At 33.3% G+C, this 1,015,999-nt stretch overlaps 53 protein-coding genes and 5 long non-coding RNA genes across 108 annotated transcripts; 32 read left to right on the top strand and 26 right to left on the bottom strand.

Moving 5' to 3' along the window:
- Positions 1-13,491: 13,491 nt before the first annotated feature.
- On the bottom strand, positions 13,492-14,244 carry LOC130446614 (uncharacterized). Its single transcript, XR_008910169.1, has 2 exons — positions 14,073-14,244; positions 13,492-13,956 (listed from the first exon to the last, which is right to left on the bottom strand). It is a non-coding gene; the product is annotated as an uncharacterized LOC130446614 (long non-coding RNA).
- A 1,029-nt stretch (positions 14,245-15,273) lies between these two features.
- Positions 15,274-25,675, top strand: LOC130446613 (peroxisomal membrane protein PMP34). Its single transcript, XM_056782979.1, has 6 exons — positions 15,274-15,641; positions 15,837-15,897; positions 18,095-18,164; positions 19,067-19,215; positions 22,074-22,328; positions 23,738-25,675. Exons 1-6 carry the CDS (start codon positions 15,573-15,575, stop codon positions 24,016-24,018), a joined length of 885 nt encoding a protein of 294 aa, XP_056638957.1. The 5' UTR covers positions 15,274-15,572; the 3' UTR covers positions 24,019-25,675.
- Positions 25,676-25,854: 179 nt separating this feature from the next.
- LOC130446445 (uncharacterized) lies at positions 25,855-27,542 on the bottom strand. Its single transcript, XM_056782715.1, has 4 exons — positions 27,106-27,542; positions 26,753-27,002; positions 26,280-26,693; positions 25,855-26,126 (listed from the first exon to the last, which is right to left on the bottom strand). Exons 1-4 carry the CDS (start codon positions 27,390-27,392, stop codon positions 25,968-25,970), a joined length of 1,110 nt encoding a protein of 369 aa, XP_056638693.1. The 5' UTR covers positions 27,393-27,542; the 3' UTR covers positions 25,855-25,967.
- A 168-nt stretch (positions 27,543-27,710) lies between these two features.
- Positions 27,711-33,303, top strand: LOC130446393 (probable nuclear transport factor 2). Its single transcript, XM_056782628.1, has 4 exons — positions 27,711-27,944; positions 28,413-28,484; positions 30,220-30,318; positions 30,601-33,303. The coding sequence occupies exons 1-4, from the start codon at positions 27,837-27,839 to the stop codon at positions 30,712-30,714; spliced, it is 393 nt and encodes a 130-aa protein (XP_056638606.1). The 5' UTR covers positions 27,711-27,836; the 3' UTR covers positions 30,715-33,303.
- On the bottom strand, positions 31,669-34,566 carry LOC130446392 (tRNA methyltransferase 10 homolog A). Its single transcript, XM_056782627.1, has 3 exons — positions 33,829-34,566; positions 33,583-33,688; positions 31,669-32,019 (listed from the first exon to the last, which is right to left on the bottom strand). Exons 1-3 carry the CDS (start codon positions 34,456-34,458, stop codon positions 31,874-31,876), a joined length of 882 nt encoding a protein of 293 aa, XP_056638605.1. The 5' UTR covers positions 34,459-34,566; the 3' UTR covers positions 31,669-31,873.
- Positions 34,567-34,673: 107 nt separating this feature from the next.
- Positions 34,674-39,119, top strand: LOC130446390 (reticulophagy regulator 1-like). 2 transcript variants are annotated; one of them, XM_056782624.1, is made up of 5 exons: positions 34,674-35,123; positions 36,262-36,463; positions 37,597-37,780; positions 38,246-38,344; positions 38,529-39,119. In XM_056782624.1, exons 1-5 carry the CDS (start codon positions 34,939-34,941, stop codon positions 38,951-38,953), a joined length of 1,095 nt encoding a protein of 364 aa, XP_056638602.1. In that variant the 5' UTR covers positions 34,674-34,938; the 3' UTR covers positions 38,954-39,119. The 2 variants fall into 2 exon arrangements, with proteins under 2 accessions (XP_056638602.1, XP_056638603.1); XM_056782625.1 differs by having other exon boundaries at positions 34,769-35,123; positions 38,583-39,119.
- Positions 36,387-39,817, bottom strand: LOC130446391 (NADH dehydrogenase [ubiquinone] 1 beta subcomplex subunit 11, mitochondrial). The gene has a single exon (XM_056782626.1). The coding sequence runs from the start codon at positions 39,732-39,734 to the stop codon at positions 39,297-39,299; it is 438 nt and encodes a 145-aa protein (XP_056638604.1). The 5' UTR covers positions 39,735-39,817; the 3' UTR covers positions 36,387-39,296.
- A 970-nt stretch (positions 39,818-40,787) lies between these two features.
- Positions 40,788-41,963, top strand: LOC130446544 (josephin-like protein). 2 transcript variants are annotated; one of them, XM_056782865.1, is made up of 3 exons: positions 40,788-41,120; positions 41,188-41,363; positions 41,488-41,963. In XM_056782865.1, the coding sequence occupies exons 1-3, from the start codon at positions 40,870-40,872 to the stop codon at positions 41,607-41,609; spliced, it is 549 nt and encodes a 182-aa protein (XP_056638843.1). In that variant the 5' UTR covers positions 40,788-40,869; the 3' UTR covers positions 41,610-41,963. The 2 variants fall into 2 exon arrangements, with proteins under 2 accessions (XP_056638843.1, XP_056638842.1); XM_056782864.1 differs by having other exon boundaries at positions 40,796-41,120; positions 41,188-41,368; positions 41,424-41,955.
- A 458-nt stretch (positions 41,964-42,421) lies between these two features.
- LOC130446407 (neuropeptide-like 1) lies at positions 42,422-68,945 on the bottom strand. Of its 3 annotated transcripts, XR_008910146.1 has the most exons (8): positions 68,796-68,945; positions 55,742-55,920; positions 51,891-52,051; positions 51,596-51,787; positions 49,710-49,949; positions 45,381-45,573; positions 43,054-45,208; positions 42,422-42,995 (listed from the first exon to the last, which is right to left on the bottom strand). XR_008910146.1 is itself a non-coding variant. In XM_056782653.1 (7 exons), the coding sequence occupies exons 1-7, from the start codon at positions 68,859-68,861 to the stop codon at positions 45,058-45,060; spliced, it is 1,182 nt and encodes a 393-aa protein (XP_056638631.1). In that variant the 5' UTR covers positions 68,862-68,945; the 3' UTR covers positions 42,422-45,057. The 3 variants fall into 3 exon arrangements, 2 of the variants coding, with proteins under 2 accessions (XP_056638631.1, XP_056638632.1); XM_056782653.1 differs by having other exon boundaries at positions 42,422-45,208; XM_056782654.1 differs by lacking the exon at positions 45,381-45,573 and having other exon boundaries at positions 42,422-45,208.
- Positions 68,946-73,844: 4,899 nt separating this feature from the next.
- On the bottom strand, positions 73,845-75,285 carry LOC130446654 (dolichol-phosphate mannosyltransferase subunit 1). The gene is made up of 3 exons (XM_056783024.1): positions 74,692-75,285; positions 74,424-74,634; positions 73,845-74,367 (listed from the first exon to the last, which is right to left on the bottom strand). Exons 1-3 carry the CDS (start codon positions 74,901-74,903, stop codon positions 73,957-73,959), a joined length of 834 nt encoding a protein of 277 aa, XP_056639002.1. The 5' UTR covers positions 74,904-75,285; the 3' UTR covers positions 73,845-73,956.
- Positions 75,249-83,231, top strand: LOC130446653 (claspin). The gene is made up of 15 exons (XM_056783023.1): positions 75,249-75,678; positions 75,734-76,218; positions 77,047-77,211; positions 77,266-77,489; positions 77,585-78,546; positions 78,603-79,241; positions 79,303-79,445; positions 79,523-79,624; positions 80,055-80,279; positions 80,337-80,625; positions 80,716-80,832; positions 81,339-81,544; positions 81,597-81,977; positions 82,791-82,961; positions 83,022-83,231. Exons 1-15 carry the CDS (start codon positions 75,366-75,368, stop codon positions 83,151-83,153), a joined length of 4,554 nt encoding a protein of 1,517 aa, XP_056639001.1. The 5' UTR covers positions 75,249-75,365; the 3' UTR covers positions 83,154-83,231.
- A 52,955-nt stretch (positions 83,232-136,186) lies between these two features.
- Positions 136,187-142,863, bottom strand: LOC130446566 (uncharacterized). Its single transcript, XR_008910164.1, has 2 exons — positions 142,679-142,863; positions 136,187-138,420 (listed from the first exon to the last, which is right to left on the bottom strand). It is a non-coding gene; the product is annotated as an uncharacterized LOC130446566 (long non-coding RNA).
- A 26,523-nt stretch (positions 142,864-169,386) lies between these two features.
- LOC130446836 (calmodulin-like) lies at positions 169,387-169,816 on the top strand. Its single transcript, XM_056783323.1, has 2 exons — positions 169,387-169,447; positions 169,506-169,816. Exons 1-2 carry the CDS (start codon positions 169,387-169,389, stop codon positions 169,814-169,816), a joined length of 372 nt encoding a protein of 123 aa, XP_056639301.1.
- A 19,586-nt stretch (positions 169,817-189,402) lies between these two features.
- On the top strand, positions 189,403-194,137 carry LOC130446691 (insulinoma-associated protein 1-like). The gene is made up of 2 exons (XM_056783077.1): positions 189,403-190,102; positions 194,049-194,137. Exons 1-2 carry the CDS (start codon positions 189,403-189,405, stop codon positions 194,135-194,137), a joined length of 789 nt encoding a protein of 262 aa, XP_056639055.1.
- An 8,000-nt stretch (positions 194,138-202,137) lies between these two features.
- Positions 202,138-203,034, bottom strand: LOC130446835 (craniofacial development protein 2-like). Its single transcript, XM_056783322.1, has one exon. The coding sequence runs from the start codon at positions 203,032-203,034 to the stop codon at positions 202,138-202,140; it is 897 nt and encodes a 298-aa protein (XP_056639300.1).
- Positions 203,035-217,844: 14,810 nt separating this feature from the next.
- LOC130446302 (papilin) lies at positions 217,845-364,931 on the top strand. Of its 7 annotated transcripts, none has more exons than XM_056782470.1 (35): positions 217,845-218,089; positions 305,977-306,037; positions 318,353-318,586; positions 322,402-322,481; positions 322,539-322,689; positions 325,853-325,976; positions 329,558-329,638; positions 330,256-330,428; positions 330,492-330,624; positions 330,687-331,027; positions 336,669-336,857; positions 337,040-337,207; positions 337,275-337,460; positions 337,601-337,742; positions 337,807-338,024; positions 338,080-341,143; positions 341,211-341,390; positions 342,037-342,213; positions 342,305-342,481; positions 342,538-342,717; positions 346,016-346,186; positions 346,630-346,872; positions 348,270-348,440; positions 348,543-348,746; positions 348,969-349,160; positions 349,506-349,703; positions 353,323-353,511; positions 355,997-356,233; positions 356,294-356,485; positions 356,553-356,686; positions 356,748-356,898; positions 361,303-361,851; positions 362,223-362,378; positions 362,992-363,114; positions 363,168-364,925. In XM_056782470.1, the coding sequence occupies exons 1-35, from the start codon at positions 218,061-218,063 to the stop codon at positions 363,365-363,367; spliced, it is 9,198 nt and encodes a 3,065-aa protein (XP_056638448.1). In that variant the 5' UTR covers positions 217,845-218,060; the 3' UTR covers positions 363,368-364,925. The 7 variants fall into 7 exon arrangements, with proteins under 7 accessions (XP_056638448.1, XP_056638446.1, XP_056638450.1 ...); XM_056782468.1 differs by lacking the exon at positions 217,845-218,089 and adding an exon at positions 304,985-305,258 and having other exon boundaries at positions 363,168-364,931; XM_056782472.1 differs by lacking the exons at positions 217,845-218,089; positions 361,303-361,851 and adding an exon at positions 304,985-305,258 and having other exon boundaries at positions 363,168-364,931.
- On the bottom strand, positions 307,166-309,720 carry LOC130446303 (uncharacterized). Its single transcript, XR_008910133.1, has 2 exons — positions 309,556-309,720; positions 307,166-309,444 (listed from the first exon to the last, which is right to left on the bottom strand). It is a non-coding gene; the product is annotated as an uncharacterized LOC130446303 (long non-coding RNA).
- Positions 364,932-365,506: 575 nt separating the features above from the next.
- On the bottom strand, positions 365,507-472,278 carry LOC130446975 (sodium/potassium-transporting ATPase subunit alpha). Of its 14 annotated transcripts, XM_056783544.1 has the most exons (11): positions 472,252-472,276; positions 471,975-472,088; positions 440,275-440,355; positions 432,159-432,287; positions 431,847-432,093; positions 425,131-426,846; positions 418,451-418,752; positions 412,846-412,940; positions 381,687-381,861; positions 369,292-369,524; positions 365,507-367,921 (listed from the first exon to the last, which is right to left on the bottom strand). In XM_056783544.1, exons 2-11 carry the CDS (start codon positions 472,002-472,004, stop codon positions 367,801-367,803), a joined length of 3,129 nt encoding a protein of 1,042 aa, XP_056639522.1. In that variant the 5' UTR covers positions 472,005-472,088; positions 472,252-472,276; the 3' UTR covers positions 365,507-367,800. The 14 variants fall into 14 exon arrangements, with proteins under 14 accessions (XP_056639522.1, XP_056639524.1, XP_056639523.1 ...); XM_056783546.1 differs by having other exon boundaries at positions 471,975-472,278; XM_056783545.1 differs by lacking the exons at positions 412,846-412,940; positions 472,252-472,276 and adding an exon at positions 418,050-418,144 and having other exon boundaries at positions 471,975-472,219.
- Positions 472,279-472,741: 463 nt separating this feature from the next.
- Positions 472,742-477,647, top strand: LOC130446959 (serine/threonine-protein kinase VRK1-like). Its single transcript, XM_056783523.1, has 10 exons — positions 472,742-473,069; positions 473,149-473,218; positions 473,283-473,479; positions 473,537-473,759; positions 473,844-474,023; positions 474,821-475,063; positions 475,122-475,286; positions 475,340-475,480; positions 476,936-477,097; positions 477,163-477,647. The coding sequence occupies exons 1-10, from the start codon at positions 472,797-472,799 to the stop codon at positions 477,465-477,467; spliced, it is 1,959 nt and encodes a 652-aa protein (XP_056639501.1). The 5' UTR covers positions 472,742-472,796; the 3' UTR covers positions 477,468-477,647.
- A 3,495-nt stretch (positions 477,648-481,142) lies between these two features.
- On the top strand, positions 481,143-542,002 carry LOC130446958 (uncharacterized). 4 transcript variants are annotated; one of them, XM_056783520.1, is made up of 17 exons: positions 481,166-481,408; positions 516,653-516,723; positions 518,525-518,622; positions 519,067-519,200; positions 519,260-519,481; positions 519,753-520,340; positions 520,481-520,504; positions 520,659-521,183; positions 526,259-526,455; positions 526,546-526,789; positions 526,878-527,110; positions 528,866-529,202; positions 531,620-531,833; positions 534,681-534,871; positions 534,933-535,108; positions 536,442-536,540; positions 536,745-536,850. In XM_056783520.1, exons 1-16 carry the CDS (start codon positions 481,240-481,242, stop codon positions 536,508-536,510), a joined length of 3,492 nt encoding a protein of 1,163 aa, XP_056639498.1. In that variant the 5' UTR covers positions 481,166-481,239; the 3' UTR covers positions 536,511-536,540; positions 536,745-536,850. The 4 variants fall into 4 exon arrangements, with proteins under 4 accessions (XP_056639497.1, XP_056639498.1, XP_056639499.1 ...); XM_056783519.1 differs by lacking the exon at positions 536,442-536,540 and having other exon boundaries at positions 481,143-481,408; positions 536,745-542,002; XM_056783521.1 differs by lacking the exons at positions 481,166-481,408; positions 536,442-536,540 and adding an exon at positions 516,028-516,108 and having other exon boundaries at positions 536,745-542,002.
- Positions 499,914-501,397, bottom strand: LOC130446961 (uncharacterized). The gene is made up of 3 exons (XR_008910195.1): positions 501,065-501,397; positions 500,709-500,892; positions 499,914-500,196 (listed from the first exon to the last, which is right to left on the bottom strand). It is a non-coding gene; the product is annotated as an uncharacterized LOC130446961 (long non-coding RNA).
- Positions 542,003-544,903: 2,901 nt separating the features above from the next.
- LOC130446957 (store-operated calcium entry regulator STIMATE-like) lies at positions 544,904-552,913 on the bottom strand. The gene is made up of 6 exons (XM_056783518.1): positions 552,509-552,913; positions 552,311-552,455; positions 552,130-552,251; positions 550,695-550,891; positions 548,952-549,178; positions 544,904-547,538 (listed from the first exon to the last, which is right to left on the bottom strand). Exons 1-5 carry the CDS (start codon positions 552,645-552,647, stop codon positions 548,963-548,965), a joined length of 819 nt encoding a protein of 272 aa, XP_056639496.1. The 5' UTR covers positions 552,648-552,913; the 3' UTR covers positions 544,904-547,538; positions 548,952-548,962.
- On the top strand, positions 552,818-561,040 carry LOC130446956 (DNA-directed RNA polymerase I subunit RPA49-like). 2 transcript variants are annotated; one of them, XM_056783517.1, is made up of 6 exons: positions 552,818-553,206; positions 553,258-553,442; positions 553,522-553,729; positions 556,662-556,848; positions 556,910-557,137; positions 557,202-561,040. In XM_056783517.1, exons 1-6 carry the CDS (start codon positions 553,152-553,154, stop codon positions 557,443-557,445), a joined length of 1,107 nt encoding a protein of 368 aa, XP_056639495.1. In that variant the 5' UTR covers positions 552,818-553,151; the 3' UTR covers positions 557,446-561,040. The 2 variants fall into 2 exon arrangements, with proteins under 2 accessions (XP_056639495.1, XP_056639494.1); XM_056783516.1 differs by lacking the exons at positions 552,818-553,206; positions 553,258-553,442; positions 553,522-553,729 and adding an exon at positions 555,187-556,028 and having other exon boundaries at positions 557,202-557,853.
- Positions 561,041-563,775: 2,735 nt separating this feature from the next.
- Positions 563,776-641,445, top strand: LOC130446490 (cGMP-specific 3',5'-cyclic phosphodiesterase). Its single transcript, XM_056782786.1, has 14 exons — positions 563,776-564,033; positions 576,325-576,520; positions 582,299-582,607; positions 602,410-602,658; positions 607,174-607,317; positions 619,986-620,170; positions 625,128-625,315; positions 625,878-626,236; positions 629,164-629,288; positions 629,927-630,125; positions 637,480-637,633; positions 637,739-637,884; positions 638,558-638,792; positions 638,954-641,445. Exons 1-14 carry the CDS (start codon positions 563,942-563,944, stop codon positions 639,067-639,069), a joined length of 2,697 nt encoding a protein of 898 aa, XP_056638764.1. The 5' UTR covers positions 563,776-563,941; the 3' UTR covers positions 639,070-641,445.
- Positions 641,446-641,900: 455 nt separating this feature from the next.
- On the bottom strand, positions 641,901-643,109 carry LOC130446489 (replication factor C subunit 3). Its single transcript, XM_056782785.1, has one exon. The coding sequence runs from the start codon at positions 643,005-643,007 to the stop codon at positions 641,940-641,942; it is 1,068 nt and encodes a 355-aa protein (XP_056638763.1). The 5' UTR covers positions 643,008-643,109; the 3' UTR covers positions 641,901-641,939.
- A 722-nt stretch (positions 643,110-643,831) lies between these two features.
- LOC130446482 (baculoviral IAP repeat-containing protein 6) lies at positions 643,832-667,325 on the top strand. 2 transcript variants are annotated; one of them, XM_056782773.1, is made up of 35 exons: positions 643,832-644,253; positions 644,317-644,498; positions 645,906-646,031; positions 646,463-646,698; positions 646,887-647,335; positions 647,445-648,010; positions 648,074-648,530; positions 649,420-650,659; positions 651,333-652,105; positions 652,480-652,883; positions 652,942-653,988; positions 654,047-654,334; positions 654,392-654,614; positions 654,792-655,699; positions 656,747-657,011; positions 657,085-657,305; positions 657,435-657,644; positions 657,705-657,918; positions 657,977-658,245; positions 659,071-659,250; positions 659,532-659,781; positions 659,839-660,188; positions 660,248-661,179; positions 661,242-661,631; positions 662,001-662,182; positions 662,292-662,498; positions 662,555-662,770; positions 662,879-663,136; positions 663,273-663,512; positions 664,383-664,566; positions 664,622-664,860; positions 665,125-665,355; positions 665,797-666,081; positions 666,178-666,377; positions 666,503-667,325. In XM_056782773.1, the coding sequence occupies exons 1-35, from the start codon at positions 644,055-644,057 to the stop codon at positions 666,758-666,760; spliced, it is 12,879 nt and encodes a 4,292-aa protein (XP_056638751.1). In that variant the 5' UTR covers positions 643,832-644,054; the 3' UTR covers positions 666,761-667,325. The 2 variants fall into 2 exon arrangements, with proteins under 2 accessions (XP_056638751.1, XP_056638752.1); XM_056782774.1 differs by having other exon boundaries at positions 643,948-644,253; positions 652,519-652,883.
- Positions 667,326-668,180: 855 nt separating this feature from the next.
- On the bottom strand, positions 668,181-669,076 carry LOC130446488 (NADH dehydrogenase [ubiquinone] iron-sulfur protein 4, mitochondrial). Its single transcript, XM_056782784.1, has 4 exons — positions 668,898-669,076; positions 668,706-668,838; positions 668,477-668,652; positions 668,181-668,420 (listed from the first exon to the last, which is right to left on the bottom strand). The coding sequence occupies exons 1-4, from the start codon at positions 668,942-668,944 to the stop codon at positions 668,240-668,242; spliced, it is 537 nt and encodes a 178-aa protein (XP_056638762.1). The 5' UTR covers positions 668,945-669,076; the 3' UTR covers positions 668,181-668,239.
- Positions 669,036-671,830, top strand: LOC130446487 (28S ribosomal protein S5, mitochondrial). Its single transcript, XM_056782783.1, has 4 exons — positions 669,036-669,286; positions 669,340-669,693; positions 669,903-670,133; positions 670,196-671,830. The coding sequence occupies exons 1-4, from the start codon at positions 669,130-669,132 to the stop codon at positions 670,783-670,785; spliced, it is 1,332 nt and encodes a 443-aa protein (XP_056638761.1). The 5' UTR covers positions 669,036-669,129; the 3' UTR covers positions 670,786-671,830.
- LOC130446486 (zinc finger protein OZF-like) lies at positions 671,801-676,118 on the top strand. Of its 2 annotated transcripts, XM_056782782.1 has the most exons (3): positions 671,801-672,299; positions 674,395-674,717; positions 674,835-676,118. In XM_056782782.1, the coding sequence occupies exons 1-3, from the start codon at positions 671,956-671,958 to the stop codon at positions 675,434-675,436; spliced, it is 1,269 nt and encodes a 422-aa protein (XP_056638760.1). In that variant the 5' UTR covers positions 671,801-671,955; the 3' UTR covers positions 675,437-676,118. The 2 variants fall into 2 exon arrangements, with proteins under 2 accessions (XP_056638760.1, XP_056638759.1); XM_056782781.1 differs by lacking the exons at positions 674,395-674,717; positions 674,835-676,118 and adding an exon at positions 672,802-674,339.
- Positions 676,119-677,248: 1,130 nt separating this feature from the next.
- LOC130446483 (uncharacterized) lies at positions 677,249-688,282 on the bottom strand. The gene is made up of 4 exons (XM_056782775.1): positions 687,947-688,282; positions 687,087-687,521; positions 685,503-686,327; positions 677,249-679,827 (listed from the first exon to the last, which is right to left on the bottom strand). Exons 2-4 carry the CDS (start codon positions 687,518-687,520, stop codon positions 677,556-677,558), a joined length of 3,531 nt encoding a protein of 1,176 aa, XP_056638753.1. The 5' UTR covers position 687,521; positions 687,947-688,282; the 3' UTR covers positions 677,249-677,555.
- Positions 688,283-688,335: 53 nt separating this feature from the next.
- Positions 688,336-697,321, top strand: LOC130446485 (adipocyte plasma membrane-associated protein Hemomucin-like). The gene is made up of 7 exons (XM_056782780.1): positions 688,336-688,447; positions 688,830-688,953; positions 689,073-689,395; positions 689,889-690,057; positions 693,281-693,474; positions 693,531-693,745; positions 694,019-697,321. The coding sequence occupies exons 2-7, from the start codon at positions 688,832-688,834 to the stop codon at positions 694,844-694,846; spliced, it is 1,851 nt and encodes a 616-aa protein (XP_056638758.1). The 5' UTR covers positions 688,336-688,447; positions 688,830-688,831; the 3' UTR covers positions 694,847-697,321.
- LOC130446484 (uncharacterized) lies at positions 696,228-705,755 on the bottom strand. Of its 2 annotated transcripts, XM_056782777.1 has the most exons (10): positions 705,479-705,714; positions 705,337-705,425; positions 704,883-705,084; positions 704,505-704,825; positions 704,297-704,449; positions 700,978-701,266; positions 700,064-700,929; positions 699,729-699,824; positions 698,932-699,033; positions 696,228-697,612 (listed from the first exon to the last, which is right to left on the bottom strand). In XM_056782777.1, the coding sequence occupies exons 1-10, from the start codon at positions 705,500-705,502 to the stop codon at positions 697,586-697,588; spliced, it is 2,169 nt and encodes a 722-aa protein (XP_056638755.1). In that variant the 5' UTR covers positions 705,503-705,714; the 3' UTR covers positions 696,228-697,585. The 2 variants fall into 2 exon arrangements, with proteins under 2 accessions (XP_056638755.1, XP_056638754.1); XM_056782776.1 differs by having other exon boundaries at positions 700,064-701,266; positions 705,479-705,755.
- Positions 705,756-707,422: 1,667 nt separating this feature from the next.
- Positions 707,423-766,035, top strand: LOC130446481 (transcription factor kayak). 6 transcript variants are annotated; one of them, XM_056782766.1, is made up of 5 exons: positions 707,423-707,808; positions 757,731-757,896; positions 760,246-760,550; positions 761,158-761,634; positions 765,211-766,035. In XM_056782766.1, the coding sequence occupies exons 1-5, from the start codon at positions 707,683-707,685 to the stop codon at positions 765,280-765,282; spliced, it is 1,146 nt and encodes a 381-aa protein (XP_056638744.1). In that variant the 5' UTR covers positions 707,423-707,682; the 3' UTR covers positions 765,283-766,035. The 6 variants fall into 6 exon arrangements, with proteins under 6 accessions (XP_056638744.1, XP_056638748.1, XP_056638745.1 ...); XM_056782770.1 differs by lacking the exon at positions 765,211-766,035 and adding an exon at positions 763,432-763,460 and having other exon boundaries at positions 707,446-707,808; XM_056782767.1 differs by lacking the exon at positions 707,423-707,808 and adding an exon at positions 723,868-724,180.
- A 1,891-nt stretch (positions 766,036-767,926) lies between these two features.
- On the top strand, positions 767,927-769,023 carry LOC130446306 (ATP synthase mitochondrial F1 complex assembly factor 2). The gene has a single exon (XM_056782478.1). The coding sequence runs from the start codon at positions 768,139-768,141 to the stop codon at positions 768,994-768,996; it is 858 nt and encodes a 285-aa protein (XP_056638456.1). The 5' UTR covers positions 767,927-768,138; the 3' UTR covers positions 768,997-769,023.
- A 168-nt stretch (positions 769,024-769,191) lies between these two features.
- On the top strand, positions 769,192-776,069 carry LOC130446304 (peroxisomal membrane protein PEX13). The gene is made up of 4 exons (XM_056782476.1): positions 769,192-769,712; positions 771,102-771,674; positions 775,004-775,329; positions 775,641-776,069. Exons 1-4 carry the CDS (start codon positions 769,529-769,531, stop codon positions 775,755-775,757), a joined length of 1,200 nt encoding a protein of 399 aa, XP_056638454.1. The 5' UTR covers positions 769,192-769,528; the 3' UTR covers positions 775,758-776,069.
- A 1,285-nt stretch (positions 776,070-777,354) lies between these two features.
- LOC130446305 (cytochrome c oxidase subunit 5B, mitochondrial-like) lies at positions 777,355-778,431 on the bottom strand. Its single transcript, XM_056782477.1, has 2 exons — positions 778,252-778,431; positions 777,355-778,036 (listed from the first exon to the last, which is right to left on the bottom strand). Exons 1-2 carry the CDS (start codon positions 778,331-778,333, stop codon positions 777,753-777,755), a joined length of 366 nt encoding a protein of 121 aa, XP_056638455.1. The 5' UTR covers positions 778,334-778,431; the 3' UTR covers positions 777,355-777,752.
- A 429-nt stretch (positions 778,432-778,860) lies between these two features.
- Positions 778,861-814,761, bottom strand: LOC130446608 (40S ribosomal protein S7). 5 transcript variants are annotated; one of them, XM_056782974.1, is made up of 4 exons: positions 814,467-814,761; positions 780,465-780,626; positions 780,071-780,403; positions 778,861-778,968 (listed from the first exon to the last, which is right to left on the bottom strand). In XM_056782974.1, the coding sequence occupies exons 2-4, from the start codon at positions 780,624-780,626 to the stop codon at positions 778,891-778,893; spliced, it is 573 nt and encodes a 190-aa protein (XP_056638952.1). In that variant the 5' UTR covers positions 814,467-814,761; the 3' UTR covers positions 778,861-778,890. The 5 variants fall into 5 exon arrangements, with proteins under 5 accessions (XP_056638952.1, XP_056638949.1, XP_056638951.1 ...); XM_056782971.1 differs by lacking the exon at positions 814,467-814,761 and adding an exon at positions 780,930-781,051; XM_056782973.1 differs by lacking the exon at positions 814,467-814,761 and adding an exon at positions 780,847-780,992.
- Positions 781,090-781,965, top strand: LOC130446609 (guanine nucleotide exchange factor MSS4 homolog). The gene is made up of 2 exons (XM_056782976.1): positions 781,090-781,299; positions 781,355-781,965. Exons 1-2 carry the CDS (start codon positions 781,174-781,176, stop codon positions 781,589-781,591), a joined length of 363 nt encoding a protein of 120 aa, XP_056638954.1. The 5' UTR covers positions 781,090-781,173; the 3' UTR covers positions 781,592-781,965.
- LOC130446607 (uncharacterized) lies at positions 807,953-836,316 on the top strand. The gene is made up of 14 exons (XM_056782970.1): positions 807,953-807,977; positions 820,210-820,313; positions 820,596-820,697; positions 824,121-824,363; positions 826,033-826,140; positions 826,379-826,486; positions 830,062-830,115; positions 830,173-830,358; positions 830,410-830,757; positions 830,811-831,026; positions 831,086-831,328; positions 833,224-833,445; positions 833,504-833,711; positions 833,772-836,316. The coding sequence occupies exons 2-14, from the start codon at positions 820,211-820,213 to the stop codon at positions 833,950-833,952; spliced, it is 2,322 nt and encodes a 773-aa protein (XP_056638948.1). The 5' UTR covers positions 807,953-807,977; position 820,210; the 3' UTR covers positions 833,953-836,316.
- A 2,152-nt stretch (positions 836,317-838,468) lies between these two features.
- Positions 838,469-847,886, top strand: LOC130446657 (XK-related protein 6-like). The gene is made up of 4 exons (XM_056783029.1): positions 838,469-838,932; positions 841,881-842,206; positions 842,863-843,024; positions 846,939-847,886. The coding sequence occupies exons 1-4, from the start codon at positions 838,646-838,648 to the stop codon at positions 847,439-847,441; spliced, it is 1,278 nt and encodes a 425-aa protein (XP_056639007.1). The 5' UTR covers positions 838,469-838,645; the 3' UTR covers positions 847,442-847,886.
- A 6,932-nt stretch (positions 847,887-854,818) lies between these two features.
- LOC130446656 (nuclear transcription factor Y subunit gamma) lies at positions 854,819-856,938 on the bottom strand. Its single transcript, XM_056783027.1, has 7 exons — positions 856,786-856,938; positions 856,609-856,735; positions 856,356-856,541; positions 856,179-856,307; positions 855,965-856,123; positions 855,753-855,899; positions 854,819-855,176 (listed from the first exon to the last, which is right to left on the bottom strand). The coding sequence occupies exons 1-7, from the start codon at positions 856,812-856,814 to the stop codon at positions 854,988-854,990; spliced, it is 966 nt and encodes a 321-aa protein (XP_056639005.1). The 5' UTR covers positions 856,815-856,938; the 3' UTR covers positions 854,819-854,987.
- Positions 856,939-857,238: 300 nt separating this feature from the next.
- On the bottom strand, positions 857,239-858,293 carry LOC130446366 (uncharacterized). Its single transcript, XR_008910139.1, has 2 exons — positions 857,507-858,293; positions 857,239-857,363 (listed from the first exon to the last, which is right to left on the bottom strand). It is a non-coding gene; the product is annotated as an uncharacterized LOC130446366 (long non-coding RNA).
- A 3,546-nt stretch (positions 858,294-861,839) lies between these two features.
- LOC130446526 (CCAAT/enhancer-binding protein gamma) lies at positions 861,840-862,790 on the top strand. Its single transcript, XM_056782839.1, has 2 exons — positions 861,840-862,093; positions 862,160-862,790. Exons 1-2 carry the CDS (start codon positions 862,004-862,006, stop codon positions 862,415-862,417), a joined length of 348 nt encoding a protein of 115 aa, XP_056638817.1. The 5' UTR covers positions 861,840-862,003; the 3' UTR covers positions 862,418-862,790.
- A 916-nt stretch (positions 862,791-863,706) lies between these two features.
- LOC130446300 (U6 small nuclear RNA (adenine-(43)-N(6))-methyltransferase) lies at positions 863,707-866,055 on the bottom strand. The gene is made up of 2 exons (XM_056782460.1): positions 865,154-866,055; positions 863,707-864,415 (listed from the first exon to the last, which is right to left on the bottom strand). Exons 1-2 carry the CDS (start codon positions 865,981-865,983, stop codon positions 863,815-863,817), a joined length of 1,431 nt encoding a protein of 476 aa, XP_056638438.1. The 5' UTR covers positions 865,984-866,055; the 3' UTR covers positions 863,707-863,814.
- Positions 866,056-866,213: 158 nt separating this feature from the next.
- On the bottom strand, positions 866,214-866,807 carry LOC130446834 (cytochrome c oxidase subunit 4 isoform 1, mitochondrial-like). Its single transcript, XM_056783321.1, has 2 exons — positions 866,558-866,807; positions 866,214-866,500 (listed from the first exon to the last, which is right to left on the bottom strand). The coding sequence occupies exons 1-2, from the start codon at positions 866,805-866,807 to the stop codon at positions 866,214-866,216; spliced, it is 537 nt and encodes a 178-aa protein (XP_056639299.1).
- Positions 866,808-867,949: 1,142 nt separating this feature from the next.
- On the bottom strand, positions 867,950-869,302 carry LOC130446422 (trafficking protein particle complex subunit 2-like protein). Its single transcript, XM_056782677.1, has 5 exons — positions 869,179-869,302; positions 868,394-868,566; positions 868,251-868,338; positions 868,116-868,195; positions 867,950-868,062 (listed from the first exon to the last, which is right to left on the bottom strand). Exons 1-5 carry the CDS (start codon positions 869,209-869,211, stop codon positions 868,017-868,019), a joined length of 420 nt encoding a protein of 139 aa, XP_056638655.1. The 5' UTR covers positions 869,212-869,302; the 3' UTR covers positions 867,950-868,016.
- On the top strand, positions 869,283-869,961 carry LOC130446421 (protein Vhl). The gene has a single exon (XM_056782676.1). The coding sequence runs from the start codon at positions 869,283-869,285 to the stop codon at positions 869,802-869,804; it is 522 nt and encodes a 173-aa protein (XP_056638654.1). The 3' UTR covers positions 869,805-869,961.
- Positions 869,962-871,628: 1,667 nt separating this feature from the next.
- On the bottom strand, positions 871,629-878,025 carry LOC130446496 (UDP-glucose 4-epimerase). The gene is made up of 6 exons (XM_056782797.1): positions 877,631-878,025; positions 877,064-877,328; positions 876,001-876,114; positions 875,766-875,945; positions 875,021-875,134; positions 871,629-874,034 (listed from the first exon to the last, which is right to left on the bottom strand). The coding sequence occupies exons 1-6, from the start codon at positions 877,708-877,710 to the stop codon at positions 873,624-873,626; spliced, it is 1,164 nt and encodes a 387-aa protein (XP_056638775.1). The 5' UTR covers positions 877,711-878,025; the 3' UTR covers positions 871,629-873,623.
- On the top strand, positions 877,809-880,175 carry LOC130446498 (uncharacterized). Its single transcript, XM_056782799.1, has one exon. The coding sequence runs from the start codon at positions 878,065-878,067 to the stop codon at positions 878,647-878,649; it is 585 nt and encodes a 194-aa protein (XP_056638777.1). The 5' UTR covers positions 877,809-878,064; the 3' UTR covers positions 878,650-880,175.
- Positions 879,936-882,871, bottom strand: LOC130446497 (ATP synthase subunit gamma, mitochondrial). The gene is made up of 4 exons (XM_056782798.1): positions 882,579-882,871; positions 882,084-882,398; positions 881,707-882,026; positions 879,936-880,710 (listed from the first exon to the last, which is right to left on the bottom strand). Exons 2-4 carry the CDS (start codon positions 882,388-882,390, stop codon positions 880,447-880,449), a joined length of 891 nt encoding a protein of 296 aa, XP_056638776.1. The 5' UTR covers positions 882,391-882,398; positions 882,579-882,871; the 3' UTR covers positions 879,936-880,446.
- An 83-nt stretch (positions 882,872-882,954) lies between these two features.
- Positions 882,955-902,215, top strand: LOC130446495 (cilia- and flagella-associated protein 410). Of its 4 annotated transcripts, XM_056782793.1 has the most exons (9): positions 882,956-883,207; positions 883,275-883,340; positions 894,105-894,272; positions 894,340-894,586; positions 895,548-895,655; positions 896,103-896,228; positions 897,891-897,998; positions 899,262-899,417; positions 899,485-902,207. In XM_056782793.1, exons 1-9 carry the CDS (start codon positions 883,125-883,127, stop codon positions 899,593-899,595), a joined length of 1,173 nt encoding a protein of 390 aa, XP_056638771.1. In that variant the 5' UTR covers positions 882,956-883,124; the 3' UTR covers positions 899,596-902,207. The 4 variants fall into 4 exon arrangements, with proteins under 4 accessions (XP_056638773.1, XP_056638771.1, XP_056638774.1 ...); XM_056782795.1 differs by lacking the exon at positions 895,548-895,655 and having other exon boundaries at positions 882,955-883,207; XM_056782794.1 differs by lacking the exon at positions 897,891-897,998 and having other exon boundaries at positions 882,958-883,207; positions 899,485-902,213.
- A 1,956-nt stretch (positions 902,216-904,171) lies between these two features.
- On the top strand, positions 904,172-905,430 carry LOC130446833 (isoaspartyl peptidase/L-asparaginase-like). The gene is made up of 4 exons (XM_056783320.1): positions 904,172-904,349; positions 904,418-904,535; positions 904,957-905,110; positions 905,245-905,430. The coding sequence occupies exons 1-4, from the start codon at positions 904,172-904,174 to the stop codon at positions 905,428-905,430; spliced, it is 636 nt and encodes a 211-aa protein (XP_056639298.1).
- Positions 905,431-906,799: 1,369 nt separating this feature from the next.
- LOC130446494 (probable isoaspartyl peptidase/L-asparaginase CG7860) lies at positions 906,800-909,642 on the top strand. Of its 3 annotated transcripts, none has more exons than XM_056782790.1 (7): positions 906,800-907,219; positions 907,475-907,672; positions 908,349-908,466; positions 908,588-908,771; positions 908,944-909,118; positions 909,282-909,413; positions 909,471-909,642. In XM_056782790.1, exons 1-7 carry the CDS (start codon positions 907,153-907,155, stop codon positions 909,611-909,613), a joined length of 1,017 nt encoding a protein of 338 aa, XP_056638768.1. In that variant the 5' UTR covers positions 906,800-907,152; the 3' UTR covers positions 909,614-909,642. The 3 variants fall into 3 exon arrangements, with proteins under 3 accessions (XP_056638768.1, XP_056638767.1, XP_056638770.1); XM_056782789.1 differs by having other exon boundaries at positions 906,826-906,938; positions 909,471-909,620; XM_056782792.1 differs by having other exon boundaries at positions 907,096-907,219; positions 907,435-907,672; positions 909,471-909,620.
- A 1,407-nt stretch (positions 909,643-911,049) lies between these two features.
- Positions 911,050-949,001, bottom strand: LOC130446769 (uncharacterized). 3 transcript variants are annotated; one of them, XM_056783210.1, is made up of 8 exons: positions 948,831-949,001; positions 934,855-935,037; positions 923,097-923,159; positions 918,260-918,627; positions 917,850-918,002; positions 917,288-917,440; positions 913,116-913,386; positions 911,050-913,058 (listed from the first exon to the last, which is right to left on the bottom strand). In XM_056783210.1, the coding sequence occupies exons 2-8, from the start codon at positions 935,020-935,022 to the stop codon at positions 911,931-911,933; spliced, it is 2,304 nt and encodes a 767-aa protein (XP_056639188.1). In that variant the 5' UTR covers positions 935,023-935,037; positions 948,831-949,001; the 3' UTR covers positions 911,050-911,930. The 3 variants fall into 3 exon arrangements, with proteins under 3 accessions (XP_056639188.1, XP_056639191.1, XP_056639190.1); XM_056783213.1 differs by lacking the exon at positions 934,855-935,037 and having other exon boundaries at positions 948,831-948,975; XM_056783212.1 differs by lacking the exons at positions 934,855-935,037; positions 948,831-949,001 and adding an exon at positions 927,435-927,572.
- LOC130446832 (facilitated trehalose transporter Tret1-like) lies at positions 935,231-940,827 on the top strand. The gene is made up of 2 exons (XM_056783318.1): positions 935,231-935,405; positions 938,611-940,827. Exons 1-2 carry the CDS (start codon positions 935,231-935,233, stop codon positions 939,948-939,950), a joined length of 1,515 nt encoding a protein of 504 aa, XP_056639296.1. The 3' UTR covers positions 939,951-940,827.
- Positions 945,752-957,019, top strand: LOC130446831 (uncharacterized). Its single transcript, XM_056783317.1, has 5 exons — positions 945,752-945,902; positions 950,207-950,410; positions 952,077-952,543; positions 955,959-956,165; positions 956,861-957,019. Exons 2-5 carry the CDS (start codon positions 950,272-950,274, stop codon positions 957,017-957,019), a joined length of 972 nt encoding a protein of 323 aa, XP_056639295.1. The 5' UTR covers positions 945,752-945,902; positions 950,207-950,271.
- A 22,146-nt stretch (positions 957,020-979,165) lies between these two features.
- On the top strand, positions 979,166-994,662 carry LOC130446761 (GDNF-inducible zinc finger protein 1-like). Of its 4 annotated transcripts, none has more exons than XM_056783191.1 (9): positions 979,166-979,189; positions 979,608-979,819; positions 979,878-980,199; positions 981,000-981,239; positions 981,548-981,619; positions 988,808-988,947; positions 991,668-991,884; positions 991,951-992,065; positions 993,389-994,662. In XM_056783191.1, the coding sequence occupies exons 2-9, from the start codon at positions 979,628-979,630 to the stop codon at positions 993,405-993,407; spliced, it is 1,317 nt and encodes a 438-aa protein (XP_056639169.1). In that variant the 5' UTR covers positions 979,166-979,189; positions 979,608-979,627; the 3' UTR covers positions 993,408-994,662. The 4 variants fall into 4 exon arrangements, with proteins under 4 accessions (XP_056639169.1, XP_056639170.1, XP_056639167.1 ...); XM_056783190.1 differs by lacking the exon at positions 979,166-979,189 and adding an exon at positions 979,342-979,513 and having other exon boundaries at positions 979,602-979,819; XM_056783189.1 differs by lacking the exon at positions 979,166-979,189 and having other exon boundaries at positions 979,331-979,819.
- Positions 994,663-995,086: 424 nt separating this feature from the next.
- Positions 995,087-1,009,992, top strand: LOC130447025 (uncharacterized). Of its 2 annotated transcripts, none has more exons than XM_056783629.1 (12): positions 995,087-995,386; positions 996,246-996,640; positions 996,788-996,978; positions 997,041-997,265; positions 997,742-997,906; positions 1,002,712-1,002,856; positions 1,002,935-1,003,356; positions 1,004,997-1,005,282; positions 1,005,333-1,005,447; positions 1,006,341-1,006,628; positions 1,006,719-1,006,985; positions 1,008,745-1,009,992. In XM_056783629.1, exons 2-12 carry the CDS (start codon positions 996,257-996,259, stop codon positions 1,008,939-1,008,941), a joined length of 2,685 nt encoding a protein of 894 aa, XP_056639607.1. In that variant the 5' UTR covers positions 995,087-995,386; positions 996,246-996,256; the 3' UTR covers positions 1,008,942-1,009,992. The 2 variants fall into 2 exon arrangements, with proteins under 2 accessions (XP_056639607.1, XP_056639606.1); XM_056783628.1 differs by lacking the exon at positions 995,087-995,386 and adding an exon at positions 995,636-995,795.
- Positions 1,009,993-1,015,999: the final 6,007 nt, after the last annotated feature.

The following is a 1,015,999-nucleotide window of genomic DNA, read 5'->3' as shown; positions in this document are numbered from 1 at the left end:
AAGATTGTATGAATTATCTACTGATAAATTTATTGAAAATTTTGATCAACTAACCGCTAATAGGACCTATGTAGGTAAGAAAACCTCGAGGTATTCCCTACAATTCAATATTCAGACACTATCTTATTCGGTTAACCTCGATTAACTTCGCAACTAATGTAGTAAAATTGGGTAATTATTTAGTTTAGGTTACACCCCTTCTATTTCGTTAAAATTTTATTATATTATAAAGAAAATTGCGCTGTTCTATAATATGTATATATAGGGCGCGGAAATCATCCCTTCAGGTACTTTTTTCCTTTCAAAGAATCAAATAATTGTAACCTAACCTATAAAATGAAATCCAATCACAAGCGGGGGTTTCTGTTATCGAAAACTCTTCCATGGTATAGATATACAAACTGTATGTAGAATCATCGCTTATTTTATTTATTGTCGACCACCTCATCAAGAAAAAACCATAGAAGAGTTTTCGTTAACAGCAACCCCTGCTTGTTATGGGATTTCATTTTGTAGGTTAGGTTAGGTTAGGTTACAATTATTTGATTTTTTAAACGGAAAACAGTACCCGAAGGGATAATTTCCGCGCCCTATATTTATACATATTCTTGTTCAGCGTAAAATTTCGTGAGTACCAGTAAAAGCATCAAATTTCGGAGGGTAATATGTAACCTGGCAAGTTTATGTCGCCGAAGAAAGACATGCACAATTTCTCCTTCAGTTCTTGGGAAAATTCTTATTTTGTAGGCACTTTTTCTGTTTATTTTCTTAAATCAATCAAAGAACTCCTCGAAATCCATTTATTCATAAAGCGATCCCGTTTCGGCTCAACAATTCATCTTCTTCTATCTAAAATGAAGACATTTGACACTACGACTGTTTCAGATGTTGTTGCAGCTTAATTCGTCTACATTAGACATTCGTATGTCATTTACAAATTGTCATCATATTGTCATATGTCAATTGTCTGGCAATTTTAATTCCGTATATAAAAATTGACACGGACTTTTTGCATCACACTATATAAAAATCATTTTGTAGCACTTGGAGCTTACGGTACGGTGAAAAAAACACCTGGACGTTACACATTATCCGATAAAAGAGAAGTTTTCAAACCGAGAGAAAGAACGCAGTTGTATTTGGGCGAGACAGATCCTAAAATGCAAGATTTTCTTGACGAAACCGAAAGAAAAGGTTTAACTGTTATTTACGTTATGACCAATGGTGTAACTTTACAGGTACCACAAAAAGTGGTATTCAGAAAACATGAACTACAAAGTTGGGATCCCATAATAAGGTAAACAGAAATATCATTTATTAAAGTTTATGAACAAAAGTAATGTCGATTTTCGTATATAATTTGTATATTGACGACGTTTTGGTATAGAAGATAGAAAAAAAAAGAAACACTCTATGTATATGATAAGTATAGGACGAAATACGTTAAATAATTTTCTCTAGTAGGAAGTGCGTAAATATGAAATTGTCGCCTTAGAGTGTAAATACCGAAACCAACTAACAATACGCCACGCCACCCCACGCCACGTGTCGAAAATGTGTGTATAGGTTTCTCCAATTAATTTAATGGTTTGCGTACATACTCAGACCATCACTCGTCACCCCACACCACGCCACGCCATCGCACGAGGGACGAATCAAAATTCTCAGATTTATCAGACTCCTGTTAAGACGTGTGAATGCCTCTTGCCTTTGTATGCCAGTCTATGGGAAAATTTTATCGTATTGGGTTTATTTTGGATCACTAGTGCTCATCAATTCTGTTTAAAATTACAGAACAAAATGAGCTACAAATGTGTACACAACAATTTACTACGCGAACCGACGTCGCTTGGCGTGGGGTGGCGTGGCGTATTGCTAACTCATTTCAAGGTGTTTATACAGGAAAGAGAAAAAACTTTTCAATTGTTACTTTGGTCAAAAATTGAAAAGTAGTTGGTCTAATAAACAAATTTTTGAATAAAAACCTACAGATCAAGGAATACAACTGATTTTCTGTTTTACAAGCTATTTTATGACATTTTTGACGTATATTGTATCTACCAATGGAATTTTGGGGAATCAAGGCGAGTTAGTTTTCAAGTAAACAATTCACATAAAAGACCTCTAAGTTACAACAACAAAGACTAAGTTACAAAATGACGGCGACGCTGGATTTAGCCGCGAATTTTTGAATCGTATGGATTTAGCTGTTTTACTCATTACTTTTACTCAATAAATTATTGTTTTTGGATATTTAAAAAGTGATTCCATCTAAAAATTCTGCGATCATTTATATTTTTCGATAAAAAATTTATTTCAGATTTCTGGATAAAAAGCTGGATATACCTGAAGGTGTCGAACGTATTGCGACGATATTCGGCGACATTTTGTTGGAACCCAGAGAATTACAACACGGTTTCGTTTACGTAGCCCTTCAACCGTTGAAGCCTTTCGTCGAACTGGACTACTTGGAATTGTTCAAATATTTATGTTCGAATTACAGGTGAAAATCAATCAAAACATTTTTCTATTATTCGACATTAGATTATTCACTCAGAAAATATTTTTTTTATTCCGTGAAATCAAGTAGTTTCCATCGAAAAATGTTTAGTTAAGAGAAATTAATTTTTTTGAGGTTATCTTTGTACTAACATGTACATTTAAAGCTATCGCTATCGAAAGAAACAATTTTTGTCGGATCGAAAAACTGGATAGAAAGGAATTTTGGCTTCTTGTGTGTGAAGAACCGATTCCAAAGCGTGGAATGAGGCAAAAGTCAGTTGGCAAGATTATGGCAACAGTATTTTGAAAAAAAAAACATAAACGACTATTAGGTAGTGTTATTGGGGCGTTTAAAGGACGAAATCGTGGAAACAAAACCCTATTTGAGGAAGGAGAAAGTAATGTTTTATTAAGACAAAGCACCTGGTCGCAAATTAATGAAAACGATTGCATGAATTGCAGATTTTCCAGATCTGGCACCCAGCCACTTTTCCAGTTTTTCTAGGCACAAATATGGCGCCGAAGAGGAGTTCATTACCGAAACTGATATGTTGCTATCACCTACAATTCCACCCCAAACATTTAACGACATTTTCCGTTGGGAACGGTTATATTAAAAGAATTATTATCCATGCCCTCAACAGTATCTTTTTGGTTTTTCGAAATTGTGGTCCCTGCTATAAGTCCCTTTAACTGCACAGTGATACAACTTTGTTACACCATGTATAATTTAAACAAATTTACGATATTTCATTTTTCAATTTCAGAGGTAACTACATTTTATCGATCGAACCGGCTCCCATACAAACATCGGAAGTCGTAAGAAGAAGAACGATGAGTACCGTCGAACCGCTGACTAGTTTTGCTGGAACAACTTCTCGATTGTCTGAATTTGATATCGAACCAAGAAAGAGCAGGACGTCCGAACGAAAAATGAGTATGCCCTTCAGCCGATCTAGAGAACCCAGCACCACCTCGAAACGTTCTTTTAACCCAAATTCAACGGCAGGGGCTAGCAGAACGGCTGCATCAAATAGAAAAACAAGCACCGTTTCAGTTGAACCGCGTAAATCTAATGTCAGTCATATTGATGATGATAATGTTGATCAACAAAGAAAATCAGTAATGTCTTATCGTCGAAAATCTTCTGTTAAAGGTGCTACGGACCAAAATAAAATTATTCCGACAAGACCTTCAATAATGTCAGAAAAACGAAAAAGTAGGACTAGTGTAGCTCCCAGAGTATCTTATATGAATAACGAAGGATACAACGATACAGTACAACAACAAGAATCCAATAACAGGGTACCAGACGATGATGAAGTAGAAGAGGAGTTAGCGCAACTCATTCCGACAGAATCAACTGCAGAACAAACAATGAGCAAGTCGAGGGCTTCGCAAACATACAAACAGAGTAAGTCTCCAGAAATGATTAATGAAGACAGTGAATTAATAACAGAATCTCGAATCAATAATAGATATAATGGAAAAAGTGTCCAAAGTGTAATCGATCCCGAATTCAAAGAGAAAAAATCAGTAACTAAGCCGCCAACATCCTGTCCCAATTTTAGGGAATGCGATTGTCCTGAAATTGAATCAGATATTAGCGTTACCAACATACAAAAACGCACGAGTAAATCAACAACTGTTAACGTACCAGGGAGCAAAAGGGCGTCAAGACCGACTATCATGAACCAATTGCCGGAAATCGAATCTGTTGTTTCTGCTAGGGGTAACGAAGAATTCGAAGACGATTCTCCAACGTATTGTCCAGTTTACAAAGATTGCAACTGCGCGGAAATTTCGAACGAAATAGCAAGACGTAATACCAATCGACCTACAGCTATTGATATATCCGCTTTAGATTGTAAGTGCCAAGACGAAACCACTCAAAATTATTTAGAAAATTCGATGGATGAACTTCCGGTGAAACAAAGCGCGCCAAAAATACCATCGATACCAGAAAAAAAACGTACCAGTACTATAGCTGATAATAAACGTGGAGAAAAACGAAAAAGCCGTACACAGGATCAGGAAAACAGACAATCTGGAAAAAGTCCTAGTCGTGAATCTCTAAATAACGAAAATATATTTGACGAATTCCAAGATTCCCGTTCTTATATTGCATATTGCGAATGTGACAATGTTTCAGGACAAATATCCGAAAGATGCAAAAGAAACAAATTACCTGATGTTAGAAGTGAGTTTCTCGAAGGGGGTGGTTACACAGCTGAGCAAAGATATAGCACAATCAAATTCAAAAGTCAATCCCAAATGTCCCAAGCTCAAAGGCGTAGTGTCTCTAAACGTTCAATCAATCCATTGGATACAGAAGACTCTGAATATGAAGCAAATATCATACAAACAGGAAACGTTGGACGTAGTACAGTTAAAACTGCACCGAGCAGTAGTCGAAGGTCTTTAGGTAAAGACGAATTCGATGGAGATGAAACCTTTAGATCTAGACATCAAACCCAAATGTCCCAAGCTCAAAGACGAAGTGTAGCTAAACGATCAATCAATCCATTGGATACAGAAGACTCTGAATATGAAGCAAATATCATACAAACAGGAAACGTTGGACGTAGTACAGTTAAAACTGCACCGAGCAGTAGTCGAAGGTCTTTAGGTAAAGACGAATTCGATGGAGATGAAACCTTTAGATCTAGACATCAAACCCAAATGTCCCAAGCTCAAAGACGAAGTGTAGCTAAACGATCAATCAATCCATTGGATACAGAAGACTCTGAATATGAAGCAAATATCATACAAACAGGAAACGTTGGATGTAGTACAGTTAAAGCTGCACCAAGTAGTAGTCGAAGGTCTTTAGGTAAAGACGAATTCGATGGAGATGAAACCTTTAGATCTAGACATCAAACCCAAATGTCCCAAGCTCAAAGACGAAGTGTAGCTAAACGATCAATCAATCCATTGGATACAGAAGACTCTGAATATGAAGGAAATATTATACCAACAGATGTTGCTAGATATAGTACCACTAGTAGCCGGAAATCACTAAGTAAGCGTCAATCGCAATTATCTCAAGCTCAAAGACGGAGTACATTGAAACAATCAGTTATTTCATTACCTACTGGAGAATACGAACCTGAACAAAGCGACGGTACTAGATGTGGTACTCTCAACACTGAAGCACGCAATATTAGCAAATATCCAGTTGCAAGCGGATTTCTAAAAGAAACTGAGTCTACTAAAGACGTACCTGACAGACGTCAATCTAGTCGACAATCACGAATATCTCAAATGAGCAGTACTTTTAAAGTCCCAGCTATGGGAAACTGTGAATGTGAAGAGAGTATTGAGCCCACAGGCGATACTGGATATAATACTTTTAAGCCTGATACGCCTTGTACATTTTCAGTTTCCGTACATCCTGTTGACTCAGAGTTAAATAAATCCGGAGATTGTACGATAAAAGTTAGACGGCAATCACAAATAGCTCAAGCGAAAAGACGCAGTACTTTTAAATCACCGGTGTCAATACTGCCTTCAGAAAATAGAGGATTCAATAAAAATATTGATCCAAGTAGACCTGATAATAGTTTGATTGGGGGGAGCAAACAATCAGTTAACCCAAGATGTATCACAATCAAATTCAAAAGTCAATCCCAAATGTCCCAAGCTCAAAGGCGTAGATCAATCACTCCATTGGATACAGAAGACTCTGAATATGAAGCAAATATCATACAAACAGGAAACGTTGGACGTAGTACAGTTAAAGCTGCACCGAGCAGTAGTCGAAGGTCTTTGGGTAAAGACGAATTCGATGGAGATGAAGCCTTTAGATCTAGACATCAAACCCAAATGTCCCAAGCTCAAAGGCGAAGTGTAGCTAAACGATCAATCACTCCATTGGATACAGAAGACTCTGAATATGAAGCAAATATCATACAAACAGGAAACGTTGGACGTAGTACAGTTAAAGCTGCACCGAGCAGTAGTCGAAGGTCTTTGGGTAAAGACGAATTCGATGGAGATGAAGCCTTTAGATCTAGACATCAAACCCAAATGTCGCAAGCTCAAAGACGAAGTGTAGCTAAACGATCAATCAATCCATTGGATACAGAAGACTCTGAATATGAAGCAAATATCATACAAACAGGAAACGTTGGACGTAGTACAGTTAAAGCTGCACCGAGCAGTAGTCGAAGGTCTTTGGGTAAAGACGAATTCGATGGAGATGAAGCCTTTAGATCTAGACATCAAACCCAAATGTCCCAAGCTCAAAGGCGAAGTGTAGCTAAACGATCAATCAATCCATTGGATACAGAAGACTCTGAATATGAAGCAAATATCATACAAACAGGAAACGTTGGACGTAGTACAGTTAAAGCTGCACCGAGCAGTAGTCGAAGGTCTTTAGGTAAAGGCGAATTCGATGGAGATGATGTACAAAGGTCTCAAACCTTTAAATCTAGACATCCAATGCCTATAGACGATTTTGAACCCGCGGAAAAAATTTTACCAATAGTCAGATCTAGACGTAATACTTTCAAATCCGAAACAAGTATTAGTAGAAAATCTTTCACAACTAGTCTCTCTGCCGAAAGTGCTAACGAAGATACCGCCAGAGGACGTAGTACAATTAAAGCTAGATTAGAATCGAAAATATCCCAAGCTCAAAGGAACACTACGTTCAAAGCTCCCGTCTCATTATTACCTGATCCAAATTGTGATTGCGAAGAAGTTATTCTATCAACCACTCCTAATAGACGCACTACCACAAAACAAATAAAGCGCATTAGCGAATTTCCTGGTACTGACCGATCTCCGGAAGAATGGGGTCCTGCTCGCTCAAGATATGACACAATTAAATGTGAACTAAAAAGAAGCGTCGATACAAATTGTGAATGTGAAGACATCGACCAAACGCCTAGAAATGCCAATAGCACGTTTCCATCTACTGATCCGTACCCAGATAACTTGGAGCTCGGAGAATATACTGAAAAAACAGGTGACACCAGACTCTATTATTTAGATTAATCATGAAAGTCGACGAAATCTATCACGTCTATAGAATTAGGACTTGAATAAACAGGTGGTATTAGAAGCAGCACTTCCAAATCTAGATTTTGGGAAATATCCCAAGCTCTAGGGCGTGATACAGTTAATGATTATATCTAATGATTGTGAGTCTAATGTGGATGATTTAACAAGTATTCTTAAATCTCTAGATTTTATTCAGGTTTTTGAAGAGTATATTTGTTTATTAATCTTAGATATATAAGACAGACAAGTAGATAATTTCAGGAAAGATTCAATCAGCATAATACAAAATAAATCACATGAACTATAAATATTATTCTAACGTTGAGCGAAATACTGGTTGGCCTGCATAAAAATGTTCCTATCCCTCTCCAATAAAAGCCAGACAGTCTCTCTCAATGATAAAATCAATTTTCTTGTTTATATATGTGATTTGTTCCGTATCGTGCTAGTTGAATCTTTTTCAGAATTGTCTACTTGTCTGTATCATATATTTGAATTAATAAATTAATATATGATACAGACAAGCAGATAACCTTGAAAAAGATTCAACCAGCATAATACGGAAAAAATCTCATTATTTTATTGTTAAGACATAGACTCGTTGGTTTATTTTAAGTAATATTTTTATGAAGGCCATTCCAGAAACCTTCATGACTATTCCTCAACGATAAAATAATGTTTCTAGATTATAGATGAGATTTTTTCTATGCTGGTTAAGTCCCTTTTGAAATTATCAATTTGTCTGACCAATTGACGGCGAAATTGAAAAATAGTTAAGTTATGAAATGGAAAAAAAAAAAACATAACCACACATTTTATCGTTGGCTAGCCCATTTGTCGAGGACTGTTATAGGTTCGAACCATAGGTTCATTCCATCTTTTAAGGTTGTGTAATATCTTCTAAGAAAATTCATTATTTGCAAGGGTCTGAATTAATCTAAAGCAAGATGAGGATAAATCAACAACAAAGAGAATAACCCCCTGTCGTTACAAGAGGTCTTCATCCTCGTTCGCGTCGCAGCTTCGCGCATAGACTTCTTACTCTTCCCTGAGTTCTATGGGAGTTTCTGGAGGTCTTTTATTTTTGTTAAGAGCTAGAATGCTGGCTATACACTGTTGTGTTCTTGTTTGTCTGGACTTCTTAACTTCTGTGTGTGTTTTCCCTGCCTCCGTTCGCTTTTTTGCTTGCTTATGAACTGCGGTTTCCTCTCTGGAAGGTACTGGTAAGGAGAAATATCTTTTATAGTGCTTAACTCAAAACGAATAATGGTAATTCAATAGTGTTTCACGTTTTATGGCCAATTTTACAACAACCTGATAAAACTTCAGCTTAAACAGACATTTTTCTGCCAGTTGTCACAAATATAACCAAAATTTTTCCGATATTTGTTTTAAAGTTAAATTGTTGAAAAAACAAAAATTTAGAAAGTACAAAAATCGTGCAATTTTTATGAAGTAGTGCTTTAGGTTAACCTCGAGAAGAAATACGAAAAAACAGTCGAATCCAAAAAAAGTCATACGGCAACTTGGAAGGAAAAAGACAAACATTGGGACGGAGCTGGCAAAGGAATTTAATGATGGAAATAACAAAAACGAATTTAGAGATAGAGATTAGTTCTGGAACGAATAATTTTTTGTTTTCTCGGTGCGTTAACAATGGGAATAATTTCTTCGTCATCATCCTCGTTTTTATCAAATCTAAAGTCCAAATCTTCAATCATTCTACCAAAACCCTTTATAATATTGTAAAAATGTAAACAATTGGAGAAGGTTAGATTCGGATCGTCCGTTTCATGTTAAACTGGAGTTTATACTACCCCTATACCGCCGATAACGTTTAAACCGAAGTTTTTCAGTAAACGCCATCTATAAAACGTGAAGAAAACGATATCAGTAGATTAAGCTTACGTCTTATAAAAGGCTGTTACCTGCGGGCTGGAGGTAATTTAAACTTCAGTCTAATATTTATGAAACTGAGAATTCTAACCTAGCTTTTTCAAATTAATTGTTAATTTTCTTACGATATTACCTCGAGCTGAAAAGATTTTGATTTTGCTGAAATGACTTAATATATGCACTCAATATTCAATATACTCCACGATTATGAAGAAATTTTAAAAACGAGAGTGACAACTAACAAAAAACGGTAGTTCAACTTTGTTCATTTTTGGTTTAAATCACAGAACATACCCAATAAGAAAGTCAACTTGCATCTAAATTCCAGCAACACTTATCAATCGTGGCGCTGGTGTAATAAAAATGTGTCATTACTGTCAATGTCAATTGTCAAAATAAATAATCATTTGTTCAAATTTCCCGAACGTTTCCCAATCAAATATTTTTTTTTAGATTTTGTTGAAGAAGACCGAACGTATTGTACTCAAACAAAAAAAGTGATAGTGGACAAGTCAGCAAGTTGTCCTTTAGTTTCTGTCACGATATTATGTAAAGAGGAATGTCGTTCTAAATCGAGCGAAGTGGGAACTAGTGAAACTGATACATCATATATCAATGAAAACGAACCGACCAAAAAAGACGACTCGCTTTGCTGTTGCATGACAAACGAAAATCAATCGGAAAATACCGGAATCGTCGCGAAATATGTTAACGAAACTTGTGGAACCGCAAATCAAAACTGCAGAAACCCAAATTCCCAACAATCTCCCGGAACACATAACGATTCTGAACCATACGAAGACTTCAAATGTAACAAAAATGTGAAGTTTTGTCAATTACAAAATCAAAACGCATTGCCGTGTGGTCAAAACAGCGTATGTCCAAAAAACGTCAGAGCCAGGAACGAAACTTTATCTTATCCGTGTTCCAAATGTCAAGATGAACAGGAACCACCTGCCTTAGAAGGAGTCTGCGGCCGTAGACGTATTTGTGACACCAACAAAGATATTGTTTTGAAACTTCAAATCTTGTGCAACAAACACGAAGAGGTACGTCAAGTATTCCAAAGTACGAGGTGTACAAACACAGAGTAATCATGAATGAATTTCTTTCAAACTATTGCCCTTGGCTAGTAATTCATTTCTCTCAACGTTGAATCCATCTATGGAAGGAAGTCTATTTCTAGATCCTTCATAATACTTGTTTTCAAATTATCGCCACTCGAACATTTGGTGATCTTCTTCGCCACCTTTTATCAATGGGTGTGACTCTTTTATCATAAACAAACTTCCACCACTGTTTTTTATTATTGCCTTTTTTCTATGCCCATATTATTATTTTTTCTTCTAAAATTTGGGCAATTGTATTTTCCCAAGATTTCTTGGGGCGTATTCGTTTCCTTCTTCCATTTCTGGTGATACCCCTACTTATTTCTTCTGCTTTAATTTTGGTTTTGAGTGAATTTGTGAATACCCAGAAATTTCTAACGACCTTCAATTGTGTGTATCTCCAATTTATTGTTGCTTTTTCACTAATTTTACTAATATCAAATTGTCTAATCCATTTTTCGGCTTGATGTCTAGCTCATTGCTAAACTAACTCATCGCTTTGATAGCAACATGATAAATCGGAACCAGTTTAAACTAGTGACTGCATTAAACGTTTTTCTTGATATAATGAATCGAATAAATGAAGAAAAAACGAAAAAAAAGCACATATTTTTTAGGAATCCAAACTTGTATCGTGTAGCTGTAAAGACCAGGAAGCCGAGTTAGAACCAGAACCAGAAGAATTGCCAGAATTTGAAGAGGAACCGGAACCGGACGAATACCCGGAACCTGAAGAAGAATTAGAAGCGGAGCCCGAAGAACGCTACGAAGAAGAACCCGAAGATGATTTAGATCTTGAAGAACAGCCGGAACAAGAACCCGAAGAACAATATGAATGGGAACCAGACGGAATGGAACCAGAGCCCGAAGAACCAATATTAGATCAGGAGTATGACGAAGATTTGAATATTGAACCGAATGAAAAAGAAAGGCGTAAAACGCAGAGAATATCTAACAAAGGTCCCATGCCTATGATGACAACCTCGCGTGCATTTATGAAAACTGAAACGAGATTGAATTGTACTCGTTGTAGGCGGTTCTGTTGCGGTTGTAGCGTACAATATTTCAAATATGGTTCCTGAAAATAGGCAGGTACGTTTATATTAAATTGTTATAAAATGTAGGACGTACCAAAATATTATCGAAAACATTTGTAGTATTGGAAAAACTCAATTAAAATCTATATTGTAACTTGATGATAATGAAATTATAATGAATTTAACTGTTCCTCTGAATTCCCATTTCAACAGAATTACTCAAATCAAATTGAAATTTATTTAATGAAGACAAATAGTGAACCAAAACAATGATCAGTACATGATCATCACGTGAACATCCCGGGCGAAACGGGATATTTATTGATCCACATCAGAGGCACCATAATACACCACAAAAGACCTTAGATCCGGTATAGTATAGGGAAGGCACAGAAGCTACAAAATTCCTGACAGCTATACTGATATTGATAAGCTCTCCTTACATTATCTTGGTTTTTATCAATTATTTTTCAATTTCAAACATCCCAAACCTCTTTGTAAAATTCTTATCGAATATTAAGAATATTATAAATTAAAGAACTTGATTGTTGTGGGACTGTGGCAACCAAACACCAAAGTGTAACTTTTTTCAATGTATATTCAAAGCTTTCGAATAACTATGTATTCATCATAAGGGATTGAAATTATGGTCATAAAAATATAAGCGTTGTATAAATAATTATGGAGATTTATACGGAAGCTTTGAATATATATTAAAAAAAGTGTTTGATTGCCACAGTCCCACAACAATCGAGTTCATTCATTTACGTCTGTTTTTTAACATTTTTCTCCTTTTCCCTTATATTTTTATTATTAATTATTTTCATGAAAGCGTATTCTACCTCGTCGGTTCAGGTAATTCGCTTTTATTTCGTATTTAAAATCTTTATTTTTCATACAATCCGACAACGCTGCAATTATTGAGTAAAGGTGGAATCTGATATCATTGTTAGTTTTTAAGTACGTTCCAACCCATCAAAAAACCGTCATTGGTATGGTGAGATTACGTCTTTCAACCGAACAGTTACTGTTATACGAACGATTCTGTTTTGTGTTTCAACCGACTTTCCAGAACATTTCCGGAAAGGACTTTTCGATACTTAGTAATAGCAAAAACTGTTACAAGAACTGTGCATAGCAGAAAATTGCGCAGAAAATATCATATAAACGCTTCCAATAACCGTTCCAAGAACGGTCCTGATTAGCAGGTTGGAACACACCATTTATTTTTATCAACTAACCTTGTTTTATGTCAATTGTCACTCAAAATTATTATTTTTGATGAAAAACTGTAGTTTTTGTCTTCACTGTACAGAGATGAAGACATAATACATATTTATCACTTTGACACTACTTTCCCATGCAATTTAATATCAAATTCGAAGTATATAGTTGTTCCCATTAAAATAAATACTGAATTTTTGCCACGCGTTCATAGCCATAGACCCAAATTTCATTTTCACTAACAATTATTGCAATGAAATCCGGATCTGCATGAGGACAAATGTTAGGTTAGGTTAGTGTTAATGCATTGTTAAACTAAAGTGGCTTGAATAGCAAACGGATAAATCGGAATCAAGCTAGTGTTTGAAGTAACCATACAAAATATGATGTAAAAATATAAAACATTATGTGAATAAATATGAAGATATTAGAAACTTGAAAACCTGCAATATTATTATACAATGTTAATTATTTTCAAAGTAATTCGAAAGCTTTGGATATATAACAAGAATAGTACCATACAATTCTCCAACAATCCAGCTGCCGAAGACTTTGTATGAAAATTAATTCAAATATTTCTCAAAAATCCACAGTGATATAGATATTCTCAATTCATTCTTTAGTTTTATAAAATACAAACTTACCTTATCTCTTATTGATTTTTTTGTAGGGTATAATTCTTTGTACTCAAAAAAAAACATCATACTCAAAAATTAAGTGAATAAAACCTCTGGTTATTGTTTCTATTAATTCTTGTGGACATTATTATATCATAATCTAAACTTGTAACAATAAAGTATCATCATTACTTAGCATAATTGTATTTAATATGTTTAAATAAATAAAGGAATAATATTATGATAATATATAATACCAATTAATGTCTTTAAAACATGTCACAGAGCGAAACATAACAATAATGTTGCAAATCCTAGTCGTTCATAATGATTCATTATTAAAGCAGCAATGCCAAATCGAATCGCTGCTTTCATAACTTTAACATTCCAAAACATAAGAATGATCCTTAACCATGTTGGTCTGTCTTGAGTTTTATACTGGTCTGTCTTCAGAATTGTTTTAGATCTATAAACATTTTGTCGTTCCTGTAAGATTCTATGAAAAATCCCAAATTTATCTATAAAGCAACTTACACCAGACTCAGTGTACATGATGATAATCTGAAAGTAAAATTTATTCCACATTTGACACTTTTATTAATATCAGATTTTATTATTGATTTATTTAGAATAAACGCCTTTTATATTTTGTATTCAAAGGTTCAATTAAAACTTACTGAAAATATTGAAGGTAGCAAAAATTTTAATTTTACATAATCTACATTTTAAAATATATTTTATTTAGTAAACAAACTCATAGACTGATCAATTTGCTTCTGACTTAATAGCACAGAAATTAGGAATATGACATATTCTCGCCATAGAAAAAGGTAAAATATATATCTTTACAACGGCATTGAACAATAGTTATTTTTCCAAAATTTACCCAGTTACAAAAAAATTCTAGTTAGACAAATGCAATGTAGAACATAAAAACTCCAATATACAATTATTTTTTTTGTACAAAAGAAATGATTGGATCATAAAAAATGCAAATAAATAGAATGTTTGCAATGACATTCTATATCTTCGGGTGCGTTACATTATGCTTTCACATTGCCCGAAAGACTCTTTTTGCCTTTTTACATGTAGACTATCGTTATGGTCACGATGAAAACGTTCCTAATAACGTTCATATATGTACTAGTGCTATAAGGAAAGTTTCTATAAGTGAAACCTGTTCCCGACTAAGGAAGGCGGAATGTTAACGATTTCTCTATCCTTCGAGGTTTCAGCTCAGTTCTGCGCATTCTCAAGCATGCGCAGTATAGATAAAGTGTCTCGAACGAGAGAAAAAAATGAATATTGTCGGCACCGTAACGCCCACGCAAAGATCACTACAACCATCCATATCAAGAGGTTAGTCGAAGTGAGTGTTGAGAAAATTAGCAAAAGTGTTAATTCTCAAAGCAATAAAAACGACAACTATAAAATTTCATTATTTGGTACGTTAGAAGATATTCTAGTAGAAATGGATGTTTCTGAAATAAATTCGCAAAAATAAATATTAATTGATAATTGTGACATGCAATTCATAACGGAACTCCTTAAAGATTTTACTTTATTTTTTCTGTCTCGCCAATTGTTAATATTTACCTCAATACTCAGGGCGCTTCAAATTTTGAATATTAAATCAAAAGACGGCCCAATTAAATTTAATCTTAAAAAAACAAAAAAGTGGTGCAAATGCGCGAATGCAAGCACTATTCGCAAAGTTGTTGGCAAAGTTCATTAGAAATAAACCAATTTTACTTTGAAGTGCGTGCCACTTCGCCCGTCATTTACACTTGAAATTTACCTTTAGTACGAAATAAGACGGGAAAAATCGTAGTCGGGAGTGCCAATGGAACGTACTATTGATTACTTACTGTCAGTATTAGTATTAATTCTGTGCTGTCAGCTGTTTTAAAGTCACCTGTCAATAATATAAACATAACCAATTGATAACGTTATCTAAAAAGTAATTAAAAATATTATGTAAAATATGATATTGATATGAAAAACCTGACCTTTATGGACTTGGTTATTATGTTGAATATCACGCAGTGATACTTTTGCTGAGAAAGGATGCAGAAGCACCAAGTTTCGAACACAGCATGACCTTTGATTCAAGTAATTTAAATTGAATCTATTAATTTTTTTTCGGTAAACGTAAGAAATATTCATTCAGTATAATAATGTCTAAAATACCTCAAAAAACGATTTTTAACTATGAAACTCTGGTGCATGCAACTGCAGGAGCCGCTGTAAGTATAACTGATTTTTTTTAAAACATTAGTTTAAACCATTCACTGGATTAATTAAGCAAAATCTTATTGTACAATAAGTTATGAAATTAATGGAAAATATTTCAATGTGTAGCATCAAATAGATATTATATAGATTTTATTTCAAAAATATCAAATTTGTATAAAAATTCTAGCAATTGCTATTTTTTACAGGCAAGTATTTTTGCAATGAGTAGTGTATACCCTTTGGATATGATAAAATTTCGTAAACAACGTAAGTTTTCATTATTTAATAGATTAGTTACATGTTAGGGTTATTCATTCTAAATTTTACATTCCTTCTAATTGTTATTATTGGGTCATCAGGGTTGAATTATAAGGTTTGTTTGTAAAGAATGAATAGAATATGTCAGAAATGTAATGTATCATTCATATTGTTTGGTAGGAGACTAATTGAAATTATAATTATTTCTTGAAAATTTCTGAATGTAGTATAAATAGATAAATTAGAAAAAAATTGTTTTAAATATAAAAAATAAATACAAAGCACATAAAAATATACTAATACAAGGGGTCTCAAAGGAAAGATCACATTTAAAAAAACAATTTTAAGAAAAGTAGAGTAGAGACACCTTGTATAAGACTTTACAGATACAGATACGGATTTGTCAAAAGTTGTTTTTAATTAAAAAAATTGGTGATAGTGACAAAGCAAGCATAAAAAAATTGATAAGAAAGAAAAACTTTTGAGCTTTGTGAGAAATTTTTAGAAAGAAATAGTTTGTTCTTACTTTGTATAAAGTATAAGCAGCATATGTTATATTTGGAAAAAATGAAAGAATTAATGTTCAGGGGTGGGAAATTTATTAAGTATTGAAATTCAGTTCAAAACTGTTATAACGATATCAAATGAATTACTCATTATTGGTTATAAAAACCATGGTCGAGTTACATCTAGAAAAATCCGGACTACTTTAAAAATTAAAACTTAAAAAGAGATTTCATAAAAACTTAATCAGCATGTATTTCAATATAAATAGAAACTGTTGAAAACACTTTTGAATGAGTTCCATTAATTCAATCATTTGAAATTAATGTAATGTTTTTTGTTAATAAAGTCTTTTAATAATAAAATTTCGAAAGTAACAGTTATAATTGTCGTTACAAACTGTGATGTTTATTTTATAACCTTTTTATGATGTAATATAATTGAATGTGTAGGTACATATAAATCTATGTAAATATACAAGAAAAATATATCTAAACTTTGTTTATTTCACATAAAACACCATTTTTTGCACTAATAAAAAATTTTTATTTCAGTTCGTGTGACGTACCTACATACACATTTCGTAGTTCACCTTGAATTTTAATCTACATATTAAGATAATATGTTAACAGCATTAAGAATATCATTCAAAGTTGACACTGTAAATTGCTCTTCCTATTAGTCATTTTGTTCTTGATTTTATAACAATATAACCTTCCATAACCGGTGTACAAATTCCAATGGAGTTATCTACATCAACAAACCCCTCTATAGTAGATAAAACAGGTTGTGATTAAATTGAACCAAAGAAATATTAGCTGCTTTCCATTTACATCAAACTCAGATTATTCTCACTTCCAGTCACAACTCAATTCAAAGCACATTTCTTTTCAGTCTCACAAGTGAGACCTAACTGAGCTGCACAAGCTCGAGACCACAAACATACCCTAAATATATTCTGTGCTTGAAAACGTGTGCTTTAGTGAATTTTGTGAACTCAGATTGAAGTGAGGTTGAGGACATCATGTTGTCTATATCATAAATGTAATACTCCTATAAGGACAGTTGGTTTGGGAAAAACGTCCCTACGTTACGGTGCCGACAATATTCATTTTCTCTCTCATTGTAGACACTTCATGTGCGCAAAAGATGCGCAGAACTATCTGAAGCACTCGGAGGAGAGAGAGAACGATACACTATTTGTTTCACTTAGTCGGAACACCGTCTACTTATAGGAACTGTCCGTATAGAAGTTTTACATATATGACTTTGTCAAATCTTATCATCATACATACATTTCCTTTGCAAATGATGTGATTTCTTTCAAATAGAGCTGATGATATCAGCTCACCTTTTCTCCCTTTGATATGATGGGTCAAATGGAATAATAAACTGAGACATTCATTCAGTTCATTGTATTCTAACCTAAAATGCACTTGTCAATATAAAAATTAAATGAAAATAAAACTGAACTGAGTTACAAAACTTTGCTAAGCCGTTTTGTTAATTGTTGGTCAATATATCTAGTATATTGTTCTAAACGATGTCGTGATAAAAGGTTTCAACTGTACTTTATACTGAATAATTCAACTTTGTTTACTGATACCTGAACTTATAATACCAAAATGTTTTTCATTATTTGATATCAGTATGTCGTATTCAAGATGAAGGCATATTTAAGCTACCAGATTATATTTTTTAGTTGAAGATAAAGAATTATCAGAAAAGTCTACTTTTCGGGGTATACTACACCTCTTAAAGATGGAAGGAGTGTAAGTATCTTTTTTCACTATCTTCCAGATTTTTTAAAGTACACATATTTTTAAAAATACTATTTATGTATGTAGTTTAACTTAGAACATATAGATAATAATAAATTGTATAGTATAAGCAACGAGAGGCTTAAAGTGTGCTCTTCAATTTTTTACTAGAAATGATCTTTAGAAGTAGTGGCATCCGAATCCAGGGGATGATTTATAACAAAAAACATAAATCCTTTCCTATGCAGTTGATGTGGTACTTATAAGTAGAATGAATATTAATCTAGAAAAATCAAAAGAATATGGATTACACATAAATGAACAATGGACCCAATATATGGAGCTGGAAAGGGATTTGAATAACAGATCAAAACAGGGAGTATCGATTTGATAAAATCCAGGAGTTCCAATACCTGAGAGTGACAGTGACAAAGGAAATCGATAAAAGACTGGCAAGAGGGAACAAATCGTTTGGAACCCTAGGAAGGCTATTGAAATCAAATTATATTTCAAGTTATGTATTTACAAGACAGTTATACAATCAACGGTGCTGTATGGCAGCAAATTTTTGACCATTAACAAAAAGGAAGGAAACAAAATAAACATATGGTAGGAGTGGAGGAGAAGAAGGAACACAGAGATCAAAGCAACATATACACAGACAAATAACCAGAATGGACAAAGATACTTGGGCAAAAAGATACTTATTAAGGGAAGAAGGGGAAAAATGGATAGAAACATATAGAGAAAGAATAGGAAAAGAGAATTGGCGTGAAGTGAACAAAAATAAGTAGAAGAGTAGAGCTACTTCCCAACAAACTTATATTCAAAACTTTATAAGAAAATCCAAGAGAATATGATGGAGTAAAAAATTTTTTATACCAATAGCTTTGTTTATCATGTTATATTTTTAGAGAATCTTTATATCAAGGAATCAGTCCGGTCGTGATAACATTAGGAGTCTCAACATTTGTGTATTTCTATACGTTTCATGGATTTAAATCTCGTATACCCAAAGAATTCATAAATTCTAAAACGGATTTATTTCTGAGTATTTTTGCTGGTAAGTAAAATTTTATTATTAAAAATAAACTGAATCATAAATTTCTAAAAATTACTGGATCTGTTGAGAGAGGTAGAAAGATTTTAAAATTTATTGATTAAAAAGAAAACAATATATCAAAGTTCATTGTTGTTAAGAATTTTTCAAAAAATATATAGGGTGTTTCAATATAAATGGAATAGTCTAATTTTGCTTGTACACGATAGTGGATCTTGAAAACTATTAATCGTAGCGGCTTGTAGGGAAAAAATTTATACTAAAGAAGCCAAAAAATAATTGTGGAAAATATTTTTTCATATATCCAAGAGGGTTGGGGGATGTTGAACAAAAAGAGAATAACGTCACCTACTGTGAAGTACATGTAATAGTACTGAATATACTATAATGAAAAGTGACTAACAAATAATAAAAAGTTGACAATGGGGATCATCCACTAAAAAATAGTATTTTAAAGCACCGAAACTTTTTCGATATTCACTTTCAGGAATGTCACAATAATCAATTCCCAACATTTCTTTTATGATAACTAATAGAATGAATATCATTGAAAAGAAATATATGATCAATAATTTTGAAATTCATAAAACTTTAAATTAAATTTATAGTGACATTAACGTATTTTTTATCTATTATGATAACCTCTCTTAATAGACTTAATTAATTTAATCGAACTATTTTTAGTAATATTACAAAACTAAAAAAATCCAAATTTGATCATTTTAAAAATTATTGCTACTGATAAAAACTATTTCTGTTGATAAAAATTAGATGTGGAGGGTAAATGAATTGGATAGTATACAGAAAAGTTTTTAGATAAAATTTTAGAAGTATGTATATCAAGGATGATTTTTTTTTTCAAAAAAAAACCGTTAAAACCGTGGAATGGCTTATTTGTTGTGGAAGGCAAGGGGATGTACTATCCAATTTGTTATTCAAACTTGAATGTATTCGAGAGTGAATTCTATCAAAAACTATCAATACTTGTTTCGCAGATGAGATCGAAATGAAAAAAGAGGATAGTTGATTTGGAAATAAAGGAAGTTAGTACATTAAAATGAAAAAGAAATAAACAGAATTTCTTCGAATGAGAAAAATAGACATTAATAGAATGAACAATCATATGTATCAGGGTTGATGGGGTGATGAGGAAGTGGATATAGACCTTAGGTACTGGCAGAGGAAGACATTTGACTGAAGGGTGTGCTGGATGATTGCATAATAGTTTGAAATTGAATTGATTCTCAAGAAAAGAAAAAAAATTCTACAAAACCCCTTCTTACTATATGTATGCAAGAATAAAATGTGGTTTATTTATTTTTACTGAATATTGAAATGCAGACATGCACTATCAAATTTGTTTTATAATATATCTTCAGAAACCCATCAAAGCTTGTTGTGCAGATAATATAATATTATGGGAAAGGAATAAAGAAGACAGTAAAACAAAATGGAGAAAGAATAAACAAGATGTCTACAAATGGGATGAATATTTATTTAAAAAAATGAACAAGGTTGATAGGGGTGATTAAGGAGTGAATATATATCTGGCAAAGAGCAACAGATGTGCTGAATGACTGAATAATGTTTTTAAATTAACTTAAATCTCAAGAGAAGTAAAGAAAATATTCTACAAAACACCTAACCTACTGTACGGACACTAAATCTTGATTATATGCAAGAAACAACAGTCTAAACACTAAAGTTGTGATATATGGAATCTATAGTGGTGGAAATTAGATTAATAATGGGTGTAGAAATCAATAAATGTAGTATAAGGAAATAACTATAAAAAAGAGAAATAATTGCAGTGTAGCAAAAGGAGAAAATAGTGGAAGGCTACAGGATGTCTCGAAAACAACTCGAGAAAACCTAGATGAGTGGGAAACATGCTATAGGACTGTCATAATAGCTTATATTATATAAAATTTAATGGAACTATTTCTAGGAATGAAAAAAAATTATTTAAAAATTTTATCGTTACTGATAATAATTGTTTCTGTCTGGATGATAAAAATTGGGTATACGTGGAAGGTCAATGTTTTTCAAAATATGCAATTAAAGTTTTTAAACGTTAAAAAGTCGTAGTGTCAAGGTTGATAGATGGTTTTTATATTTCCAAATGTAGTAAATACTCCATAAATTTACATTAATCACCTTTGATTTGATATGGGTACACTAAATTACTATATCTGAACTAAGTTCAATAAAACACAGATTAAAATTTTAAGTGTTTGATTCAAAGATTGGATAGTAAAAAAGAGGAAACGATAGATGGCCCCAACATCTAGGATGCTAATATATTATTAAATTTTTAAATTAGTTTGTTATTTAGATGTAGTAGTTTTCGGCAGCGTTATCTTTCTATCTATTTTTTTAAAAGCAAATGACAATTTTTTAAAATTAATTAGTTTAAACTGTTTTCGTTACGTTCATAAAATAATTTGACAAAGCAAGCGAAAGATTCCTTATCATTGAATATATTTATTTTATTTATTTATTAATACATATTTTGAAAAGAAGCTTCCTGTCATAGTCTTTCTAAAGTAATTTTAAATGAATAATTTAACCAAGAACCATCTAATAATTGTCATCCAAGCATAAATATTTGAAAAAGTTAATATTGCTATGGACTTTCTAAAGTCATTGTAAATAAATAATTCAGTTATAGCCTTTCTATAGCCATTGTAAATATTTAATGTTACCAGAAGCACCCGACAGTTGGTTTCCAAGCCCTTAAGGTATAAACATTTCTGTAAGCTACAATAGCACAAATTTTCGATGTTAAATAAAAATTTATGGATACCATAGACTTTAAACTATGTATTAAGAACAATATTTGAAGTCTCTATAATTTCTAGGCGTTGTAAATGTTCTGACGACGAATCCTCTTTGGGTTGTTAATAATAGACTGAAAAAACGTGACAAAGATATCAAATTCACTGGTCTCCTCGACGGATTATATCACATAGCAACGACAGAAGGTATTTCTACGCTATGGAATGGTGTTGCTCCTTCTTTAATGCTGGTATCGAATCCTGCCATTCATTTTACAATATACGAAGCTTTAAAAAGGAAAGTTAAAGTTCAAAACGCCACCGCTTTTTTCCTCCTCGGTAAGTTTTGTTGTATATTCATAAAATTTTATATTTTTTCTTCTATCATTTCGAATCTACTCTAATTTTAGGTGCATTTCTGATAAAATACTTTCGTGTCCTCCCCTTTTTCATATTTCTTATATACTACAATATGTTTTATTTTAATTAGGTTATGTTTATCTGAATTTGAGGTTATAAATAACGTGATGGTGACAAACAATTGTGAAATGATGTATATGGGCAAAAAGGAATACTGCCCTTTATGATTTATGTTATTTATCATTTCATTTTCTTGGCCCTATAGGTAAAATACTGATTAAACAATAATTTGGGCAAATCAGATAAAGAAGTCACAAAGAAACACACATATTGGCACTTGGTCTTGAAATAGGGGGGTTGAGATTTGCCAGAAGATCATTATTTTCAACTAAACAAGAATTTTTGACAGTGGTATAAGTTTTAATACTGTCAAATGTATTCGTAAAGAAAAAAACGACGTGCCTTCCATCCATATCCCGATTTTCCTACTTTAATGTCTTTAAATATTCATTTTGTATCTCGAAAAATATTTTGTAACAAATTTAACTCTCGAAAACATCAAAAACGCCCAAAATCTTAATGTACATCTTGAAATTGTTCGCCATATTGGATCACATGATTTGAAGAGTGATTCAATATGGCGTTTGTGGACAAACAGTTTCAAGATTTTGGACGTTTTTGATAGTTGAATTTGTTATAAAATACTTTCCAAAGTATTGAGTAAATGTTTAAAAAAAATTCTGAGCCGAAATTTCTTCACAATTCTTATATTTCTTTTACAACTAAATTTGAAAGTATGTACTTATGTAAAAATTTTTGTTTGGTTGTAAATAATGACAAAGTAATTTTAAACAAATCTTATCCCTATTAATTCCAAATCAAAATACAAAAAAGTGTGATTAACCCGTTTTTATTGTGACCCAACTTTGCTTATTCAGCACACATTTTCACCTATAGAGAAATAAAAACAAAATATTTAAAATATTTAGAGTTTAATAACAAAACGTCCTTGAAAAAGCTTGAAATACTACACTCTTAAACGAGATAATAATCCTGTTTGCCCTAGGTTGCCATAATGAAAATATTTGACAAACCGTTTGAATGCTTGATTGCCAGTTGAGTAGGTTCCACCAGAAAATAGTTAGGTTAGGTTAGAAATGGCCTCTGCTGCACCTCAATTATATATAACTTACTATTTCTTTGTCTTTCTCAATCTTTATCAAATAATATTCTTTCTAAAAACGTTGACAGGAAAGAACTAATAAGTTAATCCAACAGATGTCACAACTATCTTAAAACAATTGTATTAAACCAGAGGTGTTACACACAAATGATTATATAAGTTTTTTTGAGGTTAAGTTGATGATTTTATACACTTTTCTTTTCAGGTGCCTTATCAAAAACTATAGCAACAATCATCACTTACCCTCTTCAAGTGGCTCAAACTAGACAACGATTGATAAAAGGACCAAGAATGAGTACGGCTGCACTACTTTATATGTTAGTCAAAGAAGGTGGTTTCGGTGCCTTATTCAAAGGACTCGAATCGAAAATGTGGCAAACAGTATTTGCTACTGCTTTGATGTTTACCACTTATGAAAAAATCACCCAGTTAGTATTTAAATTGTTATTGGGAACTGCCAGAAGAGAACATCAAATGGTAGCTTGAATTTTTTATAAAAATAATTTTTTTCTCTTCAAATCACAACCGGAAATAATAGTTTTTGAAAATATTCCATAGTGGACAAGTTCATATTTCAAAATATTATTCAAAGTCAATTCCGTTATATTTAAATATTTTTTAAAATGAAAAATGTTATGTTCGATATCGATAACCACTACACTGATATTGATATCGAATCTCGTTTCGATAAACAAGTTATCCTTTTCAGTGACTGAAACTTAATAACTTCAGTCTCTGAAGAGGATAACTTCTTAAATGAAACGTAGAAAATGTGTGTGTTAGTGTAGTAGTATCAGATATTGTGTTCATTATGATTTCAAATCAATTTTTTTTCTATAATCACAGATTTGATTATACTGTTTTAGGAATTTATAGACCTAAAAGTGCCAAATGTCAAGTATTTTATTAAAAACTGTTTTTAGAAATTCTTATTAGCGTGTGCTGACAAAAAAATATCCCAACCGTTCATTCCATCTCAACAATTACTTGTAAACATTTTATTTGATAAATTATTAAATTTTCAGCTTCTTTAGACAACTAACTGACTCAATAAGGTGGTAAATATCTTTTTGTGTTATTTCATTCCAACTTCTGCAATCACTTGTGTCCAAAACATGCTCAATTGGAAATAGATCAGGCGATCTTGTTGGCGAACATAAACGGTCGATGTGGTGTTAGTCAATAAAAGCTATAGAATCTCCGTTAACTTGTAATCTAATGAAAATCGAGGATGGATGATTCCACTACTTACGTTACCTTGCACCAAGATGACACCATAAAAACAAACATACATAATATACAAAGTGTTACTGGATTAAATTCATCTAAAATACCAAAAATGTCTCCCGAGTATTGCAATTTATTAATTATGAATTTTTTACCAATCGATCAATATAGTGTATAAAGACTGGGCATGGTATTCTGAAACCAATACCACAAATTTGTAATACAATATGCATATCAATACCATCGAATGGGTATTAGAACATGAAATAGGTTAGGTTAAGGAATCATGTATACACATTGTAATATCACAAAATGTAGAACGTAAGTTTCAGTTTCATTCGGTCTTAGTTGGGTTAATATATTAAATATTCATTTTCGGGGTAACAACGTATGGTTTAATCAATTAAAATTGGAAACAACTTCGAACCCCTAGCTGCATCAGATCCGCCTCAATGGCCAAGGAGCGGTCTTCCTCTCAATCCTTAAACGCGTCCCCCGGTTGAACGCCACAAAATCTGTCTCAGCTCAGTTTTCCTTCAGGACCTTAGCAATTCACAATCTGCTCACTTGTCGTCACCATAGCCCATGTCTTGCATCTGACTATGTGACTACAGGGCGGATTATTGTCTTGTAAATTGTGAGTGCTCTCTGGTCTGCCCAAAAGCATCTGTTCCATGAAGAGTGGTTTTTAGTTACATGAAATGTTATGAATATAATAGAGATTGTTTGCTATGAATATTAATTCAACCTTATCAAATATACAAAGTAAACTACATCAAATATTCCAAAACAGAATTGTTGAACGTATAGTAGATGACAAATTTGAATATTGTACACAACTTTTTGTTAATGTATTTTTATACTATTGAATTATTTAATAAATATACTGTTACCTAAATCTATTTGTTTTAATAACATATTGAATCGATTTAGTAGAAGTTGTTCCAGTTAAAAATCAGATCACGTTCAAATTTCATGTATACAAAAAGAGTTTAAGTGATGCAAACCTTTTGAACAAACTCTATTTTTTTTAGTCATAGAGTATAAAGACACCTACTGATAAGTAATGTGTATTATATAAAATAAAAAAAACAATCGTCAAAAATAATTTAATAAGTAACTAAAACATATAAAACAATACAGGACAGGTACTGCGAATATTTGAAAAGTCAGAGTCAAAATACAAATTCGTCCCATTAGTTTTAATGCTAAATGGACGGTCGTTTACACCTTTTTGCTGTCATAGATATACCCCTCAATGATCTCATTGCCATGGCTTTGTTAAAGTGTCTCTGAGGTTTGATATCTTCCGTATATTCCACCAGGTTATCTACAGATGATAATATAACTAAAAGTACCCCCAGTACCTGAAAAATCGCAATCTAAGTAATTGTTTGCAATAATTTCATTAATGAGAATTTTTAGAGTATTTTAACACAATGGGGTTCAATTACTTAATATAGATATGAGGCCCTAAAATATTCTGATAATTATATAGAACAATTAAGGTCAATACTTACTAGGCACACAATAATTACTAAAGTATATATATGAATTGTAGCTGCTGGCATTGTTTCCATCTCTTTTAATGCCAATTGGGCAGGTTCAAACTCCGGATTAAGTTCCAATGTATGTCTAAGATGTATTGATGCTTCTTGATAATGTCCATAAGCTTTAAATATTTCTCCCAACGTGAAATATTGTTGCCAAGCACCTTTCTCTTGTGATTGGACTTCTAAAGATCTCCTTGTTAAATAAATAGCGTCATCTAAGTACTGCAATGAGAATAATATTCTTGCGAGATTAAGAAGAACTTCCGCATTATGTGGAGATGCTGCTAATGCCCTACGAAAACATTCAATAGCTTTACTGGCATCTCCTTTTATTCTCCAAAAATTCCCAATTTGGTTATACAGTTGGATAGATTTTGGCTTCTACAAAATTTAGAAAATTGTTTTTTCTATTTTACTATTTGGCAAGAATATATAAATACCTCTCTTTTAGCTTTTTTAAGTTTTCTTTCTAGGGCATCAATATCAAAATCTTCAATTTCACTTTTATATTTTCCGTAATTTTTTGTAAAACAAAAAATTGCTTGTGGTTCTGGAACTATTGGATGACGATTTCTATTCACTACACCCACTAAATTATCGAAATAAGTAAAATTAACTGGCTTCCCACAGTCTAAAATCTCATCAGACAGTCCAGTATTTTCCGAGGAATTTGAAGCACTAGTAGCATTACTAGAATAAAAAAAGTTTTGGGTAAGGTATTAAGACAGTAGCACGTAATAATATTAATTAGAAATATTATATCGTTACTTAAAATAATTAAAATATATCTTACCGTTTGTTTTTTTGACAATCTCTACAGTAATACTGAACTGGTTGTTTAACCCATGATTCTCCATAATGCTCGGTGGATGTAATTATATCAAATAGTGGATCTTCTGCAACGAAATCTGTTTTCGAAATATCGTTAGCTGAATAGACTGATTGAAATTTGGTAACTTTTATTATCTTTGTTTTATCGAGGTTTAATTTCCACAATGTTGTCGTTTTAGATTGTATAAGAAATGCTTTAAAACTCAAAATACACAAGAAAACTTTAACATTTTGAAAGTCCGGAAACATTTTCACAACAATTTGTATAATTCAAAATTCTTATTTTAATAAAGCGCCAGTTTTGCATGAAAACAGTGATGGCCAATGGCCTAATTCCAAAATAATACTTGGTTCGTTGGAACTACTCGCAGTGCTTTAGAACTATCTGGCAGAAAAGACATTGACGCAAATACGTTCAATTTTTTAATAATATAACCCTATTCTACACTATAGTATTTGTTTTCTCTTTTTAATGTATACTTAAGGACGAAGCACAAACTAGTCACAACCCTTGACATAATGACATATGATTCTACGAAAACGAATGAAATAAAATATGACCTCACAGCGGAAACAGTTTTGGCATCAAACGAACGAGGGTTTCATTTCTGCTTGGCTGTGGTCTCGCAACAAAAAATTGGCTTATACTATTTTATATATATATATCGACTTAGTTATTAAGAAAAAATTAAAATGGCTTTAAATTTGCAATATGATGCTATAGGTAAAAGTTTTGTACAACAATATTATATGCTCTTTGACGATCCAAATCAGAGGCCTAATTTGGTAAACATGTATAACGTGAGTGATACTTTTGATATTATATCTATTTTTCTTCCATAACATATATTTTGAAGTATATATGACAAAAAAAAACTTTAATAAGGCTTTATTAACCCTAAAATATTCGTTGAACAATCCTCTTGGTCGTTTATTATCTTAATTTTGTTTATATATTTAAATGTTGTTTTGTGTAGGATATAATTTATAGTTATCGTTTGTGTAATCATTGAAAGTGCCATTAGCAGTTAAAATATTTAAAACTAAATGAAATTTTACTTCAGTTTACAATTAAAATTTTTTTTAAATACATTTTAAACTTGAAATTATGCTTTTTTATAAAGTTACAATTTGTTCAAACCATTGAATTAATTACGATTTCAACCTATTATCATATAAGATAAGTATCATTATCTTAAGACTTAAAGAATATAATCAACAATTTTATAGTTTTTTTAATAATTTACTAATAATGTTGAATTATTGTAGGTAGAGCATTCATTTATGACCTTTGAAGGAAAACAATTACAAGGTTCAGTAAAAATAATGGAAAAATTAACTGTAAGTATATGAATATTCAATACTTGATGAAGAATAAAATACTCTGGCTTTATCTATATATAAATACATATAATTTATAAATAACCAAAAAACATATAATTTTTGAAAAAACACCATTAAGAAATAATTTTATCTTTTCCGTATAGTTTATAATAGATTTAATGATGCTTGATTTTTATCTATATTTTTTATTCTATATTAAATGGCATTAAAAGATTTTTTAACATACTATTAACTCTAGAAATTAATAATTTTTCTTCAACTTTTCACTTCTTAGACCTTTTTATGTTTTTTGTGATGATTTGTCTTGATTTCCATAAAGAAGTTAAAATTGACCCAAGTAAATCAAAATGTCAATGTTTTTGTAAATTGATTAATTTTTTATGAAAAGAAACTTACAATCAAGACAAATCATCATGAAAAAAAGGAATTAATAATGTTGGACAGATCTTCATGATAATTTTTTTTATTAAAAAAAACCTCAATATTTTTCTGTAATTACAATGTGATCCTAAATATTTTTAAGACCAGTTTGTATTTTGACTTAACTTGATTAGGGAAGATTTTATTTAAATGTCAAGACTTAGTACATTGACTTGTGGTTTTCTAATACCAAACTTTTAAAATGGCAACTTTCATCTACTCCAAAGTTGCGTTGCTACTGGAGCAACTTTGTTTGGATATGTCTTGTTGCAAAAAACAGAAACCTCCAGAAACACATCTAAACTTATTGTGTTCAATTAAAAAAACGTAAATCAAGATTTCTCAATAGATCTGGGCCTATTAATAAAAATAAATAGCCATAACTAAACATCACATACTGTATAGAGCTGTTGTGGGTCAAATTGTTTTGCTGGTTCCAACAAACGTGAGCTCACTATTTAATACATAAAATTGCTAAAAGTGTTGCAAGATTGTATTTTGTTAAGCCAGAACCAAGTAAATTTCTTGGAAAAACTCCCAATGAAAAAATTGCCTCATGGAGTGAAAAGAAGAGTACAAATTTTGGGTCCTCAAGAATGAAATAAAATTTCCTAAAGAGAGATAATGTGCTCTGCCTCAAAATTACTTGCCTCCTCCCAAATAAAGCATTTTTTGGGGTTTTGTCTCCCTTTCAAAGTTAGCACTACTCCTTCGAGATACCTAAGCCTTTTGCTGAAATGAACGAGACATTCCCAGAGTATATAATCTGTTGTCATCTGCCATGCCACCGATTCAATGACGTTTCTGGACATCTCCAAAAGTTCCTCAGACTTATTAACTGATGGACTTGTATGAATCTTATTTATTAATTGTCTTAGGTGTGCTCATTTCGTTGTTGATGTGCCATTTCATGAGACTACAGTAGGGCTCTGGTCTAAAATATAAAGACGCTGCCTTTTTTTTAACAAGGTTGTTTGCTTCTTCATTGCCTGGTATACACTAATGACCTAGTACCCACATTAACGTTACTAAGTGGAAGTGTCTAAAATTTGTATCCTCTAGAATCTCCCCTACAGGGTTGACCCAGTTACTTATTCGTTTCGGCTATGATGGCGACTTTTAGTTGTTGTCTTTAGCCGATTTTTAGTGTATTGTTCAAATTAGAAACTGGCAACATTTGTTTCTGAAACAAAAGAAACATTTAGCAACTTTATGGAACATTTTTTTAAACAAACAAGAATTACAAAAGTTGCTGAATGTTTTTCCAGTGGAAACGTTCTTATTTACTGTCAACGATGATGTTTTTTTTCAGTCTTTAGGTTTTACAAATATTTCTAGACAAATTACAGAAGTAGACTCGCAACCTATGTTTGATGGTGGAGTACTAATAAATGTTTTAGGAAGATTACAAGTAAGTATATATATATAAAAAAAAAGTTAAATCGAATAATAAATTTGATTTCAATTTCCTCTTCTCATAAATAAAGTAAAGTAAAAACGAAAGAAATATAAATATAAAATCTGTATTTTCTTGAAAACCATGTTTTGAGAAATGCTTATTTTATTTATATAAAGATAAAAATTCTTTATTGTTGAAATTTTTCAATTTAACATTCATTTTGGATAAAAAAATTAGATCACAAGTTTGTATATTTAAGATTAAGTTATATAATTTATTTTTGATTTGTTTCAGGTTGATTCAGATCCTCCTCATGCGTACACCCAAGTTTTCGTATTAAAACCATTAAACGGATCATTTTTTGTTCAACACGACATATTTAGGTTGAACATACATAACAGTGCCTAATTTAATTATAACTCATTATTCAACTCCAATATGCAGTCTCAAACTTCACTTGTACATCTTTATTTTCGCTTGTAATGTCTTCACACTAATAAAATTATTTTCTAAAAAAAATTCCATATATTTCTTCTTCAATTTTTGTGATAATGTTACTTGAGTTTTACATTATTCCAAAGATTTAATAAAAAATCAAGTTTTTGAATTTTGTACTTAAATTTTTTCTAAATTCATCTGTTTAGTTTCTGTTATGTACTGCTTCTATAACCAATAAAAGGATATTTTTGTTCTTCAGAGTAATTCCAAAACATTTTAAAACATTCCTAAAGTTTCAATAAATGTGAAACAATATTTGTAAAGGTCAAGTTGATGTGGACAAGAAAAAATGGGGTTATTTTATTATCAAAACATGCGTTCCATAGTGTTTGTGGTATTCATACTGAACATACTATTCACTACCATTTATGCTTGTTGAACTATATATATACAAGATGATGAAACACGCCATAAAACACCCAAATTACAAATTCTATTGGACTATCTATATACAGGGTGATAAAACATGTCATAAAACACTCAAAATACAGTTTCTATTGGACTATCTATATACAGGGTGATAAAACATGTCATAAAACACTCAAAATACAGTTTCTATTGGACTAAATATGTACAAGATGATTAAACATGCCATAAAACACTCAATATAAGGCCGCTATTGGACCAAATATTTACAGGATGATGTGACACGCCATAAAACAACCATAATAAGGCTTATATTGGACTAAATATATACAGGATGTTGTTATTACAAATTTTCATACAAAAAACCCACAATGACTAACAGAAATGTACTTAATCATGTTAAGACTTCTTTTGAGACACAATTCTTGGAAAAGTGATTAAAAAGCAGTTTTCTTTTGGTCTCTGAAAAAGATAATTTAGTAATCATAAGAATTAGAATGCATTAGTGAAAATAGCTTTATTTTTCTTTAAAATTCGTATTGACATGTTTTTGCATTTCTTCACTTTGAATTTTCAAAAAATTCTTGTCTTGATATATTTATTTCAAGTGTCGCATCCATTTTTTTTTAAATATATTTTCTGATCTTTTATATAGCCCCAAATTTAATCAAAATATATTAATAAATTAAATAGTATAATTATATTAACTGTTATCACTCTCTACATTTATATCATGGTTTTCTATGTCCTTAGCATCAGTTGGTATTTTCTCAATTCTTTTAGGAAGGACTTTATCAATTGCTTCTTTGAAACTGCATCCTTCACTTACATACAGAAGAATTTCGTAAACTGGAAAAAAAAAATTAAAGTCACAAATATAATATAGTTTTGTTGATAAATTATTTTTTAGTTGTTACCAGTTAACGTCTTCCGACACTTTACTTACAGTGTCTGAAGATGATAACTTGGTTATCGAAACACGCGTCAAACAGTGTAATTGTGAGTGTTAGTGTAAACAGTGTGTTCATATGAATATCACCAACAGTTCCAGAAATTCCAAATTAGTTTAAAAAAAAATGAAAAGGAGTTTTGTATGTTAATAAAGCATTGCTTTCCGACAAAAAGTACTATTAAAGCCAAACATTGGTTTAGTAAACATTATTTGGACTTTGCTCCAAGAAAATCAACTGTTGACAAGTGGTGTGCAAAATGTACAAAAGACTAAATAAGCACGTCTCAAAGAGGTTGTTACCAAGTAGTTTTACAAATATTCATTTAATTAGTCCGAATTAATTTTTTCAATGATATATATGACTTGTTCAAGTAAATCACCATAAAAGTACCTGTGGATTGAAGAGTCTTAGTTACTATTCTTTTTGTCATATTTAGAAATAAAGACAAAAAAGTGACACCTTAATATTTAAAATTTCTCACTACCTCCAAAGGTTCGCTATTATATTTGAAATTAAGTTTATATCCACTCAAGCAAATTCGAAAATAAATAAATTGAATTGAAAATTATATTAATAAATTTTTTCGATCTACTTTGAAGACTTTTATTGCAATTTGATCTGATAAAAAGTTATGTAAAAACAAATTACTATGGAACCTAGAGAAAAATGAGCAAAACAATGGAGGCAAATGAAAATCTTGATGGATTAATTTTAACACAACTAGGATAATAAGGATTTGCTTCGTATTATGCAACCAGTGAGGAAAATAATGAGTATACTTTTCCGATGACATAGGAACACAAAATATTTAAAAGCTTTATAAACTACCACAAAAAAATATGCATTCCATTTTCTATATACAGCAACTATTTGAGAAACAGCGATCTCCTTAGGGATCTAGGAATGGGAATGCAATCAAGGAAAGATATTTTGCAAGAAAACATTATAAACATAATAACATAGAAGGGATGCAGCTGCTGGGATAATGAGAACACAGATTTTAATACAAAAATATTGCTTGTGAATTTCTAGATTAGTTATAATGGAATTTAATAAATAAAAAACTTTGTACTCTATTTTTTAATAATTAACTGTATTATTTGATCATACCTAATAGAAAATTATTAATTTTAAAAAATAGTGTATAAAAAAATCATAAAATATATTATTACCAGAAAAATCTTTCGTATAAGTTAATAAAAAATGCCTATTTAATTAATCATTTCTATATTTTCAAGATCTTTGTCTTTTTAAGTTAAAACCAACCATATAGTGCCCCTTTTTTGTTAAATTGTGTTCTCGTGTGTTAAATACTGAATTTTCTATTAAGAATCACTCAAATGCTACATTATTGTTTTTTTTAACATTATTTAATCCTAAACTAACAATTTTGATAAATATTCACAAGGAAAGATGACAGAAATAATTCCATTTGAATTAATAATAAATACATACATACCATGGTTAATTGTTAATACTTTTCTATGTTTCATCCAAAAAAATTCTTCAATTGGTAATTTCGCGTGTGCTATACCTTGTTCAATGGCTTTATTATAGCAAATCCCCTAAAAACACGCAAAAGTCTTATGCCACATAAATTTTGTTGAGATAAACGCAACTGTAACAATGTTTAGGAAATTTTAACACTTATTGCACTTTGAAGTAAATAATAGTTTTAAATCAATTAGAATTTGTGAAATGTTACCTTTTGTGAATTGTGATCCACCAGACCTCCAATTATATAAACTTTGTCTTCATCTAAAGACATAATGGTGTTATCACTTTCACTAGTTAGATATAAGATTTTTTCTTTAGGAAATATATTTATATAGTCTTCGATGTGGAAGTTAATGTCCCAATGTTCAAATCCATGATGTCGTGCAAACTCTTTCTCACTTCTACCATTAAAACTACTTAAATGAAGTTGTAATGGCGATTTGGCTCTTCGATTCATTGTGTATACTCGTAATACTTGTTTTATAGTTTTCGCCATATCTTTGTCGATCATAAGATCGTCAAAACTCAAATCTATACAAACGCTAATCTTACAAGGACTATTGGCCATTTTAACTCGTTTTAATTGTTTGCGACTAGGGCCTAAATCTATATTATGTATTTTAGCATGTATTCGTTTTTCTTTTAATTTCAATCTCTCTTTTGCACGCTTTTCTTTTTTTATTGCATTCCATTTTACCGTCCTAAGGTATTTTTTCTTTTGTTTTTTACTTAGTTTAGAAATTTCTACCCCATTAAAATATTCAATGGGTTTATCACTATTTTGTGTGCCTTCGTTAGTGGTCGGCAAAATTTCCTGTTTATCCTTTTCTGTTTTCATTTTTTTTCTTATTTGCAATTTTTTGCTTAATAATTTCGCTAAAGTAAGAGGTCACTGAGGATAAACTTGACAGATACTTACACGTGGTTTTAATTACCACATGCCCTGCGTCGAATCAACCTTCAGGGCCACCAAAATAGAGGTGGGAACTAAAAATAATTTTGTCATGATAGATAATATACATTACTTTTGTGTATAGAAATTGTATACCTATCAGTGTTTGTAGTACTAGATGATAAGTAAAAAAAAATAAAAGCCTTCTCTTACGGAACCAAATAATTATAAATTCTTCATCGTACTGCATAAATTTATTATAACAGTTCATAATTACAAATGATTTCAATAATAAAATAATATGTAAAAAAATCATTTCAAGATTTATCACATTATGTTACATATTACTCATCTCTAGAAAATTGTTTATTTTGGATTGAGAATGTGAAACACGCCATAAATTGCGACTATTTATAAATACGAAAAATGAATTTTTTGAAGCAAAAATTTTATGATATAGTGGTTCCATATTTTTCCAACCGATTAGAAACAAATAATCAACAAAGAGTAACAAAATGCGGGATATATTTTGAGAAAGTATATCAAGTTTTAAGCTGGGAAGACACTCGATTTAGTTTGGTGGTTTTTGTTATCTTCAATTATTTATTTTGGTAAGTACGTAAATAATCAAGTAACATTCTCACGTGTTTTTACATCTGATTAGTAATTAAACATTCAAATATTCAAAAATTAGTCTTATGATAATTGTTAAAATTTCTGAAATTATTAGTTATAAAACATAAATATTTTATCGTTTTACAATTATTTATAGTTTTAATGTAACAATTTAAAAATTTTTCTTTTACATACATTGAAAATACTATTTTTTCGACCTTTTTGACTCACATGGACGTCAATGCAAACAATGTCATTCCTTTGTCTAAATTTTTAGACTATATATAATAAGGGGCTAACAATGGGATTATAAAGTATGTGCTAATTAAATTAGCTTTTAAGGAAAATGAATTGGGAATTTCTATATAAAATAAGGATGATACTATATAATAATTATCAAAAATGGAAATTACATTATATTTCTAAGTATACATGAGCAGTTTGAATGCATTTTCAATTATTAGTTTTAACCACGTAGATCTTTTTATAGAAATATAGAGTAATACATAGTTAGCAGCATAGAGTAAAATAAGTATTATAAGATGGTCAGTAGGTTAAATTTTCATGATTTTATTATATTTAAAAGGTATTCTTAGTTAATAGTGAAATTATCTATTTATTATTCAAACAGTCAAATATAATATTTTGTTTATTCAACTAATTATTTAATCTTTTTTACTTTCAAATGTGTCTCAATCTAAAAATAATTTCGTATACTTTTTGTTTTTGTTTTTAAATCCTTTTAATTTTAGGTCTCTTCTGATTTAAAATTAGTTTTTTTTGTAATTATTGAAAATTTATTTATCCGTCTTTCAAAAATAAATTATAAAAAAAATTAATTTTAAAACAGAACAGACCTAAAATCAACATGATTTAGAAACATAAAATAATTACATTTATTACTTGCCAAATACATATTTAGATCTCACAGCTGTTTAAGATAATTTTGAAAATTTTAGTCAGTTATTGTTTTTGCTCTTTTATAGTAATTTTAAGCTATGGAGTACCAGTAAAATTTATTTATTTTTTTTTCGAATTATTATTAGATAAATATTTATATACAAATTAAGATAAGAATTTAAATTCCTCACTTTTCGAATTGCTATACCTATTATTATTTTACAAATATTTTAGGTTACTGGTGCATTGGCAGATAAGAATTTTCGGACTTTTATTTTTAATTATATTAATTTTATTTATATGGGACTCATTTTTTTTTAATGACAATCAAACGGATGAGCAGAAAAAATATACAGATATGACTGATAGAATGTCGTCTTTTATTATGGATATGATTTACAATTTAAAAGCATTTAGAAAAGAAAATTCACTAATGGTAAGGTATCTTTATATAACTATAAGAAAAGTGAAGTAGTTTATAACTAAAAAAATTTCAGTTTAGTAAAATAGTGCAAAAGATAGATGCATTTTCATATAATATGAAATCCCTGTTTTCTTTTAATATACCTATAATATAGAATCCAATGATTCAAATTTATATTGACCAATATTCTGGACTCATTCCTTGAAGGACTAGTTCAAAGTTGAGTTTTGATTGGCTTGGTCTGTACATAGGTCTTCTTATAAACCTGTTGCGTCTCTCTTAAAACTATCAAAATAAGTATTTTGACTTTGCTGAGTGTTTGAACCTCGTAAGTATGAGTGCTGGGCACTTATCAATGACGTAGTTTGCAGTTTCTTTCTCCTCCATTCACCAGTGGTATTCTGGATCGTCCATAATACCTATAGTGTCGAGATGGGGATTTAAATGACCATGTCTGGTTAAAAGTCGAAATTTGTGGCTGTGTGTACTATAGCTTATATCAGATGTTTATTTTGAATGGCCCAAGGGACTGTATTTAAATGTTTTTCAGTTTGGTTGAACTGTCCTAGGTCTTTGAAACGTCCATTTGTTTTTTTTTATTATCTCCAATCCATTGTAAAACAAAAATCCTTACTTTATATTTGGTAAATTTTGTTTTTAAGGGTATAGAAAAATCACAAATTTTAAATCAAACTATCTTACCAACCCTCGAGAAAAAGTTCAGGACATGAATTACAGTGGCCTTTAAAATAACCTCAATCCAATCCACATCTGTTACAGTGGCCTTTATAATAACCTCAATCCAATCCAAATGTACTTCTTTTTCAAAACATACTTTACATTGATCTTTAAACTCCAATTCAATCCGCATGTTCTTCTTTTTCAGGACACGCATTCTAGTGATCTTAAAAATTTCCTTAATTTTCAGTTTCAATGCAAATATTTAGCAAAAACCAACTTATTATACTCATTGTGACTTATAGCAATAATGCCCATCAAAAAATTGCTCTTACATATTTAACAATAGAAAATATTAATTGAATTTGAAAAGTACTTGCAATAATAAATTGATGATAAAGTATGAAATATTTTTTAAATGAATTTAGCTGAATTAGTATCAGTAAACATAGTAATTCTATTTTTAGTTCTGTATTGGTATGTCGCTGGTATTTTTCATTTTAAATGTGATTGCAAGAAATGTATCAGGTTATTTATTTTGCTATATATTATTACTGCTAAGTTTTTTCATACCATTAGCAATCAAATTACTACCAGAAGAAACTAAAACATCCATGAGGAACATTATAAAGTCTACTTTTAATATCAAAGGTATGTTATAGACATTTCTATTTAAAAAATCCCCATTGAATTATATAGAAAGTAAATAATGAATAATTAGGTTATTTATGCTCGGTTTAGATAATATTAGAGAAAAATTTGTTCATTTAAATTTCCAAACAATTTATGAAAAAAATGCAATTTTGCTATGGATCCAAAATCGCTTTTAAAATAAATGATCAAATTAGTAATTTTGCGTTGTCCCTCCCTAAATCCGACGCTGTATATTGGGTCAAAGAACCCATTGTTGAAATTGCAAATGTATTTTCATTTTTTATATTGCGATCATTACTGATTTTTTTTTGTATTTCCATAATGAAATTGAACTATAATTAGCATAAAATTGAATGATTGTTGAAGTAAATCCAATTAGAATTAGCATTAAATTTAAAAGACTTTGCAAATATACTATTTGAAACCTTTATGTAAATTTTGAATCTTAATTGAATATTCAAGGGTCTGTGGCTGAAGAAGAACTGGTTCCTTCTTTATATGATTCTCATGTAGAAAATAGGGATGCTGATTTAGAAAGTTTATTAACTGATCGAACTGCAGGTTGGTATAATTAATATTTTTAATAACATTTATTTTCAGTATTTCTGTACATACTTTGTTTTTGTAACATTTATATTGAACACACTGTTTATTACCACAGTAAACATTGTCTTCTATAGACATTATCTTTTATTATTTCAAGTTTAGTAATATATTTCTACTTGTTATTTCGATTTGTCTATAGATTCAGCATCAAATTCCTTAGCTAGTGGTATTACTACAATGCCATCGTTTCTAGACATGGCTGAAGTCGAGAAAGATATCGAAGAAGAAGACCTACTCCCACCTTATTCTCACAGTGATATATCCAGTGATTCTGATATTGAACACAAAGAATTAAATATCGATTCTCTACATTTTAATGAAGATAGTAGTTCCTCAGAAGAAGACAAATTTTTAGAAAAAAATACAAGTTTCCCTAAAGACTATGTGGATGATTCAAATAGTTCAACATTTGCTAATGTACAAACAAATATTGATAAAATAGGTAATTTAGTATCGAATGTATTGAGTTACGCCCAGTCCATAAGAAAGACCGACATTAAAAGAGAAAATAGTAGCAGTGATAGTGAATTTGAATTCGTAAATTCATCAGATATCAAAGATTAATTATAGAATTAGTTATGTAAATGTGATGAACCCTGTATCAAGTCTTTGTAGCAGCTTATGAGGAACGCTTTCTATTAGTATTAAAAAATAGTAACATTTCGTTGCTATTTAAAACAATAATAATTATTTCGTTTGAGCTCTGTCTTTATTAAAACTAATTTTTGAATATGAGTATTTCATTTACCTCCTACTTCAATTTTCTCTTACCTCAATATGCATACATTAAAATGATGATATATTATTTTTAAATTTTATTATCTGTATACAAGTTCACATACCTATAAGTAGCATCTGTTATTACACTCGAAATAGTTTTATAAACAATAATTTGCAAATTTAATATTTAAATTATGATTTCTACACCTTCCAATTCTTCATCAGAGGGTAATGTGATTTTGTTAACATCTATAAAGTTGGGATCAATCAAAGGCAAACCTTGTTCTTCTCTTCTACGCAATTCCAAATAAGCTTCTCGTTGCGACCAGTCTCTCAATGTATAATCGGGTATATACGACCAAAAAAATCCACCAACAACTAAACATAAAGTAACGGAAACAAAGAATATAGAGTGCATAGCGTTCCTGTCTGCTTCTTTTGATGTACAATCGTATCCATAACTGATCCAATTTTGGTCAGAAGCGACAGTTTTACTTTTGGTTTTCGTACTTTCGATTACCTCTGCTGTAACATTATTCTTCTTTGATGTGGATACAAGTCTTCGACCTGCTATAGGAACTACTCTTCGTAACAGTTTAATTGTCGAATATAACTGCCCCGACATTTTTAATTCCTTGGGGAAACCAACTGTTTTAAGGTTATGAACTAATTATGTCATAACATTCTCGGTTTAATTGCAATCGTGTAGCTTCGCCATTGTTCGATAAAACCATAGAAAAACTGTACATGATGAAACCAACAAAAATAATATGGAATATATACTGAGTGTAATAAGTTCCAATCATTTATTATGTTATTGATTACAACTTTATAGAAAATTTATTCAATTTAACTATCGATATTTTCCAGGATTAAGATCATAATCTGAACGTTTAGAGAGTAATGTAAATCACGTTCATTGTCGGTCAGAACCATAAACAAAACAATTCTATACTGCGCTTTCATTAAAACTCATGTTCACATATTATAATGAGATACAAAGAAAGTTACATTATCTCAAATGTTCCTTTTAATTTTTTGTATCGTTCTTCTCCCGCCGTTATATTTTTTGAAACAAAGATAGCTCTACCTTCTCTCTAAATTTGCACAACAATTCAATACAGAAATTATATATTTTGAGCAGTCTATGATCAGAAATTAACCAAGTAATCAGGTCATAGCTATAATCATGATATACTCTCTACCTCCGTTCTATTTCAGAGCGCTTTTAATGTGTGCTAGGCAGCGGTAGCGAATCTAAATCGCGAAAAAAATGAATAAAAACTGAGCTAGAGCCACACCAGAAATTTGTTTGTGTTCTGTGATCAAACGTTAAGTTGTAGCATTTCTTAAAAGAAAAATAACAACCATGATAGCTTCTATGTAAAGAATACACTTATCAAAAAGTAACGATTGACAGAAATAAAAAAAAATGCCAACGAACGATTAACATTTTTCCGTTATGAATCAACAAAAGGAGCCAAAGTCATAAAAAGTTTGTGAGTTGAGTTTTAAATTTGAAATTGCGACGGAAAACGGAACGCGGTGTTCCAAAAATCTCAAACTGGGCTAGAATCCAAAATCAGTTCCTAAGTGATCTATCTGATCATTTTCAGATCTGATATGATCATAGTTCCCGAAAAAATATATGATTTTTAATACACGCACCGTATTAAATAAGCCATAAGAAATTTTTCATATGTCTTACGTATTATACGAATGTTACGTACTTTGAAGTTTCTATTTACATTTAAAAGACTATGACGGCCAGTGGCATTTATCATGAAAAACAAATAAGGGAATTATGTGCATTACATGCTTTGAACAATTTATTTCAGTCAAAAGGGGCTTTTCTGAAATCCGAACTAGATTCAATATGTGTTTCATTATCTCCTAATCATTGGATAAATCCTCACAAATCAATGTTAGGACTAGGGAATTATGATATAAATGTTATTATGAAAGCTTTACAAGATAGAGGATATGAAGTTGTTTGGTTTGATAAAAGAAGGTATTCGAATTTTATTTTTTTTGTATTCATATGTTTATAAATAAGGTATTCCATGGACGTTTTCTAGGGATCCTACTTGCTTAATTTTAGATAATATATCTGGATTTATATTGAATATACCTAGCGAGTATAAAATTGGTTTTTTCACGTTACCAATTTGGAGACGTCATTGGGTAACTGTAAGACAAATAAATGGTTGCTACTATAATCTGGATTCAAAGCTAGAATCACCACAAAAAATTGGTGAGGTGAGTAACTTCTTCTAATACATTTATCATTCTTTGCTCTTTTGATGTTTTTTAGGATCAAGATGTTTTAAATTATCTGAAAGATGAAATAGAGTGTAAAGATAAAGAAATTTTTTTAGTTGTTACAAGTGAAGTGTCACAAAAACAAAGTTGGATTAAAGATTTTAGTATTCCACCAGCGGTTAATGGTAGAGATGCAGATATTATCCAGTTAGGGGATATAGAGGATAATAAATCATAAGATTGTGATAGGAGCTACATATTTATTGTTAACAAATTTATATTAAATGTTTTTATTGATATTTCTTTTATAAAAAGTTTTTTTCACAATATATTTTTATTGTATTTTGTACTCCAAACCATGGTAGTTCAATAGAAGTTCAGGATGAGAAACATGAATTTTTCTGACATATTTAAAAGGTTTTTAATAAGAAATGAGAATCTCGTGATAGACAGCTTTAAAAAAACAGTTGAAAGTCTACGTGTTAATAGGATTGTCAAATCTAACAGAAGGACAGACCAATCAGTTTGGCTGGACATTGGGGAAAAAAGAAACCCTACAATATTGACTATTTTGTGGCTCGATATTATTCACTTAATATTTTTAAATTGTATTTGAAAGCAATTGCACAAGTGAGTCCCATTTCACAGCAATTATGAATGGAATCAATGGATGATACACTCAGTTCTAACAACATACAAATGGGGGTATTTGTTTATGGTTGAGGACAGAACGATCTAAATAATGTGATATGTCTATGAATGGAATCAATGGATGATACACTCAGTTCTAGCAACATACAAATGGGGGTATTTGTTTATGGTTGAGGACAGAACGATCTAAATAATGTGATATGTCTATGAATGGAATCAATGGATGATACACTCAGTTCTAGCAACATACAAATGGGGGTATTTGTTTATGGTTGAGGACAGAACGATCTAAATAATGTGATATGTCTATGAATGGAATCAATGGATGATACACTCAGTTCTAACAACATACAAATGTGGGTATTTGTTTATGGTTGAGGACAGGAAAACATTACAAAATGGTTTTTTAAAGTTTTTATTGACATTTAATTTACATCGACAAATATATATAGTACTAAATAAAATTTAGCAAGATTGCTCAAATTTGTAAACATATATTTTCATATATAATAATATTATTTAATTTTATTGTCTACGAATTATACATTTATTGTCTTAGTTTATATGTCGAAAAAGTTAATATTGTCCCACACAGCTCTTTTTTTCGTAAATATTTCCAGCCCAAAATGTTCAAAGCTACATTTCTACATCTTAAATACGAATAAAATATATAAATTGGCCTTAAACTAGATTAATAAAAGTCAGTGGTAACTGTTAGGGATAACTAACCCCAAACTTTTTGAAAAAACGTTTTCATTACAAAAATAAAATTGATAATGTATGAAAAAAAAAGTTAGAAATATCGATTTGTAAATTTTTTGATAGTCTTGTAACTATTTCTTAATTTATCATCCTCAACGAGTTACCACTGGAAATATATGTATGATGATGATATTCTTGATTGGAGTAATTGTACTCAGTAAATATAACAGTTTAGTGAAACAGAAAAATAACATCTCTTACACTGATGTACCTTAAAAAGGTAAATAACTTGTCAAATATAATAATTATTGTGATTATATGTTATTTACCTATTAAAACATGGGCAATATATGGTACTTTTCATATTCCAGCATACTGTTTTATAGTTGATAGATAGATTTTCGATATGGTAACATCCAAGGAAATCGTCCTCTAAATTCCAAGTAACTCGAAAAAATATTATGAACTGTGTAAATAAAAGCATATCTTTTATTTCACGCTTCGAACTACACGCAACCAGCTAACGAAGTAAACTGAGTCATAACCTAAATGAACTTTCGAGATTGATGATTTTATCGAATATTCCCGATTGATGTAAATGATGTGGTTGATTTATGATGTAAATCATTAGATTTAGGTATGCTATTGAAGCAAATAAAATCATAATTATATAAAATCCAAAATTAGGTAAAACGTTACAACATACGTCAATATTAAAACTATAATTTTTTATATGCATTTGAAATCACTTAGAATTCAGATGTTGACAAATACTGTACTATTTCCATGTAGGATATGTTATTAGAACACATGATGGAAATTAATTTATTACAAATATTTTGATTTGAACTAATAACAGTCTCTAAAAAATAATATCGAGATGGACCAGTAACAAACAATAAAATAGTTTGTGTTCAAATCAAATTTCAGTCTCAGATAAAGGAACCACGATTAATAAGTTCAAATGTATTTCTTATTATTTTTAACAACTACGAAAAAATCATATTCAAGTTTTTATTGGAAATAATGATCGTAATAATTTTTTTGGTATCGTTAATCAAATCAAAATAGTTTATTAATAATGTAATATATAAACATGGTCATTAATTATACTGAGTACAAAATAATAAAACTACTCACCAATACAATACAAGATCAAGGTCAATAAACTCAAGATTTCATTATGTTGTCAATACAACAGAATTTTTATATTAAATATAGTCTTCTATCACCGGCAAGTTAAAAAAGGATCCAACCGTGTATATAACCGTTAAAAGATATCTTTTGAAGATATAGACGTTGTGAACAGATTGACGAATGTAGTCGTCATAAATTTTACATCTCTACTTTATTGAAAGCTTCGCGGTATTGAGGACGATTATTTAAAACGTAATTCTACACAGTAAATAAATATGAAAATAAAGAAACAAAAACTTTAGGTTTGAGGTAACAAAATAATTTTTGCGCATGCCAATTAGGTAACGTAAGCGCATGTCAATCCTTATCAAGGTTGTTAGAGGATAGGTTACCCAATAACGTCCGATCTATGCGAGACGTCATCTGTAGAAAGCCGACAGACGAGAACATAGAAATGGCCTGGTTCTTGTCGATTTGTATGGCCGTTTTTGAGGATAAATATAACACTAAATATATTTAAAATCATGAAGAAAAATTCTTCTAAAATACCCAATAGTATAACGAGGATACATGCTCATAATCATTCAAGAAATATATCTTTTTAATATATATTAATATATATAATATATATATACACAAAAAAGTTTTCTTAATCTAGATTTAGTTTTCTAAAATAATTTATACATGAATTATTTATGAAAAATATAACTTTACTATAAAAAATCAACCAAAAAAGCGGATATAAAGCTAACTATAAATGGCAAAAATCAAACGTAAGCATTGCTTATACTTCGGATTGCTTCCAGCAAGTGACGTAATAGCTTCTCCTTTTCAACAGTCATTATCTCTTTATGGGGCAACCTATTCTTTACCAACCTTGGATCGCTATGACATGAATATACCAATAGACAAATTCTAAAACGAGAGGGTGATTGTTTTTTATGAGTAGTTTTATAGTTTGGTTTCGATTTGCTTAATTTAATATTTTAGTAACAACAAGTTAAACTATTTTTGAAAAATATCGAAACGTAAAGAAAACCAGAATAATTAATTTTCGAAAGGGAGAATCCTACGAAGGAATAAGAAAGAAATATTTGGAGGTACAACAGTTTTTCAAAATAATTTTTATAATATCTTATCACGTGATTCGTATTAACCAAATGCAGTCTATCAACTATTACTGTTATTTAACATTATTAATATTTGGTCGTAAGGGGATGGTAGAAAACTCTTCTGATAAAACCGTTTTCTTCTGGTAATCGATGTAGTCTTCTAAGGGGCCTTAATAATACCGATGCGTCGTCGGAGTGGCCGTCGACTTCGGTTTCCCCATCTGGGGAAGTCTCCCTATAAAGAAACCAGGAACTACTTAATGTCAATTAAATACGTAAATGTTAGGTTAGATCGACCTAACCTAAATTAAACATTCATTCTATCTACCGTGCACTACACTACCGCTACACTGATTCTACTCCGAACATCTCTACTCTAAGTTTAATAGTTTTTGTCGGAAAATAACCTGCAAGTGTTGATTTCGCTTGCGGATCGACCGGATCTATTAAATCTCCTAATATGGCGGAAAGATGGCAACCAGCCTAATCGTGCTAATGACCCTATATGACGTTTATCCGGATTCAAATATTTTGAGCTCATTGAGGACGACGACGACGACGATGATGATGGTCGAAACCATCCGCTTTTTGCTACCGATCCTAATAAAGAATTATTCAAATCAGTGTTTCCAGGAGACGTTCCATATTTTCAATACGTAATTAAAAAATATATTGTTACGAAACCGTCCACTGACATAGACCGTGAAGCCTGTATCTAAAGTTTGGCGGACGCGCCGACTATAATTCTCATTTAAATTATGTTTTTTTTTCATATATACGGCGGTATATTGTTTTTATAACCTGTTTACAGTATGTTGTAGCCGTTTTTATAGAGTCAACTGTTACGAAAATGTTTTTATTTATTTACGGCAAATTAGAGATTTCGAACATTCTAGAAATTATTATAGAGTATATAAACGAGTATCTAACAGACGTGGTAATCAGTAAATAATCCGATGTTGTAGTGAATACATCGAAATAATAAAAAGTGAATGATGTATTTAAATAAATTAGTATGTTAAGAATTATATATAGTTAGTTAGTGATTAGTTCAGTGATTAGTCACCGGTTTAGTGTAATTAGTGTTAGTGTATAAATAAAGTAAGTGGGTAAGATACACCGTAGGTATTAATTTTTCCCTCCCCGTCGTTAAAAAACTATTTAAATAAAGGACGGATTCACCACTTCAAATCGCAGTGTAAGGGAAACTTTTTTATTATTAAAACTACGAAAAAAAGTTATTCTGCATAAAAAATTTTGTATAGTGTAAAACATCGTCAAGAAATTGCCGTTTTTTAACAATATAAGACATATTTTGTGATTGAATTTAGATCTAGGGAACAGGCCCATGCCGTATATAAAGACAAAGTTGTGTACTGTACGATGGCGCCAAGGCGCCGGAAAACCTCAAGACTCAAAAGTAAATCTTCAAAATCATTGTTATATTTTTAACTTACACATTCAATAACAACAATATCTAACATGTCAGTACTGACCTCCGACAACCATACAACTATCTCTCGTCGTTTATTATGCTGAATAAGATATTTATACAAAATATTAAGTACCTCGACATTACTTAATCGAATCGTTATAGTTACAAAGTTTGTTATATTTTATACCCTCGTGTTTGTTAATCACCTCGAATTACACGTTTTTGATTTATCGTGTCCTACAAGTAATCTTATTAACAACTTCTGGTTCAATAATCGTCACAGAAATATAGCAAAAAATGAAATACGGAGAGTTATAATCAAAATAAGAACGGTTTACATTGTACATATTGAAGATATTTGTATAAATTAGATATTTATACAAAATATTAAGTACCTCGACATTACTTAATCGAATCGTTATAGTTACAAAGTTTGTTATATTTTATACCCTCGTGTTTGTTAATCAGCTCGAATTACACGTTTTTGATTTATCGTGTCCTACAAGTAATCTTACTATATATTAACAACTTCTGGTTCAATAATCGTCACAGAAATATAGCAAAAAATGAAATACGGAGAGTTATAATCAAAATAAGAACGGTTTACATTGTACATATTGAAGATATTTGTATAAATAAGATATTTATACAAAATATTAAGTACCTCGACATTACTTAATCGAATCGTTATAGTTACAAAGTTTGTTATATTTTATACCCTCGTGTTTGTTAATCAGCTCGAATTACACGTTTTTGATTTATCGTGTCCTACAAGTAATCTTACTATATATTAACAACTTCTGGTTCAATAATCGTCACAGAAATATAGCAAAAAATGAAATACGGAGAGTTATAATCAAAATAAGAACGGTTTACATTGTACATATTGAAGATATTTGTATAAATAAGATATTTATATAAAATATTAAGTACCTCGACATTACTTAATCGAATCGTTATAGTTACAAAGTTTGTTATATTTTATACCCTCGTGTTTGTTAATCAGCTCGAATTACACGTTTTTGATTTATCGTGTCCTACAAGTAATCTTACTATATATTAACAACTTCTGGTTCAATAATCGTCACAGAAATATAGCAAAAAATGAAATACGGAGAGTTATAATCAAAATAAGAACGGTTTACATTGTACATATTGAAGATATTTGTATAAATAAGATATTTATACAAAATATTAAGTACCTTGACATTACTTAATCGAATCGTTATAGTTACAAAGTTTGTTATATTTTATACCCTCGTGTTTGTTAATCAGCTCGAATTACACGTTTTTGATTTATCGTGTCCTACAAGTAATCTTACTATATATTAACAACTTCTGGCTCAATAATCGTCACAGAAATATAGCAAAAAATGAAATACGGAGAGTTATAATCAAAATAAAAACGGTTTACATTGTACATATTGAAGATATTTGTATAAATAAGATATTTATACAAAATATTAAGTACCTTGACATTACTTAATCGAATCGTTATAGTTACAAAGTTTGTTATATTTTATACCCTCGTGTTTGTTAATCACCTCGAATTACACGTTTTTGATTTATCGTGTCCTACAAGTAATCTTACTATATATTAACAACTTCTGGTTCAATAATCGTCACAGAAATATAGCAAAAAATGAAATACGGAGAGTTATAATCAAAATAAGAACGGTTTACATTGTACATATTGAAGATATTTGTATAAATAAGATATTTATATAAAATATTAAGTACCTCGACATTACTTAATCGAATCGTTATAGTTACAAAGTTTGTTATATTTTATACCCTCGTGTTTGTTAATCAGCTCGAATTACACGTTTTTGATTTATCGTGTCCTACAAGTAATCTTACTATATATTAACAACTTCTGGTTCAATAATCGTCACAGAAATATAGCAAAAAATGAAATACGGAGAGTTATAATCAAAATAAGAACGGTTTACATTGTACATATTGAAGATATTTGTATAAATAAGATATTTATATAAAATATTAAGTACCTCGACATTACTTAATCGAATCGTTATAGTTACAAAGTTTGTTATATTTTATACCCTCGTGTTTGTTAATCAGCTCGAATTACACGTTTTTGATTTATCGTGTCCTACAAGTAATCTTACTATATATTAACAACTTCTGGTTCAATAATCGTCACAGAAATATAGCAAAAAATGAAATACGGAGAGTTATAATCAAAATATGAATGGTTTACATTGTACATATTTAGGGCTAAGTTTGAAACATTGAAATACCGGACTATCAACCGCAACCAATTAAATAATTAAGTAATATTGAGCCAAGCTACAAAATCTTTAATATATTTACTAAAAGTCGAGTTTATGCAAGTACGAACGAGTCGGAACTGGCAGTACCTTCGGGATCGCTGCCCCGCGCTGATGTGCGTGTCACGTTTAAATATTTTAAAATGTCAAAGCGTGTTATCAGTGTAGGTACATCCACGATAAGTGATGATTAGGAAGAATACCGATTCAATTTTGTCGTACACCTGCAAATTAGATAGAGAAGATCGGAAAATGACGAAAAAATCGAAAAACGAACTTTTAGAAGACGCTTTGTATTGTTGGTTTTTACAAAAACTATCAACTGGGCAACCGATTTCCGGCTCTTTACTCTGTGAAAAAGTATTACAGTTCAAACATATTGCAGAACAGCAGGAAATGCGAGAAGATGAAACAGAAGAAAATCTAGACGCGGAAAATGATGTAGGACCATCTCAAGATGAAGCAAATCAGGCTCTGGAAACAGCTCTCGAAAAACAAACAGAGTTTACTTCAGCTGAAACAAAACCCGCTTTTCGTCATACATTCGATTATCCGGACTTTCGATTATCCGACAACAATTAATCCGATTAATCGAGTTTCCACTGTACCAACGAGTTTAACGAATTTTAAGCTTCGTTTTTAATGGAGATATCGCTATTCAATGAGGACTGGAATGATTTCAAAATGTAGAAAGAAATCGAAACAAATTTGACGTCTACTTCCGGTATAACCGTATGTGCCACATTCGAGACAACATCTTGAACAAACAGCTTCGTGGTTTCAGATTTTTAACGTAACTGTACACGCCATTATCCAACTTTTCGCGCCTCACCCTGTATTGAGCTCAACATTCAATAATTGACCTTTTATCCTATTATTTTTTTTCCTATGATTAATTTCCAATATAATTATTCAAATAGCTCGTCGATTCAATTTAAACGCGTGCGTTCATCGAATTCTCATCACGTTAAATCAATAAATACGTATATGAACAATGCGTAAACACGTACCTAAAAATCTTTTAGAAACATCCGGATCCGCGTCGTGCACATCCTGCATCAAATCATCATAATCGTAAGCGTTTTGATACACGGGTAAATAATTCTCGTTGCCATTGTCGTAATAATAATCCACTTGTCTTTTGCTTCTTTTAGAATCGTCCGAAATTTTTTTATTTTCCGACAATGGTTCTTTGTAACCGATTGGATTGTTCGAAGATTGTTTACTGCCTGTATTAGGGATTGATGTTTCTGAAATCCAAACGAACAAAAGATGTTTGCAAACTAGATTAAGTTACTCGCAACTTTTACAAGAATATTCCAATAATGAAAGTAGAAAGTTGTTTGAAAGGCATTATGTTTGCGTTTGAAAGATATCTCGAGGTTAGGGAACAGGAAGTAGTCGCTTGGTGCCAAATCTGGTGTATAGGAGCTGAAGTAGAACGGCTACTAGAAGAAAACCAATACGGCTTTCGGAAAGTTCGTTCCAATCTTGTTGATTGATCTCGTCATCAGTACTGCAAAGAAAGCGATCTCAAACGACAGATGTACTGTCTAGTGGTGACGCTTGACATAAAGAACGCCTTCAACATAGCCAGATGTCGTTACGGAGGATCTTCGTAATATAACCTTGACAAGACACTTACAGAAGATGGTAGCCGCCTACTTCACAAACAAAATTCTCAAAAACAACACTTAGAACGGTCCCAAGTGGTACAAAGTCAATAGAGGGGTACTTCAAGACTCAGTGCTAGGTCTTGTGGAATATCATGGGTTATTTAAACTGATATAGGGGAGGCAAACCTCGTAGCATTCGTGGACGATGTGGCCATAGTAATTGTGGCGGAGCAATAAGAAGAGATTGCTAGGGTTCTCGTGAAGATCTCTAGACGGATACACTCAGTAGGCTTACAACTAGTAGAGCAGAGGCTAGAAAAAAGTGGATACAATAAAGGTGAAAGTCAGAAATCCGGCGAGTCAATCATCGGATATCTGGAAGTGATGAACAACATGAGGTCCAAAATAGAGGAGAAGAGCTCTCTGGGGCAACGTATTACAGAGGTACTAACGAGAAAGGAGGATGACTTCGGTCTGTTGGTTGAGCGCCCTGAGACTACCGGAGATCTACCGAACAGATAACCGAACAAATAGAATAGGTCGTTGTTGGGATGATTCGCCTAAGGAGGAATGAATTTACCGACTTATTCAGTGGGTGGACAACTGCCTCAGTCGCTACTACGGAGGTATGAATTACTATTTGATCCAGATGCTTTTTGGAGAATACCTTCGCATATTCAAGCATGAGGATTCTTCGGAGTGCCCAGCATGTACAGGAAACCTGGATAACAGCAAGCAAGTTGCGATGCTGAAAAAACTTCGTTCTGAAGATGGAAAAGCCGAACGGCTAGATCCTCCACCTGTGAAGTAAAGTCTGATAACAAATTCTGGACGATTCCCGTTGCACAAGCACCAGGAATTCCTGTGCTCAAAATCGACTCCAATTATTCTTAACTAAATAGTAGTGTATCCTTCGGTGGATGAATTAAGTAGGCCGATTTTAATTAGAGCGCTTCCGGGAGCAATGGCTTGAGGCTACCACAGCATAAACAACAATTAAATACACTATTGGAGGCGGCGGAAACTAATCTTTCGATGACCATGAGCGTACGGATTGTTTTTCATCAAACTTTCGAGTTTAGATTTTTAGAAGGCATTTTGTGTCTGCCAATGAATTTTGGATTCAATTTGGGATAGTGTAACAGCAAAACGGAATGATTCAACGAACCGAACAGTTTATGGTTCAATTGGCTAGATAAAGAATAGCATCTAATGATATTTACTTTCTGCGGAACCCAAAAACAGTTTTTGAAAAAAATAAAAGGAGATTTCAAACTTACCAGCGTTTCTTTTATATTGTGAATGTTTATAAAGGTCTCCAGATTTTGCTAGGCTACTCAAAGATCGTTTTCCCGATTGCGGCAGTTCGAAATTCCTAGCCAAACTACTGATATGCCTTTTATTTGAAAAGTTATTCAGTTCTTGTTCTTTCCTGTAGCGTAAATCACCATTTCTTGCTAAAGACTCTAAACCTGAAAATGATAATCTCGGATTTTAATATGTGGTTAACTTCATTTGCGTGAGTTATAATCTATCGTCGAATAATGCACTATTGTGAATAAAACATGTACTAACCACGCTTCTGCTCTTCCAATTGTTGCGTAAGCTGTTCATTTATTGTCATTTTAGCTAAACTTCTCTTATATTGATCAGGCTCTTCGTCCGGTATCGTCCTGATGTAGCCGTTCTTCGCCAAAGACTGCAAGTTTCTTTTTTGTTCGGGAAGACTGTTCCACCTAGTGAAATTAAGTTTGTGGTTTATCGTTAAAGTTGGACACACTTAATCCATTAGCGACCAACCGTATCCTTTACAATGTACCGGAACCGATTGTATTTATTCATAAAAGAAAACCATCAGTATGTAACTGTAAGATCTGAGGTTATGATTTATAAATGAGTCAAAAGCGAAGATATATATATACACAGAACGAAAGTACAGCCCGTTGTATTTTATGGTTTTAACCCAATGCTCAGTAAGTTCTTTGAGACCTTGGTAAAACCGTTAGAAGCAAAATATTATCGCGCTACATTCACAACACCTCTTTTGGATCCAAATGTTTTATTTAAATCTGGTCATTTCTCTTACAAAATCTCATACATTTCGAAGTACACCAAATCTTCATAATTCCACCAGACTCACAACCAGATTTCCCGCTCGAATGGACGACTTTTTGCGACGAGTTCTGGTGATTATCAAAGGGGACAAAGAACCGATTTTACACCTCTACTCGACTTATAAAGGAAAATACAAAGTTTCCTTCACTTTCCAGTTGAATTTTCGTTTTTTAAGATGCCAGAAATTAGACGCACAAATTTAAGTCGCAGAACTCGCTGGGCTGCGAGTTGAAAATATACAAGAGCAAGTAAAACTGACAAGGAATGCATGAATTTGAACGGAACCGATGGAATCGAAATCAACAACGTAGAATTGTTATACGTAACCCCTATTGGCGTTGATAATGTTACCAGGGCCACTACGTTCATTGGTTTTATAGAAAATGGGACAGATTCTTAACAGTTTTTAACTAATATTCAGCAATACAACTTATCGAGAAGGTTTTTCCCAAACATCAAAATTACAAAGAGCTTGTATGGTTGAACGGAGGACTTGTATTGACTGCAAAAACGTTGTTGTCTATAGTAATAACCCAACGCCATTCATTATAATTCAAAAAAGACTTCGAAGGCTCGTTGCAGTCCTTCGGTACTATATTTTCTTCTCATGTTGACATCCCAGTTCTTTGGCCGTCCCATTTCCATCTAATTGATACTTTCTAAAATTGGATAAGTCTGTAAATGATTTCCTGTTGATAATTGATCAAATTGACAGCTGATCCCGTATCTCGCACTATTTTTTTTTATATATAGTTGGTAGCCATGTTTATATTAATTTTTAATTTAGTTAAGTTGGCAGGGGACAAGCACTCTTAGATATACTTAAGTGACAGTGTAGTTGTGACAGGCAAACGTGCCAAAATTTGTAATTTTTAAGAACCTTTAAGTATTGAGCAACAATCCTAAGATTGTTCAGCAAGAGTTTTTGTAAATCAAAACAATTATCATTTATTCATCATTCAACAACAAAGAATCCAAACCCAATGAAAATAACAACATTTCCAGACATTTTTTTTACTGTAAACGGTATTTTTTTTGATACGTTTGATTCTTTAATTTCATTAGTATTTTCGTTGTACTGATTCGTTGTCTTCAATCAGATGACTTGAGTTCTCAGAATCAAAATGATATAGTCGACGAATTAATGACATTCAAATCCATCGTTTCCTTTACTGACCAAGACGATGTTGTCAACTATCCAACGTTAACACCTCATAATCGGATCGGTAATCATTATGTCGCGGAATATAAACCAGCCACGTCTTCGTAAAGGCACCCAACTTGTGATGAAATTAATGAAGCCACAATTTTGAAAGGGGAAGACGTTCACGGATTCCTTTGATTCCGAACGACATGCCATTCGACTTGAAACGTTTGCAATATCCATGTACACATGGACATATCCAGTCGCTGAGTGTTTGTGAATATATAAAATCCATGTTTTACGCATGGACAGTTTTATGTCGGTTGTTTCCGACTCGAAATACAAATAAAACTATTCATATACGCGCAAAACAAAAACTTATATGTTGAATATCGTAAAGCATTAGAATAATGAAGAAAAATTCCGGTATGTTCCAGAAAAATTCAGACGACGTAAATTTATCGAAATATATTTTGTGAATATGTTATCAGCGTTAATTTTAATATAAATAGGAATGTTGCGGACGAGGTTTGGTTATTAAATAACGAGACTGCAAACCTAGAGGGCGCCCTAAACGGTCGGGGTATTTGTGTAGTAGCAAATTTCTCGTTAAATTGAAAAAAACTCCGACTGAGTGCTATAAATTGTTACAATAAGCCTATGGGGACAATTATCTATCTCGTGCGCGCGTTTTTGAGTTGTGTAAGCGTTTTAGTGAAGGCCGAGAAAGCACTGAAGATGACCAAGCGCCCAGGTCGCCCTGTGACTGTTTCAACTCCGGATACAGTGACTAAAATCAATCAAATAGTGCGTGCAGATCGTCGAATGAGCATCCGGATGATTGCCGAGGCTGTAAACGGCAACAAAAAACGGTTAGAAAAGTTGGTGCCAAAAGATCTGACTCCTTGAAAGGTTAGAAAAGGATTTGCTTTGAAAGGGACCCTATTTGAGTCGATGGAAGCGGTAAAGCAAAAAAAGGCAGAGCTCCTAAAGACCCTCACCAAAGAAGACTTCCTGAACTGCTTCGATCGATGGAAAAAACGTATGGAAAGGTGTGTGGCGGGGAAAGGAGTGTATATTGAAAGGGAGCATTCGAATGTATAATAATTTTTATAATAGAAACCCTTTTTCGTAACCATTCTCGTTATTTAATAACCAGACCTCGTAGGTATTAATCCAATTAATTAAAATGAATTCGATTCATTAAATTTGTAGTAAAGTTGTAAAATTTGTTGCGAATGTATCAAATAGTGGAAATATATAATTTACGTCATCAATAAACTGTCAAATTTCGACATGTTTAAATTCACATATGAAAACCGACATTACTTATGAGATACCCCCTGTATGTATAAGTTATTAAACATAATTTTGAAGTGACCCAATCTACGATTATAAATAAATAAAAATAGATAATTAATTGTTTGATAACGCAATTCTAATTTCTTTTAAATAATATTAAAGTATTTTCTAGATACGATTCATTATGTACTATCATTTTTAATAATAAATCTTATATAGAACTCGATTCAATGGACATTTAATTTCAATCTCTCATTTCTATTGACCTATTTCTTTATTTGACAGTGTAAACTCGTCTATAGACTTTCGAATGCGGCAAATTTCAGGCTAAAAGCTACCCTCTTTACTGAAACTGAATTAACCACAAGAGTGACGCATCCCATTTAATCCAACTAGATTGCGTCGGCGGTCTTTGTATATACCAAAGAGAAATTGTTTCACAGATAATATTGACCATTAACTTTTACTCAAATTGTTCTTGTATGTGAATTTCCATTCAAATAACCGCAGGCTATTATATATTTTTTAAATGTTTTAAAACATAAAACCATCAATCAAGCTAAAAATTTTTGTTGCGTTTGTACGTGGTTTGCTACTTAAATTTTAAGATATGGCAGCACTGATGTGATTATGTCAACTGTCATTGCCATCATAAAGTTTGACATTTCTAATAGTGAACGTACTCAGAACGTGTTGTCATACGAGTGAAGTTTGACGTAAAATTATGAAAATAATTTCTACGTGTGTATAATGTGTGTGTAATAAAATAAAAAGTTTTTATACGGAAAACTAATTTTTAATTAAATTTTATGTCATATTCAAATAAATGATAGCAATAACAAAATAAGTGATCTAAATCTCCTACCTGGCTAACGCCTCACGGGCTTTCTGATAATCTTCTTCATCGTCGAGTTTCTCCAGAGCCTCTTGTACTTTTTTCAATAATTCTCTTCGTAAAGCTTGAACATGAATAGAAGGATTTTCTTGTGGGCTTAATAGTTCTAAGAGAACTTGGTTTTGATCGATAATATCATACGATAATACCTGAAACAAACCAAACTCCTTATAAATTAATAAATTTGCTTTATAAAAAACTTTGGTCGTTTAAATTTTTATCTTAGTGGGTGTAACGAAACTTTGTGTTAAAAGAAACCCAACGATGTGATCGTTCTGTCGGATGGAAGTTGTGTTTATGAAATAATCGGTAACATATTAGCCTTTTCTCAATTGCTAGCCCACTGAATGTCTCGTAGTTTGACTCCAACGGACCTCATTTACATAATCGCGATATTACATTTTCCTAAGTTTATTACTCTATTAATTCCCTTTCTACTGTCACTTCTTTTTGGTTTGTAACTTTTTATCTTTATTATTTCCAGAGGAATATTTCAGTTTTCCGTTATTTTTGTTGCGTTTGTAGCATTCGAGGTTTTCTATTTACTTTTCCGAACAAATCAAAACGAAGAAACAAGTATTCTTCATTTGAGCTAGTTTTCCAAAACATTTTCCAATCAAATTATACATTTTTTTCCACGAAATATGCGTTTTGAACGCGTAATAGGTTTCTTCTGGTGTTATTTACGTTTTTTTGTAAGATCAAAAGGAAATTATTAAGTGCTAAATCATGGATTTATGGTAAAGACAACCTTTCGGTTGCCATGGAACTCCAGAACACCATGGAAGTCCAGAGCGTTCCTCGGAAGCGAACCGTGCGTTGTACGAGCGTGGGTGTTACAAAAACTGTAATTCGGCGACTGGAACGTGGAAAAAATATTCGTCTCTTGAATGATTGAAGTTTCAGGATACTGGTTAACGGCTTGATTTTGTTTACCAACATCTTGTTTTTAAATGAAATTCATTTTTATCTTAATGGATAAGTTAAGAAGCAAAATTACCGCTACTGGAGTGCAGCCAATCCAATCCAATAAAAATATAATGCAGTGATGATTTACTTTACGTACTAAAAATGATTTCTCAAAGTTTGAACGATTTAGAATGCATAATTTCGATATAAATTATGTTGAAAGTCGAAAAATCTTCTATGGAATTTGTAAATATTTCTCCTTTTTTTCTATACGACGCAAAACTTTTTCACTTTCACTGACGAAAGAAAATAAATATATCATTCATTGTTATTCATTAATTTAGATAAAACTTCGGACAAAACCAATAATTTCAGAAAATTAAAAATTTAAGGTTATGCAAAATCATGGAAGTGAAACTGTCAACATTGAAGTGGCTAGAATCACTCCAGAGTCATTCCAGAGCGTCCCGAAAGTGTTTTGCAGTTCGGAACTGTCAACTGTCACTCTATGGAACACTCGAAACGCAACTTACTGTATGTAAATGAATACAGAACGAACAACTTTTAGATGGCGTCGTCTAAAAAAGTTGTTAGACTGTTGTTAGATCATTGTGATTAAAGAGAGAAGTTCCAAATGATTATATGAAAATGAGTGGCGTTAAACAGTTGTTTTCGAAGGCTATAAATAATGAAAAACCTGAAAATTGGGAATAGGCAGTTAATCATACGATTAAGAGAAAAAAAGAAAATGTGGAAATTACAAAAAAATAAACTCATTATTAACATTGGTCGTGACAGTTCTTCTGATTCCGATTCTGTTATGGATTTGTAGCTTCACTTATACTGAAAAGCTTTATACAGGTCCGGATTAGGATTTATAAGGCCCGGGTTAAAAATAATGACGGAGTCCCTTTAAGGAATTCGGAAATTTGGAAAAATTCACAAAATAATGTCAATACGTTAGATTTGTGGTATCAACACATCAAAAAATACAGAAAGATTTCCAAATGATGTGGCCCTCTTGTACCTGGGGCCCCCCCAAGCCATTAGCTTAATCCGGCCCTGGTTTTATATTAAAATTACTATTTATGAACGTAGGGTTGTTTAAAAATCATAATTAAAAAAAGTTTGTCATCAATCACGTGGTCGTTTTATCAGTTACGCCGGTAAATAACATATCAGCGATCTAGTACTATAAATGGCTTTAGAATAGCACCCTATTGAATTGATTATCTACCTGTAGATAGACAGAGATTCATTCAGTAGTATTGGAAGGAAAATACGACACCTCATACTAGTTGAAAAGATAGTTTATATTATTATATATGTAGTTGAAAATAATCTAGAATATTGATTTAATGAGTGAATTGACGTTCAATTTAAGCCTCAATTTTCAGCTGATTTTGTTTGTTTAACGAGAAAGCTCAAATATTTCTTCCTTTCACAAAAAAAATTAAGTTTGTATCATCATTATGAATATTTCTAGCTTTTTCTTGCTACTGTTGAAATGTAGATAATTCAACCAACATCCTGCTGGCCGTGAACATGCAAATTATTTAAATTATAAAAACTAGAGTTCATTCCACTAGCATACATTCAAGACGTCTATAAGATCGTGACTGTATGGGTCTTTCAAGATGAACCAAATCCGACAAAAGTTGTCGCGCACGAAGCACTACGTAGCAAATGGTTGCCTGCTTTTCGGAATAACTGGACATATCATAACCGTTCTATCGGAGCGGTTAATTCTGAATGGTACAGCAGCATTTGTTTGCCTGAAATCTTGGAATAAATCAGGGAAACTAATCGCGGAACACGAATCATTTTCAGCTTGAATAATGCGACCTCACAGATAACAGATCAAAGAAAAACGTTTTTGAACAGTCAAAATATCGAATTGGTGGGTCATCCGACATACAGTTTTTGTTTGCAACACCAATAATTCCTTTATATTTCTACAGATCAAGAATATATTGCGGAGTCAACGTTTTTCTACACCTGAAGAAGCGGTTGATGCGTTCGAATCGTATCTCAATCGGAATTGTTTCAAACGTATGTAAAAACGTATTGTAATCTTAATATTTTGGAAAACGATAAAGTCATATCAAATTATAAATATTTTTTTTCGTTTATCCTACATTAAAACTTTCAAGTTTTATTTAATCATATCAATGGACCGCCAATCTATGAACCGATAATGTGCTTGAATAGATTTTACGTTTCATAAGATTTGATAAGCAGAAAACTAGTTCTGAACTTCGGTAAATTGACAAGCTAGCACCAATTGGTGACTTATTAATAAACAATTTGCTTACTTACTTAATACAACTTGTGTAATATTTGGCGAAGGTGTTGTAACCGTCGCCAATTATACAAATTTATTTATATCAATTAGCTTTGTTCGCGGTAAATATCCTGAACTTGTTCTGTCACCAGATTCATGCGCAGTTTGAAATTTTCCATTCGCGGTAATAATAAAACATGTCGTGGATTTAAAATCCTATGTTCGTGGAGTACAGATTTATGATTCCGAACGTGTTCTGAATACGTCCAATATAACATCGGACATGGATAAGAATTTTTAATCTGGCGCATGTGCATTCATCCTTTTTGTGATATTTACCACGAAATATCCTCCAATCTATGTGCTTTTCGACGTAATTGTATTTCAAAAACGTGGTAGTTGACAAATATGAAGAATGAACCTTCGGCCAGTTAATTATATACATTGTTTTCTCCTAGATAGTTTTGAATTACAAATTACAAGTTCTTAAATCGTTCGTGAAGGAATGTATTCAGAATATATTCTGAACAATCTGAACAAAGCATGCGCATTCAGATTACATTCGCGATGTGTCTAAATTATCATCAACACCCTGTTGACCGTGGTGAGCATGCAAATTATTAAAATTATAAAAATACCTAAACGTGTAGGGCTCAATTCGCACTTATGTGATATCTATTTTAGAAAATTTGCAACTTGATTATTTTTTACGGGAAAAAATCACAAAATTCGTTGTTTTTCAAAATGCGATAACATCAAAAATAACGAACTTTGCACTACCGAAAATTTTCAGTTTTATTGTTTGAATTTGCACCGTCGAAAAAATGCGATAATTTATAACAGTTTTTTCATAATTATTGATAAACACGGCGGATTAAATTATCTGATTTATAGAAAAATAAACTTTTATCTATTATTTTACTTAATTCTACCATAAATATTCATTTTTTAACAAGACTTTTATACGGAAAATCAAAAATTCATCGTACTTACTTTATAAGTACTTGCAAGATAAATTATGAGGCCCAATTATAATGACGTGCGTTAAATATTTATTTATTTAAATTAAATAAAATCGCAATGAATCCGCATTTTTAACACAATGCTTTACATAAAATATTAAATGCATTTCTACATCTGGACAAGTTTTCTTGACTGCGTTTTTGGATCCATTCGATACCATCCACGTGTCTTTCAAACTTCGCGAATAAGTTACATAATGAGCTACCCCAGATGGATCGTAGGGTGGAATCCTTTCTATTACATCGCATAATACAAAAACTTCATTTTTTATACGTAGCTAAATCTCTAAGATTACTTTTAAACTTGCAAATACCATTTTCTGTTGCAGTTTCTCCGAAGTCACTTTTAATGCATAAAAAATTTCCGGTCGTCATACTTTTGGTTTTATTGTTGTTGCACAACTAAAACTGTAAATATTAAAAGCATAATCGAAATTGTTTCAATGTACCTTGCAGCATAGTTCAGAAAGGTTCTTTCATTAAATGAAAATAAAAAATTGTGTGTGTGTGTGTGTCAGCTCCGACGCACGACTGGAGTTTACTCCTTAAGTTCGATAGTCTAACTAATTCAGAATATATTCTGAATACATTCCTTCACGAACGATTTAAGAACTTGTAATTTGTAATTCAAAACTATCTAGGAGAAAACAATGTATGTAATTAACTGGCCGAAGGTTCATTCTTCATATTTGTCAACTACCACGTTTTTGAAATACAATTACGTCGAAAAGCACATAGATTGGAGGATATTTCGTGGTAAATATCACAAAAAGGATGAATGCACATGCGCCAGATTAAAAATTCTTATCCATGTCCGATGTTATATTGGACGTATTCAGAACACGTTCGGAATCATAAATCTGTACTCCACGAACATAGGATTTTAAATCCACGACATGTTTAATTAGTACCGCGAATGGAAAATTTCAAACTGCGCATGAATCTGGTGACAGAACAAGTTCAGGATATTTACCGCGAACAAAGCTAATTGATATAAATAAATTTGTATAATTGGCGACGGTTACAACACCTTCGCCAAATATTACACAAGTTGTATTAAGTAAGTAAGCAAATTGTTTATTAATAAGTCACCAATTGGTGCTAGCTTGTCAATTTACCGAAGTTCAGAACTAGTTTTCTGATTATCAAATCTTATGAAACGTAAAATCTATTCAAGCACATTATCGGTCCATAGATTGGCGGTCCATTGATATGATTAAATAAAACTTGAAAGTTTTAATGTAGGATAAACGAAAAAAAATATTTATAATTTGATATGACTTTATCGTTTTCCAAAATATTAAGATTACAATACGTTTTTACATACGTTTGAAACAATTCCGATTGAGATACGATTCGAACGCATCAACCGCTTCTTCAGGTGTAGAAAAACGTTGACTCCGCAATATATTCTTGATCTGTAGAAATATAAAGGAATTATTGGTGTTGCAAACAAAAACTGTATGTCGGATGACCCACCAATTCGATATTTTGACTGTTCAAAAACGTTTTTCTTTGATCTGTTATCTGTGAGGTCGCATTATTCAAGCTGAAAATGATTCGTGTTCCGCGATTAGTTTCCCTGATTTATTCCAAGATTTCAGGCAAACAAATGCTGCTGTACCATTCAGAATTAACCGCTCCGATAGAACGGTTATGATATGTCCAGTTGTTCCGAAAAAGCGGGCAACCATTTGCTTCGTGCGCGACAACTTTTGTCGGATTTGGCTCATCTTGAAAGACCCATACAGTCACGATCTTATAGACTTCTTGAATGTATGCTAGTGGAATGAACTCTCGGGTATGCTTTAATCTCACGGTATGTCCCATGAGGAGCTTGCAACATCAGTTTACGCCCAGCATCGATCTTTTTTGGCATAACGACCAACAGTGAGCAAAAACAAAGGATACATTATCTTATCACATTTCTTCGATTAATTGTCCGATAAGACGTGAATTTCTTCAACGTTTGTAAAGTCGTCTATTTATTCACCAATTTCATTTGTCATATATGAATGGAAACAATCCACTGACTCAACTGACTCACGTAACGTCGATGAACTCGAAAGATATTTCCGCTTGCTGCTAAAAGATGGCGATTACCCTTGAAATTACTCAAAAACATCCGTAGACTTGAGAGTATTTAAAACATCCGTAAAGGAAACGAATAAAGTCTAAAAGCTATAAAATTCTTCTTTCCGTGACACATTGCGATCGCGGGCCTACTGATACTGCCAAGGGGCCGGAAACGGCCCGCGGGCCGTGTCTTTGACATGACTGATCTACACGGAAGCTAGGGATTTGTATAATTGTTTAAAATAACACCTCAAAACTCATAATAATGTATATACTAAGATTAGTTTTAAAAGAAAAAAATATTTAAGACCATAGTTATTGGATATAGAAAAAATTTAAAATTGCAGAAACTTTTTTAATACCTTCTAGCTTCTATTCTCTTTATTAAGATACTTACTTTATGTTATAAAATTATAATTACATGGAAGTCGTCTACGTAGAGAAATTCAGTTACAACAACAGTTTGCGAGATATTTTAATTACGGAAATATCCGGGTGACGCCATCTTGTTTTAATTTACTAGCTCATTAAGCGCAAACTTGGATGAGTTTTTCGTGTAAATTCAAAAGCATTATGAATCATTTCCCATAATCAATACGCAATACGAAAAGTTTCCGTAGTATTTACAAACATTTCTTCTTTTTTTTTATCTGTCAAAAGTCGACGTAAATGTGACAAATAATTATTCAACTACTGTTTATTACTACATTCTTCTTCTCTAAATTTTGCTTCGTTGTTTGTTTGTTTGTGAATGAATCGATATCCAGTAACAAAAAATCGAAATCATATAATACGAAATATCGATTCCCGCAACTATTAATTGCGAGCATGATCGAAGGTCCGAGAGGGATCGAAAGTCGTAAATACACGCCGCAAGAAATAGAGAAATAATGGAAAATGTTACCGCCAACATCCATTAAAGAATAGAAGAAGAATATCCACAATCTCGCGAATAATTCGTTTGAGTTTGAGTCAAATTATTTTCAAACTTAAAACACTCAAAATGGATGAAATTTTTGTTTTCTATATACTGTTTATACTGTTTTGTAACACCTGATATGCTACAAACTGTTAGAAATAGATTTGAACAAAATCTGTATTATTGTATGAAATCAATTTTCAACATTTGTTAATTTAAGGTTTTAATAAATGGATTTAAAGGCTGATTTACTTTTTGGAGTTTACTCCTTAAGAATCGATTTGCATATATAAGGGAGGAGTAAAATCTATCGATGAATGACCTCGTTACGTTTTTGATGCGCACCCTATGATGCGCAACTTTCTAATTTGTCAGTGTCAACATACTTATATTGTTGTCATTGTGAAGTTTTATTATCATTGTGTTCCGCTAAAGTGAACTGAAAGTATTTTCAAATAAATATGGCAGAAAGAGGTGTAGATGATATTGCCAGAACATCTAACAAACACGTGGTTGCAAGGTACGTTATAATTCATGTATTATATGTATATGCATGTGCAATTCGTAGTTATTAAATATTTTAATAATTATCGATGTAGTTCATATAAATATATATTTGAAAACGACACATAAAATTAGATAATCAACCCAAAATGAATTATCGAGCGCATCCGCATAAAATAGAAAATTTCTAACCTAACCAAAAATTAATTTTTTTGTCGATGTCTATAAATTCTTCCACGTTATTATGATTTATTTTATAAATAATTTTTAAATATTAACAACTGTAGTCAATAATTCGATAATATTATCAGAAAAATCGACAATATTTTTTCATTATAATAATGTTTTTATATAATTTTCTTTCGAAAAGTTATTTTTTAGCTTATTTAAATAATTTTCCTGTACTATTTATTATTGTATGTAAAAGATTTAGTGACATAATTATCTTTTTATAACCGTTTTTGTTAATTATTAAGATAATATTATATTTTAAATAAAAAATTAATTATAATAATTTAAAAAAAATGTTTATAAAAACATTTTTTTTATCAATTTTCTTAAAGTTTAAAATTTTTATAAGGGGCCATCCATAAAGTACGTCACACGTTAATGGGGAGGGAGGGTATCACCGAAGTGTGACAAGGGGCATGGGGGGGTCAATAGTTTTGTGACGTCACATGTTAAAATTTAAAATACGAAAACGCAAAGCTTGGATGTGAATTGGAAATTTAAAAAATTTTATGAAATGTTGGACTTTATGTTGATTTTATTAGATTATTATTTAATAAAAATAAGTAAAAAATGAAAATAACTGTTTTCTCTCGTTTAGTTTTAAATACATACATAAATTTAAAAAATGTGTGACGTCACATCAGGAGGGAGGGTGTTATAAAAATGTGACAACCTGTGACAAGGACGGGGGGAGGGGTTCAAAAGTCCTAAAATTCGTGTGACGTACTTTATGGATGGCCCCTAATTATGCATTTATAAATATTCTGGCAATCAACCAATCTTTTTTAAGTTAAATAAACTCTTTTTGCGTCTGGTTAGACTATCGAACTTAAGGAGTAAACTACGATTGTAGTTGTTTCCACTCGTAATAATTTGTATTTTTCGTTAATACCCAAATTATCGACTTAATGTCTTTAAAGCCGTTTTCGCATTAACTGTTTCAGTAAAATTCAACAAATAGGGTATCATTAGAAAGACAATTTTGTGCCCTTTCAAATAATATATCAATCGACCCCTCTTTCTATTTAAAATTTTAGGGTTCTTATTCACATTTATCCCCCTCAAAAGCAAAATCGACGTGTCCGAGCATTTTAGGTGCAAACTTTTCGTTAGACGACCCTGTATATATGTTTAAATTGACAAACGTACGTTTGCAAAGCTAAATCGAACAGACACATAGTTTTTACTGTGCAATAAAAATCAAATTGAAACGCTATTATTATTGCTTTTGAACTTGCCAATTCGCGCCTGACTGAATTCCTATACGAATCGTTAAAATTGCTTTTTCATTTATTGAATTTCTGATATTGAATTAATAAATCCCGCAGGTTTAACCTCGATTCCACGAATTCAATTAATTATACCGCCTGTATGGTGCATTTATTATTAAAATATAGTTTTATTACGTCGTAAAATTTCTATAATTTATGTCAAATCCTCTGTGTAATCAATTTTATGTATATGTAATGAAATTCCTGGAATATCGATTCCTTGGCGCTGTCACTAAGTTTACCAGGGTGATTTATGATAAATCAAAACAGAAAACTTACTTAGGGTGCTGGTCTGAGATAACGGACAGTATATTTGAATTCTGTTAATTAAAATTAGGTAATTGAATACCAGCAATACCTAAAAACTTGAATTATAAACGATAACATTCTTAATAGAGTCGGTAAGATTACAATCCTCGATTCAGCCAGGTATAAGGTACAAGTCATTTGTCATTTGTCATTTGTCAAGTGTCAAGTGAGTTTGGAAACGCCACCCCTCAAGCCAATGCTCAGTTTAGGTAAAAGATGGAAATTTCTAGACGTTAGGTCGGGACTGTAAGGTGGGTGTTTGAAAATGTCACACTGAAAATGCTGAAGGAAGTATTGGGTTAAGCGAACGCTGTGGCGACGGGACATCTGCATTGTTTTCCCTGGCTACACAAGCAACAAAACTTTTTGGTCTTCCAAAACATTTGCCACAATCTTCCGCCTGTTGAAGGTTCGTTTTAATTTTGTGGGCCTCGTTGGAAAATTTGTGTGCATCAATTGTCGTGTCGTTTCAGGCGTGTCATGACTCATCATCTATAACAATAGATTTAACAACATCTTCTTCATCAGTATCGTGAAGGTCAAGAAACTTCAAAGCAGCATTCGGCGAGTTTTTTCTTTCAGTCAGTGAACATAGTTGGGACCCAGCGAGTACAAAGTTTCCGTAATTAACGTGCGTTCCGTATTAAATCCAATCGTAATCCTCTAAGTGATAATAACATCCGTAGATAGTAACATCAGTTTGAAGACATTTGTGAAGGAAAGAGCACGGGGATGATCCAGAGTTGGTGAAGAGATTCGTGTGTTAGTTCAGAAGGCTAGTCGTCAATTATGTCGACTGTTTGGATGGTTTTAACTTTCTTGCCGTCTACAGTTATTACTGGCTGTAAATGGCTTTTTTGTACCATAGCCCGGCGGAAAGATAATGGGTCTTTCTTTTTTGGTGAGGCAATATTAACCGGGACTGCTTAGGTACCTTCTAACTCTACAGCAACGGTTCGTCTTCAGTTTGAAGAACATGAACCTTAGAACTTCATAATCTAACAATGCTTACATGCTTAATGATGGACGCGATTGGTTTAACGTCGCTGTACCCGACCCCGTTGCAAACCAGATTTGACGCCAGGTGATTTCGACCTTTTGGCGTGTCATTAAGGATCGTTTGTATGTTTTTCTACTACCAGCTGACATTTCAAAAGTAAAAAAGAGGGATGACATAACTATAGCAGCAATTATTGAAGAACCTTTGGAAAAACCTCGACTTTAGACTTGAAGAATGTCGTGTGACGAATGGTCATCATATTGGACACTATTGGAAACCCCGTACCTTCTATCATTTGTTTCAGTTTTTGCCAAATAAAAATATCAGAATAGTATAATGTGACGTATACAGGGTGTTCCGGAGCTTAATGCGAAAAATTAGGGTATTTTCAATAAATAATTATGTTAATTTTCTTCAGAATGTCTCTTTATGGCGAACGGTTTACTTGTTACGCAGAAATCTACATATCTCCTAAACCAGCGGTCTTCAACCCGCGGCCCGCGGGCCACTTGCGGCCCGCGCTCGGTTTTTTTGGCGGCCCGACAATATCTACAAGTTTGCGTACAGCTGGTCAATTTCTGACCATAATATCACATCATAAAATGCATATTGACCCAAATTTACATAAACAGTAAGATTTGTTTAATTGGTTGGCTCGAGTTCGGTTATTTATTACGTCACCAAACCGGTTTCTCGAAGTGGACCATTCTACTGTTTGTTTCCCGTCCTTGAGGCGCGCCTACCTACGCAGCAACGACTCACATATGCGCGTGGGGCGTGCGTTTGAAGACGCCGACGGTTTGATTAGTTTCATTTCGCTACTGAGAGTCAGCGTGTACGGAAGTGTTTGTGTACTGCGCTGATAGTTGAAGTGAATTATCATTTGCATTGTCTCGTTTGTAATGAATCAGTTTCTGTGTTAAAAGAACACAATATCAAACGACATTATGATTCAAAACATTCCGATAAGTTTGCACATCTTCAAGGACAATTCGCTGACGGCGAATTCATAAAAGAATGCATGGGAGCAGCAGCAGAAGTTTTGTGCCCCTCACAAAAGCAACTTTTCTCCAAAGTGAGTTTGTCTGGTGTTACCGGCTGGTGTTACGTCAAATTTGATTGGAATCACCACCGGCAATGACTGGCTAAAACGAAGGACTTTTTGCTTTGATATAGAAAAACAATCCCGATATCTCTTTCGTACAATATCACTGCATTATTCATCAGGAAAGGAATTTATGTGCAAAATCGATTAATTTTCAATATTTTATGTGGTGAAAATTGTCACCTTTATCAAATCTCGGGGCTTAAATCAGGGGTTTTTAAAAGAAACGAATGCTGAATATGTGGCTGAATATTTTTGCGATGTTCGTTGGCAAAATGTTGAAACTTGTGTTAGATTTGCGGAAGGAAATTGCTGCATTTATGGAAAGTAAAGACGAAGTCGTCCCGCAATTCATTGATGAAGCTTGGATAGGCGATTAGGCTTTTTTTACCGACCTTACAATGCATTTCAATGACTTAAATGAATTGTTTGATAATTTTAAAACGTTTGAAGCGAAGCTGGACTTGTCAGATTTCAGACATGGATAAATATATTTCTGCGCGCTTCAAGATCTGAAAACAGAAATCGAATCACGTTTAATCGATTTTCGAAAAAAAAAATTATTCGCACGACCGTTCAGTGTTTCTGGGGAAGATGTACCTGAAGAAATGCAGATGGAATTTATAGAGTTGCAGTGTAACTCTGTTTCAACGGGATAAATTCTCTCAAATGAAGATGGTGAAATCCAAAACAAGGACCAGAATTACCGAAGTTCATCTTGAAAATAGTTTGAGAATTGCAACAACGGCTATTGGGCCGGATATTGATGAATTAGTTAAGAATAAACAAGGTCAAATACCCCACTGATTAAATTTGAATGTTTTTGTAAATAAATAAATGTATATATGTATGTTTTTATTATACTGCGGCCCTTAAGTTCAAAAATCGATTAAAAAATGTTTTTGTGCTTTCTTTAGATTGTACAGGTTGTCCCTGTAAAACTTACGGATTGTTTACCATTGGTTGTGAACTGCTCCTGACTTTCAAAAAGTAGTTTAGAATTATTTATTCCGTCAAACGTACTACATAGACATACGTAATAATCTATTAAAAATTCATAATGTTCGAATGTATAATTTAGAAAATATACTTGAAGTTTAGATGTCGCAACTTTAAAAGCCTATAATTCAGAAACGCGGGGTCGTATGTTGTTTTAACATACTTTAAAGTAGCGAAACACTCTGTACATTTTAATAACATAACATTGATTTTTAAATAATAAAAATTGTATTCGAAAATTAGATTTTTGTGTTTGTTAGAAACTGCGTTAGTTTGAGTACGCCCTATATATCCAAAGATTTTAATTACACATCGAATATAAAGTATAATAATTTGATAATACTAGCACGTGTTCTTATTCACTTGATTGGGAATATTGATTGAAAATTACTCACCCTGGATGATTTGATGAAAAAAACAATAATTCCAAAAACAAAATTCAACTCTAAAAATTTACTCATGCTCTTCGAAATAAAGAAAAACTACAAAATAATTTCCTTTCAACTGTTGATTCAGATATCAACACGTACGACTTCACATCTCGTTTGCACGGCCTCTATTTTATATAAGCTCGAAGCGGGGGAGGTATACCGATAGAGCGCAGACTCTAAATGAAAACTCTGGGGCTGGCACAGCTATATTATTCTGTCATCTGCCTACAGGCTAGTTTGAAATATGTTTCCAGAAATTTGCTGGATTTAAGGGATAAATACATGGAATGAAAAACGACGCTTTCGTACCACGTTGACGTATACAGTGTAGGATTAGCTCAAACGGTTATGATTCCTATTCGCAAATCAATAGGATTTGTACACAAAAAAATTTCTTTAAGAATATTTTTTACAAAAGGACATTTAGTAGTATAGAGATCAAACTTTTTTGTAACTTTTTATATAACATTGTTGTAAACATGTTTTTGGTTATACGACATCGAATTTTTATGAAAAGTTACGAGAATGAAAAAATTTTAGAATCGAATTATTCATGGTAGGAAATTAAAATGTTTTAAATCATCTGGGTGAGACTGCACATCCCAGTACAAAATTGGGTAGCAAAGTTTGAACGAGACCGTACGACCTGCAAGGACCAGCATCGCAGTTGTTGTGACGACTCCAGAAATGTTGAAGAAAATCCACTGGAGGAGCTTCGACTTAAAATGCGCGAGCTAGCATACATAGTAGACGTTTCATAAAGTGAGAAAGCTGTTTAAATCAAATTCTAATATCAATTGCAGAAGGGACAAACGATATTTCATAAATACGCACTTATACCAACCTAAGAAATGAAAAATAATGTCTATTCCCCGTATAAAATTCGGTGCACGTCTAACAAATCTCCATTGTTTACCAATAAAAACATCGAATCGTAAACATAAACGCATTTCTATTGGTCGAAACTGTCGGAAGACGTATGTACACAATTTCTTTGAAATATTCCTGCTAGATAGTCTGAATAAGCAGTGTAGTGGTTAAGTGAGATTTATTTAATCGATAAATTTCTGTAAATAAAAGAAATATGGCGTTCTTTACACCATGGGGGAATGAAGACGATGAAATTTAGATAAACAAACACAACAAGTTATTTTAAATATATTCGAATGTTTAAAAATTATACCAGTTTAGAAACATTGCGTCAAGTTTTGTCAGCACGTGGTTTTAAACACAAAAAACTGAATAAACTGATGGCAAAAACCGAGTCGTCAAGGATAATTCGGCGACGACAAGATTATTTGCGTCAGATAAAATACTACCGAAGTTCTAATAGACGAATTGGGTAAAAAAGGGCTCAGTTCACGCCTGGTACCCTGTTTAAGCCAAACTCCCTTACAGGTCGGTACATTTTACTCGTCTATTTACGTTTTATAATTCAATAATCAGTTGTAGCAAGTTAAAGAGGTATAATAATGATTTTTTTTTCTAATTTCTAATAACACCGTATAATACCGTCCAATTTGTAATGATTCGATTGCGTTTGAACGAATACTTTCTCGCATAAAATAATAAATTTATAAAATGAGGTATCTACGCCTATGGTAGATCAAACAAAATGGTCGGCAAGAGTTTTTATACTCTGCAATTGATATTGGAAGAACTACGGGCCTAGATGCCCCGGTTCGGCATTAATAGAAAACATAGAAACCCCTTCAATTTTACAACCGTTCATTTTATTTCTTTTTTTAATTCAATTTTTAGTTCGTTACGTTACACGATAGACAACTTAACCTCAAAAACATAAAGTTCGACCCTCAATATAAATTTCTGAACATTGTGAGCTTAGGTTAGATTAATTTCATGACATTCACGTATAAATGGTTTTTCAACAAATAGGTGTTGGTTGATTTCAATTCATTCACGAAAACATACATAGTACAAACTAATGAGCGTTATTGAAACCATCGTTAGTCTGGAATATATAAATTATTAGTCATATTTTTCCTGCATTCTCACGTTCGCATCTCAAACCAGGAATTTACTTTACCCCTGGGAAACCTTATTAGTTTTAATGCGATTCGAGATAGTGAACGAATCATGAACGTATTTTTATAATAAACAGAAACTGGATTAGTTGTCTGAAAGAATCAATTAAATCTGTAGATAATTAACCAAAGATTATATTTTACTAATAACAGCTTGTTATATAGAACTACAGCAAAAATCCTTCATTTGCAAGGATCGTTGCAGTTCAGCTGATAGTTTCATTCGGTAGAATTATTTTTGCGTGCAAGTTGAAATTCTAGGGAGGAGTCTAGTAGCTGTCAAAAAAAAGTTAAGCAAAGTTTGAGGTTAGGGATTTGTGAGAGACTGACATAACGTCAAACGACGTGAAATATTAATTTTGACTTTTGGAAAAATTGCATGCAATTTCTTTCTCAAGTTTTCTTGCACTATGTCAATCTGCCTTTATTCTATAACCATTGCTATAAAAAGCATCTCATAATTAAAAACCTGTAGCAATTTCTAGTAACATTGTTACGAAAATGAATATAGAGGGAATTCTTCTTGAGGTATTAAAATTCATGAATGGCATTAGGAAGCCATTATAAAGATGTGATTCACTGGAAAGTGGTTTTTAACACCAAAAGATTCTTTTGGTGAGAAAACTGGCAACAACGTTCCTCAGACTGAAAGTAGAATGTAGGTCAGAATGTTTATTTCAAATAAATGAGCTTTAGTATATATGAAAAAGATTTATAATATAAAAGAATAATTATTATGGAGTCATGTAGAATATCGTTCTATAGGTATCAATTAATAATTTCATATGTTAGAATTTAAAATAATTTAACCTCAAAATATTTCTTATATGCGATTTCCACTTATAACCATGAGCACCACGAGAATATATTTAGAAATAAAATCTTCTTCTTTCATACATAAAAAGTCTAACGCCTGTTTCTTCTTCAATATATTTCCTTATACATTCGACGCCTTCTATCGATACTTACTTACTCTTTTTTCCGGGCTTGGGACTAGACACGGTTTTATATTTATGATCTGGTTACGAAGGTAACGGAGTGGGTTAATAAATAATGGGAATAAGAACAAATCATAATAGTTATGAAAATAGTAAGTATAAAAATTTTCATCTCTGCCGTGCCCCACGGTCTTACACAGTTTTAATAAGCTAGATAAGTAATTACGTAAAAAGTGACGTCCTAGGTGTTCAAAATGTCGTTCATCGTTATCTATACATTAAATAAGTCGCCGACGTGTTAATAGAGACCGATCACGATAATTTTGGTACAATGACGTAATTTTCGATGCGCGAAGGCGTGAACAATACGCCAGTGGCGTGCCAATATTAATTAAAAACCAAAAACCTGTATTCAAAATTGCCTACCTGAATCATTATAATTTGAAAACGAAGATTGTACAACCTGTATTGATAATTAAATTTTTAGCGAGAAATATTTTATTTACAGAAGCAAATATGAACTGGATACAAAAATTCAAGAGTTTCTAATTACAAAGTGTACAATAATCTAGGACCACAAACTACTTATTTTATGAACGTTTCACACAGATGGCCCAAGGTTGAATCATTTTTGTAATTCAAGTTTTGAGTCCTAGATGGATCTGCTAAGCTGGATAATTTAATGTTGGTAGACATTCTAATTTAATTGTGCTCGTGTTTTTGTGTACTTTTGATTATGTATTGTGTTAGCCTGGACGAATAAATAGAGTATTTATTTGTCCAAGGTGTTAGCTGTGGTTAATTTTTAAAAATGACTTTCAATAAATGTTGTGTATAAAAATGAGAATCTATTAATGTGATCCATTTGTTTCGAAATCCTCATAAGGACTTAAAATGTTTTAATAGATGGCTGCAGGTTAAAAACAATATTAAGTTAACTGCAAGGGATGTATTATGAAGTTCAAGTTACGAATTTTATTAAAATTGGGTATAATTACTTGAAATATAACATTTTAATTGGCTAGTTTTGTATGCAAAAAAGTTTAATTTTCATGTTTGTTTAGATTATTATTATAATTGAAGGATTATCAAATTATCATTTCAAAAGCCTTTCTGTCTACATTTTATACTTGAATATCGAAATAAGTTTTTACAATATTTTTGTCCTAACAAGATTATAACTAATAAATTTCCAAATTTTTTTCATAATAGTTCTCAAAATTTCATCTTTTGTGATATTAGATCTTGAAAATATGCCTTTTTTAGAAATATTATAAACAAAAATATATTTGAAAATTTATGAGTTCTGAACTACCTTCGAATAATATAGGTGAAAATACCCAGACAGGTTTTCTGTTAGTAGTAGATTGTTTCTACTTAGGCTGATACATTCAGATTATTATCCCACTTAGAGCAGTATCTGCAATACCTACTCGACCTAACTTTTTTTCCAATGATTTTTCTATTGTTCTGTAGCTGATACCACAAAAGGTTTCAGGCCCTATGAAGGGTTTGTCTATCGCTACTTTTGCGAGACAATCTATTAGTTCATTTCCCTTCACTCTGGTGTGTCTCAGAATCCATTGTAAGGTGAATTCATTTTTCTTGTCTAGCTTGTTTTGTCCAGGAATTCCCAAACTAGTTTGGATTTTGTGATATTGGAGCTCTAATGGCTGCTTTGATACCAGACAGGATGATGATTTTCTGTTTGCTATAGTTCCTATCTAGATTGAACCGGATACATATATTCCCGCTTAAAAATCCTTGGCGTGTTGCCCAGGTTTTTAAAGTGTTCGGATCTGGGTTCATACACTCCTATTCCAATTCTGCCTGCTGTTTTAGAATCTGCTAATGATGTATAAAGTAAAAATTTATATCTTTATGAAAATGACAGTTTTATTTCCAATTGTTGGGAAAAGTGTCCAACGCTCCCCTACATCACAAAGTGTAATCCATTTGCAAATGCTTACTTATCAATATAAAGTAGAATACAATAAAATAAGGAATTATTTATTAGAAAATCTCGGTACTATCATAAAAAATATTTATTCAAAACATTCAAATGATTTGACAAGAAAATATTGATACAGATATTAAGAAGACAATTCAACTTAAACTATAATTGAAATAATTTTCAATCATTTATGTTGTAGCAAAGAGGTAAAACAAAGCTCTAGCAAACTGAATTATTTCAGATCCTCCCAATTTTGATTCTCCATAAACTCTATCAACAAAAGTGATTGGTACTTCCCCAATGGTGTAATTCAATTGTCTCGCTCTAATTATCATCTCCATTTGAAATACATAACCCTTAGAAACACAACTTTTAATGAGCTTTTCTAGTACATCTTTTTTGTAGAGTCTGAAAGATCCTGTGAGATCTGAGGCCCCGGGTCGAAGTAAAAGTTGAGTTAAAAAGTTTGCCCCCCGTGAAACTAGTTTTCTTTTGAAATCCCAGCCGTATACACCTCCATTTCCTACATAACGGGTACCAGATACTACATCATAATATCCTGATTGTTGTTTTTCTATAAATTTGGGAATAAACTTTGGCTGTAACGAATAAAATGAAAAATAAGTTGAATTTTAACTTGTTTCAATCAACTCACGTGATGACTTAGATCAGCATCCATAATGATAATAAAATTGCCAGTAGCATGTTTAATTCCATGTATGTAGGCTGTTCCTAAACCTAATTTTTTTTCTCGTGGCCTTAGCACAATTTTGTCTTCACCATAAATTCCCTGGAGTTGTTTTGCTGCTTCTAATGTACCATCTGGACTACCATCATCTATAACTATGATCTCATAATCATAGTTCCTAAATTGATAATTGTAAATGTGTACTTAAAATAAAGATCAAATAAATATGTCTTACCCTCTACTCATATATTTTACTATAAGATAAATGATGATGGGAAGATTTTTCACTTCATTATACGTAGGTAAGAGAATTGAGTATTTGCTTTTGTTATCTAAATGTTTTTCTTCAGACATATTGTATTCAAAATTATTTTCTGTAAACTTATATAAAAATGATACTAATAATACAATAATTACTGGCAAAATCTGTTTATAGAAATTCCGCATAAATTTGATAAGATTAAAGCATTTTTTGAAGAACTGTAAAAACACAACCCCGGTGACGTTTCACGTATTTAAATTAAAAATAATAACATAACCTCAACTAAAAAACATGAACTTATGGAGATTTGATAAATCTTTAGGCAACCCAAAATACATATATGAATAAGTTATCTAGCCCTAGATTAACAAAATATTAATTATACTAAAAAATTTCAGAGTTAAGTTAAAAATACGTATTTGTATAATTATGAAAATTACATTATATCTTCGTTAATTGACTTCAGACACTCTTATAATTGTGCTATTACGGTTAAACATAAAAGAGAAGAGACATGTCTGTTGTCATTTATTGACAAAGCGGGAATATTTGGAATTGTTAGGTTAAATTATTATTGTTCATCATGTCAACAACAAAGTTCTCATTATAAATAAGTATACTTAATGCTACCCAGCTGATATTTAGCCATGGAAAGTTCATTAGCTATTGATAATAAGTGCGACAACTTTCAAGTTGAAAGTGATAATGTTAACGAAACTATCGATGCAAATAAGTTAGTAAATTGTGAAAATTATTCGCAGTATCTCAATCAGAAAAAAGTGGTGAGTAAGGAATCAGAAAATACAGAGCATCTAGAAGTAGTAGAGGATGGCAATTCTAAAAGCTCTACATTAAATGGACTTGAAAAACATAAACCAAGAAAACGTATTGCAATTGTGGAAAGTGATTCGGATAGTGAAGGGAAACTATATATTTGTAATGACGATACTGAATTGAAAAGTGAGTTCATATAAATGTTTTTTGTTGTAGATTTCAATTTGCTTGTAATTTCTAGGCATTACAGATAATCTTGATCCATCTGACACAAATAAAATCAAAATTAAGAAACTGGGCGATACGTTTCAAAGTGATTCTGAAGATGAACTATGTGAATCTTCATCCCGTTACGAAAAAGAAGCAAATAGCAGTTACAGTATTAGAAATAATTTGGATGGTGAAGATTTGAATATGAATTCTAGTAAAAACGATTTACTAGAAACCAATTCAGATAATAAACATTCAGGTTCAGATAGTGAATTAGAAGACAACACATCAACTTCAAAGTTAAATGCTACTAAAAGTACCAATTTTAAAAAGAAAGCTTGCATTTCAAGTAGTGAGTCAGATGATGAAGAAGAGAAAAATTCTGATAAAATCGGTACTAGTAGTAAGCCAAAGAGTAATAGAAAAGGAATTATAGATAGTGACACAGATGATGAAGACATTCCAACACATGGAAGTAATAATGAATCAGAAGTTCTAGAAAGTACAGTATTTAAGGTGATTAACTGGTTAATTATCTAAATTTAATCAAAATTTCTCTGCTGCTTAATATAGTGGTATTTCGTTTTTTAGTGATAGTTTTGTGTATAATTACAGATTTTTATTTGTAATTATGTGTCAGCTTCTTCCTCATGTGTGAAAACATCCAATTCCAGATATTTTATATTATCTAATGTGGCTAGTATTTGTCACTTTAGAATTACCTAAATTTTTGTACCCGTAATTACCCACAATTATCCTGTCCAAAGTTTTGATAGCTATAAATGGATGATAAAATGTTTGCCTTCAGGCACTGAACACCGTAATTGTTGGTGTAGTGGCAATAACAGGGGTGAATCCAAGGGGAGGGCCAGAATATTTCAAATATTAAAATTTGAATCATGAATTTTTTCAAAGGTTCTGTTTCTGCCTAATTTTATAAGTGATGAAATCTTTCTGTAAACATGATATTACTTAAATGAAACAAGATTTCAGTCTCTGAGTATTTTGCATTTTTTCTGTGAAAGTTGTCCAAAACATTTTTTCAATATTGTCTAAGGTAAAGGTGATAGTAAAGATTCTTCTCTATAAGCTATTTGCATAGACACTCAACAACAAAATCATCAAACATTTCCAATTTTCTTCCGAGTGGTCTGCTTCTGGAACCCCCTTAAATTGTTAAGAAGGACGGTACCTCTCTCCATGTCCCCCCTCTGAAAATAAATACTGGAGCTGCTCCTAGGTAATAAAGAGTGTATTCAATATGAATACCACCAACACTTCCAGAAATTCCAACTTAGTAAGGAAAATATTTGTACTAATATTTTTTTTTGATTTTTCATTCAGTCATCCCGATGGGCAGCTCTTTGTGATTCAGAAAGTTCTGCTGATGAAATTAATGAAAATGATCATAATGAAAGTAATTTGGAACGTGGTATGTCGGATGAAGATCATAAACCTATTCCCTACAAGAAAAAACCTAAATCGAAAGAAGAAAATGGGCCAAAGAAGGTATTTTTATTTTTTTATGTATTTCAGTTCATTTTTATAATTTTTTAATTTTAGATGACTGGGAAAGAAGCACTAGAACAAAGGAGAGAAATTTTTTCAGAATCGCAGAGAATGACCAGACAATCAAATGTATCCTTGCCTTATCATAGACCAAAATCCCATTCATTGAAAGAATTTTTAGCAAAGAGACCAAAACTTGCCACAACAGTACCATTGGCATCTAAAATACCACCATCTGTTGCAATTAAAATGACAATGGAGCAATTGGAAGTTGTATCGTAAGTAACATAAATTGGTTTGTTAATAGACCCTTCATTGTCGATAAAATAATTGTCCGGTGACATTTTATTGAACCATTGATTTTCTTTCTCAGAAAGAAATTTGAAGAAAGACACAAAGAAGTACAAGAATTTTACAAATCTGACAGTGATGAAGACAAGGATGATGTAGATTATGTTCCTGAATCAGAAACTCAACCAATTGCAAATGATGATGTACATGAGACACTTCAGAAGGAAGATTCAGTTGTGATAAGCAAAGATGAAGAATTAAAGAATACATATAGTAAATCTTTGGATGAAAATGAAAGTATTACAAACAATGAGGGAATTGATGATAAAGAAGATAATAATAACTTTAAAATGAAGGAAATTATTGATACAGAGGTTAATACTCAAGAAGTGGTGATATCAGTCAATACTTTTGCTGAGGTGGAGCAAGTAGATGAGGAAGTAACTGTTAATATGAATGAACCTGATAACAAAAACAACAGTGGATCGGAAATAAACAAAGAAGTAGGAGAAAATAATCAATCTGACAATAGAAATGATCAGGAATCAATGGAATATGAATTCAATCTTGATGATATGGACGAACACTCGGAAAGAATAACAAAATTAGACAATCAGCCAAAATCAGTTGATAAAGGACATGAAAATTTAGGTCAGTTAGAAGAACAATCAATTGAAAAACAACAACAAACTATAGATTTGTTAGAATTAGATATAGAAATTGAAAATTTCACCAGGAACAACTCTCCTTACCAAGAAAAACCAAAACGTTCAAAAATGGAACTACTGAAAGAAAGATTATCAAACATCAAGCCACGTTTGAGCAGTAGTGCTAACAATATCATTGATTTAGATAATATTGCTAAACCGACTCAAGTTGTTCAACTTATGGAAAGATTCGCTAAACACACTGCCAAAAAGCAATATCACAAAGATAAAGTCAAAGTAAATATAGTGAATGTGGAAATTGGTGGTGAAATAAATAAAGAAACAGTTGCTGTTCATGTTGATGATGAAGATGATACAGTCATTGAGGAAAAACCAGGTACCTTCCAATCTCATTTATATTGTATAAATAATACGAAGTATATAAATTTTCAGGTGTTCGTTTACAAAGACTCAGAAATGAGCTACAAAATCAGATAGCCCAACAAAAGCAACAGCTTTGGGAAAATAAGACTAAGAAAGAAGTAAAAAACGTTCTTGAGGATGATGATCCTTACCAGGACGAAAGGTCTGAATGCGGTATTGACGATCCTATACTTGATAATGATGAGGAAGAAGAAATGACAGAATCAAGCGAAAATGAAGACGAAGAAGACAAAATAACAGAAGAACCGAAAAGAAAAACATCCGAATTTATCGATGATGAAGTAGAAGAAACTGATATTGAAGATGAAGAACAAATTGAATCCAAAGATGAAGACGAAGAAGCGGTTGATGCAGATGCAGATAATGAAGAGGAAATGGAAGAAAATGAGGAGAGAACATGCGAAATGGTTAAAGATAATTCTGATAAAGAGAATGGCATTGAAGATTTCAATAAAAGTAGTGAAAATAAAGGAAATGGAAACAATTGTTATAAGGGAGAAAGTACAACTTTTAAAAAACCCCTAAGGCGTATAATTAAAGGTTTTACAGAAGATTCCGACGATGATGAGGATACCGAAACAACATCTGTTGTTAGTAAAATTGTTGATAAGTTGAATAAAAGCAATGAGGAGAAAAATTTAACAAAGCGTAAGTGTTTATATGAATAATCACAGTTTTTATTGGAGAAATATTTTTTGTTTATTTTTAGAGGAAGATTATATTCCATCATATCAACTGGAAAACCATAAAACTCCCGTAAGGGAGACTTTTCAAGAAAAATCTGATTTGAAATTTTTAACGCCAGTTTCTTATATTACGGGTCTCCAAAATTTGACAAATTCGGCCTCTAAGGTTGGTTTTAATGATATTTTTATGTTTGAATAATCAGATGAATGAATTATTAAATTTGTTCCGATTTATAATTTTAGGTGCAGTCACCAACAAACGTACCTTCACCTCTGAGGGAAGCGAACTGGCATGATAGACTTCAGAAGAAGTTATTCGCCGATTCAGTTATAACAAATTCACAGGTGAATAACAATTTTCTTTCCAATTTGATTAAAAATCAAATCTGGACAGCAGTACGTCTCGGTAATAAAAAAATTGTACTCTTGAAACCACCGACATCAGCCAACTATCAACATAGTCGGAGTAGTTGAATTGATGATTGGACAACCACAAAATGAGTGATAATCAAATAAGTTGCAAATAAAATGATTGATTTTTGAATGTTTTAAATTCAGTTTTATTGAATAGAAAGAATCTGAGGTGTCAGTTGAGTGGATTAAAAACTTCAGTTTACAAAATTTCCAACGAATGCATGAAACATAATTGAAATTGAGACATCAGTTTTGAAGTGTGTTTCCAATTTTATATACTACAAAAATTTTAAACAAAAAATATCAGAAGCAGTTTTCGGGAAGAAAAAAGCTTTATTATAGTATTACTTGTATGTTTTAGGCTGAGGCTATGGCACAGTTATGTTCTGAAAGTTTTTCCAACTCCCAAGTGTTCGTGCCAGATAATTCAACTTCAACTACGGAACATGATACAGCACAGGGAGTCAGTCAAATTGTTCCACTCAACTCGCAAAACCATAGTACTTGTACAGAACATTCACAAGAAGCTCCATCTACTCAAGATCTTCTCGATGTTTGTTCAGGAGAGTTCACTGGAATTACTCAGGTATTTCAAAGTATTAACTGAAAATCTGCAATTAAGTGCTGGCGGAATTACTTTTAGATATCTTCCAATGGTTTTCCTAAAACTTGTGTTAGTCATCTACTCAATCCTGTTGAAGAAGTGAAGACTTTGGATGAGGACCAAGACATCGTAATATCTCAGTTGTTAAATGAAGAAGAGATGGAAGCTTTTAAGAAGAAATTCGATTCTCCAATTTTGAATCATTCGCCAAAGGCTATCAGAGAACCTGAAGAAGTGGCAGGAACTGGAGGGGTAATAGATTCTGATGATGATGAAAATGTATTAGAAGTAAAGAAGAAGAAAAACCAAAAAAAATTGACTTTTTCAGGTATATCACTTGGATTTATTATGAAAGGCATTATTTTCAGTCAAAATTGCAAAATTTATTGAAAATTATATTTGGTTGCATTTATTTTAGATGATGATAGTTCTGAAGAAGAAAGAGAAGATGAGGAGGAGATCAATTTATGTGATGATGTAGATATAGCTGATATCAATTATGACTCAGAGGAAAATGAAATAGAATATGAAAAAGGTAACATTTTTTGTGAGATAAACTATTTTTTGTACAATTTGTTTTCGTAGAAGAGAAAAATAGCATTAGGTACCTTCACAGGTCATGGGGATGGCTTATAGAATAGTAGAACAGTTTTTTATGCCTTGAGAGGCGTGGGGATGTTATAGAAGACGAAAATAATGTTGTATGCCTGCAAGAGCATGGGGATGGAGTATAGAGGAGGTAAACAGTGTTATGTACCTCCATAGGCAGCTGATAGAAAAGAAAAACAATGATATATGTCTCCAAAGGTGTGGGGATGGTTTATAGAGGAGTGTTACATACCTCTAGAGGCATGGGGCTGACTTATAGAAGAGAAAAATATTATTATTTACCTCCAGGGGCGGTTTATAGAAAAGAAAAACAATGTTATATTCCTAGAGAGGCGTGGAGTTGGTTAGGTTAGATTATAAAAGAGGAAAACAGTGTTTTGCACCTCCAGATAGGCGGGTTTAGCATAACTATTATTTTCCATTTTATTTTAGAGACTGAAAACATAAAATTGACCGATTTTTTCGAGGACGAGGCCGAATTATCCGAATCGGAATGGGGCAGTGCGGACGAAGACGAAAAAGATTTGGACAGATTAGAATTTGAACAAGGCGATACTGAAAAATTCGATGAAAAGCAAATGAGAACTGACTTAGAAAGGATACATATGAGAAGAATGTTAGATGATGATACTCGAGAAGTATGTTATAACTATTATTCCTAGTAAATATGACTAAAACAAAATGTTTCAGGTGAAATTATTGCAAGAAATGTTGTTGGATGATGGAGAATTACATGGTAGCGGTAGAGAGAGACAATTTAAATGGAAGAACATAGATTCTCAAAACATTGACGATGATACTAAGAAAAACAGCGACGACGAAATTGGTTTTGATGAAGATGAAAGCGAAGAACAATGGCGTAGAAAAAGACACGAAAGAGAAATGTTTTTAAAGGAAAAACAATCTCAAGAATTTAACGATGATATTGATTTGTTAAGTAAAAGTGAAATATTGAAGTTGGGGCACAAAGTTATACAAAAAAGTTTGAGTAACCCACAAGGATATACATTATTAGAGAAAACTAAAGATGAAAATGACAGTTCTAGTACGAAAACACAATTCAGTTTATTGGTAAGTTCTTTTTAACGGAAATTTTTTATTTTGCTATATCCTTATTTATATTTTCTTCTTGCCTTTTCATTTCATATCGTAACTATTCAACCTTTATCGACAGTAATGTGGAATAACCGAGTTGTTAATTGGTCTAAAACTGTTTATAAATTTTCTAACCTCTAATTTTGTAAGGATATTAATTAGGTGGTTCTTTTCCTGGCGTAGGACAAGTATCATTCATTATTTTGACAGTATTGTAGTCTCATAATCTCTTTAATTATGAAAATTGGTATTATGAACACTTTATGGTAGTTCTTTCAGCATTTTGGGTGTTGTCGAGTCAATATTTGTAGCTTTTTTGATTTGAGATAGTCAAAGTAAGAAGGGATCCAAAACTCATCTGAAACAAAGGAAAGAAAACAGAAATATTCTATCTTTGCTTTGTTATAATCTTACAATCAGCTGCATCCTTCAAGAAATCGTTGATGAGGGCGTCTAATGGGTATGCCTACGTGGACATGAGAAGGGGCACCGATGCAAAGGACTGCTCATTTTTCAGGGCTTAATCCAAGGCGGAAGCAATCGTAAGACACCTGATCTTTAATCAGGTGTCTTAAACAATGCTTTCGGAAAATCTGGCGAAATTCCAAGTGCCCTGCAGGAGCAGGGACCATGAGAAATCATTATTTCAGTATAAAAATGTTGGAAACAATGATAATCAATAGCAATCTGCACATTCTTAAATAATAAAATAAATTTCGATAATGTTACTGTATAAAAGTTGCAGGTGGGCAGAAATGTTGGAATTTTTTAAAAAATATTTGATTTTAGCATAAAAGAGGATCATTCCTTAATAGAGGTGATCAGGTGTTACAAAAATTGGCCGAGTATAACAAATTATCTACTACCACCACAACAGTTGTCCAGAAGGTGAAAAATTCGAAAAGTTTCCTCTTTCAAACAGTAGAAGTTCAAGCAACAGATGAAAAATTGTCAATTTTAGTGAGTTTTATTGGATTCCATAATAAAGATGAAATTTTCATTTCTATTTTTATGTTGTAGAGTAAAAAGAGAAAGGCTGTAGATGGTACACCAAAGATTATAAAGAAGTTACGTTTAACTGATAATCTAAGTCCAGCAGTGAAGAAAAAGAACAAATTTAGCTCAAAATCAAAACTCTTCGCAATTTCTTAGACTGAATTTAGAAAATTTTAGTATTTATTTGTATATTTTATTGAATTATTTTATAAATAAAATATAACGAGGCTAAAACTTTCTTATTTCCCTAGTAACTCTTCCTTTGCCTTTACATTTATCAAAAATTAACTAGTGTTTTTGCGATCTGAATATTTCTGACTGTATTTGAAGAACCTACAAGAGTATCACATAGAGTATAAAGGATGGAGAGGAAAAGAAGAAGTTAAAGACATTTTAGAAAAATTTTATGTAAAAAGGTACTCATAGATTATATCTACTCTATCCAAAAGATCCATTTGTTATTGGTTTGCTGAATTTAAACTTGGTCTAACAGTGAACATTCTGGTCGTCCAATTGAGGTGGTTGCGACAGAAATCATCAAAAAAATCCACAAATCGGTTATACCTAATCGTAAATTGAAATTGTGTGAGATAGCTGAGGCCGTAAAGATACAGTGTGTTTACAATTATGCATGAACATTTGATCACGAGAAAGCTTTTTACAAAGTCGTTGCCCTGTTTCATTCCGGAATCAAAACGATCATCATCTGAGTGGACTGCAGCCGGTGAACCACGTTCACGAAGCGTCCAAAGGCACAACAGTCAGCTGGGAAGGTTATGGATTCAGTATTTAGGGATGTGCATGAAATATTGTTCACATACTACATGCAATTGTTGGATCGTTTGAATGCAAAGGGGCAGGATGGTTGAATTGAATGAATTACACTTCAAATGCTTCCTCATCCACCGTATAGTCCATATCTAATCCCCAGTAACTGCTAATCTCAAAAAAATTCTTGCTTGCCGGCATTAAATTCAGCTCAAATGAAGAAGCAATTGCTGAAACTGAAGACTATTTTGAGACAAATGACAAATCCTTCTACAAGCATGGTATCGAGAAGTTAGAGAAGCGTTGGAATGATTGTAGTGCCCTTGAAGGAAATTACATTAATGAATAAAATCGACTTTTGGCAAAAAAATGTGTTTTTCTTAGTTAGTTACACGACTTATTGAGTAATGTGTTATAAAAACGTCACTTTTGATAGTCAACTTAAGCTTAGATTATCTTTAAATAAAAGTTCAAACTCTATATTTTTCAACGATTTATACACACGATGTATCTTACTCTTTTTTACTTACACTAAGCACTCTATACTATTTACTATTAACTAAACTATGTCCTAATAACAAACCGTTCAATTGTATATCCCGATGTGTTTGAGATTACATTAAATTATCTACTGACTTACTCGCTGATAAACAAGCGCCTATTTATATCAAACGATTTTTCGATAATTGTGATTTGTATGTATACACATATTTACAAAATAAATAAGATAATTAATAATTGTTATGATGATTTGTTGTAGAATAAAAAAATTAGACACTATTAATTATTTGGACTTTAATTATTTAATTTAATATACAGTAATAAAAATTAAACAAGACCTCACATCATGACCACCAGATGACAATTGATCAATTTCTTAGTCCTCTCTACACAACACTAATACAAATAAAATAGCCAGGTTTACACTGCTGCAAGAAAGTATTACTAGTTGCCTATTACTGAGAAGCCGGAGATAATATCTTACAAAAATATTAATAATGAATAAATCTACAAGTATTGTTAGTGAATAACTCATAAAATATGTTGCGTCATAAGGTTTATTAATTTTTTCTTGATGCTGATAGTAATACCTACCAGGTAGGCAACTAGCATATCACGTCTGTTAAATATCTGTCTGATAAATTATATTTTTAAGTATTAGCAAGCGAGATTTCATTTAAAATGTTTTAAACACTCGCTTTCAGTTTTCCTTCTGCTTTTAACGTTTGTAATTTACATTTACCAATATTTCATATTATCTTAGTCTATCCTTGGTTTTCGTTCACGTTTTGAAAATATGGCATTTAATTTATCTATAACCATAGAACATATTTTTATTTATTTGATTGCCAGATTCACCATACTTTTTATGCCCCCTTGTATTTTCGAGTATTTCCGTAATTAAGGCGGAAATAATTGATGTTTTATCTCTATATCTATATATAGAATATTATGGTGTACTTAATGAATTAACTATTAGTTAAAATGAACATAAAAATAGTTTTTTTAGTTTTGATTTTATTTAATGTAAAATGTAAAGTGTGTGCAAAACAAAAATGTTTCAAAAAAGTGTATACAGTTAATGCTGCTTGGGCTACAAACTCAACAATATATTCTGTTTGTTATTACGATATAAATGAATGTAAACGTCGAATAAGAAATTTCAATGCAGTTTCTGTAATTAAACAGGCTGCACTGAAAACAACATTCAATTCTATAATTTGGGAATATTTACCTCTTGACAAAGATTTTTATATTCTACGTAGTACCGGGACCCTGTATTTTATAAAGGATCTTATACAGGTACCAAATGGAAAATTTTGTATCTATTCCCAATTAAAATGTTTCGATGTAACAGAGGACACTTTTTATTACTGGTACTATCAAGAAAATCCCAAAAATTCTTTTGTGTCTTTGTATAATGGTATAGTGGAAGAGTGCACTCTAAGATCCTATCCTATGATCAAATTTATCAAATTTCAAGTAAAGGAGAACAAATATATTATAAAATTAGTGCGGGAAGAAAGTTTTAATGACAGAATTATATGGAAAACGAATTTTGATGACATTTTCGTTCAAGAAAATGATTATTACTCGGAAAAGTATACAAGTGGATCTATTTCCACTCATTTGAAGCCTGTAATTGATTTTGAAGACCTGTATCAGGAGCAGAGCGATAATGTTGATATAAATTTGACATTATTATTGCTTTTAGTGGTTTTTATTATAGTGAAATTTCTAGGAGGTGTCATCGTTCGGTATTATGTATTGAAAACTATACATTTTTCTAATCGAATCGAATGTTTATCACAACAGTCAACGAATCGTTTATTGTTTCTAAAACGTCCAAAATCATTGCAAAATACATTAAGTAACAGTTAAGTACATCAAACTTTTCATACCGGGAATTCATAAACACTAGGTAGATCAAAAAGTTTAGCTGAAGAAATAAATGGTTACTGACCCTGTAAGAATTTTTTATTTACTAGAGTGTATTATTAGAATCATATAAACATCATTTTGCGTAAGAAAAGTGTATAAAAGTAAAATATATATCACACGAGTCTAATAAAATTACCGTTAATATTTAGTACTGCTACCTTTGAAAAAATTTCAGCTTCTAGGCGTCAGGACATGCTTTCAATGCAGACTCTTACTTGTTGTGATGACATTATCTTGTAGTTTTCAGTTAATTCAGAGATATGGATGCTTCTATTTTGATCTTTGCATGAGTTACAGCGTTGTCAAGGGTTTGTCAAGAAATTATGGCACAATTGTGGCAATATTATAAGATTTTCTCAAAAATTCTGTACAAAGTAGTACTGAAATAAATGATATTCATATTTAGTGTAGTATCCAGTTATTTTCAAGTGTTGATTTTAATAGTGTTTCAAAATATCACAATTTTTATCACATCACAATTTTATGCTTGTTCAGAAGTACTTACGGCATAATTTTTGACATTTCACACTGACTGTCAGTGATGCCATTTGTCAAAAACAATAACCCCATGAGAGTCGATTTAATGATTTAAATTAAAAAATACAAAAATTAAAAAACCGTAATCATTTGGAAACCTAGTGTAAATACCATATTCATACATAGTGTTTTAAAAAATAGTTGTATCATTTACAATTATTTATTAACTATGGAACTATGAAAATTGATGGACATCGTAATCGGTAATGTTTCAAATAACTAAATATATTAATAAGAGTTGATATATTTGACATATGATTGGATTTACTTCGAAAAAATACCGATAAGTTTGGTTTGAACTACTTATAAGAATCAACTAACATATGGAGAAGTTTCTAATGTTGAGGTTATGTTGTTAACTTAACTTAGGTACTTTTCCACAAAGAATAGGACGGTCTACCTAACCAAATCTACCAGACTGTATTCTGACGTTACAAAGTACTTAATATTACCCCACTTTATAGTACAATTCAAACATAATAATATATAATGATGTTTTTTGTAAAATTTATAAAGTGAATAAAATTTGAATAGCTTCTTAAGAGCAATAAGTATATCGACACCCAAGATTGAAGAAATATGGACTTAATATAACCATTATTCTTTGTCAATGTCTCCAAGATGAAAATTTTCACGCTTACTGCAATTTATGACGCCACAAAATCGAATTAAGTGGGGTTAATGTAAGTACACTTCGCTCTTCCTTGTGGAAGAGTTCTTGGACTTAAATTAGTGTTTCTTGTTTGTCCTAAATATATTTTCGAAAACCCTCAATTTAGTTAGATTTTGGTTAGTGGTTAGTGTAATTTATTTCAGTTAAGCTTCTCATTTAATTAACGATTTAGACAAATTATAATCTGACATAACCTCAAATTCTGAGTACATTATTATTATTTGCAATTTGAAATTCTTCAAATCATTTTTTTTTCAATACACAGTTTTCTAAAAATAATTGTACAATGTCTAAAAATTATATTGTACGGCCTTTAAAAAATTTTAAACAATAAAAAAGTGGAATTTAATAACCTAGAGGACAACAGTCTGCAATTCGTTTCAATTATACCTCCCCCGGTATTTTAATTAAATTTACAATTAATACATAAAAGATGTTTATGATGCTTATATAAAATTTCGTTGTTTGTTTCGCTAAAACCGAATCAAAGACAACTTGAACGTACAAAACAAACATATTGACGGACATGTGTATTATTAAAACCTGGTGTGTCCTAACCACCGAGCAAACAAAAGACAATCTCCGGTTGTCGGCGGTCGGTCGACATCATTGCTGCCCCATATCGCGCACTTCACCTTTTTCGTTTTAGTTAGAAGCTTGACGAAACAATGGTAATTTTTCATTTGGAATAACAGTGCAGGGAGAGTTTCTTTATTTTTCGTGGTAATACATTTTATCATTTGAGAACTTATTTCCTATATTAAATACTTTTTATGAACAAGAATTCAAAACCCAAAAGTCTATCAAGAACTATCACTTCTTTTTATTTCGTTTTTTTTGTCTGATAACCAAGAATCACAACCAAATGTCAAGAGTGGTTTGAATAGATTAGTTTCGAGTTTCGAGATTGAACAAATAAAAACAAATATTTATGATTGGATGTATCTGAATGCATCTACCGCTTCTTCAGGTGTTGAAAAACGTTGAGCTCGAAAATTATTTTTGATTTGCAGAAATAAGAGGCCAATAAAGGACTGTAGGGTGTACACTCATTTGCACCAATCGACACGAGCTTTATTTGAGCGATTGTCAAATTATGGGGTATCCAACGCGAACAAATCTTTTTGACAAATAAATGTCAACACATCAGTGTTGCCATATCTTAAAACTTAAGTAACAACTGTCAAATATAATAAAGTTTTATCGTTTTTTTTTTAGTATATTTTAGTTATTCACTTTTTTGATCTTATTCCATTTAAATTGAGCCTTGGACATATTTTTCTGTCAAATCCATCAATCTCAACAAAAATTAATGCAGTTTTCCAATTTGTTAAAATATCCTTTGAATAATTTCATCTTGTTCCGACTCTGCACCAGTTTTCTTTCCATGCAGACTCTAACTTCGTGTGACATTGTTAGAAATTGTCTTTTTAACGACTGTGGTTTCCTTTGATGTCCAAGGGCGGTCATCTAAGAGAAAATTGTACGTAAATTGGTCGTTTATTTCTAAAATTTGTAGTCTCTGTCGCTTTAGCTTTATAATTTTCCAAACAAGAAATGTTTTTTTTTTTATAGTATGTTATTGATATTCAACTTCACATCAGTTTAAATGAATATAAAAAATACAAGGAATTATATAAACTAATTGAAACTGTTAATTAAATAGCTCCATATATGTAATACTCCTATATGAACAGTTGGTATGGGAAAAAACGTCTCTACATTACGGTGTCGACAATATTCATTTTCTCTCTCGTTCGAGACACTTTCTCTATACTGCGCATGCTTGAGAATGCGCATAACCGAGCTGGATCCTCGGAGGATAGAGAAATCGTGGCCATTCTGTCTTCCTTAATCGGAACAGCTTCCACTTATACAAACTGTCCATATTGTATTACATTTATATGAAATAGCTCTAGTATTTACTTTCTCCATAGTTTTCTCAAGACTTCGAATGAAGTTTTTCGTCCATTCACAATGCAAACAGGCCGAATAGCCCTGGCAGCTGAGGCCTTTCTAATCTCAAGAAGAAGAAGAAGAAAAACAGCACTAGAATGGTTTTTAAACTTTTTTTAAACGAGCTGTTTAAAAAAGGAAGAAGAAAAAGTACTATAGAACTAGAGGCTCTTCGTCGATCATATTCTATAATTGTCATATCTTTGTTTAACACGTCGACGGTGGTGATCCTTTCCAAATGGCGGCCATCGACGACACTTCGACATCTGTTTTAATTAATTCTGTATCGGTTTAGCTATCAATAAATAATAATAATATATATATATATATATATATATATATATATATATATATATATATATATATATATATATATATATATATATATATATAAACTTTAAACTTTCTTTTCACCTTAAATCTACTTTATACCATGTACTACCTGTCACCGAATTTTTTTATTTTTCTCTGAAGATTCATCTCTAAAGGTAAGTCTCACAATTTATATTTTTTTCTTATTTATACAGCATCGAATAATAGACTAATTGACAAAATGTGGAAATACTTATCATCTAAGCCACCCTAATAACACATTATTTAAAAAAAATAGGGTTTTTACGTTAGTATTTTGAGTTTTGAGAAATAAATTTGAAATTGACCGCGAAAAAGGCCAAGAGTGTCATGGCGTCTTGAATGACGTCACTATTCGCGAAACAGCCATGTTTGTTTATGACAGTTAATTGTGTTTGTTGATAAATAATGAATAAATACTGTATAGTGTCCTAATGTGAAAGTATAACGATAAATACAGCTAACAAATTATTCATATACGTTCCAAACAATAAACAAATACGAAGAAAGTGGTTTAAAATGACAAGGAGTCAAGACACTCTTACTTTATCAACTGATACCACAAATTATTTCTGTGAAGTTCATTTTGTTCTTAGTCATAAGCAGAATAATCTATTTATAAATGTATAGTAAAAGAAATAAATTTTTTTAATTAATTTAAGCATAATTGCTGAAAAGTCGAAATAACCTTTTCAATTTATATAACATGGCGTTTCGCGAGGTGTGACGTCACGCTTCCATACGCTTCTCTGATTAATGTTTAATGTCACGTGATTAAACGCGTCATTTTATCGATTTTATTTTCCAAAAATGGATTTTATGAATGTAGTTATACAGATTGATTTGATTCTCAGACATCCATTGCAAACTAACTTTTTGAAAGCAATGAATAATTTTATAGATTTAAATATTAAACGTCTCTCTCAATTTTGACCCGATTTGAATGAGACTTTAATCAATTTCTCGATCAAAAAAAAAAAAAACAGAAAATGACTCCTGGCGCGTTTTTGATGTTATTCCGATTTGAACGGGGTTAATAATTGATTATGCCTTGATATAGTAAAAGTAAGTAAAAATAATGTTTCAAATATTATCCGTGTTTTGTTTCCGGTGCAGGAATGTGTTAAGACACCCTGTATTATAATTCTCCGAAGCTATAAATCATTTAAAATATGATGCGACATTTCTCGGCTAAAAATTGTTTATTTGTCGAATCGAACTAATCGAGTTTCTTCTGGAAATGTCACATATCTTTAATATTTCAAACTTGATTTTTCTGTCACACGATTTCAGGTATATTTGATAACGCCATTAATAGTTTCATGTCATTATTTTTTTTAGTTGATCCACATTCGTAGTTTTTGTATTAAAGTTATACCACACAATTTTTCTCCTTATTTTTCTTTTCATTATTTATTACCCTTCTTTATGTATCTAACGTCTTTCCTAATAGGGCTTTGCTGGTCGAATGATTTCATCCCTATCAAAATTAGTAAGTAGGTTTTCTCTGAAATTTGCTTTGGGATGTTTCTCACAAACAACGTGCAATTTAAGAGCGTTTCTTATAGTTTTACTCATAAAAATTGCGAAGAAGAGAAGCCATTACTTCAAATACTTTCAACTAACGCATGGAAAATTTTTTTTATTATCCAAAAAAAGTTCTTCACTGTAAACATATTATAATGACTTAAGGAAATTGAATCAATATTTAGCAGTAAAGTTTACATATTAAGAAATTCAATAGAAATGCGTTTTCGTAGTGGGATTGTGGCAAAATTTAACACCAAAGTGTACTAAATCTTCGTATTAATCGTCCGGGATTGAATTTTGGTAAAGTACAATATAAAAATAAGTATGAAAGTTTAACAATAATGAAAATTACTTACATAAATTAGTTGAGAATTGCGGCGTTGTATCTTTTAAATGACATTAAAATCAAAAATCAATATTCAAATTGACGCTTGATAGAAGTATAAAGGTTATGATTGTTATAGGAATCGTTGTTAATTTTCGTTGGTTAGGTTATGAGAGACATTAAATTTTTATAGGTTAGATTAGGCTAGGTTGATGTGAATGATGATGAAGATTGATTAATTAGTTATTATTAAATTATAATAGGCTAGGTCGTTATGGATAGAGCTGAATATTTATTGGTTTGAATACAAATGACATTAAATTTTATAGGCTAAGTTTTTATAAGTGAAATTGCAATTCATAGGTTAGGTGAGGTTAGTTGGTTGTCGATGGCGTTGAATTTGACATTTGACAATATATATTATTTCTAAAAATAGACGTTTTGTGCAGTTTTATTCAGTTGTCAAAACATTGGCAGATTCATAATTCATATTTTGCCACAATCCCACTACGAAAACGTTCATACTCTACCTGGCAAAGACTTCCAATTCATATAATACTAGCTTTCACCCGCGGCTTCGCACGCATCGAATTCATTAAAATAAGTATCAGAAATCATTATAATAGAAAAGAACGAACTCTGTAGCTATATTAGAATCTGAGATATAGATCTTTGAATGTAGAAAAATTGTGCCAAAAACCTACAAAAATCCATAACTCCACATTGAATGTCCGCGCCTAGCTCCTCTCCAACTCAACCGATTTGAGTGTTCAAAAACTCAAAAGAAAGAAGGTTTTTCAGCGAGTGTTCTTCAACCAAAACAAACTCTGTAGCTATATTAGAACCTGAGATATAGATCTTTGAATGTAGAAAAATTGCCAAAAACCTACAAAAATCCATAACTCCACATTGGATGTCCGCACCTAGCTCCTCGCCAACTAAACCGATTTGAGTGTTCAAAAACTCAAAAGAAAGAAGGTGTTTCAGCGAGTGTTCTTGAACAAAAACGAACTCTGTAGCTATTTTAGAACCTGAGATATAGATCTTTGAATGTAGAAAAATTGCCAAAAACCTACAAAAATCCATAACTCCACATTGAATGTCCGCACCTAGCTCCTGTCCAACTCAACCGATTTAAATGGTCAAAAGTTCAAAAGAAAGAAGTTGTTTCAGCGAGTGTTCTTGAACCAAAACGAACTCTGTAGCTATTTTAGAACCTGAGATATAGATCTTTGAATGTAGAAAAATTGTGCCAAAAACCTACAAAAATCCATAACTCCACATTGAATGTCCGCACCTAGCTCCTGTCCAACTCAACCGATTTAAATGGTCAAAAGTTCAAAAGAAAGAAGTTGTTTCAGCGAGTGTTCTTGAACCAAAACGAACTCTGTAGCTATTTTAGAACCTGAGATATAGATCTTTGAATGTAGAAAAATTGTGCCAAAAACCTACAAAAATCCATAACTCCACATTGAATGTCCGCACCTAGCTCCTGTCCAACTCAACCGATTTAAATGGTCAAAAGTTCAAAAGAAAGAAGTTGTTTCAGCGAGTGTTCTTGAACCAAAACGAACTCTGTAGCTATTTTAGAACCTGAGATATAGATCTTTGAATGTAGAAAAATTGTGCCAAAAACCTACAAAAATCCATAACTCCACATTGAATGTCCGCACCTAGCTCCTGTCCAACTCAACCGATTTAAATGGTCAAAAGTTCAAAAGAAAGAAGTTGTTTCAGCGAGTGTTCTTGAACCAAAACGAACTCTGTAGCTATTTTAGAACCTGAGATATAGATCTTTGAATGTAGAAAAATTGTGCCAAAAACCTACAAAAATCCATAACTCCACATTGAATGTCCGCGCCTAGCTCCTCTCCAACTCAACCGATTCAAGTGTTCAAAAACTCAAAAGAAAGAAGGTTTTTCAGCGAGTGTTCTTCAACCAAAACGAACTCTGTAGCTATATTAGAACCTGAGATATAGATCTTTGAATGTAGAAAAATTGCCAAAAACCTACAAAAATCCATAACTCCACATTGAATGTCCGCGCCTAGATCCTGTCCAACTCAACCGATTTAAATGGTCAAAAGTTCAAAAGAAAGAAGTTGTTTCAGCGAGTGTTCTTGAACCAAAACGAACTCTGTAGCTATTTTAGAACCTGAGATATAGATCTTTGAATGTAGAAAAATTGTGCCAAAAACCTACAAAAATCCATAACTCCACATTGAATGTCCGCGCCTAGATCCTGTCCAACTCAACCGATTTAAATGGTCAAAAGTTCAAAAGAAAGAAGTTGTTTCAGCGAGTGTTCTTGAACCAAAACGAACTCTGTAGCTATTTTAGAACCTGAGATATAGATCTTTGAATGTAGAAAAATTGTGCCAAAAACCTACAAAAATCCATAACTCCACATTGAATGTCCGCACCTAGCTCCTCGCCAACTCAACCGATTTGAGTGTTCAAAAACTCAAAAGAAAGAAGGTGTTTCAGCGAGTGTTCTTAAACCAAAACGAACTCTGTAGCTATATTGGAACCTGAGATATTGAGGATAGAACGTGTGTATGTGAAAAACTCCAATAAGTAATGTACAGGGGGAAATCGCATTTGAGTATAACTTGAGAATGGTGAAAATTAGATGAAATCCGATGGTTGATGGCTGATCTGTGCATCAATATCTTTCATTGAAAAAAAAATTAAGCAAATCGGTTGGGTAGAACGCCTGAACGGACTCGGAATGGAAATCATCAATTTTTTTAATATTTATAGGTATATATGATTAGTGAACAATTTGTGGATTTTTCTATCAAATAAAATTAATATCTGCTAGAGATAGGGATGACGGTAATCCTCCGTTTACAGAGAAAAACCTTCTGTCGACTTCTACTTGCCAATTAATGGAAATCCTTTACCGAACATCCTGCCGAGAATCGACACGGGACAAGGGAAACCCTCTTTGACTGATTGTGTTATATTGTAAGAATTCCCAACGTTAATTGTCTCTTACCTATTTTACCATCTTATTATGTTTATCTGTACATAACATTTTTCAGTTATTATCCTTTAATGGGGACAAAACCGTAAATAAATATTTGAAAACTTTATTTAATTTGTTAGCTTACTATTTTTTATAAGTATGTCATCTGTACGCGTGAAAAATTATTATTATCCAATTTTTTTGTTTTTCAGTGAGCATTTATAGGATGAATTATTAAAAATAATGGCGTAGGCATCCCTTATAAAATATTATATCATAAAATGTTTATTAAATAATGATTGAATAAATAGTGGCCGACCAAAATAACAACGGAAGATTTCTCGCTCCTTTAACTGATTCGAAATCGGAAAGTTAACGTCTAAGCATCAATCTTAAATAAAAAGCGCCTCGTTTGACAACAAAGATATAGTTAAGTAATCCAAAAAAACAACCCTTACAACCCTACAACAATTACTTATTTATTATTATGAACTCTAACCTCATTAAGTTATAGTGGCTATAAATTTGTCTGTGTTTAGTCTTTCTGTCAGTTTTATAGATTCCACTTCAATCCCATTAAGGTATCGTCTTCAATTATTTATTATTTAATTATGAATATAATGAACCATAAATATATTTATCTAATTTTATAATTATTATTGTATTAGATAAGAACAAATTGTTTTTAAAAAGCAAATTGGTGAATTGAGTTATTTAATTTTTGAAACCCAATAAATACGATTGACAATAAATTTATTTACCGAATAATCAAAACATACTTTAAATTTTGCATTATAGTTCGTAGTATTACACTTAGCTATTGGTTCGCCTTGTATATACCGGGTGATTCATTGAGAATGTCCAATCTCCGGACTGTAGTTTTTGCTCAACATGCCTCATGCAGATATTGCTAGTTTCTGAGATACGGGGTGTGTTCGAAGTTTAAATTTAAATTTCGATTTTGGCAATAATTTTTTATGTTTTCACAATTTCTCTTTGAAAATTGGCAGTTTTAAGTTTTTTGGCATGAGGAATCATAATTTGCACTCTAATTTAACATTGCTAATAGAGGGCGCTAGTTACACTTGTTTGTGTTAATTAAATCAAAGGAAACCTTTTTTGGACTAAACTTACAACTAAAATAATAAAAAAAAAATATAAAAAAGCGTTAAATTCTACATAAAAAAGTTACTCTTCTTTGATTCGTGTAACTCAATCGGTTATCGAGTTATTTGCTGCTAAAAAGTTGTTCTCATAGCATGTGGATTTTCAAAATCCCACACCCTCGAGATAGGGTTGTTTACCTTCAAAAATTTAAATACAGTTTCCTGTAATTCTTTCATTTTGAATGAATGAACACACAAATGAATCTAAATAACAACAATTATATTTTAACAATGTTTTTTGTGTTTACTTTAACAATAAATTGGTGGAATTAACAAAATTGAAACGGAACTTTTTATTTATTTAATTGGTAGATCTGTGCACTGAAACTATTTGTCATTTTTATGATATTAATGATTTGTTAATTGTTAAATGAAATCAATCTATTAATATTTGAGTAAACATGGTATTAAAAAATCTTTCAGCAAAAAGATTCGTGTTAGCAAATTATGTGGCATCAGCAAGATTGATCGGAAGATTTTTTGGAAAATTATAACTCAACTCCTTTGTTTAAGGCAAGCAAATTCTTAATTTGAATGCACATTTTCACGTTTTTCATCAGTTTTCTTGCAATTTATTTTCCGAAATCTCCCGTACGTCTACCAAAAATTCCTTACTCATCTATTTTTTCTTTTCTCTCATAACTATCTTTCATTGTCTACAAAATACGTATTTCAATATTCAAGTCCTTAATTTGTAGCTACTTTTTTTATGAGAATAGTCCCAGAAGTACTTTGACTGACCTAGAGATGGCGGTAGTTGCTTGAAAAGTTTACAATCTATACAGTATATGTTTCAAGTTTGAAGACGCCGCTTTGTTTAGTATTTGTTTGGCAGCCATCGATAGTGAATTTATAAACATAGAAAAAATTGGTCATCGTTAGCTCAACCAATCCAAAAGCTGAACTAGATTCTTGTCTGGGTGAGTCTTCTCCTTATCAATAGTAAAATATTGGGTAGCAGAGTTTAAACGAGGCCGGTACGACCTGCCAGGACCAGCATCGCAGTGGTCGACCAAATGAGGTGACGACTTCAGAAATGTTGAAGAAAATCCACTGGATGATCGTTGACTGAAAGTGTGCAGGCTAGTAGACATAGTACGCATTCTAAAAGTACTACGGTACATATTACTTGAAAATTTGGATATGAGAAAGCTGTGCTCAAGATGGGTGCAGCTCACAACGGAGCAAAAACAGCGTCTTGAAGATGTTTCCATAGAGTTTTTGGCAATGTTTCGTAGAAATAAAACCGTTTCATAACCACGAACGAAACGCGGGTCCATTACTTTACACCCGAAGCAAAAGAATAATCAACACAATGGACTGAAAAAGGAAGAATCGACTCCAAATAAGGTGAAGACCATTCCATCTGCAAACAAGGTCATAGCTTTGTTTTTTTGAGATACGCGTGGGATGATTTTTATTGACTATCTTTAAAAAGAAAAACTATCCACGACGAGTTTTTGACCGAACCTGTTGAAACGTTTTGGCGAAGAAATCAAGCAAAAACGACCAAATTTGACTAAGAAAAAAGTGTTGTTTCATGAAGACAAAGCACCAGCTCACTCAATCGATAAAGTAATGCCAAAATCGAGGCATTAAAGTTCAAATTGCTACCTTATTCGAAGATTTTCCAGCAATGAAGAGATGATGCTGGCAGTTAATAACTATTTTGAGGAGCTTGACGGTTCTTACTATAAAAAGGGTATCGAACTTATTAAATATCGCTGAGAAAAGTGTTTGGAGCTAAAGGGACTCTCCTGGTGCTTGAGAGGAACAGGAACTTAAGTCATATATAACTAACTTTGCAGAAAACTGTAAAACACCTAATTTTCTTTTCACCTTTTCTCACCACTTGTGTTTTTTAGGTCATTGAACATGAATTTCAATGAAATTACGTCGAAAAATTTTCTTTTTCGGGACAGAACACTATCATTGCTTATATTTTGAGTGTCTTGTTCACAAATTATAAATTAATTACTGATGATTCAATAGTACAATTAGTATTTAATCTCAATCATTTGTGTGTTTTTATATTAAACATTTTACTCCTATCAAATTTATCCACTGCACTACCCTATTAATTGTGATATTGCACTTGAACTATCGTATTTTATATTTATTGAAATTATTCCAAAAGATAATAATTTACGAGTGGTATAGACAATCAATTATGTGTATGGTAATAATAAACATTAAAATTGAACTAAAAAACAACAATGTGATTGAGAGTTTATTAGTTTTATTGTTAACTAAACTTCTTAACATCATTCTATCTCCTGCCGTTCTCCCTTTTTTATGTAAATCGAGATGAGCCGATTTATATTCAATATTGCTCTCTCAAATCCATTACACAACACTTACAAACTCAATCTTATAGAAATTTGTCACGCCGTTGGTTAACCTATTTGCCCCTTACATATAAAACTGAAATTGCCTATTTACATAATTTACGCAAGATTTTTAAATGTTAAATTTGAGCTGTGTCATATTCGATTATCATGAAATAGCCAGAGGAAACTAAAAAATAGAAAATTTTACGAGATAATCAAGAATATTGATTACAAAACACAATATTTACTCTAATAGAAAGGGTCTATTGCAATCTGGTGATTTTCTCTTAGACTATGCTATTTTTTTCATGACATATTAACAAAAAAGTAAGGTAGGAATAGGGTGACGCTGTTTATGTTCAAAATAATCACCTTCGATAGCTTGAAGCCAGTCATCTTTCGGAATTCTCTCAAGAAATTAATGCACTTGGGATTAACATTAGAAAATAAGCTTCTCATTTACAAAAGCGTACTGAGACCAATATGAACGTACGACATTGAGATCGGGGGCATAGCTAGCGACATAGATCAAAACTATAATAAATTTGCAACGCCCGAAGAAACCATCACCTCTATAAGTACTGTGTAGGTAGATAAACCACAGTTCCACCCAAACGAACTAACCGATAATCTTCTTCTGCAGAAATGGAACAGAAAAGAGGAGAGACTGGATCTTCTCAGGTTTGGGCAGCTCCATGAGCTCTTAGTCTATCATAGGAAGTTCATACATAAAGAAACTTATTTCCGCACACTCTTCGGAACGTCTGACTAAATCTTTTAGACCGTTATAACAATAAGATGTATCTTTAGAGTCAAAATTTTCGTACACCGTTTGTTTAATTTTCTTCGCTGTTAAATTTTTTACTCCTCAACTCGATATGGTGTGTGTTCAATCTCTGTGAAGCCACATTCGTGCATAGTTGCCTTGGAAACCGAAGAAGTGTGGACTGGAGCATTGTCATGGAGTAAGCGCACTTTTGCTTTTGCTTTTTTTGTATCTTCAAAGATCAAAGTTTTATCAGCCGTTAGACTTTCTATTCAACTCGACGCTGCTTCTGATGAGAATTCGAAGCAACCTCCTTACATAATTTTTGTCATATTTAAATGCTCATACGGGATCCTTAGAATGCTTGTTTCGAAATTGCTGGTCTGTACTACAATCGTTTTTGTTTTTAGGCGACAGTTACAATTTTTTCCACTAATTTAATATTCCACGGAACCTCCAGCAGCGATATTTCCATTGCTACAATTGCAAACTACGTTATTGCAGATGAAATTGATTCAATTCATGCTTTAAACGAAAATGTTTCCGTTGAAAATATTTTTCAATTTTCACATTTTATTGTAGTTCGTCTCTGTTGTCCGATTCCATCGTTTGCGAATGTGACAGCGGCTAGACTGGAAGAGAAAAAACACTTTTCGTGGATTTAATGAACTCTAGGAAAACTAAAATTCCCATCGGAGACGACAGTAAAAGAAATAATCCGATAAGGCTCTGATCTCTCGACAAAGCCACCAAAGAAATACTGAAATCCCTTTTGTACCTTCCACGTTATAGGAGTTTTAGATTATTTTTGGATCAGCGCATATAAAAGAGTGAAAGCTTATGCAGGAAAGAACCAAAATTTCTAAATAGAAAATCTTGCGGTGCGTAATACCGAAAGGATCATTTACGTGAAGATCGATTTGAGTTTTTTTAGATGCTTAAGCAAAAAAATATGGAATATTTTTACATAAACCATTTTTTAAATTAATCAGGTTCGATATATTAAACATTCAAAGGAAACTTTAAAGTGTTACTGAGTTAAATTGTCAGTGAGTTTGGTTAAAACAGACAACCAGCGCAGCGTGAACTGGTGTAGGTACTGAAGCTGAAGATGATAGTATGGAAAATGTAGATCATAATTATAGAGAAACCGCTAATAATATAGAAACTTTAGAACATCTGGTCAATATTTTAAAGGACGTATTGGTACCTAATTGACTTATAGAATAGTCAGTGTCTATCATGGATGGACCTTTGATGGACTTCCTTCGAATTTTTCTGCAGAATCTGATGAACCACCGGCAAGTATAATGTGAAAATCAAGCAAAAAAGATTCATTTAATTCAAATTGCCCTAGCAGCTGAAAATACTTAACACAGGTACACGTTTCTACGAAAAGACTTACTCAACAAAACGATGAGACGCAGTGAAAGAGAAAATTCCAGAGATTGATTGAGGAAAAGGCGATTTCACAAACATTCTCATGGCAGTTAACTAGAAAACCGACGACAAAATGTTTTCCAGGAACCAGTTTTCTGTGTGCAATGAGAAACTTATAGATCTATAAAGGGCATCACGAAGACAACCTATTTTAGGGAGGTCAGGGCTATAAATTATGTAACTGGGAAAATAAATACAAACAGCAAATGTAAATACCAATCTTTTCCATGTAGGAGCCCCCAGACTTGAACGACGGGGCTTAGCTTGGGCCAACGGTGGGAAACTCGGCCTTGGCAAACCAATAATGGCCCAAGCCTGGTTGAAGTCTGGGTAACCCGACCTTGGCCATCCTATAGTCAGCCAGTGTTAACAGAACTATGAATAACTATTTATAAAGTTTTAATCTAAAATCTTGTCCATAATAGATATCTTAACATTAAAAGTATTTATGCTTGAAAGACAATAAAAAATAGTATCACTTCTTTATATGTTTAATTATTTAATTAATATTTTTATTTACATTAATTAGTAGAGTGCATTAATAGAAATTTTTGTCATAAAATTATAATTTTATTCACAATACATTATAAATTCGTTTTTACAAGCAACCAGTCTGGCCCAGGGTTGCAGACCAGTCTTGGGTTTATCTAGGCAACCAGGCCTGGTCCAGGCTTGCAAACCAAGCGAGGTACATTGTTATCATAGCAGAGTCCCTCCAAGTCTGGGCCAAGAACAGCTTCCAAGCTATAGCCAGAGTTGTATATACTTGGTCAAAGTCTTGGCCTATACTGGACCTATCGTAAAAACCTATATGGGTTGGCAATTTAAATCTCACAGTAGCTTGTTTTATATGAACAAATAGAATTTATTTTTCATGACATTCTCTATGCAGGATGCGATTTACCCAGGTAAAGTCTGAAACATATACAATTTCAATTATAATTGTTTCCATGTTTCTTGGGTATTCTGTAGTTTACCCGAATAAACCTAGGTTTGACCGTTACACTGAGTTTATCCATACACATAAACACGTTTAGTATTGCCTTATCCATTTAGGTTAAACAAAAATTATTCAATCTATCTATACCATCTTCTTCATCGTATTAGGTCTGTAGTTTACAACTTGTCATCGTTGATATGTTGATGTCCATGAATCCATCCATCTTTGGAGGTCTTCGTAAAAGTTTACCGTCTCGTGCAATCTTTGCTAATCTTTCTCTGGTCATCCTGTCCACGTGTCTTCTAAGTTCACTTCCCCATCTGACTATATCTTCCAACTCACATTCGTGACTGACGAGTGTGTATCCGCATATGTTTCTGAGTATTTTCATATCTGTTGTTCGAATGATGTTTTTAGTTCTTTTGTTGTCCGCCCCGCAGAGAAAACCGCGACAACTACAGGGGACTTGCGGTGCTGTGTACAATATCCAGAATTAATGGAAAAATCATAAGAAATAAAATCGAACAGGAAGAACAGGCTATCGACTATTGATCATTGAGCCGTCAAAAGAACTCCACCTTTTTTATGCTGACCGTCAAAAAGCATATGACAGCGTACCACGAACAAAACTATCGGATGCCTTGGAAAGAACAAATATAAATGCGGTCCTAATAAAAGCAGTACAAAAGCTTTATGAAAACAATAGGTCCCAAGTTTGTCGCCCACACTTTTCAAGATATACCCAGAACACGCACTGGCACAACGAAAAAGAAAATGTAACGACATGGGCATTCCAGTAATTGATTCCACACTATATACCCTGTGTTTTGCAGACGTCAATACAGGAAACCCCAGAGTTGACAAAGGGACCAAGCCTAGGCGTACCTGTATTGGTCCATGCATGGGCCAGGCTACTTAACTCAGCTTCGGCCATACCAATAATTAGTCAAGCTCGGGTTAAGGGTGGAATACCCAGCCTTGACCATTTATTGACAATTGAGGTTTGGACCAAGGTTTGGCCCAATCCTGGTTAACCCAGCCTTGGTCATTCATTGAAGACCCAAAGCAGCCATATTTTTTTAATTATGGGTCTGATCAATCCGATTTCTAGTTTATTCAGTGTGTTTGTTTCTTATCATACATTTTTTATTATTTATTACTACTAAAAGTAACCATGTCTGATGCGTATCTTCGAGTTCAAAGATGGCGTGCTTTGAATAGAAAAAAAACTAACTCAATTGTGAATGGGCAAAGATTAAATAATTTAAGTGTGAACATCACCAGCTCAGTCCTGGCATTTAAGCATGGCCCCCAGTCTTGGCGACCAAGCTGGGCCCATCGTTATCACTCCAGAGTTTTACCAAGACTGGGCCAAGCCTGGCTTACAAGCTTGGCCCAGAGTTCTACATAGTTGGGCCAAGCTTGGGCCCTTGGAACTTTCCTCTATGGGCGAACAAATTATCTTGGCACAGGACTACGAAGACTTAAAATATATGACAAGAAAGCTAGTAGAGAAATACAGGAAATGGGGTCTGGAAGTAAATTTGAGTAAAACGGAGTAACGATGGAATATTAGATGAAGCAATCGCACAAAGAAATAACCAATGAAGACAAGCAAAAAGACAGCTAAATAGTATATTGTGGGACAAACAAATATCCAAGGAAAACAAACATCGAATATACATAATAAAAAGCATAACAACACATATAGTAGCGAAGTCTGGCTTCTAAAAGAAAAAACAGTCAAAATGCTTGGAGCTACAGAAATGGATTATTAGAGACGCGCGGCAGGCATATCAAGACGTGAAAAAATAAGAAACGAGAGAATCGGGGAGATCATGAAAGTGCAGCAACGATTACGGAAGACATTAGAGCGAATCAGTTTAGATGGTACTGACATGTCCAAAGAATGCCTGAAGACCGGATACCTAAACAAATTTTGAATTGGACACCACGAGGAAGAAGAAACAGAGGAAGACCAAGATTAAGTTGGAGGGAGGGTATCTAGAAGGATATTCGAGAAAGATGATTGGAAGAAGATCTTTGGGAAGATCGAGAAAGATGGAAACTGGGAATCGGAAGACGGCGAAGAACGTTTTAACCCGATTAATATATATATATGTCTTGTTTCTATACTTTTGCCCTTCTGTTCATACTGGTATTGTTCCAGATAACGTCCCGGAGTGCGCTTGACATTCAGCTGGCTTTGTTTGCTTGTCCTTTTACTTCATTTATTCTGTTCTGGTCTGTAAGTGAATATCATCATGTTGTATTCTTGAAAAAATTTATCATTTCGTCCGTTATCAGGCCGAGCAGTTGCGGGCTTAAGGAGTCTCCCTGTGGGATACCCGTTGGTGTTTGTATTTCCTCTGTCAGGTTTTGTTCAACCAATATGTGAGTGGATGTGTTATGGTTTAAATGTCTTATGGTGTCTATTATGGTTTCCGGAACGTATTTCTCGCTTAGCCTTACCCTGTCGAATGCTTGGGTGAGATCTATGAAACACACATACGCGGGCTTGCCGTATTCTCTAGCTTTTCCAACTACTTGTCTGATGGTGAAGATGGTTGATCCTGAATCCTTGTTGCGTTTTGGAGATTTATATCTCTATAGTCCTCTGGAGATTTTCTTGAATATAGGAATGGTTATGCTGTTTTTCCATTCGTTAGGAACTTTTTTTGATTGATAGTATTCTGTCTTAAAGCTTTGTAAGTTCTACCATTAGTTGTTGTCCTCCGTATATCAAAAGTGTGTATAAAAAATAAATAATAATATCGAATGCGCGTCCCTTATTTTTCGTTTTCTTCGTACGCTACTGATATCAATTATAATAGTGATACACTAGACCCCATCCCCGAATAGTTAGTTCATTGCGACCAAATAAAATTTCGATTCCCATGAAGAAATTTTTCATCGCCTGGGAATTATTTGCGTTTCCCATATAGAGCATGGGAAATTCAATTACTTTGCAGCAGGAAATGCCATTATGTACGTCGACACTTTTGTGCTACGCGCTCTTTTGTTTACGAAGAGACCGATGGGCGAAGTGATCGACACAAATTTTTTTATTGAAGAGGGCGCAACATCTATAATTAGCAAGAATACCAATCGACATTCGTAGATAATGGAAAACATTTTTGAAAAAAAGGTATTGACGTAATTGTTCAATGAATCTTTTGCCTAACGAACAAAAATCAAGTTTTTTTGTCAAATGTCTTCTTAATCATGAAGATAATTGCATTTGAGAGTGATTCCATCAACCCAACGTTTCTATGCCTTTTTTGTAGCATTATTTTCTGCCTATTGACTCGATAGTTTAGACCAAAAGCTCTGAACCTTTATTTGTTCATTAACTTTGATGGACTGCTACTACATTTCAACCAAATTCCGAAAATTTGTCAACAAATGTGTAGGTCTTGCTATGATCATTTACTTAAATTCGAATTTCCCGCTTTATCATTGATCTAACGAGGAAAATTTGGTTAACCCCTTGCGTGCACTTGCGGGAATCACCGATTTAAACTTTGTAATGCGTTTTTTAACTTTTTATAATAGCCTCAAAAAATGTATTTGTGCAAAAAGTATATATAAATTATAGTGCTTATTTTAATTAATTTTAATGGTGAACTTTTTTATTGAAAATAGAAAAAAATTGAGGTGCTTTAGTACCTAAGAATCCAAAGCAAATTTGTGATGCAAGATTTCGGATTTACACACAAACAAACACATAACAAAAAAATAAAGAAAAGAATGTAATAAACTATGGATTCAGAAATTATAATCTTTTTTCAGGTAGTTGATATTACTAAAGATGGTTGTATACTTGACTTGGAACTATTATCAAAAATATCTCAGTATTTAAATTAAATTCTTCAATAACTTTGTTAATTCGTTCTGTTCATTACAACTATTTATTATGAACTGAACTAAACTGCACTAGAAAAACTACTTATATATATTCAAAAAATAATTCTCCATAGATCTAGAAAAATAAAAAAACAAATAAACCTTCGTAGAAGTTATTTAAAGGAAACAATGTAAATAAACCGCTTGCTATAAAAATTATATCAAAAAACAAAGGTCAAACGAATTGCTGGTATTTCATCAAAAGTAGAATTTTAGATTTCTACTATATTCAAGCAGGACCGGTTCCAGGACGGAGATGAGTTCGTAACTATATGTTATGATCAAGCAAGCTCCATATTTTTTTAATTTGTTCAACGATAAACAAATTTTCTACCTCGACAACAGTAAAGTTTAAAATTCGGTGGTGTGAAAATCTTGTTTTGCAAACCTTTTGGTGTATTTTATAGTAATTTGAAATAATTTTGAAAATATTTATTCATAAATTTAAATACACTTTTATTAATTTCACATTCATGTTTTCTAACTAACTTTTTAGCTTCGATTTTGGCCTATTTTGAGCGAACAAATTTTATTTAAACTTTGCACGCATATCAAACAATGACGAAAATTCAATAGTTTAATCAAAATATTTGATTATCTATATTATGTTATCACCATGTTCAGCGTGGTAAATGGGTAAATGGAGAATAAGAAGAAGAAGGAATAGGAATCGAAACCAGATCTATTTGATATGATCTAGCAGCTCATAATAACACTACTGATATTAATTTTCCCATTAGTAATTTTATTTTTAAGCCAAGAATTATTTTTGGAGTTTACTCCTTAAGAATCGATTTGCATATATAAGGGGCCCGGTATGAGAAAAATGTGAGTAGTAAAATCTATCGATGAATGACCTCGTTACGTTTTTGGTGCGCACCCTATGATGCGCAACTTTCTAATTTGTCAGTGTCAACATACTTATATTGCTGTCATTGTAAAGTTTTATTATCATTGCGTTCCGCTAAAGTGAACTGAAAGTATTTTCAAATAACTATGGCAGAAAGAGGTGTAGATGATATTGCCGGAACATCTAACAAACGAGTGGTTGCAAGGAACGTTATAATTCATGTATTATATGTATGAGCATGTGAAATTCGTATTTATTAAATATTTTAATAATTATCGATGTAGTTCATATAAATATATATTTGAAAACAACACATAAAATTAGATAATCAACCCAAAATGAATTATCGAGCGCATCCGCATAAAATAGAAAATTTCTAACCTAACCAAAAATTAATTTTTTTGTCGATGTCTATAAATTCTTCCACGTTATTATGATTTATTTTATAAATAATTTTTAAATATTAACAACTGTAGTCAATAATTCGATAATATTATCAGAAAAATCGACAATATTTTTTCATTATAATAATGTTTTTATATAATTTTCTTTCGAAAAGTTATTTTTTAGCTTATTTAAATAATTTTCATGTACTATTTATTATTGTATGTAAAAGATTTAGTGACATAATTATCTTTTTATAACCGTTTTTGTTAATTATTAAGATAATATTATATTTTAAATAAAAAATTAATTATAATAATTTAAAAAAAATGTTTATAAAAACCTTTTTTTATCAATTTTCTTTTTATAATTATGCATTTATAAATTTTCTAATTTTTTTTTATATTTCTTGAATAGGAAAAAATCTAAATCTCCAAAAACTCCAGCCGAGAGACAGCGAGCTTACAGATTAAAAAAAATTAATGAAGGAAGCCCAAAATATTCTGGCAATCAACTAATATTTTTTAAGTTAAATAATCTCTTTTTGCGTCTGGTAGACTATCGAACTTAAGGAGTAAACTCCAGTCGTGCGTCGGAGCAGACACACACAATTTTTTTTATTTCGATTATAGCTAAACACTTTCGTTGTTTGTTTGTAATTTTCTGGGTGTCCCATGAATGTTCGCATCTTTAACAGAAAATTTCGTCTCAAACATTTCGAGAAAGCTCTAATTTGACACACTCTTTTCTACTGGTCATTAAAAACTTTTCTAATTAGATTTATTTCTTTCTTCAAGTCTTAGTAAAACTTTCTCTGTTACAGTTTTGTAACTTCGTGTTGAACGTGCATTTTTTCAGTATATCTGCTCAAAATTTCGTAAATTTCTGTACTTTTCTGATATTTTCTGTGCTTAATGCTCAACACGCAAAATTCACGGTTTCGTTTGTTTATTTAAATACGAGTTATACAGTGTGTTGCGAAGATAACGCAATTTATTAGTCTTACAAATATTTTAATGAATTAATTGATAAACTATTTATGTTACGTCAATGATAGACGGAGACCGCTTTGTAAAAATCACATTGTGCGTCGTCAACAAGAAAATAAGCCGGAACGCGTGTTGGTCGTCGTAACGACGCACGTGCGTTAGCGTCCCTCCGTAATCTTCGTGAACGGCGGTTGCCAGCGCCGTTCCCACACTTTGTTGGGATCGGTGCCGTCAACGAATGGATTGTTTGGCTGTTTGACTACCTACTTCATTACGCATTACTGCCACTGACGCAAGTGTTTGGTGGCTAATGAATTTTTATGAGGACGAATTTATTTGGTTAAATACCCATCAACCACTGAGAGCTCCAAAGCACTAAAGATTATCGTTTGCGTTTATATTGAGCTATAATGTTTATTTTATAAGTTTATTCAAGTTGTGGGACTAGAAAATTTGTTTTACTATATTATTTATTTAATTTTCAAACGATATGTGTATACAAACTAAAAAACAATCCACCCTTACTCTTTTTCTCTGTTTTAGATACTAGACGAGTCAGGATCATCATGGGATTGATTGAAAAACCTGCACGATCCTACCCTCTTACTCTACTTCATAGTTATGAAACATACATACATCCCATGATCGTTAATAACACCATTAATCGTTAGTAACACCGTTCATGACAAAACACCAATTACGATTCCGGTACACGATTCGCATAATTGAATTGAACAAATAGATCGTCGGCGTTGCAGATTTTCTGCCACCCGGTGAAACCGTTCACCAGTCAAATGACCGATGATAGGCAACAATACAGTCGCAGCTGTACCAGAACTTATTTAAAATAGAGAACCATCTATGTAATCTCTAAAAAAGTACCATTGCCCAAAAGCCATCACAAACAGAACCCCGTAGAACTTTCCTATATTCCAGAAATGAACCAACTCTATATCAAATAAAAGCACCACAACGGGACTCTCTCAACTATGATAAGTTCTATATTTTGATGTTTTTCTTATTTATTTAAACAATTTTCCCACGATAAGCGTATCTTACTTACGTAATTTATTTATACACCACCACTAAGTTTACTAAACTATTCACTAATACTTAACACACTAATTTATTTAACTACACCGTTTATTTTTATTAAAGCGATTCGTTCATTATGAAATCAAATTATTTACTTACTTCGGCTGGTAAAGTATTCAACGGCTTTCTAGATAATTCGGATTCTTATAATCTCAGGAATACCATAAACAAAGAGGTCTTAAGGAAATTGTCCGCATAAAACAGCTTACCAAAAACGCAACCGCCAAAATTTAGATTGTATTGAATCAATCGTTTCCCCCAAAATTTTGAGTGAATTTACTATGTATTAATACTATTACAATAAATAATTTTGTATTCAGTTTATAGTACGAGGTGTGGCTATTAAATAATGAGACTAGCGATACTAAGGAAAAGTACGCATGTGTCTGTAGACAAACCGGTGTAGCCGTTGTATTCTTTGTATCGATGCTTTTATTTTCGTTTTGTTTCAAAAATGATCGCGACGGATTGTTGTGTCATATGAAACTCGGAAAAACTGCAACAGAAATTCATAATTTATTGAAAGAAGTGTATGGCGATGAATATTCGTCACGTCCAGGGGTTTTTCGAATGTTTAAGCGTTTTCAAGATGGCCAAGATGTAGGTGTCTGTAGACAAACCGGTGTAGCCGTTGTATTCCTTTGTATCGACGCTTTTATTTACGTTTTTTCGTAAAAATTATTGACTCAAAAATGATCGCGACTGATTGTTGTGTAATATCATATGAAACTCGGAAAAACTGCAACAGAAATTCATAATTTATTGAAAGAAGTGTATGGCGATGAATATTCGTCACGTCCAGGGGTTTTTCGAATGTTTAAGCGTTTTCAAGATGGCCGAGATGTAGGTGTCTGTAGACAAACCGGTGTAGCCGTTGTATTCCTTTGTATCGACGCTTTTATTTACGTTTTTTCGTCAAAATTATTGACTCAAAAATGATCGCGACTGATTGTTGTGTAATATCATATGAAACTTGGAAAAACTGCAACAGAAATTCAGAATTTATTGAAAGAAGTGTATGGCGATGAATATTTGTCACGTCCAGGGGTTTTTCGAATGTTTAAGCGTTTTCAATATGGCCGAGATGTAGGTGTCTGTAGACAAACCGGTGTAGCCGTTGTATTCCTTTGTATCGACGCTTTTATTTTCGTTTTTTCGTATAAATTATTGACTCAAAAATGATCGCGACTGATTGTTGTGTAATATCATATGAAACTCGGAAAAACTGCAACAGAAATTCATAATTTATTGAAAGAAGTGTATGGCGATGAATATTCGTCACTTCCAGGGGTTTTTCGAATGTTTAAGCGTTTTCAAGATGGCCGAGATGTAGGTGTCTGTAGACAAACCGGTGTAGCCGTTGTATTCTTTGTATCGACTCTTTTATTTTCGTTTTTTCGTAAAAATTATTGACTCAAAAATGATCGCGACTGATTGTTGTGTAATATCATATGAAACTCGAAAAAACTGCAACAGAAATTCATAATTTATTGAAAGAAGTGTATGGCGATGAATATTCGTCACGTCCAGGGGTTTTTCGAATGTTTAAGCGTTTTCAAGTTGGCCGAGATGTAGGTGTCTGTAGACAAACCGGTGTAGCCGTTGTATTCTTTGTATCGACTCTTTTATTTTCGTTTTTTCGTAAAAATTATTGACTCAAAAATGATCGCGACTGATTGTTGTGTAATATCATATGAAACTTGGAAAAACTGCAACAGAAATTCAGAATTTATTGAAAGAAGTGTATGGCGATGAATATTTGTCACGTCCAGGGGTTTTTCGAATGTTTAAGCGTTTTCAATATGGCCGAGATGTAGGTGTCTGTAGACAAACCGGTGTAGCCGTTGTATTCCTTTGTATCGACGCTTTTATTTTCATTTTGTCGTGAAAATTATTGACTCAAAAATGATCGCGACGGATTGTTGTGTAATATCATATGAAACTCGGAAAAACTGCAACAGAAATTCAGAATTTATTGAAAGAAGTGTATGGCGATGAATATTTGTCACGTCCACGGGTTTTTCGAGTGTTTAAGCGTTTTCAAGTTGGCCGAGATGTAGGTGTCTGTAGACAAACCGGTGTAGCCGTTGTATTCTTTGTATTGACGCTTTTATTTTCATTTTGTCGTGAAAATTATTGACTCAAAAATGATCGCGACTGATTGTTGTGTAATATCATATGAAACTCGGAAAAACTGCAACAGAAATTCATAATTTATTGAAAGAAGTGTATGGCGATGAATATTCGTCACGTCCAGGGGTTTTTCGAATGTTTAAGCGTTTTCAAGATGGCCGAGATGTAGGTGTCTGTAGACAAACCGGTGTAGTCGTTGTATTCCTTTGTATCGACGCTTTTATTTTCGTTTTTTCGTAAAAATTATTGACTCAAAATTGATCGCGACGGATTGTTGTGTAATATCATATGAAACTCGGAAAAACTGTAACAGAAATTCATAATTTATTGAAAGAAGTGTATGGCGATGAATATTTGTCACGTCCAGGGGTTTTTCGAATGTTTAAGCGTTTTCAAGATGGCTGAGAAGTAGATGAAGGCGATTAACGTTCCGGTCGCCCTTCTACGTCAAAACAGAAGAAAATATGGAAAAAGTCGGAGCTTTGACACTTGACACTTGACACTTTGAATGCGATTGAATCTTAGATCTTGCACCTTGAACTTCTATCTCTTTCCTAATGTCAAATCTGCTTAAGAAAAAGAAGACTAGAGCCTGTTTAGGCTGTGAAAGAAAAAGCGGCCCGCGTCCTAAAAGAACTTCTTGTACTGTTCCGAAAAATCGTATGGAACGATCTAGAGATAGAAGGGGTGATAAAAAATAAATATACATAACGTCAAGATAAAATATTTCTTCTTCTTCGCGTTGTTTAATATGAAATTTGTATCGTCCACTAATTTTTCCATTTCTTCAAAAATAAATTAGATATTAGTTTAATGGACCTCGGGGAATTCGACATCGTTTATTGATGTGCGGGCAATTTTAAGAGAAATGAAATTATGAAGAAACAAGGGGAAATAACTGTGGTCATTTCAACGGTAAAACAATGTCGATGCTTCGATAAGGGTGGTCTCGACGTAAAATATCGCGGCACCGTTGAATGACGCCACACGCAATTTGGATGCGTTCCCTTGACTGTTAGACGACGTCTCGGCGGCGGAATGTCTACAACTGTAATTTATTTTTAATGATCAAAATTTTAGTTATAATTCAATGCTTCATTAAAACAATTTCTAAGGAATATCGTCTTTCGTTATCAATATAATTAATCATCAGTACTAAATAGTTGAAAGCTACTTATTTCGGGGTTACATACATAAAATTTTTCTTTCGTTAAACATCAGGTGGTGTTCAATTTAATATCCTAAACTATCCCAAAGTTTGATACAAGTTACCGTACCACATAGGTAGGAGAAAATTTGAGAAACTACGAAATTGAAATTGAAAGCATCACTGTATTCAAGAGCCAGTAGTTACTAGGGGATAGATCTGGACTATACGGTGGATGATTAATGATTAATCATCGTTGCCATTGACTAGTGAATCGGTGCATTGTATTGGTGAAAAAGTGGTTTTTGTCTTCGACATATGAAACCGTTTTTCCTTGATTTTTACATTCAAACGATCCAATACTTCTATGTAGTATTCTCTATTGTTTATTTCTTCCTTTTGGGCAACAATATTCCGTGCATATCCCAAAATACTGAAGCCAGAGCCTTCCCAGCTGTCTATTCTGCCTTTGGACGTGGTTCCCCGATTGAAGTTCACTCAGATGATGATTTGATTGATTCCGGATCGAAGTGATGGATCCATTTGTCACGTATCGACGCAAAAACTCTTATTTATTACGTGTAAACATGGCCAAACACTGATCTGAATTATAAACACGTTGATTTTAATCGACTGTGAGTGAATGTGGCACCCACTTTGAAAAAAGCTTTATTCATGCATAATTTTAAACAAACTGCCTTCTGATATCTTTACAGCCTTAAGTATCTCACGCGATATGAATTTACGATTAGGTTGAAACAATTTGTACCCTTTTCTGGACAACCAGTACGTTCACCATCATCGGTGTCTGTACGACTATGTTTAAATTCAGCAAACCAACAACAAATGGTTATTTTCGATGGAGCATAGTTTGGATAAAACTTCTGAGGTTGTATTCTGAGGTTGTAGAGTATTTTTTTCAACAAGAAGCTATGTTAAATTAACAAACGAAATGTTTTGAATCTATTGTTTTGAAAATAACAAAAGTGGCTTCACTTAAATGGCTGTCACTTTCTTCTGACTAATCGAAACGTCATGAAATTTTACACACAGTTGGTACTCCATAAACGTCATACGGATTTGACAATGGCAACGCCATCTGTGTGTCAGTCACACGACTTATTGAGTGATGTTATATATTATACTTTTTTTATTATTTTTTTCAATATTATATAGATATTTTTTATTGTTCCATCCTTTATTAAAATGTATTAAAGTACAACGTTGGAAAACAAAAAACGTTTTCGATAGAATCCGTTAAAATTTTTAAAGCATTCAAAGCAAAGATTTCAAAGGATTCAGGTGAAATAGGTGATGAATAAATAGAAAAAATGTTTGAGAAAAAACCAGCGGCTACAAAACTCTCGAGAAAATTCACGAAATTTCGAAAGGAAACTTAGAAATTTCCGGTTAGATATTTTGGAAAAACACCTTGTCACAAATTTTGATTGAAGATTTTTTAAGTTTTGTCTGTAGCTTTCACATAAATGTACATTAATTGTATTTGAATATCAAATGTGCATTTTTCGACTTTTTGGAGTCATTTTGAGTAAACAGAAAAACTTTATAAAAGTAATTTTTTGTGTGTCGCGATGTATATCTGGATATAACCGGTCACGCAACAAAAGAAACGTTGAATAAGGGCAGTAAAGGATCCCAATTGAAATTTTTACACCGACGTACGGTTCGCAGGAATGAGGGTGAGTGGTCGTGGTGATTCACCCGTTTTCCTGCTACTATATACCTTCACGCACGTAACTCCTTGTGATTGAGGGTGAAGTTCATTATATAGGGGAACGTCGATACTATTTAAAATTGTTGTGTTTTGTAGCACGGCAAAAAAACTCTAATTTTTGATGATTTTGCCATCGAAAACTATATAAAAAGTAGACAGCTAATTATATGGATTAAAATATGTGGATTTTCGGTTTAATGATAACAATTTTTATAATGCAACACGATTCGGTTTAATTCAATAGCCATGTCAAAGCTGGTTATAGATTTTCTGTGGATATGTTTAACTAAAACGATGTAATTAAGGTTAAATGTATCGTATTGGCGTATCCTCTATAGCGCCTATGTACAAAACTAAATGTTTAGTTCTGTTATGAATATAAAACTTTTTTCGACTATGGGAAAATGTATAAAATAACTTGAAGACTAATAAAAGGAGTCCAGCTTCTTAAATGCCATCTGTCAACTGTCATCTTTAAAATAATACGTTCTATGGTGTTATGACAGGGCACCTGTCATATACGTCAAACATCTTGAGTGCTGTGACGTCTATCATCGTATTGTGGGTAATTTCTGAATGAAGAATCAATCCCATTATCCTCAATGCACAAACAAAGAATTATTTTTATGTATAATATTGAGTTTGCTCTTATCATTAGATAAAAATTGAGCTATAAGTTGAAAAATACTCTGTTTTCGTGGAATTTGAGAGTATTTATAACAATTCACTTGAAGATATCACTTAAATAATTTTTGCGATTACTTTTACCAATTAGTTCTTTTCACTACGACAGTTTATTTAAAACTGAACAAACTGCGATGACACAGCTCCTTATATATCCTAAATAGAATTCTATAAACGAAATAAAAACACAACAAACAAATAAATAGACTTTCCTAGTAATTATTTAAAAGAAATACTGTAAATAAACTACCTGCTACAAGTTTTAAAAGGACACATCAAAAGCGCGTCCGCCATTTATAAAAAGCAGATTGAAGGCGCCGCGCGTATTCCCTCAATTTTAAAATTCCATTCTAGCTGAACAGGGCAGGCCTGTAAATATTATCTCAAATATTCTCAATAGGTTTTAAGTCCGGGCTGCGTGCAGGCTAGTCAATACTTGAAGGTATTGATATAACCAAAAAAAATTAGTCTAATGCTGATTTTGTGAGCGATACGAGACTTTCTTGACAGGGTAATTGACCTTGTTTTCTGAAATCTCACATACCTTCTTGAAATATATTTTAACTTGTTCTAAATATATTTTGTTCATTTAGGGTTTGAGTAACGACTTTAAGAAACCGAAGGGTCAATATTTAAAATGGTGTCGATGTTAGCAACTTCAAATGTCAACATATGGAATTTTCTCTGAGAAATGTGTCCATATTGGGTGCAAAAAAACTATTTTGGCAAACTGTTCACAAGGAATTCACAATTCATAATAACTACCTAAAAGTTTTATTTTCTTGAACACTTTTGTAGAACGCGGAATTGAATGATTTTTCTTTCTTATAGAGTTAAAAATTAGTGGCGCTCCTACCTTATATAAAATTCAAATAAGATTTACAGGTTACAGGGTAGAGGTAAAGTTTAAATACGAGGTGACTATGGACTCAGTCTGTCCTATGATTTACTATTCTTTCAATTCCAAATTCTAGAGACACAAAACCTTTCAATCGGGTAATTATACACTTTCAAGGTCACTTGGTTTTTTGGTTAGGTTAGGTGAGGTTAGGTTGGCTCTAGAAAATCGAAAAATGGATGGATTTTAATGATCTTGGTCTCAAAATGATCCATTTTACGGCGGATTTATAAAAAAAATTAGTAGAAATAGCTGGAATGAAAATTTCCCATAGTTTTACTGTTTTAAATCGTAAAAAAAACGGTTTTGCAAAATAACCCTTTACAAAAAATTATGGTAATTATATACTTTCGCGGTCACCTGGTTTTTTGGTTAGGTTAGGTTAGGTTAGGTTAGGAGAGGTTAGGTTGGCTCTAGAAAATCGAAAAATGGATGGATTTTAATGATCTTGGTCTCAAAATGATCCATTTTACGGCGGATTTATAAAAAAAATACGAAAATTAAAAAAAAATAAATATTTTTTACAGTTTCATGACTTTAAATGCAAAAAAATGACTTTTTACATATAATCCTTCGTAACTGTTTCTGACGTCGTGGAATCAAGTTCGTATATTTTTTTCGCAATTTACATAAAAAAATGAATATTTTGAAAAAAAAAGTTTTTCTACTATTTAAGGTTTAAAACTATTAAAAACCGCTAAATCAGCCACTACCCCCGTGTTTTTCATAAATTCGTCGTAAAATGAAACATTTTGAGACCAAAATTATAAAATTTATCTATTTTTCGATTTTTAATGGTCCAAAAACTATAAACATTGAAGAATATAGTACGAAACTATGTACGAAAATTGATTGTTTTCCATCAATTTCATTTTAAGCTATAAAAACTGAAAAAATCATTCTTTTTGGATTTTTTTTTAAATTGTTTATTAATTTATGTAGAATACAAAAAAATTTAAGAACTTTATCTGATAATGAGATAATTTTTTGTAAAGGATTATTTTGCAAAACCGTTTTTTTTTACGATTTAAAACAGTAAAACTATGAGAAATTTTCATTCCAGCTATTTCTACTAATTTTTTTTATAAATCCGCCGTAAAATGGATCATTTTGAGACCAAGATCATTAAAATCCATCCATTTTTCGATTTTCTAGAGCCAACCTAACCTAACCTAACCTAACCTAACTTAACCTAACCTAACCAAAAATCTAGGTGACCGCGAAAGTGTATAATTACCTTCAATCGAATTAATATTTCTTTAAATATTTTTTCTGAAAATTAAACTGATCGATATTACTCTCGCTTTTTTGTTGCGATTTTTATGGGTGATGTGACACTTTTTTAGCCGAAGTGTATATTTGAAACTGAGGTCTCATTAGAATTCACAATATATACCGGTTTAGATTAATTCATGTACAGTTAATTTGTAAATTTTTGAGATGCTTTGTTAATAACTAAAATTTTGGAATTAAATTCCAGCTTAGCGAAGCATACAAATATCTCGTGATTGTTCAAAGGACCTACTAATTATTCGATTATTTGCAACATTCTGTTGACGCACAATATTTCACTTTTTATTAATTTCACTTCAAACTTCATGCATAGTTATACTAAAATAATAATGTACGTGTTATTTCGATAATATTAAGAGGAATTCGAATACAATTTTCACCAAAATTCATTTGAAAATATTGTTTAAAATTATATCAGTTTAATTGTGTAATTAATTTTTTTTCTGGAAAATGAATCATGAAATAGAATGCAGCTCGTTGTAAAAATCATAAATATTACTTAAAAAATAAAAAGAAATAATAATTATTTATGCAACAAGTGCAAAAAGTAAGTGTTTATTGCACGCGACGTGCAAGACCGTTAGGTCGAGTTTGACAACACGTCGAGTGCAATAAACACTTTTTAGGCGAGTTGCATACAATATTTTTTCTACGTTCATGAAAAAAATGTTTTATATCTACCCCTAAATAAAATGAGAGGCGTAATTTAAGAGCAAAGTATTTAATAATTAATTAACACTATCGGTTAACATTGAGATTGCTAGGAACTAGTAATTAGGAATAATTTAATTTAAACATTATTTCTACCACTAATATTAAAAGTGAACGTACAATTTTGCAATTTTCAATATTAATTTTCATTAGTAAATTATTTTTTCATTCTATTTCTTCTGTAAATCAGCTTTATTTATATATTTATTTTGCAACATTGCTCAGAATTCTCCAAATTCAGAAATTTCACGTTTATCTGGAATATGACTGGTACGTAATTTCGTGTATTTACGGTATGTATCGATCAAATTTAATCCTTCTTCAACCTCACCTCTAATGACAAAACTTCGTTACTTGTCAGTTTTTGAACGCGGCACTTTAACAATTAATATTGAACCTACTTCTTCTATGTCTTCAATAGTCAATGCCTCGCGATCCCAAATATAGCATCGATCTCAACAAGTAATTTTAAAATGTCTTACAAAAGCTAAACAATGACTTCTTTCATCAAATACTGGGAAATCGAAGCTTCTTTTAGAAATTAATAAATTTGTCCACCATTAAATACTTTTGACTTAATGACAGATGTCACAGCACACAAGATGGTTGACGTATGTGACAAGTGACTTAGATGAGGTAGAGAATATAAATGTCGTACGCTCTGTGCTCGTATTTGTCTATGATTGTAAAGTCTATGATCACATCCATCTGGTGTCATCGTAGATGATGATGTACTGTTTTTACATAGGGCAAATAACAGCATAGAATATATTATATTAAAGGTGTATATACGTTATAGATGCCGTTGGTGACAGTTGACGGATGACATTTGAGAAGTTGTACACCTTTCATTACTCTTTAAACTGTTGTAGTAATTGAAAGTGTCAATAATATTGACTAAAATAATAAAAAATATCGTCTAGCTCGTTTGATAACTGTTTGAAGTTCACTACATGGTAAATTCACTATTTTGTGTAATTTCCCATGTTTTGTACATAATATTTATTATTATTAATAATCGAGATGATGTTAAACAAAACATTTATTCGAATTAGCACTATTTTTGTATGATTCACGGCATCATCAAAACTAGAATTGTTGTTGATGTTTTAGATACATGATATTTTAATGCATTTTAACTGGCAGGCATAATTGCTATCAAATTTCAACAACAAATTCCTCTGAATATCTATCATATTTCCGTGTATTGTGGTTATTTAAATAACCCTTTATATATGGAATTATACGTTATATAAATACAGGATGTCCCGGAAAACAAATTTTGATCGCATGATTTTATTTTCCGTATTTAATTTCTTCCTTACTCGTTTGGAAACAAGAAAGAGTCACTTGAAGGTAAATCTGGACAATTTTGCGGATAAGAAAGAATGAGTCATTAATCTTTGCCATGGAAACTGTACATGTAGCTTCTGTTGGCTTGTTCTGGTACAAATAAATATTTTTCTTTGTTAAATGACGTTGTTTGTTATCTTTACTCAATCAACTCAATCCTCATGTGCTACAACCCATCAGTGAAGCCTCGATTTTCTATAGTCTCGAGCAGTATCCTTTCCCGTTCTCTTGCAAAGACCATTCAGTTTGCTGCACCAATCTTTGTAGCATCTTCAGACACCCCGTCGTTCTTTATCACTCTCTATCTTAGCCTCTATCTCTATGATTCTACTACAAGTTGGTATCAATCCAATACGTTAACATAATTAACCTCTGGCTTAAACTTATATAATTATTTGTATACAAATGTTAAATCTCAACAGTTCCCGATTTTGACCGCAAGAAGAGGGCCAAACGAACAGGATTGAACAGGTCCTGGTTCTATTGAAAGAGGAAGAAGGAAAACTTTGATGTTGATTGCATCCACTGGATCGGAAAATCCAACGTGGATGCATCAGCTTGAAAGACTATGAACTTCGGAACCTTGATAAAGTTTAAGCAAAATAAACTTGGATCCACACTATACTCTTAACATAAAAAGGTAGTTTTATCGAACGTAAGAGTGAAAGTATCTTCAAAAACTGAACACAAAAAAAGACAAAGTAGCCCATTGTATAGACGCCGTGGAAATGGGCTGCTTGAGAAGATCGTGCAGGATATCCAGATGCAGAGCTTATACGAAATGATGATATACGACGATTACTCTGGTATGGATGAGGATGAAGATGAATAGGAGGCCGAAAAAAGTGTTGATGTATCAACCGCAGAATAGAAGAAGACTAGGAAGACCGTCAAAGACCTGGAAAGAAGGGATTGAACAGACCATCCAGATATCCGGACAAATTAGTGGATAGATGGAAATGTGTAGCATTTGAGAGTATTATGCATCAGAATTTGATGATCGCCATGGCTTAAAATCGACGAATTGTACTTGGAATTGGTTGGTAACACGCCGTATCAATCAGATCTGTCCTAACCTTAAAGTTTCACATTCGGAAGAGATATTTTCGTCAGAAATGCTTATTTTGAGGAGAAAGACGGCAACTATAAGATCAAAAACTTTCTGTGTTTCGTACCTTGATACCCAGAATCCGTTTTATTTACTTATCGATTGAAATCTTTCTTATTTTTCCTCATATTTCTCATTTATTAAAACAAATTGTTGTTACTATCTATCCGAATAAAAAAACAAATATTCTTTTTTCAAACTATTAACAAATAATAAAAAAAGGATAATCCTGTAAGTCTTTGTGAGCTTATATGAGTTTTGGGTTGTTAAATCAATAGTGAATCACCCACCCCTTGAGTATGTTATGATTCAGAATATTCACCCTACCGTAACGTATCTAAAAATACCTTCATGTATCATGTAAATAGAATTCCCTCTAATAGGTATGATTAACAAACTTACCTGTTGTTTGTAATCTAGCGACTGAAATAAAAACGATAATTTTAAAAGGAAAAATGTATTCGTATTGTGGTGAATTGTTGTCCAAAAATTTTACTATTTCCAAAAAACCGATTATTTTTCCATTTCATCGTCGCTTTCAAATGTTTCACCCCTTATATAAAAATAGTCTGACGATGGCAGATCAGGGCTATATGGTTGGTGTTTAATGTGTGTAAAGCAACATTCGTATGCAGTAGCAGAGTGGACTGGAGCGTCACTTTTTGACGCAGCTACCTTAGTAAGTTTAAGTAATATGACGCGTCCACGGTTGTGTTTAATTTCTTAAAGTCAATCAAAAGGATACACTCTTTTACCCAAAATATTATAGTCATTGTTTTGGTACTTTTTGCGACCTTGACTTTTTTTGACACGGAACTCCTTTCCGATCCCTTTCATGGAATCTCTTTTGGGTGTCGGAATAATAGTTTCATCACCAATTACAATTAAACGGCTTACGCTTTCTTGGTCCTCGTAGCAAAGCTCCAAAAATCGCTCACAACATTTCACTGGATACTGCTTTTTCACCGCGCTGTTTTGGAAACGCCGGTCTGTGCACCAATTTGTTTTTTGAGCGCCGGTCACTTAGAACAATTGCTTCGTCACAGGACTTGTTGAGATTTTGTCTAAAGCTTGTTGAGACTTGTCACTGTTGCACGCATAAAGATTTTTGCCGTCACACTCTATTTGCTAAATGAAACCGTACCGAAATCACCATATTATAAGGTTTTGTATGAGCCATTGGACTCTTTTTTTCTTTGCCAAGTAATTTCTATTTGGAGCCTAATTGTAAAGTCATCTCTGAAGCAGTTATTTTGCATTTCTTGGATCCCTTTCTATTTCTGTCAACCACTTGGATATGAATCTTCTATACCTTTTAGCTTCCAATGAATTGGTCGAATATTTTCCCACCACTTTGTATAAATTGGGCTTTAATGACATGTTTTTCTAATTTAATCGACATTCGAACTATAGGCTGAATTTATACACACTGTATTCAACTTATTATCTTCACACCTTTACACTAGACACTATTTATAATAGATACTCACCTTTTACAATAATAAGCTGTTCGCTATTTGTATAATTTATCTAAATTTACCGGTGACTATTTAAGAATTTCGTTCACTACGACATTTAATTATATACTGACTTCTCGCTGCTTAACAAGCACGTTTTTATACCAGAAAGGAATTTCTCAATAATTCTAGAAAGTAAACAAACTAGATTCTTCCATTATAGCCCAACAGGACCAGCTTTACGGCCCATGTAGTGGGCGAGTTCCTAGCATTAACATATACGAACTAAATATTTTTATCAGTAATGTTTATTTGATATGTTTAGAATTATTTTTGAGGTACATCATAAGATTGTGAAACTTCTAAATATTATTTTTTCAATGTATTGATTAGAATCTATATTACAGTTATTATAAATAAGAATGAGAGTGGAGATTTGAGATTTTTTCAATCACTCAATTACAATAGACTGGGAAGTTGCTAAAATAAAAATGTTACAATAAAAAGAGCAAATCCGAGGCAAATCCTCTTGTCGTTTGGGTAAATATTCCCCTTGTATTCGCTTTAAAAATTCTCAGGTAAATGCAGCCAGCCTAGTATCTGCATATTTGATATGATTTTAATGTGTCTAGAGTCGTAAGCCTCTTATGTGGAACATTACAGCTGCATTCGCTCAATGAATAAATTATATGAAATATCTATCAGGAGTATGCGGCAGCAAAGCTTCTTTGATGTGTGGAACTTCTTTATAATTTTTGGGATTCTCATAACTTTATTCACTAAATGGAGTTCTAATTTAGAAGTTATTGAGCATACACTGTTTTTTTTTTGTTATTTGTTAATAAAAAAAATTATTGAACCACAATATTTTGGGAAAATAAAAATATATTTTCCAATGGAACACACAACATTTAGAAGAAATGGAAAAAATACGAGAAAACTAGAATTTAGAAAAATACCACAACCGAAGATTGGACATATATTTAAAAGTTAAAACAATATAAAAATAAAATAAGTACAGAAGAGATATAATATTAATATCATTTCTCTTTTACTATCTCCATACTTTCTATTGCCAAATAATGAAAAAGAATTATAAAAATTATTATATTTTTACTCGGTTGTAAACGAGAAGAATCCCGATTGAACTGATGAGGATAAAGTCGTTGAAACTTATGAATTTCCAATAATAAACTAAAATTGATTTATTTGGAATTTTACTAAACGATTTAGCTTGATATAGGTATGTAGAAAATATCATAAAAGGTTTGTTTCCCTATATAATTTGTACTTTTTTTTATTTCAGAGACACCTTTCAATGAAAATGGTGTGAAAAATGTTTCAATGAAAGCAATTATTTATTAAAAACATCGATTTTGTTGGATTTTATTGTACAATTTAGTGAAACGTTGTCTCAGTATTTTTAATAAACATTTTATTAAGAAAAGTTATTAAAAATTACTCAAGCGTTCTTGAAAATTTTAATAAACTCCCACGTTTTAATATATAAGAAAATATTACATTGAAGTACGTTCGTAATTATTAAATTATTTTCTAATTTTTGAACTTTACTAAACTTGCAATAAGTGGTAAAACTTCGAGAGAAAAACTTATTTAAAACTGTTTTTGAATAAATAATTTTCTTAATAGTTACATTACAAGTGAATTTTCAAAATTTGATTTCACGTGAAATGAAAATTGACTAAAAGAAAACTGTAAAACAATATTCTTGATGTGGTAGTGGGTATAACAAATGTAGAGATGAGATAATTCTTACATCCAGTTTAAAAATAACGATTTGTTAATAATAAAGGGTTTTCCAATAAGAGGTGTTATTTTGAACAGACCGCTATTTCGGTAAATGTCACTTTTGAAGCTGTGAATTTTTGACATTTGACAAGTAGAAACTACGCCATTAATGAAAATGGATCAATACGCGCTTCAACGACGCATTTAAATTATTAAAATTCACTATAAAAATGGTGAAAGTTTGGCAGAGACGGTTCGTAAAACTAAAACATTTTTGGGTCGACGTGAAGCGCCTTCTCGGACCGCAATACAGAAATTGGTGGAAAAATTTGAGCTGTCGGGACAAGTTAGTGATGTGACTAATAAAACCCGTGCACGTCGCTCAAGAACAACTGAGAATATTGCTGCTGTAGCCCAAAGTGTTGAAGAAAACCCAGGTTTGTCCATTCCTCGTCGTTCTTTGGAATTAGCCATTCCACAAACGTAATTACACCGTATTTTGCATAAAGACTTGGGTCTTAAGGCCTATAAAGTTCAGTTAACACAAGAACTCAAGCCGGCCGATCATCAACAACGTCGTGTCTTTGCTGATTGGGTCCTTAACTGATGAGGCCCATTTCCACCTGGGTGGTTACGTCAATAAACAAAATTGTCGAATCTGGGGCTCGGAAAAACCAAGAGTTATTGTTGAAAATCCTCTCCATCCTCAACGCGTGACTGTTTGGTGCGGTTTATGGTCTGGCGGTGTCTTTTTTCGACAATGAGGCTGGAGCAACAGTTACGGTGAATGGATTGCGCTATCGAGAGATAATTAATGATTTTTTATGGCCGGAATTGGATGATATTGATTTGGACAGCGGTTACTTTCAACAAGACGGCGGCGCTACGTGCCACACAAGCAACGAAACCATCGATCTTTTACGGGAAAAATTTCCGGACCGTGTTATCTCAATTGGCCACCGAGATCTTGTGATTTAACACCTTGCGACTTTTTACTTTGGGGCCAACAAAGAAAGATAAGGTCTACGCCAATAGTTCAGCATCGATTCAAGACCTCAAAGATGGAATTCGTGAGTTTATCGAGGACATAGGGCAGCCGCTTTGCAATTTGTTTACGGAAAATTTCATGAAAAGGATATGGTCCTGTAAGCGCAGTCGTGGCGGCCATTTGGCTGATGTTGTGTTCCATTATTAACGGCATATACCTTCCTCTTTATAATGAAATAAACATCCGATCATTTATCTAATAAAATGGCATTTTTCTTTGAATATCAAAATAACACCTCTTATTGGAAAGCCCCTTACATTAACATTTGTTTCGTTTTCTTATATAACAGCAATTCTATGTATTATTTACTACAATATTATTTTTATTCATGTATGATAACAACGAACCAATCGACATTCATACACGAGAATTATTTGAAAAGGCTCTGACCTAATAAACAAAAATATTTTTCCTTATAATCAATTCTATTTTTCGTTATAGTCTCATCGTAATTTTTTTAAGCGAAGCCTAAACCTTTGTAACACTTCGAAATAACATTGGTTGCCTTTTTCCTGAAATTTTGCGACAACATCTTCGTATGCAAATGAAAATTTAAGGTTAGGAAACTGGTAAGAATCATCTCGAGCCAAATCTGGTGATTATTTTGAGTAGTCAATCAATTCGAAGTCATTTTATTCATGGATATTACTGAACTGCGTTATCCTAACAGAAAAGCACTTTATTTTTCTTTATAGTTAAAGAAACCTTCACAACCACTCATTTAAACGATTGTCAAAGAGAATCTAAGCCGTCCAAATTTTCGTGACTTATGCGCAAATATATTTCCCAAATTATATTAATAAGTGCTGACATGTTCAGGTTGAGACAACTTTTCAAACAACCCTCGTATTTTTAACCAACAACATACGCTGTTTATATAAAGATATGTGTATCCAGCATATGCCAATATGCCAATTTTCGAATAAATACTGAGGAATTGCATTTTTTACTTAATATCCTTTTTTAATTTTTCAAAAAGTGCAAAAATTTAACGGTTTGTACTAATAAATATGAATATATGGAATATATACGGTGTGCCGCAAAAATTATAAAGGGTAAACTGTATAGTAATGTTACAAACTCGACATGGATCGTGGAGCTGGTCCTGTCCGGATATTATTATGGAATTATTGCTTTATTTTGGTTTGTTTACTTTTTATAGTTGTAGTGTATAGTTGTAGAAATTAGTTACTTAACTACAAGTGGTAAGTTAATCATTATATGAGTTAGTTAGGTCGATTTGTCCAGTTCTTATTACTAGATGTCATTACTACGGTTTTTTCTGCGATCTGTCAAATGCTCATGGCCCAGCTGCTTACAAACAACCTCTAAAATCAAGAAGGGATTAATTTGTAGCTGTCTCCCAACTAAACCAAACATTTCAATGAAACATCGACCCAAGATCGCTTCATCTACAACGCATACCAAAGAAAAGAAACCATTTTTATAGCGGGAAGTTATTCTTTGCATTTCATCCCCAGCAAAAATGGCTACCGCGATTCTGCAAACACGATCCATGAATTTCTTCATTCCTTCACCACAGATTCATGTTATATTCTTCATTATCCCGTTCTTTCTATTATTGACGTACTTTTAAACTAGATGTTTGGTATATTTCTAGGATTTCGAAGGTCCTGGTTTGTATCCCACATTTTGTTTTTTTTTTGAATAGATTTTATCCAATTTCTATTGATTAATCCACTACCAACAGAATTGAGTGCTTATTTGGGTATATCCAAGATCGTACATCGTAACTCTGAACTTAATAATTGGCCTTAACTTAAAAGCTCTTTATGAAGTAGATAAATGTCCAATTTTTGAAATCTCAAAGCTTTACTAAAGCTGGTCTTAGGGGTTATTGCTCCTGTAGAAATCTAATGAAATGAATTTAGTTATTTTTATGTTTGTTTCTTAATTTTTACAAACTTCAGTCTACAAATTGTAGCAATTTAAACTAGATGTTTGGTATATTTCTATGATTTACAAGGCCCTGGTTTGTATCCCACATTTTGGCCATTTTTTTGAATAGATTTTATCCAATTTTTATTGATTAATCCACTACCAACAGAATTGACTTATTAAACATATTTCAATACAATGAATTGAGTGCTTATTTGGGTACATCTAAGATAGTACATCGTAACTCTGAACTTAATAATTGGCCTTAACTTAAAAGCTCTTTATGAAGTAGATAAATGTCCAATTTTTGAAATCTCAAAGCTTTACTAAAGCTTGTCTTAGGGGTTATTGCCCCTGTAGAAATCCAATGAAATGAATGAAAATGAATTTAGTTATTTTTATGTTTGTTTCTTAGTTTTTACAAACTTCAGTCTACAGATTGTAGCAATTTAAACTAGATTTTTAGTATATTTCTATGATTTACAAGGTCCTGGTTTGTATCCCACATTTTGGCCATTTTGTTTTTGTGTTTGATTAGATTTTCTCCATTTTTTATTGATTAATCCACTACCAACAGAATTAACTTATTAAACATATTTCAATACAATGAATTGAGTGCTTATTTGGGTATATCTAAGATCGTACATCGCATCTCTGAACTTAATAATTGGCCTTAACTTAAAAGCTCTTTATGAAGTAGATAAATGTCCAATTTTTGAAATCTCAAAGCTTTACTAAAGCTGATCTTAGGGGTTATTGCTCCTGTAGAAATCCAATGAAATGAATGAAAATGAATTTAGTTATTTTTATGTTTGTTTCTTAGTTTTTACAAACTTCAGTCTACAGATTGTAGCAATTTAAACTAGATTTTTAGTATATTTCTATGATTTACAAGGTCCTGGTTTGTATCCCACATTTTGGCCATTTTGTTTTTGTGTTTGATTAGATTTTCTCCATTTTTTATTGATTAATCCACTACCAACAGAATTAACTTATTAAAGATATTTCAATACAATGAATTGAGTGCTTATTTGGGTATATCTAAGATCGTACATCGCATCTCTGAACTTAATAATTGGCCTTAACTTAAAAGCTCTTTATGAAGTAGATAAATGTCCAATTTTTGAAATCTCAAAGCTTTACTAAAGCTGATCTTAGGGGTTATTGCTCCTGTAGAAATCCAATGAAATGAATGAAAATAAATTTAGTTATTTTTATGTTTGTTTCTTAGTTTTTACAAACTTCTGTCTACAAATTGTAGCAATTTAAACTAGATTTTTAGTATATTTCTATGATTTACAAGGTCCTGGTTTGTATCCCACATTTTGGCCATTTTGTTTTTGTGTTTGATTAGATTTTCTCCATTTTTTATTGATTAATCCACTACCAACAGAATTAACTTATTAAAGATATTTCAATACAATGAATTGAGTGCTTATTTGGGTACATCTAAGATAGTACATCGTAACTCTGAACTTAATAATTGGCCTTAACTTAAAAGCTCTTTATGAAGTAGATAAATGTCCAGTTTTTGAAATCTCAAAGCTTTACTAAAGCTGGTCTTAGGGGTTATTGCTCCTGTAGAAATCCAATGAAATGTATGAAAATGAATTTAGTTATTTTTATGTTTGTTTCTTAGTTTTTACAAACTTCAGTCTACAGATTGTAGCAATTTAAACTAGATTTTTAGTATATTTCTATGATTTACAAGGCCCTGGTTTGTATCCCACATTTTGGCCATTTTTTGAATAGATTTTCTCCATTTTTTATTGATTAATCCACTACCAACAGAATTGACTTATTAAACATATTTCAATACAATGAATTGAGTGCTTATTTGGGTATATCTAAGATCGTTAATCGCATCTCTGAACTTAATAATTGGCCTTAACTTAAAAGCTCTTTATGAAGTAGATAAATGTCCAATTTTTGAAATCTCAAAGCTTTACTAAAGCTGATCTTAGGGGTTATTGCTCCTGTAGAAATCCAATGAAATGAATGAAAATAAATTTAGTTATTTTTATGTTTGTTTCTTAGTTTTTACAAACTTCTGTCTACAAATTGTAACAATTTTTTGACTATAAAGCATTTCTCTCAATCTCTCTCTCAAACAATTATCAAATAATTATTTTCCTGGTAAGTTTGAAATTCAGAAAGCGTGTTTCTACAACTATTATTATCTTTTACAATGAAACTTTTGAAATAAAACTATTTAGTCTTTACAACGAATTATTTACTGTCGTAACGAGAAAATATGAATATAAATAGTTACCTACAATGAAAATCTTTTCGGAAAAACCCATTTACCCTCAATTTCTATTAATGATTGAATGTAAGGGAGCAACTTGCGAAGGTCTTTTTATATATCAAAATTGAATCATTTCAGTGTATTGTAGAAGTATAAATCTCGAAATTGGACGTGAACTCAATTTTTCAATATAAGAGATGCGAAAAGTGAAGAATCTTCTTATCCAAGAGGATTCTATTCATATGGGACCGTCACGTAACTTTCACAAGTGAGAATGCTTATAACCTTTTTCTCTGAAAGCGTACTTATCTTTAAAATTGATTTATTTTCCGATAAAAGTACGAATTCGCGATGAAAAAATCTTGTTACGGTTTCTCTTTTCCGCTTTTCTCAAATTATTTTTTGGGGTAACCAGTACTTGATGGTACAGGAGAATGATCATTTTTTAAATTACCTCCGATTTCTTTTACGAAAAACGGTTTTAATTTCATGAAAATCAATCGGTCTATTTAACAAAAAATATGGAAATTCGAGGCTATATTGAAAAATTATTTACTATAGAACCAAACAAAATTTCAATGTCAAAATATTTTACTACTCAACATATTCTCCTATTAATTGGATACATTTATTACAGCCAACCTGCAGCGTCTCAAAACCTTTAAAAAAAAATGTTTCTTCTGGCTGAACAAACCAGATTTCCACAGCTTTTATTACTTCCTCCTTGGAAGAAAATTTACGACTTTTTAAACTTTTTTTTAGGTGAGGAATGAAATGATAGTCGAACGAAGCCAAATCTGGTGAATAAAAGGGGTGATCTAGGAATTCAAACCATAAATCACGAATTTTTTGCGTGGTAACATAAAATTTGTGTGCAGAGATGTAGTCCTGCAAAAACAAAACACTTTTGGACTTTTGGATAGCTTTCCGCGTCTTTTCTCTTTAATTTTTTTTTCGTAGTAATGTTGAATAGTAATCCTCAGTTATTATTCCACCCTTATCCAAAAAATGATCATTATTACTCCATGGCAATCCCAAAAAACTGAAGCAACAACTTTTCCAGCAGATTTTTGGTCACGGTACTTCTTAGGTTTTGGAGAACCAGAGTGTCGCCATTCCATCGATTGTTGCTTTGTTTCTGGATCGTAGAAATGTACCCGGAGTCTCATCCACAGTAACAATTCGGTTTAAAAAGTCTACATCGTTTTCAAATCGGTGCTTCTACCCTTGCACGCTTTTGGTCAACATTCAAACATTTAGGGATCCATTTTTTAGCAATTTTTGTCATGTACAAATTGACTCGAACTATATAATGAACGCATTCGTATGAAATATTCGACGGCCTGATAAAATCATGTCCTGAACTGCGTCGATATTTTCCGAGACTGACACAGAAACTGGCCTTCCGGATCGATCATCATCTTCAATGGAAAATTTACCTCTTTTGGAGCTTGAAGTCCAATTTTTCACGGAAGACATTGATCACCAAGGGTATTAAGCATATCTTCGTAAATCTTTTTACCTCTTAATCCTTTTAAATACAGGTGGTGGACATGTTTTTTCTCTTAATTTATTGCGTAACTCTGGTTTACTTTTTTGACGTCAAACATTACACTTACACTTCTAATAATTTATTATTCGTTGCTATGGTAACGCAATATTTTGTTTATGCATGGTCTGGCTAACTAGATATGAATACATTCTCGTAGTACAAACATTCTAGCACAACAAACAATAGAGAATAAATTTTGAAATGAAAATTTAGACTACCAAAACTGCATAATTTGTTGATATCGCTTTTCAAATATCTGCTGCAGTTCAGAGCTTAGCACAAATAATCTTATGTCACCCCCTCATGCCCTATCTCATACAAGGAATTGGTGGTTGCCTGTTTTTAGGGGCAACAGCCATCAAAGCATAATTGTTAATGTTGGTGATATTGTTTACGTGGTATATTTTATAATTTTGTTAATTCCAATAAATCATTGTGGTTATAATGAACTCTCTTAATTAAAATAGAGTATTACATAAACCTGAGTAGTTAAATAAAAATTGTTTAAAGAAATAGTGGATCTAATCACAAATAGACAAAGAAGCGAAGTGACGAAAAAAATATAACAATATTAGTAACTTTCTCATCGGTATGGAATAATTTATAGTGGAATGTTTTTTGCGAAACAGAACCCACAAATCACTCAACTTCCAATCTCAACTCTTAAAAATCAAAATAACACCGAAGCATCCAAGCATGTAAACAAAGTTTTCACGGTGTTATATGACCACAACCTACATTCATACGATGGGGGGTGCCCCCATCATCAATTTAAAATAGTAAAGAATGGACATCTGCCGTCGTGACGTACCGATCCATGTGACCAGGTGGTCCCTGCCGATACACCCTATCGAATTTTTGATAAGCTCATATAATACCTACTCGCGTTTTTTTTTCTACTTCTATTAGGATATAACTTAATTTTATGAAACTAAAAAAGTTTATTCTTCATTCTTTTACTGTTCTCTCAACAATTACATCATTTTCAATAATAATTTTATCACATTCTTCGTTAGTATATGATTTTAATTCAATTCAATAACGGATTCATTATTTTTGTAATTTTTATTCATTTTTTTGAGTCTCATTATTGGGGATTGAAAATATGGTGAAAATACCATGGGGGCAACTAAGAACGGCCATCTTTTTTTAGTTCCCTATATGTAAATGGCGACAATTTCACTTCAAACATCTATTTGTCCAAACAAAAATTTATTCTGATTGAAACTGTTAAATTCATAATAATTTTAAACAAACCATGTAACAAATCTAACAATTAACAAGCTAGATGAGTAATTAGGTAATAATTGACGCCCTAGGTATTCAAAATGTCATCCATCATTTTCTATAAATCGAATCAGTTGCTGAGTGGTGGATAAGACAAAAAAAATTCCTATTCCCTATCGTATTATTTCAATATCATCTCCTGACGTGGATCTATTGGTATAAATGAGATTTTTTATTCGGCCCCACAAAATTTAAGCCAACTAGGTGTGGAACCCTGGGTGGTCAAACAAATCTTTATCATCATTTATTAGTTCGTCTAAAATCTCAAACTCTAATGTTGGATCTCCTTGGATCTATATTTTCTGCCTTAAAGAGTCAACTGGAAATCCTTACACCAGTTTTTTGGAAAATCTACTTGAAGACAACGCACTGCTAGGCAACATTTAGATGGCACTTATCCCAGTATTGGCCTCCTAGCTTTCCGGAGTTAAATCCTTGTAGTTTATGTTGGTGGGGCTACCTTGAATCATTAGTCTACACGACACCCAAAGTTGATATCCACGATTTGATGAATCGTATTCAAATAGCGTGATTCACCTACCAGGACATGTTTGATCTAAAAAATGCTGAATAGGTATATATGGACAAGAAGTGACAATTTGTTTCTTAAAAAGTCTAAGTATCTTCATCATCAATTATTGGTTTGCGTAGAATCTCACACTCTAATGCTGTATCTCCTTGGGTCTACATTTTCTGCCTTAAAGAATCAAATGGAAATTCCCTCATCAGTTTTTTTGGAAAATCTATCGAAGACAACGCACTTCAGTCGGACTGCTAGGCAACAATCAGATGCAGCATATCCCTACCATTGAATTGGTAGAGGAGGGCCCCAGTATTGGCCTCCTAGCTTTCCGGAGTTAAATCCTTGTAGTTTATGTTGGTGGGGCTACCTTGAATCATTAGTCTAGACGACACCCAAAGTTGATATCAACGATTTGATGAATCGTATTCAAATAGCGTGATTCACCTACCAGGACATGTTTGATCTCAAAAGACTGACGGTATCTCTTTCAAAAGATGTGGCAGTTTGTTTCTTAAAAAGTCTAAATACCTTCATCATCAATTATTGGTTCACCAGTGGCAATAATCCAGCCTCATATCAAAATCTCGAACATTCAGACTTTGGTGTAGGACCATATGATATGAGTGCGATCTTAAATAGTATAATTAGTACATTCAAGTCCTTAATTGTTACTAAACGCATAAGAACTTCAAATGCTTTAGCCCTCGTGGTGTTTGTGCTTGACCACTTAATCAATTCCCTATGATGAATACATGAGTATTAGAAAGCTCGGAATATATATTAAAAACAGTACACTTTAGTGTTTGATTTCCACAGTGCATAAATTTCTTTAATTTTTTATTTCTTGGACCTTTTGATATGTTTATGCTTCTAAATGCTCTTGATTTTAGGTCTCTTCTGTTTTAAAATTAGTTTTTTTGGATAATTTTTGAAAGACGGATGGAAATTTGAAGTCTACAAGAAGTCCAAACGTCAAATTTTCATCTGTCTTTAAAAAATTATAGAAGAAACTTATTTTAATTCAGAAAAAACCTAAAATCAAGAACATTTGGAAGCATTAATATATATGTATTTTGATGATAACCGAAATAGGTCGAAACGTCGATATTTACCAACTATTTTTAATTGATTTTCAACTAAAGAGACCTGAAATCAATATAATTTAGTAAAATATATTTCTAATTATGAATAAAACACCCAGTATTTCATTTCTTCGTCGTAATTTGTTCCCTATGAATGAAAACAAATTCGAGATCGTTATCGAAGTGCTGTGGGTAGATATATTGCTTTTAAAAGCGACAAGAAGTACGTCTGGTGTGGACGTATTCAAAGGAAACCACCTGTTTTTACTAGTCAAAGGATAACAATGCTTTACTTTAATCGGTGTAGTTCAAGGATCCCGCTTTTCTGTAATAGGGGTCTTACCAAAAAATCTAATTGTTATTTAAGTGTGCTCTCGTCGTAGCACGGAAACTTAGATGACAATAATGAAAATTGTATAGATATAGATATTGAAAAAAAGTGTGAAAAATAGTGATTATTTAATGGGTATTTTTGGTAAATTATTCAAACAAAAGTGGAAAAGAATACAAAATGAATAGTCCATCAATAAATGTAGGAGAGATCATTATTAATTAGTTATATGCAATATAATCAACAAATTGCAGTATTACGATTTCAGGGGAACACCTCTCGCATGGTTTAAGTCGTAAAACGATGTCTTCTTGCAAGCCAAAAGAATATGGAGTGCCACAAGGTTCAGTACTCAATATTTTGTTTCTCCTGTTTCTCTTGGAGCAACTCTGATCTCACGGTACTAATCACCCTTAAATCATGGTGCTATTCTAATCTTCTTTGTCTCAACGTTTCCAAAACCAAAGTTTGATCGTATAAAAATACATAAATAATTAAATAACACCACCACGTCGTTGAATCTGTAAAATATTTAGGGCTTGTTGTGGACAAAAACAATGAACAAATTTATATAAAAAAATTATGAACAAAAACGGACGCCATCTGCCTTGAGACTCAACTTTACATATTCTTCTTGATATCGATCATACAATAAAACGTACATCTGCATTATAATGTCTTTCATTCGTTGTTGAAATAAGCAAGATGTTCTTTTCTATATTGCGATCAACTCAAATACTCTATTCATTTGGATATATTTTTATTTTTAACACGTTAACTGCCATGTGTGTCATACATAGACGGATTTGATAAAATACAACCGCCATTTGTACTGCTTAAAACATTGTCTGATTGTGTAGGAAATAATTTTCAATTTTGGTTTTTACCACATGACAAACACTTTTTTTTTTTAAAAAAAAATACAAGTTAAAATATTATAGATAATAAGTGGAGGTTCGATTACTGAAATATTTTTGGTTCAAGGAGGAAAAGATGGCAGAGAATAGAATTTATATTTGCTTGTGAGTTAGTAGGGAAAAAAGTGCTAAGAAGCAGGTTAACAGGATTGGAAGATGGAGTAGTAGCAAATGAAAAGTATAAAACAACTATAGTCAAGCTTGCAACAAATTAGAGCTCTATAAACTTTCAATAGTATAATCTCGTCCAAATACCAAAACAGGTATACTAAATATTTGATTAGACAATTTTAATTACCCCTAGAAACGAGTTTAAATACTGATGATCACTAAATGTATGTAAAGAAATAGTATTTCTTTAGTTTTAATGTGATTTACTTTATTTATCTATGGGTTATGATGTCTATGATATATCTGTCATGGATGTCACAAATGTCAATGTCACAAGTGACAATTTGGATTGATTAGAACAAGATAATAGAGGTTAATTAATGTAGGGCATTTGTCATAAAAATAAAATCATCTCATAAAACGGGATTTAATGTTTATTTCTTCAACTCTTTCTTAAATAAGCAATATTTCTTGATCTTTGACATTAATTAACCTCTATTATCTCATCCTAATCAATCAAAATTGACACTTGTGACATTGACATCCATGACAGATCTATCATAGACATCATAATCCATAGATAAATAAAGTAAACCACATTAAAACTAAAGAAATACTATTTCTTTACATGTATGCACAAACTGTTAAGAAAACTAACGAAAAAAATAATAAATCTTATTTTAAACTCATTTACTAATTAGTTTGCTCAATTTCTTAGTAATTATTCCTCCGCCGAAAAATACCTGGAAGTCAATAAGGTACAGTGACATTACAAGAAAATTTCAAATTTTTTTGACATTAGGTCATTAGTTCACGAAATGAGGATGATGCTCAGTAGTTACAAAGTATTTATTTATTGTGAAACTGGAAAAAAATTGACCCATGAAATGACTGAGGGTTTGTTTGGACGAACGCATATATTTTTAATAAGTTTTGAGATATGGCAACACTGATGTAAACAAATCTGACATTGCCATCATGAAGTTTGACATTTTTAACGGTGAACGTACTCGGAAGCTGTCATACGGGTGCTATTTGAGTTGTTTACGGATACTTGGAATATTCAACCGCGGTTGATGCGTCCAAATCACATTTTTTGTAGGTACGGAATGCAAAAAATGTTTATCCAATTGATTCGGAGAATTGTTTCATGACAGAGACGTTTTTAAAAACGTGGTCGCCAACCTTCAATGAAAAGTCGACGAAAAAGAAGAAGAATTGGTTCAAATGAATGCGAAAACGTATTGATCGTAATGGAAAATATTTGCAAATGAGTTTTGATACCGATCATCCTGATAATATTATTCCAATTCCACTTCACTGAACAAAAAAGACGATACATACGTATGTGTAAAAATTCAGGAGCTATCGAAATTGTATTTAAAGAAACATGCGGGTAATGAGAAAAATTACTAATCATACAAAACGATTAGGGTACATTGTACTGCGTTTATACAGATAATCGTCTTGTTAACAATATTAACAAAGGAAATGAATTGATACGGAACAGATGTTTTTTTTTTTGAATTATGGTTATTGTTTAGTGTCTGAGCTCTCGGTATCACAACAATTTTTGAAGTATACGAAATTACAGGGTGTCCCAAGACAATAATATCTTGAATTTCAGTACTGGGGGCTTCACTATGTTTCTCTTAGCTCTGTAAGGTTACAAATCAACGACATTAAAAGTGTTGTAACGATCTAATTCTGTTGATTTTTGAACATTATAATCCAAACATTTGATGTACAAAAGAATTTTATAAATAAATGCTGGAAAGTCCGCCTAGATTAGACAAAAATTGTAGATCATATAATTATCTATGTAAAATGTTGTAATTTTCATAATATGGATACGTTTCCAATATACCTGGTGGTATATTAAAAATTATACTTTACCGATTGTTCTTCCCCTTCTTGCTCTTCACTTTCGTGTCCTTTTACCGGATACTAGTAACCTCAACATCAATTTCTTCTCAAATGAATTCTCTTTTGTCAATAATTCAACATTTGATCACGACTGGCCTTGATATCTACCATCTGCATCAAGGACTCTTCCCGATGCAGATGAGAATAAAGTCTGAACCAGTTTCAATTCCTACGTTAGTTTGCTGAGTCTAATTGGCAATCCAAAGACGAAGGAAAATAATAATAGAACTGTTTGAAGATTCACTCACACAAAAAATGGCAAGACCCTAGGGCCAGATGGCCATCCCCGGAAAGCCACTCGAGAAGGTGATATTTTTGGTACCGAAATACCCCCTAGTTATAGAACGAGAGAAAGAGACTGTAAGAAAGGATGTAGGTTGATAGACTAGGGACATTAATGGAGGTGAAGCAAATGTTTTTCACAAATCCACAGGGCTTTAGAAAGCAGCATTTAACACAAAAATCGAGAATCAGATAAAGCAGAAGGGAAATCCTCATTAGTCCTTAATCACAAAATAATTTGATTTAAACATTTAGCCAATAGATCCACTACAATATGGTTAACGAAATAAAAAATATTTTATCTTTAGTTGTTATATTTCGAAAATATGTAGTAGCCTCAATTAAATTATTTACATTTGCATTGAATTTGAATCAAAATTGTTTAGCTGGTTTACCATTGACATATTTGTCGTTTCTTTGTACGTGAAACGTTTCTAAAACGACATTAGAAGTAGAAAGCGAAAACTTTCCAAAAAAAAAACTAGTTATAGTATATATGTTGAGAATTGATCAAATTGACAGCTGACACGACCTATCACTATCTCACACTATTTTGTTTTATATAGAGTCAAAGTTGGTAACCCTGTTCATGTTAATTTTAATTTGGTTAAGTTGGCAGGCGATAAGCACTTTTTGATATGTCAAGTGACAGTACAAAGTGAAATAAAATGGTGACAGGAAAACGTGCAATAACCCGACGATTGTTTAGCAAGAGTTTCGTTAATCAAAACGAATATTGTCAAACGTTTCAATATGTAGATTTTGAAACACTGTTCAATAAACTGTCAATTTTGAACTTAATCATTTCTCAACAAAGAACCCAAACCCACTGAAAATAACAACAATATGCAAATGAATTCAAACTTTTCGATGAATATATTTTATTGAGCTTTTCCAGCATAGATTTTTGCTAAAGGACTAATTCAATTGGGACAGATGGACACTGGTGTTTAATATGAGGGTCTGGGTTTCTTTCATTCGACATTCTTATAAATAAAATAGTATGTGAAGTAAAAGTAAACAAATTCCTAACCTCAAAAAGTGTAGAGAAAAAAGTGGTCAGTGGAACACACCTAATAGAAATATTTTCAGTTGCCTTTGAGCTCGATAAACAGGTTGGTTGCTAAGCCGAAAGTAATTAGATTTCTCCCTAGTATTTCAGCTTGAACGTAATAAAAATGGGCACAAAACCGATGCGAGGTTTTACATGAAACAATCAGCTGACTACTATTTTCATTTTGTTTGCTTATTGAGTATTTTTGATAAAACATTCCACAATTTATGATATTCCATACATGGATACCTGATTTCTATTGTACACTTTTTTCAAATGAATAAAATAAGACAAAAAAGTTGTTATGTCTAGTAAAACATCTTCTTAAAAAATATTCAATTGAATAACACCGAAGAATACGAATGGATGGTTTTATATAAGGTTATTATAGAAGGACGGCGTAGTTTTTAAATTTTTTTCTGTAGACACATTGTATTTAAACAACAGGAAGTATAATCAATAAATTTCTCGACCCTTCAAAATAGAAACCACTGCTCGTCCTTATTTCTCTCAAAATGCTACAAGTTTCCCCCGGTGCAAGTCTGCAGTAGATGCAGCTGGCGGTCTCTTTGTTACCAGCATTGAGTGAAAGGTAAAGGGTGTAGGGCACGCGTTTCTGGTCCTACCTCACCCCTCCGGACCCCTCAAGACTCGTGCTACGCTTATTTCATACCTGTTGTTAAAGACGAGTATTTTGGTGTTTTGAAATCAGAGGCGGGTTTGTCGGTATACCGTTAAGAAGTCATTTCCGAAGGGCGTTAAGATTTACATGACGATTTACTAAGAAATTATTCATCATTCAAAGAAATATGAATAATTATTTTGGAATTGCTACAGAGATATAACAATCCAAATATTTGAGGAATTAATAGTTATTATTGATAGAGGAAGCAGATGAAATCGTCATCAGAGTGATCTAGATATTGTATAGAATAATTCCACATTTAATACTTCTCGAATTAGTTTTAAGATGCCGCGTTGGTTAGTATTTGTTTGGCAGCCATCAATAGTGAACGTTCTCATGGAGAAAATTGGTCGTCGTTATGTGATACAATACTTTTATTTGTAAGGTTGTAGCCCAACCCAATATAAAAGCTGAACTAGATTCTGTTCTGAGTAAGACTTCTCCTTCGTTATCAACAGTAAAATATTGGCTGGAAGAGTTTAAACGAGGCCGGTACGACCTGCCAGGACCAGCATCGCAGTGGTGGACCAAATGAGTTGACGACTCCAGAAATGCCGAAGAAAATCAACAAAGCGGTACTGGATGATCGTCTACTGAAAGCTCATGAGCTAGTAGACATGATGGGTATTTCAAAAAATGTGATGCAACGCATATTCATTGAAAATTTAGATGTTGGTTGCTGCGTTTGTTCACAATGGAACAAAAACGGCGTCGAGAAGATGTTTCTATCGAGTATTTGGCAATGTTTCACAGAATTTTTGCGCCAATTCGTGAGTGCATCGCTTCTCGCCCTGAAACAAAGGAACAATCAAAACAATGGACTGAAAACTGAGAACCTGCTCTAAAGAAGGCAAATACCGTTCCATCTACAGGAAAGGTTATTGCGTCGATTTTTTGGGATTCAACGTTTAAGCTAATCAATGGCAATGGTCAAAATTAATGAATTAAAATTTGAATTGCTACCTCATCCACCCTGTTCGCCAGATTTAGCTTCTTTGGATTATTTTCTGTTCTCAGACTCGGTGGCCAGCAAAAAGAGATGATGTCGACAGTTAATTTTTTTACCAAATTCTCGAACTTTTTCCAGTTTTTGGTCTACATCTCAGAATGGAAGTATCTTTTCGACAATCCTTTTTATACATACAATAAAAGTAGATAAAATTTCCTACAATTATCTTCGGTAACGATTTTTATAAGACCAAAAGTTTCGTCTTTATAGCGCGTTGAGTAATAGCCATATTTCCATATCTAGTGAAATTTACGTGAAAATCACAATTCCTGTAATACTAAACTGTTTTAACAGCAATTCTAAGCAAATATGTAGATTTCTTTTCCCAAAGATGAAACTCACGCACTCGAAGTATAAATTCCTGAATTACTTAATATGCATGTACAAGCTAACCTATACATCTTATTCATTACGGATCCTCTAGAACTTTAGTTCAGATCTTAAATTGTCCTTGAAAACGACCATCTCGCTAGGGAGGAATTGAGCGGTCGACAAAAACGGTGGAAAAATAGTTATTTGTAAGCTTAGGCCGTGAGGAACCTTCTTAACGTACCGAAAGAATAGTTGGATAATCTTAAAAAGTTTCGCCGCCATGGCATACACACTATTTTGATTTGTTTCAATATATACAAAATATTTTGACAGTCTTGACAAAACGCGAAATGTCTGATACTGATGGCGATATTTCCTGAACTCAAAAGCGTTATCTCAGATTACCAAATCCTGAAACATACAGGGGTCACCGTTTTCGGAGAAGTTCTGCCGCTCTGTTTGCCAATACCGGGGCTGATGTGTCAATTCTTAAACGTCACGGTGGATGGAAGTCCACGACAGTAGCGGAATGATATATAGAAGATTCTATCGAAAATTTCCAATTCAATTTCTGTCGATATAGTGTTTGGTTTGAATGTATTCAAAAACACTAGATGACTACAAACTGTCAAATGTCAAATTTGGAAGTGACATTTGGTTTCGCGGCCGTTGCTATGGGTAACGGCCGCGAAATTAAATTTCGCGGACTGTGCTGAGAACGCGAAATACCGAATAGGAAAAGAGAAGTTTTTTATGTCTGAAACTGAATTCGACGGTTCGCTGGAAGACGATGATGACGAAGAATTTTGTTGTGCACTTGAAACGTAGAATAAATGAAATGTTTTAGTTGTAAGATTACTGTTCAAGTTCACCATTTGACACTCCGTTGTTTTTATGTTTTTATTTTGATCAAATAAAAAATTTCATTGTATTTTATGAGGATGGATATTTTTCGTTAACATATTATTCTGATTTACTATCTAGCTACTTGATTTTTCATTAAATCTTCCTCGTACACATTTGCATCGTCAACATAACACTAACTATGAAACAAGAGGGAATTGAGTTTACAAATAATTCAAAAATTACAAAATAGTCCGGTCAAATTAGTATCTACAAAAATTCCCATTTAGCTTAAAATCAATAAAATTGCTTAAAATACAATTAAAAATAAAATTTAAACGTTTCTCATTATTTCCGTGTATGGAAAAAATTTTATTCAAGGTCAAAGGTCAAAAAAATGATTTTTCGTGATTATCAGAAAAACGGTGAGTTTTATCATGAAAATACTTCAGACAAAAATTGTAGATCATAAAATTATCTACAAAAAACGTATCAATACTTTTTTTTCTACGAGCCACCGTTTCTGAGATATAACGATTCAAAAAGTTGTAAACCTTATAATGTTTCACATTTACCGTTGTATTCAACGGCTATAATAATTGCACGAGAAATACCAAAGCTGCAAAACAGCATCGTCGAACTTTAGCAACATCTTCGTCAACAGAAATTTCATACAAATACTCACCGTTTTGCTGAAAATCGCGAAAAACTCATTTTTTTACCTTTGACCTTGAATAAATTTTTTTCCATACACGGAAATAATGGGGAACGTTCAAAGTTTATTTTCAATTGTATTAAGCAATTTTACTGATTTTCAGCTTGATGGCAATTTATGTAACTTTGAATGTCTAAATTGACCGGATTATAAGTTTTACAACTTTTTGAATCGGTATATCTCGGAAACAGTGGCTTGTAGGAAAAAAAGTTTTGACACGTTTTTTGTAGACAATTTTGTGATCTACAATTTTTAACTGAGGTATTTTTCTGAGAAAACTTATCGTTTTGCTGAAAATCGCGAAAAACTCATTTTTTTGACCTTTGACTTTGAATAATTTTTTTTTCCATACACGGATATAATGGGGAACATTCAAATTTTATTTTCAATTGTATTTTAAGCAATTTTACTGATTTTCAGTTTGATGGTAATTTATGTAACTTTGTATGTCTAAATTGACCGGATTATAAGTTTTACAACTTTTTGAATCGTTATACCTCAGAAACGATGACTAATAGGAAAAAAAGTAATAATACGGTTTTTGTAGATAATTTTGTGATCTACAATTTTTAACTGAGGTATTTTTTTGAGAAAACTTACCGTTTTGCTGAAAATCGCGAAAAACTCATTTTTTTGACCTTTGACCTTGAATAAATTTTTTTTCCATACACGGAAATAATGGGGAACATTCAAATTTTATTTTCAATTGTATTTTAAGCAATTTTACTGATTTTCAGTTTGATGGTAATTTATGTAACTTTGTATGTCTAAATTGACCGGATTATAAGTTTTACAACTTTTTGAATCGTTATACCTCAGAAACGATGACTCATAGGAAAAAAAGTAATAATACGTTTTTTGTAGATAACTTTATGATCTACAGTTTTTAACTGAGGTATTTTTTTGAGAAAACTTACCGTTTTGCTGAAAATCGCGAAAAACTCATTTTTTTACCTTTGACCTTGAATAAATTTTTTTTCCATACACGGAAATAATGGGGAACATTCAAATTTTATTTTCAATTGTATTTTAAGCAATTTTACTCCTTTTCAGCTTGATGGCAATTTATGTAACTTTGAATGTCTAAATTGACCGGATTATAAGTTTTACAACTTTTTGAATCGTTATACCTCAGAAACGATGACTCATAGGAAAAAAAGTAATAATACGTTTTTTGTAGATAACTTTATGATCTACAGTTTTTAACTGAGGTATTTTTTTGAGAAAACTTACCGTTTTGCTGAAAATCGCGAAAAACTCATTTTTTTACCTTTGACCTTGAATAAATTTTTTTTCCATACACGGAAATAATGGGGAACATTCAAATTTTATTTTCAATTGTATTTTAAGCAATTTTACTCCTTTTCAGTTTGATGGTAATTTATGTAACTTTGTATGTCTAAATTGACCGGATTATAAGTTTTACAACTTTTTGAATCGTTATATCTCAGAAACGGTGGCTCGTAGGAAAAAAAGTAATAATACAATTTTTGTAGATAATTTCATGTTCTACAATTTTTGTCTAAAGTATTTTTTGATAAAATTCACCGTTTTGCTAATAATCGCGAAAAACTCATTTTTTTACCTTTAACTTTAAATAAATTTTTTTCCATACACGGAAATGATATGGAACATTCAAATTCTATGTTCAATCATATTTTAAGCAATATTAAATTAAAATCTTTTCACATTTCCCCAATAGTTTACCATAATGTAGTAAAATAATGTTGTAAAATGCGATGCCCCAAACTAAAGCGATCTACGTTAAGAAAAATTTATTATGACATTTCTTTAATAACCAGTTGTAATTATGCGAGTTAAAAGCTTGTAGTCAATTAATAATCCAGTCACCCTCTCCAACAACCCCAACGCTACCTATGGGCATTCAACCTTCGTATTTAATTAGGTCTTATATGTATTGTGATCAACCAGATGGAAAACGGAATGTTTAAGATACATCATATTAAAAAAGGGTCCCCGTAACTACGACCAATAATTAAATGATATTACACGTCTTTATATTAGATAATTGATAGCAAAACGAACAAAAATCTACTAAAGTACCTACTAATAAGGTATTTGTGACTTATATTCTCGCTGCAATTGAACTTCTTATCAAAATTATATCCCAAATGAATCGTTTTATTGTATAATAAACTCAAATACGTACCTTCTAGCTTCTGTAATTGAATTTTTCAATTAATATTCGATGTGAATGTGTCGCAATTAGTACCATTCATGAAACTTCGTCTTCGTTTCAACCCGTTCAATTGGATTATTTAACAGTTTAATAAACAGTTAATACAATTTTAAAAGGTCTGACGGTCGGTATTACATCTAAATAATACTGTAAATATTGAAAAGGTTATCATGAAACGATATATATATATATATATATAAAAATAGAAATTTAGACAAATTCTTAGAACTACGCGCAATATTTTATACGTAGATCTAACTATATATAATTTATAAAAGAATAAACCAGTCAATTGCAGCTGATTGTCATGCAGACTTGTTCAATATCTATGAAACTAGTTTTCTTCCACCAGATTGGTTGAAGTCTTTCCAAGACACCTCGAAAACTTTCTTACCACGAGGCTAAACAATGCAATGTTTACTGCCAGACCATTAAGAAATTGAGCCGAGCAATACACTACGGGTCGATAATGCCCCAGCTCAAACTGCGTGATAAACAAACTCCTGCAGGAATTTGGCTTGCACGTGTTTGATCATCCTCCGCAGAGCCTCTTCGTTTCAAGCGACTTCCATATCTTTGTGGATATACCTGTGTGGATTAATTATTATTTCGAATGAAATCTGTTATAATAATTTGCTTCAAAGCAAAGAGCTGCTCGGATTGCTCAATAACTTTTTTTGAGAGAAACTGTTTCTGGAATGCTTTTTCATTTCTTGTAGACAGAAGAGTGTCGACTATGACTCTTGCTTCCTCAAATAGCACTTTTGATTTATTGTCTTCATCTTCATCGTTTATTTTTTCATTTGTATCTATTGCAGATGAAATTTCGCCTTCGGTGAGTTGACCTGAGACAGCAACATCTTCCACTAGAAAATGATGATGTCAACTATTAACTATTGCTGGTTCTTCATTTTCTGTAATTACTGGAAGATTTTCCTGATTTTCTTTTATTAAACAAGATTTTTTGAAACAGTTGTTTGTGGTGTTACAGCTCTCCAAAATAGCTGCCAGAACTCAACAATTTCTTTACGATAGAAAGTTTCAAAATTATGAATAATCCCTTGGTCCAATGGTTCAAATTTGGAAGTAGAATTCTTCATTAGACCGTTGTGGACAGGACGTGTCTTCATTGACTGTTAAAAGCTAATTGTTGAAAAGTGCTGTCTTCAACCAAGCTTTTTTATTAGCTCGATGATTAGTTGGAAAGGATTTTATTTGTTTGAAACATTGCGGTTTCATTGCTTTTCCTATCAGTAAGTTTTTTTGATTACTCCATATTCACTGCAAGTAAAACTTTCAACTTCTCTTTACTATGTTTTCCCCCATGACATTCTTCGTCTTTAAAAGCAAGAGTATTGGCCGGTAAACATTTGAAAATTGAGTCAGTTTAATTAGTATTAAAAATGGCATCATAATTTTTAATCAAAGTCTTCAATTTACCGCGCCAATTTGAGCAAACTTCTTCATTAACACTTTCACTTTCGCCACAAACTTTTTTAAGCACAACTCCTTATTGAAATTTGTAAGCCAGCCGGAGAGTTTTTGATATTTAGAGTAGACGCGAATTGTATTGCTTTTGTTTAAACAGATTTCCGCTAATAGAGACTTTTCCCCCTCTAAATTGTCTTAGACAAATGATCAGGCTTTCTTCCAGACGAGGAAATTTACTTACAGCACTCCAACTGTGTATTGTCGAAAACTGCACCTTCCCCAAAACGCCTCTAGTTTTTCATCGATTTTGAAATGGCGTGTATGCAGACTTACACTTTTCAGCAAAAGAATCGAAGATCTGACCCTGATCAGAGCCAATTCGTCCGAAATAGTGACATTGTAAGACGGAATTGTTCAGCACCATTGTTGTTCCACAACTCTTTGACTTGAGAACTCCTCCCAAATAGAGTAAGCTAATCGATGCCCGAATTTCTGCCGCATCCGTTCCTTTCACGGGCATAATTTTCTTGATTTCTCTCGATATGTCGGTTTGTACATTCAACAATTTTCGCTAGCATCGTATCATCAAAAAAATATTTCCAAATGTCAACAGCGGTTTTCAAAGTCTTTACAAGTGATTTAGAGCCTGGTAAACGTGTAATCAGATTCTCTGAACGAGTTTTGGTGGAAGCAGGAACTTGTTTAAACCATTTAGTTCCATATTTTCCAGTGGAAAAAGGTTATTACCATTGTTTCCATTTCATCATCTGAAAGTTCTTGTTCAGTGTCGGAATCTTCCTCATTATCGTCATCATCCAAATCATTATTTATTTCGTTTGCATCATCTTCGTTCCAGCATTAATTTGCGGAGTGAGAGTCCGCGCGCCAGTGCCAGAAGGTTTAGGAAATTAGCGATAACTTTGAATAATACAAATGTTCGAATTATCGACTGTATCTAAGTACCTACAAACAAATAAACGTCCATTTTGATAAATCTGTTAATACGAGTATCAAAATTAGTGTTGTATTTGATTTCAGAACGTTTTTGTATACACAAATAGATAAGAAGTAAATCAACGTAATTTATCACGCGACACAAAGTAGTTATCAGTATGAAGGTACGAACAATACGAATTCCAAATAATTTTAATCAACGTTACCTAAATATTTATATATAATTAATCAACCGTAGAATTCTTTGATCATCCGAACGAGCTCCATTGATTGCCAGAGATAACTTTCATTATACGTTCAAAAATATTTATCTTTAACCTTGACAAAGATACGTAGCAATGAAGATGATTATTGTCGAATCAAAAAACAAAATACAAACTTGGAAATGATTTTTTCAAATTGGAAACCCGAATCATTGATACAACTATCAATTTATTTTACTACAACTTACTAAAGTGAAATTAGTCAAGTCGCGCGTGCCGAAATATCAAGGAGCAGCGTTCGAGAACTGCTTGCTTCGCTGCCCCGAGGTATGGAACAATGAGAAGATAGAGGGATACAGTTATAGTGGTTTTTCCTAAACCGTGTACCAGCTATATCGGAAACGATTAATTTAATTGTATACTATGGAGGACATTAAGAAGGTTATAAGAAAAAGAAGACTGGGTGTTCCTTAAAGAAGGTAATTTGGAATTCCCGGAAATTTACTAATGACACCACTCTTAGAATACTACTAATTGTAACAAATTATTGAGAAAAAAGTTAACAAAAAACAAATTGACAAGGCAACTGAAGAGAAATTTACTATTTACCAAAAATTCATAAGCCTTGATCAAATGTAGCAACAATATACGGTCCAATTGAAACTTGTGGGTATTAACAAGACTTGCACTGCTACAAAAAAAAGTAGACAAGTGCAAAACGTTAGCAGCTGTTAACTGTTTAGCCTGATACCTTCTCTTTCGAATGCCATGTCTACCGGGTCTCTAGAAACCAATGTAGCCGTGCCCTTTGTTTGTATGGGGGTTGTTTTTTCTTGTATTGTAGTAAAAATTATGGAAATAAAAATTGACCAAAGGATTGTTGTGACATATCTAACGAAACTTGGATATCTGCAACTGAAGCTTATAATTTATCAAAACAAATGTAAGGCAATAAATGTTTGGTTTAAACGTTTCCAATATTGCTGAGAAGATGTTCCAAGTCAAAAAGGGATGAAAATATCGGGCTTTTTAACACGCAAAAAGTGTAACTCATTCCACACTGTACGTTAAGAGGTTTGTAACAAAATCAAACATCCCAGTGATAGGACACCCTTTATAGTTAACAAATAGTTAACAAAACTTTTAATGATATGGTATTACCATAAAATTTCCATCATGGAAGCATGGAATAAGGAAATGAGTGTACGAAATCTGAAGGAAACGAATTGCAGCGACTGGAAATAGTGGCAACGTTGCAGGACGTTTTGGAGCCGAATTTATTCATAGCTTTAACGCAGTTATTCGACAACGAAAAATACCAGGCTGGTAATTTACAAAATTTCAAATCCAATTGTGAAGTAGAGGAAATTTTTTGAAAATTATCCGATGAGTGGGAAAGTGAAGCGTTACGTAAAATCTTCCTGCCTTCCAAGGAAGAGATTCAAAAATGGATTGTCCAGTAACTTTTTCGATGATATGCCTGGTTGTGGCAGTTTTTGGCCTTCCCAAACGGTCGTTGTCAGTCAAGTTAATACGGTGAAGTTTGAGCGTAAATATATTAGCAAGTGCTGACATCCTGAGGTCGAAATCGGAAACATCCCTCATATTAGTTGAGGCTAAGACATGTTGTGGATGTGAAGGTCTTTGCAACAAAAGGTGACATGAAACGGAGACTATTGGCCACAGCAATTGACTATCTATGGCGGAGAGGGACGGTTTCAAAAAGAAAACGAGTAAAAAATGATGATATTGAAGTCCAAATCGAAACAGATGATACTGTAGTAGATAGAATTGAAAGAAAATGGTTCGGGTATCCAATGCATGAAAACATTTTTCATTTTGATCATTATTCTTATTACCGAAATTGCTTTTGTTTTTACAATTCAACAATTTTGTGTTTAGAAGTAACAAAGTGAAAATTCAAGAGCTTCAAAAAGTACGTTAGTACTTTATTCTGTCAACCTCACAATAATCATCGATGTGAATCTATAATTTGACTGTACTATAACTTAGATTCTAGTATTTTGGCCATATGGCCACTCGGCATTCACTTAATTACGCCACCATCGACGATTTGATTTATTAACTGTGTGTGTGTACTCCTGGCTGTATTTTTTTTCGGAATGAATACCTACTTAAACAGCGAACACGAGATTGTGAACAGATGGTCATTACAAACCTTCAACATAAGTTCATCAAGATCAGTTTCATGAGTCTATCGTATTCAAGAATCAAAGTTTTATTATTTTATTGATTTGATTGAAGAAGATAATAATCACGGTACCTTTCGGAGCTTCTGAATATCTGGCTTTCTGCTCTAAATGTTCTAAAAAGCACAGGGACGTATTTAGTTTTCTAAACTCGTAACAGTGATTTGTTGAAAGTTATGAAAATTTTGAAATACTGTACTTGAAAATGAATATAACAGGAAAAGTTTCACAGTGGAGCAAACCTATGTATTTGGTGGAATTTTCCCATATTTTTGTTTGTTTAGTTTGTCCATAGTCAGTTTATACAGAATGAGATTTTATAGACTCCTAAAGTTTCTTCTAATTAAAAAAAAAATGGTAGTTATTTAGTTTAGGTTGCAATTTTAGTACGTTATACAGTTTAACAAACTGTATAACGTACTAAAATATATGAATTGTAAAGAAGTCTTTGCCGACTATATTATGAGTGGTTTCTTATTGGGAACGTGGCAACAAAACACCCACCAAAATGGACTAACTTTAATATATTTTCCGAGCTTTCGAATACTTATGTATTCATCGTCTGGTTATATGTATAACAATAATAAAATTTTACTTACAATAAATAATTGCCGGTGGTTTTTGATATTATTAAAGCTTGTAAAAATTTTTAAATTGACAGGAATATTGATTAATTGAAATATTGATTCTGGTTACTATGAATGACGTTTATAGGTTAGATAAGGATAAGTATTAGTGAATGATGCTTGATATTGATTGGTAAATTTAAAGATAACATTAAATTTGATCACTTAAATCGGTTGAGTTGGAGAGGAGCTAGGCGCGGACATTCAATGTGGAGTTATGGATTTTTGTAGGTTTTTGGCAATTTTTCTATATTCAAAGATCTATATCTCAGGTTCTAATACAGCTACAAAGTTCGTTTTGGTTTAAGAACACTCGCTGAAACACCTTCTTTCTTTTGAGTTTTCGAACACTCAAATCGGTTAAGTTGGAGAGGAGCTAAGCGCGAACATCAATGTGGAGTTATGGATTTTTGTAGGTTTTTGGCACAATTTTTCTACATTCAAAGATCTATATCTCAGGTTCTGATACAGCTACAAAGTTCGTTTTGGTTTAAGAACACTCGCTGAAACACCTTCTTTCTTTTGAGTTTTCGAACACTCAATTCGGTTGAGTTGGAGAGGAGCTAAGCGCGAACATCAATGTGGAGTTATGGATTTTTGTAGGTTTTTGGCAATTTTTCTTCATTCAGAGATCTATATCTCAGGTTCTAATATAGCTACAGAATTCGTTTTGGCTTAAGAACACTCGCTGAAACACCTTCTTTCTTTTGAGTCTTTGAACACTTGAATCGGTTGAGTTGGAGAGCAGCTAGGCGCGGACATCAATGTGGAGTTATGGATTTTTGTAGGTTTTTGGCAATTTTTCTATATTCAAAGATCTATATCTCAGGTTCTAATACAGCTACAAAGTTCGTTTTGGTTTAAGAACACTCGCTGAAACACCTTCTTTCTTTTGAGTTTTCGAACACTCAAATCGGTTGAGTTGGAGAGGAGCTAAGCGCGAACATCAATGTGGAGTTATGGATTTTTGTAGGTTTTTGGCACAATTTTTCTACATTCAAAGATCTATATCTCAGGTTCTAATATAGCTACAGAATTCGTTTTGGCTTAAGAACACTCGCTGAAACACCTTCTTTCTTTTGAGTCTTTGAACACTTGAATCGGTTGAGTTGGAGAGCAGCTAGGCGCGGACATCAATGTGGAGTTATGGATTTTTGTAGGTTTTTGGCAATTTTTCTATATTCAAAGATCTATATCTCAGGTTCTAATACAGCTACAAAGTTCGTTTTGGTTTAAGAACACTCGCTGAAACACCTTCTTTCTTTTGAGTTTTCGAACACTCAAATCGGTTGAGTTGGAGAGGAGCTAAGCGCGAACATCAATGTGGAGTTATGGATTTTTGTAGGTTTTTGGCACAATTTTTCTACATTCAAAGATCTATATCTCAGGTTCTAATACAGCTACAAAGTTCGTTTTAGTTTAAGAACACTCGCTGAAACACCTTCTTTCTTTTGAGTTTTCGAACACTTGAATCGGTTGAGTTGGAGAGCAGCTAGGCGCGGACATCAATGTGGAGTTATGGATTTTTGTAGGTTTTTGGCAATTTTTCTATATTCAAAGATGTATATCTCAGGTTCTAATACAGCTACAAAGTTCGTTTTGGTTTAAGAACACTCGCTGAAACATCTTCTTTCTTTTGAGTCTTTGAACACTTGAATCGGTTGAGTTGGAGAGCAGCTAGGCGCGAACATCAATGTGGAGTTATGGATTTTTGTAGGTTTTTGGCAATTTTTCTATATTCAAAGATCTATATCTCAGGTTCTAATACAGCTACAAAGTTCGTTTTGGTTTAAGAACACTCGCTGAAACACCTTCTTTCTTTTGAGTCTTTGAACACTTGAATCGGTTGAGTTGGAGAGCAGCTAGGCGCGGACATCAATGTGGAGTTATGGATTTTTGTAGGTTTTTGGCAATTTTTCTATATTCAAAGATCTATATCTCAGGTTCTAATACAGCTACAAAGTTCGTTTTGGTTTAAGAACACTCGCTGAAACACCTTCTTTCTTTTGAGTCTTTGAACACTTGAATCGGTTGAGTTGGAGAGCAGCTAGGCGCGGGCATCAATGTGGAGTTATGGATTTTTGTAGGTTTTTGGCAATTTTTCTATATTCAAAGATGTATATCTCAGGTTCTAATACAGCTACAAAGTTCGTTTTGGTTTAAGAACACTCGCTGAAACATCTTCTTTCTTTTGAGTTTTCGAACACTCAAATCGGTTGAGTTGGAGAGGAGCTAAGCGCGAACATCAATGTGGAGTTATGGATTTTTGTAGGTTTTTGGCACAATTTTTCTACATTCAAAGATCTATATCTCAGGTTCTAATACAGCTACAAAGTTCGTTTTAGTTTAAGAACACTCGCTGAAACACCTTCTTTCTTTTGAGTTTTCGAACACTTGAATCGGTTGAGTTGGAGAGCAGCTAGGCGCGGACATCAATGTGGAGTTATGGATTTTTGTAGGTTTTTGGCAATTTTTCTATATTCAAAGATGTATATCTCAGGTTCTAATACAGCTACAAAGTTCGTTTTGGTTTAAGAACACTCGCTGAAACATCTTCTTTCTTTTGAGTCTTTGAACACTTGAATCGGTTGAGTTGGAGAGCAGCTAGGCGCGAACATCAATGTGGAGTTATGGATTTTTGTAGGTTTTTGGCAATTTTTCTATATTCAAAGATCTATATCTCAGGTTCTAATACAGCTACAAAGTTCGTTTTGGTTTAAGAACACTCGCTGAAACACCTTCTTTCTTTTGAGTCTTTGAACACTTGAATCGGTTGAGTTGGAGAGCAGCTAGGCGCGGACATCAATGTGGAGTTATGGATTTTTGTAGGTTTTTGGCAATTTTTCTATATTCAAAGATCTATATCTCAGGTTCTAATACAGCTACAAAGTTCGTTTTGGTTTAAGAACACTCGCTGAAACACCTTCTTTCTTTTGAGTCTTTGAACACTTGAATCGGTTGAGTTGGAGAGCAGCTAGGCGCGGGCATCAATGTGGAGTTATGGATTTTTGTAGGTTTTTGGCAATTTTTCTATATTCAAAGATGTATATCTCAGGTTCTAATACAGCTACAAAGTTCGTTTTGGTATAAGAACACTCGCTGAAACATCTTCTTTCTTTTGAGTCTTTGAACACTTGAATCGGTTGAGTTGGAGAGCAGCTAGGCGCGGACATCAATGTGGAGTTATGGATTTTTGTAGGTTTTTGGCACAATTTTTCTACATTCAAAGATCTATATCTCAGGTTCTAATATAGCTACAGAATTCGTTTTGGTTTAAGAACACTCGCTGAAACACCTTCTTTCTTTTGAGTCTTTGAACACTTGAATCGGTTGAGTTGGAGAGCAGCTAGGCGCGGGCATCAATGTGGAGTTATGGATTTTTGTAGGTTTTTGGCAATTTTTCTACATTTAAAGATCTATATCTCAGGTTCTAATACAGCTACAAAGTTCGTTTTGGTTTAAGAACACTCGCTGAAACACCTTCTTTCTTTTGAGTTTTTGAATACTTGAATCGGTTGAGTTGGAGAGGAGCTAAGCGCGGACATCAATGTGGAGTTATGGATTTTTGTAGGTTTTTGGCAATTTTTCTATATTCAAAGATCTATATCTCAGGTTCTAATACAGCTACAAAGTTCGTTTTGGTTTAAGAACACTCGCTGAAACACCTTCTTTCTTTTGAGTCTTTGAACACTTGAATCGGTTGAGTTGGAGAGCAGCTAGGCGCGGACATCAATGTGGAGTTATGGATTTTTGTAGGTTTTTGGCAATTTTTCTATATTCAAAGATCTATATCTCAGGTTCTAATACAGCTACAAAGTTCGTTTTGGTTCAAGAACACTCGCTGAAACACCTTCTTTCTTTTGAGTTTTTGAACACTCAAATCGGTTAAGTTGGAGAGGAGCTAAGCGCGAACATCAATGTGGAGTTATGGATTTTTGTAGGTTTTTGGCACAATTTTTCTACATTCAAAGATCTATATCTCAGGTTCTGATACAGCTACAAAGTTCGTTTTGGTTTAAGAACACTCGCTGAAACACCTTCTTTCTTTTGAGTTTTCGAACACTCAATTCGGTTGAGTTGGAGAGGAGCTAAGCGCGAACATCAATGTGGAGTTATGGATTTTTGTAGGTTTTTGGCAATTTTTCTTCATTCAGAGATCTATATCTCAGGTTCTAATATAGCTACAGAATTCGTTTTGGCTTAAGAACACTCGCTGAAACACCTTCTTTCTTTTGAGTCTTTGAACACTTGAATCGGTTGAGTTGGAGAGCAGCTAGGCGCGGACATCAATGTGGAGTTATGGATTTTTGTAGGTTTTTGGCAATTTTTCTATATTCAAAGATCTATATCTCAGGTTCTAATACAGCTACAAAGTTCGTTTTGGTTTAAGAACACTCGCTGAAACACCTTCTTTCTTTTGAGTTTTCGAACACTCAAATCGGTTAAGTTGGAGAGGAGCTAAGCGCGAACATCAATGTGGAGTTATGGATTTTTGTAGGTTTTTGGCACAATTTTTCTACATTCAAAGATCTATATCTCAGGTTCTAATACAGCTACAAAGTTCGTTTTAGTTTAAGAACACTCGCTGAAACACCTTCTTTCTTTTGAGTTTTCGAACACTTGAATCGGTTGAGTTGGAGAGCAGCTAGGCGCGGACATCAATGTGGAGTTATGGATTTTTGTAGGTTTTTGGCAATTTTTCTATATTCAAAGATGTATATCTCAGGTTCTAATACAGCTACAAAGTTCGTTTTGGTTTAAGAACACTCGCTGAAACATCTTCTTTCTTTTGAGTCTTTGAACACTTGAATCGGTTGAGTTGGAGAGCAGCTAGGCGCGAACATCAATGTGGAGTTATGGATTTTTGTAGGTTTTTGGCAATTTTTCTATATTCAAAGATCTATATCTCAGGTTCTAATACAGCTACAAAGTTCGTTTTGGTTTAAGAACACTCGCTGAAACACCTTCTTTCTTTTGAGTCTTTGAACACTTGAATCGGTTGAGTTGGAGAGCAGCTAGGCGCGGACATCAATGTGGAGTTATGGATTTTTGTAGGTTTTTGGCAATTTTTCTACATTTAAAGATCTATATCTCAGGTTCTAATACAGCTACAAAGTTCGTTTTGGTTTAAGAACACTCGCTGAAACACCTTCTTTCTTTTGAGTTTTTGAATACTTGAATCGGTTGAGTTGGAGAGGAGCTAAGCGCGGACATCAATGTGGAGTTATGGATTTTTGTAGGTTTTTGGCAATTTTTCTATATTCAAAGATCTATATCTCAGGTTCTAATACAGCTACAAAGTTCGTTTTGGTTTAAGAACACTCGCTGAAACACCTTCTTTCTTTTGAGTCTTTGAACACTTGAATCGGTTGAGTTGGAGAGCAGCTAGGCGCGGACATCAATGTGGAGTTATGGATTTTTGTAGGTTTTTGGCACAATTTTTCTACATTCAAAGATCTATATCTCAGGTTCTAATATAGCTACAGAATTCGTTTTGGTTTAAGAACACTCGCTGAAACATCTTCTTTCTTTTGAGTCTTTGAACACTTGAATCGGTTGAGTTGGAGAGCAGCTAGGCGCGAACATCAATGTGGAGTTATGGATTTTTGTAGGTTTTTGGCAATTTTTCTATATTCAAAGATCTATATCTCAGGTTCTAATACAGCTACAAAGTTCGTTTTGGTTTAAGAACACTCGCTGAAACACCTTCTTTCTTTTGAGTCTTTGAACACTTGAATCGGTTGAGTTGGAGAGCAGCTAGGCGCGGACATCAATGTGGAGTTATGGATTTTTGTAGGTTTTTGGCACAATTTTTCTACATTCAAAGATCTATATCTCAGGTTCTAATATAGCTACAGAATTCGTTTTGGTTTAAGAACACTCGCTGAAACACCTTCTTTCTTTTGAGTCTTTGAACACTTGAATCGGTTGAGTTGGAGAGCAGCTAGGCGCGGGCATCAATGTGGAGTTATGGATTTTTGTAGGTTTTTGGCAATTTTTCTACATTCAAAGATCTATATCTCAGGTTCTAATACAGCTACAAAGTTCGTTTTGGTTTAAGAACACTCGCTGAAACACCTTCTTTCTTTTGAGTTTTTGAATACTTGAATCGGTTGAGTTGGAGAGGAGCTAAGCGCGGACATCAATGTGGAGTTATGGATTTTTGTAGGTTTTTGGCAATTTTTCTATATTCAAAGATGTATATCTCAGGTTCTAATACAGCTACAAAGTTCGTTTTGGTTTAAGAACACTCGCTGAAACATCTTCTTTCTTTTGAGTCTTTGAACACTTGAATCGGTTGAGTTGGAGAGCAGCTAGGCGCGAACATCAATGTGGAGTTATGGATTTTTGTAGGTTTTTGGCAATTTTTCTATATTCAAAGATCTATATCTCAGGTTCTAATACAGCTACAAAGTTCGTTTTGGTTTAAGAACACTCGCTGAAACACCTTCTTTCTTTTGAGTCTTTGAACACTTGAATCGGTTGAGTTGGAGAGCAGCTAGGCGCGGACATCAATGTGGAGTTATGGATTTTTGTAGGTTTTTGGCAATTTTTCTACATTTAAAGATCTATATCTCAGGTTCTAATACAGCTACAAAGTTCGTTTTGGTTTAAGAACACTCGCTGAAACACCTTCTTTCTTTTGAGTTTTTGAATACTTGAATCGGTTGAGTTGGAGAGGAGCTAAGCGCGGACATCAATGTGGAGTTATGGATTTTTGTAGGTTTTTGGCAATTTTTCTATATTCAAAGATCTATATCTCAGGTTCTAATACAGCTACAAAGTTCGTTTTGGTTTAAGAACACTCGCTGAAACACCTTCTTTCTTTTGAGTCTTTGAACACTTGAATCGGTTGAGTTGGAGAGCAGCTAGGCGCGGACATCAATGTGGAGTTATGGATTTTTGTAGGTTTTTGGCACAATTTTTCTACATTCAAAGATCTATATCTCAGGTTCTAATATAGCTACAGAATTCGTTTTGGTTTAAGAACACTCGCTGAAACATCTTCTTTCTTTTGAGTCTTTGAACACTTGAATCGGTTGAGTTGGAGAGCAGCTAGGCGCGAACATCAATGTGGAGTTATGGATTTTTGTAGGTTTTTGGCAATTTTTCTATATTCAAAGATCTATATCTCAGGTTCTAATACAGCTACAAAGTTCGTTTTGGTTTAAGAACACTCGCTGAAACACCTTCTTTCTTTTGAGTCTTTGAACACTTGAATCGGTTGAGTTGGAGAGCAGCTAGGCGCGGACATCAATGTGGAGTTATGGATTTTTGTAGGTTTTTGGCACAATTTTTCTACATTCAAAGATCTATATCTCAGGTTCTAATATAGCTACAGAATTCGTTTTGGTTTAAGAACACTCGCTGAAACACCTTCTTTCTTTTGAGTCTTTGAACACTTGAATCGGTTGAGTTGGAGAGCAGCTAGGCGCGGGCATCAATGTGGAGTTATGGATTTTTGTAGGTTTTTGGCAATTTTTCTACATTCAAAGATCTATATCTCAGGTTCTAATACAGCTACAAAGTTCGTTTTGGTTTAAGAACACTCGCTGAAACACCTTCTTTCTTTTGAGTTTTTGAATACTTGAATCGGTTGAGTTGGAGAGGAGCTAAGCGCGGACATCAATGTGGAGTTATGGATTTTTGTAGGTTTTTGGCAATTTTTCTATATTCAAAGATCTATATCTCAGGTTCTAATACAGCTACAAAGTTCGTTTTGGTTTAAGAACACTCGCTGAAACACCTTCTTTCTTTTGAGTCTTTGAACACTTGAATCGGTTGAGTTGGAGAGCAGCTAGGCGCGGACATCAATGTGGAGTTATGGATTTTTGTAGGTTTTTGGCAATTTTTCTATATTCAAAGATCTATATCTCAGGTTCTAATACAGCTACAAAGTTCGTTTTGGTTTAAGAACACTCGCTGAAACACCTTCTTTCTTTTGAGTCTTTGAACACTTGAATCGGTTGAGTTGGAGAGCAGCTAGGCGCGGACATCAATGTGGAGTTATGGATTTTTGTAGGTTTTTGGCAATTTTTCTATATTCAAAGATCTATATCTCAGGTTCTAATACAGCTACAAAGTTCGTTTTGGTTCAAGAACACTCGCTGAAACACCTTCTTTCTTTTGAGTTTTTGAACACTCAAATCGGTTAAGTTGGAGAGGAGCTAAGCGCGAACATCAATGTGGAGTTATGGATTTTTGTAGGTTTTTGGCACAATTTTTCTACATTCAAAGATCTATATCTCAGGTTCTGATACAGCTACAAAGTTCGTTTTGGTTTAAGAACACTCGCTGAAACACCTTCTTTCTTTTGAGTTTTCGAACACTCAATTCGGTTGAGTTGGAGAGGAGCTAAGCGCGAACATCAATGTGGAGTTATGGATTTTTGTAGGTTTTTGGCAATTTTTCTTCATTCAGAGATCTATATCTCAGGTTCTAATATAGCTACAGAATTCGTTTTGGCTTAAGAACACTCGCTGAAACACCTTCTTTCTTTTGAGTCTTTGAACACTTGAATCGGTTGAGTTGGAGAGCAGCTAGGCGCGGACATCAATGTGGAGTTATGGATTTTTGTAGGTTTTTGGCAATTTTTCTATATTCAAAGATCTATATCTCAGGTTCTAATACAGCTACAAAGTTCGTTTTGGTTTAAGAACACTCGCTGAAACACCTTCTTTCTTTTGAGTTTTCGAACACTCAAATCGGTTAAGTTGGAGAGGAGCTAAGCGCGAACATCAATGTGGAGTTATGGATTTTTGTAGGTTTTTGGCACAATTTTTCTACATTCAAAGATCTATATCTCAGGTTCTAATACAGCTACAAAGTTCGTTTTAGTTTAAGAACACTCGCTGAAACACCTTCTTTCTTTTGAGTTTTCGAACACTTGAATCGGTTGAGTTGGAGAGCAGCTAGGCGCGGACATCAATGTGGAGTTATGGATTTTTGTAGGTTTTTGGCAATTTTTCTATATTCAAAGATGTATATCTCAGGTTCTAATACAGCTACAAAGTTCGTTTTGGTTTAAGAACACTCGCTGAAACATCTTCTTTCTTTTGAGTCTTTGAACACTTGAATCGGTTGAGTTGGAGAGCAGCTAGGCGCGAACATCAATGTGGAGTTATGGATTTTTGTAGGTTTTTGGCAATTTTTCTATATTCAAAGATCTATATCTCAGGTTCTAATACAGCTACAAAGTTCGTTTTGGTTTAAGAACACTCGCTGAAACACCTTCTTTCTTTTGAGTCTTTGAACACTTGAATCGGTTGAGTTGGAGAGCAGCTAGGCGCGGACATCAATGTGGAGTTATGGATTTTTGTAGGTTTTTGGCAATTTTTCTATATTCAAAGATCTATATCTCAGGTTCTAATACAGCTACAAAGTTCGTTTTGGTTTAAGAACACTCGCTGAAACACCTTCTTTCTTTTGAGTTTTTGAATACTTGAATCGGTTGAGTTGGAGAGGAGCTAAGCGCGGACATCAATGTGGAGTTATGGATTTTTGTAGGTTTTTGGCAATTTTTCTATATTCAAAGATCTATATCTCAGGTTCTAATACAGCTACAAAGTTCGTTTTGGTTTAAGAACACTCGCTGAAACACCTTCTTTCTTTTGAGTCTTTGAACACTTGAATCGGTTGAGTTGGAGAGCAGCTAGGCGCGGACATCAATGTGGAGTTATGGATTTTTGTAGGTTTTTGGCAATTTTTCTATATTCAAAGATCTATATCTCAGGTTCTAATACAGCTACAAAGTTCGTTTTGGTTTAAGAACACTCGCTGAAACACCTTCTTTCTTTTGAGTCTTTGAACACTTGAATCGGTTGAGTTGGAGAGCAGCTAGGCGCGGACATCAATGTGGAGTTATGGATTTTTGTAGGTTTTTGGCAATTTTTCTATATTCAAAGATCTATATCTCAGGTTCTAATACAGCTACAAAGTTCGTTTTGGTTCAAGAACACTCGCTGAAACACCTTCTTTCTTTTGAGTTTTTGAACACTCAAATCGGTTAAGTTGGAGAGGAGCTAAGCGCGAACATCAATGTGGAGTTATGGATTTTTGTAGGTTTTTGGCACAATTTTTCTACATTCAAAGATCTATATCTCAGGTTCTAATATAGCTACAGAATTCGTTTTGGCTTAAGAACACTCGCTGAAATACCTTCTTTCTTTTGAGTCTTTGAACACTTGAATCGGTTGAGTTGGAGAGCAGCTAGGCGCGGACATCAATGTGGAGTTATGGATTTTTGTAGGTTTTTGGCAATTTTTCTATATTCAAAGATCTATATCTCAGGTTCTAATACAGCTACAAAGTTCGTTTTGGTTTAAGAACACTCGCTGAAACACCTTCTTTCTTTTGAGTCTTTGAACACTTGAATCGGTTGAGTTGGAGAGGAGCTAGGCGCGGACATCAATGTGGAGTTATGGATTTTTGTAGGTTTTTGGCAATTTTTCTATATTCAAAGATCTATATCTCAGGTTCTAATACAGCTACAAAGTTCGTTTTGGTTTAAGAACACTCGCTGAAACACCTTCTTTCTTTTGAGTTTTTGAATACTTGAATCGGTTGAGTTGGAGAGGAGCTAAGCGCGGACATTCAATGTGGAGTTATGGATTTTTGTATGTTTCTGGTAATTTTTCTACATTCAAAGATCTATATCTCAGGTTTTAATATAGCTAGAATTCGTTCTTTTCTATTATAATTCGATGGATTCGATGCGAGCGAAGCCGCGGGTAAAAGCTAGTAAGAGATTATTTTGATCGGGTCTACCAGTTGATTTAAAACGGGATTCTAATCGCGCTCTGCCCTCTATCTCAGAAACTATTTATCGTATGAAAAAAAATTTCAAACAAAAGTTGTAGAGAATTTAATGTTCTACAATATTGAGTTTTGAAACAAGTTTTAGGATATCAAAGGAACAAGTTAAAACGACTTTGTAGCTGGGTATCTCGATTTTCCTAGGTGAACTACCTTAAATGACTGGACTAAAACACAATTAATAATGAATTAACTTAAAATAAGTGTCCCATTCATTTTCCTTTATGATGTTGATTGAATTTTTACTATCCAAAAAAAAAATAAAATTAAGAATATAGATAAAAAAAGTCGTATTTTGATAAAGACTGAACTAGGTTAAAAACGTCCAATTTTTGAGTTTAATTTCTACGTAAAATTATTGTTTATTCATTACTTGATGGACGCACTGTATATTTTTTTTTTCGAAAACGTGCTAACAAACGTAATTATCACTTCATGAATATACATTAAAGCACATTACCAAGATATATATCAAGCATGACTCATTTCGATTATCAGCAACATTATATTTTTAAATTTCGTTCTTCCCCTACTTCGGCCACGTGCTAAAGGAATTTCCAAGCGTGCATACGCGCACACCTTTTCTATCAGGCTTTATTTGTTCTTTGTTAGGTCCCTATATTTAAAAAAAAAAAAATATAATTCAAGTAATAGGGAAAGTCTTACATCTGCTCCGAAGGGTTGTTTTTGACCTTTTCGTAAGTGGTAACCAAACTTTATTTTTGTATCATATCACAATAAGAGGATTCAGATGCTTTATTGAATTCCATCATATAAACAAAGGATTTTAAACTAGACAATCAAGATCTTTTTTACATCATGATGACGGTTTTAGCTTAGGTTTTAATCCCTATTTCTTTAGATTGAACTTCGGAGGTTTTTCCATGATTCTATGGGCTCAGCTAGGTCATAATTTTTAGAAAGCGGGATCTACCTTCTGAATTTGATTCCTCTAGAACTTCTGAACACTTTCGGTTTAAGATATGAGCCTCTCTTTTTCGGCCGGTTCACGGATTCGGCTGTTTCTATCTTGGATAGAGAATGTGTTGTTTATTTTTGGCCCTAGCACTTTCCCGTTCTTTCATATCAGCAGCTGTGAGGTTCAAGTTGTTTTACTACAGTTCCACTGCCACAAGCGCATTGGTCGTTAAGAGTTCAGCAGCTTTTTGCTAGGTTATAATTTTTAGAAAGCTTGGATATTCCAGATTATCTCAAGTTCATGGTGACTTGAATAAGAAAGGTCGACGAGATATGGTTCCTATTTGTTTTTATGTGAAATCTGGTGGTAGGCGTTGTTTAGATTGGATTTCGGAGGTTTTTCCATGATTCTATGGGTCATAATTTTTAGAAAGCGGGATCTACCTTCTCAATTTGATTCCTCTAGAACTTCTGAACACTTTCGGTTTAAGATATGAGCCTCTCTTTTTCGGCCGGTTCACGGATTCGGCTGTTTCTATCTTGGATAGAGAATGTGTTGTTTATTTTTGGCCCTAGCACTTTCCCGTTCTTTCATGTCAGAAGCTGTGAGGTTCAAGTTGTGTTTCTACAGTTCCACTGTGATTTAATGCGGAGAATCCGCCTTTACAAGAATTAGTCCACAAGTTCAGCAGCTTTTTGTCAGAATACACATTGTAAAGCTTCCAAATCCACCGTATAACCCAGATCTGTCTCCGGTTGTTCCTGAAAACGAAAGTGCCAATAGAAAAGTGTCGATTGAGTTTATTTACCAGGGGTTTTGAAGACTTTAACATCGATAGATTACAAAGTGTACCAATTTCCATAAATACAACGTTTATAAACTAAGACACAAGTCGTATTTTAAAAACTACGCGTCGTTATATCTTTTATGTCATCAAATATGTCGTTAAACTGTGAGTTAATCGTTCAATTGATTTTACATTTATTAACATCCGAATAAATTGTATTGTATATCGATTAAGAATTTTTTTCCTATAATTTGAAACTCTTATGGTATTGCTTTTAATCAAATACTATCCTATCTATAAATAAATCAAGTTTTCCTCTGTAATTTTCTCCCGTAATAGTCGGAATGAAAGGTGTAATTTCGAAGGTGGAAAATTGAAAAAAATGTGATATAATTGAATGCTTGCGGTTTCATGAAAACAGTAATTGAAAAGGGAAATGCAATTTTTTTTCTCCTTTCAACTCAATTAAATTACAAATATTTGATGTTTTTTAAGAAATTATACGATGAAAACTTGAAATTTTTTATACAGTCGATCAAATTAATCTTCATTCTGATATCATTACATCATACAATCGTTATATATGATTTTAGAGAATCACAACTTTGAGTTGGCAACACTGTTTTATTTGATAAACCATTTACCAACTGATAGTTGCTTTTTGTGTGGCTTGCTTCGATATTTCATTCAAATTCAAATTTTTCATCAACATAATGGTTCTGTTCAAACTTCGAACAGAATTGAATCGTCGCTGTTCTCAGCAAATTAGACGTAAAGTTCTTAAGCTTGAAGCTTCCAAGATTCAATTTGTACAGACGTTAAATCCAAGCTCAAACTCAAATGAGCGCAGAAACTGCTGATGTAGTCAGAAACCATAATGATCAGAATGTTCCTGTTAATGATAAAACGCTACATCTTCAGGTAGTTCCAACAGAACTTGGCTAAATGCCACAAAGCACTGATGGATTCACTCAAAGACAGACAAAATACAATGTCGTAGGATTTATAATGATTTCTTGACTGTTTAGTGCTGAAAAAGCTTATGTAGTAGCACGCGTACGTTCATAAATTGAATTGATTAAACTAACAAGCAGAAATCTCATGGTACATTGTTATATATTCCGTTAATGCTGTTATTGTACCTACTTTGTTTTTTATAGTCGATAATGCTTGACTATATCGTGCAAGAGCAATCATATTTGCTCGGAGTTTCATTGTATCTTGTCCACGTTAATGCTTTGGAGATACAAATGGCCTTCGTCTTGAGTACCCCAAGTTTTGATGATTGGATATGTTGAAAATACAATTTTTGTGTGGAATTTTATTTTTACTTCATTGTTAATATGTACCAATTTATATCGATAGAAAAAGAATCGTCCTGTTCCATTCAACTTTCAGTCCCTTTATCCGACATCGACCTACTTGAGCATTCTCATGAATGAACGTGTGACGTACAGGAATAGGAAACGTGGGGTCTCGCTATCTCAAGACCTGTAAAGTATTGTAACTTAAGGAGGTCGAAGGACAGGTGTTATTGTACTGATAGTAAATTTATACGAGGTATTTACATTCACCTAAATAATTGAAAAAGGAAGAGAAACGCTAATATAATCACAAATATTGGATATTCAGATCAGATCAGATCAGATGGAGATTTATTCTCCAAAGCAAAGATATTTGAAAATAGAAGAAGAAGAATAGTAAAATATGAAGATATTAGACGTGTAATGAAAGTAAATCGTACCGTAAAAGGTAAGGCAAGGTATCTCCTAAGAATTGGAAGGAAAACGGATCCATTCCAGTGGATATCAACTTTATATGCATTTGATATAGTACAAATTAATGGAAATATTGAAGAGCAAAGGTATTGATGACGAAGATATACTAATTAAACTGGAATTAGACCAAAAATGATCTTATGAGTAAAAAACCTGAACAAGAAGGAGCAAGACAAAGTTTAAAATTGTTTCCAACTCAATTCAATACACAAAACTGAATTTTTAGTCACACAACGTTGCCAAAACAAACACACTTCTATCTGGGATCCATAATAACGAATTAGCTGGTTCTAGAAGATTAAATGGGGAGTAGCAAACATTTCTTCATATCGATCAACTTAATTTATGGTTAAAACTTGAATTTGATAGCAACAAACCATATCGAAACATGTACATAGATGAAAACAGACAAAACTAACAAAGAATCCGAAACGTCTAGGTCATGTGATGAGGGAAAGCCTTCAAGTCTTACAGCTCTCGAAGAGCTTTATATAGTTTTGCAGCAGGTAAAAACGTGTGAAATTGGATGAGAAGCTATCGATTATTCCAGTAATCGTAGGTAGAAGACAGGCTTTTATAGAGCAGCAGATAAAGAAGTGTAAAATTGGAAGAGAAGATTTCTGGCTTGTGAACATCAGAGATTGAATCTGATGCTTCAGTATTAGACTAAGAATCAAGGAGCCTGCTCAAAGGCGGAAAAACCGATAAGGCACAAATGATTCCATCTAGCATTAGAGAAAGAAGAGGGCCACGAAGATCGAGGATAGAGGACATTCAGCTTGCAGGTTTTGAACATAGAGATTGAGTAAACAGAAACAAGTTGTAGTTTTTTCATATCGACGTACACCCGTAACGAAAAGTTTCGATGAAAATCACTACATAAAAGTACAAATACTTTTCTATATAAGTTGCAATAACGAAGTTGCTGTTAATAAAGTGATTTTCATGTTAAGGGAAGAAGGCTATAAAATAAATAGTGTGGAAATATCTGATCGAATTGAGTCATCTCAATAAAAATTCCTTTCCATATTGGACGAATAGTTTCGATGGCGTTGAATAGGTACATAAAATACATTTTATATAGGATATTGTAGCAAGTGGGCACTTGTAAAAGAGAATTTTCCATTTATTATGACACAAAAATTTGTTTGGCGGTCATCAATAACGAAAGTTTGTAAACATGGAAAAATTGGTAATCGTTATGTGATTCAATACTTTTATTTGAAAGGTTGTAGCCCAACCCAATATAAAAGCTGAACTAGATTCTGTTCTGAGTAAGACTTCTCCTTCGTTATCAACAGTAAAATATTGGCTGGAAGAGTTTAAACGAGGCCGTACGACCTGCGAAGACCAGCATCGAAGTGGTTGACCAAATGAGGTGACGACTCCAGAAATGCCGAAGAAAATCAACAAAGCGGTACTGGATGATCGTCTACTGAAAGTTCATGAGCTAGTAGACATGATGGGCATTCCAAAAATTGTGATACATCACATATTAACTGAAAATTTGGACATGAGAAAGGTGTGCGTAAAATGGTTGTCGGGTTTGTTCACAATGGAACAAAAACTATGTTTCACAGAAGTAAAGCTGAATTTTTGCGTCGTTTTATAACCATGGATGAAACGGGGGTCCATCACTTACCACCCACAACAAAAGAACAATCAAAATAATTGGAGAACCGGCTTCAAAAAAGGCAAAGACTGTTCTATCTGTAGGCAGGGTCATGGCGTCGATTTTTTGAGATGCGCTTGAGATTATTTCCTTTGGCTATCTTGAAAAAAGAAGACTATCAACGGCGAGTGTTATGTGAACTTATTGGAATAATTGAGCGAAGAAATCGAGCAAAAACGGCTGCATTTGACCAAAAAGAAAGTGTTGTTTCATCAAGAAAACGCAACAACTCAAACATCGGACCGAAATTAATGAATTGAAGTTTGAATTGATACCTCACGCACCCTATTTGCCAGATTTAGCCCACTCGGATTATCTTCTGTTTCCAGATTTGAAAAAAGGGCTCGGTGGTCAGAGATTTTCCAACAATGAAGAAGTGATGTCGGCAGTTCATAGCTATTTTGAGGTGCTTGACGATTCGTATTTTATTGATTATATTGATAAAAAAAATGTGTAAATTCAAATCGAGTAGGATTCCTATGAAATTTGTTGTGCTAAATGCGAATCTGAAATACATTTTTCCCATTAACCCCTCAAAATTACAAAAAACTGAAAACATTTAGAATAAAAATTATTATTAGATATGTTTCTGGTATTTTTTTGCATAAAATATCAGTTTTAATTCTAAAAAAGTGAAAAATTGTGATATTTAATGCCACTTTTTAGTATTCAGCAAAAATCTACCATCATTGATAGCTAGTGTATAAACCCTGCAGGAAATTAAGAAACTAATTTGACATTTTCTATTACTTATCCATCCACAGTCGCCTTGTAATACCTAAATAATATAATGATAATAATTCATCATTATTATATATTCCAGATACACGAACGTATTCTGCGCGCTCTTTCTATAACCTAAGATGACTCCAAATTGTCTGAATTCAACTAGAGAAGTTCGCTGCATTTAAACCAGCGCAACGCAAAAGGTTCCGTGTAAATATATTTTCCGAACTGTTTGCTTCTTTAGAATGATTTAAAAATTATACTGTAATAGTGTGTATGATTTTGTAAAGTATGAAAGTTCTTTCTTAACTTAACGAATACGAGATTTTGTAAATATTGATACGAAGAAAAGAATGAAATATAAAATGGTGGGTATAACTAAATATCTTTATAGAAAAAACTGTTGTGAGTGAAAAGAAACTTTTACATACAATATATATGCCATAAATTATTGGATTTTTGGGCGGATGTAATTTGGGCGCTAAAGGATTAATGTACTTTTTACAACATGTAAACTAGGCGCCAAGACCGAAGGGTCATTTTAATCCTATGTGTATTTTGGGCGCTAACCGCCTGAAGTACACGATTTATGAAATACAGTTATTTATTAAATCACCGACATTTATAATAAGATATATTTTTGTATTTTTAGATTTTTTGCCTATTATCACTTAAGATCTGAAAAAAATTACCGTTTTTAAATGAAAAATCTGCCCTTAATAAAGTTTCCTCACAACATTTTTGTAATACTCTACAGAATAAAGTAAATTTTATATTTCTTTATATTTTTATTTAGTACTTAAGTACATATTACATATAAAATAAGAGATTTACATAACCTAACCTAACCTAACCTAACCTAACTTAACCTAACCTAACCTAACCTACTTAAAAATCAATCAACTTTCCCTCTATTGGGTTGTTTCATGACTCGACCAACCTGCACTTCTTAGCTTCGAAAATACATGTCGGATTATCTACCCTTCTTGGTCAGACAGGTAAAGAAGGATGCTTAGCGACCAAATTACACCCGCCGGGATTTTTTGATTGTGACCAAACTTTATGGTGGTGATACTCCTGGAATATTTCTCGATTGGATTATATATAACCCTTAGTAAACCCCTAGTTTAATAAACAATCTTTTAAGATGGTTTAACCTGTTTGAGTTTCGAATACATTTTTAAAAACTGCGAAGTTTAAAGATGCTAAAAGTAAAGTAGTAGAATGTAGTAAAATCTCAGTAAAAACTTTGAGTAGTGCATGGTGGTTGAAATTTGACGAAACCGACAAAATTTCTACAATTGGTGGAAAATCAACATAAACGATGTAGATTACGTATTTAATGAGCAGAAACACGAGGAATAAGCAATAAAACCTGCGTTCTACCACTGATATATGCAGGTACCAAGTGGTCGCGTTTATTTTATCGAAGGCAAAATATGTAATCACAGAGCGATTGTTATATTCAGATCCCTTCGGCCAGGTGTATCTTCGTCTGAGATGGGGGGGACCACGCGACCTACTACTAGAGCAGCTGTCCTAGGGTGGCACCCCATCAAAAACCGGCTATTAAAGCACACATGCCATGACGTATGCATGCGTATGTGTCGCGTAGGTACGTGCACATTGTTACGGCTCTGCAAATATGTAAATGCATACCAATTACACTGAAAATAATAATATATAAAGAAAAATCATTATAAATATCACGTATTAATAGTATTTATATTATTCAACAAGCGTATAATGATGACTAGTAACCACGAGGATGTTAGTGCGACACTAACCTAACCTAACCTAACTTAACCTAACATAACCTTACTTGGTGGACGCTAATAGGCTCAAATCGAAAATTCTGTTTATTCGAATAACCATTACACCAAAAATATGGTTCAACAATGAACATAATTTGGAATAAAACAGTTTTTTAAATCAATTTTCCGGATGAAGATTATCGACATAATTGTGTACCTAATGCTCGATATGTTTTCCAACTAAGGCCTTGTGAGAATCCACCATAAAATTAATTAACTACGACAAATCGGAAAACAGAATGATAGAAACGAAACAGACAGATCTGTATAAAAATTTATGATGTGCACGTCATGTTGACATATTTTGGATAGTTGCTCACTTTTTTATTAACCCCACGAAGGTGGCGCTAGAGCATCTGGTTCCCAAGATCTTTATTTCAAAAATTTTGAACAATATAAAAACGTAATTCTCTTCATGAGGAATTGCTGGACCAACTTATGGCTTGAAACTGTCATTCTGGTTATTTTAATAATCAGTGCACCCATTATTATTCTGATACCAAATAGCTAAATTGAAAATAAGTACTTTTAACTGACAATATATTTTCTAAACATTTTATAACTATATTTTAGGATAATTTTCCTCTTGGTTTCCAATAAGAATAAAATATCTGGAGATTTACTTGATATATTCCCTGAAAAATATGATTTCTAACTAACTAAAAAATGGTTAGGTTAGGTTCTGTTTGGGTTAGGTTAAGTTAGATTAGGTTAGGTTAGGTTAGGTTAGGTTATGTTCTGTTTGGGTTAGGTTATGTTCTGTTTGGGTTAGGTTAAGTTAGATTAGGTTAGGTTAGGTTAGGTTAGGTTATGTTCTGTTTGGGTTAGGTTAAGTTAGATTAGGTTAGGTTAGGTTAGGTTCTGTTTGGGTTAGGTTAAGTTAGATTAGGTTAGGTTAGGTTAGGTTCTCTTTGGGTTATGTTAAGTTAGATCAGGTTAGGTTAGGTTAGGTTCTGTTTGGGTTAGGTTAAGTTAGATTAGGTTAGGTTATGAGGTGAAATATTTCTATAAGAAGTAACTACAGTATTTCAGCATTAAAGTTTATTAGAGCTAATGATAATTTCTAACTTATGAGTAACAGTACAGAAAAACATCTTGTCCACATTTACATCGCTCACCAGATTTAGTCGCTGGTGACTTCCAGCTCGTTTCGAAACTAGTTGGCGAAACGTCAAGGAGAAATAGTTATTTTCGTCGAAACCACAAGAAATATTCAAGCAAACGATAATTTTTCTGTTAAATCCAATTAAGAAAATCGTTAATGAGAAGTCGACTCATTTGTTGATACTGAGAAAAAATGGTTAGGTTATGCTCTGTTTGGGTTAGGTTAAGTTAGATTAGGTTAGGTTAGGTTAGGTTCTGTTTGGGTTAGGTTAAGTTAGATTAGGTTAGGTTAGGTTCTGTTTGGGTTAGGTTAAGTTAGATTAGGTTAGGTTAGGTTCTGTTTGGGTTAGGTTAAGTTAGATTAGGTTAGGTTAGGTTAGGTTAGGTTCTGTTTGGGTTAGGTTAAGTTAGATTAGGTTAGGTTAGGTTAGGTTCTGTTTGGGTTAGGTTAAGTTAGATTAGGTTAGGTTAGGTTAGGTTCTGTTTGGGTTAGGTTAAGTTAGATTAGGTTAGGTTAGGTTAGGTTAGGTTCTGTTTGGGTTAGGTTAAGTTAGATTAGGGAAGGTTCGGTCAGGTTCTGTTTGGGTTAGGTTAAGGTAGATTAGGTTAGGTTAGGTTAGGTTCTGTTTGGGTTAGGTTAAGTTAGATTAGGTTAGGTTCTGTTTGGGTTAGGTTAAGGTAGATTAGGTTAGGTTAGGTTCTGTTTGGGTTATGTTAAGGTAGATTAGGTTAGGTTAGGTTGGGTTCTGTTTGGGTTAGGTTAAGTTAGATTAGTTTAGGTTAGGTTAGGTTCTGTTTGGGTTAGGTTATGAGGTGAAGTATTTCTATAAGAAGTAACTACAGTATTTCAGTATTGAAGTTTATTAGAGCCAATGATAATAGTAAAAAGATTATTAATTATGATGTCAGGACACTACTACTGATTCGATCGGTAGAATCCTAAATGTTTTCACGTTAGATCTAGCAAATCTATTCATAGATTCAATTTTAGAATAAGAATGAGAATAATTATTCAAATTTCGTATTTTTTGACATCTCGTAACGCCATAACTAAATGCTTATTTTTTACTTTTCACATTTTCTTATGAAGTAATAAAATTTCATTTTTTCTTAGTGTATATTGTGTGTGTATTGTTACGGGGTTATGTGCATATAAATGAACTCCTATTAAGTCTTTCCATTCATCCCTGACAACCCCAGATATTGCACCAGCTATTATTCTTTAAGGGGAGATACAGAAGAGATTTGTAAAATTTGGCACCGTTCTGGCTTTAACTGCAGGCATTTTTATTTGGGACGATGCCAGGCATTAACAAGTAGGTAATTCATCGAGCTCATACTATTTTCTAGGGCGTAACGAAAATATTAGAGATGTAACACAAGTTTATAAGGTTAATTAACTGTTATTTCAATGTATATTGTGTCAACTTCGTTATTGTCAAACATCGATTGACATTTTTCGTTCGCGTAAATTTTTTGTTTGTGTATGAGTTGATGATTTCATAAAAAAAATTCATGTTGCCAATTGAAAATGGCCGATCAATTTACGGAACAATTCGTAGCCGATATTAAAAAGGTATTCAATTTTTTTGACCGAGAAGGTAGAGGCTTCATCAAATCTCATCAATTAGGGACATTAATGAGAGCGTTAGGTGTTAATCCAACGGAAGCGGAGCTCTTGGTGTTTATAAAAGAAATCGGTGAGACTATTTTTTTTTTCATTCCACCGAAATATATATTAATTTTTGATTACCGTAGTTCCCGAGCAGGATGGAACGATAAACATCGACTTTCCAGAATTTTTAACCTTCATGGGAAGACAAATGAAAAATATAAAAGATGAAGAAGAATTAAGGGAAGCTTTTAGAATTTTTGATAAAGATGGTACAGGGTACATATCGGCGAAAGAACTACACCATATAATAACCCATCTGGGAGAACCTTTGAGCAGAACCCAAGTTAACAGAATGATGATAGATGCGGATACTGACGAAGATGGACAAATTAATTATGAGGATTTTGTAACATTGATCACTAGTAGTTATAAAATGAAAAGTAATTATTCGTAATATGCATCAGTTTTGGTTTTATTATAATTACCTAAGCGACGTAGCGACGAGACAAATTTCTTGGATAAATATCAATCTAATTCACATAAAGTATTAGAATCATTCATAATTCAGAGATTTATTATTGATTTAATGGATTTGTTCAAGAAAAACATCAATAATTGATCATATATTAAAATATACGTAACTATTATTATAAGTGAGGTTATGTGTAGTTATAAAAATGTGTTGTACTGAATACCTAATATGATTAAGACTACTATGAGATCTTATTAAGTCTTTTATAAAATATTTTTTAATTATGCACCTGGTTAAAAGAGTGTAACAGCGTTAACAGCGTTCTCTTCTTCTTACCTAGTAAAACTACAACATGACAGAAATTATTATTGATTCTGGTAAACTCAATTCATTAATAAAGCGTTTTATAGTTGATTATTCATTCACTCAATGGTTCCAATGAATAATTAGTTGTTTTGGTTACTTTGAGGTTAAAAAGAACTGCTACGAAAATATTTTCACCGAGGTCGATTCCTTATTAGGCGGATAACCCCCAAAAAACTCTTTCTAGTCGCTAAAAAATATTAATCTTTATATTTTCGAGGGTGCTGAATACCAATATGACATTTATTTTTTTCAAAAGTTGGGGGAATATGGTCAAAATCGAGTCTTAACTCGAAAATCTGGAATTAGTGATTTTTGCTGTTCTACTCGCTGTATTTTGGCGAATAATAAATATTTTTTCATGAAATGTTTTTGGCATACCCTTGAACCAATCCAAAAAGGAAATAAATACATCCGAATCCCCCCACAAATTTTCCGGCTGTATAGAAAATTCCCGATCTTGTAGACAAAAGTTTGTAAAAACTAAAAAAAAAACAAACATAAAAATAACTAAATAAAGATACAAATAGAATAAAATTTCAATATGCAGAAGAAAACTTAAATGAGTAACAAAATTATGCTGCCGGAATTAAATGTTTATTATTAGAAAAATAGTTTATAGAGTAGAAAGGACCTTCCAGTAAATATGCTCTCAAATTATTACGGAATGCGGGAAAAGATTATATCGAATTGATTTCAATTGGCAAGTGATTGTGCATTTTTTCGCATTGTAAAATATTGAGTCCTCAACTAATTCTGAACGTGGACTAGGTAGGTAAAGGTCGTGCTTCGCGTTCCTAACCGGATAGCCTTGCAACGATCTTTCTGAAATTGGAGAACCGAGCTTACGAATTAGTCAAACGGATTCAGAGATGAATAGGGAAGGAAAAATAAGATTTTTTAATTTTTTAAAGAAGTCTCTGCAGTGAGCCCTGCTGTTTAGTCTGTGAGCCAAACAAAATAAAAGTTTTGTTGATGAATATATCCCAGTCCTTCAATAGTAGTAAAATCACAATATCAATTTATCACAGTTGAAATAAAAGGTTGCAGTGCGTTCATAGAAAGAGCAACAGAATCTGAACATTCTCCCCACTTAGAACACACAATAGGAAAACGTTTGTGAAATTGAAAAAAAAAACGCTCATTCATCTTGACAATTGACATTGACAGTTATGACACATTTTTATTACACCAATTGTTTTGCCGAAATGTACATGCAAGTTGACCTTTTTATTGGGTAATTTTTTTTACTGATACTCCCACAAAGAGAGATTTTGAAGTGAAAGTTAAGGAAAATTGAAAAACTCCGTGAGAGAATCGAAGAAAAAGAAAATAGATGAGCGACAGTCGTCTAAATTGAAAAGGAAAATAGTTTCCAAAAATCTATGAACGTAGTCTCACGAAAATAATAGGAAATAGACGTTTTAAATATCATTTTATAAATGAGAGGATTTTAAAATAATAAAGCATTTGTAATCCAAAGACAACTCACTTTTTTAATGGATTGTTAAAATATTTTGTAGAGTTATACCTCGAGTATGAAGTAACGTTTGTATGAATATAATGAATATATCAGATGTATACTCTAATTTAAGTTTGAACTTTGACTTTTTAACAGCATTAGGTTTTTAAATAATAATCGGAATCAGGTGATGAACTCTTTGAAGACATGTCCTTGTGGTAGTCACAGGAACGGGTCAATAAACTACGTCTAACGAAACAGTTTGAAATGCTTATTGTATTATTGAAATCTAGACTGTTTTCCTGATGGTTAGGTTAAAACTCCCCACATTTCTTTTCTTTAATAATTTTGTAAATCGTATATTTCCCAACACTACTTATTCCACTGTACCATCAACACTTTTACATAAATGTTTGTAAATTATTTGATACACTTGAAAATTAATGTTTATGAAACGGTTTTTATTAATACACTCGGCTTTTGGCCTGTCCAAACCTTTTTCTATTGTTCGTGACACGTCGTCGTCATCGTCGTGTGCTATTGGAGGATTTTATAGGATTTTTATAGGATTCACGATGCGAAAATAGTCTTTTGGTTGTCACCAGTTCGTTGGTATTGCATTTTACAAAAAACCTTTATAAAATTCATCACATTAAGCTAATTGAAACAAGATTACTATCAAAGAATGTTTTTTTTTTATTATATCGGGACATTTAAAATAAAAAGTTTAGAAACCAAAGTTTCAACATTGTTTTGATTGTAAAGTAAGATCATTCTAATAGCGGGTCCACACGATGCAGACGGTAAAATTTTATAGAATTTTGTTTGTGCAAACTAGGCAGTACAGACGAACCAAAAGTCTGCATGTAGGTCTGCGTATTTATCGTAGCTAAGAAATTTAAATCCGCAACACTTTGATTGGATTTTTGCGACTGCAAAATTTTCAAGACGCAGATAACTGTTTGATAAATCAATAGATTAATTGAATAAAAATATTTTATTTTACTATTGTCCAAGATTTTATCATCAAATAAAGATCCATAACTCTGTGATTTAATTTAATATACATAATATCCACATAGATCTATTGGAATTGGAGTATCTTTCTGCAACTGTGATTTTTATTAGACTCAAATAATTAATTAATAATCATGCAGAATGCTGCATGGTTTAGCACTAGGGACATTCTTTCTTGGATTGAATTGCGTGTGTAGTTTCTTCCAAGTGTCCGAAGAAACAAGTGGGGAGGCAATTTGTACCTCATTATCTGAACTAATATTCCTCAGCAGAAGAACCAAGACTCCCCATTATCTTCTGACTCGTCAGGTTCAAATTCTGAACCGCTATCTTCATAAGGGTCCTCAATATCAGACAAATGTTCAACCATATACTGTAATTCAGTCCGACTCAGCTTTTTCTGCAAAAATTACCAATGGGACATAGAGATCCCAAAAAAAACATAACCAATGGGACGTATATGTCCCGAAACAAAATTATCATTTCCTTGTGACCAACTGAATGGAGTTGTTGTTAATTTTTTGGTATTTTCACAACAAATATGCAAAATATCGTCAATGCAGAGCAAATGTTATGGAATTTTATGCAATATATGATAAGTCCTTAACCACTGCATAATTCTTTCAACGTGAATCCTTGCAACACTGTATGTCTGTCTATTTTTTCACTGTAATTCGTTTTTTATTGCATTTAATGCTAAACAAACATTGACCTACTGTCCAAGTACGGAGCCATTAAATGATGTTCAAAACGATTTTTTATGCTATAGATTAGAAAATATTAACAAACAAAAATTTAAATATTTCTTAAAGGAATATTCACCCTCACCACTACAACCTATCGTACAAAAGTTTAATTTTTATGAAAATTCTCGTCAGTCACCTGTGACAATTCATATCTTTCTCTTCTTCTTCAACAATAATGCAAGCTGACGTCTTCTTTGCAATAAAATTTAGGCACAACTGTTTCCACACACTTCTGATACCGGAAACTTCCAGAAGACTGAAGAAATATTGAAAAGTCTGTACAGACATTCTATCCAAATGTTTAGATAACATTTTTTACTCCAACTTCAGTACAGATATCTGTCCGAACAAAAATCTGTATCGTGTGGACCCACCATAATCCGTATTATTCATTTTATTAACAAGAAACAAATTTTTATGATTGTGAAATTCACGCAAGGTTAAAAAGAAAGCATGGAGCGTGAAGAATAGGAATCCTAACCTAACCTATTTTTAATAATTTCATTGCAGTTTCCGGAAATGAATCTGTATTAATTCACTTGAAAACGTTGACCAAAGATTCTTTCAGTAATTATGGATTGTTCCTTTGGGAAAACTAGACGGAACTGAAGCTTAATCTCCATTAATTTGCTTTAAAATTCCAACCAAAGGCTCTTCCAGTACTTGTTGATTGTGTCATTGGAAAAACTAGAAGCTGAATCTATATTAATTCACTTGAAAACGTTGACCAAAGATTCTTTCAGTAATTATAGATAGTTCCTTTGGGAAAACTAGACGGAGCTGGAGCTTAATCTCCATTAATTTGCTTCAAAATTCCAACCAAAGGCTCTTCCAGTACTTGTGGATTGTGTCATTGGAAAAACTAGAAGCTGAATCTATATTAATTCACTTGAAAACGTTGACCAAAGATTCTTTCAGTAATTATAGATAGTTCCTTTGGGAAAACTAGACGGAGCTGGAGCTTAATCTCCATTAATTTGCTTCAAAATTCCAACCAAAGGCTCTTCCAGTACTTGTGGATTGTGTCATTGGAAAAACTAGAAGCTGAATCTATATTAATTCACTTGAAAACGTTGACCAAAGATTCTTTCAGTAATTATAGATAGTTCCTTTGTGAAAACTAGACGGAACTGGAGCTTAATCTCCATTAATTTGCTTCAAAATTCCAACCAAAGGCTCTTCCAGTACTTGTGGATTGTGTCATTGGAAAAACTAGAAGCTGAATCTATATTAATTCACTTGAAAACGTTGACCAAAGATTCTTTCAGTAATTATAGATAGTTCCTTTGGGAAAACTAGACGGAACTGAAGCTTAATCTCCATTAATTTGCTTTAAAATTCCAACCAAAGGCTCTTCCAGTACTTGTGGATTGTGTCATTGGAAAAACTAGAAGCTGAATCTATATTAATTCACTTGAAAACGTTGACCAAAGATTCTTTCAGTAATTATAGATAGTTCCTTTGGGAAAACTAGACGGAGCTGGAGCTTAATCTCCATTAATTTGCTTTAAAATTCCAACCAAAGGCTCTTCCAGTACTTGTGGATTGTGTCATTGGAAAAACTAGAAGCTGAATCTATATTAATTCACTTGAAAACGTTGACCAAAGATTCTTTCAGTAATTATAGATAGTTCCTTTGGGAAAACTAGACGGAGCTGGAGCTTAATCTCCATTAATTTGTTTTAAAATTCCAACCAAAGGCTCTTCCAGTACTTGTGGGTTGTGTCATTGGAAAAACTAGAAGCTGAATCTATATTAATTCACTTGAAAACGTTGACCAAAGATTCTTTCAGTAATTATAGATAGTTCCTTTGGAAAAACTAGACGGAGCTGGAGCTTAATCTCCATTAATTTGCTTTAAAATTCCAACCAAAGGCTCTTCCAGTACTTGTGGATTGTGTCATTGGAAAAACTAGAAGCTGAATCTATATTAATTCACTTGAAAACGTTGACCAAAGATTCTTTCAGTAATTATAGATAGTTCCTTTGGGAAAACTAGACGGAGCTGGAGCTTAATCTCCATTAATTTGTTTTAAAATTCCAACCAAAGGCTCTTCCAGTACTTGTGGGTTGTGTCATTGGAAAAACTAGAAGCTGAATCTATATTAATTCACTTGAAAACGTTGACCAAAGATTCTTTCAGTAATTATAGATAGTTCCTTTGGGAAAACTAGACGGAACTGAAGCTTAATCTCCATTAATTTGCTTTAAAATTCCAACCAAAGGCTCTTCCAGTACTTGTGGATTGTGTCATTGGAAAAACTAGAAGCTGAATCTATATTAATTCACTTGAAAACGTTGACCAAAGATTCTTTCAGTAATTATAGATAGTTCCTTTGTGAAAACTAGACGGAACTGGAGCTTAATCTCCATTAATTTGCTTCAAAATTCCAACCAAAGGCTCTTCCAGTACTTGTGGATTGTGTCATTGGAAAAACTAGAAGCTGAATCTATATTAATTCACTTGAAAACGTTGACCAAAGATTCTTTCAGTAATTATAGATAGTTCCTTTGGGAAAACTAGACGGAACTGAAGCTTAATCTCCATTAATTTGCTTTAAAATTCCAACCAAAGGCTCTTCCAGTACTTGTGGATTGTGTCATTGGAAAAACTAGAAGCTGAATCTATATTAATTCACTTGAAAACGTTGACCAAAGATTCTTTCAGTAATTATAGATAGTTCCTTTGGGAAAACTAGACGGAGCTGGAGCTTAATCTCCATTAATTTGCTTTAAAATTCCAACCAAAGGCTCTTCCAGTACTTGTGGATTGTGTCATTGGAAAAACTAGAAGCTGAATCTATATTAATTCACTTGAAAACGTTGACCAAAGATTCTTTCAGTAATTATAGATAGTTCCTTTGGGAAAACTAGACGGAGCTGGAGCTTAATCTCCATTAATTTGTTTTAAAATTCCAACCAAAGGCTCTTCCAGTACTTGTGGGTTGTGTCATTGGAAAAACTAGAAGCTGAATCTATATTAATTCACTTGAAAACGTTGACCAAAGATTCTTTCAGTAATTATAGATAGTTCCTTTGGGAAAACTAGACGGAGCTGGAGCTTAATCTCCATTAATTTGCTTTAAAATTCCAACCAAAGGCTCTTCCAGTACTTGTGGATTGTGTCATTGGAAAAACTAGAAGCTGAATCTATATTAATTCACTTGAAAACGTTGACCAAAGATTCTTTCAGTAATTATAGATAGTTCCTTTGGGAAAACTAGACGGAGCTGGAGCTTAATCTCCATTAATTTGTTTTAAAAATCCAACCAAAGGCTCTTCCAGTACTTGTGGGTTGTGTCATTGGAAAAACTAGAAGCTGAATCTATATTAATTCACTTGAAAACGTTGACCAAAGATTCTTTCAGTAATTATAGATAGTTCCTTTGTGAAAACTAGACGGAACTGGAGCTTAATCTCCATTAATTTGCTTCAAAATTCCAACCAAAGGCTCTTCCAGTACTTGTGGATTGTGTCATTGGAAAAACTAGAAGCTGAATCTATATTAATTCACTTGAAAACGTTGACCAAAGATTCTTTCAGTAATTATAGATAGTTCCTTTGGGAAAACTAGACGGAACTGAAGCTTAATCTCCATTAATTTGCTTTAAAATTCCAACCAAAGGCTCTTCCAGTACTTGTGGATTGTGTCATTGGAAAAACTAGAAGCTGAATCTATATTAATTCACTTGAAAACGTTGACCAAAGATTCTTTCAGTAATTATAGATAGTTCCTTTGGGAAAACTAGACGGAGCTGGAGCTTAATCTCCATTAATTTGCTTTAAAATTCCAACCAAAGGCTCTTCCAGTACTTGTGGATTGTGTCATTGGAAAAACTAGAAGCTGAATCTATATTAATTCACTTGAAAACGTTGACCAAAGATTCTTTCAGTAATTATAGATAGTTCCTTTGGGAAAACTAGACGGAGCTGGAGCTTAATCTCCATTAATTTGTTTTAAAATTCCAACCAAAGGCTCTTCCAGTACTTGTGGGTTGTGTCATTGGAAAAACTAGAAGCTGAATCTATATTAATTCACTTGAAAACGTTGACCAAAGATTCTTTCAGTAATTATAGATAGTTCCTTTGGGAAAACTAGACGGAGCTGGAGCTTAATCTCCATTAATTTGCTTTAAAATTCCAACCAAAGGCTCTTCCAGTACTTGTGGATTGTGTCATTGGAAAAACTAGAAGCTGAATCTATATTAATTCACTTGAAAACGTTGACCAAAGATTCTTTCAGTAATTATAGATAGTTCCTTTGGGAAAACTAGACGGAGCTGGAGCTTAATCTCCATTAATTTGCTTTAAAATTCCAACCAAAGGCTCTTCCAGTACTTGTGGATTGTGTCATTGGAAAAACTAGAAGCTGAATCTATATTAATTCACTTGAAAACGTTGACCAAAGATTCTTTCAGTAATTATAGATAGTTCCTTTGGGAAAACTAGACGGAGCTGGAGCTTAATCTCCATTAATTTGTTTTAAAATTCCAACCAAAGGCTCTTCCAGTACTTGTGGGTTGTGTCATTGGAAAAACTAGAAGCTGAATCTATATTAATTCACTTGAAAACGTTGACCAAAGATTCTTTCAGTAATTATAGATAGTTCCTTTGGGAAAACTAGACGGAGCTGGAGCTTAATCTCCATTAATTTGTTTTAAAATTCCAACCAAAGGCTCTTCCAGTACTTGTGGGTTGTGTCATTGGAAAAACTAGAAGCTGAATCTATATTAATTCACTTGAAAACGTTGACCAAAGATTCTTTCAGTAATTATAGATAGTTCCTTTGTGAAAACTAGACGGAACTGGAGCTTAATCTCCATTAATTTGCTTCAAAATTCCAACCAAAGGCTCTTCCAGTACTTGTGGATTGTGTCATTGGAAAAACTAGAAGCTGAATCTATATTAATTCACTTGAAAACGTTGACCAAAGATTCTTTCAGTAATTATAGATAGTTCCTTTGGGAAAACTAGACGGAGCTGGAGCTTAATCTCCATTAATTTGCTTTAAAATTCCAACCAAAGGCTCTTCCAGTACTTGTGGATTGTGTCATTGGAAAAACTAGAAGCTGAATCTATATTAATTCACTTGAAAACGTTGACCAAAGATTCTTTCAGTAATTATAGATAGTTCCTTTGGGAAAACTAGACGGAGCTGGAGCTTAATCTCCATTAATTTGTTTTAAAATTCCAACCAAAGGCTCTTCCAGTACTTGTGGGTTGTGTCATTGGAAAAACTAGAAGCTGAATCTATATTAATTCACTTGAAAACGTTGACCAAAGATTCTTTCAGTAATTATAGATAGTTCCTTTGGGAAAACTAGACGGAGCTGGAGCTTAATCTCCATTAATTTGCTTTAAAATTCCAACCAAAGGCTCTTCCAGTACTTGTGGATTGTGTCATTGGAAAAACTAGAAGCTGAATCTATATTAATTCACTTGAAAACGTTGACCAAAGATTCTTTCAGTAATTATAGATAGTTCCTTTGGGAAAACTAGACGGAGCTGGAGCTTAATCTCCATCAATTTGCTTTAAAATTCCAACCAAAGGCTCTTCCAGTACTTGTGGATTGTGTCATTGGAAAAACTAGAAGCTGAATCTATATTAATTCACTTGAAAACGTTGACCAAAGATTCTTTCAGTAATTATAGATAGTTCCTTTGGGAAAACTAGACGGAACTGAAGCTTAATCTCCATTAATTTGCTTTAAAATTCCAACCAAAGGCTCTTCCAGTACTTGTGGATTGTGTCATTGGAAAAACTAGAAGCTGAATCTATATTAATTCACTTGAAAACGTTGACCAAAGATTCTTTCAGTAATTATAGATAGTTCCTTTGGGAAAACTAGACGGAGCTGGAGCTTAATCTCCATTAATTTGCTTTAAAATTCCAACCAAAGGCTCTTCCAGTACTTGTGGATTGTGTCATTGGAAAAACTAGAAGCTGAATCTATATTAATTCACTTGAAAACGTTGACCAAAGATTCTTTCAGTAATTATAGATAGTTCCTTTGGGAAAACTAGACGGAGCTGGAGCTTAATCTCCATTAATTTGTTTTAAAATTCCAACCAAAGGCTCTTCCAGTACTTGTGGGTTGTGTCATTGGAAAAACTAGAAGCTGAATCTATATTAATTCACTTGAAAACGTTGACCAAAGATTCTTTCAGTAATTATAGATAGTTCCTTTGGGAAAACTAGACGGAGCTGGAGCTTAATCTCCATTAATTTGCTTTAAAATTCCAACCAAAGGCTCTTCCAGTACTTGTGGATTGTGTCATTGGAAAAACTAGAAGCTGAATCTATATTAATTCACTTGAAAACGTTGACCAAAGATTCTTTCAGTAATTATAGATAGTTCCTTTGGGAAAACTAGACGGAGCTGGAGCTTAATCTCCATTAATTTGTTTTAAAATTCCAACCAAAGGCTCTTCCAGTACTTGTGGGTTGTGTCATTGGAAAAACTAGAAGCTGAATCTATATTAATTCACTTGAAAACGTTGACCAAAGATTCTTTCAGTAATTATAGATAGTTCCTTTGTGAAAACTAGACGGAACTGGAGCTTAATCTCCATTAATTTGCTTCAAAATTCCAACCAAAGGCTCTTCCAGTACTTGTGGATTGTGTCATTGGAAAAACTAGAAGCTGAATCTATATTAATTCACTTGAAAACGTTGACCAAAGATTCTTTCAGTAATTATAGATAGTTCCTTTGGGAAAACTAGACGGAACTGAAGCTTAATCTCCATTAATTTGCTTTAAAATTCCAACCAAAGGCTCTTCCAGTACTTGTGGATTGTGTCATTGGAAAAACTAGAAGCTGAATCTATATTAATTCACTTGAAAACGTTGACCAAAGATTCTTTCAGTAATTATAGATAGTTCCTTTGGGAAAACTAGACGGAGCTGGAGCTTAATCTCCATTAATTTGCTTTAAAATTCCAACCAAAGGCTCTTCCAGTACTTGTGGATTGTGTCATTGGAAAAACTAGAAGCTGAATCTATATTAATTCACTCGAAAACGTTGACCAAAGATTCTTTCAGTAATTATAGATAGTTCCTTTGGGAAAACTAGACGGAGCTGGAGCTTAATCTCCATTAATTTGCTTTAAAATTCCAACCAAAGGCTCTTCCAGTACTTGTGGATTGTGTCATTGGAAAAACTAGAAGCTGAATCTATATTAATTCACTTGAAAACGTTGACCAAAGATTCTTTCAGTAATTATAGATAGTTCCTTTGGGAAAACTAGACGGAGCTGGAGCTTAATCTCCATTAATTTGTTTTAAAATTCCAACCAAAGGCTCTTCCAGTACTTGTGGGTTGTGTCATTGGAAAAACTAGAAGCTGAATCTATATTAATTCACTTGAAAACGTTGACCAAAGATTCTTTCAGTAATTATAGATAGTTCCTTTGGGAAAACTAGACGGAGCTGGAGCTTAATCTCCATTAATTTGCTTTAAAATTCCAACCAAAGGCTCTTCCAGTACTTGTGGATTGTGTCATTGGAAAAACTAGAAGCTGAATCTATATTAATTCACTTGAAAACGTTGACCAAAGATTCTTTCAGTAATTATAGATAGTTCCTTTGGGAAAACTAGACGGAGCTGGAGCTTAATTTCCATTAATTTGCTTCAAAATTCCAACCAAAGGCTCTTCCAGTACTTGTGGGTTGTGTCATTGGAAAAACTAGAAGCTGAATCTATATTAATTCACTTGAAAACGTTGACCAAAGATTCTTTCAGTAATTATAGATAGTTCCTTTGGGAAAACTAGACGGAACTGAAGCTTAATCTCCATTAATTTGCTTTAAAATTCCAACCAAAGGCTCTTCCAGTACTTGTGGATTGTGTCATTGGAAAAACTAGAAGCTGAATCTATATTAATTCACTTGAAAACGTTGACCAAAGATTCTTTCAGTAATTATAGATAGTTCCTTTGGGAAAACTAGACGGAGCTGGAGCTTAATCTCCATTAATTTGCTTTAAAATTCCAACCAAAGGCTCTTCCAGTACTTGTGGATTGTGTCATTGGAAAAACTAGAAGCTGAATCTATATTAATTCACTTGAAAAAGTTGACCAAAGATTCTTTCAGTAATTATAGATAGTTCCTTTGGGAAAACTAGACGGAGCTGGAGCTTAATCTCCATTAATTTGCTTTAAAATTCCAACCAAAGGCTCTTCCAGTACTTGTGGATTGTGTCATTGGAAAAACTAGAAGCTGAATCTATATTAATTCACTTGAAAACGTTGACCAAAGATTCTTTCAGTAATTATAGATAGTTCCTTTGGGAAAACTAGACGGAGCTGGAGCTTAATTTCCATTAATTTGCTTCAAAATTCCAACCAAAGGCTCTTCCAGTACTTGTGGGTTGTGTCATTGGAAAAACTAGAAGCTGAATCTATATTAATTCACTTGAAAAAGTTGACCAAAGATTCTTTCAGTAATTATAGATTGTTCCCTTGGGTAAAATAGACGAAACTGAAGCTTAAACTGCATTAATTTATTTGAAAATATCAACCAAAGGCTCTTCCAATATTTGTGGATTGTGTCATTGGAAAAACTAGAAGCTGAATCTGTATTAATTCGGCTTTAGAATCTTTTATTGAAAAGAAATTATTAATAAAATGACTTTTACCAAAAATATATTAAATTATTGTTAATTTAGTCAATAATATTTGACAGTCAATAAAGAATCATAACAATATAATCTGTTTGAAATCAGTGCTGCCAACTTATGTTTAAATTATAAATCCTTTATTTGTTGTAACAGAATTTATCAGGATTTTTTTTTAAATTTTGATTTAAAATATTCGAATAAAAATTGGTTTGATTCTATTGAGCTGTTATTTAAAAACAACGTGTCAAACGTCCTTGACTTATATCAACCTGTTACTTGAAGGCGGAAATGATTACTGTATACCTGGTATAAAGTAACAGGTGTTGCGTTCACTATTCACTGTATGCTAAATTCAACATACAATAAGAACACCCCTAAGGTGAACTTCTTTGAAATATGCCCTTTAGATTAACGATATAATTTTAAAGGTCTTTCACTATAAAGCACCTGAGTCCTGATTTTTGAGAAGGAACGGAATGAATAGTATATAAGATGGTTTCTACTATTATAATTTTAGTCCTTGAATCCTCGTTACGTGATTAAAGTAGTTAAAAGTAGAAATCGTATTCAATGGAAGTCAAAACCACTAGAATTTCGAGGTTAATAAACGTAAATATAATTTCATGACTCTCTGGTGGTTTCTAATTTGACATTTGTTTTTGGTTTATTAATCACGTGATGTTTCTCTGATATTACTAGAGCAAATGTAATTGGATTTGTTTCTTGTGATGTAGTCAAGATTAAAATTGATTTATGCTACGCTAAATTTTCTTTTCTTAAATTTTTCTATGCTTTGTTATCCCTTGCAAGTACTTTAATTATTCAAATTTTCTAAATCTGGTTTATCCATTGACGTCTTGGTTTTTCTTTATACTTTTTTAAATATTTGTGAGAATTTTAAAAACTGAGACAATTGACCAAACCTTCTTCCAGTGGTTATAGATTGATTCTTCGAGCAAACTTGATAAGACTGAAGCTCAATCAGTATTCATTTACTACAAAACGTTAACCAAAGCTTCTTTCAGTACTTATGGATTGTTTCTTTGGAAAAACTAGATGCAAATGAAGCTAAATCGGTATTGATTCACTTGAAAACGTTGACCAAAGATTCTTTCAGTAATTATAGACAGTTCCATTTGGGAAAACTAGACGGAACTGGAGCTTAATCTCCATTAATTTGCTTGAAAACTCCAACTAAAGGCTTTTCCATGACTTATGGATTGGTTCATTGGAAAAACTAGAAGCTAAAACGGTAATAATTCACTTGAAAACGTTGACCAAAGATTCTTTCTGTAATTATAGATAGTTCCTTTGTGAAAACTAGACGGAACTGGAGCTCAAACTCCATTAATTTGCTTGAAAATTCCAACTAAAGGCTTTTCCATGACCTATGGATTGTTTCATTGGAAAAACTAGAAGTTAAATCGGTAATAATTCATTTGAAAACGTTGACCAAAGATTCTTTCTGTAATTATAGATAGTTCCTTTGTGAAAACTAGACGGAACTGGAGCTCAATCTCCATTAATTTGCTTGAAAATTCCAACTAAAGGCTTTTCCATGACTTATGGATTGTTTTATTGGAAAAACTAGAAGCTAAATCGAGAATAATTCACTTGAAAACGTTGACCAAAGAATCTTTCAGTAAAACTAGACGGAAATGAAGCTTAATCTCCATTAATTTGCTTGAAAATTCCAACTAAAGGCTTTTCCATGACCTATGGATTGTTTCATTGGAAAAACTAGAAGCTAAATCGGTAATAATTCATTTGAAAACGTTGACCAAAAATTCTTTCAGTAAAACTAGACGGAACTGGAGCTTAATCTCCATTAATTTGCTTGAAAACTCCAACTAAAGGCTTTTCCATGACTTATGGATTGTTTCATTGAAAAAATTAGAAGCTAAAACGGTAATAATTCACTTGAAAACGTTGACCAAAGATTCTTTCTGTAATTATAGATAGTTCCTTTGTGAAAACTAGACGGAACTGGAGCTTAATCTCCATTAATTTGCTTGAAAATTCCAACTAAAGGATTTTCCATGACTTATGGATTGTTTTATTGGAAAAACTAGAAGCTAAATCGAGAATAATTCACTTGAAAACGTTGACCAAAGAATCTTTCAGTAAAACTAGACGGAAATGAAGCTTAATCTCCATTAATTTGCTTGAAAATTCCAACTAAAGGCTTTTCCATGACCTATGGATTGTTTCATTGGAAAAACTAGAAGCTAAATCGGTAATAATTCATTTGAAAACGTTGACCAAAAATTCTTTCAGTAAAACTAGACGGAACTGGAGCTTAATCTCCATTAATTTGCTTGAAAACTCCAACTAAAGGCTTTTCCATGACTTATGGATTGTTTCATTGAAAAAATTAGAAGCTAAAACGGTAATAATTCACTTGAAAACGTTGACCAAAGATTCTTTCTGTAATTATAGATAGTTCCTTTGTGAAAACTAGACGGAACTGGAGCTTAATCTCCATTAATTTGCTTGAAAATTCCAACTAAAGGCTTTTCCATGACCTATGGATTGTTTCATTGGAAAAACTAGAAGCTAAATCGGTAATAATTCATTTGAAAACGTTGATCAAAGATTCTTTCAGTAAAACTAGACGGAACTGAAACTTAATCTCCATTAATTTGCTTTAAAATTCCAACCAAAGGCTCTTCCAGTACTTGTGGGTTGTGTCATTGGAAAAACTAGAAGCTGAATCTATATTAATTCACTTGAAAACGTTGACCAAAGATTCTTTCAGTAAAACTAGACGGAACTGAAGCTTAATCTCCATTAATTTGCTTGAAAACTCCAACTAAAGGCTTTTCCATGACTAATGGATTGGTTCATTGGAAAAACTAGAAGCTAAATCGAGAATAATTCACTTGAAAACGTTGACCAAAGATTCTTTCAGTAATTATAGATAGTTCCTTTGTGAAAACTAGACGGAACTGGAACTCAATCTCCATTAATTTGCTTGAAAATTCCAACTAAAGGCTTTTCCATGACCTATGGATTGTTTCATTGGAAAAACTAGAAGTTAAATCGGTAATAATTCATTTGAAAACGTTGACCAAAGATTCTTTCTGTAATTATAGATAGTTCCTTTGTGAAAACTAGACGGAACTGGAGCTTAATCTCCATTAATTTGCTTGAAAATTCCAACTAAAGGCTTTTCCATGACCTATGGATTGTTTCATTGGAAAAACTAGAAGTTAAATCGGTAATAATTCATTTGAAAACGTTGACCAAAGATTCTTTCAGTAAAACTAGACGGAACTGAAACTTAATCTCCATTAATTTGCTTTAAAATTCCAACCAAAGGCTCTTCCAGTACTTGTGGGTTGTGTCATTGGAAAAACTAGAAGCTGAATCTATATTAATTCACTTGAAAACGTTGACCAAAGATTCTTTCAGTAATTATAGATAGTTCCTTTGGGAAAACTAGACGGAGCTGGAGCTTAATCTCCATTAATTTGCTTTAAAATTCCAACCAAAGGCTCTTCCAGTACTTGTGGGTTGTGTCATTGGAAAAACTAGAAGCTGAATCTATATTAATTCACTTGAAAACGTTGACCAAAGATTCTTTCAGTAATTATAGATAGTTCCTTTGGGAAAACTAGACGGAACTGGAGCTTAATCTCCATTAATTTGCTTGAAAACTCCAACTAAAGGCTTTTCCGGTACTTGTGGATTGGGAAAACTAAAAAACTTTGTCCAGTAGTAAAGTTTTTACGGTAGTTATAGATTTATTCTTAGGAAAAAGTAAATGAAACTGAACTAGAGAAAGCCGACCAAACCTTTTTTCGTTATAGATTGCTAATTAGCTAGAGGTAGTTGGTTAATCCTTCTTTTAGTTGTTATAAATTAGTTCTTCGAAGAAAATTAAAGGAAATACAATGTGAAAAAGAAATAGGTATATTTTTTCAATCTTTGCGCTTCCTTTTTCGGGCCAAATACTCCTAGAACCATCCTCGAATATCTTATAAATTACAACAGTTGACAACGTTGTCGAAAGAACGCCGCATTTTTTAGGTTCCAAAGTAAATCTTTGTTCTAAACGTGGATAACATTTTTTGGAGTGTATTGGTGAAATTTAAAAAAAAAAACGTACCCCGTTTTGAAAATTCGATCGTTGAAAATGACAGTGACAAGATATTTAAAAATGAATATGTAATACTAACGCATCCCATTGTCAGTATGAAATTATGAGTTTTCAAAGTTTTGTTCCATTCAAATTTCCACAAACTTATCAGACAACAAATTACTAAACGCGAAACGCATTTTTGTAGAAATAAAATAATTAAAATGTTCCTTAACAAAGCTTTAATAACAAAATATTAAAATGACATTTTGTTTCAAAGAAAATATAGTTACGTTGATTATCCTACGAACGAAATTCCTTACAATTTATAAATATTTTTATCGGAATTTAAAATCTCATACCTGTTTGTATTTAAAATTTGATTATAACAATTTTATCAACACTTATCAATCAAATAACTTAAAAACTAATCTTTTCAGTCTATCTTTTTCCTTCCCTCATCTTCCTTAACGACAGAATCACTTTTCATACTTAACCGCTTAAAGCTCCTTCTAAATTCTCTCCCAATGTATTCTTCACCATCTTGATATTCGTTTACTTCCGTATCAAATTTCCTACCCAGAATAGGTCTTGGCAACTTCGTTCCTAAAATAGGTCTGGGACTGTTAGGACTGGCGACGGATCTAATCGGTTTTCTTGAATACCGGGAACATTGGGATTCTTTGCTATTTGGACTGGGCGTGGATTTTATAGAATCAAGCGAACATCTTGTAGCCCCATTTCTCAAATGCGGAGGAATATAAACCGGTGCTTCTGGTCTCAATTCGGATTCCATGAGGGCGTTTATTTTTATTACTTAGATACAAAAGCTTCAATAATTTTTGATGTTTAAATGACGTTTCTTAAATTCAAAGTGAATTTGTTTGTTAACCATGGAAACCAATTTGTTTTAACGATGAAATCTAGTAGGTTACGCCATGACACTTACCACTATTTTCATCACCAATCAAACTTTGGGTAATAAGCAAACTTTTCATATAAGAATTGTACATCAATAAAAGCGTCTTTTCATACAATACTCCGGATAATTCAGGAACAAAAAACAATAAAAAACTAGAAAAAGAAATGGTGCTTGTCGATACAATTTTAATAGAAATAGATGCACTATGAACATATAAACTAAGACTATATTATACATAAAAAAGAAGAATACTCTATGTCATTGTTATGTAATTGACATTGACATTGACGTTTTGTATTGAAAAATTTCTAAATTTATTGTAATTTACAATCTTCATACTTATTTATATACTATACTAGGGTTATTAGTAACAACAGTACCGAGCTTGACAAATTCATATATTTCAGTAGTTTGACTGTATAATGAAACCGTTTATGTAAAAAAAAACAATTATTTGAGAAGTACGAAACCCTAAAAAGTATAAACATTCTCCCGGAAATGATTCAACACAAATCGCTAATGAATTAACGGACGAAATCGAAAATCAAACAGGAAGCACGACAAATAAATTTACGGAAAATGTGTGTCAGATAAAAGCAACTAACCACCCTGCGATCTCGATAAAACACACACACATAAAAGTGATTTCTGTGGTTTAATTTTCTTTAACATTATCTGCTCTTCTTCTCTTTTATATAAATGTCAAGATTACAATCTTAACCTATCTTCTTCTTGTCCTTTCTTTGACAGTTAGCTCAAATATTTATTAAGTTTCAACTAATATCAGTTTAGAAAACCATACAAGAGTGGGAAATGCAATAAAAACCATCTGCATGTCATAATTGGGAGATGAAATGGTCTCACAAACATTTTTTTGAGTTTTTTTGCTTGATAACAAAAAATTTTTAAATAAAAAACAACTTGAATTATTTTTTGCGTGATTTTAATGATTTCATCTTGGCGAATCAATTTTTGACACTCACTAAGCCGTACTTGGTTCCAGTTATCATTTTTCAGAGTTGTTTCTTTAGAAAAACTAGATGGATTTGAAGCTTGATATCCATTAAATGTGACTGAAAAAGTTGTTAAAACTTTCTTTCAATGGTTATAGATGGTTTCTTCATAAAAATCACCTGAAACCTGATCTAAATCTTTGTTAATTTGCTTGAAAAAGTTTTTTCCAATAGTTATTAATTGTTTCTTTGTGAAAACTGATAGTATCGAAGCTTAATCTGTATTAATTTTGTTGAAGACATTAAACAAAGTTTCTACTAAATAGAACTGAAACTAAATCTCTAACAAGCTACTGTTAAGCTTCTTTAAATAATTATGGATTGTTTCTCTGGAAAAACTAGATGGTATTGATGCCAAATCCTTCTTAATTTGCTTGTAAAACTTAAAAATTAGATGGAATTGATCCTTGATATCCATTAAATGTGACTGAAAAAGTTGTTAAAACTTTCTTTCAGTGGTTATAGATAGTTTCTTCATAAAAACCACCTGAAATCTGATCTAAATCGTTGTTAATTTGCTTGAAAAAGTTTTTTCCAATAGTTACTAATCGTTTCTTAGTAAAAATTGATACTAACGAAGCTTAATCTCTATTAATTTTGTTGAAAACATTAAACAAAGTTTCTACTAAATAGAACTGAAACTAAATCTCTAACAAGCTACTGTTAAGCTTCTTTAAATAATTATGGATTGTTTCTCTGGAAAAACTAGATGGTATTGATGCCAAATCCTTCTTAATTTGCTTGTAAAACTTAAAAATTAGATGGAATTGAAGCTTGATATCTCGCAATTTGCTTCAAACAGTTGTCCAAAGTAACTCCTGAAACATTTATCAACACTAAAGAAAATGAAAATAAATTCACGTACTTCTTGTTGTTCATATTTTGTGCTAAGCAATAATATAAATAAATTGTATAAAATTATTTAAAATAATGAAACCAAAATCGAAAACTGACGTTTTCTGTTTTATTAGTGTATATATCCATCGCAGAAAGCATAATTAAAAACATTAAAAAATCCGCCGTAGGGCTTCTATCACAACTCCTATCTATTTACAGCGAGGGTGTAAAATCGACATCTGCAAGGGAATCCCTCTAATGATTCCATACACAGCAATAATTGCCTAAAAACCGTTACGAGAAATCCGTTATGATCAACTGAACACCCGAACATACTAAAATGTGATTTACCAATAAGCATTAGGTTGCCGTTCTCCACCAATGAGGGTTGTATCTTCGCCCCACCTAGCGCACGCTTCGTTCACCTACGAGGCGGGGTGAACAGGCTATTGGGGCCCATATACAAGAACAGAAACGTGCTTTAGTTGGCCGTGACATTTCACGAGGGATGCCTCGCGTGTCATACCACCATGAAATGGAATTCGAAACGTTCAGAAATTATCATTCGAGTCTTCAGAGGTTAGCGTTGGAACCGCAATTTTTTCATCTACAGCAACATTTTCTCAAATTCTCCGAACCTTTGGAACTGACTACAACTGTACCGTTAGATTTAAGTTTGAAGAGTCATCATAATCAACCGATTACCCCGCCTTGTACACCGTCTCCTGGAAGCAAAAAAAGCCGACATTCACCTACACCCGAACTACCTGTGAAGAAGCCGAAAGTATCTGCAAGTGCCAACAAGAAAACCAAAGCTACCAGAAAACTAAACTTCGAAGAAGACAACACGTCTCCCGTTTCTGGAACGATCATAAGAGAACTTAGGCCCGATGAAAACTTAGTTGTGAGGAAAGGCGACATAGATCCAGCCTTCAACGTCGTAGAAATAACCGAAGAAGCCAAAGCCGAACTAGCCAAGATTGAAAATTTGATTGGAGATTATGTTTGTCGTTTATGTAGAGAACTGTATGAAGACGCTTTCGGATTAGCGCAGCATAGATGTTCGAGGATTGTTAATATCGAGTATCGATGTCCTGAGTGTGATAAAGTTTTTAATTGTCCGGCTAATTTGGCGTCGCATAGAAGGTGGCATCGGCCGCGGCAGCCCAAGGATACCAAACAGGACGAGCACATTGAAGGAGATTCAGGTTAGATATTTGTTTTTCTAAAACTATGTACCTCGATACATATTGAATTGTATTGTATATACCAGGGCTTCTTAAACTTTTTTATATAGCGACCCCCTTCAAGCTTAGGAAATTTTAAACGACCCCCTCCTCCATATAAACGTTCAGTTGAAAATCGAGGAGCGCGTTGTATTTATTATTTTAAATGCTACTTCCATATTTTCATTTATAGGCCCTACACAACAGTTTTGCATTGCCACTTTTTTCAAAAAATAGTTATAGTAAAACTACAATAGTATTTTGTATGATTTTTATTTGTATTTATATTTGTACGTAGTGTGTATACTAATTTTAAAATTTTATTTATAATGATTGAAAAGTATCAGATCTTTGCGATCCTTTTTCAGTAGTCTCGCGACCCCCCTGGGGGGTCGCGACTCACAGTTTAAGAAGCCCTGGTATATACGAAGTGATTTTTATAAATTAAATGAAAATAGTAACAATTTTTTGCTTAGAGAAGTTTGAAAATTGTTTTACTCACTTTACTTTTTATTCAATAAAAAATTCATTTTTGGAAAACCCGAAATCAAATTATAGTCTACTTTTATTGCCGAGAAAGTATTAAAATAATAAAGCATTGGTAATCTATATTTAAACCTAAAATCGTTTTTTTGGGCGAAATTTGTTGGGAAGAGATTCTGATTTAAAATAAAACAAAATTTCAAGCCTTCGTTGTACTTATTAAAAATCTGTAGCTGCCCAACTTACCTGTTTATAAAAAACTAATAACAGACCGAAAACTTGTATTATCTATATTTAAAATGGTTGTAGTTTTGCATTAGAAATTAGGTTTTATTACTCTCTCTAAAGTATATATAAATAGACTATAACTTTGTATCTACTATTGAAATTACATTTCATTCCTGTCTATTCAAAATAGAACAAAATCTGTTTTTCTGTTATTATCTATAATTATAAATAAGTTCCGAAACATGTTAGATATAAACTAGAAATAGTTTTTTTTCTAAATTTGTATCCTTATCCAAAAATAATCAATACTCAAAATACTGTTGTACGAGGATTGTCTCAAATGTTTCCGACTAAACATATCATATATATGTCAGGTAATTATATACTTTCGCGGTCACCTGGTTTTTTGGCTCTAAAAAATCGAAAAATGGATGGATTTTAATGATCTTGGTCTTAAAATGTTCCATTTTACGGCGGATTTATAAAAAAAATTAGTAGAAATAGCTGGAATGAAAATTTCTCATAGTTTTACTGTTTTAAACCGTAAAAAAACGGTTTTGCAAAATAATCCTTTACAAAAAATTATGGTAATTATATACTTTCGCGGTCACCTGGTTTTTTGGTTAGGTTAGGTTAGGTTAGGTTAGGTTAGGAGAGGTTAGGTTGGCTCTAGAATATCAAAAAATGGATGGATTTTAATGATCTTGGTCTCAAAATGTTCCATTTTACGGCGGATTTATGAAAAAAAATACGAAAATTGAAAAAAAAAAAATTTTTTACAGTTTCATGACTTTAAATGCAAAAAAAATGACCTCGTAACTGTTTCTGACGTCGTGGAATCAAGTTCGTATATTTTTTTTCACAATTTACATAAAAAAATGAATATTTGCATAAAAAAATTTCAAAAAAGTTAATTTTTTTGAATAATTGTGAGTTGTGGGATTTTGTTAATAATAAATTGAAATATATTGACAATGAGTTGCAACAATTGTGAATTGAATACATTTGAAGCACTTAAAATATTCAGTGATACAAAACAACCTAACCTAACCAAAATTATAAAATTTATCTATTTTTCGATTTTTAATGGTCCAAAAACTATTAACATTGAAGAATATGGTACGAAACTATTCAAGAAAATTGATTGTTTTTCATCGATTCCATTTTAAGCTATAAAAACTGAAAAAATCATTCTTTTTGGATTTTTTCTTTTTAAATTGTTTATTAATTTATGTAGAATACAAAAAATATATAAGAACTTTATCTGATAATGAGATAATTTTTTGTAAAGGATTATTTTGCAAAACCGTTTTTTTTTACAATTTAAAACAGTAAAACTATGAGAAATGTTCATTCCAGCTATTTCTACTAATTTTTTTTATAAATCCGCCGTAAAATGGAACATTTTGAGACCAAGATCATTAAAATCCATCCATTTTTTGATATTCTAGAGCCAACCTAACCTCTCCTAACCTAACCTAACCTAACCTAACCTAACCTAACCTAACCTAACCTAACCAAAAATCCAGGTGACCGCGAAAGTATATAATTACCATAATTTTTTGTAAAGGATTATTTTGCAAAACCGTTTTTTTTACGATTTAAAACAGTAAAACTATGAGAAATTTTCATTCCAACTATTTCTACTAATTTTTTTTATAAATCCGCCGTAAAATGGAACATTTTGAGACCAAGATCATTAAAATCCATCCATTTTTTGATATTCTAGAGCCAACCTAACCTCTCCTAACCTAACCTAACCTAACCTAACCTAACCTAACCTAACCAAAAAACCAGGTTACCGCGAAAGTATATAATTACCATAATTTTTTGTAAAGGATTATTTTGCAAAACCGTTTTTTTTACGATTTAAAACAGTAAAACTATGAGAAATGTTCATTCCAGCTATTTCTACTAATTTTTTTTATAAATCCGCCGTAAAATGGAACATTTTGAGACCAAGATCATTAAAATCCATCCATTTTTCGATTTTCTAGAGCCAAAAAACCAGGTGACAGGTTTGACAATCGAATCGGTAGTTGTGAAGATTTTTATGAAAATTAAACTTGATCGCGCGTGCTTAATCTCGAAGCGCAGCGTAGCTCCGTTAGAGAACTAGCCGTTCGAGATTCTGCTCGCACCGCTGTCCCGAGGGAAGAGGACTAAGGAATAGTTGTGAGTGTCATGAAACCGTCCGGATGGTAAAGGGAAGCAGTTGATTGTTCCTGGAAGGATTAGGACACTAAGAAGGTTATAAAAGAAAGAAACTTTGAATTCCTTAGTTCAAGAATTGTATAATCAGGGATTAGTGTTTTATGACGTGGTCGCCACAGGAGTTAGTCAGTCTGCACCAGCCATATCATCGATTCAGCTCACCAAATGGTATTGGAAGCAGGCGCGGATCCACGTGGTGGGTTTGATGAACTTTCTAGCCCCTTTTCCCCTCCCTAAATTCCCAAGAGTTTGGTTCTAAACAATAAAACTTGAGCATGGAGACATGTTATTCTGGAGTTAAAATTAATTACGCCTTCGTAAAGTTTCACTTTAACATTTGGGGTGGAAATAATTTTAAGAATGCTCTATAAACACCATTTCCATTCACATTAATCTATATAGTTCTGTTATGTTCTTGATATGGTAAATTTTCTATGAAATATAAATTAATTTGACAAAAATGTTTGTCAATTTTTATCTTTTAACGTAGATTGGAAATCTACTTGAAATTACTGAAATTGTTGGTGATATTCACTCTTTATAATACCTGACATTGTCTGACGCGCGTTTCTACAACAAAGCTATCATCTTCAGAGATAAACTTTGATTTTGTTAATAAAATAGGGGTTTTTATAGGAAAAAAATCAAGGAAAAGGTTAAAAAGCTGGAAATACTTTAATTAATTAATAATTTAACTGTCTATGTCCTAAAACCATCTAAATCTAATACCAAAAATCTTCATCAAGGGCATAGACCCTCAAATGCTTTATAATTAATTTGACCCCCCGTGAAACTCATGCCATTCTTTGTAGGTTGCTACTGATTAACATTCCAGTTGTCACCATGTATTTTTTTAGTTAAAAATTAAAAGTTTTCGCTTGAGTATTTGAGAATATGGATGTCGATTTAATAAGCATTATTATGAGTAGCCAAATCAGGCGAGTTTGGGTCAGACGTGTCGTCGCTTTTAATTTCAAATAAAAACTGTTTTTTCCAGAATTAGAAGATCAATTCCAATGTCCCGAATGCGGAAAACGTTTTCGTCGCATCGCTTATCTAAAGAAACACCAATCTATGCATCAACTTGAATGACAACGGCTTGTTCCCGTTATCAGACCCATCCCGAGAATGCCGCCACGCCTTTGGAGGCCGCCGCCTCTGCCGCCTCCTGGGCCGATCTGTAACAATTCCGAACAGGCGACTGCTTCTCCTTCATTTGATACAATATGCGGTGTCGAAAGGTATTTGCAAAACGTTTCTTGGATCAACGGCTTCTGACGACAGCAAACACCGGATTATTTGTATATGTTTTTGTAAAAATAGGTAAGAATTTTGTTTAATGTGCCAGAAATGTTCGTTTAAGAGGAATATGTTATACAGGGTGTCTCTAAAAACGTTAAACATGATTCAACTGAGTATACTGAGTTGATTTTAAGCAAATTAGATTCTAAAATGATGTGGCGCTTTGATTTTTATCTTCAACCGAACTACATCGTGTGTATCAAGCCAGGTTTCGTCTCAATTCACTGCCTTTCTGTCTTAATACTTTGTGATTTTCTTAGTAGTTAGTTGATTAACATCTTTAGTCGCTTTCAATGAATTTAAATAGTTAATAATATTGATAGATACCAGATGTGTACGGAAAGTTAATGAATTGTTTGAAAAACGTGTAAATTATAAACTTTTAGGAACACTCTGTATAAACATCACTTAATTTCGTTGCTAATCATTATGAACTGTTATTATTCAAAGTATGTTGATTATGAGTATCAATATAAATTTTACTGTCTATTAAATAGATCAAAATTTATTAGAACATTGCTTGGTTGAATGAACAAAATCATTATTGTGTAAATAATTATTTATAATATGAAAGTAATTATTGTACATACATTTTTTTAGAATCAGATTTCAAATGATCTCTATTTATAGTATTTAAGTTTTAAAACGGAACGCACAACGTGTGTTTTTCCTTTCAACAACTGTTAAGTGAGGAAAAGGATTTGAAAAGCATATTTTCAAAGTTCAAAGCTTGAGATAGCTAATCATAAACAATTTTAAATGCCAAATTTGACATTAGTTTCAGTACTTTCAGTATGAGCATCGATTTCCGCATCCATGCAGCTAAAATACTTAATTTTAGAATATCCAACTCTTTCTTCTTCTGTGTCTTCTTGATTTGTTCTTTTTGATCTTACCTTCTAATAAAGGTGGACAAATTTTTGTGGAGAATTGAATAGCTACTGCCAAATAAATTGGTTTTTCAATTTAAATAGCGAAAATTATCATCTAATATTGATATAATAGTATTATTTGACAACTACTTTTGACGGGTGTCACGTCAATATATTAGGTTAGGTTGTCATTTCATAAACAAGATGGACGACTGCGGAAACGTTTCTGACCCGGAAAACGACAGGTAAATGTATAATGCTGTTTCTGATGTTTATTTTGGTAACTAGATTCATCGGTCCCTACTATTTTCCCACACAATCCTTGACGGATATCAATACATCAATTAGAGAAAACAGGCATCATTAGAATTTTCATCATGGAGCAGTCGATTTCCGCGAAGTAGTTGCACAGCCAGTTTCACACCCCTCTGAGCATTCACAGCGAATTATCTTGAGAAGACACTGAGGACTAGATGGGTATAGTGATAGCACAGGGATAAAGCAACCGCCTTTCTCCTCCCAGCCGAATTTGGAGGCTGGAAATCCATTCCCAAGCCAATACTGAACCTGGAAAGATATGAAACGCTTGTATATATAATTGAATGATGATTACACATACACGTAGCAATAGGTGATTGAAGATGAGATCAAACTGACGATGAAGGTTTCCCCATCTCGTGGCAGTGAACATATAACAACATCAACATAACTTCAAGTAATTTATGTTTGGCATCATGTCAATTTAATGTTTTTAGTTGTTATTCTTGAAAATACGACGTACTCTTATGATGTTAGATGTTGCATACGACGTCAACTACACAAGACCAAAGAGAAAAATGAGCCCGTTTGGCCAGGGCGATTTGCAAAAATTTGGGAAGCGCTATACACGCACCTGTCACTTTTTGAATCGGGAAGACCCGTGATAACCGACCAAAAGTAGTTGTCAAAATAAATTGACTTAAAATTAAGTTTTGTCGGTCTAGAAAAAAAATTCTGTCGTCTATACAATTTTTTTCCACCTAGTTGTGGTTTTTTAGATAAAATTCCTGGGCTATAATGGTATCTATACAACGTAGTCATGTATATTATAGAGAATATTACTTTGGTACATTTCAGAATGGGTTTTTTTCAGAAATTACAAGGATATTTGTAAATAATCACACGATTTACAATTTTGGTTTAGTTATTCATATTATCTTTTATGAAAAAACTCGTTGATTCGGAACTTTTTTTTTTTTTGAAAAAAAGTTATTGCTAACATAATACCATCTAGAATTAATAATAAATTCGATCTAATCACATTTCTCATGTTCATATTAAACTTCTTGTGGATATATTCCTAATTTAACTGCGCTATAATACTTAATCAATATATTTCTGGTCATTTCTAGTCATATTAACCTACCTAGTCAACCTCATAGTCGCATAATTTTAGTTTAGTTAAGAGAATAAAAGTGTACTTTTATTTTTAGGAATTATACATAATAAACAATAACAAAAATAAAAGAAAAATTAAGAAAATAATATATTTTTAGTTTGTAGAATGTTGATCAAAACGGAAACTATTCTAGTCAATAAATAACTAGTCATATTTTGTAGATATAATCACATGTAAAAAATTTCTAGTCATAAATGTTTCTAGTCAAGCTATCGTTTAATTCAGTCTAGTCACATCTAATTTCATAAGTTTTTGTAGATATTATTCAAAGTTATTGATAAATTAGAGTCATTATTACTTATAATCTAAAGTTGGGTGTATATATATAGCAAATTAGAGCCCGTATAACTTTTATATGAAATAAAATACTTGTCGAACTGAGAATCGATACACATAACCTTACTTTTAACACGTATTCGAATTTATATATTTTCTTCATCTTCTTCTTATTAGTACGTTAGATTTTAGTCCTGTGTTTGCGTCAATGGTTGTATAGCTGTAGCTGGGATGATGAAGACCAGCTTTCATACCATCTTGTAGGTGGTCGTCCTGGTATTCGGTTTTTCTTCGCAACCTTTGATAACCTGTCATCTCACATTCTGTCCACGTGGTGTCTCTATTTCTTTCGCCGATTTCTCGTCCATCTCACTACATCCTGGATGTCACATATCTTCCTTATTTCATCATTTCTCTTGTGGTCATTCTCTGTTCTGGTCTCTATCGCGTATGTCATTACTGGTCTTGTATATTCTGACTTTGTTCCTGGTAGTCATATTTTCATTCCGTCAAATTACGTCTTTCAGATGACCCAGTATTAATGACGCCTTTTTTGTTTGAGCTTTCACTTCATTCTTTAGATTTCTATTATTGGTTATGTTCCTTAAAATATTAAGCTTTTACCTATTTTGTTAATATTATTATTTTTTATTTATCTTTGTACTAAATTCTTAGTTCTAGTTACTTGTAGAGTATTATTTAAGAATCGATCTCCATTTAACTTCAACTAGTCATTCCAAAAACATTTGTAAAACCTAGTCATACATTTTAGATTATATTTCAAAATACTGTATTAATTTATTAGTACTTAATGCTTTTTTTTCTTACAATAATTTGTGAATATGAGCACTTGGGTACTGCGGCATCGTCTGATTTCATCACTTCAAACACAAAGTATCTAATCAATGATTTTTGAAGAGGTATAGGATTTTATTTTGAAAGAAACCACAAAAAATTTGAAAAAATTGATGAAATCTTTATTGGAATCGATAGAACTATCAGTATTTCACGAATAAATGCTTCAATATTGGCTTCCAATGCTTCAATAGTTGTTGGTTTATCCCTGTAGACTTAGCCCACAAGAAATAGTCCAAAGGCGTTAAATCCCACGATCTAAGCGGCCACTTAACCGCCCCCAAACTGTTCACCGAATACGGCTCTCAATTTGGCGATTGTGTGGCACGTGGCATCGTTTTATTGACCCCACATATCAGGCATGTCCAATTCTTCCATTTTGGGCACAAAAATCGTCAATCATCACACGGTAGCTCTCGCTATTCTCAGTAACGTACCGTCCATCTTCGCTTTTGAAGACGTACGGCCCGATGATACCACCAGCCCATAATAATCCACACCAAACAGTGACTTTTTCGGGAGGTATCGGTAGCTCTTCCAATGCTTCTGACTGGTCTTCAACCAGAAATGAGTATCGTCGCTGAACACAATTTTTCGGTCTCCATCCAACTTTTCCAGCGCCCATTCACCAAATGCTAGACGTTGCGGGAGATCGTGTGGCATCAATTCTTGCACCTGCTGTATCTTATAATGTTTTACACCAAAATCCTTTCGTAAAATTTCCACGTAGTGGAGTAACAGAGGCCCAATTGCGGCGAATCGACATTTCACGGTCATGGAGGATTCATGATTAAATTGTAGATTAAACTGAACGAGTTTGGAAATAACACAAGATACGATTCAAGCGGGATCTGTCAAAAACAGAGTTGCCGAAAAGATACCGGCAAAAAAATCACTTTTTATAATACAGTTCACTAAAATAGAATTAGAATATAATTTATTGGTATATAGTCGTGATTCCACCATCCAAATCGTACAATTTTACCATGGTCTGCCAGCTGGATTGATATTCACCCGAAATTTATACAACAAGAGACTATGTAAAAATATACAAAATGTTGTTTTAGTTAAAAAATTTTGAGTAGTTAACAATGTAGGTAATTTCCATAATTATAATTGTATACAATCGTGTTGTATGGTGCGGTAGCATGTGTATCCTGAAATCTTGTCGTACGTCCTTGCATAACGACGCTGCAGTATCATAAGTAGTCATCTCAACTATAAAAATTAATCAATTAATATTAAAACTTATCATTTACAATACTTTATTTATATTGAACCTAAACAGGGTAAATTGTAAGATAAAATCATAGTGTCAAATACGTTAGTACTACATTTTTTGTAAATATTTTCGTATCTGCCCGGCTTAGAATCATAATTTAGCATTTTCGATGTCTCCAGATCCATTTATTTAGATGTCGGAAGTTAATACTTCCGGTTTTACTTATAATTAGATTGGTTCGGCTTTTTGCATTTGATTTACTAATTAAACCTAACAGTTTATTATAAAAACAAATCGCATTTCACAAAAAAATATATTTTTTCAAAAACCTAACCGAAAAGTAAACCTAACCTATTCGAAACTGAAGTAAACCTAACCTAACTTGACCAGAAAATGTATCCGTTTCTCGAGATGGTTAACAACATCAAGAAACAGTCCTAATTGGAATTTAAATGAAAGTTGAAGAATAAAAAACGTGAACAACAATTATTCATAACTCTGCATCTTTATCCTTTTCAGGCAAGCCCTAATTTCCCACTTAAAATGAAACCTTTTAATCATTTAATTCATATATTGAACCGAATGTCAAACAATTTAATTATTTGTCTAACCGTAAGTGATAATTTTCTAAATCTGGCAGATTTGGTATCATTTTTTTCTTTTAGATTCATAGAATTTGATAAAAAAAAATAGTGTTTAGTATTATTAGTAATAATTTAAAAGTGATATTAAATTTAAACGTAATTGTGTATTCACTGCAACTGGAAATGATTTAGTTTTAATTTTACGTCGGCTCTTACTTTTCACTTTACTGAATAACTTTCTTTAAGATATTGTTTGAAGAAAAATGTTATTAAAAACTTCAATTAAAACTTTCTAAGTGTATAACGCCATAAATAATTTCATTATCAAGAATCACATCAGTATAACGCTCTAAAATAGAATATATAAGTTACTACTGCCCCGTAAGTTTGTCCTCACTTCTTTAGAGCATTTAACATAACGAGTACTTCCTTCTGAAGTCGATTTTTCTTAATCAACTTTGAAAAACATTGAAGGTCAGGTTGTTTTCCATAAAAATCATATATATATATATATCCCCTTTTATAGCGTTATACGCCTTTGGGTTCCTAATCTCCAGGCCTGTCTATCTTGCCAGTCGTCGACTGCTAGGTTCCTTTCGGACATTGCTCTAGTGATTCCTTGTAGCCATGTTCTAGGTGGTCTTCCCCTCTTTCTTTTTTCTTTGGGGGTCCATTCTAATATTATTCTTGGTAGTCGTTCTCTTCCCATTCTCTTAACGTGTCCGTACCAAATCAACTGTTTCTTTTCTATATCTTCTACTAAAGTTCTTTCTACTTTCAATTGTCTTCTTATTTCCTCGTTTCTTATATGTTCCGTTCTAGATATTCTTGCTGCTCTCCTCCAGAAATCCATTTCCACTGCATTTAAGTTATTTTTTTGCTTTTCTGTAAGTTGCCAAACCTCGGAGCTATATGTAATTATTGGTTGTAAAATGGCGTTGTATATTCTCTTTTTTGTTTCTGGTCTAATATTCTTTTGCCACAGCACTGAGTTCAGGGCTCTTATTACTTTTCTTCCTTTGGTTATTCTGTCCCTAATTGTTTCCTCGTTTCGTCCTGTTGTTGTTAGTTTTACACCTAGGTATATGCATTCCTTACAGTTTTTAATTATTTTTCCCTCTAGATCTAAATTCCCAGGTGAATCTTCTGATCCTATACATATGTATTGTGTCTTCTCCGTGCTAACCTGTAGACCCCACTTTTGGTATTCTTCTATAAGTTTTCTAGACATGTACTCCAGATCTTCTTTTTCCTGTGCTACCACTACCTGGTCATCGGCATAGTGCAGTGTATACAAGGTGCTCTCCCCAATAGTTAGTCCTATTCCTTTACATTTTTTTTTCCAAACTCTTAGGGCTTCATCTATGTATATGTTGAACAGAGTTGGGGATAAACAACACCCTTGTCGCAAGCCTTTGGTTGTTTTGAAGCCGTCTGTCACCTTGTTACCTATTTTTATTTTTGCTGTTGTGTCTCTGTATAGTTCTTTTATAGCCTTTATTAGAGTGGTATTTATGCTCGTTCTTTCCAGAACCTCCCATAATTTTGAGACAGGTACTGTGTCATACGCTTTCTTCAAGTCTACCAATAGTAGGTGCACTTCTTGTGATCTTACGGTTGGTTCTCTTTTCGATTATTTGTGATAGACAGAAAATACTATCTATCGTCGATCGACCTGCTCTGAAGCCGTTTTGTTCCTCGGATTCGTATGGGTGATATTCTTCACAAATGATCTCCTTTATTATTTTTCCGTATAACCTACTGAGCGTACTAGTCACTGTAATGCCCCTATAATTATTGCAGTCTTCCTTATTTCCTTTCTTGTATATGGACGTGATCCATCCTTCTTTCCACGTTTGCGGTATTGGTTCTCCATTTAGATGTCTATTGATAATTTCTGTTAGGATATTAAACAGCCTATTTGTTCCTGCTTTTATTAATTCTGCAGGTATTCCCTCTGGACCAGGAGCGCGCCCATTTTTAAGTAGTGTTATAGCTTTCTTTGTTTTTTCTACGTTGATTTTTATTGGTTCACCTGTAATCCGTATGTCTTCAGCCGGCATGTTACTATATTCAGATCTCTGTTCTCTGAGTAATGAGCGGTAATAGTCTTGCCATTTATTTGGTGATATGGTGCCTATTGGGATATTTTCTTTTCTGCCAGATCTAACATTATCTATAAATCTCCACGATTCCCTGGATTGGCGTCCTCCTAAATAGGTATCCAATTCCTTGCATTTATTTTCCCAGCTGAGGTTTTTGGCCTCTATCGCAGCGGTTTTAAATTTTGATACAGCTTCACTATATTGTTCCTTATATTCTGCTTTTTTAGTGCTTAGCCAGGTATGATACAATCGTTGTTTTTGTTCTTTTAAATTTTGCAGTTGTTCAGTCCACCAATAATTTCGTGTTCTCTTTTTCATTTCTTTATATCCTAAGGCTTCTTTGGCTGCTTTGTGTATGCTGTCAATTACTACTTTGGTAAGATTGTCTGTTGGTTCTTGTTCGTACTCCTGTGGGAGGTTTTGGTCCAGTCTTTGTTGTTATAATAATTTTGTGCTCTCGTTCATAAGGCTTTCTATATTATAGTTTGGTATATCTATATCTGTTAAATCTTTACTGTTTTGCAGTTGATTCTTTTGTTTGTTGTCTTTGATTATTGGCATTATTAACTTAGCTTTTATCAGATGATGGTCACTTCCACATTCTGCGGATCGATATACTCTGACATTGTGCACTTTTATCTTCGTTTTTTGTTTCATTATAAGATAGTCGATTATTGATCTTAGATTTCTAGTTATTTGCGTCCATGTATATGTGTGTATTTCCTTATGTTTAAAATACCCATTCATTATTCTTAGTAAGTTATGTTGACAGACATCTATCAACCTGGAGCCATTATCATTCCTGGTATTTTCACCGTAGGGCCCTATTATCTCATGCTTCGTTTCTTTGCCAGTTCTAGCATTTAGGTCTCCCAGTATTATGATTTCTCGATCGTTACCTGTCTGAGATATTAGCTCATTTAGCGTTTCATAATACTTTTCTTTTTCATCTACCCGTGCGTCTTCATTAGGTCCATAAGTAGCAATTATTGTTACTTTGCAGCCTTTTAAATTGACATTAACTTTTATTGTTCTATCGCTTATTGCTTCCCAGCTGGAGACGTTCTTCTTATACTTCTCATGTATAAGGAGCGATATACCCCTTTTTGCATGTTCTTCTTTGTTAACGCCGCTGTATATGTGGATATATTCCCCGAGTGTTTGTGTACCTTGTCCTTTTTTCTTTGTTTCAGAGAGAGCAATAAAGTCCAGTTTATGTTTTTTAATTTCTTGTAAAATGTCATCTACCTTCGTTCTAATTCCCTGTATATTCCATGTTCCACAAATCATAGTCCGTTTTCGTTGCCATTGTCGTTTTCCATTTTGATCATCCATATTCCGAGGCCTAGTTTTCGGATTTTTAGCCAAAAGAAGTTTTTTCCAAGTGATAGGGGGCTGGCCTATCGACTTGACCCTCCTCCTTTACCCGGGCTTGGGACCGGCAGTTGTGTCCAGCGGGCTACTCAATCCACCACACCGAAACACACCAGGCGGAGTAAAAAATCATACTAGTTGTAATTCTGGAGTACTTGGTGACTATTATCATCGCTAAAACATAATACAGTGAAAAATGACTGGTTCTAATTCATTCTCTAACCGAATTATCACGCAAATTGTCAAAATTACAATTTTTTCTTATGTTTTAATTTCAGTTCATAAGTGGTCAAACTGTTTTCTTTTGTATTTGATTCATATATGTTGTAAGAATCAACCCTTAATGTTTTTCAAATTTTTCTTCTGAACATAAGTTATGAACCCTTCTAAACACAGGATGCCGTACAACAACCATCTTCTAAGTATGTCTTAAGACAATGTTTAGCATTTGGAAAAATCGCTCCCACATGAAACAGTGATCTTTGTCTTAAAACTTTCATTTTTACTACAAAATGAATGAAACGTTCTGTTTTAAATTGATAAAGTCTACAGATAAACATTATTCCCATCATTCTGGACATACTGTTAACTGTAGACATAAAATATTTGACGATATTGTGGATTTCATATAAAACTAAAGCCATAATACAAATGTCCTTAAAACCGTGGGTAATGGGAAGCAATTCTGTCCTGATAAATGAGAGCTAAGAGAAACATAAATCATTTCTATAGTTACAATACACATGCGCTCAATAAATTTATGTTAAGCACGATATAAATATTATTGTACTATATGTGTGTGATTTCTTCATATCCCAGAAGTTCCTAAGTAAAATTCGGTGAAGCAATTTGTATAAAAGTGCTCGCACACTTCATTCTGAATTATATTTGTTAGATTTAAGATAATTTACAAAGTGCGGGCAAGGGAAAAAGTTTGCAATACGCTCCAAGCAGCAACTTACCACACTCTAAACCAAATCGGAAAAAAATTTACCAAAATGTGAATCACTGCCATGTATTAATGAATATAAGGGATGTCGCGCCAGTTATTGTCAGGTTCCGTCTAGTCTAGTCGTAATTATTAGTTTAGATAATAGATATTTATGGAAAGAAAATTTGATATGTTCATTAGAACACTCATGTACCAAATGACTATTTTCTAAAAATTATCCGATTTTTAGTAAGATATCTTTATAATACCCACTGTATATTAATCAAGAGAAGTTTATTCGCATGTACTGAGTGTTTCAAATCAAGCCTGCATTCAATTTTTTTCACTATAGATATCAAGTCAATATGAATATTCTGTCATTTGGTTCCTTACGGTAATATATAAGCTAGTCGAAAAAGAATTATTTTTTTGTGAACAATTTTAGATTTTCTCAAGAAACAAATGTATATAATAGATTATTGATCTATAAAATCGAGTGTTTCTAGTCAGAACGTACCTATATAGATTGTCTATATTCTAGTCAATGTAATAAATATAGAATAGATATATTTATGTATAGATTGTAGTCATAAAATAATTTTCAAACTACTTTTAGTGATTAATATTAATTACTACCTAGTATGTAGTTGTAGATTTTTATATTGTAATAGATTTGGCCTAAAAGTTTGTTTGCTGTTGAAAAAAATGCTGAAAATAATTTTCTCATTAATATAATTGGTACATAATCTACAATAATTCATTATAGCTGTTACATAAGTTATTTCCAAATGCCACCTGTATCTTTTCACTGGGAAAAGTGAACTATAAAGTATTTAACCCATTGAACCGCATAATTTTAGACAATAAAATCTAATACAATTAATTATATAATTTAAAACTGTGAAACACTACATTCTTATTTTTTTTTCAAATCATTTTCTCTAAAGTAGTATCTTCTACAATTTTTGCTCATTAATGAGTTCAAATACTTTTCTTTATAATCAGATATTAATTTAACAAAACTATTACAATATAATTGACAGTTCTTTCCATTAAAAATATTTTTTGTAATATATTGTATAGATAGTTTAAATTATATTTTTGTAAATAATCTGTAAAGATTTTTATTTTAAATTTGTGTGTTATATTAATAAAATTTCTGTTCGCCAAGCACAACTGTGTTTTTTTTTTATAATTAAATGGAATATCCTTAACTTTTACTTTTTTACCTCACAAAAATAAACAAAATTGTTTTAGATGCAACTCACATTACTGCTACGTTTCTCATGTAACATAATATTCTTTAAATCATTTATTTTATACCCACATGAGCCACTGATGCACAATGATAACTTGTATATAACCTTGAATACTACCCGCTGAATATAGTGTTGCCTAACTAATAGAATATTCTTATTCCTATAAAATCATGGCAATAAAATGTCGGAATATATTATAAATTATCATTTTTAGAATATATCAACTGCAACATCAAATATTACATTATACAGGGTGCTCAGTATATAACCCTGAATACTACCCGCTGAATATAGTGTTGCCTAACTAATAGAATATTCTTATTCCTATAAAATCATGGCAATAAAATGTCGGAATATATTATAAATTATCATTTTTAGAATATATCAACTGCAACATCAAATATTACATTATACAGGGTGCTCAGTATATAACCCTGAATACTACCCGCTGAATATAGTGTTGCCTAACTAATAGAATATTCTTATTCCTATAAAATCATGGCAATAAAATGTCGGAATATATTGTATACTATAATTTTTAGAATATATCAACTGTAACATCAAGTATTACATTATACAGTGTGCTCAGTATATAACCTTGAATACTACCCGCTGAATATAGTGTTGCCTAACTAATAGAATATTCTTATTCCTATAAAATCATGGCAATAAAATGTCGGAATATATTGTATACTATAATTTTTAGAATATATCAACTGTAACATCAAGTATTACATTATACAGGGTGCTCAGTATATAACCTTGAATACTACCCGCTGAATATAGTGTTGCCTAACTAATAGAATATTCTTATTCCTATAAAATCATGGCAATAAAATGTCGGAATATATTGTATATTATAATTTTTAGAATATATCAACTGTAACATCAAGTATTACATTATACAGGGTGCTCAGTATATAACCTTGAATACTACCCGCTGAATATAGTGTTGCCTAACTAATAGAATATTCTTATTCCTATAAAATCATGGCAATAAAATGTCGGAATATATTGTATATTATAATTTTTAGAATATATCAACTGTAACATCAAATATTACACTATACAGGGTGCTCAGTATATAACCTTGAATACTATCCGCTGAATATAGTGTTGCCTAACTAATAGAATATTCTTATTCCTATAAAATCATGGCAATAAAATGTCGGAATATATTATAAATTATCATTTTTAGAATATATCAACTGCAACATCAAATATTACATTATACAGGGTGCTCAGTATATAACCCTGAATACTACCCGCTGAATATAGTGTTGCCTAACTAATAGAATATTCTTATTCCTATAAAATCATGGCAATAAAATGTCGGAATATATTATAAATTATCATTTTTAGAATATATCAACTGCAACATCAAATATTACATTATACAGGGTGCTCAGTATATAACCCTGAATACTACCCGCTGAATATAGTGTTGCCTAACTAATAGAATATTCTTATTCCTATAAAATCATGGCAATAAAATGTCGGAATATATTGTATATTATAATTTTTAGAATATATCAACTGTAACATCAAATATTACACTATACAGGGTGCTCAGTATATAACCTTGAATACTACCCGCTGAATATAGTGTTGCCTAACTAATAGAATATTCTTATTCCTATAAAATCATGGCAATAAAATGTCGGAATATATTGTATATTATAATTTTTAGAATATATCAACTGTAACATCAAATATTACACTATACAGGGTGCTCAGTATATAACCTTGAATACTACCCGCTGAATATAGTGTTGCCTAACTAATAGAATATTCTTATTCCTATAAAATCATGGCAATAAAATGTCGGAATATATTGTATATTATAATTTTTAGAATATATCAACTGTAACATCAAATATTACACTATACAGGGTGCTCAGTATATAACCTTGAATACTACCCGCTGAATATAGTGTTGCCTAACTAATAGAATATTCTTATTCCTATAAAATCATGGCAATAAAATGTCGGAATATATTGTATATTATAATTTTTAGAATATATCAACTGTAACATCAAATATTACACTATACAGGGTGCTCAGTATATAACCTTGAATACTACCCGCTGAATATAGTGTTGCCTAACTAATAGAATATTCTTATTCCTATAAAATCATGGCAATAAAATGTCGGAATATATTATAAATTATCATTTTTAGAATATATCAATTTAACATCAAATATTACATTATACAGGGTGCTGTTTACCTTCATTTGGTTATTGGTAATTCTTTTAAATTTGAATTACGAAAACTAGAAAAATCCATTTATCTAAAATAGCACTAATCAATTTACAAATAAGTATTTTGTCCAACATATATAATTGAAACACCAAACAAAGGAATTACGCCAAATTGTACTATTTAATTATAGCACCGTTGCCAGGTCTAATGAATTTTAAGTTGATCTACTGAAATTATTTACTTACAAATTATAATGTGATTTCTCAAAAAAAAACTCATTATTTAACAAACTTTATCTAAATCATAAGTTGTTTAATATGACATTTAGAAAAGGGATTCATTTTGGGAAATGTTTTAAACGGTTTGTGATTGGTGGCTTATCTATATTAAAACGTAAAACATCGAATATATTTGCAAATAAAGTGTAGGCCACCGATGAAATTTATCATCAAGGATATATATTGTATAAAAATGTGTGCCATTTTATAAATGATACTACGTCTTTCACAGATAGTGAAAATCAGTCAGATATTTTTACACGGGTCCGTGGGCGTGGAGGATGTGTTTCTATTGATAAAATGGCTTCCTCTCTCTTCTATTTCCGGCGTTTTTTATATTCATAAATATATTGAATTGCTGTTAATTTAATTCATAAAAATATCATGTGAAAAAATGAATATTTTATTCAAATAACTAAATAAGCACATACATCAGATAAAAGAAGCCGTACTACAAGTAATAATGATATCGAAGGGCATAGAAGTAATTTCATATGAATCAATCTAATTGAAGATACACCCGTGGTCTAAATGGCGTAGGTATATTATATATCTTCGTTCCGTTAAAAAATTTCGACATCGACACATTTTGCGTCGTAGGAAATCCGATGAACGTCATTCCATTACCATTTGGCATCCGGATCGAGCTGGTAGCATGTGATGATAGTTTGCAGAAAAGATGGATCTCGATCAAACGTGGCGTTCTAATCGTCGGACATAATCATATTTTGTACTAGCCCATAGCTTCTCGAACTGTGTCCTTGCTAATGCCTCCGTCATCATCGGTAGAATCAATCGCTGATATCTTGCCAGTATGTTTCATCCTCCCTCAATCATATCTGGTAATCTGATTGCAATCCGACTGTGGTTCATTCTCCGTAGTCGTTTATCCCAATTATAATTTGACGTTGACGTTTCATTTGACGTTGACACTACTCCTCACGCCGACTATCCGTAGCAGGTTTTCCAATGACAGCCGCGAGAGTTCCTTAGTTGACATGTATATGAAATGTCATGTCCGCGCATACGTTGTTCAGATATCAGATCGATCAACACATATTAAACACACACGTATAAAATTGTTACATTTGCAACTACTACTTCGGGATCTAATCAGTTCTATAGATTTATGTCTTCAATTATCTTTGACTAACTTGATAGGCGTCAAACAGGGAGACCCAATGTCACCAATGCTAATTAGAAGAAGAAGCAAGCAATTACGGACTGGAAATAATTGCAGAAGAAGCAAAATACATTTTTGAAACAGTTTAACTATCTGAAAATAACGTTGGAACAAACAGCCAGAGACAGGATAAAGGAAAGGATACGTCAAGCCTATGGAAGAAACAAAAACATAACCAAACAAAACCATATAAAAATGTACAAAGAAAAATGAAGAAATAGAGAAAGAAGGAAAATAAAGTGAGATACATAAAAGCACAAAAACCAACTGACATGATCAAAAAAATAACGCAATGGACCCGATTATGGCCAAGGAGAAGACGCAAGCCGAGGAAGACTTGGAGGAACCAAATAGAGGAGGACTTAATATAGAGAGCTGGAGGGCAAAAAGCCAGAACCGAACGGAATGGAAAATAAGAACAAAAGCAGCCAAGACAAACCATAAACTATAAAGAAAACAAGGAGCAATAGACAACAACAAAACAACAATAGAAAACGAGGAGTAATCCACGACAAAAAAGAATTGAAAGGCTTGATAATGATGATGATGATGATGAACTTGATAGTCATATTTCAACCTAATCTCTGTTTGGTAGATATGGAAAACTAGTTATTATGATAAGAAAATAATTTCGAAATTGATTAAAACCATAAACAACTAATGGGAATTCACCAGAATGTATTCGTTAATTAAAGAAATAATTCAGAGCTTACATACGTTGTTGAAACAGAAACTAAAACTATCGGTAATAACGTTTGATATATTATAGTGAGTAGTACATTTTTTCCAAGTAAAATGCCATATTTTAAAATAATAAGATCAGATAACACTAAATGTCTTTGTAAAAACGGCATTTTAATAAAGTCATCTGGTAAAAACATCGTCAATGGTTGTTTCTTCGAACTACAACGTCTTATTTTGACAACATCCGAAACTAATGGGATGACCCACTGGGATTCTTTGTAATTATTCGTTCGATTGTGACATCTGTCAGCAATACTATAGAAAGATGAATATTTATAATATGCAGTAGTGTTGAAAATATTACCTCGAAGAATTGTTAGAAACTTTTAGAAACAAAATAAAGTAAAATAGTTAAACTAAATGAAGAGAAGACGTTTGAATAGTATAAATAAAGCGAAAAGAAGATATAAAATTGTATTAGAAGGAATAAAATTCTTTGTACGAGGCACATATAAAAAGTAAATTGTCATATCGTGGGATAAACTTTTGTTTCCCTATTGTAGAACTCAGACTGTATAAATCCGTGATCGTGAAGCAACGGTTCTCCATCTTGGGCTGTTGTATAAACTTGACAACATCTAGTTACTCATTATGTTTGATCTATAGACCTGACAGAGCCGACGATGAAATTCCATCAGGGCTCCATCAGGCTTTGTGCATTTAAGAACTGAACTTCGCAAGAGGCGAAAGAAGGATTAAGAGCTTCATTTCGGTCCATCGGCACGAAGTAGGACTAATTACGTTTTCGAAAACGAAATCTTCAAGCAATGAGAATATCTGAGGAAGCATATGCCAACGATATAGTATTTGTTATAGAAAACAATCAGATCTACGTAATAACTGAAATAATACACTTGAGCAGTTCGGGATCAGATCAGATCAGAATACCTTAGAACAGAAATAGAAAACGCACAACTGCCTGATGAATAAAAAAGTAGTTTCAAGAAAGACCAGGTTATGTTTATGAAGCAATTTGTAGACTAATATTGAGTAATGACTGTGAAGCATAGATTGTCAAAAATAGACAAAAAAGTGCTTTATAGAATTCATTGAGCAAAGATAATTAAATTGGTGGCGTCATTTACAAAGAATTGAAGATTGAAGAACGGTAAAGACAGTTTGGGAAGCAAAAATATGTAAAAATAAAAAAAGAAGAAAACCTAATACAACATAGGATAAAGTACTTAGTACTATACTTGTAAAATATGTAAAAAGTACGTAAATGTGAACTAACAGATGAAAACATCATCAAATTTACTTTCCGGTTGTCCATGGTAGATAAAAAAAGTGATATTAGAAGTTTTTCTAGTAATCATCATCATAAAGTGTAACACACACAATATTTCTTTGATTAGATTTATTTGTAGGTGTTCTGTTATATATTTTTTGCATATTACTATAAACATATAAGTAAAAAAGTAAACTGAGAATCATTATTCATGAAAAGCATCGTCACAAGTTAAAAATATTTTCTGATGTAACAACGATCTATATTATCGAGATGGTAACCAGTAGCTGTTCGGTAAGGGATATTCAAATCACTTTGTTGTTGATCTGGATCGGGCAATTGACAAACACTTCTTCGAACCAGTTGCGTCAAAAACTTTGCACATTATGTCGCTTTAATTTGTCCACATGTTGTTTCGATGTTTAAAAGTAGTCAATAATTTATGAAAATTATTATACACGAATGAATAATAGAAAAAATAGATGTCAACTTCTTTTGGCCCAGTCAGGGTTGTTGAAATTCCATTCTCTACGGTTGATATTGAAGTATAGAGCCAAAGAGTCTCAAATTGGCGTTGGTTGAATTGGAGGATGATCAACGAATCAATTACATACCAGAAAACGCAATTTTCCTACAAAAATTGCTGACATGTTGTAGTTTTATGCAAAAACCAACGACTAATGCTTCTGAATCCATTCTTAGCAGTATTAATAATAAACAGAGACATAAATATTTTACTTATTCAATTATCGTATAAATCTCCTTAAAACAATCCATTTAAAATAGAATGTGGATTATAGAGACCCACGGTAGCCTCCTCTACATAACATTTTTCCAAAGAATCATACTTGCTTCAAAAATTATATTATAAAGTTAAAGCTTTTAATTCTGCCATTTAAAGAAAATGTTAGCCTGACCGCTGACGGCAGACAAATAGTTTTTTTAGACGACGCCATCTGACAGTTGTTCGTTCTGTATTCATTTACATACCGAAAGTTGCGTTTTGAGTGTTCCATGTAGTGACAGTTGACAGTTCCGTACTGCAAAACACTTTCGGAACGCTCTGGAGTAGACAACTTCTTGACTTTAATTCAATTTTGACAGTTGACAGTTTCACTTCGATGACACAAACACATCTAGAGAGATTGTCAAAGCCTCTTCTCCATTATTGTCCACTGTAAGTTTATCAGACGAATGTATTTTTGTAATTTTCTCCCAATTCAATAAACTTATTAAAGGATAGTCTTGATCTCGTGGATTGTACCAACACAAAATAACAATTTCTAGCTAAAAATAGACTAAATAAATTCGTATACTGACGTATAGATGTCGCTACTGGTATTGAACCCATGTAATTTACAGCTAACTAGCCAGCTAAACACGTGTTGACAGTTGTCGTATATATATAGAGTGAAGCAACTTTTGTTAGTGTGAAAGAAATGTTGAAACGAGATTAATTATTTCCGTTTTTAGCAAAAGCTAAAGTTTGGCTCGATAAATATTATTCGTAGTTTGCCCTGAGAAAATTAACCGTTGAGAAGGTTGATGCACGCAATGAAGACGCTGATTCCTACAGGATAATTTCGGATAACGTGAAGCTGATTGAGATAACTGAGTCCGTAAGGAACGTGTTTGACATATGGTGAATGAATACTTGGGTTTAAGTTCACAGTGGAATGATTCTGGGCAGTATGTGGAGCTGATCAAACGTGATAAACCCAAATTTTTTCGTCGATGTATGATGATATGGCTCTATCATTTCATATCGGATATCACTTCAGTGGATTGCATGTGATGGAACTGACTTATGGCATCATTAGTTTGAGATGCGCATGGTATAATAGTCATCGACTATCTAAAAAGGAAAAAACCACAGACAGCGACTGTTACGTAGCGTTCCTGGAGCGTTGGGAATACGAAATCGCGGAAAATGGACCCATTTTATGGGCTGTCGATATAGAAGATTGGACCAAACAATATTTAAACTTGTGGAAAGATATTTGTGAGACTGGAACATTGTAGATGAATCATCTACTACAACTAATACATTCGATAAATCTATTTTTTTATAAAATGCGCTACTACTGACTTTGCAAAATTGATTTAGTCAATAAATTTCGCATTTTCGCCGAATTATAATTAGTTTTATGTGAATTCATTTCGTTTTCGATAACAATTTGCAGATGGCCTACTAAAGTTTAAAAATATTCGCGAAGCAAACATTTCACAGATATATTAGTTATACATTGTATGTTGGAAAAAATTGTTAAAGTAAACGATCGTGTTTATTATGTTGATTACATTTTGTAATATTGATCAGTGCCAAATATCCGAAAGTAATTTTATATCTAGGAACACTTAAAATAAATCGATTATGTGCAGGATGCTTTTTGAAATTTCCTGACATTTGATAGAAACAAGAAAATAACAGTGTTGATAATTTTTTTATTTCTTTTTACTGATACTTAATCTACTCTGATTTCAATATTTAAATTTTATGTGTATTGTTAACATAAAATTAGCACCAAAAGTATTTAAGTAAAAAACCAAACAGTAACGTATACATCCAACTCAATAACTTTTTTAATAAATGATTAATATACAGTAGGGAAAATAATAAAAAACCCACGGTCTTATATAGGTTGTCCTAAAGCTTGTTGCTGATAAATTTGACTGATAGATCTGTCCAACTATCGGATCCTGGATTTAGATGCTTAGTTATTCAAAAAGCACAAACTGTATTAAAATAAAATATAATAAATAACACATTTAGAAAAGGTTGGATAAATAATATAATCAATTAAAAAATATGGACATTCGCAACAAAATTTAAACATTATAATGATTTTGACACTGTTTACATTGGACAGACATCTCAGTGTTTGAAAAATAGATTAAAATATCATTAATACGATGAAAAAAAAAAATAAATTTGTAGCTACACGATGATGAGATTTTGATAACCAGCTTTGTAAAACAGGCAGGCTAACATCCATTACTAGTATTCATTCTAAATACACTTGCCGAGTAAAATTTGGAAGTTTCATAACTTTTAAGTAGAGGAAACTAGGATAAATTGGAAAATAGATGATATTTGAAAATCGTGTAGCATTTTCGAGAGCAATACAATCACTCCAAGGCTTCTTTAACTTCTCGATGCCGACCTTGTAGAAGGATTTGTCTGTGATAGTTTTTTGAGATAACCAGTAGTCACTGGGGGGCCAGAACTGGACTATACGATGGATGATGAAGCAATTCGAAGTTCAATTCGTTCAATTTAACCATCGTTGCCATCGATTTGTGAATCGGTGCATTGTCTTGGTGAAACAGTGGTTTTTTCTTCGAAATATGAAACCATAGCCTTGTCAGCTGACTGTTGTTGGTTTGGACGCTTTGGAAGTAGTGATTCGCCAGCTGCAGTTTCATCCATTGTCACATATCAACGCAAAAAATCTGTTTTATTACGTGTAACTGCTCTAATACATCAACACGTTGTTGTTTTTGATCGTCTGTGAATAAACGCGGCACCCACTATGGAAAAAATTTTCTCACACTGCCCTCTGATATCTTTAGGGCCTCAACTATCCCGCACAATTTCAATTTACGATTAGATATAAACAATTTCGAGTCCAATGAATCTATTGTTTTGGAAATAACAGAAGTAGCTTCACTTAAACGGCTGTCACTTTTTTTGACCAATCAAATTGTCATGAAATGTTACACGTAGTTTTTCGAAAGTTGGTAATCCATGAATTTGACAATGACAGCGTCATCTGTGTGTCAGTCACACGACTTGATTGATGACAGCGAAATATAAGTTATTCTGGTAATATAAAAATCAATTTGCATATTATATTATATATAAACAAATATTTTATTTTATTCCTCTGATTTGAATCGTCGTATTTTATGAATATTAACAATAATTATTTGGTACTCCATAAACGTCATATGGATTTGATAATGACAGCGCCATCTGTGTGTCAGTCACACGACTTGATTGATGACAGCGAAATATAAGTTATTCTGGTAATATAAAAATCAATTTGCATATTATATTATATATAAACAAATATTTTATTTTATTCCTCTGATTTGAATCGTCGTATTTTATGAATATTAACAATAATTATTTGGTACTCCATAAACGTCATATGGATTTGACAATGACAGCGCCATCTGTGTGTCAGTCACACGACTTGATTGATGACAGCGAAATATAAGTTATTCTGGTAATATAAAAATCAATTTGCATATTATATTATATATAAACAAATATTTTATTTTATTCCTCTGATTTGAATCGTCGTATTTTATGAATAATAACAATAATTATTTGGTACTCCATAAACGTCATATGGATTTGACAATGACAGCGCCATCTGTGTGTCAGTCACACGACTTGATTGATGACAGCGAATTATAAGTTATTCTGGTAATATAAAAATCAATTTGCATATTATATTATATATAAACAAATATTTTATTTTATTCCTCTGATTTGAATCGTCGTATTTTATGAATATTAACAATAATTATTTGGTACTCCATAAACGTCATATGGATTTGACAATGACAGCGCCATCTGTGTGTCAGTCACACGACTTGATTGATGACAGCGAAATATAAGTTATTCTGGTAATATAAAAATCAATTTGCATATTATATTATATATAAACAAATATTTTATTTTATTCCTCTGATTTGAATCGTCGTATTTTATGAATATTAACAATAATTATTTGGTACTCCATAAACGTCATATGGATTTGACAATGACAGCGCCATCTGTGTGTCAGTCACACGACTTGATTGATGACAGCGAATTATAAGTTATTCTGGTAATATAAAAATCAATTTGCATATTATATTATATATAAACAAATATTTTATTTTATTCCTCTGATTTGAATCGTCGTATTTTATGAATATTAACAATAGTTATTTGGTACTCCATAAACGTCATATGGATTTGACAATGACAGCGCCATCTGTGTGTCAGTCACACGACTTGATTGATGACAGCGAAATATAAGTTATTCTGGTAGTATAAAAATCAATTTGCATATTATATTATATATAAACAAATATTTTATTTTATTCCTCTGATTTGAATCGTCGTATTTTATGAATATTAACAATAATTATCGTGTTTAATAACCTGAATTGGAATTGAAGAAAAAATTTTTAATTATATTGATATGTAACTTAATTAAACCTCATTATTCAAAATTTCTCGAATTCCTACACTTTCCAAGTCTAATTATTTTTCAAAATTTTTATAGTGTAATACTCATATATTCCAATAACTTGTTAAAAATATTTATTTGATTTAACCGTCAGCAGATAGATGTTGAATTATTTCCGACAAAACTGATATTATATATTAGCTATTAAACAATTCAAATTAGGTCATTTTTACGATAGTTTCAGATAGTTTTATATTAACATAATTAACATATTTTTTATTTAAAACAGTTTATTTTGTTTCGCGGAGCGAATATTAATTTTTTCGGGGCTTCGGGTGTGCCGTGACTGAATGCAAAAGGGATTCTTTCGAGCCCAGTAGCGAAAGATTCGCCCTTAAGGTCTGTACATTTCTGCATACGTTTAAACTAATTAAACATCTTTTTCTACTTTGTTAGAAGATGGCTTTGAAAGACTTTAAAAGCTACTTGAGATGATGAAAGTCATTAGGTAACTCATTAATACCACCTATTATTCGATTGAAAGGCAATTCTCGTAATACATCACTTGAAAAAAACGTTGCCTTGTCCAAACGTACGTCTCTATCATCTCCTGCGAGGGCATGAACAAGTTAAACTTAGTATGCGTGTAGTTTTTCTTTCCTTAAAAACTTTACTATAAACGATTGACTAACATTTGGTTAAGATAAGCTCCAACAACGTCCTTTGGATAAAGAGCTGTTTACATATCTGGCCAAAACACCAAATTTCCTTGTTGGTGCTTTTTCTTCGTGAACTGAATTAATCCAGATCTAGCACACTCTTGACATATTCTCAGAATTTCTAGCTGAAGAACGACCACGAGAAGATATCGCACAACACTTTGGAGTTGAAGTTTTTGGGTCTCTTCAAGTACACTTCCAATAATAAGTGTTGCAATTCGTTGTTAATGTTTTCCGAACCTTTAACGGGCGAAAACTCATCAGTGAGACTTCTAAGTTTTAGTTTTTGTTCCAATTGTTGATTTTCAGAATATTTGAGTGTGGATTCTCTTTATATTCGAACTACATTCTCTTCCTTTAGAATTTTGCTCAAATATTACTAGAATTTTTCGTCCAAATTTCGGCAAACTGATTCCCAGGTTCCCAGGCGTTTTTCTGTTTAATCCTGATTATATTTCAATCCAAATACCTGTTTCAACACGCCAACAGATATCGTGAATGTAAACAAGTTCTTCAGATCTTGATTTTGTTCATAAAACTAAATATTTTACGTCGTCGTTTTCTTTCAGATTTTCCATACTTGAAACTAAACTTCTAACAAGTATGTTTATATTCGGGACTTTTGACATGTGTCAAATTACGAATTAATATCTAAGTCAACGTTCACTTTACTTGCTAATCTATCTAAAAATGTTTTTATTAATTACTTAATTTTTTCTTTAGTAACGTGCATTTCATTCAAAAACGTAACACGTATTGTAAATGCCGTATGAGATAATTTGATACCTCCCTCGTACCCCAATAAATATATATTTCCAGTAAATTAAATTAGAAAGACGCAGACCACTAATATTTTGATATATTTTTTTAAAAATAGGTCATTACACCCACAAAATCCTTACCTACTCCTTATAAGTAGGTAGACCGTCTCTGCACACAAACTGAGTGGAAGTCTAGTGTGGAAGCCCACCAGCATTGGCCCTTAAATATTTTTAGTCGGCCGTTGCGGAGGCGTTCTCATCGCATGACTCTCTGGATGTGAGAAGAGATCTTTTGCTGCTTCTGGTGGTTCGGGTTTCGTGATTTCGATTCATTCTAATCATTCCTCTCGGTGGAACCGGCGCGACTTCGTCTGTATGGTCCCTCGAAACGGGCCGCACTATTTTCTTCCAAAATTTTTTTTCAATTTTTAACGAGTTGGTATTGTTCTTGTGGTTTATTGGTGAGTGCATTTTGAGGAATTCTTCGAGATGGAATTATTCAGAAAGCGATATAATATGTGAGTATTCATTTTTCAAAATATTTTCGAGAAGAAACTAGATTGAAATTTAATTTACTTGTTACAAAAATATTTTTCTCTTATTAATACTTTTCTGTGTCTCTTATCAACTTACATTTAATAAATTAACAATATTTTTTCAATTTAACACCGTACAATCTGTCTTAATAGGACAATCAGTTGTTGGTATATTAATTAAGGACGATAATCGAAAAATATCGTCCAAAAATCTTATTTTTGTACAACAGCCATTAATAGTGTTAATTTTAACGACAACCTGCAGTATTAATTGTTATTTAAGGTAACAAGTACTGTTTTTTCGGTCGAGGAAACAAGATACTTGGGGGAGTCGTCGACGGGTCGGAAAAAACACTTTCCTGTCGTGTTAGATACATTATTTTTTCAATTTAACACCGTACAATCTGTCTTAATAGGACAATCAGTTGTTGATATATTAATTAAGGACGATAATCGAAAAATATCGTCCAAAAATCTTATTTTTGTACAACAGCCATTAATAGTGTTAATTTTAACGACAACCTGCAGTATTAATTGTTATTTAAGGTAACAAGTACTGTTTTTTCGGTCGAGGAAACAAGATACTTGGGGGAGCCGTCGACGGGTCGGAAAAAACACTTTCCTGTCGTGTTAGATACATTATTTTTTCGATAACCGTAATTAACATTAATATAAATATAAATAAAGCAAATTTCTTCAGATTTTTTAGTTATATAACGAAATTAGGAACATTCTACTTGATTCAATTTATTTGAATCGTTCGGTATATTTAAATGCTGATTGTAATCACGAGGAAAATTTTGTATATCGCATATTTTGTATAGTAGACTTCCAGCCACCATGTCTCTTTGAATTTGTGATATTTCCAGCAAATAACGTCGCTGATTTTTTATTAAATTACCTTTAGCACAAGGTGGGTTTAATTGTCGGATTCCTTAATGAATTTGTTGATTCGATTTCTGCTAAGAAATGCGATAACCTTCGAAAACGTGGTTTAGATCATAACTAAAATGTTTGGTATTGAATTCGGGCATTGTATAGGTTTCGGAGGTTGCGATTACGAGTTTGGGTACGTCAAAATTTAGGATTGGGGGTCTTAATATTGATTGAGGAGTATGTGTCTAAGATGTATCGGTCATATAGATAAAAAAAAAGAGATATTTGGAGAGTTATGTTTGCTTACAGGCTAACGATGATGCTGAAGTGGATTCCGATTATAACTATAACTATTTTATCTTTCTTATCCTTATAGATCAAAATTAACAATGTAATTCTTTGATATATTTAAATGCTTGTTGTTGACAGAGCATGAAGATGTGGTATCCGAATCATGTTGATTGTTTCCACGAAAGAAATCTTTCAGCATCGAGTAGATGCTCTACAAAGTAGAAGGTTCAACAATTTCTGATTTTCGTGCTAAATAAGCCATCATTAAGATCCATCTACGTCGTGAATAAACTATAAATACTTTCGTACCTTAACTTTCATTTTTTTGGTAGTAATTGTATTGTAGCAGCATCTGCTGCATTAGTAATTTCGTCAGGAATATTTAGAAATTCGCTAAATCTATTGATTTTCATTATTTATTGCTTCATTAACGAAAAAGCTTGTGGAAAATAGGTATTTTTCGAACGGTTGCCGAAAAAAAGTGATTGTTTACGTTGCGGCGTGTTAAAAATAATTTTAACACACCTCATGGTTATTTGAATATTAAAATGCATGTTGAGGTTTAATGTCTTACCAAATTCGCCCAGCTATACAAAAAAAAAAACATTGCATGACATCAATTTGAACACTCACATCATAAAGTATCATGAAACATCCACGTTACAACTCCCGTGACTATAGGAAGTTGCCTACCCTCTAATATTGTTAAAACAATTTGCGACCACATTTAAGACACGAAGTTTTAGGAATGAGTTCAACCAAAACTGACTCCGATCTTTCAGCATCTCACTGTTGATATTCTAGACAATCGCATACCAAATCGACAGTCTTAACGACTCGGTTTATCATCGTGAACTTCACACAACACAAGTCCTGCATCATTTGTGGACATTTCAGTCAGTCCTCTATGAGAAAAAACTTCCTTGCTTAGAGAAATCGGTTTATTGAACTACAGCGCTCGATACTTCCGTTTCTAACGGAAGTATCAAGCACTTTGCGAAGGATTTGAGGGTGGAGGGGCCGTTGTGCACGGGATTCTTGTCGGATTTAACCTAGCACCTTCCCTAGCACCCTAGGTTATAATTGAAAGTTTTAATATTTTAATTTCGTTTGTTTTGATTCCCTCAAGACGACGTACGTTTCTTCAGTGTACCAGTACTTTAGTGTGAGCACTTATTCCGGCTCAATAACTTTTGTTTTTGGCTTCATCTCTAGCTGAAGGCCTCTTAACACGTTCATATTAATTCTAAGGGCTTTATTCTGAAACATTTCTGGAGGATTTCAATGCTACATGAATTTAATATACAATTGTTTGCTAGATTAGATATTTTGACACATTTAGTGTTTCAATTCAATATTGTTTAGTGTGACTGGTAGGTGTGTCTTTGGCGTAAAGTATGAAACAAGTTCAATACCGTTTATTTCGGATTACGCTGTAAAAGCGTCGTGTCTTGTCGTGACTATTTTTTAACTTGAAAGAATGTTCAAGATATCAGCCGGAGTAATGTACCGAATTATCATATTCTCGAATAATTTCTGAATGAGTTTCGTGTGTTACGAAATCGGTCAAGTTCAATGAAAGCTGCTAACCTTATTCAGACAGACACTAAAAATAGTTGTAGACTCACTGTAATGGTATAGATTGAAAATTAACGTGAAGAAAAACGTTGAATATTTAGTTTGGGAAACTATTTATTACGTATAGGATGTTTATTTACATTAGATCCGAGTTTTGAGATCGACTAAAGAATGTAGATATTTATAATTGGATATTGCTTTATTCTTTCTCAAAATATTCTCTATTAGATCCGATTTTTACGCTTCTTCCGAACTAATAATAATATTCTGCGGTAATAAGAAGAAATCATTGGGTGCCAAATAAGTGCGGATGGTCTATCAATTCGATGTTCTGACTGTTGACTTTGTTTGAGGTGTTGGATAATAATTCAACTTCTGCGATTGGTTTCCCTGATTTTTTCGAAAACAGGCGGCCATACAATTCGTCCACGAACAACTTTTGTTAGATTTAGCTCAAGCACAAGCCTACAAGTAATCTTTGAGGCCACCCCGTATGTTAAAATGGCCGCGGATAGAGGATAGAGGTGAAATCTGTTTTTCTGAAAGCTCGTGTGACATATTGGTGAGTTTTTGCTGGTAAAGTGTCTCAGTAAATCAGTATATTCGTTCCCGGTATCTGTAGTCGTTTCAGTTGCGAAGAAGATCCTCATTGCGTTAAGTTCTCCAGATCTTCGTTCATCTGCGAAGCCGCTAGCTCGGCTTAATCGATCGATACTTCGTGTATCGGCAACAAGGTTTTGATTTCTTTAGATATTTGAATCAGTTTCGTACTCTTGAAAGTCTACTTCAACAGTCATGTCTCCTTCGATTTTTTCTTCTTCCTCTTCCACTTGCTGCATGTTCAAAAATTGTTCAAATGTGGCTGAGTCATCGGTCTCTTTGTTGAAATAACAGGAATCTTCCTCTATTATACTCAACTGGACGTTTGAACAAGACTGACCTTGGCAATTGGTACACGCTGGAGAACACAGCAACCTGCAATTGCAAAAAATAGTGTTGATGCATTTTTCTGGAGCATATAGGAGTAAAGTTTTAATCCAGAGTATTATCAATCAATTTCCAGCCCCCTACTGAGTCCAGTTGTTTGCCTAGAACTTGATTAGAAGTTAAGTATCGTTTTTATAAATGCAAGTAATTTTTTTAGAGCTCCATAAACCACAAGAAAAAAGCGAAATTCCTCCGTAATTATTGTTTGAGGTGTGGAATCAATTTCTGTAAATATTTCAACGTAGTCAGTCATATATTTTGTCCCTTATGCCCTTGTCCCATTGCTGACGAAGTGGCGCAGTCGGTTATGTGAGCAGATAAAATTTTTGAAAAAATATATTTCTGCTCGCCCTTCCAGGCTCCAGACAATAAATAATTGAGTCCTTGTAAAAAGTAGTACTAACAAATCAACATTTTCATAAACTACAATTGTTGTCTTTGTTGAATTAAATTCGTCGATTGCTGTTTCTATTATGAGGACATTATATTAAAGATAGAGACATTAAATTTTGAGGGTATGTTTGTATCGGTGTTTACAGGTGCGTTAAGAAAGGATTTTGCGAAATTTCCATTTAAAAAAGGGGTAAAACGGGGTATGTTAATTGAGATATCGACTTCGTTTTTGCACCAAAACATTCTCCCTACAAACACATAAAAAACAATTTCTGCGATTTTCAAAATTCGACTTGGAAAGGGTTCAAAGAGCTGAACAAAAATTTTTATAACGGAACCATATATTTAGCAATTCTTCATGACGAAATGAGATATCAAAGCGATTCTTTTTTAGAAATGGGTCCCGTGTGAATATATTTTGCAAATTTCTTTTTGATTTCTTTGAAAAGGGTTGAATTAATTTGATGGAGAGTTTCGATCTATAGATTCTGTGTTACAAATTGTGGAAAACCCATCAGAGTTCCTAAACAGGCTCAATCCTCCAGGTTTTCCGGCACATAGACTTATTCTAAAGGCTGGAACACCGATAATGTTGTTAAGAAATCTCAATCCTCCTAATCTGTGTGAACGCTCTTCAAAGAAACGTAATCGAGGCTACAATTACAACCGGATGTGCCAGAGGGGAATCAGTCTTTATGCAATTCCCTATTAGAGTCTGTTTTGCTATGACAATCAATAAATTACAAGGTCAATCTTTGAAAGCGGCAGGAATCGATTTGATCGAAGCGAAGCCGCTATTGGTATTGCTAGTCATGTACAATGTGACTCTTGGAATCGCGATATCTCAGAAATGGTAACTTTTGGGAAAAAAATTATACGTATATCATTTTTGTATAGAATCTTAAGATCTACAACTTTGGTTTGGGGTTTGTAGCACACAAAGGGTCGATGAGAATTATTAAAACTTTATTTGTAACGGTGAACACCAGCTCTTCACCAATATTTGACTTTTCGGGAATTTTTGTTATGTCTAAATTGACCGGACTAAAAAACAATCACGTAATCTACGAATTGATAAGAGAATAATGGAAATTTGTTAAAACAATTACATAATCAATCACCATATCAAGTTCTCGACAATTTTAAATCGTAGTAATGATGAAGACGAATTTTTTATCCAATCTACCACCAAATTTACATGCACTGTATCTAAAACTAATTCCTAGGAAAATTAATTTGTGTATTGTCGTTATAAATCACGGCGTACGTTCCGTAAATTGAGTAGACTTATTATTATGATGATTTAACGCCGTTCCCTTGAGACAATTTTCAGACGGACAGAACGAACTTTATCTGTTGAGATCTGATTTATGGTAATCGCGTTGTTGTGTTACTGAAGACGTGTCACAATCCAAGCACACTGACTGAAGCAATTTAATACACTGCAAATTGAAATATTTTATAGGATTTTTAGTTGGGCAGTATATAATTTATGTATTGTTTAAACTTTTATATGTAATATTCAACATTCGAATATTTTAAATTCGTAGCTTTCGATATAGTGAAATAATAACAATAACAGGGGGAAGTTTATTTACTTTAGTGAAGCCAAACAAATAATTTTGAAAAGGGTGGATAGACATCAAATAAGGTTATTTTACGACCACGTCTTGTATATACTTTCTAATTGATTTGAAGAAGCGCGTTCAAAAGAATCTCAAGTGAGGAATAAGAAATTGACGAAACGTGGATCCTTTAGGGTAGAAAACCAATATTCGTTTAATCATAAACAAGCTCACACTTTTAATAAAGGAACTCATGGGCTTGGAAGAATGTATTCTATTATTTAATAGAATTTAATTTAATAACATATCTTTAGAACAGTAGAGTTAAATAAAGAAATTGAAGAAGAAATTGACAGGAACTCCTTAGGAATTCCTTAGCTCACCATGGAAAAGATTAAAACCTCCTAAAGATGTAGTGCATTCTTCTATAGCCACCTGGACAGCTTTCTGGAAAATTTCGACGATATGAGCGACAACCAAGAAGAGTTTATCCATCATGGAAGTCATAGAAGAGCGCTACTACGATTTCTGGGAATCAGCATTAAAGGGAAGGTTTTCATAGATCGAAAATTAAGTTTTTTTGTTTTATACCTACATAGCTAAAGCTCTGAAACTAGAGCTTATAAAAATATGTAGTCTGTATTCGAATGAACATGTCTCAGACGGTTTAAGCAAAATGAGTCTGATTATTTGCTTCAAATCCAAACTGTAGATGTAACCCTGATCCTTAAATGGAAAAACAATAAAGACAGTGGATTGCAAATGGCACACCTGCTACGAAAAACGCAAAGACGATTTCATCGACCGGAAATATGATGTCGACAGGGAATTATATTCATTTTCTTGAAGGTAAATCAATACCGGTAGAGTATTAATAAATTATTCTTTAATAAAGTAAAGAGACAACGCACATTTTGGTAATCGCCGTGGCTATAACTCACGAATTGCACCAGATCTGGATCTCAGTGACTTTTTCCTGGATTTCGTCAACTGCGCCAATTGTTCCTAAATTCGTTCTTCGTGCTTTACGAGTATAGAAATTTATAATTTATTTATAATATATATACTATAATATACTATATATAATATTAGATTAATTAAATTTAATTGAGAATAAATTTTTAACCATATCTTGGTATGGAAAGATCAAGCAGTGCTGATATAGATTTTACCGACGTAAAGATACAGATGCCACAGAAGTAATTAGTAGCAGAAATTCATCCAGTCGGCTTCTGTATCGTCCTTTATGCCCTTTTCTTCTACCTGTTACATGTTTTTTTGAGGTTTTGGAAACAGTGGTGTAGATTCATATCGTTAATTCAAGTAATATCACAATTACAATGGAAATATGGAAAGTATCAAGTTTTTCTACACCCAATTTGCTGCTTTTTAATTGTCTTTCCATTGAAATATTTCCTTCACAGAAAACTACAGAATTACTGAAGCCAAAAATACGAAATCACAGCTATATAAAAAACTATTGATAGGCCAATAAGATTTTGGTACCAAACATGTTGATAAAGGAGAAAATTTATTAAATTTGAGTAAATTGATAAATGGGTTACAAGATAATCGGTAAATAATTTCTCATTTACTTGAAAAACATCCGGTATTAATTAAGTTTTAACTGCAATCTTCTATTTTTTATTTCATCGACCAAATTAAGAATGTTTCATTTTTAAAAATGGTCGAAAGTTCAGGATACTTTTTCAGCATGGAATATTCAAACCATGAGCTCGAATTAGACTTTATACAAAATATTTTTCGTAAAATTACATTAGAAGCACTACAGTAGCAGTCTTTATTTGACGCAACGTCTTGAATCTTGTTACCTCGATTTTTATGGAAGCTACAACAGACAACATTTGGCTGTTTTGATATAGTTGTTGATAAGAAACAATGTCTATTATGTTCGGTCAAAGCTGTCCTAACATTCACAGGAAAATTATAAAATTGCATTATTAAAAATCCGAGAATCTCGAACTTTAAAGCCAGTCCGTATCGCTCGAATGAAATATCATTCACGACTAGTGAATATTTCTTACATCCCACGTAAGATTCATCTCAATTGAGAAAAAAACTAACAACTAAGACAATTAATCCAACAAAAAACGTGAAACTTTCCAAAAACTAAACGTTATCTTTGTTATCTCAATAAATTTAGTAAAAGCTCTACGTTATACCATGTATGGCTATATTTAATAAGAAATATTGTAAAAATTTATAACAATCTGACATAATTTCCCGAGTAGAGTCCAGTTTGAAGCATTGGATTCGCCATTTCATAGTCTTTGTACCAATTGTATACATTTGAAATCGAATAAAATCGTTCATATACTGAAAAAATACAGTTCTAAGAATAGCTTCGATCTGCAGTACTTAAAAATAAAATAGTATGGAGGTCCACAAATATTCATACGCACTCGTGTGCCTCGAAAAGAATCAACTCGAGAAGTTTACGTTTAATTTAACCAAAAACACTTCCTCTTGAAGCAAAGCAGCAACCTATATATCTCCGGGGATTCCCAGGGAAAAAACCTCAAAGATGGAAACATATTTCAATGGTATTTTTCAATGTAATTGCGGTGTCAAATAAGCTACAATTTAATATGACTGAAATACACGACAGGCTCAAAATATATGGTGTATTGAAATCAATGAAACGAAATCACTTCACTTGACTTTCACAATATTTATATAAGATACATGTTCCTTCAGGAAGAGTTGATAACTACTAACTTCCACAAGTGGAGGATGCTGAATACCTTGGGATACATTTAGACAGATGCCGTAGAAGTTTGCCGTCAAGTGATTGTCCAAAGACTCTAGTCCGGATAGTCGTAGATTAGCGTTTATTTTGACTCAGATTTATAATGACAGAGGTCACTCTTAGATCAAACCAAATAATTTTTGCCTCGCTAAGCAGATTGCAGCTGCACTGTACTTTATACAAACTGTTTCACGATTGATACAAGGTGTCCAGAACGGGTATCGGATATTTGTAGGTTCAAGTAAACAAAATAAAAACTTTTATGGCTTTTGGATATCATATGAATTGGAAAATTATTTGGATGTTATAAATGAATATGTTATAAAAATGAAGACCTTGCTGGTCCTCTTCTAAACGGGAAGGAAGATTGACGATAACACGTTTTGATATTGCTGCCATTTTTGACCTGATGTTTTCCTTCAATTGGGTTAGGTTCGTTGGATTATTTTGATAAACCTTACTTTTAAGGTATCCCCATAGAAAATAGTCAAGCGGGCTAAGGTCGGGGCTTCTGGGAGACCAGTTGATATTACTCCTTCGCGAAATGACTTTATTAAGGAATAATTCATTCACAACTTCCATCGAGGTATGGCAAGTGGCTCGATCTTGCCGGAACCACGTTCTTGAGTTGAAACCTGCAACTCTGGTACCAAAAAATTTCGCAAAATATCGCAGTAACGGTCACTATTCACATTGATTGCTCGGCCTCGTTGATCTTCATGAAAATAAGGACTAATAATTGCTTTAGCAGACATAGCGATCCAAACAACGACCTTTGGGCTGTGCAGGGGTCGTTCATGCCTTCGTCTCGGATTCTCGACTGCCAACTACCGACAATTCTTCTTATTAACTTGACCATTCAGGTGAAAATTTGCTTCGTCGCTGAACAGTAAGTTGTTAAATCGCTGTATCATTTCGTTCGCAAAATTCAGTCGATTAGCATAGTCCGTATCCTTCAATACTCGAACCAATTGAATTTTATAGGCTTCTAAATGCAAATCTTCCTTTCAAATCAAATGTAAGGACGATTTTTTGATGTTTAACGCTTTCGGATGGATAAAGATGGATTTCGACGAACCGACGCCTCAACTTCTGAACGAGGGCGACTAGAGTTTTGAATTTTAACTGTCGCACCCGTATTCTCGAACATCCTGATACATTTCCTAATGCTATCGTCACTTGGCGTGGCGTGGCGTGTACGATATTCCGCACGATATAGACGTCGAGCAGTCACTATTAAATCACTCGTACGCAAAATGCGCTATACGTCTCCGAGTACTGTTCCATCGTGACTAAAACTTTACAAAATGGCGGACACGACGCTCCCTTTCGTCGCTCCGTTTCGAATGTGGCGCGAAAACAAATATCCGATAATCTTCTTGGACACCTCGTATTTAGTTCTTGTATTTTGATCAATTTTTTGATTTTGTTCATGAGTGTAAAGTAGTAAATAGTATTTAATATCCTTTTAACTGCACCGCTTATGTCTTAAAAATAAAGTTAGGGGTTGTTTAAAGTCTGTGAAAACCCTTTACAATTGATAGATACCTTTTAGATGTAATCTCGCACTCTAGTGAAAATAAAAGTATTTGTCTTATCTAAGTGATAAAAGGCTAACAGGACTTGAAAAAATTAACAACGTTTTTCAATAACCGTAAGGATAAACGATGTTTGAAACTATTAATCTGTAATGTAGCGACCACTTAAAATGTTTAGATATGTCAGTAGATTTTTTGGTAATCATTCACAGCAACAAAAAATGTTTAAAACTCGCAAGAAACATTAAACTGGCATGGTCTTGTCCGAAGGATTGAAGCTGTTCAAAAGAGTATTAAAATAAGTACCTAGGGGGAAACATCATTTGAAATCGAGTAAAGCTATGACGCAGAATACAATTTTACGTTCGAGAAAAAATCCTAGTACCCATTTTAACAACTTAAAGTACTTTTATTTCATTCACACTATCGTTCACGTACGGCCGCAATAATTTTTAATGCTTTTTGAGTGATAAATGTTTTAAATTCTGTTTTTAAATGAAATTATCATGAAATTTTGAATCTACTGCTCCTCGGCAGTAACAAACAATCCCATGGTACCATAAAACGGACATTTTCAGGTCTCAAGGTCATAGCTCAAGACGTTTTCCACTACCTCTACAAAACAAGGTTAGGAAAGAAAGATCTCAGGGAGAGAGATTAGAATGAATGAAAATGATGAAGAAAACGTTGCTAATCATTATAATGTCAACTCAGGTCCGTAATCATGTTCTATAAAAAATTAATTCACAGTGTTTTGGTTACCTTCGTAGAACAAAGCCGTAGAAGAGGTTATTTGTTGAACATGTGTAGTTATCTGCGCCAACGATGGACGATGCTAGTTTGGTTCGCTTTCATCAATATAAATGCAAAAGAAAACTACGATAAAAGCATAAATATCAGTGTCGATAGTTACGATATCGATTTGAATTCATAGAAGCAGAAAACGCAGCTAGTTGCATCGCAGTATCAGAAATAGAAACATCAACAACCTAAACACAAAATAGTGATTTTACCATGTTGGTAATCAATAACCATATATTCAGATTCAGATAAACAAGCATCAAAAAATTACCATCAAAGTCGTCTTTACCATCTAATATTTAACCCACAGGAGAAATATCTCGGATATATAGTTTCGTTAATGTTTTCTACAGCATTTTCATACATCCACTTGGTCATATTTTTTGTAGCATAAGTCTAGGAATTTAATCGGTGAAGCAATTTCGTCATGAAGATGTTTCTAGTTTCTTCTTCTTCTTCTACCTTTTCTATAGGCAATTTTGCCTGTTTATTTCTTTCGTTGTGCGTCTAAGTATTATAGCTTCATCTTTTTCGTCTGTCATTCTACTTATTTGGTTGTTCCATTCTTTTTTTCTATTCAATAACCACTGGTTATTCTTCTCCACATCACATGTTGTTCTAATGTAGTAGCTACTTACTCGATCTCTAAGTGTGTTCCCCGTGATTCTCCTCAGTATTCTCTATCATCTCAGTTGTTTCCAGCATTCTTTGCGGTTTTGACTACTCCGGCCGCTATTGGTCTTATAACTTTATAAATTCTAGTCTTAGTTTTCCTTCTTATATGTTTGTTTCTCCATATTGTATTATTGAAGCATCCTGCTGCTCTATTGGCTTTCTGTATTTGTTTTTTTACTTCTTATTCTGCATCTCCATAACTTGATACTGTGATGCCTGAGCAGTTATTTTCCATAATCTGTTCAATGCTGATACTGTCAATTTCTATCTTAAATCTAATCGGTTCTTTGCTAATGACCAGTGTTTTTGTTTGTTTTTTTGGGATGAACTTACCATGTTTAGCTTCTTTGATACTATGTTAAATTTGTGGACCAATCTTTGTAGGTCGTCTTCACCTTCTGCTATCATCATCTGCATAGCAAAGAATCTTTATTTCTCCATTTCCCATCTTATCACCTTTCCTCCTTTTCACTGTCTTTATTATATCATCCATTATGAGATTAAGGAGTCTCCCTGATGTCAAACGGTGTTTGTCTATTGTATAAAACGTTAACCACGTCTTTTAATCTAACTCTGTCGAAAGCTTTTGTCAAGTCAATTAAGCAAATGAACGCTGGTGGATTATACTCTAGAGCTTTCTCTGTGATTTGTCTAGTTGCAAATACTGCTTCTGTACATGGTCTCCCACTTCTAAAACCTTGTTGTACGTCCTCAAAAGATTTTCTTTGATTTATTAGTGGGGTTAAAATTTTGGTTGTCGTTTTTAGACTAGTGTTTAAAAGATTGATTTCTCTATAGTTTTCCGTTTCTGTTTCTAGTTTCAAGAGACTAAATTCAGGAGGTGATTGCACGAATGAAATTAAGATGGATCTTACCAGCTCACCAGGTTCCCCGGTCCAAGAACAATAAAGTGGGGAGGGCACTATCCAAATGATGTAAAAAATCATCTTTTTCTTAATAGGTGGATTGGTCTGGGAGGTCCATTTACATGGCCACCACGTTCCCTTGAATTAAATCAAAGGGATTAATTTTTTTTGGGGACACAAGTAACGAAATGATCAATAGAATAAACATTTATTTAGTTAGATTTTTTTTTTTGGTTTATTTGTAAAATAATTTCTCCTTATATAAGTAACATGATTTTCGACAGTATGCTGTTCAATTAGAAATGTTTGATTGTGTTTTAATACCTTTTGTAGGTTGTTTCGATAAATAATTACGATTTATGATAATTTTCTTCGGAATGTCTCTTTATGGCGAACGGTTTTCTTGGCATATAAAAATAGACGAAAATACGAAAATAGAAACTAGATATTGAAGTTTGATTGATCTGTCACTATAGTCCGGTCAAATAAGACCAAAAAATAAGAGTAAAATAGTTTTTCGCGATTATGAGCAAAACGATAAGTTTTATCACGAAAATACTTCAGACAAAAATTGTAGAACATAAAATTATCTACAAAAAACGTATTACTACTTTTTTCCTAGGAGCCACCGTTTCTGAGATATAACGTTTCAAAAAGTTGTAAAAGTTGTAATGTTTCAAATTTACTGTTGTATTTAATGGCTATAATGATTGCACGAGAAATACCAAAGCTGCATAACATCGTCAAACTTTAGCAACATCTTCGTCAATTGATAAATTATTTGATAAACTTATGACAGTCTCAATCAATCAACAGAAATTTCTTACAAATACTCACAACAACAAATATATTGGTGAAACCATTGAATACAACTTTTTGAATCATTATATCTCAGAAACAGTGGCTTGGAGGAAAAAAAGTATTTATACGTTTTTTGTAGATAATTTTAGGATCTACAATTTTTGTCTGAAGTATTTTTATGATAAAACTCACCGTTTTGCAGGAAATTGAGAAAAACTATTTTTTTTACCTTTGACCTTGAATAAAATTTTACTGATGTAATTTATGTAACTTCGAATGTCTAAATTTACTGTATTACGTACGAACTTGGGTTGTACAGACAAAAAAATATTCTTACACTAAGAAAACAATTTTTTTAATGAATTTAGTGAAGTTATAGGTACCCCAGCTCATTGCATGGCCACCACGTTCCCTTGAATTAAATCAAAGGGATTAATTTTTTTGGGGGACACAAGTAACGAAATGATCAATAGAATAAACATTTATTTAGTTAGATTTTTTTTTTGGTTTTATTTGTAAAATAATTTCTCCTTATATAAGTAACATGATTTTCGACAGTATGCTGTTCAATTAGAAATGTTTGATTGTGTTTTAATACCTTTTGTAGGTTGTTTCGATAAATAATTACGATTTATGATAATTTTCTTCGGAATGTCTCTTTATGGCGAACGGTTTTCTTGGCTTGTAAAAATCTACACATCTGCTAAACCGTAAATGTTATCGAGTTAAATCGAGTACATTTTTGTTAAAAAATCGATCAAAAAGTTCTTTATTACTTTCTTTAGATTGTACAGGCTGTCCCTGTAAATTATGTATTCCGTCAAACATACTTATGTGTAATTCAGAAAATATACTTGAATGAGGGGTCGTATGAGAATTTTTTTGAAGTCACAGCATTATTTTAAAAACAATATCTGATATTTTCACATTCAATATTGCTTTCAAGTTAAAATTGGAATACCTGCAATATTTCTAAAATTAACGACTACACTATTTTTACTTGGAATAAATTATAATGTTTATATTAAATTGAATATCCTACGGAATGCAATAAATACAATTATGAACTGAATTTGTTTATCTGTCAGGAAATAAATTTAGTTTATGTTAATTTGATTAATTTATGTGTGTTTTTACCACACTTTATTTAACTTAGTTTGTCTTTTTAGATAAACTTTTGTAATCAATTCTCACTTTTAATCAACTTATCGATTTGAAATTTGAAAAAGTACGTTGATTGTCGCGTTGCGTGGTGATGAAAATCTAAATGGAATGAATTTGTTTATCAATAGATTTATCAATAGTTATGTCGCTGATTTTCTGGATTTAGGTAGTTCTGAGGATGCTTTATGGATACAGTGAAAGTTAATATCGAAATTTTGACCGCCAAGTGATATATTTTTGTTTAAATTTTCAAAATTTCGAATTTGTTGTTTTCCAAGAAAATTTCACAAGTTTGAATTTGTTTGCGGATACAGTTGAAAAGTAGAGACTCTAACGACTGAAATTCACTTTTTTTCTTACCGAAATGTTGAGTTTTCGAGGAGATACAGCAGTTTCTTCTTCAGCCGGGGACGTAATTTCCCGTGGCGCGGAAAACTTTTTAGTAAGATGCGACCCTGAAGTTTAAGCGCATTTTACAAAGAAATGACATCTTTTAGGGAAAAATCACAAGGAACCGTTTTTGGAAAAAAATTTTTAAGCTATATTTTTGATCCCTTTACTTTTTCCGAAATTTGGCATAGATTTCGAGTTATTTGCAAAATTCTTTCATTAGCATGTAACTTAATAATATGTGAAAGACATTTGATGAAAAAAATCATCAATTCTGGATCTACGTAATTTTCTCTATAACATACTAAAATTTTCACGAAATTGGAGGGGTCTAGCCTAATCTAGATAATTACCCAAATTATTATTTACGACGTAAATAATCGACAAAACCTTTGGTAGATTTTTTTAAACATTTTAACCTTCTGAGCATTAGTTTTTTTGCAAAAAATCATATTTGGAATTTCTAAACACCAATATTAACAATTCCACCAAAAGGTATGACCTTTATTTTTCACAATAGCTCCGTATTTGCGTAGTGAACAAGTAAAAACATGTGGCATCCACATTAATTGACTGTACTATAGAAAAATCTGATTAATACATAAAAGTTGTAAACGATTCAATTTATGACAATTTAATTTTTTTTATTTTATCGATGATTATATCCAATTATTATAACAGACCTTTATATGGCAAGGTTACTCAACTTTTAACAGAAATTTATGGGGATCTATAACCAATAATTTTGATGAAGTTATGAGATCAAATTGAACCTAAAAAAACATCGGTACAAAAAAAAATAAGTTATTAAAAACATAGAGGTAGCAATTAGACATAAATTTCGCCTGCAAAACATTCCTGTTCTATTTTTTTCAATGTAGTTCATACAATAAATTTGACTAGACAAAAAAAAACCAATTTAGACAACGTGAAAATTAACGGAGATGTATCGGGTCAAAAACCCCGTTTATAGGTAATTATTATGGTTTTTACCCATAGTATATTTAAATATATTCGAAGGATATAGGAAAATAGACGAAAATACGAAAATAGAAACTAGATATTGATCTGTCACTATAGTCCGGTCAAATAAGACCAAAAAATAAGAGTAAAATAGTTTTTCGCGATTATGAGCAGAACGGTAAGTTTTATCACGAAAATACTTCAGACAAAAATTGTAGATCATAAAATTATCTACAAAAAACGTATTACTACTTTTTTCTTAGGAGCCACCGTTTCTGAGATATAACGTTTCAAAAAGTTGTAAAAGTTGTAATGTTTCAAATTTACTGTTGTATTTAATGACTATAATGATTGCACGAGAAATACCAAAGCTGCATAACATCGTCAAACTTTAGCAACATCTTCGTCAATTGATAAATTATTTGATAAACTTATGATAGTCTCAATCAATCAACAGAAATTTCTTACAAATACTCACAACAACAAATATATTGGTGAAACCATTGAATACAACTTTTTGAATCATTATATCTCAGAAACAGTGGCTTGTAGGAAAAAAATATCTATACGTTTTTTGTAGATAATTTTAGGATCTACAATTTTTGTCTGAAGTATTTTTATGATAAAACTCACCGTTTTGCAGGAAGTTGAGAAAAACTATTTTTTTTACCTTTGACCTTGAATAAAATTTTACTGATGTAATTTATGTAACTTCGAATGTCTAAATTGACTGTATTACGTACGAACTTGGGTTGTACAGACAAAAAAATATTCTTACACTAAGAAAACAATTTTTTTAATGAATTTAGTGAAGTTATAGGTCTCCCAGCTCATCCTAATTACAGTGAGCGGCGATAAAAATGCCTTTTATATAAATTACAGTCTGGTAATTTAGGAATATGTCTATTGATTATTTTTGTTTATATTATGTTTTGGATTCTTCGGGTAATAAATTTGATATGGCAAAATTCACAATAATTTAGTATGAACTTTGTAAATTTCACTTTTTTCAAAATAACTTGAATATTATCATGAGAAGGCCAATCAAACAGTCTGGGAATCACGAATGGAAGTGATAATATATGTCTATGTCACTGTAATTCAAGAAATAGTGGCAGTAGGTCGCAGGTGTAGAAGAATTTAGGCCATTCAAATGCATAAGTACATATATACATTCAGTTTTAAATACATGACTTTAGTCGCTAATTAAAAGTGTACACAATCAATTGCGGCATAACAGGACATCAAATATTAATATTGACATAGAATTGGCCCTAAAAAAATTTTTGTTTTAGTGCGGCTTGTGCTAAACTGATTGGAATGAGGAGTTTCTTTATTAGAAAATATTTAATAGTTATAACTGTCGTATATTCACTGACGGTCCAAAAGTTTTTGCTTATCCCATAATCCATTCATTAAATATCGAAAAAAAAAATTTGTTTTATATTATCAAGCGAAGGTCGAAGCGATGTCTTACAATCCAAAAATATTTGAGTACTTAAACGAGCGCATGTTTATATTCTATCCGTGAATGTTGAAAACTTTGTTTATTATTCTTCAACTGTTAACTACTTCTTCGGTGTTCATTATTGTAGTTTAGTCCCAATTAGCCTTTTCTTTTGTTTCGTTCTCGCAAATTGAGACTTGTAAATTATAAAATGGGTAAAACCAAGGGTTGAAACTCTCGAATCAATCGAAAAAGTATTCACAGTCTAGGCAGAAATTAACCGTACCATTTCCTCCGAAATTAATAATACCTTGACGTACTGTGAGGATAACACCAGGAGGTTTGGCGATAGAAAACATCCAATGAATCTATTGATCTGCCTTTCAATACTCCTACAGTGGATGGAAGAAGCGTTCCTCAAAGCTGTGCAAGGAAAAAATTGAAAGAAATAATGTTCTGAATGTAACGATTTGATCGTTATAGTCACCCGACTTCAAAGCGATTGAGTTATGAGACAAATTGAGCAGGGAAGTTCGAAAGCAATGTTCTATGTCTACTGGACATTTTTAGAATATCCTCAACAACGAATGGAACCAAATAGATTTGTTACCTAAATAATAGAAGGCAAAAGGGGGTTAAATCGATAAATCAAAAATTTAGATATGTGACTATTACGGACTGTAGTTTAATTATGACTTATTCTTGTCTATATGTGTCATTTAAATTATAAATATCGATTGTATTGTTTACATTTGTTGTATAGACCCACCGCTTCGTCCCCGCTCCTGGTCGTTCTCAATTTGGCTAGTTTGTCTCCCTTTTGATTCCCTTCTACATTATGTGTCCAGGTCTCCAATAGGGTCTAACCTTTCGGTCACGAATCCATGACAGAGCGACAGCTCGCCACTGACCTAGATCTCACTGCCGTAGTGATCTCAGAGCCGCTTGGCTATCCGTGTAGATTGTGATGTAACGCACCGTTTCATCTCTGCATGCCGCCTCAAGGATTCCCTTATTCCCAAAAATTCATAGTATACTCCCGCTTCCGTCCGTTCGTCCTTTACGGACCCGTCCGTGAAGATCGAATCACTTACTGTTCCTAGGTTCTCTTCCCACTCCTCTCTCGTTGGTATCAGGATGTTCAGGTCTATATCAAAAGTCAAACTGGCGGTAGGGTAGTCGGTGCGTTGTTTCAACACACCTTTGTCTACTGTATCCGCCATATTCTCTATCTCCCTTAGTATCCTGGTGTGCCCATAGCTGGATTGATTCCACAGCCCAGTTTTCCACATACAGTGCGGCCTGGGGTGTGATTCTTTGTTATGCCTATGGCTGCTAGCCATGGCACCTTGGCGATGTCTTCTTATTCATGGCCTCCCACCACACTACGGCTCCGTAAGTTCCCATCCAAATATCTTCCTACAAATGTAGAGAGCGTTGATTCCCTTTTAAATCCTATCCTCCAGTGAGAGGATCAGAGTTCGCCCTTTCAATTTTGGTAGCTGAAAATTAGGTATCTTGTATCTCCTAGTGAACGAAATCAGTACGGTCTTTTCGGGGTTGACCCCAAGTCGATTGTAGTCTGCCCAATCGATGATTTCCTTGAGAAATGCCTCAATCAAATCGTTTAGCGTCTGTGACGAGTGACGAGTAGCAGTAGATATTAATGACATTTCTCGTTTTCTTCCACTTATTCTACGGTTCGCTCTGTATTCTCCAGTTTCCTCAGTCTCGATCTTGGGATGTTGATATCCATAATTCGTTTCATCTCTTTGGAGATCTGCCTACTGACATTCTGGTTGTTGGCTTCTCCTTGGTCCTTTCTAATTCAATCGAAATATGCCTTCGACTCTCGTCATCTCCTCCGTACCTTTCTGACTTTTTTGATCTTTTTTCTGGTCGCAGTCCTGTCTATTGATCCGGAGATTCTGGCAGCCTCGTTGGCTTGTAAGCATACCTTTACATCGTACTGGTTCTTGGGGATAGGTGTCGTGTCATATTGAACTGTTTTGCCATTTGGTTGAATCTGAGAAGCATTCGTTGTAGATTGTCTTCGTCTTCTGCTATGGAAGCAGCATTATCTGCGTAGCATACAATTCGGAATTCGCTCTTCCTGCAGTTTTGATTTCGTTTATTATGAAAGAATTGGACTTGAACTGTTATTATTGAGAAATGCCTCCATCAAATCGTTTAGCATCTGTGACGAGTGACGAGTAGCAGTAGATATTAATGACATTTCTCGTTTTCTTCCACTTATTCTACGGTTCGCTCTGTATTCTCCAGTTTCCTCAGTCTCGATCTTGGGATGTTGATATCCATAATTCGTTTCATCTCTTTGGAGATCTGCCTACTGACATTCTGGTTGTTGGCTTCTCCTTGGTCCTTCCTCATTCAATCGAAATATGCCTTCGACTCTCGTCATCTCCTCCGTACCTTTCTGACTTTTTTTACATTTTTTCTGGTCGCAGTCCTGTCTATTGATCCGGAGATTCTGGCAGCCTCGTTGGCTTGTAAGCATACCTTTACATCGTACTGGTTCTTGGGGATAGGTGTCGTGTCATATTGAACTGTTTTGCCATTTGGTTGAATCTGAGAAGCATTCGTTGTAGATTGTCTTCGTCTTCTGCTATGGAAGCAGCATTATCTGCGTAGCATACAATTCGGAATTCGCTCTTCCTGCAGTTTTGATTTCGTTTATTATGAAAGAATTGGACTTGAACTGTTATTATTGAGAAATGCCTCCATCAAATCGTTTAGCATCTGTGACGAGTGACGAGTAGCAGTAGATATTAATGACATTTCTCGTTTTCTTCCACTTATTCTACGGTTCGCTCTGTATTCTCCAGTTTCCTCAGTCTCGATCTTGGGATGTTGATATCCATAATTCGTTTCATCTCTTTGGAGATCTGCCTACTGACATTCTGGTTGTTGGCTTCTCCTTGGTCCTTCCTCATTCAATCGAAATATGCCTTCGACTCTCGTCATCTCCTCCGTACCTTTCTGACTTTTTTTACATTTTTTCTGGTCGCAGTCCTGTCTATTGATCCGGAGATTCTGGCAGCCTCGTTGGCTTGTAAGCATACCTTTACATCGTACTGGTTCTTGGGGATAGGTGACGTGTCATATTGAACTGTTTTGCCATTTGGTTGAATCTGAGAAGCATTCGTTGTAGATTGTCTTCGTCTTCTGCTATGGAAGCAGCATTATCTGCGTAGCATACAATTCGGAATTCGCTCTTCCTGCAGTTTTGATTTCGTTTATTATGAAAGAATTGGACTTGAACTGTTATTATTGAGAAATGCCTCCATCAAATCGTTTAGCATCTGTGACGAGTGACGAGAAGCAGTAGATATTAATGACATTTCTCGTTTTCTTCCACTTATTCTACGGTTCGCTCTGTATTCTCCAGTTTCCTCAGTCTCGATCTTGGGATGTTGATATCCATAATTCGTTTCATCTCTTTGGAGATCTGCCTACTGACATTCTGGTTGTTGGCTTCTCCTTGGTCCTTCCTAATTCAATCGAAATATGCCTTCGACTCTCGTCATCTCCTCCGTACCTTTCTGACTTTTTTGATCTTTTTTCTGGTCGCAGTCCTGTCTATTGATCCGGAGATTCTGGCAGCCTCGTTGGCTTGTAAGCATACTTTTGCATCGTACTGGTTCTTGGGGATAGGTGACGTGTCATATTGAACTGTTTTGCCATTTGGTTGAATCTGAGAAGCATTCGTTGTAGATTGTCTTCGTCTTCTGCTATGGAAGCAGCATTATCTGCGTAGCATACAATTCGGAATTCGCTCTTCCTGCAGTTCTGATTTCGTTTATTATGAAAGAATTGGACTTGAACTGTTATTATTGAGAAATGCCTCCATCAAATCGTTTAGCATCTGTGACGAGTGACGAGAAGCAGTAGATATTAATGACATTTCTCGTTTTCTTCCACTTATTCTACGGTTCGCTCTGTATTCTCCAGTTTCCTCAGTCTCGATCTTGGGATGTTGATATCCATAATTCGTTTCATCTCTTTGGAGATCTGCCTACTGACATTCTGGTTGTTGGCTTCTCCTTGGTCCTTCCTAATTCAATCGAAATATGCCTTCGACTCTCGTCATCTCCTCCGTACCTTTCTGACTTTTTTGATCTTTTTTCTGGTCGCAGTCCTGTCTATTGATCCGGAGATTCTGGCAGCCTCGTTGGCTTGTAAGCATACTTTTGCATCGTACTGGTTCTTGGGGATAGGTGACGTGTCATATTGAACTGTTTTGCCATTTGGTTGAATCTGAGAAGCATTCGTTGTAGATTGTCTTCGTCTTCTGCTATGGAAGCAGCATTATCTGCGTAGCATACAATTCGGAATTCGCTCTTCCTGCAGTTTTGATTTCGTTTATTATGAAAGAATTGGACTTGAACTGTTATTATTGGAAAGTTATCTGTGAGTGTGTTGTCTTGTTGTATTCTTTAACGAGTTTAGCTCCTTGACTGTTTGTATCACTTTTTTCTCGACTGAGTATAACAAAATTGATTTATAATACCTACAATTCAACTTAATAGACATGTTTCATGACACGGTGTTAACTTATCTAACCGGCCATGTTATTTTTTCTAATTTCTCGAGCGAGGGTAGTGTATCGTTGAAATGATGTTTTAATGGCTGGACCACACAGATGGGCCGATGATCTATCGGTTTCGACAGGAAGATCCACTAATTAAAATTTTGTCCGTAGAAAGATTTGTATCGGTGTGTGAGATTCGGTTTTAACAAAATGAATCGATAAAAAGAAAGAAAGTAAAAACGGATTTTCGTCAACATGTGTTATTGTCTCACGATTTTAGCGACCAGATAAATTCGCGTTGTCTTATTTTATGACAGAAAACAACATGATACATCGTCCGAAAGATCCCGCATTAAGATTTCGCTATGTAAATAAGTTGGGAAACGTGGCTGCGATCATATTAGATACCGTGAACGTAATCATAGTCCGGGAAATTTGGAAAAATCACATTTTTTTCGACTTCCAATGAATCCTATAATAAATTAGTTAAAGCTTGAAATCACAGCTTAAAGTACTTGAAATTTGAGTTAGTTATAATAATAACGAACCGGAAGCAATAATACAGGAAGTGAAAGAAATAATAACGAAATCGATATATCGAAAACACCCGGTATGAGTAATATAAATTAATGAGTTATTAAGTACGGATGAGTGAAACTAAATATGGAAATCGTCACCTATACAAATTCAAGCGATGAAAGCAACAAAAGACAGTGGATATTTGGGAGAAATAATATGGAAAAACCATAAGATGGATACACAAAGCAAAATTAGAATCTACAAAACGTGCATATTCAATAAAAACAAGATATTAACAACAAAAAGAATATTGAGGATGACTGATATCTCTTAAAATTGAAGGAGTAAGCCTCAGAAATAGAATGAGTCAGGATATAAAAGAATTTAGGATATTTTAAGGTGGTTTGAGGATTGTGAACGAGAGTGGAGAGCAACAAACTGAGACCACTACGCATACTAGCAAAAGATGGTAAAAAAACTGGGGGGAATTGTTCAGGAGGAGGCTAACATTCGGAATTAAACGGAACGAGGTTTTATTGAAAGGTAAATAAGAAGAAGTAGAAGAAGCGAGGCTGATATCCCGTTCAATTTTGCTTGTAAAAATATTGCGTTACTATAGCAACGAACAATAAATTATTAGAAGTGTAAGTGTAAAGTTTGACGTCAAAAAAGTAATCCACAGTTACGCAATAAATTAAGAGAAAAAACATGTCCACCACCTGTATTTAAAAGGATTAAAAGTTAAGAAGATTTACGAAGATATGTTTAATACCCTTGGTGATCGATGTCCTGCTTGAAAAATTGGACTGCAAACTTCAAAAGAGGTAAATTTTCCATTGAAGATGATGACCGATCGGGAAGGCCAGTCGGAAGACCGTCGAAATGGGCTAAAACAGATGTAATCTGAAGCACTGAATATTTCATAAGAACGCGTTCATTATATAGTTCACGTCAATTTGGACATGAGAGAAATTACCGCAAAACGGATCCCCAAATGTTTGAATGTTGACCAAAAATGTGTAGAAGCATCGAGTTCGATCTGTGATCGATTTGAAAACGATGTGGACTTCTTAAACCGAATTGTTACTATGAATGGGACTCGGGTACATTCCTACGATCCAGAAACAAAGCAAGAATCGATGAAATGGCGACACTCTGGTTATCCAAGATCTAAGAAGTTTCGTGTCCAAAAATCTGCTGGAAAAGTTCTTGCTTCAGTTTCTTGGGATTGCCAGGGAGTAATCGTGACTGATTTTTTGGATAAGGGTAGAACAATAACTGCAGATTACTATTCGACATTATTACGGGAAAAAAATTGAAGAGAAAAGACGCGGAAAGGTATCCAAAAGTGGTTTGTTTTCGCAGGACAACGCCACTGCACAAAAACCTCAAGTTAGGGTTTGAATTACTAGAACACCCCCCTTATTCACCAGATTTGGCTCCGTTCCGCTATCATCTCTTTCCTCAACTGAAAAAAAATTTAAAAAGTCGTCAATTTTCTTCCAACTAGTGCCTATCTTGCTTGCTTGCCTATCCTGTGCAATTTTTTCGGCAAGATGCAGTCTCATATTTATTAAGGGTTTTGTTTGGCCTACCCATCTAGTTGGAGATCTACTTCTTGGACGTTTGCCTTCTACTTTCTCCTCTATGATTTTTTTTTAACTTGGTTGTCGCTGATCTTGCCATAGTCAGACGTATTTCGATTTCGGATTTCCCAGTGTTGGTAATTGTAATGTATGCTGCAAACTATAATTGATATTTCGTCAAAATTTAAAGGAAATATTGGGGTTTTCAAATTTTTATAACCGCCCCTTTAATACATATCAAAGGGTGCAAACAATAATCAATCGGGAACTCAAAATTCATTATATTATTCTGACATTACTTAGCGGGCTTTGACTCTCCGTTCCTCGGCTTCTGATTATCAAGATCTATAATATTTTTTCAAAATGTTGGGTTTTTGGAAGAGTATATCTTATTATTTGAAACGGGGGAGAAAATTAATTTTTTAAAAGTCGATAAAACTTACTAATTTTGTGTCAATTTTATCGTTAAGAAAATATGTTGATAAAATTTTGAAAATTGTCTATAAAACCACAATTATTGATCTGTTGGTTACTGCAGATTGCATCTCGTAATAAATGTAGATGACGTAGCCTCCATTTTGTATTTTCGAAACCGAAAACACCACATTTTTCAAATTATTTCCTGTAAATTTCAAAATATTATTCAATTTTTTCATTTTTATTATTATCGCCGTACCAATAAACAAACTTTAAAATTTTCGTAAAAGTAAAAGTTTGTTTTCGTCGAAAATCTATTTTCATAAGAATAAGGATTAAAAAAAATAATCGGGGCTCAATATATTTTCGATTAGGGACGTGATATACCATCTGCGAATCAATTTGTTCGGTTTATTTTCCCGGACTATCATTGGAGTTTTGTTCCGTTTTATTCTTATTTAATAAGTTTTTCCGTATCCTTTATTAAATTTATTAACATAAGCTCACGTAAAAACACCGTTAGGATGAATATTGTTGCGAGGTAACATCTCGAAAGACCCGTAAGAATCATGATAAATCTCCAAATGACTGTCCAAGTATACATTCCGTTTCAGAATTTAAATAATTAGGACTTTCTGTCGTTTATCAAAAAAATTCTAAATATTCGTTTATTTAATCTCATAATATATGAAAGGGATGATGTTGCCATCACTATTTTACAAGAAGATTGAATATAAGAGAGAAAAAAACCAACAAAACACCAACCAAACAGAATACACACGGGTATTTAAACAATCTGAGCGGCCATAAGTCCATTTTGCAAAATGCGATACCAAACTACCTAAACCGCTGGTTGAAGTAGATGACTAGTCTATGAATTATACCTGACCCCTTTCATCACTCTACCATGCAGGGAGCATCGCCAAGGCCATTTTGATTTCGACCGTCTTGGGGGATACATGTGATTGTTTTAAGCGTTACTGTGAATTTGTCAACTTTAGCTGTAAATATTTTTGTTTGGACTTTTAATATTGAAAAAGTAATGATGGTTTTGGATATTGCAGGTAAATAGTTACAAGTTTTGATAAAAATCAAATATTTTTATTTTAGTTTTATGGTAAGAGTTCGATTTTTAAGAAGTTATGAATATTACAACATTTTTTTGTTTTTATTTTTGTTTAATATTATACATGTTATGGTATTAAGTTAGATCACGCTATATTTTTCCATTCAGTAAAAAGTTTAGAGCAAATCAAAAAATTTGCCGCGGAATAGCGCGGATAAGTACTATTAATATTATTTTTTATAAGATCTTCATTACTTTCTTGCAATAATTTTGAGTTTATATGCTCGATGTGTTTAGGAAGAATTTACTTTTTTAAAAGCTTAAAACTAATATTTAGGATATTTATTATATAGACTAAGTTTTTGAAGACATTTTTACGTGTTTTTAGTAAAAATTAAACAAATATAAAATCCTTAGGGATGTTTTCATACATTTGTTGTTAAAAAATTGGTTTTCTAAGCCGTGTGAAAATATCTGTAAAAAACACTATTAAGTTGTTGGTGCAGTTTTAAATTATATGTTTTTGTTTAAGTTTCACCTAGTTCTTCGGGGGTAAGGCTTTAGCTATGTTTCTCGATGCAGACTTAACTCGTCGACAATACGAAAGCATTAGAGTCGCCAACAAAAAGTTTTTTCCATGTTATTCCCTTTTACAAAAGGCAAAACCTTCGGAAGAAATTAGAGTAACAGCTACATGTGTCGAGTGTAGTTTACAGCCTTTAATTGATCTGACCATTAAGAAGAGAAGAGAGGGACAAACTAAAAATTATTTGTAAATGGGATTGTGACGGCTCCCAACAATCCCAATACAAACAAAAATTTGAAAATGATTCCGATTCGGATTCAAATGTGTTTCAAAGCTGTTTTGTACCTCCGAAATTGATTGGTGGAAAAAACGATGAAAATGTACTCTGGGAAAATCCAACACCTTCATCCCCAAGATACTGCAGACCTATAAGATTCCGATTTCAGAAAGAAAGTGTCGATGTTACGCTAGAAGAAATTGAGTACGTAAAAAAATCTGCGCAGTCACTAAACCCAACAGAAGTTGACTTAAATGGACAAAAGTTTTTGGTTAAGCACGTCTTTATCATGACAGTGTTAGACGGCAAAGTTTGCAACGCGGCCACTGGCACTAAATCTACAAGCAAATGCTATTTATGTGGAGCGACATCCAAGGAATTTAATAACTTGGATGTTCGAAAAGAAGTTAGTCCTGAGACTACAGAGTTTGGGTTGTCAGTTTTACATGCAAGGATTCGTTTTTTTGAAAGCATTCTTCACTTAGCATATAAATTGCCAGTTAAAAAGTACCGCGAAAGAAAATCTGAAGCTGAAAAATGTCTAGAAAAGGAAAAGAAACTAGAAATCCAAGCTAGATTTCGCAGGGAAACAGGTTTACTGGTTGATATGCCAAAATCAAATTTTGGCAACACAAATGATTGCAACACGAGCAGAAAATTTTTTGATGACCCAAAGCTAGCCTCTGAAATGACTGGAATTAGTTATGATCTGATCTATAGGTTAAAAGTTATTTTAGAGAATATTTCAAGTGGGTATAAAATCGACACAGACAAATATGACCATTACGCAATGGATACTGCTCGATTGTATGTAAGTTTATACCCTTGGCACCCAATGACGCCAACCATGCACAAAATACTTATTCTTGGTGCAAAAATGCCCATTGGACAGCTTTCTGAAGAGGCTGCGGAAGCGCGAAACAAACATTTTAGAACATACCATCAAGATTTCGCTCAAAAATTTTCCAGGGAAAACTGCAATAGGGATATTTATAATCGGTTGCTTCTAAGGTCAGATCCCCTTCTTACCAGCATGAGAAAAATTAAAAAAAGAAAATTGGGTTCCTTTTTACCCGAAACCGTTAGTTTAATTGTAGCCGAGAAGCCAAATTAAAATGAAGATTCTTCAAGCAGCGAAGAAGAAAATATTTTCGATGACTAAAAATGTCATTTAAGAGTTTTTTTTATATACTAATATCATTTAGAATCAATAGAATCAAAAATATATTTTTGACCGTGTAGATCGTTCAAATACCCGTATGTGCGCCGCTGTGTTTAGCTGAAGTTTAACTGAAGTTTTCAACGCGCTACCAATACACTGCGTTTAACCTTACTACGTATCATTGTAATTGGTTGAACACCATTTTGACGTCAATCGAGTTGTTTTATTTGAATATTTACCGGCAGTAGTGAACTGAATTTTTGATTGATCCTTATATCGTTGAAATTAGAACTTCGCCACCAAATGTTGGCGTTTACATTTTGTGTAGAGCCGAATGTACCGCACACAGATGTCGGTAGTATAAGAAATAATAAAATACGAGTGTGAAATATTTCATAATAGCGTAGAATTTATGGTGTTTATCCACATTTGAAAATACACGAAACGCAAGACATGGTGTTGGTGGCTACTGCGGCTACACAAAGCGAAATAAGATAATCAGCATTAAAATTTAACCCAAATTAATACCAATAAAACTAATATTTCAACCCACACGTTGATTTTAGGTTAATATAATTATTAATTTAACATTTTGATAACACATAACTTCGAGCTTGTTATTTATGTTATCGATTTTAATAAAAATGATTTGACGAAGCCTAAATTGTAACTTGTAACGTTACAAAATGAAAATTTCTTAAATTAGTCTCATTTTCTGCTACGAAAGAATGTAATTTGCTAAAATCAACGTGTAAATGTGAGTCGGAATAGACAAAAAATTATTTATTTCATTGGCATTTGTTAGACAAATCCTTTTTTGTCTTATAAGCAATTTTAATTTGAATAGATAGATCCCAAAGCTACTATAGGCGAATAAAAAGAAAGAATACCATGTCTGAGCCTTTCCAAACATGGAAAATCAAGAATTTTCACCCGAAGAAGTGAAAAAGACAATCGGGGTTGCCGCCTGGTGTACAATTTCGATGATCCCAATTATCCCCATTCGTTATTTGGATCGAATAAAGGTTATGATGTTTTGGTCGAAGTTAGCGCCATGCCAAAATGCAACAATTCAAAATTAGCTACATGAAAATAACATACCTTTTGTTTTAAAACAAAAGAACCTTCTAATCTACCTCAGGCCCGATCAACTGAAGATTTTTGGCCGCTTTTATCTCGCGCAGTGTATAATTGATGGTGATAAGTTAAAAATGATATAGATGTTGACCTAGTTAAGTTAGACGGGCACTATTTATGAAAAATTTCAATAAAGGTACTTTGAGTGGACAGCATTGCTTCATTTGACAACCCATTTGGCAACATTGTAAATTTTATTAAGGAAAAACTTACACCAGAACAACGCTTGCAAATTTGTTATAATCGTCCTTCAAATAACTCTGGGTTTTCACGCCCGCTCCAGACTCTAGTGAGGCGTCTCCTAGAGGTTTTCGATGAGTATTTGTGAAAGGAAGCGGCAGCTACAGAAGCGGACCAAGCAAGGGGACCTTCCACGCTGTCGCATTAGTAGATTAAAGCAACAGACGTCGAAGTTATGAAGAACCATATGTTTTATTCAAGTGAATACATTTTGGAATACCCCCAATTGCTAGAACCAACCTGAATTGCTGCAACAGGAATTGTCTTACAGCAAAATTTGAGTCAGTTGTTTCTAGTAAAGTTTTAAGAGAAAGGAAAATCAACTTGTTCAAGAACTCTCGCCAGCCGGATATACGTTTGGAATTTTGTAGAATCATCGTGATGAAAATCCAAATTTTCCTTATAGAAGAGTTATTTCAGATGAGGCAACGTTTTTCTCAAGTGAAACAGTAAATCGACACAATTTTCGCTACTGGAAATTCCCACAATTAAGAGCGATATTTGAAACATCTTCGTATGGAAGTGCTTCCGGGCTTGAGTACGATATTTCCGGAATCAAATCATGGGGAAACCTCATTTCCACTACTTATAACAAGATGGAGCACCACCAAATTATGGTTTTAATGTTCGAAGGTTTCTGGATAACAAGTTAGACCGGAGATGTATTGGAAGATGTGGATCGATGAAGTTACCAACTAGGTCAACTAAATTTTATCTCCCTTGATTTTTACGTTAGATTTCCAACCATTGGAACGAATGAGACACGAAATGACTCTTACAGCTCCGTTGTAAATCAGATCTCCCATCGTCTTGGCCTGTCAAATAGTGAACAGGGGATACCCCCTAACCCCCATTCGTTTGGACTATTTGTACACGACATAAACTGCGTTAGAGCGAACATATTCCGAATAAATTATGAATATTTTCTAAACGTTTCAAAGTAAGTAGTGGTAAACATCACAAAAGAAGCGATTAGGACGAATGCGCATCCATGACCTGCGATTACAGAATGTTTAATTCCGATCGATTTTCGAAAATAAACATTGTGAATTTCGTAAATTCTTTATGGTAACCCTATATACAACGTATGATTATCAAATAAAGAATTCCAATATCGTATGGGATGTGATTACGACAAAATAAATAAAATCGAGACGTGCAGTCTAGTGGATATTAAGCTTGTCGGAATTACTGATAATATAGTATCTAGATTCTTGTTTTTAAGCTGTAACAGGTTCCTGAACTTTTACTTACTGATCTGTTGAAACGTTCTTAGAGATAACCTGAATGCAAATTGGTTATATTGTGTGGTATATCACGATTTTTGATTCAAATTGATTAATTAAAATGTTAATTTTGATTGGTTTAATGAATCGTTTATTGTTCCAACTTATCCACTGATATTTTATGACAAAAATAGTGTTGACGATTGCAATTGAGAAATGATTAATTCATATGTGTTTAAGGACAAGGATATTATCGATTTCAATATTAATCCATGTATAAAAACATGTAGAAATCGGACCACTGTAAACTTTTGACTTTTAAGCATCCATCCTTGGACAAAACCTAATAGGACGTCAAGTTCTCTCTCATCATCAACTTCTTCTTCATCATCTGGGTACTACTGGCGTACTGACGTACCTTAATGCACTTTATACGAGCAGTTCGTCAGTAATTTCTTCTGCAGTAGGCTCGTCACGATGAATATAAATCTGTTCCAAGTCTTTTTTCTATGACAATTATTTCATTTTGATACGTAGTTGTGTTGACTATGATTTTATCCTCAAAATGACGGACGTAGAATGCCGGATTAACTGTATATAATCAACTTTATTGAGGATTTTCATATTATGGGGGTTTTTATTCAAACTCTAGTTAGAGAATTAGATATGAAGTTTTTATTATTTGAGTTAGGGAAATAATAATCATTTAATTTCCGACTTACTAACATCTGCTACTTATTATAGAGTGTTGCTCATCAAATAATATCATATCAAGTGAATTCCTTTGTTACTATAAAAGTTTCGGCTGCTTTATACAGTTTGTGGTATTATTAATTTAAGAAAATGAATTTGTTTTCTCACAGTCTGATGATCTTGTGGAGTCAAGTTATAATAATTTTTAATTAAAGTTGATATCTATATATATAAAAGAAAGTTGTGTTAGTTACACTATTTATAACTCGAAAACGGCTGTACCGATTTGGCTGAAAATTAGTGAGGAGGTAGTTTAGAGCCAGGAGACGGACATAGGATACTTTTTATTCCGTTCGATAGCGTTTCCATGTGACCTAATGATGGAGCCATATAGATCTTTGAATGTAGAAAAATTGCCAAAAACCCACGAAAATCCATAACTCGACATTGAATGTCCGCGCCTAGCTCCTCTCCAACTTAACAGATTTAAGTGTTCAAAATTCAAAAGAAAGAGGATGTTTCAGCGAGTGGTCTTAAACCAAAACGAACTCTGTAGCTTTATTAGAACCTGAGATATAGATCTTTGAATGTAGAAAAATTGCCAAAAACCTACAAGAATCCATAACTCCGCATTGAATGTCCGCGCCTAGCTCCTCTCCAACTTAGCAGATTTAAGTGTTCAAAATTCAAAAGAAAGAGGATGTTTCAGCGAGTGGTCTTAAACCAAAACGAACTCTGTAGCTTTATTAGAACCTGAGATATAGATCTTTGAATGTAGAAAAATTGCCAAAAACCTACAAGAATCCATAACTCCGCATTGAATGTCCGCGCCTAGCTCCTCTCCAACTCAACCGATTTAAGTGTTCAAAAACTCAAAAGAAAGAAGGTATTTCAGCGAGTGTTCTTAAACCAAAACGAACTCAGTAGCTATATTAAAACCTGAGATATAGATCTTTGAATGTAGAAAAATTGCCAAAAACCTACAAGAATCCATAACTCCGCATTGAATGTCCGCGCCTAGCTTCTCTCCAACTCAACCGATTTGAGTGTTCAAAAACTCAAAAGAAAGAAGGTATTTCAGCGAGTGCTCTTAAACCAAAACGAAGTCTCTAACTTGAATAGAACCTGAGATATTGAGGATAGAACGTGTGTACGTGAAAAACTCCCATAAGTAATGTACAGGGGGAAATCGCATTTGAGTATAACTTAAGAATGGTGAAAATTAGATGAAATCCGATGGTTGATGGCTGATCTGTGCATCAATACCTTTCATTGAAAGAAAAAATCAAGCAAATCGGTTGGGTAGAACGCCTGAACGGACTCGGAATGGAAATCATCAATTTTTTTAATATATAAGATGGTTTGATAAATTTAATTAGATCCAGAAATGAACTTTTCCAATACAATTTGTTCAAAAGAGGCTTTTCCAAGTTTTATATAATCAAGAAATGACTTTTCCAAATTCAATTTGGTCAAGAAATATATTTTTCATTATAAATTTTGCTGAAAACTTTAATATGATCAAGAACGGCTTTTCAATTTCCTCAAAAGTAGCTTTTCCGAATTTTATATGATCAAGATATGAATTTCCAAATTCAATTTGGTGAAGAAATGTCTTTTACATTATAAAATTTGCCGGAAACTCCTTTTCAAATTTAATATGATCAAGAACGACTTTTCAATTTCCTCAAAGGTAGCTTTTCCAAGTTTTATATGATCAAGATATGAATTGTTGTCTTCCAAATCGACTTCTCATCAAAAATTGAGTTCCAAAGTTTTCTTTCTTTCAAAAACGTTTGTTCCATATTCAATTTTATCGCGCTTTTCCGGGCACAATTTGGACAACAATTGAGATAATAATAGTGTCAAGAAATATTTTTTTTTTTCATTTAAATTTACACCTAAATTGCTTGTCAAAATTTACTTTGATATCGAAATGGTTTTTTCAATTTTAATTTAATTATGATATGGCTTTCCCAAAGTTACTTCATTATGTCAAAAAATCGCTTCTCCTAATTTAATTCGACAGAAATATTATTCCCGCATCTAATTTTATTAAGAAAAAAGCTTTTCCGGTACAATTAAGACAATAATCGTTTTTCCAAACTTAATTTTGTCAAAAAATTACTTTTTCAGATTTAATATAAACCAAACTGCCATTCTAAATCGAATTTTCACATAAAATGGAGTTTTCAAGATGTATCCTGTCATAAATCACACAATGGATTTTCCATATTTAATTTTGTATCTTTTCCAAATTCAAATTTACACATAATGGCTTTTTCAATTTTAATTTGGTCAAGCAATGGCTTTTTCAGATTTTATTTTGACCAAAAATGAGTTTCACACATTTTTTGACAAAAAGTAAAATCAGTTTAGTCAAAAATTGGCTCTAGATTTTATTTTGTTTGAACAAAAATGACTTTCGCCTATTTTACTTTGTCATGATATCACTTGTATTTGGATAAAAATTGAATTTCTAAATTCAATACGTTTATTTTTCACAAACAATTCTGTTTCCAAATATTTTCCAATCAAAAAATAATTTTCTACATCTAAGTCGTTAAAATATAGCTTTTCCATAATAAATTTTGTCAACAAATGACTTTTTCTTATTGTATTTGGAGAAAACCTGGATTTCCAAAATAAAATTTGTAAAAAAATCGCTTCTCCTAATTTAATTCGACAAAAATATTATTCCCGCATCTAATTTTATTAAGAAAAAAGCTTTTCCGGTACAATTAAGACAATAATCGTTTTTCCAAACTTAATTTTGACAAAAAATTACTTTTTCAGATTTAATATAAACCAAACTGCTATTCTAAATCGAATTTTCACATAAAATGGAGTTTTCAAGATGTATCCTGTCATAAATCACACAATGGATTTTCCATATTTAATTTTGTATCTTTTCCAAATTCAAATTTACACATAATGGCTTTTTCAATTTTAATTTGGTCAAGCAATGGCTTTTTCAGATTTTATTTTGACCAAAAATGAGTTTCACACATCTTTGTGACAAAAAGTAAAATCAGTTTAGTCAAAAATTGGCTCTAGATTTTATTTTGTTTGAACAAAAATGACTTTCGCCTATTTTACTTTGTCATGATATCACTTGTATTTGGATAAAAATTGAATTTCTAAATTCAATACGTTTATTTTTCACAAACAATTCTGTTTCCAAATATTTTTCAATCAAAAAATAATTTTCTACATCTAAGTCGTTAAAATATAGCTTTTCCATAATAAATTTTGTCAACAAATGACTTTTTCTTATTGTATTTGGAGAAAACCTGGATTTCCAAAATAAAATTTGTCAATAAATCGCTTTTCCAAACCCAAGTTAACTAAAAATTGAGTTTTCCCATCCAATCCGGTTAAAAAATTACTTTTCCTAGCTTTGTAAAAATTTACATAATTTTGACTTTACCAAATTCAATTTCAAAAGAATTAGACTATCCAAATCTGGTTTGGTGGAAACGAGATATTCCAAAAAAAGTTTTTTTCTAAATGCAACAAAAATCGTTGTCCCCAATTCAATCAGTACTTTACTAGAATGTACTACACAGACTGCCGCGGTATTCATACAAGGATTAGACATACAAAATATCCATCGTTGTACTTTCATATAATTTTTAGTTGTTATGCACTTATTATGCAGTGTGCAATTTACAAGAAAATTACACGTGATCGTACAAAATTTGATGTTATATTACTAACAAGATTGAATAACACACATATTGTGAAGAGGGTATTATTTTTGAAAGGATGTACTATTATTACGACCGCCTTGATAAAGTTAACCTATAGACGGCAATGATCGCCGTTCTAAATATAAAATAAGACGTTGTTAACATGGTTCGCACGTTACTTTATGACAACATTAACCATTTAACATCTAGTATGAATATTTCGATTTCCCTGGAATCGCTATTTGAGAGGTTATTAACATCTACTGCATCAAATATCACGAGACAATTATGCAACCAACCATTCGAATTACATTCATTTGAGAATGAATTGCAAACTAGCTGGAGTAGATTAGATGTTATGTTGAAAAAACAAAATATTTATTATATAGAAAAGATTATAGTCTACGCCAGTGCGTTTTATTTTAAATGTTGGATTTGACCCCTTAGGCAATGGACGCTGGTTTCTCTTTGTAAAGTTTCGCGCGGGCCGACAAAAAATTATAGGGTTTCTTGGACATTTACTTGCTAATTCACGAACTCTCTTCTTTTGTTTTCAACGGGATCAACAGCCGATGACATGACAGATTCGTGGTATTTTAACGAACATTATTTAATAAAAAAGAAGAATAAAAATAAAATAGACAACGAGGTCAGGACCGGATTAACAAAAAATATAATTTCGTCTCGTATATTATATATATAATCTACTCAGAAAAAAAGTACATCTCTTAATTCTCTGAACGATTTCAAATTACTTCATTTTTGTTTCATTGGATTTACAAGGACGATACTTTAAACAATAAGTCACCATTTTGATAAATATAGTAAGTCCTAGTACTCTTACTTAAAATTTCGTAAAATTGTATCGGTTATTCATTCTGAAAAAGCATCTACTTGACGAGCACGTTTTATCATGATACAGACCCAAATGTCTGAAGCAGGAACATGCTTCGTTTCAATCTTTTTCGACAACGTTGCCAGACTTATGACTGTTGCCGGAATCATGCCTATTTTTTGAGAGAGTCCTCTGACTAATATCGACCTCTGTATTACCAATGACATGTTAAAATATTTGCTTCAATGATTTTTGGTTTTCTTTAGGCCTAATAAAAACTTTTATTAACCTCAAATTAAAATAGGACAGAAATAAAACAATTTTTGGTAAAATGTTTAATGAAAACTAAAATATATTTATTAACAAGATTTATTCTCTACTAACTTTAAGGGTGTGCCAATGCTATTTCAAAATATTCGAAATCCCGAACATCACTTGTTTATATTTCTACCTTAATGGACACTAAATTTTAACTTTACTATGCGTAGGCTAGTTCGACACTGGTATCGTCCTGTTGAGAAGAAAGCAAAACTGATTTAGAAACCGATAAGTTGGGTGGCCTCGTTATTATTTTTTAATAGCCCGAACAAAGTATAATTAGAGTAGTTATATGGAGAATTATCATCGTTACATGTAGTATTTAGAAGAAACTATACACGTGGTATAATATCTTGTTATCGATAACTAGATTTTACATTATTTCAATGAAATAGTTTTATTTTCAATTTATTAGCTATGAATTTTATATTCACAACCGAGTTCTATGATCTCAGTTAAAACAGAAGAAGTTAAATATCATTTGAAACATAAGAGGTACGATTCTGCTGGTGTTATTCTTGAATTTTATTTATTTTGCTAATGTGAAACTGATTACGAGTATAATACTTTAGGAAGTAAATAAATTATATACCTAGAGTGTTTTTTATTCTCATTAAATTTTTTTTCGTGTGTTAAGAGTTATTAAAGTGTACAGTGCATTGCATATGAAATCTAACGTATGATATATAAATATATCAAACAGTGTCTTTGGATTGAAGTCCGTGATATAGAAAAATTAAAAGACATTTAAACTTGTAATAACTAAAACTTACAAATTTATTATGGGTAAGTGCATGTTGCAAACAACTTAGATTTGATCTGATCTCTGATGTATTTCTGACGGTGTTATGATCAAACATCCAACTATTATGTATCTAAAATTCAATTATAAATTTAAAAATTCTTCCGACAAAAAAAGGCGCTTCTTAGAAGAAGTCTCAAGGTTACGATCGCTGAAAATAAATTGCAACAAGAATGAGGCGGCGGTTTTTGATGAGTATTTTTAATAAGTACTGCAGTACTACAGTACAATAATACCGGCGTTGGATATAAGAGGCGATTTTTTTCACTTTACAATTTGACTTAAGTATCTTATATTTTTCTCGCTAATGGAAATCATAATTGTTAAGGATCTTTCTCTATCTTTGTATAATGTGACCTTCTCCAGAATTTGCGAATTAAAATATTAATGTATTTCAATTCTGGTGTTAAATTGTTTAGGCATGTTAATGAACAAAATTGAGGTATGTAATTTTCATAGGGAAAAAATTCAACATAGAATTAAGGAGCCTTCCAAAGTGTTATGTAGGCACTGCATTATTTTAGTTTAGATTTATGCTTTTTTATAAACAGTATCTCAAACATACAGCATTGTTAGTTCCGTAATGTTAGGTATAAAACTGCTAAGTATACTCTCATGTGAAATTATACATAAAAATTTCAATAGTAGTTTTTCCAATATGATTTCTAAAAGTTCAAACATGACCAGAGCTTAAGAATCATTTATAGACTTAGCACAACAAACAAAACGAAACTTTTCCAAGCATTGAGAGGTACAAATCTTGAAAAAATTTACAAGAATCACATTATAATGGAGAGAACAGAAGTAAACATTTGAGGAAGATTAGAAAATTCAGGAGAGAAGATAAAAATATTTAGATAAAACATAGAAAAATAAAGATTGGCAAGATAAACTGGTTAAATATGCTCATCAGGTGTTTGTAGAAGGTATACTAACTCAATTATTATTAATTATTAAATTTCAATGACCTAAACTAATATCTACCATAATATGTTTCGTGTATTTAGGCACTGTATACATAATAAATTGTGCTGCAAACTATTGGCAAAGTATTGTATAATAATTCTCATCAATATTTAAAAATCGTTTTGTGAAAGGGTGTTCCGAAATAAACACAAAGTTTAATTTGTCGCCATTTTTGGAGTGAAGTGTTGACAACCCTAAAAAAACAAATTGACAGCTGACAGTTTAGGGTTAGTGAAAAGGAAACGAAAGTTTCATATAAAATATTGTCGAAATAATGTTTTACTTTCGTCAATTGTGTAGAGATTAATTAAAAAACTCCGGGAGATACACTTTATACATAATAAATTGTGCTGCACGCTATTGACAAAGTCATGTATAATAATTCTTATAAATATTCGAAATTTGTTTGGTAAAGATCGTCCCGAAATTATCGCGAAGTTTAATTTTGCCGCCATTTATGGAGTAAAGTGTTGACAACCCTAAAAAAACAAATTGACAGCTGACAGTTTAGCGAAAAGGAAGCGGTGTTTCATACAAAATAAGGTCGGAATAATGTTTTACTTACTTATATCAACTGTGTAGAGATTAATTAAAAAATTCCGGGAGATAAAATCTGCACGAGATACCAATATATAGGCACTTTATACATAATAAATTGTGCTGCACGCTATTGACAAAGTCATGTATAATAATTCTTATAAATATTCGAAATTTGTTTGGTAAAGATCGTCCCGAAATTATCGCGAAGTTTAATTTTGCCGCCATTTATGGAGTAAAGTGTTGACAACCCTAAAAAAACAAATTGACAGCTGACAGTTTAGCGAAAAGGAAGCGGTGTTTCATACAAAATAAGGTCGGAATAATGTTTTACTTACTTATATCAACTGTGTAGAGATTAATTAAAAAATTCCGGGAGATAAAATCTGCACGAGATACCAATATATAGGCACTTTATACATAATAAATTGTGCTGCACGCTATTGACAAAGTCATGTATAATAATTCTTATAAATATTCGAAATTTGTTTGGTAAAGATCGTCCCGAAGTTATCGCGAAGTTTAATGTTGCCGCCATTTATGGAGTAAAGTGTTGACAACCCTAAAAAAACAAATTGACAGCTGACAGTTTAGCGAAAAGGAAGCGGTGTTTCATACAAAATAAGGTCGGAATAATGTTTTACTTACTTATATCAACTGTGTAGAGATTAATTAAAAAATTTCGGGAGACAGGATCTGTCGGAAATAACAAACACACTGGTCATCCAAAAATTTCAAAAAGTACTGTATACAGGGTATACTTACTAAAGATCCGCGTCTGTATGCTTACAAAATTCAATAAACTCAACAACTGATCTAATGACCATGCACAACGAAGAAATAGATTATCGATAATCAACAAATGAATGCTGATTTTTATAGCGAAATCATTCTAATCTACAAAGCTCATTTTAAATTTGATGCGTTTGTTCATAGCCAAAACTGCCAGTTTTGCGATTCTGAGAACCCACATGTGATTGTCCAGAAACTAATGCATCCACAGCGTGTCACTGTGTGCATTTTGGGCTCAATTGGTTATCACTTTCATGAAAATGTGTGATTAAACACCATTAGATTTCTTATTATGGGGGTCTCCGTCAACAAGCCCAAAACCACGCGTAAATCAAAAGAGGAGGTTAAACATTGTATCAAAGAAATTCAACCGGGTGCGTATGTGTACGCAAAGCCGAATCAAAAAACAAAAACTGTGTTTTCTATTTCATTCGAATCTTACGTTAATTTTGAGACACCCATTATATCTGTATAATAGAGAGAATGGATTAATTCGATACTAGCACATTATTCGAGACCACAAACTTCGGCGTTAATGGGAGACATTATAACTTAATAAATTTTTTTATCATTTTATCTGTGGTATTAAATTCAGAAAAAAAACCGTTATGATTATGACTTACATCATAAAAACGGTGGGAAATAGATAAAGTTTCTTGATTCCATTGATAGCTTGAGTGGAGACCGCGATGAAGTGGCCACTCAAACCGCTTAATTTTCTATAAAAACTATATAATTTATAGATTTCTGAGCTGACGTTTATACGCAACACCAATGAACTGAGCTAATATTTTAATTTAACGTTAAAAACTACCACTTCTATACAATCATGTTTCTTGATTTCATTTATTAATTACCCGTATTTATCAATATGTTTCTCCATTTTGTTATTCTCTTTGTTTATACATTTCTCGTATCCAATTTAGATTTTGATTACACAAATATCACATGTTATCTTTATAAGATGTATTTTGATTTTTTCAAAATATTCTACTTTCCAATTCCCAAAATCGCTAAACTCTTCATGTCAGACTTGGAAACCTACTTTCGAAATCATGATTTTATAGGAGTAACTCTAATAATGAAAACATCAATATGCCAATGATAAGATCCTATTTCCAGAGTCTCAAATAGAGCTGCAAAGATTTCAAAATCCTACTGTAACAAAATAAAACTGTAAACATGCGAACAAAACGTCGCTGATGTAGCATTTCTGCGATTCTCCGGTTCACTAGCCAAATGGCCATCGCTGCAGCATTCTGCGAAAAACAATTTGTTTGTCAGGGGTGTCTTCATCACACTACCTTCCACCAGACATCCAACCCTTGAGGAATCTTTCCTAAATCAGGGCAAAACGTTACCCCACATAAATAACGTCCTCATCTAAACAATAAAGTGCCCAACGAACTTCGTTCTCTAAGTTAACATAACAATTTTTTTTTCGAGCTAAAATTGATTATAAACTTACAGTCGCACGTACTCAACAGCATCGTTATAAAGTCGTACCATATGTAAGTAGTCACATTCCACATTGAATGACTGGTGTACCATCCTCGCCTAGACCATGACATTCGACCTCGATTGGTTATGCATTATACAAGGAGAATATTGAATGTATCTGCGAATTTAACGATTTATTATTATTTATAAAACTTATATGATCTAAGTGTATGAGGTGAATATTTTATAATATATTTGGTTCGTCCTAAAAGTATCGATCTTACCATTATGGTGTATGGAACGTCATCAGACCGTTTTTAAATCTTGTATACTTTGAAATTGATTCGATTCATGTTTTTCCGAAACGAAACCCATTTTTTTACAACAAAATACAAATTTATAATCACCAAAGATTCAAAATACTGAATTAAACAAATACGATATAAAAATTATGAAGATTTACAATAATACAAAGATTCTGATTTTTTTTATGTGACTAAACGTCGCCGTTCCCAACTTCTCCATCCTACTGACTGCGCCAGTTATGGTTTTCAAATTAAAAATAAAGTACGAACTAAAGAAATTGAAATAAAATAGGAATACAAAGTATGAAAATAAATAATACAGAAGTCCTGGTCTTCAAAAAGGCATATATTATAAAATTATCGCTGATTTTGAGGATTCTCATCTGACTAATCGTTGCGGTAACACTCATAAGTCTAGCAAAGTTGCTAATAAAGATTAAAACGAAGCATGTTCGTACTACTGTGTCTGTGTCATGCTAATACGTAGACCAATTTTCAAAATAACCGATACAAGTTCACTTTACAAGAAAGAGTTTTCTTTGTTACGTCGTATCTGCGTACGAACTTTGATTACGAAACAATGTTTACCGAATTTCAACAACAATTTCCGAACTCGCCGCTACCAAATCGCTCAACAATATGTTGGGCGTATCAGACATTCTTACGGGCTCTGTTGCCGACGCGCCGCGTACTGGACGACCGGTAACTGTAACAACTAACGAAAATATGGAAATAGTGGCGTTACTGAAGCAACTGAACCAATCTCTAGTGCCACAAATATACATCGTTATTTACGACGACTGCTGAAACGCATGCACTATCGAGTTTACCGTCTGCGTCGCCTTTACACTCTTCACGAGGATTGTTTTGGTCGTAGATTGGAATTTTGCGAGTTGTACTTTGGATGTACTCAGAATGATCCGCAGTTCCAGCATACCATTTTGTGGTCAGATGAAGCAACCTTCAAGCTGAACGGTGCGGTAATTTGGTATAACTGCGTGTACTGGAACGAACAGAATTAAAAGATTGAGTGGTCCGCACGATCATAAGACCTGACATCCTGTGATTTCTTCCTGATGGCCATTCTCAAGAACTGTGTTTTTGCATCCGACTTCCGAACTGCAGTTGAAGGAAAATTTGAAACTTTTCGTGGACAGCTTAACATTGATCAAGAAGGGCATCAATTTGCACACCCTTAAAACAAAATTGTGGCCTGACTTTTGCCGATCTTTATACGTATTGGATTCTCGTTTCGATATAAGTAATTGATTCCCCTGTTTATTACAATATTATAATCGATATTTCACTTCACACGAATACATCGTTAGCCGTAGATTTCTTTCGCCATCATACATTCCAAACTTGAAATTTAAAACGCATTTACTCGATACCCATTAGACTCGAGATTACACTTTTTATTTCATTCAACAGTTGAGAAAGATGAATTGAGTTTGAACACCAATGTGACTTAACTTGAAGTTCAAAGCTATCGTTATTTGGTATTATTAATGGTAATGGAACCCAGTATTACATAATGATAAGACAAGTATCTACACATGAACGAAAAAGTCGTCGTACTCGAGATAATCTCTCGTAACTTTTAAATTAACAAAATTATTTTGATACCAACTTCAAAGGAAGAAACTTAGTCATGACACAACTTGTTTTATATCGTAATATTGTATAGAAACAATGGTATTCAAATATCCCAATCTTCAATTCGGAACGAATAAAATTGAAATCACGCGATCAAATCATATATAATATGGACTGTGCCTCTCTCTGGGTTCAGCTCTGTAGAGGAGCTATATCAGGGCCAATTCCAATAAACCTTTCTTCTATAACAAATTTCCCTTATGCTTTTTAACAATTTTGGAATGATTCTAAACCTTCCACCAAACTCACTCCAAGACTTTCCGCTTGAATCGACATTTGATTGCGACGGGTTCTGGTAATTGTTCTTTGTCTAACCGCCGATTTTCCATCATTCCATCTTTTAGCGACATTCTTGAACTTGCAGAAAAATTAAAACGAATTTTAACCGGAAGGAATGATTCATCGACATCGGGGTCAGAGGTAGCCAGTGTATAGATTCAGATCTTCTTTTGAAATTGTGCTCTATCAAGTTTTCTGCGTCCTTCTTTTCCATGTCCCTAACTTGCTAAAAGAGGAAGATTGAATGATTTTAGTGTTGGAGTTGTAAGTTGAAAAGAGAATGGACCCTTCTTTAGGTAGGTAGATCGACTCCAGTCACATGATTTCAGAATAGCCTTTATAGAAAAGGAAAACCTTTGGTAGGCTACAGCACAGACAGATCCAGATCCAGATACAGAAAGAAATACTTTTGTACAAGTCAAGGTATTACGACCACAGGAATAAAAATACTCAGAGATTTGACCTATTAGAAAAACCTTTCTTTGAAGCTAGTAATATCCAGTTTTCTTATAGACTACAAGGATTAGACCAAGGGAGATCAAAAGGCCTGCGAAGTGGTTACCAATACAATTAAAACCGACAAGGGGTACCAATTCTTGGTAATAGCAACCCCTAAGTTTCCATCGGGCACTAAGGTGATTGTTCATAAAAGTAAGAGAGTGGAAAATAATGACAGTGCTTGTGGTTCCATTACATTCTTGTTTCTTTATAAAAAATTATGTAATTTCATAGTTAATTTATTAAATTTTCATCGTCTACTTTATTCGAGGATATTTAGGAAGTGAAAAATATATAGAAAGCCTAAATTATAAAGAAAATATTGTCTACGTACCCTATAGAAAAGTACAAACAGTTTGGTTTTTAAAAAAAAATATTTTCTAGTCGTTAATAAGATAAAAAAAATAGTAGAAGGGTCTGTTAAAATTAATTGAAATGCTCTAAGGAAAATAATTTATCAAATATTAAGTGGTAGACAAGGTGGGTAACAGTGAAGGGACTTATTTAATAACTTATTTGTCGGAACTTTTTTACTATATTCGTCAGTCATCGTGATCATTTAGGAATCTGACAAGGTGTGGGTATGAGCACCAACACTTTTCATTGTTAATTGACAGGATACCGATACGGACAATTTGACACGTTCTTTTCTGTATATTGTGAGTTAAAGCGGCCCTTTCTTATATATTTATAAAACGTTAGTTTGAGAATGTGATGTAGGAATGTTATGTGTAAAAAAAATGTCTGAATATCATCAACAAATTCAATGTTCAAATCTTAAAAGTACTTAACAACCAACGAATTATATTACAAAACAAATCGACATCTGAAACGAATACACAATGGCAAAGAAACTCGAAAATTCCATCTAGTAATTTCTGCCGAACACTGCCAATCATTGCGAGATCGATTGCTGCCGATGCCTGAAATCTTCAAGTGTGTCGTCCTACGTAAAGATTTTGTTGGTTGAAAATTCTTCGAATATATTAGCAATAAACTTATCGGTTAATTGTGAACAAACTAGTAGTTTAAAACTCAATAGACCTCAAGACTTATCATGTATCCTAAGCCAAAAAACAAACACTTCTGGGGAACTGTCTGTGTCTGTAATCTTTGCTGGTCCGTTGATGGACCTAAAGCAAGCAGTAGGTTAGGATTCTTATGAATAATGAGGCGTCGGTTCAATGTAAATCAACGTCCAATTGACCGGCCCGAAATTGCAAATAAGTGCTGAATTTCAATTACCCGAGTTTTCCAAATCAATTTGTCCAAATCTTGTCATTATACAGGGTGCGGCAGCATAACTTCCTTTTTTAAAAAGTTCGCCATTTAGTCGGTAGATGTCGTAACGGAGTGCTAGTGGTCTCGTTCGAGAGGGGGGACTATAAAGTTTTGTCCCGGCACAGTTCAGTCGCCATCATGCGTTGGAACAGTGAGGAGCGTGCGTTTGCCGTTGAGGTTTACTTTTCGAGCGGATGTTATGTGATCGCAACCCAGCGCGCCTTTCGGAATCGCTTTAATTTAGCCCCCTTGGCCCCTGTCCCGGACCGGAAATCAATTGTTACGTGGGTCACTACGTTCAGACAAACTGCAAGTGTGACAAGACGAAGAACTGGAGTCCCTCGGCCCATTAGATCACCGGAGAACATTGAGTTAGTTAGAACTTCAGTGTTGCGATCACCACGGCGTTCTGCGCGCAAACATGCGTCTGCCCTTGGACTTTCCGATCGTTCTGTGAGGAGAATACTTCATGATGATCTTCATTTTCATCCATACAAGATGGCAATTGTGCAGGAACTTTCTGAACGTGACTTCAATTCTCGGAGGAACCGTGTGAGGTTTTTCTGGAAGTCGTTCCTGAGGACGCTATTGTTTTTTTTAGTGATGAAGCCCATTTTCATTTGTGTGGATCCGTAAACAAACAAAACATGCGCTACTGGGCTGATACCAATCCTCGACAATTGCATCAACGGCCTTTGCATTCACCTAAAGTCACAGTGTGGTGTGCAATTTACTCACGTGGAATTATTGGTCCCTGGTTCTTTGAGGAAAATGAAGTCACAGTGACAGTGAATTCGCACCGGTATGTAAACATGTTACAGGAATTTTTTTTCCCACGGCTAGATGAGTTGGACTTAGGGGACACTTGGTTCCAACAAGACGGAGCAACGGCACACACTTCAAGAACATCGATGGCTGTTTTGAGGGAACACTTCCCAGAGCGCCTTATCTCAATTAGGGGCGATTTGGAGTGGCCAGCCCGCTCTCCCGATTTGACCCCTTGTGATTATTTCCTATGGGGTTTTTTGAAATCCCGTGTGTATGTGAACCGTCCAAGGACCCTACAAGATTTGAAGACGAACATCCAGGAAGAAATTGCCAACATAACGCCTGCTATGCTGGCAAGAGTCATGACAAACGCCAGAAATCGGTTTACTCAGTGTATGGAGAATGGGGGACGTCACCTAACTGATTTGATCTTCAAAACTCAGTAAAACAAAACTTTATGTATGTGCCTGTATTATAAAAAACGAATAAAAATTTTCTGATTCATACAATAAGTTTTATTAACTTTTGAAAAAAGGAAGTTATGCTGCCGCACCCTGTATTACGAAGAGGAAGAAGTGACGGTTCCCACACATTTTTAACTAATGATGGTTTTGTGCTAAGCTGCCCAATATACCTTCCTAAGGTAGGGGTACGGTAAGAAAATTGTGGGTTGTAATTCACCAACTCGTAATCATAGCCTTCGCTGGTTCACCACAATATTTAAATTTTAGAATAACGAATTTTCAGTACAGCATACGGGGATATATTGAAAAATTCTTGACCTACTGTAGAACCAAACAAAATTTCAATGTCAAAATATTTTATTACTTAATATATTCTCCTCTCAATTGGATACATTTATTACAGCGAACCTGCAACGTCTCAAGACCTTTCAAAAAAAATGTTTCTTCTTGTTTTGCAAACCAGACCATCACAGTTTTTATTACCTCCTCGTTGGAAGAAAATTTACGACCTTTTAAACCTTTTTTCAGTTGAGGAAAGAGATCATAGTCAGAAGGAGCTAAATCTGGTGAATAAGGGTGATTTTTTAGTAATTCAAACCCTAAATCACAAATTTTTTGTATGGCAACATGAGATTTGTGTGCAGGGATGTAGTCCTGCAAAAATAAAACACTTTTGTATAGCTTTCCGCGTCTTTTCTCTCCAACTTTTTCCCGTAGTAATGTCGAATAGTAATCTGCAGTTATTGTTCTACACTTATCCAAAAAATAAATCATGGTTAGTCCATGGTAATCCCAAAAAACTGAAGCAAGAACTTTTCCAGCAGATTTTTGGACACGAAACTTCTTAGGTCTTGGAGAACCAGAGTGTCGCCATTCCATCGATTGTTGCTTTGTTTCTGGATCGTAGAAATGTACCCGAGTCTCATCCATAGTAACAATTCGGTTTAAGAAGTCTACATCGTTTTCAAATCGAGCACAGATCGAACGCTTTTGGTCAACATTCAAACATTTGGGGATCCGTTTTGTAGCAATTTTTCTCATGTCCAAATTGACTTGAACTATATAATGAACGCATTCGTATGAAATATTCAACAGTCTGATACAATCTAGTCATGAACTGTATCGATATTTTCCAGAACTGATACAGAAACTGGCCTTCCCGATCGGTCATCATATTCAATGGAAAATTTACCTCTTTTGAAGCTTGCAATCCAATTTTTCACGGAAGACATTGATCACCAAGGATATTAAGCATATCTTAGTAAATCTGCTTACCTCTTAACCCTTTTAAATACTTTCCTAACTCTGGTTTACTTTTTTGTTGTCAAACTTTACACTGAAGTTTAACGCAATATTTTGTGGGCCATTTCTTATCTGATATTTTTCAACTCCGTTGAAACACCAATTAGTCCGTAATACGTTGATGATTTCAATGGTTCGTTTATCAATTTTACAGAAAATTACTAACCATACGATACGGTATTAAATTTTCATTACAAAACATAATTATTTTTATCTAAAGCAATAAATCTGTTTTATTATTCCTTATTGGTATAGTAATTGCATTCCAAATAAAGTAACTCGAATATAAAATCATGATTTCAGGAAATAGAAACTCTAAGTGTCGAAAACCACCATTTACCATTTTCATAAAATATTTCAATCACGAAGCAAATTTAGTTATTATGTTATTAACACCCTATTGGCGGATACGAGAACTATTTTTTTGGTTTTAAGATGTCAAGAAACCAAAGGAGTTTGTTGCAATTTTTTTTGGCTGTTGGCAACCTTAAGCTCCGGCTATAGTAGAATACGTTGGATAAGAAAATGTATAGAGTGACTCAATTTTTTTAACATACTACAGCAACCATAATTATCGAATTTGCGTGCGTATAAATCGGCCCACCGTAAATTTTTAACTTTAACTGTATATGCTATTCGGAAAACAATTTATTAGCAAGCTTATCCTTTATATGCGTAAAAAACTGTAACCAAATGAAACGTGTTTATGTGGTGGTTGTAACGAAAATATCAAATACTAAAATTATTAAATTTGTAATAGAAATTTGTACATTTTTCATTTTTTATGATCTCAATATTGTTCGAGAGTGTTAGTTTAATGCAAACTACACCACAAAAAACCGCCCAAGTTATTTCTTTAGTCGAAAATTGACTTAGTCGACGTGCTGTTGCTAGACAATTGGATATGACCCGCGCAGCGGTTCGAAAAGTGTGTTATGAGGACACTGGATCCTTTCTCAGGCGACCTGGAACAAGCAGAAGGCTCCGTAAGATTAATCAGTGGACTGTAAGTCGAAAGCTGCAGGAAAATAACATTGGTGCAAAACTTACTCTAGCTTATCGACAAATATGTCTACGTTTTACATATGATCAACTGAATTGGACGTTGGAAGATTCGGGATCTGTTCTTTGGAAGAAGGAAACTTTACTGAATACCAAGAGGGCGATTTGCAAATTGCTGTTTTGAAGAGCGGAGTGCTTTTAGATTTATGGGGTTTAACGGTTAATGGATATATCGAATGGATTTTAGCATGTTATGAGGACACTGGATCCTTTCTCAGGCGACCAGGAACAAGCAGAAGGCTCCGTAAGATTAATCAGTGGACTGTAAGTCGAAAGCTGCAGGAAAATAACATTGGTGCAAAACTTACTCTAGCTTATCGACAAACATGTCTACGTTTTACATAGGATCAACTGAATTGGACGTTGGAAGATTCGGGATCTGTTCTTTGGAAGAAGGAAACTTTACTGAAGACCAAGAGGGCGATTTGCAAATTGCTGTTTTAAAGAGCGGAGTGCTTTTAGATTTATGGGGTTTAACGGTTAATGGATATATCGAAGGGATTTTAGCATGTTATGAGGACACTGTATCCTTTCTCAGGCGACCTGGAACAAGCAGAAGGCGATTTACAACGGCTCCGTAAGATTAATCAGTGGACTGTAAGTCGAAAGCTGCAGGAAAATAACATTGGTGCAAAACTTACTCTAGCTTATCGACAAATATGTCTGAGTTTTACATAGGATCAACTGAATTGGACGTTGGAAGATTGGGGATCTGTTCTTTGGAAGAAGGAAAGTTTACTGAAGACCAAGAGGGCGATTCGCAAATTGCTGTTTTGAAGAGCGGAGTGCTTTTAGGCAAGGCTGTACACCGTCAGAATCGTACATTGCAAAAGGTTTTCGGGTTATGGAATGGCAAGCATACAATCTTGATTTAAATCCGATAGAATATTTATGGAGAGAGCTAGAAAGAAGAATTTGAGCTAAACTTCCTTTTCCAAACTCGTTCCCAGAGCTCTTTGTTGCAGTAGAAGAAGATTGGTTTAACATCCCACAAGAAGCAACACCTAACATGATTAGATCTATGCCTAATCGTATAAGAGATGTTAATAGGGCAAGAGGAGGTCATACCTATTATTAAAAAATTGAGTATTAATAGTTAAAGTGAAAAGTTTACAGTGTGCCGATTTCTATGCGCGCAAATATATTAAAATTGTTCTAAGAACGGTTTTTGAGGTAGAACAATTCTCACAGTACATCATACTAATGTAGAATTTCCATGAACGGTATGGATAAGTTATTATTTGCAATAGCAAACAGTTGTTATTACTTTTAAAACAGGTTTATAGCTAATATATTAGTTAAAACAAATACTCGCTACCCAACTGAATTTTACGGTGAAACTATTTTCGTTATTTATTTAAACGACTTCCCATTTCTCTTTGATATCTTTGTAAGTTGGATTGTAATATATTTAGAACACCAGGAACACCTATGTACATAAATATCATTATTTTTAGAATATAGGGCTTCGTATTTCTTCAAATCTCATTTATGGAAAGATCTGATACTATACAGAATGCCACAATGAATATATATATATATATATATATATATATATATATATATATATATATATATATATATATATATATATATATATATATATGTTTTAACGATAAAATTAGTTAGAATTTCTTTTCGGATGTTTATTAAGTTATCAATATTACAACATCTAGAGTACCAAGGTACCTCGACAGCATAAAATGGGTAAAAACTCTAAGAATTAGACTGATAGGTTTGCTAAAAGTGAAACTAGGGTAGAAGATTTCGAAGAGACAGTTAAACATCAAGATGTTTGGTCAAACAGAAGTGATTCCACGATATCCAGAGTGTAACGAAGAACAAGAAACAATCGAGTCCTGCTTGGACAGAAATTACGATGGTGGACGACATAATCGATTGTCTCGACATAATAAAAGACTTGGGAACAGAAAAAGGAGAAAAGTTTATTCTGGTTTGGGAATGGTTAAAAATAAGCTATAAGAGGGAAAACTATAAAAAGAAGGTTCCGAATTTGGCGGGTTTGTAATGTTAATCAATGACTAATATTGTTTGGCGCCGCTACTGGTCATAGTTTTCCCACTTTAGTCTATTTTTATGAATGATTGAATGGAAAAATTATGAAACTTTCATAACCTCAATCGGTTTCAATTCGCGATGATTTGGTGAATATATAACCCCCGTCATTCCACGATTTTTTGCAATATAATAAATTTACTGATTTTCTCTTTACGAAGAGCACAAAGAAAACAGTTCTTTTCACTTAGAATCGGGGTGGAATTTAATGTTTTTTGAATCTTATATATTAAAAAAATTGACGATTTCCATTTCGAGTCCGTTCAGGCGTTCTACCCAACCGATTTGTTTCATTTTTTTTTTTCAATGAAAGGTATTGATGCACAGATCAGCCATCAACCATCGGATTTCATATAATTTTCACCATTCTCAAGTTATACTCAAATGCGATTTCCCCCTGTACATTACTTATGGGAGTTTTTTACATACACACGTTCTATCCTCAATATCTCAGGTTCTATTCAAGATAGAGACTTCGTTTTGATTTAAGAACACTCGCTGAAACACCTTTTTTCTTTTGAGTTTTTGAACACTTAAATCGGTTGAGTTGGAGAGGAGCTAGGTGCGGATATTAAATGTGGAGTTATGGATTTTAGTAGGTTTTTGTCAATTTTTCTACATTCAAAGATCTATATCTCAGGTTCTAATATAACTACAGATTTCGTTTTGGTTAAAGAACATTCGCTGAAACACCTTCTTTCTTTTGAGTTTTTGAACACTTAAATCGGTTGAGTTGGAGAGGAGCTAGGCGCGGTCATTCAATGTGGAGTTATGGATTTTTGTAGGTTTTTGGCAATTTTTCTACATTCAAAGATCTATATCTCAGGTTCTAATATAGCTACAGAGTTCGTTTTGGTTAAAGAACATTCGCTGAAACACCTTCTTTCTTTTGAGTTTTTGAACACTTAAATCGGTTGAGTTGGAGAGAAGCTAGGCGCGGACATTCAATGTGGAGTTTAAAAACATCAACATTCATGTCCTCATGGTGGTCACGGAAACGAATAGATTCAAAAATTAATAAAAACAAAACCGTTTGTACTGCCGATGTGCACTTTTATCAGTCAGCGCCCCTTTCCTAAAATCTCATTTTCAGTGAAATTGGTCGGGAAGAGATTCAGAGATTCAATTAAACAAAGTGTCTTACTTTTATTGATAAATAGATGTCCAAAACTTTTTCCATTCTTCTGTACAACAATAAAATTCCCAAAACTCAGGTACATTTATGGAAATTTGAGGAAATATTCAGATTATTTTGTAATAATAATTAGAATGACCCCACTAAGTTTTGGATTAGTAAGTAGGTTTAGTTACATGTGATATTTTTTTGATAATGTCCCGATAAAATTCAAACCTACAATATATGTGATAGCACTTAATAGTTTAAGAGTTCATTGGTTCTATGACTGCAGGTGTCTTTTATTGCCGACAATGCTGTTAAACCCTGTAAATGTAATGAAGATGGGCCGTAAATAGAGTTTTATTTAAATGCTTTGTTGGAGCCAACAACTACCTTTTGTGTCTGTGAAATTTATTTCGTCAAAATTTAGACCCGACTAGAATTATTTGAAATACAAAACTCGTAATTAACGAACCATCATTTAATTTTATTGTACTAAGAAAAACGTTGATCCTCATTATTTCAAATAGTTGTGCAGTCGAAATTAATTGGAATAATCACAATTTTTGAATTAAATTATAGCCAAAAACGAATTGTCCAATAAATTTCGTGCGATTTCTGCCCAAAGTTTTGAAAGAAGATTTTTAAACTTGTGTATGGTTTCTGACCAGGAGTTGTAGTCATCGATGGCTCGTTTGAAGTGACCTAAGGCTACCACAGCTCGATGTGGTATCGCATTATCATCAATAAAATTGAATTGGAGTCCTATAACGTTCTGAAATTGTTGCAGATGTTTAATTTATCTGTCCTGTTATGTTTACATCCAATAAATCAACTCAGTACGGATACTTGAGCAAATTTTTGCTCATATACTCCCGAAATCATTCGACTTTACCAGAAGCAAATCGGTTGAGTTGGAGAGGAGCTAGGCGCGGACATTCAATGCGGAGTTATGGATTTTTGTAGGTTTTTGGCAATTTTTCTACATTCAAAGTTCTATATCTCAGGTTCTATTCAAGATAGAGACTTCGTTTTGGTTTAGGAACTCTCGCTGAAACATCCTCTTTCTTTTGAGCTTTTGAGCACTTAAATCGGTTGAGTTGGAGAGGAGCTAGGCGCGGACATTCAATGTGGAGTTATGGATTTTTGTAGGTTTTTGGCAATTTTTCTACATTCAAAGTTCTATATCTCAGGTTCTATTCAAGATAGAGACTTCGTTTTGGTTTAGGAACTCTCGCTGAAACATCCTCTTTCTTTTGAGCTTTTGAGCACTTAAATCGGTTGAGTTGGAGAGGAGCTAGGCGCGGACATTCAATGCGGAGTTATGGATTTTTGTAGGTTTTTGGCAATTTTTCTACATTCAAAGATCTATATCTCAGGTTCTAATATAGCTACAGAGTTCGTTTTGGTTTAAGAACACTCGCTGAAATACCTTCTTTCTTTTGAATTTTTGAACACTTAAATCGGTTGAGTTGGAGAGGAGCTAGGCGCGGACATTCAATGTGGAGTTTTGGATTTTTGTAGGTTTTTGGCACAATTTTTCTGCATTCAAAGTTCTATATCTCAGGTTCTATTCAAGATAGAGACTTCGTTTTGGTTTAGGAACTCTCGCTGAAACATCCTCTTTCTTTTGAATTTTTGAACACTTAAATCGGTTGAGTTGGAGAGGAGCTAGGCGCGGACATTCAATGTGGAGTTTTGGATTTTTGTAGGTTTTTGGCACAATTTTTCTGCATTCAAAGTTCTATATCTCAGGTTCTATTCAAGATAGAGACTTCGTTTTGGTTTAGGAACTCTCGCTGAAACATCCTCTTTCTTTTGAATTTTTGAACACTTAAATCGGTTGAGTTGGAGAGGAGCTAGGCGCGGACATTCAATGTGGAGTTTTGGATTTTTGTAGGTTTTTGGCACAATTTTTCTGCATTCAAAGTTCTATATCTCAGGTTCTATTCAAGATAGAGACTTCGTTTTGGTTTAGGAACTCTCGCTGAAACATCCTCTTTCTTTTGAATTTTTGAACACTTAAATCGGTTGAGTTGGAGAGGAGCTAGGCGCGGACATTCAATGTGGAGTTTTGGATTTTTGTAGGTTTTTGGCACAATTTTTCTGCATTCAAAGTTCTATATCTCAGGTTCTATTCAAGATAGAGACTTCGTTTTGGTTTAGGAACTCTCGCTGAAACATCCTCTTTCTTTTGAATTTTTGAACACTTAAATCGGTTGAGTTGGAGAGGAGCTAGGCGCGGACATTCAATGTGGAGTTTTGGATTTTTGTAGGTTTTTGGCACAATTTTTCTGCATTCAAAGTTCTATATCTCAGGTTCTATTCAAGATAGAGACTTCGTTTTGGTTTAGGAACTCTCGCTGAAACATCCTCTTTCTTTTGAATTTTTGAACACTTAAATCGGTTGAGTTGGAGAGGAGCTAGGCGCGGACATTCAATGTGGAGTTTTGGATTTTTGTAGGTTTTTGGCACAATTTTTCTGCATTCAAAGTTCTATATCTCAGGTTCTATTCAAGATAGAGACTTCGTTTTGGTTTAGGAACTCTCGCTGAAACATCCTCTTTCTTTTGAATTTTTGAACACTTAAATCGGTTGAGTTGGAGAGGAGCTAGGCGCGGACATTCAATGTGGAGTTTTGGATTTTTGTAGGTTTTTGGCACAATTTTTCTGCATTCAAAGTTCTATATCTCAGGTTCTATTCAAGATAGAGACTTCGTTTTGGTTTAGGAACTCTCGCTGAAACATCCTCTTTCTTTTGAATTTTTGAACACTTAAATCGGTTGAGTTGGAGAGGAGCTAGGCGCGGACATTCAATGTGGAGTTTTGGATTTTTGTAGGTTTTTGGCACAATTTTTCTGCATTCAAAGTTCTATATCTCAGGTTCTATTCAAGATAGAGACTTCGTTTTGGTTTAGGAACTCTCGCTGAAACATCCTCTTTCTTTTGAATTTTTGAACACTTAAATCGGTTGAGTTGGAGAGGAGCTAGGCGCGGACATTCAATGTGGAGTTTTGGATTTTTGTAGGTTTTTGGCACAATTTTTCTGCATTCAAAGTTCTATATCTCAGGTTCTATTCAAGATAGAGACTTCGTTTTGGTTTAGGAACTCTCGCTGAAACATCCTCTTTCTTTTGAATTTTTGAACACTTAAATCGGTTGAGTTGGAGAGGAGCTAGGCGCGGACATTCAATGTGGAGTTTTGGATTTTTGTAGGTTTTTGGCACAATTTTTCAGCATTCAAAGTTCTATATCTCAGGTTCTATTCAAGACAGAGACTTCGTTTTGGTTTAGGAACTCTCGCTGAAACATCCTCTTTCTTTTGAGCTTTTGAGCACTTAAATCGGTTGAGTTGGAGAGGAGCTAGGCGCGGACATTCAATGTGGAGTTATGGATTTTTGTAGGTTTTTGGCAATTTTTCTACATTCAAAGTTCTATATCTCAGGTTCTATTCAAGATAGAGACTTCGTTTTGGTTTAGGAACTCTCGCTGAAACATCCTCTTTCTTTTGAGCTTTTGAGCACTTAAATCGGTTGAGTTGGAGAGGAGCTAGGCGCGGACATTCAATGCGGAGTTATGGATTTTTGTAGGTTTTTGGCAATTTTTCTACATTCAAAGATCTATATCTCAGGTTCTAATATAGCTACAGAGTTCGTTTTGGTTTAAGAACACTCGCTGAAATACCTTCTTTTTTTTGAGTTTTTGAGCACTTAAATCGGTTGAGTTGGAGAGGAGCTAGGCGCGGACATTCAATGTGGAGTTTTGGATTTTTGTAGGTTTTTGGCACAATTTTTCTACATTCAAAATTCTATATCTCACGTTCTATTCAAGACAGAGACTTCGTTTTGGCTTAGGAACTCTCGCTGAAACATCCTCTTTCTTTTGAGCTTTTGAGCACTTAAATCGGTTGAGTTGGAGAGGAGCTAGGCGCGGACATTCAATGTGGAGTTTTGGATTTTTGTAGGTTTTTGGCACAATTTTTCTACATTCAAAGTTCTATATCTCAGGTTTTATTCAAGATAGAGACTTCGTTTTGGTTTAGGAAATCTCGCTGAAATGTCCTCTTTCTTTTGACTTTTTGACCATTTAAATCGGTTGAGTTGGAAAGGAGCTAGGCGCGGACATTAGCTATGACCTATTAGCTTATCGTGGTAACTTCAATACCGAGTGGGCGGTTATTCTCTGGAGCTGGAGCTACTACCACCCGAGACAGAAACCACAAAAGTGAGTCCAGATCTCTAAAATAAATGTGTAATGTATTATTTACAAATATATTATGTGCTAATATGACTGTACTTACGCAGTTCTTCCTGTACAAGGATAATCCCAGAAGTGCCTGGCACAACAAAGAAAAAACGAAAAATTTAGGAAAAAAAAATGTTTATCTTTCAACGTGTTCTTCTTTTAGCTCCATACACTTTTCCCAGCGATGTTAAATAAGTTCGATACCTTTTTTATAGTAAAAAATCGTCAAAATTATCCCTCCCGTCGCCATGACCTTGCCTACAGATGGAACGGTCTTTGCCCTTCTTTAGAGCAGGTTATCCTTTTTCAGTCCATTGTTTTGATTGATCTTTGATTACCAAATACTCGATGGAAATATGTATTTGTTATATTATCTTGCGCATAGCTTTCTCATGTCTAAATTATCAGTTAATATGCGATGTACTGCAATTTTCGAAATGCCTACTGTGTTTGCTAGCTTGCGACGATCATCCAGTGGATTTTGTTCAACATTTCTGGAGTCGTCACCTCATTTGGTTGACCACTGCGATGCTGGTCCTGGCAGGTCGTACAGCCTCGTTTAAATTCTGTTAACTATTATTTTACTGTTGATAACGAAGGAGAAGTCTTACTCAGAACAGATTCTAGTTCAGCTAGAATATTGTTTGTGCTAAGGCCAAATAAAAATATTGTATCATATAACGGTCGACCAATTTTTCCATGTTTACAAATTGGCCGGTTACTTCTGGGACCATCCTCGTACTTCTAGTGACAATATCTTAAAACCTCGACAAGAACATTCTATAAAACTTGTATGACTTGAAAAAAAAAACTAAATAAGGGACATATCAAGCAGATACGAGTAATCTTGATGTCTAATTCCATCCTACTCATTTTTTGGAACCAGTTCAATAGTAGGTATTGACCAGCATCGAACTAAGCTTAGTAAATTCTACATTTTAGTAAATCTTCACTAATATTGTAAATGTGAAAATGTTTGTCACGCAAAAACTACTTGACGAATCATCGTGAAACTTTATACACGTATTCTGAGACGTACTAGAAGTAACTATTTACAAAAATTAAAAAAAAATTGTCAACAAATATCAACATTTTGCTACTGCAGCGCCATCTAACATACAGTAATAAAGTTCAAACCCCCAATTCAATTGACTATAGTTTCAGTTGTTTGAGGTTAGGTTCCATTGTTATTTTCAACTGTCACTGAAGGCGTATGTCTGAAAAATGCTTCGGAATCGTCAATCTCCATTATCTAAAAATTCGTCCCGGGGCCGTGCAGGAAAAGTTGCACGAAATCAAGAATCTTCGGTTAATGCACAGCTGAGGCGACAAAGTGATTTGACAACTGCTGAAACACCTCTTCAGATCCAACGTCGTTTAGAAAGACATGCTCAGCAGCGAATAATGGTTTTCAATATGACCCTACAATGGAATATTACAATCATCCTCTAATTGTTATTGGCAATAATAATGAAATTTCTCGAGAGCTGGATTATGATTTCATAGGACTACAACATCAAGTGACAGAATCAATCCCTCGATTATTTCCAGAGCAAAATTATGTTTTCCATCAAGTTTTACGTAGAATAGACTAACTAACGAAACGTTATAGACTACAGCGCCTAAGATACTACACAATAGATTTTTCTACCATCCGCACCTTCTACACCATTTTTTAAAGCTGTTTATTCTGCAAAAAACGGTGACTTACAGAGGTATTTGTTGATAATTACTAACTTCATCAATTCCAACTAAACAAGGGACATAAAAATAGTGCTCAAGATACTTGATATGTAGACATAAATCAATAATAAAGTTTTGCAATGAATTTAATGAAGAAACCGTGAGTTTTTCAGCTACAGGTACATATAGTTTCTCTGTGCTGTTGCTTGATGTAGTTTTGGGCTTTTCGTCTTCATGTCTCCATTTTTGCCTTCATACCCTTTTGTTATTTGTTCCCTTAAATGCATATAAAGAATGTTGGTGTTCCACAAGGTATCCAGAAAGGTTATCAGGTATTTGTAAGTTCAAGTAAACAAAAAATGCCATTTCTGACCTGATATTTTCCTTCAATTGGGTTAGGTTCGTTGGATTATTTTGATAAACCTTACTTTTAAGGTATCCCCATAGAAAATAGTCAAGCGGGCTAAGGTCGGGGCTTCTGGGAGACCAGTTGATATTACTCCTTCGCGAAATGACTTTATTAAGGAATAATTCATTCACAACTTCCATCGAGGTATGGCAAGTGGCTCCATCTTGCTGGAACCACGTTTTTGAGTTGAAACCTGCAACTCTGGGACCAAAAAATTTCGCAAAATATCGCAGTAACAGTCACTATTCACATTGATTGCTCGGTCTCGTTGATCTTCATTAAAATAAGGCTTCAGCAGACATAGCGGCCCAAACAACGACCTTTGAGCTGTGCAGGGGTCGTTCATGCTTTCGTCTTGGATTCTCCACTGCCCACTACCGACAATTCTTCTTATTAACTTGACCATTCAGGTGAAAATTTGCTTCGTCGCTGAACAGTAAGTTGTTAAATCGCTGCATCAATTCGTTCGCAAAATTCAGTCGATTAGCATAGTCCGTATCCTTCAATTGTTGAACCAATTGAATTTTATAGGCTTCTAAATGCAAATCTTCCTTTCAAATCAAATGTAAGGACGATTTTTTTATGTTCAACGTTTGGTTTCGCTTTGGGGTGGATAAAGATGGATTTCGACGAATCGACGCCTCAACTTCTGAACGAGGGCGACCAGAGTTTTGAATTTTAACTGTCGCATCTGTATTCTCGAACATCCTGATACATTTCCTAATGCTATCGTCACTTGGCGTGGCGTGGCGTGTACGATATTCCGCACGATATAGACGTCGAGCAGTCACTATTAAATCACTCGTACGTAAAATGCGCTATACGTCTCCGAGTACTGTTCCATCGTGACTAAAACTTTACAAAATGGCGGACGCCACGAACCCCTCCCCGCTCCCTTTCGTCGCTCCGTTTCGAATGTGGCGCGAAAACAAATACCCGATACTCTTTTTGCACACCTTGTACATTAATCACAGTTTGTCCGCATGCGTGACATATCGACTTTTCCACTTTTCTCTGCTTATACATAACTAGTAATGTTATGTCCATTCTAAATTCCCAAAATGAAATATCAGGGAAAAATATTGTTCCTCGATGTTAAAATTTCGTCCATATTTGCAGAATGCCGTTTTTCATAACAGAAATAGCCGTTACTTTCAGTGCTAATTTGAGTCTATCAATTTATTCACTCTTTAAATCAAACGTTTCTATAGTTTATTTCAGAAATGTGTAGAGTAATGAAGCCTCATTAGGTATGCAAAGGAACCACAGACTAACCCAACGAATATTTAAGCCAGTTTCATAGTTTGGCATTGATTCCATTGTAAAATTCGTTCTTTTTATCAAGGGCAGATAATACCACCCGGGTTGGGGTCAATTTTTGGGTTTAGCCTATTCACAAACACTGAAAATAGTGTGCCAAATGTAGGATACTCGTAAAAAAGAATAGAAGGTTAAACGGTACCTGTTAAACGCAAAACGTAACTGTACAATCCTACCTAAGTAATCCCTACACGATATTTCAAGACCTACAACTATGACCGACACCGAAATTGAGCCGAACTGGACGGAGTTCCCCATTTTAATACTCTATACCTTTCTGAAATAGACTATAATAATAGTTTTCTAAATTGTGCTTTTAGTTTCGTCACTTTCAGATCACTTCGCCATTTTTACGTAATTATTTATTTACATTATCCCATTTTTGAAAATCAACAAATAGATTTTCGTTTCCATCTTCTCTTAATACGTCTCTGAACAAATTTTACTTCGAAACTACTAACTGACTAAACCATATTTGGAAATAGACCCGAATTTAGTCTCGGACCCGGTTAATAAAAATTTCATTGACTGGTAGACAATCCCGAAACCGATAAAAAAATATTCTACGAACAAACCAGTTACCAAAACAACTGTGAATGGAGATGACAAGAATTGGTATAATTTCAAGCATCGGTTCAATATATTTTCATTCATTCAAATTGTACACCTGGTAATTTTTATTAATACATATTTATAAGTTGTAAACTTCTAAATAATTATCGTCTACTCTTGGTTTGTCTTTTTCTTCGGTATTTTCGTCGTTTCGCCTCTTATTAAATGTCGTTTCCATTCTTTTTTACTCCCTCACTATTTTCCTCCAATCGTTATCTTCAGCATTTTCTGTACTTTGTTTGCCATCTAGGTATTACTCTCGATTCATGTTTTATTGGTTTTTCAAGGTTGCACCTTGAAGGGCAAGGTCAAATATTCATCACTTTAGAAGACAAAGCCACCCTCTACAAAGGCGCACTATCTTCTCCCCAAGTGACAACTCCCCCACAGAATTACCCACCTAAATGAGAACATACCAATTCACGCTTGGCATTTTCGTAGTTTCCTCAATGTTGGGAATCTCCGCCTGTAGCTCGAATAGAAATTTTCATCCTCATGAATAATAGTCATCAGTTTCGATATTCATCCTCTCTAATTTCCATCCAGTCTAGGCGCACTTTTCTTGCAAGGGGAAAACGTCCATCTACCAAGGGTGAAGATGAACCGGAGAACCTCACTCAGGCTTTTGTAGCCTTGGAAACCACAGCGTTTTGTTGGAAGCGTAGTCATCATTTAATGATTCGAGCCAACGGCACATCCCTTACTAAAGGGAGAGAGACACAGATACGTTGGGTAAAGTTTGGTTAGGGATAAGGAGGGAATTTAGGTATGTTTGATTCGGCCCTGATGTAGGAATCTTTTCCTCTGCAGAGCTGGGGTTGTTGTGGTTTTGTTGGGATGTGCTTCTCCAACTGCTTGAAGCGTGAGGCTTGTAAGTAAAAACGGTTCTATTATTATTTTGGTGTTTATTTGGAATGGGCGGGTACAGCTGCGGCCCTATCGTCGGGCATTTGGCTGAAGAACCGTATCACCAGGTTGCAGGGAAACCGTAGGAAACCTGCAGCTCCGACGATCGACGAACAGTGTGGATGGGTGTTAGGGGTCGGAATTTATCTGATTGATATGGAGGAATGATCCAGGAAATTGAGGTAGGTTTCCGGGAGATTCTCGTATGCTGTTGCTAGCAGTCGAAGTGGCGGGTAAGGGGTTTTGAGCCTAGGGACGGCATATTGTTGGCCCAAGGGATGAGGAGGGTTTCTTTCGCAGCGGAATTACTTGATTCGATGGTTCGAATCACATAGCGGGCCTGGAGGTCATTTAGGCGGCTTGGAATGGGGGTTATGTCAATATTGACATAAACGGTGTTGCTAGGGCTAAACCTACACTTGTATTGGCAGTACCTAAGAATGGACTGCTCGCAGGTCACGAGTCTTTTGAGGAAATATTCGGGCAAGGTGCTAAGGACGTTTGCTCTGATAATGGGGCGGATGTATGTTTTATACGTATGTAGTAGGGTGAGGGGGTGGGTTACACCAAGAGCCTTGATGAGACAGACACGTTTCCATACTCTGTTTAGAGTGTCATTCAGATCGGCCGTCCAATTGAGAGTGTGAGTGAATTTCATACGCAGATAGACGGTTTCTCTGCGGATTTCGAGCCTCTCTCCCCAAAGTCTCAAGTGGAGGTTTTGGGGTTGATGTTTGCCAACGTATTTGTGATTTATGAAGACGATGACTTGAGTTTTTTGGGAATTGAGAATTACCCTCCATTTCCTGTATCAATTGGTTCAGAAGATTTGGGGTTTTGGTTACTAAAGGGTCGAATCAACTCGTTACATAACGAAAAATCACCACCTAGTATAATGTGTCATTTTGTATAAGTTTTGCTTATTAAGATAATTTCAAAAAAAAAACGAAAATAATAAATATTTTAAATTTACTGTTGTTTTTACTGATTTCAATCTCCAGAAACGAATTAGTCTGTACCTTTCATTTGTAGTTGTTTTCTGCATTGTTGGGATATCGACATCTTCTTCTCATGTCAGTGTTTGAAGATACACTACGTCTGAACTGAAAGGTCACAAACATATTGATACAATAAAAATATTTGTAGATGCAATCAAAAATATTTACATATTGGAAAATCACATCACGGAACTTGCCATCAGGGAAATAGTCCAGTTCTTAACGCAGTAAAAGCTACGTCAAACAGAAAGTTGTTTTAGAGCACCTCAAAGCATCGCAGTGCTTAAATATCTAAAGAAAAAGGTGCATGAAATAGATGAAAAAATAAACAACATTTACCACTAGAATTCTCATCACTTGACTTACATTTTTTCACGTACATTTACACATTTATTTGACTCCGAAGAGCTACAGTATTACGAGGAACATTTTTATGGATGGGAGAATAATAAAATGATGAAGCATTCGAAATCCATGTGGACAATGAATATATCAGGTGTACACTTACGAGGTTATATTGAAAAATTCTTACTCTACTATAGATACATTTATTAAAGCGAACCTGCAACGTCTCTAGATGTTTTTTCTTGTTTAGCAAACCAGACCAACACAGTTTTTATTACCTCCTCGTTGGAAGAAACTTTACGACCTTTTAAACTTTTTTTCAGTTGAGGAAAGAGATGATAGTCGGACGGGGCCAAATCTGGTGAATAAGGAGGGTGTTCTAGTGATTCAAACCCTAACTTGAGGTTTTTGTGCAGTGGCGTTGTCCTGCGAAAACAAAACACCTTTGGATACCTTTCCGCGTCTTTTCTCTCCAACTTTTTCTCGTAGTAATATCGAATAGTAATCTGCAGTTAATTTTTCATCCTTATCCAAAAAAATAAATTATGTTTACTCAATGGCAATCCCAAGAAACTGAAGCAACAACTTTTCCAGCAGATTTTTGGACCCGAAATTTCTTAGGTCTTGGAGAACCAGAGTGTCGCCATTCCATCGATTGTTGCTTTGCTTCTGGATCGTAGAAATGTACCCGAGTCTCATCCATAGTAACAATTCGGTTTAAGAAGTCTACATCGTTTTCAAATCGATGTTTCTACCCTTTCACGCTTTTGGTTAACATTCAAACATTTGGGGATCCATTTTGTAGCAATTTTTCTCATGTCCAAATTGACTCGAACTATATAATGAACGCATTTGTATGATATATCTGCATCGATATTTTCGGGGACTAATACAGAAACTGGCCTTCCCGATCGGTCATCATATTCAATGGAAAATTTACCTCTTTTGAAGCTTGCAGTCCAATTTTTCACGGAAGACATTGATTACCAAGGGTATTAAGCATATCTCCGTAAATCTGCTTACTTCTTAACCCTTTTAAAAACTTTTTTGTCGTCAAACTTTACACCGACACTTCTAATAAGTTGGTGGATGTCTCTCGTCGATTAATTTATGAAAAGTCCAGGAAACATTCGGGTTATTTGAGATGACCGTACTGCAATAGGAATTAGGTCTTAAGTACACAAAAACCACGATGGTCCTGGACTATTATATATGTATATGTATATCGATGTTAAGAAAGGTCTATCAATTGTCAGTGTCAAATTGCATCTGGTCTATTTTCAACGATTTCATGCTGTCAACTGATATATTTGCATATTTATATCCATTCTCAAGAGCGTTTCGCATGGTATATAAAGCAATGAATAAAGGATCTATTGTGCTGTTTAATTTATTGTAAGCAAACCAACAAAGGATGTACGAACTTTGTCTCCTTTCTATACGTTTGTGAATACAAAGAGTTTGTAGGTACCCACATGTTGGAGTACATTTTTGAATTGTTAACCCTTCATCAAATGAGAAAAATACACTTACCTGCGAGGGTCATTATCTGTGTAATAAGAAGTAAAAGTCAGATAAAATATGTCGTTACTATCATGACGTTTATCAGTTCTGGTAGTTGAAAGAATGTAAAGGACTGTTGTTGATTTTTATAAAAATCTAACTCAATAACATGTATTAATGTTGATGATTGATTATTATCTGAGAAGGCCTCTTCGATACTTAATAAAACCTGATGGTAGTTGGCTCAAAGTTGAAATTAAAAAATCATTAAAATATTAATGATGACAATCAAAAACGGTTATACGATAACTAAAAAATATGCGCTGTTTGTGCAAATATACTTAATCTTCTTACTAGCTTTTACCCGCGGCTTCACTCGCATCGAATCCATTAAATAAGTATCAGAAATCATTATAATAGAAAAGAACGAACTCTGTTGCTATATTAGAACCTGAGATATAGATCTTTGAATGTAGAAAAATTGCCAAAAACCTACAAAAATCCATAACTCCACATTAAATGTCCGCGTCTAGCTCCTTTCCAACTCAACCGATTTAAATGGTCAAAAGTTCAAAAGAAAGCAGGTATTTCAGGGAGTGTTCTTAAACCAAAACAAACTCTGTAGCTTTGTTAGAACCTGAGATATAGATCTTTGAATGTAGAAAAATTGCCAAAAACCTACAAAAATCCATAACTCCACATTGAATGTCCGTGCCTAGCTCCTCTCCAACTTAACCGATTTAAGTGTTCAAATACTCAAAAGAAAGAAGGTATTTCAGCGAGTGCTCTTAAACCAAAACGAGCTCTGTCGCTATATTAGAACCTGAGATATAGATCTTTGAATGTAGAAAAATTGCCAAAAACCTACAAAAATCCATAACTCCACATTGAATGTCCGTGCCTAGCTCCTCTCCAACTTAACCGATTTAAGTGTTCAAATACTCAAAAGAAAGAAGGTATTTCAGCGAGTGCTCTTAAACCAAAACGAGCTCTGTCGCTATATTAGAACCTGAGATATAGATCTTTGAATGTAGAAAAATTGCCAAAAACCTACAAAAATCCATAACTCCACATTGAATGTCCGTGCCTAGCTCCTCTCCAACTTAACCGATTTAAGTGTTCAAATACTCAAAAGAAAGAAGGTATTTCAGCGAGTGCTCTTAAACCAAAACGAGCTCTGTCGCTATATTAGAACCTGAGATATAGATCTTTGAATGTAGAAAAATTGCCAAAAACCTACAAAAATCCATAACTCCACATTGAATGTCCGTGCCTAGCTCCTCTCCAACTTAACCGATTTAAGTGTTCAAATACTCAAAAGAAAGAAGGTATTTCAGCGAGTGCTCTTAAACCAAAACGAGCTCTGTCGCTATATTAGAACCTGAGATATAGATCTTTGAATGTAGAAAAATTGCCAAAAACCTACAAAAATCCATAACTCCACATTGAATGTCCGTGCCTAGCTCCTCTCCAACTTAACCGATTTAAGTGTTCAAATACTCAAAAGAAAGAAGGTATTTCAGCGAGTGCTCTTAAACCAAAACGAGCTCTGTCGCTATATTAGAACCTGAGATATAGATCTTTGAATGTAGAAAAATTGCCAAAAACCTACAAAAATCCATAACTCCACATTGAATGTCCGTGCCTAGCTTCTCTCCAACTCAACCGATTTGAGTGTTCAAAAACTCAAAAGAAAGAAGGTATTTCAGCGAGTGTTCTTAAATCAAAACGAACTCTGTATATATATTAGAACCTGAGATATAGATCTTTGAATGTAGAAAAATTGCCAAAAACCTACAAAAATCCATAACTCTACATTGAATGTCCGCGCCTAGCTCCTCTCCAACTCAACCGACTTAAATGGTCAAAAGCTCAAAAGAAAGAAGGTTCTTCAGCGAGTGTTCTTCAACCAAAACGAACTCTGTATATATATTAGAACCTGAGATATAGATCTGTGAATGTAGAAAAATTGCCAAAAACCTACAAAAATCCATAACTCCACATTGAATGTCCGCGCCTAGCTCCTCTCCAACTCAACCGACTTAAATGGTCAAAAGCTCAAAAGAAAGAAGGTGTTTCAGCGAGTGTTCTTAAATCAAAACGAAGTCTCTATCTTGAATATAACCTGAGATATTGAGGATAGAACGTGTGTATGTGAAAAACTCCCATAATGGGAAATCGCATTTGAGTATAACTTGAGAATGGTGAAAATTAGATGAAATCCGATGGTTGATGGCTGATCTGTGCATCGATACCTTTCATTAAAAAAAAAAATGAAGCAAATCGGTTGGGTAGAACGCCTGAACGGACTCGGAATGGAAATCATCAATTTTTTCCTCAACCAAGATATTTTTATTGTAATCTGAGTCTCAAAGATTAATTTATCTTTCTTAATAGAACAAAATTAACGACAAAAACAAGAGTAATGGCCGTAACAAGACTTCCAAACCCACAACTGAACATAAACATCTATGACACAGCGATTGAGAAGTTTAGACTTCATAGTAAAATCACGTATAGAACAAGCTAGAGCCATTTTCCTAAACGTGGAAAACATATTATGTAACTCAACCCTGAACCTAACCAAAAGTGAAGCAAAGTTTGTTTTAGGACTAGGACTAATGTTGGTATTTACGTTGTCGTCTTTAATTGCATCAAATATTAGGAATTCTTCACACGAAGGTGCAGTTTGTGCTTCACTCGGATATACCATCATGTATTGACTTTGGCTCTGAAAAACTGTAAATAAAATGAAAATAACTCAACTACCCTTGAAGAGACATAAAAGAGAGTCACATAAAATGGACCCGAGCTGGCTATGTCACAATATTGCTTGATAGATGGATGGATGGTTTGAATTGGATACATAATGTCCAAGACTGAGCAAAATGACAGACTGATGATGTTGTAATTTCCGATATCATCATCATCATCATCAATTGGAAGCAAATAATCAAAGTAGACGACAGAACTTACGACCTAACATGAACCCCAAGTAATCAATTTTATTTTCCTAAATGCCTAAATTATTTTTTCATGGTGTTTGTTGTGCGGGTATTTCATTTTTAGTTCGTTAAATTTTTGTTAAAACTAAGCGTCCAAACTGTACTGATCAAATATTAATAATACTAATAACAGAGACCAGAAGTTATATGTCTAAGCTGATTACATTGTATTTATAAATAAATCAAAAAGTGTTGGTCATATTTTAATCATAAATTACTGTATGGGGATTAGTGTCCTGTTCCGAAGGGGTCTTCTTGCTATTCATGTCTCTACTAAGTCGTCATTAGGGACGTGAATGGAAATGTCACAAGGATATTATAGCTTATAGAGGTATCAGGTGGATTATTGTGTATATTTCTAGAAAAAAAAATATTGTCTGAGCAGACGGAACTATTCGTTTTCAAAATTCTGTCGCTAAGAATCATGTTTATTTGTTTGTAAGTGAATTTTGAGGAAGATGAATACCTCAAATCGTTAAAGCGCTTACTTAAAAAGGATGAATTTTCTCTTCCTCATATTCTATTTTGATTAAAAAAGTTCACTTTACCCCCAATAATTAATTAAAATTCAGTTATACCGGAAATGGACCCAAACTTCGTTATTTTAAACGGAATGCTATGGTTTTTATTAAATTTTTGAAATCTACGCTAAATTTAAATATAAATTTATATAAAGCATCGTATGCCTAAAGTCCACCATTTTAAAATTATTTCACATTTTCGAAATTTTTGGACACGAGCAGCCCAACACTCAAAAAAATATATCTCTAAGTTGAATCGAGTCAGGTCTAATATTTTTGGGATTTGGACAAATAACACTCACAGCTTTCAAAATATGTAAAAACCTTGACAAAAATTTATACAGGGTGGTCAGAAAATGTTGCCGAATTTCGCTATCTAAAAACTTCGAAAACTTCGAAATTTTTTCAAATGGCAACCCCCATTTTTCTCTTTACTATTGGATTCTACGCTTCAAATTGAGGGCACTTGGTTAGTAAATTCATATATCTCAAATTAACGGTTTTTGTAGAAAAATGAAAAAACTAAAACAACTTTTTTCAATGTTTGTTTGTTGATATGTTAACTTTTGTTTTTTTTTTGGTCGCTCCAGACAACAGACAATTAAAAACCATGTTTTAGTTTTGTCAAGTTTCTACAAAAACCGTTAACTTGAGATATATGAATTTTCTAAAGAAGTCTTCTTAATTTAAAGCGTAAAATCCATCGGTAAAGACAAAAATGGGGGTTGCCATTTGAAGTTTTTAGATAGCGAAATTCGGCAACATTTTCTGAACACCCTGTATAAATTTTTGTCAAGGTTTTTACATATTTGGAAAGCTGTTAGTGCTATTTGTCCAAATCCCAAAAATATTAGACCTGACTCGCTTAAACTTAGAAATATAAATTTTTTGGTGGAGGGCTGCACGTGTCCAAAAATTTCGAAAAAGTGAAATAATTTTAAAATGGTGGACTTTAGGCATACGATGTCTTATATAAAGTTATACTGAAATTTTGCTTAGATTCCGAAAATATAATAAAAACTGTAGCATTCCGTTTAAAATAACGAAGTTTGGGTTATACCGGAAGTTTCTGAAAACTGAAATGATTTTAGATGAAACGAATATTTCGGAAAACTCATGCAAGCAAATTTTCAGAATACTAGTCGTAATACTTTTACATTAACGAAGCAGTAACAGTTCCAAGATATGGTTTGCTCGGCCTTTCTAGAGTATCCGTAAATTTAAACATTTTTTATGTCTTTATGAAAACGCTTGCTTCTTTTTGAAAAAAATAAGCATATTCAGTTAACTTTTTCGATATTTTCATCCGTTTTTTACGTGGAAGAGCGACCCGAACATCATTTAGACCAACTTGAAAACGTTTAAACCAAACATTCGCTGCCATACACTTTTTTCAATAAATTATAAGTTTCAGTTAAAGTTTTAGCAGGTTTCATTTGAAATTTCACAACAATTCGTCGCTTTATTTTTACGTACATCATTTCTACGGTAAAATACGAATCAAGTTCACGGCTACACTGGTTTGTCTACCGACAAGCATTCTAAAGAGTAGGATACAGGCTAAACAGCTGAGAGCAGCGAACTTTTGGTGCACCCCTAGTATACAAAATGTATGAAAAAGTGATATACATAAAACTAACTTTTCTCCCAAGTTTAATAATACAATAGTTTCCCACTTATTCATAACTTTTGCCAGGTAACTCAAAGATACTGATATAATCCATAGACTTTCTTTCTATTGGAAAATGGGGTTCAATAACCCTCCTAAGATCGAAATAGATTAAAAAATAAATGAAAATGATGATGACGAATGGAATGATTTAGTACTGAGAAGCGGAAACGTGAATTGAAATGCTGCAAGACCAAAATAAAAATCAAGTGTTACGAGGATTGTTTAAAACGTTTATTTGAAAATACATCTCTACAAAATGCTTGAAAATCTAAATCGAATTATTACAAAATGCAATTACAAAACGTTTCGACGTATAAATTCCATCATTTCTCATTAGATATAGGTAATCATAATTCATCACATTACCGTCCTTAAAGTCATTTATCACATTTAAAATATTATATCCAGCAAGTCCATTGCTGTGGAAATAACGTAATTCAAGGTAACGAAGAAATCCTACAAGTGTCAGTGTATAAAAAATTGCACCGCATTATATACCAATCGACAAGTGATGTGAAAATCCAAACACCTTCTAATGATTAAGTTGATGGATTCCAGTTTATTATAAACAAAAAAAAATGAAGGGTTACGAGACTCATTTACCTGCAGTGTTTCGCTATCTACGTAATGGGAGAACAGCACGACGGAAAATGTAGATTCTCGTTTTACCTGTGCTTCAATTTGTATACCTAGGAAATTATAAACCGAAGTTGCCGTTTGCACCATAACTTTTAAAGTAAAAACCAGACCAAAACATTCTCCTATAGATCAATGAAGATAAAGGATTTTTTAAATCTGTAGCTACACAAACACGAAACAAGGATGCAGTAAATAGTAATAACAAAGAGGATGGCCCCATTTGTATCTCCAGAGGTCACCTGTTCAAAAAATGCGGTAACTCTGTGGTTATAGACATAGGTTTGAAATTAACTCTCCGAAACGTGTTTCAATCATTTCTTGAGTTTGTGTCATCATCCCGAGGGCTCTTATAATGCTAAAAGAGTGTATTCATCCATGTGGAGACTCGAAATATCGAGAAATTTCCACGAAAATCCAGATAGAACTGGATAAACCAATTTTAACCGGTTTTTTGAGATATTAAAAGCCAATTAAAAATATTGGGTGTATGAAAATCATCTTACGAGGGTACGTTATGCTAGATCCGTTATTTTCTCCTTTTAAAAAAATATCCCTCGAGCTCGGGACCTAGAATTCACTTTTTCCCATGACAAAACCTACCCGGAGAACTGAAATGTGTGATCTAATGTTATTTAAAATTTAACCATCCTTGTGTAATGATACATTGCTTGAAATTAATACAATTTGGACAAACATACAAAGATTTTAGTTTAAAAAATGATAAATAATATAATGTAAGCGTAAAACACATTTGTTATTAACAATTTTTAGAGTTTCAAGCCCTTCAAATTGTTAATTTTTATTGTTTAAAAGTATTTTTTGTCAAAATCAAACCGATATGGACTAGCAACTAGCAACCGACAATCAGCAACCGCAAACAAAAGTGATGAAAGCCCGTAAGTGCGTTTGAAATTCTTGAGGATGGCCCCATTTGTATCTCCAGAGGTCACCTGCTCAAAAAATGCGGTAACTCTGTGGTTATAGACATAGGTTTGAAATTAACTCTCCGAAACGTGTTTCAATCATTTCTTGAGTTAGTGTCATCATCCCGGGGACTCTTATAATGCTAAAAGAGTGTATTCATCCATGTGGAGACTCGAAATATCGAGAAATTTCCACGAAAATCCAGATAGAACTGGATAAACCAATTTTAACCGGTTTTTTGAGATATTAAAAGCCAATTAAAAATATTGGGTGTATGAAAATCATCTTACGAGGGTACGTTATGCTAGATCCGTTATTTTCTCCTTTTAAAAAAATATCCCTCGAGCTCGGGACCTAAAATCCACTTTTTCCCATGACAAAACCTATCCGGAGAACTGAAATGTGTGATCTAATGTTATTTAAAATTTAACCATCCTTGTGTAATGATACATTGCTTGAAATTAATACAATTTGGACAAACATACAAAGATTTTAGTTTAAAAAATGATAAATAATATAATGTAAGCGTAAAACACATTTGTTATTAACAATTTTTAGAGTTTCAAGCCCTTCAAATTGTTAATTTTTATTGTTTAAAAGTATTTTTTGTCAAAATCAAACCGATATGGACTAGCAACTAGCAACCGACAATCAGCAACCGCAAACAAAAGTGATGAAAGCCCGTAAGTGCGTTTGAAATTCTTGAGGATGGCCCCATTTGTATCTCCAGAGGTCACCTGCTCAAAAAATGCGGTAACTCTGTGGTTATAGACATAGGTTTGAAATTAACTCTCCGAAACGTGTTTCAATCATTTCTTGAGTTTGTGTCATCATCCCGAGGGCTCTTATAATGCTAAAAGAGTGTATTCATCCATGTGGAGACTCGAAATATCGAGAAATTTCCACGAAAATCCAGATAGAACTGGATAAACCAATTTTAACCGGTTTTTTGAGATATTAAAAGCCAATTAAAAATATTGGGTGTATGAAAATCATCTTACGAGGGTACGTTATGCTAGATCCGTTATTTTCTCCTTTTAAAAAAATATCCCTCGAGCTCGGGACCTAGAATTCACTTTTTCCCATGACAAAACCTATCCGGAGAACTGAAATGTGTGATCTAATGTTATTTAAAATTTAACCATCTTTGTGTAATGGTACATTGCTTGAAATTAATACAATTTGGACAAACATACAAAAATTTTAGTTTAAAAAATGATAAATAATATAATGTAAGCGTAAAACACATTTGTTATTAACAATTTTTAGAGTTTCAAGCCTCTCAAATTGTTATTTTTTATTGTTTAAAAGTATTTTTTGTCAAAATCAAACCGATATGGACTAGCAACTAGCAACCGACAATCAGCAACCGCAAACAAAAGTAATGAAAGCCCGTAAGTGCGTTTGAAACTCTTGAGGATGGCCCCATTTGTATCTCCAGAGGTCACCTGCTCAAAAAATGCGGTAACTCTGTGGTTATAGACATAGGTTTGAAATTAACTCTCCGAAACGTGTTTCAATCATTTCTTGAGTTTGTGTCATCATTCCGGGGACTCTTATAATGCTAAAAGAGTGTATTCATCCATGTGGAGACTCGAAATATCGAGAAATTTCCACGAAAATCCAGATAGAACTGGATAAACCAATTTTAACCGGTTTTTTGAGATATTAAAAGCCAATTAAAAATATTGGGTGTATGAAAATCATCTTACGAGGGTACGTTATGCTAGATCCGTTATTTTCTCCTTTTAAAAAAATATCCCTCGAGCTCGGGACCTAAAATCCACTTTTTCCCATGACAAAACCTATCCGGAGAACTGAAATGTGTGATCTAATGTTATTTAAAATTTAACCATCTTTGTGTAATGGTACATTGCTTGAAATTAATACAATTTGGACAAACATACAAAAATTTTAGTTTAAAAAATGATAAATAATATAATGTAAGCGTAAAACACATTTGTTATTAACAATTTTTAGAGTTTCAAGCCCTTCAAATTGTTAATTTTTATTGTTTAAAAGTATTTTTTGTCAAAATCAAACCGATATGGACTAGCAACTAGCAACCGACAATCAGCAACCGCAAACAAAAGTAATGAAAGCCCGTAAGTGCGTTTGAAACTCTTGAGGATGGCCCCATTTGTATCTCCAGAGGTCACCTGTTCAAAAAATGCGGTAACTCTGTGGTTATAGACATAGGTTTGAAATTAACTCTCCGAAACGTGTTTCAATCATTTCTTGAGTTTGTGTCATCATTCCGGGGACTCTTATAATGCTAAAAGAGTGTATTCATCCATGTGGAGACTCGAAATATCGAGAAATTTCCACGAAAATCCAGATAGAACTGGATAAACCAATTTTAACCGGTTTTTTGAGATATTAAAAGCCAATTAAAAATATTGGGTGTATGAAAATCATCTTACGAGGGTACGTTATGCTAGATCCGTTATTTTCTCCTTTTAAAAAAATATCCCTCGAGCTCGGGACCTAGAATTCACTTTTTCCCATGACAAAACCTACCCGGAGAACTGAAATGTGTGATCTAATGTTATTTAAAATTTAACCATCCTTGTGTAATGATACATTGCTTGAAATTAATACAATTTGGACAAACATACAAAGATTTTAGTTTAAAAAATGATAAATAATATAATGTAAGCGTAAAACACATTTGTTATTAACAATTTTTAGAGTTTCAAGCCCTTCAAATTGTTAATTTTTATTGTTTAAAAGTATTTTTTGTCAAAATCAAACCGATATGGACTAGCAACTAGCAACCGACAATCAGCAACCGCAAACAAAAGTGATGAAAGCCCGTAAGTGCGTTTGAAATTCTTGAGGATGGCCCCATTTGTATCTCCAGAGGTCACCTGCTCAAAAAATGCGGTAACTCTGTGGTTATAGACATAGGTTTGAAATTAACTCTCCGAAACGTGTTTCAATCATTTCTTGAGTTAGTGTCATCATCCCGGGGACTCTTATAATGCTAAAAGAGTGTATTCATCCATGTGGAGACTCGAAATATCGAGAAATTTCCACGAAAATCCAGATAGAACTGGATAAACCAATTTTAACCGGTTTTTTGAGATATTAAAAGCCAATTAAAAATATTGGGTGTATGAAAATCATCTTACGAGGGTACGTTATGCTAGATCCGTTATTTTCTCCTTTTAAAAAAATATCCCTCGAGCTCGGGACCTAAAATCCACTTTTTCCCATGACAAAACCTATCCGGAGAACTGAAATGTGTGATCTAATGTTATTTAAAATTTAACCATCCTTGTGTAATGATACATTGCTTGAAATTAATACAATTTGGACAAACATACAAAGATTTTAGTTTAAAAAATGATAAATAATATAATGTAAGCGTAAAACACATTTGTTATTAACAATTTTTAGAGTTTCAAGCCCTTCAAATTGTTAATTTTTATTGTTTAAAAGTATTTTTTGTCAAAATCAAACCGATATGGACTAGCAACTAGCAACCGACAATCAGCAACCGCAAACAAAAGTGATGAAAGCCCGTAAGTGCGTTTGAAATTCTTGAGGATGGCCCCATTTGTATCTCCAGAGGTCACCTGCTCAAAAAATGCGGTAACTCTGTGGTTATAGACATAGGTTTGAAATTAACTCTCCGAAACGTGTTTCAATCATTTCTTGAGTTTGTGTCATCATCCCGAGGGCTCTTATAATGCTAAAAGAGTGTATTCATCCATGTGGAGACTCGAAATATCGAGAAATTTCCACGAAAATCCAGATAGAACTGGATAAACCAATTTTAACCGGTTTTTTGAGATATTAAAAGCCAATTAAAAATATTGGGTGTATGAAAATCATCTTACGAGGGTACGTTATGCTAGATCCGTTATTTTCTCCTTTTAAAAAAATATCCCTCGAGCTCGGGACCTAGAATTCACTTTTTCCCATGACAAAACCTATCCGGAGAACTGAAATGTGTGATCTAATGTTATTTAAAATTTAACCATCTTTGTGTAATGGTACATTGCTTGAAATTAATACAATTTGGACAAACATACAAAAATTTTAGTTTAAAAAATGATAAATAATATAATGTAAGCGTAAAACACATTTGTTATTAACAATTTTTAGAGTTTCAAGCCTCTCAAATTGTTATTTTTTATTGTTTAAAAGTATTTTTTGTCAAAATCAAACCGATATGGACTAGCAACTAGCAACCGACAATCAGCAACCGCAAACAAAAGTAATGAAAGCCCGTAAGTGCGTTTGAAACTCTTGAGGATGGCCCCATTTGTATCTCCAGAGGTCACCTGCTCAAAAAATGCGGTAACTCTGTGGTTATAGACATAGGTTTGAAATTAACTCTCCGAAACGTGTTTCAATCATTTCTTGAGTTTGTGTCATCATTCCGGGGACTCTTATAATGCTAAAAGAGTGTATTCATCCATGTGGAGACTCGAAATATCGAGAAATTTCCACGAAAATCCAGATAGAACTGGATAAACCAATTTTAACCGGTTTTTTGAGATATTAAAAGCCAATTAAAAATATTGGGTGTATGAAAATCATCTTACGAGGGTACGTTATGCTAGATCCGTTATTTTCTCCTTTTAAAAAAATATCCCTCGAGCTCGGGACCTAAAATCCACTTTTTCCCATGACAAAACCTATCCGGAGAACTGAAATGTGTGATCTAATGTTATTTAAAATTTAACCATCTTTGTGTAATGGTACATTGCTTGAAATTAATACAATTTGGACAAACATACAAAAATTTTAGTTTAAAAAATGATAAATAATATAATGTAAGCGTAAAACACATTTGTTATTAACAATTTTTAGAGTTTCAAGCCCTTCAAATTGTTAATTTTTATTGTTTAAAAGTATTTTTTGTCAAAATCAAACCGATATGGACTAGCAACTAGCAACCGACAATCAGCAACCGCAAACAAAAGTAATGAAAGCCCGTAAGTGCGTTTGAAACTCTTGAGGATGGCCCCATTTGTATCTCCAGAGGTCACCTGTTCAAAAAATGCGGTAACTCTGTGGTTATAGACATAGGTTTGAAATTAACTCTCCGAAACGTGTTTCAATCATTTCTTGAGTTTGTGTCATCATTCCGGGGACTCTTATAATGCTAAAAGAGTGTATTCATCCATGTGGAGACTCGAAATATCGAGAAATTTCCACGAAAATCCAGATAGAACTGGATAAACCAATTTTAACCGGTTTTTTGAGATATTAAAAGCCAATTAAAAATATTGGGTGTATGAAAATCATCTTACGAGGGTACGTTATGCTAGATCCGTTATTTTCTCCTTTTAAAAAAATATCCCTCGAGCTCGGGACCTAGAATTCACTTTTTCCCATGACAAAACCTATCCGGAGAACTGAAATGTGTGATCTAATGTTATTTAAAATTTAACCATCTTTGTGTAATGATACATTGCTTGAAATTAATACAATTTGGACAAACATACAAAAATTTTAGTTTAAAAAATGATAAATAATATAATGTAAGCGTAAAACACATTTGTTATTAACAATTTTTAGAGTTTCAAGCCCTTCAAATTGTTAATTTTTATTGTTTAAAAGTATTTTTTGTCAAAATCAAACCGATATGGACTAGCAACTAGCAACCGACAATCAGCAACCGCAAACAAAAGTAATGAAAGCCCGTAAGTGCGTTTGAAACTCTTGAGGATGGCCCCATTTGTATCTCCAGAGGTCACCTGTTCAAAAAATGCGGTAACTCTGTGGTTATAGACATAGGTTTGAAATTAACTCTCCGAAACGTGTTTCAATCATTTCTTGAGTTTGTGTCATCATTCCGGGAACTCTTATAATGCTAAAAGAGTGTATTCATCCATGTGGAGACTCGAAATATCGAGAAATTTCCACGAAAATCCAGATAGAACTGGATAAACCAATTTTAACCGGTTTTTTGAGATATTAAAAGCCAATTAAAAATATTGGGTGTATGAAAATCATCTTACGAGGGTACGTTATGCTAGATCCGTTATTTTCTCCTTTTAAAAAAATATCCCTCGAGCTCGGGACCTAGAATTCACTTTTTCCCATGACAAAACCTATCCGGAGAACTGAAATGTGTAATCTAATGTTATTTAAAATTTAACCATCTTTGTGTAATGATACATTGCTTGAAATTAATACAATTTGGACAAACATACAAAAATTTTAGTTTAAAAAATGATAAATAATATAATGTAAGCGTAAAACACATTTGTTATTAACAATTTTTAGAGTTTCAAGCCCTTCAAATTGTTAATTTTTATTGTTTAAAAGTATTTTTTGCCAAAATCAAACCGATATGGACTAGCAACTAGCAACCGACAATCAGCAACCGCAAAAAGTGATGAAAGCCTGCAAATGCGTTTGAAACTGTTGACAAACAAGAGCAGTGCTGTTTTGTTGAAGTAGCGTCTATTTCAAATAAATGTGATTAATGTATAGTTGGAAAAACGTATTTGCATCGGACCCCGGAATACCGTATAGATGGTATGAAAATCTTGTGCATCAAGTTCAAGTGCAGCAATTAAGAAACTATCAGTTTCAATGTGTACAGGTTATGAATCACTTATGTGCTGATAGAAAATTTATTTTAACAATGAATAATAAGAGAAGTTATGAAAAGAAAAGATATTGGGAATCGCCCATTTGTCAGTTGCGTAAGCAACATGGATTTTATCACGCAGCAACAACAGTATGCACAGGGTTGATCGCATTAGAGAAGAATTTTGTTCTTAATTCAATACTGAAAGGGCTCTCAGTTGGCAGTATGTCGCCTCGACAAGTGGAACTGGAGGCACACTAGGGAAATTTGGAAAATTCACGATTGGGGTTGTCGAAGCTAATGTTTCTACAGCTTGTAACTGCACTTGAGCAGTTTTGCTTTGCTTATTATTTTCATGACGAAGGTAAATAGGTCCTCTTCGAGTTCTCCTTCGTCCAGTCCTAATTCTTCACGGCTTGGTATATTCTGGAGATTCATCTGGAGGTATACGTGGTGCAAATACTTCACGTATGTTGCTTGTCGTTGGTTGAGTACTCAAATCGACGTCTTGTAGAAATCACTTTAACTCGAAATATGCCCACTTTAGTTTCTTGGAAGCAGCTTGCCCACTTTATTTTTTATCTGAAAAACTATTGCTTATTTCTTCCTATAATTTTTGTTTGATGGATGCCTTACGCTTATCACTTTTTAGTCCTCCAATATTCCAAAGTGGTTGTCTTCGATGGACCAGACCAATGAATTTTTCTGTATAATTTTCATCCTTTGCGCTGCTTTGAACCGTATCAGACATATTATTGTAATCTATTGGCTCTTCTGCCAGTTCTTCTCTCCCATCAGTCAACAAACTTTTTCTCACCATGTCACCATCATCTACAAAAAAGAAAACGTTCATTATGCTGATGCTAATTTTAATATTTTTTTCTTTTTCTTCTTCTTCTTCTTCTTATTTTAAGACTGTGTCTTGTGTTTTCAAAGAGGCAGCCTAAGTTGTGACTGCGAAGACCAGCTCTCATACCAGCGCTTTGGTGGTCTTCCAGGCGGTCTACTTGTATTGGGTCTCTCTTTCTTTGCGATTATCGCCAGTCGATCGTCGTCCATTCTATTGACATGATCTCTCCATGCTCTTCTTCTAGTTCTGGCCCATCTCACTATATCCGGAACGTTACACATTCTTCTGATTTCATTGCTCCTTATTCTGTCTCTTAGTGTTTTCCCTGTGATTGAGCGTAATGTCTTCATCTCGGTCGTTCTAAGAATCCGCTTAGTAGTTGCAGTCTCCGCCCTCGCCAGTATGGCCGTTGAGCGGATTGAGTAGCTCAACGACCATGCTGCCGGTCCCAAGCCCGGATAAAAGAGGAGGGTTGTGAGGCAAGGCTAGCTACCTACCTCATGTAAAACAGCCATTTGTTCAGAGAACGAAGAAAGTAGCCTCTTTTTTGATACTACAATTCTACTCGCCACAAACAGGATAAACGTAATCATTTTTATCATGAACCTAAGTGGGATAATCTTTGAGACACTCATGTGTCTCCACAGGTTGCGACAACACCTGGCGATTCGTCGCCGCAGATGGAATAATTCAACTACAGAAACCTTCCTCCCCTCCACTACCATTTTTGGTTGCGGTTGCTGGTTGTCGGTTGTTAGTTGCCTTCATAAAATCGCGCCCTAACGCCTTTCAAGCGGTTCAAAGAATCTAAAACCAAATAATGAGAATTATAATTAATGCCCTGTGTTATGTACGCAATAAAAATCCACATCGGAAGCTTTATATAAAAATGGAACAACAAGAAATAAAGAAAATTTCTGAAGATCAAGAAGGAACTCTTCATAACTACAATAACATCAAAAATCGAATGCAGCAGCACTTTTGAACTTGTGTGAAAAGTGATTGCATAAATGTCAATTCCTCAAGTGAATAATTGTAAATACTTAGGACAGTAAAGTGCTTGGTAGACTAACGTAAAATCGTCAGATGACGGGAATTTTAATAGTATTGGAGTGTGTGAATGTTTGGTATACTTTCACTTATTCAATTTCTCTATTTACCTCCAATTACGGAAACAATGTCAATCGAAAAAGCAATACCTCCGAAGAATTTATACGAATGACCCTTCTATTTCTATTGCTTTCTTTTTTTCTTTGTTTTCTGTTGTCCGTTGAACTTTATTCGTCTTTTCACACCCTTCTTTTGCTCTTCTTCTTTTATTTTTGCGCTGCCTTGGCTACTTTTCCTAGTTTCCGGGCGCGTCAGTCCTAATCCGAGTTTTCATGTTTGTTTTTCGATGACCTATACAAAGATTCGTTGTTACTCTGATAGATATATCAAGGAATTGATCCTCACTGAAAATCAGAAAGATAGATTCTTGACTAGGAAAATTCAGAGTACTTCACACAAGAGTTGTCCCAACCTTCAAGACTAACAACTCTCATTAACTTCAACAGAATGATCGGTATCAGATAAACACCAGTTAGTTGCATCTATTTTTTTTTTTAATTATTTCTCATATCTACTATTTTGGACCAAACGACGTTTCTTTCCATACCTCAGGTAAAAGCGCGCGCGGAACATCGAATTTCGTGCCCGATATGGTATAAATTCACGTTGTGTATATTTCTCCACCTGTTTAACGTTCTACGTTCCTGGTACGCGAAACCCACGTTTAAAAGCGAATTCTAACAGGTGTTAATGATTATTTAGATAATTATTACGTAATTAGGATTATTACGAATGCCAGTACGAAACAGTTCCATGTCGACTTGAAAGGTTATTGGAACGAAAGTGAATTTAGTTCGTGGTTACTAGAGAGTGAAATTTTATGAATGAAATTGAATTGGCTCGCATTCATCCTCCTACCTCTGCGTGCGAAATGTAATAAATTTAACAATGTTTTGGGGAAATTCATTCGGCTCCGTATCGCGCTGATTCAATCAGTGAAATATATTTTGTCCAATATATATATTTTTTGACGTTTCGGCTTAAATTCGGCCTCTATTAAAATATTTTTCACGCATTTTTATTCCCATTTTTCATAAAATAAACCGAGAAATAAAATGACTTGTTATATGCTTCCCGAAGACTTCAAACAACCGAGAAAAAATATCAACGGCTGCTACATAAAGTGAATTACCTGCTTCAAAGTGAACAAGATTTTCAGGAGATATTAGAAAGAAACGTGGATATACCATGAAGGCCAAATATCTTTGAGTTGTCTTGGATTAATATTTAAGAATCTTTTTGGTTACCTAGTGGATAACTGAGACATTAAAAATTTAAGCTATAACTGAAGGTCATCATCAAGACCTTCATCATTTCTCTCATACAAGATCAACCTGAGGCAAGCGATAAACAATCTTGGTACATCGGCAGTTATACCGAGAATTGGACCAGAAGAAGGTTCAAAGGATTAGATTCTAAGAACAGAGGTAACACCACAACATCTAGACATATGAACTTACATTCAACCTTCACATGATTAAAGGAGATTACCTGGTGATTCATAGTAAACTCTAGTCAACAAGGACGTCAAAACAGAAGAACCAAATGACGAAATACTAACCTGAAGAATAGAGAAGGATTAGAATGGATGATCATTGACATAAAGACCTTCAATGTACCACGCTAAAACTTTGACTTGTCGGTTTATTAATTACTTCAAATTCTCAATATTGGTTCAATTAAATGGCCTTTTGAGACCAGTTGGTAGAGTGATAGATAAATATTTTCGATTGTTTTAAGCATTTTCCTACTTTTTTATGACCATGACTTTTTGACTTTCTGGGAAACTTAAAAAAGGTTGTGGTACCATGAAAGGATCTTTATCTTCATCTTGAATAATCTCAGGCAGTTTGAAGTTGACGTTCATTGAAAGTAGTGGTGTCCAGAAATAGTGTGCAGTCAACTTTTACTAGTTTTTTGCAAAATTTCGCGACAATTACAGTGTGAAAAATATTGAAATTGTTTCTAGTTCAGCCATTCACGCTTAAAATTGACCTAAACCTCGCAATTTCCAATACTATCATCGATCTCCTTGAAAATTTGGAATTGAGTTCATCTTATCCTCCTCTTCAAACCTGACTTGGTCGCAAAGTATGCTTTTTATTTTTAAGGGGTGAAAATCGCCCCTTACTCCAATAAATTGAAAACTAATGAATTAAAGCGGTAATGGGCTATAGTTGTGTTCAAATATAATAAATGTTGATTGTTTTGTATCATGAATTTAATATTTTGATATTTCACAGCTCACCTACCCTTAAAAACAACCCCTCACAAAAAGGTTATTTAAAAAATCTAACCCTGAAATTTTTTTTTCAAATTCGAGTTACTCAACTTATTTTCGTCATAACTCGCTTAATTTTAATGCTAGACGGTTTTTAAAAAACTCATTTTAAAGCTCCGAAAAATTACTTTAAAAATGTCTATTACAATTTTTTATGAAAAATTGATCGTTTTTTCGTTATTTGAGCTCAAACCTCTGCATAAATTTACGAAAAATAAAAAATTGGTTTTCAGTGACTCATAACTTGCTGAATAATTTTAAAAAATTTAATTTAAATCGACTAATTTCTTTGTTTTTTTATAAGCTTCAATTTTGATAAGAATAATTTTTTCCAGAAAATGTGTAATTTTCGAGTTTTTCGTGAAAAATGTTAAATAACGTGTTTTTTATTTTTTTAATTTTCAATCGCAAATAACTCAGAAATTATTGAGTCAAATAAAAAACTTTATTTCAAATTTTATTCTTAAAATTCAATTCTTTATCTATTCCCGGTGTTATTTCGAATTTCCACCCCCCGAGTAAGAGTGATATTTACCCCTGGGATAGAAGCATACATTTTTTTTTCAAATTCGTGTTACTTAACTTATTTTCGTCATAAGTCGCTTAATTTTAATGCTAGACGGTTTTATAAAAGCCCATTTTGAGGACTGAAAATGTACTTTAAAAATGTTTATCAGAATTTCTTATGAAAAATTGATCGTTTTTTCGTTATTTGAGCTCAAACCTCTGCATAAATTTACGAAAAATAAAAAATTGGTTTTCAGTGACTCATAACTTGCTGAATAATTTTAAAAAATTTAATTTAAATCGACTAATTTCTTTGTTTTTTTATAAGCTTCAATTTTGATAAGAATAATTTTTTCCAGAATATGCGTAATTTTCGAGTTTTTCGTGAAAAAATGTTGAAAAACGTGTTTTTTATTTTTTTAATTTTCAATCGTGAATAACTCAGAATTTATTGAGTTAAAGAAAAAACTTTATTCAAAATTTTCTTCATAAAATTCAATTCTCTATCGATTCCCGGTGTTATTTCGAATTTCCACCCCTGAGTAAGAGTGATATTTACCCCTGGTATAGAAGCATACATTTTTTTTTTTCAAATTCGAGTTACTTAACTTATTTTCGTCATAACTCGCTTAATTTTAATGCTAGACGGTTTTATAAAAGCCCATTTTGAGGACTGAAAATGTACTTTAAAAATGTTTATCAGAATTTCTTATGAAAAATTGATCGTTTTTTCGTTATTTGAGCTCAAACCTCTGCATAAATTTACGAAAAATAAAAAATTGGTTTTCAGTGACTCATAACTTGCTGAATATTATTTAAAAAATTTAATTTAAATCGACTAATTTCTTTGTTTTTTTATAAGCTTCAATTTTGATAAGAATAATTTTTTCCAGAATATGCGTAATTTTCGAGTTTTTCGTGAAAAAATGTTAAATAACGTGTTTTTTATTTTTTTAATTTTCAATCGCAAATAACTCAGAAATTATTGAGTTAAAGAAAAAACTTTATTTCAAATTTTATTCGTAAAATTCAATTCTCTATCGATTCCCGGTGTTATTTCGAATTTCCACCCCCGAGTAAGAGTGATATTTACCCCTGGTATAGAAGCATACATTTTTTTTTTCAAATTCGAGTTACTTAACTTATTTTCGTCATAAGTCGCTTAATTTTAATGCTAGACGGTTTTATAAAAGCCCATTTTGAGGACTGAAAATGTACTTTAAAAATGTTTATCAGAATTTCTTATGAAAAATTGATCGTTTTTTCGTTATTTGAGCTCAAACCTCTGCATAAATTTACGAAAAATAAAAAATTGGTTTTCAGTGACTCATAACTTGCTGAATAATTTTAAAAAATTTAATTTAAATCGACTAATTTCTTTGTTTTTTTATAAGCTTCAATTTTGATAAGAATAATTTTTTCCAGAATATGCGTAATTTTCGAGTTTTTCGTGAAAAAATGTTGAAAAACGTGTTTTTTATTTTTTTAATTTTCAATCGTGAATAACTCAGAATTTATTGAGTTAAAGAAAAAACTTTATTCAAAATTTTCTTCATAAAATTCAATTCTCTATCGATTCCCGGTGTTATTTCGAATTTCCACCCCTGAGTAAGAGTGATATTTACCCCTGGTATAGAAGCATACATTTTTTTTTTCAAATTCGAGTTACTTAACTTATTTTCGTCATAACTCGCTTAATTTTAATGCTAGACGGTTTTATAAAAGCCCATTTTGAGGACTGAAAATGTACTTTAAAAATGTTTATCAGAATTTCTTATGAAAAATTGATCGTTTTTTCGTTATTTGAGCTCAAACCTCTGCATAAATTTACGAAAAATAAAAAATTGGTTTTCAGTGACTCATAACTTGCTGAATATTATTTAAAAAATTTAATTTAAATCGACTAATTTCTTTGTTTTTTTATAAGCTTCAATTTTGATAAGAATAATTTTTTCCAGAATATGCGTAATTTTTGAGTTTTTCGTGAAAAAATGTTAAATAACGTGTTTTTTATTTTTTTAATTTTCAATCGCAAATAACTCAGAAATTATTGAGTTAAAGAAAAAACTTTATTTCAAATTTTATTCGTAAAATTCAATTCTCTATCGATTCCCGGTGTTATTTTGAAGCACACAATACTTTAATCAAAATATTTCTGTATATTTTTGAACATTTTTATATTTTAGTATGAATAAATAAAACGTCGTATTTTAATTAAGAAAAAAATATATTCCTAGAATAGACGCTCATTAATTCAGCTGTCGTACATTCTCGAAAGTGTCCCGTTATCTAGAAAATTCAACTAATGAGTGGTGAGACGTTGTAAGGTTTGAATTAATTGCCGACCCTTTCTTTAACTGATGAGATATGTCTTCTTCGAGAAATCCGTAATCAAACATATGTTTTGTTAGATTCTTCCTTCTTTCAATAAACCGTCCAGTGAAAATCACGAAATAATTCATTTGATATAATTTTTACTAACTTGTACATTGCAAACTATAAGAAACATTGATTATACAGTACAAAAAAAATGGTATACCGTACAATTGTGTGACTTCTGACGTACCATACTTTAATCAAAAATAGGCAGATTAAAAAACATAAAAAATTGAAATGCAACCGGACAGTTTAGCACTTCGAGTATACGAACGGCCCCAACTAGAATCCTTGAAGTCCAACGGCACCTTTGTACCAAACAATTCACTTCGAAGACCCGATGACAGTATATAGACTGGATTCTAAACGAACTGCAAGCTGGAAATATGAAAATCTGGATGCAGGTTGCGTGTGAATGTCCAATTGGGCGTTAATAATAAGGGCTTGGAGACACACATCACTGAAAAAGATCGACTGGGGTCTCTAACCTAGCACACAGATACATCCAAGATGAATGGATTGACCGGAGCAAGTATATGAAGAGAATTGCCAAAAAATGGTCAAGTTTCTTGCATGAGAACATACTATCCGCTTTGAGAAATGTGGACGTACGATACTCAATTTGCCCAGACCTCAGACAACAGAGCTGACATAACGACTGAAACGACAAAGTCCTACGTGAACTAGTGAGTGATAGCTACAAGGTTCAACTCGTTTGAATGACCGGTCACTCGAGCAACTAGAAGGCTAATACGTCTACCAGATTGAGCTCAGCAAATTCATCAATGGACATAGACAATATTGTTGATAAAGCCACAAGTTGAGCGAGCAAACCAAGATGCCTGATTAACTTTTCGAAAAACATCTTTCCATCGAATGTTTGGCAATGTTTTACAGAAATAAAACCGAATTTTGGTACCTTTTAATAATCATGGATGAAAGGTGGATCCATCACTTCACACCCGAATCAAAAGGACAATCAAAACTATGGATTGAAAAGCAAAAACCGTTCCATTTGTATGCAAGGTCAAGGCGTTGGTGTTTTGGGATGCGCGTGGGATAATTTTGATTGACTATCTTGAAAAGGGAAAAACTATAAACGGCGAGTATTATGGGAACTTATAGCAACGTTTGAGTGAAGAAATCAAGAAAAAATAGCAGCATTTGGCTAAGAAAAAAGTGTTGTTTCATAGAGACAAAGCACCAGCTCACACATCCGTTATTGCAATGGCCAAAATTAATGAATTAAAGTTTGAATTGCTACCAAATGTAACCTATTCGTCTAATTTAGCCCTTTTGGATGATTTTCTGTTCCCAGACTTGAAAAAATGTCTCGGTGGTCACAGATTTTCCAATAATGAAGATGATGTCGGCAGTTAATGGTTATTTTGAGGATATTGACGATTCTTATTATTGAACATCGCTGGAAAAAGTGTATGGAGCTAAAAGGAGATTACGTTGAATAATAAATATATTTTTTTCCAAATTTTTTGCTGGGCCAGGTATTTCTGTGACCATTCTCGTACTATGAACATAAAATTAACGTTTAAAATTTTTATTTAGTTTTTGCAAATAACTAGGAGTGCAGTTTGAAAATATTAGGATATAAGGCAGGAATTAAGAGCTCGAGCATTTTCAATTTTTTAAAATTTGAAACAAATATTGGTTTTCATCAATTATACATGTGAATTTTTTGTCTCCAATCCAATCCAATCCAGTATCCAATCATAGCAATGATTTTCTTTTACGTATCCTTCGAATTAACATGCAGTTTATGAAGGAAACAACTGAAGTAATTCATCAAAAAGTTGAGAATCAAATTTCCTATCTCTTTACAACCAAAATCGGCGTGAATCATAACACGACGTTTATGTTTTGAATTATTTTCGATGTATAACTTTTTATAAATAACATCTTTACTGTTTACTGTCTACATTTTGATATGAATTTTTCTTGGACACTGCTTTTTTATCATTTGTAATGCTTCTACAGGCGTTTCAATCTTATAACCTCAAAATTTCCTGGAATCGCCTTTCCCTCTTTCAACTCTCTTGCAGAATCCAATCCTCTGTTCGTTGTCCAGAAAATATCTCAAATTTTCCAATTTTTTAAAACCACATGCTAAATTTTCTACGCCTTATTCCCCAAACGAACTTTTGGACAATTGGGGACTCAAATAAAAGTGTCGTTCTAGAGGAAAACTTGAAATATTACACGTAGACCCCGTTCGTTCAAGAGGAATTTCCCGATGAAGGGAAACCGGGTCGGAAAATCCACAGTAAATTATGTTTCCCTGTTCTCCCATGACCGTAAAAACCTACCTACTACGTCCAAATTTTGTTTATCCTTTTTCTTATTTTACAGGTGAATAAAGGGAAGGGATCGACAATTATATTTATATGTATATTTAGATATCGGAACTCATTTATCCAGAAGAAAAACAATAAGGGATATAGAGACATGGAGGAGACGTAGAATACAAATTTATGAAACAGAAAATCATCCGGAAATTGTTTATGATGGATTCCAACCGGAATGTAGTACCTAGTCCAAATACAAATCAAAACTCTCAATTGACATTTTATTACTATCATAAAAATTAATCACTAAATTAATTAGCACTATCTCCTCTCGTATTTTCTGTTCAATCCATCTAAAATAATAAAAACGAATCCTACCAATACCATATCAACTCATCGTTCTGTTATCCTGTTCGATGTAAAAGATTTACAAGTCTACGTCATGTGGTAATAGCGCGCCAAGTCCTTTCTCAAGGCTCTAAAGTCCTTGTTTCAAGTTCATTGAATCTTTTCAACGAACCACCGAATTTTGTCGGTCTTTCACCTCTTACGCCATCAGCTCTCCTGATGCAACATGTGCTCGAATAACTCGAAGTTCGACACGGGGCAAGGTTGTTTTGGTTTTATTAGCTGCCAGATCGTTGAAAGGATTGGGAATTGTTTCATAGTTTCCTAATTTTGTGAAAATGTTCCAACCCTCGCACTTACAACATTGTATATCAAACCTTTTTTACGTTTTCATGTTTTAGTTTTTCCTTCATTTGAATGAATACAAGCTCTGTGTATGATAGTTGTTGTTTTCATTACTTAACCTTACTTTTAATTCATGTTTTACCGTAACTAACTAAAGTGTCATGTGGAATTTCTGTCACAAATCGATTCTTTGCATTTAAAATTTACTTGAACAGAGTTTCGAACCACAACTCCATGCTCGGAGCATCGAGGTGGTGCCTGAAATTTAAGTGCTAAATTTTCACCAAATATGTATTAACCTAACCTTAAATTAGCCTTCTAACCGTTCTGGACTACCTGTTGAGATGTGTTTATATGAGTTTTTGTTGACATTGCAAAAATCAAATAAAATTTTTAAAACGTGCACGTTCGTTTCAATATTCTACAAGTTTAAAGAAGTTAAAAGTGTTGACGTCACATACCGCCATTGTTAGGACAGGTCATGGATCACTTTCCAAAGTTTTTAACTGCGTTAACGATCATATATATGTCAAGTGATTTGTGATTTTTTTGTATTTTCCTCAATAAATTTTGCAAAAAATACCTTCTAACGCAAAACAATTCATCATCACAATTAAAAGCAAGCCATTTAAATATTACTTTGAATCTATTTGACGCCAAATAACTGTAAAAAACTTATGTAACAACCTAGTTTAAAACAAATAATGTAGATGGCGTTAATGCCGAGTGACAGAACTTGATTGTTGACCATGCGGTCTAAACTTTATAAGATTTACGTTCTCAGTAGAGTATCTGGATTTTCGTATAAAATCAAACATGGATCTAGCTCAGAAAATGTGGTACTGCCTAACAAACCAGTTCTCAATGCTTCCTTAAATGTTATCGTGTGTTATTTACGAGAGATACCTCGCCACCAAAATTACACATATATTTTGATACTTTATAGTCTGGGAGCAAGCAACAAAAATATACTGGCTAGCAATAAGTCGAAGGAAACCAGGTCAGTTCATGCATTTACTTAGGCAATAGATGCTTTCGCTCAATTTCTGCATAATAACTTTCAAAATATCAGGTTTTTCCAACTTATTTATATATTTACTCACAGTTACATACATTTTCAAGCAGCTATAGTATCGTCAGCTGATTGTTTTGTTTCTTCGAGTCATTGAGATAGTTAAAATTTCAAAAATTTTTAGTTAGGAGGCGATGACTCAAATTTGCTGTTTTTGAAGTGTGTGAAAGGCTATTGCCGCTCTGATGCAATTGTAAATTGTCTATAGTCAAAGAAATTTCGAAAAAAAGACAGAAATTGTAACAACCGTATGCCTGGAAGATACAAGCATACAATTTTGTTGGAGAAATACCAAAAGCACAGGTGAGAAGATGAGAAAAGAAGAAAAAGCAGTAAGTAACAAATGATCGTCCAAGTATTGCTCTATATTAACCCAGGGTGAGAAACTTGAAAGTGTCTGAAATAAAAAAACAAATTGCCTATTCTATAAAGTAATTGGTGAAGGTGAAGGTGATAAACATTGAAGTTATGGAAAAGCAGGTGCTTTATTTGACGAAACACATTTTGAACGATTTCCAAGTGCTAGAAATTGGAAATTAGAAGCACAGATTGTGTTTGTCAGTCTGTTTCTGGTGAACAAAAACAAACTTTTTTATTATTATAAATTTTTTGTTTGATTTTCATTGATTTTTTTCTTCTTTTTCAGATCGCCTCTAATCGTAGCAGTTATATTTATTACATTCTTCCACAATGTCTTGAGTAGGCATGTAAGTATATCAAATTTATCTTTTGTTGGTCCAAGGGAAAATGATATAGACTAGTCATAGGGGTGTAGCAATAATAATTTAGCACATATTTTATCAATACTTATTTATAGTTTAATACTTGTTTTTGCAGCGTCTCCATTTCTTTCTGCCCTGCATCTGTTTGTTCTAGTTACGTACTCCTATACTTTGCTTGTCTTGCACAATCTGATCTTTCCATTTTTTCTTCATTTTCTAATATATTTTCAATTTCACAGATCATAAATCCTCTGTATTCATTATTCCCCACTATCACTGGCCCACAAATTTTCCCTCTTATATACCCTTAGTTGTTCTTCGGCCATATTTCCTCCTCAGGTTTTACTGCATTCTTGTAGACATTCAATTTTCGCTTATTCTCTTACTCACTATATGTCCTGCATAAATGTTTTGGCTTAACTTATTCGTTATGTTATTTTTGTTACTTATTTCTAAGTCGACTACCTCGAAGCTGAGGTCATTTATGTTCACTACCTCCTTACAATTTCTTATAATGTATTTTTTTCAATCCCTTTTTTGATTTGTTTTGATTTATTGATTTAACTACTAGCGTTAACCTAGCATTTATTTTTTCTACCATTAACTTCCTATGTAGTATTGATTTTCCAATCAGTCGATTGGCCTGGCGTTCCAGAGAAACGCTCCAAGCCCCAAGAGACAATCTACCAATTGGAATATTTCCCGCGCTCTTTTGAATAGCTGCGTTCACGCAATAAGCAATTTAAAGGTGGAATTTCTTTTGGGATGCCTTGTACAAGTGGAAGCGATTCACATAAGACAAAAGATATTCGTTATGTGAATATCGTGGACCCGTTGTTGTAATATTGTTTCTTCTTCGTCAGATGAACACCTTACACACAACTTAAGCGTCGAAAATATTGACAAAATATGGCTGTCACAACCGGGTACGCGAGGTCTGCGTTGCGTACTCATTTTGATTGCGTAATCGTTATCGTGGATCGAAAAATATATTGCTGCGTTGGTTGTTGCCTATCTGGTAGGTTGGGTATGATTTCTAATACCCAACATAGGGAACGCGGTAGTCAAATTATTAAGACAGTTGACAGATTTCAAAAATAACGTCCACCTGCGTGGTTCTAAATGAAGTTTCTGTTTATTTTCATATTATATTTTATACAAAAAGTCCACAACCAATTATATATCATAACACGACATACTAATATACAGTGTGGTGCTAATGAAAGGAATAAATTCGTTATTTCGTAAGTCTGCGACTTTAAGGTAAAATCCCGAAACAATTCGATTTTTATTTTTAAACAGGCTATTCGAAAGGATACCTTTTTATTTTTAAATGGAAATGTGGGTGTTGTAATACATTATTTGAAAGGTCTTTTAAATACTTATTCAGCCATATCAATATGTACATTAATTAATTTGCGTATTGTTACAAATATTATTTATGAAATTTCAACAGATTTCCTAATAAAATGTATTAAGTATTGGTAAGATGTATTTAATGACAAATAAAAATAAATTTTGTAAAGGTCGTCACTGGTAATGAAATATCTTATCTACCTACTTTTTACCTTTTTTAAAAATCTAGTTACCTTATCAACATTAACACTTTGACATAATTAATTTTCTGTCAAATGATTGATAGTATTATTGTATTAGTATTAGTATTCAAAAAGTCTTTGTATTTATCAACATGAAGCTGACTGAAACACAAACAATTGAAATTCTAATAATGATTGGTTGTGGAGATAAAGCACCTATGCAGAAAGAAGTATCTACATTATTTGATAATAAATACCTCAATCGAGAACCAATTTCACAATCCACTATAAGCAAAATTGAGAAGAAATTCAGAGAAATGTCAAAGACCTCCCTAAAGATAGTAGACAACCAATATCAGAAAACAAACAATTAGATGTTCTGTTAACCTTTCATGATAATCTCCATACCAGTTCAAGGCAAGTAGCATTAGATAATGACATGGACCATTCAACAGTTCTTAGAAAGCTAAAGAAGGAAAAGTAGCATTCCTACAAATTAACTTTAGTGTATGATGTAAAGACTACAAGGTGTGTTCTTCCCGAGGGTTTTTCTCGGATGAAGCTACATTTCTACTAAACTGTCATGAAAATCGTCAAACAGAGAAAGTTAATGTTTGGATGGGAATAATAGATAATATGATTATCGGACCATACTTTTTCGAAGATTAAGGACCTGGATATTTAGAATTTCTTCAAAACTTCTTGCTACCTGAATTGAATCGGCTGTTTTCAACCAGAAATGATTCATGGCTGCAGCAAGATAATGCGCCTCCACACTATGCTGTATTGCTGTGCAACTATTTGAACAACGTCTTTCCAAATCCAAGAGAATGGCCCCTAGGTCACCTGATTTGACTCCGAAGGTTCGAGACGAGTTCTCATTGTATTTTAGCTGAAGGTAAACAATTTGAGTACTTAATAACGAATTTATTCTTTTCATTTGCACCATACTGTATTTATCACATCATTAATATTTCACATGTTGAATCTTGATACTTTTTTCACTACTAACTACACGCTGTATATAATTTTTTTTAACAAATGTTTACTTATAAAAGTTTTAATATTGATTCATCAAATTTACATATATGTTAATAATTGATTCGCGGAATATTATGCAATTCATCTTTTTTTCTAAATTCACACTGTGTTGAATTTTGTTTATTATCTTTACATTACTAAAGAACTATTGGATTATCTAATAGTGTAAATAAAAAATCGATTTCTCATCACACGAAAAGGAAAATAAACATTTTTGTAACACCCAATATTTGCTGTAATTAATTAATCTTTTAACCGACTTTTTTTAACGTCCTTGATACTAATAAAACCGTTATGAAAAGTAGGTGAAATTACTATATCATTATATTGCAACTATATTTAGCACTGATGAGTTTATTAATACTTCAGGCACACAAAAAATTTGTTTATAGAAGCTACGAAAGCGGACGAAAATTACTAATCAATGTGTGTTTGAATTCAAATTATAATGAAATTTTATTGATTTTGTTAGAGAATTGAGGAAATTTCATGAGACTAGATGTAATTTTACGATTTTTGAATATAAATCTCACTTGGAAATTAGGGTGACCAGATTTGCTTCACAGAAAAAGAGGACACCCTAAAAAGAGGTGAAAAAATATGACTTTTAATTATTATGGCAAAAAAAACATTAGGTACAGAAACGAGCGATTGCTCTAGATCATGCCTCCCTTTGTTTGCAATTGAAAAACTGGGACTACATTGTGTACAAAACACTTCACTGTCGAATTTTGTTGCCTTGAACATGGGATATTTGGCTTCCAATTCATCATTAAACTTGCACTTTCTTTTCGGCATTTGGATGCAGGCAATCTGAAAATTTTAAAAAATAAAAAATTTGAAAAAAATGAATTGTATTTTTGTTCATTCAAAGAAAACCTACCTACCTAACTGTTATCAACTTCAACAAGCTCTTACTCTTACCTGCCAACAATTCTCACTTATGCACAAAAAAGTAAAACAATAATTGTTGCCCTTTTTACTACATGATCATTCCACAACAAAAACACCCTCAAAAACATTGACCGTGAGAAAAACAAAGCAGAAATTGTAGGTTATGATCTTATTCTTCTTAACCTGCTTGAGACTGAGCCATGCAGCCAAAACCATAGACTGCAAATTTGTAAAGAGAGGTATATCATATTCTGTGTAGAAAACATAGAATATAAATTTTGGAGTAGAATGGTAATGACGATTCTGTATTTTTACCTTGTGACTTCGTACTTTAACCAAGGCACAAAAAAGAGGACATGTCCGGAAAAAAGAAGACGTCTGGTCAGCCTAAATTATACTCAACTGCTCATTATTTTTCAAGAAGATTTTGAAGATTTAAACTGAGACAAACAACGGAGAAAGCTATACCAGAAAAGAAGAAAATTTACACCTGTGCATAATCTATCAAGAAAAAAACCTTCGATACAATAAATAGATTAGATCAGAAAGGAATGAACCAAAACATAATTAACAGCATTAGAAACCTGGATGGAAACAAATATTATGACAGACCGCAACACATCAGGAAAAAAGAAGATTATTTGGAACAAAAAATCGCCTCATCTAGGAGGCATTAACTACGATGATGACATAGTCATATCCGCAGAGAACGAAGAAGCCCTAAACCAAAATCTCAAAAAATATCGTATGAACATAGATAAAACCAAGACGATGATCATAAGCATAGATATAAAGACACATTACATCCAAATAGGAAATAGACAAATAGATCAAATAAGTCGGCTCAATGATGACAGTAGAATTAGATAAAGAAATAACAAAAAGAACAGCAAACAAAGGAAAACTATTTAAAAACATATTTTCTAGAGAACAATAGAATAAGACTAGAAATTATGGCTTAGAAACATGGTCAATGACACAGAAAAAAAAATGCCAATAACGGAAATGAGATTCCTTCGGAAACCTAACCAAAATAGAGACTAAACATGAAAATAATCAATTGGGATTTCAAGAAGAATATTAGATTCCAGAACAATAAGGTAGATAAATAGAGAAAGACCCGAATGGACGGAATCAATAAACAGAAAGAAACAACTAAACGAGTTATTACAGAAAGAAATGGAAATAATGTTGGAAGAAAGCCTCGTTAAAAAAGAAACTCAACACCACGTCTTACACAGGTAAGGGTAGATAGACATTAAGTGAAATATTGTTTAAAAATAATTATTTGCACACAGTGATAGTTTTAGACTAAGATAGAGTAGCCAGATTGAGTTCTTGGAATCAACAAAGAAGAGTGATTCGTTGCGTGGAGTGGAAATTGAGACAACGGAATCAATTAATGATCAAACAACCCTCTTGATAATGGTGTTAAAGTGGAAGTTGAGAAATTTCTAAAGCCGTTGACTCGCTAACTATTTTCCAAGTTTTCGAATATCTATGTATTCATAATTAGCGACTGAAATGATCAAAATATAAACATTTTATATACAGATTTATATATACACAATTAAAAACGACTTACATTAATTGAACGTGGAATTTTGAATGCATTTGGTTCAAACAAGAATCTCTAAAATGACAATAAGATGCGAATATGAAGTTTATTGATTTTCGTTGCCGTTCAATTGGTTTTTTGAAATTGAAATCACTTCCAATGTAAAGTTTTGTTAGGACGTTACAAATCACTTTTTTTTATATTTTTTATTCATACAACGATCATTTTAAGTATATATTTAATGTTTTTATTCAGCTCGTGTTGTCTGCTGTATTATTTAGAATAAAATAGTACCGCATATTAGACGAAAGTTTATGACACAAAAAAGTTCAAAGCGATCCGCGGTTTTTACATCTATAAACACAATACGTTGTTGTCTTTTCTGGATGATACTTGCGTCTTTCAGATTTCCAGACTATCGTAAAACATGGGTGGTCAGGTTTTCCGAGTCTAATTGTTATATGACTTTTTCGAAATAGATTTTGGGCGATGTCGCCGTATGATGAGAACGCTGCTTTGAATGCTTAGTTGAAAGATTAGAGCAGGGGTGCTCAAGCGGTCGATCGCGAGTGCTTTTTGAGTAGATCTCGAGAAGAAAAAAATTTTTAATAAGTAGGTAGGTAACTAAACTACAAAAATGTATTACGTAATAAAATAACACTGTTTGCGGCAAAAGGCGGCTTTATCAAAGGAACGCGCGGCACTTGTCAAAGAAAAGCCGCGTTGTTTCTAGACTAGACTGTACTGTCTAGTTTCGGGCGGCGCGTTTGACGGGAACATTCGAGACTTTCTTTCACGCCGATATAAATGTCGCGCCTGCATGAATTGGAGTCATTCTGAATTGTAACTTGATAGCGATACTACGTCGATACAAAGTTTATTATTAAATAGTGGAAAATGAGTGCAGTGAAGAAATCTAAAACGTATCATTTTAATAAGGATTGGGAGGAAGAATTTTTCTTTGTAAGTGATTTTATATCTTGTTTGAAGAAAAAAGAAAAAACCATGTTCACAAGACCAGCCAAACAATCAAAAGCTGCTACGATGGCGTCATTTAAAATATCTCATATATTGGCGACACACAAGAAACCATTCGAAGATGGATCGGTGGTGAAGGAAGCATTTATTGAAGAGGGTGAGACTTTATTTGGAGATTTTAAAAATAAAACGGAAATCATGTCCGCTATTAGAGAACTTCAGTTATCTATGATATCATGGAATGTACATACTTTTCTTATACTTCTATGACAGACACTGCCCAGCTGCCTATTTTTATTCGGATGGTATTCAATGATATGTCGGCTAAGGAAGAATTTTTGACAATCATTCCTCTGAAGGGGAAGACCCGTGGCGAAGTTTTCTTTAATTTTGTAAAAAACTACGAGCTACCAATATATAAATTAATGTGCATTACAACCGATGGAGCACCAGCAATGACTGGAAACAAAAACGGTTTTGTGGCATTGTGTCGAGCTAATGAAGAATTCCCTTCATTTTTTTTCATTCCATTGCATTATACATCAACAAGTTTTGTATTCCAAAGTTTTAAACACGGAGGAAATTATGGGCATCGCAACAAAAATTGTGAATTCCATCCGTGCACGTAGCTTACAACGGCGGCTCTTTCAGTTGCAGTTGGAAGATAGGGAGTCAGCTGAACACACTGATTTAGTTCTTCCTACAGACGTCAGGTGGTTGAGTCGCGAAAAGTTCCTACAAAGGTTTCAAGAATTATTGCCCGAAATAACAGCTTTTCTAGACAGAGAAAGAGGTGATGACACTCAGATTTTGAAAAACTAAAAATGGCTGACTGATTTGGCATTTTTGACTGACATCACAATGCACTTAACATCGTTAACTTGGAGCTTTAAGGTAAAGGAAAAACTATTATTGAGATTGAGATTAGCGCAGTAAACGCATTCAAAAATAAATTGCAACTTATGATAGATCAACTGAAAAGAAAGGATCTGAAACATTTTCCGTCTTTGAAAGCAAGGATTCCTCAGTTTAATTATGATACGTATGAGGCTGAATTATCAATCCGAAATGCGTTTTTATGATTGCAGTAAATTGGAAAATATAGCATCATTTATGAGTTATCCTTTTTCATGTAAAAACATTGAGGAATTAGCTACTGAAATATCAAGTCAGTTTAATATGAACTCATGTTCTGTTGAAAATGAGTTGGTGCAGATTATATCAGATATACATCTCAAAGCTACAGCATCTGATACAAATTTCTGGCGTTTTATATCTGAAGATAAATATCCGAATCTAAGGCAAATCGCCCTTCAACTGACTGACGTCATTGTTTGGGTCAACTTACTTGTGCGAGTTTGCATTTTCTGAAATGAAGATAATTAAGTCAAAATATCGCAATCGACTAACTGACGATCATATGTCATCATGCTTGCGATCGGCACTCAGTGGTTACGTACCATCTTATGAAAAGTATGGTGAGGACATGCAGTGCCACGCTTCAACATCCAAAGCCACTCTTTAGTTAGGTTTAACACCATATGTAACTCTTTTGTTTTGTAACAACCAATAAACTCGCAATTTTGAATAACTATGAGTTTTTTCAATGATATTGTAGAAAAGAACCTAACTAAACCTAACCCAAACCTTGACTAAAATAATGCACCTATATTTTGTGCAGAAAGCTAATATCTATATATGCTACGGTACACCCTACCTAGGTAGGTAGGGTGTATCGTGTATGTACGACAACCCTGAATCACACATACTTGCAGCCTCTCAGAGTCGATCGTAAGTAGTCTAAAAATATTGAGGTAGATCGCCAGCAGTTCAAGTTTTAGCACCCCTGGATTAGAGAATAAGCCGATACGAATAATACCGATAACTGAGTAAAACACGGAGTCTAGCCTATACATAATTCGCTAGCAACGTACGTCAGAGAAATATTATTAAAAGCACCCCTCCGTTGTTTTAATGATATTTTAAAAGATCCCTCGTATACGACTGATCCGAAAACATAATTAAATCAAACCGAATTTCACTTTTATTAATTTAAACAAACACACGTTGTAGGCGTTGTGAGTATAGTTGTTTATGTTATGTAAACGAGTTTGTAAAAATAAGAAGGTCGAGGCCAGCGTACTCCCTCAACCGCTTGTTCGTTAATTAATCGTCTAATCCGTACAGTTTTAGCAATTACTGTTTTACACGCAAATGGAGATACTTTGGTTAGGTTAGGTTCATAGTATTTTATTAGAATTACAATTAATTATACCTAATAAGACCGGTAACCACGTATGCGATGGAAACAACAGTAATCAACAAAAGGAAAGAAGAAGATCTTGAAAGAACCGAGAGAAAGATAATGAGAACTGAAACAGCTCCAAACATAACAGGGGAGGAAAGCAAAGGAAAACGAAGAAATAGAGAAAGAGCCGGAGAAGAAAAATATAGTGAGATACATAAAAGCAGAAAGATTTAACTGAGAAGAAAACCCATTGAAATTATCAAAAGAATAACGCAATGGATGCCAAAGAGAAGAGGCAGGTTGAGACAGACTTAGGGAAACGAAATAAAAGAGGACATAAGATCATTTAATATAGAGAACTGGAGGACAAAACACCAGAACCGAAAGGAATTGAAAATAAGAACAAAAGAAGCCAAGATGAACCATAAATTGCCACAATCCAAAAGCTTGATGATTGATGATGATTTTAGAATGACTTCATTTGCAATTTTGCGCGAGGAATATATAAATATTACTTAATATTTATTGTAACTAGTTTCAATATTTGAAATTAATAAAGATCAAGCGTTTTTTTTGCAATTCCTGCTATCTTCAAAGAACGTGGTAAAAAAATGTACTCTTCGCTTGATTCCTGGTCATTGCCACAATTTTCCTGATGTTAACACCGCGTAGTTTTACGTAAGTCGATTTACAAGCGCAAGGAGCTCGTCATATGACGTTGCGATGTATTTTTCACCATATATTTCAACCAGATTTCTTAGTAGAAACAGTCAAAGTTGAATCATTTCATTGGTAAACATCTGGCAGGCCCTAGCTGTGGCCGATGTAATTCCGAGTACACTAAGAAGAAGTTTGCTTGTTCTTTGGCTCATTCCATGTCACAAACTCTTACCACGACGAATAATGTTTGATATAAAACATATTTTCATAAAAATAACGTAAAACAAGGAAACAAACTGTAATAAAAGCAAAGTACTCTGTAGTTGGACACTACACGCTTTTATATGCAAATTAAGCAAACCGTGTCCCTCAGGGTCCTTGTAATTATCAATTCCTATTAATTATATAATAATTTTAACACAATCTAACTTTCGTACGGTTTTAGCTATTACTACTTTACACGCAAACTCAAAACTGTTTCCAAAAAAAGACACAAATTTGATTCCAATAATAAAGCAAATTTGGACGAAATCCTAACCGAAAATTTTTTTAAGGGAATTCAATAAAAACCGAAACTTATGTGAAACTGTGAAAGAACTATCAAAATATCTAAAAGAACTAACGTCAAAACGATGTTGACTGATTTTAACAACTTAACGTTTACACTGCTTTTATTGTTTACAAATATTAAAAGACAGTTTACCTTGGCTTGTGCTTCCTTTTCCTGCTTTAACTAAGACATTTCGTAACTACACCAAGACGTGCTTTAGTACACTAGGAGGTAGATGTTTATGGACGAGGCGACGAACGAGCCGAGTCAAGAATATCTAATCGAGTACCTAATAATATTTAATTCATTTTGTTGATTAAAATTAACAGAAGTTACTAAGGTAACATTGTAAACAAAGACAGACATATTGAATTTTTGGAAATACAACAAATATTTTCCGAAATAAATGCCGAGAAAAATGCGGAAACAGTAGGGCAAATTATTCCAATCGAGTTTTCGAAGTACAATTTGCGATGTTTTACGACTGGCTTAAGAAATACGAAGTGCAGTTGTTTTTTAGAAGCATTCTTTTCAAACCAAAAATTTTCAGTCAAAAATATGATTGATTGGTGTATACTACCATCCAAACCAGTCGGGGGTGCTAACAAAGGAAGAAATTAAGACTATTAAGATAAAGACTATTTAGTGGTGAAAGTTGTCCTATTAATTAGGGTGTCGAAGGGAAGATATTTATAATTTAGAAGTAGACGATATAGAAGATACTGGTTCTAACCTAGGGGTTCGTGTTAATCACACAAAAACACATGTTCGTCGGGTTTTTACTGTGATCAACAGCAACGCGGTGCAATATTTGGATGTGTTCATAAAATATGAACATTTGCGAAAACACCTTTCATTAAAAGCACTTTTGGTAAGCTACAGACAAGAAAAATGCGTAGGTAAAAAGCTGCACCTAAAACAATTGCTGAATTCCTCAATCTGGAGCATCCAGATAAGTACACCGGACGTTGCTTCAGAAGGACTTCGTCGGCGCTATTGGCCAACGCTGGGGCTGATATCAATGTTTTAAAACTTCATGGTGGTTGGAATACTTCATCAGTGGCTAAAAAATACGTGGAAAAATCTGGAGAAAGTGTTAAACCAAAACCACACATCTTCTGGCATAATTGAAAGTGAAGAAGTACATCTAGTGATTCCTACGATAAATGTTTCTGGTAACAGTAGTTGCACCATTACTGTTAACATTGAAAAATAGACTTTACAGTACAGTGTGAGAAAAAATTTAACTAGTCCCAGACAAAAAAGGAAAACAGAAGATATCATTTTCAAAAACATTATAAATATCTCGATTTAAGTTACCGCTATTTTGACTCGACTGAATTTCCTTTAAAAATAAAATTAATTACACAAAAAACGCGCATTACGCGATTAACTACCGACATTACGATCAGTGGGGTCGATGTAAATCCGAAAGGTCCATTATAACGTTCCAAAAAAAATTATCGATTAAGATAATTGTACGCTTCTTATATATTGAGCCATAAATCCGAAATGATTTACGGTATGAATATTTCTCTTGTATAAGCTAATCTAACAAATAATTTAAAACAACATTAGGAAGAATGTTTGTCAATAATAGTATACAGGGTTTGTCCGGAAAGTAATAGGACTGAGTCGATTTAAAAAAATTTATTGAGCCAATCGTTACAATTCTTTAAAAACTTTCAAAATAGGCTCCTTCTGCGTCGATGCAGCGCTGCCATCGCGATTTCCAAGCATTGAGGGCGTCACGGAAGGCATTCTCCGGAATAGCCTTGAGAGCCGCGGTGCATGCTGCTTGAACTCCCTCTTTCGTCTCGAAATGCTTGCCTTTCATCGGCCTTTTCAGGCGAGGAAACAAAAAAAAGTCCGGGGGGGGGGCACATCTGGGCTGTAGGGCGGCTGCGGAAGCGTTGGAATGCCGGCCTTAGTCAGGTAGCTGTTCACAAGAAAGGCTGTGTGAGCCGGGGCGTTGTCGTGGTGCAACTTCCATGTGCAAATGCTCCGTCACAATGTCATGAACCACAGATTTTGGTAAATTTAATATCTGGGCAATCAAACGAATACTTAGTCGACGGTCTGTGTTCAAAACTTTGCGCACATTGTCGGTGTTTGTCGAAGTCGAAGGTCTTCATCGGCGACCTCTCTTCCCGGCCCACCAAAAAGGCCTGGTGCCACCGAAACACACCACTTCTTGCTAAAGCAACATCTGGGTAAGCCTGCTTGATCATATCAAACGTCTCTGTCGCAGATTTACCGAGTTTCACACAGAATTTAATCGCGTACCTCTGCTCCAACGAACGCTGCATTTTCGGCTTGCACAACTCACAGAAACACGTCGCGCGAAAATGCCTGTCCTGACTCTCCAGGTGCTCGGAGACAACTGACCGGCCGCTCGTTTGTTAGCTAGGAACGCCCTCTACCGAATCCAGTCGGTGCGCGTACGCTCTGAAGTACAATCGCGGCGGAAGAAAATCAGTCCTATTACTTTCCGGACAAACCCTGTATGTATAGTTTCATAATTTCAATCAGCATCTCGTCTCTTCCATCTAACAATGTTGAAGTAAACGAAAACATTAAGAGGTTTCTAATAGTTCCCATTAATTTTTGTAGTGACTTAAATACAATTTATTTCGATACGTCTAATTCTCTGATTTGAATTATTACCGTTATCTATTGGTTATTACCAGTGGCGGCTCGTAGAACTAAGCTTTGTCTTATTTTTTACCAGTGGCGGCTCGTGGTAAAAAATTTCCGTAGAACTTTGTCGTATTTTTCAAATGCCCATTGACTTGATCGGCTCGTGTTTCACTACATCTATTATTTGTTCCAGAAAATACGACATTATAAAGAAAGATTCAAAAGGCAGCAAGGAGCTAACTTATATCTTCCTGGTAGTTTTGTGACCGACAATGAAGATGCGGAATCAGGTCCTTGGCAGGAATGGTCAGCCCCGAGCCCTTGTTCTAGAACATGCGGTGGAGGTGTATCGACGCAATCCAGGAAATGTACAGAAGGATACGATTGCGTTGGACCTTCAGCTAGATATTTTTCGTGTAACACACAGGTGAGTATTATTTAATTATTAAAGTTAATAAATGTAGCACGGTGCCGGTAAAATCATTCAATGTTTGGCCAGTCTGAGAACCTACATCAAAAATTTGGTCTATATACGAGATTCAGTCCTGCTATAAATCATGAAACTGTTGTACGACTAACGCAAATAAAAATCTACACAAGTAGCTAGAAAATTTGCATCCTATATAGTTTTTCTGACTCTTTAACTTCAAACTGAGATATTTCGATTCCTAGTGGTCTGATAATTTCCCCTTAGTGGTTTCCCATTCGTTCACTCGCTAATTAAAGATAAATAAATTTGGCATCATCCGTTTTTTGTATTTTAAAAAGCAAAAAACCACTTTCTGAATGTTTCCATGGGAAGTAGCAGATTCAGGATAACATTTGCGTAACTTTTCCTTAGTTTCTTTGTTTATTTTTCCGCGTAAATGTTTAAGAAATTGATTTCTTTTCCAATATTTAGCCAACTGCAAGCTTTTTCTTTATATGAGTATTAATCTATATGTCGGATTACATATAATTTACTTAGTCATACTTTTAAAAATTACAAATATTCAACTGCATATGGTTGCATTGTTCTCCACGTGTGGTACGACAATGCAGATGAATTACAAGGTAACGGTCGGCGTTATAAAAGAAAACCGCTAACAGACCGTGTTATAATAGGGCGCTAACGAAAAAATTACTTGGGGACCGTAGCTAATTCAACATCAGTATTTACGATGATGTAAAATCGTTTTCTTTGTTGAATTGAAGGTTAATATAAAGATTATTAAGTATCATCGAGTTTCCAAACTTATAAATGTTTCTATTATTTATATTTTTTGATAAATATTGAAATAAAAGTCGAAACGTCAATTTTCGTCCTTTTTTTTCAAAAATTTACGTTTCCGGAATCTATATTATCGGCGACTACGCTAATAGTTCGCAGTTGGAAGTCAGGATGGCGCCACTTAGCGTTCACTTGGGAAAGTTTAACTACATGTACCAAATAGCGACGTTTTTTAATTTTGTCTTCAGCTCGGGTCATAAGCCCGAACGAGGGTTGTTAAACTACTCAGATAAGACGTAATAACGTCGAAACTGGTCAATAATTACAACCCCTCATTGCAATTGCGAGCGATTACCATCTTCTCTCTTATTCTTTGTCCAATTCACTTTGTTTACAGCTCCAATGCTCCAGTTTGCTATTTCTAAGTTTAGTAAAGAGGCGTGGACGCATCGGCTCCACTCATTAAGGCTCTTTCTACCCGCCTGTTTTCTTCCATTCTGGCTATACATATACCCAAGCAACGCAGTCTTTTCACCCTTACAATGTAGCAGTTTATATTGTTATGAAAATGAAATTATCAAATCTTGAAAAATGAGTTGTTAAAATATTTGCTTTTGTTTAAACAACAGGCTGCCTCGGTACATTTATTGCGCCGACAAAGTAGTTCCATATCGTCTCTGATATATTAGGTGTAGAATGTTTATCAAATTATTGTTTGCGAAATTGCCCCATTTATCCTTTAATCCATATAAATATTCTTGATTTTAGGTCTGTTCTGTTTCAAAATTAGTTTATTTTTGATAATTTTTAAAAGAAATATAAATTTTGACGTTTTGACTTTTCTTAAAGTCTTTATCAAAATATGACATCATTTTATAAAGAACTAACTTTTACCCGCGGCTTCGCTCGCATCGAATCCATTAAATGAGTATCAGAAATCATTATAATAGAAAAGAACGAACCCTGTAGCTATATTAGAACCTGAAATATAGATCTTTGAATTTAGAAAAATTGCCAAAAACCCACAAAAATCCATAACTCCACATTGAATATCGGCGCCTAGCTCCTCTCCAACTCAACCGATTTGAATGGTCAAAAACTCAAAAGAAAGAAGGTGTTTCAGCGAGTGTTCTTAAATCAAAACGAACTCTGTAGCTATATTAGAACCTGAGATATAGATCTTTGAATGTAGAAAAATTGTGCCAAAAACCTACAAAAATCCATAACTCCACATTGAATGTCCGCGTCTAGCTCCTCTCCAACTCAATTGATTCAAATGGTCAAAAGCTCAAAAGCAAGAAGGTGTTTCAGCGAGTGTTCGTAAACCAAAACGAAATCTGTAGCTATATTAGAACCTGAGATATAGATCTTTGAATTTAGAAAAATTGCCAAAAACCTACAAAAATCCATAACTCCACATTGAATGTCCGCACCTAGCTCCTCTCCAACTCAATTGATTCAAATGGTCAAAAGCTCAAAAGCAAGAAGGTGTTTCAGCGAGTGTTCGTAAACCAAAACGAAATCTGTAGCTATATAAGAACCTGAGATATAGATCTTTGAATTTAGAAAAATTGCCAAAAACTCACAAAAATCCATAACTCCACATTGAATGTCGGCGCCTAGCTCTTCTCCAACTCAGCCGATTTAAATGGTCAAAAGCTCAAAATAAAGAAGGTATTTCAGTGAGTGTTCTTAAACCAAAACGAAATCTGTAGCTATATAAGAACCTGAGATATAGATCTTTGAATTTAGAAATATTGCCAAAAACCCACAAAAATCCATAACTCCACATTGAATGTCCGCACCTAGCTCCTCTCCAACTCAGCCGATTTAAATGGTCAAAAGCTCAAAAGAAAGAAGGTATTTCAGTGAGTGTTCTTAAACCAAAACGAAATCTGTAGCTATATAAGAACCTGAGATATAGATCTTTGAATTTAGAAATATTGCCAAAAACCCACAAAAATCCATAACTCCACATTGAATGTCTGCGCCTAGCTCCTCTCTAACTCAACCGATTTAAATGTTCAAAAATGCAAAAGAAAGAAGGTGTTTGAGCGAGTGTTCTTAAACCAAAACGAAATCTGTAGCTCTATTAAAACCTGAGATATAGATCTTTGAATTTAGAAAAATTGCCAAAAACCCACAAAAATCCATAACTCCACATTGAATGTCTGCGCCTAGCTCCTCTCTAACTCAACCGATTTAAATGTTCAAAAATGCAAAAGAAAGAAGGTGTTTCAGCGAGTGTTCTTAAACCAAAACGAAGTCTCTATCTTGAATAGAACCTGAGATATTGAGGATAGAACGTGTGTATGTGAAAAACTCCCATAAGTAATGTACAGGGGGAAATCGCATTTGAGTATAACTTGAGAATGGTGAAAATTAGATGAAATCCGATGGTTGATGGCTGATCTGTGCATCAATACCTTTCATTGAAAAAAAAAATTAAGCAAATCGGTTGGGTAAAACGCCTGAACGGACTCGGAATGGAAATCATCAATTTTTTTAAGTCGAAACGTCAAAATTTAAACTTTTTTAAAAATTATCAAAAAAAAAACTAATTTTAAAACAGAAGAGACCTAAAATCAAGAGCATTTAGATGTATTAATGTGTCAAAAAGTCTAAGAAATAAGAAATTCAAGAAATTTATCCTTTATAGGCATAGATATTTCAAAATTGGTTTGTAGGTTGTTTAAACAAATTATGAATATGTTACTAGTAAATAAATTTTTTTACAAGGGGCTATTATACATCGATGGTATCGAGAATCGATAATCAAGAATCGAGAAACGAGAATCGAGACCTAGAAAAATATTTCGTAGATATAATTTATATGGCAGAAAAACGTTTGCCGAGTCAGCTAGTTTTGAATAAATATTCGAATTTTTCTTTGTTAAGAATTTGAGAACTACTTACTCTGAACGATGATCCAATTTTTAAAAAAATTGCATACTATACAAAGAAAATTACTTCTCGCAATGCTGTCTCGTTTTCTGTTCTGTCTACATATTGATATTTCCGTTTTATTCCAGGATTGTCCTGATAACGCAGACTACAGAGCGCAGCAATGTGCCGAACACAACAAAATATTGTTCGAAGGAGTTTACTACGAGTACGTAAACAAATATTTCAACATATTCTTATACTAATTATATTAATTTTATCATAGATGGTTGCCGTATACAAAAGGACCAGTTCCTTGCGAGTTGAATTGTATGCCCAAAGGAGAAAAGTTTTATTACAGACACGCTGATGCCGTAGTTGATGGTACCAGATGCACCGACGAAGGATATGACGTTTGTGTACGAGGAAAATGTCAAGTAAGTTGGACGAAATTAATTGGAAATACTTATAAATATAATTTTGTACCATTTGTTTATTGGCACAGATATTTTAAAATTCGTTTGTAGATTGTTCAAACAAATTATGAATATATTTCTAGCAAGAGCATTTTTTGTACAAATGGCTATTATAAATCGATTGTATAGGTATCGAGAAATCGATTTTTTAGGTATCGGTATCGAGGATTGAAAAGATTGTATCGGTATCGAGAATCGATTTTTTAGGTATCGGTATCGAGGATCGAAAAGATTGTATCGGTATCGAGAAATCGATTTTTTATGTATCGGTATCGAGGATTGAAAAGATTGTATCGGTATCGAGAAATCGATTTTTTAGGTATCGGTATCGAGGATCGATAAATTTTGTTATCGACACATCTTTACTTTATAGTATGCTAGTTATTTTTATTGAAATATTGAAAAATATTTTGTGTACAAGGAAAATGTCAAGTAAGTTGGACGAAATTAATTGGAAATGCTTACAAAAATAATTTTGTACCATTTGTTTATTGGAAAACTTCCATAAATTGTCATGAAAATTTTATATCTGTCATTTTATCCCAATCAGATGAAATTTGACAGGTTGCTATAACAATAACCCGAATTTTTCGAAAAATTTCTCGGTCGTGTGACTTGGATTCAAGTTCATGTTGACGGTCAAAACTGGTTTGAAATATTAAATAAGCTCAAGTGGTATAATTTCCACTGAAGCTCCGTTTTCTATTAATGCAGCGTTAAATATAAGAAGGTCAAGCTTCAAAACGGTAAAAAATACACTAGAAAACTGTCAATAAATATTTTTTTCGATAATTGCTTGATTAAATTCTTAGCTTAAATGGGTGAATTATTCTAAGCGATGAATATTTATTATATCGTTAAGTTATTGATGAAATATTATGAAACCTCGTAGTTCAGAACACTAGCTTATTATATAGGTTATGTTTTCTTGTTATAATATTCGATTAAAGCACAGCAATGTTTAGTTTATCGATAAAATTTAAAAGTAATGATTTCCCTGGCTTGGCATTAGACTTTTTTTTCAACAAAACGAATAAAATAAGCCCTGGATTTTCTTAACTAAATTTTAATGCTTAATCAAAAATAAAACCGTCCTGCTTCAATTTATTTTGAAAACCTCCCTTGACCCACCACAAAAAATAAAAATTTCTGGCTTAAAATAAAATGATTTCCGTATCAAATCATCCCCAATCTTGTAAAATGTTAGAGAGCTATAATATTAATGTTTTTTTTTCTTAAATTGTGTATGAAAAACCAGCCAAGTCCATTTTTAAAAATTTTTCACAGCTGGCCGCATATTTTTGTGTTATCAGTGAACAACTGATGTTATCTCTTCTTTTTTTTTCTTTGCCACTTAGATATCAGTCCTCTAACAGCAATACAAAATTTTCGAGAAAAAAAAATTAATTTACCTAAAAAAAAATCTTCGAATTGGACTGGTTTTGGAATTCTACGCCTCAAGTGTTTAGGAAGGTTTGTTCTGCAACTATTCTATGTACTCTGTTTGATTTCTATAATTTTTAATTTTTACCAACAAATTTTTCACCGTTGATGACCAACTGGAAATACGAGATTTTTCTTCAACAAGACATTTTCTTCCCACAGATGAAATTTTGATACGCTTGTTAAGAAACGTTTTTTAATATGTCAAAAATTATTATTAAAATAAAATTTTTTTACCTAATCTCTTACGAGTTTGGATTAATTTATACCAAGCATCACAAGAATAAAAATATATAACAATATATCGAGAAAATTAACTAGTGTTAATATTTAAAGATTTCCAGATTTACTATAATTCTTAATTATAGTTTTTGATCCGATTTTGGTGAAAGTTATTTATGCACACTGTATAAAATATTATTTTATCAAGACACATAATGCATACAAATAAATAATCTGTATTATAAAGTCTCTAATGTGTAAACAATAATAGTTTTCAAAATTTTTTTCATAGCATCAATTATGGTTACGATCTAAAATTATTCACAGTCATACATGATGTCCCAAAAAGTAGTTTAAACAATTTTTTTCAAGTGGAACGTCCTATAATTCATTACATTTTTAAATTATACATGAAAACATTTGAATAAGGTAGCTAATCGTTATTATAATTTATTTTTCTCATTTTCTATCAAGTCTTCTGGTGTTTTATTCTTAACAAATTTGCTGAAAATACAAACAGTACCACAAAAGATTAATTTTGAACTGGTGCTGCAGATATTGTTGATTACACGTAGCTAAAGAAAGCGATGACACCCAGTTCAGTGTTTCTAGGATTATTAGAAAGCACAAATACGAGGGTTGTTACTCAACTTTTGAGATAGACGTATACAAATAAATATCTTATACTTTTTGATATGTTTATGCTTCTAAATGTTCTCGATTTCAAGTCTTTTCTAATTTAAAATCAGTTTCTTTTACAATTTTTTAAAGACAGATGAAATTCGACTTCTCTTTGGTTCTGTTGTTCGATATTATGGACCACAAGAAGTCCAAACGTCAAATTTTCATCTGTCCTTAAAAAATTATAAAAGAAACTAATTTCAAATCAGAAGAGACTCAAAATCAAGAACATTTAGAAGCACTAAATATTTATAATTGGATATTTTTTTATTATTTTCCAAAATATTCTCCAATGAGATCGATAGATTTTTGTCTTTGTTTGAACCAATATCGTCGAATCATTTGTTCCATTCCGATTGAAATACTTTGAAAACTGCAATTTATTTTGGCGGGAATAAGGAGATATCATTGGGTACCAAATAAGGACTGTACGATGGATGACCTATCAATTCGACGTTTCGACTGTTGAAAAACGTTTTTTTTTCCAACTGATTTGTGGCAACTCCCATTGTCGTGGTGGAGAATGTTTTTTTTCTTTGCTCTAATGAAACGGCGACATTTTTTTATTTTGAAATGGGGTCGTTTCTACAATTCCTCCCTTTATCCTTTTTGAAGAGAGTCGATTATCCCATGACAACTACTTTCGGGACATCCTCTATGACTGAAAATAAATTTAAATGGTAGCATGTAATTGATTTTCATATGGATTTGAGAATAAATTTAGTCATAAATTCATTTTTTAAAATTCTAGTATATAAACTAAATAATATTATTGTAGCCTGTAGGATGTGACAGGATGTTAGGATCACAAGTAAAGGAAGACAGATGCCGTGTATGTGGAGGAGACGATTCTAGTTGTAATACATTTACAAATATAATAACAATGAAAGATATGCAAAGGGGTAAGTTTTTTTTGCAACGTTACCAATAATACTGTATTAAAGCCTAAAATGGTTATTTCTGATTGGATAATAAAATGCATTTTCTGTAGTTTAGGAAATAATGTGGCCTTTTTCTGACAATGCCATTATAAGTTTGACATTTTCAATGGTAAACGTACTAAGAACGTGTTGTCGTACGAGTGTTATTCGAGTTGTTTACAAATACTTGAAACATTCATCTCGGTCAAAAAATGGAATGGACTTTCGACGTGGATTAAACCATCAGCAGTCTGCCGATCAATTCGCTTCGACTTTCGGTGATGAAGCACTATCTCCGCGCACCTTTTTTCGTTAGTTTTCCGGATAAATTTCGTTGATGTCGTCCCAAAATCGACTGACGCACCAAAAAACGTCGATGCTGTGCGTAAGCTGATATTGCAAGATCATCATGCGAAATAACACGAGAATCAGGCTTACTTGTACATTAATTCCACTCGGATACATTCAATATTGCATAAACATATTATTTTTGAGACGTTTCGACAATCTGTCGTGATTTTCAAGTCTCGCAGAAATCAGCAAACGCAGAAGTCCAATTCTTCGCATGAAACCACTGTCATCGTACAACTTTTTGAGATTTGTCCATACTTCTTGGGCAGTTTTTGCATCCTTCACAATGAGGAAATAAACTTGGGTCTATGGTTAAAACTAACTTAGCTTTTGCTTTGGCAATGGTGGTTGTATCGGTTTCCTTACCGTCAAGGCATTTGCTTAAGCCTTCGAGCACCATCTTTTCCGCGAAACACAAACGCCCGCGACACGAAAATAAAAACTGTTTTTCTCCACTTCCCGAACCACTGAATACCCGAAACTTCGCGTTGGAAACGATCTGGGCCTATAACTTATTGTTATTACTAATTTATTGTTATTACTATTTATTGAATGTGTTTATTAACTGACTACCAAAAAAAGAAAGAAGACAATACATCCATCGTGTTACAATAAATGAACATAGATGTCGCCAAGGGGCTCGTGAACTTTTGTTACTATTTCCAACACATACGGCTGTCCAAAAGATTTATTTGTGTCGGATACCGCATAATTTGACAATTGCTGTTCGCGACGAAGCGATTCGAAGTAAATGGTTTTCCGAATAACCGTTCCATTAGGGCAGCGTATAACGGTCAATTCTGAATGGCTTACCAGCTTTTGTTTGTCGTAAATGTTCGAGAAAATCAATCGCAGAAGACGAATCTTTCTTCACTACGACAATGCGAGTTGTCACACATCGGTTCAAACAGAAACCTTCTTGAACAATCAAAACATTGAAGGATCACCGTACAGTCCTTGTTTGATCAAAAATAAATTGCGTGGTCGACGTTTTTCTATACCCGAAGAAACACTTTTATATATATATATATATATATATAACCACAACTAGAGGCTTTTTTTGTTATCCAATCAATAATAACCAAAACACGAAATGTCAATTATTTTTTTGTACTACAAACTATTGTTTCCAGGAGTTAATGGAAGTCAAAATGATAGAGGTATTTTCAATTGCATTAAGTTTGAAATCTAACAAGTCTACTTTTAATTTAATTCTAATCATATTTTATTTTGTCGCTGTTAAATAATTTATCGTTTTTGTACCACACCTTTTTATAGTGTAATCTCACTAATCCGGTACTATTGAAAACCGGAGGATGCCGGATTATTGGAATGTTCGGATTACTGGGTTGTAAAGAACAAGTCATAGGTAATAAATAAAATAAAGCATTTCATAGAAAGAATAAATGTATGTAATGTTTTAAATTAACATGTAAGTACGTATGTAATTAACTAGGTTTGAAATAATCCTTAATTGAGGTCTGCTTTTGTTCAACTTGTGCCGTTTTCTTACAGCATTTGTAGTAGTTGGTGGCTCCAATATTTCTACAGAGCTTTCTTCTTCTACTGCTTCACATACAATTTTTTCATCAGTCATAATTTCCTCTGTTTCTTTTCCTTCAAACCAAGAATTCAAATTTTCTTCACTTCACGTCTCCGATCCATTTTCTGATAGATTTTGAACCCAATCGGCAATAGGCAAATTATCCTCAGTATCCCATTCATTTGTTTCTTCTGTTACATCTGATACATCATTCATAGTAGACCACAACTTTTTCCATGAAGATTGGATTAAGTTAGGTGAAACAGACTTCAAATTCAATCCTTTAAGGCTCTGCGTTACATCACCATCCTGAGATATAATATGAATCAGCAATTTATCTTTATACAAAGACTTTATCTTTTGGATAACATTTTGATCCATCGGCTGGAGTTAAGGTGTGCAGTTTGGTGGTAGGAAGATGGCTTGGCTATTCCCATCACTTGATTTAAGCTCTCGTTCATTTGGGTGGCCTGGAGCATTGTCAAGTACGAGTAAAGCTCTTATGGGCAAGTTTGATCTTTTCATAAACTTCTTGACTTCTGGGACAAAGTCTTTATGGAACCATTCGCTAAATACCTCTGTCGTGACCCAACTTTTAATTTGATTCTTGTATCAGACTGGCAGACAAATGTTCTTGAAAGTTCTGGGATTTTTTGCTTTGCCAATCACTAACAAATCCAATTTGTGCACTGGCACTTGCTTCTTCAGCAGATACGAACGTTTTATTGCGCAACAGTCTCCAGAACAGACCACTCTAGATTTGGTCAGGAAGAAGACTTTGTTTTTAAAATGCTCGATAAAAGGCTGTACTGCAGATTCGTTGCTTGATAATTTTTCGCCCGATATGGTTAATAGACGGATACCAAGATATAGGAGTGTGTTTAGAACGCCGCTGTATGAACCATAAGTGAAGAGCGTTTTACATCTTTGGACAATCGCCAACTTTTAGTATTTTACGCTTTCCTAGCCCTGATTCCATCGTCTTAACGTGGTCTACTATCTTTTGCCTTTTCTTCTTAAGATCGTGTATAGTAGCACGCCCAACACCATATTCTTTTGCCAATTTACACATATTTTGTCCACTATCTAACTTTTTTAAAATCTCCATTTTATCATTCAAATCTAGTGTTTTGTGTTTTGCGTTTATTTGACATTTTTAACTATAAAAACAAATACGTTAGCACGTGATAAGTTTTGAGGTTAGACTGCTAGTCGACGACGAAGTGACCAAAGCGCACAGGTATAGAGGGGTGAGGCAAAAGGTGCCGGATTATTGGACGTGCCGATTTATCGAAGTGACGGATTAGTGAGATTATACTGTATATCTTATTTGTTTCTGTATGAACCCACAGTTAGGCATGGTATAATATAAGTTAGCTTGGCGGATGTTTGTGATATTACGGGATCAAATTTGAAACGATTACATAACCTCTTCAAAAACTTCTATCGTCTGTTTCTCCATCTTTATATCACCGCATATCGAGCATGATAGTGAAACTAGACTTCTGCATATTTCGATAAATAATCGATTATTCCACTAATCATTCATGTCAAATTATGCTTAACTAAAAACTGACGTATGGCCAGTACGCGTTCTCATTAAATACGACTGTTGTTTTACTTTTAAATTTATAAATAACTCAAAATTAATGTTATATTGGTTTTATAGGATACAATGATATTCTCCTTATTCCCGCTGGCGCGACAAATATTAAAATCGAAGAACTGGCTTCATCGAATAATTATTTAGGTGAGTGTAATCACATATACATCCCAGCAACACCGCTTTCTATGACGTAAATTTGACATATGACATAAATATGAAGATACCTGCAAAATGTTTTATAAGCTGACTATAAGATTGACAGTAATATTTATGACTTTTACTGACCTCTGTTAAACACGATGAGTAACTAAAAAATCAACATTACAACTATGAAGGAAACTGTAAACGTTTTATTGAATTGGATTGAAAAAATATGACTTACAATACCATCTATTGAATGAAATGTATAACTGAAACAAAAATGAACAGTGCAGTTTTATAAATATCAAGAAAACTTTACGTTAAATTGGATTCAAATTACTTACATTATCCTCTGTTGAAGGAGATTTATAACTAAAAAAAAAAAAACTATAGAACGTTTCATTAAATTAGACTAATACTGTTTAAAACAGTTTACCAACGATCTCTGAAGACGTTAACGAACCGTCGAAACGTACACCAGACAATGCAATATTGGTGTAGTAGTAGTGGATAAAGTGTTTAAAAACTCGTTTGCTAATATTCTAGTATTAAAATTTCCTTTAATCTTTTCCGAAATGCTTGAATCAGTCTGCCATTTAAGAGTCGTTGGTATATTTTAGCTGTTAGAAACACATCGGGATATTATTATTTGAATGGTAATTGGATGATAGATTTTCCTAAATCAATCGACTTCGCTGGTACTAAATTTAAATATGATAGAATCTCTCAAGAAATCGACGCGCCGGATAAAATATCAGCTCTCGGACCAACAGATGAATCCTTATTCATTGTTGTAAGTAAAACATTTATTTTTTCGTAGTTAATATCAATTTATATCATTTTTTTTTACTTATAGCTCCTCTATCAAGACGGAGACGTACCAGTGAGTTACACTTACAGTTTACCAACTATGGTACCGCCTCCACCCAACGAAACTTATGCCTGGATATACGATGAATACACACCGTGTTCGGTATCCTGCGGTAAAGGTAAACTGATCTTTATTTTCGTAAAATTATAACCTACAAATTCCTCTTCATATTTTGCAAAGGTAATCAGAGTAGGAATGTGAGTTGTGCTGAAAGAAACTCATTGAAACCAGCTTCAGAATCACTTTGCGAAGGTAACAGTAAACCAGAGTCCTCAAGAATGTGCAATGAGATAGATTGTGAAGCTAATTGGGTACTAGAAGAATGGACTAACTGCTCAGTACCTTGCGGAAAACAAGGTGGCGTTCAAAAGAGAAAAATCGTTTGTAAGAAAATTACCGCTAACGGAACGGAAATTGTTGTTGATAATAAAGAATGTTCTAAGGAGTCGCAACCTGAAAAAGAAAGACCGTGCAACGTTGATACATTATGCCCGAAATGGTATCTCGAGCCTTGGAAACCGGTAGGTACAATTAAATTCTTTCTCATATTCCGGAAACTAATTTTTAAAACGGGAAATTGCCTTTCATCTTATTTAATTCTTACTTAACTCAGACACCGGACAAATATACATTTTTGGTTGCCAAATTGTCTTGATTTTAGGTCTCCTTTAGAATGGAAATTACATTACATTTTAAAACAGATTCGAAATTGTCGTTTTTTATACAAATCAAGGCAATTTTATATCAAAAATATATTAGAACTTCCTACGACAGATAGATAGTTAATTAACAGTTTAAATTGTTGTGGATCGGTGGATCAAAAAAGTTTTATTTCATGGTCTCATCTAATTCAGCTCAATTTTAAACTTCTGAACTAGATTCTACTCTAAAAGAAGGTAAATACCATTCCATCTGCGGGCAAGATCGTGGCGTCGGTTTTTTGGGATACGCGTGATATAATTTTCAATGACTATCTTGAAAAAGGATAAACTATCAACGTCGAGTATTATTGCAACGTTTGAGCGAAGAAATCAAGCAGAAATAGCCGAAATTGGCTAAGAAGAAAGGGTTGTTTCACCAAGACAATTCATCCATCCGCAGGAAAAGTCATGAGGACTGTTTTTTGGGATACGCGTGGTATAATTTTCAATGACTATCTTGAAAAAGGAAAAACTATCAACGTCGAGTATTATTGCAACGTTTGAGCGAAGAAATCAAGCAGAAATAGCCGAAATTGACTAAGAAGAAAGGGTTGTTTCACCAAGACAATTCATCCATCCGCAGGAAAAGTCATGAGGACTGTTTTTTGGGATACGCGTGATATAATTTTCAATGACTATCTTGAAAAAGGATAAACTATCAACGTCGAGTATTATTGCAACGTTTGAGCGAAGAAATCAAGCAGAAATAGCCGAAATTGGCTAAGAAGAAAGAGTTGTTTCACCAAGACAATTCATCCATCCGCAGGAAAAGTCATGAGGACTGTTTTTTGGGATACGCGTGGTATAATTTTCAATGACTATCTTGAAAAAGGAAAAACTATCAACGTCGAGTATTATTGCAACGTTTGAGCGAAGAAATCAAGCAGAAATAGCCGAAATTAGTTAAGAAGAAAGGGTTGTTTCACCAAGACAATTCATCCATCCGCAGGAAAAGTCATGAGGACTGTTTTTTGGGATACGCGTGGTATAATTTTCAATGACTATCTTGAAAAAGGAAAAACTATCAACGTCGAGTATTATTGCAACGTTTGAGCGAAGAAATCAAGCAGAAATAGCCGAAATTGACTAAGAAGAAAGGGTTGTTTCACCAAGACAATTCATCCATCCGCAGGAAAAGTCATGAGGACTGTTTTTTGGGATACGCGTGGTATAATTTTCAATGACTATCTTGAAAAAGGAAAAACTATCAACGTCGAGTATTATTGCAACGTTTGAGCGAAGAAATCAAGCAGAAATAGCCGAAATTGGCTAAGAAGAAAGAGTTGTTTCATCAAGACAATTCATCCATCCGCAGGAAAAGTCATGAGGACTGTTTTTTGGGATACGCGTGGTATAATTTTCAATGACTATCTTGAAAAAGGAAAAACTATCAACGTCGAGTATTATTGCAACGTTTGAGCGAAGAAATCAAGCAGAAATAGCCGAAATTGGCTAAGAAGAAAGAGTTGTTTCATCAAGACAATTCATCCATCCGCAGGAAAAGTCATGAGGACTGTTTTTTGGGATACGCGTGGTATAATTTTCAATGACTATCTTGAAAAAGGAAAAACTATCAACGTCGAGTATTATTGCAACGTTTGAGCGAAGAAATCAAGCAGAAATAGCCGAAATTGACTAAGAAGAAAGGGTTGTTTCACCAAGACAATTCATCCATCCGCAGGAAAAGTCATGAGGACTGTTTTTTGGGATACGCGTGGTATAATTTTCAATGACTATCTTGAAAAAGGAAAAACTATCAACGTCGAGTATTATTGCAACGTTTGAGCGAAGAAATCAAGCAGAAATAGCCGAAATTAGTTAAGAAGAAAGGGTTGTTTCACCAAGACAATTCATCCATCCGCAGGAAAAGTCATGAGGACTGTTTTTTGGGATACGCGTGGTATAATTTTCAATGACTATCTTGAAAAAGGAAAAACTATCAACGTCGAGTATTATTGCAACGTTTGAGCGAAGAAATCAAGCAGAAATAGCCGAAATTGACTAAGAAGAAAGGGTTGTTTCACCAAGACAATTCATCCATCCGCAGGAAAAGTCATGAGGACTGTTTTTTGGGATACGCGTGGTATAATTTTCAATGACTATCTTGAAAAAGGAAAAACTATCAACGTCGAGTATTATTGCAACGTTTGAGCGAAGAAATCAAGCAGAAATAGCCGAAATTAGTTAAGAAGAAAGGGTTGTTTCACCAAGACAATTCATCCATCCGCAGGAAAAGTCATGAGGACTGTTTTTTGGGATACGCGTGGTATAATTTTCAATGACTATCTTGAAAAAGGAAAAACTATCAACGTCGAGTATTATTGCAACGTTTGAGCGAAGAAATCAAGCAGAAATAGCCGAAATTGACTAAGAAGAAAGGGTTGTTTCACCAAGACAATTCATCCATCCGCAGGAAAAGTCATGAGGACTGTTTTTTGGGATACGCGTGGTATAATTTTCAATGACTATCTTGAAAAAGGAAAAACTATCAACGTCGAGTATTATTGCAACGTTTGAGCGAAGAAATCAAGCAGAAATAGCCGAAATTGGCTAAGAAGAAAGAGTTGTTTCATCAAGACAATTCATCCATCCGCAGGAAAAGTCATGAGGACTGTTTTTTGGGATACGCGTGGTATAATTTTCAATGACTATCTTGAAAAAGGAAAAACTATCAACGTCGAGTATTATTGCAACGTTTGAGCGAAGAAATCAAGCAGAAATAGCCGAAATTGGCTAAGAAGAAAGAGTTGTTTCATCAAGACAATTCATCCATCCGCAGGAAAAGTCATGAGGACTGTTTTTTGGGATACGCGTGGTATAATTTTCAATGACTATCTTGAAAAAGGAAAAACTATCAACGTCGAGTATTATTGCAACGTTTGAGCGAAGAAATCAAGCAGAAATAGCCGAAATTGACTAAGAAGAAAGGGTTGTTTCACCAAGACAATTCATCCATCCGCAGGAAAAGTCATGAGGACTGTTTTTTGGGATACGCGTGATATAATTTTCAATGACTATCTTGAAAAAGGATAAACTATCAACGTCGAGTATTATTGCAACGTTTGAGCGAAGAAATCAAGCAGAAATAGCCGAAATTGGCTAAGAAGAAAGGGTTGTTTCACCAAGACAATTCATCCATCCGCAGGAAAAGTCATGAGGACTGTTTTTTGGGATACGCGTGGTATAATTTTCAATGACTATCTTGAAAAAGGAAAAACTATCAACGTCGAGTATTATTGCAACGTTTGAGCGAAGAAATCAAGCAGAAATAGCCGAAATTAGTTAAGAAGAAAGGGTTGTTTCACCAAGACAATTCATCCATCCGCAGGAAAAGTCATGAGGACTGTTTTTTGGGATACGCGTGGTATAATTTTCAATGACTATCTTGAAAAAGGAAAAACTATCAACGTCGAGTATTATTGCAACGTTTGAGCGAAGAAATCAAGCAGAAATAGCCGAAATTGACTAAGAAGAAAGGGTTGTTTCACCAAGACAATTCATCCATCCGCAGGAAAAGTCATGAGGACTGTTTTTTGGGATACGCGTGGTATAATTTTCAATGACTATCTTGAAAAAGGAAAAACTATCAACGGCGAGTATTATTGCAACGTTTGAGCGAAGAAATCAAGCAGAAATAGCCGAAATTGGCTAAGAAGAAAGAGTTGTTTCACCAAGACAATTCATCCATCCGCAGGAAAAGTCATGGCGACTGTTTTTTGGGATACGCGTGATATAATTTTCAATGACTATCTTGAAAAAGGATAAACTATCAACGTCGAGTATTATTGCAACGTTTGAGCGAAGAAATCAAGCAGAAATAGCCGAAATTGGCTAAGAAGAAAGGGTTGTTTCCTCAAGTTTGAATTGCTACCTCGTCAATCAGTCGGTGATCAAACTTAATAGATATTTTGAGGAGCTTGACGATTCTAATGATAAAAAGGGCATCGAACTTATTGGACATCGATGGGAAAAGTTTATGGAGCTAAAGGGAGATTTAATTGGAAAATTTTTGTTTTTTCTTCATTGGGCCAGATACTTCTGGGACCATCCTTGTAAACAAATTCCAAACACAAAGAAATAAAAACAGGCGTTGACGTTGGTTGACTCTGGAAGGACTTTTTGACACTTTGAAATAGCCTATGCAATCTTATAGTTTGTTGTGGAGCGGGGGGCTAGTTGTAACAAGGGCAAGTAGTAACAAGCATTTCTTACCTAAATAATAAAAGAATATTCGTTTGATTTTACGGTGTTGTGCAGGCGGTCTGATTAAGCCTTTCTTTAGTTTAACTACATTTAATGTTATTTCACACCAAGTAGGCAAACACTTTCACGGGGCAAGTTGTAACTTATTCTACGATAAGAATTTATTTTATATCTGGATCATTTCATCAAGTTTGTCAAACCGTCGGAGCAAGAACCTGTCCTACAATTAATCGACAATCATCATTCACACGTAAACATCTCGGTGGTGAAAAAAGTAGAAGAAAGTCACGTTATCATGCTATAACTTCCCCCCCTCTCCCACATAATCTGTAGCCGTTGAATTTTGGAGTTTATGGTCCCATTCCTGGGATCGTTAAGAATTCTTTGCCATTAGCAATGAATCCTTCTAAATTATGAATGGTTTTAAAGCCACTGGCATATGTTCTCTAAATGCAGATATTTTTAAAGATTCAGATTTTGTTCCATCTTATGTTACGGATCAGCCAAATCCTGCAAGCAAAGAATCTGAAACATTACCGCCTCCAGCTTGACAACAGATCTTCCTAATGTAGATTCATTTGATAGTTCCATGGAAAATTGTAATCCAGAAACTTCAGCTTTACCTGGGGTTCAATCTTTCAAACTTTGAGCCGACTCCTGGACCTTCTGGTATTCAAAAGCAAAATGATTTCTCTCCATCTAAAATAAGGCCGTTCCCGAAAGCTCCACCACGACAATTGACTAACCGCCGTCAACAAAAAGAACAAGAAGAAAGGTTAAATAAGACAAAGAAAACACAAAGAGACTAAGAAGAGTGAAGGAAAAGGCAAAAGATGGAAAGGAAACAGATAAGATAAAAATAGCTAAGAGACAAGGAATATAAAAAGTAAAAAAACTGAACCCTAAAATGCCTTAATAGTTTAAGTAACGTTTGTAAAGTTTCTTATGCCAAATAAATCTTTAGAAAATATAAAACTGATTTTCGATTCCTAATGTTACAATTTGCCCCAATCACGGGGTAAGTTGTAACACTCGTCAGTTTTTTTCCAAAGCCGTTTCTACCAAAAATCGTTACAGGTTTGATCAAAAGTTTATTTGGGATCGATAGTTGAATAGTTGTTAATTGGAAAGTAAGTTTTCATATCCAAGAAGCGACAAGTTGTTACAACTAGTTGTTACTTCCCTACATTATCTGATAAACTAAAAACAGTATAACAAAACTTTTGATAAAATTAGTTAAAAATTGTTTTCTTTCCAGTGTGATCACCTTTGCGGAGACGGTAAACAAACAAGAGGCATCACTTGTTACATGGAAGACAAAGAAAGAAGGAAGAAAATTCTACCGAATTCTGAGTGCGAAAAAGTATTACCGAAACCGGAAACCGAAAAACCATGCTTTATTAGGCCCTGCGAGGGTGTTGACTGGATCACGTCAGAGTGGTCAGGGGTAAATAACAATTTGGATAACAAAATATTTCTTAAAACCATAGAAACCGTTTATTTATTTATTTTTTTTTGTTACGCAGTTGAGGCAACTGAAACTAAAAGTTCCGGAAGAGCTTTTGCATTCTAAATAGTTTGACCGAAATTGTTAGAGGCTACAAAATTCTCGATAAACTTTCTTTTTAGTGTACAGCTTGTGGTTTAACCCAAGAAACGCGGAAGGTATTGTGCGCCACTGAAAATGAAAAAGTTCAACCCGATGAACTGTGTAATCCCGATAGAAAACCAGAAGCTATAAGGGAATGCGCCTCAAATCCTTGCTTATATCTCTGGTATGCAGGACAATGGAGTGAGGTACGATTTTCTCAACTTTTCAATTGGAAAATTGGAAAAAACTTTCTTAATTGTAACATTATTTTAGTGTTCGGTAACATGTGGACAAGGTGTTCAAACCAGAGTCATTTTCTGTGGAATTTCTACACCAAATGGCGTCGAAAAAGCTGATGATTCGAAATGTGATCCATCAAAACATTTTGACACAATGAGGAATTGTACTGGAGAAAAAGAAGAATGCGATGGGGAGTGGTTTAGTGGTCCAATGGGAGAGGTATAATAAATTATAGAACTTTATTATTGCCTTACTCGGATATTTTATCTTCGTAGATTAATTTCCCAGTCTATTTTCTTTTTTTATCGACTTTTTCCATATAGATTATCAATTTGATGTAATAATTTTTTGATATTCAGTGCTCTAGACCCTGCGGAGGCGGACAAAGAACCAGAAAAGTCGTCTGCATCAAAGATTATCAAATTGTTCATCCTTCAGCTTGTGGTTCCGACAAAATTGTATTCTCAGAAGAAAAATGCAACGAAGAACCTTGTTCTGAAGGTACTAGCTCTAAAATACTTCCGAATATAATGAATTTTTAATCGATGGTCATTTTTCGTTTTAGACACCTTAATGCCAAAGGATATAACTCATCCCGTCGATGAATCAGAACCAACTAAAGGATATTCTGGAAAGAGAGAAGTCACGACAACACCTCTTACAACAGAATGGAGGTCAGATGAAACTACAATATTTGAAATAACCACAAGTTCAAGCATAACATCTACCGATTCGGACGAATATGAAATTGTGCCAGACACTAACTGTGATGATGGCGAATGGGTGCGTAATAAAATGAATAAAAAATAAAATACAAAAAAAAATCGTTGCATTACAGGTTGAAGAAAATACAGAAAACGAGAAAGAAAAATCGCAAAGCGTTGACGATAAGATGCAAGCCGATGAAGAAATAATGCAAGGAGATGATCCTTTCGCTTCCGAAGATTTAATGATGGGTGATCAACCATTCGAAGGATCCGGTGAAACAACTTACGGAACAGATTCCACGGATACCTCTTATTCCACAGAAACAACTAGTTTTACTGAATCTACTGGTACCACAGAAGAATTTACAGAAGAACAACAAAGCACCACTGATTTCTCTGAATCAACAATTGAATTTACAGGCTCTACCGATTCATCAGTTAGCACAGAAACGGGCGAGACCGAATCTACTACAGACTTTACAGACTCTACAGAATCATCTGGTACTACAATAGAAAATACAGGCTCCACCGAATCTGTCGAAACTACCACTAAAATAACTGGTTCTACCCAACATCCTGGTACAACAATAGAATCTACAACCTCCATAGCAATCGAAGAATTTAATGGTAGTGTTATTGAATCAGATGTAAATGCCGCAATATCTATAGAATCAACTACTGTTTCTACGGAACTACCAGTTACATCAACAGAATTTACTGAATCTACTGAAACAACTATTACATTGCTTAGTTCTACAGAATCTTCGGATACTACTACAGAAAATACAGATTCGACAACAGAATTTACAGGATCAAGTGAATCCACAACAGAATTCACAGCATCTACACATACATCTGAAAGCGAAACAGATTTAACTAAATCCACAGAAGGTTTCTCAGAATCAACGGAAACTACTATAGAATTCACGGGATCTACTGAAATTACAACGGAAATTACCGGTTCAACGGATCTTTATCAAAGTACAACATTACTTACTGACTCCACAGAATCATCTGTAAGTGTAACAGCTGTCTCATCAGAAGAATCACCTCAGACCACAGAGGAAGCAACGGTTACCTCTACAGTGTTTACAGGAAGCACTGAAACATCTGCAAGTACTACAGAGTTTACCCAATCCACGGAAGAATCTAAGAGTACAAGTGAGAGCATAACAGAATATCCTGAATCAACCACTGGTTCCACAGAATCAACCGGTACTACAGAGTTTACTGGTTCATCCGAATCATCCGTTAGTACAATGGAAACCACTGGATCTACAGAATCAGAAGTTACCGGTTCGACTGAATCATCAGCTAGCACAGTAGAATTTACAGGATCCACAGAATCAACAATTGTTACTAAGATCACTGGCTCAACTGAATCAACAATTAGTACAGAGTCCACTGAAGTAACTGCAGTATCTGGACTCACTAGTTCAACAGAATCATCCGCTGGCACAACAGAATTTACAGGATCGACTGAATTTACAACTGAAATTACAGGTTCGACAGAATCTTCAACTAGTACAACAGAATTTACGGGATCGACTGAATTTATAACTGAAATTACAGGTTCGACAGAATTTTCAGCTAGTACAACAGAATTTACGGGATCGACTGAATTTACAACTGAAATTACAGGTTCGACAGAATCTTCAGCTAGTACAACAGAATTTACGGGATCCACTGAATTTACAACTGAAATTACAGGTTCGACAGAATCTTCAGCTAGTACAACAGAATTTACGGGATCGACTGAATTTACAACTGAAATTACAGGTTCAACAGAATCTTCAGCTAGTACAACAGAATTTACGGGATCCACTGAATTTACAACTGAAATTACAGGTTCAACAGAATCTTCAGCTAGTACAACAGAATTTACGGGATCCACTGAATTTACAACTGAAATTACAGGTTCGACAGAATCTTCAGTTAGCACAGTAGAATTTACAGGATCGACTGAATCAACAATTGTTACTGAGACCACTGGTTCAACTGAATCATCTGCTAGCACAGTAGAATTGACGGGATCAACGGAATCATCTGAGAGTACCTCCGAATATACTCCATCAACAGAATATTCGAGCTCCACTGAATCATCGTTTGGTACAACGGAATTAACAATGTCAACTGAAACAGTATTTACTGAAAGTACTACAGAACTTAGTAGTAGTACTGAAAGTACTACTTCCATTATGGATATATTCACTTTAAAACCAAGACTATGCAAAAGGCGAAAGATTAAACAGTGTAGACATACCCAATACGGATGCTGTTGGGATAACATCACACCTGCTCAAGGACCATTCGATAAAGGATGTCCTATTCCTCGTACTTGTAAAGAATCTAAATTCGGTTGTTGTGAAGATGGAGTTTCGCCCGCTCTTGGATCCAAATTTGCAGGATGTCCTCGTTATCCCTGTAATGAAACTCTATTCGGATGTTGTCCCGATAATAAGACAGTTTCCCAAGGAAATGATAATGAAGGTTGCCCTCCAGTTTGTCTAAGTTCTAAATACGGTTGTTGCAGCGATAATGTAACCGGAGCTACAGGACCTCATCATAAAGGATGCCCAGAAGATACTACAACATTAGAGCCAACAACTGAATCAATAACAGAAACTATCATATCTACAGTTTCTACCGAGGAAACAACAACTACGTCCGGATCTACTGAAAGTAGCATATCTACAGAGATGACATATTTGCCCACTGAAGTTTTAACAGAAACAACTACAGCCGTAAATTGCAACTTAACTCCATACAGATGTTGTCCAGATGGAATCACTACAGCAGAAGGACCCGGTTTTCAAGGATGTGGTTTGCCTTGTTCAGATACTACATTCGGTTGTTGCCAGGATGCTAAGACTCCTGCACATGGACCCAGTGGAGAAGGATGTTGTTTATCTTCGCGTTTCGGTTGTTGTCCAAATGATATTACACCATCTAGAGGACCAAATCAAGAAGGTTGCGAATGTGTACATTCTCCATACGGTTGTTGTCCCGATAACAAAACTTCTGCGCGTGGTTATGATAATGAAGGCTGCGGTTGCCAATTTACCCCTCATGGTTGTTGCCCCGATAGCCTTACAACAGCTACAGGAGCAAATTACGCTGGTTGTCCCTGTTATACTTTCCAATTTGGCTGTTGTCCGGACGGTATTACTATTTCTGAAGGACCTCGTTACCAAGGTAATTTCAAATTTTTATTCAAATTAACCATTGATACAATTCATTATTCAATTATTGTCTCTGTTAGGTTGCGGCTGCAGAAATACCGAGTTCGGATGCTGTTCTGATGAAAAAACTCCTGCGTCGGGACCTAATGGAGAAGGATGTACCTGTGAAAATAGTAAATTTGGTTGCTGTATTGATGGTGTTACTGAAGCTAAAGGAGAAAACTACGATGGATGTACCGACACTCCTAAAAACCTTCAAGGTGTGTGAGGTTCTGTTCTAAATTATATTGAACCCATTCATATTGTAATTGTTCATCATTGATGTCACCTGGCTTCCAATCTAGCTTTTTAATCTACCGTGTACTTATGTACGTACTATACACCGCAGAACATCCCCTAAGAAGAAATCCAAACTTTGTTGTTATTCGGTGGAAACAACATGGCGGATTTTCGATGCCAGTGCCAGTATCTTCAAGTTTATCTTGAAATATTCAATGGAAAATTACAGAATAGAATACCGTTAACTTTTCAATTTTTCCAATAAGATCGTCATCTAGGGCTATGCCCCTACCTGGCTTTAAAACGAATACCCACTAATATAAAATTACATATCTGATAATATCACCTACCTGTGTACCGAAATCTAACGAATGACACATTGACAGTAATGACACACTAGCGTCACGATTGGTAGTTGGCAGAACTAAATTTGTGTTGCCGAAATTTACATACAAGTTGACCTTCTTTTTGTTATGTTGTGTGCTTTAAACCCTACGAAATTCTGTTAAATATTTCTGTAACCATACTTTTCGACAAGTAGGTATATCGTCAAAGGATACGTCAAATTGATTCTCAATGTTTCATTTATGGTTTATATGTCCCTAATTTTCCCTGTTATTTTCACAGAAGGGTGCGGAATGCCAAAAGAAAGAGGCAAATGCAGAAACTTCACTGTGAAATGGTACTTCGACATGGATTACGGCGGTTGTTCTAGATTTTGGTATGGTGGTTGTGATGGTAACGAAAATCGCTATAAATCCAAAGAAGAATGCGAGGACATTTGTGTCCAACCGAGAGGAGCAGGTGAAAATAAAAAATTTGAAATTTTACTATTACGGATCTATGTTCGAAAATTATGATTTTACCGGAAATAATTTTGACATTTTCCTTTTAGATCGATGTAAACTACCAAAAGTATCAGGTCCGTGCGAAGGCTATTTTCTTAATTGGTATTACGACAAAAATTTCAAAACATGTACACAATTTGTTTACGGCGGATGCCTCGGTAACAATAATAGGTTCGAAACTAAAGAAGAATGTATGAATACCTGTGCTGTTGACACTAACCCAGGTATTGAAATCTTGATTATAATTTCGGTAGGTGTTGAAGAATGTTTTATTCCATAGATCCTTGTCGACAGAAGAAGGAACCAGGTCCTTGTAAGGGTACGTATCAACGTTACTACTTTGATAACGATCTTGAAGAATGCCAAGAATTTATATATGGAGGTTGTAAAGGGAATAGAAATAATTTTGTAACGCTCGAATCGTGCAAACAACAATGTGCTCCCGCAGGAAAAAGGAAGGGTATGTCTAAAAATTACTTATAATTGATTCCTCTTCTTCTTTCGAGCATGCGTATTAGGAAAATGTAGTGAAATATTGGAATTTATTGAGATTGAATTTCAAAATTTTCTTTATTTGAGTATTAAATTTAATCTCAGAATATAGCTTGAGTGGATATATGAGGAACTATTATATTGGAACAGTGTTTCAGCAAAATTAGTAGAGTGAGTGGGTTTGATAAGAGATGGCGTAACTTCTATAATATTATATCGTTCCAATATTCCCAACCTGCTACTGTTATTGTACGTCTTCGAAGCGTTAACAACAATAATTTTTGTCGAACTTTGTTCCTAAAAAAGTGTTTTTGCGGTGAGTTCTTCTTCATTACTTTGATATGAAGAAAAATGCTGCCGAAAGTCTTGGTATTTTGGTGGAAGTTTATGGCGAACGTGCCAAAAGTGGTTTGCACGATTTAAAAGTGATGATTTTGGCTTGGAAACCGATGGGCAATAAAAAAGTTTGAAGATATAGAGCTGGAAGCATTACTCGATGTGAAGATTGCTGCCAAACACAAGAAGAACTCGCAAAATCTGTGGGTGTCGCTCAATCAGCCATTTCAAAACGTTTAAAAGCAAGGAAATTGGGTTCCATACGAACTCAAGCCGAGAGACGTCGGTCGATAGGCGATAGGAAGTCATTTTTGCATCGGATTGTTACTGGTGATGAAAAATGGATGAATTACCATAACCGCAAGCGCAAAAAATCATAAATCACATCTAATTTTGAAATAACAATGATACATAACCTATAAATTAATTTTGAATCTTACATTTTCAATTTTTGTAATCTTGTAATTATATAAATAATACGACAGAGTTAAAAAAAAGTGGCAATCATTAGAAAATAACTATGAAAATGGGGAAAAAACCGAAAAAGAGTTAGTTACACGAATAAATAAGGAAGGTTCGGAAATATTAGTAATAATCGCAAAACTAAATATAGAGTGACGAAATAAAATATAAAAATTGGCGAGTACAAGTAGTGACGAGAAAACTAAACGGGAAATTATGGAAATATAATTATCATGGGACTTTAAACGATTAATTAAAATAAAAGAAGTTCCAGAAGTGCGCAAAGACTCGAAGTTAAAGATCCGGTACGAGGTATCAAAACTAAATAAACTAATGAACGCATTGTGATAAATATTGGACTGTACTATCAACGTAAATCTGTCATTTAGATCTTCACAATAGTTGCATTGTCGTTATCTAATATAAACAATTTCTATAATCGATTAAATAATATTCACAGTCAAAGTTTAATGCAATATCTGTCATCAATGACTAATCAGTAATAACTACAATTAACAGTTATTGTTAATATTTGATCTAGACCATTATTTCGAATAAACATAACTATTTTTGATCAAAATTTTATCATTATCACAAAAAATATCACAAAAATCGATTTTTTATACATTTTTTTGCAAATATTTCGTTTTCTATCGGTTTTACACTATTTGTATTTCTTATCAATATTGTAGAGAATTTAATTCTCCACAACTTTTGTATTTAACATTTTTTTCATATCTTGAACCGTTTTTGAGATAGAGAGCGAAGAGCTGAGAATTATCTGAGGTCAACTGGTAGTCTCGATCAAAAACTCGTAATATTCAGGTTTATAGATTTAATATTGTCTTTTATTCTTTTACAACGACATTTGTCTCCAAGTCATTCATGATTTCTGGGTCAAAGATTCTATCATTATTAATATCGATTTGATATGGTACAGCATCGAGACAAGCTTGTCCATTACGTTGTCCACAAGCTTTCCTGCATCCACATCTTGAGCCACAGCCACTTTTGAAGTTACAGAATATTGTATTGAGTAATCCATCTGCTGCAGGTGGTGAAATAGTTATAACAGATTCCAGGAATTCGTTTTGCATTGTCCAAACCCATTCCTGGGATTCTAAATCGTGCTCTAACTTGAGTTTAAATTTGATTGAAATGTTGGTGAGCTGCTGCACTCGTTGGTGGAATGTTTGATAACTACACAAGTTTATTGGATGACGTATTGTGCATTAACGAAGATGATCGATACTATCCACAGATTCCGGAGCATTATAAACAGCTAATAAGGTTTAAATTCCACTCTCGAATAATCTCTGAACCGGACAGTTTTTTCAAATACGATATACTCAATTATTTTCTACTTCAAGAGAGATTGAATTGAATCTAAAAGTCCTGAATATTACGAGTTTTTGATCAGGACTACCAGTTGACCTTAAATAATTCTCTGACGGTGCGTTCTGCGCCCTCTATCTCGAATACGGTCCAAAGTATGAAATGTTGAATACAAAAGTTGTAAAGAATTGAATTCTCTACAATATTGATCGATTTTTGTGAACTTTGACCCCTGAATTAAAGCTTGCGACTATTGAATTTTGAGAATAGTTCCGTGATGCCAAAATACAAGTGGTAATATACTGGGTATGTCGATTTTCCGAGGTCAACCCCCTCAAATGACTGGATTATATTATAAAAACTAACCGCGAGTAAAGAGCGTTCTTTATGAAACATTTTAAGTACCCCTCCACCGAAATAAGCACAATATTACCTAATATACCGAAAATATACGAGGAAGAGAGTTAAATTATTACATTTGAATATATATAGTAGCCCCTAGCGCAATCTTTTGACGAGAGGCAGACGCATTTACAGCCAAACTAGTGGACGTTGCGCACAGTAGCGCCATCTCTAGCCGAGTAGCTGAACTATTACATGGAAACTTTGCGTTGTTTCTCGATTATTCGCCACGCTCCTCGTTCGGAATGAGCGGAGCTTTGTGGAAGTTTCTGAACGGCTACTGGGCTCATATGGTAAAATATCCGATAAAAATATAAATATTAAAGTATATTTTTGTTGTTTTTTTACTTCAAACAAAACCCCTACATCCCATTGTGTATCACCTAATACTTAAGATGAAATGTATACTTAGTTTGTTTGACCTTGAAGGACGATATATTCGTTGTGAATTTACCTCTAGCAACTTAGTATGAACAAAGTTTAGTTGTTAACTCGTTTTTTGTTGAAACATGTTTTGTATTGCCATATATCCTCTTAGCTATATAACACTGCAATTTGTTTATTTCAGTGATCGATTTTATATTCAATAGTTTATTAATTTTGGCATGTTCGTTTGCAGTATGATGTAATAATTACTATATTTTTTTTCAACTAATCGCATTTGTATCTCGATCATATTTTTAAAATTTTGTACATTGGATGAATGTAAACTAACAGCTTGTGTGCATTAGATCTCTGCTCGTTACCAAAATCTGAAGGTAATTGCACGGACATATTAGCGACTTGGTATTATGATACATCGAGGAAAAATTGTGCACCGTTCTATTATTCCGGTTGTTACGGTAATCTTAACAATTTCGAAACTAGAGAAGCATGTCAAAGCAACTGTCCACCCGAAGTCGGTGAGTTTGAAGTTAATTAACCTGCATCTTAGTTAAGCTTCTGCTTTACTTTACTGATAAATCAACAAATACCCAGTAGATTTACCTACAAATACCTGTAGATTGGTTTGAATTTAACTTTTATTTCAAGTTATATAATTGTTTTAATTCTCTGTTGAACAACAAACTGATAGAAGGACGGAAGATATACGGATCTTCTTGAGGTATACAAAAACGAATCTAAATTTTTTGTAGGTTGCAATTTCACCAAAACATAACGAAAACTATCGATTTTATTAAATTTTCCGGAGTTCTACCGCTGATTCACACTATTTCCTAGAATTGATTACAAAATTCCAGATAGAAATAACAAAATAAGATTTTGTTGCGAATTATTATTACGCTCAATACCGAGTCTTTTTTTTTTTTTTTTTCTAATATGAAAACGGTATATTTCAATATAGAAATGGATACGTGTCACCTTCCTGCTAACCCCGGAGAGTGTTCTAATTACGTCGGCAGGTGGTATTACGATACAAGAACGAAATCATGTCGCCAATTCTATTATGGAGGCTGTGGAGGAAACGGAAATAACTTCGAGACACAACAAATCTGTGAACAAATATGTGAAAAGAAAGAAGATAAACCAGCTCTAACTTCTACAACTCCACAGCCACAACCATCCCCTCCGCCGTCATTTACTGTGGGTGCGTACAGATTATTTTCTTTGTTAGATATTCAAAAAATTTTTATGCTTACCAAAACGGTATATATTCAATTGGTACTTATTTGACGTTACATCAACTACTAAACTACTTATGAACTGTCATATCTGGCAAGACTTTGTTTGGTATGTTTCGTACTTAATATTTTTTATGCTCATCATCCAATAAGTCGTGTGACTGACACACAGATGACGCTGTCATTGTCAAATCCATATGACGTTTATGAAGTACCAACTTTCGAAAAATTAATGTGTAAAATGTCATGACGTTTCGATTAGTCACGAAAAAGTGACAGCCATTTAAGTGAAGCTACTTCTGTTATAATTTCGTGTGTTAATTTATCATTACTTTTTGATAAAAAAATACTGTAAAGGCTCAGTAATGTTTACAAAAGTGTTAACAGGACTCTGCTCCATCGAATAGGACCATTTGTTAATGATTTGCTGAATTTAAAGATGATTGTGCACCGATTATGAACGTTTTGGTCGACCAATTGAGGTGGTTACGCCGGAAAAAATAAAAAAAGTGTGTTTACTACAAGTTGCATGAACATTTGACCTTGAGAAGGTTTTTTTTTTAAATTGGGTGCCACGTTTACTAACAGTCGATCAAAAAAAAACAACGTGAATTATATTTTCGATGGCCGAAAACTCTAAATTACAATAATTTTATAGAGTTGAATGAACTAAATTAATTTCATAAGCGAATTAACTATAATTCATTGAATGAACTAAATTCTGGGATACGTGATAAATCATAAGCCACGTCCGAAGCGTCCGAAGGCACAAAGGTCAGCTGTAAAGGTTATGGCTTTAGTATTTTGGGAAGCGCATGGAATATTGTTAATATCTCAAAAATGGAGAGATAATCGATAGAGAATACTACAAAGATTTGTTGGATTGTTTGAATCAAGGAAACACGGCCTTATATGCCGAAGAAATAACCACTGCTTCATCAAGACAATGTACCGATTCACAAGTCGATGGCAACGATGGTAAAATTAAACGAATTGCTTCCCCATCGACCTTATAGTCCAGATCTGGCCCCCAGTGACTACTAGCAATTCTCAAAAGAATGCTCGCCAGTAAGAAATTCAACTGAAATGAAGAAGCTATCGCTGAAATTGAAGCCTTCGAACGATTGTATTGATCTTGAAGGATGAATAAAATCGATTTTTGCTAAACAAATGTGTTTTGCTTGGTTAGTATCACAACTTATTGAGTGATGCTACCTGAACAAATCTAATATCTAATAGAAAATATTTTTAAAAAACGAGAAAAAGAAATTTAATGATCCTACCAGAAAAAGTCCTCAGAAAAAAGTTGAAAAGCACTAGCAGTTTTTTCAGTAACTATTATTTAATTGTTGAACTATTTCAGATATGTGCTTCCTTCCGAGCGATCCTGGTCCTTGTTTAGCCGCTTTTAGAAAGTATTACTACGACTCTAGAGATGGAGTTTGTAAAGAATTCGTTTATGGTGGTTGTCTAGGAAATGGCAATAACTTCGACTCTATTGAACAATGCCTTGGATATTGTCGAAACGCCCAAGGTACAAAACTATTTGTTCTTTTGTATATTTATTATTTCCTCAGCTTAAATGGCAAAAAAGCCTAATATTATTGATTTTTTTCATATATATTTGTTGTTCTAGATCAATGTAGTTTACCTCCAGTCCGTGGACCTTGCGACAATGACTATCTGGCATATTATTATGATAAAACAACTGATTCATGTCAACAATTTGTATACGGAGGTTGTTCTGGTAATACAAATATGTTCCGAGATCAAGAATCTTGTGAAACAACTTGCAAGAAGATTCCTGAACCTCCACCGACGTATACTCAAGCACCAACAAGTGAGTAGAAGAAATTTTTGTCTAACCTAATCGTGCCTTTGTTTGGTCTCCTTCATCCTTATGATATACCATGTTTTAATCACAATTATTTATAGTTTATTCTCCGTCTTGTCTATTTTTTTCTTCTTCAAATCCCTTCCTAAACCACTGCTTCATCTTTTTACAACATAAAGATGTTCATCGGTGATAGGTCTTCACTTTTTTTACCATCAACTTTTTCAGCTGCCACTGATGCTCTTATGTGTTTCCAACAACCGGATCATGGAAATTGTACGGACAGATTTACGGCTTTCTATTATGACAGCGATCAACAAAAGTGTCTACCATTTATGTATACTGGTTGCGGAGGAAATAGTAACCGTTTTAACAGCGAAGAGCAGTGCCAGAGACAATGCGGAACTTTCAAAGACCAAGGTATGAAAATCGAAGCTATTTTTATCGTTAATTGATTCATTTTTATAATCTAAATTTTTTATTTTTTCCACTATTGTCCAACTCGATGAGAAATGTTCCTGACTATGTCCCGATTAGTTCCGGAAATTATTGTTATGAGGGAATAAACGGAATTTTCGAAACAAATCTTCAAACCATAAGTATTTTTGAAGCAAATATCACTATCGCTGCAGAAGACATTTTTATTTTACTCCAATTTAAGTTAGTTAAGTACTCGGCCAAAAATTTCCATAACTACAAGTTAGAGCATAACATTAAACCTTGTTTATTACTAGATTTGTACAGCAATTTCTTTTTGCTTCACAGATGTCTGTAATCTACCTAGAGATCCAGGACCGTGTAGAGGTTACTTTGTTAAATATTATTACGAAAGATCAACTGGACGTTGCGAACAATTTGCATATGGAGGTTGTCAGGGTAACGGAAATAGGTTTAGTTCCGAAGAAGAATGTTCTCGTATTTGTATAACTCACGAAGAAAAGAAACCAAATGTACCGGCTAGTGGTAAGATCTATTGATTTCTATAGCTAGAGATTGCGAGAAAAAAATCTTGATTTGTTTATAGTAGCAAAAGAAAAAAAAACTCAAACACATTAAATTATTAACTAATCTCGGAATTTATTAATTTATTAGCCGGAATAAAGTGGATACATCAATTTTTTTGTCATAATTCTTCGTAATACTAATTTAGAATTGAACTGTGATATTGGTCTCAAAGTAGGAAAGCTCCTATGAGAAGACTTAAGATGTCAAATTAGCTTTAAATATAAAAATTACCGATGACATATAGAGATTTACTCACATAGAGATATTACAGATAGAGTAAGCATGCTATAGGCGCCCATATTTATTTATTTATCAAAATTTTTTATTGCATTCCATCAAGTCAAAATTAATTGTCAGTAGTGCACGTAATTTGAAGTATAAATTCAGTTTATCAGTACGTAAAGAAAATGAAATACTCTGAAGGTCCAAAACTCAATTAGAATTAAATAAAATACTTTATTTAACAATTCTTTATTAATGAATTAGTACAACTACATAAAAAACCAGTACGTATACCAATATTACCTTCGGCTATTCAATAAAATCTTTTTAATTGCGTATGATACATTCGATTATATTACATTTCAAATCGTAAGTCATGCACATCAGCTATTTTTTGTTAATCAATAAAATTTAATATATTCAAGTTTTCAAAAAGCTTGCGTTTACTTAAAACTGTAAGACAACATTTTTGCTAACTACTTCTTGAATTACTTATAAGGACTTACTTATGAAAAGTGCACCTTTTATCTCCAGGTATTGGCTCTTTTTTGCAGAAAACGCAGTAGTAAGGCATATTCGACAACAAATGTTTAATAATCTTTATCACATTATTTACATTGGGCAAATTTTTTTGTTTGGTGCCGCTAATTCTATGTTATAATTTGGTTAATTAGTCCGCAAGACGTCGTGGTAAGCTGTCAAAATCGCGAAGCTACGTTCAGGCAGTGTTGCCAGAGCTAGTACAATTGTACAATTTTAGTACATTTTAGTGTATTTTATACGCTAGTACATTTTTCCTTTTTTCTAATACATTTCCACTGCGTTCGCAAATATAAAGTTATTTTATATTTTCGTTTAATAAAATAAACTAGAAATTGTACTAGATTGTAGCAATAATTAGAAAACAGAGCCAAGTTGATTTATATTTAGATCGTGAGATTTTTGTACTGCATTGCTAATTTTATCGGTAAACTTTATATAAATTTTTCATCCTTAAAATAATAATTGACACAGTCTATAACATTTTGGAAAAAAAATTTAATTTAAACTTATGTTTATACATCTTTCTATGATTTTATTAAATTTGTTTGAAGTTGGTACAATCTAGTACATTTTCTAGTTCAATTTTTACATTCAGCTTTTAAATTGTGGCAACACTGCGTTCAGGTTTGTATCGATCGATCATAACCTAAAAAATATATCTTACTATACTTAATGTCATTGTAGTTAATTAATTTCTTTTTTTTAATGATAATATCGAATAATCCGAATACATTTTGTTATATTTGTGGTAAATATGTAGTGAAAAAATTTAGAAAACCTATAACAGATGCAGAGACGAAGACATACTTTAATATAGAGATGAAAGCTCTGGACAAACCGTGGGTTCCAAATATTGTGTGCAAGTTGTGTAGTGAATATTTAAGACAGTGTGCAAACGGTAAACGTAATCATTGAAAGTATAATGTGCCGATGATTTGGACAGAACCGAAAAATCACAGTGATGACAGCTGTTGTTTTTGTGTTGTAGAATTACATGGTATAAACAAAAGAAAAATAACATATCCTGATTTACCGAGTGCTAAAAGACCTCGACTCTTTTCAGGTTTTTCTACGAGTTAAAATCTTTCAGATTTGTCGGACACAGAGATGCTGGAAGTTTTTTTTTATAAACGTGATAGTGATAGTGATTTTGAAGTGTCAACAGAGCCTTCTCTTTTTTCTCAGGGTGCTTTAAGTGATTTAATTAGAGACCTTGACCTTTCGAAAGAGCGATCTGAGCTACTAGCATCTAGACTCGAAGAAAGAAATTTGTTATCTCAAGGTACTAAAATAACACTTTATCGTGATCGCGAAAAAGAATTTCTTTCATTTTTGGCCTTCTAATAAACTTGGGACTCTCAAGGTACAAAGCTGAAGAATGAAGATTGTTTATGGACAGCTGTAAGTGAAGTTTAAAATGTGTTTTACTAGATATTGGTAATAAACATGCAGCTGTGCCTATTGCCTGTTTTAAAAAACTTGAGTACTCGTAGCACCAATGGGCTATATGTGTGGATTTAAAAATGGTGAACTTTCTATTAGGTCAACAGAGTGGGTACACTAAATTTCCACGCTTCATATGTTTATGGGACAGCTGGGCAAAGAAAGATCTCTGGATCAAGAAAGATTGGCCTTTGAGAAATAATATGACGGTTGGCAAACAAAATATTATAAACCCACCTTTAGTTTCTAGAGATAAGATTATTATTTTGCCTCCATTGCACATCAAAATAGGACTTATGAAGCAATTTGTTAAGGCGTTAGATAAAACTAGTATGTGGATTGTATATCTTTCAAAAAAGTTTCCTGGTTTAAGTAATGAAAAACTGAAAGCTGGTAATTTTGATTGTCCACAGATTAGACTTTCAATGAAAACGATTTCATTCATTCAATGAATGATTTAAAAGCAGAGGCTTGGAAATCTTTTGTTGCTGCTGTAAAAAATTTTCTAGGAAATCAGAAGGCCGAAAATTACAAAGAATTATGAATAAGAATATGAGCATAAAAGTACAATATCTGGACAATAATTTAGACAAATTTCCTGAAAATTTTGGAGCGTATAGTGAAGAACAAGGAGAACATTTCCATCAAGATTTTAAGGTGATGGAAGATAGATACCAAGGTCGCTGGGATGAGCATATGATGGCAGATTACTGTTGGAGTATTACACGGGAATGTCCTGAAGACATCCACCGGAGAAAATCTATAAAGAGGTGCTTCTAACCTGTAAAATAATGATTTATTTACCCTTGCGGAATCTCGAAAACTACATGTAGCATTAAAAAAGTAAGTATAAATTTTTTATCAGGGTACCGAACGTACTTGAAATCTGTTTTACTTTTAGCGGCACCAAAATCATTGTAGGTCTGTGATTTATTCACAGACGTACAGGTTACTTTATCGCACTGTAGAGTAGGCATGCCTACTCTATTGGTAATATCTCTATGTTTACTCATCTCAGATGTTATCCAGTTCACCAAGACTTCAGACAGCTCTCTTGTACACAGCTTTGTCAATATTTAGCACCATTTTTTGGCTAGAAACTGTGTCTTGATTGCGTTGATTAATCTCCCAGTTGCTCTAGTCTCTTGTTTATTTGAATTGACGACATAAAAAAGTTAAAAATTATAAGAAGAGTTATTAGAAGTATAGATATTTATATTTCAAATCAAGATTTTTTTTTAATGATAGTTTTCTCTTGAAGTAACATCTGGGATAAATTTGTTTGGTATCGTATTCTTTGTAGTTTAACTAACGATATAGTCAGCTAACAGACTTTTGCATGTTTGTGTTTAACATTATGTGTCCACAGTATTGTGCAGATTACCAGTAGATCAAGGTTCTTGCAACATGTACCAACACAAGCGTTGGTATTTCAATGATACCAAAGGAGAATGTATAGCTTTTATTTACTCCGGCTGCGGAGGCAATTTCAACAATTTCAAATCATATCAATATTGTCTTGATTATTGTAAAGAACTTTTGATTGTTCCTGAACCGCGTAAGTTTCCTATAGTAAGAAAAGTTTATTTGTGCTGTTTCTTTTAGCTTCCTCTACTTTTGCTAATTATATAATAATTGCAAGCTCATTAACATCTTTATAATTAACAATAACATTTTTTGTAGATACTATCTTAGATAATTCAATATTGTTTTCAATATTTCTATATAAATATCACTTTACTTCATAGAGCATTTTACTAAACTCACTTTTTACATTCACAATTACATTGTTTGACTCTTTGACTGCTGATTTATATCCGGCTAGATCAGGGCTGCTCAACCTTTTGAAGAGTCGGGCAAAACAGTGGATCCAGTCGTTAACGACGGGCCACTAAAATTGAATTATTGTTTATTATGAACAAATTGTATCTTATTCTAAAATCTAAATAAACAAAATTGAAATCCAGGGTAATTTGTTTATACAATCAATGTGATTTCTGCCATTGTTTGTCTTTTAATAATTTACTTATGTTTGGGGAAAAATCCGACGTTGACAGTAACAACAAGTCACAAATATGTTGCTCAGTTAAGGATGTGCGGTATTTATTTTTTACATAATTTTACATAATTATTACATAATTTACACAATTAAGATCTGCAAAAACCTTTTCACATACATACTTTAATCCAAACTACTTAAAATCTGCAACTCCAGGTCAGTTATTGCTGGATATTCTCTTTTTAGTACCAATTTCCAGAAATCTGCGAAATCTTCTGAAGAATTTTGTGCTTTCGAAGACGATTTGTTAGCAAAAATGTTTTTCGACGTATCATGATTTTGCAGTTGAACAAGTTTTAATTGAATATTGGCTAGGTTAGGTTAGGTAGAATAACTAACTTATTATGAAAGGATTTATAAAAATTTGTACATTTTGTTTTCTACTCTTGAAATCTTGAAATCTCCTCTCAAATGACTGTGATAAGTATTTAATTTTAGATTGATATTTAGAGTGATTAACAGAAACAATATTGAGCTACCCTTTCTAATGTTTAAGTGTGGGGTCTCACTCCCCGCGCTGCGCGTAGCGAACTGACAGCTGACATTGCGCCGCGGGATTTTTGAATTTGGTGCGTATTTTTAAACCACACTTGCACACAGAAGTGGCCCGCAGACCTGGGGTTGAGCAGCCTGGAACTAGATTATGTGTTGGTGTAGAGGTATCATAAACGGTGTGTTTAATTTAACATTGTTTATTGTAATTCAACTATTATTAACAAGAAATAGTCAAAAAATAAGTAAAATCTTGAATTTCATCAACGCAAATACCAATTGCGTAAAAATTTCTAAATTTAAATTTAATTCAATTACTTCCAATTTCATTTATGTGTATGTCAAAACCTTTGACGATTTTTTAATATTGCGGTCCCCTTTTTAGCTTTAGGAAATTTAAAAATCATCCAATTTCAATTATTATTTCAAAGATCTTCGTTTTTGACGGCAGATTTACGATTAAAATGACGTTAATAAAAAAAATTCAATTTATATATCAATTTATGGCTTTATATGTCCAAGTAGATGTACTCTGATGTATATATAATTGTTAATAATTTTTTTACGAGTAATCGAATGAATTTTTTCTGAAATCTATACAAAAAATTATTCAAAACTGTTGATTTTTCATATTTACATAGTATTTATGTAACGAAAATATTTGTTATAACTACTTATATTAAAACTAGAAGTGAAGAAAATATAAATAAAAAATAAGAAACAGATTAGAGAAAAAAAAATAAAAAAAGGAAGAGAATAAACACAGAAACAATTTGGAGAAGAATTAATAAATAACAATAAAGACAATAACAGACTTTTAGAACAAAATCAGAGCAATGGGGAAAAGCAAAAGGAAGTAAAGAGAATAAGGGATAAAAGAAACAACGTAAAAGATAAGAAAAAACGTTTTCGAAGAAAAATTCACTAACATAAATAAAAATATGACAAGAAAAGAATTGGAGGATCGAGGAGAATTATACGAAAATAGAAGGACAAGAGAAGAAATCACAAAAGAGGAAAAAGTGACAACATAGAAAAGGAAATATCAAGATATTTACATTGCGCGCTTTTTTCGTAGTTTTACGATTTGAAATTTCCGCCCCGCTGTCAAGATTATGCGCGTACCTGGTGATCCAGAACCAGTAAAATGAACGAAAAAGGCTTTAGAGAATCAAATGCAATAAACAAATTAGGTATAAGTAAACCAGACACGCACTTATGAACCAGATACAAATATGTAACGAACCAGTTACTGAGAAATAATTAATGATCGCTTCCGTTCTGAGAGCAAAATAAAACAAGGGGGCTGCAACAACATGAACTCGCAATATTTTATTAGCAATTTTGTTACCTCTATAAAAGTTTTTTTATTGAAATGCTCTTCGTAGAACTTTAATTTTCTTCCCCAATTTTATCTCATACTCATTAAACAATTAACCTAAACTTTATCCCTCATTTTCGAAATTTTAATTTTGTTTTAAATAATTTCCAGAACCAGTTACTACTCAAATGCCAGAACATCCTTGCCAAGCTGCTTTCGATGAGTGTACAACTCTGAGATGTGCTTACGGAGTAGAACCATTCGTAGATGAAAATGAATGTAACAGATGTCGCTGTCGCGATCCTTGTATGGAAATAGAATGTCTTCCGGATGAACAATGCGCCATTGACATCAATATAAACAAGACGTCTCCTCAGGATGCCGATTTCATAGCGATTTGTAGGAAACGTAGGTGTTTATATTAAATTTAATCGGAAATTTTGTTACATATATGTATTATTGTTCCAGAAATTAAACCGGGAACTTGTCCTCAGCTTGATATAAGTGACAATAACTGTGAAGTTGAATGTAGAAGCGATGCCGATTGCGCCTTACAAATGAAATGCTGTTCTACCGGATGTGGTACTGCTTGCGTCGATCCGCCCGCACAACTTGTTACGCAAGAACCGCCTGTTATAACCGTAGGCCAAATCGACGAGTGTAAGATCATTTTTTTATTCGCTTATTTAGAAGAAAAAAAAAAAATATATTTGATGAAATTTTGCAGACCAACCGCCACACGTTGATCCAATTGTATACAAACCTGAAGTTTCGGCATTAATTGGTGACCAAGCAACGCTAAGATGCGCCGTTTCCGGTAATCCGAATCCAAGAATTCGATGGAGCAAAGATAATATCGAGGTAAATTGTTCAGTTTAACAAATTTGAGGAGTTTCATAGGTCTCTGTAATGTTGTTCTTAGATTGATGGTACTCAACCGAGGTATAGAATCAAACTTGATCAATCGCTTCAAATCATTACTTTACACAAGACTGATTCCGGTATTTATCTATGCACCGCTTCGAACGGTGTCGGACAATCTATAACTAATCAAGTTAAACTTGAAGTTATTGGTAAGTATTTGTTGAATATAGCCAATAATAGGCTTAAAATACATTGAGTAATTGAACTTTTCATCTTTTAACATTCCTCCCTATTTTTAACGAACCGTATGTAGTCTAATATGTTCTAATGTGTATGTAGTAATTTTTGAGTGCGTCAGATAAAGGTTGTTGATACATATGAAGGATAGAGACCGAATTGAATAATCCTAAGACAGCTTAACACATATTAAGAGGTCTGGCTATTAAATAACGAGACTGCGCACCTAGAGGGCGTCCTAGACGAGTGAGGTATCTAGATATCTTGTCCATGCACGTCCCAAAACACGTTTCCGTTACTATTATCGTAGTTGTGCAGTAACGAACGTGTTTTCTTCTCGTGCCGAAAAACGGGAGCGACGTATCAATATCAAATTTCTCGTTAAATTAAAAAAAAACTGCGACCGAGTATTATAAATTGTTGCAAGAGACAATTCTCTATTTTGCGCGCGTGTTTTTGAGCGTTCTAAGCGCTTTAGTGAGTGCCGAGAGAGCACTGAAGATAATCAGAACCCAGGTCGCTCTGTGACTGTTCCAACTCCGGAAACCGTGATCAAAATCAACCAAATTGTGCGTGCAGATCGTCGAATGAGCATCCGGATAATTGCCGAGGCTGTAAACACCGATAAAGAAACGGTTAGAAAATTTTTACACATGACAAAAGTCATTCCGAAGCTGGTGACAAAAATCTGATTCCTGGCCAAAAGCTCTTGCGTCAACGGGTCTACTCAGATTTCCTTGAAAGGTTAGAAAAAGATCTGCTTCGAAAGGGACCTGATTTGAGTCGATGGAAGCGGTAAAACAAAAAAAGGCAGAGCTGCTCCTGAAGATCCTCACCGAAGAAGACTTCCAGCACTGCTTCGATCAATGGAAAAAACGTATGGAAAGGTGTGTGGCGGGGAAAGGGGAGTATATTGAAGGGAAGCATATTTGAATTTTATTCAGTCCATAACACCAGCTCAAAATATATATAATATAAAGGAAATATTTGGCAGGATCACTATGTAATATAAGGATGTCCACTATATTTACCATTGGTCCTCTGGTAACGTCAAGAAGGAATAAATACCACACGTAACTGGGATTGTTTATACTAAATTAATACGTTTTTAAATACATTTTACTTGAACTACGTTACTTTCTACTAAAATACTTTTATATACTGTATAAACTACTATAGTCTTCAGGTTCGTCTCCGTGTACTTAAGTAGTTGTAAATCTATATCAGTATTCCTGTAGTACGAGTAATCAACTGAATTTGTTTAAATAAATACAATATATAAATAATTAAATTTAGTAACGGCAGCGTTATGTTCATGGACTAAGTACATGTACCATCTAGGGACTTAAACCTCAACTATTACTTTGACTTATGTCACAAAATATTGGAAACTATTCATTAATGGCGCGAAATTGACTGTCATTTTACATACCGTTACCTCAAAATTAGTTTATAACTTTCAAATTTATCATTATTGGTTTCAAATACAGTTGTTACAGTTTCATACTTTTAACGTGTATTATTCATAGTAACACCAAGAGACCGAAGGACCCAGCAACTCAATTAAGTTACGAAATAAAAGATATAATGCTGGATAAATTAACAAGCCGAATCGAAATGCACTACCAACATAACATTATTTGAATTCACGTCATTTTCGACAAATTTATTAGTACAGTATAACGGGCTCAGTATTTGGTTCCGGATTTCAGATTTTTCCGTATCTTCGATCATACGAACATGTGGCGAAGTGATGTTTTCCATCCTTGTTGTGCACGTAGACAAAACTTGAAAGTGTCTAAAGGTGCATAAGTATAATGAACATTATACTGTGGGTGAATAAATGCATTTATAAACATTGTAGTGTTTATATTTCTCATCCAACACCAACAAATGCATTTATGGTGGCGTCATCTATCGCGTTAACGATATCATATCGCTTACACAATAATGTCAACATGCATAAAACCGCGCTTAATTCTGGACAAAAACACATTTATAAAATAATAATAATAAAAAGATTAAATACTTTATAAACATATTCTTCATGCTATCCATATGTATGTAGTCACCAACTAGTGTCAAATGCAGAAGCTAAAAATTATTATATGAACCAATCAGTCCGGATTTTAGATATTCCAGGCATGTCCACTCTGTAAGCACCACTTCAACTTATCGGGTAATCCCCATCTAACATATGTATGAAGAAACTTTACATGCAGTCAGAAAAGATTTTAGAAAACATTTTATTTGATATAATAACAAATATTCACTTTCTATTTTAACCTTATGAAAAATTTAATACTTTATTTTACAATAACATTATATGTAGCTTTTGGGTTGATTCCTGTTTTTATTCATATAATTTTCATCCCTATTTTTAGGTATATTGCAACACTTTTATACATATATGTATTTTGATGTTTCTTTATCACATCATTTTAAACATAACTCGTATGTTATATGTTTAGAAGTATTTTAAATGTTCTTACCAATATAAAATGAACTACAAAGGTTAATAGAGCTCTTAGAAGAATTGATTTTAACAATAAATAAGCCTTTGTACCACATAAATAACGTGCAATAATTAGAAAAATTCACATAACCTCAAAATGGCCTGACATCGAACACCGAAAACGGCCAGTAGCCAGAACCACTTCGCGTTCTGTGCGCTTTACGTTGTGGCTGTTCTGATATGGCCAGAACCCGAATAAAATTATTTTTTTATATAATACAACTTATTAATAATAATTTGGTAACAAAGTAGTGCAACACTCATTATTTGAATAAATGTTTAATGACAACAGTCGTTTTGAAGTAAAAAAGTATGTTACTAAAATCAATATTCGCTGCATATCCACCTATTTGTTTTTGTATAAGGAATTGTGGCACTTTCAATTGCATTAAACTTCATGTTTGACGCAGTTAGGTTAGATATATATCAATTAGAATATCTCTTTTTGAGATAAATGTAAAGAAAATCTGTTATTAGCAAATACCAACACATTATATTGTAACTATTATACAAAATTTGCTTAAAACGAAAGGAAATTAATGAAGATAACTGAAATTTGTGAGCACTTAGATATAAAAAGCAGAGTTAAAAAGCTTTGTAAAGAATATTATCACCACAAGTTTTACTAAATTTAATTATATATTTTTTGTAGAATGTAAACAGATAGAGAACGATTTAGAATTCATTCCGAGGTTTTATAAATTACCTCAAAAACTCGAATATAAGAAATAAGGTAGAAGTGACTACTGAGCCACAATACGTGAACTTTGAATTTGATAATTTTGACTCTCATTGAAAAAATAGGATAACAGTTTTGGTAGATACTTAAATTATTCAAAAATATGACATAGTTTTAACGTTAATAACCGTTCCCATTTATTTTTATGAATTATTACTCACTAATGTCAGAAACTAATAATAAAACTGATTAAACATCAATTTCAAATTTTTATACAATAATTATATGGTAACATTGTGAAGACCTTCGTGAATTTGGCCCCTCGATTTAATTATTTTAAAATTTCGTTAATGCTAATCGTTAGAGAAGGTAAGAAAAAAGAGAAAAATTGTAAGAGAATAATTAGTTTTCATATAAAAACGATTTCAATTTATTGTGTATAGTTGGCACCCTGATTCGGCAAAACTTAGACGTTTGATGTTTTTTTTTTTAATCGTTAGAGAGAGTAAGGGAGAAAATATAAATTGTTAGAGAGTAATTATTTCAATTATTATCAAATAATAACCTAACTTAACCCGATTCGGCCCAATTATTTGATAACTACGTGAAGTTTCAGAATAGTTTGGGCAATTCTTTAATATTAATTTAAATTTTTGTTTCTCTCTTACTCCCCCTGTCAATTAAAAAAAAAACACCAAACATCAAAGACCATTTTACGGCATCAGGCAGCCAACTTCATATAATATTTAATAATTAAAATCGTTTTTATGTAAAATCCTATCATTCTTCTTCCCCCTTTCACTTGACATTCACCAATATGATTACCCCTTTCCCCCCTGTACTCTTCAATTGAAAAAAGGTTTTAAATGATTAAAAAGAAATCATTCAAAGATGTAAAAGTGTCTGCAATTTACTGTTAGATATAAAAAGGTTTTGAGATGTCGCATTACGATAAATGAATACTTTCAATTATTATTATTCCTTAATCAAAATTTACCAAATTTGACTAGACTATATCATACAAATTCTTAGATCTAACGTTCTTAGATTAAATTCTTATTTTTTCTTAATCGTGATGTGACATGCCATTAATATAATATAATTCTACGATGAAACTGTTCTTTAATTTTACATAACATTTCTAATTTCTGAGTACTAACAATTCTTTTACTTCTAACTCAGAATCTGAACCTAGGCCTGTAACAATGTTGTCGGAACAAGGAGATCAGCCAGTAGTGGTATCCCTTAATGATCCTACTACCTTGAACTGTATGGTCCTCGGTTATCCTTTTCCTACGGTTACTTGGTGGAAAGACGATTCTATGATTCCATTCAAAAACTCCGAATATGAGATAAGCAAAGATTATTCTTTACTGATACACTCGGTAAGGCTACAAAATTTGGGAATATACACTTGTCAAGCTTACAACGGTTATGGCAAAGCCGCTAGTTGGTCAGTAACAGTCAAAGCTAGAGGCCCCGTTCATTTTTCAAACCCAGACGATTTTAAATATAATAAATGGATTATAAATGAGGAAGGAATCGCATTTACAACTACTACCACCACTACTACTACAACAGCTGCACCTATTTTGGCAACCACTTCGTTCTGGGATATGCCAGATACTCCCTTACCCCCTATTTTACCTCCTTATACGGAACCTTCAAACTACATTGTTACTGATCCGATACCAGAGCCAGGCGGAAGAGAACCACCACCAAGTACGATTGGTATGCATGAAAATGTAACCATATGTTTAGCTTTGTTTAATGCATGTTTAGATTGAAATAGCCAGTGCTTTCTGTTGTAAATATTCGTCATTTTGAAAAGTATATATTTCCAGGTGGATACGTTCTTTTCTTTTTTCAATTAGGGTTGGCAAGGACATGTGTAGGACTGGCAGATTATTTACTTTCATGTGCATGTATACTTCTAGATTTTAACTTCCCAATGATGTTTATCGTGTTGTAGTAATACCAGATGTCATGAATAGAATATCCAGAAATGTATTCTTTGGCATCAATTTTAATTCAAAATGACGAAATATTTTAATTTTACCAAAAATGTTTCCATTCGTTTTAATGTGTGTACATATTTAAAGTGCCGGTGAGAGCTAATATTACTAGCAACGACCAGAGGTATCCAGTGGGCAGCGATATTGAACTACCATGTGAATACGGAGGATCACCTACACCCCAAGTGCAATGGTACAAAGATGGAGTGGCGATACATGAAACAGGAAAATTACATATTAGTGGTAAGATCTTTTATGATTATGTAAACGATACTAATCAAATATTATTCATTGCTGGACATTTCCTCAATTCTATAAAATTATAAAATGTTTTGTGTTCTTAAAATCAATGAAAATAAGTTGTGGTTCAATGTAACGACATACCCCGTACATTAGGTTAATATACATAAAGTGTGATTCTTAATATATTGTCAACTTTTAAAATGGTCGTTCGGAAATATGGATACGATAAGGCATTAAGGGCCAAGCCGAACCTGTACGTTTTTTACTCCTGAGTTGCCAACATCGCTTCACGGTCTATGTCATGGACGAGTTCACAAGCAAAAGGACAAAAAGTTGTGTAATGTTGGTACCAACTTCTTTCCAATGTTGGATAATCTGACTTTCCATACCAACGTTCCAATACCAACGTTGAAAGCAAAACAATCGTCGAATGACTTGCATGTCTAAATCTGTATCTATATTTTGATTGATTCAATTCTCTACTTTATAATATTCAATTGCTACTGAAAATTGTCAAAATGGTACTTTGAATATAAATTTTATTATGCTTTTTACAACTCTTGTTATGTATTTTTTGTAGTGTACTATAATTAATATTGACTATTTATTTTAGAAACTGATGGAATGAGTATGTTAACCATAGAACAAGCTATCAAGGCGGATTCAGGTTCTTACCAATGCGAAGCCACAAACGCTTATTCTAGAGCTTCCAGTATGTTAGAAATTTCCATTGAAGGTAATTGAATATGGATATTTTATTTTTCTGATTATTGACGCCTTTTCTTACAGGAATGTATATACACCCGAGCTGTATTGATAACCAATTCTTCGCCAATTGTGCCTTAATTGTAAGGGCCAACTATTGCAGTCACAAATACTACGCCAAATTCTGCTGCAGATCGTGTACAGAAGCAGGTCTTCTACCTATCGATGGTCCTCATATCCACAAAAAGAAGAGGCACAACGTTATTGAAAATAATTTAGAATAATGAATTTTTCACTAGTCTTTTAATTTAACAAAAAAAATCACACCCAAGAAACTTCAATAAGTAATAATTTCAAAGAGTAGTAGACACTAACATTCATCACATGTTGTGAGTTGGTCTTACTAACAGTTTCGATTTATTTGAAAAAAACTATTTTCCGTTGTTTTATCTACTAGTACATCGTCGCTTTATTTGTAAATTTTGTTTAATAATTTTCTAAAACGACAATTATTTGGTTTATACTACTAATCCTGACGCTCCAAGTATGCCGTTGAATGTACTCATAATTAAAAGTATATCAATCTACAAAAAGACATTTAAATTTTTAATATATTATAGAGGTTTACTGTAACTCGACAAAAAATAGATGAAAATGGGCGCCAAAATTCAAGAAAAAAAAATGATGGAGCTAGAAAAGACAACTTATGGTAAGATAGAAAACGTTCTGAAAGTGAAGCAGAAACCTACACACTCACAATCGAAAATAAGTTGAGAAGAAGAAATACCTAAATATGTGAAATTTTATAATAAAAAAATTTATGTTCGATCTATTAACCTAACAAATCCTGGCAGCTAAATTCGCTGATATCATTTCTTTAAAATTAAGTCTTGAAATCCATATAACACTGATTTGAATTGATTACATTCCAGTCACTACATTTACTTCAATTCAATATTTTGTAGCTGTATTTGCTCGACGATGTCCTTAATCAAGTATTCTGCAGTCCATGATATAATTGATCAAATATCTATGATATTCTTTCTCCAGTAATCTGTAGCAACAGCGGATCGATGATATCCTCAGTCAAATATTCTGTATCTAGATTTGCTCGATACTATGCTATGCTATTTTGTAGCATCACCTTACCGATTATATCTTTAATCAAATATTCCGTATCTTGAGCTGCTCTATAATATCCTTGATCAAGTATTCTGCAACTTTAGCTGGTTCATCTTCACTCAAATATTCTGTAGTTTGACTTGGTCAATGATATCCTTCAGTATTTTGTAGCTTCAGCTGATCGATGACATCCTTGATCAAATAATTCTAAAGCTTGATCTGTTTGATGATGTCTTTGTTTAAATATGTTGTAGTTTGATTTAATCTATGGTATCCTGCCATCTGTATTCTGGAGCTTCACCTGGTTGTTGATACTCTTGATTAAACATTCTCTAGTGTAATTTGGTCGATGATATTCTTGCACTAATATACTGTAATCTAAGCTGTAGTAAAACAACGGCAAAATACGTGTTTACTTACTTTGTACTTATTTGGAAAACTACTGCAATTTGAAATTACATTTCTTGGAATCTTGATAAGTCTTTGGAAGCATAATGAATTGGCTTCTTTAAAATACTCCAGAAATCATATCTTAGATTATGATGTGGTATAAAATTTGTTATTTCAGTTATTAATTATATTTTGGAGATAACGAATTGTTATCTTAAAAAAAACATTGTGCAATCTACTTAATTTTTTGTATATATATTTTTAAATGATATTTATAAAAATGCCTTTGTAAAAATGTGTTCAATACATTGAAAAAGTAAAAAAAATTGAAGTAAATCTACTAGTTTTTCTTATTTATTTAAAGTATTTCCAACGTTCACTATGACTTTTAATTATAAACTAATTTCGTAGTAGAAGTAACCACTATTTATACCAAAAAGAATTTCTCAATAACTCTAGATAGTTAATGAACGAACAAACTGCTTCTTGGAACTTGGTTTAAACAAACAATTAAATGTATTATAATGTCGTTTATCAACAAATTTCAGATAGGGGAGTCCAGGGGAATTGCGGCACTCCAGGTTATCCCTCAACCCCTCCTGGAGGGAGAACTGTTAGAGATAGAATCACGTAACAAGTGCTGCAGCCTAGAGGGTGCTGCGCAGATTATTGCCTGTGACGCCATTAATCGTAGCTGGAGTCGCTGTGGAATAGTGTCATTTAATGTGTTTTTTGCAACTTTTGATCTAATTTTTGACTTCCAGATAACTGAGATATGTGCAAATTACATCTTTCAGACGTATATTATTATATATGAATAGTGTGTTTATTTAGCTGCAGATTGATGTAGTACGGTATTTATCCTATGCTTATTCTTCTGTGGAAGAATGTATTTATAAGGAAGAAAAGACTGATATCATACTATCATTCATTTTATTAAAACCCAAAATGTATACGGCTCTTTCACGTACTAAAACATGAATGTGAAAAGAACACAAGCAAAAAAAAATAATTAAGTGATTCACTTAAAACTATTTACAGTCAGATAACAATAAAGTGGTCCACCGGAGACCGGAGCGCAACACATGATAAATAAAAATTCTACAAAAAGCAGATTTTAACAGGGCGTATTCGCATATTATTGTATCGACTCGCCCTTTTTTGCAGTGAATTCAGAATTTAAAACGATCAAAGTATATATATATACAAATGAATTATGAAAATGAAGACCACACATTACATCCGAAAAAATTCAAAGATGTATCTATATCGGAAAACGTTGTTACTATCATAAAGCACTAACCTTATGGAAAATATTATTTCATGTAATGTGTAGTTTCAAATGTTTATAGTTGTGATAATTATTATAGTCATGTTTTGTATTGAGCACGACCTGGTTGACATTGAATACGAATAACAACACGGTTACAATCTAGCTAACCTAAGTGTTTAAAGCCTAACTAGTACTAAAAATTATTCATCTTCGTCGATCGTCGTTTTAACGACGATTTATGTGTTTAGACCTCAGTGGTCTCCCCCAACAGGCAACGAAATCGGCAGCCACTAAGACACCACACTCATAACCACCTGGATCCAGAAACAAAGATTGAATCGTTACTAATAACTAAACTGTTCGATATTATAGTATTGATATTCACATTCAAAAGCAACAGTAACTCATAAAATCCATTCTATTTTATATCCCGGAATTTTAAATCCTGGAATATCTTTATACGTAGTATGTCTCAGATGTAGTTTAAGATCCGGTTGCAGGATTTTTTGCTAAAACTCAAATTTTTATGCATATTTATTATTAGGAGAATAAATCTCTTTAATTTCTTAGATCTTTTATACACTCAACAGCAAAAGAAACCGGACACTTGATATTTTTCTTATTAATTTTCAGCAATGTGTGTGTTTTTGGGGGTATTCTAGTTATTACATAGAATGTAAGTTCTGAGTCCCTTGAACTAATCCCTTCAGGATGAGTAGACGACTAAATAAAACAAGAGTTGATTTACTTGTCATATTCTAAACTGTAAGTAGTTTTTCGCACATTTAAACATCTTTAATTTATAAACCAAGCCTTTTCTATCATCAATAGACTTGGTTTTTATTTTGATCCAGAGTAATGGTTCTTTCCTCTACCATCAGAGGGCTGGCAGTAGGCGACCAAGGGCAACAACGGCAGTAGACGATCGATTTATTACGCCGTCTGTATTGAAGTTGCTCGAAATACACGCGTAAGTGCCGACATGCGACAGAGAACCAACTGACACGAAGAGGCAACGGCAATTGTTAAAATCTTCACATAAATTGCCGCGAACGAAACGTTTTTTCCAAAAATCAATCAAAAATACTAGCGACCAAGTTTTGTTAGACAACTTGGTAAATATTTATTCATAATATATTATAAATATCCATAAAAATTTGGGTTTTAGCAAAAATCCGATTGATGCACTAATGCTGCAACCGGTTCTTAGACTAATATACACACAGTGTGTGATTCAGGATTTATCTTCTTCAATTAAATTGAGGATATGACAAATGTAAAATATACAGTGTGATTAATACATTCATAATCGATTTCTATACCATACTAAAGGTATTAGAAGTTAGAATAGGTAGAGGACGATTCAAAATGGCGTATATGTGATTCTATCAATGTTCCTAGATCCTAAACCGACCTAAAAAAAGGTATTCCATTAAAGTTAGGCCTCTTCAAAGCTTGTAACTATAAAATATGAAAAGAAACAGTGTAAATATCCGATTAGTTTCCAAGTTTAAAGAGCGGACGTTTTAAGTGGAAAACCTCGAATTAATACTCTGTATGGCAGACTAAGGCAACTGTAGTCCTTGAATATGGAATGTTTACTTTATTGTGGTTGATACCCCTTCTTGTCACACGACCTATTATATTTTTTTTTAATTAGATTCATAAATAGCTAAGACGTAATAGAACAACTCGATTTAAACAAGGTAGCCGGTCTTTTACGCCGTACTTAAATATATCAAACTGCACAAGCAGCAAATTTACTAAAATTAGCAACAGTATTTGTACAATGATCGATAGAGAAAGACTTCGTTTTCTTTCCATGTTGATACGGTTTCTTCTTTTTTCATTATCGAGGTCTCTCCTATCGAGGCCGTGGTATAAGCGGTCCCACAGCTCCACTGAGTGGCAGTACTCTTGATATTTTAATACTTAATAATAGGTCTCTTGTTCTAACCATCCGCCGGGACAGCGTCGTAAATAAAATCGTCGCACTTCGTCGTAAATGAAGATGGACAGCATGAATGGAATTGCGGGCAACCACCATACAAACCTATAAGGGAGATTATAATTATTTTTATTGAACTACAGACCAAATTAGTTTATTTCAACGTTATAAAGAGCTAGCGTGTGTGAAATGCTAGGCTAATATGAATATTTAGAGTCTTTTAGTATATTTATAATTTTCTTCGGAAGCAACACGCCATTCGTTTTACTTCAAACGTTTTGAATATTCTTTTGTTCCCGTACTGTGGCGCAGTAGTCACTTCCGATTGATTCGAATTCTTCCAGTAATTTTTTCTTCGCATTTTTTTAAAGTGCTCACAAAAAATTCCGGTTATCTTTATGGAAAACGACAAAATATATAAAAATAGATAAAAAAAAGTTGACAAACAAGAAACAGTCAAGATAAATGACCTCATCTTCGAAGTAGCCGACACATTTAAGTACTTAGGAAAAGAAAGACAAGACAAATAATTCATGCGGGATTTAGGGCAGTAGAAAATTATAATGCAGAGTAAAAGATTAAGGCTGAGCAAATAAATTAAAAGTCTATAAGAACAAAGGACAATTGAGGATATATGAGAGGAGAATAATTAGGAAAAGTGATGATCCAGCGACAGTGGAAATGATGAGGATTAGAGGACTTATGAACTATGAAATTAAGAATAAATGAAAATATAGCAAACACAATTACAGCAAAAAAAATTCAATGGTACGGACACATTAAAAGAATGGAAAAACGACAGGGTACAAGGAAAATTACAGAATGGAGACCGAACGAGAAAAGATTGCCTGGTAGACCAAAATATAAATGGGAAGATCAAATTGCGCAAGATATGCAAAATCTGAGAGTACGTGACTGGATTTCCTTCTGTTTTAACGAAATTTTGTACGATCTTTTTTATTCACATCTGTTCTATCTACTCGATCCTTCTTCAGTTAGTTTCATCTGTGTCCCTGTTTCCTCCCTGCCAGCTGCCAAGTTGGAGTTTCAACCACACCCAAAAGACTCGACCGGTACACCACAAAAAAACAAATTCCAGCAGCTGGGAATTCAGTTGAGGGCTGCAACCATCCCGGATTTCCATGCAAAGCTTTTGGTAAAAGACAATCTATATTTTTTTTTTTTTTGAAAGACATGAGAAACCAAGTACAAGTAAACAAGTATTAGAACTGAATCTTCGTTAACCGTGTTAACTTTTTCATTTTTGTCGGTAGTTTTTGACAGATTATTGTATTTTTTTTTTCTATAAATACTTTTAAACTCTCACAATGACTTCTACAGTCCTTACTTTTTCTAATACCGATCACTATAAGGCTGTTTTTTCGACATATTCCGCAACGGAACCATTCAACCAATTCATATTTTGTGCATTAACGAAATTCATATTATCGTTTAATCGATTTTAGTATACTTACTTCAATGGGAACATTCTCAATCCCTTGTCCATACCGGGGGTGTAAGAAAGAAAAGCAGCCAAAGCAGTCTCGAAAACGAGTCCGAAATTTAGAGCCCAGTTTCTCATACCTTGATGTACGATGGAATTTCTTCTAGTTTTACAAATTATCAAATCCGCCCATTGCACCACAACGATTGAAACGAAGAAAGCAGTGTGACAAGTGTATTCCAATGTTTTCCTATCTCGATATGTCTGAAATAAATTTAAACATATTTTATTTGTAAATTACGAGGATGGTACCAGAAGTACCTGGCACGAAAAAAAAGCGCGAAAACATTAGAAAAAAAAAATATTTATCTTTCAACGCCATCTCCTTTTAGCTCCAAACACTGTTTCCGGAGAAGTTCGATACACTTTTTATGATAAGAATCGTTAAACTCTTCAAAATAGCCATTAACTCTTCATTGTTGGAAAATTTTTGACCACCGAGCAATTCTAACTCGTATGTGAGCTGGCTTGATGAAACAACCCTTTCATCTTAGCCAATTTCGGCTATTTCTGCTTGATTTCTTTGCTCAAACGTTGCAATAATACTCGACGTTGATAGTTTTTCCTTTTTCAAGATAGTCATTGAAAATTATACCACGCGTATCCCAAAAAACAGTCCTCATGACTTTTCCTGCGGATGGATGAATTGTCTTGGTGAAATAACTCTTTCTTCTTAGCCAATTTCGGCTATTTCTACTTGATTTCTTCGTTCAAACGTTGCAATAATACTCGACGTTGATAGTTTTTCCATTTTCAAGATAGTCATTGAAAATTATACCACGCGTATCCCAAAAAACAGTCCTCATGACTTTTCCTGCGGATGGATGAATTGTCTTGGTGAAACAACCCTTTCTTCTTAGCCAATTTCGGCTATTTCTACTTGATTTCTTCGTTCAAACGTTGCAATAATACTCGACGTTGATAGTTTTTCCTTTTTCAAGATAGTCATTGAAAATTATATCACGCGTATCCCAAAAAACAGTCGCCATGACTTTTCCTGCGGATGGATGAATTGTCTTGGTGAAACAACCCTTTCTTCTTAGCCAATTTCGGCTATTTCTGCTTGATTTCTTCGCTCAAACGTTGGAATAATACTCGACGTTGATAGTTTTTCCATTTTCAAGATAGTCATTGAAAATTATACCACGCGTATCCCAAAAAACAGTCCTCATGACTTTTCCTGCGGATGGATGAATTGTTTTGTTGAAACAACCCTTTCTTCTTAGCCAATTTCGGCTATTTCTGCTTGATTTCTTCGCTCAAACGTTGCAATAATACTCGACGTTAATAGTTTATCCTTTTTCAAGATAGTCATTGAAAATTATACCACGCGTATCCCAAAAAACAGTCGCCATGACTTTTCCTGCGGATGGATGAATTGTCTTGGTGAAATAACTCTTTCTTCTTAGCCAATTTCGGCTATTTCTGCTTGATTTCTTCGCTCAAACGTTGCAATAATACTCGACGTTGATAGTTTTTCCTTTTTCAAGATAGTCATTGAAAATTATATCACGCGTATCCCAAAAAACAGTCGCCATGACTTTTCCTGCGGATGGATGAATTGTTTTGTTGAAACAACCCTTTCTTCTTAGCCAATTTCGGCTATTTCTGCTTGATTTCTTCGCTCAAACGTTGCAATAATACTCGACGTTGATAGTTTTTCCTTTTTCAAGATAGTCATTGAAAATTATATCACGCGTATCCCAAAAAACAGTCGCCATGACTTTTCCTGCGGATGGATGAATTGTTTTGTTGAAACAACCCTTTCTTCTTAGCCAATTTCGGCTATTTCTGCTTGATTTCTTCGCTCAAATGTTGCAATAATACTCGACGTTGATAGTTTTTCCTTTTTCAAGATAGTCATTGAAAATTATACCACGCGTATCCCAAAAAACAGTCCTCATGACTTTTCCTGCGGATGGATGAATTGTCTTGGTGAAATAACTCTTTCTTCTTAGCCAATTTCGGCTATTTCTGCTTGATTTCTTCGCTCAAACGTTGCAATAATACTCGACGTTGATAGTTTTTCCTTTTTCAAGATAGTCATTGAAAATTATATCACGCGTATCCCAAAAAACAGTCGCCATGACTTTTCCTGCGGATGGATGAATTGTCTTGGCGAAACAACCCTTTCATCTTAGCCAATTTCGGCTATTTCTGCTTGATTTCTTCGCTCAAACGTTGCAATAATACTCGACGTTGATAGTTTTTCCTTTTTCAAGATAGTCATTGAAAATTATATCACGCGTATCCCAAAAAACAGTCCTCATGACTTTTCCTGCGGATGGATGAATTGTCTTGGTGAAATAACTCTTTCTTCTTAGCCAATTTCGGCTATTTCTGCTTGATTTCTTCGCTCAAACGTTGCAATAATACTCGACGTTGATAGTTTTTCCATTTTCAAGATAGTCATTGAAAATTATACCACGCGTATCCCAAAAAACAGTCCTCATGACTTTTCCTGCGGATGGATGAATTGTCTTGGTGAAACAACCCTTTCTTCTTAGCCAATTTCGGCTATTTCTACTTGATTTCTTCGTTCAAACGTTGCAATAATACTCGACGTTGATAGTTTTTCCTTTTTCAAGATAGTCATTGAAAATTATATCACGCGTATCCCAAAAAACAGTCGCCATGACTTTTCCTGCGGATGGATGAATTGTCTTGGTGAAACAACCCTTTCTTCTTAGCCAATTTCGGCTATTTCTGCTTGATTTCTTCGCTCAAACGTTGGAATAATACTCGACGTTGATAGTTTTTCCATTTTCAAGATAGTCATTGAAAATTATACCACGCGTATCCCAAAAAACAGTCGCCATGACTTTTCCTGCGGATGGATGAATTGTCTTGGTGAAATAACTCTTTCTTCTTAGCCAATTTCGGCTATTTCTGCTTGATTTCTTCGCTCAAACGTTGCAATAATACTCGACGTTGATAGTTTTTCCTTTTTCAAGATAGTCATTGAAAATTATATCACGCGTATCCCAAAAAACAGTCGCCATGACTTTTCCTGCGGATGGATGAATTGTTTTGTTGAAACAACCCTTTCTTCTTAGCCAATTTCGGCTATTTCTGCTTGATTTCTTCGCTCAAACGTTGCAATAATACTCGACGTTGATAGTTTTTCCTTTTTCAAGATAGTCATTGAAAATTATATCACGCGTATCCCAAAAAACAGTCGCCATGACTTTTCCTGCGGATGGATGAATTGTTTTGTTGAAACAACCCTTTCTTCTTAGCCAATTTCGGCTATTTCTGCTTGATTTCTTCGCTCAAATGTTGCAATAATACTCGACGTTGATAGTTTTTCCTTTTTCAAGATAGTCATTGAAAATTATACCACGCGTATCCCAAAAAACAGTCCTCATGACTTTTCCTGCGGATGGATGAATTGTCTTGGTGAAATAACTCTTTCTTCTTAGCCAATTTCGGCTATTTCTGCTTGATTTCTTCGCTCAAACGTTGCAATAATACTCGACGTTGATAGTTTTTCCTTTTTCAAGATAGTCATTGAAAATTATACCACGCGTATCCCAAAAAACAGTCGCCATGACTTTTCCTGCGGATGGATGAATTGTCTTGGCGAAACAACCCTTTCATCTTAGCCAATTTCGGCTATTTCTGCTTGATTTCTTCGCTCAAACGTTGCAATAATACTCGACGTTGATAGTTTTTCCTTTTTCAAGATAGTCATTGAAAATTATATCACGCGTATCCCAAAAAACAGTCCTCATGACTTTTCCTGCGGATGGATGAATTGTCTTGGTGAAATAACTCTTTCTTCTTAGCCAATTTCGGCTATTTCTGCTTGATTTCTTCGCTCAAACGTTGCAATAATACTCGACGTTGATAGTTTTTCCTTTTTCAAGATAGTCATTGAAAATTATATCACGCGTATCCCAAAAAACAGTCGCCATGACTTTTCCTGCGGATGGATGAATTGTCTTGGTGAAACAACCCTTTCTTCTTAACCAATTTCGGCTATTTCTGCTTGATTTCTTTGCTCAAACGTTGCAATAATACTCGACGTTTATAGTTTTTCCTTTTTCAAGATAGTCATTGAAAATTATACCACGCGTATCCCAAAAAACAGTCCTCATGACTTTTCCTGCGGATGGATGAATTGTCTTGGTGAAATAACTCTTTCTTCTTAGCCAATTTCGGCTATTTCTACTTGATTTCTTCGTTCAAACGTTGCAATAATACTCGACGTTGATAGTTTTTCCATTTTCAAGATAGTCATTGAAAATTATATCACGCGTATCCCAAAAAAACAGTCGCCATGACTTTTCCTGCGGATGGATGAATTGTCTTGGTGAAACAACCCTTTCTTCTTAGCCAATTTCGGCTATTTCTACTTGATTTCTTCGTTCAAACGTTGCAATAATACTCGACGTTGATAGTTTTTCCATTTTCAAGATAGTCATTGAAAATTATACCACGCGTATCCCAAAAAACAGTCCTCATGACTTTTCCTGCGGATGGATGAATTGTTTTGTTGAAACAACCCTTTCTTCTTAGCCAATTTCGGCTATTTCTGCTTGATTTCTTCGCTCAAACGTTGCAATAATACTCGACGTTAATAGTTTATCCTTTTTCAAGATAGTCATTGAAAATTATATCACGCGTATCCCAAAAAACAGTCCTCATGACTTTTCCTGCGGATGGATGAATTGTCTTGGTGAAATAACTCTTTCTTCTTAGCCAATTTCGGCTATTTCTGCTTGATTTCTTCGCTCAAACGTTGCAATAATACTCGACGTTGATAGTTTTTCCTTTTTCAAGATAGTCATTGAAAATTATATCACGCGTATCCCAAAAAACAGTCGCCATGACTTTTCCTGCGGATGGATGAATTGTTTTGTTGAAACAACCCTTTCTTCTTAGCCAATTTCGGCTATTTCTGCTTGATTTCTTCGCTCAAACGTTGCAATAATACTCGACGTTAATAGTTTATCCTTTTTCAAGATAGTCATTGAAAATTATATCACGCGTATCCCAAAAAACAGTCCTCATGACTTTTCCTGCGGATGGATGAATTGTCTTGGTGAAATAACTCTTTCTTCTTAGCCAATTTCGGCTATTTCTGCTTGATTTCTTCGCTCAAACGTTGCAATAATACTCGACGTTGATAGTTTTTCCTTTTTCAAGATAGTCATTGAAAATTATATCACGCGTATCCCAAAAAACAGTCGCCATGACTTTTCCTGCGGATGGATGAATTGTTTTGTTGAAACAACCCTTTCTTCTTAGCCAATTTCGGCTATTTCTGCTTGATTTCTTCGCTCAAATGTTGCAATAATACTCGACGTTGATAGTTTTTCCTTTTTCAAGATAGTCATTGAAAATTATACCACGCGTATCCCAAAAAACAGTCCTCATGACTTTTCCTGCGGATGGATGAATTGTCTTGGTGAAACAACCCTTTCTTCTTAGCCAATTTCGGCTATTTCTGCTTGATTTCTTCGCTCAAACGTTGCAATAATACTCGACGTTAATAGTTTATCCTTTTTCAAGATAGTCATTGAAAATTATACCACGCGTATCCCAAAAAACAGTCCTCATGACTTTTCCTGCGGATGGATGAATTGTCTTGGTGAAACAACCCTTTCTTCTTAGCCAATTTCGGCTATTTCTGCTTGATTTCTTCGCTCAAACGTTGCAATAATACTCGACGTTGATAGTTTTTCCTTTTTCAAGATAGTCATTGAAAATTATATCACGCGTATCCCAAAAAACAGTCGCCATGACTTTTCCTGCGGATGGATGAATTGTTTTGTTGAAACAACCCTTTCTTCTTAGCCAATTTCGGCTATTTCTGCTTGATTTCTTCGCTCAAACGTTGCAATAATACTCGACGTTGATAGTTTTTCCTTTTTCAAGATAGTCATTGAAAATTATATCACGCGTATCCCAAAAAACAGTCGCCATGACTTTTCCTGCGGATGGATGAATTGTTTTGTTGAAACAACCCTTTCTTCTTAGCCAATTTCGGCTATTTCTGCTTGATTTCTTCGCTCAAACGTTGCAATAATACTCGACGTTGATAGTTTTTCCTTTTTCAAGATAGTCATTGAAAATTATATCACGCGTATCCCAAAAAACAGTCGCCATGACTTTTCCTGCGGATGGATGAATTGTTTTGTTGAAACAACCCTTTCTTCTTAGCCAATTTCGGCTATTTCTGCTTGATTTCTTCGCTCAAACGTTGCAATAATACTCGACGTTAATAGTTTATCCTTTTTCAAGATAGTCATTGAAAATTATACCACGCGTATCCCAAAAAACAGTCCTCATGACTTTTCCTGCGGATGGATGAATTGTCTTGGTGAAACAACCCTTTCTTCTTAGCCAATTTCGGCTATTTCTGCTTGATTTCTTCGCTCAAACGTTGCAATAATACTCGACGTTGATAGTTTTTCCTTTTTCAAGATAGTCATTGAAAATTATATCACGCGTATCCCAAAAAACAGTCGCCATGACTTTTCCTGCGGATGGATGAATTGTTTTGTTGAAACAACCCTTTCTTCTTAGCCAATTTCGGCTATTTCTGCTTGATTTCTTCGCTCAAACGTTGCAATAATACTCGACGTTGATAGTTTTTCCTTTTTCAAGATAGTCATTGAAAATTATATCACGCGTATCCCAAAAAACAGTCGCCATGACTTTTCCTGCGGATGGATGAATTGTTTTGTTGAAACAACCCTTTCTTCTTAGCCAATTTCGGCTATTTCTGCTTGATTTCTTCGCTCAAACGTTGCAATAATACTCGACGTTGATAGTTTTTCCTTTTTCAAGATAGTCATTGAAAATTATACCACGCGTATCCCAAAAAACAGTCCTCATGACTTTTCCTGCGGATGGATGAATTGTCTTGGTGAAACAACCCTTTCTTCTTAGCCAATTTCGGCTATTTCTGCTTGATTTCTTCGCTCAAACGTTGCAATAATACTCGACGTTAATAGTTTATCCTTTTTCAAGATAGTCATTGAAAATTATACCACGCGTATCCCAAAAAACAGTCCTCATGACTTTTCCTGCGGATGGATGAATTGTCTTGGTGAAACAACCCTTTCTTCTTAGCCAATTTCGGCTATTTCTGCTTGATTTCTTCGCTCAAACGTTGCAATAATACTCGACGTTGATAGTTTTTCCTTTTTCAAGATAGTCATTGAAAATTATATCACGCGTATCCCAAAAAACAGTCGCCATGACTTTTCCTGCGGATGGATGAATTGTTTTGTTGAAACAACCCTTTCTTCTTAGCCAATTTCGGCTATTTCTGCTTGATTTCTTCGCTCAAACGTTGCAATAATACTCGACGTTGATAGTTTTTCCTTTTTCAAGATAGTCATTGAAAATTATATCACGCGTATCCCAAAAAACAGTCGCCATGACTTTTCCTGCGGATGGATGAATTGTTTTGTTGAAACAACCCTTTCTTCTTAGCCAATTTCGGCTATTTCTGCTTGATTTCTTCGCTCAAACGTTGCAATAATACTCGACGTTGATAGTTTTTCCTTTTTCAAGATAGTCATTGAAAATTATATCACGCGTATCCCAAAAAACAGTCGCCATGACTTTTCCTGCGGATGGATGAATTGTTTTGTTGAAACAACCCTTTCTTCTTAGCCAATTTCGGCTATTTCTGCTTGATTTCTTCGCTCAAATGTTGCAATAATACTCGACGTTGATAGTTTTTCCTTTTTCAAGATAGTCATTGAAAATTATACCACGCGTATCCCAAAAAACAGTCCTCATGACTTTTCCTGCGGATGGATGAATTGTCTTGGTGAAACAACCCTTTCTTCTTAGCCAATTTCGGCTATTTCTGCTTGATTTCTTCGCTCAAACGTTGCAATAATACTCGACGTTAATAGTTTATCCTTTTTCAAGATAGTCATTGAAAATTATACCACGCGTATCCCAAAAAACAGTCCTCATGACTTTTCCTGCGGATGGATGAATTGTCTTGGTGAAACAACCCTTTCTTCTTAGCCAATTTCGGCTATTTCTGCTTGATTTCTTCGCTCAAACGTTGCAATAATACTCGACGTTGATAGTTTTTCCTTTTTCAAGATAGTCATTGAAAATTATATCACGCGTATCCCAAAAAACAGTCGCCATGACTTTTCCTGCGGATGGATGAATTGTTTTGTTGAAACAACCCTTTCTTCTTAGCCAATTTCGGCTATTTCTGCTTGATTTCTTCGCTCAAACGTTGCAATAATACTCGACGTTGATAGTTTTTCCTTTTTCAAGATAGTCATTGAAAATTATATCACGCGTATCCCAAAAAACAGTCGCCATGACTTTTCCTGCGGATGGATGAATTGTTTTGTTGAAACAACCCTTTCTTCTTAGCCAATTTCGGCTATTTCTGCTTGATTTCTTCGCTCAAATGTTGCAATAATACTCGACGTTGATAGTTTTTCCTTTTTCAAGATAGTCATTGAAAATTATACCACGCGTATCCCAAAAAACAGTCCTCATGACTTTTCCTGCGGATGGATGAATTGTCTTGGTGAAATAACTCTTTCTTCTTAGCCAATTTCGGCTATTTCTGCTTGATTTCTTCGCTCAAACGTTGCAATAATACTCGACGTTGATAGTTTTTCCTTTTTCAAGATAGTCATTGAAAATTATATCACGCGTATCCCAAAAAACAGTCGCCATGACTTTTCCTGCGGATGGATGAATTGTTTTGTTGAAACAACCCTTTCTTCTTAGCCAATTTCGGCTATTTCTGCTTGATTTCTTCGCTCAAATGTTGCAATAATACTCGACGTTGATAGTTTTTCCTTTTTCAAGATAGTCATTGAAAATTATACCACGCGTATCCCAAAAAACAGTCCTCATGACTTTTCCTGCGGATGGATGAATTGTCTTGGTGAAATAACTCTTTCTTCTTAGCCAATTTCGGCTATTTCTGCTTGATTTCTTCGCTCAAACGTTGCAATAATACTCGACGTTGATAGTTTTTCCTTTTTCAAGATAGTCATTGAAAATTATATCACGCGTATCCCAAAAAACAGTCGCCATGACTTTTCCTGCGGATGGATGAATTGTTTTGTTGAAACAACCCTTTCTTCTTAGCCAATTTCGGCTATTTCTGCTTGATTTCTTCGCTCAAACGTTGCAATAATACTCGACGTTGATAGTTTTTCCTTTTTCAAGATAGTCATTGAAAATTATACCACGCGTATCCCAAAAAACAGTCCTCATGACTTTTCCTGCGGATGGATGAATTGTTTTGTTGAAACAACCCTTTCTTCTTAGCCAATTTCGGCTATTTCTGCTTGATTTCTTCGCTCAAACGTTGCAATAATACTCGACGTTGATAGTTTTTCCTTTTTCAAGATAGTCATTGAAAATTATACCACGCGTATCCCAAAAAACAGTCCTCATGACTTTTCCTGCGGATGGATGAATTGTTTTGTTGAAACAACCCTTTCTTCTTAGCCAATTTCGGCTATTTCTGCTTGATTTCTTCGCTCAAACGTTGCAATAATACTCGACGTTGATAGTTTTTCCTTTTTCAAGATAGTCATTGAAAATTATACCACGCGTATCCCAAAAAACAGTCCTCATGACTTTTCCTGCGGATGGATGAATTGTTTTGTTGAAACAACCCTTTCTTCTTAGCCAATTTCGGCTATTTCTGCTTGATTTCTTCGCTCAAACGTTGCAATAATACTCGACGTTGATAGTTTTTCCTTTTTCAAGATAGTCATTGAAAATTATACCACGCGTATCCCAAAAAACAGTCCTCATGACTTTTCCTGCGGATGGATGAATTGTTTTGTTGAAACAACCCTTTCTTCTTAGCCAATTTCGGCTATTTCTGCTTGATTTCTTCGCTCAAACGTTGCAATAATACTCGACGTTAATAGTTTATCCTTTTTCAAGATAGTCATTGAAAATTATACCACGCGTATCCCAAAAAACAGTCCTCATGACTTTTCCTGCGGATGGATGAATTGTCTTGGTGAAATAACTCTTTCTTCTTAGCCAATTTCGGCTATTTCTGCTTGATTTCTTCGCTCAAACGTTGCAATAATACTCGACGTTGATAGTTTTTCCTTTTTCAAGATAGTCATTGAAAATTATACCACGCGTATCCCAAAAAACAGTCCTCATGACTTTTCCTGCGGATGGATGAATTGTCTTGGTGAAATAACTCTTTCTTCTTAGCCAATTTCGGCTATTTCTGCTTGATTTCTTCGCTCAAACGTTGCAATAATACTCGACGTTGATAGTTTTTCCTTTTTCAAGATAGTCATTGAAAATTATACCACGCGTATCCCAAAAAACAGTCCTCATGACTTTTCCTGCGGATGGATGAATTGTCTTGGTGAAATAACTCTTTCTTCTTAGCCAATTTCGGCTATTTCTGCTTGATTTCTTCGCTCAAACGTTGCAATAATACTCGACGTTAATAGTTTATCCTTTTTCAAGATAGTCATTGAAAATTATACCACGCGTATCCCAAAAAACAGTCCTCATGACTTTTCCTGCGGATGGATGAATTGTTTTGTTGAAACAACCCTTTCTTCTTAGCCAATTTCGGCTATTTCTGCTTGATTTCTTCGCTCAAACGTTGCAATAATACTCGACGTTAATAGTTTATCCTTTTTCAAGATAGTCATTGAAAATTATACCACGCGTATCCCAAAAAACAGTCCTCATGACTTTTCCTGCGGATGGATGAATTGTTTTGTTGAAACAACCCTTTCTTCTTAGCCAATTTCGGCTATTTCTGCTTGATTTCTTCGCTCAAACGTTGCAATAATACTCGACGTTGATAGTTTTTCCTTTTTCAAGATAGTCATTGAAAATTATATCACGCGTATCCCAAAAAACAGTCGCCATGACTTTTCCTGCGGATGGATGAATTGTTTTGTTGAAACAACCCTTTCTTCTTAGCCAATTTCGGCTATTTCTGCTTGATTTCTTCGCTCAAATGTTGCAATAATACTCGACGTTGATAGTTTTTCCTTTTTCAAGATAGTCATTGAAAATTATACCACGCGTATCCCAAAAAACAGTCCTCATGACTTTTCCTGCGGATGGATGAATTGTCTTGGTGAAACAACCCTTTCTTCTTAGCCAATTTCGGCTATTTCTGCTTGATTTCTTCGCTCAAACGTTGCAATAATACTCGACGTTAATAGTTTTTCCATTTTCAAGATAGTCATTGAAAATTATACCACGCGTATCCCAAAAAACAGTCCTCATGACTTTTCCTGCGGATGGATGAATTGTCTTGGTGAAATAACTCTTTCTTCTTAGCCAATTTCGGCTATTTCTGCTTGATTTCTTCGCTCAAACGTTGGAATAATACTCGACGTTGATAGTTTTTCCTTTTTCAAGATAGTCATTGAAAATTATATCACGCGTATCCCAAAAAACAGTCGCCATGACTTTTCCTGCGGATGGATGAATTGTTTTGTTGAAACAACCCTTTCATCTTAGCCAATTTCGGCTATTTCTGCTTGATTTCTTCGCTCAAACGTTGCAATAATACTCGACGTTGATAGTTTTTCCTTTTTCAAGATAGTCATTGAAAATTATATCACGCGTATCCCAAAAAACAGTCGCCATGACTTTTCCTGCGGATGGATGAATTGTTTTGTTGAAACAACCCTTTCATCTTAGCCAATTTCGGCTATTTCTGCTTGATTTCTTCGCTCAAACGTTGCAATAATACTCGCCGTTGATAGTTTTTCCATTTTCAAGATAGTCATTGAAAATTATATCACGCGTATCCCAAAAAACAGTCCTCATGACTTTTCCTGCGGATGGATGAATTGTTTTGTTGAAACAACCCTTTCTTCTTAGCCAATTTCGGCTATTTCTGCTTGATTTCTTCGCTCAAACGTTGCAATAATACTCGACGTTGATAGTTTATCCTTTTTCAAGATAGTCAATGAAAATTATACCACGCGGGTCGAAAAAACTACTGGCAAACTTTGTTTCGCTTTAGAAGCAATAAATGAGCACACTTTCAAATATTGGCTTCGTGATTTGTTAATAGTTATGGCGAATGGTGAACGGATCGGAAATTGAGGTCCTTCGGACTCAAACTGCAAATCGGTTGGAATCATCGAGATTCTCAAAATGAGAATTTCCTCTTCTTCGAATTTTCTTCGAGTATCGTCGCGTAAATCACATTGTTCATCAAATTGTTTACCACCAAACGCGTACCGTTGCTTAGCTTTGGATGATTTATGTCCTTCTAGTTCTAAGTCATCTTCCTGCCAATTTTCGGCCAAATCAGCCATCACTTTCTTTTATATAGATTTAAGATACTTGTCACTGTGACTAGAAGATAATAATAAATTGAAATGGATTAATCTGACTTACCCATTCTTGTCCATAAGAATCTGTAACATCATTGACAGCTTTCGAATCCCATTGTTTTCTTATTCCAAACAACTTCATTGGTAGGAATCCGTTTTCAGCCATAATGACGAAATAGACGAAGAAACCTGCCGCTGCTTGAATCATACCGATCTGTCCGTATGCCATTGAAATTAGCCTAAACGCAACAATTCCATTCAAGTTTTTTTTTGTCGTAGATTATAATTTGATGAACCAACCAATTTTTGAGTCTTCATTTTTTCCAGAAAATATTTCTTTTTAACAATATTTCTTTAATAAGATCGAAATATGTTTGATTTAAACTTTACATGGATTACATCAAATAAAGGATTTTCTTAAAACTTAGGAGCAATTCAAACGATAAAGGATTGAAAAACTAATTTTTTAAAATCCTAAAATTAACGATGCCGTGAAAATTATGTCGAAAATACAACATGGGAATCGGTGTGAAGCAAATGATTCATTAACGGTTCGGTTACCGTAAAATTTCAGTCATGTGGGTGCCAAGACTTGAGATTTTGAGCAGAAATGCTGAGAAGTTTGCACGTTACTCCTATTACGGTATGAAGAGGGAAGAGAAGAAGTTAAAGGGTGGTGGTGGTGGTGGTGCGATATTGGTGCAGATCCCGTACAGCTTACGATGGAAACGTTGAACGAACTGAGCTGGGAATCACTAGGGAACACCCTCCTTATAGTCCAGATTTGTCGCCATGCGACTATTATTTATTTGGTCCATTGAAAGAGGTGTTCGGTGGACTGGAATTTGAAAGCAACGCAGAGTTATGGTTGCGTAACAAGCCGAGAGTGGAATGGAAATTTTAGCGGTCCCGACCGTCGTTAATACACGTTAGAAATTGATATAAAATTGATTTTTAAAAAGTAAAAAAACATTTTAAGAACCTATTAATTCGTATTTTATAGAATAAGTTTCATATACATTAACAGGTAAATTCAAATACCTGTGAGACCTTGAGCGCGGTTTCATGGTGTGTGGTCATGATCCCCATCGAAGTGTCTTACTTTTAAGAAAAGCTTTGGAGAATCATCAAAGTTTCGGTACAGTTTGAGCGAGGTGACGAAATTAAAGAAAGCGACAAATAGGACTGGAAGGCCAAATCGGCTCAGAGGACTCGCCCTTTCCAATATTCAAGGAGATATCCATCCCGTTGGAGCAGATTTAGATAGAGTTTCAAAATATTCAAAGGTAAAATTGAAATTTGTATTATAATTTCGAAAATGCCCATTCAACAAATGTAAATAGTATCTGATATTTGTTTCATTTTACATTTTACAACAATAATAATGTCAAACAAATATTTTTTTTTCGTTACGAGTCATTTCAATGGAAAATTTTGAGTATAGAATGGAAACCGTACCATAACAGTTCATAGTAAGGGATTTGTGTTAGTATTTTTGAGATTGAACATTCGATTCGCTCAAAAATTGGTTGATTGCGAATATTTCCAACAGATTTCTATGAGTTGGTACCATTCTTTTTCCATATATATATATACACACCAATCCACATCCACAAGCATGCTATAATTAATGTTAATAAAATAGGTAGTAATAGTAGTATTTAGTCATGCAGTACATTAATTCCTTATATCATTTTAACAAACATATTCTCACGGAGAAGTTTGCGCAAACTTGATATAGGGAATTGAAAATAAGCGGTACTTCTGCTCGAGGGAGTGAGTCGGGGATAGTATGAAGCAGGGCTAATATAATATCATGGTTTTCTGTACTCATATATAAAAATATTCAGAAAAAATTAGTTACTTACGTGGTTTATATTTAAGGGTTAGATTCTAAGTTAGCATTGGCGTTTTATCAAGCGAGTCATAACTGTTGACACAAATTATAACTGTATTTTCAGAATAATCTAGTTTTAGAACAAGTTTTAATCATTTTTATTAAATTATCGACTGTGTTTGTTAATTGGATAAAACTTAATAATTTGCTATGCACTTATAATCGTTACACAACAAGATGAAGTTAAAAATTTGGTCATCCGATATGACGGGTGCTTTCGAATCCCATAAGCCTCAAATTAACTAGCTCTGAGATATACCCACACCCACAAACAATCTCCAAATTCCAAAATGAGTTTTAAAAAAAGAAAATGCTATTTTTAGATCGCTCAACTCCAGTTTAGGAGGAACATGTATTTAATATTTGAGAAGATAACGGAGCCCCATTACTCTCAGTCCAATTCGGCTGATTTGGGGCCAGCGGCTGGCCTTTTTGACTCAAAGTTAGCAGCCTTCAGTTTTTTTCTGACTATCCAGTCACTCCTTGCGTTACTCTGAATTCTAGTTGGATACCAATGAAGTTACTCAACAAGATGAAGTTAAAAATTTGGTCATCCAATATGACGGGTGCTTTCGAATCCCATAAGCCTCAAATTAACTAGCTCTGAGATATACCCACACCCACAAACAATCTCCAAATTCCAAAATGAGTTTTAAAAAAAGAAAATGCTATTTTTAGATCGCTCAACTCCAGTTTAGGAGGAACATGTATTTAATATTTGAGAAGATAACGGAGCCCCATTACACTCGGTCCAATTCGGCTGATTTGGGGCCAGCGGCTGGCCTTTTTGACTCAAAGTTAGCAGCCTTTAATTTTTTTCTGACTATCCAGTCACTCCTTGAGTTACTCTGAACTGTAGTTGGATACCAATGAAGTTACTCAACAAGATGAAGTTAAAAATTTGGTCATCCGATATGACGGGTGCTTTCGAATCCCATAAGCCTCAAATTATCGAGCTCTGAGATATACCCACACCCACAAACAATCTCCAAATTCCAAAATGAGTTTTAAAAAAAGAAAATGCTATTTTTAGATCGCTCAACTCCAGTTTAGGAGGAACATGTATTTAATATTTGAGAAGATAACGGAGCCCCATTACACTCGGTCCAATTCGGCTGATTTGGGGCCAGCGGCTGGCCTTTTTGACTCAAAGTTAGCAGCCTTCAGTTTTTTTCTGACTATCCAGTCACTCCTTGAGTTACTCTGAACTGTAGTTGGATACCAATGAAGTTACTCAACAAGATGAAGTTAAAAATTTGGTCATCCGATATGACGGGTGCTTTCGAATCCCATAAGCCTCAAATTAACTAGCTCTGAGATATACCCACACCCACAAACAATCTCCAAATTCCAAAATGAGTTTTAAAAAAAGAAAATGCTATTTTTAGATCGCTCAACTCCAGTTTAGGAGGAACATGTATTTAATATTTGAGAAGTTAACGGAGCCCCATTACACTCGGTCCAATTTGGCTGATTTGGGGTCAGCGGCTGGCCTTTTTGACTCAAAGTTAGCAGCCTTCAGTTTTTTTCTGACTATCCAGTCACTCCTTGAGTTACTCTGAACTGTAGTTGGATACCAATGAAGTTACTCAACAAGATGAAGTTAAAAATTTGGTCATCCGATATGACGGGTGCTTTCGAATCCCATAAGCCTCAAATTATCGAGCTCTGAGATATACCCACACCCACAAACAATCTCCAAATTCCAAAATGAGTTTTAAAAAAAGAAAATGCTATTTTTAGATCGCTCAACTCCAGTTTAGGAGGAACATGTATTTAATATTTGAGAAGATAACGGAGCCCCATTACACTCGGTCCAATTCGGCTGATTTGAGGCCAGCGGCTGGCCTTTTTGACTCAAAGTTAGTAGCCTTTAATTTTTTTCTGACTATCCAGTCACTCCTTGCGTTACTCTCAACTCTTGTTGGATACCAAGAACCGATTTCTCAGTGCTGATAAAGAATCTGTCATATCTCTCAGATGTGCGTCTTTTTATTCCGGAATCGCATCTTCGATGAAAGTTAACAGGTGACGACGTGAATTCGATTATTTTTTTTTTTGACAACCTAAGGGTTCAGTAGAATTTAGAAGGTTTAAAAGACAACCTACTAAGAAAAGAGGTTTCGAAACAACTGTTTCTATTGAAGCTATAATTTAACAAACTGCACATGAAATGAAAACTTTTTCGAAACTTTAACTCGGTTTAAGGTAGACTGCGAAACCTAACCCTGAACCGAAAGTTCAAAAAACCATAGACGAATGAAACAACCAGTCAGCTGATCGCGTTTATCTATGGACATATGACTACGATACGATTAACTCGATCAGTTTCCGAACAATCAGATCATCATCGGATTGACCCGATCATAGAATTGCTGCAAAACTAGAAACAGATGACTTTTGATGTTGTTTGTGCTTGAAAACTTTTTGTTTTGAAATTGCCTTCCTATTTATTTCAATAGTTTGTAAACTAATACATTTTTTTATGTAATGATTAATTTCTGTTTTAGTTCGTTATACTATAGAATAGTTGTAGGTTTTGAGTGAGAAATTGACGGGAAAAATACATGATCTCCGAGTAAACATTGTGAATTTTTTGATTGTTCATAAACGTTCTCGCTTTTAGGTATTTTTTAAATATTAATGGCTTCGGTCTGTAACTCATATTAAGGAACGTAATTATAATTTGTTACAACACTTACAACTCACCTTGTATATTATACTGTCTACTCAAATTATTACGAGTAATATTAAGTGTAGCTGTTACGAGATTAAACAAATTTGGTAAAAGCTGTAAGAGAAAGCTTCGACTTTTTAAAACTACGGTCCCACAATCGAAATATAAAACCTAATTAGCTAAAAAATAGCGGTTAAATAAGTGAAATACGGCTCCGAATCAGTACGCCACAAATATGTAATAATAATATACAGGGTATCTCAAAATTTATACCTATTATTGAATGGGAAATATAAACAAGTTCTAGAATTTAGGTGTTCAAACGAACCGGCTCTTACTTGAATCTATTGCAGACCTTTCCTTGTAAAAACCATTTGGTTTCGAAGGGGTAAATTTACAACATATTTCCAATACTTTCCAAAAAGTATACGGATTAATAAGTTTCAACGGTTTTTACCTTAGATTTCCATCAAGACGCATCGATTCGTTTGAAATTTTAACACTAGATTAAGTAAACGTCTTAAAAAGTCGATATATGCTTTTATTCTAGGGGTAAATACCACTCCAACTATGGGGTTGTAATTTTTTTGTTGAAACTGACCGTAAAAATCGATAGTTGGAAATCATTCTTAGCACAAATTACTATACGGAAAATCAATATTTTACGACTTATTCGTTTGTATATTTTTAATAGATTTTTCAAAAATAACTCAAAAACTTGAATATTTTATCTAAAAAATTTTAAGGAGGTTGAATGTAGCCGAGTTATAATTTTCTAAAGATGTAACTTATTTAGTGAACCGAGGATTTTGAAAAATTGAATAAGTGGAAAATGGTCAATTTTACGAAATAAATATATTGAATCTTTTTTAAAGAACTTTAAAAAACCATTCAAATGAGACTTTATGGGACTTTGTAATACCTAAAATAAGGGAGTTATGACTAAAATTCTTTTATTTCTTAAAATTACCACCCTAATTGAAATAAAATTACTTCAATTAGATACAAATAATAGTATCAAGAAGTTTGATTTATTTAGAGAACTTCTCTATGATTAAAAATATGAAAGATACGTTGAAACTAATAAAGAACAAAAAATTGGGTTTTTTTAATAAAAATTTTTTTATAACTTTTCAAAGTTCACAGTAGCGTGTTACTGGTAACATTTTGGAGGCATTTGAACATTTCCCTTCTAAAAATCAATGTATTCCAAACGTTTTAGCCTAATAGAAGATAAATTTTTCTACAAAATGGTTTTTTAATCGACGACCAAGTTCAAAAATTAAGCGAGTTATTTCCAAAACAAATTAACACATTTTTTTTTTCTAATTTTGGAGCAGAATAATTTTGAAAAACATAAATAGTATCTTACAACATCACGCGATCTTCGTTTTGATCTCACAAATATTTTTTCGAACTTTTTAAATGCTTCAACTTTTATTTTATTTAATATTGACAATAAGGGGTAGTTTCCACTCCTTGTAATAATTTGCACATATCGACAAAGGGGAGGTTTTGAAGTGAAGGGTAAATAGAACTAAAACTTCACGCAAATCCTTGCGTCTGGATAGAATTCTGAAGCGATACCATATTTTTACAGTTGTTCACTGGACTAATACGAAAAACGCAAAATTTTTAAAACACTCGGTGAGAACTGGTTCATTTTTTCATCTTAGCTCTATGGCCATCGCTTTCTTAGCGTTTTCCTGTAGTTTGTTACTCCATTTGTAAAGTTTTGCGGTTTCTGGTAGCATTTCAACGATTATAACTTTATATAGACGTCTTTGCACGGGTCCGTTAACACATTTTTTTTTATCGTTGTTCTATTTCTAATGCGTCGTAATAGAAAGATTGTCCAACCTTCTAATCCATTCTTTTACACAAACATGAATTCATTATTCGAAGAAAATCGTTTACCACACAAATGTTCTTCATTTTTTTTTGGAAACAGCCATTAAATGTTGAGAGCAAATCTTGGGAATATGGTGGATGTTAATTCCAAGCTAGCGGTTGTTGCAATGCCGGAACTTCCTATGAATGGGTGCCATACTAAGCACTTGTAATTGTTGCTGCCTTTTGCTACCAAAATTACGCATTCAGTATCCCAAAATTCACACTCCTGTATGCATGTGTTTTCTACCTATTTGCTAATGTGAAATCTACATTTGAAAGAAAACGATTTGATTTCTCTGGAGCGTATTCAAAATCAAGCTTTTGATCTGGTACGTACACGAAATCAATTTTGAGATATCCTGTATAATTAAGCTGAAAAGCAAACGACTTCTTATGCTTCAGGAATAACCATATTGTAGTTTTTTGCATCAAGCTTTGCTGGTGGCGCTGCGTGGTTCTTTTGCAAATAATCGCAATCAATAATTATTTTTAAATATATATTAATCAAGATTGACCTACTTCGGTACTAGTTCAAACAGTTCAAGCATTCTTGAAGTGTTTGGTATCCCCAATAGAGGGACGTTATCTTCGTTTCGTGTCACCCTGGATGTGGAATGTATCAGACAGAATCATAATTATGCATCACAAACCTTTTGGTAATAGTGATTTAGGTATTGTCGCTCCAAAAGGGCGGAAATATGATTTAGCGCGGCGCGTACAGTTCTGACTGATGAATAATTAAGACAATTCCTTACTCAATTCAAATGGCGGCTATAATTGTTAATTTAAGGAAGCTACTTCTAAATTGCACACTAATCAAATGTTAGAAAAGCATACGAGGATTAGGATTGAAAATTTTGGGCATGCTAAAGTAATAAACCTCTACACAATATTTCTAAAACTAATAAATACATACAAGGTAGTCCAGAATTATGTACATTAATTGCTCAAGCTGAAGATACGTACTTCTGTATGTATACTTTTTTTATACAAACAATATTTGAAAAGCAACTCTTTGAACGAGCGAATTGAGTAGTTGATTTTTTCAAATATCTGTTATATAGTTTGGTTAGATTATGGATTGTATTTATGATTGCAAGACACCCCATCTGGTGGTAGATAATCTGAGGGAAAGTGAAGGTTATATATAATACGATTATTTGAAAAAAAAAATCCCTGTTTTGTTTCTTTGTAATGTGTGCCTGACATTTACCTGATACATAATCAGCTGACAACGCGGGGTTTCTTAAAGTACGAGGATATATTGAAAAATTCTTGACCTACTATAGAACCAAACAAAATTTGTCAAAATATTTTATTACTCAACATATTCTCTTCTTGATTGGATACATTTGATACAGCGAACCTGCAACGTCTCAAAATCTTTCAAAGAAAACATGTTTCTTCTTGCTCTGCAAACCAGACCTCCACAGCTCGTTGGAAGAAAATTTACGACCTTTTAAACTTTTTTTTCTGTTGAGGAAAGAGATGATAGTCGGACGGAGCCAAATCTGGTGAATAAGGAGGGTGTTTTAGTAATTTAAACCCCAAATCACGAATTTTTTGCATGGCAACATGAGATTTGTGTGCAGGGGCGTTGTCCTGCAAAAACAAAAACACCTTTGGATAGCGTTCCGCGTCTTTTCTCTTTAATTTTTCCCCTTAGTAATGTCGAATAGTAATCTCCAATTATTGTTCTACCCTTATCCAAAAAATTTATCATGATTACTCGATAGCAACCCCAAGAAACTGGACACGAAACTTCTTAGGTTTTGGAGAACCAGAGTGTCGCCATTCCATCGATTGTTGCTTTGTTTCTGGATCGTAGAAATGTACCCGAGTCTCATCCACAGTAACAATTCGGTTTAAAAAGTCTACATCGTTTTCAAATCGATGTTTCTACCCTTGCACGCTTTTGGTCAACCTTCAAACATTTGGGGATCCATTTTGCAGCAATTTTTCTCATGTCCAAATTGACTCGAACTATATAATGAACGCATTCGTATGAAATATTCGACGGTCTGATAAAATCATGTCATGAACTGCATCGATATTTTCGGGCACTGACACAGAAACTGGCCATCATCTTCAATGGAAAATTTACCTCTTTTGAAAATTGCAGTCCAATTTTTCACCGTCGCATTCGAAGGACATAGATCACCAAGGGTATTAAGAATATCTTCTTAAATCTGCTTACCTTTTAACCCTTTCAAATACAGGCTCGATACTCCAATTTTTCGATTTTCACAATTTCGGTGGACATCTTTTTTCTTTTAATTTATTGCGTAGCTCTGGTTCACTTTTTTTACGTCAAACTTTACACTTACACTTCTAATAATTTATTGATCTTTGCTACGGTAACGTAATATTTTGTTTATACATGGAACTGGTCTAGACTAACTAGATATCAATACATTCTCGTACGGTGAAAAAATTTTGTAAAAAATCGAAATATAGAACTAATATTCTTTGAAGGAACCGTCAATGATGTACAGCATTAGGAATTTTTGATAATGTACATGTTTACAAGGTCTTGAGAAGATTCGATAATATATCGGCCAAACTTGATTATCTCGATGTAATATTTCCAGGTAGAAGGAAACACATTTAGATCCCAAGATCTAAATTTTTTGGACTTGTGTTTTGTTGGTATTTGAAATCATAGTTTTAAATAACATACCGTAATTGTTGGAGGTAAAAGTAAGAATATGAAATGAGTGTTGAGTGATATTCGAGTACTCACAAACCTTGTATTAATATGGATTGGGACGATTGGCGACATGACATTGAATATCCCAAAATAAGAGCTCCGATAGCAAAACCGTTTCGTAAAAACCAAGTTCACAATTCACTCCTTCAAAGGATTTTATTTCCTTTTAGCAAAGAGTGTACATGGAGAAGTACTAGTTTCAGAAATTAACGTACGTAATTCTATGTCACTTTGTATAAATTTATAAACTAAGTCTATGTTGGAGGCAGACATCCTTTAACAAGAATAATAAACAAAGTACTATTAACTAACAGAAATAACTTTTCTATGAACGCTCTACTGCTCTAGACTCAACACAAACTATACCTCGGCAAATGTGTTAGCACGCTAATCTACTTACTGTTCAAACTATTATTAGACCTGCTTTAGACTTAAACGAAATTTGACCGAAAATAACTTGTGATCAAGTATCATTCGGACACGTAAACAACAAAAAATTTTACAAACGAAGCACGCGAATAGTGAAAAATAAATAAAAACCACTTTGATCTATATTAAGCCGGGTTTACACTGCGCGAAACCGTCTTCGGTCGACTGGACGTAACGTTTCGGGTTCCGCGCGACAATAGCCTGCGAGACAACGACACCAAGTGCAAACTGATCCATTTTTCGCATAGTGCACGAATACACTGTGCTCGTTTCGCGCAGTGACAACTCGGCTAAGGCAAACATTAAGTTCCGACTGAATCATCACTGTTTTTTCAATGTCTATTAGTGATAACTGACCTTCACAGACGATTATCTGCATTTTTACAATTTTGCGAGCTTACTTACTTCCCATGACAATATATGTGCAGCCATTAAGAAATAAATATTTCATATGGAGGAATTTGTTCACGATTTCATCAATAGACGACGCCAGTAACAATAATATCTTCCATATACATTGCAATAGATGGCGCTATTAAAATTAACAATTAAAATACAAATTTCGGTTAGAACATTGCCAATAATTGATTTTTGAAGTTAACTATTTAAAAAAAAACTCGTACGCTGCACTAAGCCGAATAAGACCTGGTATAAAGTAGACAAGACATAACCAAATTAATATAGTGCTGTCGGAACGCACTTTAAAAGGTAAGTTGCGCTGTTAGACCGTAGGGAACATTTTATAAAACCAAAAATATAAATACGTATTTGATGGTCGTTTAAGTTTAAAACAGGCCTGAGAATATATAAAATCAAATAGCAAATGATTTAGCCGATTTAAGATTTAAATTATTGTAATTAGATACATGATATCAAAGTCGAATTCGATGATAATTTATAAATCGAGAGAAAGTAACTACAGATTCAGAAAAAGTATTTACCACCACTACAACAATCCAATTACACAATCTGGTCCTTCGAGCCGGATATGGAAAGTACCAGACCGTATTATAGTGACTATTGTGGTAGTGGCAGTAAGCGGGGTGTTCAACAATGGTTCCATAAAGTCGAACTCAGTCGATAAATATAATATGAAATATATTGATCGTTTTAGGAAATGGAAAAAGACTAATTCGCAAAAATTTATGAATAGTTGATTAATGATTGTCGCTAGATATTAGACGGATACTGTTTTTAAAGACATTTCTGAATATCTTAAGGTTGGTTCCCTACTTTAAGCACTATAGACAAGAAAACTAATTATTTAGTGTGTCTATAAGAATCATTTGATTTAATCTACGCACGATTGTTGCTTCTATGGTATGCCAAGACGTCAAAATTGAAAGAAGTCTGGTATTTGTGTATCGTCCACATACACATTTTGTAATGATTATACGGTTTGAAAAACGACTTGAGGTCCCAGGGACGGCCTTCGATATCAAAAACAAAAGAAAAGGAAATACGCGTTGATCTTGTCTATAAACGTATTTTTCCTTAAAAGCCCACCGTGTGGCTCTCAGTCAACATTGCTACTATTGTCTAATTTCCAAAGTATGAAAGGGAAAAAATCAACAAGTGTGGAAAGGTCGTATTGTTGGGATAGTTGTCAAATAGTCCATAGTACATAAAGTACATTGAAGAAGATAAAACTTCTGATGTAATTGGTGACTTCAGTAACTAAATTTCTTGGCAATCGGAGTTTATTTCACTCCTTTCGGTCTCCATTTTGAAGCTGCCATTTTGTTGATGAGAAAACTGACCCCAGATATGTAATCAGCGACCGGAAAAAAACCTAAATCCCAAATTTCGTGACAAACGGAATTGATTTCTCTACTTTCGGTCTCCATTTTGAAGCCGCCATTTCATTTGTTAACAAACTAACCTCAGATATGTAATCAGAGACCAGAAAAAAACCAAATACCAAATTTTGTGACAATCGGAGTTTATTTCACTCCTTTCGGTCTCCATTTTGAAGCTGCCATTTTGTTGATGAGAAAACTAACCTCAGATATGTAATCAGCGACCGGCAAAAAAACCCAAATACCAAATTTCGTGACAATCGGAATTGATTTCTCTACTTTCGGTCTCCATTTTGAAGCCGCCATTTCATTTGTTAACAAACTAACCTCAGATATGTAATCAGAGACCAGAAAAAAACCAAATACCAAATTTTGTGACAATCGGAGTTTATTTCACTCCTTTCGGTCTCCATTTTGAAGCTGCCATTTTGTTGATGAGAAAACTAACCTCAGATATGTAATCAGCGACCGGCAAAAAAACCCAAATACCAAATTTCGTGACAATCGGAATTGATTTCTCTACTTTCGGTCTCCATTTTGAAGCCGCCATTTCATTTGTTAACAAACTAACCTCAGATATGTAATCAGAGACCAGAAAAAAACCAAATACCAAATTTTGTGACAATCGGAGTTTATTTCACTCCTTTCGGTCTCCATTTTGAAGCTGCCATTTTGTTGATGAGAAAACTAACCTCAGATATGTAATCAGCGACCGGCAAAAAAACCCAAATACCAAATTTCGTGACAATCGGAATTGATTTCTCTACTTTCGGTCTCCATTTTGAAGCCGCCATTTCATTTGTTAACAAACTAACCTCAGATATGTAATTAGCGACCAGAAAAAAACCAAATACCAAAGTTTGTGACAAACAGAATTGATTTCTCTACTTTCGGTCTGCGACCAGAAAAAAACCAAATACCAAATTTTGTGACAATCGGATTTGATTTCTCTACTTTCGGTCTCCATTTTGAAGCCGCCATTTCATTTGTTAACAAATTAACCTCAGATATGTAATCAGCGACCGGTAAAAAAACCCAAATACCAAATTTCGTGACAATCGGAATTGATTTCTCTACTTTCGGTCTCCATTTTGAAACCGCCATTTCATTTGTTAATAAACTAACATCAGATATGTAATCAGCGACCGGTAAAAAAACCCAAATACCAAATTTCGTAACAATCGGAATTGATTTCTCTACTTTCCGTCTCCATTTTGAAGCCGCCATTTCATTTGTTAATAAACTAACCTCAGATATGTAATTAGCGACCGGTAAAAAAACCCAAATACCAAATTTCGTGACAATCGGAATTGATTTCTCTACTTTCGGTCTCCATTCTGAAGCCACCATTTCATTTGTTAATAAACTAACCTCAGATATGTAATTAGCGACCGGTAAAAAAACCCAAATACCAAATTTCGTGACAATCGGAATTGATTTCTCTACTTTCGGTCTCCATTTTGAAGCCGCCATTTCATTTGTTAACAAACTAACCTCAGATATGTAATTAACAACCGGTAAAAAAACCCAAATACCAAATTTCGTGACAATCGGAATTGATTTCTCTACTTTCCGTCTCCATTTTGAAGCCGCCATTTCATTTGTTAATAAACTAACCTCAGATATGTAATTAGCGACCGGTAAAAAAACCCAAATACCAAATTTCGTGACAATCGGAATTGATTTCTCTACTTTCCGTCTCCATTTTGAAGCCGCCATTTCATTTGTTAATAAACTAACCTCAGATATGTAATTAGCGACCGGTAAAAAAACCCAAATACCAAATTTCGTGACAATCGGAATTGATTTCTCTACTTTCGGTCTCCATTTTGAAACCGCCATTCCATTTGTTAACAAACTAACCCCAAATTCGTAATGAGCGACCCGAAAAAACCCCTCATACCCCAAATTTCAACTTAATCGATTCGTTTTGAAAACTTTTGGGCAGCTTATTGGTCTTTTGCCTCACCGTAGTATGGCGGTATCCAACGAGAAGCTGTTTATAGATAAATGTGATTCGAGGTTATATATTTGCAATACTTCTTAAGTTTTGTAATTTTGTTTAACCTGTAAAATGAATTCTCTTCAATTTTTAATATATTGAAATGTTTTTGCATAGAAAAATCTCCTATTTAGAGCTGATTATTTGAGATTTCAAATTTGTTAATTGTTTTCCGTAATGATTTACAATCCGAATCAAATAAGACAGAATTGAACTTAACCTAACTTAACCTAACTTTGTTTATACTCTGGGCTCCTCCTAAAAATCGAAAGCGGACGTTTGTAAAATGGTTAGTAGAAGACGGACGAGACGACATTTTCGATATCAACTATCCACAACTTTTGAAAACTAGTATCACAAACTGTATATAGTAAATTTTTTCTAATAAAACTGAAATACAAAGAAGAAATATGTTTATTTTTAATACCTTGCTGATAATAATTTCGTCTGCCTACAATTCATAGAATTATCTCAACTAAAAAGAATAAAAAGTGCTCGTGAACAAATAAAAATAGAGAATAGGGAAGATTGTGATTTGGTACGCGGTATTATTGCTAGTGCCGAGGTAGTTGTTGTGTGTAGTGCCAAGCCATCACGACACCACTGCAGTGACCCAAGTTGTTCAAACTAGGTAAAGAAAAGGTTGCCTTATCGTATATCTTTACTATGGCAAAGAAAGACAATGTTTTTACACGAAAATACCATATAATATTCAGCGAATTCGTACTTAAAATTGATCCAACTATTTTCAAAATGCACAACATAACCTTATGTCAATATTGTTTGTACAACACGAAATTTTTTTTTGACGTTGTCATATGTCAAAGTTGTAGTAGAAAGATGAAAATTTTTTAAGGTTAAGTTGGAAACATTAACGTTTTACAAAGTTTTTACAGCTATATAAAGGAAACGAAACACCGAACAATGTTTATATTTGAAAAAACAAAAGGAATATCTACAACAAAAACTTTTTTCCACATTACGAATTGTTTTTTTGGTTGTATTTATATGTACGCTTGTTAAAAATATTGTTAAATTAGTCAAGATAATTCTTCTTTTCCCTGACCTTTGCCTACGAGTTTGCGCAGTTAGCGAAAAATTTGTTTTTAGTAAAACAGTATCAAAATAAAATGTATGATACTATAAAGTATCTTAGACTCAAAATAAATCCCATTTTACAAATAATTGAGTATATAACAACTTGTCTCTAATCACAGTTTGACATATTTATATTATTATTATTAGTATATACAGGATGGGTTGAAATTAATTGTCTTTCTTTGTCAAAATCGGCAACCTTATCAAATAATCTTGGTAGTAACCCACCTACGGTTAACCAGGTTGTCCCTATACGGGTCACGAGGTTGTCTTTTCATAATGTCCGACTCCGGGGCTTCGTAAGCCAGAGAAATAGCAGGCACCTATAGAGAAAGATGGTGGCGCAACAGATAGTAGTTAGTAGTGAAAAAAATAACGTGCACCAAATTTTATCGTTTATAAAAGTATTTAGATTGTTCAGAATAGTGTGTAGAGGATAAAGGACTGGAAGGATGCGATTTTGTTTTATGAATATAGACATATAGTGACGCGTTTCGATATTAAAATGAAGCTCGTTAAGTGCAATATGAAGAAAAATGAGGTGCGGGAGTGACATAAAAGATAAGTTGGATGATTAGATTGCAACCATATACAATGTGTCCCTTTAAATAAGAAACTACGTGAGTTTTTTATTATTAATTTTACGATTCATACATTTATCAGACATCAAATTTTTTTCAGTTGTATACTGGGTTTGTCAATGTGGACGATACTCGTTCGACAATATCGGAGATTGTTATTGAACAAATCGTGTTCAAATATGCCATGACATTGGAAAATTTCATAATATGAATATTAGAAATGAAACCAAAAGTCAAATTTTATCAATTCCAATATAAAAACTGAACTAGATTTTACTCTGGGTGAGAATGCTCCTAAGTTATCAACAGAAAAAAATTTGGGTAGCAAAATTTAAACGAGGCTGTACGACCTGCCAGGACCAGCATCGCAGTGATCGACCAATTGAGGTGACGACTCCAGATATGTTGAAGAAAATCCACTAAATGATCGTCAATTAAAATTACGCGAGCTAGCTGACACTTCAAAAAGAGCAGTACGTAGCATTTTAACCGAAAATTTGGCCATGAGAAAGTTGTGCACAAGATGGGTGCTGCGTTTGATCACAATGGAACAAAAATAGCGTCGTGAATATGTTTCACAGAAATTAAAACGAATGTTTGCGCTATTTCATAACCTTGGATGTATCACTTCACACCCGCAGCAAAAGAACAATCAAAACTATGAACTGAAAAGAGAGAACCGGCTCCAAAGAAGACAAAGACCCTTCTATCTGCAGACAAGGTTAGGGAGTCGGTTTTTTGCGCGTGGGATAATTTTCAGTGGCTATTTTGTAAAAGAAAAAACCATCAACTTTTTGCGACATTTGAGCGAAGAAATCAAGCAGAAATAGCCGAAATTGGCTAAGAAGAAAGGGTTGTTTCACCAAGACAATTCATCCATCCGCAGGAAAAGTCATGAGGACTGTTTTTTGGGATACGCGTGGTATAATTTTCAATGACTACCTTGAAAAAGGATAAACTATCAACGTCGAGTATTATTGCAACGTTTGAGCGAAGAAATCAAGCAGAAATAGCCGAAATTGGCTAAGAAGAAAGGGTTGTTTCACCAAGACAATTCATCCATCCGCAGGAAAAGTCATGAGGACTGTTTTTTGGGATACGCGTGGTATAATTTTCAATGACTACCTTGAAAAAGGATAAACTATCAACGTCGAGTATTATTGCAACGTTTGAGCGAAGAAATCAAGCAGAAATAGCCGAAATTGGCTAAGAAGAAAGAGTTGTTTCATCAAGACAATTCATCCATCCGCAGGAAAAGTCATGGCGACTGTTTTTTGGGATACGCGTGGTATAATTTTCAATGACTACCTTGAAAAAGGATAAACTATCAACGTCGAGTATTATTGCAACGTTTGAGCGAAGAAATCAAGCAGAAATAGCCGAAATTGGCTAAGAAGAAAGGGTTGTTTCACTAAGACAATTCATCCATCCGCAGGAAAATCATGACGACTGTTTTTTGGGATACGCGTGGTATAATTATCAATGACTATCTTGAAAAAGAAAAAACTATCAACGTCGAGTATTATTGCAACGTTTGAGCGAAGAAATCAAGCAGAAATAGCCGAAATTGGCTAAGAAGAAAGGGTTGTTTCATCAAGACAATTCATCCATCCGCTGGAAAAGTCATGAGGACTGTTTTTTGGAATACGCGTGATATAATTTTCAATGACTATCTTGAAAAAGGATAAACTATCAACGTCAAGTATTATTGCAACGTTTGAGCGAAGAAATCAAGCAGAAATAGCCGAAATTGGCTAAGAAGAAAGAGTTGTTTCATCAAGACAATTCATCCATCCGCAGGAAAAGTCATGGCGACTGTTTTTTGGGATACGCGTGGTATAATTTTCAATGACTACCTTGAAAAAGGATAAACTATCAACGTCGAGTATTATTGCAACGTTTGAGCGAAGAAATCAAGCAGAAATAGCCGAAATTGGCTAAGAAGAAAGGGTTGTTTCACTAAGACAATTCATCCATCCGCAGGAAAATCATGACGACTGTTTTTTGGGATACGCGTGGTATAATTATCAATGACTATCTTGAAAAAGAAAAAACTATCAACGTCGAGTATTATTGCAACGTTTGAGCGAAGAAATCAAGCAGAAATAGCCGAAATTGGCTAAGAAGAAAGGGTTGTTTCATCAAGACAATTCATCCATCCGCTGGAAAAGTCATGAGGACTGTTTTTTGGAATACGCGTGATATAATTTTCAATGACTATCTTGAAAAAGGATAAACTATCAACGTCAAGTATTATTGCAACGTTTGAGCGAAGAAATCAAGCAGAAATAGCCGAAATTGGCTAAGAAGAAAGAGTTGTTTCACCAAGACAATTCATCCATCCGCAGGAAAAGTCATGACGACTGTTTTTTGGGATACGCGTGGTATAATTATCAATGACTATCTTGAAAAAGAAAAAACTATCAACGTCGAGTATTATTGCAACGTTTGAGCGAAGAAATCAAGCAGAAATAGCTGAAATTGGCTAAGAAGAAAGGGTTGTTTCACCAAGACAATTCATCCATCCGCAGGAAAAGTCATGACGACTGTTTTTTGGGATACGCGTGGTATAATTTTCAATGACTATCTTGAAAAAGAAAAAACTATCAACGTCGAGTATTATTGCAACGATTGAGCGAAGAAATCAAGCAGAAATAGCCGAAATTGGCTAAGAAGAAAGAGTTGTTTCACCAAGACAATTCATCCATCCGCAGGAAAAGTCATGACGACTGTTTTTTGGGATACGCGTGGTATAATTATCAATGACTATCTTGAAAAAGAAAAAACTATCAACGTCGAGTATTATTGCAACGTTTGAGCGAAGAAATCAAGCAGAAATAGCTGAAATTGGCTAAGAAGAAAGGGTTGTTTCACCAAGACAATTCATCCATCCGCAGGAAAAGTCATGACGACTGTTTTTTGGGATACGCGTGGTATAATTTTCAATAACTACCTTGAAAAAGGATAAACTATCAACGTCGAGTATTATTGCAACGTTTGATCGAAGAAATCAAGCAGAAATAGCCGAAATTGGCTGAGATGAAAGGGTTGTTTCGCCAAGACAATTCATCCATCCGCAGGAAAAGTCATGAGGACTGTTTTTTGGGATACGCGTGATATAATTTTCAATGACTACCTTGAAAAAGGATAAACTATAAACGTCGAGTATTATTGCAACGTTTGAGCGAAGAAATCAAGCAGAAATAGCCGAAATTGGCTAAGAAGAAAGGGTTGTTTCAACAAGACAATTCATCCATCCGCAGGAAAAGTCATGGCGACTGTTTTTTGGGATACGCGTGATATAATTTTCAATGACTATTTTGAAAAAGGATAAAGTGGCTAAGAAGAAAGGATTGTTTCATTGATGGCCAAAATAATTGAATCAAAGATTGGAATGACACCTCGTGCAACCCATTCGCCAGATTTAGCCCAGATTTATTTATTATTTAATCAAATGAAAGAGTTGTTGAAAATAAATCCCTCAAAAAGTGATATTTCATGTTTATTTTGGCAGCGGAAAAAATAAACATTCACGCAACAATAGAGTTGCAGACATTTCAAGTTTTTTTGACAGTTGTACCAAGGTTTTTCTTTGTTGCATCAACTTCATATTCATATTTGATGACAAACCGAGTATGGAACTTGATAACCGAGTTTGAAACAAGCAAAACTTTTCTACTTTAAAATTATAATAAAAAACTTTTTCATTTAGTTCAAACTTAGGTAAACAAATTGTCCAGACATAAAATATAGTCAAACTAAAAAATTTTTGAAAAATATACATACTACGATAATACTCTAGTAAATTTTAGCTGTTTGAATAAATCGCTGATAACTTTTCGATTTCATCCAACTTATCTTCTAGCGAACGATGAAATGAAGATGATTATTTTCCCGATTGCAGTTTCGTTACTCACCATCGGCACAAGCGAAAACCACGTACAATATGTAAGTGGAAATGTCGATGTACAGAGAAATTGTGATTTAGTGAAATAAATTAAGCAATTTACTCGACCCACCCTCAACATTTTGGTACAGAACAACATTAGAAAACAGATTATAGTTAAACATTATTATTATTAATAAATTGTTGAGTTCAGATTGAAAAAAGTCGGTAAAATAATAGAAACCATAAACGAAATTGAGTCAAGTATAGGCACGATTTTTATTTTCCCGAAATATCCGAAATTCAAATTGGATATTTGTAATTCTAAATGTATTATCAAATTCGTAAACAATATACAGTGAGGTTCTAATATAACGCATGGATTTATTTTATACGTAATAATGGACTAAACATTGGTTTAGGAAAAGTTAGCGTTTGTCTATTTTATATTTCGAAATACGCTTATTACACGCGATGAGTTATATCTTCTATTTGTAAAATTTAAAAAATAAATAAAGAAATGAAACTTATAAAGAAAACTAAAGATAAAACCAGTTAAAGGAAATATATATGAAGCACAATTGAAATTGTCTGGACCATGGGTTGAGAATGTGGAAGAAACTTCGGAGATGAAGTGACTAAAATGAGAAGAAATGGGCAAGAAGAAGAAAGTATATGGCATGACCCCCAATGACATTAAAAAAATCAGCTTTCTAGAATAATGAACAAAGAAATTTCAGTGGATCGCACAGGATAACGGAAAAAGAAGAAGACCAAGATTATCATAACTGTAAGGATTAAGAAAATCTATGGGTGTACGAAATATGAACGATAAGACAGAGTAGAGTGGGGCATTTAGGCATCGGACAACTTCGTAGGACGTTTTGATGCCGAATTTATATTTATAAAGATCTAAAACTTTTCAGACAACCCTCGTATATAAGCTGTTTAGAATTAATTATACTTATAAAGTATCCTTCTGCACTGAATTTAATTAATTTTATTTCGACTATAAAAAAAATTTGAAAATAATAGCAAATAATGAAGCCTTCTCAGGTCTGATAAAAAATATTTTCGAAAACAATTTCTTAATTCCTTAATAGCGGAGCACTTGCACCACCAACACCAAAGGTTTTGATCCGTTCGTGGTATTTAGGATAGGCGTCAATAACGAAGCTGACTGATAATTTTATATAGTTGTATGCAATTGCATACTTAACATCATCTGATGTTTTAGTTTGGATATGAAATTAATTCATTGAATCGTAATTGTACTTTAACCAGAATTATTCCATTTAAAAATTCAGAATCACCAATAAATTTCCCAAAAATGTAAAAGGAAAATTATGGATCTTAACAGAAACAATCATCGCAGTTTTAAATACTTTCTGCGTATATTTGAAATGGTAACAACAAATTTGTTTTGATAAAGTTTTTGAAAACAGTTTTTGAAGAAAAAAAATTTCCCAAGGTTTTTGGAATACAGCTTTTATAGAAAATAATATAAAAGGAAAATTATGGATCTTAACAGAAACAATCATCGCAGTTTTAAATACTTTCTGCGTATATTTGAAATGGTAACAACAAATTTGTTTTGATAAAGTTTTTGAAAACAGTTTTTGAAGAAAAAAAATTTCCCAAGGTTTTTGGAATACAGCTTTTATAGAAAATAATATAAAAGGAAAGTTATGGAACATAAGAGAAACAATCTTCGCATTTTTAAATACTTTCTGCGTATATTTGATATGGTGACAACAAATTTGTTTTGATAAAGTTTTTGAAAACAGTTTTTGAAGAAAAAAAATTTCCCAAGGTTTTTTGAATACAGCTTTTATAGAAAATAATATAAAAGGAAAATTATGGATCTTAACAGAAACAATCATCGCAGTTTTAAATACTTTCTGCGTATATTTGAAATGGTAACAACAAATTTGTTTTGATAAAGTTTTTGAAAACAGTTTTTGAAGAAAAAAAATTTCCCAAGGTTTTTGGAATACAGCTTTTATAGAAAATAATATAAAAGGAAAGTTATGGAACATAAGAGAAACAATCTTCGCATTTTTAAATACTTTCTGCGTATATTTGATATGGTGACAACAAATTTGTTTTGATAAAGTTTTTGAAAACAGTTTTTGAAGAAAAAAAATTTCCCAAGGTTTTTGGAATACAGCTTTTATAGAAAATAATATAAAAGGAAAGTTATGGAACATAAGAGAAACAATCTTCGCATTTTTAAATACTTTCTGTGTATATTTGATATGGTGACAACAAATTTGTTTTGATAAAGTTTTTGAAAACAGTTTTTGAAGAAAAAAAATTTCCCAAGGTTTTTGGAATACAGCTTTTATAGAAAATAATATAAAAGGAAAGTTATGGAACATAACAGAAACAATCTTCGCAGTTTTAAATACTTTCTGCGTATATTTGAAATGGTAACAACAAATTTGTTTTGATAAAGTTTTTGAAAACAGTTTTTGAAGAAAAAAAATTTCCCAAGGTTTTTGGAATACAGCTTTTATAGAAAATAATATAAAAGGAAAATTATGGATCTTAACAGAAACAATCATCGCAGTTTTAAATACTTTCTGCGTATATTTGAAATGGTAACAACAAATTTGTTTTGATAAAGTTTTTGAAAACAGTTTTTGAAGAAAAAAAATTTCCCAAGGTTTTTGGAATACAGCTTTTATAGAAAATAATATAAAAGGAAAGTTATGGAACATAAGAGAAACAATCTTCGCATTTTTAAATACTTTCTGCGTATATTTGATATGGTGACAACAAATTTGTTTTGATAAAGTTTTTGAAAACAGTTTTTGAAGAAAAAAAATTTCCCAAGGTTTTTTGAATACAGCTTTTATAGAAAATAATATAAAAGGAAAATTATGGATCTTAACAGAAACAATCATCGCAGTTTTAAATACTTTCTGCGTATATTTGAAATGGTAACAACAAATTTGTTTTGATAAAGTTTTTGAAAACAGTTTTTGAAGAAAAAAAATTTCCCAAGGTTTTTGGAATACAGCTTTTATAGAAAATAATATAAAAGGAAAGTTATGGAACATAAGAGAAACAATCTTCGCATTTTTAAATACTTTCTGCGTATATTTGATATGGTGACAACAAATTTGTTTTGATAAAGTTTTTGAAAACAGTTTTTGAAGAAAAAAAATTTCCCAAGGTTTTTGGAATACAGCTTTTATAGAAAATAATATAAAAGGAAAGTTATGGAACATAAGAGAAACAATCTTCGCATTTTTAAATACTTTCTGTGTATATTTGATATGGTGACAACAAATTTGTTTTGATAAAGTTTTTGAAAACAGTTTTTGAAGAAAAAAAATTTCCCAAGGTTTTTTGAATACAGCTTTTATAGAAAATAATATAAAAGGAAAGTTATGGAACATAACAGAAACAATCTTCGCATTTTTAAATACTTTCTGCGTATATTTGATATGGTGACAACAAATTTGTTTTGATAAAGTTTTTGAAAACAGTTTTTAAAGAAAAAAAATTTCTCTACGTTTTTGGAATACAGCTTTTGTAGAAAATAATATAAAAGGAAAATTATGGAACATAACAGAAACAATCTTCGCATTTTTAAATACATTCTGCGTATATTTGATATGGTGACAAAAAAACTGTTTCGATAAAGTTTTTGAAAATAGTTTTTAAAGAAAAAAAATTTCTCTACGTTTTTGGAATACAGCTTTTGTAGAAAATAATATAAAAGGAAAATTATGGAACATAACAGAAACAATCTTCGCATTTTTAAATACATTCTGCGTATATTTGATATGGTGACAAAAAAACTGTTTCGATAAAGTTTTTGAAAATAGTTTTTAAAGAAAAAAAATTTCTCTACGTTTTTGGAATACAGCTTTTGTAGAAAATAATATAAAAGGAAAATTATGGAACATAACAGAAACAATCTTCGCATTTTTAAATACATTCTGCGTATATTTGATATGGTGACAAAAAAACTGTTTCGATAAAGTTTTTGAAAATAGTTTTTAAAGAAAAAAAATTTCTCTACGTTTTTGGAATACAGCTTTTGTAGAAAATAATATAAAAGGAAAATTATGGAACATAACAGAAACAATCTTCGCATTTTTAAATACATTCTGCGTATATTTGATATGGTGACAAAAAAACTGTTTCGATAAAGTTTTTGAAAATAGTTTTTAAAGAAAAAAAATTTCTCTACGTTTTTGGAATACAGCTTTTGTAGAAAATAATATAAAAGGAAAATTATGGAACATAACAGAAACAATCTTCGCATTTTTAAATACATTCTGCGTATATTTGATATGGTGACAAAAAAACTGTTTCGATAAAGTTTTTGAAAACAGTTTTTAAAGAAAAAAAATTTCTCTACGTTTTTGGAATACAGCTTTTGTAGAAAATAATATAAAAGGAAAATTATGGAACATAAGAGAAACAATCTTCGCATTTTTAAATACATTCTGCGTATATTTGATATGGTGACAAAAAAACTGTTTCGATAAAGTTTTTGAAAATAGTTTTTAAAGAAAAAAAATTTCTCTACGTTTTTGGAATACAGCTTTTGTAGAAAATAATATAAAAGGAAAATTATGGAACATAACAGAAACAATCTTCGCATTTTTAAATACATTCTGCGTATATTTGATATGGTGACAAAAAAACTGTTTCGATAAAGTTTTTGAAAATAGTTTTTAAAGAAAAAAAATTTCTCTACGTTTTTGGAATACAGCTTTTGTAGAAAATAATATAAAAGGAAAATTATGGAACATAACAGAAACAATCTTCGCATTTTTAAATACATTCTGCGTATATTTGATATGGTGACAAAAAAACTGTTTCGATAAAGTTTTTGAAAATAGTTTTTAAAGAAAAAAAATTTCTCTACGTTTTTGGAATACAGCTTTTGTAGAAAATAATATAAAAGGAAAATTATGGAACATAACAGAAACAATCTTCGCATTTTTAAATACATTCTGCGTATATTTGATATGGTGACAAAAAAACTGTTTCGATAAAGTTTTTGAAAACAGTTTTTAAAGAAAAAAAATTTCTCTACGTTTTTGGAATACAGCTTTTGTAGAAAATAATATAAAAGGAAAATTATGGAACATAACAGAAACAATCTTCGCATTTTTAAATACATTCTGCGTATATTTGATATGGTGACAAAAAAACTGTTTCGATAAAGTTTTTGAAAATAGTTTTTAAAGAAAAAAAATTTCTCTACGTTTTTGGAATACAGCTTTTGTAGAAAATAATATAAAAGGAAAATTATGGAACATAACAGAAACAATCTTCGCATTTTTAAATACATTCTGCGTATATTTGATATGGTGACAAAAAAACTGTTTCGATAAAGTTTTTGAAAATAGTTTTTAAAGAAAAAAAATTTCTCTACGTTTTTGGAATACAGCTTTTGTAGAAAATAATATAAAAGGAAAATTATGGAACATAACAGAAACAATCTTCGCATTTTTAAATACATTCTGCGTATATTTGATATGGTGACAAAAAAACTGTTTCGATAAAGTTTTTGAAAATAGTTTTTAAAGAAAAAAAATTTCTCTACGTTTTTGGAATACAGCTTTTGTAGAAAATAATATAAAAGGAAAATTATGGAACATAACAGAAACAATCTTCGCATTTTTAAATACATTCTGCGTATATTTGATATGGTGACAAAAAAACTGTTTCGATAAAGTTTTTGAAAACAGTTTTTAAAGAAAAAAAATTTCTCTACGTTTTTGGAATACAGCTTTTGTAGAAAATAATATAAAAGGAAAATTATGGAACATAACAGAAACAGTCATCGCATTTTTAAATACATTCTGCGTATATTTGAAATGGTGACAAAAAAAATTGTTTCGATAAAGTTTTTGAAGAAAAAAAATTTCCCAAGGTTTTTGGAATACAGCTTTTATAGAAAATAATATAAAAGGAAAGTTATGGAACATAAGAGAAACAATTTTCGCATTTTTAAATACATTCTGCGTATATTTGAAATGGTGACAAAAAAAATTGTTTCGATAAAGTTTTTGAAAACAGTTTTTGAAGAAAAAAAATTTCCCAAGGTTTTTGGAATGCAGCTTTTATAGAAAATAATATAAAAGGAAAGTTATGGAACATAACAGAAACAGTCATCGCATTTTTAAATACATTCTGCGTATATTTGAAATGGTGAGAAAAAAAATTGTTTCGATAAAGTTTTTGAAAACAGTTTTTAAAGAAAAAAAATTTCTCTACGTTTTTGGAATACAGCTTTTGTAGAAAATAATATAAAAGGAAAATTATGGAACATAAGAGAAACAATCTTCGCATTTTTAAATACTTTCTGCGTATATTTGAAATGGTGACAAAAAAACTGTTTCGATAAAGTTTTTGAAAACAGTTTTTAAAGAAAAAAAATTTCCCTACGTTTTTGGAAAACAGCTTTTATAGAAGGATATACAACTTTTGGAATAGTAGAACCTCACTGTATTAACAAATATTGTTGAATTGACATTTTTTTACTAAACATTTCAAAGTAGTTGAGCTGAAGGTCTTATATAAAAAATGTGCAAATGTGCAATAGTATGGGATGAAAGGAAAGCAGAAGTTTCGCCAGATGAAGAAGGAAACAAAAAAAATACAGCCAAGTTTATTTTTGTTCGAGGCAGTTATATAAGTACGAGCCAATCAACAGCTCGTATTTAGAAAAAAAAATTAGATTACAGCCACGAAGACATTCTATTTTACCTTTCGTTGACGAGTTTATCACTGAAAGGGTTTCTAGGTCTTCGCTTCATTATATCTGATTCTGCCTCTTCGTATGCCAGGGATATGGCAGGCACCTGAACTCGGCCAAACAAACACATATCAAAATAAAAACCAAAAAAAAAAAAACAACACAAAAACACAATGGTCGGACGTGAGAGGGCGGACACTCACATGCTAGCACTGCCTAGTCAGTATGTATGTGATTGATATTTATGTGCGGTATTTTATTTAATGCTTCCAAATCTTTGATGTTGCATTATTATTTTAAGAATTTGAATCGATCATTTCGATATTCGATAAAGGAATCGAATTAAACAAATCCAACAGCAAAGAAGAATGATAGTGACGTGAAAACATTAAAACGACGTTTCGCACACAATGATACAAAACGGAAATAAAAAAATAATTGTCGATATTTTTAAAACTATCGTCTCTATGACTAAGTACATTACAAGGCTAAGTGCTAAGCAAGGCATCTACGCGTCATGGGATAAAGGAGTGTAATTTTTGTGTCAGTTTGTTTATTAATTAAAATGTTATCGAAACAAAAATCAATTCATTTAACGCACCCCAATTATTGAAATAAAAATATTAGTGTGATCGGTTGACCTGTGCGTTTGTATTTAAATCTAGAATTACCCAATTTTTTTTCCCGAAAACTAAACTTCACAGTGTGTCTTTACTTTGACTGTACTTTCTTAATTTGTTGATATTTTCTTGTACGAAATTCTTTGTGTATCCAATACTGGCATCGAGTTACTTTCAACTTCATTATACAATGTTTTAAACGTAAAGTCTTTGCCAGTTAGATTACGAGCGTTTTCGTAGTGGGATTGTGGCGAAATTTATCAGTGTACTAACCCTAATATATCCTAGCTTTCGGATACTTATGTGGGGATGAATATTTTTATATTACAGTATTATATGAGCATTTGTGTGTCTTTACTTATTGATTGACTGCATTTTCTCAATTTGTTGATATTTTCTTGTGTATCCAATACTGGCATCGAGTTACTTTTAACTTCATTATACAATGTTTTAAACGTAAAGTCTTTGCCAGTTAGATTACGAGCGTTTACGTAGTGGGATTGTGGCGAAATTTATCAGTGTACTAACCCTAATATATCCCAACTTTCGGATACTTATGTGGGGATGAATATTTTTATATCACAGTATTATATGAGCATTTGTGTGTCTTTACTTATTGATTGACTGCATTTTCTCAATTTGTTGATATTTTCTTGTGTATCCAATACTGGCATCGAGTTACTTTCAACTTCATTATACAATGTTTTAAACGTAAAGTCTTTGCCAGTTAGATTACGAGCGTTTTCGTAGTGGGATTGTGGCGAAATTTATCAGTGTACTAACCCTAATATATCCCAACTTTCGGATACTTATGTGGGGATGAATATTTTTATATCACAGTATTATATGAGCATTTGTGTGTCTTTACTTATTGATTGACTGCATTTTCTCAATTTGTTGATATTTTCTTGTGTATCCAATACTGGCATCGAGTTACTTTTAACTTCATTATACAATGTTTTAAACGTAAAGTCTTTGCCAGTTAGATTACGAGCGTTTACGTAGTGGGATTGTGGCGAAATTTATCAGTGTACTAACCCTAATATATCCTAGCTTTCGGATACTTATGTGGGGATGAATATTTTTATATTACAGTATTATATGAGCATTTGTGTGTCTTTACTTATTGATTGACTGCATTTTCTCAATTTGTTGATATTTTCTTGTGTATCCAATACTGGCATCGAGTTACTTTTAACTTCATTATACAATGTTTTAAACGTAAAGTCTTTGCCAGTTAGATTACGAGCGTTTACGTAGTGGGATTGTGGCGAAATTTATCAGTGTACTAACCCTAATATATCCCAACTTTCGGATACTTATGTGGGGATGAATATTTTTATATCACAGTATTATATGAGCATTTGTGTGTCTTTACTTATTGATTGACTGCATTTTCTCAATTTGTTGATATTTTCTTGTGTATCCAATACTGGCATCGAGTTACTTTTAACTTCATTATACAATGTTTTAAACGTAAAGTCTTTGCCAGTTAGATTACGAGCGTTTACGTAGTGGGATTGTGGCGAAATTTATCAGTGTACTAACCCTAATATATCCCAACTTTCGGATACTTATGTGGGGATGAATATTTTTATATCACAGTATTATATGAGCATTTGTGTGTCTTTACTTATTGATTGACTGCATTTTCTCAATTTGTTGATATTTTCTTGTGTATCCAATACTGGCATCGAGTTACTTTTAACTTCATTATACAATGTTTTAAACGTAAAGTCTTTGCCAGTTAGATTACGAGCGTTTACGTAGTGGGATTGTGGCGAAATTTATCAGTGTACTAACCCTAATATATCCCAACTTTCGGATACTTATGTGGGGATGAATATTTTTATATTACAGTATTATATGAGCATTTGTGTGTCTTCACTTATTTATTGACTGCATTTTCTCAATTTGTTGATATTTTCTTGTGTATCCAATACTGGCATCGAGTTACTTTTAACCTCATTATACAATGTTTTAAACGGAAAGTCTTTGCCAGCTAGATTACGAGCGTTTTCGTAGTGGGATTGTGGCGAAATTTATCAGTGTACTAACCCTAATATATCCTAGCTTTCGGATACTTATGTGGGGATGAATATTTTTATATTACAGTATTATATGAGCATTTGTGTGTCTTCACTTATTTATTGACTGCATTTTCTCAATTTGTTGATATTTTCTTGTGTATCCAATACTGGCATCGAGTTACTTTTAACCTCATTATACAATGTTTTAAACGTAAAGTCTTTGCCAGCTAGATTACGAGCGTTTACGTAGTGGGATTGTGGCGAAATTTATCAGTGTACTAACCCTAATATATCCCAACTTTCGGATATTTATGTGGAACTGAATATTTTTATATTTACCATAATTTCAATCCGAAACGATGAATACATAAGCATTCGAAAGCTCGGAATTTATTACAGTTAGAACACTTTGGTGTTTAATTCTACCACAATCCCACTACGCAAACGAAAATAGAGCAATATTCATAATGAGAGATGATTAAATTGACAGGGCTTTATAATAATGGACATACTAATGAAAATATGTCTTTTGATTAATTTTTTCAATGTGACAACATATATTATTATAAAATCAATCAGGTAGATAAGTACGAATACCATAGAGGATGTCTTATAAAAATATCGGTTTCCTATGTTCTGATTCACGAATGTGACTATAAATTCCACGCGCCATCGGTCACTGAAGACGATAACTTGGTTATCGAAACGAGGGACAGACAGTGTAATGATAGTGATAACGCACAGACAATATAATAAATAATAAAGTTGAAATAAGTAATTGTTACAAGGCCCGATTTGATTTGTCATTATTTATAATGCCCGGGGATTATAGAGAACTTTTCTATTAGCAAAATGACAGACTTAAAAAGAAAATTGAATCTACTATAATTCCATAAACTATTTTTTTCCTCCCAACATTTTCAATGTTTACCTCCCATTCACGAATATCCCAACGAACCTCACCATCACTCGGTCCATAACGACAACCGCGATAAAGTAGTCGTTTCGAGGTATAGTATATATATAACTCGTTCATTTACACAGACCGTGAAACCGGTCCTGTTCGATTTTGTTAATCGATGCGCCTATTTACCTATACGGCGACAATTTCTTTGTATTGTTTTGATAACCTGTTCGAATTATGTTGTAGCCGTTTTTATAGATAATTTCTCCAAAGGCTTTTTATTTGTTTACGACAAATTCCAGGTTTCCAGTAAACCGAACATTCTGGAAAGTGAGATATTGTATAAAAACGAATCTTTAACAATTGGAGAGTCAGTGAATAATTTGATATCGTAGTGAACACATCGGAATAGTAAAAAGTATAGTAACGGTGTATTGTAAACGTTTCAAGAATTAGAAGATAAGTGTTAGTGAATAGTGTAGTGTATTTAATGTTAGTTTATAAGCAAAAAAATCGATTCAGGCGACACCTCTGCAATTGTAAGTCAGTAGCAAAAAACTGAACACAAAATTGTAGCTTTAAAATGCGAATTCTTTCTGAAAATGGACACAAGAAGTGATAAAGCTGATCAAGCGGTCACTCTATTGCGGAAAGGTCAGAGTCAGCGAGAAGTGGCCATTGCGCTGAGCATGAGTTAGTAACTTTCACCGAAGACGCAGTTTCGGAAGAAAAAGGTACTAAGAAATCGGGCCCTTACTGGTTTCAAGCTCCGAGAAACGCGGGAACGAAGAAGACAGCTAAAGTTGAGTCAAAAATGCCTGCTACTGGCCCCACATTAACTTCAGTCCACCGAGTAGCCAGTTTACGATTTGCCTGTGAGCACTTTAATTGGACTGACTCCGTTCTCTTCTTAGACGAAAGCGCAATGTGTCAGCATGGAAGCGATAAAAGAGAAATAATCTACAGAGGACTTCGAGAAAGATTCGCGTAGTGTTGCATAAAAGAAAACATAGTTTTTGAGGAGGTTCCTGGCGGTATAATAGAGAGGTTTCATCGGCGAAAACGGCATCCTAATTCAGGACAATTCCTGTCCACACACAGCAAGTTCCGTACGGCAGTATTTGCAGAATGTTGAAATAGCATTGGCCAGCACGTAACCCGGACTTAAATCCTATCAAGTAATTATGGGATGACCTTTAAGAGAATAGTTCGGGCTGGAAGTCCTGCACCAGCCATGACAAGAAAGAGCTCACAAAAGAAAAGCATCGAAGAAAATGAGGTGAGATGTTGAATCGGGAAAAGAATGGAAGCTACAGTTTTTTGAGAGAGACTTTAGACCGCGAGCGTGCGATTTGAGTCGTTTTTTTTTTGCTCACGAGTGTAAATTATGTAAGTAAGATACATCGTGTATATAGATTCACCCCACCGTTTATAAATGGTTTAAATAAATAAGAAAAACATTACGGAATGAAAGAATAAAGTGGAATTATTATTTCTTTGTTTGCAAGGTAAGATTTTTGTTTATATTATAGAAGAGAAAACTAAGAAAACGTCAAAAAATCAACAAATGCTAATCGATTAGATCAACGGAATGAAAAACAATGAATTTAATTTAATATCTGTTACAGGTTTCTCTAAATAACTTGACATTTTACTCATAATTTATTGAATTAACACAAAATTACTGGGAAAAAAAATGGAAAATCACTTCAATTGGATCCTGAGGTAACTCTATATGTGTATACAAACGTGGTCACCTTTCACATTGCACCATTTCCGTGTGTTAATTTCAACCCAAATATTTTTTTAGTAGAACCCCATGCAAATTTGTTCCCAGGCATCAGAACTTATTAGTATTTGTAAAAATTAACCTAAATTTGTGTGAATTTTATATACAAAACATAAAACATGTTAAAATTATTTATAGAGTTAGTTGAAACAAAAAAAAATAAATAAAAAAAATGCACCTATCATTGACAAGTTTATCGGTTAGGGGGTTTCTTGGGGGTCTCTTCATAATATCGCTTTCAGCTTCTTCATAAGCCAAAGAAATAGCAGGCACCTATAGTTATTAAAAAAATAAAAAGAAAAAACTTCGATTTTTGCAAAGTTCTGGTCATAAAGTAATAAAGTACACTGTCAACAGCATGTAGCTAAAAATCAAATATTGAAGTCGATATTTAGTAAAACCGAAGTAAAACATTCAACAATAGATTTTTCATAATTATTAGTATGTACTGATTTATTATCAACAATATATCCATCCACTAAATATTTGCTTTGAATTTGTGTCGAAAATTTGTCTATTTAATAGTGAAAGAAAAAACTTTTCAAGTCATTTTTCCCATTACCTAACCTCAATAATTTGTCCGGCAAGCTTCATTTTGGACATTAAACTTCTTATTATTAGTTAATGTTCATGTACAGTGGTTACGACAGAAGTTTATGACAGAGTTGTTTTATTTGTTTCGATTATACCACGTCCGAAGGGTCAAAAGACACAATAGTCACCTGGGAAGGTTATGGTTAAAAATACTTTGGTATGTCTCTTGCAGCCAGTACAAATTTTGGAGGGATTCGTTTGTACTGGAAGGCCTTCAAAAAGGGAGAGATAATGCAAAAATCAAGGAAAATCGGCCCCATATGTCGAAGAAAATGCGTCGAAGAAAATGCATCGAATCACAAGTCGATAGCAACGATGGTTTAATTGAACGAATTACACTTCTAAACGCTTCCTCATCTACCGTATAGTCCAGATTTGTCCCCCAGTGACTACTGACTATTTGCTGGTCTAAGAAATCCAGCTCAAATGAAGAAGCAATTGCTGAAACTGAATCCTATTTTGAGACAAATGACAAATCGTTCTACAATCACGGTATCGAGAAGTTGGAAGCGTTGGAATGATTTTATTGCTTTAGAAAGAGATTATAATGATGGATGAACAAAAAACCTGGTAACAGCAGAAGTGTAGATTCTTTGGAGCGGAATATAAAACACTCTAGTTGACTCGCCAGAACAAACATACGCAAAAATACTTTGGTATGCCTCTTGCAGCCATTACAAATTTTGGAGGGATTCGTTTGTACTGGAAGGCCTTCAAAAAAGGAGAGATAATGCAAAAATCAAGGAAAAACGGCCCCATATGTCGAAGAAAATGCATCGAATCCCAAGTCGATGGCAACGACGGTTTAATTGAACGAATTACACTTCTAAACGCTTCCTCATCCACCGTAAAGTCCAGATCTGGCCCCCAGTGACTACTGACTATTTGCTGGTCTGAGAAATTCAGCTCAAATGAAGAAGCAATTGCTGAAACTGAAGCCTATTTTGAGACAAAAGACAAATCGTTCTACAATCACGGTATCGAGAAGTTGGAAGAGTTGGAATGATTTTATTGCTTTAGAAAGAGATTATAATGATGGATGAACAAAAAACCTGGTAACAGCAGAATTGTAGATTCTTTGGAGCGGAATATAAAACACTCTAGTTGACTCGCCAGAACAAACATACGCAAAAATACTTTGGTATGCCTCTTGCAGCCAGTACAAATTTTGGAGGGATTCGTTTGTACTGGAAGGTAAGTTGTTGATTTCAAAAACATCTCTGATAGGGATTTACGATAAACTTTAATGTCGTAATGAAATGTAACCCCTAATTAAGTATATTTATGATGCGTAGAAGTCATATTCGGATTCTGAAATTAATTTTTATTACCTACAAAGTTTGTATATACATATTACGAATATTTCATGGAAAATGAAAATTCTAAATAAGTAATTCGGCTCACGGCAACATGTTAAATCAGGTTACTAATAATAAACGTTCAAAAATATCGACTATCGAAATTTATTAATTATTTAATTAACCTCGATTAATGAGAATTTTGCTGTTGACAGATGGAAATATTTATAGCTTAGCCTAACTATATAAAGAGCTTATACTTGGAAAGCTGTGGATACGAGAAAATAAGATCGAGAATCTGAAAAATTAGCAGATAAATGAGACGTACCTTGACTTTGTTTATCCTTAATCATTTTTTTTTTCTCTCGGAAAATCATATATAATTCTACTATTTACTTAGACAAAAGAGGAATATGCATATTCGTGATTTGAATTAATAACATACAATATTTTTGTTTCAAATAAGTTCGATTTGAAAAAATTATTGTTAATTTCAAAAAAAAGTTCGTCATTGTCAAAAAGTTTATTCGCATTTAATAAAAGGTATTGAAATACTAAAGAAAACCTAACGAATCATCGACCTTTGGGAAATTTATTGATATTTTCACTAGGACCAGAAAAAGTTTGCTCAAAACATCATCTTAGTGATATGGTTTTACATCATCACGTCACTATTTTCATTATCGCCAAGTTAGAGGACTACAAGACTTGTATTTTTAAACATTTTCACTTGTAACCACAAACTCTGCAGAAAATTACCAGATTTTCATAAAATGGCTTGACATGGATCGAAACAGTTTGGAAGCGCTACCACCACATTCCATCTAAAATCGTCTAATTAGCAAAACCGACCTATTTTAGACTTTGGTGTAACTTTGAAAATCTCTCTGATATTATATTCGACATTATCAACTTCTGCTGTAAATGTTATCTATTAAAAGATATCTGCATGACCAAGACGGAATCCACAGTGGAAAACGTAGTAGTTTAAGTGTAAATGAAGATAACTGGCTCGGAAGATCCATTCGAATGATAACAGTGTGTGGAGAAATGTTTTTTAGTCATTTTTCGTGATTTTCAATCGACTATAGCGTCTTAAAGGAAGTTTGGTATGGTGCAAGACAACGCGCAATGCAATACAAGACGCAATAATTGCCAGATCCCCCACTTACAATATTATCGGTTTTGCGCAATTTTTATTGCGTGCACGTTGCAATTCTAGACAAAAAATGAGTTTCTCATCTGCTGATTGTACGTCTCTATCCAAGAATTTCTTAGTTATTTTCCTTGGGAGTTTTTTAACTGTTTCTTCATCCATTCTCCATGTTCTATCCAGCCAGGACCTGATCTACCATCATCTGGGTGCTCTTTTACGTCCACCAGACTCCAGAAACAAGATAGAGGCGATATAATTATCGCTAGAGTTGCACTGACTCCTTTTTTCTTGTTTAGCTAGCACTTGGCAAAGTTATTTCCATTTCTAAACCGCACACAAATACGAAATGAAATGTGAGGTTGGGAAATTCTTTACGTTTACTTGCTTACTCTCAAGCGACGTATTCATCTATGAAATATATTGAATTTGCAACAAATTGCATGTTGAGAGGCCTTGACTTTTGAGAATTAAACTCATGCTTCGCGGGAATTAAGTATACAAAATTCAACCACAAGTTGACTTGAGACGGACACTCTTCGTAATAGAAAACTTTGCTTGAAGTTCTGCAATTTTTTAGGTTATGAAACGAACGTGTTGACTGCGAGTTAAAAATCCGATACTCGAAGAATCTTACCTTCAACTTTAAATGACTACATCACTTGTTTTGTTATTTTCATGCTTAGTCCATGCACGAACCTTTTTTTTGAGATAAAAACTACTAGTTATTTGGACAAAAAATAAGTTGATGTTTGTTGTAAGAAAACGGTTCGTACATGCACTAAAAATGAAAATAACAAAGCAAGTGATGAAGTCATTTAAAGTTGAAGGTAAGAACAGTAAATTTTGCGAGTATCGGGTTTTTATCTCGCAGTCAACACGTTCGTTTCATAACCTAAAAAATTGCAGAACTTCAAGCAAAGTTTTCTACTACGAAGAGTGTCCATCTCAAGTCAACTTGTGGTTGAATTTTGTCTACTAAATTCCCGCAAAGAATGAGTTTTTAATTCTCGACAGTCAAGACGCCAGAGTCGATTGAAAATCGGGAAAAATTACTCATCACTATCTTAATCGTTTACGGCAAAAGATGCGGAAGCTTGAAAATATCGATTTTTGAAAGTCTTTATTTAAATAAGCGTTTGTAAAAATCAAAATTTGTTCTTTGGGACTTTAAATGATAGTTTTTCAACGTGACACCAAAATCTAAAATGAATCCGCAACATTTTTTTTTTTTTTTTCATTTTCAGACTATTATATATTGAATGGTTCACAAACAATATTGGGATCTATAGTTTTCAAAAAGATAAACAAATCTACTAAAAGAACCAAACTTGTGCAGTCCAGGAGATTAAAGCATCTGGTCTGATAACCAAGCACCCATTAGTTTTTATCTCCAATATCATTAGATCCAAGCAGATTTAGGAATACCTGGACAAGTTTAATGAGCTAGTCGACTAACATATGGGTTCTGGGACACACGTTGTAAGACCTGATTATATAAAATCGGCTACACGAGAAGGATGTTGATAAGAAAAAATAATCTGGAATAAACTACATGAGCTCGGAGGAGCAAAGATATTCCTGGGAACATATAACCAAAAAAGATCTGTTGATGGTCGAGGTACTGCCGATTCAATGGACACCAAATAGTAGCTAGACAAATAACATAAAGTTATTCCCCAATAAGTTCTGGGACACACTTGGGTGCAGGGTATAAAGTAGCAGATAGACTTGCCGAAGTAAAGGGAAATAAACATTTTGTAAGACCTGATTGTATGGAATCGGCTACAGAAACTAGAAGATAGTGTTGATAGGACAAAATCTGGATTAATCTACAGAGGCTTGAAGGCAAAGATACTCCTGGGAATCCATAACGAAGTAGACACCTGAAGACGTGCAGATTCTCCTACGAAGAAGACAAAACTTCTATCCACGTTATCTTGATTTATGAAAGACTAAGCATTCTATCTTGTCAGTTCAGATCGTGAACTTTCTAGAAGGAAAGGAATTAATAAACCGACTGGTATCACCGAGTATCCCCAGTGCCGCAGCCAGAAAAGAAGACATAACCTAACTTATTTATTTTATAATAAAAATCGATTTAATATCGTATGTTATCAAATAGAATCATATTATTATGCACTTTCCTCTTACTACTCCTACTTAATTTCAAGTGTTCAATGTATAATCGATTCAAAGTCAGTGCAAATTTAACTTAGAAGAAGAAGAAGAAGAAGAAGTAGAAGAAAAAAAAAATCTTCCCAAATTCTACATGCTGATGATAACTTTCGACAATATTAAAAATTATATTGATTTTGTTAAACTGTCATGTTGTACCTTTCGTTCACTAATTTATCCGACCATGGATCACGTGGACGTCGTTTCATAATGTCCGATTCGGCTTTTTCGTAAGCCAGCGATATAGCAGGCACCTTTTTTTACAAAAATCAAATCAAATCTTATTTTAATCTGATGCCTTGAAGGTTGTACGTTTTGGGGTAAAAAGAGTGACTATTAACTTTTATGGAGGTGTTGGTATTAAGAATAATCCCAATTTCGAAAAAATATAACAACTTTTCGCCCCGTTTTCTTAAAGTAACACAATCAATTCAACTGCGGATTCGAATTTTTTTCAAAACGAATCAACATAAAACACAACCTCAAATGATATGCGATATAAACGCGCTCAATACCAACACACCATTAATCTTTAAAAAATTATAAAAAGCTATGCTTACCATGTCTGTTCCCAGATCGATGCATAGAATGGTAACCGTACCCAAAGGTAATGGGATATCACAGAGAATAAAGGCTAAGAAGGGAGATATTTCGGGAATGTTGGATGTTAAGGTGTAAGCAATAGATTTCTTGAGATTATCGAAGATCAGTCGACCTTCTTCTACACCTGTCACGATAGAAGCGAAGTTATCGTCGAGTAAAATCATATCGGCGGCCTGTTTGGATACATCCGAACCGGCTATACCCATAGCAACACCGATATCGGCTTTCTTCAATGCTGGAGAATCGTTTACACCATCACCTTAAATGAGGATTGAACCATAAATAATGTTTGCGGCTAATTATATTGTTTACAACATTGATTCCCAAAGTGCCCCCATAGGAGACTCGACAGGGATCTACATCGTTAGATTTGATAAATTTATCAGCATGGGGTTTTTGGAAATCAGTAATTTTTCGTTTGTGGTCTACGAATATAAATAAATTAGGATCTTTTGGTCTAGAATCCGACTCCAATATTCTAAGATGGTTCTTTTAATTGTCTTCATTATAACCTCCCTTAATGCAGTTGACGTGAGTTTAATAAATTCCAGCTTCAACTTTTGAATTAGTTTGAGAGCTAGTAATGAAGATTCCGTGTCACGTTAGATTAAAATCTTAACTATAATGACAAGCAGCAAGAAAGTTGTCCCATCGAAGGGTTCCGAGAGTCGGGAAAATATTATAAACATATAAGTTTCTGGTCCTGGGTCTGCTAGAACTAGTTGCGTGAATAAAGACATCAAAACCCTTAATGAATACGTGCAAGATTTTACCAAAGATGACAAGTAGTTTTGTAATTGACGGGGTTTTAAGCCCGTTATTGGTTCTTTTAAAAAATGGACGAAACAGCTGAACGAATGAGCAATAAAGAAAAGAGAAGTCACATAGGACACACTAAGATCAATTGAAAATGTGTGCTAATACAAAAGAAGAACTAAAGAGAAAAGAATAGTAATAAAATGAAACGATACAGACTGCAGATGAAGATGGAAGAGATAAAATATCGAAGATATCAGAAAAAATAATTGTGCAACTACAAGTAAAACAAGTTGAAGTATCTAGGGACAATTATAACACACAATGAAAGAATTGTAGACAAACAAGAGATAATAAAAGGTAAAAAATCGAATCGGTACTATCACCAAAGCTGAACTATGTCAACGAATCCTGGGAAAGTTGGAATTTCTGGATCCGTTGGTGATATTCATAATGAACACACTGTTTTACACTATCTATCGCGCGTTTCGATAACCAAGTTATCGTCTTCAGAGACTGAACGGTAAACTAAAACCTAATAACTTGAATTACCAATTTTATACTGAATTTTCCCACCAATACAACTTCTCCCGCGAAAATTAATTCCAGCGGGACTTTCCACATTTATTCCTCGACTACTAAACTAAAGAATGAGCGGTAAGGACAAAAGGCAAATTCCTTAAATCCTTATAAACCACTTAATAGTTTAATAGTCAACGAATAAATGTAAAGATTCCCGCCGAGGAAGTTGGAATTAATTAACAAGTTTTTCTTCAGTCTCTGAAGACGATAACTTGGTTATCGAAACGCACGGTACACAGTGTAATTGTGAGTGTTGGTGTATTGGTGGTGTAAACAGTGTGTTCATTACGAATCCTGGGTGCTATCCAACAGAATGAAGCAGGAAATAACAACGTGTGAAATGGAGAGACTAGATGAAATAAGGAACGACACAATTGGACAAGAATGAAACAGTGACAGAACAGTTAAGGTGATATGGGAAACCGAAACAAACAAAAAAAAGACAAGAGGAAGAGACGGGAGGAAATGGTGTACAGAAATAGCAAACAACCTGGGGAGTACGGGAACTCGAGACGGGCTAAACAGGATTCAAATGGAGAAGAAATATGGTAGAAGTTGATCTCGCCAAAGTCAATATGGTTAGAGTGACTTGGGGGTTCCAATATGGTTTTTTTTGTACATTGTTAAATGTACTCGACTGCTGAATCGGAAATGTTGGACCCAAATTACCAGATTTACATCATTTGAATTTTTGTATCGGTGATTCTGTAAAGAAATGGTTCGCTTCTTTTTAAGACGACGGTCATTTCGAACAATTCCTTCCACTAATTAAATGTTTCATGGAGTAGTCGCCGTTACAGCACCTCCCGCACGTGTGTCGTCATCTAATGACTCACGCTCCCGGCGAAAAAATTTTTAATTGTTGAAAATGATGGATACAAGTCATCGAAAACAGTCTGCATTCTATTTTCGATTTGTGTTGGTGTTAATTCTTCTTTAGTCAAAAATTTTATACAGCCTTAAACTCAAATTGGGACATTTTTCAAAACAACATAACTGAGTGGTACTATAATAAAATGGATCGAAGCACTAAGTTGAAATTATGTATAGAACTTGTCGAAACGTGTGTATGAGCTTATGGACCGATATATCGCACCTCCGCTCGAATAGTGTCACAAGTCAAAAAATCAGAAAATATCTTTTACTGCACTATTGCTTACTTGAAAACTTATCTCTAATAATATCACTTGAATAGTTACTATTGTGGTAACCATCAGAAAAATGATGGAATTCTTTATTTTTTTTGACTTGTGACACTGTTCGAGCGGAGGTGCGATATGTTTTTTATGAAGCTTGCAGATTAATTCATTGTCGAATCGATCAGGTATTACGTGATTGCAAACCATGTATAGTAAACACTCCTTTAATTCAAACTAATTGTGGGATGTCTAACTTATTTAAATGGCCACTTTACAGTTACGACAAATAAAATAATTGCGTAATAAACGAACGGGATGTGACGCGCGCGTGGAGATGTTCTCTACAATTTTTCAAGGCTATTATCATGTCGGTGTTAAAAGTGATACCATTAATTTCTATTATGTCACATGTTTCAATCGGTTTATTGTTGATACATTTTTGAATGTCGAATAGAAGGTTAGGTCTATTCAACATACCACTATAAATTTATTTTATTTCACTTCTTTTCTGTTGAAAATCATTTGTTTTACACCGGAAAATTTCTTGTACAAATTTCATTATTAGAGCCTTGAAATGATTCCTGGTAATCAAATTACATGGTAGTTGTTTTTGACGAACATTTTGTTCAATGCGAAGATTCTTATTTTTCGTAAAAAATACTTTCGATACGTCACTAGATACAAGGAAAAAATGTTGCAGGCAGACTGAGTATAACTTATGATTGAATTAATTCCTTGCTATGTGTTTATGAAATTAATTCAAGAAACGAAATCTGAAGAAAAAAAAAACAAAACCAAACAGATACGCTATAGAAGAACTTCAGTGGACGTTATAGCTTAAGAAACTGTTCAATAGCTGTAAAAGGACTAAACCACTGTGTTTCGGGATGTTACAGAAGTTGTTTGTATTCGATATTAAAAATGTAAGCGGCAAAAACATTTTGAAACAACCCACATCCACTACGTTACTATTAAGACGTTTCTTCAGCTTCTCCAAGACACTTAGAGTCGGTAGAATTGTTTCCATTGCTACGAAAACAGTTTCACTGTTTGGTGTCAGACATATTAATGGCAAAACAGTTTCGAATCGATGTATCTTGCGTTCAATGGAGCTGTATAACATTCCTGGTATAAAACTTTGTACCAAACAATCCACTACGTTACTATTAAGACGTTTCTTCAGCTTCTAGAAAACATTCTTTCAAACCGAAGCTTTGTTGCGTTTATCTCTATCAAACTCCAAGACACTTAGAGTCGGTAGAATTGTTTCCATTGCTACGAAAACAGTCTCACTGTTTGGTGTCAGACATATTAATGGCAAAACAGTTTCGAATCGATGTATCTTGCGTTCAATGGTACTGTACAACATTCCTGGTATCAAACTTTGTACCAAACAATCCACTACGTTACTATTAAGACGTTTCTTCAGCTTCTAAGAAACTTTGTATAGATTTGTCACCATTATATAATTAATTGTCTGTAGATCAGAACTCTTCCATCGCTACCATGTTCTCTGGTAAATCGTAGACGGGACTGTTCGGCGAGCTGGAGTCAATTTGGTGCCAGTAGTTGGCCTTTTTGGCTCAAGATTAGCTGCCTTAAGTCTTCTTCTACAACAGTTAGAGCCCGATTTCGTAGCGACATTTCATTTTGATATTATTCATATTTATTTATTATCACCTTCTCTATCCCTACATCTTCAATTCTTCAAGTCTTTTTCTGTCCTTCAGGACAGCTTCAACAGACTCAAATCTTGTTCATTTTTATGCATATTTGATTCGTCACACCTTTTCTAATAAGTTTGAGTGATTTTCAATCGCATTCAAATATTTTTGCCAACTTCTTGCTGTTCAAATATGATGATTTTAGGCATTAGTTTTGCATACACTTTTCGCGTTAAAATTTTCACGTAAAATTTGCCGCACACATTTTTTGTCGATTCTTATAGATTCAACAATCGCACGAATATTTGGTCCACGGTGAAATTGGACGTAATTAACGATTTTTTCGACGTGGATCTTGTTGAGTCGTTTTGAAAACGCTTAAAACATTTTTTACGTCGATCATTTTTACAGAAAAACAAAAAGAAAAACAGTCTACATACAAACTAAGGTCACGGCTACACTGGTTTATCTACAGACACGGTACACGTCGCATTAAAAAGAGTAAACGAGAGATGGTAAATTGGTTCTAGTGATTAATGTCAAAAAAAAAAAAGAAAAATTCAATGTCAAGGCCTTGTGTCTTCTTCCAATATTTTATTGAGGTTATTTAGTCCTGTCGCCATTATTTAGTTAAAATAAATCGTCCTGTATCCTGTTTATCAAACAACGATTGAACAATATTTTATTATTAGCTAGATTTAATGACAGGGTGGCTTCATATTTACAAGGATTGTCTAAAAAATGTCACTCACTTTCTATTAGATAATCATTTAAGTCGCGAGTCGTCGTGAAGATTTTTCTGGTAATGGAAAAAATTGTGTATTGAGCTGTCATGTGTCTCGGATCGTTGTCATGCTGGATAATAAATTTTCTGCCGATCAGGCACTCGCCCATTCGTCCCACAACTATTCAATCAGGTTGAGGTCGGGCGATTGTGACGGCCAAATCATTACTTTCAGTACATTCTTCTTCTACAATTTTTTTCAAATCCTCTTTGCTCGGCTTCGAGAAATGTCTCGGATCGTTGTCATGCTGGAAGATAAGTTTTCTGTCGATCAGGCGTTGGCCTATTTGTTTAAACACTTCTTTCTTCAAATTCCGTTAAATTTTTACTAGATTTCCAGTCGCCCTTTCTCCAAAACATCCGCAAACCAAAATCCGACCTTCCAACATGTTTTATAGTTAGGATTACACATGGATTTAACATCCGTGGACCTGCGTATAAACACTCTTTTCTCTTAGACCCAAAAACCATAAATTTTGACTCATCACTTTATAAAATCCTCTTCCACTTTTTATGCGTCCGATTTTCATGTTATTTATCCCCCTGCAACCCCTTAATTTTATTTTGACGTTACAAAAGAGGTTTCTTCACTGTTATCCTTCCAAATATGGACTGTACGACACTGTAGAAGTACTCGGAGGCAGATATTTAGATTCATTGATCCGAGCTGCTATATTTGGGCCCGTGAGTCGTCGATCACGTTTACTGATCAATACAATACGTTTATCTTTAGAGATTGAGGTTTTTTTAGAGGCCGTCCAAGCTCTGGGTACATTTTTTACGTCACAGTCCACGGTACGTCGAGGTATGCTCAATTCGGCGACAATGGTACGTTTACTTTTGCCTAGGCTATGAAGACTAACGATTGACGCACGAATTTCAACCCATTTGTTCCTTGGAATCACCAATTTTAAGACTTTTACAAGTCGAAATTTAGGAAATCGAACTTCAGAGGAAGATGTTTTGGTCTAAAAAGTATAAATCACAGTACGTCTCGCAGGGTTAAGTGGGACTAAACTTCAATCATAAACACCGAAGAAATAATTCACAACTAAAGTATAACAGACAAATCATCCTGGCCTTGCAAGTTTCAACTTGTCGTACTCACCGACAAAATATTAAACATGCGTTTATATGAAATATACAAATAAGAGAAACTATTATTTTTGGTTTGTAAGACACCATTCCCCCATCAGATAAAATCCTAACACCCTCCCCCCCCCTGTTCCCAATTCACACACTCTTCGTCGATCGTCAGTGTTACAGGATTTCTGCGGTTTCTCTGCAACTTTGTGAACCGGTTAACCAGTCAAATGACCGACGATGGGAAATAGCGCAGCAGTAGCTGTACCCGCCCGTCCCCTTTTAAATTTAAAAAAAAAATCTCGAAAATCATGAAAAACAATAAATTTTTCCAAAAATAAAAAAACCCAAACCGAGAAGGACCGTTTTTACTATCCCAAAATCCTAAATTTCCGCCTTTCCTCCTCCAGAAAAGTTGGCAAACACGGCCCCATGCGTGCACCATAACCCCAGCCCTGCAGAGGAGCAATACCTATATCAGGACCCACTCCAACAAACCCTCCTCCTATTAAAATTTTCCTTATCCTACCAAATGCTATCCAACGAATCTCTCTCTTACTGTTCCCACCTCCGCTTGACAATATGGAAGAGAAATAAACAGACAGACGTTAATATAAATAAATGATTACCTGTGACGGCGACAATAGCACCCATCCGCTGACATCCCTCCACGATGATGAGCTTCTGTTGCGGAGAAGTTCTGGCGAATACAATTTCGGTATGGTATCTGAGGATTTCGTCCAATTGGTCGGACGACAAATCTCTGAGATCCGATCCATGTACGACGGCAGCTTTAGCTTCCCTAGGATTAACTTCGGATACAGGAATATTCAATCGTTGAGCGATATCTTCGACTGTTTCGTTTCCTTCGGATATGATACCGACAGATTTGGCGATAGCTTTAGCAGTTATAGGATGATCACCGGTCACCATGATAACTTTAATACCGGCGCTTCTACATTTAGCGACGGCGTCAGGTACTGCCGCCCTCGGAGGATCAATCATCGACATGAGACCGACGAATCTTAAACCTTCTAGAGGGAAATTGGGATCGTCGCTGTTGAATTTGTAACCGATCGGATATTTATCTGTCGGTAGCATCGAATCGCAAAAACCTAGTACACGCTCTCCGAGACCTCCCAATTCCAAATAGGCGTTATTGAATGCTTCTTTCATCTCTTCGTCTAATACTTTTTCTTTGCCGCAGATGAAGATGGTACTACATCTTTCTAAAATTCTTTCCGGCGCTCCCTTCATCACCAAAATGTGACGCGGATCGTTCGGATCTTCGTTTTCGTGAATAGATACTTGATATTTGTTAGTGGAGTTGAATGGAACTTCGCAGACTTTCTTATTCTTGCGTCGAATCGACATTACATCACCGAGAGCCAGTTCCATACATTTGAGAAGAGCCGCTTCGGACGCATCTCCGTTAACTTCGCGTTTTAGGATGGCGACGCCGTCTTGACCCGGTTTGAATTCGGCTCTATTACATAGAGTAGCGATCCGAGATAGAGCTTTGAATCCTGGACTTGTCCTATCGTATTGAACACCGGATTGATCTTCGGTTGTATCTGCTTCGATAATTTGATTATCGAACCACATGTGAGCTACGGTCATTCTATTTTGAGTCAATGTTCCAGTCTTATCTGAGCAAATTGTGCTAGTAGATCCCAATGTTTCGACGGCCTCCAAATTTTTCACCAAACAATTCTTCGACGCCATTCTTTTGGCAGTGAGAGTTAAACAAACGGTTACAGTAGCTAACAAACCTTCCGGCACGTTGGCTACGATGATACCAATCAAGAAAATAACGGCGTCTAACCAATGGTAACCAAGTATGAATGCTATAAAGAAGAAAGTTACTCCCAGAAAAACGGCTACTCCTGTGATTAGATGAATAAAGTGGTGGATTTCTTTGGCGATCGGAGTTTCCCCAGTATCTAAGCCGGATGCGAGACCGGCGATACGACCCATCACGGTATTGTCTCCACAACTGATAACAACTCCTTTGGCGGTACCTTCTACGGCGTTAGTCGAGAAAAATGCAAGATTTTTGGTTTCCAACGGATTTTCATGAGTGAATTCGGGACTCCTACTTTGAGGTTCAGATTCTCCGGTAAGTGATGAATTGTCAACTTTAAAACCTCTTGATTCGATTATTCTTATATCCGCCGGTATACGATCGCCGAATTTGACTTCGACTACGTCCCCAAGTACCAAATCTTCGGCGCGAAGCGTCAGCTTTTCACCTTCTCTGAGTACAGTCGCAAATTGAGGTACCATGTTCTTGAAAGATTCCATAATTTTCGAACTCTTACTTTCTTGATAATAAGAAAATATACCTGAAAAAGATAATATATTATAAATATCGTAATGGAAAACGAAAAATAATTTTAGAAAACAGAATGTTCGTAAAGTCATGATACGATCATTTCAACAACATTGCCAAACGCTGGCAGTCTGTCAGACTGTCTTATGACGTCACAAATTACACTACATAACCTCACAACATAATTAATAATCTAGTTACTTTCATGTAAAACTCCCTTTATGAGCTTAAATAAAATGTAACAGCTCCTTAAATTCAAAAAAAAAAATGAGAAATGGACCCAAAAAAAATGATTTCGTAGATATATATTGAGTGGACTTATTTATGACCGTTGTTCTTGTCAGCAAGATAAAAGTTTTCATAGATATACACTTCAATATAGCGACTACGATAACTTACAAATTGTAACATAACCTCTTCAAGCTCTGGACTAAGTGGAACGGGAAAAAACGTGGTCATGAACGTGATCGTCACAAAATGTGAGGTTAATCAAAGTAAACCGTCAAATTCTTCGAGCAAGTAGCACAATGAGGTTATGTTTATAATTAATATCATATTTTGCCACTAGATGTATTTTTTGATACAATTAAATTAAAATTGCACGTGTGAAAGTTATGTCAGTATTTGATTTTATACCGGTAAGTACAATCTTAAAGTAACAATTTGATGTATTCGAACAACCTTGTTACTTAGTATAATGTCATGATTAATCGGCTGTAATACAACTGTTTAATGGCAGTACTTGACATTCGTTAGTCCAATTGGATAATTTGGAAAATCCGAACAGTGACATTATCATTAATACCTACGTAAATGATACGAGGTTTAGAATATGAAGAGGAGATTTGTTACTGGAATAATTAACTAGTGGATAGTAAGTTTCTAGAGGGAAAAGAAGAATAGATAAAAACGGAATATCCATTTCCAAATTCCGGAATTCAAAATAAGTTACGAAGAATAAAATAAGAAAAAACCATTTGAGAGAAATATTGGTTAGGACACTTTGTCATAATAGAGAGCTGTGAGAATAGAGTTAGAGGGAGGAGAATTAGGGAAAGGCGCCCAAAGAAAAAATTGTCAAGCGAAATATAAACGAGATTTGAAGGATTGAATGTAGAGAAGTAGTTGAGGAACGAATGAAATGGAGAAGATTGATAAAGAAGATTGAAGACAAGGATCTGGAAGACCTGTATCATTATTAATTAATTAATTATTATTTATTAATAGCAAATTGAAATTGTATCAAGTTTATTGCAAGATTTGAAGAATTTCAAATAATATTGAATATTACAAGTTGAAAATTAAGAGAAAATAGAGTTGGAGCTCATCAGATGTATTTAATATTTTGTTTTACACTCGAAAAGGTGAAACTATAGAGAAAACTGAAAGGTTTAATATTTATGGCGATGAATGTTGAAAAATTCAAAAATTATGTAGAATAAATTAATAATTAGGTAGTGAAGCTCAAAAATTGGACATAATAAAACTCAAAAATTACCTAGAGCAACTCGAAAGATAGCTGGAAAACTCAAAACTTAGCTTGAAAAACTCGAAAATTACCTGGAAAAACTCGGAAATGAACTAGAAAACTCAAAAATTAACCAGAAAAATGCAAAACTCAGCTTGTAAATCTCAAAAATCAGCTTTAAGAAATTTAAAATTAACTAGAAAAACTCAAAAATTACCTAGAAACACTCGGAAATTAACTAGAAAACTCCAAAATTAGCCAAAAAAATGTAAAAATTAGCCAGAAAAACGCAAAACTTAGCCAGAAAACTTAAAAATTCTGGCAAACTTACAAATCAGTTCGAAAAGTCGGAAATTACCTAGAAAAACTCAAAAATTAGGCAGAAAAACTCAAAACTTATTGAAAAACTCAAAAATTAGATAGAACACAAAAATATTATCTAGAAACTCAAAATTAGCTAGAAACGTAAAAGGTGGAAAAATCTGGAAAACTAAGAAACTCGGAAATTAGCAAGAAAAAGTCAAACATTAACAATAAAAATTAAAAATTTGCTAGAAAAACTCAAAATGAGCTTAGAAATCTCAAAAGCGAGCTAGAAAAACACAAAAGAAAGCTTGAAAAACTCAAAAATTGGGTAGAAAATTCAAAAATTACCTAGAAAAACTCGAAAGATAGCTGGAAATTCAAAAAACAGCTAGAAGAACTCGAAAATTAGCTATAATAACCCGGAAATTAACTAGAAAACTCAAAAATTAGGCAGAAAAACTCAAAACTAATTGAAAAACTCAAAAATTAGATAGAACACTAAAATATTATCTAGAAACTCAAAATTTGCTAGAAAAACTCAAAATGAGCTTAGAAATCTCAAAAGCGAGCTAGAAAAACACAAAAGAAAGCTTGAAAAACTCAAAAATTGGGTAGAAAAAAAAATACCTAGAAAAACTCGAAAGATAGCTGGAAATTCAAAAAACAGCTAGAAGAACTCGAAAATTAGCTGTAAAAACTCGGAAATTAACTAGAAAACTCAAAAATTAGGCAAAAAAAACCTCAAAACTTATTGAAAAACTCAAAAATTAGATAGAACACTAAAATATTATCTAGAAACTCAAAATTTGCTAGAAAAACTCAAAATGAGCTTAGAAATCTCAAAAGCGAGCTAGAAAAACACAAAAGGAAGCTTGAAAAACTCAAAAATTGGGTAGAAAATTCAAAAATTACCTAGAAAAACTCGAAAGATAGCTGGAAATTCAAAAAACAGCTAGAAGAACTCGAAAATTAGCTATAATAACCCGAAAATTAACTAGAAAACTCAAAAATTAGGCAGAAAAACTCAAAACTAATTGAAAAACTCAAAAATTAGATAGAACACTAAAATATTATCTAGAAACTCAAAATTTGCTAGAAAAACTCAAAATGAGCTTAGAAATCTCAAAAGCGAGCTAGAAAAACACAAAAGAAAGCTTGAAAAACTCAAAAATTGGGTAGAAAATTCAAAAATTACCTAGAAAAACTCGAAAGATAGCTGGAAATTCAAAAAACAGCTAGAAGAACTCGAAAATTAGCTGTAAAAACTCGGAAATTAACTAGAAAACTCAAAAATTAGGCAAGAAAAACCTCAAAACTTATTGAAAAACTCAAAAATTAGATAGAACACTAAAATATTATCTAGAAACTCAAAATTTGCTAGAAAAACTCAAAATGAGCTTAGAAATCTCAAAAGCGAGCTAGAAAAACACAAAAGAAAGCTTGAAAAACTCAAAAATTGGGTAGAAAATTCAAAAATTACCTAGAAAAACTCGAAAGATAGCTGGAAATTCAAAAAACAGCTAGAAGAACTCGAAAATTAGCTGTAAAAACTCGGAAATTAACTAGAAAACTCAAAAATTAGGCAAGAAAAACCTCAAAACTTATTGAAAAACTCAAAAATTAGATAGAACACTAAAATATTATCTAGAAACTCAAAATTTGCTAGAAAAACTCAAAATGAGCTTAGAAATCTCAAAAGCGAGCTAGAAAAACACAAAAGAAAGCTTGAAAAACTCAAAAATTGGGTAGAAAATTCAAAAATTACCTAGAAAAACTCGAAAGATAGCTGGAAATTCAAAAAACAGCTAGAAGAACTCGAAAATTAGCTGTAAAAACTCGGAAATTAACTAGAAAACTCAAAAATTAGGCAAGAAAAACCTCAAAACTTATTGAAAAACTCAAAAATTAGATAGAACACTAAAATATTATCTAGAAACTCAAAATTTGCTAGAAAAACTCAAAATGAGCTTAGAAATCTCAAAAGCGAGCTAGAAAAACACAAAAGAAAGCTTGAAAAACTCAAAAATTGTGTAGAAAATTCAAAAATTACCTAGAAAAACTCGAAAGATAGCTGGAAATTCAAAAAACAGCTAGAAGAACTCGAAAATTAGCTGTAAAAACTCGGAAATTAACTAGAAAACTCAAAAATTAGGCAAGAAAAACCTCAAAACTTATTGAAAAACTCAAAAATTAGATAGAACACTAAAATATTATCTAGAAACTCAAAATTTGCTAGAAAAACTCAAAATGAGCTTAGAAATCTCAAAAGCGAGCTAGAAAAACACAAAAGAAAGCTTGAAAAACTCAAAAATTGGGTAGAAAATTCAAAAATTACCTAGAAAAACTCGAAAGATAGCTGGAAATTCAAAAAACAGCTAGAAGAACTCGAAAATTAGCTGTAAAAACTCGGAAATTAACTAGAAAACTCAAAAATTAGGCAAGAAAAACCTCAAAACTTATTGAAAAACTCAAAAATTAGATAGAACACTAAAATATTATCTAGAAACTCAAAATTTGCTAGAAAAACTCAAAATGAGCTTAGAAATCTCAAAAGCGAGCTAGAAAAACACAAAAGAAAGCTTGAAAAACTCAAAAATTGTGTAGAAAATTCAAAAATTACCTAGAAAAACTCGAAAGATAGCTGGAAACTCAAAAATCAGCTAGAAGAACTCGAAAAGTAGCTATAAAAACTCAGAAAGTAGCTAAAAAAACTCAAAAAAAGCTAGAAAAACTTGAAATTAGCCAGAAAAACTCCAAAAGTAAGCTATAAAATCTCAAAATGCTAGAAACACTCGAAAATTAACTGGAAAATATCAAAAATTGACAAAAAAACTCGAAACTGAAGCTGGAAAAACTGAAAAATCATCTAAAACAACTCAAAAGTTAGATTGGATACGAAAATACAGTTTCTATGTTAAAAAAAAAAACGTAGAAAATTGTAAAGGACCGAGATGAATATTTCAAATCATATTAAAATGATCCGAAATTCGGATATTTTTCAAAGAAAAGCTTACGCGCGATGAGAAATGGATCACATACGACAGTAATGTATGAAAAAAACTCAGCTTCAAAAACAGTTTCAAAACATTCAGTACATCCATTGTAGAGCAGTGATCTTGCCCTGTCAGACTATCATTTGTTACGTTATCTGCAATATTCTCTTAATAATGTAAACCCAAAGTTTCATCATTTTGAAAAACACGAAATTACTACTCTGAATATTTGAAAAAAAAATGCACCTGTAACGATAACAACGGCAGCTAATACGATCCCAAGATAAAGATTATCATCTGCGGGTTCTTCCACGGTACTAGCCTGTATGGAATAAGCCAAAAAACAGAGGATTGCACCAATCCAAAGTAAAAGGGCGAAACCACCAAACAAGTTTTTACAGAATTTCACCCATTCGGGAGTTGTTTTTGGCGGCGTAAGGGCATTGGGTCCGTCCCTGTCCAAATTTTCTTTCGCTTTCGCATGACTAAGACCCTGAAATGAAAAAAAAAAAAAAAGTTTTTCCCTAATAAACGTTAATGTGTTGATGCGTTACTTACATTTTCGGGATGTGTTTGAAACCTTTGATAGAGTTCTTCGGGCGAGATCTTATGATAATCGATGTCTAATTCCTGTTTTAAATCATCTAAATCTTCCGCTTTTCTAACCTTCTTTATCTTCCTTCGAGACTAAAACACAAAAATTCTCATTAGACTACAATTATAATTGAAGGTTATGTTACAACATAACATATTAACGATTTACCTGAATTTCTTATTGTATCATATCTATTGATCAAATAACAAACAAATCTAAAAAAATAATTTATAAAATGAATAATAATGTAGAAAAAAATATCTTTAATCATATCATATTTTCTGAAATTATATAACACACTTCAAGAATATTCTATGGCTGAACAACCTTACAGGCAAAGGCCGTTAACAACAGAAAGAAGAATAACGAATCTAACCGTTTTTAAAACTGTCCCCTATATAGAATAATTCCTGCATTGAAGACTCACATCACTTTTTGAAATCCATTTTTTTCTCTAATTCGCTACATTCATGGCCACTGATTTTCTTATTTGAAATCTGGTTTGAAATAAAGACGTCTCCAGCTGTGTCTTGCTGGAAAACACCAGGTTCACGGTAGCCTCCTTCCATTAGCTAGCAGAACCTTTGTAGATTTATGACATGAAGACATCTCCAGCTGTGTCTTCATCAAGTTCATGGAAGCCTCATTTCGTTACCGAACAGGACCTTTGCAGGTGTCTAACGTGAAGTTTTATCCCCATGTATATTCACAAGTCTTACTAACAAACAATTAGTTCATGATAGCCCCATTCTACGGTGTCCGACATGAAGAAGTCTTCAGTTTTATCTTCACCAAGCTTGCCGAAAAACACCAGGTTTACGTTAGCTCCATTCAACTACGAACAGGACTTTTACAGATATCTGACATGGAGACTTCTCCAGCTGTATCTTCAAAGGGCTTGCAGCCAAGCACCAGGTTTACGTTAGCTCCATTCAACTACGAACAGGACTTTTACAGATATCTGACATGGAGACTTCTCCAGCTGTATCTTCAAAGGGCTTGCAGCCAAGCACCAGGTTTACGTTAGCTCCATTCAACTACGAACAGGACTTTTACAGATATCTGACATGGAGACTTCTCCAGCTGTATCTTCAAAGGGCTTGCAGCCAAGCACCAGGTTTACGTTAGCTCCATTCAACTACGAACAGGACTTTTACAGATATCTGACATGGAGACTTCTCCAGCTGTATCTTCAGAGGGCTTGCAGCCAAGCACCAGGTTTACGTTAGCTCCATTCAACTACGAACAGGACTTTTACAGATATCTGACATGGAGACTTCTCCAGCTGTATCTTCAAAGGGCTTGCAGCCAAGCACCAGGTTTACGTTAGCTCCATTCAACTACGAACAGGACTTTTACAGATATCTGACATGGAGACTTCTCCAGCTGTATCTTCAAAGGGCTTACAGCCAAGCACCAGGTTTACGTTAGCTCCATTCAACTACGAACAGGACTTTTACAGATATCTGACATGGAGACTTCTCCAGCTGTATCTTCAAAGGGCTTGCAGCCAAGCACCAGGTTTACGTTAGCTCCATTCAACTACGAACAGGACTTTTACAGATATCTGACATGGAGACTTCTCCAGCTGTATCTTCAAAGGGCTTACAGCCAAGCACCAGGTTTACGTTAGCTCCATTCAACTACGAACAGGACTTTTACAGATATCTGACATGGAGACTTCTCCAGCTGTATCTTCAAAGGGCTTACAGCCAAGCACCAGGTTTACGTTAGCTCCATTCAACTACGAACAGGACTTTTACAGATATCTGACATGGAGACTTCTCCAGCTGTATCTTCAAAGGGCTTACAGCCAAGCACCAGGTTTACGTTAGCTCCATTCAACTACGAACAGGACTTTTACAGATATCTGACATGGAGACTTCTCCAGCTGTATCTTCAAAGGGCTTGCAGCCAAGCACCAGGTTTACGTTAGCTCCATTCAACTACGAACAGGACTTTTACAGATATCTGACATGGAGACTTCTCCAGCTGTATCTTCAAAGGGCTTGCAGCCAAGCACCAGGTTTACGTTAGCTCCATTCAACTACGAACAGGACTTTTACAGATATCTGACATGGAGACTTCTCCAGCTGTATCTTCAGAGGGCTTGCAGCCAAGCACCAGGTTTACGTTAGCTCCATTCAACTACGAACAGGACTTTTACAGATATCTGACATGGAGACTTCTCCAGCTGTATCTTCAAAGGGCTTGCAGCCAAGCACCAGGTTTACGTTAGCTCCATTCAACTACGAACAGGACTTTTACAGATATCTGACATGGAGACTTCTCCAGCTGTATCTTCAGAGGGCTTGCAGCCAAGCACCAGGTTTACGTTAGCTCCATTCAACTACGAACAGGACTTTTACAGATATCTGACATGGAGACTTCTCCAGCTGTATCTTCAAAGGGCTTGCAGCCAAGCACCAGGTTTACGTTAGCTCCATTCAACTACGAACAGGACTTTTACAGATATCTGACATGGAGACTTCTCCAGCTGTATCTTCAAAGGGCTTGCAGCCAAGCACCAGGTTTACGTTAGCTCCATTCAACTACGAACAGGACTTTTACAGATATCTGACATGGAGACTTCTCCAGCTGTATCTTCAAAGGGCTTGCAGCCAAGCACCAGGTTTACGTTAGCTCCATTCAACTACGAACAGGACTTTTACAGATATCTGACATGGAGACTTCTCCAGCTGTATCTTCAAAGGGCTTGCAGCCAAGCACCAGGTTTACGTTAGCTCCATTCAACTACGAACAGGACTTTTACAGATATCTGACATGGAGACTTCTCCAGCTGTATCTTCAAAGGGCTTGCAGCCAAGCACCAGGTTTACGTTAGCTCCATTCAACTACGAACAGGACTTTTACAGATATCTGACATGGAGACTTCTCCAGCTGTATCTTCAAAGGGCTTACAGCCAAGCACCAGGTTTACGTTAGCTCCATTCAACTACGAACAGGACTTTTACAGATATCTGACATGGAGACTTCTCCAGCTGTATCTTCAAAGGGCTTACAGCCAAGCACCAGGTTTACGTTAGCTCCATTCAACTACGAACAGGACTTTTACAGATATCTGACATGGAGACTTCTCCAGCTGTATCTTCAAAGGGCTTACAGCCAAGCACCAGGTTTACGTTAGCTCCATTCAACTACGAACAGGACTTTTACAGATATCTGACATGGAGACTTCTCCAGCTGTATCTTCAAAGGGCTTGCAGCCAAGCACCAGGTTTACGTTAGCTCCATTCAACTACGAACAGGACTTTTACAGATATCTGACATGGAGACTTCTCCAGCTGTATCTTCAAAGGGCTTGCAGCCAAGCACCAGGTTTACGTTAGCTCCATTCAACTACGAACAGGACTTTTACAGATATCTGACATGGAGACTTCTCCAGCTGTATCTTCAGAGGGCTTGCAGCCAAGCACCAGGTTTACGTTAGCTCCATTCAACTACGAACAGGACTTTTACAGATATCTGACATGGAGACTTCTCCAGCTGTATCTTCAAAGGGCTTGCAGCCAAGCACCAGGTTTACGTTAGCTCCATTCAACTACGAACAGGACTTTTACAGATATCTGACATGGAGACTTCTCCAGCTGTATCTTCAAAGGGCTTGCAGCCAAGCACCAGGTTTACGTTAGCTCCATTCAACTACGAACAGGACTTTTACAGATATCTGACATGGAGACTTCTCCAGCTGTATCTTCAAAGGGCTTGCAGCCAAGCACCAGGTTTACGTTAGCTCCATTCAACTACGAACAGGACTTTTACAGATATCTGACATGGAGACTTCTCCAGCTGTATCTTCAAAGGGCTTGCAGCCAAGCACCAGGTTTACGTTAGCTCCATTCAACTACGAACAGGACTTTTACAGATATCTGACATGGAGACTTCTCCAGCTGTATCTTCAAAGGGCTTGCAGCCAAGCACCAGGTTTACGTTAGCTCCATTCAACTACGAACAGGACTTTTACAGATATCTGACATAGAGACTTCTCCAGCTGTATCTTCAAAGGGCTTGCAGCCAAGCACCAGGTTTACGTTAGCTCCATTCAACTACGAACAGGACTTTTACAGATATCTGACATGGAGACTTCTCCAGCTGTATCTTCAAAGGGCTTGCAGCCAAGCACCAGGTTTACGTTAGCTCCATTCAACTACGAACAGGACTTTTACAGATATCTGACATGGAGACTTCTCCAACTGTATCTTCAAAGGGCTTGCAGCCAAGCACCAGGTTTACGTTAGCTCCATTCAACTACGAACAGGACTTTTACAGATATCTGACATGGAGACTTCTCCAGCTGTATCTTCAAAGGGCTTGCAGCCAAGCACCAGGTTTACGTTAGCTCCATTCAACTACGAACAGGACTTTTACAGATATCTGACATGGAGACTTCTCCAGCTGTATCTTCAAAGGGCTTGCAGCCAAGCACCAGGTTTACGTTAGCTCCATTCAACTACGAACAGGACTTTTACAGATATCTGACATGGAGACTTCTCCAGCTGTATCTTCAAAGGGCTTGCAGCCAAGCACCAGGTTTACGTTAGCTCCATTCAACTACGAACAGGACTTTTACAGATATCTGACATGGAGATTTCTCCAGCTGTATCTTCAAAGGGCTTGCAGCCAAGCACCAGGTTTACGTTAGCTCCATTCAACTACGAACAGGACTTTTACAGATATCTGACATGGAGACTTCTCCAGCTGTATCTTCAAAGGGCTTGCAGCCAAGCACCAGGTTTACGTTAGCTCCATTCAACTACGAACAGGACTTTTACAGATATCTGACATGGAGACTTCTCCAGCTGTATCTTCAAAGGGCTTGCAGCCAAGCACCAGGTTTACGTTAGCTCCATTCAACTACGAACAGGACTTTTACAGATATCTGACATGGAGACTTCTCCAGCTGTATCTTCAAAGGGCTTGCAGCCAAGCACCAGGTTTACGTTAGCTTCATTTTACTACTACATGAAGACTTCTCAGACTATATTTTCATCAGGCTTTCTGGCAGTTCTCAATTAGCTTCATCTCATTAGCGAAAGATATAAAGTGTATGCAAGTTCAGCAACCATAAAAGATGTTTGAATACACAGAGTGATCATCAAACTTTATATTTTTGTCTGTCCTCGTCAGAAAATTCTTTCACGGAAAGACAGCTGATATGGATCTACCGGAAAAGACATGAAAAGATCTTTTATTAACTAGAGAGTCTTTATGTGCCCCTACAGAGTTCCAGAAGAAGAGATCCTTCAATATCGCCGTGATCCCAGTAAAACCAAGCTACACACTTCTTCGCCAGCTCCTTTACAGAGCATTGCTGCCACATGAACCACCTGAGGGGATTAGGTACTGACGAAAGTACATTCTGCGGGGAAGAAGAAGGAGCTCCGGGTAGTTTGAATCCACAATGCCTCAACAAAACAACGATAAAAAAATATTTCATGGAATCCAGTTACTTCTTAAACATATTCTACATATGAACCGCGGCTTTAGCAAAATCGATATCTAGTTGTTTCTCGTTTTACGTTACGTCAGCACTAAAAATCTTCAAGGTCGGTACTTGAATCTCGTATCACTATAATTCAACTTCCTACGGAAGACCCTAACGGATAACATGATAACAATAATGCATAGGTGTATGAAAATTAGTTTATAACGTAATTTGCTTTTAAACTCATGATGTTGTTACTCTTTTTTATCATGACTTTCGATATATTTCATTTACCAACGAACGGAGTTAAGAATTGCCCGTGTAGAAAAATCCTGATGTTTAATATACCTTAGATGTTTACTAAAGTAGCTAGCAAAAATAGTTTCAGGGGCCATACAAAGTCTCATTTTTGTTTTATGCCATTATGGTACCACATTCTGAAGCTCCAATGAGGCTATCATAGATCAAATTCTAATAGATTCCCTTCTGGTAGGGTGGAAGTTGACCGTTTGACCGCACAAATTCTTTCAATCGATCCGTTGAAAGGGTCAACCAAACCTACACTTCTTGAACTACCCTCAATGGCACAAAGTACCCCATTTAAATGTTGCTATGTACTTTTTGATGGAAACGGATGTTTGAGAATAGTCAAAATAGGATTTGGGTAACTACAGCAACAGATTGGAGACTAACCAAAAAATAATGGAAACCAAGTAGCTAACTCTGACCTTGCCAGAGTATGGACCCCCATAATTTGGAAAGTCAAAATGGTATCGACGAGAGTATGAAGAAATCCCCAAAAAACCATCCAAGATACACTACGAGAATTTCGACGGCATTAATCAATGTCATTTTTGTTGTCAGATGTAACTCGGGTACCAGTCGACTAAGCCCCAAAAAAGCTCAAACTTAAAGCGATCTTTAACAATAACAATTCATTGAATGCAGCTTCGAGACACAACCGGCCAACCTCTCAATTTTATTTTGACGTATCCAAAGAGATTTCTTCACTGCCACCCTTCCAAAAAGGCATCCTTTTCACTTTAGAGGTTCTCAAAAGCAGATCCATAGATTCATTGATTTGAGCTGCTATCTCTGGTCCATTTGGTTTGTAAGAACCGTCCCCTGTTCGACCTTCGCTTGACAATATTATTTTGAAATTTGATGAATGGATTATGGGATAGGCAAAAACTTTTGACGGGTATTGTATATAAGTGGGAAGTTTGCCGAATGTATTTAAAAAATGAAACTCAGAAGAAGAAATGGAATTACGGAAACTCACGACGATTTTAAGATTTATTACTTAGCAACAATCAAATGTACTTAAAAAAATTTATAAATTGATTGAATGAAACATCACCCTGACCTCTATTCTATATCTAAACTGACTGAAGTATCGCAATTTGATTTGTCGATGTAATTTGATCCCCTCATTTTTATCAATGTTAAATAATTGAATAGAACCATGTACCAGATGTCCCAACTGAAACTGCGAATTGTAGAGCTACAGGAAAAATTTAAAACTATAAAAAACTAATCTTTATCAAGAGGCACAACAAAACGTATCTTGGCATTTATCCCAAGTTCTCAACAGATTTTTCCAAACTTAGTTTTCTCAAAAACACTTTTTTTCCACAAACATAATCGTGACAACCTCCGATCGCTCCGTGCAGACGCTACGCGGGTACACGCTGTAGGCGATTGCGCAACTCTCGCACTACACATTCCGCCATTGTTGACATTCAAGCGTCAGTCGGCGTTGTGCTATAGCCTCATGAGTGATTGGTGTTGATGGTCGTAATGATGTGCATGATGAAGGGGGCCAAGAACGCAGATCTGTTGTTTAAGATGACCTGGTTCAATTAATTGTCAAAACGGTTAAAGAAAACCGCAGATTCACCATTGTCGCTTTTTCTGCGGAATTCCCAGATATTTCAAGGTCTCTTTTGTACTCTATTGTTACTGAACGGTTAGGCTACATTGGCGGCAACTTTCTTTGAAGAAGGTATTGATGAGATTGTCCACAGATATGACAAATGTATCAATTTCTTCGGTGATTATGTCGAAAAGTGGTAATAAAATCGTTTTATATGAAGTTGTCTTTTGTTTATAGCCTATGGTATGTTGAAAAAAAAACGACCCTTGTTTGTACGCGTCTATCCCAACGATCCAACAACCAAAATTTTCTCAAAGCATCTCATTTACGATGAAATTACTTTGGAGGTGGTTGATGAAAAACTACTTCATGCAGAATCTTGAATACCGAACCCATCGAAAACTAAATATTGCGCTTACAACTTATGTCATAGAGATGGAATAAGAAAAATGAAGGTTAACTGGGTCGACAGGCAATTGTTACACAATAACAACCCAAAATATCTGGAAATCGCCTTTGACAGAACCCTGACCTATTGCGGGTCTTGGTTTCCAAACCAGAACGGCATCTTCTTTATTAAAAACGACAGTAGCCAAATGAGGGATCATTGCCGCTGAAGCTGAACATTTCCAGGTACTGCGTACTGAGAATAACAAAATGCCCTAACCAGGCAACGCTTATATTCATTTTTCAATGAAAAGTAAATAGTTTTCAATAAATTATTGATTGAAATTAAATATAAAATAATTATAAATACCTTCGGTCTACCATCTGCTGTTCTGAAGTCATCAAAAGAGGAAGGAATTGTGGCAACCCGATACGAATCAGATCGGCCATGCTGCAAAAACAAGCGACTAACATTTACTAAATGAGTATGAGATGTGGATGAAAGGTTATCGACCGTGAAAACTTACCAAATTCTCGTAGTAGTAAGTAGTAGTAGTAGTAGTAGTTTTATGAATATTTTTAAACGAGCAGTTTTTCAAAACAAATTTCGTATTGAAGATCTTCAAAACCTTTGAAAGATATTTTTACTTACTATTTTCTATAGTACTAGTAATCAAATCCAGACCTACGCTACAATAAATGATTAACCATAAAGCCACCATAAAGGTCAATTTGAATTTAATGGATTGTCTGGTAGCTTCCGGTGGAAACTGTCTTTCATTGTACAGTGTACAGTAGTAGAAAAATCAAATGAATTTCGAGGAAGTACTTAAGACAAATTGATGGTATGTTCGTGAACAAATTTGATCGACTCTAAGATTTCTTGGTCTTCAAATGAATCCGCATTCATTTTACAGTAACGTACGAGTTCTGTACTCTGTACTTTTCGGATTGCTGCTCTATAAGTGCCCATTTTCGAAGCCATACAGGCAGAAGAACCAGGGTCGAAGACCTAAGCTTTTATTCATCAGTTCTGGTGTGCTGCCAGAGTGCCATAGAATTTCCTTATCCTCACATCTGTTGGACTAAACCCTCAAACATATGATTAGATTTTAGGTTAGGTTGGGACCTTTACGGTCAGCCAAATCCATGGATTGAAAACGGTGAGAGATGGAAAGGGTTTCAGCTTGTAGGCGCTCAAACGGTGGTCTCAGAAAAGCGGAGTGACGTTTCAGACTTATCCAGAAGAGGACGCAGCACCTCTGGGTGAATCCGCAACTACCCTAGATTTGTTTGAAGACCAATTTAGATAAATCTTAGAGCCGTCGTTTACGAAAGGCGTTATTGAAATAAAGGACAACAGTTGTTTGCGAATTCTCAATTTTTAGAACCGAAAATAAACCTCGAAACTGCAACCTACAGTATTGCTTTACAGACCTATTCATTTCCATGTGTTAATAGTTGATTTTGAGGTAAACTACAGTGAAACAACATCAATAAAATCGTGATAATTTCCTTCCAATCTAAGTGATTGGTAATTCAAGTAATTCGTTTCGAAAAACTGCTACCAATTAATGATATGACAATGATACTACTAAAAGAAAAGAAAAAACTTTTATTTCATTTTTCTAGCTTTACAGCAATCGTTTAGAAGCTTAAAATTCATTACCAAATCTTCTTCGCGTCTGTCAAACATAAAACATAGCCTAGAATGAAGCACCTTTCCCAATTGGAAAGTATATATAAAGTGACTGTTTTAAAACGTTGGAGATTATTATAAAATTCAAAAATTTGACAGACGCTAGATGAAATGGACAGCTTAATCTAAATGTCTCGGGATTAAATGGAACATCAAGATGCATATTGGTTCGAATTTTCAATTGCAATAAGAATCACACTTTATTATTACTACTTTAAACAGAGAGACCCAAAAGCTTTTCCTCATTTTAATACGTCCCAGCTTGGTTAATAAGTAGATAGTCTGGGAATGATATTTTGGTTTCTTTAACAGTTTCTTTGTCCAAACGGGTTCACATTGAGGTAAGGCTATAGAAGAAAAACTATAGGTTTGAATTGAGAGGTTTGTAGTATGTGAGGGGACGCTATCTAATTGAAAGTGTCCTCATCCAATCCACCAAAACTATAGAGGTCTAGTCTCAAACGGCAACCTTAAGTAAATACCTTTAGCGTTTTGGAAAAAAGTTTAGATGCAGTCCATAGAAAAATGTTTTGATCTGACGTTTGCTAGGGAGTATTCAGAGGACCGAAAAATGCAGTTTATTTATTTAGATGACGGTGTACGTCGTGGATAACTTTCAAAATCTCTATATATGGAACTTCAAATCTTCGGTCAGTCGTTTTTCATAAATTCTAAACCACTATTTTTTCAGATCGACTACGTTTGATAATTTGAGGATTTCCCGCAGTCCTTAGACGATCTAGAATCTTCGAGAATGTGATATCGAAGTAGCTGCCTGGACTTTCAAATAAATGAGGAAAACCTTCCGGGATACTCCCTATAATATATAGGGAGGAGCCGTCGGTCAAATTCTTTTCTAAGAAAAATCGACACGGCGTGATTTTAGACAAATTTTGAATTTCCATTTTTTTGGCAAAACATTCAGATTTGTTGATGGTGAATAGATCTACAAATATCATAAAAACGTGCATTATACCAAAAGCTATGCCAAAACTATAAACTAAATAATAAATAAGTTGTAATGGGCCTCAGAACTCCGAGTAAACCAAGACAAATCTAGAACCTAAACTAATAAATATAAGTTGTGTTATTGAGTTTATTGTTAACTATATGTTCAGAAAAATGTGCTGACTGCATAAATGAATTTTTTTCCAAAAACTTTTGTTACATACGTTAGCGCGGGGACATGATAGTGGACCTCGGCTTTTGCGGGCATTTCTTTCGATGTTAGATAACACAATTCACCATTCATGGTTCTTCTGCCGGGTTTTTGTTTTGGTACCGCTACTTTTTTCTTGTTTGGATTTTGGAAATACCAACTTTAAATGAACAATTTGCAGGTATGACATTGTTTACTACGCGGTAGGGCGCAACGTTTCAATCGGACAATAAAACCTTCCGGAAGTGTACGTCACGGAAGACCCGATTTGTGTTTTTTTCCATCCGTAGACACAGCTACTTTCTTTCCACAATTTTTGTCTAAAAATGACATGGTCACACAGTGATTCACGCACCTTACTAGCATGACTTTTCCCGACATCGATTCCATAACATTGAAGAGGTCAGGAAAAAATGGAGCTGAAGGAGAAGTCAGACTACAAGGGGTGAAACAAATAAATCAATTGTTATGACAAGTGGTAATCACTAATATCCGTTATTTTCGTGTTATCCCTCGTATGTACGAATTTTAATGAGAACCATTGATCAAAATATGTAATTTTCTTCGAAACCCGGAAATGCGTATTGTTTCTTATCGCGGTTAAAGTATATATGAAAAAAAAAACAAAATATGTCGATTATTTCTATGTGAAAATTGCATATTATGGTTTCCTCGACGTGGCCTAATCTAATTTTTGATATATCGCCTCTTAACGCCCATAGTATTAAAATAAATAAAGTGTCAAAAACACAGACTAACATATACTTTTAAAACAATTACTAGGGTTGTCTGAAAAGTGTCTGATCTCAATCTTAAGTTTGGACAAACTCAAAGATTTATAAATGAAGCATCTGATGAATAATGCTTGATGGTAAAAGTAGCTACTACTTTATTTAAAAGACCTCTATGAAAATAATGCAGCCGAAACTTGGATTGCTGCTCAAAATTAGGAAAAATTCTTATCTTATATATTAAAAAAATTGATGATTTCCATTCCGAGTCCGTTCAGGTGTTCGAACCAACCGATTTGCTTAATTTTTTTTTTTCAATTAAAGGTATTGATGCACAGATCAGCCATCAATCATCGGATTTCATATAATTTTCACCAATCTCAAGTTATACTCCCAGTACATTACTTATGGGAGTTTTTCACATACACACTTTCTATCCTCAATATCTCTCAGGTTCTATTCAAGATAGAGACTTCGTTTTGGTTGAAGAACACTCGCTGAAACACCTTCTTTCTTTTGAGTTTTTGAACACTTACATCGGTTGAGTTTGAGAGGAACTAGGCGCGAAAATTCAATGTGGAGTTATGGATTTTTGTAGGTTTTTGACAATTTTTTCTACATTCAAAGATCTATATCTCAGGTTCTAATATAGCTACTGATTTCGTTTTGGTTTAAGAACACTCGCTGAAACACCTTCTTTCTTTTGAGCTTTTGACCATTTAAATCGGTTGAGTTTGAGAGGAGCTAGGTGCGGACATTCAATGCGGAGTTATGGATTTTTGTAGGTTTTTGTCAATTTTTCTACATTCAAAGAGCTATATCTCAGGTTCTAATATAGCTACAGTGTTCGTTTTGATTTAAGAACCTTTGCTGAAACACCTTCTTTCTTTTGAGTTTTTGAACACTTACATCGGTTGAGTTTGAGAGGAGCTAGGCGCGGACATTCAATGTGGAGTTATGGATTTTTGTAGGTTTTTGGCAATTTTTCTAGATTCAAAGATCTATATCTCAAATTCTAATATAGCTACAGAGTTCGTTTTGGTTTAAGAACCTTTGCTGAAACACCTTCTTTCTTTTGAGTTTTTGACCATTTAAATCGGTTGAGTTGGAGAGGAACTAGGCGCGGACATTCAATGTGGAGTTATGGATTTTTGTAGGTTTTTGACAATTTTTCTACATTCAAAGATCTATATCTCAAGTTCTAATATAGCTACAGAGTTCGTTTTGGTTTAAGAACACTCGCTGAAACACCTTCTTTCTTTTGAGTTTTTGAACACTTACATCGGTTGAGTTGGAGAGGAACTAGGCGCGAAAATTCAATGTGGAGTTATGGATTTTTGTAGGTTTTTGGCAATTTTTTCTACATTCAAAGATCTATATCTCAGGTTCTAATATAGCTACAGTGTTCGTTTTGATTTAAGAACACTCGCTGAAACACCTTCTTTCTTTTGAGTTTTTGAACACTTACATCGGTTGAGTTTGAGAGGAGCTAGGCGCGGACATTCAATGTGGAGTTATGGATTTTTGTAGGTTTTTGGCAATTTTTTCTACATTCAAAGATCTATATCTCAGGTTCTAATATAGCTACAGATTTCGTTTTGATTTAAGAACACTCGCTGAAACACCTTCTTTCTTTTGAGCTTTTGACCATTTAAATCGGTTGAGTTTGAGAGGAGCTAGGTGCGGACATTCAATGCGGAGTTATGGATTTTTGTAGGTTTTTGACAATTTTTCTACATTCAAAGAGCTATATCTCAGGTTCTAATATAGCTACAGAGTTCGTTTTGGTTTAAGAACACTCGCTGAAACACCTTCTTTCTTTTGAGTTTTTGAACACTCAAATCGGTTGAGTTGGCGAGGAGCTAGGTGCGGACATTCAATGTGGAGTTATGGATTTTTGTAGGTTTTTGACAATTTTTCTACATTCAAAGATCTATATCTCAGGTTCTAATATAGCTACAGAGTTCGTTTTGGTTTAAGAACACTCGCTGAAACACCTTCTTTCTTTTGAGTTTTTGAACACTTACATCGGTTGAGTTTGAGAGGAGCTAGGCGCGGACATTCAATGTGGAGTTATGGATTTTTGTAGGTTTTTGACAATTTTTCTACATTCAAAGATCTATATCTCAGGTTCTAATATAGCTACAGAGTTCGTTTTGGTTTAAGAACACTCGCTGAAACACCTTCTTTCTTTTGAGTTTTTGAACACTTACATCGGTTGAGTTGGAGAGGAACTAGGCGCGAAAATTCAATGTGGAGTTATGGATTTTTGTAGGTTTTTGGCAATTTTTTCTACATTCAAAGATCTATATCTCAGGTTCTAATATAGCTACAGTGTTCGTTTTGATTTAAGAACACTCGCTGAAACACCTTCTTTCTTTTGAGTTTTTGAACACTTACATCGGTTGAGTTTGAGAGGAGCTAGGCGCGGACATTCAATGTGGAGTTATGGATTTTTGTAGGTTTTTGGCAATTTTTTCTACATTCAAAGATCTATATCTCAGGTTCTAATATAGCTACAGATTTCGTTTTGATTTAAGAACACTCGCTGAAACACCTTCTTTCTTTTGAGCTTTTGACCATTTAAATCGGTTGAGTTTGAGAGGAGCTAGGTGCGGACATTCAATGCGGAGTTATGGATTTTTGTAGGTTTTTGACAATTTTTCTACATTCAAAGAGCTATATCTCAGGTTCTAATATAGCTACTGATTTCGTTTTGGTTTAAGAACACTCGCTGAAACACCTTCTTTCTTTTGAGTTTTTGAACACTTACATCGGTTGAGTTTGAGAGGAGCTAGGCGCGGACATTCAATGTGGAGTTATGGATTTTTGTAGGTTTTTGGCAATTTTTTCTACATTCAAAGATCTATATCTCAGGTTCTAATATAGCTACTGATTTCGTTTTGGTTTAAGAACACTCGCTGAAACACCTTCTTTCTTTTGAGTTTTTGAACACTTACATCGGTTGAGTTTGAGAGGAGCTAGGCGCGGACATTCAATGTGGAGTTATGGATTTTTGTAGGTTTTTGACAATTTTTCTACATTCAAAGATCTATATCTCAGGTTCTAATATAGCTACTGATTTCGTTTTGGTTTAAGAACACTCGCTGAAACACCTTCTTTCTTTTGAGTTTTTGAACACTTACATCGGTTGAGTTTGAGAGGAGCTAGGCGCGGACATTCAATGTGGAGTTATGGATTTTTGTAGGTTTTTGGCAATTTTTTCTACATTCAAAGATCTATATCTCAGGTTCTAATATAGCTACAGAGTTCGTTTTGGTTTAAGAACACTCGCTGAAACACCTTCTTTCTTTTGAGTTTTTGAACACTCAAATCGGTTGAGTTGGCGAGGAGCTAGGTGCGGACATTCAATGTGGAGTTATGGATTTTTGTAGGTTTTTGACAATTTTTCTACATTCAAAGATCTATATCTCAGGTTCTAATATAGCTACTGATTTCGTTTTGGTTTAAGAACACTCGCTGAAACACCTTCTTTCTTTTGAGTTTTTGAACACTTACATCGGTTGAGTTTGAGAGGAGCTAGGCGCGGACATTCAATGTGGAGTTATGGATTTTTGTAGGTTTTTGACAATTTTTCTACATTCATAGATCTATATCTCAGGTTCTAATATAGCTACAGATTTCGTTTTGATTTAAGAACACTCGCTGAAACACCTTCTTTCTTTTGAGCTTTTGACCATTTAAATCGGTTGAGTTTGAGAGGAGCTAGGTGCGGACATTCAATGCGGAGTTATGGATTTTTGTAGGTTTTTGACAATTTTTCTACATTCAAAGAGCTATATCTCAGGTTCTAATATAGCTACTGATTTCGTTTTGGTTTAAGAACACTCGCTGAAACACCTTCTTTCTTTTGAGTTTTTGAACACTTACATCGGTTGAGTTTGAGAGGAGCTAGGCGCGGACATTCAATGTGGAGTTATGGATTTTTGTAGGTTTTTGGCAATTTTTTCTACATTCAAAGATCTATATCTCAGGTTCTAATATAGCTACTGATTTCGTTTTGGTTTAAGAACACTCGCTGAAACACCTTCTTTCTTTTGAGTTTTTGAACACTTACATCGGTTGAGTTTGAGAGGAGCTAGGCGCGGACATTCAATGTGGAGTTATGGATTTTTGTAGGTTTTTGACAATTTTTCTACATTCAAAGATCTATATCTCAGGTTCTAATATAGCTACTGATTTCGTTTTGGTTTAAGAACACTCGCTGAAACACCTTCTTTCTTTTGAGTTTTTGAACACTTACATCGGTTGAGTTTGAGAGGAGCTAGGCGCGGACATTCAATGTGGAGTTATGGATTTTTGTAGGTTTTTGGCAATTTTTTCTACATTCAAAGATCTATATCTCAGGTTCTAATATAGCTACAGAGTTCGTTTTGGTTTAAGAACACTCGCTGAAACACCTTCTTTCTTTTGAGTTTTTGAACACTCAAATCGGTTGAGTTGGCGAGGAGCTAGGTGCGGACATTCAATGTGGAGTTATGGATTTTTGTAGGTTTTTGACAATTTTTCTACATTCAAAGATCTATATCTCAGGTTCTAATATAGCTACTGATTTCGTTTTGGTTTAAGAACACTCGCTGAAACACCTTCTTTCTTTTGAGTTTTTGAACACTTACATCGGTTGAGTTTGAGAGGAGCTAGGCGCGGACATTCAATGTGGAGTTATGGATTTTTGTAGGTTTTTGACAATTTTTCTACATTCATAGATCTATATCTCAGGTTCTAATATAGCTACTGATTTCGTTTTGGTTTAAGAACACTCGCTGAAACACCTTCTTTCTTTTGAGTTTTTGAACACTTACATCGGTTGAGTTTGAGAGGAGCTAGGCGCGGACATTCAATGTGGAGTTATGGATTTTTGTAGGTTTTTGACAATTTTTCTACATTCAAAGATCTATATCTCAGGTTCTAATATAGCTACTGATTTCGTTTTGGTTTAAGAACACTCGCTGAAACACCTTCTTTCTTTTGAGTTTTTGAACACTTACATCGGTTGAGTTTGAGAGGAGCTAGGCGCGGACATTCAATGTGGAGTTATGGATTTTTGTAGGTTTTTGACAATTTTTCTACATTCATAGATCTATATCTCAGGTTCTAATATAGCTACAGAGTTCGTTTTGGTTTAAGAACACTCGCTGAAACACCTTCTTTCTTTTGAGTTTTTGAACACTTACATCGGTTGAGTTTGAGAGGAGCTAGGCGCGGACATTCAATGCGGAGTTATGGATTTTTGTAGGTTTTTGACAATTTTTTCTACATTCAAAGATCTATATCTCAGGTTCTAATATAGCTACAGAGTTCGTTTTGGTTTAAGAACACTCGCTGAAACACCTTCTTTCTTTTGAGCTTTTGACCATTTAAATCGGTTGAGTTTGAGAGGAGCTAGGCGCGGACATTCAATGTGGAGTTATGGATTTTTGTAGGTTTTTGACAATTTTTCTACATTCAAAGATCTATATCTCAGGTTCTAATATAGCTACAGAGTTCGTTCTTTTCTGTTATAATGATTCCTGATACTTATTTAATGGATTAGATGCGAGCGAAGCCGCGGGTAAAAGCTAGTTTGGATTGAAAGAAAAATCCTGATGAACATTATATGGACCAATTGGGGATGGAGATATTTGGAGAATTAGTAGTAATTTAGAGTTAAGTAGGCTTTACAAATAAAAAACATCTAAAGCGAAAAAATAAAGAGGAAGAGCAGTTACAAAATCTATAGAGACGTGGTATGAATTAAAAGAGAAATTGTACAATTCCTGACATAAGGAGAAGGAAAGTTAAAAATTGGAAAAAGAAGTTCAGAGATTGGGCGTGTGTGATGAAGAACACCAAGAAGTCGTTTTCTTTGTATTATTAGAAAATATATTCATTATTTTAACAAATACGCTGCATTACGCCACTCTAATCTTATCGATTGACGTTTTTTCTCAACTAATATTATAAACGCACTGCGGACCCAATTATATTATTCAATAATTCGTGTGACTGACACACAGATGGCGCTGACATTGACAAATCCATATGACGTTTACGAAGTACCAACTTTCAAAAGACATTTCGATTAATCAGCGATTTAAGTGAAGTTAGTTCGGACTCTGCTCCATCGAAAATAACCATTTGATATTGGTTTTCTGGATTTATACCGATGATGATGATGAACGTTGTGGTTATCCAGAAAAAATCAAAAAGTCTACAAGTCGGTTATGTCTAATTGTAAATTGAAATTGCGTGACATAGCTGAGCTCCTAAAAATACCAGAAGCTGTGTTGTGCTTTTTGCTTTTGTCAAGCGGGTGCCACGTTTACTCACACTCGATCAAAAACAACAACTGATTCAGAGGAGTGTTTGGCCATGTTTACACTTAATAAATCAAAATTTTCGCGTCGATATTTGACAATGGATGAAACATGGATCCATCACTTTACTCCGGAATCAAAACGATCATCATCTGAGTGGACTGCAGCCGGTGAACCACCACGTCCGAAGCGTCCAAAGACACAACAGTCAGCTGGGGAGGTTATGGCTTCAGTATTATGGAATATTGTTCATCGAATATCTCCAAAAAGGGGGAGATAATCAATAGCGAATACTAAATAGAGCTTTTTAATGCAAAAATCAATGAAAAACATCGAAGAAACAACTGTTTCACCAAGACAATGCTTTGATTCACAAATCGATGGCAATGATGGTTGAATTGAAAGAATTATACTTCGAATTGCTTCCTCATTTACCGTATACTCCATATCTGGCCCCTATTGACTACTGATCTCATAAAAATGTTCGCCAGTAAGAAATTCAGCTCAAATAAAGAAGCAATTACTGAAACTGAAACAAACTGAAGACAAACACGGTATCGAGAAGTTAAAGAAGCTCTTGAAGGAAATTTTTCTTAGTCCCACGTCTTATTGAGTAATGATATTATACTTTTGGAAAAGTATCTTCTTTGGTTACGGCGATTTTGAACCTACCAGAGCCAAAGGACTGTACAGATCGTTGTATTAAAAAGTCATTTACTTCTTTGATGGTATACTGAGTAGTTACCGGAATGCATTCATAAACTCACTGTTAATGCTGATGAAATTGTCAACTCGGTATTTATGTCAGTACTGAATCGCAAGGTATTATATCATAATACTTGGATTGTACAGTACAGCACAACCTTGATGTAACAAATCGGAAGGAAACAAGTAAATATTCGTTATATCGAGTAATTCGTTGAACTGAGGTTTGTTATTCGTCAAAGAGGTTAGATTCGTCAAAAATTCGTTATAAACAGGTAAAAAAATACCGTACGTATTTTCTATTTGAAAACAATCAGGTAGGTAATTTTATATAAAGGTTTTTGGTTGACAAAATTCGTTAATTAGACGTATTTATACTTTTCCTTGATAGTTGAAAATTCGTTATGAAGAGATTGTACGCAAAAATTGACTCTTTTGGACAATTCAAGGGGATTACGAATAATTTATTAAATCGAAGCAGTCGTTATATTGAGGTAAGTTATATTAAGTTCCATTGGAAATTGATTGCCGCTATAAACAAATGTTTGGAAAATATTTTCTCGCACCTTTACGGTGTAAACGGCATTTTTAACACTTTCCACACCGAAAACAATGCCATGAAGATTATATAAACAAATTTTTTCCAACTATTTGCAAAGTTTTTATGTTCTAAAATGTCCTATACTTCTAATCATTTATCCTTTACCTATTTGATAACTGTTGTAAGATGTAATGACCTATACATCAAGAAGAAGGCCAGAATTAACAAAAACTTGGAGACCGCAAGAAGTAAAATTTTCAGTTGGGTCTCTACTAGACCGAGAAAATAGTAAAAACATGTGACGATCATGTGACGTGGAATTTTTGGGTATCACAGCGCAAGAAACAATGGAACCGACATATAAATCGAACAGACGATACACAGATCAAAATTGGATTGACGTTGTTGTTGAAATAAGAAAAAGCGACCGATATCTTTTTGGAAATAGTTATTTACGTCCTTCAATTGTCGAATTATGTTTTTTTACAATTTAAGGGGTAGAAAAAACGTTCCTAATACTTATAAAACTTGTCTATAACATATTTTTCCATTTTATAGGTGGAGTATTGAAAATCCGTCTGTTATAATTTTGATCGATTTTTGATTTTGATTATTACGTTATTCCAAAAAGTTTCAAGTCCATATTATATGAAATATATGAAATAAAAACAATTGCAGTGGCCGTTTCTTAACATTTTAATCAACATAAATTAACTTGAACATACAATAAGGCCCCAAAAATTAATAAAAAAAGTGTGGTACCAATGAGTTAGCATCAGTTTTAACGAGGTATTTGTCTAAAATTACTTTTTATTCGGTTAAAACTAAGTTTTGAATCAGTGATTTGATTGGGTAACTCAATAGGAGCAGTCAGCTTTTATTCTATGAGGGTTAAATCCAATAATCAATAATCTATTTGGATGCTCCATCGCTTTCACATTCAATTCAATACGAAACGGGCATTAGCGAAGACACCAACTTGCAATAACTTACCAAGAATTAGTTCTTTGGAACTGAAGTGCTGCAACATTGTAAGTAATTGGGTTCTTCTATTGTAGTATTACGTAATATTATACCCAAGAATAAAGAATATTTTTAAGCGGTCATTTTCGTCGACAATCAGTCTACCGAAGACTAGATCCAAAAAGTTTAATGCTGATCATAATAATAGAAGCTATTTAAGAATTTTTTATGAAATAAACAAGCGAAAATCTAATTTGTAAGCCAATATATATGAAAGGAAAGCGCAATTACATTATTTTAGCGGAAAAACGTACCTCCCCCATTTCGATTTAATGTTAAGAAATCCAGATATTGTTAAATGCAATACTTCATGAAACGGGGCACAGTCACACTAGAACCAAACACACTTCAACACGGGCGCGGACCCACTAACGAATTTTTGGGGACGGTGTTGAGTTGCGCTGCAGCGGATCGTAGTATTGAGCTTCTACGTCACACTGCGGACCGGCGAAAACGGCGGCACTTGGGGGTGGAAAAGGGAGCAAAGGCGGTTGTTGCCTCCATGACAGCGATAGCCGACGATGCCGGTTTCACAAAGTCTCGCTAAATCCCGATAATATTGGTAAACGAAGATTTTGTTAATGGCGAATCGTATATCTACACATTTACTAGTCAGAACTGAGAATACTTGAAGATAGTAGGGATTTGAAATTTTCTAATTGTAGTATTGCAACTACTCTAACTCCCTACGCTACGGGGTGTGTCGAGAATATAATCCTATTTCTCAAGTTCTCATAAATGTTTTTTTTTTGTAATAGATGAAAATTTTTCTATTTTCTTAGTTTAAGTATACCTTAAATTTTAATTTTACTGTAGAATAAAATGTCTTTTATGTAGAAAATATGAAAAAAGTTATGTAGAATCGACATCTAAATCCTATAGTCCGGTCAAATTAGACCAAAAAATAATGTGAAGCTACATAAATTCCCATCGAACTGAAAATCAATGAAATTGTTTAAAATATAAGTAAAAATAAAATTTTTAAGTTCCCAATTATTCCCTTGTGTGGAAAAAAATGTTATTCAAGGTCAAAGGTCAAAAAAATGAGTTTTTCGCGATTTTCAGCAAAACGGTAAGTTTTCTCAAAAAAATACCTCAGTTAAAAATTGCAGATCATAAAATTATCTACAAAAAACGTATCAATACTTTTTTTCCTACGAGCCACCGTTTCTGAGATATAACGATTCAAAAAGTTGTAAAAGTTATAATCCGGTCAATTTAGACATTCAAAGTTACATAAATTCTCATCGAGCTGAAAATCAGTAAAATTGCATAAAATACAATTGAAAATAATATTTGAATGTTCCCCATTATTTCCGTGTATGGAAAAAAATTTATTCAAGGTCAAAGGTAAAAAAATGAGTTTTTCGCGATTTTCAGCAAAACGGTGAGTTGTATCATAAAAATACCTCAGTTAAAAATTGCAGATCATAAAATTATCTACAAAAAACGTATCAATACTTTTTTTCCTACGAGCCACCGTTTCTGAGATATAACGATTCAAAAAGTTGTAAAAGTTATAATCCGGTCAATTTAGACATTCAAAGTTACATAAATTCTCATCGAGCTGAAAATCAGTAAAATTGCATAAAATACAATTGAAAATAATATTTGAATGTTCCCCATTATTTCCGTGTATGGAAAAAAATTTATTCAAGGTCAAAGGTAAAAAAATGAGTTTTTCGCGATTTTCAGCAAAACGGTGAGTTGTATCATGAAAATACCTCAGTTAAAAATTGTAGATCATAAAATTATCTACAAAAGACGCATCAATACTTTTTTTCCTACGAGCCACCGTTTCTGAGATATAACGATTCAAAAAATTGTAAAAGTTATAATCCGGTCAATTTGGACATTCAAATTTACATAAATTTCCATCAAACTGAAAATCAGTAAAATTGTTTAAAATATAATTAAAAATAAAATTTTTAAGTTCCCAATTATTCCCTTGTATGGAAAAAATGTTATTCAAGGTCAAAGATCAAAAAAATGAGTTTTTCGCGATTTTCAGCAAAACGGTGAGTTGTATCATAAAAATACCTCAGTTAAAAATTGCAGATCATAAAATTATCTACAAAAAACGTATCAATACTTTTTTTCCTACGAGCCACCGTTTCTGAGATATAATGATTCAAAAAGTTGTAAAAGTTATAATCCGGTCAATTTAGACATTCAAAGTTACATAAATTCTCATCAAGCTGAAAATCAGTAAAATTGCTTAAAATTCAATTGAAAATAAAATTCGAATCTTCCCCATTATTTCCGTGTATGGAAAAAATGTTATTCAAGGTCAAAGGTCAAAAAAATGAGTTTTTCGCGATTTTCAGCAAAACGGTGAGTTGTATCATAAAAATACCTCAGTTAAAAATTGCAGATCATAAAATTATCTACAAAAAACGTATCAATACTTTTTTTCCTACGAGCCACCGTTTCTGAGATATAACGATTCAAAAAGTTGTAAAAGTTATAATCCGGTCAATTTAGACATTCAAAGTTACATAAATTCTCATCAAGCTGAAAATCAGTAAAATTGCTTAAAATTCAATTGAAAATAAAATTCGAATGTTTCCCATTATTTCCGTGTATGGAAAAAAAATTTATTCAAGGTCAAAGGTAAAAAAATGAGTTTTTCGCGATTTTCAGCAAAACGGTGAGTTTTTTCAAAAAAATACCTCAGTTAAAAATTGTAGATCATAAAATTATCTACAAAAAACGTATCAATACTTTTTTTCCTACGAGCCACCGTTTCTGAGATATAACGATTCAAAAAGTTGTAAAAGTTATAATCCGGTCAATTTAGACATTCAAAGTTACATAAATTTCCATCAAACTGAAAATCAGTATAATTGTTTAAAATATAATTAAAAATAAAATTTTTAAGTTCCCAATTATTCCCTTGTATGGAAAAAATGTTATTCAAGGTCAAAGGTCAAAAAAATGAGTTTTTCGCGATTTTCATCAAAACGGTGAGTTGTATCATAAAAATACCTCAGTTAAAAATTGCAGATCATAAAATTATCTACAAAAAACGTATCAATACTTTTTTTCCTACGAGCCACCGTTTCTGAGATATAACGATTCAAAAAGTTGTAAAAGTTATAATCCGGTCAATTTAGACATTCAAAGTTACATAAATTCTCATCAAGCTGAAAATCAGTAAAATTGCTTAAAATTCAATTGAAAATAAAATTCGAATGTTCCCCATTATTTCCGTGTATGGAAAAAAAATTTATTCAAGGTCAAAGGTAAAAAAATGAGTTTTTCGCGATTTTCAGCAAAACGGTGAGTTGTATCATGAAAATACCTCAGTTAAAAATTGTAGATCATAAAATTATCTACAAAAGACGCATCAATACTTTTTTTCCTACGAGCCACCGTTTCTGAGATATAACGATTCAAAAAGTTGTAAAAGTTATAATCCGGTCAATTTAGACATTCAAAGTTACATAAATTCTCATCAAGCTGAAAATCAGTAAAATTGCTTAAAATTCAATTGAAAATAAAATTTGAATGTTCCCCATTATTTCCGTGTATGGAAAAAAAATTTATTCAAGGTCAAAGGTAAGAAAATGAGTTTTTCGCGATTTTCAACAAAACGGTGAGTTTTCTCAAAAAAATACCTTAGTTAAAAATTGCAGATCATAAAATTATCTACAAAAAACGTATCAATACTTTTTTTCCTACGAGCCACCGTTTCTGAGATATAACGATTCAAAAAGTTGTAAAAGTTATAATCCGGTCAATTTAGACATTCAAAGTTACATAAATTCTCATCAAGCTGAAAATCAGTAAAATTGCTTAAAATTCAATTGAAAATAAAATTTGAATGTTCCCCATTATTTCCGTGTATGGAAAAAAAATTTATTCAAGGTCAAAGGTCTATGCAATAATTGTTCTGGTCCTAATAAACCTGAATTCGATATTCGTCTCTATTTCACTTTTTCTAATAATTTATCCGCAGAGTCTTTCCCCCGTTTCTTTCACCGTGTTCGTTAAAATGAACCCTTGCTCCGATGTAGGTGTTTGGCCTTGTTTGTCCATTCGATTCCTTCATCTTTGATTATTACGTTCTGGACGCATCATTCGTGTTTTACCTCATTCGTGATATTCGTTTGCGGCGTTTTAAAGCCTTTTAATTATGTTTTTTAACGCCATCATCGCTATACCACCTACTCTTCCGCGAGTTTTTGTTTTCTAACTTTATCTGCAACCTCCTCTCTTTTAGATAACCTTGCCGGAGTACATTTTGCATCTTTCATCTTCTAGAGCAACTCCTCGTGTCACACTCAATCGAAAGCTTTGCCAATGTCGAGAAAAATCACTTCCGCGATTTCTTTCTGATGGAAACATTGTGTGTGTACTCTACAAGTCTCAAGATTCGTTGTTCGATATTTCTAAAATGTGGTAATAAAGAGAAGAAAGAAAGGGCGAAAAAGAACGAGAAGAATTATGGTACAACAGACTACAAGAAATGGAACTATAAGACGCGAAGGTTAGGAAGAAATAGAATGAGAACAAATTCTTGTGCAGATAGAAGGAAATCGTCTTTATGAATCCAAAAATAGATTTTTTCTAAAATAAAATAGTTTCTTTTATAGCAAGCAAAACTTTTCATCAAAAACGACATAATTGGTTGCAAATACAAAAAGAAGTATCGAAATTTAGTTTTATTATTAACCATCATTAAAATTATTTATTTTTTTATAATATTATAATCATATATCGATATGAATACGAAATGGAAGACTGTGCCGAAGGCACATCATCTCACTGTTGCGAAGGGAAACTAAAATTCTGGTGACCTCGTTCGGACGGCCGATCAATACGGACGACTGCTAACGCTTCACCCTCCTCCCTAGCCCACTTCAACCCCTATCCCGTAGACTTTACAGTCGCCCGAGTTTCCCGGATAACTCCATCCTGTTAAGGAGAGGTGGAATTTCCTTGAATCCAAATTTCTCATCGATATTTCGATGATTTTCTCAGTACAATAAATAACAATCGAATAGATTTTCGTTTCGTACGTATCAAGTTACTTGTTATTGCCTGCTTTTATGTCGTATACACATTCATTGAAAGCCTTTTGACCGAAAAAACTTCATCATTTTTTTTTTTTAAATATGAATATCCGGTTTAGTACTATTTTGAATATATTGTTTACAATCATTATACCAACACTCGCAATTACACTGTCTGGTCCTTCAAGTCGGATATATGGAAGGCTCGAAGGACCAAATGATATAAAATAAAATATAAAAAATATTTTATTCGCAATAACAACGTTTATTAATTGAGGAAGAGATTTTTTTATATATGAAATAAATTTAACGGGGAGTAATTAAATATGAAATCAAACTAATTATTCCATAAAGAAATTGACTTTTTGAACGCATCCTTCATTAAACCATGTAATATTTCTGATTGAAGACTAGTGAAATCTGCTTCGACTGTCTAATAGTCTCTAGTTTATTGACATACATCTTTTACGAAGATTGTCTGAAACGTTTCCTAGCTTGACCTGGAAAGGTCAGTATTTATCAATATCAATATTAAGTTATTAAAAAAATTGATGATTTCCATTCCGAGTCCGTTCAGGCGTTCTACCCAACCGATTTGCTTAATTTTTTTTTTTTTTTCAATGAAAGGTATTGATGCACAGATCAGCCATCAACCATCGGATTTCGTCTAATTTTCACCAAGTTATACTCAAATGCGATTTCCCCCTGTACATTACTTATGGGTGTTTTTCACATACACACGTTCTATCCTGAATATCTCAGGTTCTAATATAGCTCCAGAGTTCGTTTTGGTTGAAGAACACTCGCTGAAACACCTTCTTTCTTTTGAGTTTTTGAACACTTAAATCGGTTGAGTTGGAGAGGAACTAGGCGCGAAAATTCAATGTGGAGTTATGGATTTTTGTAGGCTTTTGGCAATTTTTTCTACATTCAAAGATCTATATCTCAGGTTCTTATATAGCTACAGAGTTCGTTTTGGTTTAAGAACACTCGCTGAAATACCTTCTTTCTTTTGAGCTTTTGACCATTTAAATCGGTTGAGTTGGAGAGGAACTAGGCGCGGAAATTCAATGTGGAGTTATGGATTTTTGTAGGCTTTTGGCAATTTTTTCTACATTCAAAGATCTATATCTCAGGTTCTAACAAAGCTACAGATTGCGTTTTGGTCAAAGAACACTCGCTGAAACACCTTCTTTCTTTTGAGTTTTTGATCACTTAAATCGGTTGAGTTGGAGAGGAGCTAGGCGTTGACATTCAATGTGGAGTTATGGATTTTTGTAGGCTTTTGTCAATTTTTCTACATTCAAAGATCTATATCTCAGGTTCTAACAAAGCTACTGAGTTTGTTTTGGTTTAAGAACACTCGCTGAAATACCTTCTTTCTTTAGAGTTTTTGAACACTTAAATCGGTTGAGTTGGAGAGGAGCTAGGCGCGGACATTCAATGTGGAGCTATAGATTTTTGTGGGTTTTTGTCAATTTTTCTACATTCAAAGATCTATATCTCAGGTTCTAATATAGTTACAGAGTTCGTTTTGGTTGAAGAACACTCGCTGAAACACCTTCTTTCTTTTGAGTTTTTGACCATTCAAATCGGTTGAGTTGGAGAGGAGCTAGGCGCGGACATTCAATGTGGAGCTATGGATTTTTGTAGGTTTTTGACAATTTTTTCTACATTCAAAGATCTATATCTCAGGTTCTAATATAGCTACAGAGTTCGTTTTGCCTCTAAGAACACTCGCTGAAACACTTTCTTTCTTTTGAGTTTTTGACCATTCAAATCGGTTGTGTTGGATAGGAGCTAGGCGTTGACATTCAATGTGGAGTTATGGATTTTTGTAGGTTTTTGGCAATTTTTTCTACATTCAAAGATCTATATCTCAGGTTCTTATATAGCTACAGAGTTCGTTTTGGTTTAAGAAAACTCGCTGAAACACCTTCTTTCTTTTGAGCTTTTGACCATTTAAATCGGTTGAGTTGGAGAGGAGCTAGGCGTTGACATTCAATGTGGAGCTATGGATTTTTGTAGGTTTTTGGCAATTTTTCTATATTCAAAGATCTATATCTCAGGTTCTAACAAAGCTACAGAGTTCGTTTTGGTTTAAGAAAACTCGCTGAAAGACCTTCTTTCTTTTGAGCTTTTGACCATTTAAATCGGTTGAGTTGGAGAGGAGCTAGGCGTTGACATTCAATGTGGAGTTATGGATTTTTGTAGGCTTTTGGCAATTTTTTCTACATTCAAAGATCTATATCTCAGGTTCTAACAAAGCTACAGATTGCGTTTTGGTTAAAGAACACTCGCTGAAACACCTTCTTTCTTTTGAGTTTTTGATCACTTAAATCGGTTGAGTTGGAGAGGAGCTAGGCGTTGACATTCAATGTGGAGTTATGGATTTTTGTAGGCTTTTGTCAATTTTTCTACATTCAAAGATCTATATCTCAGGTTCTAACAAAGCTACTGAGTTTGTTTTGGTTTAAGAACACTCGCTGAAAGACCTTCTTCTTTTGAGTATTTGAACACTTAAATCGGTTGAGTTGGAGAGGAGCTAGGCGTTGACATTCAATGTGGAGTTATGGATTTTTGTAGGTTTTTGGCAATTTTTTCTACATTCAAAGATCTATATCTCAGGTTCTAATATAGCTACAGATTTCGTTTTGGTTAAAGAACACTCGCTGAAAGACCTTCTTTCTTTTGAGTATTTGAACACTTAAATCGGTTGAGTTGGAGAGGAGCTAGGCGTTGACATTCAATGTGGAGTTATGGATTTTTGTAGGTTTTTGGCAATTTTTTCTACATTCAAAGATCTATATCTCAGGTTCTAATATGGCTACAGATTTCGTTTTGGTTAAAGAACACTCGCTGAAACACCTTCTTTCTTTTGAGTTTTTGATCACTTAAATCGGTTGAGTTGGAGAGGAGCTAGGCGTTGACATTCAATGTGGAGTTATGGATTTTTGTAGGTTTTTGGCAATTTTTCTACATTCAAAGATCTATATCTCAGGTTCTAATATAGCTACAGAGTTCGTTTTGGTTTAAGAACACTCGCTGAAACACCTTCTTTCTTTTGAGTTTTTGATCGCTCAAATCGGTTGAGTTGGAAAGGAGCTAGTAGCGGACATAATAAAAAAATTAACTTAATAAATTCGAAAATCGGCTTATTTGTTGCCTTTAAGACGGAACAGAGTTCGCCGGGTCAGCTAGTATAAGTTATATTGCGCACTAAAATTCCAGTATTTTTAGACGCCCAGTTTCGGTTTGACAATCGTACAAGAAATCATTATAAAGATTTTTCTAAAAATTAAAAAATTAGCCATCGAATTGTCATGAATATTTTTTTAAAGACAATACGTCTACGAAAATGAAAAAGGAGTTACGGCACTATGTACGGAGACTCAACTTTTTTAATTTACGCCCGTAAAATCGTAGCCAACCTATTTCGTGGAGAAAGTATTTGGAAAAGTTGGAAAAAAGTCGAAAACTTGTTATACAACCCTCGTAAATATAATCATTAAAAATCGGGTGCAGTTAAATCTGGCCAACGAGGTAGTAAAAGCAAATGTGAATTTTTTTAAATCAGACGTTCGTCAAAAATCACACGTAGCCATTTCCATAGTCTGTTTAAGATATATTGAAACCACAAATTAGAATTCTGTTACGTAGTACATCAGAATTTCATGTTCAACACAATCGAAAGCCTCAACGAAATCACAAAAAAGGTATGTTAAATCGTAATCCTATTAAACCCGGAATAATATGCGACATAAACAGAAAATTTGGTATTGCCACCCTGTATATTGAAACCATTGAATCACCGCATGAAATCATATCGCCGCAATAATTACAATTTATCTTTGTAACTTCCACTGACGAACTATCAGAGCTAGAATAATGTTTATAATAAATATACTGACATTATGTCAGATGTCAATAATTATTTACGTGAAAAGTGAGTATGTGAAGTCACCGAAAAACTACACGGTGAATTATATATTAGAAACAAATATATCCGTATTTTCCGTTCACCATCAGAGTATTAATTGTTATAACGGTTCAAATTACACTTTTTTTAAAGGAAATAAGTCGTTTCCTTTCTATAGCAAACTTTGGGAATTTAGTTACGAAAAGAAAAAATATGTCTGTCTGGAAACGGCTAAAAAATACGAAATGAACGATACTATACAACTAAGAAGCGGCATTTATTGTACATACAATGAGAAAATTTGCTACGATCTTCGAGCCGATTCACTATATTATTGGAATTATAATAAACCGGATATAACCAGTGCATTCGAAGTAATTTATAGTGGAAAAGTGCAAGAATGGAGAGTGGGTGTAACTGTATTTATAAAATTTGTATTGGAAAATTATTATTTTGTAATTGAATTGATAAAAGAAGATTTTACGGTTGGTAGAGTTGTGTGGAAAACAAACTTCGATAATATTTATGTCTACGAGAACAAACAACCTTTTGAAACAAAAATTAATAGTTCAAAATTATTAAAATATTTAGTTGCTTCTTGTTCGGGTGTGTTTTGTGAAAAATCTATCGATTTTGTTGACATTTTGATAATTTTTTTAACATCATTTTTGGTATTTAAATTTTTATGCGGCATTGCGACAAATTACGTGGTACTGAGACGTACTACGAAACTCGGTTGGACGAAAACTACGATTTCGTGTTTTTCGGAAACTTTAACGAATCAAATGTTGTTTTATCATCAACAGAATAATTCACGATCGGAGAAAGACACGGAAGACGAACTATACGAAACTATAAACAACGAATTTTATAATAACATTGATGGGCAATTGTAAAATTTTCCTTAATAAAGTTTATGAAAGTGTAAACCACGTTTGAATCCAACTACCCAAATGTTTCTACATATCATTGATATTTATTTTTGGCCAAAAAGATACCGTAATCGACAAAAATTGAAAAATATAAACTAATATTGGCAATAGAAACAAATTATGGCCCCCGTCATTTGGAGCATTGTAGCCCGAAGTAATTTAGAATGATCATTTCCGTAATATATCTGTCAAAATTAATGAATTTAATATTTAAACCAAACGGGTTTGCAGTATTTTACACGGAAGATTAAACATGAAAAAACTAACGGCATATTGCTGATCAAAAGCTCGCTCGATACCACAAAGAACCGTTTTCTAATTGCTCGATCAGCGGAGACGGAAAATAGGTCTGTTATGATATCTCAAAACGGCAGTTCTCTATATTTGGAGAAATCTATGGGGAATTGTTCGATTTGAAAGACTGACAAGTGGAAAAACTGCAGATCTGACCTATGTGAACAATTGGATCGATTGAAACCAATCTTGAACAGAAAAAGCTTTGGCCTATAACACGATATTGCAAGATTTCCATTCGTCATTTGCCAGTGACAAAGATCAAGAAAATTTAGATAATTTCCAGAGTACTACCCTCAAAAACCAATGGATTTATAACGGTGCGGCTTTAAAAATTTGCATACTAGTCGGAAAAATTTTTTTGAAGATGATTACATTGTGATTAAAAATAAAAACATGTTATACGTTAATCGGTTTGGATTGAATTCGATTTAATTAAAGAAAACTACTGGAATTTTCTATGTCATTGAAGCGTATTCTTTCTTTTCTTGATAAAACTTCTACTCTATTAGAGAGAGCCACCACTAGGTATTATGAAACCACAAATATGTACAAAAGTTCCCAAAAACACTGTTTCATGGGGTTGGTAGGATTATCGCGGCACTAGATGGAACCAAAGTGACAATATTATATTTATTGAAGAATAAATTCTATATCTATATCTCAGGTTCTAATATAGCTACAGAGTTCGTTTTGGTTTAAGAACACTCGCTGAAATACCTTCTTTCTTTTGAGTTTTTGACCATTCAAATCGGTTGAGTTGGAGAGGAGCTAGACGCCGACATTCAATGTGGAGTTATGGATTTTTGTAGGTTTTTGGCCATTTGTCTAAATTCAAAGATCTATATCTCAGGTTCTAATATAGCTACAGAGTTCGTTTTGGTTTAAGAACACTCGCTGAAACACCTTCTTTCTTTTGAGTTTTTGACCATTCAAATCGGTTGAGTTGGAGAGGAGCTAGGCGCGGACATTAAATGTGGAGTTATGGATTTTTGTAGGTTTTTGGCAATTTGTCTAAATTCAAAAATCTATATCTCAGGTTCTAATATAGCTACAGATTTCGTTTTGGTTTAAGAACACTGACTGAAACACCTTTCTTTTGAGTTTTTGACCATTCAAATCGGTTGAGTTGGAGAGGAGCTAGGCGCGGACATTCAATGTGGAGTTATGGATTTTTGTAGGTTTTTGGCAATTTGTTTAAATTCAAAAATCTATATCTCAGGTTCTAATATAGCTACAGATTTCGTTTTGGTTTAAGAACACTCGCTGAAACACCTTCTTTCTTTTGAGTTTTTGACCATTCAAATCGGTTGAGTTGGAGAGGAGCTAGGCGCGGACATTCAATGTGGAGCTATGGATTTTTGTGGGTTTTTGGCAATTTTTCTACATTCAAAGATCTATATCTCAGGTTCTAATATAGTTACAGAGTTCGTTTTGGTTTAAGAACATAAGTTGGTAGGATCGCGGCACTAGATGGAACCAAAGTGACAATATTATATTTATTGAATAATAAATTGCTTCATATTTACCAGAAAATATCTTGTGGAAGTGAAGTAACTTTTTATTATTCCTCGTACGTAAATTTTACTAATCAAAACTCCGAGTTAAAAGTAAGATTTCTCAAAAAACGACAACTTACGATATCATTTTTCTTCTCATCTTCCATGGCGTTTAACTGCAACAATTCCACAACACTGATTACTTTACCCGAGTTCTATATTATGATCTACTTCCACTACGTGATTTTAAATTAGTAGAGTCACTCGAAACGAACAGATAGAAGTACAGGAACGAACTAAATAAACCACTTTGCACAATGGGTAATCGCTGCATTATACAATTATGTCAATTACCATTTATGCATAAAAACGTTTTATCCGCCATCGAGGTGGAAATGTCGAGAATTATCTTCCCAATATCGTTTTTCGTATTATGATTATATGCAGTTGAGAAACAAATAAAATAAAAAGTTGATGCAGAATTTGAATTATTCACCTTCGAAGTACTTTCCTCGAAATTTAGATTTAGAGAAAAATTTCTCGCTGTAACATAAAGCCTAAATATAGTAGAATGGGTAGATAGAGCTGTAAAGCTTGAAATTTTCTTACAGAACAGTTGCATTTCATATAGGCCAGTAAAAAGGGCCGGGAACTTCAAGATAGTGACGATGGGAGGTATGATGAGTTCGATGATTAAATAAATATATTATTCTACCCATTTCTTGATGGTGATTCATTTCTTTGTACCCTTCCTCAATATTATCAATATATCCGTTAGGTCCGGTCTCTACGTTTGATTTATTAGCCGAATTTTTCAAAAAAAAAATTAGACTATTACGGTAGACATGACTAAATGGGGGGCGCATCATTTTTCCCATGTTTTGGGACCTCCTGAACACGATTATGATGGTTTTTCGAATGTCTGTAGTTTATATATATATATCTACATATCTCGAGCAATTGCTATGGGTCCGATTTGGTTCAAAATTAGCTTTTTTGGCGGCGGATTGATGTTATTAGAGTTTGGTTGAAAACAAATGAATATTTCGAGTGGTCGCAGTGCAAAAAAGTGGTTTTTGACCTTTGCTCACCTCTGCAGATCAAACGAAAAGCGACTGAATAATGAAATTTCACATTTAGGTTCAATTAGTTGCGAGATGATTTCCTGTCTAAGATCGAAACTTTCCATCTCCACCCGTCACCATTTTATGGTCATTTTTGTTAAATTTTCTTATTTTTTGGCCAGAAAAAGTTTAACTAGAAGGTTCGAACTTCGCATGCAAGTAGGGGCGATGTTGAAGAATTGTCTTTCTCAAGTTGAAAGTTTTCTTCTTCAGTTCTTCTAGCACAAAACGCCCGAAATCATTTTGATCGTTGTAATTGTTGAACTGGACCGCCTCCTATTTAATGAATATCGAAATTTCTTGTCGTTATGACAATTTTTTCTTTGTTGTCAATTGGAATTGAACAAGAGGGTTCGAAACCACCGGGAGTATTCAGTAGAATAATTATCAACTCCTTTCTCTTCTATTCTCGCTGAAAATCCATTCGAGATACAATTATAAAATTGCTGATGAATAAAAACTAATCGATGAGCTTGTGAAGCAACAAACACTTAGTTGTCAAACGATTTACGAGCAATCATACATTGTTTTGACAATTTTCATTCAAAACGAGTGAAAAATAAAGTCGAAAATACCGAGAGCTTAAGAATGATGTTACAAAATATTCACTCGATTCACTTAAAATTTATCAAAAAAGTCAAGAATATAGAATTAAGAAGAGTGAATACCAGAAAAAATGTAATGGTGATTCGGAACTTTATAAAAATTTTAAAACGCGTGTGATTCTCGTAAAAATCGATTGAAAAATTTCAAAATTCATGAAGAATACAAAAAGAAATGGACAGAAAATCAGAGGAACCGATTGAAAGATTCTGAAAAATTTGTGTATTAGTTAAATTCTTCATTCGACGAAAAATTCGACTTTCGTGATGGAGCCCTGCTGCTTACGGCTTTTTACTAAATTTATAACGATTCACGTAACTGGACTTTCAAAACTCAAACGCCATTTCATTCGTATTTATACCTGAAAGCAGAGATTTCACATATTTTTTCAAATATCCCCCTCAAACACGTTTCTGGGATAACACGAACAAGTTGAACTTTTTGGAGAAAACTTCCTCTATTTACTGGCCTAATATGTAAATTAAAAATTACGACTAGATGTTTAATTTGTATTCATAGCGTTCACAAAGGTTTTCGTTATCCCAAGATACCGTGAAACCTAGGGTAAAAGACATATTGTGGGTCTACGAGAAGCACATTTTGATAAGAAAAACTTGGCTGGCGTTAATGAAAACTTATTTGAAATTAATGTTGGGTGTAGTTTCTTGTAGGATGTTAAGCCATTTCTATTCTGCTGCAACAAAAAGCTCTGGGATCAAATTTGAGATAGGAAGTCCAGCTGAAATTCTTCCTTACGTCAGAACTGTATCTTTGCCACTCCATAACCCAAAAATCGACTTCTGCAATATAATCTTGCGCGATTCTGGCGATGTACGGTCTAGAATTGTCATCCATAAAGGTAAATTCGTTGACTTAAGGTCATGAAGTGCTAAAATCTCCTCGATATATCTATCAGCATTTGAACCTTACGAATGAAGAAAGGTTCGGTTCGTGCATCATGCAGGAACCACCTCCATAAGCACTTCCTTCCTCAAAGCAGCAATCCGCAAATCGCTCTCTTGGTCTTAGATACACTCTCCTTCTTCGGTCGCTACCATGAAGGCATCCCCATTGTTCCAAGGTCCAATACAGATGATTCTGTGCTAGTTTTGTACTAATCGCACCTCACGGAACTGTCGTTGTACTTGAACGTATTAAGAAGACGGTTTCTAATGTTGTAGACGTAATAAACCCTTCTGTCTGTTCCATATCGCCTATGAAAGGATCCAGTGTCCTCATGACGCTGGAACACTCTTCGAATCGCTGCGCGGGTCATATCCAATTGTCCTTACGTCAGAACTGTATTTTTGCCATTCCATAACCCAAAAATCGACTTCTGCAATAAAATCTTGCGCGATTCTGGCGATGTACGGTCTCGCATTGTCATCCATAAAGGTAAATTCGTTGACTTAAGGTCATGAAGTGCTAAAATCTCCTCGATACATCCATCAGCCTTAAACTTCTTCTACAGTAAATACGGTCGCCCTTACGAATGAAGACAGGTTCGGTTCGTGCATCATGCAGGAACCACCTCCATAAGCACTTCCTTCCTCAAAGCAGCAATCCGCAAATCGCTCTCTTGGTCTTAGATACACTCTCCTTCTTCGGTCGCTGCCATGAAGGCATTCCCATTGTTCCAAGGTCCAATACAGATGATTCTGTGCTAGTTTTGTACTAATCGCACCTCACGGAACTGTCGTTGTACTTGAACGTATTAAGGAGACGGTTTCTAATGTTGTAGACGTAATAAAGCCTTCTGTCTGTTCCATATCGCCTATGAAAGGATCTAGTGTCCTCATAACACACTTTTCGAACCGCTGCGCGGGTCATATCCAATTGTCTAGCAACAGCTCGCTGACCAAGTCCACGGATTACTACCGAATCTACCTTTCGTGGGAATTCGAAGGTTTCCGAGGTCGATTTCATCGATTTAACATCAAATATCTTAATTTTGTAATATAAAGTGTTCGATAATCGACTTCGGGCTGTCAGAATCACATTTCATATATTCAGTGACGCCTCGCCATATTATATTGCAAATTGAACATGAACCATTAGACTTATTACTCATGTAATTTTTCAATTTATAATACGGGTTACAACTGGTTTCTCTCAAAAAGAATTTAAGCAAAGCATCACGGTTGTAAGCGAAATTATTCGGAAATGACCGTTTAAAAAGACATACACGACAACGGAAGATTTCTCATGATGAATCTATTGTGGGCGAATGAGTTGGACTCAACCTTGACTCACAGGATATCTTAACGAATCCTCTCAAATTGTGTATCACATCAATTCCCGTATCATTTGATAATGTCTATACGGTTAATACCGTTGCTAATAGCGATAAAACGATTCATTAATATAATTGTTTATTTCAATTTTTACGGCGCATTTTTTATTTCGGAAAAATCGCCGCTGGATTCGGAACGATTCCAAATAGCTGCCGTGGAAATTCCGCAAATATTAATTAGAAACACATGACAACGTAAGGCAAACATCGATCACGGCCAGATAGTGACGCTTCTCGACGTCGTGAAAGCGTTCTGTCGCTTAAACATTTTTCGAAAATAGCGAAAAGCGGTTGGTGCAGGATCGGGATCATACGGCGGACAGATATTATATAATATTAATAACAAATACACTTTCTAATCAGAAAAATAAATGACATTAAAGTTTGAAGATTGCTTTATTAGGATCAATAAAATTCTATTTATTGCTATATACCAGGATAGTCGAAGAAATGCCTGGCTTAACAAAAAGAAAACACTCAAATATATTTATTTTTCACCGTAATCTCCTTTCGAGTTCGATACCCTGGAAGTTCGATGTCTGAGAACAGATAATAATCTGAAAGGGCTAAATCTGGCGGATAGGGTGTCAATTCAAACTTTAATTCATTAATTTTAGCTATTGCAATAACGGATGTGTGAGCTGGTGCATTGTTTAGATGGAACATTTTCTTCTTATCCAAATCCGGTTGTTTTTGCTAGATTTCTTCGCTCAAATGTTGTAATAATACTCGACGTTGATAGTTTATCCTTTTTCAAGATAGTCATTGAAAATTATCCCAAGCGCATCACAAAAAAACTGACTCAATGACCATGTCCGCAGATGGAACGGTCTTTGGCTTCTTTGGAGTTGGTTCTCCCTTTTCAGTCGATTGTTTCGGTTTTATTTCTGCGAAACATTGACAACTGTTCTTAACGAAGCAACAGTATCATCCAGAGTACAACCTAGTTCAGTTCAGTTCAGTTATATTGGTTGGGCTAACGATTACCGATTTTTTCTGAAAACGTTCACTATTGATGGCTGCCAAACAAATAATAAACGACGTGGAGTCTTCAAACTTGAAAAATATGTTGAATAGATTGTGTACTTTCTAATATTTTTCTAGCAACTACGCAATCCCTAGATCAGGTCACGCACTTAAGAAGACACAATGAAGATGCATCGAAGAATAGGTATTTATCGCCAAAAACTGAATTAGATGCAAAACTAAGTGAGTATATAGGCATATCTTATTCTAGTAAACGATATCTCAATATTGGGGATTGCAGTCTGGCGTCATTTTCGGTCCGGCCGGATACGATTGGATTCCCATCGATACGGAACGAACCAAGTGTCAGTTTTGTTGGAAACTTCCATATTGTCCAACATAGATGGAAGCGGGAACCACCAGACAATCGATTGATGGAATTGAGCTTTATAGGGAAAGATCAGGCAATGATAACCAATCAGGTTGATTGTAGATTCAAACGTAACTGGTTGCCTTCCTACTTGCACCATTTGGAACCAGATGTATCACGTCTTAATGGTATTCCACCGTGTCAAAAGTCATTTAGTAAATAATAATAATAAAAAAAAATTGGAATTCGATTAATAGTTTTTCTAGACGCGTTATATACATAATTATAATTTTGTGAATCATTTTAAGTATTCACGAAAAACGGAATCGCGAGATTGGTAACAATTACCCCAATTTTTCAATTTGATAGATCCTAATTTAAGCCGTTTATGCCGTATCCTGTTTAGGAAGGTTTGTAATATGATGTTGAGGTAATAAAAATTTGGATTCCAATTATAATAAAGGGAGGGTCATTATAAACTTAACTTAGAAACCACCCCACGCGATTCCACCCATATTTGACTAAGTGAATGAAATTTAGAAAATTTTTGCTGATAATATTCATAAAACTACGATTCGATCGCAGCAAACCAAATCTCGAATTTGTTGATATTCATAAGTTGAACAGCAATTGAAAAATATTTAAAAATTTTAAAAATACCAACTTTTTTGGAAACGTTTCCTTTATATTTCCGTATAATATCAATATTTTTTACTATACTTGCCGTGCAAATAAATAAAACTTAAAATTTTTAATACATTTTCGGAAAATTAATGGTTGAAAAAGTTTTTTTTAAGATGAAATATCAATATAATAAAAACTCGAGGTCGACTGCTCTGTACAAGCAAAATTTCTCAGCGAAATTCCTCATAAAATTCTGGAAATTGATTTTCGATTGTAGACATAATATCCAGTATCCGAAAAAAAATTATTTCATAATAACTTCTCGATGTTACGGTCCTGGATTAAGAAATATTTTTAGTCTTTCACCCTTCTAATTATCTCATTTAAATTCTAATAAATTGGATTATATTCAAATGTCTTGATTTAGAATAAATCCTCGTCGAAACTGGGTCAGAACATAAAATTTGAGTTAAAAACAGCGTAGACAAGTTTCGGGATAAACAAGATGGAAACATTTCAGATTGGTACGAATGGCGCCTAGCGGGCTGCTTCACAGTGTGTCACTGGCGCGCGAAATTTAATACGTAAATACACATAATCTCGAGAAAAAAAACATAAATTTTTATTATATCGAAATATTTTGATAATTAAACCTGTACAACAAATTTCCAACTTGACCAAACTTACTAGTTTCTACATTCGAAACGGTTTGAAGATTACTTAGTCGATAGTTAGATAAAAATTTAAATTAAAATTAAATTACGCTAGAGTTTAAAAAAATATATCCTTCTTCACGTTTACTATACCGACCCACGAGCCGAGGCTCCATCGCCCAAATATTATTTACTAATATTATTTATAAATAAATTTGTTTGTTACAACGCCCCGCCTCTGTCCATTATGGCGGCGGTTATCGATCGAATCTCAAGGACACAAACGGCGGGAGTGGGTGGCTTTTCAGAACGTCTCCATCAGAAAATATTGGCATTAACTTAACCAAATACCGAGAGATAATCAAGGGAAAACAGCGTTGGATCTATAAATAAACTAGACTATTTATTTATATAATGGAATTGGTGGAAATACACGACATAAATCGGAAATTCCTCTAAAAAGATTATGAAATTTTCCACTTGGAAAAAAAAATTTATGCGAACTGTGTGTGAAGATAATTAGTTTTTGAAATATCAAAGTTGAAATATAAAAATTCAACACTGCTGAGATAGAGAATCAGAATAAGTACCGCTACATAAGATTATGCTTAAAAACCTAAAAAACCTACTATCTACAAAACTATACACCGATACGCGTAATTACATCCTCTGACGAGGCTAATTATTATATCCACAGACCGAAATTTACTCAGAAAATGTGCTTTATTCTTCTATTCCAATATTTATTCTAATTTGGTAACAAAAAATAAGTTTTAAATTATTATTTCATATAAACACACCGTAGAAACTTATACATTTTTAATTGATACAATCCCAATTTCCTTTATTGATCCTAGTTCTAAATTATTATGATTATTCTCGTTTATATTACATTGAACTTTCTGTACTCTCTGTATATTTGTGTAGTTAACACCTTATAACAAAAGTTTAAAAATTGATGATTGGTATTTAACCAGATTATAATATATTTATTGCAAGTTAAGTACTGTGACACTCAAAAATATATTAGCTTATTTGAATAACATAAAGTGATAAACTAAAATAAACAAAAAGCAAATTTTGTGTGAATCACTATTATTATTAATTAAATATTCAATGCCCATGAGTAATTTCTGAATCTAACCTCACTTTAAAATAATTACTGTTATTCAGCAATTCCACATCACACCCATTTTAAAACGTAAACATATTGATTTAATTCGGACAAAAATGATATCTGTTATCAATATTATTATTATTATTATAACAAACAGAAAGTATGTTATTCAATAATTAATGTTTATAAAATAGAATAAGAGTGTTGATAACAACTCCTAAATAAACGTACGATCTGTTTACAAATGCAAATACATTTATCAATGTAACAAGTATTTATTTGTAGATCTACTTAATTTTTAGGGAATAAAATTAAAAATTAACTGGGAGTTTACATAGGCGTGGTTTTGATAACACTAAATAGGAACACAGATAATTTTTATCTTATCTTAATTTTATTGAAGCGTTAATAATTTAGTTTTGGCACAACTTTTGAGATGATAACATGCATTGAAAATTTAAAAAAATATACTTTTTTACTTACCTCGTCGTTGAGCTTTATTTTTGATGCCATCTCACAACTTCAAACTTTCATACAAAACAAATTATAAACAGGTGTGCCACACAAGATAGAATTGATTACGTCAGCTGTTAATCACTGCAATTTAAAGAATAAAGATGGTAATAACTGGTAAATGAGTTTCTAAATACTCATTCTCTTTTTCCAAAATAAGCACCTAGAGTTATTTATTATTTATTAGTTTAAAGTTTCTCTTGCTATTTCTTACTTATAAGATTAATTTAATTCCCAAGAGACTAACCTGTTTGATAGATAAGCATATTGTGGCTATTAGGAAGGATGTCGTAAATTTATCCAATAACCTGATATGTAATGGCAAGTTAAATTGCTAAAGCCAAATATATACATGATACCAATAATAGAATTTTCTATAAAAATATTTTCAGATTTTTATATGATTTTTACGATAAGATGATCAATTATATTGATAGAGTTCTTATTATAACGGAAGCGTCACTTTAGACACATTGTCACAGTCGATCCTTTCATAACCTACAGATAATGGTATAATAAGAAAAATTGGGGCAATCACAGTCAAGAAAAATTTGTTAAATTAGTTCTTTCTTAAAAAATACTTGGATATTAACAACTTCAAATCTTGTAGTAGTTTTAAAAAAACGATCTTTGTTTGGAAGAATAGATTGTCCGTTAATCTCTAACCAATCACTTTGTCTCATTTGAAAGATGAAATTTGTATTGAATTGCATGATTGGTTGTTCGTGAAGAAATTCAGTGTAGCCAAACAGCTTTGAAAGTTGAATTATTTGACAGTTGGCTAAATGTGGAATGTTAAGTTTGGTTATAAGGTTTAAAATCAATTTTAGTTTTTGTTCGTTTTTAATTTTAGTAATTTTGATAATGCCCAAAGCAGCACCAAAAAGAAAAGCCGCAAACGGCTATAAATTAGCTGAACCGTTACCATTAGGGGAAGTCCTACAAGATATATCTAAAAAGCAATGGAAACTTGGTTCATCCATTGGACAAGGTGGTTTCGGCGCAATATATTCAGCCAAAGAAGCAACAGACAATAGTAATAAATACCCTTATGTTATAAAAATAGTAAGGATTGTCAATAATTTTTTTTATATTGATTTTATAAATAGTTGATAATAGCCTAGTAAATTGGAATTTATTATAGGAACCTCATTCAAATGGACCTCTATTTGTTGAGATGCATTTTTACATGAGAAATTGCAAAAAAGAAGACGGTAATATTTGTTTTTGATTATGTAATAATATATGTTCATACATTTCAAGCAGTGTATTTTGTAGTGGATGAATTTAAGAGGAAAGCAGGTTTGAAAACATTAGGAATTCCTCTATATTTGGGGTCAGGATCTCATGAATACTGCCAAGAGAAATACAGATTTGTTGTGATGGAAAAATTTGGAACAGATGTATGGAAAATTTTTTTAGAAAATAACAAACTATTTCCCGCTTCGACAGTTTTTAAAATAGCAATACAAATGGTAAATTTTGTAGGTCTAATTGCGTATGAATATTTGTAAATATAATTTCAATTCCAGTTGGATGCTCTGGAATACATCCATAGTAGAGGCTACGTTCATGCCGATCTTAAAGGGGCAAATATCTTGATGGGATCCACCAAAGATACGCTTAATAAACAATTATACCTTGTAGATTTTGGTCTAGCTACTAAGTTTAATGATGATTCCGTGTTTAAACCTAACCCTAAGAAGGCTCATGATGGTACAATTGAATATTTAAGTAGGGATGCTCACCAAGGAGGTAAAAATTATTTTACTTCTAAATTGTTAATTTTAATACCTTCAGTTTTGTCTTCTACTTTTTCTCATATGTGCAATTTTTTAGTTCAAACGAGAAGGGGTGATCTTGAAATTCTAGCTTATAATATGATACAATGGTTAGGCTGTGTTTTACCATGGGAAAAGAATTTAAAAGATCCCAATGCAGTTTATAAATCAAAAGACACTTGTATGTCTGATGTGTCTAAATTTATGAAAACTTGCTTTGGTACAAAATCACCGCCAGGTAAGTTTAGTGTCTATTTTAAATTCTCTATAATATGGTTCTGTATACTGCAATGAAAAATATCTTATAGCAATTAAAATTTATAAGTGTGAATTTTAATAGATTTTTGCGATTAATTATAATAAACTTTTCTGTTCCATTGGATTCTCACTCCAATCTATTTTAAAGCTTTAAATATTATGTCTCTGTGCGAGTTACACAAAAAAACTATAAAGCAAACAAAATGATTTGCATATCAGCAGTGAACAATAATAACAATTTTATATCAACATCTAGTAAAGTATTAATTGTCAAACATTTTGAATCTCGTATATCAAAACCCACCTTTTCATTTTTCATTGAATAGCTTTTTAGTTGTATAGAAAACCAAACTGAAACATATTTTTGTAAAAAAGTAAACAATAGGTTTAAAAAAAACTTTCAATACTTTACAAAATTACATTTGTTTTATATCCATCTTGTAGAATAGCTCCTGGGTGTTTTGTATTTCACAGAAGTGGTAACCAACCAACCATAGAATATTTTTTAGTATCAGGATAACTTAGTTTATGGTGTTTTAACTTATAAATTAATTGGGGAAAATAGAAATGAGCCAAAGACAAATTCTCACTCATACTATACCATTAGACTCTACTTAAGTGGAGTATGAATTTAGTAGAGCAGTTTAGTTTTTTTTTTTAAATTTATCCATGTTTTTTGAAAACTTCCAATGGTATATTATTATAAAATTTTTCCCAATAATGTGCATGTTTATTAATATTGTTTTTATAAAATTGTAGTAATTATATGAATTTCAGCTCCACTAGTAGAATTCCTGAATTATTTAGTTACTCTAAAACATAATATGAAGCCAGATTATAAAAAAATTAGGAAAATATTTTTGAAAGGTTTGGATTCTACCGATTCCCTCGAACAACCATTTAAATTTACCAAAACCAAGACTTCTAAAAAGTTGTTAGCTCCATCACCCAAGAGAAAAGTACAAAAGAAAAAACCAACTTTCGAATCATCTCAAAGCGATTCGGAAGAAAATGATACTGGTACAATAAGCACTTATTTAAATAGATTTATTTCGATTAACTTTGTTTTCTCTTTTAGATAATCCACCTTCACGGAAAACTCCAATTAAAGAAAACAAATTAACACAGTCTGTTAGGAAATCTCCCAGAAAACAGTTGTTAGCTCCACCACTTAAGAGAAAAGAGCAAAAGGAAACAGTAATTGTCGATTCATCTCAAAGTGATTCGGAAGAAAGTGATACTGGTACAATAAGCACTTATTTAAATAGATTTATATCGATTAACATTTTTTTTTAGATAATTTACCTTCACAAAAAACGCCAATTAAGGTAAACGGATTAACACAGACTCTTCGGAAATCTCCCAGAAAAAAAGTTGTTCCAGAATCTTCAGAGAACCAAGAAGTTAGTGATATGGACGTAGATGAAGATGTTGCTGGTGAATATTTGTTAATGCTCAACACACCAAAAGTTGAGGTGTATAATGGGCATCATATAACAGGCTTTTTTTCTATTTTGCTCATAATTGTAATACTTCTTTTTTAAAATTGTGATCTTGATCTCATACAAATATTTAATTGGTTTTTCAATTGAAAATTTACAAGTGTATCCTTGTTTACTTTATACACCTGATCTCTGCATGTTCTTTTTCCAGTTCTGATCAGTATTACTTCATCTGGAGCATCCTTGATCCTTTTTCTATTTCTCAACATTTCGCCTGTTATCTAAATTTAGGTTTTCATTTCAAAAAAATTCCCCTATCTCAGCTGCTGGTTTCAGTTTCCGATTGTTCGTAATTTTAACCCTTAGTTCCTAATACACACGGAGCTACTAATTTGAAACTAATTATTGACACGAATCACTAACTGATTCCCGTTGATTCAGTACCTATGTTATTCAATGGAATTAACAGACGACTTTATCGACTAGTAACTATGTTGAAGAATCCCAGACTCCACAATTATTTTTGTAGCGGCTGTTCTACAAATGACGTTTTTTAACTGCTGCCATCTTGACTTTTATTTCTACTTCATGAATTCCAGGTCACTTGTAATTTTTTTTATTTTGTCAATAAAAAACTAAACTGGAAAAGTTTGTTTAGATTAGAACATGAAAATCACATCAGTTAGTAATATTAGTAATTAGTTTTTATGAGTAGCTCCGTGCATAGAAGGCATTAGAAATTATAAACATGATTTGCTCTGTACTTTTGTTATAAATTACACAATCTGTCGAGAAGTATCTTTTTTTGTTTCAGTATAATCCTGTGAGAGTTTCAAATCTCTATAATACTCTTTGTAGTTCGTTCTCTTTTTCCAATATTTCAACAGCATTATCAGCCTGGTGAATTATGAGGACATTAAAAATAGATAAAACTGAGACTGTTGCCTTGTTTGATCCGTACATTTTGTATGTGCTATTTCCTCTAGTTATGCTTCGAGTGATTATAAGTTGTTCTCTGATCTGATACAAGGTTTGCTATTTATATTTTTGGCATTCGTAATACAAAAAGTGATCCCACATTTTAAATTTCCTAGAAGGAGTATGATTACTAGATCAGCTGTAAACACTGGTTTCCCCAGTATCGCGGCAAGAAAGGGGGACACAATAGATCCTTTGGGACGTAGCATACATACTTACATACAATACACTTTCTGACTGTCTGTTTTGTGACTATTATTACTTATTTTGTCATTTTGGCAGAAATTTTATTAGCGGTACTATTTTTTAAGTAGTTATAAAATCTTACCTTATCAAATGCTTGCTACATATCTATGTATCACGTGAGGGTGGATTTATTGTACACTGTGGCATTTTTTAATATATATTGTGTTCAAATAATTTTCTTATGTATTGTTTCGAAAGTTATATTAATCATAATTTCATTTGATAGATTCACCTGCAGTCAAAGCAACAGTTAAAAGAAAACGCAAGGGTATAGTTGTTCAAAATTTGAAAAGGAAGTCTCCAAAAAAAGAAGACGTTTCCGAGTCTTCTGAAGATGAAAAAGAGAATGATATAAATCTAGACGTCAATATGGAATTAAATGATTCTGGTATTGATTTTTTGATCAATTCGACCGTATAAAAATCAAAATTATATAATTGTGATTATTTTTAGATGGCAGTAGTGAAGGTCATGAAGAGGTTATCACAAACGCTAAACCGAAAATAAAACAAACAAATCGTGTTAAGAGTACAGCGAAACCTAAATCCATACCTAAAGAAGGTGTTAACTTGAATGGATACACAGCTGCGATGCGTGAAATTTTGCAAAAAAAATTGGAAAAAGAGAAAAATAAGAAAAAAACGAGCAGTACATCAGAAGAATCGACGGTTGATGATATGGCAGGTTATACTGATACTATGAAAGAAATAATTTTGAAGAAGCAACAGAGGCTTGCGAGAAAAGGAAAAGGAAAATAAGACTGGGATGTACTGTGCGGTATTTTTATTTCTTTCAGAAAATGTTTTTTTTTAATAACTATTACTTTATAAGTAATTTATTGTACTGATTATTCTAATTTAAAATAAAGTTTACTCAATTTTTTAACACGTTCCATACCTCAAAAGAACTTTTGAAAATATATATTTTTTTATTCATAACAGGGGTATAACCATTAATTACCCTCCTCAGATTGGGTGAAATAATATTGGAGAGTTTAATAGAAGGAGGATTTTGTGGAGATTCATTGTATTCTGTCTGGAATTAATTAGAAACAAAATCGGTATTAAGATGATGTTCATGGACTTGCATGAGGTAATGTACCGATGAAACATTTATGGAAAGTACCAAGTTATCATCTTCAGAGACTTTTTGAAATGCCTACCATGTCTGCTAGCTCCTCTAAGTTATCATCTTCATCGTTTCCTTCGAAGCTTCAAAATGTGCTCCATATACCTTCCCTTCTATTCTCGATAACGCCCTCCTGAGCGTAATTGGTGCTCTGATGTAGTGGAAAATTTTTCTTTTGTCTTTTATTTTTCCTTCAATTTCCTCTAGCATAACATTCAGCCACGGAGGATCAAGGGATAAAATTTCACTATCTCGTAGTGGCAGATCGCCGATTGAGGTGAGGTTGCTGAGACATTAGGATTTGAAAAGGTTTCGTGAATCATATCTATGAAATTTTGGGTATTACAAAGCTGTCGATGGTGTTATTAGACTACGGATAATGAGCGCAATCCTGATACTACTTTACATAAACGTTTGATATCGTTAAGCGCTATCTGAAGTAGTTTCTTGAAACATGTATCTACTAGTACACAACAGAGATCAAAGTACTGTCAAAACAGTACACTTCACCCGGTAAACGCTCTCTAAAGAAAGCGAAGATTGCGACTGACTTATCGGCTGCAAAGGAAATGGCAACCGTGTTCTGGGATTCTTAAGGTGGCGATTAATCTTTCACTATAATCACGATACGGTCAAAATGGACTACGAACTGCTACTACGTCTACTGTATTCTCCAGATTTGTCTCCATGCGACGAGTAAGAGGCCTAATAAATGATAACAAATCGTTACTTTTCCAAAATTTCCCAAGTATTTCTCAAACCACATGGTATATGTGGTTCTAACTTTATCATAATAATAAGTTATGGATGACGAAAAAATATAATAATTTTTATTTATTATTATCATTATCAGCAACGGTCAGTCAGTCGTCCATTTATGTAAGGATTGTCATAATATTTACTTGGATGAGTTATTTATTTTTTTATAACAATAATTTTCAAGCCTACTGTCCACAATTTGGAACTTGATACGAAATTAGGCTATTTCACCCCATTAGTTATTCGTAAATCATCAGTTATCGAGGCTAGATTGGTGCCGTGATCAAGGTTGCCAGATGTCATGGGACGTCCCATATTTTCCTTCCTTGTCTAGCGTCCTGGAACAAAATGAAACAGACCGCTGTTTGATCCGTTTTTTACTTTGACGGATATACTCATAGATATAGTGGTCTTAGGAAAAAACTGTAGTAACCGCAATGATTTTTAACACGTTATCATTGTTACTGATGCTAAATAATATGAATATTGTTACAAATGTTTCTTACAAATGTTACCACCACCGTTTGGTATTAAATTGACTGTCAAAAAAATATTTTTTAGACGACGCGATCTGAAAGTTGTTCGTTCTGTATTCATTTCCATAACGAAAGCTGCGTTTTGAGTGTTCCATGTAGTGAAAGTGACAGTTCCGTACTGCAAAACACTTTCGGGACGCTCTGGAGTAGACAACTTTAGCAGTTGACAGTTTCACTTCGATGATTTTGCATAACCTTAAAGCTTATATAGATGACTCAATAACAAACAAAATTAATATTGGTAATAGAATACTTTCTTCCATCACAAATACGAATCAATCAACAAATTGTATAGAAGACACGAACACATCTACAGAGATTCCATCAACATCTAGTAGATATATATATATATATTCCATCTGCATCCAATTCAATAAATATTAATAATTGTCTACCTGGAGGTACGATCAACATTACTTTTTGCAAATAATTAATTACAGTAGTACATTATATTGTTCAATAAATAAAATGTTTATAATTCTCTATTATTTATTTTCTTTCTTCAGTGTAATTGAAAAAGTTTTGGATGTTATGCGTCGTCTAAAAAATGTTGTGTACTACTTTGTTGGACTGTCTTTCAGTCCTTGGCATACAAATAACTATTTTTAGAAATCACGGACTCTTTCGCCCGCCATCGTAGTATTTTCGAACTAAAGAAGACCATAACATTTCGGTTCTTTTCTTAATATAAATAACATGAAATATTTCCCATAATTTTTTACATAAACAAATTAAAAAAAGAGAGAGTTTGAAAGCGAATTGTTTATTTTATTGCTTAATCGTTAATTATTCTTCATAATGACAAAGTTAACGCGCAACAGCGATATGTCTACTTCTAATTATTAAAACAATTGTTGGATTTCTTCCATACTTTCAGTATGTGTCATAAATATCATATTAATAAGTACCATACTATGAAAAATTCTCTGTTACGACTACGTAAACTTACATCAAACAGAATGTACTCAAGGTAAAATTCCAGCATACCCAGCTCACCTCTGCCTACGTCGTAAATGGTATTCTTAACTCCCGGGAGTCTCGTGCTTCGAGCGATGAAGAGAGAGAGAGAGAGAGTGAGAAAGCAGGTCCGTCTTAGAAAAATTCAAATACAAAATTTACGATACATACAACAATGAATCCAAATCATATTTAAATATTTTTCCTCGAAGTAATATTTACTAAACGATATTTAGCGAACTTGAATTTATAATTTATTGAATTTTTTGATAAATAACATTGTTTTTTAACCGGAAAAATCGTCGTGAAAGTTGAAAACAACATAACTGATACTAATGAAGTAGAAAAAAAAAACTTTTTCAGCAAATAAGCTGTTTTCAAATTTGGAAAAAATGATTAAAACAAATATCAAATAAATGAGGAAGTTATCACTGAGTTAGAAGCATTTTTAAGAGAAAAATGATGTAAAAACAATGACATATTATCTACTAAACAAGTCTCAACAAGTTTAAAGTTTTAAAACAAGTCTCAAATTAGAGTTTCGTGTTGTTATAAAACTTTTATTAACTAAAGTTGTTTCGAAAAGGACGAGAATCATTAGATGATCCATGTTTGGGAGGTACTGCGACGGTGTCTACTCCAAAAACCATTTAATTAGTGGGAGGAAATGTTCTAAGTGACCGACGCCTGAAAACTGGTCATGACTGGAACCATATATGAAAGACTTTTTGCTGAATGACTTTCATCTAGTTTAATATAGGCTTTTAATGTCACCAACGATGTCAAAAGTTCATCTTTTAGCAGGTGATTGGTTTAAGAAAGTTGTTAAAAGTTTCCAGTAAGTTATCGAATGATAAAATCAACAAATTTATTCAATTCTTCGAAATTTTCACTTTTAAATCATTATTAACACTACTTGTAAGCAGCCTCAAAGTTACCACAATACCACCAAAGACATATTTTAACGCTGCAATCATAATCTTATGAAAAACTACGCTGAATCCTAACCTGTAAAATAGTAGAGAGAAAATTGGTATGTCGCTTTAGATAGATAGTTCTCCAAGTGCTCCGCAACGGTGAACACCTTCTTCGAGATCGTGGTATGATTATACAGGGTGTTGTATGTTAGCGCGGTCAGTGCGTCATCAATATGGGACCGATAAATCGGCTCGTTAGCATTTCGTGTTTAGTGCAAGTGTTATGTTTTTGGACCGTTCGCGTAAACGGACATGTAGCATTGACTTTTCCGCCTGCCAGAAAATACGACTTGGATTTCTTAGATAGTTCGAGGACGAAACCGCCATGCGGAATGCCAAAAGGTAAATTGAAATCACTAATTTTGATTATGCGTCAATAGTTGAATCAATCGGATTCAAAGATGTCGATTTAATGGAGAGATTAGATGCCTATTTTCGTGTTCTTCGTAAGGACTTTTGAAACTGAAATAAACGTTTTTATTTGTCAAAATAGTCTTTTTTTAAGTCTATACACTTTTATTTTTAATGCGTTGTTGCTTTTTTTTATTATTCTTCCTATACCTTATCGAGTAATGATTCTGTAATTGTTTTACCTGTTTGAGGATAGTTGATGGACACAATTCCACGACTATCCCAACAAAACGATCGCCATCACTTTTAGGGCCGTTGAAACAATCTTTGCCTCTTCGGAACCGCTTCTCCTTTCGCTATGTTTGACTGTTTTTTAACTTCAAAATTACAGTGGTAGATCCAGGTTTCATTTAGAGTTACGAATCGACTCATTTTGCTTAAATCGCGTCAATAAGGCCCGAGAAATGTTCGTTCAAATGCGCTTTTGATATCAAGTAAGCAACTACGGCACCCAAAGCGCGGATTGCTTACTTGTGCATAATTTTTCAACCAGTATATAGCAAATGCTTTCGTTTAATATGCTGTTAGCTTCTGCTATTTCTCTAACCTTAATCCGTAAATCTTTTGACAATATTATATTCTATAACTGCGATCTTCATTTTTGCCTGGGTCTTTCTGTTTAGTAGTCAGCATTAAGACATCTCGCTTATGTTTCCACTTAAATACTAAGTTGCCATTTTTTTCTTTGGTCCCTTTATTATTTTCGACTTTACCACTTCTTGTGGGAGACCTTTTCTATTTTTTCTTAACGCGTCTCTACGAGATGACTTATTCTGGAAAGTAATTTTTTGTGTTTTCGATGCATGTATGCCAATAATCAGCATACAGAGTGACACTTTTATCTAAACAAGTGTCCATTGTCTTATCATTGCTACAAGAAAGACAAAGCTTGAAACGTTTAATGCCAAATTTGTGGCGTTTAGCCTAAATTCTTCACGGAAAGGTATCATAGTTTCATCTATAGACATAAACTCTTTCGGCAAACTAACAGTTCTAAATTTTGCGCTCAATATATCCACCACAATTGGAATTTTACGTAATCTGTCGCCATCGCATCGGGGCACAAATTATTGTCTGCGAAATGCCAGAATCTTAGTAGTATTTCAAATCTATTTCTTGACATTCGTGAAGCAGCTTTAAACCAATACAAATCAGATTCTCTGCAAGGGGTTTTTATCCAAATCCATCCACACTAGAATTCCCAAAAATACAGGGTGCGGCAGCATAACTTCCTTTTTTCAAAAGTTAATAAAACTTATTGTATGAATCAGAAAATTTTTATTCGTTTTTTATAATACAGGCACATACATAAAGTTTTGTTTTACTGAGTTTTGAAGATCAAATCAGTTAGGTGACGTCCCCCATTCTCCATACACTGAGTAAACCGATTTCTGGCGTTTGTCATGACTCTTGCCAGCATAGCAGGCGTTATGTTGGCAATTTCTTCCTGGATGTTCGTCTTCAAATCTTGTAGGGTCCTTGGACGGTTCACATACACACGGGATTTCAAAAAACCCCATAGGAAATAATCACAAGGGGTCAAATCGGGAGAGCGGGCTGGCCACTCCAAATCGCCCCTAATTGAGATAAGGCGCTCTGGGAAGTGTTCCCTCAAAACAGCCATCGATGTTCTTGAAGTGTGTGCCGTTGCTCCGTCTTGTTGGAACCAAGTGTCCCCTAAGTCCAACTCATCTAGCCGTGGGAAAAAAAAATTCCTGTAACATGTTTACATACCGGTGCGAATTCACTGTCACTGTGACTTCATTTTCCTCAAAGAACCAGGGACCAATAATTCCACGTGAGTAAATTGCACACCACACTGTGACTTTAGGTGAATGCAAAGGCCGTTGATGCAATTGTCGAGGATTGGTATCAGCCCAGTAGCGCATGTTTTGTTTGTTTACGGATCCACACAAATGAAAAAAATGGGCTTCATCACTAAAAAAAACAATAGCGTCCTCAGGAACGACTTCCAGAAAAACCTCACACGCGTTCCTCCGAGAATTGAAGTCACGTTCAGAAAGTTCCTGCACAATTGCCATCTTGTATGGATGAAAATGAAGATCATCATGAAGTATTCTCCTCACAGAACGATCGGAAAGTCCAAGGGCAGACGCATGTTTGCGCGCAGAACGCCGTGGTGATCGCAACACTGAAGTTCTAACTAACTCAATGTTCTCCGGTGATCTAATGGGCCGAGGGACTCCAGTTCTTCGTCTTGTCACACTTGCAGTTTGTCTGAACGTAGTGACCCACGTAACAATTGATTTCCGGTCCGGGACAGGGGCCAAGGGGGCTAAATTAAAGCGATTCCGAAAGGCGCGCTGGGTTGCGATCACAGAACATCCGCTCGAAAAGTAAACCTCAACGGCAAACGCACGCTCCTCACTGTTCCAACGCATGATGGCGACTGAACTGTGCCGGGACAAAACTTTATAGTCCCCCCTCTCGAACGAGACCACTAGCACTCCGTTACGACATTTACCGACTAAATGGCGAACTTTTTAAAAAAGGAAGTTATGCTGCCGCACCCTGTACGTTCTACCTCTAGTGGTAGGATTCGGACTCCGGATCCGACGACTCCTCAAGAATTTCAACTCAATCTAACTATATAAAATATGTTGTACTATGGACTTCAAACAAACTATACTGTATAACATTAGATTGTATTAGTTCATTTCGACATTTTCTATTTTTAGATGTGACGACGAATATGAATTTTATACTAAACAATTCAATATTATACTTTTTCAAATGGAGTAAATAAAATAAATTAATGAATTTAAACAATAACTAAAGTCTAACAAATCGAAAATAAACTTAGGCGTCTGCAAGGTTTCTAACTGTTGGGAAGAGGTCGTGTTGATATAATTTGGTGATGGTGAAATGGTGAAATTATCACATATATCTAGTGCAGGAGTCTCCAAACTTTCCAGCCTTAAGGCCAAAACTATAACTCCAGTAAGTTCCGAAGGCCAAAAAATAGTCCACTGATGAAGAAGAAAGTCCGAAAAAGAACGCAACGTTTAAAAAAGGCTACAAATCGGACTAAAGTCCGCAAAACGGCAACACTGCATATTATTAATTTTCCTCTCATTATCTGTAATTTGTAGATTAGTCGTAAACATCTGGTGGACATAAGCGGAAATAGGTAGTACCTTCTATCGCTAACAGATGGCGCTAATAGCACGTACAGAATAATCTCGTTCTGGTGTCTTTTACTCACTTCTAGATGGCAGTAATTGGAATATATAGTGGCGCAATCACAAGTCACTTCCTATGGCACTGTGCGTACCTCCTTAAAACGTATTTGTGCGTGTTTAAGTTTAAGACATCTTTGTAACAGTATTTTGATTTGATTTGTTGCTTTTGTGTGTGATTTAGTAGTATGGAAAAGAAGCGAAAAATTGCTAGTGAATGCGGAAAATTCAAAGATCAGTGGAACATTCAGTATTTTCGTGATTGAGTCCAGTAACAAGGCGCTATGTTTGATTTGCAATGACAGCAATGCTGTTTTCAAATAATATAACATTAGACGTCATTATGAAACGAAACATTTTCAAAATTAGGTTCTCAAAATATACAGGAAGTTAGCGGACAGAAAAATTCGAAGCTGTGAAGCGCGGATTACAAAACTCAAAACTGAACAAGAGGCTGCAGCTTGCGAGTGGCTCTTGAAATTGCAAAACGTGGAAAACCATTCACCGATGGAGAAATGATCATCATTGCAGTAATCGAAGAAATGCGCACTGAAAAGGTAAATTTATTAAAAACTGTCAGTACGTCTGCAAACACTGTGGCTCGACTGTTCGACAAAAATGGACATGTTGAGTGGTTTTTCGTTTGGTCTTGGATGAGTCAAAGGATGTGTCAGATGCTGATTTATATTCGAGGAGTAGATAAAAGCTATGAAGTGCATGAAGAACTTCTTGATAGGTATAGTATAGTATGGCAAAACTACTGGTACAGATATTTTTAAAGAAGTTGAAATTGCCATTAATGAAAAGAACCTTCGATGGAAAAACTTGAAATGTATTACAACTGATGGAGACGAAAATATGAGTGTTGAAAGATAAAGGATTGGTCGCTCTTGTGTCAAAGGCTGTAGAAAATGACGGTGGTTCAAAACCATTAGTCTTACATTGTATCGTTCATCAACAGTCTTTGTGCGGAAAATGTTTGGATACGTCTGAAGTTCTGAAACCAGTCATATCAACTGTTAATTTTATCAAAATGACTTACCTTATCATACTGGCGGACGTTGGCTTAGTTGTGGGAAAGTCCTTCGGCGCTTTTTGAACTTCGAGCCCTCTTAATGAATTACAAAACAACGCATGGCTGTGGAAGTTAGCTTTCTAGTTAGCATGATTTGATAAAACGAATGTGAACGAACTGAATTTGAGATTGCAAGGAGAAAACCAGCATCTTCCTGATTCAAATCATTCAGGAAGAAATTGATACTGTTTCAATTACAACTACGAAGTAAATGTTTATTCAGCCACACCACTGAGACTGAGTTTCCTATCGATTTTGCAATCGAAACTTCGAGTGCTCTGAAAAGTAAATTTTGATACTCGGTTCTTGGACTTTGAAGCCATTGCGAATCGAATTAAGATTTTGCAGAATCCTTTTGATACTGACATTGAAACACTAGCCCCGGAACTTCAAATGGAAATGATTGATCTACAAAACTCATCTTTGTTTTTGGTTCTACTTATTCATCCAAAATGAAGTACACAAAAAATGTTTACAGATCTAAATTAACTGATTACAATTCTGTGTTTCTTTATCCAACTTATCACAAAAACATTAACAATAAGCCTACAACAATTATATGAGTAGTATATAAAAAATATGTTCTCTAAAAGGAGTTTTCTAGCTCACCGCGGGCCGGATGTGGCCCTCGGGCCGTAGTTTCGAGACTCCTGATCTAGAGGAAGTATCCTTGTCCAATTTCGCTTATACTACTCATAGATAGATTAGCTACAGATACCTTAAAATAGTTGGATTAGTATATGCAGATGATATAGTAATAGTAGCAGATACATTTGAGAAATTAGAGAAGTGACCACAATAGAATATAAAACAGAGTAATAAAATCGAATTAAATATACTATGTTCAGAAATAGTAAATTTTCGGGAAAAAATAAATAGGGCGAAGAAACGAAAAACGAGAAAGATGTTTGGTAAGGACACATAAGGAGGAAGACCACGAAACATAATAAAAAAGGGACATAATAACAAAGAAAAAAAGATCCAACATTTGGCTAGAGCAAATAGCATAGAAAGCACTTTAAAGAGTGGAAAAATCAATAAAATGAAAATAAAAAGTAAAGCTCTAATTTTCTGACGCCCTAAAAGGCATAACTAGTCCTAGATAAGAAGAAAAATATGATTATTTGAGCTGTAATCCAAAACACACAATCGTAAACTTTATCAATACATAATAAATTTTACACTTTAAGTCTGTAAAGTGATATCAACATCCAAACAATGACAAAGGTAGGCTATTAATGACTAATTAGGTTAGAACTACTGCAATGGATGAAACTACCCAATTATCATTAAAGAAAGTTATAAATTACGCTCAAAAAGAGGAAAACCGTATATCGGAATTAGATTCTCTAGTGGGAAAGGTGACAGTTCCAAAATACGAATGTTTTCATGTATACCCGATATAATATACCCGATTAATTGCATTTTTAATTTGTTCGTCCATTATGTACAGATATCTTATCATTCACCTACAGGTGTAAAAAAATTATAAGAAGAAGACGTCACTTCCAAATCTTCATATATTTCAATGGATTGACTAAAACGTTTTTTAAAGAATCGTCTTTAATATGTTTTTTATTGACCAAAAACAAATACTTCGGGGTTAACTATGAACGTATTTCTTTACAGTTAAGATATTCTTCTTTTCCCTGTAACTGGCCCGTTTCCTATATAACTACTCGGGCATCGAATATTGAAGGAGCGTTCTTGAACTAGTGTAGTACTGTTTCGGAAGTACACGGGAAATAGGATTGGATATTAACGAAAAAGACAATTTAACAGAAGCGACATTCAGAAACACGTCAAAATTGTAGTATACAGTTTTATAAATAGTAATTTATGTTAAAAAACTCTAGTCTTGTATAGTTTTCTCCCTTTTTTTTCATCGCCTGTTTAAATAAAGGAAATAAATATATTTATTCAACCATATGGGCCAGTCATGACTCCTTATAACATCCTGCATAATACTTTATAAAAAACCGATGTCGATCGTGACTAGTTTGTTAAATCGAACAAATCGAGGAAGACGGAAATGTTAGTTATAACACCACTAATGTCATACGAAGTATTTAAAAAGGTTGTTACCAAGATTCTTCGCTTATCATTATTCAATATATAAATATATACACGTAGACTATTATGCATATATATATATATAGACAATCACGCGATGAAAAGGTCACGGAAGTAACGAAGGTACATAACTGTCGACAATTCTAATCCGTCATATTATATTTTATATATTAAGAATATTTCTAAAACGTTTTCTAAACTAAATCTATTTAGAATTCCTCATTAAAGTTTTATTTGATTTTTCGGATCTGTAATGAACAGTTTAAAATCAGAATTACCTTCAACGGATGTTGCAAATCCTCTAAATATGTACCAAAGTTTTATTTCGAGGATGCTCAATCGGTTTCAAGAAATTCGAAATAATATCAAATGACGAAAAACTGGAAGATCCAAAGTATCACGAGACTTGGTCGAATAGTGTTTCTGAATCGATTACAACAATCCGTAATGGTAATAAACGACTTTTAAAGGCCACTTTACATGACGCAATACAACGTGCAATGCAATGCAAGACGCGATTTTTCTTGATCAAAACCATGCGTAGATGAAGTTCATCTGATTGTTTCACGCAAGATCTCGCACTTTATCGGTTTGGTACCACTTTATTTACGTACAAGCTGCAATTTTAGACAGTCATTAGTTTATAATCTGCTAGGAATTTTTTATATGTTTCTTTATCCATATTCAACTGATTTATCTGTTTTCTCATCCAATTCTGCTGCTAAACTATCCATCGGACTCCAAAAATAAAGGTAGCAGCAGATATAATTATTGCCAGTGATGTACTGACCACTTTTTTCTTGTTTATTTCACCTAGTTTTAAAAATATTAAATAATGTTTGAGGTTAGGAAATTTTTCACTTGTCATGTCATCATGTTGCAATGACAAGTGACATGCAATATCTTGCATCATATCAAGCGGCCTTAAGAAAAGTACCATCGACATCTACGCATAGGTAACAAGGATTAACTTGGGCATTGGAACTCTACTACATCTTCACTGATGAATCATGTTTTTTCTCGAGTAGTTCGAAAGGTGCTTTCCGTGTGAAGATGCCTATAGATATAGATCTTGAACTTATGTAGGTTGTAGTGCTGAGTTCCGATAAATTAAAGTTCTGGGCATCTAAAGTCGAACTTGGTGTTCATGAAACACGTCTGCGTGTCGAGTAGGTCTCACAAAAACTGCTCTAAACAGGATTATGTTGAAAAGTACGAAATTATCGGTAAAACAGAGTCTTTTCTAAGCTCTTATCTGTCCAAGTTTTTGGTCAACTCTGGATCGTCTTTAGATCAAACTGTACTGTATTGAATCGAGCATCTTCAGGGTATGGTTAAGAGCCGAACTCCAAATGTGCGAGATATGTTCCAAATATGGATCTTGTTTGTAAAAATAGCACAATCAGATTGCTTCTACTCCATTCCGGGATGTTTTCAAGATTGGTATTGATGGTGGTGATCTATTGCTGCTTGGATGTTAATCGAGTTTATTGGAGAGGTTCATTTGAAAGACGTGCTGTCGTCGGCGAAACCAAAGTAATTGACGACCACCAGGAAACATACATCTTAGAAATCTTCTTCCACTTTTGGCAGAAATCATACAAAATTTATTGGTCAATAGTTGAAAGATACGCCATTATGTGCAAATAGTTTCAACAGGCAGAATACTGCCGGCTATTTTATTCTTATTTTCAATGGAGACCTCGATATAACCCTCTCCATCCTCCGAGTCGTTTGATCGTCGTCAGACCCGCTCCTGGATTCACAAGTAAAGACTTTGACTGTCTTCGAAAGCAGTGACCAGTAAAGAGCTTCGGATAGGATAACTTTAAATACTTAGCATTGTCGGCCAACTGGTTGGATAGTGCCTCACAAAAAATACAAAAACTACGCTGGACGTTGGTTTTCGTATACCTAATATGTATGAGTAACGAATTGTCTAATTCTTATATTCCATCTAACTACTATTTGTTTTTTTGTGAGAATTTGATTGATTGATTGATGATAGAGGAAAGTTCCAAGGGCCCAAGATTGGCCCAGGCTTGGACCAACCATGTTAAACTTTGGGCCAAGCTTGGTCGCCAAGACTGAGCCATGCTTAACTGCCAGAACTGGGCCAAACTTAGCTGCCAGGACTGGCTCAGGCTTGGGTCCTTTGTCAACTCTGGGGTTTCCAGTATGTAATGGAATGGTCGGACCACATTATTGAAGATTTCGAAAAAAGACAGTTTCACTAAAGTTCCTTCAACTTTCTTCGATTTAAATCATCTGATGAATCTACTGTATGCAATATCATATACTTTTGTTTCGATTTTTGATGCGGCAGAATCAATTTCGTTCTGTTCTGCACCTATTTCGAGGCAAAAAATTGAAGATTCATACGTTGGTAAAGCTGCACATGAAAGCTCTGATCAGCGATTCATGATTCAGCTTTATCAATGCACGAAACTTTAACATTCTGCCTCCAAATAGTTGCAAAACGTCAAACTTCTTGCCCTAGTAGTTTAATATACTAGTTATTCTTAAAAATCTCCTAATCAACAGCCGTTTTACCCTTAATTACATTTCTTGAATGGTTTTTTGTTCAATCGAACATTCTACGACCTCGCGTAAATCACTGAATTAATTAATAATAATTGAAGCACAATTAAATGCTAATTTCCTCCTAGGTATTTCCTTGTCTACATACTTATTATATAACCTAACCTAACAATTAGATTTGTAGAGATTAATTACCCACCGGTTGCCTCCTGTTCATCCACCTTAGTCTTAAAATTCAAATGACTCACAGTACGTGAAGAAATCCAAGGTCAATTCGAGATTGCATCTCGAGCGGAGGTGGTGGAAATGCTTAGAAGGTAGAGATGAGTGGGACGTCGAAAGATACGCAAATAATATAAATAGATTTTGAATAAAAACAATATAAATATGTGTCTTAACGGTAATTGTATAAACCAGTGCAGCCTAGCGTAACGTATTTTCTTTTTATAAACAAGCAATAACAGTAACTCTTTTCTTAGAACTAGGAAGAATCGTCCTTGTTGTCTATAGGCCAATTAATTTTGAAATGAATAACTAGGTTATATTTGGGGCAATCGGAAATGTATTTTTACAACATAATTTCTAAACTACGAAGTTTGGTTGGAGACTGTATACGGTATGGGATAAATTCCACGATATTTATATGATTTAACTCTCTATGATTATCGAGTTTCAATTCAACTCTGAATAATAATTGAGCTGACAAAACAACGGTCGCGGTATGGTGTGGACCCTGCTTTAGAGTTTGTACCGCGTGCATTAGTACTGCTATTATGTATCTGAAACGAAAAATAAACTGTTTCTCGTTATTACGTTTCAAGGACTGTTCCTCCATGTATTTATATAAACAGGATCAAACTTCTGTGGCACCTTTTCCGCCTTTACCTTCATGCCACAAATAACAAAAGGTCTCATCACTTTTTAGACGAATTTTTCAAGAAAAATGGGGGGGCACATCGTTTTTCCCATGTTTTGAGACCTCCTGAACACGATTATGATGGTTTTTCGAATGTCTGTAGTTTCTGTTTAAGCTACAATTCTTATTTTCGTCTCTCGAGCAATTGCTATGGGTCCGATTTGGTTCAAAATTAGCTTTTTTGGCGGCGGATTGATGTTATTGGAGTTTGGTTGAAATCAAATGAATATTTCGAGGGGTCGCAGTGCAAAAAAGTGGTTTTTGACCTTTGCTCACCTCTGCAGGTCAAACGAAAAGCGACTGAAAAATGAAATTTCACATGTAGGTTCAATTAGTTGCGAGATGATTTCCTGTCTAAGGTCGAAACTTTCCATCTCCACCCCTCTCCATTTTATGGTCATTTTTGTTATATTTTCTTATTTTTTGGCCAGAAAAAGTTTAACTAGAGGGTTCTAACTACGCATGCAAGTAGGGGTGATGTTGAAGAATTGTGTTTCTCAAGTTGAAAGTTTTCTTCTTCAGTTCTTCTAGCACAAAACGCCCGAAATCATTTTGATCGTTGTATTTGTTGAACTGGACCGCCTCCTATTTAATGAATATCGAAATTTCATGTCGGTATGACAATTTTTTCTTTGTTGTCAATTGGAATTGAACAAGAGGGTTCGAGACCCCACCGTGTCTATTGAAATTATGAATTTTCATTCGACAGAGAGAGAGTTAACTTGAGAAATGAAAAGTTATTGAGGAATAGCAAATTTTCCATATAAAGAAATAAGGTTGAGAATTGATATCATTTCCAAGAAATTCATTTTATGGAAAGATTTGTTTGAGTATTAGTTAAATTCTTCATTCGACGAAAAATTCGATTTTCGTGATGGAGCTCTGCTGCTCGCGGCTTTTTATTAATTCGGTCACAGTAAAATTCATAGTACTCAGCATTGATTTGTAATAGAATATTGATACGTCTCCCTTGGGAACCGACATAATAGCTTGCATATCGACACAACTCACTATCAAGCTTTGATATTGATATTTGCTTTATCAGTTGCATTCTCTCCAATGACCTGCTGTTTTATATTGAAAACAGAGACTATAATCTTTCTCTGATAATCTTTCTTTGGCTTAAAAAAGGATATGTTAAACTCCCGATTAAATATATCACTATACATGCAGACGACCAATCTTATATATTAAAAAAATTGATGATTTCCATTCCGAGTACGTTCAGGCGTTTTACCCAACCGATTTGCTTAATGTTTTCTTTCAATGAAAGGTATCGATGAACAGATCAGACATCAACCATCGGATTTCATCTAATTTTCACCATTCTCAAGTTATACTCAAATGCGATTTCCCCCTGTACATTACTTATGGGAGTTTTTCACATACACACGTTCTATCCTCAATATCTCAAGTTCTTTTCAAGATAGAGACTTCGTTTAAGAACACTCGCTGAAACACCTTCTTTCTTTTGAGTTTTTGATCACTTAAATCGGTTGAGTTGTAGAGGAGCTAGGTGCGGTCATTCAATGTGGAGTTATGGATTTTTGTAGGTTTTTGGCAATTTTTCTACATTCAAAGATCTATATCTCAGGTTCTAATATAGGTACAGAGTTCGTTTTGATTTAAGAACACTCGCTGAAACACCTTCTTTCTTTTGAGTTTTTGATCACTTAAATCGGTTGAGTTGTAGAGGAGCTAGGTGCGGTCATTCAATGTGGAGTTATGGATTTTTGTAGGTTTTTGGCAATTTGTCTAAATTCAAAAATCTATATCTCAGGTTCTAATATAGCTACAGATTTCGTTTTGGTTTAAGAACACTCGCTGAAACACCTTCTTTCTTTTGAGTTTTTGAACACTTAAATCGGTTGAGTTGGAGAGGAGCTAGGTGCGGATATTAAATGTGGAGTTATGGATTTTTGTAGGTTTTTGGCAATTTGTCTAAATTCAAAAATCTATATCTCGGGTTCTAATATAGCTACAGATTTCGTTTTGGTTTAAGAACACTCGCTGAAACACCTTCTTTCTTTTGAGTTTTTGAACACTTAAATCGGTTGAGTTGGAGAGGAGCTAGGCGCGGACATTCAATGTGGAGTTATGGATTTTTGTAAGTTTTTGGCAATTTTTCTACATTCAAAGATCTATATCTCAGGTTCTAATATAGCTACAGAGTTCGTTTTGATTTAACAACACTCGCTGAAACACCTTCTTTCTTTTGAGTTTTTGATCACTTAAATCGGTTGAGTTGTAGAGGAGCTAGGTGCGGTCATTCAATGTGGAGTTATGGATTTTTGTAAGTTTTTGGCAATTTTTCTACATTCAAAGATCTATATCTCAGGTTCTAATATAGGTACAGAGTTCGTTTTGATTTAAGAACACTCGCTGAAACACCTTCTTTCTTTTGAGTATTTGAACACTTAAATCGGTTAAGTTGGAGAGGAGCTAGGCGCGGTCATTCAATGTGGAGTTATGGATTTTTGTAGGTTTTTGGCAATTTTTCTACATTCAAAGATCTATATCTCAGGTTCTAATATAGGTACAGAGTTCGTTTTGATTTAAGAACACTCGCTGAAACACCTTCTTTCTTTTGAGTTTTTGAACACTTAAATCGGTTGAGTTGGAGAGGAGCTAGGCGCGGACATTAAATGTGGAGTTATGGATTTTTGTAGGTTTTTGGCAATTTTTCTACATTCAAAGATCTATATCTCAGGTTCTAATATAGCTACAGATTTCGTTTTGATTTAAAAACACTCGCTGATATACCTTCTTTCTTTTGAGTTTTTGAACACTTAAATCGGTTGAGTTGGAGAGGAGCTAGGTGCGGTCATTCAATGTGGAGTTATGGATTTTTGTAGGTTTTTGGCAATTTTTCTACATTCAAAGATCTATATCTCAGGTTCTAATATAGCTACAGAGTTCGTTTTGGTTTAAGAACACTCACTGAAACACCTTCTTTCTTTTGAGTGTGAGTACCTGTATTTTGGTTCGATATTTTCCATATTTTGTCTTATAAAATTTCGTTTTTTGTCAATATCTTTTAGACTTTAATAGTTTCTAAATAATGGATGCCTTTGTTCTATGGTAAACTTTGTAGAACATTTCAAATAACAATTTTCAGCACAAGGATCCAAGGATTCTGCATTCACTCTGTCAGGACTTTGAAGAACACCAGAAACTGATGAGCTGGAAGACGTAGAGGACGAGCTAGAAGAGCTACTACTAGAACATATACAACTACTAGATGAAGTTGAAGAAGGTACTGGGGGAGAAAATCCGGATCTTTTAAGCTGTCGTCACTGTCTTCCACAAATTATCTTAACTTAGCTTTTTTGCCTTGCAAATCCTCTTCATTTTCATCCTTAAGTTAATCTGATCCCTGCAAGATCTCTTGCGATCTTTCGAATTGACATTGACGTTATTCTTTGGGTTCTTGCAGAATATTTTGCTTTCTCCATATCCTACAAACTAGTTAATTAACTTCAAAAAAGTTACCTATTTCCAAAAAATAGTGTAGTACCTCGATATAATTACCCTATTCAATGAAACCACTGGTTTTCCTTTGTACACACAAAAGTACGTTCGAAAAACGTTTTTAAAACGTCCCCTCGGGACTTGGGGACGTCCCCGGGACAGACTTTGTTTCCACTTGGTACGTTCCAGGGACGTATTTTAAAAAACGTCCACAGGACCACTCCGCTGAAACGTTTTTTGAAGGTTTGAAATGGACGTCCCCGGTACGTACGACTTTAAGCCGGGACCTACAAAAAAACGTCCCTGGGACGAAGTTTGGTACATTATGGGAAGACGTTTATACACGTCCTAGCAGTGGATGGGTTAAACGTCTTTAGACGTCCACAGGACCGATCCGCTGAAACGTTTTTTGAAATGGACGTCCCCGGTACGTACGACTTTAGGCCGGGACCTACAAAAAAACGTCCCTGGGACGAAGTTTGGTACATTATGGGAAGACGTTTATACACGTCCTCAGCAGTGGATGGGTTAAACGTCTTTAGACGTCCACAGGACCGATCCGCTGAAACGTTTTTTGAAATGGACGTCCCCGGTACGTACGACTTTAGGCCGGGACCTACAAAAAAACGTCCCTGGGACGAAGTTTGGTACATTATGGGAAGACGTTTATACACGTCCTCAGCAGTGGATGGGTTAAACGTCTTTAGACGTCCACAGGACCGATCCGCTGAAACGTTTTTTGAAATGGACGTCCCCGGTACGTACGACTTTAGGCCGGGACCTACAAAAAAACGTCCCTGGGACGAAGTTTGGTACATTATGGGAAGACGTTTATACACGTCCTCAGCAGTGGATGGGTTAAACGTCTTTAGACGTCCACAGGACCGATCCGCTGAAACGTTTTTTGAAATGGACGTCCCCGGTACGTACGACTTTAGGCCGGGACCTACAAAAAAACGTCCCTGGGACGAAGTTTGGTACATTATGGGAAGACGTTTATACACGTCCTCAGCAGTGGATGGGTTAAACGTCTTTAGACGTCCACAGGACCGATCCGCTGAAACGTTTTTTGAAATGGACGTCCCCGGTACGTACGACTTTAGGCCGGGACCTACAAAAAAACGTCCCTGGGACGAAGTTTGGTACATTATGGGAAGACGTTTATACACGTCCTCAGCAGTGGATGGGTTAAACGTCTTTAGACGTCCACAGGACCGATCCGCTGAAACGTTTTTTGAAATGGACGTCCCCGGTACGTACGACTTTAGGCCGGGACCTACAAAAAAACGTTCCTGGGACGAAGTGTGTTATTAGACTTAAAGCACGTGGCAACTCAAAATACTACTTTATTTTGCGGAATAAAAACAAAAAACTTACCAAACTATTTATACAAAAACGGTATTATCCCAAAATACTACGGGTTTTGTCGGAAAATAAACACAAAAAACTCACTTCGACCTGTATTTTTTTGAGTTGTAACGTTATCCGTAGGAATTTGAAAAAATCTTTCTTGTAGCTGGAAAATTGTAAAATTTCGAGTTGCGACAGTATTCATATTTAAATGATCAACAAAATTTTCTTAGGGTTAATAACTTGTTTCTATCCTGTTGACAATAAAATAGAAAGTAGAAATAGAAGTTGTAGAACAAGTATAATAAAATATTTAGATAAGAAGCTTTTAGTGAACATCGTCCCCTTATCATTTCTATAAACCTCATAAAAAAACCCATCGGAACTTTCTATTGGTAATGAAATTATTTACAGACGTATTACCAACTTAATCATTTAATATTTTTCTAAGATTGTTTTGCAACCTTGACAAGATGAAATACCTCCCGGTCATCCATTCTACGAAATCAGTATTCAGTTATTTCTATCTCGAGAAAAAAAAAATAACAGACTGATGAAATGTACACCTTACATGTTGGTTACGTAAAACATTCTTACAACAAGTACGCAACAATGTTTATAATCAGAGACCGATGTAATAAATAATAATTTCAATTTAATAAATATGATTATATCCGCGTCCAAATTTAATTTTGTATACGAATTCGTTATATATATCTATAAATGGATGTACAGTAATCGAGTTAAAACCAGCGGCGTACTTTTATTATTTTAAAAAGGGGCAAAACACGTTAATCGATTTTTGAAATATCATCGATAGTTTATAGGTTAGGATTCTTAAAATAGAAGAGTATAATCTTAACTAGATCTCGTCAGTATGAGTTAAGAGCCACTCTTCTAAGGATCACGTTAATAGAATTAAAATTTTTCTGAATGAAAACATGTCGTTATACAATTTTTCGTAGGTAGCACAGGCGTTCGATAACGTATAACATCACTCAGTAAGTCTTGTGACTAACAAAAACACATTTCGTCACCAATTTAATCACCTTCAAGAGCAATACAATTATTCTAATGATTCTCTAACTTCTCGATACCGTCCTTGTAGAAGGATTTGTTTTTTGCCTTCAGTTTCATCAATTGTTTCTTCGTTCGAGCTGAATTTCTTACCGGCGGGCAGTTTTTTGAGACCAGCAGTCACTGGGGGACAGATCTGGACTATACAGTGGATGAGAATCAGTTTTGTGCCTTTGGTCGCTTCGGACGTGGTCCACCGACTGCAGTCCACTCAAATGATGATCGTTTTGATTCCAGAGTGAAGTGGTGGATCCATGTTTCATCCATTATGACATATCTGATTAATTACGTGTAAATATGACCAAAGATTGTTCTGAATTATGAACGCGTTGTTGTTTTTGATCGACTGTGACTAAACGCGGTACCCACTTTGAATTTGTAGACTTTTTCGATGTTTTCTGGAGTAGCAACCTCAATTGAACGACCAGAACGTTCACCATCATCGGTGTCTGTACCACCTCGTTTAAATTCAGAGAACAAATGGTTCGTTTCGATGAACCACAGTCCGGTTAACACTTTTGAAGCTATTACTGAGATTATACAGTATTTGTTTTCATCAATTGCCAATTATACGAATATATTAAGACTCGAAATTGTTTTGAAAATACAAAAGTAGCTTCACTTCACTTTTTTTATGACTAATCGAAATGTCATGACATTTTATATATAGTATTTTGAAAGTTGTTGTTTTACAAATGTCATACGTATTTGACAATGACAGCGCCATCTATGTGTCAGTCATACCACTTTTTGAGTGATGTTACATGTTGAAATAGTTTAACTACAATAATATACACTACAAAATGGCTGTTTAAATAATAAAATTGTTGATTATCTTGATATTAGATAGATAAGATTTATAATTTGGTTAGACAAATTCGCAAGCCTGACGTAGTTCGTATTTTTTCGAACGTAGAAGCCGAATTAGAAGAAGAAGTAGTATGTTTGAATCTCACAAACATACCATACTTCAAAACTTTTTTTAAATAGTAAATAGTAACATATAACAAATACACACTGCTTGAAATTTGGCGCTCAATCTTCGTACGAACATCAAAAAAAGGTGTACCAGTTTAGGAGGAAAATATTAGCGCGAAGTTTAAATATACCATTTCGGGTCAAATTATTTGTGACCATATATAACAATGGGCTAAAGATATTCCTCAAAGTTTCCAATGATTTCTTGTGAAATAGTACTTCTACTTAAATTAATTGTGTGTACGGTTTTTACTGCTTAATTTATCTATGAGTATTTTATTGACCATAACAACACGCACGTAAAATCAATTATAACCTCATTTATTTTCACGCCTGTCAATGTTTCGAAATAGAAAGTAAATTTTGATTTGAAAAATATGAAATAATAAATAATCACATTTTGGTAATTATGAAAGTTGACGGTCTTTGAATTTTTCCTACAAATAAAATCTACCTATATAATAAATTAGTGGCGAATTAATTATTTTTTACCAAAAAAGGTGAGTCAAATTAAATTATGAATAATTTTCAGCATTATAACATCCTCTAAACTAAACAGTCAATTATTATTTTGATATTTTGCTTTCACTGATAATGATAAAGCGATTTCTCCGAAAATATTTATATATTAAATATATCTACAGGAAGACTATTATTCCACACACCTTTATTGAAGGCACTGATATAACAGTTAAATAGAATATTACACTAGATGGAAGCTACTCCTAAACTTTCCGTATGAAGATAGCATACAAACAAAACCTTATAATTCAATCTGCTTCTACTAAAATCGAATATATAACACCAACCAATAATTTGACTAGCATTGTTTATGAAATTCCTCATTTCTAATGTGATAAAAAGGTCACAGATGCTTGCTTGTCAGATATGTTTTCTATAAATGATGGATTATGAATCTGACAAAGTTTTAACTACTAAAAATAGTCACAAGAAACAATAAACAACACACGTGGCCTCATATAATAAATAGAGTTCGTTCACAAAAATATTTATGCAAGCAATCCATGTTTAAATCCATTTTATTAAAATATAACTCGATCGACCAACCAGTTGTTTTGAAATTGAATTTCACGCCGTTATGAAATGAACTACTAAAGAAGGGTTGACACCAAAACAATCATAAAGATTAAATTGGTCAAAGTTGTTTTATGGGTGAAGAGAATAATTAGAAGATACCACCCCACTTGCGGGAGTTGTTGTGACAGTGACTACTCCAGAAAACATTGAATTATAATTGCAGCAGAGGCTGGCATTTCCAAAACAAGTGTTTTCAGGATCCTACATCCTTTAGTAACAGACGCCTACGAGTCATATACGAAATTTTTTGGCCAAATAGGATGAGTAATGGTAATAACTAAAGTAGAGAAAATAGACGGATCCAGTTCGAAGCGAAAATGGAGATGAATGGGTGATAGACTACAAAAACCAGCAACAAATAAATCTAGACAAGCATTTAACTATAATACAACAGACAATAGAAAATGAGATGCATCAAATTGTGAATGAAAGAAAAGTATTACGCAAAATATTTTCATTTTGCTAACATTTCAAATTCAAATATTGTTGTTTACAAGAAAATATAAATACCTGAAATCAAAATGCTGTTTAAATGAAGTATTTTGTAAAATATTTTCGTTTCATTTACAATATATGTGACAACCAGGTCCGACCATCTAAATTTCACAATTAAATGGTTTATAAAGATATAGGTAGATGGAATATTGAAACACAGGATGATTATTATAATTTTTATTTTGTTTCTAACATTTTATAACTATATCCACAAACAAAAAATTTTCTTTCACACTTTAGCAGGCTTAGGACTGTCAACAGTGAGATGTTGGTGTGTTTAAAAAATGATTCTGTTTGTACATGGTACACACAATTGTATATAAAAAACTGATTTTATAACCATGGATAATTAATGTATACCATTGTCTTTCTTGCAGCTTTCCCTGTATTTAACATATGCCATATTCATCACAACATCATAGACTTTATATTTTTGATCTTTGCCCTTAAAAATTTTTTTAATAATACTTATGGAATGAAAGATGCATGTGTAAAATTTAATATTTACAAACATATTTCCATAATCCTCATGATCTGAACAAAATATTGAGGAAATGTCTGTCAAATCCTCCAAACGAAATATTTGTTTCTTTATGCCTAAGGAATTGATTTACTGGGGCAATCTTTCGAAAATTTTATAAGAAAAACTTTTAAAAATATTACAGATTTTGGTTTAAGGCGCACATAAAACATTTTTTTATGTTCCCTAGAATATATTAATGAATTTGCCTCAATTAATTCGTTTGACAATATTATATTTTTACACAAGTGGCATTTGAGACTTTCAAATAATTTATTCGCTACTGAACCTGCCACATAAGGAGTGACAAGATCTAATCCAGTACATTTTGAGCTTCTATTGAATGGTTTATAAATTGGGACATTGACTATTGGAGGAAATTACTTTTCACTGGGATTCATAAGAGGTTTATTGTCACAGTAAATATAAGTACTTACCAGGTAAATGTAGAGTTGTCAGTGAAAGTTTTTTAACCTGCCACTGGGGTTTCTACAAATTGATTCAAAACGAATATCACATATTCTATGTGATGATAATATTGTATCTGCAAGCATTAACTTGGGGTTATTTATTCTTTGCAACCAAATTCTGCAAACGTCTTCATTCGTAGGAATGGAATGTCTATAAAAAAAGTAAAATAAGGATAAAATCATTCAACAAAATGATGATTTTCTAAATACAAATTAATGAAGTTAGGAAGAAAAGATTTATTCTTATTTAGATATGAACTTGATTTCAATTTAAATATTTTTATGTTGATAAATAGTAAATATTACTCTACTTTTTCGCTTACTTATTCGTGCATCCTGGTACACAGCAGGCCTTTACTCGTTTACTCATATTGAGTAAGTAAACACGACAGCATTCGCAACAAATAATAACTTTCAAATGCACAAAAATGCAAATAGCTAATAAACAAACACCTTTGCAAGATGGACGATGTTCATTCAATAATCTTGGTTATTTCTCGATGCATGATTGCAACTTAGTTTCAGAATCCAGATTGACAAACATTCAAAAATAAAACACCAAAAAGTAAGCTTTTAGACGTGAGCCAATAACAGAGAAGGCGTTGAAAATCCAGTGCGCAGGCCCTGAATATACTCACTTTTAATAAGATCGAATTTTACATATTATTTTTTCTTAAGAATCTTTTCGATTTATTATAACTTTAATACTAATATGCTAAGTACACATTAAGTGAAATCACCAATTCTTTTTCATCGAATGACCGTAATTTCTCCATGGGTAACCGGTTAAATTCCTCGTACATACGTTAATTACTGTGATATAAACAAAACGCGTTAATCTTTTTGTTTGTACGCAAAAATTATGCACCTGTTTTGTATCACAACTACTTTTCATAATAAATATTGAACGTGTTTTTTTTTTCGTATGTGGAATGGAAGAGAGATTTATGATATACGATCGTTCGTTTAACGACAAGTAGGTTGACTGGTTAGATGATTGAGTTTCGAAATGTTTGGGTGGAGATACTCGAATAGCGATATTAAGAAAGTTTTTGTGGTACCTTACAGTCAACTTAACGTTTATTATATATAAAATTTTTGATTTATTAACCACTGAAGTATTTATTTCTTGATTATCATTTTAATAATCAATCAATATTTTCTATAATCGATTATATATTGAGATTAAAGAATGTCATGACAGAAAAAAAATACAAATTCAGAAAGTCATTGTGTAATCTCTGGAATTTCAAAGAAAATATCTAATTGGAGCAAATCTCAACCATTCCAACCATTAAATTTTTTTCTATTTTTTATTAAATTGCATGCCGTTTCCGCACATGTCATTTGTCAGCTCACTGCATATTTCTTTATTCGCCTTATAACGTTTTTATGATCACCCCTCGTATCTAACATATTTATTAAAACTATTCTAAAAGGTGAGAGGAATTAGAAAAATAGCTATGATAAAGTACAATTGCGAAAAGCTTGCAATAAGCATAATAACGCGAGCCTACGAACAATTGGACGGAAATAATCATCCATTTCATTATTTCTAAGCTTTTCTTCACCATATCACGAAAAAATATACTATATCAGTTATATAATAGTTGGGTAATGAGAAAAAATATAATTACAGAAGAAATTAATTAGACCTATTCAATTGTGTGTAACAATTTCTTTAACATAATTTCCATATGTGATAAAATCGAAGTACTGAAGTAAATAAAACATATAAATAAATGTTTTATTATGTGAACTTAACATAAAATCTTTGGTTATATTGTATATGTAGTTCGAATTTCACTTACAACGTTGCCAAAGGTGGATTGAACGCGTGTGATCTGGCTCTTTTTCTACCCAACCTTTTTTTTTTGTTAAACGTTTTGACCTGTAATTTATTTATGTAATATGAATATAATCTTGAATGTACTTGGTTTTGTAAATAATAATTTTCGTTTCAACTGCTTCGGTTTTGATATGAAATGATTTATTTTTGTTACCCGCTCTGTCTCTAAATGAATCTTGTGGCAACACTGTTTGTTTTATATTTGCTGTCATAGATAAAAAAATCAACAGAAAAATTGTGGGAGTGAAAAGTGATTAGGAAATCGGGTTTAAACCAATGAATATATTTATAATATAAATGAAAAACATATTGAGAAACGATTTCATATACAAGTAAGTTTTTCATTGTTCATTGGAATTTTGTTGTATTGTTTATTCAACTTGAAATCAACAATTTTAGCATCGATGTAACAGAATTCAAATTGACAAATCATCTAGATAATTTTAAGCTAATTAGTTGTTTTGAATCGCTTCTTGAACATTTACGATAAAAACTACATTTTTTTGTAAATTTTCGAAAATATAATCAATTAAGCTCGCTATGGTTTGTACATTGAGTAAAGAAAATACTAGTCCAAGAAATGGGTTATCAAATTCGAATTGTAAAGTAAATTTTTCTGATTTTTGGAACAACAGTAGAAAATAGAACAAAAATTTTGAGATCAAACTTGTAGATCTTGTAATGTTACATAAAAATGATTAACTGAAATTTTTCACTATTTCTATTTACAAAGTTAGACTACCTAAAGATTAAGGGATGGTAACATAGCCTAAACATAATCCTTTGAAAAATCATGTTTAAAAAAATAGATTTTTATTCCAAAATTCAATAGTTTCGATCCTTATATGAAATTCACTACAGGAAGTTAGAATTCTGGACAATCCTTACCCTTTATTGACACAAAATTAAGATTAATAGAAACGAGGACAATAAAATTTTAATTGACTGCTAGATATATTAATTATTATTTATATAACCTAGTTTATAAAATTTCAAATCCAATATTTCATGAAAAAAGCCTAAAGTACGTTACAAACTTTTTTATGAAAACTTTTTTCATATTTTCTGAAACGAGTTTTGACAGACAAATATGACACTTTGACATCATATTAATTTCACCTTCAAATGTCAATTTCGACAGTTCTATCTTACCTATTTATACACAGATACCATATATATAATTATCTGCTCCTAAACCTTCCGGAACCTCTATCAAAAGTGATAGCAAATTATATCCCGATAGATGCTCTCTAGCATCACACGTTTTCTATGATTATCTTTCTATGAATTATGAAACTGCTAAAGTTTTATGAACCGAGATTAACTACAAAATACGCCTATATTTAGAGAAAACATATATTGCTCAAATTGATCAACGTGTTATATAAAATAGACGCAATGCCATCAGTAACTAACCTAACCTATAAAATTCAGTTCACTCATAATTGCTTAACGTAATCTAACCTATAAAAATTCAATGTCAATCATAATCTAACCTATAAAAATTCACGTAAATTTTATACATTTTATATTTATGTCACGAAACAATTTGAATATTGATTTTTGGAACTTAAGAATTAATAAATTTCAATCCGCCATTCTCCTCAATTAATTAATCGAAATAATTTTTAATATTGTTAGACTTTTATACATATATTTATGTTGACCATAATTTTAGTCCCAGATGACGAGTACAAAGTATTTGAAAGCAGGGCTCATGGTAGGAACTTCTTTAAAAGATTAAAAATTCAGACTTTTCCTTCCTTATTTATCTTGGAATACGTTTTCCTAATTCGTAAGCACGTTTATTCAATTTCAGAATTATCGTTGACGGTTATCCACTTAGGAACACGGTTTAAGACCTTTACCTACCTACTTAGTTAAAGGCTCAATATTTTACAATGCAAAAAAATGCACAATCACTTGCCAATTGAAATCGATATCATCTTTTCACGCATTTCGCAATCATTTGAGGGCATATTTATTGAAAAGTGCTTTAATTTTTGCAATTGGTTTCCTTCCTTATTTATCTTTGAATACGTTTTCCTAATTCGTAAGCACGTTTATCCAATTTCAGAATTATCTTTGACGGCTATCCACTTAGGAACGCGGTTTAAGACCTTTACCTACCTACTTAGTTAAAGGCTCAATATTTTACAATGTAAAAAAATGCACAATCACTTGCCAATTGAAATCGATATCATCTTTTCACGCATTTCGCAATCATTTGAGGGCATATTTATTGAAAAGTGCTTTAATTTTTGCAATTGGTTTCCTTCCTTATTTATCTTTGAATACGTTTTCCTAATTCGTAAGCACGTTTATCCAATTTCAGAATTATCTTTGACGGCTATCCACTTAGGAACGCGGTTTAAGACCTTTACCTACCTACTTAGTTAAAGGCTCAATATTTTACAATGTAAAAAAATGCACAATCACTTGCCAATTGAAATCGATATCATCTTTTCACGCATTTCGCAATCATTTGAGGGCATATTTATTGAAAAGTGCTTTAATTTTTGCAATTGGTTTCCTTCCTTATTTATCTTTGAATACGTTTTCCTAATTCGTAAGCACGTTTATCCAATTTCAGAATTATCTTTGACGGCTATCCACTTAGGAACGCGGTTTAAGACCTTTACCTACCTACTTAGTTAAAGGCTCAATATTTTACAATGTAAAAAAATGCACAATCACTTGCCAATTGAAATCGATATCATCTTTTCACGCATTTCGCAATCATTTGAGGGCATATTTATTGAAAAGTGCTTTAATTTTTGCAATTGGTTTCCTTCCTTATTTATCTTTGAATACGTTTTCCTAATTCGTAAGCACGTTTATCCAATTTCAGAATTATCTTTGACGGCTATCCACTTAGGAACGCGGTTTAAGACCTTTACCTACCTACTTAGTTAAAGGCTCAATATTTTACAATGTAAAAAAATGCACAATCACTTGCCAATTGAAATCGATATCATCTTTTCACGCATTTCGCAATAATTTGAGGGCATATTTATTGAAAAGTGCTTTAATTTTTGCAATTGGTTTCCTTCCTTATTTATCTTTGAATACGTTTTCCTAATTCGTAAGCACGTTTATCCAATTTCAGAATTATCTTTGACGGCTATCCACTTAGGAACGCGGTTTAAGACCTTTACCTACCTACTTAGTTAAAGGCTCAATATTTTACAATGCAAAAAAATGCACAATCACTTGCCAATTGAAATCGATATCATCTTTTCACGCATTTCGCAATCATTTGAGGGCATATTTATTGAAAAGTGCTTTAATTTTTGCAATTGGTTTCCTTCCTTATTTATCTTTGAATACGTTTTCCTAATTCGTAAGCACGTTTATCCAATTTCAGAATTATCTTTGACGGCTATCCACTTAGGAACGCGGTTTAAGACCTTTACCTACCTACTTAGTTAAAGGCTCAATATTTTACAATGTAAAAAAATGCACAATCACTTGCCAATTGAAATCGATATCATCTTTTCACGCATTTCGCAATCATTTGAGGGCATATTTATTGAAAAGTGCTTTAATTTTTGCAATTGGTTTCCTTCCTTATTTATCTTTGAATACGTTTTCCTAATTCGTAAGCACGTTTATCCAATTTCAGAATTATCTTTGACGGCTATCCACTTAGGAACGCGGTTTAAGACCTTTACCTACCTACTTAGTTAAAGGCTCAATATTTTACAATGCAAAAAAATGCACAATCACTTGCCAATGAAATCGATATCATCTTTTCGCGCATTTCGCAATCATTTGAGGGCATACTTATTGAAAAGTGCTTTAATTTTTGCAATTGGTTTCCTTCCTTATTTATCTTTGAATACGTTTTCCTAATTCGTAAGCACGTTTATCCAATTTCAGAATTATCTTTGACGGCTATCCACTTAGGAACGCGGAGCAAGACCTTTACCTACCTACTTAGTTAAAGGCTCAATATTTTACAATGCAAAAAAATGCACAATCACTTGCCAATTGAAATCGATATCATCTTTTCACGCATTTCGCAATAATTTGAGGGCATATTTATTGAAAAGTGCTTTAATTTTTGCAATTGGTTTCCTTCCTTATTTATCTTTGAATACGTTTTCCTAATTCGTAAGCACGTTTATCCAATTTCAGAATTATCTTTGACGGCTATCCACTTAGGAACGCGGTTTAAGACCTTTACCTACCTACTTAGTTAAAGGCTCAATATTTTACAATGCAAAAAAATGCACAATCACTTGCCAATTGAAATCGATATCATCTTTTCGCGCATTTCGCAATAATTTGAGGGCATACTTATTGAAAAGTGCTTTAATTTTTGCAATGGACTTATATACTAATTGTTACCTATAATTTTATTTTATTTGTATCTTTATTCAGTTATTTTTATGTTTGTTTTTTAGTTTTTACAAGCTTTTGTCCACAAATTGTAACAGTTTTTTGTCAATAAAGCATTTCTCTTTATATTAAAATCAGTACACTTTGGTTTTTAATTGCCACATTCCCACTACGAAAAATTGTTAAAACGACGAAACATGTATAGAATCCGTTGTTTAGCCACAAATATTAAAGAAAAAATTGGCGTAAGTAATTGTAATTGTTGTTTTCCCTGTTTAATTTTTAGTAGTGAAAAAGTTTGGACGAAAACAGGGGTCAGCGATGTAGAGCACTTAACTAAGAAAATAACAAAGTTTTTAAAGAAAAGAATGTTTAAAAATTCATCTTTATATGGTGTTATTTTTATAATAAATAAAAAGTTATTCATTATATCAGTTTGAAGGACTTATTTATCATATTAAGTTGTATGGAATTTCAATTTTATTCTCGATGCGAATCATAACCCAGTTAGGTATTACGTGTTGCAATTTTAGAAATTGTGCTACCACGTACAAATTACCATTCGTAATGAATTTTAATCTCCGCTCGCTTTTTACTTCAGATCAACTGAAATCACTAAAGTGTGATGGCATTCCAGATTTCGAACAGAGATATATATATATATATATATATATATATATATATATATATATATTTAACGAACGAAGGAATACGCTAATGATGTAAGGATCCGTTATGAAAAATTTCGATACGCACCAATAGAAGACAGTTCGAACATTTAAAAATTCATTCTAATTAAATTAATTTTAATAAATAAATTAAAAGTTCTATAACTGACCTAACCAGTGGCTTTACTCGCGCAATTTTTTATAATCCTCAAGGATCATTGAATTTTCAAAAAAGTTGAAACGCGTAGTTATTATTTTTCAATGTTTAGCGTAAATACCAAATTTACATATTCTGACACAAAAATTATTGGATTGTTACGCAAATTTCCATCCACTACCTAAAAATTCTAATTAATTTCGAGGTTATGTTGGAAAAGAAACATATTATTTCTTCCAAAATAGTTCTATCACCTTTTCAGTTGTCTGATTCAGATCTGAATCCCTCTGTACGTCTTCTAGTGCCGTGATAGAGTTAATTTTGTTGCTGATAACACTGGTCAACAGTGGTTTAGTTCCCGAAGATTTTGGGGGTGATTTCTTACGAATTTGATAACTATGGTTCAAAGAAACAAATTAAACAAGGAATACGGATATTATTTATTAACATATACAATAGAAAACTGTAAAAGTCATCATTTAAACCAATTACTCACTAAACATTTCGGAAACTTCTTTTGCGTGACATTCTTGAATGTATTTTGGAACAATCCAAATCCAAAACCGTCCAAGTGGCTGTGTAAATAGTGCACCTTAATGCCCATGTTACACAGCATCTCATTGACTAATTCAACATAGTATTCAGCTTTGTGTTCACCCAGAAAATTTTGGACAACTGAAACAAATGAATTCCAGGCTTTTTGTTCAATCTCAATCATTGAATTGGTCTTTGATCAGATGTCTTATTTGTGGGCCATCAAATATTCCCAATGCAAAGCTTGATCTTTCTTATCAAGAGCCTTTACAAACTGCTTCATTAGACCCAGCTTGATATGCAGTGGTAGAAAGATGATTTTCTCTCATGGACCATTGATGATATTCTTTTCCCCAACATCCATGTTTTCTCTCCTAGGCCACTGCTTTTTAACCCAATGTTCCGTTTTGTCTTTGCTATCCCAAAGGTACAAGAAACATGGATACTTGGTGTGGCCACTTTGCTGTCCAAGGAGAAAGCTTTGAGCTGTCGATAAATAGGCGCCAATCATCTAGAAAATATTCAGCAAGACCCACTTTTACCAGGAGCTTTCTAATAGCATGGCGAAATACAAGATTTTGTTCATCTTTCTCCCTTGTGGTGCGATAAAATGTAATTTTCGTCCCTGGTTCAAATAATTCAGAAGCTTCTTTCAACAGGTTGAGATCTCTAGTGAGGTCATTTAACTTATCTTAGTTGAAACATTGAGGAATTGATAATATCGTTCCAAAATCACTGTCACCTTCAGTAGTGTCAGAATTCTGATCATTGAGACACAATATGTGTCCTCAGAGAGTTCTGGTAGCTGATGGAAAGTTGGAATTGACACTTCTTCTTGCAGAAACTAAATCCGGATAAGTCCTTGTTACTCCACTGTCGTAAATGCTCTGTACAAGTTTTACAGACAATATGCGGTGCCCAGGTTTTATCCTTATCACCAAGCTTAACACCAAAATATCCAAGATAAGCCCTCTTTATAAAATCACTAATAGTTTTTCCTGTTTTCCAGTATTCTCCGCGCATGTAGCAAAAAATATCACAGCTTCTTCTACTCGAACTCATTTGATTTCTATTCAAAAACACAAATACAGCAATTCAAATTAACAACTCGTTACTAAAGAAAAATTTCATAACTTGCTAACTTCTAACTATCTGCACCGCGAGAATTCACAACCTAACCTCAACTCTCGACTGCAGTTGAAGTTTTGAAGGTCACTTCAGATACTGGACAGCTCCGTCTATCGGATTTCTATGGAACTAACTGAATGACACTAATAAGTAGGATTAAATCCCACTTGTTACAGTTTGTCGACCAATCTGTTTAATATCTCATATTGTTAGTCTTATTTTTTTCTTTCCACTTTTTTCTTATGCCCCTCGATATTTGATTTTGGGCAATGTAGAGAGTTTCCCTACAGTATTTTGAAAATTGTTTGTTGGGAATATCCGTAGGACTCTCTTTTTAGAATAACGATTAAAAAAATCATTTTATTATGCGGTAATGAGAAACTAAATGTTTGCAAAGTACTTCACGCCTTAATACCAGCATTTATCATTTTATTTAAATCAGTTGTGCCTACGATTCGTTTGTATTCTGTATATGTAAACCAACCAGTGCATTTGATGAATAAAAAATATTGCAGACGTAATGATATGAATGGTAATTTTTTATTACGCGCCATTCCAGAAACGTACATACAAAGCAAATCAAAATAAAACTAATTAGATGATTTGGAAGCTTTGCAGTGCAGCTAAATAAAAAAAAATACTGGAAAAGGTAGGGAACGCGTTTAAGTGAAGTTATAGGCGCGACGTATATGGATTCCTGGGACGTGCTGAGATGTATAACTCACTATAATAGAGGAGGATGAATCCTTCATAGCACCTGACGAATACGATTCAAAACCACCGAAAATCTTAATTTATTTCCCAGGCGATGAATACATAAGTATTCGAAAGCACGGAAAATATATTAAAGTTAGTCCACTTTGGTGTTTTATTGCCACGTTCCCAATAAAAAAAAACAAGAAAGATTAGCTCAACTCTATTCTCTGAATAATTAGTTGTGCTGGTAGTTGACTTATATTGATTCCTAGGACGTGCTGGGATGTATAACTCACTATAATAGAGGAGGATGAATCCTTCATAGCACCTGACGAATACGATTCAAAACCACCGAAAATCTTAATTTATTTCCCAGGCGATGAATACATAAGTATTCGAAAGCTCGGAAAATATATTAAAGTTAGTCCACTTTGGTGTTTTATTGCCACGTTGCCAATAAAAAAAAACAAGAAAGATTAGCTCAACTCTATTCTCTGAATATTTAGTTGTGCTGGTAGTTGACTTATATTGATTCCTGGGACGTGCTGAGATGTATAACTCACTATAATAGAGGAGGATGAATCCTTCATAGCACCTGACGAATACGATTCAAAACCACCGAAAATCTTAATTTATTTCCCAGGCGATGAATACATAAGTATTCGAAAGCACGGAAAATATATTAAAGTTAGTCCACTTTGGTGTTTTATTGCCACGTTCCCAATAAAAAAAAACAAGAAAGATTAGCTCAACTCTATTCTCTGAATAATTAGTTGTGCTGGTAGTTGACTTATATTGATTCCTAGGACGTGCTGGGATGTATAACTCACTATAATAGAGGAGGATGAATCCTTCATAGCACCTGACGAATACGATTCAAAACCACCGAAAATCTTAATTTATTTCCCAGGCGATGAATACATAAGTATTCGAAAGCTCGGAAAATATATTAAAGTTAGTCCACTTTGGTGTTTTATTGCCACGTTGCCAATAAAAAAAAACAAGAAAGATTAGCTCAACTCTATTCTCTGAATATTTAGTTGTGCTGGTAGTTGACTTATATTGATTCCTGGGACGTGCTGAGATGTATAACTCACTATAATAGAGGAGGATGAATCCTTCATAGCACCTGACGAATACGATTCAAAACCACCGAAAATCTTAATTTATTTCCCAGGCGATGAATACATAAGTATTCGAAAGCACGGAAAATATATTAAAGTTAGTCCACTTTGGTGTTTTATTGCCACGTTGCCAATAAAAAAAAACAAGAAAGATTAGCTCAACTCTATTCTCTGAATATTTAGTTGTGCTGGTAGTTGACTTATATTGATTCCTGGGACGTGCTGAGATGTATAACTCACTATAATAGAGGAGGATGAATCCTTCATAGCACCTGACGAATACGATTCAAAACCACCGAAAATCTTAATTTATTTCCCAGGCGATGAATACATAAGTATTCGAAAGCACGGAAAATATATTAAAGTTAGTCCACTTTGGTGTTTTATTGCCACGTTCCCAATAAAAAAAAACAAGAAAGATTAGCTCAACTCTATTCTCTGAATAATTAGTTGTGCTGGTAGTTGACTTATATTGATTCCTGGGACGTGCTGAGATGTATAACTCACTATAATAGAGGAGGATGAATCCTTCATAGCACCTGACGAATACGATTCAAAACCACCGAAAATCTTAATTTATTTCCCAGGCGATGAATACATAAGTATTCGAAAGCACGGAAAATATATTAAAGTTAGTCCACTTTGGTGTTTTATTGCCACGTTCCCAATAAAAAAAAACAAGAAAGATTAGCTCAACTCTATTCTCTGAATATTTAGTTGTGCTGGTAGTTGACTTATATTGATTCCTGGGACGTGCTGAGATGTATAACTCACTATAATAGAGGAGGATGAATCCTTCATAGCACCTGACGAATACGATTCAAAACCACCGAAAATCTTAATTTATTTCCCAGGCGATGAATACATAAGTATTCGAAAGCACGGAAAATATATTAAAGTTAGTCCACTTTGGTGTTTTATTGCCACGTTCCCAATAAAAAAAAACAAGAAAGATTAGCTCAACTCTATTCTCTGAATAATTAGTTGTGCTGGTAGTTGACTTATATTGATTCCTAGGACGTGCTGGGATGTATAACTCACTATAATAGAGGAGGATGAATCCTTCATAGCACCTGACGAATACGATTCAAAACCACCGAAAATCTTAATTTATTTCCCAGGCGATGAATACATAAGTATTCGAAAGCACGGAAAATATATTAAAGTTAGTCCACTTTGGTGTTTTATTGCCACGTTGCCAATAAAAAAAAACAAGAAAGATTAGCTCAACTCTATTCTCTGAATATTTAGTTGTGCTGGTAGTTGACTTATATTGATTCCTGGGACGTGCTGAGATGTATAACTCACTATAATAGAGGAGGATGAATCCTTCATAGCACCTGACGAATACGATTCAAAACCACCGAAAATCTTAATTTATTTCCCAGGCGATGAATACATAAGTATTCGAAAGCACGGAAAATATATTAAAGTTAGTCCACTTTGGTGTTTTATTGCCACGTTCCCAATAAAAAAAAACAAGAAAGATTAGCTCAACTCTATTCTCTGAATAATTAGTTGTGCTGGTAGTTGACTTATATTGATTCCTGGGACGTGCTGAGATGTATAACTCACTATAATAGAGGAGGATGAATCCTTCATAGCACCTGACGAATACGATTCAAAACCACCGAAAATCTTAATTTATTTCCCAGGCGATGAATACATAAGTATTCGAAAGCACGGAAAATATATTAAAGTTAGTCCACTTTGGTGTTTTATTGCCACGTTCCCAATAAAAAAAAACAAGAAAGATTAGCTCAACTCTATTCTCTGAATATTTAGTTGTGCTGGTAGTTGACTTATATTGATTCCTGGGACGTGCTGGGATGTATAACTCACTATAATAGAGGAGGATGAATCCTTCATAGCACCTGACGAATACGATTCAAAACCACCGAAAATCTTAATTTATTTCCCAGGCGATGAATACATAAGTATTCGAAAGCACGGAAAATATATTAAAGTTAGTCCACTTTGGTGTTTTATTGCCACGTTCCCAATAAAAAAAAACAAGAAAGATTAGCTCAACTCTATTCTCTGAATAATTAGTTGTGCTGGTAGTTGACTTATATTGATTCCTAGGACGTGCTGGGATGTATAACTCACTATAATAGAGGAGGATGAATCCTTCATAGCACCTGACGAATACGATTCAAAACCACCGAAAATCTTAATTTATTTCCCAGGCGATGAATACATAAGTATTCGAAAGCACGGAAAATATATTAAAGTTAGTCCACTTTGGTGTTTTATTGCCACGTTCCCAATAAAAAAAAACAAGAAAGATTAGCTCAACTCTATTCTCTGAATATTTAGTTGTGCTGGTAGTTGACTTATATTGATTCCTGGGACGTGCTGAGATGTATAACTCACTATAATAGAGGAGGATGAATCCTTCATAGCACCTGACGAATACGATTCAAAACCACCGAAAATCTTAATTTATTTCCCAGGCGATGAATACATAAGTATTCGAAAGCACGGAAAATATATTAAAGTTAGTCCACTTTGGTGTTTTATTGCCACGTTCCCAATAAAAAAAAACAAGAAAGATTAGCTCAACTCTATTCTCTGAATAATTAGTTGTGCTGGTAGTTGACTTATATTGATTCCTAGGACGTGCTGGGATGTATAACTCACTATAATAGAGGAGGATGAATCCTTCATAGCACCTGACGAATACGATTCAAAACCACCGAAAATCTTAATTTATTTCCCAGGCGATGAATACATAAGTATTCGAAAGCTCGGAAAATATATTAAAGTTAGTCCACTTTGGTGTTTTATTGCCACGTTCCCAATAAAAAAAAAACAAGAAAGATTAGCTCCACTCTATTCTCTGAATAATTAATTGTGCTGGTAGTTGACTTATATTGATTCCTGGGACGTGCTGAGATGTATAACTCACTACAATAGAGGAGGATGAATCCTTCATAGCACCTGACGAATACGATTCAAAACCACCGAAAATCTTAATTTATTTCCCAGGCGATGAATACATAAGTATTCGAAAGCACGGAAAATATATTAAAGTTAGTCCACTTTGGTGTTTTATTTCCACGTTCCCAATAAATAAAAACAAGAAAGATTAGCTCCACACTATTCTCTGTGCTGGTAGTTGAAAAATCGTTATTTTTGCAGCTATGACATTGTCAACTTAAATAATTATTCGAATATTAAGGTGAATTACACAATTAGATTAGAAGGTTACGCGTAACCAACTCACGGTTTATTGATTCAACCTTTACACAAAGATGAGCTAAATAAATAAATTAACAAGAAAATAACAAATTCGTGTGGTTTCCGAATTTCTGTAATCAACGAGGACATTTTGATTTCAAAATATATGAGCACGCAGTTTAATTTCTCACACAGGGTGTCTGGAAATTAAATTACTCAATTTTCTTAATGTTAACACCTTTTAAAGTTACTTCAGTTGATTTACTGACTTACTCATCATATATTTTAACCAGGCATCTTGGTAGCGACACTGAAGTTTTAATCATCTCACTGGCAAAAGGCTGGTAGATCTCTATAATGGTTGGTGTAATTTCGAGGTGTTAAAAGTTGTTAATACGTCCTACTACTTCCGGGTTAGACATTTGTAGTGGCTGGAATTCACTTTATTTAAATACTATACACTACACTTAACTAACTTAGATAATTTATTCGAATTCTACGATTACTTTGCTAATTCGTTCTGTTCACTACGACTATTTATTATAAACCGAACTGAACAGCGCTACAGGAGCTCCAGCAGGGCCGGCTCGACGGCGGAAATGAGTTCGTAACATGTAAACGTAAAGAAACAAAACAAACCCTAATAAAACCAAAAAAATTTACAATGCACACCGAGCTGCAAGCTTTTTTAGCAGCCGAAGTATCACGATTCATTTACTTATCCGCCATATTCCTTCGATATAGTTCCCTCTGATTACTTTCTGGTCGTGGAAAACGAGAAATGAAGACATGATATGGCAGAGACAAACCATCTTGTTTTGAAAAAGCTATTTTACACTTAACGGAACGGAATGGAACAATGGAATTAAAAATATCTTTGCTCGCGTTGACTTTAGATATACTATACGGATCGTATCGAAACCAAACACTACTCAAACAATCTAAACCGGTCGATTAATTACGAATTTAATAAATAGCTAATAACAAAGTATAATTAGTGTTGATACTTGATTTACCGGTCATTTTAGAAATGTTTAAAAAAAAGTAGTTGAAGGTAACATTCTTTTGTAAAAAAATGTGACAAAGCATAAACAGTTTTATTCAAATATCAGCGCATATTAATCAGATTAGAATCAATAGAATAGAATACAATTAGCACATCATAACGCTACAATGAGTAAAAACATAATAACTACCTGTTAGTTTAGAAAAATTACGTTCTTTCTAATAATTTTTAACAGAATTTTATCATTTACACTTTTTACTAGGATTCACACGTTGTTTGTTCAAAAACCTCCTTTTGATTTAGATAAATATAAAAATATATAATATTTATGACGATCTTAGCGCCATCTATACGCAACTAGAGCTAATATTATAAAATAGGACAGAAAACTAATGGTAAGTACTAAGCTTTCTTTGCCGCATCCCGCATTTCGTATACCACACTTTAATATCTATCCAATCGTTTTCCTGGATTGTTTTGTCTTTCATTATCTGTTCAATCCCTTCCTTCTAGGTCCTGTACGATTTGCACAGCCTCTATTGTTTTCTTCTGTCTATCTGTCAGTTGTCAGCGCTCACATCCATACGTTAGAATGGGCTCCACTATGACTTTGTATATTGTAATTTTTGGGTTTAGGTTAATTTTTCTGACCAAAGTAATGAATTGAGAATTTATGTGGTAAGTATTCTGACGTCTTCAATGTCGTCCTTTTAATACAACATCTGAATTGTATTATAATAGACAATAAAGTTGTAATAGAATTTTTATATTGGAATTCTAGGTAGATAATTGCAAATTCGAAAAAAAAAGTTGTTTTTTGTTCACAATTTGCTTTGGTCATAAAGAGATGAAATAGTTTGAAGTTTTTTAGGGCAACTGGCTGGAATGAATGTTTTTATCGCCGTGAACACCCCTTGCTAGAAAGGAAATATGAAATTATGTCCACTTTGTCTGACGTATTGCATACATTGAATAAACCAACTTTAGATTATCAATAAAACTGACAATCTTCCTTTCTTTTTGACATTTAACGATCGTATTGCTTTTTTTTTAACAAGAGAACACAAACTTCACTACACTAGTGCTCACTAAGTCTGAGCCCTCATATGCATGGTCCTAAAGCGTCAAAAACAAAATGAATTTCACAGTAACAAAATAAATTTTGTAATTTCATCTTTATTCCATGTTATTTTCTCCCTTGTAACAACAATTTTTTTTTCAGGCAGTATTAAAACCTCATTATTAGAAGGTAGTAAATTCAACGTATCATGGCATTTGGGATATCCACATAGGGTAAGCAATGTTTTGTTTAATCTAATTGTATAGAAAAAAAATGTACCACAACCTTCTCTACACCCCTCGTATATCTTTGAATATCACTAATGGCGTTCTTTCAGACAAAATAAACGCTATAAAAATGGAACTCTTGAACTTTTTATATGTTTTTCTTAATAAATCTTCTCGATTTTAGATCTCGTATTACCAAATTACTTTTAAAAAACATGTAAAAATTGACTTTTGACCTATTAGAATCATTATCAAAATATAACTTGACATTTTCATAATAATATTAACCAATAGATCACCTGCAACAGAAATATAAAAATGAAGATCTATTTTAACCTCAAAAAATAATTATTCCTTAGTTGTTACATTTCCAGAATATATAGCAGCCATCAATTAAATAATTCATAGTAGCATTAAAATTCATTAAATAGAACTACATATAAATTTTATTCCAATTGTTTGTCTTTTTTATCATTGACAGTTTTCCCCTTCCTATGTATGTAAACCATTTATAAAATTCCTCTTTTTCTTTTAAATTTTGACTTTAAAGACGTTTTATCAAGAAGAACTGACTTCCCGACATATAATTTTTAAGATTAATGATTATTGGAAGTTGCATCATTTTACTTTACGCCGTTTTTTAAAAATTCAAATACATACATCATGCAATTTTTTCGCCCTAGTTACCACGTTTCCTCGTGTTGATTCAACCAAGGTAAGTAACCTTGAAAATCTTCGTATAATCTTCAAACTGGTCAATGATATCCACATTAATGCTTATTAAAATTAATCCAATAAGAATACTTGAAATATAATATCGAAATTGTAAAGGTATGATCAAATATTTTCCATTCTCAATTTAATTTTGAACTATTTCGTAAATAGCACGTGATGAAATGAATACAAGTCTTTCATGCAACAAAATTTTTATTAATAAGTAAAAACCACATAGTAAATAAAAAAAAAATCGTTTTTCGAGAATTATCACTTTCACTGATGTTGACGATAAAAAATAAGAAAACAAAGGCTGAATAGATAACTGGAAAGCTTTTTTAAATTTGTGGAAGCGTGAAATACTCTTATCTATAACAACAAAAAGTCATAAAAATACGAGAAAACATTTATATTGTACATCGTTTTAAAAAACAATGGTTTATAAAAGTAACTTTCATTTTGTTTACAAAAAAAGTAAATCAACAATTCTTGCAAATAAAATAAAGTCATCTGGAATCAATAACATCGAGATATAATAAAATTAAATATGTATGTCAAATGTTATTGCGTATAGCGCCATCTTATACTGATTATTTGTATTCAAGAGTGAGACCTGAAGATTTCTGTTGGTGTTTTTTAGACAGTTGCCATTTTTAAGTTTACAAATTCCTATCGATGTCGGTAGTTATATATGAAGAAACTACCCAACTTAGGAAAAGTGAAATTTACTGGAATTAATGTCAAAAATACTGAATACTAAATCTTTACAAAGACAAATATTCACTGTAATTTTTCAGAAAAGGTAAAGATTGATTTTAATTATTCTTCCTGATTTGATTTCAGCCAAATAAGAATATAAACATTAATAAGTTTTGCATTTGTTCCAACTTTATTATAATGATGAAATGAAATGTGCTATTTGTTCCAGAGAAAATTATAACAATAATTATAGTTTATATGCTATTTAACATGAGGTACATTGAAAATATAGAGGTGGGATAACAAAAACAGTAATTTTAAGGCCATTTATACCTAACATCATTTCCTAAGCACTGATACAATTTAAAAGTATAATTTTTATATTTATTTACAGGGTGGATTCAAAATACAACTTTTAGACCATTTAGAAAGACCGGTACTAGATTTAACTCCAACTATTAAAGGTTCAGAATACGTAACCAATGATGCTACGTAAGTTACACAATAACAATTAAGGAATATAACGAATTATCATAATCAGCTGATGCTCATTTGGAAATGATCGCCGTGGGGTAAACAAATTTTTTTGTCCGAAGATTCTGTGTACACATTTATTTGATTTGTGAAGTTATTTGTTAGTTTTAGAACTCATTATCTTTAGTTTAGCCTTATTAATGAGATGCTACTTATAGAAGTGCGAAATTTTCTCCACTCGAGCAACATTGTATTTGTTACACAAAATTCAAAATACTTTTGAATTTTTACCAATGGAAAATCGCAAATGTGCCACCACACCACATTCTGATCATGGGTACATACTAGAAAACCGATTGTTTGCCCCACGGCCGTCATTTTGACGTAGATCAGCTGTTTTGCTAAATTGCCCAATGTAGTAATTATATAAATTATTATTGACACATTCTATCGTAATTTTAGAGCGCAATCATTCCAAGTACAATTACCATCACAATTCAACTGTGAAAACTGCACTTTAAGACTGATAAGACAGGCTCTTGAATGGGGAGAGGACTACAAATTTTGGTCATGCGCAGACGTCGATATTTTACCAAGTAAATTTATAAATATTCCGAATGAAAATATTTAATTTTGTAATAATTTCAATTTCTAGGAAAAAAATTTAGGGAAACTTGCAGCGGGCACGGCAAGAATTTAGTTGGTAGATGTAAATGTGATCGACTTTACTATGGAGAAGTTTGCCAGTACAGAGATGAATGCCTGGAAGACAGTGATTGTGGAGATCATGGAAAATGTATACATATTGGTGGGACCGTCATGCCGAAACAACAATGTTATTGCCAATTAGGATGGTTTGGTCCCGGATGCATTAAAAGTAAGTTTTCGAATTTGTCAATTGAAATGTTTTTTTGCAGATAAATTGCAATAACCATAAATTTGTCCCCGAAAACTGTACTAACAACATTAAAAACAAAACAATTAAATATCATTATATAATAATTTTAAAGAAGTTTAAATTTCTGTCATGTCTACATTTTGGTCATTCTTTTGAAGCACCTGAAAATGTCCAAATAAGCATTAAATATCCATTTGGAAATTCTTATCACATTTTATTCAAGCGCTAATCTTTAGGTACATATTTGTAGGGTCTGCTGTTAGATCGACGGAAATTGATTTCGATTTATACACTGAAAAACAATTAAGTCCTACTTTCCGCTTGTACTGGAGAATTCTAAAAGAACACAATGAAATTGAAGCTATCTTAGTGGTAAATGGTACCAGCTATGCCGCTTTAGGCTGGAGACCAAAATCACTCATGAAAAGCTGCAAAAATTTTCCCCAAATAGGTCCTATCGCTATAAAAAATTCGACAACCTCTAAACCAGAACCTAAAAGCGAACCTGAACCTAAAAGCGAACCTGAACCTAAAAGCGAACCAGAGCCTAAAAGCGAACCTGAACCTAAAAGCGAACCAGAGCCTAAAAGCGAACCTGAACCTGAGCCAACCAGTTTACCAGAACCTAAGAGTGTTTCTGAACCTAAAAGCGAGCCTGAACCCAAGAGTGAACCAGAACCCAAGACTGAAGCCGAACCAAATACCACACAGACATCAAAGTATAGGAAATCACTTTATTCTAGGAGGTCTGCTTCACAAACTCCCCCTTTAAAGAAGGAACAAGTAGCAAACGATGTTGTAGAAACTAGTGTTTCATTCCAAGTTAGCAGAAAACAAGGTAAATAACAAAAAATATTTTTTTAAGTTACTATTCCTTTTATAATATATCCAACGAAGCAATTCATTGCCTTTTTTCACTCAATCTTCCCCAAATAGATTATAAATGTTCTTTGTCTAAAATACTTGACTTTGTTATAGGTAGAAAACGAAGAGCTGCTAGCGGTAAGTAAATTGACATAATTTCTGGTGCACTAAACTAAACATAAACCACGATTCTTACGAAACTTTCTGTATAGTTGTGCACAAATAAAGTAAAAGTAGAATTTCCAGTAATATTGCCTAACTAATGGTGGTTGGTCTTTTAAATTTCTTCTAGAACCTGTACCGGAACCCACTAGCGATCGAGCAATGACACAAGAGGACACGACTGTACCTTTTGCTGAACCAGAGCCTACCTCTGAACCTGAACCAGAGCCTACCTCTGAACCTGAACCAAAATTCCAATCCCCAAAACACGAACCTATCACTAAACTCCCTTCCAAGCCCGAGATAAAATCAAAATCTGAAAGAAAATTAAGTCACAAATCCGAACCTACACCAATATCCGAGCCTGAACCCAAGTCCGAACCAGAGCCAAAATCTGAACCAGAACCTAAATCTGAGCCTGAACCCAAGTCCGAACCTGAACCTAAATCTGAACCAGAGCCAAAATCTGAGCCTGAACCCAAGTCCGAGCCCGAGCCCGAACCTAAATTTGAACCAGAACCTAAATCTGAGCCCGAACCCAAGTCCGAACCCGAGCCCGAACCTAAATCTGAGCCTGAACCTAACTCCAAGCCCGAACCTAATTTTGAAAAAGTTTCTAAAAAACAAGTTGTAGCAGTTGGAAGAAGTAGTACAGGTACGGTAATTTACTACGGTTATTAGATACTAATATAACCCATAACTAATCTAAACAATAAGTCTAATTCCCTTCAAGGACTCATTCAAGCTGGTGTCTTCTCAACCGTCTTATTTATTGATGGATATATAATGGTTTTGGATTTCTTCCATGACAATTTTTGGTTGAATTGTTCTCTATCTGTCTCTACTCGAAATAGTCCTCAACTGACTAGTTCACGATCTTTATTCAGCTGTATTGCTGGCGCGGGCAACCCACGGGATCTTGAGGATTCCCACACGCATATCGAACAGTTCTATTATTCGTGTCAGCTCTAAGTGTGCGTTCACATTGAGCGTCACTCCTAGCTCCTCGTCGCACGTATTGCCATTGTCCAATCAGCTACCCAATTATTTGAAATGTCATATTAGTTTAATATTGTGTCGGTTGATTGTAATCATAATTCGTTCTACGCTTATACTACATACATTTCGTTTTCTTGATGTTTTATATTGATGCACTCCGTCCAGCATCAATTGCAACTCCTCAATGTTTTTTTAGATGGCGAAATTATCAATAACTACCTTTACTCCTTCTGTCCTGGCATTTAAAGTGATGTTAATACACATTCCTGTCTTAGTCCGCTTTTTATTAATAATTAATTTATTAATAAACTAATCAAAAAACAATTTGCATTGTTTAAATTCTATTTTATCATTTCGTATTTAAAAAATAAGCAACATAACCTAGAAATGTCAAATTTTTCAACATCGATTACCAATCTTGTTAGTTGATTCAAGGTTAGGTTCATCGAAAAACCGTCCTTGGTACGGTGACGATTCTGCGCAATAGGTATTAGGTATCGTTTGAGAACCGATTCCGGGACGGTTATTGGAAGAGTTTTAAAGATATTTTGATGGGTTGGAACGAAACTGTTGATAGCAACTTCTGTTTCCAAAACCATGGGTCTAGATTAGCAGGTTGGAACAAACCTAATAGTATCAACAAAGGATAAGTCGAAGGATCATAATCTAGCTAACTGGATGATAATTGAAGGTTTCTACATTGCTTCATTATAGATTAAAATTTTCATGTTTGTAATTTGATGGAATAGAAATGGTGAAATCGAAAGAAGAAGAATAAGAAAGAAAAACGTTCGATTTGCTAAGTGGAAATATATCGCAAGGTGTCATTTTAAAAATAGGAAAATATCGATTGATTATTAGTCTATTATACAAGATATTTCTAAACTGATACGAAATATCGTGTTGTGGGCGATTCGATGTGGTTAATTTGAGAAAGAAAACTCGACGATAATAGATGGATTTAGTGCACGACGAAAACCGATAAATGTTAGGTTAGGTCGACGGTAAATTAAAATGGCGGCATGTATATGGATACTACTGTTGGAATTTGAACTTAACGGGGTGCGATTGTACTAGAAATGTGTCTGGTTGGAAAACTTCCGCCATAAACGACTCAAATTTTTGGAAAAAACGACAAAATACTCGCGTAAAAGTTTTTTCGTACTTTTTGGAGGAATCTTAACTAAAAATGGTGCAGTAAGACCAAAAATCGGGCTTGTGGGAAAACCCTCGCCAAAAGCGACTCGAATTTTTGAAAAATCCGACATGGTACACGCGAAAAAAGACTCAAATTTTCGGAAAAAACGACAAAATACTCGCGTAAAAGTTTTTTCGTACTTTTTGGGGGAAACTTAACTAAAAATGGTGCAGTAAGACCAAAAATCGGGCTTGTGGGAAAACCCTCGCCAAAAGCGACTCGAATTTTTGAAAAATCCGACATAGTACACGCGAAAAAAACTCAAATTTTCGGAAAAAACGACAAAATACTCGCGTAAAAGTTTTTTCGTACTTTTTGGGGGAAACTTAACTAAAAATGGTGCAGTAAGACCAAAAATCGGGCTTGTGGGAAAACCCTCGCCAAAAGCGACTCGAATTTTTGAAAAATCCGACATAGTACACGCGAAAAAAACTCAAATTTTCGGAAAAAACGACAAAATACTCGCGTAAAAGTTTTTTCGTACTTTTTGGGGGAAACTTAACTAAAAATGGTGCAGTAAGACCAAAAATCGGGCTTGTGGGAAAACCCTCGCCAAAAGCGACTCGAATTTTTGAAAAATCCGACATAGTACACGCGAAAAAAACTCAAATTTTCGGAAAAAACGACAAAATACTCGCGTAAAAGTTTTTTCGTACTTTTTGGAGGAATCTTAACTAAAAATGGTGCAGTAAGACCAAAAATCGGGCTTGTGGGAAAACCCTCGCCAAAAGCGACTCGAATTTTTGAAAAATCCGACATGGTACACGCGAAAAAAGACTCAAATTTTCGGAAAAAACGACAAAATACTCGCGTAAAAGTTTTTTCGTACTTTTTGGGGGAAACTTAACTAAAAATGGTGCAGTAAGACCAAAAATCGGGCTTGTGGGAAAACCCTCGCCAAAAGCGACTCGAATTTTTGAAAAATCCGACATAGTACACGCGAAAAAAACTCAAATTTTCGGAAAAAACGACAAAATACTCGCGTAAAAGTTTTTTCGTACTTTTTGGGGGAAACTTAACTAAAAATGGTGCAGTAAGACCAAAAATCGGGCTTGTGGGAAAACCCTCGCCAAAAGCGACTCGAATTTTTGAAAAATCCGACATGGTACACGCGAAAAAAACTCAAATTTTCGGAAAAAACGACAAAATACTCGCGTAAAAGTTTTTTCGTACTTTTTGGAGGAATCTTAACTAAAAATGGTGCAGTAAGACCAAAAATTGGGCTTGTGGGAAAACCCTGGCCAAAAGCGACTCGAATTTTTGAAAAATCCCACATGGTACACGCGAAAAAAACTCAAATTTTCGGAAAAAACGACAAAATACTCGCGTAAAAGTTTTTTCGTACTTTTTGGAGGAATCTTAACTAAAAATGGTGCAGTAAGACCAAAAATTGGGCTTGTGGGAAAACCCTGGCCAAAAGCGACTCGAATTTTTGAAAAATCCGACATGGTACACGCGAAAAAAACTCAAATTTTCGGAAAAAACGACAAAATACTCGCGTAAAAGTTTTTTCGTACTTTTTGGAGGAATCTTAACTAAAAATGGTGCAGTAAGACCAAAAATTGGGCTTGTGGGAAAACCCTGGCCAAAAGCGACTCGAATTTTTGAAAAATCCGACATGGTACACGCGAAAAAAACTCAAATTTTCGGAAAAAACGACAAAATACTCGCGTAAAAGTTTTTTCGTACTTTTTGGGGGAATCTTAACTAAAAATGGTGCAGTAAGACCAAAAATCGGGCTTGTGGGAAAACCCTCGCCAAAAGTGACTCAAATTTTTGAAAAATCCGACATAGTACACGCGAAAAAAGACTCAAATTTTCGGAAAAAACGACAAAATACTCGCGTAAAAGTTTTTTCGTACTTTTTGGAGGAATCTTAACTAAAAATGGTGCAGTAAGACCAAAAATCGGGCTTGTGGGAAAACCCTCGCCAAAAGCGACTCGAATTTTTGAAAAATCCGACATGGTACACGCGAAAAAAACTCAAATTTTCGGAAAAAACGACAAAATACTCGCGTAAAAGTTTTTTCGTACTTTTTGGGGGAAACTTAACTAAAAATGGTGCAGTAAGACCAAAAATCGGGCTTCATTTTAGTCTTCGGAATGTATAGTTTCCCACAACTGGTTTAAAGAGGAATAAAACGTATTGTTCTAAACCTAAAATAAAATTGCTAAAGTGAATCATTAAGTGTGTTATTCAAATTTAATATTAACCAATTTTCTGCATGAGATTCCTTTCATAATAGAATTTCATTAATTAGCTAAAATATCGTTAGGTTTAATAAAAAAAAATAATCCATTAATAATGTTGATGTTGTAAATTATATAATGAATTATTAATCAAAGAAATCATAACAATTTTTACACGTGAGGATTCACATTAACAATTTTACTACACCGAAATGATAATAAAATGAGATATACGTTAAAATAAGGCCACAATGCTAGGTAATTACAAACCATGACTAACAGTGACTCAAGTAATGAAGGTGTGCAATAAATTTGCCCGTTACATCAATCCTGTTACTTTTAAGTTATTCAAATACTTATTTTATAAGAACAGACCCATCTCAATGGCCTAACACACTTTCAAACCCAATATAGAGCAAAAAAACCGAGAGATATCACTCAATAAGTCGTGTGAACTTTAATTCATAAACGTAATCTCCTTCCACAATCATTCCAACGCTTCTCTAACTTCTAGATATCGTGCTTGTAGAAGAATTTGTCTTCTGACTCAAAATCGGCTTCAATTTCATCAATTGCTTCCTCGTTTGAGCTGAATTTCTCACCATCGAGCATTTTTTTTGAGAACAGCGAATAGCCACTGGGGTCCAGATCTGGACTATACGATGGATGAGGAAGCAATTCGTTTAATTTAACCATCGTTGACATCGACTTGTGAATCGGTACGGTGTCTTGGTGAAAGTCGTTCAATCGATTTTTTCACTCGATAAAATTTACGGTTTAGGAGATTTGTAGATTTTTAGATCGTTGTACATGCCGCAGAAACCGTTCGCCATAAAGAGATATTCCGAAGAAAATTATCATAAATCGTAATTATTTGTCGAAAAAACCTACAAAAGGTATCGAAACACAATCAAACATTTCCAATTGAACAGCATACTGTCGAAAATCATGTTACTTATATACGAAGGATATTTCTTTGAATTTGGAAAAGCATTCCAAGATAAAAGTCGTGGAAAAAGTTAAAAAATCGTTCTATAGGTATTGTACATGAGTGTGAAAACTCTATTAGAAGGAAACCCCATAGAGTTCAGAGACATGAGGAACAAATACGAAATGAAACGTTGACCTCGGCCATATTAGATGCAAAATATGCAATAATTTGAATCGTCTGGATCGAAAAACGCTTCACAAACACAAAATTTTGTTCCAACCCAAATCCAGGACGACCAAAGATGAAGAGTTTGTTAAATTTGAATTTTGCCAGCTTATTTTGCAATCTCTAATAATCATTTTATACAATTGAGAAATAATGATTTTATGGTAAATTATTCTGGATATTCTAGATGCACAAGAATCTCTGAATCCATTCACCCCTCGTCATGACTTCAACCCTATGGATTGCACTGACATTATAATTGGTAGTGCCAGAGGTAATAACAGCAGAATTGCGGACTTTTACACTAGAGACCGATCAACTCCTAGAATGGACTCATTTTGGGGCGGTAAAAATGATCTTACCACTGCTATGGGCTTTGAAAGGGTAAAATTTTGTTTAATTCCACAATTTCGTTAATTATAAACATACAGTGTATCAAATCGGTAACTGTTAATTGAATAAATTAACTTTTAGGACGGAGTTACTACAATTCTCTTTAGAAAAAAATTAGATTCCCAAGAACCAACAGATCATTCTATAGAAAATGATATCATGCATGTGATTTTCGCGCAAGGCCAGGAACCTGGAAAATATATTCACGTGCCTAAATCCGGAGTAGAAACAGCGGAAGCCAAAATGAAAGATTTCTATAAACCAGACGAATTGAAATACCACGGACATAAACATCAACGTGGAGTCATCAGCTTAAATTTCTTCGGTAAGTAACAAAATGTCTTTTTAAACTAGATAAATAATCTTGAGCTATAGAGGAGATTTAACTTTATTTTTTTTTTTTTTTTGGTTAGACGAGAAGAAAATGGTGGAACCTGCGGGAGCTGTGGCGACTAGCAAGTCAGCGGAAACAACGGATTGTGGTGGAATATGGAAAATACCACGAAACTGCAATCCGGATAACTACACATGTGAATATTCCGCAAAATGGGAACTGATACCAAGAAAAGATACCATAATCTTTACAATAACCACCAAACATACAGACACTTGGACCGGAATAGGTTTTTCCGAAAATGAACGAATGGTAAGTAGCGATAACAATAAGTCGTGTGACCGACACACAGATGGCGCTCCATTTGACGTTCATCAAGTACCAAAAGACTATGAGTAAAATGTCGATTAGCCAGCAAAAAGTGGCTGCAATTTAAGTGGATTCAAAAGTGTTATACGTCGAAAAAAAAATTGATTTGCTAAATTTAAACTTGGTCGGACAGACACCGATGATTGAGGACGTTCCGGTCGTCCAATTGAAGGGGTTACTTCAGAAAACATGCGTGTTGTTATCGTTCGTTGTTTTTCTTCTTTTTTTCTTCCTTATAATTTGTCATTTTCCTATCAGTCTACGTAGCGATAACAATAAGTCGTGTGACCGACACACAGATGGCGCTCCATTTGACGTGCATCAAGTACCAAAAGACTATGAGTAAAATGTCGATTAGCCAGCAAAAAGTGACTGCAATTTAAGTGGATTCAAAAGTGTTATCCGTCGAAAAAAAAAATTGATTTGCTAAATTTAAACTTGATCGGACAGACACCGATGATTGAGGACGTTCCGGTCGTCCAATTGAAGGGGTTACTTCAGAAAACATGCGTGTTGTTATCGTTCGTTGTTTTTCTTCTTTTTTTCTTCCTTATAATTTGTCATTTTCCTATCAGTCTACGTAGCGATAACAATAAGTCGTGTGACCGACACACAGATGGCGCTCCATTTGACGTGCATCAAGTACCAAAAGACTATGAGTAAAATGTCGATTAGCCAGCAAAAAGTGACTGCAATTTAAGTGGATTCAAAAGTGTTATCCGTCGAAAAAAAAAATTGATTTGCTAAATTTAAACTTGATCGGACAGACACCGATGATTGAGGACGTTGCGGTCGTCCAATTGAGGTGGTTACTTCAGAAAACATGCGTGTTGTTATCGTTCGTTGTTTTTCTTCTTTTTTTCTTCCTTATAATTTGTCATTTTCCTATCAGTCTACGTAGCGATAACAATAAGTCGTGTGACCGACACACAGATGGCGCTCCATTTGACGTTCATCAAGTACCAAAAGACTATGAGTAAAATGTCGATTAGCCAGCAAAAAGTGACTGCAATTTAAGTGGATTCAAAAGTGTTATCCGTCGAAAAAAAAAATTGATTTGCTAAATTTAAACTTGATCGGACAGACACCGATGATTGAGGACGTTGCGGTCGTCCAATTGAGGTGGTTACTTCAGAAAACATGCGTGTTGTTATCGTTCGTTGTTTTTCTTCTTTTTTTCTTCCTTATAATTTGTCATTTTCCTATCAGTCTACGTAGCGATAACAATAAGTCGTGTGACCGACACACAGATGGCGCTCCATTTGACGTTCATCAAGTACCAAAAGACTATGAGTAAAATGTCGATTAGCCAGCAAAAAGTGACTGCAATTTAAGTGGATTCAAAAGTGTTATCCGTCGAAAAAAAAAATTGATTTGCTAAATTTAAACTTGATCGGACAGACACCGATGATTGAGGACGTTGCGGTCGTCCAATTGAGGTGGTTACTTCGGAAAACATGCGTGTTGTTATCGTTCGTTGTTATTCTTCTTTTTTTCCCTTATAATTTGTCATTTTCCTATCAGTTTACACAGTTACGGAGTATTTTGGAATTTACTACACCAATAAATCTGTAGTACCAAGAGAGAAATGAGGGTGACAAAATTATTTCAATTGAAAGTTATAAACCTTGATTTCTGGAATAGAAAGTTGGAACTCGATGTGTTACACTACCAATTAACATTTAAACTATTTTACAGTCACAAACGGATGCCATCTTGGGTTGGGTGGATAAAACCGGTCGACCCTTTTTAATGGACACGTGGATAAACGGTTATTCTCAACCATTATTAGACAGTTCCCAGAATATTTTTAATGCCACTGGTAAAATAGTGGACGGCGTGACGACACTATCATTTGCGAGGAAAAGAATAACTGACGATCCTAGAGATGTCTCATTCACTAATGACAAATGCGTGTTTATGATGTTTCCTACTAGAGGGGGCGCTTTTAACGGAGTCAATAAAAAAATAAGAAAACACGAAGTTATACCCACTGTATCCACGGAAAGGATCTGCATAAGATCCTGCGGAAACGGTAAGTCCCGTTTTTATATAGAGTATTTAAATTAGATAATCCCCGGGAGGCACGAGGCTCCGTCAGGGCGACACGACGCGAGCGCCTTCTAACGATGCGTTTCGAGGAGAATTGTTAGTGATTATTGTTTGATGAAGTATGGCTTTTTTGAGGGGATATAGTGAGAAATTGGCCCTGAGCGCTATCAGAAGAAAGTGTGGTTGTGACCCGTTTGAATTGCGGTACGAAGATATGAAGGAAGGAACTTTACGACCAAAGAAGCTATGAAGGAGTACAAGAGTATAGAAGCTCACGATTTTCTCGTTTCTAACATTGCATTTCTTCCACGTGTGATAGTGCTTGGCAAGGTTTGTATTCCACTTGTTGTGCATGCGGCACCATGGTGTTCTTATTTCCTCTTGTTCGTCTAGAATCGGGATTTATAACTTACCACATTTTGTATTAATGTCCGAATAACTTTTCTTCTCGCTTTCATTTCTTTCAATTCTCTTAAATCATTTTATGTGTGTCTCTATATCTTTCCATTCGATGAAACAATATACAACTGATAGGGTTTATTTCTATCACCTTGATTTCAATTTCTCCGCTGAAATTTATCTCTTGGTGTTCAGGTGCTCAAATCTCGTTTGACATTTCGATATTTTCAGTCTTATACGGAGTCTTGTTCAGTTTCATTATTTCCTGTGTGAAAAAACCCAAAATTTTCTCTATTATATTCATGTCGAACGTTTTCATAGGGAATATGAAATGATGATCCGTGTAAAGAGGTGTTATTTTGAACAGCCCGCTATTTCGGTAAATGTCACTTTTGATGCTGTCATTTTTTGACATTTGACAAGTAGAAACTACGCCATTAATGAAAATGGAACAATACGCGCTTCAACAACGCATTGAAATTATTAAAATTCACTATAAAAATGGTGAAAGTTTGGCAGAGACGGTTCGTAAAACTAAAACATTTTTGGGTCGACGTGAAGCACCTTCTCGGACCGCAATACAGAAATTGGTGGAAAAATTTGAGCTGTTGAGACAAATTAGTGATGTGAAGAATAAAACCCGTGCACGTCGCTCAAGAACAACTGAAAATATTGCTGCTGTAGCCCAAAGTGTTGAAGGAAACCCAGGTTTGTCCATTCCTCGTCGTTCTTTGGTATTAGCCATTCCACAAACGTCATTACACCGTATTTTGCATAAAGACTTGGGTCTTAAGGCCTATAAAGTTCAGTTAACACAAGAACTCAAGCCGGCCGATCATCAACAACGTCGTGTCTTTGTTGATTGGGTCCTTGAAATGCATGAAAATGATCCGGAATTTCATCGAAATTGGTGGTTACGTCAATAAACAAAATTGTCGAATCTGTGGCTCGGAAAACCCAAGAGTTATTGTTGAAAATCCTCTCCATCCTCAACGCGTGACTGTTTGGTGCGGTTTATGATCTGGCGGTGTCTTTTTTCGAAAATGAGGTTGGAGCAACAGTTACGGTTAATAGATTGCGCTATCAAGAGATGATTAATGATTTTTTATGACCGGAATTTGATGGTATTGATTAGGACAACGTTTACTTTCAACAAGATGGCGCTACGTGCCACCCAAGCAACGAAACCATCGATCTTTTACGGGAAAAATTTCCGGACCGTGTTATCTCAATTGGCCACCGAGATCTTGTGATTTAACACCTTGCGACTTTTTCCTTTGGGGCCAACAAAGAAAGATAAGGTCTACGCCAATAGTTCAGCATCGATTCAAGACCTCAAAGATGGAATTCATGAGGCTATCGAGGACATAGGGCAGTCGCTTTGCAATTTTGTTACGGAAAATTTCATGAAAAGGATTTAGTCCTGTAAGCGCAGTCGTGGCGGCCATTTGGCTGATGTTGTGTTCCATTATTAACGGCATACCTTCCTCTTTATAATGAAATAAACATCCGATCATTTATCTCAAAAAATGGCATTTTTCTTTAAATATCAAAATAACACTTCTTATTGGAAAACCCCTTAGATGTAAAAAAAGCACCATGAGTAATTAGTCCTTGGTATTATCCCTCACACATCAATCTAGGTTTTTGAAAAGACTAAAAACGAAATTTGGCGTAATGTTAAACAGTTTCCACTCGCCTCACGACAAAGTATTTATCAGTCCTACGAATACGGTTCACTACAGTGCAGTTCACCATCTTTCAGTAATTCTTTAATAGAATTAAAAAACAATGGTATGGTGCAATGATCACACCCTGGTTTGTTAACGAAAAACACATCAACAATATGGCCGACGGCCAGTTGTCGTGTCTGACCGCTAGATGACCCTCGCAGGTGCAGCCCCGCGCGCCAATCTCAAGAACATGATTGTGAAACTGAACGAAGTATCAATAGTGGTTTAATAATGTCGAACTAATCAATTATTTAATATCTATTTGCAGATGATACATTTGACGAATACTTAACCACTACTGAAGCTCCCGGATTAGGCTATAACATCAAAGTAAAACTAGTTGAACTTGGAGAAAACTTTAAAATGCCGAAAGAAGGATCGATTCAATACGTAGACTTTACAAATTCTATCGAAGATAGCTTTAAACCCGTTTTCAAACAACTACCGGGATACAGAAGATTTATTATCAATAGGATAGAAGGGTATTGTTCATTATATATATATACCGTTTCTAAATTTGTACATACTATTTCTTACTTACCTAATTTATTTAACAAACAATAAACTACGCACTGAACACTAGATTACTCACTATTCACAATAATTATCCACTAAGATACTTCACTATTCACTAATTCATCGCTTACTTTTTACTATTATACACTATATTAAATTATTTACTGTTTTCCTCGCTGAAAAACAAGCGTTTATTTGTACAAAAGAATTTCTCGATAAATCGTTTCTAGAAAGTAAACAAATAATAAAAATGCCGCTGTAAAACGATATCAAAAATGTTCCCATTATTTCCACGAAGCTTGTACCCGGAATATCGACCAAATTTTCGATTCTATTGATGTTAACAGTTCATCAGTTCCCAAAAACGGAACGACTAACTGAGACATTCATTCGGTTCATTGAAATTTAACTTAAAATTCGCTCGTCATTACAAAAGTAAATAAAATGAATGCCTCAATCATTGCTTGTTGTTTGATAGTGTCAAATAAGCTGAAAGGAATTATTTTTTCGTAAAACAAGGGTTCTTATCTGAGTCACATTAAATGAGACGTTGAATTAAATGAGCTACACTTGAATTAGTTCAAATTGTCTGAGACTTCATGCAATGAATCTACGAACCTTTCTAATCGTAGAGTGTTAAACATTCAATTGTTAATTGGTTTTGTAGATTTCCCCTGATTTTGTTTTATCCCTTGCTAGGGACAGTTCTTTTGTCTTCATTAACCCTTCGTTTGTAAGACATTTTCTGTAGAACGATCTTATGTCATTTGACTCTAAAACCTCCCTCTAATTCTTCATCTGTCTTAGGTGGCTGTACCATTCAAGTTTTCGATTTTCATTTATTTCTAGTTTCGATTTAACGTTTAGTATCTTTATCATGTCTTCATTTCGTTTGCTTTTACTACTATTAGAACCTTTTTTAGGTACTTCATCTCCACTGCTTGTATTTTTACTTTAAGCTCCTCTGTTAGTATCCAGCTTTATCACCCAAAACTCTGGATACTATGTAGTTGTATACAGCCATTTATGTCTTTATAAATACCTCTTGGTTCTCTAAAAATATATTAATGTTATTGTGTTATCCATTATCTGCATTCTGTATTCTAGTATTTATTCCTATTTCTTCATTTACCTCATAGTGGTCACAACCTCATTGGTTTTCCTTATTACTTTTGTTGGTTTTATTTTCCTTGAATTCCATTTTCTTCCCATCCAATTTTCAGCCAGAGCTCTGTATACTATGTAGTTGTAAACAGCCTTCTTTGTCTTCATACATATCTTTTCTTAAAACCGTATTCTTGATATTGTGGTATTCACCAGCTGCATTCAGTATTCTAGTTAGTTATTTGGTTTTCCCTATTACCATTATCTTTTATTTCGATTCATTTCCATTTAATTCTCCATTTCATATTCAAAGATTATTCGTAAGTTCTTTTTCTTATTTATTTATTTACTGGAAAATAGCTCAAACTTAAGTTTGTTTTTTCGAATATTATTGGCCCATTATTGCTTAAATTAGTTTTTGTGGTATATTTCTGTTGCGTAACCCTTCCCTGAGTATTTCTCTTAGTACTGGTCGAAAGCTTTCTCTAGATCTATAATTGTTTGGTCCCCTTTGATACTTGTATTCTTAATTTTGTCTATAACTTATTTGTCATAGTGAATTTAAATCTTCGTACTTACTAATAACACCCATATTTTTCTTTGTCCCTATATGATTGATGGTTTCACACTAAATCGACAATTTCCACATTTCTCATGTATCTTTTACACATTTTTTGGAATTCTACATAAAAATATCTTCTCCAAAATTTTCTGTTGTATTTTATTCGCTCAAACTGTCTCAAATTGTCTCCAGTTGCTTTCGGTTTCAAGTTATTTCAATATTATCTGAATTTTATTGCCATTTTAAGTTAATTGGTCAACTCAAACTACTTAATATACTTAATAAACTCAAAGTTATACCATAGAGATATTGAGCAATTTCCATTTTTTTCCTATATTCAATTTTCTTTTAGGTTTGGTCCTTTTTCTCCTTTGGAAATCAGTTATTTTCACAAAATGTCAATCCACTATCTATGAATTCAATAACTCCACGTTATATTTTTGCGTTTACATAGGGTGACCAGATTTGCCTCACAGAAAAAGAGGACACTCTAAAAATTAATTAACTAAATTATTATGACCAAAAAAAACATCAGGTACAGAAACGAGCGATTTTTAATATTATTTAACATTGCGCTTATACCTATCTTTACTAAAATTATAAATAAAAATAAACAAAAAACATAAAAAAATATAAATTATAAACACAAGTATGAATCCGGAATATAAAACTTAGTTGGTAAGCAGGTAGAAAAAATACTAACTACATATTATATTTCTGGCCAACAATTCTCACTTATGCACAAAAAAATAAAACAATTGTTTCCCTTTTTACTACATGATCATTCCACAACAAAAACATTGACCGTGAGAAAAACAAAGCAGAAATTGTAGGTTATGATCTTATTCTTCTTAACCTGCTTGAGACTGAGCCATGCAGCCAAAACCATAGACTGCAAATTTGTAAAGAGAGGTATATCATATTCTGTGTAAAAAACATAGAATATAAATTTTGGAGTAGAATGGTGATGTCGATTCTGTATTTTTAACTTGTGACTTCGTACTTTAACCAAGGCACAAAAAAGGGGACATGTCCGGAAAAAAGAGGACGTCTGGTCAGCCTAGTTTACAATTTAATTACATTTTTCTGTTGTTGTAAATCGTTTTAATTTTAAGCTTATGTAATATGGAGATATATATTTTTTTAGAGATGACAACAACGTCGTAGCGACAATGAATCTCGAACTTGAACAGCCATCGGTAACGACAGGACGTTCGATTGATGATACATCCGAGCTTGACGATACAGTCCATAAGTTGCTACAAGAAAGCGTAAGCTCAGGAAAAGTGGGTAATCTCAAACTCGATCCGCAATATTTAGTTTTCGAGCCACAAAGTAGTGAGTCTACACATCTCCCCTAAATTTACCATAATCTTATATTCTTATTATTTTGTTACAGTTACCACCAACTTTATAACAGATGCTTCATCTACATCGGATAACAGCTTCTTCAATTTGACAGCAACCAAACTCTATATCGTTTTAGGGTGCATAGTAGCATTAGTTTTTGTTGCTATTGTACAGGCTGGTTGTACAATATACAAAGCTAGGAGCCGTTCTTCTTCCAACCACAAGGTAACTGAACTCTGTATGCTGCTCAAATTTGGGCAAGTAGGTTCACTAATTTTCGTCTCTTACTTTTAGTTGGAAATTGGAAGTTTGCTTAGACCATACGATCGTATGGTGGGCTGCTAGTTCGACCAAGAAAGTGAAGAACATCCAAAAGGACTAGCGTCACGGTTCTATATCCCCTTGGTTGCTTTCGATGGCTTCAAAAGAATCAAAAGTGTTTTGTGGTTCCTACCAAACAAATCGAAAATCTCTACAGGTTGACGTTAGTCCTAATAGATGTTTTACCACTTTTCTTCTTGTAATTCTTCTTGTATGTACTATAACCTAACCTAACTCTACGTACATAGGATTAAAACTATTTTGTCTTTATTTGAAAATTGGATACCACATCTATCAAATTACAGAAGTTCTGACTTTTACTGCAGAAAGAAAACAAAAGAAACCAAACAAAGCTAACAATATACTGAGCATTCATTGAAAAATACCAGCATACAAACTGGTGCACCACCACCAGAGAATACCCCAAGAACTTTTACAGAATCAACAAGAGGAATCAAAGGAGAACAAAATAAAGAAGATAATGTATCTATATTAATCAAATTTTTGGGCGATAGAGAAAATCTAGAAATAACTTTAAATATCTTGCGGAACCTACTAGACCAAATCCAACAATGGTTGGTATCTAATCAGTGTCCACAAATAAAACTCAACAATATGGCAGACCAAGAAGTAAAAAAGAAGTTAAGAAGATAGGAATAATATCTAAATTAACGCTCGAATCCTGCTCTATCAAACCATAAATAACCCCATATGGATAAAAGGGGTAACTCACCTTGGTATGTATTGAACCAAACGCTACATGAAAATCTTGGGATACCATTCGTGGAAAACAGAATGGAAAATCACACAAATGTCCCATTAGAACCACTACTTGAACCCACTAAGAGACTACAAAGAAGTGGCTACCAGATTTAACAGAAGGGCAAATAACTTTCGAAGAAAATAACCATTGGAAGGTTGTAGTCCTCAAGCCATCAGATTATGTAAAAATAAATATTATTTATAATATGTAGATGTGTCTGGGGTGAAAAAAATTATTATACGGTAAATTATAAATAAAAAGGGAGGATTTATGGCAGGAAATATATTCTTTTCTATTACCAGTACATAGTTTGAAAGATGTTTTTATGAACTATTCTGTAAATGTGAATTCGGACTTATTTTATCTGTAAAAGCCTTTAAAATTTGCATATTATTATCGATATAATTGGTAACAGACGAAAATTAGCATTGCTTTATAATATCTAACACTTGGCTATTTTTCTGCTCATAATAGAGGGTTTATAATGTGCAGCTTGAGTGTCCTATATATTACCGACATGGAAACTTTCGTAGAAATTGGTAGACATTTTCTCAGATCTCAAATATATACAGGGTGAGTTCAGATAACAATTACTGTCATAAATGAATATTGTTTTGATCTGTATATTAGAATAATAAATTTGTATTTAAAAAACTGTGTTTGTATACTATTTAAAACGCAATTGGTTCAATGGATGGAAGAAATAGTAAAGCTGAAATGTTGTATTTCTATTAATATTTTTTTTTCAAAATAAACAATGAGATTTTTATTTTTCAGGATCATCTAATACCAAATTCGGCATGGAAGGACTACTCTTCAAATACCAATTACGCTTTTGACGCATTCGAAAGCCCTTCATCGACAACTTTAGAAGAAAAAAAACAAGTAAACGGAAATTCTAACGGAACGTCTGCTAAACCAACAAAAGGTCGTCACATCCAACGACCCCAAACGCGTCCTCCAAGTGTTCCTCCTGCAGCAGCTCAGGGAGATACTCGTTCGTTGCAACGACCTCGCGTGGGCGCTTATCCCACGTCTAATATGGATAGAAACACGTTTTCGTTACCTAGAACGGTGTACGACAGAAATCATTATAATCAGAGACAGGGGCAAGATATGCAACCTGCGGACTTTTATTTTATGCCTTCTCAAAGAAAATATTCAGGTGAAGTTGTTAGAGTTTATGTAGATTATAACAATCAACCCAAATGATGTAGTTAATGTTAAATTTTGTATTTATTTTTAACTCAAATTACAAATTTTAAATTTATTCAAGGTCGATAGAGTGGCGGATGTTATCAAAGAATTGAGATAAATTAGTATAAAGTACCGGCACTACATCGATTTGAAAGTATACTGGAACATATTGCTCAATACAAAATTTGTTTATTTAGGTTGCAAATTTTATTATTAAACGGCTTTTACGTTATATTTGTGGTTTTGATAGTTGACCGAACAAAATCTAAAACTGATTTCAAGCAAATAACCTAGTCATTATTGGTAATTACCTTTAATTGGACAATATATCACGGAGTCATAAATTAGCACTTCAACATCACTATTTTGGACCGCAGATGACCATACTCGTTAAATTTGTGGTTATCGAAGAAGTCAGGTTAAGTTCTGTATTTAACGATATTTTACAAGCGTTTCAGTTAAATAAATAAAAAAATTATTCTCTGTAATTTAAAATCTGAAATGAATGAAGATTTAATAAGGTTCTCGAGAAAATTATTTCATACTAGTTAATATGAGCATTAATTTGATGTAATTGTTCTAAAAATAATTATAATCCAGGTATTAAAGATATTATTACTTGTGGACATTTAATCTCATTATTTTGAAAGTATACTTACACAATTAAAAACTCGATATTGGCAGAACACTTGCATAAAACTATAAAATATTTATTAAGAAAATTTATCAGATACTTCACACAAAGAACGTTCATAAAAGTTATGTGCTTGTTTGATATCAACATTCTGACCTACACTAACGAAAATGGTGGCATATAACCCTTGTGTATCCAAGCGAAAATTGGTGTTACTTCCATAGTATTATGACCCAGAACAAGACCAAATATAACCGCGGTCATTCGCTTGAAATTCGTTTAAATATCCATTTGATCATACAATGAGTACTTTTCGGAAACTATGATCGGATCACGTTCATTGTCGTTCGAAAACTGATCGAGTTAATTCTGTGGTTGTCATATGTTATGATCCTTTATGTCACGGTAGAACGGTGGGTAAATACGATCAGCTGACGAATTGTTTCATTTGTCTATGTTTTTTTGAGCTTCAAAAGTTATTTATTCCCGTTAAATGGCTGACTACTATTAATTCTCCTGAGCAGCATTATTTATAGGTTACTGAGATTTGCGGTTTTTATACTTTCGTCATTTCAACGTAAACAATAGCTTATTAATTTTAAACTTTAGTGTAAAATCCGTGAGAGTGGGTAAATTGTCGATAACTGCTCATTAACAAATATTAAACACACAAAAAAGTATCAAAATCGAAAGTTTTTGTATATCATGTTTTAAATCTACCAAAAATTGAACGCGACGTTCGTAAATTATTATCTAAATCTCTTTCTGGGTTAAGATACGTAATCAACTGATAGGTGATCTATCTGAATCCGGATTATAGTTTCCGAAGAATCCTATGGACTGCCACTACTCCTGTTTCCATAGAAGAAAAAAGTGACAAAACTTCTATTAGAACTAACCTCAACCGGTGTGGATTTTTGATTCGTTTTCTTAATAACAGTAATTCAATTTCTCAAAAATTGATTCCAATTCAAGCATTTCAATTATTAAAAGAGAATAAATACATTGTTTTCTGAGAGTCTCTTCTAGTTTTTGTAAAAATTTGAAATTATTTTCTAATATTAGTATGTAGAAGAATCAAAAACCATTTTCGAAGCATTAAAACATGTTTAATGCTTTTAGAGCCACTAAAAACATCTAATGGAATATAGAATCTAACCTAATCGTGCAAAATCGTTTTGACGATAGTCCTTTTAGATAACTAGAGGAATATATTCTATCATCTGCGCATGCATTTTCTTGCTACGAGGGTCGGTCGGAGGAGACATCGGTCAACTTTTGTAATGAATTTATACGAGGGGCTACTTATAAGATCCTAAATTGTGCGTTATGCTTTCCGTTATAGGTATATTAGGACAAATAAATGTATATGTTGAGATTCCAAGAGGTAGTTGGTTTAAATTAATTTAAAACTCTCGTTTCCAAAATAAAGTCAGTTTATTTGAAAGAAAAATTTTAATATAAATATGGGTATAATCAAAATGCTTCTATACCTACATCAAAGTAAAAATTAACAATATTGATGATCATTTTCTGTAGTGTTTGACTTGCTAGATCGGAGTATGGATGTTGTATTTCATCTGATCCATGTAAATAATGTGATTTATAATATGTAATATCACAATGGTCTGACTCAAGGTTTCTTTTGACTACAATTTAGCTAACACATGATTTATCTAACTTGCAAGATCCCTGTGACTTTAGGTTCCGTTTATGATTTTGAAATGATACCAAATTTTGTTTCTTGTAGGAGCGTGACATTGTTCTTGGACTTTTTGTTCTTCAGAAAGCCATTGGTTGAATTATTAAAAAAATAATGAGTAAATCCCTCCGTTAACCCTGAATTTGTTGTGTCTTCCTAAATCTAATAAAAATTATTATTTTATTCTCACCATCAAAACTTGGAGTCTCCATTAATTTAAAAAAGGGACTGCATTCCACAAACATATATTTTGTTTCACTTCCATATTCGATCCATTCGGATGATTTATTATGAATGTTTATTTAAGTTAAAGTGGGTTGAAAAAAATTTGTCACATTCAAAACACAATACCGGCATCTTAAAATTAGGACAAAAAAGATTCAGATTTAGAGTAGTGTGAGAAAAGTGAAAAGCATTCAAAAAATCAAAACAAAACCGAATTTAAAGTTAGGTTATGTTATAATTTATTCGCATGCGCAGATGATGGAATATATTCCTCTAGTTATCGCCTCCTCATTTGATTTAATGCTGTCATGTGTCATAAATTCTTGTGTTGTGTTTTTTCATTCTATGAGTAGTAGTCCCCCAGTAGCGCAAGCTTCAGGTTTTTAGTAAACACAAATTGAACTTTGGTGAAAATAAACGCAATCTCTGTAAGTGGCACCTGGTACTGCAAAATTGAAAGTTAAAACGCTGCTTCTAGCTATCGCTAAATCAGCAACGGAAGTGGGACCTTTTCCGTTGGAATCACCAATGTCTGAGGAAATTCGCGGTTCTTCCGATGGAATATTGGTCATGTTATGTCAATCTACAGATGTTTTGTTGCAACGTCACGATTTAATGCTGAAGTTTTATCATACAAAGTACTTTTTGGAATGTTGTAGCGCGACGAAACTTCTCTCAAATAAAGTTTTTTAGTAATTGCAATTTGTGAATATGCTTGGTGCCAATTTCCCACTGATACCGTAAAAGCCGTTAATATGATATTTTTGAAATAAAAATTTAAGGTATTCTGAGTTATTTATGGACAAATGGTGCATGTATAATATCTAGTCTATAAGTTCTAAATATCCAGTGAAATAATTAACTTTTAGTAGAAAATATGACGACATATATCTAGAACTATAGAACTAGTATAAAAAGTATTATTGTATATATATATAAAGTGTGTTATGACTACACTTCTTTACCATTATTTCAACAAAAAGTGAGTGCGAGTTACAAATTACCGCCTTTATTAAATTTACCATATTTTACTCAACTGAATTTACTCCAGCTCGGCAGAGGAGATATTCCCATATCAGGATCTACTCCAATAAACCCTTCTCATCACAAAAATCCTCCTTATCCTACTAAACTTTAACCAACGAATCTCTTTCTCTCTTTCTCAACTGAATTTTACTAAACTTGGCATATTTTTTTTCTTAGCACCCGTATATTAACAAGTATCGTCCTCTAGACATTTCTGGTAGTTGGCGCCCAATGCCAATTAAGCACATATGCTTTCTGATGCGCCTGTAGTGCCCCACTTTACATTACCAAAGACCGCTGTCCTTTGAGAAGGCGCTTTGGCTTAAATCTTTTGGTGTCATTAGTACTTCGGATCCTCCGTGATCCTCATAGTGTCTTAGACGACCGTGTCCAGTTAAAAGTCCAGTCCCTAGTCGAATTTCTTACCCGGAGCAGTTGTTTGGTAAGTGAGGCAGTAGGACTTTTCGGAAACTAACCCAGATCACGTTCACTGGAGTTCGGAAACTGAACTGGTCGTAGTCATGATAGAATCCTTTACACTATGGTAGACCAGTGGGTAAATGACGGGTTATTTATTTTGGTCTATAGTTTTTTCAACTTTAACAATTATTTATTCCACTCATAAGGTTGTCTGTGATTAGCATGGATGGTAGAAAGGATGAGATCAATATGTGTTTATGAAAAGTGTCAAATTGACTTATATACAACTGCTAAATTCAGACAGTACCCTTGGTCAACACCAGCGCAACTTTTGGAATGTTTCTGAAACTTTGTTAACCGTATACACTTTTTTAACTTTCCCCCTTCTCTTTACCTTTCAAAGTGTTTAACGATCAAGTTTTAATTTCGATAATTCTACTGAAAACTGATCCTTATCTCGTTCTGCGTTAGGATCCGCATTCAGCTGATATGAGGTCTATCTAATCCAAGGTCGTAGGTCCACTTATGTCTCACGCCAGGTATTTCTATTGAACACCTTGTATTTTGAAATGATACAATTATATATAATAGAAATGTTATTTAAGTTATCAAAGCCAAATAACCTCTTATTTGATGTGTAAATATTTTAGTTCATAGACAAACTAATTTGTTATATTGTGTTTTGAAAAATTATTTCTAATGTAAAAAATATGAAACTTTCAAAAAAATCGGTTCCAAATAATGTTTTTGAACCTGCAAAATTTGTTTTTTTTTAATCATATATTTTGTTATACAGTTCAAATTTAATTATTAACCAATAAATATTGATAAAACAAATTGCGTTTCATTGTATTCCGAAAGGACATATTTGGTCCGTTCATAGTTCAATAGTAGTGTTGTGCCCCGCTTGATACCTTTGTCCTTTGAAAACCCAATTAGGCGGCTGAGGTTTGACGTCACTTGGACTTGTCCAAGTGTTTGAACCGCGCCTGGCCATGACGTGGTCTGCAGTTTCTTCCTCCCCCATTAACCAGTAACCATCTATTTAAGATAAAGAAGTTTTTTGGTAACAGCCCCATCTATGTGCGCCCGAGCTTGTGTCATGTCGGTGTGTGTCAAGTCCATTGACAGATTTGTTGATCTCAATTTGGCGAGCGAGTCCGCTATGTAGTTGCATGCAGTTCGCCCATATTAGGTTGGGTAATAAAACACTTTTTTTATCGGTAACTTATTCCATAATTTTATCAATAATCACATGATTACATTTCCTAAAACTAAAAAAAAAATCTCAAAAATTTGATGGATTTAAGAAATTAGATGACGCCTTTAAACTTACAAATATTATCTTGATTAAATGATTATTTTGGAAGGTTAGTTTTCTTATGACTTATGACATTTGGCACATATGACCAGTGTTGCCAGAGCTAGTACAATTGTACAATTTTAGTACATTTTAGTGTATTTTATACGCTAGTAAATTTTTCCTTTTTTCTAATACATTTTCCCTGCGTTCGCAAATATAAAGTTATTTTATATTTTCGTTTAATAAAATAAACTAGAAATTGTACTAGATTGTAACAATAATTAGAAAACAGAGCCAAGTTAATTTTATCGGTAAACTTTATATAAATTTTTCATCCTTAAAACAATAATTGACACAGTCTATAACATAACAATTTTCACATTCACCTTTTAAATTGTGGCAACACTGCTTATGACATTTGGCACATATGACTAAAATGGGTTAGACCGTTGGTATGTGTACCAAAATGTACTGCCAATATCAATATTATGATTCGTTAAAGAAGAAACAAGAATAAATAGAAATTGAAACTAATGTACTGTACAAACACCCTTTTGGTATAATCAAAATTATATAGTTACAGTTAAAACTAATTCTTTGGATATGATATTTGGAATTTTGAAAATAATTTGCATCCCAAGCAGTTCATTTTGGATGCAATATATGTAGTACCATTTCGCTGAAAGACTAGAACAATTTCGATTATAATGTTAAAAATAATTTCGAACATTTTACATATATTAATTTGATCAGTTTTGTATCATGAAATATACTCAGTTCAGATATATGACAAGTTCTTCTAAACTCTGATTTTATCTTTTAAAGTCAGTATTTAAACACAGAGTAACTGTGAGATGTTAACCATCTCTGATAAATATTAATAGTCCAGTCAAATTAGACCAAAAAAAAAAATTCTGAATATTTGATTTGATTAACGTGGGAAAATTTTTTTCTAACTTTAGAATTCATTCTCTTTAATAAGTCATTGGACTAGTTGAGCCAGAACATATTTTTGCAAATAACTTACGATCTGTAAAAAATATAATCGCGAAAAAACCATTTTTTTGTCCTTGAATAAAAACTTGGAACTGAAGGGGAACTTTTAAATTTTATTTAAAACAAGTTTACTTAGTTGTTTCTGTTGCTTACTTAAATCGAACACTAGGAACAGAAAATCTGATAAATCCATTTCGGGTTTTCGGTCGAAAAGATTTCATTAAATTTATGACAGGTGAGTTTTAGAAAAAAGCAAACAGAAGGCATTAACTGCTTTTGAATGTATGGGACCTAGTTATCTAAAAAGTAGGGAAAACTAACTAGGAAGGTTTCTATTACTTAACAAACTACAGATATTTTTATTTAAATACCAAAAAGGATTCATTTACGAGTAGTTTGTCATTCAATATTGCAGATATGCCAAAATTGAGATGTCATTTGAAAGATTTTTAATTAAATTATTGGCTAAAGCAGAAATACTGATTTAGAATTACCATTAAACAATATATAATAAATTAGTTGTTTTTGGTGCTTATTCAGAATCAGCATTAGAAACAGAAAATCTGATAAATCCATTTTGTAACAATTTTTGGTTTCGAACACTTTTCGTCACATTTACATCGGTTCCAAAGAGGACATCCAGGACGAGTAAGCTTTAAAAAAGAGAACAGAAGGCATTTGTTGTTGGTCAATATGTCATAAACAATAAGTTTACAGTTCTTTTAACATCAATAAGAAAAGTACAGAAAATTTTGACAACTCAACTTTAAACTTACACATATATGTGAACTAGAGATATTTTTACATATTTATATGAGGGCCGTTTTTTTTTCAACATCCGGTAGGTTATAAAACAATAATTTTATTACCAAAATAATTACCAGAAGAAGCAGTTGATGCGTTCAAATGACATGTATCGGAATGGAAAATTGGTTCAAAAGCATGCAAAAGTGTTTTGAACTTTATGGAGAATATTTTGAAAAACAATTATAAATATTTTTTGTTATTTGTCTATTTCAAAACATGAGTAGCTTCCATTTAGTTTGTTTGCCTAATTTTTGTTTTCAAATGTTGCATTAAATTATGAAATAGTCAATCCGGCATTTCTTTTCTTATTCTTCATGTGTAGTTGCTTCCCAACTTTCAGAATATAAGTTTCGTTTCAAATTTCGCCAAAAATTTTCGAATTTTCAACACAATTTTCGCAAACTGACTCCCACTTTCCCTTTAGCTGCTTTAACCAAAGCTATTCTGTACTGATCCCGACTTTCTTCCAATCGAAACACGTCGACGGATGCCATAAATTGTGTGCGGGAGCACCAATAATGGCGGACATGTTTACATGGCTGTAGCACAACGCCGACTGACGACTGAATGTCAACAATGGCGGAGTGTGTAGTGCGAGAGATTCGAGGTTGAAAAAAAAGCTGCCCTCGTATATTAACTAGAGATATATTCACATAATTATGTATTTTTCAAAAAATCAGACATTCCAAACAATTAATTTCGAAGATTATTATAAAAGAAAAGGATAACGTTAGTTTTAGTATAGTTTCGGAGCCTGTCATAAGTTCTTTAGGGTACAGGATTATTGAAAAAAGTCTAATTTGTTTCAAGTATAGTAGAACTGTGTTTTTGACAAAAATAGAGGAGGTGAACCGCTTCTTTCGTTGTTTAAGATCATAATCATGATCAATAACCCTGTATATAATCATGAAAAAAAAATATATTTAATTTAGAAGAATCGTAAATCAATAAGGCACAGTTTGAAGCAATTTCGCTAAGAAAAATCAGTCGAATAAAAAAAAGATTTTTTTTCTAATATCTGGTAAGATATATCTTAACTTATTATATCACATATTATTCGCCGTAAATAAACTAATAACCAATTCTAAATTCAAAATAAATATTTGTTCTTTTTCTGTACATTCTAAAAGTATACAAATAAAAATAATAATATCCGAAATGTCAAAAAACATAAAATCAAATCTGGTATCTACAATTTGAATTTTTTGGACACACTGTATAGTTTCATTTTTAGTTTTTCGACATTACATCAAACAGTTGGTATATTAGTCCACGAAATGAAGCATTTTGGCTCGAAATTTTTTGGTCCTAACTGGATTTATTTGAAATTTTCACATTCTGACTCAGGTATCGATGGAAAAATTATAAGAAAAAAATCTTCTTTACGTTTTCTTCGAGTTATTTGCAGTTCTAAGTAACTTTAAAGTATATAATTAGAGCTTTAAAATGGAAAAAAGTGTCTAGCATGAAAATCGAGCGACTTATGATCAAAATAAGGTCACTTCCAACTTTTTTCTAAGAAAAAATCAGTATAAACAACCCCCTAGCTACCCCTTTGATAAAAATAGATCTTCGACCTTCTGTCATTTTCTTTTTATATGTATTATCAACAAGTTTGTCCAATTTGAAATGCGTAATTTTAGAAAAATTGGAGTTTAAAGAGCAAACGATTTTTTTTGCAATTTCATATTTTCCATCCTTTACTTCGAAATATCTCCGAAAATACTGGGAATACGAAAAAAATGATGAAATATCAAATCATAGCTTTTTTAATGTTAGAAATTTTCCTGTGTGTAGATTTTGTACACAGTGAATATTTGGCGAGATATAACCTCAATTTTCGAGCAAGCACCACCTTATCCGAACCCTTTAAACTCACCCCATTTAAAAATTAAGGGATATTAAAAAATTTAATTAACGTAGTCTTGTAGCTCTTGAAAAACCCTACAAACTGATGTTCGAAAAAACTTTCTATCACTAAAAATGAAGGAACTACGTCCTTATTTAACTAAATAAAAAAACAAATTTTATTCATGTTAAGATTTAAACTGTTATTTTACAATTAGGGGTAGTTTTCACACTTAAAAAACAAAAACCGTACAACGGCACAATATAGAAAATGAATTATAGGGTGGAATGAGTCTGATCCCTAAATTTTTGTACAAATCGATGCAGGACAAAAAAATTGCGAGGTTATGCCTTTTTTGAGCTTTATTTCCTGGACTATATAAGTTAAGTTGTAGAATTCTAAGAATCTGTTCTACAATTAAGTCATTTTCTTTCAAATATATTTTCAAAATTTATAATTATATATAATGTTGCAAATCAGTTAATCTTGCAACAACAAAATAAAATAAGCATGTGATAATCAGATGAAAAACAACACCCGCGACCGCGGAATCGATTGTTAGTCATCTGGTTGGGTGATTCAAAGCGTGCCTAATTTTACTCTCCATTAAACGTAACTTGATGATTATTGTATTCATTAATATTTATGGTACACGATCCTAATGGGGACCCACATCATAATTAATTGACTCCAAGTGACTTCCTTAGACACTTGAAGCTCCATTAACGTATCAAATTATTTTATATCGATAATACTCTAACGACCGGACATATAACTGTTATAAAGCGGTTTGTAAACGGATACGAGGGGTCTTTAATAGTATGATATTCGTCGATTATGGTCGTCGGGTTATTAAATCCAAGCTCAACTAATTATTTTATTGTTTAATGAATAGTTTATTCGAAAATAGTTTCGAATAAAATCAACCCTCATTGGTTAGCTACAAGATACATTATACGATTGCAAACTGGTTTCATTCGAGTCACCTGTTGCAATATCAACTGGTTTGCAACATTTGTTTAAAAACAGTCGCAGCGTGGGCGGTCGGCTTAGGAGTTTCTTTTTAATTGCCAACGTTTCGGCGTTTTATTTGATCTTCATCAAGAATAAAAATATAAGGTACGATGTACCCTTATATTTTTAGCCTCATCAATGGTTCAGGGTTAACTCAGATTCGAAAAACTGAACGAAAAAATAGAAAAATCAATCTTTTTCAATCACAATAGATTAAACGGAAAAAGAGTAATAAACCGAATACCATTTTTGGTTCGAACTGAAAATAAATATGCCTCAGATGATCGTCTAGAAATAACAATTCGTTGGACTAGTATGGTATACTTGACGATATTCTATCTTCTAAAGGTTTGGTTCAAGTTTTTTTTTGTAACTACGGAATGTTGGTATACTTGTTTCTAGAAAAAAAAATAAGTTACATTTTCTCTTAATTTACAATAAAGGAAAAACTAAAATATAATAATTTATGATTGAATTGAAACATTGAAAATACAAAATTGATTTTGTTGTTTCAATGACACTACCTAGGACTAGGACAGTATCAACTGGCTAACAATTAACTCAATACACCCCGTTCATCTTGATGGCTGCAAGATCCAGCTCGTTTGGATGCCCGGTCACTCGGGCAACAAAAGGGACCAGAACCCATCCTTGTGTGGCCAAAAACGCTGTCCCCGTTCGCCTATTACCAAACCACATGCTCCAGCTAAAATGGCTAGACTAATGACCGGACTTCTAACCGGACACTACCATCTGAGATACACCATGGGCATCACGGATGATTCGAAGTGCCTCTGGTGCATGAAGGAGGACGAAACTGCAGACCACGTTATCGTTTAAACACCTGGGAAAACCCCACAACCTGCCTAACGACATAAAAGGATTCAAGCCAAAACGCCTGATCGGTTTCTCAAAGGACACTTTGGTAACACCAAGTGGGGCACAACAATGAACTATGAACCCGACCATCTGCAGCTGTCTATTTAGTTGCTAACTCTCCAGGTGCCAAGTGTTGGTTAGGAAAATGGGTCCAAAAAGAAAATCAACAGATACAAATTTGAATTTTCTTAAAAAACTTTTTAAAACTGTATTTAGTACAGTCTTACTAAATCGACAAGAGCAAAAAAATCGTTTTTTCCTTTGGCAACCATTTAGCAATCAATATAATCAATGAAAATATAAACAATGAAGCCATACCAAGCACTGCCACACAAGAAAGAATACAAAATGGTAATAGTGCTTATTTTGCAAACCTGAAGATCTTGAAAAACAAACTAATAACAAGAAAAACGAACTTGAGGACTCTAGTAAGGCTAGTTGTAACTTATGGCAGTGGATGTTGGGTAATAACACAAAAGACCAAGGAAGATTGAAAAAAGTAGAAAGAAAAATCATCAGAAGAATATATGGAAAGGAAACAGACTGGACAATCCAGAATAATAGATGAAATACCAGGCAATGACAACATGGTTTCATTTCTTTAAGGCCCAGAGGTTGAGATGGTTTGGCCACATACAAAGAAAGCCCTTAAAAAAAACAAACCCTGTATCAGATGGACTAAGCAAGTTCATCAAGACTTGCAATTATTCTGAGAAGATGAAGAACACACCAGTTTGTAGGAGAATTGTCTAGGAGGCCAAGGCTCAAATCGAGCTGTAGTGCCAATCGGTAAGGATTAATAACAAATTTTTTGGGCAATGTTTTTTCGATTTTTTAAAATTTTGTAGCTCAGTATTTATTATTTTTATCTTATTTATTAAATCTAATGGAATGTATTTCACTGTAATAAAAAATGATATAATTTAACGCACCTTTCAAAATATTAAGTATCTACGGTTCTTGTTATGGGTACAGTTTCAGAATCTAAGAGCTCATCATCGGCGGACAGCAATACATCACTTTCTGAATCGACAAGTCTCTTTCTTGTAAGTGAACGATATTTAACATGCATTCTACGCAAAATACTGTCACTATATCTTCTTCTCTTCGATGGATCTTTATACATTAAGAAATTATCAGTGACCCAAAACATCAACATCTTAAAATAAGAAAATAAATCTTTACACTTTTATGGAAATTTTACAAGTTGATTTTTTATGTAATAATAATCAAAATTTGCAATTCTATAGGTTGTTTTCTTGTCTTGGAGGCTACAATGGACAGAAAACTTCACATATATCAATGAGAAGATACCTTCCACATCTTATTTTAGGTCTGTTGGTCAATTTGTCTTCGGTCGCCTCTTCCTTTCAACAATGGTTGGGGATTAACGTGAGATTCCAACTTTTGGTTTACCTTTTGTATTGTTTCTTGTACTGTTCCATCTGGTTTGGAACATCAGGGACAATCAACACATCAAAAGGCATATTTTTAAAAATTAAAATGGATAAAAAGCCAGTGAGATTGTCAGATTGATGCTTCAACACTTTTGGAATGATTTTTGTAACTTTGTAACAAGTTTAAGTGTAATTTTGACCTTAAGAGTTGCTCTTGCATTAGAATGAACGATCATGCAGGAACTACGAAATAACATTAAACAAGACCAAATCTAAAGAGGATTGATAGGAAACGAATTGAGTCCATTTCGAGTCATAACTGGTTCTATTTTAACCATAAATCATCAAAGGTGTCTTCAGTCTGCTCAAAACTAATCACAAAACTGATTTTGTTTTTTCAGTGACTACTACCCAGGACTAGGACAGTATCAACTGACTAGAAATTCACTCAATGCACCATTGTTGGAATATCAAGTCATAATCTGGGTGGCATCAGTTTGGAAGCTTGTTTACAGTTCGTTTTCATTCAGGGAGGTTATCTAATACATAAGCGACGTTTTAGAACTGCATTCAGTACCATATACACCCATTAAGATCCAGAATTTTCGACCTTAATCATATTAAATGCTTGTGGGCCCATTGAACTTGACCTGTAGTATATTAGATTGTGCCCTTTGTTTGATAACTATACTTGATTTGGTGGCACAGCCCCACAGTCTATGCCGTTAATCCAGATTAGAATGATGACAGCCTTGTACAATAAGATTTTATTTTCTAACGACATTTTTTAATTGTTTAATGTTTTCTCTCCGGTTTAATTTGGCATCTAAATGCATTCCTAAACATTTAATGAAAAATATTGTGCAACTTCTATGTTATTGACACATTTTTTCTTTTCTTAGTGTAAGTTACATTGCGATTTGCTTTCGTTTATGTTTATTCTCAATCTTTTGAGCCAATCTTCTACTTCGAATCTATGTTCTTGAAGATGTTACTATTTGTGGGTCAAGAGAATAACAGAGTCGTCCACGAATGTGCCCGTTATGGTGTAATTAGAGACTGGAAGGAAATATTATGTACAGTATTGGCACTAGGAGGCTGCCTCAAATTTAATTCATTTCATGCACAATTCAATGGCACTGTTGAGTTGTTGAGTGTTTTTGCTGAAAATCAAATTAGTGTTGTGGAATTATATTCAGGTTGGGATTGATTCGTCGCACTAACAATTTCTCAAAATGATGGATAACAAGCAGATTAATATGTGTAATAACTACTTACATTTATAAAGAAAGGAATAATCAACATAACAAAAGCAACTTCCACTTTTTGATTTGGTATTGGAGACAAAATAAAATCTTTTACATTATCCCAAAAATCTAATTGCATAAATAAAGTAATTGAAACTTTAACTATTATCATCAAACAAATATATAAACAACACTGCGTCATCCATGCATTCGCAGATGGAGGTTTGCCTAAAACATATTAACTTATAATTTAAGCCTAGAATACTAAAGTTTTCTTTGGCTAATTTTGTCTTCACTCGATTGTTGTGTTTAGGGCAGCACTATAGTACCTTCCTAATTAGGTTCAAGCTTGATATATGTGTATGCAAGTGTGACAAATTTTATCTTTTTTGCGCTCTAACAGAATTAATTGAAAAAAAATAATGAATGTAGAAGATGATTTAGGTTCATGTTCTGAATGTTGAAAGTGATTGCCAGGAGTTGGAAATAACTGTAGAGGTAGTAGGAGAAGTGATTTTGAAGTTCATGAGGAAATTTAAGAAACACTTAGCAGATCAGATATGGTTCAAAAAAGGAACAACAGAATGCCATTGTCAGAAGACTATGTAAAATAATTTATAAAAAGTACTCATGGTACAAACTGAAACATCACAATGGACATTCAGTTTGGGATAATTAGCAGATAAACTCCTGCAAGGTCCATATATATTGACAATTATTGAGATTCTAAGAAAAAAATAATAAAGAAATCCCATCAGAAATGTTGGAGGCAAAGAGACATAAACTCCATTCATCAATGTTTTGTTTCAATAAGAACAAAACACTAATTTCGTATAACCCCCTTCAAAAATAAATTAAAATTGTATTACTACTATCCACAATGCAGAAAAGGGGGAAGAAATTTCTTGAATTAACAAAAAAACTGCAACAAAACAAAATCAGGTGTTGTCAATTTTGACCAATTATACAACAGAAAGACAACATGTTGACATTGTATTTTTTGAAATATTAGCACTGCTTGCATTGAATTTGTGTTTTGTATTGCTGAAATAACATTAAAAGTGAAAAAAAAAACCTAAACTATCCTCAATTTATGATTTCTAAGTCACCAACTTTCTGAACATTGGATCCAAATTATTGGTAAAGAAAGGACCTTGTGCACTTATTGCTCAAATCAATAAAGACACATCATGGTCACCTATTGCACACATTGCAAAAATCCTATATGCAGCAAAAATCATGGGAAATGGTGTACTGAATGTATCGAATATTAAAAGTTTTTTAAAAACAATTATTATTTTTGATCTCAAAATCCGAAGAATATGTGTTTTTTTAATAAATATGTAAATGTTAAGTTTATTTTTTTTTTAGTCGTCAAATTTATGATAAAATAGTATTAAGTTAAATTGAAAACATTGTAGTATTCTAGGGTTAAAAAGAACATTTATTTTCCTATAATTACTTACCATATTCTCCAAAATTGATGTACTCCCAACCTTTCTTCCTAGCTAAGTACTGACTAAGTCTAATGCCGATAAATATTATTGCTAAACCAAGTGATGAGTCTAATAGAAAATTTATTAAATACCTAGAATAAATAAATAAATATTCATCCTGTAGGCTAATTTAATAAACCATTCAATTTACCAAGTGCACGGATCTCCGGTATACTGTCCTGCTAACCAAACATTTGCTAAATGTATAGCTACTGAACCCATTCCCTGTTTCGAAGTATCATAAAACCAAATAAGCCATGACCTACGTTCGGTTATTGGTTCACAAAATCTTTTTGCTAAAATAATCTAAATAAATATTATAGTTTGAAAAATACCATAACAACTTTACCGATAAGACAAGTAAACGCCAAACTAGCTAAAAGTATTTGTAAGAACCATCCAAACATATCCGTTAAGGCATTTTTGGAGCAATGTAGACTTGTAGATGATGTTATGGCAGAGTTTGCCAATAAATTTGATGAATTCATTTTTGTATAATGATGTAATTAAGTGATAATCATGATACTATAAAGTAATTTAGACTTTTATTGGATTTTTTGAACTTTGATTTAGAAAGTACCAAAAATGTACCTAAACAGCTGGCAATGACAGTTACCACAAAGCGTTTATCCAAATCGACGAACCATTTCAGGTTCTTGAGCAAAAAGTACTTTAGTCACATATTATTGCTTTCAGTTACATTTTTAGAAAAATTGGATTGAATAAATCAGGGATTGAAACGAAACTTCGGCACAATCATAAAAAACATTTTCAGACTTTCAGAAGAGCATTAGAAGTTGCCAATATACTTTGATGGTAACATAAGATCCCTAAGACTACATTTATTGAAAAAAGAAGAAAAAGTAAGGTTATATTGATATTGTTTGCTTTTAAATAAGTATAGCACATTTTAATCCTTCGACGAATGTTTACATCAATGTTATAAAGAACTTGATTTTCAATTAAATTTCAAATATTAATTGTTATTAATAATGCCTGTGATTAGGAAAGTTGTAACAAAACAGACAGGACATAGACCTATTTTAAGTAAGTTAAAGATTGTGTTCTATTATAGGAAAAACTAACAAAACTTTTTAGTTAATTTTGACAATTCAAAAGTTAAACCAGAAAGTGTGAATACGTTAGAAGCGCAACTTTATGAAACAGTACTTAGTGAGAAATTGATAGCTGTTACTTCCAACAAACTTTTGTACACTGGAGAAGTAGAAGATGATGAGTTATACCATAATTTTATTGTTATCCACAAGAGAGATTCAGACCAGGTTTAATATTAATTTATATTTGTTATTGTACAATACAATGAATTAAATTTTAGTCATATATTTTCACATGCTGTTTTAGATTACATTATTCCAGTATGATCGTGCTACTGTTCAAGCAAGATTCAATAAAAAAAGGAAATTTGAAATATCTCCTATCAAAGATAACGCTGCAGCTGAACTAAACAAACAATTTGGATCTAAAAAAGCCAAAAGAGTTACTGAACAAAGAGAACGACTTACCATGAATATTGATGCAGTTAAACAACAGTTGGAACAAACTGTAGCAGGTAAGTATTGTGACATTTTGTGCTTATTTATATTGTTTTGTAGTATAAATTCATATGGATTGATATAAAATATATGATTTCAAATACTATTTTAAGGGTAATTATCTTGCTAGGTTATTAAAATATAATTCAGATGGAACTAAAAGAAATTTATTAATTAAAATCATGAGATTGCAAATTAAATATCTATGAGTTATTAAGTTACTACTGAAATTTAAGTTATTTGAACGTAAAATTATACTATTTTTTCCTTTTATGTCTGTGTATTTATTTTTTATAGTCAAATATTTTAAAAATTAAGGTTACAAGGTAAGTATACAAAGTTCAAATCAGTGATATTGAAGTGTAATTTAATAAATCATAAAATATGGATTTTTACACCATATTTTACAGGCTCTAATGTACCTTAACATGTACAACATTGATATGGAAAGAAGATATAGGCTCAGGTAATGCGAGAAGTAGCCAATTATAGCGAAAAACTGGGAGATTTTCAACATAATTTTATGCTGCAAAAATTTTCAGTTGCCCTCCTTCCACTGCTGCCAAAGAACAATAATTTTTGCAATATGCAGATATCAGCTCAATAAAAAAGAAACCAATGCACAAATGAATGTGGTTACAAATTACTATTTGTAAAATCAATTTTTAATTATTTGAGTGAAAATAATTTGCTTCCCCAACAGTCAGCCCTTGATCCTACAAGACATGCTGATACTACTGACGCCCTTGGTGATGAGTCTTCAACTATATAACACTCTTCGCAGTATTAATCGCAAATGTGGGCCTCAGCTTCCAAATATACCTGGAGGATGCTTGACTCAATACTGAAGAAAGCAATTTGACTTATAGGCGATCCAGAGTGGACCAGAAACTTGGATAGCTTAGAGTATAGAAGAAAAGTCGTCGACCTGACCGATACTACCGTGGTAAAGGCACAGAAAGTCAATTTATCAGGATTCCTTCCTTTGAAGAAGTGCCATCCTTGAACTATTCGAGTGTAAAAGGGATTTACCCTCTTGTGCTTACTTTTTACATAAAAAACTCAGATGGTGAAACAATCGGCAATTAAATGGGTTTAGATAACAATAACGAAGATTTAATTGAAGAAGTAATATAAGTGAATGTGGATATGACAAAATAAGAATTAATAATTATTAAGTGACATAATGTATGAATAATGTATTTTGTTACTAACCTACCTATGTTACTTGTTCCGTTCAGTTACATTTATTTTATTTTTTATTATATATAGGATATTATCTCGAAATCTTATTAAGACGGAAACTTTTGCATTTCCCTTGACATTCGAGTTATAGTTTTACTGTATTTTCACATTCTGGCTCAAATTCAAATAGAATCTTTTATTATCAAGGTTTTAATTTTTGTTGTAATTAACGAGAATCCACTTAATACTCTTTGGCTGTAAGACTATTCCACTAATTTTGTATGCGGGGAATAGCTGTAAAAACATATATATAAAGGCCAATATTTCTGACATCTGACTTTAGACAGAAATGTTTATTTAATTATCGGCGCTTCACAACAACAAAGTATTTATGTTTTTGAATGTTTGTGTTATTGAATATACCTTTATTACTCATAATAAATGAACGCAATTATATCAGTTATTTTCTAATTAGTTAAGGAAAAATGTCAATGATGACACCTAATATAGATTACAATAATCAAGCTTTATCCTGGAGGATATTACCACTTAAAAAGAGTTTGGATTCGAAAAATACGGACATACATACAGTAACGGGAGAAACTTTAACCATTCAATTTAACGATACAGGTCATTTAACGGATATAGGAAATTCTAATTATCAAATTGTGCAGAATGAACAACCAAAATATCCAACTCAGTGTAATATGCAAGTTGTACAACAATCTTATATACAGGAACCTCCTAAACTTACAACTCAATTTGTCGATGAAGTGAAACCCCCCCAAAATAAGGTTAAACATAAAAAGAAAATTCATCGTTTACCTATTGATGGTACACTTTATCACAGTCAACAATTAGGCCTTAAAGTACCTCCTAAAAAAACACTTGGCACTAGAGGTAGGATAATAGAATCGCAAGCAAGGGAAGTAATTCACAATGTTTTTAAATTTATGAGAGATGAAGCTCAGAATGGTATCAAAATTCCCATTTCAAATTATAGAGAAAGAGTTCTAAGAGCTACTGGTATATCAAAATGTACATATTATAAAATAACTACTAGGGAGTTTAAAAGAGGTGGTCCTCAACCCACTAAACGAAAAAAGAATTTTGTAGCTGGATTAGGAAATGGTAAGATATAAATTGGTTCACAAATAAAATTCTTCTTTCTAATATTTTGTTTGTGTGGTTTATTCAAGAGTTTGGATGAAGCAAAGTAAATGAAGAATAAATTGTGTCATTTAAATTTATTTTTAAAACAAACTAATTAGAAAATTCACAAGTCCTTGAGAAGTCGGATACAATAGAATGTTTTATACACAAAAAAAATTATAAAAAGAACCAAACAATTTTTGAGCCAAATTAATAATTATTTATTATAAATTTAAATATGATCATTTAAATATTATAATTGTTTCTTTTCCTATAAAGAAAATTTTGAGAATTAACTACCAGGTCAGCCATAAACAATCAGAACTTTATCTAAACATATACTGAGTGTAAACCATATGAAGTCACTAGAAATAATTAAATTTGATTGAAAGTAGCTAGAGTATATGACGCATTTGGTGAATTACACTGACCCCTCCTGCCAGGAAAGGGGTACACCCCCAGCAAAAGGTGTCTGGAGCATTTTTGTAGTTTTAGATGCAAAATGCTAAGATGATGTAATATTGAAATGGGGCATTAGTGATGTAATTTAGTGCATTAATATTCTTTGATTTAATTTAAAACTCGATAGTTGTCATTATTTTATTTTATTAGGTTTGAAAGTTGATAACGTGGAACAAGTAGTAGAAAATGAGAGTATATACAGACCAAAAATTAACAGAGATGCTTCTTCTCCGGATGGTGTTTACAATTTGGAAGATTTGGTGGAAGCTTATATTTTAGACACTCTAGCAGTGGAAGCAGGAAAAATCATAGAAGCTGGTAGTGCAGATCAATTTGGGTCAGTATTTTTTCCAATCCATTCATATTCATTAGTTTTGACACATGATATAAACTTTCAGGTTTTGTAAGTTCGTCACTACTAATATGAATAAATTATTGACATCAAATATCTCAGAAGAAGACAAAATCCGCAGTCTCACAATATTCTTGTATATACATTATTTGATCGTATATATAAAAACACCCATGAAATCCATCACGAAAAAATTTGTAGTCTGTGATAAATCCGTTGATATCAATAATCACATATTGAAAGTATTTTCAGAAGTAGGTGCAAACGGCAGCCGGTAAGCATGTATTTTCGCTAATTACTCAACCAGTAATTTCTATAAATATTTAATAACAATTTAGGACACGTCCATTACACATGAAAGACAAAGCTCTCTGCTATACCATGATCTTAGCAGCCATTGCTATGGAATTCGAAGTAGACGTCGAACTTCTTTCTAAAGACTTGAAAATTGGTATGAAGAAAGTAGTGGAAGTGGCTAGAATTTTAGCATTTAACATGAAAGCTAACAACAAAAACATAGTACAATTGAAATTACCATTACCAGCGCCTGTGGCATATTCTCCGAAGAAGGGCAGAAGATAGTGCAATTGATAAGGTTATTTCATTACAGAAGGGCTAATTTTAATTTTTTCGGATATCATGTCTTCCGAAATAACCCATAGATTATATTTTGATACAAGCCTGATACTGTTGCTAATATTTTTGACATGAAATTGTATGAATAATACTATGAGATTGTTGTACTATTCAATAGGAATTCCAAATGGCAAATGTATTATCATCAGAGTTATAATAATTGCAAACAGTCAATACACTGTGAAGTAACACTACAACATTCACCCCGTTTACCTTTGGCGCCAGAAAATGTAATAATTATGAGTGTTGATGAAGTTAACAGTGGGTTCAGTTGGTATATCATCTGTTATTAAGTATTGTGTACATATTTTTACAAGTAGTTTGAGATAATAAAACTTTATACATTAATATTGAATTTATTTATTTGTCTTTTGTTATTGAAGTTGTAACTTCACTTCCCTGGCTGGAGACTCTTCCTCAGGAAGTGGTATTCGCTTTTCCAGTAGTTGGAGTTGAATTTAATGAGATGGTGGTGTAACGGTTGGGTCGTTGGTGAGTTTGACCCCAACCTGGCAGCTGTAGAAATGCGGAAAAAAATAAAATGAGGAAGGAAACGGGGACACAGATGGAAATTACTAAAAAAGCGATCGAGTAGATAGAACAGATAACATATAAAAAACTGAATTTATATTTTAAAATATACCCAAATAGAAAAAAAATTGATAGTCAAGTGGAATTATATTGTGCCAAAGAACATATTTTCCCAACTGTTGCTTCGATTCCATTTAACTGAATAATATATTTCCACTCCGTTTGAATTTTTTCCTGGATTAAAGCCAATATAGTTTTTTTTCTTCGATTCCAGTATCTGAAGAGGTTTTTCTCCGAAGGTCAGTTGTACTTGCCATGTTTTTTATTTACTTGAAGTATTTCTATTACATTAACAACCGCCTTTATTGAAATTAGTTTTAAAAATTTTAAATTTCCTGAAAAAACTTACCATATCCGGTATTTACTTTCATTACTGCTACCAGATGGTACTACAAACTATTTTCTTGAAGGTATATGGGCCATTTAGCCAAAATTATGTGTACGTTTTATTTTTTATCAAAAACGATAAAAAATGTTACAACCTAATAATTATGTGTCATCTGGCAACACTGTTTGAGTCTCTTTATTGGAAAGTCTAGACACGAGCTATAACGCTTATTTGTCAGAGAGAGAGAGAGAACTATGTGTCTTTTTCTATTCTATCCTTTCAAGAAATTAAAGGCGTCTCCCGTCATGTGGTCTCGCGATTGTAAACAAAACAGACTAGACTCGCATTTGACTAGTCTATTTTTGAAAATTCAATTAATTATGTCTATAAATGTTATTTTCTTCGTACATCTTCCATAATTTCCATAACATTGTTCGATCATTTGAACAGACCACTGTTTCGCGCGCTTCTCTTATTGGAGCCGCCATTAATTTCTTAGTTCAAGGATAACCAATCGCTTGAAGGACCGCTTGTGTCCAGACCACAAAGATGGTTCAAGGTTACATCATTTTTATAATTAAAGTTCTAAGCCCTAGATGGATCTGCCAGCATATTAATATTTAAAAATATTTATTTTGACTTTATTAATAAATAATAAGACGTTATGTTTAGATCATTATTATAATTGAAGGATTATCATATTTCTTCCAAAACCCGATCTGTTTACATTTGATTTGAGTATACAGAAAAGATTACTCTCAAGATTACAACTAATAAATTTTTTAATTTATCATTTTTTTCATAATAGTTTTCAAAATTTCATCTTTTGTGATACTACATCTTGAAAGTGTGTTATTTTTGAGAAATATTATAAACAAAAACATAAATTTGAAAGTTTAATTAATAAACTTCAAATTTGACAGTATTTTATTAAGGATGTCATATAAGTAGTTCAAGTTTAGACCGCCAGTTGACGCAAATTTGGTTATAACAAATGACATTGTCATGAGCTATCTAAATATAGGTAATCTGTGGTTCAGCCTTTCTAATACAGGGACTTTAATTTTTACTAACAGACCCACCTAGGAAACTAAACGGAAAATAAAAAAAAATATTTGACTTTGATTGGTCTGCATGTACTTTTCTAATATTTATATATCACTTATGAGTGTTTGCAGTTGGTACACGTTTAATTTTATTATATTTGTTTATTTCGTGATCTAAATCTCTTATTTAAAAATTCAATTTAGCAGCAAAATAAAGTTTTAGACAATAATTTCATTCGTAGTTTAATTTTTCCCTTCAAATCCTCTTATTACAATTGATTTTATTCCAAATCTCATTTTTTGATGAAAATATATTAAATTCTAACATATTATTGTTTTCCTTACCATTCATGACTAATAGTTTTTAATGTGAATAAAATATTTATTACTTCCATATATCTATATATAATTTATTGGTACATAAAGACTTTAATTTATACTAACAGAACCATCTAGGAAATTAAACGGAAAATAAAAAAAATATTTGACTTTGATTGGTTTACATAACTTTTCTAATATTTATATATCACTTATGAGTGTTTGCAGTTGGTACACGTTTAATTTTATTATATTTGTTCACTTCCTGATCTAAATCTCTTATTTAAAAATTCAATTTAGCAGCAAAATAAAGTTTTAGACAATAATTTCATTCAGTTTCATTTTTTCCTTCAAATCCTCTTATTACAATTGATTTTATTCCAAATCTCATTTTTTGAGAAAATATATTAAATTCTAACATATTATTGTTTTCCTTACCATTCATGACTAATAGTTTTTAATGTGAATAAAATATTTATTACTTCCATATATCTATATATAATTTATTGGTACATAAAGACTTTAATTTATACTAACAGACTCATCTAGGAAATTAAACGGAAAATAAAAAATATATTTGACTTTGATTGGTCTGCATGTACTTTTCTAATATTTATATATCACTTATGAGTGTTTGCAGTTGGTACACGTTTAATTTTATTATATTTGTTCACTTCCTGATCTAAATCTCTTATTTAAAAATTCAATTTAGCAGCAAAATAAAGTTTTAGACAATAATTTCATTCGTAGTTTAATTTTTCCCTTCAAATCCTCTTATTACAATTGATTTTATTCCAAATCTCATTTTTTGAGAAAATATATTAAATTCTAACATATTATTGTTTTCCTTACCATTCATGACTAATAGTTTTTCAAGTGAATAAAATATTTATTACTTCCACATATCTATATATAATTTATTGGTATATAAAACAAATAACCCATATATGCCCCTATTATATTTAAAGCCGTTGTTTATAACATATGGCTATATATAGGTACACAAGGGCAAAGCGTACGTGGACATTCATATAATCCACTTTACACAATTTGCATGTAAATATTACAGATAAAGTAATTTATTAGTAATGTTTCAAAAACTTTGAAAACTTGTCAAGATTTTGTACTCGCCATAATCCACATTTGATCTCCTTTAGATTCCATGAATTTATATGAGTTGTGATGTTGAGTGTATAAATATTTATTAACGTATAAGAGTGTATAAACATTTAAACCACGTGCCACAAGCTAAAAACAGTTTATCTTGATCTAAGGTTAAGTAGGAGAACGCGCACAAAAGTTAAAGAGAAGAAGAAACGTTAACTAATAGAATAACCAGGTCACATGTCCGTAACATGGTTAGATAATAAGGATTCTTATCGGGTTTTTCAATGATTTTAGTGTTACGTGACTGAAAATTATTATTTTTATTACTTACTACTACAGATTATTGAACTTCAAATCAATCAGTTTCACGAAAAGAATTGAAATAGAATCGTTCGATACACCAAATCGATTAGGAAAATCGATAGATTTTCAGTGGGGTTTCGATTATTACTATTGATCTTATTCACTAATCGAACTGTATGCAATAAAAACCAATTTTATATACTAAGTATTTAAATTTTATTTAAAATTTCATTAAATCCCCAGTTGTTCCTCCAAGTTTAAGATTTAGCAATACGACATAAAATTTTATTTAAGGATATAAACAGTAGATTACATTTTATAGAGGGCACTGTGACATTCATTTATAACTTTATGTGAAACACATAAAATTCCGATAGATTATATTGACAGAAGTATTTTTATTTAGGTAATAAGTATTTTTATAGTTGTAGCTATATATTCAATACAATTTTCAATACAAATTATGAATGTATACAGTGTTAAATTTACTTAAGGATTCCACGGCTTTAGTTCCTCTTTTACTTTACAATGTGCATCAATTTAAACTGTAATATCTATATTTGTTATGTCTTATTTGGAGTTCTAAATTATTATGTCCGTTATGATTGATACAATCGTAAATGTTTCATTATGATATGTCAATACGCCGAAAACCGGCCCTGCAGTTAAAGGTCAAATTATCCACATGCAAATTTACTCTATGATAATTACATTTCTGGCTATTACCGTAAACCATTGTTGGTTTTAATGTTTTCTATGGCACATAAGAATGGACAATATTGCAACACGAACGATACATTGTTTGAATATTAATGAAAGTTAATGGTATATTTGAAAACAATGACAATTATTCGAGGGAATTAAAAAGTGTACGGGACGCTACTAGCGTACATAATTAGTTTTAAAAAACACTCAATAAAACAAACTGAAGAACGAAATATACCATATAATTTAAGAATAAATACATGTTGCTTAAATCTTCTAAATTTTTCTGAGAAATTAACATCGCGTAAATGTCATCTTATAATCTTCTACTTTCTGGGAACTTAACATGGCTGACGTCCACTGGCCTTTCAGTCACTTTAGGTGTGATGGGAAGTTCTTTTGAGTATTGGTAAACTTGGTTATTTTTCATCTTTAAACGTTCATAAACGTCAAAGATAGTTCAAATTGTTGAGAAACTGTGATAACGCACACAATAATCGCGCTTGTACGCGCTCTTGACGTTGAAGTTTACCAGATTCCTACTTTTTATACGCTAATCGTCGCTGAACGTCAATAACATAACCTCACTTTTCTAGTGTAGTTTGTAGTTGCTCTACTTAATAAGTTCGCCGTTCGCGTTCATTATGTGCGCAGCTTTACTAAGCTAATATTTCAATTTATGTTAGATTTACGAAAACCAGAAATCTAAAGCAACTATTGAAAAACGTATGTATCCGAATAGATAACCTCAAATATCTCAAAATTTTTCGGTGATATCAAATTTCCATGTAGAAATCTGCTTCTTTTAGTCCATTTTCAAAATACTGAGATGTATGCCCTATGTAGACAGCGTCACAATTAGAACAAGGCACTGTTTACATAGGACATTCATCTCAGTATTTAGAAAATAGACTTTAAAATCATAAATACGATGAAAGGAATCTGTTTCTACATAATTAAACTAAAATGAACTTAAAACTTAACATGGCTGACGTTCGCTGGCCTTTTCGGTCGGCTTAGGTCGAATTGGAAGCTGTTTTAAGTATTGAAAAAACTGTCATTTTTCATTTTTATCTACAATTCAGTAAAAACTTTGTCCGGAATCATAAAAAAACATTGAAACTGAGTAACTAAGATATTTCAATTAATGTTAAGTTTACAAAAAAAAAAAATGAATCGTAACCGTTGAAAAACGTATATATCCGAATAGATAACCTCAAATATCTCAAAATTTTTCGGTGATATCAAATTTCGATGTAGGAATCTGCTTCTTTTAGCCCATATCTTGACATTAAGCTAACCTCACTTACATCTAATAAGGGTTTCAAGAACATGGATGAGTCAGAAGACGAACTGAACCAACGGAACATAGACGTCATTATATAGCAATTAGCAGCACAAAACATCAATTGCATTGACAATATAGTGTGATCATAGAACTAGCTAATATTTCGATTTATATTTAGTTTGCAAAAAAGTCGAATAACAGTATGGTATTCGATGAACCAGTTATAGCCATTACTCGCGAATACAATACTACACTTTATCTACGGCTACCAGGATAAAAATATGATATATTATCAATTTTCTTTACTTTTTCCGTACATTTTTTTTTATACAACCAAAAGGTAGTCACTCAGGATGTACCTTGTGTTGAAATACATTTTTTTACTACTTTGAGGTAATAAACAATTGTTTTGGGTGGGGTTACTCGGAAATCTCATTACTTTCATTGTATACCTCGTATTTATTATTTCATCGAGCTATTCCTCATTACGATTTAACGTGTTTGAGCAATAATGACAAAGATCGCTCGCACCGTCTCTGTTCACTAGGCTCTCGCGGCGCAAAATCAATATAACGACGCCCGATGTCGTCGTCGTCGTGACGGTTCCCGGTCAAGCATGTGCTTTCGGCGTCGAATCATTTACATCAGTGTACCTGTGTAAATCGACGGTGAGATACACGAACATCACCTTCGAGGAGTGAAGAGCGCTTCCTCGTGTACGGTCGCGCCGGAGAAAAGCGATGCCCATCCAGGACCATGACGCCTTCTCCTCCACTGCCTCCAATGGTCCTGAAAGACTTGGAGGACATTGGGAAGTGGCTGGAGTCCAATCCGGAAGCGTTCGAAAGGTATTTCTTTTGTTTTAGGTTTGTCAGGCTGTTTGAAATATATTTTCATTTTATACGATTTTTTCATTCAATGATTTTTGACAAAATTTTATGTAAATAACTTGATTGTCAAATTTGACACTCAATTATAATTAATAATAATTATTATTTGTTATTAACGGCGGAATATTTTTCTATTATTTAATATCAACATAACCTCATTGTTTTATATTTTTTTAAATTTCAAACTAGTTTTAAATGTTGCAACAGACCTCATTGCACGAGTTTTTATATTATAATTAGCTATTGCCTATTTTCATCCCCCTGTTTACCCCTTTAGGACTTAAATTTTCAAAAAAGAACTTTAAAATTAACTGATTTCTATATACAAATTTCTATTTTATATTTAACTCTTCTTCTTCTTTATTGGAAGGAAGAAGGATGTTGAATCAGTCAGGACAAGGTCTTTTATATAAAAAGTTAAAGTTATTGATTAAATTCGATTTCAAAATGAAAGTATACCAGATAATATTCCGAGTGACCCCTTTTTGCACGTATCACGACTTCTGTTCAAAGTTGTAGAAGAAGACTATGCCCTCTATGGGATTCAAATCAGGTGGTATGGATGGAAGCAATAGATGTATCTTCTAGAACCACTTCAGCTCGATGTGGAGCAATTAAAATGAACTGAGTGCAGGTCAATTAATGGGACCTCCACGACCAATCCAACGTTCGTCCAAATGTCGCTTTACCTGACGAGCGACACTTGTAATTCCGATTGTAAGGGCCTATTAAATAACTGTCAACCATACCACATGTTTACGGAAAACGCGATGATTATTATTTATCCACCGACAAAACTCCATACGGTCAGCGTAATCCTCTGGTTGTTGGTGCTTCTTCTACTAGATGCGGAATATTTTTTACTTCTACCAAACCTTGTCGAGTAGCGCGTTCAGATGATACGTTAGCACTGGGAAGCTTACCAGTCTCGCGCAATTTGTTAAAAACTGCGATAAATACGTTTTTTATCAGGATATCTTCGGTGTGGAAAACGTTGTCGATATTCTTCAGCAGCAGCTGTAGCATTTCCGTTATAGAAACCATAAACAAACACCATATTTGCATATTCTAAATTTGAATAAGTATCTGGCATTTTGCAACACTAACAATCACATAAATTCGAAATTAAACGTTCAGTTACCGTTCATTGTACACTGATTGTACCTTCAAAAAAGTTTTTTTTTTTTAAAAGTCACCTGGATACGTAATTATCAATTCTTGTTATTTTTGAGATCGATATATCGTAGGCGTATTTGAAAATTCTATTTTTACGCTTATTTTGATGATTTGGGATGTTGATTTTTAATAAAAATATTGTACGAATACAATTTTCAAATTCAAATCGTCAGGTTAGGTTAGGTTAGGTTAGGTTAGGTTAGGTTAAGTTAGGTTAGGTTGGTATGCGACTGAACGTTTCGCGATGCCACGTGTGAATAGACTACGTAATACCGAGGAGCAGTTATCCTGTGTTGTCGTGTACCCTGCTGGTATCCCAGGTGTTTTCAAAAACGCCTGGGATACTAGGCAACTAGAGAAACAGAAACGGTTGTCCTATTCGCCCGAAACGCTAGGCGTTTTCGAAAACGCCCGACGCATTGCTGGTATCCCAGGTGTTTTCGAAAACGCCGGACGCATTGCTGGTATCCCAGGTGTTTTCGAAAACGCCTGGGATACTAGGCAACTAGAGAAACAGTCATCTCGCAGTCTCGGTTTTCGAAAACGTCTACGACAGATACATCTCTAGCATTAAGAATTTTTCTCAGGATTCTGCCGTTATTACGAAGATTTCTACGATCCGTAAGTCTCATAAATGATTCTGGGTCTTAAGGCAACAGTTACAATTTCCTGGAATCGAGTAAATATTCTTCGATTTGTCTAATTTGTCCATTTTTTATGACAAAAGCGAAGCTTTCAATAAATAATTCCGAATACAGGGTGATTTAGAAATATTTATTTATTATAAAATCATTAGAGCATTTCGAATGCTCCACGTATATCGTTTATAAAATAAGTAGCTTATAGACTAGAAATTATTTATCTATTTCTATCATGAAAAAAAATATTTATATTTTCGGTTGAATCTTGGCTTTGTTTTTTGATGAAATATTATTGATGCTCTAAATCAATATTTATTCGAAACATGTGATTTTATTTCGTTTTTGAAGGACTTTCCAACATTGTTTATGTTAATATAAAATGCAGAATCTAGTTTTAAGTAAGAAACTCATAAACGACGGGAAGATGTTCTAATATAATCAAAAGAATCTGTTTTCATAATTTTATCATGTAAAATACTACTAAATACTTTCAATTTAGTTTCGTACACATAAACAAAATCGAAAAAGTATTTTTTACTGGACTAGATTCGAGCCCGGGACCTGCAGTTTTAACGCACGGAGCATTAACAAAAAGCTGTCAGAGATATTAAATGCGTTTGTCGTATATGTGTCAAACCTGTCAAAATTAACTTTGTTCGCGGTATGTAATCTATATATCTTCTGAACGTATCAAATGCGCCTGTTTTGTTCAGAGTATGTTGTGATACACAATCTTCCACGATCGAAAACTACCTAGCAGAATGGAATGTACCTCATATGTAATTATAAATTGAATTACCACGTTTTCTCTTTAATTGGAAGTACGTAGAAATAGACCTAGTTTAGAGGTTAGTTTCTTGTAGTACCGCGAACGCAAAATTTCAAACTGCGCATGAATCTGATGACAGAACTCGTTCAGGACATCTACCGCGAACAAAGCTATTATATTGTATGCTTAGATTTCTCAATGTTTTGAATATTTTATGTCGAATTATGTCAAAAACCAACTAATAAGGATATGGGAAATGACGGTAGGTTATTGTTAACACCACCAGAAGTTAGAGAAGCTGCTGAAGTTGTCTCATTAAATTTATTGCTGGAAATGTCAAGAAAAGTATATAATATGACATATGGATTTTGAACTGGCAACAGGGATTATCAATAATTGTTATAATTGTTGAAATACAATAAAAATGTTTCTACTAACGTAACAAAATTTTCAAACCAAACAAAATTGAATTTCCAGAGCTTATTTTAGTCAAAATTTGTTTTTCTGAGTTTAAGTGTGCGAAAAAAATTGTTTTAAGGGAGATTTGGTGGTGGTAGGGTTTTTTCTAAGAATAATTTAACCGAAAAATGATTTTCCTGAGCTTATTTTAGTCAAAATTTGTTTTTCAGAGTTTAAGTGTGCGAAAAAAATTGTTTTAAGGGAGATTTGGTGGTGGTAGGGGTTTTTCTAAGAATAATTTAACCGAAAAATGATTTTCCAGAGCTTGATTTAGTCAAAATTTGTTTTTCAGAGTTTAAGTGCGTGAAAAAAATTGTTTTAAGGGAGATTTGGTGGTGGTAGGGTTTTTTCTAAGAATAATTTAACCGAAAAATGATTTTCCTGAGCTTATTTTAGTCAAAATTTGTTTTTCAGAGTTTAAGTGTGCGAAAAAAATTGTTTTAAGGGAGATTTGGTGGTGGTAGGGGTTTTTCTAAGAATAATTTAACCGAAAAATGATTTTCCTGAGCTTATTTTAGTCAAAATTTGTTTTTCAGAGTTTAAGTGTGCGAAAAAAATTGTTTTAAGGGAGATTTGGTGGTGGTAGGGTTTTTTCTAAGAATAATTTAACCGAAAAATGATTTTCCTGAGCTTATTTTAGTCAAAATTTGTTTTTCAGAGTTTAAGTGTGCGAAAAAAATTGTTTTAAGGGAGATTTGGTGGTGGTAGGGGTTTTTCTAAGAATAATTTAACCGAAAAATGATTTTCCAGAGCTTGATTTAGTCAAAATGTGTTTTTCAGAGTTTAAGTGTGTGAAAAAAATTGTTTTAAGGGAGATTTGGAGATGGTAGGGGTTTTTCTAAGAATAATTTAACCGAAAAATGATTTTCCAGAGCTTGATTTAGTCAAAATGTGTTTTTCAGAGTTTAAGTGTGTGAAAAAAATTGTTTTAAGGGAGATTTGGTGGTGGTAGGGGTTTTTCTAAGAATAATTTAACCGAAAAATGATTTTCCAGAGCTTGATTTAGTCAAAATTTGTTTTTCAGAGTTTAAGTGTGTGAAAAAAATTGTTTTAAGGGAGATTTGGTGGTGGTAGGGGTTTTTCTAAGAATAATTTAACCGAAAAATGATTTTCCTGAGCTTATTTTAGTCAAAATTTGTTTTTCAGAGTTTAAGTGCGTGAAAAAAATTGTTTTAAGGGAGATTTGGTGGTTGTAGAGGCTTTTCTAAGAATAATTTAACCGAAAAATGATTTTACAGAGCTTGATTTAGTCAAAATTTGTTTTTCAGAGTTTAAGTGCGCGAAAAAAATTGTTTTAAGGGAGATTTGGTGGTGGTAGGGGTTTTTCTAAGAATAATTTAACCGAAAAATGATTTTCCAGAGCTTGATTTAGTCAAAATGTGTTTTTCAGAGTTTAAGTGCGTGAAAAAAATTGTTTTAACGGAGATTTGGTGGTGGTAGGAGTTTTTCTAAGAATAATTTAACCGAAAAATGATTTTCCAGAGCTTGATTTAGTCAAAATTTGTTTTTCAGAGTTTAAGTGCGTGAAAAAAATTGTTTTAACGGAGATTTGGTGGTGGTAGGAGTTTTTCTAAGAATAATTCAACCGAAAAATGATTTTCCAGAGCTTGATTTAGTCAAAATTTGTTTTTCAGAGTTTAAGTGCGTGAAAAAAATTGTTTTAACGGAGATTTGGTGGTGGTAGGAGTTTTTCTAAGAATAATTTAACCGAAAAATGATTTTCCAGAGCTTGATTTAGTCAAAATTTGTTTTTCAGAGTTTAAGTGCGTGAAAAAAATTGTTTTAACGGAGATTTGGTGGTGGTAGGAGTTTTTCTAAGAATAATTTAACCGAAAAATGATTTTCCAGAGCTTGATTTAGTCAAAATTTGTTTTTCAGAGTTTAAGTGCGTGAAAAAAATTGTTTTAAGGGAGATTTGGTGGTGGTAGGAGTTTTTCTAAGAATAATTTAACCGAAAAATGATTTTCCAGAGCTTGATTTAGTCAAAATTTGTTTTTCAGAGTTTAAGTGCGTGAAAAAAATTGTTTTAAGGGAGATTTGGTGGTGGTAGGAGTTTTTCTAAGAATAATTCAACCGAAAAATGATTTTCCAGAGCTTGATTTAGTCAAAATTTGTTTTTCAGAGTTTAAGTGCGTGAAAAAAATTGTTTTAAGGGAGATTTGGTGGTGGTAGGAGTTTTTCTAAGAATAATTCAACCGAAAAATGATTTTCCAGAGCTTGATTTAGTCAAAATTTGTTTTTCAGAGTTTAAGTGCGTGAAAAAAATTGTTTTAAGGGAGATTTGGTGGTGGTAGGAGTTTTTCTAAGAATAATTTAACCGAAAAATGATTTTCCAGAGCTTGATTTAGTCAAAATTTGTTTTTCAGAGTTTAAGTGCGTGAAAAAAATTGTTTTAAGGGAGATTTGGTGGTGGTAGGAGTTTTTCTAAGAATAATTCAACCGAAAAATGATTTTCCAGAGCTTGATTTAGTCAAAATTTGTTTTTCAGAGTTTAAGTGTGCGAAAAAAATTGTTTTAAGGGAGATTTGGTGGTGGTAGGAGTTTTTCTAAGAATAATTTAACCGAAAAATGATTTTCCAGAGCTTGATTTAGTCAAAATTTGTTTTTCAGAGTTTAAGTGCGTGAAAAAAATTGTTTTAAGGGAGATTTGGTGGTGGTAGGAGTTTTTCTAAGAATAATTTAACCGAAAAATGATTTTCCAGAGCTTGATTTAGTCAAAATTTGTTTTTCAGAGTTTAAGTGCGTGAAAAAAATTGTTTTAAGGGAGATTTGGTGGTGGTAGGAGTTTTTCTAAGAATAATTCAACCGAAAAATGATTTTCCAGAGCTTGATTTAGTCAAAATTTGTTTTTCAGAGTTTAAGTGCGTGAAAAAAATTGTTTTAAGGGAGATTTGGTGGTGGTAGGAGTTTTTCTAAGAATAATTTAACCGAAAAATGATTTTCCAGAGCTTGATTTAGTCAAAATTTGTTTTTCAGAGTTTAAGTGCGTGAAAAAAATTGTTTTAAGGGAGATTTGGTGGTGGTAGGAGTTTTTCTAAGAATAATTCAACCGAAAAATGATTTTCCAGAGCTTGATTTAGTCAAAATTTGTTTTTCAGAGTTTAAGTGCGTGAAAAAAATTGTTTTAAGGGAGATTTGGTGGTGGTAGGAGTTTTTCTAAGAATAATTTAACCGAAAAATGATTTTCCAGAGCTTGATTTAGTCAAAATTTGTTTTTCAGAGTTTAAGTGCGTGAAAAAAATTGTTTTAAGGGAGATTTGGTGGTGGTAGGAGTTTTTCTAAGAATAATTCAACCGAAAAATGATTTTCCAGAGCTTGATTTAGTCAAAATTTGTTTTTCAGAGTTTAAGTGCGTGAAAAAAATTGTTTTAAGGGAGATTTGGTGGTGGTAGGAGTTTTTCTAAGAATAATTTAACCGAAAAATGATTTTCCAGAGCTTGATTTAGTCAAAATTTGTTTTTCAGAGTTTAAGTGCGTGAAAAAAATTGTTTTAAGGGAGATTTGGTGGTGGTAGGAGTTTTTCTAAGAATAATTTAACCGAAAAATGATTTTCCAGAGCTTGATTTAGTCAAAATTTGTTTTTCAGAGTTTAAGTGCGTGAAAAAAATTGTTTTAAGGGAGATTTGGTGGTGGTAGGAGTTTTTCTAAGAATAATTTAACCGAAAAATGATTTTCCAGAGCTTGATTTAGTCAAAATTTGTTTTTCAGAGTTTAAGTGCGTGAAAAAAATTGTTTTAAGGGAGATTTGGTGGTGGTAGGAGTTTTTCTAAGAATAATTCAACCGAAAAATGATTTTCCAGAGCTTGATTTAGTCAAAATTTGTTTTTCAGAGTTTAAGTGCGTGAAAAAAATTGTTTTAACGGAGATTTGGTGGTGGTAGGAGTTTTTCTAAGAATAATTTAACCGAAAAATGATTTTCCAGAGCTTGATTTAGTCAAAATTTGTTTTTCAGAGTTTAAGTGCGTGAAAAAAATTGTTTTAACGGAGATTTGGTGGTGGTAGGAGTTTTTCTAAGAATAATTTAACCGAAAAATGATTTTCCAGAGCTTGATTTAGTCAAAATTTGTTTTTCAGAGTTTAAGTGCGTGAAAAAAATTGTTTTAAGGGAGATTTGGTGGTGGTAGGAGTTTTTCTAAGAATAATTTAACCGAAAAATGATTTTCCAGAGCTTGATTTAGTCAAAATTTGTTTTTCAGAGTTTAAGTGCGTGAAAAAAATTGTTTTAAGGGAGATTTGGTGGTGGTAGGAGTTTTTCTAAGAATAATTCAACCGAAAAATGATTTTCCAGAGCTTGATTTAGTCAAAATTTGTTTTTCAGAGTTTAAGTGCGTGAAAAAAATTGTTTTAAGGGAGATTTGGTGGTGGTAGGAGTTTTTCTAAGAATAATTTAACCGAAAAATGATTTTCCAGAGCTTGATTTAGTCAAAATTTGTTTTTCAGAGTTTAAGTGCGTGAAAAAAATTGTTTTAAGGGAGATTTGGTGGTGGTAGGAGTTTTTCTAAGAATAATTTAACCGAAAAATGATTTTCCAGAGCTTGATTTAGTCAAAATTTGTTTTTCAGAGTTTAAGTGCGTGAAAAAAATTGTTTTAAGGGAGATTTGGTGGTGGTAGGAGTTTTTCTAAGAATAATTTAACCGAAAAATGATTTTCCAGAGCTTGATTTAGTCAAAATTTGTTTTTCAGAGTTTAAGTGCGTGAAAAAAATTGTTTTAAGGGAGATTTGGTGGTGGTAGGAGTTTTTCTAAGAATAATTCAACCGAAAAATGATTTTCCAGAGCTTGATTTAGTCAAAATTTGTTTTTCAGAGTTTAAGTGCGTGAAAAAAATTGTTTTAACGGAGATTTGGTGGTGGTAGGAGTTTTTCTAAGAATAATTTAACCGAAAAATGATTTTCCAGAGCTTGATTTAGTCAAAATTTGTTTTTCAGAGTTTAAGTGCGTGAAAAAAATTGTTTTAACGGAGATTTGGTGGTGGTAGGAGTTTTTCTAAGAATAATTTAACCGAAAAATGATTTTCCAGAGCTTGATTTAGTCAAAATTTGTTTTTCAGAGTTTAAGTGCGTGAAAAAAATTGTTTTAAGGGAGATTTGGTGGTGGTAGGAGTTTTTCTAAGAATAATTTAACCGAAAAATGATTTTCCAGAGCTTGATTTAGTCAAAATTTGTTTTTCAGAGTTTAAGTGCGTGAAAAAAATTGTTTTAAGGGAGATTTGGTGGTGGTAGGAGTTTTTCTAAGAATAATTCAACCGAAAAATGATTTTCCAGAGCTTGATTTAGTCAAAATTTGTTTTTCAGAGTTTAAGTGCGTGAAAAAAATTGTTTTAAGGGAGATTTGGTGGTGGTAGGAGTTTTTCTAAGAATAATTTAACCGAAAAATGATTTTCCAGAGCTTGATTTAGTCAAAATTTGTTTTTCAGAGTTTAAGTGCGTGAAAAAAATTGTTTTAAGGGAGATTTGGTGGTGGTAGGAGTTTTTCTAAGAATAATTTAACCGAAAAATGATTTTCCAGAGCTTGATTTAGTCAAAATTTGTTTTTCAGAGTTTAAGTGTGCGAAAAAAATTGTTTTAAGGGAGATTTGGTGGTGGTAGGAGTTTTTCTAAGAATAATTTAACCGAAAAATGATTTTCCAGAGCTTGATTTAGTCAAAATTTGTTTTTCAGAGTTTAAGTGCGTGAAAAAAATTGTTTTAAGGGAGATTTGGTGGTGGTAGGAGTTTTTCTAAGAATAATTTAACCGAAAAATGATTTTCCAGAGCTTGATTTAGTCAAAATTTGTTTTTCAGAGTTTAAGTGCGTGAAAAAAATTGTTTTAAGGGAGATTTGGTGGTGGTAGGAGTTTTTCTAAGAATAATTCAACCGAAAAATGATTTTCCAGAGCTTGATTTAGTCAAAATTTGTTTTTCAGAGTTTAAGTGCGTGAAAAAAATTGTTTTAAGGGAGATTTGGTGGTGGTAGGAGTTTTTCTAAGAATAATTCAACCGAAAAATGATTTTCCAGAGCTTGATTTAGTCAAAATTTGTTTTTCAGAGTTTAAGTGCGTGAAAAAAATTGTTTTAAGGGAGATTTGGTGGTGGTAGGGGTTTTTCTAAGAATAATTTAACCGAAAAATGATTTTCCAGAGCTTGATTTAGTCAAAATTTGTTTTTCAGAGTTTAAGTGCGTGAAAAAAATTGTTTTAAGGGAGATTTGGTGGTGGTAGGGGTTTTTCTAAGAATAATTTACCCGAAAAATGATTTTCCAGAGCTTGATTTAGTCAAAATTTGTTTTTCAGAGTTTAAGTGTGCGAAAAAAATTGTTTTAAGGGAGATTTGGTGGTGGTAGGGGTTTTTCTAAGAATAATTTAACCGAAAAATGATTTTCCAGAGCTTGATTTAGTCAAAATTTGTTTTTCAGAGTTTAAGTGCGTGAAAAAAATTGTTTTAAGGGAGATTTGGTGGTGGTAGGGGTTTTTCTAAGAATAATTTACCCGAAAAATGATTTTCCAGAGCTTGATTTAGTCAAAATTTGTTTTTCAGAGTTTAAGTGTGTGAAAAAAATTGTTTTAAGGGAGATTTGGTGGTGGTAGGGGTTTTTCTAAGAATAATTTAACCGAAAAATGATTTTCCAGAGCTTATTTTAGTCAAAATTTGTTTTTCAGAGTTTAAGTGTGTGAAAAAAATTGTTTTAAGGGAGATTTGGTGGTGGTAGGGGTTTTTCTAAGAATAATTTAACCGAAAAATGATTTTCCAGAGCTTGATTTAGTCAAAATTTGTTTTTCAGAGTTTAAGTGTGCGAAAAAAATTGTTTTAAGGGAGATTTGGTGGTGGTAGCGGCTTTTCTAAGAATAATTTAACCGAAAAATGATTTTCCTGAGCTTTATTTGGACTAAAATCGTTCAAAATTTGCTTTTCTACTTCCATTTGTTTCATAAATCACATTTTCTAAGCTTAATTTGATGAATTCTGATATTATTTTCGAAAAAACAGCAAAATATTTTCTCAACGATCTTATAGAAGAAATACAGAGTTGCCAAGTCGGCGAAATGATATAGAACGTTTGATATCATGCATAATAAAATTTTTCATACATGTTAAATACGTGAAATGTAGCAAATTTGTTAAAATATTCTTTAGTTAATAATAAAATAGAAAAAATCCATATATTATACAATTAAAACAAAATTTCTACCTAAATTAAATTTTTCTATTATCCCTTTGGTTATTAAAACCTATGTGGACATCAGTGATACTGAAATAAACATGGAATAGACATTCATAAATATAATTGTGATCAATACAACCTAACTACAATCGGTTTTACCATATTTCCAATGTATAATTCCAAAAAATTCAAATAAACATCTTAAAGTACGGCCCTGTTACCGTTTACTCTGTTATTGACAATTTTCAGAGATAATTATTGTCGATATGCAGGTAGCAAGTCAAAAACAAATACATTGAAATGAATTGTGTTAGATTCATAAACAACTATTACTTCATAAACCAACATTACAATACAGATTTCGACAATGTTTTCGAAAAATCGGCATAAGTCCGACAACGCTCATAAATCTGGCATCGTTGTCGAAAAAGATTAAAACGAGGCATATTCGTGCTCCGGACAGTTGTCTTTGTGTCATGATAACACGTGCTCGTCCAGTAGACGCTTTTTCATAATTAATAACCGACAAAATTTCACGATAGTTCGAGAATTGGTTTTTTTGTAAGATCGTACCTGCGGAAGAACTCGTAAGATTACGAAACTATGTTCACCGAATTTCAATAACAATTTCCGAATCAGAAATTCTTAAAAACGGGCTCTGTTGTCGACGCGCCGTTATCTGGTATCTGCAACAACTAACGAAAGAATAGCCAAACTCCTCCAAAGTTTTGCATCCCTTCTGATCTACGAACTGCAATTGAAGATTAATTTGAAACTCTTCGCGGGCAGCAAAATACTCAGAACGCAAGGGAATAAATTTACCCACATTCACCCACATTATTAACCCGACAGAACGGACACTGTGTCATTTTAAATTGATTAAACCTAAGCTAAAACCCTTTTTGGCTTTTATTATGATTCAATTTTTTCTCTGAAAAAGAACTTTGTTACTGTGGAAGAAATGAAGAGGGTACAAGATTATTGTATTAGAATTATGTGCGCAATTTCAGCTCCATTCAAATACTCTAATTTATATTTCCACGAATAAGGTTTCCATTTTCTTACAATAACAATTTAATTAAGAGTTCTTTGAAAATTAATTCTCTCTTTGATGTTGGAAAAAAGTTTTCTTTTCAGTTACAAAATTCTATCCACCAAATAAGGAAAAATGTGGTTGGCTACAATATACAAGACCTCAATATTGATTTAGGAAAGAAGATAAAAACGTTGCCGAATTTCCGATATATCCGATAAAGATTGAAAAAAGAAGAATTACACTCCATATAAGCAATCTAAGAAAACAGCTGATCTACGTCAAACTGGCGGCCGTGGGGTAAACAATTGATTTTTTCGTATATACCCCGGTATAGCTTTTCTTAGATTTTTTTTGTATTGCTTTTTGTTTCATGGATTCAAAGTACTTCATAAATACGGTGGAATTAACCCTTTTCATAGCTTTTGTCGGATTCCCGGTCATTTTCCAATATACTTGAGTTCCAGACTATATTTATCGCTTGACTACATTAAAAAACAAAACACTGCATAGTCAAAATAAGACAACTAAGCCACGTTTACGGAAAGGAAATTTCGCCCTTAAGTACCGTTTCGCAATAAAACTGGGAATAATCAGATCGAAAATCCAACTCCATATAGTCACTTACAGTAGAATCGTTTGTTTACCCCACTGCGGCCATATTTGAATGGGCATCAGCTGATTTTGACAGTTCGTGATGTCACGGCATTGATAATACACCTGCGACATATATATCTAGATTATGAAAAAATAACTGAATTGAAATACGTAATACTCAAATTAACAAAAAACATATACGCAAATTATTTGGGGCTTCACTAATTTTGGGTAACATACGTATTCTAAACATTGAAAGATTATCGATGATTTCAGTAGTATACTTTTTTTTGTAGTACGTAGTTTGTATCTCGAAGGTTTTCGATTAAACCAGCACTATGTACGTTCCAAATTGTATACAGGGGGTTGTGAATTTGTAATGAATGTTCGGTATCTAGCTTTCAATTTTTTTCTAAACGTCATTATATATTTCAGGTGGTTGAGGGATCATGCTTCTCAAGATTTAAAGCAACGTGTACAGAAAGCTCTGTTGCCAGAAACGGAGCACGACTTAACCAAAAATTCGAATATTTCATCTGATATATTCCAACTTTGGTTAGCGGCGTCTCCGGCGAACAATAATCAACAACTACAAAATATCCGTCCTGAATATAATTATGAATCTTTGGAGGTGAGTATTAGATGGAGCTGTGTGAATACGAGGGGCATTCGAAACGTTCGACAAATCAAAATAACTTTACACATCAGTTTTGTAGTTGTAAGTCAACAAAAAATTGCGTTTTTTTCATTTTGTTAGGAAAGTTTCATGAAGAAACTCTAGCCGATTGCTATAAATTGTTGCCAGAGGCCTATGGGGACAATTCTCTATCTCGTGCGCGTGTTTTTGACTGGTGTAAGCGCTTTAGTGCGGGCAAATCAAAATTAGAGCGAATTTTGATCGTTTTTTTCGCTATTAACGGTATCGTGACGACTGAATGGGTTCCAGAGGGTCAGACTGTCAACTAGACTTACTATTTGTCAGTTTTGGCAAGTACGTCAAAACGTGGAAGAACAACTCGTGGATTTTACACCAGAACAACGCATCCGCCCATAACGCGCTATCTGCGAAGCAGTATTTGGCCAGTAAAGTACTCCAGTGCTCAATTACCCATCGTACTCATCCGATTTGGTACCGTGCGACTTTTTCTGCTTGAAAGGGGACCCGATTTGAGTCGATAGAAGCGATAAAGCAAAAAACGGCAGAGCTGCTCCTAAAGGCCGTCACCAAAGAAGACTTCCAGCGCTATTTCGATCTATGGAAAGGTATGTGGCGAGGAGAAGGGAATAATTTGAAGGTATAATCCTACCCACACGATATTTCAAGACCTACAACTATGGCCGACACCGAAATTGAGCCGAAGTGGACGGAATTCCCCATTTTATTACTCTATACCTTTCCTATAACGTTTAAAATGCCGTAATCAACGTTAGAACGATGTGGAATAGACTGCACAACGTGCAGCACTCCCTCTAGGTCCCAGAATACAGTACATAATCTTATCCGCGGACCTGGTTGTCTTCGCTTTAACTAGTACCCCTTGCTCCTTCTTTCTCCTCTCTTTAGACGCCATTTTCCTTTCCAGAGTGTCAGCAAACGTCGACAAACTTCCATCCTCATGCATTTTCGCTCAAAGTTCAAGAATTTGCGTACCCATCGCTATATCAGTGATGTTCGTGGATGAGGGACTGTACCCAATACTATTGCCGAGTTCAGCAGACATTTTTAGAAGCACTCATCCTACGTCTCTTCGAAATAAGTCTGGTGTAATGCTGGTTCGCAGTCGACGATCGTACGACGATTTCGCGGCCATCTTTGAACGCTTTGGCCCATTTAAACACTTCAGATCTACTCAGGAACTTACTACTGAATCGATTTCGTTAACGCCGAAGAATTTACGTGTTTTTTGAGTCTTCCCAACAAAAAATGAGAGACGATACTTTGCGTAACAGCTGTCGGCACTCGGACTCGGCTAATACAGAATCAAACCACGACGTTTAAAACTAGAGACGCGCCGCCATCTACAGCGTTTGTTTGAATTATATTTGAGCCGCCCTCGTACGTCTATAGCTTGGCAAAAAACTTTCGGGAGAAATATTTAATTTTTGTTGTACCTTAAATTATTTCCACTGTCCACTTACCACTTCATACGTATATTTAGGCTGTGAGGAAAAGACAAATCGCGTTTCGAACTTCCAGATTATTAGGTTTGAAAAATAAATAAAAGTTTTATTTAGGTTAGGTGATTTTTATATCAGTTTCACAATCTCTATTTGGCTCAAATATGCTGTTAGGAATCTCATTTGAATTTCAATCTATTCGGAAATTAGATTTTTGAGATATGAGCCAATTTTCTTTTGAATTTTGAATATAATAGAACTGTACCAACGGTTATCTTTTTATTTGTTGTACGTCCAGATTTGCGTTTATTACTTAGTGCTGTTTTATTGATTCTTTTAATAACTTTTCTGGAGCAAGTTTTGTGTACAGTTCAGCTCCATCTTTTGGGCGAACAGAAAGAAAAGATTTTGTGGGGGAAAAGAGGTCAAAACAAAAAGTGGAGGTCATTTTATCTTAAATAAAAAGACACATACTCAACAGTCAACACTCACAATGTCCATATATTTTCGAAATAAATTCAGTATTTGCCTATCTGTGCCGAGACTACTCACGTTCCTTTTTACTCAGATATCTTTTACCTACTCATTCCTTCCTTAGTTTTTTCTTATGTTCATTAAACCAAGAGGAAATAAGACTTTTCACAAAATTTAAAAGGATGTTCGAAACAGTATAGTTATGGTTGGGATTTGGGTTTGCACCAGGATGTAAAGCTGCGAAAAATCTCAGTTTATCACTCCAAAAACCCAAGAGTGATGAACGGCATATCTAAATCAATTTTATTTCTTATTTGGTACTCTAATAACTATGAAAATTTTCCAGGATTAGTTCACTGCCCGTCTGTTAAACTTGAACAAAGCCACCCAACAAATATCGAGGTGGCTTTCTGCCCAAATTCAACCAATGGACCAAGACTAGAATTTTGGAAAAACAGAAGGACAAGGAAAGCAATTAATAAGAGAATAGTGGGAAAACTACAATAGCATGAAAGGTGTAGAATACACGAACCTTTCTTGGAATAGGATAACAGAAAGATATTTGAAAGGAGTATGGGAGGGGATTTGGCCAAATTTAAAGACCAAAAATATAGGAATAGTGGAACTACCAAAACAAACCGGTTTAAATGAAGTAAATGTGAAGACTGTCGAAGAAATAGTTAAAGAAACAGCAGCTAGTCTTTCTAGTGTTGACCTCAAGGTCATCACTAGGTCATTATCAAATATAGATAATAGTGATTTCGAGGAAGAGCGAAAATACCTTTCGAAGGCGTTTGTAAAAAAGAGTTTTGCCGCTATAACTGAAATTCTGGACCAATTTGTTGAAAATGATCCAAATTTTGACAGGAGTTCAAAACCGAGACAGGTTTTTAAAGATGCTTTATCTTCTTATGAACAACTTCTGATAGAATGCAAAAGGAAAATGCAAACTACATTAGATGCCTTCTTGACAAAAAGACAGAAAATGGTAAATAGAAAATAGACTGAATAATCTGTTAAGCAGGGTCCACACTATGCCGCGGAAGGCCGGGCGGATTGACCCGGACGGGTACGTTCGGCCCGGCACGACACTGAAAACGAAGCCGACCGGTTTGTTTCTACCTACATTATAGTTTCAACACCAAGACTGGTGACTACGTTGAAGAGTACATTTTAGAAGTTTTTTTAAAGTTTCCTTAAAGTATTAGTGTTTTCAAAATGATTACCGACTATGACTCGCTTTGAATCAGCCCCCAAAAAGACGTCAAAGAAGATTTTGGATTTTCGGTCGGAGGTTTAATTGTAAGTGAAGCCGCTTGAGGCCGCTCGGCACGTCCCCGCGGGTCAGCCCGCACGGCCTACCCCGGCATGGTGTGGACCCTGCTTTAAGCCCCGTTTAGCAGCGCTGTTCCGCCTTACGCTCTACTTTGATGGAACGAATCTCACAAAAGTTGCAGTTTAGGGCATATAAACACACAGTCCCCTCCAGATCACCGATGGTGTAGTGGAAATGAATCAATAAGAATCATCACCGCCGCAAGGGAAAGAAAGTATTTTATATTCACGTATCGATAATTTTTTTTATATAATTGAATAAATCTTCGTTTACAAAAACGAGCTCAACATCTCAGAGTTGTATACATTTTAAAAAATAACCTGATATCTGTAGTAGTCGTCCCTCGAGAAAAATTCATTTAAACCAATCTCTTTTGTCGATAACGAATCCCGCCTCGGGGGATGGAGAACTGGAAAAAATAGAATTGGGAAGTGTCTAGCGTCAACTAGAGGTATTTCTTGAAAGACGAGGAGTTTCCTTACGGGGATTAGGTTGCTCGTTTCGCTATTAGAGTCATTGGCAATTTAGGAAAGGTTACTTCGATTTCAAGAGGTCGCGTCGACGATATTAAAGTTTCTCAATTTCTTGTTTTTCTTTCACGTTCTGGTATTTAATATTATAGAGTGAAAATGTCTCGTAAATAATGACGATTTACAAGCCTTCATATTCGAATTATAAGAAATCGTTTTTATGATTTCAATACAACGTTCAGCAAGCTTTTTGAGACCAATAACGCTGGATGTGATAGGAGCTCACTATCACCAAGCTCTTCGATTTATTCAGCGAAACTCTCCCAGCCGAAGGAGGGTTCCACTAGGTCCGACCGTATAAAGAAGGTGTCCACCACGTCTGGCACTATGAAGCAGATGTCCACCAGGTCCAAACCCTACGAAGGAGATGCCCACCAGGTCCGACTCTATGAAGAAGGTGTCCACCAGGTCCGACCCTATGAAGGAGATATCCACCAGGTCCGACCCTACGAAGGAGATGTCCACCAGGTCCGACCCTATGAAGGAGATGTCCACCAGGTCCGACCCTATGAAGGAGATGTCCACCAGGTCCGACCCTATGAAGAAGGTGTCCACCAGGTCCGAGACCCTATGAAGGAGATGTCCACCAGGTCCGACCCTACGAAGGAGATGTCCATCAGGTCCGACTCTACGAAGGAGGTGTCCACCAGGTCCGACCTTACGAAGGAGGTGTCCACCAGGTTCGACCCTACGGAAGAGGTGTCCACCAGAATTATCATCATCATTATCATCATCATCATAGTGGTTATCGTTGTTCTCCCGTAGCTCTGCGACGATTAAAAGATTGGGGTACTAAGTACCTATACATAATTTACTTTTAGAAACAATCCTAACCGAGCCCTCGTATGTATATTCTACGAAATGTAAATGAATTCTTGAGAAATTTCAAACAGTTTAATAGCTTGGGAGTCATGCATAACCTATATTAGTATAGTTTGCTTGAGTAAACGTTCCAAAATCATGTTGATAGTGCATTAATTGGTTTTCGGTACACGCAATTTTTCAATTATGATTAATAAAACAAAGAAAAGTTATTGTCACGAGGGTTTTAAAATTTATATAACTTAATCAAAAAACATCAACTTACGTAAAATTTAACATATATTTGATTTGGATCGAAGTCTTTGCCAACTAGATTATGGGGGTTTTTGTAGTGGGATTGCCAACAACGTAATGTCAGATTAGGTACAGTTCTTCCAATATCAATTGCAGATTATAAAAGTATTCGTTAAAAGGCAATCGAAATATTATTAACTGGATATTAAATTATAAAACGTAAATAGACGAGTTAAATGTACCTGCCTGTAACGACGTTTGGTTTAAACAGGGTACTAGACGTGAACTGAGCCCTTTTTGTACCCTATTCGTTTTTTTTTCTGGAAAACGAAATTTTAAAGCAAAAACCATAAAGGAAAATGAATTCTTTGCAAATAAAACAAAATAAAAAAATATATTTCAACTCCAAAGTACCTGGCAGAGATATTTCGATCGATAGAAATGCAATTATGTTTACGATTCGATGTTTTCATTGGTAAACAGTGGAGATGATGAGTTCACGTGGACTGACGGTTTGTTATATGTTAGATGAATGTTATACGAGGGGTGAACATTATTTTTCATTTCTTAATTTGGTACGAATACCGCGCGTATTTATGAAATATTGATTGTACCTCGCATAATTGTCTTTTGCAATTGATAATGGAAGAACTATGACAATTGAACCAAGTTAACCTCTAAATAATAATTCTTATGCTTTCTATATACCGCTTCACCTCTCGTAGTCATGTTTTCTTTGAGTATCCTCTTCCTCTTTTGGCTAGCTCCAGCTCCATTCTCATAATTCTTTGCTGTGGAATTCTGTAAAAGCGTCCTAACCATCTTGTTCTTTGTTATTTAACTATTCGTATTATTTTCGGATCTTCCATCAATCTTTTTTTTTTTTTTTTTCTAGGAATCGGAACTTTTTATGGAACTCATCCGAGACGTAGCAAATGAACTCGACATAGATGTATTGTGTTATAAAATTTTGAAGAATGTCAGTATGCTTACGTACGCCGATAGGGGTTCCCTATTTTTGGCTCGATCTTCTGGAGAAGAAAAATATCTTGTTGCTAAACTGTTCGACGTCCGACATGATTCCTCCTTTGATGAAGCCATTAGACTTTCCAGATATGAAGAGCTGAAGATACCGTTCGGTGTTGGGATTGCGGGAACGGTAGCACAGACGAAAACTCTTATAAATATCAGGGACGCCTACAAAGTAAGATATTTATTTTTTTGTAGATTATCAATTTAAAACTCTAGTTTACAAAAACAGTACGACATCATCCGCGTAGCAAAGTATTTCAAGTTATTTGTTATCCATCTGGTTAGGTTAGGTTAGGTTAGGTTTGCTAGCGAGTCCCCTGTAGTTGTCGCGGTTTTCTCTGGCCCCTTTTTTATATACGGTAGTCATGTAAGATGTTTTCCACTCTTCGGGTAGCGCTTCACCATTTATAAACTTCTGGAAAAGCATTTGCAGATGAGAAAAAAGTTTTTCAGCGCCATTTTTAATTAACTCTGGTGCTATTAGACTCGGACCTGGAGATTTTCGATTTTTCCGTGCCCGACAAACGTCTTTTACTTAGCCTTGTTTCTGTAAATAATTTTGAGAAGTACTCATCCCATTTTTCTAATGTTATTGACGGTATAAGATTTTTTGATCTATCTTCTCGAAGAGATTATAAAGTTCTCCAACTTTCTGTGTTTCTGCTGCCTCCTAGGTAAGTGTTTATTTGAGTGCAGTTCTTTTCCCATGGTCATCGTTGACGAATATTGTAAGAAAAACCTCGCGTTAACGACTACGTTACGATAAGTCTTTGTTAACTTAATCCAAACCACAGAAGCTTAAAAGTTTTAACCGTGGTTTGAGTGCGTCATTTTTGACGTATTGTGTGTCGTCTTTGACGTTTAATTCGTAGTTTTTGCCGTTTAATGCGTAATTTGTGACGTATTGTGTGTCGTTTTTGACGTTTAATGCGTGGTTTTTCAAGGTCTTGAGTGTAATTTTTGACGTTTAATGCGTGGTTTTTGACGTATTGTGTGTCGTCTTTGACGTTTAATTCGTAGTTTTTGCCGTTTAATGCGTAATTTTTGACCTATTGTGTGTCGTTTTTGACGTTTAATGCGTGGTTTTTCAAGGTCTTGAGTGTAATTTTTGACGTTTAATGCGTGGTTTTTGACGTATTGTGTGTCGTTTTTGACGTTTAATTCGTAGTTTTTCAAGGTCTTGAGTGTAATTTTTGACGTTTAATGCGTGGTTTTTGACGTATTGTGTGTCGTCTTTGACGTTTAATTCGTATTTTTTGACGTTTAATGCGTAATTTTTGACGTATTGTGTGTCGTCTTTGACGTTTAATTCGTAGTTTTTGCCGTTTAATGCGTAATTTTTGACGTATTGTGTGTCGTTTTTGACGTTTAATGCGTGGTTTTTGACGTATTGTGTGTCGTTTTTGACGTTTAATGCGTGGTTTTTGACGTATTGTGTGTCGTTTTTGACGTTTAATTCGTAGTTTTTGACGTTTAATGCGTGGTTTTTCAAGGTCTTGAGTGTAATTTTTGACGTTTAATGCGTGGTTTTTGACGTATTGTGTGTCGTTTTTGACGTTTAATTCGTAGTTTTTGACGTTTAATGCGTGGTTTTTCAAGGTCTTGAGTGTAATTTTTGACGTTTAATGCGTGGTTTTTGACGTATTGTGTGTCGTTTTTGACGTTTAATGCGTGGTTTTTGACGTATTGTGTGTCGTTTTTGACTTTTAATGCGTGGTTTTTCAAGGTCTTGAGTGTAATTTTTGACGTTTAATGCGTGGTTTTTGACGTATTGTGTGTCGTTTTTGACGTTTAATTCGTAGTTTTTGACGTTTAATGCGTGGTTTTTCAAGGTCTTGAGTGTAATTTTTGACGTTTAATGCGAGGTTTTTGACGTATTGTGTGTCGTTTTTGACGTTTAATGCGTGGTTTTTGACGTATTGTGTGTCGTTTTTGACGTTTAATGCGTGGTTTTTCAAGGTCTTGAGTGTAATTTTTGACGTTTAATGCGTGGTTTTTGACGTATTGTGTGTCGTTTTTGACGTTTAATGCGTGGTTTTTGACGTTTAATGCGTGGTTTTTCAAGGTCTTGAGTGTAATTTTTGACGTTTAATGCGTGGTTTTTGACGTATTGTGTGTCGTTTTTGACGTTTAATTCGTAGTTTTTGACGTTTAATGCGTGGTTTTTCAAGGTCTTGAGTGTAATTTTTGACGTTTAATGCGTGGTTTTTGACGTATTGTGTGTCGTTTTTGACGTTTAATTCGTAGTTTTTGACGTTTAATGCGTGGTTTTTCAAGGTCTTGAGTGTAATTTTTGACGTTTAATGCGTGGTTTTTCAAGGTCTTGAGTATAATTTTTGACGTTTAATGCGTGGTTTTTGACGTATTGTGTGTCGTTTTTGACGTTTAATGCGTGCTTTTTGACGTATTGTGTGTCATTTTTGACGTTTAATTCGTAGCTTTTGACGTATTGTGTGTCGTTTTTGACGTTTAATTCGTAGTTTTTGACGTTTAATGCGTGGTTTTTGACGTATTGTGTGCGTTTTTGACGTTTAATGCGTGCTTTTTGACGTATTGTGTGTCATTTTTGACGTTTAATTCGTAGTTTTTGACGTTTAATGCGTGGTTTTTCAAGGTCTTGAGTGTAATTTTTGACGTTTAATGCGTGGTTTTTGACGTATTGTGTGTCGTTTTTGACGTTTAATTCGTAGTTTTTGACGTTTAATGCGTGGTTTTTCAAGGTCTTGAGTGTAATTTTTGACGTTTAATGCGTGGTTTTTGACGTATTGTGTGTCGTTTTTGACGTTTAATGCGTGGTTTTTGACGTATTGTGTGTCGTTTTTGACTTTTAATGCGTGGTTTTTCAAGGTCTTGAGTGTAATTTTTGACGTTTAATGCGTGGTTTTTGACGTATTGTGTGTCGTTTTTGACGTTTAATTCGTAGTTTTTGACGTTTAATGCGTGGTTTTTCAAGGTCTTGAGTGTAATTTTTGACGTTTAATGCGAGGTTTTTGACGTATTGTGTGTCGTTTTTGACGTTTAATGCGTGGTTTTTGACGTATTGTGTGTCGTTTTTGACGTTTAATGCGTGGTTTTTCAAGGTCTTGAGTGTAATTTTTGACGTTTAATGCGTGGTTTTTGACGTATTGTGTGTCGTTTTTGACGTTTAATGCGTGGTTTTTGACGTTTAATGCGTGGTTTTTCAAGGTCTTGAGTGTAATTTTTGACGTTTAATGCGTGGTTTTTGACGTATTGTGTGTCGTTTTTGACGTTTAATTCGTAGTTTTTGACGTTTAATGCGTGGTTTTTCAAGGTCTTGAGTGTAATTTTTGACGTTTAATGCGTGGTTTTTGACGTATTGTGTGTCGTTTTTGACGTTTAATTCGTAGTTTTTGACGTTTAATGCGTGGTTTTTCAAGGTCTTGAGTGTAATTTTTGACGTTTAATGCGTGGTTTTTCAAGGTCTTGAGTATAATTTTTGACGTTTAATGCGTGGTTTTTGACGTATTGTGTGTCGTTTTTGACGTTTAATGCGTGCTTTTTGACGTATTGTGTGTCATTTTTGACGTTTAATTCGTAGCTTTTGACGTATTGTGTGTCGTTTTTGACGTTTAATTCGTAGTTTTTGACGTTTAATGCGTGGTTTTTGACGTATTGTGTGCGTTTTTGACGTTTAATGCGTGCTTTTTGACGTATTGTGTGTCATTTTTGACGTTTAATTCGTAGCTTTTGACGTATTGTGTGTCGTTTTTGACGTTTAATGCGTGCTTTTTTCGTTTTTGAGTGGTTTGAGTTTTTGAGAACCAAGGCGCTTCGAATAGATATCCGTTTACTCGGTCCATTGTCTTCACAGAATGATTGATTTACTAGTTCGAAGTTGTTATTAAAGAAGAAGAGATTAAATAACGTAAACTCTATAAATTATCGTTGTAAATATTAGTTAATGGAGTATTTGGAGATTATCAAGTTAAAACATGGTGATTATAGAGAATTACAACTCCCACCGATTTCGTTGTTCGAAAACCGAATTAAAAGTGTAAAAACGACCGACTCAACTTTAAAATCGAATAGGAACAAAGAAGTAAAAGTTTCAAAATTGAACATAATACGAAAAAAAAAACTTTGTTATACTTAATCTCTTATTACTTAAAGGACTGTGAAAACTGACATACCAGAGCAATTTTAAAGACAAATGTAGTGAATTTTACCAGTTCACGTATTCTCGGTAACCCCAGTAAGGAATTTAAGTGTCACCTATATATGTATGTACGTGGATATTGTGGTATCATATACACTGCGACCCAAAAAATATATTGTGTCATTTCTTGCTAAAATACGTAAATAAAATAAAAGTATATGGAAACTGATAATGATGTCTGATAGGCAGGCATTATAACCCCCATATGAGACCGATATTTGGGGTTAACCATTGTCAGAAGACGATTTTTGACACGCAATAATAGCTTCAAACCACATCACTACACCAACACTCACAATTACTCTGGCGCGCGTTTCGATAACCAAGTTAACGTCTTCAGAGACTGAGGGTAAACTATCCTGTACAAATTTGTGTCTCATTCGTTAATTCCGAATTAATCAATTCTGAATTTCGGTTGGAAATACGAACAAGAACTAGAGAACAACACTAAACTTCTCGTTGTACTTAAACATTAATAAGGTTTTTGTCTTATCACCTCGATTTTATCGTGAATTATTCATAAATTCCTTTAGCGACGACGTCGCGTCCTCATTAAAACGTTGAAGGGAAATGTCCTTAGGGATAACTATTAATCCAACCAACTTTTTCACGAAAATTGCTAGTAGCTGCCTCGAGGGAATACCGGGAATACGTTTTAATCAAGTACGTCTCCTTATTTAAAACTCGATACGAGATATCTGCATTGATCCGTTAAAGGAGGAACTAGGATATACAGGTACGCCGAAAATATCGTTCGAATATTAAGAATTATGTTTATAAAAATAATCTACTCGCTACCATAAAGCAACCCCACTATTAACTTGTATAGAAACTCGAACATTTCAAATTTTGAGAAACTAAAACAATTTAAACAAGTTAAGCATCGAATCCATTAAATAAGTATCAGAAATCATTATAATAGAAAAGAACGAACCCTGTAGCTATATTAGAACCTGAGATATAGATCTTTGAATGTAGAAAAATTTGTCAAAAACCTACAAAAATCCATAACTCCACATTGAATGTCCGCACCTAGCTCCTGTCCAACTCAACCGATTTAAATGGTCAAAAGTTCAAAAGAAAGAAGTTGTTTCAGCGAGTGTTCTTGAACCAAAACGAACTCTGTAGCTATTTTAGAACCTGAGATATAGATCTTTGAATGTAGAAAAATTGTGCCAAAAACCTACAAAAATCCATAACTCCACATTGAATGTCCGCGCCTAGCTCCTCTCCAACTCAACCGATTTAAGTGTTCAAATACTCAAAAGAAAGAGGATGTTTCAGCGAGTGTTCTTAAACTAAAACGAAATCTGTAGCTTTGTTAGAACATGAGATATAGATCTTTGAATGTAGAAAAATTTGTCAAAAACCTACAAAAATCCATAACTCCACATTGAATGTCCGCGCCTAGCTCCTCTCCAACTCAACCGATTTAAGTGTTCAAATACTCAAAAGAAAGAGGATGTTTCAGCTAGTGTTCTTAAACTAAAACGAAATCTGTAGCTGTATTAGAACCTGAGATATAGATCTTTGAATGTAGAAAAATTTGTCAAAAACCTACAAAAATCCATAACTCCACATTGAATGTCCGCGCCTAGCTCCTCTCCAACTCAACCGATTTAAGTGTTCAAAAACTCAAAAGAAAGAGGATGTTTCAGCGAGTGTTCTTAAACTAAAACGAAATCTGTAGCTGTATTAGAACCTGAGATATAGATCTTTGAATGTAGAAAAATTGCCAAAAACCTACAAAAATCCATAACTCCACATTGAATGTCCGCGTCTAGCTCCTCTCCAACTCAACCGATTTAAGTGTTCAAATACTCAAAAGAAAGAAGGTGTTTCAGCGAGTGTTCTTAAATCAAAACGAACTCTATAGCTATATTAGAACCTGAGATATAGATCTTTGAATGTAGAAAAATTGCCAAAAACCTACAAAAATCCATAACTCCACATTGAATGTCCGCGCCTAGCTCCTCTCCAACTCAACCGATTTAAGTGTTCAAATACTCAAAAGAAAGAGGATGTTTCAGCGAGTGTTCTTAAACTAAAACGAAATCTGTAGCTTTGTTAGAACCTGAGATATAGATCTTTGAATGTAGAAAAATTTGTCAAAAACCTACAAAAATCCATAACTCCACATTGAATATCCGCGCCTAGCTCCTCTCCAACTCAACCGATTTAAGTGTTCAAATACTCAAAAGAAAGAAGGTATATCAGCGAGTGTTCTTAAACTAAAACGAAATCTGTAGCTTTGTTAGAACCTGAGATATAGATCTTTGAATGTAGAAAAATTTGTCAAAAACCTACAAAAATCCATAACTCCACATTGAATGTCCGCGCCTAGCTCCTCTCCAACTCAACCGATTTAAGTGTTCAAAAACTCAAAAGAAAGAAGGTGTTTCAGCGAGTGTTCTTAAATCAAAACGAACTCTATAGCTATATTAGAACCTGAGATATAGATCTTTGAATGTAGAAAAATTGCCAAAAACCTACAAAAATCCATAACTCCACATTGAATGTCCGCGCCTAGCTCCTCTCCAACTCAACCGATTTAAGTGTTCAAATACTCAAAAGAAAGAGGATGTTTCAGCGAGTGTTCTTAAACTAAAACGAAATCTGTAGCTTTGTTAGAACCTGAGATATAGATCTTTGAATGTAGAAAAATTTGTCAAAAACCTACAAAAATCCATAACTCCACATTGAATATCCGCGCCTAGCTCCTCTCCAACTCAACCGATTTAAATGGTCAAAAGCTCAAAAGAAAGAAGGTGTTCCAGCGAATGTTCTTAAACTAAAACGAAATCTGTAGCTTTGTTAGAACCTGAGATATAGATCTTTGAATGTAGAAAAATTTGTCAAAAACCTACAAAAATCCATAACTCCACATTGAATGTCCGCGCCTAGCTCCTCTCCAACTCAACCGATTTAAGTGTTCAAATACTCAAAAGAAAGAGGATGTTTCAGCTAGTGTTCTTAAACTAAAACGAAATCTGTAGCTGTATTAGAACCTGAGATATAGATCTTTGAATGTAGAAAAATTTGTCAAAAACCTACAAAAATCCATAACTCCACATTGAATGTCCGCGCCTAGCTCCTCTCCAACTCAACCGATTTAAGTGTTCAAAAACTCAAAAGAAAGAGGATGTTTCAGCGAGTGTTCTTAAACTAAAACGAAATCTGTAGCTGTATTAGAACCTGAGATATAGATCTTTGAATGTAGAAAAATTGCCAAAAACCTACAAAAATCCATAACTCCACATTGAATGTCCGCGTCTAGCTCCTCTCCAACTCAACCGATTTAAGTGTTCAAATACTCAAAAGAAAGAAGGTGTTTCAGCGAGTGTTCTTAAATCAAAACGAACTCTATAGCTATATTAGAACCTGAGATATAGATCTTTGAATGTAGAAAAATTGCCAAAAACCTACAAAAATCCATAACTCCACATTGAATGTCCGCGCCTAGCTCCTCTCCAACTCAACCGATTTAAGTGTTCAAATACTCAAAAGAAAGAGGATGTTTCAGCGAGTGTTCTTAAACTAAAACGAAATCTGTAGCTTTGTTAGAACCTGAGATATAGATCTTTGAATGTAGAAAAATTTGTCAAAAACCTACAAAAATCCATAACTCCACATTGAATATCCGCGCCTAGCTCCTCTCCAACTCAACCGATTTAAGTGTTCAAATACTCAAAAGAAAGAAGGTATATCAGCGAGTGTTCTTAAACTAAAACGAAATCTGTAGCTTTGTTAGAACCTGAGATATAGATCTTTGAATGTAGAAAAATTTGTCAAAAACCTACAAAAATCCATAACTCCACATTGAATGTCCGCGCCTAGCTCCTCTCCAACTCAACCGATTTAAGTGTTCAAAAACTCAAAAGAAAGAAGGTGTTTCAGCGAGTGTTCTTAAATCAAAACGAACTCTATAGCTATATTAGAACCTGAGATATAGATCTTTGAATGTAGAAAAATTGCCAAAAACCTACAAAAATCCATAACTCCACATTGAATGTCCGCGCCTAGCTCCTCTCCAACTCAACCGATTTAAGTGTTCAAATACTCAAAAGAAAGAGGATGTTTCAGCGAGTGTTCTTAAACTAAAACGAAATCTGTAGCTTTGTTAGAACCTGAGATATAGATCTTTGAATGTAGAAAAATTTGTCAAAAACCTACAAAAATCCATAACTCCACATTGAATATCCGCGCCTAGCTCCTCTCCAACTCAACCGATTTAAATGGTCAAAAGCTCAAAAGAAAGAAGGTGTTCCAGCGAATGTTCTTAAACTAAAACGAAATCTGTAGCTTTGTTAGAACCTGAGATATAGATCTTTGAATGTAGAAAAATTTGTCAAAAACCTACAAAAATCCATAACTCCACATTGAATGTCCGCGCCTAGCTCCTCTCCAACTCAACCGATTTAAGTTTTCGAAAACTCAAAAGAAAGAAGGTATTTCAGCAAGTGTTCTTAAACCAAAACGAACTCTGTAGCTTTGTTAGAACCTGAGATATAGATCTTTGAATGTAGAAAAATTTGTCAAAAACCTACAAAAATCCATAACTCCACATTGAATGTCCGCGCCTAGCTCGTCTCCAACTCAACCGATTTGAGTGATCAAAAACTCAAAAGAAAGAAGGTGTTTCAGCGAGTGTTCTTAAACTAAAACAAAGTCTCTATCTTGAATAGAACCTGAGATATTGAGGATAGAAAAACTCCCATAAGTAATGTACAGGGGGAAATCGCATTTGAGTATAACTTGAGAATGGTGAAAATTAGATGAAATCCGATGGTTGATGGCTGTGCATCATTACCTTTCATTGAAAAAAAAAATGAACCAAATCGGTTGGGTTTTTAATATATAAGACATCAACTAAAAAATTGTCACCCAAAAACACAAACAACTCTAGTGCAATTAAAAAACTTCAAATGTTGCTGTTTCGTTCTATGGTAAAAGCCGATATCCAGAAGAATGTGCAAACCTAGTATCTCATGGAGGATACAAACCTGAGCAAGTATTTAATACGGACGGAACTGCACTGTTTTGGAAGAGAATGCCAAACAAAACATTCATTTCTAAAAGCAAAAAGTCTGCTCCTTGATTTAAGGCAGCAAAGGATAGAGTTACCCTGCTGCTGGAGATTGTGTCATTAAGCCACTGATGCTTTACAGATCGTTTAATCCTCGGCCTTTAAAAAATCAAAACAAGGACAACCTGCCCGTGTTTTGGGGTGCTAATAAGGAAGCATGGTTACGGAATTGTTTTGTTCCTGAAGTTGAAACTTATTTAAAAAAACAGAATTTATACTTTAAAGCACTTCTACTTTTGGACAATGCACCAGGTCATCCTCGCGAACTTGAAACTATGCTTCCAAATATAAAAGTGTAATTTTTACCTCCCAACACGAAGGCTTTGCTTCAACCTATGGACCAAGGAGTAATACAGACCTTTAAGCTCTGTTACATCAGAATCATATTGGATAATATGGAATGTAATCCAGATATGAATGTTATGGAATGCTGGAAGAAATTTGACATCGCAAAATGCATCGTAAACATGAAAGAATCATTGGAATAACTGAAGCCGCACACATTGAAGTCTGGAAAAAACTGTGGCTTGCTCTGACTGCGGAAAATGATGAAGAATCTGTGCAAGTTCAAACTATGGCATGGAATAGGAGGAAAATGGGTTCGAATACAATCAAGTGACATTCAGGAATTGCTCTATTCGCAAGATGAAGTTTTGACTTAAACAGAATTGGAGGAAAAGTTAAATTCGCAGCCCATTGAAGAAGAGGCTTCAACAAGCACTGGAAACGTGACATTTAATTTGAAAAATCTTTGTGAAGGTTTAAGAATGGATTCTTTATGAACATTGATCCGTCTATGTATTTATTTTGTCACCTAGGAACGTATCCCCCATAATCCCATACAACTTACCATTCCGTATTCACGGTTTCTGTATTCGCGGCATAGTTTTGCAACATATACCCCGCGAATAAAGAACTTTTACTGTACAAGAAAGAAGGAAGAACTAGCGAACAAATTTGTAAGAACAAACAAAGTCCAAGACTCGCTTTTATACAGAAGTCTGCAACAGAACAAGATGTTGTGAAAAGAATGTGCTGCGACCTAAAAAGTTACTTTGATTTTAATTTTTTGTTATATTTTAGTTGTTTTGTTAAATTTTAGGCCCTGGTGCCAGTAGCATTGTACTGTTTAGGGGTCAGACATTATTTTGGCTCATACGATACGTTCCTGATTTTTCTCTGGACACCCTGTACATATATATACATGTAAATATAATCAGTGTTGTTTAGTATTTCGAGGATTACTTATTAATCCAATGTAATATTCCTATTTAATCGTTTTCAGTAGAAAGCAAACCCTTCATCCTTGAAAACCCGGAGAATATAATTAATTAGAATAATTTAAGGGTTCATTAGGGTTTTTAGTTAATTATGCGTTTATATTTAGCTCGACCTTGTAATTATACTGGAGACGGTCTAGTTTGTATATCTTAAAGCCGATTTTGTCGCCCATAAAATGTTAAAGCCCTAATAAAATCATTGTTGTATACATACGATGGTTCTGGTTTACACAGTGGTCAACTTTATAGGACGCGTAATTTTGAAAGTTTATCATCTTCAGAATTGGTTTGGTAATAACATTATAAGGTATTTATATTGTCTGTAATGTGCAAACGGTGATATTTTTCAAAATGTTCTTCTCATAAACATGACGGCCAGATTTCGAAACAAATCCTGATCATTTTGTAAATTTTGCAGTATCAGCTTAACTTTGGGTCCGTCCTGTACACTTCTAGGTGCTTATCACTGACATTCTATAGTGCCTAGCCGACATACACACACACACACACACACACACACATACGTACGCGTAGAAAAAGTTTGGAGCGCTGTAATTAAAAACCTATGCGTTATACAAAAAAATATTTCAAATAAAAAAGATGGCAAATATTATTATCTACAATAATGATTTATACAATTTTTGTCGTACGATACGCGGTTCGCGAGATATTCGATAAAACGTGTTTTTCAAGATGGCGGCTGATTTGAAGCCGTCCCCATATTAAGCAAAAACGTCAATCCGTCAAAACGTCAATATTTGGTAACTGTTTACTGCAAACTCCATTAAATATTAACAAACGTTTTGCGTTTATATACGATTTAAAACGCTAAAAAATGTTTAGTTTTGACGCTGCATCAATTTTAGTAAAAAACTGATATTCTGTAGTCCCGTTCCTCTAGGCATCCACCCCCAGATAAATCCGCCGACGGATACGAAAAAGAACATTCCTGTCATTTTGACAGGTCCTCTTCCCATTCGGGTCGCAGCTTCGCGCGTAGACTCCTTCCTTTTTCCTGAGTTCTATGGGAGAAAAAGTTTGGAGCACTGTAATTAAAAACCTATGCGCTATACAAAAAAATGTTTCAAATAAAAAAGATGGCAAATATTATTATCTACAATAATGATTTATACAATTTTTGTCGTACGATACGCGGTTCGCGAGATATTCGATAAAACGTGTTTTTCAAGATGGCGGCTGATTTGAAGCCGTCCCCATATTAAGCAAAAACGTCAATCCGTCAAAACGTCAATATTTGGTAACTGTTTACTGCAAACTCCATTAAATATTAACAAACGTTTTGCGTTTATATACGATTTAAAACGCTAAAAAATGTTTAGTTTTGACGCTGCATCAATTTTAGTAAAAAACTGATATTCTGTAGTCCCGTTCCTCTAGGCATCCACCCCCAGATAAATCCGCCGACGGATACGAAAAAGAACATTCCTGTCATTTTGACAGGTCCTCTTCCCATTCGGGTCGCAGCTTCGCGCGTAGACTCCTTCCTTTTTCCTGAGTTCTATGGGAGAAAAAGTTTGGAGCACTGTAATTAAAAACCTATGCGCTATACAAAAAAATGTTTCAAATAAAAAAGATGGCAAATATTATTATCTACAATAATGATTTATACAATTTTTGTCGTACGATACGCGGTTCGCGAGATATTCGATAAAACGTGTTTTTCAAGATGGCGGCTGATTTGAAGCCGTCCCCATATTAAGCAAAAACGTCAATCCGTCAAAACGTCAATATTTGGTAACTGTTTACTGCAAACTCCATTAAATATTAACAAACGTTTTGCGTTTATATACGATTTAAAACGCTAAAAAATGTTTAGTTTTGACGCTGCATCAATTTTAGTAAAAAACTGATATTCTGTAGTCCCGTTCCTCTAGGCATCCACCCCCAGATAAATCCGCCGACGGATACGAAAAAGAACATTCCTGTCATTTTGACAGGTCCTCTTCCCATTCGGGTCGCAGCTTCGCGCGTAGACTCCTTCCTTTTTCCTGAGTTCTATGGGAGAAAAAGTTTGGAGCACTGTAATTAAAAACCTATGCGTTATACAAAAAAATATTTCAAATAAAAAAGATGGCAAATATTATTATCTACAATAATGATTTATACAATTTTTGTCGTACGATACGCGGTTCGCGAGATATTCGATAAAACGTGTTTTTCAAGATGGCGGCTGATTTGAAGCCGTCCCCATATTAAGCAAAAACGTCAATCCGTCAAAACGTCAATATTTGGTAACTGTTTACTGCAAACTCCATTAAATATTAACAAACGTTTTGCGTTTATATACGATTTAAAACGCTAAAAAATGTTTAGTTTTGACGCTGCATCAATTTTAGTAAAAAACTGATATTCTGTAGTCCCGTTCCTCTAGGCATCCACCCCCAGATAAATCCGCCGACGGATACGAAAAAGAACATTCCTGTCATTTTGACAGGTCCTCTTCCCATTCGGGTCGCAGCTTCGCGCGTAGACTCCTTCCTTTTTCCTGAGTTCTATGGGAGAAAAAGTTTGGAGCACTGTAATTAAAAACCTATGCGCTATACAAAAAAATGTTTCAAATAAAAAAGATGGCAAATATTATTATCTACAATAATGATTTATACAATTTTTGTCGTACGATACGCGGTTCGCGAGATATTCGATAAAACGTGTTTTTCAAGATGGCGGCTGATTTGAAGCCGTCCCCATATTAAGCAAAAACGTCAATCCGTCAAAACGTCAATATTTGGTAACTGTTTACTGCAAACTCCATTAAATATTAACAAACGTTTTGCGTTTATATACGATTTAAAACGCTAAAAAATGTTTAGTTTTGACGCTGCATCAATTTTAGTAAAAAACTGATATTCTGTAGTCCCGTTCCTCTAGGCATCCACCCCCAGATAAATCCGCCGACGGATACGAAAAAGAACATTCCTGTCATTTTGACAGGTCCTCTTCCCATTCGGGTCGCAGCTTCGCGCGTAGACTCCTTCCTTTTTCCTGAGTTCTATGGGAGAAAAAGTTTGGAGCACTGTAATTAAAAACCTATGCGCTATACAAAAAAATGTTTCAAATAAAAAAGATGGCAAATATTATTATCTACAATAATGATTTATACAATTTTTGTCGTACGATACGCGGTTCGCGAGATATTCGATAAAACGTGTTTTTCAAGATGGCGGCTGATTTGAAGCCGTCCCCATATTAAGCAAAAACGTCAATCCGTCAAAACGTCAATATTTGGTAACTGTTTACTGCAAACTCCATTAAATATTAACAAACGTTTTGCGTTTATATACGATTTAAAACGCTAAAAAATGTTTAGTTTTGACGCTGCATCAATTTTAGTAAAAAACTGATATTCTGTAGTCCCGTTCCTCTAGGCATCCACCCCCAGATAAATCCGCCGACGGATACGAAAAAGAACATTCCTGTCATTTTGACAGGTCCTCTTCCCATTCGGGTCGCAGCTTCGCGCGTAGACTCCTTCCTTTTTCCTGAGTTCTATGGGAGAAAAAGTTTGGAGCACTGTAATTAAAAACCTATGCGCTATACAAAAAAATGTTTCAAATAAAAAAGATGGCAAATATTATTATCTACAATAATGATTTGTACAATTTTTGTCGTACGATACGCGGTTCGCGAGATATTCGATAAAACGTGTTTTTCAAAATGGCTGCTGCAGTGAAGCCGCCCCCATATTAAGCAATAACGTCAATCCGTCAAAACGTCAATATTTGATAACTGTTTACTACAAACTCCATTAAATATTAACAAACGTTTTACGTTTATATACGATTTAAAACGCTAAAAAATGTTTAGTTTTGACGCTGCATTAATTTAACTAAAAATTGTACCACGTGACCTCATTAGAAGTTCTAAGTAGGCGTCAAGCGTCAACATGAAATTGTACCTTAACGTAAGCCGCTGCAAGTGACGTAATGGTAATGAAAGACACGTGGCATCCAGTTGCATCGACGCACCGCCCTCTCATTAATTTGGACGTAATTAATTATTTCGTTTAGAAAGATTATGTCAACAAAAGTTTTTTTTAATCTACACGATAAATAAAAGCGATGACTTTGAGGTTAACTTTATATAAAGTATATTTTAAATTTGTTTGAATATAAAAACTTTATTCTAATCCAATTTTCTTTAACGATATTTGAATCCTGAACTTATATAATTAATTTAGAAACCTTTCGATGCATTGTAAATCTGATTTCAAATTAATTTAATGACATAATTTATAATATTCTCTATTTAATTTACACCTGGAATTCTCTAACTAATTTGGGTTACCTTTTTTTCGAAATGAACTGATATCTCAGACAACCACAGCCAAATTAATTTAAAAATACAGTCTCCAGGTCTTAACACCAGCTAGAATCCGAAATCAGCTGATGGATTATCTATTATAATTTCCGAAATGTCCTAATAGTCCATTGATATGTTTTTAGAGGACGCAATTTTATTTTTGGGATATGTATGGGGGTCAATAGAAGCTTAACCTCAACTTTGTGGGGTCGACAACTTGTCCCCCGGCCGCCATCTTAGAAAAAGAGGTGCCAACACTATTTTCGCGATATCTCGGAAACTTTGGAGCGCTGTAACATCGTGTTAAATGAATGAAATTAAAAAAAATTACGGAGAAAAGTTTTCCTCATAAGATCATCTACAAGATTGGTCGGAGGTAATTTTTTTTTTAAATATATAAAAAAAGTTGTAGAGCAAAAAAGAAAATTTTTATAAAAAAGTTTATTATCGCTTTTTTGCTTATAACTTCTTTAATTTCAAATTTAGGGCAAAAAGTTATATAAACATATTTGTAGGCAAAACAATTTGCAACAAATTACGTCGGATCAAATTTTTTGTAAGACGCATAGTTTCCAAGATATCGCGATAAGAGGTGCCAACACTATTTTCGCGATATCTCGGAAACTTTGGAGCGCTGTAACATCGTGTTAAATGAATGAAATTAAAAAAAATTACGGAGAAAAATTTTCCTCATAAGATCATCTACAAGATTGGTCGGAGGTAATTTTTTTTAAAATATATAAAAAAAGTTGTAGAGCAAAAAAGAAAATTTTTATAAAATAGTTTCTCGCTTTTTTGCTTATAACTTCTTTAATTTCAAATTTAGGGCAAAAAGTTATATAAACATATTTGTAGGCAAAACAATTTGCAACAAATTACGTCGGATCAAATTTTTTGTAAGACGCATAGTTTCCAAGATATCGCGATAAGAGGTGCCAACACTATTTTCGCGATATCTCGGAAACTTTGGAGCGCTGTAACATCGTGTTAAATGAATGAAATTAAAAAAAATTACGGAGAAAAGTTTTCCTCATAAGATCATCTACAAGATTGGTCGGAGGTAATTTTTTTTTAAAATATATAAAAAAAGTTGTAGAGCAAAAAAGAAAATTTTTATAAAATAGTTTCTCGCTTTTTTGCTTATAACTTCTTTAATTTCAAATTTAGGGCAAAAAGTTATATAAACATATTTGTAGGCAAAACAATTTGCAACAAATTACGTTGGATCAAATTTTTTGTAAGACGCATAGTTTCCAAGATATCGCGATAAGAGGTGCCAACACTATTTTCGCGATATCTCGGAAACTTTGGAGCGCTGTAACATCGTGTTAAATGAATGAAATTAAAAAAAATTACGGAGAAAAATTTTCCTCATAAGATCATCTACAAGATTGGTCGGAGGTAATTTTTTTTAAAATATATAAAAAAAGTTGTAGAGCAAAAAAGAAAATTTTTATAAAATAGTTTCTCGCTTTTTTGCTTATAACTTCTTTAATTTCAAATTTAGGGCAAAAAGTTATATAAACATATTTGTAGGCAAAACAATTTGCAACAAATTACGTCGGATCAAATTTTTTGTAAGACGCATAGTTTCCAAGATATCGCGATAAGAGGTGCCAACACTATTTTCGCGATATCTCGGAAACTTTGGAGCGCTGTAACATCGTGTTAAATGAATGAAATTAAAAAAAATTACGGAGAAAAATTTTCCTCATAAGATCATCTACAAGATTGGTCGGAGGTAATTTTTTTTAAAATATATAAAAAAAGTTGTAGAGCAAAAAAGAAAATTTTTATAAAATAGTTTCTCGCTTTTTTGCTTATAACTTCTTTAATTTCAAATTTAGGGCAAAAAGTTATATAAACATATTTGTAGGCAAAACAATTTGCAACAAATTACGTCGGAACAAATTTTTTGTAAGACGCATAGTTTCCAAGATATCGCGATAAGAGGTGCCAACACTATTTTCGCGATATCTCGGAAACTTTGGAGCGCTGTAACATCGTGTTAAATGAATGAAATTAAAAAAAATTACGGAGAAAAGTTTTCCTCATAAGATCATCTACAAGATTGGTCGGAGGTAATTTTTTTTTAAAATATATAAAAAAAGTTGTAGAGCAAAAAAGAAAATTTTTATAAAATAGTTTCTCGCTTTTTTGCTTATAACTTCTTTAATTTCAAATTTAGGGCAAAAAGTTATATAAACATATTTGTAGGCAAAACAATTTGCAACAAATTACGTCGGATCAAATTTTTTGTAAGACGCATAGTTTCCAAGATATCGCGATAAGAGGTGCCAACACTATTTTCGCGATATCTCGGAAACTTTGGAGCGCTGTAACATCGTGTTAAATGAATGAAATTAAAAAAAATTACGGAGAAAAATTTTCCTCATAAGATCATCTACAAGATTGGTCGGAGGTAATTTTTTTTAAAATATATAAAAAAAGTTGTAGAGCAAAAAAGAAAATTTTTATAAAATAGTTTCTCGCTTTTTTGCTTATAACTTCTTTAATTTCAAATTTAGGGCAAAAAGTTATATAAACATATTTGTAGGCAAAACAATTTGCAACAAATTACGTCGGAACAAATTTTTTGTAAGACGCATAGTTTCCAAGATATCGCGATAAGAGGTGCCAACACTATTTTCGCGATATCTCGGAAACTTTGGAGCGCTGTAACATCGTGTTAAATGAATGAAATTAAAAAAAATTACGGAGAAAAGTTTTCCTCATAAGATCATCTACAAGATTGGTCGGAGGTAATTTTTTTTTAAAATATATAAAAAAAGTTGTAGAGCAAAAAAGAAAATTTTTATAAAATAGTTTCTCGCTTTTTTGCTTATAACTTCTTTAATTTCAAATTTAGGGCAAAAAGTTATATAAACATATTTGTAGGCAAAACAATTTGCAACAAATTACGTCGGATCAAATTTTTTGTAAGACGCATAGTTTCCAAGATATCGCGATAAGAGGTGCCAACACTATTTTCGCGATATCTCGGAAACTTTGGAGCGCTGTAACATCGTGTTAAATGAATGAAATTAAAAAAAATTACGGAGAAAAATTTTCCTCATAAGATCATCTACAAGATTGGTCGGAGGTAATTTTTTTTAAAATATATAAAAAAAGTTGTAGAGCAAAAAAGAAAATTTTTATAAAATAGTTTCTCGCTTTTTTGCTTATAACTTCTTTAATTTCAAATTTAGGGCAAAAAGTTATATAAACATATTTGTAGGCAAAACAATTTGCAACAAATTACGTCGGAACAAATTTTTTGTAAGACGCATAGTTTCCAAGATATCGCGATAAAAAGTGTTTGTACCTCTTTTTCCAAGATGGCGGCCGGGGGACAAGGGTGACCGCCCCATAAACTTAAGGTTAAGCTTCTATCGACCCCCACAAATGTCCCAAAAATAAAATTGCGTCCTTAAATTGTACCAGTTCAACAGCGTTATTACAAAAGTTAAAAAAATCAAATCACGCTGTACACTGTTTATTAGTGTAGCAAAAAATTTATTTATTCGACGGTTATTACATTGCAGTCATAAACTAGAAAAGATATACTTTATATCGTTTTATATTTTGCGATGATAGATTTTCTGCGATAAAAATAGACAACGAAAACGGAAGCGATATCATGCAAACTTTTTATCGCGTGACTTTTACAAAATTTTCATAAGTTTACTGTAGGGATATGTATTCATAATCTAATCAATAATTTGCATTGTATTTTGCTACCCAACTTGAATATTTGATTATATATAATAAATGAGAAAATAGCTCAACATTGAATTATGTACAAAATAGTATTTAAAAACATTACCACATAATGGTGGGTCTACACGATACAGACTTTTGTTCGTACGGATATCTGTACAGATTATGAAGTCGGAGTAAAAATTTTTACCAAAACAATTGGATAGAATGTTTGTACAGACTTTTCATTAATTCGGACTTCGAAAATACAATTTAAATTTGGATACTTCGACTTTTCGATCGCACCGACATTTGTCTGTACTGTCTAGTTTGCACAGACAAAATTCTATAGTCTGTATCGTGTGGACCCTCCATAACACATCACTCAATAGCAATACAATCATTCCAGGCCTTCTTTAACTCCTCGATGTCGTCCTTGTAGAAGGATTTGTCTTTTGCCTCAAAATAGGCTTCAATTTCTTCAATTGCTTCTTCGTTTGAGCTGAATTTTTTACCATCGAGCATTTTTTTGAGATCAGCGAATAGCCACTAGTCACTGGGGTCCAGATCTGGACTATACGATGGATGAGGAAGCAATTCGTTCAATTTAACCATCGTTACCATCGACTTGTAAATCGGTACAGTGTCTTGGTGAAACAGTGGTTTTTGTCTTCAATATATGAGGACGGTTTTATTGTTGTTTTTGATCGACTGTGAGTAAACACGGCACCCATTTTGAAAAACCTTTATGATGGTCGAATATTCATGCATAATTGTGAACACACTGCCTTCTAATATCTTCACGGCATCAGCTGTCTCAAGCAATTTCAATTTAAGATTAGATATAACCAATTTGTAGACTTTCCTGATGTTTTCTGGAGTAGCTACCTCAATTGAACGACCAGAACGTTCACCATCATCGGTGGATGGACCAGAGCCCCCTCACCGGGGCGGAAAATGGGGAAAAGGGAGCCAAAAGCTACAAGCCAGTCTTGCAAATCTCGTCCAACAGCGTTCCTACCGTCCACAACTCCTTGGGAACCTTATTCCATGGACAATTCTCGTAACCAAAATGGGGGTAGCTTCCATTTTATTGGAACGGAGATTGAGGCGTTTTCCTCCTATCCATAACGATGTTTCTGTTTTGGTGTTTGACGATTGAGAGTTTTCTCAGTACGCTGAACCGAACTGGATTCTGCTGGTTTGTGCGTATGAAGTTGTAAGGTCGGAGGGGGTTCCCAATTTCGCATTGCAGTCTTTCTATCGGTATAGTACGAAATGCTTCCGTTGATATTCGTAGTGCTGCGCTTTGAATGGATTCTAGTTGGTTCGAAGTAGTTTTCTGGGCAATAATTATAAAGAAACCAGTTTAAACAAGGTGTAAGATTGTATTTTATGTCATATTGTTCCAGGACCCACGATTTAACAATGAAATTGATCTACGGACGGGATACAGGACCAATTTGATCCTTTGCATGCCAATATGTAATTATGAAGGTGACGTGATTGGCGTCGCCCAAATTATCAACAAAACCAACGATTCGCAAGATTTCACTGCTCGAGACGTCGAAGTTTTTCAACGATACTTAACTTTCTGCGGTATTGGGATCCAGAACGCGCAGTTATTCGAAGTATCAGTGTTAGAATATAAGAGGAATCAGGTGAGTTTACCTATTACAAATCTCTATAGAGTTCGGCGAAATTTCAAAATTAAACTTGTTCAAAACATTAATCTTCTTTTTAAGACCAACAAAGTATAGGGTTGTCCAATACGAGGTGTTATTTTGAACAGACCGCTATTTCGGTAAATGTCACTTTTGAAGCTGTCATTTTTTGACATTTGACAAGTAGACACTACGCCATTAATGAAAATGCGCTCAACAACGCATTGAAATTATTAAAATTCACTATAAAAATGGTGAAAGTTTGTCAGAGACGGTTCGTAAAACTAAAACATTTTTGGATCGACGTTATCAGACCGCAATACAGAAATTGGTGGAAAAATTTGAGCTGTCGGGACAAATTAGTGATGTGAAGAATAAAACCCGTGCACGTCGCTCAAGAATAACTGAGAATATTGCTGCTGTAGCCCAAAGTGTTGAAGAAAACCCAGGTTTGTCCATTCCTCGTCGTTCTTTGGAATTAGCCATTCCACAAACGTCATTACACCGTATTTTGAATAAAGACTTGGGTCTTAAGGCCTATAAAGTTCAGTTAACACAAGAACTCAAGCCGGCCGATCATCAACAACGTCGTGTCTTTGCTGATTGGGTCCTTAACTGATGAGGCCCATTTCCACCTTGGTGGTTACGTCAATAAACAAAATTGTCGAATCTGGGACTTGGAAAACCCAAGAGTTATTGTTGAAAATCCTCTCCATCCTCAACGCGTGACTGTTTGGTGCGGTTTATGGTCTGGCGGTGTCATTGGACCTCTTATTGGAATAGGTTCGGTTCGAGCCGAAGAACAAGTAGAAAATATAATAACTGCCCAAAATAACAACAAGAAGCCAGAAGAAATCGAAATAACCAGATATATACGGTATAGAAGAGATGCAGAATATAGGAAAAAGATGAAATTCAAGATTGGAACGTGTGACGCACAGTCAAAAGGTTTTTTATGGTCAATAAAGCGTGCAAATACATCAGCATTCATGTCTCTATATCTCTGAGTCAGCACCAGTCAACTCTTCAGTTCTTTAAAGACCTTCTTCAAGGCGTGGGACATCAAACCAATCATGCGGTATTTGTCGCATTGTGATGCATTGTCCTTCTTTGGCAGAGTGACAAAAATTGAATCTTAGCCAGTCTGAGGGTATTTTTCCGACTCTGTACATTCGGTTGATTAATGTGGTAATGAGATTTATACCAATCCCGTCCCCCGCAGCTGCGAGTTTAAAGGTTTCCGCGTACACATTGTGATGGCCATCAACTCTTCCGTTCCTTTGAAGTTTAACTTCTTGTTTGGTAATTTCAGGACCCATTTCATTGGTTTCGTCTGGATCTGGAATGATAAGTAAAACCCAATTTCGCTATGGTGCCTTTATATCCAAAATCAAGAATTTTGTCAATCTTTTAATCCCCATTCTGGATACCTATGGTTTCCTCGTGTATATTGCCCCTTTTCCAAAGCAAGAAGGTTCGCCGTGCACATTTTTAATAAGATTCAGTCTAAAATCATCGAGAACTATTAAGATTTCGTGGCTCGAATGAACAATCTAATTAAAAAACAATATAAAGTGGCTTCAAAGACATCCAAATTGTCGTTTATTTCGTTGATTCGTTCTTATTAAACCGCCAACGCTCTCGCTAAGAATGCAATAAAAGTCCCATTCACGAATTTCATGTCTTTTTCTTTTCATTTTAAAAACAAACTTTGTTCGAATGACACACCTCAAAACTCTTCTTCTAAATATAATATAAACGTCAACCTAACTTCTAACTTTCATTAAACGCTAAGCGAAAACGTCCGATTCCATCGGCCTCAACGTAATTTCATTTGACATTTACAGCAGTTTTCCATTCCGACGAAAAATATATATTTTTAAATATATTCCCGAAACTCTTCGTATATATATATATAGATATCATTTTTGTTAATCCGCCTTTTGAATAATGCAAAAAGGTGTATATGAATAATTTTGTAGCTTTTTCAACTCGCAAGACGTCAAAATTTTTACATTCGAAATTCCCTAACCAATGAAATGAGATGAGAAAAAAATGGGCAATAAATTACATTTAGTATATGCATCAATCAAACTTTACAATTACGAACGTTACTATCAAATTATTCCAACAAACAAAAGTTTAATGGGGGATCGAGATCCGGGCTCTGAGGAGACCAAACCATGTTTATTCACACCCCTTACGCCTCATTCTCTTCCAAATATCATAATTTTAAACTATGCTTGGGATCGTTGTTGTATTGGAAAATGGGTCCGTTTCCAATTAATCGCAAAGCCGAAGGAACGACATCCCCAGACCGTAATTGAGCCACAGCCATGCTTCATTGTTGAGATTACACAGTTTGGCATCAACTTTTCTTCAAACGTCAAACGTCAAACGTCAAACGTCAAACGTCAAACGTCAAACGTCAAATGTCAAACGTTTTGCACCGGTCCAAAGAATTTTTATAAATATAAAATCTAATCTCGATGGGCAAGGGCCCACTGCATTCATTGCAGATTGCGGACCATACGGTTCAACTCGATTTTTGTTTACTTCAACGCTGATTTCTGGTACTTTTAAGCTATACGTCTTTCGGACCGAGGCCGATCTTGAACACTGCCCGTCTTCTAAAACTTCAATTGTATTGTAAAGCAATCTTTCGTACGGATTTGTCTTCATTATGTAAAACAGCGTTGTCAAAGACATCTATGAGGCTGCGAAGAAAGCAGTTGATAGAATTGGAGGTTTCGATAAATGTTCAGCCATAGCAACGGACGGGGTCCCATCAATGACAGGTAAAAAAACTGGATTAGTGGGTCTGCTTCGAGAGAATGGTGTTACTTGTCCTGCAATCCATTGTATTATACATCGGGGAGCTTTATGTGGAAAATCAGACAAGCAAAAACAAGTTTTTCAAACCGTGAGTAAGATCCCTTCTACACAGGCAACTTGGGCAGTTTTTAATGGAAACAGAGGCTGAGTAAAGAGACTTGCTAATGTACAACCATGTAAGGTGGCTGAGTGCGGGAAAGTGCATGGAACGGTTTTTTGCCACAGGAAGGAAATACCTGCATTCCTCAATGAATACGTTTCATCGGACACAAATGAACTGGAAAGAAAGCTTAAGGATCCAGAATTCTTAAGACATTTAGCTTTTTCAACAGATCCGACTAATCATCTTAACAGTTTAAGCTTGAGTCTTCAAGGAAGAAACCAGACGGTTTCGGATTTAATCGGAAAAATAAACGGATTTCGGAATAAGCTGAGCGTGTTTAAACATGCTTTGGAAAAGAACAACCTGACATACTTCCCTAGCTGTCTGCAACTAGCAGACAGCTAGCAGAATTCGATAGTGAGGAAAATATTGGGTTTTCATGCTGCAGTTCACAAATTCGACAAGTTATTGATGAATTCAATACAAGATTTGAAGGAATCGAAAGTCTCAAAAGCAGTTTACTGCTTTATAATAATTCTTTTGGAGCAATAATTGAAGATCAACCACCCGACTTTCAAATTGAGTTATGTGACCTTCAAGCTGACATGTTCCTAATCACCAGACAAGAAAGGGGACATGAATTTTTCAAATTTTGGGCTGAAGATTACATCAATGTTCGGAAGCACATATAGATGTGAAAGTGCCTTTTCCTCCATGAAGTACATTAAAAACCACAACAGAAGCAACATCACCGATTCTTCCTAGCGTCATCTCATGAGACTGTCTACAACTGAACTGGAGGTGGACATTTCCTCATTGGTGGATGAAGCAGATCGACCACAGTCTTCACATTAGATATAACTTTTTATTATTATTATTGCAATGTTTCTCTTAGCTCTCAAAAAAATATAAATTTTCCATTCACCACATCAAAGGTTTTAGTTTTGGCCCTCGGTGTTGGACACCCCGCGCATTTTTCCCATTTTAATACAAACGCCACAAGTTTAGACTAATTTGAGATTGTTTGTGTACAAACTCAGGTAATATTAAGTCGAAAACACGTCTTTTTAAAAGCTGATTAATCCTTATTAATGATTGGTAAGCACCAAAAGCGAAGCAATTAGTTTTTAGCGCATTATAAAATATTACGAGTTTACCGCCTGGCTTTAGCGCGGAGTTTTTGTTATTATTTGTGAGACACCCTGTATATAACTGTATCAAATTCCCTCGAGTAATCGTAAATAATCGATGAATTTCGAATTGATATTATAACTGAAAATATTCAATCGAAAAGTCGTGGATTAATTAGATCAACGCGGCTTTATGAATGTTTCACGAATTCCATAAAAGTTTTAAAATCAATTTCAACCTCCGATTTTTTCGGATAAAATTGAATCGCGTTATTTGCTCGGTAGAAATATGAGGCTTTACTGAAACTTCGAAACCGTTGATTACCGCGGAACGTTGAAACATAAATTCATCCCGACCCTTGTTGAATAGTAAATAAAATCCGAGGCTCAAACATACCGTCATATTCATAAATCCTTTTTTTTTTTTTTTTTTTTCATTTCCAGATTCTACTGAATTTGGCACGGAGCATTTTCGAGGAGCAGAGTAATCTGGAATGTCTGGTAACTAAAATAATGAGGGAAGCTCAGGATTTGCTCAAGTGTGAACGCTGCGCTGTTTATTTACTCGACTTGGATTGCTGCGAAGCAGTAAGTTTCTTTTTGCTAATTTACGTTGTAATATATAATTTGATTTGTACATTGAGGTATAAGTGCATACTCTAATATACAGAGAAAGATATAAAGCGAGTAATTCGAAGAATACTCGATGCAATTTTTGGTACCTGTATTTTGAAATCATCAATATCAGTTCATCGATCAGCCCATTTGCTGGACTTATCACACACATTCCACATTCAAATCTTGAATTGTTTTTTCTTATAGAAAGAAAATTAGTTTCCAAAAGTCACATAATTAAGTGCAAACACAACTCTGGACTGCTTGCACTCATTCCAAAGCGATGCTTTCCTAGCACTTGAACAGTTTTTCAAATCCGAAGCTCTAAATCGTCTTCATTCGTAGGACGAGAGCCTGGAGAGTTTGGCAGCCTATTCTGCTGCATGTGCAGCACTAGCTAGCAGCCTATTCAAAGGAATATTCTCTTAGAAAACCAATCAATGTAACATCTTGTGCTTCATTTGAAATTTTCTTCCAACCTTTTGGCGCAAGGTCCCGTCTTTTACCCATCGGTTCTTTATTCTGGTTACAGTACAAGCATTAAGTGCTGCATGTGCAGCACTAGCAGCCTGTTCTAAGGAATGTTCTCTTAAAAAATTAATCGATGTAACATCTTGTGGTTCATTTGTAATTTTCCTTCCTCAAGAACCAACCTTTTGGTGTAAGGTCCCGTCTTTTACCCATCGGTTCTTTATTCTGGTTACAGTACAAGCATTAAGTGCTGCATGTGCAGCACTAGCAGCCTGTTCTAAGGAATGTTCTCTTAAAAAATTAATCGATGTAACATCTTGTGGTTCATTTGTAATTTTCCTTCCTCAAGAACCAACCTTTTGGTGCAAGGTCCCGTCTTTTACCCATCGGTTCTTTATTCTGGTTACAGTACAAGCATTAAGTGCTGCATGTGCAGCACTAGCAGCCTGTTCTAAGGAATGTTCTCTTAAAAAATTAATCGATGTAACATCTTGTGGTTCATTTGTAATTTTCCTTCCTCAAGAACCAACCTTTTGGTGCAAGGTCCCGTCTTTTACCCATCGGTTCTTTATTCTGGTTACAGTACAAGCATTAAGTGCTGCATGTGCAGCACTAGCAGCCTATTCAAAGGAACGTTCTCATAGAAAATTAATCGATGTAACATCTTGTGGTTCATTTGTAATTTTCTTTCCACCAGATCCAACCTTTTGGCGCAAGGTCCCGTCTTTTACCCATCGGTTCTTTATTCTGGTTACAGTACAAGCATTAAGTGCTGCATGTGCAGCACTAGCAGCCTGTTCTAAGGAACGTTCTCTTAAAAAATTAATCGATGTAATATCTTGTGGTTCATTTGTAATTTTCCTTCCTCAAGAACCAACCTTTTGGTGCAAGGTCCCGTCTTTTACCCATCGGTTCTTTATTCTGGTTACAGTACAAGCATTAAGTGCTGCATGTGCAGCACTAGCAGCCTATTCAAAGGAACGTTCTCATAGAAAATTAATCGATGTAACATCTTGTGGTTCATTTGTAATTTTCTTTCCACCAGATCCAACCTTTTGGCGCAAGGTCCCGTCTTTTACCCATCGGTTCTTTATTCTGGTTACAGTACAAGCATTAAGTGCTGCATGTGCAGCACTAGCAGCCTGTTCTAAGGAACGTTCTCTTAAAAAATTAATCGATGTAATATCTTGTGGTTCATTTGTAATTTTCCTTCCTCAAGAACCAACCTTTTGGTGCAAGGTCCCGTCTTTTACCCATCGGTTCTTTATTCTGGTTACAGTACAAGCATTAAGTGCTGCATATGCAGCTCTAGCAGCCTATTCAAAGGAACGTTCTCTTAAAAAATTAATCGATGTAATATCTTGTGGTTCATTTGTAATTTTCCTTCCTCAAGAACCAACCTTTTGGCGCAAGGTCCCGTCTTTTACCCATCGGTTCTTTATTCTGGTTACAGTACAAGCATTAAGTGCTGCATGTGCAGCACTAGCAGCCTGTTCTAAGGAATGTTCTCTTAAAAAATTAATCGATGTAACATCTTGTGGTTCATTTGTAATTTTCCTTCCTCAAGAACCAACCTTTTGGTGCAAGGTCCCGTCTTTTACCCATCGGTTCTTTATTCTGGTTACAGTACAAGCATTAAGTGCTGCATGTGCAGCACTAGCAACCTATTCAAAGGAACGTTCTCTTAAAAAATTAATCGATGTAATATCTTGTGGTTCATTTGTAATTTTCCTTCCTCAAGAACCAACCTTTTTGTGCAAGGTCCCGTCTTTTACCCATCGGTTCTTTATTCTGGTTACGATACTGGCATTAAGACCTAGTTGTCAATTTTCTGATAGACCACCAATCTTCCAATTTGGCAATAACGCAACAGACGAGGCACTGTTACTTCAACAGAACTCAAATTAATTGTCTTGTAATTTTCTGTCACTGATAATGACAGGTAGGAGCTCTGATTTACGCAGCCGAAATGTACGGAAGTGTACAGAGGGACAGATAACAAGTTATCGTCTTTTGAGACCTACTGTCCTACTGACCTACTGTAAGCAGTTTGATCTCTGAAGACGATAAAGCTATAATGTAACCAATAATTCTCAGAAATTTCAACATCACTTATCACTCAACAAGTCTTCTCTAACTTCTCGATGTCGTCCTTGTAGAAGGATTTGTCTTTTGCCTCAAAATAGGCTTCAGTTTCATCAATTGCTTCTTCGTTTGAGCTGAATTTCTTACCATCGAGCATTTTTTTGAGATCAGCGAATAGGCAGTAGTCACTGGGGGCCAGATCTGGACTGTACGGTGGATGAGGAAGCAATTCGTTTAATTTAACCATCGTTGACATCGACTTATCAATCGGTGTATTGTCTTGGTGGAACAGTGGTTGTTTCTTCGACGTTTTTCTTTGGCTTTTGCAATCAAATCAATTGTTTCTTCCTATTGGAGATAGTCGATGAACGATATTCCAAAATACTTAAGCCATAACCTTTCCTGGTGACTTTGGACGCTTCGGACGCGGTTCACCGGCTGCTATCCACTCAGTTAATGATCGTTTTGATTCCGGATCGAAGTGATGGATCCATGTTTCATCCATTGTCAAATATCGATGCGAAAATTTTGATTAATTAAGTGTAAACATGGCCAAACACTGATCTGTATCATCAACACGTTGTTGTTTCTTATCGACTGTGACTTAACGCCGCACCCACTTTGAAATAAGCTTTATCGTGGTCGAATATCCATGCATAATTGTGAACACGATTAGATATAACCTATTTGTAGACTTTCCTGATGTTTTTTGGAGTAACCACCTCAATTAAACGACTAGCACATTCGCCATCTTCCTAATACTAATTAACACACGAAATTCTTTTGAAAATATCGAAAGTAGCTTTTTTCTGACACATCTAAATGTCATGAAATTGTGGACATAGTGTTTTGAAGGTTGGTACTTCGTAAACGTCAAATGGATTTGTCAATGACAACGCCATCTGTGTGTCAGTCACACGACTTATTGAGTGATGTAATACTTGAGTTAAACAAAGTTTTATCGCATCTTTTACAACGTTTCGAACTTTTCGGACTACCGACTGACAACGAATGATATTAACTGTTCTATTTTTCAGTTTTATCACATAAAAGGTTATATCAAGAAGTGGCCAATACCCCAAAAAAACTTTAGTAATAAATTTCGTCTTTCGAGTCGATGGGCTTTAAATGAGTATTTTATTCAACGGCGTTGATAATGAAATGCGACTGAATCAAATTTATGAACCAAATAAATTATGGTCGTTCGAATTTGAAAAAAAAAAAAATTGAATCATTAATAATTATAGGATGACAATTTTTTGGTTACTTCGAGAATATATTTCGGTCTAAAAAACTAAGCGTGACAAATATACGGACGGGTGGATAATAAAAGTTTTTTCAATTTCAAGAAATATTACGAGGGATGATTGTATATCAATTATGAATAAGTTTTCATCAACGCAAACTGCCCTCGTAGCTATAAATTTTCTATATGGATGATTTTTTTCGCTATTAATCAGAAATTGCCTAATTTTGGTTGGCTCCGTAGATAAAACTCCCATTTTTTGTACGGATATGATCCGATTCAGACATCGGGCGATGGAAAGCAACTTCATCCTAGTCTATATCAGCCTTTTTTCATCCCTATTCACGCAATATACTATTTTCCAATAATGAAACTTGATAAGAATACAGATAATATGTCAGAGACAATTTTATCATTATACAGGGTGAGCCAGAAAGGCTTACGATTTTACAAACACTCTGGCGTTTGAACGTTTGTCACGATGGATCGTTTCTACGGGATATCCAAGATTAACAAGAACAGAAGACACAATTCAACAAGTTAGAGCTTCAGTTCAACGTAATCCTGATCTATCGACTCGCAAACGATCAGCCGAACAATTTTGAACGATACAAAAGGGTTTTTTTCTTTCCGCAACTGCAACAATTTGAAGTCTATAATCGTAGGACGTGGTTTCAACAAGATGGCGCGACGTGTCATACTTCTAATGCCTCTTTGGCGGCCGTAAACTGATATCTAGCCGTGGGGACATTATATAGCCGCCTAGAAGGTCGGATTTAACACCACCCAGCCACGTTTAGTCAGTCGAAGACCAGCATCCGAGAAGAAATAGCGTCTAGTCATTTCCCGGGCGATGTGCCGGCGAGTTTTTACCAATTTGAGATGTAAATTGGAGGAAAGGTGCATACCTGGACGATATTCTTTTTTTGACTGGGGAATCGGTTCACTAGGTTGCAGGAAAAGCTACAGCACCGACCATTTTGAAGAGATAAAAATGGGTAGAATTTGTTGAGCCAATTAATCGGATAAATTTTAGAAATTTTGGGTTTTTAATGTAATATAATCCGTTCCAGGGATATGGTCGACGGCCGTTCTTAATCATTCGCTCGGTATATATCTACCTCGATGGATTTTTTATAATATTACAATTTAAGAGATATTGATATCTTATTTAAAGCAAAATTGTTTGCGTTTCTGTCATTAAGTGTATAGAAATTTCCAGACTTTATCTACTGTTCTATATCTGGATAAAATAACCTTATTCAAATATTTATGAAGCGGAGTAATCATGTAGGACGACATCTGCCTACGTCGTAGGATTAAATATATATTCATTAACTCGGTAATAACAATTTTCATAATAAGAAATTTGCTTTTTAATAAGTTTTTTTCGCTTTCTTATTATGTTACATAAGATAAAATGCCGTATTTCTGGAATTTCCATTGAAAGAAATTTTTTTTTTTATAAAAATTGAAGGTTAAATTTGTTTTTCTTTCATTTCAATTAACGTACATTGGAAATAGTACAGCTGCAGATTCATTAAAGTCTGTTTTAAATCAATACTAGCTTTTGCCCGCGGCTTCGCTCGCATCGAATCCATTAAATAAGTATCAGAAATCATTATGAGAGAAAAGAACGAACTCTGTAGCTATATTAGAACCTGAGATATAGATTTTTGAATTTAGACAAATTGCCAAAAACCTACAAATCCATAACTCCGCATTGAATGTCCGCCTCTAGCTCCTCTCCAACTCAACCGATTTAAGTGTTCAAAAACTCAAAAGAAAGAAGGTGTTTCAGCGAGTGTTCTTAAACCAAAACGAGCTCTGTCGCTATATTAGAACCTGAGATATAGATCTTTGAATGTAGAAAAATTGCCAAAAACCTACAAAAATCCATAACTCCACATTGAATGTCCGCGCCTAGCTCCTCTCCAACTCAACCGATTTAAGTGTTCAAAAACTCAAAAGAAAGAAGGTGTTTCAGCGAGTGTTCTTCAACCAAAACGAACTCTGTAGCTATATTAGAACCTGAGATATAGATCTTTGAATGTAGAAAAATTGCCAAAAACCTACAAAAATCCATAACTCCACATTGAATGTCCGCGCCTAGCTCCTCTCCAACTCAACCGATTTAAGTGTTCAAAAACTCAAAAGAAAGAAGGTGTTTCAGCGAGTGTTCTTAAACCAAAACGAAATCTGTAGCTATATTAGAACCTGAGATATAGATCTTTGAATGTAGAAAAATTGCCAAAAACCTACAAAAATCCATAACTCCACATTGAATGTCCGCCTCTAGCTCCTCTCCAACTTAACCGATTTAAGTGTTCAAATACTCAAAAGAAAGAAGGTATTTCAGCGAGTGTTCTTAAACCAAAACGAACTCTGTAGCTATATTAGAACCTGAGATATAGATCTTTGAATGTAGAAAAATTGCCAAAAACCTACAAAAATCCATAACTCCACATTGAATGTCCGCGCCTAGCTCCTCTCCAACTCAACCGATTTAAGTGTTCAAAAACTCAAAAGAAAGAAGGTGTTTCAGCGAGTGTTCTTAAACCAAAACGAAATCTGTAGCTATATTAGAACCTGAGATATAGATCTTTGAATGTAGAAAAATTGCCAAAAACCTACAAAAATCCATAACTCCACATTGAATGTCCGCCTCTAGCTCCTCTCCAACTTAACCGATTTAAGTGTTCAAATACTCAAAAGAAAGAAGGTATTTCAGCGAGTGTTCTTAAACCAAAACGAACTCTGTAGCTATATTAGAACCTGAGATATAGATCTTTGAATGTAGAAAAATTGCCAAAAACCTACAAAAATCCATAACTCCACATTGAATGTCCGCCTCTAGCTCCTCTCCAACTTAACCGATTTAAGTGTTCAAAAGCTCAAAAGAAAGAAGGTGTTTCAGCGAGTGTTCTTAAACCAAAACGAAATCTGTAGCTATATTAGAACCTGAGATATAGATCTTTGAATGTAGAAAAATTGCCAAAAACCTACAAAAATCCATAACTCCACATTGAATGTCCGCGCCTAGCTCCTCTCCAACTCAACCGATTTAAGTGTTCAAAAGCTCAAAAGAAAGAAGGTGTTTCAGCGAGTGTTCTTAAACCAAAACGAACTCTGTAGCTATATTAGAACCTGAGATATAGATCTTTGAATGTAGAAAAATTGCCAAAAACCTACAAAAATCCATAACTCCACATTTAATGTCCGCGCCTAGCTCCTCTCCAACTCAACCGATTTAAGTGTTCAAAAACTCAAAAGAAAGAAGGTGTTTCAGCGAGTGTTCTTAAACCAAAACGAGGTCTCTATCTTGAATAGAACCTGAGATATTGAGGATAGAACGTGTGTATGTGAAAAACTCCCATAAGTAATGTACATCGGTATCTTTAATAAAATCATGAAATATTATCGAGAAACTCAACACCCTTAATATAACAAGGATTAAAATTGGAATGGGGACGTCAAAAGAAGGATATTACAAGGACTAACCTTAAACTATTCAATATTATCCAGAACGGAATCATAGAAAGTGATAACACAATGTCAATGCAGAAGATCGAATGAAGAAATACTAAAAGCAGAGTATGAAAATTTTGGACAGCACTTACCATGCATACAATTCACCAATGGTAATAGCCAAATATCTGATTAGATGTAAACAAAAAATAACAAACCATAAAAACCAATTATGTACCTTGAAGTGGCAATATCCAATGAGGAGATTTAATAGAGAAGAAACGATAAAAAGATCAGCGAATATTTGAGAGAAATAACAACATGAAAAACAAGCTGAGAATCTATTAAACGTGCGTCCCATAAAGCGTTCGATTCCACCGAAACCCTAGAATACGCCGGCGTCGATTCGTCCACTATTCATCTGTATAATTGTTACGGAACTCGTCCGCGACATGGATCGTGGAGCCAGTCCTGTTCGGTTATAATAAAATTATTATTTGGCAAATACGCGCTGAAAGCGGCGGCGTCTTTGTTTGTTTACTTTCTAGAATTCTAGAAATGTCCTTTCCGATATAAATTCGAGCTTGTTTAGCGGCGACAGTTAGTTTATAATGAAAAGTCGTAGTGAACAAAACGAAATTGAAAATTAACCAGTGATTTAGAAAAGTGTTACGAAAGTAGTGAATATTTATGTTAGTCAAGTCTAGTAAAATAAATTAAGTAAGTGAAAGTGTTTATATAGGTGCTGACATCTTCAAGTTGAGGTCGGAATCGTCTCAAACAAAAGAATTTAGTGTAATGGTGCGTTCTGTTGTCTTACATTGCCTAACGCCCCAATCTATATCCTAAATCCTGGTAAGCGGTGTAATTTGTTTTTTGCCTGTGAGAACTGCGTGACAATTAATTACCATGAATGGCTCCAGCCGCACAGTTATTTAAACGATACGAACTAACTCATTAAAAGCATCAAATATGTCTTCTGACGATGATCTCTCTGCACATCTTGAGTATTTTTCTGAAAAATTTTCTGTAATATAACTTGGAGTTTGAGATTTAGTAAAACCGAAAGTAGTCCTTGAAAAAAAGGCGGCGTCATCTATCATTTTTCCCGGTAACGGGGCTTAATCTGGTAAATTTCCTTTGTCTGTCAAATCTTCTTTTTTTTATATTATCTAGCCACCGTTTTCTACGTTCTTAAGACACCTGGTTAAGATGCTATTTATGTTTGAACGATTTAATAGTCAGCATTCCTTTCAGATCAATTTCCATACTTCACTACCGAGTAAAATGTAGGCATTTGTAACGATTTTTTGACTCAAATGAGATAGGCAGATTAAATGTGTGCGTCGTCCGTCGGCCATATTTGTTTTCAAGTGACAGCTACTTGAATTATCCACCCACTTGTCATTCCAACGTTTCAAAATTGTCAGTTTTCATCTACATAAATTATTTTCAGTAGTTCCGTAATGTCTCGATATTGTAGTCCTTAAAAAAAAGGAGGCGTGATCTATCATTTTTACCGGTAACTTTTCACAAAGACAAAGTATTATATAAACATTACAGTCTATCATGTTTTTGCACGTTTTAACGTTTTTTTTTCCTTCGTATCATTTTTGTTTTGCAGAGATTGAAGTTTTATAGTCCATGTTTAAAATGGGAACCCAAACAGGGCTTAATTTGGTAAATTTCCTTTGTCTGTCAAATCTTCTTTTTTTTATATTATCTAGCCACCGTTTTCTACGTTCTTAAGACACCTGGTTAAGATGCTATTTATGTTTGAACGATTTAATAGTCAGCATTCCTTTCAGATCAATTTCCATACTTCACTACCGAGTAAAATGTAGGCATTTGTAAAGATTTTTTGACTCAAATGAGATAGGCAGATTAAATGTGTGCGTCGTCCGTCGGCCATATTTGTTTTCAAGTGACAGCTACTTGAATTATCCACCCACTTGTCATTCCAACGTTTCAAAATTGTCAGTTTTCATCTACATAAATTATTTTCCGTAATGTCTCGATATTTTTCAAAACGTGCGTGTCCATTAGAAGAACCGGTGAAATTACAGAAATTCGATTCTCAAGATCGAGATAAAGAGGTTAATACATGTCCAAAAGCGAAATTTTGTCCAGTCAAAACTTGCTCCTGTTCCTTTTCTCCCGCAACCGATTATCGTATGTGCGAAACGTCCAAAAAGTGCAACCTTTTCACAAGATCTGTTAAATGTACAGCTAGAACCCGTCTATCATCATCTATCGCCTCCACTTACAGAAACACCAATTACCAATACGATAGTGACGAGAATCCTGATTATTTCTGTGATTGCGATCTCAGAAAACCATATGAAGAACCAATTACGGTTAATCCTCGATTAAAATCAAAAGAATTGGACGCAAATCTATCCGTGTATCCAGAATGTGAAATTCTCAGCAGAAATGATAATTTTGATACTTCGGCATCTTCGATCCGTTCGTTACATAACGGATCGAAGGAACAAACATCGGCTGTGTTGTCTTTACATCAAATATGTCCGGTTTGTTGCAGAACTATCAAACCACAAACGCGCGACGAAAGTAGTAACACTACAAGTAAAAAGAAAGGTTGTTTTTTGTTTAGGAGAAAAAATAGCAAATTTTGAATTCGTTTTTTGAATTCATTGTTGTTTTCTAGTTTCTGTAAATGATAATTTTGCTAAAAACAAATATTTTATGAAAAACAACCGTTTTTATTTGAATTTGAATGTTGAATATATGGGGAGAGTCGGTACGTTGAATTAAATTCAATACTCCAAATAATACGATGTGGTCAAATAAGTTTTTCAACAGAATGTCTGTAACTACGAGCAAGAATGTTTAGAATCAATTTTACTGCATATGGCTTCGAGATTTAGTAGGTAGTGAAGTTGAAAGTGAAAGGTCCAGCTTCAACGGGGAGATTTCATCCCCCAACTAGCACAATTTAAGACCGGAACGTAGCAATCACTATTTTAGTAATGTTTTTGGTATTTGGTTCCAATTTCGTTGGTAGAAAACAAAAAGCAGTTTAATTTTCAAAGAACTACACCAGCGCCACGTTTATATCTGTTTCTACGTAAATATTATTACTAATAATATGGAATTATATCGATTTAGGTTACCATCAATACAAAAAGTGGTCTCATCGAAAAACATAGCCTCTAAAGTCATTCTGTATTTCATTTTCAGTATTCTGTATTCATTTACGTATCGAAAGTTGCGTTTTGAGTGTTCCTTCTAGTGACAGTTGACAGTTCCTTACCGCAAAACACTTTCGGGACGCACTGGAGTAGACAACTTTAGCAGTTGACAGTCGACAGTTTCATTTCGATGATTTTGCATAACTTTAAATTTTTTATTTTCTGAAATTATTTGTTTTATCCGAAGTTTTGTCTAAATGACGATGAAAAAGAAAACAGGCGATGAAGAGTCAGTTTACAAGCTGAAATGGCATAAAAGCAGTTTATCTTTCAAAGAACTACACCAGCGCCACGTTTATATCTGTTTCTACGTAAATATTATTACTAATAATATGGAAATATATCGATTTAAGTTTCCATCAATACAAAAAGTGGTCTCATCGAAAAACATAGCCTCTAAAGTCATTATGTATTTCATTTTCAGTATTCTGTATTCATTTACGTATCGAAAGTTGCGTTTTGAGTGTTCCTTCTAGTGACAGTTGACAGTTCCTTACCGCAAAACACTTTCGGGACGCTTTGGAGTAGACAACTTTAGCAGTTGACAGTCGACAGTTTCATTTCGATGATTTTGCATAACTTTAAATTTTTTATTTTCTGAAATTATTTGTTTTATCCGAAGTTTTGTCTAAATGACGATGAAAAAGAAAACAGGCGATGAAGAGTCAGTTTACAAGCTGAAATGGCATAAAAGCAGTTTAATTTTCAAAGAACTACACCAGCGCCACGTTTATATCTGTTTCTACGTAAATATTATTACTAATAATATGGAAATATATCGATTTAAGTTTCCATCAATACAAAAAGTGGTCTCATCGAAAAACATAGCCTCTAAAGTCATTCTGTATTTCATTTTCAGTATTCTGTATTCATTTACGTATCGAAAGTTACGTTTTGAGTGTTCCTTCTAGTGACAGTTGACAGTTCCTTACCGCAAAACACTTTTGGGACGCTCTGGAGTAGACAACTTTAGCAGTTGACAGTTGACAGTTTCACTTCGATGATTTTGCATAATCTTAAATTTTTTATTTTCTGAATTTATTTGTTTTATCCGAAGTTTTGTCTAAATTAATGAATGACTTTGAAAAAGAAAACATCAGCGATGAAGAGTCAGTTTACAAGCTGTAATGGCATAAAAGCAGTTTAATTTTCAAAGAACTACACCAGCGCCACGTTTATATCTGTTTCTACGTAAATATTATTACTAATAATATGGAAATATATCGATTTAAGTTTCCATCAATACAAAAAGTGGTCTCATCGAAAAACATAGCCTCTAAAGTCATTCTGTATTTCATTTTCAGTATTCTGTATTCATTTACGTATCGAAAGTTACGTTTTGAGTGTTCCTTCTAGTGACAGTTGACAGTTCCTTACCGCAAAACACTTTTGGGACGCTCTGGAGTAGACAACTTTAGCAGTTGACAGTTGACAGTTTCACTTCGATGATTTTGCATAATCTTAAATTTTTTATTTTCTGAATTTATTTGTTTTATCCGAAGTTTTGTCTAAATTAATGAATGACTTTGAAAAAGAAAACATCAGCGATGAAGAGTCAGTTTACAAGCTGAAATGGCATAAAAGCAGTTTAATTTTCAAAGAACTACACCAACGCCACGTTTATATCTGTTTCTACGTAAATATTATTACTAATGTCTGGAATTATGTCGATTTAGGTTTCCATCAATACAAAAAGTGGTCTCATCGAAAAACATAGCCTCTAAAGTCATTATGTATTTCATTTTCAGTATTCTGTATTCATTTACATATCGAAAGTTGCGTTTCGAGTGTTCCGTGTAGTGACAGTTGACAGTTCCTTACCGCAAAACACTTTTGGGACGCTTTGGAGTAGACAACTTTAGCAGTTGACAGTTGACAGTTTCACTTCGATGATTTTGCATAACCTTAAATTTTTTATTTTCTGAAATTATTTGTTTTATCCGTAGTAATTGTCATCAATGTTTATTATTTAACTACCTTTAAAGTAGATGAAGTTTGAAGCACGAAACGCGGGCGTGCAGAAAAATTATTTCGTAGAAACAACGCAAATTAGTTGAAAATACTTTATTCGATAATTCTTTTGTAAATTTAACACAAATCGAAACAGATATACGTTCGTATACGAACGCAGTGCGTAATGAATGAATTGATTGTTACAGAGTCACTTAGAGCGTATTCTAGAGCGTCCTGGGAAGTCAATAGAACGTTACGCTCCTCCACTGAATCGAGTCGAAAGCGGCACCCTGACAGCGGAAGACATGCGAGAAAACGGATTACGGAAACCGAGCGTATTTACAACCGTGTTTGAACTAAGAGATTGCGGAACACAAACGCTCGTTTCGAGGTAATTAATAGTAGACCATTTACTTTACATCGACAGGAATGGAATGAGCTTCAAAAGAAATAGCAATTTTTTTTCTATATTATCCGTTCGTTTGTTTGACCAAAACTCAACGACATAAATTATTTATTGGGTATAAACTTTCAAACTATTAAGAGATCATAGACAAAGTGTCTATGATCCCTTCGCTTTGCCCTTGGCCGTTTTATAAATGAAAACCATTTATCGTGAGCTTCGGCCAGTCCTAATCCATCAATTGTTTCACTGCAAATCTTTTCTAACTGTAGTTTTGATTCCACTAAACTGAAGATTAGATTTCCATTTCCATCCATAGTTTTTTTCTTCGGTTCCACTAGTTAACGGAATGTTAGTTTAACTACGATTTATGTCATGAAAACTTGGTCTTTGAATGTCTTTCAGATCCACGCTGAAGACGTTTATTGATATTACTGTCGATTACAAAAATCTAATTACTAGAAAAACGGAATTGTAAATTCTCTAATTCATAGCCAACTCTTGACTTTTTTGTAACTTTTTATATGAAAAATGTCTTGGATTATTCGACTTTTCCCCACAATGGGACTTCGTGGGTCCATATGGGTTTAAGGATTGCTTTGTAAATCAGTACTTTGTTTTTTATTGAGATTTCCTACCAGTCGGTCTGTATGAAACCCTTAGATTCAAACCCAATTGTTTGCGTTTGGTGGATGTGTGTTTCCTCCAGGTTAATCGCTGGTACAGATGCATGCCCAAGATATTTTGACATCATTACGCTGTGGTAGGGCTTGATTGTTTAGTCACTTTGCCTTTGCGGTTGGTGGAGGTTACCTGGACTGATTTCGATTCGTTTGCTTTAATGCGCCATTTGTTCATCCATTTTTCTGTCTTGTTAAGATGGAACTGCAATGTATATGTGCATGTGTGGTGCTAGTACGGCGGTTTCGTTTTCAAATGTAACCGCCAATACATTATTGTTAGTTGGTAGATCTGACGTGCAGATGAGGTAAAGCAACGCTCCCAGGACAGAGCCTTGAAGAACTGAGGCGTTTATTTCGTAAGTAGTGTTTGTCCACCATTCCTTAATACGAAATTAAGTATCGCATTATTATTTTCTGCTCCTCGGTGTCCTTGTAGTCTTCCTTTCCGAATTCCCTAGAAGACTGTACCATTGACTCTAGTATGAGTTTTAATTTCTTTAACTTTTTTGGTAAACCTCAACCGTCTCGTACACTGTACCAAATTGATTCTTTTCGAAATTTTGCGCCCTCATAACTCCTCAGGAATACAACTTGGTATCGTCATATTTTCGGCTCCATAATACGTCTTTGGTCTCTATACAAAGTCAAAATTTGCTACCGCATGATAAAGATTACAAATGTATAAAGGTCGACGTCCATTTTATACCGTATCGAGCAACAAAATATTCATTATATTCCGTTTCCTCGTATAAGTAATAATCGTATATTGCGGTGGAAAAGTAATTACACGGTAAAATTGAGATGCTCGTTACATCAATGGGAAAACGATTCTAGTTTTAGTGGCTCCCAAATACCCACTTAACGTCCGAAAGGGAAAAGCCTAAAATAATGTCTCTCGTATATAAACAAGCAGTTCGTTAATAATAATCATCGATCCGAGTTGATTTGACATTTCCTTTGATAAAAAATATTCTCGTTATTATTAATAAGAGGATTTCCGAGGATCATAAATACTTTTCAAAATATCTGACTAAAACTTCTATGCCACTATAAAAATTTAGATGCATCTTTAGAGTCAAAACGTTTTCAAATTAATTTCATCGTCGCTGCTGAATCTTTTACCTCCAATTTGCTGACAGATCGGGTCTATATGGTAGGTGTTCCATGTTTGTTAAGCCATATTCGTGGACAGGGAAGCAGCGTCGACTGGAGCATTTCCATGAAACAATAGCACACCTCGGCTGATATTCCCGCGTCTTTTTTGACGCAACTGTCTTAGTAAAACAGTTTACGCCTTAACTGTTGTATTTGATTTCTTAAACTCAACCAAATTGGTACCTACGCAGTCCCAAAATATTGCAGCCGTCACTTTTTTGGTGTTTCTCGCGACCTTTGTTATTTTGGCGCGGGCTCTCCTTTCCATTTCGATGTCGGATGATAGTAAAGATTGTTTTGGAAATGCCCGTGTTGTATTTCCACTTAAATGTTTTCTGGAGCATTTCCGTGAAGCAATAGCACACCTCGGCTGATATTCCCGCGTCTTTTTTGACGCAACTGTCTTAGTAAAACAGTTTACGCCTTCACGGTTGTATTTGATTCCTTAAACTCAACCAAATTGGTACCTACGTAGTCCCAAAATATTGCAGCCGTCACTTTTTTGATGTTTCTCGCGACCTTTGTTATTTTGGCGCGGGCTCTCCTTTCCATTTCGATGTCGGATGATAGTAAAGATTGTTTTGAAAACGCCCGTATTGTATTTCCACTTAAATGTTTTTTGGAGCATTTCCATGAAGTAATAGCACACCTCGGCTGATATTCCCGCGTCTTTTTTGACGCAACTGTCTTAGTAAAACAGTTTACGCCTTCATGGTTGTATTTGTTTCCTTAAACTCAACCAAATTGGTACCTACGCAGTCCCAAAATATTGCAACCGTCACTTTTTTGATGTTTCTCGCGACCTTTGTTATTTTGGCGCGGGCTCTCCTTTCCATTTCGATGTCGGATGATAGTAAAGATTGTTTTGAAAACGCCCGTATTGTATTTCCACTTAAATGTTTTTTGGAGCATTTCCATGAAGTAATAGCACACCTCGGCTGATATTCCCGCGTCTTTTTTGACGCAACTGTCTTAGTAAAACAGTTTACGCCTTAACTGTTGTATTTGATTTCTTAAACTCAACCAAATTGGTACCTACGCAGTCCCAAAATATTGCAACCGTCACTTTTTTGATGTTTCTCGCGACCTTTGTTATTTTGGCGCGGGCTCTCCTTTCCATTTCGATGTCGGATGATAGTAAAGATTGTTTTGAAAACGCCCGTATTGTATTTCCACTTAAATGTTTTTTGGAGCATTTCCATGAAGTAATAGCACACCTCGGCTGATATTCCCGCGTCTTTTTTGACGCAACTGTCTTAGTAAAACAGTTTACGCCTTCACGGTTGTATTTGTTTCCTTAAACTCAACCAAATTGGTACCTACGCAGTCCCAAAATATTGCAACCGTCACTTTTTTGATGTTTCTCGCGACCTTTGTTATTTTGGCGCGGGCTCTCCTTTCCATTTCGATGTCGGATGATAGTAAAGATTGTTTTGAAAACGCCCGTATTGTATTTCCACTTAAATGTTTTTTGGAGCATTTCCATGAAGTAATAGCACACCTCGGCTGATATTCCCGCGTCTTTTTTGACGCAACTGTCTTAGTAAAACAGTTTACGCCTTAACTGTTGTATTTGATTTCTTAAACTCAACCAAATTGGTACCTACGCAGTCCCAAAATATTGCAGCCGTCACTTTTTTGATGTTTCTCGCGACCTTTGTTATTTTGGCGCGGGCTCTCCTTTCCATTTCGATGTCGGATGAAAGTAAAGATTGTTTTGGAAATGCCCGTGTTGTATTTCCATTTAAATGTTTTCTGGAGCATTTCCATGAAACAATAGCACACCTCGGCTGATATTCCCGCGTCTTTTTTGACGCAACTGTCTTAGTAAAACAGTTTACGCCTTAACTGTTGTATTTGATTTCTTAAACTCAACCAAATTGGTACCTACGCAGTCCCAAAATATTGCAGCCGTCACTTTTTTGGTGTTTCTCGCGACCTTTGTTATTTTGGCGCGGGCTCTCCTTTCCATTTCGATGTCGGATGATAGTAAAGATTGTTTTGGAAATGCCCGTGTTGTATTTCCACTTAAATGTTTTCTGGAGCATTTCCGTGAAGCAATAGCACACCTCGGCTGATATTCCCGCGTCTTTTTTGACGCAACTGTCTTAGTAAAACAGTTTACGCCTTAACTGTTGTATTTGATTTCTTAAACTCAACCAAATTGGTACCTACGCAGTCCCAAAATATTGCAGCCGTCACTTTTTTGGTGTTTCTCGCGACCTTTGTTATTTTGGCGCGGGCTCTCCTTTCCATTTCGATGTCGGATGATAGTAAAGATTGTTTTGGAAATGCCCGTGTTGTATTTCCACTTAAATGTTTTCTGGAGCATTTCCGTGAAGCAATAGCACACCTCGGCTGATATTCCCGCGTCTTTTTTGACGCAACTGTCTTAGTAAAACAGTTTACGCCTTCACGGTTGTATTTGATTCCTTAAACTCAACCAAATTGGTACCTACGTAGTCCCAAAATATTGCAGCCGTCACTTTTTTGATGTTTCTCGCGACCTTTGTTATTTTGGCGCGGGCTCTTCTTTCCATTTCGATGTCGGATGAAAGTAAAGATTGTTTTGAAAACGCCCGTGTTGTATTTCCACTTAAATGTTTTCAGGAGCATTTCCGTGAAGCAATAGCACACCTCGGCTGATATTCCCGCGTCTTTTTTGACGCAACTGTCTTAGTAAAACAGTTTACGCCTTCACGGTTGTATTTGATTCCTTAAACTCAACCAAATTGGTACCTACGTAGTCCCAAAATATTGCAGCCGTCACTTTTTTGGTGTTTCTCGCGACCTTTGTTATTTTGACGCGGGCTCTCCTTTCCATTTCGATGTCGGATGATAGTAAAGATTGTTTTGGAAATGCCCGTGTTGTATTTCCACTTAAACGTTTCCTGGAGTAGTCGCAAGCGAAACAACTTGCACCGATTTGTTTAAAATGGACACGAAACTTCTGCGAATGCATTCCATTCATTATATGGTGCCAAGAGGTAGATAGAATCGTTCCAAATCGCTTTTACATTAATCCTTTAAGAACGTCGACTGTTTTTTTTTGAAGTTAGCTTGCGAGGGAGTAGGAAAATATTCGATAATTGATTATATTATTCCAGACCATCATCGTTTGATTTGGCAAGCTCTACTCTGGCTCAAATAGCCGGTTACGCTGTTTCTACTGGTCAAATTCTCAACATCGGCGACGTTAAATCGTGGCTAAAAGAAAAACACAGTGAAGGAGACGCCGAAACAGCCAGTACGATACTTTGTATGCCCATAATGAACGGGAAAAGGAATCTAATAGGTTAGTAAGCTAGTATATATATAGTCACGTATATTTTCTCTTTGTTTTCTTCTTCAACTTTGTTATTTTATGTTTTCCTGACGAATTAACTTTGCTTGCCAACTTATACAAATTTAAACTTCGAAAATATCTTGACGTAACATTGTGGGGATCAAACTTTCGTCCATTCCTTTAGGCCCATTTCACACGTCGACGTTTAGCACGTTCGTGATTTTCGCGCGCTGTTATCGCAGTTCGCTGTCAGTAGCGCCCGTGTAGTCGCAATTCGCTTCTCTATTCATTGTAACTGTTCGGAATTTCGAACAGTTTTGTCCGCAATACCAACAGACACGGCACGATCGCGGCAACGCGTAAAATTTCAGATAAGCCGCTTTATATGTATTAGTGAACCGTCACGGAACCGTTTCCACGGAACCGTATACGTGTGAAACGGGCCTTAATGTTAATTTCAATGATTCTACATCGTACGGTGTCCTTTGTCCGCACCAGTGCTGTTCTGGAAGGTTTTTGAACTGTTATTGATAATTTTTTATGGTAACGTTCGATGTATTGGTTGTTTTAGGTGTGGCTCAATTGATAAACAAGGAAAACAACGCTCCGTTTACAGAATGCGACGTTTCGTTATTCGAGGCGTTCGCGATTTTCTGCGGATTGGGTATCCACAATACTCAAATGTACGAAAACGCTTGTAAATTGATGGCGAAGCAGAAAGTAGCATTGGAATGTCTTTCATATCACGCTACCGCCAATGACGAATCCACGGAAAAATTGGTCAAAGAAGAAATTCCTTCGGCGGATTGTTTTAACCTGTACAGTTTTACTTTTATCGATTTCGATTTGTCGGATGATGATACTTGCAAGGCGACTTTGAGGATGTTTATGGAATGTAATTTGGTGCAACAGTTTCATATTCCCTATGATGTAAGTGAAAAAGTTTTTTTTTTTTTTCGTTAAAACAACACTTGTGGAGATCGCTAAGAAGGGAAAACGTCGAAACCTATTATAAATAACATATGATGATGGTTTTTTAATTAATAGTAAAAAAATTTTTGAAATTTGAAGCCAATAAGTCGATTTAAAATTTGTGGCTGAAAACTTTTATATTTCTACGAATAATTTTAAATTTCTTATGTCTTATAACTGTTTATGTTTCGAAATCGTCTTGATTTTAGGTCTTTTCTGTTTCAAAATTCAACGTTTTTTATATAATTTGTGAACGACAGATAAAATTTTGGAGTTTCGACTACTCACAGTCTTTATAAAGATTCTACATTCGAAATTTGCGTATTTATATTGATCAATAGATCACATAAATATCAAAATGTAGGGCAGACATCTCGATATTCGGAAAATAGACTGAAGGATCATCAATACGGTAAAAAAACTAAAACTACGTTAACGAATCCACTAGATAAATGAAAAAATGATAATTATCAATCTTTTTTATTCTGACAATCGTTATTTATGCGTTTGCGTAAAGAAATACAATGAATTTTACAATTGGATGCACATTTAGTGCACGGTTGAATCAACAATTCCGGCAGTGGTTGCTTGGTCATTTTTTTTATATAATTTTTGAATGACGGATAAAAATTTGAAGTTTCGACTACTCACAGTCTTTATAAAGATTCTACATTCGAAATTTGCGTATTTATATCGATCAATAGATCACATAAATATCAAAATGTAGGGCAGACATCTCGATATTCGGAAAATAGACTGAAGGATCATCAATACGGTAAAAAAACTAAAACTACGTTAACGAATCCACTAGATAAATGAAAAAATGATAATTATCAATCTTTTTTATTCTGACAATCGTTATTTATGCGTTTGCGTAAAGAAATACAATAAATATGTAATTTTTTACAAGAACGAGCCATTGTTTTACAATTGTATGCACATTTAGTGCACGGTTGAATCAACAATTCCGGCAGTGGTTGCTTGGTCATTTTTTTTTATATAATTTGTGAACGACAGATAAAATTTTGGAGTTTCGACTACTCACAGTCTTTATAAAGATTCTACAATCAAAATTTGCGTATTTATATTGATCAATAGATGACATAAATATCAAAATGTAGGGCAGACATCTCGATATTCAGAAAATAGACTTAAGGATCATCAATAGGGTAAAAAAACTAAAACTACGTTAACGAATCCACTAGATAAATGAAAAAATGATAATTATCAATCTTTTTTTATTCTGACAATCGTTATTTGTGCGTTTGTGTAAAGAAATACAATAAAAATGTAATTTTTTACAAGAACGAGTCATTGTTTTACAATTGGATACACATTTATGTCCACGGTTGAATCAATAATTCCTTTGTCATTTGTCGTGGGTACAAATTACCATCCTTCCTTTCATAGCCTAAGAAGCTGTAATCAATTGGCTGTAGTTGAGTTTGATCGGCATTTATCCATACATGTTTGTGCTGAAGCATTTTTTTTTTCGAGCCAAATCTGCTAGACGAATCGCAACCACTCGGAGCGTGTAATGCTTCCAAAATACCACAAATATTTTCTCCAAGGGATCGAGCAGCCAAATGAGATCCTAGAATGAATTTCCTCTTATAGGAGCCGTCGAACCATAAACCTAAAACAGCCTAGACGTGCAAGTTTGTTCCAGAAGTAAATTCCATTGCAAATAAATCAGTTGCTGAAATTTCAGAACATAAAAAAAAGAATTTTGTTCTTATTTTTTGTTTGTTTACCACAAATTAAACATTTCTGTTTCGTATCAAGTTTTAATTCACTTCTTGATGACCGACGAACACGTTGACTACCTGAAACATCTGCTTCTGGAAGTAGAGGCATTCTGGTGCAGTAAAGTCTGTATCACTTTCTATTTTCTGACTAATATCATCTTTTTGTGCGATCCGCTGCTTTTTTAATACTAATAAACGTTTGTGGTTTCGGATTCTTCACTAAATCATCCGTTTTATCACAAAACAAACACGACAATTCATTTATCTTTCGCTTCTTCACATTTATCATTTGCAGTGACATTGTCCACGCTTTTATTTGAATAAATAACACTAATAAAACTCAGCAACGTGCCGAGCAGGGAGAAGCTACCGGCAACATGTGATTTGAGCATAGTTGCCGATCCTCACATTTTGCATACTCAATTCCATCCAGCGCCTGGACTATATGCATGAATTTGTATGCTGTTCATCAGTGTGAACACAATACAAAAAGTGATTGGGTCTTTGAGGCATCCGTGTAGAGGACCACGTTGTACTTTTGTTGTTATTTTCATTGGACTTGGGTTCTTTGATGAGAAATTTTGAGAAAATGTTTATTGAACAGATTTTCCAAAAAGTACCTTTCGAATCGTTCGACAATACTCGTTTTGATTAACGAAACTCTTGCTAAACAATCGTCGGATTGTTGCACGTTTTCCTGTCACCATTTTATTTCGCTTTTTACCGTCACTTGAGCATATCAAAAAGTGCCTACCGCCCGCCAACTTAACCGAATTAAAATTAACATGAACATGGTTGCCAGCTTTGATAGGTCGTGTCAGCTGTCAATTTGATCAATTATCAACAACTTTTCTCTACTCGGCAGTTTAAAAAAGCAAAACGCTGGTTTCTTTAAGGAAAAATTATTATTTTTTTTATTTGTTAAAACCCCTTTTTTTATTTTATTCTTATTTTAATACTCATTATGAATTGATCAATATAAACACGCAAATTGTCAGTGTCAAATCGAAGTCGAAACGTCAAATTTTTATCTGTCTGTCAAAAATTATTAAAGAAAAACTAATTGCAAAATAGAAAAGTCCTAAAATCGATTTAGAAACAAATAATTTTGTGCGCTTATTCCTTAAAATGTTCCAGGTTTTATGTAGATGGATATTGAGTGTGAAGAAGAATTACAGACCGGTAAAATATCATAATTGGAGGCATGCGCTCAACGTTGCTCAGACTATGTTTGCTATGTTTAAAACTGGAAAAATGGAAAGGTACTACGAAGACTAAAATTATTATAACATTTATAAACCAATAGCACAATCACTCGTACAAAGTGAAAATCATTTAAAACGTTTACCAAACTAGTGATTTTCCCAAAGTGAAAGGTGTCCTAATAAGAGCGCGCAAATCGAATTTGAGTCGTTGCGATCAATACTAGTATCGATCTTCATACGTAGTTATAACCACATCCTACAACCCTTTCGAAACTATCGATTTATTGGAACAAATCCCAATTAGCTGCTAGGTTAGGCATCGGTTTACCGCTTTTTATCTTCCTCTAGTCGCCATTGAAATCAAAATCAGTTAATCTCCTCATTTATCGTTCCCGCCACTAAAAACTTCAACGTCTTGGCGAACCTTGGTGGTTCTTCTTCTCTTTAGTAGCAGTTTTAATCAACTCTACGGACTAAACCGGAAGCGGTTCGAGAACAGAGTTCGAGAGTTGGAGCATGTCGAATCTTGGCACTTTTATTGGGACACGCTTCGACATAAAACATATTACGATAACAAATATTAAACATTATCGTTTGATAAAAAATCACGCAGCACCGATAGAAGTTTATTTGAGCAACGAAAATTCGCCAAGTATATTTCAATCGGTAGATATCATTCAATGGCATTGTTTTAGGTTTATGAGCGATTTAGAGATATTGGGGTTGATAGTAGCTTGTCTATGTCACGATTTAGACCATCGAGGTACTAACAACGCTTTCCAAATGAAAACCGATTCGCCGTTAGCAGTTTTATATTCGACGAGTACAATGGAACATCATCATTTCGACCAGTGCGTAATGATCCTCAATACAGACAGCAATAATATTTTCCAAGTAGGTGGGTTAGCTATGAGCAATTTAATTAGGATCTAAAATGGATGTTTAGACAGATAACAAATCCGTGTTGATAATTCTAAAAGCGCACGCATTGAATTTGATTTAATTTATTTTTTATTTACTTTCGTTTTTTAGATTCGCGAATATTTCAATAAATACCTTAAATGTAACAGGTGGGTTGAAACGTGTGTAACCAACCAAGAAAAACACATTTTTTTGCCAAAAAATCGATTTTATTTATCAATTTAATCTCCAATACAATCGTTCCGACGCTTCTCTATCTTAAATTTCATCGATAACTTGTTCGACGGTGCAAAATTTCTCTCCGAGGAGCGTCCTTTTGGGATCCAAGAACCGGAAACAGACGCTGGAGACTAGATCTGAAAACGAAAGCAATTCGAAGCCCGATCATACTTTTCATCGATTTGTGCATTGTCTCGATAAAACGGCTCTGTAATCTTCTTCTTTTTCTTCAAATGAGGGCGTTTTTTAGCGATGTCGTTCTTTTAACGCTCCGATAATCTCTACAAGATCCAAGAACCGGAAACAGACGCTGGAGACTAGATCTGAAAACGAAAGCAATTCGAAGCCCGATCATACTTTTCATCGATTTGTGCATTGTCTCGATAAAACGGCTCTTTAATCTTCTTCTTTTTCTTCAAATGAGGGCGTTTTTTAGCGATGTCGTTCTTTTAACGCTCCGATAACTCTACAAGATCCAAGAACACGAAATAGACGCTGGGGACTAGATCTAAAGGCGGAACCAATTCGAAGCCCCATCATACTTTTCATCGATTTGTGCATTGTCTCGATAAAACGGCTCTTTAATCTTCTTCTTTTTCTTCAAATGAGGGCGTTTTTTAGCGATGTCGTTCTTTTAACGCTCCGATAATCTCTACAAGATCCAAGAACCGGAAACAGACGCTGGAGACTAGATCTGAAAACGAAAGCAATTCGAAGCCCGATCATACTTTTCATCGATTTGTGCATTGTCTCGATAAAACGGCTCTGTAATCTTCTTCTTTTTCTTCAAATGAGGGCGTTTTTTAGCGATGTCGTTCTTTTAACGCTCCGATAATCTCTACAAGATCCAAGAACCGGAAACAGACGCTGGAGACTAGATCTGAAAACGAAAGCAATTCGAAGCCCGATCATACTTTTCATCGATTTGTGCATTGTCTCGATAAAACGGCTCTTTAATCTTCTTCTTTTTCTTCAAATGAGGGCGTTTTTTAGCGATGTCGTTCTTTTAACGCTCCGATAACTCTACAAGATCCAAGAACCGGAAACAGAGGCTGGAGACTAGATCTGAAAACGAAAGCAATTCGAAGCCCGATCATACTTTTCATCGATTTGTGCATTGTCTCGATAAAACGGCTCTTTAATCTTCTTCTTTTTCTTCAAATGAGGGCGTTTTTTAGCGATGTCGTTCTTTTAACGCTCCGATAACTCTACAAGATCCAAGAACCGGAAACAGACGCTGGAGACTAGATCTAAAGGCGGAACCAATTCGAAGCCCGATCATACTTTTCATCGATTTGTGCATTGTCTCGATAAAACGGCTCTTTAATCTTCTTCTTTTTCTTCAAATGAGGGCGTTTTTTAGCGATGTCGTTCTTTTAACGCTCCGATAATCTCTACAAGATCCAAGAACCGGAAACAGACGCTGGAGACTAGATCTGAAAACGAAAGCAATTCGAAGCCCGATCATACTTTTCATCGATTTGTGCATTGTCTCGATAAAACGGCTCTTTAATCTTCTTCTTTTTCTTCAAATGAGGGCGTTTTTTAGCGATGTCGTTCTTTTAACGCTCCGATAATCTCTACAAGATCCAAGAACCGGAAACAGACGCTGGAGACTAGATCTGAAAACGGAAGCAATTCGAAGCCCGATGATACTTTTCATCGATTTGTGCATTATCTCGATAAAACGGCTCGTTAATCTTCTTCTTCTTTTTCTTCAAATGAGGGCGTTTTTTAGCGATGTCGTTCTTTTAACGCTCCGATAACTCTACAAGATCCAAGAACCGGAAACAGACGCTGGGCACTAGATCTGAAAACGAAAGCAATTCGAAGCCCGATCATACTTTTCATCGATTTGTGCATTGTCTCGATAAAACGGCTCTTTAATCTTCTTCTTTTTCTTCAAATGAGGGCGTTTTTTAGCGATGTCGTTCTTTTAACGCTCCGATAACTCTACAAGATCCAAGAACACGAAATAGACGCTGGGGACTAGATCTGAAGGCGGAACCAATTCGAAGCCCGATCATACTTTTCATCGATTTGTGCATTGTCTCGATAAAACGGCTCTTTAATCTTCTTCTTTTTCTTCAAATGAGGGCGTTTTTTAGCGATGTCGTTCTTTTAACGCTCCGATAACTCTACAAGATCCAAGAACACGAAATAGACGCTGGGGACTAGATCTGAAGGCGGAACCAATTCGAAGCCCGATCATACTTTTCATCGATTTGTGCATTGTCTCGATAAAACGGCTCTTTAATCTTCTTCTTTTTCTTCAAATGAGGGCGTTTTTTAGCGATGTCGTTCTTTTAACGCTCCGATAATCTCTACAAGATCCAAGAACCGGAAACAGACGCTGGAGACTAGATCTGAAAACGAAAGCAATTCGAAGCCCGATCATACTTTTCATCGATTTGTGCATTGTCTCGATAAAACGGCTCTTTAATCTTCTTCTTTTTCTTCAAATGAGGGCGTTTTTTAGCGATGTCGTTCTTTTAACGCTCCGATAACTCTACAAGATCCAAGAACACGAAATAGACGCTGGGGACTAGATCTAAAGGCGGAACCAATTCGAAGCCCCATCATACTTTTCATCGATTTGTGCATTGTCTCGATAAAACGGCTCTTTAATCTTCTTCTTTTTCTTCAAATGAGGGCGTTTTTTAGCGATGTCGTTCTTTTAACGCTCCGATAATCTCTACAAGATCCAAGAACCGGAAACAGACGCTTGAGACTAGATCTGAAAACGAAAGCAATTCGAAGCCCGATCATACTTTTCATCGATTTGTGCATTGTCTCGATAAAACGGCTCTTTAATCTTCTTCTTTTTCTTCAAATGAGGGCGTTTTTTAGCGATGTCGTTCTTTTAACGCTCCGATAACTCTACAAGATCCAAGAACACGAAATAGACGCTGGGGACTAGATCTAAAGGCGGAACCAATTCGAAGCCCCATCATACTTTTCATCGATTTGTGCATTGTCTCGATAAAACGGCTCTTTAATCTTCTTCTTTTTCTTCAAATGAGGGCGTTTTTTAGCGATGTCGTTCTTTTAACGCTCCGATAATCTCTACAAGATCCAAGAACCGGAAACAGACGCTGGAGACTAGATCTGAAAACGAAAGCAATTCGAAGCCCGATCATACTTTTCATCGATTTGTGCATTGTCTCGATAAAACGGCTCTTTAATCTTCTTCTTTTTCTTCAAATGAGGGCGTTTTTTAGCGATGTCGTTCTTTTAACGCTCCGATAACTCTACAAGATCCAAGAACCGGAAACAGAGGCTGGAGACTAGATCTGAAAACGAAAGCAATTCGAAGCCCGATCATACTTTTCATCGATTTGTGCATTGTCTCGATAAAACGGCTCTTTAATCTTCTTCTTTTTCTTCAAATGAGGGCGTTTTTTAGCGATGTCGTTCTTTTAACGCTCCGATAACTCTACAAGATCCAAGAACACGAAATAGACGCTGGGGACTAGATCTAAAGGCGGAACCAATTCGAAGCCCCATCATACTTTTCATCGATTTGTGCATTGTCTCGATAAAACGGCTCTTTAATCTTCTTCTTTTTCTTCAAATGAGGGCGTTTTTTAGCGATGTCGTTCTTTTAACGCTCCGATAATCTCTACAAGATCCAAGAACCGGAAACAGACGCTGGAGACTAGATCTGAAAACGAAAGCAATTCGAAGCCCGATCATACTTTTCATCGATTTGTGCATTGTCTCGATAAAACGGCTCTTTAATCTTCTTCTTTTTCTTCAAATGAGGGCGTTTTTTAGCGATGTCGTTCTTTTAACGCTCCGATAACTCTACAAGATCCAAGAACCGGAAACAGAGGCTGGAGACTAGATCTGAAAACGAAAGCAATTCGAAGCCCGATCATACTTTTCATCGATTTGTGCATTGTCTCGATAAAACGGCTCTTTAATCTTCTTCTTTTTCTTCAAATGAGGGCGTTTTTTAGCGATGTCGTTCTTTTAACGCTCCGATAACTCTACAAGATCCAAGAACACGAAATAGACGCTGGGGACTAGATCTAAAGGCGGAACCAATTCGAAGCCCCATCATACTTTTCATCGATTTGTGCATTGTCTCGATAAAACGGCTCTTTAATCTTCTTCTTTTTCTTCAAATGAGGGCGTTTTTTAGCGATGTCGTTCTTTTAACGCTCCGATAATCTCTACAAGATCCAAGAACCGGAAACAGACGCTGGAGACTAGATCTGAAAACGAAAGCAATTCGAAGCCCGATCATACTTTTCATCGATTTGTGCATTGTCTCGATAAAACGGCTCTTTAATCTTCTTCTTTTTCTTCAAATGAGGGCGTTTTTTAGCGATGTCGTTCTTTTAACGCTCCGATAACTCTACAAGATCCAAGAACCGGAAACAGACGCTGGAAACTAGATCTGAAAACGAAAGCAATTCGAAGCCCGATCATACTTTTCATCGATTTGTGCATTGTCTCGATAAAACGGCTCTTTAATCTTCTTCTTTTTCTTCAAATGAGGGCGTTTTTTAGCGATGTCGTTCTTTTAACGCTCCGATAACTCTACAAGATCCAAGAACACGAAATAGACGCTGGGGACTAGATCTGAAAACGAAAGCAATTCGAAGCCCGATCATACTTTTCATCGATTTGTGCATTGTCTCGATAAAACGGCTCTTTAATCTTCTTCTTTTTCTTCAAATGAGGGCGTTTTTTAGCGATGTCGTTCTTTTAACGCTCCGATAATCTCTACAAGATCCAAGAACCGGAAACAGACGCTGGAGACTAGATCTGAAAACGAAAGCAATTCGAAGCCCGATCATACTTTTCATCGATTTGTGCATTGTCTCGATAAAACGGCTCTTTAATCTTCTTCTTTTTCTTCAAATGAGGGCGTTTTTTAGCGATGTCGTTCTTTTAACGCTCCGATAACTCTACAAGATCCAAGAACCGGAAACAGACGCTGGAAACTAGATCTGAAAACGAAAGCAATTCGAAGCCCGATCATACTTTTCATCGATTTGTGCATTGTCTCGATAAAACGGCTCTTTAATCTTCTTCTTTTTCTTCAAATGAGGGCGTTTTTTAGCCATGTCGTTCTTTTAACGCTCCGATAACTCTACAAGATCCAAGAACACGAAATAGACGCTGGGGACTAGATCTAAAGGCGGAACCAATTCGAAGCCCCATCATACTTTTCATCGATTTGTGCATTGTCTCGATAAAACGGCTCTTTAAGCTTCTTCTTTTTCTTCAAATGAGGGCGTTTTTTAGCGATGTCGTTCTTTTAACGCTCCGATAATCTCTACAAGATCCAAGAACCGGAAACAGACGCTGGAGACTAGATCTGAAAACGAAAGCAATTCGAAGCCCGATCATACTTTTCATCGATTTGTGCATTGTCTCGATAAAACGGCTCTGTAATCTTCTTCTTTTTCTTCAAATGAGGGCGTTTTTTAGCGATGTCGTTCTTTTAACGCTCCGATAACTCTACAAGATCCAAGAACACGAAACAGACGCTGGGGATTAGATCTGAAGGCGGAAGCAATTCGAAGCCCGATCCATACTTTTCATCGATTTGTGCATTGTCTCGATAAAACGGCTCTTTAATCTTCTTCTTTTTCTTCAAATGAGGACGTTTTTTAGCGATGTCGTTCTTTTAACGCACCGATAACTCTACAAGATTCAAGAACACGAAACAGACGCTGGGCACTAGATCTGAAAACGAAAGCAATTCGAAGCCCGATCCATACTTTTCATCGATTTGTGCATTGTCTCGATAAAACGGCTCTTTAATCTTCTTCTTTTTCTTCAAATGAGGGCGTTTTTTAGCGATGTCGTTCTTTTAACGCTCCGATAATCTCTACGTAATTGTCGTTGTTTACTGTAAACATATTTGATGACTATTACACCATGCGCAATCCAAAATAGTGATACCATAATCTTATTAGCCGCCATTTTGATCTTTCCACGCTTTAAAGTTGGTTCATTACGTGCTGACTGTCGATTGGACTCCGGTGTAAAATGATAAAGCCACGTTTTATCCATTGCGTCACATATCGATGCAGAAATTCAGGGTTAATACTAACGAATAGCTCCAAACACTGCTCCGAATCATCAATTTGTTGCAATCCTTCGATATCTTTAGAATCTCGGCTACCTCAATCGGCTTAACTTAATGGTTATCCGAAATTATTTTGTGGACTTTTTTAATATTTTCGTCGGTATAGACCAAATCGAGACTTAGTTGTAAATAAAACAGTTTCCCATATTGCGGTCCAACGAGAATGCATTCCACAAGTTGGAGCAATACCCAGATAGATATGGAAGAGTGTTAGATGTCTATTTTGATTTCAATTAGTTCAATTATCATTTTTTCGCGCGATTTGTAGCCTTTCTCGCGACAGCGTGATAAATCTGTTGTTGACCTCGATCGCCCACTACCCACGCATCAGGGCGAGTTCTTTCTAGATTCTAAACAACCATTATCCTTGATCATAATAAAAAAAACATCTATTGATGAGAAAAAAGGCTTGATTAATGAATTAAATGTGTAAATTTGCCTCCAAGACAAACAAATCAAATCTGATTCATATCTAATGGTCCACTCATCCCGAAGGGATTAGTTCAATGGACTTTGACTCTACATTCTCAGTAATAACCAGATTACCAACAAAAACCAAAACATTACCGAGATATTGTAACGGTTTTTCTTCTTTATTTAAATTGTTTTGAACCAGAAGATCGTTAATAAATCAAAAACGTGTAATTCGATCCGGTTAACAATCACGTACCGTTAGATACGCGACATTAAAATTAAAACAAACCATGTTTGAACACATGTTGATCCTGCCTTTACACATTTTTTAACGTGTATATAATTTATTTATTCATATAACTCTAAGTAGACTAAACTATGATGTAAACTATGCCCTGAGATACTTAACACTTACCTAATTCTTAGCATGCTAATTTATTTAAACACACTTTTCACTATTCCGGCGCATCCCCGCGAAACTTTAGATTCGATTAACATAATGTAACAGAACCGGCTTCACGGTTTATGTCATTTAACGAGTTCGTAGCAATATGAATTGTATCTGTTTCAATGTTTGTTTTCTAGGCACTATCACCTGAGGATTATCGCAAGGTTATGAGAATCGTCGAAACTGCAATTTTATCAACCGATTTGGCGATGTATTTTAAGAAAAAAAACAAATTCTTGGAATTAATCGAAAATGGGGAATTTGACTGGCAGAGCGACGACAAAAAAGAGCGTAAGAATTATTGTTTATCGTATATGGGTTTAGTTTTTCAAAAAATTTATTTTAATAATTGGTATTTGTAACTATGGTAAAACTAAATTTGATTTTTTTAACAAGTACTTTCCGGTATGATGATGACGGCTTGTGATGTTAGCGCTATTGCAAAACCATGGGATGTCCAACATAGGGTAGCGAAACTAGTAGCCGACGAGTTTTTCGATCAAGGTGATTTGGAAAAATTACAACTGAAGGAGCAACCCATTGTAAGTAATCACCTCAACAAGGCGTTTCAATTATCATAGCATAGATAGCATGCATACAACTAACTGGCAGGCATCTCGATAACCGAATTACATATTAGAGACTGAAGTGTAGTGGTTAATACTTTTTTTAGGTTTCTTTACTTATTTTCACATATTTTTCCAAAAAAAAAAAAACCTTATTAGAGACCCAAAACTATCACTATCTACCGGTAGATCTACATTTCTTCTCTTTCTTCGTAGGTTCTGGGATTGTCTATTCCTTTACCTCATACCACAGTATCAAAAAAATGATGGTTATGTACATAGTATTTTCCCTAGATAAATAACATATTTGCTTCATCATCTTCTCCAAAAACATTTGGAATATATCCTTCATCTTTACCTCTAGTAAAACTGATTCTGTTTAGAAGACTTATCTTCTCACCGAAGGAAACAAAATGTTCTATAATTCTTCAAAATTCATCATCATTTGATCCTAGCATTTATAGTTTTAGTTGGTAAGTTGTCATACCTTCAATTCCTCGTGAACAAGCCCCTATTCATGTAAATTAACCTGTTCCATGTAATGAAATTATGCACAAATCCCTTGGAGGACCCCTTTTTCCAAAAAAAAAAAATATAAAACCCCCTAATGCAAATTTCTAAAATTAGAATCTTATATTTACATTTCCAGGCACAAATGGATAGGGAAAGGAAAGATGAACTACCCCAAATGCAAGTTGGTTTCATAGATGTAATTTGTCTGCCTTTGTATAGGGTATTATCTGAAACGTTTCCTTGGATGAAACCACTTTATCAAGGGACACTTGAGAACAGGCAACATTGGCAAGATTTAGCTGAAAAAGTTGAAATGGGTCTTACATGGATAGATCACGATACCATAGATAAACCTGTTGAAGCTTTCACAGGTAATACAATTATTTTATATCAAATTACACAGTTTTAGATTGATATATTAATGGAACACATCTCGTAACTTCAAATTAACATTAATCAAAGAAGAAAAAACTTTAACTCTGTAGAATAGGATGTGATAAAATTATGAGGAACATATTTTTGTTTATTTCAGATCCAGAAGAAACTAAAGATATTGAACTAACAGTTCAAACCCTCCACACAGTGATGTCTTCTCCTCCAATAGAAATCAAAAAGAGACAGAAGCACAAATTTTGTTGCATATTGTGACAAAAAGCCGAAAAAGATATTACATACGTGTAGGACTCTATTAAGAAACTTAGATCAAAAATAAAATGCTCATAGTCAGTTCTATTCAGGTAGTAGAAACTAGTTTCAAAATAAATGATATTTTCCTTATTATTTATAAGACACAAACGAATTATTTGTTTCATTCCTATTTTGTTATCTTTATTGACATTCATCATTGAATTATTTATTTATTTAGTTTATAATCTTAATTAACATATTATTCTCTATAAACTTTTTATTTTAGTAGATATTACTTACACGATAGTAGCGTAGGTTCTTATAAGTAAAAGGGGGCCACATATCAATCTCTTATTTAACAATTCGATTTTCAAAATTAGTTATTAAGATAGATATCTGAATAGAACTTTTTCACTCCTTCATACTCACAATCTCAATAAATACATCGTGATTCGCTATAAATTAAAATTTTCCTGGACATACTAAATTGAGCTGTAAATATAACATCCAAAATGCCTGTTTGGTTTATACTACATTTTCTGTTTGAATTCGAAATAATAACCAATTCATCTTCTTTTTTAAAAGGAGCATATTAATTTCTAGACAACTAGTAAGTGGTGTCTCTGTAAAAGAAATACACAGCTATGTATAATTCTTCTTTTTTTCATTGAGTGATCAGCTGATTAATTTTCAATCTACATAACAGTGTTTGTTCAATATTTTGAAACTATCAATGTCTAATAATGCAACAGCAAAAGTACAATAGCTTATTTGTAGTACGCCTTTTTGATTTATTTGTTAAAAATGACACGGGTCCAGAAAAAATATTTTTTTCGAAGCAATTTTCAAAATAAAGTATCACTTTGTATTTTTTAAGAACACAAATGATGTTTTAGTAACTACTCAAAACATTTTGTAACTTAGGATTTGTAAACCAAGATGTAAATAGATATTTCCTTAATTATAGTAGGCGAATTTTATTACTCGACCAGAAGAATTTAACCTAAAAGAAAAATTTTACAAACTTTCGAATGTGGAATGAAAATTTTTTACTAAAATACACTACGAAATATGGGATTGCATAAAACAGTTGTTGGCTTAATTGGCATGCATTTATTCGTTCGGTCTCAAACCTGAACAGAAGAAACTGGGATACAATTTTTTTCAGTTACAGTTATTCATGGAGGGTAGAGAGAAGAAGAATAATCTTTGTATATGAAAAACGTCGGACGAAATGTGTTGAACGAAGGTGGCGTCATATCAGCATCAGGATAATTTTCTTTTAGGTTGTATTTATTACATTGTGCAAACCAACCACCTTCTTTAGATTGTACGTGGATGGAACGAAAACGCTTGTTGTTAGTAGGCATCCACCATAGAACAATGCTGTTCTGTGATTTGCTGGACGCAATAGCCCTTATTTCCACCTGACATCAAATCTGTAAACTTTGACGTATTAGCTGTGCTAATGTACCCATAGAGCGCGCTTCGTTTCATCACCCACTTCCCGCACTAACAAGTTTCCAAATCCTGACGTACCCTACGTCATTCTAGAAGGTTTTTGAACTGTTATTTATTATATACAGTTGGACCTTTTTCCAAAATCTCTCCCATATATGATACTCCTCCTCTTCACCCTTCATACTGTTGTTACAACAGAACTAAAAAGCAAAGTCTCTGTTATGGAAAGTCTGGACACGAATTAGAACGCCCATGTGTAACAGAGAAAACTCTGTGTCCTTTTCTATTCTTTCCTTCCAAGAAATTAATGGCGCCCGCGCTTACGGTGACGTCGGTTTCTTCTTTCACGTGATTTCGCGAATATAAATACATTCACACATAAATTCGTAATATAACAACAATATATCGATCAAATACTAATAATACAAATTTTATTTCCTTTATAAAACAATTTGAATATATGTTCCTATGGTCAACAACATTGTTTGATCATTTGAACAGACCACTGTTTCGCGCGTTTCTCTTATTGGAGCCGCCATTAATTTCTTAGCTGGAGGCCAACCAATCGCGTGAACGACCGCTCGTGTCTAGACCTTCCAATACAGGGATTCTACTAAAAAGTTGTTGACAATGCCATCTGCACTTTCAACTACAAACCCTAACGTCAATTATTTTTATATACTCAATTTGTGGAATGCTTAACTTACCAAATGACTGTTCTCTTGAAAACTATCACTCTTATTTAAATAATTTTCTTGTTAGATTTTTCTATTAACTTAAATATCTTTATGGTTGATTGTATCTGTTTATATTCATTTTTGTTATATTGAATTCGATACATTTGTATATTATGTTAGTTATTAAATATATATTATTACACAGTCGATTTTATCGCTAAGTTTTTGTAAACTTTTAAATAAACAAGTTCGACTTAATTATAGTAGTTTTATTACAAATTATTAGTAATAAAAGATTTCAGATATTGTCCATTAGGTTATGCCCAAATGATAAGAAAAAAACGTGTGATAGTGAGTGTTTAAGTAGTGGTAATACTAACAGGTGTTCAATATAGCATTCAATATTTTTATACACCAGTGGTTTCACATAATTTATTAACAAATATCAAAAATTTTACATAAACCATAACTGCATAATCATATAGGTAGAGGCCACATTGGAGGAAAGAAGAATGACGTATCAAGTCTTGTTAGAATATATGAAGATGTATGAAAACGAAATTTTATTTTTTCTTTGTAATGATTTGTCTAGATTTTAGGTCTCTTTCGAGTTTAAAATAACAGGAGGTTTTTTACCGATTGCCTATGAAAGTATAACTAAAATCAACACAAATCATCACAAAAAATATATAAAAAGGTCTAAAAAGTAAAAAGTTTAAGAAAATGAAATTTTATTGAAAATATAAAATACAACTAAAAATCACCAATCATTTCCTGCATCATACTTTGATAAATGTACATAAATTTAGCAACAAATGATTCCAAATGAAAAATAGCCTTATTTCCTTGTACCATTCTATGTTCATGGATAGCTGCTTCTTCTACAACTCTAGCTTTGATAGAAAAATCACATTTTTTCAACAGTTCTTCTAGTAAGGTTTTGAATATTATATCGGATGGTATAGCATTACTAAGTAATTCATATAGATTTTCTCGGACTTTTGCTAGTGTATCAATATTTTGAACTTGCAGTATTTTCGTAGCAGTTTTCTTGATAAAAACTTGCCAATCTGGCTCCGTAACTTTTTGATCAGGCGTAAATGGATACTGCTCCACTTTACATGCTTCACATATAAGAAGAGCTCGCCTTAAATTTCTATTTGAAACTAATGCAATTCTTTTTGCTAACTCAGTAGGTAAATTCAAGTCCTCTTTTTTGCAAGTGTTTTGTAATATATGTATTATAGTTTCTTCTGGAGGTGCAGGAACCCTTATACATAAACAACGGGATCTAATAGCTGGTATAACTCTAGATATAGAAGTAGCACACAAGATTATTCGACAATTTGCAATGTATTTTTCCATAGTTCTTCTAAGCGCATGCTGAGCATCTTTTGTAAGATCATCTACATCGGTTAAAACTATAACTTTGAATTCTCTTTGAGCATTTACGTTTAACTGTTGGCTTTGTGCTACATTCTTGATTATATCCATAATCACAACCCTATCGTATATACCAACATCGCTAGGATTAACTTCTATGTGATAATTACTATTTAGAGTCATAATCTCTAATTTTTTATTTGAAGGTGTGGTGAAACTCATCATTTCCATTTTTAATCTTTCTATCCCTGGGCCGTAAAGTTCTTTCAATAAACACATTATTCGAGTCTTTTTGCCGGCTCCCAGTGGACCATACACCAGTAAGTGTGGAAAATCTCCATCTTTGGTCAAATTTTTTAAATTGACACTTTGTTCTTTATGATAATCTAGACTTGAAAGATCTTTTGGTCGATATTTGTCTGCCCATAACATACTCATTTTGTCTTTTTTCTTAATATAATTTATTGAATACTCAACAACAAACAGGAACCAATTTTGGCGCCAGCGTCATACGTCAACATCTGTCATTTTCTTCTATTTTCTATCACTTCAAATCATAAACATCTGTTAAGATAAGGCTTAAGTTTTTCAAAGGTTATGGCTAGTCGTCCGCTCAACGGATGAATAAAATAATCATCCGATACATGAATGATGTGTTCAGAAAAACACTGGAAAATAAAATGGAATTTTCGATAAAAGTTTTTTAACGTGGCCCTTTTGCGACAGGTCCAATACTCATAAAATGAGAACTATTGTAAATTAATGTAAACTTGACTTATAAGAAAGGTAACTTAACCTAAGTAATTTTACTTATGAGCAATTAAATTAATAAAATCCTTTCATAATTGAAAAAAATTATTAATATTCCCTAATGAAATGGTAGATATCTGCTTGAATAAAATTTCCAAACTTAAATTTTAAATAAATATAAATATTTTTTCTATCGTATGGTAAGATAGGTAGTAACTATACCGACTCTGCATACTGATGCTTTTTCTCCCTATATTTTTAATCTTTGAACTAAAAGATAAAATTTTAATTCTAAAGAAGTAAATTTTTTCTAGTTATTAGAAAAATTGTGTATTATATTATTTTATAGTTCTTTGAGATTCTGATACATTTTCTTTTAATTCAAGAAAAGCAGCGGTAACACGCATGCTATTTACCCGACAACCGGACAACTAATTTGTGTTATTCATCCGTTTAGCGGACGACTAGACACTTCAGGTATTTATTCAATAATCGGATGACTAATTCATGTTATTCATCCGTTTAGCGGACGACTAGACACTTCGTTATATAAAATTTATTGAAACTGTAAATAATTATCAAAATAATTATCCACTAGAAAAACACGAATATTTGAATTATAAACAATTATAATACGTCAAAGAGCAGTTGCACCATAATATTAAAGCAAATAAAAAAATTCCCGATAATCACATTTTTATAGACAGTGGCAGTTGACACAGTTGTCATATTTTCATGGCGCAAGATGTTTTTAGCAAAATGGCTGAGGAACAGTGGATTCTAAACGAAGATGGTTATTTAAATATAGATACAGATGTAAAAGAAATAATATACCATCCATATCTTAATGTCATCTTAATTTGTACACACACCGGAGTAGTAAGAGTTCTCGACGTTAATTCTGGTGTAATCCTACACTCCAGTTCTCTCTCAGGTATTATAAAAACTCTAATTTTTATTGCTAAGCCGACGATAATACGTTGTGTATTTTTTGCAGCGCAAAATCTATCGGATGTGAAGTGTAAATACATTCCATCTTTGGACAGAGTCTTATTTACAGATGGGCAAGCTTTGGGTGTGAGATCAGACTATAATGGTGTTTTATTACTTGACAGTATTCTCCAAAAAAATATAAATGACAGTAAAGAGGAAGTTCAAATTGAGCTGCCGCTATCAGAGGTAAACAAAATTGTGCAACAGATATGTAAATAAAAGTTAATGCCAAAACTATACATTTAAATTTGTACACATTATATATAAATTAAAGATATCATTAAGTAAATGCCATTGAATGCAAAAGTGCAATTCATACTTGGTAGTTGATGAAATTAATAAGTAGATATTGATATGTGGTATAATATTATCAACAAGTTTCTGTTGATATGATTAATAGAAGCAATTCTTATAAATCATTATTGTAATTCTGATATCAGAAGGGCATATATTTCCCGATGTGTCCAAAAAATAAATTTTGAACTATTCCAGTACAATAAGGCGAATCATTTTTATGACCAACCAAAATTATTAACTATTGAAAGTCATATTTTATGATATATAGTATATAATTACAAAAGAGCTAAGTTTTTTCCATTGACACCTGTTTTAGTATTATTCCACAATTTCTATTTGTGAATATCATATATCTTACAAAATATTTCACAATTATATATTCAGTTCCCATATTTTTACAAATATGTAATATATTATTGTTAATTTATTAAAATCAGCTGTTAGATCAGTGTCAGATTTAGAAAGGGTCTAGTAAGGGCTGAAGCCATAAACCCTGAGCAGGTAGGGGCAGTGGAAAATTACTAACTTGATCATTTATTTTAAAAGCAAGATTGGATCTGTAGCAAAATTTGCATTTTTTCCATAAATTGGACATTTAAATTAAATGTTTGGTATTTAAAATCAAATATATAGTGAATGATTGTAATTTGTTCTGAGTTTGCACAATAAATTTTCATTTAAAAATAAGGCTAAGAACCTAAGGGTTACAGTGATAGAAGAAGAAGCAATTTATCTGGTTCTGATACATTTAGAGTAGAAACAGGTGAGGAAAAGGAGCGAAGTCTATGACTACATTACTAGACTGTTTAGATTCCTATACAAATTAATTCATATAGAAAATGCCGAATTAAAATCTCTGGTACAAAATATATTTGAATGATCTACAACTTGAATTGATTAATAATACAATTAATTCATGAATAGAATTAAAAATGCTTAATTGGATCTTTTAATCAGATATGATCAAAACATTTGATTGCTTGTGATGACACCTATAGCGAATTATGAATTTATTTTTACTTATAATTTATATTTAAAACTAATATATCGCATTTAAAAAAGTTCAGGCTGATTTTGATTTAATTAAGTGGACCTTGGTCGATTTTAGCCCCAGTACTTCTTAATCCAATGCTGGATAAGACTACTGATGATAATATTTATTTTTATTCATTGCATAACAATAGTGAATTTTTACTATGTATTTCATTAGCTACCAAAGATTGCTTGAGAATATAAAGTTTTATTCAGTATTCAAATTTACATTTTGAAAATTTCTTGATAACTAAATATTTTTAGGCAATTATTTTAAAAGAGAGCCTTATCTCTAGCAATATTCATGGTGTGGATGAAATTATAAATGAGCTCACACAATTAACTTCAGATGCACAAAAGCATCACAAAAAGGGTATTAAAGCGCAAAAAGTAAGTGCTCTATTTTCATTATAGTTTGTAATTCATTCTGTATTATTCTTTGATTTTGTTTTGAATTGTTTTGAGGTTTAGATTTTCTCTTACAGTGTTATTCCTTATTTTGTTGTAACTTGATTTGTTTTCTTTTATATCTGTATTTTGCTATTTTGTTTGTGAGTGTCCATGTCTCTGATCTATATACCAATATGGGTGTGGCTACTTTTTTATATATTATAAACCTTTTGACCTGCTCTATATTTGATTCTTCTAATTTTATCTTATACGTCTTCTCTTTCAGCTTATTATCATCGACTTGGTTTTGGGTACATTTATTTTCATATTCACTATCTGTTAAATGTCAGCTACATATAGTATCTCCGATATTTATTCACCTTCGAAAATTATTGTTTTACTTTATTCCTTAACGTTTAATTTCCTTCTAGTGGAACACAGTTTGTTTGACAGTACCTTTAGAAGATTTAAGATATGCAACATCAACTATAGTATCAAATTTATTAACCAAAAAACAGCATATTCCCGAATTGGGAGTGGCTTCGGCTGTTCAAGAAAGACTCTCGGATCTACTAGGAGAAAAAGTAAATGCTTCAGATAGAAAATCAATGGCAAGTGAATGGAGGAGAAGGGAAACTTATAGCCAGTGGCCTCACATGGATTATAGGTGAGTTTCGCTATCAATGACAATTTAGGTATAATACACTAGGTTCTGTAGATATTTATCTCCAATTACAATTTTTGTTGGATATTTTCCTATGATATTCCACAAAAATGTAATGCTTAGCAAAACATTTCATTTCAATTCTTTGGGCTCAATATTTACAAATTATTATTAATAATCTTTATGTTTAGATGGGCTTTGCCGGACCAAATGGCACAAGCAGGTTTCTATCATCAACCTAATACATCAGGTGATGATCGCGCCATGTGTTTCACGTGTTCAGTTTGTCTGGTGTCGTGGGAACGAACTGATGAACCTTGCAGCGAACACGAACGTCATTCCCCAAACTGCCCGTTCGTAGTAGGTGAATATACACAAAACGTTCCTTTATCTGTCACATATGCTACTTGTGCCGCTGTGGATGTCACATACGGAGGACAATGCATAAGAGTTCTAGGTCATAGTTCAGTTGTAAATTATATACCAGCAGCAAATAATGATGGATTAGTATCAGTATTTGACGTTACTGGGAAAGTTAGAAGAGATTATTGTTTTTATGTCACTCAGTTTGATTCTTTTATATTAGATAAATACACACAGGATTTTGGACAAAGTGGGGGATGGCTTGGAACTGATATAAGTAAGTATAAAATAGCATTTTAAAGTTTTTTCCATTTATTAGTTCAATTTATTTTCAAACTATATTTTGATATTTTCCATTTTGCTTTTGATCCAATTTTTATTTGTAGAAAAACATCCAGTTGAAAAGAAAATCGGCGCAGTTTGTATAGTAGGTGATAATAAATTTAACGATTCCAAACCAGCTAGACCAAGTATAATATGTGGTTTAACACTCACCAGTCAGTCTAATAATGATACTCGTATTATTTCCCAACCAACAACAGATTATTCATCAAACACTAGATTATATTTAGTTGTGTACGATTTTACTTATAATAAAGAATTAGAAGACCAAGAAATACTCCAATGTAATAATACAGTAAAAGAGACAATCTATGTACCATTAGAAGATTTTGAAAAAAAGGACAGTTTTTCTGACTTTCTGGACAACTTAGATCCCACAATGTCTAGTTATTACAAAAGTTTCTTACCAGGAGAAAGCGATGAAGTTTTTTTACCCCCGTCGTTAACATTGAAGAAAAATCATACAGGACCCAAAGTGCTTGTTTTCGATGATTTCAGTAAAGTCCCTATTTCAGATTCCAGTCTTCCTCCTTCCAAAGCAAAACATCTTTTCAATGGACCAATGAGCTGTACAGAAAGTGAAACTAGTATATCAGATCACATAGCAGAGGTAAAAAAATATAAATTTTGCAATAAAAATGTGTCTTAAAATTCTTATTTCTATTATTCCTAGGTTAAGAATAGCAAATCTTCAAAGAAACTCAATTATTCCCGAGCAGTACAGTGCGTTAGTATACCAGAATTTTGTAAATCCTGTCAAGATCTAGAAATATCAGACATAATACCTACACATGATCAAAACCACTTATTAATATGCCTGAAAGGCTCTAAAACATCTGAAAGTTTCCTTGTCATATATCAGCTGGATTTTAGTGAAAAGATGGTCAAATTGAAAGAAGAGCATGTACTTTTAAAACAATTAGCTGCTAACGAAAAACCACTAGAAATAAATTTATTACCAGTTATCGATAAATTTGGAATTGTTCCTGACAAATGTTGCGAAGCAGAAGGAAATGCCATAATGGTGTGTGAAGATGGCGTTGTCAGAATTGTTAGTCTATCTGATTTGAATATTATATGTTATGCTAAAATCGAAGATGATGGTTTCGTATCTGCTGCATTTTGTAACAGTAAGTGTTTTCAGTTATAATTTTTCCATTTAGACATGGACCCAATACACTAAGAAACATTCTCTTATATAGAAGTTGATTGTTTGACATTACAATATAAAAATATTCTAGTCTGAAAAGAATTTCATAATCATATTTATATTCTATGTTACCACCTTTCAATTGTGTACAAGGTTTACTTTATATTGAATAAAATTGACAATAGTTATTAAAAAAGATTTGAAGGAGAGGGATATTGGAAACGTGGAACATAATCAGGGATGCCAGATCTCATTATTTATCGTGAGCTCTCACGATTTCATGTTTACAAGGCTATACATTCTATTGAGAATTGTAGCCGCTCAAATTGACCTCTTTTGACTCTGTATTTTTGTGGGTGTCAGCCCATATTTTATCCCCATTTAATTACAGCTTATCACATATTTTTAAAGCATCGACTATTGTTCTTAATTTCTTTCTGTACTGCATCTGTTTGTTCCAGTCAAGTACTCCTAGATTCTGCATATATTCTACAATCTGATCTTTCCATCTATTTTTTTTTCTACTAGACAACCTTTTCTCGTTCGGTCTTTGATCAACTGATTATCAACTTAACCTTAAACTAATAATCTAAGCTGGCAAAAACCTTATGGCTAAGGAGATCTCTCCATACTGTCCAACTACCACAATTCTACCTACCTCTTCCACCTAACGCTCATATATACAATGTGTAACTAACTTGATATCAAAATTGAAACACCCATACATCACTAAATCCTTTTCTCCCATTGAGTGAATGATTATTTGTTTGATTGGTTTCAATATTCTTGCTACAGTATTTGTATATTTGTATATTTAGCGTTAATTATTCTTGAGATATCATGTTTCAATTAAAAATTTATGTTTACAGGCCTTGATAGACTCTGCGCTTCAACAAAGAATGGTTCCCTTCATTTTTACGTTCTTAATAATGCAGAAAATGAATCAAGCGACGATCACGAAGATGACGATCCGTTTGGCATGAACGTAGATAGTGCGAACGCTCTGTCACAATCTCTGGATAACTTGGATAGTACAGAAATAATGAAATGTTTCCAAAAACCTCCCGATACCATTCCCTTAAATGATCTAAAAACTTTAAAGTTTTATTGTGACTTTGAACCCCTAAAAACAGGTTATTGTGTAGTAGTACCTCCTTGTTGGAGTGAATTTCAGCAATCGTTAAGGCAACGTAGACAACCTCAATGTGATGGTGAACAAAGTTCGAAAACTTGGAGATTATTAACGGATACAACGACATGGGACGAGCATATATTTGAAATTACACTACCAGGAGCGACCGTATTAGGACACGTCGATGTTCATTTTACTCTTCAACCAAGCAGCACTTTACCGAATGTCGAAATTACGTTGTTGCGACAAAATAAAAACGGCATCGGACACAAAAGAGACGTAAAATTTGCCGTAGATGAAACTGTAACAATAGACATGTTGCAATGGGTAGATAATCCGGTAACATCCCAAGAATATCTAAGAGCCCATAACGCCGATATCCTCGCAGGTCCTATAGATCTAGCTTCCCACTTAGATCTAACAGAACAAAGTGGCATTGTTACTCTAACGAGTCCGAAATTATACAAAACCAAAGTGAGGAATCTACTTCTTCACATAAGAGCTGTCAACGCTAAAGACGACGGTAAAAGTAAAGTTAAAAAGAACACAGATCGATTTTCAACTATTAATACAGACAAATTCGGTTTGCCTCCTCTAAAAACCGACATTTACATGGGCTGCGACGTCATACACGAACTAAGTTTAACTTTGCACACGGTGAAACATCCCGAGAATTCTAAAGAACGAGCACAGAGGAGCTTGATGCTGGAATCAGGTATTTTTGTCGAGTCGTTACTGCTTACAGCCGTTACTAGTATAAATAACGACGAGATCGGTTTAGTATTGGACACGTTAGACTGGATCGCTTCGATAAGATTGAGTAGAAATCGCAGTAATAACGGAGAAGCGCCTAATCAACAACTGGAGTTTCTGAGTATGATTGAGGAACGTTTAGAGGTGTTGTTATACCAGTGTTTGTTACTGGGAGGCAGGAGTGTGGCTCACAAGGCCGTTCGGTTAATCATCACATGCTGCAGGTAAGCATTTCAATCATAAACATGAATAAATTAGTCAACACACTGGTAATTCGATTCTTTTTAACCCTTATCTGCCACACTTCTGGCGCCAACCATAGCTTCCATACTGGGACGTTTGTTACCCCATTCTAAACTAAGCTGTTTATTATCGGAAAAAAATTATAGTTGTACTGTCCAACTATCACTAGATGGCACTAAGGACCCGGTTTTCGAATAATTTTGTTTTAGTCATCATCAAGATATTTTTTTTTGAGAGTCATAGAATCAGTTCAATGCTTTTCCAAACTTTCTAAGACAATTTTTCTTTTACCTCAAAGTAGTCAAGTCTTTCAGTGATGATACTTCTCTTCTTGGAGAATCTTTTTTCTGGACTGAAAATAGCCAGTAGTCACCGGAAACAGATCGGGAGAATATGGAGTACTTTCTTCGTGATTTCTTCCTTCACTTAATCCAATAATGGTAATAATTTTCAGCAATAATCACTATTAATTAAAACAAACAATTGGGAGGTAATGAGCTCAAAATTTAACTGCCTTTATAAACGTGTAATTAGTGGTGACCTCTATCCATCATACAGGAGTCTTATTAATTAAAAGTTAATTCAATACATGTAATATTATCTATCTTAAAAAAACTTTTTCACTATGGTAATAGATTTTTTTTTATTTTTTAGTGGTTCAGAAAATATCAGCCCCAGCTGTGGAGATCACTTTAATTCATCGGTGCTTAAAGCACTGACTTCAATTCTAGACTCTATAACTGAAATAAAATCGGCCAGCGGTTTACAATGGATGTTTTCCCTCTTACTGAAAGTAACTGCAAAAAATAAAGAGTCTATGATAGCCACCAAATGCACAGCACTTCTTAGCAATGTGGCTAATGAACTACTCAAAAGATCAAACCCATATCATTTAGTCTTAAGAGGTAGATATGGTTTGTACGGCACTCCAATGGAACCGGAGCTATTTGATGTGGAACCACCTCCTTATATCAAAGGAGATCGTTCATCTACTTACATGTTACCTTCAAATCCAACACAACAAGAACAAACACCAAGTGTTATAAGTACATCTAATTATTCTTTTAATAAGGACAGCATTAGTCCTAAGGACATTCTATCTACATCTACAACAAAACTCAAATATAAAAACGTCGCTTCATTGCGAATTATTAGGGGTCTTATAGAAACTCAACCTCTACATTTTACTTGCATATGGTCCAGTGAAGGTACTAGAGTCGAAAGGGCCGATTCCAATATTAATTCTGCTTTTTTAAATAACGTTCCTATTGCTTTCTCATCTGTATCCAGTGACCCTTTGGGAGAAGAAAGTGTAGAAAAAGTAATGGATAAAATCAAAGTGATCAAGGATGAAGTCAAAGAGAAACCAGGTTATAACAAATGGGTGATTGAGATGTTGCAAGATTCGGGATATTTAGAGCATAAAGGTGAGTTTATACGAAAAAGTTGTATAGAAATAGTTAGGGACCCATTTAATTTTCTTAGTGTTAAGGAAATGTGATGGCTCACTGCAATTAAAATTTAATTACTGCTACAATTGAAATATGAAATGTTTTTTCTATATATAGAAGGTGACACAATTAAGATCAAAATAACTGGACAGATAAAATTCTTGGAAAAGGGATATATAGGGATCCTATGCTAAATGTCACCCTGTATTACAATAATATAACACAGAATATAGTACAATGTTGATAAATCGAAGACAATTATAGTAACTTATCATATTTCAAAAAGCTAATTCTTAACTGACGTGTCTCAATAGTTTGATACACGCTAGTTATTTTGTTTAACCTCACAGGCATTAGCGACATAGTATTTATAAATCCAAAAATGTCAGTTCAAGAAAAACCGCTAGAGATGCCAAATAAATCGATGCATATACCAGAAAGCAACGAGCCGGCCAGATTACCAGGAAATGGTTTACCGTGGCAAGAACTTTTAACTATTCCTCCAAAACAAGTAATTGTAGTCGAGAGGATGCAATCGGGAGCAAGGCGACATATAACTTTGGATTTTGGAAAACCAGTCCTATTGACGGATGTTTTTATACCATTCTGTGCTGATTTGGTAACGTTAACAATTGACATTTGGCTAAAAGGGGAAGATGTTGATGAAACTAGATTAGTTGTTGCTATGGACATTGGTACAAGAAATTTGCTACTAACGGACTTACAACCCCCTCCTTTATGTAGATATATGAAGGTTTGTATAAAAATATAGTTAACTTTTAGTCATTATAAAAAACTAATTTATTTTATAGATAACCGTTGTTGGTCGATATGGGATGTCAACTGTGAGATGCCGTATACCTTTAGGTTACTTTTATGGTCATATAACCGTCATGTCTGATGAAACTTCACCAGAAATTCCTCAAAGTTCAAATACAACTTCGACACCAGATTTAGATAAACAACTTGGAATACTGTCGAAATTATTTGAAGATATTAATTGTAGATACAGCTTAGCTTGTTCGAAGTTAAAAGAACTTCTGCAACCTTTTATAGTAGCAGATATGAAAAACGCGGCCCATTTAGCAACATATATGAATATATTAAAAGATAGAAATACAAATAGTAATAACGCGGAACATACCAAAATTGTGGGGGCTTATCAAGAAAGTATTAAATATCAGTATCAATTGAATATAATAAAAAACGTTATGACTAGAATTGAGGGTATTTCTAATGTAAAAAATAATAAATCTTCCGAAATTTCCACGGATAAACTAGCATCAATAGCTGAGAGTTTATTGGAAGTACTCCTTTCAATTGATGCAACAACAGAAATGTCAAAAGAAGAATGTCAACAATTCTTTAAAGGTCTTTGCATGACCCAACATTCTAGGTTACAATTATTGGGAGCGATGTTTTTAGAAAAACATTGCGGAAAATCATTATTCTGGGGCGACTTTTTAGCTGATACTCTAGCTGAAAATTTCGCAACCTCCTGCATCCAAAGATTCCCCCAAGACAGATTATTCGTTCTGCTTTCATATCTAAGTAGAAAATCTTCGGAAAAAAGCTCTTGTATCGATGCTGCTTTAAGGATACTTCACGACACGTTGACACCTTTAATAACAAACAGAAGACCGTTATTAGCTGCCACTGTAGATTTGCCGTTAATATCTTGGGAACTCATGTATCTTTCATTACAATTATCTCTATGTAAGACATCTTCATCCTCTATAAATAGGTGGAATTGGGTTTTGGGCGAAATGGTTGGAACTAAGAACGTCGATAATTCAAAAGGGAATAACAGAAAGAAAACTTGTAAGAGGATGGTGCAAGTATCCAGCAATACCTTACCTGTAGGTACCACCATACACATTAGATTGAAAACATTATAAATTACTTTTCTTGTTCCAGAGTTATTCTAGTATTGTAGTAAACTCCGATAACTCCTATCAACAAAAAATGAAAAGTATGTCTGTCCACGATAAATTGACAAGATTGAAGTGTATAAAGAAAATACAAGACGAAGGAAGATTGGCCAAGGAAAAGAAAGAACAACCAGTCGAGAAACAGCATCCTCTACTTAAAATGCCACAAAATATCAACAGTAATCACTGTTTGGTCGTAGCAAAAGGTCTGTTACAATTGATTTTGTCAATGGATCATTCTAGTAGTGCAGATATGCTCTTATTATGTTTCAAGGTAAGTTAACAATTCGAAAATATTCGGATGAAACTAAATTAATAATTCTAATTTTAGGTTATATCAAAATTAGTTACACTTGCAAAACTACAATTGGGTCAGCTCCTTAAAGAAAATCAGTTGCTTGATCTCATTCATTTCTGCATATCTAGCAAAATACCTTGGGCGCCATTTGCATTAGCTTGTTTCCTACAAGATGTTATGGAACTCAGTTCAGTCAAAATAGAAGATATTGAAATGGAAACTGAAACAGTTTCATCACCTAGTTGGATACAGAATGGTAATCACATAGTATAATTATATTAACTTGATTGCTCTAGACATACATTCCTTTTCGGTAGTATTATTTTTTAAATAAATACAATTCTGAAGGTCAAACAAACTTACACACACTCTGTACACCCTTTAAAAATAACCACATGACAAGTAATAGAAATATTATTTTGTGTAATTCCAGATGCAGCAACAGAAGTAGATAATTCAGAAGACAATTTCAACGTTGATACATTAGTCGCAGAAACATCCAACATACAATCTAAATCCAACTCCCTTTTAAACAGTTACAAAGAACATTTGGACGTTGAAGCAGTCGTAGAAGCATTATTGCCAAAGAAAAGTAGTACACCGATACCCATGTTGAATAATGCCAATTTTCCACCTCTGCCTTCTGTTTTCGAATCGGAAGATTCTGATTTCGATGAATTATTAGGAGATTCGCAAAAAATTAAAACAACTTCGAAAGTTTCTAAACAAATAACTGCTTCAAATTCCGGATTGTCCTGTGCAATGGATATGAGGTTAGAATTGGGTGTTCAATCCAACTCGGAAATCACTTTGAAAAAATTATTAATAAGGAACACACATTTGTTGATACAGAACGTTTCGTTGGAGACATCTCAAAAAGAGAGTTATAATGAGCTGAATCATTGGCCTACTGCTTTAGAAAATTTACAACCAGAATCTTCTCTAAACAATCAAAAACTGTTGACATTTTGTTTCGCATCATTATTTGAAAATATCCACAATCACGATCCCTCCAAAATAGAGCACATCCTCCAATTGTGGTTAACTTTGAATTCTTCGAATAAATATGAACAATTCGCACCTGGGGCTATTCCTCAAATCGTGTTGAACTGTAGTTCCATCAATTATTTGATTAGTGCTATGGCCTGGACACCTGGCTTATCATTAACAACATGGTGCAGTGCTTTGCAAACGTTAACTTTGGTTTGTAATACTAATAATGGGAAAAAATGGTTTGATTTGTCTGGCATGGCGCATACTATCGTCACGCATGTGAATTTTGTGCAGTTTTTCTTAAATCTCTTGTCTGGTACCGGGCCCGTTTTCAATGGAAAAATACTGGTGAGTAAAATCTAATTTTTCAAAAATTGTAAAGTGTAATTTTATAATGATGCAAAAATATTTTTAAAAAAAACAAGGACATAGTAACTAGTTAGCAATCAATATGTTATGTGAGACTGATATGAGTTCTTTTGTCCCAAAAGTCTATTTTTTTTTCGGTTTGTATATAAATATAATATAGATGAATAAAAAAAAATGTAACTACATTGTAAACTGGAATCTTTTACTTGTTTTTTTTTCAATTTTTACTACTGATAGTGTTTCCTAACCATATATATGTACTTTTTAGCTTTACTTCTTTTGTTAATACAAGCTATAATGTCATTGTTAATTAGTGGACAGTGATAGCTATCAAAGTGAAAGATTTATTTATTTCCTATGAGAAAAAACAACATCTACAGTTCATCTTTCAGGTCCAGAATGAACTTCAGTATCTATAGTTACTTCAAGGAGGTTTTTACTTGACATTTTTTGCATAGATTTACAAACACTAAATATTCTAGAAATCGATGAACTGGAGTTGCTTCTTCCTTCCGACAAAAGCTACACTTGTCATATAATACGATGTAGACTTCTCTTCATTTACTTATCCATCTAATGATGTCTTCCATCTTACATTTATGCCTTATGTCAGTTTCTGCTAGACTTTCTGAGGTGATCTAGCCCTGTAAGAAAGTCAGTGTAGATTGTTTTCGATAAGATCCAAATACTTTTCGTATCTACAGGTATCACAGCTTTGAATTAACTTTTGGGTATTATCTGGTCTCTTTTTATTTCCCCAGTCTTATAGGCAACGTTTCAGCGTTTGTATTCTTTTTCTAGCAGTATATTAGGCTTTTAATTCCTGTCACCAAGAACCTAGATCGATTTTTCTTGTTCATCATGCCCTCTTATAGCAGATATCACGGGATCTAAATTCTTCAATAGTAGCTTAATTATTAGAATGTTAATTTTTTTCCAGATTCATTACGATGCATCTTTCAATTCTTTAAAAGTTCTTTATTGCTTTTATTCTGATTATATTAATTACTTTAAATATTGTTACAGGCCGGTCCTCTACTGTGTAAAGCCCTACACGATTTTTTAGTAAGATTACAAATAAGATGCGACGTTGTCAGTCCAACAAGTAAATTAGGAAATCTTTTGAAATCTACGTTACTGAAAGTTACATACCAATTAACTCGACCTTCGGGTTCAGTGGCTTGTAGATTGGGTCCATTAGACGCTCAGTGTAAATTATTACAAACTATGTTGTATTTAGATTTCGCTAACTCTGATTTGAGTATAGCAATGAGCACTTTGGAAAGCACAGGTGAGTTGTAACCATTTTTTTTTATAATTATATCTACTATTTTACATATCTATAATTTTTTTGTTTGTTTTAGCCGCCTTAGTTCATAGTTATGTGATAAATAGTGAACGAGTCAAGTGTATAAGTATAGGTGAAAAACAGGCTGTTATGACAAGCACTTTTAGCGATATATTCGCCAGTGTCTTAGGTTCAGATTCTAATAAACAAGATAGACCAGTTTCATACGAAGATTTGTTGATATTATTATTAAAATTATTAGGCAAACTAGTGCAAACACCATTGCCGAATCAACAGGTGAGTAATATAAACATGAATAAAAGTATAGCGGCTCTATTTCGACAAAACTAACTAGAATTTATCAGCAGAAGCTGAATATTTTAAGAAAATTATTATATTTTTATTAATTGCCTTAATGTATTGCAGGAAGCGATGGATACAGAATCAGCAGCAACATCGCAAACAGATGAATCCAAAGCTGAGCAAATAAATCAAGAAAATTCTCGCATCCAACAGCAAATTCCGTGCTTCGCAGACATAGTCCTTCAACATCATCCAACCGTTATAAGATTATGTCGCTGTCTGGCGGCATGTAAGTCATCTTCACTTTGTATGCTTGCTAATGTTTCACAAAAGGTAAAATATACGTAGTTAAGGAACCCCCTATCTTCATCTTTGTTTTTTTTTATTTTTTAGGTAGCTTTTTCCACTTTAAGTGAACCGAATACAGTAGGAGACGCAATATTTCATTTATTGGCGTTATTGGCTCGGAAAGCTTCGAATAAAGATTTGTTATTAAGACCGCTATTAATTTTTTTATCGCAAGCGCCGCAGCTTAGCGAACCTTTGTTGTGGTTCATATTGCAAGTTTTAGATACAGAAGAAGCAATTGAAAAATTCTTTGATGCGGGTAAGTATCCCATTAGAAAAAGAGAAGAATTATTAAAAAAGATTTCTTCGTGTTTCAGGTGGAATTACAATATTAGGTAACAGCATTGTTAATAGTACAACTTCACCTAGTACTTTATCGAAAGTTGGTACTATATCAACGGTAATGCAACATTTTAGTAGCATTAATAACACCCCAGACGTTCGGAGTATTATATCTTCAGCCTCTTCATCCAAAAAAATTATGCAAACGTCGATAGAAAATAAAATGGCTTTAGTAAACTTTGCACCATATTGTACAATATCTTGCGAATCAAGCACAGCTCAATCTGCAGATGTTTTGATACAAGTTAGTAATCAATTTTCAGTGCTTTAAGTACCAATTAAATTCAGTATGTGAGTGTCAAGGTTATTATTAAATGAAACTGTAACGTTACCATTGATGGTAGACACTATATATTCCACTAAACTATGATTTTCTTTTTACATCACACTTAGAGCATAGGTCTACCGAACTATTTTTAAAATTCTACACAATATTCCATATTATCTAAGGTTAAAAAAATTAGTTTTGGTTTTCTATAAATACAGTTTCTTTCCATCCAGTAAAATATCTTTTCCGTTATCAAAAGTTAGTTAAAAACTTTACACTAAATGGATTAAAAAAATGGAAACTAATAATAAACAAGTTTATCATTAATAACAATAAGGGTGGACATTCAACTACAAGGAAAATGATAATTAATCCAAAATTTTGCAAAATATTACATCACGCCGTTTGAATATTTTCTAAAGAGATAAAAATATCTTTTCATTTATATTAGGGTCCTTAAAAAAAATTTTTTCAGCTCTTACCGTCTGAAATGTTTCTATTTGTTATAAAAGAAATCCTTTTGTAGAAAATTTAGGTATAAAAGGAAATTTTCTCATGTTTATCAAATGGGAAACTATAATAAAAAAAAACGGCCCTTAGAGTGAAGCTACAGGGCTAATCTTTGGTGAGGACTTTTTTTATATGAAATAGAAACATTTAAAACGGTAAGAGTTGAAGAACATTTTTTTAATCGCCCTAATTTTATATGTATATGTTTCAAATGTATGCACGAATATCTGATGAACTTATTTTTTATTGTGGCTTTACACGTTCACATAAACAATATTCATTTGTTTGCAGGGTTCAGCGGGCTGCACCCATAGACGTGCAAGAGCTCCGTTATGGTCATATCATTTTTATCCCGAAGAAAATCATACTGAATTGATGTTGCAATTACCTAACGCTGTTTTATTAAGGGAGGTGCAGCTGCAACCCCATTCTGCCAATTTGGCTACTTCACCATCGTATGTGGCTTTAGAGGTAAATATAATCATTTGATTTATTATAATTTGATTAATGCAGTTTTATTTTTTATTAACATTAACCTAAATTGATGGAGGGAATCTAGGAAGTCTTAATGTAATTTATGAATACAATTTGGTATTTTTTCTTGAACCTTGTTGCTGGTACATTCTTATTAGTGCAGTAGTTCCATTCACAAAAGTAATATTCAGCTCCGTGAAATTACTACTATTAAATTCGTTAGATTCTCTGGACGAAGTATATGAAAATAATAAATAATAAAAATAATTTTTTTGTAGGTATCAGCTAATGGTCCGTCTAGACTTTCACCAGTTTGCTTACCTCTGCCAACAAGTGGTTTAACTTATATACGCTTACATCTACCTGTGCCAAAAGTAGTGAATTGCGTCTTGATTAGATTGTACAAACCCCATGATGCAAACAGTATAGGTCTCATATATATTCGTTTACTCGGCAACTATGCTTTTGGTGGTAGTTTAATGCAAGGATCTGATGCGGAAGATGAATCACATTGCAAACATAGTTTAGGTTAGTATCATTTAGTAGAATGATTGGTGATACATGTAGAATGAAAAATTGTTTTAGGATGGCTCAGATTATTGCATCATTGTTTCACGTTGGGTTCGAGTACAGAAGTGAAACGTCAAATTATAGAAAGTGCTTCAGCAGTACCTAATCTACTTACGACTTGTTGTGGGCTACTTTTAGTACCATCACATATATTACCCGTTTATCTTCCATGTTTAGAAAAAGTATTAAGAGAATTGGTTCTTCATAGTTCGGAAAATAGTTACCAAACCATAAAGGTATTATTGGACAGTAGATCAGACATAGAACCTCTGATGGTAGCAGATGCTAGTTGGCAAGACAGATTAATCAATATTTCCGGATACCAATCGGCGTGCGAGCTATTATACCAAATATGCGAACACCAAGTAAGAGTAATTTATCGGATTTAGTTGCTAAACTTGTTAACTGCTATTTAATATTTTAGGATGATGATACTCCTTACAGAATAAAAATAATTTTGGAATGGTTAGAAACTACTATAAACGAAGCGATTCTAATCCAAAATACCAACAATTGTAACGCAGCTTATTTCTCCAGTATAGCTTCGATTCTATGGACGGCCAAGCAGACTCAAGTTCAGTACGATCTAACATCGCTTATATCCTTAGATTTGTTTAACGCGATATATACATTGAAAACGCAATCAAAATCGAGCATCAGTCTCAAATATTCGTTGGATTCTTTGTTATGTTCGTTATGTTATATAATGCCCGATCTATTCCCAATTTTATTAGAAAAAATCGGTGTGTTGGTACCAAATCTATCGACTGGTCATCAAGCGTCCATTAGCGACGACAGAAAAGATTCAGAAGGCTTAACAGACGACAATAAAAGAGTTTTTGAAACCACTACAGAATGGTACGGTCATTTAATTATAGGAGATCTATCAAACTTGAACCTCACTTCAGAACAATTAGAAACCATAGCGCTAGTCAGCAGATCTCCCACATCTATCCAACAATTACTCGATTCCGGATTACCGAAGCTTCTGAACAGCGCAATATTGGAATTTTGCCACAGCGAAAACGAATCGGCGATACCTATGGCTAAATTAGAAAACGTTTCCAGCATATTACAGTTCTTCACTGACATAAGCGATGAAAAAATGATGAGAGATTGGTTGGGCTCCGAAGATGGCTCTTCATTTTGGTTACATTTATTAAAGTGGTTGTGTAAATCGCCCAATTCCAAAATATCTAGCCTACAAACTGAAGCGCGTGTTCATTTAGAAGAAGTCTGCGTTAAATTTTTGTCTAAATGTTGTTTATGTCATTCTACGAACCAAGCTAGATTATCTAAAGTACTATGTGATGTCATATATATGCAGCCCAATGGCATATCCGGATTTATGCGTAGGTAAGTGAGCCTAATGTTAAATCTAAATTTTGTGATTAAACTTAAATATGTAACATTTTTAGATTAATATTACAATTGCTACTAGAAAACGAGAAAATTCCTGTCAATATAGAAGCAGACGAAACTCTGTATAAAAGTTCTAAACTCATCCAAAGCTACATTCCCGCTCATCCGGCTTTTAAGCAAACATACAATCGTGCCATGTTGTGTCTGAGCACTAACACTACACTATTGGAGATCCTTGAACAACATATATTCTTCAAAATTTCTTATAAATCAGAATTGTCTCTCAATAAGAAGAATAATTATACCACAAAGAGGGATATTTTCAAATCGTGGTTCGCTGCAGAAGAACAGGAGATGAGCATGGCTGCAGGAGTTACCGCCAAAGATAAACGTGCCAAAGATGCAAAGAATCAATCTACGGCAACACCTCAGTCCAAAAAGAAAAGGTGAAACATTATTTAATAATCTTTTATATAATATATTTAAATCCATTATGTAAATCTTCCAAAAAAATCTACACTAATTATCCCAACATTTTTTTCTTCTATTAATGTATAATTTCTTGAATAAGATCTATTTTAATCAATAATTATTTAGAATACCGTTATTTATGAAAATGGATCTCACATCTTGAGCACATATTTGTCTTCTCTTTCAGTTTCTGACGACCAGATGCTCATTGGTGTCTGGATTTTATTCTTGGAATTAGATATTAGATTAATGTATTAAAGTGTGTGTTTTTTTTTTCCAAAAATTTTTGTATCAGGTAGTTAACATAAATAGATTATAATTAATATAATTTCATCCAATTACAGGTACACTTCCAATTCGACTAATGCTACAGACGTCATTGAAGGTCGAATCATTAAGTGTGAAACATATTCCGATCAACCACTGCCTCTCACTGTAAATCTGGGACAACTTTTAAGACTGATTGAGTCCAAAGGGAATACCACCGATTGGCCTTACATACATCTTAAAATCTACCAGTGTAAAAGTTAGTAAAACTATTCCTAATACTTTGACTCTTGTTAAAAATATATCAATTCAACAAATTTATTTACTGACTTTTGTAACACACTGTATAATTTACTCTTATTTTTTAGACAATGATGAAAAATGTAATAACGAAGCGAATTCATCAGTGTTCCAACAACCACCTATATGCAGTGCCTTACAAGTTTTCAGTTCGATGGGTGGTCTTGCGTTATTGGCTCAACACCTACCCACAGTTTATCCGGAAGCAATCAGATCAGCCATTTTAGAAAAATCCCCACCAGACTCATCAGATTCCGAATGGATTAAAGTTGATGGTAGGTAACTAACTGGAAATAATACAGTGCGTACTTAATATCTTTGTAATTTTTAGAATCCGATGATGTATATGAAGACATTTTGGAAGATGCCATTGGGACTAATTCACCTTCAAAGTCATCTGTTATTATATCTCATGTACCACCTCATTCATTAACTGCATTCGGGTTATTTTTGAGGCTACCTGGGTATGCTGAAGTTTTGCTAAAAGATATGAAAAAAGCTTTGTATCTACTTAGGTTAACTTTAGGTGTTACTGATGACGGAGAAGGTAAGTTCGGATATCTATCAATATTTATAAATCATATAAAAGCAAAATTTATTAATCATATTAATAAATGAACTAGTTTCTGAACTATTTAATATTAATTTTTTTCAGGTGGCGATATATTTAATTCTCCCATCTCGGATTCTTTACCAACATTACCATTTGAAGTTTTAAAGAAGTTGTATGACAGTACTCCTTTGAGTACCGACGATGGTCGACTGTTGAGAAGGATAAGTATCAACATAGGAGTAGTTCATCTACTTTTAGCATGTATAGGAATATTTTCTCATCAATCTAATAATGGTAATGATAAGGATAATCTGAATATAAAACTGAAAGAGGACAAGTCGCAATTGTATTGGGCCAAAGGTGAACCATTTTAATAATTGAAATTGTATTTGTTATTGATTTTGAAGCGATTTTATAAATATAACATAGATATTTGAAATAACCAGTGTATACTTATCACTATATTAAAAGTTTTCTATTGATTAATATCTTTCAGGTACTGGATTTGGTACAGGATCCACTCAACAAAGTTGGAACGTTGAACAAGCACTTTTAAAACAAAAAAGCGAAGAAGAACACGTAACGGTGCTTCTGCAAGTGTTAGCAAGTTATATAAATCCAAATGACGATGCAGATGATGAATTAACTGAAAATGTATTACCTCGCGCTTTTTACGAACTGTTAACTCAAAGTGCGCTATTACCGGCTATCAGTTCTTACCTCAGAAACGATTCAGGTATGATATAAATTCAACATTGTATTTCGATCGTATGATTACTGAAATATACTTCATTTGGACATAGTTGTTGTTAAAGTACAGATGAACTACTGAGCCTGGAAATGTATATAACTTTCAGTTTTGTCTTTTAAAACGTAGAAATGTTCTTTTGGGAATTTTTCAAAAGCATATTTCATTGTTGTTAGTGAAATATTTTTCATTGGAATACAATGTTTGATATCACAATACATTTGAACTGCTTACAAAATATCTAGTGATTCTTCTTAACCTAAAAATTTTGTTACTTGCAAGTTGGTTGCTCGGAATGTGCATATGTCCTTTTAGAAAGTATTTAAATTCTCATATAATTTTGTTTTATTGGTATTACTAAATAATTTTTCATTAAAGCAGAAATATTTATTGCATACTGAACTGAATTGTAAGTCTAATAAAGAACGTTGATAATGATTTATCATTTTAACTTGATTGTGGATGCCACAGTACATTTGAACTACTTACAAGACATCCGGTGATACTTTAAATGTATCAACCTGCTGCTTTGTCCTTCAAAACGTGTAAATATCCTAGTAAGAAGTAATTGAAAGCGCAACTCAATCATTTTATTATTAATAATAAGACATTTTTTGTTTAAACACAATTGTGAACTATTAATTTTGGGTGTTATGTATTTTAACTTTAGATTCAAAATGTGGAAATACCGTTTTTAGAAACTACTTTAAATTATAAATAACTTCAAAATTCAAAACAAAAAAATAGCAGTATTTACAAATAGTACAGGTTGCAATAGAAATTAGTGAAAGTTACAAGTGATAAATGATTATACTAAAAAAACCTTACTTAGTGGTGGTATATTGTTTTCTTTTACAGTTTTAGATATGGCCCGACACATTCCATTGTACAGAGCAGTTCTCCTACTACTCAGAGCCATTGCCGTTAGTTCTCAGTTAGTTAGTTTATTATTACCACAAAAGAACAAAAACAGTGAACCATCGGTTAGCTCTTTATTGAAAAACATGAAGAGTTGTGTAGATACGTACGCTTCTAAACTTAGGTATTTCAATTCAAAGTTTACTAGTGACATATTTAAATGAAAAATATATTTTTAGATTGAATACAAAAAGCAAATCAAAAAATAAATTGGGAGAACAATTGGAAGAACTGGATCAAGGAGAAGGTTTGGCGACGTTGATGCCGGATATACAGAACACCGCCAATTTGGTCTCGAGGGTAACTAGCGGTTTAGCGGAATCGGATTTTGCGTACGTCAACGAAAATTCAATAGATAAAAAAGTTGTGGCATCAATGGACGAACAGTATTTGAGGATTATGAAAAATTTGCAATTTTGTAAGTTTTTCCAATATAAATTGCTTTTTCACCAACATAATATCAGTAACAACTAACAAAACTATATAAAATGTAGTGGTGATTTCAAAAGTGGCTGTATGATCAAGAAAGGAAAAATTGAGTGAAACTAAAATTTGAGTATATTTTTGACGTTAGGCAAAGTATGGAAGTGGATCCAATGAATCATTTAAATTTATTATAATGTATCCTACGGTTTAATTACTAGTGGATTGAAATTAACAATTTTATTTTTTTTTTTTTTAGCCTCTTATGAAATGATTACGGAATTACCGGAAGGAGGAATAAAATTTGTGGTATCCCATCATTTCGAAAACAATGCTAAGACAACTAGTGAGCAATCGCATCCTACTAGAGTGAAGAGGATAGCGCAAGAGGCTGTGACATTATCAACTAGTTTACCTTTAAGTTATAGTAGTTCTGTTTTTGTTAGATATGATAATTCCCGACTAGACGTCATGAAAGTGTTAATTACAGGTAAATTTCATTCTTTTGGTTTCATAATCAATTACAACAAAAACTAAAATAGTGTTAATTAAATGAAGAAAAAGAAGAACCTATTTCCAAACAAACAACTGTCATATTATGTCAGTATTTATTTAGATTTTATATGAAACATACACGTCACTTCTACCTAGAGTGTGGGGCCATTACATTTTTTAAGTTTCCCGGTTTTTCTTTCACTTGGAATTTACCTATTTGCTCCTATTTTAACAATAACTACCCCTCTTCGATCAGATACAAATTTAAATTTCACCCGTTAAGTTCTTTTTTATCGGGAACTTATTGGATGGAAAAGCCTAGCTCATTAACCTCCTAAGGGAGCACCTCATAATATTAGGTCTAATAGAAACCAACGAGAACAGATTTTTTTGATGAGAAGGAGGAAATTGTTACAATTTGTTTTTCATTTTTAAGGTCCTGCAGACACTCCGTACGCGAATGGCTGTTTCGAATTAGATGTATTCTTTCCTCCTGATTATCCCCTGTCTCCAATGATGATAAATTTGGAAACGACAGGTCATCATACTGTCAGATTTAATCCCAATCTATACAATGATGGTAAAGTATGTTTATCTGTACTGAATACGTGGCACGGCAGACCAGAGGAAAAATGGAATGCTCAAACATCCAGTTTCTTACAGGTTTTAGTTTCTATACAAAGTCTTATTCTTGTTCCAGAACCGTACTTTAATGAACCAGGTTAGTACTACCTATATGCTTCTAAATAAATAAACTGATAATAAAACAAATGAAGTTCTTGAAGGAGAAATTTCTAATTAAATTTCCTACTTTCAGGTTATGAAAGAGCCAGGGGTACTCCAGCTGGAACAGTTAGCTCTAGAGATTATAATCTTAATATATGTCAAGCAACTGTTCGATGGGCGATGTTAGAGCAAATTCTCAATCCCTGTCCTTGTTTCAAAGAAATCATCCAAGCGCACTTTTATATAAAGCGTTTCGAAATTATAGCACAAGTAGAAAAATGGATAAGCGAGGTATGAGCAACAGAACTTTTTTTGTCCATTTAACCAACAAAATGTTTATTGCCTTATTTTATTTCTACATCTTGAGTGCTCCTTTCAATTTTTAAATCCAAATATTCCTTTAATCTTTTCGATAGGTGGAACAAGAAGTAACAAAAGAAAAAAAATCGCGGACGAATAAAAAATCGCCCGCAAGTACGTTAGAAAGTTTTAAAAAAGTCTATCAACAATTAAGGGAAGCTTTGGTAAAATTAAGACCGCCTCCGGATTTAGAAGAGGACGAAGATGACCTACCTTCGACACCTACAAACAACATGGAAGTCACTATAGATGTGCATCAAGTTGATAATATGGAAAAAGACATGATGAAAATGGTGAATGATATGTGCGAATGATTGAAATAAAAAAAACTGGTAGAACTCATATAATTGATCGTTTTTTCTGTGGGTGTTTCAGGCTACCATGAAGTAGTTAGAATGTTATCGGTTGGTGAAGATTTTATTTTTATATGATTTGATTTTTGGAAATTGATTGAATATATTTTTTTTGTAATTATAGTTGATCTAAATTTTAAGAATTCATTAACGCATATTAGCCATTTGAATATTGTATAAACACTTTTTTTAATAATATATATTTTGTTTCTATTTATTGTTGCTGTTTCAGTAGTTGAAATACCCAAAGAATAATAAATCGGTGCAAATTCATGCATTTACTTTTTGTCTCCTTTATATTGTACATTAAATTCGACTTGATTTCATAGAGCAATATTTTATATACTTTTTGCAAGTATTATGATTCGCCAAACGCCAAAAATATGTCGTTCCGGCGGGGTTACCGTGTCGTAACATGTGTCATTATTTGTGGTAGATTAACAAAAAAAAAATAAATTATTCCTTAATTTTAAATTGTTTATAAATAAATGTGATGACTAAATAATAAAATGATGCCGTTTTAAAACTTATTTTTTCATAAAGCCTGTCCCAACAAAAAATTGAATAACCCCGTGTCTACTAAAATCTCAATCTTATAGGCGAGGAGCCACCAATCCTGAAAGCTTAAAAATATTAGAATCCGTGATCACGGAGATTTCAGGATTTGAGGCTCCTGGACTATTGTATCACCAATTTCTAACGAAATCAAAATGTAAGCATGAAGTTGAATATCTTGTATTTTAACTGGTCAAGATTTTTGCTTTCTAACCGCACTATTCATTACAAAGACATTACTATGAAGAAATCGTCATTTAAAATCAATAAAAATGTGAACAAGCATGGCTAAGAGAGGCTTGTCTCGCGTCTCCAGACTGACGAACAGGAAACTCGTTTTCTTCTGTTGGATTATGAAAATGAAAACTAACTTTATAAGGTAGGGTTTTAAAATTGGGAGTTTCTTTAGCTACTTATTTCTTAGATCTAGATTATGACTTTTGTTTCATAAATCAGTTCAATCACTTTCACTTATAAGTATGAAACTGTTGACCCCCTAGTTTTATTAGAACTGCAGTAATGTATGTATATATTTACATTTCCCACACCTCTATTTATATAATAAATTTCATTATAAGAAATAACAAATTCAATTTACTGAATTTTTACATACTTATATTCCCAAAAGCTACTGTGCTACTGTTTTGTTGTTGCATTTCAGACTGGAAAACTTGTTTTAAACATAGTTATCCAAATAATCGTATCTATATTCAGTTTAGCCTCTAAAATCACCTTAATTGTATGGAAAATCCAATGACTATCATTAAAAGAATTATACAAAGATCTCATCTCTCTTGGTAACCTCCTATATAATTTTCAATCAAAATAATAAATAACTATTTTATTGATACATTCTGGATGATACAACAGTTTTAATTACAGAATTCATTTAGTTGATACTCTGGTACGCTTATTCCAAGCAAAGTTAATTCCATAACTTTTAGGTTTGAATTTTTTCTCTAAACTACTTTTTTGAATAAACCATTGCCAACCATTTTTTTCACAATACTCTATTGCTTCCTCTTTAGAAGAAAAATCAACTTCCATATTAGATAGAGGATCTCCACTGCAAAGTAATGTAAACATAATTTTTTAAAAATTTATAGTATTTATTAAACTCACGTTGATGCCCATCCCATTAAAGGATTTTCCCATCTTTCTCTATTATCAAAATCTATTTGCCAGTGGCCAATATTGTTTGTACCACTTTGCATACAGTTTTTAGCTGGTTCAAAGATTCTAACTCTTCGAGTTTTGACATGTTCTTCGGGAACACCTGTTATCACAGAAATATTAGTCTAAAAGAATAAAATGGTAATTATACATTAAAACAACAGTGTTGTTTACTAACAGTTCCCTCTACAGTGATAGTGCCTTGTAATTTTTTCTTATGTTCGATTTCTTCTGGATTTAAAAGAGCGATATCATTTTTCAAGTTGGCTTCTACTTGCCTCACTGCAGACGTCGATAGAGATATTGCACCCCTAAAAATGAATGAAACTATATTATTCAAATTAGTTACGTAATTCATACAAGAGCTAACCAGTTGCATTTAGATATATTTCGAACTTTTAATAAGGCATAAGACATTTTAGTTATTATTTAACACCTATATGATCTGTCAATTATAATATCATTCCATTATGACATTTTATCGCATGTAGCCTTATCTTAGAGGATTTTGAACCAGGAAATTGTGAGAGACACGTAAAAAAGAAGAATGATTAGCTAGGTTAGAATTGGTTATCTGATTTTAACATTTAATTTTTTAAATTATGGCAGGACAATTAACAAATGTAACTAGAACATTTCAAAAATTAACGTTAGCTTTTAGATGTAGAGTAGCTGCCGTAATAATTAACCCTAACAAAGAAAATGATGTTCATATTGTAACACAAACTTTTACAAGAAATACAAATTTTTTCAATAAGTGTAAGCATAAATGTGTTTCCCATTAGATAGATATTAATTTATATACCTTGTAGTACCTGCACAAGATCTATGGAAGGGGATTACCTCTGTAAGTAATGCTGGTAAAAAGAGAGGTCGAGGTAAAAATGTATCTAAATCTAAAATAAAAGACTTGAATCGTGGTCAAATAATAGGGGTAGGGAAAGCAAATATAGTTTGGCCCGGTCTTTCTGCTCCTATAATTAGAGGAAAGGAGCTGGTAGAACAACATCAATTACCAGAGGATCCTGAGAGAGAAAAGAAACTGATTCAAATAAGAGACTCTATGGGTACATCTAAAAGACCCAAATTAAGTCCTTTAGAACGAGGTTGGTCTGGTGCTAAACTACCTGGAAGAAGTATTGGACCTCCGGATCCCATAGAAGAAGGTATAATACCACATTTTCAGGTTTAAATTCTTTTAGTTTGTTTCTTAGACTGGTTTATATGTTTTTCTACTAAATTGTCTTTATTTTAGAACTCTTCTGATTAAAAATTGGATCTTAAAACATGTAAATAAATTTTAATCAGAAGAGACCTAATCAAGGCAATTTAGGAAAAAATAAACTAATTTTATGAATTTCAATTATTGTTTTAGAAACGTTTGAAGGTTTTGATACAAAAGTATTAGAATTGAAAACTGTATTTAATATGAAAGGGAATTTTGGTAGAAAGAGACGACAATCTGCTCTAGTAGTAACTGGAAATGGTAAAGGTCTTGCTGGTTTTGCTTTAACAAAAGGAGCTGAAGCTAAAACTGCTCTAAGGAAAGCAAAAAATAGAGCTGCTCAAAAACTAATGCATATAAAGTTATATCGAAATCATACAGGTAATTTTATCTTATTTCATCTATGGATAAATTGTAAACAAAAGTATTTTTCCAAATTTCAGTTTGTCATGACTTTTTTACCCAGTTTGGTACTACAAAGATTTATGTTTGGCAGAAACCTGAAGGACATGGTTTAATATGTCATAGAGCTATTAAAACAATATGTGAAGTTGTTGGTATTAAAAATCTCCATGCTAAAGTCGAGGGATCAACAAATGTAGGAAAAATCATGAAAGCTTTCTTTTTGGGACTGATCAAACAGAAAACTCCCGAAGAAATTGCTGAAGAGAAAAAACTACATCTCGTCGAATTTTGCAAAGAAAATAATTATTTTCCTAATATTATTGCTTCTCCAAAGGAATGTAGGAAATTAGAAGAAATTCCTAAGGATGAAATATTAGATTACAAACAATATTGTTTTGATGGAAGGGTTGTATTGAAAAAGAAAAAGTACCCACCATTTTATGCAACTTATAAATCTTATGAATTATATTTGAAAAAACAAGAAAAGATCAGGAACCAGAATGAAGTCAGAAGAAATTTGAGAGCAGAATATGGTGAAATTAGAAGTCATTTGGCAGATAAATATCCAGAATGTAAACAATATAGAAGTGAAAAGAAAGAAAACGTAGATGAAGAAAATGAACAATGAAAATTAAATAAATAGTTGATCAGTTTTTATATTGCCTTGTTTAAAACTTGTTATTTTCCCCAAATGAATAATCTTGTGAGAAATTACACAAAAGTAAATAATTTGATGTTGATAGTGCATTGATGAGTCCACAACTCCTTATATATCAATTAACTAAGGTAGTTCATTTGACTAACATTGTAAATACAAAATCCACTCAAAGCAATTTAAAAAATAATAATAATTAATGTTCTGGGCCTGCACGAAGAGCTATGGTATAGAAGGTCACAATAGACCTTTTCAGATCGCAGGACATATACAAACCTCATGCATTTTAAATCTAATCGTTCTGGTTGTTGATTCATAATTTTTGTGTTCATAGCAGAATAGTGGACGACCGAGCCATTAAGTACACAGGCCTGTCTTGCCCCACTTAACATTACTAAAGACCGGTTTCCAGTGAAAAGCTAATCAGGCGTATTGGTTTGAACCTTTTGACAAATTAGGATATCATTCCTAACCAGCTGAAGAGGGACTACATGGGCACACGAATATTATGACCTCTGGGCCTCCTCACCAACGGCTCCTTGAAGGGGAATCTGTGCTAGTGACAAATCATTTAGTGAAGCTTTGAGAGTGCCTTCCAATAAATACTATTTATTGTTATATTATATATTAATATTATACATGTTTTATTGATAGTGATTTTCTTATAATATACCTCAAATATATGTAACTTTAAGTTTTGAGACCTATTTTAAGCAAAAAAGATGAATTTTAAAATCTATTACCGGAAAATTACGTACAATTAATAATATTCAGAAAAATTATTGTAATTCATGTCAAATTGGTAGTTAAGGTTTACTCCGTTGTTAGTGCTAATGTACTCGGAACAAAAGCATTTCTGTGAATTATCTGTATACTAGTGATCTGTGGTTATTCCTACATATTCGTCTTCTTTTCTTCTAATCCAAAATTCGGATTCTTCTTTGCTACAAGATGTAAAGATACACCTACTGATTGATAGACATAAACTGATGTAAAAAATATACATATGTCAAACGGCCATTTTATTGTTTGTTGTGTACTTAGTGAACATTTCAAGACCAAATTCACACTATAAAATTTTTACATCAATTTGAATTTGAAGGAGAGAATATTTTTACCATTTATTCAGAAACAATTTTGGAAATGGAAGGCAAACAGAACATTCTAGTACAAGTACCAACGGTTGAAATAACCGAGATTGTCAGTATAACAGAAATTTGTAGAATTTGTGCAAATCAACAAGATAAATTGATTGGAATTTATTCTGATGATGGGGAAGTTAATAATTTAAGTTATAAAATGAATTCATATCTTCCCGTTAAAGTAGACAAAACAGACGAATTACCACTTCAATGTTGTTGGCAATGTGCTTCTACAGTATTAGCATGGCATGAATTATTTTTAACCAGTATAGAAGCTGACCGAAGATTGAGAAGCTATCAATTTGTCACAGAAAAACAAAAAGAAAATGACTTGCAACAAACCAAGTATGTACACTTTTTCTATTTGTGTTGTCTATTTATTATCATTTCCAACTGATGTAGAATTAAATTTCAACATTCATGGATAAAATATTGCTTCTGTGTAGTATTAGTTATGATTATAGGAATATATTATGGGCACATATTTTTAATGAATGATACAATTAGAATGTAATGATGCTATGTGGCTCTAAAAAATCTAAACATTGCCAGATTTAATGTTATCCTGTTAGAAAAAACTTTCAAATGAAAAATGTTTCTTCTTTGATTGAATATGTTAAACATATTAAAGTGGCACAAACAAAAATTTGCCTTAATGTGATCAAAATAATAGTTTTATCCATTTTTCTTCTTCGAAATATAGCAATTTTATTCATTGACATTTTTCAACAATCTATATATTTACAATATATTTCGACAAATAGTGAAACTTAATTGGAAAAGTACAACCAAATAAATAGTTACTATGCTATCTCCCCACCCTTTGCTAACATGCTTTTTTTCATAGGAAAGAAAATAAGGGAGGTTCAAATCTACAAGTACTGAATGAAAAGTACAACAGTGATTCAGCTTTGATAGAAAAGACAGAAATATCTGATTATGATGAGAATATGGGTGAATATATGGCCATTCAACTTCCACTTCAAACTATGTACGAGCCATCCAACAAGGAAGAATTGGATGATAGTGAGGACTTATCTTCAGAAAAAATTGAAACAGAAGATGATTCTACGCTCAAAAGAGAAGTTGAAGATGTGTGCTATGGTTGTCAAACTTGCCAAATCTTATTTATATCTGAAGAAGATATGCAAAACCATATTTTACAGAATCATCCTAATCAACGAACTCTTCCATCAGAAGATACTGGAAGTAAAACGAATGTTAAAAAAGAGAAAAAGAAAAATATTAAATTGGATCAAGAGTTGATTAATGAGGCTAAAATAGTAGTAGACGGTAGAGTGTATTATAATTGCAAAGAGTGCGGGAGATGTTTGTATTCTCCTTATACATATATCTGGCATATCAGGATACACACAGGAGAACGCCCTCACGCTTGCCATCTGTGTGGTAAATGTTTCAGAGTATCTCAAGGTTTAGTACGCCACCTCAAAGAAACCCACGAGGGTATCAAGAACTTTCCTTGTGATATTTGCGGAAGAAAATTTGCCAATAAAAGAAATGCTGATGAGCACAGACGAATACATACTAACGAACGACCGTATGTTTGTGATACTTGTGGCAAAGCTTTTAAACAAAAAGCTTCCTTGTATGTCCACAATCGCTCACATCAAAATGTATTTCCATTTAAGTGTTCTTATTGCCATCAGGCATTCAGAACAAGACCACCGATGTTGGTTCACATTACTAAACATACTGGAGAAAAACCATATACTTGTGACGTTTGTGGTAGAAGATTTAGGATAAAATATGAATTGAAAAGACATAAATTGATACATTCTGATGATAAACCTTTTTCTTGTGAATTATGTGGACTAAAATTTAGGCAAAAACGATATTTAAAAAATCATAATAAGTTAAATCACAATGCTAGTTAAAATATTTATATAATTGTAATATAATGTTAATTTAAATGGCAGAATATTAATTTTACTTCATTATAGTTGAGATTGAAGAATTTATCAAAAATATGACATTTAATTCAGATAGAAAAACAACTATAAAAGCGTTGAATTATGTTATCTTTTCATGGTAGTGCTAAAGAAAACTTGATGAAATAAGGAAGAATAACAGTCTCTTTAGTCTGAGGTCATAATTGCAACTGCACTAATATCGAAGTATACTAATTTGTAGAGGAAGATTTAAAGAAAAAGTACGATTTTTCAATTTTAAAAAATGTTCAGTTGGTCAAAGGTTATTATCCATAGCTTTTAACGACCAGTCATTATTGTTTTAATAAATTTATACAATACAGTTAATTTCAATTCTTTCAACAATATTTTGTTACAAACTTGTTAAATGAATGCAATAAATTATAATAATTTGGAAATTTATGGCACATGACATTAAAACTATTTTTTTGATTTGTATAGAATTGGTTTAGAAAACAGTTATACTTTGATAAATTGCATATTCTTTACAGAACTACGTTAGAACAAAATAATGATATTAAAGAATCTGATAAATCAGAGTCGGAAGAAGATATATGCGAAAAATTAAATTCTCCAACACGAAACTTGGATTATAAAGACGCAGTGGATTTATCTTCAAAAAGCTGTATATTGTGTACATTAAGTTTCAATACTAAATCAAAATTAAAAAACCATATGTTGGAAGTTCATAAAATGAAGCGTCCAGCACCAGTTGATCGGAAAAAAATTGATATTTTTGCATGTACAGAGTGCAATAAATCTTTTACAAGAAAGTTTGATATGCAGAGACATATTAAAAGGAAGCACCCTCAAAGTAAGAATCTTTAATAAAAGTAAATTTAGTACAACTGAAATTTAACAAGATTGTCCGCCACGACAATATGGCCGACGTTTCAAATCACGTTACTCAAAATTTTTTTTTTTTTTTCAGCTTCTATAGAACCTTCGGTGAGATGTAAGAACTTAGAAATGGCAAATAAATGTAAAATAACCGAACCAGACGAAACATATTACCAATGTAATATTTGCCAAAATAAGTTTAGCACATCCTCTGTATTCATAACCCATTATAACATTCACGTAAATAACAAATTACACTGTTGCCACATTTGCGGCAAGAAATACCATAGAAGCGCTCACTTAAAACGTCATCTAGATCAATTACATTACGGAATAAAATATTCTTGTGAATATTGTGATCAAACTTTTACCAGTAAAACTACAAGAGACGAGCATTTAAATACACATACGAATAATAGGCCGTACATGTGCGACACGTGTGGGAAATCTTTCAGGCAATCTTCTTCTCTTTACGTCCACAAACTATTTCATCGGGATATTTTTCCATATTCGTGTAATATTTGCGATAAAAAGTTTAGAAGAAATGGAGAACTTAAAAAACACACGTTCATACATACAGGAGAAAGACAGTTTAGTTGTGCGATATGTAAAAGACCGTTTAGGTTACGACAAGATTTGAAAAGACATATGAAGATTCATAATATTGGTCAAAATTCAACCTCTTCGAAGTAAGCATACCAGGGATTTACCCCAGAACTCAAGTTTATAACTTTAGTTCCAAAATATGTGCTACCTAAGTAGTCGTATCGACAAAGGCCAAGTTAACGAAAAAAGAAGAATAACAAATATAACTTTGTTATAATGAAGTATATAACTTTTACTTACAGAATATATGATGTTTAAGTAGCCGTATCGACAAAGGCCAAGTTACCAAAAAAAGAAGAATAATACATCTAGCTTCGTTATAATCTTTATAATTTTTGGTTCCAGGATGTGGGATGACTGAGTAGTCGTGCTGGCAAAGGTCAAGTTACAGAAAAAAGAAGAATAACTTATCTAACTTTGTAACAACCATAGATATGGTGATACTAGACTGTGCAATTCATAAGGTGTACAAAGAAAAAATAAACATCAGGTCTAGGGTAGTAAGATACAAGAAGAAACACTTTGATAGAGATAACTACTTTCTTTGTATCTCGTTCTAATATTGGAATACGAATTTCATCAAATGCGCGATCTAGTATTGTTTGTCTATGGTTACAATATTGTGTATCTGTAGCTAGAAATAGTGTATATACCAATTGTCTCTTATATGTAATAAAAAAATTTTATTCAAACTATTTAATATTTTATTCGAATAAAGTGTAAACAAACATTTAAATCACAATAAAGAAGTTTCTGTCTTTAGAGTTTATTTTCCACTATCTTCAAATATCAATTTTTTGCCAGATTTGATATAATAATATTCGGCTCGCTGAAAGATACTTGAGAAAGTAATATCAACAATTTTGGTTAATATGCCCGATGTATCATCAACTTAATTACAAACAACTCGTTTAATATCAAATTTGGAATGAAAAATATCTCATTTTATCAACACTATGATTATATAACTGTCAAAGACATTACAATATAGAGACGGGATGGCAACGTTGTAAACAGAGAGTTCATATGATTTGCTGCCCAACTGAAACTCATGAACTAAACGCTTATGGCACACAAGAACCAATTAGAGCAAACATAGGTGAATATGAATGTTATAGAAGCACCTCTTACTAACCTAACCTTACTTTCTTGGGCCTTTTTATAGTCTTCTTAAACACAAATGTAAATCGAAATTACACAACCTCAACTCTACAGTTTGTGTTCAAAGTTGGCGCTCGGTGCTGGCTTAGTGCATTTCCACTATGTTTAAATATCATACAATATTTTATCTACGACTACATTGAAATATACTTACATTTAAATGTATAATTTTCAAAATTTAATAATGGGACTATAACGTTGATGATTTTCACTGACATCTGTTTGTCTTTCCCGAAAAACGTACAAAAATTACCCGAGAAATGTGCAAGAACATTCCCCGTGTATGACTTGTACATTTTTCTCGACTTTCCCGGAAGCAAGTTTTCAGTTACATTGCACATAATTTCTACATGATTAGGTTAGGGGGTTAGGTGCCATGTTTTCATGGGGAATCGTAGGCCCACTTTATTTCGAAAATTACTGTGAACGCCGATTCGAAAATGTTAAGATCATTCGTCCAAACCTTTTTCCAATAAAACGGAGCCACAGCCCGAGTGAACAGGACTATTGCCAATGATATGTGATGATGATGATCCGACCTCAGATTAAGTTTTTTTTTATTGTGGGGATTCCTGAAAAGTGAAGTGTATGAAGAATGACCTCGTATAGTTGAAGGACTTGAGGAAATAATGATTGGAAATCCTGGGAATTTAAGTTTAAGTGTTTAAATTTGTATATAGGGTAATAAGATCAATTCAATTTTGACCCAAATCATAAGCATTTCAAAATAAAACAAAATTGCATTCTACAATTTATCAATGGAAAAAATTGTTCCACGGGAAATAAACTACAAATTCATGTAAAAAATATAAAAATGAGTTACAGTACAGAGTTGATAATTATTATGATATTATTGTATACTAAATCATTCTCAATGTCCAGACAAAAAGTTTTAATTTAAAACAAAAATAAAATTAGTTGGCCTCAAAAGGATCGTACCTGCTTTTGGTAGCCGTAAACTAAAATTAACTCGATTATATAAAAAAATAGATGAGGGAGATCTCGTGGTAGAGAAATAGCTGCCGAAGAAGATAAACTCTTCCTTCTATACGACTTGATCTGAAATAAAATTGCTGTAATTGACACGAACAATGGGAATGTCAACTTTTTCCAAAATACTTCTGATTTCTTTATAACTTTTCCACAATTCTTCTTCTTCGACCTCGTCGATGTGACGAATAAATTCCAAAACTAATACGCAATTAGTGGCGGTGAGTTTACATCGGAGAATTTTCAAATAAACCGCATATTTTTCAATTTCGTTCATCGACGACGACAAAACCAAATCGAATTGTTCTTTAAAGTGATTGTAAGCGAAATAACCGAACTGATCGATAAGTTGCTCCAAGTAATTAACGATAAAACTAACCCAAGCTTCCAAACCTTGACGCTTGGATATAATTAACTTCAAACATACAGTATTATCGAACGAGTCGATTATATCAAAAGTTTTTTCCCAATAGGAAAGGAAAATTTGAAGGAAAGCGTCATCGACGGTTTCATCGGCTTCTTTGAAAAACGCCGAGAAAAAATTATTCGCGATTTTTTTCGGTAATTTCGATAACAAATCAAACACTGCACCGAAATATTCATTTCTCCCCGAAACTCTATATCTTAACACCCTCATTACAAACGAATCTAGATTAGATAAACGATTTTCAACGACGGGAAACTCTCGTTTAATATTATCAATTAAAAATTCACTCGATAGAGATTCGAGTAGCTCCTCTTCGTGCATTTTCTTCAACAAACTTTCCAAATAATCCTTATTCTTCACCCCCTTAGCTTCTAACCCTTTAAAGAACTCCCAACAGGATTCGATGTATTTGGATCGAAACTTTGTGGGCACAACGAAGTCCTTCAACATATCCAACGTTTCCCTATCGTTTTTATCGATGTTATCAAAACTGTTTATAACTCTATCGAGTAAATCTTCGGAAGGGTTTTTCAAGAAGTATTTCAACGTAGCGGAAAACTGGTGTTTGCGACTGGAAACGTTATTTTCAATTGTATTTTCCAGCATATTTAAAGTGTGTTCTTTATCCAATACGGCGCAACTTAGAAATATGGCGTGTTTTCTAGCGGATACCGCCTGTTTGGATAACAGTTGAGCGTAGGAATACAACATTTTTTCGGGTGATCTATAAAAAACGCTGTACAGCGCACGAAGGGCGGGTTGCAGAAAATCCCCCTTGCAATATTTCATTACTGCTGGTAGTAATTTATAAGGTTCAGTCACCTTCGTCATTGTTTTAAGTATTTTACACTGTATGTTGAATAGTTCTTTCATTTCTTTATCGTTAACGTCGATTTTATCTTTTTTGGGTAAATACCTTTCGTTAATCAAATTCACATAATCTTCTGTCGGTAATAAAACGCACAGCGGATCGAATAAATCCCTTCCGTCGGTTATTTTTTCCATAAATATTTCAATTACTTTTCTATCGAACCCTAAATGGGAATATTGTTTGATTAGTTTATAATCTAATAATTCCGATGTGTCCAAAGCGGTTTTAATGATTTGTGAGATATAGGGCGATAAAGTTCTCGGTTCGTTTCTCATGTACCATTTAATTATACCACGTATCGGGTACGTTTCGACGAGTTTATCAAAATAAGTGTTGAATATTTCGTTTCCGAAAACGCCTCGTTCTTTTTTGGTTAAAACCGATGTTAGAGTATATTCGAATCGCGATAGGGATTCTTCTTCTTTTACCACTTGTTGTATTATGGTTATGATGTTATTGGCACCGTGAGGGATGGCCGTCGAAGGGAATTTTAGGTTATAATCGATTACTTTTTCTATTATATCTTTATCGTCTCTATCGAAGTTTTCGTTTTTAGCGAAACTGGATTGTGTAAGGGATATTAATTCCGGGAAATCTCTTAGGTTTAGACAGTAATCCGGTTTCTTTATGCTGAATTTTATAAACATGGTTAGAAATTTTGTTTGTATTGATCGATATGTCGGCGAGTCCTTGAATACTTCCGGAATGAGTTTTGCCATTTCGATGTAAATCCGTTTAACCAAAGATAAATCGTCGAGATCCATTAATTTGAAATCTTTTTGATCCACTATGTCGTTCATGAATTCGCTCAGTACAATTTTGTAATTTTTGCCGGTTTTAAATAGAAATTCTAAATGTTTCTCTACTAAATTTCTGAAATTGTATAAGTGGAAATCCTTCGTGATTTTCAAAATTTTGATTTGTTCATCTATATATTTCCAATGGTTTTCGTTGAAGTCGCCTAGATCGAAATCATTCGACAGCTTGGATAACAAATCGCATCTAATGAAACTGTCTTCGTTACGGTGCCTAAAAAAAACAAACGAAACATTAAAAATTGTAGACGGTGAAACTGTGAACTTAAACAATTATTTTAACACTTTTCCACCATATATTTTCTCATGTTTGATGATATTTTCATTTGGAGGTGCAACAGTAACCCCCCTGTGAGGGAAAACAAAATAATCTATACAATTGAACATCCCCCATGATTTTTTTTCGTTTTCTGATACTTTATTACTGTACCGTAGAGCCCCTAAGGGGGGCAAACAAAATAATTTATGTGATTAAACAGCCTCGATGAATTATCAACATATTGCTGTTTTGGTTCATTTGGAAGTTATAGGGAAATAAATTTAATCCTCTCCACTATTTTCCTTTTCAGGTCTGCTGTGTTCAGAACACACTGTCAAAAATTGGATTTTCTGGGTTTAATTTGTTTTAAAAATCGCTTTATCAAGATTAGCTTGGATTTAGGTTGACTGAACAATTTGTGGGAAAACTGCTTTTCTGAAATAAATTTGGTAAAAGATTGACCTGGTCAAAAATTGGAATTTTCTAACTTTCCTTTAGACAATAATTTATTTATTTGAGTATAATTTTTTCATCAATTTTCTTTTCTAGCAAAAATTGGCTTGCCTTTATTTCATTTAAATAAAAATTGGCATTCTTGTGTTAAATCTATCAATAAAATTGGCCCTTCCGAGTTAAATTGGTCAAAAATTAGTTTATTTGAGCTTAATTTGATCAAAAATTATTATTCTTCATTTATTTAATCAAAAATTGGTTTGTCTATGGTTCATTTAACTAAAAATTGGCATTCTTATGTTAAATCTATTTATAAAATTGGCACTTCCAAGTTAAATTGGTCAAAAATTAGTTTATTTGAGCTTAATTTGATCAAAAATTATTATTCTTCATTTATTTAATCAAAAATTGGTTTGTCTATGCTTCATTTAACTAAAAATTGGTATTCTTGTGTTAAATCTATCAATGAAATTGGCCCTTCCGAGTTAAATTGGTCAAAAATTAGTTTATTTGAGCTTAATTTGATCAAAAATTATTATTCTTCATTTATTTAATCAAAAATTGGTTTGTCTATGGTTCATTTAACTAAAAATTGGCATTCTTATGTTAAATCTATCAATAAAATTGGCCCTTCCGAGTTAAATTGGTCAAAAATTAGTTTATTTGAGCTTAATTTTGTCAAAAATTATTATTCTTCATTTATTTGATCAAAAATTGGTTTGTCTATGCTTCATTTAACTAAAAATTGGTATTCTTGTGTTAAATCTATCAATGAAATTGGCCCTTCCGAGTTAAATTGGTCAAAAATTAGTTTATTTGAGCTTAATTTGATCAAAAATTATTATTCTTCATTTATTTAATCAAAAATTGGTTTGTCTATGGTTCATTTAACTAAAAATTGGCATTCTTATGTTAAATCTATCAATAAAATTGGCCCTTCCGAGTTAAATTGGTCAAAAATTAGTTTATTTGAGCTTAATTTTGTCAAAAATTATTATTCTTCATTTATTTGATCAAAAATTGGTTTGTCTATGCTTCATTTAACTAAAAATTGGTATTCTTGTGTTAAATCTATCAATGAAATTGGCCCTTCCGAGTTAAATTGGTCAAAAATTAGTTTATTTGAGCTTAATTTGATCAAAAATTATTATTCTTCATTTATTTAATCAAAAATTGGTTTGTCTATGGTTCATTTAACTAAAAATTGGCATTCTTATGTTAAATCTATCAATAAAATTGGCCCTTCCGAGTTAAATTGGTCAAAAATTAGTTTATTTGAGCTTAATTTTGTCAAAAATTATTATTCTTCATTTATTTGATCAAAAATTGGTTTGTCTATGCTTCATTTAACTAAAAATTGGTATTCTTGTGTTAAATCTATCAATGAAATTGGCCCTTCCGAGTTAAATTGGTCAAAAATTAGTTTATTTGAGCTTAATTTGATCAAAAATTATTATTCTTCATTTATTTAATCAAAAATTGGTTTGTCTATGGTTCATTTAACTAAAAATTGACATTCTTATGTTAAATCTATCAATAAAATTGGCCCTTCCGAGTTAAATTGGTCAAAAATTAGTTTATTTGAGCTTAATTTGATCAAAAATTATTATTCTTCATTTATTTGATCAAAAATTGGTTTGTCTATGGTTCATTTAACTAAAAATTGGTATTCTTGTGTTAAATCTATCAATGAAATTGGCCCTTCCGAGTTAAATTGGTCAAAAATTAGTTTATTTGAGCTTAATTTGATCAAAAATTATTATTCTTCATTTATTTAATCAAAAATTGGTTTGTCTATGGTTCATTTAACTAAAAATTGGCATTCTTATGTTAAATCTATCAATAAAATTGGCCCTTCCGAGTTAAATTGGTCAAAAATTAGTTTATTTGAGCTTAATTTGATCAAAAATTATTATTCTTCATTTATTTGATCAAAAATTGGTTTGTCTATGGTTCATTTAACTAAAAATTGGTATTCTTGTGTTAAATCTATCAATAAAATTGGCCCTTCCGAGTTAAATTGGTCAAAAATTAGTTTATTTGAGCTTAATTTTGTCAAAAATTATTATTCTTCATTTATTTGATCAAAAATTGGTTTGTCTATGGTTCATTTAACTAAAAATTGGCATTCTTATGTTAAATCTATTTATAAAATTGGCACTTCCAAGTTAAATTGGTCAAAAATTAGTTTATTTGAGCTTAATTTGATCAAAAATTATTATTCTTCATTTATATCATCAAAAATTGGTTTGTCTATGCTTCATTTAACTAAAAATTGGTATTCTTGTGTTAAATCTATCAATAAAATTGGCCCTTCCGAGTTAAATTGGTCAAAAATTAGTTTATTTGAGCTTAATTTGATCAAAAATTATTATTCTTCATTTATTTGATCAAAAATTGGTTTGTCTATGGTTCATTTAACTAAAAATTGGCATTCTTATGTTAAATCTATTTATAAAATTGGCACTTCCAAGTTAAATTGGTCAAAAATTAGTTTATTTGAGCTTAATTTGATCAAAAATTATTATTCTTCATTTATATCATCAAAAATTGGTTTGTCTATGCTTCATTTAACTAAAAATTGGTATTCTTGTGTTAAATCTATCAATGAAATTGGCCCTTCCGAGTTAAATTGGTCAAAAATTAGTTTATTTGAGCTTAATTTGATCAAAAATTATTATTCTTCATTTATTTAATCAAAAATTGGTTTGTCTATGGTTCATTTAACTAAAAATTGGCATTCTTATGTTAAATCTATCAATAAAATTGGCCCTTCCGAGTTAAATTGGTCAAAAATTAGTTTATTTGAGCTTAATTTGATCAAAAATTATTATTCTTCATTTATTTAATCAAAAATTGGTTTGTCTATGGTTCATTTAACTAAAAATTGGTATTCTTGTGTTAAATCTATCAATAAAATTGGCCCTTCCGAGTTAAATTGGTCAAAAATTAGTTTATTTGAGCTTAATTTGATCAAAAATTATTATTCTTCATTTATTTAATCAAAAATTGGTTTGTCTATGGTTCATTTAACTAAAAATTGGCATTCTTATGTTAAATCTATCAATAAAATTGGCCCTTCCGAGTTAAATTGGTCAAAAATTAGTTTATTTGAGCTTAATTTGATCAAAAATTATTATTCTTCATTTATTTGATCAAAAATTGGTTTGTCTATGGTTCATTTAACTAAAAATTGGTATTCTTGTGTTAAATCTATCAATAAAATTGGCCCTTCCGAGTTAAATTGGTCAAAAATTAGTTTATTTGAGCTTAATTTGATCAAAAATTATTATTCTTCATTTATTTAATCAAAAATTGGTTTGTCTATGGTTCATTTAACTAAAAATTGGCATTCTTATGTTAAATCTATCAATAAAATTGGCCCTTCCGAGTTAAATTGGTCAAAAATTAGTTTATTTGAGCTTAATTTGATCAAAAATTATTATTCTTCATTTATTTGATCAAAAATTGGTTTGTCTATGGTTCATTTAACTAAAAATTGGTATTCTTGTGTTAAATCTATCAATAAAATTGGCCCTTCCGAGTTAAATTGGTCAAAAATTAGTTTATTTGAGCTTAATTTTGTCAAAAATTATTATTCTTCATTTATATCATCAAAAGTTGGTTTGGTTGTGGTTAGTGTAACAGAAAAGTATCATTCCTATGTTAATCTACTGATAAAATTGGCATTTCTAGTTCAATTAGGTAAAATATTATCCATTTTAACTTTTATTTGGTCAAAAATGAGGTTATTTGAGCTTAACTTGGTTAATGTATCAAAAAATTGGTGTTCCTATGTTACATCTATTAATAAAATTGGCATTTCTAGTTTAATCTGGTAACAAATTGTTTATTCTAACTTTGATTTGGTCAAATATTAACTTATTCAAGCCTAATTTAGTCAAAAATTGTCAGTCTTTACTTCTATCACAATTGTTTTGTCTATGGTTAATGCAACCATAATGCATTCTTATGTAAATCTAATAAAATTGGAATTTCCAATTTAATCTGGTTAAAAATTGTCTATTTTAACTTTGATTTGGTCAAAAATTAGTTTATTTGAGCTTAATTTGGTAAAAAACTGTCATTCTTCATTGTCTATGGTTATTGTAACTAATAATTGGCATTCTTATTTCAAATCTATTAATACAAATGACATTTCTAGTTTAATTTGATAAAAAATTGTTATTATTGAAGTTTTTGTCAAAAATTGGTTAACCTGTTTAATATCATTCAATGTTAGTGAAAATCGCACATTTTTAATATTTTCAAAATGATAGAAAAACGAAACAAATGTAAGAAATAACGATACAATAATTGCTTCAATATTTTATTCAGTTTGTTAGGTTAGGTCTTCCCCTATCTATTTCAATACCTCCAATGAATTCCAGAAATTGCTAAAGTAGATGCTAAACTAAACCCCTTATAGGACCTGAATCCTTCTACGGAACTGACTACAAGACAATAGAGAACATACTAGAAGAGGAAGTAGATAAATAATCAGTCATCTATAACCTAAAAATTTCGATTGCATGTGTGAATATCAACAGGACGCTTTTCGAGACATTACCGCTTCAACAGACATGTAAAGACGTAGGTTTAGTGGAAGATGCAACCTGCAGATTCTGCTATGTACATGAGGAAGCCTCTCAAAATGCGAGAGTCTCTAGAACTTCAGATCACCACACTTGGAAGCGAATAAAAGCTTGTGGACAGCTAGAGCCATCTCACAACTCAAACGTTCTGAAAGAAGAGGGATTAATACATCACCTATCAAAAATGAGCACCACCTAATGCCAAAGCTTAAAAAAGAACCACAATAGAACTTTTCGGTTACAATCTAGATGACACCCTATACAATACATCCATATATTTTGCAACATACTGTAAATTACTTATTCATTTTCAATTCTGAATACTGATCAAATGATTTATTAAAAGTAATTTAGGAGATATAATTAATCACTCAGTTGTACATTTCTTGAAAAATACCAACTGAAACCGAATTCTATTGAAATTATTTTCAGACAATTCTGAAGACTTTTGTGCACTCGAATAAATGATTTCACTAAATCTCAATTTTGTAACCTGTTATTTCGATTTTATTATCCATCTTAAATTATTTGAAATACAATTACTAAACTTGTTTAATAAGAAAAAATTAAATATTCGCTTACCTAAAACAAATGTACTTCAAAACTTCTTCCAGGGTGTTTAAATCATTATTTTCCTTGCATACAGAAATGAGTAAACACAGTAAAGATTTCCTCTCGGTAATATTAGATGAAACATTTATTTTGTCTTTGATGAGGGGAACCGCTTTGGAAGGTTCGTAATATTTCAAAAATTCTGTGAAGTTTCGTTCCTGTTGATCATAATGAGCCTCAGCCCATTTTAAAGTAATTTCTTTCGGGGGATTTAGAGTTTGTAATGAACGAAATTTTAATACAATATCGTACAAGGATTTGTTGGGGAATATTTCATTGCAGGTTTTTTGGAATAAATTCCATCTGGCATTTTTTGGGTAATACTGTAATAATCTGACGCTGGAACAATATGCATTTAGTTGTAAAAAATTTCTAGGAAACAATTGTTTGTATATGGGTAGAAAATTGTTGCCGAGTTTTTTTATTAAGACGGATTTATTCAAAAATTTCAAATATCTTTCACTATCTTTAGGTATATCGTCTTTTGCTATTGTTACCATATTTTTGCTTGTTCTTCTACCGATTTTAAAAAGTTTTATTTGACCTTTTTTCTCAAGTGAAAGGAGCAGTTCTGGATTCTTGCAAGCAACTTTATGAATAACTTTGTCTTCTTCGTATATTGTATGAGTAATTTTATTAAAGTGCATCAAATAGAATTCAAAAAGCTCTTCACTTTTCTTGTATATGTTCAATACTTGATTTGGACGAAATAGAATTTCGTTTTCTTCTAATTCAGACTTTATTTTGGATACAGAACATTTGTGTAGAATAGCAGTAGATACTGCATAGCCATATCTAGAAAAGTAGAATTATAGAACTGTTAATAATATTTATAACGAGTAATACACTACATCAATAACAATTAGGTATTATACATATAAAAATTCAACTTCGATGAATCCAAATTGGTTAGAAAAGTACCCACAAGAATTTTGATAGATTCTAATCACCTATTAACTCGATTAAAATAAAAAAAACGTATCGAAAAACCCATTTATTAACTTCAAATAATCAAACTATATGTCCAAGAGGCAGACCAAGAAATACCTGGAGAAACCAAATTAGAGAAAATACCAGAGCTCTAGAACAAGGGGAGTAATCCACCCTAATTAAGGATATTTTACATGCTAACAATAATCCAAAAGATTGAACGAAATAAGGATCATCATCAACATCAAGGATAGGAAATAATTACAATAATGACAGAAAAAACAAAAAGAAGAGACGTGGGGCAAAAGAAAAGAAATGTGTAGACTTGAAACACATTATACAGATCAGAAACCTCCTGTTTAGGAGACATGTACAATTTCCACCCAACTACCAAAGGTAAACTGTTTATCTTTGGTCTTTCAATGTTATAATAGTTATGTAGTGTTGGTGTTCAGTATCTATACACATTCTACTATTAACATATCAAAACTAACACAATAAACTCAGAAATTAGAGTATAATACATAGTTAAGAATAAAAATTGCATTATTCTTGAGAAAGTGTTGAAGGCATTTATAATTCATGTTTTAAGTTTAGTTTCAATATATTCTAAATAAAACTTACTTTTTATTAACAGCATCAAACAAAACATCCATCTTTTCCTCTGGCCAACATTTTGAAATCTTGTTTAGTAACTTTTTCCTCATAGAGAATGATAAACAAGGTAAAAATTCATATACAAACTTTACAATATCCATATTGTCAAAAGCCGATCCAACTAACCATCCTTGTTTCAAAATCTTACTTATATATACTTCGTTTCCTTGTTTGAGGATTTCTAATAGTTCTTTAGTTCTTTTAAAATGTATCAGTGTGTCAATATAAAATAGATTTTGTTGGTAAGTAATTGGTTTGAGATTTGTCAATTCGCTTTCTAGTTGTTGTTCATTAGGAAATTGTGTATTGGACAATAATTTGAAGAAATTCTTCTTCCTCTCATTTACTGTATCACCTTCTATATTATAGAAATGTATTGCAAAAATTGGTTGGTCACCCATTCTAGTTAAAAAAAAATTGAGTATAAAGCTTGGTTTATGCAGCCAAAATTAACATTAAACTAAACTTTCTTGCTGGTAATTTTTTGGTTTATACGGTAAATTAAGGATAAGGTTTACGATAGGTAAGGATTAAGAAAATGAGAAGAGGAGCTAATAATAAACATATTGTAAATAGTAAAAAAAGTTTTTATGGAAGTAATAAAAAATTATTAACAAATTGTTAATAATCAGTTTTATATAAAATTATAAGCATTCAATGATAATACATGTCCAAATATCAGTTACTTCTGAACTTTTTTTAATATTATTTCATATATTTGTAGGGATTCCTTTAATAAAAATGATCTCACCGACAGACGTTTTTCAAAATGTAGGCGTTTTTGTTTATTATATGCAACTGTATGAAAGTAAAATATTTTAACTTACCTTAGATTACTTTTTACCTATGGATAAAAAATTCTAGACTAGAGATCATACACAAGGATCGAATACAAAATTTAAACTGGTTTTCTCAAAACCGATTGATTAAAAAAATTTTACAATTACACTATTTGCCACAAGAAACATTTTTGGCCTCGTAATACACGGTAATGAGCTACAATTTTAAAAAATAGTCAATGTAAAAAAGAAGAAACAGAAATTTTCACGAAATTTTTGGTAAATAATCAAACGAACAAAGAATATCATTAAATAAATTAATCTTATAAGATTTATTTACATTTACTTTTATTATAATTTATACTGTTAAAAGCACCAAGTCATTGATTGACAATCATTGGCATATTCAATAACAAATAAACGTCAAAATGAATTGTCAATCTTGCAACTTTACCTATTACCGTGTAGCAAAGGTCATCAAGATAATAGTTTATATATCAGTAAGTGCAAGTAATGTTAAGTTGTTTAGAATATCAAATTAACTTATAAGTAAGTAATGAAAAGTTTTAATTATATTTATGTGAAAAAAATTTGTCGGAAAAATGTATTAAAAATATATACATTAAATTAAGTATAGTGTTTTATTATATTTTCTAAATTATAAAATAATTTGAGTAAAACGTGGAAGCAATATATGAATTAAAATACATATTAACCGGTATATATGTTTAAATATTACTAATTGTTTGAATTCCAATGTGTCTAATAAATACAGTAAACTCGAGAAGTGAGAAACATACTAATTATCTTTTTATTTTTTTTATCCATATATTTTCATGAAATTTTAATATAATATTTTCATTCATTGAATACAAAATTTATCATTAATGTAATTTTAAATTTTTATAACTGGATTATAATTTTATTTCAGACATGGGTTTCATAGGAATAATAAAGTTTTTCCTGAAAAGTTTACTTTACATTAGTATCTTAGGGACAATAATTGTATTTATACCAAATCTACCACCATTTGCTGAAATAAAAAAGCCTATTAAGTAAGTAATCATTAATTTTGTAATGCTGTTTAAATATAGAAGAGCGATGATTCGAGGTTCATTGTCACTATATTTTTTTACATTCTAACTTAAAAAATGTTCATTGAATATTTTTTCAGGCTAGCAAAATTCAGAGACCTAACGGGTCCTTTAGCCCTTAATGAAAAACTAAAAGATATGAAAATATGGCATCAGGGTGATCTCTCAGGTCCTGAAGGTTTTGCTGATTATAACGGTGAATTATACACTGGTTTAAACGGTGGAAATATTGTAAAATTAGTTGGAGAAAGAATTGAATTGGTAACAAAAACAGGTAAACCTTGTAAAGGACACTACGAAGAACATATTTGTGGGAGACCTTTGGGTATGGTATTTGACAAAAATGGAAATATGATTGTAGCAGATGCTTATTATGGAATTTTGAGAATAAATGTAAAAACAGGTAATTTTTTAAAGCTTTCAATTTATTACCATTTCTTGAAGTAACTGACTGGCTAATTTATGAGAATATCAAAAGATCAAGTATATAAAACTATAAAACATTTCTTTTATCAATAAGATAACCTTTTAGATCATTTTTGAAATATTTATGGATATTATGAGATATTTTGAGCAATTATTTCACTTTAAATATATAGATACAAGATTCAAAAACTTTAGGTCTTATCGAAAATTTTGATTGAAGTAAATATTGCAGGAAAATGATTTACTAGTAGAAAACAAGTATCATCATGTGGGTTTATAAGCATTAGAATCAAAATTTGTTTAGGTCTGAGTATATTTTATGATAATAAAGTCACAAAAAAGGGAAGTTCTAAGTTGTAACTCTCAAATATGTTATCATTTGTTGTGTAGATCATTGAAATATAACAAATATAATTATATAAAGAAATCGTGGGAAAGTTATTTATGCAATATTTTGTATATGATTGTAGGTAACAAAGAGGTACTGGTTTCTCCAAATGTTGAAATTGAAGGTAAAAAACCAAAATTGTTCAATTCCGTTGCATTGGCCAGCAATGGAGATATATATTGGACCGATTCTTCTACTCAGTTTGAATTAAATGACATTGTATATGATGTTTTGTCTGACCCTTCTGGAAGGTAAGTTTTATTAAAATCCGTATCGTGCAAATTAACAAATAAATTGAACATTTAACTTGTTTTTATATAATAAAAACTAATATTAGTTCCCACAAACTTGTTCTGTTGTTTTCAATTTGAAATATTGATATTCTAGATACATTCAAGCCAGTTAAAGATTATACAAGTTCGATAAGGTACATATACATCTTTAATATGACTTTTCAAATTGAAAATCTAACTTTTTTCATCTTTTTCCATATACATATTGCACCCCTGGTCAAATAGAGTTGAAAAATGAGAAAATCTCTTTTATTGGCGCTGAAAAACTTAAAAATCCTGAATAATATCTTGTAAATAGTTACTATTGTATCAACTTTATCGGTTTTTGAATTGATCATCTGAAAAGTATTTTTTCAAATGCTTATTACTTTATAGTTTGTTGTTATGTATAGTATAGACCTAAAATCAAGAACATTTAGAAGCATAAACATGTCGAATGATCTAAGAAATTTATTTTTTTTTTAATTCGCTTTAGTAAGCTTTGGGGTACTTATTTGCTTTTATCATTTATTGCTTTGACTGTGATTTATTTAATATATTTTATATATTTAACATTTTCTTTGCTCACGAAACACAATTATTGATGGGTCCTGTACATTAGTGACACGTCCATGTGTTTCACAAACTTACCAATGAGATCTTGTGTTATAAAATTATCCAGAGACATGCGGAAAAATATTTTAGGGCTACAGTAATTGAAATAAAAACGTGTTTATATCAAAAATCAAGAAATAATACATTTTGGAACTTTCATTTTGTCTTGTTGCAATCTATAGATTTCTTTTTAACCATTTTTGATAATTATTGATTTGAGTTTGTCATAAGTTTCGGGTTAAATTAAAATTATTTAAAAGGTACTTGAAAATACAATATCCCTGTAGTTTTTTCCTAAATCTTTTATTTAATGAAGTCAGTTTTGTATTATATGTAAATTATATGGATTTGTAAATTGATTACAATATACTTTCGTTAGGATTCTGAAAATTTTATTTTAAAATCAATTGAATTGCCTGTATAATTGTCATGATGGTTATTAACCTTGACCCCTATAAATAAAAGTTTTAAAACACTTTACTCAACTCATTCAGTTTGTATATTTGCGTTTTTCAATTTAATTTTGTTTTTATTAGTTTATTTTTTTTTAATTAGAAAAAAATGTGTGTACAAAGTAAAAAATCAAGCGAAACTTTAGTGTAATTGTGAATAGCATCGAAAATTTATAAAAATGTACATGTTATCATAAATGCACCTCTTTCAATATAATCGTTTATAACTATACATTTTTAAAAAAAAATCAAAAGAAATTGTTCATCAATTTTTTTGAATTAAATTTTATTAACGCCTCTTGAGATAAACTTTTTTTTAATAATCCTATAGGTATAATATTTATACACCTCTCCTAACTGATTGGGAATTAAAATTTTTTTATTTTAAATGACAACAAAAAAATATTTGTAGTAAAAAAAAGATATGAAATTACGAAAATAAAAAAAGTTAACTGTGCATTATAATCGAAAATTTTGAGAGGTTATTATTTTAAATGTGAAAAATAAATATTGTATATATTTTTCAATTCAGTAGAAAAATGTAAAAACTCCAATAAATTACTTGTAAAAAAGTTATCAACAGTTATATGTGAATTAGTACATTACATGAGCATTTGAAGCCGTACACTAATATAAGTGTTCATTTTCTTTTCCTATAATTCTATTCAATTCCAATGATTAACATACATTCAGAATTAAATTGTTACTGACAATCGACTGACAGTTGAAAACAAACTTTTGACAGACAAATCAGAGATTACAATTTTTCTTCTTTTTTTATAGAACCACAGAATTATATGCGTACAAGTACCTATATGTATTACATATATGACAAGTACGTGATAAAGTTTGACAAGAAATGTCAATTTTCTTCAAAAGTCAAATGTCCACGTGAAATTTCACAATATTGACAGCTACTAATCAAAATTAAATATCATTGGTTGCTACATTTTGACAGGAATGATATTTATTAAAATATAAGTCTGATGAAACAGTTTTTTTTTTAAGTAATGTTTTGTCAGCTATAATTAAATTAGTGTATTATTAGGCCTAAATCATCAATAAATTTGAAAATAACCAAATTTTGACTTTCTAATAAACGAATAGCCTGTGTAAACATAGGAGAAACGTCATTTTGAATCTTTAGAGATGGGATTTTATTAGCATTTTTATAAGTTATTAAATAACTGTTTTTTTATCAAATTTTAACTGAGTTCTAATCAAGATTCAATAATAGCCAAAGAAATCCGTAAATTTGAAAAAATTTCAATGATATATTTTTGTTGTATATGTTCAGATGGAAATCTATTTGAAGTTCTTGGCAGAATTCAACAGTTTCCATCACAACTCTAGTCACGTCACAATTGTAACCTATGTAAAGGTGGACATAATCGCATGCACGGAAAAACAGTCAATTTGACAAATTATCAAGAAACAATGAGGAATTTTCGTCGAATAGAGATGGAACTTCATTCAAACTCTAAATATAACTATAATTCCTACCAGAATTTAAGATTTCTGTAATAATTCTAATCTCATCACAATAGTAGCCTGTGTAAATGTAGACATTGTCGCATTAACTGAAAATCCGTCAATTTGACAAATTATCAAGAAACAATGAGGAATTTTCGTCGTATAGAGATGGAAATTCATGAAGAGTTGCTATTGCCCTGACAAGAATTCAACAGTTATCTATAATAATTCTACTACAGACAAATAGCCTGTGTAAACGTAGGTAAATGGAATCAATTTTATGAATCATCTATATTGAATAATCAATTTCGGATATATGGAAATGGGATTCTATTATAAGTTCGACTAGTTTTAAAATAACTTATCAAATTTGGACACAGAAAAACAAAATACCAATTTTAGTCCTCTTGGAACAAATAATGAGAATAAATGTGTAACTATAATTAGGATAATTATTTGATGCATTTGATAATTTTCCATACATATTCATACAAAAAAAAACAATTTGCTGTCATGAAAACGAAGGTTTATATAAAAAAATGTTGATTTTTCAATTTTCTACTGCAAATATATAAATAAAAGTAGTTCTATAAAAAAACTTGTACATTAATGAGATGTTTTGTTACATTATTTTTTTTTCTTATCAAAACATAAATTTTCAGGTTAATCCATTATGATGCTAAAACTAAGAAAAACAAAGTCCTCATTGACCAACTAATGTTTGCGAACGGTGTACTTTTACTCAACGATGAAGAAATCGTAGTTGTTGGTGAATCGTTCGGAAATAGATTGAAAAGGTACTATTTGAAGGGTCCTAAGAAAGGCACCCATGACATATTCATTGAAGGTTTACCAGGTAAATTCATTTATATATAAATTAATTTTACAAAATTTAATGCATCGTTTTATTAGGTTTTGTCGATAACTTGAAAAGTGATGGGAAAGGTGGACTGCTTTTGTCTTTGATTGAGTCTTACGATGCTGAACATCCTTCGATAAACTACATTTTGTATCCTTTTCCTCGTCTCAGGAGATTTATAGTTAGAACATTGGGTATAATTGAATATATGATGATAACTTTGAACAGATACTTTCCATCGGAAATTGCACAGAAGGCTATATATCATGTAAATATAAAAGTTCTATAATTACAATATTTATGTATATAATATATATATGTATATAATTTTTTCTCGCATGAAATATTCAATTATAAAATATTTGGGTTTTATACTTGAAATAATTGTCAAAAAGTTGAGTAAAAAAATTTTATTTTAACGTTTTACATATCATAGACAATTCCATTAAACAATTTCATGAATCAAGAAAATAAACAATCAGAAAATGTTGTAAAATTCATTTTTAATATTTGTTTATCAACAAACTTAATTTTTTTTTAGATTGGGTCTTATGGTATGATCAAAGGAGCACTTTCCTTTCCCCGTACCAGCTTAGTTCGCATTTCAAATACTGGAGAAATCATAGAATCTTATCATACCTCTTCCAAGAACGTGAGCATTTTTTCAGAAGCTCATATTTTTAAAGACAAAATATATTTCGGTAGCCCCTTGAACAATTACATAGGAGTATTACCATTAAAATCATTGGGTTTCGAAGAACAACAGGCTACACATAAAACTGATACAAAGGAAGTTCCACAACAAGCAACCACACCTAAACCTACACAAGCTCCAACACAGAAACCTACACAAGCTCCAACAGCGAAACCTACACAACCTCCAATACAAAAACCTACACAGGTTCCTGCAGCGAAACCTACACAAGCTCCAACTGCGAAACCTACACAAGCTTCAACAGCGAAACCTACACAAGCTTCAACACAAAAACCTACACAGGTTCCTGCAGCAAAACCTACACAAGCTCCAACTGCGAAACCTACACAAGCTTCAACAGCGAAACCTACACAAGCTTCAACAACGAAACCTACACAGGTTCCTGCAGCAAAACCTACACAAGCTCCAACTGCGAAACCTACACAAGCTCCAACAGCGAAACCAACCACGGGTTCGACACCTAAACCTACACAGGCTCCAACGCAGAAATCTACTTCCGCTCCATCAGTCAAATCTGCTCAGGTGCCTACCCGTGTACCAACTAAACCTACTCAAGCTTCAGCTGAAAAGCCCAGTCCGGCTCCAACACCAAAACCTGTTCAGACATCAACGGCTAAATCTAAGCCAGCAAAACAGGAATCGCCTGGGCAATAAACTGGAATTTAGCTTTTAAAGCAAAATTTATTTTATCACAATTAAACACTGCTCAACCTGCTAAAAATTGCGTTTAATTGTGTATAATCAGAATAATTAATTTTAGAGTAATGAGCGGTTCTTAAAAATATTTGTTACATTATTTAGGCTATTGATATTTGAATTTTAAATATGAGAATCCTCAAGCAACTTCGTAATTCCATATAAATTGTGATTTACATGATTTGTGATATATGAAAAGGGGGGAATTGGATAATGATGATTTATACGATTGTTATCCGTGGGGTTAATTACACTATACACTACACTAACTTATAATAATTCACTTATCACTTAAATAATTTATTTAAATTCATCGATTACTTACTTACTGCTCTTTATATATTTATCACAAAATAATTCTCGAAAGTTCTAGAAAGAAACAAATAAATAAATATAATAAATAGATTCTAGTATATCAAAGCAGGACCGGCTCCAGGGTGGAGATTAGTTCGTAACAATATTATCCGATTCTCCATCTTTATAGCAGATCTAATTTATTTACTTTTTAATATATTTTTTAGTTATTGGGTATTTTGAATAATTTAGATTTGGGGGTTTGTTGATGTACGAGATACTGTGTAAGATGCAATTATTTACAAAAAAATATATATAAGTATCTTTTCCTTCCTTTTGGAAGGAACTCGATGAATCTCAACATTCTTCAGGCTTCCGATAAGTCAAGCACAAATCACATTCTTGAAATGCATTTATGCAGTACCATTCCATATAAAAAAATGTTTTATTATATTTGTTAATTTATTTACTGTTAAATGTAACAACATGATAATATGTGTGCAATTATTTGGTAGAAAAAATTTTGTACTTTTTTAGACAGGTTGTAAATTAATAATAGACAAACTTTTCATAATAATTTATGATTTTCTTTTAACTTATACGTTCACAAACATACTCCACATAAACAACGAAGTGGAAGAATGGCTGAAGGATCAAATGGAGGAACCAGGTCTAAGACAATGAGCAGTGTGGCATCAGGAGTAGATGCCGAATGAATGGAAGACTGCACTGACCTGCCCTGCTACTAAGATACTGGCTAAAGTCATTGCGAAGAGACTGGAAGCATTATCCGAGGCTCTTTAAGGACCGTAGTACCAGTAGAGTGTCCTGACCATTTCCCTACAAGGATTTTAGTATCTTGAAGGAGTAGTAGTAACCCCTAGGGAAGTGGGACACAAAAACCTAAAAAAATAGCCTCCTTCGGGAGGAATCTACGTATTTAGGAAGCAGAACAATAAGATAAAGAGTACAAAATATCTTCTAGGTATAAGTGCAGAGTTACTGTAAAAACAATCTATCAATTTTTGGAAAATAAAACAAAAAAAAATGTTAGTGGTTTATTTCGAATTTCACAAGCAAGGCTTCTACAATTTCGAATTACATCGACCTTCAATTCGAGAAGATATTATAAACTATATAAATATTTAACAATTTTTTAAATAGTTCAACAAGCTACCAGTGATTTAAAAAAAATAATTCGATCTTATAAACAAATAAAATATATACAGGATGTCCAGGAACTTGATAACAACTCGAAATTACTAAATTTGTTTGTATGTCCATACAACCTAATTTATATATACTTATAAGTTACTTAAAAAGGGAGATTGTCCTTTGGAGAAGTTAGTAAAGTTTCTAAAGACATAAAAAAAACTACCACAAACTTGGTATGTAGAGTGATAAATTTTACAAAATAATTTCTTCGATGGGGGTCACCGAAAAAATAAAGTTGATAACATCCCACACAAAGTTATCAAATATATGACAAATCATCTTCATAGAAGTACTAAGAACTACCAGAACAAAGAAAAATATACCAAACAACTGATAGCTGCCATATAATAATGTCAATTTATATAAAAAGGTAACAAAAGGGAATATAGTAGCCCCCTAATCAGTGTTCTTGATTAAAATATTCTCGAATGAAAGCTCAGATTAAATTTAAAAGTCATTTCGGAGAAATATGGTGTGGTTTTGATATTTACACTCTACGGAAAAGGAATCAAATGAAATTCTAATCTTCAACTTGATCAGAGCATTCGGTTTAGTTCTATAGAATGAATTATGGATGGTTTTTCAAAATGTACTCAAAAGGGTTTGAAACTATTACAAAATAAGTCGCAATCAGAAACAGGGATTTCTTCTTCTTTTCCACCATCAGAGTTAGGAGAGGAATATATCACCCTGCTTATTCCTATAACTTCATTACAAATCAGAACCAGTTTCAGCTAGTACTTGTTAACAGTCATGTAACTTTATAATATCATTATTTTAAAAATAAGGAAACTGATGAATTTGATAACAAAGGACAACAGTTTAATTTGTAAGTGGAACTTTGTAAGTAGAACACTATCTGTAGTTTACGTTTAACTGGAATTTTTGGACACCCTGTACATTAAAAATATCATAAATAATAAATATGTTGTTAATAACACACCTTGTATATAATTTCAATTAGGAAGGAATAGTTGTATTCATTAACGAGTTTCTTTTAATAGAGATTCTTTGTTTTTTTTTAAAACGATTTTTAAAAATACTGTCTGAAAAAAATACGTATTTGATAATGTGTATAACTTACAGAACTAGATCTTGAAACACAAATACTCTTGATTTGCAATAAAAAAAGTTATTCTCAAAGAAAAAAGTGCGCTTTCAAGCTTTAATTTCCCTATTTATATAACTTCAATAGTTTTGACGATGATTTCCGTCCTGAAACAAAAAAAATTTCTTATATTGGTCACTTTATTTAAATGTAACATACTGTACATTAAGTAAATATCGAAATAATAGCCATTTTATTAAAGTCGACTTTAAAAATAAGAGTTATCAAAACAATGTCGCATTCGACACATATCTGGTAATTTTAACCTGAAATATTTTTAACATGTTGTGATAGTTAATTTTTTTTCAATTGATATTGGTATAAAAATAACAGTAAAGATCTTAAGATATAATACTTACTTATTTAAAATGCGCCCTATAAACCTCTAACTCATACCAAACTATTTTTTGATAAAAGGAATCAGTTAACTATTGTAACAACAATCCAAATAAAAGAGCATCCAAACTGACACGATTTTTTGTAAAACAGAAAGTCGTCCGCATAGCGAAAACCAAGTCTTTTGGATTTGGACACCGTAAATAAATCAAAAATGAGAAAATTAAACTATACAGCAAACATCGTGATATTGAAACCGATATTCTTTTGTATTTCTGAAAACACATGAGTCATATAGGCAACTAGCCATCAATTTAGAAAAAAAGAAGAACCATAAAGCGGATTTTAATAGAGTTAAATGCTTCCTTTATTGGGGATTTTAAAATATGTTTGGTTGCATCACTGCGCGTGAGTAACTGTCAAATATGTCACAAATAATGGCGATTTTACATTTCACATTTTTATTATTCTGAGGTATTTCATTGTTTCGGTTATAAAATTTTAATAAGGACACTAAAAAACTTTACTTAACATGATGAAAAGAAAGGAACGCAATACTACCATTTGTCATTCACACCAAAATAACTGCAAGACATACGTAACAATTTCTTTAGATTTAACGTAAATATCTTAAAAAGAGATAAAATTATAATTGACAGTTTAGTCCGATGTTGAGGTTATGTTGGTTTTTTTCTGTAGTGTACATTATTTTTAAAATCTTTTGAATTAAAAGCCTATTTATTGTCAAAATCAGTTCTTTTAAGAGGTCTACTTACGTTTTTTTACTTTATACTGGTAATTACATATTTATATATTATCAACTTCTAATCATATAACTCTTAGTGACAACTGCCCGCCATAAAGCAAGGCACAAATTGGCACACACGAACTAATGTTTTCTATGACATTGAATTTGAAATATATAAACAAGACAACCAAACCGTTCGAGTCCCGTAACTGTAGGTTACAGAAAAGTCTCTTCACAATGGCTACCACAATTGGTAGTGGTAACAAAAATATAAATAAAAGCAATACATCGATTCAATTTGAGTTTCTTTGGAGAAAATGTAATCCTAAATTATGACCTTACCCTTGGATTAAATAATTGTCCGGCGAAATTTTGTAACAGTCCTCCCATACTTCCTAACCCTCCAACAGATTCACCTCCTCCAAATTGTGGTATATGTGGTTGCTGGAACAAGAAGTGTAGTTTAGTAGATTTCATCTTGTAGCACAACCGATAGGGAAACTTACTACACAACCTTGTATATGTCGAAAATAATTTCATGGAATGATGGCTGATTTCGGATTTTCGATTTATTTATGTCTCAATTTTGAAAAAAAAATTATCTTTGTGCTGGTTAATAAACATTTCTTTTTAAATTACTTATTTCGAAGTACTAAATTTCTCACTTATATTAAGCTTTATTTTTATTGTGGTTTATTTGGATAAGTAGCTGTAACAGTGATCATGTATATATAAAAAAGAAGATGAAAACATAAAGAGGTTAAGTCGATGAAATGTGTTTCATTTTTATTACTAAAAAAAGATAAAATAATTTGAATTTATTTGATAAAACACTTTTTAGCTAATAAAAAATAATTTCAACTGAATTCGGCTAAGACATGAAGTAAGTTGGTCATGTGTTATTAAAAATAGTGGCACAATGTTTGAGTCATGTCACAGAAATGGGGTAAATGCACATTTCCAGTACTATTACAATTAAGACATATGTGATCACACCTCAATAGCTATTGAGGAATAAGGTGTGAATCAATTACATCCCCAAACACATGATAGAAACGTTAGAATATTAAATTATATTAAATTTGGGGTGTTTATAAATATATTCCCTATCGGAAGCACTGTGAAGTCTAAATATTTACTTGATGGGGTTGTTGACCTCCAGACAACAGTCCTGAGAGTAAATTTTCAACAGGACCTCTCTGCTGTTCCGGTGGATGAGGATAATACCCATATTGCTGAAAAAGAAGGTACGGTAAAATTAAATATTAACAACGAAAATGGTATAACATTTCAAATTTTATACTAATTAAGAATTCTACCAAAATAGTTTTGTTACTAACATCTGCAGGGTTCAGTTTGACTGTTTTCTCAATCACATTGGTTAATTTTCTCATGCAATTGTTAATTATTATAATGATAAGAAAATAAAAGTAACCAAATGCATATTTATCCTTGCATCCAACATTATACTTACTTGTCCATCATTTTCTTGACCTTTTTGGGACTGTTGAGCACTATACTGTACGTGTCCACCTTGCCGAGCCATTTCCTGCTCTAATTGATCGCTAACATCTTCAAAATGAGTATCAGCAGGTTTCGGAGCTGAGTTAGGTCTTTGAATTCCTACTCCTCCAGTTTGACCAACGCTTGATGGATAAGTTCCACTACCACTGGTAGGGGTATCACTGTAAGCCTGAGAGCTTCCAGTAGGACTACTGTAAGGTTGGGGATGGTTACCAGCAGCGGGACCTGAGTGAGGCTGATTACCAGCTGGAGGTCCGGTATATGGTTGATTACCCATGGGAGGATTTGGGTAAGGTTGACCACTAGCTGGACCACCATATACTGGGTTTCCTTTACCATAAGGCGACATTCCACCATAAGGAGGGTGAACACCACCAGTAGACGATAATAAACTTGATAATAGTGAGTTAAGATCTATTCCTGATGATTGTTGTTGTGGACCAGGACCTTGATGTCCACCAGTACCCTGATTATAACCTGGTTGTGGTTGTTGTGAACCGCTGGATAATAGGTTTGAAAGTAAAGAACCAAAATCTGTTCCTTGAGATTGCGTTCCTCTTGTATTAGACGCAGGAGTGGAATGATGAGTGCCAGTTTCTTGTATGGGTCTAGTAGCGTTACCAGATAGAAGATTCGTCAACAAACCTCCGAAATCAACACCGTGAGTTTGTGAACCTGGTTGACTTTGACTTCCTGTTTGTTGATTATGGCCAGAAAGTAAACCTGATAGAAGTGAACCAATATCTCCAGCACCTTGCTGTTGTGTTTGAGCGCCATGTTGTTGGTTAATACCACCTACGGGTTGTTGCTGAGGACCTGCAGGTTGTTGATTGTGACTAGATAACAAACCAGACAGAAAACTACCTATATCGGGTCCACTCTGTTGATTACCCGGTCCTTGTGGAGCACCTTGAGCTTGTGATACTTTAGATTCTTGATGACCACTGAGTAGGTTAGTAAGCAGAGCAGCGTAATCGACTTGACCTTGTTGACCAGGAGTGCCGGTACTAGTTGGATTACCGGTACCTGGTTGTTGACCAGCACCTCCACCAGCTATAAGGCCTGAAAGCAACTGCTCAAGGGGTCCTTTAGACGGGGCTTGATTGATGTTTAGGTTTGTGTCTTGGGGTAGATCGGGGTAAATTCCGTATTTCTAAGGAGATTACAAAATTTTGCGATAAATGCACTAGAAATGGCTACTGTATAACTAAGTGCCCGTTTTTTTTTTTTTCAAGTTCCAGTGCAATTTTAATATATTTAAAACAATCTTCAAATAAAAAAAATAGCGTCAAGGTTAGACTTAGTATGTTTAGTTACATTTTTGCCCTTCACCATAATTTCAAGACGTTTAGACATTTTCAAAGTCGTATTAACATAACTTATCGAAAAGAATATGTCATTTTATTATGACAGAACAATTTTTATACACACAGGTCTCAAACATGTACATGTATACTTATTGCATAGAAAAATTAAATCTATAATTTCGATGAAAAAATATCCTGAACCTTCTTACTACTTTCGAAATCTGGCAACGTTTGAACGTACCTTACACTCGCTGTATGACGTCATCAATGTTTATAAGATCTCAACGTGCTGGATATAATTTAAAACTTAAATGTTGTTTAATTTGGTAACATGGTCAAAATAGTATGTATTAAATAATACTTTTATTTTATTAATTGAGTCCATCACTGATAAATATTTAATGTGACTAAATCTTGTAATTTAAACTTAACCTATAAAATGATTCAATGAAAAACTAATATTTTTGGAAGAGTTAATTGAATATTTAGCATTTGCGTTTCAACTAATGATTTTAAAGACCGTAAATTTGAATTTAGAAAAATTTATATTATACTGTAGTTGATAAGTACGAGGTAAATGAATATTATAATTTAAAATAGGAAAATGATGTTATGACACCAAGATGAAAGCTAACTGCTGCTATAAAATATGCTTATTTGCTTATAGAGGGAACTTCAAAATGAGTTTTGATTTCAAACACTGTTAAAAATTGTCTAAAGTCCGTATTTTATAGCAAAACAAGTAAAATACTAACAGCGAAAAAGCAAAAATAAAACTTTCACAAACAAAATGCACTGTTGTCGACAGAAGGCGAACTAGGCAGTTAGTTATTAAAGAAAACATTGTTAACCGAAAAATTCCAGTGTTAATTAGAAATGGAAATTTATATTGACATTTACATTGCAAACAAAACAAAGCGATAAGTCTAGAATAAATCGGCCACATTAATTTATTTCTTTCTTAAATATATATTTAATTAAAGTCAATTTGTTCTATACAATGGTATAAAAAATATACAGGGTATACCACGATGAGTATATATAACTACCCTTATTTTTGAGTTTAGAATCTGATGCAAAATGGCCCACTTGTCAAAGTCAGGATAAATTAAAAGTAACAACCTTTCAGCCTATCACAACGCGTTGGGCGGGACCTAATTGGCGCCAAGTTTAAATTGTTAAGCCACTAATTTAAATTGAATTTGTGTATTTATTTATCACACATTATACTAAGCTGCTTTTGGATATTATTAAACTGTGGAAAGAGAAATTCTATTTTATTTCTTTTCCTTTCATACAGATTTTGAATTTTTAGACGTAGAAAATAATCGCTAAAAACTTTATTAGGATATATTAAAAGTAACGGACTCCCAGCCTATCACAAGGCACTATTTGTGTTAGAAGAAACTGCATTTGAATTCCTGTCCTATTCTAACCTATAATTAAAACTTTGCATATGCTCTTAGAGTTCGATTAGTTAAGTTATCAAGTAATTCAACCAAAAAAAAATCGCTCACAAAATAGGTTCAGTAAAGAAGAGTAGTTGATATCTGATTGGTCATTAAGGAAGCTTCCGGAATTTTCGGCGATTAGTATTCACGTTTAAAAGGAATTTCTCTTTCTACAGTTTAATAATATCCGAAATACACAAATTAGATTCAAATTAGGCGCCTAATAATTTAAACTTGGCGCCAATTAGGGCCCGCCCAACGCGTTGTGATAGGCTGGGAGATCACTACTTTTGAAGTATCCTGTCAAACTCACGTGTTTTAGAATAATCTATTATGAGAAGGGAAAATTATTTTTTGGTTAAGGTTTTGATAACTATAATAATAATAACAACAAACGTGAAAGTTATAAATAGTAATACAAGAAAACAAAAGACAAGTGAATAGATAACAAGAAAAAATTGGTTGGTTATTGAAATAAATAGTGCTCTTTAAGCGAAAAATTTTGATGAAATTATAAAGCTTGGTTTATGCAGCCAACATTTAAATTACCATTGAACTGGACAATTAAATTACTAGTAGAAAGACACTGAAATGGTACTTGTAGTTCATGCAGTAAACTAAAACTAAATTAAAATTAGACTAACAGTTCGCCAATTTTCAACTTTTTAGTTTAATTCATTAATTTTGTGAGGTTATGAGCGCAGAATGCGTCAGGTCAGTCTGTATTGGTGGTATTGGTTTTGTTTACAACATAGTCGTTTTTTCATTAATCACGATGTGTGCCGAGTTCCGCAGAAATATAAAAAAATAGGAGAAAGCAAAGTTTGGAATTCAACAATGTCCTTTAGACAATTGAAATCTAGTATCAGGAGCTTTCCACATTTGTATGACTAAAAGGACCCATACATAATTTATAATTATCTTTAATTTACTGCATAAACCAAAAAATTATCACCAAGAAAGTTTAGTTTAAAGTTAATTTCAATTTAGTTTTAATTTTGACTGCAGAAATCAAGCTTAACATTTATTTAGCAAATATTTATTTATAAAACAATTTGAAAAGAAAAGAATGAAATTGTTAAATATTGAGGGATAACAGGAGATGAAACTTGGATATGAAGAAACAAAAGAAGAATTCTTAACCTGGGAGATTGAACTAAGTTTTATTATATTCTTAATTTCTCATTACAAATTAAATTAAATATTTTCTCCAAAACTTTAAACAATAAGTAAAATAAATAATTAGAAACTGAAAAATTTTAATTGAATTCAAAACAAAAATTAGTATCAGAAATAGGTAAATAGATCAAAACGTCAATTTTCACTTGTTTTTTCAAACTAATAATCAAAAGACGCTTAAAATCATAACAATATTGACTTTAATTATTAAACATATAGATTTTATCAACTATAAAGAATACTTACTGCGTTATTGTGAGCATAACCTCTCTGAGGATCATTTCCACCACCTCCCAATAATTTCCCTACTAGCATTCCAGCAGCTCCGCTTTTAATAGCTCCTGACAGTAGAGTTTGAGCTCCATCCAAAAAACTATCAAAAGAAGATTGAGGTTCACCCTGAAATAAAAAATATTTTTCAACAAATTATATATAAGTAAAAACAAAAACTTACACCTGGTGGTGGTGGCGGACCATAACCTTGTGGTGGTGTTGGACCATAACCTTGTGGTGGTGGTCCATATCCTGGTCCAGGTGCATAACCTCCTTGAGGAGGATAATATGCGCCCTGCGGAGCCCCATTACCACCTTGAGGACTCCATTGTTGGTTGTCAGTTTGAGATACTTTTTTAACATTATCACCAGCTCCCAATCCCATGATACCTTCCCAAGAAATAAGAGTAATACTAACTTCTCCATCTATTAGGAGATCAGTTACTTTAGTATATGAGATTCTATGAGGGAATTCACAGAAATGTTGTCCGTTTACAGCTATCTACAATTTTATATGCAAAAGTTATCTAATACAATTAGAGAAAAAAAAATATACAACCTTGTAGTCACTTTCGTCAACTAGTACAATGATTTCCCAAGATTCTGCTTCTCCGATTCGTAGTTCGCCTTCTCCTTGTTCTTCTCCCCATTCTTCATTTATATAAGAATTTCTAGCAATGTAACCTTGTTTATGACGTACAGAAATATGGAGAGCCGTATCATCACTAGGCTTCGGACCTACTTGGAAGTTAATGTTAAATCTAGAAAAAAAAATGATTCAAATTATTTTCAGTACTACATATTCCCAAAAATTTAAAATATCTACTTGTAAAGGATAAAAATAAATCTGATGACTATATATTCATAAGTAAATAAACTTGTTTTCTTAGTGTAATTATAGTTACAAGTATAATATAAAGGTCATAGTAATTAAAAATTGATTGAAGAAACTAAACAACTACTTTGAACGATCATTGTTTATAAATATAATAAAATCTTGTAATTTTACCTACCTATCTGAATCTGGATGACTTACTCCTTGAATCCTGCACATTCGTCCTGGTACCAGTCCCCCTGGAATCTTACCCTTATATGGGACATCCTAAAATTATTTTGTTATAATACGATAACAACGAAACATTTTGTCCTACTTACTGGTTTTACTATGGGATTCTCCATTTATAATTGGGGAACTAAATTAGATCTTTTATAAATAATATATACACACACACTGTTATTTTTGGCTAGGAATTATTCGTTCAATATACGAAATGAATAAATTTATATTGGAGGTCAGGATTTAAGAAAAAGGAGGGGTTAAAATTGTCGTGATGAGGTAATGCTTATTTTTTAGGAATGCGGTAAGACTCGATGTTAAAAATTGTCTTACGTAGGCAACATAAATACGTGGGGTGTATATGAGGTTGCATATAACGTAAGATATGAGTACGAAATAGTAGCTTTGTTTGCGGAAAATATCCTGAACGTGTTTCATGGCAGTTAGAAATTGTGCGTTAGCGGTGTTAATAAAACATGTTAAGGATTAAAAATCATGTGTTCGTGGAGTATTCCACACGTATCCATGTGCATTCATCCTACTTCGAATTTTTGTGATATTTACCACGAACTAACCTCAAACCTACGCGTTTTTCTACGTACTTGCAATTTAAAAAATGTGGTAATTCGATTTATACTTACAAAAATAAATCTTCGTCCAGTTAATTAATGTATATTCTGAACAAAACATGTGCATTTGACACGTTCAGAAGATATTCAGAATGTGTTCAAATTATCTACAGCGAACAAAGCTGAGATCATAAAATTATTTGTTACATTTTTATTTTGTATACGTTATTTTATTTACTAATTGTATAATATTTAATATTTTGATAGATAGAATCTGTTTTCATTACAATAGGTAAAATTTCACAGGTATATATTACATTTCTTTACAAAAGTAAAGAAGGTCGACCCTAAAAAGATTTTTCCAAAGAAACAGGTTGCCTAATTCATCGAAATCGTTCATCTTACACAGTAGAGGTTAGAGTCATTCAAGTGCAATGTCCTTTCAGGCATAGGAGCATATTATACCTTTTGAAGGGCAGTAATGTATTTAGGACGCTGTTTCCAATAAAACAATTAAAAATAGCCATTGCGATATAAACCTTTGTGATAAAAACGAAAAGAATTATAAAATACTATTATCATAAAATATTTTAGAAAAAAAAAAAATTAGTAACTCTTAAGATTGTTCTATATTGCGATTGTGTTGAAATTCAAATTTAGATATTCTTTTCAAACAAGCTTTTTGTAAAAACTTCTAGAACATTTTTTATTTAAAAAATATAAAGTGTTAACCTTACCAAACAAGCTTTTTGTAGAAACTTCTAGAACTTTTTTTATTTAAATAACATTAAGTGTTACCCTTAATTTTAATATAAAACATTAAAAATAAATAAAATCGTGACAATACCGACTTCTTTTTAAGAAACGATCCATTTTTATACTTATGTATAGTTTTTATAATTATACATATAATATAAACATATTGCACCTAGATACTGTCCTGATTTTATCAACCTACACATTTGAATTTATTGTGATGAAAAGAATACTGATGACGATGACTCACACTTTTTTTCCAAGAAAAACTGTGTCGACAATGTTCGGATTCTTTCGTCATCACTAGATATCTCATTGGGTTCAATTTGTGTGGCCAGTGGCCATTATAACAAGGTTGTCATATTTACACTTAATCTATAATTTAAATACGCATAAACAAAAAACCATAATGATTGTATTAGATTTTATAAGTAAGCTATTATTTTATAAATTTAGATCCAATACTATATATTTTATTTTTTTTTGAATATTACAATCGAATTTAAAATTCACTTACCGGACAGGTACATTTTGATAACAATAAAAATGTATAACAATGTTAATAATTAACACTATGAGTAAATTGATGTCAAAAGCGAAAAAATAAAAAAAGCTCATTAATTAGAAGAGTAATAAAAGACACCTTGCGTTAACATGCTATGTTTTTAAGATATTTACGCGTCGACATTTTAAATCGCGGCAACACAGCGCTTAGTATTTCTGTCGGTGACATCATACTCGACCAGTCGGTGGTTCTGTTCTGAGAAAGGGTTTCCCTACGTTAGTGACTCATTCGACGTGTTTTTCTCGTAAAGGTCGGGTTATTTTCTACTTCTCCGATATTTTCATAACGTAAATAATACGAGCCTCTTTGATAAAACTGAAAGTGTATAGTTTTTTTATGTAATAACGAAATAATACAGCTGTTTTCTAAAGTTTAGTCGATCAAGGTTAACTTGATTAATAAATAAAACAAAATGAAGTCTGATCTCAGCGATGGCATGTCAAATCATTCGGATTTCTCAAATGATAGCCAAAATTCTGTTTCCACCGCAGAGTTTTTGACCAATATGGGAAATGGAGTTATCTTAACCCAATCCAATGTAAGTTTATCATAAGTATATTTATATAATTTATTATTTGTTATCGACAAAGCGTTTTGTAGGTTATGTTCGTATATAGTTTGTTTTTATTTGTTTTATGTAATTCGGTATAATATAAATAATAGTTCGTATTTATCTTTATTATGAATTATTTTTTTATGGAAATTTTTGATTCAATCCAGTTTTTAATAATCATTACATAGTTAGATCCTTTCATAATAATTTTCCTTTAAAACAATATCGCACACGATACGTTCGAGATGTCACGTAAATTAAAATTTACAAATTTCATTATACACTGAAAAAAATTGTTCATTAAACTAAATTTCTATAAATAACAAGTGACCTACCAATACGATAACTATCTAAAGCAATAAAAATAATTTATGGAATACGCTAGAAAAGTCACATACGGGGTGAAAATGAAATTATTTTTACGAGGTGTGATTAAAAAGTACGATTAAATATTTTATTAAATCAAAAATGTACATTATGAATTAATATCCTTTGAAGAATACTACTTTTGGTTAATAACGATGTCAGGAATTGTGTTAAAATGTTTTTTGGTACAATTTTATTTTCGGGAAGAACTGAAAGTCGCATGGTGTTAAATTTGGAGAGTAAGGCGGCTTTTAACAAATTTGTGGTCTCACAATCGAAGAAAAAAATGACGATGGTCTCAATGTTCGACAGCTATAGACCCAATTTTCATCCCCAGTAACAAATTTGACATTTGACAATGAAATCCGGGTCCGCATTATGCATACAACTGTTTTTTGTCTTGCCGCCTTTTTATTTGGGGAGACATGACAATGTTTCAACCGGAAAATGGTTATAACTGGTCCCAAAACACGAGTTTAATGAACAGACTTCTTCTGTGACCGTGACCAAACGTCCTAAGGGTTAATGTGGATACTTACATACCAGAATTAAGTGAATGACAGTATATTCCACATCACTGATCAGGAGCAGTGGATCGGTGACTCCAAACTCGCTATCCGGTACACAGACGGCTCCGGAAGGAGGTACAGATTTACTCCGATGGGCCCAGAACCCATGCTTGGTGTTGCTATCGTCGGATAGAGACGCCATGGGCATCACGGTTGATCCGGAGTGCCGTCGGTGCTTGGAGGAGGCTGAATCCGCAGTTTAAACACTTGGTGAAGCCTCTCAGTTGCTTAATGACATCGAAAGGGTTCAAGTCAAAGCGCCTGATCGATTTTTTCAAAGAATATCGGCCTAAAGACTACTCCCAACTAGTTTAAATGGGTCTGAAAACTTTGTCGGGTCTAAATTATCGAATGATTGCACGTCTCTAGCACTCAATATAGTGCTGATATGAATTTTGTTGCATATTTTTAATGTGCCTTCACTTCTTACGTTGCTGACGTCACCAGCGCCGATCGAGTTTCGTCCGCCGAGCTACAGCAGCATCCATATTCCACGTACGAAAACTGACGTTACTTATAAGACATCCAATTTTTTATTAAAAGATCCTGGCAATTAAATATTATGTTGACGTTCTATTTTCGGCGTCGGATAACAAGGTGATGATGATATTTGTACAATTTCGAGAAACTGATAACGACATATGATCATATAGATAACGATTAGCAAATAAAAATTATTTATTTTATTCTTATTTTGGAAATACCTGATGAATTATAACTCTCGATCCAAATGGATTACTGGGAAAAATATTTTTTAAGAAACGCGATACATAAATCAATATCACGCCGATTTTTAGGAATTTCGATCGTGATCTGTAGACAATTCGACCAGATTCAATGTTCCTTTCCACGAATTGCTTATTTTAAAGCTTAATTTCAATATTAGAGCTTTCATAAGGACTGTGGCGCGTAGAAAATTCTTGATGATGCGTCAGGCGCTCGATTAATTGAAAATTGGATCGAGAAGTTTGAAATCAAATCCGGGCGTCCGAGATCTTCTAGAACGGTCAAAAACAGTACTGCTCGGTCTGCTCGCGACGAGCCTGAGACTTGTTCCTGGCGAATTGATATCCAAGAGTTATGCCGTGATTTGACCGCCACGCAGTCCCGATTTAACACTTATTGACTTTTTTCTATGAGGTTGGACGCTATTTTCAAGAAATGAATTCCTGAGTAATGCATTTCAATATATTTTTTTCAATAAACTCTTTCTATGTTCAATACTACTTGGTACGAAAATTTTACGGAACTCCTCGAAGTATTCCCGCCGTTAGGTACATTTTTTTTGGAAAAGTGAGCGTTGTATTCCTGATAATTGTTCCAAAAACGTCGACGAACTTTCCAGATTCTCAAAAATATTTCTACAAGAGAAACGCGTAGTTTTCAAACGTTTGTTGAACCTCGACTTATAATATGTGGAAAATCTTTTTGAATCACTCTATAGATTGGTTTAAACTGCGTTTATTAGTTTCAAAGTTACATATACAAAATGGCAGAGGCACCTTTGAAACGAAATATTAGGAGGGTCAGAGCTTACCGGCGTCGGGACGCCTAGACGTTTTCGAGGCGCCCCGAAGTCCTTTTAGACGTCTCCGACGACGTGTTTTCCACTTTATATTGATGTATACGGGGTTTTGCGAATGTCGAGGGGCGCCAATATGTCTTCGGGAAAAAAAATCAATATAACAAACCATAGGCGTGTCGTGGATACATTTTCGTGGGGTTTTTATTTTTTAATATGTGTAATTCGATGAATTTTTGCAAAAATTTTGGGGAAATCAATCAGAAATTGTTGTGGTTTTATAAAGAAAATTAGAGGAGGTTAAAAATGTCTTCGAATCAACACCAAGTGTGATTTGAACGGTGGCAACGTTGTAATCTTCGTATAAAGAATTTTTTTATAAAATTTTGTGTGAAAAATTGAGTGCCACAACCCGTTAATCTTTAATCCAACTTATATAAAACTATTTTTGACATTTCAGTTAATCTAGCTACAAAAACTTTGAAAAAAGTTTGAACTGATAATAATCGATGTTGTACGCTGAAGTGACCTCCCAAATTCACTTCTAATGTTCGAGTTAAAAGCCACATAATCGTAAAGATTAAAATTATTCGTTAAGTACCTTCTATTTCAGAGTTCAAATACCATTTTGACCGATGACCTTTAGTAAATTGAAAAAAATAACGGGTAGGCGTGTACTAATAAAAAAAAATACGGTACACTAAGTTTGTCGCAACATCTGTAGTTTTCTATTGAAATTAATATTTCTAAAAAGTTTATTATAAAAAACAGAACAAAAAAAACCAAAATTCACGCCAGATCTTTAATCTAAAAGGTCACTCCATACCTCAGAATCGATAATAGACGAAAAATCCCCTTGCGAGGCACACCAAGGGCGAAACGGATGATTCGGAGTGCCGCTGGTACTTGGAGGCGTTTAAACCCTTTGGCAAACCCCTCAACCTGCCTAAGGACATCAAAGGTTTCAAGCCAAAGCGCCCGATCGGTTTCTCAAAGGACTTTGGTGAAGCACGACGGGTCTATCCAATAATAGACGAAAAATCCCCTTGCGAGGCACACCAAGGGCGAAACGGATGATCCGGAGTGCCGCTGGTACTTGGAGGCGTTTAAACCCTTTGGCAAACCCCTCAACCTGCCTAAGGACATCAAAGGTTTCAAGCCGAAGCGCCCGATCGGTTTCTCAAAGGACTTTGGTGAAGCACGACGGGTCTATCCAATAATAGACGAAAAATCCCCTTGCGAGGCACACCAAGGACGAAACGGATGATCCGGAGTGCCGCTGGTGCTTGGAGGCGTTTAAACGCCTTGGCAAACCCCTCAACCTGCCTAAGGACATCAAAGGTTTCAAGCCAAAGCGCCCGATCGGTTTCTCAAAGGACTTTGGTGAAGCACGACGGGTCTATCCAATAATAGACGAAAAATCCCCTTGCGAGGCACACCAAGGGCGAAACGGATGATCCGGAGTGCCGCTGGTACTTGGAGGCGTTTAAACCCTTTGGCAAACCCCTCAACCTGCCTAAGGACATCAAAGGTTTCAAGCCGAAGCGCCCGATCGGTTTCTCAAAGGACTTTGGTGAAGCACGACGGGTCTATCCAATAATAGACGAAAAATCCCCTTGCGAGGCACACCAAGGACGAAACGGATGATCCGGAGTGCCGCTGGTGCTTGGAGGCGTTTAAACGCCTTGGCAAACCCCTCAACCTGCCTAAGGACATCAAAGGTTTCAAGCCAAAGCGCCCGATCGGTTTCTCAAAGGACTTTGGTGAAGCACGACGGGTCTATCCAATAATAGACGAAAAATCCCCTTGCGAGGCACACCAAGGGCGAAACGGATGATCCGGAGTGCCGCTGGTACTTGGAGGCGTTTAAACCCTTTGGCAAACCCCTCAACCTGCCTAAGGACATCAAAGGTTTCAAGCCAAAGCGCCCGATCGGTTTCTCAAAGGACTTTGGTGAAGCACGACGGGTCTATCCAATAATAGACGAAAAATCCCCTTGCGAGGCACACCAAGGGCGAAACGGATGATCCGGAGTGCCGCTGGTACTTGGAGGCGTTTAAACCCTTTGGCAAACCCCTCAACCTGCCTAAGGACATCAAAGGTTTCAAGCCGAAGCGCCCGATCGGTTTCTCAAAGGACTTTGGTGGAGCACGACGGGTCTATCCAATAATAGACGAAAAATCCCCTTGCGAGGCACACCAAGGACGAAACGGATGATCCGGAGTGCCGCTGGTGCTTGGAGGCGTTTAAACGCCTTGGCAAACCCCTCAACCTGCCTAAGGACATCAAAGGTTTCAAGCCGAAGCGCCCGATCGGTTTCTCAAAGGACTTTGGTGGAGCACGACGGGTCTATCCAATAATAGACGAAAAATCCCCTTGCGAGGCACACCAAGGGCGAAACGGATGATCCGGAGTGCCGCTGGTACTTGGAGGCGTTTAAACCCTTTGGCAAACCCCTCAACCTGCCTAAGGACATCAAAGGTTTCAAGCCGAAGCGCCCGATCGGTTTCTCAAAGGACTTTGGTGGAGCACGACGGGTCTATCCAATAATAGACGAAAAATCCCCTTGCGAGGCACACCAAGGACGAAACGGATGATCCGGAGTGCCGCTGGTGCTTGGAGGCGTTTAAACGCCTTGGCAAACCCCTCAACCTGCCTAAGGACATCAAAGGTTTCAAGCCGAAGCGCCCGATCGGTTTCTCAAAGGACTTTGGTGGAGCACGACGGGTCTATCCAATAATAGACGAAAAATCCCCTTGCGAGGCACACCAAGGGCGAAACGGATGATTCGGAGTGCCGCTGGTACTTGGAGGCGTTTAAACCCTTTGGCAAACCCCTCAACCTGCCTAAGGACATCAAAGGTTTCAAGCCGAAGCGCCCGATCGGTTTCTCAAAGGACTTTGGTGGAGCACGACGGGTCTATCCAATAATAGACGAAAAATCCCCTTGCGAGGCACACCAAGGGCGAAACGGACGATCCGGAATGCCGCTGGTGCTTGGAGGCGTTTAAACGCCTTGGCAAACCATACAACCTGCCTAAGGAATTCAAAGGTTTCAAGCCAAAGCGCCCGATCGGTTTCTCAAAGGACTTTGGTGGAGCACGACGGGTCTATCCAATAATAGACGAAAAATCCCCTTGCGAGGCACACCAAGGGCGAAACGGACGATCCGGAGTGCCGCTGGTGCTTGGAGGCGTTTAAACGCCTTGGCAAACCATACAACCTGCCTAAGGACATCAAAGGTTTCAAGCCAAAGCGCCCGATCGGTTTCTCAAAGGACTTTGGTGGAAGCACGACGGGTCTATCCAATAATAGACGAAAAATCCCCTTGCGAGGCACACCAAGGGCGAAACGGACGATCCGGAGTGCCGCTGGTACTTGGAGGCGTTTAAACCCTTTGGCAAACCCCTCAACCTGCCTAAGGACATCAAAGGTTTCAAGCCGAAGCGCCCGATCGGTTTCTCAAAGGACTTTGGTGGAGCACGACGGGTCTATCCAATAATAGACGAAAAATCCCCTTGCGAGGCACACCAAGGACGAAACGGATGATCCGGAGTGCCGCTGGTGCTTGGAGGCGTTTAAACGCCTTGGCAAACCCCTCAACCTGCCTAAGGACATCAAAGGTTTCAAGCCGAAGCGCCCGATCGGTTTCTCAAAGGACTTTGGTGGAGCACGACGGGTCTATCCAATAATAGACGAAAAATCCCCTTGCGAGGCACACCAAGGGCGAAACGGATGATCCGGAGTGCCGCTGGTACTTGGAGGCGTTTAAACCCTTTGGCAAACCCCTCAACCTGCCTAAGGACATCAAAGGTTTCAAGCCGAAGCGCCCGATCGGTTTCTCAAAGGACTTTGGTGGAGCACGACGGGTCTATCCAATAATAGACGAAAAATCCCCTTGCGAGGCACACCAAGGACGAAACGGACGATCCGGAGTGCCGCTGGTACTTGGAGGCGTTTAAACCCTTTGGCAAACCCCTCAACCTGCCTAAGGACATCAAAGGTTTCAAGCCGAAGCGCCCGATCGGTTTCTCAAAGGACTTTGGTGGAGCACGACGGGTCTATCCAATAATAGACGAAAAATCCCCTTGCGAGGCACACCAAGGGCGAAACGGATGATTCGGAGTGCCGCTGGTACTTGGAGGCGTTTAAACCCTTTGGCAAACCCCTCAACCTGCCTAAGGACATCAAAGGTTTCAAGCCGAAGCGCCCGATCGGTTTCTCAAAGGACTTTGGTGGAGCACGACGGGTCTATCCAATAATAGACGAAAAATCCCCTTGCGAGGCACACCAAGGGCGAAACGGACGATCCGGAATGCCGCTGGTGCTTGGAGGCGTTTAAACGCCTTGGCAAACCATACAACCTGCCTAAGGAATTCAAAGGTTTCAAGCCAAAGCGCCCGATCGGTTTCTCAAAGGACTTTGGTGGAGCACGACGGGTCTATCCAATAATAGACGAAAAATCCCCTTGCGAGGCACACCAAGGGCGAAACGGACGATCCGGAGTGCCGCTGGTGCTTGGAGGCGTTTAAACGCCTTGGCAAACCATACAACCTGCCTAAGGACATCAAAGGTTTCAAGCCAAAGCGCCCGATCGGTTTCTCAAAGGACTTTGGTGGAAGCACGACGGGTCTATCCAATAATAGACGAAAAATCCCCTTGCGAGGCACACCAAGGGCGAAACGGACGATCCGGAGTGCCGCTGGTACTTGGAGGCGTTTAAACCCTTTGGCAAACCCCTCAACCTGCCTAAGGACATCAAAGGTTTCAAGCCGAAGCGCCCGATCGGTTTCTCAAAGGACTTTGGTGGAGCACGACGGGTCTATCCAATAATAGACGAAAAATCCCCTTGCGAGGCACACCAAGGACGAAACGGACGATCCGGAGTGCCGCTGGTACTTGGAGGCGTTTAAACCCTTTGGCAAACCCCTCAACCTGCCTAAGGACATCAAAGGTTTCAAGCCGAAGCGCCCGATCGGTTTCTCAAAGGACTTTGGTGGAGCACGACGGGTCTATCCAATAATAGACGAAAAATCCCCTTGCGAGGCACACCAAGGACGAAACGGATGATCCGGAGTGCCGCTGGTGCTTGGAGGCGTTTAAACGCCTTGGCAAACCCCTCAACCTGCCTAAGGACATCAAAGGTTTCAAGCCGAAGCGCCCGATCGGTTTCTCAAAGGACTTTGGTGGAGCACGACGGGTCTATCCAATAATAGACGAAAAATCCCCTTGCGAGGCACACCAAGGGCGAAACGGATGATTCGGAGTGCCGCTGGTACTTGGAGGCGTTTAAACCCTTTGGCAAACCCCTCAACCTGCCTAAGGACATCAAAGGTTTCAAGCCGAAGCGCCCGATCGGTTTCTCAAAGGACTTTGGTGGAGCACGACGGGTCTATCCAATAATAGACGAAAAATCCCCTTGCGAGGCACACCAAGGGCGAAACGGACGATCCGGAATGCCGCTGGTGCTTGGAGGCGTTTAAACGCCTTGGCAAACCATACAACCTGCCTAAGGAATTCAAAGGTTTCAAGCCAAAGCGCCCGATCGGTTTCTCAAAGGACTTTGGTGGAGCACGACGGGTCTATCCAATAATAGACGAAAAATCCCCTTGCGAGGCACACCAAGGGCGAAACGGACGATCCGGAGTGCCGCTGGTACTTGGAGGCGTTTAAACCCTTTGGCAAACCCCTCAACCTGCCTAAGGACATCAAAGGTTTCAAGCCGAAGCGCCCGATCGGTTTCTCAAAGGACTTTGGTGGAGCACGACGGGTCTATCCAATAATAGACGAAAAATCCCCTTGCGAGGCACACCAAGGACGAAACGGACGATCCGGAGTGCCGCTGGTACTTGGAGGCGTTTAAACCCTTTGGCAAACCCCTCAACCTGCCTAAGGACATCAAAGGTTTCAAGCCGAAGCGCCCGATCGGTTTCTCAAAGGACTTTGGTGGAGCACGACGGGTCTATCCAATAATAGACGAAAAATCCCCTTGCGAGGCACACCAAGGGCGAAACGGACGATCCGGAGTGCCGCTGGTACTTGGAGGCGTTTAAACCCTTTGGCAAACCCCTCAACCTGCCTAAGGACATCAAAGGTTTCAAGCCGAAGCGCACGATCGGTTTCTCAAAGGACTTTGGTGGAGCACGACGGGTCTATCCAATAATAGACGAAAAATCCCCTTGCGAGGCACACCAAGGGCGAAACGGACGATCCGGAGTGCCGCTGGTGCTTGGAGGCGTTTAAACGCCTTGGCAAACCATACAACCTGCCTAAGGACATCAAAGGTTTCAAGCCAAAGCGCCCGATCGGTTTCTCAAAGGACTTTGGTGGAAGCACGACGGGTCTATCCAATAATAGACGAAAAATCACCTTGCGAGGCACACCAAGGGCGAAACGGATGATCCGGAGTGCCGCTGGTACTTGGAGGCGTTTAAACCCTTTGGCAAACCCCTCAACCTGCCTAAGGACATCAAAGGTTTCAAGCCGAAGCGCACGATCGGTTTCTCAAAGGACTTTGGTGGAGCACGACGGGTCTATCCAATAATAGACGAAAAATCCCCTTGCGAGGCACACCAAGGGCGAAACGGACGATCCGGAGTGCCGCTGGTGCTTGGAGGCGTTTAAACGCCTTGGCAAACCATACAACCTGCCTAAGGACATCAAAGGTTTCAAGCCGAAGCGCCCGATCGGTTTCTCAAAGGACTTTGGTGGAGCACGACGGGTCTATCCAATAATAGACGAAAAATCCCCTTGCGAGGCACACCAAGGACGAAACGGATGATCCGGAGTGTCGCTGGTACTTGGAGGCGTTTAAACCCTTTGGCAAACCCCTCAACCTGCCTAAGGACATCAAAGGTTTCAAGCCAAAGCGCCCGATCGGTTTCTCAAAGGACTTTGGTGGAGCACGACGGGTCTATCCAATAATAGACGAAAAATCCCCTTGCGAGGCACACCAAGGGCGAAACGGATGATTCGGAGTGCCGCTGGTACTTGGAGGCGTTTAAACCCTTTGGCAAACCCCTCAACCTGCCTAAGGACATCAAAGGTTTCAAGCCGAAGCGCCCGATCGGTTTCTCAAAGGACTTTGGTGGAGCACGACGGGTCTATCCAATAATAGACGAAAAATCCCCTTGCGAGGCACACCAAGGGCGAAACGGACGATCCGGAATGCCGCTGGTGCTTGGAGGCGTTTAAACGCCTTGGCAAACCATACAACCTGCCTAAGGAATTCAAAGGTTTCAAGCCAAAGCGCCCGATCGGTTTCTCAAAGGACTTTGGTGGAGCACGACGGGTCTATCCAATAATAGACGAAAAATCCCCTTGCGAGGCACACCAAGGGCGAAACGGACGATCCGGAGTGCCGCTGGTGCTTGGAGGCGTTTAAACGCCTTGGCAAACCATACAACCTGCCTAAGGACATCAAAGGTTTCAAGCCAAAGCGCCCGATCGGTTTCTCAAAGGACTTTGGTGGAAGCACGACGGGTCTATCCAATAATAGACGAAAAATCCCCTTGCGAGGCACACCAAGGGCGAAACGGACGATCCGGAGTGCCGCTGGTACTTGGAGGCGTTTAAACCCTTTGGCAAACCCCTCAACCTGCCTAAGGACATCAAAGGTTTCAAGCCGAAGCGCCCGATCGGTTTCTCAAAGGACTTTGGTGGAGCACGACGGGTCTATCCAATAATAGACGAAAAATCCCCTTGCGAGGCACACCAAGGACGAAACGGACGATCCGGAGTGCCGCTGGTACTTGGAGGCGTTTAAACCCTTTGGCAAACCCCTCAACCTGCCTAAGGACATCAAAGGTTTCAAGCCGAAGCGCCCGATCGGTTTCTCAAAGGACTTTGGTGGAGCACGACGGGTCTATCCAATAATAGACGAAAAATCCCCTTGCGAGGCACACCAAGGACGAAACGGATGATCCGGAGTGCCGCTGGTGCTTGGAGGCGTTTAAACGCCTTGGCAAACCCCTCAACCTGCCTAAGGACATCAAAGGTTTCAAGCCGAAGCGCCCGATCGGTTTCTCAAAGGACTTTGGTGGAGCACGACGGGTCTATCCAATAATAGACGAAAAATCCCCTTGTGAGGCACACCAAGGGCGAAACGGATGATTCGGAGTGCCGCTGGTACTTGGAGGCGTTTAAACCCTTTGGCAAACCCCTCAACCTGCCTAAGGACATCAAAGGTTTCAAGCCGAAGCGCCCGATCGGTTTCTCAAAGGACTTTGGTGGAGCACGACGGGTCTATCCAATAATAGACGAAAAATCCCCTTGCGAGGCACACCAAGGGCGAAACGGACGATCCGGAATGCCGCTGGTGCTTGGAGGCGTTTAAACGCCTTGGCAAACCATACAACCTGCCTAAGGAATTCAAAGGTTTCAAGCCAAAGCGCCCGATCGGTTTCTCAAAGGACTTTGGTGGAGCACGACGGGTCTATCCAATAATAGACGAAAAATCCCCTTGCGAGGCACACCAAGGGCGAAACGGACGATCCGGAGTGCCGCTGGTACTTGGAGGCGTTTAAACCCTTTGGCAAACCCCTCAACCTGCCTAAGGACATCAAAGGTTTCAAGCCGAAGCGCCCGATCGGTTTCTCAAAGGACTTTGGTGGAGCACGACGGGTCTATCCAATAATAGACGAAAAATCCCCTTGCGAGGCACACCAAGGACGAAACGGACGATCCGGAGTGCCGCTGGTACTTGGAGGCGTTTAAACCCTTTGGCAAACCCCTCAACCTGCCTAAGGACATCAAAGGTTTCAAGCCGAAGCGCCCGATCGGTTTCTCAAAGGACTTTGGTGGAGCACGACGGGTCTATCCAATAATAGACGAAAAATCCCCTTGCGAGGCACACCAAGGGCGAAACGGACGATCCGGAGTGCCGCTGGTACTTGGAGGCGTTTAAACCCTTTGGCAAACCCCTCAACCTGCCTAAGGACATCAAAGGTTTCAAGCCGAAGCGCACGATCGGTTTCTCAAAGGACTTTGGTGGAGCACGACGGGTCTATCCAATAATAGACGAAAAATCCCCTTGCGAGGCACACCAAGGGCGAAACGGACGATCCGGAGTGCCGCTGGTGCTTGGAGGCGTTTAAACGCCTTGGCAAACCATACAACCTGCCTAAGGACATCAAAGGTTTCAAGCCAAAGCGCCCGATCGGTTTCTCAAAGGACTTTGGTGGAAGCACGACGGGTCTATCCAATAATAGACGAAAAATCACCTTGCGAGGCACACCAAGGGCGAAACGGATGATCCGGAGTGCCGCTGGTACTTGGAGGCGTTTAAACCCTTTGGCAAACCCCTCAACCTGCCTAAGGACATCAAAGGTTTCAAGCCGAAGCGCACGATCGGTTTCTCAAAGGACTTTGGTGGAGCACGACGGGTCTATCCAATAATAGACGAAAAATCCCCTTGCGAGGCACACCAAGGGCGAAACGGACGATCCGGAGTGCCGCTGGTGCTTGGAGGCGTTTAAACGCCTTGGCAAACCATACAACCTGCCTAAGGATATCAAAGGTTTCAAGCCGAAGCGCCCGATCGGTTTCTCAAAGGACTTTGGTGGAGCACGACGGGTCTATCCAATAATAGACGAAAAATCCCCTTGCGAGGCACACCAAGGACGAAACGGATGATCCGGAGTGTCGCTGGTACTTGGAGGCGTTTAAACCCTTTGGCAAACCCCTCAACCTGCCTAAGGACATCAAAGGTTTCAAGCCAAAGCGCCCGATCGGTTTCTCAAAGGACTTTGGTGGAGCACGACGGGTCTATCCAATAATAGACGTAAAATCCCCTTGCGAGGCACACCAAGGGCGAAACGGATGATTCGGAGTGCCGCTGGTACTTGGAGGCGTTTAAACCCTTTGGCAAACCCCTCAACCTGCCTAAGGACATCAAAGGTTTCAAGCCGAAGCGCCCGATCGGTTTCTCAAAGGACTTTGGTGGAGCACGACGGGTCTATCTGAAGATATATGTGCTCAACGGCCACCTAGACTATGAAAACTGTGCGACGCACAATTTTTCCCGGTGCTATGCGAGCTGAGGTGCCGCACTGTGCCACGCAGCGAGCTGGGCGCTGGAACGAGATACGGCCTCGTGTACATTTCGAGGAAGCGTCTCAAGAAACTAAAACTAGTCGAGTTGTAGATCTAATCTCAAGACTTTCCGCTGAATTAGCATTCGCTGCTGAGCTGACAAAAAGAATAAGAGCGTCGCACCGTGCGACGTGGTATTTTTGAAGCAACTACCGCCATCTCTAGGTCAGGCCAAGATTTCTCAATGATTTTTCGATTGTTCCTTATACAAACATCTAAATAATTAAGAAGTGGCAATTTCTACGAAAGAACAAAATAAATAATGACGGAAATGCATTGCGTAATTCAGAATAATAAATTTTTATTTATATATAAAAATATTTTCATGCATTACATTCGCGTGATGGTTTCGCCCCCTAGTAAAGTTCGCACCCCTGACCGACAATTTACGACGGTTCGGAGACTACCCCAAACATATCCCTTCCAAACTATATGTAGCCCTTGCCCTTAGTTTCGACTCACCCACAAATTATATCCATAGGCGTCGAATTAAGCGATGAGTGTGTATTTTTTCGGATAAAGTGTTGGCTTTCTCTATTTCCATTCATATTCATTTAAATATAACAAAGTAAAACTGGAATTAGTCAGCTGCATTATCAGTATATAAAAATATGGGTGTACGAGAACTGTTAGTACGTTCTATTAGTGAAAAAGTTAGTTTTAGTTAGATTTTTTTAAAGCTGCTTCGAATGGGATTAGAAATAAGTATTTTAGGTTAAATTTTCGTTCGAAATATCCATTTTTGAGGTTATTTTTCAGCTCTCACTTTATTATATATGAAATTATTCAATTTGGAAGTTTTTAATTCATTTTATTTTTTATTAGATCAGCTTTAAATAGTATTTTGTGCTATACTTGTAAATCCGTTTAATTTGATACCTATATTAATGTACTAGTGTAAACAATACCACCATTTTATTGACCGCCATATTTGATTTTCATTTCTGTTTGTCATTATGTGGTCAAAAATGTAGTCCTTCATTTTTTTCTGACATATTTGATTTACTTTTTTTCATAATTTACTGCGTTCTACTATTTAAACCCTTTCGTTTGATATCCGATATAATTGTAAAAAAAACTCTATAATCCGCCATTTTGGACGACCATATTTGATTTGCCTTCGAAATATTCTTTATTATACTATTCAAGCCCTTTCATTTGACACCCGCATTTAGGATTTTCTGAATAAAAAATCTAATCCGCCATTTTATTGACGGCCATATTTGATTTGCACTCGAAATATTCTTTATTTTGCTAATCAAGCCTTTTCATTTGTTAACGGACATTGTGGATTTTGAGATTAAAAAAAATGTATTTCGCCATTTTTTGACGGCCATATTTGATTTTCATTTCTGTTTGTCATTATGTGGTCAAAAATTTAGTCCTTCATTTTTTTCTGCCATATTTGATTTAGTTTTTTCCATAATTTACTGCGTTGTACTATTTAAGCCCTTTCATTTGACACCCGCATTTAGGATTTTCTGAATAAAAAATCTAATCCGCCATTTTATTGACGGCCATATTTGATTTGCATTCGAGATATTCTTTATTTTGCTAATCAAGCCTTTTCATTTGTTAACGGACATTGTGGATTTTGAGATTAAAAAAAATGTATTTCGCCATTTTTTGACGGCCATATTTGATTTTCATTTCTGTTTGTCATTATGTGGTCAAAAATTTAGTCCTTCATTTTTTTCTGCCATATTTGATTTAGTTTTTTCCATAATTTACTGCGTTGTACTATTTAAGCCCTTTCATTTGACACCCGCATTTAGGATTTTCTGAATAAAAAATCTAATCCGCCATTTTATTGACGGCCATATTTGATTTGCACTCGAAATATTCTTTATTTTGCTAATCAAGCCTTTTCATTTGTTCACGCACATTGAGGATTTTGAGATTAAAAAAATTGTATTTCGCCATTTTATTGACGGCCATATTTGATTTGCATTATTTTCGTTGTATTCTTTATTCTACTAATCAAGCCCTTTCATTTGACACCCACATTTAGGATTTTCTGAATAAAAAATCTAATCCGCCATTTTATTGACGGCCATATTTGATTTGCACTCGAAATATTCTTTATTTTGCTAATCAAGCCTTTTCATTTGTTAACGGACATTGTGGATTTTGAGATTAAAAAAATTGTATTTCGCCATTTTATTGACGGCCATCTTTGATTTGCATTATTTTCGTTGTATTCTTTATCTTATTCTTTTCATTTGTTAACGCGCATTGAGAATTTTGAGATTAAAAAAATTGTATATCGCCATTTTATTGACGGCCATATTCGATTTGCTTTCATTTTTATAGTATTGTTAATTCCACTATCCAAGCCCTTCCATTTTTTGTTGTATTCTTTATTCTACTATTCAAACCCTTCCATTTGACACCCACATTGATAATTTTGTGATTAAAAAAAAATGTATTTCGCCATTTTATTGACGGCCATATTTGATTTGCATTTTTTTTCATAATGTCCCTCTACTTTGCTGCCCACGTTGAGAGAATTTTAAAAAATGTAGTTCGCCATTTTATTGACGGCCATATTTGATTTACTTTTTTTCATAGTTTACTGCGTTCTACTATTTAAGCCCTTTCATTTGATATCCGATATAATTTTGAAAAAAACTCTATAATCCGCCATTTTGGACGACCATATTTGTTTTGCATTCGAAATATTTTTTATTTTGCTATCCAAGCCCTTCCATTCGACACCCACATTGATAATTTTGTGATTAAAAAAAATTTAATACGCCATCTTTTTAACGGCCATATTTGATCCACATTTTTGTCTCAAACTCTTATTTATTCCATTGAAAATGGTTTAGGAAAATATTTAATCCGCCATTTTTTCACGGCCATAGTCCATATTGGATTTACATTGATACTGATTAATATATTAAACCGAATTGAAGGTGTATAGAACGAAAAATTAGATAAATCTGACAACAGGAATAGATTAAAATTTTCTTTACTTAATTTCATAAGAATGTAATGAATTAACTCACAAAGCAACCTTTCCCTTTACATTAAATAATTCTCGCCGAGAAAAAAATCTTTATTATATGAAAATCTTATAATCTAAAAATTCAAAACTTAATTTTTATCCTGTACTATCATAATCCGCAGATAATACTTTGTTATCAGGTGATAAATATTAAAAATTCTCGAACCCAACAAAAAGATTGCAACTTCTCATTTCCATTCAATTTTAAAATATCTGACAAAATTAACATTCCATACCAGTGCATATTTCTGCAAAAAATTTAAGTATTTAGTTCACGTGTCTTACCTAATTTTGAAGTAACAATTTTACTTCCGAATTTTAAAATTCCGAGAAGCGTTAAAATATAAAGAAAAAACATCTCGAAAATTAATTTTTACTGATTTCGTAGAAGTTAACATTCTCTCGATCGTTCCCCACCTTCCACATTTCTTACGTCATCCATCAATTTAAACTTACTAGTAAACAGAAACGACAAGCGTTTGTATACAAATACCAACGAGTGGAAACGAGATCGCCAATTCTCGTAGCCTTGCAAGTTTATAAAAGCAGTTTCGCTAAACGAGCCTCACTTCATTTGTTTCAAGTAAATACCGTGAGTCGATTACGATTGGCACAGTATTTGACTGATAACGTTTTTGTAGTGAAAAAGAAACTTATTTTTCAAGGTTATTCGTATTAAGGTTAAGGCCCACTTATGTCGCAGTTAGTGCCTTTCTTGAATTTCGGTTTGGACCATACCTATAGTGTAGACGAAAGTGATATTTTGTATAATTACGAGTTTTCTGATAAATCTAAAATGGTAAGTTTTTTAAAAAATGTATAGTCATGTTGTTATTAACCTATAATGACCTGGAGTTTTTAATAATGTGTATTAATCATTGATTTTAGTTCGAAAATTTTTCGTTTTAACAAGTTTTAGAGTTCAGATTATGTAATGGGTCCATATTTTTGTTTGTTTTGTTTTTAATTCAGATCTAGTACACTTTATATTAAATATTTTACTTATTTAATTCTCGTAATTGTGAGGTTATGTTTCACTTCTGTCAAATTTAGATAATTTGTAAATTCATTATGTATATAATTAAAATTTTAATTTATAAAAATGCCATTTGTATACGTGGAAATTCATAGTTTTTGTTTTTTATTCTTTTTGTTAAATCCATTATCACTTTATTTTACTTTCAATCACATTTTTTCCCGCGAAGAAAAAGATTTATTTGTTTCGTCTTATATTGGTATTTGTATAATTCCAATGGATCGAAATCAGGACTATTCGTTCACTACTTGACCTATGCACTTTAATAAATTATGTTATGGTACAATTTATTTGGTACTTCGGCAGAATCTATAAGAAAATTATGATTTTTTTGGCGCCAACATTCATTGCCATTAAGTGGGTCATGTATGAGGAAGTATATATGCAAAATCATGTGTAAAAAATGGTCTAACTAAACCTATAAAAATTTAAAATTATTAAACAATGACTCACGTATAAAAATGAAGCTGATATCAATGTTTACAAAAAATGTTGGATTTCATGGCGGTATTTTAATTATAAATTAACTTTTTATTCGTGTAAAATTTTATTTACGACTATTATTTTTTTTGAAAAACATTCCGTCGCAACAACAGAACAATGAAATCGATTTATTTGCCAAATTACCATGTCAGATGCTTGCTTTGGCACCAGGGATTTCCTAGGACTCAGTTGTAGTTCTGTAGATAGAGATAACGCCCTCTACGTAAAACAATCTGCACGCGCTGCATCCATTCCTAAATCCAACGTCCTCAGGTGTCTGTCTTCTTTGATTACATTACACTATACAATACACTTAACTTACAATAATTTACTTATAAATATCACTTAAATAATTACTTTCAATAATTATTTCTGCTACGATTATTTATTCATATCTAAACTAACTGTGTTTGAATAAATCATTTATATACCTAAAGAAAATTCTACAGAGTTCTAGAATAAAAATAAACAAATTATCGAAAAGAAATAACGTAAATAAACGGTCTGCTTAAAGGCGCGTCCGACGTTTATTAAAATGAAATGAAAGATGAAAGGCGCCGCGCGAATTAATTTAAATATTAAAATTACATTCTAGCTGGACAGGGCCGGCCTAAGGACCCATGTTCGTGACGATATTAGATAAACTAGATTCGAAGTTTACGTTTGAGCGCTGACGTTCGTTTTGATATCGAAAATTTTATTTAATTATCGAATTATTTTTTATAATTTAGTTATTTTGGGTTTAAATTATCGTATCCCACTTTACAAAGTGGATTAGGTACTAAAATCCAGGTAATATTCGTAATGAATCCGTCACGAGTTGTATTACGTACACTCGGACTACCTTTTCGTTTACCTGAAATATCCCCGTCACGAGTTGTAGCCGCAGAATCGTCACCGTACCAAGGACGGTTGAAACAAACCTTTCAAAGAAGATTCGCAACCAATATTTACAATGACATCGAAATTTTCTCTTCCATAACTCAGATTTACTGCCTTTCCCAATTCACAACCTTCAAAGACAACTTTTTAATATTTCCTGTAACTTCTCCCTTTATCTGGATCCATACCTATTTAATCAGGTTCTGGGGGCCAAATCTGGACTATAAAGTGGATGAGGAAGCAATTCGGAGTGTAATTCGTTCGATTTAACCGTCGACTTGTGAATCGTTGCTTTGTCTTTGTTTTTTTTTGCATTTACACAATCCAACAACCCTATTTAATATTCGTGTTGATGTTATCTCCCTTTTTGGAGATATTCGATGACCAATATTCCAAAATACTGAAGCCATAACCTTCCCAGATGTCTAATCTGCCTTTGGACGCTTCGGACGTGGTTCACCGGCTGCAGTTCACTCAGATGGTGATCGTTTTGATTCTGGAGTGAAGTGGTGGATCCATGATTCATCCATTATCACATATCGTCGCAAAAAAACTGTTTTTCTAACCGATCTGTGGACTTTTTCAATTCTTTTGTGGAATAACCACCTCGATTGGACGACCAGAAGGTTCACCATCTGTACAATCACCTTTAAATTCAGCAAATCATTAACAAATGGTTCTATTCGATGGAGCAGAGTCCTGTTAACACTTTCGTAAACATTACTGAGTTTGTACAGTATTTTTTTTATCAATAAGCAATGATAAATTACCACAATCAAAAAAAAACAAAAATAGCTTCATTTAAACGTCTGCCATTTTATTCTGAGTAATCGGAATGTCAAGAAATTTGACACGTAGTATTTTGAAAGTTGGTACTTCGTAAACGTCATATGGATTTGACAGTGACAGCGCCATCTGTCGACTTATTGGTGATTTAATACATACGTTTAAAAGCGCGCGAAAAAGGACAATTATTTTTAATTATAACTCTACGAATGGGTATTTCTTCAGTTCTGATTTTCAAATGTAGGTTTGTCGCCGAAAGTCAGGTAGACTTTGTACATCCGCGAAATCTCCACAAGCCACTGATGAGGTACACCATCAAACGCTTTCTTGTGATCAACAAAAGCGATTTTTATATTCCGGTGATATCTCTGTAGGCTTGCCGAAGTTTCACAGTCCACAACAAGTTGTTCTGTACATCTTTGGTGATGTCTTCTGCGACCTTTCTCTTCCTCTACGTGCTTATAAATTATGTCTGCACTAGGTGGGGTCATCGGTCTGGAAGCTCTTGCCTGGAACCCAGTGTTGGTACAACTTCTGGATTATGCAAGAGTTGAGGTTACCTTCCGGTACTTTCCAGTTGTTGGTAACTTGGATTACGTCAGTTATTTCCTTTTGTGTTATTAGACGTAGTTTCTAACATAACCTCAAATCTATGCGTTTTTCCACCTATCTGTCAAAGTTTTGACACTTTATTTACCAGTCGGCGTTTCAAACGCCCGTTCCGATGGCACAAGTTGTACGATTGGTTCTGTCATTAGACGTAGTTTCTAACATAACCTCAAATCTATGCGTTTTTCCACCTATCTGTCAAAGTTTTGACACTTTATTTACCAGTCGGCGTTTCCAACGCCCGTTCCGATGGCACAAGTTGTACGATTGGTTCTGTTATTAGACGTAGTTTCTAACCTAACCTCAAATCAATGCGTTTTTCCACCTATCTGTCAAAGTTTTGACACTTTATTTACCAGTCGGCGTTTCCAACGCCCGTTCCGATGGCACGAGTTGTACGATTGGTCCTGTCATTAGACGTAGTTTTTAACCTAACCTCAAATCAATGCGTTTTTCCACCTATCTGTCAAAGTTTTGACACTTTATTTACCAGTCGGCGTTTCAAACGCCCGTTCCGATGGCACAAGTTGTACGATTGGTTCTGTCATTAGACGTAGTTTCTAACATAACCTCAAATCTATGCGTTTTTCCACCTATCTGTCAAAGTTTTGACACTTTATTTACCAGTCGGCGTTTCAAACGCCCGTTCCGATGGCACAAGTTGTACGATTGGTTCTGTCATTAGACGTAGTTTCTAACATAACCTCAAATCTATGCGTTTTTCCACCTATCTGTCAAAGTTTTGACACTTTATTTACCAGTCGGCGTTTCCAACGCCCGTTCCGATGGCACAAGTTGTACGATTGGTTCTGTTATTAGACGTAGTTTCTAACCTAACCTCAAATCAATGCGTTTTTCCACCTATCTGTCAAAGTTTTGACACTTTATTTACCAGTCGGCGTTTCCAACGCCCGTTCCGATGGCACAAGTTGTACGATTGGTTCTGTTATTAGACGTAGTTTCTAACCTAACCTCAAATCAATGCGTTTTTCCACCTATCTGTCAAAGTTTTGACACTTTATTTACCAGTCGGCGTTTCCAACGCCCGTTCCGATGGCACAAGTTGTACGATTGGTTCTGTTATTAGACGTAGTTTCTAACCTAACCTCAAATCAATGCGTTTTTCCACCTATCTGTCAAAGTTTTGACACTTTATTTACCAGTCGGCGTTTCCAACGCCCGTTCCGATGGCACAAGTTGTACGATTGGTTCTGTTATTAGACGTAGTTTCTAACATAACCTCAAATCAATGCGTTTTTCCACCTATCTGTCAAAGTTTTGACACTTTATTTACCAGTCGGCGTTTCCAACGCCCGTTCCGATGGCACAAGTTGTACGATTGGTTCTGTTATTAGACGTAGTTTCTAACCTAACCTCAAATCAATGCGTTTTTCCACCTATCTGTCAAAGTTTTGACACTTTATTTACCAGTCGGCGTTTCCAACGCCCGTTCCGATGGCACAAGTTGTACGATTGGTTCTGTTATTAGACGTAGTTTCTAACCTAACCTCAAATCAATGCGTTTTTCCACCTATCTGTCAAAGTTTTGACACTTTATTTACCAGTCGGCGTTTCCAACGCCCGTTCCGATGGCACGAGTTGTACGATTGGTCCTGTCATTAGACGTAGTTTTTAACCTAACCTCAAATCTATGCGTTTTTCCACCTATCTGTCAAAGTTTTGACACTTTATTTACCAGTCGGCGTTTCCAACGCCCGTTCCGATGGCACGAGTTGTACGATTGGTCCTGTCATTAGACGTAGTTTTTAACCTAACCTCAAATCTATGCGTTTTTCCACCTATCTGTCAAAGTTTTGACACTTTATTTACCAGTCGGCGTTTCCAACGCCCGTTCCGATGGCACGAGTTGTACGATTGGTCCTGTCATTAGACGTAGTTTCTAACATAACCTCAAATCTATGCGTTTTTCCACCTATCTGTCAAAGTTTTGACACTTTATTTACCAGTCGGCGTTTCCAACGCCCGTTCCGATGGCACGAGTTGTACGATTGGTCCTGTCATTAGACGTAGTTTTTAACCTAACCTCAAATCTATGCGTTTTTCCACCTATCTGTCAAAGTTTTGACACTTTATTTACCGATTCTAATGTTTTCATTGTGACAATAGTCCATTGAATTGTTCGATTCCAGTACACAATGAAGTATTATGTGGCGTACATTCTTGATATATTACTAAGTTATTTGTGGCGTTTTATAAACAATTCACAATATAGGTCGTGACGGTTTTTATCGAAGACGTGTCCGAGACAAAGGCGATGATAGATCATGTTTTGTACGAAAAATAAAAAAAAAAACGTGCTGTTTTCAAAACATCCAGATAGTCTGGATTGTGAGTCAGTAGGTCGATATGACTTAACACAACTTAACACGTGTTAAATATTAACGGTGATAAATAAAAAAAAAATTATTGTTTATTAAATACTTCATTAAAAATGATACGGGTGTTAAATTACGATATGTCGTTATACGGGGTGATATTTCTTTGATAGTTTTTGACAAGTGACGTATTATTTCGCGATTTAGCTTCGTCAACAGAAGTTGTACCGGGCATATCCGGAAAATAATACATTATAGTCCTTAAATTTAAATAATATTCTTCGAAATAAATCAAAACCCTTTTGGCGTCGAAATTTCCGATATTTCTTTGTTAGTTTTTGACAAGTGACGTATTATTTCGCGATTTAGCTTCTTCAACAGAAGTTATACCGGGTATATCCGGAAAATAATACATTATAGTCCTTAAATTTAAATAATATTCTTCGAAATAAATCAAAACCCTTTTGGCGTCGAAATTTCCGATATTTCTTTGTTAGTTTTTGACAAGTGACGTATTATTTCGCGATTTAGCTTCTTCAACAGAAGTTGTACCGGGCATATCCGGAAAATAATACATTATAGTCCTTAAATTTAAATAATATTCTTCGAAATAAATCAAAACCCTTTTGGCGTCGAAATTTCCGATATTTCTTTGTTAGTTTTTGACAAGTGACGTATTATTTTGCGATTTAGCTTCTTCAACAGAAGTTATACCGGGTATATCCGGAAAATAATACATTATAGTCCTTAAATTTAAATAATATTCTTCGAAATAAATCAAAACCCTTTTGGCGTCGAAATTTCCGATATTTCTTTGTTAGTTTTTGACAAGTGACGTATTATTTTGCGATTTAGCTTCTTCAACAGAAGTTATACCGGGCATATCCGGAAAATAATACATTATAGTCCTTAAATTTAAATAATATTCTTCGAAATAAATCAAAACCCTTTTGGCGTCGAAATTTCCGATATTTCTTTGTTAGTTTTTGACAAGTGACGTATTATTTCGCGATTTAGCTTCTTCAACAGAAGTTATACCGGGCATATCCGGAAAATAATACATTATAGTCCTTAAATTTAAATAATATTCTTCGAAATAAATCAAAACCCTTTTGGCGTCGAAATTTCCGATATTTCTTTGTTAGTTTTTGACAAGTGACGTATTATTTCGCGATTTAGCTTCTTCAACAGAAGTTGTACCGGGCATATCCGGAAAATAATACATTATAGTCCTTAAATTTAAATAATATTCTTCGAAATAAATCAAAACCCTTTTGGGTCGACGTAAAGCACCTTCTCGGACCGCAATACAGAAATTGGTGGAAAAATTTGAGCTGTCGGGACAAGTTAGTGATGTGAAGAATAAAACCCGTGCACGTCGCTCAAGAACAGCTGAGAATATTGCTGATGTAGCCCAAAGTGTTGAAGAAAACCCAGGTTTGTCCATTCCTCGTCGTTCTTTGGAATTAGCCATTCCACAAACGTCATTACACCGTATTTTGCATAAAGACTTGGGTCTTAAGGCCTATAAAGTTCAGTTAACACAAGAACTCAAGCCGGCCGATCATCAACAACGTCGTGTCTTTGCTGATTGGGTCCTTAACTGATGAGGCCCATTTCCACCTGGGTGGTTACGTCAATAAACAAAAATGTCGAATCTGGGGCTCGGAAAACCCAAGAGTTATTGTTGAAAATCTTCTCCATCCTCAACGCGCGACTGTTTGGTGCGGTTTATGATCTGGCGGTGTCATTGGACCTTACTTTTTCGAAAATGAGGCTGGAGCAACAGTTACGGTTAATAGATTGCGCTATCGAAAGATGATTAATGATTTTTTATGACTGGAATTTGATGGTATTGATTTGAACAACGTTTACTTTCAACAAGACGGCGCTACGTGCCACACAAGCAACGAAACCATCGATCTTTTACGGGAAAAATTTCCGGACCGTGTTATCTCAATTGGCCACCGAGATCTTGTGATTTAACACCTTGCGACTTTTTCCTTTGGGGCCAACAAAGAAAGATAAGGTCCACGCCAACAGTCCAGCATCGATTCAAGACCTCAAAGATGGAATTCGTGAGGCTATCGAGGACGTAGGACAGTCGCTTTGCAATTTGATTACGGAAAATTTCATGGAAAGAATTTGGTCCTGTAAGCGCATTCGTGGCGGCCATTTGGCTCAAAAAAATGGCATTTTTCTTTGAATATCAAAATAACACCTCTAATTGGAAAAATTGGAAAAATATAACGACTAAAAAAAATAAAAAGACGTGTGGGTGTTTTAGAACAAAAATTATAAACATCCAGTACAAGTACTAGTAGAATTTGTATTATTTCATTTAATCGCCAGTTATAATGGTTGTATGTTCGTTATTAATGAGGCTAAATGAAGATAATTAGGCATTAACATCCATCCTTTGTCTTTTTAAAAACTCTCTACTGAGTTTATTTTAAGAAATTCGACCGTTGAACAAAAAGGTCAAACGTACGTGGCGACAGCGGTTTATAGAATAGACAATGCACGTTAAAGAAGTAATTCATTTATAACTTCGGATATATATAGGGCGTCTCTCTATTTAATTCACTTACGGAAAGATGGAAGACGATATTTTAGATATCTTGTACTTCGCGTTCTAATAAAGTACCAAATAATTATTAGCCGCATAAATTTAGTTGGATATTTTAATTGTCGAATGAATATTTACAGTTTATTCGCCCTGGTTGGTTTAAATCCGAACTAAGGAATAAGTATTTGTCATTTTATTAGCCCCGATCCATTTCAGTTGACTTAATTTGAAAAAAATTATTAATTATTGTTTTTTCACTTATTAAAATCCGGTAAATTGTTTCGTTTTGAGCACACAATAAGTTGAAAATCGGTGAAATTGCTTAAAATACAATTGAAAACAAAATTTGAATGTTCCCCATTATTTCCGTGTATGGAAAAAAATTTTATTCAAGGTCAAAGGTAAAAAAATGAGTTTTTCGCGATTTTCAGCAAAACTGTGAGTTTTATCATGAAAATACCTCAGGTAAAAATTGTAGATCATAAAATTATCTACAAAAAACGTATCAAAACTTTTTTCCTACGAGCCACCGTTTCTGAGATATAACGATTCAAAAAGTTGTAAAAGTTGAATCGTCATAATATGCATACGTTTCCACGCCACCTATGAGATACTGTACGCGTTTTTTTTAACGTAGTTTCCCCAATAGGCTTATTCCACAGGTCAGTTATGATCCCGTTTAATTTGAAACTATTGCAAAATATTGAAAATCAGCAAAGACTGGCAAAGGAAAAAGTTAAAACAAAATAGTGAAGTTTAACCATCAAATTCGTAGCTTTCAAATTCTTCTCATTCTTCTTGTTCTTCATATTCATTCGAGGTGCATGTAAATTGCGTCGATAGCGAATCGTCCGAATCAAACGAATCCTCCATTGTTGGACAGCACGACCGGCCTTGACAATTTGTACATGCCAGAGAACAAAACAGTCTCGACACTTTTTTGCAACCACATTTTGCACTACCGAGTAGAAAACAAAAATTCACAGCGGGATGTTGTTCACTTCAATTTGCCACTAGTGACGAACAACAACAACAACGACCGACGCGGCACTGAATCGGCGACGAGTTGCGCTAGAACGGCCCGCGCGGCACTGAATCGGCGACGAATTGCGCTAGAACGGCCCGCGCGGCACTGAATCGGCGACGAATTGCGCTAGAACGGATCGCGCGGCACTGAATCGGCGACGAATTGCGCTAGAACGGATCGCGCGGCACTGAATCGGCGACGAATTGCGCTAGAACGGCCCGCGCGGCACTGAATCGGCGACGAATTGCGCTAGAACGGCCCGCGCGGCACTGAATCGGCGACGAGTTGCGCTAGGCAGACCCTAGCGGCAAAAATCAGTACTACAAAAGATCCACCCGTGGCAATGTTATTCCGATTACTTTTGGGCACCCCCTCGTATATAAAAAATGGAGATACGTCCATATATAAATGAGATTACTATGGAAAATAAAGAATAAATCGATATGTTACAAAATAAGGATTATTTGAGGTTAAAATCGATTGGAAACAAAATCGAATTGAATGGTTCGGAACTGTTACGAGAATGGGTGATAAGTAATTGGAAAGGAAGTTGTATGAAGCACGAATTTACGAAAATAAAAATAATAGTGGTAAATCGAATAAAAAGATATTACAGGACAGGATAGAACGAAAATCGATGTGGAAGATAGAGCCTAGGCGACGAGTTAACTCCAGCATACATTAATTGAAGCTTTTTTAATCTGTTTTTGCTTTAATATTGCCGATAAACAAATTGGTACTTCCACTATTGAACCTTGTTATGCCAAACATTCATTATTACCTGTAATTAACATACAATACTTTTAAATTCAATGGTACTATGACGAGTTTGGAAGTTGGGCGTATTTCAATCTATATTTGCACGTTTAAAATGCGCGGAAAGTTATTTTTAAAAAGAATACACCGAACGTGTTTAATTTTTTATAATACCGTCATGATTTCCATCGACTTTATTTGCTAAAGATAAATTTGTTATTCGCAATCGTGTGTTGTAAACATTTTCGTTTTTCAAATTCTTCTATCTGTTTATCAAAATTCTTTCGATTGTTTTTTGAGTCATAGTTGAGTTCTAGTTTGCTCCGAATAAACATTCCGCTAAAAAAGTGTCGCATCATTTTTAAAAAAAGGCAACATCGCTTACATCGTTTCGTTATACTACCAAAAACTATCAAGTCAACTTTCTTTCGAGACACCCGGTATACTTTTTAATCGATTCATTTTAAAAAAAGATACACCGGATATTCGGCCATTCTTATCATTTCAATGATATTGAAAAATTTGGTTAAGAAAGATTTTAAATAATTATCAAGCCTGTACCACATCCTGTATTTATTTATTTGTTAAGGGAGTTTTTTTGGTAATTTATTGAGGTCGTTCGGAGATTAATTCTTGTTGTTTTCCAATAGAGGACTCGACTGTATTAAATCAAACATTACGTGCAAATTCATATTCTTTTTTATCAATTTTATCGAATTCAATTATTTTTTGACCTCCTCGTATATACGAAACACCCACATTTGGGACAATGTATACCGAATTCGACAATTTCTTGTTCAGTTCCGTTTCAATAACGAGTGAAAAGTGAAAAGGCGAAGACAAATAATAACGAAACCGTAAATGTTTTGGAATAACCACTGCGTCATTCGAATTACGTCAGCACGTAGGTACCTATGAAACTCGCAGTGTGCTCTGGAGATTGATAAATATGGCTGATATTGTAAATAGACATAGGCGTCGGTTTGAATCTACCAATATTTCGCTTAAAAAAATTTAAAAAAAAAAATTAATAATACGAATCGATAGAACTGCTGTTCGACTCGACTATTTTATGGAGAAACGTTTACTTCCGGAATTACCGGAAGTAGCCATTATCTTATTATTCCATAGATCTATCTGTGTGTGTGTGTGTCAAAAGTCATTATAATTGACGCACGCGCAGGATAGTTTCACTGGAGACCTCCCAGTGCATTATACCGCGATAGGAACGTACCTTCAGAATATTAGGAGAACAGAATCATAGAATATATACACGGCGACGAGTATGTCGTAAATCTGAACCAAAAATGGACACAATGTAAAAGTTATAGATCTGAGGCCAATTAAAATATTTGATTGACGAATATTATTATTGTTTACCGTTATTTCAATCCCTAACCTAACCTAGCTTTACAAAAATTACTAAATTTTCATTTGTAATGCATTTGTATACTTTTTCCAAACAAATTCATGACGATCGTCGTGGGGTGGCTTATCATACTTGTGCCCAACTAATTTTCCAAATAAAAAACATCCCTCCCAAGAATTTCTTTAATTCAAGGAAGAGATGGTCTCTATTTCGCTATTTCAATTTTATATTTTCATATACGCCCTATGGTAGTGGGCTTAAAAAACTCTCGGAAGCCGTAATATAATCCCTCCCTGAGATATGGACGACTTCCGGTCTCAATTGCCCACCCTGTACATTTTTATTACTACAATTGTTGGTAATACCCTAAACATTAATAACGGGTACGCCTATGGGTATAACTTTCTTTTATTTCAATAGTCTGTAGAGACAGGGTGATGGAACGGAAGCGTTTCGGATGTGGTCACTATCTTTTATCTGGTTTAAACAGTAGGTAAGGTAGGTACCTAATTTTCAGGTTGGAGAAAAACTAATATAATATGGCCGCCGACTGTTCTTAATTGCCCACCCGGTACTTAATTGTAAAATGTAAAACACAAAGTTTAATATATTTCTAATTTGAAGACGGGTACAGCCTTTAAGAAATCTGACAACAACGCTGTTACCTAAAGTGTTTATAGGATATAAAAATCTGTTAATTACTTGAGATATAGCCTGAGCAGATAACGTTACTTTTTGAGTATTTTGTATAAATCAACATTTGTGTATAACGCGCGGATTTTTTATTGGTATTATTTCATACCGCTTTTGGTACGCGAAAAGTAGGTCAATGTTTTTTCTTTGTGGAACAACCGTAAGAAAAACCAGTACCACTCCGAATGCCGAGAGAGAATTTTGCAAATTATAAGCGGGACTCAACGACGACAATGTTATTATTGAAGGTTATTGATATTATCATATATATAGTTTGAAATAATATACGTATAAATATAGTGAATATTTTCCAATATTACGAAACATTGCATCAATTTATAGGTATAACGTAACTTTCACGACAATTAAGTTCAATTGACATCTGTCATATTGTCAATTTTCATTATAGAATATGTAAAATTCGAAAATGATTAAACATTGGATGGCTAAAGGCCAACATTAATAAATAATTGGTTGTATGTTTCGAAGAAAAAGACTAATAATAAAATAAGTATATTAGCACAATAACAAATATTTAGAAATGGCTAAATGCTTGAAAGTAAAAGGCCAACAATATAAGAAGAATCAAGATCAAGAATCATAACATTGAATGGGGAGATGTAAAAACAAAGCCGAATAGCCCCGGTGGCTGAGACCTGTATAATATTACAAAAAGAAGTAATATAAATGCTAAAATGATTGGAGAAAATATATAAACTATTTGGCAAATTACAGAGTTTATAATAGTTAATTACGTAAAAAACACATAATATTATTGAACAAATGAATATATATCAATTAATTATAGTAATAAAATAAAATTAGTGGTCCAAGGGTAAAAAAAGATGTGTATCGGATGGGATAATGAGAAGTGGTTTTGCCATCTTTGTGTATATGGTGGGAAGCGATTAGAGCGGAGTTGCCGATAGTTCAACAAAAAAGTATTTTATTGAAATATAACTGATAGAGGATATTTGATTATTTAATTTGAAAGAAAAATATTCGACTAGAAGCAAATTTGGTATACTTTATTTGAATCTAAATTTTATAATAAAACAATTTTAAGGAACTGTTGAAATTCATAATTTTGTAAAAAAATTTCAAATTATCACTATAAATATATTTTTTCTATAGTTTAAACAAAGTTGGTACAAGATAAAGAAAATAGAAGAAATTATTAAAGTTTTAAATATGAAAATAATGCGAAGCTTTTGCAAATTTTCGATATATGAAATAAAACGTGAGTATTCTTTTTACTAACGTTTTGTTTTCCAAAAAACCTAATAAATATAGGAAATTTAATTTTTCTAATATCCTCGACAATGTCTACAGAACTAGATAATTCCATAAATACTTTCGCTTTCATAATCTAGTCCCTATTCTTAATAATACCGACAACAAACTCCTTTGTTGAATATATCGCAACCCAGGTGCGTTTTTGCAATTGTTTAAACAAAATCTCTTTTATTGCATCTGTACGTACACCCGGCAACATCGCGTCCATAGCACACTTCGCTTTGTGACGTCAACGTCACATGAATTATCACAAACTGACACCGGGAAAATAATTTCAAGTATTCCGTCGATATGTCAGTGTTCTATTGTCTGTGTACCGTGAAGTTATCTCAGTGTGTACGTCTTTTGTTTTTAGAGGCGTTTTGTTGTTCTTCGACACGTGCGTTGTGGATATAAGTTTAATTCCAAAGGTTAGTTAATCATACTTCAATTATTAATACGTATTATTTATTTATTTTTAAGAGGGTTGTTATGAAAAATTATATGTATATATATGTAGTTTGGGTTTCATTTGTTTATCAGTGTTTACTCTAAACACGCCTTTTCCTGTCTAGATGGTTTGGAATTTCCGTTTTTTCTATAGTTTAAACAAAGTTGGTACAATGTGCAAACTTCGGTAAACGTACAGACGTAAAATTATTAGAATCTAATCAGAATGTAAATACAATAATTCCAATAAGTAGTATCTCTATAATCAATAATTATAAAATATCTTAAAACCTGCAATAAATACTATACAAGATGTTTTTGAGATATTAATTTGAAATATTTATTATGAAAAAATGAAACTTTTTTTTCGATAATTATGGGATATTTTTTATAATAAATATAGACTATTGGCAGACGTGTTGAGTATTATTTATGCCCCCGAGATGGGGCCTCAATCATGCGCAAATGAATAGTTATTATGTATAATAATTAAAAACTTACATTTCATAATAATCTGTTTACGATTCTTCTTCTTCTTCTTTAAAACTAGTTGAACTACAACAGCATTTAAATTTGAACTCACACAAACAATTCTTTTGTTTTTTTTAATTTCACAATTTTTGTGATGTTATAATTACTTTCTATCAATTAGTTTTATGTATTGGTTCGTATCTGGGCATAATTTTCAGTTCGATGTCTCCGAAATTTTTATTGACCTTGACGGCGGAAAGGTCGGTCCACTTGGCGTTTCGTACTTGTCGGTTCTTGTCGTTGTACGAATTATTTGAATGATGATTTCCGAGAAATACGGGAGAGAGAGACGTTTTGTTTCGCGATAACCATTGTTTGTATATTTTAATGGCTGGTACCTTTTCTGTGTAAATAATTAGTACGGTTTTAATCAGTTAAAAGTACAATTACCTTTCGGTGATTGACCTTTCGTTAATATATCTTATTAGTAGTAGGCGAATTTAAAACGTACCGTCAAGTATACCGGGGGTCTATCGAAAATATTAATCTTAACTTTTGTTACCGAAATTAAAAGTGTTTCGACTAACTAGACCATGGAAATACCTCGTTATTTCATTAAAAATATTAAATATAAATTGTTAAGCACCTCCAGTATCGATTTCTCTTTTTCTTGTTCTTCTTTTCGACACTGTGTGGTATTTAAATGGAAAAGAAGAAGAGGCAGGTCCAATTTTTTATGTTTAGACCTATTTTCCGTATAATTATGCCTAAAACGTCGATAGCAAATATAATACGAGTCCCAGTCAAAATTACTGGGCAGATACGGCTGAAAATTTTTGATAATAATCGAAAAAATTCGTACAAAACTACGGATGTAGAGAAAAAGTTCGTAACCCCCGGGAAGAGGGTTTAAAAAAAATTAAAATTAGCCGAAATATTTCCGGAAAAGTTGTAGAGCATGAAATTTTATCCCAACCTCAAGCATCCTGTGAGAAATTTGTCATAAAAGGTCAGTTAATCAATTTATGATTGAGGATTTGAGTTTTTCAAGGTCATTGAGAAAATTTGGCGCCCCATTCGCTGATAATTGGTTAGATTATATAAAAATTTGGTCAGTTTAATTTGAAATTCAAAAAAATTGAATAAGTTGTCATTGTCGTGCCTTTTCGTGAATGAGGTGTTAAAATTTTTCGATTTTTCGATGACCTTGAAAAAATTTAACCCTCAATTAAAGACCAATTACTGACCTTTCCGGTGGGACGATTCAGACTTCTAAAAGAACGAAAATTCAATAAAAAATATGAAAATTTTGAAAAACAGTCACAGAAAAAGAATTTTTCGTCCTTTTTAGGGTTGAAAACGGATTATTTTTAAAAAATTTGCTCTAAATACAGTTTTTTCCTCAAATTTTAGCGTAAAATTCATATTTTATATTGAATTTTCAATTTTTTTGGTACCATGAACCGTTCTAAGGATGAAAGGGTGCGTTTTAGGAAGAAAATAGTCTGGGTCTAAAATTTTATGCCCCACAACTTTTTTTTAAAACCCTTTTTCAAAATCCTCGAAATATGAACTAAAAATCGTATTTCGTCGTGGTTTTTATTTTATTTTTTACCCCCTTTACTAGTAGGGCGAATTTATTTTCTTCACCCACAGTTTGGTACGTATTTACTGGTCATTTCCATATAATATCATCCATATCTTGTACCGTGATAGTGTAAACCATCGAATATTTCTGTAAATTTCTAAAAAAACTATTTATCTTGTTTTAAACATCAAAAAAACTCTTTTTTTCAAAAAGTACGTACTTTAGACACACTTTCGAAAGCGTAAAACGCACTAAACGTAAAGAAACCTGCTTTAAGCGTTTGTGAGTAAAAAACGTATTATTAAGGTCCTTGCTTACATCCAGGAGGTCCCAGGTTTAAGTCGCGCTCGTGCCATTCGTAATTTTTGACACATTTAATTAACGCACAAAGTGCACCTTCAAAGTGTATTTTGATGAAATTTTAGCTAGTGGCAAAAATATTGTACGAAATTCGCGTGCAAAGGCCTTTTTTCGATCATAATATTATCAAATTCACTTTCGATTTATAAAATTTCGTTTTAAAATCTCGTCTAGAATCCACCTGTATACAATCGTATGAGGATTCATCGACAGCGTGTTTTTTTTTGTCGTTTCTTCGTTTGCCTTGTTCGTCGAGGCGATCCAAATGCCAACCAAGGTCGAAACGTCGAATAGTGCATAGTAAAGTAACATATTACCGAGAAATGTTAGTCATCGAGTCGGTACTCGTTGTTATGAATGAATTTCCAATTCGAAATAGTTTCAAAACGGACCGAATGTTACGAGGTGTCGCGAAAAATTTATGTAATTAGTTTCGATGAGTCATCCCTCAAATTAATAGATGTACAATTTGTTTATTTTAAAATTAAGTTCGTCCACGAGGCGATCCTCGTTGTTTGGAACCGTTATCCAACAGGTACCGCTGGATTTTTGATGGTTCTAAGTTATCAGCTATTTTGGCAAGTCGCGGTCAGTTTAAGAACAAAAAATAAAAAAGGATCTCCCTCAATGAAAACTACAACGAAAATCAAACGCAAATATCCGAAAAACAATTCAAAATTATTGAATACACCACTAAGGAACGCCACTGAAGATCCTTTCCAAATATGTATTACGTCATCAGCGCCGATCGCATAGGAAAGCGTTTGACTGGCTAAAGTGACATTAAACATCAATCAGAAAAGCGTGACGTCACACCTCGCGAAACGCCATGTTGTAGCTGTCATTTTCGTATAAATTGACCAGGTTATTTCGAGTTTCCACCAATTATTATTAAATTAATAAAGTTCGTGGAATCAGTGAAAATACTTGACTGATTTTGAGGTTAGCGAATACCAAAGTTTCAATAAATGTAACTTAATCCATAAGTCATAACATTTTATAGTAGATTTTGCAAAATCCATTCCTTTAACTATAAATTTATAGGTAGATACATCGAGTTTTGTTTGATACTTACATCAAAATGATTTCATAATACGAGGAATTCAATTATTTATTAAAAAACACAATTGACTGTCATAAACAAACATGGCTGGTTCGCGAGGTGTGACGTCATTCAAGACGCCATGACAGTCTCTGCCTTTTTCGCGGTCAAATTCAAATTTATTTATAAAAACTCGAAATACTAACTTCGTCGACTGACCTATTATTTTTAAATTATAGTAGATTGTTGCATGTTGCCATTTTTAAGCATTTTCTCCGTATTTCACGAGGAATTCAATTATTTATTAAAAAACACAATTGACTGTCATAAACAAACATGGCTGGTTCGCGAGGTGTGACGTCATTCAAGACGCCATGACAGTCTCTGCCTTTTTCGCGGTCAAATTCAAATTTATTTATAAAAACTCGAAATACTAACTTCGTCGACTGACCTATTATTTTTAAATTATAGTAGATTGTTGCATGTTGCCATTTTTAAGCATTTTCTCCGTATTTCACGAGGAATTCAATTATTTATTAAAAAACACAATTGACTGTCATAAACAAACATGGCTGGTTCGCGAGGTGTGACGTCATTCAAGACGCCATGACAGTCTCTGCCTTTTTCGCGGTCAAATTCAAATTTATTTATAAAAACTCGAAATACTAACTTCGTCGACTGACCTATTATTTTTAAATTATAGTAGATTGTTGCATGTTGCCATTTTTAAGCATTTTCTCCGTATTTCACGAGGAATTCAATTATTTATTAAAAAACACAATTGACTGTCATAAACAAACATGGCTGGTTCGCGAGGTGTGACGTCATTCAAGACGCCATGACAGTCTCTGCCTTTTTCGCGGTCAAATTCAAATTTATTTATAAAAACTCGAAATACTAACTTCGTCGACTGACCTATTATTTTTAAATTATAGTAGATTGTTGCATGTTGCCATTTTTAAGCATTTTCTCCGTATTTCACGAGGAGTTCAATTATTTATTAAAAAACACAATTGACTGTCATAAACAAACATGGCTGGTTCGCGAGGTGTGACGTCATTCAAGACGCCATGACAGTCTCTGCCTTTTTCGCGGTCAAATTCGTATTTATTTATAAAAACTCGAAATACTAACGTAAAATAATGTATTTTTCTTAAGATAATATATTTTTGGGATGAAATAGTTGCTAAGCTATATTTTTAAACTTGTTTATCGAGTTTTTTTCCACATTTTCTCAATAAAAACACGAAAAAGTCCTTATTATAAGGTTTGTATAATGCATTCATATCAATGTATATTTGATTTATGTTAGTGATTTAAAAATTTGAGGATGTTCAACTATTAATTTTATTGGTCTAATTAAAAAGATCTACCTCGTTCCATATACCACATGTTTAAACAATTTCGACATTTGCGTATCACACGCCGGAAATTGTGGTCTACGATGTGGCGTCGTTTGCAAAAGTTTATCGCCGGTTTAGTGTCCGCACAGACAATTGAATCATTTTTTCGTCGCTAATCATTTTTCATAACACATAAAAAAAATTATACAACGCGAATATGTGAACTTTGACTTGACGGAAAACGTCAATCTTTTCAATCCATCTTCTTAGGCCCCTTTCACACCAAACGAATCCGAATCGATCTGGATCACTCCGAATATGTAACCTGGAACCTGAATAATTCTACGCCCCTTTTAAAATTAATAACTCCACGTCCATCTCGTATGGTTGTTGATTCAAGACTGACCGGACGAGGAATCTGACAGGTTGCGACCTCGAATCAAACCTGATCGAACCAGATTCGTCCGGTCTGAAGGTGGGAAAAGAGTCCCTTCACATTTAAACGGAGCGCTCAGAGCCGAATCTCGGTATATCAGATTCAACTTGATTCGGATTCGTTTGGTGTGAAAGGGCCCTTAGCGCGCCGTGTCAAGAAGTTCGTGATCAGCACGGCATTTTGCGACCTCGAATCAAACCTGATCGAACCAGATTCGTCCGGTCTGAAGGTGGGAAAAGAGTCCCTTCACATTTAAACGGAGCGCTCGGAGCCGAATCTCGGTATATCAGATTCAACTTGATTCGGATTCGTTTGGTGTGAAAGGGCCCTTAGCGCGCCGTGTCAAGAAGTTCGTGATCAGCACGGCATTTTGCGACCTCGAATCAAACCTGATCGAACCAGATTCGTCCGGTCTGAAGGTGGGAAAAGAGTCCCTTCACATTTAAACGGAGCGCTCGGAGCCGAATCTCGGTATATCAGATTCAACTTGATTCGGATTCGTTTGGTGTGAAAGGGCCCTTAGCGCGCCGTGTCAAGAAGTCAGCACGGCATTTTCGTGATTTTAACATCTCAAACCATTAATCTTAGCTTTATAACGACTAATCGATAGGATTTGAATCCGGGCTACGCGCTGCTCGATCCAAAAACGCATGATATGTATCGGTTCGCCGTTAATCGCCTCGATCCGTCGCCGGTTTTAATGAAAACAAACTCGGTTTTTCATTCCATGGAAATGCCCTTCCGAACCATCCGGAAACCTCCTCTAAAAGCGCGAATCTTTCTCCAGGTCTTCTGTAAACTCGTCCTCTTCCAAAGCCGCCAAGCAGGTACTGTTTTCGACTGGGAAAATAATTGTAACGACAGTTATTGCAGGGATTTCGACTGAATCGTTTTTTTTTCTTTGGTCACGAGTGTATTTTAATATTCAACGTACCGATAAAGTTCGTATTCTACGGACGTACAAAAAATGTATTGAGCAATACAAACTTCCGCACCTTTTAGTTCCATTTAAAATTGAAAAAATGCGAGAACTAATATTCCACTTTATGAAAGCTTTTCAGTTTCGTAATAAATGTTATCGTTAGTAGAAAATACCTGAAATAAAGATAAGCTTGAGTGTTCGATTGAATCGTTACGCGATGTTGGAAGTTAATCTTTTAAAACCATTATCTAATATTTCGAAACATTAATACCTGCCCTTTATAAAGATAACTATTGAAAAGCGAGAATGGTGTTTCTAAGTCCAGTTATTTCCATCGCTTTTATAAACGACGAAATCGATTTAAATAAATCAAATGTATGAATATAATGGTTTCGGAAAACGATGTTTAAAAGTTCCGCCGAGATTTCTTAAGAGGTTTTGGTGTTTTTACCAGATTTCCAAGGAATTTTTTCAATTTTCTAGGATTTGTTTTCAAGTTTTCGAGCAATTGCATTTAGAAAGATCCATAACATCCGAAAAAATTTCTATAATTTCGTAGAAAAATCCAGACCATTCGTGAAATTACTTGAATATCGTAGAAAGAAAGATACGTGAAAATGTGTGAAATTGCTCGATTCCGTCGAAAGATCCAGAACCTTCATGAAATGGTTCGAATTCCACAGAAAGGTTCAAAACATTCGTAAAATTGCTCGAATTTCATAGAAAAATCCAGAATATTCGTAAATTTGCTCGAATTTCGTAGAAAGATCCAGATCATCGTATATTTGCTTGAATTTCATAGAAAGATCAAGAATATTATTGAAATTGCTTGAATTTCATAGAAAGGCTCAAAACTTTCGTGAAATTTCTCGAATTTCATAGAAAGATCCAGAACATTCGTAAATTTGCTTGAATTTCATAGAAAGTTCAAGAGTATTATTGAAATTGCTTGAATTTCATAGAAAAATCAAGAATATTAGTGAAATTGCTTGAATTCCATAGAAAGATATGTGAACATTCGTAAATTTGCTCGAATTTCATAAAAAGATCCGGAATGTTATTGAAATTGCTTGAATTTCATAGAAAGGCTCAAAACTTTCGTGAAATTTCTCGAATTTCATAGAAAGATCCAGAACATTCGTAAATTTGCTTGAATTTCATAGAAAGTTCAAGAGTATTATTGAAATTGCTTGAATTTCATAGAAAAATCAAGAATATTAGTGAAATTGCTTGAATTCCATAGAAAGATATGTGAACATTCGTAAATTTGCTCGAATTTCATAAAAAGATCCGGAATGTTATTGAAATTGCTTGAATTTCTTATAAAGATCCAGAACATTCGTAAATTTGCTTGAATTTCATAGAAAGATCAAGAATATTAGTGAAATTGCTTGAATTTCATAGAAAGGTTCAAAATATTCGTAAATTGGCTTGAATTTCATAAATAGATCAAGAATATTAGTGAAATTGCTTGAATTTTATAGAAAGATATGTGAACATTCGTAAATTTGCTCGAATTTCATAGAAAGATCCAGAATGTTAATGAAATTGCTTGAATTCCATAGAAAGATATGTGAACATTCGTAAATTTACTTGAATTTCATAGAAAGATCAAGAATATTATTGAAATTGCTTGAATTTCTTATAAAGATCCAGAACATTCGTAAATTTGCTTGAATTTCATAGAAAGATCAAGAATATTATTGAAATTGCTTGAATTTCATAGAAAGGCTCAAAACTTTCGTGATATTTCTCGAATTTCATAGAAAGAACCAGAACATTCGTAAATTTGCTTGAATTTCATAGAAAGATCAAGAGTATTATTGAAATTGCTTGAATTTCATAGAAAAATCAAGAATATTAGTGAAATTGCTTGAATTCCATAGAAAGATATGTGAACATTCGTAAATTTGCTCGAATTTCATAAAAAGATCCGGAATGTTATTGAAATTGCTTGAATTTCTTATAAAGATCTAAAACATTCGTAAATTTGCTTGAATTTCATAGAAAGATCAAGAATATTAGTAAAATTGCTTGAATTTCATAGAAAGGTTCAAAACATTCGTAAATTTGCTTGAATTTCATAAATAGATCAAGAATATTAGTGAAATTGCTTGAATTTTATAGAAAGATATGTGAACATTCGTAAATTTGCTCGAATTTCATAAAAAGATCCGGAATGTTATTGAAATTGCTTGAATTCCATAGAAAGATATGTGAAAATTCGTAAATTTACTTGAATTTCATAGAAAGATCAAGAATATTATTGAAATTGCTTGAATTTCTTATAAAGATCCAGAAAATTCGTAAATTTGCTTGAATTTCATAGAAAGATCAAGAATATTAGTGAAATTGCTTGAATTTCATAGAAAGGTTTTCAAAACATTCGTGAATTTACTTGAATTTCATAGAAAGATCAAGAATATTATTGAAATTGCTTGAATTTCTTATAAAGATCCAGAAAATTCGTAAATTTGCTTGAATTTCATAGAAAGATCAAGAATATTAGTGAAATTGCTTGAATTTCATAGAAAGGTTTTCAAAACATTCGTGAATTTACTTGAATTTCATAGAAAGATCAAGAATATTATTGAAATTGCTTGAATTTCTTATAAAGATCCAGAAAATTCGTAAATTTGCTTGAATTTCATAGAAAGATCAAGAATATTAGTGAAATTGCTTGAATTTCATAGAAAGGTTTTCAAAACATTCGTGAATTTACTTGAATTTCATAGAAAGATCAAGAATATTATTGAAATTGCTTGAATTTCTTATAAAGATCCAGAACATTCGTAAATTTGCTTGAATTTCATAGAAAGATCAAGAATATTAGTGAAATTGCTTGAATTTCATAGAAAGGTTTTCAAAACATTCGTGAATTTTCTTGAATTTCGTAGAAAGATCGAGAACTTTCATGAAATTGCATATTTGCTTAGTATGCCCGAAGTATTTTCAAGTATGAGTCATTGAGTTATTTGGCTTCCGAGCATTTCATCGATGAAAGGTTCATATTTTTCCAAAAATTGCTCTTATGTCCTTGGAAAGAGATCAAGAATTTTGGAAAAACTACTGATTTTTTTTAAACAGATCCTGAATTTGCGAGATCCTGGAAAGATTCCAAATTTGCCTGACGTTGCCTTACATTCCCAAAAAAGATCTACAATTTTGGAAAAATTGCTCTCATTTCTTAGAAAGAAGATGAAGAACTTTGGAAAAATTGCTGATTTCTTCTAAAAAGATCCAGAATTTGCTAAGGTATTCCTCGCATTTCCTAGAAAAATCCATAATTTTCGAATAATTGCTGGGGCTTTTTCCAAAAAGATTCATAATTTGCGAGACGTTTCTGACTATCCCAAAAAAGATCCACAATTTTAAAAATTGCTCTCATTTTTTAGAAAGAAGATCGAGAACTTTGGAAAAATTGCTGATTCATTCTAAAAATATCCAAATTTTGCGAGATATAGTTGGTATTTCATGAAAATATCGATAATTTGCAAGAAACTGAATTAATTTCTAAAAAATTTCCCAGAAAGACCTAAAAAATGATCGAATTTTTAATAAATTGTTTGATTTTTTCATAAAACACTCGAATTGTACCAGAATTTCACTTCCATATCCTAAATAAAATCCCCAAGAATCAAAAATCAATTTTTTTCTCCTCATAAAATACATATTATTCATAAAAAACGATATTTCTATTTACCCGGCAATGAAAATTAAACATAAACGTTCAATAATGCCATGTGTATCTACCGCTACACCCTGTATAAAATCCACCTTTTGCCGGAGTATGTAAAGTATTTCCGATTTGTATGAACCCGACGTGCGTTCCGAAGATGACTCATCGACTAAATTGTACCAGCGTCTGCCATCTCCGATCACTACTTAACTTGTTTCACATCTAACTTAACATATCGGAGACCCGGTTTAAGTCACTTTTACCAATTTTAACGAATCTTTAACGATACGTTCATATTTTCATAATTTTTTCCACTCTACACTCATACGACGCCCCGTTTCGGATGATTACGTATGTCAACGTGGTGTGTTCCACGGAATAAATAGTTACTGAGGGCCAGAGGCGGCTTATGCCCAATGGTTAATAATCCGTAACTTTTACAGGGACAACCTGTACCATCCGAAGATAGGAAAAGTGAATTTTTCAACCGATTTTTCACACATTTTAACTTTTTTCATAAAATCCGTAACAAATATTGTGATGATGTCGAAAAATTTTCTCTCTTTCATTATCAAAATTCCAACCCTTCTGAGTGCTTTGATATCCATATACCTAATCGTAGTAATTTCATATTAAATTACATATTTTTTAATCTTTCAACGCTCAACACCTTGAAATTATTCAATTACATGCTTGCTTTATTACCTTATCGAGCATTCCGTACGTGTATCAACTTCGCTACGATCCGCAATGTTGCCGTTTCTTATGAAAATAAATTGTTTTACGAAATATCTGTTATATTTTAAATCGAGAGTGACTTCTAAACGAACAACTGTTTTATTTTCACCCATAATCTCCTTTAAACGTTTTGATTGTTCAGTTTTCAGTGCGATCGAGCTTTTGATCAGCATTAAGCACACGTCGATAACCTTTCATACATAATAACACCGTACCAAAAACTTTTTCGGCCTTTAGAAAGTCCCCTTTCAAATCTTTATTACAAATTATAAATTTTCTTCTTCTTTTTCGCTTAATAGAAAGTTTTATTACGATTATTTGGGCTCGTTTTGAGCTATTCTTGAGTCGTTAAACTCCAGATCTTATATTGGTGATCTGCCTTGAGGTTTGGTTACTAGATTCTGACTTTATCTCTTCAATTGGAAAACAAAAACTAATCGAACGGAACCAGATCAGGGCTATATGGTTAGATGGAGCTACATTCGTGTACAGTAAACCAAGTAACGTAGTTGCAGTCCTCAAAAATTTCTCTCGAGTTAATTTTTTGACCTTTTAACTTGATATTTAATCCAGAGGAGGTTTGAATGTTCAGTTTTGAGTGCGATCGAGCTTTTGATCATTAAGCACACGTCGATAACCTTTCATACATAATAACACCGCACCAAAAACTTTTTCGGCCTTTAGAAAGTCCCCTTTCAAATCTTTATTACAAATTATAAATTTTCTTCTTCTTTTTCGCTTAATAGAAAGTTTTATTACGATTATTGGACCTCGTTTTGAGCTATTCTTGAGTCGTTAAACTCCAGATCTCATATTGGTAATCTGCCTTGAGGTTTCGTTACTAGATTCCGACTTTATCTCTTCAATTGGAAAACAAAAACTAGTCGAACGGAACCAGATCAGGGCTATATGGTTAGATGGAGCTACATTCGTGTACAGTAAACCAAGTAACGTAGTTGCAGTCCTCAAAAATTTCTCTCGAGTTAATTTTTTGACCTTTTAACTTGATATTTAATCCAGAGGAGGTTTGAATGTTCAGTTTTGAGTGCGATCGAGCTTTTGATCAGCATTAAGCACACGTCGATAACCTTTCATACATAATAACACCGCACCAAAAACTTTTTCGGCCTTTAGAAAGTCCCCTTTCAAATCTTTATTACAAATTATAAATTTTCTTCTTCTTTTTCGCTTAATAGAAAGTTTTATTACGATTATTTGGGCTCGTTTTGAGCTATTCTTGAGTCGTTAAACTCCAGATCTCATATTGGTGATCTGCCTTGAGGTTTCGTTACTAGATTCCGACTTTATCTCTTCAATTGGAAAACAAAAACTAGTCGAACGGAACCAGATCAGGGCTATATGGTTAGATGGAGCTACATTCGTGTACAGTAAACCAAGTAACGTAGTTGCAGTCCTCAAAAATTTCTCTCGAGTTAATTTTTTGACCTTTTAACTTGATATTTAATCCAGAGGAGGTTTGAATGTTCAGTTTTGAGTGCGATCGAGCTTTTGATCAGCATTAAGCACACGTCGATAACCTTTCATACATAATAACACCGTACCAAAAACTTTTTCGGCCTTTAGAAAGTCCCCTTTCAAATCTTTATTACAAATTATAAATTTTCTTCTTCTTTTTCGCTTAATAGAAAGTTTTATTACGATTATTTGGGCTCGTTTTGAGCTATTCTTGAGTCGTTAAACTCCAGATCTCATATTGGTGATCTGCCTTGAGGTTTGGTTACTAGATTCTGCCTTTATCTCTTCAATTGGAAAACAAAAACTAGTCGAACGGAACCAGATCAGGGCTATATGGTTAGATGGAGCTACATTCGTGTACAGTAAACCAAGTAACGTAGTTGCAGTCCTCAAAAATTTCTCTCGAGTTAATTTTTTGACCTTTTAACTTGATATTTAATCCAGAGGAGGTTTGAATGTTCAGTTTTGAGTGCGATCGAGCTTTTGATCAGCATTAAGCACACGTCGATAACCTTTCATACATAATAACACCGCACCAAAAACTTTTTCGGCCTTTAGAAAGTCCCCTTTCAAATCTTTATTACAAATTATAAATTTTCTTCTTCTTTTTCGCTTAATAGAAAGTTTTATTACGATTATTTGACCTCGTTTTGAGCTATTCTTGAGTCGTTAAACTCCAGATCTCATATTGGTAATCTGCCTTGAGGTTTGGTTACTAGATTCCGACTTTATCTCTTCAATTGGAAAACAAAAACTAGTCGAACGGAACCAGATCGGGGCTATATGGTTAGATGGAGCTACATTCGTTAATTTTTTGTATTACAGTTTGTTTAATGACTGTCGCACATTTTTAAGATCGATTAATGAGTTTCGGAAGTGCTGGTAACGTCGGGTATTCCCTGTAAAATATATAATAATAACATAAAACTTCTGACCGCACTTTGGATAATTCGAATAGAAAAATTTGGCGAATGCGATTATATAAGACACCGTCTAATGTGTAATATAAACAATCGTTTATACTAATAGTAACGTTAGATTGTGACGCGTTCGGGTTAATTCACCATTACAGTTTTTGTTTTTTTATTTTATGTAAGTATTGCTAAAAATAATTACGCGATCCGCGCCACCTCTGGATCTAAATAAAGCGCGGTGGGCGACAGATGAAAATTTCCACTTGGCCATTTTCATTTTTCGACAAGCCGAGCCTCGGATAAGTCGCGCTCGACTTGTAACTTTTTTTATTTTTTTAATCGAACGAACGAAATCGCTATCGATCGGTAGTATCGATTTTCAACGAATACCTTGACACGCACAAGCGTTTTTTTTAGTTCAATTTATTTATTTTTTTTCTGTGATTTTTTTTTCGACGATTTTAACCGAAATGGCGTTTTTGGATCAGAAAGAAATCGCGCATTTCTTGGCGCAGGAATTATTATATCAACAGGTAAATAAAAAATGCTTTGTACTAACTCTATTAACTATTTTTATCGACCAGTGGCGACTCGTGATAATTTTTATTGACTAACGTTTCAAAAATCCGTCGTTGCAATTACCAAAATTAATGAATCAAAGTTTGAATTGCTACCTCGTGCACCAGATTTAGTCCCCTCGGATTATTTGCTGCTTCCAGACCTAAAAAAACGGATCTGCAGTCAAATATTAACGTTGAAGACGACCTCGAAGATTTTTATTATAAAAAATGTATGGAACTTATTGAAAATCGCCGGGAAAAGTGTATGGAACTAATTTTCGTGTTGGGGGGGGTGGTACCATCTTCTCACTCTCACGTCTTTACCAATGGCCGGCGAGTTTTTATATCGGAACCCAAAATAAATACAAAAAGCAACATTCGTATGATAGTACCCAAATTTGTTAGGTTAGAACCTTTCATGAGACTTTAGTATACAATCAGAATTGCGTATATGTCTTTTTTTGACATAAACAAAGCCTTCGACACCGCGTCGAGGTCTTAACACCGATCAATCCACAACAAGTCCAACCTAACCTAACCTAACCTAAATTGTGTTGTATCTAAAACTGTTCAGCGGGTGCAGTTTTTGTATGATTAGTTCTTTGAGTGAACTGTATTTAATTGGATTTTTTGTCTTTGCTTGCATTTCGTTGGGTGTTTCCAAATAAAACACGATAAATGTACGAGACTTCGTTTTATTAGATATTAAAGATCGATGTTTATCGGACTGAAGGATTGGCAAAAAAACTCGAAGACGATGTCCAGATAGACCTTGAAGAAGGTGAAAATAAATATTTCATAAAGTGTAGTGGAAAAACTGGTAAATTGAGACAAAAAACAGAGAGAGATGGAAAGATCTAGAACCAAGCGCCAGAAAGTCCTTGGAGGAGGTCAAAAAGAAGGAATGATGGCCAGATAGATCTCGAGGAAGGTTTGAATAAAAGGGTGTTAAAACACTATCAAAATGAGGCAAAAAACAGCAAGAAATGAAAAGAAATTGTTGAAGGTCTAGAACCAAGAGTCAGAAAGACGTTGAAGGACTGGCAAAATGAGGCAAAAAACAGAGAGAAATGCAAAGAAAGTGTACCAGATCTAGAACCAAGCGCCTGAAAGTCCTTGGAGGAGGTCAAAAAAAAGTAATGATGGCCCATAGATCTCGAGGAAGGTTTCAAAAAAAGGGTGTTAAAACACTATCAAAATGAGGCAAAAAACAGCAAGAAATGAAAAGAAATTGTTGAAAGTCTAGAACCAAGAGTCAGAAAGACGTTGAAGGACTGGCAAAATGAGGCAAAAAACAGAGAGAAATGCAAAGAAAGTGTACCAGATCTAGAACCAAGCGCCAGAAAGTCCTTGGAGGAGGTCAAAAAGAAGGAATGATGGGCAGATAGATCTCGAGGAAGGTTTGAGAATAAAAGGGTGTAAAGAGACTATCAAAATGAGGCAAAAAACAGCAAGAAATGAAAAGAAATTGTTGAAAGTCTAGAACCAAGAGCCAGAAAGACGTTGAAGGACTGGCAAAATGAGGCAAAAAACAGAGAGAAATGCAAAGAAAGTGTACCAGATCTAGAACCAAGCGCCTGAAAGTCCTTGGAGGAGGTCAAAAAAAAGTAATGATGGCCCATAGATCTCGAGGAAGGTTTCAAAAAAAGGGTGTTAAAACACTATCAAAATGAGGCAAAAAACAGCAAGAAATGAAAAGAAATTGTTGAAAGTCTAGAACCAAGAGTCAGAAAGACGTTGAAGGACTGGCAAAATGAGGCAAAAAACAGAGAGAAATGCAAAGAAAGTGTACCAGATCTAGAACCAAGCGCCTGAAAGTCCTTGAAGGAGGTCAAAAAAAAGTAATGATGGCCCATAGATCTCGAGGAAGGTTTCAAAAAAAGGGTGTTAAAACACTATCAAAATGAGGCAAAAAACAGCAAGAATTGAAAAGAAATTGTTGAAAGTCTAGAACCAAGAGCCAGAAAGACGTTGAAGGACTGGCAAAATGAGGCAAAAAACAGAGAGAAATGCAAAGAAAGTGTACCAGATCTAGAACCAAGCGCCAGAAAGTCCTTGGAGGAGGTCAAAAAGAAGGAATGATGGCCAGATAGATCTCGAGGAAGGTTTGAGAATAAAAGGGTGTAAAGAGACTATCAAAATGAGGCAAAAAACAGCAAGAAATGAAAAGAAATTGTTGAAAGTCTAGAACCAAGAGCCAGAAAGACGTTGAAAGACTGGCAAAATGAGGCAAAAAACAGAGAGAAATGCAAAGAAAGTGTACCAGATCTAGAACCAAGCGCCTGAAAGTCCTTGGAGGAGGTTAAAAAGAAGGAATGATGACCAGATAGATCTCGAGGAAGGTTTCAAAAAAAGGGTGTAAAGAGACTATCAAAATGAGGCAAAAAACAGCAAGAAATGAAAAGAAATTGTTGAAGGTCTAGAACCAAGAGTCAGAAAGACGTTGAAGGACTGGCAAAATGAGGCAAAAAACAGAGAGAAATGCAAAGATAATGTGTAAGATGTAGAACCAAGTGTCAGAAAGTCTTTGGAGGAAGTTAAAAAGAAGGAATGATGGCCAGACAGATCTCGAGGAAGGTTTGAGTAAAAGGGTGTAAAGAGACTATCAAAATGAGGCAAAAAACAGCAAGAAATGAAAAGAAATTGTTGAAAGTCTAGAACCAAGAGTCAGAAAGACGTTGAAGGACTGGCAAAATGAGGCAAAAAACAGAGAGAAATGCAAAGAAAGTGTACCAGATCTAGAACCAAGCGCCTGAAAGTCCTTGGAGGAGGTCAAAAAAAAGTAATGATGGCCCATAGATCTCGAGGAAGGTTTCAAAAAAAGGGTGTTAAAACACTATCAAAATGAGGCAAAAAACAGCAAGAATTGAAAAGAAATTGTTGAAAGTCTAGAACCAAGAGTCAGAAAGACGTTGAAGGACTGGCAAAATGAGGCAAAAAACAGAGAGAAATGCAAAGAAAGTGTACCAGATCTAGAACCAAGCGCCTGAAAGTCCTTGGAGGAGGTCAAAAAAAAGTAATGATGGCCCATAGATCTCGAGGAAGGTTTCAAAAAAAGGGTGTTAAAACACTATCAAAATGAGGCAAAAAACAGCAAGAATTGAAAAGAAATTGTTGAAAGTCTAGAACCAAGAGTCAGAAAGACGTTGAAGGACTGGCAAAATGAGGCAAAAAACAGAGAGAAATGCAAAGAAAGTGTACCAGATCTAGAACCAAGCGCCTGAAAGTCCTTGGAGGAGGTTAAAAAGAAGGAATGATGACCAGATAGATCTCGAGGAAGGTTTCAAAAAAAGGGTGTAAAGAGACTATCAAAATGAGGCAAAAAACAGCAAGAAATGAAAAGAAATTGTTGAAGGTCTAGAACCAAGAGTCAGAAAGACGTTGAAGGACTGGCAAAATGAGGCAAAAAACAGAGAGAAATGCAAAGATAATGTGTAAGATGTAGAACCAAGTGTCAGAAAGTCTTTGGAGGAAGTTAAAAAGAAGGAATGATGGCCAGACAGATCTCGAGGAAGGTTTGAGTAAAAGGGTGTAAAGAGACTATCAAAATGAGGCAAAAAACAGCAAGAAATGAAAAGAAATTGTTGAAAGTCTAGAACCAAGAGTCAGAAAGACGTTGAAGGACTGGCAAAATGAGGCAAAAAACAGAGAGAAATGCAAAGAAAGTGTACCAGATCTAGAACCAAGCGCCTGAAAGTCCTTGGAGGAGGTCAAAAAAAAGTAATGATGGCCCATAGATCTCGAGGAAGGTTTCAAAAAAAGGGTGTTAAAACACTATCAAAATGAGGCAAAAACAGCAAGAATTGAAAAGAAATTGTTGAAAGTCTAGAACCAAGAGTCAGAAAGACGTTGAAGGACTGGCAAAATGAGGCAAAAAACAGAGAGAAATGCAAAGAAAGTGTACCAGATCTAGAACCAAGCGCCTGAAAGTCCTTGGAGGAGGTTAAAAAGAAGGAATGATGACCAGATAGATCTCGAGGAAGGTTTCAAAAAAAGGGTGTAAAGAGACTATCAAAATGAGGCAAAAAACAGCAAGAAATGAAAAGAAATTGTTGAAGGTCTAGAACCAAGAGTCAGAAAGACGTTGAAGGACTGGCAAAATGAGGCAAAAAACAGAGAGAAATGCAAAGATAATGTGTAAGATGTAGAACCAAGTGTCAGAAAGTCTTTGGAGGAAGTTAAAAAGAAGGAATGATGGCCAGACAGATCTCGAGGAAGGTTTGAGTAAAAGGGTGTAAAGAGACTATCAAAATGAGGCAAAAAACAGCAAGAAATGAAAAGAAATTGTTGAAAGTCTAGAACCAAGAGTCAGAAAGACGTTGAAGGACTGGCAAAATGAGGCAAAAAACAGAGAGAAATGCAAAGAAAGTGTACCAGATCTAGAACCAAGCGCCTGAAAGTCCTTGGAGGAGGTCAAAAAAAAGTAATGATGGCCCATAGATCTCGAGGAAGGTTTCAAAAAAAGGGTGTTAAAACACTATCAAAATGAGGCAAAAAACAGCAAGAATTGAAAAGAAATTGTTGAAAGTCTAGAACCAAGAGTCAGAAAGACGTTGAAGGACTGGCAAAATGAGGCAAAAAACAGAGAGAAATGCAAAGAAAGTGTACCAGATCTAGAACCAAGCGCCTGAAAGTCCTTGGAGGAGGTTAAAAAGAAGGAATGATGACCAGATAGATCTCGAGGAAGGTTTCAAAAAAAGGGTGTAAAGAGACTATCAAAATGAGGCAAAAAACAGCAAGAAATGAAAAGAAATTGTTGAAGGTCTAGAACCAAGAGTCAGAAAGACGTTGAAGGACTGGCAAAATGAGGCAAAAAACAGAGAGAAATGCAAAGATAATGTGTAAGATGTAGAACCAAGTGTCAGAAAGTCTTTGGAGGAAGTTAAAAAGAAGGAATGATGGCCAGACAGATCTCGAGGAAGGTTTGAGTAAAAGGGTGTAAAGAGACTATCAAAATGAGGCAAAAAACAGCAAGAAATGAAAAGAAATTGTTGAAAGTCTAGAACCAAGAGCCAGAAAGACGTTGAAGGACTGGCAAAATGAGGCAAAAAACAGAGAGAAATGCAAAGAAAGTGTGCAAGATCTAGAACCAAGTGCCAGAAAGTCCTTGGAGGAGGTTAAAAAGAAGGAATGATGACCAGATAGATCTCGAGGAAGGTTTCAAAAAAAGGGTATTAAGAGACTATCAAAATGAGGCAAAAAACAGCAAGAAATGAAAAGAAATTGTTGAAGGTCTAGAACCAAGAGCCAGAAAGACGTTGAAGGACTGGCAAAATGAGTCAAAAATCAGAAAAATAATGGAAATAAAAGAGAAAAAAACAGAGGAAAATGGAAATAAAGTGAAATATCTTGAGAGCGAGGTCAACATAAATCTGTAAACCCATATGTTGGTTCCTCAGTGCAAACCACTGATAAAGTTGCCGTTTCTTTTTGTAAAATCAATTTTATTTCCAACTTCAACAAAATAAATATTTTATATCGATTATTTTGTAATAAATTAAAAATAGTTTGGAACGAGGCGCTAAAATATTTAATGGTTCATTTGACGACGATACTTATACTTCTTCGTACCGAAAACAAACAAAAAAAAAATGATGATGATACACAAATAAGAAAAAGTTTGTTTCTGGCGACGTCGCCGTAGTTCGAATGTACTTCAAAATTAGAAACACGTTAGTGGCAACATTATTCACGGTTATAAATAGAACATTAAATAGGAAATAAAAGTTCGCGAAATCATTTTTACTTCAAACTTAAATAGATTATGCACTTGTGTGCGACAAAAACAAAATTATTAATCTAAATTAACGCGTTCTACAAATATTATAAATGGTATATTTTGAATCTTGATTTGATAAATTACGAACCGCTATATTAGAGGTTATGTAGATTATTCTTCTTTCCGAGCAGTCCAAGAGCCCACAGTATTACGAGGAGCGGTTGGACAATGAGAAGAAGATTTAGGGCAGCTAACCTTGAACCAAACGGCCGGCTATCGGCCCCAAATTAACCCCAGCTCAGCCAGGGGACACGTTAATTGAATTGACGAACAATGGGGCTCCGTTCTCTTCTTTAACTAAAGCAGATCGTGTCTGCGTTATAGCGACAGAAGAGGACGTGTCTACAGAATGGCTTTGGGATGTTGAAATCAGAAAAAGAATGGAAACTACAGACTCGGAGATGCCTTCTTCGATCATAGTTTCGAATTTGTACCATCGCATCTGTTTCGTGGAATATTTAAGTCCGTTTCCTACTGCTATTATCACAAAATGGCAGACCGTGAGGTGTCTTCTGTGTGACTCTAATGAGGAGACCGTCGCCGCTTCTTTGCGGACCCCGAGCAAACGTATTTTTCAAACGAATTGCTGCATTATTCACGCAATTACATTTATCGTGGCCGGTGTCGGTTTAAGTATTGGACGACTCTCGTATATCAGTATCTTCGGGAACAAACTCGCGATAACTGTGTCCAAATTATCTCGAATGAAATTTTTTTGTTTAAAAGCTAAACTCAATCGAAAATAGTTGACAATTTAATTTTTGTTGCAGTTTATATCTCTCGAAGGTCTCAATTCCGGAGTCCCGACACGAACTACGCCTACATTGACTCCGACCACGTTACGAAACATAGAACAAACATTTATCGAACTTCAATCAAAACCAGAAAGTCACGAAAATGAAGCGGGATTCGTACCACCTTTAGTGCATTCTATTGGTAAGTGGTTTTTTCAGCATATATAAACGTTTATATGTCTTTGTTTTTTTGTTCGAAAACTTTTCAAACAACCCTCGTATAACACGAATGTGAATAAAGTACCTTCTTAAATTATTCGTGTCATAAATATGTCTTGGCATAAAGAAAAACGTATTAAACTTATGAAACTATAAACTATTTATAAATAAAAATCTTTCTGTTTTTTTTTTCTTTTTTTTTTATTGCTATTTCCATCTAATAAATTTCGTAACAGCTCGGCTTCTATGGCGATCATAAAAAAATATAAAAATTCGTTCCGTAATCGTTTGACGCACGTTAGGAAACTAACATTTAAAATAACTATGGGAAAATACTGCGGAGGATAAAGATTTAAAACAAAGAAATTGTTATTCCTTATCAAGGTCGATTGTATCGTTAAACTTGAATGAACATTAGCCTAATACGGAGATATATTTTTTCAAATTCTCTTATAATAAAATCTACCATTGTTACAATAGAATTAAAAAATACGCCAAGGATACACATTTACTATTATTTTTTAGGTTATAATATAATAAAGGATACGTTACTCATGAAATTATATCAAAGTTCTTATCTCAAATGTATAATTAATAAACTTTAATGACATTTGACACAAACTGTCGTTCATAGATGGTGCAACTATTAGTTCTGTCTAAATTGACGATGACTAATGCGTAAACCTCGACAGTTTACTAATTTTACATTGTTACAGCTGACAGATTGATTCATTTGTCTATGGCTGTTTACTATTAATTCCCATGAGCAGCGTTATTGATAGGTTACTGAAGTTTTCGGTTTCCCTTAAATGTCTTAAATTTGAAATTTCCACTAAAATTGAACGCGTCGTTCGGAGACGGTGATGGAAATCTCGTTTTTGGTTAGGATCCGCCATCAGCTGATAGGTGATCTATCTGATCACGGATTATAGTTTCCGAAAAGACTTTCATAAAGTTATAGCATAATTCAATAAACGTTAGTGACATTTTTGTCTACTGTCTGATACAAAATACCGATTATAGATGGGGCACGACGTTATTTATTCTGTCTAATATGTCAACATTTGTGTCACAATTATGGGAAATTATTACAATAAAAATTATTAACTTTTGCTAACTTAATTTATATTTATGTTGACAATGTTATCTAAGATTGTAAATGAAAAACAAAAATATTAATTTGACCTTGGAATCACTGAGTGAATCGTCGGACACTTCTGCTTAGATGCCAGCGCTCTCGCGGTTAAATTTGAAACTCGAAGAAAATGTAAACAAACAGCAAAAAAGATGTTTAGAACACAGATTTGTATCTGAACTATAATAATTTAGAAATATTAGTGACTGTTATTGTTTTAAGCATTAAAATGAATCAGAGTGTAAGTTTACTTTAATTTCTGGACGTTGTAAGCGCCTCAACAAATCATCCAGGATTTATTATTGAAAGTGAAAAGTGCGGATTACAGACCTTTATGTGTAAATAAATTAATAGCTTTAGTTATAAGTTATTTATTATTTTCTTTGTATACTTCATCGTTTGCCCTTAAAGATGAGAGAGTAATACTCTAAAAAATGGTTTGCTCTGGTAAAGCGAGAACAGGTGAGAAATGTAATCATATCTAGGTGTGTAATGTTTCCAAGATTATAAGACTAAATCATGTCAAGTTATTTTTCAGAACATCTTAACACGATTTGTTAATAAAATTGTTATGATCAGTCTATTTCTCTCCCTGTTGGTTATTACAAATAAAATTAAATAGTTTCAGAAACATCTTCAACAGTTTATTGTAGCATTGCTAGTGTTTACATCTTATGACCTTAAAGATAAAACCAAATTGCGTATGTTTATCTATAGACCAATAATATTTTTAACACATTAGGTGTGTTTCAGTACTATAACTTCCGCACAACATCAATAAAGATACCATCAATATTGTTTTGAAAAACTTATTCATTAATTTGATCATTACTTAGCATTAACAGCTTCATTTATTTTTTATTACATTTTAATATCCGATCAGTTTTACTTTTAATTAATACTATTAAGACGCATCCGGAGTTTTGAAAATATTTATTCATTTATTAATTATACTTTTGTTTCATTTTGGTGGAAAGTATTTGATGGGCGATTTAACTGTGTAAGATAATCAAATGCAGGATGTGGTGCCAAAATGTAAAGACTAAGCTTTGTAACTTTAGAGGCAACAAAAATAATTGTTAAACTGAATAGTTAATGTTGATAAATTCCAAAGCGATCAAAGTACACAACATATATTGAAAAAAAAAACAAAATTTAGAACCCAAACTATATTTGTATGTATATTTTTCATTCTAGGGCACAACCAGTATATCTCAGCTTCAGACGCCGACAGCTTTTCATCGAAATCCCAGCCGACTTGGCACAGCAACTTATCTCAATCTAGCTCGGATTGTGACACTCGTTTAACTCCACCATTGTGTCAGAAAAACTCTACTAGCAGCGGACAATCCCGTAGAAATATGGGAGGAAGAAAACCCACCAAAGATCTCAACTGTAGCCCCGAAGAAGAAGAAAGGAGAAGAATTCGAAGAGAAAGGAATAAAGCAGCAGCCGCTAGGTGCAGGAAAAGAAGGGTCGATCATACAAATTCATTGATATCAGTAAGTTTAATTTGAATATTACATTTTGTAATTTCTGAAGAATTTTTTTCTAATTTATGTAGAATTGTTTATGCAACCTTCCAGTTGCAGAGTTTTGGTTGGTGTTGGCTTGAAGAGATTCTTCTTTTTCATAACAGAATCTACAGTTTTCACTAGTCCTGACCTTGTTTAGTCCTTCCTGGAGCTAGAAATGCCTCTGAACCATAAAAGAACTTCATGCACCTTTTCTGGAGTGTGTATACCAAGGAATTCAGATTAAAGAGTCTCTATTATTCTTTCCTATTCCAGCTAATTTCTTTCTGTGTTCCCATAACAACTTTTGTGTCAATTATTCTTCTTTCCAGGATCATTTTTGTTGGTCTTTCGATTACTTCTACTATAAGATGCTTACACCAAGCAACGATAAGTATTTGTTATTAAATAGTCCAGTTCCGGCCCTTATTCTGGTTTTCGAATCATCCGAATACCATTGAATGGTATTTATTTGGAGAGTTTTCTCAGAATTCCTGGTATAGTAGTAAAATCTTTCAACTAGCCCTAGTATATTTATCATCTTGAGATAATTTAGACGGTTTTTATTAACAATAATGTAATGGTTTTTTTTTAGGAAACTGAAGATCTCGAACAAAAAAAACAAAAACTCCAAGACGAAATGCTAGAATTACAACAAATAAAAGAACACCTAGAATTTCTCCTCGATACCCACAAAGTGTCGTCGCAGTGTCGTTTGAATACGCAGAGCCCCCCGGACATCAAACCGTACAACAACAATCACTACACCCCCGAACGCGTTAAAACTGAATACATAGAACCAATGAACGACATATTCTTACTTCCTAGCCCTACGAAAAAAATAATGTTTTCAACAGTGCCAATATCGAAACCTACTAGACCCAATACCCTCAATGTAGGAGCCACAGCACCTAAAACAGTTTCAGATATACTCGGTGGACCGATATCCACACCTTCCTCTGGTTTATTGTTCAATTTTGAATCTCTAATGGGCGGGGGTACTGGACTAACACCCGTTTCAGTAGCTACACCTTTAGTGCCATCTTGTAGTACGCAGCAGAGAAATATTCCGGTTAGTATGGCTGATATGGCTTCTCCCGACTGCGGGCCACCCAAGCTCGTCAGTCTCTGAGGGCCGGAGTGTGACATTTTTGTTGTGTAATGTCTTGTTCAGTCTTTCTATTTTTTTTTTTTTTTTGAGAAAAACTATCATGAAAAAGGATCTTTACCATAACCAGTATCGTTTAACTTCCAATTGTAATGCAATTTCCTTTAAATTTGTTATTTTATCAACATACCACAGTTTATTATAACTTTATTACATTAAAGTTGTTACTCGTTATGCTTATTTGTCCTGCGTGTTGAAAGGGGATAGCTGGATGTGTATTTTGTGTTATACGTAACAACTTTGATGTTTAATGAAATTCTTACTAAAACGAATAAATTTTTATGATATTTACTCTCCGAGAACAAATTTCATAAGTGATAAGTACCCGTTAAATAGCTTGAAAGCTAATTAGTGAGCTATTTTTTTAATATTCTCGTTTTAATTGCAATTAGGGATTGTAATATAGGAACACACCAGGGGGTTTTACATTATTTATCAATATAACAGTTTAGATTTAACAGAAATCAAATTTTATTACTTTTTTCTAAATTTCCGTCAACTTCTTCACACTTTATAGCCAATATAAGGAATATAATGTTTTCCAGTACATTTTAAAACACTCCAGAATATTCAGTAACTACTTAATCGTACAGGGGAAACCAGAATAAATTATGTAGCTCACTTTTTTTTTGCAACTATCGAAATAGATCATTTTAGAGACCCGTTCCCATCGTTTACTCATACCTATGTCACCAAACCATTCTATTATCAACTTTGAGTCTATTACATAGGGGCTCAAAGCCTTTATGACTATTTAACTCTACAAAATGATTATCTATGTCACATTTCTGATAGTTGGACATACAATTGAGAGGTACTGGTATAAAATACCCCAGCATTAGTCACTGTGATTGTTTTTGAACCATTTTTGTACCATCTGATGGTATTTTAGATTGAGTTTAGGCTCTATTAGTATTAGAGTACAAATTCTTTTAGACTTTACAGCTGGAAAAGGGCGTTTGTGCTTCTAAGAGGCTCGTTCTCTTCATTTACTCATGTCACCAAACCTATTATCCTCTATATCAACTTTGAGTCTATTACATAGGTGCTCAAAGCCTTTTTAACTGTCTAACTTATCAGAATGATCCTCCATGTCATATTTGTGAGAGTTGGACATATAACTAGGAGGTACTGGTACCAAATACCCCAACAATTAGTCACTGTGATTGTTTTTGAACCATTTTTGTACCATCTGATGATAATTCAGATTGAGTTAGAGCTCTTTTAGTATCACAATGATCCTCTATGTCACATTTCTGATTGGTTTTTAAATTATTTTTGTACAATCTAATGTTTTTTTTTTTGAGTTTAGGCTCTATTAGTATCAAAATGAAATGGAAAGTTTCAAGGATGATATGTACTCTTGGTTATAAAGGACCAGGTTCTTTTATTTTTGCATGTATCTTCCTTAAATACCCTTAAAATGGGTTAATATGTCCTATTCACACAATTATAGACTGGTAACTACTTTTTTTGGGTCCACAATAACTTATTTTGAGATTCTAGTTTAGTTAGTTGGTCTTAAAACTAAATATTCATCGGAAACAAATAGAAACAATCCCTAGTTATAGTTAGAAGGATATTTTGTGAGTAAATTGTTCTCCTGCAATATGGTTGATTATCCTTTTCGCGAATTAGTTTTTCTCTTGATTAAAATTAATATTTTGAGTTGTATATTTACGAAAATATTTGTTATTTTAGGAATCATAATACTTACGAAAAGCTTAGATGAAAACAGTCAAAGTTGGACGGTTTATTCAAAAATAAATAAGTAAATAAAAAATTTGAACGACCTGTGGAAAAAAATGTTTTTAGCGTCCGATCCAATTACCATGTTTAGTCGTATCCGAACTTAAACCAAAAAATATTTATTGCTAAGATTAGTGACAATTTTTAAGTCTGTACATTAATTTATTTTTAAATAGTTAATTTTTTTGTTAGGTTTTTCTCTGTGGACAAATTCGCGCGGATACAAACAAAAAAAGACCGAATGGTCAAAGTTTTTGTTTGTATAAATTAGAAGAGGGCGGGAAATTTAAATAATGTCTAAATACAACGAAAATAATTTTTTTACAGACATTCCTCGAGGCATATATGTATGAAATTTGATAAATTAGTTTACACATCCTGCCCTCTGGTATAAAAGAAATGTTATTTTATAATATTTGTTGAGTTTCACAGGTTTTAACCGCAATTTTTTGTATATAAGTGCTAAACATGGACCAATATTACTAAGTGCTCAAAGAAACCCATACTTTTATTACGCTCCAACCCACATTCTTTATAAAATTGTCATTTCTATCACTATTTGAAAATCACCAAACATTAAATTCATCGCTATCCAACTTTGAACTAAACTAAATAATAATCGAATACAAATTTAAATAATTTTTTCAACCCCTTTGCCTCCATGTTTATGTAAAACAACTATTGGAAAGAGGAATGATTAATTATAAACATGGTATGAAACTATCCCCAGTTTTAATCAACCTCAAAAGACTTTAGAATTTGATTTAATCTAGCAACTTCTATAAAAATAAAATTTCCTCTAGGAATTTTCTTGTAAAAAACATGATCCGGTTAATTTTGTCTGCTCTAATGTGATAATGGTGTAGCATTTATTATTTATGTGATTAGAAATCATTTAAAAACGTTGCTCCCTCTAATAATGAATCTGGTTTGAGCTAACACTCATAGTTTCCGTGTTTCTTCCATAAAACTATATCTTACTTTACTTTATTTGAACTTTTGATTTATTTCAAGCAAATTATACCTTTTATTGTGAAGGAACTTGCTGTTATTTGAATTATTGGTTCAAAATCACTCACACCAGTAGTAGTTTCTTTTTTCATCATTGAAGTGATACAATTTTAAAATTTGATTTTCTGTATTCGAATAGATATTCAATTCCAGTTGATTACATATATCCTCAATTCAACTTTCTCAAATGGCTGACATTGATTTGTTCACATGTTACCTGATGGAAACTAAAGTAAATAAATTGAATTTTTATTTGTTTTAGTTTTGTATATATGTAAACCGACCTTATATTAGGTTCCGTAGTATTCCTCATCAATTCGTTTTACTTGTTATTACCAATTTTATGATATACGATACCAGTTTCCTTTTTGGGATCCTCTTTCAGTCTCCTAACTGCATAAAATTTCTTTGATTTGTTTTATGAATAAACATCAGTTTGAATTAAATGCTTTTTCCACCGTAAAGACCTAAATTAGTAGTAGGGGCTTTTTTGACTAACACAGTGATAAACAAACTATTAAATAATAAGTACTGACTAAATAAGGGATTTATTTGTAATGTCTATTATAGTTATACTAAATTTGATTCAATTTTAACTATAAGAAAGTAATTATTTATCGGATGTAGTATAATTGATACTTTCAGTATAATTTACCATTTTTAAAAATGGTATTTACAGATAAAAACGGCAGTAATTAATTTTTTCTTTTTTGGTTTTAGATAGGACTTTCAACGTCCAATAGAGAAATCATCCTTCCTGATCGTAATTGTTTCTTTAACTTCGATTTTTAATAATTGAAAAATCCCTAGCGATGAAAATTTATAAAACTTGGTGATTTTCAATAACTTTATACATAATATATATTTTGTGATAGTAATACAAAGTGATGTATTTGTTTCGAGAATGTAATATATATATTTTGCTACGAAACCATGAAATGCCTTTTTTTTATATATATATATATATATACACACACATAAATATATATATAAAAGATTCATAATATATATTTTCAATTAGCAAAAATATTCCCTCCATTTAAATGTTTCAAATGAATTTAAGGATATATAATATATATTTTTTGATATAGGAGTGCTTCTCAAATAAAAGCAAGTTTGTGTTATTAATTATAGGAATTTTAACGTTGAGTTGCAGAAAGCCTACTTAACATTCGAGTGAATTTATTATTATTATTATTATATATAATGTTAAGGGGACTTTTTATAACTTGTTATAATAACGTTAATCGTGAATTATGAGGCTATTTGAGGTGCCCTGTTCGTTTACCATTAGAATTTTTCTAAACATACTTTTTTGCAATAAAGCGCTTCTCAAATAGCCTCGTACTTATTTTCTAAATAAAATTATATAAAATTTAATATATTGATACTATATTTTCAGTATAAATAGCAATATTTAAGATTACATTTTTTGTAATCAGTCAATTTTATAAAAGTAGTTTTTGTCAAAGTTTTGTATTTATTTGCTGTAATGCTAATTATAAGAAATACACTTACTATTTTCTAAACCGATTCTCTTATTTTACTCACCTTTCCCAAAATTTAATCTCAATGTTTTCCAAATTAAGTTACAACCTATGCAGTTATTCATTGTGGACATAATTCTCATTAAACTTGCTGTGTGGTGCTGTATTCACAGTTCTAGGTTGATACCGATGCTCTGAAAGTGGTAATAACACGCATAACTTCTTCTAGGATCCAAACGGTCATTAAATACAATTAAAAACTAGGCTGATGAGAAACAAACCCTGATTAACCCCAATAAACACTAGTTTCATATACAAAAAGAATTTAAACCTTAACTGCTGCTTTCCAAAGTAAGTAAAATATCTCTACCCTATCTATTCACTGACTAATCCAGACAGAAAAATTAAAATCAGAATATCTGTCAGGTCAAAAATTCTAGAATTGATAAATGTAGAAAGCAGTAACAAATCAATAGACCAAATGCACAGCATTGACTTCAGTTTGAAATAATAATGGATAACCACAAGTTGAGGGTCAATAAAGATCTTCCGCAGGCTCGAAATGTACCTCTCTAGTATACCAAGGAACAATTGAGCACTTATGCCTTCGTGTCTCACTTGATGTTACCAAAGACTGATGTCCTTTGAGAAGCCAATCAGGCACTTTGATTTTAATTAGCTGTTTAAACCGTGCTCATGTGGGTGCTGGGCACTCAGAAGACACAGTCCAGTTGTTTAGCCTGAGATGCTGAATGGTATCTGTGGACCAAAATGCAAGCTCTCCAAATCACTAGCCATTTTTCAGATAAGGTTACTACCTTAGGATATAAACATTTCTAAAAAGATATCCAAGCAGCCTTGGAGGTCCTGAAAGCTATTGAGTCTAAACAAACTCTAGAAACCTACCAGGGTATACCAGGCAATGAGGAGTGTGATACAAATTACTTTCAGATCATATGCAGATTAACCATTAATAAAAATGAATTGAGCGCCCCATAAATTAGCTTCCCTTCATATCTCAACAAAATTTTTTACTTTCAAACTTATATTTATACATTTTTGTAGAACTAAAACTACACATTGTTGTTAAATTGTGGAAAGGACACAAAAACTAATAGTTTAACTCTTCAAATTTGAGTGTTTCACTAAGGAAGGGTTAAATAGTATATCTTCAACTGACTTCGGTTATACTATAAAATAAATAGTATAATATAAATTAATAATTTTTTTTTTTGATTGTTGAATAAAGAAAATATTCTATTGCTGCGTAAATGTGATGTCATAATTATGGTAAATGATAAAGGTGACAAATGGTACTGAAATTTTGACAATTTTTTAGCATTTTTTACAAAATTTCATATAAACTTCAATTAATATAAGTGATAATATATTTTTACTTAGGTAAGTCAAGAAATTCAAACAATATTTAACAAGTTGTATGTTGTAAATATTCATAAAAAGTCATGTTCTTTTCAGTTTTGTTGTTTAGGTGTGTTCTCTAGACATTTTATTTGCCACAAATTCACTAATAAAATTATTTACACTTCAATATTGGAGATTGTTTACATTAGGTTCGTTTCACCCATAGATTATAGAATATAGATTGTTCCAGTCCATTAAAAAAGCGTCCTTGGTACGGTGACGATTCTGCGCAATAGAGATTACGTGTTCCGACCGAGCATTTACCATTACACAAAAGATTTTGTTTCGGTTCCAACCGATTTCGGTATCGTTTGTAAACTGTTCTTGGGAGTGTCTTTTCAATACTTGGTTGATAGCAAGTACTGTTGCTTAGCCGGAGATTGCGCAGAAAATATCATTTAAACACTTACAATCATAGATAAACCACATCTTACCAATAACCGTTTCAAGAACGGTTGGAACAAACCTATTGTCAACATTCGAAATTATGAAAGTAGCTGCAAAACAAACAAGACCAAATTCTCTATATTAATTATAACCGTACTTTTATAGAGTGAATCCTTATTCATTATTTTATTGTTTGAACAAAAACTATGCTTCCTTATTGGGGATTAATTCATAGTATATTAACTGTATAACTTATAATAAACAGTCACGAAATTTCCGTTCCTAGCCGATAACATAACCTCAAACTTTAATTGTCTATTTTATTTTATAATCATTAATATAAATATATGAAATGTTTACATTTAAAATTGCAGAAACAATATATAAAGAATTGCCAAAATTGAAATCGTTCATAAGTATTTCGCAATTGACTTCAAATGTAGGAAAATTACAAATTAGAAATTATGCCTCTCCGCCAAAGAGATTCTACAAAAACACTGGAATATTACGAACAGAGAATAAATTTGAAGTTTGTTTGGACGAAAGAAGGCTGAAGACTCCAAATGGGAATATTTTTACAGTAGAAAGTGAGCCGTTAGCTTTGGCTGTTGCAGCAGAATGGAATGCTCAGAAAGATAAGATTATTCAGAGTTCAATGCATTTGACTATGCTGTGTAACAGCGCTTTAGATAATCCGAATAACCTAACAAAGTATGATGTTATATCTTATATTGTGAATTATTTAGACACCGATACAATATTATATCAATCTGATAATGAAGAAGAACTATTTAAATTACAAACTCAGGAATGGGATCCAATAATTGATTGGTTTAATAAACTGCACGGACTAAATTTGAAAAAGTGTATTCATATGGACGTCCCTGCAATAAGTGATCAAGATAAGAATCTTCTAACCAAACATTTGTTGTCTTACAACTTCGAGTGTTTATTTGGATTAATGTATGGAGTAGATACATTAAAGTCAGTGATACTAACTTTGGCCTGTGTTGAAAAGTATATTATTCCTCAGAAAGCTGTATTACTTTCACGCTTGGAAGAAGAATATCAAACTGGTCTTTGGGGCAGAGTAGAATGGGCTCACGATCTCAACCAGCAAGATCTACAAGCTAGACTTTCAGCAGTGATATTATTTGTTTATTTTAATTCTCAAAGTACAAATGTACAATCTAAGCAAAAAAATCAGTAAAGTAATTTTTTCTTCTTCTTTTTTTATTTCAATAATTTTTATTGGCCATTGAAAGTCATATTTGTAAATTCGCTTGTTTCAATTAAAATCGGTTACATTTTAAAGCTACTAAAATTATATGTTTAATTAGAGAGAAATACGCGAATCTTCTATATTTTGTAAGTTAGCTGTTTAGTATATGTGACAATATAAGCTGTTGAACGTTTCTATTAAGGTTGGTTTGTAGTAATCCAATATGGTGCCTGTGTCTCAACGGAGCAAACTAAAAGAACGCAATTACGAAAATGTCTACTTGTTTTGATAAAGTAATGTATAACACGTCAGTCCAATTACTAGCATAGTGGTGTATAAGTGTTATAGACTTTGAGTATTGTTTCAACATACGAAATTTTAATTTATGCATTTATTGAAATTAAGTGATTTTTCTTTAAATAATTTGAATTTGACGTATATTTCTGAACTTAAAAAGTCTCCTACCTTTGTTCAGTGATGTGAAAGTTGAACTTTATAAAAATAATAGATATTCCTAACTATGTCTGCTTCAAAACCGTTTGAGGATAATAATTTGCAAAATTCCTCTCAGTATATAAGGAATTCTATCAATTTACCAGTTGTGTCTACTAGCAGGAGTGCGCCCTTATTGCCACCAAGACCTTCACATTCTTTACCAGGAAATACAGCCTATAATTCATTTAACTCCTGTTTACCATATTCTAGTAAGTATCTCATTTATTGATTTGATTGAAAAACAGTAACTCATTTTATTATTTGTATATAATTACGGTAGTTGCGCCATGAGTAATTAACTTGTACAATAATTTGGATCATTATTTTTAATAATTAGTTTCGTTGTAGGAGTGGGGCTATTTCGTACATTTCATTTCAAACATTATACCAAAGTATTTATTTTATAGTAAATTTGTTTCATTGGGATCTGAATAATGTATGTAATCGAGTCAAATGTACAATGACAAAAACTGTTTACAATTGCTTCCAACAAAACTGAATTAAACAAAATAAAACGTTTACCTATGATATAAATTTTAGCTTTGAACAAAGATTTTACCTTTTCCAATACTATCATGGCATATTTTGCTGAGTATTTTTGCATTTCATTTGTTTTACAACTTAAGGACTGCAGCTACACCTTTAGTGTGAAAAATGAAGTTAAAATTGGAAATTAGTAGTCTGTACCATAACCAATAAATGCTGTGTACTATTAGTATGGTTTTTAAATACTTTTATTCTAGAATTCAATAATGATAATACATTTTCTCTATTGAAGCAAAGTTGACAGATTTTTATGTGAAAAACAATTTTTTTTCTCAAATAAACAGGCGACAAATGTGTGACAACCAGTCGTTGTGCCCTCGCATTTGTAAATATTTAATACAGGTACACAATTCTCGTTATTTAATAACCAGACCTCGTATGTTAATGTATGTGTTTTTTTCTATGGAATTGTACTTTTTTTCTATTTAGAATAATTAAATTATATTAAAAAAATTGCTGTTATTGAGGGTGGTTTTTAAGGGTTGAAATATTATGAAATTGTATCCAACAACATAAAATAATCCTTTTTCAACTAATCCAAACCAAATTTTACCAATGTTAAGGCTTGAAATGTTATTTTATAATATTTTACGATTAAGGATAGTTTTCACCCTTTAAAAACATGAAGCGTTCAATAGCACAATATAGAAAATGAATTGGAGGGTGAAAAGAGCCTAATCCCAAATTTTTGTACAAATAGATACAGGTAAAAAAAAGTACCTATTATATACAATTTATTTGTAAGCTTGTCTAGAGCTTTGGAAGACATTCATTCAAATTTCTAATAGAATACTTTCATAATTTTCATAATTATTAGTTTTCATTAAAAGTCTGTTAAAAAAATATGCGAACAACCATGCACAGTTAATTCAAAATTCGAGGGACTCTTAAAATGTTAAGAATTATCGAGTGTTTGTTTTAAATATCAAATGGTTTTAACTTTTTGAGAGAAAATTAATAAAACCTCGTATCATTGAGTGTTGATGATGAAGTACATACATATATTAAACAACATTGGGCGACACATTTTGAATCCCAATTTTCGTTTTCAGATCCGTATAGCAGCTACAGTTCTTACAATAATTCTTATTTACCATACCGTAATTCTCCTTATGGTTCATACGGATCTTACGGATCATACGACAGTTACAATTCTTTAAGTGGAGGATATCCCATTAATGCTTTAAACGATCATGAACGAAGATTCATTCAATATGCAGAAGAGAGTTCGAGAAATACTTTCGCTAGCGTGGAAAGCATCGTCAGAGCATTCAATAGCTTAGCTATGATGTTGGACAATACATTTTTTGCGATGACCAGTAGTTTTAGAGCCGTATTGAGTGTCGCTGAAAATTTCGGTAGATTGAGGACTATGTTCGGCAACATTTGGTATTCCGTTAATATATTTAGGTTTTTTAATTGGTTATATAGAAAATTTTTGATAATGTTGGGATTTAAAAAAGCGAACAGCAATGTTTCCATGGCGTGGTCTCAAGCTAAAAACGGAGCTGCTATAGGAGGAGGATTACCTGGTGGTGCCGGATCCAGTTGGCCCACCATCGCATTTTTGGGTGTGTTGGTGTCCGCACCGTATATCATCAGTAAATTTCTACCGAAGTATGAAGGTAAGTCATTTAATTGGTGTTAATTCTAAATAATTAAAATGTATTTGGTGTTAATGATAACAACAGATTATCCAATGATGTTTTTATATATATATATGAATCTGTAGTATTTCTAATTTTTATTTGTCTTAATCCTTTGAGGTAGATACGAGCTATGGGATACCATGTACACCACGACCCAAAGGATCAATTGTGCCCCCTTTTCTTGCTACGATCTTCATATTCTATTTCATATTTCATAGCTTCCAGGTGTAGTGCTATGGAGTTTCGTAGTGACCATTGAGGCTACAGTGCCCCTACAGAACTTCTATTAGTATTTGTAGGTTGTTTTTACTTTCTTTTTGCTACTTCAGCCCTTTTAGATTGTCCCAATAATTGGTTTTATCCCTAACTACCTTCTTTTGAAATTATTTCTTATTGTTTTGTATCTGATACTGTTCAGGTCCTATGAAGGGCTTGTCTGCCACTAATTTAGCGTTTCTTTTCCCTCCATTCTATTGTGTCCCTTATCTAGGTGTATTATTGAATTTTAACTAAATTAATTCAAAATAATCAAATGATATCATGGGTATTATCAATAAAAAGTTCAATCCTTGTAATATCGAATGATATTATTGTTATTATAAATGTATCTGATTTTTTTTTCAACATTACACTGATAAGAAAATTGATGTCGCTCATAATATGAAATTGATAAGACCAAAATAATTTTAAAAATCTGAAACGTAATTGAAGATTGTTCATTCTTGAGTTGATTTTAAAACAACACGTAGTTTAGCTGTTGAAAATGAATTAATGAAAGATATTTGATACAAGCCTAAGAAAATGACACAATAAATATGGACTGGATTTTGTTTTTAAGGAGCTTCAGGTTACTAAAACCAGCTCTATTGCCATTTTTTATTCTTTCTTGTATGGCAGTGCTCGGTTTGTCTTGGTTATATATATTTCATCTCCACCTTCATATGTTCAGTTTTAGATTAATTAATAATTCTTACTTAGGTTTCCCTGGAGAGTCTTTGACTCTCTCAGCCCCAGTAGGTTGTCCAAATAATTGGTTTTGTTCGTATATACCTCCTTTTCCAATGCTTTTTCTATCAGTTATTTCATTTCCATTGCAATGATTTAAACAAAAAAACTATAGAAATGAGAATGTATTAGAAAAAAACTTAATTAAATAATGCTCATATATAAACAGTTGTATAAATATATAAACATACGGAAATAAAAACCTAGGAAAGTCTACTAAAACCTGGGCGAGTTTTCTACAAAAATCTGATTTTTTTTCGAAAATATTAATTTAATAACTGACACTATGAAATAATAACATTATGTTACAGTTATCTACATAATTACGAAATAAATTACAAAAGCTTTCAAAGAATTTATTGAATAGTTTGACCTTTCAGTATTATCAATATAGAAAGTAAAATTTCTAAAATGGAGTATCTATTAGAATAAACAAAATTGTTACATTAGGTACAGTTAAAAAAACAAATAAATACACTCCAAAAAAAACTTATGTTGTACAAAAATTTGATATTGACCAATGTCAATCTAGTACTACTTGTATCATATTTTATTTAACCTTTCATTTAAACGATCATTATGTTTGGGATCAAAGGTGAACAGAACTAATTTTGTCAGATGTTTGTTTCGTCGTTAAAACATTACGATATAAACAAGTATAAATTAAAACAAGGTAGAAAATCCAATTAAAATATATTCAACTAAAAAAAATTCCCGATGCCTAAATATTTCTCATAATATTTGAGTTATGAAAAATTTCGATTTGTGAAGGTATATTAGTTACGCCTAATTAATATTTAAAGTAAATTTTCCCTTCAAACATCAGTAAAACGACATTTATAAATGTAAAAGTTTGATTTTTATAAATCCTTCCAATTGATTTCTAATGAGAGTTTCAGTAAAAAAAATATATTAATGTATAAAAATAAAGTTACAACTTGCAGTTTCTATGATCCATATTATTCGTCTTAACATATTTCGCTTTAATTTTATTCTCTGAAGTTCTTCCTAGTTATAATGAATCAGCCATTTTAGTTTATGAATCGAAGTTGAAAATAAATATCAATGATCTCAAATCGATATGTTATTTTTAATATTTTAATTCACTTGTCTAATGACATTTATAAAATAAACTTCAAAATTTTATTTTGAAAACATATGTAATAAAATATTCATTTTATTTTTTACGATTCATACACATTTGAAGAAAAATTGCACATTTCATTCATATTATAATAATATCCTTTCGTAGGTTGGGGAGATGATTTCTGCTAAAACAATATACTATCGATAACTATCGATGGGCCCAACTATCGATATTTTCGTATCCCTAATTCGAACGTTTCATAATTTGATGTTTGTATGATCGAAAAGATTAACTTTATTCGCGGTTCAATTTAGAATCGATTCTGTATCAAATCAAAACCATTCAGCATGTTAATTTACCAATTTTGAAACTTCGAATCTGTTTAAGCACCAATCGCATTATAAAAATTGTCGTTCAAGATTCATATTCAGTCACATCGATACCGTTATTCATCACGTTCACGTTAAATCAGTATCCTCGGTGGATTCGTCATTAAGCATGCGCATTACACTCATTTAAATTGGTTACCGATTGATTTGGAATCGATTCTATTGATCCCCGAACAAAGCTATTAACTACGTATATGTGATTGGTCCGCGAAAGTACTTAAACTCCGTATGTCAAATTCATTTGCGTTACTCGTTTACCATTGTTTTCGAAAGATTTGTTGCAACCTTGCCTTAATATAACCTGTACGTATCGAGAGCGAAAATATAAACAAAATTGTAGACGCCAAAATACTAATTAGGACATTGTTATGTTTCATTTAGTTTAATTTTCTAAAGTTAATTGTAAAATTTAAACGATTGTGAGTCGGTTCAGATTTTGCAAATCTAGTGAACGTTTTCAGTTAAGTGGAATGAAATGTGAGAGTATCAAGTGCTGTTATTAAAGCAACACGTTTTTCGTAAATTTTCTCACTTACGAATAAAAAAATACTGTATATTGCATCTTCGATCAAATTCAGAGCGAAATTCACGTAATCTATTAATAGTTTTTATTAAAACTGAAGCATAACACTACAGTCAGAAAGTATTTCTAATCTGTTTCTGTACTTCCGTTATAATTTTTGCTCTGAAACCGACTTTTTGCATTACATTATATAGTAAATATAAATTGATATAATTTTCTACAAATAAATAGATAAAATAAGATTTCAAAACCACTTCAAATATGTTTATATATACATTCATTTATTACTCTCTTTATTTAGATAAAGGTGATCCTACAAATTGGAAACATCCAGGTGTTCGAGCAAAAGCTATTTTTGATTTCATAGGAACAGCTCCAAACGAACTGACTATTCAAACTAACGATCTAGTTTTATTAGCACCGACTTACATTCAGGAAGAAATGAACCTGAAAAATTCCGGTTGGGCATTTGCGGTTTGTAAAGGCAAATCGGGAGTAGTGCCATTAAATTATCTTGTTATAAGCAAAAGTAGACCGATATTACAAACCAACAAGACAGCTGAACCGCCAGTACCTAAGGTATTCCCAAAAACTCACCAGAAGAGGGTTAGTTTCGGAGAAAATCAGGTAAATATGACTTTTTATGTATTTTAAGTAATTTAAATGCGAAAGAAATGTTTAGTCTTATTATTAGATATTATAGAGCTAATAGAAGTTATTAAAGAAGTCTATTTGATGTATGAGGGGATGTAACAGGTGTTCGAGATTAAAAAGTTGGTGAAGCTACATTTAGTAACATAGTTTATTAATTATAGGCTGAAAAGGAAAAAAGTAAATTCAATGTTTAATTTTTAGGTATGAGTAGGAATTGAGATTTGTTGAAATTAAAAATGTTGGGTTATAGCCATAAAAAAATGATATAAATTTCATATTTACAGATATACGAAAACGTGGATTTAGATGATTATATGATTAAGAATGATAGTGAAACAAAGCAACCTAGTCAAGAAATCAAATTGGAAGATACGAAAAAAGAAGAAAATGAAAAAACTTAAAAAAAAAACTGATTAAATTAGTGTATTTGCAAAAATTATGATATTTAAGCACTTTTTCATAACGGTGATTTAGGAGCTATTATTTGGAAGGTAAAGGCTATGTTATACTGTTTTTTATTTTAAATTTATTATGTCGAAGAGAACAGTCTAGATGTTATTTAATTCTGCAACTGTTATTTATTTAACTAGTTATTTATGCATTGTGATCAATGTTGTATGTAAAAATAAATATGTATTGTAAATTTTTTACTATTTTTCAATGGGAAGATTTTTTAAAATAAACAGTTTGTTGCTTCAATTTTGCTTTTTTATTTTTTCCAGTTAACCATCAGTAACTGATAATCTGTCTAAATTGGTATTTCTGGATCAGTCTCTGAAGACGAAGACAGTGTAATTGCGAGTGTTGGTGTAGTGATAGGATGACGTTTCTCAAAAAATAAATCACATTATTCAGTGATCTCCATTCATTTCAATGTAATCTTGAGCTAAATTATTCTTTATTTTAATTTCCTATTTTTCTTGGTATTTCGTTATAATTTTTTCCTGTTATTTTGGATTCGAATGTTGATTTTGGTATTCTTTTCCGGCATATAGGTCTCACCATCTCAATTGTGCATTTTATCTCTAACTGGTTTTATATTTAGTATGTTTCATTTCTTATTTTGATTTTTCTATTTTCCTAAGGAATCTCATTTCCATTGTATTTATACAGGCTATTTGATTTTGATTGTCTCGTGTCCCAAAACTGTAAAGCTTATTTGGCTTATCTACTTTTTCCACAATTCCTTGTTTCCAATTGCAATAAATAATTCACCAACTCTCCCTACTTTTACTTTTCTTCCATGCAGTTACATGGAATTAATTTAGGCTTACGACTTATATTTGTAATAGATAGTAAATATAGTGCAAAAAATAATAAATCACTAATTGATTCAAGAAGATATACCTAAAAGATATTTTGTACAAGATTCTACCTCTCATTGTTCTGCTTCCAAAATACCTACGTACCATCAAGGTACAGTGTAGTGATAGTAATAAACCAAACAAATCTGCATGTGTGAAAGTTCCAGTTGACTTCTGTTCCCCTGACAAAACCTATTCGTGTCTAGGTATTATTCAGTATTGTATTGTTTCTATTAGGTACCAAACAGATACCCAAGCATTGTTACACACCTTTTGGTTGAGACCGAAAACGAACTGAACCACATACGTATGAAACAGGTATAAAGGAAACCATTAACATATTCCCTACTAGTAAACAAATTATTGTAACAAAATTACAATTATCTGATTCAATTTGCTTGAGAAGATCGCAATCTTATAAAAGAATTGCACCAAAGCAAATATTTTAATATTTCTCTGGAAGTTTAGTTGTATTTTTACAAATTAACTTTGTGTTTTTTATGATAAACTATAACACAACACAACTATATTTTATATATTTCTTTCAAAAAATTAAATATACAAATAACATTTCAAATATTCTTGCAGCCCTCCTAGAAGTAAATAGTGGCAATACTAAATTGACAACTGCAAATTGTTGCCTTCGATACTGATAGGCTAAAATAAATCTGCTATCATTAATAAATACTTCTACTTTCATTTAAAAAAATTTTTATTTTGAGAGCTTGATTAGAAATTGTCCGAAGTTAAATGTTCTGATCAGATTCAAAAGATAAATGTCAACAGAATTAAAGAACCAATAATTTATATAATCATATTATAATTATTTAATTTTATCAGTTGTTTCCCAGAACTTCCCTTTTAGTACTCATTCAGTCTCGTAATAAGATGGCATTGTTAAAATTATGCTACAAGAAATGATTTTCAATTAAATAGGTCAAAATAAATGTTAATTTTCATGAGGCTACACAATAGCCTAGGTTTAATAACACCAACTTATTTACATTAAACAATACAGATACAATAAAGAATGAAATAAAATTTATTATAATGAACTAGTTTACTCTCAATGCTCTAGGACAAATGAAAATTTTATACAGGTGCTTTGTGTACTAAATTAAACCAATGTCCACATTCGCATCTTTTTGGTTCGCCCTTGTGCAGCCACATCCAATTTATACTTGTGGATTCTTCTTCACAAACGCAGCCTACTAAACGGGCGTCGAAAGCTGATGGAATTTCGTTTGGTTGAGCTTTAGTACCTGGGCCTCTTTTGATTACTTTAATATCGAAAGGATTGTCATTACCCGCTACTTTCGCTAATAATTCTCGTTTTTCTAACCCAGTTGCATGTTCAAGAGGATCTCCCATGGTAACTATTAAAAAAATAGAGGTTATGTTACTTGGGGAGTGAAATTAAATAAAACAAAACTGGATACATAGTTCAATCGTTAAATCAATTACATAAATATGATTTATAAATAAAAGAAGTCAGTTTTCTTGGTATTTTTTCAATAATTACGTAATGTCAATCTTTGAAGGGTCTGGCAAGATCGAATTTTATGAACCAAAATATTAAATATTGACTTGCCTTTAGAAGCGAATCTGTAACTACTTGAAAGAACATGCTTTCTGGCTGAAGACGTAACAATTCTTGTACACAACGAAGCCATTTTCGGCTAACTTTTATAGATGAGAAAATATGCCAAAAGAGCTTTTCGTTTCGATACTACTTTCGGAATATCACCGACAGAGGACGACTTTACCATCTGTCAATATATAATTTTAACCAGGCAGTTTCTAGAGATGTAACGATATAGACGTTTAGCGTCATGGAACATCGAAAATTGAAATTTTTCGAAAATAAGCGTAGGAATATTGATTTATTAAATCCTAGTATGTTTTGTTGTTTTTTGGTATCTTCTAGGCAGCCAAAGAAAGTTGTGATTCACATGTTTTTCCATATATATGAAATATCTATGGTTTCTCCTAGTAGTTCGTTCGATCCATTTTTTTGGAAAAGAAGAAGAATCAGCTATACACAGATTTTTCCAATATCGTACTTTTGAATATAAAAAGATTAATCGGTACAATTTGAAAAAACTACACTATTTATTTTAAAAAAACCCCATAAATATTCATCCCCAATTTTTTGAACATTTTGAAAAATTAATCAATTCAATAGAAATAAAAGTCCTTAGAATTTTCAATTATTTAATAAACTGACATTTTACAAATATGGTTCTGGAAATTCGAAAGTTACTTCTCTGCCAGTAAGTTTCTTGTAAACTGAAGCAAAAGTGTCGACCTGAAACAAAAAATATAAATTCAATGATCTTATTTTTAGTAATAATTAGCGACTCACTCTGTTGTAGACATATTAAGCCTATAACTAGAGCTGGAGAAGAATAGTTTTAAATTTATCCTAAAGATGATGTTAAAAAACCAACAACCAACATTTAAAAAAAGATCAACTCTCTCAAACAGTCTGACTGACTAAAAAAAACTTCACTTGCATTGGAGACCAATTTAAAATAGATTACTCTTTGCTAATGTTATGCTATAATGGTACATACTAACCATTTTAAAGCTAATAGCATTATCGAAGCTTACCAGCTCCAAGGGGCACCTTTTGGCTAGATCATTCAAGAGGCAACTTAGTACTCACTGTGTTCTAGAACTAGACAAACAACTTTTCAATACATGGAATAAGATACAATTTAGGGTTCCATTCTTGCAACCCTTGAAGGAAACAAAACGAAAGCAACTGCAAAAAATTCATATGAAGCAAAATATAGCTCATATTCCAGTCAGTTACTCCCAAAGGATGTAGATATGATAGAAAAATTCAATTTTCCCCTATGATGGTTACAAAGGTAGTGGAAACTGGAGGAAATAAAACAAAAACATTGGACACAGAAAAAAATTATATTGAAATATAATAAGATATTAAAAATTTGTATATTTCTGGTATATAATGGAAGGTACCAAATATCACAAGCATCACTGAACATTGATTGGAAAGGTTGCTATTATATATTAAAAATCAGACAGGACTAGGAGTAACAACTATTTAAGAGTAGCAACAGATAGAAACCAATTAAACCAAATTGTTGTAGAAATACCTCACATTTGAAGACATGCAAGGCACAGAACGAAAAAAATTGTAAACAAAAAACTTGAATGACAAAAAAAAGTAATTGAAGAGAAAAAGTAGAAGACAAGAACAAAAGAAAATGAATAGAAACAATTTCCAAAGTGCGAAGAAGCCACTGAAGAACATATTAAGAAACCATAAATTTAAAATATGTAATTGAGTTATTTAAAATGTAGCTATGAAACCATAAAACCAAAAAAATTAACTAGATTATTGATGTGTAATAATGAAATTTAAAATAAGTAATAATTACCTTATGCTCAATTGTAGTTTGTTGGTTCTTGTCCAAATGAACCTTAGTCAGTTGCGATCCATCTAATTTAACACGGATTCTTTTACCTACAATTTCAGCAGGGAATACAAGATCTTCTAGTATAGCATCATATACAGAAGTGAGAGTACGAGATCTTGGTCTTTTTTGTTTATTAGCAGCGCGAGTTTTCCTTGTAGGTTTGGGTAGAATTTTACGTTCTCCAACAAATACAACATGTTTTCCACTGAATTTTTTTTCTAATTCTCTCACTAATCTAGTTTGTATCTTCTGGAATTGTTTCAATTTAGGCATAGGGACGTAAATAATAACACTCTGAAACAAATTTAAACAAATGAATAAAATGTGAGAATTTGTTGAAGGTATATATACTTACTTTTTTGTTATTTAAATCTATCTCTCTTGCCTTTGTAATATGCAATTCCCTTAGCTGGGCTTTTAAATCGGAATTCATTTCAAGCTCGAGCAGAGCTTGGGCGACTTGTGTTTCAAATACATCGGGCTCAGCCCCTCCGGATTTGATAATTTTCGTAGCCATCTAAAAATAAAATATTATATTTCAGCTACTTAGAACGTCGGAAATTTGTTTTTGAATACTCGAAATGTAAATTACTTCAATACACACGTATGTAATTTTAAGAAACTTTTAGTGTTTACATCCGGACATTTTTTAGAAATCTTCAAATATCTTCGAAAAGTTTTACTCATCGACTTAAAAACAGTTGATATTTGAAAACTACGATTTTGAAAGATAATACCTTAATACAAATAAACGGTTTTAATATTCTACTTAATATAAAAACAACGTAAATAACTACGATTATAGGAAAGAAACGTGTACCTTGTCTACAAAATTTTAAAAAGGAGAAAAGTTAGACATACGACATTTGTCTTCTACTCAAGTGGACTTGGTTTATAGGTTATACAATACAAATGGAACTTCTTCTGTTTTATTTTTCAAATTTGAATACCATCTATTTTACAAGTAAAGCGTCCAATATAAAAATAAAAAAAAGAAGAGTACTTACTAAACGTTTATTTGTCAAATTCTAGGTTAATATCTAAAATTATTTTATAAATACATAATGCCGGATTGCAGTGAAAACTTTGAAAAAGAAATTTCTGATGGCAAAAATATTAGAAACATCAGATGCAAATATTGTAATTCAGTTATTTTAACACCACAATCCGCTAATTTTTCAAGTTTTGAGGTTAGAATAGCATACATATCGCAATTTATTATTATTGTTTTATCATTGTTTACAGTTTCAGTTACCATTAATGAAGCAATCTAAAAATACCGAAAGAGATCCAGAAACAGAACCAGTGTCACTTTTTTGGTCAGTAAATGACATGTTCACTTTCCAAAATGTTGGCTTTTCAAATACTGTAGGAATTATTAAATATCTTACTTGTGCAGACTGTGAAGCAGGACCCATAGGATATCACGATCTATCCAACAAAAAGAGTTTTGTAGCTCTCAGTAGAGTGTTGCATAGTTGAATACAATATAAATTCAAAAATATGCCTAATTATAGTTTTGTGTATAATAGAAATTATAAATTTTAAATACAGAGAAGATACTTGATTGATCTATAAGCTGAAGTGGTATTATACGAAGCAACCAATAATTAGTTTGGACGCCTGATGAATCAGTTGTATGTATAATGATTGTATTTCAGATATTGACATTCCTTTACTTATTTCACACTTTACTATATATATCAAGTGATAATTTTTTCAATATTCAAAATTATTCCCTGATGTGTATTTTTATAAAAGAACTGTAGTATTGAAAAAACTATAGAAGATACATAAAACCACTTATTATTTCATATCATTTATTATTATTTATTAAACATATTAAAGGAAAAATATTTCTTGTAGTTTCATTTATTTAGTATTCAAAATAAGTTTGGAACCAGAGATACTAGGGATACTTTTGTCAGGTTATTTGACAACTAGACTATTCAATTAAATGTGTCAACATGACGTATTGACCATGTTCATTGTAAATTTTTATACTCTATAATTTTGGTGCATTCAACTAAGCATTTACAGTATTTCAAACACTCTTTTGAGCGTTTGTATTATTTGATATGGTAAGGAATATTATAAGAAATTCAAGAAAATTCAATGAGCTACAAATTGTAACATAAATGTTTACGATTATAAGGCTCCGAACAAAGTGGAACAGGAAAGACTGTGGTCGTGAGTGCCTAGTGGAATGCACCATGTATAGTATTGAGCTATCTAACAAATTGCCAAAATCAGCTAATATCTGGGGTAGTTTAAACTCCAGTTTAACATAAAATGGGGGTTTTGAACCTAACTTTTTCGAATTGTTTTCATTTTTACAATATTATAAAGGGTTTTCGTAAATGATTGAAGATTTGTACTTTCTATTTTATGAACTCGACGATGATGAAGAAGAAATTATCAACTTTGTCGATGCAGCGAGAAAACAGAAAAGTTGTTGCTGTAGAGCGAATCTTTGAATTGTCCCACTTATTTTTTAAATTTGTGGTTCTATCGAAAACATGGTCGTTTATGTTATTTTCATTATTAAATTCCCTTGCGAACTTCTTACAATTTTTTTTCATCTCCTTACAAGTTACCTTATTAGACTTTTTTTGGATTCGATTGTTTCTTTGTTTTTCTTCACAAGGATAACCAAAAGTACAACTTTTTTGAAAAATTCAACATTAAAACAAACACTAGTTAGTAAAATTGGCCTTTAGCTCTGGAAGCACTGCCATATGAAGATGTTTCAAATATTGCTTAGCTGTTAAATTCCTGACGATAACGATAATTGTGTAGATCTACATTGAAACTTAACAAAACGTTACGGTATATTAACATTAGTGTTGCCATATCTCAAAATTTAAGCGACCCTCGTATTTATATATTATAGCTTTTGTGCATTACTTTTATCACAACTCTGTATAGTGAGTGTCACATGTACATAGCATACATAAATCTATGAATACATTATTAAAAAAAATATGAAATTAAAAAACTTTCACTTTTACTTTGAAAACAAATATACTTTATTAATGATTTATAGTGTGAATTGTTAGAAATTTATTGATGTTTTGTTATCTAATTAACATCTGTTGCCTTCTGATATTCCATTTATTTTTTGAGGTTATTGACTGTTTGATCCCAAAAAAGTTTTATTGCTTAAACTGGCAAACCTGTATTTTCTGATATGATATACCCTAACCTCAATTAACTTATTAATTTAAGTTAAGTGTATAGTCATCTATCATTATACAATTTTTGTTCTAGTGGATTTTATGCATATTATTCGAAATTTTCATTTGAGATAATAATTGTTTTCCCATTTCCAATTTTGTTGTACAAAACCGATGAGCTCGACGTCATGAACTTTGCAAACAAGAATCGATAAAGCAAACTACAGGACATCTAATAACCTATCTAAAATAAATGAAATAACAAGCATTATTTCCTAACAAGTTCACACTCTCCCCCACCTCTTACCGAGGAGATAGATTCAACCTTGAGAAATGAAGAATGCACAGAATTTGTTGAAGAATTCGATTCAATTGGGTAAATTTCAAAATGTCTTTGTTTTTCAATCTCATATTTTCGAATACGCGTTTTCAAATTCTAAAAATAACTTCCACATATTTCTCGGGGCTACTTTTGAGTTTTTTTCCCTGAAGATGTGATATAATCCGTTTTTGAGATATGGCTGAGGGCCATTTTTAATTGCCCACCCTGTACATTACCCTGTTTTTATTAAAATTTCAGAACAGTAAAAAAATACGAAAATTTATGAAATATATCAAAACACCAGAAAAAAATCTCAATTACAATTATAAAAAAACGATAAAGAATAAACTTATAATGAATTTGAAATAGGAAAACTAAGGAAGTACTTTTTTGTACCTATACTTGTTACTACAGATTGAGTTTTTTTATAGCGTTTTTTACTGAGTAATAATGAATTTGTTTCTGCATAAGAATATTGTTTGGAACTGTCTGGTCTTGATTCCATTTTGAAAAAACAAATTCAAATCGAAATAAATACCTACATAACCTCAATCTTACAATTCGTGTTTAAAGCACAATTTTGATATTAATATCGTGTTTGAGAGGCAAGGAAGCATTATACGCGTATGTGCTCGATTGGGGGCACAAATCATGCAATTTGAAAGCAGCAAATGCTAAAATTGAACAACAAATTAACCTACCAGGGCTGGTAGGTATGTCTAAGATATTAACTTTTTATGCCCGCCAATATTATTCTCATTGTATTCTTTTATAAAATAGTAAAGAAATTCTATAAAAATGTATTACTTGTAAAAAAAACAATAAAATTTAAATATTAAATACTTCATATACATTTACTTTAAGTTACCTTCTTTGAAATAGGCTCTTTATATAGTAAGATCACCTTATTCACCTTACAGACCAATGCTAAATACCAAACGGTCGTTATCTACACAAAATTAAAAATTAATTAGCACCCTATAGGGAAAGTGAGGATGAGGTGACTAGAAAGGTATGTGTTAGGTACTAAAATATGTAATTTTTTATCGAGTTTGTGCACTGCAAGACCTGCACTGGATTTAATCTTGCATATTAATTAGTTCCTTATGGGTTTCGTTTTGAAGGATAAATACAGTAGCGTCACGACACATGATGTACGAGGGTTATTTCATATTCGCGAAAAAAAACAGGACATAGAGAAAAAAGAGCTAATATTATAAATTTTATCATTAGAGTTATTAAAAATAAAATTAAAAGGTTATGCTTTAACTTGACATCTTACGTTTATGTCTACGTTCAAACTGAAGTGAAGAAGATTTGGATGCAACACGTTGTTATTGAATTGAACTTAAAAGCCGTTACCCATGAAAAAATTTTGAAATGCATTGACTTAAGTCCTCCATTGAAATGCTTTTCTCACCTAATTTTTTCTCAAAACTATCACAAGATTACAAATCTCCAGTAATGTATAGGTCCAATAATGTCAACATCTTCACACAAAAAAGAAGAAATTTTATTAAAAAGAAGAATCTATCATCCCCGTGCAAGAAGAACGAAACGGAAATTGGATCAGGTGTAGATAGATAAAACTTTATGTGGAATAAATGGAAAGAGGCCAAACTTGGTATAAAAAGAAGAAGTGTCATGTCTTTTTATTTATATGAATTACCACAAAGATTTTATATACTCGAATTACCAGTTATGTTTTGTTTGTAGTAGGAACGCCGCTGGATTTAAGTAATTTTTATTAGCAATAAAATAAACTGTAATTGTAGGGCAAGTTGCAAGGTGGTCTTAATAAAGAAATTTACTGAAAATGGTAAGCATTAACGACGTGCTCTTCAATGATTTTGTTTTTCTATTATAATACAGAACACAATTTTACACGACATTACTTTGACACTAAAATGTACCAAAAATGGTAAAAAATTGATTTAGAACAATAGAACTATAATATCATTTAGAAATTCTTGTACTTGTGGGTAGAATGCTAATGTCAATCTATTGTTAAATTAATTTATTCTTTGACAAAATCAGCATTATAACGAACCAGCTGCATTGAAAAATAAAAATTACTAGCAAATACTTGATAAATATTTCGAATACGTACGTTTCGTGAAGTTAAATTTATCGAATTCTCTCGTCTTTGAAACGTGACCTTGACCAGGCATGTGCTCTAGATGTAGACTAGTTTTTCGAGTATAATTGTTTTGATCTTTGAAGTAGAAAGGGAATTGCAAAAACTTCTCGTGTATTATGTAAATTGCAAAAAATATAGATTTCTCTAATGTCAAATACATTCACATTGAAAAAAATATTCACATATTTAGAGTATATCTTTTTGAGCATCAATTTAATTTAAACAAATCCGTATGACATCAGTACTGTGTATTTTTGCGACTTCGATTCTGTTAAGAGAAAGTAAAGATGGCCATCTAAGGCCATAATTATTTGACCTTATGTCACGACTACGGCGTTCGAACACTGGTCCTCTGTATTGATTGAATGAATACATGTTTTTTCCCGTTCCCTACTTGAAATAGATATTCCGAAACCACACATTTGTGTATCAATAAATTTGTGGAATACGAGGGTATTAAGTAATGTAATAGGTGTATTTGGTTTTTACTTTTAATGTAATATTCAAAGATTGGGTTAAAATTGGCGAAGCATGTTGTATGTCAAGTAAAGCGATGCTTGATTATTTTAAATTTGAGGTTATGTTATACTATTCATTCAATCATCCTATATACTTTATCTTATCTATTATCTCCACAGTGTCCAACGATTATGGACACATAGGATTGCTTATTAATAATATAACTAAAATAATATATTTGCAAATTTTATATTTTTTTTGGAAATATATGAATTATGCTCGATTGCAAATATTATTCGTAAATGATTCTAAACCGACTCTGTATTACAGTGCATATCTTATAAGAATAATAATTACGTGCAAAATGAATCCAATACCATTCACTTTTTAGTTCAAATGCGAGCGATTGGTGTTACCATTGTTATATTATATGATCTCGTATTCATTATACTTACCATCAGATATACTTTTGATAAACTGTAATCGCCTATTGTTCAGTTTGTGAATTAGAGAAACTGCGGTTAAATTGTAAAATTGAGGTTATGATTAAGTTATTTAGAAATTTACATTTCAATGCCGAACATTTCCAAAATTTAAGTATCTTCTTCGATATCCGATAAGAAAGTATACGTTAGTTTCAAATATTGCAGTATAAATACATATTTAGATAATCTACATAATATCGGAAATGGTTTATAAATTCCGGTTTGCAAGGCGATATTTACATTGTGGTAAATTTTTTTGTAATTCGTTTATATTATGATAGAAATTTCTTCGGATTAATTAATCATATTTATTTAGGTTAAACAGTCTGGTTAACAATACGTATTATGAATTTAATCAAATTATTTTAATACCATATTATTAAAGGTGAAAATTATGTACAAATTTAATAAAATCGTATTCAAAAAAACTCTATAGCAATAAAATGAAATTGTTTAATTGATAATTAAGTTACTGCATAAATAATGCTTTGCTTTCTCATAGCCAGGATTTCCTTTTGGGGGAGCTCACAATAAATAAACATTACAATTTTTATTTTAATATATTTTTGGCAGCCATGATGTCAATGACTTTACCCGAAGTCACGGAAACAGCTGATTGAATTCAATATGGCCGTTATCCTGCTGCGTTATTATAATTCTTATATTATAAAGGTTATCAATGTAAGAATGGGTGTTGAATAGGGTTAGTTATGGAAACTTTGTGTGATAAAAGCCCTATGTAGTATTTATTTGTCGAATCATCGTTTGTTTATAATGTATAAATAAAATTTTTTTACTAACTTCACTTTTTCATTTAAAGTGCATACAATTTTGTCAATTAACACTTACATCAGACAAAATCAATCATTTAGGCACATTATGTAATTTATACAATGTTTACTATCACTATACCAACACTTACAATTAAACTGTCTGACGCGCATTTCGATACATAATTTTATCAATTAATTCAAATTTGAATAAAGTGTTTAGGCAAATACAAACAAGAATATTTAATTTATTCTAAAGTAAACTAGAGATGCAATTTATTTTTCGCTCTTTTTGTCGATAAATCAACGTTGATTTTGATTTAACGTTGAAGGTCATAGAAAAACTTCTTCCTCGTCAACACAAATACGAGGTTAAATGATTTCGAAATTTTGAAATAAAAATAGCGATCGTTATATTTGTCCTATAGAGACCATTAAATAGCTGAGAATAAAATTAGTGAGGCTTTTCGGAAACTATGATTAGTAATCGCGATCTAATTCATTACCCTTGGAAAATGCAATAATGGGTTAAAGATAGGTTACTGAGGTTGGAGATTTTTATATTTTTTGGGTTTTTTTAACATAAAATACCTTATAGGTATTGATATTCAATGTAAAATTCATAGGAGTAAATCTTTGTCAATAACAATTAAACCGGAAATATAATTAAAATCTTTTCTAGGTTATGATGTGCAATCAGCTGATGTTGTGAAATCAATTTTAACAAGAAGTTTACAAGATTGAAACTGATATTTAGCATATAGGAATTTTTTAAGCATACCTTTCGTTTATACCCCTTTTTTCCCGTGTGAATATTATAAAAATTAAATCGGATTGACTGGAAAATACTTCAAAACGACATATGAACATCTCGTATTTTTATGTACAGTTTACGCCATATTGAATCACGTGGTATGGAGATCCCAATTGAAAATCGGTGTATTTTGCTATTAAACTTCTTGTCCGGTGTTGCCAGACTTGGAAAGATAGTAAACTTCTATGAGTTTTTTCTATTTATTTTGTTTGAATAAGTTAAAACGTTGCCAAGTTTCACTATACGAATCTAAAATAATTTTTTTTATTAATATAATTTTAATAGAAGGTATTTCAAGAGTTATTTTGCATGTAAATTACTTTTTAATTATGAATATTTCAAAAAGTAAATGATCGAAAATTCTCGATAACTTAATTTATATCGTGACTGCATAGATTTTTATAAAAAAATTCCTTTTATATTTCTTAATGTGCTAACAGTTTTAATAAGTTGATTTGTACACGAATTTATGATTGATGATAACGATTACGATGATGACACAAATACTTTATTCAATAAAACAGATAATCCCCTTATTTTAGTGAATCGATTTATAAAATAACCATTTGGAATAATTCAGAAGGTCGATTTTGATTTTGTAAAAGAAAGATTATAAAATCACCATGGGCTATTATTAAAATGTATCTGTATTAGTTCACCTTGGCACTTTCAAATTTCGGTTTATTAACTTACATATTTAATTGAGGTGCCTTTAAAAAATTTTAATGAATTTAAATGTCACTCCATCGAATAGACAACAATCACACGAAATAGGCCAGGCTTGGAGCGTAGACAGGATGGATAAAAAACAATACAAAGATTAACAAAACAGAAAATGATAATAAGAAAAATAAAATTAAGGCAGTCGGGTTCAAAATGGGGCCGAAATTAAAACTAACGAGAGTAGATTGGACGAATGAAGAAAAAAATGCTTAAAGAAAGAAGAAACATGAAGATAGGGGTACAAGAGGGTCCAAAATATTTCTAAAACATCAAAAACATCCAAAAATGACATGGATGATGTATGATGACACTTTGAGCTGCTTCATCATGAATCAAATGAAGAAAATCGACCAAAAGAAAAGAAAGTTTGAGCAGAAATTGAAAAGGATGTCAAGGAATAGAATAGAATTGAAGATATGGATGTTTTCTTTATCATCATCATTCATCGTTATTCCTTAATTTAGATAAAACTTCGGACAAAACAAATAATTTCAGAAAATTAAACATTTAAGGTTATGCAAAATCATCGAAGTGAGACTGTCAACTGTCAACTGCTAAAGTTGTCTACTCCAGAGCGTTCCGAAAGTGTTTTGCAGTACGTCACTGTCACTACATGGAACACTTAAAACGCAACTTTCGGTATGTAAACGAATACAGAAGTGAAACGAATAACAAGAAATTGAAAATATGGATACAAGAGGCTCCAAAATCTTTCTACGGGGCTAAAAAGAAAAAGAGAACTAACAGAATTTAGTGAAGTGAAACTGTCAACTGTCAATTCTAAAGTTGTCTACTCCAGAGCGTTCCGGAAGTGTTTTGCAGTACAGAACTGTCAATTGTCATTACACGGAACACTCAAAACGCAACTTTCGGTATGTAAACGAATATAGAACGATGATGTTGTGTGGTGCTTTGGGAATCGAATTTGTAATGGGTGAATCAAATGTAGAAAATGAACCATAAAGGAATAAAATGTTAAGGAATAACAAGAAATTGAAAATATGGATACAAGAGGCTCCAAAATCTTTCTACGAGGCTAAAAAGAAAAAGGGAACTAACAGAATTTAGTGAAGTGAAACTGTCAACTGTCAACTGCTAAAGTTGTCTACTCCAGAGCGTTTCGAAAGTGTTTTGCCGTACGGAACTGTCTACTGTCACTACATGGAACACTTAAAACGCAACTTTCGGTATATAAGCGAATACAGAAGTGAAAGGAATAACAAGAAATTGAAAATATGGATACAAGAGGCTCCAAAATCTTTCTACGAGGCTAAAAAGAAAAAGGGAACTAACAGAATTTAATGAAGTGAAACTGTCAACTGTCAACTGCTAAAGTTGTCTACTCCAGAGCGTTCCGGAAGTGTTTTGCAGTACAGAACTGTCAATTGTCATTACACGGAACACTCAAAACGCAACTTTCGGTATGTAAACGAATATAGAACGATGATGTTGTGTGGTGCTTTGGGAATCGAATTTGTAATGGGTGAATCAAATGTAGAAAATGAACCATAAAGGAATAAAATGTTAAGGAATAACAAGAAATTGAAAATATGGATACAAGAGGCTCCAAAATCTTTCTACGAGGCTAAAAAGAAAAAGGGAACTAACAGAATTTAGTGAAGTGAAACTGTCAACTGTCAACTGCTAAAGTTGTCTACTCCAGAGCGTTTCGAAAGTGTTTTGCCGTACGGAACTGTCTACTGTCACTACATGGAACACTTAAAACGCAACTTTCGGTATATAAGCGAATACAGAAGTGAAAGGAATAACAAGAAATTGAAAATATGGATACAAGAGGCTTCAAAATCTTTCTACGAGGCTAAAAAGAAAAAGGGAATTTAGTGAAGTGAAACTGTCAACTGTCAACTGCTAAAGTTGTCTACTCCAGAGCGTTTCGAAAGTGTTTTGCCGTACGGAACTGTCAACTGTCATTACACGGAACACTCGAAACGCAACTTTCGATATGTAAATGAATACAGAATACTGAAAATGAAATACAGAATGATTTTAGAGTCTATGTTTTTCGATGAGACCACTTTTTGTATTGATGGAAACCTAAATCGACATAATTCCAGACGTTAGTAATAATATTTACGTAGAAACAGATATAAACGGGGTGCTGGTGTAGTTCTTTGAAAATTAAACTGCTTTTTTGCCATTTCAGCTTGTAATCTGACTCTTCACCGCCTATGTTTTCTTTTTCATCGTCATTTAGACAAAACTACAGATAAAACAAATAATTTCAGAAAATAAAAAATTTAACGTTATGCAAAATCATCGAAGTGAAACTGTCAACTGTCAACTGCTAAAGTTGTCTACTCCAGAGCGTCCCGAAAGTGTTTTGCGGTAAGGAACTGTCAACTGTCACTACATGGAACACTTAAAACGCAACTTTCGGTATGTAAACGAATACAGAAGTGAAAGGAATAACAAGAAATTGAAAATATGGATACAAGAGGCTCCAAAATCTTTCTACGAGGCTAAAAAGAAAAAGGGAACTAACAGAATTTAGTGAAGTGAAGCTGTCAACTGTCAAATGCTAAAGTTGTCTACTCCAGAGCGTTCCGAAAGTGTTTTGCAGTACGGAACTGTCTACTGTCACTACATGGAACACTTAAAACGCAACTTTCGGTATGTAAGCGAATACAGAAGTGAAAGGAATAACAAGAAATTGAAAATATGGATACAAGAGGCTCCAAAATCTTTCTACGAGGCTAAAAAGAAAAAGGGAACTAACAGAATTTAGTGAAGTGAAACTGTCAACTGTCAACTGCTAAAGTTGTCTACTCCAGAGCGTTCCGGAAGTGTTTTGCAGTACAGAACTGTCAATTGTCATTACACGGAACACTCAAAACGCAACTTTCGGTATGTAAACGAATATAGAACGATGATGTTGTGTGGTGCTTTGGGAATCGAATTTGTAATGGGTGAATCAAATGTAGAAAATGAACCATAAAGGAATAAAATGTTAAGGAATAACAAGAAATTGAAAATATGGATACAAGAGGCTCCAAAATCTTTCTACGAGGCTAAAAAGAAAAAGGGAACTAACAGAATTTAGTGAAGTGAAACTGTCAACTGTCAACTGCTAAAGTTGTCTACTCCAGAGCGTTTCGAAAGTGTTTTGCCGTACGGAACTGTCAACTGTCACTACACGGAACACTCGAAACGCAACTTTCGATATGTAAATGAATACAGAATACTGAAAATGAAATACAGAATGATTTTAGAGTCTATGTTTTTCGATGAGACCACTTTTTGTATTGATGGAAACCTAAATCGACATAATTCCAGACGTTAGTAATAATATTTACGTAGAAACAGATATAAACGGGGTGCTGGTGTAGTTCTTTGAAAATTAAACTGCTTTTTTGCCATTTCAGCTTGTAATCTGACTCTTCACCGCCTATGTTTTCTTTTTCATCGTCATTTAGACAAAACTACAGATAAAACAAATAATTTCAGAAAATAAAAAATTTAACGTTATGCAAAATCATCGAAGTGAAACTGTCAACTGTCAACTGCTAAAGTTGTCTACTCCAGAGCGTCCCGAAAGTGTTTTGCGGTAAGGAACTGTCAACTGTCACTACATGGAACACTTAAAACGCAACTTTCGGTATGTAAACGAATACAGAAGTGAAATGAATAACAAGAAATTGAAAATATGGATACAAGAGGCTCCAAAATCTTTCTACGAGGCTAAAAAGAAAAAGGGAACTAACAGAATTTAGTGAAGTGAAACTGTCAACTGTCAACTGCTAAAGTTGTCTACTCCAGAGCGTTCCGGAAGTGTTTTGCAGTACAGAACTGTCAATTGTCATTACACGGAACACTCAAAACGCAACTTTCGGTATGTAAACGAATGTATAATAAAAAAATGGAGAGAATATTAAGAAATAGGAGATATGGAGGTTAAGATGATCAGAAATCTTTCTAATCTTCCCAATTTTTTTGAAAAATGCTGTGATATAATCGGATACCTAAAAATAACCATACAACCATAAAATAAGCTCATTAGAATTCGGTCTGGTGTTTTCTTATCCGTCTTGTGATTTAGATTAAAAATTAGTCACGACCGAAACGAAAACACTTTCTTACAGAACGCCATCTTCACATATATTCGTTATTTTTTAAACAAACTAATTGTTCTGTTAGCAAATAAGAAATTTCACTTAAACTTTTAATGGTCTTTGTTGAGTTTAGTTACGTAATCAGAAATATTATTAATATTCTTCTTTACCGCACACGGACGCAAGAATAGATTAACAACAACTTTTTGTTCTCCACCACATTCAAATATTATTTAAATTGTGCTACAGTGAGAACATGTAATATTTGGGATTCCACACTTTCATAATACGAAATATGTCGAACCGAGTCAATAATTTTAAAAAATTTAATTATACGGGGTATAACGGAAAAGTGACGTGCGGATTTTGGATTGGCGTTACCGTTTGTCCATTTTTTTTCGAGGACGCCATCACTGTCAATGCCAGTCGATCTCTTTTGAGTGAAAAAGTGTTACCGAACTCAACCTGAAGATGTCAGCACTTACCAATACGACAGTTATATAATTAGCGTACTCATAATAAGTAAACTAATTAATGAGAGGCTGATAGCGTTTTTTTACAACGAAATTCCCGCTTTCCATCACCCCTCGTTTACCCTAACCTAAAATATAAACATGACGGGAGAAACAAGCGCTCAAACAGTAGAAAGAAGCCTGAATTGTGGTCAACTTATGGTATTACGTAACAGAGCGTATTAGTCGTACATCTGACGGCCCGTCGTGTCCCACTTGACCGATATCTTTTGAGAAACCGATTAGGCTGTTATTAGGTAAACAGTGGAGGTTGCCTAAATGTTTGAACCGCGCTTACGCGAGTCCATATGACGTAGTCCGAAGTTTCATGTTTTTCCATGTAACAGCAGCTTTTTTGGATCATACTTGATGCCCAAAAATCAGCCAATAGTCGTGGCCTGCGTGGATCAGTCAATACAGCCTGCAGTTCTTCGAATTGTGTCACAGTTTACGGACCCAGTCCAGTCGCCCGCTTGTTTTTGCTTTGCATGGAGCTAGCACATGATGGCTCCGATCGCGAGAAGGTATTGAGATAAAAATCTAGTGGAGAATCTTATGTGAAAGACCCCATGTACAATCGAAGGCTTTTCCGCGTGCCTCCTGGTAAAAAGAGCTCGGTTTTTCTTGGTTTAATCGTTAGCTCTTCATTTTTTTTCCAAAAATCTATTTTATTCATCATTTAAGAGCAATACAACCAAACCAATGCTTCTCTTACATCAAGATTCCGTGCTTGTAGAAGGATTTGTCTTCTGCCTCAAAATAGGCTTCAGTTTCAGTTATTTCTTCTTCATTTGAGGTAAATTTGAGATCAGCGAATAGCCAATAGTCACTGGGGGTCAGATCTGGACTATACGGTGGTTGAGGAAGCGATTAGAAGTGTAATTCGTTCAATTTAACCATCGTTGCCATCGACTTGTGATTCGGTGCATTTTCTTAGCGATTTTTGCATTCAAATGACCCAAAAACTCGATGTAGTATTCGCTATTGATTGTTTCTTCCTATTGAAGATAGTCGATGAAAGATATTCCAAAATACTGAAGCCATAACCTTCCCAGTTGTCTGTTGCACCTTTGGACGCTTCCGGGGTGGTTCCCCGGCTGCAATCCACTCAGTTGATTATCGTTTTGATTCCGGAGTGAAGTGGTGGATCCTTGTTTCATATATCGACGCAAAAATCTGATTTATTACGTGTAAACATGGCCAAACAGTGCTCGGAATCATCAATTCGTTGTTTTTGATCGACTGTGACTTTTACACGTCAATTTTTCGAAAGTTGGTACTTGATAAACGTCATACGGATTTGACAATGGCAACGCCATCTGTGTGGCAGTCATACGATTTATCGAGTGACGTAATAATGATACGATTTCATAGTTTTACTAGTACGAGTAGAGTGACAGTTATACGGATTCTAGTTGTGGATATTATTAAGAAAGGTAAGACTGAGGATATAAACAATCATTATTTCGTTTCATGAAAATTCAAAAGTTTATTTTTAAACTTGTTTACTTAGTTTCACCATCGTATTAAATCATCGATAACGGATGTAACTTTTCTTTTGCAGGCGACATCGTCATGATTTCGTGACCAATAAATATCAGAAGATTTCGTTCTGAAAACAAGATTTTTCTAATCAAATTGTTTCAGTGTGACTAATATCGGAGCAAAACTAAGAGCACCGAGGACGAGGCACGCAGAAGAAGTTGTCAAAGACGACGATATCATAAAATTTCAAAAAATAATTTCAGACAACCGTAAAGTAAATCTGAGACCCAAAAACACCAGTGAATCGATGATTCTGACCGACAACAACTGTTATATTGTGTTATTGAAGTGTTTGAGGCACGAAATCGCCTCATTTGAAGGGGAAGAAAGTGCTGTTCCATCAGGACAATGCACCGCGTCTTAAATCAATGAAATCCACGGTAAAATTTTATGATTTGGGTTTCGAATTGCTTCCGTATCCACCATATTATCCGGATCTGTCCCCCGGAGACTTATTCCTGTTCTCATGCCAGCGCTGTTGTCATTTTTTCAATGTAATTTTTTTCCGAAAACGAAATCACTAATATTGAAGTACAATTTCAATACGGACATTCTATATACACATTTCATTCATCTCCTCAAGGATTAATACATACAATGATTAAATTAAAAGGTAATTAGTCGATAAATTACTTTAACATTTTCTAATTACATTCATCGTAATCGTATCCTTAAGTTTAACTTAACATCTGATAAATACTATTATTACTAATGGAGTAAATTGTTTAATCGCCTCTAATTTTAACACAGTAAAGTAATAAAAAAGTGACTATATTAATAATAATCAAGTAAACAATAGCGGGTTAACTAAAACAATTTTATTGCTGTCGTGGTGGATAATTTATTAATTCATATATAAAAATAGAAGCTTATAAGGATGAAAAATAACTGTGGCAACACTGTAATGTCGATATTTGGTATCCGGTGATAGAGACACAGAACTTAATCTAAAGTATGTTTTGTGGATAGAGGGATATCATGAATAATTGTTTCCGATCAGCTATCAGTTGATTGCAGATTATAACTTAGAACGAGATTTTTATCAGATTCCGAACTTCGCGTTCCGTTGTCTGTTGAAATATCAACATTTTTACAAAAAACTTTTATTACTTTACTTTGAAAACATATTTTTATTTACTTATTTAATGGTCAAATCCACCTACCTAATAAATAAATTGAATTATCCATGCAGTTTTCATCGTGATTTCCATAAAACAATATTTATTAACAAATCAAAACAAAAATTAATGTTATGGATTGCCATGTCGTGAACAACTGTCATGTCATGTGAAACGGGAGTGACTAGTGATCCGTCCAAAATTTACAGCTCATGTTTTATAACAATAAACTAATACTGAATATAAAATAGAACTATTCAGGTACTACTATAGTATTGGGACACTTATTTTAATTAGTAGCTGTTAAATTTCTTATTCCAATAAGTCAATCTATCAATATTTGGCATATATACTATTACTATATTAAGCCATAAATAATCCAACACTACACATTTGTTCATAGAACTATTCATACTCATATTAACACAAATATTATTATGTATCCTCGTATATACGCATCTACAAATGTAATATTTATTCGTTTGTTCTACAGACACTTGCAATTATTTAAGTTATTTTTTTATTATTTCGTTAAAATTACATTACATTACATCTGTGAGGTTAATTTAGGAAGATAATGTGATAATAATAAGTAAAACTAATCAATGGTTACTTATTTTAACTTGAGATCGGTGAGTAGACACATCCAAATAAACTTTGTGTTCTACTCCTGACGTAATGGTTCTGTGTCAAATTAATTTCCACCTTTCGTTCAATAATACACGATTATTTAAAAAAAATAATCTAAATTCACTAAATTTATTGTTAACTATGAACTAAAATCAAGTTTCGTAAATATTACCACACATCAAAAGTAATTTATTACCGACGTTATCGATCATTCGATAATATTCGCTGCAAGTCTCTCATTAAACAATATAAAATGATAGAGTAGTTATGTTTGCAACTTAAATTCTGATGCATCGTGTTCTGTATATCTAATTATATAATAAGAATAATAAAGGCATTCTCTCCTTTCAATCTTTAAACGATAATCTTGTTTTCCACATGCGTGGTTTGAGTGTGAATCTGACAAAATTAGGCAACAGCTTTTTTTCAAGTACCGTACAATAGTCATCGCGGTTGTAGAAAGTGTAATTTTATTTTATTATTACATTCAGTTCATTTGTTCGGTATTTCTTCACGATTTTACTGATAAAACGATGTTTTTATCGTTTATTACAGTTTATATCAACTAATACGAGGGTTGTTACTTAATTTTTGAGATATGGCAACAGCGATATGTCAAATCTGACCTACCATAAAGTTTGACATTTCCGATGAATGAATATTTTGGGAAACAATAAAGTCAAAACAAATTATAAATATTTGTTTTTTTCCCTATCAAAACTTACGTAGCAACGTATAGAGTGATGAGTTCTTGAGCATAACTTTTGAATAAAGTAAAAACAATTATTTTTTTACTGCCAGTACACATACGTGCAAGAAAATCCACGCACCCCGTACATAAACTTTCAACCTTATTAATTAAGAGATAACCTAAGTGGTTTCTCTATGGTGACACAAAAAACTGGATGTGACTGAAATAAAATATACATCAAAACAAATAAAAATCATCACTAAATCTAAATAATCTAAATCAGCCATAGAAAAATGTGACATTGACAGTTATGATGATAAGTTGACAACGGATCTTTGTACAACTACAATTAAAAGTAACACTTTTAATAACAGCCAGCATTGTTAAAAATGATAGTTTAGGTGGAAGTTTATTAAAAATATCATAAAAGAATCTGATAATTTTATTAACAATATTCAACTTATGAACATTAGTATTAATCGTATAGCAGAACATGAATGCCTTGAGACGTTAGGGAGCTTCGCAACACATTAGTCGAGTCCACAGTACCAAACTAGAAGAAACCGGATAACGACGTTTCATAATATGTTGACCTATTGGAGGTTGGGAGAATTTTTTCCGCAGTTAAATCATTCAAAAATAACTTTCGGTGGAATATAAAGGTTTTAATATGACAAAAAAAAATATAACAACTATTAGTCGGTGTAAATCAATTCATCACAATGAATAATCGAGATTGTTTAGTTTTTTTTTCAATAGTTTTTATTGTCTTTTTTCACTCTTGTTGCAAACAATTTTTTTTCAACGATCCTCTTACTTTTTCCGTTCGGCGAAGAGCAAAAATAAATTTTCATGGATGAACTACCATCAAGGTTTTAAACATCGATATCTACACAATCAGCGGCGTAGTTATGGGGTTATTAATTTTAATAACAAGTTTAATAGATTTTAAAATGATAATTAATTAATTAATTACGTACAATGAGTTTGGGTATTAAAATCCAACCGCCGAACAATATACACAACGTCAAAATCCTTGGAATCTTATTTAAAAAAAAATTTTCTAAGCTAGAAAAATAAAATAACGTTCAACATCGTAAATACGGAATCGCTGAAAAGGGATTGGTTCCGGATTTTAGATCATACGAACATTTGAATGCATTTATGGTGGCGCCATCTATCGCGCTAACGAAAAATCATATCGCATTACATAATAATGTAAACACGGGGAGAGATCTGCATAAAATATAATAAAATGGCGTCTAATACTGCACAAAAACACATTTACGTGCAATAATAATCATAATAAGAAGATTAAATACTTCATAAACATATTATTCATTGCTATCGTTTTATATGGTGTCGAGATTTAGTGTGAAATACTATTTTATTTACTTAAAATTTTTCCTAAAAAAAATACGTCCGACCATGTCATTTGGTTACGGTTATCGTAAAAAATTTAATTCTGTATATCAACTCTACTGACCTCTATATCATGCATGTTCATCTGACTATTTTAGTCAATTTATTTGCATTTATTTTTCGGATAAAATAATAGATATTAGTAATAAACATTAAATAAAACGAAAATATCGATATAATCGTCGCGCAATAGATTTTTAATGCAGCTGTAAATTGAATAAAAGATCATAAAATTTAATTAATCATTGAAAGAAGGAGGTTTTTTTCCAAGTTATGAAAAAATTCAAACAAATATTACACAATTATATTTAGTACTTTTACAAGTGGAATCTCATTTTTATATTATACATAGGCAGCTTAAAAAGTTCTCTATCGTATCGATTCTAGAAACGAGTAAATACGTTACAGCTCCTTATACGAGGGTTGAATGGAAACTTCTCAAATTGAGGAATATATTCAGTCATTTTACACGCTTAGTTTCTGTTTGTTATACTTATAAGTGAATGGTTGTGAAGGTTTCTGATAATGGAAAGCACGTTTATCAATCCTAAATCTATTTTCCAATCACACAGTCCAATAAATTACAAAAAAAAGATGGAGGACACATTCTTCGTTCGATTTATTATAAAAATCGCGAAATTGTTGCGAGGCATTCGCAAAATGGAGCACTGTAAACAAACTAAACGATTCCAAAAGCACTTTTATCAATCCTAAATCTATTTTCCAATCACACAGTCCAATAAATTACAAAAAAAAGATGGAGGACACATTCTTCGTTCGATTTATTATAAAAATCGCGAATTTGTTGCGAGGCATTCGCAAAATGGAGCACTGTAAACAAACTAAACGACTCCAAAAGCACGTTGATCAATCCTAAATCTATTTTCCAATCACACAGTCCAATAAATTACAAAAAAAAGATGGAGGACACATTCTTCGTTCGATTTATTATAAAAATCGCGAATTTGTTGCGAGGCATTCGCAAAATGGAGCACTGTAAACAAACTAAACGATTCCAAAAGCACGTTGATCAATCCTAAACCTATTTTCCAATCATACAGTCCAATAAATTACAAAAAAAAGATGGAGGACACACTCTTCGTTCGATTTATTATAAAAATCGCGAATTTGTTGCGAGGCATTCGCAAAATGGAGCACTGTAAACAAACTAAACGACTCCAAAAGCACTTTTATCAATCCTAAATCTATTTTCCAATCACACAGTCCAATAAATTACAAAAAAAAGATGGAGGACACATTCTTCGTTCGATTTATTATAAAAATCGCGAATTTGTTGCGAGGCATTCGCAAAATGGAGCACTGTAAACAAACTAAACGATTCCAAAAGCACGTTGATCAATCCTAAACCTATTTTCCAATCATACAGTCCAATAAATTACAAAAAAAAGATGGAGAACACACTCTTCGTTCGATTTATTATAAAAATCGCGAATTTGTTGCGAGGCATTCGCAAAATGGAGCACTGTAAACAAACTAAACGACTCCAAAAGCACGTTGATCAATCCTAAATCTATTTTCCAATCACACAGTCCAATAAATTACAAAAAAAAGATGGAGGACACATTCTTCGTTCGATTTATTATAAAAATCGCGAAATTGTCGCGAGGCATTCGCAAAATGGAGCACTGTAAACAAACTAAACGACTCCAAAAGCACGTTGATCAATCCTAAATCTATTTTCCAATCACACAGTCCAATAAATTACAAAAAAAAGATGGAGGACACATTCTTCGTTCGATTTATTATAAAAATCGCGAATTTGTTGCGAGGCATTCGCAAAATGGAGCACTGTAAACAAACTAAACGACTCCAAAAGCACTTTTATCAATCCTAAATCTATTTTCCAATCACACAGTCCAATAAATTACAAAAAAAAGATGGAGGACACATTCTTCGTTCGATTTATTATAAAAATCGCGAATTTGTTGCGAGGCATTCGTAAAATGGAGCACTGTAAACAAACTAAACGACTCCAAAAGCACTTTTATCAATCCTAAACCTATTTTCCAATCATACAGTCCAATAAATTACAAAAAAAAGATGGAGGACACACTCTTCGTTCGATTTATTATAAAAATCGCGAATTTGTTGCGAGGCATTCGCAAAATGGAGCACTGTAAACAAACTAAACGACTCCAAAAGCACTTTTATCAATCCTAAATCTATTTTCCAATCACACAGTCCAATAAATTACAAAAAAAAGATGGAGGACACATTCTTCGTTCGATTTATTATAAAAATCGCGAATTTGTTGCGAGGCATTCGTAAAATGGAGCACTGTAAACAAACTAAACGACTCCAAAAGCACTTTTATCAATCCTAAACCTATTTTCCAATCATACAGTCCAATAAATTACAAAAAAAAGATGGAGGACACACTCTTCGTTCGATTTATTATAAAAATCGCGAATTTGTTGCGAGGCATTCGCAAAATGGAGCACTGTAAACAAACTAAACGACTCCAAAAGCACTTTTATCAATCCTAAACCTATTTTCCAATCATACAGTCCAATAAATTACAAAAAAAAGATGGAGGACACACTCTTCGTTCGATTTATTATAAAAATCGCGAAATTGTCGCGAGGCATTCGCAAAATGGAGCACTGTAAACAAACTAAACGACTCCAAAAGCACGTTGATCAATCCTAAATCTATTTTCCAATCACACAGTCCAATAAATTACAAAAAAAAGATGGAGGACACATTCTTCGTTCGATTTATTATAAAAATCGCGAATTTGTTGCGAGGCATTCGCAAAATGGAGCACTGTAAACAAACTAAACGACTCCAAAAGCACGTTTATCAATCCTAAATCTATTTTCCAATCACACAGTCCAATAAATTACAAAAAAAAGATGGAGGACACACTCTTCGTTCGATTTATTATAAAAATCGCGAATTTGTTGCGAGGCATTCGCAAAATGGAGCACTGTAAACAAACTAAACGACTCCAAAAGCACTTTTATCAATCCTAAATCTATTTTCCAATCATACAGTCCAATAAATTACAAAAAAAAGATGGAGGACACACTCTTCGTTCGATTTATTATAAAAATCGCGAATTTGTTGCGAGGCATTCGCAAAATGGAGCACTGTAAACAAACTAAACGACTCCAAAAGCACGTTGATCAATCCTAAACCTATTTTCCAATCATACAGTCCAATAAATTACAAAAAAAAGATGGAGGACACACTCTTCGTTCGATTTATTATAAAAATCGCGAATTTGTTGCGAGGCATTCGCAAAATGGAGCACTGTAAACAAACTAAACGACTCCAAAAGCACTTTTATCAATCCTAAATCTATTTTCCAATCATACAGTCCAATAAATTACAAAAAAAGATGGAGAACACACTTTTTGTTCGATTTATTATAAAAATCGCGAATTTGTTGCGAGGCATTCGCAAAATGGAGCACTGTAAACAAACTAAACGACTCCAAAAGCACTTTTATCAATCCTAAACCTATTTTCCAATCATACAGTCCAATAAATTATAAAAAAAAGATGGAGGACACACTCTTCGTTCGATTTATTATAAAAATCGCGAATTTGTTGCGAGGCATTCGCAAAATGGAGCACTGTAAACAAACTAAACGACTCCAAAAGCACGTTGATCAATCCTAAACCTATTTTCCAATCATACAGTCCAATAAATTATAAAAAAAAGATGGAGGACACACTCTTCGTTCGATTTATTATAAAAATCGCGAATTTGTTGCGAGGCATTCGCAAAATGGAGCACTGTAAACAAACTAAACGACTCCAAAAGCACGTTGATCAATCCTAAACCTATTTTCCAATCATACAGTCCAATAAATTATAAAAAAAAGATGGAGGACACACTCTTCGTTCGATTTATTATAAAAATCGCGAATTTGTTGCGAGGCATTCGCAAAATGGAGCACTGTAAACAAACTAAACGATTCCAAAAGCACGTTGATCAATCCTAAACCTATTTTCCAATCATACAGTCCAATAAATTATAAAAAAAAGATGGAGGACACACTCTTCGTTCGATTTATTATAAAAATCGCGAAATTGTTGCGAGGCATTCGCAAAATGGAGCACTGTAAACAAACTAAACGACTCCAAAAGCACTTTTATCAATCCTAAACCTATTTTCCAATCATACAGTCCAATAAATTATAAAAAAAAGATGGAGGACACACTCTTCGTTCGATTTATTATAAAAATCGCGAAATTGTTGCGAGGCATTCGCAAAATGGAGCACTGTAAACAAACTAAACGACTCCAAAAGCACTTTTATCAATCCTAAACCTATTTTCCAATCATACAGTCCAATAAATTATAAAAAAAAGATGGAGGACACACTCTTCGTTCGATTTATTATAAAAATCGCGAAATTGTTGCGAGGCATTCGCAAAATGGAGCACTGTAAACAAACTAAACGACTCCAAAAGCACGTTGATCAATCCTAAATCTATTTTCCAATCACACAGTCCAATAAATTACAAAAAAAAGATGGAGGACACACTCTTCGTTCGATTTATTATAAAAATCGCGAATTTGTTGCGAGGCATTCGCAAAATGGAGCACTGTAAACAAACTAAACGATTCCAAAAGCACGTTGATCAATCCTAAATCTATTTTCCAATCACACAGTCCAATAAATTACAAAAAAAAGATGGAGAACACATTCTTCGTTCGATTTATTATAAAAATCGCGAATTTGTTGCGAGGCATTCGCAAAATGGAGCACTGTAAACAAACTAAACGACTCCAAAAGCACTTTTATCAATCCTAAATCTATTTTCCAATCATACAGTCCAATAAATTACAAAAAAAGATGGAGAACACACTTTTTGTTCGATTTATTATAAAAATCGCGAATTTGTTGCGAGGTATTCGCAAAATGGAGCACTGTAAACAAACTAAACGACTCCAAAAGCACTTTTATCAATCCTAAACCTATTTTCCAATCATACAGTCCAATAAATTATAAAAAAAAGATGGAGAACACACTTTTTGTTCGATTTATTATAAAAATCGCGAATTTGTTGCGAGGCATTCGCAAAATGGAGCACTGTAAACAAACTAAACGACTCCAAAAGCACTTTTATCAATCCTAAACCTATTTTCCAATCATACAGTCCAATAAATTATAAAAAAAAGATGGAGAACACACTTTTTGTTCGATTTATTATAAAAATCGCGAATTTGTTGCGAGGCATTCGCAAAATGGAGCACTGTAAACAAACTAAACGACTCCAAAAGCACTTTTATCAATCCTAAACCTATTTTCCAATCATACAGTCCAATAAATTATAAAAAAAAGATGGAGGACACACTCTTCGTTCGATTTATTATAAAAATCGCGAAATTGTTGCGAGGCATTCGCAAAATGGAGCACTGTAAACAAACTAAACGACTCCAAAAGCACTTTTATCAATCCTAAATCTATTTTCCAATCACACAGTCCAATAAATTACAAAAAAAAGATGGAGGACACACTCTTCGTTCGATTTATTATAAAAATCGCGAATTTGTTGCGAGGCATTCGCAAAATGGAGCACTGTAAACAAACTAAACGATTCCAAAAGCACTTTTATCAATCCTAAACCTATTTTCCAATCATACAGTCCAATAAATTATAAAAAAAAGATGGAGAACACATTCTTCGTTCGATTTATTATAAAAATCGCGAATTTGTTGCGAGGCATTCGCAAAATGGAGCACTGTAAACAAACTAAACGACTCCAAAAGCACTTTTATCAATCCTAAATCTATTTTCCAATCATACAGTCCAATAAATTACAAAAAAAGATGGAGAACACACTTTTTGTTCGATTTATTATAAAAATCGCGAATTTGTTGCGAGGCATTCGCAAAATGGAGCACTGTAAACAAACTAAACGACTCCAAAAGCACTTTTATCAATCCTAAATCTATTTTCCAATCATACAGTCCAATAAATTATAAAAAAAAGATGGAGGACACACTCTTCGTTCGATTTATTATAAAAATCGCGAATTTGTTGCGAGGCATTCGCAAAATGGAGCACTGTAAACAAACTAAACGATTCCAAAAGCACGTTGATCAATCCTAAATCTATTTTCCAATCACACAGTCCAATAAATTACAAAAAAAAGATGGAGAACACATTCTTCGTTCGATTTATTATAAAAATCGCGAATTTGTTGCGAGGCATTCGCAAAATGGAGCACTGTAAACAAACTAAACGACTCCAAAAGCACTTTTATCAATCCTAAATCTATTTTCCAATCATACAGTCCAATAAATTACAAAAAAAGATGGAGAACACACTTTTTGTTCGATTTATTATAAAAATCGCGAATTTGTTGCGAGGTATTCGCAAAATGGAGCACTGTAAACAAACTAAACGACTCCAAAAGCACTTTTATCAATCCTAAATCTATTTTCCAATCATACAGTCCAATAAATTATAAAAAAAAGATGGAAGACACACTCTTCGTTCGATTTATTATAAAAATCGCGAATTTGTTGCGAGGCATTCGCAAAATGGAGCACTGTAAACAAACTAAACGACTCCAAAAGCACTTTTATCAATCCTAAATCTATTTTCCAATCATACAGTCCAATAAATTATAAAAAAAAGATGGAGGACACACTCTTCGTTCGATTTATTATAAAAATCGCGAATTTGTTGCGAGGCATTCGCAAAATGGAGCACTGTAAACAAACTAAACGACTCCAAAAGCACTTTTATCAATCCTAAATCTATTTTCCAATCATACAGTCCAATAAATTATAAAAAAAAGATGGAGGACACACTCTTCGTTCGATTTATTATAAAAATCGCGAATTTGTTGCGAGGCATTCGCAAAATGGAGCACTGTAAACAAACTAAACGACTCCAAAAGCACTTTTATCAATCCTAAATCTATTTTCCAATCATACAGTCCAATAAATTATAAAAAAAAGATGGAGGACACACTCTTCGTTCGATTTATTATAAAAATCGCGAATTTGTTGCGAGGCATTCGCAAAATGGAGCACTGTAAACAAACTAAACGACTCCAAAAGCACTTTTATCAATCCTAAATCTATTTTCCAATCATACAGTCCAATAAATTATAAAAAAAAGATGGAGGACACACTCTTCGTTCGATTTATTATAAAAATCGCGAATTTGTTGCGAGGCATTCGCAAAATGGAGCACTGTAAACAAACTAAACGACTCCAAAAGCACTTTTATCAATCCTAAATCTATTTTCCAATCATACAGTCCAATAAATTACAAAAAAAAGATGGAGGACACACTCTTCGTTCGATTTATTATAAAAATCGCGAATTTGTTGCGAGGCATTCGCAAAATGGAGCACTGTAAACAAACTAAACGACTCCAAAAGCACGTTTATCAATCCTAAATCTATTTTCCAATCACACAGTCCAATAAATTACAAAAAAAAGATGGAGGACACACTCTTCGTTCGATTTATTATAAAAATCGCGAATTTGTTGCGAGGCATTCGCAAAATGGAGCACTGTAAACAAACTAAACGACTCCAAAAGCACTTTTATCAATCCTAAATCTATTTTCCAATCATACAGTCCAATAAATTATAAAAAAAAGATGGAGGACACACTCTTCGTTCGATTTATTATAAAAATCGCGAATTTGTTGCGAGGCATTCGCAAAATGGAGCACTGTAAACAAACTAAACGACTCCAAAAGCACTTTTATCAATCCTAAATCTATTTTCCAATCATACAGTCCAATAAATTATAAAAAAAAGATGGAGGACACACTCTTCGTTCGATTTATTATAAAAATCGCGAATTTGTTGCGAGGCATTCGCAAAATGGAGCACTGTAAACAAACTAAACGACTCCAAAAGCACTTTTATCAATCCTAAATCTATTTTCCAATCATACAGTCCAATAAATTACAAAAAAAAGATGGAGGACACACTCTTCGTTCGATTTATTATAAAAATCGCGAATTTGTTGCGAGGCATTCGCAAAATGGAGCACTGTAAACAAACTAAACGATTCCAAAAGCACTTTTATCAATCCTAAACCTATTTTCCAATCATACAGTCCAATAAATTACAAAAAAAAGATGGAGGACACACTCTTCGTTCGATTTATTATAAAAATCGCGAATTTGTTGCGAGGCATTCGCAAAATGGAGCACTGTAAACAAACTAAACGATTCCAAAAGCACTTTTATCAATCCTAAACCTATTTTCCAATCATACAGTCCAATAAATTACAAAAAAAAGATGGAGGACACACTCTTCGTTCGATTTATTATAAAAATCGCGAATTTGTTGCGAGGCATTCGCAAAATGGAGCACTGTAAACAAACTAAACGACTCCAAAAGCACGTTTATCAATCCTAAATCTATTTTCCAATCACACAGTCCAATAAATTATAAAAAAAAGATGGAGGACACACTTTTCGTTCGATTTATTATAAAAATCGCGAATTTGTTGCGAGGCATTCGCAAAATGGAGCACTGTAAACAATCTAATGAAACTCAAACGGCGCTTAAAGAGATAATTTTATTGAAAAGTATTTCGACTACCATTTTATTAGCCATTATTTACCTAATAGCCAATTTTCATTAATACATTTCGTAACTATTTACAAAATATTGTAACACGACTTTTCATAAGAAAATTTCCTAGCGTTTAAATATTTCAAATCTCGGTATAAACAAAGAAACAACATTAAAACATAAAAATTCAACGAATTTTTCTATATCTTATAACGATTTTTCAGTCTATAAAAAAATTGACTAACCTCTATCCCCTTTCGAACGAATGGCCCAGTAAAATTTCACCAATAATCTCACCACCGCGAACTGTACATTATTCATTTGGGGGACAGTACATCACCTCCATTCTTCTCTTCCGTATATAAAGAAGATATCTCCAGAGGATGCAGTTAGTTTATTAGTGTTAGATTTGTGGCTGTATGGGATATTTTTTTCATTTGCGATTCATCGGTATTGCACAGGTAAGAGTGACTAGTGGACCGTGTTACGTTATTCTAATAATGTTTACAGTGAAATTTATAATCGAGTGATTTATTGTGTTGATGTGAGTGATTTTAATTTGTGATATTTATCCAAGGGAACAATTCACGTTTCTTAATTGAATCTACCGCAATATTTCTTTGGTTTTTTATCTGGATCGTTTTCGGGATTTTGTAATATTCATAATCGATTCTTTTCGAACTTTTGCGGTTGATTTTTCTCAATTTTTGATAAATTTATGTTGGAAATATCGCAATTTCGATTATTTAGAAAACAAATGTCTTTTTCGGTACATCTGATTAGAAAATTCTGTTTTTATTTATAATAGTTGTGTTTAAAATTCGAATATTTTGGATATTTTTGATTATTTAATAATTCCAATGCCCCTTGAAGTTTATAGAATGAATGTTTTTGGTCGATATTTATTTTATAACGAATTATAACGAAAATTTTCCAACTCCAATTGAAATCTGTCTTGATTGACAAAAAATTTGACAATTTATAGTCAAATCCCATGATTATCAAAGAAAATCATCCACCAACACTTTTCCAGCTGATGAGGTAGATAAGAGTTAATCGATTGTTTACCCCACAGCGGCCATTTTGACCCTTATCAACTAGTTTTCTTTAATTTCCCATTAGAGCGATCTAAAAAATTGTCAAAATACACACCGTGCAGTAAAAAAATGCCTTTGCTCGCTAGTTTTTGATAACGAGTTTAAATCTGTGTTGATTGACAAAAAATTTGACAATTTATAGTCAAATCCTATGATTACCAAAGAAAATCAGCCACCAACACTTTTCCAGCTGACGAGATAGATAAGAGTTAATCGATTTTTTACCCCACAGCGGCCATTTTGACCCTTATCAACTGTTTTCTTTAATTTCCCAATAGAGCAATCTAAAAAATTGTCGAAATATACACCGTGGGGTGAAAAAATGCCTTTGCTCGCAAGTTTTTAATAACGAGTTTAAATCTGTGTTGATTGACAAAAAATTTGACAATTTATAGTCAAATCCCATGATTACCAAAGAAAATCAGCCACCAACACTTTTCCAGCTGACGAGATAGATAAGAGTTAATCGATTGTTTACCCCACAGCGGCCATTTTGACCCTTATCAACTAGTTTTCTTTAATTTCCCATTAGAGCGATCTAAAAAATTGTCAAAATACACACCGTGCGGTAAAAAAATGCCTTTGCTCGCAAGTTTTTAATAACGAGTTTAAATCTGTGTTGATTGACAAAAAATTTGACAATTTATAGTCAAATCCTATGATTACCAAAGAAAATCAGCCACCAACACTTTTCCAGCTGACGAGATAGATAAGAGTTAATCGATTGTTTACCCCACAGCGGCCATTTTGACCCTTATCAACTAGTTTTCTTTAATTTCCCATTAGAGCGATCTAAAAAATTGTCAAAATACACACCGTGCGGTAAAAAAATGCCTTTGCTCGCAAGTTTTTAATAACGAGTTTAAATCTGTGTTGATTGACAAAAAATTTGACAATTTATAGTCAAATCCTATGATTACCAAAGAAAATCAGCCACCAACACTTTTCCAGCTGACGAGATAGATAAGAGTTAATCGATTGTTTACCCCACAGCGACCATTTTGACCCTTATCAACTAGTTTTCTCTAATTTCCCAATAGAGCAATCTAAAAAATTCTCAAAATATACACCGTGCGGTAAAAAAATGCCTTTGCTCGCAAGTTTTTAATAACGAGTTTAAATCTGTGTTGATTGACAAAAAATTTGACAATTTATAGTTTAATCCTATGATTACCAAAGAAAATCAGCCACCAACACTTTTCCAGCTGACGAGATAGATAAGAGTTAATCGATTGTTTACCCCACAGCGACCATTTTGACCCTTATCAACTAGTTTTCTCTAATTTCCCAATAGAGCAATCTAAAAAATTCTCAAAATATACACCGTGCGGTAAAAAAATGCCTTTGCTCGCAAGTTTTTAATAACGAGTTTAAATCTGTGTTGATTGACAAAAAATTTGACAATTTATAGTTTAATCCTATGATTACCAAAGAAAATCAGCCACCAACACTTTTCCAGCTGACGAGATAGATAAGAGTTAATCGATTGTTTACCCCACAGCGGCCATTTTGACCCTTATCAACTAGTTTTCTCTAATTTCCCAATAGAGCAATCTAAAAAATTCTCAAAATATACACCGTGCGGTAAAAAAATGCCTTTGCTCGCAAGTTTTTAATAACGAGTTTAAATCTGTGTTGATTGACAAAAAATTTGACAATTTATAGTCAAATCCCATGATTATCAAAGAAAATCATCCACCAACACTTTTCCAGCTGATGAGGTAGATAAAAGTTAATCGATTGTTTATCCCACAGCGGCCATTTTGACCCTTATCAACTGTTTTCTTTAATTTCCCAATAGAGCAATCTAAAAAATTCTCAAAATATACACCGTTGGGTAAAACAATGCCTTTGTTCGCAAGTTTTTAATAACGAGTTTAAATCTGTGTTGATTGACAAAAAATTTGACAATTTATAGTCAAATCCTATGATTACCAAAGAAAATCAGCCACCAACACTTTTCCAGCTGACGAGATAGATAAGAGTTAATCGATTTTTTACCCCACAGCGGCCATTTTGACCCTTATCAACTGTTTTCTTTAATTTCCCAATAGAGCAATCTAAAAAATTCTCAAAATATACACCGTGCGGTAAAAAAATGCCTTTGCTCGCAAGTTTTTAATAACGAGTTTAAATCTGTGTTGATTGACAAAAAATTTGACAATTTATAGTCAAATCCTATGATTACCAAAGAAAATCATCCACCAACACTTTTCCAGCTGACGAGATAGATAAGAGTTAATCGATTGTTTACCCCACAGCGGCCATTTTGACCCTTATCAACTGTTTTCTTTAATTTCCCAATAGAGCAATCTAAAAAATTCTCAAAATATACACCGTGCGGTAAAAAAATGCCTTTGCTCGCAAGTTTTTAATAACGAGTTTAAATCTGTGTTGATTGACAAAAAATTTGACAATTTATAGTCAAATCCTATGATTACCAAAGAAAATCAGCCACCAACACTTTTCCAGCTGACGAGATAGATAAGAGTTAATCGATTGTTTACCCCACAGCGGCCATTTTGACCCTTATCAACTGTTTTCTTTAATTTCCCAATAGAGCAATCTAAAAAATTCTCAAAATATACACCGTGCGGTAAAAAAATGCCTTTGCTCGCAAGTTTTTAATAACGAGTTTAAATCTGTGTTGATTGACAAAAAATTTGACAATTTATAGTCAAATCCCATGATTATCAAAGAAAATCATCCACCAACACTTTTCCAGCTGATGAGGTAGATAAAAGTTAATCGATTGTTTATCTCACAGCGGCCATTTTGACCCTTATCAACTGTTTTCTTTAATTTCCCAATAGAGCAATCTAAAAAATTCTCAAAATATACACCGTGCGGTAAAAAAATGCCTTTGCTCGCAAGTTTTTAATAACGAGTTTAAATCTGTGTTGATTGACAAAAAATTTGACAATTTATAGTCAAATCCTATGATTACCAAAGAAAATCAGCCACCAACACTTTTCCAGCTGACGAGATAGATAAGAGTTAATCGATTGTTTACCCCACAGCGGCCATTTTGACCCTTATCAACTGTTTTCTTTAATTTCCCAATAGAGCAATCTAAAAAATTCTCAAAATATACACCGTGCGGTAAAAAAATGCCTTTGCTCGCAAGTTTTTAATAACGAGTTTAAATCTGTGTTGATTGACAAAAAATTTGACAATTTATAGTCAAATCCTATGATTACCAAAGAAAATCAGCCACCAACACTTTTCCAGCTGACGAGATAGATAAGAGTTAATCGATTGTTTACCCCACAGCGGCCATTTTGACCCTTATCAACTGTTTTCTTTAATTTCCCAATAGAGCAATCTAAAAAATTCTCAAAATATACACCGTGCGGTAAAAAAATGCCTTTGCTCGCAAGTTTTTAATAACGAGTTTAAATCTGTGTTGATTGACAAAAAATTTGACAATTTATAGTCAAATCCTATGATTACCAAAGAAAATCAGCCACCAACACTTTTCCAGCTGACGAGATAGATAAGAGTTAATCTATTGTTTACCCCACAGCGGCCATTTTGACCCTTATCAACTAGTTTTCTTTAATTTCCCAATAGAGCAATCTAAAAAATTGTCGAAATATACACCGTGGGATGAAAAAATGCCTTTGCTCGCAAGTTTTTGTAGTTTTTCAACTAACTTGATGGATTTTAGACCTTAATATTATTTTTTTGTTTTCGCTTAGTGTAGGCAGATGAAGTAAACTCGTGGAAAATGAGCAGGATTCTGTCCAAACCTCAAATGAAAAAGCATGACCCCATATAAAGCTTCAAATTTATACTTTTTAACTGCCACTGGATTATAATTTTGCAACCATAAAAAGTATTCACTCATATTTGAAAAACATGCCCAAAAACTGCACAAAACAGATACAAGTGTCTTAAACAACACTCGCTATCGGTAGATCTAAGAAAAGCTTAGAGTACATACGAGTAAATCGATTGTTTACCCCACGGCCGTCATTTTGACGTTGATCAGCTGTTCCCTTAGAATGCCTGATTGGTATTGAAACTAATACATATATGTCAAATTTTAACTGTAACTGTAGCAAAAGTTGACATTAACCTCTAAAAAATACTCTTCTGTCAAATCTCCTTCGTACATGACTCAAATTGAATGTTCGATATATCCAATAGGGAAAAGTGTTCGACAACCATAAAATCAAGTTTAATCATAAACAAACGATGCATTAAAAAACAAAATTTGAATTATTCAGTTCATAATCCGCATTATAGTATTGAGGGATTAATTAAATTAAAATTATAACACGACTAATTGAAATATTTAATGACTTTGAAGCGATTATTCGACTACATCCTTTAAGAAATAACCGTAAATGAATTAATTACCTTTTCAAAATATTATAATCAGCGTTAGGTAAATGAGAAGATTACACATTCGCTTACTCATTGTAGCCAACGAAAAGGAAAGTTAATTTTATCTGAATGGATTTTCACACTATTATTTATAATTTGTGTTACCTTCTGCGAAAGACAGATTTTATATATCAAATCAGGGTTGTTGATTTATCGAGATGAACGTCTGAAGTAGGAAGTGAAATCAACTCAAATCTTTTCTCTTCATTCAGATTATATATTCTTCTATTATAATACACATGATCCCGTTGCTTCTTTGTTGTTGTTTTTTTTATAGCCGAAGAAATTAGCGTCTATTTAATATCCATAACTCAATTTTATTGCTAATTTTAACACGGTTTTAATAGTTTCCCCTGTATGTTTGTGACAGATTCTTTGGACTCGTTTTTGCAAACAACAGAATCTATTAGAAATTCGGTTTGGCTTTATCAGACAAAGACCTCAAAGATATTGATTTTGAAGAAGAATCAGACCCATTTCAACAAGTTCCGAATAGTAATTTAGGATTTCCGTTATTAATTTTATTAATATTCCAAATGAAAAACAAACAATTGTACTGTATAACTGTTGTGGTTTGAGGTGTTAATTTGATTGCATAACATTATCCTCAGAACGTACCCTAAGAGGAAATACAAACTTATTCGTTTGAATTTACAATACACAATATTCTATGTTATCAATTTCCACCCAGATCTGATTTCGCAGTTTCCTGACTTCACAATAAAAATCATCTCCTATTTACATGCATACAAATACAATTTGTAGTAAAAATAAATATTTTTGAGGCAACTACCTCAGTAAGATTGCAGCTCAGTCAGTAAAGGCAACTTGACGTGATGCAATACAACGTACAATGCGATGCAAGTTGCAATATGGTTAGGAATTTGTCTAATTTACTGAAGTTTTGTTAAAGGCAGCCATGATGCAGTGAGAAACTTGTTAAACAACGTCCAATTTTTATTTATGATATTTTCAATCGCATGCAATTTCTTGTTGCCTTGCACAATGTCAAGCTGCTCTGAAGGGAACTTACTTTGTGGATATACCTCGTATATTTAATACCTCAATGTTCGACAATTAAGAAAAAATTTAAAACAACATATAAGTCGTCCAACCAAAGAATATGTATTTACTATAATTTGGAATAATATCAAAGTGATTTTATATCACTATGTACTTTTAGTTTACCATGTATATTTGAATTTAATAGAATTATAGTTAATGTAAACGAAAAATCAAAGGACTAGACACAATGCTCAGAGAAAGTCATGATTACTAGTGAAAGAATGTTGTCTCGAGATTTAAGTAACAGTACGAAATGCTGCATAATTTGTTTTGAATGTGAAGAGCGTACAAAATATTAGACAGTACTTTTAGTTCATATTTGAATTTAAACAATTTAATTTTAGGAAAATGAAATGTTTGTAGTGTTTTTTACAATAAATTAGATAATATACATACATATTTATATGGAATTTCCCTCTCCTTGTAATTTTAGATTTAGTTCATTCAATTCCGCTGTGATATCCACCATAAGATTAAATTTTTGCAACTATTTGTCTTTAATCCAGGGTGATTGATGCTTTTTCCATTTAAGATTGTACTTATTTCATTCAACTACAAAGCAAAACGTTTCAACACCTCACCTAACCTCAACTATTTCCACCGAAAATGTTTAGGCACAAAATGCTTCTTGGTTAATTATACAGTGAGACTTCAGAATTTCGTGATTAAGAATATCTGTTGTCCCTGTCATACTTCTGGTTTTATCAGTTTCTATTGGAACCTTTTTTTTCGCTATATCGCACTCTGTGGCCATAAAGTACTATCTTATTAACAACTGTTAAAATATTTCAGAGAGTACATAAAATACATTATAATAGGGAACATTAATCAAAGATTAAAATAGATTATAAATAAACAATAAAAACAATAGCTGCAATGCAAATAAATTCACATACAGAAGATTGAAATTTTTGTGGTCAAATTAGGTAATGAGTAATTTTGATCATCACAAAAAGGCATTGAAGAAATTAATTTGGAATTTAAACAATTGATATTTTTGTTAAGGAATGAACGTTGTGGTTTGAGCTGTTAATTTGGTTGCATAACTCCTATCTTAATTACGATAAATTATCTACAGAACATACTCTAAGAAGAAATGTAAACTATGTTATATTATTATTTACAACAAATGCAATACAAAAGTGTCTACTGGGACACGTTTATTGACATACATACAAATACAAATTTATAAGGGCGAATGACATTTTGACAATTGACAGTAATGACACATTTTTATTACACTAGTGCCACGATTGGTAAGTGGTAGAATTAAATTTTTGTTGCCGAATTTTTATTGAGTATTTTTTTTTTGACATTTACTATTTTTATTTAAAGGAATGTAAAAAGTGTCAAAGAATTTCTATTTATTAACTGATATTTTGATTGAACTATTGCATTGTCGTCAGTCTTTGGCGAGAGTGCAAAGTTTAATTAGGATATGACCGCTCAAATCTGGGCCAAACATTCATTTACAAACCTACAGGTCAAACTAATGAAATTATAAACTCAAACTCAGTTCACAACATAATTATGAAATTATTTCAAATTGACTACCATTTCGTTTTAGTATAATCATCGGAATATGTTGTAATTAATAACAACATTCACTATGGCAATGCATCTTTTTTTTGAGGTGTTTTGTAATGCAGATGATGCTTTCGAAAAAAATATTCACATTGCGAAACACGAGGATGAAGTACTATTATAGATTATTTAATCTAGATTAACATCTTGAAATCTACTATTTAAAAATATATCACGATTACGATAGTCGACGGTGAGTGGAATGTCACTTTTTTTTTAAATGTCTAATGTAATAAGATCAAATTGATTGTTACCCAGTACAAGGTCTGAAAACTTTTCTGCTCAACGCGTCGTTGGTGATATCATACTCCCCCCATAATTATTTTTACTATATTACGAACAATCTAATTTCTAAAATTGCCAACAAGCGGCAAAAACAATACCCTGTATATAAATTACAATGTACCAATGTCTTTCCTTATTGCCCCAAATTTATTGATACCAATTCTTTGTTAGTGATATTTTCCGTTTTTAAATAAATTGGAGTGAAATGTTAAATGTATTATCAATAATTGTTTGCTTTATTTCAACAAGATTGTCTTGTATCAAAATTTAATAAATCGTAAACAAGTGTCGTGCCAGCGTTGCCAGCTCTACGTCTCTTTACTAATACATTTCCTGCAAATCTACGAGGTTCAGTTTCAGAATCTACGATATTTTCTTCCAAACTATAGTAATGTACAAATACTCAAAGTAGCGCCACAATTAGGGCAAAACTTCTAACACACAGCAGTGCAGATGTCAAATGTGTTACGACATAGATAATATTTAAGATAGAGAAAGTTATACAGCCAAATTACATCGGTATAATACTCTCTATTTCATTTTACTTTGCTCAGATTTGATTGCCAAAACGACAAGAGAGATAGATACTCTGTTTTTCAATAAAACATTTTCACTTGCATTACTCCCTCTCAATCTATAATATTAACTCTATGGTTTTTAGCAATCAATTAATCTCTGACCTCCAGAATAACCAATGAATATCAAGAAAAGTGGTTTAAATCAAACAGCCAGACTATTTAGGAATGTATTCAATATTTTAATAAATTAATTTATAAATATGTAATAAAAAATAAATTGAGTATTAAAATTAAAATGCCGTTTTCAGTATTCGATTTGGCAACACTGTAGCATCCATAAAAGCTACGTGATTCAGTTTAACGTCTGCACGTGAATATTTGAGTATTGTGACTTTGTTATACAATCTCCAAATTAGTTTTTCCAAAAAGTTTTACCAATGAAGTCAAAAAATAATCACATAATTCACCAAAATAAACCAAAAATCTGAATACTACATTTCTTTTATTGTAGCGGATATGATGTAAAAAAATACGATATCATTGAACGTATTTATATGTCATTCGATTTTATGATTCGAAGGTTACAGATGAGCCACGTTGCCATATTTGGTAATTATTTTTCTGAACAAAACATTGATTAAATTCAATCGGCATGTGATATAAGCTACAAAAAACAATGAAATGACCATCAACAATATGTAATAAAACAGTTAAATATTACAAATGTTTCACTCACAAAACTATTTTCTTAAAACAGCAATGGATGTTTTTTAATTACGTCACAGATTTAAAACTAATAACATCCAAGTCGCTTCTCTTCTTCTACGATACTTTGCCACGGTTTTAAAAGATTCTTCTTTACTACACTCTTATGAGAGTGTAAGAAACATTGCTATTGTTCTATTTCGTGTAAGGAAATGTTATGTATATTATAAGCAATAATGTGGATATTTAAAACATCATTAGTTTATTTATATGCAATTTCCATTGATAATATTGCCAGTCTTCTTTTCTATGAAATTATGGACTTTTATAAAACATACACCACCTATTTTTTCTCAACTGTCACTATATGTTTTGACAACCATATTTCTTTACATTTTGTGTTGATTTTCGAGTAAAAACATTTTTTTTTTCGAATTATGTGTATGAGTGATAACATTGTAACTTCTACATATCACCCCGTTTACCGTTTAATATATTTTGATAAATTTCATACCACGAAATGAGTTCGGTAAGCGATCGGTTAAAATCGGCAGCAGATTCCTTAAACAAAATATGTATACGAATATAATAATTGTTCTGATTTTCGTGAATGTCGAAATATTACTTTCGTTATAAATGCGAATAAGATGTGAGATTCTACATTCTTTTTTTGATGTTGCGTATATTTATTGCGATCATTTCTACTTTTATTAACTAGTGAACATGTTCATTGATGGCTTGTAGAGATCTGTATGCAAATTACGTCTCTATGTTGCATTAAACAAGATGTTGCTATGTGAACTTGGCCGAGTTAGTGAGAAATGCTATTGTAATTATACCAATCTGATTTTTGATACGGACTACCAGAAGTTGTTAAAAATCACGTGATCACGCAGAGAAGATAGAAATGTTAAATAATAATTAGCTCAGGGGCGTACTAGGCATTTGATTAAATTATATGATTTAAAAACGATAACAAAATGATTTGATTATTTTTTCGTGTTTACATGAAGCACATACTTTGAATAGAATGTAGCTAGAACGATTTGTGGTCATTATCAAACGTGATCTACGCCGACATACAAAAATTCAAAGAGAAATTTTACTTCGTGAAGAAAAGAACCTGATGTCATCATCAAAACTTTTCTCTTATACAACGAGTATGAATTTAGCGTTGAAAGTTGTTAAATACAAATCTAAATAACTATGTGAATATATCTAAATGACAGTCTATTATATAAGTGAGAATTCCTTAACTGATCAAAATAATTGTCTAAAAGTTACCGAATACCTACGAGTTGTAACTCCTTTCTTATTAATTTATCTTAGAAACTTATCCACTTTTTATTGTCGTCTATGATGTCCAAATATTTAAAAAAACATTTAATTTTAAGCGAACGTACTATGTCAATATTCTATAACTTAAAAAAAAGAAGAATAAAATCATTTAAAAATTTCTTTTTGGCCTCCATCGTTATGTAGTAACCAGTTATACACTTAAAATCTCGATTAGATTGATCTAAATAATTATTAATAAATTAAAATCAACCAGATAAAAATACAAAATATTACTTCAAAGATTTTTCATCGTGTTTTCCAATATAGATGAATCACATCGGTTAACTCGATTTAACTGAAAACCAATTTCCAATAGTACCAATTATTTAAGAAAGAAAGAAGAATTTGACATCTCAATTATTATTAAGTATCTATAAATATACCTAAAAGTACATACGAATAAACATCGTCAGTGGTTATGAAATGATAATGAAAACATGAAATTTCTTAGAGTTGTGTGAAAAAATAAAATAGAATGAGGGAAGATATTTATCTGAAGGTAGCCGAGACATTCATTGCTTTGTAAAGAATGAGAAACTGTTTGTACGTTATAATAATTAATATTGACGTGTATTTCATTATTTTAATTATTTATCTTAATACTTAGTTTATTTAATAACAGTTTTTGTTCTTTTTGCATTAAATTCGTTAGTTCAAATAATTTTCCAACACATCTCGCGCGTGTATTCACTTGAGCACGAATGGGAACGAAGCGACCCGAGCTCGAACGGTTGGATGGATAACAAATTATGTGGCTCGTGTTTTGGTTTCGTCAACAATTAAAAAAAATTGCAGTGTCCTAACTTCCAAATGTTTTTCAAACACGTAACCAAATTACGTACAGTTTAATTCCATTCACTTAATTTGTACAACATGAAGAGGTTTAAAGAGATTCGATTATATTTAATGGCGCTGTAATAACATTTATCTTCAATTCTTTAAACACAAGGATTGTCCTCAATTTACTTTCGAAATTACAATTTCATATTACTCAATTACAAGCGATTTATTGAATATATCATAATTGAATATTTCTACATAATACTTCAATTAAGTACAAAAAAAAAGAATGATAAAAACAGTTGGAACCCTGCATTAAAAAATTATGAATACTCATATCCAACGTTTAATATAGAGATGGGACTAGTCTATGAGAGTATGAGTAAAGTTCCATAAAACGATTTGTTACCAGAGTTGCCATTCATTTATTAAAAATATGACGAATATAATATATAACGAACAAATTGAGTTGTTATACATATAAAAAACGAATTAATCAGAAATTTCATTTTAATTCAACGAATAACCTTGATAATAAAAATGAGGAGTATATGGCTTCCGGTAGAACTGATCCGCCATTATAACAAGACATCTGACGTTAAGTAACACAAACAATAGAAGAAATTTAATAGAGGGATCTATAAGAACAGCTGTTCAGATAACTTACAAAATTTTTACAGATAAAAAAAATAATAGCGTAATAAGATTTAAAAAGCATAGAAAAATAAGCGTGGCAATGGATATCTACCAAAAAATGGAAAAGATAGGATCATTTAAACATTTTTTTCCTTTTGAATACAAAAAATCGTAGAAGAATGTATTCATATTTTTTTGTATAGTATAGAAAACAGAAATTGCATGAGTTACTACTTCTCCTGAGATCTTACCAAAAACATATTAAATAAATAATTATAATGTTGTTTTTTCAGAATGAAAATTTTTTACACATTCGCAGTGGCATACGCAGTATGTTTATTAGCCGTAGAAATTTCAGGGGAACAAAACACAAAAACCAAACGCGGTAAAAAAACCAGTAAGTATTTTCTATTATACCATAACTGTTAATTAACAATGATTTAATTAATTATGTTCAGAATTTCATCTATTTTTATCCACTCAAATATTAAATTTGAAAAATCCTTAATAGCCAATGTAATATTTCAATTCCGGCAACACTGTAACCTATTAGTCACAGAACGAGCTGCTTCCTTCTCAAACCAATAAGAGCCTTGTTGTCCACCTGCTTATATATCAACTGTTACTATGAAATAAAAACACTTTAGTTGTTTTTTTCATTTATTTTTTCCTTTTTCAGATCTACGACCGTCCCGTCAGCTTAATAACAACAATGCAGACCAGATGGTTCAAAATATCCTAAAATGGCTACAAGACGTTTACGGACAACAAAGTAGATCTAGTAGGTCATTCGTATTTAATGGAGGGTTAGAACCTCCATACTCCTTCGCTTCAGCCAGAATTGACAGACACGCATGTAAATAATATTAATATTACTAATTCTTTTAACGTTACTAAACTTATAATAGAAATTTTAATAATCGCTTAATTGCTTTAATAAAATATATAATGAAGTTAAAAATAACTATTGCTTAATTAACAATAAAATACCATTATGATACTTTTTAAAATTTCGGTAAAGTTATGATAGAAGTTATTCTACCGCACATCTTAGAATAATTCGATTTAATTCTTTTTACGGGTAGTCTTAATGGCAACATAGCAACAACGGACAAAAAGGGTCTAAAAAACTGTAATCTATGCAGTGATACCAACTTTTAGTAAATACAATTTTCATGTGTATTATTTAATATCACTAAATACATATTTTAATATATTTTATAATGAAATGGGTAAATACTAGGTTTGTAGTTAGGAAGTTTTGGTTTGAATTTGGCGGGTTATGAAACCGCGATACACATACAACGGTATACTGAATTTTCGTTTAAAATTCGACACGCCTCGCGCATGCGTCTCGCTGAAATCAGAATGTTTTCTTGGCCATTAAGATTAGGTTAGAGTTATACGTATTTACTGGGTTTTTGTGTGTTTGCGATATTTTTTTGTGTTTCGCGGCTATTATAGAGTTAATTTAAACGTTATTATTTTCTCTTAAAATATTGTATTTTCTATTACACTCACAATTACACTGCCTGACGCGTTTTTCGATGTTATTGTCTTCACTCTTCAGTGACTGAATTGTGAGTGTTAATGTAGTGGTGGTTTAAACAGTGCAGTTTGAATATCATAAAAGGTTCCAGAAATTCTAGCTTAATACCATGTATGTGTATCATGGGTGGAACACACTTGGCAACACTGGAGGTAAGCCGATTCTATTGAATAAAAGTAAAGAAAGGAGCAATGAATAAAAGTTTGGTAACCATAGGCGTGCTATATAAACATTTTGTAGGAAGTAATATAAAAAAATGAACAGAATTCAGAAAGTAAATTTTATCTGAATCTATTGTTTGCAAAAATTAAAAACTGTTTGAAATAATATGATTTTCCAATAGAGTAGTGTCATCTCGAGAATAGTTGAATCGATTTCGGTAATTCGATTCGATTAAAAATATATTCGTTGATGGGATCAAGGTCATCTACAAAATTTCAACAAAACAGTCATAAAACGGTTTGTGGCGTGGGTTGGGAAAATAATAAGACAAATATGTATAACTAACCAGCTTTATTTACTATTCATAGCTTGATAAATTGATTACCTTCGCTTAAACTTTTCGATGAAAGTAACAATATTAATGAAATTATGAACATCTCACTAAAAGTACTTATATAATAAATAATAAAATAAGATTTTTTTTTCAAAAATTATGCAACAAATTGGTACTAACTGTTGGTATAATATAACCGTTTACGAAATTATTCTTCCTATATAGGGGTCATAACATGTTAATGAACTGACAACCATGTATTGACGTTGATCCATACGTAGCGTTCAATAGTATTTGTATGTTTATGATATAGAAAGTGGCGTTGAAATTTCATGTTCATAATAAATAACAATTAATAAAACTAGTGTGGGAAGAAGAATGATTTTTAAAATAATGTCGTATTCCGAACGGTTCGAACAAAATACACTTCATTATAAAAAAATATATTATTGATTTACAATATAAGTTTTGAGGTTACGAACTCATGTACATTTTTATAATTTCGATACTCATAGATTTAATACTAAAGATAGAGGGATCGCCAAAAATCGAGTAATAGTATACTTTTTCTCTCTCTTCCAATATGTCGTTTTAGAATGACGTCACAACCAGCCACCATATTTTCTTGAGGTACAAATATTGCGTTATTTATATTAAAATTATTATTAGTAGTGGTGTTTGATATTCATTTTTTTGTCAAAGCGCTCTAAATCAAATTTCTATACACAAAAGAAATAAAATCATTGTTTGTCTACCACGACATTACTCGAAATGACATATACATATTAATAATGTCTTTAATGACATATCATCTACTAACCTACTAGTCAGGCAACACACAATGCCGCCAGCCATTATATTAACATGTGATTCAATTTTTTATTTACAACAACTAATCCCAACCAAACATATTTTGAAATTGATTATCGGAATTGTCTTATCATGATTGGAAAAAAAGCTTGAATTGATTGCCATAAAAATAATATACATAATATAATACATAAACTTGAATTGTTTCTATTAGTTTTTTATTGTACATAAAATAATGCAATTTAAAAAAAAAACAACAGGATATATCCGATGTATGTAATGTATTATTACGATCAATGACGTGACTAATCGTTTACAATGTCATTTATATTCTAGTTCATATTAATTTACGATTACAACAAAAATATTGACTATTGTAAATAATGAGATTCATTAAACGTTGTTTCGTAAAAAAATATTTTAAATTCCTATTTTTAACATAATTTACACAATTATTTTTGAATCTGAACTTCTGTAACCACGTTTTATTTCCTGACTTGACCACGATACACATACACGGGTATGTTGAATTGTTGGATGAAATTTGACATGCGTTGCGCATGACGTCACAATGTAGCCAGATGTTTTCATGGCCATTAACATTTGGTGGGAGTTGTACGTATTTACTCGATTTTTGTGATCTTTTTTGTGTTTAGCGGCTATTATAGAGTTTACCTATATTATTTTCTTTTGAAATGTACTTTTTATTATAAATTCATAATACCGTCGCTGTATTTATCATAGTCTTAACGATCATGCAAATATTTGTGTACTTCATCGATCACGTGACAGCTGTCACTCGACAAATGGATAAATTAATATAAAACAAATCATTTTGTATTATTCACTGATAAATAGATTTAAATGAAAATTTTATTGAAATAGAATTAAAAAATACTTGTTAATTAGTATTTTATTTTAAAAGTCCTTAAATATTTTTTCTCTTTCCCGCCGCAGAGCATCGTGACCTCTATACTTCTATTTGTGTTACTACTACAAATACAAGGAACCTACATTTCAAAAGTAAATTGAGTGGCTATGGATAGTATTGTCTTGCGGTAGATGGCGTATCGAATTTTATCTTTCCTTCCTTAGCAGATGTATCATTCGCCTTGGCAACCTCGAGATCGTTTACAATGTCAAAATATTTTTCAGAATAAAACTGAACCTTTTTATTATTTGATTCACTTTTAGTTATAGGGCTTAATAGTAAACTGATTGCAATTTTTAGTTTAAATTGTAATCTTTATTTAAATATTATTTTTTCTATTACCTATATAGTTTTATAGATATGGAGGATCGAATAAATTATGAATTGATTAGTTCAAATGAAATTTCTTTATTTATAGTTCGTCAAGATGCTCTTAGGGAATATTTACCACCAACAATGTCTCAGAAACCAAGACCTTTCGAGCCCAGACCTGTAGATAATGGAGGTGGGGTCGATAATAACGGAAATTTCGTAGATTCTGGTTATCCTCCTGCTGGTAGTGTGACACCGCAACCACCTTTTACTATCTACACTAATCCGGCTACTGGAGGAATTACGGGGATCGGATCTCCTGGAATACCCGATGAATATTCTACCGGAAGTAAGTACTACCGGTTTGATATGGTGGGGGAATGATTTTTACTTTATTTAGAAACATAAATAGTTGGAAACTTTAGATTCGTTTTTTTTGCAATAATCAAACATAAATCATTTTCAATTTATGTCATAATTCGTACAGCGTTATCAGACTTTGAAAGTGATATAGAAATCGTGGAAATTAAAAAAATGAGGTTATGTTGATGTTTACTGTTTAAAATTTATTTTATCGTTAATCATATTTTTAGTTAGTGATTAAAATAAATGTATATGCACATATTTGAAGGTGATTGTTTTTACATATATTTTTTTGCGTCCAGAAATATTTAAGGTTAAACACAAATGAAAGGATTTAGTTGTTTTATTACATTTGCAAACAATAATTGCGAATATATAAACGTAGCTTGATGTGAAATTAATGATTTACCATCACAAATTGAAAATTTCACTAGAGTTTAATTCGTGAATTATCGAGAAATATATAATTATGCAAATTTGTGCAACGAGACAAATTTTGAGATCCTTGTTATTTTTCAACCATATTAATCAATAACGAAAAAGTTTATAACATTATTATTCGATTTTATGTTGTTAATAAAAAAGTTAAAACGAATACATTCAGACACCTGTCACTTTATTCTTTTTTTTTAAACAAAAATTCAAGTTTACAATTACAAATTTCGCGCCGATTTATAATTTGATCGAACTTTTTCCTCTCTTTTTATTTGGTGTTCCTGTTCATTTGCTCGAAGTCATAGAAAGAGTAAAGGTTGTTTTTTCGTCCAAGAAAATGTTATTCACTGCCTCAATGAAATAATTTAGTGAAACAATGTTAGTGTAAAATTAGAGTATATAGTTAATGTACATCTTGAGACTAATAAGGTTTAAATTTAGATTTTTGTGACTCAAATCAATATTATCGATAATGTGCAGTGTATATCGTTTCCCTCGCTTACATTTGTGACGTTGCCAAATCATCAATCGTGAGGTAAATGTAATAAGAAAGGTATGTATTGTCGAAAACATTTTATATAATAAATAATTAATGCCCCCACCAATTTTTATTATAAAATTAATATTGTATTAATTTTTTGTTATTTTTACCTATAAGTTGGGTGATTATTCTCTCTCATTTTGTTTAAATTGGCTATAATTGTTGAATCCTATTTTTTTACTCAACTGAAAACATTTGTTTATGGAAATATTGGTTTTTACGAAGATATAGAATGAAGAATATTTACTATTGGAAGTGTCAATGATAATAGGAAGTAGAAAATTTACAAATAGATAACTCACAAGAGTGTTGACCACACATGCCGCCATTGATAGGTCAGGTCAGGGATCACTTTCCAAACAAAATTTTAACTTCGCGACGATCGTAAATATGTTAAGTGATTTATGATTTTTTCTTTGATAAATTTTGCAAAAAAATATCTTGTTCCACAAATATGCCACTTTTTAAATAACTTTAAAGAACACGCACTACCTCACAAACTTTGTTTGGAATTTGTATAACAAAATGACGGCCGTGACGTCACACTTCGGTTGTCTATTATGCAATCAACTTCTTTACGTTTTACACTGGTAGTGGATAGCAGCTTATTGTATTAAAATTTTATAGAGCATTAAAATATATACAAGAACATTTTCAAATATTAAAATTCAAATTTCAGGTACTGAAACAATATCTTCTGCAACTACAAATTTTCCTCTTAAAACAGATGTTACAGAAGTTTCTAGTGTTTCAACAAAACTTTCGGATGTAACGGAAAATAATCAAGGTTATGAACTGTTTTCTTAGTATTTCATCATTAATATCAAGTCTTTTCATGAATTTTCTCAACAGTTACTCCTCCAATTATTAATCATAAAAATTATTTTAATGTTTGTTTTAACGTAAATGTGATATCACATCATATAAAAACAAACCTTTCTTCTTCTTTTTTATCTACATTGTGTCTTATCATATTTAGAATGTTTCTTATTGCAATCAATTCATCTGGTTTATTAAAATTTTAGATTCTGAACCTTCTCTAGAAATAGACATTACTTCGGGAACTACTTACCTTCCACCTGTTTCTGAAAGTATTCCAACAAAGCTTCCGGATGTAACAGGAAGTGATACAGGTTATAATTTTCTTCTTTCACATTACCTAGCTTTCATTAAATATATTTTTGGTTTATTTACTAACTAAGAGAAATTAATTATTCAAAACATGTTCATCGTTCCTTTGAAATAATTTATTTCATTGCATAATGTTGTTGTTTACTAACTGAGAAAAAGATTTTCTTCAAATCCCTCATTGTTTCTTTCATATGATTCATTCTGTTGCATAATTGTTTCAATTTTACAAATTATATTCATCCAAAACATAAACTCTGCTAAATGCATGATTTTTTTAACTTCGGCTTCGTTATTTCATACCCTGCGTTGAATTTTAGGTACGGAATTTCCTCCTGGTACAGAAATCCCATCTGGGACTGGAATTCCTTCTATTACAGAAGTTCCAGGTCTTCCAACTGACTTTCCACAAGTAACAGACAACGATCAAGGTTACAAGTTTGTTTTTTCAGTGTAGAAACGATTTTCACTAATAATTCATTTGAATTTTCATCTCTACCATGAAATAATTCGACGTATTTCATTTTAAAATGAACTAAATATAATTACATCGATTTCTTTCTAAATATAACTTCAATTAACTGCCATTTTTGTGTTGTTTACTAACTGAGAAAAAGATTTTCTTCAAATCCCTCATTGTTTCTTTCATATGATTCATTCTGTTGCATAATTGTTCCAATTTTACAAATTATCTTCATCCAAAACATAAACTCCGTTAAATGCATGATTTTTTTAACTTAGGCTTCGTTATTTTATACCCTGCGTTGAATTTTAGGTACGGAATTTCCTCCTGGTACAGAAATCCCATCTGGGACTGGAATTCCTTCTATTACAGAAGTTCCAGGTCTTCCAACTGACTTTCCACAAGTAACAGACAACGATCAAGGTTATAAGTTTGTTTTTTCAGTGTAGAAACGATTTTCACTAATAATTCATTTGAATTTTCATCTCTACCATGAAATAATTCGACGTATTTCATTTTAAAATGAACTAAATATAATTACATCGATTTCTTTCTAAATATAACTTCAATTAACTGCCATTTTTGTGTTGTTTACTAACTGAGAAAAAGATTTTCTTCAAATCCCTCATTGTTTCTTTCATATGATTCATTCTGTTGCATAATTGTTTCAATTTTACAAATTATATTCATCCAAAACATAAACTCTGCTAAATGCATGATTTTTTTAACTTCGGCTTCGTTATTTCATACCCTGCGTTGAATTTTAGGTACGGAATTTCCTCCTGGTACAGAAATCCCATCTGGGACTGGAATTCCTTCTATTACAGAAGTTCCAGGTCTTCCAACTGACTTTCCACAAGTAACAGACAACGATCAAGGTTACAAGTTTGTTTTTTCAGTATAGAAACGATTTTTACTAATAATTCATTTGAATTTCCATCTCTACATAAAATAATTCGACGTATTTCATTTTAAAATGAACTAAATATAATTACATCGATTTCTTTCTAAATATAACTTCAATTAACTGCCATTTTTGTGTTGTTTACTAACTGAGAAAAAGATTTTCTTCAAATCCCTCATTGTTTCTTTCATATGATTCATTCTGTTGCATAATTGTTTCAATTTTACAAATTATATTCATCCAAAACATAAACTCTGCTAAATGCATGATTTTTTTAACTTCGGCTTCGTTATTTCATACCCTGCGTTGAATTTTAGGTACGGAATTTCCTCCTGGTACAGAAATCCCATCTGGGACTGGAATTCCTTCTATTACAGAAGTTCCAGGTCTTCCAACTGACTTTCCACAAGTAACAGACAACGATCAAGGTTACAAGTTTGTTTTTTCAGTATAGAAACGATTTTTACTAATAATTCATTTGAATTTCCATCTCTACATAAAATAATTCGACGTATTTCATTTTAAAATGAACTAAATATAATTACATCGATTTCTTTCTAAATATAACTTCAATTAACTGCCATTTTGTGTTGTTTACTAACTGAGAAAAAGATTTTCTTCAAATCCCTCATTGTTTCTTTCATATGATTCATTCTGTTGCATAATTGTTTCAATTTTACAAATTATATTCATCCAAAACATAAACTCTGCTAAATGCATGATTTTTTTAACTTCGGCTTCGTTATTTCATACCCTGCGTTGAATTTTAGGTACGGAATTTCCTCCTGGTACAGAAATCCCATCTGGGACTGGAATTCCTTCTATTACAGAAGTTCCAGGTCTTCCAACTGACTTTCCACAAGTTACAGACAACGATCAAGGTTATAAGTTTGTTTTTTCAGTGTAGAAACGATTTTTACTAATAATTCTCATGTCTATCATTGCATAACTCAACATTTTTTATTTCAAAGTGAACTGCCTTTTTTGGTTTAGTTACTAGCTGAGATAAACTATTTTTTATAAAAATTTTTCATCATTTTTGTCATAAAACGCATTAAATATAATTACATAAATTTTTTCGTTAACATAATAATGAAAGTTTACGTAGCAGAAAATTTGTATTCAAATTTTAGGTATTGAATTATTTCCGGAAACAAAACTACCTTCTGGTACCACATATCTTCCTCCCAAAGACGATGTTACAGAACTTCCCGGCATTTCATCAGAACTTCCCGACGTCACAGAAAATAATCAAGGTTATAAACTATTTGCTCAGCATTTCGTCATCTTGATTCATTTTCCAACGTCATTTCTAATAATTTCTTATACATTTTATCCTATCTCCGTGTTTAGTCCTAATTTTTCCAGGTTTTTCGCTATTTCTCCATTCCATCTACATCTCGACCTGCCTCATCTCTTCTTTCTATCTGTTCCGGTATCCCATATCACTTCAACTGCTCCGTCCTCCTTCATTCTCACCATGTGCCCGAACCAACTCACCTTCATTTCACATTTTCGTTATTTTTTGGTCCAATTTTAGGTACCGAAACATCTTCTGGTACAGACATTCCACTTGGGTCTACTTCTCTTCCAGTTACAGAGGGACCAAGTGTTCCAACAGAAGCCACAGACCGAGGTGCTCAAGGTTATTAGTCCGCTTAACTTTTCCCTAAATTTCTTTCCAACTTTATGGCTCATATCCAATTCCAATTCTAGGTACCGAATATTCTCCGGAACCAGAATTTCCATCTGGAGCTACTTCCTTTACGGTTGTGTCGGAAGGATCAACAGAAACACCAAATGAAGGTTATAATCTAAAGTTTTTCGCATGCCATGAAATCCTTGACGATTGTTTCCTCATAAAAATAAAATACATCCTTTCCTCCACACAACTAATTCCATTATTTTGCTGTACTTCTTGGCGAAACTATCATCAAGTTAAGTTACTTCGATTGATATGAATGTTTGGGGTTGCAAACCTTGACTAGGTTTGCAATAAACATGCTTAATCACGTTTGAATGGTCATTTTTTCCCCAGACTTTAGTTTGTAGAGCATCCGGAATCAATTTCGGGTAAAGAATCTTCTACAGATCCAGAAATTCCATCTGGAGCTGCCGAAGAAAGTTTTTAACTCGATTTCGAATCCGAATACATGAATCTAAGCCGAAATAATCTAATTTTTTGTCGTCATGTAGTTTATATTCGATTCCAGGCACAACACCGGGTCCAGAAAGTCCAACTCAAGGTCCACAAGTGACAGAACAAGGTATTTGATTCGATATAATTTAAAATTATATCCGAATAATCAAAATTTTGTTTACAGTAACTGGTTATCCGACGAGACCTCCATACCAACCGGGTATTTCAACCCAACCCCCGGAATTAATTGTACCTGGTGGCGGCGACCAAACGTCAGGAACTTCAGAGCAAACTCCAGGTACTTCGGAGCAAGGGATTCCCGAAGTAACTCCTGGATACACAACAGGTATCCCCGTACAAGAAACGCAAGGTAAATTGATTGCAGTTCGGCGTGTCGTACCGTCTAATTAACGATTTTTAGGTTATCCTTCGGGTAAACCACAGTCTGAACCAACCGGATACCCTTCGATTGGAACGTCGGCTCCTTCGGGTTTTACTGCTTCGACAGAAATTCCCAGTTTCCCCACAATTAAACCGACGACGGGAGAACCAGCAGAAACTGAATCTCCATCTAAACCAATCGAAGAAACTGAAGGTCCGCTACCGAGTTCCGAGTCGGCGACTGCTCAACCATCGAGCGCTATTCCTGAGGTTACCGGTACTGTTACTGAAGGAATTACCGGCCAGACCGAAGGGGAATTGCCCGGCGCATCTAGCGAAACACCAACAGAAGATAATCCTGCTACGGGCGAAGAAAATGCCGTTAAAGGTGATTAAAAAATTTGATACCGATTGAAATTTGTTCTTATTTATTTACTTTAGGCGTTCCCGATGACGATGACTCGAAACATCCTCCTCATATCCACGCTTTGGACGTTCAATGCGCCAAAGAAATGATGACCATCGACATAGAATTCAATAGGGAGTTTGACGGTGTCATATACTCGAAGGGGTACTACAACATGCCGGAATGTCGGTACGTCAACGAAAATTCCGGACAAACGAAGTATACGTTCACCGTCAATCTGAATATGTGCGGTGAGACTTGTTTCAAATTCGAAAAAACCACCCTTTTTCTCTAATTTTTCGTTTTTTAGGCACCGAATTCGTGAACGCTTTCGACACGGAGGGCAGAAGTTATTTGGAGAACGTTCTAGTTCTCCAAAACGAAGCTGGTATACAAGAGGTTTGGGATACGGTTAGATCCGTCCGATGCCTTTGGGAAGGTAGCCTCAAAGAGCAGCTCAGCGTTACGTTAATGGTCGGAATGTTATCGCAAGAAATCGTTACGTTCAGCGGCGATACAGCCGTGGCGAAATTGGACGTCGTATTAGGGAGAGGTGAGGACGACAATTTCATTTCCGAAAAATTTAATCGGGGAACCTTCCAAACAAGGCCGAAGACGTCTAAGGTTGCCTGGAGATCCAGGTAAAGCGTGTTAGAAGATCAAGAACTCCTGGTCTACGCTTAGTTGGATCCTGAAGCCGTATAACTGCACCTACGGTGAAATCTACACCATTCAGTGATGGGATAACATATTTTGTCACGAAAACTCCCTGGTATACTCCTCGTCAAGTCTTCCCCGATAATTTTGCTCGAAATTTTCTTACTCAGTCATCAACACCTCTTGCAGTTGTTCCAGATCAGCTGGTAACAAGATATTTGATACCAGATGATCGTAGGTCGGTTTAAAACAACAATATTTACTTCTTGGAGGTAATACTGTACTGTACTAGCAACATGGAGACGTACTTTATCATGAAGAACAACTCTACGACTCTAATCCTGATCCTTTATCTAATAGTATCAATTCTGTGTGAGCCTTTGAAGATACTACACCCCCACAACATTTGTTAGACGACTTATATCTTCTCACCATCTCTTCCATAAAGTCTGAATCTTATCCCAACTGCACGGTGCTTCGGCTAATTTTTATTGAAGCTGTCATCCTTGCAGTTTCAAAAATCTATTGTCTGCAGGTGTTGTTGAAGACCACCGACCCACAACATCTTCATCTTTGGATATTTGGCAACCTCCTGGGGCACAATTGACAGTTGAATTCCCAATATCCAATGAGAACAATTATTCCAACAATTTCCTCCATTGTGGAATTACAATTTCTGGTAACACGCTTCTCCATGGTCTAGATTCATTTAAAAATTATGGTTCTGTTGTTAGTAAACAATCGACTGTGATTCTTCCAACTGAGGAAGAGCAAAGTTTTGTTCACACCACACGTGAACCTTTGGGCTGCCTCGTTGAAGCCCGATTACTGCATGTGGGGTTTCAGAGCCCCAAATTCGTACGTCGTTGCGTTTTATTGTACCAGATACGTGGCCTCATCCACATTCCACACGTTTTGGTCGATGTGTTGGTAACAGTGCCTGCAGATACTGTACCTTATGGGCATACAGACGCAACTGTTTACGTAGTACCCTGTGGATTGTGGTTGTAGGCGTTTGGAGCCTCACGAATTGTGCTGGAATGTTTACCGTATTCGCTCCACATTTTCTGGACTTTGGCTGGTTGGTCCGGCTCCAATTTTATGCAATACCGATCCGGTGCTCATGTAGATTATATATGCAACGCACGGATGAAGGGTCTAGATGAACCATGACACGCATTGAGCTTCCTGTTGTGGTGGTGTCGATACAATTCCACCAATGTTTAAAAAAGTTATTGAAACGATCTCCTATACGATTATAATGTTCATTTTATACAAAATATATTGACAGTTGTAGATTCGGATATATTTCAGTATCTGACCCGGTTTAGAAACATTATAAAACGTAATTTAGCGTTTTCGATATCGTAAAATCCATTTATCGATGATCCAGATGTCGGAATTTAAGACTTTTACCTATAATTGGAATCGTTGACTTCGAATTCCGCTTTTTGAACTCAATTCATGACTTAACCGAGAGGTTTTATTTTGGGGCGGCTATTTTTCGAAAATAGGGGCTTAACTTCGAGGAAAAAGACGTATAATAAGGAAAAAAAGTTGAAAATAATTGTCTTCATTGTTATTAAAGGGATTAAGAACAAATCCGTTTTCTGTTTAGGTTAGGTTAGGTTTACTTAGACGTCGATTAGGTTAGTTTTACTTTATCTTAGGTTATGTTACCTGAATTGACCGATAACGAATCCCACACAGTCACGGTGGCTCGATTCTATTCCACCAATGGATACAAATACATATGTCGATATACTTATATACATTTTTTTCTATTTTTAGGTCCATTTGGTCAGCCGGCAAGCGGCTTAGTCAAAATAGGAGAACAAATGACATTAGTGGTATCGGTATCGGGAGATCCAGGTTTCGACGTCCAAGTGAAAGATTGTAGAGCTGCAGATTCTTCTGGCAGTAATATCGTACCGTTGACAGACGACAACGGATGTATATTGAAACCAAAACTGTTCGGATCTTTCCAAAAAACAAGAAACACTGGTGAAACCGGTAATAAATACCGAATTTTCGTTTGTATATGTTCGATTGTTTTTATTTTTGTATTCAGGAGCTTCGATAATCGCTTATGCTTACTTCAACGCTTTCAAATTCCCGGACGTGATGGATATAATGATAGAATGTAATATAGAGCTCTGTAAAACCGATTGCGAAATGTGTCCGGAGCCTAATCAGCAGATAGAACCAGCGAAACGAAGGAAACGTGATATTAGCAACGAGACTTTACACGATTCGATTTTAATGGCGAAACACCTTCGGTAATAAAATATTTAATTGAGTCGAAAATTTGTACTTCTATGTATTTCTTTCGTTCGCAGGGTTGTTTTACCGGAAGATCTGACGTCCGCGGTGGATTTAGTCCAACGCGACGGTGTTTGCGTGTCCACGCAAAGTTTCGTTTATTCAACTTCGATTTTAATATCTTTACTCACTGCTAGTTGTTTATTGAGTGCTTATCTATGGTTTACTAAGCAAAAACAAAAATCAGTGCAGTTTTAAAATAATTTTTCCAACGCTAAAGTGTATTTTGAAAGGTCTGATAAAATTTTATCAGCCCATTGTGCCACAATCCTTGAGATTTTGATTTATTGCAAAACGATCTTTCAAAATATCACTTCAAGAATATGTTTAAATTGATCTATAAACGTGGCAACGTTGCTAGTAACTGTCAACCTATAAAATATAACCTCAAATTTAAAATTGAGGTTATTTCTAATCAAAATCAATTAACAGTGAGTAATGTTGAAAAATTTTTATTTCTAGGTTATGTTTCTGACGTCATTGCGTATCCTAATTACTTTATTTACGTTTTATTTCTTGAAAAAGCTTTCATTTTAATTTTTTGTGGTAAATATTGATTATATACTATCATTTTCATTTCAATGAACTATTACTGTTTTAATTCGTTTTTAATAAGAAATTTATCGAACAATGTAGTAAATAGTGAAAAAAATAGAAAAGTATATCAATAAAAATCGTTAAAATTAAAAAGCGCGAAGGAAACAAAAAAATTGGGACTCGAAGAGACGTCACAAACTTAACCTTAAAGTTCGAAACTCTTCTATATTATATTGACGACTAATCGATTATGACATTTGTTAAATCGATTTATAGGCAGTGTAAAATTGCGATTTAGTAGTAAATCGATTTAAAACTAATGTTAGCAAGGCGAGTGCGCTCATAAAATCGATTTTTGGTAACATTAGCGCGTATGGTCAGCTATTTTTATTCAGTCAATGGAAATCATTGAAATAGCAAAGTAAACAAACCAACTGGAACTTGAAGAGACGTCAAAAACATAACCTTAAAGTGCGAAACTATTCTACCTATATTGAGGGCTACTCGATTTAGTTTGAATCGATTCATCCTCATTCTACAATCACGATTTGGTGTTAAATCGATTTAAAAGTAGTGCGCTGATAAAATCGATTATTGGTGGCAGTGGTACGTATGGTCAGCTATATTATTCGTTTGATGGTTATAAATGATGTTCTTTACTTTGTAATTTTCCTCATTTCCGGTGATTTTTTTCTCATATGTCCTACTTTCCACACTTCCTGGGTCCATATTGGTCTTTACTATGTAATTTTCCTCATTTGCAGTGATTTTTTTCTTATATATCCTCCTTTCCACCCTTTCCCGGTCCAACATGGTCTTTACTATGTAATTTTCCTCATTTGTAGTGATTTTATACTCATATGTCCCACTCTCATGACTCTCACAATATTTTTGATTTCTGTTTCATCTTTTAATTCTCTAATTACTTCTGTATAGTATTGTTTCCTCTCTGGTAGTATCTGATCCAGAATAAGTAGAAAAAGACGAATAAAATTTTTCGATATCATCCTTCGTGTTCGAGACATCAATGTCGAAAAAACCTTCGCCTTTGAAACCATCTTTAATTTATTGTTAAATATTTTTATAGACGGTACTAAGGTTGAACTATTTCTCTATTCATCGTGTTTTATGTAATATTTATCAGGAAGCGATGAAAGTCATATATAACTGCCCATTTTGCTTCAATAATCCTTTCTTCTTAATATCTTATTGAAATATCAGGTTAGATTATGTAAAAATTGAATAAAAACCTTTCAAATCGATAAAATCTTTATTCTAAACCAGTGTTTCCCAACCTTTTTTGTGCCACGCCCTTTCTAAAATTATATTATAAAAATATATAATATAAAATTATACCTAATAATTAAATGGTCCGGAGCGAAAGCGAAGAAATACTGTTCGAGAGAAGTATTCAACATAATCTGTTCTATAAAGCGAATCTTGAACTAATGTTTAGTTGTGACCTTTATTTTCCTTAGGTTAGTTTGACTTCAGATTGCGACATCATAGAAATCGTATTCTCTTTCTGGTCCATTAGAATTTTTCACTCTTTGAGATAATTTTCCTTTTTTGGTTATTGGGCTTGTTTCTTCCCTTTTTATTTACCCTCTCATATTCTGTCTCCAATTTGCATTTCACTACCTTTTCCAGTTAATCAGACAGGGTGATAATTATAGAGGTATAGTTTATATCACAATAGGTAAAATTGGAATTCACACAATTTTTTCTTAATTATGTCTTCCATATTTCATAATAATAACTGCAGTTAAAAACCCTTACGAAGTACTGTAGGTTTTATCAAATTAATCATAATTGAACTTCATTTTTTGTTATTTATAATAGGATACTGGCATATTAGCTTCGATTTGTAGTCTTATAGTATTTAAAATATTGACAGATCTTTTCACTGCCATTTATAAATGTAAAAAATGTAATAAACTGCCTTTTTAAAAAAAATCAAATATAATTTAAAAATAAAATCAGTAAAGAGCTTGCTGTTTTTTAAAACAGCTAACAACTGATTCTACATGCTAAATAATCATTATATTAATAAAATGTAGATATGATATTTTTCTTAAATTATTTTTATATATTTTATGATAAGAATATTTATGTAAATAAAATTTTATTAATTAAATTTGTGTTTTACTATAAAAAACCTTTTAATACGATTTTTCAAAGACGTTAACCAAACAAACTGTTTTTTACGAACAAATCTGATTTTGTTACGAAATATTTCACCTAAACTACGGGAAAAATCAAATAACAATGGAAAGGGGGAAAGAGATTTAAAATAAAATATAAACTTACAATTTGGGATTGAATTTAAAGTCAGTACAGCGAGGTATTCATTAGTTTAAACCAAAAAGTTTCATTGTTTTGTTAAGTAAAGCAGTTTTTACCTTTTATAATTTATAAGACGATTATACTACATTCTAATGCTTATTTTTTACATTGCTTCAGCTTTTTCAATATAAAAATAACAATTCTAAATAAAAATACATTTCATTGGGATGGGGTTATGTTAACATAAATCGACGCCATATTGATCACAAATGACGGTTAATCTTCATAGACTTAATGTTAAACGTAGACAGGGCGACATATAAGTGGAATTGTATTGTTAAAAAGAAAGGCAAAGAGCAATGATTTTCCTTTAGACAAGGAAAGACTTCTTCCAACAGTAAAATTCCACTTATATCTTTTGCATGTCTATTTACTTGCTTCTGATTGGTGATTTATGCATAGAGTTAATGTTTGAATCTAATCGAAATAACATAGAGAGACTGAATACTCATAGACAAAGTAGAATATAATTTATTCTTAAAAAGTGGGGCCCTGGTTTAAGGTAGAGCTATCTCTGTTCCACTGGGCGGTAATTTGTGAAACGAGATAAGAGAGTGGAGAAATATAACGGTGGAAGGAGTACCATACAAGAAATTAAAAGAAGAACTTGACAGATAAACTTTATATATCATTCTAATGCAGGAACACGAATTTTATTGAAAGTGTAGTCCAGTATTTCTTTGTCTATGAAAAGACTTTAATACTTTTTACAGATAGAGACTTCAGATCTTTATTCCACTCTTCGGTGATCGTTATAATAAGATAAGGCTGACGAATGAATATTCATAACATTAGATAAAGATAATTATATCTAAACTTTGTTTGTATCTCGTTCTAATTTTGGAACACAAATTTCATCGAATGTACAGTGTAGTATTATTATGTCTATGGGTATACGGATACTTTTTCTCTCTCTATCAGCGGTGTGGGCAAGTGGAAGCTGTTCTGACTAAGGAAGACAGAATGAAACGCTTTCTCTATCCTCCTAGATTCCAGCTCATTTCTATTCTACTGATTAAATCTAGTTATTGAAGCTGTATGCGTAGACGTCTCGGTATTTTCCGGGAGTTTTGCACATGCGTAGCAGACACAACCTAGCCACCCCTAAATGCAACAACATTCATTCAACACAAGCAACTACATTCTTTAGAGTCTTTTGGCTGCCTTTGTTGTTGCATTTAGAACTGGTGAGGTTAGGTAAGAAAAATAATAAAATTTGCACTCACATGACCAGTAGAACTGCATGAGCATTAGGTTCGACAACTTTTTTGCCGAGACGTTATTCATATACATCTGTTTCTTGTTCAGCATTTAGGTAAATTGACGTCATTTCCTTGTCTTGCTTTGCATATTAATTTAGGATTGTAAAAAGTTCAATGCATAAGAGTTTACTCTATCAGTTACTTAATCAACAGATTCAACCATCGTTCAATCTTAAATAGTTGTTTCCATAAACTAAAATCTTTTCGTTCAATTTTTTGACGTGTAAAACTATGTATTTCGTAATTCCATAATATTTTCAAAAGTTAAGCAACTAAGGAAGACAGAATGACAACGATTTCTCTATCCTCCGAGATTTCCTGCTAGGTTCTGCGCATTCTCAAACATACGCAGGTTAGGTAAAGTGTATCGAACGAGAGAGATAATGAATATTGTTGCACCGTAATGTAGGGACGTTTTTTAATGAAAATAATACCTTCTTATCTGGCAACACACATAACACCAATAAAATAGAAAGAGTTGCCTAGTTAAATATATTTTTGGGCTCCCCTCTATCAATTCCCGTTGTTGACAGCTGTCGCAATCTCATGGCCACCTGTCAGCAAGAATTAGTTTGTTATTAGTTGAGTTCGTGTAAACGTCAAATAATCATTTTTGATTTTCCAAATACCAGAACACGTCTGGTAATTTAATTTTTCGAAACGGCTTTAACGATATAATCAATCCTTGTTGAAAATGAGTTTGTCCGAATAACAATTGAAGTGCAGTGATAACTTTCGAGACTGTTATGGCAGAAGATTGCACGGTAGTGCGATTTTCAAGGGATTCGTCTCTTGCTAAAATCGAAAATTTAAAACAAGGGGAAAATCCGGATAAATTTTCGGAATGCGGCCGTTTCGGAGCTTTTTATGTTGTTTGTATCGCTCTATCGATCATAACCTACGTCCTAGATTTAGTGCTAGCTTGCATTTTGTTATATTTTTATTCAATTAACGGTTATGGGTTATATTTCGCCCTTACGTTAACTTTTTTTATTATTCCCGCTATTATTATGACCACCATTAGTTTCCGATGGTAAGTTGTATTTATTTATTTCCTTCTTAATTCTTCCAACTTAAAAGGGTTTGATTGATTAATAGGATATACTTAGAAAATCATAAAAAAAAATTAGGTAACAGTAGATGAATTTACTGGATATCTAACAACGTAATTGTAGTTTCATTATAAATAAACGTGTTATATGAATCAGCGGTTTTTACGTTTTTAATAATTTAAATATTCAATGCTTTGTTTAAATAATTCTAATTCCCATACTAACTAAAGTGTTTCTAATAAAAGTTGCTTTAAAATTTTCATATTTATAATCCTGTCAGTAAGTACAGAGAAACGTATTGTGACTCCTAAAATGATAAAATGCGGCTAGCAACCGACTTCACAAGGATTATTGCGAAGGAACTGTAACTAAATTGGCAGTTTACCTTCTATAATATTATAATGATGTCACTAGCTAATGAATACGCGTTGTAACGAACTGTTAATTAGTATGAATTGATATATGTCTAATTTTTTTTCTACCCTCTTGTATTGTAAGCGTTAAATTGGATATGGATAGACAGCTACTTTAATTATTCAATCTGATTACATTCTAGAGTTTGAATATGTGAATTAATAACATAATTGTGATGTTGTAATATGTCTACATAAAGTAGTACTACATACAAATGAATTTCATCATTAGACATATATCATTAAACCGCTTTTTACGGCAAATGAGGTCATTACTTATTTATATAAATCGTTTTTACTTTTAGCTAAAATTAGGTAGATGTATAAGTGATTTTTTCGAATATAAGTGATGTTGCCCGCGAAAAATAATTGTTCCAAATTTATTTTACAAAGTAAAATCTATCTGAGTTTATTATTCTCTTATGTTTTTTTATACACTCTGCTATGTTGCTAATACGAGGGTTGCTACATAAGTTTTGACGTAGTTAAATAAAACACCAGCCAAATGGCCGACGAAATGCAAACAAATATAACCAAAATAAAACAAATAAAAGAAACAAAATATCCCTAAACCTGGAAGGAACCGCAACCGGAACTTCTGATGAAATATGATTATATTGTCAAGTTTGACATATTAACACAGTGTTGCCATATCTCAAAACTTAAGTAGCAACCCTCGTATCAATGTTGTTAAATCTAGCATAAAACGAATAATTCACAGAGTTGATAGTTTTTTTTCGGTTCCATGCGATTATCTAATGCAAATAATTGGCTTATTATTTTAAATAAACATCCGTTTTGATTATTTTTCTTAAATTACTCCATAGGCTTAATCAACAAATTATACAGGTTGTATAAGAAATAACTTTTAAATCATACTTCGGAATTTATTACCTCATAAATTATTGACATGATTAAACATTTCTGTACATATAAATTAGATTTTTAATAGTAGTAATAAAAATGACAGTTCATTTTACAGGAAAACCCATGAAATTGCAATTAATTTAATTACTCAATTGATATTTATAAACATCGTTGTATATCAACATTGTGGTCACGGTTCTGAACCCATTTGTTAGATATCCCATTGTCTTCTAAATAATTTCAGTTAAGTTGGGTTCGTATTTCTAGTAAACACGTGAAATATTCTTCAAGGTCAAGTTATTTACTTGGAAAATATACAGCAAATCTTTTAGAAGTGTTTTTATAAACGTTTATTATTTCAATACTATACGAAATAACAGAAAATATGGATTTTGAGATTAGAATAATATAATTTTGATAATCTCCCTCTCTTACCTTAATTTTTTTTTGATAATTTAGATTAGAAAATGGTTTACGTTAAAAAGTTAGGTTAGGTGTCAGTTTTTTTTCCGTTAAAGTATGTTAATATCAAAAATATACGAATAGGTTGTATTTTTTTCCCAAAAATATGTTAAAGTCCTCCGAAATCAAAATAAAACACTCTCAACTTTGCAAGTTTTGAAAATTTTTTGTTATTTGAAGAGAAATTTAGTGGTAAATATTGTAGTAGGAATGTGAACAGTTTTACATTAAAATCACTCAATACTTTCCGTTTAAATGTACTTGGAAGGCAATTAAGAATGGCCGTCGGTCGTATCTCGGCAACAGATTATTTTGCAGCTTCGGGGAAAGAGAAATTATAACAAAAGTGACCCGAAAAATAAAAATCCCGCCATTTTCACATTTCTTAAAATATCTCGGGACAGAAAAAACATATCGACATGCGGTTTTCGCTATTAGTATGTTTATTTAGTTCACTTTTTAAAGATCTACGTAAATTTTCATAATTCTATTGAGAAATCTTAATATTTAAATATAAATGAAAAACGCCCTCTACAATTCACGTTGCTAATTAAATTGGTTATAATCCACATATTTTATATTGATGTTTCAAGCAACATAAAAATCGGGTAAACAGAACCGGACTTACAGCATTTTTTAATGTCAATTCGGTAAATTTTACTTTTCCAATTCTACATTTGAACCAAAAACAATTACAAATATAAAATCGAAAATAGTCTCTGATAATAAATTTGTTGTTTTGACAAAAATAAACAAATTCAAAATATGAATACATCTGTAAAAAGAAGGTAAACAATTTTAAGGCTACACGATGGCAACGATCCTTGTTCCCATTTCGCTTCACTCGAACATATGTGTATTTTTAAACAGCCATTATAGGAACGTTCTATTTTTTTTTCCATGTTAGATATGCGAACGATTTTATTCCACTACTGATACATTTAAAAATAGAAATTTTGCTCGCGCCGAAAATAAAGAAAAATTATGATAATTTGTTGATTTATACCAAAAAATATTTTTATTTAAGTGAAAAAGTATCGAAATATGACTATTTTTGGATTCTTAATCAGTTGAAATCAACGAGAATCAATTAAAAAGTAGGATAGTTACAATATAGGTAGTCTATACAAGATGGCCGTGAAAATGCGGGAAATTTTAAATGGTTACGTTTCATATTTCCGTTTCAGGTATATCGTAGACCACGACGACCCATCATTAGATCGTATCTCAGTATCTCAATGGGTTATAAGAATTATATTCCTCTTGATACAACTCTCGCCCTTATTGAGGTATATAGATACGATGATCTACGGTATCCGAAGCAAAATAGCTGCTTCTACAGGCAACGAGTCGAAACAAACACTTTTGTATCGTCGTATGTTGGACGAAGATACTAACAGCGCCCTCTTACGACTGTTTCACTGTTTCTTACACGCGGCACCACAAGCTATACTACAGCTAGTGATTTTGCTCACTCATGTTGCTCACCCCGAAAAGTACCGCTTGAATATTAGTAAGTATATATTTTTTGATGAGGTTTTACTGATAATTTGGACCTAATAATAACCGAAATAGCATTGCTGGAAGCTGAGCTGAACAGCTTCTCGCTCAGGGTGTTTCCGGAGGCGTACGAAAGCTGGAAAACTCATTGGCAGCATCATGTAGATGCTCTAGGGTATTATTTTGAAAAATTTCCACACCAAATAGTGTGGGAAGTAAAGGCCTTTGAGCTTCGCTATATTTTACTAGTGGAAATCTGTTAGAAAGAATATATGTCAAGTAGGGAAAGTGTTTTTTTTTTATTTATGCTGTGATTCCTTTGTGAAAAACCTTATCGAGAGCCTGAAAGACAATCAAGAAAGTTGCTGCTGAGCAGTAGTTCCTCTTTTCGAAAACAGTTTTAACTACTTGGGCACCTGTTCTTGATGTAAGAGATTTGTTGGATGATGGGAAGAGTCTTCGTTAGTTTATTTAAATTATTTGGTTAACTTTAAGTCACCTACGCTTAAGACTAAATGTAACTCAATACTTCCATCATGTTTATTTCTGAGTATTTGATCTATACCGATAAATTTGTAGCTTGGAGCTTTCTTAGCATTGGTACGTCTTTCAGCTAGTAGAACTATTACTATGATATTATGTATGAGAAAGAGATTTGTTCAATTACAGATTTAGCAGTACTTCAAGCATGGACAGTATTAGTAGCTCTCATGTCGATAGCTTGGTCTTTGACATCTTACCACAGATCAGTCCGGTATGCCAGGGATGACAAGGATAAAATGAAATGGCCTGGTATTTTAATGGCTTTCTGTTGGCAACTCATGAGTGCATGTAAGTCATGTTTTTTTCAAATATTAAATATCGAATATTGTCCCTTCTTATTCCTCGATATATTTTTAAAAAAATACAGTAAATGTATAAACATTTATATTTTTTCACTATAAATCTAATTAGTGTTATGAAATGTGATAAAAAAAATACAAAGAATGAATTTTTATAACAGCAACATCCATTTTAATAAGTATATCAACTGTACTTTTTAGTAAAACTATATTCGTAGTGCATAGAAAGAAATTATAACACCAAGTTTTGTTTTGAGAAGAAAAAAGTACCAAAAAGCTCAAAAAATATTAAAATTTTTCTATGGTGATAATATAGGATCTTTAAAGAGTAGTATGAGCTGAATAAATGTAGAAATGAGTCAGTTAAGGACGCCCTTAGATCTCAAAAATTAATTTTAACTTAAGTGGTCACTCCTGGTCTTTAATCACTTCCTAATCAAAAAAAAATTGATTTATTTCCACCCCACTTGATTTCATTTCTATATAAAGTATCAGGATCTATTTTTCGATACCAAAATCTTGTACAGATTTATGGAAAGCAATTCAACAGAAAATTTGCAATTGTAGCGACCTTCATCTTCTTCTTGATGCAAATTTAGAGGCAAAAAAATCTTCCTGTCTTCTTTTATCGCCAGATTTAGCACCTAGCTACTTATGCTCATTCCGAAACTAAAAAGTGTTCTAAAAGTGGAACGTTTTGACACTTTTAAGGCCACAAAAGAGCATATGAAAATGATGGATTCAACTTTGGGGAAACTGCATTCCTCCACAAAGGACATCATTCAAATTATAATGTTTCCTATATTTTTTGATACACTTATTAAATGAGACACCAATATAAGAACATACACAGCACCTAGCGACTTTTAATACGTTATTTAGGTTTGGAAAGAACCAAAAGTGTCACTTTCATAGCAACAACAGAGCTGATGAAAGCAATTCTGAATGTTGTGGATTCAGTTGAATGTCTTGGGTCTATCTGTTTTTACACAAAGACAGTTGGCGTATTCAGCTTCAGATTTTTTTATTTTTGTCTTAAACGAAGTGAAGTTTTGTTTTCAACTGTTTTATAATGATAGTGAAGATTGAATTAATTCAGTGCTAGGATATTATATTATAAATTAACGTTACCAGGAAGTTAATTACCTTATAAAAAATGATCATCAGCTTAGTTTTCATATAAGATAAACTGTATTGTTGTTTATCACTTTATTTTGTTTAAAATTCATGTTTTACTCGTGTTGTTTGCATTTTTATTGAATTGTCAGTGTTTTTAACATGAAATATCGATTTCAGTTTAGATTATCAAATTCGATATACATTTTGATGTCTCTAGTTTCCATATGTGTGTATTATAATACCGGACGAGTAGTCTGATTCATTTTTTATTTATATTTTAGTTTTTTCATTTAAGAAATCATCACTTCTGCAATTTTAAGCTTTTTTTAAAAAATAGAAAACAAACCAATTTCTCGTAATTTATCCGGTAAAACGTAGCTAAACGAAATTTTTGTTATGCATATGTAAACTTAGACACTCTAAAATATAAATCGATTGATTTTCCGTGCGCATTCGGCTCTGTCATCTATGCGTATTGACAGATAAGAAATAAGAAAACAAATAACCTAAAATTAAAACAGGTATATCACTTTTTGTAAACAAAAACAACGTTTTCATAACTAATCTATTTAAAAAATTTTCTCCGAATAATATCTAATAAACATATTTTTCGATATGAAGATTAGTATTAAGTCGGCGAACAATAATATTTACAAACTATCCATCTTAGTTATTATAATAAACAAACATTATGGTAAATTGTCTTTTGAATCAAGTTTTAGGAAATACTATTGCAGTTAGGTATTCATTTATCACTAGAAGGTAAAAGTAAAAACTGGAAAAATTATTTTTTTTATCACAATTGTTTATTATCACAATTTCCTGTCATTTTTATTATCTAATATAGTTTAATCCGATGATAACAACATGAGTAAATATATTTGGTGGATATCATTTTTTAAAATAGATTTTTATAAATTGAATTATCATATATAGTTAAAAGTCTAATTGCCTGTTAAAATCCAGCACCAATTTAATAAAAAAAGTATATAGGATTTAAACTTGAATCTATCTTAATAGAACACCCTATATTTGATTCCTCTTATGTAAACATAGTATAAACTGGTTTCAATAAATTCTAAGTTGCAAATATAACCTTGAAAATAATTTTCAATTCTTAATACTCTCAAAAATAGATTTTAATTAATTCAAATTAAGCATGCTTGCTCCGTATCGTAAACAAGTTAAAATAATTAAAACGTCCACGGCAGTTCAAAAATAAACATTCACTTTTAATACTGTCATTTTAGTCAAGGCAAGGTTTCACCTCCTATTTCCATAAAATCGCATCGATTTTAATAAAATGTTTACAGCATGTAAGGAATACCTCAAATATACCCTACACCGATGTGTGCTTTTGCCCTAGGGGTGAGTAGTTTTATGGTACAATAACCGTGGAAATTGATAGAGGACCAAATGTAAAGCAAAAGATGTTCTTAGAATTTTTTTTTAGTTATGCCCGATTGAAAAATTGAGTTTTTCTTGAAAAAACCATGATTTTTCTTGAATAACTCAAATACTTTTGATTTTAGAAGAAAAAGTATAAGAAACAAAAAGGAAACTTATAAAAAAATAAAGATATTGGTTTTTTAAAATTTGCTTTGGGCAGAAATTAAACCGAGTTATGATTTATTGCAGATTGAATATTTTTACCGAATGAAAATTTTTTAAAATCAACGTCGAGTAATGGAAAAACGGTCAATTTTTCGAGGCAATTGCATATAAAATTTTTCAAAGTACTTTTAAAAAGCTTTAAAATGAGAGTTGGTAGAACTTTCTAGCATAAAAACTAAGGAAGTTCTGGTCGAAATAAAATCGATTTATATAGTTATTGTAGAAAAAACTCAATTACACCCTTAGCAATAGTACCCAAATTGCAATAAAAATATGATTTACTTTATTTAAGTACTAATAACGATTTTTGGAAGTTTGAACTAATTAGAATGTATAATTTCGATAAAAAATAATAAATCGAAAAATCATTTTCGAAATTTTTAAAAATTTCTCCTTTTCTTAAAAATTCCCGAAAAACTATAGGATATACGTGAAAATTGATAGGGAACAAAAGTTAGCATTTTTTTCAACAAATATTTTGCTTCCTTAAAAAATTTTTTTAATTTCTAAAATAACTGAGATATGGCCTTACAAACCTTAACCTAATGTATGACTGATACCATTTTCGAACCCTTTAAACGTCGCCCTTTAAAAATTGAGTGCTAAAAAAATTTATAACTTGTAGGTTATAAAATCCCCTATAAACCTACGTTTTTAGCGATTAATTTGCTTGAAAATTATACGAGGTGTGGTCAAAAAACCAAATACCTTTTTTAAAAAAAAAATTTTTGGAGAATAAGTGAAAGTATATAAATATTTCAAATTTTCTTTTCGAAATAAGGGATTATTTATAAGGGTTGAACATTTCGGATGCAAAATATTTGAATTGAACACAAACAAAATCAGTTAATTTGATATAAGTAAGCTACAAAAAAGTAATTAAATATTTTTCACTTTTATATTAACCGGGGGTGCTTTATAAGGGATGAAATACACGAAGCACGGTTGAAAAATGATAAATACTGATTTTTTGTAATAAAGGGTACTTTTCACCCCTAAGTATAATAAGCACTAATCGGTATAGGATAGATTTCAAAAATAGGGGTAAAACGAGGTTAATTTTCAAATTTTCATGGAAATCGGATGGTAGCTAGTACTATTTAATATATAAGCGTGAAAATAATACGAGGGGATATCAAAAAAAATGTGTACAAACGTCTTATTTTACAGTATCTCGAGTGTTGGCTTTGAGCTTGTTGGCCTCGATCTTCCCGGCGTGGATGGGCTGTGTATGCGCTCTCCATTGGGGAGTAATGTCCATCTGGTTGGCGTTAGGACAACACCAAACGGCCGCCTGCGGCAGCCGTTGCGAAGAACTCCTTTTGTCCACAGCCCTAGGTCTGGCTTACGTTCTAGCCTTCATATCTCCCAGAGACGGACCCACCAGATACGTATATTTGGCTTATTATCTGGTATGTTTTATGGAAAATACGGCGGCTCTAGTTGTATGGTGCGTCACGAACAATTCAGTCGATAATCCCGTTTTGTATTACGGAGCGGCCGGCGGACAGATATTCACTTTTTTGCTGGGGATAATATTTTTGCTCGTCTATTACAAGTGTTGCCATCCCTCTTTGGTGAACAGGTCGAAAATACCCAGCGTCGATTCGGATTTTCTCGAAACCGAACGGCCCGGTTACAGCAAATCTTATAATTTGAGGCCGAGATCTTGATCTTTGGTTTACGTCTAAAAACACTTAATCGTTTTATAAATATTTATATTTTATACCGAAATGGCAGTATCTACCGATAAGTGATATTTGATAAATTGAAGGTTTTTACCTAATTTATACTAATTGTAAATCGTTCAAGAACGTAACAAGAAGAATATTCATGTTTTATTGAAACCTCGACAGGTATGGTGGAAACCTGGTGACACAATAGCCGTTTAAGGGTAGTTTGGTCAGATATTTGGTACAGTTTGACCCCCTAGATGCTCAAATAATACTTATTTAGCATAATGGTCTGCTTAAGATCGGTATATTTGCGCTAATTGATGTTTAATTGCACTGCTATAAGATCTATGGTGCCCCTTTCAGTTCTAATCGACTCACACTAACCGTACTGACTCCAACGGTATTAAATTTCCACTCCTATAGGTCCGAAGCATCCCTTGGAATATCGTCACTTTCTAAAACAAATTTGTTCTGTTTATTGAATCATACGCCTGCTTGAAATCCATAAAGAGAAGCTTCAGGATTAGTCCTCGGTCGTAGCTGTTGTTCTGGACTACCTTCGGTATGAAAATTTCATCACTTCGGTTTTTAAAGCCTCCCGGAAAGTATTTAGATCTAATCGACATTTATACTAATTGTAAATCGTTCAAGAACGTAACAAGAAGAATATTCATGTTTTATTGAAACCTCGACAGGTATGGTGGAAACCTGGTGACACAATAGCCGTTTAAGGGTAGTTTGGTCAGATATTTGGTACAGTTTGACCCCCTAGATGCTCAAATAATACTTATTTAGCATAATGATCTGCTTAAGATCGGTATATTTGCGCTAATTGATGTTTAATTGCACTGCTATAAGATCTATGGTGCCCCTTTCAGTTCTAATCGACTCACACTAACCGTACTGACTCCAACGGTATAAAATGTTCACTCCTATAGGTCCGAAACAACCCTTGGAATATCGTCACTTTCTAAAACAAAATTTTTTCTGATTACTGAATCATACGCCTGCTTGAAATCTATAAAGAGAAGCTTCAGGATTAGTCCTCGGTCGTAGCTGTTGTTCTGGACTACCTTCGGTATGAAAATTTCATCACTTCGGTTTTTAAAGCCTCCCGGAAAGTATTTAGATCTAATCGACATTTATACTAATTGTAAATCGTTCAAGAACGTAACAAGAAGAATATTCATGTTTTATTGAAACCTCGACAGGTATGGTGGAAACCTGGTGACACAATAGCCGTTTAAGGGTAGTTTGGTCAGATATTTGGTACAGTTTGACCCCCTAGATGCTCAAATAATACTTATTTAGCATAATGGTCTGCTTAAGATCGGTATATTTGCGCTAATTGATGTTTAATTGCACTGCTATAAGATCTATGGTGCCCCTTTCAGTTCTAATCGACTCACACTAACCGTACTGACTCCAACGGTATTAAATTTCCACTCCTATAGGTCCGAAGCATCCCTTGGAATATCGTCACTTTCTAAAACAAATTTGTTCTGTTTATTGAATCATACGCCTGCTTGAAATCCATAAAGAGAAGCTTCAGGATTAGTCCTCGGTCGTAGCTGTTGTTCTGGACTACCTTCGGTATGAAAATTTCATCACTTCGGTTTTTAAAGCCTCCCGGAAAGTATTTAGATCTAATCGACATTTATACTAATTGTAAATCGTTCAAGAACGTAACAAGAAGAATATTCATGTTTTATTGAAACCTCGACAGGTATGGTGGAAACCTGGTGACACAATAGCCGTTTAAGGGTAGTTTGGTCAGATATTTGGTACAGTTTGACCCCCTAGATGCTCAAATAATACTTATTTAGCATAATGATCTGCTTAAGATCGGTATATTTGCGCTAATTGATGTTTAATTGCACTGCTATAAGATCTATGGTGCCCCCTTCGGTTCTAATCGATTCACACTAACCGTACTGACTCCAACGGTATTAAATCTTCACTCCTATAGGTCCGAAACAACCCTTGGAATATCGTCACTTTCTAAAACAAATTTTTTCTGATTACTGAATCATACGCCTGCTTGAAATCCATAAAGAGAAGCTTCAGGATTAGTCCTCGGTCGTAGCTGTTGTTCTGGACTACCTTCGGTATGAAAATTTCATCACTTCGGTTTTTAAAGCCTCCCGGAAAGTATTTAGATCTAATCGACATTTATACTAATTGTAAATCGTTCAAGAACGTAACAAGAAGAATATTCATGTTTTATTGAAACCTCGACAGGTATGGTGGAAACCTGGTGACACAATAGCCGTTTAAGGGTAGTTTGGTCAGATATTTGGTACAGTTTGACCCCCTAGATGCTCAAATAATACTTATTTAGCATAATGATCTGCTTAAGATCGGTATATTTGCGCTAATTGATGTTTAATTGCACTGCTATAAGATCTATGGTGCCCCCTTCGGTTCTAATCGATTCACACTAACCGTACTGACTCCAACGGTATTAAATCTTCACTCCTATAGGTCCGAAACAACCCTTGGAATATCGTCACTTTCTAAAACAAATTTTTTCTGATTACTGAATCATACGCCTGCTTGAAATCCATAAAGAGAAGCTTCAGGATTAGTCCTCGGTCGTAGCTGTTGTTCTGGACTACCTTCGGTATGAAAATTTCATCACTTCGGTTTTTAAAGCCTCCCGGAAAGTATTTAGATCTAATCGACATTTATACTAATTGTAAATCGTTCAAGAACGTAACAAGAAGAATATTCATGTTTTATTGAAACCTCGACAGGTATGGTGGAAACCTGGTGACACAATAGCCGTTTAAGGGTAGTTTGGTCAGATATTTGGTACAGTTTGACCCCCTAGATGCTCAAATAATACTTATTTAGCATAATGATCTGCTTAAGATCGGTATATTTGCGCTAATTGATGTTTAATTGCACTGCTATAAGATCTATGGTGCCCCTTTCAGTTCTAATCGACTCACACTAACCGTACTGACTCCAACGGTATAAAATGTTCACTCCTATAGGTCCGAAACAACCCTTGGAATATCGTCACTTTCTAAAACAAAATTTTTTCTGATTACTGAATCATACGCCTGCTTGAAATCTATAAAGAGAAGCTTCAGGATTAGTCCTCGGTCGTAGCTGTTGTTCTGGACTACCTTCGGTATGAAAATTTCATCACTTCGGTTTTTAAAGCCTCCCGGAAAGTATTTAGATCTAATCGACATTTATACTAATTGTAAATCGTTCAAGAACGTAACAAGAAGAATATTCATGTTTTATTGAAACCTCGACAGGTATGGTGGAAAACTGGTGACACAATAGCCGTTTAAGGGTAGTTTGGTCAGATATTTGGTACAGTTTGACCCCCTAGATGCTCAAATAATACTTATTTAGCATAATGGTCTACTTAAGATCGGTATATTTGCGCTAATTGATGTTTAATTGCACTTCTATAAGATCTATGGTGCCCCTTTCAGTTCTAATCGACTCACACTAACCGTACTGACTCCAACGGTATAAAATCTTCACTCCTATAGGTCCGAAACAACCCTTGGAATATCGTCACTTTCTAAAACAAAATTTTTTCTGATTACTGAATCATACGCCTGCTTGAAATCTATAAAGAGAAGCTTCAGGATTAGTCCTCGGTCGTAGCTGTTGTTCTGGACTACCTTCGGTATGAAAATTTGATCACTTCCTCTCGGAAAGTATTTTTACATCCAAATTTGGTATTTTATCCTTAAAGAATTTAGTAAGCCATTAGGTTTTAGTTTACTTTTCCTGAAGATGATAATTTGGTTATCGAAACGTCGTACGTAGACAGTGTGTTCGTTGTAAATGATATACGTCAAACTGTACTATTGAATTACCTAGCTGTTGAGTGAATTTAAATAGAAAATGGAAGTAGAGGCTTTGTGTTATTGGTAAATAAAAATAAATTTGCTGTGATAATATCTGGAAAAAATATATTGAGCCTTCTTGCCTGCAAAATGTGCCCTATACCTCTATATTTACAAATAATACCATAAAGTGTTTCGTATAAATAATATTTAAGTGTGTATAAAGAAAATTAGATGAAAAATAATGAATCTTTGTGCATTGATTACAGGTATATTACATAAAACAGTTTATAGAATTTTTTTGGACACTATGTAAGTTTTCTCTGTTTGATTGTACACCCAAGACGAGTTTCTAAAAGTAACAGTGTGTGTAATTTGAGTTATTGAAAGTGTGATACAAAAATACGGTGAATTATTTTATCTTAAACAATTTAAGAAGAAAATCAAAGTACTGCTACTAGAATCCACTACTGGAATTATTTTGGAATGGCTTTAATGCTTGTTCTGTCCCATACTTAGTTCATTTTGGTAAAAACTGTCGAAACAACTGCTTTAAAGTTAAATTTAATTTTTTTTCTTGTATAATTTGATTTTTCTCAGTGTTTTTCAGTTCAAAATTAGTTTTTCTAACGCTAATTTGACAAAAAATGGTTTTTTTTTCGAACCTAACCTTATCAAAACATACTTTCCTAAGTCAAATTTACTTGAAATTCGTTTTTCATGTTTAATTTGGTAAAATAATGGCTTTTTCAGATGTATTTTTGTCCTAAATTAGATTTCCTAACGCTAACTTAATTAAAAAATGGTTTTGATAGAATCTGGTTTCTATAAACCTAATTTGACAAAAAAATGGCTTTTCATGTAATCTAATGTAAAGAAAAATTGCTTTTCTAAGTCAAATTCAATATAAACTGATTTTTCATATCAAATTTGATCAAAGAATAGCTTTTCCAGGTGTACTTTTGTCCTAAATTAGTTTTCCTAACGCTAATATTAACTAAGAATTGAAGACATTGACACAATAGACATATTTCAACGTTTCCTGATTTTCCTCTACATTTTTTTCCAATTTGCACTAAAGCAACAATAGTAGCAAAACAAAGCAATCGATTTATTGTATTTTTTGATCATATCTCGTACTAATAAAATTTATATCGTATATACGTATATCATTGATTATTTTCTAGAAATAATTGATAATTTGTTTGTTGCACTGTTACTATTTTAGACTCTCCCCTATATAAATATACAAGTAGAAATCCATCAATTTTTTTCAAATACATACCTGTTATATCGTTGTCCTTTTAACATGTTTCTATATTGTGATATTTTGTTTTTATTTCACGAGCAAATGAACTACTTTTCATTTAGAGGTTATGTCAATTGAAGAGTAGTTCATTTGTCCAAATTTTGTGAACGGCACGCTAAATTAAGACTGCCAAGTGCCAACTCCCATTTTCAGCGTAAAAAATGCCTTAATATATTTAAAAAAAATGAGAATTATGTGAAATCGTTAACAGCTTCAAATTTTATTGTTGGTTTTTTGTTATAAGAGGCCTAATACAGAGAAATATATAAAAGCTTGTTGAGTGTATTTAGCATATAGGTATGTAACACTGGTAATCAATTCATTTTTCGTTCAACTTTTTTCAAGTAAGGAATTCAATACTTTTCTTACCATTTTCCCATTATTATTCTCGGTACTTTATCTAAATTCAATTCAATCCTTTCAGCACTTTACCAGGCATATTGAAATGAAAAAAATAGATATACTTTTAATTTTGTTGTTAGCTAGTTTAAAAAGATTTCTCTTCCACTTACTAACAATTTCAAAATAATTAATGAAATGTTTTTTCTTTATTTCAATGTCTACAGTATGTCCTAAATGGAATTCCAGTTGTATTCTTTTTCGTTGAATAAACTATAATTATTCCATGTCCTTGTGAAGATAATAAGCTATTGGGAAATAGTTTATTATCTATTATGTAAGATCACTACAGCATTAATGTGTTTACCATTTAAATAATTTTTTATAGAAACTGAATTTCCATTATTCTTGATTTGGGAATTAGATTTTTGTAACCTGTCTTTTTGGAGTTACGAAAACTCCAAGCATATCCTTGAATTTTTTTTAATATACTTTTTATAAATATATACATGGTAAGAATAAAATAGCAAAAAAACTTCTATTTTACATTTAAATTATATTAACTTTTATGAACAGTTTTTTTTTAATTGCTTTGTACCTATTTTGGAGGATATTTATTTTTTTTAATGTTATTTATTGACAATTAAACACAAAATACATATTAAACATGGATATCAATTATTTTGTCAACTAAACAAAATTCTTGACTTGAAGTTATTCTATAATCTAAAAGAGGCTTTGAATGAGACTAAAACTGATATGAGGTACTTAAATTTCTAAGTATTAATGACAGTTTAACAATGTTTTCAAATTTTTTTTTGTACATAACTCATTCGTGTTTGTGTTACTTATTTATTTTATTATTGTGTGCACAGTATTAATTAATTTGAAAAAAACTAGGATAAATCTAAGGCTGAAATGTTTTTTTATACAAAAAAATAATGTTAAAACTTTGAATTAAAGAATGACCTACTTATTCAACACAGAAATAAAAAGTTAATACTTACTTGATTCATCATCAACAACAAAATCTTTCAAATAAAACCAATTTTGAATGAAAATTTAAAATTTATTGCTTTCCATTCATTATATCACATTAAATATGTATAAAGGGTATCATACACTGGAACTTAAGGGTTTTATTGGGTCCCATTTCCTTACTTTTATATGGGGATGCTCATTGTTTATAGCTGATCTATTAATCTACTCCTTGGAAAATATTTAGGACGTGGAGTAGTTTTAGCAGCCAATATTTGGACTCCATAGTTTCTGGTGCTTCGGAAGAATATAATAGCAGCGGCAAAAAATTATACAAAAATCGAGGTATAAAACTTGGTATTAAAAATTCTGTAAAGTTCCTTTCCCTCTTGTTACACTCAATATTCTTAAAGTTCTTCAGTACATTTACAAAATATTTAATATATAAAAGGTGCAAAGTACCATTTAGTTTTACTAGAATTTATCTTTTGTCCCCTGTAATGTAATAATCAATATTTGATTTATTTTCATACCTGAGTGGAACATTTTTCTGAAATGAATATTGAAAATTGTTGAAAATCCGCTTCAAGTTTTTGTTACATTGGATTTCTTCGAATAGTTGGATTATTTAATACTTACTTTAGGTCATAATTGTCTACCTCTATTTTTTTTGAAGATATACAAAAAACGTGGATCAGAACAAAATCCTTCACAAGATGGAGAATTTTTTAAATGATCTTGGGGATATGGTTCGATAAGCAAAATGCACTTTTTAGCTTCCGATTTATCCAAGTTTTTAAATGAGGGTATTAACAATTAACCAAATTTCTTTTAATACAAATTTCATTTTTGCAGAAAAAAAATTGTAAATGGCAATCTAAATTCGTACATTTGCCTATAATAAGGATAAAAAAGGGAACAATATTTAAATTGTAATTGAAAAACTATTTATATTTTGTATATTTGAACATACTGTAAAAATATTACTACACTGTATTATACAAAAGTGTTATTTTTTTTTCTTAATAAAAAACTTGAAACTATATAAATTATTGTTTATTTTAATTTACATCTTAATTAGTATAAATAAATATTGTTACTATTCATTTTCTGAGCTACTACTACCCTGTGCTAAAAACACTTGTTGCCCGGGATTTTGCTGAGCTACTTGAATGATTTGTGATTGAGTACCAGCAGCTATAGGTGCCGTTTGAATAATCACAGGCTGAGAAGAATTACCTTGCAATTGCATTTTTATAATCTGCAATTGCTGTGGTGTCAACTGGATCTAAAAATTCGACAAAAAAAGCAGCTAAAAATCTCTCAAAAAAAAATTTGAAAATATGAATATATATAATCAAATCTTCAATATGCTCTCAGGTTCCAGCCTTCGATTTCCTTCTTATTCACTCTACCCTCATGTTCTTTTCGACGATTCGCTACAAAACTGATCTATTCTTCACCAACGTTCCCCATCTCACATTTATTGTGTGTTAAGCTTTCTTTGTATGTTGCCAAACTATCTCAACCTCTGGGCTTTGATGAATTGGACAATGCTTTCAATCAACATTCACTGCCATAAGTTTGGTTTTATTAGAGTCCTATAGATTTTTGTTCTTGTTATTAATTTGTTTTTCAAGAGCTTCAAGTTCCCAAAACTATTACCATTTTGTATTCTTTCTTGTGTAGCAGTGCTTCTAATTTGATCCATGTCATATTGAACACACTCAAATTATCATCTTCAGATATACTGAATTGATTACAATGTGGAAGTCGTTTTCACGTTTTATAGAGAAAACGATGTCTCTCCAAAAAGTCACAAACATCTAAAAACAATAAATTTACATAACAGTTGAATACTTACTGGTATTTGTTGTATCTCCCCTGTAGGTGTTACGATCTGCTGTATAATTTGAACATTTCCTTGATTTTGAGGTATCGTTTGACCTTGTAAAATAACAGGTGACTGAGTGGTGTTTGTACTCGTCGGGGATGCAGAACTGGCTGTGGGCTAAAAGGTAAAACATTATCAAACGTATCCTGCAATGTAAAAGTTCGTTATAAGTAATTTCATACTTGTTCAATGGTATTCACTTGTACTGCTTGAACTTGTTGGGGTTGAACTAACTGAATAGCGCCCTGGGGCTGATTTCCACTAGTATTCGAAGTAGGTGAAGAATTATTTTGTTGTAAATTAGCATGATGCTGTTGAGCGAGTTGAAAATAATAATGTACCTAAAAAACGATGTATTTAATTTGAATATATAAATAATTAACTGTATATAATTACCTGATCCGGATTTGAAGACCCCCTCGTTTCATCCCTAACCTTATTAGGTTTTATATCATCTCGAGGTACAATGTCAATTAAAAAATCAAATTGATCATATTTAGTTATTGCCATAGCGATATCATTTCTCTACAAAAGAAATAGTTAACAAAATGAATTAATATTTCAATTTCTTACTTGTAAAGTCCTTCTCTTATTATCTTCAGTATGTATCCAAGCTCTTAGTGTAAGTTCGTGTATAAAAATTTCCGCGGCTTTCGCGAATAACAAAGGAGCTTCGGCGCTAATCATTTTTACGTCTTCGTCAAGCTTCATAATTTTTTTAATACGAGCTAAAGGTAAAACTTGTTGTTTGAGATCCATCTAAAATTTATATATTTAAATACAAAATTGTCTGCATCAGTAAATTTTAATATTAAGTAGATAATACATTACGAATAGCCCTTATTTCTTCCATAACTTTTGGCCAGAAATGATTTAGGGCTTGTTGAGCTTCGCTCTGTGTTTGAGATTGATCGTCTACACATTGTGTGTCAGGTTTTTCTTCGTTCGAATCCCTAAAATACTATAATAGTAACAAAGTTGTAAATATCTATCAATCACTTACGTATTCACGAAAAATAAGGAAGTAGACATTTCCTTGCTTTATACTTTATAAATACAGATCAAATAATATTGAAAACAAAAGCGCCGCTATTAATAACCAATCAGTTTTAACATAGTCTATAACTGCCCAATCCGATCGAATTGTCAATAAGCCACTTTGACATTTTCTTCTTCTTCTTTGTAACGATAAATTAAATCCATAGACTATCTACGCAAAAAAAACAAATTTGACATCATTTTATTAATTAGCTTTTACTCATAACAACAATAGTTTTATTAATAAATGATTATAAAAATTCAAACTAATCTCGGTACTATACTTGTTAATTACAAATAATTGTATGAATTACATTCTTCTATGCTGAAATTTATTATATATTGAATCTGTCCTTTTACCTGTTTCAAGCAACTACTTTTATCAAAAAAGAAGAAGAATTGTAAATAAAAGAAACAATGTAATTGAATTATATATTTAATCCAATTTTCTTATTTTATTTCTAGATGGGTCTAATTTTTGTCTGGAATATGTATCATCTTCTGTATCCGATTCTTCAGAATCTTCTTCATCCTCAACATGATCTACAATTATCATTTGAATTAAAAAATTTATTACTGATAATGTAAATTCTTATTTAAAACTCACTATATTCTAATCATTAAAGATGTATTGAATTGAATTGTTCAATTATGCTTTAAAAAAATAATAATTTATTACTTCTTACCTCCACTTTTTTCATCATTGACTAACTTGGTTAAATATTCATTAATAATTGTTTGAAAATTTTTCATGGAGTGTCTATATTCCTTCCAGTTATTTAAGCTTGTTGCAATATTTATTTCTTTTACACTATCTCCACATTTTAAACTAAATTTAAACATTTTAAAGGAAAGTGATTACAGATTATATATAAACATTTATTCTTCTGCTACAAAGATATTATAATCTTGTTAAGTTTACAGCAATCAACCATTACCGAAAATATTTCGAATAAACGAAAATTGAAACAAAAAAATAAAATATTGTTTCAATAAACTTTGTATGAACAATTCACGACATCAGACATATTAAAAATATAAAATTGAATCTAATTTAAATTATATTAAATACAAAACAATTTGAAAGCTAAAGAACTCTTCTTTTTTAAGACCTCGTTTGTGAATATGCTAGCTACAAAATTGTCAAATGCCAATTTGATTATATTTCCAACTGGTGTCAATTTTTGTATTATAAAGTGATGTGTGATGAAAATGACTCGTTCAAATTAATTCATCAAAATAAATTGAATAAGTGCACCGGATAATTTCTCTTTATTTAATTTAGTTCATCTGCGTCTACTAGAGAATCTACTAACAAAAATACTTGCCGTTTTGTTTATTATTTGAAAATTTATTTTATTATAATAATAATAGTGTTATCTTATCACTTTAAAATTCATTGTTAGCATGGAAAACACCGGAATGTAACTACAATATTCAGTAAGAAGGCATGTACTCATGTAATTATTGGAGAAAATGAAGAATACAAAGACTGCCACTTTCTTTGTTTTCTTGTTTATAACAGCGGTTTTTGGTAAGTATTAAAATTGTTTTTTATAAATTTCCCTTTGTTCTTATACGTGTAAATAAATTTATCTTGATATCTAAGATAATATTTATAAGATATTATTTTGAACCCGACTTAAAAACAAAGGTGTTGAAACAAATATTAATTCTTAACAAAGTTATAATGATAAATGAACTTAAGAAATAATTTTAGGGGAACAAAAATGTAACTTTGAAGACTTAACACAAGAAAATTGTGGGGATCATGAGTGGTGCGCACAAGAAACAAACTTATGTGAATGTATAACAAACTATGAAAAAAAAAATAACATTTGCGTTCCTGTGACTACACATGATCCAACATCATCAAATTACTCCAATTTGGTGCATCATCAAGGTAGTGGATCTATAGTAGCTGGTATTTTAATTCCATTATTTTTAATTGTTTTCGTAATGTGCGGGGTATATGTCACAAGAAAATACCACCTTGTATCTTGGCTTAGGAATAAGTTTCATAGAAGAAACGAAAATTACGACGAGTTTATGATAGGGCAAGATGACGATGACGAACCTCTTAGTTAAATGTTGCTTGTTATAGCTTTTTGTTGTATTTAGTTCAATTTTTCCAATTTTCAAAGAACAGGCTCGGAACAAAGAAAATTATAGTTATTTTACTAGGCATATGAGTTTGTCTTGAGAATGGAGTCAAGAAAAAATGAAATTTTATTGATGATTTTCATTAATTATAGCATTAGACATATATTGAAATCATATTAAATCTGCTATGTCAAATAATGACTGTTTCTCTTTATAAAAAATGTTTTTATTGTTCTTTTAGTGCAAAAAATAGGCTGCAGTATGAAATATCTCATTTTCGGCACCTAACATAACCATTTACCATGATTTACCGTTGACATAGGCACTTTCAAAATGGGATTCGGCGTCACTGTCACCACCAAATAGACTTCGTGAACTGTCATCATCACTTTCTCCTTAACATTATCGAACTAAATCTGATCTATCACATAAATTGTGTGCCATTGCGTTGATAAATATAATAAAAGTCTGTTGGACCCCCCTAACCTAACCAAAGGATAAATATTTCATATAGATTATCAAAAAATGTACATTTTCTATCTTTCATAATATTTTAAAGAATTCAATTGGAAAAAATGGTAGAGCATGTAGTGTTTCTATTTTTGTGGAATTCGAAGTAAAATCCGGAATAGTTCAATTTCATATCTTAACACGATAAACGACACTACTACTTTTTAACATATTAAACATAATGTCCCAATCATGACATTTTATATTGACAATTTTTGGACACTGTTAACAACGTAAGAAAATAAACTACCAAGATACTCGTATTTACCATTGTTAATAGTAATGCCGCTACTAATATTACAACTTTCTGTAGTCATAAAAAATTATTTAGAAAAGCATAAGGTTTATAAAATGTGTTTAAATAAAAACATCCTGTGTATAATTATTTATTGCAATGTTTTGGCCAAATTTAAGACACACTCATATGCCCTTGACCGACACCTAACGAAGCCCTGTACTTTTCCTATAAACAATGTGATTTTTTATTTTTATAAGGCTCGTTTAATTATAAGACTACACCATATTTACAAATGGACTTGGAACATAGTTATTTGTAATGAAAATCGGACAAGAGTGCTCAATACATAGGGAATTGTTTCGTATATCAATGGGAATATTTTCAATATTACTGTATTTCCTAATTGTTTTCGCTTTTGTATTTACAATGATAAAAACAGTTTGTGGTGATTAGAATTGCATTATTTTATTCTCATACTTTAAAATCTAAATTTATCACAAAAATAAATATATTGACTTTTTTTATGTTTTGGTTGAAAACAATTAGGATATGCAGTAAAGTCACTTAGAAATTGAAAATTTTTTCATCAACATTGATTAATACTCGTAAGTTAGTCTATTTTCATTGGTGATTTGTATATTTTGCTTCCCAATCTGTGAATTATTTAATATTATAGAACAAACGCCATACCAAAGGTAAATTTTACAAATGTATGTATAAATAAAGCTAATTTATTATTATATTTGGTTTTCTTTCCTTCCATATCTATTTTGACACATTATTCAAACAAATTCATAATTAAAAAAAGGTCTTAATACATATGTCGGTAAGTAGAATGATAATGAAAATTTAGCACACACCCGGTACAATTCGAGTCCAACAAATAAATCTATGATAAGAAAAATTATTTTGTGACAAAATAAAATTTTATCAACCGGATATATAATTCATTGAATAAGAAACTACTTAAGTTGATAAGGGACTTAATCGAATTTTCTACAAATTTAATTGTGCTACAGATCATCAAATGCATTCACTATCAACAAGTTGATAATTTTAATTTACATATATAGAATTCTCCTAATTTTTTATAAGTTCAAATAAAAATATGAATTAAAATAATTTGAAAAAATTGACCTTATTGGTAACGATGTACATGTTTATTCAGCTCGAATAAAAATAATAACTCATCATAGGGCTTTTTGTAACCATTCAGTGGACGTACAAATATATTTTATATGTATATAAAAATTGTCATTATAATTCAAAATAAAACATTTTTCTTATATGAAAGATAACAACTTGACGTTTGATCACAGAACATAGTTGCACAAAGGTTTCGTCCGCTGACCTAAAACCTAACCTAAAAAGTTCAATTTTCGGTAGAAATTTCAAATTTAAAAGATTTTCATGACTTTTTTTCGTTATTTTTTTCAGTTCCGTAATACGGATTTTACATAAAAATTAAAACCGAAAACTTTTTATGTTTTAGTACACTCAAAGTATAAAAACTGCAAGCTTGCATCAAGGTTGGTAGAGTATAGGTTGATCGGAAACTTGTGTGATCTACACGTGACGTCACTTTAAAGAGGACAGAAGAAAACATAGAAATGGCACAACTTGTCGACTAATTGGAAAAGAGTAGAAAGTGGTATAGCCTTAGATAAGTCTGCCCATGCTATTTTCTGTCTATCATTTGAAATCTTGGAAAGAACTGTGAAACAGCCGAGAATTTAATAAACTCAATTTTTATTAAAGAAAATAATTAGGTTAAGAGCCCAAAACAAGAAATTTCTAGCCTATTATAGAAATAAACATCCGCATTTTTAGATTTCCTTATATAATATGAAAGGATAAATATACTATGTAAATTATTTTAAATCACTAATTTCCTCTAGAATATTCAAGTGTTTCCTCAATACACATGTTTAATTTTCCAATGTACATTTCGATTTGAGATTTTGTAAAGAAATTGATTAATTTTGACCTTCAAACGACATTTCAAGAGCAAAGTTCATATTCGTGGATTCTATTTTAAAGTGCGTACACATTTTTCAAATGGCGGGATAATATTGATGTTTTAAATTCTTTTCAATACTATTTTGAGTACAAAAAAAAACAATGAACATCTCTACGTTATTTGCACGTCCACGATCAAACCTAATTAAATTATTAATATTGTAACTGAATAATTTAAACATATAACCAGCTTCTTCTTTTTTATCTCAATTTGATACTGACATTTGTACTTTACATTGTCATGTTGCTAAATAAAAATACACTGTAAAATCAGGGATATATATAGAAATTTATTTCAAATACAATACAAAAAATGCCTAGAAGACCCAAATCTAAGAAAGATTCAGCGGAATCTGGCGAAGATTCTGACGAATACAGAAAAAAACGGGACAGAAATAACTTGGTAAGTTATACCAGTACAATTTCTCTAGTAGACCCAATTAAAGTCATTAGTTTGTTGTTTTTAAAGGCAGTCAAACGCAGCAGAGTAAAATCAAAACAAAAAACCCAAGAAACATTAACCAGAGTAAATGAACTACGCAATGAAAACACAATTTTGGAAGAAAAAGTCAAGACCCTTACTAAAGAACTAGGATTCTTGAAAGAACTATTTCTAGCGCACGCTTCAAATAGTGCCAATAAAAATAAATTCGAAGGGTTAGATTTAAATAAACTTTTACAGGATCCATCAAATGAGGGCTCAACATCAGCTGAAAATAATACCTAGTTGTTGGATTATAAGATGAACTTGTGTGTAAAAAGTTGAATATTCTTTTTATATTCGTATTGTACAATGAACTTTTTTTATAAATTGTACAGTACAATTCAAGATCAATATATTAAGTGAAATGGTGAAGGAATACTCGTTAACTTCAGAAAAAATGTTGGTAAATACCTATTTGTTTTAAATTGGTAATTCAATTGTAAGTATGTAAAGTTTTTTAAGTATTAGAATATTTTTTTGTAAAAATAATGTATTAAAAGTATATATAGCGAATTTCTATATATTTTCTCAATGTTTTTAGGTGTAGATATTTGCCTCTTTTATCTAAGTACACTACCAAACTCGATTTTAAATAAAATAACTTTATGAAATAGTGTTTAAGTTTGATTCTTCTTTTTCTCCTAGTTAATCATATGAATTCATTTCTCACTAATTATTTTGAAGTAAATAACATAATTCATAAACTAAAAGATAAATCAGGTAGAGTAGATGAGTTTTAGAGTATTAAAAAATATATCTGATTAGTATTTAAGAAATTTTGGACCATGTATTTATTTTGTGTAGAGTCAGCTAAGTAAGAATTTTCCACATTAGTAGCTCTAGTAGTTCCCAAACATTTTTTTCCTCATAAACCACTTTCAAAACACTTATTACTACTTTAAGTTTACACCATAATACCAACCCATGAAAAAATTAGATTTAACTATGGAAATTCAAGTACATTACTGTTGTAAATATTTCCGTGGACCATTGGGGGAGCACCTGGACCACTTTGTTTACAGACCACCCCTAAAGTCAGGTGCAAGCCACAAATGACTAGAGTCTTAAAGTATTCTTCACAAACTGAACTGAATATTCCTGGTTGGAGACTCTTCATCAGGAAGTGTTATTCAGTCTCAGTTAAAGTATATAAATAAATGGTATTTAGATGAGGTGAACAATTAATATTAGAATGGATGCCACCAGCTTTTTACAAACAATAAGAAAATAGTTTCAGCAACAAATAAATCTATTAAAAAATTAATAAAAGTCGCATTAACTGCGTATCTGCAAAAGAAGTTATGAATTAAAAACAACTCAGATTAGATTTCTATATATTAAAAGAACTGGGGATGGTTGCAGGCTTCAACTGAATTCCCAAATTGTTGAATTTTATAAAAGTGAAAATGATTTTTATTAATTGAATTTACTCTAAATAAAATTATTTTCCGATGAAATACAAAGGTATAGAAATACTCAGCATGAGATGTACGTTTAGAAGGGAGAAGCTATTTTTGATAAAATAAAACAACTTAATATTTTTTTTAAACAAAAATATATTCTGGATATAATATTTAATACTTCATAGAAAATCAAGAAAATATTAAGGCCTTAAAAACCATCTCATACAACATATTCCATTAAGTTTCTAAATGATTCTTAATATATTGTAATATTTGATGTAAGTAATCTCTGTTATTGTAACTTTCTAAACAATCTATTTCTAGTATGATAGTATCATCATGAAGTTTTAATGATACAATAAATTTGAAAAATATTGCACCTCCTTCGTCTCCGCTTATTTTTAATTTTTTTACAAATGCCCCTTCAATGTGGTCTTCATTAGTTCTTTTCCCAGGTGATTTAGCTTCCTTATCTATAATTTCATTGTTATCTTCACATTCATTGTTGTTTTCACTAACAGAACTAGAATTGTCTATACTATTTCTTAATCTTTCTCTTCGTTTTCTTCTTTGATTTGACCATGTATTAGCATATGCAGTTACGAAATATCTAATGACGTTTTTTTGTCGAGATACTTCTTGCAATACCATTTCTAACCCTTCGAAGAGTTTAATAATGCAATCTCTAGCTTTATTTAGAGATAATTCATCTACTTCGCTGAAGGGGAAAATGTAAGTAAGAGGATCCTTGTTTTTTTTGGGTTTCGTTACCAATTTAATAGGATCTAAACATTTTTTTAAGTCTAAGTTTGTGATAAAAGTCCATGCTAAACCCCACCTAAGAAATGAACGAAAAAGAGTGTTTTATCAACTTTTTTAATGACTAACGATCTAAATGCGTCATCTCATTTTAATTTGATCAAAAATTAGTTTTTTCTGAATTTATTTTGGTTTAATTAGCTTTTCTATATTCATAAATTTAGTAAAAGTAGTTTTTCGTGTCGAATTTGGTGAAAAATTGATTGTATCAGTTAAATCCCTCTAAATATTGGTTTTCTTTTTAGTTAAATTTGTTGAAAAATTGATTGTATCTGTCTGCCCCTCTGAAAAATTAACTTTTTTAGTTGAATTTGTTGAAAAATGACTTTTTTTTATTCAATTTGGTATAAATAGGATTATACAAATATAATTTGGTCAAAAATTAACAACTCTTGATTTAGTTTCATCAAAAATTAAATTTAATTCGAATATAATTGGATTGAAAATTTTTCACGCTAGTTGTACCAAATATTATAAACTAATATAATTTATGAAGAGAACTGCTAACCGAATTAAATTCAATACTTTACTAACATTGCTGTATACGAGCTTATGGCTAATAAATTTTTATTCAACCATAAATAATATAACCTTACATTAAAATTTCCTCTAATTTAATTACTATTAAAATTACTATAAATATAAAAAAACAAGATTAATTCAATTCATTTTTTTATATTAATTACCATATTTTCTTAAATAAGAATTCTATTAAAATATTAAAATTAAAATCATCAATAATACAAAAAAAAATTACCTGGTAGTATTACCCTGACAAAACTCTGTTTCCTTGAAACTAGATACTTCTACTTCTCTAAGCAGTTTCTTCAATTCTGGTAAGCTTTTCTTATGTCCGACCATGGTAGTATATATTTTTACGTTTGTTTCTAAAATTTTACTTTCTTGTATTAATTTACTAATGAAATCCACCTCACCCCCTTTCACAACGACTTCTACAGTTGAAGCACAAAAGGAATTTTTTGGTTTCGGTCTATTCAAGTTCCTAGAATTAGCATTAGATCGCAATTCTTTGGTACTTCCGAAGAAAGGTGGGTTGCACATGAGGAAATCATATTTGTCATCTTTAAGCAAATCTTTTAGAATAACGTTTTCTTCTACTTTCACTACTTCTATCAAGTCTTGTAAATCATTTTTTTCTATATTATTTTTAGCGTAAATGTAATTGTTGTTATCAACTTCTGAAGCTAGCATTTGCCATTTATTTTTTTTGGCAGCTATCAGAGGATAGACACAAGAGGCACCGGTCCCTATATCTACACCTTTTATAGCTTCAGTATTTCCAGTCAATGTAAGAAGGTCCTCTAGCCATAGAATATAGTTTAATCTCAGAGGAATTGTCGGTATTAACTTATCTAAAGGTATTTCTACATCAAGACCAAAATCTTTTTTTAATAAAATACAAGATAAGGCCCTTAACGCTTTTATATTTTTGAAATCTAAACCTACTTTACCAGTTATATCTTGTGTAACGAACTCGCGAAATTCCGGATAATCTATTGCTAATTGTTTGAAATTAGGAGGTGATTTATATATATTTTTTGGATGCATATACTTATTCATCGACATTTTTTCGAACGTAAATCGAAATTTCTATTAAGTTTTTTAACGTTTTAAAAAACGGGCGCGATATACAATATAGGTTAATATAAACATCATTTATTTCTTTTCATGGCCTCTTTCTAATCAAGTAACCATCAACCAAAAAAATAAAATACCTGGAAATTATCTGGAAAAATATTTTATTCGGCTTAATCCTCAGAACATTTAATTGTTATCTGCAAAATATTTTATTTGTATTAATCCTCAGGACACTTAACAAAAGGATTATCCGGTGTGAGCCAAGTTTTCACCTTCCAATCCATTTTTTCGTAATCCCAGTTTGATGTCAAGCCTCTTATGGGATCCTCCCGCATGTCTATTCTTCTTCTCAACTGAGCTCTGTTGAGTCTAGGGGTAAAAGTGTCAGGTAAGGGATCGTCGAAAAATAGGCGTTCAAAAATATAAATCCAGGCTGCTAGTGAACACAGAATTAATCCGATCCCAACAACTCCCATCCATTCACCGCTCGCGGGAGCTGTGAACTCTGGAAATATTTCATCATTATAGTACTATATTATATGTATTCAATAACTATGAATACCTGCGAAAGTTTGGCAGTAATTTGCTCTATATAACGCTTTTTTATCCTCTTTAGTTAGATGTTTCCAATCTCCATTCTGTTTTTGAAATAAAGCTTGTAAATCCGAAGTCATTTCTTTGTATCTCAACGCAGGAAATGGAAAATGAACGCTGTCTATATACATAGGTTGACCATTCATTCCGTAGCATAACATTTCTCGATTTCCTATTCTTTCTAACCAGTACTTCGACCGATTTTGCATATAGCCCATGTTTCTTCTAACGTGAAAATATATGGGAGAAACTTTCAAAAACGCCATTTCAAATATTCGATATGGAGCTATTTTTTTTATCAACAAACGTATTTGACACTAAATTGAAATGTTATAAACGATTATTATAGTAACAAATGAGTGTTTGATGCGTCTATGTTATGTAATTTGTCTATGGTAACCATAGATTGAGTCAAGGTCATAGTTCACCAACATATTAAGCTCGTTCTTTTATGTGTATCTATGAATTATAGAAACTTCATAATTTTATTAGAAAAAGTGGAATTTTCAAATCACAAACAATAAATTAGAACTTATATTTATATATCACAATTTTTGGTAATTTTCTGTAATAGGTTGGTGCGCCTGAATAACAGTTTCATTTTGACAGGTATCTGGACGATGTATTATTAGGTCGTGTGTGGGGTTATTGCTATTATTAGATATTATTTAGAATAAATTATAAGTTTTTGGGCAAAGTAAATGTACTAATGAAACAAACAAAACTACAGTAAAGAAATTTCATGGTAATACCTAACATTAAAATGAATTGATGGTTAAAGTTATTATGTCTATAAAGAGGTAAATTATTTATGGCAGTAGAAGCCACGTCCTGCAATTATGGTCGTGTATATTTTCAACAATTTTCCTATAAATTAACAATGAGAGAATTTGGAACTCTTGCTGGAATGAAAAGCCTTCTGTTACTTATATTTCTGCACCTTTAATATTAGTATTGTTAGTAATTGAATTTGTCTATTGTTTTTTATTCCAATCTTGAATAAATATTATTCAATAATATATAATAATCATATTAATAAACATATAACTTATAAGGAATGAATAGAACCCTTATAGTTTCATTTAACAAAAAATTAAACTTACTTTACGCTAGTTGAAAAAAATATTGTATGTACTTTGTATGTAAAGGCTTTTTCTCAATTCATACGATTTGTTATATTCATATGAGACTTTGTTTTATTTGATGAAAAACGTTTTTTATGTAAAACCTTTCAGTATAATTTTTATGGTCTGAACTCTAAAGGAAAGAACTCAGAATATAAATTCATCTTTATTTCTTTAGGGGTAGACTGGCTAGGGAGAGGTATCTTTGCAGGATTTGTTGGATAAAATGAACCAAAAACTTTCAGACATATTTATTCATATTAAATTTATAATAACGAACTATTCTAATATTTAAATTTATTCTTAAACTGTACTGGTCATTATATTTTTAATACTCGAAGTAAATGCCCTAAAAAATAAATGTATAATTATAATATCGAAATCAGTACGACTACCTAATACTTAGAACAAATTGGATCTCCTGGAATGTAAAAAGGGTTACTAACTATATCAGCGTATTCAGAATGAATTTTTCTGAACATCTGAAATATAAGAAATTAATAAAGTATAATATAATATTTTTATTAAAACACTCACTGATCTAATTTCATTATCTCTTAAAGTCATATTAGTGGAATCCACTATTATTATAAATTTTATTTTCGTGTTGGTGACATAACCGTATCTACAAACATAAACAATATATACATAGTGATCTATTAACAATTCCTATTATTTACATTTTATGTGTTTCTAAAGATAACAGCATTCCTAAATATAATTCTCTCATATCCGCTCCACCTTTCTGTACAGAATTCAATTTTTCCTCTATTACATCCAAGGAGGAAAGAACTTTATACTGAAAGTGTAATTCCTCATCGGGATTTATTGTTGTAAAAAATTTTGGGGAATTCTGAAAGCAAATATGTGTAATATTGACTGTATGATAGTTAAATACCAAGTAGTTATATTTATCAAAATTAAAAAAGAAGAAGGAAAGTAAGGCTGTGACTATTAGCACGATACCGTAGAAACACGGATGGAATAATAGAAAACTCTGTGGTAATTCATAAACACTCGTTGTAAATTATTTATAACTTTTATTTATTAAAAAAATTGTATTTAAATTAAAACATTATGCACAACAGTATACACGACTGATCATCTAAATTCATGTCAAATTTAATTTTCAAATACTACTACATATTTAATCAGCATTTCCTTTGTAAACTCAGTAATAAATAAATTGCCATGGATTTTTTCTATAAATTACCAAGGGCTTTTTCTATTATTCCATTCGTTTACCCGTATTTCCTCGGGAACGTACGAATATTCACAGCCAGAAAGTTAACAACACAACAAGCTTACGTCAACTGTCAATCTTGCGATATGTGGATAGTCAACAAATTATACAAGTGGGTGTGTAATTGTTAATTCTAATATTAGAATAAACTTGCTCGAAGTGAAGTTACGAAACTAGTTATTATTTTTCAAAAATAAATTCGAAATTAGAAAAAAAACTTACATCTTTCCCTACAATCGCTGCACACACAGCCATTTTTACTTTAAGCCTAACACACACCGATATAAAGGTGAGATCACGTCAATGATCCAGAATTTGTTTTGACAATGCCTGAACCCAATGTTATTTTGCAACAGGATGAGCATCGGTCAGGAACAACAGGATGTAGTGCGTACGTCCGTTTTATTAATAAAACCAACAGAGTTATTGAAATTGTATGGATAAACTACTCGGGACATTACGTGAGATACAGGGTGTTACAAAAAAACAATTTTGTTGATGTAAATACTTATAGTTCTCATTTGTGGGTGGCGTTTGATTATTATACAAAGGACAGACTTTTAATTAACAGACAATTTGTTTTTAACCCGAAAACAATCAGACAAGTTCTTCTAGAAAAATACCCGGATGGGATTATACCAGTAGACCATGAGTTTAGAGTACGAGGATATATAACTTCGCCTTTGTATAGTTTAAGATATTGTGCATTATTAACTGTTAGGAATTTGTTAAAGACTCCAGAGGAAGCTGATACTTTGGAATTGCCGAAACAGTTGGTGGTTGATTTAAAAAAGGTTATTACTTTAAAGAATAACCTTGTACATACTCTTGATTCTCAAAGGAGATAAATTGGTGTTCTGTGAGAGCAATGACTGGCTGTATCTAAGGTATATCCCTAATTTTAAGTACTTTAATATTAATGTAACTATATATTTAGAGTAATTTAGCTATTCCGAATGTTTGTAAGATTTGTTATATAAAATGAATAAAGATCCTTCAAATCTAGAAAAATATATTATTGCAAGTAAAAGTATTTAGTATGTTGATGTATTTTCTACAATAAGATAATAATAAAAAACTTAGTTATAGAAGAGAAGACACAAGTAGCGAATAGAGCATTTGATACAAGTAGAGAAAAAAATTTACTGAAGAGTGAAGAAACAAAACAATACATGGAATATAGAGAACAAAAATGAGTATGATACAGAGTCCGAAATAATGTTGAGAATGGAAAGAAAAGCTATGGAACTGAAAAAAGAATATGACTGGAGAGCTGGAGGGAGAGAAGGTGGTGAAGATAGTTAAGAGAAGCAATAAAATGACTGGAATATATATGGAAAGTTGTGTCAAGAATTATGGTGGAGTGTGGGAAGGAAAGACCAAGGTTGACATGGATTTGGAAAGAATGAAGATTAGAAATTTGAAATGTCAAAATTAAAAGGACTAGTAAACAAGCCCTAGATGAAAGAATATAAGGATTGAGCCTTGGTGCAGATAGAAAAATAGTGAACAGAGAAAATATTTCAGATAAATGAGGAAGGCAAAGAAAGAATCCGAAATAATGTTGAGAATGGAAAGAAAAATTTTAGAACCGAAAAAAGAACATTACTCATATAAAAGAATAAATAACGAAATAGAAGAAGAATGTGGTGAAGATAATTTAAAAAGTAATACGATAGCCGTGACATATATGAAGGGCTAAATCAGAAGCTGGGACAAGAATGATGATGGGACGTGAAAAAGGAAAACTGAGGCCGAGATGGTTTTGGAAAGAATGGGGGTGAGAAACTGGATACAAATGGCTAAGTATGGACAGAAATAGAAAGGGCTAGTAAATGAGTCGAAGGTGAAAGAATTTAGCCTCCCCTTTGAGATTTGTGTCCACAAATCTCAAAAGAACGTTGAAGTTCCACATAAAGGACCTTACAATCAATCGATCTGAATTCTTAGTGAAATGTTAACTATTTTTAGAGAAGCAATATTAGGGATTATATTTTTGAGTATATATAACTGATACTGGGATAGGGTGAAAAATTAATATTTTATTGGATGCGACGATAAATTAAAGAAAATTGGTAGAGATATAAGAATATCTGGTTGTTGTTGCTCTCTGTTACAGTGTATTAGTGAGAAGTGTCTTAGCAGATGAGAAGAGGAGATTGTGAAGAAACGCCAAGGTAAAAATTAATAAATCAATTATAAGTATTTCTTTTTAGGGAATAGAGAAGGGATTGAATGAAATTTTGCTATTTTTGTAATTTTAAGGATAGACACATTGATATGTTAGTTTTGGAAGTGACTACTGGGATTCGGTAACCAACAAAAACTTAAAAAAGCAGATCAGTATGTGGGGAACAAAATAATTCAGATATTTCATAGTTTGGGTTTAAGTTGAGGTCGAGTTTCCTATTTTTTGTAAAACTTTCATTTTTTTATATCCTAGTGCAGTTATAGCAGACACTTTTACTAATATTTTTTGAATTTTAGATTATTTTTCTTATTTTGAGTAAATAAACAATCTTTTTTAAATGTAGTTGATAATATTTTGTATTTTCAAACTTTTAGAAGCTCTCTAGAGAAAAATTTTGAAATTAGGGTTGTAAAAATCTTTATATATGTCGCTTTTTGGTATTGGAATTTTATTAAACAAAAAATAAGGAGATTAATACAAATTTTTCATACAAAAATATCTATATTTCACTAGACATTTTATTTACAGTGTTCAACACTTGTATTGATCCTTAGTCGAAGTTTTCTCCATGCTTCAAAATGATTCAAAATAATTATTCAATCGCTCTGAAGTAGGTATACAAAATAGGAAAAACCTCCGAGTAATAATAAGTTAAAAGCATAATAATTATATACATACAAGAATAAATAATATAAATAATCAAATACTTTCAAAGCACTGGTTCAATGACTGCAACAGTGGTAATTATAGCCCGCAAAAACCACTGCTTATGAATGGACATCACTCGAAAGAACCTTCGGAAATGTTTAAAAGACCCATGATCAAATTTCATCTCTAATGCAGTATGAAAAAATAAAAAATTTATAAAACTTGAACGATAACATATTCTAAAGTCTCATATAGTAATTTCTATTGCAAAAGTGATTAAAAAAATAATAATAGACGAAGAAATATGCAAAACTAACAGTGATCAGTTACATAGTTTTAAGACACAAAGAGAAATCAATCGATACATAAAGTAGGAATACAAATTCATTCTAATTTGTTCGATATCACTCATTTCTTTCACCACCACAAGCTCTCAAGGCTTCAATTTAGAACAGTGATTCCCAAAATGGACCAGGTGCACTCCCAGGGGTCCACGAAGAAGAAAAAACGTTTGGGAACCTTTGGGGACCTAAAATGACATTTTTACCTGTTCCAGAGCATTCAGTTGCATCTCGAGGTTCCTAATGAAACAAAACAGCCACCGTAAACTCTCAAGGCTTTAATTTATATACCTGGAGACCTAAAATGACATAAATACTTATTGCAGTTCATACAGGTACATCCAGATATTTCGATTGAAACAAAACGGCCACCAAAAGCTCTCAAGGCTTCAATTTAGATCAGTGATTCCAAAAATGGACCAGGTGCACCCCCAGGGGTCCACGAGGAAGAAGATAAAACGTTTGGGAACTTCTGATTAGATGCTTAGAAACCTAAAATGACATTTATACTTGCTCCAGAGCATTCAGTTGCATCTCGAGGTTCCTAATGAAACAAAACAGCCACCGTAAACTCTCAAGGCTTTAATTTATATACCTGGAGACCTAAAATGACATAAATACTTATTGCAGTTCATACAGGTACATCCAGATATTTCGATTGAAACAAAACGGCCACCAAAAGCTCTCAAGGCTTCAATTTAGATCAGTGATTCCAAAAATGGACCAGGTGCACCCCCAGGGGTCCACGAGGAAGAAGATAAAACGTTTGGGAACTTCTGATTAGATGCTTAGAAACCTAAAATGACATTTATACTTGCTCCAGAGCATTCAGTTGCATCTCGAGGTTCCTAATGAAACAAAACAGCCACCGGAAACTCAATAGGCTTTAATTTATATACCTGGAGACCTAAAATGACATATGACAAGCAGTTACTGCATTATAGAGAAACAATATATTCGGATACATCAAATCTTTTTTAAAAAATGGGTTTTGCAGTGTTTGTTGTTGGTTTCTATGTTCCTCAAGGAATTTGATACGAAATATTACCCAAAGAAAATATAACTGCGATAAATAACTGGAAATAGTGTTATTTATATAAATGTTAATAAAGACATGTATTTGTTTAGACTTTAAATATATCGGCAAGGAAAATATTGTAAAGAACTTTCGTTATAATTATAAGAAACAACTGTACTACAAATTTATTGCAGTTGTAAGTCGAATTAGGGTTGAAAAACAATCAAGGTGTTAAATTTGACAGAACTATGAAGAGTCCGAACTAGATAAGACTTAATCAGTGATAGAAGTGATAGTTTGATACAAAACAAGCCAAATAAGTCTTGTCTGAGCAACGGTAATCCAATAAAATGACAAAATACTCATAAATCTTCAGAGTTTTGTTCAAAAAGCGATAAATCTTGATCGGACGACCCTTAAATAACGTCACTAAGAAGATAATACTTAATATGCATGATGAGGAAGTGTTTCAATAAGTAGTTTGGAAACCTTTGGGATTCTTTTTTTGCCAATTCCACGTATCCTTACACATGGCTTTAACGTCCCTAGTAGCTTGCCAATTCAATTCGATTTTGGCCAACGTAGCGTCGGCGTAACACGAAGCCACATCCCCTTCACGTCTTTTGACTATTTCGTAATTAATCTGTTTACCGGAAGCTTCCGAAAAGGCTTTTACCATTTCGAGTACCGAATATCCCCGACCGGTACCGAGATTGTAAGCTTTCCACGAATTGAAACACGACGAAAATATTCTTTCTAAGGCCTTTAAATGGCCGATGGCGAGGTCGGTTATGTGGATATAATCTCGGACGCCGGTTCCATCCGGCGTAGGATAATCGTTTCCGAATACTTGGAGTTTGTCTCGACGACCTACTGCTACCTACAAATAATACACAAAAAAAATTAATTAAACACTTTTAATATAAATAGGTTACGAAAAATTGTACCAATTATCATCTTCTGAAGCATATAATTAAATTGGAGCCGGTCCTGCTCGGATATAATAGAATTCTAAAATTCGGCGGAGGCGCCGACTTTGAAGAAATACCCGGAATTCGTTTGATCTTTGTTTCTACAGCAAGCGGTTTATTTACATTGTCTCTTTTGAATAATTTCCAAGGTCTACGTATTTATTTGTTTTGTTTCTTTATTTTTCTGGAAAGTTTGGGATTATTATCTTTTGAAGCATATAATTAAATTTTACGAATTTCGTACGGTTAAAAACTCATCTCCGCCTCGGAGACGGTCCTGCTTGGATATAGTAAAATTCGGCGGAGGCGCCGTCTTTGAAGAAATACCCGGAATTCGTTTGTACTTTGAAAATTGAAAGACCTAGTGGCAAAATATTGGAAGGACCCAGCAGACTTATGGTACATATAGTTCAGCAGTATGATGAAGATTGTTGGAAATGGAAAGTGATGGTGGTAAAAAACATGGAAATATAGGGAATATTCTGAGCTACAAATGACCAAGGCGCCGAGAAACATTTTTTTATAGTATCGGTGATCCCAAATTATCCCAATGGAAATTTATATTTAAATTAATTCTAGACTAAAATCATATCATGTTATTGTTGTTGACTTTTGATCCATATCGTTTACCTCGATAAAGATTTTAATTCTTTATTGATTTAATAAAAATTACTCTCTTATCTGATAAGGTAACTTATCTCGTTTATTAACTTGTGTAATTATTAAAAATTTTTTAATAATAATTAGAAAAAAATATATCTAAAATAAACAAAATTGAAAAGTAATTATTTAAAAAAAAACCTGCTAAAAAAATATATTTTCACCCCTTGAAAATTGTTTTCGAACAGTATATTACTAAGAATTTTTTTATTATCTCTGTATAGGTAATACCTACCTGAGAAATATACGGCATAAGGTTGTTTGGGATTCCGGAAGGGTCTTCACCAATAAGTCCGGATTCGTGAGCACCAACCGGATTGAAATATCTCAATAGAATCACTTTCCATTCCTAAAAATGTCAAAATATGACAAACAAATCCATTTGTTCAGACAAATGCATATATTTGTGAATAAAACTACCGGTACGTTACTATAGTTCTGATTAGTTATCTTGTGAGCTGTTGAGCTCCTACTAGAGTGATAGAACCTCTTCAACCATCTTTTAAGTCAACAGTCCAGTTTATTCTGAGTCTTTTCTCCAGTTAGAGTTCTGGGATTGGAGTTTAATAATATGTAGTAAGTACAGTTCTGTACCTGTATAAATAACAAAGGGCTGTGTACCCCTCCCTATTTTAGTTCATCTTTTATTATGAAGATTCTAAATTTTTTTTCCTGATGTAATTAGGTTGGAAAATAGACTTTTGATTTGATGTAACAGTCTTCATCATACTATCCCAAACTGTTATTTATTTTACACCGTTGAAAGCTTTTTGTAGATCTAGGAAGTCTAGTTGATCCTCAACTATTGTCTTTTATTTCCCCTATAATATCGGGTGTGTCTTTTTTACGTATTGGAGTTAGAACTTCTGTCTTCGAATCGTCCGGGACTACACATAACCTCAACTAAACTTAATTGAATTATATAAAGACTAATTAAGTTATGAAATGTGTTAGTTAATAAAAAATTGAGTACTACTCACCGGATCGGATGTACAGACATCTTTTAAAATTTCCTCGACAAAATATTTAGATTTTCCATATGGATTGGTGCACCCCTGTCCAGTAGGATGGTTTTCGGTGATAGGCAAGAATTGGGGATTACCATATACAGTAGCAGATGATGAAAAAACAACTTTTTTTACACCATTACATGCCATAACCTATTTATACAAAGAATATTGCAATATAGGTATTATTCGAAGAAATTAAGCTTACCTCAAAAAGGGTAGCAGACCCTGCGATATTGTTTTGATAATATTTCAAAGGGATGGAAACTGATTCGCCGACTGCCTTTAAAGCAGCAAAATGTATCACCGCGTCAATTCTATGCTAAAATTTTTCGGAAATCAAAGACAAAATTAAAAATTTTACTCAGAAAATGTATTTCTCGCTGAAATAAATGATGTAGATTAGATGTGTTAAAAGTTAGTAAGTGGTGCTATAAAAATCGTCCAATAAACATGAAATTTATTCATAATATACAAAAATTTTCTATACTGATCTACGACATCAGATTCTCTGTTTTTTTTTAAATCTAGTATCATTTTTCTAAATTTCATATTTACTATTTTCTGTGTCATCCATTATTACCAACAATATTAGAAATTAATTCAATAAAATCTCTATAAATTCATCCCACACGATTAAGTCGTGACATTTTATGGTTTAATTAAAAAAAATTATTTACTTGTGTACGAAAATAAATAAAAAAATTAATCAAAAGTAAAGGGTGTCCCAAATCGCAAGATTTAAATTTACCGCCATTTACACAGAAGTGTTGATAACCCTAAAAAAACAAATTGACAAATGACAGACAGTGTAAGTGTTGTGTAAACAGTGTGTTCAGTATAGTCGGAAAAGTGTTTTAACTTCAACAGCAACAAATGAATCCTGAGGGATTAAGCACATTTTCACCTGCATTTTGCCGCTTATGATATTCTGAAAACCCAAAAAACAAATGTATCCACAAAGTGCCACTGTTTTGTGTTGAAGGCATAATTGGTCCATACTTTTTTGAACATGAGACTGGTCAAACAGTGACTGTTACTGACGGTGCCATATACCATACAGTCCTTGAAACACTTCGATTACTGATACATTTCCAGTCATGATTCAATGAAAAAATTACAATCAAAAGAATAAAAACTGGTTTTCTATTTAATTCAAATCTTGTGTTAATTTTGAAACACCCATTATAATTAGGTAGAGTACTTGGAGACAACAGATAAGTGATGGAATGGCTTGTGCTTATTGTTAAGTGCATGTTATATAAACGTACAGCCTTAAAAATTTTATCCAAAGCTTCTCTGTCTCTGATATCTACATTGTAAAATGTAACAGTTTCCCCTGTTATTTTTTCAACCCGTTTCAAAGCTTCCGGTTTTTCAGATCCAACAGCATAGCAGTTAACTAAATTATCTAATGCTATAACGGTATAATTATTTTTTAATAATTCCACTACTGTGTGAGATCCTACGTAGCCGGCACCCCCAGTCACCAAAATTGTGCTGTTACCCTTCATTTTTTCAACCGTAACCCACCACCTAAAACAATAAATGAAGGTTATGAACCGTTTTATCCAAAAATTAAATATATTTCACTGTATTTTTTTCAAATTTTAGAATATTTTAATATATAAAAATACCTTACAATCTTACACCAATTGAAATTGTTGAATAAGCAGTAAACAAATTTACAACACGTCACTGTAAAGTATTCAATATTTTTATTTAAAAAATATAATCTAAACAAAATTGCCTAACTTTTTTATAAAACAATAAACAAATTAATTCAACATCTATAATTACGACGAGTCATATAATAAACTTACCTCAAAATTACTTACTTCGTTAAATAACCGAGCGGAATGACGGCATAGTAGAAAAGCACGAATATATAACTCGACTTTGATAATAAATTGAGCATTGTTATCAGTAATTTGAATTTGTGCAATTGATAAGATTTGAGATTGTGCTTACGTCAACTAATAAAAAGTCGACGTTTAAGGTTATTCGGTTATTCCATGTCTATTCAGGTGCTGAGCTACATAACCGTACTTTTAGATATCTTCTGTTTTATTTTGAAAAACATTGTACGTTATGTCATAAATAGTCAGTTTTTTTACGGAATTATAGAAACTAAATATCCAAATTTAATTCCAACTGTTATAATATTAGTGAATCTATCAAAATAAAGAATTTTTTTTTTAATTTATTTGCGTTGTTTTAAATTTATCAATACAAAGGAAATTTGTAGCTAACTTCATTTTATTAAAAGCAAATGGCAACTTCCAAAACATCAAGAAATCAAGAGAACATAAAGAAAATGAATCTAATACAATTAAAGGAAGTGCTACAAAGGGAAGACACACTATTAAAAAATAAATCTATCCTTTCCAAGCTTCCAGATAGAGGAGAATCTGTGAGAAAATTTCACGAACAAGTAAAAAACGAAATAAAATACAGGGAAGATTTATCCGATCTAGAGCACTCAATATCAGCCTTAAAACTTTCAGAAACTGATAAACACGTACAAAAAATATGCGAAATGGAAAAGACACCGAAAAAAGAACGTTATAAACCATTTAGCACTCTAAATAATACAAAACAAGTGCATACAAATAGAAACGTTTTTAAAACTATGGAAGATTGGAGTAAATGCAATAAACCAACGAAATTGATATCTTTAGTTGAATCGATCGAAATTTTAAAACATCAAGATGAGGTAATTAAAGAAGAACAAGTTAAACTTAAACATAGGTTATTGGTAAGACAGCTTGAAAATGAAGACTCCGAAAAAAGTGATGAAGAAAACAGAGATAATAGTGATGTTGAAAGCGAGTCGGAATCGGAAGATAAGAAGTGATGACAAGATTATTTGGTTGTTATTAATGTACAGTGTTTGTGATATCCTTTTCTTACCAAATTGTTAAATTGAAAAATGAATAAAACTTCATTTATAGTGTATATCTTGCGAGTCTTTGAAACAACTGATGTTTGATTGAATTTTTTTTAATTCAGAAATCTAATAAACTTCATTTGAGTTGATAAGAGACAAAAATTTTAAAAGAATTCCACTTACCTTGTGTTTCTTGGAGCTATAACTTCATTTTACCTGCGGATTTTCAAGTATATGATATATTTCAAAAATTAAATTAATAATTTTCTTTTTGTTCTCAAGATTCAGAGGAAGTGTTGTGAATAGCAATCAATATCAAGGTGCTTAGATTAATAACCAAATTATTTTTTTAAGTTGTTTTAATCGCAAGTTTTATTAACAAGACTTATTTCCAAAGTGTTACGACAAAAATATCAAACAATTTTTATTCAAATTGTTACTGAGCTATTTGTTTTACAGGATTATATGTTAATGAACCAACTCAAAATGTGCAAGTTGCTATAAAAGTGGTATCTAGACATTTTGGAGACCTTAGTATGTAAAAATCTCAAAATTAGTTGCTTTAGTAGCCTCTAAACTAGGATAAGATATCCTGAAAAAAAACTAATATCAAGAACGAATTAAAAATCTACTGGACTCTAATCAAGACCAATCTTAACTTATGATAGGGTGATGACATAAAAAGACCAATAAAGATTAAGAATATTTGAGATAACAATTATCAGAAGAATATATGGAGGAATTAGGATGAACCAAACAGACTGGAGTATCTGTAATGATAGAAATATCAAAACCTAAAGGTTGAGATGGTTTGGACACATACAAAGAAAGCCATGAATGTCGAAATATACTACAGCAGTAGAAATAAAGGCAAAACCCATATCAGATCAGGTTCATCAAGACTTATAATCAATGAATGATGAAGAACAGATCACACAGAGTTGTAGTGCCAATTCTACATCACTATTTCCATGTGACATGCACAGGGCTGCTTTCGAAACTTTGCTAATGTTTGGATCTTCAAGTTTATTAGGGTCTTTTTCGCTTAACATTATTGTTGGTACTGTAGAATTGAAAAAAATTTATTGTAGCTACAGTAAGAATGTTTTAACGTGAAAATAATCGCCTGAGATTGATTTTAGTACCAAATAGACACTTTTTAGTTACTATTAGGATTCCTATAACCGTTCGAAATAAAAAAAATATATCAACTACTTATCGAAGAGGATCATTTTGAATAATAAAACTAAGAGTATATACAAAGTTTTTATTTCCACCAATTCATTAGATAAATTGAAAATCTGAAAATGCAGTGAAAATGAATATAAAAAAATTAATTTTGAGAATTTTGGGCTTACTTTCCTTTTATATACATAACCACTGCTGTAATCAGACCCAAACGAAAAGAACTATTGAATCTATCAATCCACCTATTTTTTTTTGCAACTTATATTTTTACAAATCGAGAATTATTTCCAAGTCTAAAAAATTGTTATATAGCTACTGAATAATTCTATATTGTTACCTTTAACATTTTTGCAAAATTTTAATTAAAAAAAAGTATCTAAGTATAATCCACCATTTTGAAGAGCTTCTACTGGAACAAACTTGTGAATATCTAGAGAATTTGGACTTACCTTCAATTTTTTTCAACACCAAAGAAACCCACCACCAGCGGATTAAAAAAAGAACTAGTTTAACAAAAAAATTAAAGTACAACAAGATAAAAATCCTCAGAACTGTTATTTTTTTTTAGACTGGAATTTACAGAGCAGAAGCTCCGGAAATAATTTCGATCAATTCTCTGGTGATGACAGCTTGTCTGGTACGGTTGAAAGTCAACGTGAGTTTGTCGATCATTTCACCGGCGTTCTTGCTGGCGTTGTCCATAGCAGTCATACGAGATGATTGTTCACTGCATGCACCTTCTTTCATGGCATAAAATAGGAGGGAAGCCAAAGAGAATTCCAAATAACTTTGGACTACTTCATCGTCTAAGGAATCGTAGATGGATAATTTAGGAGCAGCCTGAAAAAACATGTTACTTTAAAAACTGCATTATATATGTTACCAGTTAAGACCCTTTTTCAGATAATTTTAGTTTTGACTAGGGAAAACTAGTTTTCACTAATTAAACTACATCTTTTTATTGGGTAATGAAAACTAGTGTCGATTGAAATAAATCACTGCATGTACAGAGGTAATTCTACCATCGGATGGAGTCCCAGATACAACATTATTGCTTCGCGATACTACGAAAAAATCATCCACCAACTCAGGTGGATGGCAAAGTTTCGTAAGATGTTCCTGGAAAAAATCTTGTGTTTCTAATAACGGTTTGCACAAAAAAAAAATATACATCACGAAAATTTTCTAGACCTGATTTACACATTATACTCAAAAAAATGTTATAAAACCATATGATATCTTCAATTCTCATAAATCCCCCATAAAAACTGAGATTTAAAAAAAATCTTCGAAATTGGATGACTTTTCCATTATCTAGAGTTAATTGAATGATGACTTTTCAATTTTCTAGACCAGATTGAATCATTATACTCAAAAAAGTGTGTTCATAATAACCTCAAAGTCATCAAACCATATAAAGTCTTCAATCTCATTCAATTTTCATAAATCCCCCATAAAAATTGAGAATTAAAAAAAATCTTTGAAAATGGATGACTTTTCAATAACCTATTGGATGATTATATTAAAAAATAGAATTTATGATAAGCTTTAAAGTCATAAAGCTGTATGAAACCTTCAATATCATTCTTTTCTCATAAATCCCCCATAAAACCAGGATTTGAAAAGAAATTCAACCTAATCAGTTGAATTTTCGATTTTCTAGAGCCAAAAAAACAATAATACTAACTTACAACTCTGAAATTTTTTACAGTACCAAATATAATCACATAGCAAGTTTTCAATTTATACCATTATATAACTCACTAATTACCTAAATCATATCATTTTATCCAGTATTTATATTTAAAAACTATAAAAAACAGGTTGCTTCCCTACCGTAACAGCAGCCAAACTGAACATTGGCAAAATCTGGGTGGTGTAAGATACAACAGACTTGAATTTGTTGTAAACGATTTCTCCAGCACTGAACTTATAATCAGATTTCAAAACAGCGTCGGCTAATTTAGAAGCGTCAATGAAAGTTGGAGGTAGACGTCCAATTTCGTTGCAAGCGAGGATGATGTTCTTGCCATAGATACGTTGTAAGATGGAACGTGATTTATCACCAACACAAACAACTTTGATATTTGTATCATCTTTTCCCAGTTCAGTACGGATGTGACGAGAAACACTAGTGTGGACAGCACCACAAAGACCTAAAATTGATGGAGACTTAGAATTATTTTAAAATAGGGTAATGTATGAGTACTAACCTCTATCAGAAGTGATGGCTATGATCAATTTTTGTGGTATATCCGGAACAGGTTGAATATCAGCTTTTTCATAAAATTGTTTAGCTCCATCACCAATGGGGCGTACAGCTTTCAGTTCTCTTTCGGCTCTGGCGTATTTGGCAGCCGACACCATCTTCATAGATTGAGTAATTTTCTGAATGTTCTTTACAGATTTCAGACGTAATGAAATAGATTTAAGGGTGGCCATACCCCTTTGTTGTTGTTGTTGCCCATTTTGGGCCAACAAAGGGAGTACATTACCAAAACTACCAAATCTTACGAACATCTCCTAGCCTAAAAAATATTCTGATTGAAAGCTATTATGTAAGCATTCAGAAAAAATCTCAAACAAAGTATGTTGATCCTTTTAAAATGTAGGCAGTACACTTTAAGGGAAACTACTTGTAAAATACGATTTTAAAACTTTATTGAAACTTGTAGTAGGAAACTAGGAATTAAAAAAAATTAACTAACCTTGCCACCTTGCAGGCCGACCCCAGAAAATCGAGTGACTATGACTTGATTTAAAAATGCGCTTGCGTTGAGACAAATTAAGAATTCTAACGAATATAAACCATAAAAACTATTTACATAAATATCAAATTAAGAATATGTAGTGTATCATAGACAAAAGTATTATTTTATGAATGCTGCACTTACATGGATCGAGGAAAAAATTTAAAAATAATTAATTGAATTGACAATCACGCTATTAAATTAAATAATATTTGAAATTTATTAAAAAAGTTGAAAAATAGTTGTACTTCTTATTGTCAGAAATACGAATTATTGTACATAATGTACCCATTACAGGTGACTGTAAACATAGAATGTTGAGGTTCATATGACAGTTTGTTTATTTTTGTGTGTGAACATTGATGCATCAATCAAATCAATCAGTTTGTTTTTAACTCTAATGTGGTATGCGTCGTTAATATAGTAAGAAACTAAAAATGTTAAAATTTGTACGTTGAAAAGTTTTTACTATAATTTTTCTGTGTATTAAATAATTATTTTAAAATGGCGAAGAAGTTAACAGAAGAAATGGTTATTGCCAGAACAAAAATATCAGATTTGGGAAAAATAAAACGATTAAATTGTTGGTGAGTGGTTTATAAAAAAATAAGTGTCATCAACACGACTACTGAGGATTGTTGTTTAATTTTATAGGGGTAGTGAATTAGAAGATGTGTCTTTATTGAGAAGAATGCCGTGTGTAGAAGTTCTTTCTTTGAGGTAAGTTTCATCTTGAAATATTACAATTACATAAACATGACAGAATATCGAAGTGACTTACTTTTTCTTGTAGTACCACGATTAGTCTTGGCCAATTTGGTTCCAACAATAATGAAATTATTTAGTTAATGTTATAAAGATAATATCAAAGTTATTTATCAATTTAATATTTGTAGATTAAAATAGAAAAATTAATGTAAAATTGGGAGAAATATAAAATGTTCATATGTTAGAAGAGTTAATGGAAATTTAGCTTTTGATTGGGATTTGTTATAGAGAAAATAAGGCATTATTTTCGTTTTGAATAGCTTTAAAGCAAAGTACAGTGGTGGGAATTCAAAGAAATATAATTTCATGTATACAAAAGAAGTTTAATTTACTTCCAAAGCATTCATCTTTATAATTAATTCTGGGAAAAGAAATATAGCCAACAAAATTTCAAACAGTAAATCATAATCACCATTGTCGTCCTAGTGGGAATATAAAAGGTATCGGTTTATATGTATACAGGGAAGTATATTATATACGAGGTGTATCAAGTTTATACTAACTTTAGCTTCTGTTTTTGTATTTTTTTGTTTGTATTAATTAAGTTTTCTTGAAGCTTGCGGGTTCGACTCAGAATTTCTAATAAGTATTACTTTCGTATGAACTAAATATTCGTTGAAGCGCGTTAAACGGATTGTTAAAATATTTAGTTAATTAAATGGAAGTAAATTAACAGTGTGTATGTAAACTGCGAATTAATCACCGATAGTTAAGTTGATGATCATTTGTTGCCACATACACGCATCTGGAACTTTTATTTTCTATTTTTAATTACCCAAAAAAGTGGTTTCATAAAAAACCATTAAAAAAATCATGATTTAAGATCCAAAAAGGGAAACTTAGAGAAGTGGTAAAGCCATAAATTTTCTTAAAAAGATTCCCTCGACATTTAGCTGAACTACGTCAAAATGGCCGTCGTGGGGTAAACGTACTCATCTTGTTTGTTTTTTCGGTAATTTCGAGCATTATTTTACCAGGCAATCTAAGGAAAACAGGTGATCTACGTCAAAATGGCCGCCGTGGGGTAAACGTGCTCATCTTGTTTTTTCTTTTTCAGTAATGTCGACCATTATTTTATTAGGCAATCTAAGGAAAACAGGTGATATACGTCAAAATGGCCGCCGTGGGGTAAACGTACTCATCTTGTTTGTTTTTTCGGTAATTTCGAGCATTATTTTACCAGGCAATCTAAGGAAAACAGGTGATCTACGTCAAAATGGCCGCCGTGGGGTAAACGTGCTCATCTTGTTTTTTCTTTTTCGGTAATGTCGACCATTATTTTATTAGGCCATCTAAGGAAAACAGGTGATATACGTCAAAATGGCCGCCGTGGGGTAAACGTACTCATCTTGTTTGTTTTTTCGGTAATTTCGAGCATTATTTTACCAGGCAATCTAAGGAAAACAGGTGATCTACGTCAAAATGGCCGCCGTGAGGTAAACGTGCTCATCTTGTTTTTTCTTTTTCGGTAATGTCGACCATTATTTTATTAGGCAATCTAAGGAAAACAGGTGATATACGTCAAAATGGCCGCCGTGGGGTAAACGTACTCATCTTGTTTGTTTTTTCGGTAATTTCGAGCATTATTTTACCAGGCAATCTAAGGAAAACAGGTGATCTACGTCAAAATGGCCGCCGTGAGGTAAACGTGCTCATCTTGTTTTTTCTTTTTCGGTAATGTCGACCATTATTTTATTAGGCAATCTAAGGAAAACAGGTGATCTACGTCAAAATGGCCGCCGTGGGGTAAACGTGCTCATCTTGTTTTTTCTTTTTCGGTAATGTCGACCATTATTTTATTAGGCAATCTAAGGAAAACAGGTGATCTACGTCAAAATGGCCGCCGTGGGGTAAACGTGCTCATCTTGTTTTTTCTTTTTCGGTAATGTCGACCATTATTTTATTAGGCAATCTAAGGAAAACAGGTGATATACGTCAAAATGGCCGCCGTGGGGTAAACGTACTCATCTTGTTTGTTTTTTCGGTAATTTCGAGCATTATTTTACCAGGCAATCTAAGGAAAACAGGTGATCTACGTCAAAATGGCCGCCGTGAGGTAAACGTGCTCATCTTGTTTTTTCTTTTTCGGTAATGTCGACCATTATTTTATTAGGCAATCTAAGGAAAACAGGTGATCTACGTCAAAATGGCCGCCGTGGGGTAAACGTACTCATCTTGTTTGTTTTTTCGGTAATTTCGAGCATTATTTTACCAGGCAATCTAAGGAAAACAGGTGATCTACGTCAAAATGGCCGCCGTGGGGTAAACGTGCTCATCTTGTTTTTTCTTTTTCGGTAATGTCGACCATTATTTTATTAGGCAATCTAAGGAAAACAGGTGATCTACGTCAAAATGGCCGCCGTGGGGTAAACGTACTCATCTTGTTTGTTTTTTCGGTAATTTCGAGCATTATTTTACCAGGCAATCTAAGGAAAACAGGTGATCTACGTCAAAATGGCCGCCGTGAGGTAAACGTGCTCATCTTGTTTTTTCTTTTTCGGTAATGTCGACCATTATTTTATTAGGCAATCTAAGGAAAACAGGTGATATACGTCAAAATGGCCGCCGTGGGGTAAACGTACTCATCTTGTTTGTTTTTTCGGTAATTTCGAGCATTATTTTACCAGGCAATCTAAGGAAAACAGGTGATCTACGTCAAAATGGCCGCCGTGGGGTAAACGTGCTCATCTTGTTTTTTCTTTTTCGGTAATGTCGACCATTATTTTATTAGGCAATCTAAGGAAAACAGGTGATCTACGTCAAAATGGCCGCCGTGGGGTAAACGTGCTCATCTTGTTTTTTCTTTTTCGGTAATGTCGACCATTATTTTATTAGGCAATCTAAGGAAAACAGGTGATCTACGTCAAAATGGCCGCCGTGGGGTAAACGTACTTATCTTGTTTGTTTTTTCGCTAATGTCGAGCATTATTTTATTAGGCAATCTAAGGAAAACAGGTGATATACGTCAAAATGGCCGCCGTGGGGTAAACGTACTTATCTTGTTTGTTTTTTCGCTAATGTCGAGCATTATTTTATTAGGCAATCTAAGGAAAACAGGTGATATACGTCAAAATGGCCGCCGTAGGGTAAACGTGCTCATCTCGTTTGTTTTTTCGGTAACGTCGACCATTATTTTATTAGGCAATCTAAGGAAAACAGGTGATATACGTCAAAATGGCCGCCGTGGGATAAACGTACTCATCTCGTTTGTTTTTTCGCTAATGTCGAGCATTATTTTATTAGGCAATCTAAGGAAAACAGGCGATATACGTCAAAATGGCCGCCGTGGGGTAAACGTGCTCATCTTGTTTTTTCTTTTTCTTTAATGTCGACCATTATTTTATTAGGCAATCTAAGGAAAACAGGTGATATACGTCAAAATGGCCGCCGTGGGATAAACGTATTCATCTCGTTTGTTTTTTCGCTAATGTCGAGCATTATTTTATTAGGCAATCTAAGGAAAATAGGTGATCTACGTCAAAATGGCCGCCGTGGGATAAACGTGCTCATCTCGTTTGTTTTTTCGGTAATGTCGACCATTATTTTATTAGGCAATCTAAGGAAAACAGGTGATATACGTCAAAATGGCCGCCGTGGGGTAAACGTACTCATCTTGTTTGTTTTTTCGGTAATTTCGAGCATTATTTTACCAGGCAATCTAAGGAAAACAGGTGGTCTACGTCAAAATGGCGGCCGTGGGGTAAACAATCGATTTTCTCGTACCAGTTTTAGCTTTCCTTTAGCTGTCCAAGTTAAAAAAAAACAAGGTTAAGTATTTTTCAAGGCAAAAAGGTAAAAACTCAGTGGCATGTGCAAACTTATAGTTTTATGTGGAGTTGATCCCAATTTCCAATATGGATACTCGGCATTACCAAATAATTTCTGTGCCCAGACACAAATGGAAGCATTTAAAAGCTCAAGTGCTTTTAGATAGTTTCAAGTTGGATTTGTAACCAATTGCATGGGACGATATTTCGAAGTGCTTTAAGTAGTAACGCCATTTCGAAATAAAAGGGAAAATAATGAGGTCTAAAAACTAAATAAGCAAATAAATCCGCACACAGAAGATTACAACATTTGTTTACCCCACGGCGGTCATTTTTAAATGGGTATCAGTATTCTCGACAATTTTTTCATCTTTTAAACAGAAATATTGAAAAAATTTTTGGACTTTCTATTCCTTAGATCTTTTTATATGTTTTTCTTAACAAATCGTCTCGATTTTAGATATATTTTGATAGAAAATTGATTCGATGACCTTTTCATCTATTTTCTAAATATTAGGACGTCTGTCCCATGTAAACAGTGCCACAAACTGGTATTCATAAATCAACTACGAAGTTTATTGAACTTTACATCGCATAATTAACAAAGAAATCGATGCGAATATTTTGAAAATCAACATGGTACAAGAGTAAAAGATTATTGCGCTATTAATAACAATTATATCCGTTACCATTGAACTAGCAATTATTTCGAAATGAACAGCCAACCAACTGGTTTTTTACTGTTACCGATATCGTACTCATATGAGATCCGGTACAAACGAACTACTTGAAATGAGATTATCATTATTTCTGAAATTCGCGCTAGAAATATACACGGTTACGCAAAAATAAAGCATTGCTATCGGAAATTGTGATCGAGTTAATCGGGTCGCAGACCAGTGGGTTTGTCTATGGTTTGTCGAACTTTAAAAACGATTTATTTCCCTTATATTAATGATAGTTCTCAAATGGATAATGTAGGTACGAAAAACCGTCCAAGTTATTGCTTTAATCGAATATAGACTTAACATGATGCAATACAAGCTTGCGCAGATGAAGGGCAGTCGATTTGTTTTATTTTTATCGGTTTGGTGTCATTTTTATAGCGCGTAAGCTGCAATCTTAGTGAAAAATCTAAAAAATCCTTTGACTTAACAACCAACTTGTCCGTAGGCTCCAAAATCAAGGCCACTGACCTTTTGTTGTTCTCGTTTTTGAACCGGTTACGAAATATTAAACAAAATTTGAGATTAGGAATTTGTTTAAACGACTTTACAGCTGGGTATCTCGATTTTCCGAAATTTTGACTGAACTATAAGTTGTCCGTTATCGTTCAGCACCTATCCATTGAATATTTAAAATTTCTTTCGCCACTCAATCTATTTACTCGTTGTTTATATTAGTTGGATCATCTTCAACGACACAACTGTGAAAAATAAGTACAACTGTCTATAAAAATGGCCTTGCCTAATAAAGGAAATGCAGGTACGACTTTATTAAATAGCATTAACCTTGGAACGCACTCCAACCTACGTCTTGAATTTTATTATGAATATTTATTGAAACAAAACGTTCGTGATGACATAACCTACAAAATATATCAGGGCTGTTTATTTTTACTTTACTGTATTAAAAATATTGTGATCAAATAATAAATTGTTGGTTGTTTATCAAATTCGAGATAATGATATGATAATTAATAAATAAACAACCAACAATTTATTATTCGATCACAATGTTTTTAATACAGTAAAGTAAAAATAAACAACTGCGATATATTTTGTTGTTCGTTCTGTATTCGTTTACATATTGAAAGTTGCGTTTTGAGTGTTCCGTGTAGTGACAGTTGACAGTTCCGTACTGCAAAACACTTCCGGGACGCTCTGGAGTAGACAACTTTAACAGTTGACAGTTGACAGTTTCACTTCGCTAAATTCTGTTAGTTTTCTTTTTCTTTTTAGCCTCGTAGAAAGATTTTGGAGCCTCTTGTATCCATATTTTCAATTTCTTGTTATTCCTTAACATTTTATTCCTTTATGGTTCATTTTCTACATTTGATTCACCCATTACAAATTCGATTCCCAAAGCACCACACAACACCATCGTTCTGTATTCGTTTACATATTGAAAGTTGCGTTTTGAGTGTTCCGTGTAGTGACAGTTGACAGTTCCGTACTGCAAAACACTTTCTGAACGCTCTGGAGTAGACAACTTTAGCAGTTGACAGTTGACAGTTTCACTTCGCTAAATTCTGTTAGTTTTCTTTTTCTTTTTAGCCTCGTAGAAAGATTTTGGAGCCTCTTGTATCCATATTTTCAATTTCTTGTTATTCCTTAACATTTTATTCCTTTATGGTTCATTTTCTACATTTGATTCACCCATTACAAATTCGATTCCCAAAGCACCACACAACACCATCGTTCTGTATTCGTTTACATATTGAAAGTTGCGTTTTGAGTGTTCCGTGTAGTGACAGTTGACAGTTCCGTACTGCAAAACACTTTCTGAACGCTCTGGAGTAGACAACTTTAGCAGTTGACAGTTGACAGTTTCACTTCGCTAAATTCTGTTAGTTTTCTTTTTCTTTTTAGCCTCGTAGAAAGATTTTGGAGCCTCTTGTATCCATATTTTCAATTTCTTGTTATTCCTTAACATTTTATTCATTTATGGTTCATTTTCTACATTTGATTCACCCATTACAAATTCGATTCCCAAAGCACCACACAACATCATCGTTTTGTATTCGTTTACATACCGAAAGTTGCGTTTTGAGTGTTCCGTGTAGTGACAGTTGACAGTTCCGTACTGCAAAACACTTCCGGGACGCTCTGGAGTAGACAACTTTAACAGTTGACAGTTGACAGTTTCACTTCGCTAAATTCTGTTAGTTTTCTTTTTAGCCTCGTAGAAAGATTTTGGAGCCTCTTGTATCCATATTTTCAATTTCTTGTTATTCCTTAACATTTTATTCCTTTATGGTTCATTTTCTACATTTGATCCACCCATTACAAATTCGATTCCCAAAGCACCACACAACATCATCGTTTTGTATTCGTTTACATACCGAAAGTTGCGTTATGAGTGTTCCATGTAGTGACAGTTGACAGTTCCGTACTGCAAAACACTTTCTGAACGCTCTGGAGTAGACAACTTTAGCAGTTGACAGTTGACAGTTTCACTTCGCTAAATTCTGTTAGTTTTCTTTTTCTTTTTAGCCTCGTAGAAAGATTTTGGAGCCTCTTGTATCCATATTTTCAATTTCTTGTTATTCCTTAACATTTTATTCCTTTATGGTTCATTTTCTACATTTGATTCACCCATTACAAATTCGATTCCCAAAGCACCACACAACACCATCGTTCTGTATTCGTTTACATATTGAAAGTTGCGTTTTGAGTGTTCCGTGTAGTGACAGTTGACAGTTCCGTACTGCAAAACACTTTCTGAACGCTCTGGAGTAGACAACTTTAGCAGTTGACAGTTGACAGTTTCACTTCGCTAAATTCTGTTAGTTTTCTTTTTCTTTTTAGCCTCGTAGAAAGATTTTGGAGCCTCTTGTATCCATATTTTCAATTTCTTGTTATTCCTTAACATTTTATTCATTTATGGTTCATTTTCTACATTTGATTCACCCATTACAAATTCGATTCCCAAAGCACCACACAACATCATCGTTTTGTATTCGTTTACATACCGAAAGTTGCGTTTTGAGTGTTCCGTGTAGTGACAGTTGACAGTTCCGTACTGCAAAACACTTCCGGGACGCTCTGGAGTAGACAACTTTAACAGTTGACAGTTGACAGTTTCACTTCGCTAAATTCTGTTAGTTTTCTTTTTAGCCTCGTAGAAAGATTTTGGAGCCTCTTGTATCCATATTTTCAATTTCTTGTTATTCCTTAACATTTTATTCCTTTATGGTTCATTTTCTACATTTGATCCACCCATTACAAATTCGATTCCCAAAGCACCACACAACATCATCGTTTTGTATTCGTTTACATACCGAAAGTTGCGTTATGAGTGTTCCATGTAGTGACAGTTGACAGTTCCGTACTGCAAAACACTTTCTGAACGCTCTGGAGTAGACAACTTTAGCAGTTGACAGTTGACAGTTTCACTTCGCTAAATTCTGTTAGTTTTCTTTTTCTTTTTAGCCTCGTAGAAAGATTTTGGAGCCTCTTGTATCCATATTTTCAATTTCTTGTTATTCCTTAACATTTTATTCCTTTATGGTTCATTTTCTACATTTGATTCACCCATTACAAATTCGATTCCCAAAGCACCACACAACACCATCGTTCTGTATTCGTTTACATATTGAAAGTTGCGTTTTGAGTGTTCCGTGTAGTGACAGTTCCGTACTGCAAAACACTTTCTGAACGCTCTGGAGTAGACAACTTTAGCAGTTGACAGTTGACAGTTTCACTTCGCTAAATTCTGTTAGTTTTCTTTTTCTTTTTAGCCTCGTAGAAAGATTTTGGAGCCTCTTGTATCCATATTTTCAATTTCTTGTTATTCCTTAACATTTTATTCATTTATGGTTCATTTTCTACATTTGATTCACCCATTACAAATTCGATTCCCAAAGCACCACACAACATCATCGTTCTGTATTCGTTTACATATTGAAAGTTGCGTTTTGAGTGTTCCGTGTAGTGACAGTTGACAGTTCCGTACTGCAAAACACTTCCGGGACGCTCTGGAGTAGACAACTTTAACAGTTGACAGTTGACAGTTTCACTTCGCTAAATTCTGTTAGTTCTCTTTTTCTTTTTAGCCTCGTAGAAAGATTTTAGAGCCTCTTGTATCCATATTTTCAATTTCTTGTTATTCCTTAACATTTTATTCCTTTATGGTTCATTTTTTACATTTGATCCACCCATTACAAATTCGATTCCCAAAGCACCACACAACATCATCGTTTTGTATTCGTTTACATACCGAAAGTTGCGTTATGAGTGTTCCATGTAGTGACAGTTGACAGTTCCGTACTGCAAAACACTTCCGGGACGCTCTGGAGTAGACAACTTTAACAGTTGACAGTTGACAGTTTCACTTCGCTAAATTCTGTTAGTTTTCTTTTTCTTTTTAGCCTCGTAGAAAGATTTTGGAGCCTCTTGTATCCATATTTTCAATTTCTTGTTATTCCTTAACATTTTATTCCTTTATGGTTCATTTTTTACATTTGATCCACCCATTACAAATTCGATTCCCAAAGCACCACACAACATCATCGTTCTGTATTCGTTTACATACCGAAAGTTGCGTTTTGAGTGTTCCATGTAGTGACAGTTGACAGTTCCGTACTGCAAAACACTTTCGGAACGCTCTGGAGTGACTCTACCCACTTCAATGTCGACAGCTGACAGTTTCACTTCGATGATTTTGCATAACGTCAAATTTTTAATTTTCTGAAATTATTTGTTTTATCCGAAGTTTTGTCTAAATTAACGAATAACGATGAATGATGATGAAAATGAAAACATCAACGATGAAGAGTAATTGGAAAAGTTTTGGATCTTATGTGTCGTGTAAAAAATGTTGTGTACGCCGCGGATCAAATACTACTTTGTATTAGGCAATCTACGAAAACAATTGATCTACGTCAAAATGGCGGTCGTGGGGTAAACAATGAATTTTCTCGTATGTACCCTAATTTGCTTTTCCTGTTTCTTTTTTTCGGTTTCAGTGGAACTAAATCGACTGAAACTGAGTATTTTAACAGTTTTTTCAACAAGGTGCCACGTTGCGTAGTATTTTTTTGGCAGCCATTAATAGTGAACGTTTTCAGTAAATTTCAGCGAATGTTTGGCAATTTTTCACAGAAATAAAGCCGTTTCATGACCGTGGATGAAACGTGGGTCCATTACTCCATTCCCGAAACAAAAGTACAGTCAAAACAATGGACTCGAAAGAGAGAACCGGTTTTAGAGAAGACAAACACCGTTCCATCATGGCGTCGGTTTTTTGGGATTGCGCGTGGGATAATTTTCTCGAAAAAGAAAAAACTATCAACGCCGAGTGTTATTGCAACGTTTAAGCGAAGAAATCGAGCAAAAACGACCGCATTTGGCGTTGTTTCAACAAGACATTGCACCAGCTCACACATCCGGTATTGCAATGGCCTAACTTGACGAATCGACGTTTGAATCGCTACTTATTCGATAGATAAAACTCCCTCGGAATATTTTTTGTTCCCTGACTTGAAAAAATCGATCGGTATGGAGCTAAAACAAAATTTCTGTGTTTTCTCTGTTGGACGAGGTACTTCTGGGTCGCACCTCGTATAATCCGTTCCCGAGGTATGGCAGACGGTCGTTCACACGCGGCACAAGGGCCCCATCCGACATCTCAGACATAAATTTGCCCGTGCCCACGATGTCAATATATAAAAAATAGTGTCTACGAAATCTAAACTCCACATTAAAACATTTCCAGCGAAAAAAATTACTCACTGGTATATATAAGTGGGCGGTAGTGTACACCCTACATGGTTAGCGTGCAACTATATACCAAGGACGAAAATTTATTTATCTCGAAGGTATACCTACGCTTTTTTCATATTTTTTTTCGTATACAAATGATGCAATACAAAATTAAATTTCCGTATTTATTCAATAGTTTATTTGGTAATAAAATATTTGTAGTCGATAAGTTTATTTCATGAAATAAAACTAAAAATATCGTGAAACTTTGAATCAATTCCGATACCTACTCGACATCGATCTTAAATCGATTCGAATCGCAACTTGGAGCATCGATTCGTAGCAAAATCTCTTATCTGTCAAATATGAGAAACATGGCGCAATCGATTTATCGAAGGATCGATTCTTCGATAAATCGATTTCGCCTTGTCTAACACCAAGTGAAAAAGCGAGCGGTGGGGCGTTCGGATTGGAGGGATCTTGCTGTACTTGTTGTTCGCAATTGGGAATTTATTTTGTTACAGTATTAATAAGATCAATACTCTAGCGGATTTTCAATTTTGCCAACGATTGGAGGAATTGTATATACGTCAAAATGACATCAGAGATGTTAATCAAGTTATGTACCTGCAGTGCCTACCCAACTTGAAGAATTTATGGTTGGGTGAAAATCCGTGCGCGACTATTGATGGGTGAGTCTAGGATAATCGCGGGAGGTGTGGATTAACAATTTTTTTTTCGTATATCGTTATTTTGAAGATACCGATTGGCAGTTATACGGGCACTACCGCAGCTACAAAAATTGGACAACGTCCAAATAACGCCGGAGGAAAATAGGGATGCGCAACGAAGCGGTAAAATTCTATCTCATCCCGAGGATAGTCAGGATGAGAGCGAAGAAGAATATGTACAGACGACGATGCCTATACAGAGATCCTCGTCGAGAGATCGATATTCGGAAAATGAAGGGAGTCCAACACAGATAAGTCCGCGGAGAAGAGATGAGGTAAATATTTTTTCCGCTACACTCTTAAATTTGACTAATAGGCAACGTCGTCGAAAAATAGAATTACGAACGCACTTTATGTAAGACAGATCTATGATCGATTGTTAATATTTCTTTGTTGAACGCACTTTTGTTGTCTAACGTCACATGTCACTACTGTCATTGTTGTAGAGGTTAGTATTTTAGCATTCAAAAACTGGTATTTTTCTCTTATTTATAGTCATTGAAGAACTGTGTATACAAAAATATTAGCTATTACTAGCGTTTTGTTGTAACGGCGATATCTCATTACGGAAAGCATGTAACGAGCTCGGGTTTTTTGTAATTTAATTGGTATATAACTATAGATGTGCCGAAATTTTGGACATAATTAGGTAAAAATTAATCAAACCCATTAAAATGTGATTATATATATAAAATTTCTTTCTTAAATAACGATAAAGTTATACTTTGTGAAGATTTAGATTTAGTATCTTCAAGAAAAGCTACAACAAACGCAAACAATCGATGGAGAATTTGCAAAATTAACTGGTTATAACTTTTATTTAGAAATCATATTTTTCATTTCATAAAGCAATTATGAGAATTGTCAAGAATTAATGAAGATCAAATTATTAAATAAATGAAATTATTGATATTTTTCTTATCTTATTTTTCATGTAAATTAAGGTTTCTGTTCATATATTTACCTAGTCGAGTGCGACTACATTTTAAATTGTTTTCTTGTTTTTTACTTGACTTCTTTTTATAAGTGAAATTCAACAGTTTTAAAATAAATCTTTTTCCATTTTATGCCAAAATCAACTTATATTAAACAATGTACTTGAGAATATAAATAGTCATTACTTATCATACTATAAACACAATTCCCAAACTAAAATTAAACGTTTTTCACGACACATTCTAATGCGAGCATAAAATAACTACCAAGTGACATTCTAACCATTAACAATCCATCTAGAGTAGAGTCCAACAACCATCAGATTATGAGGATGTTGAAGGGAGCGAAGAAATGTATCCTTGTGAAGATGCCTCTGAAGAAAGTCGAGGTTATTCTCCTCCTAGGACGGTAAGAATCATATTAATAACATTATTTATTCACAATGATCATTATTAATTATTTAAATAACTTGGTAATGCTATGACTTTAACAGATTCCTTCCTTACATAAATGTAACAGTGCAACAATAGTTTATTCTGGACAATGGAGTAATAACAAAATTACTTTAAAAACTTTATTTTTATAAATTGGTTGTATACATTAAATTCTGTTGTACGGTTTTATGAATTTACTGGCTTAGTATTAATGTGAATTGAAACTTGACTGTGTTTTTATTAAGTATCAAGTTTGTTTTTGGATTTTGAAATATTCTTTACAATCTTTGGTTTGTATCATCTTTTGCCTCATGTCTTATTAGAGGAACCCCAATTTGATAACAAAACAATTCATAATTTCAATGTCGTAGAATAGAATCTACGCAAGATTCTATCTATTTTTAATAATATTTTTATGTAGTCTTCACCACGGAAACAAGAAGTTTCGAGGAGAACGTATTCACCAGAACAAGAATATGTTGATAGGAGATCAGTGCCCTATGATAGGGAATCTCCTCCTCCTCCTCCAAGGCAACAATATTACGAAGTAAGTTTTAATGGAATGTGAATTTCATTTATATCTGTAATTTGTGCTTGCTTCATATTTTTTTATTGGTTCTAGAGTTATTTTCGGTACATTTAGTTGTTAATCTTATTTCTTAACAGGGTTATTTTAATTTAATTAGGAATTAGGTTATATTGGCTCTTCCTCTTTTTTCTCGGTAACTTAGTATCTGCCTATGCAACTATGTAGTTAACGATTATTTATGGTGATCGAAGAATTTTCTAGACATAATCAGATTGGCTATAAACGCAACACAGAGTGTAAAAATTTGACAGATGGAAAGAAGTCAAGATTTGACAGATTCAAGTGCAGTTTACTCAATTTTTGAGGATATTAAACTTGGAAAAGTCAATTTGTGACCAAATTAAAATTAAAAAAATCAATTTTCACCAAGTTAAACTTAAGTAATTCATTTTTTTTATTAGGGTGAATTGAAAAAGCTAATTTACCAAACAAATTTAATTCGATAATCGATATTTGACAATATAATCCAAAAAATCCAGTTTTTGATTAAATTGATTTCAGAAAATCCTATTTTTGATCAAAATAGACAAGGAAAAATAAATTTTAGTGAAAAATTTACCGATAATTGCCAATTTTTGACCAAATTTAACTCAAAAGCCAAAATTTAAGGAAAACTAACTCAAAATGCAGTTTTTGATAAAATTTAAAATTGGAAAAGCCGATTTTCTTCTAATATAACTTGTAAAATTCGTTAATGATGTAATCGAAGAGGGAAAAGATGATTTTTGACCAAATTAAACAAAAAAAAGTCCATCTCGGGAAAAATAACCTGAAAACCCTAATTTTTGATAGGATTGGATAGAAAACAAAATATTTTTGACTGAATTATTCTAGGAATAGCTAATTCCAGGTAAAAAATAACCAATAGAATCGATTTTTGATTCCAAAAATCAATTTCTGATTTGAAAAACCAATTTTTGATAGAAATTTAATCAGAAAATTCAAATTTTTGGTGAAAATTAGCCAAAAAAAAAATCAATTTTTCACCAAAACAAATGTAAAAAATCAGTTTGTAACCAAATAGACCAGGAAAAGTGGCTTTTAGGTAGAAATTAACCAATAAAACCTAATTTTTGACCTTTTAGACCGAGTAAATTTCAATTTTTAACCTAACTAAGTAAAATTTCATCCAATTAGACTTCGAAAAGTGACTTTTATGTGAAACTTAACCAATAAAACTTAATTCTCGACCAATTAGAGCTACAAAATCCAATTTTTGCCCTTATAGACCGAGTGAATTGCAATTTTGAACCAAATCTACCGGAAAAATTAAAAAAAATCGTGATTGGTTGTAATTAAACTCATTTGACCGAAATAAAATCAAAAAAATTCATTCAATTACACCAAATACGAATTTGTAATACTGGAAGTTCTTTAAAACATATCCAGAACATGCAATAACTGCACAGTCGTATAGGTAAAAGACAGATAAGTTTCGGAAAGTAGAAGAAGAACCTAACCAATTGAACATAGCGTCGTTTCAATATTGAAATTAAGTATAAAACGATTCGGTGATTAATGGAAATATCTTTTCACCTAATTCTATACCATATTTAATTTATCGTCTCATTTATTTCCTGCTTTAATGTGCCATTTACCATTTTGTTAATTATTTAACAGAAATCATCGCCTACTAATACATCGTCATACGAAGCGGATACAATCGAAGTTTCGACGAACTTTCGCGAAACTAAGTTAGTTAACAGTCAGTCTGCAAGTTGTATTAAGGTGGGTTTAAAAACTTGAATAGAAAAACAAGTTTTTTGGTTAAATGAATTTGTTTCCTTCCTCATTTTCCTATCCTTTGACTACAAATTCCAATCCTCGACGTATTTCTACCTCTTTCTAGTCTTCTATTACGTCCACACGCCATATTTTATTTGGTCCACCCATGTTTCTTGTACCTGTTTGCTCTATATCAATCATTAATTCGTTTATCCAACATCTGGCGTTCTCCTTGTATTCTATGTCACCTAATTGTTCATCTAAATCAACCTACAGAGGGAATAAATGCTATATCAGGGCCATTATAAACAATTCACGCCCTGCAGAGGAAAAAAATCCTATATCAGGGACATCCAAATCAATCCTAGCCTTTTAAAGGACATTAATACTATATTGGGGCCATCTAAATCAACCTACAGAGGGAATAAATGCTATATCAGGGCCATTATAAACAATTCACGCCCTGCAGAGGAAATAAATCCTATATCAGGGTCATCTGAATCAATCCTAGCCCTTTAAAGGAAGTTAATACTGTATTGGGGCCATCTAAATCAACCTACAGAGGGAATAAATGCTATATCGGGACCATTCTAAACAACTCACGCCCTGCAGAGGATATAAATCCTATATCAGGGACATCCAAATTAATCCTAGCCCTTTAAAGGAAATTAATACTGTATTGGGGCCATCTAAATCAACCTACAGAGGGAATAAATGCTATATCGGGGCCATTCTAAACAACTCACGCCCTGTAGAGGAAATAAATCCTATATCAGGGTCATCTGAATCAATCCTAGCCCTTTAAAGGAAGTTAATACTGTTTTGGGGCCATCTAAATTAACGTACAGAGGGAATAAATGCTATATCAGGGTCATCTGAATGAATCTACAACCTGTAGAGGACAGAAATTGTGTATCGGGAGCATAAAAATAAACTCATACCCCACAAAGGATGAAAATCTTATATCTGGGACATAAATAATGAAATTTCGTACCGAAAACTATAATATCTCGCCAAATACGAGTAGTTTGGAATTTATTTACTCACTTCTGTTTGTTAAAATAAACTCTTAACCACAATTCTTCTTCTTTCTTCCTTCCTAATTTGTCTCCGAATATTTTAAACTGGTTCTATTGCATATTGAATAGTTTAGTCCTGGTTTTAATCCTGTGTTGATGTCGAAGCTCCTCCTAGACACAATTGTCATTTTTTTCCCTGTTCGCTTTCGAATATTTCGAATATAAATTGTTAAAATTTTTGTACTAGGAATACTCCAATGGTAATGGCGATAAATACGGTTACCATTCCGGTAGCGAATATTGCGTAACCCACGTACCTTCCGAAAGACCAGAACGACCTAAAGAAAGGTACACGTGTCCTGCAGCACACCGATCTCATTATACTAGGAGACCGGTTACGAGGGTAAGTTCGAAAATTGATTTTTGTAATTGGTCATTAATTTAGAAAGTCTAATTTTTCTTTTTCGCAGAATTCCAATATACTCTCGGCCGTTTTGTGTTTAGTCAAAGAATTGGATTATCCGAGTCTGGAAGTTGTCGAAATGGCGGTGAGATGTCGCATGGACGAAATGGCCGATTGACAAAAAAAATTATTAGATAATAACAGAGTCGCGCAAAATATTAACGAACAGCTTTAATAAAATGGGTCTGATTTTCTCATATTTTTATTTAATAATGGCCGGTTGTTGTGTTGTTGGTAACTTTCTGTTTATCCGAAACAATGAGTTACTCGTTGTACGAATACACTGAAGTCTGTCCTTTTTTTCAAACTCAAACCTGCGCTAAAATTTTTTATTTCTAAATCATCATAAAATATCAATTGGTTCCAACTAGTGAGTTAAAACTTTTACAAAATTGTCCCATGTGACTTTGTGGAACGATACCAGGAAAAGTAATCGATTGATTACAGTTTTGAGCCGATTAGTCCTTCGCAGGTTGCAGTAAGACTCCACCTGATCCTTTCAAGGCTTTCGAGCCACAGTGTAGGGTTCTAGTCCAAAATATAGAGTCGTTGACAAAGTTTTCTGCTACTTCATTGCCTAGTACACCCTAGTAGTCACATTAGGATATCCAGTGCTTTTTACACTCCAATACTAGGGAATTTATTCAAACATTCCAGGATACATGTTCATGGCTAACGATTCTGTCTCAAAAATGGTGATTTCTCTTCCCGGTAGTATGGATTTTGGTTCAAAAATACCCAATACAGCTTCTTATGCTAGATTCGAACCATTTGTATACCAGAAAGATGCATTTTAACCTCACAGAATATCTTTATTGACCCTTGATATGGGAAATCTGTGTCCTATCATTTTTTACTAGTTTTATCTATGTTAAAATCCTTACGGTCTGATTTCCAGATGCCATTTATAAAAGGACAGACTATAATTTATTCATTGGTGTATGTTGATTAATACCGAATGAATTCACTATTTTGTAAGTACTATATTTTTGAAAGTTACTAGTATTTTATGTATTGACAAGTTGTTAACATGTTTGGAATTTGAAAATTCATTAAATTTGACTGATGCTCGAGTACCTTTTTAAATTTATTTAAAAAAAAAACAAGAGCATTTGAATGAAATTACATTTTCAACATTCACGAAGCTTTTTAGACACACATTGTATACCCAATGACATTTTAACCAATCAATATTAATCGACTGAAAATATTGTACGCACAGTTATCGAAACGGGCAATTAATTTAAAAAAAAACAAACTTTTCAGGATAGTATAGGAATGCTGTGACGTACTGTTACTTTTCTTGTGGTCCAATTGTTCATCACTGTTACTTATTGTCTATTAATTAATAAAATTAAATGTCGAAACCCACTAGTAGCACGCCACCCCACGCCACGTCATGTGTAGAGTACACATGCACACATATTGGAGGCGTGGCGTGGCGTGGCGCGTTGCTAGTGGGTTTCGGCCTAAAAAATAACTTTGCAGTTTAGTTATGAATGGGATTCACAAGAATTTATTACAGGGATACCGTTGAAAAGCAGCTGGAAAACAAGGTTATGAAAAAGAAATAGTGTTGGGGTTTTCACAGTGTACGATTACTGTAGAAAATTGCCATTTTTTGAGTATTTATCTATTTTCAAAGTAACAATAGATTTGCCTCTATTGACAATAATAGATCTGTATTCGAAGTGGATGTTATAGTCAAATATAACAGTTTTTGACTTGATTTCCTAAATGGAAAAGAAAAAAAATTTACATAGTATCGAAGGGTCAAAAATTTCAATCATACCACAGTTTTCTATAATGAAAAAATGTTGAGGATAATTGTTTTACGGTTTATTAATGTCTACTAATGTTGTTTCTTCTACGGGTGCTCCATCCTCATTGGTCCTCACCTTTTTCCAAGTTTCCTGCTCAATATACTAATCAATGTCTATATTTCCTTCTTCCATCGTCTTTCACCTCAATTCCTCTAAAGACGTTCCTGGATCCTTCATTTACTCATTTAATCTCATTTAATTGTATTAATTCATCTATTTCATTATTTATGTTATTCAAATTTGTTTTCTTTCATTTTTTTTCCCTCTATGTTCCATTTCCCTTATGTTTATTGCTAATTTGATCAGTTATTATCTTTTTCCAAGATTCCTAATCAGTCCAATTATTGGTGAACCAATTACGATCAAATTGATGAACTTTACAGATACGGTAAAAGGATAAATATGATTAATAAATAATTTGGGACTTGATTAATGCAGAAAATCCTTATTCTTCTTCAATCGGATGTTAAAATAGATTCAACTCAAACTGCACTGCACAAAATTTTGAATAAATTGAGGAAAAATGTTACGAGTAGCCTGCTTTTCATTGGGAAAGTTGTTTTATTACTTTTTTTATTAAAATTATTCCTATATATTATGTTATTAATACAATTGAGGTTGGATATTTAAATATATTTACGTTTATATTTGTTGTGAATAGTTGTTATTGACTTCTTGCCAAAAATTGGTTGAAACTCTTTGGTAGTCGATTATATTTGTATATAGAATTTTATTCCATTCAAATATGAATTTTTTTTCTATTTAAATATAATGTTTACACCTTTTTATAATAATTAATCTAGTCGTTAACATTTCTTTTTATAATTTCATCAATTTAATTGTAATTTCTTTATATTTCAAGTTAATGATTTAATTATTTTTTGTATAAACAAATAAAATAGTAATTTTGTGCCACAGAATTTTATTCATCCCTCTCCCATTTCAAAATATGAGCAACAAGAAAAAACATCAAAATTAATTATTTTGATATAGACCGAAGTAGTTCGAAATATTAAGAATTTATCTGAAAATGTTTGGTTTTCATCCAGGGCTAGATTACCCAATAGTAGGCCCAGTGTGGTGGTAATTAACCCCGAAGGTCAAAATGACCAATATGTTGTTAAGGTTGACAGAAATTAAAAATTATGATAGTAATATTGTTAACATTTAAAGTTCTCGAAATATAGAGGTTGCTACTTAAGTTTTGAGATGGCAGAACCATCATACAGTTTGACATTTTTAATAGTGAACATACTCAAAACGTGTACTGGTACTATTTGAATTGTTTACTGATACTCAAAAAATTATGTTTTGGAGGTACCTCAAATCGACAATTTGTTCAAAAGCGTGCAAAAATGCATTCATTTATATGGAGAACATTTTGAAAAACAATAAAATCATATCCAATTATGAATATTTGTTTTTGTTTATCATAAAACTTAAGTAGCAACCCTCGTATTGTGCTTTGTAATTTGGATCAAGATATTTAATACACAAAAAGTGTTTTAAGACGGCATTTTATTAAGGTCAGAACTAAATGAATTCCCCGAAAAACTCGCAATGATAAAATTACATCTTGGAGTGATGTTTAAAAAATTGACGTCTCTATATAATTGTTTAATAATGATTTCTAGGGAAGTAACTTTAACCAGACTAGGGGGCGGAAAAAAAATGGATCTAGAAGAGCCAAAATGCTAAATACGGCCCTGTTTTGATGCACTAATTCAAATAAAAATACAACAGCTTGAAAATACGTACCCGTAGAAAGGTTCATTTTATTGCATATGTACGCAGCATATCTGTCAAAGAAAAACATATCACACAGATTAAAAATGGATGATCCACACAATATTCACAGCTTATAATACTTGTTTCTAATTAATTTTATAATATAATTGGTGAGATTATAAATAATTATGCCCACAATTATCAGTAGTTGGGAACTAAACTAAACGCGTCTCGTAAGATGGTTTTAAATGAGTCTCGCAAATAAATGTTATAACAATAATCTAACCTAACAAAAACATACTCAAACTAATAAAAGAAGATTGTGATGTTGCCATAGATATACAGATTTCTAGAATTACGAGACTTTTCTTCTAGATTAATATTCAATGTAATTTTGACTCGTATAGTGAATTCTAATAGAAAATATGATTGAAAAGATATGTTATTGTTTATATAATATATAATTGTGACTATAGAATATATCAAATACGCAATTATTAACAAGTTTCGAGAATAAAATTTGTTACATAAAAAGTAGGCAAATTAATTCTAATGTCAATGTATATGCCTAATACAAATAAATAGAAATGTAGAAATTTATAATCTCATAATCAAATAAATCGCTATCGACAAAGTCTTTGATTTGGTTCGGATTATTAAATATAAATATAATTAAAACCATGTGCTTTATTTATATAACAAAATTCTCATCAAAATTAGTTATTTAAAGAAATAAAGCCGGCAACTACGCTTTTTTAGCAAGAATCTAAAGTAATATTTGTTACATAAAAACTAAACAAATTAATTCTAATATTTCTGTATAGGTATAACCAATAAAAATAAAGAAATTTATTTATCTTCTTATATCTCATCGATATTCTGGTACCATTAGTGGTGATTGAATATTATTTTCTGCTTGATAAATTTTTCTTGTTTAATAATGATCTACAATGATTACACATCTCTTACTTGACTATTTTCAGTGCTACCAACATTACAGTACACAGAAATAAATCTTATACATAACCTGGTTAATAGAAATGTCATTTTGACAATTTCATTTGAATATATTTTCAACATGTTGAGGAAAATTGTTTGTCTAATTTAAAAAATAGGAATAAAATCGACGAAATGGAACCAATAATGATTATACATGGAGGAGCTGAAGACGTTCCCGAAGAAATGATTCCTTGTAAAACGCGAGGGGTTAGAAAAGCTTGTAATATAGGTTACCGCATTCTTACTCAGTGCGGTGGCAGTGCATTAGATGCAGTAGAAGCTGCTATTTGTTATATGGAAGAAGACGAGGTATTTAACGCAGGTAAAACTTATTATTAACGCTCTCTTTATACGATTGTAGAATAGACATATAGACTGCTGTTTCTGTAGGTCGAGGATCGGCCTTAAATGAAGAGGGAGATATTGAAATGGATGCATCTATTATGTCCGGAGATGATTTGTCAACAGGAGGTGTAACTATAGTTAAAGAAATGTTACATCCTATAAGGTATTGAATATTTGGAACAAAATAGAAATAATTAATTTTGTTTATACATATAAATGTTTATTCAACTTTGTGTTAGCTGTCACCAAAATACTCATTTGTTATTTAACGACCCGTCTTGTTGTACTTATAGACAGATACAATGAAACGATTTTTCAAAAGAATCGATGAATCATTCGGTATAAAATTTATTTTTAGTATTTAACTTGATCGATGATTTATAAACGGATTACAAGAAACGATTTTTTTTAAAATACTCGATGATATAAAATAGTATTCGATATATTTAGTTTTAGTAATCAATTTGATTGTTAACAACAAAATATTCTTTCATTATCGATCCCCCTTGGCGTGTTCATAGACAGATTCAAGGAAACGATTGTTCAAACGAACCGAATGCATCATTCGATATATTTATTTTTAGTCTTGCTCGAATGGTTATGGAAAAAACTCCGCATGTTTTATTGGCTGGAGAAGGAGCGAATCGATTTGCGAATGATTGCGGTATGCCTAGAGTTCCGAATTGTCAATTAATCACAGAGTGGGCTAAAATCGAATTGGAAATGGTCAAAAAATCTGTAAGGCGATTGTCATTTCTATGTTATGCGTCATCTTAATTTTTTTTAATTATTACAATCTGAATTTATGACTGGCTTAAGATATACAGGGTCATATGCAATTGTTAATCGGCTTATCTTTATTAATAAATTAGGAACGTTTACCTCGATGCGATACAGTTGGAGCCGTAGCTATGGATCGATGCGGTCACATAGCTACAGGTGCGTCTTCAGGGGGACTTACGGGAAGAATGGTCGGTAGGAGTAGCGATAGCAGTAAATGTGGAGCGGCTATTTACGCTGACGATAGATTAGGCGGAGTATCTGTAGCCGGTAATTAAAAATACTAGCGCAATATTAAAATTTTATCCATATATTGTTGATTCAAGGTCACGGGGAATCTATAGTTAAACTTTGTTTAGCTTATAATATAGTGAGTCAATTACAGTGTGGAAAATCACCTCAGCAAGCGGTTCAAAATAGCGTTAATGAAATCGAGGATCGATTTTGTAAACGTGCCGGTGAGTTTCCTAAAAAAAAATATTTTTGTTATTTGATTGATGAATAAAAGTGGCTTCGTACAAGCGGATACATTAAAATTTATTGAATATCAGAATGAAAACATTCAAAACATTCGATATACCGTGTACCAATTGGGAAACGTCACTTGTCATTCGTATTTTATCGTTTAATAAAAAGTTGTCTGCTCACTATAGCGTACCATACACGTTTTGTATATGATTCGCGACGTTGCCAAATCGCCGCACTCAGCTCACAATGTCTATTCCTTGTATAAATCCACTTTTTAGATGTATTTTGTTATTTTATTTTAATATTGATCTGTATATCTGTTTCTTTGGTATATTTTTGTCCGACATGTTTTATTTGTTGTTGTATGCAAAAAAAATTCGAAAACCAACCACCCTAACGAGGAGGTTAGCACAAAAAATATTTTTTTCCAATATAATTCGCTGTTTAATAATGATATTGATCCTGATCGAAATAAATACTTTTATTTTTTTCATCACTATCTCTCACTCTCTCATCACTTTTCAAGGACTATCTTAAGTTTATTTACGGGAATCTATCGATAAAACAAGTTTTTGCCCATTCTAGGTGCCGTAGTTTTATCTAAATGTGGCAACGTTGGTGTATTTTTCACCAGTCATAGAATGCCGTGGGCATATACCAAAGGAAAAAAGATGTATTATGGAGCCAAACCTGGAGAGCTTAACGTGTCCGATTGTTCATGTAGTTAGTGCTGTAATATAACCCAGTTTCGTCTAATTGTGTTGTTTAATAGTGTAATTTTATTCACCATAAATTAAGGTGCACTAAGATTAAAAAAAATTCGTTTTAATTGATCCTGAGTACGAACCTGTCTATCGGAAAAACAAGATCCTTGTTACATAATATAGTGTGTGGACTCCTATACGAGTGATTGATGAACATTAGACGGCGCCAGCTGCAGTGAGATGAACCACTAGGTCATAAAAAGTTTGACACAAAATAGTTATGGTCAATAAATAAGTTGAACAAAATCATGACTAATTATTAATAACAATAAATATTCAAAGATTATTATGTAGTATATATTAACACAAATAGTCATTCGTATACAATACAAAATAGCTGAGTAAACGGTCTGGACACAGATGTATTTTTATTATTCGAAAAAGAAGAAGAGAAATCATCCAAGCGGAGACTGTATGATTACAAGAAAAAGAAGAATTTAGAGAAAACTGAAAATTTACGTTAACGTCATATTGGTCAGAGAAAGTTCAAATGATATTTTTGGAACAAAACTTTTGTTCAGGAAATTTCCGACTTTATGTAACAAAAAAATTATGTGAGTAATGTTTCCTAAAACAACCAGACTGTAAATTTTAATATTGAAATTCTTGTAAATTAATTCAAGAAATACATCGTGTAGGCAAACAAAAGTCACTATCAACGTTATTTAATCAAAATATAATTGAGGTTAAACTTCCACTAATTAATATTATTGATAAAACAAAACTGATGATATAAATATGTTTGTGTAAGACATCATCGCAATTCTTATGATTAATTTGATAATAATGTTTCTAATAATGAGTACCATAGGAATTTTAACGCTACCATTTTGTGGTAAGTTCATTTTTAAATACAATCTATTTTAATTTAATTATATTCGTTGATATACCACTAATAATTTATCGTGTGTGGCCGTCTATAACGAAATATTTCTGTAGTAGTAGGTAGTCATTTAAATGAACGGATTTATCTCGACTAAACATTAAAATACTTGTACAAACAACTTGTTCAAAAAGTACAGATTACATAAAATTATTTTATTCAAACAGGATCTAGTAAATAGATAATATATAATTGTGTTTGAAACAGTTAGTGACAAAATGGAACCTATTTTATTGATACATGGCGGTGCTGGAGATATACCAGAATCGAGAGTTGCAAATAAAATCGCCGGCCTTAAAAAGTCGGTTGATATCGGATTTAAATTTTTGCAAAATGGTGGAAACGCATTGGACGCCGTTGAAGCAGCCGTTAGGTACATGGAAGATGACGAAAATTTTAATGCAGGTAAAAACTTGTTATAACAAATAGGAGAGGGATATTGACATTTCATATTTATCTTATTCGCATTTGAAAATAGAACAAAGATAACGTAACCTATAGTATACAGTATACAGGATGGTATTAAGCTCAATAAATGATTTAAAATTTTGGATGCTTTTTTTTTCAATTTGTGTGATGTAGTGACATTCTTTGTAATAACTCAGCGTTGCTTGTCATTTATTTTTATTATATGATATATTCAGACGTTTATTTTATTTTATTGGCATATTCTGTCTTTTTTTTATTGTGATTACTTAACCTGTTTGTCATTTTCTGCTATTCCTTGATGTTTATTGTCATTTATAACTATTCTTTGACAATTATTATCATTTTAGTCGGTTTTTGACATTTATTGTCATTCTTGTCGGTTTCCTGTCAATGTTTACTCTTTTCTATACGTTCCTGACATATTCTTTTGACATTTCTAGTCATTTTCTTCTATTTTTGTCCATAATGTTACTGTAATTATGCCCATTTTGATAAATATTTCTTTGACACATTGGGTACGTTCCACTTGATACCAACAGTCCGTAATCGTTCGTATAATTTAAATAGTTATAAATGAAACGCACTTCTTGGACTCTGTAGTTCTATGACAACTGTTACACTCGTTATGGACGTTAATTTTTAAAATTTGAAGGTTATGGTTCGGTTTTGAATTTAGACGGGGAAGTTGAAATGGATGCAAGTATTATGGTGGGATCCAATCTAGGTGCTGGTGCAGTTACAGTAGTTAAAGATATAGCTCATCCAATCAGGTAAAGTTTATTTGTAAAGAAATATTCATCAGCATCTTGTGATCTTTATCGAAAATATTCTCGAAATACCGAAATTTGTTGAAACAATTAGAACTTTCAACATATCTGGTATATATTTCAGTTTAGCTAGATTGGTAATGGAAAAAACTCCCCACGTCCTCTTTGCAGGGGCTGGGGCCAATAAATTAGCTGAAGAACATGGGATTCCCACTGTAGCACCGGGAAGTTTGGTTACTAAAGCCGCTAAGGACGCTCTTGAACGATTCAAACGTAAAGGAGGCGATTTAACTGAAATTGGTCATAAGGTCAGAAAAATAATCGATTTTTTCTCAAATTTTTCATACATTCACGGCTTATCGACTTAGTAGCCACTACCTAACCTGACTTAATCAAAAACATATAATGTGCGAATTAAATAAAATTATTTATTGAATACCTTTTGAATCTAGTTTAAAGCAACAATAATTATTGTTATAGAACCCAGGAGATGTTGGGACGGTAGGTGCAGTTGCGTTAGATTGTCATGGTAATTTAGCCGCCGCGACTTCTACTGGTGGGATTAATGGTAAAATGGTAGGGAGAAGTAGTGATACTTGTATGTTAGGTAGTGGTACATACGCTGATAATGATTTTGGAGCTGTTTCGACCACTGGTAAATGAAATATTTTAAAACCTTCAAATTTTATACCGAAAATGAACCCACAACTTTTTATAATTTCGATAGTTCATGGCCAGCTAAAAAAACGTTTCGTTTTTAAGCGATTGTTTCTCTATGCAGGTTATTTGTCTATGTTCTAGTATAAGTTTGTTTATAGGACACGGAGAAACAATTGCTAAATATTGTTTGGCGATTTCTATTATAAGAGAAATGGGAATAGGAAAATCAGCGCAAACAGCGACGAAAGAAACTTTGGAGAATATGACTAAACGTCTTAATAATACTGCAGGTTGAACAGTAATATCCTTAATTGAAATATCATTATTATTTCTCTATTAATATTTAGGTGCGATTACTTTGTCTAAAAATGGCGATCCGGGAATTTACTTTACAAGTCGTAGAATGGGTTGGGCTTATCGGAAAGGAAATGAATTACATTATGGTATCAATCACGACGAACATGAAATAGAATGTTTGAAAAGTTTATAAACATAGAGTAATACATACTTTGTTTTATATTTTTTTCTTATTTTTCATAACCTATAATTTCGACCCACAATTGTTTTGTGTTAACAGTTCGAACTTACATCACGAGTCAACGTGTAATAAATAAATAGTAATAAAAAAAATAAGACTCTAAACTGCAACGGTCATAATTTACTTGACAACAGATTGTACTAGAAGTGTTGCCAAATTGTTTGAAATGAAAGCTTGTTGGGTATTTTCCATATGATGTTAATTGTAAGAAATTAAATATTTCTATACAACAGCCAGATTTTGGTTATTTTTTGTGACTAATCTGACGGTTTTTTCATAGTTAGGTACTAAACTTTTGAAGATGCACGTTTATTTTAGTTAATGCGTGTTTTGGAGTAAAAAAAAACAATTTTTTTTCCAATTTTTTATTATATACAAGAATAATGAAAAATATTTGTAAATATACTTATTTGTTTCAGTCATATTGCTACAGATATATGCCAACTTCATTTAATGAAACTAACGAAAATATGGAATAATTGTTTATATAATGAAACTTAGGTTATGAATATTTATACGAGGTGCATACACAAATCAATACTTTGGAAATGCTCTTAATATTGAAAAATGCGTTAAGAGAACAGTTTCACTTCTACGTAGACATGATTAATTTGAAATACATACTAGTACTTTTAATTTCATTCAAAATAAAATGAATAATTTCCACTCACAACAAGTAAAAGAACATCTGATCGACACGAATTTGAATTTGCCTAAAAAAAGATAATTTTGATAATAATTTCTCATTCCATGCAATGAATTATCAGTTATTTGTTTAACTTGACCTTATAACACTTTTTTGTTAATCCATTCTTCAATCTGTTCGAGATAATTTTACAAAAGTGACAAAATAAAGAAGGCATATCGATTACTTCGAATAATACTAAAAATGTTCTTATAATTATGAAAAAATGAAATTAGAAACATATTACAACAGTTATTTCACATTGAAAACACTCAATATATTATTTTTATTATTATAAATCAAATTTTGAGGCTATTGTCGAAGTGAACAATACTTACAGTAGAATAAAAATGTCCTTAAGGAGCTGTTAGTTGCGATCAATTGAATCCTTGATTTTTTACTATCTAGAGAATCAGAATTCTTATAATTTTAATAACAATACAATAATTTTATGAAAAAATAGAATAAACTAACCCAAGAATGCTCAATCAATGCAAGAAAACTTCACATTTTTAGATTACTTTTCTATTCTAATTTCTATGTTTTATTTATCATAAATTTACATTGTAACCTGGTTATTTTCATTTGCTAATTAATACGAAGCCTGTAAACAAAAGATAACTATTTTATTTGATGATATTTTATTTTTCTCGGGCTAATACAGATAACTTCCTCTTAGATTAGAATGTTTGATTTCTGGCTGTTTTTTTTATATTTTCAAATAACTTTTTAATATATATTTCATTATACTCATATTTGTTTGGAGTAAAACCACTAAAAAAATTGAACTGTAGCTACTAAGTAAACATTTAGGATTCACTGTGATGTTCACAAACTAACCTCGAAATACAAATATTTCCCCAATAATCCTCATTAATAAACATTGACATATTAGAGGGACCATGGAAACTATGATCGGATTAACCCGATTACGATCTGAATTATCAGAAAGTAATTCGGATTTTGTTCGGAAACTGAATGATTATTGATACATGATTATTTATGAATAATTCTTAAAAACAGTGAAATTTTAGGTCACTAAAGTTTACGATTTTTATATTTTATATAGAAGGAGAAATATTATATATTTAAAATAATAAAAATAACAGATTTTTGTAGTTTGAGCTTCAATTTGAAATTCCTATTGTTCTGTGCTAGGATTTGGAATCAACTGATAGGTGATTTGATTTCGAATCAGTTTTTTGGATATGTAGGCAATACACATAACATATTAGACGTTATGTTGGTTGTCTATTGTACCGTTATAATATGTATATGTAAATGTGTTAATAGTTAACACACATTGCACTTAAAATGTTTTGGTGGTATCTATGTAGCCATTTTATGATACAAATAAAAAGATTTTATTTATATTTTGGGGAATTAAATATCTTCGAATATAAATATTTCTTATTTCATAGAAAAACCCAATATTTTCACTGTATATGTCAAAATTTATTATAGTGTTATACTGGTTATCTACTTTTTGAAATAGAATTTCTAAGCAGTTACTAAGTTTCTAATTTCCATTTTTTTTTTATATTATACACAAATAAATACAAAAAACAAATTAATTGTTTTTATCTAACACCAACTTCCATGTTCTAAATTATTTTCCAAGCTTCTCCTGTAATTCCATTTGATTATATGGTTGTTACCACCATTTTGATCTTTAACTTTAATATTGATAGGGGCTTCCCCCTTATAATTTCTCTTGACGCATTTCCTGTTTTGGAAATCGGAATTAGTTTCAACCGATTGTAAACTGTGAGTTTTATGTAAAGATAACCTCAACGGTTTCTTAGGGGGCGCGGGTCTCGGTTTTTCGTAATACATATGCTTATCGTTATTCGGTTCCGAAGCGTAATCCGTGCTACAGGTACCGTTCAACCTCGCGGAATTACAATCGCTGTCGAAATCCAAAGATTTAACACTTCTGGCGTCCATTTTCCGATAAACTTTATCGGTATTCGTGTTTTCGTCTACGCTATCGACGCCGTTCGCGTCATACTTTGGACCGATATGGATTTCTGATCGAAAATCCAGAACCGACGTGGATTTTCTGGCGTTGTAATGTCGTAATAATTCGGAATTATATTTTTCGGACGCTGTAATACATTTTTGACGATGTTTTTCGTACATGGTAGGATCTCGGTTCCTCGTTAGATCTTGCACTATCTGCGTGGCTTTCTTGTAACTTTGGTCCATTATATCGTACTCCATTTCAGAGTTTGCTTTAGCAAAATCTGCCGAATACCTCTCCGTCTTCTTATTATATCTTCTCGTATCTAACCCCGAGTTTGATTCCGAATTATAATCCTTATGGTGGTGATGGTGTTTTCTGTAAGTTACTTTATCATTGTTCGGTATATTTCCCAAGGGACTTTGTACGCCGCTCCTGGATCTATGTTTGTGCCTGTTGTGGATGAGTTTGTGACAGAATTCGCTTGTTAGGGAAGGTATGTGGGTGTTTGATACGTTTGATAGACTACTTTTCGACCTGGACGGTAAAGAAGAAGATTCTTTAGCTTCTGTTGCGACATGATCCTGTTTGTAAACATTAGTATCGGTATTATTGGCCGAACTGGTAGGCGACAGTGTCCTTATGTTGATATTAGTGACGTTTTGGTTTGATTTTGAGATCAACGGTGGCGGTTGTGATGAATTTCGTTCATCTAGTTCGTTGGATTTGTTTTTGATCAGCTCCGAGACCTAAAATAGAAACAATACATGAGATTAAAACATATTTTATACAACATGCACCTGTACCTGTTCTTCTAAATAAGATATTCGATGAGTCAATCTAATGTTATCCGATTTTAATACTTCTTTAGCTTTTTCCGCTTCCTCCGCTTTAATTCTTAAAGACTCTAATTCTGAACAAAGAGAATTGACGCCATTTTGTGTGTTGCTCGATAGATTGCTGTTGCTGATTTTACGTAAGACGACCAATTGTGCTGGATCAGGCGCAGCTGCCAATAATCTAGTGAGATCATCCCGGTTTTTGGTCAATACGATTTTTCCATTCACCTCCACGAATCTGTAAAAAAAAAATAAATTAGAATGCATGAAAAAACAGACACACTGTGTTTTTTCATCAATTATATACTCTATCTTCGTAAGCAACTATAAAAAATGCATAATTTTCAATGAGAACTGATAAAAAGCGACAAAACATTTGGATAATTTGATAAATTTTCTAAAACAATATAAGTATAATCATTTTTTCCAGTGTAGTAATTTGCGCTTGTTTTATGAGTGTATTCTGTATATTTTATTGTCAAATGACGTCACGGTTTCGAAACTCATTTACGCAAAACTGACTTTAGTAAGTTATCGCGTTGTAATCAAGAGTGTCAAATTGTGTTAACCTAATAATAATATTTAATATTAATTCTATAGGTAATGAAAATACAAATGATAATAGTAGTAAAAATGCTGTCAAAATTTTATTTCCTGACTACAGCACGGTCTTAAATTTAACCGTACCCAACCCACGTCCATCTCTAGCATTTAGTTAGCAGCGCCGTGCCATGGCTATTTCAAACCCTTAGAATCCCGAGAACAAGTTAAGATTAAAAAAAAATTAATCAGGATAGCATTAGTGTAGACAAATTTAAAGTATGCTGAGAAAAAAAAATCCCTCAACACCTTCTCTCTTTTATCCTGCAACATGCGTATTTTAAAATTGTCATTAGAATATTCGTAATAGACAACACACATATCACTTGAATCGTCATGTTGGTTGTCTATCTCTTTGAAATGTTCAATTATTATTTATATGTATTTTACTTTTGTACTTTTTTCGAGTTATTTGCGATTTATAATTAGTGCATTTCAACTATTTTGAATCATGAATATATGTATAACGACCGTTTTAAATTAAAATATGTTGTCAATTTTATATTCACACAGATATATAAATTTAATTATTTAAAAAGAAGATGTTTCTAAATATAAATTCTTGTAAGCCGTAATTTTACAATGTCTTAAGAAATTGTGTGTGAAAAATAAATGAAAAACAAAACTATACTCATAGAAAAAAAATCTATTGTCTTCAGTATGGGAATTTTCCACAAATATACTCGCACATTATTTAAAGATTAATAGAAAATTAGCATGTTATTAGCGTTACACCAAGAATATATTTAACAATTTTATAATTATTGTTATCAAGAGTAAGGTAACATAATTATACAAATTATTATTTTCAAGTTATATATTAGCGTAACTGTTTAACCCCACCTCTATCGCGTAACGACAATCCTCCCAAAAATAGCGTCAACCCCAACGTCTAACGGACTATTCATCCAACATCTCGAAATGTATAGATGTAATTTTATATAATGTAGGAAATAAAAAAAAAGAAGAAGAGTTAACTATTTTTAGAATTGTTAGAATCATGTTTTGGTGCACTATCTAAGTAGGTCAAAATAATCTCACGTAAAACCAGTTCTTCCGGATTAGTGATATAAAAAACATTTTAATTTGATAGATATTTTAGATATCGCAATTCTTGAAATTGTATTGGTTGAAATGTTGATTTCATGCTACCATTATTTAAGATACGTGTTAAAACGAAGAGCCACTTTACTATTTAATCTAATAATTTTTTTTGGAATTTCAGAAAGTTTCGGCATAAATTATGTGAAAACTTTTGTTTCTTTGAAACAAATGTCGATTATGTTCATTGCACATCAGTGAATCGTGAGAATATGGGAATGTGCTACGAAACTTTATTACCGTAATGAATTTTTTCTATAAGCCTGTTGATTCTAATACTATTTATAAAAAGATTATGAATTTTTCTTAATAAAACATTTTTTACCTGTTTAAACATATAAAAATGTAAAAAGTCTACTATAGATATTTTTAATTATATACGTATAATGTCATAGGTAACGTTAACAGACCTTCAAGTGGGGTTAGAATACCGGAAAGCCATTATTTTACTGAGAACAATCCGAACTTACCATCCATATATCCGGTACTCACCTGCAGACAAACTTACCTCATCTATTTTTATACATTTTACATGGTGAGAAAAAAAATTATCAACTTCAAACACTCGATTATCTTCTGATATTGATTTTCTTTTTTTGCCTAGAGAATGACTTGATTGTCATAGTTTACAGCCATATTTTTAAACAACTTAAACAGGTCAATTGCGCAAATATCATTTATCATTACAGAAAAGAAGAATTAGTTTCGAACTTTTTCATTTACCTTGTATTGATAAGCCTTTTATGTTCAACAAAATAATTGGTAAAGAATACAAAATGTTTCGTAAATTATCTGCTACAAAATACGGTACTCAATATAATCATCTTAAATGGATTATTGGTAATAATATGATACACTGAGCCGAGAAATAATTCAATTATGAATCCTAGGTGTGTTACAATGATTTAGTGGTTTTCATAGACGATTGCTAAATGATTCAGACCTCAATTTGAATTGAAATTTTTTGATTGAGATAAATAAATTAAAATTCAATATTATTTCTTTGAGCATATTTAGTACAATAAGTTTTTGAATTTTTTTATATGGTGCGGTAAGTTTTATTAAACCACGGATTAATAAATTGAATAACTTCCTTGTGTTAAATGTATTTCCCAAAATCATTTAATAGTTAGTTTACGCAGATGACACAAGGTCAAGTTAATTTTGTATTTTTAGTTTAGAGCACTAGATGGTTCTGTCAGCATAAACAGACATCATATAAAAATTAGTAATTTAAAGGCAGATTTGAAGACGAGATTTCAAGTAATGCCTGTGTGTAATAATAAATAAATGTTGTTGATTAATCGATTGTATGAAAAACAAATTATATCATTATTACTTTAAGACAAACCGGATATTACACATAGAAATAATACTTCCAGAAGGATGTCAAAGTTATAGTAATACGCTTGCGCAAACATATATTTACATCCTCATATATTTGAGTTTAAATAAAACGGCGTTGCCAAATTGTAAAAAGCATCCCGTGTTTCATTAAAATTTTAATTACAAAAGAAATAATTATCAAATGAGATATTTTGAAATCTATCCCATGTGAAAAATTAATTTTTATATATCCTTCAATTATGTTGCTTAAAATCCCATTATGTTTTTTCGAATCAAATTTGCTAATCTAAAACATAAAATGTTTCGTACTTTGTAACGAACAAATGGCAACACTGCTACACCATTGTGTAAAAACTAAAAAAGCTTTGTCTAGTTGTTGTGCTTTTAATTAGGTGTTTTCGATTGTGTTATATTTATTATATTGGTGATAATTGACGTTATTTAGACTCTGTTTCCTATGTGACTATGAATACGATTAAAAAAACGGTCATATTATGATAGTACAGGTAAGTAGAATAATATATCATTCTTCTAATAATGACACGTGCATTTATATCTGAGTTTGAATCATTAGGGAGCCGCCAACTTTTAAGGTATCATACTCATTGTATGTATAGGACGTGTATTTATTACACATAAATTTTTTTCATGAGTATTATTTCTAAGATTTAACATAACTGGTACTTTCTCTGGTGTAGATTGTTGACACTATACATATGTACATTAACGTATTTTAATATTTACGGTGTTTTGGCTATTAGTACCTTAAATTATACTTATTGTAAATCGAAAATGCTTGTTGAAGATTATCTAGACTAATACATATTATACAGTGAAAAATTAGTAGTTCTATTAGTTCAAGTATAACCTATATTCAATAATTTTGCACATTTGATCAGTATCTAAATTTATCAACTTGAAAATACCAGACATTTACAGTGTTGCCGGTTTGTTCTTGAGTAAATAAAGACAATTATTATTTCTTCACTATTTTTTTAAATCGATTATCGGAAATGTAAATTAATGCTTTATTTGAGAAAAATATTTATTATTTCTAGAAAAAAAAAATAGTATTTAATAGTAAAACTCACCTGTCTCCTTTGCGCAAATTAGTTTCTTCCAAAGCCCAATCGACGTAAAGACCAGGCAAAGAGCTTTTGATTCCTGCACCAAATTTTGGATTGTTATGATCATATTCCATTTGAATCGCATACAGGAATACATGATCATTACCATGTACACAACTGTAACGATGATAATAATAAATATGACAACCTTGCAATCATAAGGCCAACGATAAAACAGTTGTATTTTTAGGCACTGAGTATAAATGTGCCTGGCGTTTTTTTAAAAGTAAAAAATCGACGATTTTCACTAACTTTCGATACAAACAATTACAAAAGTTAAATATATTTTTTTCAATTACCAGACCGGTCTTTGGAATATTAGTCATAACGATTCATATTCATACGCTGACATATTAGTCACGTGATTGAATAACTCCGCCTTTTATACTTTAGTTAAATTGTGATTTATTGTGTAACATTTATTTGTATTTTGATCTTAACTAATGTTTAATTACAAATTAATTGATTTCGTATAACTGAAAAGTGATAAAGTCACATATTTCGTTAGTATATTATTTAAATTTACCTGTATAAGGTGTGGCAGTCTGACGATTGTCTGTTGGATTCTTCGATACACAATTGAAGAGCTCTAGTTTCTTCTAATAAAGTTAATAAATTCAGTTCTTCTCTACCTAACTGATATTCCAGTTCGGCTTGTTGAATCCGCACGTCTATATTACTGAACAACACATTATACGTATAGTTTTACTAAATATATTACATTAATACGAGGGTGGTTCAAATATAAGCCGGAATTTTATTAAAAAAAATTAAATTGTAATTTTAAAATGCCAAAACAACAATAAAAAACAATTCGTATTATGTATTTGATATTTATCCGAATAATATGCAACTATGAATACACTCTGATGTTGTTAGTTGCCTAATTATACGGGGTACTTCCGAATCAGACCCGCGAACAAATCACTTACTTACTCAGTTATATCTAATCTTTCCAAGGCCATTTTTAAATTCTTAATAGTCAGTCTTTTATTATCGACGTCCGTTTTAAGTCTACCCAATCTGGCTTCGGCCTGTTTCTTCTCGACATCAGTTAATTCCTTCATATTGTTATTATTAGAATTTCGAATGGCGTTTAACCTCAAACCTGGTATCGTCAGTTGCCCTTTAAGACTTTGTATAATATTTTCTTTATCTTTTAGAGCGTTTCTCAATTTTTCCAATTCTTTGATGGCTAGTTCTTTCGGTATGGACTGTATAGAAGATCCGATGCTGATTCCTGATATACTGCCGTTTTTCTTTCTTCTTGGCGTGCTCGATAACGATACTTCTATACTGGCCATCTGTAATAAATAGTTATTTATAGGTTACGGTGATGATTCTGCGCAATAGAGAGTAATGTTATACAGGGCCGGATTAAGATTTATAAGGCCCGGGGCTGAAATAATGACGGGGCCCCCTTAAGGAAATCGAAAACCCGGAAAAATTCACAAACTAATATCAATACGTTAGATTTGTGGTATCAATACATCAAATACAGAATGATGGGGCACTCTTGGACCTGGGGCCGGGGCTATAGCCCCCCAAGCCCCCAACCTTGCGTATCAAGGCACTAAAGTTGTAAGCTGCTTGACGTAAAATCGAATGAACTCGTCCACGACATTAACGGTGATATCGGTCCTGTTTTTTTAGTACCCATTTCTAGGAAAAGCTTTTTATTCGTTTGTTTGGTTATTTTCTAGTATTCTAGAAATTCGTTTCGGTCCCAAAGCAGGAAGAGGCCCGCAGAAAGATGTAAAATCAGGTTGTAGCTCGTAAAAACGAAATTTCGCGTGTTACTAAGAAAACAACGATAATATAAGCTTACACCGAATAGTGATGGGACGAACGACTGATTTTAACGTTCGTTTCTATCGGATAGTTCCCACTACTTCAGTCACTTCATTCCCACTACTGCATCGCTGTCAACCGGTAACGATACGACGATCAACTCCCGCAGAAAGTTTTAAATGTATTTTGGATCTGTCGTAGAAACACCAAGAACATTCTCCTTTGGGATCTTTCGGTTTAAATTCGTGCTTGTTTAGCAGCGAAAGTCAGTATATAATTCAAAGTCATAGTTAATGGAAATACTTGTATAAGTAGTGTTAACTTAATTATTATAGTGTCTGATGGGTGTGTGAAAATGATTCCGGGATGGTTTCTTTTAGATACTGTTACCAGAAACGTGTTCAGCCGGAGATTGCGCTTCCGAAAACCGTTCCAAGAACGGTCCGCGTTGGAACAAACCTTGTGTATCAAGGCACTAAAGTCATACGTTAACAAGTTGAAAGCTGCTTGACGTAAAATCGAATGAACTCGTCCACGACATTAACGGTGATATCGGTTCTGTTTATCAGTACCCTTTTCTAGGAAAAGCCTTTTATTCGTTTGTTTGGTTATTTTCTAGTATTCTAGAAATTCGTTTCGGTCCCAAAGCAGGAAGAGGCCCGCAGAAAGATGTAAAATCAGGTTGTAGCTCGTAAAAACGAAATTTCGCGTGTTACTAAGAAAACAACGATAATATAAGCTTACACCGAATAGTGATGGGACGAACGACTGATTTTAACGTTCGTTTCTATCGGATAGTTCCCACTACTTCAGTCACTTCATTCCCACTACTGCATCGCTGTCAACCGGTAACGATACGACGATCAACTCCCGCAGAAAGTTTTAAATGTATTTTGGATCTGTCGTAGAAACACCAAGAACATTCTCCTTTGGGATCTTTCGGTTTAAATTCGTGCTTGTTTAGCAGCGAAAGTCAGTATATAATTCAAAGTCATAGTTAATGGAAATACTTGTATAAGTAGTGTTAACTTAATTATTATAGTGTCTGATGGGTGTGTGAAAATGATTCCGGGATGGTTTCTTTTAGATACTGTTACCAGAAACGTGTTCAGCCGGAGATTGCGCTTCCGAAAACCGTTCCAAGAACGGTCCGCGTTGGAACAAACCTTGTGTATCAAGGCACTAAAGTCATACGTTAACAAGTTGAAAGTTGCTTGACGTAAAATCGAATGAACTCGTCCACGACATTAAAGGTGATATCGGTTCTGTTTATCAGTACCCTTTTCTAGGAAAAGCCTTTTATTCGTTTGTTTGGTTATTTTCTAGTATTCTAGAAATTCGTTTCGGTCCCAAAGCAGGAAGAGGCCTGCAGAAAGTCAACCGGTAACGATACGACGATCAACTCCCGCAGAAAGTTTTAAAGGTATTTTGGATCTGTCGTAGAAACACCAAGAACATTCTTCTTTGGGATCTTTCGGTTTAAATTCGTGCTTGTTTAGCAGCGAAAGTCAGTATATAATTCAAAGTCATAGTTAATGGAAATACTTGTATAAGTAGTGTTAACTTAATTATTATAGTGTCTGATGGGTGTGTGAAAATGATTCCGGGATGGTTTCTTTTAGATACTGTTACCAGAAACGTGTTCAGCCGGAGATTGCGCTTCCGAAAACCGTTCCAAGAACGGTCCGCGTTGGAACAAACCTTGTGTATCAAGGCACTAAAGTCATACGTTAACAAGTTGAAAGCTGCTTGACGTAAAATCGAATGAACTCGTCCACGACATTAACGGTGATATCGGTTCTGTTTATCAGTACCCTTTTCTAGGAAAAGCCTTTTATTCGTTTGTTTGGTTATTTTCTAGTATTCTAGAAATTCGTTTCGGTCCCAAAGCAGGAAGAGGCTTGCAGAAAGTCAACCGGTAACGATACGACGATCAACTCCCGCAGAAAGTTTTAAAGGTATTTTGGATCTGTCGTAGAAACACCAAGAACATTCTTCTTTGGGATCTTTCGGTTTAAATTCGTGCTTGTTTAGCTGCGAAAGTCAGTATATAATTCAAAGTCATAGTGAATGGAAATATAGTGTCTGGTGGGTGTGTGTAAATAAATTAAGTAAATAAGAGACAGTTTGTTTAAAATAAATTAGAAATATTACTACGCTTATCCATCCCGTATATTCACGTATTTATTACGGGTATTGTAACGAATAGTGTTTCGTCGAGACTCTGGATTCCCATAGCGTGGTATCGATATCAAGTTTCTTAATCTTACCCTTGACTTCACCCGGTGCAGTCCCATAAAAATTAAAACCAGTTTCAATTGGCACCAACAGTGTCTCTACGAGACAATAAAATGCGAAGAGTCTCGTTACTTTTTCCTTTTCTATTATTGGAATGGCTAACCACCCACATCTTATTTTTTTTTTCAATAACTATATACAGGGTGTACCAACTTGATGGTTATTTTATAATGAACTACTTCAAAAGTTCTTGTCGATCAAAGTTGTCCTTTGCAAAAGAGAAATCAGGTTAGTTCTGGTTCCGAACCTCTTCCCAGTCGACAAAATGTACCAAATTGGGAAACTGGCCAAAGTTTTATAAAAAATCGTGGCATGGGTTGGGATTTTCTGAAACATCTCTAGACCAACAGGTTAATAAGGTTAACGGGACTAAAAAAAAGCGATATAGTCGAAAAATGTTTCAACTTTTGAAATATTTATCTGGCGCAGTCAGTAGGATTCGCGAAGTCGTGAAAATACTTTTTGTCGTTAAAATTTCGGGACTTTTCGACGTTTGATCGCGAATCTAAACAACTTACTACTACTGAAAAGGGATACAACAAGTGATGGAGCCGTTCAAGCGGTCACTATTGCGACCAGAATCAACGAGTAGGGACCAGTGCGCTGAACATGAGTCAGTTTGCTTTCGTCGAAGACGCAGTTCCGGAAAAAAAGGATGACCGACGTTCCTAATTGGTGTTCAAGTCCAAGAAGAGCTCAGAAAAAGATTATTTGTGCTGTAGAGTCAGAAGAAGACAGCTACTAACCTCAAATTCACCCTAGCGCGCCGAGCGGACTGTCCACGATTTGTCCGGGAACACGTTAATTGGATCAACGTTTTAATGGGGCTCAGACGAAAGCAGAGAGTGGTTGCATGGAGGACGAGTCTACAGAAAACTCAGTTTTGACTATATTTGTTTTCTGGTGTGTTACGATCGATCCACGTTCGCTTAAAAGCTCGACTGTAATGAAGTTGACAATGTCAAACGCTCCCTCGAACTTTTCGGACCAAAATGATTAATTCAAAACCATAGTTTTGTTGTTATACGCTTGGAGCGGTGTACGTTAATTAGTAACAACTTGAGAAATGGAATACGAAGCGTGAGTAATTTGCTTGTTTCTAATTATATATACCGGCGTTCTCAGGATTTGTTTCTCTTCGTGTTTTTCATCTAAAATTGTTCCTAAAGGCTATGTATGTAACAGTACGAGGAAAACTTTGTTTTATATTCTTTTACGAAGGTATAAAGGAGATAGTTTAGTTTTTACATGTAGCTAACTATATAGAACGAAGCTATGAGTTAAAAGTCGTGTGACTGACACACAGATGGCGCTGCTATTGTCAAATCCATATGACGTTTATGAAGTACCAACTTTCGAGAGGTTATGTGTCGAATTTCATGACATTTCGATCTGTCAGAAACAAGTGACGGCCATTTAAGTGGAGCTAGTTTTGACATTTCAAAAAATCGCTTGGGTTGTATGTTATTTAAGATATTTTGAGTACGATAAAACTTTAGGCGAGGTGGGTGACAAATTCGAGTGGAATGAGGAACGCACCACCGTCGCCGGGACCTACTTTACCGATCTCTAGAATACGTAAATCAGAACCAAGGACGTGGGTTGCAAATAAAATAAGTTTTCTAAGGAGCTACGAACTCTAAGAATGCTGCTAGGCAGATATCTCTAATGTAGTAGTACTCACTTTAGCTTCTAATGTTTCCAATTGGGCCATTCTTGGTTCGACAATGCCGGGTTGTAAAGTGGTCTGAAAACAAACAAAAAAACAATTTTTTTTAATGAATTATTAATCAGAATGATTCGTAGTAAAAAATAATCCGACTGACTGCGCCAGTTATATTTTCGATAACCGAAAATTTGTTTTTAAGAATGTTTCAAACTCAAAATCACAATATTTCAACAAAGTTTCATTGAAAAATGTTTACAACGATTTTTATATTAAAATAGATGCTGACGCATTTTTACAAAATATGATCTTTTTTCGTATCAATTTTTAGAATATTCTAGATTTTTCTTCATGTAATTCATCCATTCCTAAGAATGGAAACTAACGGAAGTATTTTTCAGATCTTGTTCTGTGGTTCCTCCTCTTTCTTCAAGTTCGTTTTCTTCATTTTTCTGATTTATTAATTTGAAGTTCTGTCCCTCGATGAACGTGGATTTCGTGCTGTGGCATCAAGAAACTTTCGGGTCGAGACCGCACGAATCCGAATGACTGCGCCAGTTATATTTTCGAAGTCCGAAAATTTGTTTTTAAAAATGTTTCAAACCCAAAATTACAATATTTTAACAAATTCGAATTAACGGAATCGGTTTCACAAGCGAATTCATTAAAAAATGTTTACAACGATGCTGTTTTTATATTAAAATAAATACTGACACTTTTTTCGTATTAATTTTTAGAATATTCTAGATTTTTCTTCATGAAAATGATAATGAATCTAGTTCGTTCAATAAATCTTGTTAATTCAATCGTAAAATAATTCGCTTGTAAAATTGTAAACCGTAATTTTTAACAATAAAGTTTTCAAAAGTAAAATCTTCAACTGGCGCAGTCAGTAGGATTCGTGCGGTGACGTATTTTACAGTAGTGCGAATACCATCGTTTCTACGAGGGACTGGAACTTCGAATTACTGTGTCAAGTCTCATTATTTTTCTAATTAATCCTCTATCCTTTGATATCCTTCGTTACTGACGAATAATATCTTCGGGCGTGTGCCAACTCATTTAGATTTCAATACGTGCCGTTAAACTTGCGATTATTGCATGAGTTTCAACCGATAGTTTCTTGGTTTCTCGGATTTCGAAACTTTTAAGTCTGAATTTTCGAGAACTTCAATAAGTTTATCTTCAGCGGTTGTTTGGGTTTTCGGATACAGGAAATCGACTGTAAATTTGTTATTTTGAATAAAACACCCTGTATGTTTATACATTTTTGAAATCTACGTGAAATTTCAGTATACTTTTGTTTAAAAACTTTTTTCGAAAAATGCATACTTGTTGAGTTATTAATTTTTTTGTAAAAAATTTAAACTATTGCAGACCCTTATAAATTATTTTTTTACGAGGATACCCTTAAAGATATGAAAATTATTTCTGTTCGGTTGCTTTTAACAAGGTTAGACGTATTTGAATCTACGTTGAAAAATTTTTCATTTTATACAGGGTGTGTATAAAAAGTGTTCAAAGTTTAACTTCATAAATATCAAATTTTTCAAATAGAACCACTCGGAAACGACTAAAAGTTGGAATAAGATTAGTAAATACAATTTGATTTGATTTTTTTTCAGTCATTTTTGTTTCTTAGTGCTTGTATCAACGGGTCAAAATACAATTCAGACCACACCAACATCTCTAAAAATTTACAGAAAACCTTTAATATCTGGATAACGGTGATGTTTAGATATAGGAAAGTATACATGAATTTGCCTTATTTTTTACCTCTGAAGGCATTAAAATTGAAAAAACCGGGTGGTTCTATTTGAAAAAATAAAGAAAATTGATATTTATGAAGTTAAACTTTGAATACTTTTTATACACACCCTGTATAAAATGAAAAATTTTTCAACATTGATTCAAATACGTCTGACCTTGTTAAAAGCAACCGAACAAAAATAATTTTCATATCTTTGAGGGTATCTTCGTAAAAAAATAATTTGTAAGGGTCTGCAACGGTCAAATTTTTTACAAAAAAATTAATAACTCAAAAAGTATGCATTTTTCGGAAAAAGTTTTTAAGCAAAAGTATACTAGAATTTTACGTAGATTTCAAAAATGTATTAATATATAGGGTGTTCTAATTAAAATAACAAAGTTACAGTCGACTTCCGGTTCTAGCGGAAGTCGGCCATCTTTGAAAATATTTTAGTTAAAAAGATCGTATCCGAAAACCCAAACGTAGAAATTTCACTATACGTATTTCGCCATATACACATTGTTTTAAATCGTCGTAGGACACCCGGTATATATAATTTTTATATTAAGTATATATACAGTGTGTCCACGTAAGTTGGCGGCATATGGGACATAACTCTTTTATTATTAATTTTACGATAAAAAGTTATTCTTTATAAAAAGTTCTGCATGGTCCGAAACCTAAAATTCAATCATCAGAAGTTGAATTTTTTCAGTCGTATACGAGGTATGTCAAAAAATGTGATTTTTGCTTTTTTTTAACAATATCGAAAATTGTTTTAAAGAAACAATGTTCAGAACCAAAAATAGCTTCCAAATTGTTTATTTGAATTGAATAAAAAAAAATATTTTTTTCTACATTTTCTCTGCGTTTACGTTGGAAATTTAAGTTTGCACATAATTAATCTGGTACGCACTGGATGATAATTGTTGTAGTAATGTAGAATGTAGGAAAAAATATTTTTTCAATGTAAATAAACATTTATTCTTTAAAACAATTTTCGATATTGTCAAAAAGAAAGGCATAAATCACATTTTTTGACATACCTCGTATCCGAACGAAAAAATTCAACTTCTGATGATTGAATTTTAGGTTTCGGACCATGCAGAACTTTTTATAAAGAATAACTTTTTATCGTAAAATTAATAATAAAAAAGTTACGTCCCATACGCCGCCGACTTACGTGGACAAACTGTATACTAGATAAAATCTCGCGTTTCATACCGACAAAATCAACAATGCACCTAATTTAACAATGTAAATTGCGTATCCTTGAGAAAACTCATGTCACATTTGATATAAACACATGTTCATTATTCAACGATTAATCACATTTGTTTGCCTTTCGGCAAAGTGAAACGTTTGTTATTACGGAAACGAGTTCGTTCCCGTTAACGAGTTCAGTTTTACTTGGAGGTTGTCGAAATCGACAGAAAAAGTCCACGAGATCGACTAACGCCTTCTCATCCCTTGGGTCAACAATATACGGCCTCAAATCCCGAAAGGAAGCTCCCTTATCCACCCCTGGCAACAACGTACGATGTCTTCCTTGATAATTCACCCATATCCATCAGATAAAACCCTACCACCCATACATTCTTCGGTATTGCAGGTTTTCTGCAACCTGGTGAATCGGGTCTTCAGCCAAATGCACTAATTTTTCCAAAATACCAAACCTAGAAGAGCAGCGTTTAATTACGACTCTACGCAACCCCCACAACAACCCCAGCCCTGCAGAGGAGCGATTCCTATATCGGAGCTCCCTCCAAAATCGATCCCACGAATTTTTCTTTCTCTAGTGCGCTGGTGTCCAGTGCAGCCGACATCTACGTCCTCTACTGGAGTCCCGTGGAAGTTTTTGACCGAATACATTTATCCTTGGAGTTGTCGACGTCGCTAAACACATTTTCGTCACCTCCCGTTCCGATTTTCATTTCGGTACAATGAATTCTCGCGAATTCGGTCTTAAAAGTTTTAAATTGGGTAAAACCAAGGAGCTATCGGTGGAAACTCGACCTTTTGACGAAAGGAAAAGTTGGTTTTTGGAAGGGACCTCTTTTAAGACATAAAACACGGACTCGATAAAGATATTTATGTAGTAATGAGTCAAAGTTTGAGGTTATTGGGTCCAAGAGAAGAATGTTTGAGCGCTGGTCAAAGGAAGAACGAATTTTAGATACGATGGTGCTAGTTTTGGAAAAAGGCGACTGGAAACTTGATAAAAAGTATTAGATGAAGATGTAGTTGGTTTTGGCTAGCGCCCCTTCGACAGGAAAAGGGTTTTGGTAGGCCAGAAAAGTGATGACGACCGATTTTTGGAATAGCCATGGTTGCTGAAGAAGAAAAATGTAGTTTTCCATCGGAACATCGCGAATTATCATACTTGCTACGGATAAAACCCATCCAGAATTTGGTATTTGTTGTATTCGCCGGATCTTGTCCCCAGCGACTTATTTCCCAACCTTATAGTTACAATTAAAAAGCTGGGACTCGTTGTATAGATGTGAGTTTAATACTAAAAATGATTATAGAGAAAAAGTCTTATTTTTTGCGTAGAATCCACGCTTGGCTTTTAAACTTTTCCTACTTCACACGCAATCACTTACCTCGGTTATTTGTCTCGGGTTGAAAACAATTTTGAAGCACACTGTATTCATAATTATTGTACGAAACTATTCTATATGTACGGTGACCGTCCTTCATTTAGAAAGCGACATTACTACAATAATAAAATTTATTATGATAATAGATGTGCTATTAGTAATATAATTAAATAATAACTATTATTTTAACGATTGATATATTGAACGTGGGTTTTATTTCTTTATCAGAAGTCTATTGTTAGTATTGCGTTATTTAAAATAGATAAAACGAGGGTTGTTCGAGAAGTATTATCTTATTTATGTAAAAATGAAGTATTCGAGTCGAATCGAGATGCCTGGGGATGTAGTACAGCGAATAATTTTGAACAATTTTGAAGATTTTCGCGGATTAGTTTGACAGAAGTTCAAAAATGATGCTGAAAACAAACTTGATTTGGTGCCAATGTATGCTTATGTCCCAGGGGTGAATACCACTCTTAATCGGGGGTGGAATTTCGAAATAACAACGGGAATCGATAGAGAATTGAATTTTACGAAGAAAATTTGAAATGAAGTTTTTTATTTGACTCAATAATTTCTGAGTAATTCGCGATTGAAAATTAAAAATATAAAAAACACGATTTTCAACATTTTTTCACGATAAACTCGAAAATTACGCGTTTTTTGGAAAAAATTATTCTCATCAAAATTGAAGCTTATAAAAAAACAAAGAAATTTGTCGATTTGAATTAAATTTTTAAATAATATTCAGTCACTGAAAACCCAGTTTTTATTTTTCGTAAATTTATGCAGAAGTTTGAGTTCAAATAACGAAAAAACGATAAATTTTTCATAAAAAATTGTAATAAACATTTTTAAAATACATTTTCGGAGCTTTAAAATGAGTTTTTTAAAAACCATCTATCATTAAAATTAAGCGAGTTATGACGAAAATAAGTTGAGTAACTCGAATTTGAAAAAAAAATGTATGCTTCTATCCCAGTGGTGAATACCCCTCTTACTCGGGGGTGGAATTTCGAGATAACAACGGGAATCGATAGAAAATTGAATTTTACGAAGAAAATTTGAAATGAAGTTTTTTATTTGACTCAATAATTTCTGAGTAATTCGCGATTGAAAATTAAAAATATAAAAAACACGATTTTCAACATTTTTTCACGATAAACTCGAAAATTACGCGTTTTTTGGAAAAAATTATTCTCATCAAAATTGAAGCTTATAAAAAAACAAAGAAATTTGTCGATTTGAATTAAATTTTTAAATAATATTCAGTCACTGAAAACCCAGTTTTTATTTTTCGTAAATTTATGCAGAAGTTTGAGTTCAAATAACGAAAAAACGATAAATTTTTCATAAAAAATTGTAATAAACATTTTTAAAATACATTTTCGGAGCTTTAAAATGTGTTTTTTAAAAACCATCTATCATTAAAATTAAGCGAGTTATGACGAAAATAAGTTGAGTAACTCGAATTTGAAAAAAAAATATCAGTAAATTTGACACCATGTGCGGAAAAAATTAAAATTAATCGTAACCCATGTAAAATTATTTTCGTTTAAGCCCTAAGAACACGTTCCTAAAGTTTGAATAGTTTGGAACACGTATATTTTGAAAAAAGTTGTTTAATGTGAAATTTTGAAAAAAAAACGTTTTTTTTTTCAAAATATCTCAAAAACTATTGGATCGACGAAAAAATTTTGCTTTTTTTTAAACTCACGTAGCTTGAAAATTGAACGAGATATAAGCGATTTCAAGGGAGAAACTTTTTCACCCTTTAACATCAAAATTCTCCGAAGAAAAGGGTTGCAACTCTCATGGTTTTGTAGCTTATGAAATTCCCTACAAAATGATGTATGGATGAATGCGAAAAGCTTAAAGGGAAGCCGAGTTATTACTAAAAAATACTTAGACAGTTTTTAAGTTTTTAAAATAACTGCATTAGGGTAGTTTTTAAGGGTAGTTATATATAAAAAATAGAAATATCACTTAAATTGTGAAAAAACAACAATAATTTCAAATATTTGACCATAATGAGCCCTATAACTGCTTCTATTTAGTTTTTTCCATTCTGAGGGGTGGTTTTTGGTGGTTGCATTATTGAAAATATTGAGGATCAGATTTCTAATACTCGAAGAAAAAAAATTCTCCTATTACGATCCAAAATAATAAAAATTTCATGTTTTTTACCACATTTTTTAAATAATCTTTGTCAGAGGGGTTGTTTTTAAGGGTAAAATATCAAAATATTAAAGTCGCGATACAAAACAATCAACATTTATTATATTTGAACACAACTATAACCCATTGCAGCTTTATTTCAATAGTTTTCAATTTATTGGAGTAAGGGGTGATTTCCACCCCTTAAAAATAAAAAGCATACTTCGCTACCAAGTCAGATTTGAACAGGAGGGTAAGATGAACTTAATTCGATGAAGGTCCTTAAAATTGCGACGTTTCGGTCGATTTTAAGCTTGATTCACTGTACTAATATTGATCTTGAACTTCTGTAGGTTGTAGCTGATTCCGCAGGCTTGCACTTCTCCAAAGAAATGAATTGCGATAAATTGAAGTTCTGAGCGTCTGTAGGCGAACTCGAAGTTCAACGGGATTATGTTAGACGGCTCAGAAAAGCGTTTGCCGAGTCAATTCGGCGACCTTCCTTATGCTCGTAAGTTTCTGCTCAACTCCAGCGACATTTTATGTCCAGACAACACCAAATCCTGAGCTGCAGCGTCAGCCTTCTTCCCTTCCTGGATTTGGAAAGTTGCCATGCCAAACCCTGTCAAAACCCTTCGATATATCCCTGATGGATCTATTTCCACGTAGTAAATGAACCCCCAAACCACCACACGACGACTTTTACTTACCTTATAATGTAAAAATAAAATCGTGGAAATCAAAATCTTACATTTTCTATTCGAATAACGAAAAAAACTGACGACGTGTTTATAGATATAATATAAACGGTGGTTACTTTCTGAATAGTCCTCGTATTAGCGTAAATGATTACGAGGAAGTAGCGCGAAGAGAAAAAAGGCGGAAAGTACGTGTTAAACCTGCCAAATAAACAATGAGGATATTACGAAATATTCCGATTAAATTTTTGTTCGATAAAACCTTGAAATGCGATCGTTCGCGTGCGTAATACAGTGTGAGTCATTTACGTGGAAACTTTAGGTTGAGATCAGACATTTTTCAGACAACCCTCGTATTTTATAGTCTATTTTCATGAACCACGTAGTAATGAAAACTAATATATATGAATGATGATGTTTTTTAAAGGATGTTTCCAACAAATGATGGATTTTCTCGAGGTATATGTGACAAATATGTCAACTGTCAACTGTCATCATTTTATTACTCTCTCATATATAAAAATAGATTATAATATGGTAATATTGTGGATACTTGTTTGTTTTTTCACGGCAATCGATGCTACAAATTTCGTATTTTTAGTTTAGTTTAGTTTTATAGTTTTTTAAGCTAACCTGGGGTTTTTTTTTATTCGATTTTAGTTGGTTTAGGGTTAGTTCAAGATGTTATTTTAACTTCAAGGAAGTATAAGAAAAATATAGCGAGACATTGAGGAATTTACGTCGTCTTCAAAGCTAGTTAGTGGTTTGTCGAACGTTAACTGTTGGATTCAATCTGTGTCAATTAGTTTTAAGAAAAATAGTAACGTCCAAACGGACATAGCGGAATATAAAATATTTTTATTGAAAAAACTATAGTTATATGAATAAGACGAAGGGTTCGCGTGTTTCCCGGAAACATTATTTCACATTTTGGCGATGTTTATTGGTTCCCTAGGTCTCCCGATTTATCGATTGGTGACTTTTTTACGTGGGAGGTACCTTAACGACTGAGTCTACCACCACAACCAAAGAAATTTTGACGAATTCAAGACGGAAATCATTCGAGGAAGTTTGAGCTCAAATAACGAAAAAACGATGAATTTTTGATAAAAAATTGTAATGAATATTTTTAAAGTACTTTTTCGGAGCTTTAAAATGAGTTTTTTAAAAACCGTCTATCATTAAAATTAAGTGAGTTATGACGAAAATAAGTTGAGTAACTCGAATTTGAAAAAAAAAAATGTGTGCTTCTATTCCAGTGGTGAATACCCCTCTTTCTCGGGGGTGGAATTTCGAAATAACAACGGGAATCGATAGAAAATTGAATTTTACGAAGAAAATTTGAAATGAAGTTTTTTATTTGACTCAATAATTTCTGAGTTATTCGCGATTGAAAATTAAAAAAATAAAAAACACGTTTTTCAACATTTTGTCACGATAAACTCGAAAATTACGCGTTTTTTGGAAAAAATTATTCTCATCAAAATTGAAGCTTATAAAAAAACAAAGAAATTTGTCGATTTGAATTAAATTTTTAAATAATATTCAGTCACTGAAAACCCAGTTTTTATTTTTCGTAAATTTATGCAGAAGTTTGAGTTCAAATAACGAAAAAACGATAAATTTTTCATAAAAAATTGTAATAAACATTTTTAAAATACATTTTCGGAGCTTTAAAATGAGTTTTTTAAAAACCGTCTAGCATTAAAATTAAGCGAGTTATGACGAAAATAAGTTGAGTAACTCGAATTTGAAAAAAAAATATCAGTAAATTTGACACCATGTGCGGAAAAAATTAAAATTAATCGTAACCCATGTAAAATTATTTTCGTTTAAGCCCTAACAACACGTTCCTAAAGTTTGAATAGTTTGGAACACGTATATTTTGAAAAAAGTTGTTTAATGTGAAATTTTGAAAAAAAAAAACGTTTTTTTTTTCAAAATATCTCAAAAACTATTGGATCAACGAAAAAATTTTGCTTTTTTTTAAACTCACGTTGCTTGAAAATTGAACGAGATATAAGCGATTTCAAGGGAGAAACTTTTTCACCCTTTAACATCAAAATTCTCCGAAGAAAAGGGTTGCAACTCTCATGGTTTTGTAGCTTATGAAATTCCCTACAAAATGATGTATGGATGAATGCAAAAAGCTTAAAGGGAAGCCGAGTTATTACTAAAAAATACTGAAGTTTTTTATTTGACTCAATAATTTCTGAGTTATTCGCGATTTAAAATTAAAAAAATAAAAAACACGTTTTTCAACATTTTGTCACGAAAAACTCGAAAATTACGCGTTTTTTGGAAAAAATTATTCTTATCAAAATTGAAGCTTATAAAAAAACAAAGATTTTAGTCGATTTGAATTAAATTTTTTAAATAATATTCAGCAAGTTACGAGTCACTGAAAACCAAAATTTATTTTTCGTAAATTTATGCAGAAGTTTGAGCTCAAATAACGAAAAAACGATGAATTTTTCATAAAAAATTGTAATAGACATTTTCAAAGTACTTTTTCGGAGCTTTAAAATGAGTTTTTTAAAAACCGTCTATCATGAAAATTAAGCGAGTTATGACGAAAATAAGTTGAGTAACTCGAATTTGAAAAAAAAATGTATGCTTCTATCCCAGGGGTGAATACCCCTCTTACTCGGGGGTGGAATTTCGAGATAACAACGGGAATCGATAGAGAATTGAATTTTACGAAGAAAATTTGAAATAAAGTTTTTTATTTAAGTCAATAATTTCTGAGTTATTCGCGATTGAAAATTAAAAAAATAAAAAACACGTTTTTCAACATTTTGTCACGAAAAACTCGAAAATTACGCGTTTTTTGGAAAAAATTATTCTTATCAAAATTGAAGCTTATAAAAAAACAAAGATTTTAGTCGATTTGAATTAAATTTTTTAAATAATATTCAGCAAGTTACGAGTCACTGAAAACCAAAATTTATTTTTCGTAAATTTATGCAGAAGTTTGGGCTCAAATAACGAAAAAACGATGAATTTTTCATAAAAAATTGTAATAGACATTTTCAAAGTACTTTTTCGGAGCTTTAAAATGAGTTTTTTAAAAACCGTCTAGCATTAAAATTAAGCGAGTTATGACGAAAATAAGTTGAGTAACTCGAATTTGAAAAAAAATGTATGCTTCTATCCCAGTGGTGAATACCCCTCTTACTCGGGGGTGGAATTTCGAGATAACAACGGGAATCGATAGAAAATTGAATTTTACGAAGAAAATTTGAAATGAAGTTTTTTATTTGACTCAATAATTTCTGAGTTATTCGCGATTGAAAATTAAAAAAATAAAAAACACGTTTCTCAACATTTTGTCACGAAAAACTCGAAAATTACGCGTTTTTTGGAAAAAATTATTCTTATCAAAATTGAAGCTTATAAAAAAACAAAGATTTTAGTCGATTTGAATTAAAATTTTTAAATCATATTCAGCAAGTTATGAGTCACTGAAAACCCAGTTTTTATTTTTGGTAAATTTATGCAGAAGTTTGAGCTCAAATAACGAAAAAACGAAGAATTTTTCATAAAAAATTTTAATAGACATTTTTAAAGTACATTTTCAGACCTTTAAAATGAGTTTTTTAAAAACCGTCTAGCATTAAAATTAAGCGAGTTATGACGAAAATAAGTTGAGTAACTCGAATTTGAAAAAAAAATGTATGCTTCTATACCAGGGGTGAATACCACTCTTACTCGGGGGTAGAAATTCGAAATAACACCGGGAATCGATAGAAAATTGAATTTTACGAAGAAAATTTGAAATAAAGTTTTTTATTTAAGTCAATAATTTCTGAGTTATTCGCGATTGAAAATTAAAAAAATAAAAAACACGTTTTTCAACATTTTGCCGAATTCAAGACTGAAATTTCGAGAAATAGCCGCTATTCCTGTAGAGATCAGATGATCTAGAACGACCCTGGTGCATGGTGGAGGAAGCAACAGCAGACCAAGTCATTGATGAGTACCTAGTACGAGGGTTGTCCATAAAATAAAATTCCCAAGGAGCCGCGCATGCTAGGAACGCTCTTAGATGGGATTTTGCGAGTCCATGGTTTCCTTTCTTCAAGTTTCCGCCTCGGCGAGCTCTCTACAATGTTCATTCTTATCTTGGTAGAAGAAGAAGCTATGCTGAAAGATCGAAAGGTAACAGTTGGGGACCTCATGGAGATGATCCTCGATGTCAGCAAGTCCTGCATTCACAGCTTAGGATATGACGCGGTTAGTGCAAGGTGGGTCCCGGTAATCCTGATCGATGCCGGTCAACGTGTGGAAGCGTCGACGAAGAGCTGAAAGACGAAGTTTGAAACTATCTTCGTGTCTTTGTATCCTCAAACTTTCGAAATATTCATTATTCAATGCCAATAAACGCGTTTTATCATTGGGAACCTCATTTTGCCAGAGTATTTGATCGGTTTTTCAGAAGACCTCAAAGAATCTTGACCGCCATAAAATTGGACCACGACAAACCGTATTTGGATTCTGAATCTTCGATTTTGATGAGCGTACGGAAAGGACATTTGGAAAGCCGTCAATGACCAATTACCACTTACCACGGATAACGATCTTTGTTGGCCGAAGCTCGAAGGTTGCTTGCCACTTTCCGAATCGGTTTGAGGAGGTAGAGAACGAGGTATACCTCTTCCGAGGCTACTCGTCGAACGTCGGCCTTCCTGATGACCAATAATGAACTGAGATTCGGGCTCCGAATTCAAGTTCATCGCCTCATAGTCGATCTGAAAATTGAAGTTATCCGATAAGAACTAGTACCTCAATTTGATTCACTAAATAATATAATTAAAATATTCGAACAATTGCAATGCAATTTTTCATTTAAATACTTAAATTCCTAAATACACACTTACATTGTTTTCATTCGTATATAATGGTAATTCAGAAGTTTATAATTTGGTTTGTTTTGTATTCAGAATGGGTGCGAATGTATGTTTTAATAAAAATAGTGATAATGTTGTTAACGAAGAAGATACTGAAGAAGTTATTTACGCCGATAAACACGAATCGATCGATTTGGTGCAAAAATCGCTCGAAGAAGACGCAGTTCGAAAAGTTGATACGAAATTTTTGGCTTTTTCTGTTTTCATAGGTAAGAAAATGTTATTCAAACAAACACGTATTAAATCTGATGCAATCAAACTCGTCAGTACTGGTGAAAATACTGAATACGAAATTTTTTTTGTGGGATAAACTGAAAATCCTGCACCGGCCACGAAATCGGACCAAGAAACAGCGTTGACTGAAGAATGTGGTAGCATCGAACGAAATCATTATTTTATCCATGAAAAGCGCTCAGAAACTGTTATTAGGACCTTTGGAGGGTGCACTAAATATTATCAAAGATATTTAGGCACGAGTCGGTTCAAAAATAGACGTCGATTTATTTGTTTCGTCAGCTACGTTACTGCGATTTGTCTTTTCAATCTGATATTCCAAGATCGACTGTATTGGCTTGGAAAATGTGTACAGTCGAATTCCTGCATAAAAATAATCGTCGTGGTTCGGAAATATGCATTCGCATGGTGTTTTAGTATGATCCGACATCCCAAAGAGATCCCGTGCTATGGGACATCGAGGGTATCCTTTTTAATGACTCAGATCCAACCGCGGTTGGCAGTTTATAATATCGTGACTTTTGTTATAATTTTTTCCCCGGATTCTTTCTTAGTTGCCCACCCGGTACAATACAACATATATATTAAAATTATTCGACTTTTTGTTGTTTACAAAGTATCTAATTTCATCTCTACGCGTTACGTTTTGTCCAAGGTTACACGTGGGATTTAGTGGATTAGTTTTTGTATATTCACCAGGCATTTTGTTCAATAAATTATTAGAAGTGTGAGTGTAAAGTTTGACGTCAAAAAAGTAAACTGGAATTACGTAATAAATCGAAAGAAAAAATGTGTCCAACACCTGTATTTAGAAGGGTTAAAAGGTAAGCAGATTTACGAAGATATGCTTCATACCCTTGGTGATCGATGTCCTTCGTGAAAAATTGGACTGCAAGCTTCGAAAGAGGTAAATTTTTGCATTAGAGATACGAACGCGTTCATCATATAGTTCAGGTTAATTTGGACATGAGGAAAATTGCTACAAAATGGATCCCCAAATGTTTGAAGGTTGACCAAAAGCGGGCAAGGGTAGAAGCACTCTGGTTCTCCAAGACCTAAGAAGTTTCGTGTCCAAAAATCTGCTGGAAAAGTTCTTCCTTCAGTTTTTTGGGGTTGTCATGGAGTAACCATGATTGATTTTTTGGATAAGGGTGGAACAATAACTGCAGATTACTATTCGACATTACTACGGGAAAAAAATTGAAGAAAAAAGGCGCAAAGGTGTTTTGTTTTTGCAGTACAACACCCCTGCACACAAATCTCTTGTTACCACGCAAAAAATTCGTGATTTATTTAATTTAAACTAACCAAAAATTGCGAAACAACTCGCACATTTTCGAGAATTCATAACCGTGGAAGAAGAATTAGATGTCACTTCACGCTTTTCGGCAAATGGTGATTCGTTTGGAATAAATTCAATTTGTCTGGCGCGCGTTTCTTTCAGTCTCTGAAGACGATAACTTGGTTATAGAAACGGGCGTCAGACGGTGTAATCGTGAGTGATGGTGTGGGGTGTATACAGTCTTCAATCTCGTCGAAACGCGCCTCAGACAGTCTAATTGTGAGTGTCGGTGCAGCGGCAATCTGAATAGTCTGTTCCTCCAGAAATTCCAACTCAGAATTGAGACGTACAGACTGAGCAATTGACGTTGTTTCATTAATCGTTTCGTTAACTCAGATGTAGCCGCGAAATTTTCGTAATACTCGACAGAAATACAATTTACGAACATCGATTCTTTTTTTTTAAGGAACATAGTGGGGTGTAAACAGTCTTCAGTCTCGTCGAAACGCGCCTCAGACAGTCTAATCGATTCTTTCTTTTTAAGGAACATAGCGAGGTGTAATGGGGAGTGTAAACAGTCTGCAGTCTCGTCGAAACGCGCCTAAGACAGTCTAATCGATTCTTTCTTTTTAAGGAACATAGCGGAGTGTAATGGGAGGTGTAAACAGTCTTCAGTCTCGTCGAAACGCGCCTAAGACAGTCTAATCGATTCTTTCTTTTTAAGGAACATAGCGAGGTGTAATGGGGAGTGTAAACAGTCTGCAGTCTCGTCGAAACGCGCCTCAGACACTCTAATCGATTCTTTCTTTTTAAGGAACATAGCGGGGTGTAATGGGGGGTGTAAACAGTCTTCAGTCTCGTCGAAACGCGCCTAAGACAGTCTAATCGATTCTTTCTTTTTAAGGAACATAGCGAGGTGTAATGGGGAGTGTAAACAGTCTGCAGTCTCGTCGAAACGCGCCTAAGACAGTCTAATCGATTCTTTCTTTTTAAGGAACATAGCGGAGTGTAATGGGAGGTGTAAACAGTCTTCAGTCTCGTCGAAACGCGCCTAAGACAGTCTAATCGATTCTTTCTTTTTAAGGAACATAGCGGGGTGTAATGGGGGGTGTAAACAGTCTTCAGTCTCGTCGAAACGCGCCTAAGACAGTCTAATCGATTCTTTCTTTTTAAGGAACATAGCGAGGTGTAATGGGGAGTGTAAACAGTCTGCAGTCTCGTCGAAACGCGCCTCAGACACTCTAATCGATTCTTTCTTTTTAAGGAACATAGCGGGGTGTAATGGGGGGTGTAAACAGTCTTCAGTCTCGTCGAAACGCGCCTAAGACAGTCTAATCGATTCTTTCTTTTTAAGGAACATAGCGGGGTGTAATGGGGGGTGTAAACAGTCTTCAGTCTCGTCGAAACGCGCCTAAGACAGTCTAATCGATTCTTTCTTTTTAAGGAACATAGCGGGGTGTAATGGGGGGTGTAAACAGTCTTCAGTCTCGTCGAAACGCGCCTAAGACAGTCTAATCGATTCTTTCTTTTTAAGGAACATAGCGGGGTGTAATGGGGGGTGTAAACAGTCTTCAGTCTCGTCGAAACGCGCCTAAGACAGTCTAATCGATTCTTTCTTTTTAAGGAACATAGCGGGGTGTAATGGGGGGTGTAAACAGTCTTCAGTCTCGTCGAAACGCGCCTAAGACAGTCTAATCGATTCTTTCTTTTTAAGGAACATAGCGGGGTGTAATGGGGGGTGTAAACAGTCTTCAGTCTCGTCGAAACGCGCCTAAGACAGTCTAATCGATTCTTTCTTTTTAAGGAACATAGCGGGGTGTAATGGGGGGTGTAAACAGTCTTCAGTCTCGTCGAAACGCGCCTAAGACAGTCTAATCGATTTTTTTTTGTTTTTTAAGGATCAATGCCGTTAATATCCATAGGAGCGAACTTGGTGTGGACATCTCCGATGCTACCTTACCTACAATCCAACGATTCGAACATAAACCCCCTGGAAACACCGATAAGTGTTTGGCAAACGTCGGTATTAGCGGCGTCACCGATTTTCGCTTCGCTAATCGGACCTTTGCTATTATCGAAACTATCGGATATCGTAGGAAGAAAGAAATTTTTGCTAACAACCACGATTGCGATGCTATTTTTATTTGTTATTCCCGTTTTTCTAAATCGATTTTCGTTATTACTAATTTGCCGAGTTTCAATCGCGATTATTTCCACGGGTTTCATTGTCATCAACCAAGTTTACGTAGCGGAAATATGCGAAGATCACAACCGAGCTAAATATTTGTGCTTGAGCAACTTGTTTTTACCAACTGGTAACGTGTATACTTATCTTTTAGGCGGGTTCCTCGATTACATTCGCTTCAATATTCTCATCGCTTTACCTTTATTAGTTTCGTTGTTTTTCTGCTTCGCGCCGGAACCTCCGGTACACAGTTTATCGAAAGGAAAATTGGCTGAATGTAAAAACGCTTTGATTCAATTGAGGAGTAACAAGAACGTTCGAGAAATCGACGCCGATCTAAATAAGTTGGACCGCCTTCTGAAATCTACGAAAAGTGACACTAGAGTTAACTTTGTCGCTCTATTTAGAACTAAAACAAATAGGAGCGCTTTGAAAATTACTCTTTTGCTACTTGGAGTTAAATTTCTTTCGGGTATAGCGCCGATAGCCTCTTTCCTGGAACCGGTGCTTCGTAAATCCGGCGCGACGTTGTCGGTCCATACTTTAACCGTGACTATAGGTCTGGTACAAATAATGACGTTCGTCGTCGCGTCTTTTTTCATCGAAAAATTCGGTAGAAAAGTACTTTTGGTATTTTCCTGTTTTTGTAGCGCTTTCGCGTTGTTTTCATTCGGTTTATTTTGCTTTTTAAAATCCCGTCACTTCAATATCGTCGGTTATTTAAAATCGACGCCGATTATTTGTATCTTACTGTATATTATATCGTTTGGTGTCGGTTTGGGTTCGGTAACCAATACAGTCGTCGCCGAAATCTTTCCTCCGGATGTAGTTACCATCGGGATGTCTTTGAGTTTCAGTTTGTCTTACGTTGTTATATCGGCCACGATTTTTTTGTTTCCCATAATCGAGGCTCACGCGGGGCTGCATATCTGCTTGTGGGTTTTCGGGTTTTTTTGTTGTTTGGGTGGCATTTCGATTTATTTAATTGTGCCCGAAACCAGAGGCAAAACTAGTTTAGAAATACAAAAATTACTGCAACGAAATGCGTCGTAAACCTAAAGATAATCCACCATGACCTAGCCAGCAGGTGTTACGGACTCTGGTCTGGTCTGCATGGCGTACGTACGCATTGGACCCCATGAAGCTTAAATTTTTTGAGTATTTACTTCTTCCACATGTTTTAAGACAACTAGCATCGATGTATCTCTATATAGGCGATTTTTGGGACAACCAGCGGCTCCCAATGGCCTATCACTCTTCTGCTCTGTTATGACTCCTCTACAGTAACTTTACCAATCAAACACTGTTTCCTTATTGGCGAAACTGTATATACAGTCTATGCCCTTCAAACTAGGGACCCGACGCTGCACTGAGCTCAACATTTCTTGAAGATGGAAGACCAAGACATGAACATCACGTTCTTGTGATCATAAAATGGTTTTTTGGTCGTAAACGACCTCTTCCATTAGCCCGAAATGATTCCAACTCATATTTTTCGTCTTATTGGATGAATTAGGAACTTTAACGAATCAAAATCTGCAATTTTATATTCGATATTTACACTTTTCACCCCTTTCTTTTACATAAGTACTAAATTAAACTAACTGATCATTGTTATAATTATTGCAGGATCCAAATCAATGGATTCGATGAATTTTCTCTCGAAAATATTTGTTACTTTGCTAAAAAATTGAAATCGACAATTTTTTTTTAAAACATTCTTGAATTTTTGTAAAATTATGCCTCCAGTCTTGTCTGTGACATTTTGAAAATTTGCCTCACATAATAAACTCTGTATAATAAACACACGACCCTGTATAATGAATATACGATGAGGTATAATAAAACCTGTTCAACTAACAAATAGTACCCTGTATAATAATCAAATTCGATCCTATAACATTTATAAAGATGATCCTGTATAATAAACACACGACCCTGTATAATTATTAAATTCTACCCTATATAATTGATAAACATAATACTGTATAATAAACACACGACCCTGTATAATAATCAAATTCTACCCTATATCATTTATAAATATGATCCTGTATAATAAACACACGACCCTGTATAATTATTAAATTCTACCCTATATAATTGATAAACATAATACTGTATAATAAACACACGACCCTGTATAATAATCAAATTCGACCCTATATCATTTATAAAGATGATCCTGTATAATAAACACACGACCCTGTATAATTATTAAATTCTACCCTATATCATTTATAAATATGATCCTGTATAATAAACACACGACCCTGTATAATTATTAAATTCTACCCTATATAATTGATAAACATAATACTGTATAATAAACACACGACCCTGTATAATAATCAAATTCGACCCTATATCATTTATAAAGATGATCCTGTATAATAAACACACGACCCTGTATAATTATTAAATTCTACCCTATATCATTTATAAATATGATCCTGTATAATAAACACACGACCCTGTATAATTATTAAATTCTACCCTATATAATTGATAAACATAATACTGTATAATAAACACACGACCCTGTATAATAATCAAATTCGATCCTATATCATTTATAAAGATGATCCTGTATAATAAACACACGACCCTGTATAATTTTTAAATTCTACCCTATATAATTGATAAACATAATACTGTATAATAAACACACGACCCTGTATAATTATTAAATTCTACCCTATATAATTGATAAACATAATACTGTATAATAAACACACGACCCTGTATAATTATTAAATTCTACCCTATATCATTTATAAATATGATCCTGTATAATAAACACACGACCCTGTATAATTATTAAATTCTACCCTATATAATTGATAAACATAATACTGTATAATAAACACACGACCCTGTATAATAATCAAATTCGATCCTATATCATTTATAAAGATGATCCTGTATAATAAACACACGACCCTGTATAATTTTTAAATTCTACCCTATATAATTGATAAACATAATACTGTATAATAAACACACGACCCTGTATAATTATTAAATTCTACCCTATATAATTGATAAACATAATACTGTATAACAAACACATGACCCTGTATAATGAATATACCACCCTGTATAACGAAATAAAATTCTGATGTACATATAAAAATAAAATAAATGTATTAAATGGTACGATTTTTATTTTCAATAAATCTACTACTATGTTTATAATAATATATTTGTACTTAATGTAAGTACGGACCTGTATTCGAGAAGAAGGAATTGATGTATGGCGTTGATACCCCCGTATATGTAATGCTCCTTGTATCGTTATCTCTCTCCTATGAGCGCGTCAGTTAGATCTGCGCACATCAAGCATGCGCAGTGAGAGAAAAAATGAATATTATCGGCACCGTAACGTAGAGACACAAGAAATTTTAGGTGAGTATAACCTCACTTATTTGTATTCCTTAATTTTCAATATCAAGAATATAAAAAATAATGTTAATTTATAGAAATATTCCATTCCGTATCACTGTTTCTTAAATTTTTGTTTCTTTAAATAAAAATTCCACTAAGTAAGAAGAAACGTGGTAAATAATTTGAATCTGGCAACTGCGCTTTCATACTTCAAATATCTTGACAGTTTTCGTTCTATGTAGTAAAAATACGATGGTTTATAGAATGAATTATCTTTATATTCAACTAAACCTATTAAAATAAATTGTTTGGAAATGTTCTCCGTTTTATATTTTGCCAAACCTGTCCGTCTCGAAGTAATTGAAAATGAGAATTTAATATTGAAACCTGTTATTATTTAGTCCAATCTGTGTACTCGATTTACATAAAAATTTATCTCGAGAGTTCAATAACCAGAGCCATAATAATGCATCTAAAGAGTGGGATTTTTAACGTAAAAAGTTAAATTGTTAAAGTTGTCAAATCAAATTGTCACAAAAGAATGAAAACTAATTGTATTTGTACACTCTCGTACATAAAAATAGATAATTAATGTAATTAACCATTATTATTATCCGTATTTACCGGTAACTAAAACGTTATTAATAAATATTACGATGTTCAAATTTACACTACCAGTTTTTACATCATTGTATAAAACTGCATCCGGTAAACGTAAATTGTTTTAAAAGGAAAATCAACTATTTTCAAATGGACAATAATATAAATAAGGTAATATTTCACATAAAGCGCCATAAACAACCATCTTTTTTTTCCCTTTCCTTATATTACATAATAGAATGTACGTATTTATCATTTCTTATTTTTTGACATTCTCTGTATATTCTCTAGTTTCAAATATTAATTAAAATTATTGAAAAGTCTGCTTCTTTTATATATTTTCGTTATGTTCATACCGAACGTGTATCCAGCCAACTTAATATAGTAAATTACTCGTAGTTGCAATGTATAGACTTAACAACAATAACTATCAAAATGGCCGGACAAACACAATGTGCAATCAATGTTGATACGATCTCACAACTCTCCTAACGACCGATTTGAACTCTGAACTCGGCTAAGTTCATACAACGGAAACCATAGACGTAACTTGTCTATGTCTATTATGTTGGATTATGTGAAATATCAAAATTTTATTTTGTTAATATTAGCGACGAAGACATTTTAATAATAAGCATAAGGATATTAATTAAAAAGACAAAGAAGATTATAACAAAGGTTTGCGAATTCAATTGTAAAATAATGAGTATATAAAATGAATTAGCCTTTTATGTTCTGTCTTCTTTTTTAACTAATAACTCAATGGGAATTAGAAAATCTGAAATTGTTGAAAAGTTTTGGTTTTTATCAGGTATCTTCATTTTGTTTTAGATACAGATAAGGATGATATTCTCGTTTTATTCTCAATACTCAATATGTGATAAAGATTATTTAATTTTTAACTTTTCAACCTCTATTGCGATGTTGCCACGTATCCTATGAGAAAATCTCGCTTGTCGAATATAAAGATTTTTTTTTTATTTTAAGCACCAACTCACAACTTTCGATTTCCATTATAAATAAATTTTCAAAACCGTTCTTAAAATTCCAAATATAAATATATTAGTACCACTATGTCGAAGAAACAGAAGAGACCGAAAAAAAAACGAAGAAGAAAGTAGTATAGGTTGTTAGGTTACTGACCTATTGGAGGTATACGTAATTAGTCTAGCTATAAAAAATGGAAAAATAGTTTAGAATTTTCGTTCTCGTATTTCATGTGTAATTTATAGCTTTCGATATAATAATAAATTTAATTTCCTCTATTAAATTATACCAGATAAAAACAACATTTTTCAATTAATTAAAGAATGTTCTTCCTTTAAAGATATATCTAATGTATGATTGACGTCTAGTGACTTCTATAACTCGTTCACGGTTAGATGCCTTCATTTATTTTTACCCTTGCATACGCATCAAGAACGCTTGTTCCCCGTATGTTTGTAGTAACGGTCGAGCCTAGTGGGCCATGACAAAATTGGCAGCTGTATCGTATTGTGCTGTAATGTTTTCGAGAGTAAGCACGCGTCGAAAGTGCAAGAATAATCAATTCAAACTAGATTACGCATCTATAAGGTTATATTTCATTCTGAACAATAGAAAGATATGGTAATAAACTTAATTAAAAAGAGATGTACAGTGCAAATGAACAATGAAAATCATAAGTTCCGTGTGTTATAGTTTAATTTTATGCACGACAGAATAATGATACTAAATTTCTAATCCAAAACTTTTCATATTATAAATATTGATTTTAAATTAATATAACCATGAAAATAAGTCAAAATGGTGATATCTGGGATATATCTGTCCCAACAACGTGTATTTTTTAATAATTTCTACGTACACCCCTCCTACGATATGATCCGGCTGACTGATTGTCAGCGACTGCTACCAAATTGTGTTAACATACACATTAAATAACATCTTACTACCACCGCTCTCTAGTGGTCAATATCTGTACTATACGTTTACGGTATTATATATAATACAATTTTATAATTATTTAAGCACAAAAATAATAATTTCCACACGTTGGAATGTTCAAGGTATATAATTTTGTTAATATAATCGACGAAATAAGTAGGATATATATTTTTTAATTACACTGATGTGCACTAGCTGTACTATAACTACATTAGTTATTTAATAATAATAGTAATGACGTACACTATTGAATACAGCTCGTATATTATGACAAGGTAAATGAAGAGAATAATAACTCTAGTGGAAAGTTAAATAATAGTGTCGCGTGTTTTTTCGTTGACTATTTCCAAAATTATGATTCGTAATTATATGATGAAATTTCACTATTATGACGCAACGACTTGTACTAATAATTCAACGTAGATGATGGCGATAGTGACAAGGCCATTACGTTTTTTGAGAAGAGTTGGTTCTATGCATATTAAATATCTTGACAGGTGTGACGATCTCCTTTTTCATTATTTTTAGTTGATATAGTGCTAAAGTCGTATTTTATTATTAGATCTTGATTTAATTATACAATAATTCCTTCTATGTAAACAAAGTCTCATCGTATATATATCAACTTGAATTATTATGTTGTTATGTTATGTATAGCCGGCAACACTGTCAATTTGTGACTATTATATATAAATGTTTTTTATAGGTAAGAGAACGAGATATAGTCATAAATTGTTGGATGCATTTGAAAGTATAAAGAATAGTTTAAATAAGGACAAATTATTTACAAGTCCACTTTATAGTTTATTAATTTGGGAATAAATATGTAGATTCCCCCTCGCCCCTAATGGTTTTGCCGCTGGAATTGTTTCTCGCGGGAAGATGTTCATTGGCGGGAAAATATGGTATATGTCAAGTTAGTATGTTTCTTTTGTCTCTGAAGTCAATAACTTGGTTATAGAAATCGCGGCAGACAGTGCAATTGAGTGATTTTTAGTAATTGTGTATGTAATTATGAGTGTTGTGGTAACAATAAATGTATTCAATTATACAAAACTGTTGTGGATATCGAATATTTATTAGGACTAAGCGGTGAGTTGAGTTTTAGTTACAAAACTAATAGATATTTATTAGGAAATTAGTTTCGGTCATTTTAAATCTATGTTATTATTTGGACATCATTTGATTTGTACTAATAAATTATATATTAGTCGTGTTAACTGTGGTGTTTACTTGTATAAATTACTCCTAAAGCTTCACAATTTACTGGTATACTTATACTGAAAAAGGCGGTATTTCTTATCGATAAGGAAGTGAAAAAATATACGTACAAATATCAAATAATCGAAATAGAATGTTTCTGATTGAAAATATTCTTTTTTTTTTCGTATTTTGCTACTTTTTTGTTCTTTACTACTTTACAACATATTTTGTTTATTTTCCTTGTTAATGCACATACTGAAATCGATGTTCTTTGAACACAACTAATTTCTAAGAAAACGAATATTTAATGATAAAAAAACAAATTTGATAGATAACATGAAATTTTATTTATCTCCTTAGGCCCATATCGCTTATCCAATGTAATTAAGTTGGTTGGAGTGTTTCAATTGAAATTTTGTAAAGTTTACTCCAATGCCATTTACATTAAAAACGAAAATATGAAAAAAAATTGATTAATTTTTTCTTTTCTACTTCATCAACAATTCCAATACCAAAATATTCAACAGTGTATTATTCTAATACGCATTTTTTGAGATCTAATTATTGATAAAATCCAACAATAAATATTTCAATTAAATAAAGGTTATTTAACTCAAGTACATCGCTTCAATCAGTAAATAAAGCAGCATTCAAGCTGAGCGATTGCAATAATTCCAAACGATATTACCATACATTAGTCTGCCCATTTATTAATTTGCCACTTTGCATTTCATTGCTAGGCTATATATCAAAATGATTGTGTAAGTCGTTCGACGGCTCCAACGATATGAAATATTTCGATTGTTTATATGCTAAACGATTTATGTCTATAAAAACCACATTTTACATTGTAATAATAATTGTAAAAAGTCACAAACATTTTTATCTACTCCTACTAATTTATATCGATGAATTGCATCTGCATAACCACTACATATCGTCAAAAAATACCGACATTTAGAATTATATTAAACGCCACTTATATATAAATTCGAATTTGAATATTCTAGCTGTCTAATTTCTTTTTTAGTTTGTTATATTGCAAATGCGTCGTCCAAATCATAACTCATCACTATTCATTCGGAATTTCTCACAGTACTAAATATAAATATCCCTCTAGCAATAACGATACCAATTTTATTGCATCCATAAATTAAATATGTAATTATAGGATTAAATTCAATAACTAATTACTACATGAGGTGCATGTATAGACGGGTATTACATATTCATCATTTTCAACCATTATATTAAAAGCAGATTCGTCGATTTAACGTTAATGACAAAATAAGTGTTTGTATAAAAACTTCGCGGTGTTACGTAATGTTTTCTTCTTGTAATAAATATTACGTTCGCAAGAAAAAGTTTCTAAACAAACGCATTCATTTTAACAAGTTAGTTGGCCGTTTCAAAACATATGTCTTTTTGAGTCAAGTACTTCATGTAGTTGTGTTTATTATTAGTAGTAGAAGATTTCTATTTTATCGGCAATTTATGACTGAAAAAATTGCAGTCCAGCTAAGCCATTCACTCACATCAATTATTCTGCAACTCAAAATATGTTTTACTCCACAACGTACATTTTAATTAACTCGAAATTATGCCAAAAACAAAAATGTGTAAAATCTTGATGCGGCTGTACATCTAAAACCGCCATATTGTATCACGTGATTTAGACATCCTAATATCGTATTTCTGGAAATTTAATTTGTTAATTTTTATTTTCACCAAGGGATGTCGCTAGGTGTATATATTTATTTATTGAATCAGATTTCGCGTGTTTTTATCTAATTAAAATACCAAATAGAGAAATAAAGTTGTTATGTCATAATTAACACCAGTTTTAATAACTTAATTTAATTAATATAAGCTTGTATTAAATATAAACTTGAAATTATCACGTGTCGTATCACAACATAGACAAACAAAGAGTATAGAACAAATCTAGAGAAATAAATCCCCCCCCCCAAAAATTGACTATATTTAATATTATTAATGTTATACTGTATATATGCCAGATATCGGTGTTACATTTACCTACACTGATCTTTTCCGCTGTTACTTCGTAAAAAAATCAACACTTTCTAAAAAGATGAAGATAAACGTAAACACAACAATGTTTACAAACGATGTTGTTTACTATTTTGTTTGACTCTTCCCATTGCCAACACAAGCTTTATTTAACTGTAGGTCTGGTTTTTTTCACGTACTTTTAGTTACCAAAACAATAATTTGGTCACACACAGCGAAATATAAATACCGATTTTAGATCAAAGTTTTAATTTCTTTGAAAATATTTTCAAATTAACAATTATCTACGAGAAAATTTGTATTCAATCGTTGTGATTAGGTTATGTTATTGTGTATTACGGCAAATGGCGTCTGACGTTTTGTTGAATTTGCGCACCCAATAAATAACCTTATATAGAGATGGGAATTCTAAATATAACTGGATAACAATTTAAATAGCTTCAATGACACTATTTTGATTTATTTTTAATAATAGTAAAAGTTGAACAGCCATTTAATTATTATGAATGTGTAGAGGAATTCGTAACGAGAAAAATTATTTAACAGATTTATAAATAACAGATTTACTTGTTTTTGAAATTAATTTTATATGAAAAGTAACCTAAAATTAAACTATTCAATTAAGAAAAACTCATTAAAAGGTCTATGTACACAATTTTATAATTTTGTAATTTTGAATTTGCAAATCTAATTGAGAGCTGATTCGAATTTGAAAAAGAAATTATTTCCTTAAAATTATTTTTTCAATAATTAATTAACATTTTTCAATTCAATTCATATACTTACCTTTGTATTTTCGAAAAATCCGTTCAAAATATGGAATCACTTTTATGCGACACTGTACGATAAAAAAATATCCCTAATCCCGACAGTTCCATAAAAACGTATCATCGTACTCCGGAGCTCGAAAATTTCATCGCGTCCAACTCACCTCGACAAAAGCATAAAAGCAACACTGAAGTCTTACGTTTTGATCGAATGTTATTATGGCCACTCCAAGCTCTTGAACAACCAGTGTTGCCACAATTTAAAAGCTGAATGTAAAAATTGTACCAAGTTCAAACAAATTTAATAAAATTATAGAAAGATGTATAAACATAAGTTTAAATTAAATTTTTTTCCCAAAAATGTTATAGACTGTGTCAATTATTATTTTAAGGATGAAAAATTTATATAAAGTTAACCTATAAAATCAGCAATGCAGTACGAAAATCTCGCGATCTAAATATAAATCAACTCGGTTATGTTTTCTAATTATTGTTACAATGTAGTACAATTTCTAGTTTATTTTATTAAACTAAAATATAAAATAACTTTATATTTGCGTACGCAGGGAAAATGTACAATTGTACTAGCTCTGGCAACATTGCTCTCACAACCCATACCTGTTGAAATTAGAAGCAACGTTGTCGGATGTAAGATTTTTCCGGAATTCGCTTACAACAGAATACAATCTCTGAAGTATTTTTTACGAAGTGAAACAAACAATAAATAACAAACTAATTCTACTTATAAGTAATTTTTTTATGAAAATATTGATGAAATATTATTTCGACTATGATGTGAAGAATAATATTTTTAAACGACTCATTTATTTATGATTTCTTATAGATTCCAATAAGAATTTATAGAATATCGTCGAAAGGGATTTCAAAGATTTGGTAATATTTGAGGAAATTGATATAAGCGACGTGGCAACGCTGTTTGCATGTTTATAAGATCAACACGCGTGTCTGACAACATAATGAGAGAAGTTTAAATTGGGCTGGGGTCGATTGCCGGCGGGTCTTTCTCATTCTTTTTAAGAGGTTAAACCACGTTCAGTTTTTCTCTTTTGTATAAACTAATTAGTTTCCTTTTTTTTTTTTAAAGAAATAATTAACAACCATACATCAAAATTCGCGTTGTGTCGAAGATAAAAATTTAAAAATTCTTGTGCTTTGTCGAGTTTTTTTTGGGGAAAAAATTCTGATTTTAAATGTGAATAGAGAATTTTAAGACAGTTACGGATATTGGTTGTGTAAATGGCGGCAAAATTTGAAAATACATCGAATCACTTGTAGGAAAATATCCGGTCTGTTAAATTTAATTTTAACATCAACTTAGCATATGACACGAAATTATAAACACGTCAAAAAATGTCAAAAGTATTTTTTTTTCAGTAATTTCGCATGGAAGATATTTTTTACATGAAATCTAATAACTGAAATTGATTTTTTTCCATTCCATGCATGTAAAATATAAACGCCATAAAATGTTTATTCATTGGAAATCGCTACTGGCATTCGGATTAATTTTTTGGCTTTTATTGTGTGCCACGGACCTGTTCGGAGGACATCCCAGAGGATATATATACAATGTTGAAGGTAAAATGTTTTTCTAATTATTTATTTTTGGAAAAGAAGAATTTTCACAATGGAATACCATGCCTGAGTCGTGCCTGAATATGCAGAATGAGAACCAAGATAAGAATTAACGTTGTAGATAGCCCGCAACTCGGCGGTCTCGTCAAAACCTACCTAACAGCGTTTTAGCGATCCCAGCTCCTTGGGAACCTCCTTTATGGAACTGGGAGTATCATTTTGAAAGTGTACCGAAAGAATCCGATGGAATCATAATCCTGCAGATTAGTATGAACCTTTTCCAGCCATCTTAATTAAAATTATAACCTATTTCCAATTTTTTTATGATTTAACTAGTTAACTAGTTGATTTCTTAACACGTTGGAGGCTAAGCCTCAATTTCCCCCGACTGAAAGTTTTTTTTTCTTTGAATTTAACCCCAATGCAATGCTTCAATTGTACCTTAAAGTTTTTCGCCGATTTTTTTATTTTTTACCGCGAAAAAATGCCTATCGAAGGGTATGCGACGACCTCGAATTTTTAGTTAGCCAAAATTTTGGAAATCTACAGTTTTAGCATCAGAAACACGCTAACAAGGAGTCATTTCCTAGGATGGTGCAAGAAGTACTTGGCCTAGCAGAAAACACAAAAATTTTTCGACGTAATCTCCTTTTAGCTGCTCCAAACACTTTTCCCAGCGATGTTCACTCTTCTTCCTTTGACCACTGAACCAAATTTTCAAGTCTGGGAACAGAAAATAATTCAAGGAGACTAAAACTGGCGAATAGGGAGCTGGTGAACTGTCTTGGTGAAACAGGACTTTCTTTTCAGCTCAATGCGGCCGTTTTTGCTTGATTTCTTCGCTCAAACGTTGCGTTTAACCCTCGCCGTTGATAGTTTTTCCTTTTTCATAATAGTCAACGAAAATTATCCCAAGTTTCGACGTTGTCTGCAGATGGTACGATCTTTGCTTCATTTGGAGCCGGTTCTCCCTTTCGAGTCCATTGTTTTGATTGTTTTTTTGTTTCGGGTGTGAAGTGATGGATCCATGGTTATGAAACGGCGCAAAAATTTGACTTTATTTGTGTGAAACATTGTCAAACATTCGATGGAAGGCTTTTGTCCAAATTTTCAGTTAATATGAGATGTTCCGCACTTTTTGGAATGTCTGCTAGCTGGCGCACTTCCAGTCGAAGATTATCCAGTGGATTTTCTTCAACATTTCTGGAATCGTCACCTCGTTTGGTCAATCACTGCGATGCTGGTCCTTGCAGGTCGTTTAAACTGCTACTGTTGCTTTCCCGATAAGCCTAACATTATAAATGAAAATAACGGTGTGTGGAAAGAAGATATATCCACAAAAAACAACCCACAAGACACTCGATTCTTTAGAGGTTATGTGTGTGAAATGGTGGAACAGTTTGACAGTTCTACTTGTTGGAATCGAACACTTTTTGTACGCACAACTTGAAAGCTCATTAAAAATTAGTGGTAGCAAGCAATTTTGACACTAATTTCCTTTTTTTTTCTATTTTTATCTTTGTATCGAGACAAATTTCTTTCCCCCTAGTCACTCGATAGAAATGGAACCCAATCTACAGAAATACCAACTTAAATTACTCTTCCTAGTTGAAACCACGAGACGAATCATTTCCAAAAGCTATTTTTTTCTTTTTTTCTTTATTTTCAGATTACGATCTTCTCTACGAAGCTCTCTACATGGAAAAATTAGACCGATCAGAAAATGTGATATTAAAATTGAGGGATTTCGGCGCTTTGCTACTTTTTTGGAATTTCGCCACTTTTGTTTGTTCCGTGATCGTATGTCAATTTGTCAAATCGTGTTGGTGGCTGATATTTAACGTAAAGATCAAAACGATCTTGTGGAAATGTCTAACTCTCAATTTCGCCAGAACAAACTCCTTATCAAAAATAAATTCAACGGTCAGTAAAATACCGATCAAAATAAAACCCGCACCGCTCACCAGTCTCCAAGTAATGGATTTGAAAAAGCGACTCGCACTTAAATCTGACGTGAGCTGTCCGAATTTTTTGAGAGAACGAACCTGCAGCAATCTGTCGGATTCTACTACAAAAAGCGCGCCGAGATGCCACATGCTGTTTAGAAATAACAAAATTTTTATTCCTCCCAAAGAAGTGAGTCCGCGGTTTATCTTTCTACACACTAAATACACTTAACTATCCACCGTTTACTTGTCCATCTCGACGTGTTCGGGACGATTGCAGCTTTACTGACCGACTCGTAGATTCTTGGTCATTTGTACCCGGCGATTTCTTAGATTCTTTTAATATAATCGAACAGAACTGGCTTCACCTTCCATGATGTGGACGAGTTCCTGAAGGAATAGTCGGTGCCAAAAAAAGCAAAGCGCCGAATAACTAATGGGATTGCGAATGGTATTTGTCTGATTAAATCCATTGGTTGACGCGGCATATTACTCTGACTTACTGAAGCAGTTGCGTCAAAAAAATATCGAGAAACGGAGAGGCAAAATCAGCCGAGGCGAGGACAATTCTCCAGACCGCACTGCTTTGTTTCCAAGGCTACTGTACACGAATGTGGCTTCATTCACGGTAGTCCATGGATGTTGACCGATGACACGACCTTTCCAGCCGGCTGACACTGTCGATTAGACTCTAGTGTGAAATCGTAGAGCCATTTTTGATCCATTGTCATATATAGATATCAAAAATTATCGAAAAAACCGACCACACTGTTTTCAAGGCTACTGTAGACGAATGTGGCTTCATTCACGGTAGTCCATGGATGTTGACCGATGACACGACCTTTCCAGCCGGCTGACACTGTCGATTAGACTCTAGTGTGAAATCGTAGAGCCATTTTTGATCCATTGTCATATATAGATATCAAAAATTATCGAAAAAACCGACCACACTGTTTTCAAGGCTACTGTAGACGAATGTGGCTTCATTCACGGTAGTCCATGGATGTTGACCGATGACACGACCTTTCCAGCCGGCTGACACTGTCGATTAGACTCTAGTGTGAAATCGTAGAGCCATTTTTGATCCATTGTCATATATAGATATCAAAAATTATCGAAAAAACCGACCACACTGTTTCCAAGGCTACTGTAGACGAATGTGGCTTCATTCACGGTCGTCCATGGATGTTGACCGATGACACGACCTTTCCAGCCGGCTGACACTGTCGATTAGACTGTAGTGTGAAATCGTAGAGCCATTTTTGATCCATTGTCATATATAGATATCAAAAATTATCGAAAAAACCGACCACACTGTTTTCAAGGCTACTATACACGAATGTGGCTTCATTCACGGTAGTCCATGGATGTTGACCGATGACACGACCTTTCCAGCCGGCTGACACTGTCGATTAGACTCTAGTGTGAAATCGTAGAGCCATTTTTGATCCATTGTCATATATAGATATCAAAAATTATCGAAAAAACCGACCACACTGTTTTCAAGGCTACTGTAGACGAATGTGGCTTCATTCACGGTAGTCCATGGATGTTGACCGATGACACGACCTTTCCAGCCGGCTGACACTGTCGATTAGACTCTAGTGTGAAATCGTAGAGCCATTTTTGATCCATTGTCATATATAGATATCAAAAATTATCGAAAAAACCGACCACACTGTTTTCAAGGCTACTGTAGACGAATGTGGCTTCATTCACGGTAGTCCATGGATGTTGACCGATGACACGACCTTTCCAGCCGGCTGACACTGTCGATTAGACTCTAGTGTGAAATCGTAGAGCCATTTTTGATCCATTGTCATATATAGATATCAAAAATTATCGAAAAAACCGACCACACTGTTTTCAAGGCTACTGTAGACGAATGTGGCTTCATTCACGGTAGTCCATGGATGTTGACCGATGACACGACCTTTCCAGCCGGCTGACACTGTCGATTAGACTCTAGTGTGAAATCGTAGAGCCATTTTTGATCCATTGTCATATATAGATATCAAAAATTATCGAAAAAACCGACCACACTGTTTTCAAGGCTACTGTAGACGAATGTGGCTTCATTCACGGTAGTCCATGGATGTTGACCGATGACACGACCTTTCCAGCCGGCTGACACTGTCGATTAGACTCTAGTGTGAAATCGTAGAGCCATTTTTGATCCATTGTCATATATAGATATCAAAAATTATCGAAAAAACCGACCACACTGTTTCCAAGGCTACTGTAGACGAATGTGGCTTCATTCACGGTCGTCCATGGATGTTGACCGATGACACGACCTTTCCAGCCGGCTGACACTGTCGATTAGACTGTAGTGTGAAATCGTAGAGCCATTTTTGATCCATTGTCATATAAAGATATCAAAAATTATCGAAAAAACCGACCACACTGTTTCTAAGGCTACTGTACACGAATGTGGCTTCATTCACGGTAGTCCATGGATGTTGACCGATGACACGACCTTTCCAGCCGGCTGACACTGTCGATTAGACTCTAGTGTGAAATCGTAGAGCCATTTTTGATCCATTGTCATATATAGATATCAAAAATTATCGAAAAAACCGACCACACTGTTTCCAAGGCTACTGTAGAAGAATGTGGCTTCACTCATGGACTCATAGATCGCGCTACGTTTGTCTAAGCGTTCAACTCGCGTCGCACTTCCTTACACAATGAAATGGCGAGTCTGAAGAACTAAAAAATTATAATGTAGAAGGTCTTTCGGTGATTTTACGCGGCCCATTGGATTTCCTGCGGCTATCGAATTGTATTGATGGAAAAGCGCTTTCTTCTTCTTCAAACGAGGCCGATGCGCATTTCCAAATACTGATGCCATGGTCTTTCCAGCCGACTTTCGCGTATTTCACGCTTCGTAGCGCGCGAGAGTGTTACCTGCCGTTTGGAGATGCCTCTGGACATCGATCTTGAACTTCTGTAGGTTCTGGTACTGGGGAAAGTCGTTCCTTGGTAGCTGATTCTACGGATTTGCATTTCTCCGAAAAATGAGACTCGGCGCTCATGAGCCACGTCTGCTTGTCGATTAGTTCTTTCATAAACTGCCAAATCGAACTGCCCCGTTCTGTATTGTGTCGAGTATCTTCAGGTTATGCTTGGGAGCCGAGTTTTCTCCGAAGATGCTCGACACAGTACAGAAGAGAGCGATCGATTAGACTCCAGTGTGAAATGAGAGAGTCACGTTTGATCCACATACAGTCGCAAAAATTTGAGTTTATTGCGATTGAGCAGCTCCAAACATTGCTCAGAATGTCGAACGAGATTTATCGCTTCATTTTACGGTCATACGAAATTATTTTGCGGCCTTTTTGGTGACAGTTTCTTCGAGGCGTCCACCGCCTAGCGAACCACTTCCCGACGCGCGAGTTTTCCAAGGAAAAGTCCTTTTCTATTAACTTCTTCAAACTGACAAAAGTTGCGTCGCTCGAAATTGTACAACTCACAAATTTACAGTTCGACATCTGTCAAATTGAGTGACGTATCTTTTGAAGGTTGGGGTTGATTGACAATCGTAAGGATTTAATGTTAATAGCGCCATCTATGTCTCAGTCCATCTAATAATAAATTTCTAGGAACGTTTCATGGACACCAGGCAAATAACTAAACTGCGAGCAGAAATTCTGAGATTACAATCGAAATTTCAAAAGGAACATTCCGATTTGTTGAAAAAAGTTGATATTGCGAATAAAGAAAAAAAAGATATCAACAAACAATTATTGGCGATTCAGAAAGACAATAAAACCGCTCGACAACAAATTGAAGAATTGATACAAGAAAAGGTTTGTTCTATAATAAATTCCTTACTTATTACTCATATTGGTTGAATTTTCACGATATGGCAACACTGGCAGTGTGATGTTTCGAAAGTTGACAGTTGACGTTGCGTTATAAAGACGATTGACAAGAATTTAGGGCAACAGACACTTTGGCGGACCTACGGAGAGAAAGTTCCTTATTTTCTTCGCGAATCGATTAGAAAATATTATTGGCTACAAAATTTCAATCGTACTCCAAAAAATGTGAAGATTTAATTATGGGTATGCACTTAAACCAACTGTCGAGTATCTCCTATGGACCTCCGGATCTTTGGACCGGGATCACTTTAGGAATCCCTGATCTAAAGATGGAAAATTGTGTAGATCCCAGCCGAGACTCACCTAGATCTCTAGGTGTTTACCTGGATTATACTGGGATTTCCAAATTGACGAAAGTACATGGTAGACGTACCATCAACCTTCTTACTAACCGTACAGGAGAGCTCCCGATTTTTTGGCGTTTCCCCACTATATCCCTTGGTACTAATTCAGTATTCAGTAGATTTCAGTATGGAATTTTTTTTGAATCCCTTTGAATCTTTCCTCGGATCTTTGAGAATGAACCTGGATCATATTCTCGCACCATTGGCCTTCTATCTCGGACTTACCGTAGAGATAATTTCCTTTCGGTAGATTTATTTCGTCAATTTTTGAAACAGCGTATTTTTGAAGGGTATGTTGCTGAAGAAATTGGAAATCGCTACGAAAGACATAAAATCGAATACGAAATCGAAAAAAGCCGTTATGACGAAATTAGAAGAGCTCACCATCAGTTCCGAAACGTTGAAGCAAGAGCTCGAACAAGTTTCCAGAGATAAAAACATTTTGGAAAACAAATTGAAAGTATTGCAAGGGGAATACGAGAAGTTGCAAGAACGAATCATCTTACCGAGCGACGTTAATTTCCGCGAAGATTACCACGTTAATACACCGGAAAGAGACACCAACGATAGAAATATAAATAACGCTAATACGAATAAAATGGAAAAAACTCAAAGTATTGGAAGGTTTAGCGAAAAAACGGTAAATTCGTTTTCTTTTTAAATCGTTTTTTTTTTTTATAAATTTTTTCCATATCTGATCTTCTAGGATATCGAACAACAATCGATTTCGCAAACGGAACTCGATATGAAAAACATTCAAGTAAAAATTAAACAACTTGAAAAAAATTTAGAAAACTTCAATGCCGAAAAACCGGAATTCAATTTTAAAAAATCAGACGTAAGTTTAGGCAACGGTCATTAAAAGCGTAAAATTTTATTCGGCAAATATTTGTTCGGTTTCTTCACCTCCTTATGACAACTCTCAAATCAATGGTTTAACAGTAACCTAACCTCAAAAGGACTCTTCACCTTCAATCTCTGATTGGATATCGAAACGTGCTTCGAATTGTGTAATTGTGAGTGTTGGTGTGCAGATAGTGTAGTGTAGTGTCCATTATCAAACAAGAACTTCCGACCATACAATAAAATATGGATCTTGTTCTCCTGGAGCCGGTTTTGTACCAAGTAGATCCATTATTCAGTACCAAGGGTCTTGCAGCGATCACTCATCAGATTTTGTTCTCCTGGAGCCGTTGGTGTACCAAGTAGATCCATTATTCAGTACCACGCATCTTGCAGCGATCACTCACCAGATTTTGTTCTCCCGGTGCCGGTTTTGTACCAAGTAGATCCATTATTCAGTACCAAGGATCTTGCAGCGATCACTCATCAAATTTTGTTCTCCTGGAGCCGTTTTTGTACCAAGTAGATCCATTATTCAGTACCAAGGATCTTGCAGCGATCACTCACCAGATTTTGTTCTCCTGGAGCCGTTGGTGTACCAAGTAGATCCATTATTCAGTACCAAGGATCTTGCAGCGATCATTCACCAGATTTTGTTCTCCCGGTGCCGGTTTTGTACCAAGTAGATCCATTATTCAGTACCAAGGGTCTTGCAGCGATCACTCACCAGATTTTGTCCTCCTGGAGCCGTTGGTGTACCAAGTAGATCCATTATTCAGTACCAAGGATCTTGCAGCGATCACTCATCAAATTTTGTTCTCCTGGAGCCGTTGGTGTACCAAGTAGATCCATTATTCAGTACCACGGATCTTGCAGCGATAACTCACCGGATTTTGTTCTCCTGGAGCCGTTTTTGTACCAAGTAGATCCATTATTCAGTACCAAGGATCTTGCAGCGATCACTCACCGGATTTTGTTCTCCTGGAGCCGTTTTTGTACCAAGTAGATCCATTATTCAGTACCACGGGCATGGAGTCGCCAATCCACTGCTCCCGCTCAGCGATGTGTGCTTCCACGCCAACCCTTATTGTTAACGGTAGTAGACGTCATTTGGTAGCTACTCATCGAAATGATTAGCCTGCGTCCAGATTTTTGCATGATCTGTTGATCCAGCCTGCAATTTCTTGTGGATATTCAGCCTGTATGCTGCCCTCAATTTGAAGGACTTTGTTGCCCTCCAACACTAACCTAGAGCACACCTTTTCGGCCGTTATTGCTTGTATGGCAGCTCTATTATCTAAGCTGATTGACATTATTGTGATCCAGTGGCGTCGATTGAGAAGCGCACGTCCGTATTCAATCACAACGAATACCTCGGCTTGGCCAAACGAAAAATATTCGCCGAGCCATTCCTTCTGGAACCGTTTGAGTTCCAAGTGGATCCATTATTCAGTACCACGGGCTCGGAGTCACCAATTCACTGCTTCCGCTCAGCCTCCAAATCAACCCTTATTGTTAACGGTAGTAGTCGTCATTTGGCGGATGTTCAGCCCGTATGGCTTCGAATGGTATCGCTAGATCCAAGGGTGGGAGGACCTGGAAGCCCGTACGCATGGAATCTATGATAGTGAGACACTTGAGGCCCCGGAATCGAACTCTTGTTTTCGCTTTCTCCGTACAGGATCACAATACGTTACTCTAGATATTTTGCGGTTTTAGAGGACGTGAGAGTCGCGTTTGTGTGCCGGTGTGAAAAGAAGGAGCTCGGTTTTCATCTTACAACCTAGTTTTCGCGCGGAGTACTACCTTTCTCTACAACTAGTTTAAACATTTTTAGCCTGAGCTCAATTTGAATTTCGGCGATAACAAAAACGTATACGACGAAGATACTGATAACGATTATTTTTTCCCGAACACCAGTCCTAGACTTAGATATTGGTCTGGAAGGGCAGGAGACGTGGTAAGCTTCAGGCCATCATTCATTTTGATCGATTCGCATTCACCAAGCGCTAGCGTGGTGAGTATTAAAATCTCGACCACATCTACATCATTCTAAACACTTGATCTAGTTTTTGTTTCAACTAGTTCTTGTTCTATTTACGGATGAATTCATACACTTACTTATTTAATTTCTTTATGCACTACACTATTCACTAAATTATACACGAAATGAGAAAAACAACGATTTTTTCAAGATCCAATCATTGGCTAGCAAAGTAAACGACAAAGTTCGTTGTTTGAACAATATAAAAGAAAAATGCGAGACGGAAGTGGAGGAATATTCGTCTCAGGAATCTCTGGAAGATCTCAGAACTCCTCGAAGGATAGTCAGCAGTTCCGTGGCTTTTCAAAAATTTTTGAAAAATTTACAACCCGACAGCGCTAGGTTACCCTACGATTCTCAGAGCGAATGTTGTTTTTGATTTTCGGAAATATATTACGTGAATAAAATTTACGAATACGAAACTGTCTATCATTTTTTATTTTGTTTTATTATTATTATATTCGCGCCCCCAAATATTTCGAGTTTTGGAAAAATTTTGCAATGGAGCCGAATCCGATGAAGTTTTTCACCTGTAATGCCCTGAACAACCCCTAAGAAATCGGAATGATTTTGAGCTTATTTTGAATGATTTTCTTCTGGAAAAAAAGGAATCTTTTTTAGATTTTCGGAATTGTCAAAAATTGAAAGAAATAGAAATGAAGAAAGAAAAGAAAGAATAGAAAAGGAAGAGACGAAAATAAGTTACAGTCTTTGTTATGATGCAATGAATAAATCGAACGAATCTAATAACTTTATTCATTCACAAGATGACAAAATTCCGATTGAAAATATAGAGGAATAGATCGATCTCTTATGAGTTGTCTGAATTTAGCGCATTCTTCCTGCCAGCGTCTTATCTTCACCATAAACGTCGATTTTACTTTCAGACATCTACAATTTTTATCCGCTTCCATCAACAATTTACGATTTCTTTCCGACGCTGCTTTCCTTTTGGATATAGCTTCGAGTTTTTTCTCATCTACGAATTCGAGCAGGAGAGATCTGAGTCGGGAATTTTCATAATCCGGCGATAGATGAATCACGAGAGTTTTTAAAAGTTTCGTTATCAGATTTGTCGTCAAAGTTTTTATTATAAATTTGTTGGTACTGTAGTACAACGGCCTCATATTCATCTACGAAAAAAATATAAAATAACGGACACCTGAAGTGTGAAACTCTACACCTGGAATCGTGTGAAATAGAAGATGAAGATCTTCGGCAGTTACAGCCATTTCACACGTATAACAGGTGAAGAAGACAGCTTTCGATTGGATCAAAGATTATCATGACTAGAATCAGAATCTATTCAAGTTTTCCAAAGGGGACTAAACATAAGCTGCGGATCGCTTCTGCGGCAGAACAAGATGTAGATGAATAGCTGGGGCAAGAACTCTCGGAAGTTGTGCTCACGTAGCAGCAGTATCGTACACTAATACTTGAGGACGGTCATGATGGAACGACTACAAGGTTTGCTGTAGCCCACCTGCTGGGAATCAGCCAACGAGAATTCGAAGAACAAATCTTGTGTCCGGGTTTCTTCAAACTTGCCTTCAATGGACTATTTCATCTTGTCTTAATTGACTGATGACCGTTTATCGAGTAACTTATGAGTGGAACATCGAGATAGAGGTCTTGAAATGTCTTACCTGTTTGTATTTACTCAAAGTAACTTCGGATCTAACAACAGCTTGCGACATATACCGATCGGCGAAACTGTCGAAGTGTTTGGTATTAAATTCCAATAGCAGATGTTCGTTTTGTTGCCTTTTGACTTTCCTCTCGATTACACTGGTATTCTCCTTCTTTTTTCGTTCCTCTTTCAAATTATTAACCATTAGGTTGGTGTGAAACTCTTCACCGTAAAAACTTTTTTTCAAAGCGAACAATCTCTTGTAAGTATTTTGAATTTGGTGGTTACAGTTTTCCATATTTAAAGGCCCGTTTTTATACGAAGCGTTATTTTTACAATTGCCGGCGTAATCGACGAAAAAATGTTTGCCGTAACTATCGATAGCGTGAAGGAATTGTTCCGAAAAATCGATTGAATTCGTATGGAAAGGCGCGATGTTGAATAGACAAATATACTGTTGTCGACATTTGGCGCACGGTTTTACGAATCGTACCTCATCGGCGCTAACTGCAGTTGTTACGATATCATCCATAGTCAAAGTGATTATTTTATTTGTTGTTTTTTCTAGTACGACATCGTTATTTAAAACAATCCGCATGAGATCGTCCACTTCGTAAATTACTGTGGCGTAATAAGGATGTTCGTATTTATAATATAAATCGACGTAAACGTAACCGTCCACTAGTTCGGGCGAAGTCCGTACCGAGGTACTTATTCTTGTACCGTCGCTGAATTCGACTATTCTGTTTCCGTTTTTTTCGAAAACGCATTTTAGACCGTCCTTTCTTTCGAACGAAATTTCTTCTTTGACCAAATCGTTTTCCGATACAGTATAGTACATTTTTTTCTGGGTTAATTTATTTTTGGCCAATACGGTCCTGTTTCCTTCGAAAGTGAGTAATGTCGTTTTTAAATATGGTAGTTTGGAACTTTCCAAAACTTTCACTATATCTCTGTTGATGACGTAACCTTTTTTCGTTTTCAAAGATCCTCTTCGACTCATGTAGTAATTCCCTTCTAATTTTTTGTTTTTCATTATCTTGTTCAATTGTTTTTTGTAATCCGAAAAGTTTTTGCAATGGAATTGTTTCAATGGGGAGTTTTGGATGTCTTTATTATTAGTATCAGGTTTTTCGAAGTCTATTTGATTCCCGTCCGACATTAAGAGTCTTATCGAACCATCTATTTTCTTTATCAAAATGTACCTGCGGAAAATTTATAATTCGTGATGCTAGAAACAGCGAAAATGTTCAATTAAGCTCCTATTTAGAATACATCGACCCCCCAATCAATGAACGAATCAATTTTCCGCTGAAGCTTGCAAGCACAGCTTTGAGTATTCGATACTTGAGTCTAAAGCGCAACTCGTAAGCAAAAAGATCAACTCAGGCGACACCCCTTTAGTCAATCTATTTCGTATACACCCACCACAACAGTTCAACCATCAAATGTCAACCAAGACACATCCCCGTTAGCAGCAAACCAGATTTCAACCCGAACAAGTGATAAAGCTACTCAAGCGGTCACCATATTGCGAGTGGCCAATGCGCCGAGCATGAGTCGGTCTGCTGTTACCAGAATTTACCGTCATTACCAAGAGACTGGTCATTTTAATCGAACATCGCTGAGAAATTGCGGTCTCGCTGGTGTTAAAGTCCAACAAGAGCTCAGTGAAGCACGATGAGTGGCTGGACGGTAAGAACAAGAACAAGTGTACGATCTAAAAAGACGAGCAACTAACTATATAAGGGAAGCTACGAAGAATTGTTGTTGGCGTATTAAGAAACATTTTATTTAAGATTCTCATCCCCTAAACTCTAAACAACTGATTTTGTTCCTAAGAATTTGGGATCTGTAACGGGTCAGGTCATTTTAAAGGTGAAAAAGGACACAAAGAATCCAAGGATGTGGACCGTTTACTGTTGGACGTTGAGAAATGAACTAAACTTACCAGATATCCTAAAGCGTAAAGTAATAAAATTTTTTCACATTTTTTTATTCGGACGGTCATTAATCCGACAAGAAAAATTTGTTTCCCAGGGTAATTAATTCAAAAGAAACTAGCGAAAACCGAATTACATTCCCGTACTTTCGCGAAATAAACTAGCGAAAACCGAATTCCGAATTACATTCCCATATTTTCGCGAAATAAACTAGCGAAAACCGAATTATATTCCCGGACTTTCGCGAAAAAAACTAGGGAAAACCGAATTCCGAATTACATGCTCATATTTTTACGAAAGAAACTAGCGAAAACCGAATCCGAATTATATTCTCATACTTTGGCGAAAAAAACTAGGGAAAACCGAATTCCGAATTACATTCTCATATTTTTACGAAAGAAACTAGCGAAAACCGAATCCGAATTATATTCTCATACTTTGGCGAAAAAAACTAGCGAAAACCGAATTACATTCCCGTATTTTCGAAAACAAACTAGCGAAAACCGACTTACATTCCCGTACTTTTGCGAAATAAACTAGCGAAAACCGAATTCCGAATTACATTCTCATATTTTTACGAAAGAAACTAGCGAAAACCGAATCCGAATTATATTCTCAATTTTCGCGAAATAAACTAGCGAAAACCGAATTCCGAATTACGTTCCCATATTTTCGCTAAATAAACTAGCGAAAACCGAATTCCGAATTACATTCCCATATTTTCGCGAAATAAACTAGCGAAAACCGAATTCCGAATTACGTTCCCATATTTTCGCGAAATAAACTAGCGAAAACCGAATTCCGAATTACATTCCCATATTTTCGCGAAATAAACTAGCGAAAACCGAATTATATTCCCGGACTTTCGCGAAAAAAACTAGGGAAAACCGAATTCCGAATTACATTCTCATATTTCTACGAAAGAAACTAGCGAAAACCGAATCCGAATTATATTCTCATACTTTGGCGAAAAAAACTAGCGAAAACCGACTTACATTCCCGTACTTTCGCGAAATAAACTAGCGAAAACCGAATTCCGAATTACATTCCCATATTTTCGCGAAATAAACTAGCGAAAACCGAATTATATTCCCGGACTTTCGCGAAACAAACTAGGGAAAACCAAATTCCGAATTACATTCTCATATTTTCGCGAAATAAACTAGCGAAAACCGAATCCGAATTACATTCTCATACTTTGGCGAAAAAAACTAGCGAAAACCGAATTACATTCCCGTATTTTCGAAAACAAACTAGCGAAAACCGACTTACATTCCCGTACTTTCGCGAAATAAACTAGCGAAAACCGAATTCCGAATTACATTCTCATATTTTTACGAAAGAAACTAGCGAAAACCGAATCCGAATTATATTCTCAATTTTCGCGAAATAAACTAGCGAAAACCGAATTCCGAATTACGTTCCCATATTTTCGCTAAATAAACTAGCGAAAACCGAATTCCGAATTACATTCCCATATTTTCGCGAAATAAACTAGCGAAAACCTAATTCCGAATTACATTCCCATATTTTCGCGAAATAAACTAGCGAAAACCGAATTCCGAATTACATTCCCATATTTTCGTGAAATAAACTAGCGAAAACCGAATTATATTCCCGGACTTTCGCGAAAAAAACTAGGGAAAACCGAATTCCGAATTACATTCTCATATTTTTACGAAAGAAACTAGCGAAAACCGAATCCGAATTATATTCTCATACTTTGGCGAAAAAAACTAGCGAAAACCGAATTACATTCCCGTATTTTCGAAAACAAACTAGCGAAAACCGACTTACATTCCCGTACTTTTGCGAAATAAACTAGCGAAAACCGAATTCCGAATTACATTCTCATATTTTTACGAAAGAAACTAGCGAAAACCGAATCCGAATTATATTCTCAATTTTCGCGAAATAAACTAGCGAAAACCGAATTCCGAATTACGTTCCCATATTTTCGCTAAATAAACTAGGGAAAACCGAATTCCGAATTACATTCCCATATTTTCGCGAAATAAACTAGCGAAAACCTAATTCCGAATTACATTCCCATATTTTCGCGAAATAAACTAGCGAAAACCGAATTCCGAATTACATTCCCATATTTTCGTGAAATAAACTAGCGAAAACCGAATTATATTCCCGGACTTTCGCGAAAAAAACTAGGGAAAACCGAATTCCGAATTACATTCTCATATTTTTACGAAAGAAACTAGCGAAAACCGAATCCGAATTATATTCTCATACTTTGGCGAAAAAAACTAGCGAAAACCGAATTACATTCCCGTATTTTCGAAAACAAACTAGCGAAAACCGACTTACATTCCCGTACTTTCGCGAAATAAACTAGCGAAAACCAAATTCCGAATTACATTCCCATATTTTCGCGAAATAAACTAGCGAAAACCGAATTCCGAATTACATTCCCATATTTTCGCGAAACAAACTAGGGAAAACCGAATTACATTCCCATATTTTTACGAAATAAACTAGCGAAAACCGAATTCCGAATTACATTCCCATATTTTCGCGAAATAAACTGGCGAAAACCGAATTACATTCCCTTATTTTCGCGAAATAAACTAGAGAAAACCGAATTACATTCCCTTATTTTCGCGAAATAAACTAGAGAAAACCGAATTACTTCCCCTTATTTTCGCGAAATAAACTAGCGAAAACCGAATTCCGAATTACATTCCCATATTTTCGCGAAATAAACTGGCGAAAACCGAATTACATTCCCTTATTTTCGCGAAATAAACTAGAGAAAACCGAATTACATTCCCTTATTTTCGCGAAATAAACTAGAGAAAACCGAATTACATTCCCTTATTTTCGCGAAATAAACTAGCGAAAACCGAATTCCGAATTACATTCCCATATTTTCGCGAAATAAACTGGCGAAAACCGAATTACATTCCCTTATTTTCGCGAAATAAACTAGAGAAAACCGAATTACATTCCTTTATTTTCGCGAAATAAACTAGAGAAAACCGAATTACTTCCCCTTATTTTCGCGAAATAAACTAGCGAAAACCGAATTCCGAATTACATTCCCATATTTTCGCGAAATAAACTGGCGAAAACCGAATTACATTCCCTTATTTTCGCGAAATAAACTAGAGAAAACCGAATTACATTCCCTTATTTTCGCGAAATAAACTAGAGAAAACCGAATTACATTCCCTTATTTTCGCGAAATAAACTAGCGAAAACCGAATTCCGAATTACATTCCCATATTTTCGCGAAATAAACTGGCGAAAACCGAATTACATTCCCTTATTTTCGCGAAATAAACTAGAGAAAACCGAATTACATTCCCTTATTTTCGCGAAATAAACTAGAGAAAACCGAATTACATTCCCTTATTTTCGCGAAATAAACTAGAGAAAACCGAATTACATTCCCATATTTTCGCGAAATAAACTAGAGAAAACCGAATTACATTCCCATATTTTCGCGAAACAACCCTCGTAAATATATTTATTTCACTAACCCTTCTCTGGTAAATAATCTAAATTCTTCGATTCGAAGTGATTTAACATCTGTAGATAATTGCTCCTGTTTGATTTCCACCAAATTCTCCCTAATCTGCGATGGATAACAAGTCAGATAAATACCGTTAGGTAAAGTTATTCTGAAAGAAATTTCATCTAATACTGTCAGAGGTGGTAGGATATTATTAGTGGGAATGAACTTTCTCGATGAACCATTATCGGAAAATTCCTCTTGACATACGATCTTTCTAGAATTAGATAAAATCCTTTGTATAATATTAACTAGAGGTATTTGTCCTACGGGATTCTTCAACATAATAGCTTCGTAATCTTTGTGTATCTTATAAATCGGTAATTTTTTTCTAATGGCATCGTTCAAACCCTAAAATAATAATTATCCAACGTAAGTCGGCATGAGTCGGACAACGCTCATAAGACTGGCAACGCTGTCGAAAAAAAAAGTATGTTCGTGCTTCAGACAGTTGTGTTCGTACTCGTCGAATAGACGCGCAAAAACTTTTGACCGTTAGTCAAAAAGAGACAAAAAAAATTCACAAATGTCACTTTGACAGTAATCGATGTCGCGTCCGTGCAAAAAAAACTTAATTCACCTGAAAAATATCTTTGGGTATAACATCGAACGTTTCGTCTACTAAATCGTCTTCAGCTTTCATCTCTTTGCTTTCTGATTTGGAATCCGGAAATAAATCTTTCATGTGTTTTTCGTCTATAGTTTTGACGGTTTTTTCGCCGACATCGATTTCTTCTTCTTTATGTTGCGGTTCGTCCAATATATCGTCTTCGATCATTGTGGAACTGAATGTTTCAGGTATCTAAAATAAGTCACTAGGTAAAAAAAATTATGAGGAAGAAATCGCAGGACGATAGACATGATGACGATGATGTCCAAATGGAACGAACTCCGAAGTAGCAGATTGGCATCGTTTTCACTTTCGACTTGCTTTTTTGGTCTTTAATCATTTGGTGATAGCCACTTTTGACTCTGGTGCATCGTTTCGGGCAAACCGACTCTCATCACCCGCGGGATGACTTTCTGCTGGTTCAAAACAAGTTCCTGAGATTGAGATTCGAAACAATTTTGTATAGGACTTTCTCAACGAGAAATATTGACTCAAAATCTTCTTGGAACCATCTCTTTGAAAAGTGTCACAACACGATGTGAATACTTCGAATTCTATTTACATAATCGAACAGGAGCGGCTTCGCCGTACGTGCCGACATGACGAGTTCATAGCCATATGATGATGAACCAGTAAAAACAAGTTTCTTTATAGTTTTAAACGACCTATCATTAATAATAATTCTGAATAGCACTGTATATATGATAATAGATAAGAGAAATCATACCTTGACTGATTTTTTTTTCGTTTTTATTATCTCGAACATGATAATTGTCCCGTCTTCCAAAAGCCAATGGAACGAATAAGAATCTCTGAACATTTCGTGAGAATGTAGAAAAAGATTATTGTTCATATATTTCAGATTTACCGTACATTTGTTATTTTCTTCGATCATTTTCGTATTATTAACAACTAATTTAACGTTATCGTGGCTAGCAAACGTCGTCCTGAAATAAAATGAATCGTACTTTTCTTAATAAAAAAAGTGTATCTTAATCCAACAGTTACGTGGACTGCTACTTCAGCCAAGAAAGTGTCAGTGCATGGCAAATAGCCTCTTCTATCGCTCTAATCCCAATCAGAAGGTCGTCCAATACAATTTGGTGAATTTTATGGTGATGTCAGGAGTTTTTGGTCTTCCTGACCGCTCTAAGATCAATCTGAAGATTGTCCAATACCATTTGGTGAATTTTTTGAAGATATCATTGGTTGTCTTAGTTTTTGATCGTCCTGATCGCTCTAATCCCAATCTAAAGGTCGTCCTGGTGAATTTTTTTGATAAAATCATTGGTTTTTTGTCGTCCAGACAGCTCTAAGATCAATCTGAAGGTCGTCCAATACCATTTGGTGAATTTTTTTGGTGGTGTCAGGAGTTTTTGGTGTTCCTGACCGCTCTAAGATCAATCTGAAGATTGTCCAATACCATTTGGTGAATTTTTATGATGATATAATTAGTTTTTTGTCGTCCTGACCGCTCTAAGATCAATCTGAAGGTCGTCCAATACCATTTGGTGAATTTTTTGATGATATCATTGGTTGTCTTAGTTTTTGATCGTCCTGACCGCTCTAATCCCAATCTAAAGGTCGTCCTGGTGAATTTTTTTGATAAAATCATTGGTTTTTTGTCGTCCAGACAGCTCTAAGATCAATCTGAAGGTCGTCCAATACCATTTGGTGAATTTTTTGATGATATCATTGGTTGTCTTAGTTTTTGATCGTCCTGACCGCTCTAATCCCAATCTAAAGGTCGTCCTGGTGAATTTTTTTGATAAAATCATTGGTTTTTTGTCGTCCAGACAGCTCTAAGATCAATCTGAAGGTCGTCCAATACCATTTGGTGAATTTTTTGATGATATCATTGGTTGTCTTAGTTTTTGATCGTCCTGACCGCTCTAATCCCAATCTAAAGGTCGTCCTGGTGAATTTTTTTGATAAAATCATTGGTTTTTGTCGTCCAGACAGCTCTAAGATCAATCTGAAGGTCGTCCAATACCATTTGGTGAATTTTTTTGGTGATGTCGGCAGTTTTTGGTCTTCCTGACCGCTCTAAGATCAATCTGAAGATTGTCCAATGCCATTTGGTGAATTTTTTGAAGATATCATTAGTTTTTGATCGTCCTGACCGCTCTAAGATCAATCTGAAGGTCGTCCAATACCATTTGGTGAATTTTTTGATGATATCATTGGTTGTCTTAGTTTTTGATCGTCCTGACCGCTCTAATCCCAATCTAAAGGTCGTCCTGGTGAATTTTTTTGATAAAATCATTGGTTTTTTGTCGTCCAGACAGCTCTAAGATCAATCTGAAGGTCGTCCAATACCATTTGGTGAATTTTTTTGGTGATGTCGGGAGTTTTTGGTCTTCCTGACCGCTCTAAGATCAATCTGAAGATTGTCCAATACCATTTGGTGAATTTTTTGAAGATATCATTAGTTTTTAATCGTCCTGATCGCTCTAATCCCAATCTAAAGGTCGTCCTGGTGAATTTTTTTGATAAAATCATTGGTTTTTTGTCGTCCAGACAGCTCTAAGATCAATCTGAAGGTCGTCCAATACCATTTGGTGAATTTTTTTGGTGATGTCGGCAGTTTTTGGTCTTCCTGACCGCTCTAAGATCAATCTGAAGGTCGTTCAATACGATTTGGTGCTTTTTTTTTGATGAAATCATTGGTTGCCTTAGTTTTTGATCGTCCTTACCGTTCGTCGTCAGTCAAGTCAATACGAATTCATCAACCCGAATTCATCCGCCAAATTTTTAACGAAATTCTCTACGTTTACAATGTTGAATATTGAAATATGGCGCGATATGTAAACCTTTGTAAGTGCCTAAATAAGATCTAAAGGTCTAAACTCTTGCAATAATATCATTTGCTGAATGAACCTTTTTTCCCTTTTTTTCCCAAGGAAAATTTTATCAATTTATGCTTACAGTTGGTTCCATAGACATACAGTCATGTTAATTTTTCAACAAAATCATCATAATGATGACGATACACGGTATCCTCTGAAAATAAATCAGCTTGGAGAGGTCAGCGTCATGCAGCTCTTCGTTGGTGGCTTCAGTTTCTCGACTGAAGTGATAGTCACTAGGTTCTAGATCAAGGTATCAGAACCGCGGGGATGATAGCACGTCTCTTTATTTATTCTATACCTCCTTACCATGGGGACGTATCTTCCGGATCTCTTACAGAACTTAGGCTATTTGCAAGCACACCGATTTTGGACTTCCAGAATGAAATCGGCATGCTGCTTGCACAAACGCCGGATTTTTATCGGTCTATCAAGCAGTTGCTTTGTTGTCGAGGTTATTAAATAATAATGAAATCTAAACAAGTTGTTTCTGAGCGCCGTAGGATTGAACCCATGTGCTGGATTCATTCTACACTCTTTTTGAAGAACTAAGACGTAACGGTACTAAGTTTTTCAACTTCTTCGTCCAAAATGGTCCAAAATCGTACCTCACAAAATGGATGGAAGAATCTGAGACTGAGAGACGCTAAAACGCACCAAAAAAAAATGGAAAAGGACATTAATTAGTAATTTATTTCGTCTTCGGCCTCTCAACCTGCCTAAGGACATCGAAGGGCTGAAGCCGAAGCGATGACCGGCTTCTCAAAGGACATCGGACTTTGGTGGGGGCACGATGGGCTTATCTGGAGGCATATCAACGGCACTTTAGCCTTCCGAAATATTACTATGAATAGAAATAAAACCTTGTCCTCGGTCTGAGTTCATTTCGGTTCATAATAGTATGTAGCCGACTAATTTCATTATTCGTTTGATAAACTACATACCTAGCTCCTTTAATAGCGAAATATTTCGTCGAGGCAAAATTGTACGCAAGAAAATCTTTGGAAAATCCCGATTTATAACATTCGAATATCAAATTCTTATTACTGGGATAATTTTCTAGTTCAGAAATCATTTCGTCGAAAGTCACTTCGTGATTTTGCGTGGTACTTTCCAGTTTCGAAGAAACCGGTTCTTCGGTATATTTAAGCGAAGTATCATCTTCAGTTACTACGGCCGTTTCGAGCAAATGTCTGTATTCGGGGAATATATCCATCTTGCGAATTTTCTTCGTTCCTGGACATTCTTCGGATTCCTCCATTTTTCTGACGTACGTCGGAGGTTTGTTCTTGTTCAACCTAAATTTTACGAGAAGCGTAATTAAAGTAACGAACTCGTCCACGACACGGACCGTCGAACCGGTCCTGTCCGGTTTTTTTCAATGGATTAGATACTAACCAATCAGCTGCACCGACAGCCAAGTATCTACAGAAATCTCTCAAACAAACGGGTGTACAGATACTTTCATAAAAAACTTGGGTGTTTATACCAAAATCATCTAAATCATCGTGGAACGATAACAGCAAACGTTCGATATCTGAACAATAAACTGCGTCCATACAACTGAAGTCATTTTGGACTCTCAATAACTCCTGTAAGATGACTTGAGGTGGATACGTTTCTTTCCAATAGTAATCCATGGGGCTGGGTCTGAAAATAGTCCGTTTTACGTTATAAAAATACGGACGAGGTAATAGAATGAGGTTATGTAACATAAAATCTGACGCCCAAAACCAAACTAGCAATTTATTTTGATCTGCGGTAATAAGAAAAAATGTTTGGATGCCAAACAAAGACTTTAAATGGGCAGGACACTCGCAGACTAGATGTTTCCATGGCTTGCTCGCAGAATCTGCTGCGTCCTCTGCTATTCCCATCGTCTTAAGTTGGTATTCGACGGGGTAGTGACCTGTCGGAAGATCGCCAGTTTCATGTCGTCGCTGGTCATCAAAGAGAAGCTCTTCAAACTTCTTAGCTGGTATGATTATGAATCTTTTGGATTGCCTTAGACCTGGAGTGTTTCTCCAGTAAGATTCCAGCCATTCGTTTAGTCTTTGCCGCTTTTTTGCCAAGGCTACCCGCCTCCTCATTTCCTCTTATACCCTGGTGGCCTGGAAGCTACATTAGAGTTACTTTGTCTTTGTTAGCCAGAGCATTTGGAGTTTGGATACGCACTCAATAGCTTTCAGGACCTTCAAGGTCGCTTCTGAGACCTTTGTCGTCAATATAAAAGAAAGAATGATCAAAAGAAAACCGACATTAGTTATAAATCAATGAGATATAATACCTGTAAGTTTTATCGATTGGAAACTTGGTATTGCTGTCTCCATCAAAAGGCATCACTTGCAACATTTTCGTGAAAGCAGCTAAGTCGTAAGTAATTAAATTACTTACAAAATCAACGGGTTCCGTTGTCGTTTCCTCTGGCGTTTTGCGAAAACTAGCTATAATCAAAAGTTTCAAAAAATCCTCCAAATATTCGGATTTATCCAACGATTTACTAACGCTAGGTGCTACATCGTGTTTGTGAATCAATTCCGACAGTGGATAATCATAATCAAGAAGATAAACCGGTCGTAACTTCTTTAAAACGTTCAGAGAAAGATCGTTTACTACTTTACCGATAGGTTTGTACATATTTATGGTCATATTGAGGTAATCACCATCATAACATTGATAGGAAGTTGTGGTTTTCTCAAGTGGAAGATCGTCTTCTGCGAAATTTCAAATTTTGATTATATGGTAATTTCAATACCAACAAAAATGCTTTATTTCGAAATTAACCGGCTCATAAACGTCAATATCTTCACATTCCGGCTCGAAGGACCAGAAAATTTAATTTCGAGTAGTTCGGAAGAGCCTTCAGAACAGCGGAAACAATATTAGACGTAGAAGACTGTTTTCAACAGGTAGACGTTGATAATTTGAAATTAATCGGCTCAGGAACGTCATTATCTTCACATTTCGGCTCGAAGGACCAGAAAATTTAATTTCGAGTGGTTCGGAAGAGCCTTAGAACAGCGAAAACAATATTAGACGCAGAAGACTGTTTTAAACAGGTAGACGTTGATAATTTGAAATTAATCGGCTCATGAACGTCATTATCCTCAAATTCCGGCTCGAAGGACCAGAAAATTTAATTTCGAGTGGTTCGGAAGAGCCTTCAGAACAGCGAAAACAATATTAGACGCAGAAGACTGTTTTAAACAGGTAGACGTTGATAATTTGAAATTAATCGGCTCATGAACGTCATTATCCTCAAATTCCGGCTCGAAGGACCAGAAAATTTAATTTCGAGTGGTTCGGAAGAGCCTTCAGAACAGCGAAAACAATATTAGACGTAGAAGACTGTTTTCAACAGGTAGACGTTGATAATTTGAAATTAATCGGCTCAGGAACGTCATTATCCTCAAATTCCGGCTCGAAGGACCAGAAAATGTATTTGCGAGTGGTTCGGAAGAGCCTTCAGAACAGCGAAAACAATATTAGACGCAGAAGACTGTTTTCAACAGGTAGACGTTGATAATTTGAAATAAATTACCTCATGAACGTCAATATCTTCACATTCCGGCTCGAAGGACCAGAAAATTTAATTTCGAGTGGTTCGGAAGAGCCTTAGAACAGCGAAAACAATATTAGACGCAGAAGACTGTTTTAAACAGGTAGACGTTGATAATTTGAAATAAATTACCTCATGAACGTCATTATCCTCAAATTCCGGCTCGAAGGACCAGAAAATGTATTTGCGAGTGGTTCGGAAGAGCCTTCAGAACAGCGAAAACAATATTAGACGCAGAAGACTGTTTTCAACAGGTAGACGTTGATAATTTGAAATAAATTACCTCATAAACGTCAATATCTTCACATTCCGGCTCGAAGGACCAGAAAATGTATTTGCGAGTGGTTCGGAAGAGCCTTCAGAACAGCGAAAACAATATTAGACGCAGAAGACTGTTTTAAACAGGTAGACGTTGATAATTTGAAATAAATTACCTCATGAACGTCAATATCTTCACATTCCGGCTCGAAGGACCAGAAAATTTAATTTCGAGTGGTTCGGAAGAGCCTTCAGAACAGCGGAAACAATATTAGACGTAGAAGACTGTTTTCAACAGGTAGACGTTGATGATTTGAAATTAATCGGCTCAGGAACGTCATTATCTTCACATTTCGGCTCGAAGGACCAGAAAATTTAATTTCGAGTGGTTCGGAAGAGCCTTAGAACAGCGAAAACAATATTAGACGCAGAAGACTGTTTTCAACAGGTAGACGTTGATAATTTGAAATAAATTACCTCATAAACGTCAATATCTTCACATTCCGGCTCGAAGGACCAGAAAATGTATTTGCGAGTGGTTCGGAAGAGCCTTCAGAACAGCGAAAACAATATTAGACGCAGAAGACTGTTTTAAACAGGTAGACGTTGATAATTTGAAATAAATTACCTCATGAACGTCAATATCTTCACATTCCGGCTCGAAGGACCAGAAAATTTAATTTCGAGTGGTTCGGAAGAGCCTTCAGAACAGCGGAAACAATATTAGACGTAGAAGACTGTTTTCAACAGGTAGACGTTGATAATTTGAAATTAATCGGCTCAGGAACGTCATTATCTTCACATTTCGGCTCGAAGGACCAGAAAATTTAATTTCGAGTGGTTCGGAAGAGCCTTAGAACAGCGAAAACAATATTAGACGCAGAAGACTGTTTTAAACAGGTAGACGTTGATAATTTGAAATTAATCGGCTCATGAACGTCATTATCCTCAAATTCCGGCTCGAAGGACCAGAAAATTTAATTTCGAGTGGTTCGGAAGAGCCTTCAGAACAGCGAAAACAATATTAGACGTAGAAGACTGTTTTCAACAGGTAGACGTTGATAATTTGAAATTAATCGGCTCAGGAACGTCATTATCCTCAAATTCCGGCTCGAAGGACCAGAAAATGTATTTGCGAGTGGTTCGGAAGAGCCTTCAGAACAGCGAAAACAATATTAGACGCAGAAGACTGTTTTCAACAGGTAGACGTTGATAATTTGAAATAAATTACCTCATGAACGTCAATATCTTCACATTCCGGCTCGAAGGACCAGAAAATTTAATTTCGAGTGGTTCGGAAGAGCCTTAGAACAGCGAAAACAATATTAGACGCAGAAGACTGTTTTAAACAGGTAGACGTTGATAATTTGAAATAAATTACCTCATGAACGTCATTATCCTCAAATTCCGGCTCGAAGGACCAGAAAATGTATTTGCGAGTGGTTCGGAAGAGCCTTCAGAACAGCGAAAACAATATTAGACGCAGAAGACTGTTTTCAACAGGTAGACGTTGATAATTTGAAATAAATTACCTCATAAACGTCAATATCTTCACATTCCGGCTCGAAGGACCAGAAAATGTATTTGCGAGTGGTTCGGAAGAGCCTTCAGAACAGCGAAAACAATATTAGACGCAGAAGACTGTTTTCAACAGGTAGACGTTGATAATTTGAAATAAATTACCTCATAAACGTCAATATCTTCACATTCCGGCTCGAAGGACCAGAAAATGTATTTGCGAGTGGTTCGGAAGAGCCTTCAGAACAGCGAAAACAATATTAGACGCAGAAGACTGTTTTCAACAGGTAGACGTTGATAATTTGAAATAAATTACCTCATAAACGTCAATATCTTCACATTCCGGCTCGAAGGACCAGAAAATGTATTTGCGAGTGGTTCGGAAGAGCCTTCAGAACAGCGAAAACAATATTAGACGCAGAAGACTGTTTTAAACAGGTAGACGTTGATAATTTGAAATAAATTACCTCATGAACGTCATTATCCTCAAATTTCGGCTCGAAGGACCAGAAAATGTATTTGCGAGTGGTTCGGAAGAGCCTTCAGAACAGCGAAAACAATATTAGACGCAGAAGACTGTTTTCAACAGGTAGACGTTGATAATTTGAAATAAATTACCTCATAAACGTCAATATCTTCACATTCCGGCTCGAAGGACCAGAAAATGTATTTGCGAGTGGTTCGGAAGAGCCTTCAGAACAGCGAAAACAATATTAGACGCAGAAGACTGTTTTCAACAGGTAGACGTTGATAATTTGAAATAAATTACCTCATAAACGTCAATATCTTCACATTCCGGCTCGAAGGACCAGAAAATGTATTTGCGAGTGGTTCGGAAGAGTATTTCAGAACAGCAAAACTATGAGCTGTTCAGTTTCAAGCCTACTATTTCGAATGCGATGTCTACCGTATCTGTAGACAAACAAGAGTAGCCGTGGTCTTCGTTTGTATGGGGGCTGCTTTTGCCGTAATAATAATCGATGGATTGTTGTGAAATTTCACATAAAATACGAAAAAACTGCAGTTAAAACTCATAATATGTTCTTGAGTGGTTTCGAAAGGCCTAGGAAGATGTTGAACATGATTCACCTTCACTCCAACTTCGCCAGGATTCGAAAAAGCGAAAATTAGCCAATCAAAATTCGAAGCAATGATGATTTTTTCGATTTTCATGCGATTATATATCTTCACCGAGTTCTCGAAGGTGAAAATGTCGACCAACATTATTATCAACACGTTCTTACTTAAATCCTTGAAAGAATAAGAAAGAAATGACCCGGATTGTGGAAGAAGTCTTAGCTTCCTCATCCGTCAAGATGTTTCTAGTCAAGTACAACAACCTAGTATTCGACCAGCCACCTTATTCGCCGGATCTTGCACCATGCGACTTCTACCTCTTCTTTAAGATCAAATCTGCATTGAAAGACTCAAGTCTGCTGAAACTGTGAAAGGAAAAAGAAGGAACTGACAAAGAAAGACTTCCTGCACTGTTTCTAACAATTGCAGATTCGTATGTAACGATGTAAGGATAAAGGAGGGGTATATATTGAAGGTGATCATAAATAAATATACAAAATATCAAAATAAAATATTTTATATCACCAGTTACGTTTTTTATTAGTCCTCGTATGTTTTTTTTTGTTCAATTACGCCCATCCAGCGGAATCTAATTAGATTTTTGACGCTACCTTTTGTTAAAATCTAATAAAACAATCCTCTCATTTTTTCTATACAAATAAAACACGTTCCAAATGGACTTTAAATGTCCATTCGAAATTTTACACGAATTATTTCAATACCCCTCGTATTTACTCAGCAGGTTTGTTGGTATAGACAGAGAGAGAAAATAATTTATTCTAATTTTTTATACCTTGTGATTTAGTAACGGTCTGGCTAACGTTACAGGGATCCGTACAAACTACCTTCGAAAATGGCAATGTCACCTTCGAAATATTTTCTTTGAGACTATACCTATCATTTATATCCCCTTTGTCCAATCTAAAACAAGTCTCTTCCAAAATACTACTCAATATTGTAATTTCATTCGATAACTGCAACGGAATATTAGACATAATTTTATTGTAAGTAGTGCAACACGACAACGGTAAATATTCATACTTGTTATCCATCTCGTATATTTTTAAATGTCTTATATAATTTAAATGTTGAATTTTTATATTTGATATACTTTTAATTACGTGCCACAAGCTTTCGAATACTTCAATATCGCTTCTATTATCCGCATTAAATGTCATAAGTATAGTATTTTCCAAATTTTCTAATCTGTTGTGACCGTATAAATAATCGTCCAAATCGTTCCAGAATTTTCTGTGTAAGTGGGAATATTCGATTGTATGAGTTTCCGTTGTAAATTTAATCGCCGCTGTTAGCGATACCCTTGTTAAATGTACGAATTGATTAAGTACCTAGAATATACACTCAACGAAAATGTACAAATTTTTATTAAAAGAATAAGCCACTTGAAGTACGTACGTTTACAAATCAAATTATGTCTTATTTATTTACGTCACTTGGTAACTAATAAGTCACGCCAATGTCATAGAATGACATATACTATATACATATTATGATAAATAAATTATTATTTCATCAAATAAGTAATCTACTTTATATTTTATATTAATTTTATGTTAATTTACAAAATGTGTAATAGCTACTGATTTGAAGTAAAACAATATGGCGCTTGTTTTAACATTAAATTCGCGTAAACGACTGCAACTTCAGGTGGCTTATTCTCACGTGGAACATACGTACTTTGACATTGAAGAAACCTTCGAATACATAAAACCACACGTGGTTAAAGATATCGTCGTCGAAAATAACCTCACTTTCTGTATCTATGTAACCTTTTGTTGTATCCTTAACGAAAGTTTTATCTTTATTTTTATCTGTATGTGTCCGACTATCTTTTTTTCCTTTTCGGCATTCTTTCGTTAGCGAATCTAACGCTTGAAATAAAATTTGTCTTTTTTCGATTTTCTCTAATTCTCTTTTACGGTGACGACTCATGATTTCTATTATCTTGATTTTCATTAACAATGCCAATCTAAACGAAATTAATCATAACAAAAATTGCAAAAAATTCCAGTATTGTGAGTTGTATAACTTATAGGAGAGAATCTATTAGAAATTGTTTGATGTAATACTTATACTGACCTCATAGGTGGATAATTTTCGGGCGCTAAATATTTAAAAGATTTTCCTATATCATCTATCAAATTACTAATATGGCTTTTAATAAAATTATCGGAAATTACGTCGTAATCAAACTGATTTAGAACGTCTAACACCTCGTCATATCTTATGAAGGTAACGAACGCAACCTCTTCATAGTTTTTCGCGGTAGTTATAATTTCGTTTAATCTTTCTGCCGATTCCGCGTCACTACCGTTGATTAATATTATATCGAATATTCTTTTCGGGCAAAAATCTCTTATTTCTACATCTATAAAAGCGTTATCGGAAAAACTTGATAATTCGCTTCTCCTTCTTTTCTTATTAGCCGATAAATCTACAATTTGTGAACTTTGTTTGAAAAAATTCTAGTAGTAAAATAACAATTATTACCTATAGATTTTTTTCCTTGCCATTGCATTTTTAATAAAATGATATAAAAATATACATTGACAAATTAATGACAAGCACGTTGCGTCGCGGACTTCTATGCAACCCTTACTATTTACTGTATTGTTGGTTGCAGAGATAGAGGAGTGTATATTTCTTTATGAAACATGAAAAATCGAATGGTTGCCAATATAAAAATTAGCTTCACAGTACCTTTGGAGCCGAAAGTTTTATAATGTAATTTATTGTGTAGATTATTTTATTAGAAAATATTTACATATTTTTTTTAGAATATTTTATTATGGTTATAATAAATGTTTTTAATATAATATAAAAAATTTATATGTATAGGTTACAATTGGAATAAAAACAAAATTTACTAAAAATTTATTTTAATAATAAAATGTCAAAAATATATCACTGAAATTTATCATATGAATAAAAATGATTTAAGGTTAATAAGAATGTGAAGAAAAACTTCCAAATTTCCCAGACACTACAGGGAATAGCTCTTTTTCTTGGTTGGTCAAAAGAAATATCAATATTGATTAAAATTAAAAGGCAAGACAGTAGTTTATTTTTAAATGTCCGCTCGGCAATGGCACTGTATGCAGTCAATTTGTTTACCAAATCCTGAATTTTATTAAAGTTTCAGGTATTATTGTAATTTAAATAATGGCAATTGCTGATGATCAACATTTCTGTTTAAAATGGAACAATTTTCAAGCAAATATCACGTCCCAATTTGAGACTTTGCGTTACGACGAGGATTTCACGGATGTTACAATTGCTTGCGATGGTCAGAGATTACAAGCACATAAAGTCGTTTTATCAGCTTGTAGTCCTTTCTTCAAAGAATTATTCAAGGTACTAAATCATATTAAACTATTAATAACTTAATTTTAAATTATATTTTTTTTTGTAGACGAACCCCTGTCCTCATCCAATTATATTTATGAGAGATGTCGAAGCTAAACATATCACGTCTTTAATAGAATTTATGTATGCTGGAGAAGTGAACATCGCTCAAGCTCATCTATCAACATTTCTTAAAACTGCGGAGTCCCTAAAAATTCGAGGGTTGACGGACACTACATCTGATTTACATAAAGAAGATGACACTCAAGACACTGTTTATTCTCAGCACAGCTCCAAACATAAATTAAATAAGTCTCCAAATCCAAATAGTACTGTAACTTCTAGTCAAGATGTTCCTGAAACATTATTACCACCTTCTAGTCCACCAAGTAAGTACATTTTTTTAAAGTAAGTAGATGAAAGTTGAAAATTATTATAGCTTAGACTATTTTTTGTTGTTTTAAAAAGAGTATTTCTGAAGGAAACAAATCTGCATCAAAATTATTTATTTCTGGTCATTTTTAAAATAACTCACTAAAAGAGCCCCATTGTAAACTATTTTGTGTTATTCTGAAAAGTAATGCTTAAATAAATGATAAATTGAAATTTATATGTGAAATTTCTCACATAGTTGAAAGTAGACGATTAAATTCATGTTTTCTCTAATCTTTTGCCATAAAAGTATGAAGTCCGAAAAGGAATTATTGTCTTTGATGCAGGAAAATATGGCTGTGAGTTTTTTTTAACTTAAAAGACAAAATTCAAAACAAAAATAAAGAATTTACTATTGATATGACTGAAACTCTATTATTAATATTATTTATTTTTATATAAATACTTAGTCATTTATGAGTCATTATTTTCATGGGAACTTAGGTATTAAAAGAGTCCCATGGTAAACTGTTTCGTAGTATTTTGAAAAGTTATGCTTAAATAAATAATATATTGAAATGTATTTCACAAATTTCTTAAAAAGTTGGAAATAGTCCATTAAATTACTAAAAGAGCCCCATAGCAAACAATTTTCTGGTATTTTGGAAAGTTATCCTTCCATAAATAATATATTAGAATATAGAAAATAGTCGAGTGTGGAACAGATTCATTGTCTTTGAGGTTAGAAAAATGTGGCTGTGAGTGTTTTTGTGATCATTTACATTTTGATATTTTGATATTTTTTTGTCATCTTCAGCCAAAAAAGTATGTAAGTCTGAAACAGAATCGTTGTCTTCGAAGCAGGAAAATGTGGCTGTGAGTGTTTTCAACTTGAAAGACATAACTGAAAACAAAAATAAAGAATTTACGAAAACGACTCAACCAAAACTCGAATTACCAGATTATCTAAGCGATGTAGCTGATGACGAAGATGGTAGAGAGGATAACGAAGGTCTTTTAGGATTGTTTCCGACCACTCATATTAGAGAAATGTCAGGTGATTATCATATTTTATAAACTAAACAATCGCTGCAAAGATCATCAATTCTTCCTTTTGATCGATAATAATGTGATATATACCTTTGTATAAGCTTTATGTGGGATTGTGGTAAAATTAAACACCGAGGTGTACTAACTCTAATGTATTTCCTAGTTTCCAAATACTTATGTATTCATCATTTATATATAAAATTAATGGTATTCAATTATCAACATAACCTCATTGTTTTATATTTTCTTAATGTTTTACTATATGTGAAAATGACAAATCATGTCATTTTTTTTTATAAAAACATTATCTTTCAGGTGGAATGGAAATTATACCGCAGTCTTCCGGGTTTTATGAAAAAGATACCAAACACGAACAATTAGGACACGGTAAGTGATATTCGTTAGATCAAAGAAAATATTTTACATGTTTACACAACTTTTTCTCGTTCTTAAGGCTGGGTTCTACTTAATCACAATGTTCAATAGTTTTGTTCCATTTGTATAGTATAGAACTAACTAAACGATTAACAAATATGTACTGAACACACTATTTACACTACCACTACACCAACACTTGTAATTACACTGTCTAACGCACCCACCAATGAACCCACTGGAATTAATTTTATAGTGAGAAGGTTCATTGATGGGTGCGTTAGACAGTGTAATTGTGACTGTTGGTGTAGTGGTAGTGTAAATAGTGTGTTCAGTATGAATATCACCAACGGTTCCAGAAATACCAACAAATATGTCTAAAAAATTTGAAAACAAACAGGATCAAGTTGAAAATTACCAGAATTTCTTTAAATAAATCCCCAAGTCTCTTATATGCTCTATTATGTACAGGGTGTCAAACATGAGGTGACCCATATACTTTTTTCAAAACCTGTAAGGCAACTTCAATTACAAAAGTTCTTTGTATTTAAAGGAATTTTTAGATTATCGACTTTTGGATTATACAGGGTGTCCCAATTCTTCGGTATCGACATCAACTTTGGAATTTTAAATGGAACACCCCATATTTTCTTGTGTCTTGATTTTCGCATGGTTTCGAAAATATTTTTATTGAAAAATAAATATATTTGGAAAATTCCGCGAAATAAAAATGAGGCTAACTGGCATAAATTCCAAACTTTTCGTGATTTTTGGGTCTAGAACCATACTGGGTATCTTTTTTTTATTGTATGAGTTTTGAATTTCGTAAATAACAAAATCTCATTTTTTTTTAACTGGTACACCATGTATATTATACCTGTAATGGAATAAAAATGAAAATCATTTGATACATGCATATAATAAATATACTTATAAATAATGGTTGTGGATTTATTTGACTTTTTTATCACTTTTTGCCAATCCTATATTGAAAATAATGTAAAACACTTTTTGAAAAAAAAAAAACTAAATAGAAAATAATCAAATTAGGTACAAATTTTTGACCACTCCCTGTATCAAATTTTTTAAAAGTTGAAAGATTGGGACTTTCAGGTGTTTTTTGCGCAAAATTTGATAATTTTGACATGACTTGTTACTAAAAACTTAATTTTTGGGAAAAGTATTAAAATTTTCAAAAAAATTTTGAGTTAAAAGAAAATTAGTAGGAAAATCCTCGAAAGAACCGAATTAAGCACAAATTTCTGAGCATACCCTGTATAATATTTTTTAAAAATTGAAAGATTGGGACTTTTAAGTGTTTTTTGCGCAAAATTTGATAATTTTTGACATGACTTGTTACTAAAAACTTAATTTTTGGGAAAAGTATTAAAATTTTCAAAAAAATTTTGAGTTAAAAGAAAATTAGTAGGAAAATCCTCGAAAGAACCGAATTAGGTTCAAATTTCTGAGCATACCCTGTATAATATTTTTTAAAAATTGAAAGATTGGGACTTTTAAGTGTTTTTTGCGCAAAATTTGCTAATTTTTGACATGACTTGTTACTAAAAACTTAATTTCTGGAAAAAGTATTAAAATTTTTGGAAAAAATTTGAGTTAAAAGAAAATTAGTAGGAAAATCCTCGAAAGAACCGAATTAAGCACAAATTTCTGAGCATACCCTGTATAATATTTTTTAAAAATTGAAAGATTGGGACTTTTAAGTGTTTTTTGCGCAAAATTTGATAATTTTTGACATGACTTGTTACTAAAAACTTAATTTTTGGGAAAAGTATTAATATTTTCAAAAAAATTTTGAGTTAAAAGAAAATTAGTAGGAAAATCCTCGAAAGAACCGAATTAAACACAAATTTCTGAGCATACCCTGTATAATATTTTTTAAAAATTGAAAGATTGGGACTTTTAAGTGTTTTTTGCGCAAAATTTGATAATTTTGACATGACTTGTTACTAAAAACTTAATTTTTGGGAAAAGTATTAAAATTTTCAAAAAAATTTTGAGTTAAAAGAAAATTAGTAGGAAAATCCTCGAAAGAACCGAATTAGGTTCAAATTTCTGAGCATACCCTGTATAATATTTTTTAAAAATTGAAAGATTGGGACTTTTAAGTGTTTTTTGCGCAAAATTTGCTAATTTTTGACATGACTTGTTACTAAAAACTTAATTTCTGGTAAAAGTATTAAAATTTTTGGAAAAAATTTGAGTTAAAAGAAAATTAGTAGGAAAATCCTCGAAAGAACCGAATTAAGCACAAATTTCTGAGCATACCCTGTATAATATTTTTTAAAAATTGAAAGATTGGGACTTTTAAGTGTTTTTTGCGCAAAATTTGATAATTTTTGACATGACTTGTTACTAAAAACTTAATTTTTGGGAAAAGTATTAATATTTTCAAAAAAATTTTGAGTTAAAAGAAAATTAGTAGGAAAATCCTCGAAAGAACCGAATTAAACACAAATTTCTGAGCATACCCTGTATAATATTTTTTAAAAATTGAAAGATTGGGACTTTTAAGTGTTTTTTGCGCAAAATTTGATAATTTTGACATGACTTGTTACTAAAAACTTAATTTTTGGGAAAAGTATTAAAATTTTCAAAAAAATTTTGAGTTAAAAGAAAATTAGTAGGAAAATCCTCGAAAGAACCGAATTAAGCACAAATTTCTGAGCATACCCTGTATAATATTTTTTAAAAATTGAAAGATTGGGACTTTTAAGTGTTTTTTGCGCAAAATTTGATAATTTTTGACATGACTTGTTACTAAAAACTTAATTTTTGGGAAAAGTATTAATATTTCAAAAAAATTTTGAGTTAAAAGAAAATTAGTAGGAAAATCCTCGAAAGAACCGAATTAAACACAAATTTCTGAGCATACCCCTGTATAATATTTTTTAAAAATTGAAAGATTGGGACTTTTAAGTGTTTTTTGCGCAAAATTTGATAATTTTGACATGACTTGTTACTAAAAACTTAATTTTTGGGAAAAGTATTAAAATTTCAAAAAAATTTTGAGGTTAAAAGAAAATTAGTAGGAAAAATCCTCGAAAGAACCGAATTAGGTTCAAATTTCTGAGCATACCCTGTATAATATTTTTTAAAAATTGAAAGATTGGGACTTTTAAGTGTTTTTTGCGCAAAATTTGCTAATTTTTGACATGACTTGTTACTAAAAACTTAATTTCTGGAAAAAGTATTAAAATTTTTGGAAAAAATTTGAGTTAAAAGAAAATTAGTAGGAAAATCCTCGAAAGAACCGAATTAAGCACAAATTTCTGAGCATACCCTGTATAATATTTTTTAAAAATTGAAAGATTGGGACTTTTCAGTGTTTTTTTACGCAAAATTTGATAATTTTTGACATGACTTGTTACTAAAAACTTAATTTTTGGGAAAAGTATTAATATTTTCAAAAAAATTTTGAGTTAAAAGAAAAATTAGTAGGAAAATCCTCGAAAGAACCGAATTAAACACAAATTTATGAGCATACCCTGTATAATATTTTTTAAAAATTGAAAGATTGGGACTTTTAAGTGTTTTTTGCGCAAATTTGATAATTTTGACATGACTTGTTACTAAAAACTTAATTTTTGGGAAAAGTATTAAAATTTTCAAAAAAATTTTGAGTTAAAAGAAAATTAGTAGGAAAATCCTCGAAAGAACCGAATTAGGTTCAAATTTCTGAGCATACCCTGTATAATATTTTTTAAAAATTGAAAGATTGGGACTTTTAAGTGTTTTTTTGCGCAAAATTTTCTAATTTTTGACATGACTTGTTACTAAAAACTTAATTTTTGGGAAAAGTATTAAAATTTTCAAAAAAATTTTGAGTTAAAAGAAAATTAGTAGGAAAATCCTCGAAAGAACCGAATTAGGTTCAAATTTCTGAGCATACCCTGTATAATATTTTTTAAAAATTGAAAGATTGGGACTTTTAAGTGTTTTTTTGCGCAAAATTTTCTAATTTTTGACATGACTTGTTACTAAAAACTTAATTTTTGGGAAAAGTATTAAAATTTTCAAAAAAATTTTGAGTTAAAAGAAAATTAGTAGGAAAATCCTCGAAAGAACCGAATTAGGTTCAAATTTCTGAGCATACCCTGTATAATATTTTTTAAAAATTGAAAGATTGGGACTTTTAAGTGTTTTTTGCGCAAAATTTGCTAATTTTTGACATGACTTGTTACTAAAAACTTAATTTCTGGAAAAAGTATTAAAATTTTTTCCAAAAATTTGGAGTTAAAAAAAATTAGTTAGAAAATCTTCGAAACTGCTAAATAAGTTACAAATTTCTGTGCACCCCTTGTATAAGATTATTTAAAAATTGAAAGTTTGGGAAGTTTCTGGTGTTTTTTTCACAAAATCTGGTAACTTTTGACATGACTCGTTACTAAAATCTTTATTTTTTGTCAAAATATCAAAATTTTCCAAAAAAATTAAAAATCTCTTAAAAAAAATGCTAAATTCGTAAAATTTGATAAGAAAAAAGTATATGCCATTAAAAAAAAGTTATTATTGATTAAATTTCAGTAAAACCAGGATTCATAGACAAATGAAAATATTTCAACTGAAACTAGGTTCTTACAAAACTCCCTTATATAGAAAACATTACCACTAATTTCCAATATACACGTCACACAAGCATGTTTTGTTGATATGACAAAAGCTTTCGACTACATCTAAATTGAAAAAAATATTTTGTAACGTTAAAAAATTGTTCATGACAAATAGAAAACTAAATATGAATATAAACAACGACCAAGTGTTGACTTTTGATCGTTTTCTTATATATATATATATATATATATATATATATATATATATATATATATATATATATATATATATATAAAAATGAAACATTGTGATTAAGTGGATAAAAAATGTCTTGTTTGCAACGAATTATTATTTAATTTAAAAATTGGTTTGTTGCAGGCAACGACATAAGAAAACTACATTCTTTGGATCCCAGACCGTGCGAAGAATGCGGAAAAGTTTATAGTAACCTTTCGAATTTAAGACAACACATGAGACTGATACATTATCCGACTTACGTGCAGTGCGTCTACTGCCAGAAACAATTCAAGACAGACCTTTATCTCAGAAGACACGTTATAAGTGCCCACAATAATACCAATTTAGGATTTTATAAATACGCAGGTCAAAGTGAAAAGACTAACAAGTTTTTCGATTTGAACGATGACAAAAACGACAGTAAAATCAAAATTATTAATTACAAGAGTCAAAATTAATCGATTACTTTATTTAAACTGTACGGTTCTTATTTATTTTTAAATAAAGTTTCGATTAATGACTTTTCTGTCGATTTATTTAGTTTTTTTAGTGACATGAATATATACACTTTTCATACCTGTTCACAATAGTGCTAATTAGGGGTAACTGACCGTTATAAAAAGTTATCCACCTAACTTATCAGTTAGCCGTCGAACGTCAACCGATACACAACAAACAAGAATTCTATCTGAAAATGGACACAACAATGAAGCATCTAACTTGCTAGAACACATCCGGGGCTGATTTCCTATCATATGACTTGTTAGAACACGTCCCAATACTGTTTAGAAGCTTCTCACTTGTTATAACATGACCAGAGGATGTTTTCAGACTTCTAACTTGTTAGGACACATCTGGAGTGCGTTTTTAATCAAATTACTTGTTGGGACACATCCAAAAACGGTTTTTAAACTTCTAACTTGCTAGAACACGTCCAGAGAATGTTTTCAGGCTTCTAACTTATTAGAACACATACATCCAAAAACGGTTTTCAAGCTTCCAACTTGTTAGTACACATCCGGATATAATTTTCTATCATATGACTTGTTAGGACACGTCCCAATACTGTTTAGAAGCTTCTCACTTGTTATAACATGACCAGAGGATGTTTTCAGACTTCTAACTTGTTAGGACACATCTGGAGTGCGTTTTTAATCAAATTACTTGTTGGTACACATCCAAAAACGGTTTTTAAACTTCTAACTTGCTAGAACACGTCCAGAGAATGTTTTCAGGCTTCTAACTTATTAGAACACATACATCCAAAAACGGTTTTCAAGCTTCCAACTTGTTAGTACACATCCGGATATAATTTTCTATCATATGACTTGTTAGGACACGTCCGGATACTGTTTAGAAGCTTCTTACTTGTTATAACATGACCAGAGAATGTTTTCAGACTTCTAACTTGTTAGGATACATCTGGAGTGCGTTTTTAATCAAATTACTTGTTGGGACACATCCAAAAACGGTTTTTAAACTTCTAACTTGCTAGAACACGTCCAGAGAATGTTTTCAGGCTTCTAACTTATTAGAACACATACATCCAAAAACGGTTTTCAAGCTTCCAACTTGTTAGTACACATCCGGATATAATTTTCTATCATATGACTTGTTAGGACACGTCCCGATACTGTTTAGAAGCTTCTTACTTGTTATAACACGTCCAGAGAATGTTTTCAGGCTTCTAACTTGTTAGAACACATACATCCAAAAACGGTTTTCAAGCTTCCAACTTGTTAGTACACATCCGGATATAATTTTCTATCATATGACTTGTTAGAACACGTCCCAATACTGTTTAGAAGCTTCTTACTTGTTATAACACGTCCAGAGAATGTTTTCAGGCTTCTAACTTGTTAGAACACATACATCCAAAAACGTTTTTCAAGCTTTCAACTTGTTAGTACACATCCGGATATAATTTTCTATCATATGACTTGTTAGGACACGTCCGGATACTGTTTAGAAGCTTCTTACTTGTTATAACATGACCAGAGGATGTTTTCAGACTTCTAACTTGTTAGGACACATCTGGAGTGCGTTTTTAATCAAATTACTTGTTGGGACACATCCAAAAACGGTTTTTAAACTTCTAACTTGTTACAACTCGTCGTTTAGAATGGAAACGGTAAAATACCAAATAAAATATTTTATAACCTCAAAAACTTTTAATCCAAATCTTGTATTGCGGAATTTCCTGAAACAAAAATTCTAATTGAGAGATTTGTCAATAACATATACATTGTCTGACGTGCGTTTCGAAAACAAAACTATCATCTTCAGAGAGTGAAAGTGAACCATCAAATCTACGATGGATCTTTTTTGAAAATTTTGCTTTTTTTACCGTCGTAGCGTAAACAGTGTGTTAAGTACTTTTACGGTTGATAGGTTTGAAGTTTAAAAGGAGAAAATCGATGGAAAGTTGGTTTTTTAATAATAACGATCAGCAGATGAATTTATACGAAGATTCGACTGAATTACCACCGATAGTAGGCGAAAGACAAAAAAACGAGAGAAGAAATAGACTGGTAAGACTCAAAATAACAATTAAAATTGCAGAATCGTGTAACGTTTTTCAATATTTTCATTCTTTATTTCCATATACATGTCAATTATTATGAATAAATGATTTTCTGGTACTTATAGTTCAACTTTTCACATTCATTTATACTCCAAGCTGATCTACGTCAAAATGGCGGCCGTGGGGTAAATAATTCATTTTCTCCTTATGTGCCCGTGTTAGTTTTTCTTGATTTTTTCCAGTAATTCGGTTGTTTTGTTTCCTAATCCTAATAGACAGTCACAAATATTTAATTTTATATTGATTTATTTACAAAAACTACCAAATTTAACAGTTTTATTGTATAGAACAAAAAATTCTCTTCAAATATTTTCCCTGATATTTCGGAGTAAAACGCCCAAGCTGGCATCAATGGATTGATGTGAGTGATTCGATATATTCTAAGAAAACAGTTGGACTATGTCAAAATGGCGGCCGTGGGGAAAACAATCGAATTTGTAGTATGTGCCCGTGTTAGCTAAAATGTAGTGAAGTTGGTTGCGAGTGAGAATAGACAGTGTAGTTGGTATTAGGTTATAGAAATAATAATTTTATTAAAAAGAGTGAAATAATATTAAAAATACCTAAAACAATAAACTTTTATTCGTTTTTTCCTGTAGTGGGACTCGTTTTATCGTGTTATTGTTTTATTTTATGGTGTTAAGAGTACTCCACAGATACTTTCAATAGCCGAAACTAAATCTTTTTGAATTTTCATGAAAATTAGTCTGCAAGTAAATTTTTCGATTGTTGCGTAGAAGTCTATCAAACACGAGTGAGTACTTTTTAAGGTTTCATACTGATAATCCAGATAATAAGCCATACTGTCTAATAAATAACTTTACACTTAAAAATTTGTTTACCCCACGGCGGCCATTTTTCAAATAAGCATCAGCTGATTTTGACATTTCGTTAGATTGACACGCGAGATCTTTTCCGAAGGATTCTTCTTTTTTCACCTTACATTGAGTATATATCTTTCTTATTTTCCAACACTGCATTATTGAAAAAAAAACGACATAACCCCACATTTTCAAGAAGAAATTCCGCATTTCATTAAGAAAGTATTTGGCAATAAAACTGGAAATAATAACCTCGAAAATCCAATAAATAAGTTTAGACTTAGAATTTGTTTGCCCCACGGCGGCCATTTTTCAATTTTCAAAGTATCAGCTGATTTTGACATTTCGTTAGATTGACACGCGAGATCTTTTCCGAAGGATTCTTCTTTTTTCACCTTACATTGAGTATATATCTTTCTTATTTTCCAACACTGCATTATTGAAAAAAAAACGACATAACCCCACATTTTCAAGAAGAAATTCCGCATTTCATTAAGAAAGTATTTGGCAATAAAACTGGAAATAATAACCTCGAAAATCCAATAAATAAGTTTAGACTTAGAATTTGTTTGCCCCACGGCGGCCATTTTTCAATTTTCAAAGTATCAGCTGATTTTGACATTTCGTTAGATTGACACGCGAGATCTTTTCCGAAGGATTCTTCTTTTTTCACCTTACATTGAGTATATATCTTTCTTATTTTCCAACATTGCATTATTGAAAAAAAAACGATATAACCCCACATTTTCAAGAAGAAATTCCGCATTTCATTAAGAAAGTATTTGGCAATAAAACTGGAAATAATAACCTCGAAAATCCAATAAATAAGTTTAGACTTAGAATTTGTTTGCCCCACGGCGGCCATTTTTCAATTTTCAAAGTATCAGCTGATTTTGACATTTCGTTAGATTGACATGCGAAAACTTTTCCGAAGGCTTCTTCTTCTTTTTTCACCTTACATTGAGTATATATCTTTTTTTTTCCAACACTGCATTATTGAAAAAAAAAACGACATAACCCCACATTTTCAAGAAGAAATTCCGCATTTCATTAAGAAAGTATTTGGCAATAAAACTGGAAATAATAACGCCGAAAATCCAATAAATAAGTTTCGACTTAGAATTTGTTTGCCCCACGGCGGCCATTTTTCAATTTTTTGACATTTCGTTAGATTGGCATGCGAAAACTTTTCCGAAGGCTTCTTCTTCTTTTTTCACCTTACTTTGAGTATACATCTTTCTTAATTTCCAACACTGCATTATTGAAAAAAAAAACGACATAACCACATTTTCGAGAAGAAATTCCGCATTTCATTAAGAAGCTATTTGGCAATAAAACTGGAAATAATAACGCCGAAAATCCAATAAATAAGTTTCGACTTAGAATTTGTTTGCCCCACGGCGGCCATTTTTCAATTTTTTGACATTTCGTTAGATTGGCATGCGAAAACTTTTCCGAAGGCTTCTTCTTCTTTTTTCACCTTACTTTGAGTATACATCTTTCTTAATTTCCAACACTGCATTATTGAAAAAAAAAACGACATAACCACATTTTCGAGAAGAAATTCCGCATTTCATTAAGAAGCTATTTGGCAATAAAACTGGAAATAATAACGCCGAAAATCCAATAAATAAGTTTACACTTAGAATTTGTTTGCCCCACGGCGGCCATTTTTCAATTTTCAAAGCAGCAGCTGATTTTGACATTTCGTTAGATTGACACGCGAGAACTTTTCTTCTTTTTTAACCTTACATTGAGTATACATCTTTCTCAATTCCATCCATCTTCGGTTTTATTTGCGATTCCGAGTTTTTAGTAGTTTACGTAGAGTCGATGAATTTTCTAGATAAAACTTGGGGAAGGAATAGAAATATACGAAGATCAATTACGTAGCGTAAAATGGAATGATTATAGAAAATTAACTAGAGGTCTGGCAACTATACTGTTCAGCCCCGCCGAACTGGCGACTTGTTCGGTAACAGGCCAAAGATGGAGTCGTGCCGGAAACGGGGAAAGACCGGTAAAACCGGCTTTAGATCGTGCCAAAGTACAAGCAATCATATGTACGTTTATACAAAAAACATCTGCGAACGAAATTTTTCTATTTTTTTCTTCTTTTTTATTTCTAGCGTATGTAGCGAATAGATTTCCAATGGTAGAAATAAGTAGGATAAAGCAAGTATTGGCCTACAAATGTAAAGAGAATTCGACTGCTTTTAAAATGAAAGCAGTACGATATTTTGGGTGAGTAAAACTCATTTTATTTATTACGAGGTGTGTGAGAAAAGTAAAGACTCCCGCTAGACCGATTCGTTTATCCCTTTCACTTCCGCGACTCGAATTTCAATACTGCACAACTGAAACTTCATTTTTGAAAGTAACATGATGTAAAAATAGAAAATTGGAACTTTGAACGAACAAGTTTTATGTTAAATCGAATCTGTCCTCCGAGGAACGAGTTTTCCAGGATAATAAAAGAAACGTTTTCGGGGTGTCTTGGAGCCTTGAAAACCGGGGGGAAAACACGGGCGTTTCCAGTAGTTTCCAGTGAGCCGACCAGACAAAGCTAGTTGCTGAAAAACCTTCCGAACGATCTCGAAAATCGCGACAACCAATCGAAACAACATTCGATCGAGATTTTCATAAAATAAGAAGTTTCTAATCATCTTCCGACGAATTATCGAACCTAACCTAACCTAACAAGCTCGTCTCCGTATTTTGTTGCTTTTTTGCCGCCGTAACTGTCAAATTTCGCCCCCTACCGAGCAAATTGACTACCACTAGTTCTGCAGACGGGATTATCGGCTTGTTTTGTCGCCAATTTATGGCTGAAGATAGCAGTATCACTAAATTTGTGGTATAAAACGAATTTGGGCTGTGCGCACCATATCTAGACCAAAAATAGTGGCGAAATCGTGAGAACCGCCTCGTAGTTGCCTCCATGTCCGTTTATGTTCAAAAATTAGTACAAAAGTACCGAGCTCTAGAGTTCTTTCGGTTGATTCACGTCGTCTCGAATTCATCGAATCAATTTTTTCGGCCACGGTCGATTTTTCATTTCTACGGTGAATCCTCCCGTATCGAAACTCATTCGATCGGATCCGGTCCGGTTGGACGCTGAGTGAGCTACGTCGCCACAGTTTCCAGACTCTCCAACACTCCAAATTGGCGACGTTGTGACAGTTAACGGCCATACGTTTCTTATACGAATTATTTGTATACATAATCGGCGCGATTTCTTTTCGTTTCGTCCTTCTCCATGCATCAGCGGCACTCCGGATCGTCGGTGATGCCAACGTTACGGAGATGGCGTCTGATATGATCGTATCCGATCAAAAGTCCGGCCACTAGGAGTATTTCGCGTCTATTTAGTCGGAGCAGTTGTTTCGTGTGTGTCCATCGCGGCTATTAACAGTGGAAATAATAATATTTCCGGTGTGTTGCTACCCAGGGGGACTATTTTGAAAATGACATGCTCACGCCCCCCATATTTGTCTAATTTGGAAACATATTGTTTGTATCTAAAAAAAACTTTTTTTTTTAATATCTGACATTATTTTATTCCAGAGATCAAATGAACAAATGAAATCTTAGTCGAAATAACAGGAAAAAGATGTGTCAAAATATTAATTTTCGGTTTTAATTAAAAGAAAACACTAATTCATCAAATAGTTTCAACTAAAAATAATTTTATAATTTATTAATATGTTTATTTGTTGTAAAAAATGTTGTAAGTTTATTTTTTGTTAATAAAAATTTTGTTTGTTGTTGATTTACATTAAAAAATGGTGTTTGCGCTGCCCTACCAACTTCCTTTATGACATTATCTAAAATATTCGAAGCTAAAACCACCTTATGAGAATTTTTTTAGTACTTACACATTGTTTACACCACTACTGCACCAACACTCACTATTACACTGTTTGACGTGCGTTTCGATAACCGAATAATCGTCTTTAGACTCTGAGGACGATTATTTGGTTATCGAAACGCGCGTCAAATAGTGTAATAGTGATCTAATCTCAAGGTGACTTTCAAAATAAACGATTTTTATCTTTTTTGTCCGTTAACGTTTGTCCCAATGAAAAAAAACTCTTCTATTTCCATAATAAAACCACAAAATCATCTCAAAAAACAAAAAGCGATACACACGTCAAAAAGAATAACAAAATTTTTAGGTTAAAAGCAGCAACGTCAAGTTTATGAATCGGCCGTTGACGTTTGCTGTTACAAAATTTAAAACATTAAAATGAATAAGACCAATTATAGTTTGACGTTGCCGTTTGCCGATCTGCCATTGGTGACTTTCAACAAATTTTATCTGTCAAACGTTCGTAGCAATAGAAAAGATCCAGTCACATCCGTTTGATTCTGTCACGTGATTTTGCCGTATGACGTTTGAGCGTAATGTTGAGGTTATTTCTGTTTGTTTTTTTTATGGTAGTCTTTTGGTTTTGCTTGTTTCATATTCGTAATTTTCCGTAATATCATCCATAAATAGCCAATTACAAACAAAACGAAAAGCCGTACACACGTCAAAAAGAATATCAATTTTTTTTGTTAAAGGCAGCAACGTCAAGTTTATGAATCGACCTCTAATTGTCTTACTATTAGCACTCATCGTCATACAATTGACTAATTTTGATATAAAATTTGTCCAATAATCTTTTTGGTCCACACTGTATAACACACACACGAGCAAGTTTTTCAATTTCCATTCAACTTTTCTTTCACTGCTCCTAAACAATCATAGTCTAAACGATTCAGATTTAATTAATAATAGTACCCACTGTATGTTTTCATGTGCAAATATATTTATCTATAAAATAATTTCATTTGGAAATCTTATGTTATCAAATACATGACAAATTTATCGTTTTGAAACAACTATAATAATTAACCTTGAATACTCACTAAATTATACATTATCTATTCATAGATAACATTATAATTTAGAGAGAATCAATGCATAAAAATATCGATTTTACGAATCGAATAAAAATCTTATTGGATCATAGAGTTAATAATAAAGATAGACCGAGTGCTATTTAAATTGAATTGTACTTGACAGATTAACAGCATCGGTTTACAATTCTCTCTACTCGCTTCTAGTTTTTTTACTGTTGCCACCATTCTAAACTTCCACGTCATGGTGATCTTATCAGAATAAAATAGAAAAAACAAGGTATACTGATGTTTTTTTCCGTATCAATAATTCGGACCTACTTGAACAAGCCTCCGTATTTCGGTCTCTCTATCTTTAATATTAACTCTATGTTCAGATTACATTTATCGGTAACGATATTTTTCTATGTAATTGCTATCGGTAATGCATCTCAACTATCTCGACCAATGAGATCTTTTACATCCAACAAGTAAAACACAGAGTATAAACTAGTAGTTCCCACATTTTTATGGTATTTAATCGAAGTTTCGGGATCATTTTTATCTGTTTTCGTTCCTTGGTGTACGTGGTAAGAAGTCTACTGAAATCTTATTGTTTAAAATAGTTGATAATAAGATTGCATTAAGAAATAAGAAAAGTGAAAAACAATTTATTAGAAGGTGAGTAAATTTTCACATTCACTTTTATAAGTATACAATAACAAAAAAAAATTAGGGCGTTGACCATTTTATAAGTGAATGTCATATTATTATATCTTAATTACATTGCTATTTGATTTTTCGTTTATCGATATAAATATGATATAATTACAAATTCATTTTCTTTTATTGTTTTTGTATCTACAAAATTATCTACTCCTTGATAATGTCTACACCAATGAGACGTAAAATCGTTGTGTGGTTCCCATATTTCGTGGTATATAATTCGAAGTTTCTCTATCTTAATCCCATTTTGTTGTTTGCAAGCAGAAAGTTATCATCACATCAATTACGTAAATGCAAATAAGTTTTAAAATATTAAGTTTGTATTTTGTCAGTAAATGAAAATCAATTTAATTATATAAAAAGGGTAAGTTTATTATTTATACATACCATGAAATATTACAATTTTTACAAATGTACGATGGTGTCAAAATCAGGGCGTTGGCCATAAAAAAACGTCGCTTCAGCATAATTGTTCCACAGTGTTGAATAAATTTATTGTAATGTAATGTAAATCCATTTTTACATTTTGTACAAATAATAAAAAGTTTCAGAACATTTCTGTTTCTAACCTCAAATAAGTTTTAAGTTTCATTAACCAACTTTTTAATTTAGTGCTATATTATTGTGTATATATCAGTTAAATAGTATGAAGTTTAGATGGAAATAATAATAATAATAATAAGCTAAAAATTGATAACGAACTTAAGGGAAAATTATTATTAATGTTATATGACAATTTACTGTTTCCTAATTAATAATCATTGATAACAACAAACCAAATATTAAGAACTGACAGCAAAATATAATATTTTAGTATCAGTCAAAATGGCAGAGTCGAAAATAGAATCTAAAATGAAAAATTTGAACATCAATCAAAAAACTGATATCAATATCTTGCTACTTGGTTCAACTGGGGTAGGAAAATCTACAATGATAAATTCGTTTGCTAATTACTTAACGTATGGCGATTTAAAACAAGCGAAAAAAGATAAATTGATGGTGCTAATACCAAGCAAGTTGAATATTATGGATAAATATGGGGAGTATCACTTAGTTAGTACTGGTGATACTGATAATAACGAATATTTAGAAACTGGTGAATCTGCTACACAAGATGTGAAAACATATGTTTTCCCTATATGGAACGGGAAAGTAAACATAAGATTAATTGATACCCCCGGAATGGGTGATACCAGGGGAGTTAAACAAGTAAGTTCATCCGTAAATATGAAAAACACATTGAAGTTGAGAAAATAATTATATTTCTTTCAGCGTAGTCTTTTTTATAATTTTTTCTTAATTTAAAATCAAATTTGGGTTTTTTGATAATTACAACATTTTTTTTTTTTTTTTAAGGATGATATTAATTCCGAAAATATTTTGAGTTATATTAGTAATTTACACGAATTGCATGCTATCTGCTTCCTATTGAAACCAAACGAATCTAGATATACAGTGTTTTTTAAATATTGTATTGATCAAATATTTTCTCGTTTGGATAAAACTGCCAGTGATAACATAATCTTCTGTTTCACCAATACAAGAGGGTTAGTATGAAAAAAATTATTTTTTTGTATTCCTTTATCAAGATAATATGTTTATTTTGTAGGACAGATTATAGTCCTGGTGAAACAGTTGGTGTTTTGAAAAAAACAGTGGGAGATATTGGTAATCGACCTCCGTTTGCTAAGATTCCATTCGATAAAAACATTTTTTGTTTCGACAATGAACCTTATAGGTATTTAGCAGCTATTAAGGGAGGTATTAAAATCAGTTCTGAAATAAAACAAAGAAACAAGGATAGTTGGGAGAAATCTGCAGAACAATGCTGGAAGTAAGTAAATTCAACTTTTTTTCACAAAATTTTTACTAATTAAAAAAAACAAATTCCAAAAATTTTAGTATAATGTTACCTAATTCAATTCAACAATAATTTTTTAATAAATAATTTCTATTTCAGGATATATTTATTATTTTCTGTTTTTGTTGATTAATTATCTCTATTTTAGTTTTCTTTTAATTGAAATTAGCTTTCACATACAAACAAAACATCAAGATTTTGAACTGTTGTAAAACAATTTCATTTAAGAAATTGAAGAAATTTCTTGATTATTATTAGCATAAATTCTGATTCTCGGCGTTTTTTTTAATTATTTGCTAACAGCTGAGTAACTTGAGGGATTTCAGTGATTCCTGATAATTCTGATACTCCGTCTTCTTCTATTTCCTGTTAAAATAAATTATAGAGATTGCATTCCAAGGATGTCTTTAGGGCTTTTTTACCCTTTCACGTCATTATTTTTGTTTTAGTATGATAAAGTATATCGTAGGTGAAAAAGATAAAAAACCGCTGAAACCCCACTTTGTAAAAAGCACCAATGCAATTAACGAAGCCAGAAGAATGATCAACCAATTGTCTCAACCGCTTGCAGAAATAATGCAGTTGATTCAACATAACATGGAAGTTTTATCAAGGTAAAAACCGTTTTTTCTTTACAGGTTCTGTGAGGATTCCAATTTTAAAAATTGATCTTTTACATTTTTATCTGATTAGTCAGTACTTTGTTTGTTATTTATTGATGAAAATTTCACATAAAACCTCTAATAATTTTTAACCATCTCGTTAACAGCTGAGGTTGAAACTTGTTCAAATATTATTGGTATAGGAGTCCACACACTATATTTTGTAACATCCCATTTTTTTCGATACAAATACACTAAATATTATTTAAAAAAAAACAAATAGGAAAATAATCATAAGTATGGTCATTTCAAAAACTTATTCTTTGAATCTAACCCTCAGACTAGGTTATATTCGTTGTTATAACTTTCAGTAGAAATGCTGGTTATGGTTTTTCTTTTTACACCTTGACAACAATTTTTTCTAATTAAATATGAGTGTACTTCAGAGTGTTTCTTATTAAGGTTGCTTAAGTAATTAAATAATAAATTAAATTTCATCTAATTAATGTATACAGGGATTGTTCATAATGATTATCACTTCTCTAGGACATTCAGGAGTCTCTTAATCCATAAAAAAATAGAAAACATGCTCGAATTCTATTGATTCTTCCCCTTAATGATTCCTAGAGATTCATTTTTACAAAAAAAAATAACATTTCATCGAATTAATGTATACAGGGGTTGTTCATAATGATTATCACTTGTCTAGGACATTCAGGAGTCTCTTAATCCATAAAAAAATAGAAAACATGCTCGAATTCTATTGATTCTTCCCCTTAATGATTCTTAGAGATTCATTTTTACAAAAAAAATAACATTTCATCTAATTAATGTATACGGGGGTTGTTCATAATGATTATCACTTCTCTAGGACATTCAGGAGTCTCTTAATCCATAAAAAAATAGAAAACATGCTCGAATTCTATTGATTCTTCCCCTTAATGATTCCTAGAGATTCATTTTTAGAAAAAAAATAACATTTCATCTAATTAATGTATACAGGGGTTGTTCATAATGATTATCACTTGTCTAGGACATTCAGGAGTCTCTTAATCCATAAAAAAATAGAAAACATGCTCGAATTCTATTGATTCTTCCCCTTAATGATTCCTAGAGATTCATTTTTACAAAAAAAAATAACATTTCATCTAATTAATGTATACAGGGGTTGTTCATAATGATTATCACTTGTCTAGGACATTCAGGAGTCTCTTAATCCATAAAAAAATAGAAAACATGCTCGAATTCTATTGATTCTTCCCCTTAATGATTCCTAGAGATTCATTTTTAGAAAAAAAATAACATTTCATCGAATTAATGCATACAGGGATTGTTCATAATGATTATCACTTCTCTAGGACATTCAGGAGTCTTTTAATCCATAAAAAAATAGAAAACATGCTCGAATTCTATTGATTCTTCTTCTTAATGATCCCTAGAGATTCATTTTTACAAAAAAAAATGAAATTTCATCGAATTAATGTATACAGGGGTTGTTCATAATGATTATTACTTCTCTAGGACATTCAGGAGTCTTTTAATCCATAAAAAAATAGAAAACATGCTCGAATTCTATTGATTCTTCTTCTTAATGATCCCTAGAGATTCATTTTTACAAAAAAAAATGAAATTTCATCGAATTAATGTATACAGGGGTTGTTCATAATGATTATCACTTGTCTAGGACATTCAGGAGTCTCTTAATCCATAAAAAAATAGAAAACATGCTCGAATTCTATTGATTCTTCCCCTTAATGATTCCTAGAGATTCATTTTTACAAAAAAAAATAACATTTCATCTAATTAATGTATACAGGGGTTGTTCATAATGATTATCACTTGTCTAGGACATTCAGGAGTCTCTTAATCCATAAAAAAATAGAAAACATGCTCGAATTCTATTGATTCTTCCCCTTAATGATTCCTAGAGATTCATTTTTAGAAAAAAAATAACATTTCATCGAATTAATGCATACAGGGATTGTTCATAATGATTATCACTTCTCTAGGACATTCAGGAGTCTTTTAATCCATAAAAAAATAGAAAACATGCTCGAATTCTATTGATTCTTCTTCTTAATGAACCCTAGAGATTCATTTTTACAAAAAAAAATGAAATTTCATCGAATTAATGTATACAGGGGTTGTTCATAATGATTATTACTTCTCTAGGACATTCAGGAGTCTTTTAATCCATAAAAAAATAGAAAACATGCTCGAATTCTATTGATTCTTCTTCTTAATGAACCCTAGAGATTCATTTTTACAAAAAAAAATGAAATTTCATCGAATTAATGTATACAGGGGTTGTTCATAATGATTATTACTTCTCTAGGACATTCAGGAGTCTTTTAATCCATAAAAAAATAGAAAACATGCTCGAATTCTATTGATTCTTCTTCTTAATGAACCCTAGAGATTCATTTTTACAAAAAAAAATGAAATTTCATCGAATTAATGTATACAGGGGTTGTTCATAATGATTATTACTTCTCTAGGACATTCAGGAGTCTTTTAATCCATAAAAAAATAGAAAACATGCTCGAATTCTATTGATTCTTCTTCTTAATGAACCCTAGAGATTCATTTTTACAAAAAAAAATGAAATTTCATCGAATTAATGTATACAGGGGTTGTTCATAATGATTATCACTTCTCTAGGACATTCAGGAGTCTTTTAATCCATAAAAAAATAGAAAACATGCTCGAATTCTATTGATTCTTCCCCTTAATGATTCCTAGAGATTCATTTTTACAAAAAAAATAACTTTTCATCGAATTAATGTATACAGGGGTTGTTCATAATGATTATCACTTCTCTAGGACATTCAGGAGTCTCTTAATCCATAAAAAAATAGAAAACATGCTCGAATTCTATTGATTCTTCCCCTTAATGATTCCTAGAGATTCATTTTTAGAAAAAAAATAACATTTCATCGAATTAATGCATACAGGGATTGTTCATAATGATTATCACTTCTCTAGGACATTCAGGAGTCTTTTAATCCATAAAAAAATAGAAAACATGCTCGAATTCTATTGATTCTTCTTCTTAATGATCCCTAGAGATTCATTTTTACAAAAAAAAATGAAATTTCATCGAATTAATGTATACAGGGGTTGTTCATAATGATTATTACTTCTCTAGGACATTCAGGAGTCTTTTAATCCATAAAAAAATAGAAAACATGCTCGAATTCTATTGATTCTTCTTCTTAATGATCCCTAGAGATTCATTTTTACAAAAAAAAATGAAATTTCATCGAATTAATGTATATAGGGGTTGTTCATAATGATTATCACTTGTCTAGGACATTCAGGAGTCTCTTAATCCATAAAAAAATAGAAAACATGCTCGAATTCTATTGATTCTTCCCCTTAATGATTCCTAGAGATTCATTTTTACAAAAAAAATAACATTTCATCGAATTAATGTATACAGGGGTTGTTCATAATGATTATCACTTCTCTAGGACATTCAGGAGTCTCTTAATCCATAAAAAAATAGAAAACATGCTCGAATTCTATTGATTCTTCCCCTTAATGATTCCTAGAGATTCATTTTTAGAAAAAAAATGAAATTTCATCGAATTAATGTATACAGGGGTTGTTCATAATGATTATCACTTCTCTAGGACATTCAGGAGTCTTTTAATCCATAAAAAAATAGAAAACATGCTCGAATTCTATTGATTCTTCTTCTTAATGATCCCTAGAGATTCATTTTTACAAAAAAAAATGAAATTTCATCGAATTAATGTATACAGGGGTTGTTCATAATGATTATTACTTCTCTAGGACATTCAGGAGTCTTTTAATCCATAAAAAAATAGAAAACATGCTCGAATTCTATTGATTCTTCTTCTTAATGATCCCTAGAGATTCATTTTTACAAAAAAAAATGAAATTTCATCGAATTAATGTATATAGGGGTTGTTCATAATGATTATCACTTGTCTAGGACATTCAGGAGTCTCTTAATCCATAAAAAAATAGAAAACATGCTCGAATTCTATTGATTCTTCCCCTTAATGATTCCTAGAGATTCATTTTTACAAAAAAAAAATAACATTTCATCGAATTAATGTATACAGGGGTTGTTCATAATGATTTTTACTTCGCTATGACATTTAGGGAGTATTATATTCAATAAAAAAAATTGAAAGTATGCTCTAATATCATCCTTAGACATTTATTTATCAAAAAAATTAGTTTTCACAAAATCCAACTGTACAGAGGTGCCTCCAATTTATTTACTCAATGAGATGTTGCTGATTATCAAGCAGATAATAATTATTTCGAAGTAGCGCCTGTATAAGTTGATTCTGTGAGTTCCAGGTTTTTGTTTCATAAATAGATGTCTTTGAAGATAATTTAGGGGAAGGATTAATAAACTTTGAGCGCACTTTACTGTTTTTTGTGACATAAATTGTTAAAACTATTCCAAATATTGTGTTATAATCTGTAATCAAGACTTATCAATCTAATCAAAATCATTTCAATTCGAAATAAGATGTAATTCAATTTTTAGGGTATTTAGTAACTAATTTTTACCTTAGCCTTGATCCGGTCATGAGTTTTTGACAATTTACAGTGACTATTAGTTCCTTTAATAAAAAGTTATAACAATTTATGTATTTTTGCAAATGTTTTTGTTCCCAAAATTTAATCTACTTCTTCACACCAGAATCTATCTCGATATGTCCTTTTTGCCCATATAAAAATAATGTTTTTGAAATAAATATGCATCTGGGCTTCCGATTTGGGGAAATTGATAAATTTAAGGATTCTAATTTATTTTTTTTTTATTCTTGTAGGCACAGAGAACTACTAAGTGAAGATAACGCATCATTGGAAGAAATGAGATCCAAATTGTACCTACCCGTAATAACATTAGATGTAACGCAGTTGGATCATCCGGCGACTGTTTGTACTGCAAAAAAATGCGCAGAAGTTATCACCGTGAGTGTCGTTCATTTATTTTTTAAATCTAAGCTAGACACTGTACAGTTTTCCAACTAATCGGTCTTCGTATTCCAGGTAGCGGGAAAAAATTGTTGGAACTACAAACAGAGATGTCACCCTCATTGCTATTTAACCAACGTGGGTAAAGAACAATTGGGCGATCCGAATCTGATCAGTTGCACGGCGATGAATGGAACAACGACTTGTTGCCAATGTTTTTGCGATTATAGAGTTCACATGCACGTATATTACACCACGGAGACCGTGGAAAATCAAGAGAAAGATGAAAATATGCAGATGAAAATCGCCAGCAGATCGGAAGTGATTGAGAATAAATGGAGATTGATCAGGAACATCGAACAGAGACAGAAGGAATTGGAGGAAGAGCATAAAATTATCGTGGAAATTTGTGCGAAGTTTGCGCATTTCTTACAGAATAACGCCATAACTCCCTTCAGCGATTCCTATAAGGAGTATATAGAATATTTGATCGACAGGTACGAATTTTGTTCGTACTAAACTATTTTTTGAAACTTTTAATATTGAAAAATATTCTGTAAAATTTTTTCGAATTGATTTCCAGCAATTTTCGTATCGTTCACAAGTGATTATTCGTAAAAAAACTGTTTATTTTATAGCTTTTTCGTAAATAATTATTATTTCGATTTTTACTTTTTGAATGTTCCCGCCAAAACGCTGTTTCGCTTTAGGAATGACGTTTGCGTACATTTATGAGGTTATGTATTCACTTGTAGCCGTGCAGTACAATTTATTTTTTTCTGAATTTTTCAACGTCAAATTGGGATGGAAAATTAATTTATTTGATTTTTTACTCTTCTAGATTGACGCAAAAGTTTAGTATCTACCAACAAAATTTTAATTTTTTAGACCTCAAACTTATTAGCATTGAAAATTAAAATATAACCGTATCAATTTTCCATGTTTTTATAATCTGTTTTTGATTTTTTTGTACATTTTGAACCATAAATCAACACTTTAAATGGAAACATAAAAATATGTCAGATTTTTGCACTTTTTGAGACCTAAAATTAGCACTTACAATGAGAATCTAACAATATCTTCGATTTTTGCACATTTCCAGACCTAAAATTAGCACTACAACTGTAAATACAACAATATCTTTGATTTTTGCACATTTTGAGACCTTAAATTAGCACTTTAAGTGAAAATACAACAAAATCTCAGATTTTTGCACATTTTGAGGCCTTAAACTAGCACTATGAGTGAAAATACAACAATATCTTCGATTTTTGCACATTTTGAGTCCTCAAATTAGCACTATAACTGAAAATACAACAATATCTTCGATTTTTGCACATTTTGAGTCCTCAAATTAGCACTAACTGAAAATACAACAATATCTTCGATTTTTGCACATTTTGAGTCCTCAAATTAGCACTATAAGGGAAAATACAACAATATCTTCGATTTTTGCACATTTTGAGACCTTAAATTAGCACTATAAGTGAAAATACAACAATATCTTCGATTTTTCCACATTTCCAGACCTAAAATTAGCACTACAACTGAAAATATAACAATATCTTCGTTTTTTGCACATTAAGAGACCTTAAATTAGCGATTTTAATAGAATATAATAGCCCTACTGGATTTTCACTCTTTTAGAAGTTGAATTAGTACTCAAAAATAGTACTCCATTATCCCATTTGACGTTTAACTTTTTTTAGACCTTGTGGTGAATTCAAAACTAATGCCACTGTTGATTTTTTCACATTTTGGTCCTTAAATTAACACTAATAGTGACAATCTAACGACAAAACTATTTTTTTGACTCTTTGTGACATTAAATTAGTATCAAAAATTATACTCCCTCATTTCAATTCATGTTTCACTCGAGTAAACTTTGAATTTTTCTCAAAATTAATGACATATCCCATTTTTTTACATTTTCAGAACTAGAATAGCTTTAAAAATAAAAATATACCAATCCAATTGATCTACGTTCAATGTTTGAACCTTAAATTATCATAAAAAATGAAAACCTGTCAATATAAATATGATTTTATAGTTTAATTAAAAATCATGCCGAAGGAATTCCAATAATCCAAATAATTAAGTACAGAACAAAAATTGTATTGTTTAAATTTTTTATCAGGGAAAAATCCTTGGGTACGGTATGTAACAAAGAAACCGTTAAACATCTGGAGCTGCTCTTGGTGCAATATTCAGAAATTAAAAACCGTTTCGATGAAGCTCTTAAGATGACCAAAACCATAGGACGAGACGAATTAGTTTCTGCCAAAGAAATCAACGACAGCGTTCAAATTTTATATAAATTGAAACACAACGGACAAAAAATCCGCGAATTATATAATTGTCAGAAGAAAGCAAGAACCAAGGAGTTCCAGCATACCGAGTATGTCCATAAAATGGCCTTCAAGGTAACCAACAAAGTTTTCTGTTGTTGCAATTTCTATTTTTTAATTTGTAGCCCGCAGAAAGAAAGGAAGATGTCAAAAAGGTGAAGAAAGATAGAAAATATGAAGAAAAAAAGAAATCTGAAAACAAAAACTTTAATTATAAACAGAAACAACAACAAAATAAAGGTAAAATATTTATTTTTTTTTATAGTATTCCAAATGTAATGAAATTCAAAAGTAAAAAAATTAAAATTACCATTATTTTAACATTCTCATGCAATGTATCAAATTTGGTATTTTCAAATTTAAGGGTTGCGAAGAAATTGGTCGATTTATAAATTTTGGGCCCTACTTTGAGGAATGCAACTTGGTACAGAGATAAACTACCTCCAATCTGCTCTGTATCGGCTATTTTGCGAGACACCCTGTATATTTTCATCAGAAAATGACGTTTTCTATATTTAAACGTTTATTTTGAAAAAATAGGGTAGCAACAATTATTTGGTTGTCTATTAAATGTGATTTTTTTTAATAATCTTTATCCATCTTCTTATTTCGTAGAGGTTAAAAATATTCTTCTTTTTTTTTACCTCTAACTTGGCGTTTGTCTATGTAATTAAACAGTTATAGAACATTAAGTTTTATAAAAGTTCTTTGGAACTTTTCGACAACCCCTCGTAGGAATTGATGGTTAAAAAGTTTCATTGTGGAATTTTGAATATTTGAAAGGGCGAGAATGGATTTATAGAGTGCCATCTCATCTGATATGTACTCCGTTTGTATATGAAAAGAAAAATAACGAGGTTACAAAGATTCTTCTTTTTTTTTTTGGAAAAATTTGATACAAATTCGATTTTTTAACAAACTAAAATGGCTGATTTCTCATAAAAACGTAAATACCATAGACAAAGTTAACTGGAAATTTTTTATTTGACAATGACACTATTAAAACCCGCGACATTTAAATATTTACATAAGTTTCTAAACACACCTGGTATTATCATCCCTACAGATATAATTTAATCCCTCTAGACTAACTCAGTCGAAGGCTTTTTTCTAGTCAATTAAACATATTTTAGGTAATGCAAGAAGTTCATCGCCTCCTCCGAGTTACCAAGAATTACAAGAAAATCAAAAAACGTTTAGAAATAAAACTCGAGGTTTTCAGAATAATTTCAATCAAGCAAGACCACAAAGTCCGAATATGATCCCTCCACGAGGATACCCACACGGTAGTCAATATCAACCGATGCCACAATTTGTACCACAACAAGGGTATCCCTATCAATTCCAAGGACAGTTTCCACCACAAGTTCAACAGTTTTCACCACAAGGACCTGCATATACAGAAAATAAACAATATCAAGGTAAACATAGTATAACAGTTGAAAATTTATTATTTGAGGTTATGATTGTTGTTATTTGAAAATGGTTGTTGAGTTTTGATTATATTTAAGGTAATTTTGATAAACCGGCTAACGAATACCATATAAATGTTACCCTAAAATCAACCGACGATCCAAGATCCTCAAAAAAAATGGCTTCCAATATGCCACATCCAAATCAACCACAGACGTCTCAAATTCCAAGTTTGATGGATCAAAATGTCTCTTCGCCCAATTTATATCCTCAATTACCTCACGGTATGAATTTTCCTCAAAACTACTACCAACATCAAGATTTCAGTTGGCCAAGTCATTCAGTACTTAGACCCAATGAACAAGGTAAGGTGCATGTTTGGATAAAAAAATTGATTCGAACTTTTTTTTTTTGAAGGGACTAAAATATTTTTATCGGAAGAATTTTATGGTCAAGTTATGTTCTAAATTAAAAAAAATTAGTTGAAAGTTATTTTTTTATTGATTATTAAAAAATTGCCATTCCATTATAATTATCAGTTTAATACTTAGTTTTTTTTTCAATAATTTTTTATAGGTAAAACATCACATTTTCTAAGCATTAAACTTGATACTTCGAAAATTTCATATGAAATATTAATTTCTGATACTTTTTGAAATATTATAAACTTGACAACATTGCATATGGTTACTTCGTTTTTTTTCATGATTAGATATTGGTTGGTTCAAAAAGCTGTCCAGAGCTATATATCCTAAAAATATCTTGATTGGGTCAATTACCTTATATACAAATTTTGTAATTCACGTGAAATTATCTGGACCTATCAGAAGCTGCCTAGAATTAACTTACGAATATATTCAAATTTTGAAATTCCCGCGGAACTATTTTAAGCTGTCTAGAATTGAATAAACTAATTACTGCGTTCGATTATGTAAACTTATGCTTCTGACTGTTCAATATCGTTCGGCAATCCACTTTATTTCGCTGTCACTGTTCGGTTCGCGTTCGGTTATATATATATTTTTGTATTTAAGATCTGTTTGAAAAACTATTCTCATATTTGTTTTAATATTTGACGTTTCATTGCTTATCAATTAGCAATTTTATTCGACAGTTGTTTCTACTTACCCGTATTTCTTAAATAATTAAACTGATTTCAATTATTTTAGGTCAAGTTATTCGTAGTATTTATTACCACAATCAATCTGTTCAACTTATGATCATGACAAATTGCGAACAACATTACCGAACGCTACTTTTTACTCTTTACATTTGTCAAAACAAATTATTTTGACAGTCCACCATTTTGTATTAGATATAGAATTATTACGTTAATTTGTGGCTTTTAAAGTCTTTCTATTAAAATTATGAAATTTGAAAGTAATTGAGGAGTAATTAAATGTCTAAATATATAAATAATGTATTTTCAGTACTCCGTATTTAGTTTTGAACTGAATTTAGGGACGTTTAGATTTTGTTTATAGTAAAAACAGTGTGTAAAAAAGGTTGAAATATTACTATTAGTGAAAAATATAAATTATAATACTGTTTATTATGGAAATAAGTGAATATTATCAGTCGTAAAGTCCAGACATAAATGACCTGGTTGAAGTTGAGTTGAAAACAATTTTAAAAATCTCGTTCTCATCGAGTTTCGAATATTTTACATGGAAGTTGATAAATATAATGCCTTTTTTAAATATTCCTTCACTCGCATCTAGACTTTTTTCCTAAAAATTTAGGATTTGAATACTAGAACGGTTTTATCAAGACCTAAGATGGAAAAGAGGTTTTCAGAGCGAAGTACTGCTTTTTTGGGGGACGAGACTGTATCTCAGGGTATAAAAGGAAAGCAAGTACCAAATAATGGAATATATCTTCATTATTTATAATTGTTTCCAGCTAAAATAGTTTTTTTTAACCCATAAAATTAAATGAATGTCCGTATGTTTATTATTCTTATCAAAAAGTGTTAAAAATAGAAATGTGGCGTTCCCTCGAAAATGGTGGGTTGTTTGAAAAAAACGGCAGTTAATCGGGCATTAAATCGATAATTCTCACTCAATTTTCATTAAAAATGTGTCTTGTGCAAATCTTTTTTTATCGAAATAAAATTCTTATTAGGTGGGATATACAAGAAAATCCATCGAAGAAATAACCGTAGAATCAACAAAAGAACTCGTGGTAACAAAGGAAAAGGTACAACTGATGTTCCAAAAGAAAATCGTAACAAAAATGAAATAACCTTTACCAAAAAAGGAAAAAAGAAAAATAGCAGCTCAAGTTCTGAATCTTCAAGTAGTTCATCGTCATCAGATTAAATTTCACGATAAGTGTCCTTATTTTTATATAACATTTTATGATTTTATTTAGATATTAGTGGTCCTAACGAGTTTGTTGTGGAATATCAATGTTTTTACTTCCAATTAATTATTTAATGAGTAATAGAGTAAAATCCTTAATTGATAGTTTTTGGAAAGTTCTGTTAGTTTTTCATAGATTTTCACAACTTAATCGTTAAAAATAAATATAATATATATTCAAGTACTTGAAACTTTTGGGATATTAACTCCAGAATAGCACTGGGTGTGGAAAATGTGTTTTTCTACTAGTATATTTCTCCCTCGAGTAGGTCGATTGAAAATTAGAAAAAGTCCGTTATTGGTGAATGTACATAAAATTCCCTCAACGTTTTGATTGATTCAAATAAAAAAGTTCCCACAGATTTGAAAAAAAAATCTCATGAAATATGAATCATATACCGTTGGGGGTAGTACATACCAGATGAGTACGGTACTGTAATAATGTTGATAATTATAATGAATCTTAGTTGAAATATGTAGAATAGAATATATAGAAGATAGATTTAATTATGAGCTTTTTTTCATAATTTAGATTTTTAATGTCATTTTTAGAATATAAATAATCATCGTTTTCGTAATTAGTGCATACCAAAATTTTCCTGTTTGAATATTGATAAATAATCTCTTATCACTTTTTTGTTTGATATAAGGCTTTCACGATAAGTTTGTTAATTTATAAAGGGCAGTTTTTATTTATTGTTGCCTTGTTTGGATTTTTTGGCATATTTGGTTACTTTTGATTCGATTTAAAGAAAATTTTAAGGATCGTAGATATTTTAATATGCTCAAATTTGGATAACAACAAAAATCTAAACTAAAATATAGTGTCCAATTTTCTTTGTTCGAGTGTTAATCAATTACTGATCACTTTTGGCATTCTATAGGGCTTTCGGGATAAATATTCAAAACAGATGTTGCCATATTGTCGTTTTTCTCAAGTTATTGGTATATATAGAATATCCTGACCCAAACCAAAGCTACACAGCTGCCAACGTTTATATTAAAATTTCCTACACTAGGAATGATTGTATTTAAACTTGTTCCTTAACTGTAATTTTCAACATTTCAAATTTAACATAAAAGCACTTTACATATATATATAACGAAAAAAAAGTTTTATAACATTTGGATGTTTTATTTTTTATCATATTTACGGGATAATTTCCTGGATTACTGTGTGTTTCAATATTTCTCGATGGAAATATTGTTCTGTTTTCCCTAATTAACCCTTAATGTTTTCTCAGTGTAGAATCTGGTGAAAGTTATATCCCCAAAAAAAAGTACTCATTTTATTATTTAAAACTAGCAACAATTTTGATTAAATTTAATCATTTAAATGCCTAAAGGGATAATTTATAATCCCTATTGCGCGTCCTCCTGTTTAATCCAAAATGCACCTCTAGAAAAATATGACTAGAATAGCGAAGGATTGACAAAAAGTTGGAGGAGGATCAAAGTCAATAGAGGATATTTTTGGTATTTATTTTAATGGTTAAAAGTGTCATTAATCAAAGAGAATTTGTAACTTATAATGTGCAAATTCGACCAAGTTGACTAGTTTTTTAGTTGCAATAAAATGAACATTTTATCCATTAATTGCTACTCAATTGTCGTAAAATGCTTGTTTGCAACTGAACTTTGAATTTGTGGGCTTCTTTTCATGTTTAATATTTAAGTGTTTTCATAAAAAAAATATTTTATTTTATAGTTTCGAGTTTTCAAAATAATAAAGTTTTATTGGATACAACTCTTTTTCTTTCCTTGACTCCTTTTATTTATTCCAGATACACCATTACATATTATATTTTAAAGTTTCTAATCAAAAATATATTCTTAAATTCTTGATAACTTCAACTTCCACCTATATAATGTTACTTTATAATAATTTCTCTGGAACAAACAAGAAAAAGAGAATAATCACAAAGGCCCTGATGGTGTGTGGAAACTTCGCAGGGTAGAAATGGGGTTGTAACTCAAATATCCTACTGTGGATGTTTACGGCAATTCTAAGACCAATAATCATAAATGGGGTAGTGGTTTGGGGTACTAAACTTAGTCTAAATACCACTAGGAATAATCTCTCGAAGATACATGTGCAACCGGAGCCATAAAATCATACCTAACAGCTGCACCAGAAATGATTCTAAATCTTCCAACCTCTCAAAGTTGTAATGGAAAAAACATCACTGTCTAGAAACTGAAGAGAAAAAATTTAGAACCTGTAAAAATAAATGGGATCATAACACCATGCAAGAAATAAACAGCAATGTCATTTAATAGTATACAGATGGATCTAAAACAGCAGACAGAACTGGAATAGGAGTTGTAAAGGCCCAGAACCACACATTCTGAAAGTAATAATCCTGTCTGATAACCAAGTAGCCATTTACAAACTCTAATGTCATAAAATTCAAGCTCCTTTGGGATTGCCTAGAAAAATTAAACGAACTAAGCAAGAAAAATAAAGTTTCTTTACAATGGTTTCTGGGACACATCATCTGGACCTAAAAATAATTAAAGAAGGACTTGTACGAACTAAGATGAAGCAATAAAACTAAGTAACAGTACTGATTAATAGGTCGAAGATTCCTACTAACATCCAACAAGCTAATACTATACCAAGTCGCACTGAAACTCATCCGGAGTTATGGTATTCAACTATAGAACACTGCAATTTATTAACTCAAAGGGTTGGGAGGTTTTATTGGAGATTTTATAAGTCTTATCGTTATAATACAAAATACGAGAAGCTAAGCTTGATTACATGACATCATGAAATGAATATTAATGACAGTTGACAAGTGTCTGTCCGAAATAGAATTAAGTACGTTCCAATAACTTGTGTTTAATTATTCAAAATAACAACAAAAAGATTAGAGAAATATTATTAATAATCAAGATGAAAGCTTTCATATTATAGCATGCTTTCTATAATTTCTGACATCACAAAATTGGATTGTGTGGTATTAGTGAAAGTAGACCGTTATATGCCTTGTGAAGGTGTCCTCGGGAACGAACTGCTGATAGAAAAAGAAAGAACGTCGGTATACAAACTCTCTATCACTCTACATTCTTCTAATTGAATCTTTAATGCTAGCTCTATACATAAAACACCAATCAGAAGCTGTTCTTTCTTTCTTTTCCAATAGAATAATACCAGTTACATACCGGTTTGTCTATGCGTTATTCGTATGAATTATGCAACACATCATATACCACCAAACAGATACACAAATGGAAGAAACTTATTTTTGCAGCACGGACCAATTACAATTACTCAACTTAGTTTTAGATCAAATATTTATACAGAAAAACGTCCGTTTTACACATATTTTTTTGGTTATCAATTATATCTACAAAAATACGAGGTAGATACATATATTTTAATAATAATATTTAACCTAATACGCACGGCACTGCATTGCAAAAACTGATAAATGAGCAACTAACGGTCCTTATATAATTCTTTAATCATCAACGAATTTTCGTTATACAGTTAACAGAATTCGAATAAGAGAGTCTGCTATAATCAATAGGAAACTTTGGCACACGATTTTATCGAATTACAATTTATTCAGTTCTTTATAAGGCTAATTTTGTCAGATAAATTCTTTTAAATAGGTCTTAATTAAAACTGTCGCAAAAGATGTCGCGGTTCCTAATAAATGTGTTTGATTGGTACAATATAAATCGCGATGTACGTCAATGATCTTTAACCTCATCTTGAAAAGTTTCATTCAATGTCAACCATTTTTTTCATCATTTTAATATTTTAATATCAAACTATATTCATATTCATATATTATAAAAACTGTTTTTTGCATTAACAATTTACGTAGAATTCCATAAATTGTAATTAATATTCATAATTTATACATTTATGATTTCTCTTAAAATTTAATCTTAATTTTTATATGTTGGTAGTGATTTGATTGATGCAATGTACATATTAGTAATTGATAATTTCGTGTTAATTAAAACTATTTGTTATTTATTAATATACATCAAAATAAAGAACTAATGGTGTCACCCTTCTGAACAAAAGTCTAAAACAATGATTAATATTTGAATATTGTAACAGAGAGGAATTAGGTTAATTGTGTAAACGTAGTCAGAATATAAATCAAGCGACCCAAAATTAACGAACTACACTATACATTATACATACTTTATTCTTTTACAAGCCTGAATTCGACATAAAATAAAGCCTAACGAAGCCAAATTGATTATAAATGAAATAGTTATTAATAAACTGCTTAAAAAAATACAATTCTTGTATCTATATAATTTTGTAGAATAATGTCAATGCACTAAACAAAAACAAAATTATCTCATTAAAAAAAAGAGGTAGTCAAGTAGTTTTGAACAAACATAACTGAATGTTAGTAAACTTAAGGTTCTCATAAAGAAAGCATCGTTTCTAAAGAGGCAATAAAACAAAAGAATTTTAAAAATAAAGAACTAAAATAATGTTGTGTTTGGTTAGAGCAGACCTCATGCTGAGTGCTTGTACCAAAAGATGAGGTCTCGTCTCGAACTGTTGGTCAGTGTCGGCTTAAGGTGTAATTACGTAATAAAAATGTAATTTTATTATTCTATTAATAACCAGAGTTTTATGGTATTTTAGTGCCAAAAGGGTGTAAATGAAAATTGGATTTTCGGAATAAACGATAAAATAATAGAAAAAATGGTGATTAGTTGGATTATTAGTGATGACGTCATACTAATATGGAGAAAACTGGCTAAATATAATTTTATACCCATGAAAATCATTTTTAAACCAAAACACAACTATTTGTCTCAAAGCACTTTTTTCGGAAAGTTTATACGTAAACGAATAATTCGAAAAAAACAATTGAATATTATAATTTAAACAATTTTTACAAATTATCGCTAAATTGTTAGGTTAAGTTAGGTTAGGATTTCACTATGCGTTTTGTTATTAAAAAAAGTAAGAATATGTTTTTATTTTTTTATTAATGTGTTTTAATTTTTGGTTTTTAAACTTATTTTTATCTTAAATGCTCTGAAAAAATAAACAAAAAGAAAATATTGGAAATATCGATTTTTTATGACCAAAAATAGGATGGACCTCAATACCTAACCTAACTTAATCCCACTTCCAAACATTTACCATGATTTTACCTAGAAAACGCTAAGAAACCGATAAAGTTAGGTTAAGTTATCTTAAAACAATTTGTTTTTTTCTAAACTTGCTCCCAAAAAAGTATCACCCCCACTTCAAAACATCAATTTCCACTTTGTGGGGGTGAATATTTCAAAGCAAGTTTTGTTTAAATTAGTCGATTCACAAAAATAAAAAATAAAGTTATTAGATGTTCCTTTTACCAGTGAATATTTGAAACTTTCTTTTTTAGCTGCATTAATACATTGAACTATCAAAAATCGTAATATTGAAAAGTTTAGATTTAGCATATTTCAAAATTAACTTAAGCCGGCACTGCATCTATCTCCACGGGACCCAAACCGCCCATCTGGGTACCTATACCCAGTGTATAATTAATTATTCTTCGATGACCACCGCTTTAAATATTATTAATAATGTTTTAATACTTACCCTAATTCAAAATACTTCGGTACTAAAGAGCAAGTTTCATGTTCTCTGTCGAGAAACCATTATTTTTGAGTTCTTTGACCCAATCCGACGAAATAATGATAGAGATGATAACTGAACAACTTTATTAAAAAACGATTTACTGTTTACGTTATAGAGATGGAAATTTAATTTATGATCGTTGGATAATGAGCAATTACAGTTGTTTCTTCAGGTTATTATGATCATAAACCGTTTTATAATACTCTTCATATATAAATTTCATAGTAAGATTGTTGCCACTTTTCCCAACCTATTAAAATTTAACTGTTATTTTTTAACTTCCCGATAAAATTATTGTAACCTTATAAAACAATGTTTGTTATTAAAATTTAAATCAATTCCTTTTTATTATAACTGCTGTAGTCGGTAATATAGACCACTTGTTTATAGGCTTCCATGACAAACAAATATTGTGTGAAGTGTTGAGCAAATAAGCTTTCGAAAATTCGCTCAGTCATCGTCTGAAATGGATTTAAGTTAGTCGGTAACTTGTAAAAAAAACGAACACAGTTAATTCATCATTAAATTGGTTTTGTATAAACCTACAAGATTGTTTTATAAATTAAAATTTAAAAAAAGTTAATGAAGAAACAAAGTAGTTTTGAAAATTAATATCATATTTTTAATAACCTTCTGAAATTAATTTTTTGTTTTGTAAAATCTTTGACATAATGCGTTCGGTAACCGCCTTAGTGATAGCAATCTATCAACAATCAATGTATCTACCATCTCTGTCTCATTCACATCGCTGTATCAAGCTATCCATTTCCAAATAATAATCTGTTAGACATTGCCGTCTATTGCGAAATTCTATAAAATATTTCTTAAAGAAACATTAATTTTTATAAAGTACATATTTACTTTATTCAAAATTAATAAATAATGTGTTAAATTGATATCAGAAGCTAACAACAAATACACTCATTCTACTTGTGTTTGTTTATAAAATAATTTATTTTTAAAAATAAATTCGACAACACCGCCACTAGATTCACGAATTCATCTTTAAATTGACTATCATTCACAATAATTCTAAAAGCAATTTTCGATTTGTAATAATAAAAAAATTATAAAAATAAAACTGTTGTACTATATTATAGAGATGCCAATAATATTTTTTTCAAAAGATAAAGTATGGCGCTTAACTATTCTTTTACCTGTTGCATTTCTATAATTGCGCCAGATCGCTACGATTACGTAGCATACCTAAAATTTTCGATTCTGATCTCACAAGTGCTTCGCCTTCGGCTATCCACTAACTACCATTCTTGATGGACCTCCTTTCAAATACAAACGCTAAAGGTATCCACCCACTACGTAATTTTCAATAAGAAAAATATTAAATTATGTTACTTATTTCGTTACTGGTTTCATATCAAATCCAAATTTTTCAATTTCC

This window comes from Diorhabda sublineata, chromosome 7 (genome assembly GCF_026230105.1).
Source record: "Diorhabda sublineata isolate icDioSubl1.1 chromosome 7, icDioSubl1.1, whole genome shotgun sequence".
In the NCBI taxonomy this organism is placed as follows: domain Eukaryota; kingdom Metazoa; phylum Arthropoda; class Insecta; order Coleoptera; family Chrysomelidae; genus Diorhabda; species Diorhabda sublineata.
Note: the sequence above shows the minus strand (reverse complement) of the source record. Positions and strands in the feature narration are given on the sequence as shown.

What these genes read in the sequence shown, in the direction of transcription:
- LOC130446613 (XM_056782979.1), top strand. Translation starts at nt 15,573, where the DNA reads ATGTCTAAAATACCTCAAAAAACGATTTTTAACTATGAAACTCTGGTG. An exon ending in GATAAAATTTCGTAAACAAC is followed by an intron (nt 15,898 to 18,094) that starts GTAAGTTTTCAT and finishes TATATTTTTTAG; the next exon opens with TTGAAGATAAAGAATTATCA. An exon ending in CACCGCTTTTTTCCTCCTCG is followed by an intron (nt 22,329 to 23,737) that starts GTAAGTTTTGTT and finishes TTTTCTTTTCAG; the next exon opens with GTGCCTTATCAAAAACTATA.
- LOC130446445 (XM_056782715.1), bottom strand. Translation starts at nt 27,392, where the DNA reads ATGTTTCCGGACTTTCAAAATGTTAAAGTTTTCTTGTGTATTTTGAGT. An exon ending in GATTGTCAAAAAAACAAACG is followed by an intron (nt 27,003 to 27,105) that starts GTAAGATATATT and finishes TTTTTATTCTAG; the next exon opens with TAATGCTACTAGTGCTTCAA. An exon ending in TTAAAAAAGCTAAAAGAGAG is followed by an intron (nt 26,694 to 26,752) that starts GTATTTATATAT and finishes TAAATTTTGTAG; the next exon opens with AAGCCAAAATCTATCCAACT.
- LOC130446393 (XM_056782628.1), top strand. Translation starts at nt 27,837, where the DNA reads ATGGCTTTAAATTTGCAATATGATGCTATAGGTAAAAGTTTTGTACAA. An exon ending in AAATAATGGAAAAATTAACT is followed by an intron (nt 28,485 to 30,219) that starts GTAAGTATATGA and finishes GTTTTTTTTCAG; the next exon opens with TCTTTAGGTTTTACAAATAT. An exon ending in ATGTTTTAGGAAGATTACAA is followed by an intron (nt 30,319 to 30,600) that starts GTAAGTATATAT and finishes GATTTGTTTCAG; the next exon opens with GTTGATTCAGATCCTCCTCA.
- LOC130446392 (XM_056782627.1), bottom strand. Translation starts at nt 34,458, where the DNA reads ATGAAAACAGAAAAGGATAAACAGGAAATTTTGCCGACCACTAACGAA. An exon ending in TGGATCACAATTCACAAAAG is followed by an intron (nt 33,689 to 33,828) that starts GTAACATTTCAC and finishes GCGTGTTTTTAG; the next exon opens with GGGATTTGCTATAATAAAGC. An exon ending in AGTATTAACAATTAACCATG is followed by an intron (nt 32,020 to 33,582) that starts GTATGTATGTAT and finishes TTTTTTTTCCAG; the next exon opens with TTTACGAAATTCTTCTGTAT.
- LOC130446390 (XM_056782624.1), top strand. Translation starts at nt 34,939, where the DNA reads ATGAATTTTTTGAAGCAAAAATTTTATGATATAGTGGTTCCATATTTT. An exon ending in GTCTACTTTTAATATCAAAG is followed by an intron (nt 37,781 to 38,245) that starts GTATGTTATAGA and finishes TGAATATTCAAG; the next exon opens with GGTCTGTGGCTGAAGAAGAA. An exon ending in ATTAACTGATCGAACTGCAG is followed by an intron (nt 38,345 to 38,528) that starts GTTGGTATAATT and finishes ATTTGTCTATAG; the next exon opens with ATTCAGCATCAAATTCCTTA.
- LOC130446391 (XM_056782626.1), bottom strand. Translation starts at nt 39,734, where the DNA reads ATGTCGGGGCAGTTATATTCGACAATTAAACTGTTACGAAGAGTAGTT.
- LOC130446544 (XM_056782864.1), top strand. Translation starts at nt 40,870, where the DNA reads ATGACGGCCAGTGGCATTTATCATGAAAAACAAATAAGGGAATTATGT. An exon ending in GTTTGGTTTGATAAAAGAAG is followed by an intron (nt 41,121 to 41,187) that starts GTATTCGAATTT and finishes GACGTTTTCTAG; the next exon opens with GGATCCTACTTGCTTAATTT. An exon ending in CACCACAAAAAATTGGTGAG is followed by an intron (nt 41,369 to 41,423) that starts GTGAGTAACTTC and finishes GATGTTTTTTAG; the next exon opens with GATCAAGATGTTTTAAATTA.
- LOC130446407 (XM_056782653.1), bottom strand. Translation starts at nt 68,861, where the DNA reads ATGAGTAAATTTTTAGAGTTGAATTTTGTTTTTGGAATTATTGTTTTT. An exon ending in TGTTTCTAAAAGATTTTTAG is followed by an intron (nt 45,574 to 49,709) that starts GTACGTGTTTAC and finishes ATTCTTTATTAG; the next exon opens with GATCGGTAGCAAAAAGCGGA. An exon ending in AGCGAAATCAACACTTGCAG is followed by an intron (nt 45,209 to 45,380) that starts GTTATTTTCCGA and finishes GTTTCTTTATAG; the next exon opens with GGAGACTTCCCCAGATGGGG.
- LOC130446654 (XM_056783024.1), bottom strand. Translation starts at nt 74,903, where the DNA reads ATGCGGAATTTCTATAAACAGATTTTGCCAGTAATTATTGTATTATTA. An exon ending in GTAAAATATATGAGTAGAGG is followed by an intron (nt 74,635 to 74,691) that starts GTAAGACATATT and finishes TTATCAATTTAG; the next exon opens with GAACTATGATTATGAGATCA. An exon ending in ATGCTGATCTAAGTCATCAC is followed by an intron (nt 74,368 to 74,423) that starts GTGAGTTGATTG and finishes TATTCGTTACAG; the next exon opens with CCAAAGTTTATTCCCAAATT.
- LOC130446653 (XM_056783023.1), top strand. Translation starts at nt 75,366, where the DNA reads ATGGAAAGTTCATTAGCTATTGATAATAAGTGCGACAACTTTCAAGTT. An exon ending in AAAAAAATTGACTTTTTCAG is followed by an intron (nt 80,626 to 80,715) that starts GTATATCACTTG and finishes CATTTATTTTAG; the next exon opens with ATGATGATAGTTCTGAAGAA. An exon ending in AAACACAATTCAGTTTATTG is followed by an intron (nt 81,978 to 82,790) that starts GTAAGTTCTTTT and finishes ATTTGATTTTAG; the next exon opens with CATAAAAGAGGATCATTCCT.
- LOC130446836 (XM_056783323.1), top strand. Translation starts at nt 169,387, where the DNA reads ATGAGAGCGTTAGGTGTTAATCCAACGGAAGCGGAGCTCTTGGTGTTT. An exon ending in GGTGTTTATAAAAGAAATCG is followed by an intron (nt 169,448 to 169,505) that starts GTGAGACTATTT and finishes TGATTACCGTAG; the next exon opens with TTCCCGAGCAGGATGGAACG.
- LOC130446691 (XM_056783077.1), top strand. Translation starts at nt 189,403, where the DNA reads ATGCCTCGCGTGTCATACCACCATGAAATGGAATTCGAAACGTTCAGA. An exon ending in GCACATTGAAGGAGATTCAG is followed by an intron (nt 190,103 to 194,048) that starts GTTAGATATTTG and finishes TTCCAGAATTAG; the next exon opens with AAGATCAATTCCAATGTCCC.
- LOC130446835 (XM_056783322.1), bottom strand. Translation starts at nt 203,034, where the DNA reads ATGGATGATCAAAATGGAAAACGACAATGGCAACGAAAACGGACTATG.
- LOC130446302 (XM_056782468.1), top strand. Translation starts at nt 305,008, where the DNA reads ATGCGGTCTAAACTTTATAAGATTTACGTTCTCAGTAGAGTATCTGGA. An exon ending in ATCTCGAGCCTTGGAAACCG is followed by an intron (nt 331,028 to 336,668) that starts GTAGGTACAATT and finishes TTTTCTTTCCAG; the next exon opens with TGTGATCACCTTTGCGGAGA. An exon ending in CGAAGAACCTTGTTCTGAAG is followed by an intron (nt 337,743 to 337,806) that starts GTACTAGCTCTA and finishes TTTTCGTTTTAG; the next exon opens with ACACCTTAATGCCAAAGGAT.
- LOC130446975 (XM_056783546.1), bottom strand. Translation starts at nt 472,004, where the DNA reads ATGGCATCAAAAATAAAGCTCAACGACGAG. An exon ending in CAGCAGATGGTAGACCGAAG is followed by an intron (nt 432,288 to 440,274) that starts GTATTTATAATT and finishes TTTGTGTTTTAG; the next exon opens with TCTCGAAGGAAGATAAAGAA. An exon ending in GATAAACTTGTCAATGATAG is followed by an intron (nt 381,862 to 412,845) that starts GTGCATTTTTTT and finishes TGTTGCGTTTAG; the next exon opens with GCTAATTTCAATGGCATACG.
- LOC130446959 (XM_056783523.1), top strand. Translation starts at nt 472,797, where the DNA reads ATGTTAAGTTTGGTTATAAGGTTTAAAATCAATTTTAGTTTTTGTTCG. An exon ending in TTCGGAAGAAAATGATACTG is followed by an intron (nt 475,064 to 475,121) that starts GTACAATAAGCA and finishes TTTCTCTTTTAG; the next exon opens with ATAATCCACCTTCACGGAAA. An exon ending in CGTAGATGAAGATGTTGCTG is followed by an intron (nt 475,481 to 476,935) that starts GTGAATATTTGT and finishes TTCATTTGATAG; the next exon opens with ATTCACCTGCAGTCAAAGCA.
- LOC130446958 (XM_056783519.1), top strand. Translation starts at nt 481,240, where the DNA reads ATGGGACCGATAAATCGGCTCGTTAGCATTTCGTGTTTAGTGCAAGTG. An exon ending in TGGTCCCGGATGCATTAAAA is followed by an intron (nt 519,482 to 519,752) that starts GTAAGTTTTCGA and finishes ACATATTTGTAG; the next exon opens with GGTCTGCTGTTAGATCGACG. An exon ending in GTTCTTCTTCCAACCACAAG is followed by an intron (nt 535,109 to 536,744) that starts GTAACTGAACTC and finishes TTTATTTTTCAG; the next exon opens with GATCATCTAATACCAAATTC.
- LOC130446957 (XM_056783518.1), bottom strand. Translation starts at nt 552,647, where the DNA reads ATGAATTCATCAAATTTATTGGCAAACTCTGCCATAACATCATCTACA. An exon ending in GGCGTTTACTTGTCTTATCG is followed by an intron (nt 552,456 to 552,508) that starts GTAAAGTTGTTA and finishes AGATTATTTTAG; the next exon opens with CAAAAAGATTTTGTGAACCA. An exon ending in ACCGGAGATCCGTGCACTTG is followed by an intron (nt 552,252 to 552,310) that starts GTAAATTGAATG and finishes TATTTATTCTAG; the next exon opens with GTATTTAATAAATTTTCTAT.
- LOC130446956 (XM_056783516.1), top strand. Translation starts at nt 555,383, where the DNA reads ATGTCAATGATGACACCTAATATAGATTACAATAATCAAGCTTTATCC. An exon ending in GGTAGTGCAGATCAATTTGG is followed by an intron (nt 556,849 to 556,909) that starts GTCAGTATTTTT and finishes ATAAACTTTCAG; the next exon opens with GTTTTGTAAGTTCGTCACTA. An exon ending in GTAGGTGCAAACGGCAGCCG is followed by an intron (nt 557,138 to 557,201) that starts GTAAGCATGTAT and finishes ATAACAATTTAG; the next exon opens with GACACGTCCATTACACATGA.
- LOC130446490 (XM_056782786.1), top strand. Translation starts at nt 563,942, where the DNA reads ATGACGCCTTCTCCTCCACTGCCTCCAATGGTCCTGAAAGACTTGGAG. An exon ending in ACACAAACGCTCGTTTCGAG is followed by an intron (nt 620,171 to 625,127) that starts GTAATTAATAGT and finishes ATATTATTCCAG; the next exon opens with ACCATCATCGTTTGATTTGG. An exon ending in ACAGCAATAATATTTTCCAA is followed by an intron (nt 630,126 to 637,479) that starts GTAGGTGGGTTA and finishes TTTGTTTTCTAG; the next exon opens with GCACTATCACCTGAGGATTA.
- LOC130446489 (XM_056782785.1), bottom strand. Translation starts at nt 643,007, where the DNA reads ATGAGTATGTTATGGGCAGACAAATATCGACCAAAAGATCTTTCAAGT.
- LOC130446482 (XM_056782773.1), top strand. Translation starts at nt 644,055, where the DNA reads ATGGCGCAAGATGTTTTTAGCAAAATGGCTGAGGAACAGTGGATTCTA. An exon ending in AGGGTATTAAAGCGCAAAAA is followed by an intron (nt 646,032 to 646,462) that starts GTAAGTGCTCTA and finishes ATTTCCTTCTAG; the next exon opens with TGGAACACAGTTTGTTTGAC. An exon ending in CGAATGGATTAAAGTTGATG is followed by an intron (nt 662,499 to 662,554) that starts GTAGGTAACTAA and finishes TGTAATTTTTAG; the next exon opens with AATCCGATGATGTATATGAA.
- LOC130446488 (XM_056782784.1), bottom strand. Translation starts at nt 668,944, where the DNA reads ATGTCTTATGCCTTATTAAAAGTTCGAAATATATCTAAATGCAACTG. An exon ending in AATATATCTAAATGCAACTG is followed by an intron (nt 668,839 to 668,897) that starts GTTAGCTCTTGT and finishes ATTCATTTTTAG; the next exon opens with GGGTGCAATATCTCTATCGA. An exon ending in TTAATGGGATGGGCATCAAC is followed by an intron (nt 668,421 to 668,476) that starts GTGAGTTTAATA and finishes ATTACTTTGCAG; the next exon opens with TGGAGATCCTCTATCTAATA.
- LOC130446487 (XM_056782783.1), top strand. Translation starts at nt 669,130, where the DNA reads ATGGCAGGACAATTAACAAATGTAACTAGAACATTTCAAAAATTAACG. An exon ending in TCCGGATCCCATAGAAGAAG is followed by an intron (nt 669,694 to 669,902) that starts GTATAATACCAC and finishes TTATTGTTTTAG; the next exon opens with AAACGTTTGAAGGTTTTGAT. An exon ending in GTTATATCGAAATCATACAG is followed by an intron (nt 670,134 to 670,195) that starts GTAATTTTATCT and finishes TCCAAATTTCAG; the next exon opens with TTTGTCATGACTTTTTTACC.
- LOC130446486 (XM_056782781.1), top strand. Translation starts at nt 671,956, where the DNA reads ATGGAAGGCAAACAGAACATTCTAGTACAAGTACCAACGGTTGAAATA. An exon ending in AATGACTTGCAACAAACCAA is followed by an intron (nt 672,300 to 672,801) that starts GTATGTACACTT and finishes TTTTTTTCATAG; the next exon opens with GAAAGAAAATAAGGGAGGTT.
- LOC130446483 (XM_056782775.1), bottom strand. Translation starts at nt 687,520, where the DNA reads ATGGGTGACCAACCAATTTTTGCAATACATTTCTATAATATAGAAGGT. An exon ending in TTTGATGCTGTTAATAAAAA is followed by an intron (nt 686,328 to 687,086) that starts GTAAGTTTTATT and finishes CTACTTTTCTAG; the next exon opens with ATATGGCTATGCAGTATCTA. An exon ending in TTGAAGTACATTTGTTTTAG is followed by an intron (nt 679,828 to 685,502) that starts GTAAGCGAATAT and finishes TGTTTTTTTTAG; the next exon opens with GCACCGTAACGAAGACAGTT.
- LOC130446485 (XM_056782780.1), top strand. Translation starts at nt 688,832, where the DNA reads ATGGGTTTCATAGGAATAATAAAGTTTTTCCTGAAAAGTTTACTTTAC. An exon ending in GAAATAAAAAAGCCTATTAA is followed by an intron (nt 688,954 to 689,072) that starts GTAAGTAATCAT and finishes ATATTTTTTCAG; the next exon opens with GCTAGCAAAATTCAGAGACC. An exon ending in GAGAATAAATGTAAAAACAG is followed by an intron (nt 689,396 to 689,888) that starts GTAATTTTTTAA and finishes ATATGATTGTAG; the next exon opens with GTAACAAAGAGGTACTGGTT.
- LOC130446484 (XM_056782776.1), bottom strand. Translation starts at nt 705,502, where the DNA reads ATGGAGAATCCCATAGTAAAACCA. An exon ending in AGTCATCCAGATTCAGATAG is followed by an intron (nt 705,085 to 705,336) that starts GTAGGTAAAATT and finishes TTTTTTTTCTAG; the next exon opens with ATTTAACATTAACTTCCAAG. An exon ending in GTCCGCCACCACCACCAGGT is followed by an intron (nt 704,450 to 704,504) that starts GTAAGTTTTTGT and finishes TTTTTATTTCAG; the next exon opens with GGTGAACCTCAATCTTCTTT.
- LOC130446481 (XM_056782766.1), top strand. Translation starts at nt 707,683, where the DNA reads ATGAAGTCTGATCTCAGCGATGGCATGTCAAATCATTCGGATTTCTCA. An exon ending in TTATCTTAACCCAATCCAAT is followed by an intron (nt 707,809 to 757,730) that starts GTAAGTTTATCA and finishes TTTTTGTTGCAG; the next exon opens with TTTATATCTCTCGAAGGTCT. An exon ending in ATACAAATTCATTGATATCA is followed by an intron (nt 760,551 to 761,157) that starts GTAAGTTTAATT and finishes GTTTTTTTTTAG; the next exon opens with GAAACTGAAGATCTCGAACA.
- LOC130446306 (XM_056782478.1), top strand. Translation starts at nt 768,139, where the DNA reads ATGTTTACATTTAAAATTGCAGAAACAATATATAAAGAATTGCCAAAA.
- LOC130446304 (XM_056782476.1), top strand. Translation starts at nt 769,529, where the DNA reads ATGTCTGCTTCAAAACCGTTTGAGGATAATAATTTGCAAAATTCCTCT. An exon ending in CTCCTGTTTACCATATTCTA is followed by an intron (nt 769,713 to 771,101) that starts GTAAGTATCTCA and finishes TTTCGTTTTCAG; the next exon opens with ATCCGTATAGCAGCTACAGT. An exon ending in ATTTCTACCGAAGTATGAAG is followed by an intron (nt 771,675 to 775,003) that starts GTAAGTCATTTA and finishes CTCTTTATTTAG; the next exon opens with ATAAAGGTGATCCTACAAAT.
- LOC130446305 (XM_056782477.1), bottom strand. Translation starts at nt 778,333, where the DNA reads ATGGCTTCGTTGTGTACAAGAATTGTTACGTCTTCAGCCAGAAAGCAT. An exon ending in TTACAGATTCGCTTCTAAAG is followed by an intron (nt 778,037 to 778,251) that starts GCAAGTCAATAT and finishes TTTTTTTAATAG; the next exon opens with TTACCATGGGAGATCCTCTT.
- LOC130446608 (XM_056782974.1), bottom strand. Translation starts at nt 780,626, where the DNA reads ATGGCTACGAAAATTATCAAATCCGGAGGGGCTGAGCCCGATGTATTT. An exon ending in TAGATTTAAATAACAAAAAA is followed by an intron (nt 780,404 to 780,464) that starts GTAAGTATATAT and finishes AATTTGTTTCAG; the next exon opens with AGTGTTATTATTTACGTCCC. An exon ending in AAACTACAATTGAGCATAAG is followed by an intron (nt 778,969 to 780,070) that starts GTAATTATTACT and finishes TTTTTGTTTCAG; the next exon opens with GTCGACACTTTTGCTTCAGT.
- LOC130446609 (XM_056782976.1), top strand. Translation starts at nt 781,174, where the DNA reads ATGCCGGATTGCAGTGAAAACTTTGAAAAAGAAATTTCTGATGGCAAA. An exon ending in CTAATTTTTCAAGTTTTGAG is followed by an intron (nt 781,300 to 781,354) that starts GTTAGAATAGCA and finishes CATTGTTTACAG; the next exon opens with TTTCAGTTACCATTAATGAA.
- LOC130446607 (XM_056782970.1), top strand. Translation starts at nt 820,211, where the DNA reads ATGAAAATTTTTTACACATTCGCAGTGGCATACGCAGTATGTTTATTA. An exon ending in CAAACGCGGTAAAAAAACCA is followed by an intron (nt 820,314 to 820,595) that starts GTAAGTATTTTC and finishes TTCCTTTTTCAG; the next exon opens with ATCTACGACCGTCCCGTCAG. An exon ending in TCCACAAGTGACAGAACAAG is followed by an intron (nt 830,116 to 830,172) that starts GTATTTGATTCG and finishes TTTTGTTTACAG; the next exon opens with TAACTGGTTATCCGACGAGA.
- LOC130446657 (XM_056783029.1), top strand. Translation starts at nt 838,646, where the DNA reads ATGGCAGAAGATTGCACGGTAGTGCGATTTTCAAGGGATTCGTCTCTT. An exon ending in ACCACCATTAGTTTCCGATG is followed by an intron (nt 838,933 to 841,880) that starts GTAAGTTGTATT and finishes TTTCCGTTTCAG; the next exon opens with GTATATCGTAGACCACGACG. An exon ending in TTGGCAACTCATGAGTGCAT is followed by an intron (nt 843,025 to 846,938) that starts GTAAGTCATGTT and finishes CTTATTTTACAG; the next exon opens with TATCTCGAGTGTTGGCTTTG.
- LOC130446656 (XM_056783027.1), bottom strand. Translation starts at nt 856,814, where the DNA reads ATGTCTACTTCCTTATTTTTCGTGAATAC. An exon ending in AAATAAGGGCTATTCGTAAT is followed by an intron (nt 856,542 to 856,608) that starts GTATTATCTACT and finishes TATAAATTTTAG; the next exon opens with ATGGATCTCAAACAACAAGT. An exon ending in AAGTGAATACCATTGAACAA is followed by an intron (nt 855,900 to 855,964) that starts GTATGAAATTAC and finishes TTTACCTTTTAG; the next exon opens with CCCACAGCCAGTTCTGCATC.
- LOC130446526 (XM_056782839.1), top strand. Translation starts at nt 862,004, where the DNA reads ATGCCTAGAAGACCCAAATCTAAGAAAGATTCAGCGGAATCTGGCGAA. An exon ending in AACGGGACAGAAATAACTTG is followed by an intron (nt 862,094 to 862,159) that starts GTAAGTTATACC and finishes TTGTTTTTAAAG; the next exon opens with GCAGTCAAACGCAGCAGAGT.
- LOC130446300 (XM_056782460.1), bottom strand. Translation starts at nt 865,983, where the DNA reads ATGTCGATGAATAAGTATATGCATCCAAAAAATATATATAAATCACCT. An exon ending in TGTCAGGGTAATACTACCAG is followed by an intron (nt 864,416 to 865,153) that starts GTAATTTTTTTT and finishes TTCATTTCTTAG; the next exon opens with GTGGGGTTTAGCATGGACTT.
- LOC130446834 (XM_056783321.1), bottom strand. Translation starts at nt 866,807, where the DNA reads ATGGGCTATATGCAAAATCGGTCGAAGTACTGGTTAGAAAGAATAGGA. An exon ending in TTACTGCCAAACTTTCGCAG is followed by an intron (nt 866,501 to 866,557) that starts GTATTCATAGTT and finishes AAATATTTCCAG; the next exon opens with AGTTCACAGCTCCCGCGAGC.
- LOC130446422 (XM_056782677.1), bottom strand. Translation starts at nt 869,211, where the DNA reads ATGGCTGTGTGTGCAGCGATTGTAGGGAAAGAT. An exon ending in TCTTTAGAAACACATAAAAT is followed by an intron (nt 868,339 to 868,393) that starts GTAAATAATAGG and finishes TTATGTTTGTAG; the next exon opens with ATACGGTTATGTCACCAACA. An exon ending in GGAGATCCAATTTGTTCTAA is followed by an intron (nt 868,063 to 868,115) that starts GTATTAGGTAGT and finishes TTTATTTTTTAG; the next exon opens with GGCATTTACTTCGAGTATTA.
- LOC130446421 (XM_056782676.1), top strand. Translation starts at nt 869,283, where the DNA reads ATGCCTGAACCCAATGTTATTTTGCAACAGGATGAGCATCGGTCAGGA.
- LOC130446496 (XM_056782797.1), bottom strand. Translation starts at nt 877,710, where the DNA reads ATGCTCAATTTATTATCAAAGTCGAGTTATATATTCGTGCTTTTCTAC. An exon ending in CCGCTCGGTTATTTAACGAA is followed by an intron (nt 877,329 to 877,630) that starts GTAAGTAATTTT and finishes TTATTGTTTTAG; the next exon opens with GTGGTGGGTTACGGTTGAAA. An exon ending in ATGTCTGTACATCCGATCCG is followed by an intron (nt 875,135 to 875,765) that starts GTGAGTAGTACT and finishes TGACATTTTTAG; the next exon opens with GAATGGAAAGTGATTCTATT.
- LOC130446498 (XM_056782799.1), top strand. Translation starts at nt 878,065, where the DNA reads ATGGCAACTTCCAAAACATCAAGAAATCAAGAGAACATAAAGAAAATG.
- LOC130446497 (XM_056782798.1), bottom strand. Translation starts at nt 882,390, where the DNA reads ATGTTCGTAAGATTTGGTAGTTTTGGTAATGTACTCCCTTTGTTGGCC. An exon ending in AGCCATCACTTCTGATAGAG is followed by an intron (nt 882,027 to 882,083) that starts GTTAGTACTCAT and finishes CATCAATTTTAG; the next exon opens with GTCTTTGTGGTGCTGTCCAC. An exon ending in TCAGTTTGGCTGCTGTTACG is followed by an intron (nt 880,711 to 881,706) that starts GTAGGGAAGCAA and finishes ATGTTTTTTCAG; the next exon opens with GCTGCTCCTAAATTATCCAT.
- LOC130446495 (XM_056782793.1), top strand. Translation starts at nt 883,125, where the DNA reads ATGGCGAAGAAGTTAACAGAAGAAATGGTTATTGCCAGAACAAAAATA. An exon ending in ATAAAACGATTAAATTGTTG is followed by an intron (nt 883,208 to 883,274) that starts GTGAGTGGTTTA and finishes TTAATTTTATAG; the next exon opens with GGGTAGTGAATTAGAAGATG. An exon ending in CCGTGCGCGACTATTGATGG is followed by an intron (nt 894,273 to 894,339) that starts GTGAGTCTAGGA and finishes GTTATTTTGAAG; the next exon opens with ATACCGATTGGCAGTTATAC.
- LOC130446833 (XM_056783320.1), top strand. Translation starts at nt 904,172, where the DNA reads ATGATTATACATGGAGGAGCTGAAGACGTTCCCGAAGAAATGATTCCT. An exon ending in GAAATGTTACATCCTATAAG is followed by an intron (nt 904,536 to 904,956) that starts GTATTGAATATT and finishes ATTTATTTTTAG; the next exon opens with TCTTGCTCGAATGGTTATGG. An exon ending in TGGAAATGGTCAAAAAATCT is followed by an intron (nt 905,111 to 905,244) that starts GTAAGGCGATTG and finishes TTAATAAATTAG; the next exon opens with GAACGTTTACCTCGATGCGA.
- LOC130446494 (XM_056782790.1), top strand. Translation starts at nt 907,153, where the DNA reads ATGATTAATTTGATAATAATGTTTCTAATAATGAGTACCATAGGAATT. An exon ending in TAACTGAAATTGGTCATAAG is followed by an intron (nt 908,772 to 908,943) that starts GTCAGAAAAATA and finishes TTATTGTTATAG; the next exon opens with AACCCAGGAGATGTTGGGAC. An exon ending in ACGTCTTAATAATACTGCAG is followed by an intron (nt 909,414 to 909,470) that starts GTTGAACAGTAA and finishes ATTAATATTTAG; the next exon opens with GTGCGATTACTTTGTCTAAA.
- LOC130446769 (XM_056783210.1), bottom strand. Translation starts at nt 935,022, where the DNA reads ATGAACTTGAATTCGGAGCCCGAATCTCAGTTCATTATTGGTCATCAG. An exon ending in AATTTGCGCAAAGGAGACAG is followed by an intron (nt 913,387 to 917,287) that starts GTGAGTTTTACT and finishes TTTTTTTTACAG; the next exon opens with ATTCGTGGAGGTGAATGGAA. An exon ending in TATCTTATTTAGAAGAACAG is followed by an intron (nt 913,059 to 913,115) that starts GTACAGGTGCAT and finishes TTTCTATTTTAG; the next exon opens with GTCTCGGAGCTGATCAAAAA.
- LOC130446832 (XM_056783318.1), top strand. Translation starts at nt 935,231, where the DNA reads ATGGGTGCGAATGTATGTTTTAATAAAAATAGTGATAATGTTGTTAAC. An exon ending in GGCTTTTTCTGTTTTCATAG is followed by an intron (nt 935,406 to 938,610) that starts GTAAGAAAATGT and finishes TTGTTTTTTAAG; the next exon opens with GATCAATGCCGTTAATATCC.
- LOC130446831 (XM_056783317.1), top strand. Translation starts at nt 950,272, where the DNA reads ATGCATGTAAAATATAAACGCCATAAAATGTTTATTCATTGGAAATCG. An exon ending in ATATATATACAATGTTGAAG is followed by an intron (nt 950,411 to 952,076) that starts GTAAAATGTTTT and finishes CTTTATTTTCAG; the next exon opens with ATTACGATCTTCTCTACGAA. An exon ending in AAGAATTGATACAAGAAAAG is followed by an intron (nt 956,166 to 956,860) that starts GTTTGTTCTATA and finishes TTTTTGAAACAG; the next exon opens with CGTATTTTTGAAGGGTATGT.
- LOC130446761 (XM_056783191.1), top strand. Translation starts at nt 979,628, where the DNA reads ATGGCAATTGCTGATGATCAACATTTCTGTTTAAAATGGAACAATTTT. An exon ending in ACCACCTTCTAGTCCACCAA is followed by an intron (nt 980,200 to 980,999) that starts GTAAGTACATTT and finishes TGTCATCTTCAG; the next exon opens with CCAAAAAAGTATGTAAGTCT. An exon ending in ACACGAACAATTAGGACACG is followed by an intron (nt 981,620 to 988,807) that starts GTAAGTGATATT and finishes TACGGTTGATAG; the next exon opens with GTTTGAAGTTTAAAAGGAGA.
- LOC130447025 (XM_056783629.1), top strand. Translation starts at nt 996,257, where the DNA reads ATGGCAGAGTCGAAAATAGAATCTAAAATGAAAAATTTGAACATCAAT. An exon ending in TCTGCAGAACAATGCTGGAA is followed by an intron (nt 997,266 to 997,741) that starts GTAAGTAAATTC and finishes TTTTTGTTTTAG; the next exon opens with TATGATAAAGTATATCGTAG. An exon ending in GAAACAACAACAAAATAAAG is followed by an intron (nt 1,005,448 to 1,006,340) that starts GTAAAATATTTA and finishes AACATATTTTAG; the next exon opens with GTAATGCAAGAAGTTCATCG.